The following is a 1,153,433-nucleotide window of genomic DNA, read 5'->3' on the forward strand; positions in this document are numbered from 1 at the left end:
ACAGAGGGCTAAAAATGGATGGAAGGTGATACACTGGAGGGAGCAGAGCATTGTTTGCACACATGCAAATAATTTGGACATCTACATAAGGCAAAGGTGGCCAACCAATTAGGATTGTCTTTCTTCAGAACTTGGTGGAGCCAATCAGATTTCAGAACTCTGTGGGGGTCTTGTCATTATTTTTGAAGACTGCCTTTTTGAACCACTGCAGATCTGTGGAAGTGCAGGTTGATTACAACATTTCTTGAGAGTGCTTCTGTCCCACACCCTGCCTTCACAACAATGTCCTCCTGGTTAGAAATGAGGGGGTTGCAGCCCATCTTGTTCGAGGTAGCACTATTTAATCAAACGCTCGCAGAATCAATAATTCGTTGCTCAAACGGGGTGAATAAAAAGGATAAACATATACACACCCATTAAATGAAATAAAATTCTCTATTCCTGATCTGCCTAAGTTGGGAGGGGTGTGTGGAATAGCTTCAAGGATCAGAGAATAAGGAAATAATAATATTTTATCTCCTCTGGTTTGTTTGTATTTAAATGTTGGAGTGGGATACCTTCCCCCTGTGGCTCTGGTGTTCTCATGGCTCACAAAGAACTCTGTGCATATGGAACTTGGTGTTTTTTATGCTGTTTTCTGCAAACAATAGGGGAACTTCTCATACATCCATAAAGCTCTTCAGCTCATTATAAAGAAGAATGTAACCATGTCATGTGGGAAGCTCAGCTGCTTATAAGCAGTTCCTAAACCACAGCTGAATACGTTGTTTTTTACACTGCAACATTTTGGTATAAAATGTTTTGGGTTTTACAAAACTGGATGAAGGAGTGTTGGCTCTCAGCACATTCTGGATGCTTTTAACAACCTAACTGGAGATGGATGCTTTCAACGGTATTGGATCCAGCCATGCTTAGGGGAAATATATTGAAAAATGGCTTTACTTAATTTACACTGGCTTTACCTAATTTATCTGCTCTGCTTTTACTTCATAGTTACATTACATTGGACACTTCTCTGGTAGAATAATGTTGAATCAATTTGGCTGCTCAAGGCACTTTTGAATGCAAAAGAAAAAAGCTATTATTTTGAGTTTGTGTTTTCAGTGGAGAAAGAAGTATAGTCAATGGGCATTTAAATTGTGGGGATACTAGAGAATGTGTCTTCTTCCCTGTTCAGGTGCACATTCATGCAAACCTATTTCAGCTATTGTGTGAAAGGTCTGCACCATGAATCCTGCTAGTAATTGGTGCCTACAGTTTAAACGTAAATAACAACTCCCTTCAAAGAGATCCAGTCCCTTTCCTACTGAACCTAATTATCTTGTTATTAGGTCACCAATTCTCAAAGCCTGTTGAATCAACACTTTTTGTGAAAGCCCTATCTTCTGCAAATCTTTATTATGGCAAGCACTCTTTCCCCTGGGCAGACGTTTTAAAGAGCACATTAACAAGAGCAGATATAATCCATAAACAATGGCTTTATACTTGGCTGGCTCAAAATAGCTAATTGCCTTTCTGAGTAGAATCTAGGAATAGAACATCTAACCTTTGCTCTCTCTCTTTTTTAACTGTTAGCAGCATTCAACGTTTGCACGAGCAGACTATTTGGAGCCTTGTTAGCACTTCGGCTTCTAGTCAACTTAACATAACTTGCAGTATTCCCATTCCAACAGGATATCCAGACTGCACATGAACCCTAAGGCATTCAAAGATGTGGGAAACTCATACACTTGAATGCCTCTACTGTATATTAATAAGGATTTTGGACCAGGAGGTATTATGGTCTGAAATGTACCTCTGAAGTCCTTAATGGCACATCATCAGTGGTCTTTGACTGGTCTTCTACCATCTTTGACTGGTTTGCCAATGGCAGCCTTATCTGGGGCGTACATTTTTATAAGTTTGAGGTTTGAGAAACTGCATTCACCACTTGTCATTGAACACTGGAAGTGTGAGAAGGATCCTTAGAGCAACAGAAACATTAGGCACATTATTCAGGATTATTTTTTTGCTGTAGTTTGAAGAGAAGTACTCTTTGTACTTTTGCATAGACTTTGAAAGTCTTTGGGCTATTGTTATAAGTTCACAGCATAGCTCTTCAGCATCAGTATCTTTGTTTCCATTGCGGATCTATTATTTTCCAAATTCTTGCAGGCCTTAAGTACATCATTAGTAGATTTTTTTAAAAAAAATTCCAAATAGGGAGTTATATTTTGTATCAACAGATTGCATCATATCTAAGAAAACACAGGAGGAACCTACTTTGAATTTCTGCTTTAGTTCTTGTGGTGCCTCTTATTGGGCTATTTCTTTCTTCTTTTTCTAACTTGATCTGTCTCAAGGTTTGGTGGTATTTCTAGCTCCTTGCGATCTCGGTAGCATTTATCAAAACTTTGAAAACTCTGCATCCCACACGGTAATAATTGATCATTCGCAATTGGATTGTAGCTGAATTGAAATCAGCTTCCTTATTTTTCAGAAGCTTGCTTGTAAGTTTGACTTCAAGAAGGATGTTGTCCCATGTAACAAGGGATCTCACAAACTTGAACTTACAAATTGCATCACCAAGGGCCTTAGCTTCAATTTGGGAATTATTTCCAGATAGACCTTTCAGGCTTGTGTCATCAAAAATTTAAAAAGAATGCATTGCATGGTACAAAAAAAGGGCATGTGGGTTTATGTCCAGGACTCTCTTTTGTATGCCATTTTCTTTGCTTTTCATGTCACTCCCATTATCATAACCTTGACCATGCAGATTCCCAACTGGTAATCTCATTTGCTCAAACTGTCCAAAACAGTTTCTTTTTTAAAATATTTTTTATTAGATTTTCCAATTAAAAAACATCAAATCACATTGAAATTATTCCCAATTACACTTTATATTACAAATCCAAATTAATTATACAATTCCAATTAAAGGAAACATTCCAATTATGCCTAATTATACTGAATTTTTCAGACTCCTCATGCCTCAGATTCCAGAGCTTCCTACTAATCACTACCGCCATTTGCTTTTAATAGTTTCTCCCTTGTTATTCAGCCTCTGATGTAAAACAAAACAGTTTCTGTTATAAAGGCATCTGTAGTCTCCTTTAGGAGAACAATTCCCAATAAATATTATCTTAGATAACCTCAGGCCCAGACATCAACATAACATACAATCATTGTCATTTCTTCAACATGACTAACATCAGGTGTGAATGTATCTGCAGAAGTGTGCATGCACACGAAAGCTCATACCAATGACAAGCTTAGTTGGTCTCTAAGGTGCTACTGGAAGGAATTTTTTCATCAGGTGTGAAGTCCAGAATAATTGAGTAGTTTTCATTGAGGAGGTAAATCTGTGTCTGGATGCTAACATTGCAGATAAGGGCTCACCTGATTGAACACTGTACCATAAGATACATGCCCTCTGCACAGAAAACGTATGGTATTTTTGAGCCCAGACTTGCTCCTGATAGGCTTGTTTTCTATGTGCAGGGTACTCAAGGGATGTGGCCAGAAGTTGCACAGTCTGGAACACAAGTTCGTTGAGTGGTTTACAGTTTAAGGTTCATTACTGTTCCACAAAAATGTTATCTCTTTAAAAGACAAAAGGAAATGTAATGACCTAGTTTTGCAGCTGTGGGATAGTACAGCAGGTGATGTTAAGTTTGTATTGTTTTAAGGCGTGTCAGCAATCAGATAGATTATATAAGGAGGTCTGTGTACCTCTCTCAGTACCCTGGGTGGTGGGTCACGCTTTTGTAATGTTCTTGTAGTTAATATAACTTCTGTTATTTTTCTTTAATTAAAACAACTCTTAATTATACTTTGCAGTCTCCTCAGAATGCTTTTCATTGCACAGTTACTCAGTTTAAATACTCCAACAAAGTTCTCTATGTCAGTCAGATCTACATCATCTAACTGTCCAATTCTCTGACTGTAAAGGTAAAGGTAAATCACCCCTGACAGTTAAATCCAGTCGCAGACGACTCTGGGGTTGCAGCGCTCATCTCGCTTTACAGGCCAAGGGAGCTGGCATTTGTCCGCAAACAGTTTTCCCGGGTCATGTGGCCAGCATGACTAAGCCGCTTCTGGCGCAACGGAACACCGAAATCAGAGCAGCGCACATGGGTTTCTGAAAAATAAGTCATGTCAGACTAATCTGATCTCATTTTTTGACAGAATTACAAGCCTGGTAGATGAAGGGAACGCTGTGGATGTAGCCTATCTTGATTTCAGCAAGGCCTTTGACAAGGTGCCCCATGATATTCTTGTAAAGAATCTGGTAAAATGCGGGCTAGACAATGCTACCATTCAGTGGATTTGTAACCGGCTTACTGACCGAACCCAAAGGGTGCTCATCAATGGCTCCTCCTCATCCTGGAGAGTAGTGACTAGTGGGGTGCCACAGGGTTCTGTCTTGGGCCCAGTCTTATTCAACATCTTTATCAATGACTTGGATGATGGGCTTGAGGGCATCCTGAGCAAGTTTGCAGACGACACCAAATTGGGAGCGGTGGCTAATACCCCAGAGGACAGGATCATACTTCAAAATGACCTTAACAGATTAGACAACTGGGCCAAAGCAAACAAGATGAATTTTAACAAGGAGAAATGTAAGGTACTACACTTGGGCAAAAAAAATGAAAGGCACAAATACAGGATGGGTGACACCTGGCTTGAGAGCAGTACATGTGAAAAGGATCTAGGAGTCTTGGTGGACCACAAACTTGACATGAGTCAGCAGTGTGATGCAGCAGCTAAAAAAGCCAATGCAATTCTGGGCTGCATCAATAGGAGTATAGCATCTAGATCAAGGGAAGTTATAGTACCACTGTATTCTGCTCTGGTCAGACCTCACCTGGAGTACTGTGTCCAGTTCTGGGCACCACAGTTCAAGAAGGATACTGACAAGCTGGAACGTGTCCAGAAGAGGGCAACCAAAATGGTCAAAGGCCTGGAAACGATGCCTTATGAGGAACGGCTTAGGGAGCTGGGTATGTTTAGCCTGGAGAAGAGAAGGTTAAGGGGTGATATGATAGCCATGTTCAAATATATGAAAGGATGTCATATAGAGGAGGGAGAAAGGTTGTTTTCTGTTGCTCCAGAGAAGCAGACACAGAGCAATGGATTCAAACTTCAAGAAAGAAGATTCCACCTAAACATTAGGAAGAACTTCCTGACAGTAAGAACTGTTCGGCAGTGGAATTTGCTACCAAGGAGTGTGGTGGAGTCTCCTTCTTTGGAGGTCTTTAAGCAGAGGATTGACAGGCATATGTCAAGAATGCTTTGATGGTGTTTCCTGCTTGGCAGGGGGTTGGACTGGATGGCCCTTGTGGTCTCTTCCAGCTTTATGATTCTATGTGAAACGCCGTTTACCTTCCTGCCAGAGTGGTACCTATTTATCTACTTGCACTTTTTGGCATGCTTTCGAACTGCTAGGTTGACAGGAGCTGGGACCGAGCAATGGGAGCGCACCCCATCGCGGGGATTCGAACCCCCACCTTCTGATTGGCAAGCCCAAGAGGCTCAGTGGTTTAGACCACAGCGCCACCCGCGTCCCATTCTCTGACTTTACTAGTAAATAAAACACTTTGTACTATGTGTGTATTAAATTCCAACGGCTTTGAAAGTTTATAAACTATTTTGGAGCACACTTGTTCATCCCAATCTAGAGAGACATATCAGGATATGGATATGACTTCTTCTTGCAAAACCCACTTTTCTGGACTGGAAGCTACAGTGGATAGCATCTAAATGCTTCCCCCCCTATCCACATTCTGGCACATGAATAGCATAGCTGCCAAGTTCTCCCTTTTTTTAAGGGAAATTCCCTTATGCTGAATAGGCTTCTTCGCGAGAAAAGGGAAAACTTGGCAGCTATGATGAATAGTAGCTTGAAGGATGTTTCTTTCAAACTGGTGTGCTGTTAATTCCAAGTAGGCCCTGGAAAACGTCTTTTTCCAAGTCACCGTCCTAAGCTATTCTGTAAACTGCAGTACCACGAGTAGAATTTCCCCAGGTGGTCAAAGTGATACAGGGATAGGCAGCCTTTCAGTTCATATGCATGTAGATCTGTTCATGCAGTCTAATGAATGCTTGTAGGTGTGTGTGTGTTGGGGAGGGGGTCATCTTTTGACATGCTCTTCTTTCCTCTCCTCCATGCATGTTCACTCATTGAATTGTTTGTCTGCAGAGAGCTATGAGCTTTCCTTCCTGAAAAGTAACATCACAACAATCCTTGAAAGTTACTGGCTTGCAGTTCGTAGTTTTTCCATTGAAGCGAGCTATGATTAGACAAAATTCCGCCCCCCTCCCCAAATTAAAAATAAAAACAATGTATATTGCTTAATGAAAGGATGCTGGAGATAAACCACATATCAAGTAGCAAACCACTCCCCTTAGAATGCCACACATTCTGAAGTGCTTTGTGGTGTTTTTTCCCTTCTTCTTCCAGGGCCCAGAAGACAAATATAGAAACAAGGGGAACTGTTGATGCCCTTTACAACGTTATCATCAATGACCTTGGTAGAAGGTGTATATAAAGTCCAGAGCAAGCACAAACCCCTTACTTGGTCCTTTACTTTCCAGGGTAGGTACCAATCTCTCTTCTAAATATATATATATTTGTAGTCCAGAGTGCTGTAACCTTTTCTCAGTATTGTATTTTATGCTGCTAAGATGCTGCTAAGTTGTAAAGGTTTTAGTTCTGATAGCCATGTTTAAGTAGCTCTGTGATGCTGGCTGGCTCTTTCTGCTGAGACCCACAAAGCCAAACGCTCCATCAGCTGGAAAGAGCCCTATTCCTTTTGAAAGGAGATTCCTGTCCTTGGTATGCTGAGGATGGATGGATCATTTATTATATGCAAGGCATGTTTTCTATCTTTCCAAATACCTTAGGGAGCTTTTCAGTTATACAACTTAAATGCTCCAGTGGATCAGCTAGCTAAAACATACTTAGATGAAAACGAGGCTGGAGCACCTTAGAAAATGCACAGCCTAAGCCAGTTTTCAGTGATATTGCAGACAAGAAAACACTGGTTGGGATTGTGGACGGCAAAAACAAACAAACAATGTTTTTTTGCTTTGGCTTTCAGTGGGGAAATCATTCCTTTTAACTTCCTATTGTGTTTCACTCCCCACCCCCTCCAGAGGCTTTATTTCTTTCAGAGATTATAGGCTGCCCCATGAATTTCAATCCTCCCCCTTTCAGTCCTGAGTTTTCATACCCACGCCAGTTTAGTCCAGGAAGTATGCCCTAGTTAAACTTTGTATGACCATCACATCATTCATACTGGGCATGCAATGCATTATACCCTGGGAATCTGTGAAACTTGACTAATACTGAAGAGCCTCAATGAATGGAAAGGCTTATGAGTGAACTCAGTTCCAGGTGGTTCAGTCTGCAATCCTTTACCTAAGAATGAACCCTACTGAACTCACTGGGACTTACTTCAGAGTAGACTCATTTAAGAATGCGGTGTCAGTCTCTGATGCATGAACACATACAGATCTGAGACAGTGAAGACATGAGAAAGAAACCCTGCAGAGTGTTCTTATATTTGGTAATGAGATTGCAAGCTTGGGTCAATTGCTATTGATGTAGTCTAAAGTTAATGAGGCCTCTGCTACATAGAGGTTAGGTGAGCTTTCTGCCTTCTAGTTTTTCACAAGGCTGTCTTGTTGTAACATCATGCATTTACTGTTAGAGCATTTGTCTAAAGTTAAGGAGGAATGACAGCAGCATGTACACTTCAAAACAGAAAAAAAACTTGCAATTGAACCAGAATATTTTGCTCAGTTGTTTCAGTAATAAAGTAGCATTTGCAGCGCCCAAATACAGTACCCGTTGAGAAAAACCCAGTGCCAATTTAATGTTTCCCAATGCAACCCTTCTCCCAATTGGTACTTGATTTTGGAGATGAAAATACCAGTATATCACAGCAGCAGAACCTGCTGCAGCAAGATCCGAAGGGACAATTTTAATACAAAATTCACTTTGGTGCAGGATGAGAATAATGCGCAAAAATGAATGAGAGCCGAATGGCGATTTCATTTCCCTTTAAACGAAACTTCTCATTTAAAGATGGCTATGATTTCAGGCACAGGGAGAGTGATGTTTCAGCACTTCCATTATAAACCTGCAAATGGTTTTCATTCTAGCTGGTCTCTGCTGGCCTACATAGATGAGAAACACAAGTATTGCATGACTACAGACTGTTCTGTCTTGTATCTTGTGTTAACTGAAGGTAAAAGTTAGATATCTTTCCCCAGATTGCTCTTTTGTCCTTCTGCCTGTACACTATGTCACTAAATACAGAAGGCTCATTATCCAAGCGTTAAATATATTATTATTTAGAAAGCCAAACACACAAGGATCTTCCCTCTGCCCATGACTACCACAAGTATTATGGGATGAATAAGATAAAAGGACCTGTTTAAGGTGACAATCCTGTGCATACTTACCCCACTGAACACAACAAGACATTGCTCAAAGTAAGCATCCTTAGGATTGTACCTAAACTTAATGCCATTAATCTGCTACTCTTTAAGGGCTGCATGTTTGAGAAATGTCTTAGTTTCTGCATGCAGAGAAAATCTACCAGATATGGCACTGGATGGGAGACAGACATAGGGTTTGCTCAACTTGGCCTGCTCTACTGTTTTTTAAAAAGTGAACTCCTTTATTCACACACAGAGATTCCTCATCAAGCAGTCTATGTATTGCTGAGTCATGAGAGCAACTGATGATCTCTTAAAGAACATTGTGTTCATGGCTTATATTGCCAGCTCTACCTGTGTCCTTCGAAAGCCAGCACCAGTCTAGAATAGACAAATACTAGGCAAAATGAACTGATGATCTGACTTAGAATAAGGTAGAGACGAATTTTCGGAGCGCAAGCTAAAATGATAGGCCATTTGTTTTGTCTATGTTTATTGAATTGTCTTTTGGATATGTTGTGAGTTGTCTTGAATATAAATAAATTAAAGCTTTCAGTGAAGATTAATTACAATAAGTAAATACAATAAATATGCATAGGAGTGCAGCAAAAAAGAGAGAAAGGAATAGAAATATTTTGAAGAAATAAATTAAAATTCCTTCACCAGTGAATGGTCACAGAGAGTTTCCCTGCATTCATGGCTAAGGAAAGGGCCTTCAGACCTGAGTCTTTGTATCTTGACACCCACCCACCCACTCACTCTTTATTTCTTGCAAATCTTAATCAGATCCAAGAAACGACCTGTTCTCCAGGTTAGATTTCAGCCCTGAAGTCACAAATTTCCACTCATTCATCTCAGAGTTGGACAGCATTTGCAGCTTGGCAGAGCCCTGCTGCCACCTTCTGGCTTCCATGTGCCAGGCTCCCACAGCCAATGGGAGATGTTGCTGCCTCTCCCGTCAGCTGAGGAAATTAAAACTGGCCTGCCTGCCAATTGGCCAATTACAGGTGGGCCTGTAGGTGGTGCTTCGTGGGGGGGGGGGAGCTGACTGGGACACCAGAGGAAGCCTTTACTCTGGTCTGCTCCCTGGCAATTTAAAGTGGTCCACCTCCTTGCCTGGCACTGCTGTTGCCTTTCAGATTTCCCTCCCTCCCTTGTCCCTTGGTTTCTTTCTTTGTACTGGTATTTGATTGACCTTGCTATGGATTGCTTCAGTCTCTGTATTTGCGGCCAGAGAGGAATTTCACCCTCAGGCTAATTGGGCCTGTATGGTTTGTTTGCCTTCCTCATAGCAATCATCACAACTTTGGTGGTTATGGCATTGGGTTTGATCCTTAGTCTTGGGAAAGACCCTTCCATGGCAGTGAGGTATTCCATTAAATGAATCCTAAGGGAGGAGGTTCTGTCTATACACCCAGGCGGCAGTTAAGGGCCATAGCACTCTCTAGCATGGCAAAACTGTCAGATGGTATCCATTTGATGTATGTCATAGGTCATCCTTTAGCAGGCTTGGCCCACTCCCCCGGTAACTGACCAGCACGCAGGCTGGATAATAGCAGAGATGCTCAATGCCATGCCAGACTTGCATCCATACTGAATAAAGTTGTGGTCTAATTTGAACCCATGATGCTTCTCTGAGTCTTTGCTTTAATTGTTGCAGTGGATAAGAGGGTGGTGAGCCGCATTGCCTGGGCACACAATAAACCAACTCCGAACATGTGTGGGATTAATTTTCCGTAAACCTGTACAACTACAATTTATCTCTCTAACACATTGCAGGTTTTAGCTGTACAGAACAGAGTGACAAGACACACATTTAAAAAATAAATGCATGCATAGTTCAGCTTTCCCTGGAAACAGCTGCCATGTGGAAGTGCTATATATCGCTCTGCTTTGGATATAGATAGATATAGTAATTTTGTTTTTGTTACAGGCTAGGTTGCTTTGTTTTTCTTTTGGGGAGTACAACTTTCAGCTTCCTTGCCAAGATGATGGACATGTCGGAATTCGGGGAAGCTGCTCCCTTCCTCCGGAAAAGTGACAAGGAATTGATGGTGTTGCAGACTGTGGCTTTTGAAGGTAAGGTGTTAGTTGTTGATTCTGCCATCGACCAGGAAGGATGAATGGTGCATACTTCCATAGCTTATGGTTAGAAGTTCTATCTTAAAGGGCCAATGTCTTTACAGCAGTCTGTTTAGACTGGTGCCCCTTATACTTCAGCACTTTTTTTAAAAAAATGTGCATTTATTCTGCTGATCTGACCAACTGCATGTTCCATATGTAGCTTAATTCTTGAACTGCACTGCAATTTGAATATATAATAGGTAGCCTTTCCATTTTACTTGACAAGACCCCCTTTTCCCATTGATGTTGTGATTATTCTGATGTCAAGATCTTGCAAGAAAGGTTGCAGAACTTTGATGTTCATCATCTCAAAGTATAAAGTAACATTGCCTGGAAATAGCACAGCAGCTCTTAGCCAGCTCGGAGAACATGTATTGTTCTTAATGGTATTTTAAGAAGGCAAGTACGTCTATTGCGTGTGGGTGACATATGGCCTGCCTGGTTTCAGTGTGTGCTTTTAGACATCAAAGCAAAGAACACACAGCTTCCCATTGTTCCATAAGCATCAAGTAGCTGGAACCAGAAATTTTTTGAAAGCATCATAGTTCAGAGCGTGATGCCATGCCTTTAGGGTGATAAGAAGTGGCTGAGGTCATTTGCAGCTCTTATGACTTGCACTGCATACTGTAAGATCAACAGTATAAGTGCATCCATGAAGTATACTCTACCCTGTGGTATGATAGATTTGGCACTGGTACATTGTGATGATGTGCAAATGTGTCAATTATTGCATCTCTGATTCTTGAGTTTTCAGCTTGAGTTTGTTGGCTCCTTTGATTTGAGCAATTCATAAAAGTGAATGCTCCAAAAGTGTTTCAAGTAAAAAGTAAGCTTGTGTAAGAGGGTGGAGCAATGGGGAGTGGAACATACTTGTAAATTACTCAAAATCCAAACAATCAAATTGTAACCTGTGAATTGCACACTTCCTTGCATTTTGCTGAGGTTAACCAAAAGCACATTTGGGTGGGTTTTTTTTTTTTTTTGTAGTTAGTGCAGAAATGATGCCAGAGCATTTGCTGCACGAAGTAGGCACAGGTTTTTCATCTTCTGTCTGGAAGGACCAATGCAAGTGGAATATAGGGGTCAGGAAAATGAACTATGAGCTGGAACATCTCTAGTTAAAATATCACTTGAACTGCTAACACAAATGATGGTCCTGTGCAGGCATAGGCAAACTCGGCTCTCCAGATGTTTTGGGACTGCAACTCCCATCATCCTTGACCACTGGTCCTGTTAGCTAGGGATCATGGGAGTTGTAGTCCCAAAACATTTGGAGGGCCGAGTTTGCCTTTGCCTGCTCTTGTTCAAGGCCACTGCCCGCTTCAATACCTTCCCCATCCGAAGGAGGGGCTGTTTTAAGGATTACTTGAGTTTGTGAATGTGCTCTGAGCACATACAAAAACAACACAATTCTATTCTATTAATTAATATTATATTATATTAATTCTATTATATACAATTCATAATTTATTTTGCAATCTTGATTATCGAATATTTTTGCATAACAGTGAAGGACTCATTTTTCTTTGCCAGGGAAGAAGAAATGCTGGATTCCAGATGAGAAGAAAGCTTATATTGAAGCTGAGATAAGAGAGACTGGCGGTGGCAAAGTCACTGTTGAGACTGTGGACGGGAAGGTAAAGAACCCCCCCCTCCCCCGTTTGATTAGTCACAAGAATAAAACATTCTAGACATAATGAGGACAGAGAAACAGTTTTTGCTGCATACAAACTTAGGCCAGAATCAATTAAACAGAAAGAAGCAACAATCCAAGGAAGGGACGGATGATCACACATGAGAGAACCGCAGAGAGGACTGGAGATTTCCTTGCAGCTTCGCCACATACGATCTCACTGTGCTTCTAAAACCAAGGGCCAAAATGCGTGTTAAGTTCAATGCGTATATATATATACAGCTACACCTCCAGATTTTGTTTAATTCATTTTTGCTGTGTAAGGAGGAGGCTGATAGTTATCCAGACCTCAGCACAAGGGAAAGAGAAGCTTATCTCTCTTCCCCCAGCCATGTTCACAATGAAAATCCTCTTCCCCCCCCTCTCTCCCCTCCTCCCAGTATAGCTAGGAAGCTTAGGCAAAAAAGTTCACAATGGGATTTTTTTCCTCTAAGCCTCCTAGCTCTTTGTGTGTATGTTATCTTCATATATCCAGGAGCCTATAAGCAACTGCCTATAGGTGCGTATGGGCTTATGAGACTCGCAGTCTTGTGGGAGAGAGCGGACCCTAGAGATACATTTATTGGTACCTGCATCATGTGGGTAGTACACGAGGAGCCCCCTGCATTTATTTGAAAGCATTTTTGTTTAAGCTTCTATCCATGGCAGTTGGGGTGACTGAGAATATGTGGCACATATGGAAGCCACAAACATCTCCCTGTGATTCCTAGCTTGGAATCCTGGTGGCAGTCCTCAGAGAATACAGAATACATGAACAAGGCCTTAGTATATTTAATTTGTTTTTATATTGTATGCATCAACCCAAAGGATTAAGCAAGAAAGTCTTTTAAAATCACTGTTGACACAAACAAATGAATAAAACCTGAGAGAGGTTTAGTCATGAGTTTGCAACATTAACAACAACAACAACAACAACAACAACAACAACAACAACAACAACAACAACATTTATTTACATCCTAGTCACTCTGGGTGGCTCCCAACAGAATATTTTAAACAGGATAAAACATCAAACATTAAAAACGTCCCTAAACAGGGCTTCATGCAGATGTCTTCTAAAAGTCAGGTAGTTGTTTATTTCCTTGACATCTGCTGGGAGGGCGTTCCACAGGGCGGGCTCCACTTCTGAGAAGGCCCTCTGTCTGGTTCCTTGTAACCTCAGTTCTCACAGTGAGGGAACTGCCAGAAGGCCCTCAGAGCTGGACCTCAGTGTCCGGGCTGAATGATGGGGGTGGAAATGCTCATCAAATGCTTCAGTGCTATGACCTGTAGACTGAATTGGGACATAGGTTTTTTATTTATTAAATTTCTACACTACACCATGGTCCCGCTCACACATGGCACCAAGCCAAACCATGGATTAGCATGAGTGAGCAAACGTGTATGTTTCTGGGCTTTGACCATGACCTTTTCTCCAGGATCATGACATTTTCTCCTGGACATCTGGTCATGGCTTGTACTAAGCCATGGATTGACTTGGCATTACATGTGAATCAGGTCTGTGTAAATTAATTGACTTACCAATGCTAGGATGTCTCTAATATCAACAACTGTCCTTTGTGAATAATGAAAATTGTTAATAATATAATTGTTGTGGTCTGTACTTTCTGCATTTTTTTTTCTGACCTCACTGTTTATAATCACCCCTATCCCACCGCCACTTGTATATCTACCTACAACCCAGGATAACACTTAATGGACTTGATTAAATGGACCATCACCCACAACACTCTTTTGTCATAATAGATTTGTTACTCTTTATGATGCCATAAGGGTCTTCATTGTTTTTACTACCACGGTCTAATATTGCTGCCCCTCTGCAAGTAATTTATCTGCAAAGTAGAATGCTTAGTAACTGTTATGTCTTCGTTGGTTCCTGTTTTGTTTTAAAATCACAACAGCTTCAGGTTAATGCTTTGCTACATCCCTCATAGGCAAATTGGGATAGCATTTAGCTTATAACCAGATCTCAGTCTTTGACCACTTTCTCCATCTTGCTTTTTAAACTTCAGGTGGCCATCATCATTATTGCTTTCTTAAAACCATGTATTCTACTGCTTACAACAGTGGGTGGCAGTATCCAACAAACTGAAATGGATAAGAGATGCACTTTCTTTTTCCCCTTTTGATCACTCTCCCAAGAGACCAGATACTGTATTTAGGGTTGCACAGAAGCCTTCAAAGTTGAGTTTCCATTTGTGGGCAGCCTGTCCTTGAAAATACTATAATCCTTAAGCAATCTTTTAATTTTAAAAAAGTTTTGTCAGATCATTCTGTAGTACAGGAAGTTTGAAAAGGCCCGGCTGTGCTTACAGTGTTCCCTTTTCTTGCAGACAGTCACTCTGAAGGAAGATGATGTTCAACAGATGAACCCTCCCAAGTTTGACATGATCGAAGATATGGCTATGCTGACCCACCTCAACGAGGCATCTGTGCTGCATAATTTGAACAGACGCTACAGTAACTGGATGATCTATGTATGAGTCATTCATTGATTTTCATTTAAAACTGCACGTTTTGCATTGTGCAAGATAAGAATCAATACTGCCAGATGGACATTCTGACCTTTGACCCCTTTGTGGTTCCTGTTCTTGGCTTATTATGCAAGAGGGACCCTCCTCTGTATACTCTCTGCTCCCTTGAGTATTCACTTCTGTGATATTCCTTTGAAACTGAGTTTCTGGTGCATGCTGCTGGTCAGATGTTTCCAGAATAACCGTTGACAGGGAAGAACAGGCAGACAACCAAAATACCCTTGGGTTCATTTCCCTCCCCCAAAAGTAGGTTAGCTCTCTATACCCCTGTCAAGGGGTAAGGAGGTTATTGCTGTCAAGTATGTGGTTGAAATGAGTGGTAGAGTGTGTCATAAAATTGTAATTCCATATGAGCTCTCCGGCAACTCCTTGAACATGGATTATCTCTCATTCGAGCCTTTACAACTACTCAGATTGCATGTTATGGAATGGATGCTATTTTGGACCCCCCCCCCCAAATATATATATATATGAGGACCCTATTGGATCAGGCCAGTGGCCCATCAAGTCCAGCATTCTTTTCTCATAGTGGCCAAGCAGATGCTTATGGGGAACTTGGAAGCAGCAGGACACAACAGCATTCTCTCCTCCAGAAACTGGTGTCCAGAAAATTGCAGCAACTGGTATTCAAAACCATTACCTTTCTCATGTGGTTTTGCCTACTAGGAAGAAGACAGGCATGAGAGTGCCCCCATATGATTTCTTTAACATCCCTGTCTCATATGTTGTGGTGTCACCAGCAAAAAAAGGGGGGCATAGAAGGGGCAAAGTATATTTCTAGGTGGGAGAGTTGTTCTCTGAATTAAAAATAGCAGTATATGTTGAATACAGGAGACCAGCAATGATGGTCCAAGTGGGGGGGTGGGGATGACTGATCACCTTGTTTGGAGTGCTAACCCCCCCTGCCTCCCCTCTGGTGCTCCCCAGGTTTGTACTGCTCAGTACTAACATGTTACCTTGCCTCTAGCAAGGTAAAGTGGGGTTTTTTTAATCACCGTGAGTGAATTAAATTTTTGTCACTGTGTCTTATCAGATGCCGAGCAGTATAGCTATAGCACATTAAATGATCAAAGGTTGACTAGAGGGCCAATTTTTCATTTTTTAATGCCTGTCACATCCTTAATTCACCCATTTTATGACTGCGCCTGTGCCTTGGGCAGCTGATAGAGGTCAGAATGTTCCTAATTCTGTCTCCTGAAATACAGGTGGTGTGTCAAACAGCCGACAACTTGCCTCTGTGTATCCAATCTCTAAATATTCAGGGAGCAGCTCTCTTTCTAATATACAGTGGTGCCTCGACTTACAAATTTAATCCGTTCCGAAGGCACCTTCGTAGGTCGAAAAATTCGTAAGTCGAAAAGCGCCATTGGAAACGCGATTTCCCATAGGAAGGCATGGAAACGGAAAAATTCATAAGTCGAAAAAACCCTTTCTAAAACCACCGCGGTTTCTCGCGGATGTCAAGAAATTCGTAAGCGTGCAGCCATTTGCCCCATTCGTAAGTCGAAAAATTCGGTTGTCGAGTCATTCGTAAGTCGAGGTACCACTGTATTTGAATAACTGAGGGCATCCCTAGAATTTGGGTACACCAGACATCTGTTTACTTTGTTTCTGTGGCTGAGCCAGCCTTTACCTCTTGGTTTCACTCTGGTTGGACAATAGGTTTTCATGCTTTACACACCAGTAGAAGCAGAATAAAATATGCATATTAAGCAAATACACATACTGCACAATATTATCAAGATGCAGTTGTTTCCTTTTAAAGTGCAAAGTTTGGATAATTGCTGCGGAATCTGGGTGTTTATAGCATGGTGTGTTCCCAGTCCTGATTGAAACAGGAGTTGAACGCCTGTCTTAAAAAATATTGTTAGCCATGAAGACTGCTTACCTTTCTAAATGCCTTGTTCATAATTTTATTGTAGTAGATGAAGCGTTGGGTATTGGAAAATCATGTTCCAATGCATACTAGTTTACAGCGAAATTCATTGTTACTGGCCATGTTCCTCATTTCCAAGGTTAAACTAATTTCTAATTGAGTTGTAGTAATGAAATGAGGTTTTTTATTCGTGAGATTTTCTTAGTGGGCTTCAGGCTACACATCATCAAAGTCTGGGGATACTTCATATATACCACACCATTCTTCAGTAGAATTCCAGGTGGCATGACTATGATTCTCAGGTAGTTTTCCATCCCATTTAGTTTTAGAAAGGTTGCTGCATCAAGTGACGATGGACCATGGATGGGAGCCTGTTGCTCTTCAGATGTTGTTGGACTCCAACTCCCATCAACTCTAGTCAGCATAATCAATAGCTAGGAATGATGGGTGTTGTAGTCCAACAACATCTGGAGGGCCACATGTTCCCCATCTTTTTACCGTCATACAAGTCCCAATCAAGTAATGTTGCTTTCCCCAAAAAATGTTGTCAGCATTTATATTTACAGAGGTTTGCATTTTCAGGTGAATTGTTGGAGGCTGGGATTACGAGGAAATATTGAGCTTAAAGTTACAAAGTGTTGGCTGTGACCAACATATCCATTGCTCCAAAATGAAACAGACAACTTTGATACAAACCATTCTGCTATCGGTGGGATTCACTTTCATTTTGTGTGTTTAGTATTAATATATGAGTAAATTTCTTTCTCAGTTTCCATGCCAAGGCAGTCTGGTTCTGTTAAGCCATATTTTGTTAAAAACGATGACGACAAACCCTACAAATGAACTGGATTAGAACAACCACACTGTTGGCATTAGGACACAGTGCAAAAACCATCATGTTCTTTACCAAGGTTCTTAGTGATTTCTTCTGTTTTCCTTTCCAGACTTATTCGGGTCTCTTCTGTGTGACAATAAACCCTTACAAATGGCTTCCTGTCTACAAGACAGAAGTTGTTTCAGCTTACAAGGGCAAGAGACGTTCAGAGGCTCCTCCTCACATCTTCTCCATAGCTGATAATGCTTATAATGACATGCTGCGTAGTAAGTAGCATCATTTGCCCACATGGCCCTTATTTGTTTGTCCTACAACTAAATCTTGCTTTTAAATGTTTTCCAAATGCTGACAAGAGAAGCTTCTAGGAAGGGCATTTAGGCACTATATCATGAGCAAAGAGCCTGGAGATGGTAAGATCTGTGATCCTCAGTGCCACTCAGATTAGGAATAATATCTACTGAACTCCTGTCGGAACTGTATATCCTTGAAGTGACTTGTAGCCTAACAATGCCAGAAGGGCCACAGGTTCCCTGCTCCTGGTTTACAAGAAAGAAAGAGAAATTCTTGAGAGAATTTTTTTATTTCCCCCCAGTAATGCTTAGGCTTTAAAAGACGCTAAACCATCATTACACAGTCTTCACGTCTCTGAGCAGTGAGAAACTCCGGGGATGTGCAGCGCTGACTCTGAGTTAATTTATTTGGAAGAAGATCAATGAAAGGTTATGATAAGCATTTGAATTCATTTACAGGTGCAGATCTAGATTTAATATTCCAACAGAAAGCCAAATTCATTGTCATGTGTCAGGCCTCCAACTTCCCTGACACAGTTTGCTTACTGTGCTCCTAAAAACTCAGCTCTCTGTGCCTGTCTCCCAGAAACTAGAGTTTATCCCTTTTGTTCACTTCCCAGGCACACAGAGGCCTAGCTTACACCATCCTTAGCTGGATAGGGAAAGAACCCACCCACCTTCAGATGGCTTAAGGAAGGCCCATCTATCAGGAGCAATCAGTTAGTAGTCTTCCTTTAAAAGGTTTTGCAACTGTGTCTTAAAGGAGCTTCAGCAGTCATTCTTGCTGTCTAGTCTCTAACACTCTCTTGTCAAAACCTCCGATATTACAAAACGATGATCCAGGTCACCTCTCCTGTGTTCCTGTGCTCAAATGGACCACCTACAAACAAGAATTTCTCCATGGGCATCATTGTCAGGGGGTGAATCAGTAGCCACATAACTATTTCTGACAGAGATTGAAGCAAACCAAGGTTTGCCATTCACTTTACTATGTACACATTTCTGTTGCTCCTACTCCTGCCTGCTCCCTGTTCACACAGAGAAATAATCAGCCAGTAGGTCGGGGGACTTGCTTTTATTTTATTTTTTACAGTCCTGCTTCCCTTTGGCTGAAAGAGCCTTCTTTGAACAGGAACCACGAGGCAGAAACAGTGATCTCAATAACTGGAGCAGCTGTTTAAAAGAAGGAGCATGCGCCTAGCTCTCCTGTTGAAATCAATGTGTGCTAAAACTGCCTGGCTTTGGCTGCACTACAGCCAAATGTTAAAGGCCACTGACTCTAGCCTCCCTCAAGCACTGGAGCAATGATATAACATCATGCCACCAGAACTGGAGCACATTGCAAATTCATATCCGAGTAGCAGACATTCTTCCATCAGAGGGCAGTGGTGATGCATGCCTGATATCTGGAGCACTAATATTTGTGCAGCCATTGACATTCTGGAACATTACCAAGGAAGCTTGGGGTTTGTGCTCATCTGTTTTAAATGTGACGCTGCACAGAGCACAATAGGTATACTGCCATTGATAACATTAAAATAATATATCAAAGTATGAGGCATTTTCCTGTCTTGTGCGTTTTGTTGGAGCTGGCTGAGTTATAATAATGGTTGAAGCATAGAAAGCAAAGCAAAATCTATAATTATGCTTGGCGCAGTAATGTGTTTGGCTTTCTAGGTCCTTATAATTATAACATCTTTAAATGTGAGGTGCCTGCCCTTAAGAGGCATGCACTATTATTACAGAGCTAGTTTGTCTAGATCCCCTGAACTAAGAACTTTCACCTCACCCCTATCAAGTCAGTGCAATACCCCAGCTGTATGGGTCTTGTTTGCTACTCTTGTATGGAATGACCGTTCCAGGGTGGGGAGCCAAGTACTTCAAATTCCATTGACTATCATTTGCAAATAAAGCACATGCTTGTCCAATATAACATGAATTCCTCTAGGTTCTCTCATCTCTCAATTCATTGTAAAAAAAAAAAGATGGCTAAGCCGACATGTTATACAGCTGGTACTATCAGAAAATCTCTATGCCAGAGAAGGGGAACCTGTGGCCCTTTAGAAATTGGCCTGCAACTTTTATCAACCCCAGCCAGTGCAGTCAGTTGTCAAGGAATATGGGATTTGTAGTCTAGCAGCAGCTGGAGGGCCTCAGGTTCCCTGACCAGTTGGTTGCCAATGCTGATTTCCTTTTAATTCACAAAACATGCTCCTTCATTAGAAAGCAAACAGAAGTCCCATGTTCTTGAAATTGTTGCGGGGCAACCAAACCTTTTAAATGCAAAACTTGAAATTTCACTAGTTTCTTCCATGTAACATGAATAGAACAGGTTGAAGGGAAGCATCTAACACAACAGGTTTAGAAACCCTCTAATCTGAATGTCTTTGGCTGAATGTGTTTTCCATGTTACAGAGCCTTTGATATGCTAATTAACCCCAACCTGTCAAAAACCCATCCCTCCTTTGTTTCTCTTTGCTCTCTTCATTCCTACTTCCTTTGAAGAGCCCAATGAATTTCAACAGCACACCTTGCTCTTGGAATTTCTACCAAGAAACTGATCTGGTTAAATTGTCTTTTGTCTGCCTGTGATGGAGTCATGCAATGGATTTGGCAGCTACCTCCACAGCAGGGATATGACACTAAATAATGGAGAGAACCCAAAATGAATTGCTTTTGCAGGCCAATGCATTTTGCCAAAGCACTTAAAATATACTAAACAAGATATTTCCCATGTTGCGGGAAGTTTGCCTAAATGGGTTTCTTCTTGTTTATTTCTGTTTGTATAAGAAATTATTCAATGGTGACTATGTAACAAGTGCAATTACAGGTTCCTTTTTCCCTTCTGCACAGATCGAGAGAACCAGTCAATGCTGATCACGTAAGTGGATCTTTTTCTAGGGAGGTTATTTTTGCAATGCCAAAAAAGGAAAAATGCATCTCCGAAAAGAAGGGCAAAAGAGGACACAGATTCGCTTAACATTTCTATATGCTAATTATAGTATAGATACAAATCGAGAAATAATTGCTACAATATAAATAAAAATACAGTACAGTATATCCCACCACAGTGGGAAAGATTCTGACCAAGTGATCTATGTGCCTACTCAGTAACTATTTATAGTTACTTCAAGGCCCAGTTCTTCCTTCTTATCTTCAAATATGATCCGACACTCATTCACACAGAGGACTCCTTCAGAAGAGGACTGTTCTATGTAAAATAGGACACATAGCCACCCGATCTTTTCAGATGCCTCACGTCAGCAAAAGCAAACATCAGCAAAAGCAATTGGTTTCTAGTATGCTTACCAGAGCACACAAAACTGAATACATTTTATATCAAAGCACATATTCACCTTTGCTATTTTGTTTGCAAGGTTTTTCAGCATGGGCATTAAGAGAAGTAAATTTTGCCCTTGGGTTCTGGGTATAAAGTTAGTTATTGGGTCAAGAGTAAGTACTTAAAGAGGGAGCGCCTGGTAGGGGTGAGTGTGAGTAGAAAGGCAGTGTGGGCCTGGATGGCAAGGATTAACCAGGGCTCCCTAGCCACTGTGCTTAAATATTGCTGTTCCTGATTGGATTTACCTGAGGTGCCTTGAGTCTGTTTCTAAGAAAGGCAGCTCTGTTGGGTCACAACTCAGGTTCTGATACTCAGGTTTTAGTCAGTGTATATTTTGTTGGTACCTTTGTTCCAGAAGAAGAAGAGCTGTGTTGTATTAGACCCAAGACCTACTAAGTATGAGCCCAGTTTCCCACAGTGGCCAACCAGGTGGCTCTGAGAAAACTCACAAGGAGGGCATTCAGTAGCCCACTGTTGCCTCCACAAACTTCTATTCAGTGGTGTTTCACATGGCCATCAATAAGACTAAGGCTTGTATCTAATGTAATGCTAAATAACTTGTTCCCTTAGCACAAGGATTTGCCCTTGAATAATTCTATTTCCCCTCTTTTTGCCACCCTTGCCTGCCTCAAATCTGCTCCAGATTTAGGAGGTGAATGAAAGGGGGAGAAAGTTCCAAATGTAAATTATTGCACTGATAGAATGAGTTAGTGCCCTGATAGCCGCTGATAGAGCTATCCTTTCCATAGTCCTATCCTCTTGTGTGCCTACCGGTAGTTGCCACGGTTCTCAGCATCCCAACTTAGAGAACAAAATCAGACATATCACAGTGTATTGGGGTCAAATAAGGCCACGACTGGCCTCCTTTTATACTCAAGAAGCAGACCCAAGTGAAGCCTGCTGCCAGTTGGGTTCGCCCCCTGGCTGAGCACCCACCCCTTAGCCTGCTCACCATTGGCCAATTTGGCTGCAGGCATGGATTCAAACTTCCTGGCAGGCGAGGAGGCCTATTTGGCCTCCTGCCTGCTGGGAATCATCTATCACAACAAGCCTGTGTTGAATCAGCGCCAATGGACTTACCTGTAAACATTGATCGAAAGTGAATTTCTTAAAGGTGAGGTTGCTGGAGATGATTCATTCAAATGTAGCACAGTTTAGAGTTTGGGGAAAAAATGCAAATGTATAAGGCTGATTGAGTGAAAAGCTTGAGATTAATAATGTCATCTTCCTTCTGTTTTATAGTGGAGAATCTGGTGCCGGCAAGACTGTGAACACAAAACGTGTCATCCAGTATTTTGCCACAGTAGCAGCAATCGGTGAACCTGGAAAAAAGAATGTAAATATTCAAATGGCTGTTTTCTTCTTCTGCGCGAATAATATTTATTACCCAACAGGTGGAAGACATTCTGTTTCCAAGGCCCTGTAAGCACCAGTTAGCATGATTGTTAATTGGATGGGGATATGTGAGAAGAAGCTGTAATATTTCAAAGTGATTCTGGGGAAGCAGAGCTCGTGGGAGTTTGCCCAATGAGTCTGGCTGTTGTTTATCATCATATCATCATATTTTTGGGGGGGTTCTGAATGTGAAGAAAGGGGCAGAATGGAGAGTAGGGGTATAGAAACTGGTTCAGTGTTTCAGAAGACAAAGGTCCACTTGAGCTCCTTTTAATTCTGTTTGATTATTGCAGTTTGCGTAGTATCTTTATCTGTGAGTTGTAAGGCTCAGTCTTCTATTTCAATGCTGTTGATGGATTAGGCTTCAGTGGGTACATTTATGTCCATTTTGTTCCAGAAGCTCCTGAAGAGGTTGGTGAAGGTTGCTAAGAATTTTATATTGGAGATCTCTAGTCCTTCTTCTAGGATGACAGATCCCAGAGAAAAGTGAATGATTGTAAATCCAGTTCAAGCCTGCAGTGTAAATGTACCCTGGGGACCTGGAGATGGAACAGTGCCATAACTGGTAATGCTCCATTAACAGCTATAGCATTCCTGGTTCTGCTGTACTAGCACAACCATTCTCCACCTCTGATCTGTCACCTCTTTTTCCTGTGCTTTGCAACAGAATCATCTGGACACACTGTGAAGCATCAGGAGTCGCATAGTGTGGATAGGGACAGAGCCCTTGCCCTGCAAATCTAGTATGTTGGGTCAGTGGCTTGGCTTCAGACTCTGATTATGGGTGGTTGGATCTAAAACATGGCAGGGACTGATGATTTAATACTGACAGCAATAATGAACAGCTTGATAGGTGTAGGAACAAAGCATGTGCAAAAAAAAAAAGGGTTCTGAATGTGAAGGAAGGGGAAGAATGGGGAATATGGATATAGAAACTGGTTTTGCAGCCATAAAGAAGATCCACGTATGATCCTATGACTGGATGCCTCTTCTTGGTTCAGGACAAGCAACTTAGAAGTGTTGGGAAATTTACTCTAGAAGTTTCTGTGGGAAAGCACAGCAGCTGCAGAATAAAAAAGGTCTCTGCGAAATCACAAATAGAGAGGGATTGATAAGCAATGTTAAATGATATTTCCTAATTGCTTAGACTTAGCTGTTTGTTTAATTTTCTTTTCATTTTTTCTTTGAAAGCAACCAGCAACCAAGACTGGGGTAAGTAGATGACTTTCCTGTAATTGAATTTGTATTTCACAGATTTTGCTGAAGTGCCGTGAATGTTGTTCACAGGTGTATGTAAAATTTCATTTGCACTTGTCCTGCTTCTAAACCTAGAACAACGCAGCTAAAATTAATGTTTGTTACAAAGCCAACTCAAAATCATAGAAACTGGCTCCAAACCATCTAACTGTATGATTCTAAACATTTTTAGCTTTCTAGACCAATCCTATTACATCTTTTTATACTTAGTGTTTATTTCATTTTGTGGAGCTGGGGTAAGCCTAAGTGAGAAGTGCTTATGTTCTGCTGATTTCAACTGGAGAATATTAGCACAGGTTTCATTCAGTGACATGATTGTTGTTGTTTTCCCTGTTTACACAAACTTGCTGGCAAGAGACTTTTTTTTGAGAGAGAGAAGGGATTAGAGTACACATCAAATCTATTGGTTTTTAATATTTTGTGTTTTGTTTTAAGGGAAAGTACTATAGGTATAGGGGACATGGGTGGTGCTGTGGGTTAAACCACAGACCCTAGGGCTTGTCGATCAGAAGGTTGGCGGTTCGAATCCCCGCAACGGGGTGAGCTCCCATTGCTTGGTCCCTGCTCCTGCCAACCTAGCAGTTTGAAAGCATGTCAAAGTGCAAGTAGATAAGCTACAGCGGGAAGGTAAACGGCGTTTCTGTGTGCTGCTCTGGTTCACCAGAAGCGGCTTTGTCATGCTGGCCACATGATCTAGAAGCTGTATGCTGGCTCCCTCGGCCAATAACGCGAGATGAGCGCTGCAACCCGTGTCGGTCATGACTGGACCTAATGGTCAGGGGTCCCTTTACCTTTTACTATAGGTAAAATAAAAGGAGAATTCCCTGGATGCCTGAGATTTAGGTTTGGGCAAGTACTCTTTGGTAAGAGAGCTTCAGCAGAGATTTAAAACCACAAAACATACAGCAAAGTAAAGATTGGAAAGATAGCCTGTAAGACTTTTTAAATACCCCCTTCTAAGTTGCTTCCAAAGTTCTCCACTTCCCTTAGCATAGAAAGAAAGAGACCACACATTTGGCATCTTTGTAAATCGCTTTCAGATTTCTTTCTTTCTTTTTTTAAGTCAAGCAGTGCATAAATTTTATGAAATAAATATTTGGGAGTTTCCACAAGTGCATTTTTTTAATGGCATAGATGCATTCTGCCAGAATCATGGAGTTTCCACCAAATATTAAAGCCCTTTAGATGTCAAATTGTGAGTGCGTGCAGGGTTGTGCCCTAAATGTACTTCCATCTTTTGCATTGCAAGGGAACTTTGGAAGATCAAATCATCCAAGCCAACCCAGCCTTGGAAGCCTTCGGGAATGCCAAAACTCTGAGAAATGACAACTCCTCACGCTTTGTAAGTATGCCTTTTTGCTGTGGTACTTTACCAGTCTGCCTTCATTAGTAATACCGTATTGATAAAAACGTTCAGCATTCAACATAGACAGCTGTACGGCCTTTTCACACCTACCATTTATAGTGGAAGAGTTGTTGTTTGATCTTACATTTGTGGGAGTGAATTTGTAGCTAGTTATCGACACTTTTGCTCACACATCGCTATTATTAGAGAGCAGTGTAGGGATTTCCTGTCAACGTGATTGGCAGGTTGTGCCTGAGCTGAGAAAAGTTCAGTAGTAACTGCAGTCACACCCCTAATGAACTCTCATGTTCTGCCAGCCAGTAAATGTCAGAGTTATGAGCATGTGCATCAGGATAGCCCTTTCACGGCTATTTAATTAACTAATTCCAGCATACTGACCTTGTGGAAGTATAGGAGTTTAGAAGAGGAACTACATGCCTGCCTGAGGCAATAGCAAGCCTAGTTTCTATAATGAAATTTTGTCTGCTGCTGTCATGGCCAGTACTTTGCCTCACTATCTTTGTCTCTATCTGCCACATTTCTTCTCTGAACTGAGCTTGCATACCAACCGCTTGCCCCCATCAGAGAGAAGCGGCATGAAACAGGCATCTCCCAACCCCAACCCCTCCTCACAGAAAATTGGATGGTGCTTGCACACATGCCAAACAACTGAAAATATTGAGAATCCCTTTTGTATCTTTAACAAAAGTTGGGGGGGGGGTTGCATTCCAAGAAATATGGGGTTGTGAGGCCATTATTCTGGGATACTAGCTGAATGATCCCGATGTTGTCTAGCAATATGCCCCCAAATCTAAATCTCTAAGTAGCTATTCCACTATAAATGGTAAGTGTGGAAAGGCACTTATTGAAACATCTACAGATACTGCTTCCAGTCCCACCTTTTGCCCTTCTGACTGAGCACTTCGCAGTAGTCTCTGCCGTGTAGCGGGTGGAACAGGACTGAAGCAGCAACCCCTGTCTTCACCAAACATTCACCCAGCCAACTACACAATGCATACAACAGGAGACATGGCTTTTTGCAGAGTTTCTAAACTTGCAAGGCAGGAGTTGTGCGGGCAAGCTTTGAACACAGGTTGGCTTTGGCTGGAGGCTGCTGCCATGATCTTGCTTCGCCCTCTCACAACAGGTGTTTATTGAACACATTGTACATATTTTGAGTGTCAGCCAGCGGACTTGAGTTCTGTTTGGACAATCACTTGATATTTATAAAGCAGCCGTTATATCCTTCATACAGATATTTTTGGACCACTTCACAGCAAAATAACGGAGCTTGCTAATTGGAACTAGGAAGGGATGGACATAGCAGCATGCATAAACCACAGGAAATGTCAGAAAGCAGAAAAGTGCATATATCCATGCAAGAAGGTTGTCAAGGGGATAATTTGACCAATTAATCAAGTGCAGCAATGACGTATCAATGAACTGGGCGCTGCATCCTCCTGTCCAGAAGATGTAAGGTGGTTACATCTTCTGAATGGATGAGTGGGATGCAGATAACAACTGCAGCACAGCACAGTTACCGCCTTGCTCTTGTACAACCCTCGACTAATAAAACAGAGCAAAACACTGTGTTAATTAAAGCACACAAGTCACGCGGAACAATGCCCAAAGGATGCAAAGCAAGCTGGTCACAAGTCAACAGAAGGGTGCTGTTGTTATAATTATGGTATGTGGAATGCAAAGCTGCTGAAACCATAGTCTGTCTCTGCAGTTTCCCAGTTCATGTACTTAACAAAGACAGAGGAGATGTGAGAATCTTTAGACACCTGAAGGTTGCACAATCTGTTTCAAGCAGATGACATGGTTCCCCCTCCCCTTAATCTCACTCCGTACATGTGAGGTGATAAACCTTGCCTACCTGAAAGGAATATTTTAAATTATTGTAATGTATCCACTCATCATGTAGCCCCCCCACCTTAAAACATGACAACCAATAGCTAAAGCATCTCCAAATAGATGCCCGCCCTTGCTTTTGGTTCATATTTCTAATTGTTTATATATTCCTTTTCTATCTGTTGGTTGTTGCAGTTATGTGTATTGATATATTCTCTTTTGTACAAATTAGGGTAAATTTATCAGAATCCATTTTGGAACTACAGGCAAGCTATCTTCAGCGGATATTGAAATTTGTAAGCAACATGCTAATTTCTATACTTACTTGAGCTGTATATTCAGATTGCATGTTTCATCCTATTACTCAATGTAATTCTTCATTACCCAACCAGATCTACTAGAGAAATCCCGAGTTATTTTCCAACAACCAGGTGAAAGGGACTACCATATCTTCTACCAGATCTTGTCTGGGAAAAAGGCAGAGCTACAAGGTAAGAGAAAAGAAAGACGTGGTGTGTGCAAATTAAGAAATGCAATATGATCAGCAGTGCTGGATTAAAGAATGAAAAACTAAAGACAGATGATTTGCAGAACACAATTAGGTTCAGTGGCGGGTTGTTGTTGTTTTTACACTTTTTGTAACTGCTTGTTGGTGCAATCCTATGCACACTTTTATGGGAGTGAGCCCCATTGAAGCAAGTGGGGCTTACTTCTGACCATGCACACACAGGATTGCACTGTAAAGTTACAATCAACACCCCACAATGGTCATAATTCAAATCAATGAAAGCTCTGCTTTTCATTTTTTCATTTGGGGTATGTTCACATTGACAGCTCAAAACACGGCAAGGTCGGTCCCCTCCTCTGCTGTGTTTGAAGCCTCAATTTACATGGTTTTGTTCACCTAAGAGAGAATTCTTTACCCAATACTCAAGAGCTTTTTGGTTTTCCTGTCTCTGAAACCTCACCCCCCCCCCGCCATTGAAGCTGTCACCCGCATGTGCGCAATGGCTGTCTCGAATGTTCAAACCATTCTGCAATATAAAGCAAATGTGGCTTAATTTTTCTAATTGAATTGAAACTGGTTTGAGAAGCTACAGGGCTGATCTGGTTTGGGACTAATGTTGTGCTAATGCATACTAACAGTGGGAGCACACTGGCTTGGTCCATCTGACTTGGTTGCCCCAGCCACGCTGAGCGGCTTTCAACAGATATAAAAACATAATAAGACAGGGTTTGTGTGAACATACCCTTAATATGCCTTTGAGCTTTGCCATGCCCTAGAATGTTATTGGTGCTGGTGCTAAACAAAGAAATCAGCAAAGGTTCCCAGAGTATCTGGCTTCAACCCCATTGGATGGATCTCCTTGCTTGATTCCCTTCCATATATTTTCACTTATTCTTTTTTTGTTTTTGTTAAAAGAAAACCATTTTAATTAAATCTGTGTTTCATTAATTGCTATACTTGGGACCAATTTAATGTGTACATGGCTTCAAACGATAATGTTATATATAGTTTCATTTCATTTTAGAATTGTACACTGCCTTGTAAGGGCATTATGGCCTATAAGACAGTTTAGAATTCCTTTCAATAAACAAATGCTGGAAACCAGGGGGGGGGGGTTACAGTGCCCAGGTGCCCATGTTCTGCTTGTGAGTATCCAGGGGAGATCTGGCTGGCCACTGTGAGAACAGGATGCTGGAACTAGGTGGGCAATTGGCCTGATCCAGCAAACTTCTTTTTATGTTCTTATATATTATTCTCTTTGAATCTGTAGATAGGGTTTTGCCTAAGACACATCTTTGCCTCGTGACATTTATCCATGCTGATAGTGAGTTGATACAGATTGCTAGAAATCCCCAGCTAGGCAGTGCTTCTTCTAATATAGCGAAGCATCCCTTTATCCATGCGCTAAATTGCTGCTTGGCAAAAGCAGTAATAATCTCATTTGAGTTCTTGTTATCCCGGCAGAGTGGTCCATCTGCTAAACCCTTAACCCAGTTAGCCTTTGCTGTGGTCTAATTAAGGAAGATTAAAGGAACTGTTTCAAAGTAATTTTGTGCTAACAGGATTTGAACGCAAATATTGTACTGTGAAAATGTACCTTCCACGGTGAATTTATTCCTCTGCTACACATGCTTGCAGAGATGCTTGCCTGCATCAGTCACCACCCAAATTTTTATTTAACTACTACAATCAGTTGCTCATAAGTAGTCAGGGCCGTCTTAAGAATATCGGGCGCCCTGGGGTGAAGATCGCTCCGGTGCCCCCCGCCCCATTTCCCACCGCGGCTGTCTGGTGGGCACAGCGCGGCTGCCATGGGCACCCTGTGCCACCCAGCCTTGCCTTAGAGCCGGCCCTGTAAGTAGTCCTACTGAGGGAGAGAAATTACTGTCGGTAATAATGTCTATAGTACACACATATCCTGTTGTCTTAACAAATCTCCTGAGTCTTCCTTCTGTCTTACTTTTTGGCTAATATTCTTCACTGTCATTTGAATTTCCAGTGCTTTTCTACAGGGGATCAATGCACTGGAATCAGCTGAGGCTCTTTAGTTCAGTGTTTCCCAACCAGTGTGCCTCCAGATGTTTTGGGACTACAACTCCCATCATCCCTAGCTAGCAAGACCAGTGGTCAGGAATGATGGGAGTTGTAGTCCCAAAACATCTGGAGGCACACTGGTTGGGAAACACTGCTTTAGTTGACTTAGAGCAGGCACCCCCAAACAGCGGCCCTCCAGATGTTTTGGCCTACAACTCCCATGATCCCTAGCTAACAGGACCAGTGGTCAGGGATGATGGGAATTGTAGTCCAAAACATCTGGAGGGCCGAAGTTTGGGGATGCCTGAGTTAGAGTTTGTTGGGCCCTGTGCCTTTTATCTGTTGCAGAAGAGGAAGGATCTGAAAGCATGGCACCGTATGATACCAAGTTGACCAAGGTGTGAGACTTGGGGGCTTTTGGCCAAGTGGAATTAGCTGTATGAGCACAAGAGTGACTAGGTGGCACTGTGCAGCAAGGTCCATTAATTTTGACAGGTCTACTCTGAGTAAAACTTATTTGAGCACAGAAATAAAGATCATTTGCAGGTCCACCTCAAGATGAAATCCAGGCACTGCAAGATGTCAGAAGTGGAATACTTATTTAACCCAGCAACATCTGAAGAGCAACAAGTTCCCTAGCCCATATCAAAGTGGTTTGTGGTGGAGGAAACTTTTATGTACTTTTGTGAACAAATAGCAGGTTGGCTCAGAAGAAATAATTGTCCGACTTCAAGTGGTGGTGTCCAACTTCTTTCTCTTGGTCTTTCCTGTGGAAGTCATACATATGGCACGTATAAGTGATCCAATTTAGGAGCTAAAACTCTACACATTTCTGTAGATCTAACTTCTTCCAACGATATTCCACTGTCATTGTGATGCCACCATAAACCTTGTCTTATGACGTTGCACTTATGGGTACATGTTGGCTCATGAGGTACACTCAGTAACAGACCAGATCTCAAGAAGAGAAGCTGTTTTAATTTTTCTTATCTGCAGATATGCTCCTGGTGTCGACAAATCCCTACGACTTCCACTTCTGCTCACAAGGTGTAGTTACTGTGGACAATCTGGATGATGGGGAAGAGCTGCTGGCAACTGATGTAAGATATGATTCATTTTGATTAAAGATTGCAAAATCTTGCAAGCCATCTTCTGTTGCAGATGTTGCTGTGGTTAGATATTTCTTTTGTTCTCACTAAAATTGTGGCAGCAGATTTGAAGCACAGCGCACCCAGCCCATGGAAAACGTGCTGTAGCATAGAGTAGCTGAGCACAACTGTGCTACCAAGTCAGGGCATCTGGTGCACTTCAGTATTTAGGATGCTCTTAGCATAGGGTCCTCATCTTGCTTTAAGTCTTTCAGAGTAGGAAGAGTGGGGAAATGCAGACACAGCCTTAGGGCTATGGTTTCCATTACATTTTGTAGGTTTCCATTAGGTCTTGAGTACATAGGAAAATAATTCTTATCTCTATATGTACAGATATTATAAAAAGCAACAATAAATCTGTGTATCAGCATTAATAATTCTTTAAAACTTGATCTTCCAGGGCGGAGACAGTGGGTGGTACCCATTTTTTTTGTTCCACAAGGGATTTCCATTGAACATTTGATACAACACAGTGGTCATATCATAGAATCATAGACAGCAGCACTAAGAAAAACACACCAGGTATAAGAAGTCCATTTTGATGTAGGGCAGTGGTGGGTAATCTCCAGTCCACAGGCCGAATGTGGCCCTTGGGACTCTTTGCAGGCTATGCCTCTGAGTAGGCCATACTCTGCAGCCTCCTTGAGTGTCTGGGCTGTGATAATGCCTATTGCTTGCCTGCATAGAGGAAGGAGAGACATGTGGCTGGACGGTCACGTAGCCTATTGTACAAAGGTAAGAATCAAATCTGTTGTCTCTGATCCCCCTCACTTTGTTATCTCTTGTCTTGCCCACAACTGGCATGAAGGCCCCAGAAGGTTGTGCATAGGCTGAAGATTCCCCATCTTGATGTAGATATCTATGTAGAGATCAAATATTTTGCTCATTGGAATCTCTGTAGTCAACCTCAAGTAACCTTTTGACAGTTCCCATCAAATGTGAATGGTGCCTTGCTAAGGTACTCTTGGTGACTGTTCCACAGCTGTAAAATTTCTTTCTTCTGGGATTCACAAGATATTGACATCATTATGTGCACATATCCCATAATGTATTTTTAATGCTATCCTATAATGTGTTTGAATGTTATTCCCTACGCTTTTGGTGTTCTTAAGTACTTTGTAATGCATTCACATTGCACATAATGCATATTTTTGGTAGGGACAACATAGCAATCCAAAATAATCCCAATAAGTTCCCCCTGATATTGGTATTAAACCATTCATCCTTTTATAGTCTATTTAGGGGTTGGACAGGGGAGGGATCTTACTGGCTAAGGTACTTCTGTATTAACGCCCCTCATCTGAACAACGGGAACAACAATTTGAGAGAAAGATAAGCCAATGCAAAAAATCACTTGCTTAGTATCCATCAGATAAATTATGTTATTTCCAACAGACCAACTGAGCAGTAAGCAAACAGAGGACTCGTGCATTTTGAGAATGTAGTTTTGGATACGGTAAATGAGCAGAGGGTCCTGGTTTGTGCATATGTTAGAATAGCCCACATGTGGTGTTATACCTCAGTGAAACTGACACACATGCAGGGCACAATGTTTCCAGACCATTGGACAGATTGTGGTCAGTGGTGAGAGTGGCAACACATAGTGAGATTTTGGGTACTCAATGAGAGTAATATAATAACTAAGCAGATTTTTTTTAGGGGGGAGAAAGAATGTAATATTTAAGGGCTTGATTAGATTGATTTTAGCTGCTGAAAGATTTGTGATAATGGAACTGTGGAAAGAGCAATAGGACTCTCATAGTACCTCTCGGTTACAGTAAATCTTGGGAAATTACCATTGCAGAAAAGCTTATACATCAAATCCATTTCATCAAGGAACAAACAAAACAGAGCAATTTTTTTGTACAGATAGGAGTAGCTTTTTAAAATGCTAATAAGATTGACTGGACAAGACAATACATGATTTAGGAAAAAACAACCAATGATTTAAGTTTGTGGGGAATTCCCATCGGTGGAATACAGAAGAAGACTCAATGTCATATTTATCAATCAGGGTGACTTAAAGCATTATAAACAATATTCTTTATCCCCCCCTATTTTAATTGATTTTCCAATAATATATATTAAATGAACACAATTAAATCCACACAGTGAGAAGGGGTCCACCCTCCTGCTGCCAAAAGTAAGTGTTCTTGTTCATATTATATTGTATGCTCTTCAATCATATTCATTTACTGTCTATTTTTGTCAATCCTTCAAGCAGGGATCTTCTATATCATATCATCACCATCATCTCCATCAATCAAAGGAGACAAGACATACACAAACATAGTTCTGACAAGGAGGAAGCAGCCAGGAAGTCCAGATGGCAGCCAACATAGTGTTCTCCATTCCACATGTGTAAAAAAAATGGTCACTAATTGGCACAGAAAGTATCTGGCTTCTTTTCTCCCCTCTATACTGCCACATCATGGGTTATTTTCTCCTCAAGGAGCTCTTCATACATTGCTAAACCATAAATCTAGTCCTATAGACCTCGTAAATTTCACTAACTTTGGACTATAAAGATTCTCACTACTAACCTTCTGAACAGACCTGTTGTATTAATATATTTATCCGTCTCTTCAAGAAGAGAAAGCAGAGGCAAGTGAAACAACATTGTTTATGATGCCTTAAGTCTCTCTGATTGATGAATATGATACGGTAGCAGTGATTGTCTTCTTCTGTATCAGTCCCATAGCAAAAAAGAATATTGTTACAGGTCTGGGGCAACAGAGTTTGGCGGTGCAAATGCTAGAGTTAGTGAATGCTAGAAATTAGTTAATGGTAGAATTTAGATAATGTTTGGAATATTGAAGGAAAGATGCCAGGCCAGGGCCTCACTTAGGAGAGAAGTTATTAAGAATGGAAAAGGTGCTGGAAGAGAGTCATTAACCCGTCAATAAAAACCATAAACAGGGCAAGAGATTTTCTGATAAGGGCCTAGTGGGGAGCTCCCATGGTTACCATGGGTGGAGAAAGGTGTATGATTTCAGCTTCCATGACATAGGAAAACAGGGAAAGGGGGGCTGTGCCCATGGGGGGGGAGAGAGAGCTGTTTTACATGAGGCTGGGGATTTTTTTTTTCTGGCAAGGGTCTTCGGGAAGAAGGGTGGAGCCAGAACTCCAGGCAGAAGCCATGCAGGGCAGAACCATCTTGGCAGACTGGGACGGAGACTCCAATGCTACACTGCTGTGGGAAGCAAGTCCCTCTTGTGATGTAATGCTCTGAACTCTCTCCAAAGTAGACCCAGGTGTAAATATGGGTACAATAAACCATGGATGGCGGCTAACAGATTGAGGTTGAATCCTGACAAGACAGAAGTACTGTTTGTGGGGGACAGGAGGCAGGCAGGCGTGGAGGACTCCCTGGTCCTAAACGGGGTAACTGTGCCCCTGAAAGACCAGGTGTGCAGCCTGGGAGTCATTTTGGACTCACAGCTGTCCATGGAGGCGCAGGTCAATTCTGTGTCCAGGGCAGCTGTCTATCAGCTCCATCTGGTACGCAGGCTGAGTCCCTACCTGCCTGCGGACTGCCTCGCCAGAGTGGTGCTTGCTCTAGTTATCTCTCCCTTGGACTACTGCAATGCGTTACCTTTGAAGGTGACCCGGAAACTACAACTAATCCAGAATGCGGCAGCTAGACTGGTGACTGGGAGCGGCCGCCGGGACCACATAACACCAGTCTTGCAAGATCTACATTGGCTCCCAGTACGTTTCCGAGCACAGTTCAAAGTGTTGGTGCTGACCTTTGGTGAGACCCTAAATGGCCTCAGTCCAGTATACCTGAAGGAGCGTCTCCACCCCCTTCGTTCTGCCCGGACACTGAGGTCCAGTACCGAGGGCCTTCTGGCGGTTCCCTCGTTGCGAGAAGCCAAGTTGCAGGGATCCAGGCAGAGGGCCTTCTCGGTGGTGGCGCCCATCCTGTGGAGCGCCCTCCCATCAGATGTCAAAGAGAAAAACAGCTACCAGATTTTTAGAAGACATCTGAAGGCAGCCCTGTTTAGGGAGGCTTTTAATCTTTAATAGATTATTTTATTTCATTTTTCTGTTGTAAGCCACCCAGAGTGGCTGGGGAAACCCAGCCAGATGGGTGGGGTATAAATAATAAATTATTATTATTATTATTATTATTATTATTATTATTATTATTTATTATATTTTTTCAAGATTGTGCCTTGATTTCCCAATGGAAACACAACCTTGGCTGAGCTCCTGGAACCCCTGGAACCTCAAGCAGCCGCTTGGCGGAGATTGGGTTGGCGTGTAACACTATTATGTTCAGCTGTCATGCCATTGCAGTTGTTGGGCTATTTTTTTGGTCGGTGGTTTTATTTGCTTACCTTAAAAAAGGAAAAACAATCTCTCTCTCTCTGTGTGTGTGTGTGTGCGCGCGCGTGTGTGCGCGTGCGCAGTAATAACCAGTAGATTATTAGCGGTAGCAACTATTCTCTGTATTTGAGGAATAGGGCAGATTGAAAATAAATAGCAGAGGCTTCTTGTTCCTCTAGTTTATTTTTTGAAAGATCAATACCAGAACAAGCACAAACATCAGCCGTGCCGTGAAAGAGCTCTAGAAAATAAAGCTGCATGTTGTTTCACAGGCAAGTGACAAAATGTCCTGTTCTTTTTACTTTCCACAGCAAGCCATGGATATTTTGGGCTTTGTGGCGGAAGAAAAGTATGGTGCCTACAAGCTCACTGGTGCCATTATGCACTTTGGAAACATGAAATTTAAACAGAGACCCAGGGAGGAGCAGGCAGAAGCTGATGGCACTGAAAGTAAGTTCTTCAATATCTGCCCAATCACAATGTTCCATGCCCTGTGTTGAGCTGTGAGCCTGCAAGGCAAGGTCTGTTTTAAATGACTGCAGGGATGTTCACAAGTTACATTCAACGAGTGCACAATCTGTGTACACAAATAGCTGAGCTGTGCACATGTACAGTTATTCACAAGTAATGTTCAGCAAGTGTACAGACTGTGCACACAATAATTACATCAAGGCTACGATCTTTCACACTAACACTTGTACATTTGTAGGACCAGCTTATACCTGTGTTCATTGAAACACGTGAATAAGCCTTGTTAAAATCTTAAAGTTTTATTCCTCTCACTTCTGCGATTGTCATTTCCATGTGATTGGAACATACACATCATGACACTTCTGTGTTCTGCATGATGCTGATATTACTCTCCTGGTGGGGGGAGGGGAATAAATGTCAAAACACAACAATAGCAGCAGCTAGACTTTCAGACTCGGGTACTTGGGGTTAGAGAAACACAGTGAATTCAGGAAGGATCTGTGATGTAGAGGTCTGCAGTCTTTTAAATATACAGTGGTACCTCGACTTACGAACAACTCAACAACCGAATTTTTCGACTTACAAATGGGGCAAATGACTGCACGGTTACGAATTTATTGACATCCAAACGGAAACTGCAGCGGTTTTAGATAGGTTTTTTTTTTTTACTTACGAATTTTTAGATGGGGTTGCTTCGACTTATGAATTTTTCTGTTTCCAATTCATTCCTATGGGAAATCACGTTTCCAATGGCGCTTTTCAACTTATGAATTTTTCGACCTACGAAGGTGCCTTCGGAACGGATTAAATTCGTAAGTCGAGGCACCACTGTATTAAATTCTAGTACAGAGTAGGTGTTAGCTAGGATTTATATTTCCATGCTCCATTGTTGCTCTTTAAAAATGCTAGCCTATCCCAGTAAATGAGTGATCTGTAAATCTAAACCAGTCCAATCCTGTGTCAGTGAACTTGTTGAAATATTGTAACTCTCTATCAGGTGCTGACAAAGCTGCTTACTTGATGGGAGTTAACTCATCTGATATGCTTAAGGGTTTGGTGCATCCTAGAGTGAAAGTTGGGAATGAGTATGTCACCAAAGGCCAAAGTGTGGAACAGGTAAGGAGGTGTTTAAACTACATGAGCCAGCATGATACCAAACCCATATGCTGGGATGGAGAAACATTATTCTTTTGAGGGCTGCAGTTCCCTTGGGAGCAATCTGTCTTGGACTGCGTGCTACTGGGGGGGGGGGCTGAAGCCAGCAGTGGAGCTAAAAGTGGGCGGTGTACTCTTTTGAGCTTCAATTTATTACTTGTCTGACCCTTTCCAACAAATACATTGAGCTCAGATTGGCTCACAGTTCTCACCCAAAGTTTGGCGTTGCCCTCACCGGTTTTGGAAGGATCTTTTGGAAAAGTTGCATATGCCCAGAGACTTTGCGCCCACCCACTAGGGGAAATAGGAAGCCCCAAACATTTGTTTTTTTTAGATGCCCCTTTTATGACAAGGTACGCAGAGATACCATTGCCCCCCAACTGGAGGGGCTTGCTGACCTTCCAGATAAGCCTAAACTTAATGCTCTCCTCCTAGGCAAAGATCAAAAGATGACCTGGATGGTCACCAGGTTCTGCGCGCAGATTTGTAGGTGCAGACCATCCTCCTGGAACAAATTAGTCTGCTGGGAAAACAGTCGAAGTGAGCCTCCAGGGTGATAGGGCCAATCTGTATGGTATCTCATACTTTAAATTTTAGGTTTTCATGTGTCTATGCATTTAACTTAATTTTAATTCTTTAGCTGTTTGCTGTATATTGTTTTAAATGCATATTTTTTTCTTGTGAAAGCTGTCCTAGATGTGCCTTTCGAGCTGGTCTTTAACCTTAATAACCAAACAAATGAATGAATGATTGGCTCACAATAATAACAAACTGTTAAAAATTAGCAAACAACATTTCCAGCATATGAATAAACAACACAGCATATGAGTGAGGCAAAAACAACTCAAAAACAATTAATGCAAGAACTATTTGGATACAAGCCATTGTATTTCTTCAGTACACATTTCCTTACCACATTTCCTCAGAAATCAGTGCTACTGATTTTGATACGGATTAGTTGGGCTTAATGTAGAGAAAATTTAAAACCTCCCACAACAATATTATGAAACAGGAAAGTAGCTGGATTTTCATAAAACAAAACTGTAAATCCAGCTTCAAAGATTCCAAAGCTATATTGAAATCCATCTTGCATACAGCTGTATGAGCATATTTATGCCGAGTTGAAACTGCAAAACCTATGGCTTTGGGCAATTATTAAAGCACACATTACCACACCAAAGTCCTTGCCATTGGACAAAGCAGTAAACTATGCAAGTCCAAAATGAACTAGATAAGTTGTCGTTCAGCCAATAATTATGTTGCTTGGTGATGAAAAAATATAATTCCTCCTGCAGATTTCATATGTAGCTATATTTATTCCTGTTTTATAGGTCAGGGACTAAGGGTGAGAAATGATTTGCTTTATCAAGGTTGCATAGTTGGATCAAGTATCCCTCTGTATCGGGCTACACTAATCTTTGTTTTAGGTCAATAATTGTATACTAGGTTTAAACCCAGAATGTCAGTAGATCTAAACCTGGCATGTAGGATGCCCAAAGGGAGTATCTTCCGCAGACTTTTGATCACAAGGATTATTATGGTATTGTGTGATTGTTCTACCTCTCTTCTACAGGTTTCCTATTCTGTTGGGGCCTTATCCAAAGCTGTGTATGATAGGATGTTCAAGTGGCTCGTTACTCGCATCAATAAGACCTTGGACACCAAGTTGCCAAGACAGTTCTTCATCGGAGTGTTGGACATTGCTGGCTTCGAAATCTTTGATGTGAGTAATTGCCTCCCAAAATTTTCATGGTAGCAACAAATTGATTTAAAGTAATCATGTCTCTTAGCTAGAAGATAACATTTGTTGAAAGAGTCATTTATCAATGCTGTATTAGCAGGAATGTCACCTCAGATGTTGCTTGACTCCCATCATTCCTGACCACTGGCCATGTTGGGTGGGGCTGATGGGGGTTAGAGTCCAACAGCATCTGGAGGGCCACAGATTACACACCCATGTCGTACAGCTTGCTGAGTTTATCAGGAGCAATGAGAACTAGTCAGTAATGTACAGTATAGGTGTAGTTTATTTATCATTGACAAGAGCATGAGGAATGTACTCCCAAACCCATCTTGGAAAGCAAGGAACTGTAACTAGAATTATGATTTTGATCTTTTGGTGATGGTAAGAAATAAGCAGTAGTCAAGTTCTCATATGAAAGTTGCAAACTTATACTTGCAACAGGCTTACCAGTGTTCAGCTGACCTAATTTATTTGATCCACCCAAGGGCAGTAGGAATGCACATATAAATACACACACAAAGGCAGAGAAGATGCACATAAATGTTTAACCATAAAAATTAGAAGGGTCAATGAACGATGGATAGTATTTATATAACTTAGCACCATCCTCTGCAAGGAAAATGCAATAGTTTGCACAAATTTACTTCTCATGCTCTTAGCATACATCCCCGACATTTGTAGGACTTCAATTCTCCTGTGCTGGAAAGTGGAAAATATTTGCCTTTTGACAGATACCTTTCATAATGAGTCTACTTCAGCCTCAGTACAGGAAATGTTGGTTAGGCTTTGACTTCAGTTCTGCTCAAAGTATCATCTAACAGCAGTTCCAATGGGACTTAGGCACAAGGGGAACTTCTCTGAATCAGGGCTTCAAAAAAATATGCCGGGCATATTATGTCTGGCACACTTTGGGAATTCAGTGGCGCTCTTCTATCCATATCTGAAAATTAAGCAGTTGTGTTCTGCGCATTAGCACTGAAGTTAGTCTTAAACAGACTTTACATATATTTGCCTTAGTTCTTGTTCCTCTGTAAATTTAATGTTATGACTTTCCTCCCCCTCATAGTTTAACAGCTTTGAGCAGCTTTGCATCAATTATACAAATGAAAAACTGCAACAGTTTTTCAATCACCACATGTTTGTCTTGGAGCAAGAAGAGTACAAAAAGGAAGGGATCGACTGGGTGTTCATTGACTTTGGATTGGATCTGCAAGCCTGCATTGATCTCATTGAAAAGGTATGGAAAATATCATGGGGTTTTCTGTTTGATAGTAGGAAAGGGTTACCATAAAGACAATGAGATCGGGGTGGATTTAGGGGAGCGTGACTGGTTTGGCCACATTGGGAGTGGAGACTTGGGGATGCCACAGGCGGCACCACAACTATGATGTAGAACAGAAGGCAAGATGCAAGGGGGGTGAATTTTGGCATTGCACAGGGCACTGCTGAAATTTGAGACCCCAAGGTCTACCAGTGACATGATGTAATGATTAGCGTGTCTGACTAGGCCCTGAACTAGGTTATGTCTTTGTGCAGCTGTAAAAATTACTGCTTGACCATGGGCCAGTCATTGCCTCTGAGCATAACCTACCTGACAAGCTAGTTTTGAGCATAAAATTGAAGAAGATAACCATGTATGCCAGCTTGAGTTCTCTGAAGGAAAGAAAGAATGCAAACATACATTTGAAGATTGATTTCTTCTACTAGCACCATGACAAACCTAAACAACAGCAATGTACCTGGTACCTTTTGATTCTAGATGTTTCCGCTGGAGATACAGATATATCTATATTTATTCATTTTTCCATAGTTGGCCATGCTCAGAGATGTACCAGTTACATTCAAAACAAATCCTCTTGATCAGTTTTTTCCATTAGTTAGGAGAGACCATTAAACAACTTTTGACCCACCAAGGCAAATGTTGCCTAAGAATGCAAGAACTGCAGAAAAAGACTGGGATGGGTGTCAGTAACTTGGCAAGCCATGAGACACAGCTGGTGGTATGTGCTCATTATGCTGTGTAGTAAGTTATAGAGACCTCAGCTATTATAACGCTGGGTTGTTTTCTGACTGATTTATTGAGAAAAGTAAGTCAATCCAAGTCTTTTGAAAAGCAAAGCATCAATATTGTGTCAGCGATCTGTATAGAATATAATATTTTCACACTGTGTCGTCAAGTCTGATAGCAGCCGGAAAGAGTAATATGTTAACAGCTATGGTGGGTGGGGAGATTCTGCAGATGCAGTATTCATTCATGCTAACCTAAATGACATCCTTGGAAAACAAAACCCTAACATTTATCTCCCTATTGCCATGCATAGCCCTTGGGGATCTTGTCTATCCTAGAAGAAGAATGCATGTTCCCGAAGGCTACAGATATGACCTTCAAAGCCAAGCTGTACGACAATCATCTGGGCAAGTCACCCAATCTGCAGAAACCCAGGCCTGACAAAAAACGGAAATATGAAGCTCATTTTGAACTCCTGCACTATGCTGGGGCGGTAAGTTTTTGGCATTTGCAGATGGGGGCAATTGCATTAACCTCAAAGCCTGAAGCCCTGTTGGAATGAATGGAGCCATGGGCCAAAGTGGTTGCAATGGCAAGGGAGGAATGCCACACTGTGAGTTTTGAAAAGTTAACTTGGGGGTGAAGTCGGTCGAGCATTCTGAGTGTGCTGGAAGCAGTTTGAAATTCTCTGCTCTTGAAACATATGCCTTAGAATTCAACTAAAGAGTCCCTGTCATCGTCTCTAGGCATTATTATTATTGTTGTTGTCTCTACAAAGAAGGACTGAAACTCAGTGGTAGAGCACATGCTCTGCATGCATAAGGTTTAATTCATGTCGTCCCCAGGTGGGGCTAGGAAAGACACCAATCTGCAGCCCTCGAATCGGGAGTGGTGAACATCTGTCACCACGTTGACTAGCCATGATGTGGACAAGTAGTCTGACTCAGTAGAAGGCAGTGTCCCAGGTTCCTAAGGGATAGGAGGAACTGAAAGACTGGGGGGATGCATGGAAGAATGATGTGGTGATTATTTAGGAAAATGGAGATCTGATATTAAGATGAATATATTACTGGGAAGACTCCTGAAGTGACCCATAAAATCCCTCTTAATTACCTCCCTTCTTTCAGATGTCCTTTGGAAACTATATTGTGCAGACAGGCCTTTGCAATATGAATGCTCTCTTTTCAAACCAACCAGTATTTACTGGTTTTTTTAAATTATGTTTTTATGTATGCTTTTTTTTGATTTTATTCTTAGGTGTTGCATTTCTCTTCAATTTTTTTTAATGAAAGTACAGTTTATAAATACGTAAATAAAAATGTAAATAATAGATAAACCAGAATTTTAAATTGTTGTAAGGCATTAGACTTGATTATTTAATCTGTTTTATTGTTTTGCTTCCCTTTCGTCTGTCTATCATTTCTCTCTCTCTCTCTCTCTCTCTCTCTCTCTCTCTCTCTCTCACACACACACACACACACACACACACACACACACACACGCACACACACACTAGGTGCCCTATAACATTATGGGTTGGCTTGAGAAAAACAAAGACCCACTCAATGAAACTGTGGTGGGCACTTTTCAAAAATCTTCCAACAAACTTCTGGCAAGCCTATTTGAAAATTATGTCAGTGCTGACAGCGGTAAGTTGAATGACCATTTCCCTTTAATTCCTAGATCAAAGCTTAGCAGAAATGTTGAGTAAATATACCATCTCATGAGATCTAAAGGTCTTGCTGCCTTAAATGTACTTTTTTTCATAACATCTCTGTGGGGAACAGAGTGATGGCTATTCCTACTGATTCAAATAGTTGGTGCATCATTCAGCTTTCTTTCTGGCTCAGATATTGGTATATCACTCAGCTGCAGCCATAGGCACTATGAGTTACATTTTGAAGGTGCACCCATAAAATGCTTTACAGGTACATCTTTAAAGGCCAGACAATTAGGAATGTCTTTAACACTCCTGATGAATACACCGTTGGGGAAGCTTTTAATGTTTAATAAATTATTGTATTTTAATGTTCTGTTGGAAGCCGCCCAGAGTGGCTAGGGAAACCCAGCCAGATGGGCGGGGTATAAATAATAAATTATGATTATGATTGTGTAAGAGGTCTTCAGAGAGGGCGGTGGAAGGACCAAAGAGACCACAGGCACAGTGGGGCTTTGTTTAGGCTGCTGAGTCTCCCCGCCTAGCAGCTGATGCGTGCGGTAGCCACCGCTTTCCCGCATCCTCCAGCCTCTAGCCATCTGCAGAGCTTCAACTCTAGTTGAAGAGAGTTGTGCCGAGAGGCAGAGAGAGCTGGAGGGCAGAAAAAGGGGCTTTTTTGAGGGTGCTGCCTACTTACATGATTTTTACTTATGCGTGCGGGCCCTAGAACATAACATAAATGGGGAGACACCTGTACTATGCACAAATAGTATGCATTTTCCAATACATTGGAATTATATATCCTAGTTGGGGCCATGTCATTTTTCAGTCACTGCCTACTTGGGCATGAATGCTCCTGTGCTCATCAACATGGAGGCAAGGATGCACCAATGAACCTCTTCCGCTAGTCCTGAAATGTGAAAAGCATGACCATTTGTAACAACAGACTCTTTCTGCCCACAGCTGTGCACATGAAGGCTTCTAGGCTTCTGCACCATTGGGAGTCCATGTTTCGAGGAAACCTTCATACGTAGAGCTGTACGTGTGAAGGCTCTACTGCCACAGGTGGTTGTGCTCTTTGCGCAAAGGCTAAGGATGAGGCTGCTTGAAATGTCACCACTCCCACATAGATGAACATAGGAGCCTGAATGCCTGCACATGGCTTCTGTAGGGGTTTGAGTGGACACATAGTGAACTGGTTGTGTGAATCAGCAACCATGAGCACAAGTTACTGCCTTGAGCACAAGTAATGTGTGAGCTCATTGCGCCTGAGCCCAGCAGTTGATGCTTATAATGGGCACTATGGAAGAATGGTTATATGGACTGGAAAGAAGGGGCAGTATCCAGCTAAACCCTCCAGAACATCTTTAGGGGGCACATGGGCAGAAGAGAGGGAGAGGAAGCTCTGTTGTGTAGCAAAGGTGGTTGCACTAGGGCAGGCATCCCCAAACTGCAGCCCTCCAGATGTTTTGGCCTACAACTCCCATGATCCCTAGCTAACGGGACCAGTGGTCAGGGATGATGGGAATTGTAGTCCAAAACATCTGGAGGGCTGAAGTTTGGGGATGCCTGCACTAGGGGAACTGCTTACTTGGCTGTCGCCCAAAGTTTAAAAAGGAATAGTATGAATTGTTTCTTTGTGGATATAGGCTATGTTGTGTCACTTATTGGAATATAAAGGGTTTTTAAAAATTGCAACACCCCACCTATCTTTTAGTATAAAATAAGGTAAATGCAGCTTCAGGAAATAAAAAATATTGTGTACCTGATAATTAAAGAAAATGGTGGTTCTCAATAACAAATCTCTTAGTTTTGAAGGTTCTGCTCCACTGAGCAGAAATAATTCTTAAATAACCGCATTTGCAACTGTCCTCTTTGGGCACGGCAGCAATTTGCAGGCTTCCATAAAATGATTTTAAATAAGTAGGAGTGTGACTCATTACAGAGATTTAGCTGTTATATCCTACAGCCACAATCAATTTACAGAATATTTATTAAGAACCTCATTTGAGTAGATGTAGTTGTCATGAATCATAAGAGGGTGTCTGGAAGACACAGCCAGAATGCCGGCTCCATAACGCAAATTGGCAAAGGAGCTGAGCCAAAATAACACAACCTGCCACTCGCACATCATTGCAGGTAACTAGGAATCGTCATCTTGCCTGCGGGGATTTTTTTGTTTTTTTTAATCTGCCACGGAATGTTATTCCTGGGACTTGTTATGCGGTTTTCACACTATGTCCGCCAAAGGGCATGGCCGTCTTAGTAGCAGCACTTAGAGCAACATGAAACACATGGCACAACTCGGGTCTTTTTTACATGGACTCTTACTATCAGGAGAAGCTTCCTAATGCCGAGAGCCGTTCTGTATCAGAACCAACACATCTGGAGCTGGTGAGGTCTCCTTCCCTGGAGGCTTAAGGAGAGGCTGATAGCCATCTGCCAGGGATTCTCTAGTCGCATCCTGCATTGTTGGCCCTACATGGATCAGGGGACTGGACTAAATGACCCTCAAGATCTCATTCAGTTCTAAAATTTTATGCTGGAGAAAATAGCAGGTGTCCTCTCAGATTCTTTGCAGGTCTTCAGAACTGACTCCAATTAGCCCCATCTGCAGTATACAGTGGTACCTCGGTTTATGAACACAATTGGTTCCGGAAGTCTGTTCATAAACTGAAGCGTTCATAAACTGAAGCGAACTTTCCCATTGAAAGTAATGGAAAGTGGATTAATCCGTTCCAGACGGGTCCGTGAAGTACTCAACCTGAAGCGTACTTAACCCGAAACATGGGTGTAATTGGTTCCGGAAGTGTGTTCATAAACTGAAGCGTTCATAAACTGAAGCGAACTTTCCCATTGAAAGTAATGGAAAGTGGATTAATCCATTCCAGATGGGTCCGCGGCGTTCGTAAACCGGAAATTCGTAAACCGAGGTGTTCATAAACCGAGGTTCCACTGTACCTTCAAAGCAGTGTCATACCACTTTAAACAGTCATGGTTTCCCCCCAAAGACTCCTGGTAACTGTAGTTTGTTAAGGGTGCTGAGAGTTGTTAGGAGACCCTTATTCCCTCACACGGAGCTGCAGTTCCCCAAGCAGTGTGACTGTCAGTCCCTCTCCCTCTGGAACTCTGGGAACTCTAGGAATTGTAGCTCTGTGAAGGTGCATACGAGGCGACATCAATCTAACCTGACAAGGGTGTTTGGAGCATAATCAGGATATGCTTAAGAGGATGGTCACCACAACAACATAATGTTCTTGATGTTGTCTGTAACCCACACATGGTGTTAAGCACCAGAATATATGGCTGACCTATTAAAACTGCCTTTCCTCTAAAATGTTCCTTTGGACACTTTTCCTATGACATATAATATTTAACTTATAACCAAAGCAAATGCCTCATGGAAGTTCCCCTTATTAATCAGTTTAGATGCCTATATTGTCCCTGGCCTACTAAGCTTGGGGCCTTATGCATGCATATTAGGGAAAGTCGTACATTGCAGACAAAGCCAGAAAGTCTCTGGGTGGAATTCAACATTCCTTGCACGATGCCTCCTCTGATAGGGTATGTTAAGTGAATCCCTCCCAATGTATGGATCCCATTCTTATGGAGAATACCCAGAAAGCTACTGAGTGGCACAGGAACTAGTATTACTGGACAGTTGTTAAAGCCTCAGCACTATGGAAGGACTCACAATTGCCTGGAGCCCCCATTGCTGCTTCTTGCTGCCATTGCCTCTTGCTCACCTGAGGGCCCAATTCTCATGGCTGCCTAGAGAATGACTTGTAGCTCAGTGGGAGAGCACCCGCTTTGCATTCTTAAGGGTTTCTGTTTCAATTCCTGGAATTTCCAGATAGGGCTGAAACTATCCGAGTCTGAACCCTTAGAGCAGAGCTTTCCAAACTTTTCATGTTGGTGACACACTTTTAAGACATCATTTCGTGACGCAGTAATTCAGTTTTACTAGGAAACCAGAGGTTAAACTAACACCTTTCCAGCCCTGAGAGGAGCATGGGGAGCATTCGCGTGACACCCCTACACACTGCAGCCGACACACTAACATGTCGTGACACACTGTTTGGAAAGCTCTGCCTTAGAGAGCAACTGGTAGCAGTGCTGGATTCCTCCATACAAGGAAGGACACAAGGGACCAAGCCAAGGGGCCACAACAAAGCTGCATCATAGCTTGTAGCAGCTGAAAACATCACATGTAGACCCACATTGCTGCATATGGCTTTGCAGAAAGCCTTTGATAAGCATGCAAACTCTATTAAACATTTCTATCTGAAGAAGTGTGCATGCACACAAAAGCTCATACCTGTGACAAACTTAGTTGGTCTCTAAGGTGCTACTGGAAGGAATTTTTTTAATTTTTGTTTTCTACTTCATGTCAGTGCTGTAATCAGTATTTAACTTAGTTGCTCTGTCTTTTTTTTTTAACCACAAGCTGATAAAGGTGGAGAGAAGAAACGCAAGAAAGGTGCTTCCTTCCAAACAGTGTCATCCATGCATAAAGTAATTTTTCATTTCTTTTTAACATGTAACCTGTCTGTTGTCTTTGTCATTTTACACCAACGAGCTGGAATATTCCTAAGAGAGAACCTAAAATATCAAAAACAGGCCTCCTTACAAGACCTGATTTTCTAGCTTCCTAAGTCATCAGCTGTACATTTTATTGATTTCCTCTCCTGATTCAGCACTTGAAACCAGATGGGTTAACTATACTCAGCTGTCATAGCTCATCAAGGATAGGGTTCAATACAACCACCAACACATCTAGGAGGACTTCAAAGAATTACAGGTTTTTATTACATAAACTTTAAGGGAATAGAGTATGCTTTAGCTTATGTCACAATGAACTTGTTAACCTTTAAGGGTCCATAACAGACAAACAGTGGCAATTCTTGCATTTGCAGCAACGGTCAAATATGGCTAGCGCTCTAGAAATTGTATCTAAAACTTAGCAGGTGGTTGGCATGGTTGGATTTGACAACATCAATGGCTTATTTTGGGATCGGGATCAGAAGCTATAGTTTGATACTGGCACAGTTAAATAAACCATAGTTTAAACTCGCCACAGTTTGGTCCTCTTGAGATGTACCAGTAACTGCAAACTGTGCTTAATTTAAACCGAGACCTGGGTGCTTCCAGCTGCCTCCTCATGATTACATCAGATGGGAGGTGAGGAGAAGCAAGTGCATGAGCAAGTTCATTGACGTAGCTTAAACTATGGTTTAGTGTTACATTCAAACCAGAGCAATGATTATGAAGCAAGTAACCAGGCACCAGAAAGTTGTGGGCAACAAAGGAGCTACAGTAGTCCATGTGTATGTACCTGCCTACTTCTTTATCCCATGGAGATGGGTGGCTTGCTCATCAGATGCTTGTTGTTCTGAAATGTTCCATAATTTTGCTTGTTTTAATCTCCCTTTCCTCTCTAAAGGAAAATTTAAACAAACTGATGACTAATCTGAAGTCCACATCTCCCCATTTTGTGCGCTGCATCATTCCCAATGAAACAAAAACCCCAGGTAAAGAAAATCCAGCATAATTTTATTTGATCTATATTTCAATGATACACTTTTCTTAGGTCTTGCAATACAAATCATTATCTCCGGTGACATGTGATAAAGCCACCCTGAAATAAAATCCTTACGTTGGATTTTCTTTTCAGGTGCTATGGATGCTTTCCTTGTCCTTCACCAGCTTCGCTGTAACGGTGTCTTAGAAGGAATTCGTATTTGCCGCAAGGGATTTCCAAACAGGGTTATCTACGCCGACTTTAAACAAAGGTATCGTGAAGATCAGTGGCCTAGCCAAGTTCTTACTTCTTTTGATCCCCCAAACCAAATAAGCAACCTTCCATTTTAAACATCTTAAATCACTTTTGGGTGCCTTTTTTTGTTTGTTTTGTTTACTTGATTGTTCTTTCCGCAGCTGAGCTGAATCAAAAAATTTGCACATGCTGGAAATTTGGCAGATGTGTGGATTTTGGCCCATAATTTTATTTATTTATAAAAGTATTTCTAGACCACCAGTTCATACTGGGTGTGATGGAAGTGCAGCTGCCTACCTACTTCAGCTTCATTTGGGCCAGGGCTCTTTTTTGGCCCAGTGTCTGTTAGCATGCCTGCCTTTAACCCTGTAGCTTGTGAAATGCATGCTTTTGAACATGTACTTAGCATATGTATATTTGCCTCCAGCCACTGCACGCCTGGGAGTCGGGCAGGAGGGTAGAGAATCTAGACAGGATTGCGCCTGGTTACCTCTATGTTGTTGTGGTTTTTTTTTAATTTTAAAACAAAATCAGTGTTGTCTACCCTAGTTTGGAGGAAACAATTAATTGTCTATGTTTGTGCCATTCCTTTTGGAAATTGTCAGTGTTTACTGCTGCTGCTGTTGCTACAGGTATATAAATCTGAATCTGGATAAGTTCATTAGGTTTAGATTCCGGAAGGAGAAATGTTTTTAAGTATGGTATGTTTTGTTACACTGCTATACAGGGAATATTTACGACCCTTTGCTCCTTTAAATGCTTTCTATAACTTAAAGTTACAGGGCAAAATTTGCTCAGTTGGCTGTTGGGGTGAAGCCTTGGAAGTTCAAAGCTGTCTCCTTTCACCCTAATCCTCCTTATTTTACATTATTATCTAGCTAATGTGCTGGGGGCTGGGTTAATGAGGGGGGGAAGCAAATGACTGCTCTGACTTCACTGGTTAATTGGGTGGATTAATTGAGGAAGGTTCCATGTATATTCAGAAGGTTCCATGTATATTTTGCATAGCATATATTTTGCATTCAGAAGGTCCCTTGGCATCTTCAGTTTAAAGGAGTAGGTAGCAACTGATGAAAATGGCTTCAGCCTGAAACCCAGAGAAACCCCCATATAATGGGTAGAAACGCAGAGAATCTGGTATTCTGTCTGGCTATACCTCCTGTATTCCAGTGTAAAGAGAGGCATAGCAACCTGGTCCAGAGTTTCATCTGCTTACACATTTTTTAATCTATTCTTGCCAGGTACCGCATTCTGAATCCTTCTGCAATTCCCGAGGACAAGTTTGTAGACAGCAGGAAAGCTGCTGAAAAATTGCTTGCCTCTTTAGATATTGATAATAACCAGTACAAGTTTGGACACACAAAGGTAAAGCAATGGTTTCAATCTTTCCTTGAGCTCAGTTAATCATCTGAGAGAATCTGATGCTATAAGACTGTTGAAAGTAAATGCCTGGATGGATGGATGGATGGATGATCACTAGAAGATCAATATTCACTATTCTGTCCCATGTATGAAAGAGTGGTGCTTGTGGGAAAGTAGGAAAGTAAGTATCATCCTACAGCCACTTACCCAAGGATAAAAAAAAACAAAACTCATTGGGGCTTACTTCTGAGTAGTCTTGTATAGAATTGTGCATTGATTAATCACGAGTGTTAATCAATCCCATACAAGTTACATCAGTTAAAACAGGGGTCAGCAAACCTTTACAGCAGGGGGCCGGTCCACTGTCCCTCAGACCTTGTGAGGGGCCAGACTATATTTTTGGGGAAATAATGAACAAATTCCTATACCCCACAAATAATCCAAATAATGCATTTTAAATAAAAGCAAACATTCTACTCATATAAAAACATGCTGATTCCCGGACCATCCACGGGCTGGATCTGGCCCCCGGGCCTTAGTTTGCCTACCCCTGAGTTAAAATAACAACATGACAATCAGAAGTGGAACTCAAGAAGAAGGTAGCTCCCCACAGATGATGTGTGGCACCTAACACATTACACCAGGCATCCCCAAACTGCAGCCCTCCAGATGTTTTGGCCTACATCTCCCATGATCCCTAGCTAACAGGACCAGTGGTTGGGGAAGATGGAAATTGTAGTCCAAAACATCTGGAGGGCCGAAGTTTGGGGATGCCTGCGTTACACCAAATTGAGGCTCCTAGTGTGTCATTATTCAGCTTTAAGCACCCAGGCCAAGGGGCAAGCCAAACAAATATTCAACAAGAACAAAGATTAATGCAAGTAGAAGGCTAAATACAGAGACCCCCATGGTACCGTAATAACTAGGCAGAGTGGATCCACTCATTAAAACAACTAGTTAAGTTGAGCCTTCCTAGTCCCCCTGAATTCCACCCCTGAACAATAAAATTGCAGCACGACTAACAGTCAGTAGAGCCAGGCATGGCATATAAAAACAACCTTAAAAGCAAAAAAATTACCTGGCAAATGCCCCCTGGAGTAAAACAGTCTTCACTAAGTGACAGAAAACAGCAAGAGAATGGCACCACTGCCACTTTCTCGCTTCCGTTCTGTGTTGTATTTATGTACACCACTTAAGATTTCTATTGAAATATAGAACGGTGTACAAGTTAGTTAAGGAAATGAAAGAGCAGGGCAAATGGAACCTCGTGTGACAAGTGTTCCAAAGCACACAAAGAAGGCTGACTATCTAGTCCAGGCATCCCCAAACTCCGGCCCTCCAGATGTTTTGGACTACAATTCCCATCATCCCTCACCACTGGTCCTATTAGCTAGGGATCATGGGAGTTGTAGGCCAAAACATCTGGAGGGCCGCAGTTTGGGGATGCTTGATCTAGTCCATGGGTAGGCAAACTAAGGCCTGGGGGGGGTGGGGATCCGGCCCAATCACCTTCTAAATCCGGCCCACAGACAGACAGCGTGTTTTACATGAGTAGAATGTGTCCTTTTATTTAAAATGCATCTCTGGGTTATTTGCAGGGCATAGGAATTCGTTCTTTTTTCTTCTTCAAAATATAGCCTGGCCCTCCACAAGGTCTGAGGGACAGTGGACCGGCCCCCTGCTGAAAAAGTTTGCTGACCCCTGATGTAGTCACCATTGCTGCCTTCACGTGCAGCTTATTTGGCTTATTGGAATTTGTGTGCAGAGGACCTGGGCTCATGCAAGGAAGTTGGTTTGCAAAAGGAACCCCATTTCAATGAACCTTAGCCAGAAATGCTGTTGATTTTCGTGGGCAAAGTGTTCTAGACACTATACAGTTGGCCATAGTGAGAAACGGGATGCTGCACCAAGTAGGCCTCTGGCCTGATCCAGTCAGTGGTGTACTTTGGGCTCTCGAATTTCATCAGTGCCCTGTGCAACACTAAAATTTGGTGCCCCCTGCCTCTCACATTCTGTTCTACGGCAATGTTGTCTGACCCCCTGTAGTCCAATACCCAGGGGCCCCCTGCAGCCCACACTGGTTATGCTACCTAAAACTGCCTCTGGATCCAGCAGGTCTCTTCTCATGTTAAAATCTCTAGCACTGTTCAAAAAACCGATGTAAAGGAGTAAGGGAAACACCTTTTCTAGCACTTCAGATTAAATGGCCAGAATAAATGCACCCCATAATGTGGAATGTCAGATCAAATTATAAAACAAGAAGGAAGTAGATCAGAAATACCACCAATTGTCTACCACCCAGGGATATATAATTCACAGCTCTGATTGTACCTGTAATACTTCAATTGCCATTCATCATTACTAATAGCTAGATTTTTCAAAGGAATTGATGTAAGAGAATAGAACTAATTGCCACTTTTATGAATAATGTTTTTTTTAAAAAAAAACTGTGCCAAGGGTTTTATACCCCCTAGCTTTCAAACATCCAGATATGTCTTTATCCTTTCACTTTTTAAAAATATGGCATGCTTTTTGCAAGGTAGATATAGGATAGTCTGTCGCTATTTTCAATCGCATGCTGGTAAGTTCAGGATGCATAGTTATAGTTGATTGGGAAGCCTTGTGCAACAAATCTGCTCCACCCTGCCCCCCAAAAACCCATAAAGGGACCCCTAACCATTAGGTCCAGTCGCGGAAAACACTGGGGTTGCTGTGCTCATCTCGCTTTACTGGCCGAGGGAGCCGGCGTACAGCTTCCGGGTCATGTGGCCAGCATGACTAAGCTGCTTTTGGCGAACCAGAGCAGCGCACGGAAATGCCGCTTACCTTCCCGCTGTAGCGGTACCTATTTATTTACTTGCACTTTGACGTGCTTTCGAACTGCTAGGTTGGCAGGAGCAGGGACCAAGCAACGGGAGCTCACCCCATCGCGGGGATTTCGAACCGCCAATCTTCTGATTGGCAAGCCCTAGGCTCTGCAGTTTAACCCACAGCGCCACCTGTGTCTCATCCCCAAACCCATACTTTTTGCAATAAGGAAAGGGGTGGTAAATTTCACTGGAAATAGTAGGATAACAGTTTGATGCAACATCATCTGATCTCCTGGTAAACTAAACGGAATGGATGCTCATTAAATAGTCAGTGCTGTCCAATCTCTCTGCAAACAAATCAGGATGAGTGTTCAGTAAACAGGTCATCTGGAAGCATTTACAAAATAATATGCATGGGGCAGTAGAAATTTATGTTGCAATCCTAGCCATGTCTGCACAGAACTAAGTGCTACATATTACCAAGAAAGGGGTGGGTGGGTAGGATTGGAGCCTTGAGCTGTTTTGAGGAGCAACAAAGCACACAGGACATTTATAATGTCACTTCACCTTCACTGAGTACAACATTTTACGCTATTCAAAAACCAGCCAGTATAAGTTGTGTCATTAGTAATCTGACCCAGTTAGCACTGTTGTTTTGGAAATCTAAGCTTGAATTGGACCATATTACATGTCAAGCATTCTTAGATTCATGATATACATTTCAGGTCTTCTTTAAGGCTGGTCTTCTGGGACATTTGGAAGAAATGAGGGATGAGAGATTAGCCAAGATTTTAACACTAATTCAAGCAAGAGTCCGGGGCAGATTGATGCGCATTGAGTTCCAGAAGATCATAGAGCGAAGGTATTTATGTATGGACTGCTTATGTCCTAGTAAACAGATAAATATTTTGACACAAAATCATAATGCTTTCTATAATTGATAATGTATTTCCAAGTTCTTCCTTAAGATCGGGGAAAATGATGAAACAGTAGAAGATCGGGAAAAGTGATGAAACCGTAGAAGTTTGCTGGGAAGGGACTATGTCCTTGTAGGATAAGTGGTACTTTGAGGAAAAACTCTGACAAGGCTTTTGGATGTTATACTGATGTGAAGAGAAAAGGAAATGTGTTTTATGCTTCCTGATTCTTCACATGCACATCCACCTAGAAATTGATCTTCTGGCATAACCCTCAGAAGGAAGATGGGGAAGTGGGGGGGGGGAGCTTACACGGAGGGATGAAAAGGATTTTGCATAGATGGAGAAGAACAAAAAGCATTAGACACTTGCCAGTCCTGTTCCATTCATCTCCTGTCTTTCTCACCTTGAAGGACAAGGCAACTCATGATATGATAAATATTGATTAAAGGAGAACACAGGTAGCTTGCTAACCAACCAACGACAATTATCATTATTATGACTGAAGCTGTTTCAGGTCAAAATAAGTAACTATGCAGTCATTGCTTTCAAAATGAAAAAATGTAGACAAGAAGCAGACAAGCATGGGTAACACAAACTACAAATGAGAACCATGAAAATATTTTCAAAAATTGTAAGATTTAGTAAGGTCTGATCCACAGCATACATGTAATGCACTCTTATACCACTTTAACAGTCATGGAGATTCCAGGGAACTGTAGTTGTTAAGTGTGCTGGAAATTGTAGCTCTGTGAGTTTGGCACCCTTAGCAAGCTATAGTTCTCAGGATTTTCCATGACTGCTAAAGTAATATAATTGCACTTTATATATATTGGGTGGATGTTATCTAAGAGGGAACAAATGAGTAACAAGTGTGCAGTTGTTGCAAAAAATAACAATAAAAAAATGGTATTGTGATGTGGGAAAGTCAAAGGACTACAGATAAATTTGCCCCATTTCAGAGAACCCAAGAAGCATGTTCAGGGGAGTGTCTTATTCTTCTTAAACCAGGGATGCCCTGCTTGTGATCCAGTGGAATATCCGAGCTTTTATGGTTGTGAAAAACTGGCCTTGGATGAAGCTTTTCTTTAAGATCAAACCTCTGCTGAAATCTGCTGAAACTGAAAAAGAAATGGCCAATATGAAAGATGAGTTTCTGAAATTAAAGGAGGCCCTGGAAAAATCTGAAGCCAGGAGGAAGGAGCTTGAAGAAAAGCAAGTATCTCTGGTGCAGGAGAAGAATGACCTGCTTCTTCAGCTGCAGGCAGTAAGTGGACCAAAATTATTTTGTTGTTGGAATATTGACCCATTTGGGAGCAACAGCCTAGGAGACTTGTCAGACGCAATGTGCGAGCCTCACTTTAAAGCTGAAGAATCACATTTAAAAAAACAACAAAACAAAACATGGTGAATACATTTCATATAACATTTTATTACATGGCACTTGCTATGAATCATAAAGAGCTCTAAAGACTTAGCCAGAGCAATTATTAATATGCTGCTCAGTATCTAGTAAAAATAGAATCTACAGGCACTCGTGTTGTTTACAAGAACTGGCTCTGACTGAGAACAGATTGCCAAACATTTCTGCATTTGGGCAGGCGGGGATGGAACAGAGAAGATAACTCGAACCTTTCCAGATATGCCAAAGGATATGCTTTCTGTTTGATTTGACTCGTTTGCTGGTGGCTCAGGGGCAGTGGTCCGCTTGCTGTAGGTGATGATGGCTCCAGTAGAAAGCAAGGGAGGGGTTGGCAACAGATAACCTCAGCCTGAATCTTAAATAGAAATATTACGCAGCTTGGGAGGTTAGCTCTGCCCCAGGTTATTATAAATTTATTTGGGATGCCTTGTGGCAAGGAATTCATAGATGAAATGAATAAATAATGGAAGCTTTTTTAGTTAAAAGGGGCTTGTCTGTTTCAAGACTGTGGTTCTGCTAGGTCTTCTGGGCTGGAGGCATCAGAGTCATAGGATGACAAAGGTCTTCTTCAGGTCTGATTGGTGTTGACAGAATGGACTCCTCACAGTGGGGACTTCCAAGGTTGGCTCAGAGGGCAATTTCCTTTTGTTCCCTGAGGTGTCAAATCAGAAGTAGGGAGAATTTGTTGTTGTTTAGTCGTTTAGTCGTGTCCGACTCTTCGTGACCCCATGGACCATAGCACGCCGGGCAGAATATTACCCCATAATGTTAACAGCACCACCACCACCACCATATTGAATTCACTAGGAATAAATAAAGTGTTTACATGTCTCCCAAATCTCCAAGCAATGCAAGATTCCAGAAGTTCCGTGCAATGAGGGACAGTGCAGGCTGTGGTGTTTTTATGATACTGTATATGGTTTCTTTACACAGCATTAACTTACAACATCAACACCCCATAGCTTTCCCCCTAGCCACAGCCTTGAATTTAAGCAGAACTTTGCCCGCTAATAATAATAATAATAATAATAATAATAATAATAATAATAATACCTTTATTGTCAATGTACAACTTGTGTACAATGAAATTAACTGAGCCTCCCCACCAAACACTCAATCTCATTGCACTCTGTGTGCTTGTTGCACAACACAACAACCCCAAAAGTCAGTTGCACTATATTATTTTCCGTTCAGCAGCCTAACAGCCCACGGAAAAAACCTGTTTTTTAGCCTGTTGGTATGACTGATTATACTTCTATATCTTCTGCCCGAGGGTAGAAGATTAAAGAGGTGCTGGCTGGGGTGTGAATCGTCCCTGAGCTAGTCCAGCTCTCACTCACAACTCTGACTCTTGTGCTTCTCACTACCAGCCAGGTGAGGGAGGGGCCCCACTCATTTGCCCTCTGGCACAAAGCCACTTTCTTATGGTAAAAAACCCCATATTTCTGGGCCCTTGGCTGCTTCATTCAACAATGGGATCCTCCATTAGATTGGGTCTTCCCTCAAAGAGGGCACATGTTGCGGTGAGACCTGGAAACCGACACCCTGTGTTGTGGGTGGGTAAGATTGGTCAGCCACAACACCTGATTGGTAGGTCCCTCAATGTTGGGTTCAATCTGGCCAATGGGGCGCAGTCCAAATGGATCGAGGGACCTATATATACCCATGCACGTGACCCAGAGCTTCCTCTTTCGGTGAGTGCATCGGAACACCCGCCCACCTCTCCCTACTTTTGGGGCTTGTTGTGCATGACCTTGCTATGCTATGCCGTCGTGGGTCATCTGTCATTGGGACAGGGGCACGACAGGAATTTTCCGCACTTGGCTGATTGGCTGGTGCCATTTGGGTTTTGCCTGCTGTGTAGCAAATCGTCACAACTTGTAAGGTTGCGGATAAGACACTGGTTCAGGTGATAGGGATGGGCGAAAGCTCTTGCCATCCCTATGTGAAGGGTATTCCGTTAAAGGAATCCAGGGACTCAAATGGTTTGGTCAACCCCTATGAGGGGGTTGTGCCTGTGCCTGAGTCCAGGGGGACATCTGGATGGCAGACATAGTCTGTTCCCGGCTTTCCGCCTATCCAGGTGTTCACCCTTGGCTGACCTATGCTTGTGCCCTGGGTCAGCGCCACCTGAAAGGGTGCAGGGAGCTAGTCGAACCAGAGCCCATGTAGCCACTCACTTTCTGTAATCAATAAAGTTGTGGCCTAAATTCTGCCAAAAACCAAACCAAAATTTGAGTCATGTGTGAATTTATTTAGGGGGGAGGTCTCTGGGTCTGAACACACAAATGTTAATCCTTGCTGGATCCAGGAATAGAATGGAACATTGCTTTTTTAAATACCAAGGAATTAATGCAAAGGAGCCCCAAATGGATAGAATAAACCTGCACTAGGCACTTTGAAGAGCTCAGGCCAGCTTCCAGATTAAGAATGGCTCCAGCAACATAAACAGGATTCTCAAATATTAACCTTTTTTTTTAAAAAAAAGTTTGAGTTCCTTTAGATGAACTCTTTATAAATTTCACTTTTTCTGCCCAAAGTGGAGAAGTGGAATTGACATGGAACACCTTTATCATTCAGCCTAGACACTGAAATCCAGTTCCAAGGGCCTTCTGGCAGTTCTCTCATTGCAATAAGTGAAGAGGGCCTTCTTGGTAGTGGTGTGGAATGCCCTCCAGTCAGTCGTCAAAGAGATAAGCAATTACACAACCTTCCATAGACATCTGAAGGAAGCCCTGTACCGGGAATCTTTCAATGTGTGATGTCCTGTTGTGTTTTTGTATACCCTGTTAGAAGATACCCAGAGTGGCTTGGGCAACCCAGCTAGATGGGTGGGGTACAAAAAATAAATTATTATAATTGTTAAGAGTTGGTTCACACATTCTACCAGGAGCCATCTGTTTAGAGCAGGCATGTCCAAAGTCCATTTCGGGGGCCTAATCTGGCCCGCTGGTCGGTTTAATCTGACTCCTGGCCCTCTTTGAAAAAAGTTTAGAGTATTCAAGTGATGAGAAATCAAGGGAACCAGCCCCCAGTCTAGGTGTGAAGTTAAATTGACCAAGCGCATGCACATATATATATTTCTCATTGGTGGTGTAATAGGGATTGCTCCATAGGTCCTTGTGACAGACAGACAACCATCACATTACGATCTCCATATTTGGGAAAGAATAGCAGTTTTTCTAGTGACTAAATATTGCAATAGGAATGTTGAGAGAATGTGATTTTCTAGCAATAGATGTGCTGTCTTGAAACATAAACTCCAATTCTCCTGCAAAGAAACAGTAACGTGCTTGCATTTATTATATTCAAAGCAATCATACTGGAAAGTCTCTTTAAAACTGTGGACATGTGCAATGGGAGATGTACAAACTACCTAGCCAAACCATGATAATATGTAGAAATTAACAAAGGGGCACTGTCAATCATTTGATCTACAAAATCTGGAAGAAAGAAGTTCTTTTTATATTACAGTATTGCAATTCATAATTAAATATTCAGAAAGTTTCTTCCTCACAGTAAAAGACAGACATTAGGAACATTCATATTCAGTTGTGAGATGTCAGCATGTATATTTTGTATTAAATTTAGACTTCTCGGGAATCTTTATCTCTAAATAAGTATCTTAAAAGAAAATAACAATTGCTTTCCATAATTTGTTCAACTAAGGATTGGCGTCTTAGTTTTGCTTTGCATTAGTTTACATTACTTTACATGCAAATAAAAGAACTGCAAAACTTAAAAGGCTTGGATATAAATACTAACGTTTTTCATCTATATTCCAATCAGTTGAGTTGGTTACCATGGCAAACCACTGAAGCAAGGAGATGTTAAACTTGGAGATGTGGCATTTTACATGCAATTTGCAAGCATGCTGTTGAACTAGCAAGGAAATTATTTGAAAAGATGACAAAGAATGCACATTTTAAATGTTTGAGAGCTTACAGCACATTCCAAAATGAGTGACTGTTTATTATTAGTACACAGAATGTTTTTAACACATAAAGTGGTTCCTAATCACTATCATGTTCATCTTCCTAAATCCCTTGTGGGACACTATTATTTTCATTCAGAAGACGAGGAACTGTGGCTGAAACAGTCAATTGAATTGTTTCCAGATGGCAGCTTAATGTGCAATCAGTGTTACTCATGTACACAAGTCTTTTTCAACATCTACATGACAATGTTGTCATCAGAATGCCAGGCCATACCTTAATACTAATAATAATAATCCAGTTTTCCCCCTACCATAGAAAATCCATAAAAATAACCCGTTATATATCTGCAGTCACTGCTAGGGTGTAAACTCGACTCTGTGTTTTTTGTGGTGGGAAGTTTGTCACATGGGTGGTAACATCTCAGTCAGTGGGCTCTAATGCAAATCCCTACTGCCATTTGCTCCTCTCCTGTGAAGTTTGGGTTTGCGACAAGCCAAACAGTCTGAGTGTGCTTATTTCCCCTAATTGCTGCATGCTGAAGGCACTTTCAGATTCCAGCAACCAATCCAGAAAGAGCTCTTCTCTCAAGATCTCCACACAGAACACGTGTGGGATTTTGTCGGAGACCGTAACTGCAATGGTCTTAAAAATATTATTTTCATATAATTACATGAGATCATTCTAGTGTAAGTCTTAGCTAAAGACTAAAATAAAATAAAATAGCCCTCTCACAAAACATCAATATTACTTAACAAAACAAATGGAAATGGATATTGCCCCTCCACCCAAAGGACAACTTTCCATTTTGCCTGTTGTGAAGCATGATGACTAAGGCTGATAACATTTGCTCTTGTAGACTTCCTTGGGACAGAAATATTTGCATGCGTAGGCAGAACAGAAGGGTGGAGGAAGTAGTGGAGTGCGAGGGAAGAGTGACTGAGGGAAGGGGCAGCAAACAAACATCCAGATAAATTCCATCCAGCTCTACCCACTGGTTTGGATGGCAAGTGGCGAAATAGCAATGAATAGCCATGACTGAAAAATGGGAATGTGTGGAAGCAAATGCATACAGAGGAAAATTTGATCCAAATGGCTGATTGGCAAACCAAGGCCCCCACCTGGAAGCATCCCCTATGTCACTAATATCATTCATTCATGTCTATGCATACACAGAGATGTTGTTGTTGTTGTTTAAAGCAGGATTTTTTTCACCAGGAGGAACTTCTTGCCTCAGAAGACTTGCTTAGCAATCCTTTGGCTCTTTCAGGGGGTTAGGAAAAACAATTATGCTCAGAAGAACCTTTCTGTCACCTGCAGGGTTGATAGAGGCAGTGATATGGGTCCTATCTTGGACCAATGCCTCTTATTTTGCTGCATAGCAGAGATGGGGAATTTGTGGCTCTTCAAAAGTTATGGGACTGTAGCGCCCATCATGTCAGACCATTGGCCATGCTTACTGGGAATTGTAGCCTAACAACATCTGGATTGCCACAGATGTAATTCCACTATAATGTCTCTGCTCAGCTGTTACATTATCTTCCAATGGTATGTTTCATTGTTAACCTTTACCAAGAGGACTCATAATGGGTACATTTGGTGAGGGGGCAGAAATGAATACCAGTCATTCAGGCCTGTTATCTATCTACAGAGTTATGAAGGCGCCCAGAATTAATACGCTGAGCAATTAATGTCAATTATCTCCCAAGCTGTTCATATCTTATCGTTCGTCTGCGCGTGAGATTGATATATCAATCTCTCAATGTGTGAGAGCACACACATCCCCAAGAGAGAGAAAATTCGTGGATGAGAAGCCGTTTGCTACATAAGTTTTCTCCCTAGCCACTAATGCAGTCCCTTGCAAATCCTGACAGGAGCAAGACACCCTGGCAGATGCAGAAGAACGATGTGACTTGCTGATCAAATCTAAGATCCAGCTGGAGGCCAAAGTCAAAGAGCTGACTGAGCGGGTGGAAGATGAAGAGGAGATGAACTCTGAGCTGACATCCAAGAAGAGGAAGCTGGAAGATGAATGCTCTGAGCTGAAGAAGGATATTGATGACCTTGAAATAACACTGGCAAAAGTGGAGAAAGAAAAACATGCCACTGAAAATAAGGTAGCTTTAATACTTGGCCATTAAAAAAAATCCACCCTCAGAGCAGCTTTATGGCAATGATAAATATGAAAGTCTATAATTTTCCAAAACTCTTGGTTGGGACAAGATCTGGCTAAATGCTCTGCCTGTACTATGTCAGGCTAATAAGAAGACAGCTATATTTTTGCCCATGGGAACAGATTCTTTGAAAGTATAGTACCTATAATGACTGATGCAATTTATGAAGCAGGAGATCTGTGATCTTGCTATCAGCAACCTTCTGCCTGGTCTGTTTAATATATTTATATTTTGTTTTTCTCTCATAATGGAACTCAAGACAGTGTACATGTACTGTACATGTGGTTCCCAGGAGATCTCCTATTAGGCACTGACTAGACCCGGACCTGCTTACCTTTCACAAGGTGGCTACATCATGTCCCTTAGACTAAAAAGTTGTTGTGCAAGTTGTTTCTGACCCTATATTTAGTGTCCGGATTTTCACATTTTAAGACCTGGGAATTGAACAGTACCACATTAGACACCTGATGTATGCTACTTGCTTTCCTTGCTTCCCCACCTGATATCTGGAATTCGGTTCACATGAGCAGATATCCAAGAAAGCCAAGCTTCACTTGCATGGATGAAAAATTATTTGTGGGAATCAGTCCCACATTCATACATAGCACTCGGTCCACTTCAACCGCAGCGCGGGCAGGGAAGAGAAACCTTTGAGCTAAGATTTCTTTGCAAAAACTTCTGACCTGTGTCTTCCTTCCCCAACAGGTTAAAAATCTGACCGAAGAAATGGCAGCACTTGATGAGACCATCAGCAAGCTGACGAAGGAAAAGAAGTCATTGCAGGAAGCACACCAGCAGGCCTTGGATGACCTGCAAGCAGAGGAGGACAAAGTCAACACGCTGAGCAAGGCTAAAGTGAAACTGGAGCAGCAAGTTGATGATGTATGTTTGCACTGCTGTTCGTTCACCTAGGTTTTTTCGGGGTGGGGGTTGGACATTCAAGTGGTTTTGATTGTCCCATTATAAATGTTGGACCTACTATTGAAATAGGTGACGATGAAAGTCGATCTGTTGTTCAGTTTCTGAATGGAAGGTAAATGCAAGGAATTCATTTGCATTCCAAGTTTCACATAGAGATGCAGTGGTGTGGTGGGGTCATAGCTCAGTGGTAGAGCACACCAAAATATCATCCCAGGGTCTCCAGGTAGGGCTGGAAAAAGACTCCTGTCCTGAGCTCTGGAGAATCACCAACAGACTCAGTCAGTGTTGACAATTTGGAGATAGATAGATCAGTGGTCTGACTCAGTATGGTATCTTCATATGTTCCTATGAATGGTGGGGAGGGGGAGGTAGTTCCAAACCCCTTTCTAGTATTTTGTTCAGCATGTTCCTTATGGGGAAAGAGGGCAGTCTGCATACCTCAATAAAATGAGGACTCTGTTTCTCTAAATTTCAGTAGGGCTTACAATACTTGAAGATGCTGCCAGATGTCTATGGTCTACCGAGAACTTGAAAAGTTGAGTGGCTATTTTCTCCTGTATCTGACCCTTTTCATTTCTGTAGCTCGAGGGCTCTCTTGAACAAGAGAAGAAAGTGAGGATGGATCTGGAAAGAGCCAAACGCAAACTGGAGGGTGACTTGAAGCTGACTCAAGAGAGTGTCATGGACTTGGAAAATGATAAGCTGCAGTTGGATGAAAAGTTAAAGAAGTAAGGTGGCAATAGATTTCTTAGTAGCGGAGGCCATTTTTATACTGTAAAACATTCATTGTCCTATGATGCTTTGTACACTGTGTAAAACACGAGAAGTGAGTAACAATAATATCTTGCAGTGCCACTATATTTTCAGTCCCAGGAAAGCAGCCAAGAACAGGAGGTTTGTTTAATTCCTGGTGAGTTGCCATATGTGACTGGTGGGTGTGTTTAGCTTGATGGGTCAAAGGTTCTGTAGGCCTGCTACACACACACACACACCTCAACTAGAAATAGGATTGCCTAGGGAGACAGTTCCATAAAACAGTAACAGCATAGAAAATAGAAAGGTAGACCAAGTTTGCTACCTCCAAGTGGAGGGCAGCCAGCCAGATTCAACTCCCCATGCTCCAGTCTGCTTTCCTTCCTTCCATCTGGTATGGTTCTGTGCTCCATGTTATAGCAGATTGGGCTTTGGCAGGCAGATCAAAATGTAGTTCACTTAACCAGCTTTTCCCTCCAACAGAGTTCTAACAGGTACCAGATTTCTGTGTTACTTAGATTGCAAATTTGCAGGCAGCAATCCCCTAAGGACCTTGAAAAGTAGCAGGAATGAGTCTTATTCGGGCATTATAGCTCCTGTATGGAGCATCAGAAGGGTAAGGAATGGAGCCACACTAAGTAGCCAGTCCCCCTTTTGTAGTGTGTGCTGATTACTAGCCCTGTCCTTGGCATCCTTGCATACAGCGTGAATGTACAGTGGTGGCTGGTCTTCCATCCAACCTGGAAGTCTGCGTGTTTGGGGACAAGACTTCACATGTGCTGCTGTACACATGAACACCCCTCCCTGCATGCATGTGTTACTCTATGCAAACACCTGTTAAATATACTCGGAGTCGAGAGTGAATTTCATGCTCTTTATTCAGCTTGTAGTAGCAAAGGAGAAGAAGAGAAGAATGGCTCTTCCCCCAAAACGTCTGCTTATATACATTATTTACACAATGACCGCTCCACACATCAAATGGGGGGCGACTTTTGTGTGGTCGCGTGCATCCCCCTGATCCCAGAGGGTGACTCCCTGGTAGTTTGGGGCTGGCACCGCCTTCCCAGGTAGGATGCCAGGGGTCTCCGCCTACCCAAGCCTAGTGTCCAATCCTGTAGTAAACGAAAAATTACAAGAACTCGGGCCAGAAAGGATAAAATCAAAAAATCTTCACAAAGTTTTATTCAGGATAACTTCCAGTAAATATCAACATCAGGTCAAGGCCCTGTTTCGATGATTCTTCATCAGCTGGAATGTAAAAGTTTACTACTAGTGTCCAATCCTGCCTGGGGAGGTGTTGCCAGGGGATGGCCAGGTATGGGAAGGGAATTTCCGGCTCACACAATAGAATTTGAATCTTACCTCCAAGCACCAGTTGGAGAAGAAGGGAAGAATGGCTCTTTTCCCAAAACGTCTACTTATATACATTATTTACACATTGGGCCTTGCGTGATAGGCTACTTCAGGGCTGCATCTGTAGGCCAATCAGGTTGCGGATTCACTTCTGCCAGCAGCCTGATTGGCTGCTCCTGCAGGCCAATCAGGTTGCTGATTCACTTCCACCTGGAGCTGGATTGGGTGGCTCCTGCGAACCAATCACTGCTGCATTTTGGATCCTATTGTTCTAGGATTCAGCTCAGTACATAACAACCTGAATAGGGCTATAGTCATTGTTTGTTCTGAGGTGGCATTTCTGCTTAAAAGCGACCAACTAATTACTCCATTGTACTCAACCCCAATCTATTGCATTAATAGGAAAGAATTTGAAATCAGTCAGATGAGCTCCAAGATTGAGGATGAGCAGGCCATAGTGATGCAGCTCCAAAAGAAGATAAAAGAGCTTCAGGTAATTACCCCTGTTCAGTTTCTCTCAGTACTGGATATACTGGACATTGTATTGTAAGAAAGCCCTGGGCTTTCTACAGGCTGTAATCCCATTTGATCTGAATTCCAGGTTATTAGAAATATTTTAAGGTCACAAGAAAATCTCTGCTGGATCAGATTAGACATCCATCTCATTCATCACCCTGTTTTCCAGAGTGAACAGCTCAGGGAAATCTTGAAAGCAGGGATTGAAGATGACAGCTTTCTCCCATTGTTTGGCCTCCTCCTTCCCAGCATCTGGTTCTGGTATTCAGTGGCATATTACCACCAAATCTGTAGCTATCACTTAGCTACCAGAACCAACAGCCAGTGACTATAGATGGCGGTTTTTGCTGGTATTTGACCGTATTAAAGTTTTACTTACTATAGATGGCGGAGAAATTAAATTAACTGAGCATTGGAAGGTGGACCTACCTAATTTGCATATTCCCAAACAGTATGAGAACCGAAACACAGCCGTCCTTCAAAATTCACACTTCTCTGAATTTTCTGATGCAGTTCTTCAACCAGTGTTTACAAAAATGTGTCTTATTAGGTGAAAGTGTGCATAAACATGAATATATTAGTGAAAGTAAAACACAACAATTCATTCTATTAGAGGAATCCTTGCAAAAGATGTAGACCAGTCAAAACTGCATACTGTATAAGAATGGGTTTTTTTCGGAGAAATTCGCAACAATATTCTGATGAATTTTCATGAGGATTAAAAAACTAGCACATTTTATAACTTTGTTACGTGTCATGTGAAGAGCTATGTTATGTAAAGAATGAGGAGGAAGAGAAAGATTTTTAGGCATATGATTTGGCTTTTTCTATTTTTTTGTTTCTTAACCTATTTTGAAGGCTCGGAAAAGGTTAAAAAATTAAAACCAAATCTACACAAACACAGAAAATAAAATGTATAAGATGCTCTGTGGAGAGCAGCTGGGGGCTATGTACATAGGTGCCAACTTCCAGATTGAAAAATCCGGGATCGGCCATTTGGAACTGGGCAGAGCGACACCGGAAGTTGCTTCTACGCATGCTCTGCCCATTTCCAAAATGGCCGCAGTGCCAGAAATCGCTTCTGCGCATGTCCAGAGACTCCAGACATGCACAGAAGGAGCCTCCCAGGGCTGGTAAGAATCCGGGGGTTTTACAGGGGTTTTTAAAATCTGGGCTGCCAGCGGGAAATGGCTGGAAAAACGGGGGTTTCCCGGGAAATACGGGAGACTTGGCAGCTATGGCTATGTGTGTGCATTGTTTATGCATACTGGCTCTTTTCAGACCTTCGGGTAAACATGTAGAGCAAGGATGTGGAGCCTAGGTCCTTCCAAATATTGTTAGATTCCAACTCCTACCAGTCCCAGTTCATAGTCAGGCTTGGGGAAGAGGGGAGTTGTGGCCAAACATTATCTGGAGGTCCTCAGATTTCCCATCCCTAGTGTATAAGCTGTGAGTGGGCACAAGTCTGCTCTCTCCCCTTCTCAGTTTGTGTCACTGAACATCTTCACAGGGCTTGTTGTGCTGGATTTTGAGGGTGAAACCATTGATCACAAGCAGGCTTAAATGAAATTCCATTCTTGAGCAACAAGAATCCTAATAACAGAAGGTGCCTTGTTGAATTGGTGGTTGGGAAAGATAATAAGAGACACATTTGAAGGAAAGATATTTAAGAAGAAAGGGTTGGAAGCAGAAGAGGGAAATTGGCTTCTAGGTAGGATATCCTTAATGGAAAGGGAACATTCGCCTCTGACTGTATTGTCCTTGGTTACAAGCATCTAGGGGCTTGCGAGTCTGTAAAAGAACAGAATACACCTCAGAGGAAGACAATGTGAATTGAAGTGATGTGTTAACACTGGCAACGAAGTTTGCACAGAAGTAAGAAACTCTGTCAAGAATAAAAACAGTCCCTTTGGCTGCTGATCTATGGAGGTTCTATGACCTCCTTGGTTTTGCAGCTGCCAAAGTTGCTCTTTCTTCCCTCTGGAGGGGGTGGGATGTGGCATTAATAATTCTGCAACTTGCTTGCTGCCCAGAGGCAGAATGTGTGACTAACCAGTTTTGACAGTTCTAGTACAGAGGTGAATTACAGAAAGGGACCACAAATGTTTGCTGTTACCCTATATTTCACCCCCCCCCCTACTCATAATTTTAAAGTGGCAGGGGACACTCTTTGTAATGGAATACTCCACTTCAAATATTATCTTGCTTTTAAAAATGTCTATTTTGTTATACTGTTGGAGCAATCCTGCACAATATTAGTTGGAAGTAGTTCCCAATGGGCAACGGAGGTAAGTGTAAGTAGGACTGCAGCCTGGGTGTCTGATGTCTTGTAAAGATGGCAGAGAACATTTCTCCAGATGATTAAAACATGAATTTGAGGGTTTCGGAGTTATCACAAAGGTTACTTCCAAGGTCTTAAGATGGAGGCACTGTGGTGTCTAGGGCTGTGCTGTTATGCTCACATGCTTCTCTGTCTGATAGGCCCGCATAGAGGAACTCGAGGAAGAGCTAGAAGCAGAACGAGCTGCCCGGGCAAAAGTGGAGAAGCAAAGATCAGACCTGGCCCGAGAGCTGGAAGAGCTGAGTGAGCGGCTGGAAGAGGCTGGGGGAGCCACTGCGGCACAGCTGGAGATGAACAAGAAGCGGGAGGCCGAGTTTCTGAAGCTGCGGCGAGACCTTGAAGAGGCCACGCTGCACTACGAGGCAACCGCAGCTACACTCAGGAAGAAGCACGCAGACAGCATGGCAGAGCTTGGGGAACAAGTGGACAACCTGCAGCGCGTCAAACAAAAGCTGGAGAAAGAGAAGAGCGAGCTGAAGTTGGAAGTGGACGATCTGTCTTCCACTATGGAGCAAATGATCAAGGGAAAGGTAAAAATCTCTGGGGTTTACTGTGAAGACAGACCAGATGGAGATTGGTGTATTTTCAAGCTGACCTGGATTAGCTACAACCAAATCTAAAACCCATTCAGTTCCTCAAAGTCTGATCAGCAAATCAAAAATAGGAGGCTTTGTCCAGCCAAGTTCTGTTGGGAGTAGGCTCGCTGAAATGAATAGAGCCAAGTTAGTCACGTCCACTCATTTCTTAGGGGAGTTGCATTCTTTGAATAGCTGCAAACAATGTTCATGCAATACATCAGGTATGCATTTAGAAAAGGCCACACAGAAATGCCAAGTGCGTTAAACAATGGAGCAAAATATAACAAATGGTTGGATCCAAAAATCTCTCTGTTCTTGTGGGGATGTCATTGATTTTCTTTCCTGGCTGAGCCCTCCTGCCACATTATGTGTCAGTCACACAGCGGAGGGTCTCTTGATCTGCTGGAACAGCTTTTCAGGGGGTTGCTGGGGGGAGAGCTGTAGCCAGGGGGATCAGTAACTCCCGGATACAAGCAGAAGAACATTTTGCTCTCAGAAGGGGAAACCTTTCAATCCAAGAATTTGCAAATGTAAAGCAGACAATAGAGAATCACAGGAAGGAGTAAGAGAGTAGTTCTTGTAGTTCTTCAAACTACAAGAAAGAAGATTCCACCTAAACATTAGGAAGAACTGCCTGACAGTAAGAGCTGTTCGGCAGTGGAATTTGCTGCCAAGGAGTGTGGTGGAGTCTCCTCCATTGGAGGTCTTTAAGTAGAGGCTTGACGGCCATATGTCAGGAATGCTTTGATGGTGTTTCCTGCTTGGCAGGGGGTTGGACTGGATGGCCCTTGTGGTCTCTTCCAATTCTGATTCTAGGAAGTACAGAGTGTATGGAGATGCAATGGCAAAATATTGTTACACCTTATGCCAATCTCTGAGCAGTGTGAGATTCCAGGGGTCCAGGCACTTACCAAGGGTTTGTGTTTCCTTTCAGAAAAGAGGCACAGCAGACACTGAAGTGGGTTTTTTATGATATATGCCTTATTTACACATATATAGGACTGGAGCCTACAATGAAGAGGTTGCTAGTACATCATTACTAACTGCCATCCTTAAAAAACCCCTAACACTAGCCTTTTGTCTTATTAACTAAAATCAGAGCCCGGGGAGGGGCTTTACCCATTTGGATGTCTGGCATTGAATCTCCACATGACCTATCTGGTACCTTTGGTTGGGTTAAAGACTCAGCCATTATTAAGTGGTTACCTCATGAGGAAGCTGGCCAAGTGAATTATTTCCAACCTTTGCTTGATCTAGGAATTTAGGGATTTGCTGAAATTCGAACTCTTTTAGGGGAGTCTGATCCCACCACAAACTGATAACAATAAGTTTCTCTCTTGAGTGCCCGCCTTCTCTGAGAATCATGCTTGCCTAACTTGTTAGCCTTCAAGTGTCCATTTTAACTTCTTAAATGAATTATATACTTTACTTTTGCTCATCTTACTATGCCTTACTACTCTAGGATAGTCACTATGTTGAATCAGACACTGGGGTTTCCTAAATTTTCTCCACGTATCATCTTGTAATCATTTCTAAAACTCCTTAAGTTGTACTTGGTACTAGCTTTATGGCAAACCATAGTGCATCGCTATTAATAAATGTCAACATCCATATTAGGGCAATATATTTATTAGGCCAACCAAAATATCACAAAATAGCATGTAAGCTTTTGCGTCCTCCATTCATAGGTATTCTGATAGATTTATGATGGCTTTGCAGATCACACTTTTCTCATACAGAATGCTAAACTAGTATACTTTCTGATTTTGGCGGTGGAGTATGTTTTTTTCCACATTATGATCTTTAGAAAGCTCTCATCATACGTAGGTTTGATAAATGATATACAGAGCAATTGAATAATACTCCTCTGGGGATATTTAACTCCCAAGCAACTCTTAAGGAATCTCTTAAGAAGGATGTGTTTATGGCTCACAGATGTGTAATTTTCAGTGTGAACTTTTTTCCATCACATCAATTCAGTTCAATAATTCAGAGCTGTTATTAATTACATGATTGATCCCCTTCCATTTGCCACACACTGTCATGTAATGATTTCTACTAGAGGAGTAGCTGTGCTCTTTTGCAGCAAAATGACAAAGATTTTTGTGGCACCTTAAGCACTAACAAATTTCATATGGCATAAGCTTTTGTGGCCTACAGGAAACATTGCAGCTGATGAAGTGAACTCTGGTCCACAAAAGTTTATGTCATAATAAATTTCTCCATCTTTAAGGTGCCACAAGACTCTCAGTGCAAACAACAATCATATAGTAGCTCAGTGTGCTTTTGCTTTTGTATGACTCCAGTAAGATATTAACAACAGAAAATAATGTTCTTCTTGTCAAAATATATAATATGGCTGAAGCAAACTGGTGAGTATGTATGTGATAAAGACAAAAGGTTGTCATAGTCTTGTGTGCAAAATTATGTAAGTCTTACTGCACTTCAAAACTGTTGGACACAATTAATTATTTTAAAGGAATATGTTTTTATTATTCCTCCCAGTAAACTGAATATTTGGTATATGCATATAAAAATACTTTTAAAAAATATCATTGCAGCTATTTCTCTTTTTCTAATTATAATTGGTGGTGGGTCCTTTTCATTTTTGCAAATTTTGTAAACCATATTTTATAATTTGCACAGAAATTGTGGCCCTAATGTTGATTGGGATGGTGTTTGATTACCTTTGTTCCAACCACATTAGGCAAATGCAGAAAAACTCTGTCGTACTCTGGAAGACCATCTCAATGAGGCAAAAACTAAAGTGGATGAGATGACTCGTGTGGTGAGTGACCTCACTGCCCAAAAAGGGAAGCTGCAAACGGAAAACGGTAGGTTGGGCAAACGCTATTATAGCCACAGGAAGTGTGAGCATGGCAACACCTTATATGAGTCAGGAGAGATGCTTGAAGACTTAATTCAGTCCGCATCTTTATGTGATTGCAGAACAAACTGATTTGCACTCACTGAACCACTGTGTGGAATGAAGTGCAATTATCATTTGGATACTGTATTTCTCCAAATTTTGTGAGAAATTTTATACTACACACACACACACACACACACACACACACACACACACACACAATATACATAAAGTACTGCCAGAAATATGGTGAACACACATTTTTAAGTTTCATACTTTTTGTTCTTTTTAAAACTTATCAGAAATATGTATATCAGAAATACACTGATCTGCACATCCCCACATAATTGCACATGTGCAATATTTTCATGAGGAACTCATGTTTCTGTCTTCTCCCTTTCCCCTACATAAGAGCAGATTCCTTTCATCTCCTGGTCAATTGCTTTTCCCTTTCCATCTAGTTTTCTGTCCTCTTCTTATATTCCTGTCCAAGTGATGAAACATGGGAGAAGAGGGAGGACCAGTTTCATGGCTATACAACATTTATCAGATTGACTCCCAACCTTTACTGCTGCTGTTGATTTATATTGGATGCTCAGTAGGAATTTCCTGATGCAAAATTCACTTGTCTTTCCACAACACTCCGTCCATTGCCCACCAAGGACTCATTCCGGTTCAGCTTGCAATAACAGCTTTCTGTGATCTTTTCCCAAACATTGAGGGGATGGGATGTTTTTTACCCTATGCAAAGGTGTTCACCCCATGAATTAGGAATGGCTCAAAGACTCCGATTGGCATGAAGCTGGTTTGAGAAACAACACATCAGACAGTAGTATTTTATAACAAAGTACAGGATGCAGTTTGGATAAAGTCATGTGAACGTGGATTAAAGACTCAGCACAGGGAATACAGTTGACTGCACAGTAAACGGCCCTAGAAGATTGACTGGGAGCCCGTGCAGCTGATAGAATAAAAGGGAATCACATGACCCCAACAGCCAAGATTTTAGCAGCGGTATTCTGCACCAAATGAAGTTTCTGAATGGTTTTCAATGGCAGCCCTGCACAGAGCATGTTACAGTAGTGTGTTCAGCATAGCATACGAGCACTTTAATATTGTGATCAGCGGGACTCTCCCATGCATGTTTCAAGTCCATCATCAAATGCTACGGTTTCCCCAGTTCCTTTGACTGTGTCCAGAGGACTTCTTAGGATGTCTCCTGTAATGCTGGCTTAGGAAAAATGTGGACCTAGCTAATTATGTCCAATGCCACAAAATCCCCCGTCTACTTTATCAAGCCACCCCTGTATGCTTGAAGGGCAAAAGGGTCACAGGTTGCTTTCAATTATTCAGAACTCCTGGGAATATCTTCCTCTGGAAGCACAGCCCTTGCCCTCCTCCTCCCTTGTCCTGGAAAGCTGATGCTCATCATCTTTTTTTGTGCTACCCTCCGGCAGGTGAATTTACAAGACAGCTGGAAGAGAAAGAATCACTTATAAACCAACTTTCCCGAGGGAAGTTGTCTTTCACTCAGCAAATAGAGGAGCTTAAAAGGCAGCTGGAGGAAGAGACCAAGGTAATGCTTTGATTGAGGCTCCCAACATGATTCTGACTCAGCTTGAAATGACGGCTCGGTTTTAAGGTATTGCCCTGAAGCAGGTATAGGACTGCATGTGCTCAAGTAAGTGCAGTGGAATGGCACTTAATTGCATAAGCTGAGGATGTGCCTCAGTCTGGAGATATCGATGAAATACAGAATTCTGGGGATACAATAGTATGACTCGGAAGTGCTGTGGTTGCTATTAAAGGTTGAGACAGTGTGATGGAAGAAATAGGAGTACGGAGTTTGGAAAGGGAGAAATTTCCAGATGGCGAACCCACCATCAGAATGAGTTTCAGTGCTTGTAGTAGCTGCTTTGTCCACAGCTGAATGTGCTAACTACAGCTCCCCCCCCCTCCTACAGTCAAAGAATGCCCTCGCCCATGCTTTGCAAGCTGCCCGCCATGACTGTGACCTCCTACGGGAGCAATTTGAGGAGGAGCAAGAAGCCAAGGCAGAGCTTCAGAGGGCACTCTCCAAGGGGAATGCGGAAGTGGCACAGTGGAGAACTAAATATGAAACCGATGCTATTCAAAGGACTGAGGAGCTAGAAGATGCCAAGTAAGATATATAAGAGATGCCATCCTATGTTTCCATGTGTATTCTTGTTTTAAACTGTTACATTCTAGATCACAGACTGCATGCAGTTCAATGCAGTGAGATCAGAGAATCTTAGACCCGGAAGGGACCCAAGGGTCATTTAGTCCAATCCCCCGCAATGCAGGATCCTCGGCTAAAGCATCCAGGTCAGATGTGAATATAAATTACAATCCAAACATATCAACGTCTTATTTCTTATGGCTTCCTGTTGCAATCATGTCAGTAATCCAGAATGATCAGGAAAACCAATGTGAGCCTGCTCAGTACTTGAGAAATTCATCTAAGGCATCCCTGCCTTGGGTGGTAAGGCGTGTGGCTGTGTGTGGTGCCCCAGTTAAAGAACTCTCTCTCTAGACATTTATCCCTTGCCCTGTCACTGCTATCTTTCAGATCTCCATGAAATTTCATTTACCATTTTACCACCCATTCACTCAGTTTGGCGATCTCCTTGTGTTGCTCTTCATGGTTTCTTCTTGTTTTAACAACTCTGAGCAATTTCATGTCATCAGCAAACCTGGCCACTTTACCACTTGCTCCTAACTCTAGACTGATTATGAACAAGTTGAAAGGCACAGGTCCCAATATTGATTCTTGGGGGACTCTAGTTTCTACATCTCTCCATCTGTCCATTTATTCCTACTCTCCTGCTGCTTAACCAATCCCTGATCCACAAGAGGATCTCTTCTCTTATTTTTTGATTTAGGAATCTTTGGTGAGGTACCTTGTTGAAAGTTTTTTGAAAGTCCAGGTACACTATATCAACTGGACTGCCTCTACCTATACACTTTTTGACACTCTCAAAGAACCCAAATAGGTTTGTGAGACAGGACTTCCCCTTGCAGAAGCCATGCTGGCTCTTTTTTTTGTTATTTTATCTTTCACAATACTTTCCACCAGTTTTCCCAGGCCACACATTAAGCCATCAGCCCTGTAATTTCCAGGATCCCCCCAGATCCCTTAAAAAATAATAATGTTACATTGACTACTTTCCAGTCCTCAGGTATGGAGATTGATCTGAGGGACAAGTTTCATGTTTTTGTTAGAAGATCATCAAGTTCACCTTTGAGTTCTTTGGAAACTTTCAGGTGGATGCCATCTGAAGCTGGTAATTTCTCAGTTTCTATTTTGTCTGATAATTCATCCCTCATCACCGCTATCCACCTCAGTTCCTCAGACTCCTTTTCAGCAAAGGTTAGTTTAGGTATTGGGATCACCCTATATCTTTCATTGTGAAGACAGATGCAAAGAATTATTTCATTTTCTCTCCTAATCCTCCTTTAGTACACCTTTGATTCCCTTGTCATCCAAGCATTCAGCTACCTTGTTAGACAGTCTTCCACTGCAAATTTATTTAAAGAACTTTGTTGTTGTTTAGTCGTTTAGTCGTGTCTGACTCTTCGTGACCCCATGGACCATAGCACGCCAGGCACTCCTGTCTTAAAGAACTTTATTTTGTCAAATTCAATGTTTTTTTTAGCAATGGGCCCAATTTTTTTTAGCCTCCCTAACTGTCCACTTGCACTTTGTTTCACCAAAATTTGTGACCCTTTTCGTTCTCTTCATTTGGACAAGGCTTCCATTTATTTTTTTGAAGGAAGCCTTCTCGCCTCTAATACTTTCTTTAACTCTGCTCATTAACCAAGGTGACATCCTCATGGCACCTTTCCTGATCTGTGGCACACACTCCCGCTGAAGTGTGAGGTCCCTTTCAAAGGGTAGCTAGGCCCAACTGCTATTTGGCTCTTCTCTTCCCAGAAATGTCTCATCAATTCTTCTTCTGCTTGACTGCATTGGAGGCAGAGATGAGACAGCAAAACCCTCTCCATCAGCTTGCCTTTGGCTCCTCCCTTCCTTGAAATGTCTTACCAGTTTTCATTCCTCTTGGCTGCATGAGAAGCACAGATAAAACAGCAAGACCCCCTCTGTTGGCTTGGCTAGGGCCAATGGCCATCTGATTCCTCTTGACCCAGAACTGTCTCTGGCAGTTTCACAATGTAGCTTCATAATATAGCATGATTTTATTTTATTGGTGGGTTTTAACTGTATTCTTCATCTTGCGTGTGCATGGGTGTGGTCCCTATGGTATTCTTGGTTTCAATGTACACTGCTTGGAGGTGGTTATCCTGTTTTACACAAAGCGGTATATAAGAATGCTCAATAATAATAAAAGGAAACATGAAATTTGCTTAGTTTCATCCTTTACACCCCCTTCCTTTTCCTTTTTATACCAGGCATCTTAAGCTGTAAACTGCTATTTTAAGTTGTAAGCCACTCTGACTGCTTAATCAGGGGTGCCCAAACTTTTTTCCAAAGAGGGCCAGATTTGATGAAGTGAACATGTGTGAGGGCCGACCAAAGTTGTTGAACTTTTTTTAGGATTTAACCCCCAGCTGTTGAGCTTTATTTATAAATTTTCCTCCAAAGTTGTTGAGCTTTTTTAAAGGATTTTTACTGTCAAGGGGGCTGAATTAGGTCTGAATTAGGCCCCCGAAGCGCACTTTGGACATGCCTGGTTTAATGTAGCAAATAACAATGCCACACAAAGGGAAATTCACACTGTTTTGATTTTGGTAATATTAAGAGCCTTTTCATTGTGGGTGATTTTACCATGTACCTGTTCTGTTAGGAAAAAGTTGGCAGCTCGCCTCCAAGAGGCTGAGGAAGCCATCGAGGCGGCCAATGCCAAATGCTCTTCTCTGGAGAAGACAAAGCACAGGTTGCAGAATGAGCTGGAGGACATGATGATTGATCTGGAAAAGTCCAATGCAGCAGCAGGGTCCTTGGACAAGAAGCAGCGCAATTTTGACAAGATCCTTAGTGAGTGGAAACAAAAGTATGAGGAGTCCCAATCAGAGCTTGAAGGTGCTCAGAAGGAAGCCCGAAGCCTCAGCACAGAATTATTTAAGCTGAAGAATGCATATGAAGAGAGCATGGACAATCTGGAGACCTTGAAGAGGGAAAACAAGAATCTCCAAGGTAAGTCCTTCACTTGAGATGTGGGACAGTCAAGTGAGTTGAATCGGGGAGCAGAGGGAGAAGCCAGAAGGTGAAAGAAATGAGTCCTAGCGGTTTAGCTTCACCATTGCGCTAGACAAACAAGGCAAAGAAACAGTCTCTACATCATAAAATATTTTTGCTCTGAGGACTGAGAGATATATTGGGGCAAGATGCCTTTTGTCATTAGTCTAAGAACCTAGCTTTTCTCCAGTGAGACCAGCTGGTATCAGATCCTCCTGCTATTTCAAAGATTGGCGATATAGATGTAGTTGTAAGAACATAAAACGAGGTCAATGACCCATTTATTCCAGCATCCTGTTCTCAAAGTGACCAACCACTTGCCTAAGCAGGACCGAGCACTGGAGCACTATCCTCTCCTGTGGCTTCCAGCAACTGGTATTCAGAAGCATATGAAGTGGTTCACTTAAAGCAGGCATGGGCAACCTTAATTTTCCTTGGTGGGTGAGAGGGTGGTGACCAGATATGATAGCGATGATGAATGGGAGTGGATGCACACTGTTCTCAAAGTGACCAACCACTTGCCTAAGCAGGACCGAGCACTGGAGCACTATCCTCTCCTGTGGCTTCCAGCAACTGGTATTCAGAAGCATATGAAGTGGTTCACTTAAAGCAGGCATGGGCAACCTTAATTTTCCTTGGTGGGTGAGAGGGTGGTGACCAGATATGATAGCGATGATGAATGGGAGTGGATGAATGGGAGTGCATGCACACGAAAGCTCATACCAAAATAAAAACTTAGTTGGTCTTTAAGGTGCTACTGAAGGAATTTTTTTATTTTACTTCGATCCAGACCAACACGGCTACCTACCTGTAACCGTAATTAAAATGTGAGGCAGTGTAGGATGGAAGGCACAGCTGTTCTCACCCATGAGTCCATTTCAATATCCCATAAGATATCCAGCCATGATTTACATGTGGATGGGACCGGGATGTGCATAAGTAAACCTGAATGTCTTCTCATTGCCTCTTCTGTGACCCATGTTAATGCTGTTTTATATACTAAACTGAAATACATTGACACAATGTATTCAATATTTTGTCCTTCCACAGAAAATGTTCTTTAATAACGACTGCATATTGACCATTTTATAATAAAATAGCATGTGATTGTTCAAAATATTCCCTAACTTTAAGGAAGCCGTTTGAACTGAGCTTGGAGGATCTTTCCCCCTCTGCCAGATAGAGTCTATCTTAATGATAATTACAAGCCATTCATTAATACAATGAGCTTAATGAGATTTGCAACAGCCTTTCCGGACTCAGCAGATTTTTTGAGAGCAAGACAGTATTGCCATTATATAACAGGACTTACAAAATCAGGAGGATAAGAATCGACAACTGCAAGAGGAGACACTGGATCTTAATAAACACATTTTAAAAATAATTGGTGGCAGTGTGCACCCCTGTCTGAGTCCCTGAAAAGTGCTGGATGGAGTGGTATGATGGCCATTCATCCCACAACAAGCCTGGAGTGGAGTACTGGTAACTGTCCGTTTATCCCACTAAATTTCACAGGCCACTGTAGCAAGAAGCAAGAGCAGATTTCAGGTCAATTGGCCCTTGTTTGAATATACTTCTCAACTGAATGGAGTAGTAGACAGCAATGATATAAGATCACTGGCCTTGTCTAAAGCCAGCTCCTTCATTAAATAATATACTTTGTGCTTCTATCTAGTCAATTCATTTATTGTATAAGTGTTTAGCTTATAATATACTAAGAAGACTTACTGGCAGGAATTGGCTGGATCATTTCTAAGCCCCCTTTTAAAGATTGGCACCGCAATTACCCTGCTCCAGTCGATTGGCATGCATCCTGTTTTGTCTGCAACTGTGAACAGAACTGCCAGAGCTGGAGCCAACCAATCAATGTTTGCTCTAAGCGGTTCTGTCAGGATGAAAATGTAGCCATGTAGCTTTCCCTGATTTCAGCTGTGTCGAATAAGAGTTTTCACCTCTGTTTTCAGGAGCTGGGAACCATAGAGGAAGGAGGTCAAAACCCAGTTCTAGAGGACTGGTTGTATTGTTATCATTATCACTTTTTATCATTAAAAAACATAAATATATGAAATATTTCATTGTTCTTTGGCCAAGTAGGCCTAGAGCATGCACACACTCATACCAATACACACATCACAAAGCAAAAATAAGCCTCAGAGTAAGTACATACAGAATACATTATCCATTAAAAAAATATCTTACAAATATTCCCAAAAAAGCAGGGCAATGAATGTATTTTAACTTATGTGATCTTCAGATGCAGTCAATAGCTTTCATTTCTAAGCCTGTTTAATAAATTTGATGGTTCTATATGACACGCACCCACCAATTTTTAAATAAATGTTGTTGTTGTTTAGTTGTTTAGTTGTGTCCGACTCTTCATGACCCCATGCACCATAGCACGCCAGGCACTCCTGTCTTCCACTGCCTCCCGCAGTTTGGTCAGACTCATGTTCGTAGCTTCGAGAACACTGTCCAACCATCTCGTCCTCAGTCGTCCACTTCTCCTTGTGCCCTCCATCTTTCCCAACATCAGGGTCTTTCCCAGGGAGTCTTCTCTTCTCATGAGGTGGCCAAAGTATTGGAGCCTCAGCTTCAGGATCTGTCCTTCCAGTTAGCACTCAGGGCTGATTTCCTTCAGAATGGATAGGTTTGATCTTCTTGCAGTCCATGGGACTCTCAAGAGTCTCCTCCAGTACCATAATTCAAAAGCATCAATTCTTCGGTGATCAGCCTTCTTTATGGTCCAGCTCTCACTTCCATACATCACTACTGGGAAAACCATAGCTTTAACTATATGGACATTTTGGGCAAGGTGATGTCTCTGCTTCTTAAGATACTGTCTAGGTTTGTCATTGCTTTTCTCCCAAGAAGCAGGCATCTTTTAATTTCGTGACTGCTGTCACCATCTGCAGTGATCATGGAATCCAAGAAAGTAAAATCTCTCACTGCCTCCATTTATTCCCCTTCTATTTGCCAGGAGGTGATGGGGCCAGTGGCCATAATCTTATTTTTTTTTTATGTTGAGCTTCAGACCTTATTTTGCGCTGTCCTCTTTCACCCTCACTTTCTGCTATCAAGGTTGTGTCATCAGCATATATGAGGTTGTTGATATTTCTTCTGGCAATCTTAATTCCGGTTTAGGATTCATCCAGTCCAGCCTTTCGCATGATGAATTCTGCATATAAAATAAATAGATAAACACAAATTTCTCAGTTTTTAGCAAGACTCCAGCAAGATAGGAAAATTTAAATTGCCATTGAAAAGAGATAACTTGGTACATTCAGGACTTTCTGACGCTTTGGTCTTTCTTTCTGTCTTTCTTTCTTTCTTTCATTTTCTTTCTTTCTTTAAAAAAAATATCAGAGGAGATTTCAGATCTAACTGACCAGATCAGTGAAGGAAACAAGAGCCTTCATGAGGTGGAGAAGATGAAGAAGCAGATTGAACAAGAAAAATCGGAAGTCCAGCTAGCCCTGGAAGAAGCTGAGGTAAGACAAAGGTTTGGAACAAGGAATGGGGTTTCTAGAGAGTCGCTGTAAGTTTTCCATCCCAAAGAAAAACAGAGGAAACAAAGGATAAGCAAGATTTGCTTCATGTGCATAGGCGGGGAAAACAAAGGGTGGCAAAAAGATTCAGTAGTTATTATATGGGATATTATTGTGATTTAGATTTCTTCCTCCCCTTCTCTTCACGTAGAGATCCTAAGGTAGGCTATGTACAAGTGCTGTTGCAGTATACTTTTCAAAAGATTTCAACTTCCACGATTTGAAGTTTCCATTTGAATTTAGTGTGGGTTTAAAAAAAGTTTGGGGGGAAAACCCAATCAGATTAGACGTTTGAGCTATGGATTCTAGAAATCCTTGGGTATATCAGGAATGGCAGACAAGCTTCCCTGAAGGTAGCTTTTCCACCATTACCTATTTTACCCTGTAATAAATAGCCATAGGGGAGTGTTGGGCATGTTCTGGGGCAGCAATGGGAAACTCGCAGCCCTCCAGATATTGCCCAATCCTGAGTTCCATTGTTCCCAGTCAACATGGTCAATGGCCATGGATGATGGGAGTTGTAGTCTAACAACATTTTGAGCGCCATAGGCACCCTATCCTTGGTTAGCATATGGTGATGAGCCAGCACGGCAAGCCTATACAGAGTGCTGCATCAATGGACAAGGAATGGCTTGTAGGCAGCAGTACCCAAAAGCAAGGTTCTGGTCCCTGGTGACTCTGCCAAAACATGTTCAATTGTTATTATATTTATCTATTCCTGCACAGTGCAATTAAAGGAACACACACACACACACACACACACACACACAAAACAAACTATAAAAATATTTTTTTAAAACGATAATAAACAAACACATATGTAAGAAAGAGGGATTCTACACTTCATATCACATCTCTCATTTGGATTTTATATGCAATATGCAAACGGATGGACCTATCTGGATGTAATGTGAGGCTGTACAGCATGTTCTCCATAACTGCAAAGGTTTTGCAGCTTGATGGTGTCGTTGACCATTCCTGGTTTCCAGACACAGTCTAGAGAATCAAATGGTCTTGAAGATCAAACTATATGTGATGTTAAGCAAGGCTTTGAATCTCATAACTGGGATCCTCTTTCTCTTTTTAGAGCAGATGTAGGGGGGTTGATCCTGCCATTTGCCTGCTGAAAATCCCCCCCCCCCTTAAAAAACAACAACTGTTGAATGCTACTAGTTAGCCTCAAATAAGTGGCATGAGGGGGCAGTTTCACTGGGAAAAGAAAATGGGGCTGGTGGAACTTTTAAATCTTTCTCCTCGATACCATGCTCCCAATCTGAATTGCCTCCACTTAACTTCTCCTGCTGTTAGTTAAAAAGAGATGGGAATCTCAGTCATGGGATTTAAAAAATGCATTTAAAGATATGCCCAATGTACCCCCAAGCAGTGGCCGAGCTTCATGTTCCACCACCGGGGGGTGGGGTGGAGAGAAGGCAGGGGCGTGGCTGGCGTGCATCCCAGGGGCGTGGTATGCTGCCTGCAGGGGCGTGGCACACAGCCTGGGGGTGTGGTGCGCTGTCTGAGGGGGTGTGGCACCCCGCACAGGCAGGGGGCAGCCGCAATGGCACCCCACCAGGATCGTGCTGCCGGGGGCGGTGCACTCCCCCCACCCCATCTTCCTCCGCCAGTGCCCCCAAGACTATCATGAGATCATTGGTTCCCTGCAAAAGTAGGATGAGATTGAATATTTGAGGACTCTTGGGTGCAGGCAAAATTCTAACACCTTTTGGGGGAGAGTAGGGGCTTACCTTGAAATAAGAGCCTAGGAATTCTCTTCTCATTTCTTTTAATTTTCCTTTATGCCTGGCCACTGTTTCAAGCTAACTACAGTCATCCATCAGCCTCATTCCCAGGTGTGTTTTTGAAGGGAGGAAAAAAAGCTGCTCATATCTACTATGATACAGCCAATGCCATCAGGATAATGTGAGGAACGGAAAGCTAACATACCCCCAAATCACTTTCATTTTTATGAAGCTAGAGTGAATATATTCTTAAAAGCCATCAGTTATTCTCTTGAGCACCTGAAACATTTTGGCTTCCCCACCTGGCACCTGCGTTTTCTGTGATATCTGGAGGTTTGTTCAATGCACTGGAACATGATTTGTTTATATTGCGGAATAATTTAATATCACCAAGGGCATTTTCATGAATTAACCTTAAAGAATCACACATAATTAGGGTTGTTGTTTTTTAAAAAAAGTTCCGTTTCTTCATCTGTTAGAAATGTTTGGAATACTTGAAAATAAGATTTAGCTTAAGCTATTTAATGTTTATCAAAATATTATTATTTTTTATCTTGCAGGCTGTTTTGTACTTTGCAGGGATTTCCCCTCCAAATAAAAAGGTGTTGCTATCAAAGCAGAGGAACAGCATGTTTCATTCCACTGCTTTGAATAGCTAAGCATGATAGACGATAGATATATTATATTTTTATATATAATATATGTTGCGAATATACTCTAGCTGATTGGTCATAATGCATCAGCTTGTGGTGTGTTCAAGAGCTTTACCTTGGCAGATCACCCTAGAACGTGCCATGGCATATTAGTGCTAAAAGCAGCACGGCCACAGACCTGTAAACAAAATGGAAGGGGAAGTGTTTTGCTCTTCCCCACGTCTTAAGCAGTGTGTCGCACTAACTGACGAATCCTATGTCTTCCTCTTCTTTGGTGATCACTCGTAGCCAAGTAAGATTGTCTTCCATAAACATGGTTTTAACAATGAGTCCGTAAGTGACTGTGGAGGCCGGTCTCCATTAACTGCAGAAATGCTTTCAAGACATTCTCCCAGCCCTTTAGCTCTTTGGATTGCACTTGGTATCATCCCACCCCTGGCCATTGCTGATGCATAATTTCTGCTTTTCTGTTGTGGCAGTATTGGGGTTCAAGTCTTTGGCAGGGGCTGTGCATTAGTAGTGGTGGTGGCGTTGGGCCAGGGACTGGTGCTTGGAAACACCAAAGAAAGCTGTGAGCCATTTGGGAACATCCAATATCATTAATGAGGGTGGTTCTCCCCCCCCCTCCAGTTGTCTGCTATTCCTGGCCATCCACGCTAAAGAGAACAGCTCCAAAGGCCTGATACAGTCAAGCCACGTATCCTCTAAACTCTACCAGCATCCTGCTCTCCCTCTCCAAAAGCCCCATTACTCTGCAGTGGTAGTTATTGTACAGAAATCAGAACCCGGCTAAGCCATGCATCTTTCCCCTTGCTAACTCCAGATGGGGGAAGTTCACAGCCATTGCTTCTGAGCATTATCCAACTATTACCGGTAGAAAGTTTGAGTCAATTGTAGATCACCAACAGTTTCAGTACAGGAATTATGTACCTTACTGCTTCCATGATTTGAGACCCAAGAACAAATTATTTGCTTAGGATATGAGGCAGCCAATATTAAGTGGCTGCCTTTTGATGCTAATTTAGTAGAAACCGCTCCTTTCCCAACTTGCACAAATGGGTTTTTATTAGGAGGCGCATGAGTGAAATATTACTTATGCAAATAGTGCATGATGTATTTGTGTGTGTTTGCTGGCTATTATCCTGGAGTAAAAAACAAAAACAACCTCTATCTTTCATAGAACGTTTCAAAATTCTCTGACTTTTGTCACAACCCAAAAGCAATACTGGACAGCATTCAGCCAGATATTACCTCTGTCTTTTATTTCTAAAGGCAGTATTTGCCAAACCATATCCAATAACTATATAAAGACCTTATTTGATTCTGTCTGACAGGTTGTTTAAATCAGGTAAACTTGTTGCTTCATTTGCACTGCTTTTGCTAATAACTGAATGGCACAGATTTCCCAGATGGCATCTGCTGATGACCGGATAGTCAAGAACTCCACAGACTCTGACTGATCTTCATATTGAGGGCAATGATTATCTAGTGCATAGTATGGTGGCATAAACTGTACACAAAGAAGAACAGATTTTCATTTTTATGGATTTTGAGAGAGAATTAAACAGCCCTTAGAGCCCCTATAACCCATTAGCCTTATTTACCGTATAGATTTAGGTCCACAACACTCTTACATTCACAAACACACACAATCCAGCCAATCTCCATGTCTTTTTGTACTTCCTAGACTGCGGAAATGCCAAGTTCTTCCTTGACTTATCTCAGTGTCAGTCCCCAAACCCCCAGCCTTACCACTTAAGCTGTTCTTTTTTTATCACCTTCCATGCCTCTTTGCTTCTCAGCTGATGGAAGGGAGAACTCTTATGCATGTTTAATATAAACTCTGCAAAAAGATTATGCAAGAAGAGGGAAAAGAGATGAACTCAATGGCCAAAACAGACACGACAGTGCAATCTTATACCTGTCTACTCAGGTATAAGATTGCAATCCCAGGTATGTATGCGAAGGATTGCAGGCAAAATGTGTGAATGCACTTAATATAAACCCCCCCCCCACTTTAACAACAGTAGCTGTGGGGAAGGGTTACTCCTTCCAGTCTCACTTCTTAAGAGCCTGCCACAAAATCCCATATCATAGAAGTTGAAACAAGAGCAAATTACATCAATTCTTCTGATAGCAAAACTGAACTTTCTTATTGATATTTTAGGGGATCAATAAGAAGTCTTGTCAGCTAGAGAGGATATTTGTGCAGGAATAAAACGAAAGACTGTAACTTACATCTTGAGTCCCCCGCCTGAGTCCACTGATGTAGATGTTAGAACAACACAAGCAGTGTCTTACACAAGGCATGTTCCCGGAGCATCCTTTGCTGAAGGAAAGTACTCTGGCAAAGCTGTGCTGGTGTTACTTATGAAGCTGCTCTGACATCACTTTGGTTGCTACCCAATGCTCATTAACCTGAGAACAGCGTCGGTGCAAGACATTGCACCGAATGAGGTGGGCTGTTTCCATTGTCTTCCTCCTCTGCCTCCACTGCCGCATTAACATGCAGACTCACCTAGTCAAACACTTGCTGGCACCAGCATAAGAATCACTTCTAAGATAACTGGGATCACCACATGCCTCGGTGTCAAACTCTAAGAAAGAGGTCCTTCATCAGAGCAAAGCATTGTTTGCTGGGTGGCCCCAGAGAGTGCTTGGGCTGCCCCTGCTTTGCCGCAGTGGTGGAAATTATGGCTGAATACTGTTTACGGAAACCTGTGGCCCTCCAGGTGTTGTTGGACTTCAGCAAGCCCCAGTCAGCACAGCTAATGGCCCGAGATGGTGGAAGTTGCAGTCCAATAGCATTTGGGGGGGGGCACAGACTTCCCATTGCTGCTTTAAAATTTAAGAGTCTCTGCCAGGCATCCCCAAACTGCGGCCCTCCAGATGTTTTGGCCTACAACTTCCATGATTCCCTAGCTAAGAGGACCAGTGGTCAGGGATGATGGGAATTGTAGTCCAAAACATCTGGAGGGCCGAAGTTTGGGGATGCCTGGTCTCTGCTACCCTAGGCCACCTCACCCACATTGCCGCAATCTTAGGAAGAGGAGATGTAGGCCTGGGCTCCGCTTCCCTGCAAAAGCAGCAGTGCCTCATGGTGGATTGGTGACTAGGTGGCAACTGCAGTGGAGACAGCAGCAATGGCAGGTTTATCTGTCGCCTGAACCACACAGCAAGTGCTAGGGCTAGCCCTGGGTCAACAGTGCTCCCCAGCCAAAGGAAAGCACACGGCAGATAGTTAGCTCTATATTGTCAATCAAACCTCACAGTTACAGTAGGCTCCACGGCAGTTTAGCATCTAGGCAGCTATTCCCAGGTCTGAGCTCTATGGAGCAGTTGCAGCAACAAGGAGCCATGTCCCCTCCATCAGCTTTTGTATCTTTCCCCAACAGGCTGCACACACACAGCCGGAGACTGTGCCTGTGTGGAAGCTGCTGCTGCTCTTCTCACTTCCACCCGCTCCTGATTCTGGGAGCGAGTGGTGCAGGAGAGGGTGAGGAAGGAACCAGCCCTTCACTTGCCTGACCCACCTGTTCTTCCTCTTCCTATAGCTCTGAAACTTCCCTTGCTTCTGACTCTTGCCATCACTGCTCCTCTCTCCTGAGTCAGACTTCCCCAGTGCACACTCATGAGCATCCTACCAGTCCCTGACACACTGCCTGAGAGAAGCGGTGCAATCCTATAGATGACCATTTGGGTTAAGTCTCACTGAATTCATTGGGAGATACTTCCGAGTAGATGTACATAGGATTGCACTGTTAGGGTATGATACACATAGCTGTTGATATCCCTTGATTCTGACTCCTAGAAACCCATGCAGCTGTAGAAAGTGTCCTTAGACACTAGGATTGGATCCCATGTTCCGTTGCACAATTAAGCATAGGATTAGGCTGCACATTTCAAAGTTATTATCTCTATGCTGTTAACATGCATTACATATATTTTAGGGGGCTCTGGAACATGAAGAAAGCAAGACATTGCGTTTTCAACTGGAACTTTCCCAAATTAAAGCAGACTTTGAAAGAAAACTGGCAGAAAAAGATGAAGAAGTTGATAATTTCAGGTATAGTATGCACACAATGCAGTTAATAAAGCCAAGTTGTATATGAAGTGTGATTTTAAAAAAAGAACAGAGTTGGAACTAAAAGAAAACAAGTTTTCTAGTATTAGTATTTCTCGGTATCCAGAGTAGGTTAACTGAACTTAGATACAATTTAAACTAATGGGACTTGAATCATGAATATCTTGCCCCATGGAATTCAATAGGACCTAATGTAGTCTGGCTCCAACACAGGTTTTTTGTTTCTTTTAAAGAACTAGACACAAATGATCTGTGTGTCTCTTACCAATCATCAGAATTTCTCAAACTTGTCCTGGCAGTAACACATTATGTAGAAGAGGGCAATTTTCTTCTGCTTATGTATCTGTTTTGCCATCTGTACATGCTGTCTTAATTTGCAAGAATGTTGTTAAGGCTGATTGATAATTACTGTCTGCACAATATGTTGACAGAAGATACATTAATAAACAAGAGGCAATAAACAAAACAAAAAAAACCTGGAATCTTTCACAGTTGAGAGTATTTCAGGGAAGAGATTCAAAATGAAATGATTTTACAGAGAGAAGTAAGAAGATCTGGAGATGGGAATGGAGAGGAATGCTAGATTTTCCTATTTACTCTTTATGCTAAAAACCTATATGTGAAAAGGTAGATTTCACTAGGAGCACAGGGCATTGCTTGAAATCGAAAGTTAGGAAAAGAGAAGCCTGTGCCCACATTTGCTTACATAACATGATTTCAAAATCAGGAGAAACCAGCAACGTGCCATAGAAACGTTACAGTCCACCTTGGATTCGGAAGCCAAGAGTAGAAATGAGGCCATCCGACTGAAGAAGAAGATGGAAGGAGACCTCAATGAGATGGAAATCCAGCTCAGCCATGCTAACCGGCATGCCTCTGAGGCAACAAAGACCACACGCATCCTTCAGGCTCAGATAAAGGTACTTCTTGTTGCTTCTGGGGACCTGTGCATTAACAAAAATTATTTTGAGCGATTGCACTCAAAATAATGATCATGATCATGATAATATTTATACCCCACCCATCAGGCTGGGTTTCCCCAGCCACTCTGGGCGACTCCCAACAGAATTTTAAAATGATAAAACATCAAACATTAAAAACTTCCCTAAACAGGGCTGCCTTCAGATGTCTTCTAAAAGTCAGAGAGTTGCTTATTTCCTTGACATCTGTTGGGAGGGCATTCCACAGGGTGAGCGCCACTGCCTGGTTCCCTTTAGCTTCACTTCTTGCTGAATGTTGGGGGTGGAGATGCTCCTTCAGCTTCAAACTTAGGGTTAGAAGGCAAACAAGAAGTTACCTTTCCCTTGTAGTACTAAAGTGGTTTCTGGGGAATAACTGCAAAGTGGGGAGAATATGAGGGAGGGTGTTTAACCGTTTCCTGTCCTCTTCCCCACGCTGATTTTATTGAGATTTCATTCTGAGTTGTTTGCAAGGCGATTACACAACAATGAGCATCCTTATTTGGTTCTCGGGTGTTTATATGCCTTCATGTTAACCATTCCATTCATTTCAATGCAGTTCACCATCACTTTCATAACAGCAAAAAGAGCAAAGAAAAGTGGATTTGTTGTGCTAGGTATCCAGGCAACCTCAGGTCTACAGCCTGATTAGTCTGCCAGGTGTACCCATTTGGCCGGCCAGGTCATTCTGGCCAAGCCACGACCATCTGCCCTATACCTGACATCATATATGGTAAAAGTGAAATATATGGGACAGGTGAACCCACAGTAGGAAAATGAAAGGGGGTTCCAGGCACTCCTAGCCTAGATTAGGGGTGCTTGCAAAGCCCTTTAAAGCTCCAACCATCAGCTGATTGCCAGGGCTTCAAAGCACTTCTTCCTCTTCTTTGGCGATCACTCGTAGCCAAGTAAGATTGTCTTCCATGAACACGGTTTTAACAATGAGTCCGTAAGTGACTGTGGAGGCCAATTCTGGATCCACACGTCCTTCCACAGTGGGGACATTGGTTCTGGGTGGCAGTTGATCATGGTGTGGATTGGCCAAGCATGCCTTCCTCTTAGCACATTTCTCCCTTTTGCCCTGTGTTTGAGCATCTTCAGAGTCCATGACACCTTGGGTAAAGGCTGTTCTCCAACTGAAGCACTTGCAGGCCAGTGTTTCCCAGTTGTCGGTGTTTATACTACATTTTTTTAGATTTGCCTTGAGACAGTCTTTAAACCTCTTTTGTTGACCACCAGCATTACGCTTTCCATTTTAAGCACAGTGCAGTACAGTCAACCCTAACCCTGAAAGACAGCGATATGGGGGAACCAATCTATAAGATTTCTTCTCTGCATAACAGGAATAAAGCCTGACTTCATTGGGCCCAGTATGTGAGCATGCTGCTGTTTTTCTTCAGGAACTGCAAGTACAGCTTGATGATTCCACACACCTGAATGAAGACTTCAAAGAGCAGCTGGCAGTCACTGACCGACGTAACACTCTCCTCCAATCCGAGCTGGATGAGCTCAGGGCTCTGCTGGACCAGACAGAACGTGGCCGTAAATTGGCAGAGCAGGAGCTGCTGGAAGCCACTGAACGTGTGAACCTTCTGCACACCCAGGTTATTATGCCAAACGTTGTTTCCCTCACCTGCCGCACCCCCTATCACATTAGATCATAAAACAGACATTATTACGTCGAGTAGTGATTCAGTGCAATGCAGGTTTCAGACAAGGTATAACTTCATTAACAAGGGTACACAAAGATTGTTCATTCGGGGGGGGGGGATTAAAGTGCAAAACAGTAATTTTAACACATTTATAGGTTGAAAGCCTCCAGATAAAAGAAAAATGGCTTTGCTGAACATTTCTACCACCTTTTAAAATTGTCTAGTTTGCCTCCCATTGTGCTCTCTTTCTGTCAAAATGATCTCTTTCATGATTTTACTCTTCGCTTATCCCAATCTCTGCTGCAATAACATTAAAGACTCATCCCTGTCAAGGGAGAGTTTAGCGTATTCACCCAGGTTCCATTGCCTTAAAATTGGCCTTACCTATATTGTTCAGATTGAACTGTACCTTAGAGTGGACTATTCTCAATAAATGGAGCCTTTCTTTATTGCTAAAAATGTTTTCAGTGTCCAAGTTTCAAAAAGATGACACCAACCACTACTTCTGAGAACTTTCCAATAGGAAACAGCTGAGTTGATAGTAAAACATTAGCCGTTTTGGCACAGTCATTATGTTCCTTTTTGCTGTTGTCAACCATACTGAGATCAGGACATGATCCAGCCAATATTAGCTACCTTTGAATCCAATTATTTTAGCAGGTAACTGTTAATTGTAATTCTTTCTTATGGAAATAATGAGATTTACAAAGGCATCATTTTGGCTCAATCACACTCTAGCTTTCTCCTTCACAGATTAGCATAAAAGTATCCTTCCAATACTGATTGTGTGCTTAATTATCCAGAGAAGTGGGTTAAGGGATATTTGAGTAATGTTGATGAGGGATGCTTTCAAATGTCATTTTTTTCCACATCAGGTGTAAAAAGCAAAAGACATCCCTACACTACTGAATTAATTTCTCTCATAAATTCTGATGCTGAAAACCGAGGGCAATATTAATCTTACTCAGAGTATACCCATTTAAATCAATGCCTTTAAGATGCATGTCCACACATTTCACTAGGTCTACTCTGAGTATGACCAATGGTAGATATCACTCTGATTCTATTTTAAAGCAAAAACGTGACATTACTGATACTTTTGGTTTGTTCTATATTTCTAATTCTATTGTCTGCCTAGGAAGTACAAAGGTAGTTAATGACACACATTTGCTTGTGCACCCAAGTATAATTTGTGAATTATACACACCCACCCCCAGGTACAATGTGTGAATAGCCTCAGTGTAGCACTAGTCCTAGAAGGTGATAAAGATGATCATGTGTCCCTGAAGGACCTTCCTTTCTCCACTTCCTTTCAAACTCAAGAATACAGGCCTGATCAACCAGAAGAAGAAGCTGGAGACTGATATCTCTCAAATGCAAAATGAAGCGGAGGAAGCCATCCAGGAGTGCAGGAATGCCGAAGAAAAGGCCAAAAAAGCAATCACTGATGTAAGTAGACAGCTTCTTCCTGCTTGCACAGATGTCCAGTTTTATTCTTCCTAGTTTGCTGATCTTTCGTTTCTGAATCAAGTAGCGGTACTGCTTTGCATGCTGGCAAGTCAGGGATTGTGAAAATTTATTTATTTAGATTCACTAGCAGTGGTGATCTGTTGCCTTCAGAGGTCATATGTGTTAGAACATCTGTCATAATTTAGAAGAATGTTTGGCATTTTTATAGTGAAAGTGACCTTTTCTCCCCATATGTCTTCATGCAGATTGGCTTTCACTACATTTCAAAAACCCAGATGTGAAATTTGGCGAAAATTGGTAGAATAACAGCGGTGTTCCTAAATTGGGTGGGAGAAGCATTTGCCTCTCTGAAATATTAACTGTGTCTGTTTCAGATTTTTCCTATTGCCAGCTCTAGTAATAATTACAAATGTGCTCAGTTGCAGCTTAGAAGATGGCTCAAGTGCAGGGATATCATAATGACCGCTCCACACATAAAATGGGGGCAACTTTTGCGTGGTCGCACGCAGCCCCCTGATCCCATAAGGCGACTCCCTGGTAGTTTGGGGCTGGCACCGCCTTCCCAGGTAGGATGCCAGGGGTCTCCGCCTACCCAAGCCTAGTGTCCAATCCTGCCTGGGGAGGTGTTGCCAGGGGATGGCCAGGTAAGGGGAGGGATTTTTCCGGATCACACAATAGAATTTGAATCTTGCCTCCAAGCAGCAGTTGGTTCCAGAGCTTCTCCCACCCTCCACACCCTCGTTCAAGTTCTTTGGAGGTTAACCTTCTCTCCACAGGCACACAGGTGCTGCTACGTCAAGGCTGCTGTTGAAGAGCCAGAAAGGAATTTTCCTGCATTGGCAGGTTTCACCTTTCCCGTAGCAATATGTCACAACTTTGGCAGTGTCAGGCTTTGGGCGGAATTTTTTGGCAATTTTCCTAGAGGGAGGGGTGTGAGGCAGAGACCTCAGCCCCTTGCGGCAACAAGATCAGGGTATTGGGGAAAGCCTTGACCATACCAATAGCCATCATTGCTTCGCCCTTCCAGCAGCGGCAAACGGGAGTGGGGAGTGGGTGGGTTCTCTCTGCTTGAACATATGTTCTCAAGAGCCAGCCCCAACCCCCATACATGTGGATAACCCCAAAGCCTCCCAGAACCCTGGCTGGGGACTGGGAAGGATAATGCCCAATGCCTGAGCCAAGGTCTCCCTACATCTGAATCTTAATAAAGTTGTGGCCAATTTGAATCCCATAGCATGTTGTCTTGCGTCTTTATTCCGCTCAGGTGGTCGCCTGGGGGTTTGGGGAACTCCGCCTGTCCACGCAAAGTGATATCCGTACATAATACCATTGTGCTTAATTATACTACATGAAGTTATAAATGAAATTTTAGACTAAGGGCTCATCCAGCCTTGTGCTTGTTCCATGCCTAGGAAGCATGGGTCCAAGCGGTTTTGTCCCCTGCGATAAATCAGAGCCAACATCAACCTTGAGAAAATTTTATTTAAGTTTGCTCCAATTCAGATTTTTTTGGTGGGAAGTGGCAGGGCAAGGCAAGTATGGATGAGCCCTAAGACCCAGAAATGGTTCATTACTTTCTCCAGAGGGAACCTGTGACCCACCAAATGCTGTTGGACTCCAACTCCCATTTGCCCCAGCCAGCATGTCCAATGGTCATGCATTGTAGCCCACTATTGGTTCCCTTCCTCTTGTTATACTGTAGATATTTCCCAGGATTTTGTAGTTGTCTCAAATCACCAAAATTATTGGGACTCATTGTTTGTTTGGGGTGGCGTTTCACTCATTTATGTTATTCTAGGCAGCAATGATGGCTGAAGAACTGAAAAAAGAGCAAGACACGAGTGCTCACTTGGAGCGAATGAAAAAGAACATGGAACAGACCATTAAAGATCTACAGAAGAGACTGGACGAAGCAGAGCAAATTGCTCTAAAAGGGGGCAAGAAGCAGATTCAAAAGTTGGAATCCAGGGTAGGTTTCTAAGAGTCCACATTTAGAACCTGTTGTGTCAGCCCCCTTGGAAAATGGTTGGCATGTTCATTTTTAAAACAGGAGCTCAGTTCTGGCTAGAATAGTAATGTTTTATTTTGAAATGCTAAGTGCTGGAGAATGATGTAAAGGAGCACTCAACAAACGTGCCAAAAGCTTTTGAATAGATATTTACAAAGAACATTCTGAAGACCTATTGCTATTGAGCTATTCCTATGAGGCAGAGCCCAACAGGAGCCATAAATGCTTTTGATTCTGCTGCAGGTCCGCGAGCTGGAAAATGAACTAGAGGCAGAAGCCCGCCGCAATACGGAATCTCAGAAAGGAGTCCGCAAATATGAAAGGCGCATCAAAGAGCTGACATACCAGGTAATAATAATTAAAGTGGGTGAGCTGAAATATTGTGATAGGACAAATGCACATAATTTCCAATCACAGAAACTTCTTCTGATGTAAAGCAGCATTACCAAAGACTTTATATATTATGGGCAGCAGCTAACAGCCTGCAGGCAATTCTCTACCACTTCTCTTTTCCTTCTGGCTCTTTCATCTCCATGCTGACTAAAATAGCTTTGTGGGATGAAGGACAGAGAGATGTCTGAGTCAAAGGAGGAAATGTTCTTATCTCACCAGCACTCTTCAGTTTCTGTCTCCTTCTCTGCCTGAGCCTCTGACTCATTCCAGGAAACACTGAAACAAGGAAATGAGAATGATGATTGGTAGCTGAGAGGTCAATGGAATTCTCCAAGCATCCCTATAGCTAGTATGTTACAGCTGATAGAGTACCGGACTTGCAAAATTTGGGTTCAAAATCTTTGCTCATCCACACATTTCTCTGGGTGAAGTTCTCTGTGCAACTCACTATCAGCAGAAACCTCAATTTAAGTCATCCAGAGCTCATTGGAGGAAGGGTAGGATAAGGGTAAGATAAAAATTAGAGTATCTGAATTCCATAATTCTAGATTTCCAGTGAAACAAGGTATCTAATTCTGAGGAGTGGATGGTTGCCAAATTAACACTTTATTTTTATTTTGTTCTACGAAGGCAGAAGAAGACAAGAAGAACTTAACAAGGATGCAGGAGCTGATTGATAAGCTGCAGGTGAAAGTGAAAAGCTACAAGCATCAAGCAGAAGAAGCTGTAAGTTGGTACCGTGTAATGTGTGGCTCTTATCAAATCAGTAATTCACCTAATTTCTGACTGGAGTTGTATTATTCAAACTGGGGAAGGAAGACAAACTGCTTATGTGTGACAACAGCACTGCACAAACAGGTATCATCTGATCAAATCGCCTCAGAATCCTGAACATTGCAGCAATTTCTCTTCCCTTTTTGAAAAGCACATTTCTTCTACCTTCAAAAGCGTGGAGGAAAGTTTAGAGAGTACATGTAAATCTCTTGCTAAAGATTTTGAAAACTGTGGGGCACAGAGAGCTGTGTCATTGCTTTGATCCTAAGTCCAGAATGTTTCCAAACTCCAATTTTTAAAATGGTTTTCTTTTCCTCAACCACACCAGACCTTTCCAAAACATCTAATCTTACAACAAGAAAAACTTGAATTTGAAGCACAAATAAATTAGGCACAGTTACTTCATTTTGTTCAGTTTTCATAAACGGTTGTGTTTGTTTTTCTTTTTTTTTTTAAAAAAGCACAGCACAGAAGCTTCCCAGTTTTGGAATATTTGGTGCATTTTTTTAATTTAAAACCCCATCTCTTCCCCCTAAGAAATAAGGATGCAGGCCTTCAGCAAACTGATGTATTGTGAAGCACCCCTATTCACTGTCAATCATGCCTCATTCTGTCAGACTTCATTCCATTTTCCTCCCTGCTAGTTTTCTAGGTATACCTCTCCCCCACCTTGGAAAAAAAAAAGGTTAGGCAGTATTTCATGGTCACTGGGCACATTCAGTCTTGACTAGGCCGTCTTGATAGGTTCTCACAACCTTAGAGGCTACTTTCTCCAGATATTTTGTACTCCTGGAACCTTGCACGTTCCTTCTCATCTGCTGATACTGCCGTCTTATGTAGGTGTGTTGCAGTTTTGGCTTCATACACAACAGCGTGCATGCTGCCTCTCTTACCAAAAACAGAGAGGATGATGTTTCCGCTGCATTCCATTATCTACAACAAATCTAAATACACTTTCATCTCACAGAATGGGAAATGAATGATACTTTGGTACAGAATCATTTGTCTAGGCATTCCAGTGCTTGACAAAATGATGCCGCTGTCAGAAAACATTTCACTCTGCATTCCTGTTTTCGCTTCAGTGAATACCACAGACAGATCTTCTGACTTAATGCACTAAAGATCTGAAACAAAGTAGTATGTGTTTACTAAAAGTGTCTCAACGTATTTGGAGTTCCATAGCACAGCCACTGGCTGTACAAGCAACTTTCACATGGCTTTCTGCCTAGAATGAGAGTTCTCAAAGGGCGAGGCAGGCCTATTTACAGCAGTAAAATCTGTTGCTGAGCATTCCTGTAAACTCAGATGTTTACATTTCTGGATTAAGTCACAAGGCTTTTTATGGAACTGTTTATGGATTCTACGGATATCTCTTTCCCAACTTGGTGTCTTCTAGATCAGTGGTCCTCAACCTTGGGCCTCCAGATGTTTTTGGCCTACAACTCCCATAATCCCTAGCTAGCAGGACCAGTGGTCAGGGATCATGGGAATTGTAGTCTCAAAACATCTGGAGGCCCAAAGTTGAGGACCACTGTTCTAGATGTTCTTGAATTCCATTATCCCTGACTTTAGATGGGTGACTCTATCAATTCTTATTTCTCTCTTAAGTTCCACATCTCCACATCAGTCTGCAATTTTTTAAAAATCTTTGCGGAAGATCACCAGCATTTTAGTGTGAATTTACATTTTTTTATATGCCATTTTGCCTAAAATACACATTTTTCCAAAATAATATGCCCTAATATAATGCATGGTTATGCTATGTTTACGAATGCATTTGTTTTTATGGACATTTTACTATGGTTATATGCTTTTTTGTACACATTATGTGGCTGGAGAACTGCATTGCCAAAGTCTGATATGTGCAAATTTCAAAGGATGAATGTTTCAGTTCTTGTATTATTTTGGAAAGTGAAAAATTCATAGGCTCATCTTTGAATGTAAACTGAATCAGATTTCTCTTCCATCCCTATCTCTAACTGTTTGCCATGCTGGCTGGAGATGATGGGAGTAGCAGTCCAATACCATCTAGAGGGCATCAAAGGTTGCCTTATTTAGTCTTGGAAGTGTTTGTGATAGTAGCACAACTCAAGGGTCTAGAGCAATTTGCTATTTCTTCACCACAGAATGTGGAATTTTTCTACACTACAGGTAGGTAGCCGTGTTGGTCTGCCGTAGTCGAAACAAAATAAAAAAATTCCTTCCACTAGCACCTTAGAGGCCAACAAAGTTTGTCATTGGTATGAGCTTTTGTGTGCATGCACACTTCTACCAATGGCAAACTTAGTTCGTCTCTAAGGTGCTACTGGGATGAATTTTTTTCTACGCTGTTTGCTTTCCAATTAAAGGCTTGAAATCACTACCTGCCATCTACAAAACGCTCTCACTGATCATTGATGGCCTCCCAGATAGACTTTTAAAGATGAAATTGCTTTTTCTGGGTAGCAAATCCCACAAAGTTCCATGAAATGTTTACCATTGACTCACACGTGCTTTTCACAAGTAGTGGAAGGTCCACTACTTGCTAGATTATGGAGGCAAAGCACTTTTGATGTTCTTTTCTCCCTCCTACCAGGAAGCTCAAGCCAACCAGTACCTTGCAAAGTACAGGAAGCAGCAGCATGAGTTGGATGATGCTGAAGAACGGGCCGAAATAGCTGAATCCCAGGTCAATAAGCTCAGGACCAAGTCAAGAGATATTGGCATAAAAAAGGTATGTCAAGCGAATCAGGGGAGAATGTTTCTGGTAGAACCTTCAGAAAAGCAGGGCAGAGCATTGGAGTGAGGTGAGAATTTCGTGGCTTGCATCTCAGACAACCCATCCATGTGCCTGCATACTTGGAATAGTCTTTCCTATTTCTCCTCTGCCTGCCCAGTTTGGGAGAAGGGGCAGCAATTCCAGCCTGATGGGTTGACTCCTGAGGTCCCAAAATGCAGCCAAGAACCACTGAAGGCTGAATCTTTCTTGACAATTTACAGCTGAGCAAGGTATGCAGCAAAGAACACTACAAAGGCACAGCTGTGAATGAAACACTGCAGACTGCAGGAAGCCATTCTGTTGTGGAATGCTTGTTATTCCAAGCCAAACTACATGGTATCAATATATTAATTTAGTCTAGGCAAAACCAGATAATGCCCAACACATATTAATCACTCAAACTCTATGTTTTGCCCATGTAATGATGCCTTTGGAGCTACTGTAATTAATATAAGAATTAATCCTCAAAAGTGCAATCCAGATCTATTAAAATCAATGTGGAGGGTTGACAATGATTTTGTTAGGATTTGGATTACATCCTAAAACCAGCTAAAACTAGCAGTTAACAACCTTGGCACTGGCTTATTTGCATTATTTTGGCAGCTGCAACTCATATTTTCTGGTTATATCAACATTATTTTCTCTAATGATGGGTATTGAGAAAAATCTTATTCACTAATATAAATGAAAGCCCCCCACAGAACAGTAGAGGCTAAGGAGGAAGCCTGTTCTGGCCAACATCCATATTGCATAATCCAATGATGCTGTTGTCATGGCCACCATTCTGGGAGCTCCACGGGGTGCTTCAACCTGAGTGAAGCAGCAAAACTTCCTCCTTCACATGATGTCTGTAATAGTCAGAGACTCACAACCATTTCCACTGCAGGTGAGGAAAGTGCCCACATTGCCTGTTGCGTCTTGTTACAAGCCGTTACAACGCTATAATAAATCCCTGTTGTGATTTTGTAATGCACAGTGGAGGTGGCAGTTCCTAGCAATTTTTGGAAACTTGGAGGCGGATAACTCCCCCCCCCCAAATCAAAACCATTTAGCTCCTCTTCCTGTTTTTCAAACATTACCAAAAGAATGCTACTCACAAGTAGAAGTGCATTTCCACATGCAGGTCAAGCAGTGCTAAATGCAGGTGTTGGACAGGGGACAAGATCTGGTTAATAGATGTGGGACTATGCACATGCTGTCATTCAAACATATGAAAAGATTAGACGTTGCCTGCTTCTGCTCTTAGAAGTAAATACTGTGGGATGAGCATAATGTATGTAGCTATAAGTCATTATCACGCTCTTGCCTTTTAGGGTTCCCAAACAAAGAGAGGTGACACAGTAAACAATAATCACATGCATCGTAGGCTTATCATTATGCAAAAAATATTAATAGAATTCTCCCAGAAGTTTTTCAGGAGACAAGAAAAACACACTCCACCAAACACCCAAAGCCAAGTTTTAGTAAAGAGATTTACCCTTCATTCTACTTTTCCGCATTAGTTTGGGCAGCAGAAATCCATGCAGATAAAATGCAAATAGAAAACACAACATTTATTTTAAAAAAATACTTCTTAATACATCAGGGCACCTGATATCTTGAAAACTGAGGTTATTCATAATTCTTACATTTTAACCCTGCCAGCACCTGATATTTGAAGAAACATGCTTTGCTTTTTTAATAATGTTGAGGAAGCTGCAGCTTTGTTTATCACCACAACACTAGACCCTTACTCAACCTCTCCATTCCACATAGTTCTTAAAGACACAGATTCCCTTTTAAAGCCAGGAAAACTTTCTGCCCAAATGTTTTCAGAATATCTCCCTTTCCCACCTCCCATGGTATGTGGACAGAGTGGCTCAAAAAGTCCCCTTCATAGCCTCATTCCCTATGGTGCAGTTTACTTAGAATCATAGAATTGTAGAGTGGGAAGGGACCCCGGGGGTCATCTAGTCCAACCCCCTGTAATGCAGGAATCTCAGCCATTCAACCTCTGTTTAAAAAACCTCCAAGGAAGGAGAGTCCTCCACTTTCCAAGGGAGTCTGCTCCACTGTCAAACAGCTCTTACTGTCAGAAAGTACTTTCTGAAGTTTAGTCAGAATTCGCTTTCTTATAACTTGAATCCATTGGTTTGAGTCCTACTCTCCGGAGCAGGAGAAAACAAGCTTGCTCTGTCTTCCATGTGGCAGCCCTTGGTTACCTATACACCTGTTTCCTGTACACTTGGCCCTCTTACATGTAATGTAATCAGGTAGAACAGACATGTATGGGGCAGGGATAGCAAGCTCCACCCCTGACTCGCACATCAGAAGAGAATGGGCACTCACCCCAATTCTGGCTGGGCAGCGGTTGCAGCTCAACCCAGTGCTCCCCGGGGCACAATGGGAAACATTGTTTTCCTCATGGCTGGCCGGTGTAATCCTCCCCGGCTGGCTGAAAGGGCTTGTGGGATTGGCCAACAAAATTTCCATTTGAACTGGCCAATTGCGGGGAGGGGGGAGCTAAAGCAGCAGACCAGAGTAAAGAATAAATTAGTTGAACTTAATGGAAGTTTTGACTAATCTGTCCCACTGATTTCGGTGGGAATGATGTTCAAGGAACAATGCAATTATGTGCATGTCTACTCAGAAGTATGCTCCATTGTGCAAAATGGGTCTTACTGCCAAGAAAGTGGGCATGGGGTTTCAGCGTAACACCACCTTGCTACAGTTCACATAGTGCTTTATATGCAAATCATCACTGGATGCCACAGCCATGAGGTGGTGCACCATTCCTCATGGATGCTACTGTACATTCTTAATTTTGTACTTAGCTATGTGCAAATGACATATTGTGCCCTGGTACTTTTTGAAACCTTGTAAGACATTCTGCGTTGCACTTCTATCTACCAGTATATTGTATATTTTTCCTACACAAAAATGCTTTCCACATAGGAAATTCAGGACAAATTCAGTGGGCCATCTTTCCTAGGAAGTATGTAAAGGATTGTTGCTTTTAAAAGCCATGCAGTCATTTCTGTTGAGCCTAAACTGTGTTGTCATATTTTATAATGTATTTCAGGTTCACGATGAGGAGTAAACCTATTATGCCTTGAGTAGCTGCCGGCTAGACTGGTTCTTGCATAGAAACCAGCAGCCCACCGCTGAAGCAGAAGAAAACAGGCATCTTAACAAATAAACAGATATCAAATTAAAATCTGCTGGTGCCCTTGTTATATGTATTCTCGGTTATTTTTCGCAAGGTTTGGTATTAGGATGTGAAGAAACAATTTCAGCACTTTTTATTAGTATTTAGGATGTTGGAGATAAAGTGCAGATTTCACGGGAAAACATTTTTTGTGGAATCCCCATTGAAATATCTGGAAATTGCTTAATGACTGCCTTTTGATGTGGCTTGTACAGGACAGATTTCAACCACTGCCCTAGACCTATGAGTCAGATAGCCTCTTATTCATGGTCTAGAGGTGGTCATCTGGTTTAAAGGCACAGTCAAGCATACTAAATGCTCCCATGCCAAGCTTCTGTTTTTGGAATTGCAAGAAATTCAAAGAAGGTGAGCTATAGCTTCTTCTTTTTATGTAAAAAGTCCCTTTGAAGACTTTATAATGAGTTACCTTAGCAAAGAACAGTCTGTCACATACATGGCCCTAACTCCCAATCAAAGGCTTGTACCAATCTCGAATTCCAGCAGGATAAATCTTCTAGCATCTCCTCCTTGATGTTGTGAGCTTCAGATCTCCTCTATATAGGAAAGATGTGAGACGCATGAGCAGGTGTGTGAGATGACAAGACGTTAGAGATAGGTAATAACTCAGCAGTCACCCAGTTTATGGAGAGATTGAGGCATTCAGATAAAGGAGCCAGGAACTCCATGAAAAGCAGCAAGGAAAATATAGCTCTTATTAGGCTTATGCATGTTACCAATTTTATCACACTATATTTTCTGCTTTTCATTGACCTTTCCGCTGAAGATTTTCATTGAAAGGGGACATAGCCTGGATCTATAGTATATATTCAGGCATAATCATTCATATATCTGGAGTCCTACAAAGGGACTTCCCATCACAGCTGGCTGCCAGTAGCTGCCAGTAGCTGGTGGACATTTGTTTTTCTTATTTATCCTTAGATAGCGGCTTCAGGGTGCATGACTCTTTACAGTAGGGGTAGGGAACCTGAGGTCCCCACTGTGGTTGGACTCCAGCTTCCATCGGTCCCTGTCAGCAAGACTAATAGTCAAAGACAGGCCTTTGCCCAGAGGGTTTTAAATCCACTTTGCAAAGGGAGACGGCAGATGAAAGAAAGGTGAACAGGGAGAATATGCATTATTACGTACGTAGACAGTACAGTCGTACCTCGGCTCCCGGATGCCTTGGGAGCATAGCTGCCAAGTTATCCCTTTTTTAAAGGGATTTTCCCTTATGCTGAATAGGCTTCCTCGCGAGAAAAGGGAAAACTTGGCAGCTATGCTTGGGAGTTGAACATTCCGGCTCCTGAATGATCGAAAACTGGAAGTGAGTGCTCCAGTTTTCAAACATTCTTCGAAAATGTTCGGATTAGCTTCCTGCAGCTAATCAGAAGCCACACTTTGGTTTTCAGAAGTCGAACGGACTTCTGGAATGGATTTCGTTTGTCTTCCGAGGCATGACTGTATATGTATTTAGGTTTCGTAACAGTAGGGTAAGGGGAGTGGTGGTTGCGCCGAATGCTCCACAGAAAAGGTGGGTTTGGAGGAGAGAGTAGAAGGAAGAGGAGGCCTCAATCCTTTCCACTAGGTCCAAGGCAAAGATGTGGAAGCCTCTTTGGTTTTGCCAGATTTCCCTTGACAGCATCAATGCTCTTCCACCCACTTTGTCAAACCTAAGTCAGGCGTGCCTTCTGACAAGACATGAAGTAATTATGTACTAATGATTCCAGACTATTCGTGGATTCTTCAGAGAGAGAGAGTGACATAGTCTTTAATTTTGGAAAGCGTACCTCTGTCACTGCGTTCCATTCTTCCTTGACAAAGTGGCTTGAATGCATAATCTAATGGCCACGAGGGATTTTAAAGCTTTGCATTGAAATATGAGCCAGCACTCGACTAGCACTCTTGTCACTTCAGGGTTACACACCACACACTGACAACACGTCCACACAATGGCAAAGATTTAAACACATTTCTCTTAACTAGCATTCCCAAAACTGGTGTCCTCCAAATGATTTCAGTTACAACTTACACCACCCATAGTCATAGTCTGGGGATCATGGGAGTTGTAGTCCAAAAAATATGGAAGACACCAAGTTTGGGAAGGCTGCTCTTAATGACTGACAAAGCAATTAAGGATTTAGGAGTTAAAATGGGTGTCTACTTCCAGAAAGGCTAGTGAATTCTTAGGTTTTATATGAACTTGCACCAATCTTCCTTCATGTAAAGGGACTAATAAGCACATAAATCAATCATGGCTATTCCTCTGTATAGGTAGTTATTATTGCTGTTCACTCATCTACACCAGACACAAAAGTTGTTGTTTTTAAGCTATTTTTTAAAAGGAAATTAGGCAAAAAATAGACACTTCTGATATGGCCAGACATTTTAACTGCTTTTTGAAAATTCTGCCCAGACACCATTTTTGACAGAATCCTGACTATGTCCAGGAAATTCCAGGTGTATGGCAGCCCTATAGTATAGATCCCTGTGGCAAGAGAATAATCTGCCTCACTATAGTGCCTTGTAAATGCATAAAGCGTAGCCGAAAACTTTTTTTTTTTTTTGGCAAAAGTAGATCAGAGTTGGATTTGAACTTTGGCTGAGCACTGGTGACCTGTACTGCCTGGGTTATCGGTCTAATTCTGATAAAGACTGGTGATATTTCTTCGGGGGAACCTGGAAGTTGCATAATGCCACCCCAATTACCAGAATCAAAGGGAAATCTGTAGACTAGGGCCTGGCCACAAAGTTACTGAACAGTGCAATGCTATATATAAGTCTATTGATTTCAATTAGTCTACTCTATTCTATGACCTAATATTCAGTATCCCACATAATTTATACCAATATGATATAATATGATATAATATAATATATACCAGTAGGAGCAGTCTATATTATATCAGAATGAGTGAAGTTTGACTGCATTTTTTTTGTCTATGACAATTGGAAAGCAATGTTTTCCCCAATGGCTTCAAAATGTCATTCTGCTTCCTGAAGAAGTTTCCTGCCTGTTTTCATTCAAGGGATGTTGTTCCATCTGATCATTTCCCGCAAATACAAAGTAAGAGCTGTTAGAGCTAGTACTATAGGACATACCTCCGGGGACATTTTAATTGAAAATTTCTGTACTGCATGTTCCGAAAAATTTCAGCCAGCTGTGCTTGAGCTATAAAAGTTCATTGCAAATAAATGGCAAACAAGAAAAAGAAAGCAGAAGTTGGAGGATGAAGGTTGCATTCAAAAAATTTCAACCACAGTTTATTTTTCTCAAAAATTGCACTATATATGCTGTTAGGGTTTGTTTTACATTTAGAAACACATAGATTGCCAGCATTCAGCACAAGGAAAAAAAAACAAACTTTGCAAACACAAGTATGGGGAAAACTCATGGGATATATTTTGAGAAATGAATACATATTTGAACCAATTTTGTGAAAAATGTTGTAATAGAGGATTTTGAGTAATATTAGTTTTGGCATTAGATCCATGCAATTATCACATTCCTCTTCATGTGAGAGATTCCCATTTGAAATGAACTTTCCTGGTCATCTTAATTCTAAGCATTAAATACGATGTCAACATAAGAGGTGCCTTACACCAAGTCAGGCCATTGAACAGTAATGTATTATGAACTGGCAGTGGCCCCCAAGGTCTCTTCGAGCCCAGCCTGCCAGGAATCGAATCTAGGATTGTCTGTATGGAAAGCATGTGTTCTGTCACTAAGCTGTGGCCCTTCTACCTGCCAGTGGAGGATACAGAGGCTCTGCTGCATGCACATTAGGATGAACGCCAAGAAAAATGTAGTGAAAAGAAATGCACATTTAAAACACATTAATGTGAATTAAGATGCACATTAAGTGGTATCCCCCAAGGAGCAGTATCCAGACCTGTGCTTTTTAACTTGTTCGTTTAGATTTAGAGCTAGGGCTGAACACTTGGGTAGTCACATTTCCCAGTTACCGAATCATTCACGGTGGTCGATGACACTGAAGAGCTCCAAAAGCCTCTCTCCAAATCGAGTGGATAAGTAGTGGAATGGCAAATGCAATTCAATATAAAGGTAAAGGTACCCCTGACCGTTAGGGGTGGACGACTCTGGGGTTGCGCACTCATCTCGCTCTATAGGCCGAGGGAGCTGGCGTTTGTCCGCAGACAGCTTCCGGGGCATGTGGTCAGCATGACTAAGCCACTTCTGGTGAACCAGAGCAGTGCACGGAAACGTTTACCTTCCCGCCGGAAGTACCTATTTATCTACTTGCACTCTGACGTGCTTTTGAACTGCTAGGTGGTAGGAGCTCACCCCGTCATGGGGACTGGAACCACCGACCTTCCGATCGACAAGCCCTAGGCTCAGTGGTTTAGACCACTACCAGCCTTATTCAGAGGCTGAGAACTACAGCAGGTCTTGCTTGGGGAATCCCTGAAGGCTTCTGGTTGGGCACTGTAATGTTGGACTAGATGGGCCTTTGGCCCGACCCCAACAGGGTTCTTTTATGAATGAGCATTCATTCAGAGGCACCTTGGCGGGCTCCAACCTACACTCATTCCACAGACATGGCTGCTACAGAGGGCTATGAGGCAGTTCTGCATATATTTTGACTACTCTCTACATAGAATAGCCCTACCTCTGACATTCTAGCAGGAAGTCCACGGTTGGATTCCTTGCAGATTGGATTCCTTCCAAAATCTGTGCACTGTGCTTCCTGTATCACTACTCCCAGAGTTACATTCCTTTTATCCGAATCCCTGAAATGCTGCGATATGTACAGCCCAAGGTGTGTGGCAGCGATTGCCAACACGTATAATGCAGTTAAGGTGTATTCAGCCTGCTATCAGTTTTCCCGGCTTAACTATTGCTTCTGTTGTATCCAGAGTTGTGTTCCAATAACAGCTGTACAAGCTGCTGTCACTCAGCTGAGGGCTATGCAATTTTAATGTGTTTGCACGTACATTTCCTCAGGGATTTCTGCATGAAAAAAGGGCTGTTCAATTTTTGTACTTGGGGTTTTGATCCAGGAGTTGATCTTGCTTGTAATGGTGGCGGCACACATTTCTTCCAGTGAATTGCTTTTGTCATTACCAGAATAGACCAAGGCAGGGTATAGTCTCCAGACAATTGCCCTGTTACTTTTCTACAGCCTTTAAAAGGCAATGCAGAAAGATATAAATATTTAGAGAGAGAAATGGTGCATTTCTTTCCCAAATTGCAAATGCAACCTGCCAGTAGAACTATTCGTCTGGACGCGATGGTGCAGAGGAAGAACTGTTTGTTCGCTTAAATGTTGGTGCTCTGATAATGTTTTTCGTTCTATCTTTAAAAAAATACATTATTAAGGGGAAGAGAGGGGCAGTTGCATCATCCTTGCTTCAGTTGCATCACATACTCATTCTTAGGGCTCAGCTAGACAAATGGTGAGAGATCTGTGATTGCATCTCCTGCCATCAATGGTTTTTGAGTTAAAAGCAGCCCCCGGGAGGCCATAGCGCAAAGCGAGGTGGGTTTTTCAAACCTCTTTCACCCTATGTCATTTTCCAAATCAAAATTGCCCACCCCCGCTGCTGCTACTTGACCTACATATGGAAACATACAAGTCCTGGAGAGCAGTATTTTGAAGTGGAAAATAGCATGAGGAAATGGTCTCGCCCCGAGCCACTGCCCCAACTATTTAAAAAACAAATAAATCAGAAATCTCAGATCGTCTTGTACAGTTTGGCCCTGGTTTATTGTTTGCCCAGGACAGGGGATGAGACACCAGTAAACCCCAAAGTTCCCACTGCCCCAAATTTGGGAGAAGTTCCAGGGGCAGCGGTGCTAAGGCTTCACTTCCTTTTGGAGAAGAGATCGCTGGAGACTTTAGACATGTTCAAAGTATTTATTTCTAAATATGTATGTAGAACAGGGGTGGTTTGAAGGTCTAATATGCTCCAAGCAAACCTTTCTGGCATCAAAGACCCAACCATATTTTAACAGTGGCAGCGAAAAAGGTTGAAATTAAATACAGTGGTACCTCGACATCCGAATGCCTTGACTTCCGAAGGTTTCGACTTACGAAGTCGGCAAACCCGGACGTATTTTCGCCCTGCGCGTGTTCTGTGCATGTGCAAAGTGCAAAATTGCGCTTCGCGCATGCACATAATGGACACTTCGACATCCAAAGGTTTCGACTTATGAAGAACGCTGTGGAACGGATCGGCTTTGTAAGTCGAGGTACCACTGTAAAAGTAAAGCACACAGAGCACTGGGGTAGGCAGAGCCCAGGGCTGCAAAAGGGCTGCAATGCACCCTGTGCATTTAATTGAACATTTAATGAGTGTGGAGGAGATGATGCGCACTCCAGCTGATCTAAACAGCTAAGGACAGAGGTAGTGTGTACACAAAGGTATATCTGCCTGTACAGTATGTGTGTGTGGATGCAAGAAGTACCTGCATCCCAAGGTGCCTTCAGTTTATTCTCACACTTTAGCTCGCTCTGCTTTAAAAACTGCTTCTGTTGTTACCTTGAACTGAACCAGATACTTTCCTTTAGTTGGAGCGGGTGACGCCTTCTCCAAAGTGATGCCTTTTGTTGGATCCTGACATATCCTTGACATCTGGGAATGTTCTCTAAGCCTAACTAAACAGTTTAATAGCGCTGACATTATCCGACAGGGGCAAAGCAGCTACTTTTATTTAGTTTCACTTTCCTTTCTGATGTTTGTAGCTGTTAGTTCTGCCCAGGTTGGCACTGAAAGGCTTTTCTTGCCTCTGATAAAGAGCTCAGCTGGGGGATTCATTTAGTGTTTTCTCTGGTGATTCCAGAGAAAACTCTGCATCATTAAGCCATCTTACAAAAATTAGCTGCCATTAGTGAAACATCTACCAGCCATCCCAAGCCATTTGTTTTCTTGAGAAACGTTGTATCCTTAATAAGGGCCATTGCTCAGTGGTAGAGCATCTGTTCTGTGTGCAGGTCCTGAGTTCAATCTTCAATATTTCCAGGCAGGGCTGGGAGACATGTCTCTCTGAAACCCTGGAAAGCCAGTAAGAACAAGATGGAACAATGGTCTGACTTAGTACAGTATAAGGCAATTCCCAATGTTTCTATATAAAACAAAACCTATGAACAGCATGTTAGCCTATTAACAGCATGACTGATAAGCATTCATAATATGATCTTAGAAAAGCATCCTTTGCTCATGGAGACTTGACAATAGAACACTATTCTTGAAGGCAGTCAGGGGTTTGCTATCTGCAAGTTTAGCTATCATATGCAGATGGCCAACAAATGTCACTGACTTGGCCAAGCAGAAATTTGGCAGAATATATGGTCCATTTTCCAGCAAAGAAGAAACTGAACCAAGTCATTTGGCACCATGCCAACCAGTACTGTCATGTTCTGACAGTCAACTGCAGAAAGAACACACATCCAAGCCCCAGATGGAAATTTATGTTTAGAATTGAGAATGGCATTCAATTGGTCTGATGCCTCAAGAGCTCCTAAAATTCTCTGGATGCTGAGAAAAATGTGCAACTAGCATTTTTAATTGACATCTACATACATTGCTGGTAGTGTCAAGTGATATTCACTCCAATGCCAATTGAATTATATTAGCCTACTGACGGCTGATATTCACTAAAAAGCATGGGTTTAAGCTTTAATTTTGTGTATGTACGTCTGTATCTCCATTTTTCTGCAAATCGGGGCTATTTTTTAATAGTGCAATCTTATGCAAGTTTACTTTGTTTGATGGACTTACAGGCTAGCTCACTGCGCAGTCTAAGACATGTAAAATTATATTCCTATGCTTTAGATGTGCCCATAAAGGCATTATAAGAAAATACCTACCTTGAACTTTTCATTTCAACTGTCACTCTCCCTCCAAAACTACATGGTATTTCAGCTGCAACATTCCATAGGCAGAGAGGAAATGCGGAGAGAGAAGCATAGTAAGAAGGGAGAGCAGGGGCCTTTGAAAACTGCACGCTAACAGTGCCTGCCTGGACAGCTTACCTCTCTATTACAATGAAATACATAATACGGTACATCTACCAGTATATTTAAATTACAGTCATGATTTCTAAATCTGCATATGGGAATAAAATGCAGCTCGTGCAAATAATTAGTAGTAGTAGTAATAATAATAATAATTTGATTTATACCCCGCACATCAAATCTGTGCACCCTATTTTTTTTTCGGGGTTCGTGTGTGCTACGCGTCTCCTCTTTTTACGGCGATGCATACACTCGTCTCTGTGTGTATGGTTAAGCCCTTTGCGCATGGTTAAGCCCTTTGCGCATACAAACGCGCAAAGGGCTTAACCAGTTCCCTTCAGCCGTGACCGAAAAGAAACGGCTCCCTCCTTCGGCCCCTTTAATGCCACGGCGCCACTGCCTGCCACATCGCAGCTGGCGAAGCGGCCTGAGCGCACGTGACTCCGCTTCCGAGGACACGCCCCTTTCGCGAACCCTGGCAACGAAAAGGGAGGTAAGGAGGCGAAGCGGAGGGAGGCGTACGCGTGAGGCGACTGGGAGAGGGGAGCGCCGTGCCGCTCTACGCACGCGCAATGAGACGACGACGAAACGATTGGCCCGAAGCACCAGGGGAGAGGAGATTGGCGGGCGAGTGTTCGGATGGGAGGGGCTTGTTTCCCCGGCTACGCCGCCGCTGCCGGCCTCGCCGCTTGTGTGTTGTTGTGCTGGGCAACTCCGGGCTGGCTGAGGGATGGTCATGGCGGCCGCTGAGGAAGGCGACGCGGCGGTGGGGGCCATGGAGCGGGGGCCCGGCGCGGTTTACCACATGTTCGTCATGATGGAGGACCTTCTGGAGAAGCTGAAGCTGCTCAACTACGAGGAGGAGGCGGCGCTGCGGAGCCACAACATGAGGCCGCCCTCCAGGTAAAAGCGGGCCAGGCGGGCCTCGCTCCCGTCCACCAGCCCGGGCGGCGGCGGCGGCGCTGGGGTTGTGTGTGTGTGTGTGTGTGTGTGTGTGTGTGTAAGCTCCCGGCCGAAGAGTGAAAGGCTCGGCCCTGCCCGCGAGGCGTACACGTGTCCACGGCAAGGGACGGTTCACTCGTGCGCGCGCGCCCTGCTGGGTCAGCCCTGCCCCTGGTTGGTCTCGGTGGCTGACAGTTGAGTTTGCCCCATGGGAACTCTGGTGGTCTGTCATTCCCCCCTGCAGGTGATCCGGTTGGTGGCTGCGCACGCTGAAGTTGTGCTGGACGAGTAATGTTGTTTGGAGAGCGGGGCCGTCGGGTCCTGCGGCTCTGTGCCCGCGCTCTCTTCGGGGTGAGCAACTCCGCCGGAGCAGAGAACTGACTGACAGATAAAACATGCATAGGTTTAGTGCTGCATGTCTGCATGCTTCGTGCGTTTTCCAGGGCACGCGTTTTCTTCTGCAGCCCCTGAAAAGCTAAGTTATTAAAAACTTGCATTTTGGATGAGTTAGGACTGTGACGGCTGCACGTTTTCTTAAAATGTTGTTAACTTGGTGGAACTTCCTTCTGATGGAACATGCATGTGGTTATGCTGCAAGAGTTGGTGATTTTTGTTTTTAACATGATGGGTGTATTATTGTTATTATTATTTATTGAATTTATATACCACCCTATAAATATGCGTTTTGGGACATTAGTGCCCTTCTAAATTTTACAAGGCGGAGAACTTTTTCTTTGGAGGAATCTGCTCATAAAAGTGTGCCATCTAGTGCAGCAGGGGGTTGTGATCCTACCAGTGTTAATATGGAACTTTTCTAGATGAACTCTTGAGATTTTGCTTGGTGACGAAAGGTCTTTCCGCTCAGACTGATAAAGAAACAATGTCATTTTTTTTAATTAGCGTGCATAAGTAGTTTTTAGACATTGAGATGTTCCATTTACAGTGCTCAGTCCTGTAATGGCAGAGACCTAAATTTGCCTGGTGTTTGAGAGTGGTGTTGAGATTGTACATTGGATGTGCATCAGGCACATATTCTCTATGTGAGAGTCAGCAGAATTGGTTGTATTTATGAGGGGAGAACTTGCTTGTTCATTGCAGTCTTATACCTTTGGTGTATCCTGCTTCCATTTGTTTTGTTCTGCTTTCCTCATCTGTAGCCTTAAGACTGATCCTTGGAGAACATTGGACCTGTTCTTTGTTCTGGTCTGTAATACGTACATCATAAATTCTAGTGTTCTATAATACATCAAAGATAAGTAGTTCCTAGTGGGAGACACTATTATTGGATCTTAAGTTATAAAATGTGAACCTTATCAGACTGTGGCTTACTGATTACTGCTGCTTAAGGGTAATTGTTGCTCAGAATTGTTTGTGCTGTGACTGGTGAAAGTTTTGCAGGAATTTAAGCTCTAGCTCTGACTAGAGTCTGTTACATCTTTGAAGTACCAAAGTCAAGTTTTAGGGGTTTTATTTTCATCCTCAAATTGTAGCACTCTTTTCATCTACAGATAAAAGAAAATACAAAATAGTATTCATTCATTAATCAGCCTGATTTGTTCATATCGTTCCTCTTGTAGCTCTTGCAGAGTGGATGTAAACCTGGAATAATTTAATTTAGGTAAGCGTTGCCAATTAGGCTTTTTGCCAGCTTGACTGTTAGTGTCAATCCTTTTGCAGTTTGGATGAAAGCTGTGTTCAGAGAACTTGTGTATGTTGCTCAAATGCTGTGCAGAGTAGAACTTTTGCAGTTTCAGTGTTCAAGCTTTCTTTTTAAATGTTCCTAGGCTTTATACTTGAGAATATATGTAGTACACTTGACTTATACATACTTACCTAGGAGTGTCCCATTGAACTCAGAACTTCTGTGTAGACACATAAGGGATTGCACTGCCGCAAACTAATTGTTATCTGAATGAGGTTTTAGGTTAAGAAGATGATGCTTTTTCTTGAACAACTCTTCATAGCACCTCACTGCATCAGTTATTGTTGCACACATTTTAGTCCTTTGTTGTTCATCAGTGAAAGTTACAACTTCTAGGACTCCTCAGCTATAATTAAAATGTTTTCTATGTTGTGCAAGATAAAGCCTTTGTTCTCACCCTTGCTGAGCTATATTCAAAGCATAGTTGATGAAAATACAAAATGAGATGCTGGCTTGTTCCAGACATCATTATCCATCACCTGATAAACAAACCATAGTTGTTTGTTTTGAAATGACCTGTGTAGTCCTCCTTTTGCCCCTTCCCACCTCCCCTCCCATGTCCACTTCTGTCAAAGCTGTCTTTGATTCTTAAGACTAGTTTCCTGCGGTGTCTGAACTAGGAAACTACAGTTTATGCATTCCCTTCAGTCCAGATCAAATCATCTATTCTCTTCTGTGAAATAAAAATATATATTCTGGCTCACAGAAGAAAATATGATTTCGCATCAGCATTGATGTTGCACCAGACACATTAGTATACACGCAAGGGGGCAGTCCAGGTCCCTAGACTTGAGGAGGGGGTTGAATTGTGGAGAGGTGTCCCTCTGTTCACCCCTGCAAGCCTCTGCCTGCAGAGTCATGCCAGTGTCACTCAGCTGGCTCAGAGCTCCTCTTTCTGCCTGTCTAATGTGTGGGTGACTGGAAAGTTCCCCCCATGGGGTGTTGGGGTGGCATGGGGCTGAGCCAGTCCAGGATTCCTTGGATCTCAATGCAGCCTCACTGATGTCTATATAATGGCATCAACCCCCACCTGGGATTAATTGCTGCACCAACACCAGGCTGGCACAGATATGTGCCTGTCCTCCCCTACCTTTCTGCCCCAGCCAGCTTGCACAGCAGGGATGGGTGGCCCTGCTGCTCCATTAAGCCCCACCAGGCAGCATCCAGGGTTTGGATTGTGCCAAAAATTAGCAGATTTTCAAAAGAATATTATTCACTAGCATATTGGTGTAGTTGATTTGCAGACTTGATTTGTTGTGGGCAAAAATGGCAGATCTGCCAATTAACAGTTCCAAGATATGTCGTATAGTTTCATTACTTCAGTTTAAATAGAAAACTTGCATTAATTTGGAAATGCTTTTAATGAAATGGTAAAGTTATTAAACACTTTCTTTTCCCAAACTGGATATTCAGTTCTTTGAAATAAATTCTAATCCATTTTTATTACATATTTAAGGCATTCATAATATGAGAATTGAATCAATATTGTTGCATATGAATAAATCAGATTCCCCTAATACTACTGATTGCTATACAGTATCCTGTTCTCAAGATACTGGCAGGATTTGGGAGTTTGGAGTTTAAAGTATTGCCTAAAGAGACAAGTCAATGTTTCTATTTCTCGGGAAGAATGTCACTGCAAAAGTACATATTGTTATTAAAGTTTATAGAACTCTTTATACTTTCCCCAAAAAGAAAAACACTGGCATGTTGAAAGGTGTCACTTGCTTATACAGTGGTACCTCTGTTCCCAAACACCTCCATTGCCGTACGTTTTGGTTCTCAAACGCCGAAAACCCGGAAGCAAATGCTTCTGTTTTTCAACGTTTTTCGGAACCCAAACATGCGATGCGGCTTCCCCTGAGTGCAAGAAGCTCTTGCAACTGATGGAAAGACACACCTCGGTTTTCAAACATTTCCGAAGCCAAACAGGCTTCCGGACCAGATGACGTTTGAGAACTGAGGTACCACTGTATTATGATATTGGCTACATTTGATATAATAAAAGCAGTAGCTGCACTATCGTATTCAAAACCATGCAGGCCTGGCCAGATGGTGGAAGGTCGCTTGGTGGTTTAATTGTTTGCTGTGCAAGTTCCAAGGTGGCACAGCTAAGGAGTTTGATTATTGGACCCCTCGCGTAGCCTCTGGTATGCTGTCCCCAAACATTCCAGTTGCAGGGCTTTATGTTAATGTACCCTGTGTGTTATGTTTCTTGTTTCCTCATTTTTGTTAAAGAGTTTTAATATTTTGTTCTTGTTTCATTCTGCTTGTTTAAGTTTGTTTTTTTCAATTTTTTTATTTTTTAAAAAACATCTAATAAGAACAAAACACAACAAATAACAAAAACCAATAAACAATAACAGCAACAACAAGAAAATACAAAATTTCATAAACTTAACCTCTTGTCTAATCATTGTGATGTGACTTCCTCAGATCCTCCATACTGAGATTCTCTGCTAATCCTCTTTAACAATTTCTACTTCATAGTCCTTTTATCCTGTTTTATAATTATACTTATTCTTAATTCTAAACTAAACCATTGTCTATCATATTTTCATATTTTCCTTCATCACAAAACCAGTTCCCAAGCTACAACATTATTTGTATTTCAAGATCCGCTTCTTACTAATTAATTACAATACTATATTTCTTCAAATAAACTTTAAAACTCTTCCAATCTTCTTCCACCGATTTTTCTCTCTGGTCGCGAAGCCTCCCTGTCAGATCAGCTAATTCCATATATTCCAGCATTTTCATCTGCCACTCTTCCACCATTGGTATTTCTTGAGTCTTCCAATTCTTTGCTATCAAAATTCTGGCTGCTGTTGTGGCATATAAAAAGAATGTGACATTTTTGGGGGGTATTTATTTCCCGACTATTTCCAATAAAAAGGCCTTTGGCTTCTTTTTAAAAGTGTTTTTAAACACTTTCTTCAATTCATTATAAATCTTTTCCCAGAAGTCTTTTATTTTGGGGCAAGTCCACCACATGTGGTAAAATGTTCCTTCCACTGTTTTGCATTTCCAGCACTTATTATCATATGTATGATAAATTTTTGCTAATTTGACTGGAGTTAAGTACCACCTATACATCATTTTCATAACATTTTCTTTCAACACATTACATGCAGTGAACCTAATAGATTTTTTCCACAACCTTTCCCATTCCTCCATCATTATGTTATGCCCTACATCTTTAGCCCATTTGATCATTACCGATTTTGTCTGCTCGTCCTTTGTTTGCCATTCCAGCAGTAAGTTATACATCTTAGAAAGATTCTTTGATTTTATGTCCAATAACAACTGCTTGTTTAAGTTTCTAGGATACTCCATGTTGAAGGCCTAGGCTCGGTAACAGTACATTTTTAAAACAAATATAAATACTCTGTTAAAATTCAGTTAAAATTAAACGAATACCTTAAATAGTCACTAGTACTAAAATAATCAACTGTCCATCTCCCTGGAATCCATAAGTGAGCCAAAAAAACAGTTTTTTTCAAAATACTTCCAAAGCTGCTGTTTGAACTTAGCAGATAGAACTTCATTTTAAGAGAGGATGCTTTTTTGGCCAAATTTAATCTCTCTTTTTGCTTTATAAATTGTGGACACTGTAGTTTAGGAAATGATACCTGTATGGGGAGTTAGGGGAAGGGTAGAAAATGCTGCTTTGGGGATAGTTTGTCCACCTTTGGTCCCCACCCTGCACTCAGCTCTCACTTGTGGCTCCTAGAAGCTGTCAACATGTGACAGTGGCCACACCTTGAGAATGCTTTCGACTGGCCAACTAAACCAGGTGAGGGAGCCCGAAGGGTCTCAAACCCTCAGTGAGTTAGGAACTTTCTCTGTATGCAAACACAGGCCTCTGGTGGATCGAGCGGACAAGATCAATAGTAGGTCCAGTGGTCAAGAAGGCAGTTTCTGCATGTGCTGCAGAGGGAAAGCTCATCAGCCTGGGGCTCATCAGCCTGGGACTGTAGCCCATCTAGGAGAAGGGCTACATCTTGCACGCCTCCTTTTGGCAACTCCTGCCATCAAGCTGGTGCCAGATGTATAACTCTGCCTTCTTTTGGACCATATCGGCAAGGATGAGAGGGGAGTCTTGTCACTGGGGCAGCCCAGGACCTCCATACACAGTACTGTCCAGGAAAGTCACTTTGGTGCTTCTAACACAGTGGTTTGCCTTTACCACCAGGGGCACATTCTCTGTCTCTCAAGACAGACGGATGCCAACAAATGTGCCCCTCATGCCCCAATTTGAACATTTCTTATTTGTAACAATATTTCTAAAGTAAATTTCTGTTTTATTGACAATATGAAGTATTGTGCATTTGTCTGAACTGCTGTGTACTTCTATAGAGGGTCAAGCTGCAAAAAGTTTTATAAACTACCTGATAATCAAATCCCTTTTGAACTCTCAAGTGCTCAGCTCTAATACTCTTGAGAATTGCATTTACAGCTTTTGACTCAAATTAATTATCTGCAGGGTGTACATACACAATGGAAGTCATGGCTCGTTATGGCATAACATTTTGAAAGTACTGCAAAGAAAATAGCACATCTTTTGGGGAAATTACTTGTCAGTGAAATACCAGCCCTAATGTCATCCTTGAGAAAAGCAATTTGGGGGCATAGAGGGTTATAGTAATACAGATAAGTTCTGTTAGCCAGAAGGACAAGATTTTTCAATATAGGGAGGCTAATCTTTGTTTTTTCCCTTTTAAAACAGGCACTACTTTGCATTGCCCATTAACCCAGGTGAACAATTCTACATGTTCTGCACCCTTGCTGCCTGGCTAATTAATAAAGCAGGGCATCCTTTTGAGCAGCCACAGGAATACGATGACCCAAATGCAACAATATCTAGCATACTATCAGAACTGCGGTCATTTGTAAGTGGATCATATTTTGTGTATATCTGAAATTTTTTGGTCAGTCATAATCACTTTGTAGGTGACTTATATGCTAGTTCTTTCAAACTGATCCTTAAGTAGAACTATATTGATTTTTAAATACGTAGCTACAATGGTTTTGCAGACCAGGGATATGTTTTGTCACTCTTATCATGTGTGGTTGGGCTGATTTTAAATCATGATTGTCAAACACCCAAGTTCATCAATACAACCCAAGTGTCACACTGTATGTGTTCTGTGGTTGAAACTACATTTCCCATCTTTTCACTTACTTGGAAGTAATCATGCTGAGTTTCTATTAGGTCGGCTGCATTTTGGATTACTGAAGATTTTGGAACTAAAAAGAGGAGGAGAGAAAAATGGAGCTGTTTTTAAGGATCAAATGGAAATGAAAACACAGCAGATATGCTTGTATACTGCAGTTGAATTTATATTTTTAAAAGGAAGGTGACTAAGAATTGAGCTTATCTTCTCTTACTTAGTTTATTGAAAGCTTTTGCACAAATGTGTGTGCATGTTCTGATACAGAGTTTGACTAAATGAGAAGTTTTCTTAGAAAATAGACCAAACAACACTATTACTGTTAGGACAACCAGATGGAAGACAGGACTGGTTCCTGTTCCTTGAATAGTTGTGTGGAAGAGGGAACTTCAGCAGGTGCAATTTGTCATATAGAGTTGCAGGGTGGAAAAAATGACAGGGCCTTGTCATCCGCCTCCTCCTGAACAAGAGTGATTCTGTCTCTCCTCTGGAGCAGGTGGGTGGATGCAACAGCAGTTGCTTTGTATGGGAGTGATTAACATCAGTTCATTTCAGTGTTGCTTCTAATAAGTGGGTGGGGGAGTTGGTTCTGAATATACCAGTAATTTTTTATTCTCATGCTGTTTTCAGTTCTTAGAAATAAAGCCCGAGCAGACACTTTTTCATGTGTTAAGTGATCCTCTGGCTACATGTAAACAATATATCAAAATGTGGTTGGAATTAAGCATAGCTTGAAACTGAGATCATGCATTGCAATTCCAAATGTACAGCAGACAAACATACATATTTTAGAACTGTGTTTTAATTTTCTTTCATGGTGCAGCAAGCTTCTGGAGGCACAGTGATGGCAGTAACTATGACTTCTCAATTCGGACATCACACCAAATCATGGTTAGCACTACCCGTAGTTGGGAAACCCACTGCAAACTATTATTTCTAATTTTGGTTTGCCAACCGATTCAGTACCATAATTTCTCAGCTTGGACATCCTACCAGTCATAGTTAAGCTGATTTAACTACCATTTGGTGTGGTGTGTGAATTGACTAGTACTGAGAGGAAAATGTTCACCTAGATTCTGAATAAATTGCAATTTTAGTAATTCCAGGAATCAAAGATGAAACTGAGTAAGCACCAATCCAAGTAGTGTAGCTATGGATTATTGCCAGGAAAGGTCTCTTAAAAGCCAATGAGAAACTATTAAATGTTTTGGCTGTCATGCTCACATTTAGACAGTACATCCAAATAGAAAACTCTAATGTAAGCCAGTGTGGATCATGATTGCAGCAATCAGAGGTCTGGTTCATACATGCATGTATAACACTTGATTTCTCATCACCTGATATTTCCAGCTGAATGTATGAACTGGTTGCATATGTGATGACTCACTCACACAAACTTTTGCTTCTTGGTGCTGTGTACACACACACACACACACACACACACACACACACACACACACACAAACAAACAACCCCTTTGTGAATGAAGAAATGTAGTTAGTAGATGTAATGATTTTGCATTTCTGGTAATGATATCTATCTTTGTTTTAGGGCAGATCTGTGGATTTTCCTCCTTCAAAGTTAAAGGCAGGTTATGGAGAGCAAGCATGCTATGTTCTTGATTGTTTAGCTGAAGAAGCCTTAAAGTACACAGCCTTTGCATGGAAAAGGTATCCTATCTTAACAAGATAATCTCTTACATTTCTTCTTTTCTGGGAATTCAGGCATTAATTATATAAAATGAGAGAGCCAGAGCACTGCAAGCAGGTCATATCCAACTATCATCTTCTAATGCTGTCTTTTGAGATACATACCTAAGTTTCCACACCACTTCAGTTTTTGTTCTTGTATGTTTTCACAGTCAGTCACTTTTTATACTCAGTTGTTGTGTGAAACCTAGATGTCCTTCTCATGATGGAGGCTCTATTACATATATGTTTTGTTTTCCTACCATGTGAATCATAGTATTTTTGATGCTGGTAAACTGTAGTGCTCTCCCTAGCAAGGCCACCTATTTCCATGACTGTCTTATCTCTCAAATTTTTAGCCCACCCTTCCTCCAAGGAACTTTTAAGTGGAGCATATTGGGTTGTCTCATTTTATTGTCTCAATAACCCTGTGGGATAGGTTAAGGCTGAGATAGACTTGCTTGTTTCAATACCTTCATGTGGAAAGATTGAGCAGAGACTTGAATCTGGACTGTCCATGCCCAAGACACACACACACTGTAGCCACAACTCTGCAAACAATCAGCTAGTGCTCATAGTATCACAGGTGCTGGTGAAAGGCAGTGCTTAAGAACATGAGTTGTAGGTTCTGATTTTAGATCTCTGCTCAGCGTCAAGCTTACTGGGCAGGTCACACTGTTTCTTAATGTCTTCCTTCCTTCCTTCTCTGGGGAAATGATAACATTTGTCAGCCTCATTCAGTTACAGATACACACACACACCAGATCTTATTTATTATATTTCTTTGCCTCTTTCATACAAGGGTACTAAAAATGATGTACAAAGCATTTAAACTACAGTATAAAAAGCCATTTACAAAAAGATTGCAGTACAAGTGCTATTAAAATACAAAATAGCTACAATACTATAATAATTAAAGGCAAGCTGCAGCAATACAAACCAGGCAATGTATACCAGGCCATGCAGACAGTGAAAGTGGTGTACACATTTAAAAAGAGAAAGAAAACAGAAAGTATCATTTAAAGATGCATGCAGAAGTCGTCAAATATACAAAAGAGGAACAAATTGGTTTAAATTTTCAAGATTTTATTGGCAACTGCAAGTACTGCAAAAATCCCAAAACCAAGAAGCAGATATTCCCATGATCCACCGTGTAGATTGGTTGATGGTTTTGGCTAACAGATATCCCACAAATGTTGTTTTTAATGGACTGTGCTTGAATTTGATGAAAATTAACATGACATGGGCTGGATTTTTTTCCCCACAACAGGTGTCTCTGTCACCTCTCAAAATAGCAATGACTCATAGCAAAGGAGCACTGTTGAGCATTGCATAGAAATATTTATATGCGGATTTCAAACTAGCTGCTTTTGTTTCCCTTTTAAAGTTAATCACTGGTATTCTAAAAGGAAAACCCACCACAAATGTGATGGCCTAAGCAAGGTAAGGTCAGTAGTCTCCTGTTCCAAAGCCACCTTGGAGTTAATCCAAAGTGTGGGTTCAAGATCATGGATGGTGCTCTTGCCAGTGAAGCCAAAACCTCCAAGCTGTTTCACTGATATCCTGAAGCAACTGGCTGGGTTTTTACAGCAGGGCTAGGTAGTCATTGACTGGAGGCTCCACCCCACCCCATCCCTGAGTGCTGCCTACTGGCTAGTTACAAGATTGGTGCCTTTTGCTGCAGCCGATCTTTCCTTTGGGGTAACAGAATTTCCAGCTGTGGTTATCTCCCAAGACACTCTTGATCCCCATGGAAATCTATAGTCTAGCCATCCAAATCTGGTGGCAAAGGTCTCTTATCGGGGCTAAGGAAGGCTCTGGTGTAAACAGACCTACATGGGAATAAATCAGTCTCTTCCTCAGAACTGCTGTGGTTGGAGGACTCGGGCTTTGAAAGGTCCTGGTTTGAGACCATGGCCCAAAGAGCAGTAGGCCAGCAGCAAGCAAGCAGGCAGGTAGGCGTGTGTGTGTGTGTTTTTAAAGGGCTTCCCAATGCTCTAAATCAGGATATGATTTAGGAAGCAATACTCCTGACCGGAGAACAGTGGGCTGTAAGGAGTGGCAGACCCACAGCTGCATCCAAAGCCCTGTTGCTACCACCAGCCAGAGTGCAAAGAGGGGAGTATTTTACCCAGATTTTGCTTCACCAATTCTAGGCTGATGCAGCAGATAGGACTGGAGTAGCTTATGATCCAGCAGATCCATGGCTGGCTCTGCTCTACCCCCTCACAGCCTGTTTCAGGCCCTTACACCAGTAGTTGCCTGTCAGCAGCCTGTGCTTTTAATGAATGCAGGAGACCCTGTGCACTGGGGGAGCATGTGTGCGCGCACACACACACACGCACACACACACACAGACACACAAACAAGCCCAGCAGAGATAGCTAAGGGCAAACCTCCACATCCTAACACACACACACACACACACACACACACACACACACTGGCAACATGGATTGGGAGTTAGCGTTGCTTGACTGGCGTGTTTGGCTTATAATTAATATAAAGCTATAGCATATTATGTTAATTTTACATTCTGCATAAATATCTCAGAGAGCTTTACAATAGCCCAACGTATTTGAACTGAAGTCTTTGATTAAGAGAAGAAACCAATTTAGTTTAAACATTATATTCAAATCAACTCAATGATTTGCTTGGAAATCCCCCCCCCCCCGGAATGCTTATAAAAAAATTAAGGAATAGCCATTCAATAGCATACACTTTCCTTACATTATTTAGATTTCTAAGCAAAAGAAATTAAAGCACTGAAACTATTAACATACTAATTTTAGCACACTCAAAAAGCTATACATTTATGTTTATTGTATTTGCATAGATGCTTCCTAGGCATAAACATCTGAAAAACTTAATTACAACTTTTAAATTGCCCAATTTGATGGATCTCATATTTTTCAAATTCATTTTATGAAACAATGCATTTTTAGAAACTTTCCACAGAAAAATATAGCAGCAGAAGATTGTCTATCCCATATCACTGCCTAGCATTGCGTTCAAAACAGTTGCATTTTTACATTGTCTTTCTGTCTGTTTGTCTATATCTGCTGTAACATTCTCAGAGGCCTTACATTCATTGTTTTAGGGCAACATATCCAACAGAGGAGCTAGAAGAAGAAGCAATAACAGAAGATGATGCTGAACTGACCCTTAATAAAGTCGAAGAAGTAATTGCGGTAGGTATAGGTAATTTTTTGTTGACATTAATTTTATTGTTAAATGTGAAAACACTTTTCTTAGGAAGTGGAAATGAGGTAAAGGAATAATTTTGTGTTCCACATGAAATGCTTATGAGAACTGTTAGCTCTTTCTGTAATAGTACTGTCTTGAATTAAGAAGTGTTCAGTAGTCAGTCTGAGAAAGTAGCAGTATAGTCTGGATATTTTGTTGATCTAATATATGCTCAGTACTGTAGATTTGTCACTTAGAAAGCCAATTAGCATAGCTGCCAAGTTTCCCTTTTCTCGTGAGGAAGCCTATTCAGGATAATGGAATTTCCCTTTAAAAAAGGGAGAACTTGGCAGCTATGAATTAGGCTTCTCTACATATGGCAGCAGAGTGTGGTGGTAGTGTTCATTCTGGATGATCCCCTTTTTTCATGTTGCCACTGGGGGGGGGACTTTTAGAAACTCGCAGAGTAGGCTAGAATTGTTGCCTAAACAATTGTGAAAATTGTAGTTTAAATTGCTGCAAATCAAAGGGTTCAATACTCTAGATGTTTTGTACTGTATATTAGCAGCCCAAACCATTCTCTGACACATGCTTGCATGAACCGAAAGCTAGCATATAGAATGAAAAGGACTGATATAGCTTGCAACACTTCATGTTAATGTGGCAGCAAATTTCCAGCTGTCATAATCATAGGAATTTCTGCCTGCTGCATCCATGATTGCTCGGTTTCCTTGCCATGTTGCCTTTTTCATTTAAATACATGTACAGTGGGTGTCCAGAATTGCTCATACATGGAGCAAAATTTATTATGTGAGCCAACCACCAGTGATATTTTAACGCAAGCTCCATGGGTAGTAGAATCACAGAATTTTTGAGTTGGAAGGGACCATGAGTGTCATCTAGTGCACTGCAATGCAAGAATCCTTTTGCCCAATGTGGGGCTTGACCCCACAACTCTGTGATTAAGTCTCATGCTGTACTGATTGAGCTATCCCAGGGTCAGTACATAATACCCTTTTTGCTTTGGCAACGGTTGTGATGCAGTTCAGAAACTGTTTTTAAAACACAATCCTGCATTTCTTGCTGAACGATATTTTTTATGTTCTTAAGGAAGAAGAGACAGATAATGAAGAAAACTACATTGATCTGAATGTTTTGAAGGCACAAACTTACAAATCGGTAAGTGTTCTTTCTCTTGAGTTCACATTGTGCTGTTGTGCAAGTAAAATACACTTCTGCTCATTCATGGTGCCCGTTGCTGCTGCATTGCTCTACAGCTTTTCACACTCCTTTGAAGGATGTCCACACTCTTCAAGCCATTTGCCTCCCCCCCCCCTCTCTCTCTGTGTGTGTGTGTGTGTTTGTGTTTGAAGCACAAGCGTTAGCAGATGTGGAAAGCCTCAGCCTGCACTTTGAGTTTCACTTAATGCATCGTTGGAAGCACACATGACAGCTTAGTCCATCTACCATATACCATAAATTCTACAATATACCATCAATTCCATGTACCATAAATTCTACAAGTTTGCAGTAGTAGTTATGAATTGCATCTTGACTGTGTTAACAATGTCAGTCAACGTTTAATTTGACTATAGCTATAGAATGCACAATGAATTATGCATCACATAGAGTCTTTAAAGACATCATTGTAATAACTCTTTTGTTTACTTTCCTACAAATCAAGTATACACATGCTAACTTATCAAACTAGCATTATAATTTGTGCTTAAGTAATACAAAAGCTAATTTCAGGAGTTTCCTCGTGTTAATTATTTGATGGCTTTTACAAGTGGTGGCAAAGGAGACATCTGAAGGCAGCCCTGTACAAGGAGGTTTTTAATGCTTGAGGTTTTATTGTGTTTTAAATACTTTGTTGGGAGCCACGCAGAGTGGTCAGGGCAATCCGATCAGATGGGCAGATAATAATAATAATAATAATAATAATAATAATAATAATAATAATAATAATAATGTGAATTAGTAATCATTTAAATGTTGGTATGCATCATCTTCAATGCTTGTGCTGGCACTGCAGATCTTGAAATTTGTGTTCTCTCTGGTATTACTGCATTTTGCAGTTTCATCATTTGCTGATGAATGCATAATGTAAACTTCTTGATAGGATATGATTGAATCAAAGCAAGAAGAGATTTTAGAATCCACAGTAGATGCAGCTGAGTGGAACCTTGAAGTGGAACGGGTACTACCACAGTTGAAAGTCACAATCAGAACTGATAATAAGGTGAGTAAGGACAGTGCTTTGTAGTGTCAGACTAGGACCTAATGCAGTAACCCAAATTCCTGAAATGACCTTCCCTCACATGTGTCTTTAAAGGCTTAGACTGTAATCAACACATTATAAACGATCATAAACAGTCATTTCCAAATCTGATTTAGAGATCCTAGTTGCCTTTTCTTCTGCAAAATTTCACAGTTAAATGTGAAGTGCTATTTTAAAGCTACTTGACATTTGAGCACTTAAAATAGATTAGTGTCTACAAGCAAAGTACTTGAAACCCAGCGTAAACATGTTTGCACAGTTTTTAGATGTAATGATCCTATTGAAGGTGGTGCAGATGTATAAACAAATCGTTTTTGGAAGGGCATCATTAAATGCATTCCCTCAACTATTTAAACATAGATTGGGGTAGCTAACGTAGTTATCTCCAGGTGTTGTGGACCACAAACCACATTAATCTCAGCTAGCATAGCCACTAATCACAGATGAAGGGAGTTGTCCACATCTGGTGAGCACAACGTTGACTACCCATGCCTTGGATGTTCTGATTTATGTTGGTTAAGCCTCTCCTGAGGAGAGCAGTTTTTAATGATGCTGTCTCCAAATTAGTCTAGCTGTTGGACAGTTGGCATCAAACCATTTTTGACTTCTGCATTTTGTGGTGAGCTCTACTGTCCCCATTTTGCTATATCAGCTTTCTCCTGGTGTAGCCCTCCAGTCTCCATCTAGTTCTCTGCCTATAGCATCTGTTTTGCTTGAAGCAAAATGTAAACCATCAGGGATTCCTGTTGATTTTATTACTGCCAAATCTAAGGGCCTCTTTTTCATCTGTATTCTTTTTGGATTCAGCTGTCTTTAGTAGTATTGATCGCTCTGCTGTTCATGTATTATACACACACACACGTGTGACTGTATTCTTCTGTTCACACTTAGTAGACTTCATTGGAATCTGTCAGGGTTCTACTCTCCTTCCTCAACACGAACACTCTGGCTGTATTCATCCATATACATGAGTCTAATTACCGTCATTTATCCACCTACATGTAACTTTTCACTTCTATCTAGCTACGTTTAAATATATTGCTAACATTTACTCATGATTCCTTGATGGGTTTTTCCAATCTGAACATTCTGAAGATGGAGCTCTTCTTCTTATCCAAATTGTTTTCCTCCATCTTTCTCCCCACATCCTGTCTGGAAGGCATAAGAACCTTGGGATTGTCTTCAGATACTCCTCTCATATCCCATATGATGCCAGGTGACTGCTGCTGTTTCTCAAATATATAAAAATACAAGCTTACTTCTTAGCATGCACCTCTACCGTTTTCATGGTTGCTGCAGTTATCTCAACTAATGTAGATAGAAAAAATAGAGATAAAATAACCAAATGAAAAGTGCTGAAATCAGTTTACATTTTCTTACAGTCTATACAAAACTATGACAGCAGCAGAGTTATAATTTCAGATTTTAAAAGGATTATTCTCTAATTTCACCTCAGTCTTTCAACAAATACAGTTCTTGTCTTGCTCTTCTTTCTTCCACATTCTATCCCAAGTACATCTGCTAAAATCTTGTAGCTTCCCTGTTGCTTTAAGGATTCCTCTTCTCAAGCCTGCAATGATTCCTTTTTACCTTGAATTATTTCCCTCAATCTCAGCTTCCTCCTGAGAGACCTTGTTTTCATAAACGGGGCATGAGGTGGTCAACCTGTGTCTGACCTGTCCCACTTAGGAGTGCGGGTTGGTGTACAGGGGTGTGCGAGCATGATTGGATGCTGCTAAATACAAAAAATCTCTAGGTTTAGCCTAGCCTTCTACCTAAGTATAGAGAAATTTTATTTACAGTCGAGTATTCAGCTTAGACACAGACTTATACGCTTCATCTGCTGTTTGAGAGAAGTATAAGCTTCTTGTTTTTGTGTTTCACACAAGTTCATCTACTGTGGCACAACGACTAGAGTGTTGGGCTTGGAGATAAGAAATCTAGCTTCATATTTCCACTGAGCTATGGAAGGCACTAGCAGTCTGTCTCTATCGTAATGTGATGACTTGTTGTAAGACTAAAGTGTTGTAATACACATTGAGGCTTCTTAGAGAAGCTGTGCAACCCCTTTATTATTCTTCTCTCACCTTTTCTCTAGCTAGTACATTTGGATATCTCCAACACAGCATAGTTCTATGTCCATATGCATCCATCTCCTATGTCTGGGAGAGCTTCTCTTATGCTGCCTGCTGTGTGTTCCTCTTGGCCAGTCCTTTTCCCTTCAGAGATCTCTTGGTGCTGGTACTTGCTATTGTATGTTGTTTCAAAGTGATTAAAATTCTGCTAGTGCTAAACTTGAACTATTCTGTAGTGAAGGCTGCAATGAAGGGTTTGATTGTATATTAAATGCAATCTCAACCTCTTTTCTTGTATCAGAAGGAGTGGAGTTGGAATTAATGTCAGTGCTCAGAGCACAATTATTTCTGGAACAAGAATCGTCACAAACAACAATTTGCAGACAGTGTTCGCTTCTATCCAACAGTTGCACAGTGATGTTCAGAAGTTTATTTGGAAAAAGAAGATGCCCCATATATTTAGATAATATTTAAGACACCAATCCAAAGGTTGAATCATGCTACCTTTTGCAAGTGTGCCACAAACTTGCTAAGCCATGATTTGACAGGTCTGAAGTAAATCACAAGCTTGCATATCACTTGTATAAAGCCTTTTTATTTAACTTGCAGGACTGGCGAATCCATGTAGATCAAATGCACCAGCACCAAGATGGAATTGAATGTGCTTTAAAAGATACCAGGGTGAGTCTCTGATACGTATAAGTAATTCACATACAATGGAGGTGGTTATGAGTATGTGACCATTCAGGGGATTCTCATTGGAGAACTTCCCCTTTGTGTGTATGTGCGGTCTCAAGTGCTTCTGAGTCACTAGTTAGTAAAATGAACTGCTGCTAGGCATTTGGTTTCCTCCTGTGCTATATTTTCTCAGTTAGCTGTCACTCCTCTTATACAGTGGAAGTTTGGGGTACATGCAAGCTTGAATTGCAACAGAAGTGCTGTTGCTTAAGAACTTTGGATCTAGTTTTGGAGGAGCAGTTGAAATATTTTCCCCGCCAACTCTCTATGTTACTTCAGTAATGCATTGGCATGGTCCAAAGAGCTATGCAAGCTGGTTTTGAAAGTGAGAGAACTTCCAAAAGTTTGCTTGCATATGGGATCAGAACCTGATGGTCAATGGAAAAGAGAGTCTGAAGTCCTACTGGGCATGCCCAAGCTCTTGAGTAGATTTTTATATCCTTGCCAGCCTTCAGTGAGAATTGACCTGTTTCAAACTCTGACAGGGTTACCTCGACAAACTTCACAATGAAATAAGCAGAACTCTGGAAAAAGTGAGCAGTCGAGAAAAGTATATCAACAACCAGCTGGAGCATTTGGTTCAAGAGTATCGTTCTGCACAGGCACTTCTGAGTGAGGTAACAAGCGGACTATCTTTGTTTTTCTGTAGTCTTGGATTGCTGTTAAGAGGCTGTAGTGTTGCCTCTTTCACCATTAACTCTAGGTTTCTACTGTTAAAGCTCAAGCTGTGACTTTTACTCATGTGCTATTAATGATGTAAACATAAAGAATTCTCTAGGTTGCTCTCATGGCCTTTTGATTATAGATCAGATCGTACAAGTCTTTCATTTAAGTTGCTTGTGTGGAATAGGACATATTGCAGGGGTTCTTCATTTTTCTCTCAAGGTTAAAAAAGTTTTTTTCCTTTTATTCACAGGCCAAAGAGAAATATCAACAAGGAAGTGGAGGAGTAACAGAGCGGGCTAGAATTCTTTCTGAGGTAGAACTTTTCTCAGTGGTATTTTACAGTCCAGATGTTTTGTGTGTGTTTTCTCTCCAGAATCTGAAAATCTGAAAATAATGACAAGACAAGCATTTCAATCTTCATCTAGTACGCTTGTGATGCAATTAGTAGTTCTAAGGCTTACTCCCAAGTAAGGACACAGACTTGGTATTTTAGAAATCGTAAACAAACTGAGAGCAAAGACTTAATCAATCTAGTTCATCAGGCATTTCTCTCATTTGAGGTAATATCACTTAACTCCTTAGTTAAGTGGTTTGCTTTGCTGACTTCCGTAAAGTTTTTCAGGCTGAATGAGTTACCATTCCTTTTCAAATTACTTTTTTATAAGCACTAAGCTTTAATCTTCATTTTTATGAGATGACTAATATTAAATGACAGGAGTGCATAACTTTGTATGACAAGATGGGCCACAGATGAGTGTTTTCATCTGCACCAAATCACAGTTAATGGAATTTGTTCCCTTAATCCATTTTGCATTCTTGATGATACCGGATGGAAAAGTGAAAAAGCATGCATATTCATCTTGGCTGCATGCCAGTCCTGGCACAATAAAGAAATAATAGGTATGAAGCCTTCATTTAACCAGGGCTCCTGTAAGAGCAGGTAATTAAAGTAACAGAATCCAATTCAAGACCTCCAGTTAACTGCAAAATAATGGTTTGGTTGCACTACTGTCATGATTTCGTGAACATTTATATTTTCTTTTCTGCCCTTGCCTGTAACCATCATGGAATGAGTAAATGAAAAACTTGGCTGTATATGAAACAAATCCAACTGGGATAGTATTGAGTAAACACACATCACTGGCAACAATATCTTTCAAAGTGATCAGTTTGGGCTGAGAATAATTTGTTAGTTCATTTAGCTTAATGCACACATTGAGGTTTTTTTCCACAAAATGTGAGGATGGAAAATGACCCTTTTCACAGGAGGGCAGAAGTTCAGAAAAAATATCTATTAGCGTTTTGTGTCTCATAAAGCAAAATGCCCTTGTAAAAGCCAAATAACCTCCTCTCTTTGGCTGTGTTTTCCAATACATGGGCAGCCCAAACAAGCCCAGGAGAAACCTTGTGCTCTCCCATTCCCTTCCCCACTTCTCGCATGGCTGGGAGGGCAACTTCCACCAAGTTTAGTTCACTTTTAACAGAATCCTGGATAGATCCACTTCAGTTATGCAAACTTTGATATAGAATTAATATGGCAAAATGATACTAATCCTGAGGCTACATAGAGGCTACCTCTATGGATGTTGGGGATCTGACACTAAGTAAAAGCGAAACAAAAGAAGTGCCATGGTCAGATCACTTCCTGGTGCAACTGGACTTCTCCGCGACCCTTCCTCTCTGCTGGGAGGTGGTACCGATTTGGATGGTCCACCCCCGCTACTTAATGGATCCAATTGGCTTCCAGAGAGTGGTTGGGGATGTTTTATCCCTTGCTGATGGTCTTTCAGCTGATTCTCTGGTGGCCCGCTGGAATGTGGAGTTAACCAGGGCTATTGATTGTCTGGCTCCGAAGCGCCCTCTCCGATTGCATGGAGCCCGGAGGTTTTCCCTGGAGCTCAGGGTGATGAAACAGTCGTTGAGACGGTTAGAGCGTCGGTGGCGGAAAACTCGTTCTGAGTCAGACCGGACACGGGCTAGAGCTCAACTTCGAGCCTACCAAGTGGCAGGCGACGGCAAAGAGGACCTTCTTCACTTTTTCCATTGCATATGCAGAAAACAGCAGCAGGAGACTGTTCCAGGTGGTTTGGAATCTATCAGAACCACCTTTGTCATCGGGGCCTGGTAAGGACCCCAAGATCTCCTGCAATGCTTTTGCAAAGTTTTTTGCAGATAAAGTCGCTCAGATTCGGAAAGAGGTAGACACCACCGTGGGAGCAGGGCCCAGGGCGGGAGAGTGCCAGAGCCCTGTCTAGTCATGTTCTATGGGATCAATTCCAATCTGTTACCTTCGAGGATGTGGACAGGCTGCTTGGACGAGTGAAACCGACCACCTGTCTCCTTGACCCTTGCCCATCCTGGCTAATAAAAGTGATCCGGGAAGGGCTGGGCGATGGGCTCTGCGGGGTGGTGAATGCTTCCCTCTGTGAGGGAGTCTTCCCAGACCAGCTGAAAGAGGCGGTCATTAAACCGTTTCTTAAAAAGACATCTTTAGACCCGACAAATATAGCTAATTATCGCCCAGTCTCAAATTTACCATTCTTGGGTGAGGTGATTGAGTGAGTGGTGGCTGAACAACTCCAGGCACGCCTGGAAGAAGCAGACCACTTGGATCCCTTCCAGTCGGGATTCAGGCCTCATCATGGAACTGAAACTGCCTTGGTCACACTGGTTGATGATCTTCGGCGGGCTAGGGACAAAGGTGAGAGCTGTTTCCTAGTTCTGCTGGATCTCTCAGCGGCTTCTGACACCATCGACCATAACATCCTTCTGGACCGTCTAGAGGTGTTGGGAACTGGGGGCACTGTCATACAGTGGTTCCGCTCCTTCCCCCTGGGCCATGTTCAGAAAGTGGTGGTGGGGGATGAGAGTTCAGACCCCTGGGCTCTCACTTGTGGGGTGCCTCAGGGTTCTGTCCTCTCCCCCATGCTTTTTAACATCTACATGTGGCCGCTGGGAGGGGGTTTGGGCTGGGTGTTCATCAGTATGCAGATGATACCCAGCTCTACCTCTCTTTCAAATCAGAACCAGTGAAGGCGGTGAAGGTCCTGTGTGAGTGCCTGGAGGCGGTTGGAGGATGGATGGCGGCTAACAGATTGAGATTGAATCCTGACAAGACAGAAGTACTGTTTGTGGGGGACAGGAGGCGGGCAGGCGTGGAGGACTCCCTGGTCTTGAATGGGATAACTGTGCTCCTGAGGGACCAGGTGCGCGGCCTGGGAGTCATTTTGGACTCACAGCTGTCCATGGAGGCGCAGATCAATTCTGTGTCCAGGGCAGCTGTCTTATCAGCTCCATCTAGTACGCAGGCTGAGACCCTACCTGCCTGTGGACTGCCTCACCAGAGTGGTGCATGCTCTGGTTATCTCCTGCTTGGATTACTGCAATGCGCTCTATGTGGGACTACCTTTGAAAGTGACCCGGAAACTACAACTAATCCAGAATGCGGCAGCTAGACTGGTGACTGGGAGCGGCTGCCAAGACCACATAACACCGGTCTTGAAAGACCTACATTGACTCCCAGTATGTTTCCGAGCACAATTCAAAGTGTTGGTGCTGACCTTTAAAGCCCTAAACGGCCTCGGTCCAGTATACCTGAAGGAGCGTCCACCCCTATCGTTCTGCCCGGACACTGAGGTCCAGCGCCGAGGGCCTTCTCGGTAGTGGCACCCGCCCTGTGGAACACCCTCCCATCAGAGGTCAGAGAGATAAACAACTACCTGACATTTAGAAAGTACCTAAAGGCAGCCTTGTTTAGGGAAGTTTTTAATCTGTGATATTTGATTTATTTTAATGTTTGTTGGAAGCCGCCCAGAGTGGCAGGGGAAGCCCAGCCAGATGGACGGGGTATAAATAATAAATTATTATTTTTTATTATTTAACATATTTAATAATTATATATTATTTAGCCATTCTTCATTTCAGACATGCACTTAACAATCAGCAACTAGTATCCTGTTGTTGTTTAGTCGTTTAGTCGTGTCCGACTCTTCGTGACCCCATGGACCATAGCACGCCAGGCACTCCTGTCTTGCACTGCCTCCCGTAGTTTGGTCAAACTCATGTTCGTAGCTTCGAGAACACTGTCCAACCATCTTGTACTCTGTCGTCCCCTTCTCCTAGTGCCCTCCATCTTTCCTAGAGAGATTAATCCTAGTATCCTAGAGAGATTAATCAATCATAATCATTGAATTGCGGAGTTGGCAGGTTCCCTGAGAATCATCTAGCGCCCCCCCCCCCCGCATGCTATGAATATGCAGCTTCCTCATACAGGGATTGAACCTGAAACCTTGGCATTATCAGCACCACACTCTAGCCCACTGGGCTATCCATGCACAATGATGGTATTTGGTCACTTTACTTTTGGCTTGTATTTAAATTATTCTGAGGCTGATAGTATTAAAATCTGCATGGGAATCTTCCTTTTACAAAAGCCATGAGACTAAAAAAATTAGGGTAGTGGCATCGCGGGAAACCTTTTTTAAAAATATTATCAATTTTTATTAAAAGTTTTCAATATAAAATACAATAAAAGCCAAAATAATCTAGAGAAGAAAAATAAGAAAAGGAAAAAAAAACAAGAAGAAAAGGAAGACAGTAGAGAAATGGAAACATAAGAAGAGAAGAATAAAGGGCCCTCTGTCACAATTACATCTTAACCCAGGCATAGACAAACTCCGGCCCTCCAGCTGTTTTGGAACTACAGTTCCCATCATCCCTGGCTAACAGGACCAGTGGTCAGGGATGATGGGAATTGTAGTCTCAAAACATCTGGAGGGTCGGAGTTTGCCTATGCCTGTCTTAACACAGAGAACAATGAACCCTCCCATCTCTCACCTTTTTATGTCTCTGTGAGTGCTTAAATCCAGGTTGTTCCTTGTAAAACCAGTGGAGATATCTTTGGTTTCAAAGTGTTCTAGATTTTGCAAATGATTCATTGCTTATGTTTCTCTTAAGATAACTGAAGAATTAGAGAAGATAAAGCAGGAAATGGAAGAAAAGGGAAGCAGTATGACTGATGGAGGTAAGCTCGCCTTTCAGGTTCTTCCTCAGACAAAACTCCCACCTTCTGAGCAGCATAATAAGCAAAAACTCTTAATGCAGAGCAACAAACCCAGAATGGCAGGTTTGCAAAAGATTTCCTGCCCTGTTGGGCCGTGAAACCCTGTGCTGGGGCCTTTGTGAAGACAGGGAGTGATTAATTGAGCATTTTCTATCATTCATATGGCGAGAGGTATGCTCACAGCTGGTAAAAAGATAAAGCATATAGGACTTGTCAGTTGTGGCTTAATTCCATTTTAAAATCCGCATAAGCCTAAACCCTTACCTGGGCTTGCATCACATTCTTGGGGGGGGAAACGTCTTGTGTATAGCTTTAGCCTCAGGATTTGTAAGGCTGCTGCATCTGGTACTCTGAGAAACTGATTGAATCTGTACTAGCGTGTACAGAAAAATAAATCTGTAGAAGATATATTCCTTCCCCAGTGCAAAATGTAATTCTGTCATTATAACTATGTTAAAAAAATGTATGTACCCTTTAATGCACGTTTTGAGATCCAAAATGTCAAAAATGTGATAACCTCATTTTAATATAGCTTCTATGTGAAATTATGAATCCATAAAATCATGCCTCCAGAGTATTGTCATTCTTTTGTTCATTTAAGTCTCTCTCCCGATTAGCAAAGAGAGCAAATTAGGAAGAAAAAACAATACCTTTCATTGTGTGGAAAGCTAACAGGAAACTGTACTGTTTTGCATTTTCTTTTTTAACAGCTCCCTTAGTCAAAATTAAACAAGCTTTAACCAAACTGAAGCAAGAAACTATTCAGATGGACATACGAATTGGCGTGGTAGAACACACATTACTCCAGTCAAAGCTGAAAGAAAAATCAAATATGACTAGAGATATGCATGCTACTGTAATTCCAGATTCTTCCATTGTTGGTACCTATTAAATTTATTTGATTTTCTTTTTTATTCTAGGCAAATCTGATTTTGTACTTTTTTTTACATTATGTATCTCATGTTGCATAGAATGTTACAGATCTGTCTGTATAAATGCAGTCATATTGCATTTTGTGTCTAAGATTTATTACACAACACTTTTTTGTAAAAAAAGAAAAGGAAATAAAAAGTATTAATAAAAAATTATTCACAAGCTTCTAGTATGTTAGGCCAAAGGACTTGGATTGAACGTGGTGGATGTATTGGAAAGCAAAAATCTGGGGTGAAAATGCAGTGTTGCAAAACTGTAAGCAATCAGTAAGGCTGATGGTGCCTTTTCCCTTTCATAGGCTTCAGATCAGGGTTGTCAAACTATTGTGCAAACTGCCTACTTTACACAGAGTACTGAACTATCTTCAGGGTTAGTTACCTTGTTAGTATAAAGGAGCTGGTTTAGCAATGAGCCCTCAAAAATTATGCCACTGTCCAGTCAAGCATTTTTCAGACCTCATTGATTTAAAGGTTAAACCACAGAGCCTAGGGCTTGCCGATCAGAAGGTCGGCGGTTCGAATCCCTGCGACGGGGTGAGCTCCCATTGCTCAGTCCCTGCTCCTGCCAACCTAGTAGTTCGAAAGCACGACAAAGTGCAAGTAGATAAATAGGTACCTCTACAGCGGGAAGGTGAACGGCATTTCCATGTGCTGCTTTGGTTCGCCAGAAGCGGCTTTGTCATGCTGGCCACATGACCTGGAAGCTGTACGCCAGCTGCCTTGGCCAATAACGCGAGATGAGCGCCGCAACCCCAGAGTCGGTCACGACCCTTTACCTTTACCAATAAACTCAGAGCAATCCTATGCAGTCTGTTCAGAATTAAATCACACTGTATTCCCCTTTGAGTTGAATGCCTTATCCCAGGAACTTGTCTACAGAATAGATCCTAGATCTCTCCCATTCAGAGTGAAGGGGTTGTAGCTTGAGCTGACATGCCTTTTGTGCACAAGCCTCATTAGTCTCTAATGGGTTTTAAATACAGCTGTTAACCTGATTAAACACATTTTAATTTATTGTCATGCTTAGTCAGTTGGTACATAGAATAATTCAAATTCACTTACTAATAAATTGTAGGTTTGTAAATAAAATAGACATATTAATTATTTTGCATATTATCAAGAAAAGATAAAAGCCGTGTATGTTCGGCTACTAAAATATTAGGACAATAAACTATACACAGAGAGAGGGGAACCCCACATAGTTCTAACATTTAGCAGTCATTCTGCAGTTAAGATTTCAAACAAAAAACTGTTAAAGAATGGGTGAGTGGACAAAAATAATGCAGAGTCAAAGGTGGGGCCTCTCCATTGAGGGTCTTAGATCTCTCTACAAAAAGGATTTGGGGAACTGCCCAGTTAATTGTAGCGTCCTTTTTCGAACAGTGTCCAGCAAAGTTGAAACATCAATGCCTACTAATAAAGAATGTTGCTCATTTTCTTTCTTTATAAAATTTATATGTTACATTTTTGGACATAGCCCATCCAGATCAGTTCATGACAATAAAAAACAGTAAATACAATGGTCTAAAATCAAATCAAAATTATTATAAAGGTCAGTTGAAACAGTCGCAGAGACTAATAAAACAACTGAACAACTATATTTTGTAACATATTCTGCAGAAAAAGCAATTAGCAAAATACAGCTTGAAAAAGATGTTTTAAAAGCTGCTTATTATTATTAAACAATTATCTGCAGCATAAAAGCCATGTATACCTTTGAGGGGGAGGGTTCCACACAGTTGGGGAGCCGCTGCAGAAGTGATCCTGTCTCTTGTGCTCGTCAACTAAATTGACTTCACAGATAGGCACATAAGTAGAGACTCTGAAGCATTGCCTGGGCTGATTTGTTTGGGATTTGTCAGCAGAACCATGAAATGTGCATCTGTAGCTGTGGAGGATAATGAATGTAACATTGTAGCATCCCTCCCGCTGTGTCCAAGATAACCTTGGGCTCTGTTGAGAAACTCCTTGCTCTTTCTTCAGCAACACACATTAAACCTGCAATCTTACAGAAACTCACTTGCGAGTCAGTGGGATTTGATTTTCAGCAAACATGCAGAGCGTTGCGTTGCAACATTTCGATCTTGGGTATGCCCTTACGTGAGAGAGACATGTCATTAAACTCACTTGAGCTTGCTGCTATTTTTTCCTCCTATCTGAGTCCACACTGCTTGTTTGAAAGCAGTGAGGGAGGGGTCTATTGATTGCTCCCTTTTGGTTCCCCATCAGCTGCATAGTTTCACCTTCTCTAGAGTAGCTGGCTGAAAAAGGCAGGTCATGGCAGATGCCCGCCACCCACCCACTGCTCCAGTAATGAGCCAAAGCCCAGCATTGTTGTGAGGGTGTGGTACAGCCCTTTTGCCCTGGCAACTGGAGGCCTTGATGCCTTGCATGAAGTGGGGGGCAGGCCAACCTGTTGCATGGTCGCCTGTGCTTTATTTGAGGTTGCATGGGCTGTAAACATGGAGGAAAGATTCTTCATTGCTGGTGAGATCAGGGTAGTCTGGCTGATCAGGCCTTTTTCTTTTTTAAAAAAGTTTTTAAAAAGTGGATTAGCATCGTCGTTTTGTTCTAAACATGGTTACATGGGCCAGAAAACAATCTGGAGAGCTACAGCCAGGGAGGGGATTGTGCTCAGAATCAACCTACACATTCTTTGGCAAACTCTCCTAACACTTACAGTGCAATCCTATACATGTCTGTTTAGATGTTTTAGTGTGGTGGCTCCTGCCTTTTGGAATATTCTACCAATGAACGTTAGGAAGGTGCCTACATTATAGGCTAGTGTATCTAGATGTTGCAGAACTTCAACCACCTTCGTTCCTGACCTTTGGCTATGATGGGTGGATATGGTGGGAGTTTTAATCCATCACCCGGAGACCTGAGGTTGAAGAACACTGGTATAAGCATTTAGACGCCTGCTTAAAACTCATCCATTGACTCAGGCTTTCACTGAGGGGTGAGTCATTTCTGTCAATGTATTTATCTGATATACTGATTTGTGATGTATTTTGCACTTGATTTATTAATGTAAAATTATTGCTGATTTTAGGCTGCTCAAAATGTAGGCAGACATTTTTGCGGTTGGGCTTCTAGCTAAGCGTGCTCAGCATTACTATCTTAAAGGCCTTTTTTAATGTACTAAAGGCTTCTTTTCAAACCCTTATGTACAGTAAAAAAAATTCAAATTTCTCTTGATTATCTGCATGCAAATTCTGACATTGCTGGGAACTTGTCTTAACCTTGCAACAGCTTCCTTAATCATTTCGGGCAGGGTGCTGCCTGCGCTTTCTAGAAAACCTGTTTCACTAATATGGTTGACATCCTTGCAGCGAGAAAAGTTTTAGGATCGGGGTAGGAGGTTGTGTAGCGGCTGCAAGTGTTCAGAACAAATGAACACTTCCAAAGTAACTGAAATTCATGTGACTTGCCTAAGAGTGAGGTGTGTCCACTGAAACAATGTGCTTCATTGTTAGCCATTTATAATTTTGCTTCCTGGATCCTTTCCCTACAGTGGGTTTTCCCCAACACATTCTTCTGTCTGGTTTTTTGTTTTGTTTTTTGTTTTTTTTACCACGAGGCTTCCAGGAAAACTGACATCATCCAGCTGCTGTTTGCTCATCCAGCTCAGTTGAAAGTCCCATGTCCTGTTCCTTTAAGCAATCATTAGTTGGCGATTCAAGCAAAAAAGAGGTAGTTTCTACCTCTAGCGCTGAAAAAAAGAGGTAGTTTCTGGACTGCAAGCAATCCTTTGCTTCAGTGCTTAGGTCACATCTCTTTGGAGCATAGCTCAGCTGATTTCAGTAGAGTTTAAATGGTGCCAAGTGTAGGTCAGCAATGACTTGGGGCTGAATTCACATCACTAGTTCTCTGGTAATCATTAAGCGAGTTCTCAGCATGCAAACTTTCCCACCCAATAATACTTTCACATGATGATAAAAGCAACATATTTGAAGGCCATTTCCTACAATGAAACAGTTTGTATGAACTGCAGGGCGTGGGCTGTCTTCTTTACGTCCTCACTCATTCTGTGGCAATAGACAGTGAAGTGGTGAATCATGCGCATCAGATGTTCCCAACGTGGCCAAGTAGCTCATCTGGTCAAACACAATTGGTGCACGACTGGCCTTAACATCAGGCAGGCTGCCTGTGTCAAAAAACAGATTTTGGAAACCATTAAAGGGCAGCAGATTAACAATGGTTTAGCCTACATCTTCATCCACATAAGAGGGTCTATTGTAATTTTCTAAATGTCTTGGGCTGTTTCCTAAATTGGGGTGCAGTGGGGCCACAGCCATATCAATCCATTCAGGGTGTGTGTTGCTTGGCAAGTCATTTACCGCTTTTATGCCTTCGTTCAGTCTCTCCCCTCCATTGCTTATATTAAAACTTTTGTGGATTAAACCACAATACATGCTAAGTAATTGAATTAATTTCAGGAATTAATTTTCAAACTTATTCTTTTCGGCTGCCTACTTAAATCCTCCCACTTTCATTACACAAACTTGCTCATTACGTTCACTCTTGAGCTCCATTGTTGTATTTAGACTAATGTTGCTGCCACATATCTGCATTAAATGTGGTTGTATTTTACTGTCGAAAAGAAGTTTCTTAATGAGTTTGGAGAATCGTTTGATGATTTAAAAAAGTCCCTTGTAAGGAAGCATCTCTCCTTCCTCTGCCTTACTTGAATGTGCAGAGGTACGCCACTCCAAGCTTAAAATATCTCTACACAATAGAATGAAATAGAGCTATGGTACCTTAATAGCTGATGTACGGATCATGGTGTGTTTTTTCTAAACTAAAGCCAACTATAGCTTGTTTCAGTGGTCCCTGCCCAGAGTGGCTAGGGCAACCCAATCAGATGGGCAGGGTACTACTACTACTATTCCCAAACTTAGTGAAGCAACGAGAATTAAATGGCAAGACTTAGGGGGAAATAGTAGCTGCTGATGGGGCTCTGGTGATTTCCACCCCATGACATACTGACTAACTTCCTAGCAGTCATCAGATGCTCTAAGACCTGCTGTGCACCTGTTTCTAACCATTCTCCTAATCACTTGTACTAGATGATGATGAAATATGATGATGAATCTTCTTATTCTTCTTACCGTATATATTATTAGTGATAGCTTAGGTACTCTGAATACCAAATCTCACCCTAAATAGAAAAAAAATGAATTTTGAGCAGAAAACCTGTAAACATGTGCTGCATAGATGATTAGGTGCCTTCTTAACCAGATCAGTTCGATTCATTGTGTATTTTGCAAGGCTATGCTTACAAGTCCTTAAAAAGTTATGTTAAAAGCAGCCGCAGATTCTTTAACAGACTAAATCACCAGAATTGCTGCATACTATAAAAGTGGACTGTGCACAGCCGGCCCAAATCTGTGATCCAGATTTTCCATGTTTGCTCCTTTGGAGAGAGGATGGGATGGGAGGGGAAGGGAAGGGAAGGGAAGACAGATAAAGATGCTCTTTCTGGTCTCTCTCATCCATCCCAGTTGGGCTAGTACCGGTAGCAGCTGGCGGTGGGGGATTTACAACAGGGAAAGGATTCAACACTTTCTCTCAGAGCGCCTCTTCCACAGTTTTTCAAAGCCTGTAGATTCTAATTAGTAAAACAAACAAACAAACAAAAAACCCTAATAAATCTGCGTCTAATTTGGCCCATTAATCCATTATGTCAGTCCGTCTGAGTGTGCATTTGTAGAATTTTGGACAGCTTGTGTGGACGAAAAAAAGATATAGCGCGAATCACACTTGGGGTTCTAAATTGAAGATTAAAATGTATGTGTGTGCACACTTGAGCCCTAATGTAAGTGCAAAGTGAAGTACATCATAAATAATCTGAAATATACATGATAATGGTTGTCTTTCATAATCAAACATGACACTTGGGCTTTTCCCCATTCTATGCTGGAGATGTGAATTCAGCTGCAGAGGTAGAGGATTCCAGGTCTGCTTGACTCTAACATCCAATGATGTGATCTAGATAAGAGTAAACTGGGCATTGATTAATCTTTGGTTTCTTATACTCCCATTTTTTTCCATGAATGTATCTGTCCTTAAATGACTTGGATCTTTTCTTGCTGGAGCCTTTCGGTGACAAATGGCTACAACTTTCTGTTTCTCATCCAGCACATTGCATTTCTTGAGCCCTAGGTTATTGTGTAACTTTGATCTAAAATCACTGGCGTTTGTGTGGCTTACAATGCCCAAGTATGACTTGACAACGGGCTGCAGCTCAGTGGTAGAGCATGTGCCTTGCATGCAGAAAGCTGCAGACTCAATGAATTGCATCTCCAGGAGAACTGCTGCCAGCCTGTGCAAGTATTGGGAGGCTTTTAATGATGAATGTCTTGCTGGGTTTTTAATTAATGTTGTTGGAAGCTGCCAAGAGTAATTGGGGCAATGGGTGGAATACAAGTAATAACGTATTATTATTATTATTATTATTATTATTACTACTACTACTACTACTACTACTACTATTGCTACTACTAAAATTTTGCTAAGCAAGAATTGGTGTTCTTCAATCTTGGATCCCCAGATATTGTTGGACTGCAACTGCCATCATCCCCAGTGAGCTTACCCAATTGTCAGGGATGATGGGAGTTGTAGTTTAGGTATATCTGGGCACCCAAGGTGATAGACCCAAGTGAACTGACTTGGTAGAAGACAGCTTCCTATGTTCCTACGACCTGCATAGATATAGTTCCTCCTGCGTTTCCCTGGTCTTGGTACCGTCCTACAGTTGGCAGCCCCTGTTCTTGGACTCTGTTGCACAGCACAGAGGCAACGCTCTTAGCCAAAGAAACACAGCTCTCCACCTGCGCTGTAGAAGGTCATGAGCGCTGGCTGTGAAGAAATGCCATATTCCCATCTGTGTGGCTACAAGGACAAGCACTTGAGCAGCGTTGGCCACAAACAAGCAGCTCCACCGATTGTATGTGTCGATGATGGCACAAAAATGTACAATGTTCCCTGCTGACTTTAAAGAGTCCCCCCCCCCCGTTTGTTATGATAGCAGAACTCAGGGTCACCCAGTGTGGCTGAATGGTTGAAGTTTCAGACTAGATCAAAGGAAATACGCCTCCCTTAAATAAACAAGCAAACTGGAATTTGCTACCACAGAATAAAGTGACAGACAGTGACCTGTATAGCTTTGAAACGGAATCTGACAAGAATAAGGCTGTCAGCTCATGATGGGTATATGGTGTCTCCAAGCTCTTACTGGGTCCGTAACCATATAATTTTATTTTACTTCTGTATTGTATCTCTAAGTTCAGAGGTAATATGCCCCTGGATACCTGATGCTGGGAGGCAACCACAAGAAAGGCCTATTGTGATACATTTCCTGCTTGTGGCTTCCCCAAGACGCGTGACTGGCCTCCAGACAGCAGGGCTGAACTAGATAGGCCTTTTTCCTTCTTTTGCTATCACTACATTTCCAGATAGGGCATGTATGTATTGGGGCATCTTGTTTTGCCACTTGATTTTCGTAAAATGAGAAGATGCAATGAGTGCAGCATTTTTAATTTGCTTCATGAGGTACAGCATGAAAGAGTTACCATGAAAACATTTTGCAAAGATAGAAGTAACTGCCTATTTGCCCTGTATAGATTTGGAGAATGGAGACTGGTGGCTTTGGATACCATAAGTAAAAAAACAAAACAAAATTGGGAATTGGCAAGTAAGACAGAATCCTCAATTATTGCCCAAATGTGTGCTCATGCTTGGAAGTCTTCCTGTAACTGGGAACCCAGTGAAAGAATACTTCTAAGGGTGTTGAGTTGAACTTACTTACAAGGCCCCTTCATGCTTTCATGCCCAGCGCAGGTAGGTCTGAAGTTGAGCTCGTATGTGTGAGGATGTTTGGGGTGGGGCATACATCTGTCATCCTGCCCCCCTCTCCACCCTCAAGCTGAACCCCTGAAATTGGCTAGATGGATGTATATTCAGACCTGCTTTAAACGGAGCCATTTCCTACCTTCCTAAAACTAAATGTACTAAAAACCAAAGTCAGCTGTATTTCAGAATAGAATGGCAGTAGCAGAAAGGAGAGCTACAGGTTTTTTTATATGCAAGTACCTACAAAAATGCAAATATCATCAAGACTTACTTTTATATTAAACAAACAAACCCAAACACCAGGTTACTATACAAATAAGCTTTCAGAAGATTAAAATATCACAATTTTAAAGTTTTCTCGATCCTGCTGTAAAAGCTGCATAGGCCTCCTAGCATACAGCTGTTGCTTCACTTCAGGGAAATCTTAAGCACTTGAATGGTGGGACTTGACAGCTGCACCTCCAGCTCTGTGACATTGGCACAGTTTTCTCCCAAGTGCACAGCTCAAATTGATTTGCATTTGAGGTAATTATTGGAACGCATATCTTTTAACAACTTGCACCATACCACTGCTGCTTAGCTTAACATTGCATAACGTTAGTTAGGCAATGTGATGAAATTATTCCTTGTTTTGGGCTCGACTCCAGCTAAAACCCCTTTTTGATTAGGCAAGACCACCCATATATTTTGGCTGTGCACACACTATACATTTAAAGTACACAGCTTCCCCTGGGAAGTATTTTGCTAAGGGTGCTTGAAATCTAACTCTGTGAGAGGCAAACTACACTTCCCATAATTCTTTTTTTTGGGGGGGTGTCATGTGCTTTTAATGTATGTGCACAGGGATGTAATCTGCTTATGCATGGTTTTAAATCTATACTTTGATAACCCTTTGTCTAGTGTTTTTAACATTTGCTTTTGTTGATATTTTTAAAATAAATATATTAAGCAAACACCTCCAAGTTATCCTTTTGTTGATTATGCTGTATATAAATCTTGCCAACTAAACAAATTGCATCGGCAAGCAGTGGAGAAATGGCAAGATAGCAACGAAATGTTGCCTACCTACATTTTTCAAAGCAGAAAGCAGTGAAAGATCCTGTGATATGTTGCAAGAGTCAAATGTGAGCACCAACAGCCAACCAGGAAGGCTGCTCCAGACTTCTAATCTTATACTCCAGGGGTGGGGGGCTTTTTTTTCCTATTAAGGGCTACATAACCTTGGTGTGTTCCCTCGGAGGTCTTGTGCAGACAGTGGGTGGAGCCCATGCCCTTCTCCTTCAGCCATCTCCTGTAGTATAGGACACAGTTATGTTCCTCTGCTAAGGCTGAGCAGGCTAAATCACAGTCTTGTCTTTTTAACGATAATATACTTTGAATGTTGGAAAAGTCAGACCACTTAAAATAACATTTAGCAGATGTCTAGGGCTTTACACATATATTGTCTCAGTCAGTATGATTGTCCCCATTTTACAGAAATGGACATAGCAAAGGCCCTTCCAAATATCTTTTCCATTGTGCACTCATGACGATTTGTGCTCATGATGGTGTCAGGGAGGTTATATGTGATCCCACTTTTGCTACTGCCTGCGCCTGCAAATGTTTCAGGGCGGACCTACTGCTTTGTTCTCAGTTAGTACACTGGTGCTGAAATCCTGTAACCTTTTATACCACAATGTTCCCGTTTATTTGCAATTCCTCTTTTGTTGCACTATAATGCAAGAGTGCCCCTCCAGATGGCAGTAATGAGATAATGTTGGGGAATCATCAGTGTGCAACCAACAAAGTAGAACAATGTGTGGATGGTCCAGTATAAATCCATCTCTGGAGCACTCTAGCTGCTCCAAGGACATGTTGCAGAATACCTTCCTCCCCAGAAAAAAATACAAGCCCAGTATGGAGGGGGCCCTCAGTGGCCTTGAAAAATGCTAATATAAGTTGATGGCAAAGGTTTGACTTGGTGCTTTAGAGCTCAATCAATGCCAGGCAAGTTTTTTTCCCCATAGGTCTTGAGCCCTTTTCTGTTTATCTAGATTTTTAACAGGTAGGTAGCCGTGTTGGTCTGGATCGAAGTAAAATAAAAAAATTCCTTCAGTAGCACCTTAAAGACCAACTAAGTTTTTATTTTGGTATGAGCTTTCGTGTGCATGCACACTTCTTCAGATACAGTGAAATGGAAGTTTCCAGGCACTTATGTAGAGAAGGGGTGGGGAGGGGTGGGGATGGGGGAGGGGGGATCACTCAGAAGGGTGGTGGAAATGGGTGATTGACTGACTGATAGCTGTTGATGACCGCAAACGACTGCAAATGGTTTTGCATGAAAAAGCAAGGGTTGAGATGGCTGAAGATCGCTTATCATGTATAATGAGATAAGAACCCGATATCTCTGTTCAAACCAGGTCCCTCCATGGTTTTGAGCTTGGTGATAAGTTGCAATTCAGCAACTTCTCTTTCCAGTCTATTTCTGAAATTCTTTTGTAGTAAGACAGCTACTTTGAGATCTTGTATAGAATGTCCTGGGAGATTGAAGTGTTCTCCTACTGGTTTTTCTGTCTTCTGGTTCCTGATGTCAGATTTATGTCCATTTATCCTTTGGCGTAGGGTTTGGCCTGTTTGTCCAATATAGAGAGCTGAAGGGCACTGTTGGCATTTGATGGCATACACAATGTTAGAGGATGAGCAATTAAATAGTCCTGAGATGGTATGTTGGATGTTGTTGGGGCCAGTAATGGTGTTGTCTGGGTGTATGTGGCAGCAAAGTTGGCATCTGGGTTTATTGCAGGCTCTGGTACCAGTGTCCATGTTAAGTCTGGTGGTTGTATTATTGTGGGTGAGGAGTTGTTTAAGATTGGGTGGCTGTCTGTAGGCAATGAAAGGTCTTCCTCCCAGAGCTTGAGAAAGGGAGCGGTCATTGTCCAGGAGAGGCTGTAGATCTCTGATGATGCGTTGTACTGTTTTAGCTTGGGAGCTGTATGTGATGACTAGTGGTGTTCTGTTATTTTCTTTTTTGGGTCTGTCTTGCAGCAGGTTCTCTCTAGGTATCTGTCTGGCTCTGTTGATCTGTTGTTTAACTTCATCAGGTGGATATTTTAGTTCTAAAAAGGTTTGCTGTAGATCTCTTAGGTGAGATTCTCTGTCTGTAGAGTTGGAACAGATGCGGTTGTAACGTAAGGCCTGGCTGTATACGATGGATTGTTTGGTATGTTTGGGATGGTAGCTAGAAGCATGTAGATATGTTTGTCGGTCAGTTGGTTTTCTGTATAAGGTGGTGTCTATACGTCCATCCTGTATTTTTATAGTAGTGTCCAAAAAATGTATTTCTTGCATAGATTGGTTCATTGTTAGGTTGATGGTGGGGTGAAAGTCATTGAATGTCTGGTGGAAGGTTTCCAGGGTCTGTTGTCCATGTGTCCAGATAATAAAAATATCGTCAATGTATCGCAGGTACAGGAGAGGTTTGAGTGGGTAGGAGTTAAGGAAACGTTGTTCTAAATCTGCCATGAAGATGTTGGCATACTGTGGGGCCATGCGGGTGCCCATGGCTGTGCCGCTGATCTGGAGGAACAGGTCATCACCAAATTTGAAGTGGTTGTGGGTAAGGACAAAGTGGCAGAGTTTGGTAGCAAAGTCCGCTGTGGTTTTATCTGAAATGGTGTTCCTTATGGCTTGTAAACCATCATTGTGTGGGATGTTGGGATGTTGGTATATAGAGATTCCACATCCATAGTGGCTAGTATAGTATTGTTAGGAAGATTGTTCAAATATTGTATTTTCCTCAGAAAATCTGTGGTGTCACGTACGTAGCTGGGAGCACTGATAGCATATGGTTTCAGAACAGAGTCCATATAGCCGGAAACACCCACTGTAATGGTGCCAATACCTGAGATGATGGGGCGTCCTGGGTTTCCTGGTTTGTGTATTTTGGGTAGAAGATAGAAAGTTCCTGGCCGAGGTTCCGCTGGTGTGTTTGTGAGGATCTGTTCTTGGATGTGTAGGGGTAGCTCCTTAATAATCTTGTTCAGTTCTTTTTTGTATGCTTGTGTGGGGTCTGAGTCCAATTTCATGTAAAAGGCAGTATTGGAAAGTTGTCTGTGGGCCTCTTGGATGTAATCAGTTTTGTTCATGATGACGACAGCTCCACCCTTGTCTCCCTCGTAAAGGCTGCTATAGCAGATCTGGGGATGCTATATAATGCTTCTTCTGGCGTCTGGTAGGAATTCTCTTAACTGGGACCAAGGTGCAAGGCCCGTCTATGTGAGATTTCATATGAAAGTGTCATTTAATGTAATTTCATCAATGGAGGCAGCTCTACAATTGCTTGCTACTGTTGTCAATTTTGTAATTGCCGAGGCCCATAAAACAGCTGAGCCCTATTGTTCCTTTGATCTATAGATGTAATTACTGCTGCTGCATCTAGAGCTGTATATGACTTTGTACAATATTTGCTATCCGGGCTTTGCAAATAGCTTTGCACATCCGCAGAGCAGTAAGATGGCACAATGGTGCACCAGAGTCTTCTCCCCTCCCCATTATTGAGCCAACAAATAGCACAGTGCTCTGTAAAAGCACAAGCTTAACAGTGGGTTCAGCCATAGCAGCAGAAAAGCCTGCTAAAAAAAAAGCAATTATCCATGTCATTTATTCCACTGATGGATCAATGTGGGAAACAGAAGCAGCATTAAAGCTAAATCAGTCACTTCAGATTAAGTTCATGCCCAGTGCTTGTGTCTGAGGGGAAGGGATTCAATCCATATGATTAATAAAATTAAGAACTATTTTTGTCACTCTGCAATAATGAAATATTCTAGGCGGCCACATGGTGGTGGGATAAGGTGATCATCCAGCTCAGATTACCTAGACAAACAGGAGAATAAAATAATGCACTGAGCATTTGGTGTTATTAGGGAAGCGGGGTGGTGAAAGCCCGTTTTAGGCCGAACCCTTGGGCAGGCTTGCGTGGCAATGAATTAATGAATGCTTCAGGCTGAATTCAGCGGGACTCGCTTCTGAATAAGCATGCACAGGGTGAGGCTGCAGTCTTGTGCCCATTTACTTGGGAATCTGAATTCAGTGGACTTTCCTGAGTAAACATGCATAGGATCAGGCCCTTGTCCCCAATGTTGTTGCACTCCAGCTCGCATGATCTCCTGCCTGCATGGCCAGTAGTTAAGGATGATGAATATTGTGATTGAGCAGCAACTGGGGGACCACTGGTACCCCGTTTCTGCTACAGAGTCAGGGCGCTGTTGCAGGTAAGTTTGGTTTCTCCTGACCTGAAAGCTTTGGAATCTAGAATCCAGCAGCTCAGTTAGGCTCCAATCCCAAGCAGGGTGGGTAGGAGAGAACATTGGTGGTTTAACATAGTCATCCTGGAAGTCCCAAATTTCCTGTTAACTTGGTGAAATAAACTCGGAGTCGAGAGTTAATTTCATGCTCTTTATTCAGCTCGTAGTCATCAAGGAGAAGAAGAGAAGAATCCCTTTTCCCAAAACCATCTGCTTATATACACTATTTACACAATGGGCTTTGCGTGATTGGCTACTTCGGGGCTACACCTGTGGGCCAATCAGTTTGTGGATTGACTTCTGCCAGCAGCCTGATTGGCTGCTCCTGCAGGCCAATCAGGTTGCGTATTCACTTCTCCCAGCCGCCTGATTGGCTGCTCCTGCAGGCCAATCAGGTTGCGGATTCACTTCCACCTGGAGTTGGATTGGGTGGCTCCTGCAGACCAATCAGACTGCTGATTCTGGATCCTATTGTTCTATGATTCAGCTCAGTACATAACACTTAGATTGTTTTTCTCAACACATAGTGTAGCCTCTCAATAGCTGTGTACCTTTTCCTTACTCTTGAGCAGCCACTGCCAACTCTTACGCATCTTGGATGAAACAGGAGGTCTTTAGATCAAGTGGACCTGGGTTCCAAGCAGCGGGTGGGGGGACGTGTCTTGTAGTTCTCCATATGTTTGTTACACGTTAGGGTGGTTTGTTCCTTTTTAAAAAATGAAACCAACTTATTTGCCAGCAGAAATGTTTGCTTTCTCCTCCATACAAGCTGATTTCAGTACGGTAAATTGGACTGATGCCACATGGACGCCAGTGTTGCTATTTTGGGAAAAACAGCTCATTTGCAGTCCTTGCAAAGCTGTTACAGGCTTCCCATCTCTACTGTTTTTAGTGACGGCAACCAGAAGTAGCTGTGCTTGGCACCCAGTGAAACTGATGCCAACTTAGCTTTTCAGCCGGCAAGTTCCCCAAGAAAGAGCATTTTATATGCTGACCACATCTGTTTGCTGAAACTGGTGGTTTCTGAAACAGCACTAGGTTCAACTGGGGCAGTGGGGTGAAGATCTCTAATCTGCGACCTTGAAATACGTTTGAGATTAACATAGCTATCTCAATCAGCTATGTCTCATACATATTCAGTGCTCGGACTTTGAGTGCTGCTCCTTATTAGCAAAAATAACACCACACAAGAGGAAGGAAGGCTTTGAGGAATGCTCAGGGTAGCAGCAGTGCCAAAATATATTTAGTGGAAGAAATACCTTGGGGTGGGGAAGTCCAGTGATGACTGAGCATGTGTGGTGGCTGTAGTGGAAAAGGTTGGGTATAACTAACTAACAAGAGCAGTCCATGCTGCAATACTTTGCTGCAAGTCCCACTTGTTTCCTCTTATTTCCAAGAGCCTTTATTTATAGTGCTGGACTTTCCTGCCTTGCTTTTTCAGGACTCCGTCAGATTAAGAATAGAGAGGTTATTCTTTCCTGGCTCCTGAAGACTGGAGAGGCTGCAGAGGAGTTTGTGTCACAGGCCTATCACAGTCATGATAAAGTCCTATGATGGCCATGCTGACAACTTCTGCATGTGGCCCCTAGGGAGATGTCATGTATGGCAAGAACAGGTCGACATGATTCGTGGAAAACCTAGGACTGGATTAGCACTGTCCACATGCCAGAATTCTATGGGATGACACAAATGTGCATGAGCCAACAGGAATTCAGCAGGTCACCTTGAAAATTCCAGGCAGAGTCCTAAACTAGAAACTATGTCAATGTGGGACATCTCCACCTCTGTTGACCTCTGATACTTACCCATGGGCTGAAAAGCATGATCTGACAATGATGTTCTTTTTAATCCCATTAGTTTCTTCCTGTGTTAGACTATTAGGATTATGAAAGTGCCATGCTAGGATCCAAAGTTCTTTTCCCCACTGATGTTCTTCCAGCCCAAAGAGAAGATGGAAGAGTGAGAAGAGAAGTGGAGTTGGGCATGTGAACCTGATGCATGATTGGTGTGATGCCTCATAAGCGTTAGTGGTGCCAGCCGCAAAAGTCCATCGGCCTCTGCTGGTTCATACCGATGTGGTCTGGGTATGTGTTCTGTAGGGAAGGTATGTTGCTAATAACTAAGACATAAACTTTCTCTCTTAATTTGGACTTCCATGACAAAAGATGCATTGCACCTATTTATTTATTGTTCTCCCCCTTTTCCTTTTCTAAACCAACAGACATTTAGAAGACACCTGAAGGCAGCCCTGTTAAGGGAAGTTTTTAATGGCTGATGTTTTAATGTATTTTTAATCTTTTGTTGGAAGCCGCCCAGAGTGGCTGAGGAAACCCAGTCAGATGGGCAGGGTATAAATAAATAAATAAATAAATAAATAAATAAATAAATAAATAAATAAATAAAATTTCCCTTCCTGCCATCCACACCTGCATCATTTTTGTATAATTGTGTATAAAAATGTATATTTCCTTTATTATAAAAATCAATAAAGTTTTTCAGGATAGAAAATTATAAAGCGTTAGTGGTGTTGGTCTGAGATGTGCATTTTGTGTGGTGAGCGGTGGGGAGGGTTACATAGATTTAAACAAGGAAGTGCACCCTTGCTTTCTATTTCATGAATTTATTTATTTCGTAAGATTTATATACCACCTGATTGTAAAAATAAAATCCTCAAAGCAGTTTACGAAAAAGATAAAACAATAAAGTTATCAATAAGAAATTGTAACAGCAATAATTTAAGACTTTCCAAAAGTTAAAATAACAATAGACTAAATACAGATTAAAAGTCACATTAGCTCTCTACTTATCAAGTTGTCAGTGCATAAAGGTAAAGGGACCCCTGACCATTAGGTCCAGTCGTGACCGACTCTGGGGTTGCGCGCTCATCTCGCATTATTGGCCGAGGGAGCCGGCGTACAGCTTCCAGGTCATGTGGCCAGCATGACAAATCCACTTCTGGCAAACCAGAGCAGCACATGGAAACGCCGTTTACCTTCCCGCTGTAGCGGTTCCTATTTATCTACTTGCATTTTGACATGCTTTCGAACTGCTAGGTTGGCAGGAGCTGGGACCAAGCAACGGGAGCTCACCCCGTCACAGGGATTCGAACCGCTGACCTTCTGATCAGCAAGCCCTAGGCTCAGTGGTTTAACCACAGCGCCACATAACGGATGACGATTTCATATGGCCATGGCCTCTTAAGGGGAGACCTTGGCTCAGAGATCACATGCTGCCTTGTGTAGCTATTGCTCCTCTCGTTGTAAATAGTGGTTTCCATAACTGGATATCAAGTGAATCAAGAGGAAGACCAAATTGTGCCAGCAGAGCCGCCTTCTTTTTCTGCAACAGGATTTTGTCAGGGACGAGATATATTGGATTAGAGCATCTATTCTGTGCAAGTCACCCAGCAACTGTATTGATTCCATCTGTTCACCCCCCACACCAGTGGAGTTGCAGATTTCTCTCTGCTGCTCTTCATGGTTTGTGTGTGTGTGTCTGCCAAAGGCCCACATAGAAGGAGGTTGCTCATCAGCATGTGTTAACATGATGCCCTCTGCTACCGAGTGCTATGACTCCGCTTCGGATTCAGAGCTGATGCCAAGCTGGCTGCCCAGAAAGGTCCCTGCCAGCCCTGGCCACGCAGAACATAAGGCACACTCCAGCCCTCTGCTACGCTGTGAGAAGTCCTGTTTGTGTTCTGGCAGCTGTAAAGCATTACACTGTCGGTGCCCCCGTGTTGAAAGTCACGTATCTCAAAGGCACATCTTGTGGGATATTATTTTGCCACTATGTACCATTTGATGCAACAAAAGGGAGGGGGGGCACAATCTCAGAGAAAGTGATGCCACTCGATTAGCCTTCTTCCTGGTGCACCGATTAGCCGGTTACGAAAGCTGCCATTTGCAAAATGCATGGAGCAACAGCTGCGCACTGCATCACCGAACCTTTGCGCCAACAAAACTGCAACTGTGGGAAATCCAGATCTCTATTTTACGGCTGGGTCCTATTGCCAAAATTTGACAAATGTTGTTATTAATTTTTTTATTTATTTTTTTACAAAAAAAGCAAGTAAGATGCTGTTGGTTAAAATCCTGACTTCTTTCACAGTATGTCAGTGCTGTGCTGTCTTCTCTGTGCAGCTGTGTGTTAGTGCAGAGGGAGGGAGGGAGGGACTGGGAAACAGATGACACACTTCAGTCCTCTGTTACACTGCGAGATGATTTGTTTGTGCTCTGGCAGCTGGGGAGCATTTTTGCTGTCAGTGCCCTGCGCCCAAAGTCACAGATCCCCAAGGCATTCCTTTCGTCACAAGTATTTCGCTCACAGTAATTGCATCCCCAACAGCCGCTCAGGTTATTTCCTGAGAAGCGATTGCAGCAGAATGTCAGGAAGTTTCAAAAGTTCCTCAAACTGTTCAGATGTGTGGCTCCGTCTTTTTATTACCTATTTAAGTTTTGCTTAGTCAGTCAATAATATGGGGCCACTGGGAATAAGTCCTGAAACCAACTTCAGAACAGCTACCATATTTTTTTTAAAAAATTCCTTGCTGTGTAGATAACATTTGATTTTTTTTTTAAAAAAATCTCATTATTATATTTTCTTGATGTCGACGTTCTATTGTGAGGTTGCAATTTGAACCTATGTAAATTGCCTCGAATAATGCATCTGCATCAGAAGAGCAAAGTTTTATAATCTGCCTAGAGTTTTATAAATGAATGAATGAAACAAGCAAGAAGGACAGCTCCGTCCTCTGCGTGTTCAGCCTGAAGTAAGTCCTGCTGTATTCGGTGCAGCTCGGTCCCATAGATGCATGATTGCCATTTCTTTAATAGCCTGATCCTGACCACATTTATTCAGACATACATCACACTGAGTTCCGTGGGATTTGTCTCCAAGTAAATATGCTTAGGATTGCAGCCCGAAGCTAATGGAAGACATCAGAGGAAGCACTTAACTGTATTGTCGCACACACACTAGGGGAGAATCAATCCTCAACATGTCGAAGTCTTGCACATTTTCACAGCCAGATTTTTTTTCCCCTCTCTCTCCTTTGCTCCTTCCCTCCCTCCCAGAATCCTTTCATCTTTAAAATTCCTCCAGCAGCCCAGCTGCACAGGTGGCCAGCCATCAGTAGTAACGATTTTTGCACTCCACCTCCACCTGCTGTTGCTCTTTAGACTCCGTTTTCAGCCTAAGGCACAATGGGGTGGCCTTAATCTGGCTAGGGATGGCATAATTTAGTATTAAAAGAAACTGAAGTGGGTGGAGGGAGGCGGGTGGGACTGGGGGTTGTTCTCGTTCGGCTGAAAGTCTGTTCAGTTGGCCGTGTCTGTATATTTTCGGGTTGGCTGCTGTTGATTTTTAACTACTGGGTGACAGATAGAAATGTGACAGGTGTAGCACAAAGGAGCATTGTCAACCAAGCAGAAAATAATCTGGCCTGGTTTGCTCTTGAGCAATCCAGAGCATCTTTTGGGGAAGAAATTAGCAGCTGACGAAAGGCACAGCATGGAGCCTGTTAACATCAGAACATCGCCAAGCTACTTTTTTAAAAAAAGAAATAAAGGACATACGCAAGATAGACAGAAAAGGATGGGCAGAAGGACAGACAATATGACTGAAATAAGATTAGAATTAAACATACACACAAAATGCAAATTGGGGGCATTTCTGACTGGCAACAGCTCTCCTTGGTCTCAGGCAAAGTTATTTTACTTCATCTGCTTCCTGATCCTTTATTATACAAGCCCTTGGTCTGATCAAGCAGGTCTCCTGTTAAGTGCTTCCTAAGGATTGGTTAATTTGTTAATTTTGAATTCCCTCATTTTCTCCTCCTTCCACTTGTAAATTCAGTTCTCCGTGTATTCGTTTGCAAAGGAAACACTCCTCATAAAAATTCATCACCATTCGGGTGTGAATTGCTCCTAACAGAAATACGTTTGTACATGTATTTGCCCAATAGACACATATCTAATGCATTTTTGTAAGTTATTTCCTCTGACGTATGCATTTATGTGCATAACTTTACCTCTGAATGTGCATTTTGGTACATGCTACTTAGCTGGCAAACCACTTTGAAAAATTCAGAGATGCATGAATGTCAAAGGATGTCTATGTTTCGGTTCACTGGTGGAAATAATCTTTTTAGCCCAAGGGCCACATTCCTTTCTGGGCAAACTTCTGAGGGCCGTGTGCTAGTGGTGGGCAGGGCCAGGGGCAAAAATGGGCGGAGCAGCCTTTGTATGGTAAGATGGTTTGTACACACACCCGCCTCTCTAGGCTCCATTCTGGGAAGTAGGATAGAGTTCAAGGAGTTTCCAGCAAAGGAAAACACTCTGAATGCAAAGAAGGGCAAGCAAGAGATGTGGGTCTGGGTATGGTTATGAGGGCCAGTTATTTGGGAACCGGTCTTGAAGTTCCCCACACTTGGGCTACATGGGTCAACTGACTGACTCAGTATAAGCCAACTTCATACATATATAAATATGTCTTTAAACCCTCCTTATCAATTACATTTCCTCAGTCAATTCCCTTTATACTTTTGCTGTGCACACTTGGCACATACCATACCAGACATGACAGAAATGTATCAATTTATCTCTATCTGTGGGCATTTATATACCCATAGAGGTAAGCCAGTTAATGAACCCACAGGGGACCGTGAGGCTTATTCAACGTAAACGAAAGGTTTCTGAAAATCTTGGCTTCTATGTGAGGTCAACAGAGTTAATCTATATTACCTCTTCAGAAGAAGAAGTGTCTTTTGCAAACTGGAAAAGTCAGAGATTGTTGTGCAACAGGAAGTTACTCTTTTGTTTGCAGTGTCATGATTTAGGCTGGGAACTGTGCATGCTTGCTTGGGAGTAAGTCCCATTGCACACATGGGAGTTACTTTTGAGTAAATATGCACAAGGTATTTTCATAATGTCTTGGCTGGTGGTTGTTGTTTTTTAAAAACAACAACAGTGTTGTCATTTTATTTTCTTTCTTCAGCGAGTCCCTGCAAAATAACTAAATGAAAATGAAAAGATGAATGCAGAGTAATTTAAGTGTTCATCATTCAAAGCAAAACAAAGCAGCACTTACCCTTTTTTTAACAGTTCCTGTTTTGAGTTAAAGAAAGTAGGGGTCCTTGCCTATTCATCATTCCACATATTTAGTTGGCACCAGCTTATTTTCCAAATCCAATCTCATATTTATGAAGCTATGCCACTGCCACAGCACATAATATTGCAACGTTATTACTTTTGTTACATGTATATTATGCGATGACAGTATGCATTTTGTATGTCTCTACTTCAAGAATGGTACTTTGTGTGTGACTTGTATTTCAAAAACTGTGATGGCCAATGTGAATCACTCCAAAGAAAGTGAGAATTTATTACACTTATATCCCACTTTTTCATGAAAAAAAGTGCCCCAGACAGCTGTCAATAAACCTGGCGCATGATAAATATTAAGCAACATCAGAATAAATCACAATAAAATAATGTAAAATAATGCAAAGTTTGGATAAGAGCAGCTGAAATAAATAAACAAACAAACAAACAAATAAATAAATAAAAGAATGACAGCCAAGGCTATCAAGAAAGGTGTTTTGCGAAGGAATTTCAAAGTCTGGGCATAGCCACTGAGAAAATGCTTTATCAAGTTCCCAGCAACACACACATCAGATGTTTTTGGGAGAAAGAGAAGGGAGTCTCCAAAAGAGCTCATCACCCAGTCAGGCTTGTATGGGAGGAGGTGATCCTTCAGATATCCTGGTCCAAGCCATTTAGGACTTCATAGCAGAGGTGGTTTGGGGGTAGTGTGAGCTGTTTGGCCACACTGGGCACCACACTGCAGGGAGTGCTACAACAATGCTGTAGAATGGAGCGCGAGACACAGGGGTGCCAAATTTTAGCATCACACTGGGCATTGTTGAAATTTGAGAGCCTGAAGTCCGCCACTGTTTACACAGCATAAGCAGCACTTGGATTTGTGTAGTTGCCGTAACTTGGGAATCACGTACTTGCCATCTGGCTCCAGTCAACAGCCTGTCACTCTTTCCAAAGCAATTCTCTAACTGTTGAGTTCCCACCACAGTTTGCAGGAAGGTCCCATTTGTGCTGCACAGAATCCTGTGGTTCCTTCCTTCTCTGGAGCCACTGCAGCTGTTGAATATGAGGGTCTGCGATTATTATTAAAAAACCTGTGAAACCATCTATTCCAAGAAGATAAGGAGGAGGAAGAAAAGCCACCTGAAGACTGAGCATCTTGGACACCTTTCTAAGCTGCCCAATGGATGCACTGGTCCTCACACTTACAGTATTAAGGCAGTGCCAACAGAGTGAAATTAAATTGAAATTAACTATATATATTAAAACATTTAACATGACCAAGTCTTCCAGGTCACTATAAGCATGTGTCAGGGTTGCACCAGACAAGCAGGAGTGGTGGCAAGCCCCCCTAGGTGAAGCGGCAACCACGGAAGAGTCTGGGGAAATGGAGGAATTCATACCTGGAGAAGACTGGTGGTAGCACTCCTCAGAAGAGGAAGAATCAGACCGGAAAGAGGGAAGACCAGAGCAGGAGGAGGAAGGAGTCAAGTCAGAATCAGGCCCTTGTGAGGAGAGGAGCCAGCAGGCCCCCTCCCCTCCTCCCTTCTCAGCTGTAGAGTGTAGAGCTGAGAAACGGAGGGAACAATTGGAGGCAGCTGCAGCTCATAAGAGGCATGGTGATAAGCTGGCTACTTAAGGAAGGACGGCTGCTCCCTTCGCCAGCACTTGCAACTGCTGTGCTGAAGTGCGTGGTTGTCCTTGCTCATGCTGTTCCTGATTCCTGTGTTCCTGACTTCGGTTCCTGACTCCGGCTTCTCCTGACCCCCAATACTGATACCCACCTCAGCTGGTTCTTGATGTGGACTGCTCCTGACTTCGACTTCTCCTTATCCCCAGTACTGATACCCACCTTGGCTGGTTTCCGACGTGGACTGCTCCTGACTTCGGCTTCTCCTGACCCCCAGTACTGATACACGACCTTGGCTGGTTCCTGGCCCAGACTGTTGGACCTAGGCTCCTTCTGCATCCAACTGCCACCTTCAGCACAGCAACCTGTTGCCGCCCTGACAGCATGGCACAGATGTGACCCAAGCAAGTTTACAGAAAGCAAAAACAGATGCTACCACAGATTGTGTTGTTTATGGCACCAAACACCACCTAATGCACACTGAAATCTTATAATTGTGAGAGTGCTGTTCACTGTTGTGAACACACTATTTGGTACACACTTTATTGAGGCGTTGACTGGGTATTCCTGCTGTGACTGGAATAATTTTACTCTTACCCCAGGATGAATTTACCTCCACAACCTTCCAGTCGTGAAAAATACTTTGCGGCTGGGTCACTAAAAGAGTAGCTGCTGCTTGCTTGTAAATTGCTTGTAAACGTTTTTATCCCCTGAATTTCAGATGGAGTTATGAAATGTAAGCCTTTTTTCAAGCCTTTATTGAAATAGAATTACAGAGATTTTTGAAAGAAGAGTCAGACAATACTGGGTCATCCAATCTATCTTTGTGCTGCATACAAAGAGGGTGGCAGTCTTAAGTGAGCCTTAGACATTTCCAAATGCTCTGTATTGTTATGAGTTTGCAGGGGGTAGACTGTATGCACGAGCGCCCCCCCCCCTAATTCCTGGATCCACCATTGCTGGAATAGCTGGCCTATTAAATATAGGTTGTTAAGGTAACCAAGGGAGTGGATCTGTGCTAGAGGGCAAAGGGGTCCCCCTCCCACCTGTCAGTTAGAAAGTCAAAAGCCCCGAGTGGAGGCTGGAGTTATGTGAAATAAAAGCTGGATACAGAATCAGAAAGCTGGAGTGACAGAGAGAGCCATGTTTGATTTCTGCTGGAATCAAAAGCTGTGTCCTAGGAAGAAGCAAAACCCACCTGGGGTGTTGATGCTGGAATCCCTCCATCGCAGGGACACCCTCCATCACATTAAGACACCACAGTCTGCACTGTAAAGGGTAAAGGTAAAGGGGCCCCTGACCATCAGGTCCGACTCTGGGGTTGTGGCGCTCATCTCGCTCTATAGGCCGAGGGAGCCAGTGTTTGTCCGCAGACAGCTTCCGGATCATGTGGCCAGCATGACAAAGCTCCTTCTGGCGAACCAGAGCAGTGCACGGAAACGCCGTTTACCTTCCCGCCGGAGCGGTCCCTATTTATCTACTTGCACTTTGATGTGCTTTCGAACTGCTAGGTGGGCAAGAGCTGGGACCGAGCAACGGGAGCTCACCCTATTGCAGGGATTCGAACCGCCGACCTTCTGATCAGCAAGCCCTAGACTCTGTGGTTTAACCCACAGCACCACACTGTGCCTCATCCCAAATCGCATGGAACCCCTGGAATCTTGCACTGCTCATAGACTGGGGTGGCATGCAACAATATGCAGCATATACTAATTCAAAAGACATTTAACTAATATTTTAGGTAATATGAGGTTGAGTAAGTGCTCCTTAAGAACTAGTTGTGATGGCGGTGGCAGTGATTATTATCATCAGCATCTTCTCTATTTGCAAGGATCCACATTAGGACCACATTAGGGGTTGTTGTTTCTTTAACCTCCTATGTTTATAATATATCACAGCCATAGTCTTCCTGAACATAGTGATGTAGGTTTCTGGAGGTGGTGGGCAGATTCCCCAAAGTTTGTAAATTTAATAAATTCTTGGAGCCAGATGTTGGACTTAGCAAAGTGCTAAAATATAGGTGAGACCAGTTTCCTGGGACAAGGAAGTGATTAGCCGAACCACAGGAAGTCACTATCACTTCCAAGAGGAATCCTGAGGTCTGGGGGGGGGGGCGGGGTTGCCAAGGTGACAGGAAGGGGCATGACTGTCACAGGAAAATCCAGCCTTTTGCACCAGGCTTGGAATGGCTGAGGCCGAAGGGGTGGGACTGTGTTTGGCGGGGGTTTTCTGGGAAGGAGAAGGAGAGCAAAGGGAGGACACCAGGTGGGGGCTGAAGGGCTGTAGCTATTATAGCTGGCTGGGAAGCAGAAATGGTGCTTAGAATGTCTCTGTCTGCAATGCTGGGCTGCTATGAAAAACAAGCTGCTCCTGAGCTAAGAATGATGTAATGAACCGGTACATGGGCGGTGGATACAGATTCAGTCGTTCTGACTCAGGAATGAGGCAGTTGAGCAGCTCAGCAGCTGTATCCATGACTGAGCAGCCCTTTTTAGGATCCACTCTGCTCACCCTAAACATATTCTGCCTCCCTTTTTCCCTGACTGGATTACCGCGCCCAGTGGGGTCACCACCTAGCAGTCGTAAAAGACAATTGAACTTTGGAACATGGAATATACAGACTTTGTCAGATAACACAGACAGCAAGCGTCCTGAACGCAGAACTGCCATCATTGCAAGAGAGCTGCGACATTTTAACATCGAGACTCGAAGAGCAGGCGAGGGACAACTGAAGGAAGAAAAAGGAGGCTACACATTCTTCTGGAAAGGTCTATCTGAACAAGAACATCAAATACATGGGGTAGGCTTCGCTATCAAAAATGACCTTGTGAAGCTCCTGTCAGAAATCCCTAATGAGCGACTCTCAACCCTTCGAATAAAGCTCACCAAAAACCAACTGGCTACTATTATAAGCGCTTATGCACCAACACTGGATGCCAATGAAAACATTAAAGAAAAATTTTACTCTCAGCTGGATTATCCTCCTGGGTGATTTTAATGCAAGAGTCGGGCGAGATTTTGAACTGTGGCCTGGGACTATTGGGAAAGAAGGAGTTGGCAACAGCAACCAGAACGGAATCTTACTTTTGACAATATGTGCAGCGCACAACCTTGTTATTACCAACACATGCTTTCGACAGAAAAATAAATTTAAAACTTCATGGAGGCATCCTCGTTCAAACCACTGGCACCTCTTAGACTATGTTACTATGACTATGACTATCACGTGCTAAAGATCGCTGTGATGCGCTCCTTTACCAGAGCTATGAAGAGCGCTGACAACTGCTGGATAGATCACCGATTAATACGCTCCATGATGGCTATCAAGATTATACCTCAACACAGGCTTCAAGGAAGGAAACCAAGGCGCAAAATGAACACTCAAGCCCTTCAAGATACCATTGCGGGATTGCTTCCAAATGACTCTTAAGGACCACCTGCTTTCAGAATTCCCTGATAACATTGAGGAACACTGCACCAAGCTAAAAACATCCACTATTGCAGCCTATGAACAAACTATTGAATACCAAACCAAGAAACACCAGGACTGGTTTGATGAGACTGACAGTGAGATTGAACGCATGATTGACAAGGAAAGGAAGGCCTTTCAGATCTGGCAAAGAGATAGAAACTATACCACTAAGAAAAAAAACCTATGCCAACGCTAAGGCTGAGGTTCAAAGAAGAACCAGAGAACGGAAAAACACCTGGTGGATAAAAAAAAAGTTCAAGAGATCCAGCACTTAGCTGACACTCATGATGCACAGAGTTTCTTTAAAGCCACAAAGACTATCTATGGGCCAATAAATCATGGCATATGCCCCCTACGCTCAGCAGATGGTATCACATTTCTAAAAGATAAAGAAGCTATTGCACTGCGCTGGAAAGAACATTACCAACATCTCCTTAACTGCAACTCCCCCATAGCTGCTGAGGTCTTCTCACAAATTCCACAAAAACAAATTAGAGATGAGCTTGCAGTGTCTCCAAATCTGGTAGAGTTGTGTACAGCTATTAACCAAATGAAAAACAACAAAGCCAGTGGACCTGATGGGATACCTGCCGGAATCTTCAAAGTGGGTAGAATTGAACTTACACAATAACTTCACAAGCTCATCGAAAATATCTGGGACAGAGAAGAAATCCCTGCAGGCTTTAGTGATGCCAAAATTATCAATCTCTTTTAAAAAGGTGACAGTACTGATTGTGGAAACGATCGAGGCATCTCTCTATTAGCTGCAGCCGGCAAAATTCTTGCAAGGATCTTAGCAAACCACCTCGTAACAATATCCGAGGTGACCCTTCCTGAATCCCAAAATGGTTTTCAGCCTTCTAGAGGGACAGTGGACATGATTTTCACCACTCAACAGCTTCAAGAAAAATGCAGCGAGCAAAACCAACCCCTGTATATGGCATTTATTGACCTGACTAAGACTTTCAACACTGAAAATAGTAATGCCCTGTGGACTGTCCTTCTGAAAACTGGTTGCCTAGATAAATTTGTAAACATCATTCAGCTCCTCCATGAAATTATGACAGCAACAATCACAGATAACAATGGCTCTCAAAGTGAACCATTCACAGTGGGATCAGGTGTTAAATAGGGTTGTGTTATTGCCCCAACTCTATTCATTATTTTCATTGCCACGATCCTACACTTTGTCGAAGGGAAACTCCTCACCCAAGTAGAAATCATATATCGAACAGATGGAAAGCTCTTCAATCTGAGCAGGCTGAAAGCAAAGAGTAAGGTTACCGTAACTTCCATCATAGAGCTTCAATATGCTGATGACAACGTAGTGTGCGCACGCTCAGAGGATGACCTCCAAACCATTCTAAATATCTTTGCAAAAGCTTGGCCTATCACTCAACATCCAAAAAACCAAAGTGCTGCATCAACAAGTACAAAATAATCCCTCTGCAGCACCACAAATCCAACTCAATGGTGTAACGTTGGAAAATGTCGATCAGTTCGCCTACCTAGGCAGTCAGGCCCGTCTTAGCCACAGAGGCTAGTGTCACAGGGAACCACGGCGCCAGGCACTGGAGGGCACCAGGAAAGAGGTGGGGGGGCCACGGCTCGGTAGGGGCGGCAGCCTGCCTGCCACCAGGGGGAAGGCAGGAGGAGGTGATCGGCGGCGGAGAGCTGGGTGTGCAGTAATCAGCCCTTCCTCCCTCCTTCCCTCCCTCCCTCCCTCCGCCCGTCTCTCTTTGGCTGGTGTGTGCGCCCCGGGAGCCGGGAGCGATCCCCAGCGGCCACCCCTCCTCTCAGCGCCGCAATTGGTGGCTGGAGCGCTTCTCCAGCCTGCCACAGCAGCCAGCCAGCTCCCTCAGGGGTCGCCCTGTCGCTTCGCAACAGAGAGTGGGGAGCGCAGAGGCGAACCGGCACCAAGCAGCGGCTGCAGAGGAGAGTGGCGGCGGAGAGAGCCCTGCTGCATTTTCCAACAGCCCTATGCCTGCTGCTGCTGCCGCCTCCGCCTCCCCATCCCCATCCCAACCGCCATCTTCCAGCCCCCGCGGCGGCGGCTCCTGTCTTCTTTTTCCTCCCTCCCCAATGGCGCCCTCCGCCCCAGGCTTAATTTTGGGAAGGGAAGGGTCGCCAGAGGGACCTTTGCGCCATGGCGCTGGATGTGGTTAAGACGGGCCTGTAGGCAGTTATCTTTCCACAAGGGCCAACATTGATGCCGAAATCCAGCATCGCCTGAGCTCTGCAAGTGCAGCTTTCTCCTGATTGAAGTACAGAGTGTTGAGGACATTCACAAGGAAACCAAAATGCTTGTTTACAAAGCTATTGTACTACCAACCGTACTATATGCTTGTGAAACATGGACCACTTATAAACGCCATCTCCAACTCCTTGAAAGATTCCATCAATGATGTCTCCGAAAAAATTTACACACTTGGGAAGACAGGCAAACTAATATCAGTGTACCGGAAGAAGCAAATATCACCAGTGTTGAAGCAATGATTCTACAACATCAACTTTGTTGGACTGGTCATGTTGTGCGGGTGCCTGATGATCGTCTTCCAAAGCAACTACTCTATTCCGAACTTAAAAATGGAAAGCGTAATGCTGGTGGTCAACAAAGAGGTTTAAAGACTGTCTCAAGGCCAATCTAAAAAAAATGTAGTATAAACACTGTCAACTGCGAAACAGTGGCCTGCGAGTGCTCCAGCTGGAGAACAGCCTTTACCAAAGGTGTCATGGGCTTTGAAGACACTCGATCTCAGGACGCAAGGGAGAAATATGCTAAGAGGAAGGCACGCTTGGCAAATTCACACTGTGATCAACTCCCGCCCGGAAACCAATGTCCCCACTGTGGAAGGATGTGTGGATCCAGAATTGGCCTCCACAGTCACTTATGAACTCATTGTTAAAACCATGTTTATGGAAGACAATCTTACTCGGCTACGAGTGATCGCCAAAGAAACTCACTTTGCCTACTCCTAAGTGTAATTATATGTTAATAAACTATATTTCAGAGGCACTGCAGTCTCTGCTGTGTCTTGACCCTGGGTGAGGGCCTGGAACCCCTTGAATCTCATGCACCACTCTGCAGAATTTGGGGTGGCATGCAACTTTTGTGACAATATAGGCAGGAAAGAGAGTCTAGACCGGCATCACTCGATAAGAGTTCCCCATCTGAAGATGAAGAGCATTTTCATACAAGAGACTTAAACGCCTTTAAAGCCTTTGAAAGTGTGTTCATTTGTGTGAACATCTGATTGTTGTTGATGCAGAACAGAAAGCAGGAAAAGTTACATTTGTAATTCAAATGAGCATGCTAGCTAATATAGCTTGAACGCCAGCATGACAAGAACGACTTGAAAGGCCAGGTGTGAAAACGCCCTAACGCTAAACCGCAGTCAATCACCAGGAAAGCGACAAAACTTTCAAGGGAAATAATAGATCTGCTTCTGAAAAGAAACATACTATCAAAGCTTAAGGAAAACACAGATATCTGGAAGAATATAAGCGGCTTATTAAAAAAACTACAGGGAGCTAATCATACCCATGTGAAAGGTCCTCAGTAGGACTTACATCTGAGCAGATATTGTGCAATTAGTACAGTATTTGGCAATCAATTTTTTATTTTTTATTCTGGGACCCAGGTGGCTCTGTGGGTTAAACCACTGAGCCTAGGGCTTGCTGATCAGAAGGTCAGCGGTTCGAATCCCTGTGGCGGGGTGAGCTCCCGTTGCTCGGTCCCAGCTCCTGCCAACCTAGCAGTTCGAAAGCACATCAAAATGCAAGTAGATAAATAGGAACCGCTACAGTGGGAAGGTAAACTATACGCCGGCTCCCTCGGCCAATAATGCAAGATGAGCGTGCAACCCCAGAGTCGGTCACGACTGGACCTAATGGTCAGGGGTCCCTTTACCTTTACCTTGGCAATCAAATGATTTTCCAAGTCTGCCACATTCATTGTTTGTCATTCTGCTTGCACCATAGAGGGGTCAACCAGAGGATCGACCAGGGATGTGCAATAGCTGGACTCTTTGGGTAACAATGACTCCAGGTCAAGGAACAATACGTTGTTTTGTAAGCAAAGAAAGAGAAAATTGCCACATAGATTCCCAATGCAATATGAGCTAAGCATCCTTCCTCTTTTATCTAATGGTAGGCAGATGCTTTCTAACTCCTGTCCTCTAAAACAAAGTATAGAACCAAAGAGCCCAATTATTAGCCACATTTTAAAATTTAAATTAATTTAATGCAAGTATCAAAACATGCAGAAGATCAAACATACACTCCATACTCAAGGCACATTTTGGTAAGACAAAATACATTTGCAGTAGACTGGATATTTCCTGCTTTGGGGGATTTAAACCATTCAAACTGGTCCTAACCCAGTGACAAATAGTTCTTGATAGAAACACTGGCCTCCATATTTGATTTGCAAGTTTGAATGAATTTGAAGACGTTGCTGGGTCCTGCTGCCTTGGGGCTGGGTCCTGCTGCTGGGTGTTTTGGCGAGCCCCTCCAGAACTGCACTTAGCACTACGGCTTATTTTCGGGGTATGTCTTATATTTTTTCAACGCATGAAAATCGTGCCATGGCTTATTTTATAGGCATGTCTTAAAATGTGAGAAACACAGTAACTAGAATAATAATTTTAAAAATATCAAGCAAATAATTGTAATAACTACCGTAATGAAGCACTGCTATAATTATATATAATTTTCTTAAAATTTTGGTTTCATCCGCCTTTTCCATGCTGAAATGTCACAACCTGAACGACCATGGCTCCCCCCCCCCCAGTTTTTATCCCCTGCAATCAACATGGATATTATGGAATAGGAAGCTCTTTAGATGGTAATGTGTATCTCTTCACAATGTCGTAAATGAGCCCTGCTGCATGGGGGTGGGGGATGGGGTGCATAGCTGCCAAGTCTCCCATATTACCCGGGAAACCCCTGTTTTCCCAGCTGGCCCCAGCTGAAAAAACAGATTTTTTTGTTTTTCCCCGGTTTATTCAGGCGCGACAGCCATTTTGGAACTGGGCGGAGCATGCTCAGAAGCGACTTTTGATGCTGCTTTGCCCAGTTCCAAAATGGCGGCAGCGCTACTTCCGGTCTGCTACTTCCAGTCCAGTCCCTTATTTCTCAGGCCGGAACTAGGCAGCTATGATGGGGTGGGGGTGGGACAGCTTCTTCCCCACAACTCAGTCCTGACGTCACCTCTGCGGACCACTGTTCAAATGATCCAAGGCTGAAATGATCAGATTTCAAATGCAGATATCCTAAATGTTAAAATTTTTACTGAATTTTATCCTTTTGAAGTTTTATTTCCTTGGCTAGTTCAAATCCAAGTGCTTGTGATTACAGATTCTAGTGACAGGTTCCAGGTATATCCACAACTTTAATTTTTTTCTGGATGGTTTACAAGGCCCAGCATAATCTGGTAGGCTCATCAAATGCAAGGCGGATACAAGCAGGTTTCTTGATATCTGAAAATTCATTCTCTTAATAGACTTGGAACAGCTATGCAGTCAGCTCTGGGCAGTTGCTATGGAAAAATATGGAGAGATTGCAGCTGTTTCCTGTGAGAATAGACTCTAATAGCTCTTTTGAATTCAATAAAAAAAAATCACTTCTGATCACTAAAGAGACCAAAGACCAGTTTTCTTAGTCATTAACTAACACACAACTTGGGTGTTTTGGCATCTCGTTCCATTTTAATACCATTGAAGCATGAGATAATTTATAATTTTGAAAGGTTACTCACTTTATCTTGGTTCTGGGCAAAATTCCAGTTGGGGCGAGCTACATAATTAGTTTCCAAATTCAAAACAATTATGACACGCAAGTTCAATGGACTTATGCTCTTATTGATTCTGAGCCTTTAACACTCGAAACGTTCAGAAACATAGGAAGTTGCCTTGAACTGAGTCAGACTATTGTAGTTTAGTACCATTGACACTGACTGCCCAGGGTTTACAAACAGGAGTCTTTTCGAGACCTCTGTGGAGATTATGAGGCTTGAACCTGGGACCTTTTGCATGCAGAGTTTGTGCTCTGCCACTGAGTTCTATGACCAGCAATCAACATCAGCTGGGAAAAGGATTAGTATGGCATCTTGGTAGTATGGATAGAGCTTCCAGATGATTCACCCCATACTACTCCTGTACTATATAAAAACAGGAGGGGCAAACCATGTGAGAAATTCCCAAATAAACCCTACGAGCCTTGTGGTTAGTACATGCTTCCCACGTGATCCCTCTCTTCCCTGTGAATTCTTCGTTTCAGAAGTGGAAATAAGTGCCGTCCCTGAGCTAGTGCTAGAGATTGGGAGGGATTGTTGTCAGATGCAAAACTGCTTTGAAAAAAATGGCAGTGGAAAAGAAAATTCAGGGGTTACTAGAATGGGAGAGGTGGGGTTCTGTGCTCTCACCAAGAACACAACTCATTTCTCTGTCCCTAGGTAAGACAATATCACTAGAGTTTGCAGACACCAGAAAAGATTGTGCTACAGTTACGTAAGATTATTGATGGCATTCAATGTGCAAAAGGATTGCCAGTAGTGCTCCTCATGCACCAAATCTGTTCCAGAGGGTTGGAGGAAACTCCAGATGATATTTAAGAGCTAGGAACAAGGGGGGAGTGTCATTATGCAAGGAGAAATAATAATAATAATAATAATAATAATAATAATAATAATAATAATAATAATAATAATAATAATTTATTATTTATACCCCGCCCATCTGGCTGGGTTTCCCCAGCCACTCTGGGCAGCTTCCAACCGAATATTAAAAACAGTACAGCGTCAAACATTAAAAAGTTCCCTAAGCAGGGCCGCCTTCAGTTGTCTTCTAAAAGTAAAATAGTTGCTTATTGCCTTGACATCTGCTGGGAGGGCGTTCCACAGGGCGGGTGCCACTACCGAGAAGGCCCTCTGTCTGGTTCCCTGTAACCTCACTTCTTACAATGAGGGAACCGCCAGAAGGCCCTCGGTGCTGGATCTCAGTGTCCGGGCTGAATGATGGGGGTGGAGACGCTCCTTCAGGTATACAGGACCGAGGCCATTTAGGGCTTTAAAGGTCAGTACCAACACTTTGAATTGTGCTCGGAAACGTACTGGGAGCCCGTGTAGATCTCTCAGGATTGGTGTTATGTGGTCCCGGTGGCCACTCCCAGTCACTAGTCTAGCTGCCACATTCTGGATTAATTGCAGTTTCCAGGTCACCTTCAAAGGTAGCCCCACGTAGAGCGCATTGCAGTAGTCCAAGCGGGAGATAAACAGAGCATGCACCACTCTGGCGAGACAGTCTGCAGGCAGGTAGGGTCTCAGCCTGCGTACCAGATGGAGCTGGTAGACAGCTGCCCTGGACACAGAATTAACCTGTGGCTCCATGGACAGCTGTGAGTTCAAAATGACTCCCAGACTGCACACCTGGTCCTTCAGGGGCACAGTTACCCCATTCAGGACCAGGGAGTCCTCCACACCTGCCCGTCTCCTGTCCCCCAGAAACAGTACTTCTGTCTTATCAGGATTCAACCTCAATCTGTTAGCCACCATCCATCCTCCAACCGCCTCCAGGCACTCACACAGGACCTTCACCACCTTCACTGCTTCTGATTTAAAAGAGAAGTAGAGCTGGGTGTCATCTGCATACTGATCCATCCAATTACAGAAAATTAGCCTAAGATTGAATACAACCTAAAAATCTGTGCTTGGGTTGTGTGTGTGGGAAGGGGCAGAAATGGAAGAATATATAGGAATGCAAAAGTTTGGGGTGAATCTCTTAAGCCACCTTTGGGAAGGAAGCACAAAGACGGGGGGGGCGCCAAAGTTTAGCCTCGTACATGGCACCATAGTACCCAAGTCCACTGCTGTTACATGTAACTTTCTGAAAGGTTTGTAAATCTCATGGGTCTTATGTTATTATTTAGCAAGCACAGCCATGTCTGGATGGAGGGGCCAATTGATATTAGTGGCCTCAGTTACTCTTCTGTGGGGGCTGATTCAGTACAATTTTATGGCATTTCAATGTATTGCCAATAAAACTGAAATTTCTGGTAAGCTGCTTTGCTACCGCAAGTTTTCCCTCTTAAGATTATTCTGTTTGGGTACTTTGTGTTTTCACAGCATCTCTATGTTGCCAAGAACTTTAAAAACGCCGTTATTTAAAGACTGTTTTAAAAGGTCTGCATACTATAAAGAGGCCATTCGGTGTTAATAAGTGGGGAAAATGCACTTCACATGCTGTATTGGAATTCCTGCCAGCAACAGGCTAGCTCTCACTTTCTGCATCCACATACCAAGGCACAGTTTTCATTTGTTTCAAGGAACTAGCATTGCTCACACAACTGTCAATGAGTTTGACCTGTCAGGAAGAAGAGCTCTCTTTGTATCCCATTCATAGGGTCCAGGCACTGTTTTAGTTTAGAAAGGTGTGTTGCTTAATTCACATGGGAAACCCTATTGCGGATACTGTATTAGTATTGCACAGTTTGAAGTGACTGGAGGCATAAAAACTGAGCCCTTTTGGAAATAAAACATTGTCAAGGCCCATGAGTTTATTTCAAAACTTTACTTGCAGAACTTTCTTCAAAACAGAATGGAAACATCAAACAATACATCCAAACAGTTCCATAAGATATATGTCAGTTCAAGGCATAGGCTCAGCATCTTAATAATTCCAACAGACCTAGAAGCAGAGGTCTGTCTCTTCCAACAGCCTGCATTCCAGCCTGCATCCTACCTTAGGCTGTTTACCTGGAGATTTTCATTTACATCCTCACTCTCACAGAGCCTTGGAACAAAGACCTTCAGCCACCACCCTTCCAAGATGGTGAATTTGCAATTCAATACCTCTCATGTGAGCTAAGGTTGAAACACCACATCAGAGCTACCAGAGAACAATAACAGTTAATTATCAACCCATCAAGGCAGCTCAGAGAACCCTTTTTGCTTTCATTTGGCTTTAATTGAATCTTCCAGCTAAACCTTTTCTGCAATACACACAGGTGTTCACATTTCAGTGTGAATTAAACCAATTATACATAACAAACCCCACATCAGGGTTACTGTCATAGCCCGTGCCAATTCCAAGTTTGGGGCAAGATGGTCTTAGTGGTCCTCCTCTCTGCATGGGCTTCTTTCCTCCATGGCTTGTGCTGCCCCTGTTTTTGCAAGGGGTGTGGGTAGGGGGCTGTGTGGGGGAAGGAATTAGGCCCATCAGCCATAGTTTTTAAGGAAAATAGCCTTGGCTTGTGGTCTGTGTAGGTGCGTACACTCCCACAGAAATGCTCTGGAAATCTGCAAGGAGTAAAGTCAGTTTTAAAAGTGAGGGAAAACATTAACATATTTTTTTCATCTGTTCTGGCCTCTTCCATCTTACTTATTTCTTGGCCTCTATGTTCATCGCTCCTCTCTTCTTCCATATCTGGAAACCCTCAGGCACCAACAAAACTCCACTGATATCTGAAAAAACAGCGCACTGACTGATCACACCTATAATAAGACCAGACAAATCTTTGTCTACCCATGAGATTTACAAACCTTTCAGCAACTTACATGTAGCAATTTTTGACTCTGGAGATGGAGCGAATGTTGCTGAATTCCATCTGTTCCAATTAATTTGGATTAATAGCAACAAAAGCAACAACAAATAATAATTGCCTAAATTAGAATTCTGCTGGAAGACAAAGTGGGTGATTTTCTGCTAATTCATAAATGGCACGCAGGTACCCAAGTGGCTTCTGAAGTGAGAGAAAGATGTTGAGCTGATGGATTTCAGCATATATATTTTTTTGACTAGTGAGAAACCATTGGCACCTCCAGTAATGACTGGATGCTGTTCAACTTTATATTTAACTGAAAAGGTGTAATAATTACCCTGAGTTCTCAAAGGCATATTTCTTAACAATCTCTGTATATTCTAAGCCTTTCTCTTTCATTGCTTTCAGATTGTAGCATTTTCAGAAATTATGTGAGCGTGTTCAGGAAACAGATTAAGGCGGGACCTGGTTTGAGCATCCAAGTTCTGCCCCACAATTCATATTACTGTCTGTGAGTTGGGGAGTGCCTGTTAAAGTGAGTCTCTTGTATTATTATTATTAATTATTATTTATTATTATTATTATTATTAATAATAATAATAATATACTACCCTATACCTGGGGGTCTCAGAGCTGTTCACAGAATAAAATCAAGACATAAAACCTCAAAATACATAATAAAAATAAAAACAACAACCCATTAGCCCTCCCTCCCGAATGCACGGAGGCTCCTTGCGCATTTTAGAATTCTGAAAAATCAGGGTTCTAAAATGTGCCGGAAGGTTCCACGAGCACAGGGGACTCCTTGCTTTGCAAAGTTGCCCTCCAGCTCAGGGACGTTGATGGGAATACCAATGCATTGGAGGATGGTGCTAGCATACTTGTCCTCACAGCTGCCTGCTCCTTGTGTGTTAATTCAACATGCTGATGGGATGCCAGAGGAGGGTTAACCTGCTTAGCACTTCCAGGATTATTATCTAATCAGGGGTTAATTGTTTTCTCACCATGCCATACTGTGTTTTCAACTGGATGGGCACACACGTATTGCAGACAATGGTGCCATTGCTTATCTGTTCCTCTTCATGTGAAAACAAATGAAACACAAACGGACTTCTGTTTTCTAGTGCTGACCAGGTTAACCCTGAATGCCACTCACTGGTGCCTTTCACCTCATACTGAAATACAGCTGCTGCCTAATCAGGGTTTGTCTTTCATTTATATCTGGCTGGCCAGACGTTCGAGATAGGCTGTCTGTCTGCTGACTGACAGGGACTCGATTCTTGCAATATGTATTATTCTGTTTGCTTGTATTTTTGATAGCATTAAAAATAACTTTTTCCAGATGGAACAATTAGCTGCTGAAACAATGGTTTGTTTTTTTAAAAAAAATCAGTGCAGAGGCTGAGTGCAATGCTGTTTTACTTGAAAACTTCACTTCCTGATGCCCCTGTGTAGGGGAATGAATGGGAAATGAAAGGCACCCTGCACATGCTCAGAGGCACCATCACCCTTGTTGTTACTGTGTGTATTCTGTGCCTGAGCCCTCTGTGGTGCACATATTTAGGGACATGGGCGTACCCAGGATCAAAACTAGGGGGGGCAGGCAAGCCACAGGGCCCGGCCATGCCCCCCAGCCACCCGCTTGGCTGGCTGGCAATGACGTGTCTGGGATCCCTCCAGGAGGCGTGGTCAACATCCTTGCCCCCCGGAGGGGAGGGGGTGGTCACCCCGAGAGAGAGACCGAGAGAGAGGCGGAGAGGAGCCTGGCGAAGGCGGCAGGGAGGAGGAAACACGTGCCTGCTCTCCCTCACACACAACACAATTCAAGCGCTTTCTCTCCCGCCCTTGCCACCACTCCTCAGACTCACTCCACTCCGCTCCTGCCACGAACGCCAAGTTGCGACCACCGATTGCCACCGAACTTGCCTGCAAGTACAAGGGTGAAGAGGGCGAGAGGAGCCGCTGCAGCAGGCTCCTCTAGCTAGCCTCTTCCTCCTCAGCGCGGAGAGGTCACTCTGGAGCCCGATCCTGTGGCAGAGGTGACCATGGCAAAGCGCGCGCACACACTCACACACACACACACACCTCCCCGCCGAAGCAGCTCAGGAGCCGGGTGGGAGGGGAAAGAGTCGGGAACGTGAGCCACCTTCTCGCACGATTGGCTGGCTGGCTATGACGTCCACGCCCCCCGGAAGGGAGGCAGCGGTCACGCGGTTCTCCGCAACCACTTTTCCCCGCCGGCCACTTTTTGCACTGAAAAAAAAACAGTGCGATGCTACAGCTCGTGGTGTGAGTTATAATTTATACCTTTCCCCCCTTCCTTTTTAGCTTCTAAGGGGGCAGCTGCCCCCCCTGCCCCCTGGCTACGCCCATGCTTAGGGGTGCCCTTGTGAAGATAGTGTAGTGTGATATTGGACTTAGATCGAAGAGCTCTGGTTTTGTATTCCTGCTCAGCCATGAAAATCCCTGGGTGGCATTTAGTGAGCCATAATCTTTCACTCTAAGCTACTTCACATACCCCACGGAGAAAGTGTGTGTGTGTGTGTGTGTGAGAGAGAGAGAGAGAGAGAGAGAGAGAGAGAGAGAGAGAGAGAGAGAGAGAGAGAGAGAGATGGAGGAAGAGTCGGACTCAAGAATAGCAATTCACAGGTTTTGTGAATGCAAGAAAGACCCTGTTGGATCAGACCAAAGGCCTTTCGATTCGTGTTCTGTTCTCATGTTGGTCACCACCAGCATTCCTCCAAGAAGCCCACAAGCAGGACCAGAGGACGTCAGCCCTTTCTAGCTCTTGTTCCCTAGCAACCGGTATTCAGAAGCTTTGTGAGTGAGACGTGGCACACAAAGTTCACTGGATGTCCTCTATACCTCAGACAGGCGCAAGAACAGAAAGAAGGCACCAAGACAAACACCTCCAAGTGCACAACACAAGTTGTACGCTCGGCAGAGACAGTGGCGATGGTCTTGTTGGTGGCCAGGTGAGCAATATGGAGAAGTAGGCAGCAGGTTCAAGAAGCCTCTGTAATGTCTTCAGAGCAAGCATGTGGCAAAAACAACTTCCTTGTTTTTAGACCAGGATGGGAAATGAATCCATGCAGTTTCTCAAAAACCAATCTCCGTTTCTGCTTTCTTTTGCAAGCAGATGTTTCCTTTCTTTCCCTTCTCAGGTGTTTGTTTTCAGTGGTGGCTAGCATCTGTTGGAGTTGGAAGGGAGCCCACCCAGTAAAGGTAAAGGGACCCCTGACCATTCGGTCCAGTCGTGGACGACTCTGGGGTTGTGCCACACATCTTGCTTTACTGGCCAAGGGAGCCAGCGTACAGCTTCCCATGACTAAGCCGCTTCTGGCGAACCAGAGCAGCACACGGAAACGCCTTTTACCTTCCTGCCGGAGCGGTACCTATTTATCTACTTGTACTTTGACATGCTTTCGAACTGCTAGATTGGCAGGAGCTGGACTGAGCAACGGGAGCTCACCCCGTGGCGGGGATTCGAACCGCCGACCTTCTGATTGGCAAGCCCTAGGCTCTGTGGTTATACCCACAGTGCCACCCGGAGCCAGAACCAATGACAGGCAGAGCCGGCTGTGGCCACAGTCATGCCTTGCAGTGATACCAGTTTAAACAGTCGTGGCTTCCCTCAAAGAATTCTGGGGTCCTGCAGTTTCTTAGGGGTGCTGAGCGCTCCTCCCACAGAACTACAATTTTCAGAGTGGTTTAACTTTTGATCCCTCCTCACAGAGAACTCTGGAAATTATGAGGGAAATTGAGGGAGGGGTCCTCCTAACAACTTTCTGGACTCATCACGAACTACAGCTCCCAGAATTCTTTGGGTGTAGCTATTTCTGTTTAAAGTGGCATCATAGTGCTTTAAATCTGCAATGTGAAGGTGGCCTGATTCTAATTTTGTCCCTCCTCCTCCTTGCTGAGTTCTATAAGGGGCAACACTGGATTTAAGGAGGAGGAAGCTGACAGGCAGAGCCACCCTCGTATTGCTTGTAAATATGATGGTGGGGGCTGGCTGAGGGCAGACAGAGGTTGGTGGGGCAGTGCCCCATTTATCCTAAAGGACCAGCCTCCACTTCTGCTTGCACTTGAACCTAGTTATATCTTCAGGTTTACTGTTCTCTCTTCTGCTAAGAGTGCCATTGCTCCTTTCCTTCCATGTCTCTTCCCTTTTGCCCTGCTGCAACCCATTCTTTAATTCTATTTCTCCTTTGCCAGCAGACTTTTTCTGTTGCTTTGTTTCCAGGGCTTTATTCATCTGAAGAACCATCATGACCATATTGATCTCCTCGCCCAGCTGACGTTAGCAATTCATGACTTGCTCTAATCCCATCTGTTGTCTAATCCTGCCCTTGTCACTGTTTGTCGAGGCTCTGTTGTTGTTCCCAACCATATTCACAACCCTTCGCTCTTTTCTACTATGTGTCACATTGACATTTCCCTTGCAGATCTACATTCCACAATGAGAGATGTTCTGCATCATTCACACTCAACTATACTGTTTCTCCTTCAGCTGTTGAAGGTCATTTCCCAATATGTTGCTATTTCAACAACATGAGTTTTAGCATTATGTGAGAGGGAGAAGAACCTCCATCCACTTCCTTCAAACCATTGTTCTTCAACCTTGGGCCCCCAGATGTTGCTGGACTACAAATCCCACCCAGGAGTGTAGCGTTGCAGGGGGTTGAAGACCCATGACTATTTCTGCAGCAGGGTCTCTGTCTAGCATCCAAGAGCCATCCAATTGGCATGAAATGGTTCTTTTTGGCCACTGTATGCTGTAAAACTAAGCATTTCAGAACACTGAAGGTGCTTCAGCTTCAAAAGAATGGCGTTCAAGTTCTCTTACACACAATGGAACTTCACAAAGAACACAACTTAAATCACTCTGAAAAATTATATCGGAGCACTCCAAATCATTTCCCAGGTGCATGTGCAGAAAACAGTAGATCCATCTGAAAGGCAAAACATGGAGATCTGCATTGACTGTTCAATACATCCCTAATTATTGTTATTGTATGTTGTTGGCATCCGTCTGTCTCGAGAGACAATGGAGTGCGCCTCCAGGGGTGAAGTGAAACTGCAGTGCTAGCAGCACCAAAGTGACCTCCCCAGGGTACAAGCCTGGGCAGTGTATATGGAGATCCTGGGCTGCCCAGATAACAAACAAAAAAAACCCTCTCAACCTTGCTGATGTGATCCAAAGGAAAGCAGAGCAAAATGTTTGGCACCAGCTGGCTGCAGAGGTTTCCAGAAGGAGGTGTACAATCAGGGCCATCTTAAGCAGGTTTGGCGCCCTGGCGCCGTGGTGCGCAGATCGCACCGGCTCCCCCGCCCCACCCCGTTTCTTCCCACGGATGGTGGGTGGGCGCAGTGTGGTTTCCGTGCGGCTCCACCGCACAGCGCCCCCCTGCTAACCCAGCGCCCCGCACCACCCAGCTTACCCCTAGAGCCGACGCTGTGTACAATGGTGTCATGCAACCATCTTAGGGACTTCATTCCGGATTTGTATAGGGTTTATTCCTTAGCCTTTTCTTCTCATGGAATTGTTGTTGTTGTTTAGTCGTTTAGTCGTGTCCGACTCTTTGTGACCCCATGGACCAGAGCATACCAGGCACTCCTGTCTTCCACTGCCTCCCCGAGTTTGGTCAAGCTCATGTTCGTAGCTTCGAGAACACTATCCAACCATCTTGTCCGCTGTCGTCCCCTTCTCCTAGTGCCCTCAATCTTTCCCAACATCAGGGTCTTTTCCAGGGAGTCTTCTCTTCTCATGAGGTGGCCAAAGTATTGGAGCCTCAGCTTCAGGATCTGTCCTTCCAGTGAGCACTCAGGGCTGATTTCCTTCAGAATGCATAGGTTTGATCTTCTTGCAGTCCATGGGACTCTCAAGAGTCTCCTCCAGCACCATAATTCAAAAGCATCGATTCTTCGGCGATCAGCCTTCTTTACGGACCTTTGTCAGCAAGGTGATGTCTCTGCTTTTTAAGATGCTGTCTAGGTTTGTCATTGCTTTTCTCCCAAGAAGCAGGCGTCTTTTAATTTCGTGACTGCTGTCACCATCTGCAGTGATCAAGGAACCCAAAAAAGTAAAATCTCTCACTGCCTCCATTTCTTCCCCTTCTATTTGCCAGGAGGTGATGGGACCAGTGGCCATGATATTGGTTTTTTTGATGTTGAGCTTTAGACCATATTTTGCGCTCTCCTCTTTCACCCTAATTAAAAGGTTCTTTAATTCCTCCTCACTTTCTGCCATCAAGGTTGTGTCATCAGCATATCTGAGGTTGTTGATATTTCTTCCGGCAATCTTAATTCCGGTTTGGGATTCATCTAGTCCAGCCTTTCGCATGATGAATTCTGCATATAAGTTAAATAAGCAGGGAGACAATATGCAACCTTGTCATACTCCTTTCCCAATGTTGAACCAATGTCATGGAATACAGCAGAGATTTAATATCAGAGTTTTCCTTCTCCTAGATGGACTACCTTCCCAGGTTCATGAACCCAATCTGCCCCTTATTTCTCTCTATTGCACATGCAGAAACTGCCTCCTTGACTGTTGGGCTCACTATTGGTCTTATCCATTCAGTCCACTGGAGTTTGTCTTTTCATGCAGGGGAACTGCCACATACCAGCAGCTTCTAGGAGCCATATGTGAGAGCTGAGTGCTGGGCCTTCAACATCAACTTCGTTGGACTGGTCATATTGTTCAGATGCCTGAATGTTGTATTCCAAAGCAACTACTCTATTCCAAACTTAAAAATGGAAAGCGCAGTGCTGGTGGTCAACAAAAGAGGTTCAAAGACTCTCTCAAGGCAAATATTTAAAATGTAGTACAAACACTGACAATTGGGAAACACTGGCCTGCGAGCGCTCCAGTTGGAGAACAGCCTTTACAAAAGGTGACATGGACTCTGAAGACGCTCAAACTCAGGGCGAAAGGTGCTAAGAGGAAGGCACGCTTGGCAAACCCTCATCGTGATCAACTCCCACCCAGAAACCAATGTCCCCACTGTGGAAGGACGTGTGGATCTAGAATTGGCCTCCACAGTCACTTATGGACTCATTGTTAAAACTGTGTTTATGGAAGACAATCTTACTCGGATACAAATGATCGCTAAAGAATAAGAAGACCCCCCCCCTCCCACACACACACCTTGTGTAATTATGAGATTACTGCATAATCTTAGAAGGGGTGTGGCTGTGAGAGGGATCCTGTACTTCTGAATTTGCCACCACACTCCTGTTCCCATCATTCTTAGCAAACTTAGCCAATGGTCAGGGATGATGGGAATTGTGACCTGATAACTTGTTGGGGATCCATCGTTGAAGAATATTGCTGTATCCCATGCTCTTCTTCTGCTTACATCTGACACCCATCTCCCTCCATCTCCAGTATTGCCTTTCCTGCTTCCTATTTTAGATTTAGAAGACCCTTGGGGAAGAGACCATTCTTGTACTTTGTAAAACGCCATGCACATCTGGTGCGATATGAATGAATAATAATAAGGTGGCAGAAGTCAGGAAAAGATACTTTGATCTGAGGAACAGAAGGCCTCCTCTGATCCAAAAGAGTGGATTGGTGAGAGAGAGGGGGGGAGGGAGGGAGAGGGAGGGAGAAGGGCTGCAATGGTGCAGCTTTTTAAAGGGAAGGAGGAAGAAAAGCAAGCCTGAATGAAAGGAATGGAGGGATGCACGGCCAACGCAGCGAAAGCCAAGCACAAATTGGTGCAGTTCCTGTTTATTTCGATGGCAACTGCAGCAGAGTGCAGCAGAAAAGATTTTAAATGAGTATGAAAGAGAATGGTAATGAGAGAGGGTGGGGAAAATTGAAGGGGTTAGGTTAGGACAGTGACTATGAGACATGAGAGAGACACACGCAGGAGTAAAAGGCATAATTAAATGATTGGGGAAAGGAGGGGGGGTTTGAAAAGCTGAAAACCCTGTAATAAGGATGTTTGTCACACAGCTCTTCCAGCTCTTTTCTGTGAATAGCTGGAAATGTTCCAGTTGTTATGAAGAGGGATATTACATATCTGCTGCAATCACAAAGAGCCTGTTAAGATAAGTGTTGGCTGATACAAGCAGTAGCCTTTTTCCAGGGTCTACCAGCTGGGATAACACTCCCATTGTTTGCTTGATCCTTTGCCTTCCTATGTTCCTAAAAGGGGACAAATCCCACAGTAGCTCTTTCTCCTTCACAGTGGTTGCCTCGTGCCCCCTCCCAAGTCCTTCTAGGGATAGGCAGTCTGCAAGGTTTCCCCCCCCCCTCCAAAGCCTTCAGAGTTGTGCGTACAGCAGCTTCATTGAGCAGCAGAACAGGATTTAAAAGAGTAGAAACCATTCAGTTCGGCGAGAAGAGCATCTTTTTGCTGGTATTCCTTGCCCATTGTAATATAGGCAAGGAAACAACGATAAACATAGGAGACATCTCACAACTACGTGAACATTTATGAAGCAACCAGAGACCCAGTGTGATGTGGCGGGGAAAGTGCTGGACTATGACCTCTGAGACCAGGGTTTGAGTCCCCACTCAGTCATGAAGCTTACTGGTGACCTTGGACTAGTCACCGTTTCTTAGCCTAACCTGTGAGGACGAAATGGGAAGGGGGAGAACCTTGTAAACCACCTTGAGTTCCTTGGAGAGAGAAAAAGGTGGGATATATATATATATATATATATGGACCCAGGTGGCGCTGTGGGTTAAACCACTGAGCCTAGGGCTTGCTGATCAGAAGGTCAGCGGTTCGAATCCCTGTGACGGGGTGAGCTCCCATTGCTCGGTCCCAGCTCCTGCCAACCTAGCAGTTCGAAAGCACGTCAAAATGCAAGTAGATAAATAGGAACCGCTACAGCGGGAAGGTAAACGGCGTTTCCGTGTGCTGCTCTGGTTCGCCAGAAGTGGCTTTGTCATGCTGGCCAGATGACCTGGAAGCTATACGCCGGCGAGATGAGCGCGCAACCCCAGAGTCGGTCACGACTGGACCTAATGGTCAGGGGTCCCTTTACCTTTACCTATATATATATATAAACACACACACACACACACACACACACACACACACACACACACACATATATATATATATATATATATATATATATATATATATATATATATATATATATATAATATAAATAAATTAAAATAAGTAAACAATTATGAAGCAAGATTATGGTACCTTAGAAACAGAGGCTTCATATTACGAAAGCCATGATCAGTATTTGTTTGAATTACTGCTCAAACCCTTTATCCTCATCTGCACCAAAAACACTGAAGAGTCTTCTGGCAACTTGAAGAATAATATATTTGTCATGGCATAAAACTCTGTGGGCTCATGTCCACTTCCAACTTCAATTAGTATGGACAAGTAAAGTGGATTATATTATTATCCCCAACAGATATTAATCCTGGACTGGATGGATTTTGGTAAGACAAATTCTTGGTTTTTTAATGACATGGCAACCTCTAGTATAACCAGTTGCCACCACATTTTGGAGGAGGGGGCATGAGGTCACTTCTGGTGCCCATTTGGCACCTCTTCCTGCCACCTTGATGCTGCAGATGATCTAGGTTGGGGGGTGGATTTTGTTCAGTTCACATTTAACAGTGAACCTACCTCCTAATTCACAGTTCCTGAAACCATAAAGGAGCTGAAGCACAGCCTTCCTTCAAAAACTGCACTTCTTCCAGTTTTGAAATGCAGTTCTCCAGCTAGGTAATGTGTACAAAACAGCATATACTTGGGTAAAGTGTGCATTAAAAACTGTGGACTGTATGTGAGTGAAAAATAATTGAATAGAAATGTGTGACGACCCGTGTCCCACTCTCTCTTACTATCACTGCGACACAGGAATCCAGAGGGGAAAACACCCACCCTCTTCTCCTGACGCCTCAAAAATAAACCCCTTTTACTAATGGGTTTCTAAGTAAGGAGAGCCTTCCAGCCTGCGTGACCTGGTACCTTAAGGAACTCTAGGCTGTCCCACGGAATAACCTCTTGCCTCCAGTAAAGGGTCTCCCTCAGTTGGATTCCCCACTGTAGAAGTTTGCCCTATGCACTCTGGCAACTCCTTGGCACCTCAGGTTACCCTTCTAAGCCTCCTCCGTGTAACTTAAGGACACAAACCGCCACCTCCCTGCCTGAGGTGTTTTGCCCTCTCTTGAGCCACCCCGGCTGTGAGTCCTGGTACCTCGCTGGAAAAATAAAGACGGACCTTTTTGGCAAAAACAGAGATGAAGTTTTATTGTGTTAAAAACATAAGGGTTTCTTTAACGTGTCATTTGTTAATTAGCTTTGTTCCAGTTGTACAAAATAAACTCAGACAAACATTTAACTTTAAGTTTTCCTAGCCTCTTCACTGTCTTCAAAACAAGCCACCTCATAACACCACACCACACCTTCCTCCCTCTCCTTCCTAACTGACTAAACCGACACCCCCTCCTTTCAAACCGGGCACAGTCCCGCCCCCATCAGAGTTCTATGCCAGTCAGGCTGGAGGTGGGTTAACTCTTTGCCAGCCGGGCAGAAATAAACATTTTAAAAGTGCTTCAATTTGTCACAAAATGCATTGAATTTGGGGGGGGGGGTATGCTTTGCAAAAATGTGTATAATGGGTAAAATTGCATACAAAATGTGTCATTAGGAGAAATTTGCATGAAAAATGCTGATGAATTTTTATGAGGACACTAGCTGGCCCTGCCATGCGTTGCTGTGGGTTATTTGTGTGATTTCCCCTACCCTGTGCCGATCCATGACGTATCTCTGTGATTCCCCCACTCCTCCCCTCACCCCCCCGGCTTATCCCTGTGATTCCCCCCTCATCCCCCTCCCTCATCCCTGTGAATCCCCCAACTCTGTCCTGATCCATGACCTATTATGCCCCCTCTTCCCCACACCCCCGGCTTATCCCTGTGATTTCCCTTCTCTCCTCCGTCCAACCCCCCCCCCCCGGGTTATCCCTGTGGCCCTTTCATTTTGCACCCAATCATTCCCCCAATGTGCATGTTCTGTAAAAAATTGCCCTGTCCCAACCCTGACTCCCCTACCCACATGTGTTATGTGAAATAACATTTATTCTACCCAAAGGCCCATATTCAGTTGATTCTATGCTGCGGCCTATTCAACCCCCCCATCCCCCACCCAGGCAGGCCCCTAAATCCACTCAGCCTAGCCTGCAAAGCTGAGGCGAGATATTGTGGAGAGGGCAGGTTTCATCCCTGTGTCTCCCCCCCACCCAGTTCTGACCCATTACTTATCCCTGCCCCCTATTCGGCCCCCCATCCCCCCCAGGCAGGCCCCTACCTCCACTTGGCCATGTTGGGCCTTGTTGCTGCAAAAGGCCTGTTTTCAATTGGTTGGGCCTTGTTGCTGCAAAAGGCCTGTTTTCAATTGATGGCTGTGGAATTTTGTGATGTCATCTGGTGGCGCGGCTTTGGAGGCAGCAGTGGGTGATCTGCCTTTCTATTGGATGCTGCTGGAGTCTTCAGAGCTTCTGCTGGTGACGTCTAATTTGGGCACCACTTTTTTGTGTTTAATCATTATTTTAGGTATGAAAGGTTTGCTTTTTTGGAAAAAGATTTATGCCAGATCCCTCACTGATGGGCATGGGACGTTGTGGCCAAATTTGTTACATTACAGCTCAACGGTTACGGAGAAAGGCTGTGACCTCCGCACACGCAATGCCTACGTGTGTGTGTGTGTGTGTGTGTGTGTGTGTGTGTGTGTATATATATATATATATATATATATATATATATATATATATATATATATATGATTGGTGTGGAGATGTAGATAACTGAATTTAAGATTGGAAATATGAGATACTGACTAGTTCACCCCTTCCTACTCACAGGTCAGCGTATACAGAATTGAAACCTAAAAAGTCTGATAGCCTCTGACTTGAGAGGTAATGATGGATCGGTAATGGATGCTTTAGTTGAGATTGCTGCATTGCATGGGGTTGGAGTAGATGACTCTTGGGGTCCCTTCCAACTCTACAATTCTATGATTCTATCCTAAGATGGCAGGGTCCCTGAACCATGCATGGTGTCTGTGCTCAGACAGAGCCAGGATCTATTCGCTTTGCGGCTTTGGAAACAAACTCTGCAATGCTGATTTTAATCCAGTCACCTCCAGGCAGCATATGCAGAGAACGGAGCTGGAGAAATATGGTCACAGTTGTCAAAATCAGTAAAGTAAACAACTCTGATGCCACGTTCTGCGCAAGCTGCAAGTGGCAGGAAAGCACTGCTGGAAGCTCACTGAAGAAGGGATTACAAGAAGTAACAGTGATACTCAGCACCGGGGCTTTGAAGATGCTTCTGATTATAAATATAGAATTTGCACAAAGGAACACACATTGCTCCTGCTTCCTACAGGGCCCTTGCAATATATCTGCAGAGGACCTCTTGTCAGGTCCAGGGCCATGTTTGGTTGGGACAGGGGGAAGAAGTTGGGGGGTGGCACTACTCTGATGCTGCAGCCACACATTAGTGCTGCCTACCTAGGGTGGCTCTCATTGCCCACCCCTCCTTGCCTGCCTTCTGCTGCAGCATTCAGACCTTTTTATAAAGAACTAGCTGGCCTAACCACGCGTTGCTGTGGCTCATCCCTGTGTTCCCCCCCACCCTGTCCCGATCCATGACATATCCTGTCCCCCCCCCGGCTCATCCCTGTGATTTCTCCCACCCTGTCCTGACCATGACCTATTCCGCCTCCCCCCCCCACCCCAGTTCATCCCTGTGATTCCCCCCACCCTGTCCCAACCCATGACCTCTCCTCCCCCCAACACCCACCCATGTGAGTCCCCACCTCCATTCGGCCTAGTTCGGCCTAGTCTGTAAAGGTGAGCCGAGGTGCTGTGGAGAGGGAAAGTTTTCTAGCTGCAGTACCAGTGTAGCCACCAATAGAGGGCGAAGGTTTTCTAGCTGCAAAAGGATATGGTGTCTGTTCCCTTGTTGTCCAGTGGAGGGCGCTATGTTTTGTTTGTTTTTTTAGAAAATTCAGTTTTTACCCGCCAAAGGTTTGGCATGTGTGGAATCTAAGGTTATGTTGTCACTCACGTATTGGTACTGGACACTGTGTCCAAATTTGAACACAAGCGGTCAAGTGTTTTTTGAGAAAAGTGGAAAGTCCCAAACATGGACCCTTTACATTTTTTATATATATAGATGGCCCCTTAGCCCTCAAAGGCTGGATATTATTGTTGTAATTTACAGTCAAATCTTGGTTGTAGAAACATTTGACAACCAAAAACTGAAAGCGGAAACCTCAATACAATAGGGAAACTCAAAATGGAAGTTGTATATTACATTTGGCTTCTGAAAATCATTCGAAAACCAGAACAGTTACTTCTGGTTTTTTGGTGTTTAGTAGCCAAAACATTCCAAAACGTTCCAAAACAGAGGCATTTGGAAACCGAAGTTTGACTGTATTAAATGTCTATACTGCCCTTCATCTGAGTTTCACAGGGTGGTTTACAATACAAAAACACAAAAGTGTATAACAAACAAACAAGCAAACAAACGAAATCCCACCCCCTGCCTCCCGCCCGTCATACAGTTTCAAATTAGTTTAATTTGTTTAATTAGTCCAAGACTTGGGAAAAGAGGAATGTTTTTTGCTGGGCATTTGAAGTGATGTAACGAAGAAACTAGGCAAGGCAAGCTTCCCCAGGAAGAGCATTTCACAAATAGGAAGCCACTAGGGTTGCCAGACTCAACAGAGGACAGGACTTCTGTGCCTTTAATTGCCCTGCTCTCTTTTGAGTCTGGAAACCTTAAAGAGAAACCAGCAGACCCTTTGCTTGAAAATTAAACAAGGGGTCTGCTGGTTTCTCTTTAAGGTTTCCAGACCCAAAAGAGAGCAGGGCAATTAAAGGCACAGAAGTCCTGTCCTCTATTGAGTCTGGCAACCCTAGGAGCCACTGCAGAAAAGGCCACCCTCTGGGCCTCTTGTGGAGGAGGCCCCAGTGGATGATTGCTTGCCTGCCATAACAATTGGCAATCCTTACCATTTTCAACAAATGTATTTTTTTATTGTGTTTTATCATGCCTCTTACTGCAGTTTTTAAAAATTGATGGTTGTGGTGTGGTTTTTTCAAGCTGCTTTGACCTATTCGAGGAAAGGCTAGGTAAAAACATTTTAAATAAATAAATACATTTGGTCTTCTTCCAGCCACTTTTCTCCCAATGAAGGTTGTTGCCAGCTGTCTTGTTCTCTGCCCTAACAACTTGGTGGTTGATATTCCCACTTTCCCTTCATGTTTTGACCTTAGCATACAATCTATCTTGAGTAGGGGCAAGTCAAAAGAGAGACCTCTCTGACTGCCATTTTTGAAATGACCCTTGAAGGAGTAACACAGCATGTTACGAACTGAGGGGAAATGTGCATTCTTATGCATTTTACAACTGCATAGCATTCTTTCTCTTGTGCATTAGATCTAATTTTAGATTCATTGAAAATGCTTTATTTATGCATTAGATATTATTTAGCCTCCTTTGTCGGTTGCATTTCAAAGGCTTTGAATGAAGCAATGCGAAAGAAAATGGAGGAAGGAGGAAATTGTCTTAGACATATGGCTTAAGGACTCCGATTTATATGCCTTTGAAAACATAGAACAGGGGTGGCCAACACATAGTTAGGGGGCTTCATCCATCCCAACAAAGCAGTCTTTTTCTGGTAATTCAAGACCCATCTGACTTTGGTAGTGGAAGCAAAAATAAAAATAAATAAAGCAGACAAATATGGGTAGCCACACCCACTGTTGGCATGCGGCTGCTAGAACATTGGCCATGCCCATGAGTGAATTCTGGGACAGGGGGAAGGGAACCTGCTGGAGGTAAAGGTAAAAAGGTAAAGGACCCGGACGGTTAAGTCCAGTCAAAGGCGACTATGGGGTTGCGGCGCTCATCTCACTTTCAGGCCAAGGGAGCTGGCATTTGTCCACAGACAGCTTTCCAGGTCATGTGGCCAGCATGACTAAACCGCTACTGGCGCCAGAGGACTGTGATGAGTGCCAGGGCACACGGAAACACCATTTACCTTCCCGCTTCAGTGGTACCTATTTATCTACTTGCACTTTGACGTGCTTTCGAACTGCTAGGTGGGCAGGAGCTGGGACAGAGCAGTGGGAGCTCACCCCGCTATGGGGATTCGAACTGCCGACCTTCTGATCAGCAAGCCCAAGAGGCTCAGTGGTTTAGACCACAGCGCCACCAGCGTCCCTAGAACCTGCTGAAGAGCCTGCTGGATCAGGCCCATAGCTCATCCTGTCCAGCATCCTGTTCTCATAAATTTCCAACTGCACTCAAAGAGGGGAGTGTCAGTTCCAGACTATGACCTCACTTGTGAGCAAAGAGCAAAGTGAAAGTGATGAGGAAGCTTGAGTCAAGTTGCATATATTGATGGGAATCCCCAAAGGTTGCCTAATTACAATGTAAATAGACATTGCCCCGCAGTGAATGACATCATGATTGTGTTCCCTTAATAAAAAATCCCAGTCACAGCATCACATCCAGTGCAAGCAATGCCTCTAATCCAGACATTATTTATCCTCTGCAAGTGATGGCCTCCCTCCAGCAAGCATAGTCTGCCCCAATTTAAAAGAAAGTGCCCACTTTTGCACTTCCTCAGAAATCTAAGCTCAGTCTCTGCCAGGGACAAGAGACACCTCTTGAACATGACCTGAGGGGCTAAGGAATGCAGATGGCTCTGCTGCAGTGGGAGACAGTGGCTGCACCTGTGCCAATTCATTACCTGAGTCTTTTGTTCTTAATAACCCATCCCCAGACAGCAATAATATGCCCATTCCCAGACAATAGTGAAAGACCCTTTGGCCCCCACCCTGCGTTCAGCTTTCACTGGTGGCTCTTAGAAGCTGTCAGCATGCGACAGCAGCCACACCCTGGGAACGGCTTCAACTAGCCGGCTAAACCAGGTGAGGGCAGCCCAATGGGTCCCAAGCAATCAGTGAGTTAGGGACTTCCGCTGCATGTGAAGACAGGCTCTGGCAGATTGAGCCAACAGTGGTTCCAATGGTCAAGAACAGGGGTCTCCAAACTAAGGCCTGGGGGCCGGATGCGGCCCAATCACCTTCTAAATCCGGCCTGCGGATGGTTCGGGAATCAGCATGTTTTTATATTAGTAGAATGTGTCCTTTTATTTAAAATGCATCTCTGGGTTATTTGTGGGGCCTGCCTGGTGTTTTTACATGAGTAGAATGTGTCCTTTTATTTAAAATGCATCTCTGGGTTATTTGTGGGGCATAGGAATTCGTTCATATTTCCCCCCGAAATATAGTCCGCCCCCCACAAGGTCTGAGGGACAGTGGACCGGCCCCCTGCTGAAAAGGTTTGCTGACCCCGTCTAGGAAAAGGAAAACTCATATTGAATATTTACAGATAAATTGTAAACAGATATAAAATTGGCAGAATTATTGTAATAACCTGCAGTTTCATAGGGGTATACAGTGGAACCTCTCCTTACCACCATAATCCATTCCGGTGGCCCATCCTTTAGGCAAAACGGGTCATTGGTAGAAGCGCCGTTGTGCGCATGTGCAGACAGAGGCAGCCGTTTCTGGGCATGCACAAATGGCAGAAGCCGCTTCTGCACGTGCGCAAATCATGGCAAACCTGGTATTTACTTCCGGGTTTGCCACGGTCGCGACTTGGATTGGGCCCAAGTAGAGGCGGTTGTAAGTAGAGATTCTACTGTATATTTAAAGAAGATGAATAAATGAGTAAATTAAGTTAATTTGGGTATACAGAATATATTAAAAATAAATTTAAGGGACCATAGAAAGAGGGGGGAGGAAGTCAAGTTTTGAAATGTCAAAATGATTGTAAAATTAGTGAAATAAATAGACTTGAAAAGGATAAATAATTTTTTTAATAATACACATGACATTAGCAACAAACAAAAAAAGGAAAAGGACAACTCAGATCCTAAGCCTCTGTTGCCTTGTGGGATAGCTTCAGGAGAAGAAAAGTTATGGCATAAACTCTACACAAATCCGGAGTGGAGTCCCTAAGATGGTTGGATGGCATATTGTATGCCTCCTTCTGGCAACTCCTGCAGTCAAGCTGGTGCCAGATGGATTCCTCTGCTTTCCTTTCAACCACATCAAGGAGGCCGAGATGAGGGTGGGTGGGTAGCCCAGGACCTCCATACACACTGCCTAGGCTTGCACCTCGAAGAGGGCACTTCAGTGCTACTAACATTGTGGTTTGACTTGACCCCCAGAAGCATATTCCATTGCCTCATGAGACAGACAGATGCCAACATGCTATGCCACCCCGCCTCTAGCACTGCCTCCTGGTCCCTAAAGGCAATGGCAGCAAGATCCTTTCTTTCCATATTTCTGTGCTATGCTGGCTGTGGTTTGGCCCAGTGAACCACCACTGCTACTGACTGCTACTGGTCTTAACAGGAGCTCGTAGTGGTGCCAGTAGTGTGAGAGACAATCTTCAAACCTCTTTTCTAATAAGCAATTCAAATAGCAAATCATTAATAATAATGCCAGTTCTGCTGGAATGATTCATTTTGTAGATGTTGATGGGACAGAATCACTCACATTTATCCATGCCATAAGTTGATTTTAGTTACATTAATCATGGGAAGATAACATCCGGCCTGTACTTTATTCCACAGTTTGGCAGAGGAGGAAAATGAGGAAAACATAAGGAACGGAAAGGGAAGTTTTGAAATGATTATGCTGTTAACCTAATATATATGGCAAAAAAAGCAGATGAGCACAAGAAATTCACCAAACAGTCTGGGTGTGTTTGCTCAAATACTTTCGAAAAAACAAGCCACTAATTAATTGCATCTGTCAGACAAAACTAATGGTTATTTATTAATATTTATAAACTGACACAAGAATGCTGGGAGACACACGAAAATTTCAAGCAAGAACAAACTGCATATTAATTCCCATGAATTGTGTTTTCCCCTCCTGAAAATCTATTTCACAGCAAAAGGCACACAATCTTTAGCAATCCACTGCTAAAAAAACTACCCATTGGCAGAGCGGAGGTACAGCTTCTTGTTGTTTCTTAAATAGTGGGTGAAATCTAACCTCTCAAAGCTGTTTCAGTCTAAAAAGGAAGTTCTTTTTTTGACCAAACAAAGTAGGAGGAACCCAGAACCCTTTTTAGAATCAGGCTTCCAAAGGCACTTGTTAAGTCAGCCAAATTTAACAACGGAGTTAGAGGAGCAACTAAATTAAAATCAATAGTGCTTATAGCTTATGATGGGAAGATGCTATAGCTCAGTGGCAGCATGCATGCTTTGCATGCAGAAGGAAGCTGGCTCAGGCTTCCTTCCTGTCTCCAGTTATTAAACCAATCAGGTAACTGCTTGATGGCGAAGACCACAGAGCTTCTGTCAATCAGACCAGACTGAAATGAAACGCCATGGTGCATCTGCAGCAAGTTAACCGGACGCCTTCGTCTGCCCAGCTTCAACAAATCGTGTCCTCCCTCAAAGAGGTGCAACCTGGCAACCAAACCCGGTGTTGTGGGTTGGTACAATTGGATAGCCACAACACCCTATTGGTAGGTCCCTTGATGCTGGGTTTAATCAGGCCAATGGGCGCTAGCCAAACCAATCAAGGGACCTATATATGCCCATGCACGTGATCCAGAGCTTCCCCTTTTGGTCAGTGCATCAGAACACCCACCCACCTCTCCCTATATTTAGGGCTTGTGCACTTGACCTTGCTATGCCGTCATGTGTCGCCTGTCGTTGGGACAGGGGCACGGCAGGAATTTTCTCCACTTGGCTGATTGGCTGGTGCCCCTTGGGTTTCGCCTGCTGTGTAGCAAATCATCGCATCTTGTAAGGTTGCGGATAGGCTCTGGTTTAGGTGATAGGGATGGGGGAACACTTTCACCATCCCTATGTGAAGGGTATTCCGTTAAAGGAATCCAGGGACTCAATGGTTTGGTCAACCCTGTGAGGGGGTTGTGCTCGTGCCTGAGTCCAGGGGGACATCTGGGTGGTGGACATAGCCTGTTTCCGGCTTTCCGCCTATCCAGTTGTTCACCCTAGGCTGACCTATGCTGGTGCCCTGGGTCAGCGCTACCTGCAACGGTGCAGGGAGCTAGTTGAAGCAGAGCCTATGCAACCACGCGCCTCATGTAATCAATAAAATTCTGCCAAAAACCAAACTAAAATTTGAGTCTTGTCTGAATTTATTTAAGGGGGTAGGTTTAAAGGTCTAAACACTCAAAACATGTCTCTCCCGTATCAGTCTCTACAGCCACAGCAGGCACTGCAACTGTCTGACAGCTTGACTTCATCACCAAAGGCACACTCCCCCATTGTCTCCTGAGACAGACGGATGTCGGGCACCCTTTCTCCACGAAGCTCAGGATGGCATACACAATTCTGCTCCAATTTATCCACGCAACAATTCTGTGAGATAGAACAGAGGTGCGTAACAGGCCCAACCCAAGGTCACCCACTGAGCTATATGGCTATCTGGAAATTTGACTTTCATCCAATTCCACACGCTAATCACTACACCATTGTTTGAATAAGAAAACTTACCTTGTATGCACTTGGTTTCACATGACTGGTACTGTACACCAAAACCATGGACCAAGTGTGTTTATGTACAGATTGCATGTAAAGCACTTTGTCATATTCCCACAGGAAGCTGCCTAACACCAGGCCAGGCCACTAGTAGTTCAGTTCTCCAGATGCTGCTGAACAACAACTCTCATCAGCCCCAGTCAGAATGGTCAGTGGTTGGGGATGATGAGAGCTGTCCTTCAGCAACATCTGGAGGGTCAAAGGTTCCCCACACCAGGCCTGACTGTCAGTGGCTCTCCATGGTTTGCAAACAGAGGTCCACCCTCCCTGGAGCTGTGGGAAATTGAAACTGGAAGCTTCTACACGAAAGGCAGATGTTCTATTACTCATCTCTGGTTCTTTCCCAATAATCATCTCAGTGTGTGGATGTCTGTATGAATACTCCCAAAATGCTTTGACTTCCAAGCCCTTTATTGCGCAACATGGTGATCATGCACATGCCATCACCACATGCTGCCATTTGTCCCGGGGGAATTTTCAGCATGCGGTTACAATTCTAGGAGCTCATTCATTTGCAAAAGCCAAACTGAACTAAGTTTAGTATGCAAATGAAGGCTCAGGCCTAGCAAAGCAGGCTTCTCAAGGATCACAGTCTCAGAAGTTGGAGGAAATGAAAGTAATTTTTTTATTGCTGACAGCAACAAAGGCACAGCAGAATGAATTCCCAAGAGCTGGCCACGAGCCCTGGTGGCCAGGATTCTTATACCTTTTGGGGCATGCATACATTACTGAACATCCAATCAGCTTGCAAACATTAGAACAAAAAACAACCAATCAGCTAAGGCAAGGCCCATCCGCTTCACCATATATGAATTACTTCTCCTCCTCCTTGGAAGAGCTCATCCCAAACCATATTAGGAACATCCTGGGTTACGGTGACCTGCTCAGGAGCCAAGAAATCCCTTTTGTCCTACATCCTGCATCCTCTTCAGGGCAAGTGTCCAAGGCAACATCCTGTGTGCAGCTCACGTCCAGCATCCAGCTGCCACAGGCAAAGCCTAGGTGCTTCCCAGCCCATCAGTGAAATGCAGATACAGCTAGGTGCTTCCCAGCCCATCAATGATTGGCAAACTTTAGAAAGTAATATAATAGATAGGGAACACCCTATCAATGCAATGAGTATCAATAAAGCACAATAATTATCAATACAGCTTTCAATACAATCTCAAAAAGGCCACTGGGGTCCTGAAGGCTCTGCAGGCAAAAACGGCCAAAAAATAAAAAAATTACACTCTTGGCACAGACACACTCCACATCCTATAAAAATGTTCTCCTGGCCAAGAACTTCTTATCAGAGTTCCAGGCATCCCGCCAAGTAGAACACGGTATGGTCAACCGGACCTATCTTATGACTGGGACGCCGGGGACATTCTCCTACCAGGTGGCTTATGTGAACACTGGAAATGCTGGACTGTCAGGGAGACAGCATCTCAGTTGCAACAGCACAGAGAATATAGGATTTCTATAAAAAGCAAAATGGTATATACAGGTCTGATTTCTGAAAGGTACATGGGCATACATTTCAGTGTGGCATAATGGCATACCTTTCTGTGAAGCATAATAATGCAATAAGGCACTACATCCATAATGAAGCAGAATAATACATCCTCAGGAGCAGAATAATAAATCCTAACCCTAACCCCAACCCCAACCCCAACCTCAACACCAACCTCAACCCCAACCCTAACCATAACCCTTTCCTAGGCACCCTTGTCACACAACAGCAGGACACATGGTTGCCTGCCAAGGACTGACGCGGCTGCGTGTTGGGTTGGCTTGTGGCTTGCCCCCTGCATCCAGAATGTGCTGGTGTCAAAAGAGGCCCTCAGTCATGAGAACTGCTTCGTAAAGCTCTTAGTCAGACCACACTTGGAATACTGTGTCCAGTTCTGGGCACCACAATTTAAGAAAGATGTTGACAAGCTGGAACATGTGCAGAGGAGGACAACCAAGATGATCAAGGGCCTGGAAACCAAGCCTTATGAGGAGTGCTTGAAGGATCTGGGTATGTTTAGCCTGTAAAAGAGGAGACTGAGAGGCGATATGATAGCCATCTTCAAATATCTCATGGGCTGTCACATGGAGGAGGGAGCAAGCTTGTTTTCTCCTGCTCTGGAGGTTAGGACTCGAACCAATGGCTTCAAGTTGTAAGAAAGGAGATTCCGACTAAACATTCGGAAAAACTCACTGACAGTAAGAGCTGTTCAGCAGTGGAACAGACTCCCACAAGAGGTGGTGGACGCTCCCTCAGTGGAGGTTTTTAAACAGAGATTGGATGGTCATCCGTCATGGATGTTTTAGCTGAGATTCCTGCATTGTAGGGGGTTGGAGTAGATGATTCTCAAGGTCCCTTCCAACTCTAAGATTCTATGATTCAAGGTCTAGTAACTCTTTAAAAGGAATTTACTTGTTGTGCCCACATATGAATGGGTTTGATTATTTCAGTGAACATTTAGAATACACGTACATCCCTTTGAAGCCCGCTTTGGAATGTGAATCAGTACGTGCAAGCCTTTGAAACCAACACGGCATGCACACATGTTACATCTATGTTTGCATGCACACCAGAGTTAAGCCGGTGCTTCCTCACCCAGCAAGAAATTGGTATTATGAAGCCTTAGGAAGCCTTAAACATGTTGACCTTCATAGCTGGATCGGGGCACCAATGCTGTAGGCTTGTGAAAAATTCTGTGTGGATGGAGCAAAGTCAAATGGGTAACGGCATCCCACATACCACTCCTCAGATTAGGTCTTTAAAACCTGGATGTTTTCAACTTTGGAATCACAGGAGTCATACCTTGATTGTGGAGGACACAGCCCACTGCTGTCTTATTCTTCAGTTTCCGTGACTGTGTTTTAACCCAGACCAAGGGGTCTCAAAGCTCATCATGAATTGAACAGCACCAAGTGGAGAGAGGTTGTGGGGGGTAAGGAGAGAGTGGAAGCAAGTTACTAAGGCAACCTAAAAACAACTCAGCACGCAGCACTTGTGCACATAAGCAGAAATGTGAGAGAGACAAGGAATCACAAGGAATTTTCATAATTAATCTGCATTTGTCCAAACAAACATGACTAAGAATGCACATGACTCCAGGAAACACACTGCTCTGCCTTTATTTGCAAAAAAAAAAAAAAAAACAGCTTTTGAAAACTACAAAAACCATGCAGTTAATTTTATGCTCCAGTCAGGTCTAATTATAATTTATCACTATCACCAGTGGAAGGAAGCACAAAATAAAAAAGGAGACAACATAGCCCCCATAGCATGCTCTAAAAACCCCACGGGGAAGCAACAGCCTGAGAAAAGAAAGGAGGAAGGAAACAACTTGACCCGTAGTGACCTTCCCCAACATGGTGCCCTCCAGATTCTTTGGATGATGACTCCCATTAGCTTCAGCCAGCACGCTTGGGATGGCTGGCCCACAGTACACTTGAAAGACCTCAAGGGAAGAAGAAGCTTGCAGAAAGAAAGACATTGACCCACTAGCACTTCATCCATCCATCAACACAAGTGAGAAGCCACCCAGATAGCCTGGAATTGATGACATTGTCCAAGGTCAATAAAGGTCAATATTGGGGTCTTCTGCCCCTATGATAAGGTTACCAGATTCTTTTCAATGAATCCGGGCACACTTTTCAACTTCCTACTGAATAGATGGATTTTGTCAGGGGACTGGATTTTGTCAGGGGACTGATTTGTAAATCCGGGGACTGTCCCCAGGAAACGGGGATGTCTGGAAACCTTACCCTATGAATCTTGCCACCTGAGGCGGTCACTGCACCTTGCCTCATGGGTGGGTCTGAGGAAAATATGGCAGGCAGTGTTCTGGAAAGCTTTGAAAGTGGTTCGGGCTCTTCCTGTCTAAATCCATCAGTCAATCCATCCATTGGTAGCCCACCTACTACCTCAAAGACATGTGCAATAAATAACATCCAAATGCATAATCATTTGCTGCTGCTTTGGTTTTTAAATCTGTAGCAAACAAAACAAAATCCTATGCTGGTGCCTGGTTTCCAGATGTTTTGGACTATGGCTCCCATTATCCCTGACCATTGACTATGCTGGGCCAGACTGGTGGATGCTGTGGCCCATGGACATCTGGGGGAACCTGGTATACACCACATCTGCACATTATACTGTGGTGTATGTGGCATGTCCTCTTGTACAGAAAATAACAGCTCCCCCTCTACTTTGCTATCTGACCTGCAATTTAGTATACTATATATTAAGTTTTAAAACAACAATAACAACAACAACATAGCAGTTAGAGCCTAGAATAATAGGATCTAATATTTGCTGGTAGGGAGCTCTATATTTTAGGTTTCCACACTTCTTTAGTGGGTGTGTCAGATGACAGAAATGACCCCTGGTTGCATTTTGTGATGTACCACATTATGAGGGGCTGCTTCCATCTGTCCCCCATGTTGCAAGTTATATGTCTGGATTTTGGTGCAGGAGGAAATGAACCAGCAGAGAGCGGAATGCTGTAGGAACCAGTGACCAGTGGAGCTTGTAGTTGTGGGCAACATACCAGCTCTCTCAACGGCTTGTTTCATGGCAGTTCTGTGCCAATGTTCTGTTTTGGCACCATAGAAACTGTTGCCTTTTGCATATGGCATTTCCCCCTCGGAAGCTCATAAATTCTCATGAGTTTCCTCAGCTCCTTAAACTCGTAAATTCTCTTGGCTACCCAAGAAGGAACTCCTTGTTTCTTTTCCCTCACCTGTGAGCTCTTTCAGATCAGGGACAGTGCTATTTGAGTGCTTGGCAAACTTGATTTGAGTATATCCTGGGCTCCAGAAATAATAGCAGGTTGCTTTGATTTCCTGACAATGAGCTCGCTGGCTGAGACATGCTGCTTGCGCAGAGGAGGGCATGCTGCCTCTTGCTCGCTCCAGCTGAGCACCTCTCTGTTTGCTAAAAGAGGTGGAGACAAAAACCACTGTCTCGTTTCATATTATGTGTGTCTTGGCATGGCAGAAGGGGTGGTGTTGTTTGTTGCGTGGGTCTGTGCAGATAACCTAGTCCAAAAAAAGAGAGAAAGAAAAAGTTGCAGGATGCCAAGGTCTCCGGAGAACACTTACTTGCTAAGGGCGGTATATACTGAGAAACGGATCCATACAGTCACAAGTACATGCATGACTAGAGACTGTTGTGTGGAGAAGAAACCAGCTGGGAGTGATTTCTGTAGGTGTAGTTGCCAACACTCATCAACAGAAAAACAAAGAGGTTTTAATCAGGAAATCTTCCCATAGCTGTACCTAGGCATGCATGAATTCTCTCACAACACACTCTTGACAGGCCCGACCCCTCCATCTGTCTCCTACTGGCGCTGTATCCATAGCATCAGAATGCCTCGTAATCTTTAACAGAGTTATCCACTCAACATCACTCTATAAAGCTGGAAGCTTCTATTTGCCTGGTTTATAAATGATGAAGAGTAAGTGGCACAGAGGCACGGAGGCCATAATTGTGGCAGAGATACGGGCCGCATTTGAACATGGATAGGCCCTGATAGCAAGGGCTCCTTAAACACCTCCGCAAATTAACTCAATTTTATACCGTTGGCAGCACACGGTTTCTGTACAGATATAGCGGCATCCCTCCTCATGCCTGCCCCATAATGCACCCAGCTAAGATTCTCACAAGCAAGTGGGTCAGGACAGGAGTAGAACGACAGGCACTGGCAAGGCGGGCAGGAGCAGCATCCATAATTTAGGCGTTTCTGGAGATGTTGTTGAGGGAAGAAATAACCGAGGAACACTAAAATGCAGCTGCCTTTTGATTGCCTCCTTCAGCTAGGCATTAGTGAAGCAGGAAAGCTGGTAGCCGATGAGACCAGCAGGACACCAGTCGCTCAGACCTTTCTTCAGCGGAATCGTGTCCAATTAAAATCATCTCAGTGCATTGTGATCCGCTCCAGCTCTGCTCCTGACCTCCCAGACTCTTGCAGCCATGCCAGCTGATAACAAATTACTTTGGTTCACTAGAATCTTAGGTCAGAAACAGAAGCATGCCTTTTAGACTATCACACACAGACTGCTAAGCACCCGGGGGGGGGGGGGATTGCTAAGAAACAAAGCCATGTACAAGAGCGACCCAGGAAGGCACTCAAATAGAAAATAGAAGCTTGCAGAGAGAAATGACAGGTCGACAGGTTGGGGTCGTCCAATGAAGCTGGTTTGCAGCGGTTGCAGGACAGACAATAATAAAGCATTTCCTCAAACAATGCAGGGTTCGGAAACCTTTCGCACCTACAGCACCCCTGATGTTGCTGAACTACAGCTCCCATCCTCCCTGACTGCTGACTATTCTAGATGGGACAGGTGGAAATTGTAGCCCAAGAACATCTGTAGGACCACAGATTCCCCATCCCTGACAGAATGCTGGCTTAATCCAATGTAATTCTGTACAGGAAGATGTGGTGATGTCCCCTAACTAACGTGATTGGACCGTTCCATGGAGGAAGAGGTTATTCACTGGCTGCATGAAACTTCCATATTCAGAGGCAGTCGATCAATGGATATCAGCTACTGGGAAGCAGCAGTGAAAGAAGGTCGTTGTCTTAGATAGATAGATAATTTATTTTTGCCTGTTTTTAATTTGGGGGAGTTGGTACAGGATGTGGAGTGAAATTCCCAGATCTTTGCAACATTGTCTTGTAAGTACCATGCTACTTTATCCTGCCCAGAGTTTTAAGGGCTTTGCAAGGGTTGCCGGGGCGGGGGGGGGGGAGAGAGTTCAAGGTTGATTAAGTAGCTTCAAAGGGAGGAGAGATTTGAAAAACCACCCAACAGCTCCCAGAGTCTTTTACTGAGAAGAGTTGGCAGATATTTTCCTATGTTGAGCCTTTTAATCGGAGTAATTTGATAATTAGAGCTCCTACTCACATAGCAGAGACCTCAGTAGAGACTTGAACCAGCGCCAACTTTCCCTGGAAGTCTCGGCCGTTGTCTTCATGCCAAGCTTGTAGCCTTCTCAGGGGGTCATTTGCGTGGTCACTGCAGGAAACAAGATGGTGGACTGGACTGATATTTGACCTGAGCCAGGAAGGCCCTCCATGATGACAATTAAAGACTTTAAGTTTATCCTATGCCTGAAATAATTAAAAAAAAAAACCAAACAGAATTGGTTTTGGAATTCATTTTATGAAGCTGTTGAAGTGTAGGTGGGTTCTCACAACGCAAGACACAGTGATAACAGCAAGAACCTTTATTGAACTAACAGAACTGGACAACGGAGGAAAGCAACTGCTTCTGAAAGCCCGGGCCAATCCCACTCCCAATGTGATTGGCTGTCTAAACTTCCAAGCTGCAAATCATGACTCAGAGTTTAGAATAGAATCATAGAGTTGGAAGAGACCACAAGGGCCATCCAGTCCAACCCCCTGCCAAGCAGGAACACCATCAAAGCATTCCTGACAGATGGCTGTCAAGCCTCTGCTTAAAGACCTCCAAAGAAGGGGATTCCACCACACTCCTTGGCAGCAAATTCCACTGTTGAACAGCTCTTACTGTCAGGAAGTTCTTCCTAATGTTTAGGTGGAATCATCTTTCTTGTAGTTTGAATCCATTGCTCTGTGTCCGCTTCTCTGGAGCAGCAGAAAACAACCTTTCTCCCTCCTCTATATGGCATCCTTTAATATATTTGAGCATGGCTATCATATCACCCCTTAACCTTCTCTTCTCCAGGCTAAACATGCCCAGCTCCCTAAGCTGTTCCTCATAAGGCATCGTTTCCAGGCCTTTGACCATTTTGGTTGCCCTCCTCTGGACACGTTCCAGCTTGTCAGTATCCTTCTTGAACTGTGGTGCCCAGAACTGTACACAGTACTCCAGGTGAGGTCTGACCAGAGCAGAATACAGTGGTACTATTACTTCCCTTGATCTATATCAGGCATCCCCAAACTTCGGCCCTCCAGATGCTTTGGACTACAATTCCCATCTTCCCCAACCACTGTTAGCTAGGGATCATGGGAATTGTAGGCCATCTGGAGGGCCGCAGTTTGGGGATGCCTGATCTAGATGCTATACTCCTACTGATGCATCCCAGAATTGCATTGGCTTTTTTAGCTGCTACATCACACTGTTGACTCATGTCAAGTTTGTGGTCTACCAAGACTCCTAGATCCTTTTCACATGTACGGTACTGCTCTCAAGCCAGGTGTCACCCATCTTGTATTTGTGCCTTTCATTTTTTTTGCCCAAGTGTAGAACTTTACATTTCTCCCTGTTAAAATTCATCTTGTTTGCTTTGGCCCAGTTCTCTAATCTGTTAAGGTCATTTTGAAGTGTGATCCTGTCCTCTGGGGTATTAGCCACCCCTCCAAATTTGGTGTCATCTGCAAACTTGATCAGGATGCCCTCAAGCCCATCATCCAAGTCATTTATAAAGATGTTGAATAAGACTGGGCCCAAGACAGAACCCTGTGGCACCCCACTAGTCACTTCTCTCCAGGAATCATCTGCTCCATACTCTTCAGGTCGGGCATTGTTTTCTTTTTTGGAGAAGACTGAGGCAAAGAAGGCATTGAGGAGTTCTGCCCTTTCTCTGTCCCCTGTTTGCATTTCACCATCTTCTCCTCTAAGTGACTCCACTGTTTCCTTGTTCTTCCTTTTGCTACAAACATACCCATATAAGCCCTTTTTGTTGTTTTTAACCTCTTTAGCAAGCCTGAGATCATTCTGTGCTTTAGATTTAGCTTTTCTGACTTTGTCTCTACACGTGCTGGCTATTTGTTTGAATTCCTCCCTGGTGGTTTCCCCTCTTTTCCATTTTTTTGTACATATCCCTTTTAAATCTTAACTCAGTTAAAAGTTCTTTAGGTAGCCACCCTTGCTCCTTTAGGCACCTTCCATGTTTCCATCTCATTGGTATTGCCTGAAGTTGTGCTTTTAATATCTCCCCTTTAACAAACTCCCAACCATCATGAACACCCTTCCCTTTTAGTATTTCTGTCCATGGGATCTCACCCAGCATTTCCCTAAGTTTTCTGAAGTCGGCTTTCTTAAAGTCTAGAATTTGAGTCTTAGTATGCTTGTTTGCAGTGCAAAACAGGAGTGCCTGGCGTGCTATGGTCCATGGGGTCACGAAGAGTCGGACACGACTAAACGACTAAACAACAAATGCTTGTTTGCTCCTTTCCACTGTATAATAAACTCCAGAAGAGCATGACCACTCCCACCTAATGATCCTGCCACTTCTACCCCACTAACCAGGTCATCACTATTGGTTAGGACCAGATCTAAAATGGCTGATCCTCTTGTTGCTTCTCCTACTTTCTGGACAATGAAATTGTCTGCAAGGCCAGTGAGGAATCTGGCTGAGTTTGACATCCAACAAATATCAGGATAGTTTAGTTAAGGGCCAATGGCAGAGGCCCAAATCCTGAAATGTTCTGTGACTGGATATCATGTATCGAATCAGAACACAGGGGCTCAGAATCCTTAGTCCAGACTCAAGCTCAGGCAAACACAAGATCACTGAATACATAACACCTGTGATCCTTTACCCTCTTTTGGGGGAATTTAGTCTCATTGACCTCAGTAGGATTTATTGCAGGGGACAGGATTTCTGTGAAGCAATCTACCACTCCTCTCTTGTCATGGGAAGCAATCTACCTGCAGGACTCAATCTTTTCCAGGTTTTCTTTTTAAGCCACAGGAGTTAGGTCCAGCTCACTCAGTATCCTCATTCTATTCAATTGGACCTGTTGCCAACTGTCAGTTGCTAGAATCTGTGATATATCTGTTCAGCTGAAGGCTTGCCCTTAAGGTTCTTTGATGATATGAAGGCATTAAACAAGGTGAATCTTGATATCTTGACCATACTTTTGTCCACCTTTGTCCTACGGCCTTCACCAAGAAGCAGACAGTTCTACAAAAGAGAAATTCCTATCACATAAGAAATATTTTAAAGGGGAAAGCTATAAAATACGGTTTTATAATGAAGCCTCTTGCATTTGCTGGATCCAGGATTGGATATTATTAAAAATATATATACAGATTTACTAGATTTAGAAGGACATGCATGATAATAGATCTGGCTGGCATGCGTATCTGTGGTATCAGAAAGCAAAAGTACACAAAAGCGTCCAGAATCATATAATAAGGAATGCAATTTTCAAAGTGTGGGGAAAATATAAGGATATGTTAGAACAAAAAAAAACACCATGGTGGCTTTCACCTTTGGAAGCAATATCAATGAAAAAAATCAAATACAAAAATTGATTGAGCAACATATAGAGAATGTTAACAGAAACTGCCAATCAATTAAAACTGAAGGGATTTCAAAAAATAAGAGGGAAAGTAACAGATTGGTTATAATACTTCCAGTTAAAAGAGGTATCTAAAAATGATTTTAAAAAGGATTTAATTATGAAATTTTAAACTTTCAGAAAGTTTTCAGGAAGTCAGGGGATTCAAGGAATCCCAAAAATGTAATTGACATTAAGAATGTATTTAGAAGTTGTTGTTTGCTTGTTTTTCTTTGTTCTTCTTTTTAAGTTCTTTTTTTCTTTTTCTTTTTTCAATGAAATGATTATTATAAAAATTATTTTAAAAAGATAATAAGAGTAACAACAACAATTCCCTTAAAGCAGGGATAGCCTGTGGTCCTCCACTGAACAATTTGTATCATCCTATCTAACTTGGGCTGATAGTGGAAGACCCAGAAGTTAGATACCCTTGTTTTAGTAATAATAATAATAATAATAATAATAATAATAATAATAATAATAATAATAATTTATACCCTGCCTATCTGGCCTTGATACAACCTGTATTCGTGGCTTGTTTATTACTACATTTCTATCTCACATTTATATCCTCCATGAAGCCCAAGGTGGCATACAAGGTTTGTCTACTCCTGCTTTTATCCTCACAACAACCCTGTGAGGTAGGTTAGGCTGATTGACAGTGACACCCCCCCATCACCCAGTAAGCTTTAGGGCTGAGTGGGGATTCGAACCCTGCTCTCCCAGATCCTAGTCCAGCACTCTAACTACTACACCACACAGGGAAGCAGCTCCACCCTTTGACATTTCTAGCTTTTATTGAATTCTGAAGGCTTCCCCACCAACATGTAAAGAAAGGGATAGGTTATCTCACACACCCAGTGAAGGAGAATCCCCTGCCTGCCTGCGTTCTCTCTTATCCCTTACCTCTCTTCCTATTTTACCATCTAATTTCTTCAGGAGCTGGGAGGGAAATGTACTATGGAGCCAGGCTTATACTAGGCTCTCCGTTTCCTATTAAAGAAGTAGCACATGGCCTTTATTAGCCTGCCTTAGCTGCACAGCAAAGCCAGGTTTTGTCGAATTCTTCCATTTGACACAATAAAAAAACCCAGAAGTTTCCTAACAAGGGAACAGAAAATAAAACCACAACGTAGGAGCTAGGGCTGCAGCCTGAAGAAAAAATTCAGCGTGGTAAGAGAAAGGCGTCCTTTCGACTTCCAGTCTGCCGCACTGGCAGAGAGGTGCATAAACCTCGAGCTCCGAGGTTTCTGGCTTAGTGGAGGGGGGGATTCCACGGGGGCGACGCGGACCCCCATAGAATCCCGGGTAGAGCATCCCGGGGACAAAAGAGCTTGGCAGAGCTCCAGGAGTGACTCCTCTGCTGCCCGGTAAGCTCGTAAGAGCCCCGAGAGCCAGCGGAGTTGTAGTCACGGGAGCCATTTTGAACACCAACGTTACCTCCATGAAGCAAAGTTCCAAGCCTACAGCCTGCAAGCGGCGGATTCTTCCCTTCAAAAAGAAGAGATTTGGATCAAGTATGACAAAAAATTGTGAATTGGACTGGATAATTGGCGCTGAGAGGACGCTTAAAAGGGAAGTCAGCCCCCCCCACTTGAGTAATGGACGATACGGTAGAGCTGTGGAAAGCTCAGAAATTTTCTTTTAAGAACTTTTTTCCTGATGCAGAGTAAGGGAAAAAGATAAATTGTGCATAAATCTCTGCAAAAGACTGTGATTTGACAAGGGGAAACCCCCTGTGAACTTGGAGTCAGGTCAAAGGAAGGACCGGCTAGCCGATTTTATGGCGTCACAATAGAAAGGAATGTGATTGTCTGTATGAGTCTGAGACTGAGAGCTGTAAACAAGCGAAAGAGGAAGCTTTTAGAAATAAATTTCAAGGCTACTCAGTGTTGAATTTGAGACTGAATAATAAGGAAAAAAAGTAAAGAAATAGAGGTTGGATCCAGTTCAGATGGGACTTTATTCTTTTTATACTTGGAAAATATAAAACAAGGACAACAACAATACCACTTCCTGCTCTGCCACAATTATGGAGGCGGAAAGCATCAACAGGAAGGAAGAGAAGGTTCTGTGATGGGGGATTTCACAGCATTAACCATAGCTGTCAAGTTCTCACCTTTTTTAAGGGAAATTCCCTTATGCTGAATAGGCTTCCTCACGAGAAAAGGGAAAACTTGACAGCTATGGCATTAACATGCCAAATGGGCCTTGTTTTTAAAAGATATTTTGATATTCCACTCACCCAAGGTTCTTCAAGGCAGCTAATACTGAAATAACATGAGCAATTAGGAAAAATAAAAAAGTAATTTTGTATGCAAATCTACATCATTTTAACTGATTCATTCAACTGATTAATTGGCTAAGAAAGCTTTAATTGGGCAGCAGCCCTACATTAATCACTTCATTAGCTGGAACAAAATAGTATCATCTTAATGCTTGAGGGTCAAGCTAGACAACTTGTAAAATGGGTGGGTGCGTTCTGTGTATGTTTTGGTGGCAGGAACAGGTAGTCGGGGAGAGAATTTTACTAGGACTATGATGTGAAAGAAAAGGGTTAAATTTCTCCTCCCCAGATGTCATTGTTCCAATCCCGATTCCTCCCCTCCCACCTCAGCGGAGACTTAAGTTTTTTTAAAAAGATCATTCATGTGAAATGCATTCATTTATTTCACATATCATCTAGTGTGGCTCTGAATCCTAATAAGTATATAGCAAAATTAGCCAATATTGAGAAGAAGTTCTAAACATAATCTCTGAGGGCATCAAGCCAGGCTTTTTTTCTTATTAACTGCTGTGTTTAATACTGTATTTCTCCTGTGCTCCTCCCTCCCCATTCTCCTTCAATTAATGAGAAAAGAAATTGCATTCAAAAATTTCTATGAAATTCTCATGGGTCAGATGCAGGGGTTTTACTTGTGCTTACATTACTTTTGACGTGATCCGGGGATTTCTGTGAGTATCCTTTCTTTATTGCAGAAATCGTCTTAATAGTAGTCTGCTCTCTGCAGCCTTCCCAGGTGCCTGATGCGACGAACCCCCTCGTCGGCGTTGCCAATAGATTATGAGACGAAAGGGTACAGGGGTAAAGCAATCCCCACTCAATTCCTTACGTCTTAAAATAAACCCCTCAATTCTGGGCTTCTCAGTAAAGAGAGTCTAATTCCAGCTTTTGTGGCCTGATCTCACAAACACTCAGGGCTATTTGAATGAACAACCTCTTGCCTACAGAACAGGGACTCCCTCAACTCAGATCCCCACTGTATCAGTCTGCCATATCACCCTGGCAAACTTGTGTGGCACTCTAGGTTTTCACCATACTGCCCTTCCTGTGTGACTCTAGGACACAAACTATCCCCTTTTCCTTAGGTAAGTTTTGCCCTTTTCTGAATCTCCACCTCTGTGAGTTTTAATACGCTGCTGGAATAACCAAGATGATACTCTTTGGTACAAAAAGATGGTTTTTTTTCCTCTTGAGAACATGGGTTTTTCTTTTCTTAACGATGCATAAGTTTACAAGCTTAGTTACAGTTATACATTAACTCTGTCAGACTTTAACTTCAAGTTATCCTAAGCCTAACCTAAACCACCACTATCCTGGCCCCACACGCTTCTTCTTCCCTCTTTGTCACCACACTCCCCCTCTCTTCCTCTTCCAACTGCCAAAACTTTTATTTCTTCCTTTTTAAACTGGGCACTGTCCCGCCTCCTAAAGATGCGCTGTCAGTTAAGCTGGAAGTGGATTAACTCTTTCTAATCCAGGGTGTAATAAATCTTCCATCCTGGGCCTAATCCGTTTCACCTGGGCTTCCATTAAAGCCCAGGGGAGATGTCCTGAGACAACTCTTCCCATGGGGATTTCTTCAGATAGCCAGGGAGGCTGCAGAGTGCCAGAGAAACGTTTACTGGGAAGAAACACCTTTGGCCAACTTACCACAATAAGCAGCACTCAAACACCCAGCAAAATGGTAACAAAAACACTAAAGAAGTTCTAAAGTGCCCTGAGAATTGAGAAAACAGAGTTTGGCACAGCACTTACATTTCAAACATTGTGCCGAACTGAAACAGGAAGCTAGGCCGATAATAGGTTATTGAAAATTGGAAGCATACTCACAAACCATGCAAATTATCACTGCATATTATGGGCAACCAGAATTACTTTATTAAAAGAAGTTCTTCTTGTTGTTGGAGTTTAGAGTTACAAACAAGTGCAGCTGCTAGCTTTGTCTTCCATGCTTATCCATTGTTGTTGTTGTTGTTGTTGTTGTTGTTTAGTCGTTTAGTCGTGTCCGACTCTTCGTGACCCCATGGACCATAGCACGCCAGGCACTCCTGTCTTGCACTGCCTCCCGCAGTTTGGTCAAACTCATGTTCGTAGCTTCGAGAATACTGTCCAACCATCTCGTCCTCTGTCGTCCCCTTCTCCTAGTGCCCTCCATCTTTCCCAACATCAGGGTCTTTTCCAGGGAGTCTTCTCTTCTCATGAGGTGGCCAAAGTATTGGAGCCTCAGCTTCACGATCTGTCCTTCCAGTGATCTGTCCTTCCAGTGCTTATCCATATGGACCAACAAAAAGAAACTCCTCCTAAACATATGGCTTGCTATTTATCAATATTCTTAATGAGAGTGCCAAAAACCTGTAAACCCATTAATCAGGACATAACCTTTTAAACTGGGGCAGTGAACCTCTGGCCTGTGCACTAGACCCAGCCTGCAAGCCATTGTTAATGGGCTGTTGGCTCCCTGGCAATTCCCCCCCCCCCATTTTATTGTGAGTTTCACCTGACCAAGCTGTCACTGCTGAGAGAGCTCAGCAAAGCACTCTGGAAACAGGACTTTGAACTCTTACAATTGTGAAACACTGGAGTAGATGGGAATGCCACTCCTTCCTGTATGTACTCATTTTCACAACCTTAAGATATCAATGACTTCCCTTCTTCTATTTCCATAATTCATTTTACATATCACAAATCCTTGCATATTTTACAAAAACTATACCATTCAGTATTCCGTTATTGCACCCATCAAAACTTATTTACACTGCTGAATTCATCTTAATGCTGCCAGCGTTTTCAGCTGTACACGGTTATTTCCCATATATTCAATCAACGTTTTCCAATCTTCTCTAAACGTATATTCTTCTTGATCTCTTATTCTATATGTTAAGTCTGCAAACTGCACATATTCTGTCAACTTCAGTTGCCATTCTTCTTTGGTTGGGATCTTGCTCGTTTTCCATTTGGGGGCTAACAAAACACAGGCCGCAGTAGTGGCATACATAAATTACCTTTTTTGACACCTGGGAATTTCAATCTGAATTATCCCTAACAGAAAGAACATTGGGGTGTTTTTTTTTGCGGGGGCGTACTTTTAAACATTTTTTCAATTCATTATGGATCATTTCCCAATACTCTTTTACCCTTTTACAAGTCTACCACATATGAAAGAATGTTCCCCCTACCTCTTTGCCTCTCCAGCACTTATCTGATTCAGTCTTATACATCTTAGCCAGCCTGCTCAGAGTTAAATGCCATCTATAAATCATTTTCAAGCAGTTCTCCTTCAAAGAATAGCATGCTATAAACTTCAAGTCACTTTTCCAGAGTTTTTCCCAGAGGTTAAAATCTATATTGTGACCTGTATCTATTGCCCAATGAAGCATGGTACCGTAGAATGTGCCAGTTTGTTCCCTGATTCTTATTTTTCCAGTAATAAATTCAGTTGCATCAATAGGAGTATAGCATCTAGGTCTAGGGAAGTAATAGTACCACTGTATTCTGCTCTGGTCAGACCTCACCTGGAGTACTGTGTCCAGTTCTGGGCACCACAGTTCAAGAAGGATACTGACAAGCTGGAACGTGTCCAGAAGAGGGCAACCAAAATGGTCAAAGGCCTGGAAACGATGCCTTATGAGGAACGGCTTAGGGAGCTGGGTATGTTTAGCCTGGAGAAGAGAAGGTTAAGGGGTGATATGATAGCCATGTTCAAATATATAAAAGGATGTCATATAGAGGAGGGAGAAAGGTTGTTTTCTGCTGCTCCAGAGAAGCGGACACGGAGCAATGGATTCAAACTTCAAGAAAGAAGATTCCACCTAAACATTAGGAAGAACTTCCTGACAGTAAGAGCTGTTCGGCAGTGGAATTTGCTACCAAGGAGTGTGGTGGAGTCTCCTTCTTTGGAGGTCTTTAAGCAGAGGCTTGACAGCCATATGTCAAGAATGCTTTGATGGTGTTTCCTGCTTGGCAGGGGGTTGGACTGGATGGCCCTTGTGGTCTCTTCCAACTCTATGATTCTATGATTCAGTTTTCCACATTTCTTCAACCATTTGCGGTTGCCTTAAAAAAAAAACCTTGTGAAATCTCTTCAGCATTTCAGTGTGGATTTCTCCAGATCAACACTGCCTCTCAGCTTAAGCTATCTCAGGTTGGTTCAAGGGAAAATAGGTAAAAAAGGAGGATTCCCTGGATGCCAAGATCCAAGTTTGGGGCAAGTACACTTTGGTGAGAGAGCCTCAGCAGAGATTTAAAACCACAAAACATACAGCAAAGTAAAGTGTGGAAATATAGGTCTAGACCAGGCATCTCCAAACTTCGGCCCTCCAGATGTTGGACTACAATTCCCATCATCCCTGACCACTGGTCCTGTTAGCTAGGGATCATGGGAGTTGTAGGCCAAAACATCTGGAGGGCCGCAGTTTGGGGATGCCTGGTCTAGACCTTTAAAATACGCCCTTGTGAATCCTGAAGTTTCCCTCTTCCCCAGCATAGAAAAAGACCACAGGTATGTTAAAAATGGTTTACTCACAAACTCTCCAAAGATCAGATTCATATGCTTTTCCATACAACATTCAGAAACGGCTGCACAGGCAGTTAACTTTGCTTAATTTTACTGGCATAGGACCTCAAGAGAGGTTTGTAAGAGTCATGCAGTCTGAGCTGCAGTAACTTGCTCAGATCTCCTTATGTGTTGTGCTTCTCAGGTAGACAGAGGGGAACAAAGTATTGACTACCTAGTCACTCCCAAGGTGAGTTAAGCCTGGCAGGGCAACTTACTCTATTGTTTTAACCCTTTCTTGCATTATTAAGACTTAAGCATGTTGGTTTTTATGAGGTGGTGTTGCAAATTAACAGGCTGAAAGGAAAATACCACGCTGTTGCATGGGAAGAATAAAGAAACATTTATTGTCTTTGCTGGCCAGGCAGACAGGCTCAGTGGATTAACATCCAAAGGGACTGAGCACCCTCCCAAAGAAGGGGGCTTCCTAATATACTTTCCCCTTATCTGCATAGAGTACCTTCCAATCATTTGGGATAATGCCCTACTAGTGATTCCATATAAGGACTCTGGTTAATTGCATATCAATTAAGCAAGCAAACAAAGGACTCTCTGAGCACCTTTATGCAGCATGTGGGCCTCTTCTGTATTATGCATACATTTTGGTATGCGGTGAACAAGATAAGGAGTAAGGCTGTTCCTGGTATCTTTAGGACAGAATATCTCCTGATACAATGGGGCAACTCTTTGGTGCAAGATGAGCTGCAGGTCTCTAATGGCCACATTCCCCCCTTTTCAAGAAGCTTAGGAACTGGTTTACCTGTTCCTCTAGCTTAAACATCTGTTCATTGAACTGGAGACCTGCCAGCACTATATCTGGGTCCTTTGAGTAACCCTGGAAAGAAAGATTCAAAAGCACACACAGAATTATAATAAGCATTATTTTAGGAATCTGTGGGCACCTTGGAACTGATTTAATCCAATTGGACAATCAGGGGCCCTTAGCTTAGTAAATATGCAATCTCTCAGTTGCTTGCTGCCTGGGGTAACTAAAACTACAGTAACAGGCACGTTGGTATATTAGGGGGTGGTGGAACAGACAGGGTATAGAGTATGTGTGAACCACAGGCTCACTAGGCATAGGCTGGAATTATCTTCGGCCGTGTTGCCTTTCACCTCAAGATGTATTTCCATCAATCATATACATCATTACCCCATTTCATGTTTAATAAAAAGGTAAAGGGACCCCTGACCATTAGGACCAGTTGTGACCTACTCTGGGATTGCGGCACTCATCTAGTGTTATTGGCTGAGGGATCCGGCGTACAGCTTTCAGGTCATGTGGCCAGCATGACAAAGCCGCTTCTGGAGAACCAGAGCAGCACACGGAAACGCCGTTTACCTTCCCGCTGTAGCAGTACCTATTTATCTACTTGGACTTTGGTGTGCTTTCGAACTGCTAGGTTGGCAGGAGCTGGGACCGAGCAACGGGAGCTTACCCCGTCGTGGGGATTCGAACCGCCAACCTTCTGATCGGCAAGCCCTAGGCTCAGTGGTTTAACCCACAGCGCCGCCCGCGCCCCACAATGTTTAATACACATGCACAATAAGCATTGCTAACTAAGCTTTGATTTTCACTGTGATCAGTTACATTGCGTTAGTATGCATGTTGGGAACCTGTGTTACGTGTAGCCATTTTCACCATGTATCAACTTAGGTTCTAGCTTATGAGCTGTATCTTTGTGATTTAAGTATTACCAGTAGCTATCCTTCTCTCCCAGTGGGGGACGGCATCTTGCAAAATCATCAGTTTCTTAAAGCAACAGGTTACCATGACTTCTGTATTAGAAGCATATTCAAGGATTTATAGGGGTTTACATTATCACATTCATTATGGCGCTTTAAGGCACTACCACAGCGGGTGCTCCCCCACCTCACTGGGTTGTTGTGGGGATTAAATGAGAAGAACTATGTGCACCTCCTTGGAGAAAAGGCGGGCTCTAAATGCAAGAAATAAATAAAAATAAATATTGAAAATGATTGCATTTATATACCACATTTTCCTACAAAGAGCTCATGGCTGCATCCCTAGATCTCTGCCCCACCCATTTTATCCTCAAACAACCCTGTGAGGTAGGCTAAGAGGTACAGCATGATGGCTGTGCGGGGATTCGACCCTGGAACGCCCCTGCTCTAATGCAAATAACTTCAACTGCTATCTTGCTCCTGTTGTGATGTTGCAAATAAGTGCTAATGCTGCTAATTTCCTCACAGAGCTACAGCTGTTAGTTAATAGTCCTGTCCCCCCTTGATGAGCACATTTGTTGCACAGCTGCTTTGCTGAGTGGCAAACCCTTCGGTGAGGCACGACCAGCAACTGGTTGTGTGTACGTGCCGCTGCTCGGAGCCGAGCGTGGGTGTGCTAGGCAGCAGGGAGTGGGTGTGCTCTGAGAGCCTGCCTTGGCAGCAAAGAGATGAGTGGGTGTGCTGTTGCAGCTGCAGCTCTCTGGACCCGGCAGTACACCAAGCTTTGCACAGTCATCTCCTCATAGACAGACTGTGCACTGTGTGTGACTGAGTGCAAGTCCAACGCTGCCACACACAGAGACACACAAACCCAGCTTCCTTCTCCTGTCTATTCACTCATTATCTCAGGAGCTGAATTGAGACTCCCCCACCCCCAAATCCTTGTCTCCTTGGCTTCTTCTCAGCTGGGCTCCATTTCTGCTGGCTACAAATGAGCGCCTTTTGACTCCCACTGCTGGGAGGAGGCTAGCTGGGTCGAGCATCAGCTATCTCCCCCCCCCCCGCTTTGCAAGCTCTCCCCTTCCCATCTCATGGCCTTTTTACAGCCAGCTGGGCTGAATCGCTTTAGGGGACCCTGATCGCAGAGAGGGAGAGATCTCCGAGTGCTTCATGACTTTTCAGGCAGAAAACATAATTAATTTGGGGTCAGGGGGCAAAGAAGCCTCCATTGAGGATGGGAGCAGGGAAGCAAGAGCCGCCACCTCCCACATGCCCTAGATCACAAACTAGATAATTATACATTTTGTTACTTGTATACACTGAATCAGGCTTCTACCAGGGTTTAATCTGAGCTAGTCTCAGTCCTGAAACCAGTTTCTTATTGCCAAAAATAAACCTTGGCAGTGGAATACAAGAGAACTTTGGAGCATGTGCAGTGAGCATTTTTTCCCTCATAACACAAAAACCAAGCCCCGTCCCTTAGGACCTGCGGCTTTGAGGCAGGCTGCAATTCCTGCTATCTTTTGTTTTTACAAATTAACAACTGTACTTCTATTACAGCTTTGTACAATTCGTTTGCCTTTGTTCAAATTGTATTTTCTGCAGTCTATTTATACTTATAAGGCTTTGGCTGTGATTCTAGGCATAGCTGAATGAGAGAAAGGCCCATTCAACAGACTGGAATTGTCTTCTTGAGGAAAAATGCATTGTGTTGTGCTCTTTGCCAGCTTGTTTTACAAAGGTGCCAGCAGAATGCAAATGCTGAATCTGTATCTCTCCGCTTAACCTATATATGGGCACAGTTATCCTCTTCAAGAAGCAGAATGGCATGAATAATATGTCTTACATACTTTTATTCAATTTGTACCCTACCCTTCCTCCCAAAGGAGCCCAGGGTGGCAAACATTCACAACAGAACGGATTTCAAAACATTCTGAAATCAGTTTAGAACAGGGGTCCCCAGACTAAGGCCCGGGGGCCAGATGCGGCCCAATCACCTTCTAAATCTGGCCCGCGGATGGTCCAGGAATCTGCATGTTTTTACATGAGTAGAATGTGTTCTTTTATTTAAAATGCATCTCTGGGTTATTTGTGGGGACTGCCTGGTGTTTTTACATGAGTAGAATGTGGTCCTTTTATTTAAAATGCATCTCTGGGTTATTTGTGGGGCATATGAATTCATTCATATATTTTTTCAAAATATAGTCCGGCCCCCCACAAGGTCTGAGGGACAGTGGACCGGCCCCCTGCTGAAAAAGTTTGCTGACCCCTGGTTTAGAACATTCCAAAAACAGTAATCTCAGAGTTGCCAGGAACAGTATCTTTCAGCCATCAAATGCATGAGTAAACAGGAATGTTTTAAAATATTCATTTATACCTCACCTTTTAGCCCCTGCCACAAAACACATCGCTCGTCCATTTCTTCCTAGCCTAGGTTCAATTCTTCAGTTTAGGGATACAATTTGCTCCTTGTTAATATGAGTTGCACACCTCTAGAAGACCACCTTCTAGAGCTTCATTCTATTATTTCAGTCAGTAGCTGTCAGACAAAGACCCATATTCCAATATCTATATATTATACAAAACATTTAATAATATTTCTTACCTGCCTGTCACCATGAGATCCCAGGGACCATTACAACAATCTAACAATACAATATTAAATATTACAATTAAGATGATAAGGTGGGCTGTAAATTTTTTATGAAAGTGCCAGAAACACCTCTGTAGGGAGTGAATTCCAGTTTAGGGGTTGCCATAAAGAATGTACTGTCTCCGGGCCATCAACCCCCAAACCTATGGGGGAGGTGTAAAAATACCAAGCCCCCCCCCGCTCATTTTAACACCTATGAGGGCCTGTAGGATCAGAGGCAGTCTTTCAGATATTTGGGGCCTATGTCAATCAGGCCTTTAAACATTTTGAATTGGGCCTGGAAACAAACTGGAAACCAGTGCAGCTGTTTTAAAAGAGGGGTTCTGCGAGTTCTAAATGGAAGCCTGGCCAGTGTATTTTCACAGAATCATGGGATGGTGGAATTGGAAGTGACCACTGGGGTCATCTAGTCCAACCCCCTGCATTGCAGTAATCTTTTGCCCAATGTGGGGCTTGAACCCATAATCCTGAGTCTTGTGCTCCACAGACTGGAGTATCATGCACTTTGGACCAGTTGACGATTCCAAGCCATCTTCAAGGGCAGCCCCATGTAGGGTGCACTGCAGCAATCCAGTCTGGTTTTTAACCTACCTTTCTACTTGAAAGATCACCAAAGCTTATAGTGGTGGTGGTGGTGATGATGATGATAGGTTATGAAACATGATAAAACTACCAACAAACCAAACAACCAAAAGAGAGCAAAGCACATTAGCAGATTGCCTAGTAAAACAGCAACAGAAATATTGGTCTATAAATTTGGCATTCCACAACTGTGGCACTGTGACTAAAAAGGCTGTCTTGGGAAATGATAGACCAGCGGTATTTAACTCCTAAGTTAGCAAAAATGTATAGGACAAGTTCAAATACTTGCTGGATATGTAAAGAAAAAGAAGGTGCCTTTTGATCCTATGTGGTGCACTTGTAAGGTAATAAAAGCCTTCTGGGAAAGGATATATAATGAAATGAAAAAGCAAGCTTAAAATAACTTTTGTTATGAAACCAGAAGCATTTTTATTAGGAACTAGTCTCATTCAGCCCGTTAAGAAAATGGGCGCTAGAGGTGCGACGGGGCCGCGACCTTCCCTCCCTTTCTGCGCTCGGCCACGGGGCGCGCCGAGAACGCAATTAAACAAAATCTCTCTCCCGTCGTGTCCCGCGGCCAAGTGCAGAGAGGGAGGGAGGGAAGTCCGCAGCCCTGCTGCTCCTCCCACCGGCCAGGTAGGGTTGTCAGGAGGAGGAGGAGGCGGACCAAGATGGCAGCATTGGGGTCCGGGGCCGCGACGGCGGCCCCGGAGCCCAATGCTGCCATCTTGGTCCGCCGCTGCAGGGAAGCGGGAGGCAGAGGGTTGAGGGGGAGAGAGAGCGCACGCGTGTGTACGTCCCGCCTCTTCGTCCAGTCCCTGTGTCCGTGGGGCACATGCGCATTAGCGCGGACACAGGGACACAGGGACTGGACGCAGAGACACAGGGACTTTATTATATAGGATTACATGTAGTGACATACCAAAGGACCAGAAGAGACTTTTTATGTGTGGAACAACAGCCACATGGATGCTACTAGTCCAGAGATGGAAAGAAGACGAAGTCCCTACCAGAGAAGATTGGCAAACCAAGCTGATGGATTATGCCAAAACGGCAAAATTGACTAGAAAAGTCAGAAACCAAGGGGACTTTTTTTTTTATTAAAGAATTGGGGGGGGGTATAAGTTACAGTACTTAAGTGACCACTGTAAGCAGATGGAAACAAGAGCAGGATTTAGATTCACTTGTAGTGTAAAAATTATATGGTTTGATAGAAATTCTGGAGTACGGATGAATATGCAGTTGTAATGTTTAAATTGAGACTCCATGGGGGGATGGGGGGAAATCCCAAGATTTGGAGAATCTCTTTATTTAGATATGTAAGTACAGTGGTACCTCGGGTTACAGACGCTTCAGATTACAGATGCTTCAGGTTACAAACTCCACTAACCAGGAAGTGGTTGCTCCAGGTTAAGAACTTGCCCCAGGATAAGAACAGAAATTGTGTGCCAGTGGTGCAGCGGCAGCAGGAGGCCCCATTAGTGAAAGCATGCCTCAGGTTAAGAACTCCTTCAGGTTAAGAACTCCTTCAGGTTAAGAACAGACCTCTGGAACGAATTACATTCTTAACCCAAGGTACCACTGTATTATTTTGTTTATTTACAGGTTGTATTTGTAAAACGAATATAAAAAAAATCCCAGAAAAAAATGAAAAGGCTGTCTTGGACCCACCTACTATCCCTTGGGGCGGGGGACAGGATGGGACATGGGGAAAAGCCTCTGATGTCAATCTAAGTTTTGGGGAAAGTGCATATTGGAAAAGGCCGTCCTTATCATAGTCATGACTGTTTCAGGCTTTAAAAGTCCAAACCAACACATGGAACGGACTCAAAAACAAATTGAATCTAATGAAGGTGGAACGATATTGGGTGTACGTCAGTGGGGATAGGGAACCTGTGGCCCTCCAAATTTTGTATGGACTATGGGTTGCCCTCTCCCTGACCACTAGATGGGGCTGATGCGAGTTGGAGTACACATGGGCGTACCCAGAATAAAAGCTAGGGGGGGGGCACACCAGCCGCACACCCAGCCACATCCCCCAGCCACCTGACTGACTAGCTGGCAATGACATGGCCAGGATCCCCCCAGGAGGCATGGTCAACATCCACACACCCCAGAGAAAAGGGGGCCATTTACAAGGTAGCACACGGAGCCACATGCACTTGCACTCCTGCCTTGCCTGCTCCTTTAATGGCAACAGTGACTAAAATGAGGCAGCAGCTGCCTCCATTGAAAAAAACCTGGACATGGACCTGGGCTAACTTCAGCCCACACTCTTTCAAGTCACAGCAAGCACAGCACAGAAAGTGCTGCCCCACAATGCTCTGCGGCACCTCATTTGCATACATGCAGTAGGCTGAGGTGGAGCACAGCATGCAGCATCCCTGCCTATCCTCTCTAGCTGCCCTGCTTCTAGGGGGGGCAGCTGCACACCCCTGCCCCATGGTGGGTACGCCCATGGGAGTACAACATCGTCCAGATGTCTGCCCAATCTAGATGACTGCAATGTTTAGATGACTTCCTATTCCTGGCATGCAGGGAGCTCCTGTTTGTATTCTGGCAGTTACATTCTGAACCAGTAGAAGTTTCTGAGCACTCTTCCAAGTCAGCCCCATGTGGAACGTAAGGCAGTAGTCTTTTTTAATATGTCACCATGACACGAATGACAGTAGCCAGCTTCATTCCTCAAGGAGGGGCGAGGCAGGAATACCAGCTCTCCAGGAAGAGGGATTGAAAACTCTGAAAACTGTAGCTCCCTGAAGGGAATGGGGTCTCCTGACAACTCTAACCCTTAAACAGACTAAAATAAAAAAATTCCTTCAGTAGCACCTTAAAGACCAACTAAGTTTTTATTTTGGTATGAGCTTTCGTGTGCATGCACACTTCTTCAGATACCTTAAACAGACTGCAGTTCCCAGGATTCATTCAGTTCCCAGGACACATGGATGTCTCCAGTGATATAAAAGTGCTTTAAATGATGCACTTTGATGCAATGTGGCAATAGAGAGCTGGGTATATCTACTCTGGCATTGCCCACCCCTTGACGCACCCTGTTTTTGCCCTTTCCACCGGAATAACTTCCATTAGTTATGCTTGAAAGGATAGTCAGAGTGTTCCTGGCTGACAGGGTTGGAAAGGAAGATAGCTTAGCAATGAATATATTGTGCAGTGTAATTAGATTTGTCTCTGTGTACTTAATTTACATTTTATGTTATGGCTGCAAAATGTTATTTGTGCGCTTTTGTAAAATACCCTGGAATTATATGGTTCCCCCCCCCATTTGTTACGAGAACAGGGCTTAAATGTTAGAACGGCCTGAAACTCGTGCCATGCAGCAGATGGCCAACAGTCTCCACATGGCTGAGTAGTATCTAAGGTAAAGGTAAAGGGACCCCTGACCATTAGGTCCAATTGCGGACAACTCTGGGGTTGCGGCGCTCATCTCGCTTTACTAGTCGAGGGAGCCGGCGTACAGCTTCCAGGTCATGTGACCAGCATGACGAAGCCACTTCTGGCGAACCAGAGCAGCGCACGGAAACGCCGTTTACCTTCCCACCAGAGCGGTACCTATTTATCTACTTGCACTTTGACGTGCTTTCAAACTGCTAGGTTGGCAGGAGCTGGGACCGAGCAACGGGAGCTCCCCGTCGCGGGGATTCAAACCGCCGGCCTTCTGATCGGCAAGCGCTAGGCTCTGTGGTTTAGACCACAGCGCCACCCGCATCCCCGCGTAGTATCTAAATGAGCCCCAATTCAGCCTTGTAAATGAATGCACAGAAGTTACAAGGCTGCTGGGGGATGGTAGAGGAGCAAGAGACAGTACTGCCCCTCCTTCAGCATCCTGCTGCATGTCCAGGATGATCAAAGAAGTCTCCCTCCTCTAGCAGCCAGCTAGGTTTCTGTGGCACAGAACATAGATGGAATTTACTCTTTGTCCACTAGTCGTCCCATCTGCCTATCTGCAATTCCATTCCCTTCCTACCTACCATGGCTGCTAAGTAAGTGTCTAAATGCAAGGCTGCCTTAATGCACTAAAAAGAGTATGCTTGTATTATATGACAGTAACAAAATATCTGGGAATGTTGGGAAATTCCATTCCAGCTTTAGTGCAGACATGGAACTGTTGTGTGTCACATGTCTGTTTACATACCAGCACAGATTGCTGGGAACTTCCGTTGTGTATAGCTTTTGCTTTTGTGAGTCTCTCTGAGGAGACGCAGGAGAGACATGTTTTCTTTGTCCTGATTTATGCTTAATAAAGCTGCTTGTTATTATGCTTTCACAAGCCTCCTCACGCTGCTTTTGTTCGCGCAGCGCGCTCCGCTAATATAGTGTACAGCCATACCTCGGGTTGCGTTAGCTGCGGGTTGCGTATTTTCAGTTAAGAACGCGGTGGACCCGGATGTGTTTACTTCCGGGTTTCGCTGCGCACGCATGCACAGAAGCATTATGTGCACTTCGTGCATGCTCAAAAGCTCCGCTCTGGATGCACACTTTTTGGGGTGCGCATGCACCCCAGAATGGATCAGGTACCGTACATATCCAGAGGTACCACTGTACTCAGACTTTTGAAGTCTGGGTTGCTGGTTTACGTAGCACCAGAGATTGGGGAATCGTCCAGCATGTCGGCTGGAAGGGCATGATCCAGCTGGGGGCTAGCCAGCTGGCCTCTCGACCCCTCTGGATGCTGGCAGGGAAAAGGGACAATAAAGAACATAAATATCCCCATTATTTTGGTTCTGATGTTCCCCAGAAAAATCTGATTGTTTTCAATAAGAAAAAAAAAATTGTCAACGGGTGTAATAATTCCCCATACTGTATTTAACTTCAAACGTTTCAAAAGCATTGATTTAATTAAACTTTATTGATGACGATGGAATCACAAGGCAGCAGGCAAAGCGAAGGTAGGCGAATTGGACGCGAGATTTAAAAGCTACCATCTTCATTCTTAATTTCCCAGGGCGTATTTAGGATCGGGCCACTGAAGGTCCAGAGGCCGGAAAAACCTTTTATCAAGAGATAGACTTCACGCAACTCCCCCCCCCCCCGTGTATTATTATTATTATTTTTATTATTATTATTAATAGTCCGCTCATCTGGCTGGGTTCCCCCAGCCACTCTCGGCGGTTTCCAACAAAACATTAAAATACAGAAATCCATCAAACATTAACTCTCGGCAGTCCTTCCCTTCCAGGCAATCTCCGCAGCTGTGCGGAACTGCGCCCGTTACCATCTCGCCCCAGGCTGCATTCCATTCACATAAGACGGGGAAGGCAGTATCCTTGACGGCGCCCGCCTCGCGCAAGTTTCCGTATGACTCAGAATTCCTCCTCGGCCGCGCCAGTTGCTCGGCGTTGACTCCGAAACTGGCGCGAGGCTCGGCGCGCTAGAACGACCCAGGACTCCGCCAACCGCCGGCTGGGAGACTCGGGAGAACGGCTGTCAGTAGCATCGGCTCCAAGGCGGACCCACCGAACTCACCCCCCCCCAAACAAACCCAGTCTGGGCACCACTAGGTCCCGACTACTGCTCGCCCTGATTGTCTCCGAGCCAAAAGGGAAAAGGAATTTGGCAGGGGAGCGGGCAAGGAGCACGCGGCGGCTCCGCTTCGCCTCTCTGGGGCCGCGGGCGCGGAGGGTTTCACTCTCCCCCGCCTCCGCCTTCCCCTCCCGCGGCGGAGAGCGAAAGCAAAAGCCGCGTGTGGCCCCGCCCCGCGCGCTGCGGCTGGAGGGAGCAGCGCAAGCTCGTCAGGCTGCGGGTTGGGCGACTCCGGGTCCCCGCTCCGGCTCCTCTGGCGCCCCCGCCCGCTCCATCCTTCGGCGTGCGAGGAAGAATCAGTGCGGCGGAGAGCGGCGGCGGCAGCAGCGGCTTGCCCACCCCGAGGCTGGACATGTGGGCGCTGAGCGTGTGTTGGGTGCTGCTGGGCACTCTGGGCGCCGGTGAGTTGCATTGGCTCTTTCTCTCTCACCCCCCAATCGCCCTCCCGCCAACCCTCCGCGGGGCGTTAAGCCGTTTGAATGACTTTCGCCCCTCCCGTCAGAACGCGGAAGCTTCGCCCTGCGCTTTTTGCGCTTCGCAGGTGGAGCAGGTTCGGAGTAGTAGCGGCAGCAGCGGCGCAGCTCTCTCTCTCTCTCTCTTTTTCCCCCGCCCCCAGGCCCCGGGGCGGGCAGGGGGTTGTGAGGGGGAGGGGGTGGGGGGTCGGGGAGGGACCACCGAGGTGCGCGGCTGGTTGTTCTTGGCAGGTGGAAGCCCGCGCCGTCCTTGGCGAGGGAGCCGCTGCTCGTCCCAGCAAAGTGCGCAATGACGGGCAGGGCTTCGCTTTGCGCCGCGTCCCCTCCCTTCGAGCGAGCCTGCTGTTTAGGCGGGCGCTGGGGTTGAGGCGCGCTGGGATTGGCTTCCCCCCTTCCCGACGCCTGACGCTTTCCATAAGCTCCGCTTCGGGATTCCTGCTGTTCGGAGTGTGCAGGGAAGCGGAGCCGACAGCAGGCTCTCGTATGTGTGGGGGGGGGGGGGGAGACGGACTACGAGGTGAGAACTGGGGCGCTGGCAAGCCTGGCACTTGCCGTGCCTGGAACCAGGCGGGAGACATGGAGGGTATGTCCCTTTTCCCTCTCCCCTCCTTCCGCCTGCTCGTTTCCGAGAAGCGGTACCTCAGTGGCTTCTCTTCGGAGGGCCGGGCTCCCGTTGGGCTGTCGCCCGCTTGGTATTTTCGCAGCTTATCATCGGCGATGGCTGCTGCCCTTGAAAGTACCCACCTAAACTGCTATGGCAGCGAGTAATCCGTCTCCCTCTGTGTGACTGCTGTTCCCTGAAAACTTCGGAGGACATGTGCACAGCAGTTACCCACAGCTGTCAAATTGAAACGGGATCCTGTGTGGAGAGAGGGGGGTGGAGTGGGATATGGGGGGGGGGAAGCATTCCTTTCCCCTGGGCTACTTCTTTCTCAACATGCAGAAGTAATCTGCGGAATAATCCATGCTGGGCCTTTGTCGCAGCCGGTTAATGGGGTGGGGACTGGGGTTAACATGCCTTAAAGCAACACACAAAAGTTGCCAGCCTCAAGAAACATCTTTTTTTTACTAGCCTACTGGGGGCTAGCAGAAGAGGGGCACAGAGAGCTATCTCTTTAGCACCCATCCCACTGCATTTCTGTTCTGGGCACAGAAGAGGGCCTGGCCTGCTCACTCACCAAATAGTATTCTGCGCACGGTACTTGACTGCAAAGCAGTTCCTTCTTGCCTGTGGTTTTCACACTGCAGGAGTTTGTGAGGCTGCCTCCAATCCCTTTATCGTCTGTGAATTGCAGAGGTTGGAGGCATCAGGTGAAGCAAACTCTGCTGTTGAGCCTATAGCTTTGGTGACCCTTCAGAGGCCCCACATTTGTTGGCCTGCAAGCTTTCCAAGTTGCTGGGTTACGCAGGCAGTGCAAGTGCTCAAGTTACACAACATGTGCCGCTGTCGGCCACCTACAGGTTTAATAAATTATATCCACCAACCTTTCGGCTCAAGCACGTAATCAGTCTGTAGTGTGTGTGAGAGTTAAAGTGGGAGTTTTGTAGATGAACAGAAAAGGCTAAGCTGGGTTGCGTAGAAGATGGGGACTAGGCTATTTCAACATAAAGACCTAAAAGTTAATGATAACAAAATTGAAGTCTGTAAACAACTAGTGGACCTGCTTTTCAGACAGCAGGTAGGACACCTTCAAATCATGTCAGCTTTCTGTGGGCAAAAATTTCCTACTCTGTTACAAGATGTAGGAATGCCCACCAACTTGGATGACTTTTGAAGGATTAGGCAAATTCATGGAGGATAAGGGATTATGTTCTACCTTCACTGCTGGAGGTAGTATTCCTCTATATACCAGTTGCTGAGAATCATCGGTGTGGAGAGTGTTCTTGCTTTTGAGTCTTGTAGGCTTCCCACTGGCATCTGGTTGGCCACTGTGACAATAGGATGTTGGACTAGATAGGCCTTCGGTCTGATCCAACAGGCTCTTATGTTCTTACCAAGTGGTCTTGTCAACATTAAATGCAGTAAAAGAAAATTAGCAGAGCAACTTTGTCTATGCAGATATGCCAGGAGACCCTTACACTGGTGTATTTCCTGCATGAATTAAACTGAATCCTAATGGGTCCTGCCTGCGGGGGGGGGCAGCCCTTTCATTGACTGATATGGGGTGAATTTTAGTTGCACTTGAAGGTTTGGTGGTGTAAATTACACTAAGTTTTGGGCATTGGGTTTGGGAATTTGGATGCAGAGTAACTTTGCTAATTCATTTCTTTGCCCTGACACGCTCTTTGCATATGTTGGACATCCCCCTTCTTTGCCCTTTCCACTAGCAACAACTTCCAGCATGGCTTGCCCTTAGCCAGTGTTAATAATTATGTTTGGATAAATCAGAAATGCTGCTTTAAGGTCAGCTCAGCCAGGAGTGGGAGATATTCCACAACCCAACCTTGCTCTGGAAGAATGATTGGAGATTAGAAGTGCACCACATGGGCATTTTTAGTGAGTATTCCCAATGTCTTTCTTCCAATGACCAAGGAATGGTGCTTTAAGAGTTTTCAAATGCTGGCAGTTGAGGGGAAATATCAAAATACACTTTTAATCTGGTCCAAGATTCTTACTATCTGTAGAGGAGAGAAGGGGTTTAGGCTGCAGTCTTAACCATGTCTACTCAGAAGTAAATCCACTTGAGTTTGATTAGCTTTACTCCTGGGGTAAATGGGGTTAGGACTGCAGACTTACTTTCAAAACAACTCTCTTCTGGAGAATTAGAATTATTTGAAACCTGGTAAGACCTGTGACAGTACTATAAGCCTTGGGGTCTCAATAGCTTAAAAGCCATTATAAGCCACAAGATGATGCTCAGGCCTATGAAGTGACAATAAGTCTTTGAGTAGCTAATAAATTGACACATAGAATCATAAGTCTCTAAAGTGTAGAAGCTTTATGAAACTATAGGACAGGGAACTTATATTGTCTGATATTGGTAAAACAGAGATGTTCCTAAGCTGAATATTTTAGAAACTCTTGTCCATTTAGGCCCCACCTTCTCTCTGATATGATTAAGATGGCTTAAAACAATCACAACAAATAATTGGGAGTGGGAATTATCCCAAACATTGGAATCTCAAATAATGCAGAGGAAAAACTGATAGCTGGCTTGTTTTCCCTTTCTGTGCTGCTGTCACCTGATGTTCTTCTGAGGCAGCGTTAGTGATGGAGTAATCAACAAAAGTTTCCACAATTTCGGCTAATAGCGGTACAGTACACCCAGAACTGTTCCTAAGTGGCCCTCATTCTATGAGTTTGTATGGGGGTAGTCCTCAGCAGAATGTACCTTCCAAAAGTTATCAACACTGCGATGGACTTAATTCTTTTTGTTCAAATAAGTAACCGTTGTTTTCTTTCTTGCAGGTTCTGCCCAGTTGACGTTTTTGAAGATTACCAGCCTTTCCTTTGATATCTGTAATACATCCAATGTTATCCTACCGTGCATAGTTACTAATCTAAAAAAGCTCGGCAGAGAGGACATGTATATACAGTGGGATGTAAATGGGAAAGAGTTTTTTAGTTTTGATGGCTACGAGAACAGGTTTTACAAAAACCTTTCATATATGAGTGTAGATTTTCTGAATATAATGAACTTAACTGATGGTGATGCATCAATCACGATACCTCTAAAGAACATCATTCCTGGAAACTACACGTGTCAGGTAGTAGAAAGTAACAGAGAAGGAGAAATGATAATCGACGTTCGATATGGTTCATGTAAGTTATTCGTCTTGTTTTTCTGTTATGTATTGAGACTGGTGCTTTTAAAGGCCCATGTATAATTTATCTGGATTCTTGGGTGAATGACAAAGTAGCCAGGGGTCCACACATTTTAGTTTAGTAGCCAGCTAGAATTGGTGCTGACAGTGAAGTCTTCCCCTCCCCTGAGTCTTTTGTGTCTGCTAGAGGAGGGCAGGGTGGGGTGGGGCACTTTATTGAGCTTTAGAATGGGCAGTGTGCCCAGTGTGGTTTCTGTCTGCAAGACACAGCATGAGAAGTCTCATGTTGCACTGAGTTTTGGCGAATATGTTTTGGCTTGCTCAGCACAGCACGAGAAACGTTCCACCAAATCCTCTATGATTTGGGAAGAGTTTTGCTGGAGGTTGGAGAATCTGTTTCTTGGTGTTCTGCTTCCTAGAGGGCCACAATCATTTGTAGCTGGCAAGCAAGTTTGTTGGGGTGCAAGAAGCCATGTTGGCAGGTAGGTGACAGCAGATTTATCTGAGATGGTAATGTTTCAGGCATACTTGAAGAGCTCCAAAAGGATCTCCTCAAACTTGATGAATGGGCAATGGAATGGAAAAATGCATTCAGCATAAATTACTATACTGTAGTAATAAAGTACCGTATTTTTTCGTCTATAATATGCCCCCATGTATAAGACGCCCCCTATTTTGGGGGACTCACATTTAAGAAAATGGGGGGGGAGCTGGCCCCGTATATAAGACACCCCCTAATTTTTGACATTATTTTAAAGGAAAAAACCTAGTCTTATACATGGAAAAATACGGTAAGTGATTTTTATTTTATTTTTTGTCTGTGGCACAATGCCATTACAAAACATGGGAATAATGCAAGTACCTACAACCACAAATTGGTAGCAAATCTGAAGCCATGCTAGGACAAACACCAGGGAAGCAGGCGTAAAACAAAGCAGTAATAATATATAACACTAATAATCATCAATAAAAAACTGAGGTTAGTAGCAACACCCGAATGCCATTGCCGCTGGTCCTTTGCCACTTATCAGGTGGGGCAAGAATGTAGTGATGTCAGGGCTGTGCATTCACACCAGTGGAACCAATCCAGTGCTCCTACTGCTGTGTCGATTCAGCCCTGACCTTGCCTTCACTTTACCTCTCCTGCCAGGAGACTGTTTCCTCTTCCCTGCCAGGTGAGCCACTCCTGCTTGCATCTTGATTTTAGACAGTTTGCTTTTATCCTTGTGAATTGCACAATGTATTTAAAGTACCTGCACCCTTTGTTTCATTACCAAAATCCAATGCAGCTCATAAAACGCAACAGGTCTGAAAACCACAAAACCAAACAGTGCAGCAGGTTAAGGTGGCTGCAACAAAATATCATAAACCTTTTCTCCACAAGAGAGTGACATGAACTGGGTTGCAGAGTCCCAATGTTCCCATATGAGGTTTGTAAACAGCACAGTGGATGGCAAAACAAGGAACCCCCGCTGCCATGATTAAGATGAGCATTGTCCCTCCATCATTCAGTGGATGATCAGTGTGGTAAGTGGAGGAGGGGCAAGCAAGCCATAGGCAAGGTGGCAGTGCCCACTTTTGGCAATGCCCGTTTCTGCTGGTGATGCATCATTCAGGCTGAAGAGGGTTATGCTGCTGGTCTGCGTTCCTGGTGGCTAGAATGGTATTTTCTCCCAGCTACCCCTTCCCTATACAATATAGTAGGTGAATCTCAAGAGGTATCCAGAGCAGTGTCTGGTTCTTTTTGTTGGATGAGCTTCAGCTGGGAAATCTCAAGAATGTGGGAAAGGTGCTTGGATCAATGCAGGTGGCTACATGTGTCCTGGACCCTTCACATTGGCAGGTGTGGGATTGTTGGCGTATATATAAGCAGAGTAGCTATTGCGCCACAAAAAGCGGTTGGAGGAGACTTGCAGAGTATAAATAGGAGTGGATTTAATTAAAGAAAAATAACAACAAAAGTTACACTAATCGTAGTTACTTAATTACAGAGACATGACCCCATTCAACAACCAGAGGATAAGAGTATCAGAGGAAAAGAGAGAGAGATGGGTACTGAGCAAGGTACGCGGACCTCCTCTTATACTGTATGCGATTGCCGACACGCCCCAATCAGTACAACTTGACATCAGCTGCTGTGCTGTCCCACAGCTGCGTAACTAGGCCACTACATCTCTTTCTTTCTTTTAAAGCGATACACGGTTCTGTGGAACAATGATGAACCTAGATTGCAAAACACTCAACAGGGATATGCTAGGTTGGTGAGAGCCAATAAAGTGAAGCTCAATCCGGGTAAGACCGAAGCACTGTTAGCCTGTGGTTCCTTTGACTGGGTAGGTGGGATTTAAGCTGTTCTAGATGAAGTTGCAGTCCCTACACAGCAGTAGGTGTTCAGTTTGGGGTACTTCTGGATCCACTACCACCACCACCTTCTTTGGCGATCACTCGTAGCCGAGTAAGATTGTCTTCCATAAACACGGTTTTAACAATGAGTCCATAAGTGACTGTGGAGGCCAATTCTGGACCCACACGTCCTTCCACAGTGGGGACACTGGTTTCCGGGCGGGAGTTGATCATGGTGTGGATTCACTACCATCTCTAGCAGCACAAATTGTGCAGAGTGCCTTCATCTTCTTTAGTTGGTGGCCCAGCTGTGACCCTTTCTGGACAGGGATAGCCTAGCTTCTGTTGTCTACGCTCTGGTAATCTCAAGGTTAGGTTACTGCAATGCATGATATGTGGGTCTTCCTTGAAGACAGTTTGGAAACAGCAGCTAGTGGAGAGTTCAGTGACCGGATTGTTGATTGGAAGGAGGAGGTTTGATTGTACAGTATAACAGTACTGGCTGCCAGTTCATTTCCAGGCTTGATTCAAACTGCTATTTTTGTGCAGCTCAGGACCTTAATATCTTAGGCACTGCTTTGCCCCATGTAAACCTACATGAACCCTATGTTCATCATCTGTGTATCCCTTCCAGTGGAGGGTTGGAGGGTCGCAGCATCGCAGCATGAGATGGGGCCTTCTCGGTTGTGGCTCCCTGACTGTGGAATGTTCCTTTTACAGAGATGTGCCTAGCACTATCACTATCAGTTTTCTGTGCCAGGTGAAGATGTTCCTATTCACTCAGACATTTTGCTCTTAATTGGTGCTTATCTTCTAGTTTTTAGTAAGTGACAAATAAAATGAATAAAATAATCCTCACCATCTGTTTTCAGAGGTAGAATTTTAATGAATTTAGTTAGGCACCCAGTTTGAGACAAGCCATAGATATGTGGGGTGGGGGGATCCTCCTAAGTAGGGATGGAGGACCTTGTTCTGTCATTTGTTTACTAGGCAAACCGACCTAGTTTTTAGCTCCTGTACAAGGATTGGAACATAATTATTTTTCAGATTATCCACTTCTCTGAACTGTGCAGTACAATTTTTGCCTCAAAAAAGTACACAAATCCATTATAAAATGTATATTTTAGAATAAAATATCTTTAGAAATGTGTATGTTGAGATAAAATTTGTATTTAAGTGTTTTTAAATGCAAACTTTCATACAGGTTTGGGGTTTTTTAAATAGAAAAGTCACAGGTTTATGTGGAAACTGGACAGAATGGATTTTTGAATGAATGGGTGTGAAATTGTCAGAGACTGGAAGTAGACTAATCCCTGCTTCTTAGGAAACTCTGTAACTTTGCTAAATCAACAAGGCAAATGAATAGCATCCAGTATGAAGTAGATTAAGGCAGGATATGGACAATCTCTCTTCCGCTCAAATAATGATGAAAGAGGCTTCCATAGGCTAGACTGTGAGGAACAGCCTTGTTGTACCAGGTGTGGGCAGGATGTCCTCCCAAATCAAAGTAGAACGAAGGCTTGTGTTAAGTCTAATTTCATTTTCGTTGGAGTGGGAGATCAGCCTGCTTAGGGATGTACTGTAGCAATGTCCCTTGACATCCTGAGTTGGACAGCCACATTTGGACAAGAATGCAATAGTCTGATGAAGAGGCTGTTTCTGCTGAGAGAGTGGAATTAGCAGAGGTAGAAATGTCGGTTTAGTAGTGCTTTGCAAAAATAGATACAGGCACCCAGGAAGCAGCCTTATAAAACACTTTCAACAGGTGCAGTTGAGCCCAAACTCTTTGAAACTGAAAAGGGCCTCTCTGAGTGAGGCCAGCTGAGCTCAATAGATGCCCTGAAACAATATCTCCATGGATATTGCTCTTTTGGCTACAGGTGCAATGCAACTTGAATTGGAATTAAAATATAGGTTGATTGTTCTTTTGCTTCTTGAGTTTTAAAATGTGTTTATCACTCAGTTCTAACTGAATTATCAGGCAGAATTATACACATTTGGGATTTGAGACGATCACTTGTGGTAAATGTCTTGATAAGTGTAAGAGAGAGGGCTTGCAGAGAGCAGCCCACTCTGCTTACTTCCATCAGATGAGAGAGCAGCAGCAAGTCTGGGAGTTCAAATCAGGAACAGGAAGGGTTAAGACGGGTCCAGGGCTCTGCAGAGTCCTGGTGGCTCAGCTCCAGGTTGGTAGCAGGGAAGCAGGGGAGGAGCTAGCTTCAGCAGGGGCTGGAAAGGAGGGAGGAGAGAGAACGGCACCTCAGGAGCCTGGTTTGGGACCACGGAGGACCCATAGAGCAAGGAGGAGGGGCGTTTGGAGTCTTAAAAGGGGGGTCAGAGCCCACGAGACGCCATTGTGGGCTTCTGCCCCATGCAGAGCAGACATGATTTGAGACATCTCACCACTGTATATAGCATGCACAATAAAACTATGAAAATCCAGAGGATGTGTGGAGTGCTTACTCGGGAGTAGCCAACACCCCATCTGTGACAGCAAGCCCACAATCTTTTGATGGCTACCCCGAGGGAAGAGGGCTGCAAATGTAGCAGCCGGCATGAAGTTGGCAGCATCTAAAGCAGAAGAGAGAGATGCCAAGGGAGGATTGGCATGCGTGAGGGGTGTAGCAGAGAGCAAGCTGCAGCCAGCACCCTGCAACTATGGAACGGCTCAAGCACCAGGTAGGCACCCGGGCACAGGGGAAGCCAGGCTTAGTGAACCGAGCAGCTCTGAACACAGCCAAGCCGGAGTGGAGGCTGGACAAGCAGAGAGGACACTCGGGACGGGCCAGCACTTTGTAGGGCGACCCTCAGCACAAGCTGGCTCTAAGGCTGAGAGGCATGGTGGCGTGGAAGTGCAGGAGGCTGAGAGGCGAGTCCGGGCAGAGGGGACAGACGGAGGGGAAAGGCAGCGGCCACAAGCTCCCATACAGTCCCTGGAAGGCAGCTACAGCTCAGCACAGACCCCTCCAGCCAGATGTGATGCAGAGGGACAAAGCCCGCGCGCGGGTACTTTCAAACGCTGATGCGGGAAAACAGAGGGAAGAGAAAGGCGGGAGATGCCTTTACAATGCACCCAGCCACTGGGTGGAACACTGCCCCCAGAGGAAGGAATGGCGAGAGCAGGCAGGCACAGACACAAGCCTGGATGCCAGATCAGGAGGGGAGGGGCCAGGCAGAGCACCAACAACTGAGCCCTCCTGTAACACCCCACAGCACGACAAAGAGATGGAAGTAAGTCTGCAGCTGCCAAGAGGCCAGACCCAGGAGACAGTCGGGCTTCTCTGCAGGGGCAGCAGCAATGATTTCCTATCGGTGGACTTTGCTAGGCAAAATCAGATTCCCCTTTTCCCAAGGAAGCTTCCCATGAGCGTCTCGGCCATAGACGGCAGGGAATTGCAGGAGGGTGAGGTCACGCAACAGACCCCCTCTCGGAAGATGACAGTGAACAAGCACGCAGAAGTGCTAGCTTTGGACTTAATGGACAATGACCCTGTGGGCAGCCAGCGCCGGGGAGATCTCACCTTTGGAGATGCAGACGGCAAGGAGCACTGCAGGAAAGAAGGAGAATCCTCAGGATCGCACCACATCAGCTCCCCAGGCGGATGGAACGACGCCGAGGCGGGGATGCAGGAAGAGAAACTGAGCCAACTCACCAAAGAGGACACTTTTACCCAGAACATACGGAGGGACTTGAGGGAGGGAGAAGGGGCAGGGGAAGGGCTTACAGAGAAAGAGGGGTTACTCTTTAGCAATGATGCCCGGTATATGCCCCAGGACTCCCTCAGAGGGAAGATTCTCAGGCAATATCATGACAACCCCACGGAGGGGCATGCAGTACATGTCTTCACGAGGCTCACACCCAGTAAGGCCAGTCTTGGGCGAAACCCCAGAGCCTTCCCAGAGCAGGGGGAGGGGGAGATTGGGGGACCACCTATTGAGGCATGGGGTGAGAGGAGGGAGACAGTACACCAACAACTGGATGGAGACGTGGCAAGGGGCAATGAGGCTTACAAGGAGGGGGCAGACCATCACAGGGGACTGGAGAAGGTCTTCCACGGAGGGGACAGGGTCTGGCTGTGGTCAGAAGGCCTTCCCATGGGGGGAAGGGGGAAGAAGCTGGCACCCAGAAGGCTGGGGCCCTTCAAGGTTCTGACACAGATCAACCCTGTCACCTTCAGGGGGGAAGCACCTACAGCGAGAAAGGTCCATCCCGTGGGTCACAGGTCTTTGCTCTCACACTTTAGGGAAAGCCCAAGGTTCAGAGGACGTGACACACATCCAACACCAGACGCTGACAGGAGGGAGGGGGAGGAAATCACACAAAAGACACTAGACAGAAGGGTGGAGGGAGAAGGCAGCCAAGAGGTTCCAGAAAGAAAGGAAGAGGAGGAGGTCTACAGTGCCACAGCGAGCCCGGGCTCCCGGTGGGGGGAGGGGGGGTTAAAATGTCTGATGGCCAGGCAGGGCACTCCTGCTTCCCAAAACGCGGAGGCAACCACGCACACCATGCAAGGGGAGGACCGCACACTGGAACTGCACGCTCCTTTCTCCCACAGACCCAAACCACCACACGTCAGTAGCACAGGGAACACAGAGGGGGAGGGCGATCCCAGGTGGGGAACAGGGGAGACGCAGACCCAAGGAGCCCTCCGGGAATCGGAAGCAATTTTCCAGAGGGAGGAGGAGGATGACAACGGAAGGAACTACACGGACCAGCCACCCAGCACCGACGGGGAACAGGATTTTACACACACTACAGAGGAAGAAGACCTGTCAGGCTTCCAGCCCTCTTTACAGACATCAGACCAGGCAAACCAGGCCTCAGAAAGAGGGGGGGGAGCCTGGAGGGGGGGTGGATGTAAGAGAGAGGGCTTGCAGAGAGCAGCCCACTCTGCTTACTTCCATCAGATGAGAGAGCAGCAGCAAGTCTGGGAGTTCAAATCAGGAACAGGAAGGGTTAAGACGGGTCCAGGGCTCTGCAGAGTCCTGGTGGCTCAGCTCCAGGTTGGTAGCAGGGAAGCAGGGGAGGAGCTAGCTTCAGCAGGGGCTGGAAAGGAGGGAGGAGAGAGAACGGCACCTCAGGAGCCTGGTTTGGGACCACGGAGGACCCATAGAGCAAGGAGGAGGGGCGTTTGGAGTCTTAAAAGGGGGGTCAGAGCCCACGAGACGCCATTGTGGGCTTCTGCCCCATGCAGAGCAGACATGATTTGAGACATCTCACCACTGTATATAGCATGCACAATAAAACTATGAAAATCCAGAGGATGTGTGGAGTGCTTACTCGGGAGTAGCCAACACCCCATCTGTGACAATAAGCGTTAAAATTGATGTAGAAATGTATATTCCTTTTTTTTTTACTTTTGTTTAATTTTCTTTATTGTTGAAACGTTTCCACTTCCAGTTCTTGACAACAAAATCGTCCTTATTCTCAGAAGTGATTTTCCTGAGTCTTAGACAAAACGTACCTTTAAAATGTAAATGTAAAAGCTGCCCAAGCTCACAAAGGAAGCGTGATGCCACCTTCTGGTTAGAAAGGAAATGGCAATGATGCATGGGGCATCCCTGAAAGTACGCTACACCAAGAATTTCAAGAATGTTCAAGTAATGGCAACTCAGAATTCTAATACTTTTGTAATCAATTCTGGAAATTGAATTGACTCTAAAAGTCAATTTACATTTGGCCTGCAGCTTGTTTATAACCATTAGTTGGATTTTGTGATTTTGTTATTCAAGAATTCTGTGTAAGAAATGGTTTGATCAAATGATCCTACTCTCAACACACAGCATTATTTCATTTGTAGATGGTCTGCATTTGTAGAATTGCCTGCATTTGTATAATGTAGCTATATGAAGTGCAGAAGGATAAGCAATTTCAGCTGACTAACATGATAGCTCAATTTACCTTGAACAATTGACAGTGTTGTGTCACTGTATGTTTCGAGAGGAAACTGGAGCCATAATTCAGTACTGACGCCTATGGGGGCAGAGAAAGACTCTTCAGTGCTCCTTAACTGCAGTGTAACTAGCCATGAACATTGAAGCATTTTTTGTACTAGTGGCCTCCTAGATCCCTGTAAGATTGACTCATTCCTGGCCATTGGGCATGATGGCTGGGGCTGGTGGGAATTGGAGTCCAGCAATATCTGAATGGTCACAGGTTCCCCACCACAGCTGTAGATTCTCCTGGACTCTGTGGTTTGTTTTTATTTATTATGAGTGTTTATTAAATTTGCATACTGCCCTTCATCCAAAAATCGCAGGTCGGTTCACAATATGAAAATACAAAATGAGAACACAAAACACATAACGACAACAAACCAATAACCCCACCTTCCACAAACAAATCAGCCAAGAGAGACATTTCCCCTGCAGTAGCAGTGCCTCAAGTGCCATTTCTGCTGCTATTATCCCTAATGAATTCTGTACAGTGGGTCTTTTAAAAAAAACCAAATGGAAGCAGCAACACTGCTACCACTAATAAATATTTTAGTGGGTTGTCCAGCCCCTCAAAGCCTTTACAGGCTGGTTCCCAGGCAGCTTGTTCCCCATCTGTATTCTGAACTGCTAATTTGGGTGGAATTGCTAATTCTTCTTTCAAATGTTTTTTGATATATCCTAGTGCAACTAAATTGCCAGCATGAACTGACAAGAATAAAGAACTGTGCTTTCAGCTGGGTCTTCTTAGTTTTGAAAAAAATATATAGCTAGATTTCTTTTAATAAAGTAAACTCAAGGTGGCTTCCAAAAAAGTTCATTAATGACCTAAAGCACAGTAGGAGCAGTTCAATTACCAGAATGAGTTGCATGCAGTAAAACCCCCCAAGGGGAATTCAACATAAAAACAAGGATATTTAAATTTAAAGCTCATATTAAAAACTTGCCAAAATCAAACGGTCTTGACAGCTTGCCTGGAGCTTCAGAGATAGGGAGCAAACCAAGTCTTTTTAAAGAGGGAGTTCCACAAGTTGCTGGATGCTAAAGTAGACTAGCCCATGTCTCACACTCAAGCCAGTTGTACTTCTGAATGTGGTGGGATGCATTGTTTGGCCTTGAATATTGAATGCAGTGTGCATACAGGATCATATGGCAGGATGCCAGAGATGCCTTGGTCCCAGATCTGCAGAAGCAGATGCTTTCGGAGGTAGCCCCATGTAGCGTGTGCTACAGTAATCCAGTCTGGGCGTGGCCAAGGCATGTACAGTCATACCTTGGTTTGAGAATGCTCCGGTTTGAGTACTTTAACTTTAAGTACTCCGCGGACCCGGAAGTGTTTACTTTGGGGTTCCGCGACACGCGCATGCGCAGAAGCGCTTTGTGCACGTGCGGAAGAGTTGCTCAGTTTAAGTACTTTTCGGGGAGCGAATGGCTCCCCGGAACCACTTGAGTACTTAAACCGAGATACCACTGTATGTCACTGGCTAATCTGCTTTATCCAGGAAGCGACAAGTGATACACTCCCTGCCATAGTACTCTTAGCAATGGCTGCTACCTTAGCGTTGAGGAACAAGGCTGGGTCCACAAGCTCTCCCAGCCTTGTGACCTTATCATTCCAAGGGGATGCAAGAAGACAAATCTCCATTCCCTGATCATGCAGATGTGTAGAACAGACTTCTCTCTGCAGATGTGGCACAGACCCTTCCATATTCTCCACTTCATGTGTTGTTGATAAAGGCAAAGGTGGTGTCTTGCCTCTGCAAGAACATTCATTTTGCGGTCTTTAATGAGCTGTAGACCTTTTGTCTGTATGATTAGACTCTTTTCCACCAGTTCCTTCTGCATAATTTTGGGTGTTTCATGTTCCCTCTTTTCCATGTTTGATTACTCTTGCAACTTGCAAGTGCTAGTTCAGTTCTGTTTAAAGTAGATGGAATCACAGAACTGTAGAGTTGAAAGGAATCCTGAGGATCATCTAGCCCAGTGTTTCTCAACCTTTTTTGGGCCAAGGCACACTTGTTTCATGAAAAAAATCACGAGGCACACCACCATTAAAAAAGTTAAAGAAATTAACTCTGTGCCACCCTATATTGACTATATATAATTATGACTGTAAGAAACACTTGCCAATTGCTGTGTTGGTTGCAATCTCCTGTAATAAGGCTTCACAAGCCGCTGATTTCTCTGCCAGCACAATCCTTTGCTCAGGAAGTTTCAGGTTGAGCTCATCCAGCCAGCTTCTTTAAGTTTGTCTAAAACCACCCTCCAGTCGTTTGCACTGAGCTTTGGGAAAGAGGAGGAGAAATATTGCCATAAAGATGTGTCCTGTAAAAATATCCATTGGAACCCGCGCGACCCCCCAGGAGCAACGGGCCTGCCCCTCCTCAGTCCAGGCCAGGCGCCTCACCTTCTGCAGGGCGCGCACGTGCTCCTCGCCGAAGAGGCCACTCACTCCCTCGTAGATGCTGCTGGCTGCCCTCCGGAGGCTGTTCTGCTTGTCGGCCCGCGGCCTCGCGCCGACCAAGCCCCGGGCGCCGCCAGCAAGAGCAGCGAGAGCGAGACAAACAGCAGCAGCAGCACCCGCCAGCCGCCTCTCACGTCCGAGGCCGTGGTGGTGGCTGTTGAGAGCTGCGCTCGCCCCGCGTCATGACCTGGCCGGCTTCCTTTCCGGCGGGTTAGCGATGTACATTGGCGGCCGCCAGGCACGTGACAATGCAAATCGCCCTTCTCGTCGCCGCATGTCGCGGCACACCAGCCACCGCGCGGAACAGCGGTTGAGAAACGCTGATCTAGCCCAACCCTCTGCAACGCTGGAATCATTTGCTCTACTGACTGAGCTAGCTCAGATGTTGATTTTATTTTGTCACTGCCGGCTCTTCAGTTTAGATAGCTAGATGGATGGATGGATGGATGTAGCCTTTGAATTGAGCTTAATGGCTTTGTTGTGGGACCTGGCTTGTACTAAGAATTTAATGTCACAAAGAGCACTGTTCATAACTAGTGAGTAGCTGACAAGCTGCTGAGGTGTACAAGCTGAATCTGCTCCTGGGTATGATCAGTTTGTCCCATTCTAGAAGTTTGATTCTTTCCTGCTTACTTGCATGGCCAGATTTATTCCATTTGAAGAAAGTAGTCACCACAATCTGGCAACAGCAGTTGTAGAAGTTAGGTCATGTTGCACTCCTTGAATCGTCATAGTGTTTTTGTGCAGCATTCTTGCATTTCAAGGAATGGCCTGATCAGAAGTAATTTTTTTAAGTAAGCATGCCAAAATCCATTGCAGTGGTTTTTACGGTATCTAGGATCTTGCTTTTCTTAGCCAAATAGCTTTACTTGGCTTTGCAAAGGAAATGTGATATTATTTTTAGATTATGAAGTTCTATGTAAACTACCATGGTAGTATAGATTCTGTAAGTATTTGGGATGGATAAAAAGCCACTGTGGTACAACTTGTTCTGAGTCTCAATTTGTTAGTATATTGATCCAGAATTAGGCATGAATTAATTGACTTTGTGGTAGACATTAGATCAAAGAAGAATAAAAGAAACAAGTTCTCAATAACTTTTTAATAGCATCTTAAACTTGTTTTAATTTCCTTTGATAATAGCATACTTGAAGGCAATCAACAATTAAACATTCATGTTTTTAATGTGTGTGCACATATTTAATAACTTTACTCAGTTGTACTAGTGAATGGCATATAAAGATTTTTGATGTAATCTATCAATAGTCTGTTCCATGTCAAGGACTTTTGGAATGTTAAAATGAAACTAGAGAATAGTTTTCTAATATTAAGTGTGTTTCTGACCCCCTGGAAATGAGCCAGTCTGTTGAGATGGAGAAGCTGTTACTCTTAAGATACTGGGTTTAGGGGGATGCCCAAGGGAGAACAGCAAAAAAACACAATTCTATCATTTCATGAAAATGAAACTTAGAAAAATGACAATTTGGACTGTGAGTGTTTGGTTCCTCCTGTGGTCTCCAAAGCAAACCCCAGAGCTAATGTCGGGTCAGTAAATTAATTAATACAATAAGACTTGCTTGTTTTGTGTTGCTATATCAAACTAAAATTTGTATCTTTTACTATATTTTTCTTATAGCATTTTGGTTTCAACCAGTGGAAAGTTCCTTAATCATTGGTGCAGTCATAATGTTGGCAGCTCTGTTTTTGCTACAGGTTGGCTATGTTGGTAAGTACTAGATTCTTTATTCCTTACCAATGCTGAATAGTATTTTATCGTAAAATGCTTTGCATGTGCCCAACAATGGAGTAAAAAGAAGAACGAGTTAATGCATTATGTCCCCAAAAATGTGTAAGGTTTCATAGTATGAGCAGTTTATGTAGCTTCTAACATTTTCCATTCTTGGGAAATTACCAGGAATAAAAGGTGCCATTCTGATTAATTTCAAGTCTGATACGCTTTAATATGCGACTTCTGTTAATGGTGATCAGTACCTTTTTCTGATGATCTGCTGTAGAAAGGAAACCTGTGGTTTTCAATGACTGCTTGTTCAACATCTTAGCAGTACAATGAACACAGAACACATTTTGCCTCTTTCTAGAAGGATTTTTATTTTGTAAAAAAAGAAAGAAAGCTCAGAGTCTGGGGGCCCTACCACCTGTTGACCCAGTACCCCAATCTCAGTGGGCCTGGCTAGACTTGGAATGTTGGAGTGGCTTTAGTTTGAGGAATGAACTGGTTTGGCAACCTTTCTGTCCCATCTCCACTCTTCACTGGGGTACAGTGGTACCCCAGTTTACAACCACAATTGGTTCCGGAAGTCTGTACTTAAACTTAAGCGTACTTAACCTGAAGCGAACTTTCCCATTGAAAGTAATGGAAAGTGGAGTAATAGGTTCCAGACGATGAAAAACACCCCCTAAAGCAGAATTTAACATGAATTTTACTGTCTAATGAGGCCATTGATCCATAAAATGAAGGCAATAATCAATGTACTGTACTATAAAATAAATCAGACAGTATTTTAGGTGAAAAAAATATTTTAGGTGGAAAAAAAACATTTATTTCTTACCTGGGCTGATGATAGTCCTTGTTTGGATGGGGGCTCAGGGTCCTCTTCCACAATCACAATGCCTTTGCGAAGGCCCGGCCTCCGCGAAGGCACCGGAGCGTCCGATGCCTTTGTGGAGGCCTGGAGCGAAGGCCCGGCCTCTGGGAGGCATCGGAGTGAACGCCCGACCTCCGCGAAGGCACTGGAGCATCCGATGCCTTCGCGGAGGCCGGTCCTTCTCTCCGGGCCTTCGCGGAGCCATGGGAGCGCCTCCACAGCTGTGGCCTAGTCTTCAGGCCTTTGCGGAGGCCTCCGTAGGCCTTGGAAACCTTGGAAACCTCGGTTTACTTACTTCCGGGTTACAATGGTTCATAAACCGAAAATTCGTAAAGCGAGGTGTTCGTAAACCGAGGTTCCACTGTATTGGCTCCGTGAGCAAGAAATAGGTGACTGCTCCTCCCTTTCTTAATGTTCCTCAACTTGGCCATTTAATTTTGGGGGAGTTATTTCCTATGCCTGCCTACAAATCAGTCCTACTATGAACAACTGGATTGAAAAATAATCTGAAAATAGGTATTTGCACAGCTCATATCCCAATTGCATCTTGCTAGGAGACTTCCTAGAGGTGTCTGGTTCATCACTACTGTACAGGAAACAGGATGCAGTACTTGATAGGCCTTTGATCTGACCTAGCAGGGCTCCTGTTGTATTCTTAGTGCTTGAACTGCACAGCTGCGGGCAACATTTCATAAAGGCTTAAGCAGCACTAGCAAAATGCAGGGTGTGACACGGAGATGCCAGAAGTTTTGGGATCTTTCAGACATGTTGAGGGGAGTCAGGGGAACAGAAAATTCATAGCAACTATGTGCTAGATATCTAACCCCAGAACTTAGCATTTCATGCTATTGAAATATAAATATAACAGGATTATTCCAGTGACAAATATGAGCCAGAACAGTGTTTTGCTTTTTTAATTGAATCCCAAGAGGGGTGCGGAAGCAACAATAGATATGATGTCTCTGATTGCATACAGGCACAAATTCTGGTTTTGTAATCCTTGGAAGAGAGACTATCCAACAAAATGCCCTATGCAAGTAATGGTCAGCTCAGGGTGAAGCTACAGAAGACTGACAACAAATGCCCATGCACCACGTCATGCGCCACTCGCCCTAGAACAAATAGGAACACAGTGATGCCTCAGAATGGTACCATTGCGTAAGGTCACCTGGAGGTTTGAGGTAGAATATTCTCAATATGTCGGTGACACCCAACTCTGTTTCTACTCCACATCTAGTTCAGGTGAACAGAGGAAATGCTAAATCCAGCGTCTCGTTGTACTAGTGGGCTGGATAAGGGCCAACAAATTGACACTTAGTCCAGAAAAGACTGAGGTGTTCATCTTGTGGTTGACTGGGTTGCACTCAGCTGAAGGATTATGTTTGCAGTCAGTTGTTTCTCATTGATTCATCATTGTCAAGCACTAGTTGCTTGATGCCACAGAATGCTTAGACCAGTGTTGTCTAGACAGAGATAGCCTCGCTCTAGTGATTTCCTGGTTAAACAACTGTAGTACTTGGTGCTGCTTTTGAAGATGCTGCTGCTAGTTGACTAACTGGGACTGGGTACCATGATCACATCATGCCCTTGCTCCATTAGTTGCACTGACTGTGGCTGTGCTGTGCTGAAATCTGTCTTCCATTCTTCAAAAACAGCCACCACCACCACCCCAAAACCAACCCCTCCCACTGTGAAATAGGCTTCCAGGGTGGTTACTTTTTTGCTGCATTTCTGGGGTGATTTAGAACTTCTTAATAATTTTGGTGGGAATAGGGTTGCGTGTTCCTTATTGTTGTGAGGGTTTCTTTAGGAAGTGCAGTCACCTGGTGAGGTTGCAGAATGCAGACCACTGGGGAGACTTGTAGGATGAAAGGAAGCATGCTCACAAACCTCAGCAGCCACCTTGAAGATAAGGAAAGTACAGCAGAACTTTTGTACCATGCCCATTTCCCCCCTTTGATAATTTTTGAATGCAATTTATTTTCTTATTAATTGCTATAGAATGGGTCTGGTTTTTAGTTTTTTCAGCACTCGCCTAAACTCTAGCTCCAACTAAAAGGCCAAAACCAGCAATTAGATGAAAACCCTTCTTTCTGCAAGGGATAATTGAAGCATGGCCTGCCTCTGCGTACACCTTCCTATGCCTTACAATCGAAGGGCTTCTGTGGGTGCCCTGCCATCAGAGGCAAGGGAGATAGCTACCAGGAACAGGGCTTTCTCAGTGGTGGCTCCCAGTTATGAGAGGTTTTTGCAAGAGAAGCTTCCTTGACAGTAACTTCATTATCATTTGGGTACCAATCAAAGCCTTTGTGGGCCCCATTACTGTTTTTCTTCTGTTTATTGGTATAAAATTAGAGTGACTTCTTTAATAAGTAAATAAGCAAAGTTTATCACTCAGGGCTTATGCAGACACACATACAAAATAGTATACATAGCCCAAGACCAAGAACAGAGCATCAGAATACATGATACATTGTCACGATAGGCTAGTTAAAAGATTTCCCTCACAAAATCACAGCAGTATACATTAACACGTGATCTCCAGAGACCATCTATCGCTTTTGCTTCCCCATGGCCTATTTTAAAAAATTGGCAGTCCTGTATGACATTAAAAAAATCTGTAGCATCCAATAAAAATGGGTGATGCTTAAAGGGGAGTTACTTCTTTCCTAGCAAGCATTCTTGCTGAATATGGCAGGCTGTCTCTGATTGAACAATGGCCTTAGAAGTAGATCTGGTTACTCCACCATTCTAGGTAATAATTTCATGCTGTACTGATTCCTGTACTGTGATGTCCGAATGAGCCCACACCAGTGTTCCATATAGCATCTGGGGAAATAATTTGCCCTTGTAGAGCTCTATTAAAGGACAAGGAGACGCTCTTTGATATAAAGCTTCAAAGTTGCTATAAAGAAAAGGTTACAGGATGGGGGGAGAGAGATTTAACTGAAAGAACTGAATTAAAGACATAGATAGATAGTTACAGCTCTAATAGTTTTCCCCCTCAGTTATTCAAACTTACTTTAGCTAAATTGTATTTTTACACTGAGTCCTATTTTAAATAGCTGTGAGAATTTTAATGAATACCTATAGTACTAAATAATAGATTAGTATCATTCGGTGTCCAGTAAAGAAACTTTTGGCATGGGCTGATCATCATTCCCAGATGGTGGAATACATTTTCCATGAAGTAGAAACTTACTGAACACCCATATAATAAGGCTCTCTTTCTGTATCTGGCCTTATGAGCTCATTTTATGGTGTTCATTAACATGTTTCTCTGAATGAGCCAACGTTCTCCCACAGGCATTTAGGATGGAATTGCCATGCTTCATCAGTCAGTGTTACAGAGCATCCACACAGTACCGTCATTCATTCATTGTCATCCTGGATTTTCCCTGGGTTCATACGGAGTACTTGAATGGAAGGAGTACTTGAAACTTCACAGATGTATTTACCTTTAATGCACTCTTCTGTCTTTTCAAAAGGGTGCAGTTTTTCCATGACAGACAGGATAACTGACCCAAGCACGCCTTGGCACACCATTATGATAACATTTGTATTGAGCACCATTTTTGACATCATTTTTAAAATCCATCTTTAAAAAAAAACAATACACCATACTGCTGTGGAATTATTGCAGTAGAGTGTTACAGCACTAAAGGTGTATTATAGCTAATAAATTAGCATTATAGCAGTATGCTGTTTATAACGCTATACCTCTCTTTCATTAAATTATTTCCAGTTACAGGTAGGTAGCCGTGTTGGTCTGGCGTAGTCGGAACAAAATAAAAAAAAAATTCCTTCCAGTAGCACCTTAGAGACCAACTAAGTTTGTCATTACTTAGTTGGTCTCTAAGGTGCTACTGGAAGGAAGTTTTTATTAAAATATTTGCGTATGTGTGTATGCAATCATGTATATGGGTTTGTGATCATTAAACAATCGGTTTTAAGAAATGAATGGGAGTCATATAATGGCATCTGCCATAATGGCTAAACTAAATGAGTGCTGGAGTCCCCACCCATAGCAACTGGGTCATGCCCACTGGTGCACAAAGAACATAGCAGGAACATAGGAAGAAAAAAAGAAAAAGACATAGTTGCAGAAACCCAAGTAACAACAAAATAGATGTGATTACTGAAACATAAACATGTGCAGGTAATATATATATGTAAATATATATATCAGAGACAAAATCTGAGTTATCCAAGCAATGCCCACTACATAGACAGCAGTGAAGTTGTTGTTTTCATAGAATCATAGAATCATAGAATCATAGAGTTGGAAGAGACCACAAGGGCCATCCAGTCCAACCCCCTGCCAAGCAGGAAACACCATCAAAGCATTCCTGACAGATGGCTGTCAAGCCTCTGCTTAAAGACCTCCAAAGAAGGAGACTCCACCACACTCCTTGGCAGCAAATTCCACTGCCGAACAGCTCTTACTGTCAGGAAGTTCTTCCTAATGTTTAGGTGGAATTTTCTTTCTTGTAGTTTGAATCCGTTGCTCCGTGTCCGCTTCTCTGGAGCAGCAGAAAACAACCGTTCTCCCTCCTCTATATGACATCCTTTTATATATTTGAACATGGTTATCATATCACCCCTTAACCTTCTCTTCTCCAGGCTAAACATACCCAGCTCCCTAAGCCGTTCCTCATAAGGCATCGTTTCCAGGCCTTTGACCATTTTGGTTGCCCTCTTCTGGACACGTTCCAGCTTATCAGTATCCTTCTTGAACTGTGGTGCCCAGAACTGGACACAATACTCCAGGTGAGGTCTGACCAGAGCAGAATACAGTGGTAATATTACTTCCCTTGATCTAGATGCTATACTCCTATTGATGCAGCCCAGAATTGCATTGGCTTTTTTAGCTGCTGCATCACACTGCTGACTCATGTCAAGTTTGTGGTCAACCAAAACTCCTAGATCCTTTTCACATGTACTGCTCTCAAGCCAGGTGTCTCCCATCCTGTATTTGTGCCTTTCATTTTTTTTGCCCAAGTGTAGTACTTTACATTTCTCCTTGTTAAAATTCATCTTGTTTGCTTTGGCCCAGTTGTCTAATCTGTTAAGGTCATTCTGAAGTGTGATCCTGTCCTCTGGGGTGTTAGCCACCCCTCCCAATTTGGTGTCATCTGCAAACTTGCTCAGGATTCCCTCAAGCCCATCATCCAAGTCATTGATAAAGATGTTGAACAAGACTGGGCCCAAGACAGAACCCTGTGGCACCCCACTAGTCACTACTCTCCAGGATGAGGAGGAGCCATTGATGAGCACCCTTTGGGTTCGGTCAGTAAGCCAGCTATAAATCCACTGAATGGTAGCATTGTCTAGCCCACATTTTACCAGCTTCTTTACAAGAATACCATGGGGCACTTTGTCAAAGGCCTTGCTGAAATCAAGATAGGCTACATCCACAGCGTTCCCTTCATCTACCAGGCTTGTAATTCTGTCAAAAAATGAGATCAGATTAGTCTGACATGACTTATTTTTCAGGAACCCATGCTGACTTTTAGTGATCACAGAGTTTCTTTCTAGGTGCTCACAGACTGTTTGCTTAATGATCTGCTCTAGAATCTTTCCTGGTATTGATGTCAGGCTGACTGGGCGGTAATTGTTTGGGTCCTCTCTTTTCCCCTTTTTGAAAATAGGGACAACATTTGCCCTCCTCCAGTCTGCTGGAACTTCGCCTGTTCTCCAGGAATTTTCAAAGATTATTGCCAGTGGTTCTGAAATCACCTCTGCCAGTTCTTTTAATACTCTTGGATGTAGTTCATCTGGCCCTGGAGACTTGAATACATCTAAACTAGCCAAGTATTCTTGTACTACCTCCTTACTTATTCTGGGCTGTGTTTCCCCTGCTGAATCATCTGCTCCATATTCTTCAGGTCGGGCGTTTTTTTCTTTCTTGCAGAAGACTGAGGCAAAGAAGGCATTGAGGAGTTCTGCCCTTTCTCTGTCCCCTGTTTGCATTTCACCATCTTCTCCTCTGAGTGACCCCACTGTTTCCTTGTTTTTCCTTTTGCTACGGACATACCCATAAAAGCCCTTTTTGTTGCTTTTAACCTCTCTGGCGAGCCTGAGTTCATTCTGTGCTTTAGCTTTTCTGACTTTGTCTCTACACGTGCTGGCTATATGTTTGAATTCCTCTCTGGAGATTTCCCCCCTTTTCCATTTTTTGTACATATCCCTTTTAAATCTTAACTCAGTCAAAAGTTCTTTAGATAGCCAGCCTGGCTTCTTTAGGCACCTTCCATGTTTCCGTCTCATTGGTATTGCCTGAAGTTGTGCTTTTAATATCTCCCTTTTAACAAACTCCCAACCATCATGAACTCCCTTCCCTTTTAGTATTACTGTCCATGGGATTTCACCCAGCGTTTCCCTAAGTTTTCTGAAGTCGGCTTTCTTAAAGTCTAGAATTTGGACCTTAGTATGCTTGGTTGCTCCTTTCCGCTGGATAATAAACTCCAGAAGAGCATGGTCACTCCCACCTAATGATCCTGCCACTTCTACCCCACTAACCAAGTCATCACTATTGGTTAGGACCAGATCTAAAATGGCTGATCCTCTTGTTGCTTCTCCCACTTTCTGGACAATGAAGTTGTCTGCAAGGCCAGTGAGGAATCTGTTCGACCTTATGCTCTTGGCTGAGTTTGACATCCAACAAATATCAGGATAGTTGAAATCCCCCATTACTACTATCTCACTTCCTTTGGAATGCTTGGCCATCTGTTCCAGGAAGGCATCATCTGTGTCCTCAGTTTGGCTTGGGGATCTATAGTAAACTCCCACAATGAGATCACTGTTGTTTTTCTCTCCCTTAATTTTGACCCAGATACTCTCAATTTGGCTTTGAAGTTTTAAATCCTGGATCTCTTCACAGGTATACATATCCCTAACATATAAAGCTACTCCTCCTCCTTTCCTGTTTGGTCTATTTCTCTTAAATAGATTGTATCCCTCTATTACTACATTCCAGTCATGAGACTCATCCCACCAGGTTTCAGTGATGCCTATTATGTCATATTTAGTTTGCTGTACCAAGAGCTCAAGTTCATCTTGTTTATTTCCCATGCTCTGTGCATTAGTATACAGACATTGAAGACCGTTGATCATTCCCCCATGTCTCTTATTTAAGGATATTTTCGTCCCACCACTAGGTCTGCATGCTGCTTGCTCCATTTGGTCCTTGACATTCGGATGATCATCTTCAGCATTAGATGGACTCCTACCTTCAGGACCACTGTCTCCCTCCCCCACATAAGTCAGTTTAAAGCCCTCCTGATGAGGTTTTTGAGTTTCGTGGCAAAAACATTCCTCCCAACTTTTGTGAGGTGCAGTCCATCACTTGCCAGAAGTCCATCTTCAAGAAACTGCAGACCGTGATCTAGGAATCCAAACCGTTCCTGTTTGCACCATTTGCGAAGCCAGTTGTTCACTTCCCCTATTTTCCCCTCTCTCCCTGGGCCATGTCGTTCAACTGGGAGGACAGAAGAGATGACAATTTGTGCATCTAATTGCTTCAACTTCCTGCCCAGAGCCTCATAATCATTTTTGATCTTCTGTAAGCTATGGCTTGCAGTGTCATTGGTTCCCACATGCACCAAAAGGAAGGGGTATTTGTCGGTGGGTTTTATGATTCCTTGCAGCCGTTCTGTTACATCTTTGATCTTGGCCCCAGGTAGACAGCACACCTCTCGAGACATCTTGTCAGGCCCACAGATTACTGCTTCTGTACCCCTCAGTAGGGAATCCCCAATCACCACTACTCGCCTCTTCATAGGCTTGGTTGGGATTTTTCCATGTGCTGTCCCTTCCAAGGTTACCTGCATATTCCCAGAGGACTGACTTGGTTGCTCGTCTTCATATTCCTCATCAACTGTGATGAGGGAGAGATCCTCAGGTGGAGTCTGTTTCTCGTCTTCCATGAGCACTTCAAAACGGTTGTGTAATTCTAAGCACTCAGAGCGATCCCTGGGCCTTCTACTTCTATGAGTCACGTTCCTCCATACATCTGGCTGCTGTGTTGGGGAACTGACCTCCTCCTCAGGGAGATCCCCTGTCTCATCCTTGGTGCAGACAGTGTGCTCTGCTGCATCCAAGAAAAGCTCCAGCTCTTTAATTCTCTGGAGCGTAGATACACGCCCCTGAAGCTGCTGCACCTTCTCTTCCAGAAGGGCAACCTTGTTTTCTAGTAGGGCAACCAACTTGCAATTGTTGCAGGTGTAGCTACCCACATCCTTTGGCAAGAAAACAAACATTGCACAGGAATTGCAGGTGACAATGCTTGTTCCCTCCACCTCCATCTTGAAAACCTTGAGGTCAAGGGGGAAAGAGGAAGAGGCCTAGGTCCCCCCTAACAAACGTGTGAGACTTGCTGCCCTAGATCAAAAACAAGGTCACAGCCAGAAACAAACACCCACACAAGCCTGAACAGTCACCCAAATCCAAGAGGCAGCAGCCCTTCTGCTCCTTCCTCAGTCGCTGCACTCCAAGCTCTGACTAGCTCCGCCCACAGCTAATCACCTGAACTTCCTGACTCACACTTCTAGGTGAAAGGTCACAGCCAGAAACAAACAAGGTCACAGCCAGAAACAAACACCCACACAAGCCTGAACAGTCACCCAAAATCCAAGAGGCAGCAGCCCTTCTGCTCCTTCCTCAGTCGCTGCACTCCAAGCTCTGACTAGCTCCGCCCACAGCTAATCACCTGAACTTCCTGACTCACACTTCTAGGTGAAAGGTCACAGCCAGAAACAAACACCCACACAAGCCTGAACAGTCACCCAAATCCAAGAGGCAGCAGCCCTAGAAAACCAGCACAAGCACACAAACAAGTAAGAAAACAGATAAGCACACAAACTTACTCACACACAGCCCCAAAAGACAAAGCCACAAAACCTACAGAGTGTCTCCCAAGCTCAGCTCACCTTCTGCTCCTTCCTCAGTCGCTGCACTCCAAGCTCTGCAAGCTCTGCACTCCAAGCGCTGCACTCCAAGCTCTGTTTTGTAGTTGTTAATTCAGTTTATATACTGCTCTTTATCAAAAGATACCAGGGCAGAGCACAACGTTAAGAACACATTACAGAGCACCAATAATAAAAGTATAATGAAAAGCATAATAACAAAAAGCATAAAAATGATCACAATAACAGTATCCCCCTGGGTAAAGAGGAATGTTTTTGCCTGTTGCCTAAAGACATGTGGTGATGGCACCAGGCAAACCTTTCTGGGGAGAGTGTTCCACAATCAGGGAGCCACTACAGAAAAGCCCTATTCTCATGTTGCCACCCTCCGGATCTCTCAGGGAGGTGAGACATAGAGAAGGACCTCCAATGACAAGTACAGGGTCCGGGTCAATTTGTATGGGGAGAGGTGGCCCTTAAGGTGTTGAGGTCCTGAGCCATGCAATTTATAGGCTTTCCAGGGCCAGGAAACTAATTAGAAGCCAGTGCAGTGGGAGCAGGATTGGTGTTATATGTATGCTCAAACCGTCTTGTTCTGGTGAGCATTCTGGTCATTGAATTTTGCACCAGCTGAAGTTTCCGAACCTCCTTCAGAGGAAGCCCCATGTATATTGCATTGCAGTAATCCATCCTAGAGGTTACCAGAGTGTAGCCACAGAAGTTAGGCTATTCAGATAGGGCTGTAGCTGGACCACAAGCTGAAGCTGACAGAAGGCATTCTGTGCCACCAAGGCTACCTGTGCCTCAAAATCCACAAGCACGCCAAGCTACTTTAGGATAAAATGGAGTATAACCCCTCCAAGAACAGGCAGTCTTCTACCCCTCCACACTAGTGAACCACCCACTAACAGTGCGTCAGTCTTATCTGAATTCAGCCAGGGCCGGCTGTAGGTAGAGTCCTGGTGGTGTGGGGCGCCGGGCTGGTAGGCTGGGCGCCGCGTGGCGAAGCCGCGCGGAAGCCATGCTGCGCCCTGCGAGGGTGGGGGCGCCGGAGCGATCTCCGCCCCTCAGCGCCAGGGCGCGCGACCTGCTCGAGACTGCCCTGAATTCAGCTTCAGTTTATTGGCTCTCATCCAGTCCAGTATCAAGGGAAGCCCAGAAAATTCAGGATTTTCTCTTGTTCTGTGCTTCTTCAGAAACCAGTTGAAGAATTATTTGTGGATGGCAGCCATTTATCGTCTTATTCTTTCTTTCCAGATTCCCCCCCCCCCCCCGGACATACTTTATTCCTATACATTGTGATTCTGCTATATGTACCTAGGCATTTGAATCAATCCTAGAGGGTTGTTTCTCCAAGAATGAAGAGCCCAAGTGAAGGGTTTTCAATTCATAGGCAAGGGCAGGGCCAGCTCTAGGTAGACCCCCGGTGGCGCGGTGTGCAAGGGCACCAGGCCGGTAGGCAGGGCGCCGCGCGACAACCATGCTGCGCCCTGCGGGGGCGCCGGAGCGACCTCCGCCCCTCAGCGCCAGGGCACGCGACCTGCTGGAGACTGCCCTGGGCAAGGGGTAAATATATTGAAATGCATGGCTTGCTGCTACTGCTGCTTATCTGGGGAACACCTCCTTTTTTGTAATGCACATAGAAAAAATGCAGCACTAAAGTACTCCTAATAATGTGGAAAGTCGATTGTAATTCTTTTTGTGGCTTACAAAAGAAGAGCAATGATTGGGTAGTCCTAGTAGCCATCTGTTTGGCAGTTGCCTGTCCCTTTTATTTGCAGGATTTAATAGGTAATATTTTCGTTCAATTTGCTTCTGAAAATTCCACATGCCCTTGGTACATATGTTGAAGCACTTGAGAGAACGCAAATTGTTATTTATAATACTGTGTAATTTAAAATGTCATTCATAGGCCAATGCCTGTTGCAGTGGGCATTGTGAACACTGAGGGAGTTTGTAATGCTAGATGTGGATCTTCAAAGCTTACTAATCACTTTAGACATCACTTTGGATACAGTATTTATTATTAAGCTAATAACAGTCCCATTGTGCTGTAGAGTACTTACATCTGTGTGATGTAATGTTTCTTGGGGATGCTAACCCAATGCCTGTAGGCATTATTTCATGGCACGCTGATTAAGTAAACATTCGACAGGGTAGCAAAACTGAGCATTTCCAATTTATTGCTGTACCTCAGAGGTAAACTGTAAGACAGCTACTGCTTTATTGTATCAGAAAACATGAGTATAGTGAGAGATGATTACTGATAGCTGTTCAGCTTTTAAATGCTGCTCTTTAGAATTCTACTTGCAATGTTTCTTTCTCTCTTACACATACTTTTTAAAACACGGAAATCATGCTGTCTTTTTTTTTTTAACCATGTGCAACATCTACAAAGATGATTCTGGAACAGAGAAACGTACCTGGCAGTTTGTTAACAGTGCCTAGGGCAGAAGAGAGCACAGCTGGTGTTACTGAGCGTACAATTTTTCCAACTTCTTTTCTTTGGAAGCCTCCCAAAGTGCTGTATAAACCTATGAACCATCAGTCTTTGAAGCAAACCACTTCTGTAACTTTGCTAATTTAACTGGGTTTCTTTAAAAAAAAAAGAAAAGGAAGAAGACTGGCATGTTCTGTTGAATAGGAAGGAAGATTTAGGATCTGTCTCACACATGAAGCTAACAGCAGACGTATTGAACTCTTTGCAGAGCACTTCTGATTTGAAATAGAATCTTGTAGAATACAGCAACATGTAGACAGAGCTGTAGATTTTGCTTGTGGCCAGTATTGTATGGTACAGGTGGAGTGTTTGCTGCTGGGAGGAAGAGGAGTGCAGGAACGGAGCATCTCTGAAGTGGCCTCCTATTGACATGACAGAAAGTAGTAATGGGGGCAGGAAGTCTTGGAGCGCATAGTTGCAGTTGTCCCTTTGATATTGCCAATTTGAGTCGCTTGGAGTTTTACAGGTTGTATAGCTTATTGTTACAGATTTCACACAGCCGATCCTGAATCTGCGATTGCGTGAACCTTTAGTGGAGGAGTTGGCATTTTTGTTTCAGTTACAAAGCAAGTGTGGGATGAATAATGTGTGCCAGTGGTAGAAAGGGGCAGGCAAACCATTTGAATTTAACACAGAGGCATCTAAAGCAAATGAGAATGTTCATAGCAGGACATAAATGTATGGCAGCATGTAGGGGAGTAGTGTTCACAGGGAGGCAGCCATTCTTTTCAACATTTTCTCATAGAGCGATGGAAAGCCATCGCCCCACTTGCATGTGCATTCAAAGCGTGTAGCAGCAAGGAGACCAGGCTTTAAGGAATCCAACTATCCCTAATTGCATGCAATAACAGAAGGAAGCCAACATTTCCATAAGCCTAAAAATACATTATACAAACTCTTAGAATTGCAGATACCATTTCCGCTATCCTCGACTCCCACTTCCGGTCTTGCCTCTTGGTGGAATGCAACCAGTTTCACTAGGCACATCATTCCCATTTGGCAAATATGTGGATGCTTTGTACATTTGTACATAAGTGTACAAATAAGCACCGTAGTAAATTCTGAAGTGCAGATGCTGTTTATGACAACTCCCACAGCCTGCCCCTTATAAGACTATTTTACAAAACTGAACTTTTACTGACTGATGCAGACATTGTGGTTTCAATAATAAGACATTTCCCCTCCCCTCATACCCCACTGAGCCTTTTCCTGAATTCCACCCTGATGAAGAGTTCTGGTGGACCCAAAAGCTTGCTTGTTATTTTCTGGAAAATTGATTGGTCATAAGAACGGGTTGTGTTTTTTTCCCCAGAACAATGGTGGCATTTTAGCCCTTAGCCATGCAATCTCTTCTGATTAGCTTACTTGGTGTGTTTCTCTTTGGGAGAAGCTGATTTATTTGGCATGCAGAAGATTGGCAGATAGCACCCCAGAAGATAATCACCTCTGTTGTGAAGTAGGTGGTAGTGCCTCATCCTTGCCTGTCCTTGCTTCACTGCAACTCTGTAAGTGTGGTATGGAATGAATATACAGCAGCATTAATATATTTATGTAGTTTTATTTATAATCACCGCTGTCCAAAATCACATGCAGAAACGTTCAGCATTTACCGGTATATTCTGTTGATGCTATTTCTTCCAGTAGATCATAGAATCAGATGAAATGTAAAAGCTGCATATTTGCATTTAAGTACTTAGTGATTAAATTCCCCTCCCCTTTTCATTTTTACTTAAAGCTATGAAGTTTGAGATGAGTCTTATTAAGAAGATCAGCTTTGGTGTTGCAGTACTAATACTCATGATTTTTGTTGTGCCTGGTGCTTCTCTTTTGGTCAAAGGTAAGTGTAAAAATTAATATCATTACTATTTTCCATCCTTCGGTCTGGAGGTTCCAAGGCTGGCATATGATTAAATATATCAGAACCATAATAAAACAATAATACAGTGGTACCTTGGTTCTCGAACGCAATCCGTTCTGGAAGTCTGTTTGACTTCTAAAACGTTCGCGAACCAACGTGCAGCTTCTGATTGGTCCCAGAAACAATGCCAACTGCCGAAACGGACGTATGGCTTCCAAAAAGCATTGCAAATCGGAACACTCACTTCTGGGTTTGCAGCATTCAGGGGTTTATTTGTTTGGGATCCAAGTCGTTCGGGAACCAAGGTACCACTGTATAGTCCAAACAGGAAAAAAAACAGAAAAAAAAACAGAAATGGCAAGCAATCAGGCATCCAGTACCTCTCAGCCTGCATTTTATGCCTGGGGAGACAAGTATGTCTTCAGATGACATTTAAAAGTAGTAAATGTAGGGGACAAACAAACCTCTGTGCGGAGGGAATTCCACATTTGTAGTGTGCCACATTACTCTGCCATGAGCTATGGATATCAGTGGTACTATGAGCAAGTCATGCACATCTTAAAGCATGGGTTGACTAGTAACAAGGGAGCTGGTCCTTCAGATGGTTGGGTATTAAGTAGAGTTAGAGCTTTGTCTACCAGTAGGTGCACCTCAGATTGGTTCCAGTAGCAGGCAGATAGCCAGTGCAGATTCTTGAGGACAGGTACAGGGTGAGTCCTTTAAAAGAGGTCCCGTGGATACAGAGTACACATGTTCCACAGGGCCTCTTTTAAAAGACTCATGATGCCACTTTGCAACATCTGTCAGTAACCTGGCTGCCATGCTGTATGCCACCTGCAGCTTCTGGACCATTTTTAAGGGCAGCACCACATGGGACATGTTGCAGTAGTCTAATGGAGAGGTTGCCAGAGCTGGTGAACCAGCCAGATCTGGACATAACCACTGAAGCTACTTGGGCATCAGTAGAGCTCCTTCAAGCTTTGCAGAAGGTTTTATATACCAGGTAGGGGAGATGAAAAATCAGTTCAAATAAAGGAAAAGGGGAAGTTATTACCTCCTGCACAGGGAAAGGAAAGAAAGCTTGTAGGCCTCAGGTGCACCCTTAATCTCATACTACTACTACTACTACTACTACTACTACTAATAATAATAATAATTTATTTATATCCCGCACATCTGGCTGGGTTTCCCCAACCACTCTGGGTGGCTTCCAACTGAATATTAAAAACATAATACAGCATCAACATTGAAAAACTTCCCTAAACAGGGCCTAAACTTCAGGTGTCTTTTAAAAGTAAGATAGTTGCTTATTGCCTTGACATCTGCTGGGAGGGCGTTCCACAGGGTGGGTGCCACTACCGAGAAGGCCCTCTGCCTGGTTCCCTGTAACCTCGCAGCGAGGGAACCGCCAGAAGGTTCTGGACTTCGGCACTGGACCTCAGTGTCTGGGCTGAATGATGGACACAATTCTGCCCTCCCCCAGGTTTTGTTAATGCTAGGAAATAGTTCTCTCCAATTCACAGCTCATACTAATTCATACCAAGTAGAAGTGAGAGGGACAGTTTAACCTAATAGCACCTAGATATGTATGCACTGGGCCAGCGGCACTGGTTCATTTTCTGGTGCTCTAAATCTACTTGGATCTGATTTAACTTGTTTGTTTGTCTTTTATTTACTAAATTAAGGGGGACTTACTAATTGCATGCGCTGTATAAATATTTTTTCTAGTAGCCAAATATTTAAATCAAAGTATTCGGTTAGCTAAAAAAAAGTTAATAAAGCATACTTAATGTAGTTTAAATGCTACTTTCAAACAAGCCCAAGGCTTCATTTTATTTTATTTAACACATGACAGTTCAATAGCATGCTCTTTAAAAAAGTAAAACATAAATGCATTGAAAATTGCTAACAGACTAATTTTAGCATGCCGAAAGAGCTGTGAATTGGAGAGAACTATTTCCTAGCATTAACAAAATCTGGGGGAGGGGCAGAATTGTGTGCCATTCTCAAACTTGAACAATCTGTGACTCTTCCAGATTGTGAACCCTGAGCCTAATTCTCTAAGTGATGCTTTTCTGCAAACCCTTTTAATCTCCATGGCGGATTTCAAGGACAGGTTTTTTATGGTTTGCATGCAATCACCTTCTTCCTATTGTTAATCCTTTTCTTGTTCAATGTAAACTTGTCATAACAAAATAAAAAAATTCCAACTAAGTTTGTCATTGGTATGAGCTTTCGTGTGCATGCACACTTCTTCAGATAAACTTGTCATGTTAGAAAAAGCTAGGAGTAGTAAGATTACTGAGTACTGTGGTCTTAGTATAGCCTTGGTTTGTTTTTGCTTTGATTTCAGATGTGGGGGATCTTTGGTCATCTAAAGATGTTGCTGAACTACAGCTCTCATCATCCCCGGGCATTGGACATAACTTGCTTTGAATGATGAGAGTTATAATTTAGCAACACCTGGAGAACAAAAGGTTCCCCACGCCTGCTGTATTTCTTTTGCTGTGCAAGCGTGTGTAAAGATCAACAAGAATATGAGTTAAGTCGAGAGGCCGGGAAGGGGCAACACATGTTCCAAGGAAGGTCTGCAATCTCCATTGACAAAGTTAGTAACAGTTAGAATCTTAATCTGAATGTTAGCTTTTCAAGTAAAAGAACACCTTTTTTTCTTATTTAGTAGTCTTGATATGAATGCTTTTGTTATGTGAATAGCTTGGGTGGTTTCTTGAGTGCTGTTTATTACATCGTGTTATGGAAACAGGACATTGTTCTAATTTCCTCCTGCAGAGGGCATTTAAGTAGGTCACCTTCATAATTTTCTGCTTCTTTTAGGATATGGTAAACACTGTTACTTTAAAGGGGTAGGACTCTTGTGACTGTATCACTAAATTTTTATTTTCCTTGAGGCTGTCCAGTATCGTTCCTTTCTTAAGAACTAGTAATAAATGGTGAGTTACAAGAATACAATGGGTAAAATAATATATATTTATTCAGGGCATAAATGTGTTGGGGTGTTCTCTTCTCTAAATCAATAGCTTTATGGGTTGCAGGATTTAGGAGCAAGGGGTAGCGTAGAGTCTAGATCAAAGTAATACTTGACTTGCTTTTCCTGAATAGCACCTGTTTTTTTTCTTTCATTTGGCTTTTTGCAGAGGGCTATACAATACCAGTTCAATTTGGTCTTGGCTTAGTTGTACTCCCTACTATCATTTTGGTGCCTCCGCTCTTCTTTGTGTTTCAATCAGGTGAGCATCTGTTACTTTACTAACTCATGAACTTGTTTTCATAATCCATTGTGGTGTGGGAAGAGGAAGCAGAAAGGGAAGAACCCCTTAGATTTGTCGGGTTGTAGATGTTTTTAACAATGTTAGCTCCAGCCCTGTATTGGAGAACCTCTGGGAGAAATTTTAGCATTTCAGTCGTACCTCAGAATTCGAACGGAATCCATTCCAGAAGTCCGTTTTGACTTCCAAAACGTTCGGAAACAAAGGCGCAGCTTCCAATTGGCTGCAGGAGCCAAAATGTTTGAGTCACAAGATATTTGTCAACCAAAGTACTGTGGGAACTGTATTGAGGTGTAGCTTATGTCTGTGTTGTGGCATTTCACTGCAGATGCTGGAGAGAGTGAGCTTTTGTTTCCTCCTTTGCCATTCACAGAAATGGGGTGTTACTTGAAGCCAATAGATAAGTTGGCCTCATCTGCCACTGTTCCCTGATAGAAACAAGAAGCTAAGCTGAAAAGATTGTTTAACTTGGTAAAGATAAATGGATGAGTCCAATACTCTGATTAGCTCTGATATAATCATGTGTGCACCTAAATGTTGAAAGCTAGCTGGATTGAGGAATGCAACTACTTGTCTTTGGTATATCATTTCTGTTTTAATATACAGCGTTGTATGTACTGTGATGTAATAAGATAAATTAAATGAGACAGCCTAGCTGTGGGAGGTTTTTTGGTTGTTTTTACTTAACATTCCATGTAGCATACATTTACACTGGTTTCAGTTACATTTCAGAAGATGTTTACTTTGTTCCACTTTTCACTTACGTATCTTTTTGATTTTGTCATTCTTTTTCTCAATAACGTATGATTATTTCCCCAGTTTTCGAGAAGCCACCGGTCTTTGAAATTATTCTGATAGTTCTGAAAACACTTGGATATATAATTGCTGTGGCAGGTATTGGGGTATGTTTGCCAGGTGAGCAATGTATTTTATTTTATTAAAATTCTTTACATTTTTTGTTCTCTAGAAATTATTTACCCTTTATACTATCAAGGGGAATCAGCTTGCTACCACACTTAACAAATATCCTACAAAGCAGCTAGTCTACATTATGAAACGCACAAAGGGTTTGTGAAATCCGCATAGGTTTTTATAGAACAGGGATCTATGAGGACTTGAAACTACTATTTTATCTCTTGAACAAACAATTGCCTGAAGGTGGTGTTACCTTCTAATTAGAATGGCTATGCCAAGTACTGCTGCATTTTGTAAGTAGGATCTAAAGGGTCTGCATTAAATTGTTAACTTTGTAATACTGCATATCCTAAAGATTCACTCAGAGCTACTGCTGACCTTTTTTTTGTAATTATTTTAATTTGTGCCCACAATCTTAGTGTGTGTGGTGTGTGTTTCTGTGCACACACGCGCACACACACATGCAATTTTCACTTACTGCAGCAGAAAAAATTGTGAACATAAATCCTTTCACATTTAGATGCATTTCTTTACTCTTAACAGCATTAAACATCAGCAAAGTGACAGAATGTGTGAAATGACTGAGTTTCAAATATATAAAGGTTGTCTTTCTAAGGGTGGCCAGCCATAAATAATAATAGCATAAAAGGTAAAGGGACCCCTGACCATTAGGTCCAGTCATGACCGACTCTGGGGTTGCGGCGCTCATCTCGCTTTATTGGCCGAGGGAGCCGGTGTACAGCTTCCAGGTCATGTGGCCAGCATGACTAAGCAGCTTCTGGCGAACCAGAGCAGGGAAACACCATTTACCTTCCCGCTGTAGTGGTACCTATTTATCTACTTGCACTTTGACATGCTTTTGAACTGCTAGGTTGGCAGGAGCAGGGACCAAGCAACGGGAGCTCACCCCGTCGCAGGGATTCGAACCGCCGACCTTCTGATCGGCAAGCTCTAGGCTCTGTGGTTTAACCCATCTAAATTTGCTGTGCTCTTTTGGTAGGGGGTGTGGGGATTGTACTTCGATCTGAGTTTAGAAAAAAGCTGCCTCGGTGAAATTACATTTATTGCAGCCTTTAAAAAACTAAAGCAAAAGAGCGCTGTGTGTGTGTGTCCTGAAACCTTGTTTGAATAAATTATCTTTAACTGCAGGCGTCCAGTCTTCAGCTCTTTCCACTGCTCTAAAGCAATATTCAATGTTTGGCAAATAAAGCGGCAGTAAGCTCTGTTCTAATGGCTCTGTATGCTCGCCTCTTATCTTTCTTATTAGATAAAGGCTAGTTCAGGGTTGCAGTGACTCCTGTGGATTGCAGATACTCATTTGAGGTCACAAAATATCTGGAAGGAGTTTTGATTTTGCTATGCAGTTTCTAGTCTTTTCCTTTGGCATTAGTGAGAGGTCCACCACCACCACACCACACAAGCGCACAAAATTTGGGATCGCTGATTAATGAAGAGGAAATTGTATGCATTCTTAAATTTCAGCAAGATTTCTAAAGCTTTACTAAGCTTTGTGTAACTGTGTGTCAAAGCCATTGCATAGAATTTTGCAGAATATTTTTTTTTTTTAGGCTCACGGTCACTCATTTTAACACAAGCCTATTCAACAAGTCTTCATCAAGTGTGTGAGTTGTTCTTTGGCATCCAGCATCTAAATATTTCCTCCACACTCAACCATTTTGAGTTTAAAAATAATTGTGTTTGTATTGGGGTTTTCCTCCTGTCCTAGATGGAAGTAACATCTGTTCTTCAGTCTCCTGTCAATAACTTCATTGTTAGTGAATAATAATTTAATTTCACTAAACTGCATATTATCAAAGAAGATGTTTGTGATCCAGGTTTTAGCATAAAACCATTGAAATTCTGAAACAGTCTTAGAGACCAATGCTTGCAGAAAATGAAAATATAGCCAAGTGTATTTGTTTGCTGTTGGTTTTTGACCCACAGTTCCTTAATATTTTTCTGCATATTCCTTATGCGGCCATTAAGAGGTTGTGCTTTTCCCCCTTGGTGGTTGATGCATGTACGTAAAAGATACAGCAAGACCTGACACTTTCTGTAGCAGTTAATGTGCACATTGGTGCAAGATGTTATGGCTGTAGATCTTTTCCTACATGTTGTAGTTACACTGCCAGACCAACTCAGAAAATAGAAACAAAAATGCTAACCTAAATACTCCATTTTCTCCCTCTCAACAGAATGCCCACCAAAACAAGCTTCTGTTGTGATTGCAGGCTTAGGAATTATGGATCTTGTAGCAGTAATTGCTTTCATTTATATGGTTGTTATTGGTAAGTACTATTTATTTAGAGTATACATGAAATGCTTTATCTGCAAATCAAATGAATATTCAAACAAAGTTCTTGTTTAGTGCCTTTTCGGAGAGGATTGACCAGAAGGTCACAAATGCAGGTTGCCTTGTGTACAAGCAAGGGGAACCCTCACATCCAGGGGCCAAATGCAGCCTTGCCAGTGCTTCTTTGCAGCCCTCAGGACTCTCCCCAGGTCACACTGCTCACAGATTCTGTTCTGTACCCTCATTGAGGGCTCTTGATTGGCTGAGATGTGTCCTTGAGCTAGGATAATGCCCCTTGCTTGCCTGGATGGAGAATGTCTATGTGGGGGCGTGTAGATAGAAACCAGTGGCTTCTGTGTAGCTTGAATGTAGCCTCCTGGACAAAGGGAAGAGTCGCTGTCTTTGTTCCACCTCTGGCTCCACCTACTTTTTGCCTTGGGTCTCGCCCACCTGAGGGCGTGCGGCCCTCAGAAGGGAAAGTGGCCCTCAGGCTGAGAAAGGTTCTCCATACATGGGGTGATACCATGCAAAAAAGTTCCTTTACTGCAACTAACTCACACGAGTAGATTTGGGGATGTCACGTAGGGAGGGGAGAGGGAGGTGATGTACCATTGTGAAAACAGAAATCCTTGGACTAATGGAACTACTTTGCTGGATATTGCACCTAGTCTATCAGAAAAATATTTGGGGCACTGTGTGGCATTGTTTTGAAGGAGGGATGGAAGTTGACAGTGGATCTCACTGATTTGTTTCTGTTTGCAAGGGTTATGTTTGTCGCGAATTCCTTCACGGCGCTTTAGCAAAAATGCTCAGAGTTCCAGGTTCTTCAGTGCAGCATATCTATTGTGAGCTATATACAAATATCTACAGGCTATGATACACAAGCAGTTCATACAAAAAAAGCAGGGTACCCAGCTGCACCTTAAGGCATGTAGGAAGACTTCTCAAACCTCTCACTGACACACCCTTCTACACCACCACTCACTGATGGAAAGGTTTCCCTTTTAAACCGATGACAGCCAATCAACTGATAGCACATTACTGCTGAGGCATTCTGACCCAGCACTCCTATAGAAAGTATTGCATCAGCCAGTTGCATCAGCTAGTTTCACTTTACTAGTGTACTCAGGCCTGCAGACTTACTATCTCACACAGCATTCTGTGGATCCTGACAATGTTGGGCTGTTTTTAAGTCCTATGCCATGAGTACAGTGAGCTGCCTTCCATTGTGTGGTGTGGGGCCTATAATTCTCCTTTCTTCCAGAAAAACTTTTTATGGGAAACAGAAGGTGCTGATGTTGATCAGTAGGGGCACATATCCAGCAACTGAGTTCTATAAGGCATCTTGTGATGCATTCTAACACAGATCAATAAGCAATCAAACTTGGGGGCACATAATCAGGTCCCAGGCTTACTTGAAGTAGAACTTTATTTCAACACTGGGCCCCAGATGTTGTTAGCCTACAACCCCCTTCATACCCGACCATTCATTCAGCTGGTGATGATGTCAGCTGTACTCCAATATCATTTTGGAGACTCAAGACTGAAGAAGCAGTATGCCTGCATTGTAAATGAAGGGGAGGTGAGTTTGCTGATTGGAGAGAAAATGGGGTTGGGTTGCTAGGCAGTTGTTGTCTATGTATCGTATACCTGAAAATATTTCGTTTGGATTTTCTACATGCAAGTTATGTGGATGAAGAATGTGAGGGTTGCTCTGGCACAAATGCTGCTTAATAGGTATTCGAAAAATAAACGCTGTCTTGCTGAAAGGAAAGTTTGCAACCAAGACAGTAATAATACAGCTGTGTGTATTTTGTACATAGGCCTTGAAGTCTTTGAGCTGAAATAATAGTTATCACATGGTTAAAACTATCGAGAGAAGCATGTAACTTGGCCCATGGATATAACGGGGCTTTCTGATTCTTAGCCCCCACCCCCTTCATGCACAGCAGCATCTCTCTTTGAAATTATGCCTTGGAGGCTGCTGTTCAGAGAAAAAGGTTAAGCCCTTAAAACATTTTTCTAAGCTTTCTGGGTGCTTCAGAAGGAAGGAACGCTTCTGCAGTTCTTTCACAAACTTATTGAGGAGGCAAACATGAAGAGATTGGAACTGCATTCACACAATCTATTCCAAAAGCGTTTTGTGTACATTGTTTTTCATTCTATGTATGCATGTCCGACAGTTGCTTCTGATACAGGTGTGAAGGGAGAGGACTAGTACTGTGTAACAGTGATATTCTCTGCTGGGTCATGATTGACCCACAGCTGAATTATGCCCTGACTTGTACTGTGACCATGATACCATTGTTTTGTCTGTGTTTGTGTGTGAGAGTGCATCTTTTTTATTTTTAGTAAACTTACTACCTGAAGACTTCCGAAGGTGGCTAACAACATAAAATTTTAAAAAGCAATTATCTGCTGATAGAGATGAGCAGACGTCTGCCTTTTGGAACCACTTTGTGTTTTGTACTGGAACTCCAGCCTGTGTCCACCTCTAGTTAGTGTTAAAGGACCATGGTTCATTTTATGTCTAGGAAATTGTTCTCAGTACCAGAACTGACAAGGTCTCAGTCCTTCAATGCAAGTGCACTCCTGGGTCCTTGTTAGCTTTCTTCATTTCAGCAGCCTAATTTAGTTGGGGGAAGTTGTTGCTACTGTAAAAAAAAATCTAGCACCGGAAACCCTTGCCAATCTAATGCTAATTGCCCAGGGATCTACTAGTACATTGTGTTCTAACTTCTAACCATCACTGCTTTAAAACAGGTAAAGTGGACAGCAGCAGATTTGTTTGTTTTAAAAGCCCACAGCAGCAGTCAAATAAATTAATAAACGGCAGTTGGAATAAATAAGTCTTTAAGAAGTGGTGAAAGATCGTTAGCGGTGAAGAAACAGCCAGGGACAGGAAGGAAGGAAGGAAGGAAGGAAGAGGAGGATAGAAGGAGAGACAAATATAGTCACACATTGTAAGATAAAAGCCAAAGTGGGTCTCCCATGGCAGATGTATGTTCTGCATCTGAAAAAGCTGAAGGCTACTGCTGCATGCATGGCTATGAACTCTGCTTCTTAGCTTCAGGTGATAGAGGTGGAAAGTCCTGCATGTGTACCATTTTCATTCTGTGTACTGCATTCCAATAGCAAACATGAAAAGGGAAGGAGGGACATGTGGTTTTAACCAAAGATATAAATATTGAAGAAACATTCCACACAATTTGTGCTTTGAACATGCGCTCCTGGAAAGCTTGCAAGAATGCAGGTCTGGGCCAAGAAAGTAACTTTGCACGAGCAACCAGAAGAAAAGCTTTGCTTCTGTCACACTCCTGCAATGTTTAAAAGATAAGCATGAGAAAAGCAAGGAGGATGAGACCGAGACACAAGAAGTAGAAAGGAAAAGAGAGCATATTAGACAATGGCGTCATTGCAGGGAATGCTAAAATCATGAATTATCACATGTTTCCCTCTTGCCTCTCCTCCCGTGTGATTGGAAGGAGTTTGCTAGCCTTTACTTTCTGTTTCACAGCATCTCTCAGCAAACATCACGTACCAGTAGGAGGTTCTGGCTTAAACAAGCTGTGCTTCATGTGCAACAACTGAAAGTAAATGCTAGTGGCCATGTAGGAAGATGGCAGGAAGGGGACAGAGCATGAGCCCAAGACTTTGGCTGAAATTCTTTCTTGGTCTTCTTATGTCCCTGCATAGTGGTGATTAGATTTGTGTGCTTTGAGTATCCAGTAAGAAATTGTGCTATATTTTTACTTGTAACCATAGGTACCAGATTCAAAGATCATCAGCCTCCAAAGGTAAGCTTACAATTAATTAATATGGGGTTGCTGGATGATTCAGGTGATACATAATGTGATTCTGAATTTTTCACAATTGGTTTGATCAGATTGGTAGCAAGTAGAATCACTGCAATGAGAATTCTTGCCATTTTAATAGGTTTTGTAGCCATGCAACCCTGGCTTGCCTCATTATTCATTCAACTCTTTATTTATTCAACATCTTTCCCCATCTCCTTCATTGTACAAAGACTACAGAGTGGAGACTTGAATTGCAGTTTGACCACTCATACATTGGAATCGTTAAGAATGGGAGAAGTAACTTTTTAAAAAATAAAAAAGCTAGAAAAATTTAAAACATTTGAAAAATAAAATCAAAGCAATGCATTTCAGGTAACTTGTATACTACAGCTTTGAACGCTGAAATGGTAGTAGATTAACGCCTAAAGATTAAGCTCAGGCCCCAGTTCAGCACTTCAGAGATTAGTGCAATTTGACTCTTGATTCCTTCAGAGACTGCTCAGTTCACCTCAGGTCCCAATTTCCATTTGGTAAAACCAAAGCTTTGCTGGATTCATTTTCCTGCAAGGACAGCTTTTACAGTTTTGGAGTGGTTAAAAAGGAGTGAATCCAATCTCCTCTACTTTGTTGTGGTAAATTTGTTAGGGGATGCTATGTCTCTTGAAGAGATATGTGCTTCTCTAAAGATGAAAACCTGCCAAATTTCAGAAACATAAATGCAGGGTTTTTTTGTGCCAGGTGCCTTTTAAAGGAATTTGCTTTCCTCCTTGTGGTTTTGGAGGAAGTTATTTTTGTATGAAAATGGCATATTTTCCTAGGAACACCTCTACAGTGTAACATGCAGAATTTCAGAAGGATGGGTGCTTGGGCTAGGGGGATAAGAGGAATGGGAGGGGGGAGCCCTGCTTCAGGCTTATGCTCTGCTCAGTTGGCCCCAGAAAGTCTCAGAAACAAAGTGCAAAGGTGTGTGTGCACATGCCAGAGGCCAGCAGCACTAGAAGGACTAACAAGAACAAGGATATTTATTTCTTCAGCATTCCTACCCCAAAACACTGCAATTAGAGTCCACTGGTAAAGGATCATTCCCTCCAATAAAAAACCCAACCTTGTCAGTCACAAAGATATTCTTGCCAGCTCCCCCCTTCCCTACTCTGATTTTTTTTTTCCTCATCAGCTTGGGTGGATAAATGTGCAGGAGGCCCCTGAATACTGCTCAAGGTGATTTGGAGGGGCTCACTTGAGCTCTGCTAAGTTTCTGATCTTTCCAAATTGTTCTGATTTGGCTCAAGATTTGTGCATATGCAGAATGCTAATAAACCCTCCTCCCTATTCTTTTTTTTGGGGGGGGGAGAAGGTGCATCACCATTCCTGCAAGCTCCTTTTCAACTGCGACACTACTGTTGGCTACTTTCTAATGCAGAAAGTTCAGCCCAGAGAGGGATTGGCAGGAGGCAGTGTGGCTCTCTTACCCTTCATCCCTGCTTCCTTATATAGATGCACTGTCACTCAAACATGACTGGAAGGCAAAAAAAAATGCTGTGCTTGAAGTTTGTTGTTAGACTATTTCTCATGAGCAGCGGATAGGTTGGTAAAGCTGTTTATTCACTGTGCCACTTTAGATTGCAGGCGGGGCTAATATGATTGAATGCTCTTCTGTCAACAAGAGCCTTGCACAAATAAAACTTAATGAGAATCATTCTAAACTAACCTTCTCCCTGACGTGCGAATTCTTTTGGCTGATGGTTGGGGGTAGCACGTTGGGGGGGGGGGGAGGAACATGGAAAAGCATTCATTTTTGTTAGCTGCTTGAAGTGGTACAATATATAAATGGATTTACCACCACTTTTGCTATGTTTGACATCTAGGCCTGCATTTTTCTTGACTCTGTCTGGTGTATACCAATGGAACTGGGATATATAGATATAGATATATATCCTGAAAGCACACTTGAAAGGTAAAGTGAAATGGCAGGTGCTTCTAATATTTCTTCATCTGTCAGACCTCAGCTCTTGCTTGAAGTTTTATTTCTCCCCCTCTGGCACTAGGAGAAATTGATAGTCATACAGCTACTGTTAAAAGCAGGAGATCCATTCCTTTTTCCTGCAAATTGTAAAATCCGTCTGTGCAGGGCGGCCTTTGATCTACCATGTAAGCTGCCTGGGTTGCACTTCACACCATTCTGGATATGTCAGGTTGCAAATAAGACACCTGCCCTATGCCCTAACATTTATGCCAATGGGTAAAAGATCAAGAATGTACCTTAAGCTCCCACACGTCCTCCCCCCCCCCCCCGTCCCATTCGGCCCTAATTACACTTCTTTTACAATGGAAGTTTTCAAACTGGCTGCAAGGCAATCATGTTAACCATGGTTTGTTTATTGATTTCTAATTTAAAAAATGTACAGGCATTCCCTCCCCTCCTTATGCGTGTCCTACTCATGCACGGCCACTTTTACATGAGTTGCTGTGAAATAAAGAAATAAAATGATTGAAATGGCACATCTTCCCTCTCTTGGAGCTGCTGCCTGCAAGTTTCTCAGGTGCTACTGCCCAGCCTGTCCCAAGCCTTTCCTCGCTCCAGGCCCTGCCCAGGTCATCTTCCCTCGCTTGGTACTGCTGCCTGGAAGTCACTCTCAGCCGCTGGCTCACTGCGATGGGAGGGATTGGAGGGAAGGCTCGGAGCAGCAGCCCCAAGCAAGAGAAGGCACACTGGGCAGTGGCCGCAAGCAACTTCCAGGCAGCAGTTCCAGAAGTGCACACAGGTCTCTCCCTCCCCACCCCATGTGTCCTCCCTATTAAAGTTGGGTGCTCCTCACTTTATGCGATTTCAGTTATGTGCACGGTGGCCCGGACATAACACCCCACATAAGTGGTGGGATGTCTGCATACACAATCCTTTGGTTAAAATCATTTGAGGTTCATAACTCTCAATAAAAGGGACACAGGTGGTGCTGTGGGTTAAACCACAGAGCCTAGGGCTTGCCGATCAGAAGGTCGGTGGTTCGAATCCCCGCAACGGGGTGAGCTCCCGTTGCTCGGTCCCAGCTCCTACCAACCTAGCAGTTTGAAAGCACATCAAAGTGCAAGTAGATAAATAGGTACCGCTCCGGCGGGAAGGTAAACGGCATTTCCGTGTGCTGCTCTGGTTCGCCAGAAGTGGCTTACTCATGCTGGCCAGTTGACCTGGAAGCTGTATGCCGGCTCCCTCGGCCAATAATGTGAGATGAGCGCCACAACCCCAGAGTCGGTCACGACTGGACCTAATGGTCAGGGGTCCCTTTACCTTTACCTTTAACTCTCAATAAAAAACAGTAATAACAAACCCCATAAACAAATAAAATGCATTGGTAAATGCAACCTTTAATATAGCCAACAGAGAGAAAAACATGTATGCAGTGAGTAGTGACAATCCTTGCCTTAATTTTTCCTTGTATCCACTCCAGATAATACACTTTGACTACATTGATTGGTCTTTTATCAACTTCTTGCCAAATTTAGTACGCCTCATTGTATATTTCAAGTTTTCCTGAAACCCTGGGGTTCTTTTTTCTTCTTCATACCAGGCAAAAATTATTAGTAATTTTTTTGCCAGTTAATGGTTATTTCAGAAGATACTGACAGTGGTAGATTCAAAAAATAAAAACTCTTTGAGACTACTGTAATTTCTGGGGCAAACCTTTTCCTCATGCAAAATACGTTTAAACATCATGCATGAGTTTTTCAAGATTAACTTTAGTTAGCTTTTCCAGACTTTGCATAAATACTTAATAGGGATGTGTCTCCATTCAATCAGATATTTTGTTAATTTTTTGTTTGTTGTCTTATCTAAGTTAAAACAATCCATTCAGTTTGTAAAATTAATTTTGTAACAGAAATTACATTAAATTCCTTAATTGGGTTCAGTAGCTTTTCAAAAGAGTTATTTGAATAATATATAAATAATGCCACAGCATCTGCTTATAAATTAATTTTAATATCCTACTGTCCCACCTTAATGCTTCTTACTGCTTGCTTAGACCTTGATGCTTTGGCTCAAGGCTCAATAGTTAGGGGGAAATGAATTTAAAAATAGATAGGGTAAACAGTAATAGAGATATGGGATAACTTTGAACATACACCACTAACTGAGGCAGAAGTATATGAGTTAGTATATATCTTCAAAATTCCTGTAGAAAATTTCCCTTCCAGATCAGCATTTTCCAGAATCGGGTATAAATAGCTCTATTCTAAATAGTCAAAAGCTTTTTCCACATCAAAAAATATAACCCTCTATGGTTTTTAGACTTAGTATGAATTATATTCAAAAGATTCTTTATGTTCATTTCTAATTTATGTTTTTCTTAAATAAAACTTAACTGATCTTCTGCAGTATACTTCGCAATGATGGTGTTGCCCAGATTTTAAACTCTTGTTTTATAAAAGGGTTATGGGTTGGTAAGATATGACTCCAGAAGCATTTTTATCCTTTCTTAAAAATTACCACCAGTTTGGCTTCTTCCTATTTTTTGGAAAGGTTTGTTGTTCTTGCACAGGGCTGGCTCTAGGTAGAGTCCCGGTGGCGCGGGGCGCGGGGCCAGCGAAGCCCCGTGGAAGCCATGCTGCACCCTGCGAGGGCGGGGTGCCGGAGCGATCTCCGCCCCTCAGTGCCAGGGTGCCCGACCTGCTCGAGACTGCCCTGTTCTTGCATGTCTGCCTTTAATGCCTCCATAAGAAGATATGACAATGCATTTTTTAAAAATATTATGATATTTAGTAGCAAAACCATCTGCTCCTGTTTTATCGTTATTTTAATTCAACAACAGCTGTATAGAGCTCTGTAACTGTAACTGGCCTTTGAGGATTTTCAATATCTGTTTTTGTTAAACAGGACTGTTTAATGTTTTTTAAATAATAACTTATTTTCTTTCAAGAATCTGAGGGTTACAGTTTCTCATAACATTTTCTTAATTCATATGCAGTGTCCTTTGGCTTTGTATCAGCCTTGTCCCTGTTCTTCAATTGCTGAACCATGTTATTGGATTATTTTACATACATAGATGAAAGTAATCTGTTTGGCTGGTAGCCTTCTTGGGGGGGGGATGCCTTAAAAATGTTTTGGGTGCAATTAATTAGGCCGACTTGCTTCCTTGGGACTTCTAACTTGCCTAATTGTGTCTCAAACAAAGGCATATTCTCCCGCCCCTAATTGTTGAATTGGATAAGATCCTTCAAATCCCTTCCCCTTTTGTCATTAAATAGGCCACACTGTCTTATCAAGACCCTCGTCACTGATTTTGAGGCCTTCCAACCAGTGGCTATAGTAGTCTCAGAAGAATTATTAATTCAGAAATATTTCTGCATCTTAGCAGTCACAATCTGATATTGTCATAATAAATTCTTGACTTGCCAACAGCTATTTCCTGATTGGGTCTTATCACATGTCTGCTCTGTTGTAATGAGAGCATATCTTCATATGTGTAAGTTCATGGGTACAGATGATCAGAAGAAGTTGAGAATGGAAGGATGAGCAGACATCACACAGTTGTATAAATAGTGGGAGAAGGAATGCTTCATGTTCACAAGCCTTGGAAAGAAAAGCCTGGGGTCTCATAAAACACCCTCTTCGCTCCAGTAGGCTCCAAATGGAGGGTTAAGTGTACACTCATCATTGCACTGGGATCTACACTCCATGCATTCTTTCTCTCTTGTCCAAATCAGCTCCTCTGGGAGCTAAGGGGTTAGCAATCTTGTAGTTTTGGGGAGGAGGGAGGAGGCTATGAGCCAACCTGTGGGACACATTTTATCTCTGCTCTTGACTACATGTTGTCATTACTGGCCCTAGAGCTAACAACCTGCCATTAACCTAATTAATGTTCTGCTGTTTCTTGTATTTGTTTTGTAGAATCATTATTTATTGTATATGTCAATTAGAGTCATTTAATTTGGGAGATCCAAGCTAGACATGAAGACATTTATATTTATTTATATACACATATACATATATATTTTAAATATTTTACAGAAAACTGTCGGAGAACCACTTAATGGTAGGTAGTAATTGAAACTTTGAACTATATTCAGGGACTTGGTTTTTGTTCCAGTCCAAAAATTAGCTTTTGGGGCTGTGTAAAAATGTATACAAGATAATGAAAAAAAAATATTCCTGACCTTAAATTATTGGTTGTTCATAGATTATGGGTATTAGAAAATAGTTTATGGCTCTGTAATTCTTGGCTTATCTGGACCTTTTCAAAGTTCAGGTGGCTGTTTTAGGATAAATACCACTTTGATCTTATAAATTCATTTGCCAAAAGGAATTAGTTCCTGAATGAAATATTTGTTCCTTCTGAAAAGTAGATATGAGTTATCTTTTGCATGGGGTTCACAAGTTTCTGGGATAGTGCTTAGCAAAACCTAAGGGTTTTTTGTTTTTGTTTTTTGTCTTTTTGCCTTTTGGTTTCTGATTTCCTCATTTGAGCCAACTGGTATTGGGGGGAAATCCCACTGAATGCTGATGTAGAATCAAGAGAAAGGCTGGTTCTTTCCCAATACATGGAGTTCTTGCATGTCTAAAATTACAATATATTTTAACACTGTTTCTGCTAAACTGCTGTTTACATGGAGTTCTTGCATGTCTAAAATTATAATATATTTTAACACTGTTTCTACTAAACTGCTGTTTACTCCTTGCTTCTCTAACTACTAACGTTTTGCTTGGTTTTGCAAAGATGCGAAAGGAGTGATGTTAGAATGATGGTAAGTTTTGCCTGTATTTATTACTTTTGCTTTCAGTAGGGCTATGGGATTTTTCCTTTGTTTTTATTCCGCCCCCCCTTTTTTTCATGAAACAGAAGCACACTTCAAAGCATTAGTACTTCTAGTTATTAGTTTTTCTAGTAAGACACAAACCTTGAATATTTCATCAAAAATAGTCCCCGAGACCCAGTTTTTCTAGCTATGAATTGGTGTGTGTGCGGGTGTCTCCAAATAGTGGCAGTTTATAGTCACTTTAAAGCCATTGGCAAACTTCCTTATTTCCAGCATCTTTACAGATTTGAGTTTTGCAGCTGTGGCTCCATAAACCCATTTGCTGCATCAAATGGCCCTGACCCCTTATTAAATCAGGCAGGGGGCTTTGCAGTCCACAGATCGCCCTCCCAGAATTTCTGTCAACTGCTGAGCCCCAGAATGCCGTGCAACGGAGAGCAGTGATAGAAAGGAGCTTCTTCCTTCTCCAAAGCCAACTCTTGGAGGCTTCCAACAAAGATTAAATACATTAAAATGTCACACATTAAAAACTTCCTTAGACAGGGCTGCCTTCAGATTTTGTAGATACAGTATCTGTTTGCCTTCCTTGAGAGGCTCAAAGCCTTGTAGCAAAGAATGCAGTTCACAAATAGAACATACTGTATACTAATGGCAAACATATTATCGGAGTGTGGAACTTGTGTAGCCAAAATTACGACACCCCCACACAAGAGAGAGGTTATCAGCAGGCCCAAGGTTTGCAAGAGTAAGAGAGTGAAAGAGAGAGAACCTGAAAGGGGAGAAGAGGGGAATGAGACAGAAACAGTCCAATGAGTACAAAACATACTAAATGGCTAAAGTATATTGAGGGAGCTGTGGAGGAATTGGATTGGAACATCTTGAAAGAAGGTAGGACTGACTGGAAAACTGAATGAGGACCTTCTACTGTGCAAGGTTTGCCGCAGATTCCACTTGGCTGTGAATGGTCTACAGGCAAAGTTGCCAGGTACACACAGGGTCAGGGGGAAGAGTTTCCTGCAACATTGTTTAGCTGGTGGTCAGGAACCCTGACCATGAACACCCCTCCATGTTAGAATATTGGGGTGTAAATTACCAATATTCTTACTACTGCCACTGACTTCGGTAAAGAAGACAGCAAACAATCGCAGGTGCTAACCTACGTTTATATAGAGAGTGTGGTTTTGAATTGCCACTTTATTCCTGTTTTTTTTACATTAATTTCCTTCCTTTATAAATAAAGGCAAAATAGTATTGGCGGTGGATGTGATCAGTCTGTTAGACTAATGCTTACTAAAATTACTGATTTTCCTAATTTTGTTATTAATCCACAGGGAATTGAGCAGGGTGGGAAATAAGTGTTCATGTTTTATGTACTTCATTAATCTCTGGCTTGCTATTTAGTTCAGTGGCTTCTGTTTAAACTAAATCCATTTCATGGGAATCATGATTAATTAATCTAGGACTGCAACTGAACTTGCAAGTAATTAGGTCTTAGCCATTCAAGCAATTCATCAATGAGATAATCATGAGTGTTTAATCTGTTTGTTCCAAATGTTTGTGTATCTTCTTAACACTAGATTCAATGAGAAAGCAAGGAAAATTCATTAAACCCCACTTGTACTGTGTTAAAGAGTCAATAGGGATACTTGAAGTGTAAAATAAGAGGACATTATTATTCAATTTATATCCTGCCTTTTTTGCAAGGAGCTCAAGGCTCCCCCTCCCCGTCCCCCCCCCCTTCACAGCAACCTTTTGATGTAGACTAGGCTGAAATACTCAGTCTGGACTTGTGGCTGTCCTCTTCATACTCTCTTGTCAGTGCTTTGTCTGTCTTTATATTCCCTTCAGTCAGAAAACAGTTCAACCACACAAAAATTATGCTCTGTCATCCCAATGTCTTGTTGATTTTTAACTAAGAATGAGCGAGTCCAAATGGAATGTCCACTGAAGATCTGCCACAGTTTGACCTTTTTGGTTCCACTACCCTGTCTTAAGAAGCTGGTCTCCAATGTCAACTGGCATCATGGACAGTCTTGCGAGGAATATAGTCACCCCTTTTATTGATGGTGTTAGCATAACTCTTTCTTGTTACACTAACTGAAGAACACTCTTTATGCTCCAGGTCTCTGTTAGAAGTAAACTGACTATTACTGCTATCTCAAGCAACCCTACCTTAAGTTCTGAAAGCATTTACTCGATTTACCAGATTTAACTGTTTTTAAAGTCTCCCAAATTTCAGATAATAATTTTGTGATTTATTTTTCCCTTCCCAGCAAAGAATTAAAGCAGTCTGGCAATGGACATGGAAACAAGTGGAGAAAGACTTTTGTTGATACACCGTGGCCTTGATGATGCACTACTCAAAGAAAAAGAAAATCAGGAAATTAGTTGTTTTGCATGTGTGGAAAAGTGTTGTAATGACTTATGAGGTAACTTTATAGTCACAGGAGTTGTAGTAAGGTTTAAGAGAGAAATGAGTGTATGCACGTGAGTTTATTTTTATTTTTATTTCTCTCCTTTTCGGGTAGATGAGGGAAAGAATACAAAGGACTCTCTCTCTCCCTCCCTCCCTCCCTCTCTCTCTCTTACCCACCATTTTGTGTCTCTAGTGCTGCACTTCTCGGAATAAAGTTGAACTGCCACTTTTCATAAAGACCAGACTTCATGAAAGGACTACTTTCCAACATAACTGTCTGGCACATTACTGCCTTTCTGTCCTGGGCCAATTTCTGCGATGCTATACAGCAGCTACTTCCTACATGAAGTAGCACTCCTACCCTCAAAACTAGGGAGCAGTGTTGAAAGAAGGGAAGCAGAAGAGTTGCTCTTGAGCCTGCAGTTCTCATTCTTTCTTTTTCTACCTTTTTCTTTTTTACCTTTTTGTATATATAACTGTTCAATGCTAATGTATTTGCTCGACCTTTCCCAACCCAGTTGTCCCTCAAGTGTGTTGAACTACAACTCTCCATCAGCACCAGCCACACAGCCATGCTGGATGTAGCTGATAGGAGTCACATTCCAAAACATCTGGAGGGGTACCGGGTTGGTGAAAGCTGATTTATATTATGAAACTAATGCCATTTTCCTGGTAGCCTGCAACATGGCCAGTACTGGCCCTATATTTAGAAGAGGTTAAACTTAAGCTAGCATTGATATGATTGAAAGTTACTGCAGGGTCACAGAGGATAAATCAATGGGACCACTTACACAAATCTTTGTACTGCATGATAAACGATGCTATTTTTTCCATCTTGCTTTTACACACTGACCTAGTTCACATTACACAAAAAAGTACTATGACCTGGGTATGCAGGCTCCCAGGGAGGGGATGATAACTGCCTTGCTCTTCCCTAGTTGTTTTGCTGCTGCATTGGCGCACCTTGCCCAAGACATGGTGTGGCTTAGCATGTTGTCCCATCTCAGGCTTGAAGTTTAGTTCTGCAGGGCAAACTGCAAACCAAAAACAAACTTTACTTGCAGCTCATCATTAGTTTTGATAAGAGTTAAACCACGAGCCTGGGTTAGATGGCATGGTGAGTCAAAATATGGCTTAGTGCAGTGTGGTCCAGCAGCAGAATGACCAGAGGAGGGTAAAGTAACTGTGATCTCCTTCCTCCCTGGGAGGCCTCATGTTCACTCTAAGCCAGTTGGGCACAATGTGCAAAAACAGCCTAATTCTAATCTTATCTTTTTGAAGTTTTCTATAACAAATAGATAAACAATATTCAAATGAGAAAACTATTTATATTAAGCACTGTTCATACCCTATGTGGTGTGAATGTGAGTGGATACATTACAAGATGAACAGATATTGTTTGTATTATAATATTTTTGAAAAACTATCATCATTAGTCTTTTCTAAATAAGAGCCTGGTTTCCAACTCACTCAGATGATCACAAAAGTCCCATCCACGCACTTCCTGTTAGTATTCCTGCTGTATATACTGTAATTCTTTGTGTGCTTTGGTGATCGGTATTGTAGTCAAAGTAACTTTCTCTTTTTTCCTATTCTTTAATTAAAATGCTCTTTAAAATTAAGGACCGAGTTCAGCTTTCGTGGCACAAATCCCAATTTCTACACTGCTGAATGTAGTAGTCCTTTAATGTTCATGAAGCTGAGACTCATCCCACAACACTTATGCTAATTAAATCCTATTTCTTTTCCATCTCCTGCAGCTGCCAGAAACTTATGTGCAGAAACAGGAGTTGTTCTTTTTTGGTCTATAGGTTGCCAGCATTCCAAGTTAAGCTGCAATTTTTTGAAACTATGATTTCTGTGATCTCGTCTTTCATTTATTTACATATATAGGATTTATTATTTATTTTTATTACATTTTATATACTACCCTATATCCAAAGATCTCAGGGCAGTTCACAATATATAATTACAATATAAAAACACACAAAATACATAATTTAAAAGAACAGAAACAAACCAATAACCCCCCCTTTATGCAAGAGGATTTAAGGAACTGTATTCCTGTTTCCATCCCACTAAAATATTCTGTGTAGACTGCATTCAAGAAATTGCATTTAAAAAGCATTGTGTGCCCTTCTGCACCTTCCCAATAAGAATCTATCCACTTTAAATATACTGCAAGATTAATTCAATTGAAACATAGCATTCTGAGCCCCTAAATTGTAGAGTCTCCCTTTTGTAAGTTCAGGTCAATTTCATGAAATGCTCTTTATTAAAATGTTCAGTGAGACTTTTGGTCAGTCTCCTGATAGCCCTCACCGCTCAAATAAACAGTGTTTCACATCTACCCAGCATAGACCTCTTGAGTAGCTGAAGGCCTGATGATGCTAAAGGCAAGTTCCCCACACCCCACTCATTGCCCCATTAACTACAGCAGTTAATGAGCAAAACATTTGCCTGAATAAAGGGGCTTATTAGAAAGATCTGATGCAGTTCGTCTGATTTTTTAATATTTGCTTTGCTTCTTTTTATTATTACTCTGATAGCGTTTTCAATGCTCATATTCCTATACTGGTTTCCAGAATTTATTCTTAGATTTCTGGTTACTATTGTTTGATCCCCTGATAACTACCAAACTGGGTAAAAGGGCTACATTCTCATGTCTGCCCCTAACTGAGGTAGGTATTTGAAGATTGTGAATATTCATGTAAAGATGGCAGGATTAGGTGGGAAGCTTGTACATTGACTTTAATTCTTAAGGTTTGGGATCTTGGATCTCTCTTTTAAAAAAATTAAGATACTATTGTGCATGTGTTTGAGGTCCGCCATCCTGAATGCAAAACAAAATTCAATATATCCTATTCGTTGGTGATCGGTCCATGTGTTCCGTAGCATCATAGTAAGTTGATTCATTGCTGATGCATCTCATTTCTGGAGCATGCAGAAAATGAGAATTCTGCAGATTCATTCCATGCTATATTTGAATTTGAGTCTAGTCCTGCTGTTTGCCTTGCAAGACTGTATGATTTTGTTTGAAAAAGCACTAAAGACAACTTATGTAGCCCACACACGGGTAAAGCCAAATTCTTTCCTATAAATAAATATTCCTTCGTCTTACAGAAAGACTTTGATTCTGATTATGCCCTTTTGAGAACATCATAACATGTACAAGAGGGTCCTGTGCTTTAAATTTCATTTGGCCGTCATTCAGAAGAGAAGGTTTTCCTAAACTAGTCCTTTATTTTCCCCGATGTTTAAGAAACCAAAGTGGTTATGGCTGTTTTAATACTTGTGATTGGGGTTTTCTTTTTCTTTTTGTATAAATATAATGCCAAATCTTTGTTGTTTGACCATTTGGAAAAATCTTCAGTCTTTTAAACTTAACAGTGTGTTTTTATTTATTGAACATAGCTATATAATTAAAATAAAAGTGTTTTAATTTTTTTTTTGTCTTTCTCCTTGCGTCCTCAAAGTTACCAACAATTATTTTTAGGCCTGCTAGGCTACTTTTCTTTCAAATTAACGCTGAAAATTTTGTTGCAAATTGTTACTAATTCAGTTTTTAGCAATATGCTTAACCATGCCCCCTTTTCCATTGAAAATATATTAAAATTAAAACAGAAATGTCAGTGACACAGTTTTCAGCTGGTGAGTTCAATGCTATGTTCTAAATTAGCATATTAGCACTAAATGTTGAAATTTCTTTAAAACCATGCAAAGAAAAAAACCCTTAAATAATTAAATTTCTGGGAGCTAGTGTAAATATAATGGAAATAACTTTGCAAAGTGTAAAATGCTCTCTTCTATGCTGTGGAGAGACCATGGTGATGTGCATTTTAAGACACTGAAGTTGGTAATGCACATTAATCATTCAAGGCATGTTATAGCATTATGGGGTGGGAGGGGGAGCTGGCTAACTTTTTATTTACTTGGCCTGAGAAACATCAGCAAGACCTATGAAGGAAAAACTATTTTCAGATCAGATGCTTGTCAGATTCATACCTTTTAGCAATTACTTTTATGGCGCATCCCTTCTCAGGTTAAAAATTATTCAGAAGCGCTTCCATAAAAGCAAATCTTTTATTATGCCTGGGACATCTTGGTGTTTTTGTAGGCAAGGTTTGAGGAGTTCGTATAGTGACAAGGAGGTCTGTTTGGGCTGGGCATAATTTATTGGTAGGAAAATGGAGGAGGGAAGGCAAAGGAGATTTCAAAGGTAGAATGCCTGGTGGTAACAGCTGTAGATCCCAACCATTAACATTTCAGTTTTAAATAAAATTTAGAGTCTGATTCACCTCATGCTTCAGAATATATTGTTGGAGATTGAACTATTTATATATTTTACAAGGGAAAATATAAGGTATGTGAAGTGTAGGTGACCGTGTAACCGAAGCAACACAGAAAATTCAGGTGAATGTTTCCTGAACTTCTCCATCCTATTGGCATTTGTAGTATAAAAGCTTCCTTAGAATTTTAGATTTTTTAAATAAAAAAAACACCAAATCCTTTGCTGCCAAGAGCAACAAAATAAAAATGCAAATCTTGATGTGTTTTATTCATTAAAAATTTCAGCCCAAACTGTTTCTAACCTTCTGCTGATGTTTCTCTTTCTCCCACTCCCTCCATTATTTTTTTAAACTTGACTGTCTTATATTGCAATTTTCTGAATTCCCACTTCACATGCTTACATTTTCTGCCTTTACTTTCCTGTCAGGCATTCAGCATTAGCTTTCCAATATTACCATAAGCATACATGGGACTTGGCTAATCCATTAAATTATTTATTTTATACATTTATATATCATTTAATAACAGAACAATTTCCAAGTAGTTTACAAAAAAAACCACAAATTAATAATGAAACTATAAATTATGATTTCTCCAGTCACTCTGGGTGGCTTACAGCATATCTGAAAAAACAAAACGTCAAGAGTTAATCTACAGTACCAAATAAAACGATAAAATTCTTAAAAAGCATAAACTTGACAGCACATTTTTAATACATCTTGAGAGTCAGGGAAATGACTCAGTAGCCTGACCACAGGTCACCCCTTTTCCCACATGCTGCTGCTTTCATGCTAGACCTTGCTATGGCCATTGTCGGCTGCCATATTCAATTTTTCCACTTGACAAATTGGCACCAGCCACTTGGGTTTTTGCCCACCTCATAGCAGTCATCACAACTTTGTGAGGTTAGGCATTGGGTAAGCCTTAGTCTTGGCTGGAGGGGAGGTTGTAGCCTCTGCTTGCCCTTCCTTGGTTAAGGGTATCCCATTAAAGGGCTCTGTGAGGAGTTAATTCTGTTTGACACCCAGATGGGAGCTAGGGCCACAGAACTCCAGCAGGGACCCCTCAGGGGCGACCCCTATTTTATGTAGGTCATAGCTCCCCACCCATAATGTGGTTGACCCTTAGGTAGACTCCCAGCAGATGCGCTGGAGTTAAATAAATGGCTTCACCCAACGCCTATGCCAAACCACATCTGTAACCAACAAAGTTGTACCGTATTTGAACCCCCCCATACATTATATGCTGCTGTCTGGTCTTCTTATTTCATTACACAGGGAGCAACTGGGTCTCTGGGCCTTAGCATGCAATTAATTTTGTTTTCCCAACATTTCCTTATCTGTTAATTTCTCTATTGTATTTTACTTCTGTGCAATGCAAAAGCCACTGCTGGGAATATAGCTGAATATGGCACAAGTTTAGTACAGTGGTACCTCTGTTTACCAGCACAATTGGTTCCGGAAGTCTGTACTTAACCTGAAGTGTACTTAACCTGAAGCGAACTTTCCCACTGAAAGTAATGGAAAGTGGATTAATCTGTTCCAGACGGTCCGTGGAGTACTTAAACTGAAGCGTACTTAACCTGAAGCGAACTTTCCCATTGAAAGTAATGGAAAGTGGATTAATCCATTCCAGATGGGTCCGCGGAGTACTTAAACTGAAAATACTCAAACCGAGGCGTAAAACCACGGTATGACTGTACTCATTTCCATGTTACTTGTTTCCAGAAAGAAAGAAAAAATCCTCTTGCAAATAACATGGAAATGAGCACTAAACTTGCACTATATATTTACTCAAGTGGCTTTTACGTTGTGTGAAATCTCACAATGCAGAAATGAACAGGGAAACTTCAGGAAAACCAAATAAGCTGACGCATGAATGCAACCTCTGCGATCTTCAGCCTTGAAAGGCTCTTAGCACGTTTTTTACAATGGTATGACATACTCACTATGCCAGGTATAGGAAGGTGCAACTATCCTTCTGTGAAGAGAACAGGCATTTCTTGCCTCCCTTAAACCTTTTCCTTTGCAGTCCCGTGTCCCCCAAAATCTGTTGCTGGGGTTCAAGTGCCCCTTGGAAATGGTGATGGGCAAGACACTTGAAGGAAATCACTTTCCCTTCTGTAAATAGAGGAGCAGCATAGTATCCAGGCCAGGTTTCCTCAAACTCAGCCCTCCAGATGTTTTGAGACTACAATTCCCATCATCCCTGACCACTGGTCCTGCTAGCTAGGGATAATGGGAGTTGTAGGCCAAAAACATCTGGAGGGCCGAGGTTGAGGAAGCCTGATCCAAGCACATATATTTAAAAGGAACAAAATACTGGCAACAATTTAAAAAATCAAGCCGGCCCAGCATTGGTCAAATCAGATACTAGCTGTAGTTAGAAAAATGGGAGCAAATTATAGAGTTTCATTTTTAGAGGTATTACATAAATGATCAAATAGACTTTCAAGTAAACAAGGGGAAGTGATTTTGTTTTCTTAAAAAGCCCATTTCAATAGAGATGACTTGGGAACCATGTTTTGTAAGATGTACACTTTATTTATTCTTAATGAAAGAAATTAGAGAGTGTTCATAGTTTAAATGCTTGCCTCATCGGAACTTGTGTGTGCCTCAGCAAGTAATGTTCAAATCCATTCGGAATTCTGCTGCTCTTCATCATTTACCCAAAGGAAAAACATACTCGAAGATTATGCTAAAAGCATGAAAACCTCCTTTCTGGAGGTGTCAGTTTCAAAACCGCAATATATTAAACTGGTATTGCCTTTGTGTGTAACCACCATTCTCACATGGCCCGCCCAACGTTGCTGTAAGGGGTGATTGAGGTCACATCCCTTGGTACTCAATTAAGCACCATTTTATTACATGCAGTGATATATCAAAACTCTGGAAAAGCAGAAGACATTTTCATCAGTATTGTTACTAAAATAAACCAAGTTTGAATTTTGAAAGCACTGAATCTTCCATAGAAACTGCATCTGTAAGACAGCGGGAACCCCCCCCCCTTTATTAAGCATGCTGAATAGCTTTTTCATGTTTATGTGAATGCAGAAAGTTGTCAGCTGCATTTGCAGGAGAAGTTTGGCATATGTCGGTGTCGCACGCTACATCAGTAACAGTAAATCAATGCTTTAGAGACCTGTAAATTCATATGCCAATGCACTCTGCGTAGTCTGTCTTTCCCATTAGGAAGACGGTGTCATCCTGTGGATAATGGAGTGACCTGAGGTTCAAGTCAAAGCTTGAATGTCTATTGATGTTTTGCCATTCTCTGCTGTTCAGCAAAACGTCAGGAGGAGGAGATGTTAATCAGAACAGTGGATACATAAACTTCCAGCTCTGGCCTAAAAAGTGTACCCCATTTTATAATGGGGTGATGCCAACATCTCCCTTGCCTTCTAAAGCTTCTCTCTGGTAATAGTGCTGGTGGGAAGTTGGTTCATGAAAAAGTTGTGGTGATGGCTGCAGAGTGTACCCTGATTTTAACTGATGTGAGCAATTCATCTAGATAGAGCAAGTGAGGCAAAGCTCCACTGACTGACTACCTCCTTTCCTCTTAAGAAAGTGAGGGCATCCCTAGAGCGAAGTTCAGCTCACGGGAAGCCCACATCCAACCCACATTTTCCCCTTCACCGAGTACTGAATGTGCGATATGCACAGCCTTCCACCACAAAGATGTATTGCTGCTTTTGTCCATTTTATCTCCATACCGATTGTGTATAGTGAAATGTCTTGTTTGTTCAGAGCTGTCCTTGTCTTCCCTGTTTCTCAAAGGGAAAGATTTGTGTAAGCTGCAGTAGTAACTCCAAGGGGGAGGGACGGAGAGACTCTGTTGTTTGGGGTGGGTGGCTGTTTCCATCATGTCCCATCCTCCCCCTAGGAGCCTCCATAAAGGGGCAGCAGCCAGGAGAACCATGAGAGGGATTCTGATCTTTTGAGCTGCGGAGAAGGTTGACAAAACAGCAGCTTCTGTGAGGGAAGTGATAAGTCCATTTGAATGAGACAAAAAAAGGGGGGGACAGAAAGAGTTGTAGCACACGGCAGAGGAAACCCAAGAGGGAACAGGAATGGCAAAACATGCAAGAAGGTGGCTAAAGGCCCAAGAGGCTCTAGGTTTGAGAGAGGTGTGAAGGAGGCACTGAGTTGAGAGGTAAACTCACACAGACCTTACAAGATGAGCTGTGCACTGCAGGAGTGAAAAGGCAATTAAGCTCTTGAGTAGAAGTTTTGGGATGAGCAGCCAAGGGGTGAGGCCAGGGGTCTAGAACTCATTCAGTTTGAACTAACAATCCAAATATTTGGCGGCAGCTTCCCAATTTATTATACCATTGCCATAGTAACACCTTGAATTGCAGGCCTAAATTAGGTCCCCAGATGGCTTGCTACAAATGCGTAATGAAACATATTGATATTAATTTTAAACAGAGAGCAATTAGTAAAAAGGGAGGGAATGGAAACTAAAAGTTGAGTGTTATTAATTAAATATTAATAGGAATACCAGCATTGATAGCACAGCACTATATCCATGAATGGTTTCTAATGACGTGAAAGGGTGATCAGCACAGCAACAGTGAGCTGCCTAGAAAGATGAACGGTATCTCAATGTCATATAGATAGATAGATAGATAGATAGATAGATAGATAGATAGTAATTTCTATTGCTTTATGAAAGGCACTTTCAGGAAGGCATGTTTCCTACCTACAACATTTCCACTGTCTGAAGTAGAAACTCTTGTGGTGTGCTTAGAATTTATGATTCAGAGTAGGCAAAATGGAGGCTTAAGGTTGTGGTGGTGGTGGCATGTAGCTTGGGGAAGGCAGGCAAGGTATTGGGCTGGAGTGAGAAAGAAAAGTGGGAAGGGGCCAGCTGGAGGGGAAAGAAGGCAACCTGCAGGAAACAAGTTGTGTTTTAAGAAAGAACCCAACTGTTTGCCTTCCTCACAAAACGTTTCCACCTAATGCACAGCCTAGCTTCTACTCAAGGCTGCAAGTTGTCTCCTCGGCTGGAGTGGGGCAAGGTATCTCAAGCAGTGTTAGAAACCGAGATATGAAAGCTAGGAGCTAAATGGCACATTATGCCTAGGTTATGGGCGCAATAATGGACTATCTAGGCAAACTTTTTTATAACAAGAATACAAAGCTGAGAATGAATGAACTGCAGCTAAAATCTTATATTCATTTTTCACACGGTCTTGTGAAGACTTCAAAAAACAAAGCTATGCTTCCCCTGACTGCCCCCCTAATATTCTTAAGAGGGTCTCTTCTCCAGTCTTCAGAGAGTGGCTGGAAGGGGGGAGGCAGAAAAAGGTCCTCCTTTCCTTTCACTCTGCAGTTTTAATCTGAAATCTTAGGCACAGTACTGCACCCAGAGCTCACAAACTGCTCACGTTAATGAAATTCCCTGTCGCAAAACACACCTAGAACAATGGGAGTTTCAAACGCTGATCTCAAGATACCAAGAAATGGCCAAAACTCAGCATAAGGTGTGAAGATGGGCAGCCCTTACTTAATATTCACCATTTAAACCAAAGTTTATACCTCAAGTCTTCTAATTAGTTCTCTCTTTCAGGTGCCTTTCCTCTTACACTGCCTAATATTTTTTTGTCAAACTGGCATCCCTTATTCCTTTCTTTCTCACCCCACCCCCATATAAAATGCATGAGTTTTAATAGAGGGAGAGAATCTATAATGCAAAAATACCCACAAATACATTTTTAAATTCCTATGCTTTCTGGTGGAACAGAAATAGTGATTTATCAGCGTGTATCAAAAGATCAACATTCCCTAAAAATAAATTAGGCCTGCATAATAAACACAGTGACCAGAATCCAATGAGTTGTGTGTGTGTATCCCTGCGCTCCTGCCCTCCTTTGCCCCACCCTCACTTTGAACAGATCTCTCATATCATACAATGCCTTTGAAAGTTGCTTCAGTTTCGAAAGGGGCTTGTCCACTACATGCCATAAAAGGCTGCTGTGAGAGAAACACAGGCTCAAAGCTCTCTCGGGTGCAAGGCACTAATGGTATGATTTTTAAAACCTGTAACTATTCTCTCCATTCAAAATTGATAGCCTTGAACCATGCCACCCACAGTCTAATGAGCAGCATTAGACGAAAGGAGCCAAGCTGCTTTCTTTAATGCATCAAGTGTTGGTCTGTGGAGGGAAGCTCTGCATTTTACGAAGTGATTAGTACCATCCATGAAGAACAAGCTCTCCTGGTGAATGCTCCACTGATCCATCATCTTTTATAAAAATCACAAGGGATGTTGATTTCCTAGCCCCACTTGCATAAATACTAACAGTGCTGCTGAAAATACTTATGGTATTAAACTTCTCTTTATTAAATTGACTCAAATATGCTATAATTTGAGGAGGTTTAATAATTCAGCAGCCATTTATCAATATTTCAAAAGCTGTTCTCCGTAGACAACGATGAACATGATTTGGTGACTCTGAGCCAAGCACAAATATTTGAAGAGTGAGTTCCTCAGCTGGAGAGGTGGAATTATTTACCACTGTATGACAAGGAACTGAATGGATGTTAACAAATAAGTGAAGGGTGAATAGCAAGACTAATCTACCTGATGTTGACTGTGTCGCACTGGGATCGGACACTCCTTGTCTTCAGATAGCATCTAATATAAAGACCCTTTTTTACATCAAGGCTCTCTGCTGTTCCTACAACAACAGAAGTGGTTGCATTAACTTCTGCTCCGGCAAAGGATTTTCTTTTCAATGTTGCTTCAACAAAAATGTTAACCCTCTATTAAATGCTGGGCTAGACAATTGCCTAGTGTTGCCTTCTGGGCAGGCAAAGTAATGTGTGACAAGTATGTTGAAGTGTTTATTGCACCAGCTTCTTTTCATTTTTTTTATTAATATCTCTGGGAAAAATAAATGGCTCCACAAAACCATTAAGTTGGATTAGGCTCAAGGTTTCTTTACTCCACTTTCTCTGTTTCTTGTGTGTTGTGTTGACATTTAACCAGCATTGCAGCTTAAAAGTTTTCATTATAAGAAAAGAAAAATAAGCTTAAAAAAAACACACCCCAAGATTTAAAAGGAAGCTAAAATCGACCAGATTCTAACAAAAAGCCACAGGCTGCAAAGAAGAACTACCTGCCCAGCAGACTGTCAGCTGTAAGTCCTAAGCTGAAAAATCCCTGTATTAATAAAATAATAATTTTAAAACTTGCTAACTCTTACTGTTAATAAGGTTTATTATTATTTTATTAATACAGAAAGTGATTGGCTAGTTGTGTGGTGCAACTATATATATTTTAATGCTTCCTGTCTCCTGTTACTTTACCTTCTCCAGGCACACAATTTATTTCCATCTTCTTGGGGCTGTCTATGCTAAGAATGAGTTATGCCCTGAGTAATAAGCAGTGCTGTTTTTTCTAGCAAAAGAGGGGCCAAAACTCACCATGAACACTTCCCTTGTTCTCTTAGAATGGCAATGGCGCCCAACTGAGAGGTGCCGGAACTGAGTTCTGGCAAGTTCCAGCTGGAAAAATGCCCCAGTGACAAGGGCCACAAAGCGCAACTCAGTTTCAGAGCCTTTCTGATGTTGGAGAGCCATTGCATGGTACAGAAATGGGCCGAGTGGAGGCAGGGTGGCAGCAGGATAGGGCAGACAAAGTTTGAATGTACAGCTATTATATTGGCTGCCATGTACTGGGGTGTCTGGACCAGATCCCATTATTACTCTCAGGCAATTAGAAAATAAGATTTCTGCCCTTTCACAAAGCCTGTCTGTTCCCTTGCAAATAACAGAGAAGTTCATGCACAGCCACCAGTTCCACGTCTGTAATGTTGTTTTGGAGCGAACAAAAAAGAAAACAGCATCACATTATTTTGTAAACTCAACAGCAACAATAAAAGATTGGGACTGCTGGTGTTGTATTGATTGCACACAAATAGAGGCCTGAGATCTTGAATGCTAATTGTCCTTATTCAATGCTGAGTGTGCTTCTTTAAAATGAACAGTTATACTGTTCAGTTACTTGCATTTGAGTGCATTTAAGCTGATTTTGGTGCAGCTAAATTGGCATGAACGGCACCATGAATGATAAATTGACTTGCATCACCAGCTTCATTTTACTGGTTTATAGAGGAAACTGTAGAGATACAACTGTCAGCCCATAATAATTAGCTGTTTGGTAACTTTAGCATGGAGATGGAGAAGTGACACAATTATTGCACATTCTCGACTTTTCTTGACTCCATTTTTATTTTCAAATGGGCAGTTCTTAGTTAAATGGATGGATCATTTCTCTGAGCTTGTATCAAAATGGTAATAGAACATCAAGGATCACAACGTTTATGTCCTTCATAGTTTACGTTGGTTTTAATTTTAATCTATATATATAAAAATGTTAAAATCTTGAAATTGCCGGCCGCTATGTTCTCCGTAACCGCTTGACCGATCGTCCTGAAATTTTGACACAACGATCCAGGCCACTCCCCGAGGGTTGTAGGGGACATGAAAAACCTCAAATCACACACCTCGGCAGGATTTGACCCTCTTTTCCACCAAGTCAATCAGCGCCCTCAAGTGGAATTCCTCCCACAGTACACCCCCTCCCTTCCTCTGAAATCTAAGCCACACCCACAAACCAAATGACATCATCATCAACCAAGCAACTTAAACACCCTGGCTTCTTTAGGCACCTTCCATGTTTCCGTCTCATTGGTATTGCCTGAAGTTGTGCTTTTAATGTCTCTCTTTTAACAAACTCCCAACCATCGTGAACTCCCTTCCCTTTTAGTATTTCTGTCCATGGGATCTCACCCAGCGTTTCCCTAAGTTTTCTGAAGTCGGCTTTCTTAAAGTCTAGGATTTGAGTCTTAGTATGCTTGGTTGCTCCTTTCCGCTGAACAATAAACTCCAGAAGAGCATGATCACTCCCACCTAATGATCCTGCCACATCTACCCCACTAATGAGGTCATCACTATTGGTTAGGACCAGATCTAAAATGGCTGATCCTCTTGTTGCTTCTCCCACTTTCTGGACAATGAAATTGTCTGCAAGGCCAGTGAGGAATCTGTTTGACCTTATGCTCTTGGCTGAGTTTGACATCCAACAAATATCAGGATAGTTGAAATCCCCCATTACTACTATCTCACCTCCTTTTGAATGCCTGGTCATCTGTTCCAGGAAGGCTTCATCTGTGTCCTCAGTTTGGCTTGGGGGTCTATAGTAAACTCCCACAATGAGATCACTGTTATTTTTCTCTCCCTTACTTTTGACCCAGATACTCTCAACTTGGCTTTGAAGTTTTAAATCCTGGATCTCTTCACAGGTATACACATCCCTGACATATAACGCTACTCCTCCTCCTCTCCTGTTTGGTCTATTTCTCTGAAATAGATTGTATCCCTCTATTTGTACATTCCAATCATGAGACTCATCCCACCAGGTTTCAGTAATGCCTATTATGTCATATTTAGTTTGCTGTACCAAGAGCTCAAGTTCATCTTGTTTATTTCCCATGCTCTGTGCATTAGTATACAGACATTGAAGACCATTTATCATTCCCCCATGCCTCTTATTTAAGGATATTTTCCTTCCACCACTAGGTCTGCGTGCTTTTTGCTCCATTTGGTCCTTGACATTTGGATGAACATCTTCAGAACTTGATAGACTCCTCCCCCATATAAGTCAGTTTAAAGCCCTCCTGATGAGGTTTTTGAGTTTCATGGCAAAAACATTCCTCCCAACTTTTGTGAGGTGCAGCCCATCACCTGCCAGAAGTCCATCTTCAAGAAACTGCAGACCGTGATCTAAGAATCCAAACCGTTCCTGTTTGCACCATTTGCAAAGCCAGTTGTTCACTTCCCCTATTTTTCTCTCTCTCCCTGGGCCATGTCGTTCAACTGGGAGGACAGATGAGATGACAATTTGTGCATTTAATTGCTTCAACTTCCTGCCCAGAGCCTCATAATCACTTTTGATCTTCTGTAGGCTATGGCTTGCAGTGTCATTGGTTCCCACATGCACCATAAGGAAGGGGTATTTGTCGGTGGGTTTTATGATTCCTTGCAGCCGTTCTGTTACATCTTTGATCTTGGCCCCGGGTAGACAGCACACCTCTCGAGACATCTTGTCAGGCCCACAGATCACTGCTTCTGTACCCCTCAGTAGGGAATCCCCTATCACCACTACACGCCTCTTCATAGGCTTGGTCGGGATTCTTCCATGTGCTGTCCCTTCCAAGGTTACCTGCATATTCCCGGAGGACTGACTTTGCTGCTAAATATATAGAAATGTTCACGATGCGTGCACAGGGGCCAATGTATGGAGACACAGGGGGGAGGGGACAACAGAGGGCTCAGACAAAAGTAAATACTGGGAAATGGAACCCAGAAACTGACAGCTCCTTCTCCAAGGCTGGGGGCCAATGTAGGAAGATACCGGGGGTAGGGGCCAACACTCCCCAGGGACAACAGAGGGTTCAGACAAAAGTGCATTCTGGGAAATAGAACCCAGAACCTAACAGTTCCTTTTCGAAGGGTGGGGGCCAAGGTATGGAGATACAGGGGGAGGGGCCAACACTCCCCAGGGACAACAGAGGGAAGGGTATCCTACCGAAACACAGGGATGAGCCGGGGTGGAGGGAGGAGGGGCAGGATACGTCATGGATCGGGACAGGGTGGGGGGGGTCACAGGAAAGAACCACAGCAACGCGTGGCCGGGTCAGCTAGTCTAAAATAAATATGGCCCATGAAATAATAAGGTAATGTTCCTTCTACATCACTGGTTTAATATGAATACTGAGCTCTTCGGTATCAGTAACAGTAAATTATGGTTTCCACTAGTGCACTATTATCACTGCCATGCTGAGCTTTTAACAGGCCACTCACTTAACTCTTCTAGAAGGTATATGCCTTCTGCCAGATGAAGATTTGCAACAACCAAGTTTGAGCTAGTTGCAGCGCTTTATTTGCATCCTATAATACTGCTACTTCATTTCCTTTGTTCTAATAGACTCTATCCCTTTCAGCTGATGCACAGACTAGAATCAAAGAAGCACATCTACATAAGGCTTAAGGACACCAGAGGAGCCCGGCTGGATCACATCAAAAGCTCATCTGGTCCAACATCCTGTTCCCCACAGTGGCCAACCAGAGGCTTATGGGAAATCCACAGGAAGGACATGAGGGCAAAAGCCCACTTGTTGTTGTTCCTCAGTATTCTGAGATAAGATTTCTCAGATCATTGAGGGAATATATAGTCATCATGATATCCATCATTTATCTAATCTTATTCTATTTGTATGTCACCTATTTTAAAGTCTTCTGCATTCGTGGACATCATATTGTGACACAGTGCTGCATGAAGGAAGTATTTATTTTGTGTCTCTGAACCGCCCATCATTCAACTTAATTGGGTTCTAGTATTAAGAGTATCATTTTATACTCTTTTTATCCATCATTTTATATACCTCTATCGTGCCTCCTACTAACTTTTTCTACACCATCCCCCCCCCTGTCTTTATATCCCACCTTTTCTTCCATCACGGAATCCAAGGTGACATAAATTTTGATCCCAAGTGGTCACACATCCATTCACTGACCAGACCACCAGCCTCCTCAGCTTCAGAAGTGTATGCTTTCAGACCGATACCTTTCCTTTTCCCTAGGGAAGTTGCTCAAACACCCTGATCATTTTGTTTGCCCTTTTCTGCACCTTTCCCAGCAGAACATTGTCCCTTTAAGAGCTGCAGCAACTAGCAATGTACATAGAATTGCAGTTATGGCCACACCGTCTAATTTGATAAAGACATTAAAATCTTGGCAGCTTTCTTGGTAATCCCTTTCTTAATTATCCCAAGTATGGAATTTACCTTGCTCACAACCTTCACACACTGGGTTGTCATTTTCATTGAGCTGTCCATCATAATGCTAGTCACTTCCAACATAGATTTCATCAACATACACATGGCTAGGAGTTTCTGCCCCAAAGCACATCACTTTGCACTTGTGTATACTGAATCACACTTAACATTTTGTTGTCTGTTCACCCAGTTTGGAGAGATCCTTTGGAATCTCTTAGCAAACTACACCTCCCCCAAATAATTCAATGTTGCCCACAAAGTTGGCCACCTTAACAGAATATAGACTTAGTTAAGAACCACCCGTTTCATTTTAGACTTGGGGAACCCTGCTACTTACTTTCATCCCTTGTGAGAATGAACAATCTACTCTTGCTTACTATTGTTGCTGTATTTCATAACTTTAGATATAGCTTCATAAAGACAGCTTCTAAGCGGTTAGCTAAACAACAAATGCAATATGTATATATAACAAACAAGGAAACAGAGCAACTACAATATAAAACAAAACTACAAGGCAATGCAATATAAAGTAAACAAAATCCACTCAAAACAAAACCATAGCAGCACATTTTGAAAGCATCTTAAGAGTCAGGGTTCTCTTCCTTCTTCAGCCTCTCTCTTGCCAAGGCTCATAATATAAAACAGTCACCCCACTAACACATACACATCACACCCAAAATCTGTCTTCCATCCACACAGATCATACAATGCTATCCATTCAATATCGCTCACCCCAGTCTACTTGCAACACTTCACACTCATGCACCTAATCCAGGCATCCCCAAACTTTGGCCCTCCAGATGTTTTGGACTACAATTCCCATCTTCCCTGACCACTGGTCCTGTTAGCTAGGGATCATGGGAGTTGTAGGCCAAAACATCTGGAGGGCAGCAGTTTGGGGATGCCTGACCTAATCACTCCAGTATCCTTCCACAAATCTATGGCAAAAACACCAGGATACAGCCAAACTGTTCACTGTCAGAATTGCAACAAAAACAAAACGAATTGCCACCCTTCAATCAGAAAGATGTAGGGTTCCCAACATTGATTTGGCTCTCATCCTGGTTGCTCTCTCCCACCAAAAGATTCCTTGGTAACTCCACCATGGTACCATCAGACATTTCAGTGTACACAAGAAGCACTAAAGAAACACTTCAAAGAGGGTACCCTCATTGCAATCCCAAGTTCCCTTCGCCTCAGCACTGCCGTTTTTGTAGCAGTCTAACTGGATGGCAACCGTCCGCAACAGCTTCTACTCACTTCGCAACATGGTTCTGCCCCAACATGACAACACCAAGGGACTACCAGGGAGCAAAGACAAAAGGTGTTCTTACCACTTTCCCCTGCCTTGCTCCCTTCCACCCAGTCTAGATGTCTTACAGTATTAACACTAACCGTTTGTGCTATTTTGTGCTATATGCCAAGGGAAAGCTGATGTCTTGGTTTCTTTTCCTAACTAACTAATTAGAAAAGGCCTATGCCATCTTCCTGCCAATCAATCCTCAAGGTGGTTAACACCAATAATTATAGACTGTTCATTTATACATGGACAGGAGCGGAGGTGTACAGCACACAAACATGAGTTTAAGGGCGGAGATGGGGGACCTGCGGTCTGCCAAATTTTGTTGGATGACAACTCCCATCAGCCCTTGCCAATCTGCCACAGGTAAAGGTTGATGGGAGTTGCAATCCTGCAGCATCTATAGGGACACTAGTTCACCAGCTCTGATACAGAGCAAGTCGCCTCCTATTTAGCAACTCTGGCATATAAATTTCCATGCAAAGCTATACAGAGTGTAGAGGGGGAAAGACACACATGTGACAAGGCAGATAAACACCCCCCAAATAACCCAAAACAACACTCCCACCCAAGCTAGTAGCCAAAATGGCCCAGATGAGTTTTGCCCCTCCCTCCCTGTTATGATGATCAGTCAAATGCTGGATTTAAAGCCAAACAACACAAGCCTCTCATAGAGAAGAACCTCTGGGTTCAATAAAGGTATTGTTCTGCTTCAGAAGAGATTTGCACTGTGTCCAAATATCACCCCAGCTTTAAGTGATCAGTACATCCATCCAGTTTGCAGCACTGTTAATCAGTGCTGCTATTTGTCTCCAGAATTACAACCGAATCTTCCATTATATTGCCCTAAATATATCTCCCTTTTGCTACTCTAAAATTAAGACAGATGCCATCTCTGCCTTTTGCTCAAGGTCTAGTTTGATTTAACACTGAGAAAACAACATTTAGTTAAAATGCTGGGTAGATTTTCAATTCGCTGGAAAAGGAGGAATTGAACAAGGTGGTTTGTTTGCTCGATATATAAAGCATGATAGACGTGCAAACTCCTCACACTGCTTTGCGCTGTTTAACATGAGAATCATGAATTCCAAAAGGGATGAAAGACTGCATTGTTCCTTGGTGAGTAGGGCACACACTTTGCCTGTATATGTCCCAGGTTTGAACTCTAGCAGGGCTGTGTGCATGACCCCCATCTAAAACATTGGAAAGCCACTGATTGTATAGGAAACACTGACCAATGCTCTGACAATGCCCCTGGTCCTGTGAGAGCTATCCATAGACAATCCTTCCCCTCTCCCACATCAGTCAACATGTCCTGACTCCTGCTTCAAAATGACAACTGGTGTACTTTCTTGTAAGTAAAGAAGTGAATATTTATTATAGCAGACTCATGGTGCAAACTCAGTGTTGTGGAAAGAGCAGCATATAGTCCACATGCTCTTAAAAAGCAAAGGGAGCACAACAATCAATAAAGGGTTCCTAGGTTCAGGGGCCCAAGATCAGTAACAAGGCTTCCAAGACAGCACAGGAGCAGTGAGGTTGTTCTAATGAGTTTCCCTGCCCTCCTGCCAAGCAGAGGCGGCGAATGCCCAGTTGCTGGTGAGAATACCTTTCTCTGCAGAACCTCTTGGTCTGAATACAGGTGCTCTGCCTAAGAGGAGCAAGCCTTCTCTTTCTTTCACTGTGCTGCCTCTCCCTCAGCCAACTTCCCACTCTCAATGTTCCCACTCTGTCACAGAAGAATCTTCCTCACCCTCTGGCAGGGAAATGGCCTCCCTAGTCTCCAATGGATTTCTGTTCTTCACAGATGAAGGAGAGGCAGCCTCTGGAACACCTGCCTCATCAGCAGATCCTGGTGGGGGCAGCTATCAAAAGGTTTTGCACTGCTGTGTCATCCCCTCCCTTTCCCATTCAGAGTCCATTTCCTCAAGTGCCTCCCACGCCTGGTCTGAATCAGAGTATTTCATGACACAAAGGCTACTGGTGTTTCTGTCATAGTCTTGTTGCTGAGCAGCAGCATGCAGAACTCAGGGGAGTGAGAGGCCAGCCAGAGAGAAGAGTCTCTGAGATGTACATGCCTGGAGGCAGAGGCAGCATCCAAAGCCAGGCCCGGTCCTAGGGTCAAGCGAACAGCAATCCACGAGGTCAGACAGTCCAGGGATCAGGGAATCTGATGATCGTGGGGTCCAGGGTCAAGATGAGCAAGCAGCAAGGTAGAGGCAGGAACTACAAGTGTTGCTTCCAGCGTTTGACTGCTGCTGGAAGCTCTGTTTAAGAAGGCTGAAGCCAGCTGGGTCTCATCAGTGCCATCTCCTCTGTGTCCTTGAAGGCTGAGCAGCTGCAGGTGGATTCACTCCCCCTTCTCCCCCTTCAGGCAGCTGTTCAGCAGGCGAAGCTGACTCCTGGCCCATGACAGTTTCATGTAATCATAGAATATCACTGATAAACGCCCATTGTGAGTTTGAAATAGTTGGTAAAATCCTACCCAGAATCTGTCAAATATACCTTTAGCTAACTATCTTTTAATACCAATATGTCTTACTGGAGGGGAGGGGGTTGAATGGAACCTATGAGGGACTCAGACAACTGTGTATTGCTCTAAAGCAGGCACCCCCAAACTGCGGCCCTCCAGATGTTTTGGCCTACAACTCCCATGATCCCTAGCTAAGAGGACCAGTGTTCAGGGATGATGGGAACTCTAGTCCAAAACATCTGGAGGGCCGAAGTTCGGGGATGCCTGCTCTAAAGTTAGTAGTGGTGGGGATTGTCCCATTTGAGCACCTAATTAGGACCAACATGGCTCCTAATATGGCCCATAAGGCAGTTTTCTCCCAGCCATGCCAATTTGCCCCACATCTGACATCATATATGACATCAGATATGATGCAGATGCAAAGAAACAATCAGGCACCTTTAAGTGCACTCTCCATTGTTCTTTCGCAGGAGACTTGTATTTGGCATATTTTACATTAGGCTCCCAATGCAAGACGTGGTCAGATTGGTTCCACTTGGGAGCTCCCGGTGAGAGTTCCTGAGTGCAGCCAACCCTTTCCTAGCAAAGCAGAGCTTACTCGATTGATGGTACCAGCATAGTTCCAGCCAGGCTGAAAAGGAAGAAAGGTGATTGGCAGTTGGGCAGCCCTACCCACATGCCAAAGTGGCACATGGGGTGTTGAGGGGAGCTCAGGACCAGCCTTCCAATCAGATCCCATTTCCCACACCTAGTCAGCATTTCCATACTAAACTGTAAGGATTTCTCACAAAACCATTTTGGGAAGGGTCGTGATGCAACTTCAGTTTTGCAAATTGCCAGCTTATGCTGGTCTTGTGGTCATCACTGCCCATGAGGTTGGCTGGGAGCTGGGATGAAATGAAGGTCCAGGCCTGTAGGGACTGTAAGTGCTTGATGTGCACCAAATGCATCTCTCCTCAAAACTGTTTTGTGGGTGCATCATAGAGATTACAGAAGAGAGAGATTGCAAAATACGGTAGGTTTGTCCCACCTGCAAAATAACTGGAGATAAGCATTCCTTGCATCCTCTCTGGTGCCTTGATTCGTTACAAAGAGAACATTATTATGCTTGTTTATTTTTACTCTTTACTTCTGATGAGGATGATTAAACTCTTACATTAATGTCAGGGCAGCAGACAGTTCCCGTAGCAAGTGTTCGATGCTCTCACAGCCTTTGGAACAATAATGTTTGGTGGTACGTGTGTCGGCTGAATTGTTAATACTAGCTGTGACTGGGGATGAGGACAGTGGCACCCCTAATATAAAGCAGGCCTCAGCTACTATGCCCCAGGCTTCAAGACTCTGGGGGTCTTATTAAGACATCCCTCAAAGTTGAGTACTTGAAAAATGGCAACATGCCCTGGTAGATGTTTCTCCAGAGATGCTGCTGTTTCTGGCTCTCACTGCTAGTCTTCTTCATACCTTGAAGGGACAGTGGGTCAGGTGGCTCTTAAGGAGAGATGAGCTTGACAGCTCCGTTCACCATCCCTCCTCTCTGCTTCCCAAAAGCCCTTTGTGGGACTGATGAAACTCACTGAAGGAGCATGGGTGTAAGGCAGGCATCCCCAAACTTCGGCCCTCCAGATGTTTTGTACTACAATTCCCATCTTCCCCGACCACTGGTCCTGTTAGCTAGGGATCATGGGAGTTGTAGGCCAGAACATCTGGAGGGCTGCAGTTTGGGGATGCCTGGTGTAAGGCTTTGCAGCAGAAGGGACAAAATCCAGGTGAATAAGCAGAAAGCAGGAACAGGAGAGGCAAGCAAGCAGTGTGTGTGCAGGGAGGAGTGTCAAAGGTGAGGCAGGAAGCCATGTTGGAAGTAAGCAATGATAAACAAAACATAGGTTCAGAAGCAGTTCACGGTGATAGAACAGCAGCACAGTCAGAGGTTGCTGGAAATAAGATAAAGTTGCCTAGTGACTACTGCAAGAAAACCCCCGAAAAGAAAGGAGTACAGTCAGGATTTGGAGAGACTAGTCAGGCCTACTGGAGGTGAGTGGAATAAGCTCTTACGTACAATTCCAGGGAAGACCCAGGTTCAAAAGGGCAAGGAGAACAGGTGTACATGCGAATCATCCATCCCTGGGATAGCTCAGTTGGCAGAGTGCGAGACTCTTAATCTCAGAACTGTGGGTTTGAGCCCCGCATTGGGCAACCCTCCTGGAGGGTTTTTGCCTGGCTGGTCTGTGCCCTTGAACTCTGATCATGCAGCTTGCTTCGCTGGACAAGGAAGGGAAAGAGAGGTGTGTGAGTGTATGTAGGATCTAGCCTACCGCACATGTAGGTAAAGTAAAATCCACATTCATTTTTGTTATAGGCATCTTGCAACTGGGGGAAAAGAGAGGGGAGAAAGAGAGGGAAATGGGGAGTGCTGTTCTTTCGTTCTGATGCAGAGTGTTAGTGTAGGGTTTGTGTCAGCATCACATGGATAGCGGGGATGTGGGTGGGCATTTCTGTGCGCTCTGGTTTCCGTCACAGTGTTTTGGGCTCCTAAAGCCAAAGGAGGGGTGTGGGTGGCGCTGTGGTCTAAACCACTGAGCCTACGGCTTGCCAATCGGAAGGGCGGTGGTTCGAATTCCCGCGATGGGGTGAGCTCCCATTGCTCAGTCCCAGCTCCTGCCAACCTAGCAGTTTGAAAGCACCTCAAAGTACAAGTAGATAAATAGGTACCGCTCCGGCGGGAAGGTAAATGGCATTTCTGTGCACTGCTCTGGTTTTGCCAGAAGCGACTTAGTCATGCTGATCACATGACCGGGAAAAACTGTCTGCGGACAAACGTCGGTTCCCTTGGCCAGTAAAGCAAGATGAGCGCTGCAACCCCAGAGTTGTTCATGACTGGACTTAACTGTCAGGGGTCCTTTACCTTTTTTACCTAATATATATTGTTACTGTTTTAATTACAGTCTTTTACGTTTATATGGGACCCAGGTGGCGCTGTGGGTTAAACCACTGAGCCTAGGGCTTGCTGATCAGAAGGTCGGCGGTTCGAATCCCTGTGACGGTGTGAGCTCCCGTTGCTCGGTACCAGCTCCTGCCAACCTAGCAGTTCGAAAGCACGTCAAAATGCAAGTAGATAAATAGGAACCGTAACAGCGGGAAGGTAAATGGTGTTTCCGTGTGCTGCTCTGGTTCACCAGAAGTGGCTTTGTCATGCTGGCCACATGACCTGGAAGCTATACGCCGGCTCCCTCGGCCAATAATGTGAGATGAGCACACAACCCCAGAGTCGGTCACGACTGGACCTAATGGTCAGGGGTCCCTTTACCTTTACCTTTACCTTTACGTCTATATGAAAGTATTGCCACATGCACATAGGATGCAGATGGCGGCCCACTTTTGTCCACTCTTTTGCCTAACTGGCCCACTTGCTGCTCCTGCCACTGTTAAGGCTACTTGTGAGGAGGGGAAGTGATGTTAGACAGAGCCCATCAGGGGGCACTTTTCCTGACTGCCTCAGAGGTTCAGCTGGTCATGGACATAGGATAAGAGTCTCTGCTGAGTTACAACCAGATACAGTACGTTGTGTTGGCCCTGTGAGCAGGAAGAGACCTTCTGATACTATGACCCTCCATGCTTCTTTGCTGATATGATAGGAACATAGGAAGCTGCCTTATACCAAGTCAGACCATCGGTCCTTATAGCTCAGTATTCACCCACTGACTGGCAGCAGCTCTCTGGGATTTCAGACAGGGTTGTCTCCCAGCCCTCCCTGGAGAGGCCTTCAACATTCTGCCTACAAGGTAGATGCTCTATCCCTGAGTGATGGCTCTTCCCCGAGTCTTTTGGAGCTGGCCATCAGAATAATGTGCTTTTGAATATTTTTGTTCATGCTTATTTTTCACTTATCACTATTTTATTCGGCTCACTCTGCTTGCTTCTCTAAATACTCCTGGGGACATCACTAGCAAAAAGAGAAAAAAAGGATGATGGATTTTTAATGATGAAATGAAAGCCTGGAAGTTTCTGTAGCTTTCAAAGTGAGACATTTTATTTTGCTGTTAAAGTTGAGTTTGTATCAACCCTTTCCAATGGGTTTTTTTTAATATATATATAAAAACACCCAATAGGAATAGAAAAGTGAATTAAAATATATTATCTACCAATGTATTTATTGTATTTCTTACCTGCCTTTCACCATGAAGGTGAAACCAGGTTAAAACCATTTAAAAACACAGTATTGAAAACCATTAAAACACATTATAATCAAGCAAATAGAGTGGGTTCTAAAATTATATTTCTCAGGTATCAAAGGCCAGTGTATTGTGATTGTCATTATCATTCTATAAATATATTTATTTACACACACACACACACAGTTGCTTTTCCGGGACTCAAGGCAGCTTACAATTAAGAACCACTAAAACATATATTAAAACCATATAGACTATTACAATAGAAACAGCACAGCACTACCCCTTTCGTTAAAACCAGTCCCCAAAAGCCTGCTGGAAGAAGAACGTCTTCATATTTTGGTGGCAGGACAAGGAGGGAGCCAGTCTAGCTTTTCTAGGGAGGGAATTCCAAAATTTGGAAGCAGCCACTAAGGAGCTGTATCTTCAGCATATGATGGAGCCTATACAACAATGATGCTAGACACCTTCTGTGAGGAGGTTGTTCCACCATTTTGGGGCTGCCACAGAGAAAGCCCTCTCCTGGGCAGCCACCCACTGAACTTCTTAGGAAGGTGGAACTATCAAGAGGGCGCCCCCTCTCTGTCGATCTTAAACCCAAGAGGCTCTGAAGGGAAGGAGCCGCTATTTCAGATACTTCGACCCTGAGTCATTTAGGGCTTTAAAATGCTCATGTGAGCATGTTTATGAGCCCAGAATGAGCAAGAACCAGTCCCTGGCTATGCCATTACCCCACTGAATGCACAGGGGCTCTCTGTGGCTCTCTCACACACAAGGAGCAGCACTTTCCCCTCCATGAAAGCAACAGCTTTAGAGGAGAGAATTAATTGCCAGAGGACTGCAGCAGTTCATGCCTGCCATGATCCCAATAACCATCACCACTGCTGTCACCCCTCAAACACACAAACTGATGCTATTTGCACTTTAAAAACCCAAAAAGCTGCATGTTAAATACAAAGACACTTTTAACACCAATAGCATGTTATCTACTTGGCCTTGATTTATTTGGCTCCTAAAGCCAAAGGGCTAGAAAGTCCCTGCGCAATAGATCTGCCAACTGCCCTTTAGGCTTGTCTCTCAACCTCAATGCTTCTGGTACAAATATCTTCCAAACAGTAAAAATGTGTGATGGCTGATACTGCACACACATGCATATGAGAGCCGTTGTGGTGTACTGGTTAGACTGGATGTGGGTGGCACTGTGGCCTCTTGGGCTTGCCAATCAGAAAGTCGGCGGTTCAAATCCCCACAACGGGGTGAGCTCCCGTTGCTCTGCCCCAGCTCCTGCCAACCTAGCAATTTGAAAGCACACCAGTGGAGGAGATAAATAGGTACCGCTGTGGTGGGAAGGTAAACGGCATCTCCATGCACTCTGGCTTACGTCACAGTGTCCTGTTGTGCCAGATGCTGTTTAGTCATGCTGGCCACATGACCCAGAAAGCTGTCTGTGGACAAACGCCTGCTCCCTTGGCCTGAAAGCGAGATGAGCGCCGCATCCCATAGTCACCTTTGACTGGACTTAATTGTCCAGGGGACCTTTACCTTTTACTGGTTAGAGCAGGCATGTCAAACCTGCGGCCCTCCAGATGTTTTGGCCTACAACTCCCATGATCCCTAGCTAGCAGGACCAGTGGTTGGGGAAGATGGGAATTGTAGTCCAAAACATCTGGAGAGCCGCAGGTTTGACATGCCTGGGTTAGAGTGTCGGAACAGGACCTGGGAGACTAGGGTTTGAATCCCAACTCAGGCATGCAACTTCACTGTCTAACCAGTTGCTGTCTCTCAGCCTAAACTCCCTCACAGGGCTGATAAAATGACAGGGGTGAACCATGTATACCACCTTGAGCTCCTTGGAGGAAAAGGTGGAATATAAACGAAATACAGTGTTTCCTTGTGTTAAGAACTTAAATTTGTTCTGGAGGTCCGTTCTTAAACTGAAACTGTTCTTAACCTGAGGTACCACTTTAACTAATGGGGTCTCCCGCTGCCACTGTGCCGCCACCGCACAATTTCTATTCTCATCCTGAAGCAAAGTTCTTAACCCGAGGTACTATTTCTGGGTTAGCAGAGTTTCTAACCTGAAGTGTCTGCAACCAAAGGTACCACTGTGCACAGCTGTCAAGTTTTCCCTTTTCTCCTGAGGAAGCCTATTCAGCATAAGGGAATTTCCCTTAAAAAAGGGAGAACTTGACAGCTATGATGCAAGGTATTTGACTTGCCCTGCAACCTGTGGCTTAGACCATATGCTTTCCATCATCTGACATGTATTGTTCTGCACGCACTCCATTCATTCTTGCCTTCTGCTGGGGATACACCTGCTGTCTGAATTGTGTTGAGTTTAGCTTTGGGACTGCCTGGTGGGACTGCTACTTACTTGGCAACAGGGAACACTGAGAATAGATGAACAGGAAGCCTTTGCTCCTGCCCCTGCTCCCAACACAGTCCATCCACCAAGCTCTGGTGCTGGCCCCAATCCAGGATCAACAGTTTTGAATTCAAAAATACCAGACATAAGTGCCAGCACTGCGGGAGCTGCTGAGGTCAGATGAGAAGAAAAGGGGTGGGGGTGGGGAGAGAGAGAGAATGGCATACTAGAATTCACAGCTGCCAAAAGAACCAAAATAAAAACCCCAGAATAACTAACCCGTTTCCTAATTACTGTTTAGGGGAGGGAAAAAAAACCCACACGATTTTATTAAAATACCATCCTGCATTTCGAGGGAGGGGGGCTCATCCTGCTCCTTTTTTGAGATGGAATGAAAAGTAGAATGTCTAAATATGATGTTTATGTAGATAAAGATCTATGCGACCCAACAAGACTGCCCAGCAAGAAAGAGATGCTCACTGCCCACCTGTGTGTGGTGCTGATGTAGGTGTGGGTCTGGATGTAATGAGGATGATAATAATTTAATAATAATAATTTTATTCATTATACCCTGCCCACCTGGCTGGGTTGCCCCAGCCACTCGGGGGGGGGGAGGCTTCCGACAGATATAAAAACATAATAAAATGTCAAACATTAAAAACTTCCCCACGTGCATCCCCATCTGTATGTTGGGAATTGCCGATGCCTCTCCCCCAACACAGCGCCGCCCGGCATGATTCATCACTCCTGTGTCCCGTCCCGCTGATGTGACCCATACCCAAGGACATGAGCACACATTAGCAGGGAAACAATTCATCAGCAGAAGCTGGGCTCTGGGGTGTGGGCACTAAGCTACTTTATTTATATACAAAAACAGGACAAAGGAAAACATGGCTCCTCTCCTTCCTGCTCTCAGAGAGACGAGAAAACAAAAGCAATACAGAACAGAGCTTCCGTTCACAAGACCCCAGCAATCAGTGGTGGAATGTAAAACACAGACATGTGATTAAAACAATCCCACACATCTGCACAGCGAGGGAATGGAATACCAACACTGTTTTGCTAGGTTCACCTGATTCCTGCTGAACTGTCTGGGTGCATATTTTGATGCAAATAGGGGAGGTTTGCTTATGTGTGGCAGAAGGGTCCTGTCATTTGGCAGAGTGATGTAGCTGCCCAAGGTGACGGAGGCGTTGGAAGGCCAAGCAATGTGTATAAGCTGGCTGGGCCGCCCAGTGCCCTGCAAGCCAGCCTGCTGCCTTCAGGTGTAGTGAAGGACGCTGTCTTGTTGCCAGGGTTGATGCAAGATTCACTCAGGTCTCATTATGTACACTGAGGAAGAGGAGCCAGGCTCTGGCTTCCCATGATCACTGCTTATTTACTTGTCCTCTCACTCTAGGTCCAGTCAACACCATTGCCAGATACAGATGGCAAGGTCGGTGGAGGCTGTTATTCCTCCTAGATTTGGAGAAGGAACTTAAGAAACTGCCTTATATGGGGTCAGACTGCTGGTGTTGTCTACACTTAGTGGCAGCTGTCCAGGGCTCCAGGCAGGGGTCCCAGCCTTATGCTCAGAGGATGACCTTCAAACCTCTGCCGAGTGCAGCTTTCTCCCAATTGTAGTGCAGAGTGTTTGAGGACTGGGACATTTGCAGGGAAACCAAAATGCTTGTTTACACAGCTATTGTACTACCAACCTTACTGTATGCTTGTGAAACATGGACCACTTATAAACGCCATCTCCAACTCCTCAAAAGATTACGTCAACGATGTCTCCGAAAAGAATTACACAGCACTTGGGAAGACAGGCAGACTAATACCAGTGTACTGGAAGAAGCAAAGATCACCATTGTTGAAGCAATGATTCTTCAACATCAACTTCGTTGGACTGGTCATGTTGTGCGGATGCCTGATGATCATCTTCCAAAGCAACTACTCTATTCTGAACTTAAAAATTGAAAGCGTAATGCTAGAGGTCAACAAAAGAGGTTTAAATACTGTCTCAAGGCAAATTTTTAAAAAATGTAGTATAAACATCAACAACTGGGAAACAATTGCCTGCGAGCGCTCCAGTTGGAGAACAGCCTTTACCAAAGGTGTCACGGGCTTTGAAGACACTCAAACTCAGGATGCAATGAAGAAAGAGGAAGGCATGCATGGCAAATCCACACCATGATCAGCTCTCGCCCAGAAACCAATGTCCCCACTGTGGAAAGACACATGGATCCAGAATTGTGCTCCACAGTCACTTATGGACTCATTGTTAAAACCATGTTTCTGGAAGACAATCTTACTCGGCTACAAGTGATCGCCAAAGAAGAAGAAAATTCGCAGCCTTGCCTGGAAGGGATTGAACCTGGAACTTTCTACATGCAGAGCAGATGTTCTTCAGATGCAGGTGAGAAAGTAGCAACAGCAAGAAAGAGCAGCGGGTTCAGGGAGCTGCGAGCATCAGCAGGAGGGGCTGCAATGTTGGGGGCTTCAGATGATGCCCTCCACTGGTGCTCAACAATTATTATTATTATTATTATTATTATTATTATTATCATCTTCTTCTTCTTCTTCTTCTCCTCCTCCTCCTCCTCCTCCTCCTCCCCCCTATTAATCTTTGTGCCAAAATGGCTTCTAAGTGGTTTACAGCTATAAAATCAATACATAATTAAATGACAAAACCAATCCCCTGACGCCAGCTCTGACTGCAACCTGATCAGGGTTAGATTATTTATATTCTAATCAATAATTTGATGGATATGGTGGACATAACAGAAGTGTCAAATATGTTGTTAGCACAATATAAATAGTTTCAGGCCTTCAATGTGAGCAGTAAACTTGGTTAACTCTAATTTTGTAATCTTGAGCGAGGGGCAGTTCATTCTCTCCCTCCACCTTTTCTGGAAGGGTTTCTGGAACTTCCATCCAGGATTCTAGATTCAGATAGGTAGCCTTGTTGGTCTGACTCAGTAGAAATATATATAAAAAATAAATAATAATAATCCAGTAGCACCTTAGAGACCATCTAAGTTTGTTCTTGGTATGAGCTTCCGTGTGCATGCAAATCCATCTGAAGAAGTGGGCATGCACACGAAATCTCATACCAAGAACAAACTTAGTTGGTCTCTAAGGTGCTATTGGACAATTTCTAAAATTTTATTTTTATATTCCACTCAGGATGTTGCCTTTTAATGCCAAACTGAGATACTCATTTGGGCACAACTCACATTGAACCCACATACATTAAATATGATGTGAGCCAAGGAGTGTTACTATAAAAGTGACAGTAAGAAATATGCTAAAATATTCACTGTGAAACAGATAAAACCCACATGCAAAATAAACCTTTCCTTTCAACCTGTCATAGGAAAGAAAAAAATATTCACCATACAACAGAGAAAACCCTTTTTGTTCCAGCAGCCCTCCTGAAATAACCTTTCTGGCAGCCGCATCCCTTGAAACATGCTTTAGCAACTGCGGAACAGGCCATCATTCAAGAGGTGCAGCTTTTTCTAGCAGGGATGGGGGGGAAGCTACACTCCTTGGGTCTCTGCCTGTCATCCAGCTTTTGAAGGCACATTGGCCTCTGTCAGATTAAGAGGCGTGTTACACCCTTTCATGCACTCCGAAATAATCATAGCTGACGTTCTGGTTGCCCAGTTTTCTCCAGGGATATTGACCTCAGCCACACTTTTCACAATGCTACTGGCACCCTGGCTCTTGATCTGCAAGTTAAATCACTACCCTTGCCATGCTACTACAATCCTCCCAGCTGTGCTCATTTCTCCTGTTTGGGCTTCGCCTCATGGGAACATGTAGATAATAAATTGTGGCAGCTGCTTTCTTCCCAGCCAGATCCTATGGTTTACTTTTGTTCAGTTTTGCCATTGTGGAAATTTTATTATTATTAGTAGTAGTAGCAGCTGCTCTTCTTTCTTGGTATCCCCCCCCCCCAGGTTCTGTTCAGGGTCCCTAGCAATTCTCTCTCTCTACACACTTTTTATTGGTTTTCTGACGAAACAAGCTCACTTTTCAGCAAGCTTTAGCAAATGGAGAGGTGGGGCTCCATCAGCTTAACTGAGAGAGTCCAGCCACTTTTGGCTCCTCCTCTCATTGATTTATTTTCCCCATTACGCTTGATCATTACAAGAACTCTGCATCTAAGAACTACTGCTTGAGTTTGATTTCCCCCTTCTCTCCCCGCAATCCCTTTTCCATTTGTGTCATGACTTTTGAATTGTCTTATTGCTGATTTAATAAGCTGCTCTGGGAGCCTTTTTCCCAGCTGAGGAGTGCAAGTAAAAAGGCTTAAACAAACAAATAAAATACATATACAGTGATAACCGTCGCCTATCTCTCCCGATCTTAGGTTATTCTCTAGATATAAGGGCTCATGTGCTCAGTGAATATGCGAGAAGGGGATGGGATTGCTCCACCCCACCCCTCAATGCTCACACCCCCAACATTGATATGCCACCTGGACATGCCCTGGGGAAGCCGCATTGGTACTAACCTGAAAGGGTGCCTACATGTGTCTGGACTAAAGATGGTGGAGAAATTTGCAGTAATCAAACTTTAACATGACCCATACTTTGTTCGCTCATTCACCAACAGTGCAAGCCAACTGGCTTTCATGCAAGCACTAGCTTTAGTTAACAATATGCTGTCATGAGTTTGGGGTGTTAAGATGTGTGCCAGGCTCCTCTAATCCCTTGATCCAGCAAGTGTTAGAATTTAGTCAAGGCTTCTAATTTTTGGGATTAGAGGCAAAGTGATAGCCCAGGTGATGAGCCATTAAAGGGCTTGGTGTGAGATGGCCATTGGATGGGGGCCCTTCCCTCAACAGATAAAGCCAGAGTTTTGAATAAAGAGCTTGGGGGCAGTGACGTGACCTGGAAGAAAAGGAGAGAGAGAGAGAGAGAGAGAGAGAGAGAGAGAGAGAGAGAGAGAGAGAGAGAGAGAGAGAGAGAGAGAGGGACACGCTTGAGAGCAACATTTGATTTCTGCTTGAATCTAAGGTGGCTACTATGGGAGAAACAAGACTCTTTTGGAGTGTTGATGCTGCGAACCCCTCCAACACAGGCTTAGGTTGCATATATATCATACCTCATTCCAAAAGGAATCTCACACTACCGGTACTTGGAAATTGGGGTGGCAGACAACAATACTGAGATACACGCACACAGATCAACAGTGCTTTATAACCCAGTTCATTATACTAACAGACTCTGCTCGTGATCATTGTTTCAAAGTTACTGTCTGATCTGATGTGCCGAAATATGTATTCCCTTGAACTCTGTTTTACTGAGGCCATGATGGGAGCCATTAACATTCATTCTTATGCTTTTTACCTTATCCTGTCTTCCTACTCATATAGCTCTCCATTACATGACTGGCAGGGGATGGGGGTAGAGCAGGCATCCCCAAACTTCGGCCCTCCAGATGTTTTGGACTACAATTCCCATCTTCCCTGACCACTGGTCCTGTTAGCTAGGGATCATGGGAGTTGTAGGCCAAAACATCTGGAGGGCCGCAGTTTGGGGATGCCTGGGGTAGAGTAAGATAGCAATACTTAGAGGTACTAGTAGCTTTATAAATACATAGGCAAATAAATTTTACAAGAAAGAACAATTCTCTGAGCTTCTCCCAGAGGAACTTCTATCAATGAAATGGGTCAATAATTTGTGCAAAAATGTTGCTTAGAAGTCTGTGCCCTGAGGCTAAATGAACAGGTTGAGGGGAGGGGAATGGAGTGGGGTTGTGGAAACAAAGCTATTACTTATACCATTTTTTACTTATTTTTTACACTGGGTGGTAGATCAAGCATTATCAATTTTGAGTTGGGTCACTGCAACTGTATGATCAAGAGAGGAGTACACAAATTGATAAGGCTTAAAGTAGAACTTTAAGACATGAGACATTTCTCAGCATTGCCCCCAAAATATAAATAAGAATAAATAAAACAGGGCCAGCAACACAACTGAGGATCGAGTTAAAAAAAATAGGAAAATAGTAAAGCAAAGTATTTTGTTCAGTCACATGCACAAATCTCATCATAGGAGCCAACTCCCAGGGGCCAAGGTCTCTTTCAGCCCCCAATAAAATATTTGATGGGACCAGGCACCCCCAAAGTTGTTCGGAATTGCCATTTAAATGGGGTGCGTGTGTGTCACATCTTGTGATCAATGATATGGGCTTGGGCTTACCTACCCTGCAATATTTTATTCAAGTTGGCACCCCTGAACCTCATTAAAATTCTTTTTAAAATGTAGGTTCAGGCAAAGAGCATGTCAAACTTAACGTGGCACCACAAGACAGGTGTATTACAATACCCCTGGGAACATACAAATGGCTACTTGATGGTGGGCCATGAACAACTGCAAATAGCAATATCCATTTTGTAAACTAGGCTCACAACATTATTCAGAGGATGAAAAGCAATAATGCTATTTTTGCACACCACTAGAGTGGGCCAAGATCATGTATGTTTAACAAAATGTGAATCACGACAGATGAGTTTGAGTTACGACAGCATGATCAAAAGCTGAATGAGTACAGAACAGCAAACCCAAATCCTGGTACAGACATGCACCAGTGGGGTCTCAAATTTCAGCGGCACCCTGTGCAACACTAAAACCCTCCACTTCTCGCACTCCATTCTAAATAATAGTTGCAGTTTCCCCTGTGGCATCCCTGAGGCTCAGTGCCCAGTGCGACCAAACTTGTTGCGCTCTCCTAAATATGCCTCTGCATGAACATGAAGGACGATTCTATGTGAGTGAGAGCGCTGGCCAGTTAGGACTCTGGTGGTGTTAAGAAGATGCACACATGCATCTATACACCTGTAGGTCCCTTTCAGACAAACACCATGGATGCAATCCTGCTTCCCCCTCCTATGCCCATTGAATGTGAATGCACGACGCCTTCTGTCTGGAGAAGCAAGAGCAGGTGAACAAAATAGTCTGGGATAGAGACCTTTTGTCAGAACAGCCTTCCAACAATATTTCTGTTTGGATGCTCCATCTCAAATTCAGAATATCCAAGCAAGAATTCAACTAAATTTCCCTCTCCTTTACTCCCATATTTAATGCGCAAGTCGTTTGCTTTTGCTTTTAAGAAGCCACCCATTCTTCCTCAACCAAAACCCTGGCCCAGACGCTAGCCATCTCTGACCTTTATTCACTGCAACTTTGTTCTCTAGCTTCTCCTTTGCCACAACTCAGTTTCCTTGCCTCTGTCCAGAAACTCTGTTGCAAAAAATTATTATCTTCTACAATTATTTAGACTGTGTTGCACCTACACCCTTCCTACATCCAGCACAACCCCTTTGCCCTTTCTTTTAATGGGATGTCCTGGGTTTTCCAGGACACTTGTGGGGTATGCCATGTGGGCCTTGCTTGGGCTTATATGCTTGGACCACACTTCAGCCATGCCAAAAAACCATGCCCATTTAAGAGTACGCCACCAATTCTCCCTTGTTGCCCAGCTGCTAAACGTAAACATAAAGAAATTCATGAGTGTGGCAGACACCATTAAAACCAGGGGGCAGTCTCCCAGAAACAGGAGGTCCCAAATAAGACTTGGTGTTATAGTCTCATGCTGAGCAAAAACAAGCAGAGCTCAGTGGACTGGGAGGCCAGCCAGCCAGCCAGAAGAGTCTCAGAGGTATACTTGCCTGGAGGCAGAGTCCGTATCTAAAGTCAGGTCCAGTCGTAGGATCGGGCAAACAGCAATCCACGTGGTCAGACGAATCCGATGGTCAGGATCAAGATGAACAGGAAGCAGCAAGGTAGGACAAGGAACAAATAGTGTTACCAGCAACTGACTGCTGCTGGAAGCTCTGCTTAGGAAGGCTGGAGCCAGCTGGTTCTCATCAGTGCCTTCTCCTCTGTGTCCTTGGAGGCTGATCAGCTGCAGGTGGACTCACTCTGCCTTCTCCCCCCTCAGACTGATGTTCAGCAGGTGAAGCTGATTGCTGGCCCAGACACTTAGGCAAAGTTGTTGGACTACAGCTTCCATTTTCCATGCCCATTGACCATGTTGGCTGGGATTGATGGGAGTTAGAGTCCAACTGCAGGTTCCCTGTGCCCTTAAAATAAATACTGAGGGTTCACTTAAGGGCTTGGCAGTCTGGGGTTTGTGTCAGGGCATAAGGAGCTGCTGTTGGAATCTAAGGGAAATATCTAACTCCCAGGTTGAAAAAAGCTGGCCTACAGACTGTCTGGTGATTTAGCACAGAAGTGGAAATGAAGGAAGCATTCCCCACAAAAGTCCTTGGTGCATGAGTTGAGGGTGGGTGGGACGTGAGAACCTGCATAACCTTTTATCAGAAATTAATAGAAAATAAGAACTGTTCAAGCCTAGTGGGGTACCGTTGTGCAAATATGAGTTGCGGCGCAAACAAGCCATTGGAGTACAGTCAATTTGAGTGAAGCTTGTATTATTATTCTGTCTAACATTGAGATCCACAAGTGTACATGCTTATTAAATACCCCTCCCCTCTCAAAGCACACAAATCAAATTATGTCTATTTATTTTTGTCTCCCTTCATCTGCTCAAAACGGCAGTTTTTGTGTTTTGTACGATGCTCCCCACCCCCAGTGGCCTCAAAAAGATGGCTTGTTTCCAAACAAGACCCCCCATTGAAGGGTCCTTCAGACAGACGAGCGTTGTGCTGGCCAAGATAGTGAACTTCACTAAGACCTTTTGTGACCAAAGTAGAAACAGACAACTGTTAGCACAGATGCTTTTGTCCTCTGCCTATACTCTGCAACAAGCTGACACAGGTTATTGATTTCAGTTACTTAAATATCAGCTGGCACAAACAGAGCTTTCTGAGTTCCACCACCAGTGTTTAATTCTTTTTAAAAGAGAATTCATGGGGCTTAAGACTTCCTTCAATCCATGCCATCTGCTAGGTGCATTTGTTCCCTAATCCTAACTGTGTGGTAGTGACAGGTTGCAGATAATCAGTGGTGAAGTGAAAGGCACGGTGAACATAATTCTTATCCTGTCACACACCAAAAAATAAAAAATAAACCAGAACATTCGTGGCATAAGAAGTTACTGGATTTCATCAGGACGTTATGGAGACAAAACAGTATGTCCACCCCAAAACGTCTGCAGTTGCAAACTCGATTAAAAGTAGGATTGTGTATAAATGCCCTGATACCATCATGAGCACAAATCATCACAAATGCACAATAATTATAATACCTTGGTAGTCGAACAGCTTGGCTCCTGAACAAATCGGCTCCTGAACACTGCAAACCTGGAACGGAGTGTTCTGGTTTGTGAACATTTTTCGGAAGCCAAACATCCAACGCAGCTTCTGCGGCTTCCGATTGAGTGCAGGAAGCTTCTGCAGCCAATCGGAAGCCACGCCTTGGTTTTCGAACCGTTTTGGGAGTCAAACGCATTCCCGGAACAGATTAAGTTCAGGAACCAAAGTACCACTGTATTTGAAGGGCTCTTGAAGTCCGACAACATCTGGAGGGCCACACTACCTCTGCTTTGGAACATTTCATTTCATTTTCTGGAGAGGAGCAACTTAGAGTATTTCCCCAGGTGATACTAAATGCACTTTCAAGATTTTTCTTCTTCTTGCAATTTTTATATATGTGTGCCTGTTGTTAATGTGGGATGAAATGTAGAAGACAGTTTAAAAAAACCACCAACAGCCTCAGTTAAAAAAACAACACAAAACCCTTCAAGCCTCGTCCAATGTATATTCTAGCTCTTGTACATTTTACAACCACAATGTGGAAATGCAAACAGCATTTTGGTATCATGTGAATGCCCTCAGGTGACATTCTTGGTTAAGTGGAGAGACAGAAATGGCCGTGAGGCTGAGAGCCATATGCTGTAAGCAAGTACTGTAAACATACAGTTTAATTATTTAATGTTGTTTAATGGAAGGCAGAGATTTCTTCAATGTCAGTTCCCCATCTATTCATAGGCCAAGGTGGGTTATTTTCTTGCCTTTTTTTGCTATTGGTTCATCTCCCACATGACTATGCCCTAAGGTCATGTGGGTGACTGGTCTACAAACAGGAATTAAATCAAGACACCAGGACCCCAAAAAAGAAAACCACCCTGGATTTGGGCGTATAGAAATTCTCAGGTTGTGCAAACTAAGCACATAATAATTACAGTACTTTACTGGATCAGAACAAGGAGCAATTGGTTTAACTTTCTGTACCCATCGAGAATGAGTGAGATGCCTCTCAGTGCTCGCAAGTGGTCTTCCTTTATTGTTGTCCCCATCATCTCCTGCTGCTTCTCAACATCAAATTCCCATTTAGCTGTTACTGGTAGACCTGTACTCTGTGAAATCTCTAATCCAATTTTTGTCAACCAACCTGTTGCCCTCCAAATGTTTTAAACTAAAACTCCCATCAGCCCCAGCCAGCACGGCTGGGTTGAATGGAGAACTGTTTCCTGAAACATCTAGGGGGCACCAGGTTGGATAAGGCCAATCTGTTTTTGAAGACGTCTGAGCAAGAAACTGTGCAAATGCAATAGCAATATATAGTGTTCAATGGTGTTCTTTTTTGTGAAATGTTAATAAAGTGTTTCATCTCATCTCCTATATACCTTCTGCTATGGACTGATATGCTAAGGTTATCTTAAACTCTGGATGCTGAAAATATTTTATGGAAGCTTTTGCTTTAGCTGAAAGGATGAGTAATACGTATTTGGAAAATGCAATTCACATAGGCATGGATATCTCCACTTACGGCACCTAAATGTTTATGAAACCTTTTTCTCCTGTTGTAAGGATGAATAATATGTATTTGGAAATTGTAACACAGAGAGGGGGAGGGAGGGAGAGGAGGAGGAGGAGGTCTAGCTGACAAAAAGATTGAAGGCTCTGCTGAAAACTGAACACAAAGTCAGATCTGCTGCTTTTGAATAGCAATTGTGCCAAAGATGAGACCTGACCAGCCCACGTACATTGGACTGGTGAAAAATAACTATCATTTTTAAACTCAAGCACTATATTTATACACCAGATGTTATCTTAATGCAGCTTTCTGGGAACAAAACAAAAACAAAAAATAGCATTCTTGATTACAGCTTAAGAGAGCAATGCAATTTCAGGTCTACCATTGTGCGTACCTGATACCACCCACCCACCCGCCAGGGATCTTCAGACAGGGTTTTTAACGGCATATAAAATGTGTGTGTGAGAGAGAGAGAGAGTGTGTGTGTGTGTATTCACACACACTTAGGCTGCAATCTTACACACACATACTTGGGAGTCAGTCTCGATGGCACTAATGGACTTCTGCCAGAGCAGAAGTGCCAACAAATGCAGCCTTAATGTTTAAAATGAAAGGCAGCGGACATTGCTACATCTGCAATCAAGCACAGAAATATAGACACAACACGTAGGCTAATAACTGTTAAATCATATATAATAGAATAATGATATCATTCAAAAGGTAGAAATAAATCTATTAGAGTTCATATATACAATGTAACAGACTAGTGGCACAGAAGCTATGTGTTCAAGATAGGCGCCGGAGGTCAGTCTCACAATGCTTATTCAAAGGTTTCAACAAAAGACGTCTCAAAAGTCTAAAAAGTTTTCTCAATAGTTTTTCAAAAGTTTCAACGGAAGACAACCCAAAAGTCTCTTGTGAAAAATATTGGGTATGTACCTTTCTTTAGACACTTTGTTTTGTATCTTCTGTTTTATTATACAACTAGCTGGCCCTGCCACGCGTTGCTGTGCCTCATCCGTGTGATTCCTCCCACCCTGTCCCGACTCATGACGTATCATACCCCCTCGCCGCCCCAACTCCCGGCTCATCCCTATGACTGGCCCCACCGTGTCCTGACCTATCCCATCCCCTCCTCCCCCCAGCCCCCACCCAGGCGAGTCAGTACCTCCATTCGGCCTAGTCTGTAAAAGCTTTGGCCTAGTATGTAAACAGTAGCTGAGCTGCTGTTGAGAGAGGTTTTTATAGGTGCAGTACCAGTGTAGCCACCGCTAGAGGGCGCTGGATTGCAACCTGGTTCTTTTCCCAGCATGCATGTTTGGCTGAGTGGTGTGTTTTGAAACACGGGGTTTGGTTTTTTTTTACATGGCACAGGTGTTACACCTGTCTTAGCAAACTTTATAAGAGCCTTCGGACATTCACTTGGGTTGTTGTGTCCAAATTTGAACGTAATCGGTGAAGCGGTTTCGGAGAAAAGTGGAAAATAACCCATATGCCCAGTTTACCCGATCCATGACGTATCCCTGTGATTCCCTCACTCCTTGCCTCACCCCCCCAGCTTATCCCTGTGATTCCCCCCTCATCCCTGTGAATCCCCCAACTCTGTCCTGATTATGCCCTATTATGCCCCCTCTTCCCACCCCCACCCCAGCTTATCCCTGTGATTTCCCTCCTCTCCTCCGTCCAACCCCCCCCCCCCGGGTTATCCCTGCGACCCATTCATTTTGCACACAATCATTTCCCCAATGCGCGTGTTCTGTAAAATTTTGCCCTGTCCCAACCCTGACTCCCCTACCCACGTGTGTTATGTGAAATAACATTTATTCTACCCAAAGTCATGGCCCTATAAAAGGCCCATATTCAGTTGATTCTATGCTGCGGCCTATTTGCCCCCCCATCCCCCAGCCAGGTAGGCCCCTAAATCCACTCAGGGTTTGTTTTTGATTGCTGCAATCAAGGGCAGATGAAGAAAGAGGCAGTAAAATATTGAGATGCATTCTTTTTTGCCATATCACCTTAAATTCAAAACCATTTTGGCTATATGGGATACAGATGTCTTCATCTCACTTGCTGAGAGCAGGGTGAGGGCAGGAGACCCGCACTCCCAAGAGCTCTAATCATACATTATTGTTGTTGCTTGCACAGGGCATGCACAGCGCAAGTGACTTACAGCTATTTAAATTGTGCAGCCCTCTCCCAAATAAGTCTGGGAACTGAAGTTTAATCAGGATGACTTGAATTCTCCGTAAGAATTCTCACTTATGGTTTCGTGAATTCTGACCTTCCAGAAATAAGCTCAGAGAAATAGCTGAACTGTAGATTTCTGATTCTGTGGCAAGCATTGTGTGAAAACCTTCTTTGTAGCAGAATGTTCCAGAGGTGTGAGAACCAGCATGAATGTGCTGCCAGGAGTGTCTGGAAGAGAAAATATTTGTCTTACTATTTACATTCTGCTATACCAGAACATTCAGTTCAGCAGTATTTAAATATAAAGGATAATTTTGTAAAGCTTGGAAATAAGCCTTACAGTGGTACTTCGCATTAAGAACTTAATTCGTTCCGGAGGTCCATTCTTAACCTGAAACTGTTCTTAACCTGAGGTACCACTTTAGTTAATGGGGCCTCCTGCTGCCGCCGCTCCACCACTGCACGATTTCTGTTCTCATCCTGAAGCAAAGTTCTTAACCAGAGGTACTATTTCTTGGTTAGTGGAGTCTGTAACCTGAAGCCTCTGTAACCCAAGGTACCACAGTACTTCATTCAGGGGAACTTCTTTTCATTTCAGCATTGTAGTCTTAAAATGCAGGATCACATCCTTAAAAAGATACCTTATAGCGCTGTTGTTCTGCAGACAAATAGTGAAAACATGTTCTGAGCTCCTTTGGAGGAGAAATATCTATAGCAGATCCATTTCTTGAACCATTTCTTGCTCTGGGGCAAAGTTTCCCAAACTTGGGTCTCCAGCTGTTTTTAGACTACAATTCCCATCTTCCCTTGCCAGCAGGACCAGTGGTCAGGGATGATGGGAATTGCAATCCAAAAACAACTGAAGACCCAATTTTTTTTATTTTTTTTTAAAAACCTGCTCTGGGGTAAGCATACGTGACTCTACCTCAGGACTTACAGTAGGCAGACAAGGAGGAAGGGAATTCTAGAAGAAAGAACGCCAGCCTACATGTTTAAGCTTTAAGCAAGGAAGTCAGTCTGAAATAAACCTGCTACCTAGTGAGCATCGTCCAAGTCCAGGTCCTTCGTTTCTAAAAATCCCAGGCTTCTGAACACTAGAGGAGATAGAGGAGAGAATTGTTGGAAAATCCTGAAAGCCAGGACCCAGGTTTGGGGCAGCTACTCTTTGGTGAGAGAACTCCAACAGAGATTTAACATGGCGAGACATGCAGCAAAGGAAAGCATAGAAATATAGGCTGTGAAACCTATAAAATGTGCTCTTTCTGGTGAATTCCAAATTATCCCACTTTTCAATTTCCTTCCAAAGTTTCCCCTTCCCCAGCACACAGATAGACTGCACATTTGATAAGTTATAAAAATGGTTTATTTACAAACTCGCCGAAGGTCAGGTTCATGTGCTTTTCCATACAGCAGTCAGAAAGAGTTGCAGAGGCAATAAAAACTTAGTTGGTCTTTAAGGTGCTACTGAAGGAATTTTTTTAATTTTGTTTCAACTCAGACCAACATGGCTACCTACCTGTAACTAGTTTCAGACTCCATTCTTGTCTGAAACAAAAAAGCCTTGCTAAAACCATGTGGCTGGAGCGAGCAGCTCAGCACTCCTCACACATCATAGTTCACATGTAGACTGAGGGAACAAAGGCTTCGTTATTTCTTCCCAAGGTGAGGGGACATGACCTACGCTAAGCTTGGCAGGACAGCTTACTCTATGGTAGTAACCCCTTCATGCATTCAGTAGACTCAAGCATGCTGCTTATATGAGGCTGGTTTAGCCTACAGGAATAACGCTCGGCACATACCAACACAGAGCTATGCCTTTGCATTCGTTACAGACAGTAGTCATGGTTTTGTATTGAAAAGGCCTCAAGCCCAATCCAGGTCCACCAGGAATGGCTGGGGAAATCCCATCTGAAACCCTGTAGAGTTACCAGGACCAATGGTCTGATTCACCATAACAAGAGTGAGGAATCTCAGGCCCAGAGGCTGAAGTCCTCAGGCCTCTCTACCCAACTCTCGGGACTCTCTTCAGCCAAGGTGACTTTCCCTAGACCAGACCTCCTTTTTCTCAGGTCCTGTCCTTCTCTAGCTCTGCCCTGCGTCCTCCTTGAGTGCTTTTGCCAGGCTGGGATGCATGCTTTAACTGTGACAATGCCTCTTTGCTTACCTAGATGGACAAATGTGAACAAATAGAGAGACCTCTCCGCCTTTTGCAGACCTCCTTTTGCAGATGAGGGACCTCCAGACCTCCCTCATCTGGAGACAAAAGTCCTTCTCTACAACTTCACATCCTTCCCCCCCCCCCCCGGGAGATAATGCAAACTCCCTGCCTTGTGAAGGCAGACAGGCTCCAACTGTCTTGGCTGCTTATTGGTTGGAAGCTTCTACCAAGAAATATTCAGTCATTTAAGAAGAAGAAAAACTTTATTCAAGGTTCACAAAAATTACACATAAGCTCTGGTCCCATTTTCTCAATACAGTGGTGCCTTGACTTGTGAATTTAATCCGTTCCAAAGGCACTTTCGTAGGTAAAAAAATTCGTAAGTCAAAAAGCGCCAATGGAAACGCGATTTCCCATAAGAATGCATTGGAAATGGAAAAATTCATAAGTCGAAGCAACCCCATCTAAAAATTCGTAAGTTGAAAAAATCCTATCTAAAACCGCCGTGGTTTCCATTTGGATGTCGAAAAAATCGTAAGCATGCAGCCATTTGCCCCATTCGTAAGTTGAAAAATTCGGTTGTTCGTAATTCGAGGTACCACTGTAGTATATGCACTCAGTTGATTCCACAGACTTAGCTATGTTTAGCGGAGGCTCACTGAAATGAAACCATGACTATTTTAAGTCCCATTGATTTACATGGGTCTGTTCTAAACATGGCTTATGCTGCGTCCCTAACACCATGTACCACAGAGTAAGCCTCACTGAATTCAACAGAAGATATGTCTGGGCAGACATGCTCAGGACTACACCGTTAGTCTGATTCAACCCTCAACTATATTGGCATATGGATGGTCAATGTGCAAACCAAAGGCTTTCTTTCAGTAATGGAGAGAACATTTATTTCCCCATACACTTCCTCATTTTATTAAATTTCAACTGAACCAGGACAAAAAAGATTGTTCTTGCCTGCACAGGAAGATGACCAGCTTCTATGCGCTGCATTCGAGTGAGTCCTTGAACACCATTTGGGTTCAGATAAATGTGGATAAGAAAAGGTTTTATTAATAACAAAACCCATATTGTAGCCTTGGACCAATAATACGCAAAGAAGGTGTCTTTAAAGTGAAATACAACAATATGGACATCTGCAACAAAGCTTTTTCTCTTTTTCTTTTAAAGAAAGTGGTGAGGTATTTACTACTGTGGCATTCATAAAGGCAAGTAAATATAGAATTATTTCAGCTGCAAGTGCTCTTATTGTGGGAAGGCACTCAGCAAACTTTATAAAGTAATTGTAAGCTGCATCACACAGGAAAGGTCTTTATACCAACTAATGAAATGCAGCCCACCTCTTCATTAAAATCTGTGAAATGTTTCATGGCAATTCCCTACGTTGTAACCATGGAAATAGGATAATATATAGCATCAGAATGAAGTGATATGTAGAAATAAAACACTCTTAGTCACATTGGAAGTTTTCCAGAACACCTTTTTAAAATATATATAGCTTGCTGGCTATTTCATAACCCCAAGGAGCTGGGATTGTATTTCTATGCCCACTTACCTGGGAGTAAACCCCATCCACACTGACACTTATTTCCGAGTAGACAGGTAGGAATACTGAATACTGAAGCAACACACACACACACACACACACACACACACACACACACACCACAATTGGTCAGAATAATCTCCCCAGTATAGTTCTGATAAGAAAATGAGAAGAGCCTGCTGGATTAAGTCCGTGGTCCACCCAGTATCCTGTTCTTACAGTGGCAAAGCAGACGCCTGTGGGAAACCCATAGGCAGGACCGAAGTGAGCACTCTCCCTTCCTGTGGTTCCCAGCAACTTCCACTTAGATAAATATATCAGTACAGTTGTACCTTGGTTCTTGAATGCCTTGATGCTAGTACATTTTGGCTCCCAAATGCCGAAAACCCGGAAGTAAGTGTTCCAGTTTTTGAACTTTCTTTGGAACCCAAACATTCAATGCGGCTTCCACGGTTTCTGATTGAGTGCAGGAAGCTCTTTCAGCCAATCAGAAGCCATGCCTTGGTTTTCAAATGTTTTCGGAAGTCGAACAGTCTTCCTCCTCCTCCTCCTCCTCCTCCTCCTCTTCCTCCTCCTCCTCCTCTTCCTCCTCCTCTTCTTCTTCAACGATCACTAGTAGCCAAGTAAGATTGTCTTCCATAAACATGGTTTTAACAATGAGTCCGTAAGTGACTGTGGAGGCAAATTCTGGACCAACACGTCCTTCCACAGTGGGGACATTGGTTTCCGGGTGGGAGTTGATCATGGTGTGGATTTGCCAAGCGTGCCTTCCTCTTAGCACGTTTCTCCCTTGTGTCCTGAGTTCGAGTGTCTTCAAAGCCCATGGCACCTTTCGTAAAGGCTGTTCTCCAATTGGAGTGCTCGCAGGCCAGTGTTTCCCTGTATTATATATTAATGACATAATACATAATACATAATAAGACTGTATTATGACATAATAACAATAATAGTTTTAAAGAACAAATACGCTTACGCACAGCAACCCAGGCCTTGTGGGCGGGGAGAGGGGGGTTGCATTGATTTTTAGGAAGTCATTAGTTTGCACCAGGCATCCTATTGGGAAGAACCTGTTCTCTGAGTGCATGTTCTGGAAGTTGAGCAATAGGGGCAGTACAGGAATTCTTTTGGAGTACCGACCTCCCTGCTGCACCAAGGATTCCCTGCCCGAGCTGCTTTAGGTCGTGGCGGATGTTCTCCTGGAGACACCTAGTTTGGTTGTCCTAGGAGATTTTAACATCCACGCCAACACGACCTTACAAGGGGCCACTCGGGACTTCGTGGAAAGCACCATCTCCGATTGCATGGAACCCAAGTGGCGGATCAATTCCAATCTGTTACCTCCAAAGATGTGGACAGGCTGCTTGGACGAGTGAAACAAACCACCTGTCTCCTTGATCCTTGCCCATCCTGGCTTATAAAAGCTAGCTGGGAGGGCTGGGCAATGGGCTTTGCGGAGTGGTGAATGCTTCTCTCTGTGAGGGAGCCTTCCCAGACCCACTGAAAAAGGCGATTATCAAACCGCTTCTTAAAAAACCATCCTTAGATGCAGCCAATATGGCCAACTATCGCCCAGTCTCAAATCTTCCATTATTGGGCAAGGTGATTGAGCAAGTGGTTGCTGAACAACTCCAGGCAGACCTAGAAGAAGCGGACCATTTGGAACCCTTCCAGTCAGGATTCAGGCTCATCATGGGACTGAAACTGCCTTGGTCCCGCAACTGTTTGATGATCTCCAGTGGGCTAGGGACAAAGGTGAGAGCTGTTTCCTAGTTCTGCTTGATCTCTCAGCGGCTTTTGACACATCAACCATAACACCCTTCTGGACTGTCTAGAGGCTGGGAGCTAGGGGCACTGTTATACAGTGGTTCCGCTCCTTTCTCCCGGGTCGTGTTCAGAAAGTGGTGGTGGGGGGTGAGTGTTCAGAGCCCTGGGCTCTCACTTGTGGGGTACCTCAGGGTTCTGTCCCCTCCCCCATGCTTTTCAACATCTACATGCAGCCGCTGGAAGAGATCATCAGGGGGTTTGGGCTGGGTGTTCATCAATATGTGAATGATACCCAGCTCTACCTCTTTTTCAAATCAGAACCAGTGAAGGTCCTGTGTGAGTGCCTGGAGGTGGTTGGAGGATGGATGGTGGCTAACAGATTGAGGTTGAATCCTGACAAGACAGAAGTACTGTTCTTGGGGGACAGGGGGGCTGGTGTGGAGGACTCCCTGGTCTTGAATGGGATAACTGTGCTCCTGAGGGACCAGGTGCGCAGCCTGGGAGTCATTTTGGACTCACAGCTGTTCATGGAGGTGCAGGTCAATTCTGTGTCCAGGGCAGCTGTTTACCAGCTCCATCTGGTACGCAGGCTGAGACCCTATCTGCTCGCGGACTGTCTCGCCAGAGTGGTGCATGCTCTGGCTATCTCTTGCTTGGACTACTGCAAGAGGCCCAGCGAGACTTGTGGGGCTACCTTTGAAGGTGACCCGGAAACTACAACTAATCCAGAATGCGGCAGCTAGACTGGTGACTGGGAGCGGCCGCCGAGACCACCGTAACACTGGTCTTGAAAGACCTAAATTGGCTCCCAGTACGTTTCTGAGCACAATTCAAAGTGTTGGTGCTGACCTTTAAAGCCCTAAATGGCCTCTGTCCAGTATACCTGAAGGAGCGTCTCCATCCCCATCGTTCTGCCCGGACACTGAGGTCCAGTGCTGAGGGCCTTCTGGTGGTTCCCTCACTGCGAGAAGCCATGTTACAGGGAACCAGGCAGAGGGCCTTCTCGGTAGTGGCACCCACCCTGTGGAACACCCTCCCACCAGATGTCAAAGAGAACAACAACTACCAGATTTTTAGAAGACATCTGAAGGCAGCCCTGTTTAGGGAAGCTTTTAATGTTTGGTGGATTACTGTATTTTAGTATTTTGTTGGAAGCTGCCCAGAGTGGCTGGGGAGGCCCAGCCAGATGGGCACGGTATAAATAATAAATTATTACCGGTTGTTTTTGTTGTTGTTGTTGTTGTTGTTAATTGGATACATAAAATATATCCCTATACAGATCAGAATAAGCTCTGCAAGTTACTTCAGCAGACTTTTCAAAACATTCCTAAAACATGCATATGGATCTGCATTTCTGTGCAGTTTGTTTCACCAATACAACACTCTGTTTTTCAGCAAAAACGATTGGCACCTTTAAATGAAAAAATCTCTGGCTTTTCCCTCCGTACTGACAATGGCTGCGCACACACCATATATTTAAAGCTCGTTGCCTCCCACAAAATATCAACAGAAATCTAGTTTACCCCCTCACAGAGCTATACCGTCCAGCACCCTTAACAAACTATGGTTCCCAGGATTGTTTGTGGGGGTGTGGTGTCATCTGCTTCAAATGTGCTTCAATTGTATGTTGTGGATGCTCCCAGGTATGAGTCCTATCAATGCTTCCATATGAAAGAGTCTCACTATCTGAGAACCTTTGCTTATTTACGGCCTATTTTTAGGTTCAGGCAGCAACGCAGAATTGAGAATTCTGGTCAAGGATCATATTTTCCACTCCGCCCCCCCCCCTTCTTCTTTTTTGCTTTTAATCCCACTCCTTATTAACAGCTGCTGGTTTCGGTATTATGGGGAACAGAAGCGTGTGTGTCCCTGCACGTCTCAGCACAGTGGAAGACAACATTCTGCCTGTCTTCTTTCAGAGCCCACGTACTGCCTTTGACACTCGCTCAGAAAGCAGACTTTGGCTAATGATCAAGCAGCGTACAGGCTGTGGTGCAGTCATCATCCTGGATTTGTTGTAGGTGCTATTGCATCGCGCCTTCTCTCTAGCTGCAAAGCTCTCTGATGTGGCACTGCATCCAGAAAAAAATAATGGGTAAATAACAGAGGGCTTCACTCCCAGTATGATTTAAATGTGTAAAAATGTCACTTACAAATGTTGAACTGATTACTCGCTAATTGTAACTGACATTTTAACAAATTGAATCTCTGCTTCCTTGCGACACTTCTGAGCTTATGGTGATGCCTGTGTTGTTATATTTGGCCACAAGGGGAAGTGTGAGCATGTCTTCATGTCACAGCAATTTTTATACACAGAGGTTCAGCCAGGGCAAGCCCAAGATATTTTGCTGTCTGAGGTGGGGCAGCAAAAAATGGCCCTCTCTACAAATTAATGGTTCCTAATGACATTTTGCCACCCAAGGCAGAAAGTCCCCCAAGTGCTTCTCCCTCTCCCTCGCAGAATAAATACAATAACAATAAATTAAACAGTCTGTGGCCCTTTTGTAACATCCAAACCGACTCCCTCACTCTGTCTAATGATGGGGCTGGTTTGTTGGACTACTGTCATATCTCGGTTCTTGAACAGCTTTGTTGACAAACAAATCAGCTCCCGAACGCTAAAAACCCAGAAGTAAGTGTTCTGGTTTTTTAACGTTTTTGGAAGCCGAACATCCGACGCAGCTTCCGCTTGAGTGCAGGAAGCTCCTGCAGCCAATAGGAAGCCATGCCTTGGTTTTTGAACAGTTTCAGAAGTCGAACGGACTTCCAGAATGGATTAAATTCGAGAACCAAGGTATGACTGTATATGGAGCTTTGTCCAAATTGTTGTGATGTTTTTAAGATCATGGTATTAAACTGCACAAGAGGGTGAAGTAAGACATTGAAAAGAGGGTGGCTGCTGGACATCCTCTTTGCTCAGTTTCTCAGTGGCTTCTGCAAACCTTGGGTTTCCCCTCAGCATGTTGGTATCTCCCTCTTGTTTCTCAGTCGCTGTCTGTTGCTTGCAATCCTGTTGGCACTCATTGGGTGAGTTTGCTATTAGAAGGAGTGATGGCTTACCCCAGATCTGTATGTTTTCTTTTCTTCTCGCCTTTCCAGTCTCCACACCAACTGCAGCTTTTCCTCATTTTGTCATTAATGGCAGAGTTAAATTGATGTGATCCCAGACAGTGAACACAGACTAATAATAATATATTGTTCTCATGTAGAATCATGCCTCATAAATTCGTAACCAGACTCCTTGAGATGCAAACAATTGAGAAGAGAACCCATATTTAAATTGACCAGCCGGAGGCCAATAAATAACATACCAAAGATAGGGGACTTCAGCACTGATGATTTGTCATTAACATCCATTTACACAAATATATGCACTGCATGAAACATAGGAATAAATTGGTATGGAGTCAGCCATGATTAGAATAGACCTAATGAAATGAATGAGACTAATTTAAGACTATTTGAGTTCAAGCATTCTGTGCATCTGAAGAAGTGTGCATGCACACAAAAGCTCATACCAATGACAAACTTAGTTGGACTCTAAGGTGCTACTGGAATGATTTTTTTAATTTTGATTTCAAGGAGTCTAAAAGCATGATTAAGTCTGGACCCAACTTGTAGTTGGTAATTAGCAGTGCAGATAAAAATATTGTGTTGGCAAATGAAGATAATTTTATCAAAGTCTAAAGCAGGGATGGGGACCGAATGGCCCTCCAGATGTTAGTGAACTCCAACTAGCATCAGTCCCAGGCCTCCAGAGTTGCAGTAACACCTGGAGGGCCAAAGCCTCCCCATCCTTTCTTTAGACTTCATATTTTTATTTGTTCATACGAGATTGCTATCTGCACTGCTACATCATATATTCTCAAACAGATCCATTCCTGCATATGGAATTAAATGCATATTGTAATGAGTGTGAATGTACTTGTGTAGCAAAATGTGGGAGCTGGTCCAGGGACTACAAGTGAAATTTAGCACTACAGAAATGATGGGGTTTGCTTGTCGTGAGTGGTGTACTACCTTTCTCAAAACACTCAGGCTTGATTGTAATCAATCGACCACAATCCAGATTCTGTGTTCCTAAGGCAATTGAAACAACAATGGAGTTGTTCATTTGTTTGCTTGTTGCATTTATAGCTCACCTTTTCCACCAAGAAGCTTTACCTCCAAGGAGCTCAAAGTGGCACACATGCTTCTTGCCCTCCTCAATTAGCCTCACAACAACCCTGTGAGGTAGGTTAGGCTGAGAGGTAGTGGCTGGCCTGAGGTCACCAAGTGATCTTCATAGCAGAGTGGGGATATGAGCCCTGATCTCCCAGGCCCTAGTCCAACACTCCAACCATTGCACTACATTGGCTCTCAGTGTGGTCCTTGTGTTCTCTCAACGCTACATTCCCAGAGAATGTACCTGGTTCTTTGAAGCAGAAGGGTTGCGTACAGAGAGAAATATACCTGGGCACCTTGGAGCCCTGAACAAAGGAACACCTGGGCAGATAGTGTACAGAAATAGGTGGGCAGGTTGGTATCTTTCAACCACCTGCAGTATTTATGAAGCCATTTGCAGAATTATGACAATGGCCCAAACCTTGCTGGCAGTGGCTGTTCAGGCACCCCTGCATTCATCTTTTCCACCCTGTCACTGGCTCAGGCTTGAATGAAAGACCACAGAAATGTGAAGCATATACTTAGCTACAGAGCCCTGGACATGTTCAGCAGAAGTCACAGCTGCATCACCTTTGAAAACAAGGCCAGGTTACCAATTACTGTGTTTACAATGCTTAAGACAAAAGTGTTCCCCTATGCCTCTGAAAACCAAAGTTCATTAAGCAGTTTATTAAATGTACCACTTCTCACATTGCTCCTGGGATTGTACTTGAGCGATGTCCTCCATCACCCATCTAATTTGGCTTCACCTCTGCCTCTTTAAGAGGTACATATCACTTTAATTATATACATTAAGGCAGTGTGACTCATGCTGGTGGAGGTGGCGAATGCAGTTCCTTCTGGCCTTGGCTAAGGGAGCTGTTTTGGAAGATCATTCCCTCAGAGAATATTGTCAGCTAAGCTAACCTATCATCACCCCCTTCCTCATTATAATCCTGAAGGCATATCTGTTTCTATGGTTTTAATTAATATCTTCATAGACCATCCTCTCTAGCATACCTGCCAAAACCCAGGAGATTTTATTCTCTGCATTCTAAAAGCCAATCAGAAAGAGCAGAGGAGGTAACATACCAGTAGGTCTCACAGTTTTCAGCATAACATTCAAGGCAGTAGGCTTTGCTGTCTCTTGTGTGAAAATTAGGCAGGATTTTGTGCAGAAGCATATCGCTGATTGTAAGAGAAGTGAAATGACGACACTATGAGACTTGCTTATGTTACTAGGACATGCCTTGCACCTTAGTTTGTTACTGTCGGGCATACAATTGTGATTTTGTAGCTGCCATTGCTTTTTATCCAAGATAATAAAAATCCAATCTAATTTAAAACTTGCATCATACTATGCATGTATACAAATAATGCCTTTTTCCCCTTCTTCCCTTTGACAGTCCCCAAGGAGTGGAATCCACAGCAAAGCAATTTATACGAAGGGTTTGTACACGTGGAAGGCCATCACACATTCAGCAAGCCCAATTTGATTTAAGTTTCAAAAGGCAGCATTAAGGGGTTTGAGAAAACACGGGTATGTGGGGGTCTTACAGGAAAAAGCAAGGGGTAAGATGGCTAAAATAGCTTTATCATGTATAATGAGATAAGAATCCAATGTCTCTATTCAGACCAATTGCTGTAAGACCAATTGCAGTCATTAACTGTCGTCAAATTTATATTTGTGTGTGAATGTAGATCACACACAGAGAGCTCTAAAGTTTGTTGCAAACTGGTGGAACCTAGCAATGCTACTGGGAAGAAGAGGCTCAATGCCTTGCATTGACCAAGATTCCATTTGTGGGTGGGAGGGAAATGAGCTCCAATAATTTACCCCCATATTGTACTTTAAAGAGAAGAACCTGGAAGCCTCCAGAGAACAGCATGACCATGTGGAATGAAAACAGAGATAATACATCAAAGCCAACAATTAACATTGGCAATTCATAGAAAGAGTGCTTTTCCCTGCAGCTACCAGGTGCCATGAAAGAGGCCTATTGTATCAAAGGCTTCCTAAATGGGAGGTCTGGATGAATAAGGTTTTACTGTAATCCTACTGGTAGTAGCCATCCTTTGCTGTTTGCCTCAACTTTTCATTTTAATAAGCATGTATTATTTATACTCCGTTGTAACGTGCGGTATGTTCTAGCTGTTGCTTTGCTATGGCGGCTTGTCAGGAAGACTCATTATATCTCTGGGTGTCAGAGGATGTAAAAAGATCTCTCCCCACCTTGTATTTGTGAAGGCATTAATAATTCATCCATTTGTCAGGACAAAGAACTTCTTTAGAGCCGTACGTACGGCTTTGAAACCACAGAAACAGGAGGATCCCTCCCACTTTCTGACTAGATGCTCTTCTTTATCACAGCCAGATCAATCTTAAAGAAGATTTGGAGCCTTCGAAACATCAATCTGTGTAGCTGTGGGATGACCAGTGCTGAGATTCAAAGAGCCCAGGGTAGTGGTGTCATCTTGCTGTTGTCATTTTCAGTGACCAAACATGTCAAGATTGGGGAAGGGAGATCAAGAGTGTATCTCAAAGTGCTTCTTTGCATAGTTGCACACAGAAAGTTGTGAGAACAGATGGTTCTTTGGCCACAATCCCCCTGTTCAGCTCAGAAGCCAACTCTGAGGGAGAGGAGATATCATCTGGGGAGTCATCACACACACCCCTGGATCCCAGATCAAATGTGGCCTTACTAGAATTCTCTAGCTCAGAGGACACCCTTCTGATTCATCCCTCAGCACCTTCATGCCATAGGAAACAAGGCTACATGATGGCAATGGTCCTTTAAAAGAACAGGCAGCTCCTCAGAAGGGCAGGGGAGGCTAATAGGAAGTTTTGACCAACCAGTCCTCATAAGGGTCAAGAGGGCTTTAATGTGCTGCTGAGTCAACAGTTATCCCCAGTTGAGTCCTAACCAGCATGAGCTGCTGTGAGGTGCAACAGGGTAAGGCAAACTATTTTATACTGCTATGTCCTGGTTGTGATCTGCAAATTGGATGATGTCCTTTAGAACTAGCTTTTTCTTTTATTGCATAGGAGGGCTGGGGAACCTCTGGCTCAAGGGCCAAATTTGGCCCACCAGGCCTCCCCAGTTGTGGTGTGAGGCCATTCCCCCGTCAAAAAACCCACACCCACTTGCCCCATACCTGATGTCACAATTTATGTCAGGTGCAGGGCAGCTAGAGTAGTGGCAGCCCTGCAGAAAGCTGGATTGAACTTCCTGCACACAGCTGATTTGTGAGGAATTCAATCCTGACGGGCTCAGGTGCATCTGAACCCTGCAGAAAGGAGGATTGAATTCCCTGCACATCAGCTGGTGCACAGCGGGTTCAATCCTGCTTGGTTACTATCTCCTCCCCTGCATACCAGCTTTGGCAGGTGTGTGGGACAATCCACTTGTCAATCACTTGGTGTCATTGATGTTGGAGTGGTTGAGCGTTTCTGAAATGGTTCTGAAGTTTGGGAGGAGATAAAGATCAAGCCCACTGAAAGCCAGCAAGGTCCACCCCCCCCTCTTCTTGTATGGTGAGCTGCAGGGGCATAGGAAGAGGGGGGTGATGGGAGCGGCAACACGATCCCTGTAGGATGCCATCACGACTGCTCCCCTGCCTGCACTGGGTGCCCCGCCCCCACAGGCGGCGGTCCCTGTCCCCAGAACGCACACCACACCCCTGCGGGTGGCGTGCTCTGCCCCGGGACACATGCCAGCCCCGCCCCCGCCTGCTCTCCGCTCCCGGAGCATGAAGCTCCGTCACTGGTGAGCTGTAGCCTGGACACCTTGGAAGGAAATGGTTGTTTAAAATGTTTAATCATATTTGGGGGGTTGGCTTCAGAGGCCCCTTCCAACTCTGCCTTTCCACTATTGTTGTTGATTTCATGGATTTGTAATGTAAACTGCTTTGAGAGGCAGTTGCCTAAGTAGTGGTCTCAAAGCCTAAGATAAAGAAATGTATAATTAAATAATCTAAGCTGACAAGACCTTTAGCTCATCTCATGGAATCACAGGTGGGCATTTTGAACCAATGTTCAGTGCTGGCAAAATATTTTCCGACATAACCGCCTCAAGAATATCCCTTCCAAAGCATTCCTTCCTTACTCTAGAGCAGTTTGATTGGTTTGAACAATGCCATGCTGTGTCTCTTCCCTTTGTATTACAAACAAAAAAGGAGGACTTCCACACTGAAAATCAGCTCTGCACACATCTAAAAATAACCCTTAATCTTCAACACTTCAAATGAAGATTAAAAACAATTTGTACATGTTCTCAGTCATTCTTGCAATAGCGCTACGTGAGGGGCCCCTCTTATCCCCATTCTATAGCTGGGGATAATGTGGGGCAGGGAGCTAAAGGTGAAACTGAGTCCAGGAGTCTCTGTACCCACAATTGCCATCCAACCACAGGGACTTTTGCTGATGTTCCCTTCTTACTGAACACTCTGCAAAGCTGTGTCAGAACAGAAGGGAAGCCCTGGGACAGCCTCCAATAATCACAAGGAGTTGGGGATGGGACATCTGGAGTGCACGATAGCATTTAGGCATCTACATGAGGCACTTTGGATCCCCACCATATTCTTTTGCTATACATCTGTTCTCTTGGATGAGGATACCTTCTCTGAAGCTCTATTCCAATGTGAAGAAATGTGTATTTTTGGCTTCTACCTTTAATCAAGAAACTGGCTTCCGAGCTGTAGAGCAGAGTGAAACTGGCACCCAGCACATAAATTAAAAGACTACGCAGAGAGGCTAAGAAAAAAATTCTTCTGTGGAACAACTGATGTGAAGAGCTCTTCAGATATTGGTTTGGTTGGGAAATTTTGCCTGTCTCTTTGGCAGGATGGAAATGGTTCTTTCTGCAATGAACGCAATGCCAGCTTTTCAAGCCGTATTTCCAGTCCTCAGCAGGAAATGTGAAAACAGATGACCAGCTTAGCATATGTGGAGAAGTTTTCTCGTTCCTTAAATGCATCCAAAAATATTGCAAAATGCACAGCCAAGGTTGGTTTGATACTTTTTGGTAATTGTTGCTCCGTCTCTTATTACTGACTCATTCTGTTTCAATGGAAGGAAGAGATTACCCATCTATGTGTTTTTAAACACTCATTCTGTTCTCATTGTGTTAAAAGTCAACTCATAGTGATAATGGTGTTTCATCTGGTGAGAAAGCTGTGGTGCTTTTACTCAGTTTGCTACCTCGGGACCATTATGTCAATGTCAACATTTAACAAACTCTAACGAAGTTCCCACGAAGCTGAAGAATCAACACGGCTTCTTCAAAGGCAAGTCCTGTTTTGCTAACATTTTAGAATTCATCAGAAGTTTCCATCTTGGACATGTGCATAAGGATTATCCACTTCACTTAGATCTTGGACATTTATATATAAAAAATGTTTGACAAAGCCTCTCAACAAAGGTTCCTGAACAAACATAATAGTCGTGGGTAAAAGGGCTGATCATCATTCAGATCAGTAACTGGCTAAAGAACAGGGAGTAGGAAAAAATGGACAGTTTTCACAATGGAGAGATTGTATCATTAAAATGCTTAAACTACCTGAGGCCATGAAAGTGGTATACGAGTTATAAATAAAAGAAAATAGAAAAAAAAACCCCAAATCTAAAAAAACAATTAAAGCATTTCCTACACACTCTACGAATTAAAAGTACTACCGTATTTCTACAGGTGCACTATTCATATTTCACAAGAAAACCTCTTTAGGAGGCACCTCATTGTGAATTTATATCCCACCCTGGGCTCCTTTGGAAGGACGTTAGGGATATAAATTCAATAAACAAATAACAGCATGTGTATGTTTAATTTTGGTTGGTAATTGATTCCAGAGGGCTGAAGCTGCAACACTAAAAAGTCCAGTTTCTAGTACAAACTAAATGCACCTCTAAGGCATGTGGTACTTTCAGCAGTAGCCTCATCTGATATTATTATTTTATTTATTCAATTTATATATCACCCTTTATCAAAAGATCTCAGGGCAGTGTTCAACATTAAGAACACATTTTATGGAGCATCGATAATAAAAACATAATAAAAAGCATGATAACAGACAGTGGGATAATAACAAAATCACGATAACAGTCCCCACCACCACCTCAGCTTTTACAAGGGAGAGATGATTCCTTGGTTAACCTGATCCCAAGTTCTTTAGAAGTGTAAGTAGTGGGGTCTCCCAAGGATTTAGACTGATGCTTTTTCAACTTGTTCATAAATGACCTGGAGTTAGGGAAGAGCAATGAGGTAGCCAACTTTGTTGATGACCCAAATTATTCAGGGTGATAAGAACAAAAAGGGATCTGCAGAATACTGCAAAAGGGACTCTCCCAAATGGGTGAATGATCAATAAAATTGCAAATGCAAGGTCAGTGTAAGCAAACAGTTCAGCATAATTAAATGTAAAGTGATGCACACACATTGATGGGGGTCTGAGGATGTGAGGGCTGAGTAGGAAATTGATCTTGGAGTCATGGTGGGTAACTTAGGTATGCTGTTGAGCCAGTGTGTGAGAGATGAATTCCATGGTAGGGCTCATTAGGAAAGGGATCGAAAAGAAAACCTGCCAATATCATAATGTCATTATTCAAATCTATAGTGTGACTGCACTTGGATACTGTGTATAGTTCTGGTTGCTGCATCTCAAAAAAGATACCACAGAGCTGGGAAAGGTGCCAAGAGAGGGCAGCTAAAATGAGCAGGGAGCTGGAGCAACTCCCTCATAAGGAAATGTTACAGCATTTGATTTAGAAAAATGGCAAATAATTGAGAACATGATAAAATTATGCATTGCATGGAGAAAGTGCATAGAAAATTTTCCGTCAGTTGTTAAAACTTGGAGATGCTGACTAAACATCAGGAATAGCTTTCTGGCGGTAAGAGCTGTTTGACCGTCAAACAGACTCCCTCAGAAGGTGGTGGACTCTCCTTCCTATGGGGTTTCTAAGTGGAGGTTGGATAGCCACCTGTCATGGGTGCTTTAGTTGACATTCCTGAATTGCAGGGGATCGGATGAGATTACCCTCAGGGTGCCTTCCAACTCTACAATTCTATGCTAACAGAGCTAACTGGTGGGATGTTTTTCAGGACCGATTAAACAAAGTACCTTCTTCACCAAGCTCATAGTTAAACTTGTTACCACCAGATTTGATGAAGGCCATTAACTTAAGAGTGCTTTAAAGGGGGATTGGGTACCTTCTTGGAGTATCTTAGTGGCTACTACTCATAAGGACTTAAGAAGAGCCTGCTGGACGAGGCCAGTGGCCCATCTAGTCTAGCATCCTGCTCTCACAGTGACCAGCCAGGTGCCTGTGGGAAATCTGGAAGCAATCTGACTTCCTGTGGTTTCTGACTGTGGAGGCAGAGCATAACCATCATGGTTAGTAGCTTTCAATAGCTTTATTCTCCATTAATTTGTCCTCTTTTAAAGCCATCCAAGTTGGTGGCATCACTTGCCTCCTGTGAGTTCCATAGTCTAACGGTGTGTGACATGAAGAAGTGCTTTCTTTTATCTGTCTTGAATCGTCCACCATTTGGTTTCATTGAATGTCCATAATAATAATAATAATAATAATAATAATAATAATAATAATAATAATATATTATTTATACCCCGCCCATCTGGTTGGGTTTCCCCAGCCACTCTAGGTGGCTTCCAACCGAATATTAAAAACAATACAGCATTAAACATTTAAAAACTTCCCTAAACAGTTCAGTTGTCTTCTAAAAGTAAAATAGTTACTTATTGCCTTGACATCTGCTGGAAGGGCGTTACACAGGGCGGGTGCCACTACCGAGAAGGCCTTCTGTCCGGTTCCCTGTAACCTCACTTCTCGCAATGAGGGAACCGGCAGAAGGCCCTCGGTGCTGGATCTCAGTGTCCGGGCTGAATGGTGGGGGTGGAGTTCTAGTGTTATGAGAAAGGGAGAAAAAACTATTCTGTATCCATATGTAATATTCTAAGCTTCTTTTTCACCTTTTCTCTAAAGTAAAAAATCCCCTTTGTATAGCTGTCCCATAGCTGAAGTTATCTGGGTGGCTCACAAGCAACAACAACAGAAATCGTTAAAATGCAGTATAGAACAATAAAAAAATTGTATCACATTAATTAAAAACAAACAAACCCTGAACACACTGTTTTTGCCTTTATGTCCTAGTTAGCCACTGTCGGAGAAGGAATGCTGGACGGTGTGAGCCTTTGGTTTGATCCAGCAAGAATCAGCTTGGTTTCTTATCTCGAAGATGATTAGAAGACTGCAGTTGAATCCTTACAGCTTGATCCATCTCTTTGCTACACATTCAAAGCTGCATTGCTCCCACAGAGCTCCTCTTCCACAACGGCATCCCGGTTCATTTAAGTCACTAGTGCTCAAAGTTCTGTCCCTCTATGGTGGTGAATGATGGCAGCATGCATGCCTGGGAATGAAAGCCTGGATTTGTGATTCAGCATTTTATCCCCAAGTGGCGGAGTGCTGAAGAACTTAGTAGACAATTTGGCTTCAAAACACAAAATAGACTTTATTACCTGCTAGTTAATCATAGCGAAGAGTAAACATTGTCGCGGAAGAGGCAAAGACAAGGAATACTGCATCACAATTCATTAGGCGATACCTCATACAGAATATAAATAAGGATTTTTTTCTTCTTTTTTAAAAAAACAAGCCTTTATTTTCCTAATAGCATTATAGGGTTCAGTGACAGTAGTAAAACCTCTGTATTTCATATTGTACACACAGCATTTCTTCTTATAATAAACATAAACATATATATGTACCATATGTATGTATGTCAGGGACTCTGCAGAAAGCGATATAAATGAACTATATACACAGGCACCTTTTGTGGAGCAAAACAAATACAATCTAAGAGAGGATCTACAAAACCAAAGTGCACAGTAATATAGTATTTGCTCAGAACATTATTAGCAGCCTTTCATAATGCAGGCTGGTGAATTTTGTACATCCACTTTTATATACAAATTTAAAAATAACGTGAACTACCTGTAGTTCCTACACTAATTTTCAAAGAGGCAGTGTACCTTGCAAAGTTATATTAAAAACAGCATATAAATTTGTCCTCCTTGTCATCCAAGTCTCTGGTCTATTTCAGACACCTTTCTATGGCTATAGTTTGCCGTCAACAACAGCCCTGATGTTTCCGGGCATTCTGTTTGATATTTATTTTGTCATAATTGCAATGGCTAAACTCCTTGCGCTTAATGGTATATATCGAAATGAAAACTGCAATGGGTTCTCAGGGTGCGATAGCATTTTGTTGGGAGACGTGGAATGTACAAAAACGCAGAGTTGTGCTTGAACTGAAATATAGATTACTCACTCAAAGCTCTGCACTTCTGAAAAGCATCTCGCCCTGGCATTTCTCAAATGGCTCTCTAGAGGAAATACACTGCTAAAAGAGTGATTCATAGACCATGGCTTGACGTAGCAATATTGAAGTGTTGTGTGAATCACCTCTTATAAATTTTTCACACACGGAACTCTAAATAGCTTCTTGTGTGATGGCCCACACTTTTCCAATGGAAACCTTCCCTCTCCTATTGCGCTCTAAAGTACCAAATTAGGCTGACGCCACTCTGGTCAGAAGGGCAGTTCATGCATAGCAATAATGGCAAGCGATGCAACACCAAAAATGCCTTCAGTTCCCTATCTTAAAGCACCTGAGCTATTGGGCAGATGACTTCAAAGGCAGCATAGGGTGCAGTTGTGTAGTGGCAGCCTTGTGAATTTTGCAGAAGCAGCTCTGGAGTTTTGTGGAGGTGCATTGTTTGAACAGAATCACTCTTGGACTTTTCATGACAAGGATAAGCATTATTTTCTACCGCTGAGAATAGCATGTGAGGCTGACTTCACTGTGAAGTATCAAAGAAGTGGCGACAGGCACAGTCCAAAGCAGGGCCGGCTCTACATCGACCCCCGGTGGCGCAGTGCACCATGGCGGGGGGCTGGTAAGCTGGGCACCGGCCTGGCAAGGAGGGCGCAGCGCGGGGAAACCAATTGCGCCCTGCGAGGGCAGGGTGGGCGGCGGAGCGATCTCCGCCCCTCAGCACCAGGGCGTGCGATCTGCTAAAGACAGCCCTGGTCCAAAGAATCATATGACCAACTTCCAGACCTTCTGCTGTCACAGTGGATCATGTTTTCTCCAACTCAAAATTACTATATTCATATAAACTGCCAATAATGAAGTGGTTGGGTGAGATTTCTGCCAGTGGTTTGGTAGGCCATCACCAATCTTCAAGAGGGCAGTTAAGATTCAAGACATGACAACTGCAATCTGATCTTGGGAAGGGTAAATCTCTCAATCTCAGTTCCTCTCCATTTTTCATTTTTTCCACTGTTAAATTCAGTTCACATTTCCACATCTGTTTTGGTTTAACCCCAAAAAAAATCATGATGAAAATGAGCCAGCATTTCATTGCAAATTCCTATTAATAAGAACATTTTTGTATGCAATCTTGCCTAATATACACATTTTTTGCTTAATACAATGCCTTTTACAATGTTCTTTTCACTAAAATGTGCATTTTAGGCACACTTTACCCTAGTATATGCATTTTTTTACACATTGCTTGGCTGGATGACTACATTGCAAAATTTGAAGAAATGTGAATTTTGAAGAATGACTGTGTTCTGGAAAGTGTGCATTTGAGAGGTTCTCCTTTAAACATGATCTGAACTGAATTTCTGATCTATTCCTAAATGGGGAAACACAGATCTGGATTAGATGGAGAAAGGAATCAAACATAGAGGATGCACTTTTGTGTTGTGTTGAAATCCCTTTGATCACATTAATGTGAAGCTCAAATATTCTAAATTGCACCCAGTGCCTAAATGTATTTAGGTAATCTATTCCTTCTCTCCAAACTACTCCAAGTTTCTTGGCGGCAAAGTATTCATTTTCGTTCACTGTGCTCACATTAACACGTTGACAGTCTATGGTCTTTCTAATCATTTTGAGAGTCATTCGTTCTATCTTATATGATTCCAGCCATCCCAGATACATACATACGCTGAATAATGTGTAGCACATGTTTAAAATTGGGGAACCTGCTCAGCTTTGATAATATGGGCAAAGCAATCCAGCAGCAAGAAGAAAATGATGATCCAGAAATGATGGAATTTTCCTTAATTATTCCTTTGAGTTATTTGAAGTGTTGGGTTATATCATATCATTAACATTTAAAAATCCAGTATGTATCTAAGACTGCCTTGAATGTTTAACTGCACAGTATGAATAATGCCAAGAGCAAGCCTGACTCTACTGAAGTTAATGGGCCAGCTTTTGTTTAAGTACCCTGAAGAAATTATCACAAAGCAATTATTGGACTTAAGATGCGTGCACAAATTTGGGAGAACTTCGCCCTGTTTGTTTAAGTATGAGAGCTTTAGCATAGGGGGGAAGCGGGATATCCAACAGGTTTTAATACACAGAGGACAGAGAAATAGACAAATTCATGGAGGAAAGAGCTATCAGGAGCTACTAGCCATGATGGCTATGATCTGCTGCCGCATTGGAGGCAGTAATGCTTCTGAATACCACTTGAAAACCACAAGAGGGAAGAGGGCTCTTGGACTCAAATTGTGCTTGCAGGTTTCCCCACAGGCATCTGGTTGGCCACTGTGAGAGCAGGACGCTAGACTAGATGGCCTGATCCAGCAGGCTGTTCTTACGTTTATAATTCTAATAGCCTGATCGCAAAATTTACTTGAGGAATAAAAGCTTCCGACAGATGTACCAAACAAACTCACATGTAGTTCTGCATGGATTCGCTGAAGGGTGGCCATCCTCATTCTCCACAAGCCACTTGGCAAATCTTGTCTAAATCCAAGGGAACTTTTAAAGTAGTTTATGATGAGAAATGGGAACAATGGAAGCTGCCTGACTCCAGGCCAGAATTTCATTTGTTCATTTCGCTCATTATAGTCTATTTTGATTGACTATTGCTCTCCAGTGTCTTAGACAGGAGCCTTCTCCTATAGTGTTCCTTTCGGTGATATAATACGAATAATTAGAATGTGCTCCAGTTGCTTCATCACTGGGCTCCTAAGAATGATTGAAAATCCAGTTGCCCATTTTCAACCAGATATGTAGGAAGATGAGGAATCTAGTCCTGGGATAACTCAGTCGGTAATGAGATTCTCAATCTCAGTGTTGTGAGTTTGAGCAAAAGATTGCAGGGGGTTTGACTAGAGGGTCCCTTCCAACTCTACAATTCTATTATTCTAAGTCAGAAAAAGATGAAAAGAGAAACACAAGGATTTGGTAAACTGGATCCTACCAGTGATGCACCTGATTTTGTGTTATGTTCTTTGGATACTATAGTTAATGAGATGCCAGCAGATTGTTGATTGATTTAATTTGAAAGCACCCAAGTACCAAATCCTCATACTCTGAAATCAGTCCTGACTAAACTTACTTCTAGATAACCATGTGTAAGCTAAATGTGATGGAAGCCTGTGAAGCAGAGATGCAATAGTGGCAAATAGGTTCCCCACAACTGGTTGGGGTGAAGATGCCAAACGCTGGAAAGGGTTTAGATCACCATCAACACACATAACACTTTACAGGGAGCCCTGGACAAAATAGTATTCCATCAGTGGGACTTGGCAGGTGTATGTGCTGACTGTGGTGTGCCAGCTGGACCTGACTGCCCAGTGCCGCTTAGAGTACCATGTAAGGATTTGGGTGTTGTTGTTTTTTTGCAGGCTCAGGGCAGGCATCAGTTCTGGGCCTGTAGGGGTGCTGTGGCTCCAGCAGCTGCCCAAGGATGCCAGATGCAAACCAGAGGGAGGAATCATTTTTGGGGCACATTCCCCTTGCAGCAAACATTTTGGGCAGAGGACATGCTAGTGGTGTGCAGGGCCAAAAGCAAAAATGGGCAGAACAACAAATGTGATTTTTACCTTGGCACAGTCGTTTAGTTTCTGTGTGCACACCTCTCTAGCCTCCTTCCAGCCAAGCAAGACATAGCACCAGAATTTAATGACCCACTGCAGCCGGGCAAAAGCACTAAAGGGTGGTGCAATGCAGGGCCTGTAAGCCATCTGGCCCAGGGAAAGGTGTGTCTTCACGCAGCACATAGTTAAACTATGGAACTCACTCCCACCGAAGGCAGCGATAGCCACTAGGTTTAAAAGAGGGTAAGACAGATTGATAGAGGCCAAGGCTACCAATGGCAACTAGCCACAATGGATATACTTTACCTCCACTGTCAGAAGTGATATGCCTCTGAATGCCAGTGGCTGGGAGTTGTAGGTGGGCTCTTGTGTTCATGTCCACCTTGCTCCCCACAGGCATTTGATTGGCCACAGTGAGAACAGGATGCTGGATCCAATGAGCCAGCGGCCTGCTCCTCTTCTTATGCACTTAGGGTGTAGCTGGGGAGGAAGTGTGGCCTAGGGAGAGTCAAGCATAGAGGCATGGAAGCAGGGCCCCCTTAAGGTCATCGGGCGCCCTGGTGCAGGGGTCCCTCGGACGCCCCCCCCACTCTTTTTAAAAAAGGAAAACTCTTACCTGGCGTGCTGGGCGGCGGGAGCCTCACGGCAGCCCCTGCACCTCACAGCGGGGCCGCGCAGTGCCAGAGGCCGCCCGCCTGTCCGATGCCGCCAGATTGAGTGGGGGAGGGGGCGCCACTGCTCCGCGCGGCCTTCCTCCCTCCTCCCAGCGGGCCGGGGTGCCTGGGCAGGCCGGGCCGCGCTCCTTCCAGCCAACAGGGCGCTGCGTTTCATTGGTAGAGGTGCTGCCATGTGGCGTCGCCTCTACCAATGAAACACAGCGCCGGGGTGAGGGATGACCCTGGCACTGCAGAGCGGAACAGGGTCCTAATGCCCCTGTTCTGCTCGCTTACCTCCCTGCTCTCCCGTTGCGGCTGGTGGAGGGAAAAGGGAGGCCACCGCGAAGCTCCCCCACTTGCTGGGGCGCCCCTCAGTGCCCCCTGATCACCCAGGTGCCGTGGTGCATTGCGCGACTAGAGTCAATGGGCGAGCCGGGCCTGCATGGAGGGTCGCATCTGGCCCCTGGGCCTGAGGTTCCTATTCCTTGCTTTAAACAAACAGCAGCTCCCTGCTGTGATGGACTTGGGTAATATGGCGCCAAAATTTGAACTGCCACCCCACATAGGGTTGCCAGACTCAATAGAGGACAGGACTTCTGTGCCTTTAATTGCCCTGCTCTCTTTTGAGTCTGGAAACCTTAAAGAGAAACAAGCAGATCCTTTGATTGGAAATTAAACAAAGGGTCTGCTGGCTTCTCTTTAAGGTTCCCAGACTCAAAAGAGAGCAGGGCAATTAAAGGCACTGAAGTCCTGTCCTCTATTGAGTCTGGCAACCCTAATCCCACAGCTGGAAAAGCAAGGCTTTGGGAAGGAGGCACGAAGGGTCAGGCAGGGTCCTAGAGCCCCCCCCTCTTTCCTAAAGCTGGGAAAGCACTAATTAGGCTTTGGGAAGGAGACAGGAGGACTCTAGGACCCTTTCAGAGCCCTCACGCCTCCTTCCCGAAGCCCAGTGCCTTACTTACTGGGCTTTGAGAAGGCCCTTGGCTCAGCACCCAGTGCATAGCACCGCCCTAAATGCACCCCTGTTCCATGCTTCAAATCCACAATCTAAATTTAGTCCTAGGGGATACAGGCAACAAAGAGAGAGGGAGGGAACTAAGTTCAAGAAGGGATGAAAGGAAGAGCAAATTGCAAATGCTTGGGCTTTGTTTCAGTGGTGAGTTGTACGAAGTCATTGAAACCAAAACCATCGCGAGTCTCCTTTAAATCATCCTCATTTTTTATCATCCTCATCAAAAACCCTATAGTAACTGATGGTGTTTCAGGCCTCCAGTGTTAGCAACTGGGAAACTATTCAAACGCCACTGAAAAGGCTGTGACAACTTGAATAGAATGCAGATGTTTTTTTTCATTTAGCTTTCAGATTTTGCTGAAAGATTTCTCGTCAATGGCTATTCATTCTGGTGGGTTCTCAAAACTGCTGAAATTTTATAGTCCGATAGACAACTAGTAACAAGAAGCATACAGGATGGGGCATGCCGACATCTTCACTGGTGCCTGGACGTTCCAAAACGTGACACACTTCCTTTTGCTTGTGGATATTAGAGGCCGACTCATCAGTGGAAATATTGCGGGTCACGGTGTCAATCACATCTGAGACAAGACTCGCTGAGCACTTGCCTCAAACTGGTACAATGTCAGTAAGCTTCTGATGGGAAAAAGGAAAAAAAGAATATCCCTTTTTAAATTGAATGGCTTCTACTGGTAAGTTCACGTAGGGTTAGAGCTTTTTATTTTTTTATTTTTTAGTAACATGAAGCCCAGTCCTATAGGCTACCTAAGACTTCAAACTTGTGCTTAGTTAAGTGTCAGTCCCACAGAATCTAGTGGGATATTGGCCTAATTCTCACAACTAGCAGCTGAGGTAGTAAATCTGTGCCCTAGGCTGTACCGCTTCAGACCATAGGTGGGGGTTCACATTATGTTCCTCTATGGGTATGAAAACAGTAATATATAGAGAAAACCAGCGTAACAGAAAAGCCTAGGCTTTTCTCATTAACATACTGTATAATTTTTATGTGAAGTGGGGGTTAAGCAGAGGGTGGGGAGAAAAAGGAACATTCAACTTTGTTGACCCCCAACTGCAGTGGCACAGTCTCTAACAGCTGCTCTCTAACCAAAACATAATACATAATGGTTTATGGGCCACAACCTAACAGCCCAGTCCTAAACCGGTTTTCACTAGCATATGGGTGATCAGGAATACCAGCAGCTACACAAATACCAGCAGCTATTTGAAAAAGCAGGGTACTATGGCAGATGCACCAGTTCTAAGACCATAGTGCCAGGCTTAACAGGCTCCCATGATATTCTTAAGCAGCATATTTTAGTTTTTGTAAAGCGCCACACAATTCCCCCCCCTCTGTATTGAGTACTTTAAAGTCAGGGCAGTTCAATAAAGACAAGTCTGCAAGGAGTTGGGAGGACATAAATGGAATATGAGCCTCCATCTATAGCAGGGAGCACTCTGCTTAGCAGATGAAGGATCGATTTTGCTCACTTAAAATGATTTCATATTGATTAGAATGCCTAAGGATCTGTTCATGCAAACAGCAGATCATGCTGCATAAACATCCCTGGACCTCCATTTCAAGCTGCAGGTGAGTAATCACAAAACTGAATATTTCCCAGATAAGCAACAGCAACCAATTTTATGATTTGTTGTTGTTCTTCATTTTTTTAAATGTCTTTTGTGGTTTTTATATTGTAGTTTTATGTTGCGATCCGCCCTGAGATCTATGGATGAAAGGTGGTATACAAATTTGGAAAATTAAATTAAACTAAGAAATCAAATTAATAACGAAGTATAAAATTAATACCTGGCATAAAGATTCTAGCCTAGTCTCTTCTGACATCTAGCTTATTTTGTGTAGGACCTCCTCTACCCAATATGGGAGCATCCAGACCCTGTACCGTAGTCTGAAGTGGTAGACTCTAGGAACGGTTATAGCAAATGACCTGCTGTTTGTCTAGCCCAGGCCTAAGCAATCCTTGGGAATGATGTACTAGCCTTGAAGCATTGATGGCTGCTGCCTATTGGGTGGACAGGAGACCAACAGTAGGTGAAGCAGAGCCAATGACAAGCAGACCTCCCCTCTGATTGGCTGTAAGAAGTTGGGCAGGTGAGGGTTGGCTGAGATCAAAGTGAGGTTGGTGGGGCAGAGCTTTCCAGGGAGATCGTGCAATCCTCTGGCTCTTTGTTTGCCTATTTATAATTTTAAGCTTAATGGTGACTTATTTACATCTTTCTTTACTATGTCTTAGGACATAGGTAGGAATATAGATACATAAAATAACACAAATTTCTCACTGCATCTTTCTGTTTGTTCACTTAAAGAAGGTCAATTTCCTGGGGGGGCACAGAGTATTTTTTTTATGAAAAGGGGGCGGTAGGCCAAATAAGAATCCTGATCCCTCCTGGTGTGTGGGGCATGGGGGCTCCCAAGTGGCCATTTCCAGCAGCCATTTTTGAGGCTAATGCAAGATGTTGATTCTAGTAGAATGATCTAAATGTTGATGAAATGATGGAAGTTGGTGGTGGGGAACAGGAAAACGGTGGAGGATTTGCAGAGAGGTAAATCGAGGGATAGCCAACATAGTGCTCTCTGGATGTTCCTGGGCTCAGCCCCAGCCAGCATGGCCACTGGTGAGGATGAGGGGAGTTCAGTTCTGGTATATAAACATTTTGAGGGCACCATTTTGGCTACCGCAGGATAAATTCATAAATCGCGCACTGAAGGACCTGCCTGTGTTATGTTAATTATGTAGCTTGCAGCCAGGTAAGGGGATTAAAAAAAAGGATCCTTTATGTGGGGGAGATTTTAATCAGGATAGCAACATACAGAGGTGAGAGACTCAAGCCTTCCTTCACTATTTTCCCTCAGAGATGGCGGAGGAAATCCTTCCATTGGTGCTAATGGGAGCTCCCCCCACCCCAATAATTAGTGTAATTTTCTTTGGGGTCACAGCTGAGGGGTTTTTTCTCTCAAAAAAAACCCTGTGTTCCCAATGGAAATTGCCTCCTCCCCCATACCCCCACCCGTCCACCTAGGATCGAAAAAGTCTACTATGGCTACAAGGCAATAAAATAAAATAATCATCAAATAACGTGTAGTTAAGCTCACAGGCATTCAGCTTCTATGTGAATCCGTTTCCTTCTGTGTGCTCTGTGTCAAACCACAGCTGTGTTATGGGCAAAGGAAACATCTCATCTTTTGGGAGAAGAGTGCTTTAAAATGTCATTCGCTACCCAAGTAATTGAAATCTCAGGCGAAAGATTTTGTCACAAAGTACAATATGTTGCAAGGCTGAGGTCTCTTCCTCCAGAGCTTGTGGTGAAAGACTGAGCTTTGTAAATTTTATGCTTGCTGCCCAAACTTGATAGACAAATAGTGTTCTTTTTTTAATAAAAGATAAAATTTCCAGAGTGAGGGTGCTGTGAATTTTCAGCTACAGGGCTGATGGTAACAACTGGCTATCTTTGCAAAAAGAAACCTGAAACTTCTGGAAACAGGTTTTCAAAGTAAAAAATGAAGCGTATACTATTCAGGAGCAGTGCTATTTTTCTAGAAAAATAGTTGTTGGAACTCACCCTGAACACCTCCTTTGTTCTCGCAATGGCGCCCACCTGAGAGGTGCTAGAACTGAGTTCTGGCAAGTTCTGACTGAAAAAGCCCTATTTAGGAAGGACACAAAGACATAGAGGCCTTAGGCAGGGATGGGGAACCATTTTCAGCTCAGGCGCTGCATTCCTTTCTGGGCAACCCTGATGGGTCACATGCTGGTGCTAGACAGGGCCAGAGGCAAAACTAATGATCAATTTTACCTCATTACAGTAGGCTTCCTTTTCCACACAGCTTTCTCTTTCCTCCTTCCAGGCAAGCAAGAAGTATTATCAGCATCCAAGGACACAGGCAAATACACTAAGGGAAGGTGCAAAGTAGAAACAAGAGAGGCTTGAGGCACCTCATCCCTACATTGAGGAAGGATAGTGTCTACTAGTCAGGCTGCAATGGCTTGAGTGGTGGTACTGAGGATGGGAATCCAAAATTCAGATTTCTTCTCAGTTGGCAAAGCTTGCTATGTCACCAACCCAGCCCACAGGGTTGTTGGGAGGCTTCTCTGGGCTACTTGGAGAAAAGCTGAGACAAAAATAAAGTCAACATAGCCATCAGTGCTGAAGTTGTTCATCGTATGCAGCTTCCATTATAATCAACCCTCATGGTGGTGAGCAGATTGATGAGGGCTTTGAACCCTGTGCTGTAACCAGGGCCAGCCCGCCCATGAGGCGAGATGAGGAAGTCACCTCAGACGGCAAATTCAGCCTCCTCCTCACCCTCCTCTGTGCTTGTTTGATGGCAATTTTAATGGATACAAGTGTGGCACCGCAGCAAATTGTTGCTGGTAAGCATGCATTCCCCATGCATTACCCAAGCATGCATTACCCGCTTGAAGCGGGTGTTGGCTAATGTCTGAGGGAACACATGTCCTTCTGTGGAAGGGTGGCACCCTAGGGTCCCTTCACAAAGGAGAAAGCTTGCCTTCGCAAAGAGTTATGGTTCTGTTTTCCTCAGGGGAACTACCGGTCAACCCATATCCTTCCCCATCTCTCTCACCACCTCCTACCATCCACCTAGACTTTCTTGTCTCCTCTTGGCCACCCTCTTTCTTCACCTCTCGTGACTTTTTGCTTCTTCTTCCTCTTGAGCATTGACACATCTGTCCCCTTCCCTAGCTCAATTACAGTTCATATAAAAAGCTTGGATTTCTCTATCGATTTCTGCAAGCAGCTATCACATCCATCCCTGGGGCCATTCAAAAATAACTTCTCAGTGTGAACCAGAAAATGACAATGAGATAGTTCCCTCTATCCATTTTGTTTCCATGTTTCTCTTCCTGTTTTATCCCTGTTTGTTTTTATTTTTGTGAATCCAGTCTCATACTCTGTGACATATACTTTGACATACATTTGTCCTGGTGCCATTTTGCTCAGTATTTTCATGCCCCTCCTATGAAGTTGGGGCAGTTCAGCATAAATCACACCAGGGCATGCCATATGGAGATGGAAGGGAAAACTAAATGCAGGCCTGATGTTTTTTATGGCAGTTTTTTATGTTGGTGGTTTTTTTGTTTTTTGGTGAGTTTCCCTCCCGTAATATGCAATTTCTCTCCCCTAATGTGCAATTCCATCCCAGTGGTCACTGGTAAAGTGATTACAGAATCACGTGACCAATATTAAAATAGACCTGTGGTCAACTCTAAATATTTTATGATTCTATTATGTCATGGATGCTTTAGTTGAGATTCCTACATTGCATGGGCTTGGGCTAGATCAGCGTTTCTCAACCGCTGTTCCGCGGCACACTGGTGTGCCGCGAGACGCTGGCTGGTGTGCCGCGACGTGCGGCGATGAGAAGGGCGATTTGCATTGTCACGTGCCTGGCGGCCGCCAATGAACAACGCTGGCCTGCCGGAAAGGAAGCCGGCCGGGTCACGACGCGGGGCGAGCGCAGAGAAATCAGCGGCTTGTGAAGCCTTATTACAGGAGATTGCAACCAACACAGCAATTGGCAAGTGTTTCTTACAGTCATAATTATATAGTCAATATAGGGCGGCACAGAGTTAAATTTTTTAACTTTTTTAATGGTGGTGTGCCTCGTGATTTTTTTCATGGAACAAGTGTGCCTTGGCCCAAAAAAGGTTGAGAAACACTGGGCTAGATGACCCCTAGGGTCCCTTCCAGCTCTACAATTCTGTGATTCTATTACCAGTAGACTTTGCTTAAGAAGTCCAAGTCAGTGCAGTTCTGAAATCAGTGCAGGTTTAGATGGTTCAGTCCACTATCTTGATCCAAAATGGCATCCAAACACAGATGAAAACCTGCTTCTTGATCTCAGGAACTATCAGGCAAAATTTGGTATATTAAGAGGTGTCCAAATGTTAGGGGGGGGGGAGACAACTTTCCAAAATATGTAGATTTGATTTTTACCAGACAAATATTATAACCCAGGGGGCCTAACTGGGTCTGCCAGGCCTCCCCATTTGCTCTGTGCGGCCACTTCAGTCAAGCCATGCCCACCTGCCCAGCACATGACATCATATATGACAGCAGGTATGGAGTGGGTAGAAACCTGGCTGTGCCTGCAAAGCATTGTGTATGACAGCTTAGCAAGACTCTAACACTCACTTTTCTTTTGTCCTGTTCCTATGTCATATAGAAACAGCAGGGGCCAAACTGAATATAATATTAAATGTGTTGTTGCATTTAACATGCAGAGTGGTGTAATTATCAGGATGACAGCAGGCAGGGAAAAGGGAAATTAACCCTTTCCTCTACTCCTGCAGTCCTGATGATAACTCCTCCTCTGATGGTGGTGTCTGTATTGGGAGGAAATCCCTCCTTGGCGTCAATGGGGGGCTTCCCCACCACAGATCACAGCAGGTGAGGAAATGGTTACCCCAACCCCACCTTCATGCCTGCTAGTCCTGTTAATTATCACCCCCTCCCAGCTGTTATTTTCACTGAAAGAAAACAAAACCCAGTATGTTAAGTGCAACTATGCATTCAATGTCGTATCTAATTTGGCCCTAGGACACATTTAAGCGCATTTGAAGCCTGCCAACTTCACTTCCCTTTTTGTTGAAGCGAATGTGCCCTTGCACTCCATTGTTACAAGCCAAGTTCTAATTGGAGACCAATAAGAAATGGCACATTCTACGCACCTAGTGCATTTCAAGTCTAATACCATCTGCCAGCAACGAACAGCATATTTTCAGGAGCTTGTTATATAAAACTTGCTTAGGCTGTAATTAAGACCACAGTAAGCACTTGATTTTGTTTATGAAATATGCAAACAAATGCATTTGTTAACTGCAGTCACTCAATGAGCCAAATACGTATTTAATCAAGAGGCTACAGTCTTCTCTTAGAATATGCACTGCACTTCTGTCTTCTGCATTCTTGCTGATGGGAAAATTATTGCCCCGATCACAGAAACAAAACCATGGCAGCTGTTTCTAAACTATGTACTTGCTTCACTTTAGTTCTTTGGCTAGAATAGATCACGTCTGTTCCTTTAACACCAGAAAACTCAGGGGAGTTACAAAAGAAACAAAAACTCCAAACACCCTAATCTGGTGGTTCCTATTATGCAGTATATAGAATGATCTCCAGGGTGAATTAAAAATAATATTATTTAGTTTCTAAACAATGTGCACATGTGCCATCCAAAGCAAGCACCATCTTAGAAGAGCATTCCCTCTTCTAAAATGGTGCCCGCTGTGACACATTCTGTAAAAACAAAGAATGCCTTTTCCTTCAGTGCTATGGTTTGACTCACATGCACATTTATGCAGATGTAATTAAATTACATTGAAATTAAATTAATTAAATGAAAATGCATGTTGGGTAGTCCATGCAATTCCATTGATCCGAGAGACAGGGTGGCATGTGTGAATGAGGGACTCCATACATGAAAATGACTGGGTCAAAGACAGGGGTGGGATGCGATGTGGGAGCATATAAAAGACACTGTTCAAGCAATATATCATTATTACAAGTGTTAATTTGCCTGCAACCCCAAGACCCCTAAAAGAAGTTTCACTCTTCACACATTTCTCACCAAGCACTCACTGAATGTGCTAAGCGAGCATAGCCAGCCAACCTTCCCACCAACATCATGAGATGCGTCCTAGCGGGATGCTTAGGAACAGCTCTCAGTTACACAGACAGCTACCCTCCACAGAACCCTATTTCCCCTAACAATTCTTATCCAGAGTTTTTCAGAACCAGCAGAGTCAAGGCCACAGGAGCTTTTGTTTTTTGAAAGTCCATTCATTCAATGGGATGAACAGGACTCTTTTGTGTCATGATGCAATGGTAAGAGGGAAGGCGTATGAATCGCCATGGTGAGAACAATATCCTGGGCACATGCTCCCCATCACTTCTCTTCTTCTTATAATGCATCTTATAAGGCAGAGTGAAAATTAGCTTGCTTAGCAGTTAATTACACTGACTCCTTGCTCATGGATGGCAGCCAAGGCAGGAAGCCACATGCTCTTTAGTGCGATTGCTTGAGGCAGACATCTGGGTGCATTTCTCTGAATGTATCTGGACATCATATTGGTGTATGTCACTTTTCTTCCTCTCAACTTGTGGTGTATTCTGACCTTGCTATCTTAGGCTAATTTTTTTAGCATTGGTTCACAAGGACGTTTGGTGCTGAACAGGGAATCGGAAGATAGGACGTTTTCAGTTCCCCATTTCTACAGTTCTAAGGCTATCTGAGCCTTACATAATTTGCATCTTCCTATTTATGAGTTCCATGGCAATTTCTGCTACCACATGATAGATTGTGCAGACGTGCACAATCTAAATGCACATTCAGATCCAAATGAGCACAGAAGTGTGAATGCTCGGCTGTTTCAAATGAGATGCACATTCCAATATGTGTTTCAATGAATCTCTATGTACTAAGGTGTGCGTTATCTACTTGTTTACATGTATTTTGAGCATAATCAGGCCTGCTCTCATCCGCGCGCCCACCCCACCCCCTGGTCCTTTTTAATACTGTATTTGCCTTTTCTGTAGGTCAGGGCCCTCATTTTTTGCACTTATGCAGCGTGGAGTTTTCTTAGACCCTTGACAAATTATTCCCCCTCCTCCTCCTATTGGTAGCATAATTTATAGCAACATTGAAACTAGCACTCTTTGCCACATTTAACTTTATTTCTTTTCATTATGTCTGCTAATTTCCCCACACATTCACTATTCCTCCTTCCTAAACTGCAGGTCTCAATTTTATATTTGAGGGGGGGGGGGCTAGCATAGCTTTCAGTACACATTATTTTAAGCATAAAGATTAAGACCATCTCTCACTGTGCAGAGGTCAAACTGTCAGACGTGCACAAACTCGCATAATTACATCCATTCACCTTTCATTAATTCAGATATTATGTGACAAAACGTGCTGTCTCGAAGGAAGGATGAACCTTAACACAAGAAGATTCTGAAGTGTCCAGGTCTAGCTGATGCTTGGAAATAAATTAGCAGACGTGCAGCACAGTGCTAGAAAATAAATTCAACTGTGTTTCGTGGGTCTTTGTGCCTGTAACCCATTTTTTCTGAACATCTGGAGGTTTAAAACATTGCTGGGAGAGGGGGGAATGCACATGAAAGTCTCACACCCCAACATCCCTTGGGACACAATAATTTCTGCAGACCTTCATGCATTTAGACCTGAAGAGGGGTTGAAAGTGTGTTTGGTTGAGCGTGCTTAGAAATCCTTTGCCTATGCACCGAGATACTGGGAGTGGAACTTGTATCTATGCCCATTGCCACATTTTAAATCCTTAGGCATTCATGTGAACATGAGTGAATGGGTGGAAAAATCCAAAATTACATGCATGAGTGCACACACACATTTTTTAAAAAAAGAACCTGATGCCAGAAAAAGAGATGGAACAATACTTCTGTTGAGCTCAGGTACTGAAATGCTTGTACTAGGAAGTGAGATTAAAGCAGGCCTAATAGTCAAAGAACATATGAAGGAAAACACCTGCCTGGATACTGCCTGGCACATTTACATTGGTGGAAGTTCACAGTGTTTTTCGGTTGCAATTCTCACAGTTCCTAGCAATTGGCCATACTGGATGGCTGATTGGAGTTGAGTTCAACCATAACTAAGATGCCCACTGGTTTCCCATTTCTGATTACAATACCAAGCTAAGAGCACCAATATTGAGATAAGATAGCTTTCTATTAGATCCAGCATGGCCAACTGCTAGGAAATATGTGAATAGCACCTGGAGGGCCACATGTTTATCATCCTGGGTCGACAATGACTGGCAGTTCTCCAGAGCTTTAGAGAGCACTTTTGCAGTTCAACCTAGAAAGACCAGGGGCTGGCATGCAAAGTATGCCCTCTATCTCTGAACTACCTGTACAGCCTTTCCCCTTCAAAATGACATGGAAATAAATGACAGCTGATGGCCTTTCAATTTGGAAAGAGCTGAATCTGACTGTGAGGTTAACAATACCCTGTTGACACAATATCATACAATGTGATGGAAAAGCTTTTGGTAAACCTTTTGCTAAGTCATTGGGCATAAATCAAAATACTGAACAGAGTGCTCAGACACATTTTTGCTCTCTTTAAGGCCAGCTGAATGTCATCATTGATATATTGGTATATTCTTTGCATGGAAAAAAAAAATCAGTATTTGAAGCCAATTGAATTTTCCAGCTTTCTAGTATGTTCATTGAGACATACTGGTTATCGTGCTTCTCTATTGCAAAGTATAAATGAAAAAAGATGTAATGTTTAATCCTGCTAATCTTAATGGTGGTGTTATTTAAAATTCACTGCAAGAAAGTGGAGAAGCTAGAAGCGTTTTTTGTAGCCCAATTCTAAAGATAAGTAAGGCTTTGACAACATATCAAGTGACTACAGTGAAAGGAGCAACAGCAGCACTCTCTGACTGCTCATATGCTTTTCAGCTGCAACCTGATTATGAGGTTACTAGCAAATATGAAGTGTCTAGGGTGTCACTGATATAGCTGGCTTCCTGAGCACTGTAGTTAAATCCCTGGTCTAGAACATTCCCTTTATTCTGCTATGGTGATGCAAACCCAATACAGGCAGGGTTGTCCCAACACAGCAATTTGTGTCACTGCTCCCCATATGCTACATTTCCAACTGGATGGCAGGGAAGGGGTTCTCTATGAAAGAGATGCTTAATAGCATGGTAGAGAAATGGCCCTATGGTCTCCTTGGCTTCAGTACCTATTATTGTACACAAAGTATATATTCAAGAGGAAAACAGGATTTTTGAGAACGTTAAAAAAGGGGGGGAGTCTACCTTTTCAATGTTGGAATCCTATTTACATTGGAATTGATTTCCTCCCAATAATATAAGCGTGTAGTAGAAGGAACTAAACCTTGTATTGCTTAAGGTTCTAAAGGATTTGTGTGGATTCCTTGTTAAGCTTAGCATTTTTGTAACACAACACTTAATTTGAAATACCATGTTTACAAACAGAACATGCATTTAAAAAACACACAAAAAACCAGAGTATTGTTTTGACAGTGAATCAGTCTCTAAGTCTGTCACATATTAAACACCAAGGCCTCTTTCCAGCTAAATTTAGTTGTGATTATCTTACTCTATTGCAGTGCTGTAGCTACAGGGGTGCTAGCCAGGTTTTTTTGCCCCATGTGAAGCCTCCAGAGGGGAGCCACTGAGGCTCCCAGCCCCCCCTCTCTTGTGTGTGTACACAAATGTGCATGGGCGATGCCAAACTGAGTCTTTGTCCTGGGTGAAATAAAGACGAAGAGTTTTGCCCCTGCTCTATTGCTCTCAGCTTGGACTCCAGTGTCCTTCACAAACATGTTGAGCTGTATTGGGAGACAGTTCTCCATGAGACTGCAGACTGTGTATGGGTTCTGGAAACACGTGGGTAGGGCCAATTGCATAAATCTTTCCTATTCTCATTTCTAGTTGACTACTGATCTGGTGGGATAAACTCACTCCATGGACCCAGATGATATGGTTAAAACATACACACACACACACACACACACACACACACACACACACACAAAGAAATGACTCTCATAACTCTCTCTCTCTGATGTTGCACATCCAAGATGTTGCACATCCAAGATGTGATGTTGCACATCCAAGATTATAAAAAGCATTAACAGCTATATACTGTGTACCATAGATTTACAGCCAGAGGGTAGAATCCCAAAAAATCTAGGTGTCCCTAAATCTCATTAGAGTCACCTGTACATGAAAATTCAAATGATTTCAACTGGTCCTTGATGCACTAGGTACTCATTTTGTGGTCCAACATCACCTAACAATAGAAAGTATGCTTCCATCAATTACGGTATTTATAACCATTCTGTTATGAAATGGAATAACTTCTCAATATACACTAGAGAGCTGAAAATGCGAACATAAATGTGAACATGTCTGAATTATTGTTTTTAATAAAAAAATCATTTATTTTATTAAATAATTGTTCCATATTCAGTATCACAATGTTCTTTAACATGGAATACACATGACTTAACATGTGTACTTATAATATATCTGCAGATCCACCTAAGTATAAAGCTTTACTAAGTGCACTGCACAAAAGCTAAGAATGTAGTAACTCTATTGTACCACTGGAGGGAATGAGTTTTACAACGCATATTTTACATAGAAACTTCACAAAAAATAAAACCAAGTTCTGGGTTAGAATCCAGTGAAATTACCTGCTAGCAGACTAGGGCAACCAAAAAGAAACATTCGGCAATGGCAAATACTGCCTGACTGATAAATCTAATAAGCAAAGGCCATAGAGCCTCTCTAGGGAGATTATTAGACTTTTAGCACACAATCCACAGATATACTTCCCCTGCGCAAACCTCTGTGACGTGTTGTGCAAGAAAACTATTGTGCCCATTTGAAAGGGAAGAGAAGGGCTTGTGCAAGCCCAGTTCCAGGTAGCTGTGCCCTATATAAGAGAAGCCCAATTATGATAAGATGGTCTGGGTCCATGGAGAAAAAAATAGGATATAAATTATTATATATATATATATATATATATATATATATATATATATATATATATATACAATGGAGGCATCCCATCTGCACAATGGACTTCTGCTTTTGTGAACAGGGTAATCTACTATACAGGGTTGAGATGGAGGGGGCTAGAGGAGGGGAAGAAAGGGAATCCCATTGCATCCGCTGGTGCAATGTTGGATCTCATCCAAAAATAATGAAAAGGAAAATAAGTTGCTCCATATATGTGGTTTTAAAAGGGCAGATAAAATCTTCATTAAGAAAAAACAGTACTGTATTCCAAGTAACTTAATTAGAAAGGTAATATTTATTCCACCCCCACTGTAAGTGGATGATGATTGCTTGACAAGTTACTCATCAGATAACAATTATTTGGAACAACAGGGTTAAAGACTATCAGCCCATGTTTTACAATCCAGTGTGAATCAAAGCTCTTATTCATCTGTATTCAGAAGAGCACAGTTCAATGGATCTGATTACCACATTACTTGCCTTTCTGAATCAAAGCAACACTATGCAAACTATTGCTTGCAACGTCCAGGAGCCAAGTGTTTTGTAAAAAAAATAAAATCAGATACATTGTGGGAGCTCAACGATCAATAATGTTAGAGCACATTTAAGAATAACAAACTGTAATCTTACTGAGGTTTAGCCACAACCAAGAAGCACGGACCTCTCTTATTGCCTTAGTTTGCAGCTGCCTTCTCACTGAAATGTCTTTATGTTTTGATATTTCCTGGTGCTGGTTTTGCATTTAAGGCCAGGCAAAAAAAAAGGAAGGAAGGAAAGTATGACAGATTATTTAAACACACTACAATTTAGCACCCCACCCAAAGAAACAAAATGAGCATGTATAGTGTAGATCGTTTTTGTAATCTTTATATAGCTCATATCAGTAAAGAGAACAATTAATGGTCATTTCCCATGGTAATAATCTCACACTGTGGACAGTCAAGAATGTCACAGAAGATTGTCCACTTGTGCCTGTGGAATTCTACAAGCAAAGAGGCCATCCCATTACATTCAATGAAAGACAAGCGCTCAGTGCAGCATCCAGTGCTTTTGCATACAGAGCATTTATCTTCTCATTGAAAGGGAAGTACTTGTGCAGGATGTATTTGAAGCGTTTTTTTTTTTTAAAAAAAAAAAAACTATCAACTTACAGAGCAAAAAAATTTCACAAAAGCTACACTCATCAAGTAGCTCTGTTTATGAATAGTACAAGTACGGATAGCAATTTAAGATGTATGTTGTTCCCTCTACCAAACTGCTCTTCTTAGAAAATAAAACAGCATGATCCAAAACAGATACCCACCAACTTGAAAAGACTGCATGAGGAATCTTGAAAACAAATGGAAGTCAACTGCAGTAGCCTTTAATAGAGGTAGCATTATTAGAATTAGTTGTAGAACAGAGTGCAGCTGAGAGGCATAAATACACAACAGTACAAGGCAAACCTGACAATCATCATAGTCTTTACCACATTTTTCCTTCAGAGATTAAGAATATATATATATATATATATATATATATATATATATATATATATATATATCCATCCTCATGTGGCAATAATGCCCCCCTTTTTTCTCTTTGATTAACTCAATTCCCAGGCTTTTCCCTTCAACACAAAAAAACCACAATTTTTTTCTTGCAGTTCCTAAGCACAGAGCACATTTGAAAAATTGTTCCAATTGCCCCCCTTCTCAACTCCCACAGATAATCATTCACTGAGAATACACTGCTACTCAGTTGTCTGAAAGGATTCAGTTTGCAATGGACAGTGATCCCACTATTGGATCAGAAAACTAAATTTTTACAGCCCGTTCCAAATTCAGTCAGTAGAAAACCCACAGCAATTCCTTATCATGTCAGGCAACAATGTTGTGCTATATTCTCACTACATAGGGACCCCCAAATCTGCAAAAGGGGCTCTGCACAAGGAACACCTGTGCTATGCAAGCATGTAGATCTCCCCCAGTCCCGACAGTCCATGTGCAGTTCCAGCCCTTAACCAGAAACCTGCAAAGACAGCAGGATGTAGATGACATTGCGTTGCATTTATGGAGCCTATCCTTTTTCCAAGCACATGTTGCGTGCCAGGGACGACTCATAGACATATTCCTCTTGTGAGTCTCTGAGCAGAGACACCAACGTTTTTCTTTTTGAAAGATTGACTGGACCCTTTGGGATGCACCATTTTAAAAAAACTGATAGGCATTTTCCACCCTGTGTATGTTCCCCTTGCTGCAGCGCAATATACAACTTGTATGGGTTTGCAGGTGAATATATGGAGTGAGCAGCTATCAAGTGAATAGCAGCTACATTTATGCTACGTAAGCTGTTTAGAAAAAAGTAGCAAAAGTCACAGAGGCCAGTATATCTCTGCTGCCTTTACCACATCCACAACACTTTGTAAATCAGTTCTGAAAATCATTGACTGAACTGTAATCTGGACAGCGAGACAAAGAAAGAACTCCTTTGCTCATAACTTTGGGATATTGTATTAGTAAAAAAGCATACTATATCTTCTTAAATAAATATATCCTATTTCTGGAATCACAGTACAATCCAGGGAAAAATACTGTCATAAGTACAACAGCATGATATAAGCTCCACAAGATTTTACATCAAATTTGGTCTTGTATCTGGAATACAACCTAACAGGAGAATCAAAATCAAATGTACATGTTAAATACTTTGCAGAACTCCCCTCCCCTCCCCCCGTTATACAGTACTAACACAATTACATGAAAATGACATTACAGTATCCTTCTCCCAGCTGATTCTATGCTTGTAGTATCAGCTTCTATGTATATACCTCAAAACTACATGAAATATCAAAGGTCACTAAATAAATAAACAAAAACAAAGAAAATGGCATAGTGCTAAATTTACACACTGAGAAATATATCCTCACTTTCATTAAGAAACCATAGAGGAGGGTAAGAATAATTTGTTTTATCTTATTTAAAATTTTTCTTGTTAAAAAAAAAGACATACACAGGTTCAAATCTAGAGAATATGGTTAAATGCATAAATACTGATAGCTTTTGCTAAGTTAGAATGGGCTTGGTAAACTATAATACAATATAATCAGAATAAACATGAAAGCAGAGAACATAATATTTTGGTTCATTTGAAATAATTAAGGTGCAACATTTCTGTCTCTAAATGAATTCATGGACATAAGTTGATGGGTGACATTGCTGGTATACGAAAACACATGCCACAATTCAAAAAATTTTTTAAAAAACAAACAAACACAAAATAATGGAAATTTTTAAAAAATAAACAATTAAACAGTACATTGTTGGTTTGAATTTTTCTGTGCTAACAAATTTTCTTTCTACCTGAAATTAGGGACACCCATTCTACCAAATTCAGCGCTACAGCAAATTTCTCTATTGAAATCAAAACATTATTCTGAGGGGGGCGGGGAAGCCACAGGGCACCATCCAGCTGTAGATTCTCCTGCAAAAGCACCACTGAAATGACCAGAAACTGAAGAAAGACATGTATACTACTCATTCCAATGGGGTTTGTGCAAAGAGAACTTTGAGGTGGACTGCGCTTTTGAATGAACTATAAAGCTTTGCAGGATTTCTGCTACTCTCAGTGCCTAACTGCTTAAAAATTAAGCATATCTACATAAAGGTTTATAAGCATCAGAAAACACTCCTTTTCAGTAAATAGACCCAAATCCAGTCCCTTGTCTAAGGGATAGTTCATGAGGTTTAAGAAAGGAAGATAATCAAGATATATTAATTCACATAGAAAAAAGCTAATTTTATGCATTTTTTTATAAATGTACCATTCATATAAAGAAATATTTTAGGAACAATATTGAAATTTAAATGGCAGAAGGTGGTACTCCAGCAAAAATGCATCTATTCTAATGGGTTCGACAGAGTTTGTATGTTAGTACGACTGTCAAGATGAAGAGGCTGCACCGTAAGGTATTTGGATTTCAGCTACTTACAATGTTTTAAACCATAGCCAGTATATGGCCTGACATTCCCAAAGCCACCACAATATATGTCCAACAGTATGGCATGATGGCAGCATTTTGTTTTGTTAAAATAATTTAGAAAATGTTAACAAAATGAAGCTATTAAAATAGCACCACATGCTCCGGCAGCATGTGGAAGATTTTTCTACCTGAATTTTCTATTTTAAAAAAAGCATTTAACTGTCTCATTCCTGTTGAAGTTGCATTTTTCCTTCATCCACATCACCATTTGCATCTTTCAGGGAGTCTGTTTTTTTGTTTTGTTTTACATGGGCTTGAAGTGACACTTTCCTTTTAAGTTGTCATAATTTTTTAACAATGTGTATGATCTGTTTGATGTTTCTGACACAGACACAAATACATGCATTGGTTACAACAATTAAAGGCTAAGCCAAGCAAGTTTCAAGAGTCACTTTCATATGGCTATTAAATCCAATTACAAAAAAAAAACCCAAAACACACATCCATTATCAATTCGGTCAAGTATAAATTAGGAAAGCCTGATAAAATTGTGTAAACTCTCGTCATTTAGAGACCTAATCAATAAAAAAGGGGTCTCGCTGAACTGAACACTATCAAAATCCCACCGGAGAGAAGAAGACTCATAGAAAATTATTGCTGGGGTCTGGTCAATAGCATTTGGTTAAGTCTTTGTGCTATGATGCAAAATATACAGGGAAACATCTTGTGCTGTGGAAGAAGTACCCCATGTTGAATGTGTAACTTCATGTCAAATTCTAGTAACAATGAATATTTTGCTGCTAGGAACAATGTTGCCTAAATCCAGCCAGGGGCTATATGGATGAAGAAACAGGCTTCTATTTGTGTATCCCTAGCTGGATGGGGTACAAACAAGTATTGTGTGCACAGTTCCCTTTAATGATCCAGCTGGGCTGGGAGGCACTTCCCCCAAAGCGAAAATCCTGCCAATCGGCTGTTGAACATCAAGCAGCTAATTTGTGGGGCTAACTCTAAAGGGCTCTGTGCACACGCAGCCCTGATTGCTCCATGTGCGCCGTACTGGATCGCAGGCAACCGCTAAAGGAGTAGTGGTTAAGAAACAGAAAGAAAAAAGTAAAGAAAGCTGGAATCTGCTCTGGCATGAGATGTGTGCATGGGAGTAAGTTAGAACATATAGAGTAAAGACAAGGAACATGAACTGGAAAGCGATCTGTCTGACAGCCTAAATTTAGGAACATTATTTCTCAGTCATCACTCACTTACGCAACACTCAGCACTTAGCTATCCCAAACTAGCATTGGCACTTCATACAACCAATGAAGCCAATTTAGACTATGCATAGTATTTATGACAATTCCAGTGTCTGTAAAATGTATAATATGTTCATCAGTGTGCATGTCAATTGAAAATTCCCCTGCCCCGCCCTAAAGAGTGAAGTAATACTAAGGTCACTTCTGAACAACATATTAATAGTATTTCCCCCCCTGTTTCACTGCTTTAGCTCCCACATAGTCATTTTAGACTTCTATCCAAGAATAAATGAACCCTCCAAGGCTTGAAAGACAAATCAGTAATCTGCAGAATTGTTCTTCTCAATATGCCAAACATTTGTTTCAAATGCAGATCATCCTCATTATTCTATGCTTAATTTTAAAAAAAAACAAACCCAAGCAAAATAAAGCCTGTCAACATTTTTTGCCCAGAAACTCTACCATCCTGGTGGCAAATACAAAAAAGTGCAGAACTTATGGGCCATAGGGCATACGCCACTAACAATGGTACGCTTGCCCCATGCTTTCTTGGATTCTCCAAACAGGTTCTTAAATTCACTCTAAAATATAAATGTAGGCATAACCTATTATATAAACCATCTCAGAACTGAAATCTTCATGTACAAAAAGGACTAAGAATATCTAGTAACTAGTGCAGTGCGTCAGTTTCTCCCCCTTTCCTTTTCTGTATTTTTCTTTTCTTTTAGAGTAGCTAGTTATTATATGAAACTATTTTCCATATTCTGGTTGATAAAACAGATTGCTGTGTGAGCTACAGTAAAGTCTGCCCTCTTCCATGTAACTATGTATTTACCACTTTAAAAACCTTCAATAGAAAGCAAAGCTCCAGGATCTTTTCATTTCTGTTGCTTAACAGAGAAAAAAACAACAACACCCTTATAGCAGATTCTTGTGCCCCAAACCAGAGGGGACCTGACCCAAGCTATAAGTGAAATCTGTGCTACCCTGAACACAAACCACTCATTTTCAGTCTATGGGTTCCTCCATCACATGGACTGACTAGCATCCGTTGGTAAAGACAAGGCTAGGATATTAGGTAAAGCACAACGTTTTACAATAGGGTAGAGTTTCACTGGTCAGCGCAGGAAATAAGCACTGGAGCCTGAGACATTTCTTTTGGCTGTCCATCACATGGGAGAGGCGCCGTCCTCTGATTTCTGCAAAGGAAGAACAGATGGAATGTCAACCCAGAATTAATTTGCATAGTTATGTTTCCAAGCCCATGCAGCAGCCTCTAGTCCCTGAATCCATCTTGACACCTACTTTGCTTTCCCTGGCTACCGACTGCTTTCTGGCCTTCAAGATCCTCCATTTCTACTTTAGTATGTGCCTCTCCAAATTCTTTCGACTATACACCTGCTTCTGGCCCACTTTGACTAATAGCCAGCTTCTCCCCAAGCCCTGGTTCCTAGACCCATGTCAAAGCCTGACAGATATATTCATATCTCCTTTAAGGAATCTTTGCATTCTTGACGCTGCTTAAAACCTTTAAAATGCAAACATTTCATTTGGCTAGCAAAGATCACACATGCTTGTGTGCTTGGGAATTATAAAGACAATCTCATCCACTGACTAGGAATCAGGATCCTCAGTGCTGATTATATTTTGAAGTAAGTTTAATTTAAAAAACGAAGAAAGTGCAGTGTTCGGGAGGTCTTCTTTCCTGTTCTATATCACAATCATAGTTTGCATCTGCCTTCTTTCCTTTTAACCTGAGGGATCTGAACTTGACATGCTGTGTCCTGGACGTACACACAAACTTTAATTCCTGAATGCATATACCAAATTTCACTCTGCTGTCTCAGGGTTCGAGAGAGTTAACGCATTACAAACAAACAAACAAGCAGAAACCAACCAATGGAATGCTGAATGGTCGAATGAATACAAAGGCCTCACTGAAAGCTTGGTCAGTAAACACAGCTCCCATCGTGCTCGCTAGTAAAGCGGATTGCTTGAGAGCCTCACTATGGAAATGTATCTTGTATTATCTTTTTCTGCCTATCTCTTTTCCTCCATAAAACAGTTGCAGGAGTCATGCTGAGGTCTGAATTTCAAACAAAGTTATGCTGCAAATCTACACACCAAATTTCGTTAAGATATCTCTGTGTTCAAGGGAGATATTGTTCCGACTGTGCACATGAACTTCTGTTCTGATATCTCAGTCTTGAAAGCAGCTTAGCACGATATATTTTGAATTTCCCTGCTTCTTTGTAAAACGAGTATGCAGTTTGAGTTGGTTTTTGAACTTGGCACACAGAAACTGTGGCTTAAAAACCCCCACCACATACCAGCCTGGTCTCTTGTTATGAACAAATTATGCTAAACAGTCAAGCGAGACTAAAGGGTTCACCTAACTTGAACAAATAAAGGGGGGGGTCAAAGATGACTGTGGGTTGTATCCAATGCAGCACTTGCCTACCTCCTCCTCAATACAGTCCTTGTAACCCCCTAAAAAGGCCAGGGATGTGAGATGTGAAACCCCCAGAGAAGGTTGGGAAGTGAGAAAAGCTGCTCTAAGGACATAAGCAGGTCCTGCTGGATTAGGCCAGTGGCCCATCTAGTCCAGCATCCTATTCTTACAGGGGCCAATCAGATGCATATGGGAAGCCCTAAGACCTGCACCACCAGGTGCTACTTCCAGGAGGCTAGGGAAGAGACTTGCTATCACTGCTCTTCCCAACACTTGCTTTTTGGTGCTGTCAGTCTGCTCTGGATGAGAGATGTGGGAGCCAGCTGTATGTCATCTAGCCTGTAGGCCAGCTGTATGTCATCTACCACTTCTTTCTGAACTGCATTTAAGCCAGGCTCCTTGGAGTGCAACAAGACCAGTACCAGAAACTCTATTGTCAGTTAACTTTTGTTTTTGCTTGTCATTTATGTACTTAAGCCTAGATTGGGGTGCCTTTCTCTCTTTTTGGAACGTTGTAGCTATTCTGTGTTTACTAGATTGTTGATTTCTGTTGTTTTGCATTTACTGACATTGTATTTTGTATATTTGTATTCCCGATTTTCTCTATTTCAATGTTTCTAATATTTGCTGCAAGCCGTTTTGGGCACAGCTTGTTGTGGAAAAGTGGCATATAAGTAAAAGCAATCAATGAAGCCTGCAAGCATCACCTGAGCACAGCTGCACTCTTCCTTTCTGCAGTTTCCAGAAGCATACTGCCTTAGGTGGCAGCAGCAGGAATGAGCACAGCCTTCCTGCTCACTAAACACCCTCTGTCCCAACTGTCAGGCCTGTCCTGAGGATGCCTTGGCTTTTTAGGAGTCACAGGGGCTGCAGCGGGGAGGAAGGGCAGGGAATTCTGCTTGTGCGAGCACATCTTGCATGAATGCTGCATTGGACACAACAGTGTAAGCAAGTAATATGTACCAAATAGGGTGCTCTTGAGTGGATCACAGCAGATAGTTCAAGTGCTACTTGATCTGAGTGCTTTATTTCAAATATATAAGTACAGCCACTACAATGAAGAGTTGTTACAAGCCAAAGGGGTGAAGAAAGCACATACTGACCTGTGCACATTTTCCATCGCTGCTACCTCTGCTAGAGCAGCTAGGCTAAAGAATGCAGAGACAGATGGCATGTCTGGTGTAACACTATGACCTTCCTCCAATTCACTGTTTTGCAAGGATTCCTCGCTGCAGTCCATCCCTATACTCGATGCTTTCAGAAGACTACTCTGCAGTTGCTCTTTTGGTTTCTCTTCTATAGTGAAAGCAAAATGTAAACTTTAAACAATAGCTGAAGCGACTCCTAAAGCTGTGAGGATTGGAGACATACATTCCTCCCTCCCTGCTCAAAATGTCCAGCCTTGTTCAGTGCTTCTTCCTTCTCTGAACAGGTACTCTTTGGGGCACAAGGTGGGGGGAGGGGGAAGAGGCCAGACTACAAAGTGATGCTCAAAGACTGAAAATATATTCTCAATAATAATAATAATAATAATAATAATAATAATAATAATATATTATTTATACCCCACCCATCTGGCTGGGTTTCCCCAGCCACTCTGGGTGGCTTCCAACCGAATATTAAAAACAGTACAGCATCAAACATTAAAAACTTCCCTAATAGACCCATATTAGTCTTTGTCAGGAGTACAAACTGCTTTGAGGCTTTTTACAATCAAGTGTTATATAAGTTTTATGAAATAAATAAATGCCAACCAGAGGATGCCTACAAGCAAAGAAGGCACTGAATTCTTTTTCCTTCTCTTCTGACAATAGCTGTACCCTGTAGAGGCAGAAATACATCTCCCGGAGGAGAACTTAGGACTTGTTTGTCCTCAACCCCAAACACTATTTCCTGCCCACCCAGCCCACAAATCATGTTTATTTTTAAGAAACAAAAACAAAAAAACAAGTATTTTGAATTTTGAAAACTACCTGGAGAGAAAAAAATCAGTCACATTCTTACCCAGAACTTCTGCTGGTGAGACTCGGCCGTCTGCAGTTCGAACCAGGTGTGTGATCTTGGTTTTCCTTGCTTTTCTCTTCTGGCTGCCAACCAAAGGTTCTTGCATTGTCGCAGACTCTGGAGTATTTAGGAGAGACACAGTATTCTGATTTTCCTGTACTGATTCACTGTATTTTATGTAGACTGCATGATTCCTGCTACAGTAGCTTCCCTTTCTGCCACTTCAATATTACAGACAACCCCTGTTGTTAAATGTGACTGATCACAACATAGGCTGACTGACAGTGCAGAGAGCAAAGGGCAGCCTGGTTCCTTTTCCCCACGTCCACAGCACTAACTATTTGCCAAGAGTCAAAGGTACTGTAAGTGTAGGAGCAAACACACACACACACACACCATGTCAGATGTGGGCTTCTATTTAGGCTTGCAGTATAGGCGGTCAAAAGTTTCTGCCTGTCAGCCTCTTCCATTGAAACAAGGCAACTTTTCCCTTTATTGCATTATTGTTGTTCTGCAAGTGACTTTTTTTGTTGATTAACAGGTACAATCCGCCAACAGTTAGTGGTGGCTAAGTGGCACTGAAATCAAGTGAAAGATCAAGCAATTCAGAATCCCTCCATGCTAGACATTTGGTCTGAAATTGCTCTTTTCTTCATTCACCTTTTTTTTTTTTTTGAGTTGAGATTGTTGCCAGCCTGTTGCATCCTAGTATTTTCAATACTGTCTACCAATCTTTTTTTCACCTCTGTTATGGAGATTTCCCCCCTCATTTCAAACACAAGTTTATCTAGGCAGTTTATCTAGAATGAACTGGAAAAGTACTATTCTTTCAACTCTAAAGTCAGGGAGATAACTACATCTAAAAATAAGGGTACATGTGTTGATTTGTGCGTGTGACTAAAATAACCGTTAATTAATCCTGACCCCACCGGGGTGGTGGTACTTAATTACAGGTTTCTTCCCCGCAAGAGGAAACCTTTAATGAAATATACAGGAGACCTTTGCTGAATTAAACTTATTTCTGAATATTATTCTATATTATAGAATATTCTATATTCTATCAGTCATGATTAATATAATGGAATATCAGGCGTCATTTCTAGCTGATTGTCAGAAACTATGGAAGCAACCTGTAGTTTCACTGATTTCGGTGGTACTCAATCATTGGAAGATTGTGGCCTCTGTCTCTTTAAATAATGTACTATATTTTTCCATGTATAAGATGAGCTTTTTTGACCCAAAAATGAGGTTCAAATTTTAGACTCGTCTTATACACAGGTAGTGCTGAGGGGGGCATCTCCCTCCCCAACAATCAAGCGGCCATTTGCCGCTTTAAAACTCAGGCTCGCGCTTCGTTCTGGTGGGTGAGCAATTTTCAGCATTGGCTGTTTGATTTTTTTGGGGGGGGTGTCCCCGAAAATCAATCACCCGCCAGAATGTAGCACACAGTCGTTCGCGCTGCAGCTGGCAGCGATCGGGGAGCTGATAGGTGGTTTCTGCGACACAAGCGGAACCAAAATGTTGTGGGGGGGGGGAGAGATTGACTGGTTCCCCGCATCCCGACAGAGACTCCTGGTGATTTGCAAGCACTCCCTGCAGAGAGGCGAGAGTTTGGGAGGAAGGCACAAGCCTGAACGGTACAGCGGCTGTAAGCAGGCTCCTTTGCTCTGCCCAGGACAGATGGGGCACTGTCCCTTTAAGGAGGAGGGTGCCTGGCAAGGCAGTGGCTGGCTGTTTTGCGCTCTCTCTCCAGGCCTGATCAGCTGCCTCCCTTTGCCGGGATCCGTCAGCCAGCTGTTGGAAGCTGGGTAGCCACTTCCCCGGAGGCAGCGCTCCTGCTGGAAACCTGCAGCAGTCCACCAGGGCAGAGCGTGTGGCCGCAGAGGGGCTGCGCCAGCTTCCAACAGCCGGCTCACCCGCCAGAACGAAGTGCGAGGCTGAGTTTTTAAGCAGCAAATGGCCACTTGATTGTTGGGGGGGGGGGGAGATGCTGGAAATCGCTCACCCGAGCCCGAGATTGTAAGCGGCGTGAGCAGTTGTGTGCTGTGTTCTGGCAGGTGAGTGATTTTCAGCATTCCCCCCAAATAATCCTCCCCCAAAGCTCAATCCCCTATTTTCTAAATTTTGAGGCCCCCAAAATAGGGGGGTCTTATACAAGGGGGTGTCTTATAGACGGGAAAATACGGTATTTACATTTCAAATGCACAAACAAGTTACACTTTTATTTTGTTACTCCTCTCATCATCCATGTGCAATAGGGCATTTTTCTGTTTATATTTCACAAACAAGGTCTCAGGATGAGATGAGAGATTAAAAAGCTTGTTCAAGACTACCAAATGTGCCCAAGGCTAATCTTACTATTTTCTCAACCTTGAACAGAAAAGAAAGAAGTTTTGAAAAGCTGTAAAAGAATATATATATTTTTAAAAGCAAGCTATTCTTAGAGGTTTATGCAATTAAAATAGCAAGCAGGCAAAACTGAGGTATTTTTTAAATAAAACAGTAGCCCTGCTTTCCTGAGGTATAACTTGCCTATCCTCTTCCCACATAGAAACAGGCACCAATGGAAAAGCAATGAGCAGAATGTGTGAAAATTCTGACATGATCAAATAAAATATGTATCTTTGCCGTATGCACCTTCAAACAAGCATACATTAAGTGAAGTGAGATTGTAAGAGCTTCTGGCCTAGCAGGGTGGCTGCTAATAACTGGGAATGGATTATCCAGAAGCCTCTTACCTTTGTTAGATTTCTGTTGGCCTGTTGAGCAGCTACCAAGCTTCTTCTTTTTTCTTGGAACAGATGCACTTTTCCGGTCAAATGTGACAGGACTGTATTGAGGGAGGCTGTTGAATTTTTTCTCAAATTCTTCCTCCAGCTTTGCTAAGCTAGAAAATGGAAGGTGGAAAAAATGTTGTTGTTACTCTATTTTTGATCAACAAGATCATATCAACAAGATGGAGTCACGAGTCAGGCCATGTGGAAATGCTTTTTTTAAAAAAACCAAACAGCTTTCCACATGCAATTGTGCCTACAGTTTCAAGAGTCTTCCATGCTAGGGCTAATACCTCAATTTTTTCAGAAATAAGTCCCACCGAGTCAATGGCACTTACTTCCAGGTAAAAGGTAGTTTCATTTGGAATTTTGCTTTGATTTACTGGGATTTCCTCAAATATTCATAATTATTATTTATTTTTAGAACACAGAATTTACTGCATTTTGTTAATAAATTGTAATCAGCTGTGAGACAAACTGAAACACTGGTATGGTCATAAAGGAACACTATTATTAAGAAAAAAACTGCCAGGTAAGCTTTGGGAAAATGAAAAATCATATTACTATATATTAAAATAATACTATTAAAATGGATAATTACTTAATCATTTGCTGTGAAGCCTGTAATAACAACATAAACCAGTAAGTCACTTTTATTCAGTAAATTTGTACAACAGTAAAGAGCAGTAAAGTTTTTACGACACTGTTCCATAGCTGTCAAGTTCTCCATTTTTTAAAGGAAAATTCCCTTATGCGGAATAGGCTTCCTCGCGAGAACAGGGGAAACGTGACATGCGCTGTTCTTGCATGGATCATTACTTTGTTTTACAATACAGTGCAGAACAATCCTATACATACTGACTTAGAAGTATGTATCCCACTGTATTTAGGGGGATTGTGTTTTAAACACTACAATATAGTGCAGAACAATCCTATACATACTGACTTGGAAGTATGTATCCCACTGTATTTAGGGGGATTGTGTTTTAAACAATTTTTTAAATATCACTGTATGGTGTGAAAAAAGATGGGAGGAGTACCTGGGTGGAAGTCATATACCAGCAATGGGACTTAGGTTGTCATCCAAAACCCTGATCCCCCCATGGGTTTCGTGTGTGTGTACTGGGCGGAGGCTTCCCTCTACACAGCCCCAAACAGCCATGCCAGCATCACTCTTCCAGCACAGAGCTCTCCATTCTGCCCAACAAAATCATGAGTGGGCAGAAGTACTGCTGGTGGGATTTGAATGGAATGTGGCATGGAACGGATCCTGAGCTGGCCCCAGGCAATGTGATTCCAGGCAGGTGGTAGTAGTAGTAGTAGTAGTAGTAGTAGTAGTAATAATAATAATAATAATAAAAATGTTATTGATATGCTGCCCATCTGGATGGGTTTCCCCAGCCAACCAAACATTAAAAAACATGCACAGGATTGGGCTAATAAACATACTGAAAGAATGAGCAGCTTTACATGACTTTTGGTTTAAAGGGAGTAGAAGGCAATTGTGGAGAAAATTGACAGGAACTAGATAAAGCATAATACAGTTGTGCCTCGGAAGTCAAACGCCTTGCAACTCGAACGTTTTGGCTCCCGAACACTGAAAACCTGGAAGTGAGTGTTCCAGTTGGAGAACTTTCTTTGGAACCCCCAACATCTGATGCTGGTTCTGCGGCTTCCGATTGGCTGCAGGAGCTTCCTACAGCCAATCGGAAGCCGTGCCTTGGTTTCCAAACATTTTGGAAGTCAAACGGGCTTCCAGAACGGATTCCGTTTGACTTCCAAGGTACGACTGTATACATTTTTAAACAAGACAGATATTTCACTATAAGGTCTGGTTTAGGAGAGACATTATCTAACAGCTTTACAATGGAGTAAGAAGTTCCACAAGGTTGTTTAAAAATAGATTGAGTGCCACAAGACAATCTGAATTCATATACAGGGGGTGAGAAATTTTAGGTTCACAGTGTTTGAAAAAAATCCATTACAATGTTTATTGAGTGCAGCAATGCATTATTATTTTAATGGAATTCAATAGATTTACAAAGGTTATTGAATATTTTTGCCGATTACTGTGGGACAAAGAATCTGGGTATTATTCCTAGCAAATAAAAAAATATGATACAGGGAAAATTAGAAAAGGGTTGACTAGTTTTTCAGTAAAAAAAAATAGGATGTTATTCTTCATATAGAAAAAAAATCAAATTGCGAAGACAAAGATTATCTCCCCCTACCTCTCAACAACAGAAAGAAGATAATTAACTAGCAATCCAAGTACTTTACGGTGAGGCAGAATAAAAAATCCCTTACCAGTGGTGCATTATAGGAATGGAAATATTGCTTGCCAGTAAGTTAATCTTCCTTGTTTGTTTGAGAAATGAAAACTCCCAGCCTCACAATGGAGTATATCTAGTAGTCTGCTCCATTAAGAAGCTATAAAGATTAACACCTCTGTTTTATCAGATCAGTTAAGCATTATGATGTATTATTGGTTTTCTCTGTAGCTATGAACCATTCAAACAATGGCTCTAGAATAAGTCTCAAATGGGAAAGGGGCTCAAAAGAAATGGTGAATTGGCTCCAGTGCAACAGCTACAATTTGTGGGTGAAAACATGTATTTGGCTATACCAGCATGCAGGAGTAAAGACTATACCAGCAACCTGATAACACCCCCCACACACACTCTAATTCTGTAGGGATTCCTCACCCACCCAAGTGTGTGTGCTTTACTAGGTAAATGTTTATCCACGGTATGCAGCTGTGTACATGTAGCCTTCCAATGGTGGGGTGTTTTTTTGTTTTGTTTTTTGAGCAGGGTATCTGCATCCTTACACAGAACGAATGAAATCAGATCCAATTTTGGAGTATCAGGATTTGGAGTTCATCACTCCTACAAAGGATTGACTCTTTAAAAACAGATGTCAACAAAGAACGAGAGCTTGTTCACTCTTGGTGCTTTTGTTGAGTCCCCCCATTTGTGAACTGCTGTCACGATTGCTGTAGTGACAATTTTGGTTGACCTACTTCTAGTCTACTGTACACATCTGCAAGATGCAGATACAGTGGTACCTCGGTTTACGAACACCTCGGTTTACGAACTTTCGGTTTACGAACTATCCTAACCCGGAAGTTAGTAAACCGAGGTGCCGGAGGTCTACTGAGTGTCCGATGCCTTCGGGGAGGCCGGGCCTTCGCTCCGATGCCTCCTGGAGGCCCGCAGCGAAGGCCCGGCCTCCCCGAAGGCATCGGAGCGAAGGCCAAACCTCCCCAAAGGCATCGGAGCGCCGGATACCTTCGGGGAGGCTGGGCTTCGCTCTGATGCCTTTGCGGAGGCTGGGGAGCCGCGAAAGCGGTCCCCGGCCTCCGCAAAGGCATCAGAGCAAAGCCCCAGCCTCCGGAAGGCATCGGAGCCGGGACTTCGCTCCGATGCCTTTGCAGAGGCTGGGGACTGCTTTCGTGGCTCCCAAGCCTCCGCAAAGGCATCGGAGCGAAGTCCCGGCTCCGATGCCTTCCGGAGGCCGGGGAGCGTTTCCGCGACTGGGCTGTGCAGCCGCGAAAGCAGTCCCCGGCTACCGGAAGCCGGGGACCGCTTTCGCGGCTGCACAGCCCAGTTGCGGAAACGCTCCCCGGCCTCCGGAAGGCATCGGAGCGGCTTCGCTACGATGCCTTTGCGGAGGCCGGGGAACACTTTCGCGACTCTCCCCGGCCTCCGCAAAGACATCGGAGCGAAGTCCCGGCTCTGATGCCTTCCGGAGGCCGGGGAGCGTTTCCGCGACTGGGCTGTGCAGCCGCGAAAGCGGTCCCCGGCAACCGGAAGCCGGGGACTGCTTTCGCGGCTGCACAGCCCAGTCGCGGAAACGCTCCCCAGCCTCCGCAAAGGCATCGGAGCGACTTCGCTCCGATGTCTTTGCGGAGGCCGGGGAGCACTTTCGCGACGCTCCCCAGCCTTCGGGACTTCGCGCCGGGACTTCGCTCCGATGCCTTCCAGAGGCCGGGGAGCGTTTCCGCGACTGGGCTGTGCAGCCGCGAAAGCGGTCCCCGGCTTCCGGTAGCCGGGGACTGCTTTCGCGGCTGCACAGCCCAGTCGCGGAAACGCTCCCCGGCCTCCGGAAGGCATCGGAGCCGGGACTTCGCTCAGATGCCTTTGCGGAGGCCGGGGACCGCCTCCGCAAAGGCATCGGAGCGAAGTCCCGGCTCCGATGCCTTCCGGAGGCTGGGGCTTTGCTCCGATATCTTTGCGGAGGCCGGGGACCGCTTTCGCGGCTGCAGCCCAGTCGCGGAAACGCTCCCCAGCCTCCGCGAAGGCATCGGAGCAAAGCGGTTAATCCGTTCTAGGGGGTGTTTTTCCTCGTCTAGAACGGATTAATCAACTTCCCATTACTTTCAATGGGAAAGTTCACTTCGGTTTACGAACACTTCGGTTTATGAACAGACTTCTGGAACCAATTGTGTTCGTAAACCGAGGTTCCACTGTACTGTTAATCATTTTACATGTATCAATCATCTATGTGTTGCATTTCTAGTATGGCTTAAGGCTAACATGGAAATAAAAATGGGTTTGAATAGGTGATTCAACTTTGGAGAGTTCAAGCCTTCTAATTGAGACACATGGGACACAGCCTGTTGACGGAATGAGGTTGGTAGGGGATGCCTCATGTGCTGGGACTGTGGCTTTCAACTGCTAGGGAATGCAGCCCCAAATAGGTAGCAAACTCTGTCTAAGGCTAAATACCAGCACAAGACTGATAGTGAACAAAAACCATAAGGGAAAGTGGAAAATAACTTTGAATAGGTGATTTAATGTTGCATTCCTTTTGTTAGAAGACTATCTTTTACTAAAGTGACATAAAGCACAGTCAACCTATGAAAATGAGGCAATTTCCTACATGCTTAAAAACCAGCTTGAAAAAGTTTGCATACTCAAAACGGCACACTTACACATTACAGAACTTACCCCAAAACTATTTCTTCCTTTGGCTTAGGTTTTTTAAGCTTTTTGTTCCCACTTGCCCCACCAGGGGAAAATGCCCAGTTTTCTTCATTCCAGCATCCTTCATGATCAGAGCTGCCACCTTTTCCTGAGCTTCGTTTCCCTAGGAAAGACATTAAGAAACATAGAGCCTGCTATGGAATCAAGGGACACAAAGACAGAAGAAAGTGGGGCAGACAGGCAGGCAGATTGGCACCTACACTGGGACCTGCAAAACTCCTGCAACTTAAAATTATCATTGAATGTTGCAACTCCCAAGTAGCTCCTCATATTTTTGTGAAAGTGGTGTGATTAAATTAATTATCCTGAATCACAAAGTACCTTTACCTTGTCAAGGAAAAACATCAGATTTAAGCAACCAAATTAATCCATCACTTTTAAAAATGATTTTAAAATCAATTCCTATTTTCAACAAAAGCGCCCAAGGCGATGGACGTGACTCTTATTTTGTACAGTAGGCTACATTCCAGCTATGTAAATATCGGGTTTTCACAGCCACCATACACAAACACCCCCCCCCCATCCAGGCAAGCAAGAGGCATTATCACAGTTTCAGCCATGAAAAGGCACTCGGGGATGGTTTGGAGCATGGCTACTGAGGGGGTGTGGCCTGAGAGCTAGGCAGCAGGGCTGCATTTGGCCTCTGGGCCTGAGGCTCCCTACCTCGCTCTAGGCTTTTGCCACTGTTCTTTCTCGTGCTGTTGGAAGAAACTGCAGATCAAGATGCTAACACAGACATGCCAAACATAGACAGGTTAAAAGCCACGTACCTCTGTCAACGTTGGCACGCAGGGATGTCAGCATCCCTTCTGACACCAGAGTTTTGTACAGAGCACCCTTACAAGCTCTCTCAGATTTCCTCGAGCCACATGTCTCTGTCTTTTTGTTACAGTCACTGTCCTCGGTTTTGACCTGCTCTGGTAAGCTTTGTGGCATCATCTCTTCCGTTGGGGTGAGCGGTTCCGATTTGATGATTTCAGGTACCTCACATGGCAGTTCCTTGTTGTCGGCAATGTCAAAAAAATCAGGAGGCTTTGATTCTTTGGTGGTCTCTACACATTTTTCCTTTAGAGCTCTTTTCTCTTTCGACTTCACTTTTTTCTTTGGTAACTTTGTGTCCAAGATGTTCCCCTTCGCCGTTGAGGAAGGGCGGGCTTTCTTACGGGGCACTTCTGTGAGTCTCTCTGCCCCCCAGTCCCCTTTTGCAACCGCTTCAATAGTATAAATGACGCTTTCAATGTCTGACTCAGAAGACTGCCTCTTTTTGCAAGCCTTCTTAGGGGTACATTTTTCAAGTGCTTGCTGGTCCGGCTTATTTTTCTTCTTCTTTTTCTTCTTTAGCTTTTCCGGCTTGCTTAATCCTAAGGTGCTGATGTCAGCCACTGTCAGTTCTTGGGAATGGCATACAGAATCCTTTGCAGTTGTGCTGTCAGGTCCAACTAATGTCATGCTGTCCAAAGAAGGATCTGCAATGTGGCTGCATCTTGTCACCTCCTCAGACGTTTCAATCTTTGTCTTCTCATGCTCTTGGCCCCTCACCTTATGAGATTTTTCGATTTTTACTTTCACCCTCTCTGGCTCTTCAACACTGACCTCCTCTGGTGCTTCCAAGGCTTTGATAATTCTGGATGCTTCTAGCTTTCCCTTCCCGGGTTCCCTCACTTTTACTTCCTCTGAGGCAAGGCACATCTAAAACCAGGGTAAAACATTAATTTCACGTTTCTAGTGCAATGCTGGGTAAGAGCTTTGTGAATTGTTCTAGAAAAAACACCCTTGTTCTTGGCAGTTCAACATTACACAGCCTATATACTTGCAGCAGGATTGCCAGACAATGGGGAGCACATCCTAATAGCACAATGTGATAACCCTCATGATTACTGAGCTCTATGGAAGACCAGGGTTTGAATCCCCACTCAGCCATAAAACTCAATGGGTGACCTTGGACCAGTCACTGTCTCTCAGCCTAACCTACTTCACAGGATTGTTGTAAAGATAAAATGGGGAGGGAAGTACCACCATAAGCTCTTTGGAAGAAAATGTATAAACTTATTAAATAAATAAACATTGTCCAGCATTTGTGGGTCCTATAATTAGCATTTACACCCCTCTGTGAACAGATGCAGACTGCCTCCCACCAGCAGGCCCCTGGCATCATACCTGGGCCTCCTTGAACTGGCACCTTTTGGCCCAACATTAGTTGAAGCCTCTGCCTGATTAGTGGTGCCCTTGGGGTCAGGATGAGACCCAGGAATCCTGAAATTTGCTTGTGGACCTGCAGGTGGAGGGACATCCCCTGGAATGAAGGGAATGAGGAGGCTTCTTATGTGTTTTATGTGGGGACGGGAGGCTCTTCTCTGGACTGTTTCCCATCCTCCAACTCAGAAACAGAAGAGGCTAAGAGGAAATTCCTCTTACTAGAGGGACCTGGGGAGTCCTTGACCTTGGATCCTCATAAATAGAGCCTGAGAGGGCTGAATGAGTCAGGGACTAAATGTTTTGTTTTCCTAGTGGCGTATAAAAGTAATGCTAAACTATACTATTGTCTATTAAGCCAGCCAGCCCTGGCTGCAGGGGAAAAACTGGCTCTAGCCAGTTCCACTCCCCTGGCCAGAAGAGGGGCAGTGGTGGTGGTGGTGGTGGGGGCAGGACTGCCTGCAGTTATACCTGCATTCTCGTAAGGAGATATATCTGTGAAGCACAATAAAGCAAAGCACATTAAAACAAGGTGTTCCTGTACAAAGTTATATGAGCTTAACCCATCGACTGTAGTGGGCTGGAGCACCCTTATGTTCATATTGAACTGTGGCAAATATCTTCTTAAAAGATGTTAAAAGAAATACTTGAGAAAAGTGGCGCTGTCGTTGGTTTGTTTTTAACCTGATGGCGTCATCCTCTGAATTTGAAAGCAGTCGTGCTATGTAATCGTGATCAAGTGAAAAAAGACTGTACACGTAAGAGGATTTTACAAAGAGTGTCTTTGCTTCCAGCTGGTATCAGTTCAATATAAAACCCAAGTGTAATTTAGATTTGCCTTGTCTAACCAAAGAAGACAAAATAGTCACCCCTGTATGTATTCATTTATCATTATTTAAATAGAAGCAAAATCTGTGATTGGAATATGGCTAGATAGAACATGAGCAGTAGAGAGGATTTTACATTGCATGGACCTAATCAGGGTACAATGATCCCACTCATTGAAAATAAAGCCTGTTCTTCAAAATACCCCAAATCCTTTAGTTCTCTTTCTTGGTCTATCTAGGGAATGATGGAATGGTGGGAACTGGCTTTTATAGCAACTACTAACTTGATACATGCAGATTGTGGTTGCATGAGAGTCATGGGCTCCTGTACTGGACAATGCATGTTGCATCACTGGGAGAAGTAGCACAACTCTCTCACAATGCAATTTTCATTTTGTGAACTTTTCCACGGAAGATATGAAACATTCTTTAAAACCAAGAACAAAAGAATTAAGCGGAGTACTTCACATATTAGCTGTTGCCTACTACCCAGTGCACTACCGCACCTTGAAGCTAGCAGTTCTTAACTTGCCGCCTTGGCTCTACGGAGACTGTGTGCCTAATGGTTAGACAAGGTAAATCTTGTTCCTTGGAACCAACGTGGTAATTTACGGTTCTATAAACAACAATGCTAATTATGACTGTACTACTGCTCCGCTTCCCAGACCTTGGCAACCAGCATCATTCAGTAGTAATTAAGCCACAGGATTTTAATACTACCTCTGCCAACTGAAACAATGCCGATGTCCCACACTGCTTTGTTAATTCAGGAGGACCTGAATGGGATGTACTTGATGAAATCTAAAGTAGAAACAAAGAAAGCAAGGGGTGGGGGAAGATAATATCACAATGTCACTGATAAAAGTTGTGCCTCCAAGCGCAATGCAAAATGTCAAAGGAAATTTCAAATTCCACAATCACACTTGGAAGAGCTGGGGATCCAAACAGAGAATAATTAAATAAAGAAATATCATGTTAATACTAGAAAGTACCCAAGTAATGCTTTCAAGTATAGCATTCAGTTCCTGGGGTAAACATTAATGGATTAGGCCATCACTAAGGAGACTGTAAAATTACAGGACAAGTGTTTCCTTTAGTGTAAACAGATATATATCTTCATTGACGTCTAAGTTCAACTCACCAGAGCTCTATCAGTCTACACTACTGTAAATCAGGCCCACATTCTTTACCTTTGTGTGGTAGTTTGGATCCTCCCATTTTATTTGAAAGGCGAAATGAGCTAATTTACAAGTGTGATTTTGTAACAAGAAGCTAGGTATCTTGGCAAAAAATAATAACTGTTTTGCTGTGCAAGAATAGATACCCTTGTACAACACATTGGTTACTTGGGAGTCATGCTTTTGCAACTTATCTAGTCCAAATGAACACAAATAGGATCATGAGAGCAGGCACTGCCACCTATCTAAACATGTGAATGCCATGCAAACATTCAACTGAGTGCATGTAGATTGTCCCCTCCATGCATGTTCCGTCACTCTGGATATGTCACGAGAATACAAGCATCGTATCTGGATATTAAGTTATACAAATGCAGCACATGTACCATACAAATATATGCGTCTCTGAAATGATTTGGTCAAGGTTCCTAGCTACCTGTACTCACATTTGCGTAAACACAATTCTGTATGCTACAATATATGCAACCACTCCAAAGAGTTTTTGTTCTACAGGAAATCAGAGAATAATTTATGAAGGTTTATAAAACATAGAAGTCTCACATTCCTCCTACATATAATGCCTGAAGGCAGACCAAGAGTAAACAAAATTTGAGCATTAATTTGGCAGTAAGCATCAGTCCAAGAACCCTGATCACTGCTTCTCCAGTACAAAGTTTGTATGTGTAGTAATTTAAAAGGGATAACGATGGTCAAGGCGGCATAGTTTTTCCTTCGCTTCCTGTTTTTCTGCTGCATCAATTTTGCCTAGTTGAAATAGCAAACATACCTCTGAATAGTTTAGTTCAACCTTCACCAGTCTGGTGCTCTGTTGGGCAACAACTCCCACCCAAGAAAGCCCTGGAGGGAGTTGTAGACCAGGCTAGAAAAAGTTGGCCTAGGTGTTGGGGAAAGTAGCAGGTGGGAAAATGCTAAACACCCCTCATTCACTTCTCAGCTTCCAAGGCTCCCAAACCCATGTTTATAACCAAACAGATAGTTGGCTCTTTAATGGTTCATTTACTATAAGGTGAACAAATATTGCAGTCAACTTCAACATGGGAAACAAACTTTCCAGACTGCCTGCCACATTAAAGTAGCAACTTCAGAGTAGCAATGCTCTTTTCCCTGTCTGGTTTCTAGGAAACTGAATGTCAGGCTACAGAAAATTATAAGTTTTGCTGGAACCTATGGGCCACAAAGCCATTTCACATGTTGCAGAAAAACCAGCTCCCTAAATTACAACAAAATGTCAATCAAATCTTTTCTGTCCCATTCAAGGGGAGATGTAAGTGTAGCAAGAAGCAGGAAATGCTCGGGTGGCAGTTTCTGTACAGCTATCCCCTTTCAAACATTACAGAAAATATGAGACTGACAAGCTGTGAAAATGTGGAGACCTAGCTTTATCTGTCATATGGGAAAGCACATCTCAAGCACATTTAATTCTTTTTGAATTGCACCTGTAATTTCATTTGTATATGAAAACAAAAAAGCTATAAGAAATACATCTTTGCAGAAATCCCATGCTTATCTACACAGCTCCTTCTTCCAACACCTTTTGCTATAAAACACTTCTGGTGTCAACCTTCAGCAGTCCATATTAAATTCAAAATACTATTAATAAAGATATACTTTTTCTTTTCTTTTTACACACATAAAAAAGGTGCCTTACCTCAGCGAACTGGAAGAGTGCTGACTTCCTACAGTGCTTTATAGGTTCAGGACTCGCCAACTGTGGAGAAAGGGATATGATTTTTTAAAAACAAAATGCGGAGAAAGTCTCTTTCAACAATGGGTGAGGCAGACAGGCAAGTAGACAGCTGCCCTTTGTGACATTTTAGTTTGTCAGTATCAACACAATAAGCTATAGCGTTGTTGCTGTGGATTCTGAGATTCCACAGGATACAAAGGCATCTCGACACATCATTCTGCTATTTTAACTAGTCTCATGGCTGAGCGCGAGATGAAAGGACACCTTTCCTATTAGCCACATCATTTGTTTTCACTGGAAAACAACACAGCCACTGGGTAAGCAAAGGGGTGGTAAACATATGGAGACGACAGTGAAGAGTGTCATACTGTATAATGGAGTATGCATGACTGACAGGGGACTTTTATTCCTGGGCTAAAGGTTGTCCATTATGAATGACACATGCACTTGATGGTATCATTCCTTTCACAAAGACTCAACATTATTCTCTCCTACGGTGAAAGGGATAAAGAGAAAGGAAACATATTGAAGAACACCCAGGCTGAACAAAAACGCTGTCTGGGACGGCTGCCAAGAATCCTCAGGCATCCTGGGTCCCAGGGCAACATAAGACTGTTGTGCTGCTGGATTTTTTTTGCATGTTTACAGCCACTGTACAATTTTTACTGCAACAGATTGCTTTCCGCGTGCAAAGTACAGCAATACTTTTCACAGTGGGAAATTTGAAAGTGGGGGGGGGGGGAGAAGGGGGAAAGGGTAATTTTGGCATACAAAATGTGCCAAAGATGTCCAGAGGGAATGATAGCTTTGTGCTAATAAAAGACACATGGGATCCAGTAGCTGAAATAAGGATTTTGTGTGCTCCTCTCTTGAATAATCTAAAAGCAAGTACCCTGCCATGTTCAGGATGAAAACCACAGCCTCTTCTCTCGCAAAGAAAGATGTGAGTCACTCTGCAAAGTACTGCTTGGGCTGACCCGGGGAAATAACTCTGCTGAACAAGTTCAAGATCTTTTCCATCAATGAAGTGTCCTCAGAGCTCTCTTCAAACACTCTAATCTGAGGGAAATGATTGTAGTTCTACCTCCAAAGATAATTCAGTTGGCACAAAAAGGATTCTCTTACATTTCCATATGGCTCTGGACTGCTTTATAGCAGAGAATGGCCTCTAAAGTCAACATTACAAGAGCTTATATTGTAAAATATATGATAACCCTCTAATTTTCAGCAACAAATACACAGCTTATTGTTTCCTAGCTTTTCATGCTTCCAGACTTCTATGAAAACTCAGTGTAGATAGACTTGCTGTTCTACATTCTCTCACTGATTAAGATATGTGTGCTTTAAAATGGTGAATACTCTAGGCCACGGTTCCTAAACATTTTTGCCATGGCCCAGTTGAAAATTGCTGAGGGTCTTGGTAGACCCTCTGTCTGTTATAGCAATGGGTTTTTTCCTGTCTGTTATAGCAATTGTAATGTACTGTGCTAGATGATGCATTATTTTTTGATAGCATATTTGTTTCTTTTCTTGTGTGTTGTATTTAATTGTTTTTCAGTTAGAATTCCACAAAGTTTGGGTTGCAATGCAATAGAATACAATGGAATAAGTTGGAGGAGCTGATGGAATTACAATTAAAAATAAATATGAGCATTTAATGTGACGGATGTGCCAATTTTCAACCACAAATCCACAGACTCTCCATGTGCCACCTGGATGAAGCCCATAGACCAGTTTGGGAAACCCTGCTCTAGGCTAGAGGTTTTCACTATGGTATGTGTTGTCATTGAAAGCTTATAGGGACTTTTTTGATCCGTCAGACAAGCTTCCTTGAAAGAAACCTTGTCCGATTATTATTGACACTGAGGTTCAGCTCTGAGGGCCTTCTGGTGGTTCCCTCACTGCAAGAAGTGATGTTTCTCACTTTTTTGATCTGTCAAGACATGCTCCCTTGAAAGAAACCTTGTCCGATTATTATTGACACTGAGGTTCAGCTCTGAGGGCCTTCTGGTGGTTCCCTCACTGCAAGAAGTGATGTTTCTCACTTTTTTGATCCGTCAAGACATGCTCCCTTGAAAGAAACCTTGTCCGATTATTATTGACACTGAGGTTCAGCTCTGAGGGCCTTCTGGTGGTTCCCTCACTGCAAGAAGTGATGTTTCTCACTTTTTTGATCTGTCAAGACATGCTCCCTTGAAAGAAACCTTGTCCGATTATTATTGACACTGAGGTTCAGCTCTGAGGGCCTTCTGGTGGTTCCCTCACTGCAAGAAGTGATGTTTCTCACTTTTTTGATCCGTCAAGACATGCTCCCTTGAAAGAAAGCTTGTCCTATTATTATTGACACTGAGGTCCAGCTCCAAGGGCCTTCTGTGGGTTCCCTCACTGTAAGAAGTGAGGTTACAGGGAACCAGGCAAAGGACCTTCTCAGTAGTGGCGCCTGCCCTGTGGAACGCCTTCCCATCAAGGAAATAAACAGCTATCTGACTTTTAGAAGGCAGCCCTGTTTAGGGAAGTTTTTAATGTGTGATGTTTTATCGTGTTTTTAATATTCTTTTGGGAACCGCCCAGAGTGGCAGGGGAAACCCAGCCAGATGGGTGGGGTATAAATAATAAAATTATTATGATTAGTGACAGGAATCCTCTCAAAGTGCTCTCCCTTCCTGCAAAGTCTAGTCAACTCCCTGGTATACTGGAGACCAAAGGACACTGGAAAAAAAGGAAGACAGCTAGAATCCAAGCAGTAGAAAACTCACCCCAAGTCTGACCAAACATATGTAAAAGCTCATTACTGAGCCTATCCTGTGGCAATGATAGCAGAGAACAATTATTTTCTGCCAGCATGGCGACTTCAGTAGAAGAGCAAGATGGCTGCCCCAGCTGGCACCTTCCCTCTTACTCTGCCCTGTCTTCAGACACAATTATAGACCAGCAGCTGGACTGCTTATCTTCATTCTGTTAATTTGTTTTTTAGGTCCTCCTCAGGATTTTGCTTATTCAACCAGCACTTTTCTGATCAACATTGTTGGATATTGTTCCTGATAGTTTTGCAGTTGGATTCAATGTAATTTTATTGTATTAACTTTGTATTTTGCATTTATTTCGGGTTTTTTGTAATCACCATGATTTTCTATTTTAATGCTGGGCAATTGAGACATCCTTTACCTAAACAAAAAAATATTGAGGAGGCTCAAAAAGAACTTTTTTCTAGGGAGAATCACTACAGTGATTCCATGAACCGCTCTGAGACCTCTACCTTTAGGGTGGTATATAAATTCAAATTGAAACAACAACAACAACGGGAGATATGAGAACTTTGCTTTAGGCTATAAAGCAATTTTGAGAGTGCAATTTGTAACTCCACATTTTCAAGAGGTGAATTAAGTGTACTTTTCAATTAGATAATGAGACAAACAGAAAGTTTTCTGTCTATCGTCTTAATTTTAATCCTTTGAGGTTTGTTGAATATTTACGGATAAATTGTAAACAGATAAAAACACTGACATGATTATTGTAATAACCTGCAGCTACATAAGAGTATATATTCAAAGAAGATAAATAAATGAGTTAAGTTATTTTGGATATGCAGAAGATATTGAAAATAAATTTAAGGAACTGCAGAAAGAGGGGAAAGGAAGTCAAGTTTTAAAATGTCAAAATGATTGTAAAATCAGTGAAATGTATATATCTGGAAATTATGGACTTTTTTAAAAAAAATTAATCCTTTGGGCGTCTGCAAAGAGCAGCTGCTGCTACACCAACTTCTAAAACTGGTTCAAGGCAGCTGGTACCTTAGAGCACAGCAATGTGTTATAAAGCAACATAGGCCTTGTAAGATTAATGCAGAGGAGGGCAAAGAGAGGCAAGCTTGCAGGAGAGAATCAACAGACTGTTGAAGATGCTTCATCTTTCATGCACTCACTGATGTTGCCATCGCCCCCCCCCAAAAAAAAAAAATTGGGAAAAAAGGGAAAGCAACACCCGAGAGAGCAATGGCAGGGGACCCCTGGCACTGATTTGCACATCATAGTCAACCATACTTAATGTTTAACAGTGCAACATGAAGCAGTGCACTAATGCAGGGTGCTCAAAAGTTATAGCCTCACTCCTTCACCATTCCTGGCCATACTGGGAGCAACAAACCACACGCCTTTGCTTGTTGTGGCACTCAAAGAAAGCAGCTGGAGAAGTGTGCAGAGGCCAGAAAAAGAGCTGTTGAGTGGAGGAGTGCTCCATTGCCCATCCTTCACCAAACCTGCTACAGTATAGGTTGGGACTGGGTGTGGAATTTGTTGAATGGGCAAAGCTGTGGGCAGCCTCAGGAAGCTTTGTGCCTGCCTGTAAAAGCAAGTCTGGAGTGAGAGATTAAGGTAACCTCAGCAGGTTCCAGATATCCTCTTCTCTATGACATCCAGTGAGTAAGCTGTGTTTTTTTGCGCCATGGCTGGGAGACTGGGTAGATGATGGAGTGATGGGGAAAATGCAGGAGGCTGAAAGGTGAGGTGTTTCGGAAGGAGAATGAACTGATATTGGTTTAGGTTTATTAGCGGTTTGTATTATGCAACTTTCGCATATGAAACAGTCTGCTTTTTTGTAAGATTACTTACCTGCCTTTTGTTGTTGCTTTAGTTTTCTGTACACAGCTTATATTTTTATACATTAAGTGGTATGAAAATGGTCTAAATAAACAATTAAAAATAAGTAACTCAATAAAACTCTGGGTTTGTGGTTTGTTTCCTTCTTTCTAATCAAACCATGAGTTGAGGCCAAGGTTTGTTTTCAGCTCATTAGTAGATTGGATTAAAGAACCATATTCAGTTATTTCAGAAAGGTTTGGGGAACTTTATTACATAATTTATTTGGGGGAGATAAAAAATTTGGACCGAAGACTATTAAATTTTTTTTGTTATTTGATTTATTAAATATTTGTTATGTCCAAGTCTCCTTTAGAAAAATTAATAGATAAAAGGAAATGTAGAGGTGGGATTTCATGCATGGAAGAACAATAATTTATTCAGGATTAATGATTTTAGAAAAGCAGGGTGGATGGTTTCATATTCAGAGGTTAGAAGAAAAATGCAGGGCAAAAACCCCTAATTGGTTTGAATATTGTCAGGTAAGATCATTAGTGCAAGAATATCAAAGGAAAACTGGGTTGAGGAGAGAACATACAGAGTTTGGAAAAGAAAGTTGTGAAGATTAAAGAACATAGATTAGCAAAGATTTATAAACTTTTGGTTAAACATGACACAGAACAGGGACAACTTAAAATAGTATATTGTGAAATGGGCACAAAATACTGGGGGGGATCCGGATGGATATATGTGAAAATCTTTTGAAAGTAGCTTTTAAGTTCTCTTTAGGTGCAGGAATTAAGAGATAATTGTAAAATAATGAGTAGATCGTAAATTAAGCCATAAAAGATAAATAACATGAATACAAAATTATATTTATGTTGGAAGAATAAAAAGAAAGACCCCCCCATATGTGGTAGAGATTTTTTCCCCCTTTAAAAAATGGGAAATGATTTTAAAACCCAAGTGGTAAATATTTTAAGATACAATGTTTCATTTTGCCCATTTTCTTTTAAATTATGTAAATAGTAAGTTATCTCAGAATGTAGGGAACTTGTTTCTTATCTATTAGTTGTGGCTAGAACTGTCTATGCAAATACTGGAAATCACATAAAAAACCAACGATTAAAGAATGGAGAGACAAAATATGGGAGTATGCAACTATGCCTAAGAATACATTTTTTAAGATATTAAGAATGAGAACCGAGACAATATAAGTTGTGGCAAAAGTGTATTGATTACTGTAAAAGAAAACAGTTTTTTCCCCCACCTAATTGTCATCATGGATTCACAAAGTATTGACTGTTTGGATATATGTTATCCTTCTAGCTTTGTTTTTATTTATAATTAAAATGGGGAATGACTTTATTTTAGTGTGGCTACCAATATGCTTTAAAATATTTTAAAAGCTATTTTATTACATATAATTTTATGATTAAAATAAAAGGTGTTTGGGAAAGGTTTGATTTTTGTGGTGTGTTTGTGAGAAATATCCCCATAGTCATGCTCCCAACATAGCCAGGAGTGGTGGAGGAGTGGAGCAAGGACTTTTGAGTAACATGCACCAGCATGTTGCTTGTTCATAGTAAACCAGAGTTAAACATTAACCATGGTTTAACATGAGATGTGAACACAGCCATAGAGAGGGCTAAGCACCCATCTATTCTGATTCTTACCCAGAAGTGCTGCCTCCTTTGGCCACAATTGCATTACCCAGGCAAATGTGGGTCTGGGATATTGTGCTTGCTGCACTACTGCCCTTGGCCCTAGTTAAAATGTTAAGCAAAGCCGTCTGCAATAAGTAACAATGTCATCCTGCATTGCATGGGTTTGGACTAGAGGACCCTCAGGGTCCCTTCCAACTCTACAATTCTATGATCCTGTTCCTCATTCCCCTTCTCGAGCACTTATATATACATGTTTCTGCAGCATCATGGGAACAAAGCACAAAGAAGAAGTGGCAATATTGGAAAAAACCCCATCTTGTGCTCTGTGATTAATAGAGAGCGGTAATGCTTGAATGTTAAGCAGGGGCCTCAAATGAGAGGTGGGAACCCTGAGCACAGTTTGCTGTAGGTGTCAGCAGAACTGTTTGTGGCAGTGCTGCTCTAGTGCCACACCTTGTGTGAGTTACAAACACCTGACACCAGGACTTGCAATACTGCACTGGCACCAAGCTTCATAGTAAGCCACCAAACTGTGTGCTACATATCTTTGCAGCCTACTAAATTCATGATTGTAACACGAAGAAGAGAAATGTGCGTACAGCTGAAGCTTCCTTCGCTGCCTCTGCTGCAGCAGTTCCCAGCGATGACGAGAGAAGTGCTCTCTAGCAGAATTCATAGGCATTGACAGACATCTGAGGCTATGAGAGGTTACTTTATCATTTCCTGGGATATTGCTATTCAGAAGCACATTCATCCCAGAACTGATTTTTTATTTAAACTTAAGATATTTTATTTTTGTGCCTTGAATAGCCACATTATACAGTCAAGCTAAGGGGGGTGAAAATCACAGGCAGCGATCTCAGTATACTGTTCCTTTGGTTTAACTATGATGTAGGCTTGGCTAATGAGACAAGGCTGTACTGTACAGAAGCTCAAGTCTGTGCAAAGGATGGACACCCTACAAGGAAGACTCCTTCCCAACCCAAAGAACAGGGATGGGGAGCCACTTCTATGGCCAAATCTCCATGGCCATTTTGACAGGTGGCCAGGGCTGCTCCCCTATCAATTGCTTGATGTCATATCTTAGGTGTTTCCAAAGCTGCTCGTCAATGAAAAATCGTCACTCTGCAGTTGCAGACTGAACTATGGGAAAGGTTGCATAGTTTGCCCCAAACAGCTTCATGGGCCAAATCTGGAGGCCTTTAGTGTCATGACCCCAGAGGCTGGCAGCAATCAAGACTCCTGCGTCAGAGGCTGAACACTTGCCAGCTAAGGAGCCAGACCAGGTGCAGTGCTCCGAGTCTGCTGATAGAGATCAGGAAACAACTGAGCCTGAGAACATGAGCACCAGGAAGAACCTCCTGTATCAACAGGGTCAGAGATGGAGCCTTCACAGGAACCTTCCATTGAGGTGGAGTAACAAAATGCCCCGCCCCCAGACCTCAAGCAGTGCAGGAAGCACGTAAGGCAGTAGGCTAGGGAACAAAGGAGTGCCTGTCTCCAGATCAGGGGCTTTAAGAATCTAGTTCTCAGCAAACTTTTTCAGCAGGAGCCTGTCCACTGTCCCTCAGACCTTGTGGGGGGCCAGACTATATTTTGAAAGGGAAAAAATGATGCAAGAGCACCACGAGCCCCGGTGGCTGCTTACCTGTGTCTTGCGAGCAGCAGGGACTGGCAGTGGCGGATGGATAATGAGTGGTGCATGAAAGAGCTCCGGAGAGGGGCTGCTTAAAATGGCGCCACTCGAGCGCTGCTGCTGGCACCAACAAAGCCCAGCCCCCTTCCTCTAGGCAGGGCAGGGAGAATCCAGGAGGAGGGAGGGAGGAGGTGCCGCCGGCACCGCCAGGTGAGGGAAAGAATGCACGTGCGTTGGTGATCTACGTGGTGATTCCCGGACAATCCGTGGGCCAGATCCAGAAGGCAATTGGGCCTGATCCAGTCCGTGGGCCTTAGTTTGCCTACCCATGATCTAGTTAGTCACAAAGGGGCATTGGCTTGTCATGCTTTGCCTCCTTCTCCATGAAATCCAGCATCGCACCAGAACATGACATGTAGGATCTAATTGGGATCATGGGCAGGAGGCTCCCCATCACTGCCATAGAACATCCCCCTTCACAACCAAGCAAAACCACTGATCCTTTGGTCAAGAAACGTAAGGACTTTAGAAATACTAATTGTTGCAATTAAGAAAAGGGATGTGAATAATATCAGTATGATGCCTTTCCCCACAATCATAGCAGTTCCCTTATACTGATTTAGACCTGTTTATCCCAATAAACAGATTGGTGTGAAGGCGTGGGGTTTTTTTTGGGGGGGGGTTAGAACACAGGCAGCATTTTGAAGGTAGGATAGAGACTTGAAGGCACATGTGAGAAGAAGAATCTTGTATTTTACTGAAGTGTTTTGATCTTTCCCACCACCTCCTTTACATTAAGGATCTTCTTAATTGAAAGGTGCTAGGGCTCATGTCTATCTGAATTCATAGTTTCTGACAAGTGTGCTCCTCCTTCCAAAACATAACTACTAGTTTAAGTTATTCAGTGATAATAGGGAAAGCACACTGTGTACACTCTTTTTATTACTACTACCTTATTTCTTTCCCAGCTGAGCCTTAGCATTGAAAGAAGCTCTAGAGCAGAGTCATGAGAAGTCCTACTAAGGTGGAAAACCTCTCCTCTCCTAAAAACAGGTCAGATCAACAAACCATGATCCAAAAACAAACATTGGCTTCCTGATTGTGGTTTGTTTGTTTGTTTGTTGAGTAAAACAAACCACAATCCCTAGTTCAGATGTAACGCTAAACCAGGGCGCATGGTTTGTTGTACCCACCAAAGCTATTGGAGGAGCAAAGTAGGAGCCAACTTAAGAGTTCACAGTATACCAGTAACTATGGTTTACCATAGTGTGCGAACACAGCCCCTTGTTGGGCTCATTCTTATTGTTCCAAGAAGGTCCTACTTCCTTGAAGGAGGCATTGCTATCTACTTCCACATATCAATTGCATCTAGCACATTATAAAAATTAAACCTGCTGGAGAAACTATTTGTTATATGCTTCAGTTGTGGACTGCAACATTTGAAGCCATCTTGCTTTATCACACTGTATTTCTTTTATTATTATTTAAAGTCAGAATTGTCATACCTCTGAAAACTGGAATTGTGCTGATTCATCACTTTCTTTTGAATCTGCAGGGGCGTCTGGTTGTGATGGACTTGAAGAAATCTGGGAGGGGGGACACATTAAAAAAGCCGTTAGAACATCGTGTTTAAGCCAAATCTGATTTTCATGTTGTGTAGAAATGGCAAAACTTGTGGCTCTTCAGGACACAAAGTGGTATGAATAAGTTTTCTATTGGATTGTAAATGACAAACTATGAAAAATACAAGCATCATTTCATAGGGAAACCTCTGCCATAATCAGAGCAACAAAATAAAACAATGAAAAGTCATAATGGTAATATTAAATAAAGTATCACATAGCTTGGAGCTAAGCCAAAGGCTTTGATTCCTTGCATTGAGAGACGCAAATGAAGCATTTCACCTGACACACTAATTGCACACAAAGCACCAAAATGATCAGTACCATGCTGAAAGAACTGTACAAAAAAAAAACAGAATTTCCAGACTAAAATAAGCAATATTATTTTCAACTCACTTAGTTGGAGATAAACCCCACTGATTTCAAAGAAACCTATTTACAAGGAAGTTTTAAATGAGAGCCTTATGATTCTGGCTTCATTTTCACCACTGAGATGTTCAAGTGTGCTAGTTGGAAACCCGTTAACAGCGATCTTAACTATCTGGTCATAAATGCCATTTGGAATACTATGATATTCTGGATTGTTTTCAGGACAATAATGAGCACGATCCAGTCAAAGTGAAACACTTTTACATTCCATTGATTTCAACAGGTAAGATTTAAACACATGCTTAACATTCAAATTGAAATCAACGGGGCTTAAAATTGCATACTTAACTCACCCACTGAAAATAATTGGTGTTTTAAAAGTGCTTAATCTCAGCTGGATTGTGCCAACTATCCACACATTCTTGGTTTTCTGATATCAGATGAGAAAAAAATCTATTAGAAACAATGGCATCTAATTAAAATAAAATTTGGTAGTAAAAAAAAATGGGTGCCCTCTATACTTTGATGTTTGTATTCTCTTCTTCGGTTGCATCTCAATCTCTTACTGAGCTTCTCTGAGAAAAAGCTACATAATTGTGAATACCACATTGCTTGCTACATCACTGAGTGGTGCTCACATTGGCTCCACAGAGAAAGGTCTCCTGTGCACTTCCTCTTGTGTTGCCACCCATGGTGGTAGTATATTCAATTGTGCTTAATCCTTAGTAAGTGTGTTTCAGATTGCAGCCTTAATTTATTTAATTGTGCTTGGGTTAAACATTTTAATGACGCTCCACCAGCAACTTGGGGGTCAGTTCACACATCCCTTGACCAGGAACCCACTTTCATAGGCTGATGCAATGAGCAGCATCTGGAAAATTTATCCACAACTAAAGACATCAAAAACAAAGGAGTGGGGTTTTTTGGTGCAACAAATTCAAGTTCTATTTATTTCAGTGGGATTTAGTCATAACTAATGTCCATTGGGTTGTGTCTAATATATAGGAAATAATTTACTCTATAGCAAGTTCTTTAATCATAGCAGCTGGATAAGGTACTGTTGCATGTCAAGGCTCCGCACCCCTTCCCTTGGTGAATAAAAACATGTGGACACAAGTATTTTAGGTTAATGGGCTGAAAAAACACCACAACTTTTATTGGTTACAGAATGTGAGTGGTATTGGCTTTAGGCATTGGACCCGAACCAACTATATCTGACTCCTGCCCGCCATGCAGGAAGTCTTACAAGGGTTAACCACCTGTAGGGGGAGCCCTGTTGATGTACATCAACTCGGTGCTCCCCCAGGACCACCAGAAATGCTGTGGCCCTAGCCCTAGCCTCCACCCAGGCGTCGGAAAGGAACCATGACCCCTGGATTCCTTTAACGGAATACCCTTAAAGGGAAGGGGTAGGTGATGGCCACAATCTCCCCTCCCATAAAACAAGCTTTTCCAATGCCTAACTGCCAAACCTTATAAAGTTGTGACAATTTGCTACAACCCACTCCAGTATTTTGCATGAAAACTCCATGGACATAAAAAAGGAGAAGCTCTGAGAAGGAAGTGAGAGTTTCCAAAGCATGCTCTGGTTCAAGGGGTCACGGAGACCCGAACATGACTAAGACGACTAAGCAACAAACAACAGGCAATAACCAAGTGGCTGGTGCCAATCTGCCAAGTGGGAAAATTCCTACCAGGCCCCTTCAACAGGGGCCCATAGCAAGGTCAAGGTGATAAACGCAAGAAGAGAGGCTGGGAGATCTGTGGAAGCCTGGAGCAGGAGGAGGAGCTCCCAGCCACGCAGCCGCTAAAATGCGGCTAGCCATGCACCCCCTGCAGTCGTGATGCGTGCCGGGACTCCCCAGTGACGCGGGGGGTGTCGACACGGGCCCCACTGTGGGCGGGAAAGACCGAGGCCTGCACGCAACCCCTCCCCTCCCTGAACAGGAGTGGCTCTGTAAGAATGAGAACCGAATGCCTGGTTCATACACTACCTTCACCAATGAGCATGTATCTGGAGATGCTAAAGGCTGCTTACATGTTCAAAATATGGATTTGTGACTTGGGCCCTTGGTTATACTGAAAGATGATTAGGATTTGACAACATATGAGGACATGATCTATCTATCTTATATGCTAATGGATGGTCCTGACCTTGACTTAGTACTGAGAGAGTGTTTCCACACTTTAACCTGAACAGTCACCTGATGAAGCTCATCGAGATCTGATGCCATTATAGCTGCTAATTAAATAAATATGTCCTTAGCTGGCACATTTTTGGCTTCAGGATGCTTTCTACTAAATATATGAAAGAAATTCTTTCTTCTGCTCAAGAATGCCTACCTAATGGAATGCATCATATAAAGCATTTAATTAATTAACTATATTTAAGTGCCATTAAAGATGCGGATGTCACCCATAATCCTCAGGTAAATATGTATGTGGCCACTGCTCAAATGGATGATAAATTAACTAAAGCATTTTTGGAGCTTATCTGAAAGCCTTTAGTGTTCGTTTTTTTTTATTATTTTAAAAATAACAAAAACCCCAGAAATTAGAAAAAGCTCACCTCAGCAAATTGAAACAACGGCGACTTTAGACATCCTTCAGTAGAATTGGATGCATCAGAATGGCATGTACTTGAAGAAATCTGAAACAAAGATTATTGGGTGGAAAACTTTAGGGACTACATTCTGCTTCGTGTGTCAATTAGAAAGGGGCCTGCCTGTGAGTTGCAGGCTTTTACTGCTAAGTGGTGTGCGCATATATTATTATTTCTAAAGCACTTTCAAATCAAAATGGCATAGAAGAGATAAAAGTAATGACAAACCCTGCCTGGAGGCTTACAATGTATCAGACAAAAAAAGTGGAGGGGGTGGAAATGGTCACAAGAGGAAGGGAAACCTGGAAGGATTAATGAGCAAGGAAAAGCCTCAGAGCACAGATTGCTCTTTAGAAGCTGTTTAAGAACCAAAATTGGCAGAGCTGCTTGAATATCGATAGGGAGCACATTCCATGCAGCCAGTGCATTCCATAGCTGTAGAATAACAACAGATAAAAGCAACAATGAAAAGTAATAGTCAGGTTTTGGGTTTGATTAGAAGTACATAACGGGAAAAGAAGGAGCAAAGAGAAAGAAAGAACTGAAAAGTTAAGAAGGAGAAAGTCTACAAAAGCACTCTAAGCCAAAAGAAATTTAAACAGGATGCTTTAGGGAGACAGAAGCCAGTTTTAGAAAAGAGAAGGGATGGAGAAATACATGTAAAATAAGGAGCATGGAAAGAGCCGCAGAATTTAAAATAAAAAAGAGATCAAAAACGGGAAGGATGGATCAAAGGGCATTAGCTGATTCCCTGCATGCAGGCAGGTACATATGCAAATGAGTCGCCATTTGCCTTTTTAGCAGCATTGCCAGCACAAGGCAGCCACTGGTGTGGAATGCAGAAAAATGGAAAGCACTAAAGACTGAAGGGAGGAACCAAGTAAGAAATGCACATACGAGATCACCTTCCATTTGTCCATCCATTCATTAAGTGAAAAATTAGTTGTGATGAGTTAAATACAGAAAAATGCCCTATAAAATAATGTAATACAATCTGTTCTAAGAGTATAATGGCATAGTTGACACTTAACAAGTGCGCAAACAGCACTGATTCTACATTTAATTTTCATGGCTGGGACACTATATAATGCATTCACACTCACATCACGAGGCAATAAGAGATTCCTAAAAATTCAGCGTAGTTAACAACTGTTAATACAACTCTTTAGAAGATGAAGATCATTAATGCAATCAGATTAAGCATTAAGAAATACAATGTCAATGTATCAGAATAATACTTAATTCTTGCCCATGTATTATTAAATGCAAAGAAAGGATAGCAAAAATGGCCTTCTGTCTGCTTTTAACACTCTCTCACACACACTGCCTCCTTAATGTCTGCCTGATTATTCTTTGAAGAAAAGGAAAAGGTTTTTTTCTTTCTCTTTTTTACCACTGCATGCTTCATTTGCCAGCCAAATGTCTGCCCAGAATGTTTTGGGAAGGAGCTGTGAAGTTGCTGTGAAAGTGGATTTCTCATAAGACATTTGTCAGAATGGCTGGTAGACATACCAGGCTTGCAAACAAGGGCTTAACAAGCACCTACATAAGCTGCCACAAATGCCCTCCACTCAGAAGTCTGCCTGGCTGAAGTGGTCATTGTTCCAGCACCACGTTAACACTTATTTATTTGCCCAGGCATTTTAAGCTGTTGATTGATTCGTTTATTATGCTGTTTTTAGCAGTCTTTATTTGTTCTGAATGGCTTACTGTTCTGGTTTCTTTGGTTTATACTCTGTACCCAAGCCTGGTATTTGTATAAATGAAGGCCAGGCTATATATGCTACACATAAAATGATTCAAGTTAAATCTTAGGTTTGCAAATTTTCCCCTGTCCCCACAGACCAGCAAGTTATTCACATAGTTTTCATCTCATGAAGTGGCCTGTAGTCTATAAAAAGTTGCTTAAAAGAGACCATCTTGGCTTTGAGCCCTGGAAGACCTGCTCTCTTGTAGGCCTTTCCCCACCTGGCCTGAGAGGGCAAGGCCTGATTGACTCCCGCTATAAAGGCTGAAGCTGCCGAATAGAATCTTGGGCTGGGGCATTGTTTATGGGGTTTTGTTGTTTATGTGGGCTGTTGCTGTCATCTTTTTATATCCTAATTTTGGATCTTTTGATTTATGTGAAAATTGTTCAGTCTGTGTACTTTTTGATGTTTTGTTTATGACTACTTTTGTTATCTTTGTAGTGCTGTAGTTTCTAAAATACGTTGTAAGCCACCTTGAACATGCTTTAACTTTGGAAACATGGCATACAAATAGATAAATAAATGATTGATTGAAGCATAAGACGCTATAAAATTTTCTTGTGTTTATATTGAACCATGATACTCTTTTGCCACCGCCATTACAAAATCACATTCTACTTCTTACAGAAATTCAACATGTATGTGCTAAAAGCTGCCAGATTTAATACATTTTGTATTGCAAAGCTGGTGAAATGTAAACAGGGAGATGGCTACTTTAAACTGAGCTGCTGTGGTACGACAGTGAACATCATGAGCTGTGAGCCCAACACTCCCGATTCTAAGCTCAAGTGAGCTGCTGTGTAGGCAATGTCCCAACCCTCACTTGTAAAATGGGAGATAATAATACAACACCTTAGCAGTAGTGAAGATAATGTATTTAAATTTATTTGTTACAACAGTATTTTAAGAAGCTTTGAGTTACCTGTGTTGATTAGGAAAGTAGGATCTAATAGCATGTAAACTATATTTTTCAATGCTTTTTGCATTTAAAATAACGCTACCAAATATTCCATCACGTTATTCTAAATATTCTATGGCAGTGGTGGTACCTATGGTACGCGTGCCAGAGGGCACTCAGAGCCCTCTCTGTGGGCATGCACGCCATCGCCCCAGCAGGGCCATAGCTTCCATGCCAGTGGGGATTGGGGGGGGGGGCTAGCGTGTGCCATCCAAAGCCTGCAGCACCAGGGCCTGGCAAGCGAGCGAGAGACTGAGCAGGCATTGATTTTTGTTGCATCAGGGCCTCCCGTCAGTCTGTTTTTCCTACTCGGGAGTAAGCTGCCTTGAGTTCAGCAGGGCTTAACTCCCAGGTCAGTAAGAATATCAAGACGGCACATAAGAAGGGGCTGCTGGGTTTACATGTTCGCTGGGCTTTCCCGCAGAAGCCAACAAAGAAATTCATTCCATGGAGGCTGCGATCAAATGGCACCCAAAGAAACAGCAAAATACAACAACAACAACAACAACAACAACAACAACATATTTATACCCGCCCATCTGGCTGGGTTTACTTATTTATATATATTTGTATGTGTGCACGCAGACAATCATTATTATCTCATATTAAAGATTGGGAGAGGGTGGCTCTTAGTACAGCCCTCCAGTGTACACTAGTGGCCAAAATTGTGAAACCTTCTGGAAAAAAATGTATTTCCAAGGTTTGATGGCTCATAACAGAACTTTGTTTTGGAGTAATACCAGTGTTTTTTTTCCGTGGGGATGCAAGGGGACGCATACCTCTAAACATTTTGTGAATTTAACGGTAGATGAATTTCACTGTATTTTCCACGATTTGAACTGTATTTATTTTTCCCTGGTGGTGATTTTTCTTGAGTAAAACTGAGTGTATCCCTAAACATTTTTTTAGGAAAAAGCCCAGAGTTATACCATAAAATTATATATCAATGGAAAGAGACTGGTAATTTAATGAAGAATGTAATGCAATAACTTTTATGAAGGATTATTTATTACAACAGCAGTCATAAAGAAGAAACGTGAAACACATAGAAACACATAGAAAAAAAAATAAGATATACAGGTTAAATTGCCATGTAGGCACTTTGCAATAAATAAGTGGGTTTTGAGTAGCAGTTTGGGCACTTGATCTCTAAAAGGTTCGCCATCACTGCTCTATGGTATTCAAATTCTAAATGGCTGAAGGACAAATATGTATCAGACACTATACAAAGTAAATGGATTTTGCTCTCAAGGCTGGGACTTCTAAATTCACAGAACTGTTTACATTCACAAACAGTTTAACCCAAGATACGTCCTCTTGATTATAGTTCCTCTTTACTAGAAACTTTGGATATAAAGGACTTGATTCTGCAATACAGTGGTATCTCTGCTTATGTGCCCCTCTTGTTACATATCCTTCAGAATACATACACGGCAAACCCAGAAGTATATTTCTGGGTTTCGCCCTGCGCGCATGTGCAGTAGCGCTCTATCGCGCTGCGCACGTAGAACAGGCACCTCCGGTTGCAGAAACCTCCGACCAGAGCTCCGGAACGGATCCTGTCCACAACTGGAGGAACCACTGTACTTGACACCAAAGTGTTTCACATTGTACAACTGGCACAAATGATTAGGTTCTATAGCTACGGAATGGCAAAACTGTGTCACTGACTGCAGATACAAAACCTATCAAATAGTTGTCAGCAGAACTTACATTACTATACCTATCTGTCAAACATGCAATGCATTAATGAAAGGGTGAAGCAGGCAAGATAGCTGCTTACCTCTTGTGCAGTCAAGGCATGTTCTCCTGCTAACAGCAGCATACTGAGGCCTCCCATTTGTGTAGGATCTATCAGAGAATAAAAATATATTAATAAAAATATTTTATTTTGGAGCCAGCAGGAGCAGATCTTAAACATACTGGCCTACAGCACTGAAAGGAACTATAAAGATTACATCCTTTAACAAAGACTACTTAAAAGGAATCAACCCCCCCCCATATATATCTTTTTTTTAAAATGGAGTGGGAACGAAGTCTTGATAATACAGTGGTACCTCGCTTTAAGTACACAATTGGTTCCAGAAGTCTGTACTTAACCTGAAGCGTACTTAACCTGAAGCAAACTTTCCCATTGAAAGTAATGGAAAGTGGATTAATCCGTTCCAGACGGGTCCGCGGAGTACTTAAACTGAAAGTACTCAAACCGAAGCGTACTTAAACTGAGGTATGACTGTATCATGATAAGCTATTCATAAAGTCATTCAGTCTAGTGCTGGTAACTTTTAAGTGTTACAATAAAGTGCAGACAATATACACAAGAAACTTCAGGCACCCTCCTGCATACAACTGCCAATTGGTAGAGCATGAAACTTTTAATTGTTGTGGGTTCGAGCTTCACATTGGGCAAAAATTCCTGCATTGCAGGGGGTTGGACTAGATGACCCAAGTGGTTCCTCCCAACCCTACAATTCTATGATTTCTATGTGAAGCAAGACCATGGGATTGCATGGGATCACACTCAAGTCTCTATACCCCATGGCGGGAAGGAAAGTTTGACCATGGGACTCAATGAAAACTCCTATAGGTTTCCCTGTTTAGAACCCCACACAATTAGCATGCTCCTCTCAGGTGTCTCCACCAATGCGGAGGAGGAGGAAAGGGCTGGTGGGAATGTGATAGTAGGCACGTGGCTCCACTCTCTAGCCCCATGAAATTGAGACAGAATGCCTGAAAAAGGCACTGCTCATTCTTCGCTCCCTCTGCTGAAGCAGAGTCTTGCACACCATCACCTGCAACTTGTATATTTAGATCCTGCCACTCACCTTAGGGGAGAAACAACAAGAAATATACCTTCCCTCCAATCACAATGGACTGTACTTTCAAATGGATTATAACTTGTATTTGGTCAGACTCATCATGAGTCTTTGGCCTCCCGAAAGCCATTCGATATAGAGAACTATTAACAGTGAAGCAAAACATGATTTGTGCCTAGTGCTGCTACTTATGCTGCTATTGGAAGTTAAACATATTTTCAGTGTTTGGAAATTACTTTATTAAAGACACAAGAAATGTCTCATGCATAATTTTTTGCTCAAAATATCTGACTTAAGCTGATTTAAGTAGCTTAAGAGAGCCCTAGGTAGGAAGAGTTGCAGCAATATGATCCATCTATGATCACGCAGGAAAATGTGACAGGTACTGTAATCTATCCATGTATACATGGGGTTGGATCCCACTGAGTAATTAGTTACAGTCAGTTCCCACTGAAATCATGGGACTAATTTAGTTTGTATCCATCCCATAGCCAGGAGGTTAGTCACAACAGGGACTGTGTATTTTACAGTGTGTGAACATTGTACCATAAGAGGATGTAACAGGATCAAATGTTGCAGTCATAACTGGAATGAGGTGCTCCACTGACTATGTATCTTATAACTCATTAAAATATATAGAAGGCATGTTTTACAAAAGAGTAACAGCTTCAAGAATATCTACAACCCTATAGAATCCTATTACAAAATGATTGCAGGAATCAACCCATTTTAATAATACAGTGGAAGCTCGGTTTTCGAATGTAATCCATTCTGGAAGACTGTTCGACTTCAGAGTCGTTCGAAAACCGAGGATCAATAGGTGGTTGACAAATTCCTTGGGGGAAAAAATGGCTTCTGAGGTGGATTCAAAAACGGAAGCAATTACTTCTGGGTTTTTGGTGTTCGGGTTCCGAATTGCTCAGGTTCCGAGACGCTCGAAAACCGAGGATCCACTGTACATGATTATAATATAACAAAAACATATTCCCATTGACTCTAATGAAATACAGTACAATCTTGTTGAAACCTCTGACTTCTAGGCCTGATTCAGTCATGTACTGTAGGCCAGAGACTTGGGGCTTGATGTCAACAGAGATCTCAAACAAACCTGCCATTGCGAAATTCAGCTGAGGCATTTCTTCTGTCTTCACTAACTTTTTCGGACTTGGCAAATCTTTTGCAGGTTCTGATGGGAAAGCCCACAGCTTTTTCCGGTTAGTAACAGTGGATGACTGGGTTTTCACAGGTTTATTTGTAGGCGGGCACCACTTGTAGCCAGGGTTTGCTTTCATAAATGCATCCTTGTACTATGAAGAGGAAAAAATTGCATCAAGGGCCAGCACAGTTTTGTAGAAAACCTTGGGGAAATGTAACAACTTAGTATTCATAGTTATTTATTTCATAACATTTATACACCACATAATTGTAAAAAACAACAACCTTCTAAGTGGTTTATAAAGTACTGATTTTAGGATATGCAACATACAACAATTTGAATATTTATTTTGATTCAAGTCAAATGGGGCTTACTCCCATATAAATGTGCACAGGGTCGCACTCATTGCTTATGTTTGTCATCAGAAAAGCTATAAAACCTGTATTATAAAATAACGAGTTTATGGATGATCTCAGATTTCCAAGCTACTCCATAAAAACATTTCTCAAAGCATCAATGGCTCAACTATTTTTCTCAACCACCTGCACTATACCAACAATTTTTTTTTTAAAAAAAGAATGTTTATTTCTTAACAAATTAATGAAAAATTTGGTCTCAACTTGAAGACTAGGAAATCTTGGTAATATCACCAGGAAATATGGCCAAGACTGACAAATTTTAATTGAAGGGGGTGGTTTAGAGGAAGGAAGATTCCTCTTGTTCTCAGGTCCTGCTTGTAAATTTCCCACAGCTCTTGGCTACTGTGAGTACAGGATGCTGAATTAGGTGGGCCACTGGCCTAATCCAGCAGGCTTTTCTTATGTTCCTGATAAAGGTTTCTTAATGTTGTGCTATGTGATCATAAAGATAGCCTATTGCATTTACAGTATGTCTAGTCTGAGTTGGAAGCATTGAGCCCTATCCAATATATTTTGGCTAGAAGAACGACTTAAGCTTTTGTGTGGTTCTACATTTCAGACCATTCAGCTAATGAATTTGAAATTGTCAGGTTTCCCTAATTACTCTTACAAGGTATAAATACTTGTATCATTTGCCCATGCTAAAAAAAATGGTCTCAAAAAAAAATCTGGGTGTAGACCAGATCTGAAAAGTTTGGGCTTGCTCCAAGATCTTTTTTTTTAGCATTGTTGAACCTGAGGGCTAGCTCCAAGAGGCACATTGTATGGCCACCACTCTAAGCTGTGCATTATGTCTGAGCAGTGTTCATAACAAAGCCAAATTATAACTACAATTTTTAAAATGCAATTAAAGAGAAAAACCTCTCTCTCCTGTATGTATTTTCATCAATGCTTTACCAGGAAAAAATTGTTAAGAGGACCCAGTAGCAAGTTTTTGTTCATAATTACTGCTATTGCACTGCTAAACTACAGAAAGAATAAAAATTATATGCTTAATTGCACGTCTCATACACATTCTTGGAATGAATGTTACTGAGCTGAACACACTTGGCTATATTGTTCCTTTTCAATAGAGAAATGTGAGACTTGCTTTTAGAACTAAGCCTGGGAGGAAGGGTTTGTGTGAATCATATCGCCGCAGGCATAGCAGTTTTCAACACACTATTGTTAGAAGTTTCTAATTGTCACTTTTCACAGGAGTGTTATGCAGTTGTTCTTCTTCCCCACTGACAAAGGTTCAAGGGGAAGTTAAAAATCCGAAAAGACATTTTTGTCCTATAAATTCAACTCTCCAGTTTTCTAGATCACTACTGGATTCCATTATATTATTATTATTATTATTAGGTGTTTTTTTCTACCAATTGAAATAACAAGTCCCTAATTTCAGTATTGAAAAAACCAAATCAAAACAATTTTCATTATTCTGAATCAATAAAGAAGAATATCTAAAGACATTATCCACTACTTGGTGATTCGGAATAAATATAAAGAGGGCTTTTGATTGTATCACACCAATTATGATACACTGTCCCCAGGAAGCTTTCCCTGGTCCAAACTTCAGTTGCATGGTGAAAGACTTATTATTTATCAAGGCATACTGTATTTTGGATCTTATCTGCTACCTTTATAGATTAATTTAGGAGAGATTCCTTGCAGCAGAACATTATTTTAAAAATATGAGTTATATAAATTCTGCAGGAAGGTCATTCCTTATAGGAGTTTGAGCATTTGTTTCACAACAGTCAACTATGGGAAGCCCAAAAGCAAGGCTTGAAAGCAACAGCACAATCTCAACCTGTGATTCACAGAAACTAGCATTCAGAGACATACTGCCTCTCACAGTGTAGGTACAGTAGTGGCCAAAATTGTGGAAACCTTTTGGGAAAAGTGTATTTCTGAGGTTTGATGGCTCACAACTCCACTTTATTGGAGTAATACCATGAAATTATATATCAATGGAAATAAAATTTAATGAAGAATGTAATGCAACAAAGATAGTTCAATTATCTGTTTTCTCTCAAAACCTATAGCCAATTAACCAGAAAATGGAAGCACAACTTGCTTAGGTTGATATGCAGTTTGAATGTAGCCAATGAGCATTAGTGTTTAGAGTCACATCAGGTGTTATGGTGGTCTAGGTCAGTGTTTCCCAACCTTGTGCCTCCAGCTGTTTTCGGACTACAATTCCCATCATTCCTGACCACTGGTCTTGCTAGCTAGGGATGATGGGAGTTGTAGTCCCAAAACATCTGGAGGCACAAGGTTGGGAAACACTGGTCTAGGTTACCAAATTACTGATAAATTAAACAGTTAAAATAGGCTTTAGGTAAAAAGGTATGCTCTTCTAACGTCTCAAGTTGTTGCAAGGTATTTTTCTTTTTTAATAAAACAAATCTGATTAGAATTCAGAGCATATCACCAACAAATAGCTAGTCATCAAGAAAACCCTTAATTAAAATAAATCTACCCTTTGGGTCTGTTTCAGTAGCAGTAATTTGGAAAGGGAAATATTAGAAAGTAAAACAGGTATTTCTCTTGCTTTTGAGAATCCAGTTATAACATATTTGCTGGAGCACCTTTTGGGTTTTAAAATAGGAACAGGCCTCTAAAAGGAGGGTATCCAGATCATAAAAATTGTAAATTTAGTAAAAATTAGTAATCCTGCTTTTTTTGAATCAGGTAGTTCAGGTCAGAGTAACACAATATAAAAAACACTGTACGAAATGTATAAATTGAACTGTTTAGCTTGGTCACAAAGCTCCTTGCCTTCCTGAATTCCTGCTTAATCATCTCCCTTGCAAAACCTGACACAGATTGGGGAGGGCGGGATTGTAAGCATGATGCTGTTTTTCAAATGTTCACCATTTAAACATGTGGCACAACAGTGTCACTGGGTACCTCCTTGGCCATGTCGGTGTATTTCTGCTTTTCTTTAGGGTCTAGAACAGACCACCAATCCGCCAGGATCTTGGTAGCACCACGATTGTCCAGACGGGGGTGTTCTTGCCGCACAAGGGAACGGTGGCGTTTGCAGAACAGAAGGAATGCATTCATCGGCCTGCGAGCTCGTTGCTCTGAAGATTCCTCATCTTCTGTTTCGTCAGCATCGTGCTCAAGACCATCAGCACCAAGAAGATGGACCTATTTTACAAATAAAAATTCTACAGATGTAATGGATATTAGTGTTTATTAGATATTAGCTCCGACATCTAACTTAATATTCATTGTTAGAAACCTGCAAATCCCCTGCAGTGAAGCAATCAATTCAGCAAAATGTCTGAGCAAATAATATTACATTAGCTTTGCATTTACACTTTGTGGGATGAAAGATAGATTCCACTCAAGAGACTGAAGTGAGGTTCGGCGGAAATCTTGTTGTGCCCAGACTGTGGAACTTCCTCCCAAGGAAAGGCTTGTTTTGCCCCCTCATTAATGGCCTTCTAACCAGGTAGATAAAGTCTTCCAGTTTAAAATGCTTTTCTGATCTAAATGGTTTTAAGCTTCTGGACTGATTTGTGCTTGCACTGAACAATTTTGTTGATGGAAGCATGCCCACTTGTTTTAGTGGATGGGCAAAAGAGATATTTACTACCCCAATGTGTTTTGAATATTGGGTATTAAATGCTTTTATTTTAAAGTTTATTATTTTGAAGTTTATTATTTTAAAGTTTATTAAGTTGCCTTGAGTGGGATTTTTTTTTAAAAAAGGAATTATTATGAAAAATAATGTAATTTATGATAATTTCTACAACAAATAATTAACTTTTGGAATTTTCTGAATGTGGCAATGGCTACTAAATGATTAAACAAATTCATGGGCAATAGTTCTATCCACAGCCATTACCCATGGCAGCTCAAAATCTCTGTATTCAGAAGACCTATGCATCTGCATACCAACTTCTGGGTGGCTAAATGGGATAAAGTTCTTTCCTTCATGAGCTACTCTGTGGGCACACTGGGTCGGGAAAAGAATGCTAGACTACATGGACCCAGGGGCATGATACAGTGTGGGGCTCGTCTAACATTTGGAAAAGATACTCTTTTTAGATATTACCCAATATGAATGGGGGCAAACCACAATAGTCGGGCTGAGTGATATTAAAAAAAAACCTATGAATTTGATTTCCAAGTGGGGTTTTAGAAGGCTTGCACAGGCAACAAATATACAATGTATATCACACTAAAGCTCTACTTTTTGACAACATAGGTTCACCTTATCAATATCTTCTTCGTCCTCTTCCTCCTCCTCTTCTTCTGAAAAGTCAAGGATTTTCTTTGCAAGTAGCGGATGCCACTGAAGACACTTTCTCTTTGGTCGTTTCCCAGTACCCTCTCCGTCTGTTGAATGATCTTTATTCCTATTGCTGCCTTTCATTACTGTGACCTAGTAGAAATAAATAAAATGTTCCCATAAAAAACAAATATGTTATTGAACACACTTTTTCAGCTTTTACTACTGAATGCTGAATTATTAATCTCAATCCCCAATAGATAATATACTACCCAAAGGGTGTAGACAGATGCGGTCCTACTACGTTATTATGAATGAATAAACTCTGTAGATTTTAGTGGAACATCTGCATGAGCAGCCAAGTACAAAATAGGTAGGAGAATGCACACATTTGTTTTACCAGATTGCTACTAGCAGTCTATGAATTTGTGACAGATGTTTCTTCCTTTTTTATGATGTCTCAAGATGCACTTAGTGGTAAATTTTAAAGCCCAGAAGCTCATCATGACAGCTCCCATAGCAACACCTCCAAGGGAAATTCAAGAGTTCATAGTGGTGGGGAATCTTCAGCTCTTGGGACTAATTAGGCCCAATATGTATCCCAGTTTGGTCCATGAGGCCATTACCCACAAACCAGTGTCCCTTAAAAATGCTTCCTCTGTAGACAGAAAAATGTTCAATTTGGAAGAACCAAATTCAGTTGCCCACCACTAATCTATCATACAGATTTGCCCTGAAAGAGAAGTATATAGAATAAGACACATTTTATTAGGATCAGCATGACTGTAGTTCTGTACATGGCTTCCTGAGTGGAAGTTCTATTGAATCCAGTGGTGCGTACGTCTTATTGCAAAACACACTGAGCTTTTAAAAAAAAGATCTTCAGGTGGGCGCAAGATATAGGACAGTGATGGGCAACCTGCTTGGTGTGTCAAAATTCGCCAAAAAAACGAGCATAACTCAGGTGGTGTGTCACTTTGAGAAAAAACACACACCATAATTTCACGATATTTATAGTTTAAATAACAAAAATGTATAATTGTAATATATGTATAATTGTAACTTCCTCATTCTGACTTCCTCTATGCTAATCTCTCACAATAAAGCCTCCTTGTCCGCTCATTCACTAGCCAGAGTTAACCAAGTCAATAAACTATCTTGGTACTCCAAAAGATGTCACTCCTCTGTTCTCTTCCTCTGCCACACCACTGGTCACATTAGACAGAAGGATGATGTATGCAGCAGGATTATAAGAGGAGCTCTTGCTTAAGATTCAGTTGGCTAGGGAGTGGAAGGGTTTGCTGCTTTATCTGATAATGGCATTTGATAGTATGATCTGGATTTTTTGCCTAGAGCTAACCAAAAAAAACCTTTAAAATACTTAAATGCAATCAGAAGTATTTTAATTTGCGTATCCCTAACATATTTACATGAGTTCCCCAATACACTGGTGACTTTAAACAGTTTGGTAGCAGCTCATTACTTTCTTCACTAAGTTATAATTATTCCTTTGGAGCAAGGTATCTCAGTTCCCTAATGAACTTCACACTGGGGAAATATTACCCAGAGTGTTTCAGGGTTAAAAATCTTTTCTGCTAAATATAAACATATTAACACAGGGGAGCCTGAAGAAATAACCCAGTATATAAACAGTCCTAAAACATTGCAAAAATGGCACTTCACACCTCTTTATCTTGCACACATGCAACTTTCTCTTAAACCATTTTGTTCACAAGAATGTGAAACGAAGGAAACATGGCAGCATAAATGGTGGTATTACGTTAAGGTGTCAGGTTTTTGAAAGACAGGGTTTTCATAGATCCGCTGGGTTAACTTTACTGAATATATTTCAGGGCCAGAACGCTGATCTCTCATTTAAATCTCTTACTGGATATCTGTCATTAGCAGTTAGACTTGTTATACCCTGTTTTGGGAAGTCTTGGACAAATTGGCTTAACTGGGTTTGGTGACCAACCCAGAAGCTGACCAACAAAATATGACTAGCTAGAGAAAGATGCGGGTGGCACTGTGGTCTAAACCACTGAGTCCAGGGCTTGCCGATCAGAAGGTCGGTGGTTCGAATCCCCGCGACGGGGTGAGCTCCTGTTGCTCAGTCCCAGCTCCTGTCAACCTAGCAGTTCTCAAGCACGTCAAAATGCAAGTAGATAAATAGGTACCGCTCCGGTGGGAAGGTAAACAGCATTTCTGTGTGCTACTCTGGTTTCCCCAGAATCGGCTTAGTCATGTTGGCCACATAACTAGGAAAAACTGTCTGCGGACAAACGCCGGCTCCCTTGGTCTGTAAAGCAAGATGAGCGCCACAACCCTAAGTCGTCCACAACTGGACTTAACTGTCAGGGGTCCTTTGCCTTTTTAGAGACAGAAAGACTTGTTTCAGATGACTGGTACTATTGTAGTGATTGCATAAGTAAGAAAAAACTATCTTGAACCTTTGCAGTTAACTTTTTTGGTTGCTCTAGGTTAAATCATATTCTATGCTTCAGCCTACTGACTGTGTATTTTTATGCTGTATACTTCCAAGTTTTTTGTTAAGGGAGATGTTATTTTCAAAAAAACCAAACCAATAAATTTATTTTTAAATAGTCAGCTCTCAAATGAGTATAAAAAGTCCCAGATTAGAGAAGGCAGGTTGCAAAATGTGAATATGGAAAGCTGTTTTCATACATGAGTATGATAGTGTTCATTTTTACTCCCAGATTTAAAAAAAAACATGAAAAAGACTCTCATATTTCTGTTGCTAAGGAGCTGCCTTTACCTTATGCCACCATTTTAGAATAATATATTTAATTGCCTATGTAATTTTAATTAAAACCTTTTGACATGTTAACATGATATTGCCACATAAATGCTAATTATATGTAACTCATACTCTTTTCTTTTTAATGTGTATGCTTAAACTATAGCCCTCATTTTTATTTTGCATTTTTCAAATCAGTGCATGTTAATATTAAAAGGATGAGAAATTTAGCAGTAATGTAAATCGTGAAAAGTTAGGCAACATACCGTAGTACTTTTCACCCAAATATGAAAACTCATTTTGTCATAGTAGAGGCACATTGTTATAGCTCCTTTAATAAGACACCCAGGTTCAATGCACAGATGCAGGGGAGCTGGGCCGAGGTGTGTGTGTCTCCCTCTTCCCCTCCTACTAATAAAGCCCTCTTTACATGTTCAACGCGTGTGGGCTGCTATGTATGTCCCAGGCATACTTCATAGGTTGAAAACAGCACCTTAAATTGGGACACAAAGCACACTAAAGTGGTACCTTGGTTCTCAAACAGAATCCATTCCTGAAGTCCATTCAACTTCTGAAACCATTAAAAAACCAAGACGTGGCTTCTGATTGGCTGCAGGAGCTTCCTGCACTCAATCAGAAGTCGAGAAAGCCGCATCAGACGTTCGGCTTTCAAAAAACGTTCGCAAACCGCAACACTCACTTCCAGGCGTTCGGGAACCAAAACATTCAAGTTGCAAGGTGTTCGGGAAGAAAGGTATTAGCCAGTTGAACTGGTGCAATAATGCAAAAGGAACTGATTTAGGGACTCCTGGTGGAATTTCAATATTTTGGAGTAAATTAATTGAAGCGGGATTTGATGTTTGGGTTTCAGACCTTACCCCTCAGTTTGTGGGCAAGTCACTTGTTAGCATTGTGTCTTTTTGTAATCTGGATGTTATGTTGCAGCAACAATTGTGGGGTTGTTTCTGAGCTCAGACTTGTGCTCAGTTTGAGGTCTTGGACAAATCTTGCATCTCTTTCTACCATTGGGCAGTTACATGCCCCCGAGAAGTTGACAAACAGAGCACAAGAACAGCAGCATGCCATGCCGTGTTTACTTCTAGCATCTGAAAATTATACTGAAGGAATAGGGAAGCAATATGCCCCCGCCAAAGCTGCTGGACACCCAACTCCCATCAACGCCAATCAACATGGCCAGTGCAGCCCAACTACATCTGGAGGGCCATCCCTGATAAACGCAATCTGTACATTTAGGTTCCATTTAAAATTTCATGGCTGATAACTACCTACATGCGGAGTTTCGTGGGGATGAAGCTGAGAAATGTGTGGTAGAAGAGAGGGGAACTTGCCATGCCCCTACTTTTTTGAAGCCCTGGTCCCCTATGAAAGCAGACTTAACACCAGTGTTTGTTCAGTTCGTGGCACAGTAAAAAAGAAATAAAGAAATGATGCTGAAAATGATGGGCAACTTGTGACCTTCCATATGTTGCTGGAGTACAAATGCCATCAGCTTTGATCATTGGCCATGCTACCTTGACAGATGGCAATCCAACATCATTAAGAGTCAAAGGTTGTCTGACCCTGTATAGGAACTGTCTATCCTTAAATTCCAGCTGCCATGTGAAAACTGGTGGATAAAGAAGTGGCATCTGTGACACCTGAGAGCTATCCATTATGGAAATCACCCTAACTGTGTGGAAAGTTTCCATGTTCCCTACAGAGCAGAGGCAATTGCTCAGTGACAGACTGTCATGTTACCACCATTAGAAACTGTGACTTATGAGTGTATCCTTACTTCCAAGAAAAGGTGTTTGGATGTGTGCCTCTTTTTCTTGAAATTATGCTTCATACAGCACTTTATGCATGGAACACTAGTAAAAAAACACTTGAATGGCACAAGTTGACAACCAGATTCCTGGATTCTCTTTCAGCATATACCGTTGACTCAGGACAAAGATGTGGATGAACTGTGTTTGTTGAATCAACAGTCAGGTGGTGTGAAATTTACTTAGCACATGTCTAGAACACAGTTTAGCATGGAACTGAAAAAAAGCTTCTGGAAGAGAGCTTCAGATCTGAGTGCAACGTGAAGCAATCCAATGATTAATGAACTATCGACTCAATATTCATTGCCACTGGACCTTACATGCACATGTGGTGGTTTTGTAAATCTGTTCATTCATTTTGGCTTTTGCTAAATAAAGAATTGGGTGTAATATACCAAACAGACCTACAACCATCTCTTTAACTTACTTGACTCAGAATACTCAGGACATGCCTATTCCACCAGTTGCTCATAAAGAACTTTTAATGTGTTGCTGCCTCCTCTTCACGACGGTGTGTATGTAAATAACTATGTGGTGGTGTACTGTCTTGGGATTGAACATTGAACCATGGTACGTCAGAGCATGGATAACAACCCTGGCTGAAAAGCTGATGTGCCAGGTTTGTGCAACCAAAGGGAATTATAATCCCCATCTTTTTTATAATGTGTGGCAACCATTTTTGATTATATGCATCAAGATGAATGTGTTTATAACTTCACGATATCTCATAGTAATATGTGGAAAGATTTTTTTGGAGTGACCTGTAAGAATTTGATTTGATACGTTAAAGCAACATGGTTTATTTGGGAGGGGGTTATTGGTTTGTTTTTATTATGTAATTTGTGTTCTCATTTTGTATTTTGATGTTGTGAAGCACCCTGTGATCTTTGGATGAAGGGTGGCATACACATGTAATAAATAATATTAAAATAATAGAAACTGCTGTGTTGTGAGTTTTATTGTTATGCGTGATGTTAAAAAATTAAAATTAATATACAATATTTAAAAAAAATATTCTATGCCATAGACTTGTCATTGTGCTTCTCTTCACTTAATTCAGCAGTTGTTATAAGTATCCAATCATTCTGAAATAATACTAAAAAACCTCCAAGCAAAAAAATGCTTGCAAAGTAGCATACAAAACAATCTCACACGAAAAGGCAGTGTTGAATTGTTACTATTTTGCAACCAACTAAAACTGGCACTACTGTATTCTGTTCCCAACATTTAATAGGATTAAGAAAATCTTCACAGAATATAAGTAATCCCACAACATGATTCTAAGCACTCTATTATTGTACTTGTGAATTTTCCAAAATGACGTACTGCTTAAAACCAATCGGCAACAAAAACTTAATAGGGTTTTCTAAACCCAGAAGGGAGATATTTACAATGGCATGTTGCTAGATCCAGACTTAAGTTTTACTTACAGCAGACCCATTGAAATAAATGATATTTAAAATCAGTAATTAAAAAATGAGTAACTAATTAAGTTCCATCAAGTTCCATCTCTGCTCTAAGGATGACTAAGTTTGGGTTCAAGCCATGGTTGTTGTGAGTCTTTATGTCAGGGGAAACTGCTGCCCCCCAAAAAACATTGTTGGCCTTTAACTTCCATCAGCCCCAGTCAGCATGACCAATAGCCAGAGATAATGGAAGTTGTGGAAGAGACATCACCTTGCCGACAAAGGTCCGTATAGTTAAAGCTATGGTTTCCCCAGTAGTGATGTATGGAAGTGAGAGCTGGACCATAAAGAAGGCTGATCGCCGAAGAATTGATACTTTTGAATTATGGTGCTGGAGGAGACTCTTGAGAGTCCCATGGACTGCAAGAAGATCAAACCTATCCATTCTTAAGAAAATCAGCCCTGAGTGCTCCCTGGAAGGACAGATCGTGAAGCTGAGGCTCCAATACTTTGGCCACCTCATGAGAAGAGAAGACTCCCTGGAAAAGACCCTGATGTTGGGAAAGATTGAGGGCACTAGGAGAAGGGGACGACAGAGGACAAGATGGTTGGACAGTGTTCTCAAAGCTACGAACATGAGTTTGACCAAACTGCGGGAGGCAGTGCAAGACAGGAGTGCCTGGCGTGCTATGGTCCATGGGGTCACGAAGAGTCGGACACGACTAAACGACTAAACAACAACAACAATGGAAGTTGTACTGTGCATTGCAAATGACTGTTCCTGCTTTTTGCCTACAACTCAATGGTCACAGCCTTCCCAACACCACTCTGTGTGTTGCAAATGACTTGCTCGGAATTTAATTACTTAATTTCCCAATTAACATAATCTAATATTTTATTATGGTGGTGAAATATGCAGATTGCATTTCGTGGAGTTTATTTTGTTTATTAGTTAAACCTGTGGTTTGTGTTGCCCCTGTAGTTCAACTACCCAGTGTGTTTTAATAAGGCAGCTCAAATGAAAGTAAAATGCCTGCAGTACTAACATTAGTAGGCCCAGCTAGCATTTGTGAATTTCCCTGCTGCAAATAATTGCCCCACCTGTGCGTGTTTGTGAAACTCTCCAGGAGATTTCAGGAGCAAAATGTGCAGATGCTAAACCCACCTCAATTACTTGTTTCTCCGCAGACTTCGTTCACCCCCTTCCAAGACCTCAAGATTCTGGTTGGATTCTGGTTTCATTCAATTATACAGGTGCTCTGGAGGGGGGATATAAGGTTCCCCCCCCTGCTCTTGTCAAGAGAAATACTGTCTATAGGAAGCCAGTGTAATCTAGACCAGCATAATTTACCCCTATTCCAAGCTCTGATCAGGAGCCTCTGGAAGGGGAGTATGGACCCAAAGTCACATGACTGAGCTGAACAAAGTAAGTGTAGATCCTTGTGTCTCCTGCCCTGGCCACTCTCCAAGAACACTCTTTTTGGGGGACCTACACTGTTGTAAGTTCCTGTTGTCTTATTGCCAGCTGAGTCAGGGTGAGGGACTTAAACTAGTGTTATGTGAGTTATATGAGTTATTGCCCCAACTCATCCAAGAAAGCCCAAATCCACCAAAACCATGCTGTTAGGCATCATGTAACATTGCTCCAAACATTGCTCATTGCCCCAAATCTTGCCCCAGTCCCTCTGGAAAATGCACCAAAATGGAATTAATATTAACAGCAGCAGCAGCAGCAGCAGCAGCAACAACAACAACAACATTACCCCGCCCATCTGGCTGGGTTTCCCCACAATAAAACATCAAACATTAAAAACTTCCCTAAACAAGGCTGCCTTCAGATGTCTCCTGAATCCTATGTAGCAGCACTACTATGCTGCTCTGTACAAAGAACTGGTCTGTGAGCACATACGCTAGTCAGGGGCATTTTACTAAGAATGTGTGATAATATTTATTAAAAATATTAAAGCCATGCATATGGGAAAGAAAGTATAAATTACTCTAATAAACTCAAATGAAGATAAAACATCCACAGCTTTAGCCATGGCAGAATTCCTGCACCTATTCCAAAATATGCAGCCTGAAAAAGACCTGATCAGATATAGAAACCATTCTGATATGTTCACTAAGAGGAAATTAGAAGCAACACATTCTCCAAGAATCTTATTAAAGATCAAGAAACTGTCAAGGGCATACACAATAAGTAATATATACAAGGTGGAAAGAAATCTGTACCAGCAAACAAAAGTATGGATAGCATTCTTCAAAATAAACTGCACACTGTTTATTAAATTTTCAAGACTATTGCATTACTTATTTCAGAAGTGCACAATTAAAATTCTGTCAAATTAGTTTTCATTTTTTGTTGTTTCATTCTCCTGTTACATTTTCTGATATCAAAAAAAGGGGGCAGATATTATATAAACACTGCATATCGCCACCAGAGGATTTGTGTCAGGGCCAATTTTCCAGATTAATTGAAAGAGATACTTACAGGGTGATAGTTCACATATTATGTTAAAATATACAGATCATACATAGCACAATAACTGTACGAAAAACCATCAAGTGTGGGTTTCATCATTCTCTATTTTCACAGGCGCAAGAAAGTTTAGAGTTTTACCATTGTTTTATCATTAACAGCAAGAGGTGAAGCCCATACTCTCCAACATTTACCAATGAAAATAGGGATGTCCAATTCCATGATGATAATTTTACTATTTATACCTGACATTCTTACTGGGTTTCCCCAGCCACTCTGGGCAGCTTCCAACAGACAGTGTATAAAACATAACAAAACATTCAACACTGAAAAACTTTCCTATACAGGGCTGCCTTCAGATGGCTCAGGTGTGGGATAACTCCCTACCCTACAACATTTCTCCAATGAAAATAGGGACATCCTAAGGAAAAGCAGGAATTCCAAGATCAAATTGGAAACCAGGATGGCTTCTCTAAAACAGGGACGTCCCTGGAAAATAGGGACACTTGGAGAGTCTGGGAGACCTAACAATATGAACCACACACTTACCCTGTTTAGAGAGTTGCACCACCAAATTACAAGTGGCAGCTCTCAATGCAAAGGAGACTGGTCGTTAGTCACATTTTTCAGACGAACATTCGCATGCTTCCCTAGAATATTATCGTCCAGGTGACTTGCTTTCTACAGCTTTAGGGCAGCTGCCAAGGATCTCCCTCTCAGGACTGGTCCTGCCTTCCTCGAATCTCCCATTTTCATTTTTTGGCCCAGCAGCCATTTTAAAATTTCCTGCAATGCTATTCCAGAGCAATGGTCTGGCAGAGCATTGAAAGATATTTAAAATGGAAGGATGCTTGCTGCAGCATGTTGCAGATTGCAGTGCTTTTGCTACCAATGCCCACTAATGCTGTAAGAGCCATGCGTTTTCCTGAGGAGCGCTTTGAACTGCTGGTAGCTCTGTTTAAAGTGCCACCACAGAGAGGAATAAGGCAAGTGGACTAACAAGGGATAAATGTGAACAAATGCAGTTACATATAACAAACTTCTTTCTGACTAGGGGATAAGGACTATGGGGAAAATGTGACAATGCTGAAATGCAAAGTCCCAAGACTTGTACCTCTTTTTGCATTACCGAGCCAATGCAGAGCATTCTCTATGGGAGCCAGAGTGGTGTAGTGGTTAAGAGGAGTAGACTCGTAATCTGGTACACCGGGTTCATGTCTCCGCTCCTCCACATGTAGCTGCTGGGTGACCTTTGAAGTCTCTCAGCCCCACTCACCTCACAGAGTGTTTGTTGTGGGGGAGGAAGGGAACGGAGAATGTTAGCCGCTTTGAGACTCCTTCGGGTAGTGATAAAGCGGGATATCAAATCCAAACTCTTCTATGGTTTGTCTTAGTGAAAAGAAACATATTTAAACTTCAGAAGACAGTTACAGAATGTAATTGGGTTCTTAACTCCTGGAAAACTCATTTACAAAATCTCAGCCTATGAAATGCAAAGAGAGAAAAGCTCATTTACTTGGTACTAATTACTGGCCAGACAGTGAATCAATTCTGTACCATTTCACAGCAGAGAGCTAGTAATGAGCATTTCTAACTTTCATAGAATTAGTGGTCTAATGGGGAACATGCTGTGAGCAAATGGAATACAGTTTGCTAGCTGAGATTTATGATAAATTGTGCTGTCAGAAGTAACTAACCGCTGAGTAAAAGTCTCCCCTGATTTTTTTTTCCTGAGTCTTATTTCTCATTTCAATGTATAGTGTTGCTGCTCTCATTGCTGTTAACAGCTGAAAGTCAAGGAGGGTGATTTGTTTATTAGGTACTGCAGCAGATCTTTGCTAAAGGGCCCAGCATTTCAAGGGGCATCCAGTCATTGTTCTTGAAGTCAACTTGCTTACTGAAGTGCTGCTTCTGACCAAGTAGTGGGGAAATAGTTAATTAACAACTTGGAAATGTGCACTTAATTTTCATCTCACCAAATAACTTTGGAACAGAATAATGGGGCTTCCACATCAATTCCATTCCAGACAGCTGCTAGGTGCACATGCAGCAACCATCAATAATATTATATTCAAAAACCTAATCACATCTTAAAGTTCAAGAGAACTCTTAGCTACATTAGGTTGGCCATGGAATGTTTGTGGCAGGTATTCGTTCCTAGATCTATGATGTACACACTTCTGTTGTCAAGATGTTTGTTTCTTTGGAAAGCCAGCTGATGGAGACAAGGGAAAACTGCCAGACCTGATCAAAGGCAGAAAGGAATGAAATCCACAAGGTAAATACAAAGAAACTTTGTAATAACTCCCCCTTTTCTGCCTAAGCAGAATCTAATGATTACTAAACTTAAGAATACAGTGGTACGGTACCTCTACTTACGAATAACACTACTTACGAATGTTTCTACTTACGAACGGAGCTCCGTCCTCCATCTTGGATGCAGTTTAGATAGGATTTTTTCTACTTACGAATTTTTAGATAGGGTTGCTTCGACTTACGAATTTTTTCTCCCAATGCATTCCTATGGGATTCAACTTACAATTTTTTTCAACTTACGAATGTGCGTTCGGAACGCATTAAATTCGTAAGTAGAGGTACCACTGTACTAGGTTTGTTTAGAATCAATTTGTTACATGCTTTTACTTGTAATACATTTTATCTTGTTTAAGAGAAAGAAATTGCTTCATTGTTTGGTGGCATTTTCAAATAGAGGCAGTGCCTATCCAGTACATTAGCAGGTTTTTACGTGAATACTGTAAAGATGGAAAAGGAAATAGAACACAGAAAGCATGCCTTAGGCTACAATCTTCCCTGGGATTAAACCCCACTGAACTCAGTATTGCATCTTAGAGTAGACCTATTGAAATTAATGGTTGTAAATTAGTCATGTTTATTAATTTCCATGGATCCACTCTAAATTGGACTAAATCCTTACAATGAAATCTTACCGGTAGTTATGTCTACTCAGAAGTAAGCCCCAATGATTTCAAAAGACCTTGACCCCCCCCTTACTTCTGAATAGGTATGTATAGGGTTGCATTGTTAGGCCTGTAAGAAATTAGATTGCATGTGTTGTGATTTGTGACTCCTGTACCAATCATGGGACAACACAATGGAAAATTAAGCTGCCAAGAAAAGACAACAGAAGACAACAGAAAAGCAACAGCCAGCACCAGATGGTCTTGGATTGTAATTTATTGCCCGTGGCTGTTCACCATGGTGGCTGGGACAGTTGGGAGTCTCATACTGTAAGTGCACGAAGCACATCAGATATGCGTCGCATATACCACCTCAGCCATTATGATAGCAAACGTGAAAGATAGGGTATTATCATAATCAGGATATGTATACAGAATGGATGTTGGCAAACCAACTCTGTGTTACACAGATGTCTGCAAATGTGGCATGAAGGCTGACAACATTACCCCGCCATGTGGGAATCCCGTGCAGATGATGGCAGTGCCTGGAGACAGGCAGTCAGGTTGTGTATCCACAGCAGTTATCAAAGGAGGAATAACCGCTGAGAGGAGCGCAGAGGGAGAAGATACTCCGTGGTGCACCTGTAGCAGCAAAACGGGACATCTTCACCTGCCCCACCCGCACTAAAACAGGTCTATCTTGTATCAGTCTCTACAGCCACAGCAGGCGTTGGAACTCTCCAATGACTTGACTTTATCCCCAAAGAAACACTCTTCCACCTCATGAGAAGAGAAGAATCCTTGGAAAAGACCCTGATGTTGGGAAAGATTGAGGGCACTAGGAGAAGGGGACGACAGAGAACGAGATGGTTGGACAGTGTTCTCGAAGCTACGAACATGAGTTTGACCAAACTGCGGGAGGCAGTGGAAGACAGGAGTGCCTGGCGTGCTATGGTCCATGGGGTCATGCAGTCAGACATGACTTCTAAACGACTAAACAACAACAAAAGAGATGGATGGAGCAGATGCTAACTCCGGTTCACCCAGTGTATTTGTAATTTTGTTGATACTTGTATAAGGTGATGCAGGTGCAGAAAACCTGAACATGACATATTAACACTCTTTATTTATTTTACTGTACAAATGATTGCAAAAAACCCTACGTGAAACTTCTTTTCTTTTTGTAGCCATTTTAGAAAGCTGTAAATTGGCTGCAGGAATAAAAAAAAAGCATTGAAAAGCATGTGATGTTGAATTTTAAAAATAGTGTCCTGTCACACAAAACTCCTTTGTTAACACACTGGTAACAAGAATAGGGGGGGGGGGGAGAAACCCACCCATCTCATTGCATGACTATTAGGTGCCACCTAGTGGCCATTATTGTCATAATCTAGCTTTCAAAGTATGTCAGGATTAATATGCCATACAATACCAATCTTTAGTTAACACTGGATCAGAAGCATCCAATGAGGCTGAATCTGCAATGAAGTGTTGCACTGTCCAGTGTTCCTGTTCGGTTAGCCTTTCTTTAGTATACTCCATTCAATTTCCCAACTTACCCAGTTTCCCTTTCTAACCCCCTTCCCCTAAAACAGCCTGTCTGCGTTCTGTACTGGGCTTGTGAGTCCTTATTGGCTTGTGTCCTCATATAGAATTCCCCCAAATCTTGGAATCCCCCAAAGTCTGCTGATACTTCTTATCTGAACATTGGAAATGTAAGGTGTTCTTTGAGAAGTAACCTTCCTTTCTTTCACATGAAGAAGTGGGATTTAAAATTTAAAAAAAAAACTGGTGAAAAAGGTGTGTTGTCAGTCTTCAGGACTGTGGTTTGGCAATGAAGATCAGATTGCCATTGCTATTACAGTTCTCACTGTATGATTTTTATGATGCTGCTTTGATTTTAATTAACCTTTGAGATTTTCTGGTTGGTTGAATTGGCTGTATTTACAAAATAAAAACCCATTTACCTTTACAGAATGTAAACCAAATGAAGGGAACTAAAACAAGATCAGTCTTTTGAAGACTTTCACCAGCCAGAAAATTAATATACAGCAGAGACTTCTCCAAAAACAGCAGACTTAATATTAATAAACAACTTAGAATAATATGCTATTAAATTCTCAGAGTGAATTTCTCAGTTAACCACAAAAGACAACATAATAACAAGTGATGAAAATAAAGGCCTAGCACAAAATCACTGATAACAAGTAGCATTTGATATCCACCCACAAGACCGCCCCAAAAGCACACACACACCCCTTTTGCATGAGGTTTTATTCTATTATGTGGGAGAAGAAGCTTTTGCTAGTGTGGAGCAGAGGCTGGGAGCAAAGGACCTGGGTAGAGCAGGGAGGGCCCCAATTGCAATAGTTCAGGGTAGGGGGAAGTATGGTGTGGGAGGTGGGGCAGGCCAGATATGGGGCACATGGCACAGACACTTAGTGAGTGTGCCATATACCAGCCCCACATCCCATCTGGGGAATTGTGCTGGTCCTATCAGCCAGCAGCTGCTGTTGCTGAATGCCAGGCTTTGAATAAGACCTCCCTCATCCATGATCTGATTGTGGATGAGGAGGCTGGTCTGGTCTGTCACTGAGACCTGGGTGGGTGAGCAGAGTAGAGTTGATCTCACCCAGTTCTGTCCACCTGGGTACTCAGTGCAGCATCAGGGCCAGTGTTAGAAACTGAGATATGAAAGCTAGGAACTAAATGACACATTCAAGCTAGGTTAAGGGCGCAACAATGGAATGTCTAGGCATGCTTTTTTATAACAAGAATACAAAACTGAAAAGGAATGAACTGCAGCTAAAATATTATGTTTATTTTTCACATGGTCTAGTCCTTCCCCTGCCCCCCCCTCTAATATTCTCAGGGTCTCTTCTCCAGTCTTCAGAGAGTAGCTGGAAGTGGGGAGGCAGAAAAAGATCCTCCTTTTCTTCCACTCTGCAGTTTTAATCTGAGCTCACAAATGCTTGCACTAATGAAATTCCCTGTCGCAAAATGTGCCTAGAACAACGGGAGTTTCAAACAATCATCAGGGCAGACTTGAGGGTTGGGGAGGGAGAGTTGTTGTGGTCTATAGAAATTCATATTCTCTCTCTCTCTCTTTCTCTCTCTCTCCAGGCTCTCTGCCCAATTGAGGGGGATCTAGAGCACGGGTGTCAAACACAAGGCCCGGGGGCCAAATCCGGCCCGCCAGACCTCGTCATGTGGCCCGCCGAGAGCCCCAGCCAGTGGGACCCAGCAGCGGGACCTTGCTGCTGAAGCGCCGCACCGACAAAGCGCCGACAAACAGCTGGGGCCGGGGGGGGTGTAGAAAGGCAGCCAGAGCAGTGCTGCGTGGAGCGCCCTGAGCCACAGCAGGAGAAGGAGGAGGCAGCTTGCCGGGTCAGCGCCCGGCAGCGCCGCACGGAGAATCCTGAGCCTCTGCGACGCAGCAGTGCTCTGTAGCACTTTGAATCCTCCTCCTCCTGCCACGGCTCGGCGCCTGGAAACGGCTGCTGCTGCTGCTGCTGAAGCACAGACAAAGCATCGCGGCAGGAGGAGGAGGAGGATTCAAAGTGCTACAGAGCAAGCCACCGCCTCCGCCTCCTCTTGCCTCACCTCCTCCTCCTCCTGCCGCGGCTCAGCCTCATGAACGTGAGCTCAGCAGCGGCTCAGCCTCACGAACGTGCAACTCTGAGGCTTTACGCACTTCTCCTAAAACGGACACCCGCTGCCTCACGCTGCACGGGAAATGCTTTTTGCCCCTGGGTCCCTTCGCGCTCTTTTCTGGCGCTGAATTAAGGCGGCGACCCCCCCCTTCCCTTTCTTTCTTCCTCTCTCTCGTTCTTATTCTTTCTTTCCCTCTCCTTCCTTCCTTCTTTATCTCTGTCTTCTCTCCCTCTTCCTTTTTCTTTCCTTCTTTATTCCTTCTTTCCTACTCTTCTTTCTCTCACCTCTTTCCTTCCTCTCTCCCTCCTGCTCCCTCTTTTCTTTCTTTCTTTCTTTCTTTCTTTCTTTCTTTCTTCCTTCCTTCCTTCCTTCCTTCCTTCCTTCCTTCCTTCCGTCCTTCCCATCTTTCTTCCTCTCCCTCATTCTTATTCTTTCTTTCCCTCTACTTCCTTCCTTCTTTCTCCCTTTCCGTCTTCTCTCCCTCTTTCTTTTTCTTTTCTTCTTTATTCCCTTCCTTATTTCCTACTCTTCTTTCTCTCCCCTCTTTCCTTCCTTCCTCTCTCCCTCCCACTCCCTCTTTTCTTCCTCCCTCCCTCCCTCCCTCCCCTCCCCTCCCTCTCCCTCTCCTCAGAAACATAGGATGCTGCTTTATACTTCTGGCCCTTAAACCCTGGAACCAGGAGAGCAGCTCCAGTGAGTCAACCTCAGCCAGTCCCTTTGGTGAAGGGTGGTGGCTCACTGGCAGAACATCTGTCCTGCATGCAGAAGGACCCCAGCATCTCCAGGTACCAGTAGCTCTGCAAAGCTCCTGCATGAAACCCTAGCGAGCCTCCACCACCCAGTGCAGTTACCAAAAATCATTTTTCAATAAATTGTACAATAATTGTACATTTGAATATCTACTTGCCATTATTCTGACTATGTTTTTGCTTTCAGAGCTAGTTATTACTTACATTATTACAAAAAACAGTAATAATTGAATGCAGTGACAATAATTTATGATAATAAAGAGTGGACACATAGTCCTACAGATACAACCCGCCCTTTGAGGGTGACCAAACTGCTGATGCGGCCCCCGATGAATTTGAGTTTGACACCCCTGATCTAGAGCATTCGTTCATGGCATTGGGCATTAAGGGATTCAACTGGTTTACGGCCCACTTCACTGCCCAGCAGTTTCCTACAATTCATTCATGAAAAAGTATGGCACTGGTAAGCTGAGGTTTCACATTCTGCTTGCTTATAACTGCATCACAAATGAAATAAAGTCCTGTCTCTCCAAGCTTTCTACACAACAGAAGGAACTGGGTGGCAAACATGAAACAAAGGCTGATTAGTAAAGACAATATTAGTGGATCCCTTGTTGCTTCTTCCCTCTTTCTGCCACTCAGAACATTCCATGAGTGGAGTTCCACTCAAAGGAACTTACAGAGACCACAGACCATGTCCTTTTATATAAAGATTATTGCCCCATTGCTTAGAAGAATGCCCAGAAGTTCTAGTTTGGAATTCTCCAGTTTATTTCTAAAAAATGGAAAAACAGCACTGGTCAAAAAAATCGGCATCATAGCCTATAAAACCCCATTCTTACCTACTGGATCTACATAACCTTCTATCTCTCTTTTAAATTATTAAGTCTTCAGTTTTGCTTACCTACCATTTTGCTTTACTTTTTTTATCCATATTAGTATTTTTTTGTATTAAATAGCGTGCACTGGTTTTAAACCGTATTATAAATTATAGATAGATACACACACACACACACACACACACACACACACACACACAGGAACTTAGGATCTAAGATATTATGCTAAAAATGCAATACATGAAGTGATTATGAAAGACTGTTTAGAATCTGACTACTTTTAAAGTGGCATAAGTAGGCATTTTAAGTAGGCATTTACCTTGTAACTTATAAGAATCACCTGAATGCTACCAGCGAAGGACACATTTGTAGACTGAGATTTTTTTGTGGGCTAATAAAATCTCCTAATAAACATTATTGTAAGCTAGTAACTTTGGTATATTTATTTGCAAGGTTGGCGTATGCAATTAGGAAATTTACAACCCAGTCCTCCATTTAGCTATAGCTCTGTTGGAATTGCATCCTTCTCTACTGTGGTGGAACTGCTTGGAGATACATGATTATAATGGTGGTTGCACAAGGCCCTACGCACCTGTAAACTCTCAAGGAACAATGAACAAAAATGGCTAGAGTGTCTTTTTCATTAGTGATGCTGATGAAATTTGAGTAAATGGGTCTTGAAACACAGACTCTCCCTACTCATAAAAGCATACTCAATTCAAGTTGACTCTAGGACCCTTCAAGACTAATGCTGACTTGAAATGGAGTTTGTCCACCATCCCTGCCACTTGTTCTCCCCTTACCACTGAAAACCAGATCCAGAGCAGGCAGCTGCCTGATTCTAAATTGAAAAAGATGCTCTTAGGCATGTCCATGAGTCATTTACTGCCAAAATGGTGAAATCTTCTTTCTTTCTTTCTTTCTTTCTGCAACACAGAAACCTACAAACTCCACAATGCCAGCAAGAAATGGTCATATTCATCTAAGCCAGAGAGGCGTCCTCCCTGGTCATTTGGTTCCCCTTTCCTAGTAAGAGGACAACTAGCTATACAGAAGGGGCATCTCGCGGCGGGTAAGATTCACAGACATAAGCCTATCTCTTTGCAACCCTGTGCCACCACTGGTACCTTCTTCTAATTTTCAAGGGTTTGGCAGGATTATTTCTGCTGAAGACTGGGCAATTGCAGAGGAGGAAGCTGCTGAATAAATATACTGTACAACTTAGTTTCTCAAGTCTCCTTCAAATGATCAAAATCCCCTTTAAGGTTTTTTGAGCCATCTAAGGGAATAATACGTGAAGAGCCCAAAATCTTTTCATGGTCTCTTATAGCCCTATGTTATTTACTCTAATTGGCATGGTTTTTCAGTGTCCAGGCAGATGTCCCTCACCAATATTAACTGGACTTGGCAAAAACATAGGACCTTCTGCATGCTAAGCATGTGGCCTACCAATCAGCTATGGACCTTGCAAAAGCCATTCATGATTCAATAGACAACAAATTAGTACTACAGTGGAACCTTGGTTTTTGAGCGTCTTGGAAGCCGAACGATTTGGAACCCGAACGCTGAAAACTTAGAAGTGAATGCTTCAAATTTTTTAATACATCTCGGAAGTCGAATGGCTTCCAAGGCACGTTTCTCCATTGAAATTGCCGACCACCCATTTCACCTTGGTTGTCAAACGGTCTTCCGGAACAGATTACGTTCAAATACAGTAATGTTATTACGGCAGATGCTAACAAAGTTGATGCAACTATCCACAATTGGTAATATTATTCTTACTCTTCCTGAATAATAATAATGTTATTACCAATTGTGAATAGCTGCATCAAATGTACTAATCTGCCATAGGTTTTGCAGGAGCAGATATCCTCAGCTCAGCTTAACAACTGAATAGTGGCTGTGACCAAAAGAAAGCGCTCCTTTAGAAACTGACCCTGTTCACATATTCATGTTTTTCTCTTGAGGAATGCAATGACTGCAAACGATGGAGATGATTATGGAGGCAGTAACAGCAATCTTTCCAAACAGAAGAATATAAAACAATGTAGGACATTAACAGAAGAATATAAAACAATGTAGGACATTTGACGCTTGCAGCATCCTGAAAAGGTTATGTGTTTAACATTTCTTTACAAGGAAGTCCTGGATTAAGAATAAAGGTTTATATATGGCTCACCATGCCTTTCCAAGACGTTTAACTGACCATAAAAAATATGTGTATACAGGGTTAAACATGATCCTATTCTGAGAACCCTACAGGAAAAAAGTAACTGGTGTTCAAGAACAAAGAAACAATGCTTATTCATCATGTACCATTTCAGTACAACAGCAGGGCCAGCCCAAGAATATTCTACCTTTAATAGCAGTGTGCAATCTAAAAGTTGAGGCATCCATTTTTCAGCATTGCAAGGAATAATGGGGAGCAGAATCTAGGTGGCTTCCTATAAATATTCCCGAGGGATAGCTCTGATAGCTTTAGTATAAAGCATAAAACTGCAAACTTGTAAAAATCAGAGACGGGGAAACTATGGTTCTCCAGATTTGTTGGACTCCAAATCCAACCAACTCCAGCCAGACAGGGATTACGGGAGATGTAGTGCAGCAATATCTGAAGGGCCGTAGGTTCCCCACCCCTACTGTAAATTTAATGCTAGCGACTGACAGTTACATTTTCTATTTCAATTATTCCAGCGGAGAAACGGTGAACTATAGCAGTTATTATTCCCCATTCCCTGCCCTGTTCATAAAACAGCACATGGCTAGTCACAACCCACAAGAAATAAGCAATTACTTCTAGAAATGTTAATGAAATGAAGTGTAAAGAAGTACTATATTCCAATTGGTTTAGTAACTTACATTTATCTGCCCTGAGTAGAGTACTAATGAAGGCAGTACCAGCAGGCCTTGATCTGTTGCTGTCTGGAGGAATCTAGTCAAGTAAACATACAGGAACCCTCACTAACCTGCACATTGTGATCTAGAATATTGCAGATTCAATGTTCTAGAACGCTTTCCAACTTTTACAGAAAAAAAAGGAGTGCAGCTCTTTTAAAAAACTGCACATGAATGTTTCAGAGACCGTATCCCCAACTTATTTTTCAATAAAAGCAACGAAGAGAGCACGTTTAGACCAATTTACGTGTACCAACTGCATTTCATAGAATCACCAAATTGTAGAGTTGGAAGGGATCCCAAGGGTCATCTAGCCTAACACCCTGCACTGTAGGAAGCTCAACACCCGATTCCCCATCCAATATGAAAGCATACCAGACCCTGCTTAGCTTCGCGAATGTACTAGCAGTTTTATTGCTGCACCACTTAATAATTTTATTTTGTGCATTGTTTGCTTTGAGTGCGTTATTCAATAGTTTTGAAATATTTATAAAAGCATAGTTTCAGTGTAAGATTTTATTTGTACTGTACTTAGAAGATGAAATAAAGGCACAATTTTATAGCAAAGAACTATAAAAACTAAACTACCAGTATCACTTTCAAAGCCTTATTCTGGAGTTTTTGATAATATAACTTAATGTGTTGCAACAACTTAATAATAATTTGAGTTGCAAAGTGCTCAATAACCAAGATCACAAAGCATTATTTCCATCAGATTAATCAGAAGTTTCCTTCCATAAGCCTAATTTTGCTAAAGAAGTTGGTTTCACACATTAAGAACCAGCATTAAGAATTTTTTTTTATTAAGAACACATTAAGAATTTTTTTTTATTAAGAACCAGCTGTTCTGCTTCTTTTGATATTCTGAAGTAACATACAATAAACCAGTCTCCTTTTTATGGTCCAGGGACGCAGCTGGAAAGATCAATTGTTATTATCATATTTTATTAATAAGTCTGTTCTTAGGGTAATGGGAGGGGGAAGAGAATCAAAGCTTTAAAACAAATAGCCTTGGAAATTTTAAGAACCAATTTGAGTTACTATTAATCTACAAATTGGTAGTTTTCAAAGAAAGTACTGTAAACAGAAATATTATTTTAGTTAGAATATTGCCAGTCTTGTGCATTTCAAAGTAATGGTAGTGAGCTTGATTTTAAAACTGTCAAAAGCTTATGTTCTGCATAACTTAATTTTGGATTTCAGAATCCCATTTACTGATGTCAAAGGAAGTCGTTTAACTAGTTTCAGAGGGTAAATTAAGCCCCTAATACTATCCTCAGTGACCTGCATAGGTATCACCATCTACCTCCTGCTAGGTTCTTTCTAATTAAGAAGAGTGACACCTGACATTAAAACAGCATCATTCCTCACTACAGCTGACAGACAAGTTCCGGAAACTCTGATTCTCTCAACTAGTGAAAGCATTTACAGTTCTTTGACCTTCAATTTCTTTTAGATCTGGGAAAACAACCACCGCTCCCCAGTGAAACTGAACAATTTGAATTTAAGCTGATTTATTTCTCCCCATCTAAAAATCAAGGGGGCCTAATGAGAGGATGCATAAGGATAGGAGAAGTGTCACTATATGCCCTTGAGAGGCTGAAACAAGCCAAGAACATGAAGACGACAACTAGCCAAAGCCTAATCAGCCTTTTTCAGGACTCCCAATTTAATCTTCTTCTTCCAAGGGTTCAAACCTTCAGTGGGTACCCAACTGTAATTTTTTTTGTTATGTTGGAAAGTAATATTTCAGAAATAATTTTATAAAATCTTATTTAAAGCCTCTATGTAAACCGGGGGGGGGGGGGGATATAGTGCTTCCCTCCCAGTTCATAAACACACACCTGTACTGTACCTATTTCTAGTCACGCATCAATCCACTTTACATTTTATAGTAATTCAACAGTGTTCCAACTTAGAAAACCTAAATTATTAACTTAAGTTACAGCCTGCCATCTAGTGTTCCAATTTTCACAAACTTTGTCTACAATGATGGACAGCAAATCCTGTCTACATCAGAAATACATTCAGCTCAATTGATTCTGAGTGGAGCTTATTTCCAAATAAATGTGTGCAAGTCAGCAACAGTGCAGGATAAACTCAGTATACCTCACTGCGCTCCATAGGCCTTACATTTGAGCAAACATGTCTAGAATTTCACTGTCAATTGGGCTTAAGGCGTTTTAAAAAACGCTTTGAGACCGAAACATTGCAAGGAGGAATTTTTTTAAAAGTCAGAATACTGCATCTTTATATACTGGATGCAGCATTCAAAATTCACCAGATGCCAGGCACATTTTGCTACTGATACAGGTCCAAACGCACAGAGATTTCTGGGTGCTAGGTTGGCAACCATAGTTTAAAAACCTCTGCCATAGATAATGGATAATTTCCCCTGTGTGTGCTTCTCCTTCTTGCATACTGGGACAAGTGAATTGTTGTTGTAAGCTACAGTCAAGCACTGTAGTTAAGAACATAGAATTGTCTAAGTTTAGCATTGGAAGGGACCCCAAGGGTCATCTAGTCCAACCCCCTTGCGATTAAGACATTTTGTTGTGGTGACCATAACATAGATTTTGAAGGCACCATTTGGTGCCTAGCTTATATATCCAACACTGACTGGATGCAATATACTTAGGCATTTCACTAAATTATGAATAATAATATCCCTGCAATTATCGGTAAATAAATAATTTACAGTGCAGTCTTACCCATGTCTACACAGAAGCAATTCCTATTGAGTTCAACAGGACTCACTTCAAGTACATGTGTGTAGGATTTCTGATAAAATACACTATTTGAATCCAAATCCTTAAAAAATGTTTTGTATGATATGGCCATTGTAGGAAACTATAGTTTAAGGGCTACCAGCAAATCAGAATATCAAGCCGAACTAAGCTCTGTGTGTGTGTGTGTGTGTGTGTGTGTGTGTGTGTGTGTGTGTGTGTGTGAGAGAGAGAGAGAGAGAGAGAGAGAGAGAGAGAGAGAGAGAGAGAGAGAAGGAGGGAGGTGGAGGGAGAGTGTGAAGACCCAGCTCATTCCCAGACTTGGATTGTTTTGTCTGAACTGCACAGATCTCAAGTTTACATATCTCAGATATCATAAGGCAAGTTCCAAAAGAACTGTTATCATCAAAGTAATGCGGCAACTTCAAGGACAGCAGTTTAGTACAACACTTATTTATTCACTTTCAGCAAATTTACTATCCAACTCCTTAAATAAACTTATTTCAAGAAAAGAATTGTGGTTTTAACTAATCGTTAAGAAATGAAAAACACTTTCTGGTATTTAACTGCCATTTGACTATTAACACCTTTTTAAAAATGGATGTTAAAATTCTCCAGAGGGGTATAATCCCTTCCCTTTTAGTCTTTATTTTATTAAATGTATTTTTATCCTACTCTTCAGAAGGACAACGGTCCAAGATAAGCTCACAACAATCAGTTGTGAGATAGTTCCCATGCCTAAATCTAAACTTTTATCTTGTGACTAAGGTCACTTTTTCTACATTCATTCTATCATCCTTCCTGCTTCAGGCTTTGGTGAGAAAGGTCAGTGAGGGCCAATTTCACACACATTTGTACCTCTCTACAATAGCTGGTTTATCTCAGGGTTGCTGTATAACATTTTGTCTACACAGAGGTCATCCTTACTTAAATACATTTTTCTGTGAGCAAAATAATCTGCGTCTCCCTAACCAAGCCTTGTAAAGAAACCCACAGGACTTACTTGCCTTTACACCAGTGCCTTGCCTCAGTAATGGACTGGATGAGAGCCAACAAACTGAAACTCAGTCCAGATAAGACTGAGGCACTGTTAGTGGGTGGTTCCCTAAATCAGATGGCTGGAAGGTCTCCTTCTCCTGATGGGGTTACACTTCCTCTGAAGGAGCAGGTTCATAGCTTGGGGGTACTCCTGGATCCTTTGCTGTCGCTCAGGCTCAGGTGGCCTCAGTGGCCCAGAGTGCCTTCCATCAGCTTCAGCTTGTGGCCCAGTTATGACCCTATCTGGACAGGGATAGCCTAACTACTGTTGTCTATGCTCTGGTAACCTCAAGGCTAGATTACTGCAATGTGTTATATGTAGGGCTGCCTCTGCAGACGGTTCAGAAACTTCAGCTAGTGCAGAATTCAGCAGCCAGGTTGCTCACCAAAGCAAGACAGTTTAAGCATATTACAGTGGTACCTCGGTTTACGAACACCTCGGGTTACGAACTTTCGGTTTACGAACCATCGAAACCCGGAAGTAAGTAACCCGAGGTTTCCGAGGCCCATGAAGGCCTCCATGGAGGCATCGGAGCGTCCGCGACTGGGACGCAGCCACGGAAGTGCTCCGATGCCTTCACGGAGGCAAACTGCACAGAAAGGAGCCTTTCCCCGATGCGAGTGCCCTGCGCTGCGGCCGCCTCTCAGTCAGGGCGGCTGAGTAAAGCGCGGGAACCCGGGGGGGGGGTTCTCTTTGGAAGCTCTTACCTCGCGCTTAGAAAAGGGCTTCCAGCAGCAGTAGCAGCAACAGCAGTGAGAGGTTTTGCGAGTCGTTTCGCTGCACGGCGGTGGCAGCGCTCGCAGCTCTCCTTCCCCCTCTCTCTGCGGTGCTGGCCGGGCGACCTTCCTCCTCCTCAGAGCAGACGCCACCACCAGACGCCAGGACTGGCCGGGGTGGCTCGCGGTGCGCCTGGCTCTGGTTGGAGCAGCGGCGGCAATGGCGGCTCTCTCAACCCCGAGCCTCTCCACTCCGCAGGGGCGCAATGGTGAAGGCCCGGCCTCGCTTCTCTTGACCCCTCCGCGAGGCCGGGCCTTCACCGTCGTGCTCCTGCGACGTCTCTCCACCTTCGGCGTCGCGCTCCTGTGGAGAGGCGTCGCAGGAGCACTCGCGTCGGGGAAAGGCTCCTTTCTGTGCAGTTTGCCTCTGTGAAGGCATCGGAGTGCTTCCGTGGCTGCGTCCCAGTCACGGACCCTCCGATGCCTCCGTGGAGGCCTCCATAGACCTCGGAAAGCTCTTGGTAGAAAGTAAAATTATTGTTAAATTGCTGCTTTAGGGGGTGTTTTTCATCGCCTGGAACGGATTAATCCACTTTCCATTATTTTCAATGGGAAAGTTTGCTTCGGTTTATGAACACTTCGGTTTATGAACAGACTTCCGGAACCAATTGTGTTCATAAACCGAGGTACCACTGTACACCGATCTTGGTCCGACTGCACTGGCTACCAATTAGTTTCCCGGTCCAATTCAAAGTGCTGGTTTTGACCTATACTGTATAGCCTTAAACGACTCAGGACCGCGATACCTCAAGGACTGCCTCTTCCCATATGAACCTATCTGGTCCCTGAGATCATCTTCTGAGGCCCTTCCTCGTGTGCCTCCTCGAGAGGGTGGCAACATGAGAACGGGCCTTCTCTGCAGTGGCTCCCCATCTGGGGAATGCTCTCCCCAGGGAAGGTCGCCTGGTGCCTTCATTATACACCTTTAGGCACCAGGCAAAAACGTTCCTTTTTAACCAGGCCTTTGGTTGACCTGGTCAACATCCCATATACCCTTTTAAAATGTGGCTCATTTTTGGGAGGTATTATTTTATTGCTTTTATTTTTTATTTTATATACTGTGATCTTTTTATGTGAACTGCCCTGAGACCTCTGGGTATAGGGCGGTATAAATAATAATAATAATAATAATAATAAATAAATAAATAATACACAACAGCAACTAGGCTGTTCAGGGCTGGCAAAGGAGAGACTCAGAGCTCTGCTCTTGAACAAACAGCCTATTGCATTTCTATGCAGAGCACTGAAGAGCGAGTTGCCCTCTTGGTTTCTTTGTTAGGCACAGAGTACAGACAGTGTGTCTCATCCCTTCTCTACCAGTTTGCCAGTGGCTGCCAACCTAGTGCTTAAATAAGGGGCTGTGATGAACTAGTGTTTTCGGAATTGCATGCTCCATGCTCCCACCCCTCACCAGTTTTGGTGATGTATATGACTGCCATAAAGTTGGTTAAAATGAAACTGGTATGCTCTTTGAGAACATGGTGAACTTCCACAAAATTAAAAGCTTCTTTGTAACTGCATCATTATGTCACTCATTATCTGACAGCCTGCCCCTTACAGAGAGGCCCAAGACAGAGACTGCTTCTGAAACCTTTGTTTGCACAAGCAAACAGATACATCCCAGCAGAAATGGTTTGGTTTCTTTTGAGTGACAATATTCGCCTCATAACACACAAAGTAGCCCTCTATGCCAGGGGGCTATCAACCTGGTCCCTACCGCCCACTAGTGGGCGTTTCAGGATTCTAGGTGGGCAGTAGGGGGTTCTACGGCACAAGCTGAATCCTCCTTCCATTGAGCACTGGTGGGCGGGAAGGAAATTTTACCATCAAGAAAGATACATTAGTGGATGGTAGGTATAAAAAGGTTGACTACCCCTACTCTATGCACTGGCTGCAAAAAGAAAAAAGGATAACATCACTATACGTTGTTGTGGTGATGCAGAGGTTTAATCTGAAATCAAGCTAGATTTAAGCTTGCAGGTGACTCTGGTATCATCTCTCTTACAACAAGGGTGTTGCCTTATATTGTGGATGTACGTATGTTCTGTATTATTGATGCAAGTTTGTCATGGCCTTTGGTTAGAATAATAAACTAGGTTATGTCTATCAGCCTTGTATTGTCTATGCATTAACACAATCATCAGGGGTAGGAACTATCCTGAAGGGCTGACACTGCCTGCATACTCAAACAGCTCACTCTTTCATCACAGATGGGGGCAAGTGTTATGTCTTCGAGGAAGGAGCAATTCCTGCTGAAATCCCAGCCTGATGAGATTCCGAGTTTTCAATTGGTACTAAAAAAAAATGGTGAAAAATACTGAGGCAGGGGCACAGTTTATTCCTGTTCAGGGTATTAGATAGGGTTCAACTGAATCCTCTAACTCTCTCTCCTCAAATGCCCAGCTAGGCACAAATAAGGCCAATAGCTTTCCATCTCCCGATCAGGAAATACATGCAACAAGTTGTGACTGAAAAGGTGCCAAGCTGTTTCCACAGAGGCTTGAAGAAAAACTGTGATGCAAACTAATAGCAATGCACCCCCCCCCCCAAGTGCATGTTCACTAACATGCCTTAGCTTCTAAAACACCTGGGGGTCTCCACAAGCACAAGCAGCTCCCTGCTTCATACAACTGCAGAGAGATGGCTGTACTTGTGGAGGGAGCTTGGAATGACAACAGGAGGGAGGAGCTAGCAAACTCATCCCCACTGGATTCCATCACAGTGTTTATTTTACACACATCAAACAACTGATTCACATATTAAAGATGCAAGAATAACAGCAGCAAATTTAGCTTTTTCCCAGCTTGAATGGGAGTGTATTAGGTTCCTGTGCAGACACACCCTTGTTGACAACAATCCTTTCATTTATTAACCACTCTGTATTGAGCATAGCAATTAAATTAAAAATAAAATGTACTTTAGAGATTCCCACAAACACGGTCTGCAATTCTGTGAAGTCAGACAGCTTACATGTAATTGATTTCAGTGGGGTTTAACTGCGCACAAGGTTGCAGCCATCGTAATTTTAAATGGAGGACAGAAAAGCTGAATTATGGAGTCCTGCATTTAGGGATTCTCCTCATTGTCACCAAGTAAATTCAACTTCAAATCAAACTGCAATGGTTATAGAAGACTGGCACACATGAGAAACCCTCAGGAACTCAAGTATGACCCAGCGCAAAAATGGAAGTGCAAAAGGAAGAACTGTCCTAGATTTTCTTCACAGAATATGGAGGTTTGTTAAGTATTTAAGGAAATACTGAGACACTATTATTATTTTTTAGCTTATATCAGAAATATTTTTCTCCGCTGTGTTTATCTCAAAAACTAAAAGATAAATGGAGCAATATGAAATTATTTCATGATGCTTCTTTACGTCAAGTGTCTAACATGGTAAGCCAGCTCAGAACCACCACCACCACCACACACACCCCGGAAAATATCATAGAAAGAAAATGTTTTTGTTTTTTTTAAAGTTACAGTGACTCTGCCCAATGGAGCTTAGCATCTAAAATTTCAAAGTGAAGGAGACAATAGATAGAAGAAAGAAAAGAAGGGAGTAAGGGGGGAAAGCAATAGAGAGGAGAGGGGCAGCATTAAGAACAAGATATGCATGTAAGCAAATGCCATTGAAGATACTTAAGTGTGGAATGAAGTTTTAAGCCAAAGGCTGCTTTACTTAAAACATCACTATGCTCTGTCAATATCCATTCATAATGGAGATGAATGGCTATGCAAATCTCTCAAGATACATGTGATGATCAGTCATACCTAGGGAAATCTGAAGACGGGAATGTTTTTATGCGGAGTTTCAGTTTTAGGTAGGAAGTATGAGACATGCTTGTGCTCTAGCCAAGACGTGCAAGTCATGCAGGTTTGCCTGAATAGAAATACTCAGGAAAACAGTGACATCACATTTTATTCATGCCATTCTTTTTTTGCTTGGGACGAAATCTGAATGATGTTCTCCAGTTTTAGTTTTCTACAGAAGGGAACAGGAGACCTCTGGTGGCCAAACAGACTATTGGCACTTATATTACTGTATTTTCTGTTCTGTTCCTGTGAAAGCTCATAAACAGCAGGGCCTATGGAGCATCTTATTACAGTACAAGAAATCACCAATTCCAAAGGTACCCTGTTGGTTTTTGTCTGCAGAATAACATGCCTACTCTTCTGAAATATGCTCTATTTAAACAGGAAATAAAAATCACTTGCTTTTTTAAAACAAGTATTTTTTTATGCTTTACAAGTTAATAAGCTTGCCTTGCTCATCAGCATCAACATAAAAAAGTGTGATCACAGACTATACACCTAAAATATGCACAATTCCAAAGACAGCACAGTGACCTAAAACGTTTGTTACGTTTGTAGAGTGGTTTTTACAAGTACCTAAGCTGTAGCTATGAAGGAGAGTAGCTGGGTACAGAAATCTGCAAAAAAATGCCACTGCATTAATGCATTCCTAGTCAATTAACCTTCCTTTGAAACGTAAACCCTATTTATCTTCTTCAAATGAAAAGAAATGGGCATATATGATTATGTTCAAATAATTTTAAGTGTAGATTTCATAACGTGAATTTTATTATACTTTTTTTTAAATAAAAAAATAACAATTGTCCAACCAGCTGTACATAGGCATTTCACATTCACAACACACACAAAACTTATGTAATGTAGAATGGACTTGCTTTACTAGGTGATGTGCAGAACAAATTCCCGATAGTCTGTGTGGACGGAAAGTTTAGCAGCAAGCAGCACTAGCTAGGTATTTGCTAAGGGAAGTATTTACAAACCAAGAAAAAACAAGTTAGTTTAGGTTATGACATCAACACTTCCCATTTTTAAATCCCCTATCAGTATATATCATAAAACATAATGAAAGGTTAAAAACAAGTGAAAAGCAAAAATAAATTAAAAACGAACTTCAATAGACCATTGTGGGGTGGGGGGTAGACTCTTAATTGCCTGCATAGGCTTAGCAGAACAGAAAGGTTTTGAGTAGGCCTTTTAACTATCCCTCTGATGTGCAGGGTTAAATCCTGTGTTGTCTACTCCTGCAGCCAAAACTGTAGGATTTAACCCCTGCAGAGAGCAAGCGCATCAACAGGTGAGTGGAGGGCTCAAGCTTACTACCATAGTTGCTGCCTCGCTCATTGGTTTCTTCCCACATCCCTGTGGACCAACTTTGACAGGTAGGCAAGACTGCCAACCATCAGTCACCTGAGCATAATTATGATGTCAGATGACTGAAAGGTGGCTGGTCCTGCCCATCTGACAAAATTTTCTGATGGGTATATGGTGAGATACAGATCTGGACCACTGGATCAAAAAGGTTCCTAGTCTGATCTAAGGGATGCATTGGGGGGGGGGGCTGGGCAATATATCACCCAGGACCGGGATGAGAAGCAGACTGGGATGTTTGTTTCACCAGCAGTATATAGCTGGTGAAACCACCACTGCTCCTGAGTCCCTCTGCCAGCAGCGTCTACTAGAGGGAGTCAAGAGTTCCTTCCTCCAGTGGGTGCTGCTAGCAGAGGGACTCAGTAGCAGCAGTGGTTTCACTCGCGATATATCGCTGAGTGAAACCTCCATCCCACTCTGCCCTCAAGTGATGCAGAGGGAGAAACAAGCTGTATCGGTGAGGCATCAATACAGCTTGTTCCTTTGATAGTGAGAGAGGTTGGGGTTGGCCTAGGGCAGGCGTCGGCAAGGTTATCTGGCCATGGGCTGGATTGTTCCCACGGACGTCGCCTGTGGGCCGGACAGGCGCAGCGCAACGCTGAAAATGGCGTCTGCGCATGTCCGCAGCGCCAGAAATCGCTTCTGTGGCTGCGCAGACGCCAGAAATCGTGCCTGCACAGAAGCGATTTCCGGCGTCTGGGCATGCGCAGACGTGATTTCCGACATCTGCACAGGCGCCATTTCCCGCACTGCTCAGCGAGTCCCCACGCCGCGCTGCACCGGTTTAGCGCAGCGTGTAGGGGACTCGCTGAGCGGGCGGCTCAGTTCCCGGATGGCCCATGGGCCGGATAAATGGCCTTCGAGCGCTTTATCCGGCCCATGGGCCGGAGGTTGCCAACCTATGGCCTAGGGTGTGGCTGTTCATTTGTGGTTGGCTGTGGTGGTCTTTGGTTTCATGTGTGAGTGGGGTGCGTGGGTATTTTGGATCAGGTTAGCCATACTGATTTGTATGCTGTTGGTGGATTTTTGTCATTGTCTTGTTGGGCTGTGTATGTGATAAAGGGGAAAAAATATGAGAGAGACACATTGCACATACCTGTGTAAATCAAGAAAATCTTTAATAAAAATACATTAAAAAATACAGCTTGTTCCTCCCTCTGCATCTTTAAACTGCTTGATTGAGCAGTGAGAGCACTGGGGCTATTTCAGCTGGGGGGGGGAACCTTCCCGATCCCCAGCTGAGCTGTGCAAACAAGCTGTATCGTCCAGCTGGCAAGCACCTGGGTGAAACTGACTCAGCTGGTTTGAGAGCTGGGGCAGTTTCACCCCAGTGTCTCGCAAGCAGAGGCCAATGCATCTTGTTTTGTCAACAGCACAGTATATTGCCAAACCGTGATATATGGCTGGCGATACACCGCAATGTTGAAAACTTGGTATCATCCAGCCCTAATATATAGTTATGAATGTCTCTTTCCACCATTACAGTAGACATGAATATTGAGTCAAAAGGACTGGGCAATTTATACCAAGCAACACCAACAGAAGAGCAGCAGTTGATAAACATGTGTACCTTTCTTATATGATGGAATTTAAGTGTATTTTGTACCTGAGGGTTGGAATCTCTATTTAATTTATGTTAATAAAATGATCAGTGGTCTTAGGCCAGGCATCCCCAAACTGTGACCCTCTAGATGTTTTTGCCTACAACTCCCATGATCCCTAGCTAACAGGAACAGTGGTCAGGGAAGATGGGAATTGTAGTCCAAAACATCTGGAGGGCCGAAATTTTGGGGTGCCTGTCTTAGCCATTATTGCCTGAACATGAAGTATCAATCATGCAGAGACTGTTTCCAGTTTCCAACATATGCTTCTTAGTCAGTGGTTTAGATTCCACTGCATTTTGATACAACAGGAAGCCTTGATACACATCAAGCAGCAAATAGGACATGAAGATAAGCCTAACAGCGATGTGAATTCCACAGTAATTTAACAGCTGCTAAAGCCCTTCACCAGTTTCCTGCAAGACAACATCAAAAATGGGGGAAAATCATATTGAATTTCAAAATTATGCAATTCAAGCATTTGGTTTTTGTTTTGTTTTTTTAAAAAAAAATCCCACTAAACTATACAGTACTGTATTCCGTATGAAAATATGAAGTTGAATTGTAGACTTTAAAAGAGAAGAAATGTTAACAAGCAGCTATAGTAATTAATTGTTAGTGAGGATAGGAGGACGATATGAACACCATGTTTCAGCAAATATAACTGATAAATGTATTTGGAATCACAAGCATTAGCCTCACTTCTACTGTAGTATCCTCTCACTTTCAGTCTCCTTCCAATTATTATAATTTACTCCCCAAAAAAGTTCTCACTGTTAATATTTGTATTTGGTAAATAATTTTTAAGAATAAATTTTGACTCTTGTTTCTTAAAACTAGTTCATGTCTCAGAAGAAGCTAACAGAGCATGGAGCCCAAGTCCTTTAGTTGCTCTCAAGATTGTATTGCATGCTGACAGAAGAAACAGTGTCAGACATTCAAAATAGACTCTTAATTCTGTTTGCTAATATTTCAGCACAATACAGAAGGTACTGGATGCTACTGGAAAAAAATCAATACTCGTTCAACTGTCCTAACCATTTAAAATTTGAAAAATTGTTCATCATGTTTTATTCTATGTGCTGCTAACTTATATAAGTAAATATTGTCAATGTTGATAAAAAATATTTCTAAAGTTGGTAGCAGTTTGTGGCAAAGACAAGTTCTTCATAAAAGCAAGGTAACATAATACTGGAGTAATTCCTGATTTATTATCTTGACTAAAGAAAATTAATTACATAGTGAGGCAAAATAAAAAAATTCCTTCCAGAAGCACCTTAGAGACCAACTAAGTTTGCCATTGGTATGAGCTTTCATGTGCATGCACACTTCTTCAGATACATAGTGAGGATAAAATCATTTTCACTATGCTTGTTTGCAGTCCAGTATTAACATCAGGTTGACAATCTCTCAATTTTACCAACAGAGGCTTTTTTAAGCATAGGGGTACTTCTTTTTCTCTCCACTAATCCCATGCTTTTTCTTATTTACTCTCTTCTACATCTTGTGCGGCAAAAATAGAATACTACTTAATGCTTATATGACACCTTTCAAGTGTCTGAAGTGCTTTGCGTATACTATTTAGTACAACAATCCTGCAATGGAGGCTACTTTTATTGTCCCCCTGTGGCAGTTTTGAAGCCAAGGCCAAGAGAAAAGTGGCTTGCCCCCTGAATTCATGGCAGGGGTAAGATTTGAACCAGGGACCTCCTGGGTCAACTCCTAGCCACTACACCACGCCAATGGGAATCTAAATTACTGCATTGCAATCCTGCTCATGCCTCCTGAGAAATAAGACCCACTGAGTTCAATGGGACATATTCCCAGGTATGTATGTACAGGACTGCAGCCTAACTACACTAGCTTTAATCACTGCGGGCCCAATCCAAAGAAGGTTGCTGCAGATTGCTCGTGTAGCAGCTTTTTTTCTACCACTCACACCACCCACTGAACAAAACCATCCACAGGCTCCATCATAAAAACTCTCCTTTTGAAACTGCTCTGTGTTTAAGCAGCTTACAACACAATGAATTGTGTGTGGGCTGGGTTGCACTATTTGTGGAAGCAGAAGGGGGAAAGCCCAATGCATGAGTATTTGCTAAAGTGTTTCTGTTTACTAAGTAACAGCCAGCTATCATTGAAAAGTGGGCACTTAACCAAAGCTATGCTAATAAGGGACAAAAGCATGAACTACTGTTAAGTACATTTTAACAGATGTGGGAAATATTCATATTGATGGTCTGAAGCAGAGGTGCGAATCTGCAGTCCTCTGGATGTCTATGATCAAAGTCCGCAAAAAATGAAGGTGTTGGGAGTTGTAGCAATTTCTGGAGGGCCACCAGTTCTCGATCCCTGGTATTAAGCCACTGACATCCTATCTAATGCAAACAGATCTATCTACTCAGAAATAAGTTCCACCGAGTTCCATGGGCTTCACTAACAGGTGTGTTTAGGAAAGGATTATAACCTCAGGTGTATAGCCATCTCCAAGTAAATACTCAGACATATGTTAAAGGTAAAAATAAATGTACCGCTGACCGTTAGGTCCAGTCACGGACGACTCTGAGGTTGCGCGCTCATCTCGCTCTATAGGCCGAGGGAGCCGGCATTTGTCCGCAGACATGTGGCCAGCATGACTAAGCCGCTTCTGGCAAACCAGAGCAGCGCACGGAAATGGAAACATATGTTACCTGAGACTAATTCATCTACCCATCCATCTTTCAGATTCACCCCTCGTTATTTTGGGTGCAAAATTCTACAACTCTGATTATAACGCTGTGCCAAGTATACTGAATAGGATATTCCTTTCAAAATCATCAGCACCACCATCACCATGACTTTCCCAGCCTGTTGCTTTTTCTTTTCAGAAAAGGGAAATAGATGAATAAATCCAACAGTTTGGTTTTTTTTAAAAAAAAAAATGTTGCTAGGGCTATGAAAATAATTGTTTTCTGAGCAGGAGTACTAGCTTCCGACAGCAGCTAACACGAAACACGGAAAAAAGATTTCAGTTGAACAGAGAAGAACAGGGTGGAGCCAGAAGGCACTAAAGAATGAAGCATGAACAAGACTTGGCTCTTGTGGTCTATGCTCAGCTGCACATTCGAACAGCCACTGCATTACTGGCATACCAGTATTACTGCTAACATCAACAACAATAACCCACCCGCTCTTTCACGTGACTTTTTTTTTACAGTTCATCAAAACAGAGTGAGTACTGGCCTATCGAAATTCTGGTTATACTGAACAGGGCTTGTGCCCTAGATATGTAGTTTTCCAGTACACTTGTTTCCCTGAGGCTGGAGTGGTATTCTCTAGTTGTTTCAGAAAGTTGCAAGGTGGTAGAGGAGAAGCATAATGGTCTCCGGCAGGCAGGTTTTGCAGGATATTGCAGCGCTTCAGATCATGTTTATCCAAAGGCGACAAGTGGAGGGGGGGGGAGAGAAGAAATGATAATGCACCTGACAGGCAATAATTCCATTTCATGCCAATATCTATTTCTGATTCCAGCCTGAGTAACATTTATTTGGATTTGTGTAACCCACTCTTCATCGATTCTGATACCAGGGTGGGGTAACAAAACCACAACAACAACCAATTTCAAACACGAACACCAGCAATACACTAATAATAAATGCATCAAAATGAAAGCAACTGTTTAGTAACAGAGGCACCTAAAATAAAAGCAACTGGGTAAACCACACTGGGTAAACTCCTCAAATGGTTACAATGCCTGAGAAAACAAGTTTTCACCTGGGGCCAAAATGGTAGCAGAGAAGCTGCTTGCCTTATTTAGGAGAGAAATGCATGCCTCAGCCGCGGTGCCATCACAGAGAAGGGCCCATCCTGTACCAGCCTGGAACTGATGTGGGGCGTGAAGCAGAGCCTGCTCTGAAGATCTTAAGGCACAGGGAGGCAAAAGTGCTCCTTCACCTCTTTCGGTCCCAAGACATTTCAGGCTTTAAAGGAAAGCACCAGGACTCTGAAGCAAAAGGGCAGAGAATGTGATTTGTTCAGTGTAACATGATACCATCTGGCTGCACTGATAAAAATTATGGCAGCCGCATTCCACACTAATTGAAGCTCCCAAGCCATCTTCAAGGGCAGCCCCACATACAAAACATTAGGGCATGCCCTCCCACAATCCTGTTTTGGAAACGGAAAAAAATAAATAACAACATTTATGCATTACTTTGCTATCCTGCGCTTTCTCTAAGGAGCTGGCAACGATTTAAAAGAGATAGTGACTTGCCCAAGGCCAACCAGCAAGTTCCATAGCTCAGCACAGATTTGGAGTTTTCTCCACAAGTCAGGTACATTCTCCACTGAGGCATTTTATAACGGTAACAGCTAAGGTGGGCCATGGGGACAGCTCGGATTTCACAAATGCTGATATGGGTAGGAGGCCAGTTTCATGTAGTATCTGGAAATGATACCTGGATGCATCAGACACCCAAAAAAAGTTTTGTTCCTCTTAGCTTGCAAAATTCCCAAATCACATACATCTTCATCTAAGCCACTTCATTGTCCAGCCTCAGAGTATTCTTCAAAGTAACGATATCATTTCTAATTATTTTTACGTCTCTCAAATGTAAGCTTTCCATCCACATTTTTGCATTACTGCACTTAACCAAACAAGTCAAATAGTAACTTCTATAAGGGTAAAAACTGGCCATATGCTGTTTTTTTTAAAAAAAAAAAACAGCTTGGCTATAAATAACATATTTTATATTGCAGTATAGCCTCAATTATCCAAAGGTGGGTAAGTAAGGAGGCTAGGATGGCTAATAAAGAACATACTTCTAATCGGAATTAAACAAAGGCAACAGCTATTGACACAAGAGTTTGCTTGGCAATTGGTTGTATAGGAATTAGATAATAAAAACAACAATCAGTTTTTTGCATCAGAAAAGTTTTCATAGTAGAAGTCTTGCTGCATTATACAACAAGGTACTTCATAAGGCATACAGTCGAGATATGCTTAGAAAAATAAATTGGAGGTCATAAAATTGGAGGTCATATTTATGGGCTCCGAGAATATTTCTCCTAAACGTGAGGTAAGAAATATAGGTTGTCATCCACACACCTTTAGACAGAGAATGCTCTGATTTAATTGTTCTTAATTTCACGCCATATATTTAAAGCACATTTGCAGATGGCATTTAATGCACATCCTGAGAACTGTAGCTTAGACCCTACAGAGCTACAATTCCCAGCACCCTTAAAACACTACAATTTCCAGGATTCGTTGTGAAAAGCCAGTGCTTTTTTTCTGGGGGGATGCAGAGGTACGCATACCCCTAAACATTTTGTGAATCTAAGTTTGGCCTCATGGAGGGGCAATATTTCAATATGAGTAGGAAAATGAGAGTGCCACTAAACTTTTTTTTTTAAGGGGGGGGAGCACTGGGGAAAGCTATGTGTTTTAAATGTGCTTTAGATGTATGGATGTGGCCAAGAGCTGTAAATCAAAAATATTCTAACCCAACTAATTTACAGGATGCACAGAAAGAACTGTGTGGCTCGATCCTACGCATGCTTAGTCACCAAGTTCTACTACATTCACTGGGGCTAGCTCCCAAGCAAATTTGTCGCTGCATAGGTCAACATTTTAAACAGAACAATCCGAGCCAATTTTGTATTGCACTGGGGGTTGGTTTGAAGAGACTTAACTTTCCATCCAAGCCCTCCAGCCCTTAACTGCAAATCTGACTGCATCATCCCCCAGCTGGTGTAGAGGTCCCCCTTCCACCTGTCAAACATGTGGGTAGGCAGCAGCCAATGAAAAGTGCTGAAACCAGAGGTGGGAGGTAGAGGGGATTCTGAACCAGCCCTACTATTGTAGTGTGATAGTACTGAGCCCAAGCGCTGTGCCAGCTCCAGGCTGGAAATCCATCTGCCCTCAGTACTTGGGACTGCATACTAAGTTAGTAAACTAACACACATTATTGAGAGAAGTATGATCTCAATATGTACCTAAGCCCATGCAGACTGAAAATATTTGATTGGCACTGCTGAATTATGGAATTCATAGAATAGAAATCAGAATATCAAAGCACCCTATTTCTTCTTTTACTCGTTAATCTAAGTGATATAAGTGATGTAAACATTCAATTTGTCTTGTTTTTGCAAGTTGTAGACGCAACTCCAGGAAAGGAAACTGGAAAAACAAATGAAGCAATCGATAAGATTGAGGGGCAGACCAAGGGGCAAGTAATAAACCAAGGCACTTCAAACCCCTTTTTCAGTTTGGGAAAGTAATTTCTGCCGTGCAAAAGCTCATCCTGGTACCACAGTGGGTTCAGGGCTGCTCTTATCAGTCATCACTCTTACAAATACCGACTACAGTAGTACTATCCTGAACAACTGCATACCATGAAAGGTTACAGGCCACCTGGTGGGGATGGACTATTATATTGCAAACCTTTGTAACTCAGTGCAAATGTGAGAAATTTCGTGGAACTTTGAATCTAGAATCCAGTTTCTTTGCATACATGAAAAATATCCAAACACCACCATGGCTATATGATTTCACGTCTACCATATTAGTGAAATTCTGGTTCTGGTTCACCGGATATGTGGTTCCTCATAATTCATTCCTCTGTGTATTAGAGAAGTCTAATAATCCACAACTTAGATCCAATTGCATATTTGCTACATTTAAGAATGTGGGATACCAAGTACTAACTTTTAGATAAACCTTTTGTCTTTTTCTAGTTTTCTAGAACATGTTTCTGTTATGGGACTGTAAAAACAAAAATAAAATACTGCATCATTAACTCCCCCCCTCATTAACAATAGTTGTCATATGGTCCAGCTGGCTCAGATTTGCAAGCTGGTACCCATTTAACCCTATTAGCAAGGCTAGATTCCCAGTTTTCATATATATAAAGCAAGTTGATAGCTCTTATAAAAGTAAGAAGAATGTGCAAAATCTCCCACCTTTGTTGTTGTAGCCAATGACAGAAATCACAGCTGTAACTGACATGAAAAAGGAGTAGCTATATCCATAGAGATAGGAAAAACAAGAGTCACAATGAGATGGAACTTCCAAGTTCCATTTAAAATTTCCCACACCCTGGGTGAAAGTGACAGCTGCTTATATAAACCATTGGAAAGACCAAGAATTTTAGCATACCTGTTACTAATCAGCAGCATGGTCCCTCACAAAACAAAAAGTAGCAACATGACTTCATTCTTTTTTGAACTCAGGTCTTACTTCATGTGGAAATTTCTTTTTAAAACAAAAAACAAAAAACCTCTTAAAATTGCCTTGAGAATAAGCAACACCAGCATAATCCAACATTGTGAGCAGAGGGCTGTGGTTGAGCGATATAAAACACTGATATTGCAGGGTAGCAAATAGGCTGATTTGGATTTTCAGCCAAAAATCCTTCCTGCAAATCACCCTTTAGCTTCCAGCGAGTCAGCCTATTAAATTGTCCTCTCTTGTCCACTTCCAGTCGAAACCTAGTACGTACTCAGTTGCACAAAAACCTAGGGTTGCCAGACTCAACAGAGGACAGGACTTCTGTGCCTTTAATTGCCCTGCTCTCTTTTGAGTTTGGAAACCTTAAAGAGAAACCAGCAGACCCTTTGCTTGGAAATTAAACAAAGGGTCTGCTGGTTTCTCTTTAAGGTTTCCAGACTCAAAAGAGAGCAGGGCAATTAAAAGCACAGAGTCCTATCCTCTACTGAGTCTGGCAACCCTACAAAAACCCTGTGCTACATTACCCTGTTGCAGAAAAGTTGTATATTCACACTCTTTTTAAAAAAACTTCTTTTTAAAAAAAATGATAGGAAAATGTGCATTAGAAAACAATATGCATTATATGCAAATTAGGCCACCCAGTTTGGGGAAATTGGAATAGGGCAACTCTACTATTTAAAAATAAAACAACAAGAGTTAAAATTAGAAATGAAGAACTTTATATTGTTTAAACAAAATTTAAAAATTCCTTCCGGTAGCACCTTAGAGACCAACTAAGTTTGTCATTGGTATGAACTTCCCTGTGCATGCACACTTCTTCAGATACCTGAATATTCAGATAGTATTGTTTGTTTTCCACACAGAAATACAGGCAACAAACGTTTGTTTTACCACAGAATCCCCTTCCCCTGTATTCAAAAGCTCTGCAATGAATATGTCACAGCAGCCATGCCCAACTGTTTCTGCTGCTACCAGAACATCAACCCCCCCCCCTCGGCCCCTGGGTCGGAAAAGACGAGTAGAATGGGTCAACACCATGCAGAATGCCCTGCTCTTGACAACTTTTTTTGAAAAGCAGGGCCACTTGGAATCCTTTGTGGAATGCTCAGGCTCTCAGAGAAATTTGCAAGATACAGGGCATTCCAGTGGTGGAAACAGGGGAGGGCAGCATTAATTCTTGTTTCGCCTCAGGTGGAGAAATGTGCCGCCTCTGCACCTAAGAGCCCAGTCAGATTTGGGAGACATTATTTGCTTCACAAAGCACATTCTGCTCCATGGGCCACCACTGGGTGGCTGGGGAGGCCTGGCCAGATGGTCGGGGTATAAGTAATATATTATTATTATTATTATTATTATTATTATTATTATTATTATTATTATCTCTGTCCAAATACTGAACTCAGACAACGAGTTCAATGGCACTTACACCCAGTTAAGTGGTCACTACAGTCTCCTGTAATAATTATTTCAATGCAGCCCCCTATTAACAAGCTAAAAATTACAAATTACAAGACTGCATTTCCTTCAAATACATTTTGATAACACAAAATAAAAGGTTTGAATTATACTTGTGTTTTAAGAGCTAGCTCATTTTGCCAGTTACTAAAATTAGTTAGTCATAATTTTTTTTGCTAGGACGGAGTGCAGACTTGATAGCATTATCTTGCAATGTCATGCTCATCCATGAAGTTAACTGAGTGACGTTGGTACTCACTATTTCTTTTCTCAGTATTTAATGGATCACAAATGTTATGTCTGCATAAGCCCTTCAAATCAAATCAAATACCCTGTTTCTCATATTTTAAGACATACCCATAAAATAAGCCATAGCAGGATTTTTAAGCATTCAAGGAATATAAGCCATACCCCGAAAATAAGGCATAGTGATAGGCGCAGCAGCAATGCCGGCCGCGGCAGGAGGAGGAGGAAAAAAATAAGACATCCCTTGAAAATAAGCCATAGTGTGTTTTTTTTAAGGAAAAAATAAATATAAGACGTGTCTTATAATATGAGAAACACGGTACCTTTATTGGCATCACAGTATAAAACATTTCAGGTCACTGGGATAATTAAAAGGACAAGGGTGAAGCTGTTGAAGGTTGTTGGTCACACTGTGATCATGTGTACTTAGATATTCTGCTTTGCCCTGTCTGCTCCCTGAAATGATGGTTCATTGGGAACCCTTTCAGGTAAAATTGTGGCTAAAAAGGAAGCTACTAAAGCAGTGATATCTTTGCCCCGATCTGCCAGGAGAAACCTCATTTGACTTATTCTCGGAGTTATAGGCCCGAGGTCCAACATTTTGCTCAGCATCTGTTGGCGAGGTCTACTATGTGGAGAGCAATCTAAGAGAATGTGGTCCATTGAATCAGGTACTTCTTGGTTGCAGGCACACAGACGGGCTTGATATGGGGTACGTGAGAATCTACTTTTGATCACTGCAGAGGGGAAGGCATTTAATCTCACGAGCATAACGGCTCTTCGATGGGAAGGGGGCATAAGCTCTTTATAAGAACTATGTGCAGAACATGTAGGTTAAATAAATATGAAAGAATCTCCACTTGTGTGTATGCTGGGGTGTGGAGCAGATTTGGATGAATTTAAACTGATGTCAGGTGCTTCGGAGGGATTCTGGGCTTGTCTGAGGTTGAGTAGCATCTGTATAAGGTGTCCCATACTGAGGAATCACAGCAGCTCTTGTTCTCTCTCCCCCTCTCATGCTCCCCTTCACATAAGAAGCAACTTGGACATGTAGTTATGGAGGTTTTAAAAGTAGGGGAACTAAGGGTCCATGAGATAGAACACACTAGACTACTCTTCAAATAAAACTCCTGTTTGCTCTGTGTGAAGTACCACCAATGGGAACCTACTTAAGACTACTGAATTGGTGCCCCCTAATGAAATCACAGTGAGGAAAGTGGCTCCCTTTTACTCTCTTCCCCCACAATCAAAAACTTTCTTTAAAATTTGACAGTTTTCTTTCCTAGGGGCGCCTCTCTCATATCTGCTACTTCAAATCAATTGCCCACAAAAATAAAAATAAATATTTTTTTTTTAAAAACCTAACTCATAGCTGTGAAGGCAGACCTTGTGGGAAAAGCTACTGCTAGTATCCTTCTGAAATGTGGCAGGATTCGCTCCCATAGAAATTTAATAACATTATTCCAAAAATAAAGAAGTTATAGATATTTCCTTACACACACACACACACACACACACACACACACACACACACACAAAGATGTCCAGCACAAATGCTGCTGGACCAATCTGCCTATTTCTGGAGGGTTTACTATCCCTGTAAATCTTATCCACTTCTGTCAAAAGAGAGTTTTCTTTTGAAAAAACACACCTATAATAGTCAAGAGGCATGTGAGGAGGGAAACAAAATCTTGTTGTTGTTTTTTCTGAAGTGAAGCTGGACTCCAAACCCAATTAAAAAAGATTCGGAAGGACTTCAAATGAAAGCAGGTCCGTCCCCCCCAAAGCACATCATCAAGGTCTGAACAAAATCCTGTGGTCAGTGGACACCCATAGTGTATACCCATTCTAAGAAATTATCATTTTATTATTCCTGGTCAGTGTTCACCTAGTGTGGAAAGAGAGAACACCATACAAGAGAGATGTGAAGCGGAAAGAGTAGGTAAAACTTCCCAGTGGTTTTATCCCAAAGATTTATGGACAGTACTAAAAACCCTCAATATTAATATCGAAAGTGGGACAGTAAAAACCAGGTGGCTCAGACTCTTAACTGGATTGAATTCTCTTGGGGATGCTAATCTGCTACTTTTCATGAACAGCAAAATGGAGAAGGTGACATAAAATAAATTGGCAGCTGAGGAGTTGGCATGAGGAGGAAGGGGAAACAAACCGCATGAGAACAGGGAGAGATGCAACAGCAGAAACACAGGCATATCAATAGGGATGAAATGCTTTTTCATTAGTTCCTACAGAACTGATTAGATACAACCAATTCCTTGCTGCTGTACAGTCCTTTATCACTTACCATCACCTCATCAGATTCGCAGAGCCTGTCTACCCATCCTTAATTTCGCCTCCTAAAATTTGCAAAAATATATTCAAAAGTCAATAATCTCTCTCTGCTTTTTCACCAAAATCTCATTTTTAAAACTAGCAATTTCTAAGACACTGCTGATTCAAACATACCCTTTAACATTTATTTCTATACAGAGGTAATATGTACAATATAAAACTTGGTTTACAAAAGGATTGGAATTAAGTGGACAGTAGCCACGGTTGCAGAAAATGAGAGTATACGGCAGCAATGAATAATTATAACAAACATAAATAAATGGTTAACTTGTTGAAAATCAAAGCAAAGTTTTCCCCCAAACGGAAATATTTATTATAAATGTGGACAATATTAAACATCACTTAATTTGAAATGTAAATGAATATAAGATCTGGGGTGGTTTTTTTCTTATTACACAAGATGCATCACAATAAATATTCTAAAACATCTGAAGATGTAATTACAGTAACATGCCTATGATCTCTATGTTTGTAGCATTATGTACCAACACAGAAAATGAAATCCAGCTTAGTCATATTCAAAGAGTAGACTATATAAAATAAATGGACTTCAGTTACTTAAACCCATTAATTTCAATGAATCTGCTCTGAGCATAACTTACAGATCACATAGAGTCAAAACATATAATTTTTCAGTTGACAAATTATCTTGCCTGCACTGATAAGCATATGCCCCAATTTCACTTTTGCAAATAATAATAATAATAACTGACATGTAAAAGTGAAACTTGAAACTGTTTGTATTGAAGCATTATTCAAACTAAATAGACATATAAGACTAGCACACATTCTGTGATATTTTCAAACATGAGTCAAGATTTCATAGTCTCTCCTATTTTAAGGCATGCTGCTTTCTCAATTAAAGTGAGGTTCAGAAGGCTTGTACTGAAAATCCATTATAGTTATTATCCTATTAGTCCTTTTTTGCCACAGCAACTTAATGCAATTTACAATATTCTAAGCAAAAAAACAACACATAAAAACATTAAAACTAGCACTATATATATATATAAGAAACTAAGAAAAACTAGAAGAAATATAGACTAGGTGTGAAAGTCTCTCCCTATGTTCCTAACGAATGCACATTATAGGCCTACATTGGTAGAGCACAGAGAAGATTATTGTTCATAGCTGCCAAGACTCCCATATTCCCCGGGAATCCCCCGTTTTTCCAGCCGTTTCCCGCTGGCAGCCCGGATTTTTTTTAAAAAACCGTAAATCCCCCAGATTATTACTGGCCCGGGGAGGCTCCTTCTGCGCATGTCTGGAGTCTCTGGACATGCACAGAAGCAATTTCTGGCGCTGCGGCCATTTTGGAAATGGGCAGAGCATGCGTAGAAGCAACTTCCGGTGCCGCTCTGCCCAGTTCCAAAATGACCACAGCGCACCTTCCGGTGCTGCGCCACAGCCGATCCCGGATTTTTCCATCTGGGAGTTGGCAACTATGTTATTGTTGTTGTTCTGTTTGGGGGCAGAAATAATTAATGACATCTTTTATTAGACTAGCTAAATATTATGGGTGAACATGACTAGTTATATTGACATTCCATAATTTTTATGCTTCCAAGATCTTTAATCTTTATCTGGCAAATTTTGGGGTCCCACACTGCAAGAAGGATGGAACTGGGGAAACACATACGGACCCACTGGGAGGTTCAAGACAGATGTGACAAAAACTCCACCTCTGGAAGGGCTGCTATATGTAAAGAAACATGTTAGAATGTCCTCCACATCCAGAAAGTCTAGAAATTTGTTTATCACTATATACAACACACACTCAAAAAGCGGCCCTTTTCGCTGGGACTTGGAACATGAACCATTCAGCTGTAACTTATTCTGTTAGTGTTGCAAGTCAGTATTAACTGGTGAGATGAGGCAGAGCAGTGGAGCTGCCATCCTGAAACCAGCGTGGCTACACCAGTTTACCTGGATGTCTCTGGGGTGGGCAAGGCAGTGGTGAGGTGAGGCTCATTGGACACACCTTTGGGAATGTCTGGCACTGTCCATGCAGCCCCAACCTCTCTGCTGCTCACGTAAAAGCTGTAACAAAGCCAGTCTCGAGAAGTTGGCTCCACAGCTCTGTCCCACCACACTGGCCACTACTGTTGCAAATCATACAGCAAACAATCATTTGCTTTCTTGCTTCGGAAGCTTCTCAATAAAGTGCTTTCTAATATAACTGATAAAGCACAGTAAAAACCTCACTCTGTACAATCAGAAAGCTCATTGCACTTTGATTCACCATGGAAAGTCAGTAAAGCCTCTGGGAAGTCCTAGTGGAGTAGCTATCAGTTACTGTATATATACAGAAAAGCAATACGGGGTAAAATATGCAAAGATAGATAACCGGCAGCACAAAAACATGGTGGGTGAATTACAGAACATGTCCAGATCATTCCCTGGTTGTCTGTTGCTTCCTCTCTGCTCCCAATCATATCCAAATTCTATATGATCAGATTTTGCCCACCTGGGAAACAGGGCCAATTTTTCTGAATTTCTTGCACTATTCCAAGCATCATATTCAATATGCAATTATCTATATTTTTGTTTCCATCATAGTACAGGTGTCTCTAGAGCAAACTGTCCACCTTATTTTTCTTACTTAGAAGTAAAACAGAAACTAGAATAATCCTATTAGTTCTGACTTCACTATAAAAATCAGGTCATTTCACCTTCAGAGAATAATTTCACTTGAGGTTTTTTGCACCTGAATAAACATTTGCCTTGGATGATCTCACTATTCAATTCATTTGTATTTGATAATACAATATAGTAAGTTGACCTGTGATTTATTTATTTTTTAAATCTATCCAAACTATTCTCCAAATAAACTCAAGGCAGCTAGCAAATATTGGTAAAAACAGAATAGAACCAACAATCATTTTTAAAATCCAATTAAGACATTTAACAATATCCAACTTGTTTAAAAAATTCTAGCAACACAAAGAGTAATATGGAACTGACAGCAAAAATTACCAAATTAACCAAAACCCCTTTTCCCCCCAAAGCCTGGTCTTCACCAACTGCCTAAAGCAGTATATTCATAAGGCCTGAAAACCTCACTTGACAATGTACTCATTAGGGTGGGTGCCACAACAGAAAAGGACCTACCCCTAGGTGACACTAATGTTACCTCCCAAAATAGAGAGATTTGAAACAGGTCGCAAGGTGAATCGCTCAAAATTCTTTTGAAAAAAAAACCCTCTTGGGGGCACTTCAAGGAAAAATGAGTTTTTCTATATTGTACCTCTTTCTGTTCCTGTTCTGTCCCTGCCCTTTTAGTGATGTCTTTTATGATGTTTCCAAGTTACTTCCAGGTTCAGTGCTGTGTGTGTGCATGTAATGACACACATATTGGATGCGCCTAAAGCAGGAGTTGCCCATATAATAGAGTTCACTGTAAAATGTAATACATGAAATGGCCCTTGTCTACAGCAAGGAAACCCAAGATGGGAGGCCTCCAGATGTTGCTGGACTACAACTCCCATCATCCTTTACCAGGCCATGCTGGCTGAAGCTGACAAGAGTTTCGGACCAAAACACCTGCAGGGCATCATTTTGGCTACCTACTCTACCCATGACTGATTCATCCATTAAACAAAAATGAGAACCATTACCATTTTGATCAGAGTCAAGTCAGTTTCTAAACAAAGGCCTGTTTTTATTGATGCACACATATAGATGCACTGACGTGATCTTCAGTTTCAGTGAACAGAGAAGTGGAATGCCAAAAGACCGATCACAAATAATGGTCATACGATCATAGATTACTCATTACGTAAGTAAGTTGACTATAACCTATGATACTGAAGATGATTTGATTATATTGTCACATTAATCTTGGTCAAACATAGTTCATAGCTAGTACAGTGGAACCTTGGTTCTCAAACGGCTTAGTTGACGAACAAATCGGCTCCCAAATGCCAAAAACCCCTAGGTGTTCTGGTTTTCAAACATTTTTTGGAAGCCAAACATCCAAAGCAGCTTCCGCTTGAGTCCTAGCTGCCAAGTTCTCCCTTTTTTAAAGGGAAATTCCCTTATGCTGAATAGGCTTCCTCGTGAGAAAAGGGAAAACTTGACAGCTATGGCTTGAGTGCAGGAAGCTCCTGCAACCAATCGGAAGCCATGCCTTGGTTTTCAAACATTTCGGGAGTCAAACGTTTCGGGAGGTATCACTGTATTGCGGTTTCTGATTATTTTATTTTTACAGTTCCAGTACATATAAAACTAAATAGAAGATTATTTAATTCAAACTATTGTATAAATAACTATCCTTGGGACGACTGGATACCCCAGCCTGATAATCACATATTTAACTGACTAATTGCTGCCGTTATGCATTCAGTGTTTATTTCAACAGGATAACTTCCTGCAGAACAGTGCCCATTGTTAAATACCACCATAGCAAATGGGACAAACCATTTTTAGAAGTAAACATTAAACTATCCCATTCATCATAAGCAATAGTAATGAAGGCTTGGTTCACAGCATAAGAGAAGCAGAAGTTAATTTGGCAAGAAACTTAAAACACCAGAGCACCTACTCGAAAATTTTGAATCTCAAAAAATATTTTGAGGAATCATATTATTTGGTAGAGTCTTTTAAACTACAATTCATTTTTATAGGATAATTACAGCAGCTTGAGGGCATATACAGAAATCTAATAAACTGTTGTGGTCAGCATCAAATACCTATTTCACAGGAGGTGGAAAGCTGATGATGCTCTAAACTATGTCCCCCCCCCACACACACACACAAAACCACCTGGTGGAACACCTACACATATCCCAAAGCAAAGAAAAAGTTGATTTTAAAAAAGCAGGCCAGAACACCCCCCCAAAAAAAAAACTTCCCCAACAAAAAAAGCAAAAGCAAAAAACATTTCTGAATACCAAAAAAAAAAATTGTGTGTGCGCGCGGTGCGCAAACCTCTGCATTAAATTTAATCTCTGCCATGAGTTCACTTGGTGACTTTAGGCCAGAGATGGGAAAACTATTACTCCAAACGCTGCTACACTGCAACTTCCATCATTTGTGACTGGCTGGGACGAATAGGAGCTGGAGTCCTCAACATTTACATTATTTTGGCAGCTCTTACAACAATTCTGTAAATTAGGTCAGCACTATTTTGCCTCATACTATAACTGGAGGGCTGAGACTAGAGACTGAAATAGTGGCCTGCCTTAGGGCAATCAGATGAGTTCGCGGCTATGCCAACTCTTCATTCAGATACTTCAAAATGCAAAGTTCACGCTCTTAGATGAAATACTTTTTTATATCAATATCACAAAAACTAGCTTCACTGTCAAAAAATCCCAGAATCTACACCTAAAAAGGTAATCACTTCAAGTGAGCAGGTAAACTAGTTTTGCTGCTGAATTCATCACTGTTGATTTAAGACCAATATAAAGAGCAGAGCATTTCAGGCGCATTTGTAATTTCAAAGAAAGCCCAGTACAATAATTTAAGCTTTGACTCTAGATGGATTTTAAAAGTTACTTAATTTGTAGACAACTCAACTATATCCAATGAAAAAAAATCACATAATCCCCCATCTAGATATGCTTCAAGACTTTGGCATACTGAGCACTACCGATTCCTTTTTAAAATGATACACCAGTGCATTATCTAGAGTAGATTATTTGGAAACACAGAAGATGCTACTAGATGTATATGCCATATGAAACAGAAAAAACAATATGTGATTGTGTATACTCATGTGAACATCAAAATAAAAAGTGGCTTGTGCAATGGATCTTTCCCTTCTCTACGCCTCCTTTAGTCCCTTTTACTATTGCAGTGTGGATGGGGGAAGGAGGAAATCACCCAAAATCAGGTAGAAGAAATGCAAGATTGTGCAAAAATCTGAAAGGAATCCCATACACCAGGGGTTATTAGGGGCATGGTTTATTTGCCTGAACACAGCTAATCCAATAATTACTTCATACGTAGGGGATTGGGGAATCAAGCCAGATCCCACTCTCTGTTCTCCTGGTGCTAATAGGTGATCTACTGGTGGTTAGGTGCACACAATGTTTCTGATGCACACATCAGCATGGATTGAGCCCTTCGGAATCACCAAGAGACTTGATAGTATTTGGAAAATAGGTGTCCACATCTCTTGAGAAGCAAGTTAGTTAGCATTCTTTAAATACCAAAGATAAGTCATTCCTTTGCCTCTTCTGTCAATGTAATTATTTATTCATTCCCTCTGCCACATACAGGTGAAACTCGGAAAATTAGAATATTTTCGAAAAGTGCATTTATTTCAGTAATGCAACTTTTTTCTTTTTCTTTTACAAATGCTTTCTTTTGGAAATTCCACAGTAATAAAACAAATAGTTACAATAATACAAAAATAAACATTGCTACTACATTTCATTAATTACATTCCATTTATAATTGACCCGCCTAACGACAAATAATTACAATTACAACAAATAAAGGCTTGACATATCTTGCTTTGCATGTCATGCATCTATCTCATATATTGGTTTCACCTTTTAAGTTGCATTACTGAAATAAATGCACTCTTCGACGATATTCTGATTTTCCAAGTTTCACCTGTAAATGACCTCCTCTGCACTATCAAGTTAGTTTTCTGCTTTATCAATACAATTATAATGGATAATGTGGAACTGCCTGTCATATCTAAAGCAGTCACCTTCCAACAGGAGAATCTTTTATGTCCTGTGGACAGTGATTTGAAACAGGGAACAACTCGTTCAAATATGATTATATTAAATAAGGGATGCCCTTAAGGGCTATACTGTATACAAAAAGATGAATATTGGGATTCCTTCCAACAGAGTTTTCCACATGTTCTTTAATTATACTGGGAAATGTAGGTTGACAGGTGTATAACCCACCTTTCTGATAAAGGTTATACACCTGTATATACGCAAGCTACGCTAAGTGACTAAGCTCTAAATAGAAATACTTTATTAGTGGTCACTGCTTATTAAAAATGTCATTGGTAATGATATCTCACTGTACAAACAATACATTTTATGAAATATTCTGAAATGTAAAACACACCACTTGTTAATCCAGAGTGCCCTTTTATTTTAAACACAGTGTGGAATTCTTCCCCAACTAGCATAAACATGTTTCTTGTTGCTATATTAATAGGCCTATGTAAGGGCTTTCATACGAAAGTTGTAAAGGTTTAAGGTAAAAGTCAATAGATTTGTTTCTGGAAGAAATTAAATCAATAAAGTAGCAGGTGCAAAACAATAATACTTTTGTACACAATGTACAAATTAACCTGTGGAACTCATTGCTCTGGGATACCATGTTCAGTAAAATTGTAACTGGGAGCCAGAAAGGGATTAGACAAATTCCTGGAAGACTCAAATAACTATCAGGCATCATGTGCACTTATTCTAAAAGTATCCCCAAAGATCTGACTGCCAGAAGCTGGAAGTGAACAACAGGGCATGTGTCATTTCCTATGTGCCCTGGTTTCCTTTTCTGGAGCATTTAGTACTTACTGATGCTATGGGCCGGATATTGCACTGGATAAATCACTAGTGACACCCAGTATGCAAGTTCCTTCATAATTAAATACATAATTATCCTTGAAAGAATTTAAACAGAATATATGTACCAAAGGAAAACAACAGCTTACAAGTTCACACGTTTCATTTATGCTCTGAAGGCAGTTTCATGTCAAAATAAACTTGTGAAAAATTATAGCTTTATTTTCAATTCCCATAGGCTAAAATGAATTGCACAAATGAGGCAAAGCTTTTTTTAATATAGACTGATATTTCTGTTGGATTCAGAAACTGAGCCTTCCAGACATCCTAGACCTTATTTGCTGCTTGCCCCTGACACAGCCATATAAACGACACCTGGAGTTATGAATGCGTAAGACGTTTCTACAATATGTTCAACTTTGTTAGCCACTTTTGTATCAAGAAACAGGTGCATATTCAGATCCAGTATTCTTGTGGACATGAAAGCATCCTTAAACACAAAGGTGAAAACATGATAATTTCACAGGTACATGTGAGGAAGCCACTAATGTAAAGATTTTAAATATATGGCCCTTTGTTTGAAGCACACCGTTATGCCAAACTATAAAGAATGAATAGGTTCTGAAATTACAAAATCACATAAGTTTTGCATACCACATTAAACCTTGGTTGAAAGCAAACTATGATTTAATGGGAATGAGCTGAGTGCTGGAACATGCTGCTCTAAAGTTTCTGTGGCGCCCCCAACCCCTCTTGATGATGCTGCACCAGACATTGCAAGACAGAGTCTGGCTTGTTGTGTTGTCTAGAATCCAAGCTTGTTTTCTTTCTCTCTCTCTACCCAAATAAACTCTGAGCAGTAACTAATGTTCATTTTTGGCTTGTTTCTCATTGTTTCCATGGAGGGGTAAAGCCACAAGCCTAGGTTTGATAAGGTGACAAGACAGATTCTGGCTTACTTTATTCATTGTGCGGCGGCAGCAGAAGCAGAATTGTGGAAATGTTTGAGCAGAGTGCACCAACACCCTGCTTGTTCACATTAAGCAATAGTTTAGCTTATGTGTTAATGTGAAGTGTGAACCAGGTCATTGCCATGTATATTACTGCAACTTTCAACTGCTCCTGGGACCCCCCCCCAATAAAAAAAACCTCCTTAAGTTCTCTCTGGCTTTTGGATATTAATGAAAGATCTGTTTTCACAGGCATGAAATTTTCTCTCCCCTCAGTGAACACTTGTACAGGAAATTGACAATGATCAATTATTCATTCAGGATGCAGCCCTGCACTAATTTTTATGTGTTTTAGCCCATTAACTTCAATGAGACTTTCCATGCATAGCTAAGGATATTAAGATGAGAATCTTAATGTATTCCCTATAAGAAGGTTCTCCCAATATGTTGATACTATCAATTTATATCTGTCTAATTGGCTTCTTGCTTATCCCTTACATATATATTTTTCAGATGTGGGCACATATTTCCAACTATAAAAACTATATATTTAAATATCAGAACATAATAAAAATTACTTCTCCCCCCCCCCTGGAAAAGTGTCACCCAACTCAGTAGATGGTCCAGACATAATGGCAAACTATGATTTTACAATACAGGAACAAGTCTTGAGCCCACAACTTCCTTTCTACTTCCTTGTAAAATAAATGTCTACAGTTATCTTAGCAGTACCTTCTGTGCAAATCACACATACCAATAATATTGGGAAGTTTTCAGTTTCTTCCAAAGCCAACAGATCTGAAATTGGGTTTCTTGAAATTACAGTCAGTGCAGGAGAAAAGACTACCAAAACTGTGCTATGTGGAACAGTGCCATGGTTTCACAAAGGTAGATATCTCATTAAGTTATATAGTTATTCTCTTGTGCGTTTTAGGTATCTGACTGCAAATAAATTGAGTCTGAAAGCTGGAAATCTATGAAAATTTGGCATATGTTCTGAGTACCATGTTTTCTTCACCTAGGTTGCATCCAAATGTACCTAAAAATAGCTGCTGCAGATCCCCCCCCCTTCTACCACTGAATGAGCCTGCCTATCTCCTGCTTTGCTCTCTATACATATACCTACCAGCAATGTAAATGTTAAAAAAGGCTGGGCTCTCTCAGTGTTTCAGGCAGAAGCAGTTTCCCTTGAACTCAGTTCTAGAATGAATAGTTTATCTGTCAATAATGTGGTCAGTGTGCTTCAAGAGCACAGCAACCACTGCTTTTAAGATGGTATTCATACATGAGACAGTGACCATCATGGGCCATATTAGACAGAACATTGCAATACCAAAGTACAGTCATACCTCATGTTACGTCTGCTGTGGGTTATGTTTTTTGGGGGGGTTGCACTCCGCACCGAACCCGGAAGTACCGGAATTGGTTACTTTCAGGTTCAGCGCGCGTGCATGCGCAGAAACACTAAATTGTGCTTCGCGCATGCACAGAAGCGCCGAATCACAACCTGAGCGTGCGCAGAAGCGGGTGGCAAACGCTGCGGGTTGCGAACATGCATCCCGCACGGATCACGTTTGCAACCCCAGCGTCCATTGTAAGGAATATATACACACAGTCCTTGGTGTACAAACTACAAAACCATCACAAATATTCAAATCTATTTGATTCCCCTTCCTTTTTTTATTAATGCAGTAGAAGTGGGACTAGCCCCTCTGCAATCTCAAAACTCCCTTTAGGGGGACTCGGTTATGATAACTTGATCTCCTATCCCACCCTTTCCACCCCACCCATTACTGTACTTAACTTTCCTTATTTCTATTTGGATTGTTAAACTGGTTATGTTTTCTTCTTGATGTTGTTTTGTTTGTTTGGTGTGCTACATTATACCATGTTCTTAAACTCTGCAATTTCTGCAGTTTTACTTTGTATATGTTTTCTCAAAATAAATGAAGTTAACCAAGCTGAGGATGACTTGATATAAACTGCAGTTCCTCATTGAGGCATATGATATTCTCTTTGGACTGAAGTTTTTATCCACATCAGTATGGGGGGGGGGAGCCCAAAATCATTGATATTTGCAAATGTTCATTCACTTCTAAATTATATTCCTGTGGTATGCGGAATAACAGCAGGACAACAAAAAGTGGGCTTTTTGAGCCTTTTTGGTTGCTAAGAGACTTATAGATTGTGAGCCTGGAAGGATAAATACCAACCATCTATTATACAATGGTCCGAGGACCTCATTGCCCTGGCTACATTTAAACAAATATATACATTAGCTTCATGTGGATACCTATTTGGACATCTGGTTGGCTTAAATTAACTTACATATAGTTAACTTAAGGTGCAGGTACTGTACCCATGCTGTGAACTGGCAGTGGTTTGTTTTGTTATCAGTATTCTCTTCTTATTTTCCCCTGATTCTTAGTGATATTTGTTCCTGCAAATATTTATTAACATGAGTATCATTCTCTCTTTGTTTACAGTTAAAATACTACACAGGTGGTTAAGTTAAGTGGTTAACTAACTTTAAAAGAAAAACTTATGTACTGTATAGTGGTCAGGGCTTTTTTCCATCTGGAACTCACCAGAACCCTACTCTGGGATCTCTCAGGTAGGCACCATTGTCAAGGGAAGTGCTCATGGTGAGTTCTGGCACCTCTTTTCTAGAAAAACAGCACTGGTTAATGTGTTGGACTTAAGGCTGGAGAGACCCAGGTTATCATCCTTGATTGCCCACAAAGCTTACCAGGTGATCTTAGACCAGTCACTCCTCTCAGTCTCACAGAAATGTGGTTAAAAGAGCAGGGGGAAATATATGCCTACTATTCTGACTTCCTTGTGGGGAAATTAGGACAACAAATTTTAATTCTTGATATATTATTATTGTGGCTGGAAATTTTATGATTAGATCTGGAATAAATGTGGCCAAAATCATAGCCTAAGGCACAATACAGGCACATAAGGCCAGTTTCAGAACTTTTGTTCCCCAAGTTCTACTTTAGTGTTTTGTCAAGTCTAGTAGGTCTTTACCCTCCAACTGAACATGCTCAAAAGATACAGAGATGAACCTCTGTAGGTAAGGCTCACCAGTCTGGGGCCTACTACTGGTATTTATAATGCCCACATGTTCCCACATAAAGATTTCAAAACAATGTAGGCCTGTGGCATTATCTCTGTGTTGTTAGTTCCTTTCATGTTATGTTATTAAAGCTCTTTGATAGGTTTGTGGCTCTCCTCTGTTTCGGTTTTAATTTCTTGTCATGTAGCTTTTGCAGGACAAAATACTACGGAAATGGCATACTAAATGTTAAGAGAGGTAAGAGGTAAGCTCATTCCTAGTACAAACCATGATTTGTCAATGAATCAAAGCTGGCGCTACCACGAGACAGAACATGACTGCCTCAGCTGGTGGATAGTAGGGCGCCTGGTGGAAATCCCCCAGCTGTTCTCACCACCCCGAGTCTCTGCTCCTGGCTGTCCCCTTCCCTTGAATCTGTATCCCAGCAGCATTGCTTGTGTGTTGCTGGCTTGGGATAGCTGGATGGCTCATTTAGTCATCTCCCAAAATGCCACGGACAACACAACTGGGAAAGATCTCTTTTAATGTAGAATGTTTTATTATGTTTTTTATAAATTTTTATAAATTTTTGAAGCCGCCCAGAGTTGCTGGGGCAACACAGTCAGATGGGCAAGGTACAAATAGTAAAATCTTCATCATCTGATCGAGTGACCCGGCAAAAAGACAGACAGCCCAAGCCATGCACTCCAGCAAGTATTGGAAGCGTGTGTGTTGCTTTGCTCACAAAATGCACACTGACACCATTACTGCTGCACTGCAGAATCTGTGTAAGTGGGCAGGCATCAGGTAGAATAGTGACTGAGCAGCAGCCAGTTATTTAAGAGCAAAGCTGTGGGTGCTACCTAGCCTGCTCTGCATTCCCTAAACTAGATTGCTGTTATTAGCCAAAGTGTAGAATATATGCTGTGCAGTCGTGTTGTCATTACTGAAGTAAATGTTAACTTACTTCAGGTTCTGTATGCTGAACTGGAGGGGAGGGGGTATCTTACCCTTCACATCAGACAACAAACTGTCTTTGGATGACACTGCCACCAACCCACTTTTCTAGAAAAGCTTAGAAAAAGAAAGTGGATCGTAACCTAAATCTGAATTGTAGTGACTAATGAAGAATTCCCTCCCTGTGCTTCTACATTAGATAGCAAACTCACTAATGTTTCCATAGTACAAAAGCAAGAATACAAATCTAACCAAATTTAAACGACCTTCTACATTAGATAGCAAACTCACTAATGTTTCCATAGTACAAAAGCAAGAATACAAATCTAACCAAATTTAAACGAACTATAGACTACAGTATTAAGCACAACTTAAGTATCCTCAGCATACTTTTCCCAAGCAACAGTTTTGTGTGCAGAAATAAATAAAATTTTATTGCATATACTGCAGTTATATTTCTAAATTGTAAATCTATTGCTCTTTTCTTGAATGCATTAAAAATTTTTTTAAAAAAAACCAACTAAGCAGTTGGTACTCTTTGTGGATCAAGTGACTTGCATGGGAAATTTCACTCCAAAAGCTGTGTGGTTTGGAATGTGCTGCATATAGCAAAACAGGTTTGCCATGGGATTTTTTTTTTATCAACTTGAGCCATCCATCTCACTTTGAGAAGAATAACATGCATGGATTGAGGTTATTATTGTTGCTGTTACTACAAAATGCATATCAGAAGCTGTTAGAATGTGAACTAGAACAGAAAGGAAGGTGGGGAGGGAATAATTTTACTGTTAAAATATTTACTAGAAATATGAAACAGATATACTCTGGCAGAATAGTGATTATGAAGCAGGCTTCAGATCAGTGTGAACCTTTTAAGTTACTGAGACCATGACATTTTGAGGAAAGTGTTCTGTGCTATTATTTAAGATTGTAAACCATTTGCTCCAGAAAATGACCTATTAACCTACTGATTTCAGCAAGACTTCAGCAAGACTTTTCTGGTCACATTAGCTAGTTTGAAGCTTGGTCTAAACTATCACAATTTAAATCAAGATTAGAAATTGCTACTTTGGAGTCCTGTGCACTGCACTTTACTACAGAAACAGTGCGGATATGGGCTTTCAAACAGGTGTTCCAATTATTAAAAGCAAGTTTCACAAGTAGCAAGCCATGACTTGGATTATATATATCACTTACTTTTGTGCATGTACCAAGCAAACTTTGGATAAGACAAACAAAAAGTAAAGGCAGCTAAATAATGCATACGTTTTTATGTTCTTCAGACTAGATGGCAAACAAAGAGGTTGGGTTAGAGGAGAATTTTGGCTTATAGTAAAACCGTGAGTTTGCATCTGGTAAGTGTTAAGGCTGGACGCAGGTGGCACTGTGGTCTAAACCACTGAGCCTCTGGGGCTTGCCAATTAGGAGGTCAGTGGTTCGAATGCCCGCGACGGGGTGAGCTCCCGTTGCTCGGCCCCAGCTCCTGCCAACCTAGCAGTTCGAAAGCACGTCAAAGTGCAAGTAGATAAACGGTGTTTCCGTGCGCTGCTCTGGTTTCACCAGAAGCGGCTTAGTCATCCTGGCCACATGACTAGGAAAATCTGTCTGCAGACAAAAGCCAGCTCCCTTAGCCTGTAAAGTGAGATGAGCGCCGCAACCCTAGAGTCGCCCGTGACTGGAGTTAACTGTCAGTGGACGTTTACCTTTAAGTGTTAAGGCAGAATGTGGGAGGAGGTAGCAGACATTCAAATGAGTCTCTTTTAGGTGCTTTGCAGGTACCAGGTTGCACCAAGGCCTGCAGGGAAGAAGGAACATAACAATGGCTTATTCCCATAACAATCAACCACTGTTAAATAAATTCCTTTTTCCTAGCAGCCTTGGTACAACCTGATTTTAAGATTTATTTAAACTTACTGTTTAATTAGTTTGATCCTATACAACACTTTTCAATGGTTCTAGAAAATAGTCTACTCAGTTAATGCCACACATATCATCTATGTCTAGAGGCAGAACTGTAATAACAGTACTATGGACACATTTACTTAGAGGTTAGGTTCTGCTGTGCTCAATAGGGCTCTCATTGCTTAGAAAGTGTACACAGACTTAGAGGCTTAGAACAAGAAAATACACTAATCCTAAATATTTTATTTTTTTGGATTAAAGATTTAAAAACATCTCTGCCCATAGTAAAATAGTAGTAATTAGCGCCTAAAACTGTAGCGACAATAAGCCTAACTGACACCTCACAGTGAGGTTGATATCTATTATCATGCACACCATAAGCACAATTATGGTGTAACACATAATACAATTGTGCAGAACAAGGAGTAAGTTTAGCAAAATCAACAAAAAATGTCTCAAGCAAGTTGCCCAAAGCTAAAAGAAAAATCCTGTGAATATTAATATAAATATGGCAATCAGTTAGACATTAAGTATGTAAAAATGATGCATCAACATAGTTCCCCAAATTTAAAATTTGCACATCACCTAAGTATCCAGGCAACTCTGCTTTATATATTTCAGAGAGAGAAAGTAAAAAGTAAAAAGTTAATCAAGAGTGGGAGGAATCTCCCCTGATACAGCTTCTAGGCTATCACTAATGTCAGAATTAAAATTTCTCACCAATTTCTCACCAACTAAACATTTAGTTTCACAGAAAAACTCTTGTTTATAAGTTAGGAAAAGTCTTTCTACAGTTGTTAGAAATGTTATGTCTGTCATTAAACTGATGTATCAAAAGGGCCTGAAAGGGTAGTGAAATTAATTTCATTTAGTGTTGTACTTCACACAACAGAAATTCTCTTTGGAATTCATTGCCACAGACTGTTGTAAATAATAAAGATCAACAATGTGAATGGGATAATTAAGAGAAATAGTCTTAACAAACTAGCTGAAGTTAGGAATTCCTGTGGCTCCTAACTAATCTTATCACGGCATACACATTCTTGTTGAGACATAGTTTCTCAAACTTTGGGTGCCACTAGAGAACACAGGAGAGTATGGGCAGACTCAAAACTATTTTACATGTCTTATTGGTGACAGCCTTTTGTCTTTGTCCATGGAGTTTTCTTGGCAGGGATACTGGAGTGGCTTGCCAGTTCCTTCTCCAGGTGGATCACATTTAGTCAAAACTCTCCACTATGACCTGTCCATCTTGGGTGGCCCTGCATGGCATAGCTCATAGCGTCTCCGAGTTATTCAAGCCCCTTCGCCACGACAAGGCATTGATCCATGGAGGTCTCGTACACCCCAGGTAGTGTGGTTGCTGACCTTGAGCCAGACATCTTGGAGAGTGAAGTCAAATGGGCCTTAGAAAGCACTGCTAATAACAAGGCCAGTGGAAGTGATGATATTCCAGCTGAACTATTTAAAATTTTAAAAGATGATGCTGTTAAGGTGCTACACCCAATATGCCAGCAAGTTTGGAAAACTCAGCAATGGCCAGAGGATTGGAGAAGATCAGTCTACATCCCAATTCCAAAGAAGGGCAGTGCCAAAGAATGCTCCAACTACCGCACAATTGCGCTCATTTCACACGCTAGCAAGGTTATGCTCAAAATTCTACAAGGCAGGCTTAGGCAGTATGTGGACCGAGAACTCCCAGAAGTGCAAGCTGGATTTCGAAAGGGCAGAGGAACCAGAGACCAAATAGCAAACATGCGCTGGATTATGGAGAAAGCTAGAGAGTTCCAGAAAAACGTCTACTTCTGCTTCATTGACTATGCAAAAGCCTTTGACTGTGTCGACCACAGCAAACTATGGCAAGTTCTTAAAGAAATGGGAGTGCCTGATCACCTCATCTGTCTCCTGAGAAATCTCTATGTGGGACAAGAAGCTACAGTTAGAACTGGATATGGAACAACTGATTGGTTCAAAATTGGGAAAGGAGTACGACAAGGTTGTATATTGTCTCCCTGCTTATTTAACTTATATGCAGAATTCATCATGCGAAAGGCTGGACTAGATGAATCCCAAGCCGGAATTAAGATTGCCGGAAGAAATATCAACAACCTCAGATATGCAGATGACACAACCTTGATGGCAGAAAGCGAGGAGGAATTAAAGAACCTTTTAATGAGGGTGAAAGAGGAGAGCGCAAAATATGGTCTGAAGCTCAACATCAAAAAAAACGAAGATCATGGCCACCGGTCCCATCACCTCCTGGCAAATAGAAGGGGAAGAAATGGAGGCAGTGAGAGATTTTACTTTCTTGGGCTCCTTGATCACTGCAGATGGTGACAGCAGTCACGAAATTAAAAGACGCCTGCTTCTTGGGAGAAAAGCAATGACAAACCTAGACAGCATCTTAAAAAGCAGAGACATCACCTTGCCAACAAAGGTCCGTATAGTTAAAGCTATGGTTTTCCCAGTAGTGATGTATGGAAGTGAGAGCTGGACCATAAAGAAGGCTGATCGCCGAAGAATTGATGCTTTTGAATTATGGTGCTGGAGGAGACTCTTGAGAGTCCCATGGACTGCTAGAAGATCAAACCTATCCATTCTTAAGGAAATCAGCCCTGAGTGCTCCCTGGAAGGACAGATCGTGAAGCTGAGGCTCCAATACTTTGGCCACCTCATGAGAAGAGAAGAATCCTTGGAAAAGACCCTGATGTTGGGAAAGATTGAGGGCACTAGGAGAAGGGGACGACAGAGGACAAGATGGTTGAACAGTGTTCTCGAAGCTACGAACATGAGTTTGACCAAACTGCGGGAGGCAGTGGAAGACAGGAGTGCCTGGCGTGCTATGGTCCATGGGGTCACGAAGAGTCGGACACGACTAAACGACTAAACAACAACAATTGGTGACAGCATTTTATAAAGTGTGAGTCACACAACTCCAATGGGAGTACTGAGTGTCTCTGACTATACTGTACTGTTCCAAATTTCATCAAATTGGAAGATAAAGTGGCAAAAGGAGGGGGTATGGAATCAAGGAAATAGTAAAGGAAATGAAAATAAAGGGGAAAGTGGGGAGATTGTACATATAGTTGCTTCTAGCATGCAAACAGTGATTAAAGCAGATTAATTCCTCATCTGGTCCTGAGCAATATAGGGACTTTACATATTAGTAGCAACACCTTGGACTTGGCCCAGTAGCAAACTGGCAGCCAGTGTAAATCCTAGAAACAAGGTGTTATATGCTGGTGACAGTTTGCCCCCAGTTGTTACATTTTCCACTAGCTGCAATTTCTGGATCAAGCCCAAACAGAGTTCCACATAGAGTGGAGCAATCTTTGTGCAGTAATCCAACTGGAGTTATCAATGCATGGACAACTGTGGCTTATTACTTTCTCTGACAACAGAGTCTCACACAAACTCCCAAATCATGTATGTAAAACACATGTGAAAAGAATAATGTTTAATAGTACAAAGGTTCCCCGTGGTTTGGGTTTCGGGATCAAGCCAGACCATGGACAAGTTGCTACTTGGCATTAGTCTCAAATCCATAAATTTGGCTTGGCTATGTCAAAAGAGAACTATCAGTTTGTGAGCTACCTTCTACAGTATTCACAAACTACAGTCCTCAACCAGTTCCCACTGGTGTACTTTTGGCATTAATTACTGTAAGGGTTTATCACCACTACCACTGATGATCACCAGTGACATACCAGCAGTAGTAATTAAGATAAGCAGGGTAAAGTAGTATGTGAAATACATATGAAATACTGTACTGTCTGGCAAAAAAAAGTAATAAAACTGAAATAAAAAGCATGGATTTGATGGAAATACAGAATTTGATTTCATAATCTTCTATTTATGCTTGTAGACAGCTGACCAGCCATTGTCTGATCTAGCAAACCTCTTCTTAGCTTCTTATAGCTGATATAGCTTGATATATATGCTTTGAGAAACATCTCCTGAAAAGAACAAGGACTGCCAAGCCCCCCCCCCCCCAATAGCAAGTGCACCTGCACTTTTAATAGCTGCATGGATTAGTAAGTGATTTTCTTTTAATTCTACCAAAACCTTGAAAAAATGGAAGCAACTCCAAGATGCAACCCTTTTTCCAATTTTTGCCCAGTACAATAGGGACGCGGGTGGCGCTGTGGGTTAAACCACAGAGCCTAGGGCTTGCCGATCAGAAGGTCGGTGGTTCGAATCCCCGCGACAGGGTGAGCTCCCGTTGCTTGGTCCCAGCTCCTACCAACCTAGCAGTTCGAAAGCACGTCAAAGTGCAAGTAGATAAATAGGTACCACTACAGCGGGAAGGTAAACGGCGTTTCCATGTGCTGCTCTGGTTCACCAGAAGCTTTGTCATGCTGGCCACATAACCTGGAAGCTGTACGCCAGCTCCCTCAGCCAAAAACGCGAGATGAGCGCCACAGCCCCAGAGTCAGTCATGACTGGACCTAATGGTCAGGGGTCCCATTACTTTTACCTTTACAATGAATAATAAGTCACCATATAGATATTTTTCCTGTTTCTACCTTTGATGATTTCTACTTACAAACATTAAAAGGGATGTGGGTGGCCCTGTGATCTAAACCACAGAACCTAGGGCTTGCCGATCAGAAGGTCGACGATTTGAATCCCCGTAATGGGGTGAGCTCCTGTTGTTCAGTCCCAGCTCCTGCCAACCTAGCAGTTCGAAAGGATGTCAGAGTGCAAGTAGATAAATAGGTACCGCTCCGGCAGGAAGGTAAATGACTTAGTCATGCTGGCCACATGACCCGGAAGCTGTACACCGGCTCCCTCGGCAAGTAAAGCGAGATGAGCGCCGCAAGTCCAGAGTGTCCGCAACTGGATCTAATGGTCAAGGGTCCCTTTACCTTTACCTACAAACATTACATTCCTTTCTCATCACATACATTTCCCATGAAACCTGGAAATCTAATATCAACATTTAATTTGCTCACTAATTGGTACACCTGCCTCAAATCAGTAATGGATTGTGCTGCAATCTTTAAATGAAAACAGACAACAACCTACTACTACTACTACTATTCATAAAATCTCAGGATGGTTCACCTACATTTTATTTCCTAAGATTCTAGGCACCATAGAATCAGTTCCATCAGCAAAGCGATTTATAAGACAGAGTACCTTACACTCACCCCAAAACCAGCATAAAATAAACAAGCTTCATCACAGCTGTACTGTGGGGAGGGGACTTTTCCAGTGGTTTATATTTAATGGAATAACTTCCATTTCATGCATTCTTTTAGTAACAATGTATGGATGCCAAATGCATATAAATATTAGGTGGGCTTAGTAGTTTCAATTTTTTTTAGCTTTGTTTACTAAATATAAGTAAAATAAATAAATAATCATAACCTGCACCAGAAAATTTTCCAATTCAAACTTTTCCGGAAAGCCTACTTTGTTTGTTTGTTTAGCAAAACTGACATACCACTTGATTTTAAGAAAACCTCCAAGTGGTTAACAAACTTATAAAACAAAATTATTGATAAAAAAATGGCTAAAAACAGGTATTTAAAAACATTCAAAAGATCATTAAAACCAACAGTAGCTAAAAAGAGATAGAACATACATAACAGCTTCAAGTGTGGATATACTTGCCTAAATGTTTTAAGCAGGCACTGAAAAAGAAAGCAACATCACGGGCTCTTCTACGCTTGCTTCCTGCTACAGAATGCATTTGCTGCACAAAAGCACTTTCAAGGTGCATATGCAGCAAAATAACAACATTAATTATATTTATTAGCATTGTTAGTTTAATATTTTAACCTACCTAACACAGAGGGCCTAGAACGTAGTCAACAATAATTGTTGAAATAGGACTTATCCTTTTAGAGATATTTATAGATTGTTATTTTTTGCCATTTGGGTTGGGGGAAAATTGGGGAGGGGGGCTGGAGGGCAGGGAAGAGAAAGTGGAAGTCTTGTTGTGCAGGTTGATTCCCACCATACAAGCAGACAAACATCATTGGATGCTGCCCAATTTGAATACAAAAAAAAATAAAATCAACAAAATCAGAAGCAGCATAAACATAACAGAATAAAAAACTCACTGCACCCCAAAATTATGCAAAAATCAAACACAAATATCCAACTCAGCCAAAATATAGTTTTAAAAAAAACAGTCCCACAATCAGCAGTGAAAGCTTTACACCTTCATCACCGATTTCCCCAAAAGTCCTTCAGGAAATGTAATGGCCCAACACTCAGCATGAAGAAATATGGCCTCCCTAGGGTCAACATTCTGCAACTGAGGTCACAGGAGAAAAGGCCCTACTTCATCATGTGCCTAACTGCCATACCGCAGATGGCAGGGGACATGAAGCCCAGCCTCTCATGTCAAACGGGAGGAGCCAAGCCTGAAAGTATTATTTTTAAAAGATCAAAACTAACATTTTTACCTAGGCCCAGAAATGAATAGGCAATCAATGAAAATGAGGCAATACCCCGTTTCTCATATTTTAAGACATACCCATAAAATAAGCCATAGCAGGATTTTTAAGCATTCAGGGAATATAAGCCATACCCCGAAAATAAGACATAGTGATAGGCGCAGCAGCAATGCCGGCCGCGGCAGGAGGAGGAGGAAAAAAATAAGACATCCCTTGAAAATAAGCCATAGTGTGCTTTTTTGAGAAAAAATAAATATAAGACGTGTCTTATAATATGAGAAACACGGTATCAGTTATACCTGCAGGCAAATTCTAGTTAATATTTGGCAGTTGCATCTAGACCAGGCTTCCTCAACCTCGGCCCTCCAGATGTTTTTTGAGGCTACAATTCCCATCATCCCTGACCACTGGTCCTGCTAGCTAGGGATCATGGGAGTTGTAGGCCAAAAACATCTGGAGGGCCAAGGTTGAGGAAGCCTGTGCTAGACTCAAATGAAGTTTCTATTCCAAGACAGCCCCATACAGAGTGCTGCTGCTGTACAACATTAATGATCCTAGTAGTCAAAGTCTGAAGTCTTTCAGATCAATTAGCCAGTACAAAAAGTTTTAGATTGTTTGTTCTCCCTCAAAACATTGTTCTGCTCCTGATTTACCCTATCCACCTGTATTTATATATATTCTCCATTTAATGAAGGAAGTTACTTGGATCTGCTGTTTGTGCTCTACACTACAATGCAAATATCTTGCTCCCAAAGCAATAAACATTCAGAAATGCATAAGGGAATCTTTCTACTAATCCTTGATTTTTTCCTAAAAATGTCAGCGGCAACTGTCAAACCGGAAAAGGGAAGTGATTGGGGGGTGGGGGACTTCAAGACATTGGGGGTGGGCTTAATTGGAAAGCAAGGACTAAAATACCTTATGAAGAATGGAAGTAGGCAAATTATGAATTTGGATGGTGCAAAAGCTTTTCCGTAAATTTGAAAGCAAGAGCATATGTACATGAGCCACGTTTAAGAAACTAGAAGGCCATGGGATCTTAAGCAGCCAAGCTTTAGATTAATCACCCATGTTTATGGCTGCTGTGAAAACTCTTACTTAGCAGGGAGCAGGCTGGAGTAAAAAGTTCATGTACTGAGTGGTAGTCAATTAAGTTGTATTCAGTCAGTGTAGACCCACTGAAATTAATGGACCTAACTTAGTCATGTTCATTCATTTCAATGTTTTCATTCTGAGTAAAACTTAGTTTAACACCATCCATTATATATGCAGATACCTACATGTATAACATCTTACGGAGCAACACATACGTAATTAGGAAAATTTCATTCTATCCATCTTTAAGATTCATACCTTATCTTTCAGTCAAGTTCTCCTCAATGTGCATGTGCCACACATTAAAATAATGCAAGAATAAAATATAAAGGGTAGGATCCCAAAAGGTGTGAGTGGAGGCAATTAAGTTGTAGCACTTTTCCGTAAGTGCTAGTGGAAGCTTTTTACATCCAAGTATCTACAGTTGTGTCACACTCTGAGAAGCCAATGCATGATCCAGCCTGTAGTGTAGAAGTGTATTTGCACTTAGACATGTGATACAATTAAAACAACTAACAACTCACAGGAGATAATAATAACGACTCACATAATAAACTGCATAATTTTATTCCATTAAAAGTTTGAGTAAAAATGCTGTTTTTACTTAGTGCCTAAAAGAAACTAAAGCAATCACTGAGCCAACATGTTTGGGCAAGGTGCTCTCTAGTTGGGATGTCATTTTAGTACTGGTCATCATCTTTTCTGCAATCAGGCTAGCTCCCTGAATGTACACCAAGAGAAAGCACAGCTTAAAAGGCTGTGTTTTCTTGGGTCAGCAGCATGGATTGGTATATTATACAGGTCCACCAAAATGCAAGGCTGGCAAAAGCCAACATATTTTGAAAGATGTTTTGAAAGACAATGGTACTTTGCCAACTTTTCTCTTTATTATAAACTTTGAATTTGCTTGAGTATTTCTAGCCATAGAGTCAGATCTATCTTTCAAAGCAGTACCTAGGAAACATGTGGTCTGCAGACTTTAAACCAGCCCCTCAAGCATAAAGGAGAATCTTGCTGGAATCTTAAGAATGTCAGATTTTGTTTTGAGGTGTATCCCCCCCCCCAAAAAAAATGTCATTAGGCCTCATGTTTTTGCAGGTAAGCATAACTAAAAGGCTGAGAATCGGAAGGCGAATGATATGAACTACAAATCTATCGGTTTTTCAGATCTCATGCTTTATACGCTTTATAATTCTGAGGACGTAACATCATGATACAAAAAGTTTAAGCATAGTGATTCTAGATTGGTTGTGCAATGGAAAACTTAAAATGCCTCAAATGCTTATGAGAATGAAATCCAACAAAGAGAACACATTCAAAACTGCATGGCTCAGGAGTCACTTTGAAAGTATACAATGCCCACAAACTCTCTGTGTTGGCATCTAGCTACGTATCTGTGACCACTATCAGATTTTTGTGGCATATGTACAAGAAAAAGTGCAGATCAATAGTAAGATGCTGGTCCTAATACTGTATATATCCAAGCTGTTTTCTTTACAGTCTTAAAATGGATTTTGGAATGAAAGAAGTTCTGAAACTCAATTTATATTAAAGAGCAGGTCCTGACAACTCCCAGCCAGTAACACTGATTCAAGAAAAAAAAAAACAAATACACACAAATACATAGGGCAAACCTGCTTCTCACAAAACCGCACACTAGGAAGTAACAGAGTATAAGAATGGGTTATTATGCTAACAGTATTTATTCCAATTTAATTTTTTACACATTTACACAATTATATCTAACTTTTAAAGTAACTAATATTTCTGTAGAACTATAGGATACATAATTTTATGCTAAGAACAAGCACCAGAGCTGTAGCCTGAAGATTACAAATCTACCGTAATAAAAGTACACATTTTCTAAGCAACTAAGGTAAAGGACCTCTTCATACATTGCATTTTAAAGTCTATACTTCAGTGCACAATTTGCAGAGCAGGAATTCACAGTGAGATATTACTAAATAGTTGAAACTACGGTATATGTATTATAAGGGAATATTCATCAGTGTGAACAGGATCAGCTGCAATTGCCACTGAGCAGAACCTTGTGGGGATAGGGCTTGATGCTCTTTACCATAATACAGTACAGTTCTTCAATTTAGAGTTCCCAGATACTGTTGTACTACCACTCCCATCATGCCCCGTCAGCTTAGACAATGGTCAGGAATGATGGGAGTTGTAGGCTGCCCTAAAGCAATGTGTTTGTGCCTGCATCACCAGTGTAGACAAAATTTCACAAAATAACTACAGTCGTACCTTGGTCGCGTTTTGGTAATCTGTTTGACTTCCGAAACCTTCAGAAACCAAGGCACAGCTTCCGATTGGCTGCAGTAGCGTCCTGCAGCCAATCTGAAGCTGCACTGGACATTTGGCTTCCGAGGCAAAGTTTGCAGACTGGAACGCCTACTTCCAGGTTTGGGACATTCAAGTTCCAAGTTGATTGTGAACTAAGCTGTTCGAAAACCAAGGTATGACTGTATTACATATCTTTTCCGAGAAAAAGCTACGGTATTGGGGGGGGGGGGGACCCATTGAAGTATGTTGACGATTTGTTTATTTTTGTAATTAGACTACTGTAACTGCCTCAAAAAAGTTTCCAAAACCATTAATTAGTTGAGAATGCAACAGATAGTCTTTTGCCGTTGAGAGCACCAAAGTGCCACTTTGCAAAAGTTTTATTGGTTTTCATTCTATTTCCAAGCAAAATTTAAATTTCCAAGCAGCCTTTAAAACCCTAAATGGCTGGCAACCAATATAATTCAACAACCACCTCCACCCACAGAATCCTGCCCACTCATGGACAGGCTCCACCCTGATCCCTAAGGCCTGATTGGGTAGAATGCAAAAGTGCATGAAGTTGCACCTAAATTATGAAATTCTGTTTGACCATCTCTTGTTTGGCCTGTCACAGTCTGCAGTCGACTTTTTATCTGGCAAGCACTGTCCCGCCAGGTTGATGGAATGCTACTCACTTTTCCTCCTCCCCCCCCCCTGTATCACTTTATCTCTTTTCAATAAAATGTTTTAAAAGTTTATAGATCCTTGTTTTTAAATCAATTTATCTACTTGCTATCCCTCTTTCAGTTTTATTGTCTTTTTTTAAAAAAAAAAACACCACATAATAACTGCAAGTTTGCATTAGTTTGCAAACTAGCATGTAGTTTGGGCCTAAGAACTTACATCACATGATCATTGTGACAATGAAAAAAGATCAGGCAGAATGTCAAATGCTGAAATAGCTACATGTACAGGCCTGAAAGAGCCACTTGCTTGGTAACCTGTGGAGAGTAATAGTTACCTGCAGGTGACCAGGCAATAAAGCTTTATAAAAAGAATGCTCTCATTTAGGTGCACAATTAGGACCCGCAAACTAGTTAAACTCGAAGAGCATTCGCTGGGGTCATTCTATTTCCCAGTCAACCTGTCCAGGGCTGAACGGTCTTTTCAAGTTAACTATGAATGCAAATTTTTACTGCACCTTGATTAAAATTTGCTTGGGACTGATGTTGATGTATGCAGGGGGCAGGGAAATAAAGTTGCTTTATGGCAAATATTTGGGGCCCTTTAGTTAGCTACCTCTAAAGTCAAGTGATTATAATTAAACCTGCCCAATTCCTTTGAGTTTTATGAAAACAGATCAACTCTGATCCAAGAACTAGGCAATTAATTTGGCTTACTATTGCGTATATACCCCTGGAAGTTATATAAGAGTATCTCTCATACAAATGCAGACTAGAGCCAGACCTGCTTATCTTAGTTTCTCCCAAGGTTTCTGCTTCATGAGTTTTCAGGTCATACAAATACATCAGAGGCAGTATGCCCACTACACCAGTAAAACATCAGAAACTATAGATGGCACACTGTAAGTGTATCACTTGTGCAAATGTTTAGAACTAAAATATAAAAACCATTATATAGTTCACTGTAAACTCCCCAGAAGACCTGTAATGCTGTTTTGCAGTGGGGTTTTTTTAATCTGTAAAAGAAAATAACACTTCAGTGTTTCTATCTGTTAATAGCTTACTGTAGGACTGAATCCAGTTGGAGTCCATCCACTGATGGACTCTGATCCAGCTGGATTTTCCATTGGCAAAATAAGGAACAAGGCAATATTTCTCTCTGTACCATCCCACAATACCTCCTACTGTGTTGCAAAGGGTACCCCAAACATCTAGAACAGATTTTGGAGGGGTGGGGAGAAGTGGAAGGAATTGCTGAAGGTCACCTCAAATCCCTGTCCTGTTGACAGATATCTGTATTGGTTCTAAGAGCCTTCTGTCAATCAATAGAGGGTTACCAATTGGATGCAACAGTCATTTAAAAAATGCTTAAAAAGAAAAATACACCATAGATTTGAATCCAGACATAGTAGTAGTAGTTGAAATAGGCCTACTGGGTGGTATTCAAGTAAGTTTTACTCAAAGTAGACTGACTGAGATTACAGGACATAACTTAGTCGAGTTCACTAATTTCACTAGTAAAACTTAGCTGAATACAATTCTCTTTATTTCACATGGGTCTACTCCAAATGACTGTGTCTGGGTCAAACCCATTTCATACAAGAAAATATATCTAGAGGGCTAAATGGCTAAATAAATTAACTAGAAAGATTCTCAAATATACAATGAATTGTTTAAATCAAGCCAAGTCACATATTTAAGTAGCAATAGTTCCTCACTAGTGATGAAAATCTGGGAGCAATTAGATCACAAAATTGACAGTAATGATACGACCCAATAAAGTAAGCAAACAGAAAAAGACCAACTGGATATCAAAAGCTCTGTACATTAAAAGGGAACTGGGTATCACTAATATAGGTTTAGGTAATTCACTGCAATAATATGGCTTTTCTATCTATTGAATGATATGTAAAACAGGAATTATGAGTTTATTTTTGTTAGCTGATTATAATGGATAGAGAATTATATACAAAGATGTTGTATTCTATATGTTTATATAAAAAAATCAGAGGGGAAATGAGCAAAAGTCAAAATTCCACATAAATTTGTTTCACCTCAGCCACTATATGTGCACAAGTAACAAACACAAGAAAATAAATACCTACAGTATAAATAATTCTTATATGGTTTGCACAGGGTATGTACAAAATGATTTATATAAATCTCTTATGAAACACTTTGGATTGTAGGTATCAAATGTTCAGTTACAATGCCCAATGAACTATACAGCAGAAGAGCACAATTCTCTATTTTACTTTGGCAATGCAATACGTAATACAAGGAGATAAAAGCCTGTTTTCAAATGTATCTTTTAAAGCTGCTTTCAGACACCTGGAAAATTATCCTAAATTAGTCTAAATATGGATTTTCTCCGGGTCAACTCCGTGATGTCTAAAAGCAATTGTCCTTTGATTCATCTCAGGGCATTTACTTTCTAACCCTAGGGGTCATTCTAAAACAGAACGAAGCTTCTCAAGTAACTGCTCTGTACTAGCAAACTCCTGTAATAACCTAGATATGGCATCTTCATTTTTCTACAGTCAGGAGCTTCTGCCGACTTACAATGAAGTTGCTCAATAAATCGAGCACAAAAGGCCTACAGCAGGACGACGACAAATTAAGTCAGTTATTAGCAAAGTTCACCTTTGAAGCTTTCAGAACTACTGTATTGACAGCAGGAAGAGGGCTTGGACACAAGTCTTACATGACCTAAAATCTCACCATTCTCTTCTCTGTTGCAGCTTAAACTATAATTTGCTTAAATAGTTATGCATCGAAGATGCCTGAGGGTCCATTTATTGATATGAGTGTTATACCATACCCACCTACACCAATATCTGCAGATATTATTTATTTATTTATTTATGCCCATGGGACATAATCTAGAAAAGTAAGATACACCAGAATCTCAGAGTTCTATAAGATTTCCTTCAAAGGAAATGTACATAGGAAACCAACTTTATTTACTTAAATATCACTTATTTCAGTGAGACAAGCCTCATTGGCTCTGGCTTCCACCCGTGAAGAGTAATAAAAATATGCCTGCCTGATGTCTGCCTACACATACTGTAAAGCACAAATCTGAAGTACAGATTTGGAGGTGCTGGACTGTGAAACTACAGCACTTCCTTTCAAAATGTAACAATATCGACAGGTTTAAGGTAAGCAACCTGTTTGATTAAAGTTATTGTTAATTCAATTTATACCTTCCTTTATCAAAAGAACACATTTTATGGAGCATAATAATAATCAACAGAATAGTAATAATATTAATATTAATAATAGTAGTAACAAAAACAACAGTCCCTACCCAGACCTTTAACAGGCCATAATTATTTTATGGCCAAAGGCCTGGGTAAAGAGGAATGAATGTTTTAGCCTGATGCCTAATGATATGTAATGATGGCACCAGGAGAACGTCTCTGGGGAGGGCATTCCACAGATGGGGAGCCACCACCAAAAAGACCCATTCTCGTGATGCCACCCTCTGAACCTCTTCGGGAGAAGGGACATAGAGAAGTGCATTGGATGGCAAGTGCAGGATCCAGGGCATATGGGAAGAGGCGGTTCTTACTGAGGTTCTGAGACGTGTAAGGCTTTATATGTCAACACAAGCACTTTGAATTGGACCAATAAAATAATTGACAGCCCATGCAGTGAGGGGGCAGGATTGGAATATATGCTCAAACAGTCTTGCCCCTGTGAGCAACCTGGCTTCTGAATTTTGCACCAGCTGGTTTCAGAACCGACTTCAGAAGCAGCCCCACGTATAATGCATTGCAGTAATCCAGAAAAGGGGAATCTTTTGAGGCTTTGCCATGGCTATCTGGGAGCAATAGTGGACAGGCTGAATATGTGCCTATGGACCCCAGAAGCAGGAAACACAGTTTTTCTAGCAGGGGGCCTACTGTTCCCTTTCAGGATGCCTGCTTACAGGTGTTCAAAAGGTAGAATGATGACAAAGTACAAAGGATAAGTGCAGTCAGCTATACAACACTCGTCTATAAGCAAGAAGCTCAAAAGTGTCTGGATGATAGCTATCAGAGACCACTGCATTATAGAAATAAGTTATCATAATATATATATAATGAAAAGCAATTATTAATGCTCAATCTAATTGAGGAGTTCATAAAGTTCCAAAATGATAAATTATAGCTCTCTGAAGAACAGATGGGATAGAATGGAATGCAGGAAAGCAAAATGGCAGAACAGCAAAATAGTTTGAAGAACTCTGGATATGCTAGAGTAATAATACATGCCAAGCCTCAGGACATTTTACCCAATGATGCCTGAAGCATGAACATGACATGTTACTTTTAAAATAATCAGCAGTATTCCACATTTTGTTGAAGAAACATACCTAATTTGAGTTTATACACTAATTGAATTAAAAACCAGTTTGCTAAGTGCTGGAACAACAGCAGAGTGAATAAAATGAATAAGTTAACTAAAGAAAACTACTTTCAAATCTAGAAGATATTACCAATACAACATACAGCTTATTACCAAAGGTTACTGCTACAATAAGGAAAAGATAGTTTGAATTCTACTATTTTGTTCACCGTTCTTCCTCTGTCCCTGGGAAAACTGGTGTCATTGGGAAAGATCTATTTACGTTAGTCTGTTATGCTACTGGTGTGTTCTATAGCATTGCCCCTTATGTACATTCTTCCTGTGTGTAGTTTTTTGGGTTTAAATATCTCTACTCATGCTGATGTGTTATATTTGCAAAATTCCACCAGAACAAGGAAGGATCCTGGTCCTGTCCACAGAGATATAATTTCACTTGGTGCCATTAACTTCAATGTTTCATTTGTACCGCCTTATCTTCTCCATCCACATCATAGTTATACACTGCCTTGCAAGGCTCAAAAGGAAAATATTCCACTGGTATACATAGATGGCTTCACCAGCGGAACACATTTTTTCCTGTGCTGGTATAAAGGTCCCTGCAATCTTCCTTATCCACTTTCAGTCTTGCAGAACATGCTGCCTTTTAAATATGTGAAGCAGCTGGAAAATAGTAAGGTTATTGCTCTCATCTGTCCATATCCAGTAAAACAAAAACTATACATTATTTTCTACTGATTCCATTTATTCCCTTGATTGTCTGTGATCCCTGCAGCTCTTTCATATGTGCAACAGACATCAGATTTAGGAGTTCAGAGGCAAAAGCAAGCTCTGCACGGGCCAGTGAGAACAGAAAGCAACAGGCTCCTGGGCTCAGTATGAGAGAAAAGTGGTGTTGACTCAAGCAACAAGTTGCTCAGAATAAAGAGCCAGAGTCTGAGATGTAACTCCATTGGACTCTCGTGTTTCCCAAAGGCTGCTTCACCTTCTTCTGACCTACAAGCACTAGTGGTACCAAAGCACAAGCTAGCAGACCCCTCCTCTGACAAGCTGCCAGAGTAGTAGCATATAGAGTCCTGGGTTTGAATTTCTGGCACTTCACATAACAAATGCATATTTGCCAAAATGCTGGCCCACAAGATGACAAGAAATACCCAACCTTCTTTAAAAAAGTATAAAGCTCCACAAATTGTTTTACACTATCTTATGTTTGACTCCTTGCTTTATGATTTGTTGAAATGAACTCATTAACCTGCTAGTATATCCAGTTTTGTTAAGTCTGACTACTGAGTCTAACCCTGACTCTTAAGAGGTGGGAAAGAGCTGAGGTCTCCTATTAAGACCGTCAAAGGAATTCATTACTGAGGGGGCAGAATGGCTTTGTGTACAAAGCCCAATCTTTTAAAGATATTTGGCAGATTTGCTAATAGACTTGAACTGTAATGGATTTTAATACTTGAGTGACATGTATTCCACCCTGATATCTGATGGGTACAAGATCAGTGACATTTCCCCCAATGAAATTAATAATGCAGTCCTATGCATACTTAACTGGTACAATCAGCCAAATAAACATATATAAAATCAACCTGCACATTTCTTAACTATGTTCTCCTGTCCCTTTGATTTCAGTGGCACTTAAGCATGCCTAATGCTCTCTGGATTGAACCCAGTGGCTTCAAGCCTACACAGATTCATGTCTGTTCATTTATCCAACTGGAACAGCATGTAAAAGTTGTCAGGATCAGAGCCAACACTTGGGATTTATCTGTATATTTTGCTATTAAAGTGTACTTAAAACCTAATGTATTAGACAAATATATTTAGAGAGAAACTATATTCAAACACAAAAAAGCTCAACAGAGTATGTACAAAGTTGAAGAAAATTAAGTTTTTAGACACTTCTATTACGTTTCCAAGTAAGTTACTTCAGTGCTTTCTTTCAAGGATATTCAATTATTCTTTTCTTTTTATATGGACTTTTTAACATGTTGTAGCTTTAATAATCATTTTTAGGTTCTGGTGACACTTTTAACATTACTCAGAGCCGCTCTCCAACAACAGAAAGAAACTTTAAACTGTCTCTTTATAAAATTTTATGACAGCCACACATAATTTAGGATACATAATAATCAGAAGTATACGTATCCCTGGCATGGCAATCAAGAGCTAGACAGTACACATATAATCATTTTCAGTGCTAAGGCAGTCCTCTCTGGAAACTTCACTAACACAACAGTGAGGAAAAGAGGGGAAATGCAGACACACACAAAAAACAGCCTTCCCCATTATAAAACCCCACCAAACTTCAAGCAAAGAATCTAATTATATACTGCAGGATTATTAAAACATCCAGTTTGAGTTTTATATATTGATTAAATCTAATCTACTGTTGGTAATAACAACAGTTAGCATGCACATAGCATTTTGTGTTCAAATTACGGTATTTCATATACATTATCTTGCTGCAACCCTTACAACCAACCCTGTAAGGCAGGTCAGCATTATCTTCTCCCTATTTCCAAAGGAAGACAATAGCTACCCTAGGAGTAGTGAGAGGAAAGATCCCTGGTGCGTAACTTAGTCCCTTTGCCACTAAGTACACCAGAGTACAGTCATACCTTGGTTTTCGAACAGCTTAGTTCTCAAACATTTTGGCTCCCAAACGCCGCAAACCCTGTTCCAGTTTGCAAACTATTTTTGGAAGCTGAATGTCCAACGGGGCTTCCGCAGCTTCCGAATTACTTCCAAGGCACAACTGTATATAGTGTTACTACCATTAGTGGTGAGGTATACAAATTAAACCCTTGTTCCTTAACATAAACACTTCAGTCCCCATAGGTTTTAATAAGCAAGGGTAGTAGTCAACGATAGTCCTACTCAGAGTAAATCTACTGAAGTAAATGGACGTGCCTAAGCTAACTTTAGATGGGTTTACTCTGAGTAGGCCTCTCCCAAGTTTCTATTAACTTTTCCTACTTTTGACCCAACTGACCTATAATATACGAAGTAGTTTTACTGAGGTTTGAAGAACTATCTTTGCTAGGAAATGTGAAGCCTTGGGCAAGGGAAGTGGGAGTACGACTTTCCTTTCTCCTAACTTCTAACAAGGCATGCAATCTTGTACTCTATGATTGGAATGTCAACACAGAGAGGCTGCAGTAGTTCCAGTGTGAGGCGGTCACCCATTCCATGCTCTCGTTAGGGATTCTTAATGATCAAGGTTATCTGGAGTAATTCTTGAGCCTGTAAACGTGAAATAGACCCCACTGTTTCTACCTCTGAATACCTATTTCTGGAATACAGCTAAAAGGTAAAGGTAAAGGGGCCCCTGACCATCAGGTCCAGTCGTGTCCGACTCTGGGGTTGCGGCGCTCATCTCGCTCTATAGGCCGAGGGAGCCAGCGTTTGTCCACAGACAGCTTCCGGGTCATGTGGCCAGCATGACAAAGCTGCTTCTGGCGAACCAGAGCAGGGCACGGAAACGTCGTTTACCTTCCCGCCGGAGCAGTCCCTATTTATCTACTTGCACTTTGATGTGCTTTCGAACTGCTAGGTGGGCAGGAGCTGGGACCGAGCAACGGGAACTCACCCCGTTGCAGGGATTCGAACCGCCGACCTTCTGATCAGCAAGCCCTAGACTCTGCGGTTTAAACCACAGCGCCACCTGGGTCCCTGGAATACAGCTACTAATCACCAATTCTTATGAACATTGAATATAAAACATAAACCATTACACTCCCCACCACCACCACCATTAGTTACATGTTTCTGTTGTAAGTCATAGGATAGTTCTGTTTTGTTTTGCACTATTGGTGCATAAATACAGCATAGTATAATCATTAGGTTCAAACAGAATAGCCTTTGGACAGTCACTCATTCTAAAGTTATATTTTGCTGGTTATAATCTTCTTTTGAACACACTAGATCTACATGGTTCAAAATCCCCCTAAAACATCTACAGCTGTAAAAAATTATTGTGCAAATAGTGACAATTTAATAGCTACAGTATTAAATTGACCTAAATTAACAACTGCAGAAAAATAAATAGAAGGAAAGAGGAATTTCCAAAGAAAAGTGATACAACACTGAGGCTGCTATCCTCTACCTGGGATTAATACTTCCCTGGGATTAATCCTCCCTAAATTTTAATGGAGTATACAGGTATAAATTTGTGCCGAGAATGTCTTAAATGTTAAAGTCATATGGACGTCGTTCCCAACTCCATGAAGATGCTTCCAGAATATTGAGTTTAGATTTAACTCTTAGGTATGGACAGTGTTTATAAAGCCTGTTGCACCTCTCAAAAAACTACATCTTCTGTTATAAAATATTATTTGCCATTTTTTTAGGTTCCCCTCCCCATGAAAACTATTCAGCTTAGTGAAACGAATATTGGGAGCCCAGCATGGGCATTTTTACATGCTAATTTCCTTATTAACAAATCCCACATACCAACACAGGCCCCCCTCCCCAATTCCCCACAAACACTGCATGCTGTCATATTTCCTGATTATGTCTAAAGAAAACATGTTCTCTAAGAAATCTAAAAACTGAACAAGCATCTTACATCTGAATGTAAGAGACAGGTGGGCAGCATCTCATTAACATCAATCTTTTTCTGTGTGTGTACAGTTTACATACTTACCCAGGGCAAATGGAAATTACAGGCAGAGGAAAATGAAGCTGTCTCCAAGCCTTTGTCATGTGATAGTGACCTATAAAGTATCAAATAGAGGCATATCATCAGCACATCATGATTTTACAATATTTCAGCTGGCCCACAACTGCAGCAAGGCTAGAGGGATCCCAAAATTGCAATTTAATTTTGTCCCCCTTTGTACCCAGCCAGCAGTAAGTTTTTATTAAAATATGAAGCAATTTTGTGCCTCCAGAAGGAAAACACACAAACTGTCAAGTTTAAACTGCAGACAAAACCAGCAGAGTGTTTATAAAGTGCACTGGGAGTGAACAAGTGAAAGAAATTGTATGGGGGATTCATCTCTAGGGCAGGTTTCTCCCCCCCCCCATTAAACAGCACACCCAAGATGGCAAATATAGAGAAAGTTGAACTCAAATTGCAAATGGGAATCAAACAGGAAGGAAGCCCCTCGATGTGCACATGTAATCGGTTAGTCAGTTTCGTGGATGAATTTAAGCTACATCATCATCGTTCTCCAAAACAAAATCTGAGACCTCAGACTGCAGGTCTACACGAGACGTTGAAACATAGTTTCAGGTAGTCCCCATTTGCCGATCCCTCGTTAAAACCCCCCTCCCACCTTCTTTCGCCATCGCAATCCAAAGAGAGAAATATTATATAGACCTGACTTCCTCCAGCACACGGGAAAAGAGAGCATTCGCCTGCAAGCCACCCCCACCCGGCCAGCCACCTACCCCACCATGCAAAGTGTAGGCAGGGCCACTGGGGTCTGGGGGTGAAAGCGAAGGTTGTTAAACATGGAGTGTCGCGAGGAAGATAAAGAAAGCCCAGAGCTTTCCCTTCTTCTTTCTGGTCAGCATCAAGTTTGCATCTTAGTTACAAAATGTCGATCTTAAAGGCTGACAAGACACAGGGAGGGAGAGGGAGAGAGTCCATCTTGCGGGGGGGGAGTGTTGCTGGAAGGAGCGAGGAGCAATAATATAAGAAAGAAAATCTCAAACCTCCCCGAGGGGAAAAGTCTGCACAACACCTTGTAGGAGAGCCTGGAGCAGAAGCGGGCGCCGGGGGAAGTGGGGGGCTGCTGCCGGATCTCCCCCCACTCCTCCTCCTCCTCCACACCCTTTGCCTCCCCAGCGAGATTCGGTGAATCAGATTGGCAGCAAACACCTCCCTGCTGCTGCCGCCACCGCCGCCGCTCCCCTCCTCCTCCCCGCGGGCCCGAGCTATGATCCCGCGGCTGCTGCCACCGGGAAAGAGGAGGAGGAGGTGCTGCTGCTGCTGCTGCTGCTGCTGTTGCTGGAGCCACATGGAAGCCCAGAATCCTTGTGGCTGCTCCATCTCCAGCGTGTTAGGGGCAAAAAAGAAGGGGGGACCAGCACCAAGAGAGTGGGTGTCTGGGTGGGTGGCAAGCTGCCCCCCTCGGCCTTACCCGTGCACGGAGCCGGGGATCTGAACGTGTCATGAGCAGGACAGGCAATGGTTTCAGAGCCCCAGGCCAAGTGACCATCCTCCGCGGCAGCCTGCTCCCCCACCACCACGCTCGCCTCTCTCTTGACAAACTTTCCAACAAGATCCACCCGCGAGAAGTCGCTAATTTGTCCCCCTCGCACTTTTCGGGGTGCTGGGGACGGCGGCGGCGGGAAGGGGGGGAGGAGAAACGGAAATAACCCGAGAAGACCAAACGCAGCTCGCAACAAGAGTGGCCGCGAACCGGGTATTTGTTTTAACTCTCTCCCAGATCCCCCCACAACCCGCCAGGGTGCTTTCTTTCCGCCCCCCACCACCACCACGACAGAAAAGGAAAGCGCTGGATTGGGGTGGGGGGTGAAGGGAGAGAATAGCTTGCCTATGGCTCTCCGCTCGCTCTCCTCCCCCCCCCGCTCTCTGTCGTACATGTTGTCTCAGCTTCTTTTTGCATCGTTTCATTTTACCTTCCTCATTCAGCGGCAGCGGATTGTTCAGAGATATTCCGAACGCAAACCTCCTCCTGCTTTCCAGATCCCAGGATTAACGAGACGTTTCTGTTTTGCTCACCCCACCTCCCTGGCAAAAAATAATAATAATGCGCTTTGGTTTTGGGTTTTTTCCCCTGTTTCTCAAAAACCTCCTATGCCGGATCCAGCCATGCAAGTTTTCATACATTCGCAAATAAAACACCAGAGAGGAAGGAGAGCCAGCGAGGGGAGGGCTGGTGAAGGAAGAAGGAGCGTCTGATTTCTGTAATTTACCAGCGACCCGATCTCGCAGCACAGCAAATAACAGTTCGACACCCATCTGCCGGCTGGTGGCTCCGTAACCCCCCCCCGGAAGACACGCGTCCCCCTCCCTGTGCAAACGACCTGCAAGTTTTCTGTCATCGCGACCACCCGGTGTCACAACTTACCTTCAGAAACAGGACTTTAAACTGCCAAGGCCTTCCTCTCCCCCCCTTCCCCTCGCAGCCTCGCTCTCTCTCCACCTTAAACTTATTGACACAACATAATCCCACATTCATGCAAAATCCTGACACAGCCTCTCTCCTCCTCCGTCCGTCCCTACCCCCCCTTCTCTTTTATTCTTCCTCCCTCCCGGCTTGCACTTATATATATAGGGGGGGGGTAGGTGGGAGAGATTATATATATATATATAATCTATATATATAATCTCTCCCACCTACCCCCCCTTTTAAAAAAAACCACACTAACAAAACTCCCCTCTAATAATTGCACATTTTGATGTTGTTGTTTGTGTGGAAGGAAGCAGGAGGAGGGAAGGAGGGGAGGGAAAGTGCCTTGCAAGACATGATCCTCTCTCTCTCTCTCTCTCGCTACCGGAAAACGAACGATTCCCAACTCTCGAAGCCCGAGCAACTGAGCCCCGTTTGTCGAAGGGGCTGCGGGGGGTGGGTGTGCTTCCCACCGCACCCCCCCTTACCCTGCCCTCGCCCACAGTGACACAAAACACGAGCCGCCGCCGCGCAACACAAATCAACGCACCGACGACATCGTCGCCCCCTCCCCCTCTTACAATGAACTTTCGTTTCTCGCTGCCCCTGTCAAAGAGACACAAACACGCGAGGGAAGGGATGCGTGGGGGTGGGTTGTTTTGAATCCCTCCTGTGGGAGTCCCGGTTATTATATTTCCCGGCCCACCGTTGCTGCTGCTGCTCTTGCCTCCGTGCGGTGGTGAGGTTTCCAACGCAGCCTGGCACTGGCTGGCCTACCCTTGGGTTGGTGCTGCTCTTTTCCCTCGCTCGCTCTCCCTTTCCTGCTAAATGCATTGCATTGCATTGCAACTCACCTCTTTCCTCCGCCTCTCTGCATATCCTTTCTCTCTCTCTTCCCCCCCCCCACCTTCTCCCAGCGCCCCACAACCACCACTCCTGCCCTATATAATCTAGAGAGCTTCAGGGCTGCGGCTTCCCCTCGCGCAAGGGCTGCGAAGAAGACCACCCCTGACCTTCTCTCTCGCCTCGACCCTCTCCCCATCCAAAGTTTGAGGCAGGAAAAGTGAATGGGGATGGCGGGCAGCGGGGACGCCGAGCGGTCTGCGCCTTCCTTCTCAGGGAGTCCACCCTGCTGCCGGTTGAGGAGGAGTCCTTGGGGGCGGCTGCCCCGATGCTTTTAAGTGAGTAATAATAGAAAGGGAAGTGTTGGGAAAAGGGAGCCCTTTCCTCCTGGCTCGGGGTGGAGAGAGGGAGGGGAGGCTGCTGGCTGCACTTACCTCCGACTGTGTGCCCGTGTGTGTGTGTGTGTGTGTGTGTGTGTGTGTGTGTGTGTGAATGAGTGTCTGTTGAGTGTTGGCGGCCGTGGCCAGTCAGTGTTTCTTTATGTGAAAGTGAGGAGAGAGAGAGGAGCAGCTCTCAAGCAGAGCCCACACTGTACACTGTTTCCCCCACATATACAGTACATTGCAAAGCCGGGGAGAAGACCGAAAACATTCGTTTTCTATATAAGGCAGCCTGCCATTGGCTCGCGGGGCTGAGGGGCAGGTTGGCCAGCCATACAGCTCGCCTGTTACACCCGAAGAGAAACGCACGCAACCACACACTCACTCCCTTCTCTCTCCCTCACATGCACACACTGGCGAGCGCGTGCACAAACTCACACGCCCGCAGAAAAAATATTATCGCGTATTTGTTTTTAAAACAACAACAACAACAACCCGGCGTTTCGGGACCTGTAGGCAGCTTTTTCTTTTCTTGGTCAGGTGGAGGGAGGGCAGGTAGAAGGGAAAAGCAAAGTAACGAGGGGAGGGGGAGCAGCCGCGCCGGTGCATAGAAAAGAAGAAAAAACATGCCCGAAACTGGTGTCCATTAACTGACATGGGAGGTTTCCTGTGGTCATAAACTCCCAACTCCGCTGGGCGCCGAAGTGGGGCGCTTGCTCGCCCGGTGTGTAGAGCCCCGCGGAAAAGCAGGGCTTTGTGTGACGATTTGCCAAGGGGAGCTGGCAGACAGTTGCCACGGGGCAGGATTTCAGTGGCTGGTGGTGATCTGGCTGTTTAGCTGGGCTGATCCCACGGAGAGGCCAAGAATACCTCACAGAGAAGAAGTTCGCAGCGCCCGGCGGAAAAAAATGCCTCTCCAGGGGCGCTGCCCAACTGAGAGATCAATACTTATAGCTACTGTACACAAAATCTGCCCAGTGACTAGGTCTGGGGGGGACGGTGCGAGATACAGTACTGATTTTACTGGCTGATCATCTCCCAAAATCTCTCGTCAGTCAACAACAACAGCGCAGCAGCACGAATCTAGGGAGGGCTGGTGATCCACAACAGGGACCTAAAATAGTATTGACTTCATATTGAGATGCTCTCTTTAAATTATTACTTGGGTGGATGGATGGCTTTAATAAAACAGCAAAGGGGTCTTGTGGCACTTTAAAGACTCAACCTCCTTATGGCTTAAGCTTTTGTGGACTAGAGTATAGATCATCTTGCGGTAGCTGCTTCCATGTATCATGCTGAATACGTATGTCACGAAAGCTTATACCATAATAAATTAGTCAATCTTTAAAGTGCTACAAGACTATTATTTTTTACTGCAACAGACTAACGAGGCTACCCCTCTGGAAATTGTAAGAAAACATTACAACCGCTCAATAGTGACAGTATGGCCTGTGGCTACATGTCTGTTCCCTGAGAAGTTTTAAAGTTCTGTTAAACTGTCTTGTCTGCAGGAATGGCATGGATGCATGCTTGAACAACATGTTTGTTTTATGCATTACATGTGTATACCTTGGCATCGCAAGTGCAGTTAACAGTATGCATGCATTAATGTATGCCTCCAACAAGGATTAATCTCTCACTTCTTTTTTAAAATAAAATTAGTGCCAATATCATATGGTGTGGTTCACTCGTTTGATGGGAGAAAGTCCTGTGGCATCCGTATTTCTGCATTTTATGCTTAAGTGTTCAATATGATATGTAGAAACAACAACTGGCCAGGTTTCTGTAAAGTTTTCACAGTCTTGTACATTACATGGTAACATAATAATAAATAAACAACAATTTATAACTGAAGCAGCTTCTCAATCAGTTTTCTAAATCACGTTTTCAGGCCCTATCCAATGACTACTCTTATGTTTTAAAAATTGTATGACCTCTGCATAGTAATATCCCCATATCTGATGCTATTCACACATAGAAAGGTAGACACCAACAGAAGACCTAGGAATAGAAAGACTCCAGATCAGCTCCAAAGTTCACAGGTTTTCTTTGGAAATACATGCCTGTTTATTGGTTCTTCCATTTTAGTTTCCCATACATACAAGTACATAGTAATCCAAAGAGAGAGAGAGGTGAGATGTAGTCTCTTTTCCTATTAAAAGTTGTTTCTGTAATTGAAAGACAGATATTAGAAGTTACAGAAAGCATGAAAGGCCCCACAATCCTCTTTTCTAACAGTACTCTTTAATATGGGAGGTAAATCTGTGATGGGAGTATATATAACTGTTTCCATGTAAGAATATGAAGAACTTAGTTCTGTCCTCCTACCTAGACAGTGAAAATGCACTATGACTTTTCACTTTTAAACTGTCACATTCCCTCCCCCCCCTTCCCCCCTTTTATATCTATATAACAATAAGGACCAGAGAGAGGTAGAGGAAGAATAGATTATAAGTAAGACTAGCTGATTACAGCTGATAAGCAACCATTTTGACAAAGATATATAACACAACTGTTTTGATTTAAAAGCACTTTGGGAGCAAGGAGTGCTTTTTGGCTAGTTAGGTAGCGATGGGGTGGTCGTATGCTTACTAGTGGCAATTAACAAATAATAAATAACTGAAAACTGATACACATGTAGCAAGTTCTCCTGAGCATAGTGATGAAAAGTTTATAGTGCAATCCTATACATGTCTACTCAGAAGTAAGCCCTATTTAGTTCAATGAGGCTTTCAGGTAACTGGGTATAGGCTAGAGCCGAGTATGCTATCCAATATCACTTATCTGAGAGTAAGCCTCATGGAACACAGTGAGATTGACTTAAGTAAACAGGCATAAAATTGTTTGCATGTTAAATTTATCTGTGTTAGGAGCAGGCCAGAAAGAAAATGGCCAGCCTAGATCCACATATTTGATTCACACTTATGCAGAGCCATGATCATGGCAAACTCTTATGTGTGTAGGCAGCTTCCAAGGAGTGCACACCTTTGCTAGACAAAATCTAGACAAAATCCAAAGAGTCCTAAGGTGCCTCAAAACCTCACAAGTGCACTCCAGTCTGCAGAAGCTTAAGCTGTATATAAACTGACTGCCTTATGGCTCTTGATCAAGGACTTACGGCAGTAGTGTAAGTTCGCATAGCTGCCAAGTTTTCCCTTTTCTCGCGAGGAAGCCTATTCAGCATAAGGGAAAATCCCTTAAAATAAGGGATAACTTGGCAGCTATGGTAAGTTCGATATGTTGGAAAGTGAACTATTTTTTAACTCAGTGGTTTGTCTGCAGTGTTCTAACAGTTTAAACGAATTTGCACTAACTTACTTGCTCTGCAACTTGCAAAAGTGTGTTTTGTATGTGTACACATAAATAGTGTGGCACTAGTATTCTGCTCCCTCCCCCCTTCATCCTCCCCTCTCCAAGTTGTTTAGTTGTATCATCCTACTGCATCATTGTTTTTAAGATGCTTATATTTTACCAAAATATCCAACAATGCTCTAAAAGGCACTAATGAGATAACTGTAATACTTGGTTCTTGATGTTCAGAAAAATTAAATCAAAATATGTGAGAACCTGCATTTTGAAAATCAAGCTTTGTCATGTTGAACACATGGAATTAGTGACATTCCAAAATTGTTGATTACCTGTGAAAATCTCAGTGATAGTTCTTAGCATTGAAGACATCCATATTTAATAAATTATCTTATTTACATCTTTTAAAACTTTTATTGTTTATTAAAACATGGTTTATAACAAGTCTGTGGAACAAGCTGAAAGCAGTAATTGGGATTCTGAAATCTATTGGATTGCTTCAGGAACTGTATATGGTTTGAATGAGGGTGAGGGAGTAGGAATCTAATTGCCCCCCCTTTTTTTGTTTATTCAGTCAGATGCATATGCAGCAAAGCAAACTGTAGATGTATTTCAGCATTTTGCTAAGTTCAAGTAAAATTGATTTTCCATTAATTGTCTTCATGGATGGTATTCCACATCTTGTTAAAAATAGGTGAGCTTTGACTCATTAGAGGCACCTGTCTTTGGACGGAATCAGGGCCCCAAATTTGACTCAAACTCTTGTACTATATGAGGAATGGTGAGGCATAAATGCAAGTTAGTTTCTGTAATGCTAATCAATAGACATATCTGAAACAAGACACTGTTTCACATGCTCTGACATTTCTCAGAGAAAAACAGTGCATTTGTCTAGCATTGGAGAAACAAGTTCATAATATGATAGTGAGCAAGCGAAATAAATGAGCCATCTCTATGCCCGGCCAAATAATTTCTGAAACATTAACTTCAGACATTTCTCTAGAATTCAGAAAGCACATTTGTACCTCTTGATGTCATAATTTTAGAATATACACAGCTGCCTTATTCTGAACAGACCAATGATCCATCTAGCCCAGTCATATCAACTTTGACTAGCCATTGATCCCCTAGGCTTCAGGCAAAAGTCTTTGGCAGACCTGTTGTATAGGATCCTTTAATCACAGGTGCTAGAGACTGAAAATGGAATTTTCAGTTGAAAACTGGTAACTTATAGTGAGATACATTACATATCAGTCACACAATATTATAATTTTGATAATTGGGAAGATTCTGTAAACATTAGAAATATGGTTAAATTCAAATTCAGTTTCTTAAGACATTCAGTTATGATAGTCGAATTAGTACAGTGGGAAGGTAAAATTATTATTTTTAAAAAAACAAGTATTTTGCTGTTAAGAACACCCTCACACCAGGGTCACCTGAATCAGATAAGAAAAGATCCAAATGATCTCACTCAGCAGTTTCAAATTTGTTGAACAGAACTGGATACAAGTTGGAATCATGTGGGACCTCATAGCATAAAAGCCATGGGACTCTAAGTCTCTGAGCATATGATGTCAAAACAGCCACTGGATGGGAGAGGAACCATCACAACACAGTGTCCCCAGTTCCCAAGCCTGTCTTTCCAAAAGCATGCCACAGCCAGTGGTATCAAAAGCCTCCAAGAGGTCCAGGAGAATCTTTGAAAGTCACCCCAAAATGTGACCAAGTCATTTTATGTGCAGAAGCCAACCATGAAACCAGATTAAAATGAGTCCAGATAATCAGTCTAATCCAATCGTGTGGGGGGTTGTGCAGTAACCATCTGCTCAAGTTCCTTGACCAGGGAAGTGATATTTGCAACCAGCCCAAAGTGATTGCAATCTTTGGGTTCCAGAGGGTTTCTAAAAAGCTGTCTCTCACAGAAGGAGACACTATTAACATCCTGGTCTCAGCCAATCATTTCTACTAGAAGTAAACAAGCATGAAGGAAAGGCATCAAGACAAAGGGTAGGCTGCACTCCACCAAGCATCCTTAGGTCACTACAACTAAGTTTTGTTTTTTTAAAGGAGGACTAGGGTGGGCCCTGGACATATTCATCAACTGAACAAAGTTAGTAGTGTCTAGAGACTCTAGACTGAGGTGGATGCAAATTATTTTATCATCCAAGTGTTTACCAAAGTAGTCATAACAATGCATAAAAAGTTCCCTTATATCATTTTTTTTCCAGACTAGGTTGCAAAAGGCTGCAAGCTGCCTAGAAAACCTCTGCTGGATAGCACTGCCTCGACTTGATGGTGGCGGCAAAATATTGTTTGTTCACTGCTATCACCAGTGTAGAGCAGGCTCATAAGTTAGGCTCATAAGAGTTTCCTGCCATCTTATTTTAAAATAGTGAGTAAACAGGTTCTGCTAAATGGTACTTCAAAATGAGTGCTAACAGTGTCCCAAATCCTACAGAGCACCAGTAATAGCATCAGGAAAGTCAGAATTATCTGATTCCATATGCCTTTAAGGGTAGCCCATTAATAGAGCTGCCAAACTGGCAGAACAAAATAATTGCTTAAGTTTAAGAATCACATGAAAATGATCCGACTATGACAAGGGGTGTGTGTGTCAAAGAAAAGTCCCTAATAATAATACCCCGCTCATTGGGCCAGGGTTCCCCAGACACTCTGGGCGGCTCCCAACAGAATATTAAAAACACGATAAAACATCAAACATTAAAAACTTCCCTAAACACCGCCATCACCATGTACTGTCTAATCAGGAAGATGAAATCAGCAGCGTAACTTGCAACGTGTCAATGACATTCTGAAACACCCCCATGGTTTGCCATGTCAGCAATAAATACCTGAGCTGTACCAGACAAAGCATCCATGACATAAATGTTTTGAGAACACTTGACATATCGTGAATATTAGAGAGCACACCAATCAGGAACTTTGTACTCTCTCTTACACAACTGCTCAACATCAGGAAACTCCTAACTCCATCGAGACATAACTAAGTCCATTGCCAACTAGTGACTAAACCATATACATTATAACCACAATCTAATGAGTTGGAGCAAACAAGGCTACCATGGCAGAAATGTTTAATGGGTGCTTGAAGATTTTAGTCTTTTGTGAATTCCCATAGAAAACGACCTCTCTGAATTATGTGTGGCTTGACACTTTGCTATCCAACGGTTTTTGCACTTCGCCAAATGTTGTAGTGCACTTCTAGGCTTTTTAATGTGTAGTTTAAGAGAAAATGCTAATTTAAATTCCATTTTTGGGGGGGGGGAATGCTAGCTTAAATACAGTAATATCAAAATTGTATTTCTGAAATATTTCTGAAATTCACAAACTACCACAAAAATGGAATAAAAAAATACTACAACTATCCTGTGAATTGATCTCAATCCCCCTTTAAAACCATCACCAAATCTTGCAACAGAAAATTCCATTTTTTATTTACAGTATGTATTCATGTGGAGAAGTATTGGGGGAAAGGTCTGTTTGACCTAAATCTCCTGCAAATCATTGTTGTAAGAAAGGGAGAAGATGTAGTCATGGCTTCTTTTTCAGCCGAAACTTAGTACCGGCACCTCTCAGGTGGGCACCATTGCTGTTATAAGAGAACAAGGGAGACATTCAGGAAAATAGCACAGAATGTAGTTCTGTCCACTTTCTACATATTATGCATAGATTTAAGAGTAGGGACAGGTGCAGGTTGATCACAGTAGCAAAAAGGGCAACTGCTCACAGAAATTGCTATACCAGGCTTCCTCAAACTCAGCCCTCCAGATGTTTTGAGACTACAATTCCCACCATCCCTGACCACTGGTCCTGCTAGCTAGGGATCATGGGAGTTGTAGGCCAAAAACATCTGGAGGGCCAAGTTTGAGGAAGCCTGTGCTATACTATCCTTATATAAATAGCTGCTTATGCATTTTTCAGGTGGGCCTGTGTGTGACCAGGTGGAGAAAATTAAGGTTATCTGGGTATAACATGGCAAAAAATGGAACACTCTAGGAATTACTGTGGAGATAGGCTACATGAGTTTGTAATATGAGATAGTACATATGTTGAAGAAAAGGTAAGCACCTGTTAGGAGATTCATTCCCCGTCTGCAGTCATAGGGTTATTGTGTATCACATGACTGTATGTCTTTTCATTCCACAGAGTGGATGTGACGTAGACAGGATGTTTGTCTTACTGTTGTTCCAGCTCTCTGCTACCATGTCAGTAGTATTTAAGTCGTCCTGGGGGCCAGTGGCTAAACTGGCCCCACAGGCCAAATATGTGATTGCTCTCACAAATGTGTAGAACAACACACACAAGTCAGTAAAAGCAGGGATGCTGCTCTCATTGATGACATATTGTCTGTTTCTGCCTTGACACACCCTCAGTTGCACAGCAGCTGTATCTGGCAATATTTTTTTTTATTAAAAAAGTCAACAACAATAGAGTGATGCAGAATATTTCAATAGTGACGATAGACAGCGTAAGAAAGATCTGTCTCTGCATTCTGTATCATTTTCTTTGTACTACTCATATTCATAGCTACCAAGTTATCCCTTTTTCTAAGGGATTTTCCCTTATGCTGAATAGGCTTCCTCGCGAGAAAAGGGAAAACTTGGCAGCTATGCTCATATTTGCAGCAGTAAAATTTAGCAAGTGTATTTCAATGTGATAAGTGTAAAAATGTGTTTTCAGGACCCACCCTATCCCCGAGCCTGTAATTTCTTTTAACTGTTTCAATGGGTAATAATTTCAATTTCAACCTTGGCCAAGCTGAAGAGAAAGCAAGATTCTGACTTAGCCAGGGCTGTCCATATCTTTCTATCTGAAGAGGAGAGCATTCTGGGTAGAATCTGTGACCCAACTAATTTAACACACTAATATTTTTCACAAAAAAATAGGAATAAATCTACATAGACTCATAGAATCATAAAATTGTAGAGTTGGAAGGGACTACAAGGGCCATTCAGTCCAGCCCCCTGCAATGCAGGAATCTTTTGCCCAACGTGGATGACATCACGTTGGGGAAAGTCTGAGTTATACCATAACATTTGTTAAATGAGCCTAGGTGCCAGCCCATTATTTCAAACTCCAGTTTAAGATAATAGGGGACAAACCTAAAGCATTATAATCCATATATGTGTTTCTATATAATTTCTTCATCAAGTTATGCACAAGCACATACTTAGATAGATGCTACACCTATTAATTATTATAACTACATACCTATAGCTATTAAATGTGAAATAGGTAAAGTAGGAAGATACTATTGTAGTGGAAGACTGTATCCCACTCACTGCCTCCCCCCCCCCAACCCCTTGTCCTTAACAGCATCATCATTTTTCTATAACATCAATTTCCTTCAGAAACAAACAGGATTCTTTTCTTAAACAAACAAACAAACTCAGAAATTGAAGCTTATTAAATTCATTGAGGCGTTTAAGAGATGCTTCATTATTCCACCCCTTTCTCACATTGCCCGGGGCAGAGGTGACCATTGGTGCCTCTGCAGTACCATGATCTTTCAGGGTAGTGCTGCATGCTTTACGGTGAGAGATGTGAAACATTAGCCATCCAGCTGCTGCCTGAGCCTGCAGGCCTTATATATGAGCTGCTACCATGGCCAGCTACATTAAAGGCCATTGTGTGCTTAGAGAAGGGAGACTGCGAGACTGCCAGAGGAGTGCACCTTTTATTTGTGTACAGTACTATGCTTTCTCTCCCAGTTGCATGGCATATCCACAGTCTTGCTTATTTTCTCAACATGTAACATTTTCCTCTGCCCCCAACTCAGTAGAGGAGTTACAGTGTCTTTAAAGCTTAGAATATATATATTTTTGCCTGGAGCCCACATACACAGATCCTAGAAGACACGTGTTAATATATTTTGTTTTAATGGCCTACATATACTCCCATTAAGCTAGATCCGTATTTTGTTATGAAATGTAATGATTCTTCGACTTTGTCGAAATAGGTTCCCCCAAAATGATGTAATACAGAATAGTGATTTTCACTCTTTTGCTAATACTCTATCCTGGGGTAAGCCCGTCATTCAGTCAATTAGCCACTTTGATGTGGTTTTAGGTGCAAAAGATAGTACAAAGTAGCTACGGCTAAATCTGACTATTTCCAATATGTATCTAGTGTAATCTTATCCTAATTCAATTCAGTTCTGTTTTCCCACTAATCTGCCAGTCTTTTTTAAAAAAAAAATTAAAAAAACATTTTAAAGTACAATTTGAATTGTTGTTTTATCTCAGAACACATATTTCTCTCAAAATGTAGATAGAAATGCTTATTTTATCTCTAAGCACATCTTAATGTGTATTTATATCAATGTAATATTTCAGTACGACTTTTGATAGATAAAACTGCCAAGAACTGCATCACAGCTTCAGAGAAATGGCAAAGCTGGTGCTTCAAACCACACAATAGTGCAAGACCTGCAGATTTCATGTAAGAATTTCCCTAAGTTACATTTATTAAGCATCCCTATTACAAAATGCCCTTTTTTTGTTAGATGCACAGTGTTGTAAGGCCTCTTACAAATCTCTGACGCATGTGGAATGAATACACCATCAAGTCTACAACGTTCAGAAATTGTGCCTCAGACTTACAATAATCTAAAGGAATTGTGACTCAGGCCCCCATAGCCTGGTATAGGTTCAAAGTGTAAACTAAGCTAGGACAGGTTGAGTCATAACATTTGCATGCATCCGGAGCGTTCAGAAGACCGGTGTCCCTGCCCCTAAAGTGCTCCTCCAACACAATTCCTTTTGTCAGATTAACAATATAAACAGGGCCAGACCAATACATTGTGGCACCTCAGGCAAACTACACAACGGTGTCCTCCCTGCCAGGGAAGAGGGGGTGAGTGAATATCTCATGGGTGGGCCAGGCCTGACTATAAAATACCTCAGTCCAGTAGTAACTATTGCTCAGTGGCATAGCGTGAGTGGGGCTGCAGGGGCAATTGCTCTGGGCACAAAAATCTTAGAGGTGCCAAAATTCAAAAGGAAACGAGAGTAGTAATAAAAAAAAGAAGAAGAGTGCGTCCTCACACAGAACATTTCTCAATATTTGTGTGGGCAGACTGAGGAGCAGATTTGGGCAACAAAATCTGTTGCTAGAGCACCCTCTGCACGGACTTTAGAAAGCTACCTGCTCCCAGCCATTAAGAAGGTCTGAAAGATAAACCTCTTGCATCTGGCATATTCATGACTGATGTTTTACAACTGGAATTCTGCTTCGTTATTGCTGTGAAAAGTGTTTTAATTGACTGAGTATTTTTACTAGCTGATCTCTTTGGTGGAGGAGGGAAGGGCGAGATTTGTTAATTTTATGGTATCTGTGTTGTCCATTATAATTTAATTTTTTTTTGTAAATTGGCTTGGACAAGCATTGCCTAAAACGGCAACCTAGAAGTACTTTAAATAATTAAATTGTTGTTTTGAAAACATTGCTTTCTTTTTGTGTGTGTAAAAGAGCATGGACACTAACTAAACAGTTCTGCTAGCATAAGGAGTTTTAGCTGTGCACTGGAACTTCCCCACTTTCTCCTCTTCTTTTAAAAGACAGATTTCAGGTTTTTCTGGCCTACAGTAAAAACAACGGGCTTTTTAGCTTAGCATGAATGCTTGCACAAGCTTTGATCCTGCACCAATAGCTCAGCATCCAGGATAGCGTGGGGTATCCTTGCTGCTGGTATTCAGAACTTCTTTTCTAGAAGCAGTACTGGATGAGTATGGCTATCCTGAAATTACACACTGGCCTATACAGCAAGAAAATTAAAAGGGAAATTTTAAATTTCAAGCAAAGTTTGCGAAAATTGCAGGGGAGTGAGGTTTGTTTTGGTTTAAAATCAAATGTAACCACAGAGCAGATTTTACCCAGTGGGAGAAGACATTCTCAGCAACCCTTGCTACTTTTTACACTTCACAAAATAGTGCAAGCTGGGAAGTGCAGGTCTGCTGTGCATCAGTAGTCCAATCGGTGCCTGTGAGACACAACCTCATAGCACGTACCCTGTTTCTCATATTTTAAGGCATCCCCATAAAATAAGCCATAGCAGGATTTTTAAGCATTCAAGGAATATAAGCCATACCCCGAAAATAAGACATAGTGATAGGAGCAGCAGCAATGCCGGCCGCGGCAGGAGGAGGAGGAAAAAAATAAGACATCCCTTGAAAATAAGCCATAGTGTGTTTTTTTGAGGAAAAAATAAATATAAGACATGTCTTATAATATGAATTTGAAACAGCAATATATAGACTAACTGGTGGAAGATGGAGACAGATTGGCTAAGGCAATGCCTATCAAGCATCTCTTATCTCATTCTAATACTACTGTCATTCTACATCTATAGCACAGGGGGCAAAGCAGATTTCTCTGAACGACCACTCTTACTGGGAAGACCCGTAAGATACTGCTACTATCCTCCCTAACCACAGCTGCCTCGTTTTGAGTTCAGGCACTCCCGCTTGCCTCTCTGTAGTCTCTCCATGTGTCTGCTATACAACATACACAAAAATATCAGCCCCAAAATGCACTCACCGGACACAGAAACATTCTGATGGGATAATACACCAACATTCTTATCAAATTTATGAACGGTTTAATAGTGCTTCACATGATGCTGGGTTGGTTGATGGATGGATGCTTATTTGAATGGTCCTGTCCATGTGGGGTGGGGTGGGGATGATTAAGGATACCGTTACGGTAGATCTAGTGTTCTGTGTGATGGAGCCAAGGAGCGAGAGAATGCCTTTGGGTAAACTTTGCAGCACAGCCGTTTTATATTACACCACATCCAGGGATTTCTCTGTTAATCATGTTGTTGCTCATTAAAACTTGATTTGATTTGTGGGCTTTAAACATTATTCCTTGTGAGAAAACTCTTGCTGACTTGCCCTTCTATTTTGTTTCTGTTGAGTCATCCCATGCAGACATTGGAACAGAGGACCCTTCATGTCTAAGAGAAAGCAAGTCAAAAAAGAGCAGTCAGTATTTGCTCTGCCGCCTATTGCCTCCTTCTTCCTTTGCCCCTCTCTTCTCATTGTCTCGTCAATTTTCAAAATGCCTGAATCCTTATTTCTCCTTTAACTATGGATGCTACTGCATACCTTGTTTTTACCAAGTCTTAAGTCCAAACTAGATGTGACACATATAGTTGTATGTACCTTTCTACCGACTTCTCCCTTTTTAAAACCGAAAACATCCTATGTCAAAAACAGTAGAGCAGAGAAAGAGGTAGGTGAGAATAATCAGAAGGCCTAACCTTCTGATTAGTTTTTCTCTAGCTTGGCAAGGGTATTGCGAGCAGGGAAACAGCCCAAGGAGAAAGGGTTAAGTTCCTTCTGTCCCCACTGCTCCTTTGCTCAAAGATGAAGCCTGCTGAGTGCTGCTTTTTATTTTATTTTTATTTTCTAGTAAAAAAAACATTTAGGAGAAAGAAATATACCATACATGCCTAGTTATGTCTTTACTTCAGGCTCAATGCTAGTTATGTGGTGCATGCTCTAGTTATCTCCCGCTTGGACTCAGGCCCTTGCAGAGCCAGGCAGCCCGGGCCAAGTAGATAATGTGGCCCCCCCTTTTCCCCCCGGGGACAAATAATTTTATTTCAAGGCTTGAACCGTATCTGCATATAAAGACAAAACGGAAAATATAGATCAGGGGTCCATAGACTATGGCCCAGGGGCCACATACAGCCCCCGAGGCTCTTTTATGCGGCCCCCGGGGACCCCTGCCGCCCGCTCTTACCGGCGCAGTGCGGTGGCCGACTTCCGACCCGGAAAAGCGACGGAAATAGCTTGCGCGCACACGCAAGTGTCATTTCCGGTGTACTTCCGGATCGGAGGAGGCTTCTGCACATGCGCACAAACTATTTCCGGTGCTTTCCAGGTCGGGAGTGTACCAGAAATAGCGTTCGCACATGCGCATAGGCACGCACAGCAGTGCGCTCCCGCCCCCCCACCCTCCGGCCCACCACGCAATCAGCGCGGTGGGCATCCGGCCCAAAGCCAGGTAAGTTTGGGGACCCCTGATATAGATATACAACAGTGCTTTTTAGGTCCTCTGCGCTTGGTGGCCTTGCGAGGAAGAGGATGGGGGACGAGGAGGACCGGAAGAAGCCGTGAGTGCTGCAGATGGTACGGGCAGATGGGACAGATAAAAACTGTTTTATGTTTGTGCTCCACAATGAGGACCACACCCTTGGCAACTCCCTTGAACATGATCACGAAAAACCCTGAACTATATACAGTGGAACCTCGGTTTATGAACACCTCGGTTTATGAATTTTCGGTTTATGAACACAGTGGACCCATCTGGAACGGATTAATTCATTTTCCATTACTTTCAATGGGAAAGTTCGCTTCAGTTTATGAACGCTTCAGTTTATGAACAGACTTCTGGAACCAATTACACACATGCTTCAGTTTATGAACGCTTCAGTTTAAGTACTCCGCGGACCCGTCTGGAACGGATTAATCCACTTTCCATTACTTTCAATGGGAAAGTTCGCTTCAGTTTATGAACGCTTCAGCTTAAGTACTCTGCGGACCGTCTGGAACGGATTAATCCACTTTCCATTACTTTCAATGGAAAAGTTCGCTTCAGTTTATGAACGCTTCAGTTTATGAACAGACTTCCGGAAACAATTGTGTTCATAAACCGAGGTACCACTGTACAGTGGTACCTCGACTTACGAACGACTTGACAACCAAATATTTCGATTTATGAATAGGGCAAACGGCTGCGCACTTATGATTTTTTCGACATCTGAATGGAAACTGTGGCAGTTTTAGATAGGGTTTTTTTGACTTACGAATTTTTAGATGGGGTTGCTTCCAATGCATTCCTATGGGAAATCGTGTTTCCAATGGTGCTTTTCGACTTATGAATGTTTCGACCTACGAAGGTGCCTTCGGAACAGATTAATTTCATAAGTCGAGGCACCACTGTAGATATAGTTCTGTGGATATAGCATCACCCATCCTTCTGAAAGAAAAATAAACCTCCACATCCAGACCAAAAGAGGCCTACCGGCTGTTGATATGTTCCAGAAGGGGCTGGAGAATCTCATGGGTGTTTGCCAGCACATACTCAGCAAATTTGAGGCAAGTGTGGAAGAGTGCAATGCCAAGAAGGATGTGACTATGGAGGAAGCATAATCTTGAGTTCCAATCTGCTGTTCAGTCCTGGCCACAGAACTTAGTCTGCTTTGGTTGTCCTGATGGATGGCCTTTGCAGAGTGTGGGATGGGGAGTGTGACCTTGCGCCTGCTTCTTGTTATCTCATTGGCATTTGATGCCGTTAACCATGGTACCCTCTTGGACAGGCTCCAGCAAATGTGAATTGGGGGCAGCGGTTCCAACCCCATCTTCAGGACAAGTGATATTGGGAGGGTGCCTTTTGAACTGGAAGCTGCAGTAATTGCAGAATGCTGCAACATCACAATCAAGAGGTGGGGATGGGGTGGGGTTGTGAAAGAAAGGGTCTTGTTTTTTATGGACTAAATGACACCCCCCCCCAAATAAACATTGGATGATGGAATAAAAAAACACTGCTTTTTAAAAAATACATAGGGAAAAGGATTGTTTTAAGTATTTGCATTTAAAAATGCTTTCCTAGCTTTCTTTTATGCGAATTCTTGAATTACACAGGAAAAAATCTAGCAACTTCCCCTTATCGTGGTTTTTGTTTATCATTGCTAAACCATTTAGGCATTCTTGAGCCATTGTTGATCGAAAGAAAGACTTAATCCGTTTTAATATATTGAAACTTCTCTCATTGGAGGCCACTGTAGCTGGTAATGATAGGAAAATGCGTAATGCAATTAGAAGGTTTGGGGGGGAATTCAAGTTTAGTATTTAATCGGCAATTTCTTTCGGTGACGGAGAAATAAGTTTGAAATTTGTATCTGGGGGGGGGAGGGAAATTTGTCCCTCAGACATTATGGGGGGCCGGACTATGTTTTTTTTGGGGGGGGGGGTTGAATGAATTCCTATGCCCCACAAATAACGCAGAGATGCATTTTAAATAAAACCACATGTGTACTCTCATATATATATATATATATACACCAGGCAGGCCCCACAGACTGCGGAGGCTCCGCGGTGGGCCTGTAGGCCCGTGATCAGCCTCCGAAGCCTTGCAGCCTCCCAGAGGCAAGCCCCAACCTCCCCCAGGCCGGTGGAGGCTCAGTGATTGGCCTCCAAGGCCTTCACAACTGCCCGGAGCCAGCCCCCGGCATCCTCAGGATGCCCAGCAGGTCGCATCCCAGCCCCAGAATTAGGTAAGAAACACTTACCTAACGAAGACCAAGAGCAGTATAGCTGCTAAGAAAACAAAGATGAGCTTGGGCCGAAAAGCCCTTCACCAACCTTTGCCCCACCCCCAGTTATAGAAAGATGGGTGGCAACCAGCCAGGTAAGCCCACCTATCCTGTGGGGGGGGGGACTGGAAATTTTTGGGATTCCGCAAGGGAATTTGGGATTTGTTTACATGAGTCTGCCTTGTGCCTTTGTCTCTGGGGTTCAGGAGCTAATCAAGAAAGGAAGCTGCGGTACAGTAGGCTGAGATAAGACAAGTGAGCCTGACCGAGGCCCCCTTTGGAATTGGAGGCCCGGGCCAAATGGCCCATATGGCCCACCCTCTGTTTGGGCCTGCTTGGACTACTGCAATGCGCGCTACGTGGGGCTACCTTTGAAGGTGACCCGGAAACTACAACTATTCCAGAATGCGGCAGCTAGACTGGTGACTGGGAGCTGCCGCTGAGACCACATAACACCGGTCTTGGCTCCCAGTACATTTTCGAAGTGTTGGTGCTGACTTTAAAGCCCTAAATGGCCTCGGTCCAGTATACCTGAAGGAGCGTCTCCACCCCCATCGTTCTGCCTGGACCCTGAGGTCCAGTACCGAGGGGCTTCTGGTGGTTCCCTCGTTGCGAGAAGCAAAGTTGCAGGGAACCAGGCAGAGGGCCTTCTCGGTGGTGGCGCCCACCCTGTGGAACGCCCTCCCATCAGATGTCAAAGAGAAAAAACAGCTACCAGATCTTTAGAAGACACCTGAAGGCAGCCCTGTTTAGGGAGGCTTTTAATGTTTAATAGATTATTTTATTTCATTTTTCTGTTCGAAGCCGCCCAGAGTGGCTGGGGAAACCAAGCCATATGAGCAGGGTGTAAATAATAAATGATGATGATGATGATGATGTTTAAGCAGAAAAACTTAAATATTGCCCTCCTCCCTCCTTAAGCATAACAAACCCTTATTAAAATTTATAATATTAACTTGCAACATGCTTAGGATTAGGGAGAATGTAAGAAGCACCCTGCTGAATTTGACAGTGACCAACCCAATGCCTTAGCGGAATTGTGCAAACAGGATACCATGGTCAATGGTACTAGAAGCCACTGAAAGATCAAGAAGCACTATCACACTCCCTCTGTCCTGCTCTTAAGACAGATCATCTGACAGCTGACGACAGAAGGCTGATTTAATCCTCAAACCATACCTGAACCTAGGCTGAAATGGATCCAGATAATTCTGTACCCACCAGGAATTCCTACAACTGCTCCCCACCACTTTTTCCACTTCCTTACCCCCAAAAGGGCATATTCACAACCAGATGTCAATAGTTATAAACAAGGGTTCGGGAACCTCAAAATGATGCTCAATTCCCATCATCCCCGCTGCGTGGCAATGATAGGAAATGGATTCCAGCAACATCTGGACATACTACCTACCACCTGTTGAAGGGCAAGATGCACAACTCCATTGTGTAGAGATGCATTCACCACACCCTGGACCCACCTGTTCATACCTTCCCCACCAGAATGGCTTTCACCAGCCAGGATGGACAGGGGTCAAGAGAAGTTGGGATTGCATCACTGCAAGCCTCCCGCCCACATCATTGTGTGACTTGCACCCACCGTGCATAATTTTACAAACTTGTATAAACTCCTGTTGTTGTTTTTCTAAACAAAAAATCTGAAACACTGTGGGAAATATTACAATAAAGTACTAACAATTCTTTTCACGTCAATTCTATAATGCAGCAAACAAGCTATCACTCTGCTTTGGAACATGTTTTTAAAAGAAAAGCCTGACTAGCATTTCAGATACCTTTTAATTGCATAACTTTCTAAAGAAATGCTGAAGTAACTGATGTTATACTAGCCTGATGACTTGTTTCTTCTGTTGTATTTTACTCCAAGAAAACCCATTTATCCTAAATAGAACCCAATAAGGCAGACATGTACAAAATATTTTAATGTACAAAATATTTTTCCTAATGTGATCCCATTGAGATCCCAATATGAAATTGTGCAGGTAGATCAATGCAATTTTTATTTAAAAATATTATTAATTTTAATCACTTTTTATCATTTTAATTTTTGTAACTTAAATTTAAAATTTAAAGTAAGTCCATCATGTGACATATCATATTAAAGTCCATGAAGTTCTGAAGAGATTGGTGTTTTTAGTTTTGTCTTCTCTCAATGCTGGAGTGACCTTTTAAAGATTTTTGTGTAGTCCGACAAGGCCAAAATATTTTTTTTGAAATTTCAAACCATCATAATTAAAAATGGGATGTGGTAAAAAGCTAACATTTTGATCATTCAACAAGTGTACAAAATATTAAGAAAACTGGATGACATTGTTCCCTAATATCCACCATTTGTTTATTGGTTTCTTACTGCCAGTTCAGATCTTATAAGTGTATTTATGAAATTAGGGTTTTTTACCCCTTGGTTCCCCAGTTTATACCAATTCAATCCCATTCTGTTCATCCAGTTTCAGGAGAACCTTCTGGACCTCTTTGTAGTCTTCTTGGGATTTGACCATCCTGAATAATTTGGGGCCACTACACACCTTAATGATGGAATTTTGATGGCAATAAAATAGTGAAGCCTTGCTTGAAGGCTTATAGTATAAGTTATTTTTGCTTGAGTCCAACAAAAAATTGAATAGAAACAACAAACACTACTATATATTCCTGCTAACAACTAGCTGTCAACATTATATTGAGTGTATTTATTCAGTAATCAGTGTATTTAAGAAGTTAGACCATTCACCATATGTATAATATGGGCTTTTCAATCAGAGTAGACTTATGTAAAATTATATTCTGTGTAGATAGCAATTGAGTATGCAAAAAAATGCATAAATTATACTGGGGTTAATGGGATTCACAGTACAGTGCAATCCTATAGATGTTGACTTAGAAGTAAGCTGCACTGACTTCAATTGCACTTACTGCCCGGAAACTTTAGAGTTTCATTTTAAACTTTGCATAAATGTGTGCCAAATTATAGTCACTATGTTACAGTAACAAAGATCAATAGATAAAAACCAATTACCTTTTTAACCATTCATTATCTAAATACTCTATTCAACAGGTTCTATAGAATATGACTTCTAATAAAGTGTATGGAGTGGAATCATGGTGAGAATTTAGAGAACATATTGAGCACTCAATCTTACAGAAGCCATGCTTCTGAATTTTGAAACTGGCTGTTAGAGATACTAACACCAGCATTTTAAAAGATTTTCCACAATAAATGTCCAGCTTTTAAGTGGGAATATGCTGAGGTAAAGTCAATTGGCTCTTGGGCTACAGAGCCACTGCAAGGTGTTTGGCTACCTGAAGGGGGGGATCAAAATCCTTTTGTATGGTAAATATACAACTATGCAGTTTATGTTCAAGTAAATGTAATCCTGTGAAGTGCAGCCTCCTAAAAGATATTTGGAGACAGTGGCATAGCGTGGGTTGCCAGCACCAGGGCCATGTGGAAAGGATGGGGAGGGAAACGGACAGATTACACATGTGCATTCAACTGCCTATCAGCATCCACAGCATCCAGGAGAGTGCAGCCACAGAGATAAGAAAAGAAGAATCATTCTGTTATCTGGAGAGATCACTTCCTAGTTTGCATGGAGAATCCATTTTCAACAGAGCCCAACAACAGAAGCATGCATCTATATTGAGGCATATTTAAAATTTGTGTCCCTAACAATTTTGCGCCATGAGTATCCAACCCTGTGTCCCCCTATGGTATGCCACTGCCTGGAGGTCAAAGCCTTTTGATTTGGAGGAGCTGCCAGAATTGAAGATCGGAAATGGTGTGTGTGTGTGTGTGTGTGTGTGTGTGTGTGTGTGTAGATTATAAAGAGAAAATAGTGGAGGGAGGGAAATGGTAACCATCTACCCTCCCAAAGCATTTATTCAGCAACAATTCCACAACCATGGAGTGACAGACTGAAGCCTAGGGCTGCACTCCAGCCCAGGATTGTGTAAGCAGAAGCAGATCTGAGAGACAAATCTCTCACCTAAAGATAAATAATTTATTGGACTCAATCTCGTCCATTTTTTTAAAAAGTTTAGAACCTTAACTTACATATTTTGATTTTAAAATTTTGATTTAATATTTGTGTTCCACTTTTTCAACCACAAATGTTAAGCTCAATGCCATTAAAAATTAACAAACATTGCAATCACTATAATATCAAAAACACAGCAGCATATAAATAAAGCAATAATACAGTAATAACAACAGTTATTACAACTCAGTACAAACTCCTTATGATTCAAAATATCAGAAATAGCTGCTGAGCACTATCCCTGTGCCAGTTGGCAATCCAGTCAGATGGGCGGAAAACAAATAAGTTGTTGTTGTTGTTGTTTTCTTCTCTGGGGAAGGGCTTCTTTACCCAGTGTAGCAGCAGCAGCACATTCCCAGAGGTAGGAATATCTTTCATACTATTTCATCTCAACTTCTATTTCACCCTCAAAGAGAAAATTCAATTACTATACTTGTTTTCAGAGGGGGTGGGACAACAGCTTCCACCAATGACCCACCTTGTCTGCAGTGCCTTTTCTCCATGTGGGGTATTGTAGAAGAGAACTCCTTCCCACAATCCCTTAGGAGGTGTGCTGTGGTCTCTCTCTCTCTCTCTCTCTCTCTCTCTCTCTCTCTCTCTCTCTCTCTCTCTCTCTCTCTCTCTCTCTCTCTCTCATAGATGTCACAAGCCCTAGGAGAAGAGCCACAGAACAAGATCTCTTTAGATGTTGGCCTTCAGGTCTGGCACATCTGCCAAGGCCTGAGCTTTTAAAGTCACCTGGAGAGAAGAAGAACAGGTAGCCTCAGGCAGCTTAACAGACTCCAGGTGAAAACACACAGGTTCAGACTCCCAGCAAAGTCATCCCCCCAAATATATTAATCTGAACTGTTCCTTTTACTTCCTCCCCTTTTTTGCTTCCCAGGTTAAATAAATCCTACTTACTGTTTTCTACATTTTACTAAGTTGCCTTCTAGTTTCCCCCTTTCAGGAGACATGGGTCTGAAGCAGGGCATACCATGGCTGTTTTTACACTCTCATTTACTATGCACTCATTGTGTTTCCAGTGCTGGGTTTTTAATCTCTGTTCCCACAGCAAAATGTGTATGTCTCCTGCACTTTGGAGTCCTTAATCCACCTCTAATAAAGGTGTTAACACCCCTTTGCATGGGGTAAAGACATCTCCCCTGGTGGATACACAAACAGAAACAAATGGAAGCTGAGCTGATGTGAACAACTGGGTGGGAAAGAGCTGTGAACTTCATTGGACTTCAAGGCAGTAATGTGAACATACCCTATATTCAGGCTATAGCATTTTCCATCCTCATCCATCTTGGTACAGTAATGAGGTAGGTGGGGAAGCAAAAAGTCAGGTCTCATAGTTGCCTGTACAAAGGGTTGTTGGTAGAGAACAGGAGCGGTCAAAGTCATTTTGCTGCCTGAGCTAAAGGACAAGTTGGTGCATTCCCCATTCCGTGCACTAACTCTGACTAGACAGGCAGTTGAATCTTACTACAACACTGATGGAATTGAGTCCTCCATCACACTCTAGGGCAGCAAGCCGGACCAGGAGCTGCAGGACAGACCACATGCCACACATTTCTAGCCACTTCCTGCCCCTCAGATTTTGCTGCCTGAAGCAGCTGCATCATTCTGCCTCATGGAAGGGCCACTCCGGTAGAAAAAAATCCTTAAGACGTCAAGAGACTGGCCTCCTTGACTGTTCAGGAAGCAGCCACTGACTGCTGAAGGTGGTTAATCAAGGTACATTTCCTTGTAAGTGTTGTGAAATAATAAGGGGTATCAACAGATGTGTTGTTAGATCCTTAACTTGGCACAGGGGTGCCAACAGGTGTGTGCAAAAAAGGACCTTCTCACTATGAATCAATTTTTGTCTCTTAAAAGTAGCCTAGGTTACAATACTGTACTCACTTACCTGGAAGTAAATCTCATTAAACAAAAAAGTCTTACTTCTGAGTAGGCATATATACTATTGTACTGTAAATTGATTATACAATAAATCCTGTGGGTGATCCTGTTTTACTCAGTATAGGTCCATTAAAGATAATGAACATGACAAAGTTAGGTCCAGTCATTTTAATAGGTCTACTCTGAGTAAAACCTAGCTGAATACCACTTTAATAAGTACTGTACCTGGACACGAGGTCCTGCCTAGCAGAGGGTGTGCCTGAGCCTCTTTGCAAAGTTTTCATATTTTGCATTCCCCCTACTGTTTTTTTTGCCAGTGGCAATAAATAGCCAGTCTGCAAAAAAAAAAAAAAATAGACCATGGAGGCAGAAGGCAGAAAGAAAAGTGCTGTTCCTTAGGAATACAAGAATTCCTGGTGTCTGAACAATTTATTTGTCAGTCACAGCTCTGACTTCACTAATTTGCTGAAAGCACAGGAAGGTGGGAGTAGCCAGGTTATCTTATCTCACAGAAATCTCTTGGACTTGCCTGCATGTTTTGATTTGTAACTAGAAGTCCATTCAACTTGCTTTTCTTCTTCTTCAATGAAAGCTACGAGTCTGGTGCTTCTGCTGTCTGTGGGCTAAGTACCTCTTTATTCCCTATACCCACCTCACTGACCATGAGGAACAGATCCATGACATATATTTGCATAAAACATGGATATGCTAATTTATTTTCTAAAAGCAAATTTGAGTCAACTTTCAGAGGAATAGTTCTTTTTTAAGTTAAAGAAAAATGGGGAAGGGGGCAATGTCAAGGTCTTAGATCTCCTAGATCACCCTCAAACAATGATCCTGTGTACAGTGGTACCTCGGGTTACAGACGCTTCAGGTTTTAGATGCTTCAGGTTACAGACTCCGCTAACCCAGAAATACTACCTCGGGTTAAGAACTTTGCTTCAGGATGAGAATAGAAATTGTGCGGTGGCAGCACACCGGCAGCGGGTGACCCCATTAGCTAAAGCGGTACCTCAGGTTAAGAACAGTTTCAGGTTAAGAACGGACCTCCGGAACGAATTAAGTTCTTAACCCGAGGTACCACTGTACAAATCTAAACAAAGCAAACTAAATAAACTTATAATTTGCTGCCTTTTAATGGAGCTCCAAAGCTGCTATCTCAGATGGCTTCCTCACTTTTTCCACATTCAGGAAACCATAACTTAATAAGCTGAAATATGAACAAGCCTTTTGTAAACTATTATTAATTAGAGTCTTCCTGGTTTTCTCCACTACTGCAAGCTTCAGAATGTCTGCTGTGATATCCCCATTTCACCTCCTGCTTAATGTGGGCATATTTTAGGATGCACTTTGCTTTACACTGGATATCAAATAAGTGTGCTAAGTCTCACTGTCACCTCAAGCTAACTAGAGATGCCAGCCAAACTTGTTAATCCAGATATGAGTTATGGAGAGTCATAATGCTCATCTCAAAGAAGAGGCAAGCATTACAAGTCTTGAATATTTCTGTGACTCAAATTAAAATACTTTTTTAAAATATTATTATTATTATTGTTATTATTATTATTATTATTATTATTTCAACTGCCACATTCAATATTCAGTGCTGGATTCAACTACCTGGTTCCATTAGAAGAATCCAGTGCAAGCACTCCGACTAGGGCTGCAAATTTCCGCTCCTCCCCGCTGCATGCCCCCCAAATTCACTTTGGGGGATTGCAAGAACCTGCAGAACAGTAGATGGGGAAAAGAAAAAAGAGATTGTTCCATTGGGCAAGCAGAAACGCTTGAGCTGATGGAACCATCTCCTTAGTTCTACGTCAAAAGCTATCCTCAGCTTTGAATGTAAGTTCAGCTACTTCCTGGTTTAGGAGGGAAGAAGCTTGGATTTCCTCCCTCCTTCCCCCAGTCATCACCCAGCTGCAAACCCAACTGAGAGTGGGCCCTAGACAGTGTTTCCCAACCTTTGGTCTCCAGCTGTTTTCGGACTACAGTTCCCATCATCCTTGACCACTGGTCTTGCTAGCTAGGGATGATGGGAGCTGTAGTCCAAAAACAGCTGGATACCCAAGGTTGGGAAACACTAGCCCTAGAAGATGGCCAACACTCTCCTGTGGATGAGCATTGTAAGGAAATCAGCAAGTGTAGATAAATTGACAATCTGAGCTTCTCATTGCTTAAACTAAAGAAACTTCAGCAGGGTTCCCGTAACAGTTTGAAAAGCATTTGGTTAAATTAACAAATTACAGGAAAAGAAAGACAAGAAAGAAAAATAAATGAGGTAGAGGGAAATAAAATGAGAGGCTCGGTATCATATCTTCTTTCAGCACAACCACTTCTCTGTTTCATCCTTTTGAGCCTATTGCTACATTTGGCCGTCAGTGGCTGCTACGCAAAAACAGTCACTGAAGTCAATGTAATCTGAGTATCAAACACAAGGCCACTAGGAAAATTAAAAAAAAAAAAACAAGACAGTGAAATGGCGTTGGCACACCAAAAACATGTGAAAAGGTTACATCTGAATGTATTTAATAACTAAAAAGACACAGTGAGATCTGTAGGATTGAAAACAAATACAATACCAAAAAATGGGGTGAAGTGAGGGGTTTGTCACAATGAGGGGTTAGCACAAGAACCTGCTGAAAAAGGCAGAACACACAAACATCAAGGTAGAGTTAAGTCATCTTAAACAGTCGATAAAACTGTCCTTGACACCTTGCATGTAGGCAGAGACTGCCTCCCACCAATGTTAAGCATATCAAATCATGACATTTATTTATGCATAACATTTATAACCTCTTATTTTTCATGCAACTGGATTGCAAAGTGGCTTATGATTAAAACAACAAAAACCATATATCCATAAAGTTACATGAATAAAGACATCAGAAGTATTAAATGAGAGACGACATTAAGAATCACAACGATCTCTTCTTGCTCATTCTGCTTTAGTTCAATGAACTATCTGAAAGCTTTCTAAAGGCCCCAGGAAACAGGCCTTTAATGCCAAGGCCAGGGTGGATTAAGCCATAACTGCAAGCCAATTTGAGAGAATCCATTGAAAGTGCAGGATACAAATTAAATGCATAAATAAATTTTGGGCCCAAGATTTTAAAAATGGCCATGTTTTGAACTAACAGCACAATAGACCAACTGCACAACTCCCTAAGTGCGTATCAGGTTGCAGCCGATAGATCATGGCTGATTGTAAGATAGTGGCAACGTATGTTGTATTATTACTAACCTCTTCCCATTCTAATCTCCCCATATCTTTTCAGTTTGGGCATTCACCCATCATCTTTAGTATAATATTTTACAAAAGCGAGCGTCTGCACCGCACTGTTATATAAATATATAACGAGGTACAGGCATCTCATGCATCAGAAATGTTTAAACCAGCACTCCTGACAGCACACCACCACAGGGAAGCGATGGATCATTGACAATGCCCGATACATATTGAAAAGCATCTCATGCCTTCCTTATCTAAAATGTCACCCTTCCCAATTCACAGCATAACCTTCATGTAATGTGACCCCGTCAACATGGCCAGTTCCTGACAAACTGGACAATGGCAATGATTTAACTATAATCCCTCTGGGAAAGTGTGTTATCTATTCCATCCACTTTCTCTTGCCATCTTTTCCAGCACTCACCTCTGTCTGTTGGTTAGTGGGGCATGGGAAAGGAACTAACTTTGTTAAGGGCTAGCAGCCCTTTGCTTCACTGCCACTGTGGTTGTTACCTGACCTGGTTTATGTTTTATGTTTCTCATTTCGAGTGTGCCATGGTTGAGAGATTGATTATATTTTATTGCACAGGAGCAATTTTTCCTAACATCTATAAATATTTCTTAACATTTATAAATATATATTCTATTATAATATAATTATAATATATAATTATATATATTCTATTATTATTCTATTATAATAAACATATTATAATATTATAATATTATAAATAAACATATATATATATATATATATATTTTCTACAGAAAACACACACACACACACAAGTGGGATCTCTTTTTTTAAAAAATATATTTTTATTAATTTTTCCAATTAAAACCAATTATATCACATTCATTATTTCAAATTATACACATATATATCAATCAAACCGAATGTTATGCCAAATCATCTAAAAAAATTTTTGGGGGGTTCCCATGCTTCAAGAAATTGGGGATTCCTCGCAACCGTCCACTGCCGTCTTTTTTCTAAAGTTCAAATCGTCTCTCCGAGTCCATAATAATCCAGATCCTTCCCTTACAGTCACATAGATGTTTTCCTCTTTCAACCGATTATTTCCCAGCTGCTGAGATAAATGTCAAACAAAGTTTCACAAATGTTCTTTCTCCTGTGTGAGTTAATCAGTCCAGCCTCCCCATAAATCTTCTTGGTCTGGAGCGTCCCTATTGCGTCGACTCTCAACACGAAGCAGCGCCATCTTAAAAAAAACTCAAATCACTTTCGTTTTCTCTCATAACCATGTAAATTAACGATCTTTATAAAATTTACAGCTTTTCCAGGCAGAAGAACCAGACCTCACACCATGCATAGACTCTTGGTAAATTAATGGATCTCCTTGCCCTATAGCTGAACTTAGCTTCAGGTCGCTGCTCCAATACACACAAGTGGGATCTCAGTGAACTCTGTGGACTTTCCAAAGGATTAGCACAGTCTCTTAGCAGTATCCTATCGAAACCAGAGTGGCACTGCAATTGAAGCACTGTATCTTGTTTGAAATTGGAATAAACACACCTGCAAATATTAAGGTTTTTTTTTTTAAAAAAGTAAAAATAAAAATTGTATTAGTAGTCACAGCTATAGTCAGGTTATTTATAAACCACATTTTCCAAAGACACAGATTCTGCTATAAAGGAACCAAGTAGCAGGCTCTGATCTTTGGAAATCTCTACCAGCAGAAGTTCTTCAGGAATTGCCTCTACCTTAATTGAGACATTATCTGAAAACTGTATTGGTTAGCCAGGCCTTTACAATATGCTCCCCCCCTTTAACTAACCAGTGTTTACTGCTGTTGGATTTATATTTTGAGTTATGCTTTTACATATTTTAGTATAGTCTTGTATGTTGCATACTGCCTTCTTATATTATTCTGAAAATGCAGATTATTTTAAGTAACTAAAATAAATAAAATGTACTTGTGTAATATATTACTGACAAGCATGTGCAGTACGCTTTCTCCCTCCAAATTGGCCCGCTGCGTATCCCTGAAATCTTCTCTGGAGGGCTATAGTATGTCCTACATACTGCTACTTTTCTTCTATTGAATATATATTTTAACGTTCACAGTGAGCAAAAAAAGTACCTACTGCAAGATGCAAACAAAGGCTGGATCTAAGCCAGGCATCCCCAACCTGCGGCCCTCCAGATGTTTTGGCCTACAACTCCCATGATCCCTAGCTAATAGGACCAGTGGTCAGGGATGATGGGAATTGTAGTCCAAAACATCTGGAGGGCCAAAGGTTGGGGATGCCTGGTCTAAGCACATCAAAGAGGCATTTGCAAACTTTGTATGAGAAATCGGGTTGGCAAAAGTGGAACTCCACAGTGCCACCTGGTGTCACAGTGTGAGAATGCATAAACAATGCATATAAAGCTTTGTTTTTTTTCTTTGCCAATGTAGCCAGGTCCAAAGCTTATATGAACATATGTTACCTTTAAATGTATAACTACCATCAGTCACATCTTCTGGTGAATTTTGTGACTCATAGAATGAAATGTTTGAAATAACAAGATCTCTTAAGTATTTTCATTACATACCATTTATTTTAACAAAATTAAGACTCTTGGTATTTAATGAAAAATGTACCTATTAATAATAAGCAGGTGAAGATTTGAAAGTGTAAAATATGGGTTTTGCAAGAAATTGAAGTTCATAGCTATAGGAAAAATTAAACGAGTGCTTTAGTCACAGAAATCCAACTGTGAGGAGAACGATTAAGCTTTGTCTAGCAAGCTTCATCAATATCCCTTGCCCTTCATCTATTGAACCTGAAGTAATAGAAGACTTCAATTCACAAGCAAAGGACAGGACCCGGCTGCAATTGTTTATCCAAGGAAAAGGCATCTGAACTAAACTTGTACTCTACAGAGATGAAGGTCAAGATAGACTGATGTAGCTTAGTAGGCAGAGCTTCTTCATTCTCAACGAATGTGAGGAAGGATATCCTGATCGGCAGGATTTCTGTGGCCATGCATTCTAGAACAGCCCGCCAAATCCTCTGCAACGATAAGAGGTTCCCCTTTTGTGGCATATGTTCCAGGGTTCTTTGGCAGAGAAACTGATGTGGAAAGTGATCCCGGAAGTTAAGTAGTTCGAAAACAACCGGGCAGGCCCAAAGGAAGCAATTGATATGAACACAGTAGCTCGTGGGTTTCTAGGAAAATAACCTTTTGAGGAAAAGATGACTCTGTTAAATGTTTCTATTACATGGGAGAAAGGAGAGGACAACTGCAATAAAAAGAGTGTTAAATGAAAGCGTTTTGAAAGCATGATTAGCACTTGCTAAATGTAGCGTTTTCTTATTGCTACTGAATCAGGCAAATAGAGGTGGAATTTAATTTTGAATCTATTAAGATTCTCAAACCCCCTTTCTTCTTTTCAGCCAGCACTAGAATAAATCCTTGCGCACTGGAAATCCAGCCACCTGCAGTCATCATTGCACTGTATGAATCTGGAATTTTGGGGATGGGGAAACTGTGTGTGTGAGTGTGACAGTGCAGAATAAAGTCTGGTTAGCAACTGTTGCTGCTGCCACATGATATGTGCAGAGATTAGGAAAGAATGAGTTATGACCGCAGTCCAGCTGTCTTATTGCTGACTCACGAATCTGAAGCAGGGAGGAGGGGCTTCTCACCAGTGAAGCATTCATCATGTTGACCGGTGTGGAAAGTTGACATAAAAGCTAAATAAATGAAGTAGGGAAAGAGATGGGCAACAAAAACAACAGCCTAATATCTGAGGAAGCCAAGTTCTTGGGAGGTGTGAGCTCTGAAACAAAGCATTCAGTTCCAAAAATAAACCAATGTGAAGTTGCTGGGATTATCTGGGCTTGTTTGCTTGTTAAATATAAGCCTTTATATACTAACTGTAAGCCACTTTAGGGATCTACAAAGTGGTTTGCAACAATAAACATGTCTTAATACATTGTGTGTGTTTTTTAAGGAAACAAGTAAAACCGCTATAAAACTAAAGTAAAAAAAAGCAACGGTTATCTAAGTTACCACACAGCTAAAACCTGTTAAAGGCCTTAGGCAAAACATGGTATCCACTTACCACCTAAAAAACATCAACAAGGAGGCCAGTCGAACCTTTCCTGAAAAAGATCCCAGCAGCCAAGTTGCTGCTATTGAGACGGCACTAACTTGTGTTACCACCTTCCTTGGCAAGTGGTACCAGGGTAGCATTCCTGCATCTGAGCTGGCCTGTTTCTGTCTCACAGCTGGTGATGGCTCTGCATAGGAAGGAGTTTGGGGATCCTCTAGTCCCGAGGCTGAATACAGCCCTCTGGCCATCTCTATTCAGCCCTTAGCACTCTCCCTGCACCTGCCTGCTTGCTGTCCTCCTTGAGTGCTTTCTCCTGGCTGCAATGTCTCTTAATCCACACATAGCCACTCGATTGCCTGGATGGTGGGTGGAGAGACAGGTGTTCGCCTGTTTAGAAACCTCTTGGTTTTGGGTGGCTGGAATAATAATAATAATAATAATAATAATAATAATAATAATTTATTATTTGTACCCTGCCTATCTGGCTGGGTTTCCCCAACCACTCTGGGCAGCTTCCAACAAAGATTTAAAATACATTAAAATGTCACACATTAAAAACTTCCCTGAACAGGGCTGAAACCCTTTGTACAAAGCTGAGAGTTACATCTGTTTCTCTGCCAACTTTTATCCTCTAGCCTTGCCCGCCACTGGCATGTGGCCTCTGAAAGCACCTGGCATGTTGCCACCCACTTAATGGTGGAGCCGCTTCCACTTGCCAAGGCAGTGGCCAGGTTGAGGCAGCATGGGCACACAACCGCCGGAGCGGCACTGCCCCATTGTGCTGGCCTTCAGACTGAAAAATGTTAGTACTCCCCCCCCCCCCGGAGAATCAGCAGTCTGTACAGTATATTTTGATGGGAGTGGGGTACTGTTATTTTATTATGTGGTGTAAGCCACATAATAAAACCACCTATCCATTCTTAAGGAAATCAGCCCTGAGTGCTCACTGGAAGGAGAGATCCTGAAGCTGAGGCTCCAATACTTTGGCCACCTCATGAGAAGAGAAGACTCCCTGGAAAAGACCCTGATGCTGGGAAAGATGGAGGGCACAAGGAGAAGGGTACGACAGAGGACGAGATGGTTGGACAGTGTTCTCAAAGCCACCAACATGAGTCTGACCAAACTGCAGGAGGCAGTGGAAGACAGAAATGCCTGGTGTGCTCTGGTCCATGGGGTCACGAAGAATCGGACATGACTAAATGACACCACATTGAGGACCACTGAGCTGAAAAGGCAAGATATAAATATTTTAAGTAAATAAAATAAATGACCTTGATGCACGGATTTATTCCAATAATGTGTGTGCACCTGTGGAGGGAGATATATGCCTTTTCTCAGTATATTTCCATTTTCTACTGGTGCACTGCATCACAAAACAGAAAACATGGCAGGCTGCTGCCGAGACATACTTTATGAGTTATTCTACAGATCCCACCCCCCACCCAAAAGTGGAAGATTCTCCATCAGTTGTGATGAAGTGTACAGGAAAGCCCAGCATTTTCATTCAGACCATGTATGTTAGGGAGGTGTTTCCCCTTTCCCCGCCCAGATTAAAAGCCTTTACCACACACCCCAATCTGCAGAATGTGTAAACTGAGATGCCTGCAGCAGGTAACAGTTGTGGTAGTATATTTTGACAGGAATCTGTTGAAAAGTTTCACTGTTGTGATTAAACCAGTGGCAATGGCTATGAGATTGACACGCACACAGGGCCAACCGGGCGTGATCACAAGCACATAGATTTTTCGTGCAATAAATGCACATCTCTTACTGGTTGCAAAGAGTTCATGCAGCAATATTACATTTTCCGAAAGCACAAAGTTCAAATGATTTGCATCAGGACAAAAACGATATGCATCCATTAGTTTTGTGTGTGTGTGTGTGTGTGTGTGTGAGAGAGAGAGAGAGAGAGAGAGAGAGAGAGAGAGAGGATGCAAGATTAAATGCCCTCATACAAGCACATTCCATTTGATAGTCCTTGTGATTCAATTACAGTGAAATCATAGGCATGTCTCCTGAGGAGTAAATCCTATTGAGTTCAATGGGACTTATGCCCAGAGAAGTATATGCAGGATTGCAGTCTTAGAAATAAATAGCCTTTTCCCATACATGCCAATTGTCTATATGCATAAATTTTCTGGACATGAAGTCTCCCTGCATTCTAAAATAGAGTCCGTAAGAACTGGGACACATATTTTTTTCTGAACATTGAAATCTGCTCCTAGGTACCCATTTCATTCTCTGTAACTTCGGTAATCAACCCATTTATAAACCTGAGCTGTGATCAACTGCTCAGTTTCATTGGAACAATCCCTATTGAATAGCTATTGTTTAAGTGTAACTATCTAGCTGTATGTTTGTGGTTCAGCCATTCCAAGTGATTATTGTGTTTGTCACAGGCTTCAACTTAGTCAGGAAAAGTGAGAGGGTAGTGAGTGGGTACCTTATACCTCTAATTACATACCATACTGACACCTGTAATTGTTGTTCATCTTCTCTGTTCATGTTCTTAAAAGAAACAACCTTACATCTGGTGGATGTAACAATATGTTCACCGTTAGACCTCTCTCTTTGTAACTAAAGGACACACAATATCAGTATATAAATGATGAGTTGAAAATTGGGGGTGGGTGGGTAAAAATATGAATTTTAATTGTGATTATAGAATCAAACTCAAAGTGTTGATATTTTCACAACTACTACTAATTCTAATATTTTTTGTGCAGAAAGAAATGATCAAAAATCTAGAATCATGGCTCACCAATTAACATTAACAATAGTATTTTTCTTCTCCAATTGTATGCATAGTGGCATATAAAAGTTTTCAGCTGAATTTCAACTGGAAGAGCATTCCACCGGACTGGTCTTGAAAACATTGAAGGCTCAGTTTTGAGTTGATGTCACATGATCCTCAAGGAAGAAGAGTTTGGATTTGATATCGCGCTTTATCACTACCCGAAGGAGTCTCAAAGCGGCTAACAATCTCCTTTCCCCTCCTCCCCCACAACAGACACCCTGTGGGGTGGGTGGGGCTGAGAGACTTCAGAGAAGTGTGACTAGCCCAAGGTCACCCAGCAGCTGCATGTGGAGGAGCGGAGGCGTGAACCCAGTTCCCCAGATTACGAGTCTACTGCTCTTAACCACTATACCACACTGGCTCTCCTGGGACTCCTGGGACAACCAGCAACATCTCCAGTAGATAATTTCAGTGATCAAGCTGAGATACAAGGGTTCAGGTGATCCCCAAGGTACACTGGACCTCAGTTTTTTCAGGGCTCGAAACTGGCTCAGTGGTAGACGAGCATCTAGTGCAGACGTTTTAACAATGGTGTTTTGAGGAGAATTGTAGTACTGAAGCATATGACCTCATATTATTACCATAACTACTACTACTACTGCTGCTACTACTTTTCTTCTTCCTGATCAAAAACAAAGGAAACAACAAAACAAACTCCAAGCCAATCTTAAAGATTTGCATCTTAGTAATATTATCACATAGATGAACTTACATACTTCTACGTTCCTGCTTTCTCTTTCATTATACTGTTGCTTGGCCACAGAAAATGTTTACAATCATTATATGGTCTATGGAGAACCAAGGCCAGTGGTAACCAATTGTCTTTTGGTACAAGTAGCAGAAGCAGGTGGAAATGAGCTGGAAGTGTCTTAAGATTATAAAGTATAGTGTAGCACTTCAAATTGTTGGTGTGGGATTTCCCCATGGTAAAACTGTGCCTTGTATATAAAACATATTTTTCATTTGCAGGAAATTGCAGTGTGATCTCCCACCTCCATTCTGAGGTGCTGCTGTCCATTCATTCAACCACCCCATTTGCTTCATTCTGCTGTATGCGTAGATGCAGAGTAAGATGAAATATGAAATGGTAAACAATGAATCATGCACAGTGGTTTTACACAGTTATAAAGAGGCTCAATTCATTCTTGTCCAAGAAATAAACAGTTGTGATAGACTATTCTTACCCACAAATAATTAATTCAGGGTTTATTATTTTATTACGATTTGAATTTTCAGCTTTCGCTTTACTATTTGTTCCATTATATAAAAACCACTCCAAAAATGTCATCTCTTAAAAGCAGTTCTCTCTCCTCCCTAAATCAATTTGCTCAGTGTATTTGCCCTCTTCATGATTTAGACATTGTTTTAGATCGTTTCCTTTTATTGACAGTGATTCTAATCTGTTGACTTTCTGAAACAGTAACTCCTCGGATATTGGCACGGGCTGCTAAGGCTTCCCATTATTATCTAATCCTTTTGTGGGAACACAAACCCATAGGATCTCTCTGCATGGAGGAAGCAAGAAAAATGTCTCACTTCTTTAGTGTGGCTACATTGGATGAGTGAGTAATCCAGTGGTTTTATGCTATGGTCCAGGGACCATTAATAGTTCCTGTTGACTTTTAGGTGCCCTAAAACTATGACTACGATAACAGAAAATGCCAAAGAGAGGGATCTTTCTTATGGAACTAATATAGCTTCTAATGAGGCAAACATGGAAGGTAACCACACATTCCATCATAGCGACATATAAGAAGCTGAATTCATTACAGTATCAAGAATGTGAGGGGGAAGCCCTGGGACAGCAGCAGCAGCACTACTGTGAGTATCATAGGAAGCAAAACTCTCACTAGTTATTTGCTGCTATGAAACACTTCCCAAAAGGTGGGTTCTAAAGAACCAATACAACTGAAAGACCGATACCCAGAAAATATTTATGCTAAAAATATGAAATGTTCAGTGCACAATAATTGCATGTGTATAATATACATGTTAAACTAAACTCAAAGCAACAAAACAAATCCATACTACCAGATCTCAAATGAAGTATAATTATAATACGTAAGGCTGAGCTGAAATGACTGCTTTTCACAGGGTTATGTAGATAAGATGCAATGGAGGCAGAAAGCCTTGATTATCACCCTGACATCATAACATAAGCAAGTATTACTAGCTAAGTGTCATAGTGATGTCATCACGCTGGCCATATAGTCTCTAATTTGCTAGGAAATATCTAAAATAAATGGTGCCAATCCATCTGCCACCTAGGCAGTAGCTACTAAGCAAATTATGAAGTAAGACATCATTCATTGTGCATATTGTGAGACAATTTGCCCCCTTCGTTGTAGTCAACATTTTTGTGCCAGAAACATTGCTTGAATATATCATTAATTAAAGGATCATATGAGTAACTCAAAATATAGTAATATGAGCCATACTGATATTCAGTGAGTCATGCATCTCCATATATCCGGTGACTTCCATAATTCAAGCAATACAGGGGGGAAAGGGATAATACTGTAAATGGAATGAAACCCATGAAAATTAGACAAATGTCTCTTTCTCTTACTTATAACAGCAAGATCATTGGTACTATTACAACAAATAGTATTACACATCTCTCTAAATCTGACGTTTTCCATCATATTTGCACCACTGTACTGTATTATTTTCCCCATGTTATTTCTGAACACTTAAAAAAATCAAAATAGGTTGGGTATTTCATGTTTGGACAATAATGCTTATTGGGTAGCAGCCTGAGGCTCAACTCTACCATCACTGGTATTAACCCTTTGGCACTGCTCTCCCATATTTTTAAACACTACAACAGGAAAAAATGCATTTTATAAAGCCATAGGTTTCCAGTTTATCTCTATACATGATACACCTCTCAAGTGAGGCATAGGTAGAATAAGAGACCCTCCCTCATTTCTCTTCCAGTTTTATTGTTGCACTTACTTTTATTGAACCTGATATGTACCTTCCTATCTTTTAATTGATGGTGCTAGTATTTATTCGGGCAGTTATCCATTTTCCACAGTCCTTTTGCTGCCTGGAAGGTCTCCTTTGAAGGCTGGTTTGGATATTCTCTTGATGTTTTAACCTATCTGTTTAGCTACCTGCCTCTGTGGTGTTTGAGAAAGTTGAACAGTTGAGACAGTTGAACAATCAACCCTCTTCCTCCCTCACTTTATGTCAGGAAGCTCACTAAGATAAAGTCTAATGATGTAACCTTCTTCAGGCATTCTTTAATTATGCAGAATGGGTGCCAGGAATTCATGAGGTGGTGGAGGCAAGGACTCTGCACATGCAGGTGAAGGGCATGCAGGGCCAGACGCAGAGGCATAGCCACCAGAAGAATATGTGGGCCAGTGCACCCGTGGCCCAAGGATGTGGCACTGCCATCTTCTGAACTTCATTATAGAACATCCTGGAAGACCTGAGCATCTGCATCTTGCAGTACAGGTACTGTTAATAATCAGGCTGCAACTGCTGTTATTACCATATAAGGGCTCTGTTTTAGCTTGATGGAACAACTTCAGAGCTCTGCCTTTGCGTCCTCACATTGCCCGACAACCTGGTTGAGCCCTGCCACACTGCAGAGCAGAAGGAGTGTCCAGTGTGGTGTTCCCTCCAGTCTCCAAATGCTGAACTCCCAACTCCCAGCAGGCCTTGTCGCCTTGGCCAATAGTCAGGGATGATGGGAGCTGGAGTCCAACAATATCCGAGGGCACCATGCTAGCAACCCCTGAGGCAAGCAGTTGAGACAAACTTGTTAGCTCCACACACAAACCGCACTGCCATTCTCATCACACTCCACATCGTTCTGCCCAGACACTGAGGTCCAGTGCCGAGGACCTTCTGGCGGTTCCCTCGCTATGAGAAGCCAAGCTACAGGGAACCAGGCAGAGGGCCTTCTCGGTAGTGGCACCCACCCTGTGGAACGCCCTCCCACCAGATGTCAAAGAGAAAAACAACTACCAGACTTTTAGGAGACATCTGAAGGCAGCCCTGTTTAGGGAAGCTTTCAATGTTTAATAGATTATTGTATTTTAATGTCTGTTGGAAGCTGCTCAGAGTGGCTGGGGAAGCCCAGCCAGATGGGCGGGGTATAAATAATAAATTATTATTATTATAATATTATTATATTCTAGAATGCCAATTTTCCAAGGTTCTAAAATATGTCAGAAGCCTCCACGAGTCCTGGAGATTGCTACTTCAGGTGGTTCCCCGCCATGATTTAGAGGGTGACGAGAATGACACTGGGGGCAGAACTAGTCTTGACTTTCCCCCGTTCTCACTTCCGTTTACTCTCCAGTCTTAGAGAATGCTTGAAGAGGGTTCTTCTGATTTAGGCTTGCTAGCAAAAGCAAAGAACTAGTGGAAGGAGAGTTCCAAGAGATTATTGGGAATGTTTCCTCATTTAATTCTCTGACTCCACTGATAACCTTCTATGTAAGAAGGAGGTATATCATAAACTCTGAATTGTTAGGAGAGAATGCCAGATTTGAATTATGAGGGTTTTGTTGCTATGAATTAGATCATTATCTCACAGGTTGCATTTTTCTGTAATGTTTGATAGCTCTGGGAAATAATTTCTGGTTGCCTTTTTGCTTAGAAGCTTATACCGACAGAATTAGTTGATACTGATAAGGAAGAACAAGAGCTCAATAATTTTCAGTCCATTTAGAAACCAGCAAGTGCTACGCACCCAGGCACTTCTCAAGAATTATGCTTTAGATTGTGTGAGCCTGACCTTGCACTGGAGTTAAAGAAGAGTATTTAGTTTACAGCTTCACACTCACAAATGTGAAAACAGAAATTTGCGAGTGCAAAGCGAAATAAAGGCACCATTTCAGGTTCCTGTAATCCTTTGATTAATACCTGTCAGGATGGCTTCTTGTGCAGCTATAAGAATATTTATTTATTACATTTTTAATCATACCTTCTGCTGAGGCCTGAGAGCAGTGCATGTGATTTCCTCTTTTCACCCTCACAACAGCCCTGTGTAACAGGCCTGAGATCAACTGGCCTGATCTTTCTGGTTTTGTGGAGATATGAAACTAGCCTTTGGTTGACATGGTCCAACATTCTAAGCAGTGATGATACAACATTGACATGACATTTGGAAGGTAAGCATAGGATAAAAATCCACACAAAGCTTTTCATGAAAATGAGCTTTAACGTTACTCAGGAAATTTGTGGGGGCAATCAAAAACAGAAGTACTGTTTTTGGGGGACAGGGGTTGGGCAGGTATGGAGGACTCCCTGGTCCTTGAAAGGGTAACTGTGCCCCTGAAGGACCAGGAACACAGCCTGGGAGTCATTTTGGATTCACAGCTGTCCATGGAGGCACAGGTTAATTCTGTGTCCAGGGCAGCTGTCTACTAGTTCCATCTGGTATGCAGGCTGAGACCCTACTTGCCTGCAGACTGTCTCGCCAGAGTGATGCATACTCTGGTTATCTCCCGCTTGGACTACTGCAACATGGGGCTACCTTTGAAGGTGACTCAGAAACTACAACTAATCCAGAATGCGGCAACTAGACTGGAGTGGCCGCCAAGACCATATAACACTGGTCTTGAAAGACCCACATTTGCTCCCAGTACCTTTCCAAGCACAATTCAAAGTGTTAGTGCTGACATTTAACGCCATAAACGGCATTGGCCCAGTATACCTGAAGGAGCATCTCCACGCCCATCTTTCAGCCCAGACACTGAGGTCCAGCTCTGAGGGCCTTCTGGCAGTTCCCTCACTGTGAGAAGTAAGGTTACAGGGAACCAAGCAGAAGGCCTTCTCGGTGATGGCACCCACCCTGTGGCACTCACTCCCATCAGATGTCAATAAAATAAACAACTATCTGACTTTTAGAAAACATCTGAAGGCAGCCCTGTTTTGGGAAGTTTTTAATGTTCGATGTTTTATCACATTATTACTATTATTATTATTCCGTTGGAAGCCGCCCAGAGTGGCTGGGGAAACGCAGCCAGATGGGCGGGGTATTATTATGGGCGGGGTATTAATAATAATAATAATAATAATAATAATAATAATAATAATAATTTATATTCACCGCCAAAACTGAAGCTGAATGGAAGCAAACTTTGGTCAAGAGAACTCTGGCTCATAGTTTATGTAGAACATATCAGAAATGTCAGAGTTGGCCTGGATCCTGCTAAAGACCAGAAGTCTTTAGTCAAGCTGCGATCATATACCTGTGCAAAGAAGACACAAGATGTGATACTGCCTACAGCCAGCGGTGCTGGGTCAGCCTCTCCTGGAACATGATAACATGAGTCTCCTTGTACCCTGCTAAGGCTTAGGAATATGTCACTAGCCCCAAAATAATTAATGAGAAATAAAGTGAAACATCATTTACCAATATGGAACTGAATTTTAGGTGGGGGGCAGGAAGGCAGAGAGAGAAAAAACAAACTAGAAGACAGAAACATTTGAAGGTGTGTCAAAATAAAAAAGAAACTATACTAAATGCTTTAGCTCACCTCTTCTTTTTTGCTTTTGTATTTTTGCTTACCTCCAAGGTGTTTTTTTTTATAAAAAAAACAGAGCTCTGTTTGCCTTCTCTTTGATAGGAGAAAATATTCCTTGCTTTAAGCATGTCCCTCCTTCAGTTTCTGAAGCTACTTTTGGACACTTAGTCTGGGCATGCTATTTGGGACCTGCATGTTTAGCTCATGAATAGTTTTGAATACGGTCTATGCCAGGCACCCCCAAACTTCAGCCCTCCAGATGTTTTGGACTACAATTCCCATCTTCCCCGACCACTGGTCCTGTTAGCTAGGGATCATGGGAGTTATAGGCCAAAACATCTGGAGGGCCGCAGTTTGGGGATGCCTGGTCTATGCAGTGTTTTATAGCTTTCGGTTTTCCCTGAATTTATTTCTATTTCTATTTTACCTTTCATGAAGATACCATTGCCATAATTAACTAAAAGTTTCATTTTTATCCTACCTAGATTAAAAGATTCAAAGGGGAAAGAAGTAGCTGGTGAGAGCAATATAGCCAATAGCTAACCATTTCACCCTTCCTGCAAACCCTGGTGCAAAAGATTAGACACCAAATTGCACATATACGCATGTAATATTTTTCAACTTTGTGATTGCATTTCCTCCTATATTTTTAAAATCACAAGTCCTGTTGAACCAGCTCCATTCAGACTGTTTCCAAATGTATTTTTTGCATGCAATTTCTAGATATGACATGCCTTGTCCAGTTCGATTCATCAAGTCTCTGTATCCTCACATTTAAATTGCTTGTAAAAATGTTACCCATGGTGCTTATATTACACAGGTCTCCTTTATGCAGGCTTACTGACATAGCCTATGTTCTTCCATGGGTTAATCACTGTTGGTTGTATTTTTGCTTATTATAAAGTTATTATGCTGCATTGTGAAATGAAATCGCAACAGGAAACCCACTCCAACAGAAAGGCACTGTGTTTTAAACACGTGTTAGGGGACCCCAGAGCTTCAGGTGGGAATCTCAGATTCTAGGAATGTATCTAGGTTTGAGTGGTCCCCAGCAAAGTGCCATCTTGTGACCCAGCTCCTACATCAGTGGGTCCTCTGGCAAGCTTATATGCTGGTAGCAGTATCAGCAGTAAGTCTGGGCTGTGTGGCTGGGTCTGCAAATCACCCTGACACACAGTAGTAGAGATGGACAGGCTAACCTAAATCCATCCCATGTCAGTTTTGCTGGTGTCAGTAATAAGTCTGTTCCATCCTGTTCTTGCAGGCTTCTGAATGCATACACGATCTGCATGTAAAATGTATTTTTGTGCACACTCTTTAGGGGATGGGGCAGAAAAAATAGCATTGCAAAACCCAGAGAAGTCTGAAAACCAATTTATGGTTGAGTTTGGCTCTGCAACCAAGTTCAGGGATGTCAAATTGGGTTGGTCTGCTGCAAAAAAAGTGGGCCAAATGAATGGCTCATTCCCTAACCCATTAGGAATTCCTCCTTCAGTACCTATCCCTATCCCTGTCATTTTAATTTCCTACCATGCCCCAGCATGATGCTACATCAGGGGCATTGAAGACAGGTAAAATAGTGAGTGGTTCACATACTCAGCAATTTAGCGTTGAGGGTCCAGGATTAGCACAGCAGTGAACCCTGCCAAGGTATCTGGGCCATAACAGCTGCCTGAGAGTGCTAAGTGCTTGGCCAACTCTGAGCCCAAGACTTAGAGATATGACTGGATCGTGGGAACTCAGACCTTAGAGATATCTGCAGAAGGAAATGCAATGTTAGTCCCCGTGACTAGAAGTTAATATGATCCTTCTAAATTGACCCCGCCTGATATCGTGTGCCTACTTCTGCCTACTCCTTTTCTCCTTTACCTTTTACCTACCCTGTTCAACAGAGTAGTGTGTGCTGCTTTCTTGCTATCTTTCATGTTGTATATCCCAGAACCTCCAGTTTAGGCTGTTGTCTTTGGAGACCTTGGCCTGGATATGCCATTGCGTAGATCTTGATTTGGTTATACATGGCCCTGGCTTGGCCCTGAATGTGGTCTTGAATTGGCAATTTTTCCAAGATGACAACATGAGCAAGAAACGAAACCAATACTGTACTAAGTTACAGGTAGGTAGCCGTGTTGGTCTGGATCGAAGTAAAATAAAAAAATTCCTTCAGTAGCACCTTAAAGACCAACTAAGTTTTTATTTTGGTATGAGCTTTCGTGTGCATGCACACTTCTTCAGAAGAAGTGTATCTGAAGAAGTGTGCATGCACACGAAAGCTCATACCAAAATAAAAACTTAGTTGGTCTTTAAGGTGCTACTGAAGGAATTTTTTTATTTTACTTCAATACTGTACTAAATTCATCTTCCCCTTTCTCTTAACTTAATTCGGTTTCTTGTGCCACATTTTTTTCTGAACACGGTGCTACGTTGAAATATGATACATCCAAAATCACCAAAGAAAGAATATAGCTACCATTGTGGATTACTGTAAGGAGAGGAATACTGAGCAGAAGCAGATCCGTGAATTTCTCGTAGTGTTTCCTTCATGGGGAGAGAGAACTTTCATGAATGCCTCCTGATGATATCTGCATGGCTATCTGCATGGCCTGCTTTCTTCATGTTTTCAGGAAGGATATAAAGACCTTATTCCAGAGGCCATTTGGTCAGGAAAACTGACCAGGCTATTTTAGCCATGCTTAAGAATATACTGCAGGTTTTCCCTCATGTTTTTTTCTTTTTTGGTTTTGAAAATTATTTTGTGTTGCAAGTCACCTGGAACTTTTGTTTACTGCCTTGAAGGTAAGCAAAGAGGCAGATTGAAAAACTGAATAAAACAGATGTCCTAAGAGCACTTTGATGAATGCATCATCGAGGGATGACGTGACTGCCCAGGACCATAGTTTTCCAGCACATGTACACTGCATGACCATGCAGCAAAACACCTGCATTTACAGTGGCACATAAAAGCATCGTGCATGCTGATCTGCATGTAGAGATACACATTAATTGGTATACAAAAATGCTATCTGGTAGAATTCTGGAACATTTCAACTCAGCCTGCAATACATAGATGAAGTAGGAACATAGTCAAGTTCATGCAGAGGAGACAGGCACAACCTGCGAAGTGGCTCTGTTAACAGGAGGAAGCAGGGCCCATTTTCTCCCAGGATGAAAACAGTGGCTTGTAGTTTGACATGAAAAGCCTGAGTGGTATTGCAGGGATAGCCAATATGGTGTTTTCTAGAATTTGTGGATTACAGCTCCCGCCGTTCCCAACCATTGGCCATGCTGGTTGGGAGTTGCAGTCCAATACAGCAGGTTGACAACCACTGTGGTATTGCTTTTATGAGTGTTAAAACCTTTTCTGGATTGAATCCTGTGGCCATGATCCAGGGAAATATTTTCATCTATGCAAAGAAAATGTGTGTACATAGCGAGATTCTGTTTTACAGTGGTGAAGGTCACTTGTGAATCACCTCTTGAGTGAATTGTGTCTTGATGTGGTGAATGTTTCGAGGCCAAACAGCACACACCAAAACCACCTTTGCTGTGTGCATGTCTCTCTGGATATACTCCCAGACGTATTGGAGGGGCTCCACACTTCTTTGATTATTTCCTTTAATATTTGATCAAGGGCCTTATGCACTTTGAAATGTGTCTGATTCTCTAGGTTGGCCGTGTATCCTTCTTTACAGAGGATAGTCCTCAGTCTAAAAAAAAATTCTAGCTGAAGTGTTGTCTGGTGAAGTCTGATCTAAAGAACGGATCTCTAAGAAAGGAAACTGGGGCTTGAAGTTGCCCATCAACAGTTGGCAGATGAGGCACTTTGGTGAGATATTGTTTTATTTATATTATGGTAATTATTTCTACGTTTGCATTTATACCATAAATTAGCACATATGCTTTTAATGCAAATCTACATCATCTTTCCCCCCTCCTTTCTGGTGATGCATTTCTTCTTCTTTTTAGCAATGCAAAAGTGGCCATCCTTTGATGCCCTGATGTGCTAATTCTAAGATCTGTCTGTAGGACGTTTCATGTTCCAAGAATTCACCTTGTTCAAGTTTGGGCCAAGAAAGTCAAATTTAGGAAAGCACTAGAAAAGATTCAAGTATTCAGGACTACACAAAAACACATACTTAGAGCATGTAATTGAAAATAGGTAGTTGACAGCATATAGCTGAATGCAACAGTGCAGTCCTATCCATTTCTACTCAGAAATAAGCCCAACTGAATTCAATAGAACCTATTTCCAGGTAAGTGTGAGTAGGATTTCAGCTTAAGGCTGCACATTTATCTTGGTGTGACTCACATTGCAGTCCATGCACATTACACATTTATGTAGGAGCAAGGCTTCACTATTCTCCATAAAACATATTCATGGAGGTTGCGAAAGTGAGTCCTTCATAGGGTTAGCTTGGTGGGCTCCTACATTCCTAGGAATAGAGCAGGCACCCCCAAACTTCGGCCCTCCAGATGTTTTGGACTACAATTCCCATCATCCCTGACCACTGGTCCTATTAACTAGGGATCATGGGAGTTGTAGGCCAAAACATCTGGAGGGCCGCAGTTTGGGGATGCCTGGAATAGAGGGACCATTCTCATCACAGGATCCCTCTTGCTGGCTCTTCTAAAAGCATTTAAATCAATCCATTATACACAGTGTTTCTGACTTATTGCATAGTCCAACTTTCACCTGCTGCTTCCTACATTCTTTCACCTTCATATAAACATTATTTTCAAATAATAATAAATAACTGTAATTGGGCCACATAAGGAACTTGGAACCGGGCTCTGGGGACTTTTGCATAGCCATTCTAGTATTCTGGATTTCGTTGTACAGATTTTGGTGGCACTTGAAAAACACTCGCTTCCTTATTATTAGTAATTATCTGTAACATTTTGTCTCACCCACAGATATGCCTACATGGTTTATACGGTAAGTTTCCTTGTGGGTCAGAGCTTACTGGAGATAGTCAATAACATTCAGATGTAGTGCACTAGCCTTGCCACTATTCAAATTGTGGCAAATTAAACAATTCTTTCAAGTTATTATAGAAGGAATCTGCCATAACCCGCCTTGAATTTTTGACAGCCTGGGCCAATGTGGTTCCCTCCACTCCCAACAGACTCAGCCAGCTTGGGCTGCCGGATTGATCAGAGCTGAAATCCGAAATGTGGCCTGGAGATGCACCGGCAGCACTGAGCCCTGACTTCCTATAAAGCAGCTTCTTGTGTTCCTACATTAGTAGGTACATTTGTGAGCTCGAAGACTTCCTAACCGGCAAAGTAATTGAGCCGCACGCCACCTAGTGGTGAGATCATTTGCCAGCAGACAAGATGTTCAGGGAAAATAATTCTTAACGGGGCCGGAGGTGCCACCAAAATACTGTCTGTATAGAGTCTCTTGTCGAGCTTAGATAGGAGCAACAAAAGAAACGCCTGTTTAAAACACTTGCTAGGATTGACTTCTAATAATCCCAATTGCTTTTAGATTTAGACTTTAAAGACTATGCACTGGCTGTATAACAACAGAAGTGCAGCAGAGCATGTATATCTCATTGATATCTTTTGTGTCAGGCTAGCTAGCTCAGTGTACTCTGTGTACTGTTTGAACTGCAGTGTCAGCTTTACTAAGGAATCCTCTTGCCATACATTTGTACAATTGTGTGTCCCACCCTACCTTAGCAAGGTAGTGTGCGCTGATGCACCAAAGAGGTAGGGCTTGATAAGACTTTTCCCTTACAGGTTTATGGCTTTTTAAAGGTCTGGCTCTGTGTGAAATATGAGCTCGGTTTAGATCCTGAAAATACTTGAGCTCTTACAATTTTAAGATAATGCAGGTTCTGCATTGTGCAGAAATGTCCCAGGTCGGATTCCTGGAATCTCAGGTGATAGGAAAGACCTCTGCCTGAGATTGCAGAGAAGCTCTGCCAGTCAGAGTAGACAGCATCAGGTCTATATAGACAAACAGTCCATTTTGCCATAAGGGAAGCCTCTATGCCATATATAATAAACTTTATGATAAACTCATTGAGGTCTTCTAAGACATGGGTCTTCCCCAGGCATGTGAAGGACAACAGTGATGTTTGTTGATTGCTGCAATTGATGATTTTGTTCTTGCTGAAGCTTTTGCTGCTGTTTTATTGACAGTTGTTCATTTTATGAACCATTCTATGTTTTTGTTACAATGCATTACTTTTACTTATGCTTTTACACATTGCATGCCACTTGGAGAATTTATTGTGGAGCAAGCAACTTGAAGCAATTAAATAGTAATAAATTTCAGGAATGACTCTTCCTGTGACATTCAGGATTGTGATCATGTGGGAGCAGGGCAAACAGGATTGTGATAAATGGCCCAGCGGACACATTAATCTGAAACTGGTGTACATGTAAATAAAATGTACACATGCAAGCAGAATGTAATATGGCCAGTCCCTGGGGGAGAGAGCTTGTGTAGGCTCTGTTCAGACCTGCGGAAAAACCCCTGGTCACATGGCAGGAGCCTACATATGTAACAGCAGGTAAGCATGCAGACTCTGCTCATATCCCTGAATGCATGGATATGGCAAGGACAAGCCAGAACACTCTGCTTTCTATTGTCTGTGTTTTCATAACCCTAGGTGAGTTGCAAGGCAGGGATAGCTTGTGCACTGCTTCATCAATGGAGATAATCTCTGTGCTGGGTGGGGTGGGGTATTCCTATGGGGACTTTCTTCTTTCTTTTAAAAAAGGCAAGAATTTGACTTATTTTACTGGTATAATTAAAGGTGTTTATTTTAATAAGGCACCTGATAATTGCATCCCACCCTCCTTTGACAAATATTTTTGTTCATTCAGTTTAATTGGCATTTTACTTTTTCTTGAGCCTTTAGTATGTTTACAAGCAATGTTTTATAGAAATTTGTGATTATATTGTATGCATGTTTGCTCTTGCTTTTTTAAAAAATTATTTGTGTTTAAATAATTTTACGGTATGGTTTCATGGTTATGTTATACAGCAGTCTGAGAACAGAGCAGAAAAATGGGGTGTAAATAGGAATAGTAATTTATTATTACTTATTTGCCTTTGCATTTTAAATAATATTTTAAACATTAAAAAAATCAGCTCTTTTGTTTTGAAGATAAGGAAAACAAGGAACATTGCTGTTGTGTATTGAGTCAAAGGATTTTATCTCTGTATTATTATTGTCTGTATTTGCATTAGGATAAAGTAACTGCCTTTTGGTTCCAGAGGGTACAGCTACTATTGGTTCATTTAAGCTGCTGTATTTGGATCCTCTGTCTTATTGGTTCCCTCCAAAAGGCAGCACTGTGATTGCCTGATATTGTTCCCTCCAAAATGTATCCCTTTCTAGCTAGTTCCCTGTCCCTATAAATGTAGCCTTCCTGCCCTCACAGTCAGTCTTGTTCACTTTAATAAAGAGCTGTTACTAGAGAACTGTCTTCAGCATGTTATGTCAAGAGAGCTGAAATCACAAACCCCATGTCACAACAATTGCCAATCAAGTTGCAGGCCATTTTTGTATTTAATGCATAATTAACCTTTTTAGATTATTAATAGTATGACTTCTAAACATTATCGTATGAATCATATCAGGTATTATGTCATATGTCTGTAGGAACAGAAATGGCTAGAACTCAATAATTTATCTCTCTTGCCACTAGAGGTCAGAGCACATACACTCAGGAATAAGGATGAATTACTAATGTGGCAATTTTGCATTAGCTGCTGTTGAAATAAATGTGATTTTTCTTCTTGCCACATGCGAGAGTATAGTAGACAGAACATAAAAGTAGATAATCCCCACCCCTACGTACAACATTAAAAGTTAGGAGAGAACTCTCAGAAGATGACGGAATCCCCCACCATCTCTCCCCCTGACTGAAAACTCTCATTAAGAAACCTTGTAATTACCAAGCCAATTCAAACCAAGATGGTTGGATCTTTTACTTTAAGCAGTTCAGGAACACTGTACTTGAGAGCCAGTGTGGTGTAGTGGTTAAGAGGAGTAGACTCGTAATCTGGTACACCGGGTTCGCGTCTCCACTCCTCCACATGCAGCTGCTGGGTGACCTTGGGCTAGTCACACTTCTCTGAAGTCTCTCAGCCCCACTCACCTCACAGAGTGTTTGTTGTGGCGGAGGAAGGGAAAGGAGAATGTTAGCTGCTTTGAGATTCCTTAGGGTAGTGATAAAGCGGGATATCAAATCCAAACTCCTCCTCCTCCTCTTCTAGTGTGGCTCCACAACTAACATTAATTTGTGAGACAGCCAGACTTGCCTCAGGATTCAAAACTTGAGGGTTTTTTTCCCATCATCCCTAAAGTTTCTGCCTTTACGAAGCCCCCCCCCTTTTAAAGGAGATTATATACACACACGTATTTTTCCACCTATAAGACGCCCCCAAATTTTGGACATTTTAAAGGAAAAAACCCCCAGTCTTATACATGGGAAAATACGGTGTGTGTGTGTGTGTGTGTGTGTGTGTGTGTGTGTGGAGTCTGTACCGTGAAACACAGAAGTGGTGTGGAGTGCTGCAGAGAGAACAGAGAATCCTCTAACAACTAATGCACACTTTGTCATTTATTGTTGATAGGGGAATCGTATCTAGGCATAAGCAGGCACATAATAATTCAAATCATTAAAATGCCCCTGCATCCCCCATGTGTGTGAGCATCCTATTTCAAAGAGCAAAAAGGTTGGACCAATAATGCAAAGCAACAACAACAAAGAACCACACCAGTCAAATCTGCTACCTTTGCCCATAGGAAGGTCAATACACTCAAAACATTATGATTATAATCATTATGTGCCTTCTTGTGCCCAGATACTTTTCCTCCTCTTTTTCTAGCACCTCTGAATTTTCTCTCTTCCATTCTGAACCTTGTTTTCTTTTTCCTGTCATAGAGGGCTTCTGAGTGTCTTAACACTGACAGCTTCCTGGGGACTTCCTGTCTACCGCCATTGCTGTCCAGCGAGAGAATCTCGAGCTCCGAGATTCCCTGGCGCTGTGAGGGAGGGGGGAGCCATGAGAGCACTGTGGACCCCCAAAAGAGCTCCAAATTGAGCGTTATGGGGACGTGGGGACTCAGCTGCACCCCTTTTCGTCTCCTCTGCTCCCCGGTAAGCCCTATTAAGGGAGCCAAGAGCGAGTGGAGTGAAGACATGGGTGCCTTTGTTAGTCAAATTGCTACCCTCACAGCATGAAGCTCCGTGCTGGCAGCCTGTGGAGCGGTGGATTCTTCCAAATTTAAAGGATTTGAAGACATTAAATACCGTGAGTAAAGAAAAAGGACTTTAAAAATTATTAATCGAAAAGAATTGACCACGGGAGGAGATTTAAAAAGTCGATCTCCCCTATTGAGTGAACTGAGACGCAGTCAATTTGCCCAAAGCTGGAAAGATTGACAGGATTGAACTTAAAACCTTCTCCCTGAGGCAGGGTAAAGGGGAGAAGGGTTGAACTTAGTAAAATCCCTGCAATTTTTTTTTGGGGGGGGGGGGACTGGGGAAAGTCCCCCTGTAAGCTGGAGTCGGGTCCCTGGAGGGATCAGCAAGCCGCCATTATGATGTCACAATAGGAAGGAATTTGTTTACCTCTTTGAGGTCCGGAACTGTTAGTATTGAAGAGCGCGCAAAATATAAGGCTGTGAATAAGAAGTTTGATCAATGCTATTTTTGCAAATGGACATAAGAATTTTATGGTATGAGGAAGAACTGAAAATGCTAGTCTGCAATCAGTTCGGATACAATTTCTGTCTCTGAAGTTTGGAAATATGAATTGCGCCATTTCCTGTTTTGTAATCTGTGCTGTTCCCAGGAAATTTGAGACGAGCAAGATAAAAGTAGACATAATAACACCTGCCTTCTCAGATTTTCAGGAGGAATTCCTGAAATTGCTACGAGATCTATCAAGCAGAGTACATCAGAATACAATACAGATTAGAAAAATAAACCAGAAGTGTGTGGAAATTGAATAAGGACTAATTTCATCAGAGAGTGTAGAGAAGAAAGATGAACATTCATCAGTCCTGGACAATGCAATTGAATCTAAAGAAGAAGAGGAAGGGGCATGAAATATTGTTCTCCCAATGAGAGGGGGGGGAACAAGACCCATGCTTGACTCTAAGGGTTTTTAAAGAAGAACCAGCATGGAATAATGCCCTCCCAGTGAGAGACGGAGAGCAGGATCCATGCTGGGTTCAGAATCCAAGGGGAACAAAAATTGTGATAGGATTGAAAAGTGGAAAACTAGATGGATGATATCGTGTAACAGCTAGAGAATTGGGGAGACAGCAGGGGATGAAGAAGGAAGTGTGGTGGATAGGTTGTGACAGAGTGGAAATGGGGTAAGGAGTAATAATGGATGTTATTTTCTGACTGATTAAGATGGTCCGAAACTGGAATGACCTATGGAACTGGCTGAATCATCTGGGAGACCTCGAGTCCAATGGAGGGGGGGCTGAATCAGATCTAAGTGTATAAATGTTATTAGGATAGAAGTATTATCTGAATTTATGGATAATTTTTGGGAAAATATTTTAGGCTAAGGGGTGAAATAGAAGATAGATGGATGGGGAAATAAATTCTGATTTGGAATAACTGATGAATTATAGGTTAAGGATAGTTGATGTTTATAGATTAGGAATAGTTGAGAGATAATGAAAAAATGTGTTAAAATGATCTAAGATATAATATGAAAATTGCTTAAGTTGGTTTTAAAAATGGACCCAGTGAGGGGGGAATTAAAGAAGTCTACAATGTCAAGTAAAAATGAAAGATTTGTTGTAATTAATATGTTTTTCTTTTTTGTGTTTTATTTTTGTCTTTTTGTTTTTGTGATTTTTTTGTATTTTGCATTGTTTTAAAATGAATAAATATTATTTGAAAAACAAAACAAAACACTGACAGCTTCCTGCGGCCCTACTTGGAAATATTTTTTTTATTATGAAACCATCAAGCCTGCCATAGGAAACCAGAAACATGAAATCCACAGCATTAAGACACGATGATCTTCCAGACAAGAGCCTAAAAGCCTTTGTATTGCAACCCATGAATATCTTTTGGAAGCATCTACCGACGTAAGAGAAGGGAAGGTGATGTTTGTTGACTCCTGTTATCTCTGTGGTTCCCAGTATACTCTGAAAACTTGTCTCACAGGACTGGGGGAGTCTACCGGAACACCATGGAAGTCAGAAAAATCACAGAATCAGAAAAAAGGCATTTCTGCCTTCACTAGCTCAAAAGCCATTCCCTGAACAGGCTGGCAGTATTAGATTTCCCCATTTCCCCTCCCCACCCCAATGTAGATAGTGTTCGGTGAATGAGGAATTTCCTGATTATTTTAAAATCATCTCCATTAGAGCTAATGACTCCTGCATGCTTTGTCTTTTATTCTCCGTTTGCTGGTGACATTGCCTCGTTTTGTCTTCTGCATTCGCTAATTGCATTAAGCAGTTCTCGCAAAATGAGCTAAAATGAGATGCACTCTGATGAGGGTCAGTTAAGAATAGCAGAAGCCTGCACAGATCCTACAAGTTGTCTCTTCCCTGTCATCTTTCATCTGAAGAAAGAAAGCGTGATATTTGGAAAGGATATGAAAGAAATTGGGTCCTCCCTAAAAGAGGGCACATGTTGCTGTGAGACCTGGAGACTGATTGCCTGTGTTGTGGGTGGGTAAGATTGGTCAGCCACAACACCCGATTGGTAGGTCCCTCATTGTTGGGTTCAATCTGGCCAATGGGGCACAGTCCAAACGGATCGAGGGACCTATATATGCCCTTGCACGTGTCCCAGACCTTCCTCTTTCGGTGCGTGCATTCGGAACAAGCGGCCACCTCTCCCTACTTTTAGAGCTTGTGGCACATGACCTTGCTATGCCATTGTGTATCGTCTGTCGTTGGGACAGGGGCACGGCAGGAATCCCCACTTGGCTGATTGGCTGGTGCCATTTGGGTTTCGCCTGCCGCGTGGCAAATCGTCACAACTTGTAAGGTTGCGGATAGGCACTGGTTCAGGTGATATGAATGGGAGAACGCTCTCACCATCCCTTTGTGAAGGGTATTCTGTTAAAGGAATCCAGGGACTCAAATGGTTTGGTCAACCCTGTGAGGGGGTTGTGCCCGGGGGGGACATCTGGATAGCGGACATAGCCTGTACCCGGCTTTCCGCCTATCCAGGTGTTTACCCTTGGCTGACCTATGCTGTTGCCCTGGGTCAGCGCTACCTGCAAGGGTGCAGGGAGCTAGTCGAACCACAGCCTACGCAACCACTCACTTTCTGTAATCAATAAAGTTGTGGCCTAAATTCTGCCAAAAACCAAACCAAAAATTTGAGTCATGTGTGAATTTATTTAGGGGGAAGGTTTCTGGGTCTGAACATGCAAAAAGCTGTAATAAATGCCATCTTTTTTATTCAAATAAAACTACTGAATATGAAATATGGTTTGATTTGCCCATCTATCATTTGGCTGTAACTGCTGAACCGCTGAAATATGCCTGTGCAGGTTTAGTTCTAGTACAGAATAAAACAGCTTCAGAGGAAGCTACCTTATACCAGAGCTGACATTTTATCCATTTAGCCCAGTATTGTCTCAGGGTCTCAGGCCAAATCCCTTTACTTCAGTTACTAAACAAACCTTTTACCTGGTAATTCCAGGGATTGAATCTAGAACCTATCCAGTGCAAGGCATTTACTCTGCTCCTGAGCTATGTTCCCTTTCCACCACATGGGGCTTTGTGGGAGGAAAGATAGAAGCACATCATTCAAGACACATATGGTGCCTTGCTATGCCCTTCCAAGTCTACACAGCAGGAAAGAACCATAGTAGGCTACTTTCCATAGTAGCCTGGAAAGAATCAGGCAGAGGGCCTTCTCGGTAATGGCATCTGCCCTGTGGAACACCCTCCCATCAGATGTCAAGGTAATAAACAACTTTCTGACTTTTAGAAGACATATGAAGGCAGCCCTGTTTAGGGAAGTTTTTAATGTTTGATGTTTTATCATGTTTTTAATATTCTGTTGGGAGCCGCTCAGAGTGGCTGGGGAAACCCAGCCAGATGGGCAAGGTATAAATAAAAATAAATAAATAAATAAATAATTTATCCCATAATGCAAACATATAATTATTTGGTGAATACAATATAAGTGGCTAACAATGCAAACTTATACCTGTCTGCTTAACTCTCAATATATATATATATTCTCTTACAATTATGGTACAGTACATCTAACCTCCCCCCCCCCATTATGGAATCCTAGGCCTAGTACACAGTGGACGCAGGTGGCTTTGTGGTTTAGACTAGGACTTGCCGATTGGAAGGCCGGCGGTTCGAATCCCCGTGATGGGGTGAGTTTCTGTTGTTCGGTCCCAGCTCCTGCCCACCTAGCAGTTCGAAAGCACGTCAAAGTGCAAGTAGATAAAAAGGTACCGTTCCAGCGGGAAGGTAAACGGCATTTCCGTGCACTGTTCTGGTTTGCCAGAAGCGGCTTAGTTCTGCTGGCCACATGACCCGGAAGCTGTCTGCGGACAAACGCTGGCTCCCTCGGCCTATAGAGCAAGATGAGCATGCAACCCCAGAGTTGTCCGTGACTGGACCTAATGGTCAGGGGTACCTTTACCTTTAGGCCTAGTACACATGACTCCATACCCTCTAATTATGTCTAATCTAGAAGCCTGCAGCTGGGGAAGGCCCATTGCTCAGTGGCAGAGCATCTACCTAGCAAGCAGAAGACCCCAGGTTCAATTCCCAGCATCTCCGGGTACAGTTGGGAGAGGCTCCTTGAAACCCTGGAGAATTGTAAGCAGTACTTAGCAAGATGGGTAAGTGGTTTGACTTAGTACACGGAACCCTCCTATATGCACCTTCCTGTCCCATTGATGTTGGCCTGCATGGGAGAAGATATATCTCTTAAATGCAGAAGGTTTCATGCTTTCAAAGGAAAATAACCACAACTATGCGCCTTAGTTGTAAATTGGCTAGTGCCTTAACCGTACTTCCTTCCTAGTGACTAAAATGAAACTTTATTAATTTTGTGCCACCAGGGGGCACTGCCTGCTAACATATAGTGAAAGTGAAAAGTCTTCGCACAAATTAACAACTAAGGAAGACAGTGTTATACTGTTAATTACAACATGATCACCAACAATTGTACTATTTATTTTTTTCACGCGCTGACCTATATTTTTGTTCGGATATAAAATGTTCCTTTAATGGTATATTATGCAGTGCTACTAGTCCAAGCAGTGCTACTAGTCTCCCTGCTTATTTAACTTATATGCAGAATTCATCATGCGAAAGGCTGGACTAGATGAATCCCAAACAGGAATTAAGATTGCCGGAAGAAATATCAACAACCTCAGATATGCAGATGACACAACCTTGATGGCAGAAAGTGAGGAGGAATTAAAGAACCTTTTAATGAGGGTGAAAGAGGAGAGCGCAAAATATGGTCTGAAGCTCAACATAAAAAAAACCAAGATCATGGCCACTGGTCCCATCGCCTCCTGGCAACTAGAAGGGGAAGAAATGGAGGCAGTGAGAGATTTCACCTTCTTGGGCTCCTTGATCACTGCAGATGGTGACAGCAGTCACGAAATTAAAAGACGCCTGCTTCTTGGGAGAAAAGCAATGACAAACCTAGACAGCATCTTAAAAAGCACAGACATCACCTTGCCGACAAAGGTGGGAAATTAGCAGGGCTAAAACTAAATTATGATAAAACGAATATGTTAACAAGAAATCTGGAAAATGATGAAAAATGCAAACTACAAGAAATAACTGGATTGAAAATAAATAAAAAAATGAAATACCTAGGAATCAGGATGACAAATAAAAATATTGATTTAATACAAGAGAATTATACAGCCACATGGAAAGAAATAAAAAAGAAAATGGAAGCTTGGAAAAAACTAAAGATATCTTTTATGGGTAGAATATCTCTAATTAAGATGTGCGTCATATCAAAAATGAATTATTTATTCCAGAATTTGCCGATTTTAGGCAAAGAAAAATATTTTAAGGATTGGAGAAAAGACATATCAAATTTCATCTGGAACGGGAGAAAACCAAGAATAAAGTATAAAATCATGATAGATCATAGGAAGAGAGGGGGTGTTGGATTACCAGATATAGAACTATATCATGATGCGGCAGCCCTGACTTGGCTCAAAGATTGGATGAATTTAGAAAATAATGATTTGTTGGACTTGGAAGGAGAAGGAATAGGTTCTGGATGGCATTGGTACCTTCTGAGAGATAAAGTAAGTAAAAAAAACACGTTCATGTTTAATATTATAAGAAAATCCTTATATAAAGTGTGGCAAAAATACAGAAGACACTTCGAGCCCAGAACTCCCTGGTGGGTATCCCCACTAGAAATTGTGGCCGTCAAAAGACGTAATATGGAAGGTAGGTGGCCAACCTATAGAATCCTCCTAGAGGAAAAGGAGGGAATATTAAAACTAAAAGATTATGCAGAAGTCAAAAGTTATTTCAGTAGCTGGTTACAATATTTCCAAGTAAATCAAAGGTTTCAACAAGATAAAAAAATTGGATTTGAGAAAGAGAAATCAAAATTGGAGGAAATATTATTGGGGTCTAAGGAGAATCATATAAAAAATTTATACCAAATTTTATTGACATGGGAAACGGAAGAAGAATTAACAAAAAACTCAATGATTAGATGGGGCCAAGATTTGGGGAAGACAATAATGATGAATAAATGGGAAAATTTATGGGACAGAGATTCTAAATTCACACCCAATTATGATATAAAAGAAAATTTGGTAAAAATGCAGAACAGATGGCACCTAACACCGGAGAAATTGGCAAAGATGTATCCGGGCGTTAGTAACCAATGTTGGAGATGTCTAAACGAGACAGGCTCCTATATTCACATGTGGTGGGGATGCAAACATATTAGGGTGTTCTGGGAGGAAATCTACAGAGAATTGAAAAAAATAGTGAAATATTCATTTAAGAAAAAACCAGAGATCTTCCTACTAGGTATGTTAGGGGAAGATATTAGGCCACAGGATAGATGCTTGATAAGTTATGCCACAGCGGCAGCTAGATTATTGATTGCAAAAGATTGGAAATCTCAAAAGGTACCAACTAAGGAGGAATGGCAAATCAAGGTAATGAATTACTGTAATTTGGCTAAAAAATATGAGGAAGTAAAGGGAATAAAGAAAGAGGATAGTGCGAAAAATTGGAAATCATTTATGGATTATATCAAGTGCCAGGCGGAAAAACCAAATCTATTGCAGGATTGTTAAACGCTCAAATGAAAACATGGTAAGAGAAAGAGAGAAAAGAGAAGGGAAAAGAATAGGATGCAAAAGGAAAGAAATAGGAAAACAGGAATGAAAGGATGTATAAGATGATGTTAAAAGAATAATAAAATAAATGGTATGTTGTTAGAAAAGGTGCAGATGTAGCTTAGAAAGAAAATTGACAAGACAGTTTAGCGAAGGTTGAGAAGAAGGGGAAGGGGAAGGGGAAGAAGGGGAAGGGGTGGAGGGAGGGGGGGAAAGTAATGAAGTAGATAAAATGAGTGGATGTATTTTTAAATATTGATTAACTAAATGGATATACATGGATATTTTTTTTTGTTTTGTTTTTTGGTAGCCGTTGTGTTATGTGTGTGTGCGTGTGTGTGTGCGTGTCTTGTTTCTTCTGCGTAGTTTGTTTTCTGTTTTGTATATCTGTAGATTATGTAAAGTGATTTGTAATAATCAATAAAGATTCTTAAAAAAAAAAAGGAAATCAGCCCTGAGTGCTCATTGGAAGGACAGATCGTGAAGCTGAGGCTCCAATACTTTGGCCACCTCATGAGAAGAGAAAAATCCTTGGAAAAGACCCTGATGTTGGGAAAGATTGAGGGCACTAGGAGAAGGGGACGTCAGAGGACGAGATGGTTGGACAGTGTTCTCGAAGCTACGAACATGAGTTTGACCAAACTGCGGGAGGCAGTGCAAGACAGGAGTGCCTGGCGTGCTATGGTCCATGGGGTCACGAAGAGTCGGACACGACTAACGACTAAACAACAACAACAAAAACCCCACATTGGCTTATTTTCATGGGATGTCTTATTTTTTATTACGCGTCCAGCCTTGCCTCTTCCTTGGGGCCCTCCAGAACCGCGCATATCACTATGTCTTATTTTTGGGGTATGGCTTATATTGCGCAAATGCTTAGAAATCCTGCTATGGCTTATTTTATGGGTATGTCTTATTTTAGGAGAAACAATTGATTGTAAGCCTCTGTCTTTTTTTTAAAAAAACAACAGCCACCATGCACTTTCTCTCCCCAGTTTAAGTCCTCGGATATTTCCAGTGGCCAACCCCCCCCCCCATTTACAATCCCCTACCTTCCCCTTGCCACTTCCTGGGTTTTTTATGGAACTGAACAACTCAGGTACTTCAGAACGTGCCTTCTGCTGCCAGGCCCTTGCAGGGCCAGACAGAGGCCTGGGCCAGGTAGATAAGATAATGTGGCCCTGTTTTTAACCCTTTTTTTACTTTTTCCATTTTACTGATTGTGAATATGCAGACCGAGACCCCCTTTAGATTTGGAGGCCTGCGCCAAGTGGCCCATATGACCCCCCTCCATCTGTCTGGGCCTGTCTGTTGCTACGGGGCTATGGGGCTTCGCTATTTGACACCCCTCCTCGGGATTTTTTAAGTAGTTCTCTGCCTCCCAGGGCACATCATCACCCCCGATCCTTAATCTAAATACATAGAAATGCTCACGATGCGTGCGCAGGGGCCAATGTATGGAGATACAGGGGGGAGGGGACAACAGAGGGCTCAGACGAAAGTAAATACTGGGAAATGGAACCCAGAAACTGACAGCTCCTTCTCCAAGGCTGGGGGCCAATGTAGGAAGATACCGTGGGTAGGGGCCAACACTCCCCAGGGACAACAGAGGGCTCAGACAGAAGTGCATGCTGGGAAATAAAACCCAGAACCTAACAGTTCCTTCTCCAAGGGTGGGGGCCAAGGTATGGAGATACATGGGGGAGGGCCAACACTCCCCAGGGACAACAGAGGAAAGGGTATCCTACCGAAACACAGGGATGAGCCGGGGTGGAGGGAGGAGGGGCAGGATACGACATGGATCGGGACAGGGTGGGGGGGATCACAGAAAAGAACCACAGCAACGTGTGGCCGGGTCAGCTAGTGATACATAAGAAAGACCACAGTCTCTGCTGTGCCTCATCCCCAAAAGCAAACACAAGCCCTGAGTAAGCACCTGGAATCTCATACCATGCAACAATACTACGACTTGTTGAATTAGCTGTACTTTAAGTCTTAAGGAAGACATTTAGTTCTCATTGCCTAAGCAGCAGCAGCAGCAATAGCTGCTACATTGGACCTCCAGTCTGTTATTGGGCTACAACTCCCATAATCCTTGATCATTGGCCATACTGGCTGGGGCTGATGGGAGTTCAACAGCCACAGGCTTCCCATTCATGCTGTACATGGCCTTGTTTTTCCTCATTTGCTGGTATCACACAAAAAGCCTACCATGTACTATATCATAAAAGAGCCACACAGAGCTAAGGTTCTCCAAAATCTGGCAAATCTAGCTAGCACAATGCAAGTGCTTAGTAAGAAGAAATATTCCTCAGGGGGGAAAGTCACATGGGACAGCAAGGATCTTTTGAGATAAAGTGGGACTTCAATGTTCTTTTGGAATAAAATGACTGTCAGATGTGAGTAGCCTCAGAGGTTGGGGGGGGGGGGAACCTAGCCTACTAGCAAGGCAATATACATATTGTTTTGCCTGGTTTTTTTTTGCCTCTGGCTCTGCTCACCTTTGGCCCTCAGACAAAAATATCCCCCAGGCCATAAACAGGGGCATGTTCAGTTATCCTGTGGTGGTGACCCGAACTCAAAGGGGCTGAGCTCTAACCAGGAATTGTATCCCTCAGAGGAGGACTTGAAGTATTCCCTCTGCCCAGAACATCCTGTTGACAGCCTTTCTCCCAAGGTGCAGAAAGAGAGTATCATGTCATTAAAACAGCAGCAACAACATTGCTCTTGAATAAATGGTATAGCTAGTATGGGACCCCTTTCTAATGGTGTGCTACGTGTAAGCATGTTGGCAGCAAATAGCTACCTTTCCCCACACTGTATGTGGTGTGGCGTAGCATAAAATGAAAAAGCAGCTCCCAAGTGCATGTGCTTATGGGGAGTCTTCCATGAGACAAACTGTGAAATAAGGAATTCATACATGGGAATGGTCAAGGCCAGTGCTTTTTTCCGGGGGGGGACGACGACTCAGGGTTACACATACCCCTAAACATTTTGTGAATCTTTGTACTTTTGTCAATTTACTGTATTCATTTTTCCCGATTTGAACTATAAAATGGCGATTTTCTTCAGTCAAAATGAGAGCACCCCTTAACATTTTTATTTTAGAAAAAAGCACTGGATAAGGCTATTAAAATGAAGGAATCTGGGGGAAAAATAATGCAGGCAACATTTGACCAAGGATGCTAAAGTTGTTAACCTGGAGAATATAGGTTGTGTTTGAAGATAAATGAAAGAAAAGAAAAAGCTATTCTGTGCTCTTTCCAAATTGACTACCTTGTGCAAGGTGAACAATAGTTCCCAGAACAGTTTTAATTCTTACCTCCAGACATTGTCACATCTCTGAGTCTCTGGGACTGCTATGGTACACTAAGCTGAAAAGGCATTCATAGGAAAATGCTGACCCCATACACTGTAGGGCACTGTAATTTAGTCTTACCTGAGACATCACAAATTCAGAGGTGAAACTTGGTTTCAAGTAATTGATTTCTTTACACCAAGTTCTAAATGTGCTGTCTCTGTATTCAACCCAACATTAACCATTTAGAACCAGTTTTGTGTTCGACAGAATGAAGAGCCACCATTGATTTCTGCCACGCTTCCTTGTGAGCCACTAAGGTAATGTAAATATTACACCGTTTTCTTACAACACTCCAATGCTTTGTGTTGATAGATTGGCAGTGCATAAACTGGACAATCCTGCACCGGACCTCTAACCTGTAGCTCTGTACTTTCAAAACCCAGGACCTATGCCTCACGTCTTATACCAAACAAATGAGCTAGGAGCTATTAACTGTATCACAGTTTTACACAGTTAAAAAGGAATATCCTCAGAAAGTGAAATTTATTAAAATGTAGGGTTTTACTCCACACACAGTCCAGTGAATATGACTTTATTGTAAACCATGCTCTTTCTTATTACTATATTTTGAGATACCACTCTAAAGGTTGGTTTACCCATTGTATTATTTTCAAGTGGGCATCTAAACATGTGAAGTGAACATTTGCAGCCTATTCTTAAATCAAGAAGTTTCTGATACCAGTTAATAGTGGCACAATGGGTTAGTGGGCCTGGCTGCTAACCAGGCGGTTGGTGGCTTAAGTCCACTCAGGTACAGCTGCGGAAAGTATTCCTGCATTGCAAGGGGTTGGACGAGATGACCCCTGGGGTCCCTTCCGACTCTACGATTCTATGAAAGATTTATTTAATTATTATCTTCTTCAGTTTATATAAAGACCAGGCTGGCAATACTGAGTTAAAATACTAAAACAATACTAAAAACAATCCATGAGAATTCATCATAGATTTTGTTTAATTAAAAATAATAATCAAAATATCAGTTAAATGACCTGAGTAAAAACAAAATGAAAAACAAGGCCTTCATCTGGAATATCAAAATTCATGTCAAGTGTGAATTTTTGGGTTGGGTATTTCAAAGCCATCACCTGGGTCACTTCTGCAGGTGGAGCTCTCTAAAGAAGACCCTCCAAGGAAGATCTTAACATCTAGATAGGTTCATGTTGGACCACCCGACAGCTTTGTCGGTCCCGTTGCACTGACTGATCATGTTTCTGGCTCCCTTAAAAGCTCCAAGTGACTTGTAAATAGAATAGTTAAAGGACCACCTCCTCTGTATGAATCTGTTCAGAGGACCCCCTATGTGTCCCATTGTGGTATGTGGTATATCAGATGAGAGGGCAGAAAGTTCCTTACATGGTGGAACTCCCTGCTGTAGGGTATAGATCTTGCCCCACCTGTGCTGTGTTATCCCTGCCTTTTGAATAACTTCATGTTTAGATATTTAATCACAGCTGTTCTGCTCCCTCTGTCTTTTAAAAAATTTAGTTGGCTGAATTAGTGTGTAATGGGATGTTTTAATTGTTTCATTTTCTGTGGACTAGCTTGGATAATAAGTGGAAAAAAATTAATATTGCAGATAAATAACTGAATGGATAAAAGTTATCCCCACTGAGTCTTCTCTCTGCTGTACTGAATCTCAGTACACAGCCGCAGACAGGAGAATAAGATCAGATTATGAGAATCAGGGATTTTGCAAAGGTAATGAAGGACTGAGAAACAGCTTAAGTATTCAACAGGAATATCTCTGCAATAAAAGAAATACAGGTGGTGGCTTTGCTTTTCACCTATAAAGACACAGACTTAGTCAACCTTACTGTGAAGAGATAATAAGTTATTACTTATACCCCACCCATCTGACCAGGCCTCCCCAGCTACTCTGGGCAGCTTCCAACAGGATATTAAAAACACAATAAAACACCAAACCTCTGGCTATGCTGTTCACCCGATCCGAGGGCAGAGAACAGAGGCATAGCCATTGGCAGTGTTATAAGCAAGGGGCCGTTAGACTTAAAAAGAAAATGACATAGGGGTTTGATACCTTATATATCTACATTCTAAAACTACAGGGCTTTTATATCAGTACAGTGGTACCTTGGTTTATGAACTTAATCTGTTCTGGAAGTCCGTTCTTAAACCAAAGCATTCTTAAACCAATGTGTGCTTTCCCGTTACCAAGTCAAACCATTGGCCCACCTAGTTTGTATGCCCTGACTGGCAGCCTTTCTTCAAGATTTCAGACAGGGATGTCTCTGAGCTGTACCAGGGGACGTCAGGAATTGAAATGCAAAGCAGATTTTCTACCACCAAACAGCAGCCATTCCCCAAATTTGATAAGAATGTTGATACATCAGTGGTAGAGATTCCTGGCCCCTCCCCAAAGAACATGTTCCCAAGGGTCCTCAAAGGGAGGTAATAACTATTGTTTAAACATACCCTTAGACTAATGGAGATATGATACTGAAATCAACGAGGCTTGCTAAAAAAATGTGTTCACAGTTGGTATGCCATGTTGTACCATACTGATCCTGCAGCCATCACAAAAACAATTATATGAGATACACTAAAAAGTGTGCATTACAGTGCTGTATCTTTTAATTTTTATTATGGCATACTAAGTGGGCGTATCTTGTTGTTTTGAGTACACAACCTCCCCCCACCCCCAAGAACAGCAGTATGCAAAGCACATTTGTAATGGAAATGAGGGATAAATTATTGTACTTTTTAATAATCCAGCTGACATCATTGCAGTTGTGACCTTGGATGAAACTGTGTCCAGCTGCAGAATATTAAACAGTAGCCAATGTTGCCTTGAAACAAAGAGTGACAGTTTTCATTACTGCCATTACTGATTCAAAAGTATAAACAGGGTTGCAGAACAACAAGAATGACCAGCCCAGGATGTGCCTTGCCACTGCCTTTTGAAGCAACAATTGGCATTGGAGATGATTTGCTGATAAAAGCATTAGGAAAGATACACATTGCAATTCATTCATATGAAATAGGCATTGTAGATCAGGTAGTGAACAATGGGTAAAATCCTGGGTGCCACAATACAATGATGTTGGCAGAATTCATCAAAGTTGGCATGGACCACCTGCCTCAATGCAGAAATCTGCACAATCACTTCATCATTCCTAATAGTCTGCTCTGGACACTACTGACTTTACTTCTTTCACACGGTGGCTAAAGCAGGTTAGAACAAAAACCACTTTTTCATACCATGCAGCTCCAAAACTGCCCCCAAAGGCTGGCAATATAGCAACTGAGTTTCTGGTCATGGCTGCTTTTGTTAAACATTGTCTTTTTTAATTTTTAAAGTGCTTTATTGATTTAAACAATCAAAAATCAATACATATTATAATAAATAACAATTTGATTAATACATAAGAAATTCCACCATGACTTCCGATCACCCCAACTATGCACTTTCCATTGTCTCTCCTAGGTTGCTTCAGTTATATTGGTTTTGTGAAATTCCCTAATTTCATGCAGAAGTCAATCCAGGCCTGCCAAAGAATTTAGATTTTTACAATGTTTGTTTAAGTATACTCTAAATACCCCACTCTATTAAATGTTTGTTCTGTATAATCTCTGAATCTTGCTGTCATTTTTGCTAACTCTGCATATTCTATCATTTTTGTCTGCCAATCCAATTTGGTAGGGAGGGAATCTCCTGTCCATCCTTTTGCAATTAGAATTCTTGCTGCGGCTATTGCATACATATAAATTCTCCTTAGATTTTTTGGAATTTCATTACTCATTATGCCCAGCAGAAAGGCTTCAGGATTTTGGAGAAGGAAAATTGAAACATTTTCTTAAGCTCATCATATATTATATCCCAGAATTCTCTAATTTTTTTCCAGTTCCACAACAAGTGGATCATCATGCCTTCTGCCTCTCCATGACATGGTTTTATACATTTGGCCAATTTTATAGGTGTTAGGTACCATAGGTAAAGCATTTTCATGAAATTCTCTTTCAGGTCATTGCACACAGTGAATTTCAGGTCCTCCCTCCGTAATGTTTCCCATGCTTACATTTGGGTATTGTAAATGAAATCTTTGGCCCATTGGACCATTTTACTTCTTTTCCTCTTGACCTCCCAGTCTAGCAGGAGTCTACATTTTAGAGAGTGGTGTTTCTTTTTGGTTTGAATTAGATCTTTCTTGAGTCTTGATAATTCCATGGAAAAGCCCTTCTGTTTGTCTTTTTGGAATGTCTCGTTTAGCTGGAAATATTGTAACCAGTCTGTTAAATGGGTTCGATTTTTTTTGTGTGTGTGTGTTCTAGCCTATTTTCCTTCTCTTCCAATAAATCTTTGTAAGTTGCACAATTTCCTCTCATGTATTTTTTTCCTTTACCGAGAATGCTTCTATCAGGGATAACCACCATGGCGTTTTGGGCTCTAACTAGTCCTTATATGTAGCCCAAACCGTGTATAGCGATTTTCTAACCATATGGTTCAAAAAGCCGTTTCATAACCTAGATAAGTGTGCTAACCATACCAATTATCGAATCCTTCCAGATCCAACAAATCAGTGTTTTGTAGCGTCAACCATTCCTGGATCCAGAAGAGACAAGCCGCTTCATGATAAAGTTTCTCTTTAACATCAATTAATAGTTTGTGCTTGATCCAAATAAATCTTGACATGTCCCTCTGCCAATCTCTGAAACAGCTTGCTCCCCCGATCACTGGAATTGACTGGAACAAAAAGATCATTCTCGGGAGCACATTCAGATTTATTGCAGATATTCTTCCTCAAAATGAGATGTTTAATCTGTTCCAAATCTCCAAATTCTTTTTATCTCCTTCCAAATCTTAACAGTTATCCTGAAATAGATTACTTGTTTGTGAGCCATATACCCAGGTATTTTACTTTTTTGCTAATTTCCAAACCACAAATTTCATGTAATTTGTCAATGGACATTAAAAAACCAGACTATCATGAATAAGCATATGGACTGAACGTATGGGCCCAGGGAGTGGAATTTTAGGCAGAGAGAAAAGGACTGAGGTATGAGAAGATTAGGCGAGAGAAACAAGGAGGTTGCTGTAATTGCAATGGGAGAAAACCAATGAAGGAAGCTTGCTGCTTTTTTATAATTTGCATAACTGTAAACTTATTCAGTGATGTAGTAAATATGGGGAGAAAGGCAGTGGGAAGAATTATACCCAGTGGTGGAGTTATCAATATATATTTAGACTAAATCAAGGAAAGGATAAACTTCCATTAAATATTCTTTTGATCAGAGTGCAAGTTTTACATTGGTTAAACAAAAGGTCTAAAAATAAATTGGTATTGATTACTGGAAACTCTGGGTGAAATTGATTAAATGTAACATGGAAAGAGACAATATGCTAGAAAAATGTGAATTGACTGTACTCCCAGCAAATTCTATACAATATATTCTTGTTCCATATAGAAATATGTCAACAACAATTATGAAAGGAATAATTTCAATAAATATTTTAAACAGCCCACTGAATAACATAGTCATTAAGATGTTCCATTGCCAAAGGAAATGAATAATTTTCTAAAAGGAAATAACACTTACCCAAATGCCCTGACCCCCTGGGTTACCTGGCAGCAAGTCAGTATGTGAAGTCCAAAGTTCAAAGCCTGAAGGTCAATCCACACAAACAGAGTCCAAAATCCAAAGGTCAGGAAACACAGCCCAGGGCCAGTAGCCAATTCTGAAAGCCCATGCTCAGGATATAGTCCAGAGCACAAGTCCCATAGAGATCCAGGAGCACCCAAGTCAAGGTTCACCAATATGGGCAGCTGAGCAGACCCAGCACCTCAGCTCTGCTTCCCTTTTGTACTTTGCCTGCTGATGGCAGCACCTGGTCTTGACGAGGCATATGACCCTCACCTGTTCCAAGCCTACTCCAGCTGAGGAATCACACACCACCTCCCAGAACTAGCAAGCCCCACCTGGCCAGCTAGGGAACTGGGCTGTGGACCCTTGCCTGCCTCAGCCTCCGGGAGCACCAATCCCACTGCTCCTTACACCTCAGAGCCTGCCGTGATCGTGGAGACAGGGGCTCTCTGGAGTCTGGTGATGGGTCCTGGTGCTGTGGTTCTTGTGCATTAACCTCCACCCCCTTGCCATCCTCCATCATCCTGTGAGTACTTTCTTGCCCATCCCCTGCTTGCCTTGGTGTGTCCCATTCCCAGCTACCCCCCTCGCCAGGATCCTTTTCATCCTTCCCAAAGTCCTGCTAGTTCATGACACAGAACTTAATTGAAAAATGCGATTGATGCCAAGTAATTTAACCCTAATGCAAATGTAAAAAGGGAAATGAAGTCACATGCGTATCTGGATGTGGAAAAAACAACAACTGCTAACTAGCATCTTACTATTACGATTCAGCAATGGGGGCGGGGGGCGGGGAAGAATTATCTTAAAATATATTTGTGCCACTCGCTGATCATACAACGAAAAACACATTGCTTGCTGCAATGATACAAAGATGAAGTGGCTCCAAGAAAGATAGATATTAAAATCCAGAAATGGAGGACAAAGACAAAATACCTTGCAAAAGCCATAGGCAAAGAGAATGTGTTTTGTTCTGCTGTAGAAATAATTTCCGAACCTGGTGAAGAGACAGATGTGCTATTGCACAATGCTATGCAAGCTATGGCCTAAGAGATATCTGACAATATGAAATACATATGTCTTTAATTGAGCATGACTAATGGATGACGGCTACGTGGAAACAGAAAGCAAAATTCAATTACTCTGCATTTGCGGCTAATAAACAAATTTTTACAAACATTGTCCTTGGGGGGGAAAAAGAATATAATTTCAGTCTGCTCAATGCCTGCTCATATATCACTGTTCTTTCCCTAAATAAGGTTATAAGAAATTACTTGCTGCTATAGAATAAGGACACACCTGGGTGAAAATTTGGTCTGGCAGCATCCAGAGAAATATACCATAAAACAGTGTTTGCCAAACTAGTGCCTTCCATGCTAACTGGGGCTGGTATGAGATGCAGCCCCCCAAATCTGGCAGGCACCAGACACATAAATTCCCATAAACTGATTAGCACAGCTAGGAATCTACAGTTATGCAGATATACTCACATGTCATACAAGGTTTACACAATTTTTCTTCTTCATGAAGCACCAAATAATTGGCTTGGTTCTTGATGTGCTGGGTAACCATCAAGAATTGTTGGCTGTTGTGAAATGTGCCCAACCAGTGCGGCCTTTTGTTTTCTCACTCTTCTCCCAGCCTTCACTATCTGCCTGAACATTTTGTTCCTGAATTTGTATTAGGGTGTATGTGCACACGATCTCTGTGTAAGCACATAAGACAAATAGGCAGTTATGCATTTGTTTTATTTGTTCGCTTTAGAAAATGCCAGAAGAATATAGGGTCTACCCTACAACACCCACAAAAATTGACAGGTGCTGCACCCTTCCTTTCACCAGAAGTCCTAGCTTTTGATAAGAAGGCTTTAAAACTTATATCACTTGATATAAATTTAATATGAATTTTATATTATTACTTTTTTAAAAAAATATGTTTGTTTTAGATTAACGTGTAATCTGTGCACATTACCATCTCGTTTCTGTGATCTGACGGAGCACTTCTCAAGTCCCTTTGACCTAAAATGTGGGTGCTAATCCTAAATATTTTTTCAGGGTGGGTGTTAGGGATACGACCCCTGCCCTTGCCCCTTGGAGGTATGGAGTTGTTTTGTGGTGTTCTATTCCCCGAAGGTTGGCGGTTCGAATCCCCGTGACGGGGTGAGCTCCCGTTGCTCGGTCCCAGCTCCTGCCAACCTAGCAGTTCGAAAGCACCTCAAAGTGCAAGTAGATAAATAGGTACCGCTACAGCGGGAAGGTAATAGGCATTTCCGTGTGCTGCTCTGGTTCGCCAGAAGCGGCTTTGTCATGCTGGCCACATGACCTGGAAGCTGTACGCCAGCTCCCTCGGCCAATAACACGAGATGAGCGCCGCAACCCCAGAGTCGGTCACAACTAGACCTAATGGTCAGGGGTCCCTTTACCTTTTATTCCTCCAGTGTGAGGGACTCATTGAATGGAAGTTTGTTTTTGGGAGTCCAAAATCTTTGTCATATTTTCCCAATACTAAATTATTACAGTATTTTGTTTCAGAATTAACACTCCTCCAATGTCTCTGTGGTGTGGGCTGATCCTCCTTTTTTTGTCTGTCTTTCCTGTTTGTATAACCTCTCACATGTAGAATTACAATCTGTCTCTTTTTGTATTCATGGACTGACTGTCTCCTATAATTATTCATTCTGTTTACAAGCAAGCATGCCTCCCCTATCTAGAGGTGGATCTAAATACAGGAAAGTACTGTGGCAGAAAAGGCTGCCCCCATTGTGGAACATTGCTCTGCTATCTAATTGATGAAAGGCATTTTAATGTTTTGTTTTTTTATTTAAAACCCTCCCTGGTCTGTCAGCTTCAGAGCAAGGTGCCATGTGACATTTTCTACATAGATGCATCATATTGCCTCTCTACTGTATGTGCTGTGGCATTCACAGCAGCTACGGGAATGCAAAACATCAATTTTGCTTTGCATGATTGTTCATTGCAGATTTGGTAGGCGGTGGCAGGCTGCCATAAGCTGAGAAGAAACAGAATTACAAGAAAACTGCTTTGCAAAACTCAGATTTCTTTCTTTCTTGACAAGCCATTTACCCTTTCTCAGCTGAGGGACATATTTTATATTGTATTTTATTTCCTAGTGCGTGGCAGAAAGTGTCTGTTTTGATTTCTTCTCCCACAATGACTACAAAGCTCCTTGCAGGATCTCCATTGTGCTTTGTGCCTCACAGGTTCTGTTTCCAGCTTGTGAACATCACATCTTGAATTAACTTATTATGTGAACACAGGAAGGGAGACTCTCTCATCAGCATGACACCTCCGAGTTGAGGGTTTTATGGGATCTGTCTTCTCCTTAAAACTGCTGTGTCTGCAAGGAAGGCTTCAGCTACCAGCAGGCCCTGGGAGACAAATTTGATCCAGTTTGCATTTTCAGGTGAACTTACCCAATCATACTTTCCTAAACCTTGCGCAAACTGAACTTAGCCACCCCTAGCTGGTGTCCTACTGTTGATGTCTTCAAATTACTTTTATCTCTTTGTCATGCATACCTTTTACCTGGCTACAGTGACCTTGGGGACATGTCAAAGTGATAGGCACAGGCATCAGTGAAGTTGCCTATTTTTAATGCAGGAAAAATGGCATTTCCTTGCTGGCTGTAACCATCTGGCATTCATGGAGGTCATTACTGTACTGACATACCTCGGTTTAAGTACACCTCGGTTTGAGTACTTTCAGTTTAAGTACTCCGTGGACCCATCTGGAATGGATTAATCCACTTTCCATTACTTTCAATGGGAAAGTTCACTTCAGGTTAAGTACGCTTCAGGTTAAGTACAGACTTCCAGAACCAATTACACTCATACCTCGGGTTAAGTACGCTTCAGGTTGAGTACTCTGCAGACCCGTCTGGAACAGATTAATCCACTTTCCCTTACTTTCAATGGGAAAGTTCACTTCAGGTTAAGTACGCTTCAGTTTAAGTACTCCACGGACCGTCTGGAACAGATTAATCCACTTTCCATTACTTTCAATGGGAAAGTTCACTTTAGGTTAAGTACGCTTCAGGTTAAGTACAGACTTCCAGAACCAATTGTGTTTGTAAACCAAGGTACCATTGTATTCTTATTTTTTAAGAGGAACGATCAAGATTAACTCTTCTGCCTCTATGACTGTATTACACAAATGATTCCTAGTCCACCTTTGTTTCCTTTTTCACCATACAACAGGGGTTCCCAACAAAATTTTCTCGAGGACCCCTCATCGAGCTGCTATTGTGACAAGGACCCCCATGAATTCCTAATCTTAAAATTAAAAAGTGAGAGCCAAATTAAGAGTCTTTTTATATTTTATATTTATACGTTTTTCACAGTTACAACAGAGTACTCCATCAGTATACAGTTAGTTTTAATTTTCAGTTCTTAATGAGATGAGTTAAATCTGTCCTTTGAGTCCATTATTTCTGAAATATTAGGTTCCAAACTTGAAACTTTCACTCTGAAATCCGACCGCATGTCGAGCCGATTCCTATATTTGTTTTTCATGAAACACATGGAAGAAAATGCTTGCTCACACCGATATGTGGTTGCAAATGGAAGGATCTTTTTCATTGCCTTATCTCCAAGTTTCTTGTAGTCCTTGCGGCATACAGCAGAACTACTGCCTCTATCTAATTCTAGTTTTGCGCTAGACTCTGCTCATGTAGGAAGCGGCCAAAAGAAAAAATCTGTTATCATACAAAATATATTTAATATATTTTTTTATTCTAATAGGATCTTGAGGACCCCTCTGGCATAGCTCGCGGACCCCTGGGGGTCCCCGGACCACCTGTTGGGAACCACTGCCATACAACATCTAAGTGTTTCTAGCACTGTGAAGATACATGCAGACAAGAGAAGAGTGGATTTAATGTTCAAGTGGGTTAGGTAGAATACATTTTGCATATCACATAGGGTACCTACATAGCCATTTTTCAATTATGTGACAAATATGCTGTTTCTGATAGTCTTGACAATAAAATAAGTTAGTAGTAAAGGATGAGAAAGAGCTGGAAACAGCAAGCTATTTAGTGAAGTGGAATCAATGTTTCTAATATAGGACGTGGTCCATAACTGCCTCATCATCTTTTGCAGTAGGTATTTTGATTGTGTCTCTTCCTGCAGATATGAAGAACATGCCCCTCTTATTGCTAAAGTATTTTGATGTTTGCATTAGAACTAGCCCCCAAAGGAAAGTCGCACCATGGTTAATTGAACTGGTTATTTGTGGCAAAAACCAGTTCAGCAACGGTGCTAGCTACAAATCAAAGGGGCCCTGCCATCCTCTTGCGTTATTAAACCAAATTTACACGAAAAAGATTTGAAATGATGTCTGTGAACCATATTACTCAAGGTGACATGTTATGAGTGATGGCATGAATTTCCCAGAGAAGATTTATTGTGCCTGTAAATCTAAATAAATATCTAAAGATGGCTTCTTCTTCTTTTTGGCCAGAACTTGTACCCACATAATATGCATTATTTAACACATTATATTGAAGTCAACATGAAGTGTCAACAGCTTATGTCTGCTGCATATTCTATAATATATTCAAAGGAAACTAAGTGTCTGTTTAGCGAGAGGACATTTCATTTCCACATTTAAGTTTTCTTTTTAATAATTGAACATTTCAAATAGGGCAACTAAAATATCTCTTTAGCCATACAAGTATGTTATTCTGCTTTGAAATACATCTAGATGGGACAGAGCACAGGCATTTCAAGTCTTATGAAGAGGCATAAACTGGTATCAAGACTTTTCACTGACCTTGTGTGACGAAAGTCCTCTACTTTCCGTCTTTATTGTACAACCTACTTCTCAGATTGTGCAAGGCTTTAATGGGGATGTCCTGTGGTAAAGTTCACCTCCCACTACCCCAGTTATTCTCCTTATAAACCCCCTCACAACGCTTGGAGTTTAAAGGTAAAATGTAAGTGCTCTTCCAGCCCAAAACGTGGCACGGTTTCTTTTAAGCTCTGAGGGGAAATATGAGACTATTCTTAATGTACACAACCATAAGGGGTTCTCCTCACTCGAGCTTTCCCCCACTTGAAGCTTTCCTCCCACCTGAGGAAACTTTGTGTCACCCTCGAACCAGTCTCCCTCTTCCTCCTCCTCTCGGTGCACTCAAGGGACAACAACCTATCCTTTCTGCCTTAGATAAGGGGTTTTGCCCTTCTAATGAGGATCCCCACCAGATGAGCCATAGATACCTCTGCTGGAAAGATCACACAGAAGATAGTACAGATGGAACTTTAATTTAACATTTAATGGCTTATGAACTTAATGGTTGCATTCAAGGTTCATGTGTACAAGCATGTGGTTTCAATGGAAGTGTTCTTGTTAAACATATAACTTCAAACCTCACCAATTCCTCCCCTACACTACTCTATAAACCTATTCTACCATCACCCACGCTCACACTCTCCCGCTTCATCTCCCTCTCTCTCCCAACTGTCAACTGTCACTAACTGCTGTTTTCTCCTCATAGAATGTTCGTTTCCCCGCCCCCACAAGGGTAGGAGATGCATTAACCCTTATACATCCAGGCTGTGACCAAATATATCATCCTAGGGTTATTTCGTTACACCTTGTCATAAGTTTTCAGTGGACTTTGTTTGAAGTGTTTTCAGGTTTTTAAGTGTCCTCAAGAATGAGAGATTTTTTTTAAAAAAAGGCTGCTTTTTTGGGGGGGGGGCAGAGATCTGCTTCTATTAATCTTACATAAGAAAGCATGCCCAAGTCGTCGTTCTATTCCCATCTTCTCTAAGTAGTGGAAAGTTCAGAACATAGATTACATGATGCTTGTTTTCTTAGAGAAGCAAAAACTGGAATCTTTTTGGCAATATCAGGAAATGTGTTTGCCTGCTGTCATATGCTTGGGATCCCATTCCAAATATGCCTTTATCATTGGCCATCATGCCTAAATGCACAGCATCACCTCATTACACCCATAAAGCAGAATGACACTGTTTGTTAAGACATGGTAAGCAAGTGAAGAAATGTAACACAATGTCCCCCATGTTTGAATGCACCCTCTGACCATTGGCTATACTGGCCAGGGCTGTTGGGAGTTGAAGTCTGTAAGGCCACTAGTTCCCTAACCCTCCATGAAACTGGCAGCTTATGTAATTCTTGCCATGCATTCCAATATATGCACATCCCAATGATAATAATGACAATAATGATAGTAATGATTTATTTATACCCCGGCCATCTGGCTGGGTTTCCCCAGCCACTCTGGGCAGCTTTCAACAGAGTTTTAAAAACATGATAAAACGTCACACATTAAAAACTTCCCTAAACAGGGCTGCCTTCAGATGTCTTCTAAAAGTCAGATAGTTGTTTATTTCCTTGACATCTGATGGGAGGCCATTCCACAGGGCAGGCGCCACCACTATTGAGAAGGTGCTCTGCCTGGTTCCCTTTAGCCTCACTTCTCACAGTGAGGGAACCGCCAGAAGGCCCTCGGAGCTGGACCTCAGAACAATGGGGGTGGAGACGCTCCTTCAGGTATGATATCAGTAGCTTGGTGGTCCTGCCAGGTTTTCAAAATGCAAAACTAAATCTTACACCAAGTTTGCAGAACACTTGCATACAGTTAAAATTGGTAGTGTAAATTGGATTTTTAAAAAATTCATGAAATTCCTCTAGATACCCAAGTTCCTTGAGATTTTTCTGTTTATCTCTAAAAGCCTGTTAGTAATTCTGCTGTAGCAGGTTTTCTTGTTATTTCCTTCCATGTGTTTGCAAGCATAGCCATTGTGTCACTATCCAAATAACTACTGGTCCCCCCCCCCCCACCCATTGGACTTTCACACTATAAAAGTTCTGATAGTACGTAGCCAAAATGTGGCCTATACCCTGAATAGAATTTAAGATTTTAGTTTGATTTATATTAATCACAGACACCAGATGGAGCTGTTTCTTCTCCAAATACATGGTTTTTTTTGGGGGGGGGGAGACTATTTTTGTTCTAGTGTTATAAGGAAAAAGAGCTAAAAACCAAAACCAAAAGTACCTTAAGAATTCATTTGCTTCTATTGATGAATGACAGTTTTTATTTATCTCACATTCTTATCAGTATTGTAAAGAAATACCAACATTTTGTAATATGAAAATTTAATTGATCATTAATAGAGTGATTAACCCATTAAGATGCAGATGATATATCAGATTTGACTTCTCTAATCAGCTGAGAAGTCCAGTTTTGTGGCAGCATATACATTTAGTCACCGCATTTCCTTTCCTCTACAGAGTACTGCTTTTCGTTTCCTTTTATTAATCTATAGACCTGTTTTGATGATTCACTGCACATTCCTCAGCTTCAGGTCAAGTCTCTCCGACAAGTCACAATATCTTTTCAGAGAATTATGAGCACCAAGGATTATCTCCCACTGAACTTCTTAACAACAATATCTATATTAGAGGGCATCCCTGAGGAGAATCCACTTATCTAATATAAGAAGCTGTTCAGAAACCCTAGATGTCTTTAGTAAATCAAATTCAGAAGAGTTGCAATGGCTTGCAGGGAAAGAAATGGGGGCAGGGAGGGACCAACTCCTTTACAGCCTGCTTTTAAACATATGAAAGCTGGTGGCTGGGAAATTACAGTGGAATCTGCTTCCTGGAAAAAGTGTGAAATTAGAAAATTAATATACCACCCTTTTCACAACCCACAGGATGGTTTACATAAAATTATTGAAATAACACAATCCTTAAAAGCACATTAAAACTATTGCTAATAGCCACATCCACCAGGTCTCTCCTCCTCCAAATGCCACAAAAAGAGATGTACCTTAACTCAAAAGAGGTGGTAGTGTGTGCACCCTCTTGAAGAGGTCCTCCCTAATGCCAGACATTTTAGGAAATTATTGTTCAGTCTCAAATATTCCGTTCCTGGGGAAAGTGACTGAGAGGGTGGTGGCTGCAGCGAGCTGCAGATATACCTGCAGAAAGCAGATAATCTAGATTCATTCTGGCCTTGTTTGGGCAACAAAACACCCTTGGTCACCCCAATGAATGACCATCAGAAGAGAAAGACAGGGAAAGTGCAACACTGTTAGTTCCAGTTTACATTTCCGTGGCTTTTGACACTATCGACACCACTGACTTTGGTGTTCTTCTGGAGCAATTCAATGAGGTGGGAGATACTGTATTACAGTGGTTCCACTTCTACCTGCAGGGTCATTATCCAAAAGTAGCGCCGGGATATGGTTGCTTGGCTCCATGGTTTTGGAGCTCTGGGGTCCCACAAGGGTCCATTCTGTCTCCTTAGTTATTTGAAATCTATATGAACCCATTGGGAGCTGTCATTCTGGGATTTGGAGCATGGTGTCATTGCTATGCTGATCACATACAGCTCTATCTCTCCATTCCATCAGAATTAGGAGAGGCAGTGGAGGTGTTGGATAGGGGTCTTTAAGCAGAGGTAGTTTGCATGGAGACAAATACATGAGACGGAATCCCAATTAGATGGAAGTGCTGTGGGTGGGCAGTTCCTGTGTCTGGGGATTATGTATATGACTTGTTCTGAGAGGGGCTGCACTCACCTTGAAGGTACATAATATGGGAGTAATCCTAGGTTCCAACTTTTTACTAGAGCCTGAAGTGGTTTCTGTATCTAGGAATCCTTTGCCCAGCTTAGGCTGATTTGCCAGCTATGGCCATTCCTGAACTAGTATAGTCTGGCTTCAGTTGTGCATGCTCTGATGACCTCTTGTCTTGACTACTGCGATGTGCTATATGTGGGGCTGCCCTTGAAGATGGTCTAGAACTAATGCAGAATGTGGCTGCTAGGCTGGGAAGGTGGGGCAGCCCAATGAGACAATGCATCACCAGTCCTGAATGCACTGACTGCCAGGGTACTATCTGACCAAATTCAAGGCATTCAGTGTCAGGCAAGTACTTGTCAGGCAAGTACTTAAAAGAGCACATTTCCTGATATCAACTATCTTGGACCCTATGGTCAGTAGGTGAGTCTTGGTTGGTGGCGCCACCATCAGGCGTTGCCCGGTTGACACTGACCTGTGGCTTGGCCTTTTCAGTAGTTCCCCATTTGTGGAATGCCCTCCCTTGTGAGGTGCATCTGTCTCATTCATTATTGATTTCCAGAAGGAATTTGAAAGAATCCCTGTTTACTCAGACATTTGGTGGCTGAAAAGCACTTCCCTGACAGCTCTGAGATCATTGGATGAGATAATGTTTTTAACTGTTTTATAATGTTTTTTATGTAATTATTTCATTATGGGTGCTTTTGCTGCCCTGTGCTCTGTTGGGAGGATACGTGGAATATAAATTGAAATAACAACAACAACAACAACAACAACAACAACAACAACAACAACAACAACAATAATATACATAAATTACATTAGTTAGCAGACAGCGTGATTAATAATGTAGCAGAATGGAAACTGCAGCAGAATGGAATCTCTGTGGAGTGGAGATACAGACCTGAATGGAAATCTAAGTCTTCTTACATCCCTATCCGTAGGTTGTAGTTCCCCATTTCAGTCACCCTGCAATGGGTAGCCATTGGGTCCCTCTGTGAACCACATCACTGACCATGACCAAAAAGACACCTCAGTTCCATCAGACACCTTCTTATGGAAACAGATTTTTAAAATGATCTTCCGAAAACTTTCTGCTGCACATGGGGAGTGAGACATATGAAAGACTACGCTGGCAAATGATGAACAAAAAACAGATTGAAAATACCACCTCTTTATAATGTAAAAGGAACTGACTTGTTACATTCAGGTGGTTTGATTACAATGTAATATGAAGACTTGTTTATTTTAATTCTCACAAGGGCCCTTTTTTGCCTCACCCATAAAGGGACCCAATGTTTTAGAATTATAAGTAGTAATAAAAGGCAATTTATTGAATATTGCAGTGCTCTGGGCCCTTGGGTAATAACCTGCAACTCTTCAAACTCACAGGAGTGCCGGTGCCGAGTGCTTAATGACTGTTATAACAACCACAGTGAAAGAGAGTTACTTAAGTACATTTCAAAATGTATAGTAAATTGGGTGACAGTACAGATGTGTTCGTGTTTTGAGACAGCCTGGGGCTTTACACTGTCTGACAGAAGACCCTCTCCTAAATTGCACTTACAATTTAAGCCTTATCCCTTTGAGCCAAAAGGATGTTTTTAATATTCAAGGAAAAACTCTAGTATTGGCAACAGACCTCCTGGAATGAGTCAGCCTGCAGCTCAGAGCTTAGCTTTGCTCCCTTCCAGTGCCTCATTATATCACACTTGTCACCTGTGGGGATAAATCAGCCCACCGTTTCCCAGCACACCTGCCTGTGTCTGTTGCTGACTGTGGGATTGTGTCTTTTCCAAGAGCTGTGATTTCATGGTACACAAGGGGGGTTGAACTGATCAGTAGAGGATGACTGGTAGAAGCAAAGCAAGCAACTGCTTCTGCATTTGACTGCTTTTGCTACCGAAAAAAGAGAGAAAAGGTTCTTATTTATCTCTAGTAACTCTGCACAACACAGAATCATATGATTGTAGAGTTGGCAGCGACCCTGAGGGTCATCTAGTCCATCCCCCTTGCAATTCAGGAATCACAACTATGGCATCCATGACAGATGCCCATTCAGCCTCTGCTTAAAAACCTCTCCTTCCAACATATTCATCATGATTTTCTTCTTGGTTTGACCAATTCATTGTTGATTGCTCACAGTGTAGTGTGGGCTGTGGGAGGGTATAGAAGGAGAACTTGATAGATGTAATCTAGATGTAATATTATACATCTATTATAGATGCAGTATATCTGTAATATATCTATTACAGCATAGGTGGCACTGTGGTCTAAATCACTGAGCCTCTTGGGCTTACCGATCAGAAGGTTGGCAGCTAGAATCCCCACAATGGGCTGAGCTCCCGTTGCTCTATCCCAGCTCCTGCCAACCTAGCAGTTTGAAAGCACACCAGTGCATGTAGATAAACAGGTACCACTGCTGTGGGAAAGTAAACAGCATTTCCGTGTGCTCTGATTTCCACCACAGTGTTCCATTGCGCCGGAAGCGGTTTAGTCATGCCGGCCACATGACCTGGAAAGCTGTCTTTGGACAAACGCCGGCTCCCTCGACCTGAAAGCGAGATGAGCGTTGCAACCCCCTCAACGCCTTTGACTGGACTTAACCATCCAGGGGTCCTTTACCTTAAAATAAAAATAAAAATCCTTTTGATGTAATATATTCTATTTGAATTTGGGGGAAAGTATAGCTCATGGCATCAGTGCTGGTGACATAGCCTCACATCAACAATAAGATTAAAAGTATGATTGTTAAAGCAAAGAGCTCCATGGTCAAAGAGGACAGAACTTCTTTTGATGCCGTCTTTGACACACCATTACTAAGGGTCTCTGTGGATGAAGCTCATTAGTTCTATTTTCATCCTTTTGCCTGCAAAGAGTAAGACTGGCCTGGCTATGTATCGGTTGGTGAAATGAAAGCTGATTGACATTTATTAGTAGATCAGTTACTCTCCTGAAAAGAGAGGCCATGCCATGAGGTTCATTTCATTCCTATAAAGAGGGCTGTGATTTTCAGAGTCACCTATAAGTAGTACTTTCAGAGAGCAGATTGCAGTATAACCCTTGTCTTACTCACCTTTGATTCTATGCCTGTTTAGAAGGGGAATTGAGAATGGGAAAAATGAGTAAAGCCTACCTGCCATTTGTATTATATGAAACGATCTTTTGCACTGCCTGGGTTACATTGTTTGGGTATTCCTCATGAATGAAATTGTGGGCAAACTTTTTTAGCCACACCGTGATCAGAGGTCACATAAAGTGGTAATTCTTAAAAAAGCATTTATGTTTCTTGCAAGGTGCATTCATGCTGGTAACTTACTCAGCAAGCTTCTAGGTTTCATTTTTACAAACTTTATGAACACATTTAGCAATACTCAAAGATAACTCTTCCCTTCTCTTCCCTTTATCCCCATTTCTTACCTTTGCTTTACTTATCTGTTTATCTAGAGCAGGAATGAGGGAACATGCAGCCCTTCTGATGTTGTTCATCTCCAGCTCTGATAATCCCTGATATTTGCCATGCTAACTCTCTCTCTCTCTCTCTCTGTATGTGTGTGCTTGCAAAATGCATCAACACCTGGGGGGTGATGGGTTCACCTTCTGTGATTAAGATGTAATTATAGTTTAATAACAAGGCATATAATTTAAAGGATTAAATTATATATATATATATATATCTTTTAATATTTACTAGCAAGTAAGGGTTGAAGCAACCAATTCATCTACCATTACAGCCTATGGTCCACATCTAATTATCCCGGGCGAGTTAAGGAATTCTGCACTGTACTAAATTTAGGAGCTCACATTTGAGCCTGTGAATTTGCCTTCATGAACTCGTCTCATAGCTGTTTTTAGAAGACTAGGACAAGAGGGATTGTATGAGTGATACATTCTTGTACGTGCTAGTTTTCCCACTGTGCCACTTGTGGTTATTCTCTGTGATTCAGTTTAATCATCTTCACACTGTTAGATAGAGGCTGCACACACACACACAAACACACAGAGGAACAGAGGGAGAAGGGGGAAATTAGTGTACCAGTAGACTCACTCTCTGTAGACATCAGTGAAGAATGAAAAAACAACAACGAAAACAACAACATGCTTTTCCGAGACATGAAAGCAAAATGCCAGTTGGGACTTTGTAGCACATCCCCGAAACTATTGTTGCCTGACTTGGCTTGACAGCATTAGAAAAGAAATCACTTCCTCACTTTGGAAATATGCATTCAAATGTGAGTTTCATTAAATGCACATCAGTATGTTGCTACCTGTTCCAGTCAAGTCTGATAATGAATATGATGCAGAGATAATGCACTTGTCTGGCCTTGTAAATGTTCAAAGTGGGGCGGGGTGAGAAATCAAGATTGGATTGCGCAAGTGAAAACGGGGATGAATAGGCCTGTTGCAAGCAATCTTGACTCTAATACCCTTAATTACTTGGTTGCATGAATGAGAAACCCATCTAGTAAGGGGAAAAAATTAAGACTCCTTGACACTTAGGAGCAGCCAATAAAGTTTCATTTTGAGAAGCTTTGGTCACCCGCAGTTAACAGCAAGTCTCTGTAGAAGATAATCAAATAGATAATGGAAGATTAGTGTTACTGTCAACTTGAATGTATAAATGGTTCTCAAAGAAATTAAAGTCTACAACTGAAGCAGCGCAAGTACTTTCAGGACTAAATCTCAAGCACACAGCTGAAAACCCCCTGGAGTGAGAGGGATTTTTTTTCTATGAATCAAAGCATAATAGTGGTCAATAGTTATTACTTATATAAAGGGTTGGATTGACTATTTTCCTAAGCATGCTGTTGAGCAGGGAGATAGCTGGATTTGGACTCCCATAGCCAACCTTTCAGAGAGCCTGTCCTTCCCATGGCATAGGAAATGCTGCCTATTCTCTTGTCACACGATTGGCAGACTGTTCAGAAGGAAAAACACTTATGTGTTCTTAACAGCATGTTTGGAAGTGTAAAGGTAGACAGTTCCCAAGAAGGGGGGCTGCTTTTGTGGGGGTGCTTTTGTTGGGACACAGGTGGCACTGTGGGTTATACTGCAGAGCCTAGAGCTTGCTGATCAGAAGGTCGGCGGTTCGAATCCCTGCGACGGGGTGAGCTCCTGTTGCTTGGTCCCAGCTCCTGCCAACCTAGCAGTTCGAGAGCATGTCAAAGTGCAAGTAGATAAATAGATACCGCTACAGCAGGAAGGTAAACGGCGTTTCCGTGTGCTGCTCTGGTTCGCCAGAAGCAGCTTTGTCATGTTGGCCACATGACCTGGAAGCTGTACGCCGGCTCCCTCGGCCAATAATGTGAGATGAGCGCCGCAACCCCAGAATCGGTCACGACTGGACCTAATGATCAGGGGTCCCTTTACCTTTACCTTTTAAGCACAGACAAAGCAGTGGGGCACTAGATTACATGTAGAAACTGTGCAGAGCTACAGAACTAAGTTCCTCATTGGTCTAAATCAGCAGTTTCCAAACTTTTTCAGGCCAGCACCCGCTTGGCTCCATAAACTCATCCCTAGTGCCCCCAACCCTATAAAAAGCATTATTCAGAACAGTGGTTTGCATGACCCACTAAGGAAGATGATATCACAATAAAGATCAAAACAGTAACAATCCAGTTAAAACTATTTGGTTTAATGAATTTAACAAAACTGATGGGTTTGATTCAGCTTTTCAAAGTCTGATAGTTTTTTTTATATATATATATAGAGAGAGCGAACGAGCGCTTTTTCTGGGGGTATGCAAAGGTACACATACCCCTAAATATGTTGTGAATCGTTGTACTTTTGTCCATTTACTATATTTATTTCCCCTGATTTGAACTATAAAATGGTGGTTTTATCACCATTTGAGTCAAGATTAGAGTACCCCTAAACATTTTTTAAAGAAAAAAAGCACTGTAATACACCCACACCTTATTGTCTTGAAGACGTTGTCTCTGCTTCTCATGGCCTGATGGTTTTCCAGAAGCCCCCATGGTGGCAGTTGGTTGAGGAGGGGCCACGACTGGGAACTGGACATATTTCTCAATAAATTGCACATTAATCATATACAGGCTGCGCTCATTATCTTTCCCTCACCACTGACCTATTCACCATACTTTTAGAATTAGCAAGAATAACTTCCGAATTATGGGTTTGTTTTTTCCAGGGCAAGACTTGAACTTCATTTTCTCTCTTTCTGAAAATCAGTCATGGAGAATAATCTTTGAATCTGACACTCCATTTCCTGCCTTTTGTGGTTTCACTTGACAAAGACACGGAGACTTAAGTGTTGCTGCTTAGTGAGTTGGTACCAAATTTAGTCACGAAAGCATTATCCTTCTGAAGCAATTTTGTTATGAACCAAGTTAATAGGTGACTTTTCGTTTCCCATTTCCCACTTTGTCAAACATAACTATAGCCATTGTATTTGTTGTGTCAGAATAAAAAGAGGACCTGACATGAGTGCAGGGCACCTTGCAGCCTTTCCTGACTCTCAGTACCACTGCCATGACAAGTAAATAGGCACATCAATGAATTGGCTAATATTTTGAGTATTTTTCTTTCAATCAATGTACAGTTATACCCACTCATTGGCCATTCATGTGTGTGTATGTCACACGCAAACACTGAATGGTAGATTAGATTAGAATGGATGCTCACCCACACAGGAAAACATGCAAATAGAGAAAGATCCTTAAAATAGATGTCCACGCAGCCCTGAATCGTAATCTTCCATATGATGGGAAGGGAACTTCTGCAGGGGGAAGGCTTAACAATTACACTTAGCAATGGGGGCCTACATGAGAAGGAAAGGTTGCTACTGTAAATGTAATTGTTTAATTGTACATTGAAATGGAAAATAATTCTGTAATATGTCTGTATGTGTACAGTGTAGCATGGCATGGAAACTTCCACTGAAGCTAAACAAGAGCTGCAGAGAGCCTAAGAAGTTAATGATTAGTAGGGCTGGATCTCTGCTGCCTGAGTCACATGAAAAGTATTCCATTACAAGTCTATGCATATGATAATTTGTAGGTCTCCATCTTGGGTGTGTTAGTCTTTGTTCTGAAGCCACAGGAGATAAAGGATGCACCAATTCTCTCTCTAGGACAGTGATGGCGAACCTATGACACGCGTGTCAGCACTGACACGCATAGCCATTTTTGGTGACATGCGGCCGCATGCCGAGACCTCACTTCCGGCCGGCGGCGTAATGCCGCAGGCGACGCATCTCTGGGGGCCTTGTGGACTTCCGGCAGGGCAAGATGGCGGTTGGCACGGAGCTGCGGAGCTCCTGAAAGTGACCAGCGCTGCAGGAGCTGCCGGACGGGCTCCCGAGCCACCGAAACCACCACTGCCCGGACACTGGGGGCCACCAGTGCAGCAACCGGGGAGCTGCCGGACCCCACCCCCACCCTACAAACCTGATGGGACAGCCTCGAGGCACTCTGGAGGCTGGAGGAGGAAAAAGGAAGCCGCCGCCCCCGCAGAAAGGAGGGAGAAAATAAGGAAAAACAAGGCAAAGGAGAACAGGAGTCCACTCGCTCCGTTGCTGTCCCCGTTGCCCCCACCTAAAGGGAGAAGAGGGGGCCCTTGGAGGAGGGAGGAGGACCCCGACCCCGACCTAGCTGCTGCCACCTCGCCACCATCCCGGGAAGAGAGGAGACACCCCTTCCCTGTTGCCCCGCCGCCACACAAGCATAGCCGAGGGAGGGGAGAGGTGGGCTGAAGAGGGCCACGAGGAGGCACAGGCCCAACCCGAGCCCACCTCCCCAGCAGCAGACCGGTTGGAGGAAGGCCTGAGCCCAGAGTCCCACTGGGAAAGACCTCTGGATTTTGCCTTACTTTTCCCCCCTTTTTAATATTTCTTTTTAATTTTTTTTAAAAAAACTTTAATAATTTTCCCCTCCCCTTTTTAATTTTTTTTAAAAAGGGGAAACAATTATACATTTTTGTTGTTTAAACTATAAATATCGCAAAATTATGGTGTTTTTTCTCGAAGTGACACACCACCCGAGTTATGCTTGGTTTTTTGGCGAATTTTGACACACAAAGCTCAAAAGGTTGCCCATCACTGCTCTAGGAAAACAGCCTCAGGCTAAGGGAGGTTGTTTGGAGGAGAAGCAGAATTTTGATTTCTAGCCCTGGATGCACTATATTTCATAATCTAAAATACTTTACCTGTGCTGGGATCAGCATATGATATTATGCAACTATCTGAATGCAACTTTTATTTGTTTCAAGTTGTTTTGAAGTAAAGTTCTGTAGTAAAGCTTTTGAACTGTATGTTTGGACTGGACAGTTTTTCCTGGAAGAAGAGTCAGTTTTTATGCATCCAGCTTGCTTCCATATGCGCAATATTAATAACCTCAATACTCACATGGTTTACAAATCTGGAAGAGCAGGGTTCTGAATTGTGCAGGGAACCCACATGAGCTCAGCAGGTTCCCTGCTGCAAAAGTTCCCATTGCAACATGGAATTTGCTACAGCCACTGCCATGGATGTTATGGAGAAGAGGCACCCTGCCACTTATGTCATCACGTATGGAGTTGTGGAGAAGAATGACTGAAAACAGCTAATATGCAAATATAATATGGGTTTCATTTGTAGCTGTAATTGCCGATGCTGCAAAGGATTCCCACTATAAATGAGTACCTATTCATAAATCATGTTGATTAGCATATAGCATTTTCAAAATGTCTTTCTTTAAACTATGGATTATTTGTCCAATTATGACAATTCATGCACAATTCCCAATCAATACAGCATGAAGGGTTCCAGGAGTTGAACATCCACCTCATGCAATGCACAATGTTTCTGTTGAAAATTTCACGGAGATGGAGCAAGAGTACTTATCAAGTATGAACATTTGCTAGGACACACAGATCTTCCTTTCTAAACCTTGACAATGCTCTTAAATGCTCTTATTATTTCCTTTATTTTGTTACAGATCACATATTCTGTGCTCTTTTTGTCATTTCAGGGTCTGATGTAAATCCGTCTCACCATCTTAATCAAAGTGTAACAATCCAACTTGCTGGTTAATTGCCTTTGCAAAACCAAGTCTGTTAAGTCAAAGCACAGCTCATGATAAGACCCTTTGGTTCCGTGCAAATTAATAAAATAAAATAAATCCCATATTGCCCAGTAGACTTCCTTGCAAGACCTTAGCTCTGTTGCAAGCATGCTAAGCCAGACATTTCTAGATATATGGCCGCTTGTCAGCTCTATTTTAAATCCATATTAAAAATGTCTTAAGCAAGTTATATTAAATTCACATTCCCCTATACAAGCTAATTAACAGATTTAAAATCCCCCTTATGAGAGTTAATGCTTGCATCCTGGACAACTTCCAAGGTAATTACGTCCTGCCTCCCAAAATTTCCTTGCAGTTTAATTGGAATGCACCAGCCTTCTTTGCACAAAATGGGGAAAGTATTGCGTAAAACTGGAGACAATGCTCGACCCATCCTCAAAGGAGCTGTATTTTCCAATTTCAATTAAAACAGTGTGTGAGAAAAAAATATATATATAGGCCTTAATAAAAGGGAAGAAAAGGAAAAAAACAGTAGACAGACAGATACAAGGCATTTTCATGTGGGCAGAAACATTTATATACTATTGAATGAGCTTAACATGTAGTATCAGGGAATACTGTCAGTGACAGCTCAGCACTGCCCTGAAAGAAGAAACTGTGGCTAAATCTCAGCAGTTGGGTTCTCCTACAACTCTACCACAGAGAGGGGACCACTATAGAACTTCTGGGACAGGGATGGGGAAACTGCGAACCTCCAGATGTTGTTGAACTCCAACTCCTAGCAGCTCCTGCCATCCAGGCTAATGGTCAGGGATGATGGGAATTCAGCAACTTCTGAAGAGTCACAGGTTCTCCATTCCTGCTCTAGAAATTGTAATGTATCTGGCCTCTTCTCTAACTGGATCTGTAAAGTCTGTTGCAGGCATAGGCAAAATCTGGCCCTCCAGATGTTTGGGACTACAATTCCCATCATCCCTAGCTAACAGGACTAGTGGTCAGGGATGGTGGGAATTGTAGTCCCAAACATCTGGAGGGACGGAGTTTGCCTATGCCTGGTCTATCGTTTCCAGGAAGCGAGAAATTTCAGGACTACCTGCTACACTTGTGACAGTGCTGCCACCATTTGGAAAATTCACCACCTCCCCCTTCCGTCACATTTAGAGGTACCTATCATGGCGGTTTCCGTCATTAGCACTTTCTAGGCTTTCAGTCTGTGTACGCTCGACACAGCTGGGGGCTCATGGTGTAAGGCCCTGACCCAACCTACAGTTGTTTGTTTGAATGTGTTACATGTTACAGTTGTACAACTGTGCACAACTTTACAAGCCTTCAAATGAATGTGCGCAGGTTGTGGGCAGTGCATATCATTTTGCCCCTCCCAATGTGTGTTCATTGCTAGTCTACAACTCCTATCACTTACATTGGCATGGCCAATAAGTCGGGAATGATGGGATAATTATGATGATGATGGTGGTGGTGATGATGATGATGATTTATACCCCGCCCATCTGGCTGGGTTTCCCCAGCCACTCTGTGGGGCTTCCAACAGGATATTAAAAACACAATAAAAGATCAAACATTAAAAATTTCCCTAAACAGGGCTGCCTTCAGATGTCTTCTAAAAGTTGGATAGTTGTTTATTTCCTTGACATCTGATGGGAGGGCATTCCACAGGGCATGTGCCACTGCTGAGAAGGCCCTCTGCCTGTTCCCTATAACCTCATTTCTCACATTGAGGGAACCGCAAGAAGGGCCTCGGCACTGGACCTCAGTGTCTGGGCAGAAAGATGAGGGTGGAGACGCTTCTTCAGGTATTCTGGGCCAAGGCCATTTAGCGCTTTAAAGGTCAACACCAGCACTCTGAATTGTGCTCGGAAACGTACTGAGAGTCAATGTAGATCTTTCAGGACTGGTGTTATATGGTCTTGGAAGCCACTCTCAGTCACTAGTCTAGCTGCCACATTCTGGATTAGTTGTAGTTTCCGGGTCACCTTCAGAGGTAGCCCCACATAGAGCGCATTGCAGTAGTCCAAGCAGGAGATAACTAGAGCATGCACCACTCTGGTGAGACAGTCTGTGGGCAGGTAGGGTCTCAGCCTGCATACCAGATGGAACTGGTAGACAGCTACCCTGGACACAGAACTGACCTGCACCTCCATGGACAGCTGTGAGTCCAAAATGGCTGCACACCTACTCCTTCAGGAGCACAGTTATCCCATTCAGGACCAGGGAGTGCTCCATACCAGCTTGCCTTCTGTCCCCCCAAAACAGTACTTCTGTCTTGTCAGGATTCAATCTCAATCTGTTAACTGCCATCCATCCTCCAACCGCCTCCAGACACTCACACAGGACCTTCACTGCCCTCACTGGTTCCAATTTGAAAGAGAGGTAGAGCTGGGCATCACCCACATACTGATGAACACCCAGCACAGACCCCCTGATGATCTCTCCCAGCGGCTTCATGTAGATGTTCAAAAGCATGAGGGAGATCACGGAACCCTGGGGCACCCCACAAGTGAGGGCCCAAGGGTCTGAACACTCATCCCCCAACACCACTTTCTGAACACGGCCCAGGAGAAAGGAGCGGAACCACTGTATAACAGTGCCCCCAGCTCCCAGCTCCTCTCGACGGCCCAGAAGGATGTCATGGTCGAGTTGTAGTCCATAAAATATGGAGAGACAACTCAGTTGGTAGAGCATGAGACACTTAATCTCAGGGCCGTGGGTTCAAGCTCCACATTGGGCAAAGATCCTTGCATTGCAGGGGCTGGACTAGATAACCCTTGTGGTCCCTTGCAATTTTACAATTCTATTCTACGTTGTCTGTCCATGCAGTTTAACATTACATCTGTGATATGTTGCCCTAGCATAGCTTCTTGATTTAATAAAGCTGTAATCTGTTTTTATCCTGCTCTGTACATAGCTCCTCTCTCTTTCTTCCCACTATATGCACCTACAGAAGATAAATGTAGTCTCATAAAAAGTCTGCTTTATTTTATTTTATTTATATTATTTTATTTTTGTGGTGAGCTATCTGTAACAGAAACACACACACAAAGACCCACTATGAATCAAATGCTGTCTTACTATTTGATATTTTCCATGTAAAAGGCATTTGTGTCTCTAAATTATCTCTCATATCAAAGCCACAAGGATTTTAATTGTGTTACATCCTCAAGTTATATTCTTTAATTCCTATCACTAAAACCAAAATTTAGTGATTCTAGAGGGGTGGGGCTTGCAGATTATAGCCTACAGTGATTTACCCATGTATAAAATTGCAATTTGCAGCTTTAATTGCTACATTCATAGTAGCACTTTGTGCCTGTTTACTTCTCAAATAAAGAACAGATCTGTTTATGTTTCTAACATGAGGGTACCTCTTTGGCTCTATCTCTGTTGCATGCATAGTTCAGCATGTGTGCAAGTGCCTTCCTGTAAATAATTTCCCTTTTCTCGCTGACCCCCTCCCCTGCACATGCACATGGACACTGATGGAAGTGGACTGTGTGCCCCATGTATGAATACATGCATGAATGTTTGTGTAGGGACATGGGTGGTGCTGTGGTCTAAACCACTGAGCCTCTTGGGCTTGTCGATCAGAAGGTCAGCGGTTCGAATCAGCCTGATGATGTGAACTCCTGTTGCTCTGTCCCAGCTTCTGCCTATCTAGCAGTTCGAAAGCATGCCAGTGCAAGTAGATAAATAGGTACCTCTGCAGTGGAAGGTAAACAACATTTTCGTGTGCTCTGGTTTCTGTCACGGTGTCCTATTGCGCCAGAAGCGGGTTAGTCATGCAGGCCACATGACCCGGAAAGCTGTCTGTGGACAAACACTGGCTCCCTCTCTCACATTTGAACTGGCCACTTAAAAAAAACAAAACACCCCACCCCCAAACCCTTCCCTCTGCAGCTTTATGAATGTGTGGTAAAACATTTTCTTTATAGAACTTTTCGTTTTGATGTTATGTGCGGCATCAATGAGTAAAACACCTTCTGGCAAAGCATGATTATTTCAGGATGACAGGGAGATGACAACAAGGTTTGTGTGGTTAGGAGATAATTCTGAATCTCAAATGAACGATGTCACCAGGTAGAATTATGAAACACACTGCCCACAGAGAGCAGAGCAGATCAAAGTTGGAACTATTTAATAATACATGCTCATTTTCTTATGCATTTCTCCCTACAGAATCCTTCTCTCTTTAAAGCCCAGGGAGCCTTTGCTCAGAGTCAAGCTAAGATAAAAAGGAGCAGACACAGGCATTCTAGGCAGGCACACTCAAAATACAATATGAGCTAGTCTGCAACAATTGTCAGAGGTTTTATCCTGTTCTGCTTACATTTGACCTGTGCTGCTCCATGACCTGAAATGTAACACTCAAATATTTGAGGTTGCACACATTCAGGGTTTATTATGGATGGGTGGAGGGAATCAAAGACCTCTACTTGAAGAAATATGAGGTATATGAAGGCCACTCATTACAAACCCCAATAAACAGGTAAGGAATGGCACACCTCTCCATTTTGATTTCCTCCTCTGTTTCTCATTTTTACCAGTCTTAAGTTTAGCACTCTGCATTTCTGCATCAGTTTACAACTTCTTCTTTTTTATATAAAAAAAATCCTCATGAAAATCCAGCAGCATTTTGTTGTGAATTTCTCCTAATAGGGATTTTTGCAACTTATTCTCATTAATATATGCATTTTCATGCACACTTTACTTCTGTACATGCATTTTTGTACACATTACCTGGTTAGAGAACTGCATTGAAAAATTCAGAGAACTGAGAATTTCAAAGGCTGAATGCATTTTGGTTTTCATGTTGTTTTTGGAAACAGTGAATGGGGTGGGTTCACCTTCTGAGGCAAACTGAACGTAATTCTCCCATTTGCACTTCGAGACCCCCAACTACCCCCCCAAAATGAAGACACAGTGACACGGGATTATAGTTTAAGTTATTGGGCAAAATTTAGGCCACAACTTTATTGAATACAGAATGTGAGTGGTATTGGCTTAGGCATTGGAACCATCCAAACTATATCAGACTCCCACCCACATTGTGGGGAATCTGATAAAAGGGTGAAACACCGCCAGAGGGAGCCCCGCCAATGTGAACCGGCTCGAGCTCACCTGCAGTGCCCCCATGGGATCCTGGTATGACCCTAGCCCCTACTGCGGGTTTTGGACAAGACCCAGGCCAACCCCTGATTCGTTTAATGGAATACCCTTGAGCTTGGAGGGGCAGGTGATGGCCACACCTCCCCTCCCCACACATTGCTGATCCAATGCCTAACCGCCAAACCTTACAAAGTTGTGATGATTGCTAGTTGTAGGCGAAAACCAAATGGCTCTGCCAGATGGAAAAATTCCTACCAGGCCCCCATTGTGAAACAGGCAACCAACAACGTCCATAGCAAGGCCAACACACCAGATAAAGGGGCGGGTGGGCGGGTGATCCACTATGCAAAGGCAAAGAGCAAACATCGCGCAGGGATTAACTAATGTTTCGCAGCCACCCCCTAAGCCAAGCCATTTGCTTTAGGGACCAAGTGACCATGAAACGACCAACCAGAGTAGTGCAGGAGGTGGGATGCCTGGGGGCCCGAGCGCAACGCATACCCTCATTGAAGAGGATCCAATATGCCTACAGAGAGATGGCTGGAAACTGTTGTGCTATTTCTATGTGCTGCTCTTACTACGCATGCCCACTTGACCACATGGCAAGTCTGTCAGCAGCAGATGCTGCTATGGAGCTGCACTGCTGTGTTCAGTCTCCCAATGGTTCCAGCACAGATGGCGAGAGGCTTACAATGATTACTGTCCACATTTGGTTAGATGTCTGCATGGAAACATGCAGATGCTCAGTTGTGGAGGCAAAACCTGTTGCTTTAGTTCCATTCTCTCTCCATGTGTACTTGGTGAGAGACCATCCCTCAACAGCAGAGTGCATATTTGCATATAAAATGTCCCAGGTTCAGTTCTGGCATCTCCACCTAAAAGAATCAGACAGCAGGCAATGGGAAAGGAACAAAAGAAGTTGCCATTGGTCCATCAAGTTCAGTATTGTCTATATGGGTTGGTAGTGGTTCTCAAGGGTTAAGTCAGGATTCTTTACTAGCACTGCATAGGCATGCCAGGATTGAACTTTGGAACCTTTGCATGCAAAGCAGATCTTCTACCACTGAGCTATGACCCTACCTTGAAAGACCATGCCCGAGACACCGGAACGCTTTGAGGCACTTGAGATAGGAAATAATAGTATGACATAATAGAAGACATCTTTCTGTGTTCACTCACCTATGTTATCTGAATAGGGCTTTTCTGTATTGAATTCCCATCAACTGCTGGAATAAATTTCTAAAAATGTGTTTCCTGTGTGATAAGGACTCTGCAGTCAAAGGCCCTCCTCTGTGTGCTCTACGTTATGGTCGTCCATTCTCTAAAAACTGTTCCACCAGTCCATGCTCCCTTCACTCGGATACAACAGCGAAAGGGCTTTGAGAATTAGCTGCTGAGTACATAACCTAATAGCATAGCTAGAAGAAAAGCTTCCTTTGGGGACCTAAAGAAGATTGATTTTTTTTCCAATGCATCTTCAGTACATACAGCACATGAAAGAAAAATGATAAAAAGATGGCTTCACATAAAAGACCATAAATTTCCTCTCACAGCAATTTTCCATGTGTGTGTGTGTGTGTGTGTATTTGTGGACAGTCCTCACCCGTACAGAATACCAGCACCTCCTTTCTTGCAGGTCAAAAGTACACCAGTGCAAGTACTGTAGATAAATAGGTACTCCTGTGGCAGGAAGGTAAATAGAGTTTTCATCCGCTCTGGCTTCCATCACAGTGTTTCATTGAGGCAGAAGCAGTTTAATCATGCTGGCCACATGATCTGGAAAAGCTGTCGGACAAACGTCGGCTCCCTCGGCCTGAAGCGAGATGAGCGCCGCACCCCATAGTTGCCTTTGACTGGACTTAACCGTCCAGGAGTCCTTTACCTTTAGATTTACAGTTGGTATGTGCTGGTATCCACTGTACTTTTACCTGGTAAGAATTAACCACATCAGACCAGGCAAACTAGGCCAAAAAATGGAAGTGAAGCATCAGATCATTATATGCACAAACCTCAGCTATCTTTATTGACTGACTACAGACCTTATTTTCTAGTCTAGTTCCTTAGTTAACCGTGACCTCCATTTTGCCTTTATGGGGTGTTGACAGAACCCAAGAGTGGTTAACCTGAACAGGGCTCTTGTCAGTACTGTATATTCTGGTAAATATACAGATGTTGTACACTAAGGCACAGTCCTTTGATTGGCAGGAGACTCAGAAGTATTTCTCAACAGACTGCAGAGTTAATGCATGGATTTCACTATCACAATTGTTATGGTAACCGGCTCACATGGTTTTAAAAGGAGATGTTAGGCAGATTTATGAGGGTGAAATTCATCACTCACTGCTGGTTATGGTGACTGTGCTTTTTCTATGTTTGCTTCCAGATGATCAGGTTTTTGAGCATTCATCCTGATTTCTTTGCACAATGTTTGCAAGGAGGTTAGCTGATGTTCACTATTCATTGAGCATTCCTTCTGATTTGAGTGTGAGTAGGTTAGATGATGTTTCATCAAGGAAGTGTTATCCCACACTCCACTTTGGGGTAGAGTGGGGAAGACAGTTGTGCAGCAGTTCCAAATCAGCTTTAATTGCCCAACCTGCATTTAATGGACCCCCTTCATGAAAATAGCAAGTGTGGACTGCAATCATCTTAGGTTTATAGGTAACATTCTGCTGTCAATTATCTCATTTCCTCTGAAGGCTGGCATAGATCTTTGGTATTTTTCTACCAATTTCACTAGATGTCACTGTTGCACATCTCATTCCTTGACCAGGCTTCAAAACTCTACACAGAAGCAGAATTTACATATTTTTTATACAAACTGAAAGCAAGGTATGAAAAAGACAAAGATGTTCGTCCCTCCAAATCTGAAAGCATTTACTTGACACATCTCTATTGTGATTAGGACCATCTGTTTTGCATAGTGTGAGCATTACTAGCATTCCCACCCCTTTCACGGTCAAAGTTAAATCCCATGTTATTATTTTATTGTTACAAAGGTGTACACACTTAATAAAAACATGACACGACTCACAAAAAAGCAGAGATTTTGCTGGTGGCACTTCAGCCCACTGACATGTTTGGTGGGTGGAAGGAAGAACTCTGAGCTGGCAGAGGGATTTCATTGATGGCCAACAGTGTTGGGCAGAGGGGCACCTCCTCTTAATCCAACCCCCGTCAGTGAATAGGGGGGTGGTATGCATTGCTCTGGCAGTAAGGTATTCATCTCAATGGTACTGACCTTAAACTTGACCCTGGAATTAACAACTTCAGACCAAGAAACCTCCTGCCCCATAATCCTTTAAGGAGCTGAGGCTGATCAGGGACCAATAGGCTCTGAAACATTCTTGTTTTTATGATTACTTTACAGTTATTATGCAAAATTTGGTGCCTTAAAAACCTTAATTTGAATGGGTTTGGACATGTCTTAGCTCTGACTGCTGTAACAACAAGGGATTCATTAACTTCAGTTTTGTTATTATTATATATGCCCATTCTTCTCTCTTTACATAGCTGCCAAGTTATCCCTTTTTTAAGGGATTTTCCCTTATGCTGAATAGGCTTCCTCGTGAGAAAAGGGAAAACTTGGCAGCTATGTCTCTTTAGTATATGTGTATGTGTATGTGTATATGTATATGTACACAGAGAGGGAGATAGAGAGGGAGGGAGGGTGTTACGTACTGAGCTGAATCCTAGAACAATAGGATCCAGAATGCAGCAGTCTGATTGGTCTGCAGGAGCCACCCAATCCAGCTCCAGGTGGAAGTGAACAGGATCTGCCAATCAGGCTGCTAGCAGAAGTGAATCTGCAACCTGATTGGAAAGAGAGAGAGAGAGAGAGAGAGAGAGAGAGAGAGAGAGAGAGAGAGAGAGAGAGAGAGATGCATACACAAAGGATGAGTCCTGTACTTTTAATAATGGTATGGATTATTTTGGCAGGTGAAACTTGTCATAAAGGAGTGATGAAGCCACACCTTTCAATTATCTTCCACACTTTGAATCAGGCTATCTTCTACCCCTGCCTCATACTCCCTCTCCCCTTCAGTGTTTTCCCTTACCATGGTTTCAACTTTTTAGAAAGCACAAAAATCGCCACTGTGTGACCCACCTTAGGACCCACTCTTTTGTAAGTCCTCTTCTGACCCACCCCTCAAAGACTGATGTCTTAGTAGACGGGTTGGCTTACAGACCCAAAAACTTGGGACAGGGAAGGTGATAGGAGATCAAGATTTTAACTTCACTTCTAGGCATTAACAAACCCTTCAAAATACAAAGATATTAGAAGTCTAATCCAAAAATAACAATCCGCTGCTGGTTAGCCTAATGCTCTCTCCTAAGCAGTTTCCTCAATATTTTATCTAAATGTTTCCTTTCGGGAGGTTTTTCATTTTTATTTTTAAAAAGGCCGGTGTCATTTGTCAGATTACTTGCTGATGACAATGTCATTGATATGTGTAAACATATCATTAAGACTGTGAAAATAAATCATGCTCCCTAATAACACACATAACTAATATTACAGCTATGATTGTAAATGATATCATTAACACTCCCATGTGAAAATAAATCACTGGGAAATGTACTGCAGAATTTTTGTTTACTCTGAGCTGGCTTGCATAGGAAATTACAAGGAAGTTAAGCTCAACATCAAAAAACTACCGTCTTTGCCTAGATCTTGAACTGTTTTGTGTCTTATCCTGTGGCCCTAAAATTGCTCTTATTTGAAATGTGAATTGGGTAAATGTGCCACTCCATAGACACTCCTGGATACAGTTAGTGTTGGATTACCATATATATTTTCTAGCTAGGTAGGGTAGATTTTTTAAAAAAAAAGTGAAAAGGAGACGAGATTTGCTTCTTCCCAGGTCCCGAATTGTGCCCATGTTCTCTAGTTGAGGTTTCCACAGACAAAAAAGACAACGGTGATATCCTAGGCACCATGTAAGCCCCTATGAGCCTGAGGGCCACATTTCCCGGGGACAACCAGAGGCAAAAGGGGGTGGAGCAATGGGTGTGATTCTTACCTCTGGTTCAGAAGGTCACATTCCAGTTATGCAATAGCCAGTGGTTTCTACACACATCTTATTCTATGGGTAGATTGAGTCAAAATTTGCATTTCCTCAGAAAGCACAACTGCCTTTTCCTCACAAGGGACAACTCAGTCAGCTAGTGGTGGGTTCTGATTGGCCAGAGAGCATTCATGACCTCTCTGCTGTTGTGCAGTAAAAAACCTGTATAGGTTTGCATTGTAAGTGACTCAGTCCTTGAATTAATTAGCATTTATTGCCCCTTCCATCCAGGGATCACCACCAGGAAACTCTTCCTGTGGGCATCTTGTGGATTCCCAAACCATTTAACTTTTTGGATACTCAGGAGATTATGGTGCATGCTACTGTAAACGCAGTGCAATAGTGATCAGCAGTGCTATTTTTCTAGAAAAAGAGGTGCCAGAACTCACCATGAATGCCCCCTCGTTCTCTTAGAATGGCAATGGTGCCCACCTGAGAGGTGCCGAGACTGAGTTCCGGTGACTTCCTGCTGGAAAAAAAAAGCCCTGGTCAGTACTCACTGAAATAAGCTAGGCACAAAGGTCCTAGCTTTCAGAGAACCTTTCCTGTAAGTCCTGGCTAAGGTCATTTCCTTTTCTTAAGCTGGAGTGGTTTTTGCCTTTGAAGACATCTGCTGCTGCACTCCTTAGATCAGGAGGGAACTTGTACAGCAGCAAAGGAACTGCAGGACAAAGCAAAGGACATTCCATCCCGTGCCCAGCTTCAAAGGAAGATTGACAGACACTGTAAAGACGGGTCAAAAAAGAGGCAACTCTCAAAGGTCTGCTGCATTTTTTTAAAAAAAACTCCCTGACTTTCTCTTACATCTGTTCTTACCTTAGTGCAGTCACCAAGGATATGCACTTAAATAGACTGTTGTATTTTTCTTGGCCACTCTTTCCCCCAGTTTATTTGTCTTCCTGACAAATTTGCAGCAGTAGCAGCTCTGTTATTAGTACCCAAAAAGAGACAGGCTGGTGGCACTTGGTGTATGTATATTTCTCTTATTACCGCCAAGCCCTGGGAATAGAATGCCTTAGCCTGACAAGATCAGAGCGAGTGCCATCTTTTCTTATTTAAATTTCATTTACACAAAATAATGCTGTTCTTGCTCCGTTACTCCTCGCCCACTTTCTCCTCCTCCTCTGGTCATTTTTCTTTATCACTTCACAGTCGCTCTCCTCGCCAATGTCACCCCTCCTGTGCCGCCAGCGACACATCTTGCCTCTACATTGTGTAAAAATGCTCCCTCCCTCCTTCCCTGGGCCTGTTTAACTGCTATTGGAGCCATTTGTTTCATTTTAAAATGCAAGACTCTTCCAGGAGAATAAAAACAACTATTTTCCATGTGCAAAATTTTCCGTCTTCATGTGGGTAGGGAAATTGTTCCATCCAATTTCCTTTGCTTCTTTCACCATTGTTCCCTTCTCTTTCATCGCTGTCTGCCTTTGGCAACTCACATCGGCTGCACTTTTCATGCACACTTGAACACCATGTTTATAAATATGTTTGACTTTTCTTACTTGATCTGCTAACCATAAATAGTATAGATGCATTTTCTCTGTGAACAGCAACATCACCACTGTCATTAAAGAAACTTCCACATATCTGGAGCTGAAGTATAGCTTATGTGCGCATGCTGAGCATCTATGCCCATGATCTCATATTGTATTGTCTGAGTCAATTGCTCTGGGACCCAGATGCATGGTGTATGGGGAAAGCAGTACAGTACTGTACTTAGTTAGAGGTCTGATTTACTGTTGAGGGGCTGAATTGCACATAGCTCTGATAATATCTGTAAAAACAAATGAAGAAGGTAAAGATATTCCTCTGATCTCTCACAAGCAGGTCAATACTATTTTGCCTTTGCAACAGCAGAAACCGACCAGCAGCCTTCCAGTCCTTTCTTAGCAGAAGTGTTGTGTAAACTCTACTGCTCCCTCTTGTGGCTTGAAATACTGTATTTCTGCCTTGTTCTACATTGGGGTGGAAATCTTTTTTTTCAGCCAGAGGGCTGAATTGCTTATGAGCAACCTTACGGGGATGCAGACCTTCTAAGTTTGGGTATTTTCCAGGCACAGTCCCGGATTTCAAGGTTCAGTCCCAGATTTACAGAAACCGTCCTGTTTTCTGATTTGATCGCAGAATGTCCTGCTTCTCCTTAGGACTGTTCAAGTTACACCTTCTAACTTGAACAAGGACATCCCTATTTTCATCAGAGAAATGAAATTATGTGACCCACAGGCCAAGGAGATAAGTAACTACTGTATACAACCTTCAGAAGACACCTGAAGACAGCCCTGTATAAGGAGGTTTTTTAAAGTTTAATATTTTATTGTGTTTTATATATGTTGGAAGCCATCCAGAGTGGCCGGGGCAACTCAAGTCAGATGGGCGGGGTACAAATAATATAATTGTCGTTGTTGTTGTCGAATAGGAAGTCCCTATTTTTATTGGAGAAATGTAGGAGGGATGCATGCCAGTGGGTGTGGCCAGAGGCAAAAGTGGTTGGAGCAATAGATGTGATTCTAATCTGTGTACAGTGGAACCTCGGTTTATGAACACCTCGGTTTATGAATTTTCGGTTTACGAACGCCGCGGACCCATCTGGAACGGATTAATTCACTTTCCATTATCGTACTTTCAATGGGAAAGTTAGCTTCAGTTTATGAAGGCTTCAGTTTATGAATAGACTTCTGGAACCAATTACACCCATGCTTTGGGTTAAGTACGCTTCAGGTTGAGTACTCCACGGACCCGTCTGGAACGGATTAATCCACTTTCCATTACTTTCAATGGGAAAGTTTGCTTCCGTTTATGAACGCTTCAGTTTATGAACAGACTTCCGGAACCAATTGTGTTCATAAACCGAGGTACCACTGTACAGTAGGGTACATTCCAGCCACACAAAAGCTACAGGTTTTTAAATAAGCTTCAGTTCAGGAAAGCAGGAAGCATTATCACAGCTCAGGCAAAAGTACTCTAGTAAGTCACAGTGCAGAGATGATGAGGGGTATTGCATGGGGAAAGTCCCAAGGGTCTGGTGGGCCACATTTGGCCTGCAGCCCTAAGGTTCCCTACCTCTGTTCGATATTTTATAACCCTCATGGATCCTCTTTAAAATGCTGCCTGAACAGCACTGTATCCTGTTATGCAGGAGGTCCTTCATCACTCTCGCATAGGAATAGACCCTTTCTTTCACCTTAAATTATACATGTGCTCAGGATCAATACTTTACCAGGGCTCGGCCCAAGTTTAAAAAGTCAGTACTTGATGCAATAACTCTTAACAACCTTATTTGCCTCAAGATACAAATGCTATATAACCTGGAGGATAAACTTCAAAATATGTTATCAAAATGCATTCGTCCCAATGAGCACGCAAATGGACGTTTCTGCTCAGCCAGGAGCAATCTCTTGAGGGTGTTTTCCATGTCTTGGGGCTGTCTTCATCAATTTCAGGATAGATTATAATGATGTGCTTTTCACGACTGCAGGTATAGTAGAGTGAGATGGCATAAAATGCAACAGGAAACCTCTTCAGGGTAATGAAATGCTGCTGTTTTGTTATGCTAGTTCTTTAGCCGCAGAGTTGCAGTCCTAAACCCACTTACCTGAGAGAAAGCCCCATTTAACTCAGTGGGACAGACCTCTGAGTAGGAATACATAGGGCTGTGCTGTTAGTTCTGAAAAATCACCTGCTGAAATGCCAGAAATAAGTAAAAACATCTGACTGATCCTTTTCAGAAGGCCATACAAATAAGAATGCACACCATCTTCATTCTGGTGCAGAGAGGCCTACCCTATAAAACATTTTGTCACAAATGAAGTGTCCTTTAAAGCTGATGTTACATGCCCACAGATGAAGGGAAGCATGAAGGGATGGCATCCACCCTTGTATAATATTTCCTTCTGGTGAGACAGTGCTCCACATGTGGGTGCAACCAGTAGCAGCCAATGGGGTGTGGAGATGTTGGTTACCTGCCTTCCAAATGTGGAGGTTTGCTGCCCAACATATGAGGGAGGAAGGCAGTGGGGAGGTTGGCATGGTGTAGGTTTAGTGGCAGGAGCATTGAATTGGCTAAGCTGCTGTGCCCACACTGCACTGACCTCCTTACACCTCCCCACACCTCCTCCACACCAGTTACCAGCAGTGAACTTTGTACTGGGGAAACTAGGTAAGCAACACCACCACACTCTGTTACTGGATACAGCCTATACACGTTTCAACCCCCAATATTACACTGGAAAGCACATAAAACAGAAACACGCCTCTCTATTATTTCCCAAATCCAGGGTCAAACTACGTAGCTGTGTGATGTTAGCGTCAGACTGCTCTGGAAATGGCAGCTCTGTAAATAATGAACACTTCTACTCCACAATGTAGACCTTACCCATATCTTGAAGTCAGGATGTGTTTCTCATTTTCCCATTCCCTGTCAGCAGAAAGGGCGGTGGGAGGGCAGGGAAAAATGCAGCATTTTGTGACGTCAGGATAGAAGTAAGTGTTATTAGACGTCAACTGAGGAGGAGGGGCATCTAGGTGTGTGGCTGCCATTTTCAGAAGCAGCCCAAGCTGTGTCATATTTAGATTAGTTCTTCTTGAGCATGAGTAGATAAATAGTTACCACTGTGGTGGGAGGGTAAACAGTGTTTTCGTGCACTCTGGCTTCTGTCCTGTTGTGTCAGAAGCAGTTTAGTCATGCTGGCCACATGACCCAGAAAAGCTGCCTGTGGACAAATGCTGGCTTCCTTGGCCTGACATGAGATGAGCGCCGCACCCCATAGTCGAATTCGACTGGACTTAACCTGGCTCTTTACCTTTACTTACCCTCTTTTTTAAAAATCATTTTTATTGATTTTCCAATAAAAACAGCCAATTAACATATCCATCAAATTGTAATCATAATCCAATTAAAAACAATATAAAAAACTTAACAACAACAAAATTACAATCCAAATGATTAATTATTAATTTTTCTGGGCTTCCCATAGTCTGGACCTTTGAAGTATATCTCCAATATCTTTGTTCCTGCCTTTGTCTTGTTGTTCTCATATTTTCCACATTCCGATCTTAACGCTTTAAAGTTCTCCATCCCTGGCTATGCAATTCTCAATCATGTCAGAAATCATATATCTTTTCATCCATCGAGTACAGCTTTATTTGTGTACATATTTTTTTTTCAACTGTCTATTTGCCAGTGCAGCTTTTCCTGACTTCATTCCAATCTTCCAATCTGGGCTGTTGTCCAAGTCTATTGTTTAAAGTTTAATGACGCAGCAACTCCCAAGTTGTTAAATTATTCCAATCTGGGCTGTTGTCCAAGCCTGTCATTTGAGCATACTGTTTGCAATATTGCAATGTAAATGAACTGTATTCCACAGATATAAGTAATTTGGTGATCGATCAGCTTTCCCAGAGACCACACAATCCCCCCCTCTGGGCCCTAGAAGGAGGGTTGCTAGACATCCATTTAGCCTTCTCTCTCACTCATAATGAAGAAATTCTGCAAACAGATGCACTGTATGTTATCCCAAATTGTTGTCTCAAGTCATTATAAAGTCAGCTAACAAGTATTTCCCACTTTCCTCGGAAAAGGGAGGAATTCTCATTTTTCCGTGCTGCGTCATATTAACAAGCGTCATCTTGTTTCTTCTTTTATCTTTATCAAGTCTTTCAAGTCTAAGTAAAGCTGTGCAATTAAATACTTAATTATAAATAGAAGTCCATCTGTACTTTTCGAAAAGAAAATAGCTTCTTAATTAGGCTTGGCATAGAAACACAATTGTAGTTATTGAGAAGAAGAAAAAAAGAACGTATCAATCACCTCTGTAATCCAAACACCATGATGAGAATCTCTTTGAAGTCTGAGCTTAAACACCAGGGACTGTACAGTTCTGCAGGTTTTTCCTCAGTCTTCTTCAGTCCAGACTATGTCTGTTTATTGTCCAAATCTAATTATTTTATCAAACAGATATTTCCGGCTATGAGAGTGACTTCGGAGAGTGCCAGCCATGTCGTGCTCTGGGACCCAGCGTCCTGCCACTTGCACCTTGATGCAAGCTGGCAATCTCGGACGGTCTGCTGGTCTACAAGACAGTCCTCCCCCACCCTGGGGAGTCTGCCAGGGCTAATTACCCCCATATCAACCCTGAATATCTGGCACGGCTGAGGTCCAATCATGTGGGAGTCAGCCATTTCTCACCGCTGGAAACAGGAAGCCGTTTTTTTTTAAACCTTTACCTACCCTCTTGAGAAACAAGTGTTGCAGACATACTATAATTTTAAAACACATTCAAAGCATATTTACCCCCATGAAGAATTCTGTAGTTTGCTAAATGTGCTGGGAATTTTATCTCTATGAGGGATAAACTACTGTGCCCATAATTTTCTGAGGGGGAGAAAGGTGCTTTGAATTTGTTGTCAAGATATAGTGTGTATGTAGCCTTGTTAAAGCCTGCCTCTAACACACAACAGAGGCATGAAAGGCAGTGTTCAAGACCCTAAGCCTGTCCTGCAAAATACAAAGCGATTGCGGAGCTTACAGTCAAAGAATTATTAATTCCCTCACTGATGATGTGAAAGGGAGGTTCTGCAATTATCCAGACACAGCCAAGCATCAATGGCCACTAGACATAAACAAGGCTACAGATTCATTAATTCTCCCTAACAGTATCTCATCTACCAATATATAAATGCCCCATGCCATATATCAGATAAACTGAGGAGGATTTGCTCCATTGTCATCCGTGAGCCTGATAACCCCAAGGGCAGAAGGTGTCAAGCTGCATATGACAGAATGCTTTATTGATTGGGATTTCTTCTCTCTTTAGTACAAGTCCAATTTTTGAAAGCTTCTCTCTGCCCCCCCTCTCATCTGCTCAAAATATATCAGGAGGGGACAAAAGGCAGTCTCTGTTTAAAGAATTTAAACAGTCACTTTCTCAAGGTCACACAAAAGAATGGTAGCAGAGGCAAGATCCTTAACTTCCAATTCTGCACATCATGTTCAAATGACACCTCTCTTTTCCATCAGAAAGAGGAGTAGTAAGAAGAAGGGTGATGGCCTAAGAGAAGAGGAGCTGCTGATTCTTAGTAACGTCTTCAGAAGAACATAAGAAGTGTCCCACTGGATTAGGCCAACATTTGTCTTGCCTAGTATCCTGTTTCCAACTGTGGGCAGCCAGTTATCTGGAGGGAATGCAGAAACAGGTCATGAAGGCAACAGCCTTCCCAGGTTATTTGATTCCTGCATCTAGTCATCAGAGGCATGCCACATCACCCTGATCCACAGGTCAGATATTCTGGAATTGATCTTCCTCTGTTCTGTGTGCTATGATTGTAGAGCTTTCCACTGGGCACTGCCACCAACCTGGTCCTGTCAAATTTATTCTGATAAGGAGAAATTGTTTTCAGGAGGGCTTGTAGCAGTAGAGACTCCCTGCTTAAATCTAGGATATTTTTGTGAACATAAGCTGCAGAGTCTATTGATGTCATCAGGCATGGGAAATGACGTTCCCAATTATTCCTGCAATTGATAGAGATGTGGGAAGCACAAGAAGCTGCATTTCCCATGCTTCTCGACATCAATGGACTGTCCACTTTATGCTCACAAGAACATCCAGGGTTTAAGCATGCTCCTCTGCATATTCCCAGGACTGTACAAACCATCAACTTGATTAGGGCTATGTGGCAGGAGTTTAATGGTTTGTACTGAACTGCGCCCAAACATTGAAGGGGTCTGGATTCAGTTAGCTGAGTGTGAGAATAAACTAATACCTGGTACCAGCAAAATCTTATGGAGTAACGGTGCTGGATTATGTCCACCCAGATAAAATGCCAAACCGTAATTCAAGAGCAATCCCCCAGGCTGAGACTGACACAACAAGGTATCTCGCCCCTGAAGATCTGGTCTGGGTGAGGAACTATTCACGAGGTCCGCGGTGGGTGGCCGGTGTGATCACCCGGGCTAGTGGACCTGTGTCCTATTATGTGACCTTGGAAAATGGGCAAGTTTGGAAGAGACATATAGATCAGCTGAGGTGCCGGGCGCTCAGCAGGGAGGAGTCAGATAATTCATCCCTGGCTAATGACGCACAGCTGCGAGACCAGAGTGAAAATGGCCCAGAGGTGCAGTCACCAGGGGCTTCAGCAAATGAACCAGGGTCTGCTAGTCCTCATGATGACGAGGTACAGGTAGGGGACCCTGAGATGTCTGGGACTCCATCTGTTCCTGACGAAACCCCTATAGCAGCCCCTCCACCACAGGTAACACCCAATCCAGAACCTGCAACACCTGTTGTCAGGAGATCAAGAAGAAGTTGTAGGACCCCACAGTACCTGAGGGATTACGTCTGCTGTGCTCACTAGGGGGGGGAGGGGTGTTGTGTATCAAGTCAAATGATTTTATATCTGTATTATTATTGTCTGTATTAGCATTAGGATAAAGTAACTGCCTTTTGGTTCCAGAGGGTACAGCTACTATTGGTTCATTTAAGCTGCTGTATTTGGATCCTCTGTCTTATTGGTTTCCTCCAAAAAGCAGCACTGTGATTGCCTGATATTGTTCCCTCCAAAATGTATCCCTTTCTAGCTAGTTCCCTGTCCCTATAAATGTAGCCTTCCTGCCCTCAGAGTCAGTCTTGTTCACTTTAATAAAGAGCTGTTACTAGAGAACTGTCTCCAGCATGTTATGTCAAGAGAGCTGAAATCACAAAACCCACGTCACAACACCAACAACTAAGGCTTAATTAACAATTGCATCCTACCTTTCTACATCATTATACAGATTAGCCGAAAACAACATTCCCTGCAGAAATCTGTTTCCTGCTAGTTGGCCTCAAGAATCACAATTGGCAAGCATACAGAAATGAAACTTAAATCTCAGTTCCTTGTTCTAAATTTGCATGTTTACCACCCTTTAGGACATTTTTGGAAAAAGAAAAAGGAATAGAACAGTTGATGTGGTCTCTCTGATGTGTGTCAACCCAAACCACTTTTAATTAGAATGAAATCACACCAACTATGAAATCCTATGCTTATTTATTCAGAAGCCAGAGTCTTAGTAGCTGTTTTCAAGCACTGTACTTGCATGTGATAATGAACACATGTAGAGGGCCACACTCACGAGCCACATTCACAAATCTACCCACTCAGTGGCCCTGCCCCTGTTATGGCCCCGCCCTCTGTTGTCTTCTTACTAGTCCTGTCTCCACGTGTTTAAAGGCCTAAAGTAGGGAGCTACAATATGAATAATATTATTCTTATTATTATTTATACCCCGCCCATCTGGCTGAGTCTCCCCAGCCACTCTGGGCGGCTCCCAATTGAATATTAAACAATACAGCCAGATGTACAATACAATACAGTACATAATGTAGATTCTCGTGATTCAGAACCCTGCATTATCACCCTTCTAAGGCTGCATTACCATAGCAGTTTATTTCATTTTCACAATGTTTCCCTGTTAATTTCCATATTATGTTTGAGCTCTCTCATGATGTAAAATCCACTTCCAGAACTTCAGTGGACTATAATGCAAGTTTACCACTCATTTCCATATTATTTGCAAAGAATTTTCCCCACTATAGGTCCAGAAGAGACTTTCATGTCATGTGAACGCTCAGATATAATGTGGAACTTAACAGTTAGGGAGAAGTCATGAAAACAGAATAAACCACCATGTGACTGCAGCCCCAACTGCACAGGCACTTGCAGCAGGCTCTCTACTTCAGACCTTCCCCCACAACATGTGGTTGGTGAATAGGCAGGGCCAATGAAGACACAATAGCAGGGGTATGGCATAGCCTCATTCTCCCATCACACAATTGTAAGCCTATTAGGGAAGAACTCAGAAAAGGCTAATGTGTTCAATGGGCCTCATAAGTACGTTTAGGATTGCTGCCACCGTTTGATGCCTAATGTTCAGAGCTTCAAGGCTCCACCAGAAATTCACAGAAGCAAGAAAGAATGGTTTTGCTAAACTCTAGTATAATGGATTTAAGATCCATGGAGCAAAATTTGACGTTTCCCCTACTAGCCATTTATTTAAATATTTATTAAATTTGTACACCACCCTTCACCTGTAGATCTCAGGTGAGGAGATTCAAGCTGAGAGAATGCTGTGTGATGCTGAGGATCTAGCATGCGACGAAAGATCTCAGCTCAGCAGCTGATTCACTTCATCAGCTCAGGTATTTAACTTCTGACTCAAATTTCCTATGCTAAGAGTATGATTAATAATTTAAAATTGTAATCAAGGATGGCTCAGATAATGCTTCCATGCCTGGAGCAGGTGAGCAAGTAGCATTGCCCGAGTGATCGGACTCCCCTGTTTCACAGTTTACAGGTAGAATGGTTTTTTAATACAGAGAATGAAGTAATAGATAGATAGATTAGATAGATATGTTTCCAGCAAACTGGAAACTTGGGGCTGGCTGAAACCCAGGTCTGCCACTATTTGTGGTGGCCTCAATAGGTAAAGGCTAAAGAGAAGCAGGAATATCCAGAGTCTAGGCAAACTCGGGGCTCCCCAGAAGCTGGTACAGTATTCAATGGCACACTCTCGTCTGCTGAATTTTCACTACCTGCTGTGGGCTCCTGAGAGCCGGCCCTGCCAAACAACCAAGAAGAGTCCGCTGCAAGCTCCAAAGTTATTACAATAGGGATGCTGAGAACCCAGCAGCTCTCTCTAGTGGCCATAGATGCTCGAAGCAAGCATCTTGCGCCCTCCCAATCCCAGCCTCTGCTTTTCGTAACAAGCATGGATATAATAGCTCACTGCTCCATTCTGTGCTGGCAGCATACCCCTTCATATAGACAATGTTTCTACCCTTCGTTCTCCCCATCCCTAGGGAGCAAGAACTGACAGGGTTCTTCTGCCTCGACCTTGAAATCTGTTCTTGCAGAGCTAGAGCTCCACTTGTGAATTTGTAGGCGGCATTAGGAGCCCACTGCTGGGGACCATGGAGGCTTCAGCCCCCACAATAAAATATTTGAGGAGGCCAGGCCACCACAAAGTTGATGGGCATTCTCATTCAAATGGTGTGTGTGCACTGTGTCATATGATCAATTATGCGGGGCGGGGTTCACCTGGGCCCCTGCAATATTTTATTCAAGTTGGCACCCCTAGTAGAACAGAAGGGCATCTGCACATGTGCAGCAGGGTATATTGTCGCCATCAAGTAATGACAGCTATTAGAATAATAGAATCTCAGCTAAAGCATACATGACAGATGGCCATCCAACCTCTGCTTAAAAACCTTCAAGGAAAGAGAGCGATAGGGATAGATGGGTCTTGCCAAAAGGCACATACAGTGACTAGGCCGAGGGCAGAAGATTCTGCACCTGTGCCCAGTCCAAATCATATGCCCATAAAGCAAACCTGCCCTTACAATATGCTGTGGAATACAACTTCCATCAGCCCTGACCACTGACCACACTAGCTAGGGATAATGGGAGCTATAGTCCAAAATATGGAAACCACCAGGTCTGAGAAGGCTGCTTTAAATTGTTTGTTTGCTTAGATCATCAGCTGGTACGTGGATGAAAGCAATTCCGTTTACTGTAATGGTGGTAATCTGCCCTGCTGCCATGACAATAGATCCCTTCTATGTTAGCATGAGTCTTATTGAATCAAATCTAAAATATTGAGCACATAGTTGCTTAGATCTCCATCTCATGTTATTGAGAATGCAGGAGACAAAGCAGAGAAGGTGAAAAATACATTGCAACGGCTTTTGTAACATTCTCTGTTTAATAAAGATCAGGTAAGAAGAACTATGTACAACAGGTCTCCTCTCCTTTCAGTACTTTCCAGACCTCCTGCCTCCTGCTTGGGCCTGACCTCTTACACTAGATATGCAAAGCCAGTTTTCTAGACAAAGAGGTGCCGGAACTCACCATGAATGTCTCCCTTGTTCTCTTCTAATGGCAATGGCGCCCACCTGAGAGGCACCAGAACTGAGTTCTAGTGAGTTCTGGCTGAAAACAAGCCCTGTAATGCAATCTAGGTCCGTATAGTTAAAGCTATGGTTTTCCCAGTAGTGATGTTTGGAAGTGAGAGCTGGACCATAAAGAAGGCTGAAGAATGGATGCTTTTGAATTATGGTGTTGGAGGAGACTCTTGAGAGTCCCATGGACTGCAAGAAGATCAAACCTATCCATCCTGAAGGAAATCAGCCCTGAGTGCTCCCTGGAAGGACAGATCGTGAAGCTGAGGCTCCAATACTTTGGCCACCTCATGAGAAGAGAAGACTCCCTGGAAAAGACCCTGATGTTGGGAAAGATTGAGGGCACTAGGAGAAGGGGACGACAGAGGACGAGATGGTTGGACAGTGTTCTTGAAGCTACGAACATGAGTTTGACCAAACTGCGGGAGGCAGTGCAAGACAGGAGTGCCTGGCGTGCTATGGTCCATGGGGTCACGAAGAGTCGGACACGACTAAACGACTAAACAACAACAATGCAATCTTATAGATATTGTCACATGTGCCCTTTCAGCTTCTGTTGGTAAAAGTAGCCTGAAAGATTTAGGATGACAGTGCAGGTAAACCACCAAACCACCTACGCATAAGTTAAATCCGCTGAATTTCTCACCCTTGTTATCAACAATACCAGAAACAACTCATCAAATGAGATAACCAGTCTCTGAGCACAGGGAAGGGCAGAGAAACATACCATATTTTTCCATCTATAAGACGCCCCTATGTATAGGATGCCCCCTATTTTTGGGGACTCAGATTTAAGAAAATGGAGGTAGATATATCCGTGTATATGACACCCCTTAATTTTTGACATTATTTTTTTTAGGAAAAAACTTAGTCTTTTTCACTACAGATATTACAGTGCTAGGAGCATGGGTCATTGCTAGGGACAAGAGATCTGTGACACCCCAGATGTTGGACTACATACTCTTTTTCATTTTTACATTACATTTCCCAGGGCTAAGCCATGAAATCGAAAACAGACTCTAGGCATGGCACAGTTAAGTCCAACTATTCCCATTGGTCATGAAACTATTTATTCTTATTCCCTGACAACACACGTATGTTTGGGCAGTTTTCGAAAAACCCAGTCGCAATTAAGTCAAGTGTAGTTAAATTAGTCATGGAGAATAAAGACAATCAACAGTTTTATCAGTAACTGAAAAAAAGTTGCACAAGAGGGGTAGAATTTATTTATTAAAAATAATTGTCGCTCACTTTCCCTTCCAAAGTAGAGGGCCTTACAAATACACAAAAGTCTACCAAAAGTCATAACATATTAATATATCCAGATAATATGAATGACATTCAAAACCTATTTGTTGTCATTTCTTTTCAGGGGAAGATTCTTCACAATTCTTGCTGAATAACTAGGGCCACAAGCATTTTTTTTTAGTGCTGGCTATTTCCATGGGGGATTTGTGAGGCAAAGGATCTTAGGAAGGTCATTCGAAAACCTGATCATCAAGTGCAAATTCTGAGTTGTTTAGCCAAGGCACTTCTTAAAGTTTCCTCCCTATCCTGCACCTTCTCTGCAGCTTCCTTCACAAAGATTAGAGCAGCTTCCCAGTGAAATAACTGTAGGAAGACCAAAAGTGGCAGCCCTCTAGGCAGCAGACAGAGAGCTGTGATGTCAAAGCTGTGGTAACCTTAGTAAGTGTGACATTTACTGGGCAGAATGTGAATTCCTATTCTGTTGCAACACAAAGGCAGAGAGGCACATCTTTTTTATTTTGCCCATACGTTTGGAGCCAAAGGCAAAACCAAAGAGAATACATTCTCAGCTATGTTCAAGCAGAATTTGAAATACTACAGCTGGGCAGTGCCCCGTCTTCTGATTTCTATCTGTTTGGGTAAGTAACTGGACTAATGAACTACCTTCATTTTTAGGAGATTGGAGCAGGGAGAGGGGACCTGTTGTTTCTTCTTATAGTTGCTTGTGGCAAACTAAGGGTGCAATCCTATGCACACTTACTTTGTCTGGGATATGAGTAAGCTCCACTCAACACAATGGAACGTAGCTTTGAGAAAACATCTATAGAGTCAGTCTGAGTAGGTGGGTTGTGATCTGAGCTGTATCCTATTGGTCTATAGGCTATTTTGTAAAAGGTGGTTGAAGCGTATGTGTCTGGATAGACAGCCTTTAGTCTTTCACATTCTGTTAAGTCTATGGTTCTATAATTTATGAAGCTTGGTTTTATAAGGTGATTTTTAAACAAAAAGGGGGGCACAGTTTTCCATTAAAAAAAATCCTCAAGGCAGAGAAGTTGCTTCTGTGCTGATCTTTTAACAGTACAGTAATACCTCGGGTTACGAACGCGATCCGTTCCGGATCGCAGTTCATAACCCGAATAGTTCGTAAACTGAACGCGATGGGCGCCGCCATTTTGCGCATGCGCAAAGCGCGTTTTTCGCATTTTCCGCGCTTTGCGCATGCGCAGATTGCGCGATCGCGCGCGCGCCGCTTCTACGCACGCGCCCGGCGAAAACACTTCCGGGGTTGCGCAGTTCATAACCCGAACTGTTCGCAAACCGAGGTGGTCGTAACCCGAGGTACGACTGTACATCTGAAGTCAGCCCCCATTTCTGCTTCTCAACAAGCAACTATAATTATGTTGCCCTTTTACTTAAATACAGAATGTGGGAGTTCTAGAGAAGGGGTTTAGCTGGGCAAATTTGTCCTCAGATTTTGTATCATTAGGACTTTATGTCTCTTCTTGTTGTGATGTACTGACTGCAAACCCTAATGAGACAGCTGCTATAAATACACTTTTTCTATGTCCTCCCTCACCCTGCTATTTGAAGAGATCTTGTAAGGTTATGCATAAACATTTGTCACAAAATCAGTTAAGGAGGACACAGTATTGTAATGTGTTTATTGCCTGGTTGTACAACCCTAGGCTGACCACATCCAAAGAGAATAAGGCTCCTGTGTGTCTAACACATGTGTAGTGGATGAATATTGATACTGTTATAGGTTAAGGGTGCCAAATGCCTGGATTTAGTAAATGCTGGAAAGTACGATAAAGTAAACAGTGGCATGAAAAAAATGGAGGCTTGAGGACACAATGGCGTTGAAAGAAACAGAAACCAAGGAGAATGTATGTCCGGGCCAAAGCTTTGTGTGTGACCTCAGGAGGCAATAAAAGTTGTGCACGTATAGGCATGGATCCCCTTCATGGATCAATGCCTTGTCGTGGCGAAGGGGCTTGAATAACTCAGAGAAGCTATGAGCTATGCCATGCAGGGCCACCCAAGATGGACAGGTCATAGTGGAGAGTTTTGACTAAACGTGATCCACCTGGAGAAGGAACTGGCAAGCCACTCCAGTATCCCTGCCAAGAAAACTCCATGGACAAAGACAACAGGCATATAAAAGTTATGACGCTGGAAGATGAGCCCCTCAGGTCGGAAGGCGTCCAACATGCTACTGAGGAAGAGCGGAGGACAAGTACAAGTAGATTCAGAGCTGATGAAGCGGCTGGGCCAAAGCCGAAAGGACGCTCAGTTGCGGATATGCCTGGAAGCGAAAGGAAAGTCCGATGCTGTAAAGAAAAATATTGCATAGGAACCTGGAATGTAAGAACCATGAATAGAGGTAAGCTGGATGTGGTCAAAAATGAGATGACAAGAATAAATATCGACATCCTGGGCATCAGTGAACTAAAATGGAAGGGAATGGGTGAATTCAGTTCGGGTGACTATCATATCTACTACTGTGGGCAAGAATCCTGTAGAAGAAATGGAGTGGCCCTCATAGTCAACAAAAGAGTGGCAAAAGCTGTAATGGGATGCAATCTCAAAAATGACAGAATGATCTCGATACGAATCCAAGGCAGACCTTTTAACATCACAGTAATCCAAGTTTATGCACCAACTACCGGTGCTGAAGAAAGTGAAATTGACCAATTCTATGAAGACCTACAACACCTTCTAGAAATGACACCAAAGAAGGATGTTCTTCTCATTACAGGGGATTGGAATGCTAAAGTAGGGAATCAAGAGATAAAAGGAACAACTGGCAAGTTTGGCCTTGGAGTTCAAAATGAAGCAGGGCAAAGGCTAATAGAGTTCTGTCAAGAGAACAAGCTGGTCATCACAAACACTCTCTTCCAACAACACAAGAGACGACTCTACACATGGATATCACCAAATGGGCAGCATCGAAATCAGATTGATTATATTCTCTGCAGCCAAAGATGGAGAAGCTCTATACAGTCAGCAAAAACAAGACCTGGAGCTGACTGTAACTCAGATCATCAGCTTCTTATAGCAAAATTCCAGCTTAAACTGAAGAAAGTAGGAAAAACCACTGGGCCAGTAAGATACAATCTGAATCAAATCCCTTATGAATACACAGTGGAAGTGAGGAACAGGTTTAAGGATTTAGATTTGGTGGACAGAGTGCCTGAAGAACTATGGATGGAGGCTCGTAACATTATACAGGAGGCAGCAACGAAAACCATCCCAAGGAAAAGGAAATGCAAGAAGGCAAAATGGCTGTCCAACGAGGCCTTACGAATAGCGGAGGAGAGGAGGCAAGCAAAATGCAAGGGAGATAGGGAAAGATACAGGAAACTGAATGCAGATTTCCAAAAAACAGCAAGGAGAGATAAGAGGGTCTTCTTAAATGAGCAATGCAAAGAAATAGAGGAAAACAATAGAATGGGGAAAACCAGAGCTCTGTTCAAGAAAATTGGAGATATGAAAGGAACATTTCGTACAAAGATTACCATAATCAAGGACAAAAGTGGTAAGGACCTAACAGAAGCAGAAGACATCAAGAAGAGGTGGCAAGAATACACAGAGGAATTATACCAGAAAGATATGGAGGTCTCGTACACCCCAGGTAGTGTGGTTGCTGACCTTGAGCCAGACATCTTGGAGAGTGAAGTCAAATGGGCCTTAGAAAGCACTGCTAATAACAAAGCCAGTGGAAGTGATGATATTCCAGCTGAACTATTTAAAATTTTAAAAGATGATGCTGTTAAGGTGCTACACCCAATATGCCAGCAAGTTTGGAAAACTCAGCAATGGCCAGAGGATTGGAGAAGATCAGTCTACATCCCAATTCCAAAGAAGGGCAGTGCCAAAGAATGCTCCAACTACCGCACAATTGCGCTCATTTCACACGCTAGCAAGGTTATGCTTAAAATTCTACAAGGCAGGCTTAGGCAGTATGTGGACCGAGAACTCCCAGAAGTGCAAGCTGGATTTCGAAAGGGCAGAGGAACCAGAGACCAAATAGCAAACATGCGCTGGATTATGGAGAAAGCTAGAGAGTTCCAGAAAAACGTCTACTTCTGCTTCATTGACTATGCAAAAGCCTTTGACTGTGTCGACCACAGCAAACTATGGCAAGTTCTTAAAGAAATGGGAGTGCCTGATCACCTCATCTGTCTCCTGAGAAGTCTCTATGTGGGACAAGAAGCTACAGTTAGAACTGGATATGGAACAACTGATTGGTTCAAAATTGGGAAAGGAGTACGACAAGGTTGTATATTGTCTCCCTGCTTATTTAACTTATATGCAGAATTCATCATGCGAAAGGCTGGACTAGATGAATCCCAAGCAGGAATTAAGATTGCCGGAAGAAATATCAACAACCTCAGATATGCAGATGACACAACCTTGATGGCAGAAAGTGAGGAGGAATTAAAGAACCTTTTAATGAGGGTGAAAGAGGAGAGCGCAAAATATGGTCTGAAGCTCAACATCAAAAAAACCAAGATCATGGCCACTGGTCCCATCACCTCCTGGCAAATAGAAGGGGAAGAAATGGAGGCAGTGAGAGATTTTACTTTCTTGGGCTCCTTGATCACTGCAGATGGTGACAGCAGTCACGAAATTAAAAGACACCTGCTTCTTGGGAGATAAGCAATGACAAACCTAGACAGCATCTTAAAAAGCAGAGACATCACCTTGCCGACAAAGGTCCGTATAGTTAAAGCTATGGTTTTCCCAGTAGTGATGTATGGAAGTGAGAGCTGGACCATAAAGAAGGCTGATCGCCGAAGAATTGATGCTTTTGAATTATGGTGCTGGAGGAGACTCTTGAGAGTCCCATGGACTGCTAGAAGATCAAACCTATCCATTCTTAAGGAAATCAGCCCTGAGTGCTCCCTGGAAGGACAGATCGTGAAGCTGAGGCTCCAATACTTTGGCCACCTCATGAGAAGAGAAGAATCCTTGGAAAAGACCCTGATGTTGGGAAAGATTGAGGGCACTAGGAGAAGGGGACGACAGAGGACAAGATGGTTGGACAGTGTTCTCGAAGCTACGAACATGAGTTTGACCAAACTACGGGAGGCAGTGCAAGACAGGAGTGCCTGGCGTGCTATGGTCCATGGGGTCACGAAGAGTCGGACACGACTAAACGACTAAACAACAACAACAGGCATGGATATGTGGGCAGGCAAAAGAGGGATAAATAGGACTGAAAGGGTTGTTGCAACTAGAAGCTGGAGGGACAATTACAGCCAGCTGTGGTTTCTACTGTCACTGAAGCATTGCAACTGTCATCCCTAAGGGTAAGTGCCAAGATGAAGTAGGGATGCTGATGGTGGTGGACTGGGTTTCACATATTTATTTTGAAGAACTATCCAAATTCTGTGTCTGTAGGTCCAATCTAGAAAACAAAAAGATGTCTGGATGCCAGCAACCCTGCCTTTCAACATTTCACAGATGCACCGACCGGGACACTTCTGTGTGCTTGTATTACGGGAGGACAATATAAATAAATACAAGGGAACTAATAACCTTTTGCAATGTTAAGAGCAAGTCTTCCATGGCGACCTTCACAGTGAAGCCCAGGGAATGAGTTGGTAATTGAACCAAAGATGGGAATCTTTGGCTCCCAGCAAAGCTTGAAACACACATACTTCAGGTTTGATATTTGAAGGTGGCAGATAAATCAAGCTGGTTGTACTGTTAAGAGCCTGTGTGGTGTAGTGGTTAGACTTAGAGTATCGGACAAAGACCTGGGAAATCAGGATTTGAATCCCTAGCAAGCCATGAGCTTATCCACACCTCAATTTGTCCTGCCGCTTCCCGCAAGGGAAACCCAATCTTCAGTGCTAAATCAAAACAGAAAGGCAATTCTGTAAGTGTGTGTGTGTATATGTATGTATGTGTATATATTATATATTAAATTTGATCTATGGAACTGGTGCAGTTACCACTGCTACATAATACTTATTCTACATTTGTGGGGTGGGCTCTGTCTTTTAGTGTGTTGTTGTTGTTTAGTCGTTTAGTCGTGTCCGACTCTTCGTGACCCCATGGACCATAGCACGCCAGGCACTCCTGTCCTGCACTGCCTCCCGCAGTTTGGTCAAACTCATGTTCATAGCTTCGAGAACACTGTCCAACCATCTTGTCCTCTGTCGTCCCCTTCTCCTAGTGCCCTCAATCTTTCCCAACATCAGGGTCTTTTCCAAGGATTCTTCTCTTCTCATGAGGTGGCCAAAGTATTGGAGCCTCAGCTTCACGATCTGTCCTTCCAGGGAGCACTCAGGGCTGATTTCCTTAAGAATGGATAGGTTTGATCTTCTAGCAGTCCATGGGACTCTCAAGAGTCTCCTCCAGCACCATAATTCAAAAGCATCAATTCTTCGGCGATCAGCCTTCTTTATGGTCCAGCTCTCACTTCCATACATCACTACTGGGAAAACCATAGCTTTAACTATACGGACCTTTGTCGGCAAAGTGATGTCTCTGCTTTTTAAGATGCTGTCTAGGTTTGTCATTGCTTTTCTCCCAAGAAGCAGGCGTCTTTTAATTTCGTGACTGCTGTCACCATCTGCAGTGATCAAGGAGCCCAAGAAAGTAAAATCTCTCACTGCCTCCATTTCTTCCCCTTCTATTTGCCAGGAGGTGATGGGACCAGTGGCCATGATCTTGGTTTTTTTGATGTTGAGCTTCAGACCATATTTTGCGCTCTCCTCTTTCACCCTCATTAAAAGGTTCTTTAATTCCTCCTCACTTTCTGCCATCAAGGTTGTGTCATCTGCATATCTGAGGTTGTTGATATTTCTTCCGGCAATCTTAATTCCGGTTTGGGATTCATCTAGTCCAGCCTTTCGCATGATGAATTCTGCATATAAGTTAAATAAGCAGGGAGACAATATACAACCTTGTCGTACTCCTTTCCCAATTTTGAACCAATCAGTTGTTCCATATCCAGTTCTAACTGTAGCTTCTTGTCCCACATAGAGATTTCTCAGGAGACAGATGAGGTGATCAGGCACTCCCATTTCTTTAAGAACTTGCCATAGTTTGCTGTGGTCGACACAGTCAAAGGCTTTTGCATAGTCAATGAAGCAGAAGTAGACGTTTTTCTGGAACTCTCTAGCTTTCTCCATAATCCAGCGCATGTTTGCTATTTGGTCTCTGGTTCCTCTGCCCTTTCGAAATCCAGCTTGCACTTCTGGGAGTTCTCGATCCACATACTGCCTAAGCCTGCCTTGTAGAATTTTAAGCATAACCTTGCTAGCGTGTGAAATGAGCGCAATTGTGCGGTAGTTGGAGCATTCTTTGGCACTGCCCTTCTTTGGAATTGGGATGTAGACTGATCTTCTCCAACCCTCTGGCCATTGCTGAGTTTTCCAAACTTGCTGGCATATTGGGTGTAGCACCTTAACAGCATCATCTTTTAAAATTTTAAATAGTTCAGCTGGAATACCATCACTTCCACTGGCCATGTTATTAGCAGTGCTTTCTAAGGCCCATTTGACTTCACTCTCCAAGATGTCTGGCTCAAGGTCAGCAACCACACTACCTGGGGTGTATGAGACCTCCATATCTTTCTGGTATAATTCCTCTGTGTATTCTTGCCACCTCTTCTTGATGTCTTCTGCTTCTGTTAGGTCCTTACCACTTTTGTCCTTGATTATGGTAATCTTTGTACGAAATGTTCCTTTCATATCTCCAATTTTCTTGAACAGATCTCTGGTTTTCCCCATTCTATTGTTTTCCTCTATTTCTTTGCATTGCTCATTTAAGAAGACCCTCTTGTCCCTCCTTGCTGTTTTTTGGAAATCTGCATTCAGTTTCCTGTATCTTTCCCTATCTCCCTTGCATTTTGCTTGCCTCCTCTCCTCCGCTATTTGTAAGGCCTCGTTGGATAGCCATTTTGCTTTCTTGCATTTCCTTTTCCTTGGGATGGTTTTCGTTGCTGCCTCCTGTATAATGTTACGAGCCTCCATCCATAGTTCTTCAGGCACTCTGTCCACCAAATCTAAATCCTTAAACCTGTTCCTCACTTCCACTGTGTATTCATAAGGGATTTGATTCAGATTGTATCTTACTGGCCCAGTGGTTTTTCCTACTTTCTTCAGTTTAAGCTGGAATTTTGCTATAAGAAGCTGATGATCTGAGTTACAGTCAGCTCCAGGTCTTGTTTTTGCTGACTGTATAGAGCTTCTCCATCTTTGGCTGCAGAGAATATAATCAATCTGATTTCGATGCTGCCCATTTGGTGATATCCATGTGTAGAGTCGTCTCTTGTGTTGTTGGAAGAGAGTGTTTGTGATGACCAGCTTGTTCTCTTGACAGAACTCTATTAGCCTTTGCCCTGCTTCATTTTGAACTCCAAGGCCAAACTTGCCAGTTGTTCCTTTTATCTCTTGATTCCCTACTTTAGCATTCCAATCCCCTGTAATGAGAAGAACATCCTTCTTTGGTGTCATTTCTAGAAGTTGTTGTAGGTCTTCATAGAATTGGTCAGTTTCACTTTCTTCAGCACCGGTAGTTGGTGCATAAACTTGGATTACTGTGATGTTAAAAGGTCTGCCTTGGATTCGTATCGAGATCATTCTGTCATTTTTGAGATTGCATCCCATTACAGCTTTTGCCACTCTTTTGTTGACTATGAGGGCCACTCCATTTCTGCTACAGGATTCTTGCCCACAGTAGTAGATATAATAGTCACCCGAACTGAATTCGCCCATTCCCTTCCATTTTAGTTCACTGATGCCCAGGATGTCGATATTTATTCTTGTCATCTCATTTTTGACCACATCCAGCTTACCTCCACTCATGGTTCTTACATTCCAGGTTCCTATGCAATATTTTTCTTTACAGCATCGGACTTTCCTTTCGCTTCCAGGCATATCCGCAACTGAGCGTCCTTTCGGCTTTGGCCCAGCCGCTTCATCAGCTCTGAATCTACTTGTACTTGTCCTCCGCTCTTCCTCAGTAGCATGTTGGACGCCTTCCGACCTGAGGGGCTCATCTTCCAGCGTCATAACTTTTATATGCCTGTTGTCTTTGTCCATGGAGTTTTCTTGGCAGGGATACTGGAGTGGCTTGCCAGTTCCTTCTCCAGGTGGATCACGTTTAGTCAAAACTCTCCACTATGACCTGTCCATCTTGAGTGGCCCTGCATGGCATAGCTCATAGCTTCTCTGAGTTATTCAAGCCCCTTCGCCACGACAAGGCATTGATCCATGAAGGGGGTCTTTTAGTGTAGCACCACCCAAACTTTGGAACTCCTTGCCTATTGACATTGTGCAAGTGTCTTCACTGTACTCTGTTCTGCACCTGTTAAATACATTTTTGTTTAGGGAAGTCTATCCAGATATGCAGCTTGTTGACCTGCATTTTAATCTAGATTTTCACTTATTGTTTATTTTAATTTTTTTTAAAAAAATGTCTTAAGTAGTTGTTTTTAACTGGGTTTTTAAATTACTGATAATCTCATTGTATTCTTTTTCTAAACTGCTTTGTTGTTTTTAACAATCAATTACTATATACATTTTATGAAATAAATTACAAAATAAAAATCCAGAATCTATAGAAGGGCTTGGCAACTGTAAATATATAATCCCTGTGTTTTGTTGTTGCTGCACTGTCTGCATATCTGGTACCAGGACAATAAAACAACAACAACAAGAAAAACGCTGACTTTTGCCAATTTATAATATCTCAGCCTCGGTTCACCATCTGCAAAATAAGAATAATTGTGATGTACCACGTAAAATTGTTGTGAAAATAAGGTAGGGTATGAAACACTGTTATATACCTAAATTATAAGGATAGCTCAAATGATCATTCTAAGGGCTTTTTTAAAAAAGTGAACTAGTTTAATTATGCTTATGCATAAAAAGGTAAAGGTAAAGGGACCCCTGACCATTAGGTCTTCCTTTTAACTGTGATATGTCAAAGCTAAGATAGTCGGTCTAGGGGTCTTATAATTTAAAATATTTTACAACCCTTAGCCTAATCGCTCCTTCCAAAATTTTCCAAAATTTTCATTTATTTCTAATAGTCCTTCAAATAATTTTTAAATCACTCATAATCTTCTCCCACCCCCATCATAACTGCAGATTCCATAATTTCCTTTATTTCCATTATTAAAATCACAAACCATCCAATCCTTATTCAAACCAAATAATCTGTCCATCTTACCATAACATTTTAAATTTCACTCCACTCCCAGTTTCCAATATTTTGACACCCAACAATTCATCTTTGCCCCCTGCCACCCCCAAACATTCCCCAAATATTGTACTTTCCCTCTTCCAGGTCTTCTTCCCATCTCAAATATTCTTCGCCTCCTTTTCTCTGAACAAAAGCAAAATCCTGAAATGCTTATTTGTAAATCATGTGGTCCAGTCCAATATCCAGATCATCCTTTTCTCCCTCTTCTTCTGAATTTTCTTCAACTTGTTGTTTGTGCTCTTCGAAGCATTCCCTGAATTTTTTCACCCCTAATGTACATGTTCTCAACTCCTGCTTGATTCCTGATAATAGTTAATCTTGGCTTCGGTAACGTCTTTGCCTTCAAAATCAATCAGTTGGGGGGGACTAACTTAAAATAAATCCTTCTCCCGTGTAGAAATTTTATTTCTACTTAATCCAAATGATCAGCGTACTCACGGTACAGTCCTTTTGTATAACTTTCCTTGGAAAAATTGACCGCTGATGCCCCTCAGTCTCACAGCTTCGCGCTGTCAAAGGAAGCGGTTTTGTCTGATTGCGCAGCAGCTCCGATCCCCTTGTTCTCGGGGGCTCAAAGCAGAATCTCACGTCCCCAAATGCCCGATTTGGGGTTTTTCTGGGGGTCCGCTGCACTGGAGCAGTCCCCCCCGCCTTTGACGCGCCAAGGTCCACTCCGCTGAACGGAACTCTGACTGAAATGGCCGCGCGATCAACAATGGTTGCAGTCTAAATTCTGTTGTAGTATTCGAATAACATCTGTAGTAGTTGGTAGTAAGAATCAAGACTACAGATAATTAAATATTTATTTATACTTTATTTATACTTTGACAAGTTTTTTTAAAAAATAAATCTTTATTCAAATTTTTTTTAAAAACCACATACATAACTAAGGAAAACACATACATAACTAAGGAAAACGAAAAACAAAAATAATAAGAATATTCAAATTATATACATACACAATGAATTTGCAAAAGAAAAAACAGAAAACAAGAGGGAAACATAAGCAATATTGTCGCGAATAAAGTAAAAAGAAAAAAAATACAAATAAAAATCACTTCCTGTTATTTACAGCACGCGTTTCTTTGTTTCCTCTCTTCTTCTTGCTGATCCTCCTAATCTATTCCACAGCCCATTTTCACTTTATATTTAATTTCTTCTCTCCTTTTAAATTCTAGTCTAGGCACTTCACTAAATTAGTCTTTATATTTTCTCCCTCCATATACTCTTGAACGTACTTCCATTCTTTCATTATCTTTTGTCTCGGAACGTGTCTAATTATTGCCATTAATTTTGCCAATTTTAAATATTCAATTAGATTCTCCTGCCATTCTTGTATCGTAGGTAAGCTAGCCCCTTTCCATTTTGATGCAAGCAATACCCTTGCCACTGCACAGGCGTACAGCAGGATATTCACTCTATCTTTTGGTATATCCAATGGAGTCATACTCAAGAGAAAGGTTTTAGGGGTCTTTTTAAATGTACATTTTAAAAGTTTTTTTAACGCTTCATATACTTGGTTCCAAAATTCCGCCACTTTAGGACATGCCCACCAGCAATGATAGTAGCTCCCAATTTTATCCTGACATTTCCAGCATTTCCCCTCCCCTGTTTTATAATATTTTGCGATCTTATCTGGGGTCATATGCCATCTATAGAACATTTTCAAGATATTCTCTTTAATTGATATACAAGCTGTAAATTTGGCGTCGAATTTCCACAATTTATCCCATTGATTTATCATAATCGGCCTGCCAATATCCGATGCCCATTTTATCATAGTATTTTTTGTAAGCTCATCTTTTAACTCCCAGTCCAATAAGAATCTATAAACTTTTCCAAGTATTTTTTTCTCATTATCTAAAATAATTTCTTGTAATTTAGACTTTTCTTTGGAGAACCCAATTTCCCTATGTATCTTGAAAATGCTCTGTACCCGGCAATAATGTAACCAACTGGCACAGTGTATTTTAATTTCTTCATATGATTTTAAGTTGAGTTGGTCCTTATCTTGTATCAGTAAATCTCGGTATGTAGGCCATTTTTCCTTTATTGGGTATCTGCTCATCGCTGTCATTTCGGTGGGTGACGCCCACCAAGGGCTATATGGCTCCAATAGCTGTTTAAATTTGAGCTAAATCTGGTACAGGGATTTCTTGATAACATGATCTTTAAATTCTCTTTGATTTCCTTTTTCCTCCAACAAGAGGTAGGCGTGCCACCCTCTTGTGTGTCTGAATCCCTCTAGTTCCAACAATTCTCGGTTCTCCAAAATCAGCCATTCTTTTATCCAGCACCATCCGGCTGCAGCGTAATATAATTTTAAATCAGGGACCCCCCCCTCCTCTTTCTCTAACTTCTGTCAATAATTTAAACTGTATCCTGGGTTTTTTGTTTGCCCAGATAAATTTACTTAATATTCTTTTCCACTCGTCGAATATTTCCGTTTTTCCTATTATGGGTAGCATCTGGAAGAGGAAGATAATTTTTGGGAGGATCACCATTTTAATCGCCGCAATCTTTCCCGAGAGGGACAGGAATAGTTTGTCCCATCTACCTAGATCCTCCTTTATTTCCTTCCATAATTTTGCATAATTATTTTCAAATAAATTAATATTATTTGGTGTTACTTCTATGCCTAGATACTTTAATTTATTTACGATTTGCCATTCTGCCAATTCTTCCAACTCCTTAATTTCTTTTCCTCTTAAATTTTTAATCATAATTTTTGTTTTTTTGCATTGACTTTAAATCCAGATACTCTCCCATAATTCTCCAAGTTTTGCTTTAATTTAAGTATTGACTCTTTTGGGTCCTCCAACATAATTATAACGTCATCCGCATAAGCCTTTATTTTTATTGTGTGCTGCTTAACTTTAATGCCCTTTACTCCCTCATCCTGTTTGATCTCATTTAACAGATATTCAATTGACAATATAAATAATAGAGGCGAGAGTGGGCAGCCTTGTCTTGTCCCCTTACCAATATCGAACTTTTCTAGTATGTTTCCATTCACAATTAACTTTGCTGACTGATTCTTATAAATGGCTTTTATACTTTGTAAGAAATTGTCCTTAATACCCATCTTTTCCATAGCGCCTTTCATGAACTCCCATGATAAGCGATCAAAAGCTTTTTCAGCGTCGAGAAAGATAAACGCCGCTTTCTTTCCCGGGTTCCAATCCAGGAATTCTATCATATCTAGAAATATCCGTATATTATTTGCAATTTTTCTCCCTGGCAGGAACCCTTGTTGGTTTTGGTCAATTATTCTATTTAGTATCTTTTTCAATCTTTCTGCCAATATATTTGCATAAATCTTATAGTCGACATTTAATAATGATATAGGCCTAAAATTTGCCACATGTACTTCTTCTTTTTTCTCTTTTGGTATTAAAGTTATGTATGCTTCCTGCCAGGATTGCGGAATATTGCCTTCGGTTAGTGCTTCATTTACCAATCTCCAATATATCTCTATTAGATCTAACTGAAAGGTTTTATAGTGCTGACTTCCCAGCCCGTCTGTGCCGGGGGATTTTCCTAATTTCATTTTGGCGATTGCTGTTTGGATTTCTTGTTTTGTGATTTTCTTATTTAGGAATTCTCTCTCTTCCTCATTTATAACTTTCCCTTTGTAATTTCCTAGATATTTCTTTATCTCCCCTTTATCCTCTGGCCCTCTCTCATATAGATTTTTATAGAATTTTGTCAAGCATCTATTTATGTCCTCCTTTTTTGTCCAATTTCTCCCTTCGTCTTTAACACATGTTATAATTTTCTCGTTTTGTCTTTTCTTCAGTTGCCACGAGAGGAGTTTACCTGTTCTATTACCCCATTCAAAATTTCTTTGGTTGAGCCATTTAATTCTATTCTCAATTTCTTGATTAACTACATTATCCAATTCTTTCTGTAGAATTTTTATTTGGTTCGCCAATTGTTTTTTTGATGGGTTTTTTACTTGTTCTTTTTCCTTTTCTTCTATTCTCTTTTTAATTTCCTCTATCCTAGCCTTCTTTTCTCTTTGTTTCTTTCCTTTCTGCTGAATGTATAGACCCCTTATAAAAGCTTTGCTAGCGTCCCATATTGTAGTTATGTTAGATTCAAAAGATTCTTTCAGTAATTTTTTCATTCTTTCTACAAATCCCTCATCCCTCAACAAATCCTCATCCAGTCTCCATCTCCTGGTACCCTTTTGCCCATCTTCTATTCCCACCATCACTGGGTTATGGTCAGTTATCAGTTTAGGCATTATTTCACATTTTCTTATTTTTGGGCAAATACTCTTGGTCAACCATATCGCATCCAATCTCGCTGCTGATTTTTTGGCCAGGGAGTAATGTGTATATTTCCCCCCCCGTTGGGTTTCTCTCTCTCCATATATCTATTAAATCATAATTTGCTATTAGATCTAAAAAGCTTTTGGGTAATTTCCCACCTTTTTTCCTCCCCGTATTGGTTCTGTCTAATTCCTTGTTAATTATTCCATTTAAATCCCCTGTCAAAATCAATTCTTCCCCATTCCAATTTTCTCCCACTAATTTTCCAATTTTATCAAAGAATGCTGATTTGCAGCCATTTGGTGCGTATATGTTGACCACCAATATTCTCCCACTATTTAAATGTATTCTTGTTCCAACCACCCTTCCTTCTTTATCTTGAAATGCTTTTTCCGCTTTAAATTTTGGGTTTACATATGTTACCACCCCCCTCTTTTTTTTCTCATCCGCTGAGATGAATTCATTTCCCAATCTCTCATTTTTTAGGATCCTTTCGTGCCTGCGGGAGATATGCGTCCCCTGCAGGCACATTATGTCCCAGCGCCCTTTCTTCAATAGATGCTCTATTTTATTCCTTTTCGATTTTTTGTTCAGGCCATTTATATTCCAGGAGATCAGATTATACATGATTCTTTATTTAGATATAAGGGAATATAGAGATATAGAAATCAAACAGCTGTTCCTGGTTTTCCTAAAATAAAAGGAATGGCTTCTTGTTTTGTTATTTCTAACGGCAGACTTGTTAGGAAGTTAACCGAGGAGATCAAAAGAAATAAAAAGAGTTAGAGAACTAAAGAAAAATCGTACATCTTAAATCATAAATCACAACATACAATTTAAAATGCTGTGTCCCTTTCCTATCTTACTACTCCCTCAATTTTCCCAATACTGTTTCTTCCACTTCACTTCCTATCTGGTCTTTCGATAGTCAATGATCTTTTCAACCCGTAACCTCTTTCCCTCCCTCTTCCTCTTCGCCCACTTCGTTCTTTAATCTTCTTAAGAATTTGTCAGCGTCGTCCGGTGTTCTAAACGTCTTCCTTCTTTCCTTGTAGACAAAAGTCAGGCCTTCTGGGAACTCCCATTGAAACCATATGCCTCTTCTCGTCAGGGCTTCGGTTAACTCTTTATATTTCTGTCTTTTAAGGACAAACCTTTTAGGTACCTCCTTAAATATGGCCACCACTCTTCCATCTATTATTAATTCTTCCTCCTTTTTCCTTTGCAGGATTCTATCTTTTAATACTCTTGAGTTTAAGATGACCATGCAGTCACTTGGTCCTTTCCTGCCTTTTGCTTTATCTGTCCGTAATCTGTAGATTTTATCTATGTCAAATACTAGGTCATCTTCTTTTACTTTTAACCAGTTTGCCAGTTCTTTGGTAATTCTTTCGCTCAGATGTTCATTTTGTGTTTCTTGCACACCTTTTAATCTTAGCCACAGGGATTTCTGCTTCATTTCTCATAAAGCTACTTGGTCTGCTAAGTTCTCTTGCATCTTTTTAATGTTCTGTCTTTCCTTCTCTTCCTCATCGCGTAGCTCTTTCATTTCTTTATGGTCTGTCGCAATTTTCTTAATAGATTCTTCTTGTTTATGAACCTTGACATTTAGATCTTTCATTGATTTATCTAATTCTTTATTCTTCCCATAAAGTTCTTTAATTTGGCCAGACATTTCCACTATGAACTTAGAATTGCTTTCGATTTTGGCCTCCACTGTGTCTAGCTTTTCGTTCAGTGTTTTGTTCATATCTGTAATGAGTTGTTTATGTGATGAGTTCATTTCTGCGATGAGCTTGATATCAACTAGAGCATCATTTTCCTGTGTAAGGGATTGTCTTCTTGGTAGTTGGGCTTGAGTTCTTTTACTTCCCATTTCTGGCTATTTTGAGTATACTTTGACAAGTTTTGGCAATAAGTTAATAATGAATATGTGGAATATGGAATAGATGGGAAGTTGTATGTAAACAATGAAGATATTCTTTATTCTATTTATTAGATTTCCCCCCTATTAGTTGATTTGTTGTGTACTTTTGTATGAATGGATGATGAAGACTGCTTCTATTGTTTATTTCAGTTAAGCAAATACAATTTAAAAAAAGAAAAGAAACATACATGGGATGTTAATGAATTCTTCCACACTTTATTTCAGTGCCCAACTAAGCCTTTGCAGGTGTAAAACAATGGCTCTTTTCCAGCCTCGGAATAGCAGGATTGACAAGGTGCCATAGAGGGCAGATTTCCAGTTATTTCATCCACTTTTTAAGAGGCTTCCTTTTGCAGATGCACTGTTTTAAGCCTTGGCAGTTAACATCAAACCAACACTCATAAATATGAGCACAATTCTTTGTGATGATGACACAGTTTGTCGTATCTGGTTGTGCAGAACCTTTATTTGCTGGAAAACTAGGAGCCCAGTAGCTGAAAAGGAGAGGAGAAAGTACTCAGTCTGAATACTTACTTTATTGTGTACCTCTTAGAATGAAATGCTTGCCTATCCTCCACACACTCATTAATTTTTTTTGCAGTAACCTAGAGGAGTAACATTCAGAGGAAAATTCTCTTTTGGTCTTGAGGACTCCCCTGCCTTTCTGCCCTACCCTGTAGTCAGAGCTTACACACTTTCTGCACTACCACCAACACCAGATGAGTCTCATTTTATTCCCTGTATCAGGAAGTTTTTAATGATTGCTTTTTAATGTTATGATATATGCTGTGAGCTGCCCAGGATGGTTGGGGAAATCCAGCAGATGGGCAGGGTGTTGTTGTTATTATTATTATTATTATTATTATTATTATTATTATTATTATTATCTTATTGTCTGCTTGGAAGGCAAATCATGTGCTAGCCTGCACAAACACGTACATCCTACAAGCACTTATTGTGCTTTCCTCAGGAAAATAAGGGGGAAAATATTCCTATAGGCAAACCAGATAAATTAATAAATGGTAGGATTTTGATTATTTGGAGTGTTTAAGGGAAGATTGCAGGCTAAATTTCCTTTCCAAGGCAGTGCCTCACCTGTGACAAAGTTGCACAGTTTACAGAGAGGACAATCCTAATACAATCCTTTTGCAAGAGGACGGTCCTAATCGGCTCCACCAAGCAATTTGATGGTAGTATTTCCCAGTCTTTAAATCATCATAATAAAGAACAATATAAACACACAAATTTCTCGGCTCTCTTCCAAAACGAATTGGTTATGAAAGTTCCCAGACGAGGAGGAGTTTGGACTTACAATTTCTTCGTGATAAACCCCTTTTGATAGCGACGCCATTCTGAGCCTACCAAGGAAACTCCAATAAAATAATCAGTCGGTCTGGGCTTCACTGTGTTTGCAACTTCGTCCTACAACACAGAAAAGAAGAAAGTCTAGATTAGGGGGACATGAAGGAGCAAAAATGCCTAGGTCTTGGTCTCATTGAGGAGCAGGAAACTTCAGCTGGTGAAAAATGCAATGACCAGATTGATCACCAGAACAAGACGGTTTGAGCATGTAATCAGGGCACAACTGCACTGGCTGCCAATTAGTTTCCGGGCCCAAATTGAAGTACTGGTGTTGACCTATAAAGCTTTACATGGCTCAGGATCCAATAACTACAGGATCGCCTCTCCCCTTAGGAACCCACCATACTCTGTGCTTGTCATCTGAGGCCCTTCTCAATGTCCCAGAGAGGTTAGGAGCATTGAAAAAGAGATGGGGCCTTTTCTGTGGTGGCTCCCCAATTATGGAATGTTCTTCCCAGAGAGGCTTCCCTGACGCCAGCATTACATGCCTTTAGCCAGGGGCCAGCAACCTAACGCCAGTGGGCCGCAAGTGGCCCCCAAGCCGCCCCCGAACCGAGCCTCCCGCTTGGACTCACTTCCACAGCGCTGGAAATCGCGTTTGCGCATGCACCGTAAATCACGTCTGCACAGACGCAGACACCAGAAATCGCAGACGCGCATGCTCATGTGCCCATGAGATCCGGCACACGGAGGGATCTCTACTGGAGTGAACCGGCCCAGGCGAGGTAAACCTTGCCAACTCCTGCTTTAGGCATTAGGCAAAAAAATAATCTAAAGCCTGTAAAGGTGTGGGGGTGTGTGGACTGTTATTAGGGAAGCTTTTAATGTTTAATAGATTGTTGCATTTTAATAGTAAGAATAGTAGTAAGAATGAAGAAAGACCACAGATAATAAAATATTTATTTATTTATAAATTGTTGTATTTTAATATTTCTGTTGGAAGCCACCCAGAGTGGCTGGGGAAACTCAACCAGATGGGCGGGGTATAAATAATACATTATTATTATTATTATTAGGCTGTCATTTAGTATGCTTTGTCATTTAGTATGCTTTTTTATTATTTCATTGTGTTTCTATCACTGATATTCTATAATGTGTTTTTAATGTTGTACACCATCCTGGGTTCTTTTGATGAAGGAATCTTTTGATGAATGGAATAAATAAATAAATAAATAAATACTAACACTAATATGCAACCTTTTCCTCCAAAGGAGCTCAAGGTGCTGCATGCCCTTCTCCTCTACCCATTTGTCCTCACGACAGTCCCGTGGGGTAAGTTAGAATGGAAGGCAGTCCTGACCAGTAAGCTTCATGCCACAGTGGGGGTTCAAATCCCAGTGTCCCAGGTCTCATTATTCCTGGTCTTTCCATACAATTGTATCCTGAACTTGAGTCCTTGTAAAGAGGTTTCTGACTCTTGCTCATTGAGCAGATGAACAGGAAGTGATAATGTTCTGCCCCTTATCAGTCTCCACAACCACAGCAGACGTTGAAATCTCCCCCCAAAGTCACACTCCTCCATTCTCTCTGAAGAATTTATCCCATGATCTGAGGGGAGTTCCGGAGATTGCTAACGAAAGGGTGGATGAGAAAATCGTCAGAGAAGTAGCCCGATGGCTGGAAGTGGAAGAAGATGCTTTGTGGTTGGATATAGATAAAATTTACAGAATAAGAGTGGACAAGAAAAAGAATGGTAAAGCGGTGGGAGACTGTATGATGTACCTGAATTCAACACTCCTTAAAGATGTTGTTGTTGTTGTTGTTTAGTCGTTTAGTCGTGTCCGACTCTTCGTGACCCCATGGACCATAGCACGCCAGGCACTCCTGTCTTCCACTGCCTCCCGCAGTTTGGTCAAACTCATGTTCGTAGCTTCGAGAACACTGTCCAACCATCTTGTCCTCTGTCGTCCCCTTCTCCTAGTGCCCTCAATCTTTCCCAACATCAGGGTCTTTTCCAAGGATTCTTCTCTTCTCATGAGGTGGCCAAAGTATTGGAGCCTCAGCTTCACGATCTGTCCTTCCAGGGAGCACTCAGGGCTGATTTCCTTAAGAATGGATAGGTTTGATCTTCTTGCAGTCCATGGGACTCTCAAGAGTCTCCTCCAGCACCATAATTCAAAAGCATCAATTCTTCGGCGATCAGCCTTCTTTATGGTCCAGCTCTCCTTAAAGATAAGATTCTTCAAACGAAGAAGCAAAATGAACTAGTAATAGAGGGAAGGACTGTTGATATCTATAAAGAACTGCCTAAAAGAATACGATTGAAGAGACAAAGATACAAAGTCCTGACCGACATTCTGAGGAAGAAAAATATCTGGTATGTTTGGGAGTACCCAGAGGGACTTACCTTCAGCTTCAAAGGGAAAAAGAAAACAATAAAATCGCCAGAGGAAGCGGAGAGATTCAGTACGAACAATTGGAGAGAGTTAGTAGGAGAAAGAGAGGAGAATAGTGTAGAGGAGGGGCAGGTGGTGGAAGGAGAGGAGTAAGAATATAGTGATTCTTTCCTTTTTATTTTAGATTTTGTATCCTTTTTGTTTATACAATCATATAGTTATTCATACCTGTTTATAATAAAGGATTATTGGGTATTAACGGGGAACTTAAGATTTGAATAAAAATTGAAATTTTGGCTGTGGTTAACTGAAAGTACATTAATAAAGAAATGAGCCTTAAGGTAGTCTCCTGGAACATCAATGGTTTAAATAACAAAGTTAAAAGAAATAAAATTGAACATATTTTGAAAAAAGGTAAATGGAAGGTAATTTGTCTCCAGGAGACACATATATCAAAAAAAATGAAAGAATGCTGACCAACAAGCGATTGGGAAATGAATTTGTCTCCTTGAATAATAAGAAAAAGAGAGGGGTAGTCATATACGTAGATTCAAAGATCAGAGCAGAAAAACTCTTCCAAGATGAAGAGGGGAGAGTAATTGCTGTTAAGCTATATGTACCAGAAGGGGAAATTGTGGTGTTAAATGTGTATGTACCAAACGGAGGAAAGACCGAATTCTTTAAAAAATTATGGAAACAAATGGGAGATTGTATTGAGGATGAGGAAATAATATTAGCAGGAGATTTCAATGGAGTGATAAAACCGGAATTAGATAGATCAAGTGAAGGAAGGAAATATAAAGGGAAATTACCGGAAGTTTTCTCTAGACTACTAGAGTGCTATAATTTACAAGATTGCTGGAGGTTAAGAAATCCGGAGGAAAGAAAGTACACATTCTATTCAAGTGTACAAAAATCATCAGCAAGGATCGATAACATCTGGATCACAAATAGGTTAATGATCAAGCTAGATAAATGTGAAATTATGACGAAATCACTGTCGGACCATAACCCAGTGATGTTGAATTTGAAGGAAGAGTATAGGAATAAAAAGAGATGGAGGTTAGATGAAACAATCCTAAATGACGAGGAGTTTGTAGGTAAAATAAGGAATTTGGTCAAAGAATTTTTTCAGATTAACACAATAGGAGAACAAGGGGTAGAAACAATCTGGGACGCCAGTAAAGCCTTTATTAGAGGGATATATATACAACAAAAGAGTAAAATAAGGAGACAAAGGGAAAATAATTTAAACAAGATTCAAAAAGAACTTGAGGAAAAAGAAAAAGAATTAGCAAAAAGACCCAAAGATGCCAAAGTGGCGTCAGAAATTAAGATTCTACAAACAGAGTTATCAATATTAATGGGACAAGAAATAAAGAAAAAAATTAAGTGGGCCAAACAAAAAACTTTTGAAATGGGGGGGAAAGTGGGTAAATTATTGGCTTGGCAATTAAAAAAAGAAACAGAATGAAAGAATAATCACAAACATTAAAATGGATGGGAAAAATTGGGTCAAGAGAGAAAATATACATAAATGTTTCACGAAATATTATGGGAATTTGTATAAAGAAGACCAAATTAATGAGACAAAGATGAAAGAATATATAAGAAACCACAAGTTAGAAAAGATAAGGGTGGAAGAGAAAGAGAGGTTAAATAAACCCATTTCCTTGCAGGAGGTACATGAAACAATTGGGAATTTAAAAGCAGGAAAGTCCCCTGGTACGGACGGGCTTACTAGTCAACACTACAAAATCCTCAAAGAATAAATAGGAGAGATCTATGTGAAAGTAGCTAATAAAATAATGGAAGAAGGGAAAATGCCCCAGTCTTGGCAAGAGGCTTTTATAACTCTTATACTGAAAGGAGACAAAAAAATGGATTCAGTAGAGAATTTCAGGCCCATTTCCCTACTAAATGTTGACTACAAGATATTTGCGGCAATTATGGCAAAAAGATTAAAGGAGGTGCTAAATAGAATTATAGAAAAAGAACAACAGGGATTTCTCCCTAGAAGGAGGATGAGCAATAATGCTAGAATTTTGATCAATCTGATTGAATACCTTGACTGGAATCCTGGTCGGGAAGCTGCCTTGATATTCCTGGACGCGGAGAAGTAAGGAGGTAGTACAAGAATACTTGGCTAGTTTAGATGTATTCAAGTCTCCAGGGCCAGATGAACTACATCCAAGAGTATTAAAAGAACTGGCAGAGGTGATTTCAGAACCACTGGCAATAATCTTTGAAAATTCCTGGAGAACAGGCGAAGTTCCAGCAGACTGGAGGAGGGCAAATGTTGTCCCTATTTTCAAAAAGGGGAAAAGAGAGGACCCAAACAATTACCGCCCAGTCAGCCTGACATCAATACCAGGAAAGATTCTAGAGCAGATCATTAAGCAAACAGTCTGTGAGCACCTAGAAAGAAACTCTGTGATCACTAAAAGTCAGCATGGGTTCCTGAAAAATAAGTCATGTCAGACTAATCTGATCTCATTTTTTGACAGAATTACAAGCCTGGTAGATGAAGGGAACGCTGTGGATGTAGCCTATCTTGATTTCAGCAAGGCCTTTGACAAGGTGCCCCATGATATTCTTGTAAAGAAGCTGGTAAAATGTGGGCTAGACAATGCTACCATTCAGTGGATTTGTAGCTGGATTACTGACCGAACCCAAAGGGTGCTCATCAATGGCTCCTCCTCATCCTGGAGAGTAGTGACTAGTGGGGTGCCACAGGGTTCTGTCTTGGGCCCAGTCTTGTTCAACATCTTTATCAATGACTTGGATGATGGGCTTGAGGGAATCCTGAGCAAGTTTGCAGATGACACCAAGTTGGGAGGAGTGGCTAACACCCCAGAGGACAGGATCACACTTCAGAATGACCTTAACAGATTAGACAACTGGGCCAAAGCAAACAAGATGAATTTTAACAAGGAGAAATGTAAAGTACTACACTTGGGCAAAAAAATGAAAGGCACAGATACAGGATGGGAGACACCTGGCTTGAGAGCAGTACATGTGAAAAGGATCTAGGAGTTTTGGTTGACCACAAACTTGACATGAGTCAGCAGTGTGATGCAGCAGCTAAAAAAGCCAATGCAATTCTGGGCTGCATCAATAGGAGTATAGCATCTAGATCAAGGGAAGTAATAGTACCACTGTATTCTGCTCTGGTCAGACCTCACCTGGAGTATTGTGTCCAGTTCTGGGCACCACAGTTCAAGAAGGATACTGACAAGCTGGAACGTGTCCAGAAGAGGGCAACCAAAATGGTCAAAGGCCTGGAAACGATGCCTTATGAGGAACGGCTTAGGGAGCTGGGTATGTTTAGCCTGGAGAAGAGAAGGTTAAGGGGTGATATGATAACCATGTTCAAATATATATAAGGATGTCATATAAAGGAGGGAGAAAGGTTGTTTTCTGCTGCTCCAGAGAAGCGGACACGGAGCAACGGATTCAAACTACAAGAAAGAAAATTCCACCTAAACATTAGGAAGAACTTCCTGACAGTAAGAGCTGTTCGGCAGTGGAATTTGCTGCCAAGGAGTGTGGTGGAGTCTTCTTCTTTGGAGGTCTTTAAGCAGAGGCTTGACAGCCATCTGTCAGGAATGCTTTGATGGTGTTTCCTGCTTGGCAGGGGGTTGGACTGGATGGCCCTTGTGGTCTCTTCCAACTCTATGATTCTATGATTCTATGATTCTATGATTCATTTGACAATGTCAATTGGGAGTATATGAAAGGAGTAGTAAAAGAAATAGGAATAGAAGGAAATTTTTTTAGAAGTATAAACACAATTTATAAAAAACAAAAAGGCATATTGATAATAAATGGAGAACTCTCCGAAGAAATTGAAATATCAAGGGGCACCCGGCAGGGATGCCCACTCTCCCCCCTCCTTTTTATTTTAACAATTGAAAGCCTACTGAAGGATATAAAAGAAAATGAGATGATTAAAGGAATCAAAGTGGGTAGAAGTACATATAAAACGCGAGCATTTGCAGATGACGTCATCATAATTTTAGAGGATCCTCTAGAGACGATAGGGCATCTGAAAAGAGCCTTAAATGATTATGGTAAAGTATCGGGTTTTAAAATAAATATGAGCAAAACGAAAATCATCACAAAAAATTTAAGGGAAAAAGGGATAAAAGAATTAAGGGAAAAATCAGGATGGGAAATCGTAAAGAAAGTGATGTATTTGGGAATCGAAATTACAGCCAAAAATATAAATCTATTCGAAAATATTTATGGGAAAAAATGGAAAGAAATAGAGAGAGAGCTAGAAAGATGGAGCAATTTACAGATGACGTTATCTGCAAGGATAGCGGCGATTAAAATGGTAATATTACAAAAACTACTATTTTTGTTTCAAATGCTTCCAATTGTGGAAAGAAAGGAGATATTCGAAAAATGGAGGAAAGGGTTGAGTAAATTTATATGGGGGGGAAAAAGGCCAAGGATACAATACAGATTGTTGACTGATATAAAAGAAAGGGGAGGATGGGGGGTCCCAGACCTAAGATTATATCATGCGGCAGCAAGTTTGGTGTGGATAAAAGAGTGGGTAGAATTGGACAATAAAGAGATATTAGACATTGAAGGATTTAATAACACTCAGGGATGGCACAAATATTTATTAGAGGAGAAAAAAGGCGGATATAAAGAATTTACGAACCACGTTTTCAAAAGATCTTTATTAAAAATATGGTATGAACATAAAAAGATACTAGAGCCGAAAACGCCCTGGTGGGCCTCCCCTATGGAAGCAACTGCATTATTCAGCAAATACAGGCAGAGTAAATGGCCGACGTATTCAGATATCCTAGAAAGAGAGGGTGAACAACTAAGATTAAAATCATATGAAGTGTTAAAACACGAATGTATGAGCTGGCTTCATTATGCCAGATCCAAAGTTTATTTAACAAACATTTGAAAATTGGTTTTATTGAAAATAAATCTAAATTGCAGGAGATACTATTGGAAAATAAAGAAAAGCCAATGTCTAAACTATATGCTTACCTTCTCGAATGGGAACTAAAGGATGAATTGGTAAAAGCCACGATGATACGTTGGGCCCAAGACAATAGGTCTACCTAAATCTTGGGCCCAACGTATCATCGTGGCTTTTACCAATTCATCCTTTAGTTCTTAAAATGGTTTACAGATGGCATTTAACGCCGGTCAAAATTGCCAAAATACATAAAAATGATTCCAACAAATGTTGGAAATGTAAAGAGAAAATTGGTAATTATTACCATTGCTGGTGGCAATGTGGCAAGGTTCAGGAATTTTGGAACGGAGTATATGAAAAATCGAAGAAAATGTTGAGAATGACGTTCCCCAAAAGCCCAGAAATATTCTTATTAAATATGATCCCAGAAAATATCCCTGAAGGAAAAAGAAATATATTAGCATATGCTAACGCAGCAGCCAGATTATTGATAGCTAAAAATTGGAAGGGTGAAAAAGTGCCAACAATACACGAGTGGCAGGAGAAATTGGTCGAATTCATGAATCTAGATAAAATGACCACAGCAATTAGGAATACCCCCAAACAGAAATGTATTAAGGAATGGAAACGGGTAGAGGATTATTTAAGAAAAGAGAATTTTAATATAGATTTGGTGATATGCTTATATTGAAGATAAAAAACAGGGAAAAATTAATATTAAGTATAAAAATTAGTAATAGGAATTTAAGGATACTCAAAAAGAAGCAAGAATTTGATAAACTTGTAAAATAAAGCGATGTATGAACAGTGGGAAGTTTTTCCTTTTCTTATGGTCTCTCTTTTTCCCCCCCCTGTTTATTTCTTTATCTTAGGATTTATAATTCATTTTAAGCTTATATGACATTTTATCTGGTGTATTATCATAGGAGTTGATTTTGGTTATATTATGTTATGTTAATTTGCATTATTAGTTATATTCTGTTATGTTAAATTCTAAGATTATTGAAATGTAACAACATTTCAAAGTATTATCTATGTATTTTCTGTTTTACTATTTACTATATATATGTGTGTATACGTATATCTACATATATATAGCTCCCCCCCCCTTTTCCCCTTTCTTTTCCTTTTTTCTTGTTCTTTTGGTATTCGGGGTTGCTGTCTGGAATATGATTTTTTTATTAATTTGCTTTGTTGTACTTATTGTTTTTTTGGTTAAATGAATTTCATTTTGTAACCTGTGTTTGTATAACTGAAATAAAGTCTATTTTAATCATAAAAAAAGGAAAGGAAATTCTGCTTTAGCCATCAACAGACAACATCCCAGTGCCACCCCAGTCAGGAAATTCCCCATAAACTCTGGCAACCCATCTAGATCAACATATGGCAGTGAGCTTCCTAAACCCATTGGGGGTGGGGTTGCACCACTGTGAAATGCCAGAGGACCCGACCCTTGGAAGGTTAAGTGGATGAAGAAATCTGGCATCGAAGTATTGCTTCTTGAAGACACTTTTCTGCCCATGTTCCCTGTCTGGAGGCCCCAGGAACATGAAGTGACTGTCATGGGACAAAGGTTCTTGAGAGCAGAAGCAGTAAGGCCTACAAAATCATTCAAGCCTACTAACTGCTAAATGTTAACAGCAAACTGCTAAGTCACTGTGACTCGTGACTCATCTTGAGTGATGACTCATTCTCCCTATAAAAGTAGCCAGCCTCTCTGTGCCAGTGTGTGTCTCAGCCAGAGTGTGTGTTTTATTGTTGCAGAGAGAGTGGCTCCGGGACTCTAGTAAATCAGTAACTAAGACTGTGCATCTGTGAATAGTCTGATAGCTGCTATGAGCACTCTGTGTATGCTCTTTAACCATGCTGTTTATGAGCAACTTTATTTTCTCAAGTAAAAGTTTTATTCTGAAAGACCTTGGTCTGACCCAGCAAGCTCTTGCTATGTTCTCATAGAATCACAGACTAAGGCAGAAGGGACTACAAGGGTCATCTAGTCCAACCCCCTGCAGGAATCTTTTCCCAATGTTCTTGTGCTTTATCCAAATCTGATATTTTCTCTTTTACTTGATCTGTTTCTTTCCTGGTCTCTCGAACCTCTTTCTGTGTTTTATTCACTGTATCTTCCATCGTTTTAGATCTTACTGTCAAATCCTGTATCTTCGTTGTGAGCTCTCCCACTGCTCCTTCAATTTTCTTGTCAATCGTTTCTTGCACTTCCCCTAATTTCTTCTCCATACGTTGTTCATTTTGTTTAAATTCCTCCTTTATTTTTTGCCGTAACACTTCTAGGTCCTTGACTTCTTCTTGCTTTGATCCTCTTCTGTCCGCTGGTGTTCCCATTGATTTCTTCACGTCCTTTCCTGTCATCTCAAAATAGTATATTTCAGTTATCTCCTTTAACTACTGGAGGGTTCTCCAACTTGTCCCCTGATGTAACTTTCACTCAAATAATATATTGTAATTGTCTCTTTTGGCCACTAGGGGGCTCGTTCACCTGTAAAATAAAATCACGCTATCTTGCAATACCCAACTTGCCCCCAGGTGGAGCTATCTCCCAAATTAATATATATATCTATACAATTCTATCAACCTCCGCTAGTTGGCACCACATTAGGTGTCTCACTCTCTCTCAGTATATTTCCACTCCATGCCCTCCCTCAGTCAGGAATCGAAAGTTATTGTGCAGATGTTAACCTTCTATCTTCAGACACAAAGACCTAATCCACAAAACCTGTAAAAAGAAAGCCAAGTCCCGCAACTCTTCAACCACTTGCTGGTTTAATCCTCATAATGAGGAAATAAAGAAGCTTCTAAAACTCTTTCTTCTCCCCTTTTCAAACAAATGAATGAAGAAATAGGGAATATATATCCAGTAAAACTAATAAATCCGAAAGCAGGTAAGAAAGAAAAAAGACCACAGTCCAGGTTTCCCCTCTTCAGCCACTTGCTGGCTTAATCCAAAGACCCGTCGGCCCCAAAAGACGAAAAGTACTCAAATTAAAAAAGAAAAATTACAGTACGTGTACAGTCTGTATTTCTCCCTCCTCCCAACGAAGGTTCTGCAGAAGTCTGTTATTTTTAACTGCGTTGTTGGCAAAAATCCCTTTCCAGGGCTGAGCCTCAGACGTTTTAAATCACTCAGTCAGTCTGTGCGATCCTCCCCCACAGAGAAAAAACAAAGTAACTTCTAAAACTCCTTTTCAAACAAAGTAAATAAATGCCTTGTTACTTTATACAAAGTAACACCAGACTTTAGTTGCTGCGTAGCTTACTCAGCCAGCACTTTCACTTTCCTCAGCTCTGTTCCTCCAATCTCATTTCTGCGCCATCTTTCTCCCTGCTGCCGGGACGGACTCCCTCTTTTCGCCCCTCAGCTGTCCGAATTTGATCCAGCTGTCCAAATTTGATCGTAAATTTATCTTCTTTTAGATCCAAATTCTTTAATTCTGGAAATTCACCGCTTTCACCAGAAGCCTGAGACTTCACTTTGTGGGGTTAGTGGTTCTTCCCCCTTCGTGCCTGCAGCTCAATCCCATCCCTGACTTTATGGAGAAAAAGCCAGAGAGCAGGAGAGCATGCTGGCATCGCTGGGTCCCACGACCCTCAGGGTAACCCCCCCCTGAGGTTATTGAGGTCCGCAGAGCCTTTGCATGACCTCTAGGCACCCTGCAAAGCTCGGAATTCCCCGAGGGGCTATTCCACACTTCTTACTGATGGCTGCGGCAAACCGGAAGTCTTCATAAATAATAAGCTTAAATAAGTCCTTTTTCAAGATTAAACTCAAGCTTAATCTGGCATTCATATCTCCTGACAATAAAATTAATGGGCCAGTAAATAAGTCCAATAGGAATGTAATCACTTGGTCTAGATCAGACCGACTAAATGCTTCCTCATATTTTGAATTGGGGGGTGGGGCAGTAAACATTAATCAAAATATGTTTCACACCATTAGGCCAATCAATTTGGAGTGTTAAAATATTACTACTAGACCCAGCATCTAATTGTTGGATAATTGGGTTAGAATCGACTGAAACCATGGTTGTAAACCACCATGGGGTCGACCCTTAACATCAGATTTTATAGCTGGGAGAGTGTAGACAGCATAACCCGGAAAGGAGGGGAAATCTGGTGAGGCCACCCAAGTTTCTTGCAGGCAGAGAATACCAAAATCTATGCAGAATTCTTTTAAAATTCAAATCTACTAACTTGGGGGACCATCTTGCCACATTCCATGATAAGACCTTGAATGTATTGTTGGCGACAGATTGATCGTGCAACTGCCCTGTAGAATTCCTTATTGGAGTTATAACTTCATAGTCAAACAAGAACTGAACTTCATGTTTTCCCCCAAGGTTGACGTGGCATTAGGTGCTAAAAACTCTATTGAACTGTTCATTACAAGAATGAATATCAATCCAGTTCTACAATTTGATTTAATTCCCTACCTTTGTCCACAAACACAGACCCACCTCCTATTAAAGGGTTAAAAACTTCCTTTTTAGTAGTTGGAATTTGGCTTGTTGATTTCAGGTCAGGGAGGCCTAATTCTTCCGGATTGAGAAATCGTCTTTGGAGTCATTCAACAGAGGTTATAGAATAACTTGAAGAGACAGTACAGTTATATTCTCTGATAGGAGGGTGTTCCTTACCGATTTGGTTATCTTTATTTATAGAGGGGAGTTTCTCCACCTCATCCCTTTGTTTAGCGCTGCGATGGTTAGACGTTATTTCCATATATTGATCCATGATTGTATTGGCTTTCTCTGGAGGCCAAAGCTGAATAAGGGTGTCTCGTAAGGAATTCATTCTGAAAAAGTGTTTAAAGGTCTCTTTTCATCAAAGGCAAGGGAATCATCAAACTCATTTATTGAATGGTGTACTTCTTGGTTTAGACTGGGCTGTTTCCCTCCGTTATCTATCCACTTGATAGCGGGACATTGTGAGTCGTGCGTAGGTGGTGTCTTCCATTCTGGTTTTAATGTCTCTTGTTTATAGTATAGTGTCAAGAATTCTTGGGTCCCAGTCAGATCTATTAGGTTTTCATCACTGTTTGGTTTTTCCGGATAATGTTTATTTTTGCACTTGACTGCCATATCACCAAGAAGAGAGGCCACTGGCACCTGGTTTTCAAAAAATCTTATAATTTATAGCCTGCCTTTTATGAAAAAATCCCTGATTTTATAAATAAAGTTGGCTAGATCTGGGCCCCTAAAGGTAACCACTGCCCATGCCCTAAAGTTTCGGTTTTGGACGTTCCATCCTTTTTCCTGATGAAAGTTACGCTAGGTCTCTGAGTAATTAGTTATTAGGTCAGATTCAATTTTGTGGATAGTGTCCTCTCTGTTTCCCTTGTTCCCAGGTGCTTTCCCTCCTGGAGTCAAAGCAGCAGCCACAACTGAGGTGTCTCTTTTATTTTCCTCTGTCAGATTTTCCTTCTCTGGCATTTGCTGTGGTTTGGCAACATTGCTGCTGTCTTCTTCGTTCCCTCTTTTCCCTATTGGCTTTTAATGTAGGCTTATTTGTATCCTGGGTGGAATCTGTAGAGCTTCTGTAATTGATTTTTACATGCACAGTGAGTTTTCTTCTGATTCTTTAAATTTTTAATATTTTTAGTTTTCTTCAGTGCTTTAGATTATTTCTTATACGGTCTTTTGGTGACTTCTTTAGCATTTGCCTTTGTCATTTCAGTAATTCCCAGCTGGGTTTGCCTAGGTGTCCTTTCAATATCTTTTGACTCTGAAGCTCTCTCTTGAATTGGAAAGTTTTCCACCAATGTTGTAAGTGGCCCATTGCTTACTGTAAGTTTTTTTTTGATGAGAGTTAATTCTAGGCAAACCATATGAAGCTGATCCTGGAGTCCAGTGTCTCTCTCCTGTGTTTGTATACATTTAGAAATGGCTTGTTGTCTGGGTGGGCTTTTTGTTTTGTTGTTGTTGTTGTTTAGTCATTTAGTTGTGTCCGACTCTTTGTGACCATAGCACGCCAGGCACTTCTGTCTTCCACTGCCTCTCACAGCTTCGTCAAACTCATGTTCGTAGCTTCGAGAACACTATCCAAGCATCTTGTACTCTGTCTCCCCCCCATAATTTTTATTCATTTTCCAATATTGCCAAAATACAAAAACAACAAAAATAAGACATTAAAAAAAATCATTTGTTACATTTTTACTGAACATTGTTGACTTCCTCGATTCCCCTCTCACTGGGTCCATTTTAGAATTCCATTTAAGCAATTTCCATCTTATATCTTAATTCAATCTAATGCTTTTTATCATTATCTTTCAATTATTCTATTCTAGAAACATCAACTATATTCCACCAATAATTAATCAATTAATCCCAATCAAAAAATTTATTTCCCATCCTTCAATCTTCTATTTCTCCCTTTAGCCTAAATTTTATTACCAAAGATTTCCCATAAATTCAAATAATAGTTCTTATATCATAATAACATTTAACACTAATACAACCCCCCTTCCCCGAAACTCAGGGTCTCCCAGATGTTTCAGCGAGGTACGTAAGTCATTCCAGTTTCAGACCATTCAAATCCATCAATAAAAATTACATCCATTAATACCCCTCATCCCACTCCCACTCTCTCCCATCCTACCCACCATTCTTCCTTAATCCTCCCCTGCTGTCTCCCCAATTCTTTAAATATTGTAGCACAAAACCATCCAGTTATATTTCCACTTTCCAGCCCTATCTCAGTCCCCCCCTCTAAATTGTGGCCCCAGTATGGATCCTGCCTTCCCTCTCTCACTGGGAGGACATTATTCCATACTGGTTCTTCTGTGAGGACTCCTTGAATCAAACAGTTGCCAAGCATCTTCCTCTTCTTCTTTAAATTCAGTTGCATTGTCCATGGCTGATAATTGTTCGTTTTGCTTCTCTTCATTCTCTGCTGGAATTAATCCTTTTTCACTTCCCTTATAATTCTGAATTCTCTCACTCATTTCACATATCAGTATAATATTTTGCTTCAAATCTTTTTTAAGATTCAAAAGCTGTTCCAAAAGTTCTTTCTGAAAGTCCAAGGACTCAGATGACTCAGATGATGTTATGACTACAGACATCCTGGTTGTCTCAGATTTCATGGGGAAAGAGCAAAATACAAAGCAGGAGACGATGCAATTCGTATTTCAAAGCCAATTTTATGTCCGATCTGGTTATTAATCTCATTTTTAGTTCTTCTTCAAGTCTTAAAAAATCATGTGTCCATTCATGAAAAGAGCATATGTCAAACTTCTTGTCCACAGCCTTATATTTTGTGCTCTCTTCAAAGTTAACAGTTCTCAGCCTCAAAGAGGTAATTCCTTCTTATTGTGATGTCTTTTTTTTAAAAAAAAAAACTTTATTTCATTCTTTAAAAAAATTACATAAATCATAAACTGATGAATAATTCAGAAAAATGAATAAATAAACAAATAAGCAAATAAGCAAATTATAAGCAAATTATGAAAGTATAATCAAAAAATAAACATCATTCAGTCGAATGACTGGAATTGAAATAGGAAGGAACACACGAACAGGGTAATCTGAAGAGCATATCAATTACTTCAAACAACCTATTCTGTGTTGAACATATATAAATCATAAATTAACATTCATAATGATAGAAAAATAGAAAAAATGAAGAAAAAATGAAGGGGGGGAAATGAAGGGGGAAAGAGAAGGGGGTAGAGGGCGGGGAGGGAGGGGGGAAAGGGAGAGAAGAAAAGGGAGAAAAAAAGAGAAGAAGGGGAAAAAAGGGAATAAAGAAAAAGAAAAACACAAATGGTAAAATCTAAGATACTTCCTGTTATTTTGGATACCGCTTTCCTTTGCATAATTTCTTTTGCCTCGCTTTACCTCAGCTGTTATTTACATATATGTGAATATATTTACATATATTTTCCTATTTTTTACATATATTTTCAAAATTTCCCTTTTATATCTTTCAATCTAAACAAATCACCAAATCTACGTTTATTCCTTCTTTCCTAAAAAAATCCTCAACATACTTCCATTCTTTTTTACAAATTTGTTTGGGAGTGTTTCGGATTGCTGCCGTCATTTTTGAGAGGTTCATAAACTCCACTAACTTCTCCTGCCATTCTAGGATGGTTGGCACTCTCTCCCCTTTCCAATGTTGAGTGATGAGAAGTCTTGCTGCCGCAACTGCGTAGAGGAGGGTGTTTTTCCTGTCCTCTGGGATGTTCTCTGGTACCATACTTAATAAGAATAATTCTGGCTTTTTATCAAATGTTATTTTTAGCATCTTTTTTTAATTTCTCATATACCAAGTTCCAAAATTCCCTGACTTTCTTGCACTGCCACCAACAATGATAATAATTTCCTATTTTTTCTTTGCATTTCCAGCATTTATTCGAACTTGTTTTATAGATCTTAGCTATTTTTTCCGGGGTCAAATGCCATCTGTACATTAATTTTAACATATTTTCTTTTATTCTTGCACATGCTGTAAAGCTCCATCCCTCTTTCCATAATTTCTCCCATTGGTTGCTATGTATGGGTTTCCCGATATCTTGGGCCCATTTGATCATAGTTGTTTTTACTACCTCATCTTTCATCTCCCATTCCAATAAGTAATTGTATAATTTTGCCAATGGTTTTTCATTATTGTCTATCAAAATCTCTTGTAATTTAGATTTCCCATCTTTGAACCCAATCTTTCTATGCTTTTGAAATAGACTTTGTATTTGGCAGTAGTGCATCCAGCTTGTACAGTGTTCCTTCATTTGTTCATATGCTTTTAATTTTAATTGCCCATTCTCTTTTATTAACAGATCTTGGTAAGTTGCCCATTTTCCTTCTTTATTTCTACTGAATAGTGTTGTCATCTCTGGGGGAGAAACCCACCAGGGCGTTTTAGATTCTAGTATGTCTCTATGCTCCCTCCATATCTTTAATAGGGACTTTTTAATAATGTGGTCAGTGAACTCTCTATATCCTCCTTCCTTCTCCTCCAGCAAATAAGCATGCCATCCTTGTTTATTTCTAAATCCCTCTAAATTTAATAACTCTTTATTATCTAATCTCATCCATTCTTTAACCCAGCACATACCGGCAGCGGCGTGGTACAATTTTAGGTCTGGCACTCCCCAGTCCCCTCTTTCTTTTATATCGGTCAGTAATCTAAATTGTATTCTTGCCTCCCCCCCCCCATATGAATTTACTCAGATCTTTTTTCCAATTATCAAATATCTCTCTCTTCCCTATGATTGGGGCCATTTGGAATAAAAATATCATCTTCGGTAGCACTGACATTTTAATCGCTGCTATCCTTGCTGTAAATGTAAATTTTAACTTGCTCCATCTCTCTAAATCCTGTTTAATTTCTCTCCACTTTTTCCCGTAATTGTTCTCAAATAGATTCATGTTATTGGCTGTTATTTCTATACCTAAATTCTTTACTTTTTTCACAATTTCCCATCCCGTTTTCTTTCCTAATTCTTCCTCTTCTTTCTTCTTCATATTCTTTGTGATTAATTTCGTTTTCTTTACGTTTATCTTAAAGCCAGATACTTCCTCATATTTTCGTAGGTACTCTTCTAAGTTCTTAATGTTTTCTATGGGATCCTCTAGCATAATAATCACGTCATCGGCAAATGCCATAATTTTGTAACTAATTTTCCCTACTTTCACCCCCTTAATTCCTTCCTCTTCTTTAATTCCTTTTATCAGATATTCAATCGATAATATGAATAAAAGGGGTGAAAGTGGGCATCCTTGTCGCGTGCCCCTGGTTATTTCGATGTCCTCTATTACTTCCCCATTTATTATTAATTTACCTTTTTGTTTGCCATAGATCGCCTGTATACCTTTTAGAAAGTTCCCTTCGACTCCAATATTTTCTAAGGCCTTTATCATATATATCCAATTGACATTGTCGAAGGCTTTCTCGGCATCCAGGAAGATGAAGGCTACACTTTGTCCAGGGTTCCAATCTAGATATTCTATCAAATCCAATAATATCCTCACATTATTATTCATTTTTCTTTGGGGCAAAAATCCTTGTTGATTTCTTCCAATTATTCTGTTTAATATGTCTTTGATCCTGTTTGCCAGGACCCCTGCGAAGATTTTATAATCTGTGTTCAATAATGATATGGGTCTGAAGTTTTCTACTTGATCATTTTGTTTATCACCTTTGGGGATGAGTGTTATATAGGCTTCTTGCCAACTTTGGGAAAATATTCCTTTTTCTAATATATCATTTATCAATTTCACATAAATTCTTCCTAGTTCTTCTTTAAATATTTTATAATGTTGATTAGTAAGACCGTCTGTTCCTGGGGCTTTCCCAGGTCTGAGTTTCTCTATCACCTTATATACTTCTTGTAATGTTACCGGTCTGTTTAATCTTTCTCTCTCGTCCTCCTTTATTTGGCTTAATTTACAATTCCTGAAATGGGTTTCTAATTTTCTCTCACTTATTCCCTCTCCTTTATACAGATTTTTATAATACTTAATAAAACATTTTTGGATGTATTCTTTCTTTGTCCAGCACTTCCCATCCATTTTTATATTCGTAATTATTCTCTCGCTCTCTCTTTTCTTTAGTTGCCATGCTAGAAGTTTCCCAATTTTGCCCCCCCATTTCAAAAGTTCTTTGTTTTGCCCATTTGATTTTCTTTTCTAATTCCTCCCCCATTAATGTGGACAATTCGTTTTGCAGAATTTTAATTTCAGATAATATTTTTAAATCTTGTGGGTTTTTGGCTAATTCTTTCTCTTTGTTTTCTATTTTCCCTTTTATTATATTCAAATTATATTCTTTTTCTTTCCTAATTTTGCTTTTCTGTTGGATATAAATACATCGTAAATAAGCTTTACTTGCTTCCCATATTGTTTCTAATCCTATATTTTCTGTTTGATTTATTTGGAAAAATTCTTCTATTAGTTTTTTCACTTTTGTTACAAATTTTTCATCATTTAGGATTCTTTCATCTAATCTCCATCTATTACTCTTTTTACCATTATCTTTCAATTTCAACATGATTGGGTTATGGTCCGTCAGGGACTTTGCCATTATTTCACATTTTGTCACTTTTGTCATTAATTTATTTGTAATCCACATAATGTCAATTCTCGTTGCTGATTTTTGGGCTCCGGAGTAATATGTATATTTCCTCTCTTTCGGGTTTTTAAATCTCCAGCAGTCTCTTAAATCTAATTCTTCTATTATCCTAAAGAAAACCTCTGGCAACTTCCCTTTGTATTTTTTCCCTTTACTTGACTTATCTAATTCAGGCCTTATCCCCCCATTAAAATCCCCAGTTAAAATAATTTCTTCTTCATCTACATGCTCTTCTATTTGTTCTTTTAACCTTTTGAAAAATTCTGTTTCCCCCCCATTTGGTGCATAAACATTTATCACAATGATATTACTGTCTGGCAAATACAGTTTCGTTGCGACCATTCTCCCTTCTTTATCCTGAAATAATTTTTCAGCTTTTATCTTTACATTAACATATGTAACCACACCTTTCTTCTTTTTGTGATTTGAAGAAATAAATTCATTGCCTAATTTTTTATTATTAGAACTCTCTCGTGTTTCCTGGAAACGTGGGTTTCTTGTAAGCACACCACGTCCCATGTTCCTTTTCTTAATATATGTTCGATTTTATTTCTTTTAATCTTATTATTTAAGCCAATAATATTCCATGAAACCACATTAAGATTCATAATTTTATTTAATAAAGAAAGGAAAATTTGTCGGTCTTATAATTTGTATTAAAATATAATTTCAGTTTCCAAATTTCAAAAGAGATTTCAAAGAGGGAAGAAAAGTGTTGTTATTATTTTCCCCTTTCAAAATAAACCTGAGTAGATTGAGCAGATAGAAAAGGAGAGTCAAAAAGAGACTCGAAAATTCAGTTAGGTTTGTTTCTTCAACTATTCCTCTAGTTGGCCTTCTTCTTCGCAGACCTCCTCTCCTTCTCCCAGCAGCTCTTTCTTGTTTCGTTTACTAAATCTCTCCGCTTCTTCTGCCAATCTTATTGTCTTCTTTCTCTCTCTAAAGTTGAATGTAATTCCCTCCGGGAACTCCCAGACATACCACATGCCTTTTTTCCTCAGGATGTCTGTTAGAACTTTGTATTTCTGTCTTTTCATTCTAATCCTTTTAGGGAGTTCTTTTAAAATGTCCACAGTTTTTCCCTCTATTATCAGGTTCCTTTGCTTTTTCATTTGTAATATTTTGTCTTTAAGCAGCGTTGAGTTTAGGAAAACCATGCAATCACCCAATGCCTTGGCATTCTTTTTCCTGTCTATTTTTATTCTGTAGATTTTGTCAATGTCCATCCACAGATCGTCTTCTTTTACTTTTAGCCATAAGGCTAGTTCTTTAACAATCCTCTCATCAATTTGTTCGTTCGGTATCTCTGGTACTCCTCTCAAACGAAGAGTTAGGGCATTTTGCTTGAGTTCGATCATTGCGATCTGGTCGGCTAACTCCTCTTGTAATCTCTTTATTCCTTGCCTCTCTTCTTCTTCTGCCTTTTGTTTCCTTTGGAATTCTTGGTTCTCTGTCTTCATCTTCTTTATTGATTCCTCCTGCTTATTTACTTTTACGTTTACTTCTTTGACCGCTTTATCCAGTTCTTTGTTCTTACCACTCAGTTCTGCGATCTGCCCCGACATTACTGCTATCATTTTGGAGTTGTGTTCTATCTTTGCGTCCATGGCATCTAACTTCTCATTTATAGATTTATTCATTTCGGTTATTAACTCCTTGATATCTGCCAAGGCATCATTTTCTGCTGTCATCGATTGTCTCCTCTGGTTTCCTGTCGCGTTTGTTGCAGCTCCCTGTTGTCCTCTTCTTCCTGCCATATTTGTCTGTTTAATTTTACAAAGTCCAACTTATATTAAAAAAAAAAGAGATTCAATTTAATCAAACTATATTTCGTGTACACCTGGGGTTTTCTCCTTCTTCTTTTGGGAGTTCCCTTCAGTGCTTTTTTTAAAAACTCATTTGTTTAGTTCTTGTTTTTCCTCAATCTTCCTCTAGATGTCACTCTCTCCCTCTTTGCTGTTCTTCTCTCACCCTCTCCTTCCTCCCCTCTTTGATGCTAGCTTCCTTGAAGAAGGCGGAAGCGAGTCTGCAAAATCAGTTCTGTTCAAATCAAGTCTTCATTTTGCTCCCCCCCCCCTTTTGGATTCACCGTCTCTGAATGGTAAGATATTGGGTCTTTAATTTTGTGCACCTCCCGTTTGTTCTCCGTTTGTTATTTTTTATTTCTCATTCGCGTCTGATTCCCCCTACCGCCTCCAACCGCGGGTGCCGGCTGTTGCAGGGGATACCCCTGACGCTTTGGCTTAAATTACAGTCTCTCTCCGGCGCTTTTTGGGGTGATATGCTCCCCCCTTTAACTTCTTTATAAGATATATATAAAAGGTCTATTTAGCAAGTTCTCACCGCGGTATTCAAAACACACGCCCGACTTTCTTGCACGGTTGCGTCTCAGCCTTTCCTTTGTTGGTATTATTCTGTTGTTATTGTCGCCAACCGGTTCTTCTTTTGCTTACTCCTTGGTCAGAGGGGTTCCTAGGTGCTTGCCAGTCGGTTTTTGGGGCGTTAGACCGCCAGTCCTGTGTATCTGTTTTGCGCTCGGCTGTCCTCCGTAGTCTCCACCACTTTCAGGGGGTGCCGACTCGAAGCTCGCCGATTTGCGCCGCTTTTCTTCTCATCCAGCAGGAGCTACGTGCTCCGCTGTTTTGGGGGGGATTTAAACGCCCGCAACCCTCCCTCAGTGGCTGGCGTCTTTCGGGGACCTCCAAAGGCTCGGAGCTCCGACGTGCACACCTTTTCCCTGGCGCACCCAGACCGGAAGTCTCCTTATTGTGATGTCACAATGGCAGCTCGCTAATCCCTCCAGGGACCTGAATCCAGTTTCCAGGGGTTCGCCCACCCCCGTCCGAATGAAAAAGTTCTTACAGGGATTTTAATAAATTTAGCCCTTCCCCCCTTTACCCTGCCTCAGGGGGAGGGTATTAAGTCCAATCTTTGATAATTAATAAGTTCCTTTCACTTGTTCCGGTGAAGGACATCCTTTCCTCGAAGGCACCGCATTCTCCTCAGCTGAGGAAAATGGCACCCGCCATTGCTCTGCAATCGGCCAGAAGTCTTCCAACTAACTCGTCCTCTGTCGTCCTCTTCTCCTAGTGCTCTCAATCTTCCCCAGCACCAGGGTCTTTTCCAGGGAGTCTTCACTTCTCATGAGGTGGCCAAAGTATTGGAGCCTCAGCTTCAGGATCTGTCCTTCCAGTGAGCACTCAGGGCTGACTTCCTTCTGAATGGATAGGTTTGATCATCTTGCAGTCCATGGGACTCTCAAGAGTCTCCTCCAGCACCATAATTCAAAAGCATCCATTCTTCGGCAACAACAACAACAACAACAACAACAACAATAATAATAATAATAATAATTTATTATTTATACCCCGCCCATCTGGCCGGGTTCCCCCAGCCACTCTGGGCGGCTTCCAACAAAACATTAAAATACAGAAATCCATCAAACATTAAAAGCTTCCCTAAACAGGGCTGCCTTAAGATGCCTTCTAATGGTCTGGTAATTGTTGTTCTCTTTGAACTCTGGTGGGAGGGCATTCCACAGGGTGGGTGCCACTACCGAGAAGGCCCTCTGCCTGGTTCCCTGTAACTTGGCTTCTCATAGCGAGGGAACCGCCAGAAGGCCTTCGGCGCTAGACCTTAGTGTCCGGGCAGAACAATGGGGGAGGAGACGCTCCTTCAGGTACACTGGACCAAGGCCGTTCAGGGCTTTAAAGGTCACCACCAACACTTTGAATTGTGCTCAGAAACGTACTGGAAGCCAATGTAGGTCTTTCAGGACCGGTGTTATGTGGTCTTGGCGGCCGCTCCCAGTCACCAGTCTAGGTGCCGCTTTCTGGATTAGTTGTAGTTTCCGGGTCACCTTCAAAGGTAGCCCCACTTAGAACGCATTGCGGTAGTCCAAGTGAGAGATAACTAGAGCATGCACCACTCTGGCGAGACAGTCCACGGGCAGGTAGGGTCTCAGCCTGCGTACCAGATGGAGCTGATAAACAGCTGCCCTGGACATAGAATTGACCTGTGCCTCCATGGACCTCTGTGAGTCCAAAATGAGTATCAGGCTGTGCACCTGGTCCTTCAGGGGCACAGTTACCCCATTCAGGACCAGGGAGTCCTCCACACCTGCCCGCCTCCTGTCCCCCACAAACAGTTCTTCTTTCTTATCAGGATTCAACCTCAACCTGTTAGCCACCATCCATCCTCCAACCGCCTCCAAGCACTCACATAGGACCTTCACTGCCTTCACTGGTTCTGATTTGAAAGAGAGGTAGACCTGGGTATCATCCGCATACTGATGAACACCCAGCCCAAACCCCCTGATGATCTCTCCCAGCAGCTGCATGTAGATGTTAAAAAGCATGGGGGAGGGGACAGAACCCTGAGGCACCCCACAAGGGAGAGCCCAGGGGTCTGAACAATCATCCCCCACCACCACTTTTTGAACACGGCCCAGGAGGAAGGAGCGGAACCACTGTATGACAGTGCCCCCAGCTCCTAGACGGTCCAGAAGGATGTTATGGTCGATGGTGTCAAAAGCCGCTGAGCGATCCAGCAGGACTAGGAAACAGCTCTCATCTTTGTCCCTAGCCTGCCGGAGATCATCAACCAGTGCGACCAGGGCCGTTTCAGTCCCATGATGAGGCCTGAATCCTGACTGGAAGGGATCCAAACGGTCCGCTTCTTCCAGGCGTGCCTGGAGTTGTTCAGCAACCACTCGCTCAATCACCTTGCCCAGGAATGGAAGATTTGAGACTGGGTGATAGTTGGCCATATTGGCCGCATCTAAAGATGGTTTTTTAAGAAGCGGTTTAATAACCGCCTCTTTCAGCGGGTCTGGGAAGGCTCCCTCACAGAGAGAAGCATTCACCAACCCGTGAAGCCCATCGCCCAGCCCTTCCCGGCTAGCTTTTATAAGCCAGGTTGGGCAAGGATCAAGGAGACAGGTGGTTGGTTTCACTCATCCAAGCAGCCTGTCCATATCCTCGGAGGTAACAGATTGAAATCGATCCCACACAACTTGACTAGACAGGACTCTAGCACTCCCCCGCCCCGGCCCTGCTCCCATGGTGGAATCTACCTCTTCCTGAATCTGAGTGATTTTATCTGCAAAAAACTTTGCAAAAGTACTGGGCCTCGATGGAACAAGTGGTTCCGCTAAATTGCGAACCACCTGAAAGAGTCTCCTGCTGCTGTTTTCTTCAGATGCAATAGAGGCGGCGAAGAAATTCTTCTTCGCCGTCGCTACCGCCACCTGGCAGGTTCAACAGTGAGCTCTAACCCGTGTCCAGTCAGACTCAGAATGAGTTATCCGCCACCGGCGCTCTAGCCATCGATTGTTTCATTGCCCTTAGATCCATGGAGAACCATGTAATCGGAGAGGGCGCTTCGGAGCCAAACAGTCATTAGCCCTGGTTAACTCCACATTCCAGCGGGCCACCAGGGAATCTGCTGAAAGGCCATCAACATGGGATAAAGCATCCCCTACCACTCTCTGGAAACCATTTGGTTCCATTAGGTGGTGGGGGCAGACCATCCAAATCGGTCCCACCTCCCTGCAGAGGGGAAGGGTCGCGGAGAAGTCCAGTTGCACCAGGTAGTGATCTGACCATGGCACTTCTTTTGTTTTGCTTTTGCTTAATGTCAGATCACCAACATCCATAGAGGTGAACACCAGGTCCAAGGCATGTCCGCGGCTATGAGTTGGGCCAGCCCCATGGAGGCCATGCTTTCCACGAAGTCCCACGTGGCCCCTTGTAAGGCTGTGTCAGCATGGATGTTAAAATCCCTAGGACAACCAAACTAGGTGTCTCCAGGAGAACATCCGCCACGACCTGAAGCAGCTCGGGGAGGGAATCCTTGGTGCAGCGGGGAGGTCGGTACACCAAAAGGAATCCTGTACTGCCCCTATTGCCCAACTTCCAGAACATGCACTCAGAAAACTGGGTCTTCCCAATAGGACGCCTGGTATAAACGAATGACTTCCTAAAAATCACTGCAACCCCCCCTCCCCGCCCACAAGGCCTGGGTTGCTGTGTGTAAGAGAAACCTGGTGGACAAGCAGCAGCAAGAACAGGCCCATCTGCTTCATCCAACCAAGTCTCCGTTACACATGCCAGGTCAAGTCCTCCATCCACGATCAAGTCATGGATAGCAGTGGTCTTATGGATCATTGACCTGGCATTGCACAGCAACACCTTCAGGTCGTGTGGGTATCCCTTGCTGATTTCAGTATCCATCCGGTCAGGACCAGACCTGGAGGCAGGGATAGTCCTCAGACAATGACTAAACCTGCCTCCTCAGTAATGACATGGTCTGGTCTTAGCGTAACTCCTCCTCCTACCCGTGATCACTAAGATCGGTTGTCCCAGTGCATTCCCCCCCCCCGTGGAATCTTCCCCAGCCATTTTTTTGGCTGGGACCCACTCCCCGGCAGCCCTGACCCCTCCCCTTAAAATCAAATTTAAAACCAATACAGAAAACAACCAAACAAACTAAACAAACTAAACAGTAAACAATAAAAACCCCAAAACAATAAAAGTTACAAACACATCAAAATTACAAACAGAGCAGCAGCGGCACTGTTTCAGGCCTCCTAGGAGCCTTAAAGCTGTGGTAGAGTATGGGGCCCACCCCCAGGCCCAAGGTGGAAAGTGGGCTTCAGGGGGAGCAGTCCTCCCAAACACTCCCTTGCAGAGCAGCAGCAGTAATGTTCCAGGCCTCCTAGGAGCCTTAAAAGCTGTGGTAGAGTATGGGGCCTGCCCCCAGGCCCAGGATGGAAAGTGGGCTTCAGGGGGAGCAGTCCTCCCAAACACTCCCTGGCAGAGCAGCAGCAGCAATGTTCTAGGCCTCCCAGGAGCCTTAAAAGCTGTGGTAGAGTATGGGGCCCGCCCCCAGGCCCAAGATGGAAAGTGGGCTTCAGGGGGAGCAGTCCTCCCAAACACTCCCTGGCAGAGCAGCAGCAGCAATGTAAAATAGTGGGTAGACGACACAGCGATTCTTCAAAGCAGCTCTTTATTTGGAAGCTGGAACAGAACTGAACTGCATTGCCGAGCTGGCCTGCTTTTATAGAGGCTGGCTCAAACAATGCATCAAACATAATTCAAAGTTCCCTCCTAAAGTTCCCTCCTAAAGACAACTGTCAAGGACCTGAGGACCTGAGGGAAAACTATATACACTAATACATAACACCCCTCCCCACCGAGAAAAGGCATTAGTTACATTCGTAATGGTTTCAATTAGGTACAAGAGCATAACAGTTTCAAGGTACATAGCTTCTATTTACAATGCAACGTTTCAAGTGCAGTTACTGACATAGTCCCGTAAGTAGGATGGCCGCTTGGTGACCCTGGTGGAACGCCGAGGGCCAGTACCAGTGTCCAGGGGGTTGGCCGATTCCTGCTGAGACTGTGGCACCACCAATGTTGGTGGTGAGTCCAAGTTTCCTGTCTACGTGACTGCTGAAGGAACTGCCATGTGCGGACTCGGCGGATGGTCAGGCACAGCAGTGGCTCTAGACTCTGGGGGGCCCTGCTGAACCTCTGATGTGGCTTGGCTAGGATCCACGTCCACTGCTTGTGAGGGAGGTGTAGATTGAGCCTCGCCTTCTGTTAGAGCTGGCTTCTTAGTGGAGTGTGGGCTGATGGCCTTGCGGATCTCCTGGGCAGAGAGTTCAGCAGCTTCTGCGGCTGTGGCCTCCTCCATGGCCTTCTGTAGTGTGAGGTCTGGCTTGGCGAGGATGCGCTGCTGCAGACGGATGTTCCAGATTCCGCAGACGACTTGATCCATCAGGGCGCCGTCAAGGTCCCGGAACTCACAATGTAGGGCGGCCTTCCTGAGAGCAGCGATGTAATAGTTGATGGACTCCCGCTCGAACTGGTTCCTGTGGTAGAAGGCGTGGCGGGCAGCAATTTTAGACGGCTTGGGCGCGTAGTGGGTACGGAGCTTCTATTGGAGCGTGTCCCATGGCGCTGCCTTGATGGCTAGAGGTGCAACCAAGGCCCGGGCTGTCTCAAATACCTCGGGGCCACATAGGCTGAGGAAGAGACCCCGCTTCCGCTCATCAGACACTGCTGTCAGCACATTTGCTTGGAGGAAGCAAGCGAACCAAGCAAGTTACGTATCCCATGATTCAGAGGCTGGTGTGAACGGTGGTAGAGGCACGAATAAAGCCATGGTTCTGATGCCTACGTGGATGGCGATGGAGGGCACACAGTGCTCTAGCCAGAACGGTCAGGTCTGAATGTCAGTTTGCTCAGTGATTTCGCTCAGTGATCAGCTCATTGCATGTCCGATTCTGGCTGTGCTCTGCTGTCCTTCAATTCCACCTTCGTCGCCAGTGTAAAATAGTGGGTAGACGACACAGCGATTCTTCAAAGCAGCTCTTTATTTGGAAGCTGGGACAGAACTGAACTGCATTGCCGAGCTGGCCTGCTTTTATAGAGGCTGGCTCAAACAATGTATCAAACATAATTCAAAGTTCCCTCCTAAAGTTCCCTCCTAAACACAACTGTCAAGGACCTGAGGACCTGAGGGAAAACTATATACACTAATACATAACAAGCAATGTTCCAGGCCTCCCAGGAGCCTTAAAAGCTGTGGTGGAGTGTGGGGCCTGCCCCCAGGCCCAAGATGGAAAGTGGGATTCAGGGGGAGCAGTCCTCCCAAACACTCCCTGGCAGAGCAGCAGCAGCAATGTTCCAGGCCTCCCAGGAGCCTTAAAAGCTGTGATGGAGTATGGGGCCCGCCCCCAGGCCCAAGGTGGAAAGTGGGCTTCAGGGGGAGCAGTCCTTTCAGTACTCACAGACAGAGCAGCAGCAGTAATGTTCCAGGCTTCCCAGGAGCCTTAAAAGCTGTGGTGGAGTGTGGTGCCTGCCCCCAGGCCAAGATGGAAAGTGGGCTTCAGGGGGAGCAGTCCTCCCAAACACTCCCTGGCAGAACAGCAGCAGCACAGCCTTCTTTATGGTCCAGCTCTCACTTCCATACATCACTACTTGGGAAACCATAGCTTTAACTATACGGACCTTTGTTGGCAAGGTGATGTCTCTGCTTTTATTAAGCTCAAAAGAATGCCTCTGTATAAGCTTGTCACTTTGCCCCAGTTTATTTCTCAGTTTAGCCTTGTTTATGTTCTCTGCCAAGGCCAATTCTATTGAAGGACTTTTATTCCCAGCTTCTTGCACGTCCCCTTGCTCAACTCTTTTTTTACTCTCCTGAGGAAAAACTGTTTGATCTTACTTTGTCTTCACCAAGGTTCAAGAGAGCTACTTGTAAAGTTTGGCGTAATTCCCAGAACTTTACAAGCCCTCCTTTTATACACCATATTGATCAGCCATTTTGGGAGAGAATGGAGCAAAAGCTGAAATCTTAAGCTTACACAGAATCCCACAAGAAGTTACATCCAACTAAGTGGAGAGGGGTTAATTGTTTCTTTCTTTTCTTCCTCACCTTATCAGTAAAACACTGGCTCTCTCTCGGTGTTTTTCTCAGCCCAGCACTTCTCTTATCCCACCATTCTCCCCAACAGTATCTCAGCTGTGTTTTGTCAGCTGGCAAGTTGCAATTACAGGTGTACCTCAGTTTTTGAACAGCCTACTTCATGAAAAACTTGGAATTAGGTTTTCCAGTTTGCGAACTTTTTTCGGAATCTGAATGGGCTCCGTTCTGAGTGTTGCACTTCCATTTTGAGTGCCACACTTCCATTGCCCGCTCGCTTTTTTTCCGGCCCAGCCTTCCCTCACTCAGTACTGAGGCCACAGGCAACACCCAGAACCAGAGGAGGGGGTGGATGCTGCTGCAGCAGCAGCAGCGGAAGGACCCAGCGCCGGGATGTGTGTGTGTGTGTGTGACGTCTCTTGCCTGCTCACTTGACGCCTGGCCCAGCCTTTCTTCACTCAGTGTTGGGGCTGGGGCAGCTGCTGATGATACCCAGAATTGGAGGAGGGGGTGGTTGATGCTGCAGAGGTGGTGGTGGAGGAGGGACCCAACGCTGGGGTGGTGGTGGTGGCGTCCCTTGTCCACTCTCTTCCCGCCCAGCGCTGGGTCCCTCCGTCGCCTTATCATACCACAAGCAGGTGTGCCTTCCGTATTGATTTCCATATCCTTCCCAATCTAATGGTCTTGTGTTCTTTAAGGATATCAATTCCTTTAACCAAATCAGACAATGAGAACCCACTTCTTTCTTTTCAATTCAACACCTTTATTGGCATATATAAGACAATAAAAACCATATAGACCTTCCATATGTGTTATAATTCTGAAACATACAGTAAAGAGGGAATCCTCGGCAATCTCTATTATACAGCCCAAACTACCCCAGATTTAACTTCAAAGATCCTGGTCAAAAAATGTACCATAACTCTAGTGAGAAAAGGAGAGTCATCTCTCAGTAGAGACTGCACCACGTGTTGTTTATTGGCGGGGGCCCCAAGCCACAGAGAGGACATCAAAGGATCATCACGGAAGATGTTAAAAAGAGGGCAATCCAAAATTATGTGGTCCAAAGAGCAGGTACATTCTGGCCACAGGTGCAGAGTCTATTCTGGTAAGAGATGCCTCTGAGCCTTCCAGATAACACTGAGGATGGAAAGGCATTCAAGCGGGCCAGCATAAGTATAAGGGTGCGCCTGTTTCCAACTTTATTAACCCACTTTCCTCAAATGTGAACAAGCTGAAATCATCTTTAGACATCATTGAACCAGCAACAGAATTAACTGAATCTTCAAAGCGGGCGAATAGAAATATTCAAAGAAACTTTGAGTGACACTTGGAATGTATTACACAAATTCAACCAACGCCATTGAGCCCAAGGGATACGAAAGTTACCCCAACCTCTGCTGATGTTCCCCTGATGGACGACCCCCAGACCGGCCCTGACCCTTTGGTTCACACACCTGATCCTGATTGGCAGTTGACCACCGCCACCATTGGGAGCCTTCGCTTTGTCTCCTGGAACATTGCTGGCTGGGAGAATAAAGCCAAGGACCCCGAATTTATTGATTTCCTTAATTGTTTTGATTTTATATTACTCCAAGAAACATGGTTAGCAAATGTGGTAAATATCACTGGCTTCTCATTTATCATCCCTGCTCACAAACATTTTTCCAAAGGATGTCGAAAAGCTGGCCTCTTAACTTAAATCAGACAAAGTCTTCCATTCGAAATAACTGCTCTTGGTAACTACCCTCCTTTAGCCCAGGCCTTCCTAATAAGCTCAATAACGCAACAGATCATTTTGCTAAATGTTTATCTTCCCCCCACAGAGGATGAGACTACTTTGAGCGACAATTGGAATAGGATGACAGACGAGACTTCCGGTTTGCCGCGGCCATCGCTAAGAAGCGTGAGACAACCCTTGCGGGGAGTCTCAAACGTTGCGGGATTTTTCGGGGATCCTGCGAAGGCTACGTGGACCTCAGTACCTCGGGGGGGGGGCTACCCTGAGGGAGGTGTACCCAGCGGTGCCCTGAACGCTCTCCTACTCCCTGGATTTTGCTCATAGATCCAGAGACGGGATAGAGCCGTGGGCACAACAGGAGAGGTAATGCTCGCCCACAACGCGAAGTCTCAAGCTTCTGGTGAAAGCGGTAAGCTTCCTGAAATAAATCCAAATTGGGACTTATAATTGGAGCAATTTAAATTTTGATCTTGGAGTGATAACGATTCGGCAAAGCTGAGGGCGCAAAAAGGGAGTCCGTCCCATCAGTGGGGAGAAGATGGCGTATGGCGACGAGATACAGGAGTGAGAAGACAGAAACTGTATCCGTCTAGTGAGTGCTTTAAGAAGACCTTGGTAACTTTGTATAAAGAATCGGGGCAATGGACACCTTTTAGTTACAATTCGTAAAGTTTGGAGTTGGAAAAGATCTCTCAGTTCGTCCTGACTGCGGAGCTGCAGAGCGGGGGCAAGAATTTCATTTCGTTGCGCTCCACCATTTTTCAGACTTTAGTACGGTGTATTCCGAATTGATTGAAGTTGGAAAAATATATCTATAACTTTGGATCTGCTCCCAAGGAAGGAGAGGAAGGTTTACAAAAACCCCTCCTCACAAATTCCTCTATTTTGGAGAACTTGGACTGTCAAACTATTGAGTCATCCCTCCCTTCTCTAATCGTACTGGAAACATACTGGAAATAAATGTCTCCATTTTGTGTCGTCCCGTACTTGGATGTAAGCCAGCAAGTGGTGGAAGTTGGAGTTGAGAATCTTTTGAACGACCCGTTAACTTTCTATCTTTTTGCTGTTGACTGGTTTGCCAATTAAACAGAACAACCCGCTCCCCCCTTTATAATTGAACTGGAAAAGGCGAGAAGGGAAAAACTGATTAATCTACGAACAAGGGCAGTGAGGGGGGAATAGAAGAGAACAAAGAAAGTGAAAATGACTTCTGAAAATCCTGAGTCATTGTTCTCTTGGTCTCTCTGGGCCACCCAGGGAGAGATTAAAGAATTGCAGCTTTACCTAACCGGCAGGTGAAGTGTGACACCCGGTGGGGAAAATTCGAACTGCAACAGTCATAATATTTGACTCCCATTTAGCTGGTGGATGACATCTGGTGGCCAGAGGAAGAATTACACTATTTGAACTATTAATAGACCTAAAGAACTATATGGTCTTTTCTAATTCATAACAATACATATATAGTCCATTCTACTTCATTATATATTACATTTTCCAACCCCCCTCTACCCGCTACCCTGTATTGTGTCTTTCCCCCTCCCTCTACAGCTCCTCCCTCCCCCCTTTTTGTTTTTCCTTTTTCTCTTTCATACAGGTGTACAGAATGGCGGGAACGGTGAAGAAAGGACTTACTGCGTCAGTGGAGAGACAGCCATCAAGACAGGAGAATGGAAAGGAGGGGAAAGAAATAAAAGATTATGATAACCTAATGGCAGAGATCAGGAAAGAATTCAAGCAAAATGAACAATATATTGATAGAAAATTGACGGAGGTTCAAGAGACACTCGAAAAAAAATTCGAAGAACTGGTGGGTGAAGTTAAGGACCTGTCGGTAAGGTCCAAAACGATGGAAGATTCTTTAAAAAGAACACAGAAATAGCTTAAAGAGACCAAAAAAGAGACGGAGAAAATGAAAGAAGAAAGGTCAGACATCAAGTTATTGGATAATATTGCGATGCTGGAAATGAGACAAAAACAATTAAATTTAAAATTTAGAGGAATCCCGGAAGAAACTAATGAAGATATGAGGTCGAAATTGATAACTGAATTGGCGAATTGGCTTGAGCTAAGAGAGGATGAGGTGGACAACAAAATAGGAAATGCTTTCAGAATAAAATTAAAATCAGCTAAAGTAAAGGCAAAGAAGTTACCTGGAGATTGCTTAATTATGTTCAATTCACTGGATATCAATAACACAATCTTAAGAACGAGTTACAATAAAAGCCTACGTATTGCTGGGAATACAATTATTGTCTTCAAAGAGATCCCAGTAAGATTTTTGAAAAAGAGGGAATCCTATAAAGAATTGGCCAGATTGCTGAAGAAGAATGGGGTCCCATACAAGTGGGAGTACCCTGAAGGAATCACCTTTTACTACAAAGACAAAAATTTATGCTGACCAACTCCCATGAACTGAAGAAGTTTGCTAGGAAATATTACAAATTTTGGGGGGAAACAGAACAGGCGGCACCAAGTCTGGGACAAGATGAGAAAGAAACCAAAGACGAGACTGGCACAGAGGAAGAGAAGGAAGAAGAAGAGGAAGATCAATTAGGGAGTGACAGTGAATTTCAATCTTAAATATAAAATACAATTTGTAATATAATTTCGCTACAAAAATGACTTTGAAAGTTTTATCATGGAATGTGAATGGTCTTAATAATAAGAATAAATGAAATAAAATTGAACATATTTTGAAAAAATGGAATCTTGATATAATTTGTTTACAAGAAACCCATATTGCAAAAAAAAACATAGAAGAATACTGGTGAATAAAAGATTGGGGAATGAATTTGTGTCATCATATGTAAACAAAAAGCGGGGAGTGGCAATGTATGTAAAGGAGAAATATGAACCTAAGCTGTTATCCAAGGATGACGAAGGAAGAATTCTAATAGTACAAATCAGTCTGCAAGGAGAGAAAATAATTTTAGTTGGTATCTATGCGCAAAATGATTTTAAAAAGGCTGAGTTCTATTCCAATTTAAAAGAGAAATTAATGGACTATTTGGATTCAAATATTATTCTTATGGGAGATTGTAATGGGGTTGTGATGCCAGAATTAGATAGATCGATGAAAAGAAAGGATAAATACAAGGGGAAGTTACCAAAAACATTCTTTGAATTAGTTGATACAACAGGCCTGATAGACATCTGGAGATTTAAAAACCCAACAGTAAAGCAATTTACCTTCTTTTCAGAACCGAATCAAAGTGCAGGTAGAATTGATTACATTTGGGTCTCCAAATGGGTCTCCAAAGAATTGATCCCTAGAGTTGTAAAAACAGATATTACCCCCAGAACCTTTGCAGATCATAACCCGGTCTATATGGAAGTTAAAATGAAAGATAAACCCTCTTGCAGATGGAGAATGAATGAAAGCCTCTTTAATGACAATGAAATTATAGAAAAAGCCAAAGAAGCAATAAATGAATATTTTAAATGGAATCTAAATAAAGAAACATCTATTGATATAGTTTGGGATGCCAGCAAAGCAGTGATGCGGGGCTCCCTGATTAAGAAAAATAGTAACAGAAGAAAAGACAGAGAGAAAAGGAAGGAAGACTTGCTCAGCCATTTGATGAAAAATGAAAAATTATTAATATCAAAACCAAATGATGAATCCCTAAAACAAAATATTAAGAGGTTACAGATCCAATTCTCAATGTTAGTAAATCAAGAGACAGTGTGGAAAATTAAGTGAATTTTTGAATCAGCTAATAAGTCGGGTAGATTATTGGCTTGGCAAATAAGGGCGCGGCAAAAACAAAATATAATTAATAAATTAAAAGAAGATGGAAAATAAATTATAGATCCTAAATAAATAAGGAAGGCTTTCCAAAGATATTATAAAAAGTTATATAGAAAAGAAAAAGAAGATAAAATTAAGATTGAAAGATATATTCAAAATCATAGATTGCAGAAGATACAAACAGATAAAAGAGAAGTATTAAATAAAGATATAACCCTTCAGGAAATCAATGCAGCAATAAAAAGGATGAAATTAGGTAAAGCTCCAGGTGAAATGAAATAAGAAAATTGTAACACTGTTATGGCAAAAAATTGTTTTTATTGTGATGATTTATTTTTTATTGTGATAAATGTCGCATTATGTAATAAAGTTTATTTTTAATATATATAAAAAATGATTACAAAATATTCGCGGATATCTTAGCTCAGAGACTGAAAGAGGTGTTAAAAAATACAATACATAAAGATCAAGCTGGATTTTTACCAGGTCGGCAACAAAAAGACAATGTAAGAAACATTGTAAACATTATTGAATATCTAGATGTCAGAAATGAAAAACAGGCAGCACTTATATTTGTTGACGCCGAGAAGGCATTTGACAACATCTCATGGCATTTTATGATGGAAAATCTAAAAGAAATGGGAGTAGGAGAAATGTTTCTTAAAGGTATAAGTGCAATATATTCGGATCAGAAGGCAAAGCTGGTGATAAATAATAATCTAACAGAAAAATTTGACATAGCTAGAGGCACCAGGAAAGGATGCCCATTATCACCTCTCTTGTTCATCATGGTATTAGAAGTCCTAAATAATTACTTGAGAGAGAAACCTGAAGTTAGAGGAATCAAGATTGGCACAAAATAATACAAACTAAAGGCATTTACAGACGATTTGGTACTAACAGTAGAACAACCAAGAACAGGCATACAGGAAGCATTGACGATGATGGAGGAATTCGGTAGAGTGGCGGGTTTTAAACTTAATAAGACAAAGACAAAAAACGTGCCCAAATATGAGAGCGAGGAATTGGAAAAGGAAATTGGAATGATGGTGACCAAGAAAGTAAAATATTTAGGCATTTGGCTGACAGCAAAAAATATAAATTTATTTAAAGATAATTATGAAACCACCTGGAAAGAGATCAAAAAAGATTTAGAAAATTGGAAAGGCCTAAAATTATCATTCTGGGGAAGGATTGTGGTGGTCAAAATGAATGTTCTTCCAAGAATGTTATTTTTATTTCAAAATATCCCAGTAATAAGAGGAGTTGGGCAATTTAAAGAGTGGCAAAGAACGTTATCGAGATTTGTATGGGCAGGGAAGAAACCGAGGATTAAATTCAAAATTTTAGTGGATAAAAAAGAAATAGATGGATTCGCAATGCCCGATTTGAAATTATATTATGAGGCTGCATGTCTTTCCTGGCTCAAAGATTGGATCCTATTGGAAAATACGGACATTCTTGACTTGGAGGGATATAAAAATTGATTTGGGTGGCAGGAAAAAGTGAAAGTGCATAAAGGCTTCCTAAATCATATATTCAGAAGATCAATTTATGAGGTCTGGGAGCGAAATAAAGGCCTTCTTGAAAAGAAAACACCATGGTGGATCTCACCTGTGAATATGATCTCACCTGTGAATATACAAAAACTTAATATGGACGGGAATGGGGTCACCTATGAAGAAATCATTGTAACAACAAAAGACGGTTATAAGTTAAAACCTTATGATCAAATCCAAGAGCGATTTACGGGATGGTTACAATATCATCAAGTTAATGAATGTTTAATAAAGATAAAAGAAATTTGGGATTTGAAGAAGAAAAAGTCAAAATTTCAAATCGAATTGCTAGGGAGCGGAGGTGAAGTGCTATCAAAAATGTAGAATTTGCTATTAGATTGGTACACTATGGATGAGATTGTAAAAGAAGCAATGATTAAATGGGCAATTGATTTTGGGCACAACATTGAATTTGATGATTGGAAAAAATTATGGAATGACAATTTAAAATTCACAGTTTTAAAAGAAAATGTTATGAAGATGGTATACCATTGGTATTTGACACCCGTACGGTTAGCAAAAATGTATAGAATGAAAAATAAGGCATGCTGGAAATGTAAAACATCTGATGCTGAATTCTACCACATGTGGTGGACGTGTGACAAGATAAAAACATTTTGGGAATCAGTTTATAATGAATTTAAAAAGATATTTAGATATACTTTCCCTAAAAAACCAGAAGCCTTTCTACTGGGGCTGATGGGTAAAGAGATTTTAAAATTAGATCACAGATTGTTTATGTACGCCACAGTGGCGGCAAGAGTCCTGATAGCCCAAAAGTGGAAATCACATGAAATACCTTCCATATTGTAGTGGCAAACGAAATTATTAGAATATAAGGAATTGGCCAAACTGACCTGCAGAATACGTGATCAGGATGATGTGAGATTTCAAAAAGAGTGGAGTAAATATGTTGAATATGTAAAAGAAAATTATAAAGGGATCAAAACATTAGCGGAGTTCAAATAAATCCTATATCTGATGTGTTGGAAAGTTTAGAAAATCTGGGAGTGGAAGAAGATCAATTTACCTGCTTTGGGGGGTGGGGGTGGAGGGAAGTCAGAGCTTGGCAAAGCTATATGTTGTATAAATGTGAATTATATTTTGTATAAAGCTGGAAAGTATAAAAAAGAAAACAATAAAAATTTATTGGTAAAAAAAAAGGAATAGGATGACAGACATCATGCTTTCTACTACAAAAACTATTCCATCTGCCCAATTTATTATCATGGGTGATTTAAATGCACGAATAGGGGGCAATAACCAGCATATTATATCCCTGTTGGGATTCAAAGGTTCTGATATACCACCCCCCTCTTTATCAGCCCCTCACTCCTCTAAGGACAGCATTCTGAATAGAGCTGGCTTAAGATTCTTGGAATTCTGCATTGTCCATAATGCTGTCATCTTAAACGGCCTGAATAACTTTCCTGATGACGACGAATTTACTTTCACTTCGCTTAGGGGACGCAGTGTAATCGACACTTCTTTCTTTAACATCCATTAATATTTTAAATTTAATCCTTGGTCTTTCCCCCTGCCAGATAACTCTTTTTGTGATAGTTTGAAGCAGCTCATATGTAATGGCTTGGGTCTCCCTCAGAGAAGCGAGACAACTCTGACAGTAATTATCTCAGATTTATTGCTCAGATGCATAAATCACTGTGGAGCTCAGTCTTCGGCATCTTACCCCAAGTTTGATGTTGCCGAGTCTGAGCTCCGCACCTTCCTCCAACAGACAAGCCCCCAGCGTCTCTTCCTCTCTTTTTCATGCCTCTCATGAACTTTCATAGCTCAGATTTGGCAGAGATCACAGTGCTGCTTTATTACTTTCAATACCATAACTACAAGGCAGAGACATAGCAAGGTCAGGTGGAACCTGGTGCAGAAATGTTTTTGTAACCCAGCCCGCCCCCCTGGTAAAATTCGAATCTGTCAAAGAGAGCCATCCCTCATCAAAGAAAGCCTTGCAGGCGATGCTGTTGCTAGTGAGTACGGCTAATGAAGTTTTATTCAGATTAATGAACATGACTATGTTTGGTCCATTAATTTAAAGAAGTCTACTCTGAGTAAAACTTATTGTAAAGTTCTTTTAACAACGGTGTTTTTTAACTGCTTAGTGATACAAATTAGCAGCCGAATAAGAATATAAGAAGAGTTGGATCAGACCAAGTCAATATAGTCCAAATTTCTCTATTCACAGTGACCAAACAGATGCCTTTGGGTAGCCTGCAAGCGGAACATGAACACAGCCACACTCTCTCCCACTCAAGATCCCCAACAGTGACAAACTGTCTCTCATTCCAAAGGTTCTATATCACCATCATGACTGGTAGGCATTGATAGACTTATCATCATTGGTGAATGCACCTAATCCCCATTTTTAAAAGTCCAGGTTGGTGGCTATCACTACATCTCGAGGGATCAAATTCCATGCCTTCAGAAGTTAATTGTGTGAAGAAGTGTTTCCTTCTTCACCAATTCTGTGTCCAGGGCAGCTGTTTATCAGCTCCATCTGGTACGCAGGCTGAGTCCCTAACTGCCCGCGGACTATCTCGCCAGAGTGGTGCATGCTCTGGTTATCTCTCGCTTGGACTACTGCAAGGCGTTCTACGTGGGGCTACCTTTGAAGGTGACCCGGAAACTACAACTAACCCAGAATGCGGCAGCTAGACTGGTGACTGGGAGCGGCCGCCGAGACCACATAACACCGGTCCTGAAAGACCTACATTGGCTCCCAGTACGTTTCCGAGCACAATTCAAAGTGTTGGTGTTGACCTTTAAAGCCCTAAACGGCCTCGGTCCAGAATACCTGAAGGAGCGTCTCCACCCCCATCGTTTTGCCCGGACACTGAGGTCCTGCGCCAAGGGCCTTCTGGCGGTTCCCTTGCTACGAGAAGCCAAGTTACAGGGAACCAGGCAGAGGGCCTTCTCGGTAGTGACACCCACCCTGTGGAATGCCCTCCCACCAGAGGTCAAAGAGAACAACAATTACCAGACCTTTAGGCAGCCAGGCAGCCCTGTTTAGGGAAGCTTTTAATGTTTGATTTCTGTATTTTAATGTTCTGTTGGAAGCCGCCCAGATGGGCGGGGTATAAATAATAAATTATAATTATAATTATAATTATAATTATAATTATTATTATTATTATTATTATTATTATTATTATTTCCTTTATCGGTCTTGAATTTTCCACCCTTCAGGTTTATTTTATTTTTATTTACTTCTTTATATACCAATTGATTGTAAAATAACAACAGCAACAACCTCAAAGCAGTTTACAAAAGGATACAAGAAAACCAAGATTTTTTTTTAAAAAAACTTTAAAACATAAAAAAAAAAATACTAAAATAGATTGAACTTCACATCCACTTTATTGGATATTCCCTGGATCTAGTATTATGAGAAGGATAAAAACCTCTCATTCCCAACCCCAATTACTTGCCCTTTCCCCCTCAAAACTTAAAATGCCCCAGATTTTGTAACATTTTCTCATAGGGGAATTGCTCCAACCCCTGGATCATATTGGTTACCCCCCCCCATAATGTGGAGAATTGGCTCATAAGGTGACACATGTGATTCTCTGCCATGGCAATAGGTATGCTGTCAAGAGACCCAACCTTCAACAAAGTAGCCTGTCAGTTTTGTTCAGTGTACATGCTATCAATTACAGGGGTCCAGGGTGGGGGGAGGACAGGGTGTCCTCTGCTGGGCTACCTGATAAACTGCAACCATGATACTCACAGGTACATGTTCCACTAAGTCCATCCTATTATTTAATGTAAACTGCTTAGCTGCTTGTTTGTTTATAGGAACAAGGGAAGTTGCCTTACACTAAGTCCATTGGTCAGTCTTGTTTAGTATTGTCTACACTGACTGGCAGCAGCTTTCTGACTCTACCTGGACATGCCTGCAACTGAACCTGGGGCCATGCAAGGCAGGTGATCTATACTGAGCTACAGCCCAGAAAGCATAAACCAGGATCCAGAGGAGCAATTACAGTAAAAAAGGACAGTAATAGTTTGCTATAATTTGGCAAGTTTTGGCTACCTAAACTAGCTCAAGAAATTGGCTTGCAAAAGGCACCTTCTGTTTATTCTCGTTCCCTTTGCCATTGAGGTGAACAACTGAAATACACAGGCTCTTCCTTTGAAACCAAAGAATGTCAGGGATTTGCAAGATGCAAATGGAATCCCTGCCCCCAGGCAAATCTATTTGGGCTGTGAATCTGATTTGAGCTCACAGCTCTTTCTTTTATGTGACACAGGAGGCGCTACTAAAAAGATATATCAAAAAGCAAACTTTTGAGGCCATTTATGTAATAATTTTCACAACTTGCCAGACCGAAGTGAACTAAAGAGGAAGAGGGGGTTGGGATTAAATGGTGAAGTCTAAAGCCAGAGAGAGAGAGAGAGAGAGAGAAGGGTGGCAAACTCTCTGGGGAGAATCCAGCGGGTGGAGGGTTGAAGATGGAAGCTGCCAAGTACCCCGTATTCCCCGGGAAACACCCGTTTTTCCTTACCATTTCCCGGCGGTCTCCCGTTTGAGCTCCTCTCCCGTAAATCTCCCTTAAATCCACTCCTGCCAACAGTCATTTTTCTGGTGCTGGTTTGCCCATCTATGGGCACCAGAAAATGGCCACAGCTGGTGCCGAAAATAGTTTCTATGCATGCCCGGCGGCCATCTTAGGGGTGGCCACATGGTGACGGCCATCTTGGAGGTGGCCGCATGGCCACCCCTAAGATGGCCGCCGGAAAACTTCTGGTGCAACTGCCAGTGCCACTGCTGCTGCTAATCCCGTATTTTTCTGTGGGAGACTTGGCAGGTATGCACCAGTCCTATCAATCCCTCACCTTAATGTAATGGGGCAATAGCAAGGAACACCACCTTTTTTACTCTCCGGGTCGTAAAGAGCCCCATCCTATCTTGAATTTTAGATGACTTCAGGGCAAACCTGTCTGGCGCTACATGTCCAGCATTTTGTACTATTGTGAGGGAGGGGGTTTACTAGTGTACCCTCTTAAACGGGGGGAAAGGGATCCAGACACATGCGCACAGCCGGCCAGCCACTGGGAGAGGTGGTGTGTGTGTGTGTGTGTGTGTGTGTGTGTGTGTGAGAGAGAGAGAGAGAGAGAGAGAGAGAGAGAGAGAGAGAGAGAGAGAGAGAGAGAGAGAGAGAATATGCACGTGGCAGAAGTGCGTCCTGCAAGTTATTTCCAAAAGTTGCAGGACAGAGACTGACCTTGAGATAAATAATTAATGCTTCCCTTAAGGGGGTCCCAGCCTCATAAGGAGGAGCGGACCCTCAGAGAGAGCACATTTGTGGAGGCTCTGTACCAGTCGGGAGTGACAGAGAGCACACCAGGAATTTCAAAAGCAACATCTGATCTTTATTTTCTTTTATAAAATAATAGAAGACTGTTGCAACAGGGTTCCTGCTCATGTAACAGAAGGATGGAGTGAGAACCCCAAACAAAAGAACTGCCTTTACTTATATACCTGTTCAATTCCATACAGATTAATGATACAGAAAAACAACAGAAATGGCACGAAGGGAGGATTAACATAAGGTGAGTAGTATGCTGTAAGATCTTGGGTGGTGTGAATGGAGATGTCATCTGCTTTGAGGTTGGGAACAAAAGGTGTTGAGTGGTTTTTTCCTTTCTGGTGGATCTTGACTAACACTTCTGTTTTTGCTTAATTTTCAGGAAGGAATTCTGGAGTTTTGGGTGATCAGGATGCAGATTACATGACTGGATATTTGGGAAATGGTTATCAGCGTTGGTGTGAAGACAGTCCTGTTTATTGGAAAAACTTGGGGATAACTGGGTACTGAGAGTGCTAAAAATAAATCACACACCCCAGTTTTCCAGTGGCCCATCAAAAGTATCTTCATGCAGAGTTGACAGAAAAACAAAACACGCAACAGAAATTGACTCGGCTAAATCATTGATTACCTAACCACTACCTCATACAATGTCTATGGCGAGATGAATTTCCCAGTCCATGGTCTAGTAAAATCCATGCCAAACTTTTGTTTTACGGAATCTCCCCATCAGATTCCTTAAATTTAGATATTGCTTCAGCCAAAAGACTCATTAAACAAAGACGGAATGATGCTGAGTTACAATACAATATGACGGGCGGAGTGGTTTGTTCGCCGCTGAATATTGGTATTACTCCAACTTATCAGGTTCCATCATATCCATCCTCTCTTTCCGTTGCGTCACATAGATTTGCTCTCACCAAAGCGAGGTTTAATGTTTTCCCTCAAATGTTTTGAGGCATAGATTTACTAAAGGCCAAGCCTCTGCCTTATGTGTTTGCCTTATGTGTTTTAACAGAACGAATAATAAAACAAACTGACTCGGAACGCTCTGTTTGCCAAAAACATTTTCTACAGAGATTTTAAACTAAATATAAACACTCTCTACTAGTAACTTCACACACCAATATTTCAATTTTTCAAACCTCCCACCAGACACCCACACAAAATGCTTTCCAACAGAGCCTTATATACATTGCCCACGCCTTTGAGCAATTAAACAGAAATCACCGGCACCTGTTTTCTTAATCAGATAGCATTGACATTAGACCGGCTCAAAAGCAACTTGATTATTCAAGAAGCCCAACACCCCCTCCTGGTCTATTGTCGAAACACTCGGCATTCACACCTTGCACATACTTTCCCAGATTTAGATGCTTACACAAATCACTATGTGTCTGAAAAGTTAGAGCTTAGTTAGACCGCCAGCTATGTTATTTTCTGTAGGCCTGTACTTTAACTGTATCAAGCCTTGCTTGAATTGTTGGCACACATTTTGAAAACTTATATCCATGTGTTTTGTTCTGGATTTTAATTGTCCCGACTTGGCCAAAGATATACAGTGGTGGTACCTCTACTTAGGAATTTAATGCGTTCCGAACACACATTTGTAAGTCAAAAAAATTTGTAGGTCGATTCCCATAGGAATGCCTTGGGAGAAAAATTTTGTAAGTCGAAGCAACCCTATCTAAAAATTCGTAAGTAGAAAGAATCCTATCTAAACCGCATCCAAGATGGCGGACGGAGCTCCATTCGTAAGCAGAAACATTCGTAAGTAGAGTTATTCGTAAGTAGAGGGCCCCAACGTCCCTCCTTCCATTGTTCATTCAATTCTCTCCTGACTAGGCACTGTTTTCCTTTCGTGTGAAGACAGAGGCAGAGGAGGTTGCATTCTACAATGGTGTGGCAGGAGAGCGTGGAAAGTGTGGCAGGAAGATTCAAGGACAATAAAAAACAAACATTTCAGCATTTGAGTGTAGTATAGTAAGTATTGTATCATAATACCTCCTCCAGTGTATTCTAGCCAATTTCATGCATATATCTGGTGACTCAATGGTCTCTGAGTTCTATTTTTGTTCTGACTGCTGCGGTGGCTGAAATTTAGATGACTATTTGGATGGTTTAGCTGTTGTTAGTTATTCAGTCTAATAACTTCATAAAATGCATAAATGTATGAACAAAATGTGCATCAATTTTAAAATAAATAAATGCATGACTAAAAGCTTCAGGAAAGAGAGGGCTGTGATCCTGTTAGATAAACCTTGATCTAATATCACAGGAGTCCTTTCCTTTCCAGACCTTGTAACCTATCAATAATCAATAATCAAAAGGACAAACTAGAAACCAGATATCTGTTCTAACATTGGTAGGTAGATACACAGAGTTAATCTACTGAAACATACATGAGCTATTACTGAATTCTTCCACACTTTATTTCAGTGCTCAACTAAGCCTTTGCAGGTGTAAAACAATGGCTCTTTTCCAGCCTCGGAATAGCAGGATTGACAAGGTGGCATAGAGGGCAGATTTCCAGTTATTTCATCCACTTTTTAAGAGGCTTCATTTTGCAGATGCACCGTGCTAAGCCTTGGCAAATAACATCATACCAACACGCATAAATATTCGGACAGCTCCTTCTGATGACGACACAGTTTTTCGTACCTGGTTGTGCAGAACCTTTATTTTCTGGAGCATTAGGACCCCAGTAGCTGAAAAGGAGAGGAGAAAGTACTCAGTCTGAATACTTACTTTATTGTGTACCTCTTAGAATGAAATGCTTGCATATCCTCCAAACACTTATTCATTATTTTTGCAGTAACCCAGCAAGTCATTCAGAGGTGAATTCTCTTTCGGTCTGGAGGACTCCCCTGCCTCTCGCCTTACCCTGTAGTCAGAGCTTACACACTTTCTTGCACTACCACCAACACCAGATGAGTCTCATTTTATTCCCTGTACCGGGAAGTTTTTAATGATTGCTTTTTTATGTTTCGATATATGCTGTGAGCTGCCCAGAGTGGTTGGAGGAAACCAGCAGATGGGTGGGGTATTATTATTATTATTATTAGTGTGCACAACTTACAGAGAGGGCAATCTTAATACACTCCTTTTGCAAGAGGACGGTCCTAATCAGCTCCACCAAGCAATTTGATGGTAGCATTTTCCAGTCTTTGTCTTTTGTTCTTTCAGAGAACAAAGCACGACAAGGCAGAGAGGGAACAGGGGTTGTGGGAGGGGTGTCTGCCATTGGCAAGTGCCACAGCTCAGTAGCAGAGCATCTGATTTGAAAGCAGAATGTCATTTTATGACTTACTAAATATGTGCACTATGTTTGTGCTAGGGAAGTTGGGAAGAACCATTGAAAGTGGGATACTTTGGAAGTCACTGGAAAGGGGACATTTTGAAGGGTTTACCGCCGACATTTCCACACTTTTCTTTGCTGCATCTTTTGCTATCTTAAATCTCTGCTGGGGTTCTTTCATCAAAGAGTACTCACCCACACTTGGGTCTTGGCTTCCAGGATTCCCAGCACACAGAGTGTGGGCTGCCTTTACACTCTGACTGAAGCAGGGGGCAGGGGTGTCCAAACTTTTTTCAAAGAGGGCCAGATTTGATGAAGTGCACATGTGTGAGGGCCGACCAAATTTGTTTTTTAGGATTGAAGTTGTTGAGCTTTATTTAGGATTTTACCTCAAAGTTGTTGAGTAATTTTTTAAGGTTGAAGTGAAGTTGTTTAGCTTCTTCTTTTTTTAAAGGATTTTACCCCAGAAAATAAACTGCTGCAGGGTCCACATTAAACCAACCAGCGAGCTAGATTAGGCCCTCGGGCCTGACTTTGGACATGGCTGGTAAAGCATGAGAAGCTTGAAAATGAATTGCTTTGGTGCACCCCAGGTCCCTTCCCTCTGGACTGCTGGGGGAAGTGGAAGGGTGGTGGCAGCAACAGCCAGAGAATAAATCCCACTGGTTGCCTGCCAGGGTTGTTGTGTTGCAGCTGGGCAACAAAGGTGGTGTGAGAGGCTCATTTAATCATACCTTTCCTGCCCCTGCATTTTGAACTTTTAACCATGTGCAATTGTTTTTATGTTTTGTAAACCACTTTGAAGCTCTCTGGAAACTAATTGGTCTATAAATTAAATCATTATAATAAAGAAAAATATAAACACACAAACATCTTGGCTCTCTACAGATACTTATTGGTTATGAATATTCCCAGATGATGAGGAGTTTGGACTTACACTTCCTTCATGATAAACCCCTTTTGATAGCAGCGCCATTCTGTGCCTACCAGGGAAACTCCAATAAAATAATTGGTCGGTCTGTTCGTCACTGTGCTTGAAGCGAAGGCCTACAACACAGAAAAGAAGAAAGTCTAGATAAGGGGGGGGGGGACAAGGAAGACAAAATGGAGTTAACGTTACAGCAAAATAGAGTGGTTACAGGTAGGTAGCCGTGTTGGTCTGGATCGAAGTAAAATAAAAAAATTCCTTCAGTAGCACCTTAAAGACCAACTAAGTTTTTATTTTGGTATGAGCTTTCGTGTGCATGCACACTTCTTCAGATACCTGAAGATACCTTCTTCAGGTATCTGAAGCTACTGAAGGAATTTTTTTATTTAGCAAAATAGAGTATTACTTACTCTTCTGGCTACAGATTCATACTGTTGGACAAACAAATGGCTGATTTCTAAATATTTAAGCCAGCCATTGGGGATATCGTCCGTCTCTCAGGAGTTGGTGGTCTATCATTATTTGCCTTCCTACAAAAGTTTCATTAGACTGTGGCTTACATTCAATGCCAAGAGAATTCCGAATCTGATTATGCAAGATGCAGAGAGAATGAAATATAGGCACGGGATTTCAGTACACAGAGTGGTCAAGGATAATCGCATAAGGGCTCTGATTAGGCAGACAGCCAACTCCCCAAAGCCAAGACCACTGGCAAATCAACCTTCTACAAAGGCTCCAATCTCATCTTCCACAGAGTTGGCAGACTGCCATTTATCTAAACCTGATGAACTGTCTCAGCTGAAAAGCAGGCTGGTAAATTTAATTAAAGGGATACCCGCTAATTCAGACCATGCCATTCCAATTGAGGGTTCGAATTCTGATTCTGAAATGGAATTCGAATTGATTTCTACCCCCATAAATTTACTAGAGGCTGATACCCCGGCCCTTGTGGATCCGGAAAAAACCGAGCTCCACACAAATGACGAAATCCCAATCGTTAAGACAAATACCATTCATAACAGAGAGCTCTCTAAAGAGCATTCCTCATTGTGTTCAGTTTTATTATTTGCTGAACCCACAACTAAGCATGTTTTGACCCATCAGAGGCCATTCCACGACTTGTGCAGAACTCAGATGATGGAGCAGAGGCCAAAAATATTCCAGAAGTAATACCCTCTGTTAGTGGAGACTTACCACAGGACAAAGCTACAATACAAGAAGAGGGAGTGGCAATACCCTGTACTATCACACCCTCTCCCATTGCAAGTAATTGACAGTCTGCAGACCGGTACATCCTCCGACTTGCATCGTGGAATATGGCAGGTTGGAATAGGACCAGGAACGCTGACTGTACCGATTTCCTATCAAAATTTGACATGATTCTTTTGCAAGAAACCTGGGCCACGGAGGATGTACACCTAAGTGGATTTATATCGTATGGAGTTCGGGCCCAAGCAGGGATCAGCCATGGTAGGCCTAAAGGAGGCCTGATAACCCTGGTCTCCACTACATTACATGCCAATATTATCCCTCTACCTGCATGCCAACAACTGGCACCAGCCATTTGCTTACAACAACAGCCGTATTCCCTGTTAATAATAAATGTATATTTACCTCCTCAATACCTCATGGACAAAATCAAGTCAACCTGGGACAAATTGGAACAATATATTGCAGATCTAATTCTGACCTCACCCGGCTCACAAGTGTTATTGGGGGAGATTTTAACTCTTGGATGGTGAAGTCCGATGACGTATTGTATAACAAATATCAACTACTCCCCCCAGATGGGGACCAGGATCCGATTCACACGCCCCTTATTAGAAGCTTTAAAGATACAAAAGCAAATTTTGCAGGTTTGTGTCTAGCAATGACAACTAATAAATTAAACCTGATCACGCGGGCGAATATACACACCTTTCTGGGAACAGAGCTTCCACATTGGACTATTTTGTCATCTCGGAACCCTTATTGGCCAGGATGGAGTATGGATACATTTAAGGTCCTTCCGTACATCGATAGTGACCATCTCCCAATTTACATTCAGTTAGTGTTCGACGTTCAGAGACATACGGTAGCCCAGAGATAAGAAGCGTAACCGCAACACTCTCTCAAATGGAAGTCAAATGCAGGAAAAAGTGGACTCCAAATTTAGACCTCCAGTTAAAGCAGGTCCTAGCCAACAAATCCCTTACCAGGCTAAGACAGCAATTGATTATACCAGATTCAGAATATAATCCAGTAAGGTCCTAGGAAAACCTGATTCGGGAATTGCTACCCCCATTTGAACCGCGATGCCCAATCTACCGCAAAAATGGATGTTTCCGTATCCTGACCATGGTTCGATAAAGACTGCATTAAGGCTAAAGATGCCATTATGTTGCCATATTCAAACTTTAAAGCTAATGAATCAATAACATCAAATATGGATCTAGTACAAATATACGAACTCAAAAAATGATACAAAAATATCCTGAAACAGAAAAAGAAGGAGGCATTGATGGATTCATGGACCCATCTTATCCAAGCCGCCAAGCTTAAAAATTTGACACTATTCTGGCAAATTGCATCTAACATCAGGAGAAGACATCTAACCTCAGAAATATATATTACCCGCGACAGATGGGAACACCACTTCAGGCAAATGTATGCTGATCAGATTTCATTGAGACCTCTGATGCTCTGCATCTGAAAGGCCTTCCAAATTGGAATCCAGTTACTATGCCAGACATAGACTCCCTATTGGCTAGATCTCGGGTAGGGAAGGTGCCAGGCGAAGATTTAATCCCTCTTGAGTTGATTAAGGAGAACAAAGAGTGGTGCCGCCCTGTATTAGCATCATTATTCACGTATATTGATAGCACAGGACATATTCCAAGAGACTGGGGGGTGGCCGTTATAATTCCGATATACAAAAAAGGGAGTAAGTCCGATCCAGGAAATTATAGGCCAATCAGCCTACTCAATATTGTTAGTAAATTGTATCTTTTACATCTCAAAGACTAATTGCAATATTGGCTTGAGGCAGAGTCCCAAATTGCTGATGAACAGGCAGGTTTCCAAAAAGGGCGAGCAACCACGTACCATTGCCTAGTTTTACAACACCTTATTGAGAAGTATTCAGCCAACAAATCCTCCTCGCTTTATGCGGCCTTTATAGATCTAAAAACTGCTTTTGATTCCATCCCGCAAATTAAGCTCTGGAAAAAGATGGAATCCTCATCAATTGATCCCTGCCTCTTCCACCTTATACAACTGCTATATACGAACACAAGCCTTATGGTTCGCTGCTCCCATCAGGGCCATCTGTCGCGCCGGGTAACTGTTTAATTATTATATAAATGATATTATATCCAAACTATCAAGACCAGAATTCCATCCACCCAAATTGGCAGATAGGACAATTTCCATTCTCCTATATGCAGACGATGCCCTGATCTTATCCAGGACTCCAGTTGGGTTACAACGGGCTCTACGGTCTTTAGTTGAATACTGCCAAGAGGCCCATCTTATCATTAATTACCAAAAGACAAAAGTAATGACTTTTGCCAAACGCCCTAAGATACAACCACGGAGTATAAATGGATGGAAAATTGAGCAACTCCATTGTATAAAATACCTGGGCATACGGTAGTATTCAATGATAAAGGGCTAAGGAAAGCCAACATAACACATGTAGCGGCCGTAGCCCATAAGTCCTCCTCAGCGATTTTAAGTTTGTAAGGATCCAATGGTACACATTATATACCTGCGGCCCTAAAACTCTTTGAGGCAAAGGTGATATCTCAATTGCTCTACGGGGCTCAACTATGTGCTCCTCCACCAAATCTGACCCTACTTGAAAGGGTCCAGTCGAAGTTCATTAGAGCAGCTTTCCAAATGCCCCCTTGCTTGTCAAATGCCGCTCTGCGACTAGAAACAGGTATGATCTGTGCGGAGGCCAGAGTCTGGGTACAAGCTTGTAACCTTTGGCTGAAAGTACATCTCAACCCTCAGGGCCTGGTCACGCTGGTACTGAAAGACAAACATCGATCCTCCTGGAGTAGGGCCATTGTAAACAAGATGTCGAGCATAGGTCTTCACCCAACCCATTTTATTTCTCACGGTTACATATAATGCCAGAGCTGCAACAAAACATGTCTGTCCCTTACCAGTCTCTACAACCACAGCAGACGCTGAAATCTATCCCCAAAGCCACACTCCTCCATTGTCTCTTAAGAATTTATCCCATGATCTACTCACCTCCTCCTCCTCATCTTCAATACATATCAATTTTGTATCGTATTTCATCCCTTCACAGTATTGTATGCACTTTTTCCAAGTCCTTGGGGTGGCAATGTAGTCAAATAGATATAGGGATCCATGCCAAACAATCCAATCCTCAAGTAACTTCTGCTGAATGTCAGCTTTGATCAATGCCCAGAATGTGTGAGGAATAAAAAGAGAGAAAGGACAAGTGAGGTTTTAGTAGAAGCCAGCTTGTAGGACTCTGCAGAGTTTAAAACACTGATATTGGGGGAACCTCGGGAGCAGCTTGGGTGGGGGAACCACCCCACTGAAGAAAATCTAGCATTGTCCTCAAAGACCCACTAGGACCCACTGGCTATGCATTTAAAGGATAAAGTGGATCAACTTCAGAGTGCATTGGTTTCCCCAAATGTTGCATCTCCAGTTGAAGAACCCAGTGCCTCTAGAGAGGATGTTTTGTGGGGTCAGTTTCACCTTATGCAATTAGCTGACGTGGACAAAGTACTGGCAGCAATGCATCCAACCACACGGCCCCTCAACTCCAATCCCTCCTAGCTTATCAAATCTATCAGAGGGGGCTGACTGGTTGGGTCCAGATTGTGGTTAATGCGTTGCTGCATGAGTGGGTGGTCCCTGCTGCATTGAAGGAAGCAGTGGTGTGACCACTCCTAAAGAAAGCAACTCTGAACCCTTTGGATTGGAACATCTATGGGCTGTTGCCAATGTTCCCTTTTGGGGGAAGGTAGAGGAGAGGGCCATGGTAGATGCCCTAACAACAACAACAACAAATAATAATAATAATAATAATTTATTTATACACCACCCATGCGGCTAGGTTTCCATTGTAATGGAGCTGTTGCCCAGAAAGGCTCAACAACATGGCCTTATCCCAGAAATGGCCTTATCCCAGAAAGGCTCAACAACGTGCCCTTACTATTTATAACCCTGTACCTAATAGAGAACTTGTATATAGTACATAGAGAACTTGTGACCTTCCCTATGTTGCTGGTTTCCAGGTTGAGACTGTCATCCTGAAATTTCATAGGGAAGATCCCTAGCAGGCCAGAGCTAGTATGCTCATCCCTACAGCCCTCTGCACACATGGTCACTTAAAACACCTGAAGAGAGCTACCCGTTCTATGTTTCCAGGTGCGCTAATCTGACTGATATTTCAGAATGGGATTGGCAAAGGAATGGGTCATTCTAGCCTGTAATGGAAAAGAGAAGTCCATCCCAATGGTTCAGAAATCGCCTATTGCATCAAAATATCTGGCACCTTGACCTCGACCAATAAAAGTGGTTTCTGAGTAACTTACTAATAGCCTGCCGTATTTCACTGATTTTCCTTTTCTCTTCGGATATTGCCAAAGATAGATTCTCAGCTTTCTTCAATTTTGTGATATCTAAGCAAGATGCAACAATTTAAGTCGGAAGGCTCTCAAACAGCCATGTACAGATACCGAAAAGCCATATTTCTCAATATCTAAAATTTACTTTTCATATATAAGAACCTAGGAAGCTGCCTTATAATCAGACCATTCATTAATCTAGATGAGAATTGTCTATGCGGGATACTCCTAAAAATACGGAAATTTTTAGTTTAGAGGGTTGGGATAAAATATTCGGGTGGCATGGCTACCTGATGTATGGAAAAGTTCAAATACACAAAGGGTTTAAAAATCATATTTTAAGGAAAGCCCTGCTTGAGTTCTGGGAAAGAACCAAAGAAAAAATCATAGATAAAACACCCGGATGGGTATCCCCAGTAGAGGCAAACTCTACGCTGAAACTTAATAGGAAAAAACCCCTGGCCAACCTACAGAGAAGTGACAGAAGTTAAGAATGGGAACATCCTGTTAAAGGATTATGAGGAGCTTAGAACAACGGGGATAAACTGGTTGGAATTTTTCCAACTGAAAGCAACATATGAAAAAGATATAAAAACCAGGGGAATTGGAAATAAAATAACTAAATTTGAAAAAGAAGTACTCCATAATAATGAAAAGACGTTAGCCAAATTGTATAAATTATTAGGAAGTACAGACCAAGAAGAAGACATAAAGGGGAAATGGATATTAAAATGGGAACAAGACCTGGGGTATGAAATACCATACGAAAACTGGGGGGGGGGGGAAATTGGTTAAAAGCTATAAATTTCACTGCTTGTTCCACGTTAAGAGAAAACTACATGAAGATGCACCATAGATGGTATGGGTACTTGGTACCGAAAAACTGGCGAAAATGAATAATTCATTTAGTAACAAATATTGGAGGTGCAATGGTATGACTGGTAGTTTATTTCATATATGGTGGACACGTCCAATGATTAAAATGTTCTGGGATCTAATTCATGAAGAGATTAAAAAATTACTTAAAAAATCGTTTGCTAAGAAAGCAGAAATGTATTATTGGGCATCTTAAATAACAATATACCTAGTGAAAAAGTAAATATCTTCATGTATGCATCAACAGCTGCGAGACTTTTAATAGCAAACAAATGGAAAAGTATAAATATTCCAACAAAACAAGAGTGGATTGATAAATTATGTGAATATTTAGAATTGGCAAAACTGACAGACATAATCCATCAAAAATCTAAAATCAAAATTAAAAAAGCAATGGGAGTGTCTAAATGAATATATAGGAAAACAAGGTCTGGAAGCAAAAACCTGGTTGTGTTTAGAATAACCTTGCAGGGATGGGAAAATGGGATATTATGAATATTTATAATGTTGTTGTTGTTCTTTAGTCATGTAGTCCTGTCTGAATCTTTGTGACCCCATGGACCATAGCACACCAGGCACTCCTGTCTTGCACTGCCTCCCGCAGATTGGTCAAACTCATATTCGTAGCTTCGAGAACACTGTCCAACCATCTCGTCCTCTGTCGTCCCCTTCTCCTAGTGCCCTCCATCTTTCCCAACATCAGGGTCTTTTCCAGGGAGTCTTCTCTTCTCATGAGGTGGCCAAAGTATTGGAGCCTCAGCTTCACGATCTGTCCTTCCAGTGAGCAATCAGGGCTGATTTCCTTCAGAATGGATAGGTTTGATCTTCGTGCAGTCCATGGGACTATCAAAAGTCTCCTCCAGCACCATAATTCAAAAGCATCCATTCTTCGGCGATCAGCCTTCTTTATGGTCCAGCTCTCACTTCCATACATCACTACTGGGAAAACCATAGCTTTAACTATACGGACCTTTGTAGGTAAGGTGATGTCTCTGCTTTTTAAGATGCTGTCTAGGTTTGTCATTGCTTTTCTCCCAAGAAGCAGGTGTCTTTTAATTTCGTGACTGCTGTCACCATCTGCAGTGAACAAGGAGCCTAAGAAGGTAAAATCTCTCACTGCCTCCATTTCTTCCCATTCTATTTGCCAGGAGGTGATGGGACCAGTGGCCATGATCTTGGTTTTTTTTTGATGTTGAGCTTCAGACCATATTTTGCGCTCTCCTCTTTCACCCTCATTAAAAGGTTCTTTAATTCCTCCTCGCTTTCTGCCATCAAGGTTGTGTCATCTGCATATCTGAGGTTGTTGATATTTCTTCCAGCAATCTTAATTCCGGCTTGGGATTCATCTAGTCCAGCCTTTCGCATGATGAATTCTGCATATAAGTTAAATAAGCAGGGAGACAATATACAACCTTGTCGTACTCCTTTCCCAATTTTGAACCAATCAGTTGTTCCATATCCAGTTCTAACTGTAGCTTCTTGTCCCACATAGAGATTTCTCAGGAGACAGATGAGGTGATCAGGCACTCCCATTTCTTTAAGAACTTGCCATAGTTTGCTGTGGTCGACACAGTCAAAGGCTTTTGCATAGTCAATGAAGCAGAAGTAGACGTTTTTCTGGAACTCTCTAGCTTTCTCCATAATCCAGCGCATGTTTGCTATTTGGTCTCTGGTTCCTCTGCCCTTTCGAAATCCAGCTTGCACTTCTGGGAGTTCTCGGTCCACATACTGCCTAAGCCTGCCTTGTAGAATTTTAAGCATAGCCTTGCTAGCGTGTGAAATGAGCGCAATTGTGCGGTAGTTGCAGCATTCTTTGGCACTGCCCTTCTTTGGAATTGGGATGTAGACTGATCTTCTCCAATCCTCTGGCCATTGCTGAGTTTTCCAAACTTGCTGGCATATTGGGTGTAGCACCTTAACAGCATCATCTTTTAAAATTTTAAACAGTTCAGCTGGAATATCATCACTTCCACTGGCCTTGTTATTAGCAGTGCTTTCTAAGGCCCATTTGACTTCACTCTCCAAGATGTCTGGCTCAAGGTCAGCAACCACACTACCTGGGGTGTACGAGACCTCCATACCTTTCTGGTTACCAACATGCTGAACTCTAAATAATGCATTAAGGTGTTCAAGCCATAGAGTATGCTGTCCTGCCAGACTCAGCTATATTGGGAAGAAATAGGTAATCAAGCCTATTGTTTTTCCCCAAGATACTTGAGAAGCTCAGCACGCAAAGAGGGTTGATCTGATTGCTCAAGCTCAGCCACATGCTTCTCATGAGCCACTCATGAGCTAGGAAATTCCTCCACATTGTTGCTATCTAAGTTTTCCTACCGTGCACTTTTTCCAAAGCACATATATCTGAATCTGACCTTTGAAGAGTTTGTAAGCAAATCATTTTTTAACTTACCAAGTATGTGGTCTCCCCCTATGCTGAGGGAAGAGGGAAACTTTGGAACTCACTTGGAAGAGCCTATTTTAAAGGTCTAGCAGCCTATACTTTCATGCTTACAGTTGCTACATATTTTGTGACTGTAAATCTATGCTGGGTTCTCTCACCAATGGGTACTTGCCTCAAACTTGGATTTTGGCATCCAGGAATGTTCTTTCTTATATCAATATATTTTCCCACCAACACACCAGATAGACAAACCATGCCTATGGAGAAGAACAGGATGAGCTTGAGGCAACCTACCCATTCCTCTTCAACTTCTCTCAACTGAACAATGAGAAGAAATCCCATTTGGTGGAAGGAGCGCCTGAGCAGACAAAAAGCAACATATGACTTACCATCTGCATCAAAAAGATCCGGAAAGGTGTCTTCTATATATTTGATAATCTCTCTCGTTCCTTGTTCAAATTCGGCTCTCCTTTGCACTTCCGTAACATCTAAAGGTGATTATGGGGAAAGTTGTTCATCGCATGTGGGAGAATAGCTCTTCTTCCCCCAGCACCCACTTGGAGGGGATAAGGTTGCATTTGGAATGAGACTTCTGTGGTACAAGTTCCAATATGTAATGTACTTCCCAAAATTTGTAAAGGTGGAATTTCTCCACCAGGAAGACGCATTTTCAAGCCTCAAGTTCTCGTTTGCAGTCCTTAGCCCAATATCTTCATGTGCACGTGCGCACGCGCGCAAACACACACACACACACACAAAGCATTTCTGCAGGGACAACCTACAGTGCCACTGGTTTCAATGGGAGAGAGTATATTACATGTTTATCTCACCGACTGAAATCGGGGGGTGAAAGAGCTTGGTGGAGACCAGAACCCACCCTTTCCTTTTAAAGGTCTACACTGAAATGAAGTGAGCAAGAGTGAATTGTGATTCTGCCTATTACCCTTTTATATTTCCCTGGAAGACTGGAACTTACACAGATAGGTCAGCATTGCTGCCCCTACAATGGAGACAATCACAAGCACTGCGCCAACGTACAGGGAATATGAAGATTCGAAGAATTGTTTCACACGTTCCTCCAAAGGTGATAGTTCTCCTTGATGGACAGGAGGAAAGAAAATTATGCTTCAGCCATCAACAGACAACATCCCAGTGCCACCCCAGTCGGGGGGGGGTTGCACCACTGTGAAATGCCAGAGGACCCGACCCTTGGAAGGTTAAGTGGATGAAGGAACACTTTTCTGCCCATGTTCCCTGTCTGGAGGCCCCAGGAGCATGAAGTGACTGTCATCGGACAAAGGTTCTTGAGAGCAGAAGCAGTAAGGCCTACAAAATCATTCAAGCCTACTAACTGCTAACTGTTAACAGCAAACTGCTAAGTCACTGTGACTCGTGACTCATCTTGAGTGATGACTCATTCTCCCTATAAAAGTAGCCAGCCTCTCTGTGCCAGTGTGTGCCTCAGCCAGAGTGTGTGTTGTGTTGTTGCAGACAGAGTGGCTTCAGGACTCTAGTAAATCAGTAACTAAGACTGTGCGTCTGTGAAGAGTCTGATAGCTGCTATGAGCACTCTGTGTATGCTCTTTAACCATGCTGTTTATGAGCAACTTTATTTTCTCAAGTAAAAGTTTTATTCTGTTTATGAAGAAGACTCTGCGTTGATTAATTTACCGCTGCGTGATAGAGATATCACCCGGGACTAGAAGGACCTTGGTCTGACCCAGCAAGCTCTTGCTATGTTCTCATAGAATCATAGACTAAGGCAGAAGGGACTATGAGGGTCATCTAGTCCAACCCCCTGCAGGAATCTTTTCCCAATGTGGGGCTCAAACTCATGACCCTAATATTAAGTGCCCCACTCTACCCACTAAGCTTAATGTTCTTATAGTGAAAGGTAGAGCTGAGGAGAGACTTCAGGTTGAGACCTTTGATCCTCAACTAGCAGAGTGGATTAGGCACACTCGTGTGTCTGTTACCCTGGCCTGGAACAAGGGCAGCTTCCAACAGAAAAATGAAATAAAATAATCTATTAAACATTAAAAGCCTCCCTAAACAGGGCTGCCTTCAGATGTCTTCTAAAAATCTGGTAGCTGTTTTTCTCTTTGAGATCTGATGGGAGGGCATTCCACAGGGCGGGCGCCACCACCGAGAAGGCCCTCTGCCTGGTTCCCTGCAACTTGGCTTCTCGCAACGAGGGAACCGCCAGAAGGCCCTCGGTACTGGACCTCAGTGTCCGGGCAGAACGATGGGGACGCTCCTTCAGGTATACTGGACCGAGGCCATTTAGGGCTTTAAAGGTCAGCAACAACCCTTTGAACTGTGCTCGGAAACGTACTGGGAGCCAATGTAGATATTTCAAGACCGGTGTTATGTGGCCCCGCGCCACCGAGACTACCCCTAGAGCCGGGCCTGGCTCCCAGTCACCAGTCTAGCTGCCGCAATCTGGATTAGTTGTAGTTTCTGGGTCACCTTCAAAGGTAGACCCATGTAGAGCGCATTGCAGTAGTCCAAGCGGGAGATTGGGGTTGTGGAGTTCATCAGTGGAAGGGGCTGCAGCAGTGGATAGGGCCCATCAAGGACAGCTTTCAGTTCAGGCTGGGGCTGTTCACTGCCAGCAGCAGATGGACACAAGCTCAAGTTCATTGCTCTTCAGTTGGACTTGGTGGATCCCCTGGACCTATAGAAGATGCTTTTCCTCACTCTGGTCCTCCCCATCATAACTTTCCTTTACTGTTCCTCCCCCCTGAGCATACAGACCTGGTTTTGTTTCTGCCTTGTCTGCTGGGGGTGGTTCAGCTTTCTCTGGCTCCTTATCTATATATAAAGACAGCATGAGTGTAGTAATATTATATGATGCTATGCGATGCTATAAAAGGAACAACTGGCAAGTTTGGCCTTGGAGTTCAAAATGAAGCAGGGCAAAGGCTAATAGAGTTCTGTCAAGAGAACAAGCTGGTCATCACAAACACTCTCTTCCAACAACACAAGAGACGACTCTACACATGGATATCACCAAATGGGCAGCATCGAAATAAGATTGATTATATTCTCTGCAGCCAAAGATGGAGAAGCTCTATACAGTCAGCAAAAACAAGACCTGGAGCTGACTGTAACTCAGATCATCAGCTTCTTATAGCAAAATTCCAGCTTAAACTGAAGAAAGTAGGAAAAACCACTGGGCCAGTAAGATACAATCTGAATCAAATCCCTTATGAATACACAGTGGAAGTGAGGAACAGGTTTAAGGATTTAGATTTGGTGGACAGAGTGCCTGAAGAACTATGGATGGAGGCTCGTAACATTATACAGGAGGCAGCAACGAAAACCATCCCAAGGAAAAGGAAATGCAAGAAAGCAAAATGGCTATCCAACGAGGCCTTACAAATAGCGGAGGAGAGGAGGCAAGCAAAATGCAAGGGAGATAGGGAAAGATACAGGAAACTGAATGCAGATTTCCAAAAAACAGCAAGGAGAGACAAGAGGGTCTTCTTAAATGAGCAATGCAAAGAAATAGAGGAAAACAATAGAATGGGGAAAACCAGAGATCTGTTCAAGAAAATTGGAGATATGAAAGGAACATTTCGTACAAAGATTACCATAATCAAGGCCTAAGTGGTAAGGACCTAACGCAAGCAGAAGACATCAAGAAGAGGTGGCAAGAATACACAGAGGAATTATACCAGAAAGATATGGAGGTCTCATACACCCCAGGTAGTGTGGTTGCTGACCTTGAGCCAGACATCTTGGAGAGTGAAGTCAAATGGGCCTTAGAAAGCACTGCTAATAACAAGGCCAGTGATGATATTCCAGCTGAACTATTTAAAATTTTAAAAGATGATGCTGTTAAGGTGCTACACCCAATATGCCAGCAAGTTTGGAAAACTCAGCAATGGCCAGAGGATTGGAGAAGATCAGTCTACATCCCAATTCCAAAGAAGGGCAGTGCCAAAGAATGCTCCAACTACCGCACAATTGCGCTCATTTCACACGCTAGCAAGGTTATGCTTAAAATTCTACAAGGCAGGCTTAGGCAGTATGTGGATCGAGAACTCCCAGAAGTGCAAGCTGGATTTCGAAAGGGCAGAGGAACCAGAGACCAAATAGCAAACATGCGCTGGATTATGGAGAAAGCTAGAGAGTTCCAGAAAAACGTCTACTTCTGCTTCATTGACTATGCAAAAGCCTTTGACTGTGTCGACCACAGCAAACTATGGCAAGTTCTTAAAGAAATGGGAGTGCCTGATCGCCTCATCTGTCTCCTGAGAAATCTCTATGTGGGACAAGAAGCTACAGTTAGAACTGGATATGGAACAACTGATTGGTTCAAAATTGGGAAAGGAGTACGACAAGGTTGTATATTGTCTCCCTGCTTATTTAACTTATATGCAGAATTCATCATGCGAAAGGCTGGACTAGATGAATCCCAAGCCGGAATTAAGATTGCCGGAAGAAATATCAACAACCTCAGATATGCAGATGACACAACCTTGATGGCAGAAAGCAAGGAGGAATTAAAGAACCTTTTAATGAGGGTGAAAGAGGAGAGCGCAAAATATGGTCTGAAGCTCAACATCAAAAAAACCAAGATCATGGCCACTAGTCCCATCACCTCCTGGCAAATAGAAGGGGAAGAAATGGAGGCAGTGAGAGATTTTACTTTCTTGGGCTCCTTGATCACTGCAGATGGTGACAGCAGTCATGAAATTAAAAGACGCCTGCTTCTTGGGAGAAAAGCAATGACAAACCTAGACAGCATCTTAAAAAGCAGAGACATCACCTTGCCGACAAAGGTCCGTATAGTTAAAGCTATGGTTTTCCCAGTAGTGATGTATGGAAGTGAGAGCTGGACCATAAAGAAGGCTGATCGCCGAAGAATTGATGCTTTTGAATTATGGTGCTGGAGGAGACTCTTGAGAGTCCCATGGACTGCTAGAAGATCAAACCTATCCATTCTTAAGGAAATCAGCCCTGAGTGCTCCCTGGAAGGACAGATCGTGAAGCTGAGGCTCCAATACTTTGGCCACCTCATGAGAAGAGAAGAATCCTTGGAAAAGACCCTGATGTTGGGAAAGATTGAGGGCACTAGGAGAAGGGGACGACAGAGGACAAGATGGTTGGACAGTGTTCTCGAAGCTACGAACATGAGTTTGACCAAACTGCGGGAGGCAGTGCAAGACAGGAGTGCCTGGCGTGCTATGGTCCATGGGGTCACGAAGAGTCGGACACGACTAACGACTAAACAACAACAATGCTATGCTATGCTATGCTATGCTATGCTATGATCAGCATAGTCCATTACACTCATAAAGTGTAGTGGCGTTTGCGGGCAAGCCGGAAAGAAATCTGGGAGGGGGTGGGCTGTTTGTTAGGAGGAGTTAAGGGGCGTGACTAGGGTTTGATTGACGGTCACTCCCAATATAACGACCTGCACTCCTTTCGCTTTCTCATTCTTGGAAAAAGCTGCGAATTGGCTACTCCTGTTGCGGTTCCTGCTATTTCAAGAGAGCTTTACCTGGTTGTACTTCGCTTTACATTCTTTTCACCTCGATTATTCCTTATTCCATTGCCTTTTACCCTATTTCCCCCTGCATTTTATTCCCCTTCCCCTTCCCCCCCTTTTAAAGTCCCTTCCCTTCCCCATACCTTGTTGGTGATTCCACAGCCTGTTACCGGCTGGGAACCAGTTGTTTGTATTTTTTCTCATTCTATCCCCCCCCCCCCCGGTTATATAGCGTTCGGCCTGGGCTCCTTACCTTGTTGTTTTAATTTTTTCCTTGCCTCTCCTTAACAAGGGCGTGCGCGTTCGGGGGTGCGGGGGTGGCCTCTGTGCCCGGCGGTCCCGGTGTTGGGCCCCAGCTTGGGTTGTCCTCTGCTTAATTGCTGCCCCTGTGCCTCTGCCGTGCCCTCGTTGCGGCCGCTGTTTCAGCGTCCTTGACGCTATTTTTAGTGCTTTTTGCGGGTTGCCTGGGGCCGGCGGGGGGAGGGGGACGCGCACGTGGCTTCCCCTGCGACATGCGGGCCCCCACCCTTGGCCGCGGCCTAGCTCCTCCGGCGCCATCGGCCTTTAGCCTGCCCCCCCCTTTTTGTTTGCCAGGCTCCTGTGTGCGTTTTTGAGGGGGTTTTCGGAGCGCATTGGCGTTCCGCGCCATTTGGGGGCTTAGAAATAAAATTTACCGGCCGCGGCTGCGGCGCGGTTTTTCCCCCGTCGTTTTCTTCGGGTGGGGGGGGGGAGAATTTGTTGCGCCACGTGCGCAGGCCTGCGGCGCTTCCCCTGGCCTTTTTTGATCCGCTGTTCCTTTTCCCCACTTTTTTGCTGTTTGAGCTGCCCGTTGCGCGTTTGGGGACGCTGGGCGCCATTTTGTTGGCGCTGCTGCTTTCGCGCCCTTTTGGTGAGCCTCGGGCCCGCTCAGCTTTCCTTTGGCCTAACTTGTGGGCTTTTGCAGCGAGGCTGCGGCCTCTTCTGGGCACGTGCTGCCACCTTCTGGTGGCTGGTGCACATCGCGCCTCCCACTCCTTGGTTTTGCTTAGAGCGGGCCTTGGGCTCCACCTGGTTGGACAAGAACCTGCCTTTGCAGGCAGGGCCTTTTATTTTATTTTAATTTTATTTTGTTCAATTGATTGTTTGGCCTGCCACAGCGTTTTCCTTTCTTTTAATTTTGCTTCCTCATCCATCATTTATTGCTTTTGTGTGCAGTATTGGCCTGTTAATTGGGGCCAAGCTTAATTCATTTTATCAGTGTGCAGATTAAATTTATTAATTTAAATTTAATTAATTATTGAATTTTGATTTAATTTTAATTTTATTTTAATTTTAATTTTAAATTTCATTTTCTTTTCAATTTATTTTATTTTACTTTTGCTTTACTTATTTTATTTTATTTATTCATTTTAATTTTATTTTTGTATTTTTATTTTCATTGATTTAATTGTTCTGTCTGGCCTGCCATTGCTACTGGTTCTGAAATTCATTGCTGTGCTTTGTCTGTTCAGTAGCTTATCTTCCTAGGATGGCGGATGAGCGTGCAACTCCTCAAATGGCAGCCCCGGCAAAAGACAAGAGGCTTACCAAACCATCCCAGGCCGCACGTTCCAAGCCGGCGGCCTCCGTTCGTGTTAGGGCGGTCAGGTCGAGTCTGGCGGCTGACCCCCAAGCCTTGGCCCAATTTGATGCTGACCTGGACGCCCTTATACAGCGATCTGCCACCGCAGCTCCATCTACTTCCGCCAGTTTGCAGCAACCAGTGCTTCAACCTCCCGCTGTTGGGGGGCCTCCTGCGACACAGGCACCCATTGGGTTGGCTCTTTCGGAGTCGTCCTCACCGCCTCTTTCGTCTAGCGAAAATGAGGATGTGATCCCGCCTTCGGGAGTCACGTTCCCCGCCCCCGTTTTGGCTCCTCCCGCTGCTTCGCTTTCTGTGCGGGGGAAGGGGAAGCAGCCCCTCAAGCCCTGGAAAAAGGGGCCCAAAGGGTTGGGCGCAAAAGGCCCGGCTCCGGGTCCTCGGGCGGGTGAGGGTGCTACTGGGGGCGCTGTCTCACCTGTCCTCTTTTCGCAGCATGCACCTGTCGCATTGCGACAAGACCAGCGTACATCTTCTTCTGCCGATGACCCCCTTCCGGTGCCTCCCAGAGTCTCGCTCGGCGGGAAATGGCGTAAGAAGCGTCGTTCGACGAAACACGCCAAACGTCGCAAGGACGACTCAACAACTACTTCTTCTACAGGTTCGTCAAGTTCTGATGACTCCGAGGCTTCTCTGGGCTTGTACTGGGGTCTTTCGGAGAATTCCGGCCTCCCGAAATGGGCGTGGCTTCGCAGGGCTAATTCCCATCGCGCCCAATGCGGAGCAGTGCAGGAGTGCCTTAATGGCCAACTCTTGCCCGAAACCACAATCTCTACTAACAGTGCCAGGGACATTATTCCTGGCAGTCATTTGTCCTCCAAACTGCGCTCTCGCATTTTGGATGGCAAGTTTGTCGATATTTTTGACCTGGTGCCTCGCGAAGACGAAGTTCCCGCTTCCGGGAAGACTTCTTCTTCTTCGAAGAAGAGGGACAGACCTAGAAGGGTGGAGCGCAACTTCGAACACTGGCTCGACGGCTTCCAGGTCTTCGCAGGGGTAGTGATGGCCGCTTATCCAAGGAGATCCCTCCATCTTATGGTCTACATGTCCATTGTTAGATCAGCTTTTACCATGGCTGGCGAAGCGGCGGCCATTGCTTATGACGAACATTTTCGTCGGAGGGCGGCAAAGATCTTTTCCGCACGGTGGGACCGCAAGGATTTGGATGTGTGGACCACCTACGTAGCCCCTTCCATTGTCAAAAAGATTCCCGATCAAGAAAAGCCCAAGGTCCCCGCATTTAAACAGGCCAACAGGCGGCGTTGCTGGGACTTCAATAAGGGTTTGTGTCAACGCCAACCCTGCGGCTATGCCCATCAATGTGATAACTGTGGGGGAAATCACCCCGCGGCCTCCTGTTTTAGCGGCCGGCGGCCCTTTCGCGGGGGCAGGGGGGGCTTCAGAAAGTCGCGGGGAGCCTCTTCGGCCCTTCAAGCCCTCCCCGCTCCCCCCTCAGCTGCCTCCACTTCAAAATAGCCAGCTCTTCTCTTTAGCGCAGTCCCCCATTCACGTCCCAGCCCTGATTTCTTGGCTCCAATTTTATCCCGATAAGAAAGCGGCGGCCTATCTTCGCGAGGGTTTTTCTTCTGGTTTTCATATTCCAGTAGCCTCGTCCCCCGTGGCCCGGAATCCTCGGAACCAGAAGTCCGTGAGGGAGTTGAGCAGTGTGGTCAGGAGAAAAATCGAAAAAGAGATTGCGCTGCAACGCATCGCTGGCCCTTTTGAGGCCCCTCCTTTCCACAACCTGCACCTCTCTCCCCTCGGAATCGTACCGAAGAAGGCCCCCGGCGAATACCGCCTCATTCACAATTTGTCGCATCCAATTGACACTTCTGTGAATGATGTGATCCCCCCCGAGTTATGCTCGGTTAAATATGCATCATTAGATCACGCCATAAAGTTGATCCGTAGATTTGGACGAGGGGCCCTGCTAGCCAAATGCGACATTGAGTCTGCATTCAGGCTATTGCCAATCCATCCCCAGGATTTTTGGTTGTTAGGCTTTCAATTTGAAGGCGCCTTCTATTTCGACAAGGCCATGCCAATGGGCTGCTCAGTAGCCTGTGCAGCTTTCGAGGCCTTCAGCACCTTTTTGGAGTGGGCCCTTCGTTTTAAAACGGGGCTTCTGGGGGTGACCCATTATCTGGATGATTTTTTGATCTGTTCCGCGCATGATTCGGGCGACTGTGTCGCCATGATGCAGGCTTTCGCCGAGCTCACTACTGAGCTTGGTGTCCCCTTGGCTGCAGATAAAACTGAGGGCCCGACCACGCAGCTTACGTACCTCGGTATCCTTTTGGATACCGTGTCTCAGACTTCCAGCCTGCCCCCAGCAAAACTTGCTAAGTTAAGGGAGGTCATACACGAGATGCTGTTGCCCAAAAAGGTGACCCTGAGGCAGCTGCAATCGCTGCTGGGTCATCTCAACTTTGCCTGTAAAGTGGTGGCGCCTGGGCGCCCTTTCTGTGCTAGGCTGAACAGGCGTACCGTTGGCCTGCGTTCACCGCATCATCATTTGCGGTTGACGCAGGATGAAAAGGCAGACCTCCTGATGTGGCTGGAATTTCTGGATAGTTTTAATGGTGTGTCATTGTGGCAGGACGTTTTGAACCTCCACAATGATTTCCAAGTTAATTCAGATGCAGCTGGGTCCCTCGGCTTCGGCCTCTTTTGGAATGGGCGCTGGTGTGCGCAACGATGGCCTTTGTCCTGGCAAAATTCTGCAGTTACGCGCGATCTAACATTCCTTGAGTTTTTCCCCATAGCAGTGGCTGTCCATCTTTGGGTGAATGACTTCAAGGACCACAGGGTGTGTTTCTGGTCAGACAACTTGGCCGTCGTGAACGTTTTGGCAAAACAATCCTCCAAATCTCCTAGGGTATCCGCCCTGCTGCAGGCTTTTGTCTTGCAATGTCTATGATTTAACATAATTTTTTCAGCCCGTTTCGTGCCGGGGGTTTCTAACGACATTGCTGACGCCCTGTCCCGTTTTCAGATGGAGCGGTTCAGGTCGCTGGTTCCGGACGCCTTGCCACAGCCGGAGTTTTTCCCGGATCGTCTTTGGAACCTTGGCAGCTGCTAGTTTTGCAGGGAGTAGCAGCTTCAGTTTCCCCCTCCACTTTGCGGGCTTATCAGAAGGCGTGGACTGACTTTTTAAATTATCGTCAGCAGTCCATAGCAGTCGAAATTTCCGCGCGGCCTTCTTCGTCCCAGGTGCTGCAGTATTTGGCGCACCTTTTTCAATTGGGTAGAGCAGCTAGAACCATTAAGTTGCAATCTGCTGCTATTTCATTTTTTGGTAAACTGTTTTTTAATAAGGACCCTTGCGCTAAATTTATGGTTCGCAAAGCCATGGAAGGGTGGGGTAGACTACATCCCCCCCGTCCTCCAACTAGACAGCCCATTACATTTGACCTCCTTTGCTCTATGCGCACTAAGTTGAGGTCCGTCTGTTGGTCTAAATACGAGGCCCGCCTTTTTTCGGCCGCATTTTCAGTGGCGTTCTTTGGCGCACTGAGAATAGGCGAAATAGTGAGAGAAGCGATACGCCCTGGTGCCTTTAGAGGTTTGCTTTTACAGGATGTCCGGCTTTCACCCTCGGAATTGCTGCTCTCTATTGGGAGTTCTAAAACAGATCAGCTGGGCAGGGGCTCAGTCATGCGTTTGCCCGCTACGGGCCAGAAGGGCCCCTGCCCAGTTAAGGATGTCTCCAAATACCTGGCCGATAGGCCCCCCGGAGATGGCCCTTTGTTCAAACACATGGACAACACTCCCTTGACAAGGCAGCAATTCACGAGAGTCATGAGGAAAGTGATAGCGGCGTGCGGTTGCTCTGCCGCTGATTACGCTCCTCATTCTTTCCGTATTGGAGCGGCCACCACGGCCGCCCACTGGGGTTTGTCGGTTGGCAGGATAAAAGATTTGGGTCGGTGGAAGTCCAACGCTTACAAGTCCTATGGGCGAAAACGTCGCTAATGTGCTTGCTTGTCTGTTCTCCCCAGGCCCTGAGGAAGTGCGCATTTGGATGGTCAGGCATTCCATCATCTACTGGGCTGGCGAGCACGCCGCCAATTCCGCCCTGGGGCTTCAACTCTCCACCCCACGTTCGCCTAACTTGGATGGGCAAGAGAGGGATGCGATGGGAGGAACTCCTCCCATTGCTTCGGCGCAAGGTCCTGGTTCTTGGGTTTCCTAATGCCTTAGTTATACAGTTGGGTGAAAATGATCTCCCGGATATGGACACTCTTTCGTTGCGTGTGGCAATTCAATCTGATTTGACACGTCTGAAGACATTGATGCCGGGTGTCACCATAATCTGGTCTCAGCTGCTTCAACGCATTGAGTGGACGGGCAGCCTTCGCCCGGCTGCCACGGAAAAGGCTAGGAAACGTGTCAATAATGCAATTTCCAAATTGGTTCTAGAGTCAGGTGGGGTTGTAATACCGCATCCGGAAATTACGTTTAAGGCCACTTCCCTCTTTCGTCCCGATGGAGTTCATTTGTCCCCGGTTGGGAATGACGCCTGGTTGAGGGATGTTTCCGAGGGTTTAAGAAGATGGCTAGGAAATTGAGTGTTGGCGGCAAGCCGAGGCGGCTTGATTGGCCGTTAGGCTTTTGTTAAATTGGTATGGGAGGGGCATGGCTTAAAATGCCTACCCCTCCTTGATTGCTCCTTATAGAAGTATTCCGTTAAAGGAATCCTGGGGCTCAGGGACTCTAGTCCATCATCCTGCCATAGGCAGGATTGGTGTGTCCAATACAGAGCCGAGCCTTGGGGAACACTCCTAGGGGGAAGGAGAGTACTGGGAAACCGTACCTCCAATCCCTTGGGGTGTTTACTTGACTTACCAACCCTAGGTAAGTCGGAGCTGGTCCTGACCCAATGGTCAGATGGAATTGGTCCTGCCCAACGGGGCAGATGGTATGGTCCTGACCCAATGGTCAGATGGAAATGGTCCTGTCCCTTAGAGTGGACAGAAGGATTAACCAAAGCCTAAGCCAACACTCAAAATTAATTTGTATTTTAAATAAAGTTGTGGCCCAAAATTAATTGCCCAAAAACCAAACAAAAATTAATGTGTCCGTGTGAGTTATTGGGATTTCTTGGGGCTTTGACATGCAAAAAAATAAACATAGAGCTACAGCCTGAAATATATCAGCTCTCTCAAGTGTCTTCAGTACAATGTACTGGAGGGAATGTATCAAGTCAGCAAATCTCTGTTTCTGTGAAGAGAAAATAGTAATAGACTTACTTGGTGGCTTTTTAGGAGCCATTGAACTGGTTTCCTATTTTATTCTCCACCTGTGGGACTATAAAGTAGACAGTGAAGTCAATGCCTTATTTAAAAGCAGAGTCACAATGGGCAATTCATAGGCAGTGTTGCCATGGGGACCCTCTCCCAGTTAATGTCATTGTTAGAGTGAGTTACCGTAACAATGCACTTTGCTGCATTTCTTATCCCTCTTATCTCTACAATCCCACTATAGGAGGCTGCAGGGATCTTTTAAAGTGTTGTGTGGTTCTCAATAACACAATACATTGCCTAGTCTTTAAGCTGTCTTGTTTTTGCTGCACAAAGACTAATAAGGCAACTCTGAAGATGTTATTGTAATGCTAATTCCTTCATACTTGACCATGATTGTTTAAAGCAATTAAGCAATCACTGTTTCACTGCTTGTGCTATTAGAAAAGAAAGTGGTACAGTGGTACTTTGGTTGTTGAACTTAATCCGTTCTGGGAGTCCGTTCGACTCCTGGAACAATTTGAAAACCAAGGCATGGCTTTTGATTGCTGCAGGAGCTTCCTGTCCTCAATTGGAATCCGCAGAAGCCGCGTTGGACGTTTGGCTTCCAAAAAACGTTCGCAAACCGGAACACTTCCCGGTTTTTGGTTTTTGGGAGCCAATTTGTTTGGGAACCAAGCTGTTCGACAACCAAGTTAGCGTCCTTCACACTCACAACCAAGCGATGTTCCTCTGGCCTCATGAGGAGCCTCTTCAGTCGGGCTGGTGAGTGTGGGCGTCGTCCCCTAGGCCAGGTGGTAAGAGCCTTACAGGAGCGGCATCCACGCCTCACAGCCAAGCGATGTTCCTTGCCCAGCCCACGCCATGCCCAGCCCACGCCAGCACCAGAGCCGGAACCGATGGAGATCGGAGGAGCGCGCGCGCGGGCTTTTCAAACCCCGGCGGCGCCAAGACGCAAGGAGGGAAGAGGCGGGAATTGCTTTCTCTGCAACTCCTCCCAGCATCGCGTCAGAGACTGCCCACATCGCAGGGAGTGGCAAGGAAAGACGGGAACGGTTGTGCCCTCCCCCACTGACGCAGCACCACAGCAGGGAAATGAGACAGCCTGGCTGCAGGAGACAAGGGGCAGCAGCCAGGCACAGTTAGCACAAACCGGCCCCAACCCGCCCACCCGCACAGCGAGGAGCAGCGCCAGCCCACACCCCCCAGAGCAGAGGTGGTTCTAGAAGTGACGCTAACGCTCCCAAATGGCTATCCCCTGACGGTCCTCGCGTTAATCGACAGTGGTGCCTCGGCCAACTTCTTCTCGAGAAACTTTGCAGAAGCGCACCAGATCCAACTTCTGCAGCTGGATTTTCCCCTGCACGTCTCCACCATAGACGGCAGGGAGTTGCTGGGAGGGGCCATCACCCACCAGACCCCCCCCCCCATGAGAATGACGGTGGGAAGGCACTCAGAGACACTGGCATTCAACGTCACCACCATCTCAGACCCCCCCATCGTCTTGGGCATGAGCTGGCTGGCGCGCCATGACCCCTCCATCAGTTGGCACCAGAGATGCATCACGTTTGGATCGGACTTTTGTCTGGAACATTGCATGCAGCGCCAACCAGGGGAGGGGCCTCCCATAGCCACGGTGGCCACCATGCACGTCAAGGGGGGTGAGGCGATACCCAAACCGTACTGGGACCTGCAGGAGGTCTTCAGCGAAGCGGAGTCCGACCACCTACCCCCCCACAGGTCCTTTGACTGTCAGATCAACCTGGTGCCGGGGGCCACGCTACCCCCAGCCAAGCTGTACGCCATGTCAGATCAGGAACTGGAGGATCTGCGTGCGTTCATAGACAAGAACCTCAGGCGGGGGTTCATCAGAGAAAGCAAGGCAGCAGGGGGCAGCCCGGTCTTCTGGGTGGACAAGAAAGACACGCCACAGCGCCGTCTGGTGGTGGATTTTAGATGGCTCAATAGCATGACAGAACCGGTGGCTTTCCCAATGCCCAGAGTGGATGATCTGCTGACAGCGGCACGCAGGGGCAAGATCTTCACCAAGCTCGACCTGAGGGGGGCGTACAACTTGATCAGGATCAGGGAAGGCGATGAGTGGAAGACCACGATGTTCACGCCGCTGGGCTCTTTTGAATATCTGGTGATGCCCTTCGGTTTGCAAGGGGGCTCAGCATGCTTCCAGGCCTTCATGCACCACGTCCTGGGGTCCCTCCTCTTCAAGAACTGCTTGGTCTTCCTAGATGACATCCTTATCTACTCCAATGACCCGGAACAGCACGTGAAGGATGTCAGGGAGGTGTTGCAGCGCCTGAAGGAGAACCACCTGTATGTGAAGCTGGATAAGTGCAAGTTTCACACCAAGGAGGTGGACTTCCTGGGCTACAAGCTGTCAGACAAGGGGCTAGCGATGGACAGGGACAAGGTGCAGGCCATCCTGGACTGGCACAGCCCCAGGACGCGCAAAGATGCCCAACGCCTACTAGGCTTCGCCAACTTCTACAGGAAGTTCATCAAGAACTTCTCTCGCGTTACGGCCCCCATCACGGACTGCCTGAGAGGCAAGCAGAAGTTCAGGTGGACACCAGAGGTGCAAGCAGCATTCGAGAGCCTCAAGAGGGTGTTCGCCTCAGACCAGAACTTATTCCACGTGGTGCAGGATGCGCCCCTACGCGTTGAGACAGATGCTTCAGACAGAGCTGTGGGAGCCATTTTGCTGCAACTGGATGCCAACAGAGAGTGGAGACCCTGTGCCTTCTTCTCCAGAAAGCTGACCCAGCCAGAGCGCAACTACACAGTGTTTGATTAGGAACTTCTCGCAATCCATTCTGCGTTCCAGCACTGGAGGCACTTCCTAGTGGGCGCCAAGCACCCCATTCAGGTGTGCACGGACCACAAGAACCTGGAGTTCTGGAGAACGGCCAGGGTGCTCAACCAGCGGCAGATACGGTGGGCAGAGTTCTTCTCGCACTTCAACTTCTCCATTCACTACATACCGGGGGAGCAGAATGTCAGGGCGGATGCCCTCTCCCGCAAGCCAGAGTACATGGAGGAGGAGTTGCCACCAGCACCCCGACACGTGTTTCCCCCGTCGGCATGGTCCTGCGGAGCAGCAGTGGTGAGCGAGGCAGAACTCACAGCACTGACGGCAGCAGATGAGTTCGCCACCCGCATCTTCAGAGAGCTGCGAGGGGGGAGGGAGCAGGCAAAAGACTTTGCAGAACGCAGGGGGCTGCTTTTCTACAAGGGTGCACTGTACCTGCCCACCACCCAGCTCAGAGGTAAGGTCCTCAAGCAGATGCACGACAACCCAACGGCGGGTCATTTTGGAAGGGACAAAACCACTCACTTAGTCATGAGACACTTCTGGTGGCCAGGGGTGCGGGAGGATGTTTGGGACTATGTAAAGGGCTGTGACACCTGTCAGCGAGCAAAGGTGGTCAGAGCAGCACCAGCAGGATTGCTGGAGCCATTAGCCACACCGCACAGGCCGTGGGTGTCCATGGACTTCATCACAGACCTGCCTTCTTCCAGGGGCAAGACCGCAGTGTTGGTGGTGGTGGACCTCATGTCCAAAATGTGCCATTTTATACCGTGTGCCAGGGCAGTCTCGGCAGAAGAGACGGCCAAACTGTTTGTTGACCACGTCTTCAGACTACATGGATTACCTTTAAGGGTTATTTTGGATCGAGGCCGCCAATTTGTTTCCAGGTTCTGGCGGCGGCTCATGAACCTCCTGCAGGTGAAGGTCAGCTTGTCGACGGCTAGACACCCGCAGACCAATGGACAGGCGGAGAGGGTCAACGCCATTCTGCAGCAGTACCTGAGATGCTACGTCAGCCAGAGACAAACGGACTGGGTGGATCGCCTGCCACTGGCAGAATTTGCCTACAATAATGCAGTGCACGTCTCCACAGGGGTGTCGCCCTTTAAGGCCAACTATGGGCGCGACCTCAGATCTTTCCCAGAGAGGGAGGGGGAGGAGGAGGAGGAGGGCCCACAGGCAGAGGATTGGGCAGAGGAACTGGAGACGGTGCACCAGCAGCTCAGAGAACACTTGGAGAGGGCCAAGGAAGCGTACAAGAAGGGGGCTGATCGCCACAGGCGACCGGGGGAGGTCATCAGGGTGGGGGACAAGGTTTGGTTGTCCTCGGAGGGCCTTCCCACCAGAGGGAGGTGCAAGAAGCTGGCACCCAGAAGGTTGGGCCCCTTTACGGTCACGCAACAAGTAAACCCGGTGGCATTCAGGTTGGCACTGCCAGAGGACATGAGGGTGCACCCAGTGTTTCATAGATCGCTGCTGTCTCCGTACAGGGAAAGTAGCAGGTTCCGGGGCAGCGAACAGCCCCCCGAGGGAGGGGGGAGAGAGGAGGCAGGGAGCCACTCAATGAAGCAACGGCCATTCTCGATTCACGAAGGGGGGTGGGGGGCCTGGAGTACCTCATGGCATGGGAGGAAGCCCCGCCATCCCAAAATGAATGGGTCCCAGCCACCCAGATACAGGAGGAATTCTTAGTGGAAGAATTCCACGCCCTCTTCCCACACAGGCCCAAGCCCTGGCACATGGAACGGGAGGGGGAGGAGGAGGAAGCACAGGAGGGGGAAAGCAGTTCGCCATGGAGATGGGAAGCAGAGTTTGAGGACACGGAGGAGGAGATATGGGCATCTCCGAGGTCCATCCAGTCAGGAGAAGAGGTGGACTGGCAGCAGATTTTCACCCCCACCAGCTCTGAGGCCACAGACTTTTTGGGCTTTCCGTCTTCCCAGGAGGAAGGAGGGGGCCAACGGGACTGGGGGGAGGTGTTCACACCAACCGGCTCGGACAGCACGGAGTTTTTAGGCTTTCAGTCACCACCGACACCCGTGCAGCCTCTCGGGAGGGGAGAAGGGGGGCTTGGGAGGGGGTGGATGTGAGGGACAAGGGGTATCGTGAAGCCCCTCCCCTCCTGAGTTCCAGCCCAGCCCCGAGCGAGGCTGAAAAGAGGGAAAGCTCCAGCTCAAGTGGGGAAACAGGAAGTGGTGTCCAAGGCTCTGGCAGGGTAGAAGAGCCATCGTCCCAGGTGGGACAGGAAGGGGGAAGGAAGGGGGGCAGACCCGTCCCCCCAACTCCGGAATTGCGCAGAAAGCGTCGGGGGAAGAGGATGGGTCTCCCCAAGTTGTTATGCTGGTGCAAGACGCGCCAAAAGCCACTTGGAGGTTCTGATTCAAGCTGAGCAGATGTGTCTTTGTAAATAGCACTGCCATTAGCACTGTAAATACTCAGCACCAATAAAAGATAAAATGCAGAGCTGTGTAGAGTCGTTACTCTGAAGTAGCCCACTCCGGCCACCGTGACAGCTGGACAAGGTTAAAAAAAATGCCAAGATAAAATGCCCACATCCTCATGACTCCAAATGATTTTCTGTATGGTGACGAAGTTATGCTGGGCTGAGGCAGGGGCATAGGAAGATAGGGGCTGTAGGGGTGGGCCGCCCTGAGCTGTGGGTTCCAAGGGGCACCATCGCGGGCACCCGACCCGACCCCAAAATGTGCACCCCGCCTCCAGAACCCGGGGAACCTCCCCAGGAGGCGTGCCATGGCCCTGGAACGCACGTCCCACCCCTCCGGGAGGTGCAACCCTCACCTGGAATGCGTGACCCACCCCTCTGGCAGGTGCACCCCGCCCCCAGAACGGGTGCCAGCCCCACCCCCGGTGCCGGAGCATGAATCTCCGCCACTGGGCTGAGGCCACTTCTTTTCCTGTAGGGCTGCTGGCTACCTCATGTTTACAATATTGAGTGGAACTAAGAACAATACCATTACACAAATATTACGCTGAACTTTTGCTAACCTTCACAAATTCTCCATCTGTTCTGATGAATATGAACCCTGAATTTTCCAGAGGGTCCTTTTATTTAATCACACCATTAAACAGTGGTTCTTTAAATTAAGGCTGTCTCTCCCTGGGGGAGAGAATATAATAATCATGGGAGATTTGAACGGGGTGGTGTCAATAGAAATGGACAGAACACAAAGAGATAGAGCAATTAGTTTAGGAAGACTTCATCTTTAGTTCTTTCAATTAGTTGAGAATTTTGATTTACATGACACCTGGAGAATGAAAAACCCTAGTGTGAAAGACATTACACATTACTCAGATGCACAAAAATCAGACGGGAGGATTGACGCTATTTGGATATCAAGGAAATTAATGTTAAATTTAGAAAAAGCTGAGATATTGAATAAATCAATCTCTGATCATAACCCAGTGACAATACAAATAAAATTTAAGAACAATACCAAGGGGAAGTGGAGAATGAATGATGAGATATGGAGAGAAGAACAAAGGGTAATCAGAGCAAAAGAGATACTCAATGAGTTTTTTGAAGTTAATGAAAGTCAGGGAACGGATAAGAAAGCAATATGGGAAACGAGTAAGGCGTATATGAGAGGGTTCGGAATACCAGAAATGGGCAGGATAAGAAGGGGGGGGGAAGAAAAATATTATGGAAATAAACGAACAAATAAGAGAAAAAGAGAATTAGTTAAGTTTCCAAAAAACGACGAAATTTTACAACAACAACAACAACAACAACAACAACAATCTTTATTATGGTCCATAGACCCAACAATTCGTTACCAAGCGATACACAGCTAGGACACCCCGCCCTCAAACCACTCAGACATCTTACTCAAATTCGGAGTAGGAAACATTAGTTCTTGTGACCACCGATAAAAACTTTGCCACTGCTAGTGTTCCCATTTGTGGACCAAATTAGAGCTGATAATACAGGACAAACGTCTCCTTTTTCTTATAAAAGCTCTATATAACGGAACCAAACTGCAGGTCCGATGCGGTCAGTGGGGACAGCTATCAAACAATATTGAAATGAGTAGGGGGGTTCGACAGGGTTGTGTCCTGGCCCCAACATTGTTTTGCTTATTCTTAAATGATCTAGAAGAGTGCCTAATGGACGCAGATGGTCACCTTCCAAAAATAGGTATGAGAAGGACCCCATTGCTGCTTTATGCGGATGATGCGGCCATAATTTCACGCACCAGACCGGGCTTGAAACACCTGTTGATGAAATTTTCTGATTATTGTCTTTGAAAGAAGCTTCTCCCGGTTAAACTGGTCGTTGGATGGCCATGAACTTGAACAGATTAAATATTTCAGCTATTTGGGACTTACATTCCACCATACAAGATCATGGAAGTACCACTGGCAAACCTCCCTTCAAAAGGCGGAGATTACAAAACTAGCCATACTCCGATTCTTCTATACAAAGGGCGGCAAGTACGTACCAGCAGCTCTAAAAGTATTCAATGCAAAAACTGTCCCCCAAATCCTGTACGCAGCAAACGTCTGGCAGAATGGGAACCTGCCTAAGCTAGATGGCTTCCAAGCACAATTTATTCGATCCTTGCTTCAAGTGCCCAATTGTGTTCGAAATTCCATACTCCTGCTAGAAACGGGTGAATGCCCAATTTCAACAAAGGCATGGTGGGCTGCACTAAAACATTGGCTCAAGATTGCAGTATTTGAACATGGGGAGGGACTGTATAAATACTTGAACAATGAGGAATACATCAGCCAATGGCAGAAAACCATGGCGAGAAAAGCCACTGCTTTAGGCCTGTCACCCACCCAACTCTATTGCCTGGGATATGAAGGTGCCTTAAAGACCTTAAAGCAAAGACTTTGGGACAATTCACACAGTGATCTACGACATCAATCACTTGCGATCTGCAGTCCATTGGCAGTAGGAGTACAATATGGGCATGTCTTTAAGCCAGCAGCCTATATTCAAAACCTGACAGTGTCAAACTACCGAAATTTTACAGCATCGAAAGAGGGACAAGACAAGGCTGCCCCTTGTCACCTCTGCTGTTTATTTTGATACTCAAGACACTTCTAATAGCATTAAGAAAAGACAAAGAAATAAGAGGAATAAATTTGGGACCAACATGCTACAAAGTCAAAGCATTCGCTGATGACTTAATTATAATTACAGAAACACCAAAAGAAAGTATTTCAAAAGCACTAATTAAAATGAAAGAATTTGATAGAGTTTCCGGATTTAAATTAAACAAAGATAAATCCAAAATGTTGACAAAAAATATGAGCGAAAAGGATAAGGAGGATTTAGGCAAGACAATAGGAATAAAAATAGGAAAAAAGGTTAATTATTTGGGAATATGATGAACATAAATACGAATTTATTTAAAGATAACTATATTTAAAAATGGAAAGAAATTAAGGGGAGTTTGGAAAAATGAAATAAATTAAAATTGTCAATATGGGGGAATGTTTCAATGATTAAAATGATGGCGCTACCAAAATTAATATTTCTTTTTCAAAATATTCCAATAATTATAGGAATGAGTTATTTTAAAGATTGGCAAAAAGACCTAGCCGACTTCATCTGGCAGGGGAAAAAAGCCAGAATGAAAATGGAAATTTTGATAAGACCAAAAGAAACCGGAGGATTTGCACTCCCAGACTTGAGAAGGTATTACGAGGCAGCTTGTTGGAGCTGGCTTAAGGAATGGATACTCCTGAAAAACACCGAAATCTTAAGTTTAGAGGGTTGGGATAAAATATTCGGGTGGCATGGCTACCTGATGTACGGGAAAGTCCAAATGCACAAAGGGTTCAAAAACCATCTGTTAAGGAAAGCCTTGCTTGAGGTCTGGGAAAGAACTAAAGAGAAAATTATAGACAGAACACCCGGATGGGTTGTGGAGTGGCAGACAAAAATGATGGACTATGCTGAACTTGCTAGATTGACATGCAAGATTCGTGACCAGGGGGAGACAAGGTTTCAAAAGGACTGGAGTAAATATGTGGACTATATGGAGAAAAACTGTAGATCGTTAAAAACTCTCTCAGGATTAAAATAAACCTTACGAATTGACCAATAGGACAAAAAAGGAACTGCAAAAAAAGGGAATTAATAAGAAACCCGCATGAAGGGAGGGGGGGAAGTCATAGCTCGGCGGAGCAAGGTAAAAGATGTGAATATAAGATTTTGTATAAAAGATTGGTTTTGTTAATTTGTTGAATTTGGAAAATGGAATAAAATGTATTTAAAAAAAATAAAGTACAGAGTTGTACCAATGGCACTATGGAACAATCTATTCTGTAAATAAGCCTCAGTCATCATAGATTCCGCCCAATAAGCCATTGAAAGACCTGCATCCTCCAGCATGGAGTACATCATATATTGCAAAAATCTTTCCTTTCTCTCAGCTATACCATTCTCTTCTGGGCTAAAAGCATTGGCTTTCCTATGCCCTATGTCCTTCTTTTGAAGCCAATTCTGGAATGCCCCAGTCATAAATTTGCCTCCACGATCAGATTGCAGTTTTCTGATTTTAAGATCAAATTGCCTTTCAACCAAAGCAACCCCAACCTTTAAACTTAGTGAAAACTTCCCCTTTATGCTTCATGGGGTAAACCCAGCCAAAGCGTGTTGCATCGTCAACAATCGTGAGAGCAAAACGTGAATTACCCCTACTCTCAGGGAAAGGTCCTGACACGTCTGCATGGACTAACTGAAACGGCATGTCAGACACTCTATCACTTTTAGGATATGATCCTCTATGGCTTTTAACTTTCTTGCATACATTGCAGTCTAGATACTTTTCACAACTCTGCAACTTACATCCATCAGTCAAATCAGGCATTTAAAACACATTTTCCCAATGAGCATGCCCCACACTGCGGTGCCATAGATGAATGCAATTTTTATGCATAGGTTCATTTTTAAACATAGATTGAGCATTGCTAGCCACTGCAGAATGTTCAGAACAGTCTCTAAGCAGAAACAAACCATTCTCTTTTTTTTTTTGTTAAAAAAAACTTTATTTCAAATTTCAAAATATACAACAAAAGAGATAAACTTAAATGAGGTAAAATCAATCATATGCATAAATACAATCCCCTTTACCCACCCTTTCCCTCCCCCTCCCCTCTGTACTTCCCACCGCGCTTTTTCGACTTCCTTTCCCACTCTTGTGTTCACCCGTGCATTTACTTCCAATATAATTCCACTTTACTATTAAGATTTCTAATTAATTGTTTTTGTTTTTGTTCCCTTCATATCCCCTAGTCTACACATATTAACATATCTTCTTTCGAACAATGTTTCCTCATATACTCATCATAACTTTCCCACTCTTTTCTTAATTTCTGCTTCGACTGATTCCTTACAGCTGTTGTCAGTCTTGCCATCAGTAGATACTCGCTCAATTTATTAATCCATTCTTCTACTGATGGTATCCTAGCAGATTTCCAATTTGCTGCTATTAGCATTCTTGCTGCTGTACTTGCATATAGGAAAACTTTTATATTTTCTTTGGGGATTTCCTCGTTTAACAAACCTAATAAATACATTTCTGGTTTTTTTGATATTGATCGTTTCATCATTTTTTTCATTTCTTCATGTATAATATTCCAAAATTTTGCTATCTCACATTTCTACCATATGTGAATAAAAGTTCCCGGTTCTTTACTGCATCTCCAGCACAAATTGGATTTGATTTTATAAATCTTCGCTAGTTTCAAATACCATCTATAGTAAATTTTCAAAAAAAATTCTTTTAAATTGTTAGCAGCTGTAAATTTGATGTCCTGACCCCACAGCTTGTCCCATTGTTCGATAGTGATTGTATGGCCAAGATCTTTTGACCATTTTATCATTGCCTCTTTCGTACTCTCTTCCATAAGATCCCAATTTAAAAGTAAGCTGTATGTTTTAGATAATACTTTCTTTTTGTTTTGGATAACCTCTAATTCAAATTTAGTACTTTCTTTTGCAAATCCTAATTTTTTATCTTTTTGGAAAACACTAATTAACTGTATGTATTGCCAATTGCTGATTCCTAACTTTTTTAATTCTTCATATTCCTTCAGTTTGTAATTACCTTGTTCTTCTTTTATTAGGTCTCTATACCTAGGCCAATTCTTTTCATTATATAATCTTTTAATGGCATATGCCTCAATTGGTGAGATCCACCAAGGCGTCAGCGGTTCCACAAATCTCTTATACCTCCTCCACACTTTATACAATGCCCCTCTTAATATGTGATTTAAAAACTCTTTATTTACTTTCTCTTTTTCATAATTTAGATACGCGTGCCAGCCGAATCTGCAATTGTAGCTTTCCAGATCTAAAATTCTATTTTCACCCAATTTAATCCAATCTTTTATCCAAATTAGACATTCTGCCTCATAATATAATTTCAAATTTGGCAGTGAAAACCCTCCCCTATCCCTTCTTTCTGTTAATAACTTATATTTTATCCGTGGTCTTTTTCCTTGCCATATAAAATTCGTGATGTCCTTTCGCCAGACTTCGAAGCATTCTTCCTCTATAATAATGGGGATTGTTTGGAATAAATACAGCATTCTTGGCAGAATGTTCATTTTAATTATTGAGACCCTCCCTAATATTGATAATTGCAATTTCTCCCACTTTTGTAAATCCCTTCTAATTTCACTCCACACTTTCTCATAATTATTTTTATACAAATTTATATTTTTCATCGTTATATTTATACCTAAGTATTTGGCTTTATTCACAATTTTTAACCCAATTTTTGTTTCTAATTCCTTTTGCTCTTTTTCTTGCATATTTTTCACTAATAACTTTGTTTTTTCTTTGTTTAATTTGAACCCTGATACTTCCCCAAATTCGTTGATTATTTCCAATGCCTTGCTTATACTTGTCTCAGGGTCTTCCATCGTTATTATAATATCATCTGCGAAGGCTCTCGTTTTAAAAATTTCCTTTCCCACCTTTATGCCTTTAATTCCTTCCTCTTCTCTTATTTTATTCAGTAATATCTCAAGTATAAATATAAACAACAGCGGAGATAGCGGGCAACCCTGCCTCGTACCCCTCTCAACTTGAAACCAATCTGTCCTATCTCCGTTGATTACTATATTGGCCCTTTGTCTCTCATATATGGCATTTATCGCTCTGCAGAAATCCGCCCCCATGCTGGCCTTCTCTAAAGCTTTGTTTAAAAAACATCTGGAAATACTATCAAAAGCCTTTTCAGCGTCCACTAGCATAAAACCTGCTTTTTTACCTGGCTGGAGATCTAAATATTCAATCAAATCTATAATTAATCTCATATTTGTTTTAATATATCTATCTGGCAAAAATCCCGCTTGGTCTTCGTTTAAGATATCCTTCAACACACCTTTTAACCTATTGGCCAGAATGCCTGCATAAATTTTATAATCGTTATTCAAAAGGGAGATGGGCCTATAATTTTGTACTAGCTCTCTATCCGTATCTTGTTTATGAATTAATGAAATTGTTGCTTCTTGCCAGGAGTCTGGTATTTTGCCATCTTTCATTATTTCATTCATCAATCGTTTTAATGGTATAGCCAATGATTCCTCTAATTTTTTATAATGAATTGCTGCCAAGCCATCCGGCCCGGGTGCTTTGCCAATCTTTATCTTATTAATTGCTTGCTGCACCTCCATCATTGTGATTGTGTCGTTTAGTATTTTAATGTGGCTCTCTCTTACCCTGGGGATGTTTTTCCCCTTGAGATAACTCTCAACATCCTTTTCCGTCTCCACTCCTTTTATATATAAGTTCTTAAAATATCTAAGGAATTCTTCTTTTATATCCTCTTCTGTCTCTAATACTTTCCCTTGATGTTTTATTTTATTGACATACCTCTCTTTCTGTCTCTTTTTGATTTGCCATGCCAAAATTCTTCCTGTTTTATTTCCCCATTCAAATGCTTTTTGCTTCATCCATTTTAATTTGTTTTCCAATTCTTCAGCTAATAATGTGGATAATTGTGCTTGAAGCAATTTGGTTTTCTGGCTTAATAGCTTATCTTTTGGTGATTTTATTAACAATTTTTCATTTTCTTCTATTTCTTTTTGTATTTTCTTTAATTTAGCTTCTCTTAGTTTTCTCTGGGTTGCATTCTGCTGTATATAGAAACCTCTTATGTATGCTTTGCCCGCATCCCAGACTGTTCTAATATCTATCCCATCTCTCATATTTAAGTCAAAGAATTCTTTCATTACTTTTTGTGCTTCTTTAATTATTTTAATTATGAGAAAATAATTAAAGAAACAAACCATTCTCTGGAACAGCTGTGACTCTCCGTCTCTCTTGTGTGATCAAAGTGAACACCAAAACTGGCTTCCATCAAACAGGACACTGACATCAAGTTACTCCTCAGTACAGCACACACAGTACATTGTCCAGGTTGGAGCGTAAACAGGCAACATAGACAGAACCCCCAACTGTACCTGACTGCACTGTGTTGAACCCTTAGAAACAAAAAACTCTTCTGAATTCACAATGTGCTGAGAGCTCCCTGAGTCAACCACCCAGGTGTTCTGTCTCTCATCAGCACACTGCACCACGGCTGTCACAAGCTGAGCTGACTGCTTGGTCTTGCCGAACTTTTTCTTCTTCTGCTGCTGCTGTCGCTGACCCTGGAATCTGGTCACCTCCGGACACTTTGCCTTTAGATGCTGTGTTGACCAGTAGCAACGACGAACAGCATAGGCAGATTCCTCACCAGGCACTGCACACTGACGCTGTTGTGGCTACGTCTCCCCCGGAATGTTGTCTGCATTCCTTGCAAGTCAACTGCTTGCTGAAGCTTCCGAAGCCAACAACGTTTCCTCCTGCTTCTGCGCTTCTTCAAGCAAACGCCCGGTCACGAAGTCAAGAGTCAAATCCTGCTCACGCATAGCCTCCAGCGTTAACACTAAAGTGTCCCAGCTTTCAGCAAGAGAGTTTTAAATAATGCAGACCTTCTCCTCCTGATCCAGCACACAGTCCCTTTCCTGCAATGCCACAAACTTCATCTGCAAACTGTGCAAATGATATTGCATGGAAACACCAGGCTGCAACTTCGCTCTGTACAGCGACTTTCTGGTGGAGGGTCTGGAATTAGCTGTCTCATGGACGTGGAAGTGTTTCATTGCCAACCACACGGCTCTTGAAGTTTTATGCGCTCATACATACGGCATCTGTAAATCATCCAAGCCAAGTACAATGGTGGCCCTTGCTCTTTGGTCTTGGTCCTGTTCTTCCTCCTTAGGCTTAGCAGGCGGTCTGTGCACTGCCTCCCAGAGATGGTCCCTCTGGAGCACAGCCTGCATCCGCTCTGACCAAAGCAGGTAGTTCATAGAATCATAGAGTTGGAAGAGACCATAAGGGCCATCCAGTCCAACCCCCTGCCAAGCAGGAAATACCATCAAAGCATTCTTGACATATGCCTGTCAAACCTCTGCTTAAAGACCTCCAAAGAAGGAGACTCCACAAACAATCCTTGGTAGCAAATTCCACTGCCGAGCAGCTCTTACTGTCAGGAAGTTCTTCCAAATGTTTAGGTGGAATCTTCTTTCTTGTAGTTTGAATCCATTGCTCTGTGTCCGCTTCTCTGGAGCAGCAGAAAACAACCTTTCTCCCTCCTCTATATGACATCCTTTTATATATTTGAACATGGCTATCATATCACCCCTTAACCTTCTCTTCTCCAGGCTAAACATACCCAGCTCCCTAAGCCGTTCCTCATAAGACATCATTTCCAGGCCTTTGACCATTTTGGTTGCCCTCTTCTGGACACGTTCCAGCTTGTCAGTATCCTTCTTGAACTGTGGTGCCCAGAACTGGACACAGTACTCCAGGTGAGGTCTGACCAGAGCAGAATACAGTGGTACTATTACTTCCCTTGATCTAGATGCTATACTCCTATTGATTCAGCCCAGAATTGCGTTGGCTTTTTTAGCTGCTGCACCACACTGTTGACTCATGTCAAGATTGTGGTATACCAAGACTCCTAGATCCTTTTCACATGTACTGCTCTCAAGCCAGGTGTCACCCATCCTGTATTTATGCCTTTCATTTTTTTTGCCCAAGTGTAGTACTTTACATTTCTCCTTGTTAAAATTCATCTTGTTTGCTTTGACCCAGTTGTCTAATCTGTTAAGGTCATTTTGAAGTGTGATCCTGTCCTCTGGGGTATTAGCCACCCCTGCCAATTTGTTGTCGTCTGCAAACTTGCTCAGGATGCCCTCAAGCCCATCCAAGTCATTGATAAAGATGTTGAATAAGACTGGGCCCAAGACAGAACCCTGTGGCACCCCACTAGTCACTACTCTCCAGGACGAGGAGGAGCCATTGATGAACACCCTTTGGGTTCGGTCAGTCAGCCAGTTACAAATCCACTGAATGGTAGCATTGTCTAGCCTGCATTTTACCAGCTTCTTTACAAGAATATCATGGGGCACCTTGTCAAAGGCCTTGCTGAAATCAAGATAGGCTACATCCACAGTGTTCCCTTCATCTACCAGGCTTGTAATTCTGTCAAAAAATGATATCAGATTAGTCTGACATGACTTATTTTTCAGAAACCCATGCTGACTTTTAGTGATCACAGAGTTTCTTTCTAGGTGCTCACAGACCGTTTGCTTAACGATCTGCTCTAGAATCTTTCCCGGTATTGATGTCAGGCTGACTGGGTGGTAATTGTTTGGGTCCTCTCTTTCCCCCTTTTTGAAAATAGGGACAACATTTGCCCTCCTCCAGTCTGCTGGAACTTCGCCTGTTCTCCAGGAATTTTCAAAGATTATTGCCAGTGGTTCTGAAATCACCTCTGCCAGTTCTTTTAATACTCTTGGATGTAGTTCATCTGGCCCTGGAGACTTGAATACATCTAAACTAGCCAAGTATTCTTGTACTACCTCCTTACTTATTCTGGGCTGTGTTTCCCCTGCTGAATCATCTGCTCCACATTCTTCAGGTCGGGCATTGTTTTCTTTTTTGGAGAAGACTGAGGCAAAGAAGGCATTGAGGAGTTCTGCCTTTTCTCTGTCCCCTGTTCGCATTTCACCATCTTCTCCTTTAAGTGACCCCACTGTTTCCTTGTTCTTCCTTTTGCTACGGACATACCCATAAAAGCCCTTTTTGTTGCTTTTAACCTCTCTGGGGAGCGTGAGCTCATTATGTGCATTAGCTTTTCTGACTTTGGCTCTACATGTGCTGGCTATATGTTTGAATTCCTCTCTTGTGATTTCCCCCTTTTTCCATTTTTTGTACATATCCCTTTTAAATCTTAACTCAATTAAAAGTTCTTTAGATAGTCACCCTGGCTTCTTTAGGCACCTTCCATGTTTCCGTCTCATTCGTATTGCTTGAAGTTGTGATTTTAATATCTCCCTTTTAACAAACTCCCAACCATCATAAACTCCCTTCTCTTTTAGTATTTCTGTCCATGGGATCTCACACAGCGTTTCCCTAAGTTCTCTGAAGTTGGCTTTCTTAAAGTCTAGGATTTGAGTCTTAGTATGCTTGGTTGCTCCTTTCCACTGAACAATAAACTCCAGAAGAGCATGATCACTCCCACCTAATGATCCTTTTTTTAAAGAAGAGTGCCTTCTGAAATCAATTATCATTTCTACTTTCTTTTGGGCATTTAGTACCAAATTATTTCTGGTGCATCACGAAACAAGATGGTCTACTTCCTGCCTATATGCAGATTCATCCTCCTCCTGGATAAGCCCAATAACTGTTGTGTCACCAGCAAATTTCAAGATCTTAACTGATGGATCAGTTGAGGTGCAGTCATTTGTATATGGAGAGAAAAGCAGGACACACCCCTGGGGAGCACCTTGTATTGATGGTATTGTTGCTCGATATGATTTTTCCCCAGCCTCACCTGCTGCCTGCTGTCTGCTAAAAAGCTGTATATCCATCGGTACATTAAGATGAAATAATTTAGATGGAGCAATATTATTAAAAGCTGAGCTAAAGTCCACAAACAGAACTCGCACATAGGTCTGCAAGGAATCCAGGTGTTGCAGGATGTAGTGCAATGCCATGCTGATTGTGTCATCTACTGAACTATTAGCTTGATAAGCAAATTGCAAAGGATCCAGCAAGGGATCAGTAACATCTTTTAAGTAAACCAGCACTTGTCTCTCAAATACTTTCATTACCACATGCCTCTTAATTTCAAATTCATCTGCTTTTGTCTCATCTCCAACATCTCCAACAATCTCTTGAGCTTTATCCAAATCCGACATTTTCTCTTTTACTTGATCTGAATCTTTTTTTACATCACGTACCTCTTTCTGTGTTTTCTTCATTGTATCTTCCATCACTTTGGATTTTTCTGTCAAATCTTTTATCTTGATTGTGAGTTCACCCACTGCTCCTTCAATCTTCTTGTCAATAGTCTCTTGCACCTCCCCTAGCTTCTTCTCCATACGCTGTTCATTCTGTTTAAATTCTTCTTTTATTTTCTGCCATAAAGCCTCCAGGTCCTTGACTTCTTCCTCTTTTGATCCTCTTCTGTCTGCAGGCATTCCTAATCCAGTTGCTCCCCCCCCTCTTCAGCCATTCTTGAATCTTTTTTATTTAAATTTTAGTTGTATTGACTTACGTCTGCCACTAGAGGGAGATTCCCCTGTAAATAAAAATTCTCAATACTCTGTAGTACCAGGCTGGCCCCTAGGTGGAGCTCCAATAACCAAAAAATATATCACTGTCAATATCTATTACACCCACCAGATGACGCCAAACCCTCGCTCCCCTCCTCAATGTCACAACAATGTCACAACAGTTTTAACTCTCAATAACTCTCAATAAGTCACTATCCCTTTCCACCCGTTTTTAAAGTTCAAGGTTCAAGAACTTAAACTTAAATCTTCAGCCACTTGATTAGCCTAATTCCCATATGCAAGCCTGTAGACCTGTAAAAAAGAAGCCAGGTCCCGCAACTCTTCAGTCACTTTGACCTAATCCACTATGGAGAAGAAGCCAGGAGAAAGACCCCAGCTGCCAAGGCAACAAAATTCCTCTTCAGCCACTTGCTGGCCCATTCCAACAGGTTTTCCCCTAGTTTCAAATGGAAGAGGAGAAGGAAGAAGACTCCTCAACATATATATATATAAGAGCGCACGTACAGCCTCCAGCTTCTCTCTCTCCCCCAGAGTATTTGTTGCGATTCTCTCAGTCCTCCCTTCCCCCTCTCCCTAATTTTTGCTGCGTAGTCGGCAGAGCCTTTTTAGGGCTGGAGTTTCAGACTTCTAAAGTTCTCAGTTTAACTGCCAATCCTCCACTCAGGGAAATAACAAAGTATCCTCACACACCACACACTCATACAAATAGTTTCCAACACGAAAAAAATTGCCTTGTTACAAAGTAACAAAGGACTTTAGGCATCACTCACTCAGCAGGCACCTTCACTTTCCTCCACTGCTTCCTGCGATGTCAGTCCTGCGCCATATTTCTCCCCGCTGCCGGGACAGACCCCCTGTTTTCGCCCCTCAGCAAGCCGAATTAGCTCCTTCTTTTATCAAAACTTTAGATTTTTCCTCCTCACTGCCAAATTCTTTTCAATTTATGGGAATTTGTCGCTTTCATCTGAAGCCTGAGACTGCGTTCTGTAGGGTTAGTGGTCTTCTCCCCTTCGTGCCCGCAGCTCGATCCCGTCCCTGGCTTTACAGACAAAAACCAGAGAGCAGGAGAGCACGCTGGACACCGCTGGGTACCACAACCCTCAGGGTAACCCCCCCTGAGGTTTCAAGTTCCGCAGAGCCTTTGCGTGACCTCTAGATGCCCCACAAAACTCAGAATTCCCTGAAGGGCTATTCCGTGCTTGTAATGATGGCCGCGACGAACTGGAAGTCCACAACAAACTGGAAGAACCAAATGAAGATATCAAGACAAAAATAATTAAAGAATTGGCCAAATGGTTGGAAATGACAAAAGAGGAGGTGAGTCACTGCATAGTAAATGTTTTTAGGATCAAAGTCAGATCAGAAAAAGCCAAGGCAAGGAAAGCTCCTGGAGATAGTTTGATAATATTCAATTCAATGAGTTTGAGGAATGAAATCGTGAGACAGAGTTATGCTAACAAATTAATCATTGATGGAAGACCAATATTGTTTTTAAAGAGATCCCCGGTAGGTTCACACGCAAAAGGGAAGGATACAAAAATCTGGTGGCGCTGTTGAGGAAGAATGGAATTCAACACAGATGGGAGTACCCGGAAGGTGTCATGTTTTTTCTATAAAGAGAAGAAATTTATCTTAACAAGGAAGGAAGACATAGGAAAATTCCTAAGAAAATACGAGAAGTACCTGGCAACACCAGAAAAGACCTTTGAAGAATTGGTTGGAGCCACTGGTGGAAGTTATCCCAAACCAAGACGAGAGAGGAGGAAGAAAAAGGATGAAGAGGAAGAGGAGGATGAAAAACAAAAACAAGAAGGAGAAGAGGAGGAGGAGGAGGAGGAAGAGGAAGAAGGAGAAGGAGAGGAGGGAGAAGAGGGAGAGGAAGGAGGAGAAGAAGAGGAAGACGAGGAGAAAAAAGAAGATATTGATAAGAAGAAACCTAACGAAAGCTAGACAAGTTCCGGACAGTCAGTTTTAGAACAATGGTATTCAAAGTGCTTTCTTGGAATGTAAATGGACTTAATGATAAAGGTAAAAGAAATAAGATTGAGCATGTTCTGAAAAAACGGAAATTGAATGTAATATGTTTACAAGAAACGCATGTGGCAAAAAAACATAGATGTGTCTTAATTAATAAAGGATTGGGCAGAGAATTTATCTCCTCAGATGTAAGTAAGAAGAGGGGAGTTGTGTTGTACATAAAAGAAAATCTCGATCCGAAATTGATTTCTAAAGATGAGGAAGGAAGAGTTGTTGTCATACAGTTAACATCGCAAGGTGAAAAGTTAATTGTAGCTGGAATTTATGCACCAAATGAGAATAAAGCAGATTTCTATAAAAATCTAGAAGAAAGACTGGCAGAATTTATGGATCAAAAACTGATTTTAATGGGAGATTTCAATGGCATGGTAATCCCAGAATTGGATAGAATGAAGAAAAGGAAAAGTGATGGGCAATTACCCAAAAACATTTTTGATCTAGTGGAAAACTTAGGTCTAGTGGACATATGGAGATTAAAACATCCAACGAGGAAACAATTTACATTCTTCTCGGAGCCAAATTAAAGCTCTGGGAGAATTGACTATATGTGGATCTCCAAGGAACTAGTACCCAGGGTAGTAAGAAATGAGATTTTACCACGTACATTGTCTGATCATAATTTGATATCCATGGAGTTGAGAGAGAAAGAGCAAAATTCCTTTAGATGGAGAATGAATGGAGACCTGTTTAATGATGACAAAATAGTGGAAAAAGCAAAGGAAATCCTGAAAGATTATTTCCAATGGAATCTGAATAAAGAAGTTGGATTGGAGGTCGTGTGGGATGCAAGTAAAGCTGTTATGAGAGGCTTCCTAATACAAAAAACAAACAAAAAAAACCCAGCTTCCTGAAGAGAAAGAAGGAAAAGAAGAAGGAAGAGATCCTGAAACACCTTATGGAGAATGAGAAGAAATTAATAGAGAAACCAGAGGACACATGGATAAAGAATCTCATTAAAATGTTACAATCTCAATTTTCAATGTTGGTGAATCAGGAGATAGAATGGAAAATAAAACAATTGAGACAAAAGAATTTTGAATCAGTGAATAAATCGGGAAGATTGTTGACATGGCAATTGAGGAAACGTCAAAATCAAAATGCAATTAATAAAATCAAGAAAAATGGAGAATGGACAGAGGATCCGAAGGAAATAAGGAAAGCCTTTCAGAAATTTTATAGAAGTCTGTATAGCAAAGAAAAGGAAGATTTGGAAAGAATGAAGAGATACCTAGAGAAAAATGAATTGAATCAGATTCCAGAAGATAAAAGGAAGAAATTAAATGCATTAGTCACGATACAGGAAGTACAAAATGCTATAAAACGAATGAAACAAGGAAAGGCCCCAGGACCGGATGGACTTTGAGCGGGCAACTAATGCCAGTATTAGTTGAAGTGATGAATAGCATATTAAAAGGAGGGAAGATTCCAAGTACAAGGAAAGAAGCATATATAACATTAATTCCCAAACAATATACAGATGGATTAGAAGTCATGAATTATAGACCAACTAGTGTCATTCAGCCCATTCAGTAAACGGGCGCAAGAGGAGTGGCGGGGCCACTGCCTTCCCTCTCCTTAGCAGTGGACGCTCCGCTGAGCCCAGTTGGGCAGCGAGCGCCCGGGAGAAGCTTGTTTCGGCGGCGGCGGCGGCACGGCGGGGGGCCCCGGCTGGCCCTCCCTCAGCCGTCGCTTCCTCAAGGGCGCTCCGCTGAGCCCAGCTGGGCAGCGGGCGCCAAGGAGAAGACCGCGATACGGCCTGCTTTGGTGCCGCCGCCACAGAACGAGGCCGAATTGCAGCCTTCTCCTGGGCACCCACTGCCCAGCTGGGCTCAGCAGAGTGCCCCGCCGAAGTGGTGGCCATGGGAGGGGCCAGCCGCCCCCCACACGCCGCCGCCACAGAAAGAGGCTGAATTGCGGCCTTCTTCTGGGCGCCCGCTGCCCAGCTGGGCTCAGCGGAGTGCCCCGACGAAGCGGCGGCCGTGGGAGGGGCCAGCCGGCCCCCCACACGCCGCCGCCGCAGAAAGAGGCCGAATTGCGGCCTTCTTCTGGGCGCCCGCTGCCCAGCTGGGCTCAGCGGAGCGCCCCAACGAAGTGGCGGCTGTGGGAGGGGCCAGCCGCCGCCCCCCACGCGCCGCTGCCACAGAAAGAGGCCGAATCACAGCCTTTTCCTGGGCGCCCGCTGCCCAGCTGGGCTTAGCGGAGCGCCCCGACAAAGCGGCGTAAACGGTAGGCAGAGGTGGGGAGGGAGAGAGAGAGCACGTGTGTGCGTCCTGTCTCTCCGTCCAATCCCTGTGTCCCTGGGGCACATGCGCAGTAACCCAGGGACACACGGGAAAACTGGACGCAGAGACACTTGCATATTATTATATAGGATATCGTTATTGAATAATGATTATAAGCTTTTTGCTTACATTCTGGCAAATCGAGTCAAAGGTGTTTTGAATGAGATAATTCACAAAGATCAAGCAGGGTTCCTTCCTGGTCGACAGCTGAAAGACAATGTGAGACATATTATTGATAGAATAGAATATCTGGAGACCAGGATCGATAAACCTGCGATGCTGATGTTTATTGATGCAGAAAAAGCTTTTGACAATATTTCTTGGCAGTTTATGAAGAAGACTTTGGAAACGATAAGAGTGGGGGGTTTATTTATGAATGGAATTGATGCAATTTATTCAGAACAGAAAGCAAAGTTGATAGTGAATAATGTGCTAACAGATTATTTTGATATAACAAAAGGTAATAGGCAAGGTTGTCTGCTCTCACCATTATTGTTCATCACGGTCCTGGAGGTACTTTTAAATAGACTGAGAGAGAAAAATCAGAGATCAGAGGGATAAAAGTAGGTGCTAAAGAATTTAAATTGAAGGCCTTTGCGGATGATTTGGTTTTGACATTAGAAAATCCGGAGGAAACTGTTGCGGAAGCATTGGATGAAATCGAGGAATTTGGATGCATGGCAGGTTTTAAATTGAATAGACTGAAAACCAAAATGGTGGTTAAAAATATGCAGCTGGAGGATAAAGAAGAATTACAGAGAAAATGTGGAATGGTGATAGCTAAGAAAGTAAAATATCTAGGAATATGGTTGACAGCGAAAAATATAAATTTGTTTAATGATAATTATGAACCTATGTGGAAAGAGGTAAAGAAAGACTTGGAGACATGGAATAGAATGAAGTCATATTATGGAAGAATTGTGGGATTAAAATGAATGTGCTTCCTAAAATGTTATTCTTATTTCATACAATCCCGATAATTAAAGGGACAGGACAATTAAGAGAATGGCAGAAAGTTTTTTCAAGATTTATCTGGCAGGGGAAGAAACCCAGGATTAAATTTAAACTTCTAGTAGATAAGAAAGAAAGAGGTGTGTTCTCTGTGCCAGATATAAAATTATATAATGAAGCGTCCTGTCTCTGTTGGTTAAGAGAATGGATAACATTGGAAAATGCTGATCTATTAGATTTAGAAGGATACGACAACAGATTTGGTTGGCACGCTTACCTCTGGTATGAGAAAGTAAAAGTACACAAAGGCTTTACAAATCATGTATTTAAAAGAGAATCGTATGAGGTTTGGGAAAGAAATAAAGCACTGTTGGAAAGAAAGACTCCTTGATGGATTTCACCAGTGGAGGTCTTAATTGTAAAAAAGATAAATATGGAAGGGAGGAGAGCCACATATGAGGAGATTCTGATGGAATCCGATAGAGGATGGAAGTTGAAGCCATACGAAGAAATTAAAGAAGTATTAACAGGTTGGTTGCAATACCACCAAGTCAATGATGTTTTTTCTAAGGATAAGAAAGTAGGATTCGAGGATAAAAGATCCAAATTCAAGACAGAATTGTTGGGAGGCAGAGTGAAATTGTTGTCAAAAATGTACAGTATATTTCTTTGTTAGAATGGTATACTAAGGACGAAATGACTAAGGAGGTGATGATAAAATGGGCAAAAGACTTTGGGCGCAATATTGAATGTGACGCATGGTTGAAATTGTGGAATGAAACAATGAAATTTACTGCATGTACCGCCCTGAAAGAAAATATCATGAAAATGATGTATAGATGGTATTTAACACCAGTGAAATTAGCTAGGATGTTTAGGACAAGTAGTAAAGAATGCTGGAAATGTAAAGAGAAAAAAGGGCAATTTTATCATATGTGGTGGACATAGCTGCCAAGTTATCCCTTATTTTAAGGGATTTTCCCTTATGCTGAATAGGCTTCCTCGCGAGAAAAGGGAAAACTTGGCAGCTATGGTGGTGGACATGTGAAGTGGTGAAAAGATTTTGGGAAAAGATATATAATGAGGTGAAAAAGATGTTTAAGTATACTTTCACCAAAAAACCCGAAGCATTTTTATTGGGATTAATGGGAGAGGAGATTGCTAAGGGGGACCAGAGACTTTTAATGTTTGCTACAACCGCGGCGAGAATCTTATTAGCCCCAAAGTGGAAAACACTTTGTTAAATATTATGAGGAACTATATAAAGGGAAAGTAGAAAATAAGGAAGAAATAAGACAATATTTAGAGAAATACAAATTAAAAATTAACATAGAGGGAAAAATAAAAGAGATAGAAACACCGATAACAATATCAGAAATTAGGAATGTGTTGAGAAGATGCAAACCAGGAAAATCCCCAGGTCCAGATGGACTCTCAATGGAGTATTATAAAAAATTAGATAATATTCTCCTCTACCCGTTAAAAGAAACAATGAATCAAATATTAGAGAAAGGAAGGGTCCCAGATTCCTGGAAAGAAGCATATGTCAGCATCATACCAAAAGCAGGAGCAGATCTGGAATTAGTATCTAATTATAGACCAATATCACTACTAAACTGTGATTACAAACTATTTGCTGGGGTAATAGCTCAAAGATTAAAAGAGATATTAAAAGAGACGATACACCCAAATCAAGCTGGGTTTCTGCCTGGGAGGCAGATATCGAGCAATACTAGAAATATAGTGGACATCTTGGAATACTTAGAGTTCAAAATAGATAAAAAAGTGGCGCTTCTATTGCTGGATGCCGAGAAGGCATTTGATAACGTTTCCTGGGAGTTCATGAAACAACAACTAGAGATAATGGGGTTCAAAGAAAGAATGAAGAAAGTGATAGGAGCAATCTATGAAGAACAAAAAGCAAGATTAATAATAAATGGAAGTGTCACCGAAGGCTTCCAGATAACGAAAGGAACTCGTCAGGGATGTCCCCTTTCTCCGCTATTATTTATAATGATATTAGAAATTCTTCTGAATAATATCAGAAATGAAAACAAGTTAAAGGGAATTGTAATAGGAAAAAATACATACAGAGTGAGAGCGTTTGCTGACGATCTAATAGTAACAACTCAAGACCCAATTGAAAATATACCAGTAGACTTCCGGGTTAAGCGCGATCGCCGGCGGACGCAGGAGAGTTTTCTCCTGTCCCTTGGGAGGGTTCTGGGGGGGTCTGCAGAGCGCGCAGCCCCCCAAAACTTCAGGAAGAGCATCCTGAAGCCGTGGAAGACTTGGCAGCGGTCCATTTGGATCTCCTTCTCCCCCCGAAGAGCCCTAATAAGGGCGCGAGAGCGGGAGAAGTGGAGACGAGGACACCAGCAAGTACATCGCTTCCCCCCAAGAGGAAAGCTCCAAGAGCTGGCGGCGGATTTAGCGCTTAATTTCTTCCAAAATAGATGTCAAAAGTTTGGAAAACCTTGGAAAACTTGGCGACAGTGAGTACAACTTTTTAAATTGGATTTAATTTGGCCAGGGGAGAGCTTCAAAGAAAAGGAAGTCGGGCTCTCCCTATGCTGCGGCGAAACTGAAAGCAATTGGTAAACTCCGCAGTGGACTGTAAAAAGACATTTTGTAGCTCCTGTTTCTTTAACTTTGAATGCAGGGTTTAAAGAAGAGTCCCTGCTGATTTTAAAGGTTAAAAAACTGTTGAAATCGCTTCTGTAAACCCGGAGCAGAGCTCCGTGCATCCCAGCCACCCGCTGTGACGTCACAATGAACCTTTGTTTGTGAACTTCTGTTCACCCTTTGACAGGCTTTGATCCCCCTGCTAACTTTCTGATTGAGGAAAAAAGACTGCTTAAAGAGGAATTTGCAACTTTCTAGCCCTCCTCTGCTAAAAGTGCATACGTTGCCTTGCATAGATCACTTAAATATCCAGAGATCAAGGACTTTCTTGTTGAAGTTGAAGAGTTAAGGGCTGCCCCACCCACACAAGTGCATTACAGTAATACAGCCTTGAGATTATTAACACATGGGCTGCAGTGATCAGGTTACCGCTGTCCAGGAATGGTCTCAGTTGGTGAAGGAGACAAAATTGGTTTATTGGCCCTCATCCAGTCCACCACTGTATTGAGTCACTGCATAGCTCCATTTGCCAGAGCACGGTGCTGATAATGCCAAGTAGGTAAGTTCAAGGCCCGTAAGGAAGCACTGCACATTCCTGCATTGCAGGGGGTTGGACTAGATGATCCTCAGGGTCCATTCCAACTCTATGATTCTATGATTCTACCACCTGGGATGAAAAGGTTAGTCTCCCCCAGCCTATGAACGCACGGATTGCCCTTATTGAGCTTGTAAGATAGTGACCATGGATATCAGAAGGGGCAATGGGCACCAGACACAAATATTGGTATGCATTGCAAAGAAATGCATTCAACAAAAAACAGGCTATGATCCGTCCCTTCCATTCTTTATTTTTATAGCCATCTACATCCGTGCTACGTCTTTTCAAGGTGATTTTGAGGGCTGGTGCCAGAGATGCCAAAATCTAGATGGCAGAGTGTGGATTGTGCATTAAAACAATGGGGTCGGTGATCTATTGGTTTTGTTTTTCTGTAGAGATCATGGGATCCAGTTTTGTTCATCTTAAAGGTTTCTTCTTAGAGCCAAGCATCATCAGGCACCTTCTTACAAATATACCGCATCTGCTTCCCACAGTGTAATGCTATCCAGCAATTGCTTCCACATTGAGTCTCCAATGCACCACAGTTTCCTGGTTTTGGCTCATTGGCACTCCAGAACCGGAAAAGAAAAGAAACAACAGCACTGATCCATCAAGATTGGATGTCTACTTCCTCTCCCGCTCCCTGTGCCTTTGACCATTAAAAAGATGTTCAGGGGACTTCCGGTCTATTGCCATTATGGGATGGCGGGGATCTCTTGCGCTCCAAGAATCCCTGCATGGAAAAAGGGGGGTCACGAGAGCACCGTGAACCCCTGTTTAAAGCCCCAGATCAAGCGTTCTGGGGACGTGGGATTCAGCGGAGCCCAGGCACTTCTCCTTTGCCCCCCGGCAAGCCACTTTTTGGGGCAACGAGAGCGGGTGAAGTGGAGACATGGGCTCAGGAATCGTCTGCTACCTTTCCTGTGTGAAGCTCCAAGCTGGCCGTAATTTAAGCGGTGGATTCTTCCTAACCAAGACTGCAAAAATTGGACCTTTTAACATATTAAAATTAAATTTGATTAAATTATTTGGACCACGTAAGGGATCTAAAACAAATAGGAAGTCCTTCCCTTCCACTGCGCTAAAAGTGAAAGTGCTGTAAGCGGCTGCAGCCAGAAACAAGCTTAAATAAAATAAATCTTCCAAACCTGAACTTTAAAAATCCTCCCGAGGCAGGGCTGAGGGAGGAAAGACTTTTCTTTAATAAATGCCCTGGAAAATTGAGGAGAAAAGATTGTAAAAGCACTGCAATTCACCCTGAGAACGGAGACCTGGGGGCTCAGATAGGCATTGTGATGACATAATGGGGAACTGCTGAACTGCTGAACTGCTGAACTGTTGAACTCTTGTTTCCTATTTGTTTCTTTGAAGTCTCCTACAGCAGTCTGAACTGCTGGAAAAAGACATTTGTGTGATCTAATTGTAGAGATATTTGTCCCCTTTTGTTCCTTGAGGATTTTAAGCATAAATTACTGCTGGAAAATTACAAAGACTGAGCCATTTGTGAACTGTTCAGGAGTGCACTGCCCCCTCTGCTGGCTGGAGAGACGTATTATTAAGTGACCTTGAATACAGCTGCAGCCAGGATATTTTGACTATGACAAGCCACAGGAAACTTTCAGTGCCAAATATGCAAACTATTTCAACCCTGCAAGAACATTCTAAAAAATCTTCTGTACCATCTGTATGAACTCCAACACCACAACATCAAACAAGAAAAGTCTCAGTATCAACACCTCAGGAACCAACACCATCACATACAGAACAGATACTGGCTGCTTTGAGTGATTTTAAAGTATCAATCACACAACGATTGGACAAGGTAGATGCAACTGTTAATTCCAATGCAGCTGGAATAAAAGACATAAAACAGGAACTTAGTTCTTTGAGGCAGGACGTTAAGACTAATACGTTAGGACATGGACATGGATAATGTCAGAGGCGGAGTTAGCTGACTTACGGGAGTTCCTGAGGAAGAACTTGGAGAGGGGGTTTATAAGACCAACAAAAGCTCCAGGAGGAGCTCCTGTCTTCTTCGTAAACAAAAAGGGGACTTCTGAGAGGAGGCTCGTAGTGGATTATCGCCGGACCAACCAGGGCATGATTCCTAGTCGTTATCTACTGCCAAGGATTGGGGATCTACTGGAGAGGTTAAGATCGGTGAAGATTTTTACAAAACTAGACTTAAGAGGGGCTTATAATCTGGTACGAGTGAGAGAGGGAGATGAATGGAAGACGGCCTTTAACACCAGGTATGGAGCCTTTAAGTATCTTGTGATGCCGTTTGGATTGCAGTCGGGTACGGCCACCTTTCAGGCATTTACCAACTACTTGCTGTCCGATCTTGTAGACAGGTCGGTGGTGGCGTACTTAGATGACCTCTTATTATACTCGGAGAGTCCAGAAGAGTATATACAACACGTGAAGGAGATGTTACAGCGACTGAGGGAACATCGACTGTACACCAAATTAGAAAAGTGCCAGTTTCACGTGACGGAGGTAGAGTTCTTGGGTTATAGGATCACCCCAGAAGGGATGCACATGGATCTAGAGAAGGTGCAGGCGGTGTTGTCGTGGCAGAGCTCGAAGTCTTGAAAGGACGTGCAGAGATTTTTGGGATTTGTTCATTATTACTGGCGGTTTATACATCAGTATTTGAGAATCACAGCACTGATAACAGAGTGCCTGAAGGGTAAAAAAGCATTCCGATGGACCGAAGAAGCCCAGAAAGCCTTCAATAGGCTGACGAGCATGTTTGTAGAGGAAAGGTATCTGGCTCATCCAGATCCTTATAAGCCAATGGTTGTGGAGACAGATGCATCGGATAAGGCGCTCGGGGCAGTGCTACTCCAGGCGGATGACAAGGGGGAACTGCGACCGTGCGCTTTTCACTCAAGGAAACTAAACTCGTCTGAACAAAACTACACCATATGGGAAAGAGAGTTGTTAGCCATTAAAGATGCCTTGCAGGCATGGCGTCATTTCCTAGAAGGAGCACAACATCAGGTGGAGGTGCGTACTGATCATAAGAACTTACAGAACTGGCAAATGGTACGTCACTTGAACCAATGTCAAATCAGGTGGGCACAGTTTTTCGCCAGATTCAATTTCAGGATAAAATATGTAACGAGTGCGCAGAACCAGGGAGCGGATGCCTTGTCCCGAAAGCCAAAATATTTTGGAGCAGAGACAGGAGGGGAGCAAAGATTGATTCTTAAACCTGAGCAACTGCAGCTGGCAGCAGGGACGGTAGTGGAACTGTCTGAGTTTCAGCAGCAGACACGGAAGGATGTGTTTGCTCGCGAAAACAGAAAAGCCATACAAAAGGGGGAGGCCCGGGCAGAAAGTTTTTCAGAGAGAGGAGGGTTGTTGTACAAGGGGGAAGCTCTGTATGTGCCAGAAGCTGAGCCAGGGTGCTGAGACAATGCCATGACAGCCCGACGGCAGGTCACTTTGGGCAATGGAAGACAGAACGCTTAGTGTCCAGGGACTTCTGGTGGCCGCACATGCAGGAGGAGGTCAAAGAATACATCAGAGCCTGCGAGGTTTGCCAACGGGCAAAGAAGCCGCGTGAGACCCCAGCAGGTCTGCTTCAACCATTACCTGCACCACAGGGGCCGTGGGAAGCCATTTCCATGGACTTCATTACGAACTTACCTGCTTCACAGAGACAAACAGTGATCTGGGTGGTGGTAGACTTGTTTTCTAAGATGGCGCATTTTGTGCCTTGTAAGAAACTGCCGTCAGCCCAGGAAACAGCTCAATTCTTTATGGAACACGTGTTCAAGTTGCACGGATTACCCCGGAAGGTGGTGTCAGATCGGAGAACGCAGTTCACCTCCCAGTTTAGCCAACTATTGAAGGTGTGTCTCTCTTCGGCCCGCCACCCGCAGAAAAATGGTGAGTCCGAGCGGACGAACGCCATCTTACAACAATACTTAGGATGTTATGTTATAATAACGCGGTACACACATCGACAAGACAGACTCCGTTTTTCGCGTTTCAAGGGAGACACCCAAGGGGATTTCCGGGGCAGAGCGATAGTTTGGCAGTGCCAAAGAGATGGAAGCATTGCACAGTATTCTGCGGGACCATCTAGAAAAGGCGAAGGCCCAGTACAAGGCAGAAGCAGATAAGCATCGACAGCTGGGCAAGAATATACGGGTGGGAGATTTAGTCTGGCTGTCTACGAAAGACTAGCCGAGTAAGGGACATTGTCGAAAACTGCAACCACAGTGGGTAGGACCGTTTGAAGTGCTGGAACAAATCAACCCTGTGTCATACAAGTTGCGACTACCAGCATCAATGAAGATATATCCTGTTTTCCACCGGTCGTTGCTATCGCCGGTAACGCCTAAACACCGGTACCAGGAGAGACAAGAGCCACCACCTTTGCCAATCTGGGTGGAAGGTGAACTGGAGTACGAGGTGGCCGAGCTCCTAGACTCTCGTAGAAGGGGTAGAGGGTTGCAGTATCTAGTGGCTTGGAGAGGGTATGGTCAGGAGGAGAACTCGTGGGAGAACGCGAGTAATATACATGCGTCCAGGCTGCAGAGGGAGTTTCACCGCAGGTATCCCGATAAACCCAAACCCCTAGATTGGGTGGAGGAGCAGGCAGAGGGGGGGAGTAGAAACAAATGATGAACTCGATTGGGAGGAAGAGGTGGAGGAGCCACAACCGATTTGTAGTTATTGGGAAGACGAGGATGAGGAATGGAGGGAAGTACCCCAGAGAGCTCCAAGGAAGGGAGTGGGGGAACCTGAAGGACGGGAGGAGGACCCTAGAGAGGGGGATGATGTCAGCATAGTTTCAACAAGTGAACACGCACAGCTGACTGATTTGGACGGTGGCCCAGAATTGGGGAATGCAGAAGAGGAGCAGAGTGCCCAGTTCAGAGAGATAGCAGGAAACAGCTCTCCCGAAGCTGTTAATAATCCACCTGGCATGAAGCAGAGGCGGAGGGGTGGGTTACAAGAGAAGGGGAGGCTGACATCACTTAATAGACGAAAGAAGGCGTGGTTCCCACAGTGGGATAAAGGGAGGTGGAACAATGCCGATCACTCAGATGAGTCATCAGACTAGTCATAAGTCAGTGAGAGCTGTGGGCTGGAGACCTGTGGCTTGGTTGTATTTTGTTACTGTAAATAAACTTTCTCTTTGTCAGGAGTATGGGCAGGAGTCAGGCTCTGGGGCCTGTAGTGCTTTGCAGGACTGGGGCCTGCCTCAGCTTGTGCTGGAGAAGCAAGGTGTGGCCACACAGGTGAAGACCTCAGCTTGTGCTGGAGAGGCAAGGAGTAGTCACTCAGGTGAGGCCACTTGATACCTCACTGCACCTGGTGGTAGGAGCTGGAAGGGATAAAAGCTCAGCATTTCCCTTCAGCTCTTTGCCACAGCAACGCTTTCCCTGCCTGGTTGCATCTGGCCTCCTGTTCCTTGGACCCTTGCCTTGCCGACGCCTGAATCCTCGACCCTTGGACCTTCGCCTTGCTCCTTGTTCCTTGAGCCTTCGCCTTGCTCCTTGCTCCTTGGACCCTCGCCTTGCTGACGTCTGAATCCTCGACCCTTGGACCCTTGCTTTGCCGACGCCTGAATCCTCGACCCTTGGACCTTCGCCTTGCTTCTTGTTCCTTGAGCCTTCGCCTTGCTTCTTGTTCCTTGGACCTTCGTCTCTGCCTTGCTCCTTGACCCTGCAACTGCCTGCGGCTGGACCCTCAGCCCTGCACCTGTTCCTGCTTCTACACCACCATCGTGCCTCTGGTCCTGACGCCCGCCGACCGGATCGTGACACTCTTCAACGTTGAAACATGTGGGCATCTTGAGGTCGCGACTTAACATGATGTATGGAAGTGAGAGCAGGACCATAAAGAAGGCTGATCGCCGAAGAATTGATGCTTTTGAATTATGGTGCTGGAGGAGACTCTTGAGAGTCCCATGGACTGCAAGAAGATCAAACCTATCCATTCTGAAAGAAATCAGCCCTGAGCGCTCACTGGAAAGACAGATCCTGAAGCTGAGGCTCCAATACTTTGGCCACCTCATGAGAAGAGAAGACTCCCTGGAAAAGACTCTGATGTTGGGAAAGATGGAGGGCACAAGGAGAAGGGGACGACAGAGGATGAGATGGTTGGACAGTGTTATCGAAGCTACAAACATGAGTCTGACCAAACTGCGGGAGGCAGTGGAAGACAGGAGTGCCTGGCGTGCTCTGGTCCATAGGGTCACGAAGAGTCAGACACGACTAAACAACTAAACAACAACAATTCTCTATTATCTGTGGACTGAATTGATTACTGCTAAAAGGACAAGAAGCTGAACAACCTGGGTTATCTCACAACTTTGACGTATTTCGACTTGAAATATGTCAACCATACGTTAAATATACCACATACAAATCACCACTCAAATGAGAAATAATTCACACAGAAACAAAGTAGAGAGAGAACCAAGAAAGAAAAAGAGAGAATTAAACCAGGCTCCCTCTGGCCTGTTATCAAAAGACACCATGACATTGGGAGAAAGATTACAGGACCAGTTCATTCTTCTTCAACTAGCTTAACCCAAGGAATCATAAAACCCACTGACAAATACCCCTTCCTTTTGGTCCATGTGGGAACCAATGACACTGCAAGCCATAGCCTTCAGATGATCAAAAGTGATTATGAGGCTCTGGGCAGGAAGTTGAAGGAATTAAATGCACAAATTGTCATCTCATCTGTCCTCCCAGTTGAACGACATGGCCCAGGGAGAGAGGGAAAAATAGGGGAAGTGAACAACTGGCTTCGCAAATGGTGCAAACAGGAACGGTTTGGATTCTTAGATAACGGTCTGCAGTTTCTTGAAGATGGACTTCTGGCAAATGATGGGCTGCACTCCATTCAGGAGTGGAGAACCCTCTCCTCCCCTGATAGCATCAAAGAAAAGAAGGACAAGCAAGTGCGTATTCATTTATTTTATTCAGTCATCTGGTTGCAAGACAAAGAATCCAGGTCTCCGCACAAAGGAGATGTTGCCTACCTCTTCCATCCCGAACAACATCCTGAGCACCTACAAAAAGTCCCGGGAATCACATTCCTCTGTATTCTCTGTTCCTGAATGCAGAGTGACTGACAAGCCCTTGGAGAAGGAGGATCTCCCAAACTTTCCAGGGAGATCTCTGCAGTCTGCTCTCTCACTCCCCCCTCCTCTACCACTATCTTGTAACTAGGCATTTCTTCATTCTGCTATAATTCAGCTCAGTCTTCTTCACCTCTTGAAATTGCTGGAGACAGGGCCGTCTTAAGCGCCCCTGGTGCCGTGGTGCGCCGGATCTCTCTGGCGCCCTCCCGCCCCATTTCCCAACGCGGCGGGTGGGCAGACAGGCACAGCGTGATCTCTCCGGTGCCCTCCCGCCCCGTTTCCCTGCGTGGTGAGCGGGTGGGCACAGAGCGCAGCGCGGCTGCCACAGGCGCAGCTGTGCGGCGGACCGGCGGACCAGCCGGCCAGCGGGCGGGCACAGCTCGTGGCGCCCTCCTGGTGGGCCGGCGACGTGGTGCCCTGCGCCACCCAGACTGCATGTAGGGCCGACCCTGGCTGGAGACAAGGGGGCAAACCTTCCCACTCTCCCTCCTCTTCTGAGAGGAGCCGAACAGACTGAGTGGAATTAAAATATCAATTCTCCTTGGCTGGGTATACAGGACAGATTGAAGCAACCACAATCACTTCCAGCCATCAATCACGCAAGACGTGGCAGGAGAGGTCCCCTGGCTAGACTCCTGGGGTGCTAGTCCTCAACATAGAGCAATACGGTAGGAGCCAACTCCTAGGGGTAGAGGCCCCAATTAAATATTTTAGGGGGCCGCCTCCCCCAAGTTGATGGGCACTGCCATTCAAATGATGTGTGTGCACTGTCTTGTGATCGGTCATGCAGTGGGGAGCTTGCCTGCTCCACCCCCAATATTTGATTCAAGTTGGCACCCCTGCCACCATGAATGCCATGAAAGCAGCAGCACATGCTGCCAGTGCTGTGCCCACACTCGTGTGGGCACCAGTCTTGCCCCCTGCCAAGCCCTGAAGAAATCGAGAGCAGTTCAATGTAATGGCTTGGTTCTCCCCCACAGACAGACAACTCCAGCGATAATTATCTCAGGTTTATTGCTCAAACTCATAAATCACTGCGGAGCTCAGTCTTCAACGTGTTCATCCCAGCTTGCGGTTGCCAAGACTGAGCTCCACCCCTTCCTCCTCCAGCAACGAAGCCCCTGCTTTCTCTTTCTTTCTTTCTTTCTTTCTTTCTTTCTTTCTTTCTTTCTTTCTTTCTTTCTTTCTTTCTTTTTTCCTCTCCTAGCAGATTCTCTTGAGCCTACGATTTTTTAAACAGGCAATATTTCCAGGGTCTCTGCCTCAGAGTTCGAACTGGAACTAACAGTGTGCCCCCCCCAGCTTCTCCTTATGTGGTTGTCCTTATGTGCCCTGTAAGGGAGCGACCATGGAGATCAACCACACAGAGTAAGGAAACAAATACATTGAACAGAAAACAGGCTATGACTGGACCCTTCCATTCTTTATTTTTGTAGCCATCTATGTTTGAGCTTTCAGAATAAGGTCTTTTCAAGGTGTTTCTCAGGGCTGATGCCAGAGAGTCCCATAATCTAGATGGCAGAGAATGGGTTGTGCATTAAAACAGTGGGGTGGGGTGATCTCTTGGTTTTGCTTTTGTGTAGTGATCATGACATCCGGTTTCGTGCATCTGAAAGTGTCTTCTTAGAGCCAGTTATCATCAGGCACCTTTTTACAAATGTACCATAAGCGTTCCTCACAGTGTAATGCTATCCAGCAATGTGTGGTGCAGTCATGGTGCTGTATTGCAGCACAGTGGTTTTTGTTTGGTTCCTTAGGCTCGTTATGGGTCCAGTAGCTGAAAAGAAAAGAAAGAGCAGCACTGATCCATCAAGATTGGATGTCAACTTCCTCACCCGCTCCCTGTGCCTTCTACCATTAAAAAGATGTTCAGCTCTTTCTCTCTTAACACCCACCCACAATTGTGATGGATTTCTCTCCCCAGATTTTAGCATTCTAACCATGTAAGGAAAACAACAACAACAACTGTGGGTCAAGACTGTCTATTTTCTTTTAACGTGAAGTGATTTCTCATAGGAAACTACAAAAAAGTGATGATGTCACTTTGGAAGAATCAGTGGTGCACACAAGAACATTCAGTCAATTTAGTTTGGGCAGTATCCAATGCAGTACGTCTGCTATTGCCAGGATTGCCATTTCCCCCTCTCCTTTCCATATGCACCCACATCCTCCTCAGATCTCCTCTGTATCATTGTGGGTGTTGGAGAGAGAGTGTTGAAAGTGAGATCCTTTCTCTCTCATTGCAGAGTTAGCACAGGAGTGATTGTTCTGAGCAAATTAAAACCTTCTTAGATTTGCATCCACCTTTATCCACCTCATCTCACATCCATCACCCACCGCATGCATGAGGATAGCAATGAAACTATTACAGAAAGAAAAATAGCTATGTCCTCAAATGAATTACAAAATATAATCTATAACCACAAAGCCATTATAGGGTTGATTGAAATGATATGATATATCTTATCTAAATCTAACATGATGGCTCTAAGTTTACTTTAATCAATTTTCCATAGTTGACAAAGGTATCACCGTAGCCTCACTCTTATTGGCACTTGCATTCTCCAGTGTCCACTGTATACTGAATCAAGTCCCACTACACAGCACTAAAATTCTGTGATAAATGTATTCTAGAATTCCCTCATTTTTAGCTCTCTGTGAATCTATTAAAGTGATATTACTAGTAATGGTGCAGTAGGTGTTTTTTTACTCCCATGAGATGTTTGGGTGAGATCTGCCCTTCGATCAAGTCTAAGATCACATTTAGCAGTGATTCCCAATTGGTGGTCCACGGACCACCCACCCAGGGGCTCCATGGTGTCATTCACATAACAAAAACCACCACAGAGATATCCAAATGTTCAAATGTAGGGTGGCCCATGGCTTGGCTTTTGAAAAACAAGGGGTCTGCAGTACTTAGCTAACTGGGAACCACTGGCATACAGGGCTTAAGTTCCCAGCTAGTATTATACAACCCCACGGCCCCTTTGTAAAGTTTACACAATACCTTTGCCCAAAAGGAGAAGTGGTTGGTATTGGGTGCAACAATGGAGATGAATGTCATTGGATTTTGTTCCAGGAGACCTTGCAAAATTGAAAGCCACCCTCTGTTAATCCAGTCTTAGTAATAAATGCCAGACCAGTTCTCTGTTCTACTACCAAGCTGTGATGAGTGAGATCTTACTCTGACCTTGTATATTCATCAACAAAAGCTGAAAAGAGTTGTTAGATACTTAAAGGAAACCGTGAACTGTCTTAACTGCCAGCTGACAGTGTTGCTCAGCTTTAGGTTCCTGCAAGTCCTTTTGAAGCTGAACTAAGCAGCACAAACCATTTAAAAGCATGCCTTCGGCATCTTCAGCCTCAGTGCCTGGAGCTGGAGCTTTCCTTGGATGCAGCAGAGCACACTCTCTGCACCAAGGAGGAGACAGGGGACATCCCTAAGGAGGAGGTCAGTTCCCCAACACAGGAGCCAGATGTATGGAGGAACGTGACTCATAGAAGTAGAAAGTCCAGGGATCGCTCTGAGTGTTTAGAACTACACAATTGATTTGAAGTGCTCTCCCTTAACATGGAAGATGAAGAACAGACTCCATTTGAAGATCTCTCCCTCAGCACAGTTGATCAGAAATATGAAGACGAGCAGCAAAGTCAGTCCTCTGGAAATATGCAGGTGACCTTGGAAGGGACAGCACATGGAAGAATCCCGACCAAGCCTATGAGGAGGTGTGTAGTGGTGATAGGGGATTCCCTACAGAGGGGCACAGAAGCAGTGATCTGTGGGCCTGATAAGATGTGTTGAGAGGTGTGCTGTCTCATTGGGGCCAAGATCCAAGATGTAACAGAACAGCTGCAAGGAATCATAAAACCCACTGACAAAATCCTTTTGGTCCATGTGGGAACCAATGACACTGCAAGCCATAGCCTTCAGAAGATCAAAAGTGATTATGAGGCTCTGGGCAGGAAGTTGAAGCAATGAAATGCACAAATCGTCATCTCATCTCTCCTCCCAGTGGAACAACATGGCCCAGGGAGATTGGGGGAAATAGGGGAAGTGAACAACTGGCTTCACAAATGGTGCAGACAGGAACGGTTTGGATTCTTAGATCACTGTCTGCAGTTTCTTGAAGACAGACTTCTGGCGAGTGATGGGCTGCACCTCACAAAGGTTGGGAGGAATGTGTTTGCCATGAAACTCAAAAACCTCATCAGGAGGTCTTTAAACTGACTTATGTGGGGAAGGGAGACAGTGGTCCTGAAGGTAGGAGTCTACCAAGTGCTGAAGATGATCACCCAAATGTCAAGGACCAAATGGAGCATACAGCACGCAGAGTTAGTGGTGGGAGGAAAAAGTCCTTAAATAAGAGACATGGGGGAATGATCAATGGTCTTCAATTTCTGTATACTAATGCACAGAGCATGGGAAATAAACAAGATGAACCTGAGCTCTTGGTACAGCAAACTAAATACGACTTAATAGGCATCACTGAAACCTGGAGGGATGAGTCTCATGATTGGAATGTAGAAATAGAGGGATACAATCTATTTCAGAGAAATAGACCAAACAGGAAAGGAGGAGGAGTACCGTTATATGTCAGGGATGTGTATACCTGTGAAGAGATCCAGGATTTAAAACTTCAAAGCCAAATTGAGAGTATCTGGGTCAAAATTAAGCGAGAGAAAAATAACAGTGATCACATTGTGGGAGTTTACTATAGATTCCCAAGCCAAACTGAGGACACAGATGATGCCTTCCTCGAACATGACCAGGCATTCAAAAGGAAGTGAGATAGTAGTAATGGGGCATTTCAACTATCCTGATATTTGTTGGATGTCAAACTCAGCCAAGAGCATAAGGTCGAACAGATTACTCACTGGCCTTGCAGACAATTTCATTGTCCAGAAAGTGGGAGAAGCAACAAGAGGATCAGCCATTTTAGATCTGGTCCTAACCAATAGTGATGACCTGGTTGGTGGGGTAGAAGTGGCAGGATCATTAGGTGGGAGTGACCATGCTCTTCTGGAGTTTATTATACAGTGGAAAGGAGCAACCAAGCATACTAATGTAGCCTTATTTGCTAATAAGGGTCCTTAAGTTGCGCCCAGGCAGGGACAGAGACAGTCAATAACAACACCGAGGGTTGAATCCAGAGAAAGAATTTAATTCTGAAATTTAAGAGACTCTTGGTGATCACCTTCACGACAAGAATAAAGAAAGACCAATTTGCAAAGATTCTTATACACTTATTGGGCTCCTTCCCTCCCTCCTCAGGAATCCACTCTGTGAGTGTGCGCACGCAAGAGGGTCATAGGTTACAAGTACATATATGGATCTTCCTGTTTCCGGTCCTTCTTGTAAACACATGCTGACTGAACAAAGCCTTCAGCTAGTTTATGCATCAAGCTAGCAACTTCCAGTGTCAGGCTGGAAGTGCATCTGCTGATAAGCCTCTCAGCCTCTCTCTCTGCCTCTCGTTCTGTGTTCCAGACAAGGCCAGCTTATTCGGCCTTGACAGAAAACTGTCTCACTGTTCCTTTTGCTTACATTACACTTTGACACACAGAGAGGCAAATAGAAAAGCATTTTAAGGAGGGAGAAGCATCCCAGGAATATGGGGGGGGGGGCTAAGCCATACAGTCAGAATTATACAATGCAAACTATATGATCAGATTTAGCTCAATAACACAATTGGCAAATCTCTCCCTTCACTAAGACTCAAATCCTAGACTTTACGAAAGCCAACTTCAGAAAACTAAGGGAAACGCTGGGTGAGATCCCATGGACAGAAATAAAAGGGAGATATTAAAAGCACAACTTCAGGCAATACCAATGAGACGGAAACATGGAAGGTGCCTAAAGAAGCCAGGATGGCTATTTAAGGACTTTTAACTGAGTTAAGATTTAAAAGGGATATGTACAAAAAATGGAAAAAGGGGGAAATCACCAGGGAGGAATTCAAACAAATAGCCAGCACTTGTAGAGACAAAATCAGAAAAGCTAAAGCACAGAATGAACTCAGGCTTGCTAGAGAGGTTAAAAGCAACAAAAATGGGTTTTATGGGTATGTCCGTAGCCCAAGGAAGAACAAGGAAACAGTGGGGTCACTTAGAGGAGAAGATGGTGAAATGCGAACAGGGGACAGAGAAAGGGCAGAACTCCTTAATACCTTCTTTGCCTCAGTCATCTCCAAAAAAGAAAACAATGCCCGACCTGAAGAATATGGAGCAGATGATTCAGCAGGGGAAACACAGCCCAGAATAAGTAAGGAGGTAGTACAAGAATACTTGGCTACTTTAGATGTATTAAAGTCTCCAGGGCAAGATGAACTACATCCAAGAGTATTAAAAGAATTGGCAGAGGTGATTTCAGAACCACTGGCAATAATCTTTGAAAATTCCTGGGAGAACAGGCGAAGTTCCAGCATACTGGAGGAGGGCAAATGTTGTCCCTATTTTCAAAAAGGGGGAAAGAGAGGACCCAAACAATTACCGCCCAGTCAGCCTGACATCAATACCAGGAAAGATTCTAGAGCAGATCATTAAGCAAACGGTCTGTGAGCACCTAGAAAGAAACGCTGTGATCACTAAAAGTCAGCATGGGTTTCTGAAAAATAAGTCATGTCAGACTAATCTGATCTCATTTTTTTGACAGAATTACAAGCCTGGTAGATGAAGGGAACGCTGTGGATGTAGCCTATCTTGATTTCAGCAAGGCCTTTGACAAGGTGCCCCATGATATTCTTGTAAAGAAGCTGGTAAAATGTGGGCTAGACAATGCTACCATTCAGTGGATTTGTAACTGGCTGACTGACCAAACCCAAAGGGTGCTCATCAATGGCTCCTCCTCATCCTGGAGAATAGTGACTAGTGGGGTGCCACAGGGTTCTATCTTGGGCCCAGTCTTATTCAACATCTTTATCAAGAACTTGGATGATGGGCTTGAGGGCATCCTGAGCAATTTTGCAGATGACACCAAATTGGGAGGGGTGGCTAATACCCCAGAGGACAGGATCACACTTCAAAATGACCTTAACAGATTGGACAACTGGGCCAAAGCAAACAAGATGAATTTTAACAAGGAGAAATGTAAAATACTACACTTGGGCAAAAAATAAAATAAAATGAAAGGCACAAATACAGGATGGGAGACACCTGGCTTGAGAGCAGTACATGTGAAAAGGATCTAGTAGTCTTGGTAGACCACAAACTTGACATGAGTCAACAGTGTGATGCAGCAGTTAAAAAAACAATGCAATTCTGGGCTGCATCAATAGGAGTATAGCATCTAGATCAAGGGAAGTAATAGTACCACTGTATTCTGCTCTGGTCAGACATGTCCAGAAGAGGGCAACCAAAATGGTCAAAGGCCTGGAAACAATGCCTTATGAGGAACGGCTTAGGGAGCTGGGTATGTTTAGCCTGGAGAAGAGAAGGTTAAGGAGTGATATGATAGCCATGTTCAAATATATAAAAGGATGTCATATAGAGGAGGGTGAAAGGTTGTTTTCTGCTGCTCCAGAGAAGCGGACACGGAGCAATGGATTCAAACTACAAGAAAGAAGATTCCACCTAAACATTAGGAAGAACTTCCTGACAGTAAGAGCTGTTCGACAGTGGAATTTGCTGCCAAGGAGTGTGGTGGAGTCTCCTTCTTTGGAGGTCTTTAAGCAGAGGCTTGACAGGCATATGTCAAGAATGCTTTGATGGTTTTTCCTGCTTGGCAGGGGGTTGGACTGGATGGCCCTTGTGGTCTCTTCCAACTCTATGATTCTATGATTCAATCAGAGGTGGTAGAAACATAAATTTCATCAAAGCTGGGAGAAATTTGGAGATTACATGAAGAGGCATTGCCCCACACTAAAAACTTGGATCTGTTTCTAATATTCTGTATTGTTCACAATGAATTTCATAATTATGAAATTATGTTCATAAGAGAAATTATGGAAGTATATTAAGATAATGGAAGTAGTAATTAGCTTAATTAAATTAACCCCGGACGAAGATAAGTGGAAGTCGTATGGGAGGAGAGGACAATTCTGTTTGCTTTGTACATTATGTTTATTTAGCATATGATGGTTTAATTTGATTTAGCATGAACAAATGATTAGATAGGAAAGGATAATGGAGTGGTATTATAGAGTATAATGGAGTTGTGTTATAGAGTATATTCATATTTTTACTTATTATTTGAAGTTTGTAAATTTATGATTTGTAAATTTAATGTATTTTCAATAAAGGTTTGTGTTTTTTTTAAGAGAATCAAGAATAGTAGCCTTCCTGCCTCTCCAACCTAGTGAGAAGCAGCAGTCACTCACCTGGACAATGGTGTGGAGGAGTACATATGTAGATCTTTGGTAGTATAGAAAATTCCATGGCAAAATATATTTGGAAAGGGAAAGGATCAATTATGTAAACAGAATCTGCAACTTTATGGAATGCATATCATTAACAAATGTTTCTGCAGAAACTTACGCGTGCACGGCATTTATTCCAGTCAGCCATCTCCAGCCTGTCTTTGGTTTATAGACTCCAAACCAAAAATTTTTTTTGCGCGTTGCTACTTCCTTGTTTATAGCAGTCTAGGGCAGGGGGGGTGAGAAAGAACAAATAAAATATTTTAATACAGTGTCCCTTTCTCTGGGAGACTTATAGCTCTTTACAGAAATTCAACAGGCATAAAACAAACACATTTTAAAAGGAGCAAGTGTCACATTTGAAGACCCAATCCAAATTTTTGGGGGGAAGCAGAGATCAAATCTATACATTGTATTCCCATTACCAATAATAATTTCGTACAGTGGATGTGATATTGTCCCCCTGATCAAAATTACGATGGTGATGGTGATGGATGATGACGATGATGGAATCAAGGAAGCACCCCAAAGAGGATATATTGCAGTGAAGGGTAACTTTGCCTGCCGTCACCGAGACTGGCTGGATATGTGTTCCAGTCATGACACAAAGTTCAAATTTCCAGATACTGTAAATGTCTGTGTCATAGAACAGTTGGTCTTGGAACCACCTAGCAGGACAGTGACCTGTGTGGCAAATACTCCAATTTCTGCATCCATGTTTGTTGGTTGGTTCCAGAGACACTGGAATCAGTCTGGTTGTGGTATGCTTGATGGCGTGATGATGAGGTCTCATTCATGTCTGGGCCCTGCAGCACCCCAGTAGCCCCTCTGCCAGAGCTAAGGGGCTGGGAGAGGGATATACCTTGCAAGCTTCTCTAGAGTCATCTCCATGAATCTCTCCTGCCAGAAGGTTAGCGTGGTGAGGGAAGCCGTTTTTCTAAGCACTCAATACATCTCAAAGAGCAGAGGAAGAATTTACAGAGAATCCAAGAGATAAATGCCTCTGAAGTATCATCTCCTTCTCCTCCTCCTCAACCTCCTTCCTGACTGCCAGCTTCATTCTATTAGAGCTCAGCAGCTCCAAGAAACCTTTTTGAGTTCCAGATGGTAGCAGCTGCTCCCCGCCCCTCCCGCCCCTTGGCTTGACCGAGGGATCTTGGCTGCATACAAGTAGATGTAACATTCTTAAACGGATAGTGATTGTTGTGACGTGGGGTTTGTGATTTCAGCTCTCTTAGAATCATAGAATCATAGAGTTGGAAGAGACCACAAGGGCCATCCAGTCCAACCCCCTGCCAAGCAGGAAACACCATCAAAGCATCCCTGACAGATGGCTGTAAAGCCTCTGCTTAAAGACCTCCAAAGAAGAAGACTCCACCACACTCCTTGGCAGCAAATTCCACTGCCGAACAGCTCTTACTGTCATGAAGTTCTTCCTAATGTTTAGGTGGAATTTTCTTTCTTGTAGTTTGAATCCGTTGCTCCGTGTCCGCTTCTCTGGAGCAGCAGAAAACAACCTTTCTCCCTCCTCTATATGACATCCTTTTATATATTTGAACATGGCTATCATATCACCCCTTAACCTTCTCTTCTCCAGGCTAAACATACCCAGCTCCCTAAGCCGTTCCTCATAAGGCATCGTTTCCAGGCCTTTGACCATTTTGGTTGCCCTCTTCTGGACACGTTCCAGCTTATCAGTATCCTTCTTGAACTGTGGTGCCCAGAACTGGACACAGTACTCCAGGTGAGGTCTGACCAGAGCAGAATACAGTGGTACTATTACTTCCCTTGATCTAGATGCTATACTCCTATTGATGCAGCCCAGAATTGCATTGGCTTTTTTAGCTGCTGCATCACACTGCTGACTCATGTCAAGTTTGTGGTCTACCAAGACTCCTAGATCCTTTTCACATGTACTGCTCTCAAGCCAGGTGTCTCCCATCCTGTATTTGTGCCTTTCATTTTTTTTGCCCAAGTGTAGTACTTTACATTTCTCCTTGTTAAAATTCATCTTGTTTGCTTTGGCCCAGTTGTCTAATCTGTTAAGGTCATTCTGAAGTGTGATCCTGTCCTCTGGGGTGTTAGCCACCCCTCCCAATTTGGTGTCATCTGCAAACTTGCTCAGGATGCCCTCAAGCCCGTCATCCAAGTCATTGATAAAGATGTTGAACAAGACTGGGCCCAAGACAGAACCCTGTGGCACCCCACTAGTCACTACTCTCCAGGATGAGGAGGAGCCATTGATGAGCACCCTTTGGGTTCGGTCAGTAAGCCAGTTGCAAATCCACTGAATGGTAGCATTGTCTAGCCCACATTTTACCAGCTTCTTTACAAGAATATCATGGGGCACCTTGTCAAAGGCCTTGCTGAAATCAAGATAGGCTACATCCACAGCGTTCCCTTTATCTACCAGGCTTGTAATTCTGTCAAAAAATGAGATCAGATTAGTCTGACATGACTTATTTTTCAGAAACCCATGCTGACTTTTAGTGATCACAGAGTTTCTTTCTAGGTGCTCACAGACTGTTTGCTTAATGATCTGCTCTAGAATCTTTCCTGGTATTGATGTCAGGCTGACTGGGCGGTAATTGTTTGGGTCCTCTCTTTTCCCCTTTTTGAAAATAGGGACAACATTTGCCCTCCTCCAGTCTGCTGGAACTTCGCCTGTTATCCAGGAATTTTCAAAGATTATTGCTATTGGTTCTGAAATCACCTCTGCCAGTTCTTTTAATACTCTTGGATGTAGTTCATCTGGCCCTGGAGACTTGAATACATCTAAACTAGCCAAGTATTCTTGTACTACCTCCTTACTTATTCTGGGCTGTGTTTCCCCTGCTGAAACATCTGCTCCATATTCTTCAGGTCGGGCGTTGTTTTCTTTCTTGGAGAAGACTGAGGCAAAGAAGGCATTGAGGAGTTCTGCCCTTTCTCTGTCCCCTGTTTGCATTTCACCATCTTCTCCTCTGAGTGACCCCACTGTTTCCTTGTTCTTCCTTTTGCTACGGACATACCCATAAAAGCCCTTTTTGTTGCTTTTAACCTCTCTGGCGAGCCTGAGTTCATTCTGTGCTTTAGCTTTTCTGACTTTGTCTCTACACGTGCTGGCTATATGTTTGAATTCCTCTCTGGAGATTTCCCCCGTTTTCCATTTTTTGTACATATCCCTTTTAAATCTTAACTCAGTCAAAAGTTCTTTAGATAGCCAGCCTGGCTTCTTTAGACACCTTCCATGTTTCCGTCTCATTGGTATTGCCTGAAGTTGTGCTTTTAATATCTCCCTTTTAACAAACCCCCAACCATCATGAACTCCCTTCCCTTTTAGTATTACTGTCCATGGGATTTCACCCAGCATTTCCCTAAGTTTTCTGAAGTCGGCTTTCTTAAAGTCTAGAATTTGAGTCTTAGTGTGCTTGGTTGCTCCTTTCCACTGGATAATAAACTCCAGAAGAGCATGGTCACTCCCACCTAATGATCCTGCCACTTCTACCCCACTAACCAAGTCATCACTATTGGTTAGGACCAGATCTAAAATGGCTGATCCTCTTGTTGCTTCTCCCACTTTCTGGACAATGAAGTTGTCTGCAAGGCCAGTGAGGAATCTGTTTGACCTTATGCTCTTGGCTGAGTTTGACATACAACAAATATCAGGATAGTTGAAATCCCCCATTACTACTATCTCACTTCCTTTTGAATGCTTGGCCATCTGTTCCAGGAAGGCATCATCTGTGTCCTCAGTTTGGCTTGGGGATCTATAGTAAACTCCCACAATGAGACCACTGTTATTTTTCTCTCCCTTAATTTTGACCCAGATACTCTCAAGATACTCTCTTGACATAATATGCTGGAGACAGTTCTCTAGTAACACTTCTTTATTAAAGTAAACAAGACTGAGGTCTGAGGAGAGCAAAGCTACATTTATAGGGACAGGGGACTAGCTAGAAAGGGATACATTTTGGAGGGAACAATATCAGGCAATCACAGTGCTGCCTTTTGGAGGAAACCAATAAGACAGAGGATCCAAATACAGCAGCTTAAATGAACCAAAAGTAGCTGTACCCCCTGGAACCAAAAGGCAGTTACTTTATCCTAAGGCAAATACAGACAATAATAAAACAGATATAAAATCCTTTGACTCAATACACAACAGTGATGATAGGAGCCCTTTGGCTCAAGAAGATGCGCTACCTTTCCTATACTTAGCTTTGGTGCTCACCTGTTCTTGAATTGTATCTACAGACATGAGCTTGGCGCCTTCCTCCTGGCATCTTTTAATGGAATCCGACCATGAGGCTTGTTCACGAGAAAAGTAATACAGTGTCCTTTCATATACAATCCAACCTTCGCCGTTCAAGTTTTCAGTAATGTGGTCTTTGAGTCAAGCCAGATATGGAGGACGAAGAGAAAAAGAAAACAACATAGGGAATTTAAGGGGAACCACTTTGTATGTCTGTGCAAATTTCAACTATTTTTTGTTAAGTTCATTTCTGTGGCCACATGATAACATATATCTATCTAGGAAGCTCAGAAAGATTAAAACAAGAACAACATTAACTCTTCAACCCCTTCATAATGCTGCAGGAAATACCTGGGGGGACATAGCTGGAACAGGGAGCGCAGTCAAGAACCTTTTATTTCAGGGAATAGATGCAAGTCCCTCACAGGCCTTATCTGAACCCCAGGGGCCTCACCCACTTGTTTCCACCTGGATACTTAGGGCACAATTAGGGTAGACTTGAAGGTTGGGGAGGTGGAGTAGCTGTGGTTTATCAAAATTCTCTCTCTCTCTTCAGGCTCTCTGCTCAGCTGTGGAGGGAATCTAGAGTGTGTGTTGCTGGCATTGGGCAACTGGGACAGATGAGGGATTCTGCTGGTTTACCACCCGGTTTGCTGCCCAGCAGTCTCCCTGTCTGAGCTGACAGGATGGATCCAGTGGGCTTTCAAAAGGCTCTGGGGGATTTTCTAGCTGATCTGACTGGTGCTCCTGCTGAGCTTTGGCTGACCTCTGGAACAACCGAATAACAACAACTACTACTACTACTACTATAATGATGATAATACTAATAATAATAATAATACAGTGGTACCTCTACTTATGAATGACTCGACTTACGAATGTTTCTACTTACGAATGCAGCTCCGTCTGCCATCTTGGATGCTGTTTAGATAGGATTTTTTCTACTTACAAATTTTTAGATAGGGTTGCTTCGACTTACAAAATTTTTCTCCCAATGCATTCCTATGGGATTCAACTTACATTTTTTTTCGACTTACAAATGTGCGTTCGGAACACATTAAATTCATAAGTAGAGGTGCCACTGTAATAATAAGTAGCAGTCGTAGTAGTAGGCTGCCCATTTGACTTGGTTCCCCCCCCCAACCACTCTGGGCAACTTCCAAAAAAATTAAAACACAATTGAACACCAACCATTAAAAGCTTCCCTGAACAGGGCTGCCTTCAGATGTCTTCTGAGAGTCAGAGAGTAGTTTTATTACTCGACATCTGGTGGGAGGGAGTGCCACAAGGTGGGCGCAACTACCCAGAGAGCCCTCTACCTTGGCTTGGGCCATTGACACAATTGGCCCTGAGCGCCCTCTCCCACTTCATGCAGCCTGTTTGGCCCCCTGGTTATACCACAGAGGTGAGGGCGAAAAAAGAAGTGGGGAGATGGCCTGAACGCAAGTGGAGGGAAAATCTGGTTGAATGCAATCAACTACTGGTGAGGGCTCATCCTCGAGCCGACCAAGTGGCAGTGAAGGATACAAAGAAGCCTTGCTTTGCTTCCTCCATTGTGCTATCCAGCAGAGCTTTCCTTCCCAGGTAGTGTTGGGCCTGCTACAGTCTGGCCCAAAGGAGATGACAGAACTGAAAGCAGCTTTCTGTGACTTGCTTGCAAAGCATTTTGTGGATAAAATTGCTAGCATCCCCTGGCATCTTTACCCCCCTGCTATTACAGCAGACAAATCTCAAAGAATGTCTTTAGCAGAGTCTGTTTCCATTGTGTTGGGTGTGTTTCAGTCGGTAAGGTTCAAGAATGCGGACAAGGTGCTTGGATCGGTCAGGACAACCACTTGCGCACTGGATCCTGCCCCTTGTCACCGATACAAGCTAGCAGGGAACGGACAGCTGACTGACCTAGAAAGGTGATTACTGGTCCCGGCCAGCTTGAAGGAGGCAGTGGTAACAGCACTCCTTAAGAAACCTTCCCTGGGCTCAGAAAATCTATGTAACTGCCTGTCAGTTGCTAATCTCCCCTTCCTAGGCAAGGTTCTTGAGTGGGTGGTTGTGGACCAGATCCAGGTGCTCTTGGAGGAAACTGATTTTCTAGATCCATGTCAATCAGGATTTAGACCTGGTTTTGGAACAATGTCTTTAAAGGCAATCATATTCCCCAAGGTCAAAGAGAAAGAGGGGAAATGGCATTATACGACTCTCACAAAATGTGTGTTTTGGTGCTGAACATCTTTAGCTTGCTTTTTATGTACAAGTGATGTAATATGCATTAATTCCCATTCTTTGCTTTCGCATATAAAGCTTTATAGACAATTTCATAATCACTTTACCTTTCATGTATTCAGTGGCTAAAGGGGCAATTTACTATGTGAGTGGGCTTGAGGGCTTCTTTCTGACGATGGGCTTGTTGCACCAATCACCCCACTGCCCAGCAGTCTCTCTGACCAAGTTGGCGGAAGTTGCCTTTGAAGTGCTGCTCAAGAATCTCTCTCTTTCAGGTGACCTCTTTTGATTGTCTCTGCAGAGGCGGGGCTCTCATTGGTGAAAATAATAAAGGACAGGTCTTTTAGCTGACCTGTTTTGATTGTCTCTGCTATAGCAAAGAATGGCAAAGTCTTTTCTTTCCTAACCATAGAGGCTAAATCAATTCAAAAGTTCAGGAGATATCAGAATATCAGAATATCTCTGATGTTTCTCTAGGGTGGCCCCATGCAAAGGAGGGCAGCACTCTGCTCTGGCTCTAAGAGTTTTCAGCTAGAGGAGGGCCTTTCAGCTGGGGCAGGCTCAGGGCAGGTTCCCACTGCACTACAATTCTTCAGCATCGTAGGGTAGCTTACCAATTACTCGTTGCAGTTCTTCATTTTTGTTGGTAAGATACCGCATGCGCTCTGACATGTTTTGAACTACAGCGATTATACCGAAGTCTAAAAGATTTGAAATAGTTCAAGGCAAAAGAGTATCTGAAATAACAATCTGCAAATATTAAGAAAGCATTTCCAAACATTTTGGAACACTCTAGCCTGAAACAATAAGCAGAGCTCAAGGATCGGGTTCTTATAAATATGAGGGCAGACTTGATTCTCTGTGGCTGAGATTACCAATGAAAAGCCTCAGAAGAATCCTGCAGCTGGATCAGACCAAAGACCCATGCAATCCACTATCCTATTCTCATATTAAAAGTGGCTCATGAAGTATCTCCAATATTCCCTTCCTATGTCCTCCTTTTCTGCTGGGAATCACAGGGTCACAAACCAATGCCCCACTGAGTCACACAGTAAAGCCAAATATACAAAGAATACTTTGAAGTTTTCTATTACGCTTTGTGAGATCTAAGAAAATAAAGGCGCCAAATCTCTTTTTCTGGTGAATACTGGGTTGCATTCCACATAATTATAAGGAGGACATAATGTCAGTGCAGGAATTTCTCCGTGTGCAATGCAATCTTCAGCCCCTTTCCCTCCAATCTGCCCCCCCTGGAGTCCCCCCCCCTGGAGAGCAGCTTTGGTGCAATCCTGTCAACCTTCCCTTTTTTAATGGGAAATTCCCTTATTCCAGCGCCCTTATTTCCATATCCGAAAGTTGACAGCACAATAAGATCCCTTATTTTCAAATCCGAAGGTTGACAGCTATGCTTTGGGGATGACATGCAGGGAGAAGTGGGGGCAAAGTTCCCTTGTGCTACGGCTAAGATCTTGCAGTGGCACAAATCTTGCAATAGCACAAACATTGTGAATTACAGTTTGATGGGGAAGGACAGCATTTCTAGTGGGGGGATGTGAGAATGGCGACCATCTGCTTTTCTTCCTGCTGAGCAATGAAACAGTGATACTCTATTGGGTGATGAGTTTCATTGAATATATGTATTGCCTACAAATATGAATCCCAAAGTGAACTACAGGAATTGAAGCATGTTTAAATTAAACAGGGCCCAGCAAAAGTGAGGATGTGCATTAAAAATGCTTACCATCCTTGTCTTCATGGATTGAATCAATTGCAACAACAAAGGTCCGCATTGCATCCACTGCCTCTTTAAACTGTTGTCTTTTTGTCATTTCCTTATTATCTAAGGAAGAGGTAGGTAGAAAAGAAATGATTAAATTGTCTGATTATCTGGGGGAGGGGATACTTGGTTTCAAACTGCTTTTAATATTGAATTTAAATTGAATATTGAATTTAAATTTAAATGCAGATAAGAAATCAAATCAACAAAACAATGAAGATGACTTTTTAAAATATTTTCTGCTCTCAGCCCTTGATAGTGGCTGCCCTGCTGGTCTGAAGTCCTGTTTCAATTTGGCCTGTTACTCCTGCCTGTCATCAAATGGTTGGCCTTCCTTAGAGAGCTGTAAATTTTAGGGTGTCTCCTTACACTTGTCCTCTTTGTCCTATGGACTTACATTTTCCATGCTGCCTCATGCTCTGCCACATGCTTAAAAGATGCAAATTTTTGGATCATTTGATTCCCTCCCCCCTCCCCGAGCTTTGTTTACTTTTGAGTGCCCTTTCGAAATGAATTAGGTGTGCAAATAGGTCAAGGGCTCATCGATCCAGTACTATTTTTCAAGAAAAGGAGGTGCTGGAACACAGCATGAATGCCTCCCTTGTTCTCTTAGAATGGCACTGGTGCCCACCTGATAGGGGCCAGAACAGAGTCCTGATGAATTTCGGCTGAAAAAAGCCCTGCATATATCTCAATAGTTAGGTAGGCTGTGGACCCACCCACTTTGGCCATGGCCTTATCCTCTGCAGCCTGTTTTCCCCAAGCACTTTCCTTCCTTCAGGGGACTGGAGCCCTAGCAGAGGGCAGGGTGGCGAGGATCAGGAATGAGAGCTCTCCCACAGCAAATGGGGATTAGTTTGGAAAGGAGGAGAGAATTGCAAGCTGGGAAAGGGAATTGCCCAGGGAGTCCCAAGGACTTGTGTTAGCCTGTGCTTCAGTTCCAAGTGCTGGAACTCACTTATTAGGGAGAACAAAACAGTGCCATTGCTCTCAATGGGTGACAACTGCAAGTCATCCTCGGAAATGAAAGGGGTAAATGGAAGTGGATCAAGCCATCTCTTTTTGGAAATGCTATTGGCATTCAAGCAAAGCCCAAGACAGTAGTAGCAAAGTACGCCAATTATGTACTTACATAGCAGGAAAAGCAGCAGTGTCAACACAGTAAGGATGACAATCCCAAATATGATCAGGTATTCACCCGTGGGAGATTTCATGAAGGTTACAAACTTCTTAAAACCAGATACTTGAAGAAAGAAAATTCTGCTTTAGCTATCAGTAGCCAACATATCATCGCCACCCCAGAAAACAGGATCCTCATACGCTGTGGCAGCCATCAGCCAGAGACATTCAGTGGTTCAGGGGGTGGGCCCTTGGGAAGGTAAGCCGATGGAGGAAGCAAGGCGAGATGCCCTGCTGCTTGAGGAAACCTTTCTATCTATTTTCTTTTAAAAACAGTTTTAATCTATACTTTTCAAGTTTATAGATATCATTAGTTTTACCATCATTTTAACATTTCTAGGTTTGACTTCCTTTCCCCTCTTTCTGTGGTTCCTTAAATTTATATTTTAATATCTTCTGCATATCCCAATTCATTTAACTTGCTCATTTAATTATCTATTTTAAATATATACTCTTATGAAACTGCAGATTACAGCAATCCTCCTAATGTTTTTATCTGGTTTCAACTTATCTGTAACTATTCAATAAACCATTTCCATTCCTTTATAAAAAGTTTGTTATCTCAATTTCTTATTCTTCCCATAGGTTTCGCCATTTCTGCATATTCCATGAGTTTTTGTAGCCATTTTTCCTTTGCTGGGACTTCTGCTTCTTTCTGTAGTAGCATACATAAATAAATTTCCATACAATTCAGGTAGCTCTGTCCCTATAATTCCCAAAAGAAAAGCTTCTGGTGAAGTATTGCCACCTGACCCCACCCCACCCCACCCCACCCCAGTCACCATTCCCTCTCCACCTCTTCCCCCCTTTCTTCCTAATGCAACACTAATGTCTCAAGAAATGAAACTGATCTGTAGAAAATGTATCTTGAAAAATAAGAGACATTGCATATACTTTTGTAAACCAATCAATCTTTAATAAAATATATATCTAAAAAGAAAGAAAGAAAAGCTTCTACTTTTTTAAAAACAAAAGTTATTTTGAACATCCTTTTCAATCATTTCCCAGTAGATCATTTCCCAGTAAGCTTTAACCTTACTACAAGACCACCACAAATGATAAAAAGAACCTTCTTCTCGCCACATTTCCAACACTTCTTTGATTTACATTTATACATTGTTGCCAGTTTACTCGCTGTTAGATACCAACAATTTTTCATTTTCATATATTTTTCTCTTAAACCATAGCATGCTGTGAATTTTATCTCCATACTCCACAATTTCTAGACATTGAGTTACAGGAGGATCTGTCCTGGAGTGTTAACACAAGGGGGCTTGTGAAGAAGGCGCAGCAGAGACTGTATTTTTTGAGAATTTTAAGGAAAAACCATCTTCCACAAAAGCTGCTGCTTGCCTTCTATCACTGTGCCATACAGAGTGTGCTCACGTACGGTTTATGTGTGTGGTACGGAAGCTGTACTTCCCAGGACAGAGCAGGGCTGTGTAGAATTATTAAAACAGCAGAGAGCATTATTGGCTGCTCACTCACCACCTTAGAACAAATTTACACCACCAGGTGCCATAGAAAAGCACTAGATATATCAAGAGAACCAACGCACCCTGGTCACCATTTCTTTCAGCTCCTGCCATCAGGACGGAGATATAGAACAATGCAGGCAAGAACGAGCCGTCTCAGGAACAGTTTCTTCTCTAGAGCGATTTTGGCCTTAAATGGAAAGCCTGGACTTTGAAGTCATTTTATTTTACTTGTTATTTTGTATTATATTTACTGTTTTTAATTAGGTTTTTGTAATTTTGGATTATGCGGAATGCTTTATCGGAGTGGATGTAGCAACCGAGTAATTTCGTTGTTCCCGCAAGGGGACAATGACAATAAAGATATCTTATCTTATCTTATCTTAAATCTTTCCCGTGCTTCCATGTCTATATTATGACTGATATCTGTTGCCCAGTGATCATTGAGGATTTCACTTGCTCATCCTTTTTACTTGCTCATCCAATCTGTTACCTCCTAGGATGTGGACAGGCTGCTTGGACGAGTGAAACCAACCACCTGTCTCCTTGATCCTTGCCCATCCTGGCTCATAAAAGCGAGCCAGGAAGGGCTGGGCGATGGGCTCCACGGGGTGGTGAATGCTTCTCTCTGTGAGGGAGCCTTTCCAGACCCGCTGAAAGAGATGGTTATTAAACCGCTTCTTAAAGAAAAACCATCTTTAGACTCCTTTACTTGCATCCCATACCACTTTCAAATTGTCTCCTGATTCAAATTGATTTCAAAATTATCTCTTAATATCTCCCCCTTTCTAATATCTATTGATCATTTAAGAAATTCTCATTTCGTCTGAATCGGCAATTTTGCTCTGTTCTTAATTCCATAATAATCAAGTTGTGATCCGATAATGTCCTAGGTAAAATTTCTACCTTCTTCACCTTGGTGTACAAATCTCTATTGGTCCATCCAGACTTAAGTTTTCTGTCATCTGAAAAAGGCCTTAGGTAGCTTCCCTTCTTTTGGATTGCTTCTTCTTATAGTCCTGTCCCATTCCAGGGAAGCTACATTATTCATATCTACCATCAAAATTATCTTTTCATTCATATATTCAAATAAGATTTCCTCGTCTCTTATAAAAGTCAGCTTTTTTCTCATTTGGTGCATCTACATCTATTAATATTCTTTTTTTCTCTGCTTGTGATGTTATCTGTATTAACAGTATTCTTCCTTACTCATCTTTAAATAATTGTTTTGGATCTAATTCTGGTTTTTGTATACATTACCACGCCTCTTTTCTTTGTACGGTCAGAGGCCACAAAGTCCTTTCCTAACCTTTTATTGATCAGAATTCTTCTGTGTTTCATCGCAATATGTGTACCCTGAAAGCAAATCACGTCCAAATTTATTTATTTTTACCACATGTTCAATCTCATTCCTTTTTGTTTTCTTATTGAGTCCATTTACATTCCACATTAAGATTATCAATGCCATTTTGTCCTTTGTTTATTTATCTCTCGTCTCCCCCTCTGTTGATTCTTCTTCATGTTGTGGCTCCAAACCAAATGCTCTTTATCCTGCTAATTCTTTTCCATATTTTCTCCAGAATTTATCTGCTTCTGTGGGATCTCTACATCTCTGCTTTCTCCCTTTAAATGTAAAGGAGACTCCCTCAGGGTATTCCCAATGAAAATAGATTTTGTTTTATCACGGTGTGTCCGTCAGATACTTGTAATTTGCTCCTTTCCATAGCAGTCTCATCAGGATCTCTTTCAAAATTATTATTCTCTGGTCATCAACCTGAGATTTTTCTGATATTGCTTCTGTATTATTCTGTCTTTAAATCTCTTTGAATTAAAAAAAAAACATCAATCACCCGACAGATTTTTTGCTTTAGCATATCTAGATTTTACATGAAAAGATTTATCCACTGCCATTCTAACAGTTTCTTCATCCATTTCAATCAAATTGGCAAGTTCTTTTATTATTTTTTCACTTAATTACACTGCCGTATCTTCTGGTAAATCTCAAACTAAGAATCAAATATTTTAGATGTACTTCCAAAACTGTGATCTCATCCAGAGTCTGTTCATGAAGCAATTTTATTGCTTCAGTGTCCTCCCTCATTCTTTCTTGCTCCCTCTTTGTTTCTTTACCTCCCCTTCTACTTCCTTAAATGATTCCCCCAAGCTGGATGTTTTCAGCTTTAAATCCTGTACTGTTTTCTCTAATTCTGAAGTTTTATGTGACAGTTCTGCAATTTCTGCTGATAAGTTTTGGATTGCTTGAACATGAAAATCAGCCTTCTGTCCCAGTCTCTGTAAACCCTCCCCCATCTCTTTCCTCATTTCTAATGAAATTCTTGTCAAATCAGACTTTGTGTTCCCTTCAAAAATTGAACCTATTCTCTGACTTGGTATCGTGGTTGGGCCTGGAGGTGGTTTCTTGCCTACATTAGTATTGTCATAGCATAATGTCACTAGATGACAATCTTTCCTTTATTATAGGGAAATACTTAAAAAGGAAATAAAAAAGACCCTGCAATTACTTTTGGGGCTGCACTGTGCCACTATATCACTATATTTCCACCCTTTGTATCTAGTTGATATCTATCCCTGTCAAATCCCAATAAAAAATTGTAAAAAGGCACAGAGCCAAAAAAAATTTTTAATCCTTAGGTTATGTATTACAATAATAATAATAATAATAATAATCAGCAATCCACAAAGTAATTCAAAATTCTGCATCCAGAGCTTTAGACCAGGGGTCCCCAAACTTACTGCGCTTTGGGCCAGTGCCCGAAGTGGCAGTCGCGCAGTGAGCCAGAGGGCGGAGGAGCGTGCTGAAGCTATTTCTGGCGCTCCTCTGACCCGGAAGTGGGCAGCTGCACCACGCCAGTAAGAGCAGGTGGCAGCAGCGGGCAACGCCACGGAGTGGATAAATCGGTCCTTTGTATCCAGCCCGGGGGCCGTAGTCTGGGGATGCCTGCTTTAGACAAATTACAAGTTAATCGTAATTCTTCGCCTGGGATGCTTGTAAAAATAATCACTACCCCGTACTTCTCATTCTCATTCTTAATTCAGCCCCTGCATATTTTTCCCATGCAGATCAACACCTGCATCCCGGGTTGGTGGTGGACCTCCTCTTTTCCACCCCAGTATGGATGCAATTGTTTTATTGACACGACCTTCTTGCCTTGTTGAATTGGTCTGAATTCCTTTGTTTGGAGATGTCACAGCTTCAGTGGAGGCACACGAGGCAGCTTGCTGTGGGTCTTCAATTGTGCCGTGTGTCTGAGCTCAATCTGGGATCTTTCTCAGCTCCCTATGGAGCTTTGGGAGAATCGAGAGAGCGTATTTTGACACCACTGGACCCTTCAGAAACTGAACTTTTCCTTCAGGCTCTTGTTCAGAAGGTGCTTTGCCTGAGCCCCATTCTTCGATCCTCACAGCAATCAGGCTGCTCAGAGCGAGCAGCCTCTGTTATCCTCCATTATCCGTATCCAACAGGAAGTTTTGGAGGAAACTTTTCTGATAACTAGCAAATAAAAATGCTAGCAGAATTAAAGTAAATTCAGCAGTATATAATTAAGTTGGGAGAAAGTGAGAAAGAATTACATGGAGTAAGTTATACTTAAATGGAGTAACTTATATGGAGTAATTAGAATATGCAGTAGCAGGAGGATAATAATTAGAAGGAACCCTGGAAGGGGGGGAAAGGAAGTTGATGAATAAATGTATTTGGGTTTTTCTTTTTGTAAATGTGGAAATTTGTATAAGTCTGGCATAGGGCAGGGAGGAGGAGGAGGCAGAGCAAAGAAGGCGATCTTCGCCCTCGCTCATCCCAGCCCCCTCCCGGCTCCCAGGATACCAGACACAGGCTGGGAGGAGTGAAGGCAAAGATCGTCCTCACATGTCCCAGGCCCCTCTCAACTCCTGGGCTGCTGGGTGGAGTTTGGGAAGAGAGAAGGTGAAGATCCCCTTGCTTGTCCCAGCCCCCTCTTGGCTCCTGGTCTCCCGGGCAGGGGTGAGGGCACACATAGGGTGCCCAGTGATGGTTGGGGATGTTAGCCCCTCAATATTGCAGGGGCTGGGACTGCTGCCTCAACATATTGACATGCCTGAAGCCCCTTGCACCTCCTATACCCAACACCCCTGGACAAGATACTCCCTCCATCCACATAATTCCACATACAGAAGCTTTCCTGGGTTGGCTATAGGCTCTGTTTTCAATGCTGCTGATGGGGCAGCAGATTAACTGAGGAAGTGCAGTGCAGCTTGTGTGGTCTACACATCTCTACCCACCCCAACACCTGCTACCTGCACTCTTCCCTGACACATGTCTGGTTCCACTTTCTACCTGTCTCCCCATCAACTTCCCTTTCCCGGGCATTCCTCTGCTTTAAGAGAAACCTCATCCCAGATGACTGTGCTGTATACAGACCATCACTTCCTGGTTGTTCTGCTCCCGCTGGAGCTGCAGGGGCTCTGGGCACTGCGGGCGCTGCAGGCTTTATGGGCTTTGCGGGGGCAGGCTTCCCCATCCTGTCAGTCTTATCTGTGAAACAACAAGCTAGAATAAGACAACAGCAAATGGAGAGTAAGACTACGAGCACATTAGGTATAGAGCACTGACTGTCAGTATTAGACAATCCAATGTAAAGATGTTGCTGAGTTGAATATAACTGAAATGTATTTCTTTTTCTTTTGCTGGATCAATATGGATTCCAAGGCATTTAAAAAAATTGATTTAGGTAATATTCTCATTTTACATCACATTCCTCTCTCCTAACTCCTGGACATCTAGTTTATAGGACTCCAGTAAGATGTTCACCAATTAATAATAATGTGGGATCTATGAGGTCTTCAGGTGTTCCTGGGTGTCAACTCCCTCCATCACAGAGCCACATGGTCCCCACCCTTAACGGAAGGTATGGTCATTTAATTATATAAGTACCTCCTGATCATCAGAAAAGTTGGAGTACTAGATCCGGTCTCAGTTGGACGCATATAAATCCAATTGAATCTAACAAGACTTTGGAGACCCTGGGTTGGTCCTGGAAAAGAAGCAGAGGGAAGCTGTTACACAGGCCATTTTGTGCCAAGTGTGCCATTTTGTGTCTGTGTGTGTTTTGCAAAGACCCAGGGGCGTAGTAAGAGAGGGGCAAGGGAGTGCGCCGCCCCTTCAGCGCAATCCCGGTAGGGTGCCATCGTGGCTGTCCCTGCCCCCAAAATGTGTGCCACACCCACAGAATGTGACCACGCCCCCGGGACGCGTGCCAGCCCCGCCTCCGCCTGCTCTCCGCCACTGCAAAGACCCAGACAGACATCTGATGCTGTCATTTAAAGAAAGAAGAGGACTGTTGTCTAATCCCGTTTCAAAGCCATCTGAGCTAGCAGCCCTTGATATGCTAGTATATATGGGTTTTTTCTTTCTTTCAAGATTTGTATTTTCTGGATCATGATCTGGATCATGATCTGGATCTGGATTTACAACTTGGGACCATGAATCAGAGCAGGGCACCTGTACATAGCCCTAGAATATACCACCCTCCTCAGTTTCATTGGATGACCCTGGACCCTAGTATTCGAAAGAGAAAAACTACCTGAAGTTTTATAAACCTGCTTATCATTTCCCCTCTTAGTGACCTTTTGGTCCTGGAATGAGACCCTGCAAATATCATCGCTTGTAAGGAAAGTATTTCACCCACCAGACTTCTTTCTGTTTGGTTACCTTGGTGTTGTCATGGAACAATCTTTCCTTTCCTTTCCTGTAATTTCTTTTTAAGGTTGTTTCATCCTCCCACTGGCTAAGAGCCACCTCCCTTGTGATGTCAGGTATTCCAGAACTCCTCCCCATTTAGGCTATACCATTTCCTGATTGGCTGCTCATTATATCCAATCAGCAATCCAGACAAAGCATAAACCCAGGAAAATGTTTATTTCAGATCTGTTATACTACTTATTCCCCCCCCCCCAAGGTTATTACAGTTTTATTTTTGAACCTTTTAGAACTTATCTAGAAGTACATCTAACGGTCTTTGTTTTATTCCATTTTTGGAAGGTGTATCTTTTTGTAATGCCCCAAATTCACCTCCCGTGTTTGGTGAGACACTCAAGCATTGCTGTATCCCAGTTATTATTTCCCCATATGTTCAGGGAAATTTCTTTTGCAATTACAATCCAACAATAGCCTCATTATAACAATACCAATTTATGATACAATTATTAAAATCAATCGTTCAAATACCTAATTATATAAGTTAGCTAAAATGGCCACCATGTGCTAGAATTTGTCATGGACAGGACTTCCCAGTCAAGAGGAGCCGTCAGTCAGAAGAGGCAGAGAAAGACTTGCCTTTTTCACAGCTAGCCGAAAGCAGTGGGCTAAAACACCCCTTCTCAGAAGGAGGAGAGAATGTACCTTGTCAGCACAGCGAGAGCGGGCTGGATGGAGGTCACCTCTTTGAGGAGCAGCCGCTAGTCACTTGGTAAGAGGAAGGGGTGGGAGCTGACCCTGAGAGTCCTACTGTAGGGCTCACAGAAGAACAAGGGTCCAAGAAAGATGCCAATCAAAGAAGAAGAATGTTGTTCCATCAACTAGCATTGTATTCTTTCTGAAGTTTATCCTCCATTTTAAATCCAGTTCAATTTCAGATTAAGTCCAAGTTCTTTTTAAAAGGTCTTGAGATTGGTATAAGCAGAAGCTGTGTGCGTTCTTTCGGTTCTAATTATTCATTGGTTAAATTATCTCCCAAAGTAAGTTTCACCCACCCTTCACTTGCATATTATTTTGTCCTTGTAGCACCTGGAACATGAGCAGACTTCCTTTTATTCTCCCAGTTTTTCTTGCCAGATTATCCAAATTAGTCAAATCTTTAATTCCTTTCTCACCTTCCAATCGGCACAATTGTTGGAATGGTACTCACTCATGGCTGGATCAGTAGCTTCCTTCCGTAGAGCTGTGCTGGTGCCTAGCTCACTGGCTCCTTTGGCTCCCCCCCTCTGTTTCTTTGGGGCAGAGGTCAGTAGATCCGTAGGCCTTCTGTGAGTCTGCAGGACCCCAAGATACCCCAATGCTCTTCTTGGGTTGGGGGGGGGTGAGGCGTGTCACCCTTGGGCTCTTCCCCTCACTCTACAGAGCCGAATCTGATGGAGCCGTCAGATTCTCAGTCTGATCGCCATTTTGCGAGGGCTCGGAAGCCTGCTGAATGGAAAATTTAGCCCTTGAGGGAACTCCCAACGGAACTGAATGTTGTGTTTTCTCAAAGCATCTGCTATGAAGATCACTTAAATATCCAGAGATCAAGGACTTTCTTGTTGAAGTTGAAGACTTAAGGGCTGCCCCACCCACACAAGTGCATTACAGTAATACAGCCTTGAGATTATTAACACATGGGCTGCAGTGATCAGGTTACCGCTGTCCAGGAATGGTCTCAGTTGGTGAAGGAGACAAAATTGGTTTATTGGCCCTCCTCCAGTCCACCACTGTATTGAGTCACTGCATAGCTCCATTTGCCAGAGCACGGTGCTAATAATGCCAAGTAGGTAAGTTCAAGGCCCGTAAGGAAGCGCTGCACATTCCTGCATTGCAGGGGGTTGGACTAGATGATCCTCAGGGTCCCTTCCAACTCTATGATTCTATGATTCTACCACCTGGTTAAAAAGGTTAGTCTCCCCCAGCCTATGAATGCACTGATTGCCCTTATTGAGCTTGTAAGATAGTGACCATGGAGATCAGAAGGGGCAATGGGCACCAGACACAAATATTGGTATGCATTGCAAAGAAATACATTCAACAAAAAACAGGCTATGATCCATCCCTTCCATTCTTTATTTTTATAGCCATCTACGTCTGCGCTACGTCTTTTCAAGGTGATTTTGCGGGCTGATGCCAGAGATGCCAAAATCTAGATGGCAGAGTGTGGATTGTGCATTAAAACAATGGGGTCGGTGATTTCTTGGTTTTGTTTTTTTATTAATTAATTATTATTAATTTATTATTTATACCCCACCCATCTGGCTGAGTTTCCCTAGCCACTCTGGGTAGCTTCCAACAGAAAAATGAAATAAAATAATCTATTATCTATAATCTAAAAAGGGCTGCCTTCAGATGTCTTCTAAAAATCTGGTAGCTGTTTTTCTCTTTGACATCTAATGGGTGGGCGTTCCACAGGGCGGGCGCCACCACCGAGAAGGCCCTCTGCCTGGTTCCCTGCAACTTGGCTTCTCGCAACGAAGGAACTGTCAGAAGGCCCTCGGAGCTGGACCTCAGTGTCTGGTCAGAATGATGGGGGTGAAGACACTCCTTCAGGTATATTGGACCGAGGCCGTTTAGGGCTTTAAAGGTCAGCACCAACACTTTGAATTGTGCTCAGAAACGTACTGGGAGCCAATGTAGATCTTTCAAGACCGGTGTTATGTGGTCTCGGTGGCTGCTCCCAGTCACCAGTCTAGCTGCCGCATTCTGGATTAGTTAGTTGTAGTTTCCGGGTCACCTTCAAAGCTAGCCCCATGGAGAGCGCGTTGTAGTAGTCCAAGCGGGAGATAACTAGAGCATGCACCACTGTGGCAAGACAGTCTGCAGGCAGGTAGGGTCTCAGCCTGCGTACCAGATGGAGCTGATAAAAAACTGCCCTGGACACAGAATTGACCTGCGCCTCCATGGACAGCTGTGAGTCCAGAATGACTCCCAGGCTGTGCACCTGGTCCTTCAGGGGCACAGTTACCCCATTCAGGACCAGGGAGTCCTCCACACCTGCCCGCCTCCTGTCCCCCACAAACAGTACTTCTGTCTTGTCAGGATTCAACCTCAATCTGTTAGCCACCATCCATCCTCCAACCACCTCCAGGCACTCACACAGGACCTTCACCGCCTTCACTGGCTCTGATTTGAAAGAGAGGTAGAGCTGGGTATCGTCCGCATACTGATGAACACCCAGCCCAAACCCCCTGATGATCTCTCCCAGTGGCTGCATGTAGATGTTAAAAAGCATGGGGGAGAGGACAATTGAGAGCCCAGGGGTCTGAACACTCATCCCCCACCACCACTTTCTTAACACGGCCCAGGAGATAAGATAAGAAAAGATAAGACAGCGGAACCACTGTATGACAGTGCCCCCAGCTCCCAACCCCTCTAGACGGTCCAGAAGGATATTATGGTCGATGGTGTCAAAAGCCGCTGAGAGATCCAGCAGAACTAGGAAACAACTCTCACCTTTGTCCCTAGCCCGCCACAGATCATCAACCAGTGTGACCAAGGCAGTTTCAGTCCCATGATGAGGCCTGAATCCTGACTGGAAGGGATCCAAATGGTCCGATTCTTCCAGGCATGCTTGGAGTTGTTCAGCAACCACTCGCTCAATCACCTCGCCCAAGAATGGAAGATTTGAGACTGGGTGATAGTTGGCCATATTGACCGCATCTAAAGATGGTTTTTTAAGAAGCAGTTTAATAACTGCCTCTTTCAGCGGGTCTGGGAAGGCTCCCTCACCAAGAGAAGCATTTACCAACCCGTGAAGCCCATCGCCCAGCCGTTCCCGGCTAGCTTTTATGAGCCAGGATGGGCAAGGATCAAGGAGACAGGTGGTTGGTTTCACTCATCCAAGCAGCCTGTCCACATCCTCAGAGGTAACAGATTAGAATTGATCCCACGCAACTGGACTAGACAAGACTCTAGCACTCTCCCGCCCCGGCCCTGCTCCCACAGTGGAGTCTACCTCTTCCCGAATCTGAGCGACTTTATCTGCAAAAAACTTTGCAAAATCGTTGCAGGAAATCATGTGGCCCGTACTGGGCCCCAATGGAGCAGGTGGTTCCACTAAACTGCGAACCACCTGAAAAAGTCTCCTGCTGCTGTTTTCTGCAGATGCAATAGAGGCGGTGAATAAAGTCTTCTTCGCCGTCGCTACCACCATTTGGTAGTAGTAGTAGTAGTAGTAGTAGTAGTAGTAGTAGTAGTAGTAATCATACCATCCTAGCCCCACACTTATTGTCACTTCTGGTAAGGCTTTGCATTCTCCAGTGTCCATTGTTATTGAATCAAGCCCCACTACAAAGCACTAAAATTATGTGGTAAATGTAAATCTATAACGCCCTCATTTTTAGCTCTCCAGGAATCTATTAAATTGATATGAGTAATAATGGAGTAATAGGTGTTTCATAATCCCATGAGGATGAGATGGTTGGACAGTGTTCTCCAAGCCACCAACATGAGTCTGACCAAACTGCGGGAGGCAGTGGAAGACAGGAGTGCCTGGCGTGCTATGGTCCATGGGGTCACGAAGAGTCGGACACGACTAAACGACTAAACAACAATCCCATGAGATGTTGTGGATGGATCTGCCCTTTGATCAACTCTGAGATCGCATACAGCAGTGGTTCCCAATTGGTGGTCCATGGATCACCCACCCAGGGGCTCCATAGCACCATTCACATAACAAAAACTGCCACAAACATATCAGGATCTTCAAAAGTAAAGGAGTCATGGCTTGGGTTTTCAAAAACAAGGGGTCTGCAGTACTTAGCTAACTGGGAACCTCTGGCATACAGGGTTTTAAGTTCCTAGCTAGTATTATATAACCCCACTGCCCGTTTGTAAAGTTTACTCAATACCTTTGCCAAAAAAGGATTAGTGGTTGGTATTAGGTGCATCAATAGAGATAAATGCCAATGGATTTTGTACCAGGAGACCTTGCAGAAATAGAAAGCGACCCTCTGTTAATCCAGACTTGGAAATAAATACCAGACCAGTTCGCTGTTCTACTACCAAGCTGTGGGTGAGTGAGATCTTCTCTGACCTTATCAATACATCAACGTGGGTTGAAAAGAGTTGTTAGAGACTTAAGGGGAACCATGAAGTGTCTTAAACCGCCAGCTGACAACAACCCCAAAGTATTAGAAATCTGTCAAGGATTCTTCAGTTGTGATTCCTGCTTTGCAGAGGGTTGGACTAAATGACCCTTGGGGTTTCATACAACACTAAATTTCTATGTGTCTATTATTCTATTCAAGAGAGTGAGATTCATCCACCCTCTCACACACATTTACCCTTACCTGTTGCTATTATTTTAGGTTAGAGTTTGCTGGTTATTCAGATTGTTTAGCAGATAACTGTAGAAATATTTTCCTAAGGATAGTGTTGCTCAGCTTTAGGTTCTTGCAAGTCCTTTTGAAGCTGAGCTAATGAGCACAAACCATTTAAAAGGATGCCTTCCCCCTCTTCCAAAACACAGCATTCACTAGGTTAGAGAAGCAAAAAGTGTAGCCCTCCTGCTTCTCCAACCTAGTGAGAAGCAGCAGTCATTCACCTGGACAATGATATGGAGGAGTACATACAGGTGAAACTCGAAAAATTAGAATATCATCAAAAAGTTAATTTATTTCAGTAATTCAACTTAAAAAGGTGAAACCAATATAGGAGATTTTATTTGTTGTAATTGTGGTGATTATGGTGTACAGCTGAAGAAAACCCCAAATTCACAATCTCATAAAATTAGAATATTAAATGAAATCAATAAAACAAGTTACAGGTAGGTAGCTGTGTTGGTCTACAAAAAATAAAATAATTCCTTCCAGTAGCACCTTAGAGACCAACTAAGTTTGTCATAGGTATGAGCTTTCGTGTGCATGCACACTTCAGATACACTGAAACAGAAGTCATCAGACCCTTATATATAGTCAGAGGGTGGGGGGGGTATTACTCAGAAAGGTGGTGGGAATGGGTGATTGGCTGATAGGAGTGGTAAACCTGTTGACGACTGTTAACGACTGCAATTGGTCTTGCAGGAAAAAGCAAGGGGTGAGATGGCATAAGAAAGCTTTATCATGTATAAGGAGATAAGAATCCAATGTCCTTATTCAGACTGGGTCTCTCCATGGTTTTAAGCTTGGTAATGAGTAGCATTTTTTTTAAAAAGTGCATTTTAAAAAATTTCGCATTTCAATTTTTTTTAAAAGATGATGCTGTTAAGGTGCTACACCCAATATGCCAGCAAGTTTGGAAAACTCAGCAATGGCCAGAGGATTGGAGAAGATCCGTCTACTTCCCAATCCCAAAGAAGGGCAGTGCCAAAGAATACTCCAACTACCGCACAATTGCGCTCATTTCACACGCTAGCAAGGTTATGCTCAAAATTCTACAAGGCAGGCTTAGGCAGTATGTGGACCGAGAACTCCCAGAAGTGCAAGCTGGATTTCGAAGGGGCAGAGGAACCAGAGACCAAATAGCAAACATGCGCTGGATTATGGAGAAAGCTAGAGAGTTCCAGAAAAACGTCTACTTCTGCTTCATGGACTATGCAAAAGCCTTTGACTGTGTGGACCACAGCAAACTATGGCAAGTTCTTAAAGAAATAGGAAATGTTAAACGCCCCTATCACATTAATCGAGATCCAAAACGCTATTAAAAAAGTCAAAATAGGAAAGTCGCCAGGACCAGACGGCCTTTCGGGATTATATTATAAAAAACTCGAAGAGGTACTTTTAGAACCATTACAGAAAATTATGAACAATATTCAGACCCAGGGGGAGATGCCCAACTCTTTGAGAGACTCCTATATTACGATCATTCCAAAACAAGGGAAAGACAAACAGGAAATAACAAACTATAGACCCATCGCTCTTTTGAACAATGACTACAAATTATTCGCATCCATTCTGGCAGATCGAACAAAGAAAGTCCTTAAAGACATCATCCACGGAGACCAGGCAGGCTTCCTGCCTGGTAGACACATCCAAAATAACACAAGAATATTAATAAATATTCTGGAATATTTGGATTTACGTATCGACAAACCGGCTGCCATTATGGCAGTCGATGCGGAAAAGGCATTTGACACGGTCTCATGGAAATTTATGAATAGTATTCTCCATCAAATGGACTTCGGGAGGTGTTACAAAAATAACGTACATGCTATTTACACAGCTCAAAAGGCAAAAATTTTGATTAATGGTTCAATAGCACAAAAATGTGAAATTCAGAAGGGGGTGAGGCAGGGTTGCCCGCTATCCCCTCTGATTTTCATATTAACACTGGAGGTGCTGTGTAATAAAATCAGAGAGGAAAAAAATATTAAAGGTGTACAGTTGGGAGGAAACAAATACAAATTAAGATCTTTTGCAGACGACCTCATAATATTTACAGAACAGCCCAAAGAAAGTCTAATTAGAGCGATAGAAGTTATTGACGAATTTGGGAAAGTCTCGGGCTTCAAATTAAATACAGATAAAACAAATTTACTAATCAAAAATCTAACAAATGTAGAGCAACAAGATCTGGAGAAAGCTACAAAATTAAAAATACATACAAAAATTAAATATCTTGGGATCTGGATTACTTCAAAAAATATAAACCTCTTCGAGAATAACTATACAAAAGTCTGGGAAGAGATCAAAAGAGATATGGCGGTGTGGACCAGACTACAATTGTCCTTCCTGGGCCGGATTGCTACGGTAAAACTAAATATTTTACCTAGGTTTCTCTTTCTATTCCAAACGATACCCATTATACGAAAATTGGAATGTATAGAGACGTGGCAAAAAGAGATATCGAAATTTGTTTGGGCCGGAAAGAGACCTAGAATAAAACACAAAGTTTTAATAGATATTAGGGAAAGGGGTGGATTTGGCCTGCCGGATCTCAAAACATATTACGAGGCCGCTTGTATGGCCTGGCTAAGGGAATGGCTGCTCCTAGATAATTCGACTCTACTAGATCTTGAAGGGCACGACACTCGTTTTGGATGGCACGCCTATCTAGTATATGGTAAAAAACAATCCCATGGGGGCTTTACAAATCACATAATAAGGTACTCGCTGTTCAAAGTATGGGAAAAATATAAGAGGTTCCTGGAACCTAAGATCCCAAAATGGACGTCCCCCTTAGAAGCGCTCGCGGTAAAAAGGACAAATATGAAAAGGGACTGGACGACATACAACACTCTGTTGATAACCTCGGAGGGTCAAACGAAAATGAAAAACTATGAAGAAGTGAAAACCCACTTTACAACTTGGTTAGAATACCATCAAACTTACAATCTATATAAAAAAGACAAAGAAATAGGTTTTGAAGAAAAACCAACAAGATTAGAGAGAGAGTTGATTAATAATAAGACAAAAACGGTATCCAGAATGTACAGACTCCTATTAGAAATTGGTGTAATGAATGAAATAACTAAGGTGAACATGTGGGAACGGCTATGGAAAGTGGAAATAAATTTTACCGCGAGCTATGCTATCAGGGAAAATATGTTAAAGATGCAACACCGTTGGTATCTTACTCCCTCCAGACTCTCCAAGATTTATAAAAACTTATCAAGTCTGTGCTGGAGGTGTGGGGGAAGTAGGGGTGACCTATATCACATGTGGTGGTCATGTGAGAAAATAAAAAGATTTTGGGGACTCATTTATGAGGAAATAAAGAAAATGCTAGGAATAGCATTTCAAAAAAAACCAGAGATGCTATTACTAAGCATAATAGGGAAAGATATACCTAACTCATCAAAAGAATTATTTCTATACGCAACTGCAGCAGCCAGGATTCTGGTTGCTAAAAACTGGAAAGAAACAGATGTCCCCACAATTTGGGATTGGCAGTGCAAATTACAGGAATTGGCGGAGATGGCCATCCTGACTAATACTATACGAGGCAAATCCAAACAAAACCTTGCCGCAAAGTGGGATAAATATAAGAAATATGTTGAAAAATACTGTAAAGGATTATCACCTGTATTAATACTGGATTGAAAACTAAAAAGGGCGAGAAGAAAAATAAATTTCTGATAACAGAATATTGGTGCACTAAGAAGTAAGAACGAATTGGATAATTGACTTAGATAAATGTACTGTGCTGTGTATGATCAAAGTTAAGACGGGTAAATGCATAAGGGAAAGGCAGGAAGTTCACGGGAAAATTCAAATTAAATATAAGAGACAGGTATTAGGCCCACCTTCTTATCCCACGCCTTATTTAACAATGTTATTGAGAAAGAAGAGAATACAAACTTTAACGATAAAATAATGACAAAACGATCTGATTGAAAAAGAACTTTATTGAATTAAACGACACTAATAGTAAATTAAAGAATATACGTTTCAGGGATAAACAACGACAAAATGATCTGATTAAAAGATAATTTTTATTAAATTAAACAACACTCAATTAGTAGAGACAACGGAAATACAAATTCGACAGGGAAATATGATACAATTAGGTGAGGGAGGGAATGGCGGACGGGTGGGGAAGGGGGAGGGGAAGAGAGGGTTTATCTGTTGGTTTGACTGTTTTATTTTATGTTCTTTTTTGTGTGTGCTTTTTGTAAGACGTTGTTTCGGTATTGTTATATTGTATTTTTTAAAACAATAAACGGGTATTTAAAATAAAAAAAAGAAAAGAAATAGGAGTGCCTGATCACCTCATCTGTCTCCTGAGAAATCTCTATGTGGGACAAGAAGCTACAGTAAGAACTGGATATGGAACAACTGATTGGTTCAAAATTGGGAAAGGAGTACGGCAAGGCTGTATATTGTCTCCCTGCTTATTTAAATTATATGCAGAATTCATCCTGCGAAAGGGTGGACTAGATGAATCCCAAGCCGGAATTAAGATTGCCGGAAGAAATATCAACAACCTCAGATATGTAGATGACACAACCTTGATGGCAGAAAGTGAGGAGGAATTAAAGAACCTTTTAATAAGGGTGAAAGAGGAGAGCGCAAAATATGGTCTGAAGCTCAACATAAAAAAACCAAGATCATGGCCACAGGTCCCATCACCTCCTGGCAAATAGAAGGGGAAGAAATGGAGGCAGTGAGAGATTTTACTTTCTTGGGTTCCTTGATCACTGCAGATGGTGACAGCAGTCATGAAATTAAAAGAAGCCTGCTTCTTGGGAGAAAAGCAGTGACAAACCTAGACAGCATCTTAAAAAGCAGAGACATCACCTTGCCGACAAAAGTCCGTATAGTTAAAGCTATGGTTTTCCTAGTAGTGATGTATGGAAGTGAGAGCTGGACCATAAAGAAGGCTGGTTGCCGAAGAATTGATGCTTTTGAAATATTTAAATGATTATTTAGGTAAACAAGGTCTGGGAACTAAAATCTGGATATGTTTGGATTAACCCTGTCGTTGAGGAAATGAAAGTTTTAGAGGACGGAAGCAATAAAAATCGATCTTATTATTAACAAAAGGACAAAAAGACAGTAAAGATAAAAACATATTAATTTATTTGATGAAGCGGTGGAAGTCGAAACCATTTTTTTTCTTTCATCTTTCTTCTTTCTCTTTTCTTTCTGTTCTTTTTTCTCTTCTTTTTTCTTTTTTCTTCCCCCCCCCTTTCCTTCTCTTTCTCTTTCTATGTCCATTTATACAAACCGTCTATATTCTTTGTTCAGAGATCTCTCTTTAGTTTTGTCATGAACGTTTTGAAATACGATTTGTAATCATTTTACTTATGGATATGTGTGTGCAAACTGTACATATGTATTTTTATCTGCAATACTCAATAAAGAATTACACCGGGGGGGGGGGGAATTGGAAAAAAAATGAATTATGGTGCTGGAGGAGACTCTTGAGAGTCCCATGGACTGCAAGAAGATCAAACCTATCCATTCTTAAGGAAATCAGCCCTGAGTGCTCACAGGAAGGACAGATCGTGAAGCTGAGGCTCCAATACTTTGGCCCCCTCATGAGAAGAGAAGACTCCCTGGAAAAGACCCTGATGTTGGGGATTGAGGGCACTAGGAGAAGGGGACGACAGAGGACGAGATGGTTGGTCAGTGTTCTCGAAGCTACGAACATGAGTTTGACCAAACTGCAGGAGGCAGTGCAAGACAGGAGTGCCTGGCGTGCTATGGTCCTTGGGGTCATGAAGAGTCGGACACGACTAAACGACTAAACAACAACAACGAGTTGCAATTCAGCAACTTCTCTTTCCAGTCTGTTTCTGAAAATTTTCTGTAATAAGACAGCTACTTTTAGATCTTGTATAGAATGTCCTGGGAGATTGAAGTGTTCTCATACTGGTTTCTCTGTCTTGTGATTCCTGATGTCAGATTTATGTCCATTCATCCTTTGGCGTAGGGTTTGGCCTGTTTGTCCAATATAGAGAGCTGAAGGCACTGTTGGCATTTGATGGCATACACAATGTTAGAAGATGAGCAATTAAATAGTCCTGAGATGGCATGTTTGATGTTGTTGGGGCCAGTAATTGTGTTGTCTGGGTGTATGTGGCAGCAAAGTTGGCATCTGGGTTTATTGCAGGCTCTGGTACCAGTGTCCATGTTACGTCTGGTGGTTGTATTATTGTGGGTTAGGAGTTGTTTAAGATTGGGTGGCTGTCTTTAGGCAATGAAAGGAAAACAAGGATTGCAAATAGAACAACATTGGACCGTAGAAGCATGCATATGTACTCAGTCCTTGGTTCAGGCCTCTTTTGCAGCAATTACTGCCTCAATGCGGCGTGGCATGGATGCTATCAGCCTGTGGCACTGCTGAGGTGTTATGGAAGAGCAGGATGCTTCAATTGCGGCCTTCAACTCTTCTGCATTGCTCGGTCTCATGTCTCTCATCTTTCTCTTGGCAATGCCCCATAGATTCTCTATTGGGTTCAGGTCAGGCGAGTTCGCTGGTCAATCAAGCACGGTAATCCCATGGGCACTGAACCAGGTTTGGGTACTTTTGACAGTGTGGGCAGGTGCCAAGTCCTGCTGGAAAATGAAGTCAGCATCCTCATAAAGCTCGTCTGCAGAAGGAAGCATGAAGTGCTCCAAAATCTCTTGGTAGATGGCTGTGTTGACCCTGGACTTAATGAAGCACAGTGGACCAACACCAGCAGATGACATGGCTCCCCAAATCAGCAGACTGTGGGAACTTCACATTGGACTTCAAGCATCTGGCATTGTGTGCCTCTCCATTCTTCTTCCAGACTCTGGGTCCTTGGTTTCCAAATAAGATGCAACAGTTGCTCTCATCAGAAAAGAGGACTTGACACTGAGCAACGGACAAGTTCATTTTTTCTTTAGCCCAGGTAAGATGCTTCTGACGTTTCTTGTTCAGGAGCGGCTTGACAAAAGAAATACGACATTTGAAGCCCATCTCCAGGATCCGTTTGTGTGTGATGGCTCTTGATGCACTAACTCCAGCCTCAGTCCACTCCTTGTGAAAGTCTCCAACACTTTTGAATGGTCTTTTCCTGACAATCCACTGCAGGCTGCGGTCATCCCTGCTGCGTGTGCACCTTTTTCTTCCACACTTTCCCCTTCCACATAACTTTCCATTAATGTGCTTTGATACAGCACTTTGGGAACATCCAACTTCTTTTGCAATTACCTTTTGAGGCTTTCCCTCCTTATGGAGGGTCTCAATGATGGCTTTCTGCACAACTGTCCATAGCTGCCAAGTTATCCCCTTTTTTAAGGGATTTTCCCTTATGCTGAATAGGCTTCCTCGCGAGAAAAGGGAAAACTTGGCAGCTATGCAACTGTCAGGTCAGCAGCCTTTCCCATGATTGTGATTCCTGCTGAAGCAGACTGAGAGACCATTGAAAGGCTCAGGAACCCCTTGCAGGTGTTATGGGTTCAGTAGCTAAACTCTATTCTAATTTTCTGAGATTGTGAATTTGGGCTTTTCTTCAGCTGTACGCCATATTCATCACAATTACAACAAATAAAGGTTTGACATATCTTGCTTTGCATGTCATGAGTCTATCTCCTATCAACTCCTATCAACCTTTTAAGTTGAATTACTGAAAAAAATGAACTTTTCGACGATATTCTAATTTTTCGATTTTCACCTGTATGTAGATTTTTGGTAGTAGAGAAAAGTGCATGCAAAAATACATTTGAAGAAGGAAAGAATTAATTATGTAAACTGAATCTGCAACTTTTTGGAAGTCATACCGTTAACAAATGTTTCTTCAAAAACTTATGTGAATGAAGCTATAATCCCTGACAGGCATGTCCATGTCACTCCCTTATCTTTAAAGAGTCTGAAATATACTCGGAGTCGAGAGTGAATTTCATGCTCTTTATTCAGCTCGTAGTCATCAAGGAGAAGAAGAATGCCCTTTTCCCAAAACCATCTGCTTATATACATTATTTACACAATGGGCTTTGCGTGATTGGCTACTTCAGGGCTACAACTGTGGGCCAATCAGTTTGTGGATTGACTTCTGCCAGCAGCCTGATTGGCTGCTCCTGCAGGCCAATCAGGTTGCGGATTCACTTCCACCTGGAGTTGGATTGGGTGGCTCCTGCGGACCAATCAGACTGCTGATTCTGGATCCTACTGTTCTATGATTCAGCTCAGTACATAACAGAGTCCAATCCAAAACCACCTTTTACGGTTTTTTACTTCCTTGATCACAAATTGCTAGGGTGGGGTGGAGAGAAGGAACAAACAGAACATCTTTCTAGACGTTGTCCTTTCTCTTGGAGACTATATCCTTTTACAGACATTCAACCCCTTTAATGGAATTTTTGGTCTGAGATGGATAAGGTGAAAAAGTGAGGTAACAGAGGTACTGTGATATAAATCCATTCTCAGATTTGTCTCCCAGTGGGAATGGGTCCCTCATATCTCCAGATACCAAGTGTACAGGAAGGATATAGGTAAAGGTAAAGGGACCCCTGACTGTTAGGTCCAGTCGTGACCGACTCTGGGTTTGTGACACTCATCTTGCGTTATTGGCCGAGGGAGCCAGTGTATAGCTTCCAGGTCATGTGGCCAGCATGACTAAGCTGCTTCTGGCAAACCAGAACAGCACACGGAAACAGCTGTTTACCTTCCTGCCGGAGTGGTACCTATTTATCTACTTGCACTTTGAGGTGCTTTTGAACTGCTAGGTTGGCAGGAGCTGGGACCAAGCAACGGGAGCTCACCCCGTCGCGGGGATTCGCACCACCAACCTTCTGATCAGCAAGCCCTAGGCTCAGTGGTTTAACCCACAGCGCCAGCCGCATATAGGAAGGATATACTGTACGTCAAATGAGGTCTTGAGTTGAGCAAGCTATAAATCCCTATATTCATTCAAAGTGATTTACGTAAGGGGCAGAGCCTTCCACAGAATCATTATGGTTGGTGACCCCAAGCACCAATAATAATTTTGAGTGACAGATTCTACCTTGTTGGACATGCAAGAGCAAAGGCGCTCATGAATTGGTACCCGCATAAATTTTCTGTACAGCACCGCTGAGGGCATTGCCTCAAAGCGGGCTCTAGAGAAGGCCCATCTATAAGCTTTGTTAGAGATGTTAGATAAGTAAGGGGGCAGCTGTAAAATTAGGCCACGATTTTAGACATCTATAATTCTCGGGGAGTAAGGCATCTTCTTGTTGTAATTCGACATCGTAAAGTCTCTGAGTAATAATTATTTTTGCCTTGTTCAGAGTTCCATTAAAAAGATCTTCAGGATTTAGGCCAATTTGTTTGATCTTGTTAGTTATTTGCATAAGCCAGGGTGGATAGGGAACTGCGGCCAGGAAATGAGGTAACATTCCCTTTGGATTGTAATGGATTTTCAACCAGAGGGATATTGCTTGCTCCCAGACGTTTAATTCCACTCTGGGAAGTCCTGCCTCTTGCCTTAACACTGTATTAGGTGTGCTCTTTGGGGTACCGAATAGTGATCTTAAAAATATTGATTGTACTGTTTCACGGGTCTTAAGATTGGCAGAAGGTCCGATTTGAGAGCCATACAGGAGCCGGGCTAAAGATTTTGCCTGAAAGATTTTAAGGCCATAGGAAGGAAGCCAGCGCCTTTCCTTCTGAATAATCTAAGGATGGCATTTGCCCTTCTTCCTGCTGAAGTAGCTGATGCGGTCAAGTGTGTTGACAATTTGGCATTGTAGGAGAAGGTTATGCCTAAATATTGGAAGATCTTAATTTGTTCTATGGCGTTTCCCTTTATATTCCAATTGTCTTTCTTGAAGGAACGGTTGAAATGTACAAAATTGGCAAAATTAATTGTTAACAATTCGGTGTTGCATTGGTCGCTAGACTTCCCTAAGGCACGTTTCAAACCAACTTTAGTTTGATAGAGAAGAAAAGCGTCATCCGCATACATTAGAACTGGTACTTTTTTACCACTAGAAAACACGGGGGCGGGGGTATCAATTTCATGACAGCATGTGATCACAGAATTAACATAGATGTTGAATAAAAAAGGAGCTAGTAAACATCCTTGTCTAACCCTCTCTTTGAACTGGGATTCCTCTAGAAAGTCTGCCGTCCTGTGCAAATCTTATCTGAAGGGTATTATTTTCATGAAGCTTAATCATCAGAAGTAATAGCCTTCTGTTAATACCCATGTTGGCCCAAAGCCTACCCCTAGACACAGAATCAAATGCTGCCTTTAGGTCCACAAAGGCCGCATACAATGACTTTTTCCAATGTTTCATGTATTTATAAATAAAATAACCTAACACTAAGCAGTGATCAATAGTGGAACATCCAGATGTAAAGCTTGCTTGTTCAATTTTTAGTAAATCATTATGGTCCAACCATTCACACAATTTTAGGCACAGATGTTTTGTATATAGTTTGCAGACCACATTCAGAAGACTAGTTGGTCTATAGTTAGATCAGAGGGATTGGCCTTTTTAAGTATAGGAACAATTATGGCCAGTCCCCAGTCTTTAGGAATTTGAGCTGTCATATCTATACAGTATATTAAAATAGATTTGCGAGAACCGGGGCCCACCAATTTATTTGTGCTTTCAGAAGTTCAACAACAATGAAATCACTTCCTGGGGCTTTACCAGATTTCATTTGTAGAATTAATGAAGTGATTTCAGATTGAGATATTGGGGGCCATGGTGCAGCATTATCTAAATAAATCTCAAGAGGCGCGGGATGCCATTGGTCCCTAAACAACACTTTATAATGCTCTTCCCATATATCTGCAGGGATTGTTGTGCCCTCATTATGTGATTTGGTTTGGGTGGAGATAATTTTCCAAAAACTGACATTGTCTTTTTCTATGGGGCCTGCCAGATAAGAGAATCTGTGACTCTTTTTTTGGTTTTTAATAGCTCTTTGTAATTCTTTGTTGTTGTTGTTGTTGTTGTTGTTGTTGTTGTTGTTGTAATTCAAATTTAGTAATTGGATTAGGATTTTGCTGGAAGACCGTAAAGCATTCTCTGAGTATAAGTTTTGCCTGGATACATTCTCAATCAAACTATTTTTTATTAGTAGAGTATTCATTATGGTTAGAGCTTCTAGGTCTTGAAAGCAGCTATTGAAGTTTTTGGGTTAATAAGTTATATTGATCAATTGGGGAGGTCTCTTTGACGTTGTTGGAGGTCAAATTATCCCAGAAGAGCTGACCTTCTGCTGATTGTGTCCAGAGGCTAAACCTGTTATTGACATGAGGGGACCATTTGATTCTGGTTCTGCCTCTTTGTTGTAAATCATAAAATACGAGTGCCTGTGGGGCAAGCCCACATCTGGTGGGTCCCCAAAATTCAGTCCTTTTGAGATTTCAGGGTAAATGGTCACTTTCGGTTCTTGTATCTACCATAAATTCAATATGTTCATCAAAAAGATCTTGAGAGATAAGAATATAGTCGATAACAGATTGCCTTAAGCCTGACCAATAAGTAAATTGACCTGGGCAATCACCCTGTTATAGGAATTTAGGGGGTCGGGTGACCCAGAAACAACTTGGTTCTGACCCAGGAAGAGTCCGAGAACCTGACAAGGAGAGCAGTTTAAGGAGCTCCTTGGCGGAGTAAAATGACAGGGACCACACCAGAGCATCTAGAAAGCAAGGCAGTTTATTTCTAGTAAAAGAAAAACTGTTGCAACAGGGTCCTTCCCTCACGCACAGGACAGAGCGAAGAACCCAGAACAAAGGGAGCTCCCCACTTTTATAATATTTTCTCCCCATGTTACACAGTCACAAGAAAAGGCGGGAGACAGGTTGGGAGGAGGGGAATCAGGTGAGTACAAGGGGTTGATAGGTTTTTCGATGTGGGGACCTTAGCAGGACAATTGGGGTGATGGTCCTGATAATGATTTTGCATACATTTTATTTGTTCACAGGATGACACCTGTGTTGAATGAACTTGTTTTTCTTCACTGAGTTGTGTATTAGTGTCATTATTATAAGACAGGCTAGATGGCAGTGTGGTAGGGGGTCACAAGAGAACTTGTCAGGACGGGAGGAAGTATAGAGTTGTTCAAGGAAATTTACACTATGCGAAGAGACTGACAGAATGTGATACAAGTACCGGTAATACATAGGAACAATATTAAAGGGAGAGGACGCGTACACTCAAAGTTCCACAGAGTATTACAGAAATAAAGTAACTAGTAGTGAAAGGAGGGATACATTTCAGCAACAGTAATACATTCATGGTTTTGACACTTTACGAAAATCTCAAAGTTTAGCGAAACCACACGTAGAAGAGTACATAGAAGGAAACCCTTGTTAAAAGTAGAATCAAACAGATAGGATTATACAACATAGTTTTATTCAGGTAGAATTAAAGAGGGTTTTAGAATCAGTAAGTCTCCTTCCTGGGAGGAGGGGTTGGTGCGAAAATGCGCAATTGCTGTCGGCTCGGGGCTTCCTGAGCTAAAGCATTATTATGCATGTTTTCCAGGAGGTTGGGGCAGGATTCAGGTGATAGGTTATGCAAAGGGAGACGGGCGTATTCGGTCAGCAGGGGATCGCCTGGGTCAGCAGGCTGGGTCAGCAAGGATTAATCCATTTAATACGGACGGAATAACCCTCCTCTGACCTCTGCATATAGAACGGTATAAAATGGCTTCTCCTTGGCTAAGGCACTGTTGTTGTTATTATTATTATTATTATTATTATTATTATTATTATTATTATTATTATTAATTTCATGATGGCATCTGGCCCAACCTCCACACCAACTTCATGCTGGCTCAGCAATCTCACTGCAGTGGGTGACTCCACCACTCTACAAAGCCATGCTGGTGGAGGGAGGTCTGGATTGCAGCCTGAGTTCTCACAAGTTATGTGGCAATTAATGGGTGCAACTTTCACTGAAATCATGCATTTAGCATGTTGTGCGCAACCAGGATCCACTGTTCAAACTCTGTTTGGGAGTGTGAAACTGTCGCGAATTCCTTCACGGCGCTTTAGCAGAGATGTTAAGAGTTCCAGTTCTTTAGTGCAGTATATTTATTGTGAGCTATATACAAATATCTATAGGCAGTTCATACATGAGCAGTTCATACAGTCTCTAAACCTCTCACTGACCACACCCTTCTGCAACACCACCACTGCTGGATAGGTTTCCCTTTTAAACCACTGAAAGCCAATCAACTGACAGCACATTACTGCTGAGTCATTCTGACCCAGCACTTCTACAGAAAGTATTGCATCAGCCAGTTTCACTTTACTAGTACACTCAGGCCTGCATACTTACTATTTCGCACAGCATTCTGTGAATCCCAACAGAAACTTGGGTGAGGGTGCGAGTTTTGGAAGGCAATTGTTGTAGGTAGCCGATTACACACACACACACACACACAGGAAAGGGGTTTCTTCTCAGTGGTAGCAGGACACATGCACAGGCATCTCCAGGTAGGGCTGTGAAAGACCCTGGAGCAACAGACAGTTCCGAGTTACACGGTGCCTACAAGCCCTGCGTGGCTTCCAATCAAGTGGCACAGAACATCTGCCCGCCATTTGACGCGATGGACGTTACTCAAATATTCGCCTCCCCCAAAAGTTTTTGCTCCAACTGCTTCGGACACCATCCGGAGCTGGCCGAGCACATTGCAACGAAGGCGTGCTCCTATCCGGAGACAGCAGCAAAGCCACTCTCTGCCTCTGCAGTGCACCCTGGGGAGCTGCCCAAGGCTGGGCGTAGGGTTTGGGGTGCGGAGAGGAGGCGGAGGCAAGCCCGGCTTGCTCTTCCTCTCTTTAAAGAGGTGCGCTTTAATGAGCAGCCTCAGCAAACCTTCACTATCACTACGCAGGAGACCAGGAGGAAAAGGGGCGTCAGAGAAGAGAATGTGTGGAGGCGCTGCCGCCCCTCCTCCCTCCGCCCACCCCGCCTCCTCTCCGCACTCCAATCCTCACGCCCGGCCTTGGGCAGCTCCCCAGGGTGCACTGCACAGGCAGAGAGTGGCTTTGCTGCTGTCTCCGGATAGGAGCGCACGCCTCTTTCTTCGTCGACGTCTCAGCCTGCGAGCACGCAGCGCCTCCCTTCTTTGCGGGGGGGGGGCGGCCCTCATGGCGGGAGGAGGCTGTGCGTTGCTGCCAGAGCGAGGCAGGGGTGGGTGGAGGAGCAGCAGCCGGGGAGCGAGCGAGAGTGCAAGGCGGGCTGGTCATGCGGCTCCTGCAGTGACCTGCCTGCGCCGGCGGCGGTTGCAGCAGGCGGGTGGCGGGCGGCAACGAGCAGGATGGCCAGCGCCCCCTCCATTTTGCCGCTCTAGGCAACTGCCTAGTTCGCCTAAATGTGCGCACCGGCCCTGGATAGACGCCAAAGTGTAATGTTGGAAATGCCTCATTGAGACATATTTCTGGCCTGATGTTTTTGACCATTTCAACTTTATTCCGATGAAATCCTTGACATTTGTAGATGTGCATCTACTTTAAAAATTATGTTTCTGTAATAGGGAGATTAAGGGCAGGAGAACAAAAGTGAATTCTGTGAGCTTTCATGCTTGACAAGAGACTTACAGTCCAACAAATGTGTTCATAATTTTATTCTCCATGTTATAATGGCTTGTTGTTTCACAGACAAAACTGAGAGGATGGAGACAACAACACCCGCAAAGAGTGCAGAGTAAATAATGAAGCATCCAGAAAGGATTCAGCAGCAGCAGATGATGAAACTGATGGCCTGTATACAACACAGTCATATGGGATGAGGTTTCTCATAAAGTAGAAGAATGCATGGGAAAGGGAAGTTGATGGAGAGACAGGCAGGGAGTGGAACCAGTCATGTTGTGCCAGGGAGGAGTGCAGAGATAAGCCAAAACAGCTCTTTGGGTGGCAGAGATCCACTAAGCCCCATAGAAACCCCAGGTTTCAGCCCACTCTTTGCTGCTGGCTGTGGTGTTCCTTTACTGTGTGCAGCCAGGAATGGCGCCACCATTAGGCAGACTGAGGCAGTTGCCTCAAGTAGCAGGTGCTGGGGTGGGTAGAGATGGGTAGACCACACAAGCTGCACTGCACCTCCTCAGTAGGCTGCCCCATCAGCAGCATCGGAATAAGTGCCAATGGCCAGCCCAGCCCAGCTTCTGTATGTGGAATTATGTGTACAGAGGGAGCATCAGCAGAAAGTCCCTTAGTATCAAAGGCTACTGTTTCTGATCCAGACATAGGTCAGAAAAGTTTCCTCAAGCAGCAAGGCACCTCACCCTGCTTCCTCCCCCTGCTTATCCTACCAAGTGACCACCCCCTAAACAATTTACTGTCTCTGGCTGATGGCTTCCACAGCATATGGAAACCCTTTTTCCTGTGCTGGGAATGGTATGCTGGCTACTGATGGCTAAAGCAGAATTTTCTTTCTTCAAGCACCTGCTTTCAGAACATGGTTGACTTCATCACATCTCCAACGGGTGAAAGATTTGTCGTACTTGAGATTTTCATCCTTACTGCCATGACACTGCTGATTATGTAAGTACATAATGAGGGACCCAGGTGGCGCTGTGGTTAAACCACTGAGCCTAGGGCTTGCTGATCAGAAGGTCGGCGGTTCGAATCCCTGTGACGGGGTGAGCTCCCATTGCTTGGTCCCAGCTCCTGCCAACCTAGCAGTTCGAAAGCACGTCAAAATGCAAGTAGATAAATAGGAACCGCTACAGCGGGAAGGTAAACGGCGTTTCCATGTGCTGCTCTGGTTTGCCAGAAGCGGCTTAGTCATGCTGGCCACATGACCTGGAAGCTATACGCCGGCTCCCTCGGCCAATAATGCGAGATGAGCGCGCAACCCCAGAGTCGGTCACGACTGGACCTAATGGTCAGGAGTCCCTTTACCTTTTAAGTACATAATTAGCATTAAAGTAAAGGCCAATGGGTCCAGTCGCGATTCTTTAATTCCTCCTCACTTTCCGCCATCAAGATTGTGTCATCAGCATATCTGAGATTGTTGGTATTTCTTCTGGCAATCTTAATTCCAGTTTGGGATTCATCCAGTCCAGCCTTTCGCATGATGAATTCTGCATATAAGTTAATTCAGCAGGGAGACAATATACAGCCTTGTCATACTCCTCTCCCAATTTTGAATCAATCAGTTATTCCTTCCCCAGTTCTAACTGTAGTTTCTTGTCCCACATAGAGATTTCTCAGAGGACTGATGAGGTGATCAGGCAGTCCCATTTCTTTAAGAACTTGCCATTGTTTGCTGTGGTTGACACAGTCAAAGTCTTTTGCGCAGTCAATGAAGCAGAAGTAGATGTTTTTTTTCTGGAACTCTCTAGCTTTCTCCATAATCCAGTGCATGTTTGCTATTTGGTCTCTGGTTCCTCTGCCCCTTCGAAATCCAGCTTGCACTTCTGGGAGTTCTCAGTCCACATACTTCGTAAGCCTGCCTTGTAGAATTTTAAGAATAACTTTGCTAGCATGAGAAATGAGCACAATTGTGTGGTAGTTGGAGCATTCTTTGGCACTGCCGTTCTTTGGGATTGGGATGTAGACTGATCTTCTCCATTCCTCTGTCTACTGCTGAGTTTTCCAAACTTGCTGGCATATTGAGTGTAGCACCTTGAGTGTAGCACCTTTAAATAGTTCAGCCGGAATATCATCACTTCCACTGGCCTTATTATTAGCAGTGCTTTCTAAGGCCCATTTCACTTCACTCTCTAGGACAGCGTTTCTCAACCGCCGTTCCGCGGTACACTAGTGTGCCGCCAGACGCTGGCTGGTGTGCCGGGACATGCGAGAAGGGCGATTTTCTGCCTTGTCACGTGCTGCTGGCCTTGGGCAGCCCCCCCCAAAAAAGAGAGAGAAGAGGCCAGGCGCTGCAGGGCGCTCCGAGCGCTCGGCACTTTGGAGCGCTCCGCTCTGCAGCCGCCGGCCTTGGGCAGCCCCCCCCAGAAGAAGAAGAAGAAGAAGAAGAAGAAGAAGAAGAAGAAGAAGAAGAAGAAGAAGAAGAGGCCAGGCACTGCAGGGCGCTCCGAGCGCTCGGCGCTTCAGAGGCTATGTAGCCGCCGGCCTTGGGCAGCAAAAAAAGAAAAGAAAAGAGGCCAGGCGCTGCAGGGTGCTCCGAGCGCTCACCGTTTCGGAGTGCTCCGCTCTGCAGCCGCCGGTTCCAGGCACCGAGGCGGCAGGCCTCGGGCAGCCCCCCCCCAAAAAAAGAGAGAGAAGAGGCCAGGCGCTGCAGGGCGCTCCGAGCGTTCGGCACTTTGGAGCGCTCCGCTCTGCAGCCGCCGGCCTTGGGCAGCCCCCCCCCGAAGAAGAAGAAGAAGAAGAAGAAGAAGAAGAAGAAGAAGAAGAAGAAGAAGAAGAAGAAGAGGCCAGGCGCTGCAGGGCGCTCCGAGCGTTCGGCACTTTGGAGCGCTCCGCTCTGCAGCCGCCGGCCTTGGGCAGCCCCCCCCCCCCGAAGAAGAAGAAGAAGAAGAAGAAGAAGAAGAAGAAGAAGAAGAAGAGGCCAGGCGCTGCAGGGCGCTCCGAGCGCTCGGCGCTTCGGAGCGCTCCGCTCTGCAGCCGCCGGTTCCCGGCACGCCGGTTCCTCGGGCAGCCGGTTCCAGGCACGCCGGTTCCTCGGGCAGCCCCCCCTCCCAAAAAAGAAGAGGCCAGGCGCTGCAGGGCGCTCCGCGCGCTCCCTGCTGCTACAGCAGCAGCAACAGCAGCCGGTTCCAGGCCCCTCTGACTGGCTGGGGCGCTCGGTGGTCTCGCTCTACAGGGCATGGAGGTATGTCTTATGGAGGTGGTGTGCATCGTGATTTTTTTCATGGAACAAGTGTGCCGTGGCCCAAAAAAGGTTGAGAAACGCTGCTCTAGGATGCCTGGCTCAAGGTCAGCAACCACACTACCTGGGGTGTACGAGACCTCCATATCGTCCTGGTATAATTCCTCTGTGTATTCTTGCCACCTCTTCTTGATGTCTTCTGCTTCTGTTAGGTCCTTTCCACTTTTGTCCTTTATTATGGTAATCTTTGCATGACATGTTCCTTTCATATCTCCAATTTTCTTGAACAGATCTCTGGTTTTTCCCATTCTGTTGTTTTCCTCTATTTCTTTGCATTGCTCATTTAAGAAGGTCTTCTTGTCTCTCCTTGTTTTGGAAATAGCATTGGACTTTCCTTTCACTTCCTCTGCTCTTCCTCAGTTGCATGTTGGATGCCTTCTGACTTGAGGGACTAAACTTCCAGCGTCGTAACTGTTATATGCCTGTTGTCTTTGTCCATGGAGTTTTCTTGGCAGGGATACTGGAGTGGCTTGCCGGTTCCTGCTCCAGATGGAGCACGTTTAGTCAAAAATCTCTACTATTACCTCTCCATCTTGGGTGGCCCTGCACGGCATAGCTCACAGCTTCTCTGAGGTATCCAAGCTCCTTCGCTGTGACAAGGCAGTGATCCATGAAGGAGATTTTTATTTTTATTATTTTTATTGGTGCAGACATATGATCATACAAAAACATAATGAACAATAAGAGAAACAAGTATACATAGTTATGAGGGGTTTCTAGCATATGAAGCTTAAAGGTAAAGGGTAAAGGGACCCCTGACCATTAGGTCCAGTCATGGAGGACTCTGGGGTTGCGGCGCTCATCTTGCTTTACTGGCCGAGGGAGCCAGCATACAGCTTCCAGGTCATGTTGCCAGCATGACGAAGCTGCTTCTGGCAAACCAGAGCTGTGCACAGAAACGCCGTTTACCTTCCCACCGGAGCGGTACCTATTTATCTACTTGCACTTTGACGTGCTTTCGAACTGCTAGGTTGGCAGGCGCAGGGACCGAACAATGGGAGCTCACCCCGTCATGGGGATTCGAACCGCCAACTTTCTGATCGGCAAGCCCTAGGCTCTGTGGTTTAACCCACAGTGCCACCCGTGTCCCATATGAAGCTTATCAAAGTCAAGTTCAGAGTTTGTGCAGATCTATCGTTCTACCCAAGAACAGTTCTCTATGACTTACATTGTGGTGATGGTCAGTTGCATGCAGGGCTTTTTTGCATATGGAACTCACTGGAACTCAGTTCTGACACCTCTCAGCTCACCATTATAAGAGAGCAAGGGTAGTGTTTGTGGTCAGTTCCAAACAGTGGCAAAGCTGCATGCTCCACTACCGGGAGCGGAGAGCAGGCAGGGGCATTGCTGGCACCCTCCGTGGGGAGGGGGTGCGCCCCAGGGTGTGTGATGTGCATCCTGTGGGTGTGGCATGCAACCTGCAGGGGCATGGCATGCATCCGGGGTGTGTGGTATGCCGCCCGCGAGGGCGTGACATGCGTTCTGGGGGCGTGGCACCTGGCGTGCAGGGGGTGCGCAGCACGTGTCCGGGGTGCGCCGCAATTGCACCAGATCGGAATCGTGGTGCGGGGGGCAGGCCACTCCCTCTGCACTCCTGTTCCTCTGCCAATGGTTCCAGTACCCTTTTTTTCAGGGAAAAATAGCAGTGGTGGCATGTATGTTTTGATGATGATACATTCAGTAAATGTAGATGGACCAATAATCTTGAAATTTGATTGCTTCTGTTCCTTTTCTTTGTGCTTTAACTTTGCAAATGAAGATTTGCACTAACACAGTATGCCATATTTCCTGGTACAATATTTCTAGCATAGCGTAAGGAGTAAGGAACTGAAATAAACATTTTCCTGGGTTTAAGCTTTATGTGGGATGCTGATTGGATATGAACCACCTCCCTTGTGATGTCAGACAATCCAGAACGCCTCCATTTAAGCTATACCATTTCCTGATTTGATATGATCAGCAGCCAATCAGGAAATTGTATAGCTTAAATGGGAGGAGTTCTGGATTGTCTGACATCACAAGAGAGGTGGTTCGAAGCCAGTGGGAGGATGAATCAACCTTAAGAAGAAATTAGAGAAAAATTGTTCCATGACAACACCAAGGTATCCAAACAGAAAGAGGTCTGATGGGTGGAAGACTTTCCTTACAAGCTATGATATTTGCAGGGTCTCATTCCAGGGCCGAAAGGTCACTACGCAGCTAAATGATAAGGAGCTTTTATAAACTACAAATGGTTTTTCTCTTTTAAATACTAGAACTCAAGGTCATGCAATGAAACTGAGTGGTGGTGCAATCTAGCGCTGTGTACAGGTGCTGTCTTGCCAGCATCCCCTACTGGCTGTTTGGCCAATAACAACCACCAGGCAAGCAAGAGGTTCTTGGGATTCCACTGGACGGAGGACCAACAGACTTTTAGGTAGAGATGAACTTTTATTAATTGGTAAACATTAGCAAGGAAATTGATCAGCAACCTAGAATGGAGTCTAATGTAAAGCCAACAGCAACTGGAATAAACTACAAAGCCAGCAATATAACCAATAAGCAAAAGATCTTAGGCAACAACAACAACAACAACAACAACAACAACAACAACAACAACAACAACAACACAGATAGGATAGGTTCAGTTCTTCATGTCTCTCCAGCCGATGGAGATATGGAAGGCTTATCTGGGACACTTCAGACTGGCAAATGGTTCTCTAATAATAATAATAATAATAATAATAATAATAATAATAATAATAATTTATTATTTATATCCCGCCCATCTGGCCGGGTTTCCCCAGCCACTCTGGGCGGCTTCCAACAGAAACATTAAAATACACTAATTTGTTAAACATTAAAAGCCTCCCTAAACAGGGCTGCCTTCAGATGTCTTCTAAAAATCTGGTAGCTGTTTTCCTTTTTGACATCTGATGGGAGGGCGTTCCACAGGGCAGGTGCCACCACCGAGAAGGCCCTCTGCCTGGTTCCCTGCAACTTGGCTTCTCGCAATGAGGGAACTGCCAGAAGGCCCTCGGAGCTGGACCTCAGTGTCCGGGCAGAACGATGGGGGTGGAGACGCTCCTTCAAGTATACGGGACCAAGGCCGTTTAGGGCTTTAAAGGTCAGCACCAACACTTTGAACTGTGCTCGGAAACGTACTGGAAGCCAATGTAGATCTTTCAAGACCGGTGTTATGTGGTCTCGGCGGCCGCTCCCAGTCACCAGTCTAGCTGCCGCATTCTGGATTAGTTGTAGTTTCCCGGTCACCTTCAAAGGTAGCCCCACGTAGAGCGCATTGCAGTCGTCCAAGCGGGAGATAACCAGAGCATGCACCACTCTGGCGAGACAATCCGCAGGCAGGTAGGGTCTCAGCCTGCGTACCAGGTGGAGCTGATAGACAGCTGCCCCGGACACAGAATTGACCTGTGCCTCCATGGACAGCTGTGAGTCCAGAATGACTCCCAGGCTGCGCACCTGGTCCTTCAGGGGCACAGTTACCCCATTCAGGACCAGGGAGTCCTCCACACCTGCCCGCCTCCTGTCCCCCACAAACAGTACTTATGTCTTGCCAGGATTCAACCTCAATCTGTTAGCCGCCATCCATCCTCCAACCACCTCCAGGTACTCACACAGAACCTTCACCGCCTTCACTGGTTCTGATTTGAAAGAGAGGTAGAGCTGGGTATCGTTCGCATAATGATGAACACCCAGCCCAAACCCCCTGATGATATCTCCCAGCGGCTGCATGTAGATGTTAAAAAGCATGGGGGAGAGGACAGAACCCTGAGGCACCCCACAAGTGAGAGCCCAGGGGTCCGAACACTCATCCCCCACCACCACTTTCTGAACACGGCCCAGTAGGAAGGAGCGGAACCACTGTATGACAGTGCCCCCAGCTCCCAACCCCTCTAGGTGGTCCAGAAGGATGTTATGGTTGATGGTGTCGAAAGCCGCTGAGAGATCCAGCAGAACTAGGAAACAGCTGTCACCTTTGTCCCTAGCCCGCCGGAGATCATCAACCAGTGCGACCAAGGCAGTTTCAGTCCCATGATGAGGCCTGAATCCCGACTTGAAGGGATCCAAATGGTCCGCTTCTTCCAGGCGTGCTTGGAGTTGTTCAGCAACCACTCGCTCAATCACCTTGCCCAAGAATGGAAGATTTGAGACTGGGTGATAGTTGGCCATATTGGCCGCATCTAAAGATGGTTTTTAAAGAAGCGGTTTAATAACCGCCTCTTTCAGCGGGTCTGGAAAGGCTCCCTCACAGAGAGAAGCATTCACCAACCCGCGAAGCCCATCGCCCAGCCCTTCCCGGCTAGCTTTTATAAGCCAGGATGGGCAAGGATCAAGGAGACAGGTGGTTGGTTTCACTCGTCCAAGCAGCCTGTCCACATCCTCGGAGGTAACAGATTGGAATTGATCCCACACAACTGGACTAGACAGGTCTCTAGCACTCTCCCGCCCCGGCCCTGCTCCCACAGTGGAGTCTACCTCCCTCCGAATCTTAGCGACATTATCTGCAAAAAACTTCGCAAAAGCATTGCAGGAGATATTGGGGTCCCTATCAGGCCCCGATGACGAAGGTGGTTCGGATAGATTGCGAACCACCTGGAATAGTCTCCTGCTGCTGTTTTCTGCAGATGCGATAGAAACGGCGAAGAAGGTCCTCTTCGCCGTCGCTATTGCCACTTGGTAGGCTCGAAGTTGAGCTCTAGCCTGTGTTCGGTCAGATTCAGAATGAGTTTTCCGCCACTGGCGCTCTAGCCGTCTCAGCGACTGTTTCATCGCCCTCAGCTCCAGGGAAAACCACGGGGCTGTCCGGGCTCCATGCAATTGGAGAGGGCGCTTCGGAGCCAAACAGTCAATAGCCCTGGTTAACTCCACATTCCAGCGGGCCACCAGGAAGTCGGCTGAGAGGCCATCAACATGGGATAAAGCATCCCCTACCACTCTCTGGAAACCATTTGGATCCAATAAGTGGCGGGGACGTACCATCCGAATAGGTCCCACCTCCCTGCATTCACATTCTGGAATGGAGTACATTGGAACCTCGGTTTATGAACACCTCAGTTTACAAATTTTTGGTTTATGAACACTGCATACCCATCTGGAACAGATTAATTCACTTTCCATTACTTTCAATGGGAAAGTTTGCTTCATTTTATGAACGTTTCAGTTTATGAACAGACTTCCAGAACCAATTACACCCATGCTTCGGGTCAAGTACGCTTCAGGTTGAGTACTCCGCGGACCCGTCTGGAACTGATTAAACCACTTTCCGTTACTTTCAATGGGAAAGTTCACTTCAGTTTATGAATGCTTCAGTTTAAGTACTCCGCGGACCGTCTGGAACAGATTAATCCACGTCTCATTACTTTCAATGGGAAAGTTTGCTTCAGTTTATGAACGCTTCAGTTTATGAACAGACTTCCGGAACCAATTGTGTTCATAACCCGAGGTACCACTGTATAGAACAATGTATCAAGATCTCCCTGTCTCCTTAAGCTGCTGGCCCTTATATGCTGTATTTTTCTGTGTAGAAGACTAGGGGGTTTTTTAAACCAAAAAATTAGGTTTAAAATTGCAGCTCATTTTATACACTTCTCTGACGTCTCTCAGCCTCACTCACCTCACAGAGTGTTTGTTGTGGGGAGGAAGGGAAAGGAGATTGTTAGCCACTTTGAGATTCCTTAAGGGGAGTGAAAGGTGGAATATCAAGTCCAAACTCCTCCTCCTCCTCCTCTTCCACCACCACCACTTCTTTAATGATGATCAGGAGATAGAGATATAAATGTATATATAGCTCTTTGATCTGCTAATGCGTCCTTTTTTATGTCATGTCCGGTTTCTAGATCTTTTCTGTGTTTTTTTAAAATTTCCCTGGCCTAATATTCTGTTGTCAGCCTGTGTCTCTTTTTCATAAATGTAAGTGAGATCTTTTCTGGGTATTCTGTCTGCTCTTCTCAGAGCTGTTGTCAAAAACCTGTATCTCTGTCTTCAAATTCTAAATTTAAAGGGGATTTCCCTAAAAATGGCTAGCTTCTGTCCAGCAACCACAAGATTGTCTTCAAAGTTTTTTTTTTAAAAGGATTGCATCCCTTGCTTTTTTTGTAACAAGTGTTAAGAGGACATCTCCTAGTTGCTTTCTCTGTCTAGTTCCCCTCATGCAAACTCTGAAACAGCTCTCAATCATTTCCACCACCCACTCTTGACTCTCCCCCATCCAGTCTGCGATTGCCTTTGCAACGTATGTTTCTAAATTCTGTTCTTCCTCTGCAATTGGTAATCCTCTTAATCTCACTGTTTCCCCCCCCCCTCTCTTTTAACTGCAAAAGCAGGATTTGGTCTTCCAAATCATTTTGTCTTTCTTGGAGGCCTCCCACAGTCCCCATAATAGCTTTCTCTTCCTCTTTCAGATGACCCAGTTCCTCACTGCCCCCCCCCAAACTTATCCTTTTCACCCAACTTCTCAAACTGTTCCATCAATAAATTAGTAGATTTTTCCAAGTCTGAGTGCACTTGTTGTGCCAGGATTTTCATTGACTGGGCCATCTCCTTCCTAAAAATAAACTGATGTGTGAGAAAGTCAGTGTAATCTGCCTTCCCTGCTTTTTCTGTTGTTGTCTCTTCCTGTACACTTGCACGTCTTCTCTCAATGGAGGCCTTCCTAGTAACAGCTCCCATATCATGTTTCCCTTTTCCATGTCTGCACTAGAGGACTTTCCCACAGTTGACATCTTTATTATGATCTGTTCAAGGCCACACCTGCATTCCCTAGTTCTGCTCAGAAGTGAAAGTATTTTTCCACTCCCAAACTGAATCGTAATGTCTCCCCTTTACAATTTTGGGCCCTCCCCCCCTTGCAAATCCTTGCATAGAAATAAAAGGAAGAAAAGAAAAAGTAAGAAGACCAGAATAATAATAATAAAAAGAGTGGATTATATCAATCTGTTCCAATACCTCTATCACTCAGAGATTAGTTAATTAGCACAGCCGAGTTCCACTTGACAGGCCCAATATCAAACAGGACAATTCAGACATAGAATATGACCAAAAAATGAACAAGACCAGCACAGACAATCAATACAAAATTATATACTTCTCTTCAGCAGTTCTTTTCCTTTTCAAGAAGGTGGCGATGAATGGAGAGTAGCCAACTTTTTAATTGTAAGCCAATATGTTATAGTCCAATTCTTTAACTTTGTGATCCGGTATATTGTAGCCCAAGTCTTTTAAGCTTTAAGAGGTATGCTTCCAAAGATGTCAGAAAATATTAAAAAGTTACTTGATGGCAGGTAGTGTTGCAATAAAGTTCCCTGGTCTCAGTAAGCACTTTTATTCCAATCCAACTCCAGCTATTTCCACTTTTAAAAGTTTCCCTTTTTAATTGCTCTTGTATTGAGTAGGACCAGGGATCTTCTTTTGTTTGGGTTATTTGGGTTACCCGTTCTTTTGCATTTAGCTAATATATGCAGACAGTGTTCAGTTCTTTATTTTATTAGTTTATTCTTGCTATTTCCTGTTTGCCCTATAGGTGGCGTTGCCGCTATGCTTGATTGCCTTCTGTTGATTTTACTCATGTCTTTCACTTCTTTTGCCTCTAGGTGTCCCTCTAGCTTTTTCTACGCCCAATTTTCTCTCCTCTGTTTTTCCCTTTCATGGTTGCATACTGGCTCCTCGGTGTCTCTTCCTGCATGCCTTTGTTCATGTCTGCCTGTGTTTCCATTATTGCGGGGCTTCTCCACGCTCACTCGTTCGCCCTTCTCCGTCCCCTCACAGCGCTTCGTCCCACAAAGCTGACCCGGCGTATTTCATCCTTTTTTCCTTTTATTTGAAGGATTTGATTAAAAGCTGCAGCTTTAGAATAGAATAATTTATTATTGGCCAAGTACCAGTACATTTTCCAACATTCTTGGAATTTGTTTTGGCTACATTGCAATGTAAACATACAAACACTGTTCCACTCACAATACAAAAAAGCAAAGAAACCCGCCCATAATTGACCTCCCCTTCAGTTACACAACTACGAGTTTAACAATTTAATGGCACAAGGGAAAAAACTGTTCCTGTGCCTGACCAATTTTGTATATGAAGATCTGTAGCGATGCCCAGATGGGAATAAGTCTAGCAGATGATGACCGGGATGTAAAGGATCAGCTGCAATTCTCTCTGCTCTCTTCTTAACTCTAGTAGCATAGATTGTCTCTATTGTAGGTAAGCTAGCACCAATTACCCTTTCTGGAATTCTTACAGCTCGTTGGAGCTTTTTCTTGTCTTTCTTGGAGGCTGTACCATACCAAGCAGTAATAGAATTACAGAGAACAGTTTCAATGATGCTTCTGTAAAAGTGGATCAACACTTCCTGGGGCAATTTAAATTTCCCTTGTTGATGCAGGAAAAACAACCTCTGGTGGACCTTTTTAATAATACTATTGATGTTGCTTGACCAATTTAAGTTTTGAGAAATAACAGAGCCCAGGAACTTAAAGGACTCTACTACTGCTACCATGTTACCAAGGACTGAAAGTGGTGGCAGGACAGAAGAGTGCCTTCTGAAATCAATTATCATTTCTACTTTCTTTTGGGCATTTAGTACCAAATTATTTCTGGTGCATCACGAAACAAGATGGTCTACTTCCTGCCTATATGCAGATTCATCCTCCTCCTGGATAAGCCCAATAACTGTTGTGTCACCAGCAAATTTCAAGATCTTAACTGATGGATCAGTTGAGGTGCAGTCATTTGTATATGGAGAGAAAAGCAGGACACACCCCTGGGGAGCACCTTGTATTGATGGTATTGTTGCTCGATATGATTTTTCCCCAGCCTCACCTGCTGCCTGCTGTCTGCTAAAAAGCTGTATATCCATCTGCAAACGGGCCGGTACATTAAGATGAAATAATTTAGATGGAGCAATATTATTAAAAGCTGAGCTAAAGTCCACAAACAGAACTCGCACATAGGTCTGCAAGGAATCCAGGTGTTGCAGGATGTAGTGCAATGCCATGCTGATTGTGTCATCTACTGAACTATTAGCTTGATAAGCAAATTGCAAAGGATCCAGCAAGGGATCAGTAACATCTTTTAAGTAAACCAGCACTTGTCTCTCAAATACTTTCATTACCACATGCCTCTTAATTTCAAATTCATCTGCTTTTGTCTCATCTCCAACATCTCCAACAATCTCTTGAGCTTTATCCAAATCCGACATTTTCTCTTTTACTTGATCTGAATCTTTTTTTACATCACGTACCTCTTTCTGTGTTTTCTTCATTGTATCTTCCATCACTTTGGATTTTTCTGTCAAATCTTTTATCTTGATTGTGAGTTCACCCACTGCTCCTTCAATCTTCTTGTCAATAGTCTCTTGCACCTCCCCTAGCTTCTTCTCCATACGCTGTTCATTCTGTTTAAATTCTTCTTTTATTTTCTGCCATAAAGCCTCCAGGTCCTTGACTTCTTCCTCTTTTGATCCTCTTCTGTCTGCAGGCATTCCTAATCCAGTTGCTCCCCCCCCCTCTTCAGCCATTCTTGAATCTTTTTTATTTAAATTTTAGTTGTATTGACTTACGTCTGCCACTAGAGGGAGATTCCCCTGTAAATAAAAATTCTCAATACTCTGTAGTACCAGGCTGGCCCCTAGGTGGAGCTCCAATAACCAAAAAATATATCACTGTCAATATCTATTACACCCACCAGATGACGCCAAACCCTCGCTCCCCTCCTCAATGTCACAACAATGTCACAACAGTTTTAACTCTCAATAACTCTCAATAAGTCACTATCCCTTTCCACCCGTTTTTAAAGTTCAAGGTTCAAGAACTTAAACTTAAATCTTCAGCCACTTGATTAGCCTAATTCCCATATGCAAGCCTGTAGACCTGTAAAAAAGAAGCCAGGTCCCGCAACTCTTCAGTCACTTTGACCTAATCCACTATGGAGAAGAAGCCAGGAGAAAGACCCCAGCTGCCAAGGCAACAAAATTCCTCTTCAGCCACTTGCTGGCCCATTCCAACAGGTTTTCCCCTAGTTTCAAATGGAAGAGGAGAAGGAAGAAGACTCCTCAACATATATATATATAAGAGCGCACGTACAGCCTCCAGCTTCTCTCTCTCCCCCAGAGTATTTGTTGCGATTCTCTCAGTCCTCCCTTCCCCCTCTCCCTAATTTTTGCTGCGTAGTCGGCAGAGCCTTTTTAGGGCTGGAGTTTCAGACTTCTAAAGTTCTCAGTTTAACTGCCAATCCTCCACTCAGGGAAATAACAAAGTATCCTCACACACCGCACACTCATACAAATAGTTTCCAACACGGAAAAAATTGCCTTGTTACAAAGTAACAAAGGACTTTAGGCATCACTCACTCAGCAGGCACCTTCACTTTCCTCCACTGCTTCCTGCGATGTCAGTCCTGCGCCATATTTCTCCCCGCTGCCGGGACAGACCCCCTGTTTTCGCCCCTCAGCAAGCCGAATTAGCTCCTTCTTTTATCAAAACTTTAGATTTTTCCTCCTCACTGCCAAATTCTTTTCAATTTATGGGAATTTGTCGCTTTCATCTGAAGCCTGAGACTGCGTTCTGTAGGGTTAGTGGTCTTCTCCCCTTCGTGCCCGCAGCTCGATCCCGTCCCTGGCTTTACAGACAAAAACCAGAGAGCAGGAGAGCACGCTGGACACCGCTGGGTACCACAACCCTCAGGGTAACCCCCCCTGAGGTTTCAAGTTCCGCAGAGCCTTTGCATGACCTCTAGATGCCCCACAAAACTCAGAATTCCCTGAAGGGCTATTCCGTGCTTGTAATGATGGCCGCGACGAACTGGAAGTCCACAACAAACTGGAAGAACCAAATGAAGATATCAAGACAAAAATAATTAAAGAATTGGCCAAATGGTTGGAAATGACAAAAGAGGAGGTGAGTCACTGCATAGTAAATGTTTTTAGGATCAAAGTCAGATCAGAAAAAGCCAAGGCAAGGAAAGCTCCTGGAGATAGTTTGATAATATTCAATTCAATGAGTTTGAGGAATGAAATCGTGAGACAGAGTTATGCTAACAAATTAATCATTGATTGAAGACCAATATTGTTTTTAAAGAGATCCCCGGTAGGTTCACACGCAAAAGGGAAGGATACAAAAATCTGGTGGCGCTGTTGAGGAAGAATGGAATTCAACACAGATGGGAGTACCCGGAAGGTGTCATGTTTTTTCTATAAAGAGAAGAAATTTATCTTAACAAGGAAGGAAGACATAGGAAAATTCCTAAGAAAATACGAGAAGTACCTGGCAACACCAGAAAAGACCTTTGAAGAATTGGTTGGAGCCACTGGTGGAAGTTATCCCAAACCAAGACGAGAGAGGAGGAAGAAAAAAGATGAAGAGGAAGAGGAGGATGAAAAACAAAAACAAGAAGGAGAAGAGGAGGAGGAGGAAGAGGAAGAAGGAGAAGGAGAGGAGGGAGAAGAGGGAGAGGAAGGAGGAGAAGAAGAGGAAGACGAGGAGAAAAAAGAAGATATTGATAAGAAGAAACCTAACCAAAGCTAGACAAGTTCCGGACAGTCAGTTTTAGAACAATGGTATTCAAAGTGCTTTCTTGGAATGTAAATGGACTTAATGATAAAGGTAAAAGAAATAAGATTGAGCATGTTCTGAAAAAAACGGAAATTGAATGTAATATGTTTACAAGAAACGCACGTGGCAAAAAAACATAGATGTGTCTTAATTAATAAAGGATTGGGCAGAGAATTTATCTCCTCAGATGTAAGTAAGAAGAGGGGAGTTGTCTTGTACATAAAAGAAAATCTCGATCCGAAATTGATTTCTAAAGATGAGGAAGGAAGAGTTGTTGTCGTACAGTTAACATCACAAGGTGAAAAGTTAATTGTAGCTGGAATTTATGCACCAAATGAGAATAAAGCAGATTTCTATAAAAATCTAGAAGAAAGACTGGCAGAATTTATGGATCAAAAACTGATTTTAATGGGAGATTTCAATGGCATGGTAATCCCAGAATTGGATAGAATGAAGAAAAGGAAAAGTGATGGGCAATTACCCAAAAACTTTTTTGATCTAGTGGAAAACTTAGGTCTAGTGGACATATGGAGATTAAAACATCCAACGAGGAAACAATTTACATTCTTCTCGGAGCCAAATTAAAGCTCTGGGAGAATTGACTATATGTGGATCTCCAAGGAACTAGTACCCAGGGTAGTAAGAAATGAGATTTTACCACGTACATTGTCTGATCATAATTTGATATCCATGGAGTTGAGAGAGAAAGAGCAAAATTCCTTTAGATGGAGAATGAATGGAGACCTGTTTAATGATGACAAAATAGTGGAAAAAGCAAAGGAAATCATGAAAGATTATTTACAATGGAATCTGAATAAAGAAGTTGGATTGGAGGTCGTGTGGGATGCAAGTAAAGCTGTTATGAGAGGCTTCCTAATACAAAAACAAAACAATAAAACCAGCTTCCTGAAGAGAAAGAAGGAAAAGAAGAAGGAAGAGATCCTGAAACACCTTATGCAGAATGAGAAGAAATTAATAGAGAAACCAGAGGACACATGGATAAAGAATCTCATTAAAATGTTACAATCTCAAATTTCAATGTTGGTGAATCAGGAGATAGAATGGAAAATAAAACAATTGAGACAAAAGAATTTTGAATCAGCGAATAAAACGGGAAGATTGTTGACATGGCAATTGAGGAAACGTCAAAATCAAAATGCAATTAATAAAATCAAGAAAAATGGAGAATGGATGGAGGATCCGAAGGAAATAAGGAAAGCCTTTCAGAAATTTTATAGAAGTCTGTATAGCAAAGAAAAGGAAGATTTGGAAAGAATGAAGAGATACCTAGAGAAAAATAAATTGAATCAGATTCCAGAAGATAAAAGGAAGAAATTAAATGCATTAGTCACGATACAGGAAGTACAAAATGCTATAAAACGAATGAAACAAGGAAAGGCCCCAGGACCGGATGGACTTTGAGCGGGCAACTAATGCCAGTATTAGTTGAAGTGATGAATAGCATATTAAAAGGAGGGAAGATTCCAAGTACAAGGAAAGAAGCATATATAACATTAATTCCCAAACAATATACAGATGGATTAGATGTCAAGAATTATAGACCAACTAATGTCATTCAGCCCGTTCTGTAAACGGGCGCAAGAGGAGTGGCGGAGCCGCGGCCTTCCCTCCCTTTAGCAGTGGGCGCTCCGCTGAGCCCAGTTGGGCAGCGAGCACCCGGGAGAAGCTTGTTTCGGCGGTGGCGGCACGGGGGGGCCCGGCTGGCCCTCCCTTGGCCGTCGCTTCCTCAAGGGCGCTCCGCTGAGCCCAGCTGGGCAGCGGGCGCCAAGGAGAAGGCCGCGATTTGGCCTGCTTTGGTGCCGCCGCCACAGAAAGATCCCGAATCACGGCCTTTTCCTGGGCACCCGCTGCCCAGCTGGGCTCAGCGGAGCGCCCCGACAAAGCGGCGTAAACGGTAGGCAGAGGTGGGGAGGGAGAGACAGAGCGCGTGTATGCGTCCTGTCTCTCCGTCCAATCCCTGTGTCCCTGGGGCACATGCGCAGTAACCCAGGGACACACGGGAAAACTGGACGCAGAGCCACATGCATATTATTATATAGGATAGCGTTATTGAATAATGATTATAAGCTTTTTGCTTACATTCTGGCAAATCGAGTCAAAGGTGTTTTGAATGAGATAATTCACAAAGATCAAGCAGGGTTCCTTCCTGGTCGACAGCTGAAAGACAATGTGAGACATATTATTGATAGAATAGAATATCTGGAGACCAGGATCGATAAACCTGCGATGCTGATGTTTATTGATGCAGAAAAAGCTTTTGACAATATTTCTTGGCAGTTTATGAAGAAGACTTTGGAAACGATAAGAGTGGGGGGTTTATTTATGAATGGAATTGATGCAATTTATTCAGAACAGAAAGCAAAATTGATAGTGAATAATGTGCTAACAGATTATTTTGATATAACAAAAGGTACTAGGCAAGGTTGTCTGCTCTCACCATTATTGTTCATCACGGTCCTGGAGGCACTTTTAAATAGACTGAGAAAAAAAATCAGAGATCAGAGGGATAAAAGTAGGTGCTAAAGAATTTGAATTGAAGGCCTTTGCGGATGATTTGGTTTTGACATTAGAAAATCCGGAGGAAACTGTTGTGGAAGCATTGGATGAAATCGAGGAATTTGGATGCATGGCAGGTTTTAAATTGAATAGACTGAAAACCAAAATGGTGGTTAAAAATATGCAGCTGGAGGATGAAGAAGAATTACAGAGAAAATGTGGAATGGTGATAGCTAAGAAAGTAAAATATCTAGGAATATGGTTGACAGCGAAAAATATAAATTTGTTTAATGATAATTATGAACCTATGTGGAAAGAGGTAAAGAAAGACTTGGAGACATGGAATAGAATGAAGTCATATTATGGAAGAATTGTGGCGATTAAAATGAATGTGCTGCCTAAAATGTTATTCTTATTTCAGACAATCCCAATAATTAAAGGGACAGGACAATTAAGAGAATGGCAGAAAGTTTTTTCAAGATTTATCTGGCAGGGGAAGAAACCCAGGATTAAATTTAAACTTCTAGTAGATAAGAAAGAAAGAGGTGTGTTCTCTGTGCCAGATATAAAATTATATTCTGAAGCGTCCTGTCTCTGTTGGTTAAGAGAATGGATACCATTGGAAAATGCTGATCTATTAGATTTAGAAGGATACGACAACAGATTTGGTTGGCACGCTTACCTCTGGTATGAGAAAGTAAAAGTACATAAAGGCTTTACAAATCATGTATTTAAAAGAGAATTGTATGAGGTTTGGGAAAGAAATAAAGCACTGTTGGAAAGAAAGACTCCTTTCCTTTTCTTTTTATTTCTCTGCCTTTTTTCTTTTTCCTTTTCTCTTTCTCTCTTTTTTTGTTCTTTAGTTCCTTCTTGTATCCTCCTTTCCTTAGATACTTTTTTAAACCTCCTCTTTTTTTTTTTTTAAAAAAAAAAACATTTCAGGTTAGGCCTTAGCTGCTGTCTATCTTGTCTATTGCTCTTTTCTCTTCCTATCGAACTTTCCTTATAATTGTCCTATTGGACTTTTAAACTTTGACAAGAAATTTGAATATAATAAATATTAGCAATATAGCTTTATAGGTAGGAATGTAATGTGTGTAGGTAAGGCATGTTAGTGTAGGTAATCGATTTTTTGCTTATGTCTTGTATGACGAACGGCATGAATGTATGTGTATGTATCATTCTTTGTTTTATCTATGTGCAATATATATATATATATATATATATATATATATATATATAGATAGATAGATAGATAGATAGATAGATAGATAGACTCCTTGATGGATTTCACCAGTGGAGGTCTTAATTGTAAAAAAGATAAATATGGAAGGGAGGAGAGCCACATATGAGGAGATTCTGATGGAATCCGATAGAGGATGGAAGTTGAAGCCATACGAAGAAATTAAAGAAGTATTAACAGGTTGGTTGCAATACCACCAAGTCAATGATGTTTTTTCTAAGGATAAGAAAGTAGGATTCAAGGATAAAAGATCCAAATTCAAGACAGAATTGTTGGGAGGCAGAGTGAAATTGTTGTCAAAAATGTACAGTATATTTCTTTGTTAGAATGGTATACTAAGGACGAAATGACTAAGGAGGTGATGATAAAATGGGCAAAAGACTTTGGGCGCAATATTGAATATGACGCATGGTTGAAATTGTGGAATGAAACAATGAAATTTACTGCATGTACTGCCCTGAAAGAAAATGTATAGATGGTATTTAACACCAGTGAAATTAGCTAGGATGTTTAGGACAAGTAGTAAAGAATGCTGGAAATGTAAAGAGAAAAAAGTGCAATTTTATCATATGTGGTGGACATGTGAAGTGGTGAAAAGATTTTGGGAAAAGATATATAATGAGGTGAAAAAGATGTTTAAGTATACTTTCACCAAAAAACCCGAAGCATTTTTATTGGGATTAATGGGAGAGGAGATTGCTAAGGGGGACCAGAGACTTTTAATGTTTGCTACAACCGCAGTGAGAATCTTATTAGCCCCAAAGTGGAAAACACTTTGTTAAATATTATGAGGAACTATATAAAGGGAAAGTAGAAAATAAGGAAGAAATAAGACAATATTTAGAGAAATACAAATTAAAAATTAACATAGAGGGAAAAATAAAAGAGATAGAAACACCGATAACAATATCAGAAATTAGGAATGTGTTGAGAAGATGCAAACCAGGAAAATCCCCAGGTCCAGATGGACTCTCAATGGAGTATTATAAAAAATTAGATAATATTCTCCTCTACCCGTTAAAAGAAATAATGAATCAAATATTAGAGAAAGGAAGAGTCCCAGATTCCTGGAAAGAAGCATATGTCAGCATCATACCAAAAGCAGGAGCAGATCTGGAATTAGTATCCAATTATAGACCAATATCACTACTAAACTGTGATTACAAGCTATTTGCTGGGGTAATAGCTCAAAGATTAAAAGAGATATTAAAAGAGACGATACACCCAAATCAAGCTGGGTTTCTGCCTGGGAGGCAGATATCGAGCAATACTAGAAATATAGTGGACATCTTGGAATACTTAGAGTTCAAAATAGATAAAAAAGCGGCACTTCTATTGCTGGATGCCGAGAAGGCATTTGATAACGTCTCCTGGGAGTTCATGAAACAACAACTAGAGATAATGGGGTTCAAAGAAAGAATGAAGAAAGTGATAGGAGCAATCTATGAAGAACAAAAAGCAAGATTAATAATAAATGGAAGTGTCACCGAAGGCTTCCAGATAACGAAAGGAACTCGTCAGGGATGTCCCCTTTCTCCGCTATTATTTATAATGATATTAGAAATTATTCTGAATAATATCAGAAATGAAAACAAGTTAAAGGGAATTTTAATAGGAAAAAATACATACAGAGTGAGAGCGTTTGCTGACGATCTAATAGTAACAACTCAAGACCCAATTGAAAATATACCAGTAGCATTAGAAATGATTAATTCGTATGGATAGGTGGCAGGTTTGAAAATCAATTATCAAAAAACGACATTACTTACCAAAAATATGAATGTAGAAGAAAGGGAGGAATTACAGAAACGAACAGGAATACAAGTTAAAACAAAAGCAAAATATTTAGGTATTTGGATAGGACCAAGATGTATTAAATTATATGATGATAATTACAAAAGAGTATGGGGGGAAATCAAGCGGGATATGGAGACATTGTGGGGAAGAATATCAGCTTTTGAAATGAGTGTTCTCCCGAGGATGATGTTCTTATTTGAAACGATACCGATTCTAGAAGGTATGAAATGTTTTTCAGAGTGGAGAAAGGAATTAACAAAGTTTATTTGGAGTGGTAGAAGACCCAGAATTAAATACCAACTGCTGACTGATAGGAAAGAAAGGGGGGATTTGCTCTCCCAAATTTAGAACTATATCATGCGGCAGCAGGTCTAACACGGTTAAAAGAATGGATAACCCTGAAAGACACAGAATTACTTGACCTGGAAGGGGTGGACAACTGATTCGGTTGGCATTCATATTTGATTTATGATAAGGTGAAATCCCATAGAGGTTTTTTGAATCATTTGATAAAGAAATCATTATATTTTATTTGGATTAAATACAAGGGGATTTTGGAGCCTAAAATACCTCTGTGGGTTTCACCAAAAGAGGTGGTAACAGTCAAAAAACTCAATATGGATATAAAAAATGCCACATACCATGAACTGTTAGAAAAGAAACAAAATGAATTATAATTAAAGAAATATGAAGAGGTAAAAGAACATCTATCCGACTGGCTTCAATATTTTCAAATAAACCAAAGATTTACATTAGATAAAAAATTGGGACTTGCCAAAGAAAAATCTAAATTTGAAATAGAATTGACTCAGAGGAAAAGAAAATATATTTCACATATTTATGATCTGCTATTAGAATGGGAACTTAAGGAAGAGCAAACAAAATCAGTGGTGATAAAGTGGGCCCAAGATTTTGGATATAATGTCCCAATAGAGCAATGGGAAAAATTGTGGAAACAAGATATGAAATTTACTGCCTGTTATAATTTAAAAGAAAATATATTAAAAATGATGTACAGGTAGTATCAAACACCGGAGAAAATTGCCAAAATGTTTAAAAAATAATTCAGTTGCATGTTGGAGATGTACAGGAGAAAAAGGATCCATGATGCATATGTGGCAGAGCTGCCCTAAGATAAGTAATTATTGGAATTTGATATATGAAGAGCTGAAAAAATTATTAAAAAGTACATTTAGGAAAAAACCTGAGATATTCTTACTAAATTTAATACCAGAAGAAATCAAAACAACAAAAAGAATATTACTTATGTACGGAATAGTAGCAGCGAGGATCCTGATAGCTAGAAACTGGAAATCAGAGAAAGTTCCAAACATAGCAGATTGGCAAACATTGATGGTAGAATATATCCAATTGGCAACAACATCAGCAAGAATAAGAGGGCAAACAAAACAAAAAGTAAAGAAAGAATGGGATATATTTAAAGAATACTTATCGAAAAATGGAATATCAAAATCCCTAATAGCAGGCTTAGGCTGAACTTGATTTATAATATATGAAAAAAATGGTAAGCGGTTAATTTATCTATGAATGTGCGATAAACTAGGAATAACAGAAATTACAGACTGAATAATTGGAAGAACAACTTTCTTTTTAAAAATTTTATTTTTCTTTTTTCTTTTTTTCTTACATTGTTTCATTCCACTTTTTCTTCTTAATTTGTTTCTGTACATTTTTTGAGTGAATTGTGTATTTATGAATTATGCATTGTCTGTATCTATGCTTTTTAAAACAATAAAGATATTTCCCCCCCCCCAAAAAAAGTGGAAAACACAAGAGGTACCAATGATTGAGGAGTGGCAGACAAAAATGATGGATTATGCTGAACTGGCTAAGTTGACTTGTGGGATCTGAAACCAGGGAGAGACAAAGTTCCAGAGAGAGTGGAGTAAATTTATTGACTATATGGAGAAAAACTGTACAAGTTTAAAGACACTTGCAGGACTGAGATAAAACCTACGAAGTGAGACTGAATATATAAAAGGGACTGCGAGATAGGAGTGGAATAATAAAGCCGTATGAAGGGAGGGAGGGAGGTCAGAGCTCGGCAGAGCAAAAAAGAGATGAGATGAGAAAGGAATGATATAATTACGAGGTTTTGTTTTTGTATGTGTTTGTGTGTATGTATGTTGTTTTGTTTTTTATATTGTTTAATTGGAAAAGTGAATAAAAAGAATTTTTAAAAAATAAAAAAAACTTTCATTACCACAGATGTTAAAGCAACCGGTTTATAATCGTTCATCACACTGATGGAAGGTTTCTTAGGTACAGGAATGATGATAGAATGTTTAAAGCACGAAGGGACTCTACACAACTCTAAAGAAAGATTACATATCTGTGTGAGAATCGGAGCCAATTGTGCCGCACACACTTTCAAGCAAATAGGGGTCACACCATCTGCACCTGGAGCTTTTCTGGCCTTCTGTTTCTGTAAAAGGCTCTGTGCATCTTTTTCCCAGATTACCAGCGGGGTGGATTCAGAACAGGTGGTTATTGATGCCTCTGGTGCCAACTGAATGGCACTAGTTGATAATGCTTGACTTTCGAACCTGCTATAAAACTGATTCAGGTCATTTGCCAATCTTTGACTCTCCGGAGCAAAAGAAGATTTCCTCTTATATCCAGTAATATTTTGTAAATTCTTCCAAAGAGTAGCCGAGTTTCTGTTTGAGAATTGAGTCTGCAGTTTTTCACCATAGGTTTGTTTTGCCACTTTAATTTCCTTGGTCAGTGCATTTCTAGCTTGGTTGTACAAAATTCTATCTCCTTTCCTATGAGCCCCCTCTTTAGCATATCGGAATTGCTTTAGTTTTCCTGTAAACCAGGGTTTATTATTATTGTATATGTGCAAGGTTTAAGTAGGCACACATAAGTCTTCACAGAAACTAATATACGATGTCACAGTGTCTGTAAATTCATCCAGGTTATTTGAGGCCATTTCAAAAGTGCTCCCATCAGTGCAATCAAAGCAGGCCTGAAGCTTTGCCTCCTCCGTCCACCTTTTCACTATTCTAACCTCAGGCTTCACAACCTTTAGTTTTTTCTCATAAGTTGAAATGAGAGAAATCATACAGTGATCAGACAAGTAAAGTAAGTAAAGGACTGCTGGTTCTTCCCCTTTCTCTGCAGTCTCTGCAGTCTCTGTCTTTGTTGTTCTAAAAACTCTCTGCTGGATTATATTCAATCTTATAAGGCACCTTTGTGAAATTGAATACCAGTTACTGTTAGTGCTGTGGGGGTTGGTCCCCTTTCAATCTTAATAACACACTCTGTATTTTATATATTCTTTCTGCTGCCCCCGCTCCTTTGCTCTGCCGATATCCGACAGTTTTCCAGTTCTTGATAAGGGGGGGGGAGGGTGTCTATTTATCTCCAGTTTTAAGCTTATTGGCGAGTCCAGCGCTTCCTCGCCGGGTTTGCAGAAGCTAATGCCAAAGAATGGCTCTGCCCTTTAGCGCTGAGGTTCTCCCCTTGCTAGCTTCTTAGCCATATGTTTTTAAATAGGTTTTAAATGGTTTTGGGAAAACCTCTTTAATGCGCTGGCCTGGGCTCAGTACTCAGGATCCCCACCAGAGCTCGGGAAAATTCACACCTCATGTTCCCCGTTGGTTTTCTCAAGCGTCTGGACTGCCTTGTGTTGCCAAGAGCGCAATCCCTCACCCATATACCAAGTGTGCTGCTCCGGAAGTCTTCAATAGTCTGCAATATTGTTTATGTTCTCTTTGCCGGCTCAGTTGTTGTTGTTTAGTCATTTAGTCATGTCCGACTCTTCGTGACCCCATGGACCATAGCACGCCAGGCACTCCTGTCTTCCACTGCCTCCCGCAGTTTGGTCAAACTCATGTTTGTAGCTTCAAGAACACTGTCCAGCCATCTCGTCCTCTGTTGTCCCCTTTTCCTTGTGCCCTCCATCTTTCCCAACATCAGGGTCTTTTCCAGGGAGTCTTCTCTTCTCATGAGGTGGCCAAAGTATTGGAGCCTTAGCTTCAGGATCTGTCCTTCCAGTGAGCACTCGAGGCTGATTTCCTTCCGAATGGATAGGTTTGATCTTCTTGCAGTCCATGGGACTCTCTCAAGAGTCTCATCCATCACCAAAATTCAAAAGCATCAATTCTTCGATGATCAGCCTTCTTTATGGTCCAGCTCTCACTTCCATAAATCACTACTGGGAAAACCACAGCCTCAACCATACGGAACCCTGTAGGCAAGGTGATGTCTCTGCTTTTTAAGATGTTGTCTAGGTTTGTCATGGCTTTTCTCCCAAGAAGCAGGCGTCTTTTAATTTCGTGACTGCTGTCACCATCTGCAGTGATCAAGGAGCCCAGGAAAGTAAAATCTCTCACTGCCTCCATGTCTTCCCCTTCTATTTGCCAGGAGGTGATGGGACCAGTGACCATGATCTTAGTTTTTTTGATGTTGAGCTTCACACCATATTTTGCACTCTCCTCTTTCACCCTCATTAAAAGGTTCTTTAATTCCTCCTCACTTTCTGCCATCAAGGTTGTGTCATGCCGGCTCAGTACAGTTCTGAATTAAACCTTACAAAATGCTTTTTATGGTTTATTTTACTGAATCTTTTCCAGGTCTTTAAATCAATTCTTTTTCAATTTTAATCAATTCTTCAGCAGTTCTCATTTGTTTGTTTGTTTGTTTGTTTGTTTTTGTTCTCTCACCCTTTTTTAGGAAAGCATTTTGTTGGATCAATAAACCCCACATTACCGCTTTACTTGAATACCCAGACAACCTTCAGATCCACTCCTTGATTTAAGTTTAACTCAAAATAGTCTTTCAATGCTTTTTCAGCTTTGTGTAAAATTGTTTGGCTATCAATAAGTCCATCATTTAATCTCCACCTAAATGTGTTTTTTCCACCTTTCAATTCCTTTATTACTGTACTGTGATCCGAACATGTCCTTGGTTGTTTTTCTACTTTCTTTTGTTCTCAATGATAGTTCATTAGATATCTGTATCAAGTTGGTTTGTTCAGCAGATTGCTTAGGTTCTAAAGAAAAGTAATTTCTCTATCCAGTGGGTGTTTATTATATATATATATATATATACACACATATATATACATATATGTTTTTAGAAATACAAAAGGGAAAAGAAAAATAAGAAAAATGCAAAATGAAAATGAAAAAACAAAATACAAAATACAAAGCAAAAAAGAAAGAGAAAAAAATATTCAATATAATTAATATCCCACAATTATAACCAATTCTGAATTCCCCGTCCCAACCTTTCCGAGTCCAATTTTATCCCCAAATATACAGCTTCCAGATTGTTACAAAAATAAAACTTTTAAAATTCATTATTCATCTCTAAAACATCAAAATTTCAACTTTTCTTATATAGACATTTAGATCTTATTTATCTATTAAATTTCCCCATTAGCCTCTAATTTCTCCTCAACAATGCTTCCTTTTATTTTCAAATCTCATTTTCTTTCCCTCATTTGCCTCTATGTCTACCCCCCCCCTCCCTGGTTTCGGTTTCCCCAGATGCCTCGACTAGCTCCTTAAAATTTCCAATTTCAAACCTATACAATCCGTCCATAAATTAATCAAAAAACATTTTCATTCAATCCCTGTTCTGACCCATTCCAATCCAGTCCATTTTCCCCCAACCCCCTTTTCTTCCTCCCATGCCTCTTTATTATCAGTTCCCCAGCCTTCCAGAGATCCCCTCCCTCTGATGTATTGTCTGCTGCCGAAGCCATGCTCCTTCTCTCTCACAGGGGGAGCGTGACTCCCAGCCTTCTCATCATCAACTTCTGGAGCTCCTTGGATGACGCTTGTAACCTGAAGAAGTGTGCATGCACACGAAAGCTCATACCAAAATAAAAACTTAGTTGGTCTTTAAGGTGCTACTGAAGGAATTTTTTCATTTTACTTCGACCCAGACCAACACGGCTACCTACCTGTAGCTTGTAACCTGAGTTCCCCCTCTCATGGGCAGCATCAGGTCTTCATTTGTTCGCTCCTCGTCGCTGCATTCAGAGTTCTTTTTTTATTCTAATTCCATTGGGATTGTAGATTGTTCTTCCTGGCCAGTCTGGTTAGCGTTCACAATGTCTCCTCTATTTGTTTTGCAAGCGGATAAGATTTCTAACGCTTTTTCCAGCAAGATCCCCCAACAAGGTCCATCCATCTGCATGAGTTGTGTTTTTTCCATTTCCGTTCTTTGTTGTCTCTAATTACATGGAGTGACTACACTCCTTTGTCCAAGATGGCGCAGTCACTTAGTTCGATAAATCTACCATTTTAATAGACAGATTCCCTCTTAACAACTTCCTCGATCTTGCTTTTATTATTCTCGCATTTTTTTCTCATTCAAATGTCAATGTTCTCCACTTATCAATTCCGCCATGTAATTTAACAGCCTATAGTCCTGGAAACATTCTTTCCCTTTGCAGTATAACAATGTAACAATGTAGCTAGTCTCCGCTCCCGGTTCCCACCCCCAGGTTGCAGGGAGTTTGTTCCTTTTGCAATCTAAAGAGAATTCCTGCAGGTTCCAATTGTTTAAACTTTCTTCCCTTAGTCCTGCCACTAAGGGAGGTCAATTGTTCTTCTTTTTAAGGGTTTTAAAGTTCAGTCCGTGGTCATGGCTGCCAGCAAGTTAGCTGCGTCATAAGCCACTCAGTTCGGAAGGGATCGACCTCCGTTTTTAGATCCACTTCCTTTGCCAGATTCTTTCCCAGTCCAAATTTAATTTCAGATGTACTTACAGTTCAATCTTTAATTTGGGAGGTCTCTGCTGCTCAAAAATAGCATCGGCACCGGAGCTTTGCACTGAGTAGGAAGCGGTATACCCAAGACTCCTCTCCACTCTGTCTGCTCTCGGACTCTTTTCCGAGCTTCCCGGGCAGCAAGGCAGATTTGGGAGCACTGCTGGTTCCCACGTCTTCCAGAAAGCTCAATCTGGAGTTTTTATGGGGGGGTCACATTGCCCCAATGGCACACCCCCCCCCAAACAGCGCAGGGACCTCGGAGACCGAGGATTCTCCTGCCGATCGCTGCTGGCAGCAGAGCGGAAGTCTGAGTGGGTGTTTAAATCTCCATATATCAATCAAGTTAAAGTTCTCCACCATTTTAAAGAAAGTTACGGGTAGTCTCCCCTCCTTAGAATCTGGTAAACATCTGGTAATGTATTGTGAGGAAGCCACTTTCAGCCTGAGAGCTGGTATCTTAATGAAAACAGCTCTGGTTGCTGCTGGAAAAGGGACAAACACAAAATTGAAAGGCATTTGGACCTTTAGACATGGTAATTTGACACAGTAAATAACAGTGACATCATATGACATTGATTGACAGACAGGCGGGGCAAATGGAGAGACCTGGAAGGCCCCTGCTTTCAATTGATTTTTGGAATCACAAGAAGAGTCTGAGTGCTAGATCATGTGAAAAGTCCATCCAGTACTATATCCTGACCACTCCATGGCCAACCAAAATCCTATTATTTCCTGCAGCTATTCAATAGATTCCAAAGCACTCAAAGCAGATAGTCTATAAATAAACACCAATAAATGTTATGAAGCAAGATATTTCTTTTCAGCACATACCAAGTAACTGAGATTTCAGCTGCTATATAAAAAGAACCAAAAAATCTCCATCTGCTTATCAGCTGATTGAATGTACAGATATCACAATCAACCCATTTCTTCCACAAAGAAGATTGCCCCAAATTTGGTTTACCCCATAAAATAAATATAGAGAGAACATATGGATCAAACCCATAACTGTTTTTTGCAAATGCGAATGCCATATTATCTTTTTTTAAAAAAATAAAATCTAAATACCTTTGAATCCATATGGAACATCTTTTTGGTTTAAGATGGAGATTGATCCAGAAAGAAAGACATTTCAGTTATATTGGACTCAACAATGTCTTTACGGGAAATGATTGTCTAATACTGAAAGACGCCAAAGTTTAATGTTGGAAATGCCTCATTGAGACATATTTTTGGCCAGAAGTCTTTGTCCATTTCAACTTTGTACTGATGAAATCCTTGACATTTGTAGATGTGCATCTATTTTAAAAATTATGTTCCTGTAATAGTGAGATTAAGTGCAGGACAACAAAAGCAAATTTTGTGAGCTTTCATGCTTGACAAGTGACTAATACGCTGAGCTTGGAAGGGAAAACACCCACCGTCCAACCAGTGTGTGCATAGTCGTTATAATAGCTTCTTGTTTCACAGGTGCAACTGAGAGGATGGAAAGGTCCAGAATTGTTGAAGCATCCAGAAAGCATTTAGCAGGAGCAGGAGTTGGTCTGTATACAACACAGTCATATGGGATGAGGTTTCGCATAAAGTAGAGGAATGCATGGGAAAGGGAAGTTGATGGAGAGAGAGGCAGGGAGTGGAACCTGTCATGTTGTGCCAGGGAGGAGTGCAGAGAAAAGCCCAAACAGCTCTTTGGGTGCCATAGATCCACTAAGCCCCACAGAAACCCCAGGATTCAGCCCACTCTTTGCTGCTGGCTGTGGTGTTCCTTTACTGTGTGCAGCCAGGAATGGCTGTACCATTAGGCAGAATGAGGCAGTTGCCTCAGGTAGCAGGTGCTTAGGTGTGTAGAGATGGGTAGACCACACAAGCTGCACTGCACCTTCTCAGTTAGTCTGCTGCCCTCTTAGCAGGATTGAAATATCAGCCAATAGCCAGTCCAGCCCAGCTTCTGTATGTGGAATTATGTGTTTGGAGGGAGCATCTTGTCATTTACTTGGTGGGCAGAAAGTCCTTTAGTATCAAAGGCTACTGTCTTCTGATCCAGACATTGGTCAGAAGTTTCCTCAAGCAGCAAGGTATCCCTCCTTGTTTCCTCCACCTGCTTACTCACCCAGATTACCACCCCTTGAACAGTTGACTGTCTCTGGCTGATGGCTGCCACAGCATAGGGAAACCCTTTTTCCTGGAGTGCCAATGGTATGTTGGCTTGTTGCTGTTTAGTCATTTAGTTGTGTCCGACTCTTTGTGACCCCATGGACCAGACCAGGCACTCCTGTCTTCCACTGCCTCCCGCAGTTTGGTCAAACTCATGTTGGTAGCTTTGAGAACACTGTTGGCTACTGGTGGCTAAATCAGAATTTTCTTTCTTCAAGCACCTGCTTTTCAGGAATTGGTTACCTTCTTAATATCTCCAAGGGGTAAAAGATTTATCTTACTCATCCTTACTGCCTTAACACTGCTGCTTTCCTTTCTATGTAAGTACATAATTAGCATACTTTGCAGCTAATGTCACGTGTTTTGCTTAAATGCCAATAGCATATCCAAAAAGAGATGGCAGGATCCACCTTCCATTTACCCCTTTCATCTCTCTTTGATTTCCCGGGATGAGTTACAGCTGTCACCCATTGAGAGCAAAGACACTGTTTTGTTCTCCCTGAATAAGTGAGTTCCAGCACTTGGAACAGAAGCATAGGCTAACATGTGTCCCTTGGACACCCTGGACAATTCCCTTTCCCAGCTGCAATTCTCTGCTCCTTTCCCAACTAATCCTCATTTGCTTGTGGAAGAGCCCTGTGATGGAAGTTTCTTTTCTGAGCAGGTTGAGTCATTGAGTGGCCACGCCCCCTGCCAGCAAACACTTAACTTACAACAGCTCCTGATTGGCCAGCATTCCAAGGGAGGCAGTTGGAGTGGAGGGAGGGAGGGGGGAAGAGGAATTCGGTCTGTGAGTTGGATTCTGTCAGGTGGTAGAGCTGAGAAGAGCCGAGAACTCTCAGTATATGCTCTAAGGTTCTGAATCGCAGAACTCTGTTAAAATATACCGTACAAGACACAATCCCACAAGCTGTTTACCGGGGGGGGGGGGGGGGAGGGTCCTCAGAGGGGATACTCTGACAGGAAAGGGCAGTGCTGATTCCAAGGCCAAGGAGGATTTGAGGATCTGTAAGGAAACAGTCCAGTTAAAATCCCAAGTTCCTGAAATGTGTGTGGAGAAGTCTAATATGGAAGATCTGTAAAAGAAAGTAACCTTAAGCCTGAACAGCATACAGCCTATAAATTGAAACAGTATATGTTTTAATAAAAAGCAACAGCATCACACAGTGAATAACCTCACTGTTTGTTCCATTTCTGTGGAAGAAGAACCAAAACTCATTGTTTACACCTGTTATAATAAAGTTTGTTTGCAACCTGTTTCCCCAAAAGAAAAACCCACTGTCGCTCGTGATTCCTCCATTGGGGGAATTCACCTGAGGGAAGGTAAACTGAGGGCTAGGGCAGCAGTGCCAGGGAGAGAGAGAGTGCCATTGCCTTGCCGCAGCCCCCATTCCTGATCCTCGCCACCCTGACCACTGCTAGGGCTCCAGTACTTGAAGGAAAGTGCTTGGGAAAAACAGAATGCAAAGGATAAGGCCATTGCCAAAGTGGGTGGGTCCAGAGCCTACCTAAATATGGAGATATATGCAGGGCTATTTTCAGTAGAAATTCATCAGGGCTCAGTTCCAGCCCCTCTCAGGTGGGTACCACTTCCATTTTAAGAGAACAAGGGAGGCATTCATGCTGAATTCCAGTGCCTCTTTTTCTAGAAAAATAGCATTGGACACTTGAACACATGACCTATTTGCCTAGCTAATTTGTTCTTAAAGGGCACTCCAAAGTAAGCAAAGCTCGGGGGAGGGAACCAAATGATCCAAGAATTTGCATATTTTAAGCATGAGGCAGGGCATGAGGCAGCTTGGCAAATGCAAGTGTGTAGGACAAAGAGGACAGCTGTATCTAGACAACCAAAAACCTAAAGCTCTCAAAGGAAGGCCAACCATCTGATGACAGAAGCAACAGCCACCTGAACAGGACTTCAGACCACCAGGGCAGCCAGAATCAAGACATAGGAAACCTCAATATAAGGGCTGGGAGCAGAAAATATTAATAGAAGTCGTATCCATGTTTTTGTTGATTTGATTTTTTTAATTCACCCATCTCCTTAAGGTCCCGGGACATGTTACAAGTCGGCATTTAAAATTCTATATTAAAAGCAGTTTGAAACTAAGTATCCCCTCCCCCAGGTCATCAGACTAGTGTGCTAGAACACAATTTATTCATTTCTTTTCTACCTTCTTCCTTCTTAGATCAGAAGGAAATAAATAGAAGATCAGTGGTTATGATTCGAAGCATTGTTGTTGGGATTGATTCAAAGTATGAGAACTTGAATGGTAAGCATTTTATATACAAATCCTCACTTTTGCTAGAACATGTTTAATTTAAACAGACTTCAATTCCTGTAGTTCAATTTGGGATTCATATTGAGTGAGCAATACATATATTCAATGAAACTCATCACCCAGCAGAGTTTATCAATTTTTCATTGCTCAGCAGGAAGAAAAGCAGATGGTTATGATTCTCACACCTCCCCACTAGAAATGCTGTCCTCTCCCAGCACACTGCAATTCACAATGTTTGTGCTAGTGCAAGATTTTAGCATTACACAAGGGAACTTTGCTCCCACTTCTCCCTGGATGCCATCACAAAAACTGCTCTCTAGGGTGGGGGGAAACTTCAGAACAGATGGGGAAGAGAGGGAAAGGGGCTGAAGATTGCATTGCACAAGGAGAAATCCTTGCAGTGACATAACGTCCTGCTTAGCTCTCTGTGGAATGCAACTCAGAATTCATCAGAAAAAGAGTTTGGGTGCCTGTATTTTCTTAGATCTCACAAAGTATAATTAAAACTGCAAATTATTGTTTGTATATTTGGCTTTACTGTGGAACTCAAGGCGGAAATTGGTTTGTGACCCTGTGATTCCCAGCAGAAAAGGAGGACATAGGAGGGGAACGTTAGAGATACTTTCATGAGCCACTTTTAATATGAGAATAAGGTAGTGGATCGCATGGGTCTCTGGTCTGATCAAGCTGCAGGATTCTTCTGAGGCTTTTCATTGGTGATCTCAGCCACAGAGAATCAAGTCTGTCCTCATAATCATAAGAACCCCATCCTGAATCTCTGCTTCTTGTTTAGCCTGAAATGTTTGGAAATGGTTTCTTAATATTTGCAGATTGTTATTTCAGATATTCCTGCCTTAAACTGTTTCAAATCTTTTAGACTTCCAAATACTCGCTGTAGCTCAAAACCTATCAGAGAAAATGCTGGATCTTGCCAACAAAAATGATCAACTGCAAAAGAAACTTGGTAAGATACCCTATGATGCTGAAGAATTATAGTGCAGTGGGAAGCTGCCCTTAGTCTGCACCAGCTGAATGCCCCTTCTCCAACTGAAAACTCTTAGAGCCAGAGCAGAGTGCTGCCCTCCTTTGCAGGTCAGCTAAAAGACATGTCCTTTATTATATTCACACATGGAAGAGAGATTCTTGAACAGCACATCTGAGGCAACTTCTGTCAACTTGATCAGAGAGACTGCTGGGCAGTGGGGTGATTGGTGCAACAGCAAAATCTCACTCCTGTTCCACAAGCCCATCATCAGAAAGAAGCCCTCAAGCTCATTCACATAGTGAATTGGCTCATTGGCATGTGGGATAAAATACCTGCAGACCATAACAACTCTCACTCTACCCACAGGCCTGTTTTGGTGCCACGGTAAGTACCAAGAACGCCAAAGCTAGGTCAGGATAGGGTCATCCATTTATCTGCACAGGTCTCTAAGGTGGGCTCTCCTTCACTGGAAACACTTCCTTTATAGGTAAAGAGATTATAAAGATGTTTATAAAGCTTTTTATGCGAAAGCAGAGAAAGGGAAGGAGTTCTGCAATATTCTATGATTGGATATCATGTATTAAATCATAACACAGCTGCTCAGAATCCTGAGTCCGGACTCAAGTTCAGGCAAACACAGACCACAGAATACATAACACCATTCCCCCTTAGGCATGAACACTCATCCCTGTCAACACAAATATTCATCAAAGTGGTGTGGGCAGTGCCTCACTTGCTGAGATTGGTGAAGCTCGTCCCCTTGTGTTGTTGGGGAGCCCGATGGAGCTGGAGCTGGTGTCATTGCCTCTACAGTGTTTGGCGTTGAAGTGTTTGGGCCCTGTTTCTCAGACATATGTTGGGCTGTAGTGTTCTCCTCATGTACATCCACCTCTGAGTCAGGCTGAACGTTCACCTTGTCCCTGTGCTCTGGCATGGTAGCAGTGGTTGGCACTGTGGCATCGGACAGGCACCAGCATATTTGGTCCACATGCCAGCAGTGGACCTGAACATTCGGTGTGGCACCCTTGTCGCCCTGGTAACAGCAGTGGAGATCAAGGCAGGATGATCCCCATCGTTCCAGATGTAGACAGGGTCATCAGGTGTGAAGGACCTGGGGGCTGCTGGAGCCCCCCGGCCAGCAGGCCGATCAGATGCAAGATTGGGGTGCAGCCAGGAATGGCTCTACCATTAGGCAGAATGAGGCAGTTGCCTCAGGTAGCAGGTGCTGGGGTGTGTAGAGATGGGTAGACCACACAAGCTGCACTGCACCTTCTCAGTTAGTCTGCTGCCCCATCAGCAGGATCGAAATCTCAGCCAATGGCCAGCCCAGCCCAGCTTCTGTTTGTGGAATTATGTGTTTGGAGGGAGCATCTTGTCATTTACTTGGTGGGCAGAAAGTCCTTTAGTATCAAAGGCTACTGTCTTCTGATCCAGACATTGGTCAGAAGTTTCCTCAAGCAGCAAGGTACCCCCCCCCCCGTTTCCTATACTTGCTGCTTACCCACCCAGATTACCACCCCTTGAACACTTGACTGTCTCCGGAAGCTGATGGCTGCCCTTTTTCCTGGAGTGCCAATGGTATGTTGGCTTGTTGCTGTTTAGTCATTTAGTTGTGTCCGAATTTTTGTGACCCCATGGACCAGAGCACGCCAGGCACTCCCGTCTTCCACTGCTTCCCGCAGTTTGGTCAAGCCCATGTTGGTAGCTTTGAGAACACTGGTGTCAAGGAAAAAAACAACTACAAGACATTCAGAAGACATCTGTTCAGGGAAGTTTTTAATGGTTGGACTCCAATTGTGTGTTATTTTGTTGGAATTTGCCCAGAGTGGCTGAGGAAAACCCAGTTAGATGGGTATCATTGTCGTCATCATCATTATTCAGTTGTTCCACAGCTCGGCCAAAGCTCGGCAGGAGCACCACCCATTTTCATATCAGCTGGGAAATCCCCCAGAGCCATTTGGAGGCCCACTGGATCCATCTTGTCAGCTCAGGCAGGGAGACTGCTGGGCAGCAAAGCAGGTGGTAAATCAGTAGAATCCCTCATCTGTCCCAGTTGCCCAATGCCATGAACAGACACTCTAGATTCCCCTCGCTCCTCCTCTGCAACTGGACAGAGAGCCTGGAGAGAAAAAGAGAATTTTGATAAACCACAACTACTCCCCCTCCCCAACCTTCACGTCTACCCTAATTGTGACCTAAGTATCCAGGTGGAAACAAGTAGGTTCTTGATTGCACTCCCTGTTCCAGCTATGCCCCCCAGGTATTTCCTGCATCATCATGAAGGGGTTGAAGAGTTAATGTTATTCTTGTTTTAAGATTTCTGAGCTTCCTAGATGAGTATATGCTATCATGTGCCCTGAGAAATGAACTTAACAAAAATATTTGAAATCTGTACAGAAATACAAGGTGGTTCCCCTTAAATTCCCTATCTTGTTTTCTTTTTCTCTTCTTCCTCCATATCTGCTTGACTCAAAGACACCATGAAAAATGGTTTGGTTTTGTATGCTGATGCGCGCTATTGGTTTTCTGACGTGCTACTATCATGGATGGATTCCAAAAGAAGGTGTGAGAGTGAAGGCGCCGAGCTTGTTTCTATACAAAATAAGAAAGAACATGTGAGCATCAAAGCTAAGTATAGGGGAGGTAGGGGATCTCCTTGAGTCAAAGGGCTCCTATCATCACTATCCATTTAAGAATGTCCTATCCACCTGTATGCAGGCAATACTGCAACTCCATCAGTCAAGCCAAGGGGTGGGTGGGGCTTGTAGAGAAACTGCTACAATCTGAGGCTAACTAAGGTTTCTTGGAGCCACTGAGCTTTAATAGAATGAAGCTGGCAATCAGGAAGAAGGTCGAGGAGGAGGAGGAGGAGGAGGAGGAGGAGGAGGAGTCTCTCTATATATATAAATGTAAAAAAGGTGAAACTGTGGGCTCCACTTTTCTCGGTAACCGCTTGACCGCTTATCCTGGAATTTGGGCACAATGGTCCATGCCACTATCTGAGTGTTTGTGCAACCTCGGATTGCTCACATCTCATACCTGCACAGCTAAAAACCTGCTTTTCCACAAACTAAAACAGTGCCTTCAAGTGGTGTTATTCCCACAGCTCCTCCTCCACCACCTCCTCCCTCCCTGTGGAGTTTAGCCCCCACCCACGAACCCCACCACGAGATCCAACACTCATGATGTCATCAACCGAGCAACTGAAACCACTAAGGTGGCCATTACCAGACAACCCACAGAGCCAGGCCGGAGCCAAGGAATGGAGATCCAGCGCGGAGGCCTCGGGTCACATTTAAATACTAGCCCAAGCCAAGGCCTCGCCTCTACTTCAAAGCCTACAAACTAGGGCTCTGCTCTACTTTACAGCCCTCAAGGGTCTGAAGGGGGACTCTGAGGGTCCATTTCACAGACTAAACCACAGGGGGGGCTACAAGGGGGTCTGAAGTGGGACTCTGAGAGCCCATTTAGGGCCTACAGGGGAATCTGAAGGGGGACTCTGAGGGCCATTTAGGGCCTTCAGGGGAGTCTAAAGGGGGACTCTGAGGGCCCATTTCACAGACTGAGCCACAGTGGGGCCTACAGGGGAGTCTGAAATGGGACTCTGAGGGCCCATTTCACAGACTAAGCCACAGCTTAAAGTAGTTCTCTGGGTCCCAGGGCGCATCATCACCCCCCGATCCTTCTCTTTATCCAAACGGACCTCTTCACCCTGGCTTTGGCCTTTGCCCAAACACACCTCTCCCCACCTTCCTCAACACAAAATACTCCTCAATTATACCTACAATAAAAACCATAAAAATAAAAAAACGTTACAAACAACACATTAAAAAAATAAAATACAACCCATCCTTCTTTCCAAAAAATTACACCAAAAATAAAAAACCAAAAAACACACAACAACACACAAATCATACAATACCCACCAAAATAAATGACAATCCCAAAAATAAAATTGAACAATAACTTCTGCTTCTCATGTTCTTATTTCAAAATAATAATAATCTAAATATATAAAAATGTTCATGATGCGTGTGCAGGGGCCAATGTATGGCGATACAGGGGGGAGGGGACAACACCCCCCGGGGACAACAGAGGGCTTAGACAAAAGTAAATACAGTGGTACCTCTACTTATGAATGTAATGCGTTCTGAGCGCACATTTGTAAGTCGAAAAAAAATGTAAGTCGAATCCCATAGGAATGCATTGGGAGAAAAAAATCGTAAGTAGAAGCAACCCTATCTAAAAATTTGTAAGTAGAAAAAATCCTATCTAAACCACATCCAAGATGGCAGACAGAGCTCCATTCGTAAGTAGAAACATTCGTAAGTAGAGTTATTCGTAAGTAGAGGTACCACTGTACTGGGAAATAGAATAGAGAAACTGACAATTCCTTCTCCAAGGGTGGGGGCCAAGGTATGGAGATACTGGGGGGAGAGGCCAACACTCCCCAGGGACAACAGAAAGCTCAGACAAAAGTGCATGATGGGAAATAGAACCTAGAAGCTGACAGTTACTTTTCCAAGGGTGGGGGCCAAAGTATGGAGATACAGGGGGAGGGGCCAACACTCCCCGGGGACAACAGAGGGAAGGGTATCAGGGGTGTGCCGCAGGAGTGGGGAGAGGAGGGGGCGGGATGCATCATGGATCGGGACAGGGTGGGGGAATCACAGAAAAGAACCACAGCAACGCGTGGCAGGGTCAGCTAGTAGTAGATACTTCAGGGGAATCTATCCCTTGGATTTCCAGTAGATAGTTCCACTGCTCTTTGAGAAGTACTGAGTGCTTAGAAAAAAGGCTTCCCTCACCACCCTAACCCTCTGGCATGAGGGTCTTATGGAGATGACTGTAGAGGAGCTTGCAAAGTACAGTGGTGCCTCACTTAATGAATGCCCTGTAAGATGAATTCGCTAGACGGAGGTTGCCTCGTAAGACAACGAGGTTTTCTATGGCTGCCGCTTCGTCTTGCGAAGCGTGGCCATAGAAAAATGAACTTCCAACCGCAAAGTCTACCATGCAGCAAAAAATTGCCAGGGCTTTTTGCCGTCTGCCCCCGCTGCGGACTGGCTCCCCTTCTTCCGGCCACCGCCAAGCCAGTCCCAGAGCCGAATTGCGGTGTGGCGGGGGCTTTTCGACGTTTGCCTTCCCGAGATAAGGGGAAGGCAAACGGACGAAAAGCCCCCCCCCCGCGCGCTGCAATTCGGCTCCGTCCCCCGGGCACTTCAGCTTGGGGAAGCAGGCAGGGAGATGGCAGGAAGTTGTGGGCTGTTGCCGTCTCCCTGCCTGCTTCCCCAAGCTGAAGCACCCGGGGGATGGAGCCGAATTGCGGCGTGGGGGGGGGTTTCCACCGTTTGCCTTCCCCAAGCTGCGCTCCATGTCGGGGGAGACCACAAAGTCTACCATGTAGAAGGCAAGCAGCTGTGTGCCAGGCAGCGGGGGGGAAGCAGCCCCCGCACCACCGCACTTCGGCTCCATCCCCCGGAGCCGAAGCTCGACGGTGCAGGGGCTTTTCGCTTTCACACTGCTCCGCTTTGGCTCCAGGGGACGGAGCCAAAGCGTGGCAGTGTGAAAGCCCCCGCACAGCCGCGGGCTTTTTGCCGCCTGCCTTCCCCTTGGCTTCCCCTTGGCTTTGGGAAGGCAGGCGGCAAAAAGCCCCTGCACTGCCATAGTTTGGCTCTGTCGTGCGGGGGGGTGGTAGAAGCGAAGGACCGATCCAATCCTCCGCTTCTCCCTCCGCCCGCCCGACAGAGCCAAATGGCTCAAGCCCCGTAGGGTCCCCTCTGTGTGACAGGTGGGATGGGGGAAAGCACAGGATCTTTCCTCCGCTTCCCCCCATCCCGCCTGACACATGTGGGATTGGCGGGCGCTGCTTGGGGAAGGCAGACAGGCAGGGAGATAGCAACAGCCCGGGAAGCTGCGGGCTGTTGCCATCTCCCTGCCTGCTTCCGCGAGCTGAAGAGCCCGGGGGACGGAGCCGAATTGCGGCGCCGAGGGGGGGGGGGTTCACCATTTGCCTTCCCTTCTTCCCGCTGCTGCCAAGCCAGACCCCGAGCTGAAGTATGGCGCGGCGGGAGTTTTCGCCATCTGCCTCCCCCTGGGGGGAAGGCAAACGGCGAAAAGCCCCTGCTGCGGACTGGCTTGGCGATGGCGGGAAGAAGGGGAGGAATTCTTCCCCTTCTTCCCGCCACCGCCAAGCCAGTCCCGGAGCCGAATTGCGGCGAGGCGGGGGCTCTTCGCCGTTTGCCTCCCCCTTAGCTCGGAGAAGGCAAACGGCGAACCTCCCCCCCCCCGTGCGCTTCAGCTCGGGGAAGAAGGCAGGGAGATGGCAGGAAGCTGCAGGAAGCGCCCGGGGTGGGGGTTCGCCGTTTGCCTTCCCCGAGCTGCGCTCCATGTCAGGGAGGCAGGTGGGAGGCGGCAGCAGGAGAAGCTCTTCTCCCGCCGCCGCCTCTCACCACACACAGCCGGCATGGAGTGCAACTTTGGAGGTCTCCGAAGCTGCGCTCCATTTTGGGGGAGGCAGGCAAGGCGGTGGGCAAGACGTTGGGGGAGGCAGGCATGGTTGCTCCTTGTCAGGGAGGCAGGCGGGAGGCGGCAGAGGGAGAAGCTCTTCCCCCGCTGCCGCCTCTCGCAGCGCAAAGCCGGCATGGAGCGCAGTTTCGGAGGTCTCCAAAACTGCGCGCCATGTTGGGGGAGGCAGGCGAGAGGAGGCAGCGGGAGAAGCTCTTCCCCTGTCGCTGCCTCTCACAGCGCAAAGCCAGCATTGAGCACAGTTTCGGAGGTCTCCGAAACTGCGCTCCATGTCTGGGGAGGCAGGCGGGAGGAGGCAGCGGGAGAAGCTCTTCCCCCACCGCCTCTTGCAGCGCAAAGCCGGCATGGAGCGCAACTTCGGAGGTCTCCAAAGCTGCGCTCGATGTCGGGGGAGGAAGGCGGGAGGCGGCAGCGGGAGAAGCTCTTCCCCCACCGCCGCCTCTCGCAGCGCAAAGCCTGCATGGAGTGCAGTTTCGGAGACCTCTGAAACTGCGCTCCATGTCGGGGGAGGCAGGCGGGAGGCGGCAGCGGGAGAAGCTCTTCCCCCACCGCCGCCTCTCGCAGCACAAAGCCGGCATGGAGCACAACTTTGGAGGTCTCCGAAGCTGCACTCCATGTCGGGGGAGGCAGGCAAGGCGGTGGCTGGGAGAAGAGAGCTTCCCCCCGCCGCCTTGCACACAGCCGGCATCGGACGGGGCTTCGGAGACCTTCTCCGAAGCCCCATCGCATGCCGCCGCCAGTCCCCCAGAGCCTATAGGAACGCATTGATTAAGTTTCAACGCATTCCTATGGGAAACTGGGACTCGCTAGATGAAAAATTCGTTACACGAATTGACCCGTGGAATGAATTAATTTCGTCTAGCGAGGCACCACTGTATATCCCTCTCTCAGCCCCTTAGCCCAGGTAGAGGGGTTACTGGGTGCTACAGGGCACAGACATGGATAGCTCTGGAACCAACAGACAAGAATAGATACAGAAATTGGAGTATTTGCCACACAGGGTCACTGTCCCACTAGATGGTTCCAAGAACAACTGTTTTATGGCACAGTCATTTACAGTATCTGGAAATTTGAACTGTGTCATGACTGGACATATGTAGCCAGTCTCGGTGAGGGCAGGTGAAGTTACCCTTCACTACAATATTTCCTCTTCGGGATGCTTCCTTGATTCCATCATCAGCATCCTTCATCAGCATCATCTTGGATCAGGGGGACAATAGCACATCCTCAGTACAAAATTATTCTTGGTCCTTGATGGAACCATACTTGGAATACTATGTATAGTTTTGACCACTGCTTCCTCCAAAAATATGGATTTTGCCTTCAAAGGTGACACCAGCGTCTTTTGAAATGTGTTTGTTTTATGCCTGTTGAATGTTTGTAAAAGGCTGTAGTAACTCAGAGAAAGGGATATTGTCTAGAAATGCTTTGAGAGAAGTGCCTTGCTCCTCATTCCTACTGAAGATTTTCTGTTTTTTCTTTCTCCCCACCTCTACCCTAGGATTTTTTGATGAAAGAAGCAAAAGCCCGAGGAAAGTTTTTTTGGATTGGACAGTATAAAGACAAGCAAGGGAAATGGAAAATCCTGCCAGACATTACACCTTTAGACTAGTAAGTTTTTGAATAAACATTTGCTAATGGCATGCATTCCAAAAAGTTGCAGATTCTGTTTACATAATTGCTCCTTTCCCTCTCCAAATATATTTTGCCATGCATTTTCTCTACTACCAAAGATCTCCATATGTACTCCTCTATATCTTTGTCCAGGTGAGTGACTGCTGCTTCTCACTAGGTTGGAGAGGCAGGAAGGCTACCGTGGGTTGTTCACAGACCACCACTGTTAAATGTGATCTTAGACTAGATCAAAGCCAGATCCAACCCAAACATCTCATGGGAGTATAAAACACCTTCTATACCATTATAACTAATATCACTTTAATAGAGTCATGGAGAGTTAAAAATGGGGGAGTTCTAGAATACATTTATCACAGAATTTTAGTGCTGTGTAGTGGGACTTGATTCAGTATACAATGGACACTTTATCAACTATTGATCTTTATCAACTATTGATAGTTGATTACAGAATACTTAGAACCATCATATAACATTTAGATAAGAGATATATATGTGAGAGATATCATATCATTTCAATCAACTCTATAATAGATTTGTGGTTATAGATTATATAGATTATCTTTTAATAGATTATCTTTTTATTTCAGTTGTAGACATAGCTATTTTTGTTTCTGTATAGTGTCATTGCTATCCTCATGCATGGGGTGGGTGATGGATGTGAGACAAGGTGGATAAAGGTGGATGCAAATCTAAGAAGTTTTTAATTTGCTCAGAACAATCACTACTGTGCTAACTTTGCTATGAGTGAGTAAGGATCTCTCTTCCCAAACTCTCTCTCCAACACCCACAATGATACAGAGCAGATCTGAGGAGGATGTGGTTGAATAGGGAAAGGAGAGAGGGGCAGTTCTGTTGCAGAAATGGAAATCCTGGCAATAGCAGAAGTACTGCATTGGATACTGCCCAAAATAAATTGACTGAAGGTTCTTGTGTGTACCACTGAGCCTTCCAAAGTGACACCCTGTCAGGGGACAATGGGAGGACAGTGCGGTTACGCCTGAACCTGAACATTGCCCTGAAGGCGGTTTTGAAGCTCTCGTGGCAAAGGAGGGCTCTGAGGATGCTGTCGGCTCACAGGAGCCAGGGGGGCAGTTAGAAGAGGCGGACCTAGGATGTTAAGAGAGAAAGAGCTGAACATCTTTTTAATGGTAGAAGGGATGGGGAGCGGGTGAAGAAGTAGACATCCAATTTTGATTGATCAGTACTGCTCTTTCTTTTCTTTTCAGCTTCTGGAAAAGGCATGAGCCAAAGGAAGGCGTGAAGCACAACTGTGGTGCCATGCACAATGATTGCCAAAGGATCCCAATGGCTCTCCATGGTAAATGTGTAGTGGCATTAAACTGTGAGGAAAAGAAACATTACATTTGCAAGAAGAAGGCGAATGATGCTTGGCTCTAAGAAGACACTTTAAGATGAACAAAACTGGGTCTCAGGATCACTACACAAAAACAAAACCAAGAGATCACCCCACTCCACTGTTTTAATGCATAATTCACACTGCCATCTACCTAGATTATGGGACTCTCTGGCATCAGCTCTCAAAAACACCTGGAAAAAATCTTATATCACAAGCTCAAACGTTGATGACTATGAAAATAAAGAATGGAAGAGTCCAGTCATAGCCTGTTTTCTGTTTAATGTATTTATTTGCAATGCATACCATATTTGTTTCCTTACTCTGTGTGTTTGATGCCCCATTGCCCCTTCTAATCTCCATGGTCACTACATTACAAGGCACATAAGGACAACCATGCATGCCAGGCAATGAGAATGGGGGCCACCCGGCGCCTGGTGTCTCCGTCTAGCAGACTAATCACAAATACAACTTTGGCTTCATCACTGGGAAATTCTGGTGCACTTACTCTCATAAAGAGCTAACATTGGGCAACAAACACATTGAACTGCTCTCAATTTCTTCAGAACTTGGCAGGGGGAAAGACTGGGGTCCACACCATTGCTGGCACAGCACTGGAAGCATGTGCTGCTGCTTTCACGGCATTCATGTTGGCAGGGGTGGCAACTTGAATAAAATATTTGGGGTGGAGCAGGGAAGCACAAGACAGTGCACACACATCATTTGAATGGCAATGCCCATCAACTTGTGGGAAGTGCCCCCCTAAAATATTTTATTGGGGCCTCTACCGCTAGAAGTTGCCTTGGTGGATGTCAACTGAGTTAAGTAACCAATTAGACCCTGCTGTCCTGAATCACACCTTTACAAGGTGTGAATAACTTGGTCTATGTTGAGGACTAGCACCCCAGGAGTCTAGCCAGGGACCTCTGCTGCTACATCTTGCATGATTGATGGCTAGAAGTGGCTGTGGTTGCTTCAATCTGTCCTGCATACCCAACCAAGGAGAACTGATATTTTAATTATTTATTGACAAAAGGACATCATCTTGCTGGTATGTATGATGCTTGTGTCTTGTGCTATGGATCCTTGTTCCTAAATCTGAAAGAGGAGGTTGTGGATGTGTTTCGTGAGAGAAGAACTGAAGCCGGCTTTCAGCACTTCTGGGTGGATAGCGTCCTTTCATGTGGCTTCACCACATGCTTGAGAGTTAGAATCATAGAATCATAGGATTGTAGAGTTGGAAGGGACTCAGAGGGTCATCTAGTCCAACCCTCTGCAATGCTGGAATCTGAAACCTGAAGCCTCCGTGACAGATTGCCATTTAACCTCTGTCTTAAAAGCTCCATTAAAGGAGTCCACAACCTCCAGGGGAGGTTTCTTGTAACTTGAAACCATGTGACAACCATGGAGGTTTTTGAATATGGCTATCATATCTCCTCTTTCCCATGCTAAATATTCCCAAATCCCTCAACTAGTCCTCATAAGGCATGGTTTCCAGCCCCTCCTGTGCACACCTTGCAGCTTGTCAACATCCTTCTTAAATTGTGGTGCCCAAAACAGGACACAGCACTCCAGGTGTGGTCTGACCAAGGCAGAGTAGAATGGTACTATTACTTCCCTTAAATGGGACACAAGACTTCTGTTGATGCAGCCTAGAAGAGCATTAGTTCCCCATCCCCCTGCTGCATCACACTCTAGACACATGTTAAGCTTGTAGTCCCCTTAGACCCCTAGATCCTAGTAGCCATTTTATTAGTTTTCTTCTTATTATTAAATTTCTATAATGCACTTCACCCAAAGATCACTCAAATATCACAGTGTGATGGCTTGCATTATTTAGGTACAGAAAGCCTTAATCTTAAAGTGTAGAGATCATTTCTTTTTTCTTTTTTTTACAATAATTTTTATTAAATTTTCCATTTCTATGTTCATTACATTATATTCATTACATCTATCATGGCTTTAAATTCTTAAATTTCCAATCAAATAGAAAGAAAAGAAAAGGAGAAAAGAAAAAACAAGGAGGGAGAAACAAAGCTAGAAACAAAAACCAAAAATATTATTAAGTCCAATTTCTATTCAACTTTATATGTTGGACTTCCATTCTTCTTTCTTCTGTCTTCATTCTGTCATCTTTCCCTTTTTCGCAGATATTTTCACAGTTCGTTTTAATTTTCTTCTCTCTTTCACAAATTATAAACATAGCATTGAATATACATACAGTATATAACTGACTTTTAGTCAATCATGTATTTACTATACCAAATTAATAAACTTTTGTGTCCTATGTTATGTTTTAATATTCATACCCTGTTATCTTATTGTAATAAAGTATTTTATAGCATCTAGTTATGAGATTGAATTCATTTTGCTAGTATTAATCTATTCAACACATCTTACTGATATATTTTTACATATTTCTTTTCATAGTGTTTCTTCGCCCTACTGTCAAGTTTTTGCTGTTGATTTTGTTTTTTCCTTGTATCCAATTTTTCCTATCACCATTCATCCACTATTAAAATTTGCTACAATTTCCAAACCTAAACAAACAAAAGCAAACAAACAAACCACAAAACTAAGCTAACCATTTCAATAGAAGGGAGTTAGAGTCTCCCATCGTTGGTATTTATTGTCCATATAGTCTATTAAAATTTCTTCTAATTTTCAAGAAGTTTCCACTTTCTTCTCAATCTTGGCATGAGTACCTGCTAAGCTTAATTTTCCATCCTCTTATCATTATATATATCTATACATATATATATATATATATTTCCTGCTCAATTTCTTATTTATCTCTATCAGGTTCCTCTACCACTCCTTGTATTTTCCCCAACTCTTTGTGGCTTCTTCCAAATTCCTTCATCTCCTGCTCTGTTTTAATCTTAAATTTTTCATCCTTGTAATAAAATAATACGCCTTCAGGGTACTCCCATCGAAACCTTATTTTGTTTTCAGTCAATTTTTTTGTCAACTCTTTGTAAACATTTCTTTTAAATAAAAACCGGTCTGGAATATCTCTGTACACCACCATTGGTTTCCCGTCTATATACCACTTCTCCTCCCGACTTTTCTTCATAATTGTATTTCTGGCTTCTATTGAACTCAATGTTACTAAACAGACCCCTGGACATTTTTTTGATCTTGTTATGGGTGAGTTAGCCCTTATTCTGAATGCATTGGTTATCATATAATCAACTTCCTCTTCTTTCAAATCTAGCAACCTAGCAGTTTCTCTAATTAATTTACCCCTTAGGTTTTCCCCCTCCATTTCTGGGACACCGCAAAATTTTAAGTTCTTTGACCTTTCATTCATTTGAAGAAGCGCCAGGTTGTCCAACATATTCTCCTGTGTTTTTATTATTTCTGTTATTTGTCCTTTCATTTTTTTTCCTTCTAACCTATTTCCTCTGACCTCTATGTGTATCCTTTTTGTCTGCTCTTCAGCTGTCTGGATTTTATTTTCCAGTGTTTTTATTTGTCCTGATATTTCAGTTATTACCTCAGCTAATTGTTTGCCTATTTTCATCTCACTCTCCCTCAATTCTGTCCTTATTTGCTTAATCTCTTCCAGAATTTTAATTAGAACCCCATCCCCATCCCCTTCTATTTCTGATCTTGAAGGTCTTCTCTCTTCAGGGGTTTTTATTTTTACTCCTTTGCGAGGCATTTTAAGGTCTCCTTGTATTTCTTTACTATTGTGCTATACCTTCTTCCCCCACTAGAGGTCCTATCCCCCTGGCAGTCTTCCTTTATTCACCTTTAAACACAATCCAAAAGCAGTATCAATAAGTTAACCACAAGGAACCGCTTATCAGTCCAGCCCCCTTAAACCATGTTATACTTTCCCACCATTTGTCCTTTACAGATCTTTAAAAGAAAAAATAATAATAATAATATATATTCCCTTGGCACTTAAATCTTCTTCTGTTCTTAGAAAACTGGCTGTCCTCTTCTGATTTGCTTTGCTTCAAATCTTGCGTATCCTGAAGGCACTTTAGTTATGTTAATCCCACTAAGTCAATGAAGTCAATAAAGTCAATAAAGTTTAGCTAATTTCGAGGGGGTATAAGTTCAAAAGCCCGTTTTATACTAGATTGTCCTAAGTTACCGTCCTCCAACAGGGGCGTTTTCCATTCATAGCTCTATAACTCTATAATGTGGAGTCTATCTTCACTTCTCTCTCCTCCTCTCCAGCCGGGAAACAAGTCTGGTGATTCTAAGCTCCGTAGTGGATACAAAGTTCCAATCTTAGTTGGGCACTCGAAACATTAGTTAAGTCTTTTCTTTGTTAGATACGTTGTATATGTTTTACAGCTTGCTTTCCTCTCTCTTTCTCTTTCGGAAATCTTGCTGCCTTTAAGCTTACTCAGCCACTTGCTTAAACGCTGACTCTCTCATAGCTTGGCGTTCCTGCGCCATATTTCCGACAGCGCCTAGAAGAATCCCTTTCCTTCATACCTTTTTCCAAGGTTCCAGAACTCCCTTTTACTGTTCTTGAAATTATAATTATGGTTGTTTCTTCTTCTTTATCTTGGGGTCTCAGAACCAAACTTTAAATTCAGGGTGTTTGCCCACTTCTCAATGGGAGTTTGAGGCAGCGCTCTGCAGGGTAGAATGGACTCCAGCGTTCACGTCTCGATCCTGCTCCCTCCGGACTTCTAGTGAGCCCGGTTTCCGAGCTGGAGAGTCGCCCTCAAACGCAGCCGAGTCCCCTGGTCCCCAGGGATTTTATCCTTGGGTTTCGAGGTCCGCAAAGCCCTGGCGAGACCTCTTTTTACCCTTGCAAAGCTCAGGATCGCTCAGCAGAAACGATCCCGCACTCCATCTTGATCCGTGAGCAAACAGGAAGTCGAGATCATTTCTTACCTATTGATTCAAGTAGAAGGTTGTGGTATTTTCTCTTTGTAACACAAGTTTGAAGTTGGTGCCTTCGCTAGCTGGTGCAACCTGGAACATTTTAGCTGACAAGTAAGTTTCCATTCTGCTGAGAGCAGGTGTTGTTTTGGGTTAAGCTGGTTTAAGAAGAATGAACTAGTCCTGACATCTTTCTCCCAAGGTCATGGTGTATTTTAATAACAGGCCAGAGGGAGCCTGGTTTAATTATCTTATTTTCTTTCTTGGTTCGCTCTTTGCTTTGTTTCTGTGTCCCCCCCCCTCATTTGAGTGGTGATTTGTATGTGGTATATTTAACTTGATTCAGCATACAATGGACACTGGAGAACACAAGGCCTCCCTTCCTCCCAGAATTGTGGACCAAGAGGAAGCTGGATTTAGCCCTCTGGGGGAAATCCATATTCTGCAGAGAAAGTGGGTATTGCACAAAGGTGCTGTGAACCCCTGTAAAGCCCCAAAGGATTGTTTTGGGCACAGGGCACCTTGCAGCATCCTCAAGCAGCCTCTCCACTGCCTTGATCACTCCTTAAAAGAGTAGAGAAGATCAGTGACATTGAGGTGAGGATGCTAAGGAGCCATTTTCTGTCTCTGCAGAATGAAGCCTTAAGCTCCCCTGGGATACAGCGATGTAGTCTCAATCAAAAAGAAACCTGAATCGTTCTGTCCTCTGGGTCCAAATATATACGCTTTCACAATTGTCTTGTCCAGCTGCTCTCTGTCCAAATTCCACTGTGTTACAAATTCTTCAATTATGACTTCTTTTAAATTATCCTTCTCCACTTCCGGAAAATTCCTTAGTCGCAGAAAAGATTCCCTTTCTTTCATCTGAAGGAACGCAATTGCGATCTGGGTGGCTTCCTCCTGTTTTTCCAGTTGTATTCTATGCGCCTCTAGTTCTGCCACTCTCACATCCACACTTTGGGTCTGCACCTTGTTTTCCTGCAGTTTCTTCTCCACATTCCCAATACAGAAAAAATCAAAAGCTGTGGGAGACTGTATTGTGGAATTTCAGGCCAGAGCTCAAAGAGATGAAATATTAGGAGTACATTTTAAGAAAAATTTGAAAATAAATCAACAACAAGTGGTGTTGTTTAAAGAGATCCCAAAATTGTCCATTGGATTTAGGAATAGATATATGGACTTGGCAACTGCACTAAAGAAAAAAGGCATTCTTTTTCACTGGGATTACCAACAAGGACTTTTCTTCAGATACAAAGGACCCAACATCAAGATTAAGAATCCAGAGAGACTCCGCCCACTGCTGGAGGGAATGGCGGACAATTCCATCTTCTCCGCTCTAACGGTGTTTTTTCGGCGGCTGCCTCGGGAGTATGCAGCCTCCCTTACCCTCCCGGAACGCTACGGGAGGGGCCCGCTGGCCCACAAATGCCCCTTAACCCACCCGGACCCCTGCGGGGGTGGGGGGCCTGGGCTGTTAGCACCCATTGGAGTCGGCACTCCTGGAAGCCACCCACCAGGCATATGGGTCCCAATACTTGGAATTATAATTAGAGGAAAGTTTTGGGCATGCCTCAGATGAAAGAGTGAAAATTTATTGCTTATGGACACAGCCCTGAGTAGCAGAGAGAATGATTTGAATTACGGCCACCGAGAGATAAGAGGAAACATCGCAGGAGTAAAGAGTGAGCCTCTGGAGAATCCGAGATGCCATACAGGGAAGTGCAACCTTTTTCTTTGTTCTTTGCCTATAATTTATCAAATACCTTTCCTGAACGGAACATCGGACTTGATCTAGAGCAGCAGGATAATGGTGAGTATAAACTGGTGGACATTGAACTTTAAATGAATATGAAATTGGAAGGATTATATATAATTTGACATCTTTGCAAAAATCTCCCTTAAAATCCTGGTCCTGGCTGAGATGCTGAAGATTTGTGATTGTAAGGAGGATTTAAGATTCGTGTCGCAGTTCGTAAATCAAACAAGATGGCGCTGGAATGGAATGCAGTCAGAGGTAGAAGAGAAGCTGCCCGGTTTTGAGAAGAGTGAGAAGGGATGTCTGGCTTTTCTTCTGTTGGAAAGACTGCGATTCTACTTTCGGAGGAGCCATGGAGAGGAATTTGGATATAATTTATGACTTAATTGATATTAGGGGCCAGAGATTGGAGGGAGGTCACAGATACAGTCCACACAGAGACAGAAAGCATTTGGAAACATCCGGCTGGCAACATAAACTCGGAGGCCAAGAAAGGACAGTAACAGACTTGAAAATATGTGATATTTATATCAGAGGCTGTTAAATAAGGGACAAATTGAAAAGGAAGCAAGGAATATTGGTGATTAGCAGGGAGCTCTGGGAATCTGAGGCATGGGAGTCCGAAAAAGTAAGTATAATTAGCTATAATTGGAATGTTTCTTTTAATTGGAATAGTATGATTAATTTGGATTTGTAAAAATGTAATGGGGAATAATTTCAATGTGATTTGATGTGTTTTAATTGGAAAATTTAATAAAAAGTAATTTTAAAAAAAGATTAAGAATCCAGAAGAGAAGGCAAAGTTCTTGGAGAAGTACACAGAAGATTTCCAACAAGAATTGCCAAGAGGTGCACCCGAAGCAGCACCAGAATTAGACTCTAAACCAGGACCATCAGGAGCAGGAGCAAGTGCTTAAATATGAGACAACATGGCGTTAAGAGCCTTGACCGGGAATGTAAATGGGCTTAACTCTCGTGGTAAAAGGAACCAAGTTTACTATGTTTTAGTAAAACAGAACAAAAGTGGAAAGGACCTAACAGAAGCAGAAGACATCAAGAAGAGGTGGCAAGAATACACAGAGGAATTATACCAGAAAGATATGGAGGTCTCGTACACCCCAGGTAGTGTGGTTGCTGACCTTGAGCCAGACATCCTGGAGAGTGAAGTCAAATGGGCCTTAGAAAGCACTGCTACGGTAATAACAAGGCCAGTGGAAGTGATGATATTCCAGCTGAACTATTTAAAATTTTAAAAGATGATGCTGTTAAGGTGCTACACCCAATATGCCAGCAAGTTTGGAAAACTCAGCAATGGCCAGAGGATTGGAGAAGATCAGTCTACATCCCAATTCCAAAGAATGGCAGTGCCAAAGAATGCTCCAACTACCGCACAATTGCGCTCATTTCACACGCTAGCAAGGTTATGCTTAAAATTCTACAAGGCAGGCTTAGGCAGTATGTGGATGGAGAACTCCCAGAAGTGCAAGCTGGATTTCGAAAGGGCAGAGGAACCAGAGACCAAATAGCAAACATGCGCTGGATTATGGAGAAAGCTAGAGAGTTCCAGAAAAACGTCTACTTCTGCTTCATTGACTATGCAAAAGCCTTTGACTGTGTCGACCACAGCAAGCTATGGCAAGTTCTTAAAGAAATGGGAGTGCCTGAACACCTCATCTGTCTCCTGAGAAATCTCTATGTGGGACAAGAAGCTACAGTTAGAACTGGATATGGAACAACTGATTGGTTCAAAATTGGGAAAGGAGTACGACAAGGTTGTATATTGTCTCCCTGCTTATTTAACTTATATGCAGAATTCATCATGCGAAAGGCTGGACTAGATGAATCCCAAGCCGGAATTAAGATTGCCGGAAGAAATATCAACAACCTCAGATATGCAGATGACACAACCTTGATGGCAGAAAGCGAGGAGGAATTAAAGAACCTTTTAATGAGGGTGAAAGAGGAGAGCGCAAAATATGGTCTGAAGCTCAACATCAAAAAAACCAAGATCATGGCCACTGGTCCCATCACCTCCTGGCAAATAAAAGGGGAAGAAGGCTGTGAGATATTTTACTTTCTTGGGTTCCTTGATCACTGCAGATGGTGACAGTGGTCACGAAATTAAAAGATGCCTGCTTCTTGGGAGAAAAGCAATGACAAACCTAGACAGCATCTTAAAAAGCAGAGACATCACCTTGCCTACAAAGGTCTGTATAGTTAAAGCTATGGTTTTCCCACTAGTGATGTATGGAAGTGAGAGCTGGACCATAAAGAAGGCTGATCGCCGAAGAATTGATGCTTTTGAATTATGGTGCTGGAGGAGACTCTTGAGAGTCCCATGGACTGCAAGAAGATCAAACCTATCCATTCTGAAGGAAATCAGCCCTGAGTGCTCCCTGGAAGGACAGATCGTGAAGCTGAGGCTCCAATACTTTGGCCACCTCATGAGAAGAGAAGAATCCTTGGAAAAGACCCTGATGTTGGGAAAGATTGAGGGCACTAGGAGAAGGGGACGACAGAGGACGAGATGGTTGGACAGTGTTCTCGAAGCTACGAACATGAGTTTGACCAAACTGCAGGAGGCAGTGCAAGACAGGAGTGCCTGGCGTGCTATGGTCCATGGGGTCACGAAGAGTCGGACACGACTAAACGACTAAGCAACAAAGTAAAACAGAAACTAGATGTGATTTGCCTACAAAGAGACGCATGTGAAAAGAACACACAGGAAACTTCTTATGAATAAAAAAATTGGGACAAGCTTATATCTCATCTGACAAAGTTTAAAAAAGAGGAGTAGTAATATATGTGAAAGAAAATTTGGAGTCTAAATTGATATTCAAGGATGAAGAAGGGAGATACGTTGCAGTTGAAATATCCACACAAGGCGAAAAATACCTATTTCTCATAATCTGTGAACCAAACGACGCTAAGGCCGAATTCTTTAAGAAGATCCACGATATTCTGTTGGATTTTATGGATTACAAAATAGTCCTGATCGGGGACTTGAATGGGGTAGTCTCCATATTGATGGATAGATCACAGAGACAAAAAATTACAAGTGAAGGGAGACTACCAAAGACTTTTTTTCGAGATGGTGGACAATTTGGATATGATTGATGCTTGGAGAACAAAAAATCCATTGGAAAAAGAATGTACTTTCTACTCAGATTCTCAAAAATCGTGGTTACGTTTGGATTACATATGGACATCAAGAGAGTTGGCCCCAAGAATAACACAAGTTCAGATCTGTCCAAGGACTGTCTCTGATCATAATGCTGTTTGCATAGACCTAAAATTGTATCTACATGGTTCATTTAGATGGAGAATGAATGATGGACTAATGAGAAAGGAGAAAGTGGTAAAGAAGGCCCAAAAAACCCTAAAGGACTATTTTGAAAATAACTTGAACACAGAAACAGATAAAAGAGTAATTTGGGACACAAGTAAAGCTGTCATGAGAGAATTCTTGATTCAACAGAAAGCGAACAAAAATAAACAAAAAAATGAGAAAAAAGAGGCTATATTGTCTCAACTGAAAAAAGAGAGAAAAAATTAAGATTGGATCCAAAAAAATCAATTGTTTCAAAAATCCATTAAATTATTACAAGTGCAATATTCTCAATTGATAAATCAGGAAATAGAGTGGAAGATTAAAATGATGAAGCAAAGGACATTTGAATCAGCAAATAAATGTGGAAAATTGTTGGCATGGCAGCTGAAAAACAGACAAAAGCTAAATACGATAACAAATATCAAGATAGAGGACAAGATTATACAGAACCCGCTAGAGATAAGGAAATGCTTTCAGAATTACTACAAACAGCTATATAGAAAAGATGAAGAACAATTGGAGAAAGTGGAACAATTATTGAGCAAAAACGGACTGCAAAAGATTCCAATCGAAAAAAGAAATCTACTCAATTACAAAATAACAAACCAAGAAGTGGAAATTGCAATAAATCATTTGAAAATCGGCAAAGCACCAGGTCCAGACGGATTAACATCCAAATAATATAAAACATTGAAGGACTGGTTAATTTAGCCTTTAGTGGATGTATGCAACAACATTTTAAGAGGGGACAGAGCACCCGAGACCTAGAAGGATGCATTTGTGACTCTGATTCCAAAACCAGATATGGATAGAATGCAGATGAAGAATTATCGCCCCATATCCTTGTTAAACGTGGATTACAAAATTTTGCAAGTATTTTGGCCTCCAGACTCAAGAAGGTATCGAAAGATCAGATACATCAAGATCAAGCAGGCTTTTTGCCTGCAAGACATATGAAAGATAACATTAGGAATGATGTACCCAGGTACCTCCCCTCAGGCATTAAACATATGTCTCAGGTACAAATCTGCCTAAAAGCAGGAAGGTCTATATTCTTTTAGAAATCATTTCTATTTCTCTGTGTCTATGTCCTCTGCCCTACAAAGAAAGGATGCTGAGGATGTTTTGACAAGAGCATCCTGGTTGTGTCCCTGCGTAGGAATGTTCAAGGATGTGCTAGGAACTGGGCAGAACGCCTAGAAGATAGATAGAGCAGGAATGCTTGTGCAATAAGGCAATGGGTGTTCAGAGTCCAGAGTTCTAAATCATATAGAATCATATTGAGATATATAATAATAATTTTTCCTTTCTGTATCCGTTCCTGTATATCAATAATAATAATGTATATGAATGTATCTGTATTGGAAGTAGGGATGTTGGGATATACCTAAGTTGGATACCTAGCCTCTCCCTCTGCAAGGGGACTGGATGCTGGCATGAGTCCCAACAAAGTAGGAGGAGGTTGGTTTGGGGAGAGACTCCAGGACTGGGATAAAGGGTAACTCCAAACTGGGCGAGCTGGGGGGGGGCATCCTTTGTAAACCACAAACCATTAAGTCATTTTGACCCATGGTTCTTTTCGGATATGCCTTTATATGGAATATCGCCTACGACATTGGGTGAGATAATTGCGGATATTCAATTTTGGGCAAAGGTGGCTTTCTTAGAAATGGGATGTCTTTTCTTAGAATAAGGTGGGCTTTATCCCTAAAAGGCTAGTAGGAACTAGGCCTTGCCCAATTTCATTTGCTCGTCTTTGTTCTCTTAGGATGAATTCTATTGGTTGAATTGTGTTGCAATGTATGTTCTAAAGGTATAAACTGTATTGTCACTGGTCATTCTGGGCCAGCATTCAGGGAAACCTAGTGCTGAGTCACTTTCTTGCAAGCTCGCAATAAAGTCTTTTTTTATACTCTCAATTCAATTCCACATCTCCTGGAGTTTCCTTCACTTCTCGCAGCTGCCCACTTTTTGGCCCCTGATTCCGTTACAACAGAATATAATTGACATTCTGGAAAAATTAGAAGTGAGAATCAATACCAAAGCTGCGCTAGTGTTTCTTGATGCAGAAAAAGCCTTTGATAATGCTTCCTGGAGTTTTATGATAAAAAATTTGGAAAACATGGAGGTGGGGCAGGGGTTTATAAATGGTATAAGAGCAATCTATTCAGATCAAAAGGCAAAAATTATTGTGAATAATGTGATATCAGATGAAATTAGAATTGAAAAAGGTACCAGGTGTCACAGTCCGGTCGGCGGGCATCAGGACCAGAGGCAAAATGGCGGTGCAGAAGCAGGAACAGGCGCAGGGCCGAGGGCCCAGCTGCAGGCAGCCGCAGGGCCAAGGAGCAGGGCAGAGACGAAGGTCCAAGGAGCAAGAAGCAAGGCGAAGGCTCAAGGAACAAGAAGCAAGGCGAAGGTTCAAGGAACAAGAAGCAAGGCGAAGGCTCAAGGAACAAGAAGCAAGGTGAAGGTCCAAGGGTCGAGGACCCAGGCGTCGGCAAGGCGAGGGTCCAAGGAGCAGGAGGCCAGATGCCACCAGGCAGGGATAGCGTTGCTGTGGCAAAGAGCTGAAGGGAAATGCTGAGCTTTTATCCCTCCCAGCTCCTACCACCAGGTGCAGTGAGGTATCAATTGGCCTCACCTGAGTGACTACTCCTTGCCTCTCCAGCACAAGCTGAGGTCTTCACCTGTGTGTCCACGCCTTGCTTCTCCAGCACAAGCTGAGGCAGGCCCCAGTCCTGCAAAGCACTACAGGCCCCAGAGCCTGACTCCTGCCCATACTCCTGACACCAGGCAAGGGTGCCCACTTTCCCCTCTGCTCTTTACAACAGTCCTGGAGGTTTTGCTGAATATGATAAGAAGAGATGAAGAAGTGAAAGGAATAGGAGTAGGTTCAAAAGAGTATAAATTAAAAGCCTTTGCTGATGACTTAGTACTAACATTACAGGACCCAGAGACCAGTGCTGTTAAAGTACTGGAACTGATCCAGGAGTTTGGCCAGCTGGCAGGGTTTAATCTTAATAAAACGAAAACCAAAGTATTGGGTAAGAATTTAACACCAGAAGAAATAAAAAATCTACAGGATGCCACAGGGTTGATACTTATGAAAAAGGTGAAATACTTGGGAGTAAACATGACTGTGAAAAATATAGATTTATTCAAAACCAATCATGAGAAATTATGGAATGAGATTAAGCATGATTTAGAAGGGTGGTTGAATTTGAAATTGTCCTTAATGGGCCGAATATCTGTGATAAAAATGAATGTATTGCCAAAAATGTTATTTTTATTTCAAGCGTTACCACTTGTTGAAAATGATGGATGTTTTTAAGAATGGCAAAGCGTAGTATCAAAATTTACCTGGCAAGGGAAAAAACCAAGAATTAAATTTATACTTTTAACAGATGCTAAAGAAAGAGGAGGTTTTGCCCTGCCAGATTTTAAATTATATTTTGAGGCAGCAGCCTTTTGTTGGATGAGAGAATGGTTTTTGTTAGAAAATGGTGATGTACTAGACTTAGAAGGACATAACGCATTTGGATGGCATGCTTATTTATGGTATGACAAAGTGAAGGTCCATAAAGGTTTCAAAAGTCATATTATTAGAAAATCCCTGTATAATGTATGGAATAGATATAAAGATTTGTTGGAACCGAGAACACTCATGTGGGTTTCACCTTTAGAGGCTAAGACACAGAAAAGACTGAATATGGAAACCAAGTGGTAAAATACAAAGATATTTTGGTGAAGAATAGAGAGTCTTTCAAATTAAAATATATGAATTGTTGAAGAATAATGTAAATGATTGGTTACAAAATTACCAAATTAATCGAAATGGATAAAAAAGTTGGTTTTCAAACGAAAAAGTATAAATTGGAAACGGAATTGTTAGAATCTAAAACAAAGAATTTATAAAAAAAATGTATAATTTATTGTTTGAACGGAATACGAAAGATGAACAAAGTTGCCTTGGTGCATGGTGCCGTGTGACCTGGGGCTCCTGGATCGGTCATCTGATGCTTGTCGATGGGTGAGTCGAGCCAGACACACCCAGGCGATGTGTCCCAATTTTCTGCACTGCCTGCACTCTGCGTTGCGGAAACGGCAGGTCCTCCTCTCGTGGTTCTCCCCGCAGCTTGCATAGTTCCTTCCTTCTCGTCGAGGCTGCTGTGGTGTGTGTGCTGCTTGAGTGCGGCGCTTTACTCGGTGTACTTCCTCCCTGTCAGATTCGGATTCGTCGGTGAGGTCTTCGTGGTAGACCCTCGGTTGGGATGGCGGGGCCGGTCGTGCCTCTTGCGTTGACCTCTCGGCGGCTTCGGTTGCCAGGGCTTCCTCCAGAGCAATCTGGAACGTGAGGTCTTTTTTGGCGTAGAGGCGTCGTTGCAACATATCGTCCCTCAGGCCACCTACGAGGTGGTCACGAAGCATGTTCTCCAACTCTGAGAAGTTGCATAACCGGGCGGCTTGGCGGAGGGAGGTTACAAACCCAGTTATGGTTTCCCCCGGGGCTTGCCGCTTTGCGTAGAAGGCATTTCGGCAAGCTACCACCAAGGGCTGTGGTGAGAAGTGCTCCTTCAGCCGTTCCATTATTGTTTTGTAAGAGACGGTAGCGACATCTCTAGGTGCAAGGAGAGCCTGGGCGATTTCGAACGTCTCCTCTCCACAGATGCTGAAGAATGTCGCCCTCTTCATGGCATCGTTGGTGACTTCTTTCGCTTGCAGGAGGAAGTTGAAACAGGCGGTGTACCCTTCCCAGTCTCCTGATGCTGGTTTGAATGGCGAGAAGCTGCTGTCGGTTGCCATTCTGGTTTCCTTGGGTCCTGGAGCTGAAGCCTGGATGCACGGTGCGATGCAGCGGTGCAGTGCATGGTGGCGGTCAGCTCAGCAGGATCCCACCTTCGTCGCCAGTGAAATATACTCGGAGTCAAGAGTGAATTTCATGCTCTTTATTCAGCTCGTAGTCATCAAGGAGAAGAAGAGAAGAAGAATGCCCTTTCCCCAAAACCATCTGCTTATATACATTATTTTCACAATGGGCCTTGCGTGATTGGCTACTTCAGGGCTACACCTGGTTGTGGATTGACTTCTGCCTGCAGCCTGATTGGCTGCTCCTACAGGCCAATCAGGTTGCAGATTCACTTCTGCCAGCCGCCTGATTGGCTGCTCCTGCAGGCCAATCAGGTTGCGGATTCACTTCTTCCTGGAGTTGGATTGGGTAGCTCCTGCGGATTCACTTCTACCTGGATTTGGATTGGGTAGCTCCTGCGGACCAATCAGACTGCTGATTCTGAATCCTATTCTGGTCTGATCAAGCTGCAGGATTCTTCTGAGGCTTTTCATTGGTGATCTCAGCCACAGAGAATCAAGTCTGTCCTCATATTCATAAGAACCCCATCCTGAAGCTCTGCTTCTTGTTTCAGGCTAGAGTGTTCCAAAATGTTTGGAAATGGTTTCTTAATATTTGCAGATTGTTATTTCAGATATTCCTGCCTTAAACTGTTTCAAATCTTTTAGAATTCCAAACACTCGCTGTAGCTCAAAACCTATCAGAGAAAATGCTGATTCTTCCCAACAAAAAAGATCAACAGCAAAAGAAACATGGTAAGATACCCTATGATGCTGAAGAATTATAGTACAGTGGGAAGCTGCCCTTAGTCTGCACCAGCTGAATGCCCCTCCTCCAAATGAAAACTCTTAGAGCCAGAGCAGAGTGCTGCCCTCCTTTGCAGGTCAGCTAAAAGTCATGTCCTTTATTATATTCACCCATGGAAGAGAGATTCTTGAACATCACATTCGAGGCAACTTCTGTCAACTTGATCAGAGAGACTGCTGGGCAGTGGGGTGATTGGTGCAACAGCAAAATCTCTTTCCAGTTCCACAAGACCATCATCAGAAAGAAGCCCTCAAGCCCAATCACATAGTGAATTAGCTCATTGGCACGTGGGATAAAATACCTGCAGACCATAGCAACTCTCACTCTACCCACAGGCCTGTTTTGGTGCCACGGTAAGTACCAAGACCGCCAAACTAGGTCAGGATAGGGTCCTCCATTTATCTGCACAGGTCTCTAAGGTGGGCTCTCCTTCACTGGAAACACTTCCTTTATAGGTAAAGAGATTATAAAGATGTTTATAAAGCTTTTTATGCAAAAGCAGAGAAAGGGAAGGAGTTCTGCAATATTCTATGATTGGATATCATGTATCAAATCATAACACAGCTGCTCAGAATCCTTAGTCCGGACTCAAGCTGAGGCAAACACAGACCACAGAATACATAAAACCCTTCCCCCTTAGGCATGAACACTCATCCCTGTCAACACAAATATTCATCGAAGTGGTGTGGGCAGTGCCTCCCCCGCTGAGATTGGTGAAACTCATCCCCTTGTGTTGTTGGGGATCCCGATGGAGCTGGAGCTGTTGTCATTGTCTCCACAGTGTTTGGCGTTGCAGTGTTTGGGCCCTGTTTCTCAGACATATGTTGGGCTGTAGTGTTCTCCTCAGGTACATCCACCTCTGAGTCAGGCTGATCGTTCACCTTGTCCCTGTGCTCTGGCATGGTAGCAGTGGCTGGCGCTGGGGCATCGGACAGGCACCAGCATATTTGGTCCACATGCCAGCAGTGGACCTGAACATCTGGTGTGGCACCCTTGTCGCCCTGGTAACAGCAGTGGAGATCAAGGCAGGATGATCCCCATAGTTCCAGATGTAGACAGGGTCATCAGGTGTGAAGGACCTGGGGGCTGCTGGAGCCCCCCGGCCAGCAGGCCGATCAGATGCAAGATTGGGGTGCAGCCAGGAATGGCTCTACCATTAGGCAGAATGAGGCAGTTGCCTCAGGTAGCAGGTGCTGGGGTGGGTAGAGATGGGTAGACCACACAAGCTGCACTGCACCTTCTCAGTTAGTCCGCTGCCCCCTCAGCAGGATTGAAATATCAGCCAATAGCCAGTCCAGCCCAGCTTCTGTATGTGGAATTATGTGTTTCGAGGGAGCATCTTGCACTTGTGGGTTTTCAAAAATAAAAGAGAGTCCTCTTCCAGCCTAAACGTGGCCAGGTACCTATATAGACTCAGGGCTATAAGTAAGACTGTTCCTATGTGTACTCAGATAAGGCTTTCACTTCACTAGAAACTACCTTACTGTAGACTTCCGGTGGGTTTGCGGCCATCGTTAGGAGCGCGGAACGCTCTCTCTGTGGAGGTTCCGAGAGTTTCGGAGGTTTAAGGGGTCTGCTAGGACTAAGCGGACCCGGTCACTTCAGGGGGGGCTACCCTGAAGTTCGGGTATCCCGGCGGCGTCCTTGGCTGCTCTCCCTGCCTTTTGGTTTCTTTAAGAGAGACCGGAGGGGGGGATTGAGCGGTGGATGCGAGGGGATTATCTCCGACTCCGTAACTCGAAGTCTCAGGCTCCGGTTGGGAAGCAAACCGCCCCCAAAAAGAAAGCTTGCTGCGCATCTAGATGCTGAATTTATTCAGCCGTAAGAAGAGTACTAAAGAACTGAAGAATCTTTGCAGCATTTGAAAACAGTGGGGCGCAAAAGGGGACTTTCTCCGCTTTGGCGTTAACATGGCGCTTGAAGGGGCGTTGCAGAGAGCATTGAAAAACTCTGCCTAAGAGTGTGAGTACTGAGATATTCCTTATAACATTTATCCCTCAGGACTTTTATGAGTAAAACTGAGGTGAAATAGAAGACTGTCGTCGTCCCCCTCCTTGTAAACCAAAGGGGGGTTGGGAAGTTGCCGAATGAAGGTATAAGGGAGTTTCTGAAAATAGCGGGTTTGAAACCTACGGACTTATTTGTTATATCGTGGATGTGAACTGGAACCTGGAAAAATAAATAAGCAATAAGTAATAAATAAGCAATAAATAAACAACAAGCCCATAAATATAATAAGAGACTTTGGAGTAAAAAGGGACAATAGTTCGAGGAACTTGAGAGGGTGAGAACCCAGGAATCCAGGAAGCGGCTTAAAGGGACACTGTCGTGAGCAGATTGAACGGACTGAATCTGTTTGAACTGGTTGGTAGCAAGCCGCGCAAAGAAGTGAGAAACGGAGCATTTAACCTTCGATTCCCTCCTGGACTCCTCTTGGACCCACCACCAAATGCTCCTAGTAAGAACTTTTCTGTAATATCGGGCTGTTACTCCATTTGGACTGGTGACCGTGCTAGGAGGACTCCTCCCTGCCTATATAGGACTTTGATATTACTGGGACACCTTTCTACTGAGGGACCTGGGAACTGTGGGGTAGAAACAGAAGATTGAAAGTGGAAGGGACAGTGTGCCAACGACGGAAAAAGGGAGAGAGATTTTGTGTAAACAGACTGCTGAAGGACAAGTGGAAGAAGGAAACAACATAAGAGCAACAGAAATCAACAAAGTAACGAAGGGAACAAAGGACTTAGGGGGGAAAGTGATATCTGTACTAATTGTATCAACTGTAAAGAGAAGGTTATATTTTGTAGCGCTACTAGGTTGCTAGGAACTTTTTATAGAGGGTAGAAATTTGAAAGTACAAAAGGGGGGGGAGATAGAGAAACAAAGCACTTAGAGGGGGCAGGAAATTAAGGCGAAGAGAAAGCCTAATTACTGTGACCTAACCTCAGTAAGGGAAAACTAGCGACCTTTAGTGGCGACAAATAGAACTACAGCTGAAACATAAAGTATAAAGAATAAGGAGTTGCTAAGAGGTGCACACTAAAGCCCATATAAAAGATTAAGGTTATACCCTGAAGGCAAAATGAGAGGCGCTAAGACGGGGACCCCAGCAGAGAGGAGAGGCTCCAAACAAGAAGAAGGTAAGGAGGTTAAGGATTGGGAAGGATTATTAGGAGAGATTAAGAAAGAAATCAGACAGAGTGAGCAAAACATTGAGAAAAGACTGGGTGATATACAAAGCTCTATAGATGAAAAACTTGAAAAGGCAGTGGGGGAGATCTCCCAACAAATAAATGATATATCGGTAAGAACAAAAACAATGGAGGAAACAACAAAAAAGGTACAGAAGGAGGTCAAGGAGACAAAGAAGGAGACAGAGTGGGTGAAAGGAGAAGTTGAGAAGTTGAGTAAAATAAAAGAGGACATTTTGGATAATATGGCCCTATTAGAACAAAGACAAAAACAATTGAATTTGAAATTTAGGGGAATTAAAGAGGATGCAAATGAAAATATTAGAGAAAAGCTGAGTATGGAAATTGCAAAGTGGTTGGAACTCGAAAAAGAGGAAGTAGAGGCAAAAATTCTAAATGCATTTAGAATTAAAGTAAAATCACCTAAGGCTAAAGTGAAGAAATTACCGGGAGACTGCTTAGTAATGTTTAATTCGATGGATATAAGAAACACTATCTTGAGTCAGAGTTTTACGCAAAAATTGGTGATAGATGGGAGAGAGATAATTGTCTTTAAAGAGGTGCCAAATAGAATTTTGCGCAAGAGGGACAGTTATCGTGAGATGGTCTCCATCTTAAGGAAGAATGATATTAGCTTTAGGTGGGAAATTTTGGATGGAATTTCGTTCTACTTTAAAGGAAAAAGATTTACTATTAAAGGACCCCACGAAATTGATAAATTTAGAAGGAAATATAAGGAAATTTTAGGATGGGAAAAAAAGGAGGATGAAGGGGCGAAGGGGGGAGAAGAGGAGGAGATAGAGGAGAAAAGTGGAGAAGAAAATCTAGAGGAGGAAATTGAAGAGGTTGAATCAGAAGATATTAAAGATATTGAGAAGGAGACATAGGAATAATTCAAAAGATATATAAAAAAATATTGATAATAACTGAATAAAGATTATGGCACTAAAAATACAATCATGGAATGTAAATGGTTTGAATTGTAAGAGTAAAAGGAACAAATTTGAATATGTATTGGGAAAACAAAAATTAGATATTATTTGTTTACAGGAAACCCATATTTCAAAAAAACATAGAAGAATTTTAGTAAATAAGAAATTAGGCTTGGATTTTGCAACTGTGGATGAGAAAAAGAGGAGAGGTGTAGTTCTATATATAAAAGAAAAATTTGAACCAAACTTGATTTATAATGACGAAGAGGGGAGGGTAGTGGTGGTACAAACAATGATGTGGGGAGAGAAAGTATTGGTTGTCGGTGTCTATGCTCCAAATCAAGGGAAAGCCGTTTTTTTCAAAAAATTGGAAAGAAATCTACAAGTTTGCGGACCAGAAAATAATTTTGTTAGGAGACTTAAACGGTGTAGTAAGCCCGGAAATGGACAGAACAGTAAGAAAGAAGGATATGTTTGAAGGGAAACTACCCAAAAGTTTTTTCAAGATGGTTGAAAATCTGGGATTAATTGATATCTGGAGATATAAATTTCCAACCACGAAACAGTTTACATATTATTCCAATTCAAATAAAATCTCTGGGAGAATAGACCATATATGGTTGTCAAAAGAACTAATCCCCAAAGTGAGAAAAGTTGAAATCCAACCAAGAACCCTTTCCGATCATAGTCCAATGTTTATGGAATTAAAAAAAGAAGATGTATCGTTTAGATGGCGAATGAACGAAAGTTTATTTAACGACCAAAGGGTGGTGGAAAAAGCTAGTGATATGATGAAACAATATTTTGATTTAAACCTAGACAAAGAAACGAATCTAAATGTTGTATGGGATGCTGGTAAAGCGGTAGTGAGGGGTTTCTTAATCCAACAGAATAGTATAAAAAAGAGGGAGAGGGATAAGAAAAAAGAGATACTGATACAAAGCCTTATGGAAAATGAGAAGCTGCTAATTAGTAAACCAGGGAATCAGCAGATAAAACAAAAGATATCTATGCTACAAACCCAGTTTTCTACAATGATAAACCAGGAGGTGGAGTGGAAGTTGAAATGGCTAAAGCAGAGAAATTTTGAATATGCCAATAAATGTGGTAAGCTTTTAGCCTGGCAACTAAAAAGGCAACAAAAGCAAAACTATGTAAATAAAATACTGAAAAACGAAAAGATAATTGAGAATCCAAACGAAATTAGGAAGGAATTTCAGAGGTTCTATAAAGAATTATATCAGAAAGGTAAAGAAATGGAAAGTGAGATGGATAGATACCTGCTATCTTGTAAGCTGGACAGAATAACAGAAGATCAAAAAAGCCACCTGAATGAATCAATAACATTAGAGGAGTTACATGGAGCAATGGCAAGATTGAAACTAGGAAAGACGCCTGGACCTGACGGGCTATCAGCTAAATTTTATAAGGAATTGAAAGAACAGTTGTCACCAATATTGTTGAGAGTCGTAAATAATATCTTAACAAATGGTGTAATACCTGATTCATGGAAAAATGCCTTTATCACATTAATACCAAAAGGAGATGCCGATTTGTTAAATATAAAGAACTATCGCCCAATATCGTTGCTCAACACCGATTACAAAATCTATGCGGACATTTTGGCAAATAGATGGAAACAAGTCCTGAATAAGATTATACATAAGGATCAAACTGGATTCCTGCCAGGACGCCATATGAGGAATAATGTAAGAACGGTTATAGACATCATTGAGTATTTAGATATGAGGATAGATGTGAAGTCAGCTTTAATATTTGTCGATGCCGAGAAGGCATTCGACAATATATCATGGAAATTTATGCAAAAATCTTTGGAAATGTTGGGCATAGGAGAAACTTTTCTGAATGGCATCAAAGCCATCTATAATGAGCAAAAGGCTAAACTTATAGTAAACAGTGTACTAACCGAGGAGCTAAATATTGAAAAAGGCACGAGACAAGGGTGCCCCTTGTCACCTTTATTATTTATCTCGGTGTTAGAAATACTAATGAAAAAATAAGGGAAAATAAAGCAATAAAGGGTATAAAATTGGGGAGGAAAGAATTTAAACAAAAGGCATTTGCGGACGACTTGGTTCTAATGCTAGAAGACCCGCAGGACAGCATTAAAGAAGCTCTAAAAGAAATAAAGGAATTCGGTACGCTTGCCGGCTTTAGGCTGAACACTGGAAAAACTAAAATGTTGGTCAAAAATTTAAGTAAACAGGAGATAGTGGAACTACAGAACGAATATGGTATAATGGCAGTCAAAAAAATAAAATATCTAGGGATATGGATATCACCCAAAAATATCAACTTATTTAACGACAACTACGAAACAACTTGGAAGGATATAGAAAAGGATTTAGAAAAATGGAAAAACCTAAATTTGTCATTATGTGGCCGAATAGCCACAATAAAGATGAATTTACTCCCGAGGATGCTTTTCCTTTTCCAAACACTCCCGGTAGTTAAAGGGACAGGCTGCCTCGATCAATGGAGGAGAAAGATCTCAAGATTTGTATGGCAGGGAAAGCCCCCAAGGATAAAGCACAAATTGTTAATAGACAAAAAAGAACGGGGTGGCTTTGCCCTGCCAGACTTAAAAACATATTACGAGGCTGCCTGTCTAGTCTGGGCTAGGGAATGGATGGCTTTAAAAGATGTTGACTTACTAGACCTGGAAGGTTTTAAGAACAGGTTCGGGTGGCACTCGTACCTGTGGTACAATAAGGTAAAAGTGCACAAAGGATTTTTATCACACGTATTCATAAAGCCTATTTATGAAGTGTGGGAAAGGTATAAAAACTTACTAGAAAGAAAGACCCCTTTGTGGTTATCACCAACTGAAGCCTTGACAGTTAAGAAGAAAAATATGGAAACTAATTGGTTAACATATGGCGACATAATAATAAGATCAGATGAAGGCTGGAAAATTAGACCATATGATCAATTAAAACCTAAAATGACCAGCTGGTTACAGTATTATCAGGTTGTAGACTTATTCAAGGAAGATAATAGGAGGAATGGTTTTGAAAGGGAGAAATCTAAATTTCAAGTAGAAATTGTGGAAGGAAACAAAAAGATGTTGTCACACATGTACGAATTTATTCTCGAATGGAACACCAAGGATGAAGAGACAAAAGACGTCATGATCAAATGGGCAAGGGACATCGGCCACAACATAGAAATTGATCTCTGGTTAAAACTATGGAATTCTAATATCAAGTTCACCGCGTGCACGATATTAAAAAAAAACATTATGAAACTTATGTACCGTTGGTATCTGACCCCAGTCAAGCTAGCGAGAATTTATAAGAAACAGGACAGGAAATGCTGGAAGTGCAGGGAGGAGGTTGGAGAAATATATCATATGTGGTGGCAATGCAAAATAGTTAAACCCTTTTGGGAGGCGATTTATAATGAGTTAAAAAAAATGTTAAAATACACATTCCCAAAGAAACCTGAACTATGTTTGTTAGGCTTAATTGGGAAGGAAATAAGAAAAGAAGATGTAAGAATATTTATGTATGCCACCACAGCAGCCAGGGTGCTCCTAGCCCAGAAATGGAAATCCACTATGGTACCATCAATAGTAGACTGGAAAGAGAAAATGGTAGAATATATAGAGCTAGCTAAGCTGACTGGAAGAGTAAGGGACCAAAAAGATCAGAAAATCGAGAAAGAATGGGGAAAATTTACGGAATATCTTAAAACACACTGCGAAACACCAATTGTATCTTTTGTGACTTCATGATACCTGCATCTGTAAATAATGGAGATTACATAGGAGACAATAAGATGTAAGAACACTAACAAGATTCTGTTTTATATGAGCGCAAGTCGTAAAAACTTGATTAATAAAACCAAGGATGGGAGAAAGGGGAAGCCATGTTCGGCAGAACAAATGTAAAACATGTTGTAATTATAGAAGATATCCCTAAAAAGGTATAATCAGGGATATATCTTTTAATTTAAGTTGTGATTATGTAAGAATATTTGATTATGTTTATTTATGAAGAAACAATAAAAATTATGGTTAAAAAAAAAAAAGAAACTACCTTACTGTAAAGCTAGCCTCCTTCTTGAGGTAACTTTATTACCATCGCTATAGACTACCCCCTCCAATCGTGACAACCAGTTCCTCCCCGAGCACAAGCGGGAGCGGGGAGGGGGATGAGAGTCTAGCGGGGAAACAGGAAGTAGGGGGCAGGGCTCTGACAGGGTCACAGAGCCCCTGCGCCGATCGGGAGAGGAAGGAAGGGAAAGGGAAAAGGGGAGGCAGGAAACCGCGGCTAGGAGACCTCTCCCTCCAGTTCCGGAGCTGCGCCTGAAGAAAAGGGGGAGGAGATTGGGGATTCCCAGACTACTTTGTTGGAAAAAGACACGGGAATCCCCATTCCGGGGTACTGACCCAGACTGAGAACATGTACGTTGTACAGCTTCTGCACTGTAAATAGTCTGCACAAAATAAAAGCATGAAAAGGCAGCGTGTCGGAGAGTCGTTACTCTAGAGTAGCCGCCAGCACCCCTGTGACAATGATTAAATATATCAGAACCATAATAAAACAATAAAACAGTGGTATCTTGGCTCTCAAACTCAATCCGTTCTGGAAGTCCGTTCGACTTCCAAAATGTTCGCAAACCAAGGTGCAGCTTCTGATTTTTCCCAGAAACAATGGCAACAGCCGAAACGGATGTTCGGCTTCCAAAAAGCATTGCAAATCGGAACACTTACTTCTGGGTTTCTAGCATTTGGGGGGCCATTTGTTTGGGAGCCAAGTCATTCAGGAACCAAGGTACCTCTGTATAGTCCAAACAGAAAAAAGCAGAAAAAAACAAAAATCAGAAATGGCAAGCAATCAGGCATCCAGTATCTCTCAGCCTGCCTTTTAGGCCTGGAGATGACATTTAAAAGTAGTAAATGTAGGAGACAAACAAACCTCTGTGGGGAGGGAATTCCATATCCGTAGTGTGCCACATTACTCTGCCATGGTCTATGGATATCAGTGATACTATGAGCAAGTCATGCAAATCTTAAAGCATGGGCTGACTAGTAACAAGGGAGGTGATCCTTCAGATAGTTGGGTATTAAGTAGAGCTAGAGCTTTGTGCATCGGGGTCACAGAACTCTCCCCCCCCCAATAATTCACACACACACACACACACACACACACACACACACACACACACACAGCAATTTAAGTTTAAGGTTTTTGGCATTATTTTGGCCAAAACTTTATTTAAATACAATCAAATGTGAGTGGTTGCTTACGCATTGGTTAATCCATCTGTCCCCCGCCCTGGGACAGATCTGCACTGATTTCCTCTAGCCATCTGTGGAAGTCAGTAGGTAAACACTCCCTGAGAGAGGACAGGGCAGGGTACCAAACACCATTCAACCTCTCCCTGATCCGATGCGTTTGGAAAAAGTGAAACCAGAACCAACTCACAGGGGTTTATAAATGCTAGAGCTGCCAATCATTTAACTTGCAACATAGCTTCTTCCCCAGCAACAACACAAAATGCCCAGTCACCCCATGGCCATCTTGACTCATCTGCCCAGCAACTCAGGGGTCGTTCTGTTTCCCCTCCCGCAACATGTGTTCTCCTTAATTAGAGAACCCGCTTTGTCATTTTTTAAAATAATTTTTATTAGTTTTACAATAGAAAACAAGACATGAAAGAACAAACAGCAATACAATACAAAACAGAAAAAGCAAAAAGAAAACACAAAAAATTCTAAAAATATAATCCTTTCTCATATCATGGTATTAAGGGACCTCCTCGAGATCCCTCCCTCTACTCTTCTTTGTCTATCTAAATTCTAGCAATTTCCAATACATTTTAAAAAGAATTTCCTGAACCTATCATCCTTATAAAAATTTTTCCATAATCACTAATTCCACAGCATTTTTAACTCCTAAATCTATCTTAATATACAATTTTAGCATATATTTTTTTAATACATTTAAAAATCTTTCCAATCTTCATCAATCGCCTCTTCTCCCCGGTCACGGATTCTTCCGGTCATCTCAGCCAGTTCCATGTATTCCATCATTTGGTATTTCGTTGGTATTTCGTGGGTCTTCCAATTTTTCGCAAGTAGAACCGCAACCATGCCCAATAGAAAAGATTCTGGTTTCTTAACAAACGTGTTTTTCAACACCTTCTTTAGTTCATTATAAATCTTTTCCCAGAAATCTCTTACTAATGCGCACGTCCACCACATATTGTAGAAGGAACCTTCCTCTTTCTTACATTTCCAACATTTGCTATCATGGTTGTGGTAGATCTTGGCTAATTTTACTGGTGTAAGATACCATCTATACATCATTTCCCCCCAGTCGTCTATCATGATATTATGTCCCACATCCTTTGCCCACAAAATCATAACATTCTTTGTTTGTTCATCTTTCGTATGCCACTCAAGCAGTAACTTATACATTCTAGAGAGTATTTTCGTTTTTGGTTCCAACAGTTCTGTTTCCAGCTTTGACTTTTCCGACAAAAAACCAACTTTTCTATCTAATTTGAACAATTCATTAATCTGGTGATATTGGAGCCAATCATCTAACTTATGTTTTAATTGTTCTTATGTTTTTAACTTAAATTGGTCTCCGTCTTCTATCAGTATATCTCTATACTTTGGCCAACTGGTTTCCATATTCAATCTTTTAAAGGCCTTGGCCTCCAAGGGTGAGACCCATTTAGGTGTTTTCCTTTCTAATAAATCCTTGTATCTAAACCATACATTATACAATGATTTTCTGATTATATGATTCTTAAAACCTTTGTGAACCTTCATCTTATCATACCATAAATATGCATGCCAACCAAAAGCATTGACTTTTTTTTAATAATGATTTTTATTAGTTTTATACAAACAAGACAAACAAAACATAGAATATAACACTGTCCCTTCAATTTCCCTCCACCCACCAGTCCACTTCTGCCACCAGTAGGACCCGTGGGCGTTGAGAATCAAAGGGGTCCATTATAAGTTGGGTTTGGCCTCCCCCCTCCCTCCTCCCCCCTTATCCCCTCCCTGCCACTGAAAGGACAGGGATGGAGGAGCTCTGAGGGTTGGTTTCCCCCCAGCTCTTTCATAAGCATACTTAAACAAACACACACAACAATAGGGAAAAAATATAAATTCCCAATTCTTATTATCTTAACATTATAATTGTGACTTCCTCGATACTCTTCCTCCTGGTTTTCCTAACTTCTTTAATTAATTATGGCGGGTTTTCTAATCCAATTCAAAATCTTATTCTTATAATTGGAGCAGCGACCTGAAGCTAAGTTCAGCTATAGGGCAAGGAGATCCATTAATTTACCAAGACTCTATGCATGGTGTGATGGCTGGATCTTCTGCCTGGAAAAGCTGTAAATTTTATAAAGATCGTTAATCTACATGGTTATGAGAGAAAACGAAAGTGATTTGAGTTTTTTAAGATGGCGCTGCTTCGTGTTGAGAGATCGGCGCAATAGGGACGCTCCAGACCAAGAAGATTCATGGGGAGGCTGGACTGATTAACTCACACAGGAGAAAGAACATTTGTGAAACCTTGTTTGACATTTATCTCAGCAGCTGAGAAATAATCGGTTGAAAGAGGAAAACATCTATGTGACTGTAAGGGAAAGATCTGGATTATTATGGACTCAGAGAGACGATTTGAACTTTAGAAAAAAAAGACGGCAGTGGACGGTTGCGAGGAATCCCCAATTTCTTGAAGCATGGGAACCCCAAAAAAATTTTTTAGATGATTTGGCATAACATTCGGTTTGATTGATATATGTGTGTATAATTTGAAATAATGAATGTGATATAATTGGTTTTAATTGGAAAAATTAATAAAAATATATTTTTTAAAAAACAAAATCTTATTCTTATAGTATTGACTTAATCCTCCTCCTTTTCCATGCTGCCCTCCCACAGGCCCCCTCCTGCCACAAGAGGAACCCGCAGGGCACAGCACTTCCAAGGTTCCATTTTTGTGTCTGGGTTTCCTTCCACCCCCTCCTCTCCCCTCTGAGCACCCCCTGCCACTGGGTGCCTCCGAGTAAAGAGAGGAGGATAGGCAGCTCTCTGCCCAGACACCTATCTGAACTCACAAAAATTAATATTAAACTAAAAATTCTTTCCTCAGCCATTCTTCTGCCTCCCTCCAGAAAACACAGTTTTTTGTTTTTTTTAACTATCATATCTCTACATTAAATCTTAACCATATACTTTATCACACTCTCCTTCCCCTCTCCCTACGTCTTTTCCCCCAATTGGATCAGCATTTCCGTTAGCAAGCCAAGATTTCGAAAACCGTCATTCAAAAGCAAAAAAAAAACCCCTTTTAACTAAAATTTTCACCCCACACCAGTTCTTTCCCAATCCCATCTCCAGGCCTTTGTTCCCCCCTGTCCCTGTCCTTCCCATCCCTCAATAACCCCACTCCACATTTTAGCCCCTCCAGGATCTTCAATTCCATTGATCTTCATGTCCCTTTGCTTCTCATTTTCTTGCTTTTCTTGTTTTTCTTCCTTTTGAAATCCATGCTTTGCTTCATCCAAAACATATTTTTTGTAGTCCAAGTCACCTTCAAAATTCTCATCAGGTTGTTTCTCCTCACATACAGTCTCAAAATCAACAGTCTCAAATTCCAAATTGTCCTCTAAATTCTGAGCTTGGACTTCAGCCTCTAATGATGATAAATTGGGATGTTGCCGTTCCTTGTAAATGTCCTCCCATGTTTGTGGGTAGTTCAGCACAGCCTCCTGGAAGGCTCGAGAATACTTTGTTTTCATACTTCTCTTAACCGCAGACAAACAGGAGATAGGGAGCAAAGGGTGCTGGAAAATTCCTTCCTGTTAGACGATCGGCTCCATCTTGGCTGGTCTTTTCCTTTGTCTTTAACTCCATCACAAATCCATTTTTAATTCCAATTTGAATAGTTCTACCTCATTTTCAATCAATTTTTACTGTTCACAGAAATGCAATAAGTCCACCCGGTCTTTTGACAGTTTGACAGATTTTGACAGCTGTCAAAGCGCTCTTCCCCTTAACAATGCTGTACCTCAAGGGGTGCCGGACTCGGGAGCTGAGAAGGTTCGGAAAAGTCTTTCTTTCTCTCGGGTCCACTGTCCCTGAAACTTTTTCCTCTTTCGGCTTGAGTTTATTTAAAACGCCTCCCGATTTGCCATTAGGAAGAGATCGACTTCCGTTTCTTTAAAATCTCTCCTATTTTCCCAATTGATTTTTTTAAAGTCCAAATAAGAATTTCACTTACTTTGTGGAAATCTTTTATTTTCTTTGGAAGAATCCGCCGCTTGCCGGGTCAGGACTCGGAGCTTCGCTTCTTGGAGGTAAGATGTAGCCCAAAATGGCTCCCGCAGTTCCACCCCGCTGGCTCTCGATCGCTCTACTGAGCTCTCGGGCAGCGGGGGATCCGCGAAACGGAGCAGCCGCTGGGCGTGTGAGTCACCGGGACTCTCTACCCGGTGTTTTTACGGGGAGTCCACTCGCTCTGCGGACTCCCCCCCCCTCCGCGAGGCCAGGGACTTGGGCGCGCGAAGTCCCTGCGTCCTTCTTCTCCGGCGCGACGGACCGGAAGTCCCCAAAAGCATTGTCATAGCCTTCTAGGTCTAATACATCAGTGTTTTCTAACATAAACCATTCTTTCATCCAGCAAAAGGCCGCTGCTTCATAGTAAATCTTTAAGTCTGGCAGGGAAAAGCCCCCTCTTGGTTTATCATCTGTAAGTATCTTATATTTAATCCTGGGTTTTCCCCCCTGCCATATAAATTTCGAAAGCACCTTCTGCCATTCTTTGAAACAGTCCAACTTATCAATTATTGGCAATGATTGAAACAAAAATAGCATTTTTGGCAATACATTCATCTTAACTGTTGCTATACGGCCCAACAAAGATAACTTCAAATTTGTCCAACGTTCTAGATCATTCTTAACTTCATTCCACAATTTAACATAATTATCTTTAAACAAATTCAATTTTTTGCAGTCATATTTACACCTTTTTAACAAATAGTAAACCAGTTGCTTCCTGTAACTTTTCTCTTTCATTACCACTTAAATTTTTATCTAAAACTTTGGTTTTATTCTTATTTAATTTAAAACCTGCCACACTTCCAAAATCTTGAATTAAATCCAGTGCCTTCAGGGCACTGGAATCAGGATCTTGTAAAGTCAATACTAAGTCATCAGCAAAGGCTTTGAGTTTAAATTGTTTTTTCCTTACTGTCACTCCTTTAATTTCTTCCTCTTTCCTTATCATTGAGAGTAAAACTTCCAGGACCGAGATAAATAACAAAGGTGAGAGGGGGCAACCTTGTCTTGTTCCTTTTTCAATTCTTATTTCCTCTGATACCACATTGTTGACAATAATTTTAGCTTTTTGTTCAGAATAAATCACATTTACTCCATTCAGGAAATTTTGTCCTATCTCCATCCTTTCTAAATTCTTTTTCAGAAACAACCAAGAAATATTATCAAAGGCTTTCTCAGCATCTATAAACATTAATTTAGCTTTTGTATTTTTCTTCTGTTCCAACATCTCTAGAATATCCACCACGTTCCTAATATTTTCTTTCATATGTCTCCCAGGTAAGAAGCCCGCTTGGTCATGGTGGATAATGTCTTTTAGCACTCTTTTCAATCTAGCAGCCAAGATATTTGTAAATATTTTGTAATCCACATTTAACAAGGAGATTGGACGATAATTCTTAACTTGAGTTCTGTCCATATCTGGTTTTGGTATCAAAGTAATATAAGCCTCCTTCCAAGACTCCGGTGCCTCCCCACCTTTCAATATTTGGTTGCATAAGTCCAACAAAGGTTGTGTCAACCAGTCTTTCATCATTCTATAATATTTAGCTGTTAGGCCGTCTGGTCCTGGTGCTTTAAAAGGTAAAGGGTAAAGGGGCCCCTAACCATCAGGTCCAGTCGTGTCCGACTCTGGGGTTGCGGCGCTCATCTCGCTCTATAGGCCGAGGGAGCCAGCGTTTGTCCGCAGACAGCTTCCGGGTCATGTGGCCAGCATGACAAAGCTGCTTCTGGCGAACCAGAGCAGCGCACGGAAACACCGTTTACCTTCCCGCCAGAGCGGTACCTATTTATCTACTTGCACTTTGATGTGCTTTCGAACTGCTAGGTGGGCAGGAGCTGGGACCAAGCAATGGGAGCTCACCCCATTGCAGGGATTCGAACCGCCGACCTTCTGATCAGCAAGCCCTAGACTCTGTGGTTTAACCCACAGTGCCTGGTGCTTTACCCAATTGCATTTGCATTAAAGCCTGTTCCACTTCTTGTGTTGAAATTTGTTGACAAAGTAGGGATTTTTTATATTCAGGAATTTTTTGCAAGCCATTTTTGTCCAGAAATTGCTCCACTTTATCTTTATCTTCTTTTCCTCTTTTATACAGTTGCTTATAATATTTTTGAAAACATTTTCGAATCTCTGTTGGGTGTTCCAGATTTTTCCCTTCTTGCACGAGATTTGTAATAGTATTCTGTCCCCTTCTCAGTTGCCAAGTCAGTAGTTTGCTGCATTTATTTGCTGATTCAAATGATTTTTGTTTCATCCATTTAATTTTCCATTCAATCTCTTGATTCATCAATTGGGAGAACTGTGTTTGTAATACTTTAATTTCTTTTTGAATCTGTTGATTCTTAGGGTTACTGCTTAACTTCTTTTCTTTTTCTTTTTCTTTGTTTAAAATGTTCTCCTTTGCATTTTGCTCTTTTTTCTTAATTGCATTTTGTTGTATCAAAAATCCTCTCATAACAGCTTTACTGGCATCCCAAATTGTCCTTTTTCCAACGTTGTCCTCAAATTCATCTCAAAATAGTCTTTCAGAACTTTCTGGGCCTTCTCCACGATTTTCTCATTTCTAAACAAAGCAACATTCATTCTCCATCTGAAGGTACCCTGTAGAGATGTTTTCAAATCCAATATAACTGCGTTATGATCGGAGCAAGTTCTCGGACATATTTCCACATTGTTAATTCTCGGAGTTAATTCTCTAGTAATCCAAATATAATTGATACGGCTCCAGCATTATTTTGCATCTGAGAAAAAAGTTTGGTCTTTTTCCAATGGGTTTTTCAGCCTCCATGTGTCAATCAAATCCAAATTGTCGATCAATTCGAAGAACGACCTTGGAAGTCTTCCTTCATTCGTGATTTTCTGTCTTTGTGATCTGTCCATTAACGTTGAAACCACTCCGTTCAAGTCACCCAGCAAGCATATTTTATAGTCCAAATAGTCCAAAAGTACATCATGGAGCCTTTTAAAGAAATCCGATTTGCCATCATTTGGTGCGTAAATTTCCACAACCAAAATTTTTTCGCCTTGTGATGTTATTTGGATAGCAACATATCTCCCTTCTTCATCTTTAAAAATTAATTTTGGATTCAATTTCTCTTTCGCATAAATTACTACTCCTCGTTTTTTAACTTTATCTGATGATATGAATTCTTCTCCCAGCTTTTTGTTTTGCAGAATTCTTCTATGTAGTCTTGTGACATGAGTCTCTTGTAAACAAATTACATCCAATTTTTGTTTTGCTAAAATATGGTATACCTGATTCTTTTTACGCCGTGAATTCAAACCATTAGAGTTCCAAGATAAAATCCTCAGTGACATTTTGGTTTACTTTGAGGCTGCTGTGCCCTCTCCTAAGTCTGAGTCCGAATCCAATTCTATTGGTTCCCGAGGCAAGTCTGGGGTCGGGCACCCTGATCCTTGCAGTTCTCCCCCGTACTTCAATAAGAATTTCTTCTTATCCTCCACTGATTTTATCCTTATCTTCTTTTGTTGAAACTGAAAATTTAGGCCTTCAGGGAAATCCCACCTGAAAAAAATTCATTTTTGCCTTAAAACAATCGTCAGATCTGTATAATGTGACCTCAGGTCGAGAAAGAATTTAGGAATATCTTTAAACAGGATGATCTGGGTTTCCTGGACTTTCAGGGTCTTCTGGTAATGTAATCCAAGAATTCTATCTCTTTGTTCCTTGGTTTGGAATGTAATCATACAATCACTCACAAATTGTGTATCTTTCTTTGATCTTGTTCCAAACCTAAATGCCTTGACAATCTGGATCTCCAATTCCTCCACAGTCAAATCCCAGGTTCTTACAAATTCTTGAATTATCGTTGCCCTCTCTATTGTAGAGTCTAGATCAAAGAAACACTTGACTTGCTTTTCCTGAATGGTATCTGTTTTTTTCTTTTTTTAAATTTCATTTGGCTTCTTGCAGAGGGCTATACAGTAGCAACTCAAGTTGGTCTTGGCTTAGTTGTACTCCCTGCTGTCATTTTGGTGCCTCTGCTCTTCTTTGTGCTTCAATCAGGTGAGCATCTGTTACTTTACTAACTCATGAACTTGTTTTCATAATCCATTGTGGTGTGGGGAGAGGAAGCAGAAAGGGAAAACCCCTTAGATTTGTTGGGTTGTGTCACAGTGGCCTGAGTGGGCTACTTCAGAGTAACGACTCTACACAGCTCTGCATTTTATCCTTTTATTAGTGCTGTGTATTTACAGTGCTGAAGGCAGTGCTATTTACAGAAAATGACACATCTGGTCAGTCTTCTTCAGTACCTCCGAATGGAGGTTGGCGCGTTTTTCTCCAGCATAAAAGCTTGGGGAGACCCAGCCTCTTCCCCCGACGTTTTTTGCGCAATTCCGGAGTTGGGGGATCGGTCTTCCCCCCTTGCTCCCCCCTTCCTGTCCCACCTTGGGAATTGGCTCTGCTACCTTGCCTGAGCCTCGGACACCACTTCCTGCTTCCCCACTTGAGTCGGAACTCTCCCTGCTTTCCCCAGCGCTCGGGGATGGGCTGGAACTCAGGAGGGGAGGGACCTCCCGATATCTTCTGTCCCTCACAGGTTGTAGATGTTTTTAACAATGTTAGCGCCAGCCCTGTATTGGAGAACTTCTGGGAGAAATTTTAGCATTACAGTCGTACCTTGGAATTCAAGCAGAATGCGTTCCAGAAGTCCATTTTGACTTCCAAAACGTTCAGAAACAGAGGCACAGCTTCCGATGGGCTGCGGGAGCCAAAATGTTCGAGTTGCAAGGTGTTCGTCAACCAAGGTACAACTGTATTGAGGTGTAGCATGTGTCTGCATTGTGGCATTTCACTGCAGATGCTGGAGAGAGAGAGCTTTTGTTTCCTCCTTTGCCATTCACAGAAGTGTGTTTTGATGGTGTTTCCTGCTTGGCAGGGGGTTGAACTGGATGGCCCTTGTGGTCTCTTCCAACTCTATGATTCTATGGTGTTACTTGAAGCTAATAGATAAGTTGGCCTCATCTGCCTCTGTTCCGTGATAGAGACAAGAAGCTAAGCTGAAAAGATTGTTTAACTTGGTAAAGATAAATGGATGTGTCTAATACTCTGATTAGCTCTGATATAAACATGTGTGGCACCTAAATGCTGAAAGCTAGCTGGATCGAGGAATGCAGCTACTTGTCTTTGGTATATCATTTCTGTTTTAATATACAGCGTTGTATGTACTGTGATGTAATAAGATAAACGAGACAGCCTAGCTGTGGGAGGTTTTTTGGTTGTTTTTACTTAACATTCCATGCACACGTTTACACTGGTTTCAGTTACATTTCAGATGTTTACTTTGTTCCATTTTTCACTTATGTATCTTTTTGATTTTGCCATTCTTTTCTCAATAACCTATGATTATTTTCCCAGTTTTTGATAAGCCACCGCTCTTTGGACTTATTCTGATAATTCTGAAAGTACTTGGATATGTAATTGCTGTGGCAGGTATGGGTGCAAGTTTATCAGGTGAGCAATGTATTTTATTTTATTAAATTTCTTTACATTTTTTGTTCTCTAGAAAGTATTTACCCTTTATACTATCAAGGGGAATCAGCTTGCTAGCACACTTAACAAATATCCTACAAAGCAGCTTGTCTATTATGAAATACACAAAGGGTTTGTGAAATCCGCACAGGGTTTTATAGAACAGGGATCTATTTTATCTCTTGAACAAACAATCACCTGAATGTGGTGTTACCTTCTAATTAGATGGCTATGCCAGGGTTCCTCAAACTACAGCCCTGGGGCTGGATACAGCCCACAAGGCTCATTTATCCAGCCCCCAGAAACCCCCGCTGCCACTGCCCACTCTTACTGGCATGGCACAGCGTGGCTGCCCACTTCCGGATCGCTGAAGCATCGGAAATAGCTTGTGCGCATGCAGAAGTGTCATTTCCAGTGCACCTCCAGGTCGGAGGAGGCCCATGCGCATGCACACAAGCTATTTCCAGTGTTCCCGCAACCTGGAAGTGCACCAAAAATTGTGTGTGTGCACGCGTATGGGTGCACGGTCCTGCGCACTCCATCCTGCTGTGTAATCGGCCCTGGAGGCATCAACCCAGGGCCAGGTAAGTTTGGAGACCCCTGGGCTATGCCATGTACTTGTTAGGAATTCAGTTCCACCTTAAGGGATAGGCATGTAACTGTTGTTGTGTCACATGTCTGTGTACTTCCGTTTGTTATTGCTTTTGCTTTTCACTGATGGAGAAGGAAGGAAGACATGCTTGTCTCTCTTCTGAGATACTCTGAATAAAGCTTGTAAATATGCCGAGACGTCTCTCTCTCTCTCTCTCTCTCTCTCTCTCTCTCTCTCTCTCTCTCTCTCTCTCTCTCTCTCTCTCTCTTGCTGTCAACGTGGATGCTGTGTCTGGATCTCTGCCATAGCGTGTCCAGGTTCACAGAGCCTGGACCGAAGACTGGCTACATCAGACGGTGAGCCATCCAGTAAGGGCTAACCGGGGAAGGGCCCGGAGGCCCGGTCTCCCATGGTGTTTGCTAACAGTACTGCTGCATTTTGCAAGTAGGATCTAAAGGGTTTGCATTAAATTGTTAACTTTGTAATATTGCATATCCTAAAGATTCACTCAGAGCTACTGCTGACCTTTTTTGTAATTATTTTAATTTGTGCCCACAATCTTAGTGTGTGTGGTGTGCGCGTGTGTACACACGTACGCCTGCACGCGTGCACGCACACACACACACACATGCCGTTTTCACTCACTGCAGCAGAGAAAATTGTGAACATAAATCTTTTCACATTTAGATGCATTTCTTTACTCTTAACAGCATTAAACATCAGCAAGGTGACAGAGTGTGTGAAATGCCTGAGTTTCAAATATTTAAAGGCCTGGCATTAGCGCTTGGCACGGATTTCTCGGTCTCCGAGAATTCTGGCCCCGCCGAGGAAGGGGTGAGCCGCTTGGGCGAAGCGGCCACCCGGAAAACCCCCCGATTGGGCTTTCGGTGGTCGTGGGATCCAGCTGTGCCCCTTAAGTCCCGGCTGATGCCCGGCAAGCTCGAAGTTTGAGCCCCGAGAGCAGTCAGTCCGGGACGGAGCCATGGATACATTCGCTACCTCGGTGGAGTGAAGCCCTAAGCCGTCGCTTCAGAGCACCAGATACCTTCAAATTAAGAATTGGGCCATGAGTAACTAAGTTTTCTTTGAAATTTGGAAAAATTTGGACTTGGGAGGGGAATTTAAAAAATCAACGGAGGTCGTCCCCCCCCCCCTTAACGAGGAAATAAGATGCAATTGCCGAGCCTGCAGCCATAACACTGGAAAGCGGCTCTGAACTTTACTAAAAAGGAAAAACTGAATCCCTCCCCAGGGTAGCGGAGCCAAGGGGAGGTGAATTATTACGTGGATTTCTGCCAAATTGGAAATGGATCTTCAAGGAACCCTCCGGTAGCCCGGTGACGGGAACCTGGAGGAACTGGCCAACTCAGCTTTGATTCCGTCTCTGACACAACAGCCTATTCGCCATTTTGTAACCTGAGAAGACAAAGGACTTAGACAGACAAAACAATTTGACAAGATGTGGGAGAGCAAGCTACAATGTCTCTGGGAAAAAATTCAAGAAGTATCGACGGGAGTAAAGGAGTACCGAAGATTAACAAAGTTACTGATTGAACCCCTGCACCAACTCTCTCAAATTGACAGTTTAGAGACACAGCATGAAATTTTGGAGGATAAAAATCTGAACTTATTAGAAGAAGAGGACCAAGACGAGCTCTGTATCTTGAACGAAGTGCAACCGGTGGGAGAGGTTGCACGGGACCCATGCCATAACAGAAAAGCTGAACTGGATTTAGATTCCCAGGGGCTGCTTCTCTCAGTGAGAGAGGGAGAGCGTTTCCCGGGTAACAACAATCAAGCTGTGATGAAGAAAAAAGAGGTGGCCTGGATTCGAACCTCCTTAGTGAGAGAAGGGAGGCGAGATCCAGGCGAAAGACTTGCTAAATGGGAAGACAAGAAAAAGAAGAACTTAAAGGGGGGTTGGCAGAGGGGGTGCTGGGTGGAAGAATCTGGGCTGGAGTGGGTGAGAGATGGAGTGGGTTAGAGATTTAATGCAAACGAGGGACTGATAAAACAGTTTAGAATTGGATTGCACACAGGAGTGGATTTGGGACTTCCAGGGACTGGTCACCGGGACATGGAGGGGGGTATTTAGAATAGAGGTTAAGTGAGATGTTAGAATATGAATTGTATAAGCTAGAATAATTTTAGTGAATAAATAAGAGGCTAAAGGGAATATTTAGAGTAATAAGTAATATGCTATGTAGTAGAAATAATTTTTTATATTTGTTGTTGTTTAGTCGTTTCGTCATGTCCGACTCTTCGTGACCCCATGGACCATAGCACGCCAGGCACTCCTGTCTTGCACTGCCTCCCGCAGTTTGGTCAAACTCATGTTCGTAGCTTCGAGAACACTGTCCAACCATCTTGTCCTCTGTCGTCCCCTTCTCCTTGTGCCCTCACTCTTTCCCAACATCAGGGTCTTTTCCAAGGATTCTTCTCTTCTCATGAGGTGGCCAAAGTATTGGAGCCTCAGCTTCACGATCTGTCCTTCCTGTGAGCACTCAGGGCTGATTTCCTTCAGAATGGATAGGTTTGATCTTCTTGCAGTCCATGGGAGTCTCAAGAGTCTCCTCCAGCACCATAATTCAAAAGCATCAATTCTTCGGTGATCAGCCTTCTTTATGGTCCAGCTCTCACTTCCATACATCACTACTGGGAAAACCATAGCTTTAACTATATGGACCTTTGTAGGCAAGGTGATGTCTCTGCTTTTTAAGATGCTGTCTAGGTTTGTCATTGCTTTTCTCCCAAGAAGCAGGAGTCTTTTAATTTCGTGACTGCTGTCACCATCTGCAGTGATCAAGGAGCCCAAGAAAGTAAAATCTCTCACTGCCTCCATTTATTCCCCTTCTATTTGCCAGGAGGTGATGGGACCAGTGGCCATGATCTTGGTTTTTTTGATGTTGAGCTTCAGACCATATTTTGTGCTCTCCTCTTTCACCCTCATTAAAAGGTTCTTTAATTCCTCCTCGCTTTCTGCCATCAAGGTTGTGTCATCTGCATATCTGAGGTTGTTGATATTTCTTCCGGCAATCTTAATTCCGGTTTGGGATTCATCTAGTCCAGCCTTTCGCATGATGAATTCTGCATATAGTTAAATAAGCAGGGAGACAATATACAGCCTTGTCGTACTCCTTTCCCAATTTTGAACCAATCAGTTGTTCCATATCCAGTTCTAACTGTAGCTTCTTGTCCCACGTAGAGATTTCTCAGGAGACAGATGAGGTGATCAGGCACTCCCATTTCTTTAAGAACTTGCCATAGTTTGCTGTGGTCGACACAGTCAAAGGCTTTTGCATAGTCAATGAAGCAGAAGTAGACGTTTTTCTGGAACTCTCTAGCTTTCTCCATAATCCAGCGCATGTTTGCTATTTGGTCTCTGGTTCCTCTGCCCCTTCGAAATCCAGCTTGCACTTCTGGGAGTTCTCGGTCCACATACTGCCTAAGCCTGCCTTGTAGAATTTTAAGCATAACCTAATTTTTTATATATAATTTATACCATAATTTTTTATATATGGTATTATTATAAGAATTAAATGGAGATGTGTGTAATTGAAATAATGTAAAATGGAAAATTGCCAGATAAAGGTTGAATTAGACTCGGAAAGGGAGGAGCGAGGAAGTCAAAGTTATGATAAAGTTAATAATATTAGATTGATTTTTCTCTTTTTCTTTTTCTTTTTCTTTTTCGTATTGTCTATTTTTTCTGTTTTGTTTTTCGTTTTTTCGTTTTTCTACAATTTTTTTGTCCTTTTTCTTTCTTTCTTTCTTTCTTTTTCTTGATGGTTGGTTATGATGTAAGATGGTGAATGTGAATGGAAATTTAAAGTTGAAAATGTCAATAAATATAATTTAAAAAAAGAATGTGTGAAATGCCTGAGTTTCAAATATTTAAAGGTTGTCTTTCTAAGGGTGGCCAGCCAGAAATAATTATAGCATACTAGACATCTAAATTTGCTGTGCTCTTTGGGGGGGGGGGCATGGAGATTGTACTTACATTTGAGTTTAGAAAAAGCTGTCTCTGTGACATTTCTTGCATCCTTTAAAAAAACAAAGCAAAAGAGCTGCTGTGTGTGTGTGTGTCCTAAAACCTTGTTTGAATAAATTATCTTTAACTGCAGGCATCCAGTCTTCAGCTCTTTCCACTGCTCTAAAGCAATATTCCTGTTGTCTTTGTCCATGGAGTTTTCTTGGCAGGGATACTGGAGTGGCTTGCCAGTTCCTTCTCCAGGTGGATCGCGTTTAGTCAAAACTCTCCCCTATGACCTGTCCATCTTGGGTGGCCCTGCATGGCATAGCTCATAGCTTCTCTGAGTTATTCAAGCCCCTTCGCCACGACAAGGCAGTGATACATCCCATCAGTCTACATCCCAATTCCAAAGAAGGGCAGTGCCAAAGAATGCTCCAACTACCGCACAATTGCGCTCATTTCACAGAATAGCAAGGTTATGCTTAAAATTCTACACGGCAGGCTTAGGCAGAATTATGGTGCTGGAGGAGACTCTTGAGAGTCCCATGGACTGCAAGAAGATCAAACCTATCCATTCTGAAGGAAATCAGCCCGGAGTGCTCACTGGAAGGACAGATAGTGAAGCTGAGGCGCCAGTACTTTGGCCACCTCATGAGAAGAGGAGAATCCTTGGAAAAGACCCTGATGTTGGGAAAGATTAAGGGCACTAGGAGAAGGGGACAACAGAGGACGAGGTGGTTGGACAGTGTTCTTGAAGCTACAAACATGAGTTTGACCAAACTGCAGGAGGCAGTGGAAGACAGGAGTGCCTGACGTGCTATGGTCCATGGGGTCATGAAGAGTCGGACATGCCTAAACGCCTAAACAACAAGAACAACAACAACAACAACAAACCAATATTCAATGTTTGGCAAATAAAGCGGCAGTAGCCCTGTTCTAATGGCTCTGTATGCTCCCCTCTTATCTTTCTTATTAGATAAAGGCTGGTTCAAGCTTTGGAAAACTCAGCAATGGCCAGAGGATTGGAGAAGATCAGTCTACATCCCAATCCCAAAGAAGGGCAGTGCCAAAGAATGCTCCAACTACCGCACAATTGCGCTCATTTCACACGCTAGCAAGGTTATGCTTAAAATTCTACAAGGCAGGCTTAGGCAGAATGTGGACCGAGAACTCCCAGAAGTGGAAGCTGTATTTCGAAAGGGCAGAGGAACCAGAGACCAAATAGCAAACATGCGCTGGATTATGGAGAAAGCTAGAGAGTTCCAGAAAAACGTCTACTTCTGCTTCATTGACTATGCAAAAGCCTTTGACTGTGTCGACCACAGCAAACTATGGCAAGTTCTTAAAGAAATGGGAGTGCCTGATCACCTTGTCTGTTTCCCGAGTAATCTCTATGTGGGACAAGAAGCCACAGTTAGAACTGGATATGGAACAACTGATTGGTTCAAAATTGGGAAAGGAGTACGACAAGGTTGTATATTGTCTCCCTGCTTACTTAACTTACATGCAGAATTCATCATGCGAAAGGCTGGACTAGATGAATCCCAAACCGGAATTAAGATTGCTGGAAGAAATATCAACAACCTCAGATATGCAAATGACACAACCATAAAGCTATGGTTTTCCCAGTAGTGATGTATGGAAGTGAGAGCTGGACCATAAAGAAGGCTGATCGCCGAAGAATTGATGCTTTTGAATTATGGTGCTGGAGGAGACTCTTGAGAGTCCCATGGACTGCAAGAAGATCAAACCTATCCATTCTGAAGGAAATCAGCCCTGAGTGCTCACTGGAAGGACAGATCCTGAAGCTGAGGCTCCAATACTTTGGCCACCTCATGAGAAGAGAAGACTCCCTGGAAAAGACCCCGATGTTGGGAAAGATGGAGGGCACAAGGAGAAGGGGACGACAGAGGACGAGATGATTGGACAGTGTTCTCGAAGCCACCAACATGAGTCTGACCAAACTGTGGGAGGCAGTGGAAGACAGGAGTGCCTGGCGTGCTCTGGTCCATGGGGTCATGAAGAGTCGGACACGACTAAATGACTAAACAACAACAATGTTCAGGGTTGCAGTAACTCCTGTGGATTGCAGATACTCATTTGAGGTCACAAAATATCTGAAAGGAGTTCTGATTTTGCTATGCAGTTTCTAGGCTTTTCCTTTTGCAATAATAATAATAATAATAATAATAATAATAATAATAATAATAATAATTTATTTGTACCCCGCCCATCCGGCTGTGTTTCCCCAGCTACTCTGGGCGGCTTCCAACAATGATTAAAATACTGTACATTAAAATATCACACATTAAAAACTTCCCTAAACAGTGCTGCCTTCGGATATTTCCTAAATGCCAGGTAGTTGTTTATCTCTTTGACATCTGATGGGAGGGCATTCCACAGGGCGGGCGCCACTACTGAGAAGGCCCTCTGCCTGGTTCCCTGTAGCTTTGCTTCTCGCAGTGAGGGAACCGCCAGAAGGCCCTCGGTGCTGGACCGCAGAACGATGGGGGAGGAGACGCTCCTTCAGATATACTGGACCGAGGCCATTTAGGGCTTTAAAGGTCAGCACCAACACTTTGAACTGTGCTCGGAAACATACTGGGAGCCAATCTAGGTCTTTCAGGACCGGTGTTATATGGTCTCAGCGGCCATTAGTGAGAGGTCCACCACCACCACACCACACAAGCACACAAAATTTGGGGTCTCTGATTAATGAAGAGGAAATTGTATGCATTCTTAAATTTCAGCAAGATTTCTAAAGCTTTACTAAACTTTGTGTAACTGTGTGTGAAAGTCATTGCCTAGATTTTTTTTTTTAGGCTCACTGTGACTGATTTTAACACAAGCCTATTCAACAAGTCTTCGTCAAGTGTGTGAGTTGTTCTTTGGCATCCAGCATTTAAATATTTCCTCCATATTCAACCATTTTGAGTTTAATAATAATAATAATAATAATAATAATAATAATAATTTATTATTTATACCCCACTCATCTGGCCGGGTTTCCCCAGCCACTCTGGGCGGCTTCCAACAGAAACATTAAAATAAACTAATTTCTTAAACATTAAAAGCCTCCCTAAACAGGGCTGCCTTCAGATGTCTTCTAAAAATCTGGTAGCTGTTTTCCTTTTTGACATCTGATGGGAGGGCGTTCCACAGGGCAGGCGCCACCACTGAGAAGGCCCTCTGCCTGGTTCCCTGCAACTTGGCTTCTCGCAATGAGGGAACCGCCAGAAGGCCCTTGGAGCTGGACCTCAGTGTCCGGGCAGAACGATGGGGGTGGAGACGCTCCTTCAGGTATACTGGACCGAGGCCGTTTAGGGCTTTAAAGGCCAGCACCAACACTTTGAACTGTGCTCGGAAATGTACTGGAAGCCAATGTAGATCTTTCAAGACCAGTGTTATGTGGTCTCGGCAGCCACTCCCAGTCACCAGTCTAGCTGCCGCATTCTGGATTAGTTGTAGTTTCCGGGTCACCTTCAAAGGTAGCCCCACGTAGAGCGCATTGCAGTAGTCCAAGCGGGAGATAACCAGAGCATGCACCACGCTGGCGAGACAATCTGCAGGCAGGTAGGGTCTCAGCCTGTGTACCAGGTGGAGCTGATAGACAGCTGCCCTGGACACAGAATTGACCTGTGCCTCCATGGACAGCTGTGAGTCCAGAATGACTCCCAGGCTGCGCACGTGGTCCTTCAGGGGCACAGTTACCCCATTCAGGACCAGGGAGTCCTCCACGCCTGCCCGCCTCCTGTCCCCCACTAACAGTACTTCTGTCTTGTCAGGATTCAACCTCAATCTGTTAGCCGCCATCCATCCTCCAACCACCTCCAGGCACTCACACAAGACCTTCACTGCCTTCACTGGTTCTGATTTGAAAGAGAGGTAGAGCTGGGTATCGTCCGCATACTGATGGACACCCAGCCCAAACCCCCTGATGAGCTCTCCCAGCGGCTGCATGTAGATGTTAAAAAGCATGGGGGAGAGGACAGAACCCTGAGGCACCCCACAAGTGAGAGCTCAGGGGTCCGAACACTCATCCCCCACCACCACTTTCTGAACACGGCCCAGTAGGAAGGAGCGGAACCACTGTATGACAGTGCCCCCAGCTCCCAACCCCTCTAGACGGTCCAGAAGGATGTTATGGTCGATGGTGTCAAAAGCCGCTGAGAGATCCAGCAGAACTAGGAAACAGCTGTCACCTTTGTCCCTAGCCCGCCGGAGATCATCAACCAGTGCGACCAAGGCAGTTTCAGTCCCATGATGAGGCCTGAATCCTGACTGGAAGGGATCCAAATGGTCCGCTTCTTCCAGGTGTGCCTGGAGTTGTTCAGCAACCACCCGCTCAATCACCTTGCCCAAGAATGGAAGATTTGAGACTGGGCGATAGTTGGCCATATTGGCCGCATCTAAAGATGGTTTTTTAAGAAGCGGTTTAATAACCGCCTCTTTCAGCGGGTCTGGAAAGGCTCCCTCACAGAGAGAAGCATTCACCAACCCGCGAAGCCCATCGCCCAGCCCTTCCCGGCCAGCTTTTATAAGCCAGGATGGGCAAGGATCAAGGAGACAGGTGGTTGGTTTCACTCGTCCAAGCAGCCTGTCCACATCCTCGGAGGTAACAGATTGGAATTGGAATTTTAAAATAATTGTGTTTGTATTGGGTTCCCCCCCCCCTGTCCTAGATGGAAGTAATATCTGTTCTTCAGTCTCCTGTCAATAACTTCATTGTTAGTGAATAATAATTTAATTTCACTAAATGCATATTATCAAAGATGTTTGTGATCCAGGTTTTAGCATAAAACCATTGAAATTCTGAAAGAGTCATAGAGACCAATGCTTGCAGAAAATGAAAATATAGCCAAGTGTATTTGTTTGCTGTCGGTTTTTGACCTACAGTTCCTTAATATTTTTCTGCATATTCCTTATGCGGTCATTAAGAGGTTGTGCTTTACTCCCTTGTCCAGAATACTGGTGGTTGATGCATGTAAAAGATACAGCAAGACCTGACACTTCCTGTAGCAATTAATGTGCACATTGGTGCAAGATGTTATGGCTATATATCTTTTCCTACATGTTGTAGTTACACTGCCAGACCAACTCAGAAAATAGAAACACAAATGCTAACCTAAATACTCCATTTTCTCTCTCTCAACAGAATGCCCACCAAAACAAGCTTCTGTTGTGATTGCAGGCTTAGGAATTATGGCTCTTGTAGCAGTGCAGTACTTGCTTTAATTTATCTGACTGCTATTGGTAAGTACTATTTATTTAGAATATACGTGAAATGCTTCATCTTAAATTCAAATGAATATTCAAACAAAGTTTTTGTTTAGTGCCTTTTTGGAGAGGATTGACCAGAAGATCACAAATGCAGGGGCCAAATGCAGCCTTGCTAGTGCTTCTTTGCAGCCCTCAGGACTCTCCCCAGGTCACACTGCTCACAGATCCTGTTCTGTACCCTCATTGAGGGCTCTTGACTGGCTGAGATGTGTCCTTGAGCTAGGATAATGCCCCTTGCTTGCCTGGATGGAGAATGTCTATGTGGGGGCGTGTAGATAGAAACCAGTGACTTCCACGTAGCTTGAATCTACATTCAAAGGGAAGAGCTGCTTTCTTTGTTCCACCTCTGGCTCCACCTACTTTTTGCCTTGGGTCTTGCACACCACTGCCATACGGCCCTCAGAAGGGAAAGTGGCCCTCAGACTGAGAAATGTTCTCCATACATGGGGTGATATCATGCAAAAAAGTTCCTTTACTGCAACTAACTCACGCGAGTAGATTTGGGGATGGCACCTGGGGAGGGGAGAGGGAGGTGAAGTGCCATTGTGAAAACAGAAATCCTTGGACTAATGGAACTACTTTGCTGGATATTGCACCTAGTCTATCAGAAAAAAAATTGGGGCACTGTGTAGCATTGTTTTGAAGGAGGGATGGAAGTTGAGAGTGGATCTCACTGATTTGTCTCTGTTTTCAAGGGTTATGTTGGGCTGTTTTTAAGTCCTATGCCATGAGTACAGTGAGCTGCCTTCCACTGAGTGGTGTGGAGCCTATAATTCTCCTTTCTTCCAGAAAAGCTTTTTATGGGAAATAGAAGGTGCTGATGTTGATCAGTAGGGGCACATATCCAGCAACTGAGTTCTATAAGGCATCTTGTGATGCGTTCTAACACAGATCAATATTTTTGGTCTTGGGGATCTATTGATAAAATGGAAACAATCAGCAATCAAACTTGGGGGCACATAATCAGGTCCCAGGCTTACTTGAAGTAGAACTTTATTTCAACATTGGGCCCCAGATGTTGTTAGCCTACAACCCCCTTCATACTTGACCATTCATTCAGCTGGGGATGATGGCAGCTGTACTCCAATATCATTTTGGAGACTCAAGACTGAAGAAGCAGTATGCCTGCATTGTAAATGAAGGGAAGGTGAGTTTGCTGATTGGAGAGAAAATGGGGTGGTGTTGGGTAGGCAGTTGTTGTCTATGTAACCTGAATATATTTGGTTTGGATTTTCTACATGCAAGTTATGTGGATGAAGAATGTGTGGGTTGCTCTGGCACAAATGCTGCTTAATAGGTATTCGAAAAATAAACACAGTCTTGCTGAAAGGAAAGTTTGCAAGCTAGACAGTAATAATACAGCTGTGTGTATTTTGCACATAGGCCTTGAAGTCTTTTGATCTGAAATAATAGTTATCACAGGGTTAAAACTATCCAGAGAAGCATGTAACTTGGCCCATGGATATAACAGGCATTTCTTATTCTTAGCCGTCGCCCCCCCCCTTCATGCACAGCAGCATCTCTCTTTGAAACTATGCCTTGGAGGCTGCTGTTCAGATAAAAAGGTTAAGCCCTTAAAATTTTTTCTAAGCTTTCTGGTGCTTCTGCAGTTCTTTCACAAACTTATTGAGGAGGCAAACATGAAGAGATTGGAACTGCATTCACACAATCTATTCCAAAAGTGTTTTGTGTATGTAGCATTTCGTTCTATGTATCCATGTCCCACAGTTGCTTCTGATACAGGTGTGTTTGGGTGTGAGAGTGCATCTTTTTTATTTTTAGTAAACCTATGTCCTGCCTTTCCACCTGAAGACTTCCAAAGGTGGCTAACAACATAAAATTTTAAAAAAGCAATTATCTGCTGATAGATATAAGAGCTGAGCAGACTTCTGCCCTTTGTAACCACTTTGTGTTTTGTATTGGAACTCCAGCCTATGTCCACCTCTAAAGGTAAAGGTAAAGGGGCCCCTGACCATCAGGTCCAGTCGTGTCCAACTCTGGGGTTGCGGCGCTCATCTCGCTCTATAGGCCGAGGGAGCCGGTGTTTGTCCGCAGACAGCTTCCGGGTCATGTGGCCAGCATGACAAAGCTGCTTCTGGCAAACCAGAGCAGCACACGGAAACACCGTTTACTTTCCCGCCGGAGCGGTCCCTATTTATCTACTTGCACTTTTATGTGCTTTCGAACTGCTAGGTGGGCAGGAGCTGGGACCGAGCAACGGAAACTCACTCCGTTGCAGGGATTCAAACTGCCGACCTTCTGATCAGCAAGCCCTAGACTCTGTGGTTTAACCCACAGCACCACCTGGGTCCCTTACTTTTTTGTGCTAGGTGCCTTTTAAAGGGATTTGCTTTCCTCCATGTGGTTTTGGGGAAAGTTATTTTTGTATGAAAATGGCATACTTTCCTAGGAACACCACCTCTACAGTGTAACATGCAGACTTACAGAAGGATGGGTGCTTGGGCTAGGGGGATAAGAGGAATTGGGGGGGGGGGCTGCTTCAGGCTTATGCTCTGCTCAGTTGGCCCCAGAAAGTCTCAGAAATGAAGTGCTAAGCTGTGTGTGCACATGCCAGAGACCAGCAGCACTAGAAGAAATAACAAGAAAAAGGATATTTATTTCTTCAGCATTCTTCCCCCCAAACACTGCAATTAGAGTCCACTAGGAAAGGATCATTCCCTCCAATTAAAACCCAACCTTGTCACTCATAAAGATATTCTTGCCAGCTCCCCCCTTCCCTACTCTGATTTTTTTTTTCTTATCAGCTTGGGTGGAAAAATGTGCAGGAGGCCCCTGAATACTGCTCCAGGTGATTTGGAGAGGCTCACTTGAGCTCTGCTAAGTTTCTGATCTTTCCAAATTGTTCTGATTTGGCTCAGGATTTGTCCATATGCAGAATGTGAATAAGCCCTCCTCCCTATTCTTTTTTTTGGGGGGGGGGAGGTGCATCATCATTCCTGCAAGCTCCTTTTCAACTGTGACACTAGTGTTGGCTACTTTCTAATGTGGAAAGTTCAGCCCAGAGAGGGATAGGCAGGAGGCAGTGTGGCTCTCTTACCCTTCACTCCTGCTTCCTTATATAGATGCACTGTCACTCAAATATGACTGGAAGGCAAAAAGATGCTGTGCTTGAAGTTTGTTGTTAGACTATTTCTCATGAGCAGCAGATAGGTTGGTAAAGCTGTTTATTCACTGTGCCACTTTAGACTGCAGGCAAGGCTAATATGATTGAATGCTCTTCTGTCAACAACAACAAAAAGAGCCCTGCACAAATAAAAATTAATGAGAATCATTCTAAACTAACCTCCTCCCTGACATGTGAGTTCTTTTGGCTGATGGTTGGGGGTAGCAGGTTGGGGGGAGGAACATGGAAAAGCATTCTGTTTTGTTAGCTGCTTGAAGTGGTACAATATATAAATGGATATATCTCCACTTTTGCTATGTTTGACATCTAGGCCTGCATTTTTCCTGACTCTGGTGTATACCAATGGAATTCAAGTTAAGGATTGACAAAACCTCCTGTGGCTCTAATGGGTGGGATTAAAGGGGGATTGGAGATGGGATCAAAGGGAGGACCGGGGGACTGTCTGGAGGGGTGGTGACAGAACAAAGACAAACATTCAAAATTATAGTTTGAATAAGATTAAAGGAGAATATTGGCTACAGTAAAGTGCTCTAACAGGCTACTGACAGGTGAAATAGGAGGAAGGAAGCCCCCCCCCCAATGTGAGACATATAATCTATACCCAAACAATATGTCATACAAACAGAAAACAACTACCCCAGGGGAAAGATGACCATCAGGACAGGAAAATGAAAGTGAAGGAGATATGGCAAAAATATTAGCAGAATTAAAAGAGATTAGGAAAAACGTAAAGGAGAGCGAAAAGGCTATTGGGAATAAACTACAGGAGGCAGTGACAGAATTAACAGCCCAAATAACAGAAATGAAAGATAAATACAGTGGAGGAACTGTTAAAGATTTTAAAGACCAGCAAGGCCAAGCCTGGTGTAAATGCAAACTATACCAGTTGAACTTCAGCAGAGTAAGCCCTGGCACAGCAGCAACTTATTGGTCGCAGTTGAAGGCAAGTAACTTGACACAGGAACTCACTGCCACTAGTACTGAGTAACTATATACAGCTTTATTTACAACAAAACAACAAACAGTACATAAATCAATACTTCTCTCTATCTTTCTAAACTCCACCAGCACCATCCGAACTCTCCAAACACTCCCAACACTGAGCACGTTAGCCTCAGTTTTTATGTGTCTTCACACCAATCATCTACCGTGTTTCCCCTTTTTTAAGACACCGTCTTATTACTTTTTTCCTCAAAAAACCACAGGGTGGCTTATTTTTGGTGGGGTGTCTTACTGGTATTTTTATTACGAGTCTGAGGGAAGGGAGGTGTGTGGCCCAGCCCTCTCTCCCCGGCCCTGGGATGTTCGCGAAGGGCTGCTCTCTCTCTCCTCTGAGGTGGGGACTCACTTAATAGCAATCTGCTACACTGGAGCTTTTTAAATATAAACCAGTATAATGGAATCTATCTGTGTGATACAGTCCTAGCAGTAGCCTATACGTAAAGCAAATAAGGATCTCTACCAGCCAGCTGCCCAAGACTTAAGTTCCAACAGTCTGAAGTTCCAACAATGTAGCACTTTGTATCACTTATAGCAAAGAAGCTACGTTACCTGCTGAGAACAAAGAAGCCAGCTAAGCAGCAATTAAGATTGCTGACTTGGTAAATGGTAGCAATTAAGAAGCAATTGAGCCAGCGAGGTGAGTTAAATTTTTGTGGGTAAAGGAAGCACGTGTTGTTAGGACCGGCAGTTTAACTTTTGTGTAGGGCAGCGTTTACCGGTAGCAGCTTAAAGTCCTTAATCCCCCTAAGGCAAGGACTGCGATCCAGACTACTTACAAATCCTTAAAGGGGCAGCTCCACAGACAACCAAGCGGCATAAGGTAGAAAGAAAAAGAATCCTCGCTTTTTTAAAAAGCCTGCTTTATGTCTTCGGTAAAAACAAGGAGACAACAATCAGACACGGGAGATTCCTGTCAAGAGGAAATCAACAGGCAACTCATGGGTGGGCGCATTGAATGGAAGGGAAAGGTGGGGGGAAGCAAGAGGTGGGCTGTGTGTGTGTGTGTGTGTGTGTGTGTGAGAGAGAGAGAGAGAGAGAGAGAGAGAGAGAGAGAGAGAGAGAGAGACACGCACGGGGGGGGGAGAGAGAGAGAGACAGATGCGCTCACGGAGGTCTCTCCCTAAAAGGGAAAACAGCCTTTACATTCATGAGGCGGCGTCTTCTTCCTCGTGCCTTCATCTCCTCCCCACCCCACTTTCCTCCTCTTCACCAAGTAGAGCTTACACAGCTTGGCTAAAAAAATATTTTCAAATCCTTTTATTTTAAAAAATGCTCTCAGAAACGGGGAGCGAAAATCAGGAGGCTTCGGCAGCCTGCAGCTATGGCTCTTCGGTGCATTTTTACAAGCTTTTAAAGGAAATACGTGTCTGTGGAGCGACAGTAAAATGGGGAGAGATTTTTAAGGGTGGGGGAGTTGGCTGGCGGGAGGGGGGTTATTGCTAGTGGGTGAAGGGTCTATCAGTATGTCTTATTTTCGGGGTATGGCTTGTATCGCGCAATTGCTTAGATTAGAAATCCTGCTATGGCTTATATCAGTGGTTCCCAACAGGTGGTCCGGGGACCCCCAGGGGTCCGCGAGCTATGCCAGAGGGGTCCGCAAGATGCAATTAGAATAAAAAATATATTAAATATATTTCGTATGATAACAGATTTTTTGTTTTGGCCGCTTCCTGCATGAGCAGAGTCTAGCGCAAAACTAGAATTAGATAGAGGCAGTAGTTCTGCTGTATGCCGTTTACAAACACTACTGTTTTGCAAAGAGGCAGCGCGCGCATTCTACTAACGCTCACCTCCCCAAGTTGCTTTGCGCATGTCGGCTTCATTTGTGCGCTACTGCGCAGGTACCCTGTCTTCTCCATTCCCCTCCCTCCTCCCTGGCGCGCGCTGCCTCTTTGCAAAACAGTAGTGTTTGTAAACAAAGCGTTGTTTTTTGCGGAAGCTACAGTTCGCGTAGTTAAAAATGGACCGTTGGTTAAAAAGTGGTTCGTTAAAACAACAAAGGCCTACAGATGAAGAGGAAGATAATGCATTTGATGTTCAAGCAACTGTAAAAAATGTATAAATATAAAATATAAAAAGACTCTTAATTTGGCTCTCACTTTTTAATTTTAGGATTGGGAATTAATGGGGGTCCTTGTCACAATAGCGGCTCGATGAGGGGTCCTCGAGAAAATTTTGTTGGGAACCCCTGGCTTATATTATGGCTACGTCTTAAAATAGGGGAAACACGGTAGCTGTTGCTAGGCTTCTAATCACTAGGCAGAGTTCAGAGTGCTGATTCATTGCTGCTGGCACCTGGCCAGCTCCTAATAGCATTTGTGTGTTGAGCTGCACTTTCGCACCAAGGTGAAATCTCCCAAAACCCCTCACAGCGAATACACTTAAGCTATTAGCTCTCCTGAGCATAAGCAAAGTGCTTTAAACTCATTTTTTCAAACAAACTCAAACTTTCACACATCAGTTTGTTTTTAACACCAGCTAACGGTTTGGTCATTACATCTGCAATGTTCTGATCACTGGATACATACACACAATCAATTACTTGTTTTCAACATTGCATCTCACATTTTGATAATTTACAGACACATGTTTTGACTTTGACTTGAAACTTTGTGTGTTGCTCAAGGTGATACAAACTTGATTATCAAGACAAACTTTTACAGGCTCATTGCAATTTATTCCCAGATCAATTAACAATTGTTTAAAAAAGCAAAGCTTATTACAAAGCTCACTCAGGGCACCATATTCAGCCTCAGTGGATGACACACTAACAATAGATTAATGCCTTGACTTCCATCCAATGAGTGCCCCACCAAACATGATCACCATACCAGTAACTGATTTACAACTAGGTAAATTTGCCCAGTCACTGTCGGAATAACATTGTAACACCTCATCACCTGCTGAACTGAATCTTAGCACACAGTCAATTGTCTGTTTGAGGTAACGAAAAAAGTTTTACTGCTTTCCAGGCAATAACAGTTGGTTTAGCTACCTGTCTGGATAGAATGCCAACTGCGTAGCTAATGTCTGGGCGACTCCACTGAGCTAGATATAACAAACTTCCAATTGCAGATTGATACAGCTCTGGCTGATCAAATTCTTCACTTTCCTCAGTGTGCAGTGACTTAATGAAACCTGGCTCCATGCGTGTGTTTACCCCTTTGCAGTCCTGCATGCCATAGGTGTTTAAAATTGTTTTATTTTGATTTTCTGACTTAGCAAACAGCTTCCGTCATCTGCCCAGCACATTTCTAACCCTAAATAGATTTTTACCGGACCAAGGTCTTTGACTTTGAAATGTTTGGCTGGTTGTTTGGCAGACATTCGTGTCTGTGTTTGTCACACACGTGTAAAAGGTTGTCTACAGAAATTACACAGAATTCCTTTGAAGCTCCTGACCCTTTAACGTAAACAGTTATCAGCAATACTGCGCTGGAAACCAAGTGAAATTAAAACATCACCTAAGCACTTGTTCCAGTTTCTTGCTGACTGCCTCAGCCCATAAAATGCTTTGTTCAATTTCAACACTTTATTTGTTCCAGTTTCAAAACCAGGTGGTTCTGCCAAATAAACGTCCTCTTCTAAAGAAGCATGCAATTAGGCTGTTTGTATGTCAAAATGATTGACCCTGAGTTGCCTTTTTGCTGCTAAGGCAAACAGAAAATGTACACTCTCACTTTGGGCAGTGGGAGCAAAAACTTCATCAAAATCAAGCCCCGGCCGTTGTGAGAACCCTTCTGCCACAAGTCTTGCCTTATACTTGTAACCACCGGGTGAGAGAGGCTTTAGTTTGTACACCCATCTGCACCCTACAACTTTCACTCATTTGGGTGTAGATACTGATGTAAAAATCTCATGTTCTTTAAGAGAATCCATCTCCTCTTTCATGGCCTGCTTCCAGAAATTTGCCTCTTTCTCTGGAAGTGCCAAAACCTCCTGAAAACTATGAGGTTCACAGGCAACATGATAAATATTTGCCGTGTCTGGGAAAAATTTGTCTGGAGGTATCCCTTTGTTTTCTCTCTGAGAGTGCCTGAGAGTAAAACTTTCCTCCGACTCACTCTCATCCCCCTCAGACTTCAGCCCCCCATGCCGTTGCCTGGCAACAGGAGTAGTCTGACCATCTTCCTGCTCTGGAGATAACATTCTTGGGCTCTTTTCCTCCCCCTCAGAAGTTGAACTAACTCCTTGCTTTGAACCAGCAAACTCCTGTGAGGGTTGTAACCAGATCTCTGTATTTGCATGGAGCTTTTCCCAGCCTTTCTGCTCACAAAATGCAGCATTTTGGGAAACCACAAGCCCACTCTTTCCTTCCTCAAAGGGTACCTTTTCCAAGGTCTTGGTAACCAATGAACACAAGCAGTTTTGATTTAGCATCACCCTTGTGTCTCTGAGCTTTTGGAATATGCACCCAAGCCTGGGAACCAAAAGTATGCAAATTATCTATCTTAGGCTTCTTGTTGAACAATTTAAAGTACGGAGTGGTACCAATAGCACTATGAAACAAGCGATTTTGCACGTAAGCTGCCATTAACATAGACTCCGCCCAGTAAGACATTGGAAGCCCTGCATCTTCAAGCATGGAATACATCATGTCTTGTTAAAATTTCCCTTTTCTTTCGGCAAATCTGTTCTCTTCAGGACTAAAAGGATTTGTTTTTCTATGCCCTATGCCCTTCTTCTGAAGCCAATTCTGGAATGCACCAGCCATAAATTCTCCTCCCTTGTCAGACTAAAGTTTCCTGACTTTAAGATTAAATTGCCTTTCTACCATGGCAACCCAACCTTTAAACTTTGTGAAAACTTCACCTTTGTGTTTCATGGGGTAAAGCCGACCAAAATGAGTTGCGTCGTCAACAATCATGAGCGCAAAACGTGACTGACCTCTGCTTTCAGGGAAAGGTCCTGACACATCTGCATGAACAAGTTTAAACGGTTCATCAGATACCCTGTCGCTTCTTGGATAAGAACCTCTATGGCTTTTAACTTTCTTGCACACATTGCACTCAAGATACTTTTCACAATTCTGCAACTTGCATCCCTCAGTTAAATCAGACATTTTCAACACATTTTTTCCAATTAGCATGTCCCAATCTGCGATGTTACAAATGGATACAGTTTTTATGCATAGGTTCATTCTTAAACACATTGCCAACCACTTCAGAATGTTGAGAACAGTCTCGAAGCACAAACAAACCATTCTCTGGAACGGATGTTCCCAGAGTCTCGCCGTTTCTTGAGATAACACAGCAGTTGCCCTCAAAATGAACACCAAACCCAGCTTTCATCAAACACGACACTGACATCAAATTACTTCACAGTGACGGCACACACAATACATTGTCCAGGTTGGAGCATAAACAGGCAACATGGGCAGAACCGCCTGACTGTACCTCAGACTTTCTGCCATCAGCCAACGCCACCTGACTGCGCTTTGTTGAACTTTTAGCAACAAACAACTCTTCTGAGGTTACAATGTGCCAAGAGCTCCCTGAGTCGGCCACCCAGATGTTCTGCCTCTCGTCAGCACACTGCACCACAGCTGTCACAAGTTGAGTCGACTGCTTGCTCTTGCCGAATTTTTTCCTCTTCTTCTTCTGCTGCTGCCATTGCTGGCCCTGGAATCTTGTCACCTCTGGACACTGCGCCTTTAGATGCTGTCTGGACCCACAGGTGTAGCACCGACGAACAGCATACGCAGATTCCTCACCAGACACTGGATGCTGACGCTGTTGTGGCTGCTTCTCTTGCTTCTCCCCCGGACTGTTATCTGCATTCTTTGCAAGCCGACCGCTTGCCGAAGCTTCCAAAGCCGACACCTTTTCCTTGAGCTTCTCCGCTTCCTCAAGCAAACGCTCGGTCACAAAGTCAAGAGTCAAATCCTGCTCACGCATAGCCTCCAGCATTAACACTAACATGTCCCAGCTTTCAGGAAGAGAGTTTAAAGTAATGCAGACCTGTTCCTCCTGATTCAGCACACAATCTATTTCCTGCAGCGCCACAAACTTCAGCAGCAAACTGTGCAAATGATCCTGCATGGAAACACCAGGCTGCAATCTCGCTCTGTACAGCGACTTTCGGATGGAGAGTCTGGAATTAGCAGTTTCACAGATGTGAAGATGCTTCAACGCCAACCACACGGCTCTTGCAGTTTTATGCACTCGCACATACAGCATCTGTGAGTTGTCTAAACCAAGCACGATGGTGGCCCTTGCTCTTTGGTCTTTGTCCTGTTCTTCAGCATCAGGCTTAGTGGGCGGTCTGTGCACTGCTTCCCAGAGATGGTCCCTCTGGAGCACAGCCTGCATCCACTCTGACCAAAGCAAGTAGTTGTGGTTGTTCAGGCGCTCAAAAGCCATCGGATAAGGTTGTGAAGCCATCTGAGAGCGATGTTCCCCACAGCAAGCACAGGAACCAGCTACTCACAGCTTCTGATAGAGAGAGGACAGATCCACAGCACCCAGCTTCCAACCGCTGCAATGTCTGCGATGTCTACCCACAACTTAACAAAATCCCTTCCCCTTTTGTTATTAAATAGGCCACACTGTCTTATCAAGACCCTCATCACTGATTTTGAGGCCTTCCAACCAGTGACTATAGTAGTCTCAGAAGAATTATTAATTCAGAAATATTTCTGCATTTTAGCAGTCACAATCTGATATTGTAGTAATAAACTCTTGACTTGCCAACAGCTGTTTCCTGATTGGGAAATTGGGAAATGAGAGTATATCTTCATATGTGTAAGTTCATAGGTACAGATGATCAGAAGAAGTTGAGAATGGAAGGATGAGCAGATATCACACAGTTGTATAAATAGTGGGAGAAGGAATGCTTAATGTTCACAAGCCTTGGAAAGAAAAGCCTTCTTTTAAGGCTGGGATCTCATAAAACATCCTCTTCGCTCCAGGGGGCTCCAAATGGAGGGTTATGTTGAGTTTTTTTGTTTTTTTTTACTGTGTGAGTATGTGCATCTGGTCACAAAGCAATTAAGAGCTGGAAAGCAGAGGTTTTTGCAAGATATGATGTCCTCCATGCTGGAAGATGCAGGTCTTTCAATGGCTTATTGGGCGGAATCTCTGATGACCGCATGTTATCTACAGAACAGGCTGTTCCATAGTACCATTAATACAACCCCATATTTTAAGTTGTACAACAAACGACCAAAGGTGGATCATTTGCATACTTTTGGCGTGCAAGAGTGGGTTCATATTCCTAAACAGAGTAGACGCAAAGGGGATCCAAAATCCAAGTTGCTTGTGTTTGTTGGCTACCAAGACCTTGGCAAAGGGTACAGATTTGCTGAAGGGCAAAGTGGGCTTGTAGTTTCCACGAATGCTACGTTTTGTGAACAGAAAGGCTGTGAGAAACTGCATGCTAACTCAGAAGTCTGGCTGCAATCTTCTCAGAAGTTTGCTGGCAGTAAAAAGCAAGGACAAAGTGCAGACTCTGAGGGGGAGTGTAAAAGCCCAGGAATATTATCTCCAAAGCAGGAAGATAGTCAGTCTTCGCCTGTTGCTAAGCAACAGCAAGGGGGCGAAGTTCTGAGGGGGATGAAAGCCAAATGGAGAAAAGTTTTACTCCAAGGCGTTCTCAAAAGGAGAACAAGGGAGTGCCACCTGATCGTTTTTCACCTGGTACGTCAAATGCTTATCATGTTGTATGTGAACCTAAAAATTTCCAAGAGGTATTGGCATTGCCAGAAGAACAGGCTTGTCTCTGGAAACACGCCATGAGTGAGGAAATGGATTCTTTGAGGGAACATGAGGTTTTCACATCCATGCCACCTCCACAGGGTGCCAAAATTGTGGGGTGCAGATGGGTATTTAAACTAAAGCCATTACCAACTGGTGATTACAAGTACAAAGCATGGTTGGTAGCGCAAGGTTTTTCACAGAGGCCAGGATTGGATTTCGAAGATGTGTTTGCACCCACGGCCAGGAGCGATTCTATACGCTTGATGTTTTCGCTAGCAGCAAAACGCAAGCTGAAAACCCGTCATTTTGATATACAGACCGCTTATTTACACGCAAAGCTAGAAGAAGATATTTACCTAGCTGAACCACCAGGTTTTGAGTCAGGGACAAACAGAGTGCTTAAGCTACACAAAGCTCTGTATGGCTTAAAACAATCAGCACACAACTGGAACAAGTGCCTTGATGAAGGATTAATTTCTATAGTGTTCCAGCGTAGTGTGGCTGATAACTGTGTCTATATGCGTGGGTCTAATGAGAAACAAGAATTTTGTGTAATCTTCGTTGATGACTTGTTATTTCTAGCCAAGACCGACAAACAAATCAAAACGCTTGCTACACAGTTAAGCAAAAGGTTCAAGGTAAAAGACCTTGGAGAGGCCAAATCTTATCTTGCTTTGGAAGTGTGCTGGGCACCAGATGGAAGCTGTTTGCTGAGTCAAAAAGGGGAAATCAAACAACTTCTAACTGCTTACAATATGCAGGACTGCAAGGGAGCAAAATCTCCCATGGAGCCAGGGTTCATTAAGTCTCTGCACAATGATGATTGTCCGGAGTTCGAACACCAAGAGGTGTATCAATCCGCCATAGGAAGCTTACTTTATTTAGCTCTGTGGAGTAGGCTGGATATCAGTTATGCAGTGGGCATATTAAGCAGACAGGTAGCTAAGCCTGGAAGGCTGTTAAGCGTGTGTTACGGTATTTAAAGCATACTGTTGACCATGTTTTGCAGCTGAATTCAGTTGAAGATGAGACTCTGCAATGTTATTCAGACAGTGACTGGGCTAATTTGCCAGAGCGAAAATCAGTTACTGGTTTGATATTTATGTTTGGTGGGTCATTAATCAGTTGGAAATCTCGACGTCAGAATATTATCAGTTTTCTTCGACAGAAGCTGAATATTCTGCGATAAGTGAACTCTGCAATGAGTTGGTGTTTTTCAGACAGCTACTGATAGACCTGGGTATAAAATGTGATGCACCAGTGAAAGTGTTTGTTGACAATCAAGCTTGTATTACACTGAGTTATACTGACCAGTTCAAATAAAAATCCAAAGAATACTTGGCTAGTTTAGATGTATTCAAGTCTCCAGGGCCAGATGAACTACATCCAAGAGTATTAAAAGAACTGGCAGAGGTGATTTCAGAACCACTAGCAATAATCTTTGAAAATTCCTGGATAACAGGCGAAGTTCCAGCAGACTGGAGGAGGGCAAATGTTGTCCCTATTTTCAAAAAGGGGAAAAGAGAGGACCCAAACAATTACCACCCAGTCAGCCTGACATCAATACCAGGAAAGATTCTAGAGCAGATCATTAAGCAAACAGTCTGTGAGCACCTAGAAAGAAACTCTGTGATCACTAAAAGTCAGCATGGGTTTCTGAAAAATAAGTCATGTCAGACTAATCTGATCTCATTTTTTGACAGAATTACAAGCCTGGTAGATAAAGGGAACGCTGTGGATGTAGCCTATCTTGATTTCAGCAAGTCCTTTGACGAGGTGCCCCATGATATTCTTGTAAAGAAGCTGGTAAAATGTGGGCTAGACAATGCTACCATTCAGTGGATTTGCAACTGGCTTACTGACCGAACCCAAAGGGTGCTCATCAATGGCTCCTCCTCATCCTGGAGAGTAGTGACTAGTGGGGTGCCACAGGGTTCTGTCTTGGGCCCAGTCTTGTTCAACATCTTTATCAATGACTTGGATGATGGGCTTGAGGGCATCCTGAGCAAGTTTGCAGATGACACCTGTGAGGGACAGGGGATATCGCGAAGTCCCTCCCCTCCTGAGTTCAAGCCCGTCCCCGAGCAAAGGGGAAAGCAGGGAGAGTTCCGATTCCAGTGGGGAAGCAGGAAGTCGTGTCCGAGGCTCAGGCAAGGTAGAGGAGCCAGGGTCCCAGGTGGGACAGGAAGGGGCAAGTAAGGGGGGAAGACCCATCCCCCCAACTCCAGAATTACGCAGGAAGAGGAGGGGCAAGAGGATGGGTCTGCCAAAGCTTTTGTGTTGGAGAAAGACGCGCCAAAAGCCATTAGGAGGTTCTGAAACCGACTGACAACATCGCTCCGTGTAAATAGCAATGACTTGAGCACTGTAAATACGCAGCACCAATAAAAGAATAAAATGCAGAGCTGCGTAGCGTCGTTACTCTGAAGTAGTCCACTCCGGCCACTGTGACAGCAACCTCCTAATCATTTTTGGGCTACTTTGGAGTTGCCGGGATGAGCGTGTCAGAGGCGGAGAAGTGGCGGCAGATCGCTGAGCAAGCCCAGCTAGAACTGCAACAGCTGTCGCTGCAGGCGCAGGGAGAATTGAAGGCAGCTAAAGAGGAGACTAAGAAGGTCCAGGACGACCGGCTACAACTTGCGGAACAGGTGAGAGAGCTCCAGGAAAAAGAGCAGCATTTAAGGGCGGTGGCGGTAGACCTCCAAAACAAGCTGGATGCAGAGAAAAACAAGGCGGGAGGGGCACCCCAAGTCCAAGTGCTGCCAGGAAGGAGAGCTGGGACCCTAGTAAGCAAGTTCAATGGAGACCCGAAGGAGTTTCAGGGCTTTGAGACTGAGATTGTGTATGCTCTTGAGCTGCACCACGATGAGTTCCCTGATGATGAGCACAGAGTAGCGTTTATTGTGGAGCACCTTACAGGGGCGGCCAGGGAGTGGCTAAGACCGTTAATTGCAACAAGGAATCCTTGCATGAAGAATGTCAAACTATTTCTAGAAGGTTTGAAAACGATGTATTCGTCCGATAGTCATATGGACCAGACTAAGGAGGAACTTCATGATTTACGCCAAGGAAATATGACAGTTCGCGCGTATTGGGCGAAATTCACCATGCTGGTGCACAGATTGGGGTGGGATCTGGAGTCTGCCCCAATGCAAGCGGCGTTTTACTTGGGGTTGCATGAGGAGGTGAAGGATGAGCTCTCGAGAGGTCCAAAGCCCAGTAATATGGATCAACTGAGCAAAGCGGCTCTGGCGGTGGGGGTGAGGCAGGAATCCAGATGGAGCGACAAGCAAGCAACGCGCGCAAAGCGGGCTTGGTTCCCACGGTCGCAGGAGAAGCCACTCCCTCAACAACCCTTTCAAGCCACGCCTGGGGCCAGTCAGGACCAGGAACCCATGCAGATTGATAGCGCGCGCGCGCGGGCTTTTCAAACCCCAGCGGCGCCAAGACGCAAGGAGGGAAGGGGTGGGAATTGCTTTCTCTGCAACTCCCCCCAGCATCTCGTCAGAGACTGCCCACATCGCAGGGAGTGGCAAGGAAAGGCGGGAACGGTTGTGCCCTCCCCCACTGACGCAGCACCACAGCAGGGAAACGGGAAAGCCTGGCTGCAGGAGACAAGGGGCGGCAGCCAGGCACAGTCAGCAGACACCAGCCCCAGCCCACCCACCCGCACAGAGAGGAGCAGAGCCAGCCCACCCCTCCCAGAGCAGGAGTGGTTCTAGAAGTGACGCTCACGCTCCCTAATGGCTATCCCCTGACAGTCCTCGCCTTAATTGACAGTGGGGCGTCAGCGAACTTCTTCTCGAGGAACTTTGCAGAAGAGCACCAGATCCAGCTTCTGCAGCTGGATTTTCCTCTGCACGTGGCAACCATTGACGGCAGAGAGCTGCTGGGAGGGGCCATCACTCATCAAACCCCCCCCATGAGAATGACGGTTGGAAGGCACTCAGAGACACTGGCATTCAACGTCACCACCATCTCAGACCCCCCAATCGTTTTGGGCATGAGCTGGCTGGCGCGCCACGACCCCTCCATAAGTTGGCATCAGAGATGCATCACTTTTGGATCGGACTTTTGCCTGGAACATTGCATGCAGCACCAACCAGGGGAGGGGCCTCCAATAGCCACGGTGGCCACCATGCACGTCAAAGGGGGTGAGGCGATACCCAAACCATACTGGGACCTGCAGGAGGTCTTCAGTGAAGCGGAGTCCGACCACCTGCCCCCACACAGGCCTTTTGACTGCCAGATCAACCTGGTGCCGGGGGCAACTATACCCCCAGCCAAGCTGTACGCCATGTCAGACCAGGAACTGGAGGATCTGCGCGCTTTTATCGACAAGAACCTCAAGCGGGGGTTCATCAGAGAAAGCAAGGCAGCAGGGGGCAGCCCGGTCTTCTGGGTGGACAAGAAAGACACGCAACAGCGCCGTCTTGTGGTGGATTTTAGACGGCTGAATTCGGTGACAGAGCCAGTGGCTTTCCCCATGCCCAGAGTGGATGATCTCCTGACAGCGGCACGCAGGGGCAAGATTTTCACCAAGCTAGACCTGAGGGGGGCGTACAACTTGATCAGGATCCGGGAAGGTGATGAGTGGAAAACCACGATGTTCACGCCTCTGGGCTCTTTTGAATATCTGGTGATGCCCTTCGGGTTGCAAGGGGGCTCAGCATGCTTCCAGGCCTTCATGCACCACGTCCTGGGGTCCCTACTCTTCAGGAAATGCTTGGTCTTTCTGGATGACATCCTTATTTACTCCAACGACCCAGTGCAGCACGTGAAGGACGTCAGGGAGGTGTTACAGCGCCTGAAGGAGAACCACCTGTATGTGAAGCTGGAGAAGTGCAAGTTTCACACCAAGGAGGTGGACTTCCTGGGCTACAAGCTGTCAGACAAGGGGCTGGCAATGGACAAGGACAAGGTGCAGACCATCCTGGACTGGCACAGCCCCAGGACGCGCAAAGATGCCCAACGCCTACTAGGCTTTGCCAACTTCTACAGGAAGTTCATCAAGAACTTCTCTCGAGTTACGGCTCCCATCACTGACTGCCTGAGAGGCAAGCAGAAGTTCAGGTGGACACCAGAGGCGCAAGCAGCGTTCGAAAGCCTCAAGAGGGTGTTCGCCTCAGACCAGAACCTGTTCCACGTGGTTCAGGACGCGCCCCTACGCATTGAAACAGATGCTTCTGATAAGGCTGTGGGCGCCATTTTGTTGCAACTGGACGCCAACAGAGAGTGGAGACCCTGTGCCTTCTTCTCCAGGAAGTTGACCCAGCCCGAGCGAAACTACACAGTTTTTGATCGAGAACTTCTTGCGATCCACGCGGCGTTCCAGCACTGGAGACACTTCCTGGTGGGCGCCAAGCACCCCATCCAGGTGTGCACAGACCACAAGAACCTGGAGTTCTGGAGAACTGCCAGGGTGCTCAACCAGCGGCAGATACGGTGGGCGGAGTTCTTCTCGAACTTCAACTTCTCCATACACTACATCCCAGGAGAGCAGAATGTCAGGGCGGATGCCCTCTCCCGCAAGCCAGAGTACATGGAGGAGGAGGCGCCACCAGCCCCAAGGCACATTTTCCCCCAGTCGGCATGGTCCTGCGGAGCAGCAGTGGTGAGCAAGGCAGAACTCACAGCACTGACGGCAGCGGATGAATTTGCCAACCGCATCTTCAGAGAACTGAGAGGGGGGAGGGAGCAGGCAAAAGACTTTGCAGAACGCAGAGGGCTGCTTTTCTACAAGGGTGCGCTGTACCTACCCACCACCCAGCTTCGACGCACGGTCCTCAAGCAGATGCACGACAACCCTACAGCGGGGCATTTTGGAAGGGACAAGACCACTCACCTAGTCATGAGACACTTCTGGTGGCCAGGGGTGAGGGAAGATGTTCGAGACTATGTAAGGGGCTGTACCACCTGCCAGCGGGCGAAGGTGGTCAGAGCAGCGCCACCAGGGTTGCTGGAGCCCTTAGCCACACCACACAGGCCGTGGGAAGTGGTGTCCATGGACTTCATCACAGATCTGCCTTCGTCCAGGGGTAAGACTGCAGTGTTGGTGGTGGTGGACCTCATGTCCAAAATGTGTCACTTTATACCGTGTGCCAGGGCAGTCTCGGCAGAAGAGACAGCCAAACTGTTTGTTGATCACATTTTCAGACTGCATGGATTACCTTTAAGGGTTATTTCGGATCGTGGCCGCCAATTTGTTTCCAGGTTCTGGCGGCGGCTCATGAACCTCCTGCAGGTGGAGGTCAGCTTGTCGACGGCTAGACACCCGCAGACCAACGGACAAGCGGAGAGGGTCAACGCCATTCTGCAGCAGTACCTGAGATGCTACGTCAGCCAGCGGCAAACGGACTGGGTGGATCGCTTGCCACTAGCAGAATTTGCCTACAACAATGCAGTGCACGTCTCCACAGGGGTGTCGCCCTTTAAGGCCAATTACGGGCGCGACCTCAGATCTTTCCCAGAGAGGGAGAGGGAGGAGGAGGAGGAGGGCCCACAGGCTGAGGATTGGGCAGAGGAACTGGAGACGGTGCACCAGCAGCTCAGAGAACACTTGGAGAGGGCCAAGGAAGCGTACAAAAAGGGGGCAGATCGCCACAGGCGACAAGGGGAGGTCATCAGGGTGGGGGACAAGGTGTGGTTGTCCTCGGAGGGCCTTCCCACCAGAGGGAGGTGCAAAAAGCTGGCACCCAAATGGCTGGGCCCCTTCACGGTCACGCAACAGGTCAACCCGGTGGCATACAGGCTGGCACTGCCAGAGGACATGAGGGTGCATCCAGTGTTTCATAGATCGCTGCTGTCGCCGTACAGGGAAAGCAGCAGGCTCCGAGACAGCGAACAAACCCCCGAGGGAGGGGGGGAGAGGGAAAGCAGGGAGCAACTCAATGAGGCCACGGCCATCCTGGATTCAAGGTGGGGGGTGGGGGGCCTGGAGTACCTCATGGCATGGGAGGATGCTCCACCGTCCCAGAATGAATGGGTTCCCGCCACTCAAATACAGGAGGAATTCTTGGTGGAAGAATTTCACGCCCTCTTTCCCCACAGACCCAAGCCCTGGCACATGGAAAGGGAGGGGGAGGAGGAGGAGGCACGGGAGAACAGCTCACCATGGCGCTGGGAAGCGGAGTTTGAGGAACCAGAGGATGAGGTATGGGTGTCGCCAAGATCCACCCAGTCAGAGGAAGGAGCAGATTGGCAAAACATTTTTACCCCCACCAGCTCTGACGCCACGGACTTTTTGGGATTCCCGTCCTCCCAGGCGGAAGGGGGGGGCTCGCAGGACTGGGGGGAGGTGTTCACACCAACGGGCTCGGAGAGCACCGAGTTTTTAGGCTTCCAGTCGTCACCGACACATGGGGGGGGCCTGGGGAGGGGTGAAGGAGAGCTTGGGAGGGGGGTGGATGTGAGGGACAGGGGATATCGCGAAGTCCCTCCCCTCCTGAGTTCAAGCCCGTCCCCGAGCAAAGGGGAAAGCAGGGAGAGTTCCGATTCCAGTGGGGAAGCAGGAAGTCGTGTCCGAGGCTCAGGCAAGGTAGAGGAGCCAGGGTCCCAGGTGGGACAGGAAGGGGCAAGTAAGGGGGGAAGACCCATCCCCCCAACTCCAGAATTACGCAGGAAGAGGAGGGGCAAGAGGATGGGTCTGCCAAAGCTTTTGTGTTGGAGAAAGACGCGCCAAAAGCCATTAGGAGGTTCTGAAACCGACTGACAACATCGCTCCGTGTAAATAGCAATGACTTGAGCACTGTAAATACGCAGCACCAATAAAAGAATAAAATGCAGAGCTGCGTAGCGTCGTTACTCTGAAGTAGTCCACTCCGGCCACTGTGACAACACCAAATTGGGAGGGGTGGCTAACACCCCAGAGGACAGGATCACACTTCAGAATGACCTTAACAGATTAGACAACTGGGCCAAAGCAAACAAGATGAATTTTAACAAGGAGAAATGTAAAGTACTACACTTGGGCAAAAAAAAAAAAAATGAAAGGCACAAATACAGGATGGGAGACACCTGGCTTGAGAGCAGTACATGTGAAAAGGATCTAGGAGTCTTGGTAGACCACAAACTTGACATGAGTCAGCAGTGTGATGCAGCAGCTAAAAAAGCCAATGCAATTCTGGGCTGCATCAATAGGAGTATAGCATCTAGATCAAGGGAAGTACCACTGTATTCTGCTCTGGTCAGACCTCACCTGGAGTACTGTGTCCAGTTCTGGGCACCACAGTTCAAGAAGGATACTGATAAGCTGGAACGTGTCCAGAAGAGGGCAACCAAAATGGTCAAAGGCCTGGAAACTATGCCTTATGAGGAACGGCTTAGGGAGCTGGGTATGTTTAGCCTGGAGAAGAGAAGGTTAAGGGGTGATATGAAAGCCATGTTCAAATATATAAAAGGATGCCATATAGAGGAGGGAGAAAGGTTGTTTTCTGCTGCTCCAGAGAAGCGGACACGGAGCAACGGATTCAAACTACAAGAAAGAAAATTCCACCTAAACATTAGGAAGAACTTCATGACAGTAAGAGCTGTTCGGCAGTGGAATTTGCTGCCAAGGAGTGTGGTGGAGTCTTCTTCTTTGGAGGTCTTTAAGCAGAGGCTTGACAGCCATCTGTCAGGGATGCTTTGATGGTGTTTCCTGCTTGGCAGGGGGTTGGACTGGATGGCCCTTGTGGTCTCTTCCAACTCTATGATTCTATGATTCTATGATTCTATGAAACATGTGTCAATTAAATACCAAAATGTCAGATGCAATATACAAAAGAATGTAATTGAATGTATATATGTGCCTAGTGATCAGAACATTGCAGATGTGATGACAAAACCGCTAACAAGTGTCAAGAATGAACAAATGTGTAAAAGTTTGGGTTTGTTTAACAAAGTGTGTTGAAAGAAACTTTGCATATGCTCAGGAACTAATTGCTCTGATGATCAGATGTGAGGGGGTGTTGAGTTTTTTTTTACTGTGTGAGTACGTGCATCTGGTCACATAGCAATTAAGAGCTGGCAACATGCCCAGAAGAGTGATTCAGCAATCTCCAGGGCTGGATAATCTGCCTAGTGATAGACCCTAAGCAACAGCAAAGTGATTGGTGGAAAAAACCCTTAAAGACTGAGGGTGAATATGTGCTGTGTGTGGAGAGTTGGTGGTGTGTTTCTGATGTGGTTATTGTGTTGTAGAGAGATAGAGAGAAGTACTGATCTATGTACTGTTTGTTGTTTTGTTCCTGTAAATAAAGCTGTAAATAGTTACACAGTACTAGTGGCAGTGAGTTCCTGTGTTCCTGCAACTTGCCTTCATCCTGCAACCAAGAAGTTTCCGCAGTGCCTGCGCTACTCTGCTGAGTTCAACTGGTATAGTTGGTATTTACGCCAGGTTCAGCCTTGCCGGTCTTTAACAGGTTAAGTGTACACTCATCATTCCACTGGGATCTACACTCCATGTATTCTTTCTCTCTTGTCCAAATCAGCTCCTCTGGGAGCTAAGGGACTAGCAATCTTGCAGTTTTGGGGAGAGGGGATGAGGCTATGAGCCAACCTGTGGGACACATTTTCTCTCTGCTCTTGACTACATGTTGTCATTACCGGCCCTAAAGCTAACAACCTGCCATTAACCTAATTAATGTTCTGCTGTTTCTTGTATTTGTTTTGTAGAATTATTAATTATTGTATTTGTCAATTAGAGTCATTTAATTTGGGAGATCCAAGCTAGACATGTAGACATTTATATTTATATTTATATTTACACACACACATACATATACACATATATATTTTAAATATTTTACAGATAGCTGTTGGAGAACTACGTAAGGGTAGGTAGTAATTGAAATTTTGAACCATATTCAGGGACTTGGTTTTTGTTCCAGTTCAAAAATTAGCTGTATAAAAAAATGTATACAAGATAATGAAAAAATATTCCTGAACTTAAATTATTGGTTGTTCATAGATCTCTTATGGGTATTAGAAAATAGTTTATGGCTCTGTAATTCTTGGCTTATCTGGACATTTTCAAAGTTCAGGTGGCCGTTTTAGGATAAATACCACTTTGATCTTAGAAATTCATTTGCCAAAAGGAATTAGTTCCTGAATGAAATATTTGTTCCTTCTGAAAAGTAGATATGAGCTATCTTTTGCATGGGGTTCACATGTTTCTGGGATAGTGCTTAGCAAAACTTTGGGTTTTGGGGTTGCTGTTTTTTTGTCTTTTTGCCTTTTGGTTTCAGATTTCCTCATTTGATCCAACGGGTATTGGGGGGAAATCCCACTGAATGCTGATGTAAAATCCAGAAAAAGGCCTATTACATGGAATTCTTGCATGTCTAAAATTACTATAGATTTTAACACTGTTTCTACTAAACTGCTGTTTACTCCTTGCTTCTCTAACTACTAACGTTTTGCTTGGTTTTGCAAAGATGCGAAAGGAGTGATGTTAGAATGATGGCAAGTTTTGCCTGTATTTAGTAGCTTTGCTTTCAGTGGGGCTATGGGATTTTTCCATTGTTTTGACCCCCCCCCCCTTTCATGAAACAGGAGGCGCATTTCAAAGCATTAGTGCTTCTAGTTATTAGTTTTTTTAAAATTCATCTTTATTCATTTTTCACATAAAAGAAACCATTCAAAAATACAAAATATAAAAAGAAGAAAAAGAAAAAAGAAAAAGAGAAAAACCCATAACCAAACAAAAATGCATAAAAAAGAAGAAACAAAAATTTCTAGTATTCTTATCACATTATCATATCATTTAGACTCCCCCGGTTCCCCCCCCCATTGGTTCCCCATTTCGAGATCCTTATAGAACAGTTTTCACATAATACCAATTATTTTCCCATTAATTAAAATTACCTCTCTGATTATATCCTTTCACTTTTATCTATTCACTCAATTCTTATATACATACATTCTAGTTAATTACTTCCCCAACTTAAATTTTCATCAGAAAAGAATTCTCTTTTAATACTCATTCTTCCCTCCTTCTCCTGGACCCAGATAATCCAGAAAAACCAGCAAATTCCATAGTTCATACCAGTGTCAGACTTTCCCCATCAATCCAGCCTTTAACCACATGAATGACTTTTTAACCCACCCCCACCCTCACTGCAAACTTCCCACAATATTTTGTGAGTTCAGCATGTTGTTTCCCCATTTTTCTTGTTGCTTCCCAGCACCCTCCTCTCATCCCAGTTTGCCAGTGGTTTCCCCGCGCTCCCTCTCACTGGGAGTGCAAGGGTCCTCTCTGGTTCTCGATTGAGGGGTTCTTTAATTAAGTCCTGAATCAGACCCACATCTCTCACATGTGGGACATTTTGCCATCCTTCTTCCTCCTCTTCTTTGTAACTTTTAAATTTTTCTTGAGTGTCCTTATTGTCTATCATTTGTACTTCCTCCTGTATTGTCTCAGAGCTGATCTGTCCTCTTTCCTCGTCTTTTTCTTCATCATTACATGGCACCTCCAGTCTTTTTTAAATTTGATTCCATTGCGTATTGTTCTTGTTCAGCTCCTCTTTAATGTACAAAAGTTACAGAAAGATCTTTTGGTAGTAGAAATCCTGTGATGGTGTTGGAACTTCCATCGTCCTTGGTCTTAGGTCCTGTGGGAAACAGCAGATAATAAAACCGGATGTGGCAGGAATCAAATTACATAGTAGAAACCATTTTAAGTCCCGTCCTGGCTATTCCATTAAATCCAAGTAAACCATATCATCTCTTCGTAATATCCACAAATTTTGAGTCCATTCACTGATCTCTCCAGAAACCAAGGTCCGGTCTCCTGGAGGGTTTCAAAGTCTTATTTCTGACGAATTGGTTGTTCCTCTCCCTTCCCTTGTCAGAGATCAAGTTACTGTATTTTAAAATGCCCAATGTGGGAGACCGACTTCCATTTTTTTAAGATCTCCCACGTGGAGTTCTTTTTCCAATCCTTTAATTTATGGAAGGCATCCACTGCTAACTGCCTGAGGGATCAGGGCTTCGTTTCGGAAGGTGATGAAAATGCCCAAGATGGCTCCCGCAACTACCACTCCGCTAACTCTCGAGAGGTCACAGGCTTCTCGGGTAGCGGAGGAGTCGCGTTAAGGAGCTCTGCCGGGCCAAAATGCCCCCGGGAAGCACAACCCGGGGTTTCTGGGGGTCCGCGCACCCACGCGGGATTCCCCCCACACACGCGAAAGCCAGAAGCCTCGGAGCTCGAGGCTTCTGCGCCCTCTCGCCAGCGCAGCAGACCGGAAGTCGCTTCTAGTTATTAGTTTTTCTAGTAAGACACAAACCTTGAATATTTCATCAAAAATAGTCCCTGAGGCCCAGTTTTTCTAGCTATGAATTGGTGTGTGTGCGGGTGTCTCCAAATAGTGGTGTTTATCGTCACTTTAAAGCCATTGGCAAACTTCCTTATTTCCCGAATCTTTACAGATTTTAGTTTTGCAGCTGTGGCTCCATAAACCCACTTGCTGCATCAAATGGCCCTGACCCCTTATTAAACCAGGCAGGGGGCTTTGCAGTCCACAGATTGCCCTCCCAGAATTTCTGTCAACTGCTGAGGCCCAGAATGCAATGCAATGGAGAACAGTGATAGAAAGGAGCTTCTTCCTTCTCCAAAGCCAACAATAATATGAAGCAACTCTCCTTCTACATCTTCCCTCCCCAGCCCTTTGGCAAATGCAGATGACTAGGGAAGGAGTCAGCAGTGGGCACAAATAATGGCTGGCTACTGAGCCAGGGTAAAACTTGTAGATCTCTGTTTGCCCCCCTTGAGAGGCTCACAGCCTTGTAGCAAATAAGGCAGTTCAGAAATAGAACATTTACTAATGGCAAACATATTATCTGAGTGTGGAACTTGTGTTCCCAAAATTATGACACCCCCACACCAGACGGAGGTTATCAGCAGGCCCAAGGTTTGCAACAGTAGGGGAGGGAGAGAGAGAGAGAGAGGGAGGGAGAGAGAGAGAGAGAGAGAACCTGAAAGGGGAGAAGAGGGGAATGAGACAGAAACAGTCCAATGAGTACAAAGCATGCTAAATGGTTAAAGTATATTGAGGGAGCTGTGGAGGAATTGGATTGGAACATCTTGAAAGAAGGTAGGACTGACTGGAATACTGAGGGAGGACCTTCTACTATGCAAGGTTTGCTGCAGATTCCACTTGGCTGCGAATGGTCTACAGGCAAAGTTGCCAGGCACACACAGCGTCAGGGGGAAGAGTTTCCTGCAACATTGCTTAGCTGGTGGTCAGGAACCCTGACCATGAACACCCCTCCCCACTGCAACATTTTGAATTGCCACTTTATTACTGTTTTTTTTTTTTAAAAAAAAATACATTCCTTCCTTTGTAAATAAAGGTAAAATAGTATTGGTGGTGGATGTGATCATTCTGTTAGACTAATGGTTACTAAAAATACTACAATTTCCCAATTTTGTTAATAATCCGCAGGGAATTGAGTGGGGTGGGGGGAAATGTTCATGTTTTATGTACTTCATTAATCTCTGGCTTGCTATTCAGTTCAGTGGTTTCTGTTTAAACTAAATCCATTTCATGGAAATCAAGATTAATTAATCTAGGACTGCAACTGAACTTGCAAGTCATTCAAGCAATTCATCAATGAGATAATCATGAGTGTTTAATCTGTTTGTTCCAACTGTTTGTGCATCTTCTTAACACTAGATTGAATGAGAAAGTAAGTAAAATTCATTAAACCCCACTTGTACTGTGTTAAAGAGTCGATGGGGATACTTGAAGTGTAAAATAAGAGGACATTATTATTCAATTTATATCCTACCTTTTTTGCAAGGAGCTCAAGGTTCCCCCCTCCCCATTTCTTCACAGCAACCCTTTGATGTAGGCTAGGCTGAAATACTCAGTCTGGACTTGTGACTGCCCTCTTCATTCTCTCTCGTCAGTGCTTTGTCTGTCTTTATATTGCCTTCAGTCAGAAAACAGTTCAACCACACAAAAATTATGCTCTGTAATCCCAACGTCTTGTTGATTTTTAACTAAGAAGATCTGCCACAGTTTGACCTTTTTGGTTCCACTACCCTGTCTTAAGAAGCTGGTCTCCAATGTCCACTGACATCATGGAAAGCCTTGCAAGGCATATAGTCACCCCTTTTATTAATTGTGTTAGCATAACTCTTTCTTGTTACGCTAACTGAAGAAAACCTTTTATGTTCCAGGTCTCTGTTAGAAGTAAACTGCCAATCTTTTTGTCTCATTCAGAACTATTTACAAATCAAACCCTTTTTATAACAGAACAGCATTCATTCACATAACCTGGTCATGTCACTGTTTCTCCACATGGACATTCAAACCTGCCTTGTACTGACATTTCATTTGCACATAACAGTAAGCCATGGTAAATTAAACTACAGTTTATTAAGCCGTAGTTTGACCATCCAAACCCTGCCAACCACCTAAACTATTGTTTGTTTGGTATCAGCACACTACAGTCTAAAGCCATGATTTATTGTTGGCTTGTGAAACTTAGTTTGTGTTAATTATGGCTTGGTGTAGTCACAAGCCCAACACCCTTCTTTAACTCTGGTTTGTTTAGCCACCCCACCCAACATGTTTGCTAAGCTACAAAGGAATAGCTAGAAACCACTAGATCTTTACAGAACACCGTAGAGAGCCCCTCACAGTCAGAGCCAGATGGGCCAAACACATCATGCTAAGCCATAATTTGTTTAACAAACCGGCTTCCGGTTTCACTCGTGGGGGAAAATGGCTGACCCCTTTTCCACCTCTCCGACCTTCATGGGGAATTTGGCGGCTGCTAGGGGAGTAATAGCAGTCTCCCCACCCCCCGGGTTTTGACGGGGGCACTGGCCCATGGATGCCCCCTAACCCACCCTGACTCTTTGAGGGGTGGGGGGGCCTGGGCCGAGCACCCATGGGGGCCGGAACTCCCGGAGGCCACCCTGTGTGAGCGAGATCTCCATGATTAAAGAGGATAATTGGAATTAAATTCATGGACATGCTTCAAAAGAAGGGGGAGAAGATACTGCCAAGGAATTTTCAGAAGAAAGATTGATTGGGACGGAACGAAAAGGGAAGTGAATTTTTTATTTTTTTAATACTTTAAGAGGCACTTACCACCTTCCCGGACGGACTGCCCTGGTATTTGGAACAAATGAGAAATGGAAACGACCTGTGTGATTATCGGACTTTATATAATTAGAGGATTGCTATTTAGTATGTTTTTAGAAGCTGTTTGCGTAAAGCTGTTAGAGGAAAAACCTCCCCAATCGGATAAGTTGTTGGAGTGTGCCTGGAGTTGTTGGGTGGATTTACGAGGTGTGATGCACATTGAATTTGAACAGCGGTCTGAAGCAAAGTGCAGCTAAAGGGCAAGGAGAGCCATAAATCTGCTAAGAGACTGTGCATAATTTGAACTGGCTGGGCCTTGCCTGATAAAGCTGTAATTTTGTGATAGATGGACAGTTTAAGAAGCCTGAGAAGAAGGTGGAAAACGATCTGAGTCATGCAAGATGGCGCTTGTTTGCGCTCGACGGCCGACGCAGCAGGAGAGGCACTCCAGATAAAGAGAGATTTATGGGGAGGTCGGACTGGATAAAATTCACACAGGAGAATGAATATGCGTTAAATCTCGTTTGATGTTTATCTCAGCAGCTGTGGCAAAATTGAAAGAAAGAAAACATCTAGAGGGATTGTGGGAAAATATCGGGATTATTATGGACTTTGAGTGACTGTTGGAAAAGATCGGGACTATTATAGACTGCGAGTTTGAAGATTTGGACATTAGAATAAAGACGGCAGTGCAGACAGTTATCTAGAATCCCCAGATTTTGAAGCATGGGAAGCCAAACAATTTGATGATTTGGCATAACATTTGGTTCAGTTGATATGTATTTGTATAATTTGAAATAATGGAAATAATTGATGTGATATAATTGTGTTTTAATTGGAAAAATTAAAAAATAGATTTTAAAAAATAAAATATTTTGTTTAACAAACCATGGCTCTCCAGGGTGTCCTGTAAAGATCTTTTGCATAATTGGAGATGCAAAGGGTTGAACTTGGGACCTTCTACATTCAGTCTTACACTTCAAATAATAATAATAATAATAATAATAATAATAATAATAATAATAATATATTTATACCCCGCCCATCTGGCTGGGTTTCCCCAGCCACTCTGGGCGGCTTCCAACAGAAAAATTAAACATTAAAAGCCTCCCTAAACAGGGCTGCCTTCAGATGTCTTCTAAAAGTCTGGTAGTTGTTTTTCTCTTTGACAGATGGGAGGGCGTTCCACAGGGTGGGCGCCACTACCGAGAAGGCCCTCTGCCTAGTTCCCTGTAACTTGGCTTCTCGCAACGAGGGAACCGCCAGCAGGCCATCAGTGCTGAACACTCATCCCCCCACCACATTCTGAACATGGCCCAGGAGGAAAGAGCGGAACCACTGTATAACAGTGCCCCCAGCTCCCAGCCCCTCTAGACGGTCCAGAATGATGTTATGCTCGATGGTGTCAAAAGCCGCTGAGAGATCCAGCAGGATCAGCTCTCACCTTTGTCCCTAGCCCACCGGAGATCATTAACCAGTGCAACCAAGGCAGTTTCAGTCCCATGATGAGGCCTGAATCCTGACTGGAAGGGATCCAAATGGCCTGCTGCTTCCAGGCGTGCCTGGAATTGTTCAGCAACCACTCGGGTTCGGGAAGCGGGTTCGGGAAGGCTCCCTCACGGAGAGAAGCATTCACTAACCCATGAAGCCCATCACCCAGCCCTTCCTGGCTAGCTTTCATTAGCCAGGATGGGCAAGGAACAAGGAGACAGGTGCTTGGTTTCACTCGTCCAAGCAGCCTGTCCACATCCTTGGAGGTAACAGATTGGAATTGATCCCATGCAACTTGACTAGACAGACCTCTAGTACTCCCCCACCCCGGCCCTGCTCCCATGGTGGAGTCTACCTCTTCCTGAATCTGAGCAACTTTATCTGCAAAAAAATTTGCAAAATCGTTGTAGGAGATCATGTGGCCCAGACTGGGCCCCAATGGAGCAGGTGGTTCCACTAAGCTGCGAACCACCTGAAAAAGTCTCCTGCTGCTGTTTTCTGCAGATGCAATAGAGGTGGTGAAGAAGGTCTTATTCGCCATCGCTACCGCCACTTGGTAGGCTCGACATTGAGCTCCTACCCGTGTCCGGTCAGATTCAGAATGAGTTATCCGCCACCGGCACTCTAGCCATCTCAGCGATTGTTTCATCGCCCTCAGATCTGTGGAAAACCACAGGGCTGTCTGGGCTGCATGCAATCCGAGAGGGCGCTTTGGAGCCAAGCAGTCAATAGCCCTAGTTAACTCCACATTCCAGCGGGCCACCAGGGAATCGGCTGAAAGGCCATCAACATGGGATAAAGCATCCCCTACCACTCTGGAAACAATTTGGATCCATTAAGTGGTGGGGGCGGACCATCCGAATATGTTCCACCTCCCTACATTTGCACATCCTTGAATAGATTTGTAGAACTAAAATAGCTGCAAAAACCAACTGATGCTGATCTTTCAGGTACCTTGGGTTACATACGCTTCAGGTTACATACGCTTCAGGTTACAGACTCCACTAACCCAGAAATAGTACCTCGCATTAAGAACTTTGCTTCAGGATGAGAACAGAAATTGTGCTCTGGCGACGTGGTGGCAGCGGGAGGCCCCATTAGCTAAATATGCTGTATTGTTTTAATATTCAATTGGGAGCCGCCCAGAGTGGCTGGGGAGACTCGGCCAGATGGGTGGGGTATAAATAATAAATTACCAAATATTCCAGCGTATAGGACAACTGGGCATATAAGATGACCCCCAACTTTTCCAGGTAAAATATAGAGTTTGGGATATACTCATCGTATAATAAATACGACCCGGCATATAATACGACCCCTGACTTTTGAAAAGATTTTCCTAGTCTTATATGCAGAAATATACAGTATTATTATTGTTGTTTTGTTGTTGTTTAGTTGTTTAGTCATGTCTGACTCTTCGTGACCCCATGGACCATAGCACGCCAGGCACTCCTGTCTTCCACTGCCTCCTGCAGTTTGGTCAAACTCATGTTCGTAGCTTCGAGAACACTGTCCAACCATCTCATCCTCTGTCGTCCCCTTCTCCTAGTGCCCTCAATCTTTCCCAACATTAAAGTGGTGTCTCAGGTTAAGAACAGTTTCAGGTTATGAACGGACCTCCGGAACAAATTAGGTTTTTAACCTGAGGTACCACTGTATAGCGAATGACTATTATTGCTATCTCAAGCAACCCTACCTTAAGTTCTGAAGGCATTTACTAAATTTATCAGATTTAACTGTTTGTTTTTAAAGTGCCCCTAATTTCAGATAATAATTTTGTGATTTATTTCCCCCTTCCCAGCAAAGAAGTAAAGCAATCTGGCAAAGGACATGGAAACAAGTCGAGAAAGACTTTTGTTGATACACCGTGGCCTTGATGATGCACTACTCAAAGAAAATGAAAATCGGGAAATTAGTTGTTTTGCATGTGTGAAAAGTGCTGTAATGACTTATGGCATAACTTTATAGTCACAGGAGTTGTAGTAAAGTTTAAAAGAGTAACTTTTTTCTTTCTCTCCTTTTGGGGTAGATGAGGGAAAGAATACAAAAGACTCCCTCTCCCTCTCTCTCTCTCTTTACCCACCGTTTTGTGTCTCTTTAGTGCTGCATTTCTTTTCATAAAGACCAGACTTCATGAAACATAACAGTGTTTGGCACATTACAGCCTTTCTGTCCTGGGCCAATTTCTGTGATGCTATACAGCAGGCATGGCCAACAGGTCAATCGCGATCTACTGGTAGATCCCAAGGACGTTTCTGGTCGATCGCCGGTAGATTGTGGGTTCCTTAGTGACCACCAGCCTAAAAGAAAAGAAAGAGCTCTCCCCCTAAAAAAACCCCTCAATAACTCTTGTCCCTCCCCCACAAAAAGCTCAATAACCATAGGCAATTGCAGGGAGAGCTCCTTCCCTCTTCCAGATACAGAGCTTATGTGTGACTGTGTTAGTGCATTGCACAGAATGGCTGGATTGCTCCCCGTCTCTCTTGCCTGCCTAGAGCTCCCCGGCTCCTCCTCCCTCATGCCGGCAGAGAGGGAGGGGTGTGCGTGAGTTTGCGTGCCTGCGTGGGATGGCTCCACTTTCCTCAGCAAGTAACAGGACCCAAGTGAGTAGCTGGAGGAAAGTGGGAGCCGCGACTCAGAGCCACTAGGAGCCAGATAGCAAAAGAGAGAGAGAGACACTCTAGCAGCTGGCTCCCAGCTGGGGGGTGGGGAGGGGAGAGAGAGGTGGATGGATGCTGCTAGCTGGCACCCAGCTGGGGGGTGGGGGGGGGAGAGAGAGAGATAGAGGTGGATGGCTGATCTTACAATCAAAATTTTTGATCACTTTCCTAATATGCAGGGCCATCTGGGAAAAAATCCTGACTTTGTTTTTCAAACAGAGAAGTATGTGGTTGAAATTGGTTCTGTTATTCTGGAGTTAGTAAAAAGATTTGGCGACTTTGAAAAAATTGAATTAATTGTAGCATACATGTCATTTCCATTCCATTCTGATTTGAACATTTTAAAAATTGCTGTCATTATCAGTACAAGTTACTCATTGTGCAAAATATCTCTTGAAAATTAGATATTAACTCTGAAAAATGACATTTTTCTGAGGACCCGTGCAGAAGAAGAATCATTTTGGAAGTTTGTGCTCAGACAGAAATTTCCAAATTTGAGAAGATGCAGTGAAATTTTACACTCATGTTTTGGTTCTACTTTTTTGTGTGAAGCTGCATTTTCATATTTAGAAATGACAAAGAGTAAGCAACGTTCAAACATGACAGATGAGCACCTTAAGGATTCCCTGAAGCTGGCCCTGACACAGTACTCACCTGATATCGAACAGTTGGTTACCAAAATGGTGGTGCAGGTGTCACACTAACAATGGATGAAGGCATGTATTTGTTAAGAAATCTTGATAGGTTAATGCAGTGTTTCCAAACCTTGTGCCTCCAGCTGTTTTCGGACTACAATTTCCATCATTCCTGACCACTGGTCTTGCTAGCTAGGGATGATGGGAATTGTAGTCTCAAAACATCTGGAGGCACAAGGTTGGGAAACACTGGATTAATGGAGTGGGTAAAGGAGTTTGTGCGGCGTACCAAAAGTTTCTGTTGTCCCCCGTAAGAAAAGTATTTGGGCAGTGCTCCCCCCAAAAGGTTACCAAATCTGGTCACCCCCCCCTTTCCTTCTCCCTAAAAGAAGCTCAACAACTTTGAGCCAAACCCCCCAAAATGGGGGTAGATCACCTCCAGATTTTAATTCTGAAAGCAGATCACAGTCTCTTGGGAGTTGGCCACCCCTGCTATACAGGAACTACTTCTTATGTGAACTAGCACTCCTGGCCTCAAAACTCGGGAGCAGTGTTGAAGGAAGGGAAGCAGAAGAGTTGCTCATGAGCACGCAGTTCTCACTCTTTTTAAACTATTTTTTTTTTACTTTTTGTACATATAACTGTTCAATGCTAATGTGTTTGCTCGACCTTTCACAACACAGTTGTCCCTCAAGTGTGTTGAACTCCAATTCCCCATCAGCACCAGCCACACAGCCATGCTGGATGTAGCTGATAGGAGTCACATTCCAAAACATCTGGAGGGGTACCGGGTTGGTGAAGGCTGATTTATATTACAAAATTAACGTTTATTTCCTGGTAGCCTGCAACATGGCCAGTACCGGCCCTATATTTAGAAGAGGTTGAGCTTAAGCTAGCATTGCTATTATTGCAGGGTCACAGACAATAAATCTTGGTATTGCATGATAAACAATGCTATTTTTTCCATCTTGCTTTTACACACTGACCTATTTCCCATTACACAAAATAGTGGCCAAGTGCAATGACCTGGGTATGCAAGCTCCCAGGGAGGAGATGATAGCTTCCTTGCTCTTCCTGTTAGTATTCCTGCTGTATATACTGTAATTCTTTGTGTGCTTTGGTGATCAGTATTATATTCAAAGTAACTTTCTCTTTTTTCCTATTCTTTAATTAAAATGCTCTTTAAAATTAAGGACTGAGTAATAATAATAATAATAATAATAATAATAATTTATTTATACCCTGCCCATCTGGCTGGGTTTCCCCAGCCACTCTGGGCGGCTTCCAACAGAAACATTAAATACACTAATTTCTTAAACATTAAAAACCTCCCTAAACAAGGCTGCCTTCAGATGTCTTCTAAAAATCTGGTAGCTGTTTTCCTTTTTGACATCTGATGGGAGGGCATTTCACAGGGCAGGCGCCACCACCGAGAAAGCCCTCTGCCTGGTTCCCTGCAACTTGGATTCTCGCAATGAGGGAACCGCCAGAAGGCCCTTGGAGCTGGACCTCAGTGTCCGGGCAGAATGATGGGGGTGGAGACGCTCCTTTAGGTATACTGGACTGAGGCCGTTTAGGGCTTTAAAGGTCAGCACCAACACTTTGAACTGTGCTCGGAAACGTACTTTCAGCTTTCGTGGCACATATCCCAATTTCTACACTGCTGGATGTACTAGTCCTTTAATGTTCATGAAGCTGAGAATCATCCCACAACACTTATGCTAATTAAATCCTATTTCTTTTCCATCTCCTGCAGTTGCCAGAAACTTATGCGCAGAAACAGGAGTTGTTCTTTTATGGGGTTGCCAGCTGTAGCGATCAGCTTAAAAATTAGCCAGGTTGTAGAGGGTTAATCTTAATAGAACTCTGAGAACCCAGGGGGGAGGGCTCTGGGGGAGTATAAAAACCCCACCCCTGGAGTCAGTGAGTAGTTGAAGTCAGTTGAGTTGTTGAGTTGGTGTGGAGTTAGGAGTTGGTTGGTTATTCGCAGAGAGAGCTGGTTTAATATTGAGGTGGATAAGAGATAGTGATTATAGGCAGATAGGATACAGAGCTGTGTGATTTGTTACAAATATTTATTTAGTTGACTTTAGCGGTAATAGGCCGGTAATTTATATTTAGAGGTAATAGGCCGGTATAGGAACCATCTGTAATTTGGGACATCTAAGATTTGTACTGCAACCATTAAGCTTATGTACACAATAAATCATCTTGTTTTATTTTACCTTATCCTGGTCTGAGGTGTGTGAGTGTCTGAAGGTATTTATTTTGTCATTGGCACATCATCAATAGACCGTGAAACGTCCGGGGGTGATGTGCAGGTCAGAGTGACCGCGACATAAACTGGTGGTAGCGGTGGGATAGATAGATTGATCGATATAAGTGAGGCATAAATTGGTGGCAGCGTCGCGTTTCGAATCCAACACCCACACGCCTAGTTATTTGAGAGACTGACAATTTTGAGTTTTCTGACAGAAAGTGTCAGGAATAAAGAAAGATTGAAAGTACTAGAAATTAAGTAAGAGCCTACAATCCAGTGAGAAAGGAAGGGCATACACCTGGAAGGGGAGAGGGTTAATTCTGAGAGAAATTAACTGGCCCTAGGGTGCGGTGCAGAGTTCCTAATTGCTGAGAGATTGTAGAGGAGACAGACTTACTTTAATTTCAAAACTATTTTGGCTGAGAGGTTTTTATTTGGAGAGGTTGATAAAGTACGCTGGAAAAGGTTAAAAGGGAATCTTAGGCGTGACTTTACACCTAATTTTGGAAAACCCAGCCGGAAGAAATAGTTTTAAAGAGACAATCTTTTATTTCAACCAACTTTATTAAACAACCAACAAATAATAAAAAATATGCCACCGAAGAAAAGTAAACCAGCTATGAGGGAAACCTCTGTTGAAAGAACCCAGGAGGAAAATGGGTCTTTACAAATTGAAGAGTCTAGAGTTGAAACAGTTAGTGAAACCCCATCTGAGGGGAGGGTTCCACAAATGTCTGAGGAATTTGAGAGGTGGAAATTAGAGAAGGAATATCAGTTGAGAGAAACAGAAATGAGATTACAAGCTGAGAGAAGAGAAAAAGAAATGACTTTTGAGAGGGAAAGAGAAGAAAGACAATTAAGAGAAAGAGAAACAGAAATGAGATTACAAGCTGAAGAAAGAGAAAGAGAGAGAACTGAGAGAGAGAGAAATGCAATTTCAACTGGAATTGAAAAAATTAGAATTAACAGCACAGGAAAACCAGAACAACAGTAATAATACACTTGCGCAAACTACTAGTAAGGTAGATTTGAAGCGTTTTCCTGAATATAAGGACAGGGATAGTCCTGAGGCATTCATAATTTCTTTTGAGAGGGCATGTGAAGATTTTAAAATTAAAGATGAGAAAATGTCAATCCTGAGAGCTAGAAGTGGGGCTCCAACTGATATTTATTCACAAATGCCCTTGGAACAGTCCAAAGATTTTGGTTCTTTTAAACAACTAGTTTTTTCGAGGTTTGGGATTACCTCAGAACATTTAAGACAACAGTTTAGGAGCGCCAGTAAATTGCGTGAGGAGACTTTCGCCCAGCTGGGGGCTAAGTTAACAAATTATTTAAACAAATGGTTGGAACAAGAGGGTGCAGATTCTGTGGAGAAAATTAAAGAAGTTATTGCCTTAGAGCAGTTTTATGACACCATCAATACTCATTTAAAATTTCTCATTAAGGAAAAGAGACCTGCAACGATACTAGAAGCTGCTAGATTGGGGGATGAGATTAATGAAATACGAGATCACGCCTATGATGGTCCAAGAAATAAAGAAAAACATTGGGGAGAGTTAAATAAAAATAAAAAGCCAAATTCACCAACAAAATTTACCTCGGAATTGGTAAAGAAAAATTTCCCCTCAGGACCAAATACGACATCCACCATATCGGGGGCAGCTGAGGAAAAATGTATAAAAAGTGGTGGGGGTGAAAAGCCCAAAATCATTTGTTGGGGATGTGGTCGCAAAGGGCACCGGCAAGCCTTTTGTAGAAATGAGCCAGGAAAACATAAGATATATAATAGCAGGTCTCTCAAGCAGACATATTGTGTCAGAGCCTTGGAGTCGACCTCTGCTGAAGCTGAAGTTGCCACGGCAATGCCACACACGGATAGGCCTCAACCAGGGGAGACAGTACCCATAGCTAGAGTGATGGAATGTTACCTTATTCAGAGAGATGAGATTTTATTAAATCGAACAGGGGAAGAAATATGGATTGAGGGTCAACATTTTATAGCTCTGAAAGATTTGTGCTCGCGGGTGACTGTATTGCACTCTCAGGTTGTCGATAAAAACGCTTATATCCCAGGAAAAACAATCACGCTGAAGGGAATCTCCTTAACTCCTGCAACCTTGCCAGTAGCTTCGGTACAGCTAAGATTTAAAAATTGGTCAGGCCAATGGCAAGTGGCTGTGTCACCAGAAATCCCAGCAGCAGCGTTAATCGGTTGGGATCTTATTGAACATGTACAGAGTGCAAAGGTGATAACTAGAGCACCAAGCCAGCAACAGTTACCCAGCATTGACACAGTTGCTGAGAGAAATTCTGAAACAGTTTTAATTCCTTTAGTTTCTAATCAACCCTCAAAGTTTGCTGAGAGCCAAAAGGCTGATACAAGTTTACAGTCTTGTTTTGAGGCAGCTGCAAATAATAAGGAATTAACGCCTGAAAGCCCTGAGAAGTTGGGCTTGAGCAAGAGACTTTTAGATAAGGAAGTCCAAGCTACACAAGCCAGGGAAGGAAAAGAAATGTTTATAGAACCTGTGATTGCGAACCAAACCCTTAGTTTGGCTAAAAAGCAAAAGGAAGACACTGAGGGGCTGCTACATGATTCATTGTTAATGCAAATTACTCAGAACCCAGAAGGGATCATTAGCCCACCAAGTACTTTAGGGGATACGTTTACTAAGACCAGTGATGCGAAGGAAAACAACTTACTTTATCAAGGCTGGGGGAAAGTAGATAAAACTAGTCTGAGTCAAGTTGCAGTAAAAGGGCATGAAGAAGTTAAAGTGGGGGAAGAAAAAGATTCCAAGTTAGAGAGTGATCCTTGTCTCTCACGACCCACACAAGAGCTTCCTAATGTAGCCCAATCTCCAAAAAGTTGTATGGGCGGAGCTTCCGGCGAGCTGCGGACATCAAAGGAAGTGCGAGATAGCCCCTCGGGGAATCTCGAGCTTAACGGAGCGCTTTGAAGTCACGCAAAGGCTCTGCGGACTTCTAAAACCTCAGGGGGGGTTACCCTGAGGGTCGTGGCACCCAGCAGTGCCCAGCGTGCTCTCCTACACCTGGTTTTTCTAGGTTTTTATAACCTGGGAACCGGGCGTGGGATTGAGCTGCGGGCGCGAAAGGGGAGAGACCACTGGCTCCGTTAAGCGCAGTCTCTGGCTTCCGATGGTAAGCAGCAAGTTCTCTTAAATTATAAATAATCCGTGTCAAAAGACGGAGGAGATAATTGGCTATTGATTAGAAATCGGATTTGTGAAGCTGTGGGGCGCAAAAACGGGGCCCGTCCCAGCAGCGGGAGAAAATGGCGCAGTAAGAAAATCGGAGGAGCTGAGCTATGGAAAGTGAAACTGCCTGCCTGCGGAGTGAGTTTTGCAGAAGCCCTTGTTTATTTTGTAACAAGGCAAGTTTTGAGGGGTGAAAAGAATTACCTAAAGACTCTATATTGATACTTTGTCTCTATCTTGGTGGTGGATCTGCAAGTGATCTAGATACTTTGTATTATCTGCGCTCTAGCCCAGAAAATACGATCGGCTTTGAGTTGCCTGAAAGCTGTTTTAACATCGCTGCAGCACTGAAGGAGGGGGAGGAGAAGGCTGACTTTTAAAACAATTACGAGTAGAGTATTTCCACACTAACTTTGAGCTCTGAAGGGGGGGCTGATCTTGGATTGAGCCATCAAGAGGCTGAAGAGGGGGATTTACAGCTTTAGAAATGCAGATCTGGGGTCTTTACTCTCCCTAATTAGATACTGTGTATAATCTGTGCTCTAGCCTAGAAAATACGATCGGCTTTGAGTTGCCTGAAAGCTGTTTTAACATTGCTGCAGCACTGAAGGAGGGGGAGGAGAAGGCTGACTTCTAAAACAATTATGAGTAGAGTATTTTCACACTAACTTTGAGCTCTGAAGGGGGGGCCGATCTTGGATTGAGCCATCAAGAGGCTGAAGAGGGGGATTTACAGCTTTAGAAATGCAGATCTGGGGTCTTTACTCTCCCTAATTAGATACTGTGTATTATCTGTGCTCTAGCCCAGAAAATACGATCGGTTTTGAGTTGCCTGAAAGCTGTTTTAACATCGCTGCAGCACTGAAGGAGGGGGAGGAGAAGGCTGACTTCTAAAACAATTATGAGTAGAGTATTTCTACACTAACTTTGAGCTCTGAAGGGGGGGCCGATCTTGGATTGAGCCATCAAGAGGCTGAAGAGAGGGATTTACAGCTTTAGAAATGCAGATCTGGGGTCTTTACTCTCCCTAATTGGATTAAGCCTGCAAGTGGCTGAAGCTTTTAACTTGTTTTGGGTCGCATTGGATTCTATATGTGGATTAAGCCTGCAAGTGGCTGAAGAGTTGCGGGACTTGGCTTCTTTGTTTTAGGTCTTTGAAATTAAAGGTGAACTCAATTGAGTAAGAAGCGGAAGGGAGCTTATTAAGGAGGGACTGAGTTAAGGGGAATTGCAATCTGTAATCCTTCTATGTACTGAGAGTGGAAAAGTATTGAAAGAGGACTGAGAATTGAGAGTATACCACCCAGTGGTGGAGAAGGGAATATACATACTCAGGAGTTGGGACAAAGTATAGTGCCATCTGGGGGTAAATTGGGTATTGCAGGAACTTGGGATTTTGAGCAGTACCCTTTAGTGGTGAGAAGGGGGATTTTCTTTGTCTTTTTTTTGTTTGTTTGTTTGTTTTTGTTTCCCTCCTGAATAAAAATGGCAGGTAAAGAGGAAAAGAAGCCGGCAAGCACACCGAAAGACAGAAGAGGCTCTAAACAAGAAGAAGTTAAAGATCTAGAAGCTTTATGGCAAAAAATTAAAGATGAATTTAAACATAGTGAACAGCGAATGGATAAGAAATTGGGAGAGATTGACAAGAAGATTGAAGGAGCGGTGGGAGAGCTTTCGACTCAGATAAAAGATCTGTCAGTGAGATCCAAAACAATGGAAGATTCAATTAAGAAGACACAAAAAGAAGTAAAAGAGGTTAAAAAGGAAACGGATAAAGTGAAAGACAAAGTGAAAAAACTGGATAAGGCACATGAACAAATGCTTGACAATTCAGCATTGATAGAAATGAAACAAAGACAGTTGAATTTGAAATTGAGGGGTATTCCTGAAGAAACGGGAGAAGATATCAAATCGAGAATAATTGCTGAATTGGCAAAATGGATGGGAAAAACAGATGAAGAAGTGAGTCAGACAATTGTAAATGTGTTTAGAATTAAGGTGAAATCAGCAAAGGCCAAAGCAAGGAAAGCACCTGGTGATTGTGTGGTGATATTCAATACAATGGAGATGAAAAATGAGATTTTAAGACTGAGTTTCACCAACAAGCTAATCATCAGTGGCAAGCCTATAATTGTGTTTAAAGAGATACCAGGAAGATTTTTGAAAAAACGCGATAATTATAAAGCAATGGTGGCCTTGCTTAAGAAAAATGGAATTCAACATAGATGGGAATACCCCGAGGGAATGATGTTTCATTATAAGGAGAAGAGACATGTGCTGACAAGTATACAGGATATCGGAAAATTCTTGAGGAAGTACGAAATTTTTTTGGGAGAGTTGGACCCAGAACTGGCTGTTCTAGCAGAACTAACAGCGGAAGAGGAAGAAGACCCAAGACCACAAAGAAGGAGGAGAAAGAGAAGAGAGGAAGAAGAAGAAAAGGCAGAGGAAGAAGACCAAGATCAAGAGAAAGAAGAGGAATCAGAGAGAGAGGAAGAAGAAGAAGAAGATAAGGATTTAAATAAAGAACCCGACCAAGTTTAGGAAAATAATTTTTTGTTCTTCCTGATAGTAGGAAGTAAAATGGCATTGAAGATACATTCCTGGAACGTGAATGGCTTGAATAATAAGATTAAAAGGAATAAAATTGATCATGTTTTGAAGAAGAAGAATTTGGATATAATTTGTCTTCAGGAAACACATGTGGCAAAAAAACATAGTTATATTCTTAAAAATAAAAGGTTGGGTAAAGAGTTTATAAATTCGATGGAAAAGAAAAAGAGAGGAGTGGTCTTGTATATAAAGGAGAAATTAGATCCGAAATTGATTTTTAAAGATGAAGAAGGAAGAATAATCGCGGCTCAAATATCGATTGAGGGAGAAAAAATGTTAGTGGTGGGAATCTATGCACCGAATGAAAATAAAGCTGAATTCTACAAGAATCTGGAGGAAAGGCTGACTGAATATATGGATCAAAAGATAATGCTTATGGGCGATTTTAATGGAGTGACAGTGCCAGAATTGGATAGGACCAAGAAAAGGAAGAATGAAGGTAAATTACCAAAATCCTTTTTTGAACTAGTAGAAAACCTGGGTCTAGTGGATATTTGGAGACTGAGGCACCCTACAACTAAACAATTTACATTCTTCTCAGAACCAAATCAGAGTTCGGGAAGGATAGATAACATGTGGATCTCCAAGGAACTAGTGCCCAGGGTGAGTAAAACAGAGATAATACCACGTACACTGTCAGACCATAATTCTATATTCATGGAATTGAAAAGCAAAGACCAAAAGTCCTTCAGGTGGAGAATGAAGGAAGATCTATTTGATGATAAAGAGGTGGTCTCGAAAGCTAAGAAGACCCTGAAAGACTACTTTCATTGGAATTTACACAAAGATACCGGACTGGATATGGTATGGGATGCAAGTAAAGCAGTGATGAGAGGCTTTCTAATACAGCAAAACAGTTTTCTGAAACGAAAGAAAGAAAGGAAGAAAGAAGAAATTTTGAAATGTCTCATGGAAAATGAGAAGAACCTGATTGATAAACCCGAGAATCAGCAAATAAAGAATAATATAAAGATGTTACAGACACAATTCTCCATGTTGATCAATCAGGAGATTGAGTGGAAAATAAAACAAATGAGACAAAGAAATTTCGAATCGGCGAATAAAACAGGAAAACTGTTGGCTTGGCAGTTAAGGAAACGTCAAAATCAGAACATAATAACTAAGATTAAAACAGAGGGAGGAGTGACGGAAGATCCAAAGGAGATTAAGAAAACCTTTCAAAAATTCTATAAGGATTTGTATTGCAAAAAGAAAGAAGATGAGAAGAAGATCAGTGAGTATCTAGGAAAATATGGCTTGAAACCAATTCCAGAAGAAGAGAGGAAGAAGCTAAATAACAGGATAACGACACAAGAATTACAACAAGCAATAGGGAGAATGAAACAAGGTAAAGCTCCAGGACCAGATGGTTTAACGGCGAAATATTATAAAGTACTGAATGAACTGTTGGTTCCAGTTTTAGAGGAAATGATGAATGATATTCTGTTGGGGGGAAAGATCCCAAATACATGGAAAGAGGCATACATAACATTGATCCCAAAGCCGGATACGGATGGCTTAGAAGTTAAAAATTATAGACCAATCTCATTATTGAATAATGATTACAAACTTTTCGCAGATATAATGTCCAAGAGATTGAAAGAAGTTTTAAATCAAATAATACATAAGGATCAGGCTGGTTTTCTTCCTGGTAGACAGTTAAAGGATAATGTAAGACACATAATAGATGTAATAGAATATCTGGAGACCAAGATAGATAAACCAGCTGTTTTGATGTTTGTAGATGCTGAGAAAGCTTTTGACAATATATCTTGGCAATTCATGAAGAGGAATTTGGAATCAATGGTTGGGAAGAATACATTCGTGAATGGGATCGAGGCGATTTATTCAGAGCAAAAGGCAAGATTGATAATTAATAACACCCTAACAGAATATTTTGAAATCACAAAAGGAACTAGACAGGGCTGCCCTTTATCACCGTTATTGTTCATCATGGTCCTGGAAATATTATTGATCAGATTAAGAGACCTATCTACAATTAGAGGTATTAAGGTAGGTGCAAAGCAATTTAAAGTGAAAGCCTTCGCAGATGATTTAGTTTTAACATTGGAAAATCCAAAGGAAAGTGTTGCAGAAGCTATAGAAGTAATGGAGAAATTTGGTCAATTGGCAAGATTCAAATTAAATAGACAAAAAACCAAGGTTATGGCAATGAATATGACGAAAGAAGAAAAACAGGAATTACAGTTAAAACATGGACTCGACGTGGCTAAAAAGGTAAAATATCTGGGAATATGGATGACAGCAAAGAATATTAATCTTTATAGTGATAATTACGAACAAGTATGGAAGGAAATAAAGAAAGACATGGAAAGATGGACTAATATGAAAATGTCATTCTTAGGAAGAATCGCAACAATAAAGATGAATGTATTACCTAAGATGTTATTCCTATTTCAAACTATACCTGTGGTTAAAGGTACGAGGCAATTCCAAGAGTGGCAAAAGATTTTATCAAGATTTGTCTGGCAGGGGAAAAAACCTAGAATAAAACATAAAATTTTGGTAGATAAGAAAGAAAGAGGTGGATTCGCCCTGCCAGACTTGAGACTTTATTATGAAGCGTCTTGTATCTGTTGGATAAAAGAATGGATAACTCTAGAGAATACGGACTTGTTAGATTTGGAAGGTTTTAACAATAGATTTGGATGGCATGCATATTTATGTTATGACAAAAAGAAATCACATACCGGGTTTACGAATCATGTGATAAGAAGATCTCTGTACGAGGTGTGGGAAAGAAATAAAAGGCTGTTAGAGACTAAAACACCCTGGTGGGTCTCACCAGCAGAGGTATTAACAGTTAAGAAAGTAAATATGGAGAAGAGGCGGGCCACGCATGAGGAAATCTTGACGAAAACTGAAAAAGGATGGAGTTTAAAACCTTTTGAGGACATTAAAGGAGTGTTAACAGGATGGATAGAATACCATCAAATAAATGATGTGCTTAAAGAAGATAGAAAAATAGGTTTTGAGGATAAAAGATCCAAATTTCGAATAGAAGTGCTAGAAGGCAAAACAAAGCTTTTGGCAAAGATGTACGATTTGTTGTTGGAGTGGTATACAAAAGATGAGTTGACAAAAGAAGTGATGATTAAATGGGCAAAAGATTTGGGGCATAATATTGAATATGATGCGTGGTTGAAATTATGGAATCAAACTTTAAGATTTACAGCAAATGTATATAAGATGATGTACAGATGGTATTTAACTCCAGTTAAATTAGCTAAAATGTATAGAATGAGTGACAAAAGTTGCTGGAAATGTAAAGAGAAAGATGGTGAATTTTATCATATGTGGTGGACATGCGAAAAAGTTAAAAGATTTTGGGAAAGTTTATATAACGAATTGAAAAAGATGTTTAGATATACTTTTCCAAAAAAACCAGAAGCATTTTTGTTAGGAATAATGGGAGGAGAGATTAGAAAAGAAGATCAAACACTGTTTATGTATGCAACAACCGCGGCTAGGACTTTGTTAGCCCAAAAATGGAAATTACAGGAATTACCTACAATTGTGGAGTGGCAGATAAAAATGATGGACTATGCTGAACTTGCTAGATTGACATGCAAGATTCGTGACCAGGGGGAGACAAGGTTTCAAAAGGGCTGGAGTAAATATGTGGACTATATGGAGAAAAACTGTAGATCAGGGGTTCCCAACAAAATTTTCTCGAGGACCCCTCATCGAGCCGCTATTGTGACAAGGACCCCCATTAATTCCTAATCCTAAAATTAAAAAGTGTGAGCCAAATTAAGAGTCTTTTTATATTTTATATTTATACGTTTTTTACAGTTACAACAGAGTACTCCATCAGTATACAGTTAGTTTTAATTTTCAGTTCTTAATGAGATGAACCACTTTTTAACCAACGGTCCATTTTTAACTACGCGAACTGTAGCTTCCGCGAAAAACAATGCTTTGTTTACAAACACTACTGTTTTGCAAAGAGGCAGCGCGCGCCAGGGAGGAGGGAGGGGAATGGAGAAGACAGGGTATCTGCGCAGTAGCGCACAAATGAAGCCGACACGCGCAAAGCATCTTGGGGAGGTGAGCGTTAGTAGAATGCACGTGCTGCCTCTTTGCAAAACAGTAGTGTTTGTAAAGCGCCACCAAACGGCATACAGCAGAACTACTGCCTCTATCTAATTCTAGTTTTGCGCTAGACTCTGCTCATGCAGGAAGCGGCCAAAACAAAAAATCTGTTAGCATACGAAATATATTTAATATATTTTTTATTCTAATAGCATCTTGCGGACCCCTCTGGCATAGCTCGCGGACCCCTGGGGGTCCCCGGACCACCTGTTGGGAACCACTGGTGTAGATCATTAAAAACTCTCGCAGGATTAAAATAAACCTTACGAATTGACCAATATGTCAAAAAAGGAACTGCAAAAAAGGGAATTAACAAGAAACCCGCATGAAGGGAGGGGGGGAAGTCATAGCTCGGCGGAGCAAGGTAAAAGATGTGAATATAAGATTTTGTATAAAAGATTGGTTTTGTTAATTTGTTGAATTTGGAAAACTGGAATAAAATGTATTTAAAAAAAAAAAAAGTTGTATGGGTAGGGAAACCTTCTCATACCAGGTTCCTGGTACAGCGAAAATATTACCTATGAATGAGAGCGGTTCAAACACTTCTGACAAACCCAGAGGGGTACAGTTTAACCGTGGTCCAGGAAAACTCAATAGGTCAAGATCCGTGCCTAGAGATTGTTTCACTTCAGTAACTGACACGATTACTCTTTCAAATACAAGTCTGAATGATACTGATACTCAGTGGCAGAAGGACCTGTGCCATGTAAGCAAAGTCCAAAATAGTTGCAATATTACTCAAGTGCCAGCTGAGAAAGCAGAGTATGTGATCAGGAAGTCTATCGGTTCCAAAGAAACCAAAGAGACCAAACCTATAGTTCTTAAGGAAACTACTGAAGAACCTAACTTAAGTAATACAGAAGGAAATGACCAAATTGGTGCCAAAAAGAGGAAGCTGAATGTGCAATGTGGGTCAGTTAAGCGCAATAGAAAATCTGTTGCAGCTGAAGTAAAAGAAACAGAAGTAGAAATCTTGAAAAGTGAGAATTTGCCAGAAAAACTTAGGGAAGATATTAAGAAATCAGATGATACAGCTATCCCTAAGATCAGGGGTCCCCAGACTACGGCCCCCGGGCCGGATGCGGCCCAATTGGCCTCCCAATCCGGCCCGCGCCGCCCCGCGCCGCCCGCTCTTGCGGCGCGCTTCCAGATCTGAAAAAAAATGCCGAAAATCGTTTCTGTGCATGCGTATGGGCCTCTCCCGACCCAGAAGAGGTCATTTCCGGTGCACTTCCGGGTCGGGGTAGGTGCACTTCCGGGTCGGGGGAGGCCCATACGCATGCACACAAACAAATTTTGGCGATTTTTCCGGCCTGGAAGCGCGCCACCGCACCAGTAAATGGGTGTGCGCATGCGCACTGGAGCGCACTCCCCCGCCCTCCGGCCCGAAGGCGGGTAAGTCTGGGGACCCCTGCCTAAGATGGTTAGAAGAGCGAGGAAGCGAAAGGCTGGAAAACAAGCTCTAGTTAAAGAAATAGCAGAGACAACCACCATGCCAGTTGTGTCTGCAGCAAAGATTCCAAGACCCAGAGGCAGAGTAAAAGTATGCCCACCTGAGAGGAATGCTATTCGCGAGGGAGACAAGAGTGAAAGAGAGGTCGGTTGCGAGCGTCCACGAGTTTACGTCAGAGAAGAGATCCCAGTTGACACCCACAGAAAGTCATCTCATAGATCAAGTGCGTCATCAACGTCTAGACCCGACAAGAGCGACAGCGGTACCTCTGATATCCGAAATTTGGACTGACAATCTACCCAGGAGACCGGAGGAAGAAGACCAAGTGGACATTAAAAAAAAGTTGTTTTATGCATTTAGAGGTGGTATGTATATGTGTATATTTGGATGGGAGGAGGTAAGGATAGTTAATGTAGATTCCAATGTTTGTATGTTAAACTGTGTTGTTTGATCAGGAGGTGACTTAAACAATAAAGTACCCCTCCGGATTCAAACCTAAAAAGGGGGGAGGTATGTAGCGATCAGCTTAAAAATTTGCCAGGTTGTAGAGGGTTAATCTTAGTAGAACTCTGAGAACCCAGGGGGGAGGGCTCTGGGGGAGTATAAAAACCCCACCCCTGGAGTCAGTGAGTAGTTGAAGTCAGTTGAGTTGTTGAGTTGGTGTGGAGTTAGGAGTTGGTTGGCTATTCGCAGAGAGATCTGGTTTAATATTGAGGTGGATAAGAGATAGTGATTATAGGCAGACAGGATACAGAGCTGTGTGATTTGTTACAAATATTTATTTAGTTGACTTTAGCGGTAATAGGCCGGTAATTTATATTTAGAGGTAATAGGCCGGTATAGGAACCATCTGTAATTTGGGACATCTAAGATTTGTACTGCAACCATTAAGCTTATGTACACAATAAATCATCTTGTTTTATTTTACCTTATCCTGGTCTGAGGTGTGTGAGTGTCTGAAGGTATTTATTTTGTCGTTGGCACATCATCAATAGACCGTGAAACGTCCGGAGGTGATGTGCAGGTCAGAGTGACCACGACACCAGCATTCCAAATTAAGCTGCAATTTATTGAAACTATGATTTCTGTGATCTCGTCTTTCAGTTATTTACATATATTTTCTTTATATATATATATATATATATATATATATATATATATATATATATATATATATTAATTTTTGTATGCTACCCTATATGCATAGATCTCAGGGCAGTTCATAGTATATAATTACAATATAAAAAACAAAACAAAATACATAATAAAAAAGAACAGAAACAAACCAATACCCCCCCCCTTTGTGCAAGAGGATTTAAGGATCATCACAGTAGAGGGATGCCTCGCTGGACTTTATGGCGGGGTGCACGATAACCTGACCTTTCAGCGTTATTACCCTCCACACCACCGAACAGTCCAATAACTTGTGACCTCATCCAAGCTATTGTTGGCCCTAAGTACCGTAATATGACATGCTGCTGTAGAAGCAACTGCACACATGGAAAAAAAGTCTCTTAAACACAGCAAAGGAACATAGGGTGCTGCCTTATCCTGAGTCAGACCATTGGGTCAATCTAGCTCAGAATTGTATACACTCACTGAGGCTTGTTCCTATTTTTGTTTGAACCTACCCAATTTCCCAGTAGTGATTTATGGAAGTGAGAGCTGGACCATTAAGAAGGCTGATCGCCGAAGAATTGATGCTTTTGAATTATGGTGCTGGAGGAGACTCTTGAGAGTCCCATGGACTGCAAGAAGATCAAACCTATCCATTCTGAAGGAAATCAGCCCTGAGTGCTCACTGGAAGGACAGATCGTGAAGCTGAGGCTCCAATACTTTGGCCACCTCATGAGAAGAGAAGACTCCCTGGAAAAGACCCCGATGTTGGGAAAGATGGAGGGCACAAGGAGAAGGGGACGACAGAGGATGAGATGGTTGGACAGTGTTCTCGAAGCCACCAACATGAGTCTGACCAAACTGTGGGAGGCAGTGGAAGACAGGAGTGCCTGGCGTGCTCTGGTCCATGGGGTCACAAAGAGTTGGACACGACTAAACGACTAAACAACAACAACAACCCAATTTGCACATTCCAGAAGAATGCACAAACTGAAATGCAGCTATACACACTTTTCACACTCCTCCAAATATTGTATGCATATATGCATGCATATATTGAGGGAAGTGTGCACAAAAAGTATGTTAATGACGATAGCATAGAAAAAATGCATTAGGGGAAATTGCTTGCAAAAATATGTATATTAGGCAAAATTGCATACTATAATGTGTATGTTAGAATAAATACGCATCAAAATGCCAATGAACTTTCATCAGGGTTATTTTTTTTCCCCAGATTGCAAACTGTTCCAGAAATGTAGTTGCTTGAACTTAAAATTGGGAAAATAAGAAACTGGGGGAAACCAAAATTGACAGTTTTGTCCATTCTTAATTTACAGGTGGCTTATTGCGGTCAAAGAAGACTGACTTGGCCTTGCAAAAGAGTGAACCTACACATTCTAAATCATATATAGGCCTGCTTCATCATCCAAGGAAGGAGAACCCACCACCTTCTGAGGAAGTTTGTTCCACTGTCAAAAGGTTCTTCTCTTACTGTCAAAAAGTTCTTCCTGATGTTTAGTCAGAATCTCCTTTCTTGTAACTTGAATCCATTGGTTGGGGTCCTACCTTCCAGAGCAAGAGGGAAAAAGATGGCTTCATCTTCTATGTGACAGCCCTTTAGTTATTTGAAGATGGCTGTCATGTCTCTTATCAGTCTCCTCTTATAACCAGGCTAAACATGCCCAACTCCCTCAACCATTCCTTGGTTTCCAGACCCCCTGATCATCTTGGACTCCCTCCTTTGCACACGTTCCAGCTTGTCAATATCCTTCTTAAACCAGGTGTGATCTGACCAAGGCAGAATAGAATGGGACAATGACTTCCCTTGATGAGGGCATTATACTTCTATTGATGAAGCCAAGAATAGATTGGATTTTTGCTGCTGTATCACACTAACGTTAAGGTTGTGGTCTACTAAGACCCCTATATCTTTTTCACATGTACTACTGGCAAGCCAGGTGTCTCCCATCTTATATTGGTGCATCTGGTTCTTCCTGCCTAGCTCCAGAACCGTACAGTTGTCCCTACCAAAATTATTTCTTCTGTTTTCTTTTTTGAGCCCAGTTCTCCAGTCAGTTAAGGTTATCTTGTCTTCTGTGGCATTAGCTACCCCTCCCAGTTTGTTGTCATCTGCAAATTGGATGCACATCCCCTCCATTCCTTCATCCAGCACATCTCACTCTTCTCCACCTCCATAAATATACATCACAATAAATCCCAAGTCATATATTTTTCTTATGCTTGCTTCGCACCCCTTCCAAATATTCCTATTGTTTATATTATACTAATGCGCTTTTAGGTTAAATACTGTATTGTGATATTTTACACAGCAGTATGATTTATAAATATTTAAATAATTACCTGTTTAAGAGGACTAGACAAATTCATGACTGATACGGTTATCAGTGTTGACTAACCATGATGGCTATAGTCCCAGTCAGTATGCTTCTGAAATTGCAATGGGGAGAGTGCTGTTGTGTTCAGGTCCTGCTTGCATCTGGTTGGCTGCTGTGAGAATAGGTTGCTGGACTGCATAGGCTATTAGCCTGATGCAACATGCTCTCCTTATGTTCTTAAATAAATGTGTAAACCTCATATATGTAGTCTTCATTTACACAGCTGATTCCCGGTTCCTTTTCTGGAACTCCAGGGCATGATTTTGTTAGGATCTCCTACTCTCAAGTAGGATCCTGGCAGAGACACATGCCCAGCTGGCATGTTCTCTTTCTCCTGGTAGATCACACATGGAGCACTGCAACATGGCTCCCTCTCTCTCTAGCATTAGGCAGCAAAGAGAAAGAAAAAAGGACAATAGTCCCACTTCAGGAAATACAGTAACACAAACATCCTGCTTCTGTCACGTCCGACTCTGTGGATTGAAAACATACACCATCATGTGATAGACAAGAATCCCATGACAGCAGACACGGGGAATGAATCTTCAATAATGTGCATTAGTATTTTACATGAATGGGTGACCAGGGAAAGGTCTGCACTTGATCCATTGGGATTGTTTGGACAATAATGGAAAGAGCCAGAATTCTGTGTGACTTCCAGGTGCATTAAAGCAAAACAGGTATCATTTTAACAGAGTGAGATTAATGTGTACAAGAATTTGTACAGCCAATACTGAGAAATATTTTTCACTGGTGTTCCACAGGTATTTTGAAGTAAATAAAGATTGAATTTCTTAAACCAGTATGAGGCTAGAAGATGATATAAGAAATTTATGCTTGTGAACATGTTGGAAAGTGCTCCAGGATCAGAAGGGTCCTAATACCTTTTAGATTATTGCTACAACTCACACCTGATGCGAACAACCACAGGAATGCCATCTGCTCCGATATCAGTTTTGCCGCTGTGGGGATTTCCTGAAAGAAGGCGAAAAAAGAGAAGAGTTGAATCTACTTGTCAAATTTTCACAAAGGCAGAACATATAAAAACATTTATGACATGTTTAATCTTTATAGATGTTGCATTTCCCCCTTCTGATCTTTTAGCTAAGATTGATCCATTAATTCCTGCCTGCCACAGATGTTCCCTTTTCCATCCTGAAAAAATGAAAGGATGGCAGTGAATGATTATTACACATCCAGCCCAGGGGCGTAGCCAGGATGAAAATTAGGGGGGGCAAGGGGCGGGGCCAAGGGGTGGGGGGAGGGGCCACAGCGGGGCAAGGAAAGCTCCCTTCTCCCTTGCCAGCTTTCCCTCCACCCGCCCCGGCGATCGCGGAGGGGGAGGAGGGGATCGGAGCAGCACGATTTCGGCCCCTCCTCGAACGGCAGGGGCGAGGGGGCACCAGGATCAGCCCGAAATCGGGCTGCTCCGACTCCCTCCTCCCCCTCTGCGATCGGCAGGAGCGAGGGGGCGCCAGGATCAGCCTGAAATCGGGCTGCTCTGATCCCCTCCTCCCCCTCTGCGATTGCCGGGGGGGGAGGGAAAGCCCCAGAGCCGCGCAAAGCATTTGGCTGGCTTTCCCTCTGCCCACCCCACAGCCAGCCGGCTAGAAGGGACGTCTCCCTTCTCCCTTGCTGGCTGTGGGGTGGGCGGAGGGAAAGCCAGCCAAACACTTTGCGCGGCTCTGGGGCTTTCCCTCCGCCTGCCCCACAGCCAGCCAGGGAGAAGAGAGACGGCACCGGGCGGGCAGCGGGGCAGGCTGGCCAGCAGCCCTGCTTCTGGGGGGGCAATTGCCCCCTCCTGCCCCCCTGCCTACGCCCATGATCCAGTCTTGTGGCTGCAGCTGCTACCTGTCAATGTATTTCTTTTTACCATTACTTGTATCAACGTTGCCCACTGAAGCCTTAGAACTGCTAAAATGTTCTGGCAATCCCAATCTTGTTCTATGGAGGTCTCATTCTGTCCTGGAAACCAGCACGTGGACATCCTGCAGTTTCTCAGTGGGCTTGCCTGGTGCAAATACCAGCACAGTCGGATCGTACTGCAAGCTCTGAACATCAGCCCAGCCTGATGGTGTTTCTCTAGAGATTTCCTCTCTCTTCCCTGTTCAATGCCTGTTCCTTAAACAGGCACTGTGACAATAAGCCTGCCCCCCTTCAATTGACAAAGGTGCTTTGCCTGCAATGGCTGGCAAACAGATCTGTGGCTAAAACATTTCCCATTACAGCATTGCCATGCTTCCAACTTCTAAGTTTGCCTGTTATACTCTGAGCTTATGATTGCAGTAGTATGATTACATAGTTGCTCACATGGCGGGCGTCTTATTTATCTCCATGACATCTGATGGGAGGGTGTTCCACATGGAGGGTGCCACTGCTGAGAAGGCCCTCTGCCTGGTTCCCGATAGCTTCACTTTTTGCAGGAAGGGAACCACCAGAAAGCCCTCGAAGCTGGATCTCAGTATCTGGGTTTTATGATGGGGATGGAGATGCTCCTTCAGGTTGTTCGGGTTTTTGCTAAATTGGTAGCATGAGAAACCATCAGATTGCTTCTTCACACAATCAGCTCTAGGACAAGCAATTAACACTGGGCAGAAAGCCAAGGTCTGCTTCTGCCTTAGTAACTGAGTTTTCATTGGTTGAGATCAGCACAGAGACCTGTTATCAGAAAAAGCTAGCACAGTGTGTGGTGTGGTCAGTGTAGGAGGAGAGGTGCTGTATCAGTTGAGAGAGAGAGACAGAGAGGAAAGGATTCATTTTACTTTGTTTTGAGTTCTAAAACTTTGTACATAGAAACTCTGGCTTTTATTTTATTTTAATAAATCCTGTATATAGTTTTATTCTGCGTCCAGACGTCTAGTCATTTAAGTTACCGCCAGAAGCTTCCGGAAAAAACCTGCGCAAACTCTGCTGTGTTCAGGCTGAAGTTACACCTGACACTTAAAAACACTAAGACAGGTATACAGGGGTGAGACTGTTTAGGGCTTTAAAGGTCGGCACCAACACTTTGAATTGTACTCGGAAAAGTACCAGGAGCCAATGTAGATTTTTTAGGACCAGTGTTTTATGGTCCTGGCGGCCACTACCAGTCACAAGTCTAGCTGCCACATTCTGGATTACTTGTAGTATCCAAGTCAGTTTCAAAGCCCCACATAGAGAGCATTGCAGTAGTCCAAGCAGGAGATAATCTGGCTAGACAGTGTGTGGGCAGGCAGAGTCTAAGCCAGCATGCCAAATGGAGCTGGTGGACAGCTGCCCTGGACACAGAATTAACCTGCACCTCCATGGACAGCTGTGAATCCAAAATAACTCCCAGGCTGCACACCTGGTCCTTGAGGGGCACAATTACCCCATTCAGGACCAGAGAGTCCCCCACACCTGCCCATTTCCTGTTCCCCAGAAACAATACTTCTCTCTTGTCGGGGTTCAACCTTATTCTGTTTATAGCCATCCATTGACATGATGTCTTCCTTCCTCTGAATCCCTTTTCTTTTTGTGCTCTGTCTTTTAGATTATAAACTGGAAGGAAGGGACCATTTCATTACTGCTGTCTGTAAACTGCTTTGGGACCCTTCACTGGCTGAAGTTCAGGGTGGAAGTGTGTTAACAGAGCAAGCTTACTATGTCAGGAAAGGGTGCTGGTGGGACAAATAAGAATCCAAAGTTCATTGGGCTCTCGAGAGCAAATTAGGAAGTGGAGGGAAGCTGGATTTCCTTTTCAGTATACCAGCTCCAGGACCAGCATACTTCTCTCTCTGATCCAGGGGCATGTCAGAAGAAGAGGAGGTATTCAGATCCAGACCCTCCTCTGATCTTATCCTGAGTGCACACAATTTCTGCCCTTGCCACTATAAGCTTCTCTCTATCTCTCATCTGACCTTATTTGCCCATGGACAAGGAGATCTGCAGTACTCTTTGGCTTCAGGGAGTGACTTCCTAGGAATCATAAATGTATGCTCTAAATAAATAGATTTGTGTTCTAGTGATATATTTTTTTAACAACATGCGTCTACTTCCCAGTTTATTTTCATGGCTGCCTTCTTCTCTCATAGTGTGCATGTTCATAAAAGACAAGTTGGAATAAAAAAACCAGTGTGTTGTTTCTCAGGCCTGTTCAGCTGTTGAAATTAGTTTCCAGAAGAGGGCAGCATTCGTATATGCAAGAGAAAAAACCTGGGTGCGTTCCAAGGTACTGCAAAAGCACAGCCAGATTCATAGGCTGTCAAAATCAATAGAAAATATCTAGTGACTTCAGTAGATTTTTTGAGTAGGCACACAGTTTGAGGAAATTCTGGCTATCAAAAAACTTAATTGAATGACAAGGTTTATTTAAGGAGAAGGAAAAAGTTGATATTATTTGGCTATGCTGAGGGACTTGGGTACGTTATGCCTTGAGATGAGAAGATTGGGGTGGCAAGTCTGAATTATTTGAATTTCCTCGTTCAAACAGTGCTGCAAATACTATTTCATCCTCCATATTGGGGCTTTGGGTAAAGTTTGTAAGATATAAGGGAAATGAACATTTCATTCCAGTGATTGAAAGGAAACAAGAAACAAAGTGGATTTAAAAATAAAATAAAAGCAATGCCTTAAGGCAAGCTTTAATGGTCTCACCTGAAAACATATGAAAGCACAATTTTAATTTTTGAAGAAGTTGATAGTAAAGGTTAACATAAGGAGAGGTGCCCAGTAGTCCCACCAATTAAAAAATACTGTGTGAGTCAGAATGTAGGGCAAAGAAATGGATGTTTGAAATTAGAAGCTACATGAAGTCAGGAGTTCAGCAGAAAACAGAAGCCAGGATCAGAAAATCAAGTCAGGTACATAAGGTTGAAGAACTGTGGCATCTAGGAACACGAGAAGATAAGAAAACTGCTGCAGACATAGGAGCCAAAATTAGCAACAAATAGCAGAAACAGCTGGTGTCTGTTTTATATTGAAACAGAGATTTTTTGCGGTATATAACTTTTCTGCTTGCAATCAACACTTTATAGCAACATAGGAAGCTGCCTGATACTGAGCCAATGTCCCTTGGACCATCTTGTTCAGTATTGTCTACACTGGCTGACAGCAAGTCTCCAGGTTTCAGACGGGGTCTCTTCCAGCTGTACCCAGAGATACAAGGTATTTGAACCTGGCACATGAAAAGCAGTTGCTCTACCGCTGAACTACAAGAGACAATTTTGTGTAGGACTTAACATGAAAGGTTTTCACTGTGTGTACATAACATATACCGGTAAGCACCCACCCACACCCACACAACATGCAGGTTTTTCACTGCCTGTAATATATGTGTGTGGGTTTATGTGTGCATGCACTCACAGATGTGAATGTAAACACACACAACCAGACAACATGGTGTCCTTCTAATTACGTGAAAGAAGCTGACTAGGCTGGTAGCTAGGGAGAAGGAAGGAGGAATTGATTCAGTTCACATGCAAAGTCAACTTTACCAATATTCTGAAAGAATATGTGAACCAAAACACATGTGACCTTTGAAATTTGCACTTCTCTAGATTTCGCAATTCCAGTCGAGAAATGTGTACACAAATGCATATACATGTACCTTGGTTTTCAAACTTAATCTGTTCCGTGAGTCCGTTCAACTCCCGAAACCATTCAAAAGCCAAGGCACAGCTTCCAACTGGCTGCAGGAGCTCCCTGCACTCAATTGGAAGCCACATCGAATGTTCAGCTTCCGAAAAACATTCACAACCAGAACACTTACTTCTGGGTTTGCGGCGTTCGGGAGCCGATTTGTTCAGGAGCCAAGCCGTTCAACTACCAAGATAGCACTGTACTGTGGTACAAGTGTGCATATAAAACAACATACAACATTTAAAAATGCATTCCATATGGAAATATTGTTTTGCAAAAATGTGTACCTTAGGAAAAATTGTGCATCAAAATGCGTATCGTAGGAGAAAATTGCACAAACATGGTAATGAATTTTCATGAGAATTTTTTTTAAAAAGCAACTAATTGGAAAAATGAGAAGCTACGAAAAATCAATATTGACATATTCACCCATCCCTACTTGCAGTTTAATCTTATTTCAACACTGGTCTTGGGGCATACACTGGAGCACAGTAGGATGGATTAGAAGGTGCAGAGCAGAGGACACAGCACACAAAAATCTGTACTCCAGTTCCTCACTGTTGCTACCTGCCCCTCAGTATTTGATGTCTGAGCCACCTCATCTGCTTTCTGGCAGAAGTGGCGCTGTGTGTGTACGTTTACCCATTATTTATAATTGAAGTGAAAAACACTTGCAAGATGATCAGATATTGCAAAAGTATGGTTTTCAAAGGGTTTTGGTTTCCCTGTCCTAATTAGAGCAAACCATAGTTTGCTGTGGTATTCAGATCTGTCACTATGGTTGCATAAATCATAATTCTTCCAGTTCAAATCTCAGAGGAAACCATGGGCTGCTCAAAGTGACAAAAGAAGGTTGGATGGAAGTAGGAAAAGGAAATAAGCATGTGAATGCATACCTCATTCCTGATGGCAAAATCATGGCTTGACTGTGTGAACAAGCCACTGTGTTAACCTGCACTCTCCAATCTGTTGTCTCCAAATATCGGAATATTTTGCATCTCTCCCCTGTGCTTTGTTTTCTAAATGGCAGGAAAGACACAATCCAGATATAGCCTTAAAGATCAGAAGCCCAGCCATGTGAATTTCTTTCACTTTGCTTGTTTATTTGATCTCAAAGAATGAAACAAGAGTTTTCCTTTTTTACAAGGCTGTCTGAACAAACCATTTTTGTCAATATTCAGTAATATGTCCAAATTGGTAAGACAGAGAGAGTGGGTCTTAGTGCTCTTTTCACACCCCTGAACTTGAGTAATACAAGGATATTTTAAAAAAAATTCCTTCAGTAGCACCTTAAAGACCAACTAAGTTTATATTTTGGTATGAGCTTTCGTGTGCATGCACACTTCTTCAGATACACCCGTGTATCTGAAGAAGTGTGCATGCACACGAAAGCTCATACCAAAATATAAACTTAGTTGGTCTTTAAGGTGCTACTGAAGGAATTTTTTTATTTTGCTTTGACTCAGACCAACACGGCTACCTACCTGTACCTAAGGATATTTTAAGTGAATCTCACTCAGTTCAGATTGGGTTGTATTGATTGGTCTTGGTCTTTCATAGTGAGGCAGATGACTGAAATACTGACAATAGTGTTCTCTTACACACACCACCCGACCTAAGCTATTATTGAACTGTTATTTCCACTTTATTGTCTGCCTATAATCTTCTCTAATGAGATCTCCAATGCCACCCTGATTCACCTTTTTAGTCTGCTAAGTGTTTTTGTATGGCCTATGCCTCTTCATTAAAACCCAGATTTCTTTACACTTCTTAAGTCTTCTCATTAAAAGGTAAAAACTTCACCAGTAATTATTTTTCTTCTTCTAGGCTACACCAAATTTCTAGCATTTGCTTTTATCACAGAAAATAATGAGCAAAGGCATTAGGATTTGGTTTCTCAAGGGCTGGTGGTACTGAAATAAAGATCCCTTGTCAAGTTGCAGCCATGGAGATATATTTCAAAATTCTATTAAAAATGTTGTCGTGTATGTAGATGGAATTAATAAAATAGAGAAAGATGTACGGTGGAAGATTTATATTCAGTTATTTATATTTTGGCAGCACAAGCAAACCTTCAGCATTGTGAGATTTTCCTCTAGCACGAGAGTGGGGAAACTGTGGCTTTTCAGCTGCTGCTGAATGACAGCTCCATTAAGGTTCAGAAACCATGGTCAGTGACCAGGGATAATGGGATTTGTAGTTCAGCAACATCTGGAGGGCCAAAGGTTCTCCACACCTGCTCCAACGCATCTTTGGAAGAGTTGGTTGTAAGTGGGAAAGAGCACCAGTGTGGGAAATAGATGGTGACAGTTTAAGACGTGCCATACAGAATTGACATTATCCCCAGATGGAAAAATTCACCTTTTGGTTGCCTGTCAAGGGACAGACAGATGCAGCAACTGGAGAAGAGAGGGGGCCTAAGCCCATTTTTCCCATTTCACAAAGCAGCTCCCTAATTATACAGCTACAGCATCAGACAGGCACACTGGCACCAGCACCTGGCATGGTGGACCAAATGCTGAAGACCACAGGCCCTGGACAGCCCACCACTGACACCAGCATCCTTGGAAGATCTTATAATTACATCTGAATCCCTCCTGCCTCCCTTTGTACAACCTGATCATCTAAAGAGGCATGCTGGGTGAGGTGGCTACAAATGTCACCATCAAGTTTCCCCCACATTGCTTCTGGGACTATAAGCATTTGAGGAAATCACTATGATATCAGTTTTGGCTCCTCCACTCAGGACTTCTCTTCAAAAGTTCCCTCTGGTAAGCTCACTGCTGCATCAAATGTGGTGCTACACCTATAGGGTCAGATTCAATACCGCAGCTCCACAGTGGCAAGGGGCTTCTGAGCATGTGGTGGACCTTCCTCTTTCTCTCCTGACCTCTCTAATCCTTCACACACTCTCAAAACCAGCTCTAAAGAGTTGGGGGACCCTCCAGAACAGATTTTGTGGGTGTGCAGGGAGAGGAGAAGAAATGGAAATCCTGTTGCACCAGTCTGCTGGTACGGGATTGGATACGATCCATAGCAATACATATAATATATGAAAATTGTTCATGTTTTTGTTGGAATGGTGTGTTTGTGTGTGTGTGTGTGCACGCGCACAACTCTCTTCTTGTTGGGATTAAGAAGCATGGTGAGAATTAGAAAAACTCTGTGTGGATAGCTTGACAGAGATCTTCAGAAAAGTCCAGCCCCTAAGGGACAAAAGGCATCTGATGGAGTTTGCTGCTCAGAAAAGCTAAAGAAATGTCCCCCTGCCTCTTGCTCTCTGTTGTAGAATGACATGACATGGTTGCTGCTCTGTAGCAGTCAAGGGAGAGGAAGACCCTGACAGAGCCTGTCTCTCAGCAGAGCAGATGGAGAGCCCCTGCTGCAGGCACATCTCTCCCTTTGTTAATTTAGTTTATATTTTCTGCCTTAAATCACACACACACACAAGCACAGGCTATTGCTTTCTCTCATCCCCCGCCCCAAGTAGCAGCCTAGAAAAGTGTCCTTTAAAAAAAATTATTGATTGTGGTGAGTGCTGATAGAAAGAGACATGTAAATATTACTATCTTGACAAAAAAGACAATGACAGGATGAGATCAGGCTTCTTTTAAAAAAAAAGTCCTTATGAAACAGAAGTTATCTAATTGCTTATTTTACCTAGAGGTAGAGCAATCTATTTCTATCTATCACATAGTAATGAGAAGTCATTATCTTGAACTCTTCTTTAATTAACATCAATCCTGATTAGTCAGAATAAATTACGCCATTGTCTGTTACCATAGTAGTAGATCCTCCAATAAAACAGGCTTTTAATCAGACATTACCATTTGCCCAGCACTTCAGTGTAATTATTACTTTACCTTCCTTCATGGGCAGTGTATTTTGTCATATTTGAATTATGAACTATATTATCGTACCACTTCTCAGGACAGATCTGGGCATGCTACACTTCTGTATGTTAATAGTAAAACGTGTATGGAAATGAAGAGAACATTATTAGATTTGGATATAATTGGGTGCAAAAGTACAAAGCAGAAAGTATCAGAGCCCTGGGTTGTTGCTTTTTTGCTTGGGGTGGGGTAGGGAGTAGCAGATAGTTTTTACACGCACAATATATTTGGGAACTTCTCATTTCAGGTCCGTATAAAGGGGGGTGGAAGCAAGAGCACAAGATGGCAAGCGATGCTAACAGCTGGGAAAAAAGAAAATGTCTTAGGGAATATTTTCCTTATGGAAGGTCTCCGCAATTACAATCACAATGGCAGCACATTAATGAGGGTAATGACACAGACACTCTGGCTGTCAGTTCTCTGGAAAGTAACATGAGGAAAGCAACATGAGCATCTCAGGTGTTAGGAGTCCCTCCTTTTTTCCTTCCACAGAGCTACAATTCCCAGAGTTCCCTGGGAAAAGGGATTGACTGCTAAACTACTCTGGGAATTGTAGCTCTCTGAGGGGACTAGGGGTCTCCTAAGAAGTCTCAGCACCAGGGCTTGTTTTCAGCTTGAACTCATCAGAATGCAGTTCCGGCCCCTCACAGGTGGGTGCCATTGCCATGATAGGAGAACAAGGGAGGTGCTCATGGTGAGTTCCAACATCCCTTTTTCTAGAAAAATGGCACTGCTCAGCACCCTTAACAAACTACAGCTCCCAGGATTGTTTGGGGGGAAACTATGACTGTTAAAGAGCCCTTTGGGAACAGACCAACATTATGTTAGTAGCAGATTATGCCAAGCTACTAACTACACCACTGCCTGCCCCCCAAATAGTGGAAAGGTGGGGGAGTATGGATGCTCTTTAGGCTTCTGTAGCGAGACCATCTCTTTCCCTCATTCGCAGAGAACTGGAATGGAAATAAAGGAAAACCAAAAATATAAGAGTGTTCCAGCTCTGGAATTAGGTCCTAATTTTTAATCCGGCCAGGAAGCATGAGGAAGCTCTTTTAGCTAGTAACAGATTTAGCACATTGAAGTGATTTTGGAATGGCCTGTGTATAAACCCAGCTGAAAACATTGTGCAAACGATTTAGAAAGGACTGTCAGAAAGGCGAAGACTCATGAAAACTTGGGCCTTGTATATGAATCATGATTTTTAAAATGATGGATCCTCCCCACAAGCGCTTCCTGTGTCTAAAGACAGATATAACTTTGTGTTGCCAGCACTAATGTGAATCACATTTAGCATCAATGTTTTGAGACACAGGAGTGAATTGTGATAGTAATTCTGTGGTTGTAACTCATAGTGCATGAAGTGGGCCTTGTTTTTTAAGTCACCTTCCAAGATGCATATTTTGGTGAAGTTTGTGCTAACTTTATTCTTATTAAAATATTTTTTCCCATAAAAAGTATGTATGTTCCCAGAATTTTAAGCTTCTGGTAATTACTTTACTATCAGCTATGAAATTAGTGCAATCATGTTTTGGTTCACAATCAAGGGACAACATTTTAAACACACTCACAATACACTTGTTGAGACTGGAGGCAGCAATTAAGAGAAAAAGAAGAAGAGGAGGAGGAGGAGTTTGTATTTGATATCCTGAAGGAGTCTCAAAGTGGCTAACAATCTCCTTTCCCTTCCTCCCCCACAACAAACACTCTGTGAGGTGAGTGGGGCTGAGAGACTTCAAAGAAGTGTGACTAGCCCAATGTCACCCAGCAGCTGCATGTGGAGGAGCGGAGACGTGAACCCGGTTCACCAGCTTACGAGTCTACCGGTCTTAACCACTACACCACACTGGCTCCATGAGATTTTTTTTTTCTGTGCTGGTGACTTGCAAATGGCATCTGGAAAGGCATCTGGAGCAATCAAAACTCCACTTTGAGATCAGCACAGTGGAGTTGACGGGCAGAACGAACATCTGAAGTCCTGGTGGCTGATGCAGGCCAAGGCTGAAGGTGAGAGAGCAGTTTTTTGCTGCACCAGTTTCAGGCTGACAAAGCTGAGGGACCTAAAGATCAGGCATGGCTTGCCACCGGTGCCTCACCCCACCCAACACTGTTTGAGGGAGGTTATTGTCATCACTAACCACTTCTTGCCCTGCTGGATGCAATGAGAGTTTCTGCTGTTGTAGTCTTTCCCACCAGTGGAGGCCAGCAAAGGGTCACCTCTGATTTTTTCTTAATCTCTTCCAGTGGCATGGATCAGGGTTGGGATTGCACTGATACTTCCACATAGAATATTGCAAACTTGGGTGCAGGTACATACAAATGTACACATCCAGCTTCCAAACAAGGGATAGATTTGTATATATATATTTATAGGTCATTATTCCTGGTGACACATCACTGGAGTCATGATCTCTATCAGTTTGGTCGAGGTTAGAGAAATATGCCAGGTTAGCAGGCTGTTCCAGTTCCTATTAGGCTTGCTATAGTTTGCTTGTCTGATTTGTGAGGGCATGCTATAGGTTGTCATAAAATGTGAAATGTTATACGAAAAAATTGCAGTTTTTTTTCTCTAAGAAAGCCCTTTGTACTCTATGAAAGCTCCACAAAAGGAATAGTCAATTTCAGTTGCTTTGACCAGGATAATATAACCAGCTGATTGGGCAAATACCATCGCCTTCTTACTGATTCACTTACTTACTCGTAAGCTTCTAAAGCCCAAATGCTTCTGTGAAGGACAACTAGAGTCTGGTGAAGCAGTTCCTCTGAAACTCCACCAGAGTGCTGGAGCCTCTCACTGATTGGCTACAGAGTCAGCTAGCCACAGAGGGGGGAAGAATAAAAGGAACAGTTTCTGAGGGAGACAGTTGCCACCCTCCCAACATCGGGACACCCCCCACTATTCTGCATCTCCCTCACTCGCCCCCTCCCTGCCACTAACCCCTTCCTTGCCCGCCTGCTCCCTCCTCCTTCCCTTCCCTCTCTTACCTTTGCTGTCTTTGGCCTCCTTCTCATGATGGGAGGCTGAGCGGCCCTGGGAAGGTCATGCATGGCCAGGTGACTGTCGGGACCAGCGTGGGGTCTAGCGTGCCCCTGGGAAAGCCACACAAGGCCTGGCAGCCACCAGGACAGGGGCAAGCTACCTGGGTCTCAGCATAGCCAGGAGGGGAGAGTTCTTCTAGGTACTGAAGACTCCCAAACCAGTAACAAGGGGTGAGGTGATCCCCTTTGGGTCTGTTATGCCATTTAGAAAACCTCAGGTATGGGATTGTTAAGAGAGTGGGTAACGAAGAAGAAGTGCCCCTCACTCATGAACCAAAGTATTAAGCTGTGAAATAAGTGGTATGGTGTTGAAAATATTTAATTGTAATATCTACATGACAAAAACTGAGTTGAGCATTTTACCAACTACAGTGGTAACTCTACTTACGAATTTAATGCGTTCCGAACGCACATTCGTAAGTCGAAAAAAATTGTAAGTCAAATCCCATAGGAATGCATTGGAAGAAAAATTGGAAGCAACCCTATCTAAAAATTCGTAAGTAGAAAAATTCCTAGCTAAACAGCATCCAAGATGGCGGATGGAGCTCCATTCATAAGTAGAAACATTCGTAAGTCAAGTCATTCGTAAGTAGAGGTACCACTGTATTCTAGAAAGCTGAATATTTACCACCTGAAGTGTAATACCTGATTTTTAGTAACTGAAGTTTAAGAGTTGTGCCTATAGTATTGTGTTTAAGCCTGAGATATCTTATAGTTAAAGTAAATAAGTCAACTTCTACCTGAAAGAACCCACTTTGTTCCTTACCCACTTCGTTTCATAAACTTCTCTTAGTTTAAACTTCTTTTCTTGTTTGATCAGCTCCTGCCTGAGACTCTAAATCATTATGTTTTCCCTCACAGAAGTCCCACACTAGATAATCTGTGGTAAATTGTAGAAATTCGTGTAATTGGTGTACCGTGAGGTGGGTGCACTGTATTTAATAGGGAGCAGTTAGCGGAAGTGGATCTGTGACATTATTAATTGGTGGTATTAAGTGGTGGGTCCGCTACAGCTTCAGAGGTGGAGGATTATGGGTGGGGGAGAAAATTGATCCAGTTCACATTTAAAGGCAAACCTCCCTAATTTTATACTTTCCAAAACAAGAACAGAAATTCAGCCGCCCCTTCAAAATTTGCAGTTCTCCGAATTTTGCATTGCAGTTCTCCAGCAAGGTAATGTTTAGAGAAATTCACCCGCCAGGGTAAGTGTTCATTGAAATGCACATATTAAGGCAGATTGCTTTGCAAAAATGTGCATATTAGGAGGAATTTGCACAAAAAGGCTGGTGAAATTTCTTTAAATCACAAAGTGATAATGAAATATGGAGAACTGAACATAAATTGGAAAAACATAGAGCAACTGAAACTGACAACTTTCCTCTTTGCTTGGGAGAGAGATTCCGAAGTGCCCGTTTTTCAGCTTCTGTGGTCCTTAAATTTGTTTCCATAGCCTCATTTGATCTATTCAGTTATAGAAAACTAATCACATTGAAGAAGAATATTAGCAGCCTGAATGCTCCTAATTAAAGCAATTTGGGTTTGGAGTGGAAAAGGAGGATTTAACAAATTAGATATTCAGTAAAACAACAAAAGGATTTCTCTATTGATATATTCATTCAATATATTGAGCCCTTTTGAGTTATTATCCCATGTAATAGTAATAGAATCTTAGGCATAAAGAAGAAAAATACATCCCAACATGGAATGCATGTGGGGGGGAAATGGTTGGGGTTTGCCGCTGAAGTACAACTGGTTTTTTTTCATTGCTGCCTCAAGAATCTTCATTCTACTTTACAAAAGTACAGCATAAAAAATCCAGTCATGTGAACTAGTGGATAAGGATTCATTTGTCCTTAGAGAACAAACATTACTTGGCACTCTTTAAATATTACTTTCCAAACTCACCAGCCACACATACTGAATGTTTTTTTTTAAAAGAAAACAATTGCTCATTGGATGAAACAGGCTCCAGACATTAGATATAAATGTGCAAACCTATTAAAAATGCTGTTTTCTTTGAGAAGATGTCCTATTATTGCTGTCACTGTTGCAGTTAGGTAGCCTTTATAAGCAGTGTTGTGATTTGTGGAATGTTAACTAACAACCCTTGCAATTCAGTAAAATTCACAAAGAGCATCATCAATCAGTCTCAGGAATGCTGTGTATTAGAGATTTTGTTCTTTGGCAGTGCCATGCTCTTCTATATAATACATCAGAGTGAAATCAGAGGCATAAACAAAAGATTAAAATGATCGTTCTTCTCTTCATTATCGGAATATAAAATAGAGCACTCTCCTCAAGGGCACATTGCAATTTATGTGTTACATAGTGTTATGAACTGTGCTGTCCTCTTATTCAAAGCCCATCTATCTTTATAATGGCACAGACAGGACATCAGCTTTATAGGATCCTATTGGCCCCTTGTCAGTTCATGTACTATAGCTTAGCCCTCTATTTGAATGAAGATACCCACCCACCACTCATGGTTCAGTATTATTACATCCAGCTAACATAGAATTACCAGCAAGCAGAGAAAGAGGTAGGGTGAATGACCCATCTGGTTTTCTCCAATTCCATTGTAATGTAGGAAATGGGATTTAAGGGGGTTCTCTGGTGGTTCGATCTACAAGTCCCACTTCCCATGATAAAAAAGAAGGGTGAAAAGCAGAAGAAATAGCGACCCACTCCACCCACTACTGCTAGGTAATGTATAAACTAGATGAACTAATAGAGGAAAGAGATTTGGGGAATTTCTGGATAGAATTTCTGGTTGTTAAGGTAGTTGAAAAGTTATCCTCCTTAAGTCCAAATTCAACTTCATTCTACTTGAGTTCAGATATTTACCAGTTAAAACATTAAAATATGCATCCATCAATCTCAGAAGTTCTTCACAATGGTAAATTCAGTGTTATGCCACATCAGTTTCTAAGCTACCTTAATATTGGTTTTAACACATTTCTCCCAATATTTCTCCCCTGTAGTCCAGAATGACTATTAGTAGAATCTGTAGCTCAGGCTTAATCAAGCTGGTACCCTTCAGCACAAATATCTCTGGAGGGTATGGCAAATACTGTCATATCAGGGTGATAATATACTTGACATACTTCCACCATCTGGTTCCTACACTACACTTGATCTTAGACAAAAGACTGAGAAGTGATGGCTACTATTAGAGAGTAAGACAGAACATCTTTCAAAATGGAGCACTGAACTGACCCCAAGATGGTTTTCCTTATCTTCACACATAATGGTCAATTATAGGTCAATGAGATGATCTGCTGGAAACAACACATCAAATTAGTTTCAGCATAGTGGTTGTGGTAGAACAAAGATTGTCAGGACAATGATTTTCCCATTTTAATCAAAGCAGTCTAGAATTTCACAATGCTGCCACATCTGCAAGATGTGTTTCACTTTTTATGGCCTACTAATTTTATACAGTTGTAGAACTAACTTTAAAAGGTAAAGGTAAAGGGACCCCTGACCATTAGGTCCCGTCGTGACCGACTCTGGGGTTGCACGCTCATCTCGCATTATTGGCCGAGGGAGCCGGCGTATAGCTTCCAGGTCATGTGGCCAGCATGACAAAGTCACTTCTGGCAAACCAGAGCAGCACACGGAAACGCCGTTTACCTTCCCGCTGTAGCGGTTCCTATTTATCTACTTGCACTTTGACGTGCTTTCGAACTGCTAGGTTGGCAGGAGCTGGGACCGAGCAACGGGAGCTCACCCTGTCACAGGGATTCGAACCGCTGACCTTCTGATCAGCAAGCCCTAGGCTCAGTGGTTTAACCCACAGCGCCACCCGGGTCCCCTAGAACTAACTTTAAGATGAAGTTAAAATGTAGGTAACAAGTTAGGCTGGCCTAGAACTATAGAAACCCATTATTCTTACCCTGGTCATTCTAAGCTTCTTTGTTTAGCATGTGCCATTCCCCTGCTATCAATACTGAAAAGTGACAGGAGCTGCAGACCACCTCCAGAACTCTACAAACTAAAAGAGGCACTACCTGAAATATTATCACCCTGATATGTTGGGGGAATGAAGGTCACAGGTATTCATAATGGAGTTCCCCTGTGACACTCCTGCATGTTCCAACTCCTCTGAGCTCAGTCCAGCTCTGAGCTTACCCCTTGGCAAATTCACATGGAGTGCAGGAAGGAAATAACCATTTCATTTGATTGTTCTGCAGCAACAGGTAATCAGAAATATATGGCCTTTTGAATGAAGACCATGGCTAATAGCCATTGATAAACATATTTATGAATATGTCTAATCATTTAAAAAAAATCTATCCAAGCAAATGGCCATCACCATATCAATGTACTCCATAACTTAATTATCTATTGCGTGAAGGAACATGTCATGCAAAGCATTTATCAGGTGGCTTTTAACATGGAGATGTGTCTCCAACCTCCCTCCTCCCACTTCAGTTGCCCTGATTACCCAATGACTTTCTAGCTCAGGCATCCCCAAACTGCGGCCCTCCAGATGTTTTGGCCTACAACTCCCATGATCCCTAGTTAACAGGACTAGTGGTCAGGGATGATGGGAATTGTAGTCCAAAACATCTGGATGGCTGAAGTTTGGGGATGCCTGTTCTAGCTTCTAGTTCTCTTTTCTTCTGCTATGATCCAGTTTAATACCTGTCCTGTGGCTAATGTATGATCTGCACTTTAATAAGTTTTTCTTCACTCACTTATGATTCTTCTTTTTGTTTTGTTTATTTTTAAAAGCTGTTTTTAACTAGATCTTTAAAAGATTTATATGATTTCATAAAACCATGTTTTCCTTGCCTCTTGATAATCTGATCCATCTTTCTACATCAACTGGCTCACTTCTGGCTAGGACATTCTTGAAAATAGATTTGTCTCCTGTGTTTTGGAAATGGTGTCATAAAACACATAAATCACACAATGCATTCTTCACTTTGCTGGTTTTACATTTTATAGATGGCTTTTACTCTTTTAAATGTTCCAGAAAATCATCAAGCTTTCTTCCTGAGGTGAGAACCAAATGCATAAATGAAAGTCTGTGTTAGGATATTTTGCCTTCCTGTGGCATATGTTTCACTGTGATTAATTTTTAGAAATTGATCTTACAGCTTCCCTATTCTTTTTCTTTAAACAAAATAAAGACCATAGGCTTGCAATGGCTCTGGAAGTCATCTAGGCGAAGTCACTTCCTAATTCAGGATATGCAATGCAGAGACATTTACAGTATACCTGGCAGAAGCAACACTGTACAGTGGTACCTTGGTTCTCGAATGGCTTAGTTGTCGAACAAATAGGCTCCCAAATGCTGAAAACCTGGAAGTAAGTGTTCTGGTTCATGAACGTTTTTCGCAAGCTGAATGTCCAACGTGACTTCCACTTGTGTGCTGGAAGCTCCTGCAGCCAATCGTAAGCCGTGCCTTGGTTTTCAAATGGTTTCGAGAGTTGAACGGATTCCTGGAATGGATTAAGTTCGAGAACCAAGGTAAATGCTTTTAAATCTCCTGAGGCAGCCTGTTCCACTATTGAACAGCTCACACCTTCAGGAAGGTTCTCCTAATGCAGAGATGGAGAACTTTTTTCAAGGCTGAGGGCCACATTCCTTTCTGGACAACCTAACAGGGGCCACATGCCAGAGACAAAAGTGGGTGGAACAATGACTGCAGATTTTCCCTATACACACTCATACACTCCTCTCTATCCTCCAAGTGAGCAAGAGACGTTGTCAGAGCTCATTTCTGCTGGGCAAAAACTCACAACGAGGACAGGAGCAGCTGGCAGGAAAGGGTGGTGGTGATTATTGGAAGAGGAAGGGCCAGTGTGGCAGGCGGGTCATGGCTGAGCATACCAACGGGTGGGAGCACAACCTCATCCCTCGCCCTCCCAGAAAGCTGCAGCAATGCAGGTGTATAGAGACCACGTAAGCAACACCCCCCTCCCTGCACTGCTTTTAGTTCTGCTAATGCATCTACACATGCTTCTCCTCTTGACAAGATGCAGTGACAGTGGTCTTAGGAGGCCGGGTAAGCCCTGTCATTCCCCCCTGTCATCTGTTCCCACACTTGGCCCCAGCAGTGTGTCTGCACAGCACTGACTTCCCACCTGCCTGACTCCTCCCAATAAGCCATGGTGATATTTGTGCTGGGAGGCCAGTTAGCATCTCCAACCATCCCTGCTGTTTGCTCCTGAATATTTGCAAAGTAGGGTAAGGTTCAAAACTGGGCTGGTGAGGGATGTGGCCTGTTGAGAAGGGGAGTGACTGGGGCAAATTACAAGGCCCATATAGAGAGGCTTGGAGGGCTGCATTTGGCTCCCAGTTCACCACTGCTGTCTTATGCTTTTGCCAAAAATTGGATTCCCTACACTTTTCACTCATTGTTTGCAGTTCTGTCCTTTGGAACAGCAGAGAACCTGTCTGCTCCTCTTCGGCATAGCAGCTCTTCAGATACGAAAGTGCCATCACATCTCCTTTTAAATATTCTGTTTTCCAGAGTAAACATGTCTGGATCTTTCAGCTGTTCCTCATAGAATTCAGTTTCCAGGAAACTTCCCCATCTTGGTCACCAGTGCCCCTCAGTGTTTCTTATGTAAGCTTTAAAAACTTTTCAGAAGACTCATAATACCTTAGATACTTTAGGTCAGTGACACTATGAAATTGGCAGATACACATGGCATGAAGTGCTTTCCACATGGCTTGTTTGTATGAATTGGACCTAAGGTAAGCTTACATGGTCTTTTAACATTTGGTGTCTGATCTTTTCTCATTCATATATCACTTTCCTTCCCAGCCCTGGGTGTGCTATGTTCATTTATTTCCTTTCCCAAGTAGCATAGCTTAAAAGATAAATTGTGAGAGGGAGGTGATTTGAACATGTGCATGTTGATGATACTTATTTCAGTGAAACATTACACATTCCACTTTCCCTTTGAAAAACTCTTCAGTATTAATGCCACAGTCTTTAGAACAAGTACAAAGTTCTTCACATTTCAGCATTATTGACTTCCAAATAAACCTGCTGGGCTTTTAATCTAAGTTTATTGAAGTTTACTGCTGAACACGATTGGCAATGCATTATTTCCCATATTTGTAGCATAATTCTGATTTGCATGCATCCCTTCTTTGATACCTGCCAGGATATACAGTAAACCTACTGTATAATCTTGAAATGTCAAAGTACCAGTAAACCTGAGGCTATAATCTAACGCTTACTTTCTTGGGGGGGGGGGGGTCAACAGGATATACGTCTGAGTAGACATACACATGATTGCACTGAAACAGCATTTCAGAATGCAGAAGGTTGTCAACTGAATCCACAGCAATGAATATGGTTTATGGTAAAAGAGGTGATTGTGATCATACAATGGATGTTGAACAGGTCAAGTGAAGTCACAATCATAGCAAATATATTTTCTTTTCTTCCATTATCAGATTTACCAGCAGCTTTAATGGTAAGCTGAAAATTCCTATTCAAAGGGTGTATGGTGGTTTGTGTGTGTGTGTGTGTGGATTTTTTTATATACATGGGTTAGGCCCTGAAGTATAATTTCAGTCATTAGGAAACATCTCTTAGCATTATCTTCGCTAATGTTAAATTATGTTGTTAATACAAAATGTGCATCATGCCCTCAAAATGCCATTGTGGATAAATGTGCTGAGATAATGAAGCAGAAGTAAACAATAAATATTCATCTAAGCCTTTTTGCTTATGAATTTATCAGAAGGTAAGAGTCATGAATAACTGAACTGATCCAACGTACAGGTGAAACACTTGGTGCAAGATTTTCCACTAACAAAAGGTCAAAAAGCGCAAACAAATATGAGGTGGAGCCCTCACCAGACATCACTTTCAGAATGACTGAAAGGGCTAGACATGTTAGTTAGTTAGTTGTTGTTATTTAGTTGTTTAGTCGTGTCCGACTCTTCGTGACCCCGTGGACCAGAGCACGCCAGGCACTCCTGTCTTCCACTGCCTCCCGCAGTTTGGTCAAACTCATGTTCGTAGCTTCGAGAACACTGTCCAACCATCTCATCCTCTGTCGTCCCCTTCTCCTTGTGCCCTCAATCTTTCCCAACATCAGGGTCCTTTCCAGGGAGTCTTCTCTTCTCATGAGGTGGCTAAAGTATTGGAGCCTCAGCTTCAGGATCTGTCCTTCCAGTGAGCACTCAGGGCTGATTTCCTTCAGAATGGATAGGTTTGATCTTCTTGCAGTCCATGGGAATCTCAAGAGTCTCCTTCAGCACCATGATTCAAAAGCATCAATTCTTCGGTGATCAGCCTTCTTTATGGTCCAGCTCTTACTTCCATACATCACTGCTGGGAAAACCATAGCTTTAACTATACAGACCTTTGTTGGCAAGGTGATGTCTCTGCTTTTTAAGATGCTGTCTAGGTTCGTCATGGCTTTTCTACCCAAGAAGCAGGCGTTTTATAATTTCCTGACTGCTGTCACCATCTACAATGATCATGGAACCCAAGAAAGTAAAATCTCTCACTGCCTCCATTTCTTGCCCTTCTATTTGTCAGGAGGTGATGAGACTAGTGGCCATGATCTTAATTTTTTGTAGTAGCTGTCGGAGAACCAGCCGACTCTTAGGTGCGAGGAAATCATGAGACGAGAGTCAAGAGTTTCAGATAGAGAGCATGAGCAGAGTGCTGAGCGAAGTGCGCTGACTGCCTCTCAGCCTCAGCTCCTTTATTAAGGATTCTGTCCTCGTAAAAAACATTAACCTTTTAACCTATACATGACTCATGCAAACAAGGAAGATGTGTAAACAGACAGGCTGGCGCCAGTGGTCACTTGATTGATTACCCCCAATAAACCTGTGCCTTACACAGAGAACTCCATTTGTACATTCCCACAGAGTGTTTCCTGTGTATTTTCCCACAGAGTGTTTCCTGTGTACATTCCCACATCACCTCTTTCTTTTTATTTTTAAGCAACAGGGTTAATTAACACGTGGGAAGCCAGATAGGGAGTCGCTGATACCTCGCAATGAAGGCTCCACGTGAAATTCCAGTGGAGAGGTGTGCAGCCTGAAACCAGGTCATACATTGACCAAAGAGGGAGGGTAAACATTGAATGCAGCAACATAACATAACCAAGCCACAGGCTAATCCTATAAGCGTCAAAAGTGTTTTCCTGATCCAGGCACCGTTAGGCAACCAAGACAGCAGCCATACCCATGGATCAAAACCCATGGCAGGTTGCAAGGGCCGTGCAGCCACCAAGTTTTCCATTTCTTGTATAGTATGAGTAATGTTAGGACCATTATCTTGCACATACATGCAACAATGACTATGTATTAAGGCACATACGCCTCTTTTCGAGGCTAAAATCACATCCTGTAATTCTGTATTGATCAGTTTCATGCCTTTAACTGTGTCATTGAACAAAGCCTCTGTCCAGTTAGCTAAGTGATGCAAATCTCTATAATTCATTTTGCTACTCCTAATAATGGCAAAATACTACGAGCTATCTGAGTATCAATATATTGTGTTATAGGGGCATTGACTTCGTGTTTATTGCGCAAGCGGGTGTGAGGAAGAGCATCTAACTTATACACCAGTGGTATCACTACCCCTAGAGTGCAAGTCCCTGAAAAAGCAGAGGGAATCTCTTTGTATGCTTTCTTACCACACAAAAGCCACAGATTTGATTGTAACACGCATGTGGATCTCCAACTCTTTTTCATCCAATCAAACCATGAATGAAAATCACGGCATGTAGCCTGTTGGTAATATGTCATGTATCTGGTAACATTAGTAAGTGTTACCTTGGGCCTGCCGCTTTGGGTAGTGATGTTAAGAAAACAAGAGCTACCATTAACATACTCATAAGTCCAATTACAATAAGGGTAATGACCTAAAAATCTGCTACTATCGTGATTAAGACGAAAACATCGTGGAGCTACTTCTAATAATGATAATATAACAGGGGGTGAACTAATACGATTATCTCTCATATTATTACTAATTCTAAAAGAATCATTAATAGGAATACCATGCAGTAATATACCCGTGTCTTGACTGTGAGGGAATATGTAAGCAAATCCAACAATCAGAATAGTCAAGCAATTTCGCAAACTGAGAAATATCCTGTACATAGGTATTATTATTCCATATGGAATGATAAGAGTCATGTCTTTGATACTTCTGTAAAATGGCAGCACGCCTAGAGCGATTATGGCTTGCAGATCGAATAAATGGAAGGTGATCTTAACGGAGTGCAGCCATATTTAGAGCACGATGCCGCCAGGTGCAATGGTGTGTCAGACCGGGTGACAGGTGCTGTCCTCCAGAAAGAGTGTAGAAAGGTCTGCCTCCTCCCTCAGCGGCATCTGCGACTGAATGGGCTGAAGAAGAAGCTGTAGATGATTGCCAGGGTCGTACGCAGCGTGCTGGCACCCACAGAGGGTCCCCATCGATGGCATATCCACGTCCCCAGGTAATCAGCAGTACAAGGCCACGCCATGCTGGATCCGGATGTTTCCTGAAAGACACAAGGGAGCGAGGCAGCTCCTCCTCTTTTCTAAAATGTAATACTGCTGGAGGAAGCTGCTTATTATGTGGGTATAAAAGATTAAAAAGCACTTGATGCACAATATAAGATATTTCAGCAATAGGAGCGTTCTTTCCACTTAGTTGTGGAAAAAGCAGAGATTTAAAAGTTGAATGCTCAGCAATTGCTTGTCCTGTAGAATTAAAAGGAATACCATGAGTTAATTTCACATTCCACAATGTACAGAAATCAGAAAATCGCTTAGAAATATACGCAGGGCCATTATCCGTTTTGATGCTGCTAGGCTTTCCCATGACTGAAAAACAGCGCAGAGTGTGCTGTATTACGTGCCTGGCTGTCTCCCCTTTTAAGGGCGTCGCCCAGATGAAGCCCGAAGACGTGTCCACCGTGAGGTGCAGTCTTGAAAAAAGAGGCTAACAACGGGGTGAGAGTGACATCCATTTGCCAAATTGAGAGAGGGGCAATCCCTCTGGGATTGACAGCATCAGAAGGAAACATGGTAGGGGCTTTAGAACAAGAAAAACATTGCGAGATAATGTCTCGTGCCTGAGAAATTGGTATTTGAAAAGACTTGGCAAGAACCTTGGCAGATTGGTGAAAGGTGGCATGGCTCAGCAGAGGGTCAAAAAACAAAGAAAAGACCTGCTCTTGCTTCAAAGAGAGAGACAAATGCAACAAAATCATCATCCAGAGCAGGGAAATGTATGCCACTGACAAGAATGTTAAAAATCTGGAGACATACTGAATATCAACAGTCAGGTTAAACTTCACATTCTGAAATGGATCAAATGCCAAAATCACCACAGCCAATTCAGAACGCTGAGCGGATTTCTGCTCCGTTGTAAATCTTGTCTTCCAGGCCCCCTCCTCCCTCCACACAACCACCCCCCTCGTCTTTGTCCCATCTGTGAAGAGGGTGAGAGCAAAGGGGATAGGGGAGGGGGAGCACAGGGAACGGAGGAAATAGGAGACAGAGGAAAGAAAGATCAATGCCACAGCACGTTGTCTTCCCTCGATAACAATGTCCATAACAGCTGCTGGAAAAGTATAGACATTTCGCAGTGGTGTATGGGGCAGGTGTAGCCATCCAATAAGACAAACGCGAGACTGAGAAAATTCTGCAGGCCGGTAGAGAACAGCTGTGGGCAGCAATTTTGTGGCAAAAACAGCCAATGACAATAGTCCTGTGGAATCCAGGCGATCCACCATAGATTTTTGCAAATGGTGATCAATCGTTGCCAGGGCTGATTCCATATCCTGTATGATGTCTGCCGGTTGCTTATGTCCTTTCAGGGCATTGTACAAAGGTGATAGTACACACGTTGGCAAGTCTATGTATGATTTTGCCCAATTCGAATGTCCTAACAGCAGTCGTAGATCCACCAGCCAGAGTACAGCTGGAAAATGCAGCTGCAGTATCAGGGGGGGGTGCTGCTTGTTGCGTATCCTTGTGTTCCAGGTATGTGATAGGCAGGGTGCGTTGAATTTTTTCCGGGGTGATTTTAAGCCCTGCAGAGGTGAGATCCTCTGTCAGCTGGTGCACCCATGTTTCAGGAATGTCTTTAGCGGCAAGCAATTTTGCTGTGTGGGATTCAGAGCCGATTGATTGACAGGCTTTTAACATGTCGTCTATTGCCACATTAGGTGTAGCTACCAGCGGGCGCAAAGCTTGTTTACAGTCATCATTGGCATTATCAAAGGCTAATTGTCTGATGATTACTCCTTGTGCTACTGTATCTTGAACCTGGCGTCTGAGGGTATTGTACAGTCTATCTATGAAAGCGCCATAAGGTTCAGTGGGTCCTTGCTGCACGCTCCCCCATCGCCCCCCTTTTCCTAACTTCACAGGAGGAACAGACATCAAAGCCTCCTGGGCAGCTGAAACAGTGGCGTCCCAATACTGAGGATCCAGGGCCAATTGCTGTGCAGTTGTTAAAAAATTCCCAGCTCCTGTGAGACCATCCAGGACGTCTGCAGGTGTCAACATAACAGGGGGAGGGAGGGGGGGTGCCCCTGCTGCCAAGGCTGCAACGGCATTGGCATGTGCTGCCTGTGCAGCATTATTCAAATTTGTTTGGATATCATGGACCCGGCGTTGACAAGCCCAGGTCCAACTTTGCATAAAAATTATCATTTGATTTGGTTTGAGCACTGTTCTAGCCAGTAATTTGATATCCTCTGGCAATAATTGCTGTTGAAAAATAGTGCCAAAGAGACCAAGAGTATACGGGGAATGCAATCCATTGTCTCTTACTGACTGATACAATTCTTTGATGTATCGGAGTTCGAATTGCTCATGCCGTGGGGCCCCTCCCCCAGGTCCCGCAGGCACAATCACAGTAGACTCAAAAGCCAGCAAAGGAGCTGCTGCTTTAAGAGATTCCTGGAGCTTTGTAGTATTCCCCCCCTCCTGCTTCACAGTGGGCATGGTACTTTGAAATGCAGGCAAAACCTGAGAGACATAAGCTGGAGGGGGTGGGGTGGCAGGCAAAGAAAGTTGCTGTTTTCCTGGCGGAGTTAAATTAGGTGGGTCCAGACCAGGAGGCATGGGGGCAGGCAATGCCGGAGAAACAGAAGGCTTCAGTGGGGGAGGCGTGCATGCGGGCGGTGCAGAGGGGAGGCTTGAAGCAGCTGCCAGAAAGATATTCTTTGGCACGACTAGTGCCAAGCATGCTCTTATTTTCCCCCACGTAATTAAGACACGGACCCCAATGCTGGGATGAGCATGAAAATGTTCACCAAGTTTGTCCCAAAAATCTAATTCCCAAGTTCCATCCTCCGGAAACCATGGACAGTGCTCATAAGCAGTATGAATAAAAGCAATGAGATCGTCTTCTGAGGCATGCTGATTGTTAGAAGTCAGCAGGTATTTTAAGTCTTTAAGAAAACGTTTCTGTGGCACAGAAAGCGAAGAGCCCATTGTAAATGCAGGAAGAGAAAGATAAGCAACAGCTGGGAGCTAACTCACCGGGGATCCTGAGATGAGGTAGACGTCTGAACCCTTGCCGGGCGGGTGAGTAGCTGATGCAGGACCACGACGTGCGTCCTTTCAACAATGGCGTAGAACTTTTAAGCCTCACACGGGGCACCACTTGTCGGAGAACCAGCCGACTCTTAGGTGCGAGGAAATCATGAGACGAGAGTCAAGAGTTTCAGATAGAGAGCATGAGCAGAGTGCTGAGCGAAGTGCGCTGACTGCCTCTCAGCCTCAGCTCCTTTATTAAGGATTCTGTCCTCGTAAAAAACATTAACCTTTTAACCTATACATGACTCATGCAAACAAGGAAGATGTGTAAACAGACAGGCTGGCGCCAGTGGTCACTTGATTGATTACCCCCAATAAACCTGTGCCTTACACAGAGAACTCCATTTGTACATTCCCACAGAGTGTTTCCTGTGTATTTTCCCACAGAGTGTTTCCTGTGTACATTCCCACAAGTAGCATTGTAGAAAAACCAAGAAAGAGGCTTGTGACACTTTAAAGACTAACAAATCTTTGGGCTATATGTTTTAGTGTTTTTTGAAGGGGAGCTGTGTTTCTGTTCAGGAAGTACTAATCTGGTAAATTTGCAGAATGATAAAATCAATCCTGTAATGACCTTCAGAGGATTTTGATGTGTCAGAACATTCCAATAGCCAAAACTGTATTGTCTGAAAAGATAAACATTATGGTGACAACTAGTTTGGTTGTATTCCTCTCTAATGTATTCTGTGGCAGGAGGTTTAGTCTGTTGAGCTATATAAAACATCTTGCCAGTGATATTGCATAGCAATGTCTGGCTTCAGCGGTTTGGTCACTCTGCACTTCTAAGGCATCACTTTTTATTTCCTCTGGGGGTGCACAAAAGTGCAACTCGGCCAATTTATAGTGGAGGCTCTTTTTATGTGGAGTGCACAAAGAGGAATTGGCCCCAGCGGGATACACATCACCTGAAAAAGTTAGGCTGCATCCTGATTTAGTGTATAGAGGCTGCGACAGTGAGGCAGGGAGAAGGCATACAATTCTCCTGGCCCAACTCCCCTCTTCCCCTACCCATACCAGGCTTTTTAAATCAGGGAGGAAGTATCTTGCTCATTGCATAAAACCTAAAATGGCACCACTCTTCATTTCTCCCTCCCAAACTTGGTTCAGCAAGGGGAAGGCAATTGGTTAGGAGATGATGCAGATGAACTAAAGAGACAGTAGACCAAAGACTATGTGAAAAGGAAGTCCAATGGAATGTACCATCAGAAAATCCTCATGGAGTGGGAACTTTTTCAAATCTGTAAATGTAGCAGGAAGGGATCTGGATGCTGGGAACATGACATAAGGGCCCATGTTAACTCTGCTCCTGTTAATTAATTAACAATTTTTGTCAAATGTCCCCTTCCCCCAAGTTTATACATTTGACATTCTGTGGCAACTCAGTGACTGGAGTGAGAAATGTTAAGATGGAATATTTTATCAAGCAAGGTGCAAATTTTATCAAATATAAACACCATCCAGCACAACAGATATGCCTAAAATACAAAAATATACATCCTCATCATACAGCAGGGATGGTGGAGCTCAGGTTTGGCGCTGAACTCAGACTTCTCTTTCTGACCGTTGGGGTTCTTCCCAGGCCACACCCCTTCTAGCCACACCCCTTCTTCTCAGGCTACACTTTTTACCAGCTCTACTTTCTACCCGCTGTGAGTGTTTCTCCCTTTTTAGAATGTGCCCTTGATATCCTACCGGTATAATGCTTCTTGTGTGCCTGAAGTATAGATAGAAATGTAGGAGTAGATTAGCATATGTTGCTCCACCCACTTTTGCTTCTAGTCCTGTGCACCAAAGGCAAGTGGCCCCTGGGACATTGCCTAAAAGTCATGTGGCCCTTGGGCCCATGTTCCCTGATAATACAGAGGCATTCCTTCATCTAAGGCTGCATTCAGACGGCACTTTATTTTCCTGCCTTTTCATTACCTGATAATTCCCATGTTTTATGGAATCTCTCACACAGCATAAAAGCCTAGTGGAATTTAGTGAAAACATAGTGCTCATTTCCATGTTTCCAGGGGAAAATACAGTTTGCAACCATGTTATCTTGGTAAATCATGAGATGTTTTTGTTGTAACTTTGTGTGATGAAATTTGAGGTGGTACTTTAGCATACCGTTCTTTCCTGCCACTTAAAATTTAGCACAGCGTGGTAGTATATTGATCAAAAAGCCACAATTCCATAATGCAACAGGTACTGCTTTGTAAAACAAAATGTTAGAAATTAGGGCAGAAGCACTAGCATTATAACCCGTAAAACTAAAGCAATAAACCTCACATCTGAATGCAGCCTGAGTGTAAGCTGGCTGAACTAATAGCTGCTAATGTTGTATATTCACTTTGCAACAAAAACCAAAAAACAACTCCCTTTATTTGTTTTTGTTTTTTAAAAACCGAGCTCTGCTACAACAGATGCAACTTCCAAATATTTCTCATTAGAAAAGTAATTAATATGCATAAATCTGTTTGCCAAGCAATCTAAAAATGAATCAAGAATTAAATTAGACGCAACACACTAGCTATTTCTAATTTGACTTTAAATGAAATTTTAGGGAGGCATTCAGGACAAATTACAAAAAGGGGGGGGAGGGGATGTTCTCAATGTGTTTTCTTCATTAGCTTCATAATTCTAAGAAAATAGAATACTGATTTTTATTTTAAGGTCGTGCATCAGTTCAGCAGTGTTGGCAAACCTTGTTCTTATTCCATTGTTGGGGGAAAGGTGGGGAGTGCAATTCAATTGGTTTTCCATGACATCCCAGCAGCCTTGGACACCATCGACCATGGTGCTCTTTTTGTCACAATGTTCTTTGAGGGTCCGGGAAGTTGTTGCTTTGGGCCTTTCCTTGAAGAGATTTCTCTCTTTCCTCTTGCCACTGCCAAGAGCTTCCTTGGGTATTGGGGCTGGGTTGTGAAACTATGGATGTGCCTTGTTGTTCCCTCTACAGGGATGTAGATAATATATAGGCCAATAGAGGAACGCTTATAGGAACAGAGGAGTTGGACTCAGAGTTCGCTCCTCTGTTACACCTGGCTTGAAACAGCCCTTCTCTAGAAATCAACTATAATCCTAAAGATGTTGCAAGGAATCTAACATCTATGAAAGCTCCACACCTGCTTTGGAGCAGGGATCAATTTGGATGCTGCCATTTCCTATCAGTTGGTCACAGCTGGAAGTGACCAGGAAGTTTTTGTTTGTTTGTTTGTTTTAAATGCATTATGGTGAATTGCAATGGAATCCATTTTAGATGAAGAGTGGTGCATTGCATATTTGGTTTCAAAACTCGTTGTCATTCAAGCTGCAATAGCTACTGCTAGACTTCTTCAAACCCAGCCATTTAGTTCTTCCCTTCATCATGACACAATGCAGAATTACTGGTGCAATTTAGTGCGTCCCATAATGGCAGGAACTGCAGAGCTGGCAACGTCTCTTCTTGTTGAACAAAGCATGTATGTGTTCTCAGTTAAACACACACACACACACGAATAAAAACAGAGAAATTAACAAATAATGAGCTATTCACATCTAAATGGCACAGCTCTGTTTCCAAATGAGTCTTTTATTACAGCACGGAACCATGTATAAAATAATTCTGAAATGTTATAACATTATTTCTCAGGTGTTGTTTTTATAGATTATGGCCTCTGACTGTAATTGCATAGGTCTCAATCCCTCATTTTCGGCAGCTTGGTGCTTTGTACTTGTGGCACCCTATGAAACAGAACCTTGTGAAAAATATTCTAAACTTAGTAATAGTCTAAAGCAGGGCATCCATCAGAAAGCTTGTTCCGTGTCATAGATGCAATATGATAATCAAACCAATCTTTTCCACAGAAGCCATTGCTATCATCATAATCATCACCACTGCCAATGTCAAATTAGCTCAGACTTTAATTTCCAAAGACACCAACTGTTTATGTCACACAGACATAAAAGCTTTGCTCATTTACTATGTAAAAGAATGAAATTTTACCGCCTCCCTTCATTTTCCCTCTCCTTTCTCCTCCTCCTTTTCTTTATCCCAACTCCACATTGCCTATAACAGGAATGTTATCACTTTCTATGACAGATATTTTATATGTTCTATTGCCAAGAAACACACACACACACACACAATCACATTATTTCCTTATTTTCCATTATTTTCTAACTGAGTAAAAAAAGAAAAGAGTACCTTATTTGTAACTCTGCCTACTTCAATTTGTTAATGTTTTGAGATCCTTTCAAAACGAGTAGCACTCTACAATCAACCTCATTGGCTAGTGATAGTTTCAATTGTTGAAAATTGATGTTGATGAGATTTAAATAAGTGAGAAACATGGATTGATGATGAAAAATGTGAGACGGGGGAGAGATACAATCCTAATTCTAGAGTGGCAAATTATATTATACCGATGTTGCAGTTAAGGCTTGCTTCATATATTACATTGGTGGTATGGCTACCACTAAACTTGGAAATAGAGTGAGCATTTATGCAAAGTTGTAATCTTTCATAAAGGGAAAATATTGCATAAATGGTGCATAGACTCTAAAGAGAGATCAAGTTATGTAAGAACATAAGAATAGATCAGGTCAGTGGCCCATCTAGTCCAGCATCCTACTCTCACTGTGGCCAACCAGATCCCAAAGGAAGCTCACATGTAGGAGTTACGTGTAATACTACTACTACTACTACTACTAATATCATTTATACCCCACCCATCTGGCTGGGTTTCCCCAGCCACTCTGGGCAGCTTCCAACAAATTAAAATGCAGTAAGACATCAAACATTAAAACTTTGCCTTCACATGTCTTCTAAAAGTCAGATAGTTGTTTATTTTCTTGACATCTGATGGGAAGGCATTCCACAGGTTAGGTGCCACCACCGAGAAGGCCCTCTGCCTGGTTCCCTGTAACTTCACTTCTCGCAGTGAGGGAACCTCCCGAAGCCCTTCAGAGCTGGAGCTCAGTGTCCAGACAGAACGATGGGGGTGGAGATGCTCCTTCATGTAACTTCTTCTTCTTTGGCAATCACTCGTAGCCAAGTAAGATTGTCTTCCATAAACACGATTTTAACAATGGGTCCGTAAGTGACTGTGGAGGCCGATTCTGAATCCACCCGTCCTTCCACAGTGGGGACATTGGTTTCCAGGCGGGAGTTGATAACGGTGTGGATTTGCCAAGCGTGCCTTCCTCTTAGCACATTTCTCCCTTGCGTCCTGAGATCGAGTTTCTTCGAAGCCCATGACACCTTTGGTAAAGGCTGTTCTCCAACTGGTGCGCTCCTAGGCCAGTGTTTCCCAGTTGTCAGTGTTTATACTACATTTTTAAAAATTTGCCTTGAGACAGTCTTTAAACCTCTTTTGTTGACCACCAGCATTATGCTTTCCATTTTTAAGTTCGGAATAGAGTAGTTGCTTTGGAAGACGATCATCAGGCATCCGCACAACATGACCAGTCCAATGAAGTTGATGTTGAAGAATCATTGCTTCAACACTGGTGATCTTTGCTTCTTCCAGTACACTGATATTAGTTTGCCTGTCTTTCCAAGTGATGTGTAAAAATTTTCGGAGACACCGTTCAGGTATACTTTAGTGTATACTTCAGGTATACTTTAGTGCTTTAAAGATAAGCACCAACACTTTCAATTGTGCTATGTGGTGAGAGGCATAGTACCTCTCACAACTGAAGCAGAGTCTAGCCATTGATAGCATTATCCTATATAAATATGTATAGGACATTTAAAGCCATCTGAGCTGGTGGCCACCACTGCCTTCTGAGTCAACGTATTCATTGAGCTAGCCACTATGATTGCAACATCTCGCTCATGGGCATGAGTTACAATATAGATATATATTCTGCTTCATGATCTTGGGCTCTACAAATAAAGAAAAAAGAACTGAATTCACTTGTTCTGCATGCAAACCTTTACTAGACGCCCTGATTTTTAGGTACCCTGAACCAATGTGCCCAATGCCTTTAGAGCAAAGATGGTACTAGTGTTAATTTTTGGTGCAAAAATTTGGGGCTTTGCAAATATTGCAGCTGAAAAGGTTTAAACTCATATTTTGCATATAACTCGCGGCTTATTAAAATGTACTTATTTAATTAGAACAGCATAATTTTGTGTTGAGGCTATCTGGTCTAATAAATGCTAGGGATGCCTAATTATTGGCTCAGATTAATTCAAATGGGTGAAGATAGGGTCTCTAAGGTCCACTAGCTCGGGGCAGTTTCTCATTTGAAAGATTTCCAAACATTGCAGCAATATGAATTTTTAGTGCAGGCACTGAATTCACTTGAAAATATAACCAGAAACATCTTTAAACAAAGATTATCAGATGTACAGCTGCCATTTCCTCTTCAAGTCTTATGCGTTGGTTAGCAAGTGCAAAATATCAGCATCAATAAGGAAAATACCTCTAATTTCCTATTCTAATGGGAAATGGGAAACTGGGCTCTGCTTCGAATGGATGGAATGATTAGTTCAACTGGCAATGTTTGCGGACATACCAGTCCAAAACGTGATGTATCTTTAGGACAGCAATATTACAAAATGTGCCTCACCATATTATTGAGTGGCACATTGATTCTGATAACAGAGAACATTCTCTGGAGCCCTTTCTAAAGTACATGAAATATTAGGATGACAGTAATGAAAAATATTAATTACAATAATAATCAAGCATGGATTATTATGGATTAATGGATTGTGAATTATGCATGTTAAACTACTATTTTTTGTTACAGGTAGGTAGCCATGTTGGTCTGACGCAGTCAAAACAAAATAAAAAAAATCATTCCAGTAGCACCTTAGAGACCAGATAAGTTTGTCATAGGTATGAGCTTTTGTGTGCATGGTATCTGAAGAAGTGTGCATGCACACGAAAGCTCATACCTATGACAAACTTAGTTGGCCTCTAAGGTGCTACTGGTACTATTTTTTGTGTATTGTTGTTTTAGATTGTATGCCCTTCAGGGTAGAGCCAACTGCTATCACTTGGCCTACTCTGGCCAATTAAGACACTGTCCATTGTTCCTCGGGGCCAACTGAGACTTCAAGCCCTTACACTGGGAAACAGACATCAATAGTTGTGTCCCCAATGCTCTCTGCGAATTTTGATTTCAGGTAAATGCTAGGACAACCACAGGTAAAATGCTTCAGCAAGATAGAGAGACAGTGTGCCTGGTGCCTGCCTGAAGCATGAGAATTAGAGGGAAAACATGGAGAGCTTAGAGGGGATGTTTAGCTGGCACCTGCATTTCTTTTCTCTTATCTATTTCACACTTATCGGGTGTGTGATTTTTCTGCCCAGCACACATTAGAGCCTGTAAGTAAAAATGACATTTAATTTTAAGCACCAGTGCATACCATTTTTAGATAATGTACCGTGTCTCTTGGGTGCAGAAGAAGGAACTGTCTTGTGTAGCACTTGCCAGCCTCAAGAAACATGATTCCAGGAGAGAAATCAAGAGGAAGATTCCAACAAAATATGACTTAAACACTATATTTTAAAGTGTCTGTTACTGCCCTTGGGACAGGGTAAGCAGCACACCTAAATACTTTGGCCTAGTTATCACAGTGAATGGATAAGTTGTTAGGAATCCATTTCTAGATTGGAGCACTTCAGAGTTCAAGTAGGGACTTCTTCCTAGAAAAACAAATAAAGAAACTGCTGTGTTCAAAAAAGTAACATGAAAGGCTAGGCTGTGGCCCTGTAAATGTCAGTCATCTTCCATCAGCCCCACCCAGAATGGCCAATAGTAAGGGATGACAAGGGATGGGCTCTCCAACAACAACAACAACAACAACAACAACAACAACAACAACTGGAGGGTCACAAGTTCCCCACCCTTCCTTTAATTTAGCCTTTCTTCCTGACACACCAGTTTTCTATGTGTGCTATTCTGCCGTTCCTCTTTCTTATTGTCATCAGACCCTGGAAGCCTCCCATGGTGAGAAACACTGTGGGCAGCTGAAGAGGAGGAGGCGGGGTTAAGTAAAAGCAGCAGCCATCATTGCTACCTGCCTGCTCATTGGAAGCGGCTCCTCCTCTTCTCTTCCTCCTTTTTTGCCATTGCAGTGACACTATTGGTTGCAACTCGCCACCACAGCAGCATTGGAAACCACTGCTTGCTTGTTGGCCCTCTTCCTGTGCTTGATAGTGTTGGCAGACCAGGCCATAAGGGAGAGAGCAGGTATGTGGCAGTAAGGAGGAGATGCCACAGAGGTTGTTCTGATAGGTCAGTGGTGAGGCCCTTCTGGGATGTGGTCCACGCATACCAATATTTGGACTAGTTACCCTTTTCTGTCTCTCAGCACAACTGGATGTCAGGGTCTTAGGAATGAGACAATAGCTCCTTCTCTAGAAAGGATCTGAGAGTAGTTTGTAAAATGAAAATTAAATGTATTCCTACATTTAAATACAGTCGTACCTTGGAAGCCGAACACCTTGGCTCCTGAACAAATCGGCTCCTGAACAATCGAAATCCAAAAGTGAGTGTTCTGGTTTTTGAACGATTTTTGGAAGCCGAATGTCCGGCACAGTTTCTGTGGCTTCTGATTGGCTGCAGGACACTCCTGCAACCAGTTGGAAGCCACACTTTGGTTTTCAAACAGTTCTAGGAGTCGAACCAACTCCCAGAACACATTCTGTTCGAAAACCAAGGTACCACTGTATAATGTTACAGCCTACATGTTACAGCCTACATTTAGGTTCTTGTTATGTTGCATTGATTCCCATTGCAGACACAGGAACATAAGGATCTACCTTATATTTGTTAGCATAAATCCTCTGCATGGCACAGATGCTGCATGTGGATGAATGTTTACTTTATAAAACTGCTGTACTTTCCCACACAGGAGCTCAAGCTGTAACTTGATCTCCTGTCATGTGATGTTCTTTGTTCTGTTTCTACTTTCACTTTCTTCTGAACTGGAGAGTGATGGCTGAACACACACTCTCTGAATAAACGTAGATTAGCACCTACGATTGTTTGCTGTCTTCTTTACCGAAGCCAGTGGCAGTAGTAAGAATATTGGTGATTTACACCCCAATATTCCAACAGTGGTAGCAGAGGATGGTTCCGATCTTCGGACCTCTGAAAAGCGTGAAAACAGGCACGTAAACAGGCCTCAATCTGCAGCAGCTGATCCTGAGGAATTTCGCCTGCTTGGGAGTCACCGGTTCCTGCGTTCCAGGGGAGGAAGTGCACGGACGTCTGCGTTCCTAATCAATGGAGCAGTGAGTAACCGGGACTGATTTATAGCGGCAATAAAACCTCTAAAGCGGCAGCTTAATTGCAGATGCCTGCCAAAAGCCTAATTTGCAGCTTCTTTGTACTTTGAAGTCAGAAGCTAGCGGCACGCTTACAAAAGCAAAATGGCTAAAGCCGGGGATTCAGATCAAACACCCAAGAGTTTGTGTCCTCTGTTAAATGACTCAAATTATGCAACGTGGAGTGTTAAAATGGAATGTGTTCTTATCCGGCAAGGACTTATTGAGTTGATTCAGAACGCACCGCCCGTTTTGCCAGGCCACAGGTGGTTGAACCGTAACGCACAGGCAAGGGCTACAATAGTTCTGCATTTGGACCCATCACAGCTGGTTCATATTCGGAACTTAGACCATGCTTATGATGTTTGGACTCATCTTCGGGACGAGCACCTGAGGTTGCGCGCCGGATCAACAACATTATTCTTTCAGAGATTAATTAATTTGCGTCTGAAGGAGGGAGGAGACCTGAGAGCCCATTTGCATCAGATGCGTCAACTACGCCAGGAGCTAGTTGACAGAAACGTCAATTTGGATGACGACATTTATTGCTTTACAGTGCTAAATAGCCTTCCCAAGTCCTATAATGCTATTGCAGCCCAGCTGGGGGCTCAAGACCCTCAGCAAATGACTGCAGCAGGAATTTATGCTTCATTGCTTAATGAGGAGGACAGGACCCGCGCACAGGCGGAGGCCAACGGGGAGCGCTACTCACCCTCACCTGGTGCATCTGCAGAGACTGCACAAGCCCTTAAAACTGTGGTCAGATGCCAGTTATGCAATATTCCTGGGCACACAGCCAAAACATGCAGACGACCCCAGAAGGACTCAGGAAGTCAACAACAGGCTTCTAGGCCTAAGGGGCGAGGCAGCGGCGGTAGCGGCAGCAGCAGCAGCGGCGGCAGCAGCAAGGGCCCTACAGCACGCAAAATGCTTGTAATGCTCACTCAGCTTGATGACCAAGACGACGACGGGTCTTATCTGATCATAGATTCGGGATCTTCGCACCATCTGGTGAACGACAAGAGACTGTTCCAGACTTTCGAGAAGCTGGACTCCGTCGTGTCACAGGCAGATGGCAATTCCTTGAAATCCATTGGAAAAGGAACTATTTTTCTGAAATCTCTAAATTTGAGTATCAGTAATGTGTATCTTGTTCCAGAGCTGAAGCAAAACCTTTTCAGTGTTTCTCAAATTGATGAGAAGGGGTTTGAGCTGTGTTTTCACAGGGGCACCTGTGTGATTTCTAAAAATGGAGAAGTTCTTTTAAAGGGACACAGAGACAAAGATAACCTTTTCAGATTATCTTATGATAAAAGTGATGCATGTTTTAATGTTGTTGATGATTGTTTGACAGGTCCAGAGGAGCCTAAGCAGACAAAGAAGCAACCAAGCAAGAAAGGTCTAACACGTTGTTTCCAGATCGTTTCTGCTCATGTTTTTGACTCAGATCATTGGGTTCACCTAGCTCAATATTGTCAAAACCAACTGGTAGTGGATTTCCTTTCAGGCAGGAATTTTCCCCAGTCCTACCTGGAGATGCTGGAAATTGAACCCAGGACCTTCTGCATGCAAAGCACATGCTCTGCCACTGAGCTACATCCTTTCCCAACACTCCCCATTTCACTCTACAGCCACTTCAGCATGACATTTCTGCCTCAAAGCCTGCTGAATTTGTCTTCAGATTCTTCAACATATCCTGGTGTACATCGCACCACATGTTTGGGTTATTTGTAAGGGCAGGATGGCATCCCTTCATCTTAAAATACTTTGCCAAATATCAGAAAGCCGTACAAGAATGGAAAGGAAGAAGTAGTATCTGAGGGAATAGCTCGCCTTATTCATGCTACCCATTTCTTCAAAGCTAACCTTAAAAGGGAAGGTGAGTTCTAAAGGAGACGGGAATCCACAGATTTGACAAGCTCTTTCTTTGGTTCCTCAGAGGCTTCACTGTGTCACGCAGGGCACCATCCAATTTGCCACGTTTTTGCTTAAATGGGTGAGAAATGTTGCAATTTATTTTTATAAATGGAGTCATTGCCTCAAGCCAGTCAAGATTCAACATCTGAATAACCATGTATATGAAACACAGGAATGTTCGAAGTGCTCCACAGATGTCCCTAGAGTGGTTCCCTTGAAACCACAGCAGCAGTTCTATCAAGGATGAATCTCAGCCATGATTTTTACACTGAGGCTGAAAGGTTTGTTTTATTTTGATCGCTCTTTCCCACCGGAACCTCTGGCAATCATTGTGGATATGCAAGATAAGCTCTCTATTGAACACAGGGCACTTGTAGCTTACAGAATTTATTAATGCAGAATGCAAAGTTGAAGTTACTTGCGGCAGAAATCAACCACACAAAAAGGAAATATGGTTTAAAATTATTGCTATAACTTAGGGGAGGGAAACGTTTTGTCTCCATGGGCCAGATATTTATCAAGATCAGCCTTGTGTGTCAAAGTTGACACATGGGTGGGACTGCTCACTTGTCAATCAAATAGTCGAGATTCATTAATGAACACTGTTAGTGGAAGCTCTGTCGAAAGGCTTCTGTTTGCACAGTGAGACTTTCTCTTCCTCCCTGCGTCTGGTGAAAATGGGTTTAGAGGGGTATGAGAAAATCCCCAGAACAGCACGTGGGGGAGATGGGTCATTCTGTCTAGTAAGCTGATATGCTTGTGCAGTTGCAAAATTTCATAGAATTATAGAGCTGAAAGGGCCCTGAGGGTCATCTAATCCAACCCCTTTCTATACAGGAATCTCAACTCAAGCATCCATGATGGATGTCCATCCAACCTCTGCTTAACAGCAGCGACAGCGCCGGCCGGCCGGCCGAGCACCATGAGCCCAGCGGGCACGAGACTCCGCGCTCTCCAACCAGCCAGCCAGCCAGGCGGCCACTGCCAGCGCGCCTCAGAGCCTCTGCGCCGATTCGAGGGGCTGCTTCGCTGCAGCTGCTCACACAAGCCAGAGGCGCAAAGCGAGGCGCACATGTTCCTTCCCCCCAGTAGCGCCCACATGCCCCTTCTGCACCACCGGAGCATTGTGGGCCGCATGGCCCAAGGCTGAGCGGTAGCGGGAGGCCCGCGGGCCCTTCTGCACCGCCGGGGTGATGGACAGCGGTAGGCGAGTTGGCGGCTGATTGACAGGCGGCCTCAGAGAGCTGCCTGAAGCCACTGAGTTTGGCGTCCCTTCCGCGCCCCTGATGGCCAGGTAAAGAGACTGCTTTTTACCCCTTCCCCTCACCAACAACCAAGGAACTCTCTTTTTATTTTATTTTTTATTTATTTTATTTTTACTTTTTTATTTTTCTATTTTCTATTTTTATTATTTTTTTCATTTTATTTTTTATTCCACTTTTATTTTTTATTTTGGTTGCCTTCTTCTGCACATGTTCCAGCTTTTAAATATCCTTCTTCAGTTGTGGTGCCCAGAACTGGGCACAGTATTCCAGGTGTGGTCTGACCAAGGCAGAATAGAATAGGACGATGACTTCCCTTGATCTATACTTCTGTCGCAGTCTAGAATAGCAATAGCTTTGTTACTGCTACATGCTGCTACACCACCACATGTCTCATCCTCCTTTTAGGAGTGGCAAGAATAGTTATGAACATTGTACCTTCCACAACCACCTCAGTGTGTTTTGAAGTCTGCAACTGCTGTCCTAGTGCAATGTAGAATTCCACCCACAATATCATTCTGATGTCACAAGAATCACAAGTGTGTTGTTCTTCTTGCCCATCTGCCCAAATTCATTGTGCAGGGTTCCTGCTTGGGAACCACATTGCATGGGACATTTTCAGCTCCATGTTTTGGATGTGTTTTGGGAAGCTCTGAGCATGATCAGTCCTCCTTGGGCTGGTTTGCGGCTGGTGGTGTAAATCTTCCCTTGAGGTTTTTTCTTTTTCCAAACACACACACACACGTTTTACTCATCCCAAGCCTGCCAGTACCTCCCTCTTTTGCATGGATTATGTCATTTTGGCTGTATAATGCCTTGTACTCAATGAAATGAGGTCACTATTAGTATATGAGATAAAAGAAGCAGTCTTTTACCAGGTAGAAATCTGAATATATATGCAGCAAAAAAAAATCCTCTTTTAAGATCAGAACTCCATTACAGCTGATAGCTGTTACTTCAGTGTAGCTTAATTAGAAACTTAATGCACCATTAATGTAGCAAGAATCGGCGTTAAAATTACAACATAGCTGGCTGAAACTGCTGTGAAAATCACCCAATGCTCTGCCTGTCCTTTATCTTATGATTACCTCCCCATCTTACACCTATGCAATCAAAACTGCAGAGCTTAATGGAATAATCTTGTGCATGCCATCTCTTTAAAAGGTGAGATTCAATACTTTTAACACATTATATTTCTCCTACAATGGACTTCTCAAGAAGGAAAGTATGGTGAGAAATTAACTCATCATCAAATAATTATCTAATGAAGTAGTTCACAATTCATTCTAGCCTAGAGTGAACATGGGAAAGTGTGTGCGAGCAAAAGAGATAAAGCCATTTGTTCAGAATTCTATAAAACCTGTTTTCTCCAATACCATTTTTAATTTTATTTTTACAGAGTAAAATTTCACAGGCCCCTTGCTGCATTTGTGCAGCTGATTTTGAGATGATTCGTATTTTGTTAGAATTTTAAGGGTATGTATTTTGTAATTCTTTCATTGTCCAAAATGGAGGGTGGGTTTTTGCAATGAAATTCAGTTGAAATGATAAAGAATGGCAAAGCATGAGAAATATCAGCTGTCTAGATTGCCAAATATGTTTCAACCGAAAGGTCAAGATGCAGTTAACATGTCAACTCTACCTACCTACATACATGGACAAACAATGAGTTGACCAAGGATGCACACCAATTATGATATCATCTCATTAGCTATTGTTATGACTTTGTGACCTTTTGAGTTATCTTCATGTTCTCAATGAGAAAGGAGTATGAATGTGGCTTATAAAATTCATATACATTTATATATATACATTTGAAGGCAGCTAGTGTAGTGTAGTCGTCATAGTGTTGGACCAGGACCTGGGAGACTAGTTGACCTTGGGCTGCTCCCCGTCTCTAACCTCCATTTGCCTAGTTGTTGTGATGATAAAATAGGGAAGGGGAGAGCCATGCCTCCACTGTCAGCAGAGAAGCAGCACTGGCCTCAGCACCAGAGGTGAAAAGAAAGGAGGATGGTGGCGGCAGCGGCAGGGCAGGGTGGCACTTCCTGTTTCTCCTCAAGCACCAAAATGGGACATGCTGTCAATGAGCTTCATTAAATGTTCACATTGATCTGATTTATGACTGATCATGTGCCAAGCTTAACTTCATTGCTAGCAACTGGTGTGAGTTTGTTGATGCCAAAAGCAGCTTAGACAATTGGAGAACCCTCTACTCAGCCACCATGCACTCACATACCACGCTGGCGGTGATGAAATGTAAGTGAAGGGAATTCCTTACTCCTCTAGTCCTACATCCTGGCCACTAGCAGTGTTTCCTAGTAGATAACCTAGTAGATGACCTCCCTGGTTGGCATTGCTACTTTCTCTTCTTGATTCTGTACTCAGAACCACAACATGCATTGTTTAGTGACATTGTAAACTGCTCCATCCCCCAGCTCTACTATAAATCCAACATTTATTTGTTAAATCCATATTAACATTTTCTCCTAAAACCAATAAGCTCACTCACATAGCCTACGAAGTCTACCTAGTGACTCCGGAATTAAAAGTAGATGTGAGAACAGGATGAGTTCTTTGATTTGGAGACTTACTTTTCTTATTTCCAGTAAGAAAACAATCTGGCCTTTGGAATGGAACCTTTACTGTCTGATCTTTTAAAAATGAACATTTCCAGAAGGTGTCCATTAAAATAGAAATCCAACATCCATATAGAATATTTCACCCATGAAGGGTGACTATTATAGTATAAAAAGGCCCATAAGTCACAGATGCAAAGGCAGTCATGAACTATGAAGGGCTTTTTCCTCCCTGCACCTAGTGAAATGAAAAGGATCACACTTCTTAGATGAGCTCTTCTGATGTCTTCTACTAATTTGTTTAAAACCAAATCAATATGTTTATGATGTTCAGCAGTGTAATTGAATATGGGATGAGAGATAATTTGAGCCATAGCCACTTTCAAATATAATGTTGTTATCATTTAACCCATTGCTTTGTCTTGCTACTAAACAATAATACTGACAATTTATGGGGTGGGTGAGTGATTTTTCCTTATTTATAAAGGTTGATTTCTATGCTCAAAGCAATAAAAGTTGACTTCTCCTAGGGTAGGTGAATATGTCAATTTTGGTTTCTCTCCGATTCTCATTTTTCCAGTCCTAAGTTCAGTTCTCCACGTTTTCACATCAGTTTGTGAAACACATACATACTTTTTGTGAGGGGAATTACTCATGAAAATCAATTTTAGTGCAAATTTCTCATACACATTTTTGCATGCAATTTTTACTAATATACACATGTTTACAAAGCATGTGTCTTTCCCTCTACTATAATGCATTTTTGTACATTATTTTCACCATTGTATGCATTTAGATGCACACTTTACCCTGGTATATGCTTTTTTTACACATTAGCTAGCTGGGGAACTGCATTGCAAAATTCGGAGAAGTGTGAATTTCAAAGGACGGTTGTGTTTTGGTTCACGTATTGTTTCAATAAGTGAGAACTTGGTAAATTCACTTTTAAATGTGAACTGAATTGAATTTCCCATCCCTTACTTCCAGGCTTACTCATATAGGAATGTTTGGATATCAGAAATGTTTCCTTCAGAAGCTGGTGAATGAAGGATCAGAAAAGTCTCTAGTAAATTGCTCCATTATTTCATCACTGTGCATAAAACTACACTACCAGGCAGATCATTTCTCCACTAACCCTGGTTGCAATTTAGCTTCAGCCCTGGAGTTCTCATCTTTGCAGCTCTCCTTTCGTTTAGTGGATTGTATAACCCTTGCCCAAGTCACCCAGAGTCATTCCTACTAGCTACAAACTTGTCTACATAATAAAATTCTATGGAATCATGTAATTTATAATTACCATTTCTTCTAAGATCAGGAAGTGCCTCACTCTTTGCATCTTTATCTCCTGTGGCGTTTCCTTTAGTCTCCCAAGCGGCCTGTTTCAGTGGTGGAAGTTGAATGAGCATTTGGGGAGCAAGGTATTTCCAACAACCTTTCTCATATGTTCCTCATAATTCAAGGTAAGTTTGATAGATGCCTGAGTGGGGAACTTTAGCACGGATCCATCATACTTAACAGCAGTGATGACAGTCGTTAGCAGCGGTCCATAGAAGATGTCTGGGAAGTCAGAACGATTGTGCTTTCATTGCCAACCAGCATTAGTTCAGAAAGAGGAATCAACTTACCTAGTTTCAGTCTAGAAGATGTTTAGTAGACTATCAGTGTGCACAGAATATGAATTAATTAAAATGAATAATGTGTCCTTAGAAAATGTTTATAGTGATTAATTCTCAATGTAGTGTGGGATATTTGCATAATATCTTGTCAGGCATTAATTATATCCACAGATAGCAAATTATATCCAACTGTAACAAATTGACTGTTATCATTAATTCTGTCACAAATGGGGAAAGATTATACATACTGGTTGTAGCATGGGTTATTTAGCAGGGCACAAGCTATTAGTAAGGGAAATATCTGTCCTACAAAAAGAGTGGGGTATAACTAATGGTAATTCCATTATACTCAATTGTGGGATGACAAGCTAATTTCTATCCCCGCCCCTTCCTGGCCCCAATAGAAGAGAACAAAACAGCCACAACTTGAAATAAAACTATAAAGGAATCTAAGAAATCCGGCCATAAAAGAAGTTTACAGGAAAGGAATAACTGTGGAAATAATTGGGAAGGGAGCCAATTGTGCAAGGTTCCAAATTACATGGAGGAGAAGAAGAAGAAGAAGAAGAAGAAGAAGAAGAAGAAGAAGAAGAAGAAGAAGAAGAAGAAGAAGAAGAAGAGTAGTAGTTTGGATTTGATATCCTGAAGGAGTCTCAAAGCGGCTAACATTCTCCTTTCCCCTCCTCCCCCACAACAAACTCTCTGTGAGGTGAGTGGGGCTGAGAGACTTCAAAGAAGTGTGACTAGCCCAAGGTCACCCAGCAGCTGCATGTGGAGGAGCGGAGATGCGAACCCGGTTCCCCAGATTACGAGTCTACCGGTCTTAACCACTACAAAACACTGGCTTCATGAACACGCTCTATGAGTTGGATGGCAACAAGAGGGATGGGAGCAGAGCTTGGCACCCTCATCCTCACATGTAGGTTTCACCTGTGAGCAAAACATCAGTAAGCAGGCAGACTGAGCACACATCTCAAATCAACTAGAATTTCTCTTTTGGAAATGAAATAACTCTGGTCCTTTAAAATTAACAGAATAGTTAAATGTAACCTGAATATAAAAACATTTACATAAAGTAGTTACAATGTAAAACTATCCTCCTTGAATATCACCTTGATCTAACAGTGGAAGAAAATGAGATGATCTGAGAGTGAATGAATTATATCATATTCTGCATTAAAATTTTGATGTCTTTGCATTGAACTCCATCTGCATATTAACGATAGGAAACGACTTTACATTCCTTATACTTGTCTGACTAGAAGACAAAAAAGCACCTTAATGAGGGTGGTGCTTAGTTCTTGAGTTAAAACAAAGAATACGCTCATACAAAATATTCCCAAAATTAAATTAGAATCTGGGTTGTCATATTTCATCGTAGAAGAACATTTTGTCTCAGCTAGTTACACGAAAAGAGAGATATGTTACAATATTTAGTATCTTTGGGCATGGAGAGGTAAGGTGAAGAATGAAACTCTATCTGCACTATACATCTAAAGCAACACCATATCACTTTAAACAATCATGGCTTCCTCCAAAGAATTCTGGGAGCTGTGGTTTGTTAAAAGTGCTAAGAGTTGTTAGGTGACCCCCATTTCCCCCACAGATTCTGCAGGAAGCCTCCAGGAATGCAGGTGGTTCTCTATAGTCTATGGGCCAGACCAAATACTGGTATAAACTATATATTTAAGGGGATACCCTCTAGGTTGTATTTTTACAGGCCAGACTATTCAGACTAAGTGCTATAGCTTTTCTGCAGATTGTATAAACTCATGGAGAGTGACAATGATGTGGGGAGGGAAGCTAGTACACTTCTTCCCACTCATGTGTTTAATTTACTTGAAAGTATGATTCCTGTATTGGACTAGTATCATTGGGAATATCTAAATAAACTCTGCTGGAACATATTTTTGTCCAATTTAGTCTAGCATCCTCATTCCAGCAGTGGCCAGCCAGATGTCCCCGAGAATTTCGCACACAGGGCAAGAAAGCAATAGTACTTTCCTGTTGCTTGCTCCTACCATAAGACACTCAGAGGTACTCTACTGTGCCTGTGGATTTGGAAGCTCAGTTTAGCTATCATGGCTAGTAGCCACTGACAGACCTATGCCTTTTTCAGGATTAGAGAAATTCAAGGTGGAGAAGGGTTATCAATGGCTACAAAACATGGTAGCTAAGCTAACTCGAACCTCTGTTCAACCATGAATAGTGACACTGCCAATATAAAGATGCTAGCTTTATTCATACTTTCCTTTTGTTTCACCAACTTCTTAGATTTATGGATTAACCACAACAAAACCATTCAACACACTTTAAATTTATTCTGTGTAATATCCCAGTAAACTAACTGGAGATAGTGGGAGGAAGACACAATATTGATACAGTTTGTCAGATATAAGTCTAATGTGCTAGATGTTAGACAAACATAGGTATCTGTTGTTGTTTTTTTTACCAAGTCAGGACATTGGTCCATCAATACCAGTACTGACTACATTGGGTTGGAATAGCTCCAATGAATGAATCTGGGACCTTCTGCATGCAAATAATGTTGTCCACTGCTGAGCTACAATCCTCCAACAATTGCAGCAGTAACATCACCACAGTTTATATGTGAGTGCTCAGAGGCCTTGCTGGAATTTTATATAAATTCTCTTTTCACATTGTTCAAATAACTAGATGTCTTGTGTGAGCTGTTAAATGAGCAAATAAGAAATTGTAATGTGTGAAATGGCCCCAAGTTGCTAAGTATTGGTTACAGGTTTTCTTTCTATAGCAAGCCAATGGATAAACTGGGTGTCTCAGGTGACTATTTACTATTTATAACAAATGAGTGAGAAAGTTTCAAGCTGCATCAAAAGGTGCTGGGATTTCTGAGAATTCTTTACCTTCTCATCCCATAATACTGCCTTGATTTTATGTGGGCCTTTCTGCATTTACCATTTATAGGGGCATAGTTGCTGTCCTCCACCCCTGATTTTTTTGGCATGCTGCCACATAAATTTACATATTAACCTAGTATTATGGAATATGGTGCTGGAGTAGACTCTTGAGAGTCCCATGGACTGCAAGAAGATCAAACCTATCCATTCTGAAGGAAATCAGCCCTGAGTGCTCACTGGAAGGACAGATCGTAAAGCTGAGGCTCCAATACTTTGGCCACCTCATGAGAGGAGAAGACTCCCTGGAAAAGACCTTGGTGCTGGGAAAGATTGAGGGCACAAGGAGAAGGTGTCAGGAGTATGGGCTCTGGGGCCTGTAGTGCTTTGCAGGACTGGGGCATGCCTCAGCTTGTGCTGGAGAAGCAAGGCGTGGCCACACAGGTGGAGACCTCAGCTTGTGCTGGAGAGGCAAGGAGTATTCTCTCAGGTGAGGCCACTTGTTATCTCACTGCACCTGGTGGCAGGAGCTGGGAGGGATAAAAGCTCGGCATTTCCCTTCAGCTCTTTGCCACAGCAACGCTATCCCTGCCTGGTTGCATCTGGCCTCCTGCTCCTTGGACCCTCGCCTTGTCGTCGCCTTGCTCCTCAACCCTTGGACCTTCGTATTGCTTCCTGTTCCTTGGACCTTCGCCTTGCTTCTTGTTCCTTGATCCTTCGTCTTGATCCTTGCTCCATGGACCCTTGCCTTGCCGACGTCTTGATCCTTGCTCCGAGGACCCTTGTCTTGCCGACGTCTTGATCCTTGCTCCGTGGACCCTTGCCTTGCCGACGTCTTGATCCTTGCTCCGTGGACCCTCGTCTTGCCGACGCCTGAATCCTCGACCCTTGGACCTTCGCCTTGCTTCCTGTTCCCTGGACCTTCACCTTGCTTCTTGTTCCTTGGACCTTCGCCTTGCTTCTTGTTCCTTGGACCTTCGCCTTGCTTCTTGTTCCTTGAGCCCTCGCCTTGCTTCTTGCCCTGTGGACCTTCGTCTCTGCCTTGCTCCTTGACCCTGCAACTGCCTGCTGCTGGACCCTCAGCCCTGCACCTGTTCCTGCTTCTTCACCACCATCTTGCCTCTGGTCCTGACGCCCGCCGACCAGACCGTGACAGAAGGGGACGAGAGAGGATGAGATGGTTGGACAGTGTTCTCAAAGCTACGAACATGAGTCTGACCAAACTCCGGGAGGCAGTGGAAGACAGGAGTGCCTGGCGTGCTCTGGTCCATGGGGTCACGAAGAGTCGGACACGACTAAACGACTAAACAACAATTATGGAATAATGTACTGCCATAACAGCAATCAGTATCACTCTTAAAAAACATCAGATCAAGCAGTAACTACACCTGTATCAATGGTAAATGAAGAAAGACCCCATCTTAGTGCTCACCATCCTAATGTCATGGACCCTCAACAGTTCCAGCCGGCATTGCCAATAGTAAAAGATGCTCGGAGCTATACAGAGGGCACTATGTTGGTCTCTCATGCCTAGTGTAATAGCCAGCAATGAGGACATCAATGAACAAGTCTATTGAGGCCTTGCTAGAATAATTAAATGGACAAAGTGATGATAAATTAACCATTCTCACCTGTTTCAACATTACATTTTTTATTTAATTACACTTCACCTGCTAATGAAAGCCTCTTGCCATCACTGCTGCTGTGCTACTGTATTTTGGAAAAAGTTCTGAGCACAAGACCACCTGGATGCATCTGTATTCAGACCACTAGTATTTGATTGATTATATGAGCAGTTATGAGCATCCTTGTAATGCATGGTCCAATTGCATTGGGTGATGAAATGTACTGTATGAATGACTGACCCTAGTAATACTATTTTCATCAACAAAACTAATAAATATTCATGTAGTTAGCAAGCATCATGTTGATGTTGAATTGATGCATAAGCCTTCAGTCTGAAATTATGAGCCACCTATCTAAGTAACAAACATCTCTGGATTTATGAGGACAGTTTCGAAGTGAGCTATTTGCAACCCATCACCAGAAGTACTTGACTTTGTTAGATGCAGAATTCAAGAATGATTTGAAGACAATTATGTCAGAACATGTATATGCTTCCTGTTGTCTATGCTCCGATAACTTCTCTGTTGGAACACTGCAATGCCTCTGGATACAGCTTGGAAACTTCAGATGATGCAGAATTCAGTAGCCAGGTTGCTCACTGTGGAAAGCATATAATACCTATCCTGGCCCGAATGCACTGATTGCCAATTAGTTTCTGGGCCAAATTCAAAGTGCTGGTTTTGACCTATAAAGCCTTAAATGGCTCTGGGCCACTATACCTCAAGACTGCCTCTCCCCATATAAATTGACCGAAACCCTGCAATCATCATCCGAGGCCCTTCTTCATGTGCCCACCATGGAGTTTAGAGACCACTTAGTATACTCCAGTGGAATCTCCTCACTTTAAAGACTTCAGCAATACACAGAGGCATTCAGCATTTCAGTGTCAATTAAACACTTATTCTTAACATTCTCTTTCTGCAGTCTTTTTGTACTCTTGTCTACTGGGTAGATTAGCAGACCTTGGAGCTATATAAAAAGCACTAACTCTCTGGAGTTACCTGATTTCCAGGGTTGTTGTTGTTGTTTAGTCGTTTAGTCGTGTCCGACTCTTCGTGACCCCATGGACCATAGCACGCCAGGCACTCCTGTCTTCCACTGCCTCCCGCAGTTTGGTCAAACTCATGTTCGTAGCTTCGAGAACACTGTCCAACCATCTTGTCCTCTGACGTCCCCTTCTCCTAGTGCCCTCAATCTTTCCCAACATCAGGGTCTTTTCCAAGGATTCTTCTCTTCTCATGAGGTGGCCAAAGTATTGGAGCCTCAGCTTCACGATCTGTCCTTCCAGGGAGCACTCAGGGCTGATTTCCCTAAGAATGGATAGGTTTGATCTTCTTGCAGTCCATGGGACTCTCAAGAGTCTCCTCCAGCACCATAATTCAAAAGCATCAATTCTTCGGCGATCAGCCTTCTTTATGGTCCAGCTCTCACTTCCATACATCACTACTGGGAAAACCATAGCTTTAACTATACGGACCTTTGTCGGCAAGGTGATGTCTCTGCTTTTTAAGATGCTGTCTAGGTTTGTCATTGCTTTTCTCCCAAGAAGCAGGCGTCTTTTAATTTCGTGACTGCTGTCACCATCTGCAGTGATCAAGGAGCCCAAGAAGGTAAAATCTCTCACTGCCTCCATTTCTTCCCCTTCTATTTGCCAGGAGGTGATGGGACCAGTGGCCATGATCTTGGTTTTTTTGATGTTGAGCTTCAGACCATAATTTGCGCTCTCCTCTTTCACCCTCATTAAAAGGTTCTTTAATTCCTCCTCGCTTTCTGCCATCAAGGTTGTGTCATCTGCATATCTGAGGTTGTTGATATTTCTTCCGGCAATCTTAATTCCGGCTTGGGATTCATCTAGTCCAGCCTTTCGCATGATGAATTCTGCATATAAGTTAAATAAGCAGGGAGACAATATACAACCTTGTCGTACTCCTTTCCCAATTTTGAACCACTCAGTTGTTCCATATCCAGTTCTAACTGTAGCTTCTTGTCCCACATAGAGATTTCTCAGGAGACAGATGAGGTGATCAGGCACTCCCATTTCTTTAAGAACTTGCCATAGTTTGCTGTGGTCGACACAGTCAAAGGCTTTTGCATAGTCAATGAAGCAGAAGTAGACGTTTTTCTGGAACTCTCTAGCTTTCTCCATAATCCAGCGCATGTTTGCTATTTGGTCTCTGGTTCCTCTGCCCTTTCGAAATCCAGTTTGCACTTCTGGGAGTTCTCGGTCCACATACTGCCTAAGCCTGCCTTGTAGAATTTTAAGCATAACCTTGCTAGCGTGTGAAATGAGCGCAATTGTGCGGTAGTTGGAGCATTCTTTGGCACTGCCCTTCTTTGGAATTGGGATGTAGACTGATCTTCTCCAATCCTCTGGCCATTGCTGAGTTTTCCAAACTTGTTGGCATATTGGGTGTAGCACCTTAACGGCATCATCTTTTAAAATTTTAAATAGTTCAGCTGGAATATCATCACTTCCACTGGCCTTGTTATTAGCAGTGCTTTCTAAGGCCCATTTGACTTCACTCTTCAAGATGTCTGGCTCAAGGTCAGCAACCACACTACCTGGGGTGTACGAAACCTCCATGTCTTTCTGGTATAATTCCTCTGTGTATTCTTGCCACCTCTTCTTGATGTCTTCTGCTTCTGTTAGGTCCTTACCACTTTTGTCCTTGATTATGGTAATCTTTGTACGAAATGTTCCTTTCATATCTCCAATTTTCTTGAACAGATCTCTGGTTTTCCCCATTCTATAGTTTTCCTCTATTTCTTTGCATTGCTCAGGGTAAGGATGCTTAATGATGGTTTGTCCCTCAGTTTTAAGTGAACTGGCCTAATTTGCAGTTCCTGGACAAATGGATCTGAATGACATTATCTTTCAGGTCTCACATTTCTTTGAATTTTGCAGTACAGTGATACCTTGGGTTAAGAACTTAATTCGTTCTGGACGTCTGTTCTTAAGCTAAAACTATTCTTAACCTGAGGTACCACTTTAGCACCACCACAGCGCCATTTCTGTTCTCATCCTGAAGCAAAGTTCTTAACCCGAGGTACTATTTCTGGGTTAGCAGAGTCTGTAACCTGAAGCGTCTATAACCTGAAGCATCTGTAACCCAAAGTACCACTGCACAATTCTCAACTCAGAAGACATACAAGAATGAGTACATTAATGCACATTAGGAATAGGCTTGCCATATTTCAAGAGGTAAAAATCTGGGCAGAAAAAGTTGCTGAGCCCAATAGCCCCTCCGCCGCTGAGCCCGAGTCACCCATGCTAGAGCCAGAGTCCAGGTTGGCTGTGCCAGAGCCAGAGCCTGGGTCACCCATGCCAGAGCCCATGCCACCCACAACAGAATGAGACCCAGAGCCTGGGTTGCCTGCGCCAGAGCCCAAGCCTGAACCAAAATCCAGGACATTTGCTTTAAAATGTAAAATTCCCCCCAGTTGCGCATGTAGGATACCCAAAAGAGGACACGTCTGGGAATTCACAGATGTATGGCAACCCTGATTAGGTGTAATATGCTCACTGTCTGCAATATGCATGCAAAATGCATAATTTGTGAAAAACTGAATGCCAAAATAATTCATGTGGTTTTATTTTTTATTTTTAAAATGCAGATTGATGCAGAAATGGACTTATGAATATACAGTACAAGACTGACATTTCCACTCCTCTCTCACCATTGTTTAGTGCCCATTAATGCCTCATAAGTCCTGGTACTCGCATCCAGTATGACTCACTAGGCCCTTATCTCGAGATGGGATTATCTCTAACAACCTGTATTTGCTACTGAATGGTGTCATGTCATAACAGTATTTGCAGAATATGAACAATTTGCATAATTTATTCCCCTTGTGGTAAACTTTCTAGAGAGCATCATTTTCATTTGCTTTAAGTAAACAAAGACATGTGACTGTGGTATAACTAATGTACTAAACTGTAAATATCTCATGTTAAGTTAAATGTTAAGTTAAAATAGCCAAACTGAGATTCTTAATTGGAAATGTACATGTCTAGTTATGATTCACTTTGAGACCATTTGCAAAGAGAGCTGCTATTTAAATGCTAATTTATTTTATACTATGTTTTTCACGTATCCATCTAATCGGAAATCAGAACTTGCCCTGCACTTGGATTACTACCATACTAAATACTAAGAGCTGCCTTCTGTGCTAGTAATCTATTGCAGCTAATGGAATTACACCAGGGAGCAACTGGGTACCGTATATCTTTTACGCGCTATTAAAAATAAAGCATCCTTGTATTAACTAAAAGAAAAGCAATTAATCTTTCTTAGATACTGCATATACACTATTTTATAGATGAGAATTCTAATTCTCTTTAACCCTCGTGCTGCGCCTTCATCACTCAGCTAGAACCTCCATCACTTGATGTTACTAATTTAGTCACAAGTGTAAATTTGGTATTTTACATACAAATGAACCTTACAAAAATAGCGGCCTTCCTAGTCATATTAATTGAGTCAATTTCCAAGAGCTGCTGAATGTAATTTTCAGCAAGACAAAGATCTAGATAGTTAGGATATACATAGAGTTCTTTTCTTTTCTTTTTTTGTTTTTGTTTGTTATCAAGCCATTTCAAGTTTGGAACTTCCTTGTGTTTGTGTTTTAAAAGAATGGTGGAAAAAGAAGAGGTTATTATCCCCTGAGCTGTAATTGGTAAAGGAAACAAAATGAACGCTTTGCATATTGAGAGCTAATTGGGAGTAATCTATTGTGGGTTTTTATAATAAATTCATATGCTTTGGAATTCTAGCCTACGTATATAGCATGTGTCAAGAATAATATGCCTTCCTTTAGTCAATGAACTTTTTTTAGTTGTGCTGGGTTTTGGTAGATGAGTTTATGCAAGAATATGGTGTTTTTAACCTAATTTAAAAGTTGAAAACATAGTTCTTTGCTTGTGGGGAACCTTTGGCTCTCCAAGTGTTGCTGGAAAACAACTCCAATCATTCCTGATCATATGGGCTGGGGGCAGGTGGGGATTGGAGTCTAACATAAGGTTACCAGATTTTTTTCAATGAATCCGAGGACACTTTTCACTTCAATGGATTTTGTATGGGGGCTGATTTGTAAATCCGGGGACTGTCCCCGGGAAATGGGGATGTCTGGTAACCTTAGTCTAACAGCATCTAGACAGCCGTATGTTTCCTACCCATGTTATAAGGATTAAATGGTATAGAAATGAAAATAATTTGTTGATTAATTATAACAATATGCATTAGAATTCCCCTTTGATCCTCCTCTGTAGTTACTAATGGGTTGCTATATGACACGCTCTTAGCATATCCCAGAAAATATATTACAGTCAAGTGTTTCAGGATCTCAGTATTCATCTCCCCAGCCTCCTCCTTCACTTTCTCCACTTCCTTTTCCTCTAAGATGTCCAGCTTAATGTTTACAATGTAAAAGAAAGACCCGGATTTGGCTGTGTGTTCACAAAAACTTTTCTTCTTGTGAAATAATTAGGAGATACATCTAACTACAGCAGTTCAAAATGTAGCAAGATGTGCTCATTGTGGAATAGTGCAATATGATACATTTGTTAGTGTTCATTTTAAAAAGAGCAAAAGTATCAAATGAGCAGTGCTATCTAATATGTATAGATGACACCAAACCTTTAAAATTGTGTTTATTAGTGGATGCAGAGAGTGACAGAGAGGGGAGGGTAATGAAGAGAGTGGAAAGTATTTTCCAAAAAATGTGTTAAGGGAATTCACTGCCATAAGAAGTGGAGATGGCCACCAACTTAGGAGGATTTAAAACAGGACTATTTAGTTAGTCAGTTAGAGATGACATTTATGACCCCCCTTTTTTTATCTAAGGAGCTCAATGTGTTGTACAAGGTTCCCCCCGCTCCTCATTTAATCCCCACAACAACTCTGAGTGGCAGTGACTGACCCAAGGTCACACAGTGAGCTTCATGGCCAAGTGGGGTTTGAACCCCGGTCTCCCACCCAGGTCCTAGTCTGACACTCAAATCACTGTGCCACACTGGCTCTCATAGATGAGAACAATTCATGAAGGATACCAATATCAGTGCTAGACATGATATAGGTATGTAGTACCTCTGGGGGCCATGCTTTCAAACACCAATTGCTAAGAAACTGGGTCAGGAAAGGATTGTTGTCCTCATGTCCTGGTTTTTTTGGGCTTCTTGGAGGGCTTCTAGCTGGCCACAGAGCATAGGACTAGCTGTGTATTTGGTCTGATCCAGTAGGTCTTATCTTGTGTTCTTATTCACAAACAGACCATTTCCTTGTTCCTCAGCAGAGATTTTCCAGAAGGGTGTCCCAAGAGGCACTCTATGTATTAAAGCTGGAAATTACTGCTTGAACTTTGAAAAGGACTTCCAAAGTGGTTGAGGCTGAATCTGCTAGATATAATAAAGTAAAAGGTTCTTAAATACTGAACTATCAAAAGGTCCCTGTAGAAGGCTGAACACTGCAAATTGACATGGCAGTTGCAACAGTTCTCTTAAAAAATAAATCCATTTTGCAATCTAAGTTGTTCAAAAGCAGAGATGCAGTACAATGCTTCAATGATCAAAAACCTTGCCAATTTGAGGTCAGAGTTAAGGGTCCCACATGTTAGCTTAAGTACACAAAGCCAGGAAATTGAAAGCTAAGGCTGACACTTAACAGGTGTGCCCCATGGTCAGCAATGATATTGTGCTTGCTTACAACCCAACCTCCATGAATCCACTTTCCCTTCATCTTTCAGGCCCAAATCCAGATAGGGAGCATTGAATGCCCAAGATCAGCCATGATGTTCCACATCAGCCTACACCTGTATTGTCTTCTGAAGCTTCTGAGGAATCCTCCTGTGAGCCAACCTGTGCCATGTGTTCAGTGTTACCTTGTGGGATGGATTGTTTGTGTAGAGCTTCAGTGTGGAGCAGGCTGTGAATGTGGGGTTTCGGTGTATGGCAGGGTTTTCTGTGAAGCATTTCACTGTGGGGATGCATGTGTGGGGTTTGGGTATAGCCCCCCATTTGTCCATGGCTCCCAAAAGGCCAGTGAGCTCTCATCTAACCAATGCACAACACTGTAATATTCCATAACTAAAGGAATAGGCATTGTACAAAGCATCCACCAGGTGACTCCTTCTGTAAACATTGCCATTCTGTGAAAAAAAGGGAGGTTCAAGAAATCCTTGGTGCTTTTGTCCTATTTCCCCAGTAGTTGCTGCCTCAATTTTATGAGGCAGGAAGCCTCAATAACTTTTTAACCGCTGCTCAGAACTTCACCAGACCAATGAAGGATTGTCTTCTGTGACAAGCTTGAATAAACACTCAAGAAAATCTAAACAAAGCAAGAAAATATGTGTATGAAAATAATTGAGCACTGTGGTGCTATTGATTTTCCTGGTGCTATTGGTTAAACATTAATCAGTGCTATTGTAGCTTTATGCAGCATCATTGGTCAGCCTATAAGTTTTCAGCACAACTATAGATTTTCTTTGGTCTCTTCATACTTCTTTTGCTTCTCTAAATAATCTTCAGGATACCCAAACATGTGCACTGTGCTTTGTTTAATTTAAATCTGGAATAATCTGGCTAGTCAGAGCTTGGAGTGCAGCGACTGAGGAAGGAGCAGAAGGGCTGCTGCCTCTTGGATTTGGGTGACTGTCCAGGCTTGTGTGGGTGTTTGTTTCTGGCTGTGACCTTGTTTGTTTCTGGCTGTGACCTTTCACCTAGAAGTGTGAGTCAGGAAGTTCAGGTGATTAGCTGTGGGCGGAGCTAGTCAGAGCTTGGAGTGCAGCGACTGAGGAAGGAGCAGAAGGGCTGCTGCCTCTTGGATTTGGGTGACTGTCCAGGCTTGTGTGGGTGTTTGTTTCTGGCTGTGACCTTGTTTGTTTCTGGCTGTGACCTTTCACCTAGAAGTGTGAGTCAGGAAGTTCAGGTGATTAGCTGTGGGCGGAGCTAGTCAGAGCTTGGAGTGCAGCGACTGAGGAAGGAGCAGAAGGGCTGCTGCCTCTTGGATTTGGGTGACTGTCCAGGCTTGTGTGGGTGTTTGTTTCTGGCTGTGACCTTGTTTGTTTCTGGCTGTGACCTTTCACCTAGAAGTGTGAGTTTGACCCATCTTTTTGACCTAGGGCGGCAAGTCTCATACGTTTGTTAGGGGGGACCTAGGCCTCTTCCTCTTTCCCCCTTGACCTCAAGGTTTTCAAGATGGAGGTGGAGGGAACAACCATTGTCACCTGCAATTCCTGTGCAATGTTTGTTTTCTTGCCAAAGGATGTGGGTAGCTACACCTGCAACAATTGCAAGTTGGTTGCCCTACTAGAAAACAAGGTTGCCCTTCTGGAAGAGAAGGTGCAGCAGCTTCAGGGGCGTGTATCTACGCTCCAGAGAATTAAAGAGCTGGAGCTTTTCTTGGATGCAGCAGAGCACACTGTCTGCACCAAGGAGGAGACAGGGGATCTCCCTGAGGAGGAGGTCAGTTCCCCAACACAGCAGCCAGATGTATGGAGGAACGTGACTCATAGAAGTAGAAGGCCCAGGGATCGCTCTGAGTGCTTAGAATTACACAACCGTTTTGAAGTGCTCATGGAAGACGAGGAACAGACTCCACCTGAGGATCTCTCCCTCATCACAGTTGATGAGGAATATGAAGACGAGCAACCAAGTCAGTCCTCTGGAAATATGCAGGTAACCTTGGAAGGGACAGCACATAGAAGAATCCCAACCAAGCCTATGAAGAGGCGTGTAGTGGTGATTGGGGATTCCCTACTGAGGGGTACAGAAGCAGTGATCTGTGGGCCTGACAAGATGTCTCGAGAGGTGTGCTGTCTACCTGGGGCCAAGATCAAAGATGTAACAGAACGGCTGCAAGGAATCATAAAACCCACCGACAAATACCCCTTCCTTTTGGTGCATGTGGGAACCAATGACACTGCAAGCCATAGCTTACAGAAGATCAAAAATGATTATGAGGCTCTGGGCAGGAAGTTGAAGCAATTAGATGCACAAATTGTCATCTCTTCTGTCCTCCCAGTTGAACGACATGGCCCAGGGAGAGAGGGAAAAATAGGGGAAGTGAACAACTGGCTTCGCAAATGGTGCAAACAGGAACGGTTTGGATTCCTAGATCACGGTCTGCAGTTTCTTGAAGATGGACTTCTGGCAAGTGATGGACTGCACCTCACAAAAGTTGGGAGGAATGTTTTTGCCACAAAACTCAAAAACCTCATCAGGAGGGCTTTAAACTGACTTATGTGGGGGAGGGAGACAGTGGTCCTGAAGGTAGGAGTCTATCAAATGCTGAAGATGATCATCCAAATGTCAAGGACCAAATGGAGCAAGCAGCATGCAGACCTAGTGGTGGGACGAAAATATCCTTAAATAAGAGACATGGGGGAATGATCAACGGTCTTCAATGTCTGTATACTAATGCACAGAGCATGGGAAATAAACAAGATGAACTTGAGCTCTTGGTACAGCAAACTAAATATGACATAATAGGCATCACTGAAACCTGGTGGGATGAGTCTCATGACTGGAATGTAGTAATAGAGGGATACAATCTATTTAAGAGAAATAGACCAAACAGGAAAGGAGGAGGAGTAGCTTTATATGTTAGGGATATGTATACCTGTGAAGAGATACAGGATTTAAAACTTCAAAGCCAAATTGAGAGTATCTGGGTCAAAATTAAGGGAGAGAAAAACAACCGTGATCTCATTGTGGGAGTTTACTATAGATCCCCAAGCCAAACTGAGGACACAGATGATGCCTTCCTGGAACAGATGGCCAAGCATTCCAAAGGAAGTGAGATAGTAGTAATGGGGGATTTCAACTATCCTGATATTTGTTGGATGTCAAACTCAGCCAAGAGCATAAGGTCGAACAGATTCCTCACTGGCCTTGCAGACAACTTCATTGTCCAGAAAGTGGGAGAAGCAACAAGAGGATCAGCCATTTTAGATCTGGTCCTAACCAATAGTGATGACTTGGTTAGTGGGGTAGAAGTGGCAGGATCATTAGGTGGGAGTGACCATGCTCTTCTGGAGTTTATTATCCAGCGGAAAGGAGCAACCAAGCATACTAAGGTCCAAATTCTACACTTTAAGAAAGCCGACTTCAGAAAACTTAGGGAAACGCTGGGTGAAATCCCATGGACAGTAATACTAAAAGGGAAGGGAGTTCATGATGGTTGGGAGTTTGTTAAAAGGGAGATATTAAAAGCACAACTTCAGGCAATACCAATGAGACGGAAACATGGAAGGTGCCTAAAGAAGCCAGGCTGGCTATCTAAAGAACTTTTGACTGAGTTAAGATTTAAAAGGGATATGTACAAAAAATGGAAAAGGGGGGAAATCTCCAGAGAGGAATTCAAACATATAGCCAGCACGTGTAGAGACAAAGTCAGAAAAGCTAAAGCACAGAATGAACTCAGGCTCGCCAGAGAGGTTAAAAGCAACAAAAAGGGCTTTTATGGGTATGTCCGTAGCAAAAGGAAAAACAAGGAAACAGTGGGGTCACTCAGAGGAGAAGATGGTGAAATGCAAACAGGGGACAGAGAAAGGGCAGAACTCCTCAATGCCTTCTTTGCCTCAGTCTTCTCCAAGAAAGAAAACAACGCCCGACCTGAAGAATATGGAGCAGATGATTCAGCAGGGGAAACACAGCCCAGAATAAGTAAGGAGGTAGTACAAGAATACTTGGCTAGTTTAGATGTATTCAAGTCTCCAGGGCCAGATGAACTACATCCAAGAGTATTAAAAGAACTGGCAGAGGTGATTTCAGAACCACTGGCAATAATCTTTGAAAATTCCTGGAGAACAGGCGAAGTTCCAGCAGACTGGAGGAGGGCAAATGTTGTCCCTATTTTCAAAAAGGGGAAAAGAGAGGACCCAAACAATTACCGCCCAGTCAGCCTGACATCAATACCAGGAAAGATTCTAGAGCAGATCATTAAGCAAACAGTCTGTGAGCACCTAGAAAGAAACTCTGTGATCACTAAAAGTCAGCATGGGTTCCTGAAAAATAAGTCATGTCAAACTAATCTGATCTCATTTTTTGACAGAATTACAAGCCTGGTAGATGAAGGGAACGCTGTGGATGTAGCCTATCTTGATTTCAGCAAGGCCTTTGACAAGGTGCCCCATGATATTCTTGTAAAGAAGCTGGTAAAATGTGGGCTAGACAATGCTACCATTCAGTGGATTTGTAACTGGCTTACTGACCGAACCCAAAGGGTGCTCATCAATGGCTCCTCCTCATCCTGGAGAGTAGTGACTAGTGGGGTGCCACAGGGTTCTGTCTTGGGCCCAGTCTTGTTCAACATCTTTATCAATGACTTGGATGATGGGCTTGAGGGCATCCTGAGCAAGTTTGCAGATGACACCAAATTGGGAGGGGTGGCTAACACCCCAGAGGACAGGATCACACTTCAGAATGACCTTAACAGATTAGACAACTGGGCCAAAGCAAACAAGATGAATTTTAACAAGGAGAAATGTAAAGTACTACACTTGGGCAAAAAAAATGAAAGGCACAAATACAGGATGGGAGACACCTGGCTTGAGAGCAGTACATGTGAAAAGGATCTAGGAGTCTTGGTAGACCACAAACTTGACATGAGTCAGCAGTGTGATGCAGCAGCTAAAAAAGCCAATGCAATTCTGGGCTGCATCAATAGGAGTATAGCATCTAGATCAAGGGAAGTAATAGTACCACTGTATTCTGCTCTGGTCAGACCTCACCTGGAGTACTGTGTCCAGTTCTGGGCACCACAGTTCAAGAAGGATACTGATAAGCTGGAACGTGTCCAGAAGAGGGCAACCAAAATGGTCAAAGGCCTGGAAACGATGCCTTATGAGGAACGGCTTAGGGAGCTGGGTATGTTTAGCCTGGAGAAGAGAAGGTTAAGGGGTGATATGATAACCATGTTCAAATATATAAAAGGATGTCATATAGAGGAGGGAGAAAGGTTGTTTTCTGCTGCTCCAGAGAAGCGGACACGGAGCAACGGATTCAAACTACAAGAAAGAAAATTCCACCTAAACATTAGGAAGAACTTCCTGACAGTAAGAGCTGTTCGGCAGTGGAATTTGCTGCCAAGGAGTGTGGTGGAGTCTCCTTCTTTGGAGGTCTTTAAGCAGAGGCTTGACAGCCATCTGTCAGGAATGCTTTGATGGTGTTTCCTGCTTGGCAGGGGGTTGGACTGGATGGCCCTTGTGGTCTCTTCCAACTCTATGATTCTATGATTCTATGATTCTATTCTAATAACCATGCCACTAAGCCTCAAACATTATGGTGACATGCAGGTTGTGCCTGCATCTTCCTAATAACCCAGCCAGAATTGAATGGAATATGATGTCATGCCATTTGCATGTGTGTACAGGGAAATGCTAATGTGATCACACAATTTTTCCTTTCTTTTTTGCTTTTTTGCAGTGATGCTTTACGGGGGAGATGCAGCAAAAGAGACGGCCTAGCAGTGGTCATGCATTTCCATAAAGCATGTCATTTTGGCCTGTCAAGTAGGGAACATACGAATGTGTGTCAATCCATTCCAGCTTTCATTTGCACTTTTATCCAGTGTTTTTATGTTTTATATGGTGGTTTATTTTGCAGAAGTCTTTCTCTTATTTCATTATCTGCAAGGGATTGGACTAGACCCATTCTAAGTCTTAGTAACCACAGCATCCTTTTCAAAATGCTCACACTGACTGTTTAATTATCTGTTGTAGGACCTTTCCTGGAATCAGTATCAGGCTCAATGGTTTGTAGTTACCTATGTCTTCTCTCTCTCCCCCCCCCCTTAAAGATAAGGACATATTCCCCAAGATGGAGTATACCCCCTTGGTATACTCCAGAGCTTAGGGTGAGGAAACTAGCTGGGAGATGGCTTGAACGTAAGTAAATGAAAGATCCTAATGAATGCAACTGAATACTGGTAAGGGCTCATTATCGAGCCTACCTAGTGGCAGTGAAGGCATATTTTGCTGCCTCCATTGCATCTTCATCATGTCGTCCGGCAGCGCTTTTCTGGGTTGTACAGGGCCTTTTACAGGCTGGTGCAAAGGAGGTGATAGGTTAACAGTAGCTCTCTGTGACTTGTTGCAAAGTGTTTTGAGAATAAAATTGCTTGCATCCAACAAGACCTTGACTCTGCTGTTATAGCAGATGAATCTCATGGGCTGTCCAGAGCACAGCCTAGTCCTGTTGTGTAGGATGAGTGTCAGATGGTAAGGCTCGAGGATGTGGACACGGTGCTCGGATCGGTCAGGGCAACCACTTGCGCTCTAGACTCTTGCCCCTCTTGGCTGATAAAAAAACAGCAGGGAGGGGACAGCTGGCTGGACCAGGGAAGTGATCAATGCCTCTTTACCAGAGGGGGTGGTCCCTGCCTGTTTGTAGGAGGCAGTGGTAAAAGCACTCCTTTCCCGGGATTTGGAAAACTTAGCTAACTACTGGCCAGTTGCTAATCTCCCTTTCCTGAGCAAGGTTTTGGAGTGAGTGGTCGCAGACCAGATCCAGGTGCAGTTCCTTAGGCCCTGGAGATTTGAGTTAAAATAGCTAGATTGTTCCCTTACCACTTTCTCTTATTGTGGGCTTTGACTCCTTTGTATCCTTAATTCTGTTATCATCAAGTTGGGCACTGCTTTCCTTTTGAGTGAGAACAGAGGCAAAGTAGGTGTTTGAGCAGTTCTGCCTACTGTCTGTCACCTAGTAGCAAACCTGAAGTTTGCAGAACGGTTGTGCAACATTACATTGCTACATCTGGTGTGCTGTTAATTCTTTACCTAATATGCTATTGTTTTTATTCTCATTATATAACCAATCATATGTTGTTGTGAGTACAGAGCCTAGAGTTGTGATTCTGCTATAAAGCCAACATAATACTCCTTCACAACAAGAGAATAACAGTTCTGCAGGAAGGATGATAATGTGCAAACACAGTGTTTGTAAAGACTAACAAGATAGAGAGAAATTAAACTAGAAGAAGCTCTCCATGGTAACTAAACATCTGTTTAGAGGAAGATGGTTTTACTCAGTGCTATTTTTCTAGAAAAAGAGGTGCTGGAACTCACCATGAACACCTCTCTTGTTCTCTTATAATGACAATGGTGCCCACCTAAGACGTGCCAGAACTTAGTTCTGGAGAGTTCCGGCTGAAAAGCCCCGGTTTTATGACATACAGGCTTTTATCTTGCAGTTTAAAGGGGCCAAAAATGACTTTTGATTGAGAGACAGTTGTCACTCCTATTGATGCTAACTGAAACGTAATTCCAAACCGAGTTCATTCAGAAATAAGTATGCATGGGATTGAAGACAATTCTAAATGGTTCCCATGTAAAGGAACGAGACTATTCTTTAAACAGTTGCATGGCTGCATAGTAGCTTGAACCACAATGTCCATTTCATGACATTTGTGCAGTTCACATTCTCTCTGTCTTATGTGTATTGTACTGGTATGGCTTTCATCCATCCTGGTGGATTGGTCCATGAATTATGCTAGGATACAGTGGCCCCTCCCAGTGGCTCTTGGCAGGGGAAGGGAACCTCACATGATTTATCCACAGGCAACCATGCTCACTGATTCTGACCAACTCCTATTGCTTGCCTGGATGGAGAGTTGTGTGTGACATTTACATGGTTTGAATATAGTTATTGTACAAGCTTTCCCACCTGGTGCATTCAGGCCTCTACTGGTTTCCCCTTGTACTCCCCTTGCACCTGTCTCTAATCAATGTAAGACAACATTTCTCCACCTTATGGGGCATTTGGGGCTTTGGCAGACGGTCCCGTTTTCTTCATTTTCCCACTAAGAAAAGACAGCCTTCTACATTATTGTCAGAAAATTTGATAGCATGGTTAGATCACAGAAGAATTAATGCAAAGACAGATATGACATTATGAAGGCATACAGGGCTGTAAACTTCACATTTCCAGATTCTTGCAAGCACCATTCATTACTACCTAAATGTAACAGGTGCATGACTGTAGACCCACACAGATACATAATTTATTTAGTACAGTAATTGATTTCATGGATTCTGGTCTTGAGGGATGCCCACAACACAGAAAACAGGTTTGTTTATTCTCTTGCAACAGAAACACAGAACAACCATGATTGGGAATTTATTGCAAATAGATTATAATCATTATTTTTATTACGTACTCTCGCTTTTTAAAATTACAATTTCACAGTTGTACACTCTTTGCAAAGTGGTATGCGAAGACAGCTTTCTGAAATAGGAAGTCACAAGAAGAAAGGGTCAAGACTACTGGTGATTTAAAAGTGGAGGCTGACAGCTTTGTCCTTGATGCACTGAAAAATGGGAAATGCTATTGTAAACATTGAAATGGCAATACTAAACTCAGCAACAGAGAAGACAAAAATTCTATCACCAGCAGTTTCCATTGATTTGTTGCGTCAAAAATCCAGTTTCTCTCTCATAAATGGAACAGAGAATAGGAAACAAGATATTTCATCCTAGGAAGGTCTACTAGTATTCTGAGATTATTGGGAAAGAGCTGTACACTGTCCATTTATTGTATGCTTTACAAGCTCTATTGGGGAAGCTCTAGATGAGCAGCAAAAACAAGATTCACTGAGGTTTTTGGTAGGCCTCTATGCGAATAAATTGTGTTCGGCTTGTGGTTCACAAGTTATGTTGGTCTAATTCCTCATTTCTACAGAGAGTAGCACTAATAGCCAATGGCCTTGCACTGAGGATAAGTGAATTCAAGTGGTTCCACTTGGCAATGTTTTTGCAGCAGACAAACATATCCATTACCCTGTGTTATTTTTTAAAAGAGTAAATTGCAGGAGCCAGACTGACTTCTACAGTTCACTATACAGGCATATGCAAAGAGGGCTAGTTGGTCACTTTACCCACGGCCTGTTTGAAGCATGCTCAGTAGACCCATGCTAGTAGTTCACATATACTCCAAGCCTCCAGTGTGCCTGGAGTATGGTATTTTCACCAGCCTCTTGATTGCAATGGACACAACAGATGAATCCTATGCTGGAGAGAATTGCCATGTTTTGCAGCATTCTGGGGCATCCCTGACATAAGAGGGTCTAAATAATATCTTCCATATTTCCTGACTTCATAGGGGCTGAGTATCCCAGCATCTATTTACTCTCTGTTAAAAGTTTGCAATGGAGAAGTGGGGATCAATGGCTACTAGTCACGATGGATATGTACTATTTCTGGAATTGGGGGTGTGTGTGCTATTTCTGGTGGTACACCTCTCAATAGCAGTTGCTTGGGATAGTGCTATTGCGTGTGGAGGTCCCCAAAACCACCCCTCAAATAACTCACACCATAGGCAGAATTTTTGTTTAATGGTTTTTGGCATGAATTTGGCCACAACTTTTATTAAAATACAAATATAAAATATGTGAGTGGTTTTGTAGGCATTGGTTCTCCAACTGTCACATAAGGACAGAAATAAACTCGCCTTGTCAAAAAGGGAAAATCCTACAGGGAGAGACAGGGAGCCGGGTGCATTGGCCCTCCCCTCTCCCCTCAGGCTCCCAGGGGCTCCCGCGTGGTCCTGGCCCCCGACTGGGGTTATGGACACTGCATAGAGCCCCTGCATTCCTGATCGGAAATTCCCCAACACACAGGCAATAACTTAAGGGGCCAACACAGTCAACAAGACCCCCTATACAACCAATAACCAATGCCGAACCACCAGCCTTACAAGTTGTGACTATTTGCTATGCAGTAGGCAAAAACCAGATGGCACCAGCCAATCAGCCAAATGGAAAAATTCCTACCAGGCCCCTGAATACAGGCGACCCCATGAGAGGCACAGCAATGTCAACACAGAGGTCTAAAAAACAGCGGAGCGAGGGTGGGGATCCGAAAACGCAGCCAAAGAGAAACCTTTCTCATTGGCTTAAATACCTTAGGGGCTGACCCACAACTCGCAACATACAAATTTGCCCAACAACAGCCAGGGACCTATCAGACGGTGACCACTCATGCCTCCACCTTTGCAACTCAGGAGTGGTTTGTTAAGCCCCCACCGCAAATCGTGCTCACCATGATGGTGAACCCACACTGCGTGTTTAGACCTTTAAACCTCCCCCTTAAATAATTCAGACAATACTCAAATTTTGGTTTGTTTTTTGGCAGAATTTAGGCCACAACTTTATTGATTACAGCAAGTGAGTGGTTGCATAGGCTCTGGTTCGACTAGCTCCCTGCACCATTGCAGGTAGCGCTGGCCCAGGGCACCAGCATAGATCAGCCTAGGGTGAACACCCAGATAGGTGGAAAACCAGGAACAAGTTATGTCCACCACCCAGATGTCCCCCTGGACCATAGCTGCCAAGTTTTCCCTTTTCTCGCGAGGAAGCCTATTCAGCATAAGGGAAAATTCCTTTAAAAAAGGGATAACTTGGCAGCTATGCCCTGGACTCAGGCACAGGCACAACCCCCTCACAGGGCTGACCAAACCATTGAGTCCCTGGATTCCTTTAACGGAATACTCTTCACATATGGATGGCGAGAGCGTTCCCCCATCCCTATCACCTGAACCAGAGCCTATCCGCAACCTTACAAGTTGTGACGATTTGCTACGTGGCAGGCAAAACCCAAATGGCACCAGCCAATCAGCCAAGTGGGGAAAATTCCTGCAGTGCCCCTGTGCCAATGACAGACAACACACGATGGCATAGCAAGGTCAAGCACACAAGCCCTAAAAGTAGGGAGAGGTGGGCGGGTGTTCCAATACACGCACCGAAAGAGGAAGCTCTGGGTCACGTGCATAGGTATTTATAGGTCCCTTGATTCATTTAGCCTGCGTCCCATTGGCCTGATTGAACCCTGGATCAAGGGACCTACCAATTGGGTGTTGAGGCTATCCAATCATACCCACCCACAACACACGGTTTGGTTGCCAGCTCTCACCACAACACATGCCCTCTTTAAGGGAGGACCCGATTTGCATCATGTTTGTGGGCTTCCCCCAGGCATCTGTTTCATCACTATGAGATTGTTGGAGTAGTTGAGCCTGTGGGCTGATCCAGCACAGCTCTTCTTATATTCCATAACCTCCTAATTCCTAATTTTCCAGTCACAGTCTCGGAATTACAGAAGCAATCCCGGTTTCTGATTTGATCCCGGAATCTCCTGGTGTTCCTTTTTCCTTCCTTCCATGTCTCAGTGAACCATTAAAAGTGGTGGAGAGATCAGACCCCAAACTTCCAGTGCTTTCTGGAAACAGGAGCCTTTGGTCTAGATGTGTTTGTGTACAGGTAGATGCAAAAACAGAGTCCCGTTTATACTGAAAATAAAATACTTGCACCCAATGAAGCAAATGGTGAACCTGGCATATGAAACCCTTCCTATTATCTTGAAGGAAAATTTAACCAATCCACTTTAAATTCTTTAATTGCAATGCTTTGGCAGCCAGCCATTTTTAAAGGAAATGCAGAGCAAACAACTAACTTTCTACAATACTTAGTAGATACCTCTTCTTCCATTCTATATACTTTTAAGAAGCCATACTTTCCTAGAGTGATAAATGTGATGTGAACTTGGCTGGCTGCTGTGGGGTCACCATTCACAACATTTCAGTATTTGCTTCATGAATTTCTATGGAAGTAGCTGAAGGATGGCTTTCCAGTAACCTTTATCCAACTGCCCCATTAGTTTTTATGAAGCTAACACACAACATGGCCTGAAGGATTGTTGCAAAGGAATAATAAAATAACTTTTATGAAGTCAATAGCATTTCTCTGTGAAAAATAGAGCATATAGAATTCAAATTGGAAGTCAATGTACAAAATATTTAATAATGCTTTCCCCCCCAGAATGTTAACACTTGTGTGGCAATATCTAGGCATATTTTTAATTGGTATTTTATTTTTAATGGGTTATGGGCCGCCCTGGATGAATACCAATGGATTTCCAGTGAGGGTGTTCTCAACACTGCCATCATGTCAGAAGGCCGTTCTACCTTTCACATCATCTCTACACCATGCTGTTTCAAGGAAATTATTCCACTCTCCTTACTGTAATGTTTATAGTAACTCCTCTGGATTGCCTGAAATATTTCCATGCCATCACCTGGCACTGGTGATTAATCTTTCCAACCTAAATGGGAGGTCCATATGGCAAGCCACACTGAGGTCAAAGAAGGACAGCTTGCCATGAGGGTAAGTCAGTATATACAGTGAAGTAAGGTGTTCCCTCTGGAACACCTTTATCGAGCATTCTAGAGACCTTGGACTGCAATTCTGTCACATCTGACCTGTGTACGTTGCAGTTCTGTGCCAAAGCCGGCACTCAAAATTCTCAAATGTTTTATTTTTCTGAGAAAGAGGCTTCTGTGTTTGTAGTTTGGTGCTATCATCGTCATCGTCATCATCACCATCATTAATACTCTGCCCATCTGGCTGGGTTTCCCCATCCACTCTGGGAAGCTTACAGTACATATAAAAACATAGTAAAACTTCAAACATTAAAAACTTCTCGATACAGGGCTGCCTTCAGACATTTTCTAAAAGTCAAATAGTTGTTCATTTCCTTAGCATCTGATGGGAGGACATTCCACAGGGCGGGCACCACTGCCGAGAAGACCCTCTGTAACTTCACTTCTCACAGTGAGGGAACTACCAGACGACCCTCAAAGGAGGACCTCAGTGTCAGGGCTGAATGATGGGGGTGGAGACACTCCTTCAGGTATACTGGGCCTAATATTATTTTTAATTTCAATGGTTATGGGATTGAGCTTACCTTAAGGATTTCATGGAATGTTCAGGAAGTACAGACATCTGGGAAGGCTGTAGAATGTGGACCACCGGAGAGATAACTTGTAGAATGAATGAAATATACCTACAAATACCCCTCAACCCCCTCAAAAGCGCAACGACCTCCCACATGCTACCTGTGAGAATTTGAATAAACTTTTCTCTCCCTTTTGATTATTTCTGAACATTTTCCCCATCATTAATTGCTAGAGAAAGGTAACACCCACACCCGCAACATTGAAATAATTGGCACAACACTAGTTTCTAGTTCCTGGATGACTAAACTTGGCAAGCTCTTTATTATAGCTTTCCCTGTTGGACAGGTGGCTATTTCTCCCACACCTCTGAATAAGACTCAAAAGCCAGCATATTGGTGGAATGGTTATATTTATTGAATTATAATACAAGATCCACAAATCAATAGTGAATAAGTGAGAGCAGGTGACCTTAATTTGTTCAGTTGCCCTACACTAAATACCAATGCTACCAAAGAGACCAAATTCAACAATAAACAATAACTAGTCATACCAAATTCATTTCTTTCAATTTGCAAGTGAGCAGAATGTGGACCAGCAGAGGTTAGATTGGCCAGATCTGCTCCACCACAATTGGTCACGCTTACCCAGGTGACCTTCCTGCCACCTCCCCTCAAGGAATTCCCATGGAGTCTCCTTCAGGTAAGGGCTAGGGAGTGGAGCAAATTCACTCCTTCTAATGGTAGAAGTGACATTATTGCAATAAGGATATCCCCCATTCACAAAAAGCAATAAACAATAAACCACTATTTCCTTTTATGTCATTAAGCAGGCATGATAGAAGATGACCACATTTTCTTCCCAAATAGCATTTTAGGCTCTCATCATTGGTAAGGTTCTGCGACGAAAAGTTGTCATACAATATAGGATTCTGAAGGGAAAGCACACCAGATGATTTTTTTATAGCAGATATTTTAATCATTTCTTCAAACTAGAGTTCCTGAGAGATTTTCCCGTTCTCAGTGAAATATTATGCACTTCATGAAACCAGAAAATCAATGCTGAAAAATGTGTTCTATTCATTAGATGCACGCCTGTGTTCATTGCATTGTTTCTTCTGCCGTGATTTACACTGGGTTTTGTTTTCCACAGCTCCAAACTAATATCAGCATAATGCTTGATTTATTTTAACATGCATTATGATGAATGGAACAATAGTAAACAATTTAGGTTTCAGGAAGGACAAAATTGGAGGGATCACCCAGGAGGCACAGATGAATGTCACAGGGGTATATGTGTTTTCTCACAGTAGATAATTCCAAATAAATCACTGCAGATATGGAAATGTAAAGACGCTGAAAACCACATGGGGAGTCTTCCCCAAACACTTATATGATTTGCCAAATGCTGCTCAGATAGGTCTTCCCAGAGTTGGTTTTCAGGGCTAAGAAAGCATGTAATAACGTATGGGTGCCTTTTCTGAAAACTGTATGCAGTGCCTTTCATTAAGTTCATCACCACATGGTGAAGCTGCTGCTGAATTCCACGAGGACCCATCACTGAGCAGCTGACATTTAAATTTTTCTGTGTTGCATGGAGTGACAGTTCAGGGAGGGGCATTGTGGGAAATTTAAATGGCAACTGCTTAGCACCAAAGTTGAGTGCTTCCACTACCCATTAAACCCACAATGCCCACAGGAGGAGGAGGACTTGACTGGCATAAAAGGGAGCCTTCCAAAGGGCAATATACAGAGAGCCCCTTCAGTCCTGGGATTGCCTCTGCTTTTCATTTAGCTCTAAATAGTTCCATAGCCCAAACACAAGTGTCATGGATTCTGGGGCTTGGACCAAGTACCGTATAATTTGAGATTTGGACCTAGGTAGATGAACCTGTGAGCTTAAGGCATAGAAAAGAAGAGAGGCTCACAACATTGGCTCTTGCAGTTTCCAGACAATATGAACCCTGTGAAGTGAAACCAGACATAGTATAAGTACCAAGAAGGTGGTCTCTTGCCTAGTGAGTATACCAGTACCATACTGTCAGGGACTGGACAGAGGAGGAATGGTGGAGACATTTACAGTAGATTATACAACAGGGGTTTGTAAATCTAACAGTTTAGATTTACAACAGGGGTTTGAGGGAGGTCACAGCTCAGAGGCAGATGAGGGGAAATGTTGGGAAATAATGGGAGAGGAGGAGGAGGAAGCACTAGGGGGCGATAGCCAATGGACACAGTGTCTTTAGAAAGCATTCCAGACCACCCCTCCCAGAACCCAGGACAGAGGGCATGTAGCAGTACCCATAGGAGAGTTGACGAGAATGATGAATGAGGAAGTGGTAGAGACAGGGAGTGGAGATTCACTCAGGACAACACTCGGGACAATCCAAGAGGCTGGGTTCTATAGCCTCTCTCTGTAAATACTGAATAAAAAGTGGATGGTAAGAAACATTCCCTTGTCTTTGTACGTTCCTGGGCAACCAGCTGGGAATTGCTACCAACTGCACTTATATCCTGTCTTTGTGCCCAAACTGAACTTGGGGGGCCCTGAGTTGGAGAAGGGACATGCCAGATTTCAAGCCAGTGTGGCACATTGGTTCGAGTATCAGACTAGAACCTAGGAGTCAAGGGTACAAATCCCCACTTGGCCATGAAGCTCACTGAGTAACCTTGGGCCAGTCACTGCCTCTCAGCCTAACCTGCACCACAGAGTTGCTGTGGGGATTAAATGAAGCAGGGGAGAACCATGCACACCAACCTGACTTCCTTGGAGAAAAAGCTGAGATATAAATGCAATAAATAAATAACAATTTGGAGAGGAGCAGTCCTAGTCATTATTTTCCAGGTTTTCTTCCCCTACTGATTTCTTCACCCCATACTGATAACTTCCCAACATGCATTAATAATTACATGTTCTCAGACCTCATTAATGTACATTTCAAATGAGTTCACCTTTCCATTTTCCTCCCTGCTATTAATTTCCCCCTCTGCCAGAATTTTGGTGGCTGAGAGACAAGCATAATTTCATTTAAGATGCAGACACATTATATGTTTGGCACTGTATTACAGAAGTATAATTCAGTTTTTGTTTTCATTGCCAAAGATCTCTTTCCATCAGCAAGGATAGCCTGCAAGGCCCACCCTATCAAGTGTCCAGGAGCAGCTAGGCTTTCCCATTCTGGTACACCTTTTGTTTCAGAAGGGAGTCTGGGCATTCTTTTTCAAGAATGGACCAAGTTACCATCTATCCCCTGTTGAGGGTCAGGCCCTGACCAGCAGATGCAAGTAAGCCCATAACCTTCCATAAGCAGGAAATAGTTGCAATGCTGAAATAGGCTTGCCATACACCAGGAAAATTCCTGACATGTCCTGGTCTTTGGGTGTAAAAATGGCATCGGGGGGAATGAATGGCAACAAGATGGAAAAAGCAGTGAAAACAGCTCCAAAAGCTTCAAATCACTATTTTGGGGGGTTTCCCAGAAAAAGCTGAACAATTTTTGTGGGTTTATATTGGAAGAGGAAATAGTTCCAGGTGACTCTTGAAATCCAGGATTTGCAATGTCAGGGAAAGTGAAAATGGGAGTGTGGAGGTGTGTGTGTGTTTCTTGGTGGTGTCTAGGGTTTGCTTAGGTTGGAGTCCCCCATACATAATATACATATGTGCTTCTTTCAGAAAACTAAAGTTTATTCAGTAAACATCTTCCTAGAACTTTTGGCAATGTTCTTAACTGATGAACCAGGGGGTTAACAACTCCCTAAAAGTGGTGCCAATGGATTTCCAAGAGATAGTGCCCTAACAACAGGAAATCAAAATACTATCATACCTTTGTTTTCAAACAGCCTAGTTCTCGAACGTTTTGGTTCCTGAACGATCGAAACCCAGAAGTGCCTGTTCTGGTTTTCGAACGTTCTTTTGGAAGCCAATCGTCCAACGGGACTTCCACGGCTCCTGGTCGGGTGCAGGAGCTTCGGTTTTCAAATGCTTTGGAAGTCAAATGAACTTGCAGAACAGATTCCGTTTGACTTCCAAAGTATGACTGTACTTGAAGCACATTTTCTCCTTTATTATGAGAAGGGATGCTATTATTAGTCTACAGTAATTCATTTATTCTCTTCCCTCACAAATGTGAGTACCATTATGCAAAGGAGGACAGCAAGGGCAAGCCCATTTGCCCATTGGTGACATGTTCCTATCACCTTTCCTTGCAGCCCCTCCCCGCCATCTACTTTCTGCACGGCGAGCCTACTCAATTAAAGCAGACTCCTCATTGCTTCAAACATTCAGCTTCAATGGGATCATCCTCACCATCCACCTTGTGACAATTGCATGGGGGTGAGAAGAATGTCTGAAGAAGGCTATTATCTTGCTAAAATCCTAAAAGCATTGTCTGCTTAATGGAAGGTACGACTTTAATTGAAAATATCTGTCTAAGACTTCCTTTGTAGAAGAAAAAAATAAATGCTTAGTTGGGAAGCGGGGGGGGGGGGAATCCTAATTTAGAAACAAGAGCGATCCATTTGAGGTTTTCGGTTTTTAAAAATGAAAATAATCTGTTTTAGGAAGATTTTGCTTTTTTCATTGTTGTGCAAGCTGGCTATCGTAAACCCGGCTGCCTTTCAGTTTGGCAAATCAACTAATCGCTGTAAAATGCAAGTTGTATTGAATGGGTAATTGACTACAGGTGCAAAGAATTAAATATCCATTTTTTGCCGCCAAAGGAATAAAAGAAAGAGAAAAGCCATCTCGTCACTGCCAGCGATCATTTGGAAGCTGCTGTTCATGGACTGTGCTGATAATCTTGCCAGAAAAAGAGGACTTCCCCATAGCAATAATGCTGTAGAATGGAAAAGTCAATGAAAATCTTACAGCAAGGTTTTAAAAGGAAACCATGCAATGCAGATACAGATAAGGTTTAAGAATAAAAAATGAAATCAAGCAAAAGATAATAACAGTGACTGCTTTTCATTTTTTCTTTTTGTGTGTGTTTTATTTTTAAAAATACTGTATTGCACAATGAATTCCCATTGTTCTCAAGATTAATGCATTACAGCACTACTGAGCAAATATTTACAGCTAACATTTATTATTGATCATGTGTGTGGCAAGGGGTAGAATAGAAATATTATTTCTGGGTGAAGAAGAGGGGGGTTGTTGGACATCATTTATCAAGTTTAAAATGCAAATATTTACTTAGAATTTAAGGTTGAGGCTGCTGGGTCAAGCTAATGGCCCACCTAGTCCAACATCCTGTTCTGACAGTGGCCAACCAGATGCTTATGGGTAGCCTGCAAGGTGAATGTGAGCGCTACAGCACATGCTTTGAATGCCAAAGGGCAAAAATTAAATCTTTGGCATAGCCTGTTAAAAGAATGGTGAGGGCTTCTGCCTGATGTTGCCAGTCAGAGAAGTCAATACTGGGTGAGATGGACAAATCATCTGACCTGGTATATAGCAGCTTCCCATGCCTCTAGGTCTGTCTCTAAGTAAAACTGATGAGACTTACAAATTTTTAACCCTCGTATTAAAGTGAAAACTTCATGTGTTGATTGCAGTTGTGGCTGGGTTAAACACATTGTTGTGTAGACAACTGAAGAATTACACAGAGTGAATTCTATAATCCTATAATCCATCTTTATGTTTTGGTAATAGCTGAATCCTGCCGCTTGCGTATTAAATATATGCCCACTCTTTCTACACTTCTCAATTCTGCCATATGAGAGCAAGAAGGCTTTCATTAGAACCATGGACTTCAAAAGATATATGAAATATGGATCCTGTTCTCAGCTAGTTCTGTTCAAGACCAATTCTTGTCCTTTGCTTGCAGAGTCAAGGAAGAAAAGCATGAGAATAGTAGCAGTAGAAGAGAAAAATAACAACGGGTGTGTGTGTGTGTGTGAATGAGGGAATTAGCAGGTTTCTGTATATACAAGCATTATTGATGGAAAAATAATTGTGTATTGACTATTCAGATGAAATTCCATCACTGGTAGCAGGGGGGACTTTGAATTTCATTGTTTTCTTATTTTCCACACTCCAAGGAGTTTATCCTCTGATCAGATTGCCAGCCATTTACATGCAGTCCTCCGATTAGCACTAATGGGAGCCAGACATGCTAATCTTCTCAATAAATTCCAACACAGCTATGTGCTTGATAATCCCACATGCTGTGATAGTTTAACGGACCCATAGGTAAGCAATGGCATGCTTATTAACTCTTTGGCCATGGACTGTAACTTTGAAAAACCAAACTCTGTCCTTGATTTAGGAAAACATGTTGCTTGTTGACTTACCTCCTGCACTGATGTTTTATTGAGTATGGTTCATACATAAGACAACATTGACTGATTAGTCATCTCCATCAAAGCAAATTTTTAGAGGATGTTCAGGAACAGAATTTCTAACTAATTGGATCAGTTTACATTTCCTCTAATATTTATGGCTCTTTGCATGCAAAACACACACTCTCTGCTTGTAAATGTTTAGCAGGAAGCACAGTTTATCATTTTAACATGCATCCTGTTTAAATTTAACAGTGCCTTGCCATTTTGAGTGTTTTTGTGATTGTGGTGCGGCTTTTCATCTGGTATGCATTAGAATCATATAGTTGGAGAGGACCTTGTAGACAATCTACACCAACCTCTTGGAGTCAATTAGAGGTAGCCAGTGTGGTACCCTCCAGAATCTGCTAAACTTCTATCAGCCTGTTTTGCCAAATGCAGCGGTTCTTTTTAAAGATATCAGGACAAAAGGAATGAGAAGGTGGAAGGTGAACCAAAGAACCTTTATTACAGAAAACAAAACATACATACTCAATGTCCCCAATCTGCTCCCTGGGTAGCAAGGACATGCAACCTATCCATAGCTGCCAAGTTTTCCCTTTTCTCACGAGGAAGCCTATTCAGCATAATGGAATTTCCCTTAAAAAAGGGATAACTTGGCAGTTATGAACCTATCTCAGTTCGCAGGCAGGTAGGCAGGCTCTCTTCCCATCCCAAATGCCTGCCTTTTATAGAGCGCCTTCTCTTAATTGGCAACACCTCTCTTCCCTTAAAGAAACATCCACACAGAAGCTAAGTTTGGGGCGCGGTACGGCTATGGGGAGAACTCTAAGACATGCCATCCTATCTCCTCGTCACAATGTCTTCCGCATTGTTTCCCATACACAGCCCCAGCCAGCATGGCCAATAGTCAAGGATGATGGGAGTTATAGTCCAGCAACATCTGGAGAGTAGCACATTGACTGCCACTGGACCCTTCCAACTCAAGGTGCAGGAAATCCAGATTCTGACTGTCTCCAACAGAGCGTATGGTTCTGCTTGAAGGCCACCCATGAGCGAGCACCTTCCACCCAATAACTGATTCCATTGCTGAACTGCTCTTATTGTTAAGAAGCTTTTCCTAATGTCCAACTGAAATATACTATTTATTTATTTATTGCATATATATCACACTCTTTTCTCTGAGGAGCTCATCGTGGTGTACATGGTTCTCCTCCTCCATACTCTGTGAGGTAGGTTAGGTTGAGAGGCAGTGACTGGCCCAAGGTTATCCAGTGAGCTTCATAGCTGAGTGAGGATTTGAATCCTGGCCTCCCAGGTCCTAGTATGATACTCCAATCACAATATTGCACTGGCTCCCATAACTACCACAAATTTCTAATATTTCCATTTGTGGCAACAGTGAATAAGCCCTTCACTCCATTCAATGTGACACAGAAGTTAAGAAGCACGGGTGACAAATCCCATGAGGTAGAACAGTAATCCCCTAATGGCACCATTCCAAACCGAAGGTTCTTCATTCATATGACCCAGTGAACCTCTGACCATGAACCAACACAGTAAGATGTCAGCTTTGACATTTTCATCTTCTTTTGTTGTAAAGGGGATGTAACATAACAAAACGTTTCCTTTGGTGTGCTTAGTTTTTTTAAAAAAAATGATTGCAAATTCTTCATGCCATCCAGTCTCATTGCAGCAAACAGTTTACAACACATCCGTCTAAGCATGTACAAGCACACAAGTATTGCCTAGATATGCTAAATGAAAGTCATTTCTACAAGACATAGGAACCTGTTCTTGTTTAGAAGAGCATTTGAAATTGAATCATGAAATTGTAATTGTCTGGATTCTGCATTCATGGGCTGTGACACTTCAGAAGGGGGGAAAATACGAAGACAATTAGCCACTGAAACATTGCATTAAACTCTTACCTATAATGAGTACAGGAATGTTGAAATAAAAGTGCAGTATCATAAGGGTCCTTCATGAGTATCTGATAAATAGCAGTCATTATCATCCAAACAAAATCACCCTAGAGAGGCTCTCTCTGTTATGATGGCTTTTGTGAGTCTGGAAACTATTTCAACTGGAGATAGGCGAAATAGTTGGTTTCATGGCACTGCACTTTCAGGAGTCCAGAGGAAATAAAATCCAGCCCATTGTAACCTGGCCAACTTTCCCTCGCTTTAGTAACATGGTGGATGTCACACTTATCCAAACGTGGGTTGTGTTCTCAGAAACAGGGAGAGGGAATGTTGTGGAGAATTATAAATATGAATACAAATGCCCATCTATCTGGCAATGCATTTTAAACAATCCCATGGACAATCTTTATGGCCTTTCCCCCCAGGTATGCCAAGTGAAAAGGTGATGCTGATGATGGAGGAGGAAAAAATATGAGTTTGAAAACAGTGCCTTTGAGGTCATGGATAACGTAGGTGGGTGTGATAGCATTGCAGAGATGCACAAAATCCAGTTTCTGAGTTACCCATGAAAGTACTCTAATATATTAGAGTAGATTGAGATTGAGATTGAATCCTGACAAGACAGAAGTACTGTTTGTGGGGGACAGGAGGCGGGCAGGTGTGGAGGACCTGGTCCTGGTCTCTCGCTTGGATTACTGCAATGCACGCTACGTGGGGCTACCTTTGAAGGTGACTCGGAAACTACAACTAATCCAGAATGCGGCAGCTAGACTGGTGAGTGGGAGCGGCCGCCAAGACCGCATAACACTGGTCTTGAAATATCTACATTGGCTCCCAGTATGTTTCCGAGCACAATTCAAAGTGTTGGTGCTGACCTTTAAAGCCCTAAATGGCCTCGGTCCAGTATACCTGAAGGAGCATCTCCGCCTCCATCGTTCTGCCCGGACACTGAGGTCCAGCATCGAGGGCCTTCTGGCGGTTCCCTCATTGCGAGGGGCCAAGTTGCAGGGAACTAGACAGAGGGCCTTCTCGGTAGTGGCGCCCGCCCTGTGGAACGCCCTCCCATCAGATGTCAAAGAGAAAAACAACTACCAGACTTTTAGAAGACATCTGAAGGCAGCCCTGTTTAGGGAGGCTTTTAATGTTTAATAGATGACTGTGTTTTATTTTTCTGTTGGAAGCCGCCCAGAGTGGCTGGGGAGACCCAGCCAGATGGGCGGGGTTATTATTATTATTATTATTATTATTATTATTATTATTATTATTATTAAGTCTTCTTCTTTTTTCAAGGAGCATGAATGATAAGGAACTCACAAATTGTTTGACCGCAGGACAGAGCTCCAATCTTGCCTTATTTGCTCTTCTTTCCAATCTGAACGTTTCCCATCATTCTTTTGTTTTTAGAACTACTTAGCACAGGTACATACATATTTCTTATGTTCCTTGGCCTTATCAAAAGTTTGGGTTTTTTTCTCCTGGAGGACAGACAATGACACATTCGCTACTACTTGTGATCTTTGCACACATGCCCTCCAGAAATATGACAGCAATCAGTAAAAATGCAGTGTTATTTTTAGCTTAGTGTTTCCAAAACAAGTTCTCAGGAAAAATCCTCCCTCTCTCTCCAGCCGTGCTAGCAACTTTGATGGAGAGCTGCCAGGATTTTTCACTGCATAAAATAATAGGGAAAGATGAGTGAAGCAGAAAATGGAGAGAAGCAGCTTCTCGAATGGAATAAACAAAATGCTGTTGAAATGGCATGGCTGAATTGAACGTGTCATCTGATAAGCATCTATATTCAAATCCTCAAGGCTATTCTGGTATATGCACACAAATCAATCAAAACTAAAGACCACAAAAATTGTCTGCAGTAGTGGTTACCAGCACTGACTTGTGAGATCCTTCATGAGCTTTGAGTCCATCAAGATTACCCTCACTTTGATTTGAGGAAGGAGAATCTAGGTCTTTTTTTAAAAAGGGACCTCAGTTTAGTTTAGTTTAAGTGTTTATAGTTTAGCATTATGAGAACAAGCCACAGTGGTTCTTGGGCTCATGTACTCTCCTTCTTCCCGTTTCCTCCATATGACCATGAAGAAGAGATTGGAGGCTTTTGCTCCTATTTTAATTTATTAACAGTTTTAGCATTACATCTGAACTATATAATGGAGTTAATTTTAGATATGGTTTGTTGAAACAAGCCAGCTTCTCACACTACAGTTTGAAGTTGGCATGTTTCAACAGTATGTTGTTAAGATTAACCAAGTACGGTATGTTTGGTGCGAGCAGCATGCTAAAATGTGGTCAATGGACAAGAGAAGTGCAAGTCGCACTCTTGAAGACACACTTTAGTAGAAGTGGAACGTGTGCAAGCCTCAGACTCACTTAGGCTAATCTGTACTGTGATAAACTATGGCTTAGCATTATGCCCACCATGTGGTAAATAATGGCAATGTACTAGTTTATTCAAATTAAAATGAAATACTTCATGTAGGACGCTAAACAACCCAACAGTCTGTGACAACTGAATAGAAAATGGTTACTTAAGATCCTCAGTAGCATAGTATATGGTAAATAATATGTAGGTCTTCAGAAGGAACACTTGCTATCAAAGAGAGATTCTATATTTTAACATTCAGATATATTTCAGAATGATGTGCATAATGTTTTGAGTGAATCTACCACAAATTTACCCAAGATCAGGATGTTTGTTTGTTTGCTTTATCATTGCCAGCTTTGTACCAATGAGCATTATATATTCTTCTAATGTTGGTCTTCAAATAATTAACTCTGTTCTTCAAAAAGCAGAATTCTAAACATTGGTGGGGGATCCTAGATCCTGTTTGGGGGGTGGGTCATGTCTGCCGGCCTGGTTCAATAACAGAGCAAAGCCCTAGTGAGCAAACCCTCTTCATATGTTGTACTGCCAACAGTCCAAGTCTTGTCCCCTCTGCTAACAAAAGGACATATGTCACTTGGTCCTTGCCAGCATCACCCAACCTACAGCTCTGTCCCCTCTTTTGTTCTTCAAAGAATGTGGGAGTCATAACACCACATTTTCCATGACTCTTAACATTTTCCATGACTCTGTGTGTGTGTGTGTGTGTGTGTGCACTCTTTTCTTTCTTACACACACACGGTGCTTTTTTTCTGGGGGGACGCAGGGGTATGTATATCCCTAAACATTTTGTGAATCTTTGACTTTTGTCCATTTACTGTATTTATTTTCCCTGATTTGAACTATAAAATGATGAGAGTAGCCCTAAATATTATTTTTTTAAAGAAAAAAGCACTGCACACACATATATGTACACACACAAATGCCTCCTTCTCCTGCCCCTGCCTTTAGAATCTTGGGAAACAGGCAGTGAAAACAGCACAATGATGGACTTAGTGCAAATATAGTATAGACCAGGCATCCCCAAACTTTGGCCCTCCAGATGTTTTGGACTACAATTCCCATTATCCCTGACCACTGGTCCTGTTAGCTAGGGATCATGGGAGTTGTATGCCAAAACATCTGGAGGGATGCCTGGTATAGACAGACAGTGAGACACGAGTGAAGTGTGCGAAGTGCAGGGCGGAATATATGTGAATATTATCTTAATGTGGGAAGTGCTCAATTAGTTTATTATAAGGGGAAATGTCAATTCAAGTTGACTCAAATTGATAGTGTTCGTTGAAGAGTTGGCCAACAATGACAATGTGGTGGCAGATTAAATGTTTGACAGTATTTTTCATGAGAATTAATGACTGTGATAGGGGCTTCAAGAATAAGAAAGTAATAGCTTGGTAAGAAAATTACTGCAGTACAGTAAAAGAGGAGCACTGTAAATAGGCGAGAGTACGCTATTTGGGTTATAGAGGAAATTGTAACTGACAAAACTGTGCATTGACCCCATTTGTATTTAACGTTTACACAGTGCATACACTGTCAAGAGATTGAAATACAATGACACACACATAACAGTAAAAATCACCTGAGCTATATGGAGCCGAGTTATTCTGTCCAAAGGAGTAACCAATACAATGATGATTACAGTGCTTTAGACTGATTGAACAAATGGTTTCAAACGGTTCCTAGGCAAGGTAATGCTTGCCTTTATGGAAAAAAAGGGAGAAGAGAATTGTGAGAATGAAAAACTTTATGAATTTATTCTTGACATAAATCTTTTCATTGCAACCCAGCCAGATGGGCAGGGAATAATAATAATTAATAATAATAATAATAATAATAATAATAATAGGAACTACACCGAGGGACTTTCCAAGCCTCAATTCCTTCCCTACTACCTGCTTGCTATAAGGAAAGTATTGATTTCCTACAAGAATAAGATACAAAATAGAATATCTGTTCTTATTATGCTAAATTATCTGTTCTTATGGGGAGACAGAGAAACACTGGGAGCCTGGCCTAACCCAGGGGAGAACCTCAGTTGTGCAAGGGAGTTATGTTAATACTCCCTCTGGGCCCCTCTCTCTGGCCCTACCAAGACCACACAACCTCTTGAGTGGTTTGGCTTGGCTGGAATCATAGAATTACAGAGTTGGAAGGGACCTCAAGGGTCAACTAGTCCAACCCTCTGCAATGCAGGAATCTCAATTCAGTCATCCTAGACAGATGGCCACCCAACCTCTGCTTTAAAACCTCCAAGGAAGGAGACTCCACAACATCCCAAGGTCTGTTCCACTGTCACATAGCTCTTATGATCAGAAGGTAATAATAATATAATAATAATAATAATAATAATAATAATAATAATAATATTTATTATTATTTATACCCCACCCATCTGGCCGGGTTTCCCCAGCCACTCTGGGCAGCTTCCAACAAAATATTAAAATACAATAATCTGTTAATCATTAAAAGCTTCCCTAAACAGGTCTTCCTTCAGATGTCTTCTAAAAGTCTGGTAGTTGTTTTTCTCCTTTGACATCTGGTAGGAATGTGTTCCACAGGGCGGGTGCCACTAGCGAGAAGGCCCTCTGCTTGGTTCCCTGTAACTTGGCTTCTCACAGTGAGGTTCCTCTTGATAGACAGAATCTCATTCTTGGAACTTTGGTTTGGGTCCTAACCTCCGGAACTAAGAAAACAAGCTTGCCCCATCCTCCATGTTGACAGCCCTTTAAATATTTGAAGATGCCTATAATATCTCCTCTTAGTCTTGGCTAAACACACCCACCTCCCTCAACTGTTCCTCATAAGGCTTGGTTTCGAGGCTGTTCATCATCTTGGTTGCCCTCCTCTGCATATGTTCCAGCTTGTCAATATCCTTCTTAAATTGTGGTGCCCATGACTGGACACAGTATTCCAGGTGTGGTCTGACTAAGGCACAGTTCAATGTGTCTTACAGTTCAATGGAACTGTGACAATGCCTCTTATTTACCTGGATGGCGAGAGGTGTGTACATGTGAATGCATAGAAACCTGACTTTTGAGTGGAAGTAATATAGCCAACAAATGTGAGCATCACAGATATTGTGCTGCTCACTTTTGACCCTGGCTACACCCAGGAAGATTGCCCTCAAAAGAATGAGGCCCCCATGCTAAAAAAAGGTTCCCCAATCCTAGGCCTAGTCATATTTTTAAAAAACCATGCCTTGTTCGTTGCTGAGACATCCTTTTAAATTACTCCTATTGACATGTTTCCATTCTCCAAAGCTTTAGGATGTGATTCTGAAAAGAAATGGTATGGATTTCATAATGAGAACAAGTAATCATATGCCATATTTCATTCTGCCTTGAAAATCAAGTGAGCAATATTTCGCAAAGAAAAGGTTGGGTGGGCCTAAATAGCCAACTGACATTTCATCCTATAATTGTTGCATTACCTCCAATTTTCCTTGGGATTCTAAAGGTTATTCTGCTGCTGTTTCCCTGTATTTGTCACACTTGAGTCACAATCTTTGCAAAAAAAAACCCCTTTCCCTTTGTGCCTATTGTCAGAGGGAAATGTTTACAAAGCATTCATATGGCAACGAAATGAGTCTCAAAGGGTAGAATAAGCTCAAGGGTTTAGGACAGGGATGGGCCACCATGATGCCCACCAAGAGTTGGTCAACTGCAACTTCCATCAGCACTAGACAGCATGACAATTGGCCATGGCTGATGGGGGTTACAGATCGGTTCTGTTTGCAGGACATCACATTAGCTGTGCCTGGTTTGGAAATAAATGATCAAGCACTGGATAACAGTTAGTTTAAGGCAAAATGTAGATTCTCTCCCATGCATGGATGCCTCTACTATAGGCACATTGAGCTAATGTGCTGCATTTCAGTTTACCTCCAGCCAGTGTGACAGACACGTAGAATTGAACACATGCTCAGCTGCCATATCTTCCTTTTCACTTTCACTGCTCTGAGCTAAGAATAAGAGCCTTGCTGAAATCGCTGCTACAGTGAATAGGTGGCCCTGTATGATCATTTAGCCCCTGTCTCTTCAGTACAAATGAAGAGAAACACCTTTCACAGAAAGCAGCAGTGCTTTTAACAGAGCTAATTGCAGAATAAAAATCATTTATTCTAATGCTGGCTAGAAGTATTAATTTCAAAGAACAATTAAAATCTTGATTTTTGCCTAGTATTTCAAAGTGCTTTTGGTTGGTCCTGAATATCAAACCATATTAAGGAAGAAAACCTAGTCTAAACTCTAGTTTAATTTGTGCAATTACAGCTGGCCAGCCTTCAACTGAGCAATGCTGAAATCTCACAAGTAAGATGTGATCGTACCATACTTAATATAAGGAGAGCCTTTTTGCATCAGGTCAAAGGCCCATCGAGTCCAGCATCCTGTCTCAAAGTGACCAACCAGATGCCTATGGGAATCCCACATGCAGGATCTGAGTACATTAGAGCTCTCTTCACTTGTGATTTCCAGCAACTGATATTCAGAGGCAGACTGCCTCCAACAGCAAGCTATGGACAATGAGTGGACTTGAATGAGTCTCCTTGATCCTTGCTCATCCTGGCTTATAAAAGCTAGCCAGGAAGGGCTGGGCGATGGGCTTCGCGGGTTGGTGAATGCTTCTCTCTGTGAGGGAGCCTGCCCAGACCTGCTGAAAGAGGCAGTTATCAAACCGCTTCTTAAAAAACCATCTTTAGATGCAGCCAATATGGCCAACTATCGCCCAGTCTCAAATCTTCCATACTTGGGCAAGGTGTTTGAGCAAGTGGTTGCTGAACAACTCCAGGCACGCCTGGAAGAAGCGGATCATTTGGATCCCTTCCAGTCGGGATTCAGGCCTCATCATGGGACTGAAACTGCCTTGGTCGCACTGGTTGATGATCTCCAGCGGGCTAGGGACAAAGGTGAGAGCTGTTTCCTAGTTCTGCTGGATCTCTCAGCGGCTTTTGACACCATTGAGCATAACATCCTTCTGGACCATCTAGAGGGGTTGGAAGCTGGAGGCACTGTCATACTGTCGCTGTGGGCAGGATTCCTGCATTACCGGGGGTTAGACTAGATGACCCTGGGGGTCCCTTTCAGGCCAGCTCTACAGGATTTCTGTGAGGGGTTCAAGTGAAAGGAGCGGCTGTAGATAGTTTCTGTGCTTCAGGCTGCTATCCTATACAGGCTTACCTAGGCATAGATTGATTTCTTAAGATGGTTGTGTGAAAATTATTATGGACAAAGTATAATTATGTAGCACCTGTATTGTAGGCTCAGCTTATAAATATGTGTAAATAAGCAATACATCATAAAGACACCACTATCTCCACTGTGGAAATATGAACCCTGGGTAAGTGCCTGGGCCCCTGGAATCTCACTGTTGTGGATATTGGGGTGGCATGGAACAATATTAAAACTTGCAGTTTGCCCCCCTCCTCCATTCCCTCAATACTTTTCATATAATCATAGAATCACAGTACTCCAGGTGAGGTCTGACCAGGGCAGAATACAGTGGTACTATTACTTCCCTTGATCTAGATGCTATACTCCTATTGATGCAGCCCAGAATGGGATAAGGCAAAAGATGGGATAAGGCAAAAGCAGGCAAACTTTAATTTATTTCTGTACAGCAGGCTTTGCTAAGCTGATTCCCCTCCGTGTGCTTTGGACTACAACTCCCATCTGCCTCTGGCAGCGCAGTTGTGGTCCAAAGCATGTGGAAGGTGCCAGGCTGGCAAAGGATGCTGTTCATTCATAATATGAGTGCCCATGTGCGTATGGGATATGTCTTGTCCTTGCTCTTGCGTAACCACAGCTGGTCCTCAGCAGGCTCATTGAGAATGTCCCTTTTTATAGCTGCTTGTCCTGACCTTTCTCTGATCCTCCTTATTATTTCCCTGGATTTCCCCCCTTTTGGTGTTATTAGACTGGAGTCAGTTTCACCTGGGCTCTGTAGCCCCGCCCACGTCCCCACTTTGTGGCACCTCCCCTCCTGTGCCTTGGCCCCGCCCCTTGCCCCTCCCATGCCTTGGGCCCCCCCTTGCCCCCCCTAGTTTTGATCCTGGGTACGCCCCTGGACAGAAGTACTGTTCTTGGGGGACAGGAGGCGGGCGGGTGTGGAGGACTCCCTGATCCTGAATGGGGTAACTGTGCCCCGGAAGAACCAGGTGCGCAGGGCCGTCTCAAGCAGGTCGGGCCCCCTGGCACCATTGCACGGAGATTGCTCCGCGCCCCCACCCTGGTGGGCGGGCGCAGCGCGTAGCACGGCTTCACTGCGCAGCGCCCACCTGCCAGCCCGGCGCCCTGGTGCCCCACGCCACTGAGACTACCTCTAGAGCCGGGCCTGCAGGTGCGCAGCCTAGGAGTCATTTTGGACTCGCAGCTGTCCATTGAGGCACAGGTCAATTCTGTGTGCAGGGCAGCTGTCTATCAGCTCCATCTGGTATGCAGGCTGAGACCCTACCTGCATGCGGACCCTACCTGGTGCATGCTCTAGTTATCTCTTGCTTGGACTACAGCAATGCACTCTACATGGAGGCTACCTTTGAAGGTGACCCGGAAACTACAACTAATCCAGAATGCAGCAGCTAGACTGGTGACTGGGAGTGGCCGCCGAGACCACATAACATCGGTCTTGAAAGATCTACATTGACTCCCAGTATGTTTCTGAGCACAATTCAAAGTGTTGGTGTTGACCTTTAAAGCCCTTAATGGCCTCGGTCCAGTATACCTGAAGGAGTGTCTCCACCCCCATCGTTCTGCCCGGACACTGAGGTCCAGCACCGAGGGCTTTCTGGCGGTTCCCTCGTTGCAAGAAGCCAAGTTACAGGGAACCAGGCAGAGGGCTTTCTCGGTAGTGGCGCCCCCCCCCCCTGTGGAACAACTACCAGACTTTTAGAAGACATCTGAAGGCAGCCCTGTTTATCAAAGCTTTTAATGTTTAATAGATCATTGTATTTTAATATCCTGCTAGAAGCCGCCCAGAGTGGTTGGGGAAACCCAGCCAGATGGGCAGGGTATGAATAATAAATTATTATTATTATTATTATTATTATTATTATTATTATTATTATTAGATTTGCATGCCTACACACAGATCTATGGAGATAGGCTTAGATAGAAATAATTTAATACATATAGGTTAACAATATAATGTTAAATATGAAATAAATGTCCTGCATGTTGCCAATATACAGTATTATATTTTATATTTATGTGTGCTAAGATGGCTAGGTTTGGAATTGTAAAATGGAATTTTAAAATGGAATTGTAAAATGGAATTCATCCAAACAGATCTCTTTTATAATGAAAGCAGTTTTCAGCTTCTCATATTCTGAGCAAACTCTAGGTGGTGTTGGTGATTTACACTAAACAACTCTTTAAAAACAAAACAAAAAACAGATCTTAGAATGGGGCTTGCCATTTTTTAAACTTTTGCAACAAGGAGGAAAATGTAGGGAGAACAACTTTCAACTATAATAGTTATCCTTTCCATAAGTCAGAAATGCAAGGTCTGTTTTGCTTCACAGACTGCAGATGAAGGAGAACAAACTTTTCCAACTTTATCCCTTGCTCCTTTCTCTCTGAGATTTAAGCTTGTTAGACTCACTTTCATGCGCTAAGTGATTACATGCCAAAAGCTAGAGACAGAGTGTGATGCATAATACATTCTTTATAGATGTTAATTTACGCAATTATGTTACATGTGAGAGTTGCTGAGGGGCTGAGTTTCTGTGATGGCAAGCTATCTGTGCTGATTGATGGCATTAATATCCTTATCTTAAAGTGTAATTAGACTTTAAAAAAAAAAAGGCAGTCCCACACATGGTTGGTTGGCACCAGAAATTACCTCCCACTAAACAGGTTTCGGGGGGGAAATGAAACTGGTTTTCTTTCTTCTCCTTTTCCTTGTAGGTGTCTGTTGACTTGCTCAAAAATTCAGGAAAACAAACCTATTAGTAATAAAAATAAAGTGAACAAGGAATAAAGGGAAGGCTTTTCTCCAATAAGGTGCAGCAAGGTAAATTAAGCTATAAATTACAATGTACAGAGGATGAATTGCTTTGCTGTGGCTGAGTTAATCAAAACACACAGGAGAGGCCACTGAGTTTGAAACCATTGTTGTAATTAGGGTCTTGACTTCTATGTTTTGCATTTATAGGATTTGCACAACTCAAATTCTGTACGCGGCCCAAACCTGTTTGTGAGAAAAGGTAGCATTATTATCTCCAGCTTTAACCTGGCTAATGAAATAATAATAATAATAATAATAATAATAATAATAATAATAATAATAATAATTTTATTATTTATACCCTGCCCATCTGGCTGGGCTTCCCCTGCCACTCTGGGCGGCTTCAAACAAACATTAAAATACATCAAATATCACAGATTAAAAACTTCCCTAAACAAGGCTGCCTTTAGGTATTTTCTAAATGGCAGGTAGTTGTTTATCTCTCTGACCTCTGATGGGAGGGTGTTCCACAGGGCGGGTGCCACTACCGAGAAGGCCCTCTGCCTGGTTTCCTGTAGCTTTGCTTCTCACAGTGAGGGAACCACCAGAAGCCCCTCGGCGCTGGACCTCAGTGTCTGGGCAGAACGATGGGGGTGGAGATGCTCCTTCAGGTATACTGGACCGAGGCCATTTAGGGCTCTAAAGGTCAGCACCAACGCTTTGAATTGTGCTCGGAAACGTACTGGGAGCCAATGTAGGTCTTTCAAGACCAGTGTTATGTGGTCTTGGTGGCCACTCCCAGTCACCAGTCTAGCTGCCGCATTCTGGATTAGTTGTAGTTTCCGGGTCACCTTCAAAGGTAGCCCCACATAGAGCGCATTGCAGTAATCCAAGCGAGAGATAACCAGAGCATGCATGAAAGTACAGAGGGACACATTTTGACTTGACCAAGGCAGGGCCAAGTTAATCATTACTTTAACTGTACAATAGGAAAGGTTTTCTTCATGGTTGAGAGGGTATACTATGTGAGATTGTTTTTGATGTTTTGCTTTGTTGTGTGTGAGAGAGAGAGCATTTCTGTACAGACTGGCAACTAGACAAACTGATCTCCAGTGGGAAATTGAAGGGGGAAGGCGAAGTTCTGCCCTTATGATAACTACCTGTAGACAGAAATACAAGCAGAGGTTGCTGACCAGCTAGCAACCTGTTGATTGCATGGCAGGGGCATTGAAGATGCCTCCTCCCAGACCAATTGGGGGAGGCTAGAGGAAACTCAGGACACTATTGTGGGTGAAAACAGACACAACTTTTTACTATTTGAAGTGAGGAAGGCAGGGCTGACATATAATTGGGTCAGGATCTGTTAGACCCTAAGACTTCCAATCTGAAGCTCAAAACACCATCCAAGGACGGTTGGAGCTGATCAGCAGGGACCCAGTGTAGCACATGCCATGCAACAGGAACCTGGCTGGTAACCTGAGAGGAGTGGCACCATGCCCAGCCCACCTGAGCTCAGGCCAAGAATTCCTGCGACTTCTCAAGACCCCTTAGGAGGGTTCCCCTTATGTTTCAATCCTTTCCGCCTAAGTTGTGGCGAATTGCTATGATGGACAGTGCCTAAGAGTCACTGAGAAAAAGATGAAAACCTCTCAACCAAAGGTCGGTTGTGGTTGACAGTATAATTCTTTACTGCCGCTGAAAACCAGCCGCAACTCATCACCTTAGTGGGAGACTCTAAAACTGAGGGAGGGAAGTCTGGGAAAACAGTCACCTATGAGGAGAGGAAAAGGCTGATGATGGAGCTGGTGAGCTCATTTAAAGGGCCCGTTGTCCCCTAACATGAATTCTACTCATTTTGATCCAGAGCAGATTCCAACATATAGTTAGCAGAGTAAAAACTTAAACACGTTGCACGATTCCTGAAAAATAAACCAGGCGCAATTAATATTTCATCCAGCAGAGCTTTACTGCTACTGAAGGCAAATGGGCATAGTGGTCACAAATGCAATACATTCAGGATTGTCACTGTCCATAAGAAATCCAGTTGCAGCAGACTTAACTTAAACCGACACTAACTTATAACCAGATTAAGCCAGTTTCTCTGAAGGAATAACCCAAACATCATGGAACTTCTGCTTGTTTCTAGGCAGAATAGAAACTTGCATGTCAGCTATAAACTTCCAGCTTGCACCAGTTTCTTTCACAGAGAAGCTTCCAGAACCCACTTGAATTAATTAGAATAAGAAAGATCGCTACACATTAGATCAATACTTTCTGTACCAAGAAATGCAAACTGACAGTCCCACCCCCTCACAAGATCTGGCCCAGCAACGTGAAACCTCCAGGGTGGGAGTCAACCCCCCCCCCCCAGCCATGGAGGCATTTGTTCTACTTCATAATCCAGCTCTTGCTTGGTAAATTAGGTGAGCTGTTGTTATCCAAAGCTCACACCACGGGATGCTAGACCAGGCTTCCTCAACCTCAGCCCTCCAGATGTTTTGAGACTACAATTCCCATCATCCCTGACCACTGGTCCTGCTAGCTAGGGATCATGGGAGTTGTAGGCCAAAAACATCTGGAGGGCCAAGGTTGAGGAAGCCTGTGCTAGACAATCAGCGGAGCTGGAGTGAGGTGAGATCTTTCAGGAGGTACCATAGGGTGGGGCGGAATAAATGAAGGCAGAAATTGGTGTCAGAATGGAGCACAAGACTTTTCAAAGCATTGCATGTGTGAGCTGCTGCTTGGGCTCTGCTTCAGGCAGCAAAATGTCTTGAGCCCTCACCGCCAATCAGCAACCATGTACCAGCATAGGGCTTACTGAGATGCCCCTACCTCCACTACTGACTCTCAGTGGTTGCCAATAAGCAGTTATTAAGCAGTGGTGGTCAGTGGTTCGTACTATTATTGATATTTATTTGGGGGATTTATATCTCACATCTCCTCCACCCATAACGAAGATGCCAACAATGAAAAACAAAACAAAACCATAAAACCATCAACAAAAATGACGAAGTAAAAAACAACACTAAGTGTACATAAAGCAGCAGTAAAACAATCCTGGCACAATTGCATTGGATACCAATTGGCTTCAAAGTCCAATTCAAAGTGATGGTTTTGACCTATAAAGTCTTATGCAGCTCAGGACTGCTTCTCCATGCATGATCCAACTCATACCCTGTATTCACTATCTAAGGCCCTTCTCTGAAGGAGACACGAAGGGTGGTGATATGAGAATAGACCTTCTCAGTAGTGGTTCCCTGTTTGTCGAATGCTGTCTCCATGGAGGCATATCTGGCACCATCACTATCTGTTTTTAGTCACCAGGCTATTTTTTTTTTTTTTTTTGGTAATTCACCCAGGTTTTGCGATCTTAATTTTCTGTTCATTTTTCCAGTGGGATGGATTGAGCTGGATCTCCAGCTTTATACATCTCTTCAGTGAACATTTTAGTCTTACATTTATACTTGGTTTTTAATGTTTGTTTCTGTAAGTCACTTTGAGTTCACCTTTGTGATAAAAACAACTAATTAATAACAACAGCCAGAACTTCCTAAGCCTAATAAGTAATAAAGGGAGTCTAAACAAAAGAAAAACCTTAGCATTGAAAAGAGCAAAAGCTTGCTGGAAAGAAAATATTGCAAAATGGGTTTTGGGTGTAAAAATGACATCAGGGGGGAATTTTGCCAAATTGGGGGAAAAAAACCTGCCCCAAATGGCAACCCAAGGTCAGAATCATTGCAAGGTAGCTTCCTATGTAAGAAACACAAACACAGAGAGACAAAATAAACAACACTCTAACATAAAAAAAAAAATTAAAATAGTTCCAGTACAGATGCATCCTGGGGAAAAGATCTCCACTTAAAAGGCTTGCTGACAGAGAAAGGTACACAGTAGGTGCAACAAACAAACACACAAACACAAACAAACAACAAACAAACAAACAAAACAACCTGTAATATCTAGTGGGAGGGAATTCAAAAGTGTAAAGCAGGGGTCGGCAAGGTTTACCTCGCCTGGGCCGGTTCACTCCCGTGGAGATCGCTCTGTGGGCTGGATCACGTCTGCGCAGACACTATTTCCGGTGTCTGTGTCCACGCAGACACTATTTCTGGCGCCGCAGAAGCAAATCCCCTCTTGATAAGATGGAGGTCCACTGACTTGAGAAGGGGCAAAATGTTTTTTTAGGTATCTTGGTCCCAAGCTATATCTCCTCCATGGTTGCTTGTGAGTAGAGTTTTAAAACTGGAGGATTATATATACAGTGGTCCCTCGACTTACGAAGTACTCGACTTACAAAATTTCGAGTTACGAATGAAAAAATGGCCGCACGCTTACGTTTTTTTCAACATCCGAAAGGAAAACTGTTGCAGTTTAGATGGGGTTTTCTCAACTTACGAATTTTAGATGCGGTTTACTTGACTTACGAATTTTTCTGTTTCCAATGCATTCCTATGGGAAACTGCTTTTCTAGACCCAGTACTGTATCCTCTCTCTTCCTGGAACTTTGTGCTCCCAGCTGCCCAATCTAGTCTGTCGGTCTGTCTCTCTCCCTCTCCCTCCCTCTCTCTCCCCCCCCCCTCTCTCTGTAAAGGTAAGCAGAATTCTACATTCCACCGGTTCACCAAGCACATAATAGATCATAAGCATATCATGTGGTTCCCCCCTATTTGTCTTTAACTAATGGAAATAATGGTATAAGAGCATCCTTTTAAGCATGAATCAAATGTAAATACCAGATTTTCCACGTCCCTGGCCAGGTGTATCATATAACTCCCCAAATGCCTTTTGAAGCATGCCCTGTGTGCTTTCTCTTCCTTGTGGGTGACTCTTTGTAATGCCGCCTGGTATATTGTGCCATCATTTGCCTTATGTGACATGATGAAACTTGAGTTTACAACACTTACCAGGAAAACTGGAATTAGCTTTTTCTTTTAACACCCCCCCCCCATACACACATTCTCTCTCTCTCTGTCTCTCGCTTTTCCTTTGTGTTATGATGATGACAATAATGATGATTAGTTCATGCAGAAGTCTCAGATTACAGAGTGCAGAGGTAGTTCATTTCCAAGTCACTCAGCAGGCACACAAGCATAAACAAAAAGAATATTTTCATATTGGCAGATGGCAATCTTTTTCTCTTAAGCTTTAGGATGAAATGCATATAGGTGCAAAGAAATCATAGAATCATAGAACTGTAGAGTTGGAAAGAACCATGAGGCTTATCTAGTGCATAGCTGCCAAGTTATCCCTTTTTTAAAGGGATTTTCCCTTATGCTGAATAGGCTTCCTCGCGAGAAAAGGGAAAACTTGGCAGCTATGATCTAGTGTGTCTAACCCCCTGCAATGCAGGATTCTTTTGCCCAACACAGAGTGAAATAATTCTAAATAACAGAGAAATAATTTCTCATTTTTCACATGGCTTAAGTGGTCATAGTGTAACAGTGCAATTGAAAACAGAGCAGGTTACAACACGTTAGGTTAAAAATAGGGTAATTTCCACACTTCTTTTAGAAGCAGCATTGCTGAATGGATTCATTCTGCTGGAGAAGGTCAGCACACTCCATTATCCTCCGCAACAGCTATGGAACATCATTTTTAGGTGCATGGATTGGAGGTGGACTTTGACACAGAATGCACGGCTAATTAAATATTATTGTTTCTATATTATTTATAATAGCCTATACGAAGGGTAACCAACCTTTGTTGTTGTTGTTTAGTCGTTTAGTCGTGTCCGACTCTTCGTGACCCCATGGACCAGAGCACGCCAGGCACTCCTGTCTTCCACTGCCTCCCGCAGTTTGGTCAAACTCATGTTCGTAGCTTCGAGAACACTGTCCAACCATCTCATCCTCTGTCATCCCCTTCTCCTACTGGTAGTGCCCTCCATCTTTCCCAACATCAGGGTCCTTTCCAGGGAGTCTTCTCTTCTCATGAGGTGGCTAAAGTATTGGAGCCTCAGCTTCAGGATCTGTCCTTCCAGTGAGCACTCAGGGCTGATTTCCTTCAGAATGGATAGGTTTCATCTTCTTGCAGTCCATGGGACTCTCAAGAGTCTCCTCTAACTTAGTGCCCTCCAAAAATGGCTGGACAACAGCTCCCATTATCCCCAGGCCATTGGCCATGCTGACTGGGGCTGATGGGAACTGAATGATATCTGGAGATTGCACCATGTTGGCTATTCCTGGTCTATACAGTCTTTCCCCCTGGGTTATTTATTTTTTGTTCTCTTCTCTTCCTCATGCACGGCAACTGCTCTACCACTGAGCAATGGCTTTTCTAAAGGGTCTGGGGCCACTCCAGGAATTTGCATGTGAGTTTCTGAGACTGTCCCAGATGTTGCATCATTCTGGGGTATTCTTGCTGGTTGGTGGAGAGGGCGGCTGCCACATTCCCCTTCAAATGCCCTGGGCAAATAATAGCGGGAATAATTGTGAGAAAATAATAGTGGCTGTCAGGAGGGGATTCTGGAAATCAGTTCTGGTGGCAAAATAAAAGGGGGAGAGAGAACGAATGTAAGTAATGAAACAAATCAAAATGTAAATGAATGAATAAAGAAACAAATGAAATTTAAGCAAATGCATAAGAAAAATGAGCAAGGGTTTTAATTATGAAAACAAATGCAGCAATATCTTGCCTTACTCCCTCTAGTTGTGGCCAATGATGTGCAGATGCTTGTGGACCCACACTGTGTGAGGATGGCCTTGAGGCATGGAATAAGTGACAAGAGAGATGGGAGAGAATTTGTCACAAGGCTGTTTTCCATGGCAGTCTTTGAGAGAGGAATTACAAGAAATATAATGTTGCCTTACTGGTTGTAGGGATTCTAGCCTAGGAGTGCAAAATGCATTGCTAAAAAAAATACATCTCACCTTTCCAATTTTGCAGATAATATCAGCTGACCTTGGGCCAGCTTCCTAAAATTCATTTTAACAGATATGATCTCCCTTATAACTACATCTGGCAAATCTTGGGTGGGGGAGATCTGCCTTGGGTGTCCTCTGCCATTCTCGTATAGTTGCTGAAATGGATTGATAGATTGATAGAGAGCTCTCATTTCTATTAAGAAATGTATTTTATAAATAAAATAAGAAAATAAATAATGCAGAACCACCAGAACCGTGAATGACATTTCTGTTTCGCATTTTCTCTGGTGTGTTAGATGTTTTTGTTTTTATGTGTCAAGTGGGGTAGCTTTTTAAATTTACATTTGATTTGTTTACTACTATTCTTCACTGCTCTGAAGCGGATTTAGCAACGAGATGTATTTTCATTTTGCTGCATGAATACGCTAAATCCAGCCATGAAGCTTGACCAAAACAGCTGGAAAGCAACACTGAAATTAAAGTGACAGAGTTACCTCTCTAATCTGCTGAGCAGTTTATATAAATGCTGTTTACATAAAGTGAATCCCCAAACAGACAAGCTTAAAGATATTAAATCCAGGCTTTGTAAATGATGGGCAAGCTACAGAGAACAATCCCTGGTGTGTATGCTTTTCTTTAAACTAACAAGGTTATCTACCACCAAAAGCCTCTTAGGGTAAGCTTAATTAAAGCCAATGGAGAAAATATGTAAGCAAAGGAGTCATTTTTTTGGCTAAAAAAAGAGGGGACATATTCAGTTTATGTATTTGTGGAGTTCATGAACAAAGGTATTTTTGCCTAGATGCATTGAAAGAGACAATCAATGCTCATCATATATCAAAATGAGGTGTGGAAGCATGTCTGCCATATTTCTGTCTTCAGAGCAACATAGAGACCTTCACTGACACTGAGTGATCTTCACGTGATGTAAAAGTTATGTTTGGAAACCTGGTGGAAGCTAACAGGAGTTTAGTGCTGATTTCTGTGTTAAATGCTTTCAGGGGAAAAAAAATCTGTTTGCAACCCCATTAATCAAAAAAATCTTAGGAGTTCTGCACTGTACTTTTCCTACCACATTCATGGATTGTGCCACTGCTGCTCATGTGATTAAATCTGTGGTAGTATTCTGACATACTGTTATTTCCTGCCGGGAACAGAGGCATGAGTGAGCATAAAGGGGGGGGGGTGACAATGTCCTAGGAAAAACCACTTCCGCATTTTACGGAGGTGGTGTTGTGGGCGTGGCCTGCCTCGACCCTTGCGAGGGGGCTGAGAGTTCAGCCCTCTCGCGAGATGGGGGTTCCCGCCTCCGTCATTCCCGGCTGACCAATAGGGCCAGCCGGGTGGGGCTTCCCCCGTGTTTAAACCAGGCTGGAGGCGGGAACTCTGCCTCTCCTTCGCCCGGCACCTTGAGCGATCGGATCATCCCGACGGATCCTGTGAGAGCAAGGAGCAGCTGCTGTAGGGTATCGTATGTTTTCGGTGGTGTTTCATTTAGCCCTTCGTATTTCTCTCTGCCTCTAAAGAACAAAAAACAAATCCCTCCTCGTGAGCTACCTTTAAAGGCTACATTCCCCTTGACTAGTGTGTGCGTGTTTGTTTTGTATCAGGTTGCTGCTACATGTGCTTAATTCACCTCTGCTTTAAGGTTGCAAAAGAAGCCAGAGCGGCACGACCTATTTAGTTGCCTTTTGTTTAATTAGCAGCTTCGTGCTGCAGTAGCTTTGGCTTTGGGAGTGTTGCCGAGGGTTACTTTGTTGCTATCGTGGTTTAGCTGTCCACCCCACCCCCCTCATTCGCTGTCTGTCCCTTTGATAGCCAGTTCTAATCTCCGTTGCTATTTTCCCTCTGCTTGCTAATGTCACAAAGCTTAACGCTTAGAGGGAACGGCTGAATGTTTTTCCCTTTGCCGGGTTACTGAGGGTTAGGGTTAGGGTTAGGGTTAGGGTGCCTTTCCTGCAGAGTGTTTGACTAGGCTGCTGAGATTTCAGCTTCTTTCCCTTCCCCCAAGCTCCCTTTAATTGCATGATTGTGCTTGCTTCTCTTTAATGCTTTGTTTATATTTCTTCAGCGTTACTGAGCGCTGCAGCTAGCTCCTGCCTGTGCTCCCTGCCCATAATGATCCGCTGCTGCCTTTCAGCCTCTTCGGGAACCCTCTTCCTAATCCCCCAATCGGTTCCTTTAATTCCTGCGTTCAGTTTATTTATTCCCGGGCGCTGGAGCATGGTTCCTGGGTTTTGTATCGTTGTCATGGTTACAACTCCTTGCCTGTCTCCATTTTAAGTGTGGCCACGTAGTCTGGCAGCAGCGGCCATCTTAGGAGAGGCACGCACTGTCCCTCCAGTACTGCAGGGCTGTGTGGAATTACTAATAACAAATTGCAATTAAAGAAGCTGCAATCTGCAAGCAGGCTTTGCCTTCAGTCCATTTGCTTATTGGCAAGTTTTGTATGCTCGTTGGAAGTAAGAAGGGATTTATTTTCAAGTTCCCCTTTACTTTCTTTCCACTTATCTCACAACCCCCACCCCCGCATTTTCTGCAGCTATAACTTTAAGGCAGTGGGGTCGTTAGGACCGGCATTTTACACTCTGCCTTTCTGGTGGCTTCGTGAGCCTTTAATTGCTCTATTTACGAGGGCTGCAACCTTATTGCTGCACCAGAGGATGCCTTTTCTCTCTGGGCATTTTCCGAGCCAGCAGCGGTAGTTGTAACAATGTTACATTGTCCCCGTAACTCAGCAGGCTACTTCATTGCTACTTTGTGTTTCTCTTATCTGTGACTGCTACAAGTGTTATATTGCTGAAAGTTTGCAAGCTGTGGTTGTGAAACGTAGACAGCAGGCTGCTATAGATTTATAGCTAGCATCCTTACGTATAACCATTCATTATCTTTAGTTTTCCCTTGCATTAAAATAAAAAAGGGGGGGTGAATACCTTCAAATTTACTTCATAAGATTTAAATATTACATTTATTGGTGCTGCTTTACCACGGTGACCTGCACATTTAGCCTAGATCCGCCTACCTTGAGATTAAACAAACATAATTTGATTTTACAATAACCAGGTTTATAATAGGTGTATTTAATTTATGGGATTGTCTTTATGTGGAAACTAAATAACTGTAACTTTATTTAAGTAGGACACTCTGAAATCATTTCAGTCCTGATTATAGGGAATATAATTAAGAAAGAGACTTTTGGTGCAAGAATTTAAAGATACAGCGTCGGGGTCTTTAATTTTGAACACTTAAGGGCTGGTCTAGCCAGCGCAGGAGGTGCGTGAGTTAAATATTCTATTCTTCTGGTGACCATGCCATTTAATCTTCAGTCATCCTGTTCACCTGCTGCTTATCCGAACTCGTGACCTTGGATAAATACCTTTATTACTTCAATTATGTTTTGGCTAACTGGTGTTGCCTGTTCACACGGTGGGCATTATTCCGTTTAATTTTCCTGCAGTTACTATAAGTTAATAGACATTTTGAAAGGGGCTGGTGGAACCAATTTTCCACAACTTAATTTACATGGAATTCATTACGTTCAGTTGAAGGCTATCTATCTGCTTTTTTCAAAATAACTGAATTTAAGCTTCCATTGCTTCGGTGGGATACATTTTCGGATCCACTACTACCTATATTGTTCCTGACAAATAATAATAATAATAATAATAATAATAATAATAATAATAATAATATACTAAATAAATTAATGAATACTTAAATAAAACTCACTTTAGCTTAAATTGTCCTAATTGCAATAACTGTTTTGGCCTGTTTTAGCATTAAGCCTGACACTCTCATTGCCTTCATTTGTGTCATTTTCTTTAAAATAACTGAATTCATTTAAGCGTTCGTTGCTCCTGTGGGATACATTTTTCGGATCCACTACAATCTATATTGTCCCTGACATCTAATAATAATAATAATAATAATAATAATAATAATAATAATAATAATAATAATATAATAATAAATGAATATTTAAATGAAATTCACTTTAGTTTAAATTGTCCAAATGGCAATAATTTTAATCATATGTTCTCTTTTGCTTATATGTACTCTTCCCTATTTTCGGCTGCGGTTCAGTATAAACAATACTGAGCTAGGGCGCCACCCCTTTAATGCATTGTTATTGTGGTGATATTTGCATAATTTATATAATAATAATAATCTATTATTTACCCCGCCCATCTGTCCGGGTTTCCCCAGCCACTCTGGGCGGCTTCCGACCAAATATTAAAAACAGTACAGCATCAATCATTACAAACTTCCCTAAACAGGGCCGCCTTCAGCTGTCTTCCAAAAGTATAATAATTGCTTATTGCCCTGACATCTGCTGCGAGGGCGTTCGACAGGGCGGGTGCCACTACTGAGAAGGCCCTCAGTCGACATGGCGGGTGCCACTACCGAGAAGGCCCTCAGTCAGGCTTGCCTAGGCCAGTGTACGCGGTACTGTACCAGACCCCCCTCCTGAATACCGCTGTTGCATGGTGCCTATTATGCCAAGGTTGCAATTTGATCCCCATGCGGGGCAGCTGCATATCCTAGGGGGTCTAATGTTTTTTGTTTTGTTTTTTCATTTCCAAGCTTTGCCATTGGTTTCTAAGTGCTTTCTAACAGTATATATTTGTAACTGGGACACCATATTTCGTGCTGCTTCCAAAGCTAGGTGACCAGAGACATCAGTTATAAAGGTTCCGGTACAACTAGCAGCTTATTGAGGTATGAAATTTATCTTATATAGTTTGTCAGAATGTGCATGATTGCGAGGAGCGTTTAGGGAACCGTCCGGCGTCCTCTTGTTTCAGGGGTAAGCAGTCCTTTCAAGGTGGCAGGGGGCTTTATTTTCCCCACACACAAATAATAGCAATAATAAGAATAATATATACAACAAGTATAATTTTAACTATAATGATAATAACTGCAATAATAACTATAATAATACTTTAACTCTTAGGTATTTTCAATCTCTGGGGTTTCCTGAACTTCGCAAGTCAGGTATTGGCCTCAGCTATACGGTACGACCTCTCCAGCTTATCAGTATGGGATCTCTGATTAGGTTAGCATAGTAGGCTATTATGCATCATTCTTATGGCACCCAGTTGATGGCTGGAATGCCTGTATGCCATTCATGCACATGCATACCAGATTAATCAGGAAACATTTGAGTTCCAATAAATTAGAGCCTGGCTGCTACTACCATACGATGTTCCAAAACAATGAAGTGTTGATGGCTGGTATGGCTTCCTGGAGCATGTGCTGACCTTGCCCATGGCATGGCACACTTTTTCGCCCAGAACATAAATGTCAGGGATTTACAGTTGGCTCTAGAGCCTGCACCGGTGGGTGTGCATCAGCTGGGCTTCAGTCCTCTTCTTAAGGTATGCTGGCAGGGCAATTTGAGATTGTTCCCACATTGTCTGGTTCAATCAGGTCTCTCTCACGGACACCTGCATGTGCATGATGCTAGCTTGGTTACTATTGCATGCTATTTAACCTTTTGAATTTTCTTTCATAATAGTTCCAGTTCACCTTGGATGGAGGACTTGAGAGATCACCACGTTTGCCTTGGGTTGATAATCGAGCAGTCTTTGGTGGCCGTGCAAAGCAGTCCAAGAGCATGTCACTCCCGCTCCACACAATTGGGCAGCTTCATCTTAAGTTTATCTTCACCTTCCCAACACATTTATTCCCGGGGTTACTAGAGGCATCGTGATGCCCGCCTCAATGGGCTGTGGGAGTAGCTAACCTTCCTAGAATTCTTCCCAATCGTGGTGGCGGCACACTTGTGGGGCTGAGGAATTCAGGAACCGCCGGGTCTGCTTCCAGACCGATAATCAAGCGGTGGTCTGCGTGATGTCCAGACAATCATCCCGTTCCACGAGAGTGTCTGCCCCTTCTGCGGACCTTTGTGCTGCGCAGTATAGAGCTAAACTTGCATTTCACCGCCAAGTTCGTTCCTGGGGTCAATAATGATATCGCCGATGTGTTGTCTCGTTTCCAGGTGGACCGCTTCCGCTCGCTGGCACCGGAGGCGCAGCGGTGTCCAGAGCTGTTCATGGAGTCCCTATGGAGCCTTGGGAGCGAGAAATCTTGAAGGGAGTATTCGCATCAGTTGCCCCCTCGACACTGAGCTCTTACGAACGCGTTTGGACTGAATTTTCTAAATTCAGAAATAAGGGTCCCTCCCCTTCACCTTTGGGCCCCCCACAGAGGGGGAGGTAATGCAATATGTGGTTCACCTAAGGGAGTTGGGCCGTGCGGCCAAGACACTTAACATACACATGGCAGCGATCTCTTTCTTCTAGAATCCCTGTACTCCTCGGACCCTTGCGATAACTTTCACTTGCGCAGGGCCATGGAAGGTTGGCGCAGGCTGCAGCCGCCAGCCGGTGACCCCAGGAGACCCATTACATTTGACCTGCTGTGCAAGATTCACAGTCAATTGACATCCCTTTGCTGGTCCCCTTATGAGGCGAGCCTGTTTTCCGCAGCCTTCTCTCTAGCATACTTTGGGGCCCTCGGAGTAGGAGAAGTAGTATGTGAGGACCACCCCGATGGATCCTCCCGAGGGATCAGGATGCAGGATGTATCCCTATCTAGTTTGTTAGCAGTAGTGCACATTTGCCGTTCTAAAATGGATCAGCGGGGGTTAGGGGCCACCATTCGCCTCCCTGCAGCAGGTGGCCAAGGCCCTTGTCCTGTAAGGGACCTCAGGCACTTCCTATATCTGAGACCGGCTGGCACAGATCCACTGTTGATCCACCATGACAGTTCTAAGATCACGCGCTCCTGGTTCACACAGGTTTTACGCAAGGCCCTCTCACTGTGTGGCGTTGACCCGAGCCAGTTCTCCACCCACTCCTTTCGTATCGGTGCAGCAACCTCCGCGATGCACTTGGGCCTTTCAGCTGAAAGGATTCAAGAACTGGGAAGGTGGAAGTCCAATGCTTATAAAGGATACCTGTGCCCCACCTCTTAGCCGCAAGCCCTCACTCCCCGGTCTGCCATCGACTGATCCCCTGTCTGCCATTGTTTCCTTTCCAGATGGGCGCCACATCAATGTGTGGATTGCGGGTCACAGCATTTTGCATTGGGCCAAAGGAAGGGCAATTGAAACCAGTCTTGGGAGTGATCTCGGCCTCCCAGAAACTGTCAAAGTATCATGGATCGCCAGGCATGGAATGCAGTGGAAAGAACTCCTGCCTGCTGTCTTGGCAAGGGCTGCTTCAGTTGGGCCCCCCCATGCGCTGGTCATACAGCTGGGGGAGAATGATTTGGCGTATCGAAACGCAGTGGACTTGAAATGGAATATCTTTGAGAACTTTGACAAGCTGTTGGCTTCTTTTCCGGGGATGACGTTGCTGTGGTCCGCCTTGTTGCAGAGGCGCGTTTGGCGTGATGGGCTTTGCTCAAAGGCATTGAATAGAACCAGGAGGCTATTGAACTCATTTGTATTACGCAGGGTCCTAGATTTGAATGGTCAGATAATTTCCCACCCAGAGCTAGTAAGCACTGAAGCAGCCCTTTATCGTGAGGACGGAGTACACCTTTCACCCCAAGGAAACAACATTTGGTTAGGTGACATAATTAGGGGGTTGGAGCATTGGTTGCGGGTGTGAGGGTATTGGCGGCGAGCCTTTGGGGCTCGAGTGGCGGTTAGGCATTGGAAATTTGCATAAATAAAGAATGGGGGGCAGATTACGTCATCCTCTGCCCGAAATTGGAGATTTAATCCCGTTAAAGGGGTTCCGGGGGCGGTAGCTTTGTCCTGGGCCTACGGAGGTCAGGGCCTTATGGCACCCCCCAACGGTGGCCACAGGAGGTGTCTCAGTAGATGCATATCACTGGGCTCCTTTCTGGTGGTTAATTTCTCCCAGACTGTAACACACGGGTTACAGTCGGATATAGTCGGTTAGGGTCCAATGCCTAAGCCAATACCGCTCAACATCCTTAACCAATAAAGTTGTGGCCTTTTCACCCACTTAAACTTACTTCACTGTGTCTTGTTCCTTATTTCTGGGGAGGGAGGGACATTGCCACACAACCAGCTATTGTGTCACACAATGCCCACTTGTATTTTGATAAAAAGCTGCAGTTTGATGATGCAGCAAAGAATGCAAAGCTGAGATGGAAACATTAACCGCCACATCTGACTGCATCCTGAGGGTCTGTTTACTCCATGCATTTAAAGCACATTGCTTTCCCACCAAAGAATCTTGGGAACTGTAGTTTTGCCTTACACAGCTACTGTTCCCAGCACCTTCAACAAACTGGGTTCTTTGGGGAACGTCATAGAGTCAACAGAAATTGTAGAGATGGAAGGGACACCATAGGTCATCTAGTGCAACCCCCTGCAATGCATGAATCTCACCAAAAAAACCAGAAGTGCTTTGAATGTACTTTAAATGTGGTGTGTGTGCATTTGTATGCAGCCTGAATTGTAAGGCGCCTCCTTCACCATCTCCAGCACAGCAGAACCTGCTCTTGCTTGCAGGCAATCGATTTCAGCCTCAGCAATATCTTCATGTATCAGCAACTCAAGGGGGTTCATAAGAGATTGATAATGGCTCTCTGGTTCTTCTGCCCAGAAATGCCATACCAACTCTATATGCAGGCTCTCTAAATTAAACCTTTCAAATCTGGGCTGGAGGCTGGTTGAATGCCATTTCTTGCCTCAATTTAAAATCTTCCGTGTCACCCCATCTGCCAGATGAAATGCCAAGCCTCTGAAATGCCACTGGCCTAGAAGGCTGGCATGCAAACAATTTGCTGTTTGCCTCTAATCTTTACTCCGTGTGGTAGAACATTTTCCCGTCATTCTGTGTTATCAAGCTACTGCCGAGCTAAAGAGGCCCGGGTATAAATCTCAGGCTGATGAAATGGATGAAACATGACAGCCTGACCCCAAATGCTCATCTATATATATAAAAATGCAGAGGGTCCAAGTTTGTTAAAACGCGGCATTCTCCCAAACTGCTTGCCCGATCGCCTTCAAAGTTGGCCATAACGTCACATAGGTATACCCGAGTGCTTCTATGCACATAGATTGGCCGCATGCCACACTTGTGGCTTAAAAACCAGGTAAAACACTACTTTTTGGCCCTCACCTTAGAGGGCCGGGGGAGCTGGGTAATTCTAACCTACCTGGTGGCTCCTTCTCCGAGGGCGGGGCCCGTCTCAGAGACTCAACAGACTCTGAAGACCTCGCCAATAGGAGAGAAAGAGCCTGTCTCAGAGACTCAACAGCAGGCATCCCCAAACTGTGGCCCTCCAGATGTTTTGGCCTACAACTCCCATGATCCCTAGCTAACAGGAGCAGTGGTCGGGGAAGATGGGAATTGTAGTCCAAAACATCTGGAGGGCCGAAGTTTGGGGATGCCTGCTCAACAGACACCGAAGCCCTCCCCGATAGAACCTGAGCACGGACCCACACCTCCACCACGGACCCACCCCTCTCCCCGATCTCCACCAGTCCCCGAAGCCCTCTCCCACCATGAACCTAGGCTGCTGCACAGCCCGACACCACCTGAAATTGCCAACCAACATGGACCCAGCCCTCTCCCTGATCCCCAACACCCCCGAGACCCGCCCCCACTAACAACCTAGGCCACTCCACAGGCCCCGATGGTGGAACAAATCGACACCCACCACGAACCCACCCTCTCCCCAATCGCCAACACCCCCGAGACCCACCCCCACTACCAACCTAGGCCACTCCGCAGTCCCAGCACCAAAAAAAAGTTCCCCCGACACCGCAAGAAATTCCCACCCACCACCCTCTCCCCGATCGCCACCCCCAGAGACCCACACCCACTACCATCCTAGGCCTCTGCACAGGCCCTGATGCCATCCAAAATTGCCAGACAACACAGACCCGACCCGATCCCCGATCCCCAACACCCACCGAGACCCACTCCCACTAGCAACCTAGATCGCTCCGTAGCCCCACCGCCACAAAAAAGGACACCCACCACGGACACAGCCCTCTCCCCAATTGCCACCCCCATGCCCAGTACCAACCTAGACCGCTCCACAGCCCCCATGCCGGCCAAAATCACCACCCGATTTATAGCCCAACCCCCCGGCCTATATAAAGACCGTTTGAGGGGAAAAACCTCCTCATCCATCCCCCCACTCCACGACCCTCCACACACCCATCCCATACCTCATCCCTGAACACACCCCCAAACCAGGAACCCCCAAGGAACCTAACCTCTCCTCAACCCTCCCCCTCCCACAACAAAACCCACCACAAACCCACCCCACACCTCATCCCTCCCCATCCCCCAGACCACCAACCACCAAAAACCCTACCCTCTCCTCAACCCTCCCCCCAAACAAATATCTACCACAAACCCATCCCACACCTCATCCCTCCCCACCCACCCACCCCAGGACCAGGAACCCCCAAAGACCCTACCCTCTCCTCAACCCTCCCCCCACACCACAACCCTCCATAAAACCATTCCACACCTCCTCCCTCATCACCCACCCAAAAACCAGGACCCCCCACAAATACCCTACCCTCTCCTTAAACCTCTCCCCCACCAAAACCCACACCACCCACGGACCCACAACGCTCCACAGACTCCAGCACTCCACAAGATCAAGACCACACCAGGAGCCACTCAGGACAACAGACCAGATCCCACGTTCCACAAAAACTACGGACTACAAAACACCGAGACCAGGCCAACACCGCAGATAAAACACTACCTTCGAGCACTACGTTCCTTCCACTCCACGGAGGAGTGTCCAGATAAGACATGACATATCGGACACATCCTCCATAAGTTGACACCTTTCTGATTTTCCCAACTACCCCTCACACCACCACCACCCACCCCACCCCACAGAACTCAAACCTCAAAATCCATGACCACCTACATATTACCCTCAATGCACAACACCGTCAACATCGCAAACGACATCAGATGCACACCAACCCTCACCAATCTGAACCTCCAACACAACTTCCACTCCAAAAATAAATTCCCAGGTAAGACAAGACATCTTACTCCCACCATTCATGCCACAGCAACGCGTGGCTGGGTACAGCTAGTAAATAATAACGCTTCCAATTTTGTGAGACATACTGTAGAAAGAAGTTCTTTGGTTACCTTGGCTGTGAAGCAACAGCCTCAACACTCCCCGAAGACAAGGGCTCAACCCCATCCCGTTCTTTTCTATTAGAGTTGTAATGAATCTATTAGAGTTGCAACGAAACCGTAATTTCCTTCCACCGTAGCATCCAGTTAACAGTCAGCTGCCAGTAGAGCCGTTCTGAGTAACTGGAGGGTTTTTGCATCTTAGGCCACAAGATCTAGGACTGTCTTGAATCTGAATTGAATTTTAGCCTCTATAGTCAAAGCACTATGGTGGTCCGTCACTCATAAATACTTAACACTGACAGGGTACAGTAGGTGGAGCAATTGTCATCTCTGCCTTTTCTTCCTCTCCTCATCTGTTTTGGGTCCATCTGATTGACTGATTGATTGACGTTACAGGTCTTCAGAAGCCAGATATTCAAACATACCCCATATTTTTTCCCCTTGAGCAGCCCCTTCTGCCAAACTTAACACCACTATTTAAACATGAGAGAGAGTTTAAAGAACAGTTTGCTGTTTGACATGGAGAGTTTTATATTTAAGATGAATACACACAAAAAACAACCTTAAACCCTCATCATGTATGAACTGTTGCATGCATACACGTTCTTAAAGTTGTCACAAAAGTTTGTCTAGAACAAAAAAATCAAGGTGAGTTTAGAGATTTCTCATCAGGGAATAAGAGTGAAGAGTTTCTGAAGCGAAAGGAAGTTTAATAAAAATTAGCAAACTACACATTCCTAGACTTGTGTTTATCCTGGAATGTTCTGACAGCTCTGAATTCATGGACAGTAGATGGACGTTCAAAAGGGGAGCTGCTAGTTTTCTTACTGTGCTTAAAAACAAAAGTGAAATGAAAAGCAGATGGATCTGCCCCAGCAGTGAACCATTGGATACAATACTCTGCTTCACTGGGTATCCAAATTATTTTCAGGTAGTTTGGCACATGTGTAATTTATGTGCTGCATTCTCTTACTTAGTACTGAAAGGCTGTTTCTCAAATAAGGATTGTTCTGTGAACTCTTCACCTTTTGCATGCACTGCTTCTCTCCTAAACTCTCCTAATATTCTGTGGAAGGTTAACTTGGTTGAAGTGAATTCAAGGTACTTTCCTTTAACTCTGTGAGACTCTGCTTGTGCTGGAGGTCACAGTCAAAATCAGGAGTGAGTTTTTTGGGAGGAGTAGGCTGTATGCCAAGACCCTTCTAACCTCTGGATCCAGCAAGTGTTAACATATAAGCCAGGCCAATGCTATTTCTCTGGCTCCCTTGTTCTCTTAGAATGGCAAAGGTCCCCATCTGAGAAGTGCCAGAACTGATTCTGGTGATTTCTGGCAGGGGGAAAAAGCCTTAAGTCAGGCTAGCATCCTGATGAGGTGACCACCTGAGTGTTGGGCCATTAAGAGGGGGGTGGGTGGGAAGGAAAAGGGGTGTGTGCAAGATGGAAAATGGGTGAGGCCCCTCCCTCAACCCACTGTTAGTTAGAAGGACAAAGTCAGTGTTGGGCATGGAGAGCAGGGTAGTGTGAGCTAGAAGCAAAGCAGCAAACTTCAAACTGAGAGAAATAGAGGAATGGTTGATTTCTGTTTGTATGCATAATTGTAGCTGTGGGGAAAACAAGGCCCTCTTGGGGTGTTGATGCTGAGAACTCCTCCATTGTAGTCTCAGGTTGTATAAATAAACTGCATATAATGGCTGCACCTTATTCCCAGAACCCCTGACTCACACTGCTTGGAGATTGGGGTGGTGGGCAATGTTACTTTTGCAGCCATATCCTGTTTTATGCAGCAGGGAGATAGGAACTGCCCAAGTCACATTGTGTTCACTGATATTAGCCGGAAGAAACTGGCTGAAGCCAAAGCAAATACAGTCTGTAGGGGTCAATGTTCATGGAACAGAAGGAATCAAAATGTACACACAGACCTTGGGCCACCATCTATTTAAGTTCAGAACTGATACATTTGGGGCTGCATGTTCACCTCCATCCCAGTCATGCAGCTCTTCCCACTGCAGCTGTCACTGTTGCTGTGTTTGGGCAGAACTTCTGAAATGGGAAGCCTGTTCTATGAATGGAGGTTCCTCTTGTGATTTAGAACCCTGGTCACCTAGGATTTTAAACTGTGTGGGGAACCACACCTGAAGGAGCTTCTCCAACCCCATCATTCTACCCGGACACTGAGGTCCAGTGCCGAGGGCCTTCTGATGGTTCCCTCGCTACGAGAAGCCATGTTACAGGGAACCAGGCAGAGGGCCTTCTCGGTAGAGGCACCCACCCTGTGGAATGCCCTCCCACCAGAGGTCAAAGAGAACAACAATTACCAGACCTTTAGAAGGCATCTTAAGGAAGCCCTGTTTAGGGAAGCTTTTAATGTTTGATGGAATTCTGTATTTTTATATTTTGTTGGAAGGCGCCCAGAGTGGCTGGGGGAACCCAGCCAGATGGGCAGGGTATAAATAATAAATTATTATTATTATTATTATTATTATTATTATTATTATTATACAGCAGATGCCTCAGATACTGTGCCCTAAAAATGCGGTGGGATTTTTTTGGGGAAGGGGAGATTAGTAACTCAACGGTAATTGCAAAGGTTTTCAGAATCCAAGGAAGGTTTCTTAAGGAGTGGCCTTATCACTCCTTCCTTTAAGCAGGCAGAGATCACAGCCCCTCTCGCAAGGAGGCATCGATCATCGCCTTAGCCCTGCCAGTTGTCTACTCCCTGCAAGTTTTTATCAGCCCAGACTGAGCCAAACCCTTGGTTTTAAACTGAATATAAGGAAGGTGAGGTTGTATTGGTTTTTGTAAAGACACTTGGAGATCCTTGAGCAACAGAAACCATCTAAACAACTACAACTACAACTGTTGGGTGATCAGGACGGGATGGGGTTTGTGCATATGCTCCAACATTACAAGCTTGCAAGAATCTAATATTTTAAATATATGTGTGATTATTATAGATCCTCCATATAGGCATGGAAGATCCATACTGTCACTTTCTGTAAACATAACGTAGGCACTGCTTGGAATACCTTTAACAATATCAGATGGTCTAGAAGAGGGTTGGTGAGTCACTCGGTGTTAATGGAGCAGCAAAGCCCTTTGTGCTGTGGTTCCCAAGTGCCTAACAACCAGCTGGCTGCCAGGTGCTTGTGAAATACAGGACAACAGACTCTTACAAGTGGATGGGACAATCCACCTGTTAATTATCATAATGGCATCAGACTATTGGTGGGTTAGTTGCCCCACTCACCTCTCAAAGTTGGCCTGAGGAGGGTAGCTGCAAGGTGCGCTGCAGATGTCTTAAATGAGCCAGCCCTACTAGCTGCAATAAGGTTATGAAGCAGGCACAATATAAAGTAATTGTAGATGTAATTTCTAACAGTTTTGTGAAATAACACCCAGTTTATTATTAATATGAATTGAGGCTTCTGCAAGCATGGTGTCATCTTTCCAAGGAGCTGAATAAATTTGCTGTGACGTTCGTATGGAGATCTCTGGAGATGCTCTCCAGATAATGATGAGTATTGAATTAATTTCCAGGGTATTAAAAGTCAGTGAAATATGATTCATTCCAGTTGATTTACCTTTTTGTTGTCACAGATCTGTGAGATGAAGTTTAGACATACTGTGACAAAAACAAAATCTAGTGACCAAACCTTTTACTCAGTCTTATAAGCTGACAATTGATCTAGAAGTAATCTTCAGCCCATCTCCCGTGCTCAGTTTGTGCACTTTTCCTACAATATAGTGACAAAGATACTAAGAGAAGCAAGCAGAAACCAACAGAGTAGCTCCTGAGATTGCCTTTTAACTTTAACAAACTGACAGTTTATTCCTATTTCTAGAGGGCTTTCCTATCAACCTTAGACACCACATCAATGGCCCTGTGAGCCAATTGGTTGATTTGGCTGACTTTAACAAAACTACAAGTCATTTGTGTTTCTAGAGAGCTTACCAATCTATATTAGAGAACAAGCCAAACCAAAAATCTGCTGAGGTTAAGGGAGTTGGGATCCAATGGATCTCTGGCTCAGCCAGCTGGTTTCAAGTGCAGCTACATTATGCCAGCATAAGCCCCACATCTCTGCTCAGCAGGAGAAATATCAACATAAGTCAAGGCTCGATTGGCTGAGATGAATCCAGTGGATAGTTTCAGTAGAACCCCAGAAAAATTGGGCATAATGAGTGGCAGGGGTGGGGCTGTGCAGATGGTACTTATGCTGGATTCTATGACATGGTGACTTTGGCAGAATTAATGCCAGTGGGAAAAAAGAGGTGGTGTAAGTCAATCTCTATTTTAAAGGCTTGTTTTCCCTGTCCCAGACCTAGGCCAGCTCAGCTGGCGATAGCCCCACTCCTGAATGGCGTTTGGAATACAGGTAATATATGCCAACTTAATTTAAGGGAGAGTATCTTCCACCAGCTTTCTTTTTTTTTAGGATTGCTCTGCCAGGCATCAATATAGCAGTGAGTCAATTGGTGGGCCAAGCTGAGATTGTTCATATCCTCCAAAGAAATGAAATCATGCTATCGTGTTCCAATTAAAACCATATTCCTCATAGGCCATATCTGCAGGAAGGAAAGGATGCATAAGGTTGAGTGTTGAGGCTTGAAAGGAGAGCATACAATTTTAAAGGGTTGTAACCTGTCCTGGGACCTCAGGGTGAAGGGCAGGTAAATAGTAATAATAATGCTTAATAATTATATCTCAAAGAACACTATAAAAATTGTACCATCCATCTATCACAAGCAAGAACACATACAGACTTGGGTAACTAATTGTAAAGTTTGTTACACTTGTGGTTCTTCCATGGGCATCTGGTGAGGCAATGTGAGAACAGGATGCCAGATTCAGTGGCGTTGGGGCATTTGTCAATGTCTGGGGCACATGCACTTGGTGGGAGTGGGGGTGAACAAAGCCCAGCCCTTGCCGCCAACACCACCAGGCCGGTGTGGGGCATAGAGGGCTCATGGGGCCATGCCTGCCTGCAGCGGGGGGAGCCTGGCCCCTGTTGATGTGACCCTTGACAGGCACATCCCCCCCAACACTGGCCTGGTGCCCATTCAGCTAGGCGGCCAGGGATGCAGTGGCAAGGCCAGGCTAAGCTCTGGAGTCCAGAGACCCCTGGAGGCAGCAGGGCAGGATGGGGATCCTTGCATGGGAGGTGCCTGGTTCGCATCCCCTGAAAATTCACCTGGCTAGATCAAATGGTTCTTTGGTCTGATCCAGCGAGACTCTTCTTATGCTTTTATGTCAACAAATTCAACCCAAAGCCTGGGTTAATGAGGAGGTATTCAGGAAGCAAGTACTCAGTTTTGCTTAATGACCCCAGATTCTAGTATGAAGAAAGAGAGAATCACTATTTTTATAATCCACAGTAACAGGGAATTCATAACCCTGCTGAAGATTTCTCCAAATGTGTCTCTTTTCCCAACTCCAGTGACCATTATAATTAAACAGTGATTGTAATGCATTTAAATCGCTAAAAGAAGGGCAACACATGTAGAGTGTTTATTGTGAACAATTGGCTAGCATAGCAAATGTAGTCTTCTAGGGCTCATTAAAAAAAGCACAAAATATATTGCTTTGCGGAGATTTCTTATCTGCCTAATCAAAATAATTTGAGCTGACAGCTGACAAAAAACAGCCCTCTATAGAACAGGATAATTTACCTGCATACAGTTGTAATTGGAAAGCCAATTTGTGAGTACTGTACATTTAAGTTCCCCGGAGAAGTGAACAGTTATACACAGTGGCTCAGACTGTATGGTTCACATAAATACAAGCTTTGTTCAAGACTGAGAAAGATTTTCTTTATTTTTGCAGTTTATGATGCCGTAACCATTGATAGCCAAAGTTATGTACTTGCAGTGGGTAAAGATCTGAATTGGACAAGGTAAAGAGATTTAGGGTCTACAGACATGATATGGATTGTGCATGAAAAAAGAACCGGGCAAGCAAAATATCTCATGATAAAAGATATCAAGATTTACTAAACCAAAGATGCATTGAAGGTGGGAGAAGATTCCCTATTCCAAAAGTAATCAGTAGATGGATTCAGAAAAGTTTAGATTAAAGTAGTGTTAATCTATCAGCCAACTGGAATCAGGGTAGAAATGAATGTTAATTACAGCAGTAATCATATGTTTATGGTTTCTGGGATTTCTGTAAACCATTCATGTATTGTAGTTACTGCGGTTTAGACAATCAAAAGAGATCCCTTGGCAGAATCATGCGTAAGCATGACGTTGCCAGTCATTGTTCATTTGCACTCAGCCTGGTGCTCATGCGGACTCTCGTGATATGAAGTATGCCTTCCCTCCACCCTTTCAGACAAATATATATATACTCTTTTTACCATCAGAAAGAACAAGTTTGATGTAAACTGCTTAGTGGTTGTTGCCATCAGTTGAGCCTTATGGTTCTGCCAGAAACAATTTATGGCCCTGTGACAGTGGTGAAAGAACTAGGACGGGACATGGGGTTGGGTTGAGTAAAATTCAGGCCAAATCTTTATTGACTAAAGCAGAAAGCAGGGTTGGCATGAAAATTGGGCAATGCTTCTGTTCCTCATTCCACCAGCCCTTGCTGATAGCATGGCCCTCTGTAAGGGTTGGGAAACACACCAACTGCCTCCATGGGAATTGCCCCTTGTGAGCCCTGGTGGGGTACAAGCCAAGCATTCAGGGTCTCACTGGGTGACTGGGGAGATAGATTCCAGTCGTACAGGGGCCCTAAGCTTAGCTTGGGGCGTGCCATGGCCAATCTTCTGCTCCAGACCCCTTACGGGAGCCCCTTTACTATGGTATGGTAATCCTGCCCAGTGCTATTTCTTCCACAGCGGAGGACTACGCTGGTCTGACTCCTGCCAACCCCACCTACCTCTGCAGCCAATCAAGAAGGCCTAAACACAGGTCTTCCAGCCACATGTTGTTTCCTGCATCAGAATGATGCACCCCATCTAGTGAAAAAGGTCCGTGAGCTTGTACCGAGCCAATTACCTAGTCACAGAGTGATGCTACATCAGGGCACTGTGGAAGAAATTAAAATGGTGGTGGATGGCTTGTAGCTGCCCAATACAGATCATGGCATTGTTACTGTCTACCACCAGTGGTAAGTCTGCTGGAGAAGGCTACAGATGCTGGTGCTGCTAAGGGCCAGTCCAGGTTAAAAGCAAGACAGTTACTTGCCTGTTTGCCAACAGGCAGGTTCAGCGTGTTTGCAGCTGACATACAGAACCTTCAACCAGTTACAACAGAGGAGCTGCTCCCATGTAGACTTACATGTTCTTTCAGATCTGTTGGGGGTTGCTCTATTGACGGCAGTGATACAGGAGATGGCAAACTAGGAGATGGTCCTAGTTCAATGCCATCAGCACCCATGGGTCACCAAAGATATCTAAAAACAGTTCATGGAATTCCCTCCCCAATAAAGCTGTCATCACCCATTGTGAATTTTTAGTGCCAACGAAAGGCCTATTTATTTACTCAGGACTGGAAGATTTACTGCTGCCTTTAAACTGTGGTGATAGATATGTTAGTAGCTTATGGCTTTCGTATTTGATTGTTTTATTGTGATTACATTTATTTTTTTAAAGACTAATCCACTCAGGGATGCCTTCTTGGCAACAAAGAGTGGGCTATAAATATTGTATATATTTTTTTTAAAAAAATGTAGCTCTTGTAACCGGTCAATAGCCCCAAATAAAAAAATTCCTTGCCTCCCTGAGAACTTAAGGTTTTCTTTGGCAATAAATTAATTCACTGTTCATATTTAGCTTTTTTAAAAAATGGAGCGAGATAATGTTTTAGGTCTTTATGCAAAATAATATATTATTTTCAACATAGCCAGAATGCCAGAAACAAAAACAGGTTTGGTGCCTTTGGCTCCATTTTCTGCAGACTTTGACATGAGCTACCGAAATGTAAGGTTAGCAGTCTGCCATGACATATCTTGTCTAACAGCCAAGGATCCTTGAAATTTGTAAACAGATACATAAGCACATATTCCCATAAGGAAACCTCTAGAATCCAGCATCCGATAATGTTATATTGTGGTGCCAAGGGAGAGTTAAAAAGAAATCCCACACACAATACCATAGATTGAACAATAGGGATATGTTTTAAAAAATAGCAATAGCAACTGGTGGTCCAAGCTTAGAATACCAGTAAAGCCACTTCCTCCTTCAACGGAGGTGGGGTTGTGGGCTTCCCGACTGCACCATTGTGTAGGGGCTGCGAGCTCAGCCCCTGTGCGATGGAAGGTTTCCGCCTGCGTCATCCCCGGGCCAACCAATAAGGTCAGCCGGAGGCGGGGCTCGGCAGTTTAAAGCTCCCTGCAGGTGGAAACTCAGCCACTTTCTCCTCCCTGTTCGCCGGAGCAAATGATTCACCCGCCCACCCACCCTTTAGGCTAGGCGGACGCTACTATGGACTTCAGTTGGTTGCCTGGTTAGTCAGGGGCCGGGTAGGATTTTCCCCACTTGGGCTAGCTGAGATGGGTTTTTCGCCTACTTCATAGCAATTCATCACAACTTTGGTTTGGCGGTTAGGCGTTGGAAATTTGCATAACAATAGGATGAAGGAGGGGCAGGTTACGTCATCAACTGCCCAAGATTGGAGAGGTAATCCGTTAAAGGATTCTGGGGGCGGGGCTTGGTCCAGAGCGTGGAGATGCCAGGGCCATAAGGCATGCCCCTACGGTGGCCACAGGAGGAGTTCAATCATACAAAAACATAATGAACAATAAGAAAAACAAGTTTACATAGTTATGAGGTGTTTCTAGCATATGAAGCTTAAAGGTAAAGGGTAAAGGGACCCCTGACCATGAGGTCCAGTCGCGGATGACTCTGGGGTTGCGGGGCTCATGTTTGCGTACAGCTTCCAGCTCATGTGGCCAGCATGATGAAGCTGCTTCTGGCGAACCAGAGCAGCGCACGGAAACGCCATTTACCTTCCCACTGTAGTGGTACCTATTTATCTACTTGCACTTTGACGTGCTTTCGAACTGCTAGGTTGGCAGGAGCAGGGACCGAACAATGGTAGCTCACCCCATCGTGGGGATTCAAACCGCCAACCTTCTGATCGACAAGCCCTAGGCTCTGTGGTTTAACCCACAGTGCCACCCGCGTCCCATATGAAGCTTATCAAAGTCAAGTTCAGAGTTTGTGCAGATCTATCGTTCTACCCAAGAACAGTTCTCTATGAATTACCTTGTGGTGAAGGTCAGTTGCATGCAGGGCTCTTTTGCATCTGGAACTCACTGGAACTCAGTTCTGACACCTCTCAGCTCACCATTATAAGAGAGCAAGGGAAGTGTTTGTGGTCAGTTCCAAACAGCGGCAAAACTGCATGATCCACTATCGGGAGCGGAGAGCAGGCGGGGGCGTTGCTGGCACCCTCCGTGGGGAGGGGGGTAAACCCCAGGGTGTGTGATGTGCATCCCGTGGGTGTGGCATGCAACTCGCAGGGGCATGGCATGCATCCAGTGTGTGTGGTATGCTGCCACGTGACATACGTTCTGGGGGCATGCAGGGGGTGCGCAGCACGTGTCTGGGGGGCGCTGTGATGGCACCAGACCGGAATAGTGGTGCGGGGGGTGGGCCACTCCCTCTGCACTCCTGTTCCTCCGCCAATGGTTCCGGTACACTTTTTCCTGGAAAAATAGCAGTGGTGGGCATGTATGTTTTGATGATGATACATTCAATAAATGTAGATAGACCAAAAATCTTGAAATTTGATTGCTTCTGTTCCTTTTCTTTGTGCTTTAACTTTGCAAATGAAGATTTACACTAACACACTATGCCATATTTCCTGGTACAATATTACTAGCATAGCGTAAGGAGTAACAATCTGAAATAAACATTTTCCTGGGTTTAAGCTTTATGTGGGATGCTGATTGGATATGAACCACCTCCCTTGTGATTGGATATGATCAGCAGCCAATCAGGAAATGGTATAGCTTAAATGAGAGGAGTTCTGGATTGTCTGACATCACAAGAGAGGTGGTTCGAAGCCAGTGGGAGGATGAATCAACCTTAAGAAGAAATTAGAGAAAAATTGTTCCATGACAACACCAAGGTATCCAAACAGAAAGAGGTTTGATGGGTGGAACACTTTCCTTACAAGCTATAATATTTGCAGGGTCTCATTCCAGGGCCGAAAGGTCACTAAGCAGCTAAATGATAAGGAGCTTTTATAAACTACAAATTGTTTTTCTCTCTTAAATACAGTGGTACCTCTACTTACGAATTTAATGCGTTCCGAATGCACATTTGTAAGTCGAAAAAATTTGTAAGTCGAATCCCATAGGAATTCATTGGGAGAAAAAATTCGTAAGTAGAAGCAACCCTATCTAAAAATTCGTAAGTAGAAAAATCCTATCTAAACCGCATCCAAGATGGCGGACGGAGCTCCATTCGTAAGTAGAAACATTCGTAAGTAGAGTTATTCGTAAGTAGAGGTACCACTGTACTAGAACTCAGGGTCATCCAATGAAACTGAGTGGCGGTGCAATCTAGGGCTGTGTACAGGTGCTGTCTTGCCAGCATCCCCTACTGGCTGTTTGGCCAATAACAACCACCAGGCAAGCAAGAGGTTATTTGGATTCCACTGGATGGAGGACCAACAGACTTTTAGGTAGAGATAAACTTTTATTAATTGGTAAACATTAGCAAGGAAATTGATCAGCAACCCAGAATGGAGTCTTATATAAAGCCAACAGCAACTGGAATAAACTACAAAGCTAGCAATATAACCAATAAGCAAAAGATCTTATGCAACAACAACAACAACAACAACAACAACAACAACAACAACAACACAGATAGGATAGGTTCAGTTCTTCATCTCTCTCCAGCCGATGGAGATACGGAAGGCTTACCTGGGACACTTCAGACTGGCAGATGGATCTCTTGACATTCTGGAATGGAGTATAGAACAATGTATCAAGATCTCCCTGTCTCCTTCAGCTGCTGGCCTTTATATGCTCAATTTTTCTGTGTATAAGATTAGGGGGGGTTATACCAAAAAAATAGGTTTGAAATTGGGGCTCATTTTGTACACGGGTTGTGATGTGGGGTGAATTTGGAGTCCCCCCAAATAGGGGGCATCTTATACATGGGAGCGTCTTATAGAGGGAAATATGGTAGTCTGTAGCGTAGGTCTCGTGCCAAGCTGCTAACAGATGTAATTAATGATGTAATTCCGTTTCCATCCTTTGATCAGGCCTGGGAGTCAGCACATGTGGGCATGAGCCTACATTTGCATTCTTTAATCTGTGGTTTGGTCAAAGTTCTCAGGCAACTGGTTCTTCCTTCCTTCCCCCATGCAGTCAGGTGTTTGATAGCTGGCCAAGCCATGAAGTTGCTTTCACTTATTCTCAAACAGCCATGTCCCTTACATTAAAGCTCCAGCTACATTGCAAACCAGGAGCACCACATTCTGTTTTATTCCCTGGCAATACAGGTGCCCTGCTCTGATTCATGGGCCCAGTTTGTAAATCCAGATCTAGATCATGATCCATATCATGATCCAGAAAATACAAGTCATTGAAAAACTAATTTACTAGCATATCAAGGGCTGCTCTCTCAGATGGCTTTGAAATGGAATTAGGCAACAGCCCTCTTCCTTCCTTCCTTCCTTCCTTCCTTCCTTCCTTCCTTCCTTCCTTCCTTCCTTCCTTCCTTCCTTCCTTCCTTCCTTCCTTCCTTCCTTCCTTCCTTCCTTCCAAGCCATAGCATCAGATGTCAGGCTGGGTTTTTGCAAAAATCAAATGGCACACTTGCATAGCCTGTGTAACAGTTTCCCCTCTACTTCTTTTCCAGGTCCAATTTATGGTCTCCAAAGTCTTGCTAGATTCAACTGGATTCATATGCATCCAACAGGGACCAGATCTAGTACTCAATCTTTAATTGAATTAAAGATTGAGTACTAGGCAGAGCCAGCAGTGGTGTAATGGTTAAGCACGGTGGACTCGTAATCTGGTGAAACAGGTTCGCTTCCCCGCTCCTCCACATGCAGCTGCTGGGTAATGTTGGGCTAGTCACACTTCTCTGACATCTCTCAGCCCCACTCACCTCACAGAGTGTTTGTTGTGGGGAGGAAGGGAAAGGAGATTGTTAGCCACTTTGAGATTCCTTAAGGGGAGTGAAAGGTGGAACATCAAGTCCAAACTCCTCCTCCTCCTCCTCCTCCTCCTCCTCCTCCTCCTCCTCCTCCTCCTCCTCCTCCTCCTCCTCTTTAATGATGACCAGGAGATATAGATATAATTAAATGTATATATCTTCCATCAAGGGTGGGGAACAAATGGCCCTCCAGATGTTATTGGTCTGCAATTCCCATGTCCCCCAACCATTGACCATGATGCCTGTGATGGAGGAAGTTGGCACCCAGGAACATCTGAAGACCTCATAAGTCCCACACTATCTATTAAATGGTGAACATCTTACTGGAGTCCTGTAAACTACATGTCCAGGAGTTAAGAGAGAGGAATAGGATGCAAAATGAGAATGTGCTATATTACCTAAAACAATTTTTAAAAATGCCTTGGAATCCATATGGAACATCTATTTTGGTTTAAAACTGAGATTGATCCAACAAAGGAAAAGGAAAGACACTTCTGTTATATTGGACTCAACAACGTCTTTATAGGAAAGGATGGTCTAATACTGAAGCCACTTTCTACCTAATGTGCTCATAATCTTATTCTCCATTGTTGTTGTCTTTTTCCAGCTTGTTGTTTCACAAACAAAACTGAGAGGATGGAGCAGCCAGTGCCTGCAGAGCCTGCAAATCAATCGCAGGCACCACCACCATCAACTATAACTTTGGGTCTGTATACTGCAGTCATATGGGATGAGGTTTCTCATAAAGTAGAGGGAATGAACGGGATATGCAAAGCTTCCGTCTACTGCTTTTCTTTCTTTCTATTTCAAATTATGTTTATTGATTTTATGCAATACATAAACAAAAAGAGGAGAAGAAGAAAAAATTAAACCAACAATTCATACCAATTATCAACATCATACAAATCCCCTACAAGAAAAGAAATAAAGAAATAAAGAAAAGAAAAATACATCCAGTCCCTAATCCCTAATCCACACCAAACATGCAGCCTCGTAATACAGTTTAAAGTCTGGGAGGGTGAAGCCTCCTCTTTCTTTTGTATCTCTAAGTATCTTATGTTTAATCCTTGCCCCCCCCCCCCGGACAAAGGTTCATTCTACTCCATGGGGAAAGGTTCATTCTACTCCATATTTCTAAATTCCTTTTAATCTCACACCATACTTTTTCATAATTGTCTTTATACACATTTAAATTTCTTGCTGTTAACCATATCCCTAAATATTTTACTTTTTTGTGAATTTCTGTCTCAGTAATTCAAGCAATTTTTCATGAAATCCCAAGAAACATTATCAAAAGCTTTTTCAGCATCTGTAAACATCATTGTTGCTTTTTTTCTTTTCATTTTTTACCTCCAGGTATTCTACCACATTCAATATATTTCTTATATTCTCTTTCATTTGACTACCTGGAAGAAACGCTGCATGATCTTGATGTATATATTCTCCTAATTCCCCCCCCCCAATCTATTAGCTAAAATATTTGCAAGTAATTTATAATCATTATTTAATAATGAAATAGGTCTGTAATTTTTAATTTGCATTAAATCTGAATCCTATTTTGGAATCACTGTTATATAAGCTTCCTTCCATGTTCCTGGGATTTCACCTGTCTTTAAAATCTCATTCATCACATCTTTTAATGAATTCATTTAACTTTTTATAATATTTTGCCATTAATCCATCTGGTCCTGGAGAGTTACCACTTTTTGTCCAATTTACCGGTATTACCTCTAAGACTTCTTGAGCTGTTATTTGGGTATTTAAAATCACTGATTTTTATTTTTTATTTTTGGTAGATTACTATTTTTTATATATTCCTCTATTTTGAAATTCTTTTCCTTTCCCTTTTTATACAATTCTGAGAAGTATTCCACAAATACTTCTCTTATTTCCTTTATCTTATCTGTAATTTTCTCATTTATATTTATTTTGTTTACGAATTTTCTTTGTTCACTTTTTTTCAATTGCCACGCTAGCAGTTTTCCTGATTTTTTTGGCATGTTCAAAATATTTCTGCTTCATTTTCCAACTGACTTCATTAACTGTCATAGAATATTGAGTTTGTAATATTCTAATTGCTTTTTAAATGACTCTTTATTAACATTTTTTGACAATTCCTTCTCCTTTTCCATAATTTCATCTAAAATTTCTTTCCCCCTTTTTCTTTCAATTTCCTTTTGATTGAATTTTGTTGTATAAACAATCTCCTCATCACGGCCTCGCTCGAACCCCAAACCGTCTGTAATTAACTCTGTCCTGGAGGTTTATTTCAAAATAATCCCCCAGGGTCTTCTTTGTTTTTGCCATAAAATTTTGATCTTCTAATAAACCCTCATTCAATCTCCATCTAAATGTAGTTTGACCTTCCTTTTGAATTTCCATTATCATGGAATTGTGGTCTGACAATGTCCTGGGATTAATTTCTTTCTTTTTTATTTACTTTGGGTTCTTACTCTTTGGAAATCCATAAGGCATCTATCCTTTAACTGCTATCATGAACATGGGAATAAAAAATTCACTGTTTATCAAACAAATGTTCTACATTCCAAATACATGGTCGTAGACAGGGGGCAGGAGGAGGCAGTTCCCCCCCCTAGAAGCAGGGCCGCTGGTGGCCAGCCTGACCCGCTGCCCGCCGCCGCCCGGTACCGTCTCCCTTCTCCTTGGCTGGCTGTGGGACAGGTGGAGGGAAAGCCCCAGAGCAGCTGGCTTTCCCTCCGCCCGCCCCACAGCCAGCCAGGGAGAAGGGAGACATCCCTTCTAGCTGGCTGGCTGTGGGGTGGGTGGAGGGAAAGCCAGCTTTCCCTCCACCTGCCCCGGCGATCGCGGAGGGGGAGGAGGGGATCGGAACAGCCCAATTTCGGGCTGATCCTGGTGCCCCCCTCGCCCCTGCTGATCGGGGAGGGGGGGAGGGGGTCGGAGCAGCCCGATTTTGGGCTGATCCTGGCGCCCCCTTGCCCCTGCCGATCGCGGAGGGGGAGGAGGGAGTTGGAGCAGCCCGATTTGGGGCTGATCCAGCCCCCCCCTCGCCCCTGCCGGTCAATGAGGGGGTCGCAGCAGCCCGATTTCGAGCTGATCCTGGCGCCTCCTCGCCCCTGCCGATCACGGAGGGGGAGGAGGGGGTCGGAGCAGCCCATTTTCGGGCTGATCCTGGTGGCCCCTTGCCCCTGCCGATCATGGCTTTCCTTTCCCCACTGTGGCCCCTCCCCCGTTCCTTGGTCCCGCCCCTTGCCCCCCCCTAATTTTGATCCTGGCTACGTCCCTGTCCAAATATCTATCAGATTTAAGTTTTGAACCAAATCAAAGAAGGGCCTTGGTAATCTGCCTTCTTTCGTATCCTTTTCCTATCTGATCTGTCCTTTTCTAATGATGGAACTCCATTAAAGTCTCCTATTAAGATAATGTTTTGATCTGTATATTCAAGTAATTCTGTTTCCTTTTGGGGGGACGGGGGGACTGGTTTTTCCCCCTCATTTGGGGCATATATTCCAACTAAAATTATCTTCTCTCCTTGAATTTTTATTTCTACTATTAAAATTCTACCTTTCTCATCTTTTTGAATCAATTTGGGTTCTAGTGCAGGATTAATATAGAAGACAACCCCTCTCTTTTTGCCTTATCTGCTGTGATGAAATCCATTCCTAATCTTTTATTAATTAGAACTCTTTTGTGCTTTTTTGCAATTTTTTTTTTTGCATTTTTCCACCTACTGCTCCTTCCAAAGACAGCCGCTCCAAAGCAGCTCTTTGATCTGCTAGTGGGTCCTTTTTTATGTCATGTCTGGTTTCTAGGTCTCTTCTGTGTTTGGGTCCGTTCCTTGTTTTGGTAGTAAGGTTATGAACGCTTCATACCAAGTGTCAGGGTTTTCCCCTTCTTCCCTTATCTCATTCATGATGTCAGGAGTATGGGCAGTAGTCAGGCTCTGGGGCCTGTAGTGCTTTGCAGGACTGGGGCCTGCCTCAGCTTGTGCTGGAGAAGCAAGACGTGGCCACACAGGTGAAGTCCTCAGCTTGTGCTGGAGAGGCAAGGAGTAGTCACCCAGGTGAGGCCACTTGAGATCTCACTGCACCTGGTGGCAGGAGCTGGGAAGGATAAAAGCCCAGCATTTCCCTTCAGCTCTTTGCCACAGCAACGCTATCCTTGCCTGGTTGCGTCTGGCCTCCTGCTCCTTGGACCCTTGCCTTGCTGCCACCTTGCTTCTTGTTCCTGGATCCTTCGCCTTGCTTCTTGTTCCTGGATCCTTCGCCTTGCTTCTTGTTCCTTGAGCCTTCGCCTTGCTTCTTGTTCCTTGAGCCTTCGCCTTGCTCCTTGACCCTTGGACCTTCGCCTTGCTCCTTGACCCTTGGACCTACGCCTTGCTCCTTGACCCTTGGACCTTCGCCTTGCTTCTTGTTCCTTGAACCTTCGCCTTGCTTCTTGTTCCTTGAGCCTTCGCCTTGATCCTTGCTCCATGGACCTTCGCCTTGCCGACGTCTTGCTCCTTGACTCCCAGACCTTTGTCTCTGCCTTGCTTCTTGACCCTGCGACTGCCTGCTGCTGGACCCTCAGCCCTGCACCTGTTCCTGCTTCTACACCACCATCTTGCCTCTGATACTGATGCCCGCCGACCGGACCGTGACAGTTTGCTGTGGCCTACCCACGTCCCGGCCAGGGTGCGAGATGGACGGAGCCCAGCCTATGGACCTCGCCACTGTGCTGCAGCACCTCTGCATGCAGGTAGCTACGCTCCAGGGGGAGGTGTGAGCACTTCGAGCAGCCCCTGCTACGTCCCCAGCCCAATGGACTCTTCCCGTCCCAGTGCCAGATAAATTCAGGGGGGAGCGTGGGGCTCCTCCAGCCACTACCCCCCCATCGGACTTATGATTGTCCCATTGACCTGCAGCCGGGAGCAGAGATACCCTTTGGCCGCATTTATGCCTTGTCGGCCCCTGAACTTGGGGCCCTCCGAGAGTACCACCCACGCAATCATCCCTGCACCCCCGCAGCTTCTCTCGTGCCTTCCGCCAATGATCGGGTCTCCCACATCCAGGAGACACAAGCCGACCTGGTACAGCACCCAGAGAGGGCCGAAGCGGACTATAAGGTGCAAGCGGATCGACGGCGGTGGCAGGGGCCTGCGTTCCAGGTTGGGTATAAGGTTCAGTTGTCCCTGGAACGATCTTGGGAACCAGCTGACTTCGTGCACGCGCCCGCCAAGGTTCGGGCCTTCCATTGGAAGTTCCCAGATAAGCCTGGGCCATGACCGGGGGTGGAACCCCGTTTCCCTATGGGGGGGGAGTACTGTCAGGAGTATGGGCAGGAGTCAGGCTCTGGGGCCTGTAGTGCTTTGCAGGACTGGGGCCTGCCTCAGCATGTGCTGGAGAAGCAAGGCGTGGCCACACAGGTGAAGTCCTCAGCTTGTGCTGGAGAGGCAAGGAGTAGTCACCCAGGTGAGGCCACTTGAGATCTCACTGCACCTGGTGGCAGGAGCTGGGAGGGATAAAAGCCCAGCATTTCCCTTCAGCTCTTTGCCACAGCAACGCTATCCTTGCCTGGTTGCGTCTGGCCTCCTGCTCCTTGGACCCTTGCCTTGCTGCCACCTTGCTTCTTGTTCCTGGATCCTTCGCCTTGCTTCTTGATCCATGAGCCTACGCCTTGCTCCTTGACCCTTGGACCTTCGCCTTGCTCCTTGACCCTTGGACCTTCGCCTTGCTTCTTGTTCCTTGAACCTTTGCCTTGCTTCTTGTTCCTTGAGCCTTCGCCTTGATCCTTGCTCCGTGGACCTTCGCCTTGCCGACGCCTTGCTCCTTGACTCCCAGACCTTCGCCTCTGCCTTGCTCCTTGACCCTGCGACTGCCTGCTGCTGGACCCTCAGCCCTGCACCGGTTCCTGCTTCTACACCACCATCTTGCCTCTGGTCCTGACGCCCGCCGACCGGACCGTGACACATGATATTTTTAGGTCTAGGGATTACTACTTCTTCTAATTTCTTATAATATATAGTCAGTATTCCGTCTGGGCCTGGTGATTTCCAAGTTTCCATTTTCCTTATCACCTCTCTTATTTCTTCCGACTCTATACACAAGTTTAAATTGTTAAATTCTTTGCCATCTATTTCGGGAATTTTATTTTCGCTTACATACCCTTTAATTTTATTCTCATCCTTACATTCCAATTCATATAATTTTTTATAAAAATTCCTAAACATCATTTTTATTTGGTCCATTTCTGTAATTTCTTTTCTTTGTTAAATAATCTTATTTATAACCCTATCTGCTTGTTTCTCCTTTGTTAACCAAGTCAACATTTTACCGGGTTTATTGGTCATTGCAAAATACCTTTGTTTTGTCTATTTGATCTTATTTTCTACCTTTTTATTTATTAAATTAGTTAGTTGGGATTGTAAAATTTTAATATTTTGGATTATAATCTCTTGTTTTGGATTTTTTAACAATTCTTTTTCATTCTCCCTTATCTGTTTACTTATTTCTATAATATCATTTTCTTTATCCTTCCATATTCTCGCCATTTCAAAAAATTCCTTCAATAATTCCCTCATTTTATTCACCGTTTGCTCCTCTCCATACCTCGTCATTCACCCTCCACCTCCCTCTTGTATGTTTTTTTAAATTTTATGTGTATGGTAACTGGATTATGTTCTGAGAGAGATTTGTTCAAAATCTCTGCTTTTACCAGACTCAATGTCATTTTTTTCAAGGCTCAGACTGCATTGATTCTGCCTCCCAATTTTTTATCTTCAGAAAAATAGGTAATATCCTTTTCAGTGGGATGCTTCAGTCTTCAGGTATCGAATACAGTGGTACCTCGCAAGACGAATGCCTCGCGCAACGAAAAACTTGCAAGACGACAGCGTTTTGTGTTGTGCGAGGCGTCTCGCAAGACAAAGGTTTTTGTGGCTGCACTTCGCAAGACGAAGCTGCCGAACAGCTGACCCACAGTACAGCTGATACAGAAGGCAAAGGAAGATCAGCTGTCAGCTTCCCGTGCTACAGCTGATCTTCCTTTGCCACTTTTTTCCGCACTACAGCTGGTTCACCTTTGTGTTCCGCTCGTCTCTGCCGGTTGCTTGTTGCCGCCGCTGCAAGCGGCAACCAGCAGAGACTAGCGGAACACAAAGGGGAACCAGCTGTAGTATGGAAAGAAGGCAAAGGAAGATCAGCTGTTGTGTGGAAAGCTGACAGCTGATCTTCCTTTGCCTTCTTTCCACGCAACAGCTGGTTCCCCTTTGTGTTCCACTCGTCTCTGCGGGAGCCGAAGCGCAGCGGGCGCTGCCTGCCGCTGCGCTTTGGCTCAAGGGGACTGGTGGCGGCAGCGGCACTTGCTCTCTTGGCTCAGGGAAGGTAGGTAGGCTAGAGAGCAAACACCTGCCTGCCTTCCCCGAGCAAGTGCCGCTGCCAGTCCCCCGAGCCGAAGCGCAGCAGGTGCTTGGCTCGGGGCAGGCAGGCAGGCAGGCAGCAACTGCCCCAGCAAGCAGCGCCCATGCTCTCCACTTTTCCATCTAAGGTTTTGATTTTCCCATCTAGGGTGCTTATCTTCTAGATTTTTCTCCATTCTGTCCATTGCCAATAATAACTCTTTGACGTCCATGTTGCTCTCGTTCTCCACCATCAATGTTCTCCTTGTTTGGTTAGAGGCTGAGGCTAGACCAATCATCTGAATCTTTCTCAATCCCATTGAAATACCTTGCTGGCAAGACCTCTTTTAAAATAACAATTTGATATCGTCTCAGCGCTTCTATTATTTTCCGGGAGTTTCCCTTGCTTCACTTTTTACATTTATATTTGCACTTTTAATTGCTCTAGTATTGAGTAGGACCAGGGATCTTCCTTTGTTTGGGTTATTTGGGTTATTTGGGAATAAGTCTAGCCCAGCTCATAGCCACGGACATGCCTTGGACCTGGTGTTTACCTCTATGGATGTTGGTGATCTGACATTAAGTAAAAGTGAAACAAAAGAAGTGCCATGGTCAGATCACATTCTGGTGCAACTGGACTTCTCCGCGACCCTTCCCCTCTGCAGGGAGGTGGGACCAATTTGGATGGTCCGCCCCCGCTACTTAATGGATCCAATTGGCTTTCCAGAGAGTGGTAAGGGATGTTTTATCCCATGTCGATGGCCTTTCAGCTGATTCCCTGGTGGCCCGCTGGAATGGGGAGTTAACCAGGGCTATTGACTGTCTGGCTCCGAAGCGCCCTCTCCGATGGCATGGAGCCCCGACACCCCCATGGTTTCCCCCAGAGCTGAGGGCAATGAAACAGTCGCTGAGACGACTAGAGTGCCAGTGGTGGAAAACTCATTCTGAATCAGACCAGACACGGGCTAGAGCTCAACTTCGAGCCTGCCAATTGGCAATGGCAACGGCGAAGAGGACCTTCTTCACTGTTTCTATTGCATCTGGAGAAAAGTTTTTTTTGCAGATAGTCACTCAGATTCGGAGGGACGTAGACTCCACCATGGGAGCAGGGCTGGGGCGGGAGAGTGCTGGAGCCCTGTCTAGTCATGTTTCATGGGATCAATTTCAATCTGTTACCTCCGAGGATGTGGACAGGCTGCTTGGACGAGTGAAACCGACCACCTGTCTCCTTGACCCTTGACCATCCTGGCTAATAAAAGTGAGCCGGGAAGGGCTGGGCGATGGGCTCCGCAGGGTGGTAAATGCTTCCCTCTATGAGGGAGTATTCCCAGATTTACTGAAAGAGGCGGTCATTAAACCGCTTCTTAAAAAAACATCTTTAGACCCGGCATATGTGGCCAATTATCGCCAGGTGCGCAGCCTGGGAGTCATTTTGGACTCACAGCTGTCCATGGAGCCACAGGTTAATTCTGTGTCCAGGGTGGCTGTCTATCAGCTCCATCTGGTACGCAGGCTGAGACCCTACCTGCCTGCAGACTGTCTGGCCAGAGTGGTGCATGTTCTAGTTACCTCCCACTTGGACTACAGCAATTCACTCTACGTGAGGCTACCTTTGAAGGTGACCCAGAAACTACAACTAATCCAGAATGTGGCAGCTAGACTGGTGACTGGGAGTGGCCGCCGAGACGACATAACACCGGTCCTAAGAGACCTACATTGGCTCCCAGTGTACGTTTCCGAGCACAATTCAAAGTGTTGGTGCTGACCTTTAAAGCCCTAAATGGCCTCGGTCCTGTATACCTGAAGGAGCATCTCCACCCCCATCATTTAGCTCGGACACTGAGATCCAGCGCTGAGGGCCTTCTGGCGATTCCCTCACTGCGAGAAGCAAAGCTACAGGGAACCAGGCAGAGGGCCTTCTCGGTAGTGGCGCCCGCCCTGCGGAACACCCTCCCATCGGAGGTCAAGGAGATAAACTACCTGACATTTAGAAAACACCTAAAAGGCAGCCATGTTTAGGGAAGTTTTTAATCTGTGATATTTTAATGTATTTTGCTATTTGTTGGAAGCCGCCCAGAGTGGTGGGGGAAACCCAGCCAGATGGGCGGGGCATAAATAATAAATAATAACAATACCCGTTCTTTCACATTTAGCAAATATATACAGACAGTGTTCAGTTCTTTATTTTATTAGTTTATTCTTGCTATTTCCTGTTTGCCCTATAAGTGGCGTTGCCACTATGCTTGATTGCCTTCTGTTGATTTTACTCATGTCTTTCACTTCTTTTGCCTCTGGGTGTCCCTCTAGCTTTTTCTACACCCTATTTTCTCTCCTCTGTTTTTCCCTTTCGTGGTTGCATACTGGCTCCTCGGCGTCTCTTCCTGCTTGCTTTTGTTCGTGTCTGCCTGTGTTTCCATTATGGCTTCTCCACGCTCACTCGTTCACCCTTCTCCATCCCCTCGCAGCGCTTCGTCCCACAAAGCCGACCCAGCGTATTTCATCCTTGTTTCCTTTCAATTGAAGGCTTTGATTAAAAGCTGGAGCTTTATGTAAGTAAAGGACTGCTGGTTCTTGCCCTTTCTCTGCAGTCTCTGCAGACTCTGTCTTTGCTGTTCTAAAAACTCTTTGCTGGGTTATATTCAATCTTATAAGGCACCTTTGTGAAACTGAATAACAGTTACTGTTACTATTAGTGCTGTGGGGGTTGGTCCCATTTCACTCTTAATAACTCATGCTGTCTTTTCTATATTTTCTGCTGCCCCCGCTCCTTTGCTCTGCCAATATCAGCAGTTTTCCAGTTTTCCAGTTCTTTATAAGGGTGTGTGTGTCTCTTTATCTCTAGTTTTAAGCATATTGGAGAGTCCACTGCTTCCTCGCTGGGTTTGGAGAAGCTAATGCCAGAGAATGCCTCTGCCCTTTAGCGCTGAGGTTCTCCACTTGCTAGCTTCTTGGCCAGACATTTTTTAATAGGTTTTAAACCCCTTTAATGCGCTGGCCTGGGCTTGGTACTCAGGATCCCCACCTGAGCTTGGGAAAATTCATGCTTCATGTTCCCTGTTGGTTTTCTCTTGCGTCTGGACTGCCTCGAGTTGCCAAGAGCGCAATCCCTCACCCGTACACCAAAGCGCTGCTCCGGAAGTCTTCAATAGTCTGCAATATTGTTTATGTTCTCTTTGCCGGCTCAGTACAGTTCTGAATTAAACCTTACAAATTGCTTTCTTATGTCTTTCGGATTATGTAAAACTTTCCCTTCTATATTTCATTTATTCATTAAGTTCATGTCTTGTTTTTTTCTTTAGTTGCCATACCATCAGGTTGCCTGGCTGTCTGGCAAAATCAAAAATTTTCTGCTGTATCATTTTAATCTTCCATTCAATTTCTTGATTTACCAACATCAAATATTGTGTTTATAACATTTTTATGGTTTGTTTTAATGAATCTTTTCCAGGTTTTTTAATCAATTCTGTTTCATTTGTAATCAGTTCTTCAGCAGTTCTCATTTGTTTGTTAGTTTGTTTGTTATTGGTCTCTCATCTTTTTTTGGTAAGCATTTTGTTGAATTAAAAAAAAAAACCCACATTACCGATTTACTTGAATCCCAGACAACCTTCAGATCCACTCCATGATTTAAGTGTAACTCAAATTAGTCTTTCAAGGCTTTTTCAGCATTGTGTAAAATTGTTTGGCTATGAAGAAGTCCATCATTTAATCTCCACCTAAATGTGTTTTTTCCACCTTTCAATTCCTGTAATAAGGTATTGTGATCCAAACATGTCATTGGTTGTTTTTCTACTTTCTTTTGTTCTCAATGATAGTTCATTAGATATCCGTATCAAGTTGGTATCACAATCAACCCATTTCTTCCACAAAGAAGATTGCCCCAAATTTGGTTTACCCCATGAATATAGAGAGAACATATGGATCAAACCCATGACTGTTGTTTGCAAATGCTTACTGAAGTCCTATAAACTAGATATCCAGGAGCTTAGAGAAGAATAGAATGCAAATGAGAATGCTATATTATCTTTTTTTAAAAAATCTAAATACCTTTGAATCCATATGGAACATCTTTTTGGTTTAAGATGGAGATTGATCCAGCAAAAGAAAAAGAAAGACATTTCAGCCATATTGGACTTAACTTCTTTATGGGAAATGATTGTCTAATACTGATAGACACCAAAGTTTAATGTTGGAAATGCCTCATTGAGACATATTTTTGGGCTGAAGTTGTTGTCCATTTCAACTTTGTACCGATGAAATCCTTGACATTTGTAGATGTGCATCTATTTTAAAAATTATGTTCCTGTAATAGGGCGATTAAGTACAGGGCAACAAAAGCAAATTTGTGAGCTTTCATGCGTGACAAGAGACTAATACTCTGAGCTTGGAAGGGAAAACAATCATAGTCATTATAATAGCTTCTTGTTTCACAGGTCCAGCTCAGAGGATGTCCATAATTGTTGCAGCATCCAGAAAGCATTTAGCTGAGGGGATGTCCAGAATTGTTGAAGCATCCAGAAAGCATTTAGCAAGAGCAAAAGAAATTGCTGGTCTGTATACAACACAGTCATATGGGATGATGTTTCTCATAAAGTAGAGGAATGCATGATAGTTCATTAGATATCATATCATGTTGGTTTGTTCAGTAGATTGCTTTGGTTCTGAACAAAAGTAATTTCTCTATCCAGCGGGTGTTTAAATCTCCATATATCAATCAAGTTAAAGTTGTCCACCATTTTAAAGAAAGTTAGGGGTAGTCCCCCCTCCTTAGAATCTATTAAATGGTGAACATCTGGAAATGTATTGTGAGGAAGCCACTTTCAGCCTGAGGGCTGGTATCTTAATGAGAACAGCCCTGGTTGCTGCTGGAAAATGGACAAACACAAAATTGAAAGGCATTTGGACTTTTAGGCATGGTAATTTGGCACAGTAAATAATAGTGACATTGATTGACAGACAGGCGGGGCAAATGGAGAGACCTGGAAGACCCCTGCTTTCAATTGATTTTTGGAATCATAAGAAGAGTCTGAGTGCTAGATCATGTGAAAAGTCCATCCAGAACTGTATCCTGACCAATCCATGGCCAACCAGATGTCTATGGGAAAATCCTATTTCCTCCAGCTATTCAATAGAGGCCAAAGCACTCAAAGCAGATAGTCTATAAATAAACCCCAATAAATGTTATTAAGTAAGATATTTCTTTTCAGCACACACCAAGTAACTGAGATTTCAGCTGCAATAATAAAAAGAACCAAAAATTATCCACCTGATCTTATCAGCTGATCTAATGTACAGATATCACAATCAACCCATTTCTTCCACACAAAGAAGATTGCCCCAGATTTGGTTTACCCCATAAAATAAATATAGAGAGAACATATGGATCAAACCCATAACTGTTGTTTGCAAATGCTTACTGAAGTCCTATAAACTAGATATCCGGGTGCTTAGAGAAGAAAAGAATGCAAATGAGAATGCTATATTATCTTTTTTAAAAAATCTAAACACCGTACCTTTGAATCCATATGGAACATCTTTTTGGTTTAAGGTGGAGATTGATCCAGCAAAAGAAAAAGAAAGACATTTCTGTTATATTGGATTCAAAAACGTCTTTATGGGACATGATTGCCAAATACTGATAGACGCCAAAGTTTAATGTTGGAAATGCCTCATTGAGACATATTTTTGGCCTGAAGTTGTTGTCCATTTCTACTTTGTAGCGATGAAATCCTTGACATTTGTAGATGTGCATCTATTTTAAAAATCATGTTCCTGTAATAGGGAGATTAAGTGCAGTACAACAAAAGCAACGTTTGTGAGCTTTCATGCTTGACAAGAGACTAATACTCTGAGCTTGGAAGGGAAAACACCCACCATCCAACCAATGTGTTCATAGTCGTTATAATAGCTTCTTGTTTCACAGGTCCAAGGATTTCCAGAATGGTTGAACCATCCAGAAGGCATTTAGCAAGAGCAAAAGAAATTGTTGGTCTGTATGCAACACAGTTATATGGGATGAGGTTTCTCATAAAGTAGAGGAATGCATGATAGTTGATTAGATATCATATCAAGTTGGTTTGTTCAGCAGATTGCTTTGGTTCTGAACAAAAGTAATTTCTCTATCCAGTGGGTGTTTAAATCTCCATATATCCATCAAGTTAAAGTTGTCCACCATTTTAAAGAAAGTTACGGGTAGTCTCCCTTCCTTAGAATCTATTAAATGGTGAACACCTGGAAATGTATTGTGAGGAAGCCACTTTCAGCCCGAGGGCTGGTATCTTAATGAGAACAGCCCTGGTTGCTGCTGGAAAAGGGACAAACACAATATTGAAAGGCATTTGGACTTTTAGGCATGGTAATTTGGCACAGTAAATAATAGTGACATTGATTGACAGACAGGCGGGGCAAATGGAGAGACCTGGAAGACCCCTGCTTTCAATTGATTTTTGGAATCATAAGAAGAGTCTGAGTGCTAGATCATGTGAAAAGTCCATCCAGAACTGTATCCTGACCAATCCATGGCCAACCAGATGTCTATGGGAAAATCCTATTTCCTCCAGCTATTCAATAGAGGCCAAAGCACTCAAAGCAGATAGTCTATAAATAAATCCCAATAAATGTTATGAAGTAAGATATTTCTTTTCAGCACACACCAAGTAACTGAGATTTCAGCTGCAATAATAAAAAGAACCAAAAATTATCCACCTGATCTTATCAGCTGATCTAATGTACAGATATCACAATCAACCCATTTCTTCCACACAAAGAAGATTGCCCCAGATTTGGTTTACCCCATAAAATAAATATAGAGAGAACATATGGATCAAACCCATAACTGTTGTTTGCAAATGCTTACTGAAGTCCTATAAACTAGATATCCGGGTGCTTAGAGAAGAAAAGAATGCAAATGAGAATGCTATATTATCTTTTTTTAAAAATCTAAACACCGTACCTTTGAATCCATATGGAACATCTTTTTGGTTTAAGGTGGAGATTGATCCAGCAAAAGAAAAAGAAAGACATTTCTGTTATATTGGATTCAAAAACGTTTTTATGGGACATGATTGCCAAATACTGATAGACGCCAAAGTTTAATGTTGGAAATGCCTCATTGAGACATATTTTTGGCCTGAAGTTGTTGTCCATTTCTACTTTGTAGCGATGAAATACTTGACATTTGTAGATGTGCATCTATTTTAAAAATTATATTCCTGTAATAGGGAGATTAAGTGCAGTACAACAAAAGCAACGTTTGTGAGCTTTCATGCTTGACAAGAGACTAATACTCTGAGCTTGGAAGGGAAAACACCCACCATCCAACCAATGTGTTCATAGTCGTTATAATAGCTTCTTGTTTCACAGGTCCAAGGATTTCCAGAATGGTTGAACCATCCAGAAGGCATTTAGCAAGAGCAAAAGAAATTGTTGGTCTGTATGCAACACAGTTATATGGGATGAGGTTTCTCATAAAGTAGAGGAATGCATGATAGTTGATTAGATATCATATCAAGTTGGTTTGTTCAGCAGATTGCTTTGGTTCTGAACAAAAGTAATTTCTCTATCCAGTGGGTGTTTAAATCTCCATATATCCATCAAGTTAAAGTTGTCCACCATTTTAAAGAAAGTTACGGGCAGTCTCCCTTCCTTAGAATATATAAAATGGTGAACACCTGGAAATGTATTGTGAGGAAGCCCCTTTCAGCCCGAGGGCTGGTATCTTAATGAGAACAGCCCTGGTTGCTGCTGGAAAATGGACAAACACAATATTGAAAGGCATTTGGACTTTTAGGCATGGTAATTTGGCACAGTAAATAATAGTGACATTGATTGACAGACAGGCGGGGCAAATGGAGAGACCTGGAAGACCCCTGCTTTCAATTGATTTTTGGAATCATAAGAAGAGTCTGAGTGCTAGATCATGCGAAAAGTCCATCCAGTACTGTATCCTGACCACTCCATGGCCAACCAGATGTCTATGGGAAAATCCTATTATTTCCTCCAGCTATTCAATAGAGGCCAAAGCAATCAAAGCAGATAGTCTATAAATAAACCCCAATAAATGTTATGAAGTAATATATTTCTTTTCAGCACACACCAAGTAACTGAGATTTCAACTGCAATATAAAAAGAACCAAAAATTATCCACCTGATCTTATCAGCTGATCTAATGTACAGATATCACAATCAACCCATTTCTTCCACACAAAGAAGATTGCCCCAAATTTGGTTTACCCCATAAAATAAATATAGAGAGAACATATGGATCAAACCCATAACTGTTGTTTGCAAATGCTTACTGAAGTCCTATAAACTAGATATCTGGGAGCTTAGAGGAGAATAGAATGCAAATGAGAATGCTATATTATCTTTTTTTAAAAATGTAAATACCGTACCTTTGAATCCATATGGAACATCTTTTTGGTTTAAGATGGAGATTGATCCAGCAAAAGAAAAAGACATTTCAGTCATATTGGACTTAACTTCTTTATGGGAAATGATTGTCTAATACTGATAGACGCCAAAGTTTAATGTTGGAAATGCCTAATTAAGACATATTTTTGGGCTGAAGTTGTTGTCCATTTCAACTTTGTACCGATGAAATACTTGACATTTGTAGATGTGCATCTATTTTAAAAATTATATTCCTGTAATAGGGAGAACAAGTGCAGGGCAACAAAAGCAAATTTTGTGAGCTTTCATGCATGACAAGAGACTAATACTCTGAGCTTGGAAGGGAAAACACCCACCATCCAACCAATGTGTTCATAGTCGTTATAATAACTTCTTGTTTCACAGGTCCAAGGATTTCCAGAATGGTTGAACCATCCAGAAGGCATTTAGCAAGAGCAAAAGAAATTGTTGGTCTGTATGCAACACAGTCATATGGGATGAGGTTTTTCATAAAGTAGAGGAATGCATGATAGTTGATTAGATATCATATCAAGTTGGTTTGTTCAGCAGATTGCTTTGGTTCTGAACAAAAGTAATTTTTCTATCCAGTGGGTGTTTAAATCTCCATATATCCATCAAGTTAAAGTTGTCCACCATTTTAAAGAAAGTTACGGGTAGTCTCCCTTCCTTAGAATATATAAAATGGTGAACATCTGGAAATGTATTGTGAGGAAGCCCCTTTCAGCCCGAGGGCTGGTATCTTAATCAAAACAGCCCTGGTTGCTGCTGGAAAATGGACAAACACAATATTGAAAGGCATTTGGACTTTTAGGCATGGTAATTTGGCACAGTAAATAATAGTGACATTGATTGACAGACAGGCGGGGCAAAGGGAGAGACCTGGAAGACCCCTGCTTTGAATTGATTTTTGGTATCACAAGAAGAGCCTGAGTGCTAGATCATGTGAAAAGTCCATCCAGTACTGTATCCTGACCACTCCATGGCCAATCAGATGTCTATGGGAAAATCCTATTATTTCCTCCAGCTATTCAATAGAGGCCAAAGCACTCAAAGCAGATGGTCTATAAATAAACCCCAATAAATGTTATGAAGTAATATATTTCTTTTCAGCACACACCAAGTAACTGAGATTTCAGGTGCAATATAAAAAGAACCAAAAATTATCCATCTGATCTTATCAGCTGATCTAAGATACAGATATCACAATCAACCTATTTCTTCCACAAAGATGATTGCCCCAAATTTGGTTTACCACATAAAATAAATATAGAGAGAACATATGGATCAAACCATAACTGTTGTTTGCAAATGCTTACTGAAGTCCTATAAACTAGATACCCAGGAACTTAGAGAAGAATAGAATGCAAATGAGAATGCTATACTGTATTATCTTTAAAAAAAAAAAACCTGAATACATTTTATTCCATATGGAACATCTTTTTGATTCTAGATGGAGACTGATCCAGTAAAAGAAAAGAAAAAAGACATTTCAGTTATATTGGACTCAACAACGTCTTTACGGGAAAGGATTGTCTAATACTGATAGATGCCAAAGTTTAATGTTGGAAATGCCTCATTGAGACATACTTTTGGGCTGAAGTTGTTTTCCATTTCAACTTTGTACCGATGAAATCCTTGACATTTGTAGATGTGCATCTATTTTAAAAATTATGTTCCTGTAATAGGGAGATTAAGTGCAGGACAACAAAAGCAAAGTTTGTGAGCTTTCATGCTTGACAAGAGACTAATACTCTGAGCTTGGAAGGGAAAACACCCACCATCCAACCAATGTGTTCATAGTCATTATAATAGCTTCTTGTTTCACAGGTCCAAGGATTTCCAGAATTGTTGAACTATTCAGAAGGCATTTAGCAAGAGCAAAAGAAATTGTTGGTCTGTATACAACACAGTCATATGGGATGCAGTTTCTCATAAAGTAGAGGAATGCAAAGGGAAGGGAAGTTGATGGAGAGACGGGCAGGAAGTGGAACCAGTCATGTTGTGCCAGGGAGGAGTGCAGAGAAAAGCCCAAACAGCTCTTTGGGTGCCAGAGATCCACTAAGCTCCATAGAAACCCCAGGATTCAGCCCACTCTTTCCTGCTGTCTGTGGTGTTCCTTTACTGTTTGCAGCCAGGAATGGCTCTACCATTAGGCAGAATGAGGCAGTTGCCTCAGGTAGCAGGTGCTGGGGTGGGTAGAGTTGGGTAGACCACACAAGCTACACTGCACCTTCTCAGTTAGTCTGGTGCCCCATCAGCAGGATCGAAATCTCAGCCAATGTCCAGCCCAGCCCAGCTTCTGTATGTGGATTTATGTGTTTGGAGGGAGCATCTTGTCATTTGCCTGGTGGGCAGAGAGTCATTTAGTATCAAAGACTACTGTCTTCTGATCCAGACATTGGTCAGAAGTTTCCTCAAGCAGCAAGGTATCCCTCCTTGCTTCCTCCACCTGCTTACCCACCCAGATTACCACCCCTTGAATAGTTGACTGTCTCTGGCTGATGGCTGCCACAGCATTGTTGTTGTTTAGTCTTTTAGTCGTGTCCGACTCTTCGTGACCCCATGGACCAGAGCACGCCAGGCACTCCTGTCTTCCACTGCCTCCCGCAGTTTGGTCAAACATGTTGGTAGCTTTGAGAAAACTGGTGGATTACTGGTGGCTAAATCAGAATTTCTTTTCTTCAAGTACCTGCTTTTCACGACACGGTTACCTTCTTAAAATCTCCAACGGGTGAAAGATTTATCGTACTTGAGATTATCATCCTTACTGCCATGACACTGCTGCTTTTCTTGCTATGTAAGTACACAATTAGCATACTTTGCAGCTAATGTCACGGGCGTTGCTTAAATGCCATTAGCATTTCCAAAAAGAGATGGCAGCATCCATGTTCCATTTACCCCTTTAGTCTTTCTTTGATTTCAAAGGATGAGTTACAGCTGTCACCCACTGGGAGCAATGACATTGTTTTGTTCTCCCTGAATAAGTGAGTTCCAGCACTTGGAACAGAAGCAAAGGCTAACAGAAGTCCCTGGGACACTCTGGAGAATTCCCTTTCCCAGCTGCAATTCTCTGCTCCTTTCCCAACTAATCCTCATTTGCTTGTGGAAGAGCCCTGTGATGGAAAAGTTTCTTTTCTGAGCAGGTTGAGTCATTGAGTGGCCACGCCCCCTGCCAGCAAACACTTAACTTACAACAGCTCCTGATTGGCCAGCATTCCAAGGGAGGCTGTGGGAGGGGAGGGAGGGGAGAGAGGAATTCGGTCTGTGAGTTGGATTCTGTCAGGTGGTAGAGCTGAGAAGAGCCGAGAACTCTCAGTGTATGCTCAAAGGCAGGGGAAGGCAACCTAAGGCCCTTGGGCCAGATGCAGCCCAATTGCCTTCTCAATCCAGCCCATGGACGGTTTGGGAATAAGCATGTTTTTACCTGAGTAGAATGTGTCCTTTTATTTAAAATGCATCTCTGAGTTATTTGTGGGGACTGCCTGGTGTTTTTACATGATTAGAATGTGAGCTTTTATTTAAAACTAGCTGACCCGGCCACGCATTGCTGTGGTTCTTTCCTGTGATCCCCCCACCCCACCCTGTCACGATCCATGATGTATCCTGCCTCTCCTCCCTCCACCCCGGCTCATCCCTGTGTTTCCGTAGGATACCCTTCCCTCTGTTGTCCCTGGGGAGTGTTGGCCCCTCCCCCTGTATCTCCATACCTTGGCCCCCACCCTCGAAAAGGAACTGTTAGGTTCTGAGTTCTATTTCCCAGCATGCACTTTTTTCTGAACCCTCTGTTGTTCCTGGGGAGTGTTGACCCCTAGCCCTGGTATCTTCCTACTTTGGCCCCCATCCTTGGAGAAGGAGTTGTCAGTTTCTGGGTTCCATTTCCCAGTATTTACTTTTGTCTGAGCCCTCTGTTGTCCCCTCCCTCTGTATCTCCATACATTGGCCCCTGCACACGCATCGTGAACATTTCAATATGTCTAGATTAAGGATCGGGGGTGATTATGTGCCCTGGGACCCAGATAACTACTTAAAGAATCCCAACCTGGGGAGGGGGGGGCAAATAGCAAAGCCCCACAGCCCTGTAGCAACAGACAGGGCCAGGCAGAAGGAGGGGGATCATATGGGCCATTTGCGCGGGCCTCCGAATCCAAAGCGGGCCTCGGTCAGCATATTCACAATCAGTAAAATGAAAAAAGTAACAAAAGGGTTAAAAACAGGGACACATTATCTTATCTACCTGGGCCGCGCCTCTGTCTGGCCCTGCAAGGGCCTGGCAACAGGAGGTGCATTCTGAAGTACCCGAGTTGTTCAGTTCCATAAAAAAAAAACCAGGAAGTGGCAAGGGGAAGGTAGGGAATTGTAAATGGGGTGGGGTGTGTGCACTGCAAATATCTGAGGACTTAAACTGGCGAGAGAAAGTGAATGGTTGTTTTTTTAAATAAATAAAAAAGACACAGAGGCTTACAATCAGTTGTTTCTCCTAAAATAAGACATACCCATAAAATAAGTCATATTTATTTTTGTCTTGTGGTTTTTTTGGGGTAGTGGTGCTAAATTGTAAAGTAAAAACCCCTTGCAGTGTAGGGGCCTACATAAATCAAAGGCCGTGCTGCGGTCTGTGGCAGCCCCCCCCCCCCCCAGGCAGGCCCCGACCTCCACTTGGCAATGTTGGTTCTTTGGTGGGGTTTTTTTTGGTGGGGGTAGTGTTGCTAAATGGTAAAGTAAAACCCCTTGCCGTGTAGGGGCCTACATAAATTGAAGGCCATGCTGCGGTTTGTGGCAAACCCCCCCCCCCAGCAGGCCCCGACCTCCACTTGGCAATGTTGGTTCTTTGGTGGTTTTTTTTGGGGGGGGGTAGTGGTGCTAAATGGTAAAGTAAAACCCCTTGCCGTGCCCCCAAGTGTGTTGCTGTGGGTTATCCCCCTCCCCGGGCCTATTGGAGGCCTGGCAGCCTTTCATGGGCCTAAAACAAAGGCCTAGATAAAATGGCTGCCTTGGTGTATTTCAGTTGCTTGGTTGATGATGATGTCATTTGGTTTGTGGGTGTGGCTTAGATTTCTCAGGAAGGGAGGGGGTGGAGGAGGGTACTACACCACTTGAGGGCGCTGTTTGACTTGGTGGAACAGCAGGTCTGCACCTGGGCAGGTGTGCGATTTGAGGGATTTTTGCCCCCAACAACGCTCTAGGAGTGGCCTGGATCGTTGTGTCAAAATTTCAGGACGATCCGTCAAGCGGTTACAGAGAAAAGTGTCGAACGGAATTTCACGATTTTTACATTTTTATATATATAGATGCATCTCTGGGTTATTTGTGGGGCACAGGATTTCGTTCATTTCCCCCCTTCAAAATACAGTCCAGCCCACCACATGGTCTGAGAGACGGTGGACCGGCCCATGACTGAGAAAGGTTGCTGACCCCTGCTCTGAATCGCAGAACTCTGTTAAAATATACAAGACACAGTTCCACAAGCTATTTACGGGGAGGGGGGGAGGGTCATATTAATAGAAGTCATATCCATTTGATTTTTTTATTTACGCATCTCCCTAAGGCCCCGGGACATGTCACAAGCCAGCATTTAAAATTCAATATTAGGGACTTCCGGTCTACCGCCATTGGAAAAAAGGCGTCCAAAGGGGTCTCGGAGCTCCGAGACCCCTGCCTGGAGGAGAAAGGGGTGTGTGGAAGCTACACAACCCCCCCAAAAGAAACCCCAGCCTGGGCTGGTTGGGGACGTGGGTCCAGCTGAGCCAGGACTGATCTCCCCGCTTCCCGCTAGCCCCCGGAGGCAGTGAGAGAGAGCGGGTCGCACACCGGCTCTTGGAACGACGCTACTTCATCCAGGTGCAGCTTGGAGACAACACCAATTGGAGCGGTGGATTCTTCCCAAATTGGCTTGGAAACTTTAAGCAGACTCTGTAAGTAATACGACTTCTAAATTGAATGTATTTGGACGATTGGTGAGGGGTCTAAAAGGATCGGGAAGTCGCCCCCCCCATCGCTGCATTAAAACCGAAAGTAAAGACAAGCAGCTACAACTGGATGCAGTTCTTTAAAAATTAATATCTCCCAAACGTCAACTCGAAATCCCCCCAAAATCAGGGGAAAGGGGGAGAGGACGGTTTACTTGAGACCCCTGAAATTTTAGACAACTGGACTTGATATTTCCACTGCAATTCGCTCCGAAAGGGAGCCCCCCTGGCAACCAGACAAGCTGTATGCTGACGTCACAATGCCATGCTATTTGCATGAACTCTTCAACTCTCGCTTTGTCTAGAATGCCTTTGATCTATTCTGACAGCTGTCAGAGCCCTGTCAGAGCAGGGGAAAAAGCAATTTTCTGCCTGTGTGTTGAAGGGGGAGTTAAAATAAAATAATACTAAAGACTTTGGCTGGATTATAAGACTGAAATAGACTTGAAATCTCTTTGATTGACTGTGCACTGCCCTCTATAGGCAGTTAGGTGTACCTTCATCCTTAGAATAACTGCTGGGAACAAGGCTGAGAATATCTTTGTTTGGATTTAAAAGTCCGTGAAGCTGCAGCTGCAAGTACCAATAACAAAGAGGGTCTGTGGCTTAAGAATTTTACTTTGATGATGTCGGGCAGCCAAAAATCACCGAAAGAAAGATCCAAAGCTCAAGAAAAATTAGAAAAAGCGAGACAAGCCCAGGCTGCAGGCCAACCCAGGAGAGCATCTAACCCTGTACTACAATCTGGAGAAGTACAAGGGGCACAGCAAGGGCTACAAGGTACACAATTTGAGCAACTATTAACAGCCTTGACAGAAATTAAAGAGCAATTGGACGTGAATTCTGCAGATGTCAAATCAGTGATCAATAGATTGGATGGAATTGATGCATCGGTGAAAGCCAACACTGAAGCAATTAGTAAAGTGCAGAAAGATTCGGAGGTGGCTACAAAAGAAGCAAAGAGCAAGTTAAAGCAGCTGCTGACAGAATCACAGAATTAGAACAACAAAGAATTCTTCTTCAACAACAGGAGGAAGCTACGCAGATCTCTGTGGCCTTTCTACAAATGCAGGCGCGCGAACATCATTTAATTTTGAGAAGATACCCGGAGGCGAAAAGGAAGGACTCAACTTGAGAGACCAGGTGATAGACAAATTCACAAACCAGTGGAAATTGATAAAGAGGAAATACAGAAAACGATACAAAAAGTATACAGACTGGGACCAAGAGGACAGAAAGGAGCTAGAGCACCCAGCGATTGCATCATAGAGTTTCAGACAAGAGCTCAACAAGACGAAATACTCAGCTGGCATTTCAAAGAAAATCTGAAAATAAAGGGGGAACAGGTCATCTTGTTTAAATTCATCCCAAAATTGTTCCTTTCATTTAGGAACCGATATTCGGATCTTGCAAGCGCTTTGAGAAAGAAGAAAATTCCATTTCGGTGGGAATTTCCTGAGGGCCTGTTCTTTACATACAAAGACAGAAATATAAAAATTAAAAATCTTGACAACAAGAGAAAGTTTCTGGGAAAAACGCAAAGGATCTGAACTTGGAAGTACCTGAATCGCCAGAACTATCATTAGAGTTGCTAGGAGCAACTGGAGGAAATTAAAGAAGGAAGATGGCACTAAAACTTCTAAGCCTGAACGTACGGGGCCTTAACTCCAAAATTAAAAGAAGTCGGATACAGCATGATTTGATAAAGCAGAATTTGGACATTATATGCCTACAGGAGACACATATTAAAAGACAACATAAAAAATTGCTACTTAACAAAAATTAGGGCAAGCTTACATCACAGCAGATAAAGTGAAGAAAAGAGGAATCGTGATCTATGTCAAAGATAAATGGGAATCTAAATTATTATTTAAAGATGAAGAAGGCAGATATATTGCAGTTGAAGTAATAGCACAAGGCGAAAAATGGCTAATCTTGGGAATTTATGCGCCAAATGATGCGAAAGCAGGTTTTTTCCAAAAGATTCATGATATCCTATTGGACTATATGGATTACAAAACATTGATTCTAGGGGACTTGAACGCATTAGCATCTACTTTAATGGATAGATCTCAAAGACAGAAATTTACAAATGATGGAAGATTACCTAAATCCTTCTTTGAGATGGTGGAAAATCTGGACTTAATAGATGCATGGAGAATTAGAAATCCATTAGAGAAAGAAGGGACTCTCTATTCAGAATCCCAAAAATCGTGGTCAAGGATCGATTATATTTTGATTTCTAGAGAATTGGCACCTAGGATATTTAAATCGGAGATCTATCCAAGAACTTGTTCTGATCACAATGCTGTGGGACTTGAAATAAAATCAAATATACAGGGTGCCTTCCTATGGAGAATGAACAATGCTTTAATGAGAAATGAAAAATTAATAAAGGAGGCCCAAAAAACCCTGAAAGACTACTTTGAGATAAACCTGAGAACAGAAACAGATAAAAGGGTGATTTGGGACGCAAGCAAAGCTGTCATGCGAGGATTCTTGATACAACAAAATGCAATAAGGAAAAAACAACAGAATGAGAAAAAAGAAAAAATCCTGGAACAATTAAAAGAAAAAGAAAAGAAATTAAGAACAGATCCAAAGAACCAACAATACCAGAAAAGTATAAAACTATTACAAGTTCAGTATTCACAGCTATTAAACCAGGAAATTGAATGGAAGATTAAAATGATGAACCAAAAAACTTTTGAATCAGCTAATAAATGCGGGGAACTGCTTGCTTGGCAGCTGAAGAGACGACAGAAGATGAACACGATTACAACTCTAAAGAAGTATGAGGAAATAGTACAGAACCCTGTTGAAATAAGGCGTTTTCAGAATTACTACAAACAATTATATAAGAAAGAAAAAGACCAAATGGCAAATGGCAAGGATCAAACAATTTCTGGGGGGAAATGGACTGCAAAAGATCCCGCTAGAAAAGAAAAATTTACTTAATTATAAAATAACAACCCAGGAGATAGAATATGCAATAGGACAAATGAAGATAGGGAAAGCACCAGGACCAGATGGACTTTCAGCAAAATACTACAAAGTACTAAAGGATTGGTTAGTAGAACCTCTGAAGGATGTGTGTAATAATATTTTAAGAGGGGACAAAGCACCCGACACCTGGAAAGATGCCTATATAACTCTGATACCAAAAACCGATACGGACAGAATGCAAATGAAGAATTATCGCCCCATCTCCTTGTTAAATGTGGATTACAAAATTTTTGCAAATATTTTGGATGCAAGATTTAAGAAAGTATTGAAAGACCAGATTCATCAAGATCAAGCAGGCTTTTTGCCTGCAAGACACATGAAAGATAATATTAGAAATATCATTGATATTTTAGAGCGGTTGGAAGTAAAGATCAATACTAAAGCTGTGTTAATGTTTATAGATGCAGAAAAAGCCTTTGATAATATTTCATGGAGTTTTATGATACAGAATTTGGAAAATATGGAGGTGGGACAAGGATTTATTAATGGTATAAAAGCTATTTATTCTGACCAGAAAGCAAAGATCATAATTAACAATATAGTTTCAGAGGATATTAGAACAAAAAGGGTACCAGGCAAGGGTGCCCACTTTCCCCTCTTCTTTTTATTTCAGTCCTGGAAGTCTTATTGAACATGATTAGGAAAAATGAGGAGGTGAAAGGAATTGCAGTAGGCGCAAAGCAATATAAGTTAAAAGCCTTTGCTGATGATCTAGTGTTGACATTGCAGGATCCAGAGACAAGCGCTACGAGAGCGCTGGAATTGATCCAGGAGTTGAGACAGCTGGCAGGATTTAAATTAAACAAAACAAAGACTAAGGTTTTAGGCAAAAACTTAACAACAGACGAAATTAACAAATTGCAAAATATTACAGGTTTGACTTTTGTGAAAAAGGTGAAATACTTAGGGGTGAATATGACAGCAAAGAACATTAACCTGTTTAAAAATAATTATGAAAAAGTTTGGAAATTGATAAAGCACGATTTAGAAGGATGGTCAAATTTAAAGTTGTCTATGATGGGCCGCATTTCTGTTATAAAAATGAATGTATTGCCAAAAATGTTATTTTTATTCCAAGCATTACCTATTGTTGACAATGTTGCATGTTTCAAAGAATGGCAAAGGGTATTATCAAAATTTATCTGGCAAGGGAAAAAAACTAGAATCAAATATAAACTTTTAACGGATGTTAAAGAAAGAGGAGGTTTTTCCCTACCAGATTTGAAGTTATATTTTGAAGCAGCAGCCTTTTGCTGGCTAAGAGAATGGTTTGTCTTAGAAAATGATGACATACTTGACTTGGAAGATCAGGATAATGTGTTTGGTTGGCATGCATACTTATGGTACGATAAGGTCAAGATTCATAGAGGTTTTAAAAATCATATCATTAGAAAAACTCTGTATAACGTGTGGAACATGTATAAAGATTTGTTAGAACCAAAAACACCCAGATGGATTTCACCGGCAGAAGCTAAAACTCAAAAAAGACTGAACATGTCAACAAAATGGTTGAGATATAGGGATATTCTATTGGAAGATGGTGATCAGATAAAGCTAAAACCATATGAGGTGTTGAAGAGTAAAGTAAGCGACTGGTTTCAATATTATCAAATCAATGAAATGTTTAAAATGGACAAAAAAGTTGGTTTTCAAATGCAAAAGTCTAAATTAGAAACAGAATTGTTAGATTCAAAAATTAAAATTTATCAAAAATGTATAATGTACTGTTGGAATGGCATACAAAAGACGAGCAAACAAAATGTGTGATGATAAAATGGGCAAATGATGTAGGGCACAACATCATGGTGGAGGATTGGGAAAGGTTATGGAAGCAAAATATGAAATTTACCGCGTGTACAGTTTTAAAAGAAAATTTAATGAAAATGATGTATAGATGGTATCTGACTCCAGTAAAGTTAGCTAAGATTTATCATAAACAAGACAATAAATGCTAGAAATGTAAAAAACAAGAAGGTACTTTCTTCCACATGTGGTGGACGTGCCCCCAATTGAGAGACTTCTGGGAAAAGATTTATAATGAATTGAAAAAAGTGTTGAAAAACACCTTCATTAAGAAACCAGAGGCCTTCTTACTTGGGATAACGGGGGATGATATCCCCCAAAAAGATGTTGTTGTTTTTTCTGTAAGCCACAACAGCAGCAAGAATATTATTGGCAAAGAATTGGAAGAATGAAGAATTACCAACTGTGGATGAATGGCAGAAGAAGTTGATAGAATATATGGAACTGTCTGAGTTGACGGGGAGACTTCGGGACCGGAGTGAAGAAGCAGCGGAAGAAGATTGGAAGAAATTTAAAATTTATTTGAAAAATAAGCATGTAATAGACTGATTTAATGGAAGTGAGGGAGATACAAGGAGGTTGTAGATAATATAAGGGATTGAAAATAAGTAGTGTTAGAAGATAAGGATATATTAATTAAGAAGCAAGATATAGATTGAGTGTTTAAAGGATAAGATACAATAGATATAGTAATATGGTAATATGGTAATATTGAAGTAAATTTAGAGTTTATATAAGATTCAGAATTTACTAAATATGAAATGTAAAGAAGCGCAGCAGGAGGTGGAAGAGGAAGTCAATAGATTAGAAATAAGGGTTTTAAGTAAGAATTTTTGTTTTTGTATTTTTGTGTTTTTTGTATTTTGAATTTTTTGTATTTCTTGTATTTTGTGTGTTTTGTGTGTGTTGTATTTTTGCATGTTCGACAATCTTTAATAAATATGTTTTTAAAAAATAAAATAACATTCAATATTAAACCAGTTTGAAACTAAGTATCCCCTCCCCCAGGTCATCAGACTAGTGTGCTAGAACTCAATTTGTTAATTTCTTTTCTACCTACTTCCTTCTTAGATCAGAAGGAATTAAGAAGAAGAGAGGAGTTTCAAATGTCAATAAATATGATTCGAAGCACTATTGTTGGGATTGATTCAAAGTATACGGATATGGATGGTAAGTATTTTATATACAAATCCTCACTTTTTCTAGAACATGTTTAATTTATACAGACTTCAATTCCTGTAGTTCAATTTGGGATTGATATCGAGTGAGCAATACATATATTCTTTTTTTTAAAAAATAATTTTTATTGGTTTTGCATAATAATAAAACAAACAAAAAGCATAAACATACAAAGCATATTTTCCACCCTCTCCCACCCCCCCCTCCAAGAGCCCCCTCCTCCCACAAGAGAATCCCCTGATGAGTGGGCAATCAAGGGTGGTCCATTTTATAGTTGGGTTTCCCTCCCCCCTCCCTCCCCTCCCCCAGAGCCTCCCCCTGCCACCAAGAAGCTCCAGGATGTCAAGGAGAGAGGCAGGCGAGTGCCCCCCCCCATCTATCCAATTATACATAAAAAAAGAACAATAAAAATAAAAATAAAAACAGAACACAAATAAAAAAAAAGGAAAACAATTTTTTATATATATACCTTATCTTTTTTCCTAACCATTATCCTTTGGGCTTCCCCAGACCCCCCCCCTTATTGATTTTTCATTTGCCAAATCAACTTTTACAGTTTTCATTTTTTGCAAACCATATAATCTCATTTAAACTTATACTTATCTATTTAGCTATTTACTTAAATCATCTATTATTTACTTTTTATATTTATATATCTCCTTCCATTCCCTCCTTCCCCCCGCACCCCAGAACTCTCCCTGCCACTGAGAGCTTCCAGGGTGCAAAAGACAAGCAGGGGATGGTCTTTTTCCAGCTGAGTCCCCCCTCCCCCCATTCCCTCCACTCCGGCAGCCCCCCCTGCCACCAAGGAGCCCCAGAACGAAGATGACCCGTAGGAGAGGGTAAAGCACCCAGCTATCCCTTCCAAATCACTCTTTTAGCTATACCAATAAACTCATTTCTAATCTAAAAAAACCTACTTTAATTTACTAATCTACTTTTCTCCCCTTGCCTAAATTTTCTGCAAGAACTTTCAAAGTTTTATAAATTCTATATTCTATTTTCTCATTCCCTTTTTATATCTTTTCTTTCTAACTTGGGCTCTCCCCCCCTGTTCCCAGCACATCCCTTCCAGAAAATTCCAAAATCCGTAAGCCAGTTTCAACACCATTTTAGACAGCCTTTAAACATAAAACCGTTTTCCATTCACCCCACTCCCTTTCTGCAGCTTTTTACATGTCCAAATTTTGTATTCCCTCCCTGTTGCCCTTTTCTTATTTGAATAGTCCACTCAATGCAGTTTATCTTTTCCCAAAGTCTTTGTTTCTTATGGGAATTCTGAAGTCCGAACATAATTTGTGCTCCCCCTTCTAAGGGGGCGCCATTTCTCTGACACACTTGCTCCAAAACTTTTTCATCTTTCTTTTCACTGCAAACTTCCCCTTGTTCCGAAAGTTGACATAGTTCTTGATTACCCTCTATTTCTTCTTTAGATCCTTCTTTTGACATTTCTTGTCCTTTGTCCCCTTGGAGAAGTTGTTCCATCTCTCCTATTTGTAAATTGTCTTTGTGCATTCCGATTGTAAGTTCCCATAAGAGTTTCGGGGTTTTTTCTTTGAATTCAGTTGAATAGTCACTTGTTGACATTTTTGTGCTCCTCTCAAGGACACAGTGTTATTTCCAAGCACAGGAAGTGGTTACATTTCTTCCACCGTCGCCATTTTCCCAAACTGGTTACAATATATTCCAAGTTAAAGAAGAAAAATACTTATTTCCAAATTATGATTGTCCAGAGGGAGATTTCATAAGTAATTCTGTCCGTTCAATTTATCAACCTTGTTTCCACTCTCCCTCTTTCACTAATCTTAATAAGTCTGTCGGGGCTGCTGGTCCCAGCGGCAGGAAGAGACTTTCCTTTCTTAAAAAATCATCCGCTCTCCCCTTAGCCCTTTCACGAGAGGGGATTTCAATACAGTTCTTGGAGATTCATAAACACAGCAAATCCGAAAATTATCTTGGCATCGGGCATTTTCTTAACTGCTTCTTTCGCCCATCATTAGAAGGTCGGCTTCCGTTTTTTTAACCTCACTTCCTTAAGCAAATTACCTTAATTTTGATTCCAAACAATCTAAATTACTCACAGTCCGATCTTTTGCTGAATTTTCTTGGAAGAATTGGCCGCCTCCACTTCCCAGACACGCAGCTTGCGCTCTCAGAGTAGCAATGTCAGCCTGTCCGCCGCGGTTCACCTCCTCGCTCTCGGGGGCTTAAACAAAGCCGATCCGGGGAGGAGAGAGCCTGCTTTTGGCGCCGCCAGGCAAAATCTGTCCCCAAAAAGCTCGATTTGGGGCTTTTAGGGAGGTTTCGCTTCGCTGGAACGATTCCCTCCACCTCTGAAGCGCCGAGGTCCGCTCCGCTGAACGGACCCCCGTCTGGTCAAGATGGCGCGGTCAACCGGAAGCCCAGCAATACATATATTCAATGAAACTCATCACCCAGCAGAGTTCATCACTTTTTTTTTGCTCAGCAGAAAGAAGAGCAGGTGGTTATGATTCTCACACCTCCCCACTAGAAATGCTGTCCTCTCCCATCACACTGTAATTCACAATATTTGTGCTAGTGCAAGATTTTAGCACTAGCACAAAGGAACTTTGCTCCCACTTGTCCCTGGATGCCATCACCAAAACTGCTCTCCAGGATGGGGGGAAACCAGAACAGGAGGGGAAGAGACGGAAAAGGGCTGAAGATTGCATTGCACAAGGAGAAATCCTTGCAGTGACATAACGTACTGCTTAGCTCTTTGTGGAATGCAACTCAGAATTCATCAGAAAAAGAGTTTGGGTGCCTGTATTTGCTTAGATCTCACAAAGTATAATTAAAACTGCAAAGTATTGTTTGCAGTAGGAGAAGGGGACGACAGAGAACGAGATGGTTGGACAGTGTTCTCGAAGCTACGAACATGAGTTTGACCAAACTGCGGGAGGCAGTGCAAGACAGGAGTGCCTGGCGTGCTATGGTCCATGGGGTCACGAAGAGTCGGACACAACTAAATGACTAAACAACAACAACATTGTTTGTATACAGTGTTTCTCCTAAAATAAGACGGTCCTCAAAAATAAGCCATGTCAGGCTTTTCATTAGTAGAATAATATAAGACATCCCCCGAAAATAAGCCGGGGGTGGGAGCCGCTTCGGGGAGCGCAGCGCAGCGCGAAGAGCCTGGTGAGAGGCAGCTGCGGCTGCAGGTGAAGCCCAGGATCTGCGTGGGCGACTGGGGGCGAACGCCCTGAGCACTGCGGCTGTGGCGAAGAGGCACCCGATCAGCCCGCTTCTCAGCTGATCGGGCGCCTCTTCGCTACCGGAACTCAGGAACTCCGATCTCCTTGGCAGCAAGGAAAGCCGATCTCCATCCCGTCTAGTTAACTCTCGTTCCTGCAGTGCGATATCTTCCACGCCCCATCCCTGAATTCATTGCCTTTTCTCCCGGGCACTCTGCACGTGCTCGGGGGGCACACATCGGCGAGGGGAGCGGGGCGCAGGCGGGCCCCTTTCCCCTGGAGAGGCAGGCAGCCCTCCTCACCGCGCTTGAGAGCTTTCCAGGCCGAGGCCAGCCCCCTCCCCAGGGAGAGGAGGGAGAGAAACCCGGCAGCTGGCAATTCCGCGGAAAGCGAAAGGGAAAGTTGCTGGCGCGGCGGCGGGGCTGCATTCTGAGCAAACATGGGCGCATAAAGGCGGCGGGCGCGGAAAAGCGCAGATCCTCCCCTGTGCGCCGCGGCTCCGTGCGCCCCCCGCCGCTCCATGGCACTGCGGCTCCTGCTCCTGCTGGCGGCGTTGCTGCTGGGCGCCTGGCGGACGCATTCGGCTACCGCCGCTGCAAGACGTGGCCCGACCGAGCTGCAGAAAGGTACATAGCGCTGGCTCCTCCTTTCCGCGCAGCACTTGAACCCAGAGCCACCCCGCGCTCCCAAGCCCCTCCGCCTTGCAGATCGCGGCGGTCAGAGGCTGCGGCTGGCTGCTTTCGCTTGGCCCTCCGAGAACCCCCTCCCCACCGGCAGGTGAGAGGGGACAACCTCGCAGGGGTGTCGGTAGGCCTTTTTTCCGAGCTGCGGGCGCGACGGACAGGTGTGTCTACCTGCAGGTAACACCTGGCGAGGAGGGGGACACATCTGCACTGCGTTATATGTACAGATGTGGGACTGCATGGCAGGGTTGTTGTAAATGGTTCTGTTTCCGCCGCCCTCCTGGCTTGCCCACGGCACCCATCTGTCAGGGGAGGGATGGTCGCAGTGGACTACCTTGCAGGGGTGTCGGTAGACCCTCTCTCCGAGGCGTGGAGTACCTGGCAGGGGGGTGTGCCTCTTTGCTACATTCTGTGTACATCTGTGGGCTGCATTGCACTGCGGCTGTGGTGAAGAGGCACCCGATCAGCCCGCTTCTCAGCTGATCGGGCGCCTCTTCGCTACCGCCTTAGCGCTCAGGGTGCTTGTCCCCAGTCGCCCACGCAGATCCCGGGCTTCACCTGCAGCCGCAGCTGCCTCTCACCAGGCTCTTCGCGCTGCACTGTGCTCCCCGAAGCGGCAGCGCAAAGAGCCTGGTGAGAGGCAGCTGCGGCTGCTCTTGTGCGTGTGTGTGCGCGCGCGCGAGGGAGAAGTCCCCTTTTCCTTACCCAGATGCAGCAGCAGGAGGTTACCCCCGCGAGGTGGGCAATCTGTGCTCTGCACACACACACACCCCGTTTCGCCTCGCTCCATCTCTCCCCCCTCCGCAAAGACAGCAAAAAAAAAGACATCCCCTGAAAATAAGCCGTGGTGTGTTTTTTGGGAGGAAAAATAAATATAAGACGTGTCTTATTTTAGGAGAAACACGGTATTTGGCTTTACTGTGGGACTCGAGGCGGAAATTGGTTTGTGACCCTGTGATTCCCAGCAGAAAAGGAGGACATAGGAGGGGAACATTTGAGATACTTTCATGAGCCACTAATAGGAGAGTGGATTGCATGGGTCTCTGGTCTGATCAAGCTGCAGGATTCTTCTGAGGCTTTTCATTGGTGGTCTCAGCCACAGAGAATCAAGTCTGTCCTCATATTCATAAGAACCCTATCCTGAAGCTCTGCTTGTTTCAGGCTAAAGTGTTCCAAAATGTTTGGAAATGGTTTCTTAATATTTGCAGATTGTTATTTCAAATATTCATGCCTTAAACTGTTTCAAATATTTTAGACTTCCAAATACTCGCTGTAGCTCAAAACCTATCACAGAAAATGCTGGATCTTGCCAACATGAATGATCAAGTGCAAAAGGAAATTGGTAAGATACCCTATGATGCTCAAGAATTGTAATGCAGTGGGAAGCTGCCCTGAGTCTGCACCAGTTGAATGCCCCTCCTCCAACTGAAAACTCTTAGAGCCAGAGCAGAGTGCTGCCCTCCTTTGCAGGTCAGCTAAAAGACATGCCCTTTATTATATTCACCCATGGGAGAGAGATTCTTGAACAGCACCATTCGAGGCAACTTCTGTCAACTTGGTCGGAGAGACTGCTGGGCAGTGGGGTGATTGGTGCAACAGCAAAATCTCTCTCCTGTTCCACAAGCCCATCATCAGAAAGAAGCCCTCAAGCCCACTCACATAGTGAATCGGCTCATTGGCATGTGGGATAAAATACCTGCAGACCATAGCAACTCTCACTCTACCCACAGGCCTGTTTTGGTGCCATGTTAAGTACCCAGACCGCCAAAGCTAGGTCGGGATAGGGTCCTCCATTTATCTGCACAGGTCTCTAAGGTGGGCTCTCCTTCACTGGAAACACTTCTTTTATAGGTAAAGAGATTATAAAGATGCTTATAAAGCTTTGTATGTGAAAGTAGAGAAAGGGAATGAGTTCTGCAATATTCTATGATTGGATATCATGTATCAAATCAGAACACAGGTGCGCAGAATCCTTAGTCCAGACTCAAGCTCAGGCAAACACAGACCACAGAATACATAACACCCTTCCCCCTTAGGCATGAACACTCATCCCTGTCAACACACAAATATTCATCAAAGTGGTGTGGGCAGTGCCCCCCCCCACTGAGATTGGTGAGGCTCATCCCCTTGTGTTGTTGGGGATCCCGATGGAGCTGGAGCTGGTGTCATTGCCTCCACACTGTTTGGCGTTGCAGTGTTTGGGCCCTGTTTCTCAGACCTGCCTTGGGCTGCAGTGTTCTCCTCAGGTACATCAGCCTGTGAGTCAGGCCGATCGTTCACCTTGCCCCTGTACTCTGGCATGGTAGCAGTGGCTGGCGCTGGGGCATCGGACAGGTGCCAACGTATTTGGTCCACATGCCGGCAGTGGACCTGAACATCCGGTGTGGCAATCTTGTCGCCCTAGTAACAACAGTGAGGATAAAGGCATGGTGATCCCCATAGTTCCAGATGTAGACAGGGTCATCAGGTGTGAAGGACCTGGGGGCTGATGGAGCCCCCCGGCCAGGAGGCTGATCAGATGCAAGATTGGAGTGCAGCCAGTCCAGGAGTGATGCCAGCTTCTGGTTCATAAGGAGCTCTGCTGGGCCTCAACCTGTGGCAATGCAGGGTTTGATGTGCTGCTGCTGCTGCAGGAAATCCACTAGGCACTTTTTCCAGTCCCCATGGGCAATCCAGATGAGGGATTCCTTGGTGGTCCTCACCATTCTCTAGGCCTGTCCATTCATTGATGGGTGGAACGGTGCTGCTGTAACATGCCAGATTAGATTTTCTGCCATGAACGTCTGGAACTCGGCTGACATGAACTCGTACTTCATTATCAGACACAATGGTGTCAGACAGGCTGTGTATGGTGAAGAAAGACCCCCACAGCAGGGCCCAGATGACGATCCTGGAGGTCATTGCTGAGACTAGCACCACCTCGAGCCTCTTTGACAAGGAGTCCACAATGATCAAGAATGTCTGACCTTGGCATGGACCAGCAGAATTGATGTGGAGTCTTGACCGTGGTGTGCATGTCATCTCCTACCTTTGTATTGGTGCCTGAGGCATGGATGATCAGGATTCTTGTCCGGTCTGGCAATGCTGAACCCACTCTTCTACTGCTGTATTACTGCCTGACCACCAGATGTAGCTACTGACCAGAGCTTTCATATGGACAATGCCTCGGTGACTCACATGAAGAGCCTCCAGCACTCTGGTCCACAGCTTAGCAAGGATCACGACCCAGTTTCCCCACAGCAGGCATCCCTTGTGAACTGACAGCTCATGTTGCCAGGAGACAAATGAGGAGAATTCTGCATCAAGGTGACCCACAGGCCCCTCCCTCCACACTCAGTTGAGGACACGGGAGATGATAGATTCTTCAAGTGTGTGGCTTGGAGCGGCAGCTGGGGAAGAGTCTCCAGCAGCATCACACTGTGGGCTGGGGACAAGTCAGTGTCTATGTCTGGTAATGGCAGGTAGCTTAGGGCATCTGCCTGGCCCAGGCTCTTGCCAGGAACGTTGTGCAGCATGTAGTTATATGCACTGAGAAAGATGGACCATCTTAGCGTCCTCAGAAACAGGATCTGGGGCGTCTTCCGATCAACAGCAAAAATGCCCAGCAGAGGCATGTGGTTACTCATGATCATGAAGTGGTGGCCATAGATGTAGTCATGGAACTTCTACACTTCTGCCATGATAGCAAGGGCCTCCTTGTCAATCTGGGCATAATTGCATTCTGTAGATGACAAAGTTCTGGAGTAGAATACATTGGGGGCTCTCACCCATCTGGCAACTGGTGGCTCAGGACTGCACAAATTCCATATGGGGACGTGTGACAGGCAAGCCCAATGAGCTAAGGGTACTTTCAAATGCTTTCAGGTGAGGATGCTTTCAGAGGAGAGCAGCTGTTTGATGGCATTGAAATCAGTGTCCAGAGCATGGCCCCAAATCCAAGGAGATTTCTTGTCCAATAGCCAGTGCAGGGCATCCACGATTGCAGCCCTGTGTGGAAGAAAGGAATGGCGTGATTGGATATAATGTATTGAATCAGAATCTAGGGGTTCAGAATCCTTACGGTAGTCTACACTCAAGGCATGCAAACACAGACCACTGAATACATAACAGGTAAAGTGATTGTAAAATTGTTTATAAAGCTTGAGATATGAAAGAGATGGGGAATGAATGCAAATTGCACCACTTATACATAAAAGCAAAGGAAGGATGGTCAGCACGAAAACACACATGTTGTGGAAGTTGTATAATGCCATTTCCCCCCTTTCTCTTTGACCTTTGGAAATATGATTACCTTTAAAAACATTATGCCAAAACCAGGCTTAAACCCTGATTGAAATGGATCTAGAAAATCAATTTCCTCCAAGACCACCTGGATCTGATCCACAACCACCCACTCAAGAACCTTGCCCAGGAAGGTGAGATTAGCAACTGATGGACAATAACTTAGATTTTTCTGAGCCCAGGGAACAACGACAACATCATCATCAACAACAACAATTTACAACAATTTATTTATACTCTGCCCATCTGGCTGGGTTCCTTCAAGCAGGCTGGGACCAACCCCTCTTATAAAGTGGCGGTAATCACCTTTCTAGTCCAGCCAGCTGTCCCCTCCTTGCCACAAGGGGCAGGAGCACAAGTGGTTGTCCTGATCGTTCCAAACACCTTGTCCACATTTCTGAACCTTACCAACTGAAACACACCCAACACAATGGAAACAGACTCTGCTCTGGACATTTTTTGAGATTTATCTGCTGTAATAGCAGGATCTAGATGCAAGCAATTTTATCCTCAAAATGCTTTGCAAACAAATCACAGCTGCTTTCAGTTCTACCATCTCCTTCAGGCCAGACTGTAGCAGGCCCTGCGCTACCCAGGAAAGCTCTGCTGGATGGCACAACGAAGGAAGCAAAGCAAGCCTTCTTTGTAGCCTTCACTGCCACTTGGTAGGTTCGAGTATGAGCCCTCACCAGTAGTTGATTGCATTCAACCAGATGTTTCCTCCACTCACGTTCATGCCATCTCGCAGCTTCTTTCTTCTCCCTAACCTCTGCAGTATACCAGGGGGCCAAACAGGCTGCATGAAGCGGGAGAGGGCACTCAGGGCCAATTGTGTCAATGGCTCAAGCCAAGGTGTCAAGGAGAAAAAAAAACTATCTGACTTTCAGAGGACACCTGTTCAGCGAAGTTTGTAATGGTTGGACTCCAATTGTGTTTTATTGTGTTGGAATTCGCCCAGAGTGGCTGAGGTCAACCCTCTTAGGTGGGCAGTATATTAAAGAATATCATTGTCATTGTCATCATTATCATTCAGTTGTTCCACAGCTCGGCCAAAGCTCGTCAGGCACACCACCCACTTTCAGATCAGCTGGGATATCCCCCAGAGCCATTTGGAGGCCCACTGGATCCATCTTGTCAGCTCAGGCAGGGAGACTGCTGATCTGTTCTAGTTGCCCAATGCCAGGAACAGACACTCTAGATTTCCCTCCCTCCCCCTCTGCAACTGGACAGAGAGCCTGGAGAGAGAAAGAGAATTTTGATAAACCACAACTACTACTCCTCCCCAACCTTCAAGTCTACCCTAATTGTGCCCTAAGTATCCAGGTGGAAACAAGTAGGTGAGGTTCTTGATTGCACTCTCTGTTCCAGCTATTGCCCCCCCCCCCCGGTATTTCCTGCATCATCATGAAGGGGTTGAAGAGTTAATGTTGTTCTTGTTCTAAGATTTCTGATCTTCCTAGATGAGTAAATGTTATCATGTGCCCAGAGAAATGAACTCAACAAGAATATTTGAAATCTGCACAGACATACAAGGTGGTTCCCCTTAAAATCCCTATCTTCTCCCCCCCCTTCTTCCTCCATATCTGCTTGACGCAAAGACACCCTGGAAAGTGGTTGGGTTACACCTGAAGATGAAAGATTGAAATCGTTCTATTGGTTTTCTGAAGGGCGACTATCATGGATGGATTCCAAAAGGAGGTGTGAGAGTCAAGGTGCCGAGCTCATTGCTATCTGGACCGCAGGAGAACATGTGAGCATCCAAGCTAAGTATAGGGAAGGTAGGGGATCTCCTTGAGTCAAAGGGCTCCTATCATCACTATCCATTTAAGAAAGTCCTATCCACCTGCGTGCAGGCAATACAGCAACTCCATCAGTCAAGCCAAGGAGTGGGTGGGGCAGGGACCATCTGCTACCATCTAGGGCTAACTAAGGTTTCTTGAGAGGCTTTGAGAAAAGTGCCTTGCTCCTCATTCCTACTGAAGATTTTCTGTTTTTTCTTTCTCCCCACCCCTACCCTAGGATTTTTTGATGGTCGAAGCACGTAGGCGAAGAAGGTTTTTTTGGATTGGACAGTATAAAGACAAGCAAGGGGAATGGAAAATCCTGCCAGACATTACACCTCAAAACTAGTAAGTTTTTGACTAAACATTTGCTAATGGTATGCATTCCAAAAAGTTGCAGATTCTGTTTACATAATTGCTCCTTTCCCTCTCCAAATATATTTTGCTATGCATTTTCTCTACTACCAAAGATCTACATATGTAGTCCTCCATATCTTTGTCCAGGTGAGTGACTGCTGCTTCTCACTAGGCTGGAGAGGTAGGAAGGCTTCTCAAACCTAGTGAATGTGCTGATTAGGAAGAAGCTGAAGGCATCCTTTTAAATGGTTTGTGCTGCTTAGCCCAGCTTCAAAAGGAGTTTCAGGAACCTAAAGCTGAGCAACACTCTCTTTAGGAAAAGAGAGTTCTACAGGAAAAGAGATTTCTACAGTTATCTGCTAAACAATCTAGAATAACCAGCAATTTCAAACCTAAAATAATAGAAGCAGGTGAAGTAAGTGTGTGAGAGAGGGTAGATGAATCTCACTCTCTTGGACAGAAATTTGAATACATGGAAATTTGAAACAAACACATAGAAATTTAGAGTTGGATGAGACCCCCAAGAGTCATCTAATCCACTCTTCTACAAAGCGGAATCACAACTGAATAAGCCAGGACATATCCCTAATAGTTTTGGATGCTGTCAGCTGGCAGTTTAAGACAGTTTATGGTTCCCTTTAAGTATTTAACAGGTTTTTCTACCCGTGTTGATGCACTGATAAAGTCAGAGAAGATCTCACTCATCCACAGCTTGGTAGTAGAACAGCGAGCTGGTCTGGCATTGATTACCAAGACTGGATCAACAAAGGGTCAATTTCTATTTGTGCAAGGTCTCCTAGATCAAAATCCAATGATATTCATTTTCATTGTGGCACCCAATAACAACCACTAATCCTTGTTCGCAAAGGTATTGAGTAAACTTTACAAACGGGTTGAATAATACTAGCTGGGAACTTAAACCATGTATACCAGTGGTTCCCTGTTAGCGAAGTACTGCAGAACCCCTTGTTTTTCAAAAGCCAAGCCATGCCCCCCTACTATTGAACATTTGAATATCTCTGTGGCAGTTTTTGTTATGTGAATGGCACCATGGAGCCCCTGAGAAGGTGGTTCATGGACCACCAATGCTAAATGTGATCTTAGACTTGATCAAAGGCAGATCCAACCCAAACATCTCATTGGAGTATAAAGCACCTACTACACCATTATAACTAATATCAATTTAATAGATTCATGGAGAGTTAAAAATGGGGAGTTATAGAATACATTTATCACAGAATTTTAGTGATTCAGTATACAATGAACACTGGAGAATGAAAGTCCTTACCAGAAATGACAATAACTGTGGGGCTAGGGTGATATCTTTATCAACTATTGATAATGGATTAAAGTATACTTAGAACCATCATATAAGATTTAGATAAGATATATATGTGAGAGATATCATATCATTTCAATCAACTCTATAATGGATTTATCGTTATAGATTATATTTTGTATTTCAGTTTTAGACATAGCTATTTTTGTTTCTGTATAGTGTCATTGCTATCCTCATGCATGGGGTGCGTGATGGATGTGAGTCGAAGTGGATAAAGATGGATGCAAATCTAAGAAGGTTTTAATTTGCTCAGAACAATCACTACTGTGCTAACTTTGCTATGAGAGAGTAAGGATCTCTCTTCCCAAACTCTCTCTCCCAAACCCACAATGATACAAAGCAGATCTGAGGAGGATGTGGGAGAATATGGAAAGGAGAGAGGGGCAGTTCTGTTGCAGAAACAGAAATCCTGGCAATAGCAGAAGTCCTGCATTGGAAACTGCCCAAAATAAATTGACTGAAAGTCCTTGTGTGTACCACTGAGCCTTCCAAAGTGACACCTTGTCAGGGGACAATGGGAGGGCAGTGCAGTTACGCCTGAACCTGAACGTTGCCCTGAGACTCTCGTGGCAAAGGAGGGCTCTGAGGATGCTGTTGGCTCACAGGAGCCAGGAGGACAGTTAGAAGAGGTGGACCTAGGCACTGCAGAGGGTGAGGTGCTGGAGGCTATGGAGTTGACGTGCCTGCTAAGCACCTCAGGGGTAGCAGGGTCTGCCCCTGTCCCCCCCCCAGGTTCGTAGGAGTGAAAAACAAAAGGAACAGAAACAGAAACTGGGGGGGGGGAACAAAGTTCATATGCTGGCGGAAGTCGAGACGTGCTCCAGTTCCGGATTCTGATTTGGATTAGATCGGACATGGACTCTTGAGCTCTGAGATGTACATATGTATATAAATAAAACCTCTGTAGAAACCAACTACGGAGTTTGGAGGTTTATCATGTAAATCCATGCAGAAGTCCTGACAGCAATCCGGAACTCATTGAGGCTTTACATGGCGGGAGACAGCGCATGAGAACATGTCGGCTGAAGAGGAGCAGATAGTCCAGCTCCAGCCTGTGGCAGTCAGACACGGCGGTGGCGGAGCCCACAGAGGAGCCCACGGAGGTGCCCATGGAGGAGGAGGTGCCCATGGAGGAGGAGGAGGAGGAGGAGGAGGAGGAGGAGGAGGAGGAGGAGGAGGAAGACTGTCCCTGCAGTACCTGTGGGTGCAAAACGCAGCCCTGCAAGCTCAGGTGGCCGAACTCACAGCGGGGCTGAATGATGGTTGAGCGTGTGAAGACACGGAACGAGCAGCCAGAACAGCGAGGAAGGTGCCCTATGCGCTGATTCAGATCCAGGGGAATCCCCAAAATTATCATGCCTTTAAGACCGAAGTGACATTCACTCTAGAGCGTCAAGCGGTGGACTTTGCCTCCAATGCTGACAAGGTCGCTTTCAACATTTCCCACCTGCCCAGGGAGTGGTGTTGCCACTGATTGCCAGCAAAAGCCCAGCCCTGGGAAATCTGGGACAGTTTCTAGAAGCGATGGACATTATGTTTCAGAGTAATGTGGAGGAGGAGAAGGTCACGTCCGAGCAATTGCTCAGTCTGAAACGGGAACAAGAAGAAGAGGAAGAGGAACAGATAGTCCAGCTCCAGCCTGCGGCAGTCGGACGTGGCAGTGGCGGAGCCCACAGAGGAGCCCATGGAGGTACCCATGGAGGAGGAAGAAGAAGAGGTGGACTGTCGCTGCAGGTGTGGGGTGAAGTTTTCCATGCTTTTGCACCGTTTGGGGCAGACCATGGCCATGTTCAAGAGTGTCCTGAGTGCTGAGGTGAAATATGAGTTGTCGAGGGCGGGAAAACCAGCGTCCATGGATGAGTTGATTAAGACCGCTCCGGCCGATTGGGGTCGGCGACGGATCCCGTCTACCTAATGCTAAAAAGGTGTGACGGTTGCCCCTCTTACTCTATTATTAAAAGAGCACCTAGGGAACCTGTCTTCTCTCTCACTTACTAAAGGAACTCCTAGGAAATCCTGAGGCAAAATCCACCTCCCTATTTCCCTTGGTCATTTACAAACCCCTCTTCAATCTTGGGTTTACTGGTAAGTGGAGTTTGCTTCCAACACACGTGGCCAGGTATCTTATGAAACTCGAGGCTGTTTGTGCGACTAACCCCTTTGTCCCCATTGAAAAGATCTCCTCAGCTTGAAATCCCTCACTTTACAAGCTTGCCTATCCGCTTAGGCAACTTAGTGACACACCGGGTTGTCCACCTTCAGCCTATACTGTGTTACTCAAGGACACAAACTATCGACGCCACTCTTGAGGGAAGTTTTGTCCCTTTAAAGAGCCTCCACGTATACTGTTTTCAATAACGTGCTGGAAATAAGAAAGACGATTTCTCCTTGGCACATAAACAATGAAAGTTTATTAACTTAAATTCATAATGGTTGCTTTAAAGATTCATGCGTGTACAAGCTTCGTTACTGTCATAAGTTACTGCTGTCAAACACGTATTATGGAACTTGCTTATTCCTCATCTAAACCCTATACTCCCCTTGTAGCAGGGGCCCAAAGGGCCCCAATTAAGGTGATAATGTAAATCACTATAAATCCTGGAATATGCTTATATTAGTGAATTATGGTAACCTGTTGCTTTAAAAAAAAACTGATGATTCAGCAAGAAGCCATCCCTACTGGGATAGAAGGTCAGCTAATACGTCAATCACAAAGAAGCAGTTCATAAACTAGAACACAAATTGTTACATGGTACACGTAACACAGGTTCCCAACACGCATATTATCTCACAATGTAACATATTATTGAGAATCAAAGGCCTAGTTAGCAATCCTTGGCCTAGTTAGCAATGCTTATTGCACATGTGTATTAGATTAGGTAATGACATACGTAATAAATATGAAATGAGATAATGATGAATATTAAATATTAAATGATGTAATGCTTTATGTGATTAGTTAAATTGAAATCCTTTGTCTGAAATGTTATAAATACCGCTGCCCAGCCTTTGGGCGGGGTTGCAGTTTTCCAAAAATATTCGACTGCTTTGCAATAAACATAATGGGCCATTGCTTTGCAATAAACATAATGGACTCCTAACTCCTCTTGTCTCTGAGTTTTATTGGTCTAACTCAGAAGTTAAGCAATTTTTTGCTTACAACACCCTGACCCTGCAACTACCCACGCTCCTCCTCCCTTGCGCTCTCCCTCCAACCGACAAAATGGCAAAATGGCTCATCCCTCCTTTTAAACTCCAAGCAGACCTGCCTCCATTAGAATGCCCAGTCAATCCGGCTGGATGTGGGTTTAGCCCTCGCAAAGCCAGGCTGAATTAAAATATTTTAAAACTATGTCAATTCGTTACAAATCTCCCCACCGCTGAGAAATTGCATAGGCATTCACTTACTTCAGTGTAGTAATGCCAGTGCAATGGGCCAGGGTTTATTCTTTTCAAAATAACTAATACAGCTTTTGAATCCCCCCTTTCTTTTCTTTTTTGAAACAATTACTGAACTTCCAACAGAGTTTACCTGCATAGCTAGTGTTAATCTACCTATATATACAAGAGTAACCCGGTGATCAAGTACACCACCTTAGCATTTACACATTCAACATACACCTTTTAAAAATATCTGGATAAAGCATCAGCAATTATATTCTCTTTCCCTCTTATATGCTTTATATCAAAAGTGTACTCCCGGAGCTGCATGCTCCACCTGATTAGCTTACTATTTGTTCCTTTCATTTGATTGAAATGAGGCAAACAGACTTGGTATACTCTGACCTATGAATCTTTGCTGATGAAGAATTGTCGAAACAGGGCCTTGTCCTGATTTTTACTGGAATTTATTTTTATTTGCCTACTATACTGGGATTGATTCCTATTTGAACTCTTCATTACACAAATAAAACCTTGTGAAGATATATTCGAAATCCATTTTTCTTCTGGCCTGAGTTCTTGCTATTTACTGTTTATATCTGGACTTTAACAAGAACTCCAATTTCTACCACACAGAAAGGAATGGCAAGGAATGGTAGGGGCAGCGGTGGAGCCCAGCGGAGACGCGCCTGAAAAGGTCCAGGGAAATGAGGAGGCATGGCTGCAGGAAGGGGGCAGCAGCCGGGCGCAAGACCAGTAAAGGTGCCCCAACCACATCAACCAGAGGGAGTGATCGTGGTGCAGGTGATGTTGGAGTTTCCCAATGGGCATCCCATAGAACTGAATGCCATAGTGGACAGTGGAGCTTCAGCAAATTTATTTGATCAGAACTTTGCACTGGAGCATCAGCTGCACCTGCTTCCTCTAGATTTTCCTCTGCAGGTCATGACGATAGACAGAAGACTGCTCCTGGGTGGGGAAGTTTTGCATCAGACCCCTCCGATGAGGATGAAGGTGGGGAGACATGCTGAAACCATCGCTTTCCACTTTACGGACTTGGCAGGACCGGCAGTAGTGCTAGGTATGAGTTGGCTGGTGAGGCATGATCCAGTGATCTCCTGGCACCAGCGCTCAGTCACCTTTGGATCAGCCCAGAACATGGAGCACTTCCTGGCAGGGCAGGAGGGGCCGCCCAGGGAAATGAAAGTAGCTATGGCGACCACCAGTGAAGGGGAAAGTGTCTATTCTGCCTACAAGGAGGTCTTCAGCGAACGGAACCCTATGATTGCAGGATAGATCTGCTACCGGGAGCGAGGCTGCCAGCAGGGATGCTGTACTCCATGTCAGAAGCAGAGATGGAAGCACTAAAAGAGTTCATTGACAAGAATCTGAAGAGAGGCTTCATCAGAGAGTCCAAGGCAGCCAGGGGAAGTCAAGTCTTCTTTGTGGACAAGTGGGACTCGACACAGCGCCGCCTGTGGTCGATTACCACCGGTTGCACAGCTTGACCAAGCCAACTGCTTACTCTCTACCGCGCATCAATGATCTACTGGAGAGGGTACGCAAGGGCAAGATCTTCATGAAATTGGACCTATGGGGAATATACAACCTCATCAGAATCAAGGAGGGGGATGAGTGGAAGACCACCATGTTCACGGCCCTGGGGAGCTTCGAATATCTTGTCATGCCATTCGGATTACAGGGTGGAACCCATTTCTTCCAAGCCTTCATGCATCACGTGTTGAGTCCTCTCCTGCACAAGAAATGTGTGTGTTTCTTGGATGACATTCTCGTTTACTCGCAGGATGAGAAGGAGCATGTATGACAGCTGGAGAAGTGCCAATTTCATGTCAAGGAGGTGGAGTTCCTGGGCTATCGTCTCTCGGGCAAGGGGATTGCTATGGACAGTGGTAAGGTGCAGACAGTGCTGGACTGGCAACCCCAAGGACCAAGAAGGACGTCCAGCAGTTTATTGGGTTCTCCAACTTCTATAGGAAGTTCATCAAAAACAATGCGCAGTTAACAGCTCTCATAACAGCTCTCACTTGTGGGGTGCCTCGGGGCTCTGTCCTCTCCCCCAGTGGCACAAGAAGTCTTCAAACCTGATCAGTGGGCTTGCAGCACTACCTTGGAAAGAGACACGGAACCGGTAGCGCTGACTCAGGCGGACGCTTTTGCTCGCAAGAAGCTGCTAGCTCTGCAAAAGGGGGAAGACCAGAATCACGGGTTCGAAGAAAAGGGAGGGCTGTTGTTTTACAGGGGGCCCTATACAGTCCAGGGGGGAAACTCCGGGCCAGAATCCTGAAACAACTGCACAACAACCCCACGACAGGGCACTTTGGCAAACATGGTCACCAGAGAGTTTGGGTGGCCCAGGGTTCAGGAGGAGCCCCTGACTATGTCAGGGGGTGTGGGGTGTGTCAAAGGGCAAAGGGAGAGAGGGCCGCAACAGCGGAGTTGTTGCAACCATTGCCCACTCCCAACCGTCCCTGGGAGGTAGTGTCCCTTGATTTTGTAACCAACCTGCCCAACTCCCAAAAGAAAACTGCAGTCTTGGTAGTGGTAGATTTGCTCATGAAGATGAGTCATTTCATAGCATGCTCCAAGGCAATCAAGGTGGAGGAAATGGCCAAGTTATTTGTGGAATATGTTTTTAAGCTGCATTGCATACCTTCACATGTACTCTCCAACAGAGGAAGTCAATTTACATCCCGTTTCTGGAATAAATTGATGGAGCTGTTGCATGTGGAAGTCAGCTTTGCCTCTGCGAGACACCCACAAATGAATGGCCAGGCAGAGAGGGTGAATTCCATTCTGCAACAATACCTGAGGTGTTATGTCAACCAAAGACAAACAGATTGGGTGGAGAAATTACCGCTCGCAGAGATTGCATACAATAATGCTTTGCATGTCTCCACGGGGGTAATGCCCTTCATGGCCAATTATGGGCTGCACCCCAGAGCGTTTCCAGGGAGGGGGGAAGAGGTGCTTGAGGTACCCACCGCAGAACACTTTGTGGAGAAAATGGTTGCCCTGCACCAAATGCTGAAAGAGAACTTGGAATGGGCCAAGGAAACGTACAAGAGAGACACGGATGCCCACAGGAGAGGGGGGGAGGATATCCGGGTGCAGGACAAGGTGTGGCTCTCAGCCCGGGGGCTCCCATAGAGGGGGAGTTGCAAGAAGCTGGTGCAGAGACGAATAGGTCCATTCTGGGTAGAGGAGTGGATCAACCCGGTTACTTTCAAACTCACACTGCCAGACACGATGCGAATACACCCCGTTTTTATAGGTCCTTGCTCTCCAAATTTCATGAGCCTCATAGTTTCCAGGTGGAGGAAGGAACGGTTTCCCATTTGCCTGTAGTGGAGGACAGGGAGTCTTGCAACAGAGATCCTGGACTCCAGGTGGGAGGGTGAACAACTACAGTATCTGGTAGCTTGGGAGGGGGCTCCTGCTACCGAGAACGCATGGATTCCTGCGGAGCAGGTGGAGGGAGAGTATCTTATAACGTAATTTCATGAGAACTTTCCTCATAAAGCCAAACCCGATTTCTGGGACCTTAGAGAAGTGTTCTCGTCCACCTCAGAGGATGAGACAGACTTTCTAGGTTTCCAATCCTCTCCGGGGAGGGGGGGACCCACACCATCACCCACACCATCACCCACAGGATTCTTCTGATGAGGAGGAGGGGAATTTCTGGGTCCTGAGGACACCGGGCAGCAGCAGAGTCAACCCCGTGGAGGATGGGGCCTTTGAGGAGGGGGTGGATGTCAGGGGACAATGGGAGGGAAGCGCGGCTAAACCTGAACCTGAATGTTGTGCTGAAGGCAGTGTTGAGGCTCTCGCGGCAAAGGAGGGCTCTGAGGATGCTGTCGTCTCACAGGAGCCAGGGGGGCAGTTAGAAGAGGTGGACCTAGGCACTGCAAAGGGGGAGGCGCTGGAGGCTATGGAGTTGACACACCTGCTAAGCAGCTCGGGGGGAGAAGGCTCTGCCCCGCCCCCTCTCCCCAGGTTCGCAGGAGCGAAAAATGAAAGGAACAGAAACGGAAACTGTGTGTGTGTGTGTGTGTCAAAGTTCATATGCTGGCGAAAGTTGAGACGCACTCCAGTTCCAGATTCTGATTCGGATTAGATCGGACATGGACTCTTGAGCTCTGAGATGTACATATGTATATAAATAAAACCTCTGTAAAAACCAGCTACGGAGTTTGGAGGTTTGTCGTGTAAAGCCACCCAGGAGTCCTGACACACCCTCACTTTTTTGTAGTTTCCTATGAGAAATCACTTCATGTGAAAAGAAAATAGACATTCTTGACCCACAGTAGTAGTAGTAGTTAGAATTCTAAAATATGGAAAGAAAAATCCATCACAATTGTGAGTGGATGTTAAGAGAGAAAAAACTGAACATCTTTTTAATGGTAGAAGGCATGGGAAGCGGGTGACGAAGTAGACATCCAATGTTGATTGATCAGTGCTGCTCTTTCTTTTCATTTCAGCTTCTGGAAAAGGAATGAGCCAAAGGAAGGCATGAAGCACAACTGTGGTGCAATGCACCAAGATTGCCGAAAGGAGTGGAAGCTTGGTTGCTGTGTAGCATTAAACTGTGAGGAAAAGAAAAATTATATTTGCAAGAAGAAGCAGAATGATGCTTGGGTGTAAGAAGACACTTTAAGATGAACAAAGCTGGATCCCATGTTCACTACACAAAAACAAAACCAAGAGATGACCCCACCCCACTGTTTTAATGCAGAATTCACACTCTGCCATCTAGATTATGGGACTCTCTGGCATCAGCCCTCAAAAACACCTGGGGAAAAATCTTACACTGCAAGCTCAAATGTAGATGACTACAAAAATAAAGAATGGAAGGGTCCGGTCATAGCCGGTTTTCTGTTTAATGTATTTATTTGCAATGCATACCAATATTTGTTTCCTTACTCCGTGTGTTTGATGCCCCATTGCCCCTTTTAATCTCCATGGTCACTACATTACAAGGCACGTAAGGACAACCATGCATGCCAGACAATGAGAATGGGGGCCAGCGCCTGGTGTCTCCTCCTAGCAGACTAATCACAAATACAACTTTGGCTTCATCACTGGGAAATTCTGGTGCACTTACTCTCATAAAGAGCTAACATTGGGCAAGAAACACATTGAACTGCTAAAATATTTTATTGGGGCCTCTACCGCTAGGAGTTGGCTCAGTGGCCATCAACTGAGTTAAGTAACCAGTGACCCTGCTGTCCTGAATCACACCTTTACAAGGTTGAGGACTAGCAGCCCAGGAGTCTAGCCGAGGACCTCTCCTGTCACGCCTTGCATGATTGATGGCTGGAAGTGGTTCAATCTGCTTCAATCTGTCCTGAATACCCAACCAAGGAGAACCAATATTTTAATTATTTATTGACAAAAGGATATCATCTTGCTGGTATGTATGAAACTTGTGCCTTGTGCCATGGATCCTTGTTCCTGATTCTGAAAGAGGAGGTCGTGGTCGTGTTTCATGAGAGAAGAACTGAAGCCGGCTTTCAGAACTTCTGGGTGGATTCCGTCCTTTCATGCAGCTTTTCCACATGCTTGAGAGTTAGAATCATAGAACCATAGGATTGTAGAGTTGGAAGGGACTCAGGGGGTCATGTAGTCCAACCCTCTGCAATGCTGGAATCTCAATCTGAAGCCTCCATGACAGATGGCCATGCTGGAAAAACATGGACTGCAAAAATTCCAATGGATAAGAGAATGTTACTTAACCATAGAGTAATGAGACAGCAAGTGGAAGAAGTAATAAAGCAAATGCCATTAGGCAAATCACCAGGACCAGATGGACTGACAGCTAAATACTATAAGGTTTTAAAAGAATGGTTAATTGAACCATTGACAGATTTGTGTAACAAGATACCTGGAGGGGGCAAGGCACCCGAGACTTGGAAAGAAGTATATATAACTTTGATACCAAAACCAGACACTGACAGAACACAAATGAGGAACTACCGCCCAATATCCCTCTTGAATGTGGATTATAAAAATTTTGCTAGCATTTTGGCATCAAGATTAAAAAGAATATTAAGAGATCAGATTCATAAAGACCAAGCTGGATTTTTACCCAATAGACAATCGAAAGATAATATTAGAAACATTGTAGATATATTAGAAATGTTGGAAGCAAAGAAGAACACAAATGCAGCTTTAATTTCCATTGATGCCGAAAAAGCGTTTGATAACATTTCATGGAAGTTTATGATTAATAATCTTGAGAGAATGGAAGTTGGGAGGCAGTTCATTAATGGACTGACAGCTATATATGCTGAACAAAAGGCTAAGATTATTGTAAACGGGGTGGTATCAGAGGATATTAGAATAGAAAAAGGATCCAGGCAAGGATGCCCATTATCCCCTTCATTGTTTATCACAGTTCTGGAAGTGCTGCTAGATAAAATCAGAAAGGATGAAGAGATCACAGGAATAAAAGTGGGGAAGAAACAATACAAGCTCAAGGCCTTTGCGGATGATTTAGTTTTGACAGTTCAGGATCTGGAAGTTAGTTTACCTAAGGCACTAGAGGTTATACAGGAGTTTGGGCAGCTGGCAGGGTTTAAATTGAATAAGGTAAAAACCAAAGTTCTAACTAAAAATCTATCATCAGAAGAAATTGAAAGATTGCAGAAGACCACTGATTTGATGTTTGTTAAAAAGGTAAAATAATTGGGTGTAAATATGACAGTTAAGAATATTGATTTGTTCAAAAACAATTATGAAAAATTGTGGAATGAAATTAAAAGGGATCTAGAGTTATGGGATAGATTGAAATTATCATTGTTAGGCCGTATATCAGTGATATAAATGAATGTATTGCCCAAAATGCTGTTTTTGTTCCAAGCGATACCAATAGTGGAGAAGCAAGTATGGTTCAAAAGCTGGCAAAAAGCATTATCAAGAATTATCTGGCAAGGGAAGAAGCCTAGAATTAAATATAAATTATTGACGGATGTTAAAGAAAGAGGAGGCTTCTGTCTCCCAGATTTAAAGTTATATTTTGATGCTGCTGCATTTTGCTGGATGAAAGAATGGTTCACGCTTGATAATACTGATGTTTTGGATCTGGAAGGTATTGATAATGCATTTGGTTGGCATGCTTATTTGTGGTATGATAAGGTTAAAGTTCACAGAGGTTTTAAATGCCACATTATAAGGAAATCATTGTTCAATGTATGGGCCAGATATAAAGATCTTTTAGAAAGGAGAACACCCAGGTGGATTTCGCCTCTAGAAGCTAAAGTAAATAAAAAGTTAAATATGGAAGCCAAGTGGCCGACATATAAGGAAATATTGATAGAAGAAAATGACCAGTTTAAATTGAAATCGTATGAGCAGATGAAAAATCAATTGAATGATTGGTTACAATACCATCAGATTAATGAAATGTTCAAAATGGATAAGAAAATTGGTTTTCAGAGTGAAAAATCAAAACTGGAAACAGAATTGATAGAGCCAAAAATCAAGAATCTGTCAAGAATGTATAATTTATTGCTGGAGTGGCACACTAAAGATGAGCAAACTAAACATGTAATGATTGAATGGGCAAAACACATAGGTCACAATATTATGATGGAAGACTGGGAAAGGTTATGGAAAAGTACAGTGGTACCTCTACTTACGAATTTAATATGTTCCGAATGCACATTCTTAAGTTGAAAAATTCTTAAGTCGAATTGAGATGTCCCATAGGAATGCATTGGAAATGGATTAATTCATTCTGGAGCCTAGAATAAAGAAGAAGAGTTTGGATTTGATATCCCGCTTTATCACTACCCGAAGGAGTCTCAAAGTGGCTAACAATTTCCTTTCCCCTCCTCCCTCACAGCAGACACCCTGTGAGGTAGGTGGGGCTGAGAGACTTCAAAGAAGTGTGACTAGCCCAAGGTCACCCAGCAGCTGCAGGTGGAGGAGCGGAGACGCGAACCCGGTTCCCCAGATTACGAGTCTACCGCTCTTAACCACTACACCACACTGGCTCCAGAAACCCAGGTTTTTGTGCAAAAAACTTTAAAGGCATGCAAACTACACAGCAACATTACCTTTTCACTGCAGGGATCGCGGGTGGTGGCGATCTGGTGGGAGGCTGGCTAGTGGCAGCAGTGGGGGCCCGATCCGGCCATAGGCCGAGCGGAGGAGACAGTGATCCGGCGGGAGGCCAGTTAGTGGCGGTGGCAAGGGTCCGATCCTGCCGGAGCCTTGGAAGCCGGAATCGGGCGCTCGCGATGGCGGGGACCCGTCCCCGCACGAGAAAGACCAACTTGAAGCATTGTGGCTACTTCCAGCCAAGGAGAAGGAGGAGGGCAGCGGGTGGGCAGCAGGCTGCGGGGAGCGGGCCCTGACGACGGGGCTAGCCGGCGGCAGGTTGTGCATGGCGTGGAATAGGCCTCCTGCAGCTGGCAGTGAAGCCTGCTTGTGCTCTCTCATGCCCTGGCCTTGTTGCGGCTGCCGCCGCCGCCAATAACCATGCTGCTGCGGCGGGCAAAGGCGAGCTAGGGTGGCTCCAGGGGATTTTTCCTCAGGCGCCGCAGCCGCTGCCTTCCCCCGCCAGGACCAAGCCTCTGTCTCCCTCAGCGTGGGCTCCTCCAGGTGGGGCACGAAGACCGCACCGCTGCCGAGAGTGCACGGCACCCTGTTTCCCGGGCGCGCCAGATTCTGCTGGGCTTGACTACGAAGGACGCTGCCTCTGCTGGGGTGCCTAGCAGCTTCCCCCAACGGCCCTCACTGCGCCCGCCTGCCCCACAGCTTGGAGAGGGTCCTGCACAGGGGGTCAGCCATGCCTGGCGGTGCTCACCGCCTCTCCCCGCCTGCGGGTTAGTTGTGCCGCCACCGTTGCGCGCAAGGGTCCCCCTGAGGGAGGTGGCGAGCGCTGCAACCCAGAGCCCAGCTGACAGGAGCACCCCATGGCCCCTTCTCTCTCACACGTCCCGCTCTCCTCTTTCACCGCCACTAGCCAGCCTCCCGTGGTGAGCAGCAGCTCTGGCTGGATCGGGAGCTTGTAGGCAGCGGGAGGCCGACGGCTGTGGCAACGAGGGACTGATCCGGCCCTCTGTCTGGATCGGGAGCTGGGGAGGCCGATGGCTGTGGTGGGGAGGGCCCGATAGGCAGCTGGGGGGCGGAGGGAGGCCGGCGGCTGCAGCGGTGAGGGCCCGATTTGGCCCTCTGGCAGGATCGGGAGCTGGGGAGGTAGCGGGAGGCCGATGGCAATGGTGGGGAGTGCCCGATCGGCAGCTGGGGGCGGTGGTAGGAGGCCGATGGCTGTCGCAGTGAGGGACCGATCCGGCCGGAGGCTGATCAGCAAGGAGCTGGGAGGTGGCAGTGAGGTGCCAGCAGCGATCCAGCGGGGAGGCCGGCTGAGCGACGGCTGTGGCGCTGAGGGCCCGATTTGGCCTTTGGATGTCGAAGAAATTCGTAAGCACGCCCCATTTTTTTAATTCGTAAGTCGATTTTTTCGTATGTAGAGTCATTCATAAGTAGAGGTTCCACTGTAATATGAAATTCACGGCATGTAGTGGGTTAAAAGAGAATATGTATAAGATGATGTATAGATGGTAACTTACCCCAGTAAAACTGGCAAAGATATATCATAAAAAGGACAACAAATGTTGGAAATGCATAGAATCAGAAGGGACCTTTTATCATATGTGGTGGACTTGTCCCCGAGTAAAGAGCTTCTGGGATAAGATTTATAATGAGTTGAAAAAAGTGTTCAAAAACACTTTTGTTAAAAAACCAGAAGCTTTTTTACTTGGAATAACAAGACAAGAATTACCAAAGAAAGATGTTACTTTTTTTCTGTATGCCACGGCAGCAGCTAGGATTGTACTGGCAAAGAATTGGAAAACTGAATATCTACCTACGGTGGATGACTGGTAGATGAAGCTGATAGAATTTATGGAACTGTCTGAACTAACTGGGAGACTCCGAGACCGGGGAGAGGAGACGGCGGGAGAAGATTGGAAGAAGTTTAAGATATATTTGGAGAAAAACTATAAGGTTAAAGAAGGACAATAAGGGAGGTGGAAGTATAAAGAGGCTGAAGAGGCGAGAAGTTATATTAAGGGGGGAAATGATTGTATGGTAATTAGTGATTATAGATTCTAGAACCTAAAGAGATTTTGAAGTATTTTATGTTTGTGTTTAAAAAATAGGTCTAGAATAGTAAATACATTAAGTGAAATAGAAGAAGAATGGAGGAATGAATTAGAGAGTGTCATATTAGTTATAAATAGAAATGTGGAAGGGGAGAAGGAGGAAGTCGATAGAGTAAAGGAATTAAAGGGGAGCATTATCTGGTTAAGGGATATTATATTGTTAAAGTACGAGAGATGTTTGCTCCAATCTGAAAAAGTTTTGATGTATTTTATTTTTCATTTTTATGTGTGTTTTTGTTTTTCTGTATTTTTTGTTCTTTTTTGTCTTTTTTCTATATAACCTTTATAAAATCAATTAAAAATATTATTTAAAAAAACCCAGAATTTATAGGTTTGATCTTCTTGCAGTCCGATCAGCCTTCTTGATGGTCCAGCTCTCACTTCCATATCACTACTGGGAAAACCATAGCTTTAATTATACGGACCTTTGTTGGCAAGGTGATGTCTCTGCTTTTTAAGATGCTGTCTAGGTTTGTCATTGCTTTTCTCCCAAGAAGCAGGCATGTTTTAATTTCGTGATTGCTGTCACCATCTGCAGTGATCATGGAACCCAAGAAAGTAATATCTCTCACTGCCTCCATTTCTTCCCCTTCTATTTTCCAGGAGGTGATGGGACCAGTGGCCATGATCTTGGTTGTTTTTTATGTTGAGATTCAGACCTTATTTTGCGCTCTCCTCTTTCACCCTCATTAAAAGGTTCTTTAATTCCTCCTCACTTTCTGCCATCAAGGTTGTGTCATCAGCATATCTGAGAAATGGAAGTCCATCAACCTCACCAAGAAACTTGCCCAGGTACAAACTGACATCCTCTTTCTATCTAAATGCAAAAACCTGGACATTGTACCTAAGGGTCTTAGAATTAAGAACCCTCTTCAATCAACGTATCCCACAGAATATGCTAGAAAACTATGCCACACTTTATCTAAGAAACTGCTGAAACATCTTATCGGCGTTCTGTATTCCAAACAGAAGTTAATAAAGGAGGAACTCTCTGCACTGGAGAACTCCATCAGGAATCACCCGGCCTGGCAGAAGTTCCACAAGGAAAAACAAACCATTTACCACTCTCAACTGGAGTTACTGAAGAACCAGAAAAATAAAAAACTCTGCAACCTTTCCAACCTACAGGCCACCAATCAAAACAAGATCAACAACATTGTCAATCTTTCACAGCAAACACTCAGCCCAGCTGAGGAATCCGTCCTTTCACGGGGACTATCATTCTGCCCTGCCAAATCCCAACACATGATTCAGTTCTGCGGGGACCTGGAAGCATTTTTCCGCCGTTTACGCCTGAAGGAGTATTTTCATCAAACACAAGAACAAGACAAAGTAGAACAAACTACATCCCCACAACACAACACCTCTCAACTTACTGGGGAACAACCATCACCCTCCAAACGCATCAATGAACAGAACATTGACCACCAACTACCACCGAAAAGAAGTTACACAAAAAGGGACTCCACATGGACCCCTCCTGATGGACGCAATACCACACTAGATCTGTACATCGAATGCTTCCGCCACAGAATCCAAACGGATGTGACCAGAAAACACCATCGCTTACTACAAAATCTAAACCATGCTGAAAGGAGAGCCATAGAAAATCTCAGGAACAACCCAGACATTATAATTAAAGAGGCAGACAAGGGTGGAGCTGTCGTCATCATGAACAAAACTGATTACATCCAGGAGGCCCACAGACAACTTTCCAATACTGCCTTTTACATGAAATTGGACTCAGACCCCACACAAGCATACAAAAAAGAACTGAACAAGATTATTAAGGAGCTACCCCTACACATCCAAGAACAGATCCTCACAAACACACCAGCGGAACCTCGGCCAGGAACTTTCTATCTTCTACCCAAAATACACAAACCAGGAAACCCAGGACGCCCCATCATCTCAGGTATTGGCACCATTACAGTGGGTGTTTCCGGCTATATGGACTCTGTTCTGAAACCATATGCTATCAGTGCTCCCAGCTACGTACGTGACACCACAGATTTTCTGAGGAAAATACAATATTTGAACAATCTTCCTAACAATACTATACTAGCCACTATGGATGTGGAATCTCTATATACCAACATCCCACACAATGATGGTTTACAAGCCATAAGGAACACCATTTCAGATAAAACCACAGCGGACTTTGCTACCAAACTCTGCCACTTTGTCCTTACCCACAACCACTTCAAATTTGGTGATGACCTGTTCCTCCAGATCAGCGGCACAGCCATGGGCACCCGCATGGCCCCACAGTATGCCAACATCTTCATGGCAGATTTAGAACAACGTTTCCTTAACTCCTACCCACTCAAACCTCTCCTGTACCTGCGATACATTGACGATATTTTTATTATCTGGACACATGGACAACAGACCCTGGAAACCTTCCACCAGACATTCAATGACTTTCACCCCACCATCAACCTAACAATGAACCAATCTATGCAAGAAATACATTTTTTGGACACTACTATAAAAATACAGGATGGACATATAGACACCACCTTATACAGAAAACCAACTGACCGACAAACATATCTACATGCTTCTAGCTACCATCCCAAACATACCAAACAATCCATCGTATACAGCCAGGCCTTACGTTACAACCGCATCTGTTCCAACTCTAGAGACAGAGAATCTCACCTAAGAGATCTACAGCAAACCTTTTTAGAACTAAAATATCCACCTGATGAAGTTAAACAACAGATCAACAGAGCCAGACAGATACCTAGAGAGAACCTGCTGCAAGACAGACCCAAAAAAGAAAATAACAGAACACCACTAGTCATCACATACAGCTCCCAAGCTAAAACAGTACAACGCATCATCAGAGATCTACAGCCTCTCCTGGACAATGACAGCTCCCTTTCTCAAGCTCTGGGAGGAAGACCTTTCATTGCCTACAGACAGCCACCCAATCTTAAACAACTCCTCACCCACAATAATACAACCACCAGACTTAACATGGACACTGGTACCAGAGCCTGCAATAAACCCAGATGCCAACTTTGCTGCCACATACACCCAGACAACACCATTACTGGCCCCAACAACATCCAACATACCATCTCAGGACTATTTAATTGCTCATCCTCTAACATTGTGTATGCCATCAAATGCCAACAGTGCCCTTCAGCTCTCTATATTGGACAAACAGGCCAAACCCTACGCCAAAGGATAAATGGACATAAATCTGACATCAGGAACCAGAAGACAGAAAAACCAGTAGGAGAACACTTCAATCTCCCAGGACATTCTATACAAGATCTCAAAGTAGCTGTCTTACTACAAAAGAATTTCAGAAATAGACTGGAAAGAGAAGTTGCTGAATTGCAACTTATCACCAAGCTCAAAACCATGGAGGGACCTGGTTTGAACAGAGATATCGGATTCTTATCTCATTATACATGATAAGCGATCTTCAGCCATCTCAACCCTTGCTTTTTCATGCAAAACCATTTGCAGTCGTTTGCGGTCATCAACAGCTATCAGTCAGTCAATCACCCATTTCCACCACCCTTCTGAGTGATCCCCCCTCCCCATCCCCACCCCTCCCCACCCCTTCTCTACATAAGTGCCTGGAAACTTCAATTTCACTGTATCTGAAGAAGTGTGCATGCACACGAAAGCTCATACCAAAATAAAAACTTAGTTGGTCTTTAAGGTGCTACTGAAGGAATTTTTTTTATTTTACTTCGACCCAGACCAACACGGCTACCTACCTGTAACCAGCATATCTGAGATTGTTGATATTTCTTCTGGCAATCTTAATTCCGGTTTGGGATTCATCCAGTCCAGCCTTTTGCATGACGAATTCTGCATATAAGTTAAATAAGCAGGGAGACAATATACAGCCTTGTCATACTCCTTTCCCAATTTTGAACCAATCAGTTATCCTATATCCAGTTCTAACTGTAGCTTCTTGTCCCACATAGAGATTTCTCAGGAGACAGATTTCTTTAAGAACTTGTCATAGTTTGCTGTGGTTGACACTGTCAAAGTCTTTTGAAGCAGAAGTAGATGTTTTTCTGAACTCTCTAGCTTTCTCCATAATCCAGCGCATGTTTGCAATTTGGTCTCTGGTTCCTCTGCCCCTTCGAAATACAGCTTGCACTTCTGGGAGTTCTCAGTCCACATACTGCTTAAGCCTGCCTTGTAGAATTTTAAGCATAACCTTGCTAGCATGTGAAATGAGCACAATTGTGCGGTAGTTGGAGCATTCTTTGGCACTGCCATTCTTTGGGATTGGGATGTAGACTGATCTTCTCCAATCCTCTGGCTACTGCTGAGTTTTCCAAACTTGCTGGCATATTGAGTGTAGCACCTTAACAGCACCATGTTTTTAATTTTTTTTATATTTCAGCTGGAATATCATCACTTCCACTGGCCTTGTTATTAGCAGTGCTTTCTAAGGCCCATTTGACTTTACTCTCCAGGATGTCTGGCTCAAGGTCAGCAACCACACTACCTGGGGTGTACGAGACCTCCATATCTTTCTGGTATAATTCCTCTGTGTATTCTTGCCACCTCTTCTTGATGTCTTCTGCTTCTGTTAGGTCCTTCCCACTTTTGTCCTTTATTATGGTAATCTTTGCATGAAATGTTCCTTTCATTTCTCCAATTTTCTTGAACAGATCTCTGGTTTTTCCTCTTGTCTCTCCTTGTTTGGAAATAGCATTGGACTTTCCTTTCGCTTCCAGGCATGTCTGCAACTGAGCAACCTTTCGGCTTTGGCCCAGCCACTTCATCAGCTCTGAATCTACTTGTACTTATCCTCTGCTCTTCCTCAGTAGCATGTTGGATGCCTTCCAACCTGAGGGGCTCAACTTCCAGCGTCATAACTGTTATATGCCTCTTGTCTTAGTCCATGGAGTTTTCTTGGCAGGGATATTGGAGTGGCTTGCCGGTTCCTGCTCCAGGTAGATCACATTTAGTCAAAACTCTCCACTATTACCTGTCCACCTTGGGTGGCCCTCCACAGCATAGCTCATAGCTTCTCTGAGGTATTCAAGCCCCTTCGCCATGACAAGGCAGTGATCCATGAAGGAGATTACTACTACTACTACTACTACTACTACTACTACTACTATTGGTATAAACATATAAACATACAAAAAGATAATGAACAATAAGAGAAACAAGTTTACATAGTTATGAGGGGTTTCTAGCATATGAAGCTTAAAGGTAAAGGGTAAAGGGACCCCTGACCATTAGGTCCGGTTGCGGATGACTCTGGGGTTGCGGCGCTCATCTCACTTTACTGGCCAAGGGAGCCAGCATACAGCTTCCGGGTCATATGGCTAGCATGACGAAGTTGCTTCTGGTGAACCAGAGCAGTGCACGGAAACACCGTTTACCTTCCCGCCATTTACCTACCTATTTATCTACTTGCACTTTGACTTGCTTTCGAACTGCTAGGTTGGCAGGAGCAGGGACCGAACAATGGGAGCTCACCATCGTGGGGATTCAAACCGCCAACCTTCTGATCGGCAAGCCCTAGCATCTGTGGTTTAACCCACAGCGCCACCCGCATCCCATATGAAGCTTATCAGAGTCCAGTTCAGAGTTTGTGCAGATCTATCGTTCTATCCAAGTACAGTCCGGGAGCGGATAGCAGGTGGGGAGGGGGTGCCTCAGGGGGCGTGACACGCATCCCGTGGGTGTGACATGCAACCCGCAGGGGCATGGCACGCATCCGGGGTGTGTGGTATGCAACTGCGAGGGCGTGACGCGCGTTCTGGAGGTGTGGCACCCGACTTTCAGGGGCTGTGCGGCACGTGCCCAGGATGGGGTGGGGTGCGGCAATGGCACCAGACTGGAATAGTGGTGCGGGGGGCGGGCCACTCCCTCTGCACTCCCGTTCCTCCGCCAGTGGTTCTGTACCCTTTTTTTCTGGAAAAATAGCAGTGGTGGCATGTATGTGTTGATGGTGATACATTCAATAAATGTAGACCAAAAATGTTGAAATTTGACTGCTTCTGTTTCTTTTCTTTGTGCTTTAACTTTACAAATGAAGATTTACACTAACACACTATTCCATATTTCCTGGTACAATATTACTAGCATAGCGTAAGGAGTAACAATCTGAAATAAACATTTTCCTGGCTTTAAGCTTTAAGCTTCTGCCATCAAGGTTGTGTCATCAGCATATCTAAGATTGTTGATATTTCTTCTGGCAATCTTTATTCCGGTTTGGGATTAATCCAGTCCAGCCTTTCGCATGACGAATTCTGCATATAAGTTAAATAAGCAGGGAGACAATATACAGCCTTGTCATACTCCTTTCCCAATTTTGAACCAATCAGTTATTCTATATCCAGTTCTAACTAGCTTCTTGTCCCACATAGAGATTTCTCAGGAGACAGATTTCTTTAAGAACTTGTCATAGTTTGCTGTGGTTGACACTGTCAAAGTCTTTTGAAGCAGAAGTAGATGTTTTTCTGAACTCTCTAGATTTCTCCATAATCCAGCGCATGTTTGCAATTAGGTCTCTGGTTCCTCTGCCCCTTCGAAATACAGCTTGCACTTCTGGGAGTTCTCAGTCCACATACTGCTTAAGCCTGCCTTGTAGAATTTTAAGCATAACCTTGCTAGCATGTGAAATGAGCACAATTGTGCGGTAGTTGGAGCATTCTTTGGCACTGCCATTCTTTGGGTTTGTAATGTAGATTGATCTTCTCCAATCCTCTGGCCACTGCTGAGTTTTCCAAACTTGCTGGCATATTGAGTGTAGCACCTTAACAGCACCATGTTTTTAATTTTTTTTATAGTTCAGCTGGAATATCATCACTTCCACTGGCCTTGTTATTAGCAGTGCTTTCTAAGGCCCATTTGACTTTACTCTCCAGGATGTCTGGCTCAAGGTCAGCAACCACACTACCTGGGGTGTACGAGACCTCCATATCTTTCTGGTATAATTCCTCTGTGTATTCTTGCCACCTCTTCTTGATGTCTTCTGCTTCTGTTAGGTCCTTCCCACTTTTGTCCTTTATTATGGTAATCTTTGCATGAAATGTTCCTTTCATATCTCCAATTTTCTTGAACAGATCTCTGGTTTTTCCTCTTGTCTCTCCTTGTTTGGAAATAGCATTGGACTTTCCTTTCGCTTCCAGGCATGTCTGCAACTGAGCAACCTTTCGGCTTTGGCCCAGCCACTTCATCAGCTCTGAATCTACTTGTACTTGTCATATGGCTAGCATGACGAAGTTGCTTCTGGTGAACCAGAGCAGCGCACGGAAACGCCGTTTACCTTCCCGCCATTTACCTACCTATTTATCTACTTGCACTTTGACTTGCTTTCGAACTGCTAGGTTGGCAGGAGCAGGGACCGAACAACGGGAGCTCACCATCGTGGGGATTCAAACCGCCAACCTTCTGATCGACAAGCCCTAGCATCTGTGGTTTAACCCACAGCGCCACCCGCATCCCATATGAAGCTTATCAGAGTCCAGTTCAGAGTTTGTGCAGATCTATCGTTCTATCCAAGTACAGTTCTCTATGAATTACCTTATGTTGAAGGTCAGTTGCATGCAGGGCTTTTTTGCCTCTTGAACTCACTGGAACTCAGTTCTGACACCTCGTGGCCAATTCTGTCACCATTATAAGAGAGCAAGGGAAGTGTTTGTGGTCAGTTCCGAACAGTGGCAAAGCTGCATGCTCCACTACCGGGAGTGGAGAGCAGGTGGGGAGGGGGTGCCTCAGGGGGCGTGACATGCATCCCGTGGGTGTGACATGCAACCCGCAGGGGCATAGCACGCATCCGGGGTGTGTGGTATGTAACCGCGAGGGCGTGACGCGTGTTCTGGGGGTGTGGCACCCGACTTTCAGGGGCTGTGCGGCACGTGCCCAGGATGGGGTGGGGTGCTGCAATGGCACCAGACTGGAATAGTGGTGCGGGGGGCGGGCCACTCCCTCTGCACTCCCGTTCCTCCGCCAGTGGTTCTGTACCCTTTTTTTCTGGAAAAATAGCAGTGGTGGCATGTATGTGTTGATGGTGATACATTCAATAAATGTAGACCAAAAATGTTGAAATTTGACTGCTTCTGTTTCTTTTCTTTGTGCTTTAACTTTACAAATGAAGATTTACACTAACACACTATGCCATATTTCCTGGTACAATATTACTAGCATAGCGTAAGGAGTAACAATCTGAAATAAACATTTTCCTGGCTTTAAGCTTTATGTGGAATGCTGATTGGATTTGAGCCACCTCCCTTGTGATGTCAGAGAATCCAGAACTCCTCCCATTTAAACTATACCATTTCCTGATTAGATATGACCAGCAGCCAATCAGGAAATGGTATAGCTTAAATGGGAGGAGTTCTGGATTCTCTGACATCACAAGGGAGGTGGTTTGGAGCCAGTGGGAGGATGAATCAACCTTAAGAAGAAATTAGAGAAAAATTGTTCCATGACAACACCAAGGTATCCAAACAGAAAGAGGTCTGATGGGTGGAACACTTTCCTTATAAGCTATGATATTTGCAGGGTCTCAAATATCTAGGGCTGTGCACAGGTGCTCTCTTGCCAGCATCCCCTACTGGCTGTTTGGCCAATAACAACCACCAGGCAAGCAAGAGCTTCTTTGGATTCCACTGGATAGAGGACCAACAGACTTTTAGGTAGAGATAAACTTTTATTAATTGGTAAACATTAGCAAGGAAATTGATCAGCAACCTAGACTGGAATCTAATATAAAGCCAACAGCAACTGGAATAAATTAAAAAGCTAGCAATAAACCAATAAGCAAAAGATCTTATGCAACAACAACAACAACAACAACAATAACAACAACACAGATAGGATAGGTTCAGTTCTTCATGTCTCTCCAGCCGATGGAGATATGGAAGTCTTATCTGGGACACTTCAGACTGGCAGATGGTTCTCTTCACATTCTGGAATAGATTATAGAACAATTTATCAAGATCTCCCAGTCCCCTTCAGCTGCTGGCCCTTATATGCCTATTTTTCTGTGTATAAGACTAGGGGGTTTAATAACTAAAAAAAATAGGTTTAAAATTGGGGCTCATTTTATGCACGGGTTGTGATGTGGGGTGAATTTGGAGTCCCCCAAAATAGGGGGCATCTTATACATGGGAGCGTCTTATAGAGGGAAATATGGTAGTCTGTAGCGTAGGTCTCGTGCCAAGCTGCTAACAGATGTAATTAATGATGTAATTCCGTTTCCATCCTTTGATCAGGCCTGGGAGTCAGCACATGTGGGCATGAGCCTACATTTGCATTCTTTAATCTGTTGTTTGGTCAAAGTTCTCAGGCAACTGGTTCTTCCTTCCTTCCCCCATGCAGTCAGGTGTTTGATAGCTGGCCAAGCCATGAAGTTGCTTTCACTTATTCTCAAACAGCCATGTCCCTTACATTAAAGCTCCAGCTACATTGCAAACCAGGAGCACCACATTCTGTTTTATTCCCTGGCAATACAGGTGCCCTGCTCTGATTCATGGGCCCAGTTTGTAAATCCAGATCTAGATCATGATCCATATCATGATCCAGAAAATACAAGTCATTGAAAAACTAATTTACTAGCATATCAAGGGCTGCTCTCTCAGATGGTTTTGAAATGGAATTAGGCAACAGCCCTCTTCTTCCTTCCTTCCTTCCTTCCTTCCTTCCTTCCTTCCTTCCTTCCTTCCTTCCAAGCCATAGCATCAGATGTCAGGCTGGGTTTTTTGCAAAAATGAAATGGCACACTTGCATAGCCTGTGTAACAGTTTCCCCTCTACTTCTTTTCCAGGTCCAACTTATGGTCTCCAAAGTCTTGCTAGATTCAACTGGATTTATATGCATCCAACAGGGACCAGATCTAGTACTCAATCTTTAATTGAATTAAAGATTGAGTACTAGGCAGAGCCAGCAGTGGTGTAATGGTTAAGCGCGGTGGACTCGTAATCTGGTGAAACAGGTTCGCTTCCCCGCTCCTCCACATGCAGCTGCTGGGTAATGTTGGGCTAGTCACACTTCTCTGACATCTCTCAGCCCCACTCACCTCACAGAGTGTTTGTTGTGGGGAGGAAGGGAAAGGAGATTGTTAGCCACTTTGAGATTCCTTAAGGGGAGTGAAAGGCGGGATATCAAGTCCAAACTCCTCCTCCTCCTCCTCCTCCTCCTCCTCCTCTTTAATGATGACGAGGAGATAGAGATATAATTAAATGTATATATCTTCCATCAAGGGTGGGGAACAAATGGCCCTCCAGATGTTATTGGTCTGCAATTCCCATGTCCCCCAACCATTGACCATGATGCCTGTGATGGAGGAAGTTGGCACCCAGGAACATCTGAAGACCTCATAAGTCCCACACTATCTATTAAATGGTGAACATCTTACTGGAGTCCTGTAAACTACATGTCCAGGAGTTAAGAGAGAGGAATAGGATGCAAAATGAGAATGTGCTATATTACCTAAAACAATTTTTAAAAAATGCCTTGGAATCCATATGGAACATCTCTTTTGGTTTAAAACTGAGATGATCCAACAAAGGAAAAGGAAAGACGTTTCTGTTATATTGGACTCAACGTCTTTACAGGAAAGGATGTTCTAATACTGAAGCCACTTTCTACCTAATGTGCTCATAATCTTATTCTCCATTTGTTGTTGTCTTATTCCAGCTTGTTGTTTCACAAACAAAACTGAGAGGATGGAGCAGCCAGTGCCTGCAGAGCCTGCAAATCAATCGCAGGCACCACCACCATCAACTATAACTGAGGGTCTGTATACTGCACAGTCATATGGGATGAGGTTTCTCATAAAGTAGAGGGAATGAACGGGATATGCAAAGCTTCCGTCTACTGCTTTTCTTTCTTTCTTTTTCAAATTATGTTTATTGATTTTATGCAATACATAAACAAAAAGAGGAGAAAAAAAATAAAACCAACAATTCATACCAATTATCAACATCATACAAATCCCCTACAAGAAAAAGAAAAAAGAAAGAAAAGAAAAATACATCAAAAAGGCAAAAAACCCTCACCCTCCCCCCAAAAGAGAGAGAGAGAGAGAGAAAAGCAATACATCATTTTCTTACTTAATTAACATTGTGGACTTACCCGACCTCCCCCTTCCCGAGTTCACATTAACTCCCTTTTAAGCAACTTTTCATTATTTCCCATATATCAACTAAAATTTCAATTTAAACTCTTTATATATTTACTCAATATCTTCGTCTTATCTACTACTCTTAACCAAATCACTATTCCCATTCTATTTATTATATATTCCTTAACCTATCTTCTTATTTTTGATCCCTTTAGCCTATAATTTCCCCCCAAAAGTACTCCATACACTCTGTATTATTTTTCTATTATAATTACTTTTATACAATTCAACCATATTCATCCCTCCCTCCCGTGGGTTCTGATTCCCAAGACGCGTCGACGAACTCCTTAAAGCTTTCCAGTTCCAGACCATCTTAATCCGTCCAATGTTCAAAATCTAGCACCCCCTTCATCCCACACCAGCTCTGGCCCAGTCCAACCCACACCATTCCCTCACCATTCAATTCTGCCATTCTAATTCATTACACCATACCCCACACCATCCTTCCTTTTGTTTCCAATACAAATATTTCACATTTTTCTCCCCCCAAATAAACAGACTGCTGCCTGGGTTGTGCTTCCCCTCTCTCACTCAAGAAGCACTCTTCCAGGCCAAATCTGTCTCGATTGCCCAAGGATTATGATCAGTCCATGGGACCTGTTCTCCCTATCTCACTGGTTGAACAAAGTTCCATAATCTTTCCTCTTCTGGAGCCCCTTGTATCTTACAAATGTCCTGTGCTCCCCCTCTCACTGGTTGCACTAGGTTCCAATCCTTCTGCTCCTCTTGAATCACTTCTTCTTTACGCTGCTTTATGTTCTCAGATTCCTTGTCCTTTGCTTGTGGCACATCTTTTATTGTGGAGTCAAATTGTTCCTTTCTGGCTGCACGTATTTCATTTATTATCTCGTAGAGTTGTTCCAAGATAAATTGCATGTAATCAGAGTCTAGACCAACAGATGATGTTTTGTCTACCTCCATTTTGAATCTCAAATTCCATAGGAGAAGCATGAGTTGCAGGACCTAAGATGGTGTTATTCCTTATTCCAAAGTTCCAATCAAAAAGTTTTTATCTGGACTGGTTCCAAATCTTTTTTTAAAAATAATTTTTATTAATTTTATAAACGAAACAGAAAAGAGAACAAAAAGAACAAAAAACATACAACACAATGGAACACATTAAGATACAACAACATAACAATAAATGAACAACATAAAAATCCAAATACAATTCCAAATTCCTTTAACATTATGTATAGGGACCTCCTCAAGTTCCCTCCAACTATGCTTCATTTCATTTTTATCTTTAGCAATTTCCAATACATTTTTATAGAAATTTAAATTCTTCATGCCTCTATATACTTCACGTAATCACTAAATCCACAGCTTCTTTCCAATTCTAAATCTAATCTTAATATTCAATTTTAGCATATTTTTTCAAATAAATTTTAAAATCTTTCCACTCTTCTTCTGTCGCTTCTTCTCCCCGGTCGTGAATTCTTCCGGTCATCTCAGCCATTTCCATATACTCCATCATCTTCATTTGCCAGTCGTCCACTGTTGGTAATTCATGAGACTTCCAGTTCTTAGCTAGTAATACTCTTGCCGCCGTTGTGGCATACATAAAGAAATTAACATTTTTCTTAGGAATCTCTTTCCCGACTAAACCCAATAGAAAGGATTCTGGTTTCTTAATAAATGTGTTTTTCAACACTCTCTTTCCCCAGAAATCTCTTACTAATGGGCAAGTCCACCACATATGATAAAACGAACCTTCCTCTTTCTTACATTTCCAACATTTGTTATCTTTGTTATGATAAATCTTAGCGTGTTTTACTGGTGTAAGATACCATCTATACATCATTTTCATTATGTTTTTTCTTAAAAGACTACACGCAGTAAACTTTAAATTCTGTTTCCATAATTTTTCCCATTCATCCATCATGATATTATGTCCCACATCCTTTGCCCACAATACCATAACATTCTTTGTTTGTTCATCTTTTGTGTGCCACTCGAGCAATAACTTATACATTCTGGAAAGTATTTTTGTTTTTGGTTCTAGTAATTCTGTTTCCAACTTTGACTTCTCCGATTGAAAACCAACTTTCCTATCCAGTTTAAATACTTCATTAATCTGATAATATTGGAGCCAATCATCAAGCTTGTTTTTCAATTGTTCATGTTTTCAGCTTAAATTGGTCTCCTTCTTCTATCAGCATGTCTCTATATTTTAACCAACTGGTTTCCATATTCGATCTCTTATGTGCTTTAGCCTCTAGAGGTGAAATCCATTTAGGTGTTTTCCTTTCTAGCAAATCTTTATATCTAATCCAAACATTATACAACAATTTTCTGACTATATGGTTCTTAAAGCCTTTGTGGACCTTCACTTTATCATACCACAAATACGCATGCCAACCAAATGCATTATCATAACTGTCACAGTGGTCGGATGGGACTACTTCAGAGTAACGACTCTCCACCGCTCTGCATTTTATCTTTTTATTGGTGCTGCGTATTTACAGTGCTAAAGGTAGAGCTATTTACAGAGACACATCTTTTCAGCTTTCATCAGAACCTCCGAATGGCTTTTGGCGCGTCTTGCGCCAGCATAACAACTTGGGGAGCCCCATCCTCTTCCCCCGACGCTTTCTGCGAAGTTCCGGAGTTGGGGGGATGGGTCTGCCCCCCTCTTTCCTCCTTCCTGTCCCACCTGGGACGCTGGCTCTTCTACCCTGCCAGAGCCTTGGATCCCACTTCCTGTTTCCCCACTGGAGCTGGAGCTCTCCCTGCTCTCAGTCGTGCTCTGGGCTGGGCTGGAACTCAGGAGGGGAGGGGCTTCGCGATACCCCTTGCCCCTCACATCCATCCCCCCCAGGCCCCCCTTCCTCCCTCCTGGGCGGTTGCACGGGTGTTGGTGGTGACTGAAAGCCTAAGAACTCCGTGCTGTCCGAGCCGGTTGGTGTGAACACCTCCCCCCAGTCCCGTTGTCCCCCTCCTCCCTCCTGGGAAGAGGGAAAGCCCAAAAAATCCGTGGCCTCAGAGCTGGTGGGGGTGAAAATCTGCTGCCTGTCCACCTCTTCTCCTGACTGAGTGGACCTCGGAGATACCCATATCTCCTCCTCCGTGTCCTCAAACTCTGCTTCCCATCTCCATGGTGAAGTGCTTTCCCCCTCCTGTGCGTCCTCCTCCTCCCCCTCCCTTTCCATGTGCCAGGGCTTGGGCCTGTGTGGGAAGAGGGCGTGAAATTCTTCCACTAAGAATTCCTCCTGTATCTGGGTGGCTGGGACCCATTCATTTTGGGATGGCGGGGCGTCCTCCCATGCCATAAGGTACTCCAGGCCCCCCACCCCCCTTCGTGAATCAAGGATGGCCGTTGCTTCATTGAGTGGCTCCCTGCCTCCTCTCTCCCCCCCTCCCTCGGGGGTCTGTGCGCCGTCTCGGAATCTGCTACTTTCCCTGTACGGAGACAGCAGTGATCTATGAAACACTGGGTGTACCCTCATGTCCTCTGGCAGTGCCAGCCTGTATGCCACCGGGTTTACCTGCTGCGTGACCGTGAAGGGGCCCAACCTTCTGGGTGCCAGCTTCTTGCACCTCCCTCTGGTGGGAAGGCCCTCCGAGGACAGCCAAACCTTGTCCCCTACCCTGATGACCTCCCCCGGTCGCCTGTGGCGATCTGCCCCCTTCTTGTACGCTTCCTTGGCCCTCTCCAAGTGTTCTCTGAGCTGCTGGTGCACCGTCTCCAGCTCCTCTGCCCAATCCTCTGCCTGCGGGCCCTCCTCCTCCTCCTCCCCCTCCCTCTCCGGGAAAGATCTGAGGTCGCGCCCGTAGTTGGCCTTAAAGGGCGACACCCCTGTGGAGACGTGCACCGCATTGTTGTAGGCAAATTCTGCCAGTGGCAGACGATCCACCCAGTCCGTTTGCCTCTGGCTGACATAGCATCTCAGGTACTGCTGCAGAATGGCGTTGACCCGCTCCGCCTGTCCATTGGTCTGCGGGTGCCGAGCCGTCGACAAGCTGACCTCCACCTACAGGAGGTTCATGAGCCGCCTCCAGAACCTGGAAACAAATTGGCGGCCTCTATCCGAAATAACTCTTAAAGGTAATCCATGCAGTCTGAATACGTGGTCAACGAACAGTTTGGCTGTCTCTTCTGCAGAGACCGCCCTGGCACACGGTATAAAATGGCACATTTTGGACATAAGGTCCACCACCACCAACACTGCGGTCTTGCCCCTGGACGACGGCAGGTCTGTGATGAAGTCCATGGACACTACTTCCCACGGCCTGTGCGGGGTGGCTAATGGCTCCAGCAACCCTGCTGGTGCTGCTCTGACTACCTTTGCCCGCTGGCAGGTGTCACAGCCCCGTACATAGTCTCGAACATCTTCCCGCACCCCTGGCCACCAGAAGTGTCTCATGACTAGGTGAGTGGTTTTGTCCCTTCCGAAATGACCCGCCGTCGGGTTGTCGTGCATCTGCTTGAGGACCTTACCTCTGAGCTGATTGGTGGGCAGGTACAGGGCTCCCCTGTAAAAAAGCAACCCCCTCCTTTCCTCAAAGTTTTTTGCCTGCTCCCTCCCCCCTCGCAGCTCTCTGAAGATGCGGGTGGCAAACTCATCTGCTGCCGTCAGTGCTGTGAGTTCTGCCTCGCTCACCACTGCTGCTCCGCAGGACCATGCTGATGGGGGGAAAATGTGTCGGGGTGCTGGTGGCAACTCCTCCTCCATGTACTCTGGCTTGCGGGAGAGGGCATCCGCCCTGATGTTCTGCTCCCCCGGTATGTAGTGGATGGAGAAGTTGAAGTGTGAGAAGAACTCTGCCCATCGTATCTGCCGCTGGTTGAGCACCCTGGCCGTTCTCCAGAACTCCAGGTTCTTGTGGTCCGTGCACACCTGAATGGGGTGCTTGGCGCCCACCAAGAAATGTCTCCAGTGTTTAAACGCAGCGTGGATCGCGAGAAGTTCCTTATCAAACACCGTGTAATTGCGTTCTGGCTGTGTCAGCTTTCTAGAGAAAAAGGCACAGGGTCTCCACTCTCTGTTGGCATCCAGTTGCAACAGGATCGCTCCCACAGCTCTGTCTGAAGCATCGGTCTCAACGCGTAGGGGCGCATCCTGCACCACGTGGAACAGGTTCTGGTCGGAAGCGAACACCCTCTTGAGGCTTTCGAACGCTGCTTGCGCTTCCTGTGTCCACCTGAACTTCTGCTTGCCTCTCAGACAGTCCGTGATGGGAGCCGTAACGCGAGAGAAGTTCTTGATGAACTTCCTGTAGAAGTTGGCGAAGCCTAGTAGGCGTTGGGCATCCTTGCGCGTCCTGGGGCTGTGCCAGTCCAGGATGGCCTGCACCTTGTCCTTGTCCATCGCCAGCCCCGTGTCTGACAGTTTGTAGCCCAGGAAGTCCACCTCTTTGGTGTGAAACTTGCACTTCTCCAGCTTCACATACAGGTGGTGCTCCTTCAGGCGCTGCAACACCTCTCTGACATCCTTCACATGCTGCTCTGGGTCATTGGAGTAAATAAGGATGTCATCCAAGAAGACCAAGCATTTCTTGAAGAGAAGGGACCCCAGGACGTGGTGCATGAAGGCCTGGAAGCATGCTGAGCCCCCTTGCAAACCGAAGGGCATCACCAGATATTCAAAAGAGCCCAGAGGTATGAACATTGTGGTCTTCCACTCATCGCCTTCCCGGATCCTGATCAAGTTGTACGCCCCCCTCAGGTCGAGCTTGGTGAAGATCTTGCCTCTGCGTGCCGCTGTCAGCAGATCGTCCACTCTGGGCATCGGGAAAGCCACCGGTTCTGTCATGTTGTTCAGGCGCCTGAAATCCACCACCAGACGGCGCTGTTGCGTGTCTTTCTTGTCCACCCAGAAGACCGGGCTGCCCCCTGCTGCCTTGCTTTCTCTGATGAACCCCCTCTTGAGGTTCTTGTCTATAAACGCACGCAGATCCTCCAGCTCCTGATCTGACATGGAGTACAGCTTGGCTGGGGGTAGCGTGGCCCCTGGCACCAGGTTGATCTGGCAGTCAAATGATCTGTGCGGGGGCAGGTGGTCGGATTCCGCTTCACTGAAGACCTCCTGCAGGTCCCAGTACTGCTTGGGTATCGTCTCACCCCCCTTGACGTGCATGGTGGCCACTGTGGCTATTGGAGGCCCCTCCCCTGGTTGGTGTTGCATGCAATGCTCCAGACAATAGTCTGAGCCAAACGTGATGCATCTCTGGTGCCAACTGATGGAGGGGTCATGGCGCGCCAGCCAGCTCATGCCCAAGACGATGGGGGGGGGTCTTAGATGGTGGTGACGTTGAATGCCAGTGTCTCTGAGTGTCTCCCCACCGTCATTCTCATGGGGGGGGTCTGGTGGGTGATGGCCCCTCCCAGCAACTCCCTGCCGTCAATGGTGGAGACGTGCAGGGGAAAATCCAGCTGCAGAAGTTGGATCTGGTGCGCTTCTGCAAAGTTTCTCGAAAAGAAGTTGGCCGACGCCCCCGAATCGATTAACGCGAGGACCGTCAGGGGATACCCATTAGGGAGCGTTAGCGTCACTTCTAGAACCACCCCTGCTCTGGGGGGGGTGGGCTGGCGCTGCTCCTCGCTGTGCGGGCGGGTGGGTTGGGGCTGTTGTGTGCTGACTGCGCCTGGCTGCTGCCCCTTGTCTCCTGCAGCCAGGCTGTCTCGTTTCCCTGCTGTGGTGCTGCGTCAGTGGGGGAGGGCACCTGCTGTGGTGCTGCGTCAGTGGGGGAGGGCGCCTTTCCTTGCCATTCCCTGCGATGTGGGCAGTCTCTGACGAGATGCTGAGGGGAGTTGCAGAGAAAGCAATTCCCGCCTCTTCCCTCCCTGCGTCTTGGCGCCGCTGGGGTTTGAAAAGCCCCCGCGCGCGCGCTATCAATTTGCATGGGTTCCTGGTCTTGGCTGGCCCCTGGCATGGCGTGAGATGGCTGTTGGGGGAGTGGCTTCTCCTGCGACCGTGGGAACCAAGCCCGCTTTGCGCGCGTTGCTTGCTTGTCGTTCCACCGGGATTCCTGTCTCACCCCCACCGCCAGAGCCGCTTTGCTCAGCTGATCCATATTACTGGGCTTTGGACCTCTCGAGAGCTCATCTTTCACATCCTCATTCAACCCCAGGTAGAACGCCGCTTCCATCGGAGGCGAGTGCAGTTCCCACCCCAGTCTGTGCACCAGCATGGTGAATCTCGCCCAATATTCGCGAACTGTCATTGTTCTTTGTCTTAAATTATGCAGTTCCTCTTTGGTCTGGTCCGTATGGCTATCGGACGCATACATAGTTTTTAAAGCCTCTAAAAATAGTTTGACATTCTTCATGCAAGGATTTTTTGTCGCGATTAACGGTCTGAGCCACTCCCTGGCTGCCCCGGTAAGGTGTTCCACAATAAACGCTACCCTGTGCCCATCATCAGGGAACTCATCATGGTGCAGCTCAAGAGCATACACGATCTCAGTCTCAAAGCCATGATACTCCCTCGGGTCTCCATTGAACTTGCTTACTAGGGTCCCTGCTCTCCTTCCTGGCAGCACTTGGACTTGGGCTCCCCCTCCTCCCTTGTTTCTCTCCGCATCCAACTTGTTTTGGAGGTCCACGGCTACCGCCCTTAACTGCTGCTCTTTGTCCTGAAGTGCTCTCACCTGTTCGGCAAGGTTGTGCCTGTCCTCTTTAATTTTCTCCGTTTCTTGCTTCGCCGCCTTTAATTCCCCCTGTGCCTGCAACGCCAGTTCCTGCAGGTCCTGCTGGGCTTTCTCCGCGATCTGCCGCCATGTCTCCGCTTCTGGCGCGCTCATCCCGGCAACTCCAAAGTAGCCCAAAAAAGATTCGGAGGTTGCTGTCACAGTGGTCGGATGGGACTACTTCAGAGTAACGACTCTCCACCGCTCTGCATTTTATCTTTTTATTGGTGCTGCGTATTTACAGTGCTAAAGATAGAGCTATTTACAGAGACACATCTTTTCAGCTTTCATCAGAACCTCTGAATGGCTTTTGGCGCGTCTTGCGCCAGCATAACAACTTGGGGAGCCCCATCCTCTTCCCCCGACGCTTTCTGCGAAGTTCCGGAGTTGGGGGCATGGGTCTGCCCCCCCTCTTTCCTCCTTCCTGTCCCACCTGGGACGCTGGCTCTTCTACCCTGCCAGAGCCTTGGATCCCACTTCCTGTTTCCCCACTGGAGCTGGAGCTCTCCCTGCTCTCAGTCGTGCTCTGGGCTGGGCTGGAACTCAGGAGGGGAGGGGCTTCGCGATACCCCTTGCCCCTCACAATAACCTTCCAAATCTAGTACATCAGTATTTTCTAACATAAACCATTCTTTCATCCAGCAAAAGGCAGCCGCTTCATAGTAAATCTTAGTAAAGTCCAGCAGGGAAAAGCCCCCTCTTTCTTTACTCTCAGTTAGAATCTTATATTTAATCCTGGGTTTTTTCCCTTTTTGAAAGCGCCTTTTGCCATTCCTTAAAACATTCCATCTTATCAATTATTGGCAATGATTGGAACAAAAATAACATCTTTGGCAGTACATTTATCTTAACTGTTGCAATGCGGCCCAACAAAGACAATTTCAGGTTCGTCCAAATTTCTAAATCATTCTTAACTTTATTCCACAATTTAACATAATTATCTTTAAACAAATTCAAATTCTTTGCAGTCATATTCACACCAAGGTATTTCACCTTCTTAACAAATAACAAACCAGTTGCTTCCTGTAGTTTTTCTCTTTCATTACTATCTAAATTTTTATCTAAGACTTTGGTTTTACTCTTATTCAATTTAAAACCTGCCACACATCCGAAGTCATGTATTAAATCCAGTGCCTTAATGTCACTGGATTCTGGGTCTTGTAAAGTCAGTACTAAATCATCTGCAAAGGCTTTGAGTTTAAATTGTTTTCTCCATACTGTTACTCCTTTGATTTCCTCATCCTTCCTAATCACTGAGAGTAAAACTTCCAGAACCAATATAAATAACAAGGGGGAGTGGGGGCACCCTTGCCTTGTTCCTTTTTCAATTCTAATTTCCTCTGATACCACATTATTAACAATAATTTTAGCTTTTTGTTCAGAATAAATCACATTTACTCCATTCAGAAAATTCTGGCCGATCTCCATCTTTTCTAAATTCTTTTCCAGAAACAACCAAGAAATATTATCAAAGGCTTTCTCAGCGTCTATAAACATTAATATAGCTTTTGTATTTTTCTTCTGCTCCAGCATCTCCAGGATGTCCATCACGTTCCTAATATTGTCTTTCATGTGTCTCCCGGGTAATATTGTCTTTCATGTGTCTCCCGCTTGGTCATGGTGGATAAGATCTTTAAGAACTTTTTTCAATCTGGAAGCCAAGATATTTGCAAATATTTTGTAATCCACATTCAATAAGGAAATCGGACGATAATTTTTAACTTGAATTCTGTCTGTATCTGGCTTAGGTATCAGAGTGATGTAGGCCTCTTTCCAGGACTCCGGTACCTCTCCTCCTCTCAATATTTTTTACATAAATCCGTTAATGGCTGAATCAGCCAGTCTTTCATCACTCTGTAATATTTAGCTGTTAATCCATCCGGTCCTGGTGTTTTACCCAATTGCATTTGCATTATTGCCTGTTCTACTTCTTGTCTCAAAATTTGTTGACTAAGTAGGGATTTTTTATCTTCAGGAATTTTCTGCAGTCCATTTTTATCCAGAAATTGCTCCACATTATCTTTATCTTCTTTTCCTTTTTTATACAGTTGCCTGTAATATTTTTGGAAACATTTTCTGATCTCAGTTGGGTGTTCCAGATTCTTTCCTTCTTGAACAAGATTTGTGATGGTATTCTGTTTCTGTCTCTTTCTCAGTTGCCAAGCAAGTAATTTTCCACATTTGTTCACAGAATCAAACGAGTTTTGTTTCATCCATTTAATTTTCCTTTCAATCTCTTGGTTAACCAATTGGGAGAACTGTGTTTGTAATGCTTTGATTTCTTTTTGTATCTGCTTATTCTTAGGATTGCTTCTTAATTTCTTTTCTTTTTCTTTCATTTGGTTTAAAATGTTCTCTTTCTTTGCATTTTGTTCTTTTTTCTTGATTGCATTTTGCTGAATCAAAAATCCTCTCATAACAGCTTTGCTTGCATCCCAAATTGTCTTATTTTCAAGTGTTGTCTTCAAGTTTATTTCAAAATAGTCTTTCAAAGTTTTTTGAGCTTTCTCCACAATTTTCTCATTTCTAAACAATGCATCGTTCATTCTCCATCTGAAAGTACCCTGCAGAGATGTTTTCAAGTCCAATAGCACTGCATTATGGTCCGAGCAAGTTCTTGGACATATTTCCACATTATTTATTCTCGGAGCTAACTCTCTTGTAATCCAAATATAATCAAAACGACTCCAGGCAAAATATGCATCAGAGAAAAAAGTTTAGTCTTTTTCGAGTGGGTTTTTCAACCTCCAAGTATCAATTAAGTCCAAGTTGTCGACCAATTCAAACAAAGACTTTGGAAGTCTTCCTTCATTTGTAATTTTCTGTCTTTGTGACCTGTCCATTAATGTCGAAACAACCCCATTCAAGTCCCCCAACAAACATTAAAGCGATCGTCAAATCTGTATATTGGGTCCTCAGGTCGAGAATTTTTTTTTGGAATATCTTTAAACAGGATGATCTGAGTTTCCTGAACCTTCAACGTCTTCTGGTAATGTAATCCAAGAATTTCCTTGGTCAGAGAGCCAAGTTCTCCTTTCATTTGTTTCAACTCCTCTGTAGTCCCCTTCTGCTCTTCAGTGGTTCTCTATAGTTCTTCTGAATCATGGTCTCGCCCCTCTTTCAAAAGTGCCAGGGCCTGTAGAACTTGTTCCTCAAATGGTGTTGAAATTTATTTTTTCTTTCCTCTTGATGAGGCTCCTGATGCTCTCTCTGTGCCTGACATACTGTTGTTATGCTCACCAAGAGGGTAAACAAATTATTCAGTCACTGAGCCAGGAGCTTCAAGGTCAAGCTTATCTGGAATTTTCCCAGCCAAAAGAAACCACAGTCACAATGTTCTATAATAACCAGACTGAAAGAGATACACTGTATTCCATGTTTTCCAATCTCTATACAAAGTATTTTATGCTTTACCCACTGAAGAGGGGTTAAATGTTGCAAATCCCCTTAGCGTTAGTCTTATTTCTCAGCTCAGAAATGCAGTAGATAGTTCAAAGCCAGACAATAGGAAACAGAAGTTCACAACCTCATTCTCATTGTGACATCATAATGCTCAGCTGAGGTGATCAGATCTCCACTCCCGGAGAAGAACAGAAACGATTTTCAATTGCTTTTAACAAATGTCTTGCAGGGTTTCTCTTCCTAGAGCCCTGCTCTCTGCTCAGAAGTTTTAAAGATTTAGAAATATCAAAGTAATTATTTACAGTCCTGCTGTGGAAGCTAGACTTTTTTCATCTGCCATTCATCAATCGTTGGTAATGTTTGCTGTTTCCAGTGTTTCGCAATCAAAAGTCTCGCTGCTGTAGTGGCATACATAAAAAAAGATACCTTCTTCTTAGGGATCTCCTTTCCTACAATGCCCACTAGGAATGCCTCTGGTTTCTTAACAAATGTGCTTTTCAGCACTTTCTTAAGTTCATTATAAATCTTATTCCAGAAGTCATCCACTAGTGGACATGTCCACCACATGTGGTAAAATGAGCCTAATTCTTTCTTACATTTCCAACATTTGTTATCATGGTTGTGGTATATCTTTGCTAATTTTACTGGTGTAAGATACCATCTGTACATCATCTTCATTATATTCTCCTTTAATAAACTACACACAGTAAACTTAATATTCTCCTTCCACAACTTTTCCCATTCCTCAATCATGATGTTGTGTCCCACATCCTTTGCCCACAAAATCATCGCATTTTTTATTTGTTCATCTTTCGTATGCCATTCTAGCAACAGTTTATACATTCTGGAAAGTATTTTTGTCTTAGGTTCTAATAATTCTGTTTCCACCTTTGACTTCTCTGATTGAAAACCAATTTCTCTATCCATTTTAAACACTTCATTTATCTGATGATATTGGAGCCAATCATCTAATTTACCTTTCAACTCCTCATATGTTTTTAACTTAAATTGGTCTCCATCTTCAATCAATAAGTCTCTATATTTCGGCCAACCGGTCTCTGTATTTAACCTTTTACGAACCTTGGCCTCCAAGGGTGAAATCCATTTAGGTGTTTTCCTTTCTAATAAATCTTTATATCTGGATCAAACTTTATACAATGAATTTCTAATTATATGCCTTTTAAAGCCTCTGTGGGCTTTTACTTTGTCGTACCATACATATGCATGCCAACCATATACATTGTCATAACCTTCTAAATCCAAAATATCTGAATTTTCCAATGTAAACCACTCTTTCAACCAGCAAAAGGGAGCTGCTTCATAGTATATTTTAAAATCAGGCAGGGAGAAGCCTCCTCTTTGCTTATCATCTGGCAGTATCTTATATTTGATTCTTGGCTTCTTCCCTTGCCATATGAATTTCGATAGCGCCTTTTGCCATTCCTTAAAACAATTCAGCTTTTCTATTATTGGCAATGATTGAAACATAAATAACATCTTTGGCAATACATTCATCTTAACAGTTGCTATACGACCCAACAGAGACAATTTCAATTTGGTCCAAATTTCTAAATCTTTCTTAACTTCATTCCATAATTTCACATAATTGTCTTTAAACAGATTCAAATTTTTAGAAGTCATGTTAACACCAAGGTATTTCACTTTCTTAACTAAAGATAGACCAGTTGCTTCTTGCAATTTTTCTCTCTCCTCAATATTCAAATTTTTATCTAATACTTTGTTTTTTGATTTATTCAATTTGAAACCTGCTACCCTTCCAAATTCTTGAATTACTTCCAGTGCCCTCTGTGCACTGGACTCTGGATCCTGCAAAGTTAACACTAAATCATCAGCAAAGGCTTTAAGTTTATATTGTTTCTTCCCTACAGTCACACCTCTTATTTCATCGTCTTTCCTAATGCTATCGAGCAAGACTTCCAGGACCGATATAAAAAGTAAAGGAGAGAGGGGACACCTTTTTCAATTCTAATTTCTTCTGACACCATATTATTCACAATTATCTTAGCTTTTTGCTCTGAATAGATTGCCTTTACTCTATTCAAATTTTTTTGCCCATCCCCATTTTTTCTAAATTCCTTTTTAAAAACAACCAAGAAATATTATCAAAAGCCTTCTCTGCATCTATAAACATCAAAATGGCTTTTTTGTTTATTTTCTGCTCCAACATTTCCAAAATATCCACTACATTCCTAATGTTATCCTTCATATGCCTCCCCGGGAGGAAGCCAGCTTGATCATGGTGAATAAAATCTTTCAAAACCTTCTTCAATCTGGAGGCTAAAATGTTGGCAAATATTTTGTAATCCACATTAAGTAAGGAGATTGGGCGATAATTCTTAACTTGGGTTCTATCCGTGTCCGGTTTCGGTATCAGCGTGATGTATGCCTCTTTCCAAGATTCGGGGGCCTCTCCTCCGTTCAGAATTTCATTACATAAGTCTTTCAAAGGTTGAACTAGCCAGTCCTTCATTGTCTTATAATACGCAGCTGTAAGACCGTCCGGTCCTGGGGTCTTGCCCGACTGCATTTGTTGTATCGCGTGTTCCACTTCTTGCGTTGATATCTGTTGGGAAAGTAGGGATTTTTTTTCCTCTGGGATTTTATGCAGTCCGTATTCATCCAAGAACTGCTCCACCTCATCTTTACTTTGATTTTCTTGCTTGTACAGTTGTTTAAAATACTTTTGAAAACATTTTTGTATCTCTGTCGGGTGCTCCAGATGTTTCCCGTCTTGCATGAGATTTGTGATGGTATTCAGTTTCTGCCTCTTTTTCAATTGCCATGCCAGTAGTTTTCCACATTTATTTGCTGAATCAAATGATTTCTGTTTCATCCATTTAATTTTTGATTCAATCTCTTGATTCATCAATTGAGAAAATTGGGTTTGCAATGCCTTGATTTCTTTCTGAACCTGTTGATTCTTAGGATTTCCTCTCAATTTCCTTTCTTTTTCTTTCATCTGGTTTAGGATCCTTTCTATATTCGCATTGCTTTCTTTTTTCTTTATTGCATTCTGTTGAATCAGAAATCCTCTCATCACTGCTTTACTGGCGTCCCAAATAGTTTTTTTCTCAATTTTGGTCCTCAGGTTTATATCAAAATAGTCTTTCAATGTTTTTTGGGCTTTCTCCACTATTTTCTCGTTTCTTACTAAGGCATCATTCATTCTCCATCTGAAAGTTCCCTGAAGAGATATCTTTAAGTCCAATAGCACCGCATTATGATCGGAGCAAGTTCTTGGGCAAATTTCAACATCATTTATTCTTGGTCCTAGCTCTCTTGTAATCCATATGTAATCGAGACGACTCCACGATTATTTGGAATTTGAGAAAAAAGTTTGGTTTTTTCCCAATGGATTTTTCAATCTCCAAGTATCAATCAGATCAAAATTTTCGATCAATTCGAAGAAAGACTTCGGCAGTCTTCCTTCGTTAATGCAAGTCTGTTTTTGTGATCTGTCCATTAGCGTAGAGACCACTCCATTCAAGTCTCCCATCAAACATAATTTATAATCCAAATAGTCCAAGAGTTTATCATGTAACTTCTTAAAAAAATTCGATTTTCCTTCATTTGGTGCATAAATTCCCAGAATTAAAAATTTTTCGCCTTGCGATGATATTTCCACTGCAACATATCTTCCTTCTTCATCCTTGAATATTAATTTCGGCTTTAATTTCTCTTTAACATAAAGCACCACTTGGGGAGTGGAAGCTAGACTTTTCTTTCACTTTTGCCACAGGAGGGGGGAGCTCGACCTCCGTGATTTAAAGCTCTCCCGATTAAGTCCAGATTTTTTAAAAAACTTTGTTTCTTTTACTCACTGTGACCAAAGTGTCCCGATTTTGTAACTTTTCATGAAGGAAATTAAGCGCTCAATCTGCCGCCAGCTCCAGGAACTTCTCCCTTTGAGGAAAGTGGTGGACTTGTTTGTGTCCGTGCCTCCACTTCCCCCGCTCTCATCGCCCTTATTAGGGCTCCCGGGGGGGAGGTCCAAAAAGGACAGCCAAGTCTCCAAGTCTTCAGGACGCTCTTCCTGAAGTTCGGGGGGGTCTGCGTGCTCTGCGGAGCCCCTAAAACCCTCAAAGAGACGGGAGCAATTTTCTCCCCGTCTGCCAGCAATGGCGCTTAATCCGGAAGTCCCAACTCTTATTTTTTGACTCAGTTTTTCACATGCAAATCCATTTTTGACAGATATTCACATTCTTGTTGTTTTGACAGGTTTAACAATGCAGTTCAATAGTTCAAAGGAATAAAAGATTTCCTTTCCTTTATGACGTCACAATGGCGGCTCCCCTAAGCCTCCTGGGTCCCGCTCCCAGCTTACAGGAGGGTTTTTCCAGACAAAATTTAGAGGCTTTTTTTGCAGGATTTCCACTCATTCAATTTCTCCCCCTTGCTCTGCAACAAGGGGAAAGATTTTAAGTTCGCTTTTAAAGGAAATTGAAAACTTCCTATCCGACATCTTGGCTGCAGGCTAGCTAGCTGCGTCTCACACACACTCAGTAGGGGGAGATCGACCTCCGTTCTTTTTGATCTCCTCCCGTGGCCAAATTACTTCTTAAATTATCGTCCAATTTTTACTCACAGCATCCACGGTCCAAATCTTCTAGTTTTTGAAGTATCTGCCGCTCCAATCCCATCGGCTCAGAGCTTCGCACTAAGGAGGTAGCAAATTGACTCAAGGCTCCCCTCAGCCTGCTCTCGAGGCTCTAAAAAAAGAGCTTCCCGGGCAGTGAGCGAGACTTGAAGGAGCTCCGCTGAGTCTCCATGTCCCCAGAAAGCCCGTTCTGGGGTTTGTCCGGGAGGCCGCAGCACTCGTGCGGCTCCCCCCCTCCTCCTTTGTGCTAGGGTCCTCGAAGACCGAGGTTTCCCCTGCCGAACGGTAATGGCGGCAGACCGGAAGTCCTTCTGCTTCTTTTCCAGGTCCAACTTGTGGTCGCCAAAGTCTTTTTTCTTTTTTATAAATGAATTTATTAGGTTTTTCAAATTAAAATTTTGCAATCACATATCAACATACAATGTAAAAGCAAGATTCCAAAGAATCTCTGGGACTTTCCTCCTCCCCTTTGTGGGTCCGATTGTTAGCCATTTCCTCCTGCATCTTTTATAATAATCCAAATCTTTTACATTTCTATTATGTCCAAAATTCACCATTAAACTACAAGTGGTATTCCAACCACACTAAGACTTTTAGCTGTTTACTATGGTTTTTAAAGATAGATTATAAACTTCCCCAATTCCTTAAATTTTTTCTGATTTCTGATTCTTCTGCTCATTTTTGCCATTTCGGCATGATCCACCAACTTTATCTCCCATTCTTCTCTGGTAGGGACTTTATCTTCTTTCCATCTCTGGGCCAATAACATCCATGCAGCTGTGGTCACGTACATACAGTAGTCTTTTCTGCTCCTTTGGGATTTCGGCACCTAGAATTCCTAAAAGAAAGGCTATGGGTTTTTTTGGGGGGGGGGGAATTAAACCTTTTTTTTCAATTCATTAAATATCATTTCTCAAAATTCCTTTACTACCTTACATGTTCACCACATTTGATAAAAGGTGCCTTCTTTTTCCTTACATTTCCAACATATATTTGACCCTGTTTTATACTTTTTTGCTAATTGACTGGGAGTTAAATATCAATGATAAATCATTTTCATATAATTTTCTTTCAGCATACAACATGCTGTGAATTTTAAATTTCAATTCCCTAAGTTCTCCCATGCTGCAAGTTGTATATTATACCCAAAATCTTTCACCCGGTGTATCATTGCTGATTTAACCTGCTCATCTTTTGTAGTCTTTTGTATACCATTCTAGTATTAATTTATACGTTCTTGAGAGTAAATTTGTTTTGTTCCCCAAAAGCTCTTTTTCAAATTTAGAGGTTTCATGAGAAAAACCATTCCATTCTTTTTGTCCATCTTGAATATATAATTTAGTTGATGGTGTTGAACTCAGTCAGTTAGTAATTCTCTTATGTCCTCAAACATCTTCAATTTCAATTGGAATTCTACTTCCATTAACAACTCATTATACGTTCCACAGTCATTTCTCATATTCATTTTTTTAAGGCTATTGCTTCTAGTGGGGAGAGCCACCATGGTGTTTTTTTTCTAGTAGATTTTTATATTTTCCCCATACCTCATTAACCAATTTTCTTACAATATGATTTAAGAAAGCTCTATGTAATGCCAGACATACCTATTGTCAGAACCTTCAAGGTCTAAAATATCTGTGATTTTTAATAATATTCATTCCCTTACCCAGCATAGACAGGATGCCTCAGAGTATAGTCTTAAAGCTGGTAGGGAGAATCCACCACTGCCTATAGAATCCATTAGCAATTTATATTTTATTCTTGGCTTCGCCTCCTGCCAGATAAATCTAGTTATATCTTTTTGCCACTCTTTGAAGTGTCCTTCATTGCTGATCAAGCGTGTTGATTGAAATAAAAATAACATTCTTGGCAACACATTCATTTTGATTCCTGATATCCTTCCCTATAGTGATAAGTTCATGCTTCCCCACATCTTTTTCTTTATTTCTCTTCAGTCTCTTATACAGTATCATTACCTTATCTATCATCTGTTCTACTGATAAAATTGTGGATGTTTATTCAAAACATGCCAAGGAGTCCAAATCCTTTTGTTGTCTTTTAAAATAATTTGTAAAAAGTTCCCATTCTTCCTTGAAGTCACGGTTGTCCTCACATAGTTTGTATGCATAACTCATCAATCTTTCTTGCCATTGTTCTTTCATTGGGATTTCGTCAGTCTTCCATTTTTGCGCTAACAAGACTCTTGCCACTGTTGTAGCACACATGAATATTTTTTTGTTTGTTTTCCTTGTCCTTGTCCTAAGATCCCTAACAGAAATGCTTCTGGGTTTTTTTACAAATGTAATTTTGAACATTTTTTTCAATTCATTGTATATCATCTCCCAACACTTTTTTTATAATATATTTTTATTAATTTTCCAATTAAAAACAATTATATCACATCCATTATTTCAAATTATACAAATACATATCAATCAGACCGAATGTTATGCCAAATCATCTAAAAAATTTCGGGGTTCCCATGCTTCAAGAAATTGGGGATTCCTCGCAGCTGCCCACTGCCGTCTTTTTCTAAAGTCCAAATCATTGCTCAAAGTCTATAACAGTCCAGATCTCTCTCCTACAGTCACAAAGATGTTTTCCTCTTTCATCCAATTTTTTCCCAGCTGCTGAGATAAGTATCAAACGAGATTTCACATATGTTCTTTCTCCTGTGTGAGTTAATCAGTCCGGCCTCCCCATAAATCTTCTTGGTCTGGAGCGTCCCTGTTGCGTCGGTCTTTCAACACTGAGCAGCACCATCTTAGAAAACTCAAGTCACTTTCGTTTTCTTCTCATTAATGATCTTTATAGAATTTACAGCTTTTCCAGGCAGAAGACCCAGGCATCACTTATGCATAGACTCTTGATAAATTAGTGGCTCTCCTTGCCCTATAGTTGAACTTAGCTTCAGGTCGCTGTTCAAATTCAAAGTGCGTCACAGCTCATAAATCCTCCGAACGCTTTCCAGGCACTCCTTCTATCCAATTAGAGGGGGGCTTTTCTCGTCCACAATTTTACATCTTCAAAAAGTATGTTCAATATCAAGTTTATAAAGTTCAACTCCCACAGATATCTTTTATTTCTCGTTCGTTCCAAACAAGCAAGGATATCACGTCCGGGAAGGTATGGTGTAACTCGTAGAGTATATGAAAGAAAACAAAAAAAACCTCACTTCCCTTATCGTTCCGTCCCCATCAATCCTTCTTCCAGATAAAATACAGCCTTTCACTCCTCACCCTCAGCAGCGTAAATTCCTCGGCAGTAAACAGAGCTTCTGCCCCTCCTTCTGAAGCATGTCCATGAAATTTAGCCTAATTATCTTCTTTAATCATGGAGATCCCGCCATGCAGTTTGGCGTCCGGGAGTTCCGACATTCCTCGTAAGTGCTTTGCCCAAGCCCCCCCCCACTCCTTAAACAATCGGAGTGGGTTTGGGGGCATCGCGGGCCAGCGGCCCCTCTCCGTAACCCCCGGAGAGGGTAGGGGGCTGCCATTTACTCCCCTAGCAGCCGCCAAATTCCTCATGAAGGTCGGAGGGATGGAAAAAAGGTCAGCCATTCCTGCAGGCGGAAACCGGAACCTTCATCTCCCAACACTTTTTGACTTATCTACATTCCCACCACATATGATATGAAGTACCTTCTTTTTCTTTACATTTCCAACATGTATTTGACCCAGTTTTGTACATTTTTGCCATTTTTTACTGGTGTAATGTACCATCTATACATCATTTTCATATAATTTTCCTTCAATAGAGAACAATCTGTGAATTTCAAATCTACCTTCCACAATTTTTCCCAGTCCTCAAATTGTATATTATGTCCTATATCTTGCGTCCATTTGATCATAAGTGATTTGACTTCCTTATCTTTCATTTCCCATTCTAGCAGAATGCTATATGCTTTCTTCAATAGCTTTACGTCTTCTTCTATAACCTCCTTGTGGAATCTAGAGATTGTATAGCCAAACCCTTTTTTATTATCCTCCTTGTACATCTCATTTAATTGTCTGTAATGTAACCAACTCTGAAAATGTTCTTTACTTTAGTCATACTCTTTTAATTTCCATTTTCCTTCTTGATCTCTCAATAGATCTCTATAGGTAGGCCACTTCCCCTTTTTACCAAGCGGTTTGAGTAATGAAGTTTCAATTGGTGATAACCACCAAGGTGTTTTTTGTTCTATTAAGTTTTTGTACCTCTCCCACACTTTCATTAGTGATTTTCTAAGTATATGATTGTAGAATCCTTTATGTACTTTCCCTTTCCCATACCATAAGTATGCATGCCATCCATATCTGTTATCGTGACCTTCCAAATATGACATAATAGGCATCACTGAAACCTGGTGGGATGAGTCTCATGACTGGAATGTAGTAATAGAGGGATACAATCTATTTAAGAGAAATAGACCAAACAGGAAAGGAGGAGGAGTAGCTTTATATGTTAGGGATATGTATACCTGTGAAGAGATCCAGGATTTAAAACTTCAAAGCCAAATTGAGAGTATCTGGGTCAAAATTAAGGGAGAGAAAAACAACAGTGATCTCATTGTGGGAGTTTACTATAGATCCCCAAGCCAAACTGAGGACACAGATGATGCCTTCCTGGAACAGATGGCCAAGCATTCCAAAGGAAGTGAGATAGTAGTAATGGGGGATTTCAACTATCCTGATATTTGTTGGATGTCAAACTCAGCCAAGAGCATAAGGTCGAACAGATTCCTCACTGGCCTTGCAGACAACTTCATTGTCCAGAAAGTGGGAGAAGCAACAAGAGGATCAGCCATTTTAGATCTGGTCCTAACCAATAGTGATGACTTGGTTAGTGGGGTAGAAGTGGCAGGATCATTAGGTGGGAGTGACCATGCTCTTCTGGAGTTTATTATCCAGCGGAAAGGAGCAACCAAGCATACTAAGGTCCAAATTCTAGACTTTAAGAAAGCCGACTTCAGAAAACTTAGGGAAACGCTGGGTGAAATCCCATGGACAGTAATACTAAAAGGGAAGGGAGTTCATGATGGTTGGGAGTTTGTTAAAAGGGAGATATTAAAAGCACAACTTCAGGCAATACCAATGAGACGGAAACATGGAAGGTGCCTAAAGAAGCCAGGCTGGCTATCTAAAGAACTTTTGACTGAGTTAAGATTTAAAAGGGATATGTACAAAAAATGGAAAAGGGGGGAAATCTCCAGAGAGGAATTCAAACATATAGCCAGCACGTGTAGAGACAAAGTCAGAAAAGCTAAAGCACAGAATGAACTCAGGCTCGCCAGAGAGGTTAAAAGCAACAAAAAGGGCTTTTATGGGTATGTCCGTAGCAAAAGGAAAAACAAGGAAACAGTGGGGTCACTCAGAGGAGAAGATGGTGAAATGCAAACAGGGGACAGAGAAAGGGCAGAACTCCTCAATGCCTTCTTTGCCTCTGTCTTCTCCAAGAAAGAAAACAACGCCCGACCTGAAGAATATGGAGCAGATGATTCAGCAGGGGAAACACAGCCCAGAATAAGTAAGGAGGTAGTACAAGAATACTTGGCTAGTTTAGATGTATTCAAGTCTCCAGGGCCAGATGAATTACATCCAAGAGTATTAAAAGAACTGGCAGAGGTGATTTCAGAACCACTGGCAATAATCTTTGAAAATTCCTGGAGAACAGGCGAAGTTCCAGCAGACTGGAGGAGGGCAAATGTTGTCCCTATTTTCAAAAAGGGGAAAAGAGAGGACCCAAACAATTACCGCCCAGTCAGCCTGACATCAATACCAGGAAAGATTCTAGAGCAGATCATTAAGCAAACAGTCTGTGAGCACCTAGAAAGAAACTCTGTGATCACTAAAAGTCAGCATGGGTTCCTGAAAAATAAGTCATGTCAGACTAATCTGATCTCATTTTTTGACAGAATTACAAGCCTGGTAGATGAAGGGAACGCTGTGGATGTAGCCTATCTTGATTTCAGCAAGGCCTTTGACAAGGTGCCCCATGATATTCTTGTAAAGAAGCTGGTAAAATGTGGGCTAGACAATGCTACCATTCAGTGGATTTGTAGCTGGATTACTGACCGAACCCAAAGGGTGCTCATCAATGGCTCCTCCTCATCCTGGAGAGTAGTGACTAGTGGGGTGCCACAGGGTTCTGTCTTGGGCCCAGTCTTGTTCAACATCTTTATCAATGACTTGGATGATGGGCTTGAGGGAATCCTGAGCAAGTTTGCAGATGACACCAAGTTGGGAGGGGTGGCTAACACCCCAGAGGACAGGATCACACTTCAGAATGACCTTAACAGATTAGACAACTGGGCCAAAGCAAACAAGATGAATTTTAACAAGGAGAAATGTAAAGTACTACATTTGGGCAAAAAAAATGAAAGGCACAAATACAGGATGGGAGACACCTGGCTTGAGAGCAGTACATGTGAAAAGGATCTAGGAGTTTTGGTTGACCACAAACTTGACATGAGTCAGCAGTGTGATGCAGCAGCTAAAAAAGCCAATGCAATTCTGGGCTGCATCAATAGGAGTATAGCATCTAGATCAAGGGAAGTAATAGTACCACTGTATTCTGCTCTGGTCAGACCTCACCTGGAGTATTGTGTCCAGTTCTGGGCACCACAGTTCAAGAAGGATACTGATAAGCTGGAACGTGTCCAGAAGAGGGCAACCAAAATGGTCAAAGGCCTGGAAACGATGCCTTATGAGGAACGGCTTAGGGAGCTGGGTATGTTTAGCCTGGAGAAGAGAAGGTTAAGGGGTGATATGATAACCATGTTCAAATATATAAAAGGATGTCATATAAAGGAGGGAGAAAGGTTGTTTTCTGCTGCTCCAGAGAAGCGGACACGGAGCAACGGATTCAAACTACAAGAAAGAAGATTCCACCTAAACATTAGGAAGAACTTCCTGACAGTAAGAGCTGTTCGGCAGTGGAATTTGCTGCCAAGGAGTGTGGTGGAGTCTCCTTCTTTGGAGGTCTTTAAGCAGAAGCTTGACAGCCATCTGTCAGGAATGCTTTGATGGTGTTTCCTGCTTGGCAGGGGGTTGGACTGGATGGCCCTTGTGGTCTCTTCCAACTCTATGATTCTATGATTCTATGATTCTATGAAATCTAATGCTTCTTCCTTTTCCAGTTTTATCCTGTCAGTCCCTAATCCCTAATCCACACCAAACATGCAGCCTCATAATACAATTTAAAGTCTGGGAGGGTGAAGCCTCCTCTTTCTTTTGTATCTCTATGTATCTTATGTTTAATCATTGCCCCCCACCCCCGGACAAACTTAGAAATATCCTTTTGCCATCTTTTGAGGCAATCATCCTTAACTATTACTGGGACTGTCTGAAAAAGAAAGAGCATTTTCGGCAATACATTAATTTTCACCACCACAATTCTTCCTAATAGGGAAAGGTTCATTCTACTCCATATTTCTAAAATCCTTTTTATCTCACACCATACTTTTTCATAATTGTGGTTATACACATTTATATTTCTTGCTGTTAACCCTATCCCTAAATATTTTACTTTTTTGTGAATTTTTATCTCAGTACTTTGCGTCAAATCTTTTTTCACCTCTTCTTTTAAATTTTTAACTAATAATTTATTTTTATTTTTATTTAATTTAAATCCTGGTACTTCCCCAAATTCTTGAATATTCTCTATGACCCTAGGGAGAGAATTTTTTGGATCTTCTATCGTAATTACTAAATCATCAGCAAAAGCTTTCAATCTAAATTCATTTTTTTCCAGTTTTTATCCCTATAATCTCTTTATCTGCTCTTATATTTCTTGCAAGTACTTCCAGGACCAAGATAAACAGTAACGGTGATAGCTGGCATCCTTGCCTAGTTCCTTTTTGTATCTTGCATTCTTTCATTATCACCTGGTTTACAATTAATTTCACATTTTGTTCTGAATAAATTGCTTGTATTCCTTTTGAAAATTTATATCCACAATTAATTTCTTCAAGCAATTTTTTTCATGAAATCCCAAGAAACCTTATCAAAAGCTTTTTCAGCATCTGTAAACGTCATTGCTGCTTTATTCTTTTCATTTTTTACCTCCAGGTATTCTACCACATTCAATATATTTCTTATATTCTCTTTCATTTGTCTACCTGGAAGAAACCCTGCATGATCTTGATGTATATATTCTCCTAATTCCCCCCCCCCCCCAATCTATTAGCTAAAATATTTGCAAGTAATTTAAAATCATTATTTAATAATGAAATAGGTCTGTAATTTTTAATTTGCATTAAATCTGAATCCTATTTTGGAATCACTGTTATATAAGCTTCCTTCCATGTTCCTGGGATTTCACCTGTCTTTAAAATCTCATTCATCACATCTTTTAATGGATTCACTAACTGTTCATTTAACTTTTTATAATATTTTGCCATTAATCCATCTGGTCCTAGAGAGTTACCACTTTTTGTCCAATTTGTTACGTCTAAGACCTCTTCAGCTGTTATTTGGGTATTTAAAATCACTGATTGTTCCTCTTTTATTTTTGGTAGATTACTATTTTTTATATATTCCTCTATTTTGAAATGCTTTTCCTTTCCCTTTTTATAGAATTCTGAGAAGTATTCCACAAATGCTTCTCTTATTTCCTCTATCTTATCTGTAAGTTTCCCATTTATATTGATTTTATGAATTTTCTTTGTTCACTTTTTTCAATTGCCACGTGAGACGAAAGTCCTCTCACTTTCAGTCTTATAACTCTGACCTCTCAATTATTAAAAGCACTAACAGGGATTTCTGAGGTAAATCAAACCTCCCACTTATCCCTCTAGCCTTTCTTTAAACCCTCTAGCACTTGTGGGTTTTCAAAAATAAAAGAGAGTCCTCTTCCAGCCTAAACGTGACCAGGTACCTATATAGACTTGGAGCTATAAGTAAGACTGTTCCTATGTGTACTCAGATAAGGGTTTTCACTTCACTAGAAACTCCCTTACTCTAAAGCTAACCTCCTTCCTGAGGTAACTTTATTATCGCTCAGAACCTGTCTCCTCCTTTAGCCCCCCTCCTTTTCTTGGTGCACTCTCAGCCACAACTAACCTTCCTCCTCTAAAAGGCAGTTTTGACAGTTTAAAAGAGTTCCCCACCAACTGGGTTCCTGGATACCTTAGCTGGAAAATGAAATAGACGATTTACTGGTATGACACTTTAAAGATGGATATTTATTGGCTTGAATCTTAATGGTTGCTTTCTGGTAACATTGGTACGAACTTAATTTCACAGGTAACATTTCTTAGTAATCAAATAACAGAGTTCCTATTAACTACCTCATCTACTAAACTATTATTATTACTTCATCTACTCTAAGTCTACCTTCTCCAAAACCACCCAAGCTCCCACACAAAAAACCCTCAACCGCCAACTGACATAACTGTTCCCCTTTCCATTTAAACCCCATGCAGGCCACGCCTCCCATGGAATGTTGCTGCCAGTTAACCAGGAGTCTGGGTTAACCCTTCGATAGGTTGGTTGTGAAACAAAAACATAACATAACAGTTTGACATTTGCCACACCACGCTAGCAGTTTTCCTGATTTATTGGCATGTTGAAAATATTTCTGCTTCATTTTTTATTTTCCAACTGACTTGGAAATTAACTATCATAGAATATTGAGTTTGTAATATTCTAATTGCTTGTTTTACTGACTCTTTATTAACTTTTTTTGAAAATTCCTTCTCCTTTTCCATTGTTGTTGTTGTTTAGTCGTTTAGTCATGTCCGACTCTTCGTGACCCCATGGACCATAGCACGCCAGGCACTCCTGTCTTGCACTGCCTCCCGCAGTTTGGTCAAACTCATGTTCGTAGCTTCGAGAACACTGTCCAACCATAATTTTTCATAATTTCATCTAAAATTTCTTTTCCCCTTTTTCTTTCAATTTCCTTTTGATTGAATTTTGCTGTATAAACAATCCACTCATCACGGCCTTGCTCACACCCCAAACCATCTGTAATTTAGTCTGTCTCGGAGGTTTATTTCAAAATAATCCCCCAGGGTCTTCTTTGTTTTTGCCATAAAATTTTGATCTTCTAATAAACCCTAATTCAATCTCCATCTATATGTAGTTTGACCTTCCTTTTGAATTTCCATTATCATGGAATTGTGGTCTGACAATGTCCTCAGATTTTTATTTATTTTTTTAATTTTGGGTTCCAACTCTTTGGAAATCCATGAGGCATCTATCCTTGAACTGCTATCATGAACATGGGAATAAAAAGTGAAGTGTTTATCAAACAAATGTTTTACTCTCCAAATATCTATCAGATTTAAGTTTTGAACCAAATCAAAGAAGGTCTTTGGTAATCTGCCTTCTTTCGTATCCTTTTCCCTAGATGATCTGTCCTTTTCTAATGATGGAACTCCATTAAAGTCTCCTATTAAGATAATTTTTTGATCTGCATATTCAAGTAATTCTGTTTCCTTTTGGGGGGGGGCTGTTTTCCCCCCTCATTTGAGGCATATATTCCAACTAAAATTATCTTCTCTCCTTGAATTTTTATTTCTACTATTAAAATTCTACCTTTCTCATCTTTTTGAATCAATTTGGGTTCTAGTGCAGGATTAATATAGAAGACAACCCCTCTCTTTTTGCGTTATCTGCTGAGATGAAATCCATTCCTAATCTTTTATTAATTGGAACTCTTTTGTGCTTTTTTGCAATATGTGTTTCCAGAAGAAAGTTTATATCAAATTTTTGTTTAGAAATTACATGTCCAATTCTATTGTGTTTACCTTTCTTATTCAAACCGTTCACATTCCAGCTTAATATTTTAAGATTGGCCATTTTCAGAGTCACTTACAATATCCATTTTTCCACCTACTACTCCTTCCAAAGACAGCCGCTCCAAAGCAGCTCTTTGATCTGCTAGTGGGTCCTTTTTTATGTCATGTCCGGTTTCTAGATTTCTTCTATGTTTGGGTCCGTTCCTTGTTTTGGTAGTAAGGTTATCAACGTTTCATACCAAGAGTCGGGGTTTTTCCCTTCTTCCCTTATCTCATTCATGATCTTTTTAAGTCTAGGGATTACTACTTCTAATTTCTTATAATATATAGTCAGTATTCCGTCTGGGCCTGGTGATTTCCCAGTTTCCATTTTCCTTATCACCTCTCTTATTTCTTCCGACTCTATACACAAGTTTAAATTGCTTAATTGCTTGCCATCTATTTCGGGAATTTTATTTTCGCTTACATACCCTTTAATTTTATTCTCTTCCTTACATTCCAATTCATATAATTTTTTATAAAAATTCCTAAACATAATTTTTTATTTGGTCTATATCTGTAATTTCTTTTCCTTGTTCAATAATCTTATTTATAACCCTATCTGCTTGTTTCTCATTTGTTAACCAAGACAACATTTTACCAGGTTTATTGGCCAATGCAAAATACATTTGTTTTGTCTATTTGATCTTATTTTCTACCTTTTTATTTATTAAATTAGTTAGTTGGGATTGTAAAATTTTAATATTTTGGATTATAATCTCTTGTTTTGGATTTTTTTAAACAATTCTTTTTCATTCTCCCTTATTTGTTTACTTATTTCCATAATATCATTTTCTTTATCCTTCCATATTCTCGCCATTTCAAAAAATTCCTTCAATAATTCCCTCATTTTATTCACTGTTTGCTCCTCTCCATACCTCGTCATTCACGCTCCACCTCCCTCTTGTATATTTTTTAAATTTTATGTGTATGGTAACTGGATTATGGTCTGAGAGAGATTTGTTCAAAATCTCTGCTTTTACCAGACTCAATGTCAATTTTTTCAAGGCCCAGACTGCATTGATTCTGCCTCCCAATTTTTTATCTTCAGAAAAATAGGTAATATCCTTTTCAGTGGGATTCTTCTGTCTCCAGGTATCAAATACAGTGGTACCTCGCAAGACGAATGCCTCGCGCAACGAAAAACTCACAAGACGACAGTGTTTTGGTTGAGCGAGGTGTCTCACAAGACGAAGGTTTCTATGGCCGCATTTCGCAAGACGAAGCTGCCAAACAGCTGGCCCACGCTACAGCTGATACAGAAGGCAAAGGAAGATCAGCTGTCAGCTTCCCGTGCTACAGCTGATCTTCCTTTGCCACCTTTCTGGTTCGCCTTTGTGTTCTGCTCGTCTCTGCCGGTTGCTGGAAAAGTGGAGAGCATGGGCGCTGCTTGCCGGGGCAGTTGCCGCCTGCCTGCCAGCCTTCCCCGAGCCAAGCACCTGCTGCGCTTCGGCTCGGGGGACTGGCAGTGGTGCTCGCTCGGGGAAGGCAGGCAGGTGCTTGCTCTCTAGCCTACCTACCTTACCTGAGCCAAGAGAGCAAGCGCCGCTGCCGCCACCAGTCCCCCTGAGCCGAAGCGCAGCGGCAGGCAGCGCCCACTGCGCTTCGGCTCCAGCAGAGACGAGCGGAACACAAAGGGGAACCAGCTGTAGTGCAGAAAGCTGGCAAAGGAAGATCAGCTGTTGCATGGGAAGCTGACAGCTGATCTTCCTTTGCCTTCTAACCGCACTACAGCTGGTTCCTCTTTGTGTTCCATTCGTCTCTGCTGGAGCTGAAGTGCAGTGGGCACTGCTTGCCGCTGCGCTTCGGCTTGGGGGACTGGTGGCGGCAGCGGCGCTTGCTCTCTTGGCTCCGGGAAGGTAGGTAGGTTAGAGAGCAAGCGCCTGCCTGCCTTCCCCGAGCAAGTGCCGCTGCCGCTGCTGCCGCTAGTCCCCTGAGCTGAAGTGCAGCAGGCGCTTGGCTTGGGGAAGGCAGACAGGCAGTCAGGCGGCAACTGCCCCGGCAAGCAGCGCCCATGCTCTCCACTTTTCCATCTAAGGTTTTGATATTCCCATCTAGGGTGCTTATCTTGTCTCCTAGATTTTTCTCCATTCTTTCCATTGCCAATAATAACTCTTTGATGTCCATGTTGCTCTCGCTCTCCACCATCAATGTTCTCCTTGTTTGGTTAGAGGCTGAGGCTAGACCAATCGTTGTCTGAATCTTCCTCAATCCCATTGAAATACCTTGCTGGCAAGACCTCTTTTAAAATATCAATTTGATATCGTCTCAGTGCTTCTATTATTTTCCGGAAGTTTCCTTTGCTTCACTTTTTACATTTATATTTCCACTTTTAATTGCTCTTGTATTGAGTAGGACCAGGGATCTTCTTTTGTTTGGGTTATTTGGGTTACCCGTTCTTTTGCATTTAGCTAATATATGCAGACAGTGTTCAGTTCTTTATTTTATTAGTTTATTCTTGCTATTTCCTGTTTGCCCTATAAGTGGCGTTGCCACTATGCTTGATTGCCTTCTGTTGATTTTACTCATGTCTTTCACTTCTTTTGCCTCTGGGTCCCTCTAGCTTTTTCTACACCCTATTTTCTCTCCTCTGTTTTTCCTTTCATGGTTGCATACTGGCTCCTCGGCGTCTCTTCCTGCTTGCTTTTGTTCGTGTCTGCCTGTGTTTCCATTATGGCTTCTCCACGCTCACTCGTTCGCCCTTCTCTGTCCCGTCGCAGCGCTTCATCCCACAAAGCCCCAGCAAATTTCATCCTCGTTTCCTTTCAATTGAAGGCTTTGATTAAAAGCTGCAGCTTTAGGTAAGCAAAGGACTGCTGGTTCTTCCCCTTTCTCTGCAGTCTCTGTCTTTGCTGTTCTAAAAACTCTTTCCTGGCTTATTTTCAATCTTATCAGGCACCTTTGTGAAACTGAATAACAGTTACTGTTAGTGCTGTGGGAGTTGGTCCCCTTTCACTCTTAATAACTCAGGAACATTGTGCAGCACGTAGTTATATGCACTGAGAAAGATGGACCATCTTAGCATCCTCAGAAACAGGATCTGGGGCAAAATAAAAAAAAATCCTTCAGTAGCACCTTAAAGACCAACTAAGTTTTTATTTTGGTATGAGCTTTCGTGTGCATGCACACTTCTTCAGATACCAGGATCTGGGGCATCTTCCGATCAGCAGCAAAAATGCCCAGCAGAGGCATGTGGTTATTCATGATCATGAAGTGGTGGCCATAGATGTAGTCATGGAACTTCTACACTTCTGCCATGATAGCAAGGGCCTCCTTGTCAATCTGGGCATAATTGCATTCTGTAGATGACAAAGTTCTGGTGTAGAATACACTGGGGGCTCTCACCCATCTGGCAACTGGTGGCTCAGGACTGCACCAATTCCATATAGGGACGTGTGACAGGCAAGCCCAATGAGCTAAGGATGCTTTCAGAGGAGAGCAGCTGTTTGACGGCATTGAAAGCAGTGTCCTGAGCATGGCCCCAAATCCAAGGAGATTTCTTGTCCAATAGCCAGTGCGGGGGCATCCACGATTGCAGCCCTGTGTGGAAGAAAGGAATGGCGTGATTGGATATCATGTATTGAATCAGAATCTAGGGGTTCAGAATCCTTATGGTAGTCTACACTCAAGGCATGCAAACACAGACCACTGAATACATAACAGGTAAAGTGATTATAAAATTGTTTATAAAGCTTAAGATATGAAAGAGATGGGAAACGAATGCAATTTCACCACTAGTACATAAAAGCAAGCGAAGGATCGTCAGCACGAAAACACACATGTTGTAGAAGTTGTATAATGCCATTTCCCCTCTTTCTTTTTGACCTTGGGAAATATGATTACCTTTAAAGACATTATGCCAAAACCAGGCTTAAACCCTGATTGAAATGGATCTAGAAAATCAATTTCCTCCAAGACCACCTGGATCTGATCCACAACCACCCACTCAAGAACCTTGCCCAGGAAGGTGAGATTAGCAACTGATGGACAATAACTTAATTTTTCTGAGCCCAGGGAACAACAACAACAACAACAACAATTTACAACAATTTATTTATACTCTGCCCATCTGCTCTGGACATTCTTTGAGATTTATCTGCTGTAATAGCAGGGTCAAGATGCAAGCAATTTTATCCTCAAAATGCTTTGCAAACAAATCACAGAAAGCTGCTTTCAGTTCTATCATCTCCTTCAGGCCAGACTGTAGCAGGCCCTGCGCTACCCAGGAAAGCTCTGCTGGATGGCACAATGAAGGAATCAAAGCAAGCCTTCTTTGTAGCCTTCACTGCTACTTGGTAGGCTCGAGTATGAGCCCTCACCAGTAGTTGAGTGCATTCAACCAGATGTTTCCTCCACTCACGTTCATGCCATCTCGCAGCTTCTTTCTTCTCCCTAACCTCTGCAGTATACCAGGGGGCCAAACAGGCTGCATGAAGCGGGAGAGGGCACTCAGGGCCAATTGTGTCAATGGCTCAAGCCAAGGTGTCAAGGGGAAAAAACAAACAACTATCTGACTTTCAGAAGACATCTGTTCAGGGAAGTTTGTAATGGTTGGACTCCAATTGTGTTTTATTTTGTTGGAATTCGCCCAGAGTGGCTGAGGAAAACCCTCTTAGATGGGCAGCATATTAAAGAATATCATTGTCATTGTCGTCATCATTATTCAGTTGTTCCACAGCTCGGCCAAAGCTTGGCAGGCGCACCACCCACTTTCAGATCAGCTGGGAAATCCCCCAGAGCCATTTGGAGGCCCACTGGATCCATCTTGTCAGGTCAGGCAGGGAGACTGCTGGACAGCAAAGCAGGTGGTAAATCAGCAGAATCCCTCATCTGTCCCAGTTGCCCAATGCCAGGAACAGACACACTAGATTTCCCTTCCTCCCCCTCTGCAACTGGACACAGAGCCTGGAGAGAGAGAGAGAATTTTGATGAAGCACAACTACTCCCACTCCCCAACCTGCAAGTCAACCCTAACTGTGCCCTAAGTATCCAGGTGGAAACAAGTAGGTGAAGAAATACCCCCCGGGTATTTCCTGCATCATCATGAAGGGGTTGAAGAGATAATGTTGTTCTTGTGTTAAGATTTCTGATCTTCCTAGATGAGTATATGTTAACATGTGCCCAGAGAAATGAACTTAACAAAAATATTTGAAATCTGCACAGACATACAAGGTGGTTCCCCTTAAAATCCCTATCTTGTTCCTTCCCCCTCTTCCTCCATATCTGCCTTGACTCAAAGACACCGTGGAAAATGGTTGGCTTTTGCTTGATGATCCAAAAATGAAAGTGTTCTATTGGCTTTCTGAACGGCTACTATCATGGATGGATTCCAAAAGGAGGTGTGAGAGTCAAGGTGCCGAGCTCATTTCTATCTGGAACAAAGAAGAACATGTGAGCATCCAAGCTAAGTATAGGGAAGGTAGGGGATCTCCTTGAGTCAAAGGGCTCCTATCATCACTATCCATTTAAGAAGGTCCTATCCACCTGCGTGCAGGCAATACAGCAACTCCATCAGTCAAGCCAAGGAGTAGGTGGGGCAGGGACCATCTGCTATCATCTAGGGCTAACTAAGGTTTCTTGGAGCCACTGAGCTCTAATAGAATAAAGCTGGAAGTCAGGAAGGAGGTCGAGGAGGAGGAGGAGGAGGAGGAGGAGGAGGAGGAGATACTTCAGGGGAATCTGTCCCTTGGATTTCCAGTAGATAATTCCTCTGTTCTTTGAGATGTACTGAGTGCTTCGAAAAAAGGCTTCCCTCACCACCCTAACCTTCTGGCATGAGGGTATCATGGAGATGACTCTAGAGGAATTTGCAAAGTATATCCCTCTCTCAGCCCCTTAGCCCAGGTAGAGGGGCTACTGGGGTGCTACAGGACACAGACATGGGTGAGACCCCATCGTCATGCCATCAAGCATACCACAACCAGACTGATTCCAGTAACTCTGGAACCAACAAATACGCATAGATACAGAAACTGGAGTATTTGCCACACAGGGTCACTGTCCCACTAGATGGATCCAAGACCAACTGTTTTATGGCACAGTCATTTACAGTATCTGGAAATTTTAACTGTGTCATGACTGGACATATGTAGCCAGTCTCGGTGAAGGCAGGTGAAGTTACCCTTCACTACAATATTTCCTCTTCGGGATGCTTCCTTGATTCCATCATCAGCATCCTTCATCAGCGTCATCTTGGATCAGGGGGACAATAGCATCCTCAGTACAAAATTATTCTTGGTGCTTAATGGAACCATACTTGGAATACTATGTATAGTTTTGATCACTGCTTCCTCCAAAAATATGCATTTTGCCTTCAAAGGTTACACCTGCGTCTTTTGAAATGTTTTTGTTTTATGCCTGTTGAATGTTTGTAAAGGGCTATAGTAGCTCAGGGAAAGGGACATTGTCTAGAAAGGCTTTGAGAGAAGTGCCTTGCTACTCATTCCTACTGAAGATTTTCTGTTTTTTCTTTCTCCCTGCCCCTACCCTAGAATTTTTTGATGGGTGAAGTAAACATCCGAAAGAAGGCTTTTTGGGTTGGACAGTATAAAGACAAGCAAGGGAAATGGAAAATCCTGCCAGACATTACACCTTTAGACTAGTAAGTTTTTGAATAAACATTTGCTAATAGCATGCATTCCAAAAAGTTGCAGATTCTGTTTACATAATTGCTCCTTTCCCTCTCCAAATATATTTTGCCATGCATTTTCTCTACTACCAACGATCTACATATGTAGTCTTCCATATCTTTGTCCAGGTGAGTGACTGCTGCTTCTCACTAGGTTGGAGAGGCAGGAAGGCTACTATTCCTGCTTCTCAAACCTAGTGAATGTGCTGATTAGGAAGAAGCTGAAGGCATCCTTTTAAATGGTTTGTGCTGCTTAGCCCAGCTTCGAAAGGAGTTTCAGGAACCTAAAGCTGAGCAACACTCTCTTTAGGAAAATATTTCTACAGTTATCTGCTAAACAATCTGAATAAACCCACAATGATACAGAGCAGATCTGAGGAGGATGTGGGTGAATATGGAAAGGAGAGAGGGGCAGTTCTCTTGCAGAAATGGAAATCCTGGCAATAGCAGAAGTACTGCATTGGATACTGCCCAAAATAAATTGACTGAAAGTTCTTGTGTGTACCACTGAGCCTTCCAAAGTGACACCCTGTCAGGGGACAATGGGAGGGCAGCGCAGTTACGCCTGAACCTGAACGTTGACCTGAAGGTGGGGTTGAGGCTCTTGTGGAAAAGGAGGGCTCTGAGGATGCTGTCGGCTCACAGGAGCCAGGGGGGCAGTTAGAAGAGGCAAATCTAGGCACTGCAGAGGGGGAGGCGCTGGAGGCTATGGAGTTGACGCGTCTGCTAAGTAGCTCAGGGGGAGCAGGGTCTGTCCCTGCCCCCTCGCCCAAGGTTTGAAGGAGAGAAAAAGGAACAGAAAGGAACAGAAACTGGGGGGGGGGAATCAAAGTTCATATGCTGGTGGAAGTCGAGACGCACTCCAGTTCCGGATTCTGATTAGATCGGACATGGACTCTTGAGCTCTGAGATGTACATATGTATATAAATAAAACCTCTGTAAAAACCAGCTACAGAGTTTGGAGGTTTGTCGTGTAAAGCCACCCAGGAGTCCTGACACACCCTCACTTTTTTGTAGTTTCCTATGAGAAATCACTTCATGTGAAAAGAAAATAGACAGTCTTGACCCACAGTAGTAATAGTAGTAGTACGGTAGTAGTAGTAGTAGTAGTAGTAGTAGTTAGAATTCTAAAATATGGAAAGAAAAATCCATCACAATTGTGAGTGGATGTTAAGAGTGAAAGAACTGGACATCTTTTTTAATGGTAGAAGGCATGGGGAGCGGGTGAAGAAGTAGACATCCAATTTTGATTGATCAGTGCTGCTCTTTCTTTTCTTTTCAGCTTCTGGAAAAGGAATGAGCCAAAGGAAGGCATGAAGCACAACTGTGGTGCAATGGAACACAATTGCAGAAGGATTAAGAATCCTGGCTATAATGACTTTGGTTGCTGTGTAGCATTAAACTGTGAGGAATGGAAACATTATATTTGCATGAAGAAGCAGAACGAGGCTTGGAACTAAGAAGACAGTTTAAGATGAACAAAGCTGGATCTCATGTTCACTACACAAAAACAAAACCAGGAGATCACCCCACCCCACTGTTTTAATGCAGAAGTCACACTCTACCATCTAGATTATGGGACTCTCTAGCATCAGCCCTCAAAAACACCTGGAAAAAATCTTACACTGCAAGCTCAAACGTAGATGACTACAAAAATAAAGAGTGGAAGGGTCCAGTCATAGCCTGTTTTCTGTTTAATGTATTTATTTGCAATGCATACCAATATTTGTTTCCTTACTCTCTGTGTTTGATGCCCCATTGCCCCTTCTAATCTCCATGGTCACTATATTACAAGGCACATAAGGACAACCATGCATGCCAGGAAATGAGAATGGGGGCCACCCAGCGCCTGGTGTCTCCTCGTAGCAGACTCATCACAAATACAACTTTGCCTTCATCACTGGGAAATTCTGGTGCACTTACTCTCATAAAGAGCTAACATTGGGCAAGAAACACATTGAACTGCTCCCAGTTTCTTCAGAACTTGGCAGGGGCAAGACTGGGGTCCACACCATTGCTGGCACAGGACTGGCAGTATGTGCTGCTGCTTTCACGGCCTTCATGGTGGCAGGGGTGGCAACTTGAATCAAATATTTGGGGTGGAGCACGTAAGCTCCCACCTGCATAATCGATCACAAGACAGTGCACACACATCATTTGAATGGCAATGCCCATCAACCTGGGGGAGGCGGCCCCCTAAACTATTTTATTGGGGCCTCTACTGCTAGGAGTTGGCTCAGTGGCCATCAACTGAGTTAAGTAACCAGTGACCCTGCTGTCCTGAATCACACCTTTACAAGGTGTGAATAACTTGGTCTATGTTGAGGACTAGCACTCCAGGAGTCTAGCCGAGGACCTCTCCTGTCACCTCTTGCATGATTGATGGCTGGAAGTGGTTGTGGTTTCTTCAATCTGTCCTGAATACCCAACCAAGGAGAACCAATATTTTAATTATTTATTGACAAAAGGATGTCATCTTGCTGGTATGTATGAAACTTGTGCCTTGTGCCATGGATCCTTGTTCCTGATTCTGAAAGAGGAGGTCGTGGTCGTGTTTCATGAGAGAAGAACTGAATCCACTTCTGGGTGGATTCCGTCCTTTCATGCAGCTTTTCCACATGCTTGAGATAGAATCATAGAATCATAGGATTGTAGAGTTGGAAGTGACTCAGGGGGTCATCTAGCCCAACCCTCTGCATTGCTGGAATCTCAATCTGAAGCCTCTGTGACAGATTGTCATTTAACCTCTGCTTTAAAAGCTCCATTCAAGGAGTTCACAATCTCGGGGGGGGGGGAGAGACTGTTCCACTGTTGAACTGCTTTTAGTGTCAGAAAGATGTTTGTTGGAATCTCCTTTCTTGTAACTTGAAACCATGGGGGTGTGTCCTTTCCTCTGGAAGTGGTCTCACCTTCCATGTGACAACCCTGGAGGTTTTTGAATATGGCTATCATATCTCCTCTTCCCCATGCTAAATATTCCCAATTCCCTCAACCAGTCATCATAAGGCAGGCATCCCCAAACTTTGACCCTCCAGATGTTTTGGACTACAATTCCCATCTTCCCCGACCTCTGGTCCTGTTAGCTAGGGCTCATGGGAGTTGTAGGCCAAAACATCTGGAGGGCCGCAGTTTGGGGATGCCTGTCATAAGGCATGGTTTCCAGCCCCTTGATCATCTTGGTTGCCCTCCTGTGCACACCTTCCAGCTTGTCAACATCCTTCTTAAATTGTGGTGCCCAAAACTGGACACAGCACTCCAGGTGTGGTCTGACCAAGGCAGAGTAGAGTGGTACTATTACTTCCCTTGAATGGGACACTAGACTTCTGTTCTTGCAGCCTAGAAGAGCATTAGTTCCCCATCTCCCTGCTGCATCACACTCTTGATGCATGTTAAGCTTGTGGTCTCCTTAGATCCTAGTAGCCATTTTATTAGTTTTCTTATTATTATTAAATTTCTATAGTGCGCTTCACTCAAAGATCACTCAAATATCACAGTGTGATAGCTTGCATTTTTTAGGTACAGAAAGCCTTAATTTGAAAGTGTAGAGATCATTCCTTACCTATTGATTCAAGTAGAAGGTTCTGGTATTTTCTCTGTGTAGCATAAGTTAGAAGTTGGTGCCTTCGCTAGCTGTTGCAGCCTGGAACGTTTTAGCAGACAAGTAAGTTTCCATTCTGCTGAGAGCAGGTGTTGTTTTGGGTTAAGCTGGTTTAAGAAAAATGAAAAGGTCCTGTAATCTTTCTCTCAAGGTCATGGTGTCTTTTAAGAACAGGCCAGAGGGAGCCTGGTTTAATTCTCTCCTTTTCTTTCTTGGTTCTCTCTTTGCTTTGTTTATGTGTTCCCCCCCCCCCCCCTCATTTGAGTGGTGATTTGTATGTGGTATATTTAACTTGATTCAGCATACAATGGACACTGGAGAATGCAAGGCCTCCCTCCCTCCCAGAGTTGTGGACCAAGAGGGAGCCAGATTTAGCCCTCCAGGGAAAATCAATGTTCTGCAGAGAAAGTGGGGATTGCGCAAAAGCGCTGCAAACCCTTGTAAAGCCCAAAAGGATTGTTTTGGGCACAGGGCGCCTTGCAGCATCCTCAACCAGCCTCTCCACTGCCTGGATCACTCCTTAAAAGAGCGGAGAAGATCGGTGACATTGAGGTGAGGATGCTAAGGAGCCATTTTCTGTCTCTGCGGAATGAAGCCTCAAGCTTCCCTGGGATACAGCGATGGGGTCTCAATAAAAAAGAAACCTGAATCAAAATCTGGATACAGATCTGCAATTTAATTTGGACAATTTTTTTTGGGGGGGGGGCAGCAGGGTGAAAATAAGGAGGTCAACCCTGACTGTGGCACAATTTAAAAGTGCATGACTTTCCGGCAAAATTGTTTTGTTTTTTCAAGCGGACCTCACTTCAGAGGGATTTATAATTTGAAATATTACAGTTGTTTCCCCCCTTTTTATTTGCTATATGAAATACACCCAGGTCCCTCATAATTAGCATACTTTGCAACTAATGTCATGGGCTTTCCCTCAATGCCAATAGCTTTTCCAAAAAGGGATGGCAGGATCCACCTTCCATTTACCCCTTTCATCTCTCTTTGATTTCAGGGAGGGAGTTACAGCTGTCACCCAGTGAGAGCAATGACACTTTTTTGTTCTCCCTGAATAAGTGAGTTCCAGTACAGTGGTACCTCTACTTACGAATAACTCTACTTACGAATGTTTCTACTTACGAACGGAGCTCCGTCTGCCATCTTGGATGCGGTTTAGATAGGATTTTTCCTACTTTCGAATTTTTAGATAGGGTTGCTTTGACTTACGAATTTTTCTCCCAATGCATTCCTATGGGATTCGACTTACAAATTTTTTCGACTTATGAATTTGCATTCGGAACGCATTAAATTCGTAAGTAGAGGTACCACTGTACTTGGAACAGAAGCACAGGCTAACACAAATCCGTGGGACACCCTGGACAATTCTCTTTCCCAGTTGCCATTGTCTGCTCCTTTCCCAAATATTTTTCGCTCCATAAGACGCACCTTTTAAATCCTTAAAAGGAAGGGAAAACGTTGGTGCACCTTATGGAGTGAAGGCGAGAGCCGCGCACAGCGGAAAACTGGCTCTCGGCTGTTTGGACTCTTGGCTGCTTCCATGACAGTGAGCTGGGATGAGAGCTCCCAGTTTGCTGTGTAGGAAGTGGCCCGAGAGCCGCCGCCCGCCGCCATGCCCCTGGCAACAGCAGGCTTGCTAGCTGCCGTAGCTGCCGTTGGCAGAGGCGAAGTGCAGTGCCTCTGCCAACGGCAGCTAGGGAGGGCTCCCATGTGAGGGGGGGCGGTAGCATTGGCCCGTTGCCATGCCCCCTCGCAACAGCAGGCTTTCTAGCTGCCATTGGCAGAGGCACAGCAAGAAAAGCGGCGGTCGCTTGCTTGACAGCAAGTAGGGAGGTGGGGCACAAGGGGCTCCCGTGCGTCCCTTCTCCCTGCTCACTGTACAGCAAGAAAAGCCCACCTCTCAAAACCACGGCTCCTGTGCTTGCTTTACAACCCCCGAGCAGCAGCAGTGAGGGCGGGGAGTTCGAGAGAGGCTGAGCGATGGCTGCCGCCATCGCCTTCCCCTCCCTCCCTCTTCTCGGAAGGTGGCGGTGGTGGCTGTGCCTGTGAGGAAAGGGAGGGTGGAAAACAACAACAACGACACGGCGTTTTGAGCGGGCGGCTGTCGCTGCTCCTGCTAACCGGGCTGTTGGCGCACCTCAGAGGCTGTAACATGGGGACAACCATCGCCACCTCAGGGAGGAGGATGTTGCGCCCGTCAGCCACGCGACACCCTTTCTCCGTCTCAGGAAATGTCTCCTTCGCCCCTCCCCCCACCTCGGTTTCTTCTCTCTCTCCCCCCCCCTCAAGTAAAACTTCCTGGCTGGTTGCGATGTGGGCCCGCCTGAGGGAAAAGGAAAGAAAGGAGCGAGAGAAGGCGGAGGAGAGGAGTTGCCCTGTAATAAGCCAGCGCACACCCTAGAGTGACCCCCCCTGCCCCGACACGGAACACACACACCACCACACGGGCGCTTTCCAGTTGTAGGTTCCATTCCCTCAGCAGCAGCTGGAGGAGCTGTCAAAACTTCCTCTCAGCTGCCCTCCGCCCGCCCAGCATCCGCCTCCGCCACCTCCCCTTCCCCCAGGGGCGTCCGTTATCCAGGTGCTGTGAGGGGGTTATAGCCCTTTTCCTGTATCAGATGAGTTCTTATGTAAACAAATTGGGGTGGCCAGTGGGTATACAGAATTACAGAGGAAACAGCAACACATTACTCTGGGATACAGAAGTTTAAAAAGTGGAATGAAGGGATACATTTTGGAGATCATAGCTGCCAAGTTATCCCTTTTTTTAAGGGAAATTTCCTTATGCTGAATAGGCTTCCTCGTGAGAAAAGGGAAAACTTGGCAGCTATGTTGGAGATACAGCGTCCAAGAATAAAAGGGAAAGGGAGAAACTTGGCAGCTATGTTGGAGATACAGCGTCCAAGAATAAATACAAAAATGCTTACAGTTTATAACCCAAGCGTAACAAGTTTGTTGTATCCCCTTTCAGGCAAGAATTGACAGCTCACCGCCTATTGTTCTTCAGTGGGAGTGTTATCAGTTGTTAATGAGGCATGCAGCTATCCCTTTGGAGTTCAATTGGCAGTTTAATGAGGCAAGGCTACAAGGAAGTGAATAAGGAAAAAAGGCTTTGATAGGCCCAGATGTTTCTAAAAGCAGTGGTGTTCCCGTCCACCCCTCCTCCTGCACTGATGAGTTATTGGGGTTCACAGAAGACTAGATTACCCAAACCTTAAAGTCTCTCTTCATTTGTTAATGACAGTGATGGTGGTTCTTAATGCCACTGTTGACTGCTGTTCACTTTATGGTCAGGTGAGCCTTATGGTGAGAAAAATATGGTACTACTCTGGAGAGGAAAATATATCCTACAGCTTCATAACTGAGGGGGCAGCTCCATGTTTGAGACTGGGTCTTTACAGCTAGATCTCAATAGGTTTCTGAGGCCAGTGTTACTAAATTAACTGTGCAGAATCCACAGAGGAAACTGCCAGTGTACTAACCTGTCAATCACCTCCAGCATGCTCTGTCCACACTGTGAAACAGGAATGGGTCCTAATTAAAACTTTCCCTTTATTTGGCATTTCTGCTCAGAGGATAGGCATAATTTCTATATCTGTTTTAGGATTTAAAAAAAATGAGAATTGGATTTTTAAACTCCTTTGAGTTTTCTAATTCTTCTGTTCTTTATATATGCAAAGCATTGTTCCTGTGACTGAAATATGGAAAGCCTTTGCACATTCATTTAAGACATGAAAACAGGATGAGAGAGTGGGCTGTGCTTCGTGTATTTGTGCATGTCATTGGGGTCTGAAGGGAAGGGGGAATTGCACGTGCGTATCTGCTCCAGGTGTGCATGTGCCCGCTGTGCATTATCGTGAGCACATGTGTTTCTCTGTAGGACAACAGTGCAAATCCTGACACAGTCAGCTGGCACTATCACCTTCCACATCATCAAGTGTTGGGGCAAAGGGAAAAACAGTTCATAGCCAGGAAAGTAGTGCACACCAGCTTAGCCAACCCAACTCAACTGGTTTCCTATATTTGCAGGGACCCACAGGGGAGGGGAGGGGAGGGGAGGCAACTGAGGGTACCGAGGTTTCTTGCCTAGAGCGTCACATTTCCATTCAACAGGAAAACTATAGATTGCATCAGTACTTGTCTTGTTTTTAGGTGTTTCAGATGTTCTTATTGGTTTATTGATTGTGTTTTTGCTGCCCTGAGCTCCTTTGTGGGAAGGTGGGATATAAATTTAATTAATAAATAAAATCAATAAACCCAGTTACAGCTAAATAGAGCGGACATGCTGGTCTGAAGCCGTTTACTCTGCCTAGAGATAGAGAGTAGTATTCCTTTAACATGGAATAAAAGGGCTTGCTTAAAAAAAAAAACGGAACGGGGCTCTTGCTGTTTTATACTCAAGTTTTATTATCTTGGTTCCTCTACCAGTGCAGTGACATTAGCCCAGAAGAAAAAACTGGCCCGTCGAGTCCGAGAGCTGCCTTTGTTTTCTTCTTAGAAAAATAAGCCAAGATGCTGCTGCTTTATCCCCATTCAGGGTCTATTTACTATACAGTGCTATCCAAAAGGTACCGTAAATGCTAGAGATTTTTGGTTTTGCTGCTGCTGCTTCTGTCTTCAGTTCCTCCACTTCCCAGTGTCTCTCCCCTTCCTAATTGCCCAGTATTTACAGATGTGTTTTGTTCCCTGAAATTAGTTCATTCATGGGTCTTTAAGAAGCACTTTTGGATTATTTGAAAGAAATATCATAACCAAATGAAATCATGGGCAGGATTTGAAATTTGAGCAATGGGGCGGAATGATAATATGTGAAATATATAAAAATATGAGATACTGTACATATACATATATGAAATATATATAATCTGAGAAGGCTTCTAATATTTGGGGAACCCCTGGTTGTGAGGGAGGAAATCGCAAATCATGCTCCATAACCATTTTTATACATACTACCATATCTTGTTTCATTATAGGATTATCATTTTGAATCTATGTGTAATGAGAAGCTGCTTTTTATATGTTTCAGAGGACCAGGATCTTTCCACCCTCCTTTTTGCCCCTATTTTTGAATGTTTCCTTCTGTAAGTCATTTCTTAAGGGACCAGCAAATGTCACTATCTCAGCAGAAAAGACTTGCAAAGGTCAGGCAAAATTGCACTGTTAAGCTTCAGGGACACTTTAACCTGTTTCCTGAATACAGAAGTTTCTTATAAAAGAGATTCTTAGCATTGCGTTCACTGTATGTGCTAATAAATAAATGTCACTTCATGTGTCACCTTCAACCTAGTAATGCAGTTGCTACAGGGATTTGAAAAATTGAAATAAATCCCCATTAAAATTCCACAGTGTCCACTATTTATTTATTTACTTTTTTGCCTTCAAGGGTTTTAGAAACAGATGTGTAGTTAAATTGTTGGTCTTTTTTAAAAATACAAAGGCACTGCTATGGAAATCTTCCTTTCCTTTACCTGCTTTTCACTAGATGCAAAATAATGATTTTAGAAACATCTTCATTCTAGACCTGTAGCAATATATAACATATCACTGTCCTTTCTGGGGTATGAAAATGGGGAAGAAGCTGCAATATTATATGCACTTTGATTAGGACTTCCGGTCTGCTGCGCTGGTGGAGAGGCGCAGAAACCCCGAGCTCCGAGGTTTCTGGCATCGCGGAGGGGGGGGGACTCCGTGGGGGCATGCAGATCCCCATAAGAACCCCAGGTAGAGCGTCCCGGGGGCGAAATAGTGCGGCAGAGCTCCAAAGGCGACTCCTCCGCTGCCCGGGAAGCTCGCCAGAGCCCCCGAGAGCCAGCGGAGTGGCAGTCGCGGGAGCCATTTTGGGCGCCATCGTTACCTCCGAGAAGCGAAGCTCCGTGCCTACAGCCTGCAAGCAGTGGATTCTTCCTGCAAAAAGACTAGATCTGGACTAAGTAAGTCAAAATTCTTGATTTGGACTAAGAATTTGGTGCTGGGAGGAGGCTTAAAAGGGAAGTCAGCTCCCCCCCCAATTGAGTAATGGAAGATGCAGTAAAGCTTTGGAAAGCTCAGAAATTTACTTTTAAAAAACTTCCCTGATGCAGAGTAAGGGAAAAAGTTAAAGTGCATTTAAATCTCTGCAAAAGACTGAGATTTGACAAGGGGAAACCCCCCTGTGAACTTGGAGCCAGGTCAAAGGAAGAATTGGCTAGCCGTCTTTGTGACATCACAATAGAAAAGAATGTGTCTGAGAGCTTGAGACTGACAGCTGCAGATAAATAAAAGAGGAACTTTTAAAAGCAAACCTCAAGGCTGCTCACTGCTGTGTTTGAGTCTGAAAAGAAATAGAGGCTGGATCCAGACCAGATAGGATTTTATCCTTTCTACATTTGGAAAATATTAAACAAGGATAATAATAACACCACTTCCTGCCTGTTACAAATATGGAAGAGGAGAGTATTAGCAGACTGGAAGAGAAGGTTCTGGATGGTGAGAAGAAGGACACACAGTGGGACTTGATCCTGACAACAATTTTGGAAATGACAGAGGAGATCCGTAATTCTAAACTTGTTGTACCATGCATGGATGAGAGGACTGGTGAATTAACAGAACTGAATTTTGAAATAGATGAATCATTTGAACTTAGAGAGGAAGAAAAGGGAGAAGAGGAAGGACCAGAAGAAGACGCATGCTGTGATGGGACTTTTGGGGAAACTTTGGGAAGGGTAGAGGAGAACCATAATTTTGAAGGAAATGCAATAATTATGGGAGAACAGTTTGCTGAACCAACATAATTGATTTTTGAGACAGATGAGGATGAAGAAGATAGCACTGTTCCACTGGTGGGAGAGGTGGAACAGGGAAGGCATCAAGAAGAAATCACTGTTTCGCCGGTCGGAGGGGTGAAACAGGGAAAGGTTATGATTCCAAAGCCCCTCAAAAAGGGGGAAATTAAAAAGGTTGTCACCCCAGTGAGAAAGGGGGAGAAGGAAGTAGAAGGGGGGCAGAAAGAGAATGAAATTGGAAATAAAGTGTTGGGAATACAGCAGGGGGGGAAGGGTTCAGCAAAATTTTGATTGGGATAGAGCAGGAGTGGGGTGAGGGGGAATTGTATTAACTTTTTATTGGTTGATAAAAAATGGTCTGAACTCGGAATTTATCAAGGAGCTGGCTGAAATTTCTGGAGACACCAATTCCAAGGAAAGGGGGTAGATTTAGTTTTGTGGTGGGGATAAAAAGGGGGTAAAAGAGTTTGATAATTAAGTTTGAACATTTTTGGGTAAAAGGGTAGAGAACATTGGGTAATAAAGGCAAAGAGAAGTATGAAGGGTTAAGGGTTAAAAAGAAGTTATAATTTGGAAGAAAGAATGTAAGTTTAGAGTTGGAAATTGCAACAATTAGTGAACTATAAAGAACTCAAGAAGGGGGACTGAGGAAGTCCGAAATGTCTAGATTTGAAATTGAAAAGTATGATCATATCTTATTATTATTATTATTATTATTATTATTATTATTATTATTATGGGTTTTTTCTTTTTTTCTTTTTTTTCTTCTTCACTTTTTTATATAAAACGTTTAAGAATTAGCCATAAATAAGATAGCCAAGATGCATTTTTGTGATGTTTAGTTAAAATTTGGGAAATGTTATGAGTTAACTATAAAAGAATGGTAAGAAGGATAAGTGAAGAAACACGATCTGATGATATTGTTTTATATTTTTGTATTTTTTTTCTATATGTAAAATCCAATAAATTTTTTTAAAAAAAATATATATAAAATATATGCACTTTGATTAGCGGCATCATTTAAAAAATGAGGCAATCATCATGGTTTATCAGATGGATGTGTCTTACGTGGAGTCAGATCGTGGGTTCAATTGAATTTCTGTTCTGATAGCACCTCTCTGAGGTCCAAAGCAGGGATGTTTCCCAGCTCTATTGGCTGACACTGCAATCCTGTACATTTATACAAAAGTAAGTCTCATTTAGTTCATTGGGGCTTCTTCTCAGGTATGTCAGTATGAGATTACAGCCTTTTAAATGAGCTTTGTGCATACAAATGTACACCCAGACTGCACTTTTATGCATACTTATGCAGGAGTTAGCCCCAGTGAAAACACTGGGCCCCAGCTCTGAGTGAACATGCACAGTCTTGCACATGCAATGCTGCATGCTACATTCTTCGGTAGCATTGGGTGCCATGCATTCAAGGCATACCCAATGCATATTTAAAGTACATAGCTTTCCCCAGAGAGTTCTTGGAGCTGTGGTTCCCCCCTCATAGAGCACCCTTAACAAACGACAGATCCCTTGATTCTTCGGGGGAGGTTGTGTGCTTTAAATGTTCATTGAATGTGCTTTAAATGTGTGGTGTGGATAAATGTGGATTTCATGTTTACCCGCACAGGTCTGTAGCATCAACTGTCTTTGCAGAATCATCAAGTTAGAGCTGAGTGACTTGGCCTGGTATACCTGAAGGAGCGTCTCCACCCCCATCGTTCAGCCTGAACACTGAGGTCCAGCTCCGAGGGCCTTCTGACGGTTCCCTCACTGTGAGAAGTGAAGTTACAGGGAACCAGGCAGAGGGCCTTCTCGGTGGTGGCACCCAGCCTGTGGAATGCCCTCCCATCAGATGTCAAGGAAATAAACAACTATCTGACTTTTAGAAGATATCTGAAGGCAGCCCTGTTTAGGGAAGCTATTAATGTTTGATATTTTATTGTGTTTTTAATATTCTGTTGGGAGCTGTCCAGAGTGGCTGGGGAAACCCAGCCAGATGGGCAGGGTATAAATAATATATTATTATTATTATTATTATTATTATTATTATTATTATTATTATTATTATTATCCCCACATTGTTGTTGTTGTTGTTGTTGTTATTGAAAACTTCTATCCCACTTTTCCATTGTACTATACAGATTACGGTATTTGAATCTTAGTCGTCAGACATAGTGATTTATTCTGGTATCTGGTTACAGGTAGGTAGCCGTGTTGGTCTGGATCGAAGTAAAATAAAAAAAATTCCTTCAGTAGCACCTTAAAGACCAACTAAGTTTTTATTTTGGTATGAGCTTTCGTGTGCATGCACACTTCTTCAGATACCTTCAGATCCTTCAGGTATCTGAAGAAGTGTGCATGCACACGAAAGCTCATACCAAAATAAAAACTTAGTTGGTCTTTAAGGTGCTACTGAAGGAATTTTTTTTATTTTATTCTGGTATCTGATCTTGTTCATAGCATTTCTCCCTCTCTCTTATCCACTCCTCCCTGACCCCCACCCCGCATCTTCTAGCAATATTCACAATGATGTTCTGGCCCTAAATTGTGATAAAATGACAAGATTATAAGCAGTGATAAGGAGGCAGAGATGGAATTTCCGACTTTTGATCTTTCACTGTTTCCCTTAGCATTACATTGTAGGAAGAACCCGTCAGACGCTTTATGGTTAAGAGTTCACATATGCCTTGAGAGATTGTCATAACAAGATAAGCCACATGATTCCAAAGGACGCAATACATTCTTCTGAATACAATCAGTTGTATAGTCATCTGTGCCAGCGCTTGACCTATAGAAAGGTCACTGAGGAGTCTGAAAGTGGAGCCATAAGGCTTGAAACAGCTTCTGGGCAGAGTTGAGCAATAGGACAACTTTTCAACGTTTGGCTTTGGGTGCTCTTGCTGATACTCTTGCTCCAGGGAAGTTGTAACAAATGTAGTTCGAAAGAAAGAAAAGCAGGTAGGAAAGAAAGAAAGAGAGGGAGGGAAAGTTGGGAAGAGGGCAAGCAAAGGCAGCAGAAGTTGTGGAGATAATAGCTGAGATAGGCAGGAGGGCAGATTTGTGTGGTGTGTTGTTTTAAGGAAGAGAAATATTTCCCTTACAAACGCAGATGAAAAGGCAAATGTGCTCCTGTGACAGAAAATGAGTTGATAAGGGGGAAAGTCCACAGGAAGGAATAAAATGGGGAGAAATAACAATGACAAGGAAGATAATAAGAATACTTGATTGATTGATTGATTGATTAAATTTATGTGGTAGCTTTCCTCACAAAGAAGCTGAGGATGGCAATGCAAAGGGGAATAAATTATCAGTTTGTTTGTTTATTTATTACATTTATATTCCACCTTTCCTCCATAGAGCTCAAGCTGCCATTCATGGTTGTCTTACTCCACATTTCAACAACCCTGTGAGGTAGGTGAGACTGAGAGGCAGTGACTGGCCCAAGTCAGTCTTGGGAGTTTCATGCATAGCTGTCAAGTTTTCCCTTTTCTCGTGAGGAAGCCTATTCAGCATAAGGGAATTTCCCTTAAAAAAAGGGAGAACTTGACAGCTATGGTTTCATGGCAGAGCAGGGATTTGAACCCATGCCCCCCAGGTTCTAGTCTTACACTCTAACCACTACACCATACTAGGGATTGCTTCACCCTGAACAGAAATCCCCAGAAAGATGTACATAGAAGCCCAAGAAAATGCCATTGGTCCATTTATCTCATTGGTCCATTATCCACTGCCTGCTATTGGATCTCCAGAGTTAAATTGTCTGCCATGTACTTTCTATTTAATTTCTAAGAAAATGTGATATTATTGAGTATGACTGACCATGTGATGTCAACAGGATTTACTTAAATCTGAGCTGAGATGAAATGAAAAGTAAGCTCTCTCCCCCCCCCCCCCCGAACCAGTGGCCTAACCTGTTCAAATTCTGGGAGAGTTTATGTGAAGAAGGAAATGAGCTTTAGAAGCAGCTTCAAAAGACCTGTACATATTTACTCAGAAGTAAGCCTCACTGAGTTCAATATAGGGATGGCAGTAATATTCAATTTAATTTGCATTTATAGGCAAACCTACCTAATTTGCACTTTCGGAAACAATATGCAAACTGAAGGACATCCATCCATCAGAATTCACTCCTCCCTATTTTGCAATGCAATTCTCCAGTTAAGTAATGTGTAGGAAAAAATGCCTGTTCTTGGGTAAAGTATGCATTGAATGTGAATTCTAGGGTCAAGTGTGCATATTAGTGAATATAGCATAAGGGGAAACTGATATACAAAAATGTATATACTAGGCCAAGTTGCATAGAAAAATGCTGTTGAATTTCCAGGAGGACATTTTCTAAGAATAAATCGCAAACTGATGTGGAAATGTGGAGGACTTAAGAATGGAAAAATGAGAAACCAAAATTGAAAACTTTCCCTATCCTCATAGCACTTACTGCTTGGTAGCCGAATATAGGATTGCATCTGAAGTGGTTGACTGAAGCATAATATGCCGGTGCATGTTTCAAAAGGCACCTGAAGTGGATTTCAGACATCCAGCTTGTTTCCACTGTTGTGAAACAGGAGAGGGAGCCCTCACTACACCAACTGGGCAGGAGGGGAAGCAGTGGAGAATTATTTTTTGTCCTTAGTGAACTAGGGACGAAAGGGATCTGTCAATGTAAAATTCAGAGGAGCAGCTGGTGTTTGGCATGTGTGCGTTTACTGGCACCTCGGTCCTACACACATTGACTTGGGACCATCGCCAAAAGAATATTTGTTTCAGTCTGAGGCAGCACAAAAAGTTAGAAAGATCAATCAACCAGGAAGTTAATCATTTTGCCCAGTTCCTGTTCATTTCAGTGTGAGCTAAGGAGAGCTTTTTTGTGACTTTTGCCCAGGTTTGTCACACAAATATTGACCATAGCAGAGAGATCCAATGCAGCCAGAACATTCATATTTTAAACTGATTTAGGCAAAAGGTTTGGGAAGGGTTTTAGAAGCTAAGCATTGTTGTCACATTTAGTGACACCTCACCAAAAACCTCTGAGTCAGCTTATCAGTCATGGAATAAGAAGATTGATCCTCTTGTGGATCAGGAACTGGATAAGTAGCAGGAACTGGATAAGTAGCTGTAATGTTCATGTCCTGCTTGCAGGCTTCCCACAGGTTGGCCATTGTGAGTACAGGACGCTGGACTAGATGGCCTATTGGCCTGATCTAGCAAGTTCGTCTTATGGTCTTATTATTTCTGTGCTAATTGACATGGCCCCATGCTGTTCAAATCATATACAAGTGACCATGTGCCCAGTGACTGCAGGTCCCATATGGAGATGAAAGTCCCCCACCTGCATCAAAAGACTCATTGGCACAATAGAGTAGGGGGCCCACTAGAACATAATGATGTAAACAGGATATAAATCTGCATCTCATGAGCCATCACAAGGCTGCTTCTTCATTCATATATCCCTAGCTGGATTTGGAGCCATATATTAAATGACTATGGATTCAGAATGTGTGTGTATGTGTGTGCATAGACATAGATAAGTAGGTAGATATAGATATAGTATTGTATCATTAGCTTTATACTTGTATTGCTGTACGTATTGCTTTGCTGAATTATAGTCTTTACTTGATTGATCATAACTATTACAGTGGAACCTCGGTTTATGAACACCTCGGTTTATGAATTTTTGGTTTATGAACGCCGCGGACCCATCTGGAACGGATTAATTCACTTTCCATTACTTTCAATGGGAAAGTTCGTTTCAGTTTATGAATGCTTCAGTTTATGAACAGACTTCCGGAACCAATTACACCCATGCTTCAGTTTATGAACGCTTCAGTTTAAGTACTCCGTGGACCCGTCTGGAACGGATTAATCCACTTTCCATTACTTTCAATGGGAAAGTTCGCTTCAGTTTATGAACGCTTCAGTTTAAGTACTCCGCGGACTGTCTGGAACGGATTAATTCATTTTCCATTATTTTCAATGGGAAAGCTCGCTTCAGTTTATGAACGCTTCAGTTTATGAACAGACTTCCGGAACCAATTGTGTTCATAAACCGAGGTACCACTGTATAAGTTGTAGACACCCTCTGTATGGCACCTATGATAATAAAACTATCTCATTCTGTCTTGCCTTCCCATATATTTCATTTTACAGCTTCAAATATTCAAGAAAGCAAACAGTTGCTTGCCTTTAAATATGAGGAGGAATGTATGTAGAAGGAGCTGGTGAGTCATCTTGTAGAAATATTTGTGGCTTTGCAAATTTACCACACACACACACACACACACACACACATTTCCTAATTGTATACGTCAGAGAAGTCTGAAAGGTTACTCACAATCTCTCTTGGATTCTCATTAGCTAGAAGTGACCACAACCTGGCAACTGTGAAGCAGGTGTCCACATCGCAGCTAAGCTGAGGCTCTGTACACACTGCGCCTTGAAAGCACATTCTTTCCCTCAAAGACTTCTGGGCACTGTAGTTTACCCCTCACATAGTCACAATTCCCATGAATCCCAACAATCTATCTGCCCGGAATGTTTTGAGGGGAAGAATGTGTGTTTTAAAGGCATAGTACAGGCATAGGCAAACTCATCCCTCCAGATGTTTTGAGACTACAGTTCCCATCATCCCTGACCACTGGTCCTATTAGCTAGGGATCATGGGAGTTGTAGTCCCAAAACATCTGGAGGGCTAAGTTTGCCTATGCCTGGCATAGTATTTACACAGCCTGAGTGTTAGCCTTGTCATGTCTTTGAAACGGAATGGATGCTGAGGTTGGGGTATAGTCTTAGTGGAGAACATTAGCCCTCAAGGATAATGTTGTAGCACACACTGGTGTGGAAGGTAGAAAACCCTGAACTACAGTTACATTGCCAAAGCAACACCTCTCCTCCTAGAGAAGCTTCACTCTCCAGGGCTGTCATTCTGAAACCTTTTATGAGCTCTGCAGTGGCTCTTACACATAATGTCAAGCACATTAATTCACTCATTGTATAAATTAACTTCTTGAAATGCTGCTCCTTTACATCCTTGGATGAAATGGATTTTCACCTTGACTAGAAATTGCTGTTAACGTATTTTCAGCTCTCCTTTTCTTCGTGTTTTAATTATGTTAGACACTGGAACTTTTTTGTAGTTCTCCCCCTCCCCTTGCTCTGGAAGAAAAGATGGCGTATAGTGAAAAAAAAAATGATCTCAAGGATAAACACATTCAGGTATGCTGTTATATAATGAAAATCTGGCACTTTGTAATAACACAAATAAATACAAATTTTCTGTTCGTACGTTAGTATCTCACCTTTTCTTCTCGGAGCTCAGAAAATGGGATCACCTTTATCATCACAACTTCACTGTAGATTTAGGGTAAAAGCATAGAACTGTAGAGTTGGGTAGGACCTTGAGGATCATCTAGTACAAACCTCTGCAATATCAAATGATGAGTAGTGACTTACTGAAAGCCACCGTCCAAGGGTCCTTCCAGCCATATCATTAATAGTACATAGCTGCTGCTTGTTCAAGCCTTAGGAACCAACCAAGTTGTCTTTCAAGAGTTGGAGAGTGTCTATTTGAATAGAGGTCCTGTTCTATTAATATAGGCTCCTTGTACATTTACAAGCCCTGATTTTCCAGGTTTCTGAAATATTTCACAAGCTTCCATGAGCATAGACGGTTTCTCACTTGATATAGGTAAAAAGGTAAAGGACCCTTGAACGGTTAATTCTAGTCAAAGAAGGGTTACCAGATGTCCTCGTTTCCCGGGCACAGTCCCCGAATTTTTGAATAAGTCCCCGGACAAATTCCATCCCTGGATTGTCCCCGGATTTCATCTAATGTCCCCAGGAAACACAGCAGCAGCAGTCTCAGCAGCCCGGAGCAATTGGCTCTGGCTGGCTTCAGGAGCTGTTCGGAAGTCCCCATATGATGGTGGTGCAGGGGCTCTAAGATGCAGCTTCAAGGCTACCTCCACCTTCCCTGACCCCAGCAACTAAGCTGTGAAGGGTGGCTTCATGCTGCCTATCGGAGCAGCCTCCCAACTCCTACTTGCGTGCAAGCAGGAGTGGGGTGGGGATCTCTCAGCTGTGAAGGTAGGCTTCACGCTGCCTATCAGAGCGTGTGTGCAAGCAGGAGGGGGCAGGGATCTCTCAGTTAGGCAACGGGAAGCCTCCCTTCCTAGCTGAGGGATCCCTGCCCCCTCCTGCATGCACACAAGTAGGAATGGGATTGGAGCTGCTCTGATGGGAAGGGAGGCATTCCGCTGCCTGTGATATCCCTGCCCCCTTCTGCTTGCAAGCAAGTAGGAGTTTGGATGGGGCTGCTCCAAAAGGCAGTGTGAAGCCTCCCTTCTCAGCTAAGGGATCCTTGCCCCCTCCTGCTTGCACACGAGTAGGAATGGGATTGGGGCTGCTCCAATGGGAAGGGAGGCATTGCACTGCCTGAGAGATCCCTGCCCCCTCCTGCTTGCACACAAGTAGGAATGGGATTGGAAGGGAGGCATCACACTGCCTGAGCCTCACCACCACCGCTGCTCTCGGCCCTCCTCCTTCGCCTTCCATGCCTGACCCACCACCACCACCAAAAAACCAACAACTCAGAGGCTGCCCAGGCTCATGGAGAAAGGAGATAGTAGCCTCAGAGGAAGGGGAAACGTGGTGGTTGAGATCAAGGCGGTGGCCACCCCTCTGCCACCGCCATCACTGCAGCATCAACGTCCCGAACCTTTAGTTAGTTAGTTAGTTTGTCCCTGGATTCATTGGGGAAAAAATCTCGCAACCTTAAGTCAAAGGTGACTATGGGGTTGCGGTGCTCATCTCGCTCTATAGGCTGAGGGAGTTGGCGTTTGTCCACAGACGTCTGGCACAACGGGAATGCATGACGGAAGCCAGAGTGCACGGAAACGCTGTTTACCTTCCTGCTACAGCGGTACCTATTTATCTACTTGCACTGGCGTGCTTTCGAACTGCTAGGTTGCCAGGAGCTGGAACAGAGCAATGGGAGCTGACCCCGTCATGGGGATTCCAACCTCTGACCTTCTGATCGGAGCCCCAAAAGATCAGTGGTTTAGACCACAGTGTCACCCGCACCCACATGATATAGTCACCGTCCAAATCATGGAGGGTGGTGAGAGCAATGGTGGTGTAGAGCAAATGTTCTCATTCTCATTCCCTCTCCTAGCACGTGTTAAATTAACTTGAAATCTACCTAAAAAGAGTTTCTCTCATTGTTGGAAGAGTCCAAAGTTAAAACAATTGTAGCATTTTTTCAATATGTATCTTTAAAAATATATCAAAAGTTAACACATCTATAAGCAGGGTCAAATGCTAAAGTGTGCTGTAACAAGTAAGGATGAATGTCTTCAGCACAGAAATTTGGATTCATGTAGATTATGAGTAATACACAGAGTCAGAGCCTTACAAGGAACTTGAAAGAACAAGTATCTCAATTAAAAGAGTTCTGGTTCTTTCTTTAATTGTGGACACATGTATAGGAAGTGAAATGATCTCATGTGCAATGACTTCATATTACACAAGCTTTATGTACATTTCTCTGCCCTGCCTACTTGTGACTTAGGAATGAACTAAAAACAAACTCTGCTATGGACAGTTTTTGATCATTCCAAAATTGCTTAGATCAAGAAATTACACATTGCCATGGTATTTCTAAATAAACCTAATAACTAATGCCTGCTAGGTTCCTGCCCCAGATGTTGATGTACAATGCCTGCTTTCATCTTGAAACTTCAGCTCACTTTTATGTGACTGCAAAATCCAAACAAATCTAAACGCTACCATGTCATAGCAAATCCACCATCCCCTCCTATTGCAGTGCCTAACACTGGGCCGTGGTGTCAGGAAATGGTAGGAGACCTCTGGGAGTAATACAGTAATCCCTATTTCTAGGAATCTATAAGCTACTGTTATCCCTGTTTCTGACATATCACGGGGCAAATCTTCATATTTCAAAATGCATGCCTTATATTTGCTTTCCAGTCAATGTGAGGGGAAAGGATGCAAAATTTCGAGATTCAAATTCCTTGAGGAATGCGCACCTTGCATTCTCAGTGACTTATCGGAGAAGAAGTTCATGGCACAATATCACCATAACCCTTACTCACTATTAGTCATGAAGTCAATGCATAGAATTAAGAAAAGGGCAACGGCATATGGTTGAGGGGGTGGCTAATCAAAACACATGTGCCGGTAACTAATCAGAATGACCTTCAATTCAGACTATTTCTTCAAAGGCACTGAATCACCCTGGAGGCTAACATTTCTTTTCTTATTAACTAACTATAGCATCCTATGACATAACCACAAGGTTATGAATTCCTCCACTCACTTCTTCACATAATCTCCTTTTAAAAGGCCATTCAGCTTCTAATTAATCTTGTTCTCGCCTGCAAAGATATAGTATACCTTTATTAATAACATCATCATTACTAATATTACTGGTGACTTTGGAATACATTTTGCCTTTTGCAGGAAATTCTCAAATACATTCAACTAAAGCTGCCATGAATTATATAGTAGAATTATACTTAATTCTATTCATTTTGATTTATTTATTTTGGACAGAAAGACTGGCGATTGGGGCCTGGTGCGGCCTCTGATTGCTTGGGGTGGGGAAGAATGGGATTTTTTTTTTTAGTCTACCAAATATCACCTGCACTTGTTATTCGGGCATTTTTAAAATCAGTTTTGTATAGAGGTGTATAAGTCTAGACCTTAAAACTGCAATCCTGGGAGTATTTAGCAGTAAATTGTCTTGGGTTTATTTCTGAGCAAGCAAACATAGGATCAGGCTGCATGTATATATTATGAGCTTCCTTTTTGTAATCTCCCCGCCCCCAAATAGTTTTCGGTTTAGTATCCAGTGCCTGCAATATAACCTTATCCTTTGGCTGATGCATCTATTGAGACCCAGGATTAGTTTTTATGCCCTGAGGTAGGTGAAATGAGTAATACTTTAAACCCTTCTTGGCATCATTTATAGCATCTTTGTAATTGGGAAATTATATATCACTGCCAGGGGATTAAATTAGTTCCTGCATGAGAATGTTTCTCACTCTGTTCTACTTCTTCAGTATCTCCCCCCCCCCCAAAAGTGAGCTGACTCAACAGCCAAATAGGTGTGAACATTCATTTCAAAGCAAAGTATCTAGATAGAATTCCTGAGGTGACTCGGAATTAGGCCGCTGGATAACATAAAACACTTAAGAACATGAATATCCACACTAATCCTTTTGGAAAGGAACCATGTAGCCAGAGGCAGATTTAGGGCGATGCAACCAGTTCCACCACACTGGGCAGCAAGGTGTCACAAATATGAAGTAGTGAATTGAGCAGAACAGATGGCAAGAGGTAGAGGGCGGCCGAATTTTGGCCTCGCACAAGGCACCACTGAAATGTGAAAGACCAAACTCTGTCCCTGATGTAACTTCTGGACACCTGAAAATAAATACTAAGCTCTTCTACCAGCCAGACTTTAGCTTAGTCCTTCCATTTCTAGAGCCTCTGCATAGATTTCCCTCCCTCCTTGTTAGCACTGAATTATATTTCATTTGTTTATCTTGTGAAACCCAAACTCAGCCTCCTTGTTGAAGCGCTTTCATTTTGCCTAAGCATTTAACTACCCTGTACCTTTAAGGGTGTATCCGACAAAGTCTTCCTATTTGTGCAACGACTTCCACTTGCTCCATTGAACTTCCCCACTCTCCCCTGCCCTCCATGTGCCTCCCCACGTATGTTCTCAAGGTTCTTCCAAGCCTCCAGAGAAGATTTATCAGGAACATGTGGGAAGAGGAAAGGGGGTGGGGGCATAGCTGCCAAGTTTTCCCTTTTCTCGCGAGGAAGCCTATTCAGCATAAGGGAAAATCCCTTAAAAAAGGGGATAACTTGGCAGCTATGGGTGGGGGAAGGTTCTGTTTGTGCAACCAGAGTCCTGTGTGAATAGGACAACTTCATCGGATGCAACCTTTCTTTTCATATTCTCCTTCTCATTTCAGCAGCATTTATTCCATATTCAAGGTTCACTGTCAGGTGCAGCTATCATGGTGCTGTCAGGGTATGACTTAGGAACAGAATTCCAGGACCCCATGTGTGTATTCCCAAATGCAGATGGGCTGGCTTACAACATCATTAAGTAAGTAAAGAGCTCTGAAATTACCTGAATGCATTACTGAACGGAGCTGGTGGCAACCTGTTGTGGGTCAGATTCTTAAGCATATGTGTGTATTATAAAATCGCATGCTTCTGAAAGCACATTCACCATTTGTGATCAACAGCCTCCTCCATCCCCTTTTCATTTCAAAATTGTGCCAGCAAAAGTCGGTCATCAAGGCAGTCTGCTGGATTACTTGGGAAATAAGGGTGAGGGCAGCGCTGGCTCCAGACATTCTGGCACCTGAGGCAGATCCCAAAATGTCACTCTCCTCCCCACCAGGGAAGAAGAGGTGAGAGGAGATCAGGAACAAGGTGGGGAAGAAACATCCACACCAGGATCCACTGCCCTGGTTGGACCCTGCCGCCTCAGGCTGTCACCTCACCTTTCTTCATGGGTGAGTCAGCACTGGGTGAGGAATTCCTAACAAGATTGAGAATTGCAATTGCTGCTTGTTTTAAACAATTCTAGAATGATGCTTTTGAAGAAACTTTTATAAATGGTGAGTTTTGCTGCAGCATGCACAAGCATGCAATTCGACAAGAGAACTGGCAAGAAAAAGCAGCAGCAGCAGCAGCAGCAGCAGCAGCAAAAAAGCATTTAAAGAGGCTCACCTGAATATGTATATCATCTTTTTAGATCCAGTAATTTGATGCAAGTAATAGGATGGAGGAGATGGGGGGGGATCCAACTGGCTCTGCCTGCACTCAGCTGACAAGCCTGGATTTAATGTGAAATTTCTGTTTGCAAATTTTATGTAGTACTTAAGAAACAGTAGAAGAGAAAGAGTCGTAGAGTCCTAGGCCATTTTCAGAGGAGTGATTGAGTAGCTCCTCTGATTTCTGGCTGTGCTTCATGCAGATGCCAGAGGTGTGATGCATATTAAAAACAACATTGTTGCTTTGTAATGCACAGGTGTGATTGAATTCTTAGGGTGTTTTTATACAACTCATGTTGGACCTAGTCCAAAACAACATAGCTCCCAGAGTAAATGTTACGTTGTGTGATTTCACTTCAGGCCAATTCAATAGCTGTTTTAAAATGTCAGTGAGTAATAACCACCAAATTGGTTGCAGAGTGTTTATCTGAGTACCCAAAATATATACAACTTTCCATTTTCCTATGTGAATAGGTAAAGGTAAAGGGACCCCTGACCATTAGGTCCAGTCGTGGACGACTCTGGGGTTGCGGCACTCCTCTCGCTTTACTGGCTGAGGGAGCTGGCGTACAGCTTCCGGGTCATGTGGCCAGCATGACTAAGCCGCTTCTGGTGAACCAGAGCACAGGCGTGGGGCGTAGGGGGCAGGCCACCCCTAACTCCATACTAGCTCCACTCGTGCGGGGGCAGTGCGCCGGGGCAGTGCCCCTGGCCCACCCCTCGCCTCCTCTGCCCGAATAGGAAGAAAAAGAGCATGCTACGGAGTGGGTTGCAATGCGCTCTGCTTCAAAGTGCACCGGCCACCTGGGCGGACTGCTCATGTGCGGACATGGGCAGTCCGTCCTGGTGTGCGTGTCATGCATCGTGACATCATGACGCATGTGTCACGACGCGTGCGCACTGTGGAGCGACGCCCCGCCCCCAGGTGGTGCCGTCCTGGGCAGCCAAGCGGCACCGTTCGCCGCTGCCAGAGCAGTGCATGGAAATGCCATTTACCTTCCCGCCAGAGTGGTACCTATTTATCTACTTGTACTGAGTGCTTTTGAACTGCTAGGTTGGCAGGAGCAGGGACTGAGCTCACCCCATCACGGGGATTCGAACCACCGACCTTCTGATCAACAAGCCCTAGGCTCTGTGGTTTAACCCACAGCCCCACCTGCATCCCAGCATGAATAGTGGAACATTAAACTGTATTGGGCATGTGGGTGAAAGAATGAGAATCTCTACAGATTTAATAGTTGCTGCTGCTCTGTGGCTAAACTCCATGCCTGTCTAGCGATGGCAGACTCATATAGGTAACATACATCATTTCTCCCTCCAGGCTCCTGTGGCTGGTGTGATTTAACTGATTGCGTGTGAAGACCTCCAAAACCAACCCCCAAATAAATACACAATAGACACAGAATTGTAGTTTAAGGTTTTTGGCATTAATTTTGGCCACAACTTTATTGAATTATAGCATGTGAGTGGTTGCCTACGCATTGGTTCCCGACTACCTGACCCTGCACCATGGCAGGAACAGGACTGACAACCGGACTCCACCAGAGGTCAGTAAGGGAAAACATACTGGGGGAGCATGGAGTTGAGTGCAGGCTCCAGTTCACCCCATATGCTCCCAGGGACTCTGGTGTGGCCCTAACCCCTGAAAGGGACTCAGACAAAGACAAGGCAAGTCCCTGTATTCCTTTAACAGAATTCCCTAGCAGTAGCAATGGAGGGGCAGGCATAGAATCATAGAATCGTAGAGTTGGAAGAGACCACAAGGGCCATCCAGTCCAACCCCCTGCCGAGCAGGAAACACCATCAAAGTATTCTTGACATATGCTTGTCAAGCCTCAGCTTAAAGACCTCCAAAGAAGGAGACTCCACCACACTCCTTGGTAGCAAATTCCACTGCCAAACAGCTCTTACTGTCAGGAAGTTCTTTCTAATGTTTAGGTGGAATCTTCTTTCTTGTAGTTTGAATCCATTGTAACATACATCATTTCTCCCTCCAGGCTCCTGTGGCTGGTGTGATTTAACTGTAGTTTAAGGTTTTTGGCATTAACCAACCACTTCCCCTCCGCAAAACATAGAACCAATGCATAACCGCCAACCTAACAAAGTTGTTGATGATTTGCTACACGGTAGGCAAAAACCAAGTGGCACCAGCCAATCAGCCAAATGGCAAAATTCCTACTGAGCCCCTGCTCCAAAACAGACAACCCCTAGACAGGCATAGCAAGGCCAAAAGAACAGCCCTAAATATAGGAAGGGAGGGAGGGAGATCTGATGCTCATTGCAGGAAAGAAAAAGCTCCCGCCGATGTGCAGCATTTAAATATCCCCTTGGTAGCTATCCCAACAAGCCAAATTTCTGCCCCAGCAACCGAGGGGCAGCCAATGGGGAGTTGTGGCTATCCAAACCATCCCGCCCCACAACAGAGTTTAGATGATCTCACCGCAACACGTGCTCTCCACAATGGAGGACACAATTTGCCAGTTTGTTTCTGGACCCAGTTCAAGGTGCTCATTTTAGTGTTTAAAGCCCTAAGTGGTTTAGGCCCCAAATATCTGAAAAACTGCCTCCTTCCCTACAAGACCCTCTTGGGTGCTAAGATAAGTAGAGACGGGCTGTCTTGGTCATTTCACCACCTTCAGAAGTTTGGTGGGAAGGCCCAGGAAAGGGCATTCTACCCGATTGTGGAATTCTTCACCACAGTAGTTCATTTGGCACCATCACTATAGTTTCCATCATATGCTGAAGATGTACCTCAATTTCAGTTGTCCTTTGACACCTGAAATATATGTTTTCTGCACTCACCCTATTCCTAGGATTGTGATTTGCTTTAAATATTGAATTTTAAATTGTTTCATAGCCCTCCCTGCAACCTGACAGTGAAGGACACATAGAAAATTGAAACAAAAACAAATTAAATGATGGCATACCTCAGGTTATTGGACCACCCCAGTATCATCTTCCTGGATGAGAGAGATATCACACAATCCAAGTGCCCTATGTAATACAATACTGACATTCTAACAGTTTATTTAATAAAGAATGGAGTGTTGTTGTGTACTGGTGTGTCGTGATTCAAGAAATATTCAGTCATATATTTTATTAAGAACCCTGTAATTTACTAAGCTATTTTTTATATCTATGCACCTTTTCATTTATGCATTTTTGAATACAATATGTTAATACAAATTAGTATTAATTCGATATTTTATGTTAGAGCAGGCAATGTTGTTTTACTTTTTACTTTTAAAAAATATATATTTATTGATTTTATAAAACTGAAAAAACATATAAAACACAAAAATACAGGAATACAAAAATACAAAGATCACATAAAACACAAAAAGATAATAAGAAAAACAAACAAAAACAAACCATATTTATCATTCATATGTTCTGACATTGTTGACTTCCTCATGTCTCTCCTAACTGCTTTTCATTGTATATCATCCTTCGTAATTTCTATATCATACTTCAACTCATCTTATTTTTACCTTGACTAACATATTTCACCTCTTATTACTTCCTTAACAAACCTTTCAATTCTTATTTAACACTTATATCTAAATCTTAATATACTATAATACCTCTACAAATCCTCCACTACAACCTCCATGTACTTCCAAATCTTATATTAAACATTTCCAATATTGCAATTATTTCTTAAATAAATTTTGAATTTCTTCCAATCTTCTTCTACTGACTCTTCCCTCTGGTCACGAAGTCTCCCGGTCAGCTCGGCCAGTTCCATAAATTCAATCATCTTCATCTGCCAGTTGTTTTACTTTTTCACTTCTGTGTATTACTGTGCATGTTTAGATACCCTTATACATTAATCTGAACTTTTGTATAATAAAAAAATTAATTAAGTTATGTCTCTTAGTATTTGTAGCTGTCTCCTATTCATGTTTGTCACACCCAATATTAAACACATCTTCCTAGTTGACTAAAGATATGCCAGAGATAGGCACAATCTGTCAACAATTCAGGAATAATTAACTTCTATGCTTGCAGTTTCACAGATTTCTGTTAGCCTCTTTTCTGATGTGAATCACGATCCACTAGAGCGCTCCTTGTACGCGATTGACATTGATTTCATTTTGTAAATTGAATTGGGAGTAGCCATGTATCTTGGCTGCTTTTGTGTAGTAATTGGACAGTGTGTTACAGAATTTTAAAATGTTTCCATCCTCTTTATCACTGCCATTATAATAAGCAATTGAATCCATATTTATAAGACAGTAAAAATGTTATTGGCAGTCTCTTCTTCCATTGCTCAGAGATGAACTGTGAGAAGGGGAATAATCTTGTGGCTAATGCAATAAAAAGAAAGAATGCTCCAAAATAAATACTGGTTGCTTATTTCTGTTCATCTCCTGCTCCAGAGGCTAGGACCCGAACCAAATTCAAGTTACAAGAAATGAGATTCTGACTAAATGGGAATAACTGTTCAACAGCAGAACAGATTCCCATGAGAGGTACTGGACTCTCCTTCCTTGCAGGTTTTTATACAGAGGTTGGATGGTCACCTGTCATGTATGATCTAGTTGAGATTCCTGCATTGCAGGGGGTTGGACTAGATGACCCTCGGGGTCCCTTCCAACTCTACAATTCTGTGATTCTTAATTATTTTCTTTCTTTGGTTTTTGGCACAGCAACAAGCAGATACTACCGTTACTACCCCATGGTTGCTGCATGCTTGCTTGGTGCTCACAGAGAAAAGATGCCGATTGGCTACCAACACATATCTTTTTATTTAAGGTATTTACAGGCATGCCACACAACACAAACAGGTCACATGATTTGAATAGTTAATCATTATTTAAATATATTTTCTGGGGGAAAAATATTTTCAAGTAAAACATGGAAAGCAGGGCTTGTCTAGCCTTTCAAAAAGTTTTTAGAGTTTTCAAAGACACCTCCTTCTGCCTCCTCTTTTATTCTTTAAATTGCTCTTCTCTCTCCGTGGAAAAATCCAAAGTTTAGTTATAAGAGTGATGATCAAGCAATTAGGGAGAAAAAAGGCACCCTGCTGCGAGCACTCAGAAGCAGCTCACTTAACTGGCTGTTCCCAGACTACGTTGAATATTCAAATCACACAGTCCATAGAGGGAGCAAAAAGGAGGAAAAAAACGGCAAAAGAAAATTGAGTTAAATAAATTAGATTAATGAGTAAAACTGAGATCTAATTGTGGGCATTAAATAACAAGAAAAAAGAGCTCAATTAATTCATCAAACATATTTTCCCATATCAGAAAATTATGCATTTCAAAAAACAAAACAAAAAAATCTGACACCCAGTTTGAATCCTGGCCAGCCATTTTCAGTTATGCTGTCTCTTTGAAAATCAGTTCCACTGCTTAGTCACAATGCAGTCAGAGCCATGGTCTGACACTGCACTCTGACAGTACACAAGAAGGATTTCCTGTCCCAGATGGTTGATCTTTTATGGGCTAATTTGATATCCCTTCAGGAGGCATATGGCTTAAGAATACCCATTTTGTGTCAAACAAACAATCTTGCTAGCTCAGTATTCTGGGCCAGATAACTGGCTCATTTATGTCCCCAGATGCTTTTTCTTCCTCAAGGTTGTGCACATGTAGAGAAATGTCGGGGTGAACTGGCTGGAGGGTAGAGACAGCAGCAGCCATTGCTATGAATACAGCTACACCTCCCCCCCCCAACCATGTGACACTGCAAAATGGTGGTGGCTCTTTTCATCTACCACAGCACCTGGCCACACAGCAGAGAAAACAGCCACCTGCATGAGCCACTTAACCCTTTCACAGGTTCCCAACTGCTACCTACATCAACAGCGCCAAAATGACTAAAACTAAGCAGATTTGGATCAGGTCGGTACCTACGACTCAGCTACGTTGGCAAAGAAAAACCGCTTTATATGCACCATTTAGGCATTCTGACACCGTGACACCAAGATGGCGCAGTGGAGTTCTGTTTTTGCTAACCCAATTTCTCATACAAAATTTGTAAGGCATTTAACTGAAATGCTTCTTTGATGTGTCTAGATCCAGCCCTAGATGGGTGGCCACAAAAGAACCACATGTATGCCACCATCTTTCTCCTTGGCTGAAGAAACACAGGATGTAAATGCAATAAAATAAAATAAACTTTAACCATATGAGTATTGCCAACAGGTTTTGGGCTTTTTGATGACCCACTGTGGCTACAAATCAGTTGAGTTCATTTGGAGTCTTGCAATGAGGACCCACTGACCATAGTCAGATACTGCTGCTTATGTGTGTGATTTACCACAACAGCCTGTTCTTCTTCAGGTTTCTTCAGAGGTTTAATACAACAGTTGGCTAGCCTTATCCCATTCTCTTTTACTTGGAAGTAAGTCTCATTGCATTCAGTGGAGCTTGCTCCCAAGGAGTGCATTGGATTGAATCTTAGTAGGCCACCTCCTGGTTAAGAAATCCTGGATTAGATATTACTATGCCACAGAATTCACTATCAGATCTTTATTTTCCATTATAGCCTCTCTTCTTGAAGTGGTATCACAACTTATTTGTCACAATCAGTGTCAGAAGCCTTATCCTTTTCCACTGTACCTTTCGCTGTAAAAATGTCTCGGTATCTCTTTGCTGACTGTATCATTAACATTGCTGATTGATCTGCATCCTCAAAACTCAGAGACACCTGGTGAGACTCCTGAGGATGTCTAAAAACATACTCAGAAGCAGAAAATGTAGTCTGAATAATACCGTAAGGAGATTGCATATTAAATACTCAACAAGATCTATGGTTAGGGCTGGCTGTCATTTTCAGGAAACTGCAAGGAAAGGCTTGTCAGCGTGCTGATATTTTATAGCTGTTCCAGGTGGCTGCTGCCTGAAAAGGAGGGCTGTTTTTATTATTATTTTGCACTCGTGTCTGAGCAGCAGAGAAGTTTAAAGACTCACTGAAGGCTTTTGTATGCTGTTTTCGGCATTTATTCTGGCATTTAGTTCTGTCTGGAGGTCTGTGTGTTATGGTTAAGGTGAGATATGCTTACCCTGATTCCCTCTAGCAATGCCATAGAGAAGATTTGTGGTAAATGCAGATGCTACCTAAGGAAGCCCTTTCTTCACATATACACTAAATGTTTGGACAAAGGGGACTGGGAATGCACCCCTGGCCCTGTGCCCATGACCCATGCATATTTAGTACAACATTTTGCCAAAGGACCCTTAACACACAGGTGCCATTTTACAGACTTTTGCACTTAACATACATATATGCCGTGGTGAAAGGATTATGTACAGCACCACAAAGACATACTGAAATACATTTAAAATAAATTCTGGTTCATCCCAACTCTAGCTAAGACATTTGTGGGGGCGGGGGGAATGTAGATCACAGCCAATGCCTGTAGTTGTTTCTAGTTGCAACCTGTGCAATAAAGGCTGGTGGTTAGTCACAGCTAGACTTTCTTGTCTTTACATCAATGCAGAAGAGCATTTCCAAACATCACTGAAATCGGTGATGGCACCTGCTGCCTAGGAAGCATCTGACTGAAGTAATGAGAGGCCAGGGGCAAAATAACTCTGTCCAGCCATGCAATGTGGTAAATAAGTATGTTCATTCAAGAGTCCCAGTGAATTCACACTGTGAATTCTGTGTATCTGAAGAAGTGTGAATGCTTCTTCCCAGCTTATACCCAGAACAAACTTAGTTGGTCTCTAATGTGCTACTGGGCAATTTTATTTATTTATTTATTTATTCGACTGTGTCAGACCAGCATTGCTACCTACCTGAATCAGTGAATTTACACCTAGTACTTAGAATTGCTATTGTAGGCCAAACATGTACAAGTTTGCCTGGATGTAAATCCCACTTTTTCAGCTTTAGGCTGCCATCCTAAACATACTGACTAGAGGATAAACCTCATGGGCTAAAGGTTGTTGAATGGAGGGGGTTAAAACACACAATCTGCTAAATGTGTGTGTGTGTGTGTGTTATTGCTTTATGTGGTAACGTTCATCATATCATACCGTTGCTAAGAGCCATTTCCTAAAACTCATGTCTTGTAATGCTTCTAAAGGGAAATTTACTATGAATTATCCTTTTGTAGGAAGGAATACATGGTAAACTGTCTTCCTATCATTACATACTGGCATGATGTGTGAGCAAAGCAGGTATTTTATCTTCCCTCCTGCAAGTGGTAGAGATAGCCACCAATGTACAGCTTTAAAAGAATATTTATTATTATTATTATTATTATTATTATTATTATTATTAGGGCGGTATTATTATTATTATTATTATTAGGGCTGTACACAAAATAAAATTATCAGGGCGGTACACAGAATAAAATCAAGATATAAAACCACAAAATACCTAATAAAAATAAAAACAACAAATCAATAGCCCCCGCCCCGCCACAAATACAAACAAACACATTTTAAAAGGGCATGGGATGTAAATCAGATCAGCCAAAGGCCTGGTTAAAAGGGAACGTTTTTGCCTGGCGCCTAAAGGTGCCAGGTGAACTTCCCTGGGGAGAGCATTCTACAGATGGGGAGCCACTGTAGAGAAGGCAGTTACCACCCCCTGGACCTCTCAAGGAGGAGGCACACGAAGAAGGACCTCAGAAGAAGATGATCTCAGGGTCTGAGTAGGTTCATATGGAAAGAGGCAGTCCTTGAGGTATTGCGGTCTTGAGCCATTTATTAGATAAATTCATGGAAAATAAGGCTACCAATAGCTACTTGCCATGATGCCTGCATTGCACCTCCACTGTGAGAGGCAGTGCCTTTACAAAAAACAGTTGCTGGGAATCACAGGCAGGGAGAGAGTGGTTGTGCTTGCAAGCTTCCCATGGGTTGGTACCACTGGGAGAACAGAGTGCTGAACTAGATGGGCGTTTGGTCTGATCCAAGAGGGCACTTCTTACGTCCTGAACCCTTCTGACTGGAATCGGAGCATGCACATTTCATTTAGTGTTCCTGCATTAAGATGCTCCAACTGAAATGCTTCAGTCGTGGGGTTACGTCATCTCTGATAATAATGGCAAGTCTGGATCATCTACTATTCTTTCAAATAACTAAACAAAAGAGAGAAGGAGAAGGAGAAGGAGAAGGAGAAGGAGAAGGAGAAGGAGAAGGAGGAGAAGAAGAAGAAGAAGAAGAAGAAGAAGAAGAAGAAGAAGAAGAAGAAGAAGAAGAAGAAGAAGAAGAAGCCAAGCTACACCAAATTAAAATCCCGACATTTTCTAAATTGATTCTACCATCTTTTCAAAATTATAATTTGAAACATCTCCCAAATGCCTGGCAAGAAATCTTTTGTGCATCAGTAAGTAGAGCCTTTCATTAGCTGTGCACATTGGCAAACATACCTATATCTGGTGCTGTTAGTTCCTGCTGTTATATTCCCTTTTTGGCACAAAATGTTCTTTGCCACTGAAACTCTGCCATTAGATACATCCTGGCTTCAGTTCTCATACAATCTAATAGCACATCTTTCTTTCTTTCCTTTTGGCACCTGGGAGGATTTCTCCACTAATAGAAAGAACATGAAGCAATTTTGTAAGAGACGGTCTAGAAATGCGGACAGAGCTATAATGAAAGGCACGAGGGGAGTTTGTTTCATTCACAAAGGCACAGTTGTCTCTCTCATTTCAGACACCGCTACACTGTTCCACCTTTTAGGTACCTGTTATCCAACGCCATTGTAGTTGGATCCCCACAGCAGCATTTTAGTAGTTCAGATTGTTTGGACGACACCCAAGAACTCTGAATAACCTTTGCTCAAGATGGAAGAAATGTTGTTTAGAAAAGCAAAGCACAGTGAATTCAGGTTCCTATCTATTTTGGATAATGTTGGGCTTAAGGACATGAGAACAAGCATGCATGATCAGGCCAATGGTTCATCTAATTCAATGAACCAATCAGAAAGTTCAGGAGTGGCTATTTGGAATTACTTTTATTCCCACCCTTCTGTTTCTTCTCAGCATGTGGTAGGCAGAGCTTTATTGTCTCTGAACATGGTTGTGCTTTATTGATAATACTTTTTACTAATGGGTCCTGGAATCCCAAACACAAATATATGTGTATGGAGTGGCATAAAGAGAGGATTGTAGCTACAGTGGCATCCTGCAATAGACCAAGGCGGAATCTACACACATATTTGAAAAAACCGCTGTGAAAATGCTTTTTAAAAAAAGTTTTGCAAAATATATTGAATTTTGCATAGCTCACTGTCGCCATCTAGTGTCACATTTGTATTTTGCTCTTTACAACACATTTAAAACGTTTTATTTCCAGCTGTATAGCTGAGTCTCAAGTAGTGTGATTTGACCAGACTGTATTCAGTGTACCAACATATAGGCTGAAGTAGGTAAAAAATTATCATACAGCTTACAGAGTTGCATGTGGTGCAGAACCAGACTTCTTCAATTATTGTGCTTGGATAATGTTAATGGGAGCTGCAGAAATCTCATACTCACTATGGCCTAAACCAATACTGTGGGCTATTATTATGGACTGGATATATGGCAGGCATGCCAGCCCCCAATGTGGGTTGGAGTCTTCAGTTTCATGCAGATAGTTAGAGTTTGAATCTGGTGAGAACTACAACTGAGTAAGAACCATGAAATAAGAAAGTTGGAGGAAAAAGAGAGATGAGAAGGAAATGGATGACAACCTGAATTTATAAAGAGTCTTTCACTGGTTTCCAGGATAGGCAAGGATAAAATTACATAACTAACAAGCACAGGTAGTCAGATAACATGTACAGTATCATCATCGGTCATGTCATTTATGTATCCTGCTACAGAATTGCAGCAAAGACACTGGGACATCTTAGCCAATCTGATTATTTCTCACCAAGGTGCCCTAGACTTGCTGAAAGAGGCAGACTTGGATTTCTCAGGAAATGCAAACAAGAGTGCTTACTTTAATTAAGGCAGAATATGGTTTCTGGATGGATCCAATGCTCACAAGGGATAACTAATAGTGAATTAGAGGCATTACCTGCATTAGATATGGCACAGAGCTCTGGGGGTTTCATTAAGCAAATACAAACATAATATCCGTCATTATGGGGAAATTCTCTTCTACGGCAGTCAATCCTGGGAGGATTCTTGGCAGGCACCTCTGAGAATTCCTTTAGTAAATGATATCTGGCTCTTGTTTCTCTGAACAGGCACTGTTGACATGCTTGCCTCTTGGAGCTAGTCTATGTCTCTCTCACACAGAGAGAGTCTCAGGGCATGTACAGAGTTGCAACTGAATGTATCTTCTTGGCGACCCCTAGAGACCCTTTAAGTTTACAGACTGGTACAAGCTTAGAAACATTTCACACACTTGCTGAAAGGCTGGCTGGTAACTGCCATGCTGGCGTCCTTTGGGAGGAATGATGGGATATAGGCTTAATAAATAAAAAGAGGAGATGGGAAGGGCCAGCCCCCTGACATATCTCAGCTTTCTGTCGATAGCTTTGTACACTGTTCTGCCACTGTTGGTCTCCTTTTGTGGACTATCATTAAAAACTACAAGCACAGACAACATCTTATTCCAGGAGGACAAAACGGTATTTCTCGCCATATCTCACTCTCAGCTGAACAAGCTCCTAATGGATGAATGCAAAGAGAGTTAGGCACTGAGCAAATAATATGCCTGTGTTCATTTATAAGTGATATAAGTGATATTGTATGTCAATTTAGATAGGTAAATTAGATGAGTTCTCTTAAGCTTCCGCCTGGGTTGCTTATGCATCTCTTCAGACAATTAAAGTGGTTCATAATTTTAAAATTAGTTTGTTTGTTTTTTAATCTTAATTTATAATATATTACTTTATAATAAAAAAAGGTTGCCACACTGCAGTTTGCATGGCTGGAGAACAAGCAAATGAGGGGGCAAACAAGCGGTTCAGGCAGGCCTTCCCATGCTGCCCCTGTTGCCATATTCACTACCAGCAACCACCTGCCCACTTGCTCGCATGCGTGCACAACAGGCCAACAAAAGTCTGGGGTCTGAGAGGGCAGGCTGCTCAGCTGATTGAGCAAGCACCCAGCTTCTGTATTTTTCCTACCACACATCACTTAGTATATTTTTGTATGCTATGGTGTGATATTCCCTCCTAGCAACCTGGTACCCAGCATTGCTCAGAATTCTATCCAAGTAAGAGAATCTGTGCAATTTTGAAAGCTTCAGGCTGCCATCTTGGTTCATAATGGTGCCCAATGGCACCCAGATATAAACAAAAACCTGCTCCTCGTTCTCAGGAATGATTGTGCAAAATTTGGTTATGATATCCAAAAAAGGGTGTCCAAATATTTAGCAAAGAGAGAAACAAACCACTTCCCAAAACGTATAGTAGATAACCATTTCATTCTCAGTAAATGCATAAAGTGATATCTAACATCATACCAGGAGACACAAAAACATCTCTCTTTCCTTTCTTCCTCCCAACAGACCCTCCTTGCCCCCCCCACATCTGTCCCAGATAGTCCCCACCACCACCACCCAAAGCAGAATGTGGAGGTGCACAGGGAATGAAGAGAATCAGTCCCACCACACAAATGGAAATCCATTGTGCAAGTGATCTGGGATTGTCATCCATAATTTAAATTTTAATGCACATGTCATTGAGTCTATATATGAGTCGAAAACATAGCTTCATTTCCTTGGGAATCTAAGCCATTAAGAGGTGTTTGCGTCCGAGCTCTTCTTTCCTTCTGTTCTCTTCCACTATCATGGTGTGGTAGGAGCAATTAGTACTCCTTCCTTCATCATGGGATGAGGAGGAGGACCATTTATCAGTGATAGAGCAGAGGATATGCATGCAAATGGTTCCAGGTTCACTCCTGGAGTGGCCGCCAAGACCATACAACACTGGTCTTGAAAGACCTACATTGGCTCCCAGTACATTTCCAAGCACAATTCAAAGTGTTGGTGCCAACCTTTAAATCCCTAAACAGCCTCGGCCCAGTATACCTGAAGGAGCGTCTCCACCCCCATCGTTCAGCCTGGGCACTGAGATCCAGTTCCGAAGGCCTTCTGGCAGTTCCCTCACTGCAAGAAGTGAGGTTACAGGGAACCAGGCAGAGGGCCTTCTCGGTGGTGGCACCCGTCCTGTGGAACACCCTCCCATCAGATGTCGAGGAAATAAACAACTAGCTGACTTTTAGAAGACATCTGAAGGCAGTCCTGTTTATGGAAGCTTTTAATGTTTGATCTTTTATCGTGTTTTTACTTTTCTGTTGGGAGCCGCCCAAAGTCTTTGGGGAAACCCAGCCAGATGGGTGGGGCATAAATAATAATAATAATAATAATAATAATAATAATTATTATTATTATTATTATTATTATTATTATTATTATTTATTATCTCTAGGTAGAGCTGGGAATGGTCCCCACTTGAAAAGCAGAAGATCCACTGGCAGTCAGTGTCAACCATACCGGCTTAGTTGGACTCAGTTGGACTGCCCTGACTCAGTATAAGGCAACTTTCTCTGTGTTGCTGTGTGTACGGTCATTATGTAGTATCTGAATTTACAGAAATGGGTTCTGTTGCTGGTTTGCCTGGTTGTCCCTTTTTCTATATATCCCTGCTAATGCAATTTATCTACAAACGGTCCCTCTCCCATCTGTGATAATTGTGCTAAGAATTATCAAAGGAGCATGGGTTAATCTTAGGAAGGTTCGTGTGTAAAAATAGCATCTTAATTAAGAAATCTTTCCTGGCAACAAGTAATTAAAATAGAAAAAGAGCCCATGCAACATGTAATTATTCCTCTGAATTTAACAGAATAATTGTAAATGACAAAACCACTAGCAAAATACATCAGTCTGTTCTTGCCAGTGTCAGATCGTTTGAAAGGTAAGATATTTAGATTTTATACACCCGTTTAGTCCTCTCTATGCTCCTTGCCAATTTGCATTTGCTATTTCCCTGGGCACCACCAGACTTAACAATATATTTTCCTTAAACGGCAAACGTGTTCTGTGACGAAGTTCCAAAGCTATCGTACGAATTCAGAGAATTTCAACCTATTTCTTCTTCAACGCTTCTAAGAAAATCATTTTCTGGTTTGTTTGTTTGTTTTTTGTTTATTGCCATGGTGATGGGCTTCGGGGTATGATTAGGAAGCAAGCGGACAATTGCGGGAAATGTTATCAACGGAGGTGACAGGAGCTACAGATCTAGAAAACGAGTCTCCAAAGTGGTTTTGGACTTGTAGTTTTAAAGCAATAACCCTCATGACATGTCAGAAATGGCTTTCGAAACTTATGCAGAGGGCCACATCCTGCCCTCAAGCCTGAGGTTCCCCACCCCTAATGTAAAGATTGAAGGAGCATCTCTTTCTGCAGCAGCCTGTCCATATGTAAAGATCTTTAGGCAGAACCTTCTTGATGTCCCTCTGCCAAATTTGCTATACAGTGTGATGTCCATCTGATTGTGTATATAGTAGTCCACCCACACCTCATTGCTTTAAGATGAATGCACATTTTAATGAGCAATCAGATTTGCATCACCCGACCCAATTTTTGCACAGTTAGTAACAAGTAAATACCTTAAATGCTACCAGTTGGATAAGAGCTTGGGTCGTTCATATTCTCTCCTCCAAGAGAAATCTGTGAAGCAATAGAATTTCCCACTGCTTAGAGAAATTGGGTGTGTCACACAATACATATGCTGGATAATATGAATAGTTGACTACTTAATTACATTTACTGGTTTGACCAATTATTGACATTTGCATCTTCCCAGCTACCCAGTTATACTTCTGCAGTAAAAAAGGGGGGGATTTTATCTTTAATTGTGCCTTGGTGTGTGTATATATATATATATATATATATATATATATATATATATACCTTACCCCATGTTTTACATTTGTTACTGTAAAATCTACATCTTACACAACATTTTTGGCTAAACATATCAGCTGCACATTAAGTAACAGAAAATATTCTTTTAAAAGCCAGGGCTTTGCTCCTTTAGTTATTTGATTTTAATAGCCTCTCCTATTTTTAAGTTATTGCTCTTTGTGGGTTTTAAGAAGCATAATAATTCAGATTCATGCTCAATGTGAGATCCGTTTATTTTATATCTTTTTTTATTCCTCAAAAGTGAAAAGCTGTGATTTATAATGCCGCAGCTTTGATACAGAAGACCAGACACTCCTAATCAATCAGACCCAAATAAAACTGTTATTTTGGAGCTTTCTGAAGACAGATGTGCCAGGATCATAGATGGAAATTGCTTCAAGTTGTGTGCACAAACATGATGTGAGATGGCTGGTTACCAGGGCATACCAAATGCTATTGGCGGTGGGGCTGATGTGCAATTGCAACTGTGTAAAGTCCAGTTGGTGGCAAATGAGGAAATGTTTCAAGAGCCAGGTAGGAAGCATAAAGCACAGTCACACCTGCCCCCTGCTTTGCCTACAATCCTTGTAAATCAGCTCCTTTGTTCTTAACACGTTACTCCCACCCACCAAATGTAGCAAATACCACATTGGAGGCAATCTTGCACTATTCAAAGCTTGATTAAACTTTACAGGCATTTCTGCCTTATGCCTATCAAAACAGACTTCAGATATTCAGGTAGTGGAGGCCTTGGGTGTTGTATTTTCAGATATCGTACACTTTCCCCCTTCCCTGCAACTTTAGAAATTGAAATAGGATTTTGTGCTAAAGGAAATCAAGAGCCTGGTTCTCATGCGTCCAACAATGAAAACACAGGATGGATTTACCAAATAAAAAATAAAAAAGCCTCTGTTCTACTGAAGTCAGAAGATAAATACTAGCTTTTCAAAGTCTTCAGCTCCCAGAAGCCACTCCCGGTTTCCAACTACCAGATTGTCAGAAGAGCTCAGCGTATTATCAAAGAAATGATAGCTTAGTGTAATAGCGAACACATTGACAAATTTGCCAGCGCTTGGATCTCACTCTAAAGACAATTGAATAATAAACATGCATACTCTGAAATTGCTCAAAAAACACCATGCAGAGACAAAACTGCTCTCTTGTTCATGGTAACAACTTCCAGGGGAGTATTCGTGTTAGTCTCTTGCACCAAAAACAAACCCATTGAATGACTAACAAATGTATAATACCGAAAGTGGGCTCTAGCCTTTGAAAGATTTGCTCACTGTTTATTTGCTAGTCTACAACATGCTAAAATATTCATTGATGTTTCCATTGTTTTCATAACTTTCTTGACACTACCAATAACCATATCTCCTTTTTGATATTATTTCTTGCAAAATGGTGATGTTTTCATTCACATTTCCCTCCTGAGGCCCTCATCTGCCACTTTCCCTCTGCAATAGCATCATGTAAGCCTAAACCTCGATTGAAATGCATCTAGAAAATCAGTATCCTCCAAGCATTCCTTGATCTGGTCTGTCATGGGCCAGGAGTTAGCTTTGCCTGCTGAACAGCAGCCTGAAGGGGGAGTGACTCCACCTGTAGCTGATCAGCTTCAAGGACACAGAGGAGAAGGTGCTGATGAGAACCAGCCATCTTCAGCCTTCTTAAGCAGAGCTTCCAGCAGCAGTCAAACGCTAGTAATAATGCTAGTAGTTCCTGGCCCTACCATATTGCTGCTTGCTTGTCTTTACCCTTGATTCCATGATCATCAGATTCCCTGACCCCTGGATCATCTAACCATGTGGATTGCTGTTCGCCTGACCCCTGGACTGGACCTGACTTTGGATGGTGACTCTGCCTCCATGTAAGTACACCTCTTCTGTTGGCTCACCTCCCACTCCACTGAGCTCTGCACATTGTTGCTCAGCAATGAGACTACAACATTGCCCAAGAAGAGATTAGGAACTGGCCAGTAATTACTTAGATTTTCCAAATCCAGGGCAGGTTTCCCGAGGAGTGGTTTTGCCACCCCCTCTAGCAAGGCAACATTAATCACCTCCCTGGCCCAGACCCCTGGCACCTCCCTGTTATTTTTTAATCAGCCAAGAGGGGCAAGGGTCCACAAGTGGTCACCCTGACTATTACAAGCACCTTGTCCTCATCCTTGAGCCTTGGTGAAACATGGTGCATGGCTCTATCTCTCTTCATTTAATCCCCACCACAACAACCCTTTGAGTTGGGTTAGGCTGAGAAGCAGTGACCATCCCAAAGCAATGAGCTTCATGGCCAAGTGGGGATTTGGACCCTGGTATCCTAGGTCCTAGTCCAACACTCCAGCCACTACACTGCACTGCTTCTCAGGAACAGTGATCTTCAGATGAAGGGTGGGATATAAACTTAATAAACAACAGCAACAGCAACAATGAGTAAGGAACAAGCCAGAGGTTGGCAACCTAAGGCCCATGAGAGTTGCTTAACCAGCCCATGAGCCGCCCCCAAACTGAGCCGCCCACTCGGTGAGTCCCCGCGTGCTGCACTAAACCGGTGCGGTATGGGGACTCTCTTCTGTGGCTCCGGAAATCACTTCTGCACATGCCCAGATGCCAGAAATCGCATCCGCGCATGTCCACGGCACTGGAAATCACTTCTGTGCATGCCCAGATGTTGAAAATTGCTTCTGCACAGGCACAATTTTTGGTGTCTGGGCATGCGCAGAAGCAATATCCGGCGCCATGGACATGCACAGGTGTGATTTCTGGCATCACTCTGGGCCAGGCCGGCCCACGAAGGATCTCTGTGGGAGTGATCTGGCCCATGCCCAGTAAGCCTTGCCAACCCCTGGAACAAGCAGTGGTCAGAAGGTGTGGGGATAGCAGCTATAGCAGCAAATGACCCACAGATATATTGTACTGAAGTTACAGCTTTACTATGCCTTTTACATTCTGGGGAAAACATATTTTTTAAAAATTCCAGCACTCAGCAATGGAGAGGGGACACCAGGAGGGCATTTATCTACTAATGCCTTGCTTTCTGCTGCATATGATTACTGCAGATAACTCCCTGCAGTATAAGCCCTTGCTTATCTGCTCTCATTCATGGACTTCAAATCCCTGTGTGCAATTCACAGCAGCAAAGAGAGAGGAAAGTCGCACAGGAGCGTCCTGGCAGGGAATCAGCCAATCCATGATCCTCTCTCTGTGCAGACTCTACTCGAAATCTCATCAAGCACAGATGTCTCCACATGGGAAAAATATTAGGATTTATGGGCATCATTTACATAGTGCATGGCTATGACCTCTAAAGAAAAGACGTAATCTAAACTAGGGTGTATTTTATTTGGAAACTATTCTTCAAAAGAGAAGCTGTATTTGCATATGCGTCTTTTGTTATTGTGGAAGTAAGAGGGAATAGTGACCAGTAATAATTTCTGCACCGCTTGCTTCCTTTGGCAGTTAAGTTTGGCGGAAAGCCCTGGGAGGGGATGTAAACGATTGAGGGTCACCAACAACATTGGTTTTGTCCAAATATATCGTAGGTAGGAGCAGAATGGAATTTATTTCTGTACTACATTCAGAGGCTGGCCATGCAACCAAGTTGCCGGGGTGGTTTACATAGATGATAAAAGACAAAATGCAGTCTGCAATAACAAAGCACAGGAAGCCCATCAAAAAAATGTCACATGAAATCAGCATAAAAGACAGCAGCTTAAACCATTTAAATGCAATATAAGGGCAAGAACGAGAGATGGTGCAGCAGGAGGAACCTATACGTGGAGCCAGTGGTGGTGCAGGCAGGGGGTGCCTAAAGAGGGAGTGGTTGAAGAGGGGCAACCAAGGCAGGTGAAGAGGAGCCCTACCATTTCCACTGAGTATAATTTGATGGTGGCAGAGGTATGTAGGCAGCAGCCATGCCATGGGACTATATGCCAATGATCTCACTGCTCTTCGCTCCAAGTGCACCATCGGAACTGTGCAGCCCAGTGCACATCAAGCCTACCTCTCCAACTACCATCAATGCTGTGCCTTCTGGTCACAAGAGGGAAGTCCCCTCCTGCCCTCTGCTTGCCACTCTTTGGCAGCTGCTATACGAAGCGACTTGCAGAACAAATTAATTTCATCTTGCAAGGTACCACTGTATCTTGTAATCAATTTTAGGCACTTATCAACATCTGTTTTCATCAAAATTGGGGAATAACCTCTATGTTTATAAATGACAGGAAAATTTAAAAAATGTTAAAAAGTAGGAACTTTTCACATAGAGATTTACCAAGCAAGACCTCAATATTTACAAGGAACCAAAATATATTTCAAATTACCTCATCATACCACAACTTTTTAACACCCCTCAAATCAGGATTTTTAAAGATGAAAAATTCAACACGCCCTAATGTTGCAGCATACTTCTCTGAAAATGCCTGGCATTGGACTCATGTTTTTGCCACCAGCATTTAGAGCAAGTGGAAAGCCTTGTGCCGATGGGATGTGTTAGTTGAATACCGCCAACAATCTCTCCCAAGGATTGTTCTTGAGGAAAACAAACCTCAATTCTTGGTTTGTACACAATGCTAAGACAGATACCATGGTTTGTTTTCACCACACTCTAGCAGGTATGAGCAAAGTCACTGAGATGCACCTGTTCATGGTGAACTATTAACTACAATGACATATTGTGAGCAGTCATGTTCCTGCTGATGATCTTCCACCAGATGTTTGGTAGCTAATTTGTTTGGGTCTAAAACTTATAATGGCTATGGGTTCATTTCTGTCAGCATTATATAAGTGGCAGTACTGTCCAGAAAAGAAACATGGCTGTCCCTAGTGTTTACAAGGAGGCAGCCATGTTGTTGTTCTGCACAATAACCTCTGAGAGCATTGGAATGCCATGCTGTATTTTCATACAAAGTGCACAGCAGCAAGGAACCCTGTGTGCTAGCTGAATGACTAATTGTTAAAACATAAAAAGGTTTTGTTCTTTGAAGAACAGAGGTAGCATTGCAGCCCTTGGACTACCTCATAAGTACTTAAAACCACACACACACATTTGTGTGTTTCTGTGTGCAGATTATTATTATTTTTTTAAAAAAAGCTTTTCCATTAAGAATCCAGGATGTAATTTCAGAAGAGATAGGGGATACTTTGTCCCTACCCCAGGCTGAGCTGTGATGGATCAGACCTTAATGGGTCAATCCATTCCTATTTCTAACACTGCCTCAGTTGGCATGATAGTTTTTCACAGACTTGAAGTACTTCATTGAGAAACCTATTTCAACAGTGCCCATAGCGGAATGTGTGGGGGAAGAACAATCTGTAGCCGTGCTTCCTTAAAAAATACCTGGGGGCGGATCAAGGTCTTTATTCAGCAGCGCACCAGGCTAAGCTGAAAAGCAAGGCCAGCTACTATTAACTGAAATGGGAATGGATTCATAAATGGAACATAAAATGGAATAAAATTAGAGAAATAAAAAGAAGTATGACAGGCAGCTCTAATGAAGCATATAACATAAATTACTAGTATCCATTAAGGTATTTAGGGAGGTGAGGAAGTGGCTTGTTTTATAAGAACTGTGTTTCATTTGATACTTTCAGAATATAATCAGAAATATGGCCATTCTCCAGCTCAGCTCTCCGTAACTTTTAACCCAACAAAAGCCAAAGAGACATTCACTGCAGCCTGTTAGGTTCTCAACAAATCCCCACTTCCCACATTTGTGGAGTCACAGGCAGGCAAGAAACAGAAGGCTTACTCATATCCTGTGGGCTATCCAATAGTGGCTACTGGGCTGTACTTGGCTTGGTAGGTTTCTGCAGCCTTCTTGAGATCTCCTTATTTACACTCAGCTGGATATGAAAATGCAGGAAGTGATGGCATATATTGGGTGATGATGATACCTTCTAATTGTTTAAACATTTTGTATTTCTGCAGATTTATTACTATTGTGGTATTACTATTATTACTAAGGTGGTGTACACAGTCCTCCCTCTCCATGTTTTAGCCTCACAACAAGTCTAGGCTAGACTGGAATATGGTAAAGGGCCCAAGGTCACCCCTTCAGTTTCATGGTTGAGTTGGGATTTGAGCCTTGGTCTCCCAGGTCCTAGTCCAACACTCTAACCACTACACCATACTGGCTTTTCTATTATTGTGGATAGATGCATTCAAATCCCTTGTTCATTGTCATCTAATACATTCAAAACACATAATTCAGTTTTTAAGATCTTGCTGTTCAAATCTAATGAGTATTGGGTGTCCTTTCTTGTTCTCCCTTTTCAAAATAATAACCTGTTGACAGTCTGGATGTTTCACTTCTTGATAACAAATTCTTATTTCTTTGCAGTTACATTTTATGGGAGACAAGTAGCTAAGTTACATTTGCTTCCTTTTATTTTGTTTGCCGGTGTCATAAATCTGGCTGCACCAAGAAGTTGTTTACATTCCCTGTTTGATGTAATTTTTCACATTCACTGTTTGCTTAATGCCACAATTCTCTTAGGCTGTTTTCTGCATCTCTCAACAGCACTGGGATGTACAATTTCACTCGGAAAACAAATAACACTGGCAATGTGATCTTAAGAGTTCTGCATCTAAAGCACAGTAAAAATAAAAAAAGTGAAGCCAAGAAACTTCTCCTCCTCCTCCTCCTTCTTGACTGCTGGTGAATGGTTATACCGCTCAAAGTTAACACGCCTCTCCTAAATCCCTAGCCCATTATTTGGCTGGAGCACTGCATTACAAAATTCAGAGAAGTGCAAATTTCAAAGCACAGCTATTTTTCAGTTTGCCTATTTTGGGGAAAGTGCAAATTTGGTAGGTTCACCTTTAAATGTGAGCTGAAGTGGATTTCTCCTCCATCCCTACCATTTCCACAGTGCATCTCCCTGGGACCCCAAAGGGCTGGGGATCCTCAGGAAAGGTGTAAGTTGTTGAGTGGGTGTTTGCAGTGGGATCTCTGCATGTCCAGGGTGCTTCTGCTCCATCTCTGCCCATTCCTATTCCTACTGCAGCTCATCACACCATATCCCAGGCCTTTTCTTAAGGGGACTTATGCAATCTGGCTCACCAAACAAATCAAGCAACACATGTCCATTGGAGTATTTGAATAAACTATCTGGGGAAGTAGGGGCGACCACCTGCATTTACAATTGATGTTTCTATATTAAGAACCACCTTTACAAGCTCAAAAACATATCCATAATATAAAAATGAAACCTACACATTTTTATGCCCTTGAATTCAAAGTGGGGGTGGGAGCTGTTAACCTGGAGCTTAACTATGGCTGCATACATACTGCTGCCAGGCTATTCTGTGCCCTAGGCAAGGCTAACTATTTGCAATTCACGCCCCCCAAAATGCTACCGTAGTTACAATTTTTTTAAAAAAAGATATCTTGTAGAAAAAGAGAAAGGCACAAAACTTGAAACTGCTAGTTTTTTTTAAAAAATTGCAATAATAAGTAATACAACCATCTTTATCTTAAGTACAAAAGAAAGTGTTTTACCGCACACATCATTTTGAATAATCTTGTGAATTATGATGTTAAAAATTAAGTCTCTTAAAAGTTTCAATTTCATGCACATCAAAATCTCACTTTGCCTTCCTTTTCCTTTGCAAATGTCGTCACCAATTCCTTCAGGTCGGGTGCTGATGCTTGGGCATGTACAATTGATATAGTTACCAAGACACCAGTCTCTTTTTGCAACAGTGTTGAGCACACATAAGTTTTTATACATTTGAGCTTCAAGAAACTGTGTTCACCACTTGACACTGACACTGGAAGTGTGAGAAGGATCCTTAGAGCAACAGAAACATTAGGCACATTATTCAGGATTTTTTATTGTAGTATGAAGAAAAGTACTCTATGCGATGGCATACACAGCATATATTTAAAGCACATTCCCCTCCCCAAAGGCTGGAAACTGTAGTTTGTATAGTTCCCAGGAATTTGTGGGGGTATGTGCATTTTAATTGTACAGTGTGTATACAACCTACACAACTTTTTTCCCACCTCAGTTCATTTTTCTGGTTTTATACAATTTTTTAAAAGGAAATTTTGACACCCATTTTCAAAATAGCAAAGTTTGTTTCAAGTCCACCATGTGGTTTTGTAGCCCTACTTTTCTCCTAGACTCTGTATTGCTTCTCCCCTCCCCTGTTCTCATATGGTTACTAGCTCTCTACATGAGTATATTAGCAGAAAATGGAAAAAAAACATTTCAGAATCTCTCACTTGCACAATTATGCCTTCAAACTGTATATCACATTGAATATTTGAGAGGAACTGGAACAGAGAGAAATGCAGATTTGTGCTTCCCTACATTAGCAAATTTATTTCTTGACTAGCTATCTATTTGATGTAATGCAGCCTGGGCACTTTCTTTATTTCTATCCCTGAATCTACTCTGTACACTATTAAAAGAGGGCCTGTAAAAATTGGAAGGGAGCCATTTGGCTCATACTGTGATGGAAAATGGCATTTGGGCCATTCCATGAAGCTGTTTCATAAATTTCCTGATTTCTGAGTCTGGAGGATGCAGCACATTGGATCAACTTTTTGTGTTGTTAATGCTGCAGAGTTGAATCCTGAGTGCAATATTCTCTTTCAAGAGCTAGAATTGTTCAGAATGTCATACTTAGACGGTAGACAGGTGTGACATATTGGGGTTAATGGCATAGGAAAGTTGCACTCCTGCTTTATATAAGAATTGGGATTAGCTATGATCCATGGAAGGCACAAAAATCTGTAGCAAAATATATCTTAAATGAAATGCATCAGGTTAGTCTAGCTGTGCTGAATATTTAAGCATTTTGATTTGGGAGGCAGTGGAGCTTTTGACAGTAAAAGCATTTTCTCCAACCCCCTAGTTATGAGTCAAATCACCTCATCTCAAAACTCTTTTCCTTTCCCACTGCTGCTTTGGTGCAATTCTTTCCTGATTACTGGGTTTTGTACTTTCTGGACATAGTTGCCTGGGCAATTGCAGCCAACCAATCGGGTCTTGGTGTTCTGTATCAGACACTGTTATAGCCAAACAGGTTCTCCTAAACACTTTCATCACGGAGAGCAAAATGAAATGGCATTCAAGAAGCATTGACCTCATTTTCAGTAGGTGGACATGGCCATCTCCTTCCTATATACATTCCCTGAAAGATTGCTGAATGGGGGAGTTTGTGGTGCAGTAAGGCCAAATTTTAAATGAATCCCAAGCAGGCATTGTAACAAACTCTCTTAGTGAAAACGAGACTGAGGCAACATGACTGAAACTGAGGAAAAACATCCTTGGTCCTTTCCTGTATAAATCAGCTAAGAATTCAGGGACTCTCTGTGAGTGGTAGTGTATGAATCTGCTTCTTCTTCTTCTTTGGCGATCACTCGTATCCGAGTAAGATTGTCTTCCATAAACACGGTTTTAACAATGGGTCCGTAAGTGACTGTGGAGGCCAATTCTGGATCCACACGTCCTTCCATGGTAGGGACATTTCTTCTTCTTCTTCATTCTTCAGCAATGATATGAATCTGCAGCAAGGACTCGTCATGTTGCGGGTACCAAGGCAAATTATTCCCAGCTCTGGGTATAAATTCAAGCTGAGGCACATTGAAAATGAAGCTGTATTTGTTTTTTTACAAATATTTTTAAACTCGTAAGCACAATACATAAACACTTTTAGTTTAAATCAGAACTTAGGAGTCTTTTCAAAAGAGACTATATGAAATCTGTTGCTCCCTAGAAAGGCTAGCCATTTCACCCTGCCTATAAAACAATTCTAGTTATTTTCTAAGAACTTTCTCTCCATCTGAGGGATTGACCAGGTTTGTCCTACCAGACAAACTCCAAAGCCCCCTAACTACTTATCTAGTCAGGTCCTATCGGGCAGGTAAACTATTAAAAGTACCCTTTTTCATCCTCCTGACTGGATACTTTGTATCCCAGACCCAGCCATGACTGGCTAAGGGTCTCCAGGAAGTTGACACAATGTTCTGTCCATCACAAGCCTAACCACAACGCCCCTGCCCATTGCCTGGCATATTGACCAAACTAAGATGCTGACTCATGTATTAAATGTAGTTTCAGAGTGGTGCTGACCTAAGTCTCAAATCCCTGCCATATTACCACTATGTGTGCAAGATCAGGCGATCCAGCTTCAATGTGATGTTTGCATATGGGACTCTGCACTCCCAGAGTTACATTTAAATCAGACCCAGTATCTATCTGCGTACCAAAGAACTGTTCAGCTAGCAATTGTTCCTTGAAGGCTTTACTGGTTTATCTAATGTGGCTAGTGAGATTTACGGTCAATAAGGATGAGGTACTGTTAGAAGAAACTATATTATGATGACAGCACAGAAAAGGAATGGAGTGTTGTTTTGTCTAAGTCCCTAGTGAGCAATGGAAAACAAGTGATGAGTCTAGATATTCAGAAAATTCATTTGCGTTGATGGTTGTCTGGGAAGAAGGTTCTCAGAAGTAATTTGTGGTGTTTTGTATGCATGTCTTAATAATTCACAAAGACATGACTCCAAGAGACTTTATTTGGGCAAAATGCATTGATGACAATGGGAGATATCTCTTCTGGTCCAAAAATGAATGCAGCTGAAGTTGTTACTTAACTCAGAATTGCCGAAAGCCTGTTTTTATTTTATTTTATTGCAGATCACAGCATAAACTATACACATTTAGGAACATAGGACGCTGTCTTATATTGAATCAAACTATTAGTTATTCCATTATAATTTGTTTATATACTGCTTTTGGCCCATAACTCCCAAAATGCTGAACAGCATATTCACACAAAGAAAGAAACAAATGATACAAGTACCATGTTTCTCCAAAAATAAGACACCGTCTTATATTTATTTTTCCTCAAAACAACAACAACACGGTGGCTTATTTTCAGGGGATGTCTTATTTTTTTTATTAAGTATGGTACAGTTTAACCTACCGTGTTTCTCCTAAAATAAGGCACGTCTTATATTTATTTTTTCCTCAAAAAAACACACTATGGCTTATTTTCAAGGTATGTCTTATTCGGGGGCTGGATCATAACAGGGAAATGATTTTTTATATGAATTTTACAGATGCTGTACAACAGAAATCACATTTCTCTCTCTCAGGACTGATTAGCCAGATGCTGCCTGAGATCACAATTGGCTTTATCAAATAGCTGTTAAGTACTTTCCTTTGATGCCCAGATCTCATGGCTACCATAAGGTTTCTACCTTTCAGGACAAAGGCAAGGTGATAATAGGAAGTTGTCTTTATCTATCTCCTTAATCTCCTCTTTCATATGCATAACCTTTGAAGCCTAGGAATGCAAGTTGTCTGGGTCTCTCGGCAAAACGAGAAGGGAGGGGATGTCAGTTTTAAAAAAACCACCCGCGTGTCTGCGAGAGCTTGCTACTTTCCTACCGTAGCTGCAGTTTGCCTGCCTCGCTCTCTGTCTCTGCCATTAAGAGGAAATCAACAGGCAACTCATGGCTGGGCACATACCGGTAGAATGGAAGGGGGAAAAGGTGGGGGGAAGCGAGAGGTGGGCTCTCTCTCTCTCTGTGTGTGTGTGTGTGTGTGTGTGTGTGAGAGAGAGAGAGAGAGAGAGAGAGAGAGAGAGAGAGAGAGAGAGAGAGAGAGAGACGCACAGGGGGAGAGAAAGAGACGCGCACAGGGGGAGAGAAAGAGACGTGCACAGGGGGAGAAAGCAAGACGCGCACAGGGGGAGAGAAAGAGACGCGCACAGGGGGAGAGAAAGAGACGCGCACAGGGGGAGAGAAAGAGACGCGCACAGGGGGAGAAAGAGAGACGCGCACAGGGGGAGAGAAAGAGACGCGCACAGGGGGAGAGAAAGAGACGCGCACAGGGGGAGAGAAAGAGACGCGCACAGGGGGAGAAAGAGAGACGCGCACAGGGGGAGAGAAAGAGACGCGCACAGGGGGAGAGAAAGAGACGCGCACAGGGGGAGAGAAAGAGACGCGCACAGGGGGAGAAAGAGAGACGAGCACAGGGGGAGAGAAAGAGACGCGCACAGGGGGAGAGAAAGAGACGCGCACAGGGGGAGAAAGAGAGACGAGCACAGGGGGAGAGAAAGAGACGCGCACAGGGGGAGAGAAAGAGACGCACACGGAGGTCATTCACGAGGCGTCTTTAATCGCTCCTCTTTTCTTCTTCGTGCCTTCCTCTCCTCTCCACCGCAAATGCCACTTTTGTCCTCTTCACCAAGTAGCACTACGGCTTATTTTCGGGGTATGTCTTATGTTTTTTCAACGCATGGAAATCGTGCCATGGCTTATTTTATAGGCATGTCTTATTTTAGGAGAAACACGGTACAAGGTTAACCTGCCTATCACTATGGCTTATTTTTGGGGTGTGGCTTATTTTTGGGGTGTGGCTTATTTTCAGAGAAACATGGCACAACAAGTACAGGAAGTCAATCATCAAAACAATATAAAATAGCAAAATTACAAAACACCTGATAGTGAGCTGACTATATAGAGAACCAGCCAAAATATGGCCTGTATTCATTATCTCCCTCTCATTACTTCAGGATAAATATGCAACCCACCCTCACCTGGTTAATCAATTTATATCCTGACCCCCATGCCTTCAGGACCCCAACAATCCAAATTCCCTACAAATCTTTATATCTTCCTTCAGGAGATATAAAATTAAACACCTAAATAATGAAAACCAAAACCTTTGATCTACCAGTCACACTGGATATGTGCTTGCCATTACCCAAAGCACCCATCACACCTCAAAGGTACAAGTGAAAGGAGGCACCTCCCTTTGGTGTCACCCTCTTTGAGGATGACCTGTCAACAGCAACTCACCATCCATGGTGGCCTCTCTTCCTTCCTGGAAACCAGCCACAACTGTGGCAAAGCTTTTGCTCTTCGTGGATGGGGTTAGATCACCAAATCTACTGACACCCCGCAACAGGCTGATGTACTCCAGGAGCAGTATAAAAGGTTAGAAGGGTAAGCTTGTTCTCCAACTCCCAGCCAGCAGGAGTTCTCTTATTGCTGCCTATTGAGTACATCAACTTTGGGAGCACTTCCTTGGGGTTTCAGGGAGCTGGTAAACATGTAAAACTGTAACCAAAGCAACAAGGATTGGAGGGAAATAGCATCATAACTGTGTCATAGCTTATTTTCACCATGATTTTAATTGCACTACCTTGGAATTAATTGCCAACATTTTAATTGGATCCTTGTTTCAAGCAAAATATACTTTGGATTTAAGTCAACAGCTGCACTTCACTCTATCTCCTCTGGAGGAGTCTTATTGGCGTAGCAGAAGCTTTGAGGGTGACAGCAATTGTCTGCAAATCAAAGGTCTTACGCATGACCTTTCCCATATACTTTGAGAGGAGGGGAGAGGATATATTCCACACAGACATCTTTTTACAAGCACAAGAACCCACCCCCTCAACTGAAAGACACAGAGAAAAGACCTTTATGAGCATAACAGCATGATGTACTTGCATGCCAAGGTCCCATGACCCTCAGTTCCCTAGTGGTTAATAAACACACGGACACGAGTATTTTGGTTTGTGGGTTCAAATAGGCCACAGCTAAACTGGTTACAGAGGTTAGGCATAGGGGCACCCCAAGGGGTCCCTGTTGGGGTTGTGGCATGGTCCACGTCCGGACATTGGACAGGATCCCTTTAACACGATACCCTTAATGAAGAGGGGCAGGTGGAGGCTACAACCTCCCCTCCATCCAAACAATGACTTACCCAATGCCTAACCTCCCAAAGTTGTGACGATTACTACAAGGTAGGCTAAAACCAAATGGCTGGTGCCAATTTGCCAAGTGGAAAAAATTCCTACACAGCCCCAACAATATGGTGGCCGACAGTTGTCCATAGCAAGGTCATGTCAGAGCAAAGCATAAAAAGAGGGTGGGTGGGTTGGGAGATCCGGCAAAAGGGCAAGAGAGGAGGATCCACTGGCTGTGCCACGTTTAAATTTCCTGCGGCCATGCCTCCTACCAATGCTGATTGGCCAGTGGAGCCACACTGGGCGTGGCCTTGCCCAGTGCTGGCAATGCAGCCTGGATGGCACGAGGGGGGTGTCAACTTCTCGCCCTCATGCCGGTTCACTGCAGGGGCCCGTTTGCCTGGTCGAAATGTTGCCCACCTAAAAAGGTTAGTGGACTTACCACAGCCACTGGGAAAAAAACAACTGACCAATTAAAACAGGCCGATTATATGTAAGTGCCTGTGGCGCATTGCTGGGCAAGATTCTAGACAGGGCTGTCTTGACCATATCCAGTGCTGTGGTGCAAAGATCCCTCCAGCGTCCCCATCCCCCCCCCCCGTTTCCCAGACTTACCAACCTTTTTTAGGGAGGATGGTGCTGCCGGTGACGCATCCAGCTTTGCAGGGCTGGAGAAGGCAGGCAGCGGCTGGATGCGGCAGCTCCTGACTCAGCTGGCCGCTTCATCCTGTGGTGGCCATGGCAGGCGGAGGCTCCGGACACGGTGCTGCTTCAGTGCGGCATGGTGGAGGCGGGCAAGGGCGGCGAGCTGTTGCCGGGAGGTGCCACGCCCAGCCTCCGCCTCTTCCCTGGTGCCCTCCAGAACTTGGCGCCCTGTGCCACTAGCCTCTATGGATAAAATGCCCCTGATTCTAGAATAAGTCTGCTTTGAAGGAAGATTGAGATTTAGCAGAAACTACCAGACTTCAAATATAATCTGCATATTAGAAATGGAGAGTGTTAGATTGGTGGATCCTTTACTTTTTCATGAGTTTCTTATGGGGAAGTCTCTACACTATGGACAGGGAATGTGTGACCTTTCAGATGAAATTGGGCTCTAGCTCCCACTATCCCTGACCTCTGGCCATGCTGGCTCAGAGGTGATGAGTTGATACCCAACAACTTCCAGTTGACCACAGGTTCCCTATCCCTGCTTTACATTATTAGTACCTCAGTCTGAAACATTTTATTTCAGTTTACCTACTTGTGATGTCGGCAAGATAATGTAACCTTTAATCACAGAAACTGTCGGCAAACGCTCTTGGGGAGATGGCGAACCCCCCAGGACCTCTGAGCGTCTCCCGGTAGGCACGTTTCTGGAATGGCATATCCCTTCACTCCAGAGTGCCCCTCTGTGACACATTTCATGTGAAAAGTGCACACAAGTCTTCTAGCATCACACAGCAAGAAGAAAGAAACATCCGTAGATCTAAACTGCATTTTATGGACATTCTATAACAGACAATCCATAATCACGTCTGTGTTCTCCAAGCTCCTGCAGAACAACTGTTGAATACTGCAAAAGTGAAAGTACAGTACAATAACACGCTCAGACAGAAGAGATAAGACAGGCATCCCCAAACGTGGCCCTCCATATGTTTTGGGACTACAACTCCCATCATCCCTGATGTCAGGGGACCTCCGTATAGGGAGCCTCCGCCTCTCCTGTTGACCAGCACTTTGCCCAGTGAGAGCAGCAGTGGGTCAGGTGGGGAGAATGAGGAAGTTAGTGAGTTGGAGGAGTCAGGGCTTGGCTATGCTAGAGAGCCATTGCAATGCCCTGACCAACAGGTGGAGTGGAACAGACAGCCCCTTCCGGCGCCTGAATTAAGGCGCGCCACCAAATGTAAAGTCGGGAGGAGGCGTTTCGGGGTGCCCAAACTCTTATGCTGGGCACGTACCAGGAAACGTCCACTCCCGGATTCTGCGAGTGACTGAGAGGTCGTGTTTTCTACTATCTCTGCACTGTAAATACTATGCACAATAAAACTCTTAAACACAGAGTGGACTTGGGTGTCTTTACTCAAGAGTAGCCACAACAGCACCATTACACCTACCTAACAGGACCAGTGGCCAGGGATGATGGGAACTGGAGTTCCAAAACATCTGGAGGGCCGAGTTTGGGGATGCCTGGATAAGATAGTCTTCCGTTCCCACACTCTTCTCAGACATCTCATGTGGTTTATACTAATCACACCAGCCAGCATCGGCTGCATAAAATCCCAACAGAAACTGGGTGGTTTTCATTCACGTTAGTCTTGGGGACCCAGATCACATGACCAGACCTAAGCATCATGTTCTTATTTGAGTCGACCCATGTTTCAGCTGACTATGTACTGAAGCCTTCATGCAAGAGTGAGGTGCTTTCTTATTCTCAATCAGACAATTTAGCCCGTTTTGTTATCCAGTTTGACAGCAGTTTTTCAAGTTGTCAGGAAGAAGTTTACCACAACTCTTCTGGCTGAAATCTTTTAGTGGGAGGTATCAGTGATTGAGTCAGGATCTCACTTCTGCATGTGCTATGCTTGTTTCTGAACTATGATCCTAATCATCAGTGTCAGTGAGATGGGAGTTAAGATGTCCTCTTCAGCCTTGGGCCCAAACCAATTGAAATGAAAAAAAATTCATCTTTTTTTCCACAGGGAGGAAAATTTTAACACAGCACAGATTTCTTTCTATCCACACTTATTAGTTCAAACAAAATAAACACTTCGGGTGTGCAATGTTAGGGGTATTTGGCCCAAGCTAAAGAATGGTTGTTGCTGCAGAGAGCCCAGAACTGTTGTCAGATTCACAAAACATTCACAAATGCTCTAATTGCTTAACCAGGGAGCAGCCAAAGCAGAGCCCTCCAGACATTCTGGGTTTAAAAAACCCATCAATTCCAGCCAGCATGGCCCATGCTCAGTGATGATGGGAGTTGTAGTCCAGAATATCTGGTGGTCACCACATTGGCTATCCCTGACTTTCATGGAGGGTAAGGGCTACAGAATATGTATAAACTGTGTAGAATCTGGAAGGAAACTGAAAGGTTAATTATGGATGAAATAGACTGTGCTTAGGAAGGGATAAGAGGCAGGAGAGATGGGCAGATGGAAACTGAGTGGGGAAAAGGGTCCAGACATTAGGGCAGCAGAAGGACTGATGATGCAGAGGTAAGATCATAGAATCATAGAAGAGTTGGAAGAGACCACAAGGGCCATCCAGTCTAATCCCCTGCCAAGCAGGAAACACCATCAAAGCATTCTTGACATATGCCTTTCAAGCCTCTACTTAAAGACCTCCAAAGAAGGAGACTCCACCACATTCCTTGGTAGCAAATTTCACTGCCGAACAGCTCTTACTGTCAGGAAGTTCTTCCTAATGTTCTTTCTTGTAGCTTGAATCCATTTCTCCGTGTCCGCTTCTCTGGAGCAACAGAAAACAATCTTTCTCCCTCCTCTATACGGCATCCTTTAATATATTTGAGCATGGCTATCATATCACCCCTTAACCTTCTCTTCTCCAGGCTAAACATACCCAGCTCCCTAAGCCGTTCCTCATAAGGCATCATTTCCAGGCCTTTGACCATTTTGATTGCCCACCTCTGGACATGTTCCAGCAGCTTGTCAGTATCCTTCTTGAACTGTGGTGCCCAGAACTGGACACAGTACTCCAGGTGAGGTCTGACCAGAGCAGAATACAGTGGTACTATTACTTCCCTTGATCTAGATGCTATACTCCTATTGATGCAGCCCAGAATTGCATTGGCTTTGATGGTTGAAGGGAGTATGAGAAATCAAGCACAGGGGTAGAAACAGGAAGGAGCAACCGGGTTCTTGAAGAGGAAGAGATGGCATTAAAAGGAGGAAGAGAAGAAGCAAATCAAAACTGTTTTTTTAAAAAACCAACCCTACACAGAGGAGTGGGACAGGAAGTGTTGTGCTCTGTGGGCACATGCAGAAAAAAAGGAGGCTGAACTCTACATATTAGTTACAAACTAGTCAAATTGTGTGCCTTTAGAACATTGTGAATATGAGAAGCAATAAAATAAAATAAAATATGGCAATAACTTTCTTTTAAATGAAAGGTCAGCATCTCTCTGAAGAAGCAATTATTCTCTCTGTAGTCAAGCCATGGTGTTGGAGATAAGTGTTTTAAAGGCCAGTGGGGTCTTTAAATGGGAAATATGGAATCCCACTGGGCAGGAAAGCAGTTGTGTGTTTCCAAGAGATGTAGCAAATACGCACACCAGATTATTTCCTTGAACACCCCTGTTAAAACTCAGCTCATGTACAATATCCATTAAATATCCTAGACATCATTAAATGTCCCAGCATCTACATATTTGTATTCAACTTATCTTGATTTTTTAATGTAGGAGTTAAACCAAAATTGTAATTTCCAATCCAGAATGCCTTTATTCAGTCCAATAAAACTCCTACGTTGTTTCATAAAGCTAGATGATAATGATGCATAAAAATACACTTGGGGCTCTTTTAGACAAACCTGTTTATTGAGCATTCATCCTGATTCATTTGCACAAAAATTGTGTAGTGGGTATATGACGTCTGTTTATTCTCTTTTTTTGTGTAGATATGACATCACTGTTTCTCCAGACTTTCCAATACTTTACCTACCACATATTTTCTTCAAAATGGATTTGTGGTGCAAGTGTGCTAGATCCAATTAAATTGCACAACGTAAATTTGATTTATTGTGATTGAATCATACCTGCAGATTATTGGCAGGTTGGAAGTGGCCTGGATTACATAATTCAGATTTTATTCCAATTGACAAACCAAACAAATCATAATCCACCAATCCTATAAAGTAGCACAGTTTGAGTCAAGTAGTTTTGCTGTGACTTGAAAAAACTGTATGTGAGGCATTGAGTGTCTGGCATGCCATTCTGTGTGGCTGGTGGGTTGTATTGAGCTTGGTGCAATTGGGATATACCTGCAGTAAATAATAAAGAAATAAAAATGTATCTTCCTGCCCTCAGTGGGACTCTCATGTAAGCGTGTACAGCAGAGGTTGGCAAGCTAAGGCCCCCAGGCCGGATCAGGCCCACCTGGGTCCTAAATCCAGCCCGCGCCATGAAGCCGGATCCCACCGGAAGCCAAGACTTCCGGGGACGGCAACTGGAGGAAGAGGCCGAGCGTCTCTGCCAATCAAGTGACATGCCTGATTTACCTCAGTGCGGCGTGGGGACCATAGCTGCCTAGTTATCCCTTTTTTTAAGGGATTTTCCCTTATGCTGAAGAGGCTTCCTCGTGAGAAAAGGGAAAACTTGGCAGCTATGGTGGGGACGTCTCTGCCAATCAAACGCCGCTCCTGGTTTACCTCAGTGGTGTTTGATTGGCAGAGACGTCCCCACACTGCGCTGAGGTAAACCAGGCACGGTGTTTGATTGGCAGAGCTGCCACTGCTCAGCCTCTTCCGCGCCCACTGCCGTTGCCCTGGTGCTCCTGTGGGCCAGAGAGTGGAGCGGACGAGCTCGCTCTGCCTACTCACTTCATGAGAAGAAGCAGCGGTGGTGGCTGCGGTGGCAGTGGTGGTGGCGGCAGCCCCTGGGAAGATAAGTGCAGTGCCTTCTTTCTTTAGGCGGGGAGGAAGCCCGTTTTGCGCCACTGCTGCCAGCCCTTCGGTGAATGAGTCAGGTGGCAAACTGAGAAGGCAGCTGGGGCTGGGGTGGGGAGGACGACTACTTGCCCCCCTCGCAGTGTGCATAGGAATTCATATGAGAGAGAGAGAGAGAGAGAGAGAGAGAGAGAGAGAGAGAGAGAGAGAGAGAGAGAGAGAGAGAGAGAGTCCTCCCCTCCACAAGGTCTGAGGGACAGTGGACTGGCCCCCTGCAGAAAAGGTTTGCTGACCCCTGGTGTACAGGATTGCAGCCTAACTGATGCTAAAGGAAAATGTAAACTGTATCCAAGCAGCACAAGTAAACCAAAGAGTGTGTGAAGCTGACTTTGAATTCTTCTTTCCAGGGGATGCTGCTTGTGAACTTCTTGGCAGGTATATAATCAGCAAAATGTCTGTTAATTTTTCAAATGATTTTTTTTTTTTTTTGCGGGGGGTGGGAGGAAGGGACAAAACTAATGCTTCAATTGTCGGAAGGAAGGAGCTAGCATTTTAATGCAAAATAATTGGAAGGAGAGAGATTGTGCACCTTTTCAGTTTCTCTGAAGTTATTTTTATTGCAGTATAAATGGACTAGGCCAGTGTGTTGGTGGTTTAGCTTCCATGTTATCTCAGCGGATCACACCACATTCTCATTAACATCGTGTAAAAAAAAAAAAGATGATCCTGGTTTTAAGCAGATAGGAGTGTTTCTCCTCTGTGCTTGCTTTCACTGGTAGCCTTACCAGACCGCAAAGTGCAGGTTTGTGCTTCTCCAGAGCCAGAGAGCTTTCCTCCAGCAAAACAAGCCAGGTTTGCTAATGGAATAGTGGGTGGGCCTCACTGCTGTATTTCTCCCACAACCAGGTTTCAAGATCTAAAATACTGTACCTGAATTGCAAAGGTCTCTTACAGTGTTCTTTGTCCCTGAATGATGGGTTAAGTTAATGCAGCTCATGCATGCTAAATGCAAAACACAGCTCTTGCTACAAGCATATTCAGCGCCTGGCATCATGGCACCTGAAAGTTATTAGCAATTTGGAGAAAGGTTCAAAGAATAGCGACAAAAGCAATTAGAGAGCCAGAGGGAGGTGGGTTCCCCCCCTTTTTTTTTCTTTGTAAGAAAGGCTATATAAAAGGACAAGGACAGAGAATCATTTGTTGGGCCTGAAATACATCTTGGAGGATTATCTAGCCTGTCCTTCTGTTCTTAGGCAGTCCCATTTATATCTAATTGATCCCTGAGAGCTGTTCATCCAAACTAGTCACATCTGCACACTGCAACTAATGCATTTATTAGCAAAAACAAAAAAAACCCACCAATCTTTCAACTGCTTTTTCCAACAGCCCAACTGGTTCCTGGGACTTAAAGGGAACTCCTGCATTCATCAGAGTATTTTGATTGCCACTTTCTATACCTTTTTGCAGCTGTTTGGCAACCTTTTGAGATGGAGCAACCAGATCAATTGACAGAATTCCAAGTATGACTAAAGCATAGTGGATGTATCCTTTTGGACCCAGAAGAAGACAGAATGGGGGTATAATGGGGTGGGGCGTGGCTTAATGGAGCAGGGCATGCTTATACAAGCACCGCTTACATACACAGGGGCTGGGAATGGAACCCGCACATGAAATTGTCACTGCCTGTATTGCCTCTGTTGTTTCATGGTTCCTGGTTGGTTTGTAACTTTCCAAGGTTGCTTTAGATCTGATGTATAAATGAGTTTCTGTGTTTGGCATCACATCATTCCTTTCTGCTGGTTTGGCTTTTGGGTGGGAATTTGTATCATTGTTATATTTTAAAGTTTTCTTAATTTATTGGAATGGGCATTGTTTATTGTGCCATGAGGTGCGTGCATTTATGTATAAGCAAATGATTGCTGTAGTTCAGTACAAAACAAGAATGTGTTTTGCAGCATAAAATTGGCAACCAGCCAACTCCTCATATTGATCAGCTCACATAAGAATGGGATAACTGATCCTCATTCTCAGCCTGGCACAAAGAAGCCCAAAGAAGTAATGCATCTAGATAAGCACAACCATAAAGTAAGTTTTGGAAATATATAATGTTCTTGCTGGAATGGTGGTGAAAGTATGCCATTTAATGGAAAGCATGTCCCTCAGTGTAATTTAGTGGTGCTTCAAGTCCACTCCAATTCCACTAATTTCTTTCATATGAAGAAAAATTGTGCTGACTCTGCTTAACCCACAACCTTGAAAATAAACACTATTGTCGAATTCAAAGTGAAGAGAGATTTGAAGGCTGAAATCTTATCCATATCCACTCAATAGGTCAGGGTGGGGAAGCTCAGGCCTAGTGACCAAAGACAGCCATTCAGGACTCTCTGTCGGGCATATGCTAGCAAGTCTTTTCTTTGTATTGTTAACATGTTCAGTTTGTTCCTTCTTGGTTTTGCTTCAACACTTGGTTCATGGAAACAAGGAGATAGTAGCATTGGGGGGAGAGGAGATAATGTGATTAACATAACATCTTTCAGATATGAAAGGGGTTCAGATGTCCCACCTGGCATGATGAAAGAGCATAGGGAGGCATCAAAAAGCAGTGGGAGCTACTCCTGCCCACACCACTGATGCTTGTAGTGGTGATGCCCCCCCACCACTGATGCATAGATTCAAATTTAGAAATAATTACTGCAATTTGAACACAGACTCTTGTGTGCTTGCTCATCTTGCTTTTCAGGTGCTAACTGTTGTTGGGCTACTTCAGTGTCCCTCCTTTCCCTTCTTATGGTTCTTTTTTTATACTGGGAATGGACCAGCTCTTCAGACAGAGAACCTCTTCAAACAGGGGACTGTAAAACAGGACATGTGGCCACCCTACTTCCTTTCTGCTGCTCAACATATGTAACCCACCATGTTGCATAGGCTCCTTTCAGTATGTCCAACGAAGAACTAAATTAAACTTGATTTATATGTTAGACTTATTAATTTCTATCCCATTTTTCAATCCAGAGGGAACCCCAAGGCATCTCACATCAAATAATAAAATGTAATTACATTAGAGCTGCTTCTAATGCACTCTGAGAGCATGTACTCCCCACAACCTCAATTCTTATTAGGTCATTGTGGATGTTCTCATTACCTTTCATCCTAACTCCTTCCCGCTAATTGCTGGCAATTGGGTTTATCATTGGCTATGTGCTCCTTATTCATATCTTTCCAGGGCTCAGATCTTTCATGGTGCAAGGGCAACAGAGAGAAAGGAGCCAGAAGCAAAACCTTTGCCTTAGGCGAGAAGGTGAGTGATGGTGACTGGAAGTTCTATTGCGTGTTCCTGGCGTCCTTTCCATTGGCACTGCAAGTTATTTTTAAATTGTTATTTATTACTATTCACTGTCCAAGAGCAGGAAGGGGAAAGCCAGGTGTCTTCGCTGAAGGCTCATAGACAGGGATTGGGGAGGAGACAACTATGAGTAAATTTAGGCAGATAGATGTTCTCTCAGGTCACTTGCACTTACCAATCCCAACTTCATCTGGGAATTCAGTACATACCACACAATCAAAAAGAGAAAAGAATGAAGTTCATCCAAAGTAGTTTAAAGATGATAAAGATGTAACTTAAAAGTTCCTTAGAAATATAAAGCCCAGGCACCATTTTATGCCTGAAAGGGTATAATTTGGGGGAATTACAGGAAGAAGCAAAATTGGCATATTTGAAAAGTTAATACAATGCTGTTACAAATTTCAGGAATGGAACTGTCATTAGAATTAATACAAAATAATAAGACATTACCTAAGCTCACTAATTTAGTTCACTTCCATAATATTCTTCCTTACTAAAACACTGACAAAGCAGAGAAAGGACAACTTATTATGTTATTAAAAATAAAAGGCAAATGCGCTGCTTTGGTCTTCCTTTCTTCAGAAGAGGAAATAATTTTAGAAACTATTTAAAGAATGTTCCCAGGCATTGTAAAGTGACCAAAACACATTGATTCCAAGCTAGGGCTGAGCTAAAATGTCACGAACATTTTATCCCTCTGAGAAATGCACACCATCTGCTCAGAGAACTTTCAAGGGACCCTTCGTTCTCTCTCCTCCTCCTGCCTATTGGGATAGGCACTGCAGAAAGAAGGCTGATTACCAACAGACAGTAACAGGCAACCTGAAGCCATGGTGTGACATTCACCCGTATTTAGGTGGCAGCAGATTTGTTCCATTATTAATGTATTTCGATCTTTGATTGGCTGCAGCTTTGACGCCACTTTTGATTATTTGAGAAGTTAACCTCCCACCCCAAGCCTTAGGTCTCCATTTGAGAGTCATCCAACAAAAATGCTCCTTCCGATGCTAAGTGCTGGAGTGTAGAGCAGCATGAACGCATCTCTCTGAAACACCAGTTTTTAGCTTTAAAGGGGGGGGGATTCTTTCCTATCACCCAAGTATGAACATGAAAGAAATTCATTCCTGCGGTACTCTTAAAATAAAATTATATCTGATAGATTTCTGCATCACCACATATCCTGTCTCCTCTCTGGATAGTTTATTGATTTTCCATTAAAACTGTTGCACAAATCATAACAAACTATTGAAAATCTTTAAATGCATGCCTATTCATTAATCACAATCTGCCTATAATGAAAGGAGAAAAGTACTTATTTTATAAATGGTAGTTCCGATGGTAAGAAATTTGGATGGGAATAGGCTTTGAACAGTGACAGTTATTAAATCGTAAACATTTTGCAAACTTCACAGCTATCACATGGACACTCACAGCATCTTCATGATAGGTGGCAATTTGCTTCACAATCATCCTGGAAGATCTCGATGTGTTGTCCATATGAGAGTATATTAGGCATGCCTATGATATCATCTGAGTTCTAACATCAGGCATCTTTATGACTTTGCCAGACTTGAACGTGGTGTTTCAATTTATGTATCTGCAAAAACATATAACTCATTGCCTTTATCTCCGTCTTCAGAGACATAATGCAAATTTCCTCTTACAAGGTGTTTTATCAACAACTGGTAACTGCTGACTCTGAAGAAGAATCTGACAGCTATAGTTATATATACTGAAGCAGGCATCCCCAAACTGCGGCCCTCCAGATGTTTTGGCCTACAACTCCCATGATCCCTAGCTAACAGGACCAGTGGTCAGGGATGATGGGAATTGTAGTCCAAAACATCTGGAGGGCCGAAGTTTGGGGATGCCTGTACTGAAGTTTTATTTTAAGTTAACCACCACCAACTGTTGACACTCTGAATGCCATTTGCACTCGTGTTTGTTTGTTTTTTAGTTAGGTGCTGAAGGTTTCCAGCAAAGCTGACATCTTGTAAATAACAGCACTTTCATCTTCTTCTTTTGCATTACAAAAAGCATGAGAGTCATCTTGCCCCATCAAACTTTTGTAAATGCTCAGTTTAAACAGGAGATCAAGACCGTCTTTCCCTAATTCTGATTTTGTGTATTAAAGTCTTAAGAAAATGTCTCAGTCTCAGCTGATATTCCATTCCTCCCTCTCCCCATTTCCTTAGCAAATAATAAAAAAATGGCATCAGTTCAGAGAGAGAGAGAGAGAGAGAACAGTCCTTCACAAGTGTTCTTACATGGTTATCAAGAGTGCCCCAGTATTTTGCATTGTAAACTGCCCTGTGAACCTTGGTTGAAGGGTGATATAGAAATTTAATAAACAATAATACTACCAAATTTGCCTGTGGCACAATGGTAATGTTGGCAGCAGAAAAACGAAAAACAGAGCTGCTTGTAACCTTCAGGAGCCCAAAGAATAATACAATTATCAAGTTGGAAGGGGCCACGAGGGTCATTTAATCCACCCCCCTGCAATGCAAGAATCTTTTGCTCAATGCGGGGCTCGAACCTACAACCATCTGAGAATGTGCATTGTGGTCACAGCAACACTTGAACTGGGAACATTTAGGGAAGTTTTCACAAGGAGTGCTAAGGAAGCAGGAGAAAGTGCATTGATCTGCCCCACTGTTCTCCAAGAGCTCATGATGGCCGAGCAATCAGAACATATCAGAGAAGATTTGAGTGCTCCTTCCTGTTTCCTCAACACTTTGATATTTATCCTAGATAAGGGGAGGGGGAGGGGAGGAAAGTGGAGAGGGCTGAGAGAACAAAAGTACTAGAGCGTGACCATTTAGCCACATCTCCAAGTGGGAGACGAGGGAAAACCATATTTCCATCTTACACTAGATAATAGCTTTACAGCAAGATATGGTAACTCAGGTGTTCATCCATGTAACGTCCAAATAGGTACCTCCCAGAAGAAGAACTCCAAACTAGCAGGTGACAGGTAACCTATGTTTTTGTTGCCTCACAGTAGCTAGCACAACCTTATGAGGTAATCATTTTCTATGAAGCTTCAAGATTGGCTAACAGTAGAAAGAAATGCAAGCTCTGAACAGGCAACAAGGATTTGTGATACTGCATCTACGGTAAGGCTTTATAAAGACTGAACTGTCATGAATTATTGCAGCCTCTGCTATCACTTGCTGATAACACACACTTCCATTGTTTATTATGATTGATGTTAATTACTTTTGTATTTAGAGTTTTCCACTGAAGACTGGATTTCAGTGAATATATTACTGTCTCATTTCAGTAAACAACACTTTCTTTACAACTTGGCCTTTGTTATCAGAGAACAGAGAACCAGTTTTGGGGCAGGGAGTGGAAATAGCTTTGGCTAAGTGATTGTTTATTTCTTTGAGATAAGATTTTTCTATTAATAGAATCAGACAATTTTTCAGGGACATTGCACATTAATTAAGTTATGTGCCAGATTTCAAGGACTCCATGATTTGGTTCTCCTTGTGGGCTGGCTTATTACTAAGCATCCAAGACAAATTTGCTTCATAGCTCTGTCATGTGGTCGTATGAATCACACAAGCTAGATGGGGGGGGGGAGACTAAAGATTAAATTATGCACAATTCAGACATATTACTTGGGGCTCAAAGTACTGACCTATCAAAATGGAGTCTCTGTGAGTTATTGAGATGGCTCCCTGCCCCTCCTAACCATACTCTCTCAGGCATGATTCCATCTGTTGTTCTTCTCTGACCTCTCTTACAGGTAATACCTTTTAATGTCTGTCCATCTTTTAATTCAGACATATAGAGAGATGTATGCAGGCCCGGCTCGCCCATTAACTCTAGTGGTGCAATGCACCATGGCGCCTGGGCGATCTGAGGGGCGCTGAGGGGCGCCCCAGCAAGTGGGGGAGCTTCGTGGCGGCCTCCCTTTTCCCTCCACCAGCCGCGCCGGGAGAGCAGGGAGGTAAGCGAGCGGAACAGGGGCACTAGGACCCTGTTCCGCTCTGCAGCGCCAGGGTCATCCCTCACCCCGGCGCTGCGTTTCATTAGTAGAGGCAACACCACATGGCAGCACCTCTACCAATGAAACGCAGCGCCCTGTTGGTGGGAAGGAACCCGGCGCGGCGCGGCCTGCCGAAGCACCCCGGTACCTTTACCTTTTAATTGAGGGGAAGGAAAGAGTTGTGGTAGGGGAGGGAGAAAGAACCAAGAGAGGGATAAATGGCAGCCCCCCACGTCTCATTCCAAACATTTCCACCTCCACTGCTCCTTCTGACAGATGGATACTCAGCCCTCCACCTAAGGTCTGTTTCAACAACATGTCCGGTGCTACTCAGGAGGGTCTTGCAAGGGTCCTGATCCAGATTTAATAGCTGTTCATAAAAGTTGATCGCAGAGCAGCGGCGCCCCCTCCCCCACTCAATCTGGCGGCATCAGGCGGGCGGGCGGCCTCCGGCATAGTACAGCCCCGCTATGAGGCGCAGGGGCCGCTGCGAGGCTCCCGCCGCCCGGCACGCCAAGTAAGAGTTTTTCTTTTCTTTTTTAAGGGGGGGGGGCGCCCGATGACCTTAAGACGGCCCTGGATGTATGGTGAAATGAAGCAGGCATCCCCAAACTGCGGCCCTCCAGATGTTTTGGCCTACAACTCCCATGATCCCTAGCTAAGAGGACCAGTGGTCAGGGATGATGGGAATTGTAGTCCAAAACATCTGGAGGCCCGAAGTTTGGGGATGCCTGAAATAAAGCAGAGTATTTGAATAAAAATCCTAGCCGGGGGGGGGGAACTCTGGGAACTTTACATTTGATGCAAATATCTCAATAACAATCTGGAAGGAACTTTTCATTAAGTATGGCTACAAGAAGAGATGTTCAAAAAATCATGACAAACAGTATATAAGCCTAGAAATGACCATCAAAACAAATAGAAATTGCCCAAACGCATGCTAGAAGTGTCAAAAAGAAAAGGGTTTTTTATTATATATGGTGAGAGAGTTGTGCAGCAAAAAGGTATTGGGGAAAATAAATATTTAATACTCCCTCAGTAACAAAGTCAGTCATTGTCTCCTTCTTCTTCTTCGGCGATCACTCGTAGCTGAGTAAGATTGTCTTCCATAAACACGGTTTTAACAATGAGTCCATAAGTGACTGTGGAGGCCAATTCTGGATCTACATGTCCTTCCACAGTGAGGACATTGGTTTCCAGGTGGGAGTTGATCACAGTGTGGATTTGCCAAGCGTGCCTTCCTCTTAGCACGTTTCTCTAGCCAGTCACATAGTCACTCACTCAACCAGTAACTCAGTCACCTACTCAGCAATTCACTAAATCACCCAGCTTCTCTGCTGGTAAAAGCAGGGAGCCCATGCATTTGATTAAGAGGTGTCATGTGTAAAGGTCTTATCAGAAGAAAGTTACACGAGCAGATTTTCTTTTCTTTTAAAATAAATTTTATTTAAAGTTTTTGTGACTGAAAAAGAAGTAAAAACTAGGGGGGGGGGACTTACATCACAGTCAATCAACACACTTCAAATTACAAACACAATCATTTTACTTTTATATCACATGCTTAATAATTTTCCAAATACCACCCTCTACTTCCCTCCCCCCCCCGACTTCCCCTCACCCATGTGAGATCTTATTGGTATTTTATTTTTATTTTTATTTTAAAGCAATTTATTAAATTTTCCAAATAAACACATTAAACACAATAAACAAAACAAAACATTCAACAACATACACAACACACACAAATTTTCTCTTTTTAACATCTATTCCCTTATCTCAAATTCCCAATGCTCTGCCGAGCTTTGACTTCCCTCCCTCCCCTCATTTGGTTTTCTTGTCAACTCTTATCTCGCAGTTCCTTTACTCCTTCTATTTAAAGTCATTTCGTAGGATTTATTTCAATCCTGCAAGTGTCTTTAAACTTCTACAGTTCTTCTCCATATAGTCCACAAATTTACTCCAGTCTTTTTGGAACTTTGTCTCTCCCTGGTTTCGGATCCTGCTAGTCAGTCTTGCTAATTCCGCAAAGTCTATCATTTTGTCTGCCACTCTTTGATCGTCGGTAACTCCTGAGTTTTCCATTTTGGGGCTAACAAAGTCCTTGCCACGGTTGTCGCATACATAAATAGTACTTGATCTCCTTTTACGATTTCTTGTCCTATATGACCCAATTAAAAAGCCTCTGGTTTTTTGGGGAAAGTATATTTAAAAACTTTTTCAATTCATTATATATCATTTCCCAAAATCTTTTAACTTTTTCGCATGTCCACCACATATGATAAAATTCACCATCCTTCTCTTTACATTTCCAGCATGTTTTACTACTCATCCTATACATCTTAGCTAATTTTACTGGTGTTAAATACCATCTATACATCATCTTCAAGACATTCTCTTTCAGGGCAGTACATGCAGTAAATTTCAATGTTTGATTCCACAATTTCAACCACGCATCATATTCAATATTATACCCAAAATCTTTTGCCCATTTTATAGATCACATCTTTTGCAATTCTTCCTTCGTATACCATTCTAACAACAAATCATACATTTTTGACAACAATTTTGTTCTGCCTTCCAACAATTCTAATTGAAATTTGGACCTTTTCTCTTCAAAACCTATTTTTTTATCATTTGTAAACACATCGTTTACTTGGTGATATTGCAACCATCTGGTCAAAGATTCTTTAATTTCATCATAGGGTTTCAACTTCCATCCCTTTTCTGATTTCCTCAATATCTCCTTGTAGGTGGCCCTCGTCCCCTCCATACTTATCTTTTTAACCGTCAACACCTCCACTGGTGAAACCCACCATGGGGTCTTGGTTTCTAACAGTGATTTATTTCCCACACCTCATATAAAGACCTCCTTATCACATGATTTGTGAAACCTTTGTGAACTCTTTTTTGTCATACCAAAGATATGCATGCCAACCAAATCTGTTGTTGTATCCTTCCAAATCTAGTAAGTCTGTATTTCCCAATGTTATCCATTCTCTTAACCAACAGAGACAGGACGCCTCATAATATATCCTCAGGTCCGGCATGGAGAATCCACCTCTTTCTTTTCTGTCCACTAATATTTTATATTTTATCCTTGGTTTTTTTCCCCTGCCAGACGAATCTCTGCAAAACTTTTTGCCATTCTTTGAATTGTCCTATTCCCTTTATTATTGGAATCGTTTGAAATACGAATAACATTTTGAGATCTTATTGGTATTTGTGTTATTGTTTCTTGTTGTGTTAGCAGTTATTTATACTTAATAGTCCTTATCCTTTATAATATCATCTTGTATCCTTGCAAATCTTTCCTTTCACGTTTATGTTAAAATTGATTTCCATATCCATACACTCCCACTCTCTCTTAATTTTTTTGCTTGGGGCAGCCCCTAATTGATGCTGTTAATTTTTCCATTTCCATAAATTCACAAATCTTAATTCTCCATTCTGATAATTCTGGTATTTTTCCTGTTTTCCAATTTTTTGCCACTAATAATCTGGCCGCTGCTGTCACATAGAGGAATATATTCTTTTTATCTTTGGGAATATTGTTGATTATTAAGCCTAACAGATATGATTCTGGCTTTTTGAGAATTGTGCTCTTAAATATTCTTTTCAGCTCTTCATGTATCTTGGTCCAAAATTGTTTACACCCCCACCACATATGATGCATTGTTCCCACCTCTACTTTACATCTCAAACAAAAGTTTGAATATTTTTTATAAATCTTTGCCAATTTTACTGGGGTGAGGTACCAATGATAACACATTTTCATTATATATTTTCTTATCAAATAACAAGCTGTGAAATTTATGTAAATTATGTATGTGAAATTGAGATACACGAGCAGATTTTTAAAAGCAGCTGTGCTATCCAAGCAGCCCAAAGTACAAAAGGATGAGAGTTTAGTGTCGGGGAAAGATTGCACCCAGGGTGCTATCTTAACTCAGGCCTGAAGGGTCATTTTTACATACTATCTTAGTACAGTCATACCTCGGTTTAAGTACACCTTGGTTTGAGTATTTTCAGTTTAAGTACTCTGCGGACCCGTCGGGAACGGATTAATCCACTTTCCATTACTTTCGATGCGAAAGTTCGCTTCAGGTTAAGTATGCTTCAGGTTAAGTACGGACTTCCGGAACCAATTGTGTTTGTAAACCGAGGTTCCACTGTATTAAAGCAGCAACTATGTGGCTCGCAATCATCTGGATTATGTGGTTCCTTTCCCTTCCAGAACATCACCTCTTTGTTGGGCACTGGAATAGAAATAAGCACATAGACACACACACACACTCCTGTTGGTTTTCCGTGTTGCTGCTTGCCAGTTCCTTACATTGCCACCACTGAGATGTGTTGTTCTTACAATGTTCAAACAGGGGCTTTGTATACCACCCATATAATGTGTGGTAATACCCTGTTTCTCATATTTTAGGACATACCCATAAAATAAGCCATAGCAGGATTTTTAAGCATTCAAGGAATATAAGCCATACCCCGAAAATAAGACATAGTGATAGGCGCAGCAGCAATGCCGGCCGCAGCAGGAGGAGGAGGAGGGAAAAAATAAGACATCCCTTGAAAATAAGCCATAGTGTGTTTTTTTAGGAAAAAATAAATATAAGACGTGTCTTATAATATGAGAAACACGGTACACCAGATCTCTCCACCCTGAGGTCCTCTAGATGTTGTTGGACTACAGCTTCCATTCCTAACCACTGGCCATGCTGGCTGGGACTGATGGGTGTTGTAGTCCAAAACATCTAGAGAGCACCAAGTTAGGGGAAGGCTGTAAAATACGGATTGTGTTCAGCCGCATCAAATTCTCGAAAGCACTTGAGATACTCTTCTAGCTACAGTGCAATTTATACTATTCAGTGACATTGGCAGGAAATGAATTAAAGCAAGCCACAGAAAGCACTCAATGAGATAATAACATCAGGCTTTTCTATGAAACGAAACAGCAGAAGAGGCTGGAGGGGGAATTGATACCAATTATTGCACCCACAACCTACCAAATCTACACCACAACACTGAGCACTATAGAAGTAGCTTTTAGCAGCTATATTTATTTATTTTAGCAGATAAATATTGTAGCACTCTGACAATCTAAAGCAATCTGCTTCACCTATCACAATTGTGCAGCAGAGGGAAAGTACCCTTTTGTTACCCATCACATCCAGTTTGATCCAGAAAATCAGAGTGCTCTCAGAACTTAATCCCACAGCCGTCCTACCATCTGGAACCCATTAACAACACAACTTTGCATTAATATATCTGGTTCAAGAGGAGGTCTCTCTAATTAGTTGCTAGTCTGTGCAGAAATGAACTCTACAGTTCATTACGAGACATGATAACTGAGTGTAAAAGTTCTAGCGCTGTTGTAATAAATCAAATCAGCTAGATAATCTTGTGAAATATTAACAGGCAGGAAGAGTTTTATGCTCAACTTGAAATTCTAATTGCTGGAAGGACAATGTATAGCTGTGTTGTTTAAGTGAGCTACAGCAGATGTCTTCATATGCTTCTCTTCGCAGGCTGATTTTTTTTTTGCTTTGTTTGCATTTAGAAATACTGTACACAGTTCTGCGTGGTAACAAAACACACACCTTTCCTTCATCTGAACATAGAATATGCCATGTTCAGATGAAGGAAAGGTGTGTGTTTTGTTACCACGCAGAACTGTGTACAGTATTTCTAAATGCAAACAAAGCGAGAAAAATCTTTTTTATACACAATGTAACAAACTTGAGGATATACCATAGATCATGCTATTTCTATATAATTACTCATTTATAATCAATCATAATTAAAAATACTGATAACAAAAAGTCTCAACCCTGAATATATCAAAATATGAAATCAATTTTAAAAAATTAAAAATTGCATGCACACAAAAGCTTATACAGTAATACCTCCGCAAATGTCTGCCTCGTCGAACATCCTTTCCGGCGAACGTCTGCGGCAAACCCAGAAGTACCAGAACAGTAACCTGTTCTGGTACTTCTGGGTTTGTCGCTTGCACATGTGCAGAAGCACAAACTGCTCCATGCACATGCGCAGACACGGCACTTTGCCCTGCATCCTTTATGGCTAGCGGACAGGTCTCTGGAACATATCCCATTCGCAAAACAAGGTACGACTGTAACCAGAACAAACTTAGTTGGTCTCTAAGGTGCTACTGGACAATTTTTTTATATTTTTTTAGACTACGTCAGACCAACACAGCTACCAACCTGAATCTAATATCAAAATATCCATATGTTATCCATATGTTTGGGTTCCACCCCGTGATGTAATGCAAAATTAAATTTATGAATTGAGTCATTTAAAATTTGAGCTTTGTTTGCTTTCTTTGCTTCTCAAATAGTGAGTTAGCTTAGTCACAGTAGCAAATTCCCATACTTTTACAAAAATGATAAATGAATGAATAAAATAGTGTTATCTTATTTTTGACCCATGTGTGTGTGTGCGGGGGGGGGGGGGGGGGAATTGGAGAGCTCCTGAATTCTAGTTCCCAAAGAGTTATACATGGTTTAAAATCCCAGTGAAAGGTGTGAACGACTGACTCCTTGGATGACTGGGGATGCATTTCTGCTAATTACAGCACTACTGCTGGAATTATTGCTATTTAACACTTACCGGTATTTGGCATTAACTGTATGTGAGGTCAAACCGGGTAGAGATTTCAAGTCACTTTGCATATGAAATGAAGTTGACATAATAAGCATATGGCTGCTTTGAAAGACAAAGCTGAGCTGCTGACATTTGAACCAGCCACTGTAAATTGGATGATCTGCCTTTAAGTACCATCTCTAGTACCGATCAGAGCAAGGTCAGCAGAAGAACAATACAAATTGCTTGCCTTCTAAAAAGAAAGCATATTACACTGGCCTTTGCCAACCTAGGGTTCTCCAATTGCTTTGGACAACAGCTCCAGCTAGCAGCCTTTGCCAACTTAGTGCTGTTTCATGATAGGGCTCAACTCCCACCATACTGCAGCCAACACAACTATGCAGGCAGGGGCTGGTGGACAGTTCAAAATGGTGAAGGCTGTGTTGCATTAATGTTTATTGTCAAAAGTTGTTGCTGTCTTTTAAACTCCACTAGCTATTCTGTGGTGTAAGAGCAATTTTGAATAACTTAAGTAGAGGAAGAAAGAGGGAGAGAGACAAAAAAACTTGAACACTTTCCAGTTTGGCAGGTTCACAAATAGCTTGAGATAAGGGCAAGCAAAGTGTTTTCTAGTACTCTTATCAGTGCTTCACTTCAACACATCGGCCCTGTTTTGTCAACAGAAATAATTCCACTGAGACTTGAAAATGCATTTCCAAATGTATGTATCTCCTGCAAGAAAAAAACAACCCTTCAGTACATTGTGGCAGTTTCTGTATTACACCGCTGTTTTCTCAGGTAGATGTATGTGGCATGAGAGCCTTGAACTTTGAATCAAAGAGGCATCTACGACTCTCTGGCCCTGCAGCTGGTGACGTCTTGCCTTAGCATGTCAGGATGAGAAATGCAGACTGTCAGACCCAGCAGCTTTCTTTTTAAAAAAATCTGACCCTGTTACTTAACTCCTCACATCTCTCTCCTCCTCTGTTTTCAGCAGGAAGGGCAAAGCTGCTTTCATTTTGTCCAGAAATTGAGGGGAAGCATCAGGATTGTGTAATATAAACCAGTGATATTTTTCTAGAAAAAGAGGTACCAGAACTCACCAGGAACAAGGTTAAGGGGTGATATGATAGCCATGTTCAAATATATAAAAGGGTGTCATATAGAGGAGAAAGGTTGTTTTCTGCTGCTCCAGAGAAGCGGACACGGAGCAATGGATTCAAACTACAAGAAAGAAGATTCCACCTAAACATTAGGAAGAACTTCCTGACAGTAAGAGCTGTTCAACAGTGGAATTTGCTACCAAGGATTGTGGTGGAGTCTCCCTCGTTGGAGGTCTTTAAGCAGAGGCTTGACAGGCATATGTCAAGAATGCTTTGATGGTGTTTCCTGCTTGGCAGGGGGTTGGACTGGATGGCCCTTGTGGTCTCTTCCAACTCTATGATTCTCACAATGGCAATGTCAGTGTCACCCACCTGAGAAGTGCCAGAACTGAGTTCCAGGGAGTTCCGTCTGAAAAAAGCCCTGATATCAACCCATGCCAACAAATGGTGAACTACGGTAGGACAAGCACAAA

General features: G+C 42.8%; 6 protein-coding genes, 7 long non-coding RNA genes and 1 pseudogene across 71 annotated transcripts; 7 read left to right on the top strand and 7 right to left on the bottom strand.

The window, feature by feature from the left end:
* Positions 1 to 30,510: 30,510 nt before the first annotated feature.
* Positions 30,511 to 98,204, top strand: MYH15 (myosin heavy chain 15). The gene is made up of 30 exons (XM_088668996.1): positions 30,511 to 30,612; positions 35,304 to 35,442; positions 36,461 to 36,579; positions 38,192 to 38,341; positions 39,429 to 39,599; positions 40,684 to 40,863; positions 47,471 to 47,558; positions 47,702 to 47,819; positions 49,045 to 49,168; positions 52,701 to 52,837; positions 53,904 to 54,159; positions 60,125 to 60,367; positions 61,130 to 61,306; positions 61,928 to 62,073; positions 63,854 to 63,944; positions 66,449 to 66,838; positions 69,594 to 69,720; positions 71,213 to 71,331; positions 71,720 to 71,916; positions 74,582 to 74,931; positions 78,337 to 78,461; positions 84,861 to 84,976; positions 85,722 to 85,914; positions 87,354 to 87,557; positions 88,929 to 89,054; positions 90,874 to 91,044; positions 91,327 to 91,431; positions 92,107 to 92,202; positions 94,826 to 94,963; positions 98,070 to 98,204. The coding sequence occupies exons 1-30, from the start codon at positions 30,511 to 30,513 to the stop codon at positions 98,085 to 98,087; spliced, it is 4,716 nt and encodes a 1,571-aa protein (XP_088525122.1). The 3' UTR covers positions 98,088 to 98,204.
* Positions 98,205 to 103,701: 5,497 nt separating this feature from the next.
* LOC148685983 (uncharacterized) lies at positions 103,702 to 106,566 on the bottom strand. The gene is made up of 3 exons (XR_015949648.1): positions 106,339 to 106,566; positions 106,025 to 106,079; positions 103,702 to 105,208 (listed from the first exon to the last, which is right to left on the bottom strand). It is a non-coding gene; the product is annotated as an uncharacterized LOC148685983 (long non-coding RNA).
* A 296-nt stretch (positions 106,567 to 106,862) lies between these two features.
* Positions 106,863 to 130,773, top strand: IFT57 (intraflagellar transport 57). 4 transcript variants are annotated; one of them, XM_088668083.1, is made up of 12 exons: positions 106,863 to 107,074; positions 108,691 to 108,731; positions 113,545 to 113,707; positions 115,541 to 115,659; positions 118,778 to 118,868; positions 119,974 to 120,042; positions 120,986 to 121,105; positions 123,829 to 123,900; positions 124,443 to 124,574; positions 124,874 to 124,936; positions 129,580 to 129,646; positions 130,396 to 130,773. In XM_088668083.1, exons 3-12 carry the CDS (start codon positions 113,588 to 113,590, stop codon positions 130,575 to 130,577), a joined length of 1,035 nt encoding a protein of 344 aa, XP_088524209.1. In that variant the 5' UTR covers positions 106,863 to 107,074; positions 108,691 to 108,731; positions 113,545 to 113,587; the 3' UTR covers positions 130,578 to 130,773. The 4 variants fall into 4 exon arrangements, with proteins under 4 accessions (XP_088524209.1, XP_034971779.1, XP_088524211.1 ...); XM_035115888.3 differs by lacking the exon at positions 108,691 to 108,731; XM_088668084.1 differs by lacking the exons at positions 106,863 to 107,074; positions 108,691 to 108,731 and adding an exon at positions 107,083 to 107,464.
* Positions 130,774 to 188,194: 57,421 nt separating this feature from the next.
* On the bottom strand, positions 188,195 to 214,505 carry LOC148685984 (uncharacterized). The gene is made up of 2 exons (XR_015949650.1): positions 214,299 to 214,505; positions 188,195 to 190,118 (listed from the first exon to the last, which is right to left on the bottom strand). It is a non-coding gene; the product is annotated as an uncharacterized LOC148685984 (long non-coding RNA).
* Positions 212,830 to 849,407, top strand: CD47 (CD47 molecule). Of its 12 annotated transcripts, none has more exons than XM_088668121.1 (11): positions 212,830 to 213,048; positions 216,530 to 216,883; positions 229,263 to 229,352; positions 243,374 to 243,475; positions 246,652 to 246,744; positions 247,603 to 247,698; positions 249,894 to 249,986; positions 253,757 to 253,788; positions 259,790 to 259,814; positions 260,496 to 260,523; positions 262,809 to 266,398. In XM_088668121.1, the coding sequence occupies exons 1-10, from the start codon at positions 213,000 to 213,002 to the stop codon at positions 260,519 to 260,521; spliced, it is 960 nt and encodes a 319-aa protein (XP_088524247.1). In that variant the 5' UTR covers positions 212,830 to 212,999; the 3' UTR covers positions 260,522 to 260,523; positions 262,809 to 266,398. The 12 variants fall into 12 exon arrangements, with proteins under 12 accessions (XP_088524247.1, XP_088524248.1, XP_034970384.1 ...); XM_060273688.2 differs by lacking the exon at positions 212,830 to 213,048 and adding an exon at positions 213,419 to 213,703; XM_088668122.1 differs by lacking the exon at positions 260,496 to 260,523.
* Positions 339,372 to 466,064, bottom strand: BBX (BBX high mobility group box domain containing). 42 transcript variants are annotated; one of them, XM_088668087.1, is made up of 20 exons: positions 465,873 to 466,052; positions 464,102 to 464,213; positions 462,156 to 462,225; positions 442,491 to 442,582; positions 428,292 to 428,343; positions 395,812 to 396,086; positions 386,211 to 386,381; positions 384,896 to 385,138; positions 381,531 to 381,729; positions 379,390 to 379,457; positions 374,868 to 374,948; positions 371,813 to 371,893; positions 362,392 to 362,451; positions 360,265 to 360,345; positions 357,295 to 358,213; positions 356,489 to 356,627; positions 351,501 to 351,649; positions 348,763 to 348,879; positions 347,862 to 348,054; positions 339,372 to 345,505 (listed from the first exon to the last, which is right to left on the bottom strand). In XM_088668087.1, exons 6-20 carry the CDS (start codon positions 395,842 to 395,844, stop codon positions 345,418 to 345,420), a joined length of 2,622 nt encoding a protein of 873 aa, XP_088524213.1. In that variant the 5' UTR covers positions 395,845 to 396,086; positions 428,292 to 428,343; positions 442,491 to 442,582; positions 462,156 to 462,225; positions 464,102 to 464,213; positions 465,873 to 466,052; the 3' UTR covers positions 339,372 to 345,417. The 42 variants fall into 42 exon arrangements, with proteins under 42 accessions (XP_088524213.1, XP_088524228.1, XP_060129676.1 ...); XM_088668102.1 differs by lacking the exon at positions 442,491 to 442,582 and having other exon boundaries at positions 395,974 to 396,086; XM_060273693.2 differs by lacking the exon at positions 442,491 to 442,582.
* LOC148685985 (uncharacterized) lies at positions 465,638 to 514,812 on the top strand. 2 transcript variants are annotated; one of them, XR_015949652.1, is made up of 4 exons: positions 465,638 to 465,776; positions 507,655 to 507,813; positions 508,902 to 508,923; positions 512,898 to 514,812. It is a non-coding gene; the product is annotated as an uncharacterized LOC148685985 (long non-coding RNA). The 2 variants fall into 2 exon arrangements; XR_015949651.1 differs by lacking the exon at positions 508,902 to 508,923 and having other exon boundaries at positions 512,898 to 514,810.
* Positions 631,607 to 643,688, bottom strand: LOC148685986 (uncharacterized). The gene is made up of 6 exons (XM_088668989.1): positions 643,296 to 643,688; positions 642,709 to 642,807; positions 639,010 to 639,096; positions 637,688 to 637,851; positions 633,455 to 633,564; positions 631,607 to 631,927 (listed from the first exon to the last, which is right to left on the bottom strand). Exons 1-6 carry the CDS (start codon positions 643,309 to 643,311, stop codon positions 631,753 to 631,755), a joined length of 651 nt encoding a protein of 216 aa, XP_088525115.1. The 5' UTR covers positions 643,312 to 643,688; the 3' UTR covers positions 631,607 to 631,752.
* LOC148685987 (uncharacterized) lies at positions 733,448 to 773,250 on the top strand. The gene is made up of 5 exons (XR_015949859.1): positions 733,448 to 733,551; positions 764,042 to 764,125; positions 765,012 to 765,098; positions 767,595 to 767,734; positions 773,149 to 773,250. It is a non-coding gene; the product is annotated as an uncharacterized LOC148685987 (long non-coding RNA).
* Positions 841,477 to 870,756, bottom strand: LOC148685988 (uncharacterized). Its single transcript, XR_015949649.1, has 3 exons — positions 870,233 to 870,756; positions 868,807 to 868,897; positions 841,477 to 842,474 (listed from the first exon to the last, which is right to left on the bottom strand). It is a non-coding gene; the product is annotated as an uncharacterized LOC148685988 (long non-coding RNA).
* An 18,314-nt stretch (positions 870,757 to 889,070) lies between these two features.
* On the bottom strand, positions 889,071 to 894,401 carry LOC148685989 (endogenous retrovirus group PABLB member 1 Env polyprotein-like; annotated as a pseudogene). Its single transcript, XR_015949653.1, has 2 exons — positions 893,933 to 894,401; positions 889,071 to 891,136 (listed from the first exon to the last, which is right to left on the bottom strand). The product of XR_015949653.1 is annotated as an endogenous retrovirus group PABLB member 1 Env polyprotein-like (transcript).
* LOC148685990 (endogenous retrovirus group K member 5 Gag polyprotein) lies at positions 892,244 to 893,884 on the bottom strand. Its single transcript, XM_088668124.1, has one exon. It carries the CDS (start codon positions 893,882 to 893,884, stop codon positions 892,244 to 892,246), a length of 1,641 nt encoding a protein of 546 aa, XP_088524250.1.
* A 67,061-nt stretch (positions 894,402 to 961,462) lies between the features above and the next one.
* LOC148685991 (uncharacterized) lies at positions 961,463 to 968,236 on the top strand. The gene is made up of 2 exons (XR_015949654.1): positions 961,463 to 961,710; positions 965,199 to 968,236. It is a non-coding gene; the product is annotated as an uncharacterized LOC148685991 (long non-coding RNA).
* A 24,850-nt stretch (positions 968,237 to 993,086) lies between these two features.
* Positions 993,087 to 1,000,631, top strand: LOC148685992 (uncharacterized). 2 transcript variants are annotated; one of them, XR_015949655.1, is made up of 4 exons: positions 993,087 to 993,380; positions 995,265 to 995,381; positions 996,755 to 996,820; positions 998,194 to 1,000,631. It is a non-coding gene; the product is annotated as an uncharacterized LOC148685992 (long non-coding RNA). The 2 variants fall into 2 exon arrangements; XR_015949656.1 differs by lacking the exon at positions 998,194 to 1,000,631 and having other exon boundaries at positions 996,755 to 997,355.
* Positions 1,000,632 to 1,153,433: the final 152,802 nt, after the last annotated feature.

This window comes from Zootoca vivipara, chromosome 4 (assembly GCF_965207765.1).
Source record: "Zootoca vivipara chromosome 4, rZooViv2.hap1.1, whole genome shotgun sequence".
Taxonomy (NCBI): domain Eukaryota; kingdom Metazoa; phylum Chordata; class Lepidosauria; order Squamata; family Lacertidae; genus Zootoca; species Zootoca vivipara.

Bases quoted from the DNA above. Each gene is read 5' to 3' on its own strand.
- MYH15 (XM_088668996.1), top strand. From the start codon at position 30,511: ATGCTCCTGGTGTCGACAAATCCCTACGACTTCCACTTCTGCTCACAA. The intron at 60,368-61,129 runs GTAGCTTTAATA...CTTCCCCAACAG, and splicing joins AACATGCCACTGAAAATAAG to GTTAAAAATCTGACCGAAGA. The intron at 78,462-84,860 runs GTAAGACAAAGG...CATATATTTTAG, and splicing joins TAGCCCTGGAAGAAGCTGAG to GGGGCTCTGGAACATGAAGA.
- BBX (XM_060273698.2), bottom strand. From the start codon at position 395,844: ATGCTCTGCATTGGCTCGGTAATGCAAAAAGAG. The intron at 386,382-395,811 runs GTACAAGTCTTG...TATTTCTACTAG, and splicing joins GCTCGGTAATGCAAAAAGAG to GTCACAGTAATGAAAGGCAG. The intron at 362,452-371,812 runs GTATGACAATTC...CTTTCTCCACAG, and splicing joins CACAATTCCAGTTTTCAGAG to TTGGCGAGTCCTGAACCTAT.
- IFT57 (XM_035115888.3), top strand. From the start codon at position 106,902: ATGGTCATGGCGGCCGCTGAGGAAGGCGACGCGGCGGTGGGGGCCATG. The intron at 120,043-120,985 runs GTAAGTGTTCTT...ACTTCTTGATAG, and splicing joins AGGCACAAACTTACAAATCG to GATATGATTGAATCAAAGCA. The intron at 121,106-123,828 runs GTGAGTAAGGAC...TTTAACTTGCAG, and splicing joins CAATCAGAACTGATAATAAG to GACTGGCGAATCCATGTAGA.
- LOC148685990 (XM_088668124.1), bottom strand. From the start codon at position 893,884: ATGGGCTCTTCGCTTTCTGTGCCACAGAAACGTTTTCTTAAAGACTTA.
- LOC148685986 (XM_088668989.1), bottom strand. The intron at 639,097-642,708 runs GTAAGTCATATG...CATCTTGCTTAG, and splicing joins GGATCTTTTTGATGCAGATG to ATATCACAAAATTGAAGAAA. The intron at 631,928-633,454 runs GTAAGTCCAAAC...TCTCCTTTTCAG, and splicing joins GGGTTTATCATGAAGGAAGT to CTACTGGGGTCCTAATGCTC.
- CD47 (XM_060273689.2), top strand. From the start codon at position 213,604: ATGTGTGGGGGGGGGGGGGGAGACGGACTACGAGGTGAGAACTGGGGC. The intron at 247,699-249,893 runs GTGAGCAATGTA...CCCTCTCAACAG, and splicing joins TATTGGGGTATGTTTGCCAG to AATGCCCACCAAAACAAGCT. The intron at 253,789-255,653 runs GTAAGCTTACAA...TTTGACATCTAG, and splicing joins AAGATCATCAGCCTCCAAAG to GCCTGCATTTTTCTTGACTC.